The 1,116,024-nt window shown below is 54.7% G+C and overlaps 8 protein-coding genes and 5 long non-coding RNA genes across 28 annotated transcripts; 6 read left to right on the forward strand and 7 right to left on the reverse strand.

Moving 5' to 3' along the window:
• The first annotated feature begins 99,125 nt into the window (after positions 1-99,125).
• Positions 99,126-239,939, forward strand: ANO1 (anoctamin 1). Of its 5 annotated transcripts, XM_057506703.1 has the most exons (27): positions 99,128-99,410; positions 158,565-158,737; positions 165,438-165,770; positions 177,210-177,308; positions 178,023-178,174; positions 179,623-179,677; positions 182,770-182,821; positions 185,132-185,197; positions 185,667-185,722; positions 188,565-188,606; positions 193,186-193,250; positions 194,100-194,234; positions 198,001-198,161; positions 210,838-210,920; positions 213,090-213,161; positions 215,228-215,305; positions 216,280-216,354; positions 219,277-219,478; positions 219,644-219,755; positions 220,729-220,786; positions 222,529-222,629; positions 223,299-223,444; positions 225,536-225,688; positions 230,959-231,011; positions 232,903-233,087; positions 236,981-237,086; positions 238,255-239,939. In XM_057506703.1, exons 1-27 carry the CDS (start codon positions 99,353-99,355, stop codon positions 238,495-238,497), a joined length of 3,114 nt encoding a protein of 1,037 aa, XP_057362686.1. In that variant the 5' UTR covers positions 99,128-99,352; the 3' UTR covers positions 238,498-239,939. The 5 variants fall into 5 exon arrangements, with proteins under 5 accessions (XP_057362690.1, XP_057362686.1, XP_057362687.1 ...); XM_057506707.1 differs by lacking the exon at positions 238,255-239,939 and having other exon boundaries at positions 99,126-99,410; positions 236,923-237,058; XM_057506704.1 differs by lacking the exon at positions 185,132-185,197.
• A 6,440-nt stretch (positions 239,940-246,379) lies between these two features.
• On the forward strand, positions 246,380-250,180 carry FADD (Fas associated via death domain). The gene is made up of 2 exons (XM_036875847.2): positions 246,380-246,908; positions 249,254-250,180. The coding sequence occupies exons 1-2, from the start codon at positions 246,623-246,625 to the stop codon at positions 249,553-249,555; spliced, it is 588 nt and encodes a 195-aa protein (XP_036731742.1). The 5' UTR covers positions 246,380-246,622; the 3' UTR covers positions 249,556-250,180.
• Positions 250,181-256,378: 6,198 nt separating this feature from the next.
• Positions 256,379-261,072, reverse strand: LOC130684772 (uncharacterized). Its single transcript, XR_008999098.1, has 2 exons — positions 260,814-261,072; positions 256,379-258,541 (listed from the first exon to the last, which is right to left on the reverse strand). It is a non-coding gene; the product is annotated as an uncharacterized LOC130684772 (long non-coding RNA).
• A 17,191-nt stretch (positions 261,073-278,263) lies between these two features.
• PPFIA1 (PTPRF interacting protein alpha 1) lies at positions 278,264-387,625 on the forward strand. The gene is made up of 32 exons (XM_036876023.2): positions 278,264-278,457; positions 279,618-279,881; positions 338,513-338,614; positions 338,970-339,134; positions 339,588-339,662; positions 340,029-340,130; positions 340,355-340,576; positions 342,254-342,400; positions 343,754-343,888; positions 344,812-344,886; positions 345,255-345,338; positions 347,322-347,453; positions 348,813-348,875; positions 349,920-349,999; positions 352,503-352,638; positions 355,252-355,475; positions 357,556-357,787; positions 359,849-359,878; positions 362,491-362,642; positions 363,628-363,800; positions 364,138-364,231; positions 372,082-372,163; positions 372,269-372,469; positions 373,949-374,011; positions 374,504-374,530; positions 379,099-379,274; positions 379,356-379,453; positions 381,068-381,243; positions 381,858-381,926; positions 382,748-382,913; positions 385,318-385,388; positions 386,246-387,625. Exons 2-31 carry the CDS (start codon positions 279,618-279,620, stop codon positions 385,374-385,376), a joined length of 3,804 nt encoding a protein of 1,267 aa, XP_036731918.1. The 5' UTR covers positions 278,264-278,457; the 3' UTR covers positions 385,377-385,388; positions 386,246-387,625.
• A 144-nt stretch (positions 387,626-387,769) lies between these two features.
• LOC118907415 (uncharacterized) lies at positions 387,770-395,240 on the reverse strand. Its single transcript, XR_005022794.2, has 3 exons — positions 394,747-395,240; positions 391,606-391,756; positions 387,770-390,409 (listed from the first exon to the last, which is right to left on the reverse strand). It is a non-coding gene; the product is annotated as an uncharacterized LOC118907415 (long non-coding RNA).
• A 10,689-nt stretch (positions 395,241-405,929) lies between these two features.
• LOC130684773 (uncharacterized) lies at positions 405,930-409,338 on the reverse strand. The gene is made up of 3 exons (XR_008999099.1): positions 407,891-409,338; positions 407,367-407,451; positions 405,930-407,272 (listed from the first exon to the last, which is right to left on the reverse strand). It is a non-coding gene; the product is annotated as an uncharacterized LOC130684773 (long non-coding RNA).
• Positions 409,339-412,173: 2,835 nt separating this feature from the next.
• On the forward strand, positions 412,174-441,658 carry CTTN (cortactin). 4 transcript variants are annotated; one of them, XM_036876027.2, is made up of 18 exons: positions 412,178-412,207; positions 415,945-416,042; positions 417,939-418,025; positions 418,158-418,231; positions 419,940-420,069; positions 422,579-422,689; positions 423,424-423,478; positions 424,236-424,346; positions 425,685-425,795; positions 426,297-426,407; positions 427,273-427,383; positions 428,664-428,719; positions 431,066-431,135; positions 431,802-431,950; positions 436,288-436,377; positions 438,485-438,668; positions 439,527-439,598; positions 440,457-441,658. In XM_036876027.2, exons 3-18 carry the CDS (start codon positions 417,939-417,941, stop codon positions 440,591-440,593), a joined length of 1,659 nt encoding a protein of 552 aa, XP_036731922.2. In that variant the 5' UTR covers positions 412,178-412,207; positions 415,945-416,042; the 3' UTR covers positions 440,594-441,658. The 4 variants fall into 4 exon arrangements, with proteins under 4 accessions (XP_057362692.1, XP_036731922.2, XP_057362691.1 ...); XM_057506709.1 differs by lacking the exon at positions 424,236-424,346 and having other exon boundaries at positions 412,174-412,207; XM_057506708.1 differs by lacking the exon at positions 415,945-416,042 and having other exon boundaries at positions 412,180-412,204.
• A 22,295-nt stretch (positions 441,659-463,953) lies between these two features.
• On the reverse strand, positions 463,954-935,677 carry SHANK2 (SH3 and multiple ankyrin repeat domains 2). 6 transcript variants are annotated; one of them, XM_057506713.1, is made up of 27 exons: positions 934,241-934,367; positions 931,574-931,707; positions 930,822-930,931; positions 863,040-863,258; positions 844,730-844,933; positions 841,393-841,464; positions 839,134-839,242; positions 826,668-826,819; positions 825,511-825,678; positions 815,753-815,869; positions 808,736-808,813; positions 766,657-766,723; positions 766,062-766,232; positions 713,777-714,092; positions 703,971-704,137; positions 700,168-700,281; positions 631,734-631,809; positions 599,785-599,867; positions 598,093-598,217; positions 489,374-489,509; positions 488,939-489,019; positions 487,409-487,429; positions 482,034-482,164; positions 480,429-480,513; positions 479,616-479,636; positions 475,912-478,312; positions 463,954-467,852 (listed from the first exon to the last, which is right to left on the reverse strand). In XM_057506713.1, exons 4-27 carry the CDS (start codon positions 863,244-863,246, stop codon positions 467,282-467,284), a joined length of 5,673 nt encoding a protein of 1,890 aa, XP_057362696.1. In that variant the 5' UTR covers positions 863,247-863,258; positions 930,822-930,931; positions 931,574-931,707; positions 934,241-934,367; the 3' UTR covers positions 463,954-467,281. The 6 variants fall into 6 exon arrangements, with proteins under 6 accessions (XP_057362696.1, XP_057362695.1, XP_057362693.1 ...); XM_057506712.1 differs by lacking the exons at positions 930,822-930,931; positions 931,574-931,707; positions 934,241-934,367 and adding an exon at positions 935,592-935,677 and having other exon boundaries at positions 480,402-480,513; XM_057506710.1 differs by lacking the exons at positions 930,822-930,931; positions 931,574-931,707; positions 934,241-934,367 and adding an exon at positions 935,254-935,549 and having other exon boundaries at positions 480,402-480,513.
• On the forward strand, positions 636,980-638,341 carry LOC130684774 (uncharacterized). The gene is made up of 3 exons (XR_008999100.1): positions 636,980-637,109; positions 637,234-637,410; positions 637,955-638,341. It is a non-coding gene; the product is annotated as an uncharacterized LOC130684774 (long non-coding RNA).
• An 84,547-nt stretch (positions 935,678-1,020,224) lies between the features above and the next one.
• On the reverse strand, positions 1,020,225-1,038,844 carry LOC118907363 (uncharacterized). Its single transcript, XM_057506652.1, is given in 14 exon segments — positions 1,020,225-1,022,195; positions 1,023,602-1,023,733; positions 1,025,133-1,025,158; positions 1,025,388-1,025,753; positions 1,026,422-1,026,431; positions 1,027,117-1,027,315; positions 1,027,538-1,027,593; positions 1,027,953-1,027,995; positions 1,029,943-1,030,066; positions 1,030,687-1,030,948; positions 1,034,022-1,034,150; positions 1,034,876-1,034,927; positions 1,038,307-1,038,441; positions 1,038,816-1,038,844. Coding segments are annotated over 14 exon segments (1,926 nt in total). The 3' UTR covers positions 1,020,225-1,021,832.
• An 11,959-nt stretch (positions 1,038,845-1,050,803) lies between these two features.
• Positions 1,050,804-1,054,012, reverse strand: LOC130684775 (uncharacterized). Its single transcript, XR_008999101.1, has 3 exons — positions 1,053,299-1,054,012; positions 1,052,497-1,052,662; positions 1,050,804-1,051,376 (listed from the first exon to the last, which is right to left on the reverse strand). It is a non-coding gene; the product is annotated as an uncharacterized LOC130684775 (long non-coding RNA).
• Positions 1,054,013-1,065,656: 11,644 nt separating this feature from the next.
• On the reverse strand, positions 1,065,657-1,076,362 carry DHCR7 (7-dehydrocholesterol reductase). Its single transcript, XM_057506715.1, has 8 exons — positions 1,076,288-1,076,362; positions 1,074,602-1,074,705; positions 1,073,851-1,074,073; positions 1,072,852-1,072,942; positions 1,072,027-1,072,240; positions 1,070,358-1,070,562; positions 1,069,431-1,069,562; positions 1,065,657-1,066,901 (listed from the first exon to the last, which is right to left on the reverse strand). The coding sequence occupies exons 2-8, from the start codon at positions 1,074,697-1,074,699 to the stop codon at positions 1,066,434-1,066,436; spliced, it is 1,431 nt and encodes a 476-aa protein (XP_057362698.1). The 5' UTR covers positions 1,074,700-1,074,705; positions 1,076,288-1,076,362; the 3' UTR covers positions 1,065,657-1,066,433.
• A 7,099-nt stretch (positions 1,076,363-1,083,461) lies between these two features.
• Positions 1,083,462-1,109,563, forward strand: NADSYN1 (NAD synthetase 1). Of its 4 annotated transcripts, none has more exons than XM_036875895.2 (21): positions 1,083,462-1,083,714; positions 1,085,027-1,085,087; positions 1,087,725-1,087,841; positions 1,089,155-1,089,208; positions 1,089,628-1,089,717; positions 1,091,838-1,091,889; positions 1,094,374-1,094,462; positions 1,094,619-1,094,736; positions 1,095,537-1,095,668; positions 1,098,728-1,098,802; positions 1,099,581-1,099,705; positions 1,100,054-1,100,102; positions 1,100,594-1,100,696; positions 1,101,107-1,101,275; positions 1,102,247-1,102,382; positions 1,103,202-1,103,308; positions 1,106,121-1,106,252; positions 1,106,757-1,106,826; positions 1,107,487-1,107,615; positions 1,108,111-1,108,302; positions 1,109,341-1,109,563. In XM_036875895.2, exons 1-21 carry the CDS (start codon positions 1,083,630-1,083,632, stop codon positions 1,109,389-1,109,391), a joined length of 2,136 nt encoding a protein of 711 aa, XP_036731790.2. In that variant the 5' UTR covers positions 1,083,462-1,083,629; the 3' UTR covers positions 1,109,392-1,109,563. The 4 variants fall into 4 exon arrangements, with proteins under 4 accessions (XP_036731790.2, XP_036731791.2, XP_057362699.1 ...); XM_036875896.2 differs by having other exon boundaries at positions 1,108,111-1,108,287; XM_057506716.1 differs by having other exon boundaries at positions 1,095,537-1,095,665.
• Positions 1,109,564-1,116,024: the final 6,461 nt, after the last annotated feature.

Consider the following 1,116,024-nt stretch of genomic DNA (forward strand, 5'->3'; position numbering starts at 1 on the left):
CCCTCTCATCAACCAAGTAGAACAGATGAGTTTTTAACAGAAAACAAAAGGCCATGTGCCCTCAGGGCAGGAACATGGTCTTGTGTAAATATTTAGAAAACTGGGTGTGATGTGTTCATAAAGAAAAATTCACTTCATTTTCTTTGAATGATTCTTTGAATGACAAAGCAGAAACACCCCTTGTCTTTATGCCATGCGCAGGTGGGTCCTCTGGTGGGCTGAGGCTGACAGAAGGCAGGGAAGAAGAAGGCCCAGCAGACTTCACCCAGCTGCTCTCCACCAGGTCACAGAAGGGCCTGGGCTCAGCCGACCCTCAGAGACCCGTGACACACGGTCAACAACAGGAACCGCACAGGGACAAGGGCCGGTCGCAGAGACGTGGACTCCACAGGTAGATGCCTTGCGATCGAGTGGAATCAGAGACCTCTGCACCTGGGTAGGAGGCAAGGCCACCTGACCTGAAATTACTTTGCTGAAAAGACCATTTTCCTCCAATTGCTCGCCCCTCCCACCCTCCTCTGTCCACACTGTGGTGCCTCTTCTCCGCTCTTCGCCTGTCCAGTTCTTGGCTCTGGGTGAGCAGGTACCCAAAGTGGGTGCAGTGTCAGGGGACCCCAGGCTGTGAGTGCAAGACAGCTTTCCTGGGACATCCACGGGGAGAGATCAACCCATCAAGGCAGGAAGAGCACCAGGGCACCTGCTCAGGGTTCGGGTGGAGGTGGAGAGTGCCGCGCCGAGGCTGGGGACTGCCCTGTGCTTCAGGGGCATGGCGGCTGCTCCTCTACAGCCGGGGAGCTTTTAAGGGCACCGAGGAGGAGCATTAGCTTTGCCCAGGCAGTTCTGAGCCACGCCCCAACCTCGCACATCCGAGGCCACCCCGACATGGTGCAGCACCCCAGGCTGCCCTTGACTTCCCTCTCCTGGGCCCCTTCAGCACTCCTGGAGAGAGCTCATGCTCAGATGTGCTGAACCCCTACTACACGCCCAGCTCTGTGCCAGGGCTTTACATGTTTTATATCACCAAATTCTTACCATATCTTGAAAAACAGGATCTACCGAGATCCTCCTTTTGTAGATGAGAAAACTGACACTCAGAGAAGTGGAGACTTGTCAACACTCACCTAAGCCTGTCCCTATATTGCTGCCTCTCCCAGGCCTGGGATTCTCCGGGTAGTTATTGAGCTTTACTTGGTGCCCGGCCCTATTCTAAGCACCATGGATATCATAGAAAATGCAACAGATGCAAAACCCTGCTTCCTGGGGGGAGGCTTCTTGTGCTAGAAATGCTCTGATTCTCAGCAATGTGCTTGGCTTGAAAATCATCAAAATGATTTTCATCATCATCATCATTTTTCATCATCTGTGCATTTACTGTACTTAAACATTTTGTCTTTAATTACTGCCTCCATTGAGGTTACGTTCTGGTGTTGGGTGGAGGACAATAACCAAGCAGTGGTAGGTTAAATTAAGGCCCCCAAAGATAACCAGGTCCTTATATCTGGAACTTGTCCATGTAGCCTTGTGTGGTGAAAGGAACTTTGCAGATGTGATTAAGTTAAAAATATCAAGATGGGGTGGTGACCCTGGGTTACCCAGATGGACCCTAAGTATCCGCACAGATGTCCTTATAAGAGACACAGGGAGGTTCGGTTACAGAAGAGGAAGCAGTAGATGTGATGACAGAAGCGGTTTTGGAGTGATGCAAGGGGAAGAGACATGGGCCACGGGACGCGGGCAAGGGACGCGGGCACCTCCGGAACCTGCACAGGCCAGAGGTGGCTTCCGTCCCGGGGCCTCCGGAAGGAGCCGGCCCAGCCCGCACCTTGGCTCTAGTCCAGTGAAGCCGACCTCGGGCTTCTGGCCTCCAGAGCTTGAAGAGAGTAGATTTCTGTGGTTTTAGGCCACCAGGTCTGTGGTGATTTGTTACTTGTTTACCTCCCCAAGGCCCCACCACCTACCACCACACTGGGGGGCAGGGCTTCTACATATGAAATCTGAATGTTAGAACACAAACATTCAGTCCATACCACATGCTAAGCGCCAAGGAAGAAAAAAAAGTGGGTAGAGGGAAAGTCGGGGGTCTACATGCCGAGGGAGTGGGTCGTTTGGGTGCCTGGGGAAAGAATGCTCCAGACGGAGGGGTGAGTGGGCAGAAGGGCTGCGGGACCCAAAGGGCAGGCCGCCCTCCGAGTACCGTCGCTCTGGAGGTTTGGGTTTCGGTGTATAAGCTGGTGGGATACAAAGCGGGGTCCGTACCAAGCCGTGTCTCCCAAAGTCCTCACGTGGAGCCCACACGAGCAGGGACTCAAGGAAGAGCGACCTACGGGGCACAGAGAGGTCCCCAGATCAGCGCCCGCTGGAGCCTTAGCGCACGGGTGGAGCTCCTGAGACCGGCAGCTTGACCGATCACCATACGTAATTTGAGGTGGACTCACAGCAGGGTTGCCAGCTGGCTGTCGGCAGGTTCCTCACCAGCCTGCTCCCCATCCCCAAGGTGTCAGCAAATTCTAGCTTCTGTGAAGACTTAAGCGAGCAAGGACCCCTTGCTCAGAAAATAGAAGGTTCTAATGACAGTGGATGGTTCTAGAAACGCCTTCCCTAGCAGGTCACAGGGTGCCTGGGGTGAAGTAGGCTGTTCCCTGCCTCTCCACACCTGCCAGCCCTCTGCAGGCACCTCAGCTGGCTGGGTATCTGGTTTAGATCAAAAGCAGCCCTTGGAGAAGGGACCCAAACCTGTGCTTGTTACGTTACGTTATGTTGTTATGTTATGTTGTCAGTTAAAAGGGGAACTTCTTCTTTTATATAAAGTTGGCCTTCGAAGAATGCAGGGCTTAGGGGCACTGAGTCCCTGCACAGTTGACAATTCAAGTATAAAACTTCACTACTAATAGCCTACTGTGGACTGGAAGCCTTATCAATAACATAAAAGATCAGTTAACACATATTTTCTATGTTATATGTTTCACATACCATATTCTTACAATCAAGCGAAAGCAAAGAAAATGTTATTAAGAAAATCAGAAGGGAAATACATTTACAGGGTTGTACAGTATTTATGGAAAAACAGTCTGCCTATGAGTGGACCCACACAGTTCAAGTCCATGTTGTTCAAGGGCCAACTGTATTTATAAATAAAGATTTGTTTCTCCTAGTTCTGGAGGCTGGAAGTCCAAGATCAGGGTCCTGGCAGGTCCAATAACTGGTTAGGACTTATTTTCTAAAACATACATATATATTTATACACATACAGAATTATATGCATTAAAAAATACACACTTTCTAAAGTCAAAACTTACCATTCTATCTTCTCTCCAAACAAAAGAGGGGACGGCTGGTGCTGTTCCCGGCCTGCATGCTCTTGGCCACACTGGTCCAGTCTTTTCCCAAAGCACTTCATTCATCCTTCAAGACCTGGCTCCCTCCTTCACCGATGCCTCTGAGAAGCATCAGGGGGTCTCCAAGACCACCCTGGGGTTCAGTGATTCCCGGGAAGGGCTCACAGAACCCAGCTAAGCTATTACACTCTCAGTTGTGTTCATTATAGTGAAAGGATATGCATTAAAATTGACCAAAGTAAGAGGCCTGTGGGGCAGAGCCCTCTCCCAATGTGGTCACATGTTCCCAGCAACCCTGTGTGACGTGCATGGAGGATTTGCCGGCCAGGGAAGCTCCCCCACGCCTGGGCATATTGGGAGCCGACCACATTGACATGGGGTGCCCATGTGCCTGGCTGGTCACAGCTGCTCAGTGCCCAGCTGCTCCAGAGGCCAGACCAGCAGAGCATGGTGAAGGCATCAGGTGCACCCAGACACTTACCAGGGAGGACTTACGGGGCCTCAAGTTCACCTCCCAGGAGCAAGACGCGGCCCTTCTTTGCAATGGGCAGGTCGGGAGCCCCGCAGGTTTGCTGACAACCCTTGACCACCCAGAAACCTCCCTTGACCCCGGCGCCCTTCCAGGTGCCACCTTGGGTCACTCGTTCAGCTGTTCCATAAGCGTCTTCTGCTAACACTGGCCACATGGACTGTCATCTGTCCCTCAGCTCCCTCCCCGCCAGGATGGATGGAGATGTTCACAGATGCTAGGCTGACCTGGGACTTGCCTTAGCCAGGAAAATGTGGCTGCAGTGAGCAGCTGGCTGCTCTGGCCCTCAGCCCCGAGAAGGTCCTGCCTTGACTTCAGGAACAAGCCCAGGTGAACCTGCTGGGGGATGAGGGATACATGGTCCAGGTGCACCTGCCACCCCAGCTCACAGTCAGCGGCCGCCAGACACAGGCGCGAGACCACCCTCAGGCAGCCAGCCCTGGCCGAGCCACCAGCGGCTGCAGACACACAGTGAGTCCAGCCACGGCCATGGAAGCCAGAGCAGCAGAACCGCCCGGCTGGTCCAGGGGCTTTAAAAGCAGAAACAAGTGCTCTTAGGAAGCCCTGAGTTTGGGGGTGGTTTGCTGCATGGGGATAGCTGGTTGATACGATCTTTCACCACTCCCACTCCAGAACCAGATCCCATACCACCTGCAGTTGATCCCCAGGGCCTGGAGAGGTGAGTGTGTGAGACGCACTCCTCTGGTCCAGGGTGGATAACACCAGGGGGGATCTGTGACCCGCCAGGAAGGATACGGCGAGTTACAGGCAGACACAGGGACAAGGGCTGCAGACTCCTGGTCCAGTGCTCCATCCATGACACTTTCTGCTTCCACTTAGCAATGTCCAGTTCATCGATCTTCAGCGTTCCCCTCCTCAGACCAAGTACTTCCAAATCCACCAAGCACCCCTCGGGCGTTCACCTTCACAGACACAGTGATGACCTTGGCAGTACAGAGCTGCTGCCCCCTGGGACAGATGCCAGACACCAGGGCCCCTCCTGCCTGACCCGGACAACAACCCCCTCTCCGTCCCCCCTCCCTTTCCCCCCAAGGAGGCAGCTGTGCTCTGTTGGCCCCTTGTTCTGAAGGGACCTCTGACACTGGGCAGACAGTCCCCAAGAGCGCATTGCTGCATAAGCGTTTGCTAAATGAATGATCAATGACCAATATTAATCATCAGAAAGGCTTCTTTCTGAGTGATCTGAGTCTAAATAACAATAACAAGGGCAGCAACAATAATAGTAGCTGCTGTTCATTGAGGTCCCACTGTGCACCCGGTTGAGCTGTGTGTGTCTTGTGCCACATCTCAGTTTGTGCTCACAGCGACCTTGTCACATAGCAGTCATTATCCCCAGTTTATGGTTTCCGAGGAGACTCAGAGACATGCAGAAATCACCCCGCAGTATAGCTGACCACCAAGTCCAAGGATCTCCCGACCTCCGAAGTGAGAAGCAGCAAGCCCCATCCCTGCCGGCCGTACGCTGATCACACAGGGCACTTCGTGCTCTTCCCCTGCAGGACACGTGGCCCTGAGCTCAGTGTCCGGCTCAAGCTGCTCCCAGGGCCTGGAGCGTGGCAGCGGCTGAGTGAAGACCGTGGAATGAGTGGTCAGCTCTGGGAGGGGCTGGTGCTAGAGGCTTACTGGCAGAGGAGAGGCAGGAGCCTCTCTGGGGGGCCCCCTGGGAGACCCCAGCAAGCATCAGGTCACAGCCACCCCGTAACACCACAGGGCAGAAGGGGACCAGCCCTGGGAAGGGGTACCTGCAGGCCAGTCTGCAGAAGCCTGCAGAGCTGCCCATGGTCAGGTGTGGGGCTGCACCACCTCCAGCCCCAGGGACAGGCAGCTCCATGCTCCTGTCGGCCGCCTCCTCACCTGAGAGGGGGTCACCATTGAAGGGGAGGCTCTGCAGCCTGGGCCCGGCACGTGCCGGCTCCCTTTCCCACTCAGAGCCCTGAGCGTGCCCACGTGGGCTTGGCCCTGGGATGGCTGTCAGGTGGTCCTGGTCGGGAGTCTGTGGCCGGCTGAGCTGGTGCCCACAGTTACTGTTGCTTTTTCACTTTATTTTTGACTTTCAGGGAAGCCTTTCGCTCTTCAGTCTATCTGTGGTTAGTTACACGAGGTAGTTACTTGGTTCCCAAGTCAGGTTTACCAAACGGGGTCGTATGAGTTTCCTATGGCCGTTGTGACAAATGACCACAAGCAGTGGCTTGAAACAGCACTCGTTTATTCTCTCAGTGCTGGAGATCAAAAGTCCTAAACCCGAGGTGTCCTCAGGGACCGTCCCTCTGGAGGCTGCCCGCCTCTGGGGTTTGTGGCGCCCCCTGCCTCCCCCGACCTCTGCTTCTGTCTGCCAGCTCCTCCCACCCCGACCCTCTTGCCCGCCTCTTACGAGGACCCTGGGATGACGCTGGCCCCGCTCAGGGACTCCAGGACATCCCCCTGCCTCAGGACCCTCAGCTCAGACACACTTGCAAGCCCAGGCATCTGCAGGGGGCATTCTCCTGTCTGCCATGGGAGAGCCGGTCAAAGCGGCCTGGCTTCCTTCTCTCAGGCCCCCTCAGAGGCAGCCACTCCTTAAATTCACCTACGGCAGAAGGCGCTCCTGCAGCGTCCAGTCTGGGCTTCTGTCCAGTGCATGCTGTTGGCAGCCACTCCTGTACTGGACAGCAGGCTGCGGCTGCCTGGGGCCAGAGGAGGGGACTCGGGGGGCCTGACGGACTCTCCCAGCAGAGCAGACCCAGTGGAGGCATCCTGGGTCTGTGGGGGCATCCTGGGTCTGTGGGGGGGGCATCCTGGGTCTGTGGGGGCATCCTAGGTCTGTGGGGGCATCCTGGGTCTGTGGGGGGGCATCCTAGGTCTATGTGGGGGCATCCTAGGTCTATGTGGGGGCATACTGGGTCTGTGGGGGGGCATACTGGGTCTGTGGGGGGGCATCCTGGGTCTGTGGGGGGGGCATCCTGGGTCTGTGGGCACATCCTAGGTCTGTGGGGGCATCCTGGGTCTATGTGGGGGCATCCTGGGTCTATGTGGGGGCATCCTAGGTCTGTTCTCCCCAAGCTGGGATCAGACACCCAAGAAGAACGGCCCACTTGGAGGTTACATTTTAATAGTGTGAAAATGCCAAGCAGCCATGATACACTTCCCTGTCGGGGTGTGGGGGCTGTGAAGGCCTGGCACTGCGCCACACAACAACTGCGATGGCAGCAGCCCCTTGTTTTCTTCTGGAATCAATTACAGCCAGTTAAGGCGGGTAACCCTGGCCCTGGACACAGGACCTGGGTGAGGTGGCAGCCCCACAGCTGCCACCAGGGCTTTTTGAAGCCATCAGAATGAAGACCTGCCTCCTGCGTGCTGGCCCGGGGCTGGTGGCCTCCGGGGTGGCATTCTCAGAAACAGCAAGGAGCCGGTGGTCGTTCTTCAACTGCCAAATAAAAGCCGACCTCAGTGGCACAAAAAGATGGAGCATGAATCACTTCTGCAGTGGCTGCATTTCCTTTGAGGGGCCCCGTCACTGACACCCGGCGAGAGGACATTCTGTCATGCACAGGGGCGGCCTTTCTCCAGCCCCGGGTGGCCCGGGGGCTGCTCCTCCCCAGTCCCGGCCCTGCGCTCATCCATCACGCTCATAATCAAGCGGCAAATTGCTGTTCTAGAGACTCAAAAGCCAATTACCTCTGCCTGTGCCCCGCAGGGTGTAAAGGCCCGTCTCCAGGGGATGCCCCCCCGCCCCCAGTCCCCCAGGAGGCTTTCTGTGGGGACAGAATGCAGAGGGTTTCATTGATCACTGCACAAGTTGCAGTGACCGCCAGCAACTCCCTGCTTCCCTGGGGGTCAGGCAGCCGGCCCCCCACGTGCACACCATGCTGGTGCAGCCAGGGATGCCCGGCCCTACCCCTGTGATACCTGAAAGCCTGGATCCTTGTGAACTCCTGAGTTGGCCTCCAGAGATCTGGCCGGTGGGGCTGCACCTCTGGACACACAGCTGGCTGACTCCACGCAGCCTGGTGCCTTCCCTCCTTCCACGCCCAGGCTGTGGTCAGCGGAAAGGTCCTGATCTCACGGCAGTGCAGAAGAGCCACGCCAGGCCTCCCCTGGCCTTTGATCTGACATCAGTGATGGTGATGGCGACAGTGAAGACAGTGGGGGCGGGGTGAGGGCTCTGTTCGCTCCCACCCAGGCCCTCTGCACATGTCATCTTGTCAGGCCTCATGGCCCCCCAGGAGGGGTGTAGTACCGTCTCCCCATTTCACAGGTCAGAAAGGGAGAGGTCAGGGAGTTGCCTCATCATGGAGCCAGGCCGGACCTTCTCCAAAGCCCAAGGACCCACATGTAACGATCAGCCGTGAGATGGCACCTGTGTACCCAGACTCCACCCGGCCCCGCAGAGACCAGTGTCCCGCCCGACCCCCCAGGTGACCCCTGACTCCTGTGGACTTAGTCAGGGGGGTGTGTAGATGGCGTGGGGGCCTCTCCTCCAAGTCCTTCCTGCCATCCTTCATCCTCCAAGCTGCCCTCCTGGGGCAAGAAAGGCAGTGGCCTGGGGCTGGGCCTTGGTACCGGCACCATCAGGAAGATGCGCCCCTGGGCGAGTCATCAGCAAGGCCTGGGGCTCGTGTCCCTGGGGCCGGGAGCATGGCAGGGGGCGTGGGATGGGTCACACTGGGACAGAGTCGCTGACAGGGCGCCCGGTCCCGCAGGCCAAGCCGTGACGACTTCTCTCCATCAGCCAATTCCAATCGTACAACCACCTCCGGGTGGGAGTCTCTCTTTGTTCACGGACCTTGAAAGATTCCAAACCACAGTGTTAGTCCCAAGATGTGACTGTGCTGCCCGAGGCGGGGAGGAGCTGGAGGTGGCAAGCCTGTGGTCTTCGCAGCCGCCCACCACCGTTTCCATCTTCCATGCCAGCACACAGGTGCCCACGTTCCTGCTTTTCGTGGGGCAGGGGCAGGAAGTCAGATCCCTTTGGAAAACACCCTGCACTGTCCCCTCCAGAGCAGTGTGTCAATAGACATTGGGCCCAGATCTGTGCTCCAGCCGGGGTAGAGGCCAGACTGGCTGGGCGTGCCCCCCACGGTGGAGACTGGGCCCTCACACACAGGGCCTGGCGTGGGGCTGCCCAGGCCTGGGGAGCAGGTGCGAGAGGCACACGGGGCAGGAGGAAATGGAAAAGGCCTGGGCCTCAGAGTCAGAGCCCCACTTAGCACCCCACCTCCTCAGCTGCTGACAGGGAGGATGGTGGCGGACAATATGTGCTCTGGGCACTGGGAAAAGTTGCCAGCACAGAGAGGGGTGGCTTCCTGCCCAGGGTCACACAGCAAATCGCAGAGCTGGGTCCTCACCCCTGTGTTCTTCCCTGCCCAAACCATGACACATCAGCATAGGGCAGGCGCCCTGTGGAGAAGGAACCTGAGGCCCTAGGCTGGCAGTCAACTCACCCAACGTGGCTGAGGGTGTTGAGAAAAGAAACTGGGGCCAGAGCCCACCGAGACTCTGCCCGGAGGCAGCCCAGCAGGAGACCCCCAGGGCTGAGAGAAGCAGGCTATGCTGTGCCTCCATCCAGAGACCCAGCCTGCTGCCACCAGCTCACCTGCAGGAAGGGACTCGGCATAGTAACCTCGTCCAGGAAGTCTGCTCGGATCTGCCCTGTGCACAGAGGCATGGCACACTGGGTGGTCTACATGGAAGGAGTCCCTCACAGATGAACGCGTGAGTCGGTCCCACTGGTAAGGGCATGCCTGTACCTAGTTTATGGGTGCTCAGGCCGCACCTGGCTTTGGCAGGTGGGCATGAAGTCCCAGAGCCAGTCCTTCCCCACCTTGTTCCTGTTGGGACAGCCTGTGAGGAGGTGGGTCAGGAGTCCCACAGTGAGGTGGGAGCGCAGAAAAGACTGGCTGGGGGGAGCCCGGCAGGTGTGCTTGGCGCTTTGTACCTGCCTCCTTCTGCCTTCAACTCGCAGGTGAGGGAGTCCAGGCTCAGAGGGGACACTGACTGAGCCTTTACTAATCACTGAGCACAGCCTGGGCCTTTCTCTGCTCCACCCTGGAAATGCCGCTGGTCAAGCAATGGCTGGGGTTTGGGTATAAGTCTGGTTTCCAGAAGACAAGGCACCGAAGGGTCTCAGTCTGCCCTCTGCCCCAAGAGCCGGGACAGCCAGCAGAATGGGCCTTGGTCCAGCTGACTCACACGGGCTTCCTCTCCCCGGGCCCTGTGGCTCCAGCTGCCCAGTGTGCCTGCCACCTCGGGCAAGTCCCAGAACCTTCTCCAGCCTGGTCTGGAAGCCAGCGGAGGTCGGCGTGTGTTGTCTCTGGCCTGAGGCTCGCTGCTCACCGTGCATGTCACAGGGCCTGGCACCAGTGGACCACAAACAGCTGAGGCTGATGCTGTCACGGTCATCCTCGTCATCTGGGGAGTCTGCTTCTGGCCCCAAGTGGAACTCACCTCCAAAAAGGGGGCTCCTTCTGGCGGCTCTGGAGAGCACAGCTCAAGTCTTCAGCTGCCACCCCTTGAGCCGGGCAGGGACCCAGGCCCTGTGGGCATCCCAGGGTACCGCCGGCCCACCCCACCTGGCAGTCCACGGACCCTCTGAATCCAGGAGAAATAACGTGTCCCTTCCCCCTCCTACCTCAAGAGCCAAGTGCCCACATAAAAAGGGCTTGGGTGGGCAAGCGCCTGCCTTTGTCATCTGATGCCATTAAGGCAGGAATTTCTCGTGGGAAAAGTAGCGCTTTGGCTGCATAAAAGGCGGGGGGTACAGTGCAGCCTGGTGGTTCCAGGGGCAACGGACCTGGAGCTGTTTGAAGTCCACCGTTATCTGCCGCTGGGCTGTTTGGCTTCTGCCGGGGCATAAACAGGGTGATTGAAGTGGGCGGCCCTGTCTTTCCGGACGACAAAAGTCCCCTGGTTAATTGCCACATCAAATGATTGGGAACCCCCCAGTGGAAGCCCTCAAATTACCGTGAACACACACTGCAGCCCAAAGGCTGCGGCGGTGCCCCCACCCCTGCCCAGCCCTGTGCCCCGGATTAGGTTACCGTGCAGGCAGAGGCACAGGAAGGTCTCTGCGGATTCGTTCTGCTTCGCTGCCAGCCTGCTATGCCCGCCCCCGGCCCCGGGCCGCAGCCCCCCATTGTCTCCGGCAGCCCAGCCAGCAAGCAGGCTCAGCCTGCACAAAGGCCCTGGCCACAGAGGGGACGTCCTCTCCCCATGGTCACGCCCCGGTGATAAGGTGCCAGCTCCCAGGCCGAGCCCCACACCGGTGCAAAGGGGCTGTCAGTCTCGGCACCTTCAAAGGGGCTGTCAGAGCACTGCAGTGACACACCAGAGCGGCAGAGCCCGCTCCCCAGCCCCGGGGCTCTTTGCTGTCCCCGGCTGGTGGGGGCGAGGGAGGCAGCAGTGGGGTGGCCAGCACCCTTCGCCGTCCTCTTCCACCCTTGGGGTAGGCACCCAGGGGTCCACCTCTCTATCAAGACTGGGGACACACATGGTGGAACGCTAGCACTGCTGGGCACCGGGCTGGCAGAGCCCTCCACACCAGCACCTCGCTCAGCCCTGCCAGGAGGGACTGACCTCATAGATGCAGAGACTGGGGCTCAGGGACGTCAGAGCCATGCCCCGGGACATACTCCCTTCTGTGCTCCGTGGTTGCTCATGGGCTGATAGGAGAGAGACCCTTGTCACCCACTGGTGACTATTAACTCCTGGCTTCCCAACATCTGGACAATGTCAGGTGGTGTCTGTCCACCACCTATAGCAGTGCACATAGCCCCCGTGGCCCAGCAAGGGACAGTCCTGTCCTAGGCTGCTTATTTGCTGTAAAGCAGTACCCGCTCCCCCTCGGCTGGCTTCATTCACCCCTGGGGGCCCAATGACAGGCAACACCTGCTTCAGTCCTCACTCATCAACCCACAGTCTGATGCAGGAGACAGATAACTGCAGAGGGGGCACAGTAAGAGCCCAGAGGACAGGATCAACTATAAAACAAGCTGGCTCTAGCCAGGTGAGTGTGGATGGCAGGATCACTTTAAACCAGGAGGCTAGCATGCGCAAAGGTCCTGGGGCAGCAGAGTGTGATCCAAGGCTGGAGCCCAGAGAGAAGGGCTGAGTACAGCAGGTGGCAGGGCAGGCTGTTGAGGGCCTTGTGGGTCCATCGTGCTAGGGGTTTGGGTCTGAGTGATGGCACTTCACTATGGGGTCGTTCTCTGGATGGTAACGTATCAGGACCGAGTTCCAAAAGCATCACTCCTGCGCTGAAGCCCAGCCCTTGGCTTCTCCCAGTCCCAGCACGCATGGGCGCTGATGCCGCTGGGGGTGAGGTGCGGTGGCCCGCAGGCTGGGAGAAGAGCAGAACCAGCAGGAAGTTCCCCGGAGGCCCAGCAGGAGCTGGCGTGGCCATGCACCGCAGACCGTTCTCTTACCAGGAAGGACATCAGAGCTCCTGCCTCACACAGAACTGAGCAAAGCTGGCTCTAGGGGCAGAATGTGGGTACCCGAGGCTTCCCTGTGCCAGAGCGCCCAGGCAGAGGGCCAGTCACCGCAGTGCATGGTTGCAAACGACTATTTAAAAGCACTTACTTGGCGGGAGGGCCTGTTTCCCAAGTGAAACAGCACCACAGATAAAGTGGAGAAAACCAGAGGTGCCTGGTGGGGGAGGGCAGGCAGGGCAGAGGGGCTGGACCCCCACCCCAGCCCCCAGCCTGGAGCCCATCGCTGGCCCTCTTCCCAGTGCTCCCCAGCCAGGGACACGTGGGAAACACTGCCATTCTCTTGGGTCGGCAGTGGACAGAGCCCTGCCCAGGTGACCTGGCTCCTGCCTCACTTTCTCTGATGTGCCGGAGACCCCGCCGTGCATCTCTCCCAGTCCTGCCCCAAGGCAGTGACCACTGCCCAGCACTTCTCGCCTAAACATTTCTCATGGGAAAACCCAGCAACTTTCTCTCCAAATAATCTGTCTGAATTTGCCTCCTGTGTTTATGTTTGGAGAGGATGACCTCCCCTCCAGCCCCCAGCACCTCCCCAAATGACGGAAAATGGGGATACCCTGTCCACTTTGCAGATGAAGTAACTGAGGCTTTAAGAGATGGAGTGACTGGCCCAAGGCCACAGGGACCACAGTGGGGGGAACGCAGGTGGCAGCCAGGGCCGTGTGACCTCAGGCCTGTGCTCTGAGGCTGCCCTGCCCCGTGTCCCAGCTCTTCGAAGGCTTATCAACTGTCCGCCCTTTTCATTAGAATTTCACAACCAACTGGAGGAAAGTTGTTCTTTTTTGCCACTGACGTGGTGTAGCTGCACCCCCAGGTGTGGGACGGTCGGCTACAAAGTCGCTGTTTGTGAGCCCAGCAGTTCAGCCCCCCGGCAGAGGGGCGCGTTGCATGTCGGTGGGGTCGTGCACCGTGTGGCCTTTGGTGTCTGGCTTCTTTCTTTCGGCAGATCGTTTTCAAGACTCATCTGCATTCCTTGCTATTAATATTCCACTGTACAGACAGACCTCAATTTGTCCATCTATCACCTACTGATGGGCACTGGGGTTGTTCTGCCTTTTAGCTATTTGAATAGCGCTGCTGTAAACATGCATGCGTGTGTATTTCTTTGAGTCCCTGTCTTATTATGAGTCTATCTTAGGAGTCGAATTGCTGGTTCGTGTGGTAATTCTGTGTTTAACTTCTGAGTCAGTACCAAACTGTTTCCCCGGCACCTGCACCGTTTTACCTTCCCGCCAGCGACGAGCAAGGACTCTCATTCTCCTGCATCTACACCGGCACTTGTTATTTCCCGTTTTCCACTACTGCCATCCCAGTGCGGGTGGAGTGGTATCTCACTGTGGTTTGGTTTCACATTTCCCACCTCATAGAGCTGTTTTAGCAAATGAGTGACTTCATCGATATAAAGCGGGCAGCAGAGAGCCTAGCACATAGGAAGTGCTCACTAGGTGTTCAATGTGACTAAAGCATGCAGCACTCTATAATCGAAGGAATGCCCATTAAAGCTATACTTTCATCTCCTCAGAGGTCATAAGCTCACAAAAAGAGGTCGCACTACCCAGGACGAGGAAGCCACCGGGGAAACAGGTCTTTTCATGCAGTGAAATAAACAACTTTATTCTTTTATTTAAAAATAAAATCTCCTTAAAATATAATTAGGTGTGTAAAGATTATGATAGTCTTCAGGGGTTTTCAAAATATGTAGAAATAGATGTCTGACAACTAGATGTTGGTCTATAAACTCGAGAGCTTCCAGGTGGGATCTGAAACCAGCCCCACTACACGGAGGGCAGGGAGAGAGCCGAGGAGGGGGCCTCCCCAGGCCGGGAGGTGACCGCTTTAACAAGCAAAGGGAACTTACCTAGCAGGCACCTGTCTGACAGGTCTTATGTTTCATACATGTGTACCGTCCAGATGGCCTCAACACCACTCATTGTCTCAAGGCTACATCCGTGACGCAGCCTCTGGGAGCCGAGAAGGCATGTACGTTCCCAAGGGCAGGGGAGTGAGGGGCCTTGGGGCCCTGGAGTCCAGCTCATGGGTCAACTGGTGGCCACACCCTCTCAAGGACCCTCCCCAGCCCCAGAGCGCAAAGAGCGGGAGCAGGTCTTGTGAGATCTTTAGCTGTGTGTGAAACTGCATGATCAGAGGTGACGGTAGATTCTGACATACAAACTTCAAAGCAAGCCCCATAGAAACAAGAAACCGAAGAGGTAAAGTGCATAAGTGTTGGAGGAGATAAAATGGAATCACAAATACTCAACTAACCTCAAGGAAGGCAGAGAAGGAGGAAAGAGAAGGCAAAGAATAGAAGACAAAGAGAAAACACACCCCCTGACCCCAGGGTCAGCCCAGCTGTGCCCAAGAGCACACTGAATGTCAGCAGGTCAACCGTTCCCAAATGAGAGGCAGGTTGGATACAACCGTTTGCTGTCAACAGGTAAGCCACATAAAAAGGGAAGACGGAGGGGCAAAATGCACAAGGACAGGAAACCAGACACCATGCTCTGCCTCTCTGGACCCCTCACACTGCAGGGACCCGGGTCTTTGCAATCAGGACCGTTCTGAACACGCGTTGATCTAGAGTCTGGCTTTCTGCCCACTTTAAAAATGGCGCAAAGCAGGGGAGTTTTGGGGTGTGAAACTCTTCTGTGTGGTACCCAGTATGCCATCCTGCGTTTGGTCAACCCATGGAATCCTACGACGCAAGTAATGAAACTTAATGGAGACCAGGGGCTTCAGCGGACAGTAATTCAGTATCTGCTCATCAGTCGTGACAAATGTGTCAGTGGGACGCAAGATGCTAACGGCGGGGGGAATGATTGTGCAGGGCAGCACTGTGTACTATCAGCCCGATTGTTCTGGAAACTAAAGCTGTTCTTAAAATGATCTGTTAAGTATTGAAAAACAGACCAGCCAATTGAGAAGGATGGTGCAGAGACTCCGCGGACTGGACGGGGCCCGAGCCTGAACTGGGAGGTGCAGCACCCCAGCCCCGGCAGACGTGCCACCCAGATCCCTGGCTGCAGCGGCTGGTTTTCTGATTCTCAGCCAAGTTCACCTCAGCCACTCTGCACACTTCCACACTTAATCACATTAATTACCCCAGGTCCTCCCCATTTACGAGCAGCTTATCAACAAACAACTCATGGGCGCATTGCTGGAGTGCCTGATAATGCTGCCCCGGTCAGAGCAAGCTTCCAGAACCTTCCAGTTCCAGCTTTGCCTCAGGTTGGCCACACCTCAGTGTCACCGTGTGCCCCAGCCCCCGCCGGTGTCTAGGTGCACAGAGGCTCAGATGAATGGATCCTAAAGCTGTATCTTTCAAAAAATGTGGGGGACACAGACCCCTCCCCAGCCCTGAGATTGTCAGACATGCCAGGCCCCTCCTCACCCTGCCCTGGCCTCCAGACCACCCTCCTGCCACCCTACCCCAACCCAGGAGGTTGGAAGCAGAGTTCTGGCGCTGTGTGATGGTGGGCCAGTCACTCAGCCTCTCTGTGCTCAGGCCTGATTTAAAAGATGGCCCCCAGACCACAGGATTTATGAGGAGAGGGTGTGACCAGCACATCTGGAGACCTTAATAACAATAGGTGTCCTTTTTCTTGAAGCTCCTGTGTAGGGCTTGGGTGGGGTGCTGTGGGGTCAAGGGAGGACCACCTCTGAGAGGTCAGACCAAGAGACCAACATGCTCTTAGTTGTGTGAGTTGGCTCTGACCACCATCACAAAGCCCCACACTGCTGGGGGCTTATCCTGCAGAAATATGTCATCTCCCAGGCCTGGAGGCTGAAGTCTGAGACCCAGGGGTGGGCAGGGCCGACTCCCCCTGAGCCCCTCTCCCGGGTGCTCCTGTGATCATCCCTCTGTGCACATCTGGGTCCTGATCTCTTCTTACGTGGACACCAGTCCTGTTGAATCAGGGCCACCCTGTGACCTCATTTACCTTAATCACCGCTGTACACATCCCAACTCCAAACACACTCACATTCTGATATACTGGGGGTCAGCACTTCAACATAGGAATTTCAGGGGATCCATTTCAGCTCATAGTACCAACAAATTCCTAAAATATGTCCATGGGCCTGGACCCATAAAGGAAGATGGCAGGGAGCCACTGAGTTGTGGGGTGAGGGATGGGGGTCCCTCAAGCCTTCATCCTGGGAGAGGAGCACTGCAGAGATGAAAGGGGGGTGCATTCTGAGTCCTGGGTCTAGCCCTGGGCCTGCCAAGTCACCACGTGGTGCTGACTGCTCTCTGTCCTGCGTCCCCATTTATAGAACGGGCAGATGCCCCTCTGGGCCTCACTGGGTGTTTGTAAAGATGCAGTGGGCCAAGGACAGCCAAGGAGACCCTAGATGCTGAGAGGAGGGGGCTCTTATTGCTAATTAGCACCTGGGAGATGCCCAGGTCAGGAGGGCAGGGTGGTCATCATCATGGCCAAACCCATCTCCTTCCCACCCTCCCTCTCACCATGACAGCTCTGAGCCGGAGAGCCACACTGCAGGTGCCAGGCGGCAGGTGCTGGGATCGGAGCTGGCTCAGGCCTCCGCGTGCCAAGTGCAACCTTCCTGCTGCACAGTGTGTCATTCTGCCGCCTGCAGACAGGCCTGTTTCACTGAGCACGCTGCTGAGGCTAAACGCCATTCCTGGGGTCATCGGAATGCTGTGAGTGGCAAATAGGCTTCCTGGGTTCAGGCACATGCTGCCTTGTGATTTGCCAGGGAGGTTCTGGAGATCTGCTCTGGAGGGGTCCCCCGGCCCGCAGGGAGCAGTTCAAGGCTGGAAGGCTGGCAGGCAGGTTGTACAGGCCTTCGCGATGCCTGAGGAGATGCTGGGCTCTGTGCGGGTGCGGGTGTGCTTTTTAACTGCAAAGGGCCCCCCAAGCTGGACCCGGTCATTCTGTTACGACTGCAGGGACTTTTCTGTTGGTAGAGCTGCATGCTTGCAGCCAGGAGGGGCCACGTCCCGCACAGGGCTCCCATTGCTTCGCCACCAGGCAATGGAAATAACTTATTTTAGGAAAACAGCAAACCACCTAACTGGCTCAGGCTGGAATAAACGGCTGGGCCATCCTCACAGCTCCTCACGTGCTTGTCCCGGGGCAGCACAGCAGTTTGGGCCTGATTAAAGGCCCCACCAAGCCACCTCCTCCCTTGGACACCAACTCCAACTCCAGGCTCAGGAACGCAGGGCCATGGCTTGCAGGCTTGGCTGCTGAAGGCGCTGTTCCTGCCTCCAAATCCACACCCCGGGCCCCCAGCCTCACCAGGGACGCTGCTAAGTCTCTCCATGGGCACCAGCCTTGGCCACAAAGCCAAGCAAGCTTGGGCCAGTGGGTTCCCAGGACCCCACCAGGGGCCCTTTGCACATCGTTCCCCAGTTGGCTTTGAGGTGCTTTCCGCATCTGCAATGTTCTCATGTATCTGTTTGCCCGCCTTTCCAGAACGCTGGGTCCAGGAATCCAGGCCCCCCCCCCCCATTTGTCCCAAACCCCTAGATTCGAGACCACTGCTGGGTACACAGCTGGTGCTCAATCAGTAGGCATGAGTTTCTTACTCCTGTTTGGAAACAGAAAGTTGCAGAGACTGACCCCAGGGGAACTTGAGGCCTGAGGGGCAGTTGACAGAGAAAATCAGAGGTGCTGCTTGGGGCCATCAGCCAAGCAGCCAGGTGGGCCTGGACCCAGAGTGGGGCTGCACAGAGAAGCGGTCTAGCCTGGCACTGGGCCTGCCCCGCATCCCTTCTCAGGCTGTGGCCTCCGAAGAACCCTGTCCGATGTTGTAACTCACACACCCAGGCAAGAGTGAGGGCCCAGCAGCCTCATACCCACCACGAGGGCCAGAATCAAGAAGTCAGACAATACAGCAAGTCCTTGGTAAGGAGGTGAGGGAATCGGAATCTTCATACAGGGCCAGTGGGAATGGAAACTGCTATAGCTTCTTGGAAAACAGCCCAAACATTTCCCAAATGAGTAAATCTAGGGTGACCGTGAAGCCCAGCGATTCCATTCCTAGAAATGAAAACAGAGGCCCATCCGAAAACCTGTGCATGAACGCACGTGGCAGCAGCATCAGCAGTCCAGAGTAGGAACCATCCAGGTGCCCATCGCCAACAACGAGATCAACAAAAGGTGCTGCCTCCGTGCAACGGAATACTGCTCAGCCACGAAAGGAGTGAAGCGCCGGCACACGCCACCACGTGGATGAACCTTGCAAACGTCCTGCTGAAAGAAAGACGCCAGACACAAAAGACTACATATCACATGATTCCATATATGCAAAATGTCCAGAACAGGCAAATCGACAGACAGAAAGTAGTGGCTGCCTCAGGCCGGGAGGGACACGGGAATACGGAACACTAGCTAAAGCAGCTGGGGTTTCTTTCTGAGGGGAAGGAAATGTTCTAAAATGGACTGTAGGGGTGGTTGCACGACTCTGAATAGGCTAAACTGCAGACTGCATACTTTAAAGGGGTGAATGGTATGGTATGTGAATTCTGTCTCAATAAAACTGTGGCCGAAAAAAAAAAAACAAAGAAGGAAGGCCTCATCCAACCTGTCTGCTCTTGGTATATATCCAACTGAACTGAATACTCACATTCCCAAAAAGGCATGTACTAGAATGTTCTGTGCAGCTTTGGTTATAAAAGCCCAAGCTGGACTCTACTCCATGCCCACGGGGAGTTGGTCAGGCAAGTAAACGGTGGTCCCTTCATACAGTGGAGAGCGGGGCCCCGGAGCCCCACCTGGGAAGAGGGCTGGACTTGACAGATGCTGAGACGGCGAAGCCAGCCGCCGGAGCACGGCCCTGGGTAGTTCCTTCGTGCCCCGCGTGGAGGCAGGCGGGACGGACACGCGGGCCCAGGGCCCCGGGGGCAGCTGCTGCTTCCCTGACTCAGTCCTCTGGGCTGCCATCTCGGTTCCCTGAGGAATAACAGGGTCCCTGCCCTCCCACTGACATCCACGTCCTGACCTCAGAACCTGTGCACACATTCCCTATGTGGCAGGAGGGGCTCTGCAGAGGTAACGAAGTAACGGGAGGGGAGTGATCCCGAATTACCTGGGTGGGCTCACTGTCATCACAGGCGTCCTGATAAGACGGAGGCCGAGCACAGCAGAGGAGGAACACGACTCAGGAGGCAGAGGTGGGCAGAATGAGGCCCGGAGCTGAGGCCTTCAGGGGCAGGAGACAGATTCCCGCTGGAGCCGGGGGGCGGAAGGCGGCCGGTCAAAGGCCAGCAAGCCCTTCCAGCACTCCAGTCCGTGTTACAGCCCAGTGTGTGTGGCATTTGTTACGGCCACGGGCAACGCGCGCGCTAGGCCTCACCGCGCCTGCTGTGTCTGGCTGGAGCGCGCCTGCGCCGTCTGGCCGGGTGGGCCCTCGGGTGCTGTGTAAACTGTGAAGCCCCCACACGCGTCACACTGGCTGGTACCCTGGGTGGAGGAGGGACCACCCTCAAGTTGGGACCCTGAGCTCCACCCAGGCAGGGCCCTAGGGTCCCAGGCCCATGGAGGTCTCCCCCAGGGCCTCAGCTGCCCCAACCCTGGCACCTCGGAAGGAAACCCTGGTTCCCATGGAAGGGTCTCCACTGGGACCCCCTCAGCCAGAGCACAACGGGCTGTGGCCTCTGCTCATCTGGGGTACCTGCAGACACCCCCATCCCCGTCCCCACCCCACCTGCACATGTTCACAGGGGACCTGCTGTGCATGAGGCTTGCTGTGGGGCTGGGGACACGTAAGAGAGCAAACACCAACAGGGTCTTCCCCTGGGGGACAGAGTTCAGCTGGAAGACAGATGTTGATCAGATCATGCAACTGGGCTGTGCAGGGGGTGGCCAAGCAGGAAGATCAGGGGAGACCTACCAGAGGAGGTGATAATTGAGCTGGGGGTGGGGTGTGTTCCAGGCATGATGCTGAGGGGGACAGAGCAGGCCCTTTGGGTTAGGGGAGGAGGCTGAGAGCAGCAGGGGCTGCCAGGATTCTGAACCTGATAGAAGGTTCTGGAAGGCTGTACACCAGGGGTGTTGTGCTCCAATTTGCTTTTGGAAAGACCACCCTGGCTTTGGAAAGACTGCTGTGGAGATCAGCCCGGGAGCAAAGTGGCTCCGGGGCACCTGAGCAGGGGCCTGGGTGTGTGCCCAGGACCTGCCATCCCCACCTGGCAGCCACTTCCCAGGCTCATGACCCTGGGTGCATCCTGGAAGCTGGCTCCGGAGTACCTCCTTCCTGCTGGCCTCTTGTGAGCAGGACCTGCAGAGAGAGGCAGATCCCAAAATGGGTCTCCAAAAGGTGCCAACTCTGTGGCTTCCAGGGGCCAGGACCTGGCTGTGGGCTCTGTGGCCCGCCCTGCCCCACCATAAACCCATCCCAGCTCCTCCTCCGCCCTCCGCTGACCTGCAGGCAGGTGCAAATTGGGCCCAGCCAGGGACAAAATGGCTTTGATGAACCAAATGGTGTGCTTTTTGAGGGGGCATTGGAATGCCCCCGTCACCCAGGCACGGTGTCCTGCGGTGACCCAGGCCCAAGAGTGGGGGAGGGTTTCTTTTTATGAGGCTCCCGCCCCCGGGGCAGCTGCCACCATGGCCCAGCCAAGCCTTTTCCAAGAGCAGCGTCTCGGCCGCCAGTCCCCCTGTAGGCGCGGGGATCAGGGTCTGCCTTCCCTGGTGGTGGGCTTCAAAAGGGAAGCGACAGTGATTCTCCCAGGGACTAAAAACGTTCATTAAAAAAAGTAACAAGCTGACAATGTTGCATCTCAAGGCCTCTTCCAGGGTCTCAAAGGAGCCGGGCTGCTGCGGGTCCTGGTACCCCCCCGGGCCTTGTCCTCTCTCAGGGCACTGGGCAAATCTGGTGGATGGGGGCCTGGTGCCTTGTTCCTGCCCTCGGCAGAGACGCGCCTCGTTTGCTCAGTGGAAGCCAGGCTGACCAGGTCCTTCCTGGGCATCTCGGAGGCTGTCGGGCAGATGGGCGGTATCAGTCCGCACCCATTTCACAGATGGGGAGGCCAAGGCCAAGATGGGAGAGCCGGGTCCTTCCCTGTCCTCCTCCTGCCAGACCCTGGGGGCTCATCGGCCCCCTGGACCCTGCAGGAAAGGAGGAGGGCTGCTTTGGGTGATTGGGAACTGAAATCACACCGCCCCTACCCCCTCAGTCCAGGCCTGTCCCTGCCCCCCGGCCCCTCCTGGAAGCCTGCTTCCCTCCCCAGCAGCCCATCCCCCACTGACAGCCAGGGGTCTCCCCAGATGCACTTCGCCAGGAACCCTGCTGCGCTGGACAGAGACCCAGCTCATGCAACAGGGGCCGTGGGAGCGTTTCCCTAACATCCTCCAGGTGAGACGACTAGCTCGTAAGGAAACAAGGCTACAAGCCCCCGAGGATCAAAGAGCTTTTTAAACACTTATTTTAAAAAATGATGCAGCACAACATGGAGCGCGGAGGTCAGGGTCATTCTCAGTGAAACAGGGAATCGGCGGACCGCGACGAAAACCCTCAGTGTGGTCGACGGCAATCCCTTCCCGTGCTGGGCACAGCCTTCGCAGCTGGGGAAAGAACCCGACTGCCCGGCAGGCGGGCGGGGACTGGCCACGGCGCCCGGAGCTGAGAGCTCACGGCCCACAGGCCGGCCTCGGCCTTTGAGGCCCGCCCGACAGAGCCCCTGCCCTCCGGCCCCTGCAGAGGCCAGCTCCGCTGACCCGCCCTGCCCGGCCTTGCCGTCTCCTCTTTGGACATCGCCAGGAACTGGTGAACGTCCTGCCAGCAGGCACTGTCCTGGGTGACAAGGGGACTTCAATGAGCAGGACAGAGCCTGGCCCGGGACTGCATGCCCTGGGACAGCTGGAGGGTAAAACTGGGAGCGAAGAGAAGTGAGGCCTGGATCCGGAGAGTGATGGGGGCCTGCGGACAGGATGGCAGGTGCAGGCGGGGCCACGGAGGGGCTCACGGGCAGGCACAGAGGAGGGGTGCAGCCTGCAGACAGGAGGCGGTACAGGCCGGCTCAGGGGTGGAGGGTCGGGGCTGGGTTTTGGACGTCTCCATTTTGAGTGGACTCTCGGCTTCCCAGGAGGAAGGTGCAGGGTCTGAAGCTCGGGAGAAGGGTGGGGGTCAGGGCAGGGCCTGGGGACTCCTCAGCATGGAGGTGGCACTTCCAGGCTGGCCTGGGGGCAGGGGTGGCTGAAAGGGGTGGCCAGGGGGAGGAGAGGGAACAGGCCGGGCAGCGCATGGTGGCCGCTCAGCCAGTGCTCGTCCAAGGGCTGAAGGAAGGTGCCTTCAGCAGGAGAGGCTGAGATGGGCACCCAGCATACCTGGGGAAACCGGCAGTGGTGGGGGTTCCCTACAAGCCTCTCAGCCACCACGTGGGGTTCTGGGAAGCAGCCTGGGCCCACTCTGCAGCTGGGCCCGGGCATGTGACTCGGGACAACCCGCTAACCTCTCAGCCTCCCTATGGTCAGGTGAGGACTAGCCTCCCAGCTCCGCCAGCATCCTCCCCTGCCCACCGGCACATTGCCCCAGCCTGGGAGATTTGCCCCCAGATCATCATAGGTCTGTGGGGCTGTGACGGTCAGTATGGGCCTGTGGCTGCTGCACTCTGAGGGTTGTGCCAATCTGTCCTGAGGGCCCTGAACCCCACAAACCCTGACCGGGCAGCTTCTGGGGACCAGCTGGTGAGGCGGGCAGCTGCCTACACTGCCCCCAGCCTGAGCACACCAAACTGCCCTGGCCACCGCCTGCCCGCTCCCTCTGACCTCCATTCCTAGCAGCCCCAGCGCCCCCGTTCTCCACCCCCTTTGCTTCTAGGCACCTTGTCTTCCACGAGACCTCCAGCCCCCTGTGAGACGGACCACAGGGGGCTCACTTCTACGCCCTGACTTGCACATTCTTTCAGAGACATTCTGTCCCTTCCCTGAGCATGACTGTATGTGAGAGACCCCCGTCCCTGCCTCTTCCCACTGAGCTGAGGCTGGCTGGACCCAAAGTCCAGCCTTCTGAGAGGGGAGAGGGCTCATTCATCACCGATTTACTCAACACTGTTTCACCGGGCACCTACTATGTGCCAGGCACAGTTCAAAGTCCCGTGACTGCAGCTGTGACTTGGACAAACCCTATGCCCCTGGATCAGCCAGTTTTGGATCCCCACTCAGGCCTGTTCGGCTCGGCCTGCAGCACCTTTAGTGATAACACTGCAGACCCATTAGTGGGCCCATCCATTTGACCCCTCCTCGTGGTTCAACAGGGCATCAAGACCAAGAGCTTTGTTGACTGACTGACCTAGTTTGAAATATGAGCACCCCCCCAACCCCCCAACAAGCTGAGTGCTGGGCAAGCTAGAAAAATCATGGCCATAACTGCAGGCAGGAGGGACCCCTTGGGTCGGTAGGTGCTCGGTGCTGCTCCAGGCTCTGCAGAACACCACTGTCCAGGCAGCCAAGCCCTCGGGGCAGGACCGCTGCCAGGGCACTGTAGGGACAAGGGCCTGGGGCTCCAGGGAGAGCTTTGTTGCTCGCCCCCGTGTGCCCTCCCCGCTCTGAGCCCCTAACTGTGTCCAGGGCTTGTGTAACAAAATGCCACAGACTAGGGGGCTTGAAACAACAGGAATTTATTCTCTCCCAGTTCTGGAGGCCAAAGGTCCAGAGCCCACGTGCGGGCAGGGCTGTGCCCCCTCCGGAGGCTCCAGGGGAGGGGGGTTCCAGGTGTCCTGGCCTGGTGGCCGTGTCCCTCCAGCCCCTGCCTCTAACTACGTGGCCTGCCCCTCGACACTCCAGGGGCGAAGGCACAAAAGCCCACCAGGGAACCAGGGAACCCCCTCCAAATGCCCCGGCCGGAGGCTGAGTCTGGCCTGGGGGGCGCCTAGACCGGCTTCCCCTGCCCCAGCTGCAGATCCCAGCCCAGGAATCCACCCGCATGGCCGAGCCAGACCCGGACACCCCAGCTGGGGCGCCTCCCCCCTCTTCCAGATGCTTCCTCCTCCGGGTCTGTTGGGAAGCAGGAGCAGAGAGGCCACCGCAGCAGACCGGCTTCTGCAGAGCCGGGGGTGTGGGCGAGCCCCCCAACAGGGGCGAGCCCAGTGCTGCCTGCTCCCTGTCGGGGCTCAGCCTGAGCTACAGCCGCAGGTTCCCAGGGAGCCCCCTGAAACAAGGCATGGTTTTTGTGGCATCCAGAACTTTCAGCAGGTTCCTTCAGATTCTCGGAGCGGCCATTCAGCCCGCCAACTCCTGCTTCCTGCTCATAGGCTTGTAAACAATCCCTGTACCCCAGGACACCAGGTGGGACCCCACAGGCGGCAAGAACACAGCGGAAGGCGGAACTCACACCCACAGAGTCAGGGAGGCGTCCGGAGAAGGGGCGCTTGCCAAGGACCCCCAGCCCAGTGGCCTCCTGCTGGGTGGGTGGACGGAGCCCATGTCCGTGTGGCAGTGAGCTGCAGGTCAGGTGGCTATATTCTGGCCAACTCAATCCTCTATTCACGTCACCCCACAAACCCACTGGGATTCTGGATTGGACACCAGCCCTCCACTTCTTAGCTGGTGGTTTTGGGTGAGTCACTTAACCTCTCTGAGCCTCAGTTTCCCCATCACAAGACAGGTTATCATAGAACTGGCCTCAGAGGGCTGTCGAAATGAGTATTCGAACCTCAGAAATGACTGAACGGGACGTGGCAGATAGGAAGCACCACCACGTATTCAGTGTCTGGTCACGAGGGCACCAGGCTCATTAGATGCCAGGTCTGGGGCCAAATCTGGGAGCTCACTGAATACCACCCAGACCTGAGCCCCAAGAAGCTCAGAGCATAGTGGGGATGGCGTTAACACGTGACGCCCACACAATGACCAGGGCAGCGCGTGGCCCCCTGCCTCGGGGTGGGCTCCCTCCTGGGGTCCGGGGCCCAAGGAAGAATGGCACCCCTGGAGGAGGTGAGGAGGGGCAGGGCAGCTAAGGAGGGAGACAGGGGGGTCTCACTGCTCTTAAGATGCACATGCATGGGCACAAGTGTACACCACACACGTGCACAGGCACACACCAGGTACACAAATATGCACCCCCATGTACACCTGCAACCCTTACTCACATGGGCACAAGCAGATATGCACACACACAAGCACACGTATGCTCAGGTTCACAGCCATGCACACACACGTGCAGACACACTTATACATATGCACAAGTACGCACATGCTCACACACACACACACACACACACACACCTGATGGGAACGTGTCTTCTATCTCTGCATCAGGACCACAGAATTACCTTCAGCCCCATAAGCCTGAGCACTGTCAATGTGGAGACGATCCCTGGGGCCAGTGTTCTTAGGTTGCAAATAAAAACCCAAAACCTCACAGAACAGCACCATCTCGTGGTGGCAGCAGGACCAGGTGGGAGATGAGCTGCCTCCTCCCCTGGGGAAGGACTTCCTAGCACGCTTCTGACACCGTGCTTCCTAGTGGCGGGCCAACACCAGCTGTGACTGCTCAGCCGTCCTCTGCTTGGGAGAGGTTGGGTGCTCTCGTCTGCCCTGGCCGGCATCTCCTGCCACCCCACTGCCCCACGCTGCCTCCTGAGGAGCTTGGGGTCTCCTGGGTGCTGAGGCTAGTTCTTCTGGGGCCTTACGACACCTCCCTCTCCCCTGGGCTCCACTTGCCTGACCTGTGGCATGGAGCATCACGTGGCTGCCCACCTGTGTCTAGAGCTGCCCCTGCTGGGCCGACCCCTGTGTGAGGCCTGAGCAGGGTCTCCCCCTGCCGGTTACAGATTCGCTGAAAATCAGCCTCCAGGGGCTCACTCGCTCCTCTGCAGACAGCCAGCCTCAGCACCTGGAAGCTTGTAAGGGCAGGAGCTGAGGGCCGCCCAGACCTCCTGACCCCAGGGCACTTGGGCAGGGCCCCTGGGATGCCCTCCCGCACCCCTCCTACCCCCCTGAGAGCCTGAGCTCCGAGGCAGTGACTCTGATCCTCCTGGCCCCAGACCCCAGCCTGCAGGGACGAGAACTCAGAACTATTCATCAAACAAATGAAGAGAAGTCTGACTGGTGGAGGAGCTGTGGCATCTCCCCCTACCTGCCCTTCACAACACATCCTGGCAGAGAGGGGGGTGGACCGCATGCAAGGTGGTTCTGACACTCACGTGGGTGAGCTGTGTGTGCCTCTGTGTCCGCATCTGTGAAGGGGGTGCAGTAACAGAACCTGTCCGGGACAGGCTGTGGAGGGATTCAAAATAATCCACGCACCACGCTCAGCCCAGTGCTTGACCTACAGTGGACGCTCAATAAATGCCTGTGAGTAGAAGCAGTATTGGCTTTGAAGCCCCTCTCTGACTCCAAACACATTTAACTTCAGGCTTCATCTCCCAGAGTGAGGGGTGAGGCCCCCCGGAGAGCACAGAAGGAGGAGGCTGGTGCTGTGACCAGCGGCCCAGGTTCAAAGACATTGTAGGTGGGACCGCTCAGTACATTTCCATAATTCACTCCACACCAATTAATCTTTCACTGTCGATATGAACATCAGTCCTGCGGCGGCTGAACTCCCTCCCCGGGAGAACGTGGCATGCCTGGGCTCCGAGGGGGTCTCTTTCGTCTGTCATAATGTTAATTTCCCCCGAGTCCCGCTGGAAAGAGGTTTTAGAACAAGACGTGAAGCTTGGCAGGAAGCTGACATCTGAAACAGCCGTCTTGCAGAGAAGGGGGTTGTGACATCTGCTAATTGCCAATCGGGCTCTGATGTGAGATGCTTGGAAAAAAGATCCTGCCCACAGAGACGGCTCCGGTTCCTGGCCAGAGACACGCCGCTGGGCACACCGTGCTTTGCCATTGCTGAGTATCCTCCTGGGATTGAAGAAGAGAAATGACAGAGAAAATGCCTCCTGGAAAAGCAGAGAATACCGGGAGCCTCGTGCTGCAGAGCCATCTCCGCTGAAAGCTGGCTAGGCGGCAGAGGGCGTCTGTGGGGCCCCCGGTCTTCTGCCTGCCCCCAGCCCCAGCCTCGGCCCCCAGGGAAGCGCCGTGCAGTCGGGACAGGGGCTCACTCTGGGAATGGTGTCAAAACCAGTCCTCCTGCCCCACCCGCCACCAGACTGCGGTGCTGGGGTGCCCCTGCAGACACTCTGGGACACCTCCCCTACGCGGGAATCCGGTGGGGAAAACAGCTTGGCCTCCCACCCGGCTCCGGACCTGAGCCCACTGCAGAGGATGCTCCCAGGCGAGGCGGTGAAAGCTGGCAACAGCAGCACCGTGGGGCCTGGCCAGAGCAGGCCGCTCACCCACGCGGGCGGCCGGCAGCCTCATCAGATTCTTGGGGACCCGGAGGTGGCCTCAGCCCCAGCGCCCACCCGCAGCTCCACACGAACACACCTCCGAGAAGAGCTCACCCCCACTTTTCAGCCATGCCCCTACCTCAGTGTCCTCCGCCCGGACTGCTGCCCCTCTGTCCTCCCCCAGCAGTACTTCCCCAGTGTGAGCTGGACGCACACCAGACACCGTTCCCAGCAGATCGGGCAGTGGTTGGGTGGGCGGCTCCAGCCCCAGGGCGTGGCGCCCCCTCAGCTGCACACCGGCTGTGCCCAGCTCCAAGGGGTATCCGAGGCCCTTCCTGAGAGCACCTGGCCCCTCCTGGCCTCTGTGAAACCCCCGCAGCCCTGGCAGCCCACAAATGCCGGCTCCAGAGAGGCGGGATCACCAGGGAGGAGGCCACCTAATTGCCAGGGAGAAGCAGTTCCAGCTCATCATACGGACTAATGAGAGGAAAGCCCAAGACTAAAGCAGAGAAGGGCCCACGGGGACCCCACGGGGCAGAGATCTCTGCATCCCGCCCTGATTTCCTCTCTGGAACCTGAAATGAACAAAGCCATAGCCACACCGATCACAGACCCAAACAGCAGTTATCCAGCACCTGCTGTGTGCCAGGCTCAGTGCCAAGCACTCCATCCTACAGAATTTTCTGGAATCTCAACTGCCTAGAAGCAGGTTTTATTATCAACCCCTATTTTACACAAATCAAGGCTCTGACGGGTTCAACAGTCTTCCCGAGGTTATTTAAGACCACCTGCTGAAGAACGGCCAGTGCATTTGTTTTTGGTTAAAATCCTGATATTGAAGACCCAAACCGTGGCCCACCTTGCTCCTCCAGTCCCGCGCCCCAGCCCTGAGCCCCGCTGAGGGTCAAGTGCAGAGAGGGCGTGCTGAGTAGCGCCAGTCTCTAGTGTGGGCCAGCTCTGTCCCCAAGGGTTCAAACTGATAACATGCCGGGAGGAGCCACATCTGATGGCCACACACCTGTTCCGTCTGCTCTGGACAACGTACCGCTCCTGCCAGAATGCGTCTTTCTCATCACTGGCCACCAGCCCAGAGGCTCCGTCTTGGCTCAATGCCCACCCCCAGCCCCACCCCCTGGGCCATGGCCTGGTGCCCTTTCCAGGCAGGCATCCTGGCCCCAGAGGTGAAGCCAGAAGAGGTTAATGACTTAATGTTGGTCATGGTGTCCTTACCCAACAGGACACCACCTGCGTTTATCATAGGCACGGCATTCTTTGGGCAACCGGCTCCAATCCGCAGCCATAAACACTGGCCTTTGTGCGTGTAGAATTGCTGTCTCGTGGGAGGCCTATCGCTGACCTGGTTTGTTTGTTTATTGGGAGTATTTTTAGCTGCACTCTGTTACCCCTGGGATCATGACTTTCCTTTTTAATCCTTTATTGGAATAGAAAGAAAACAGACAGTAACATGCACGTCACTGGAACCCTGGGGTAACTTTCGGGCAAACTCTTAGGCCACTGAGGTCAAGCCTGAATCAGAGACAGTCCTGCCACAGCTGACAGCTGGCACTCAGCCCTCCGGGGTGCAGGTGTGAGCCAGCCAGGACCTGGCCAGAGGCAAGGGTCAAGGCGTCCATCCGGGGTTCCCCCGAGAGTCTGACCTGGAAGGGAAAGGTGGTCAGCACCGTTGTCACCCAGCGGTGCTGGCCCTGGGGCCTTGTGGACCCCAGTAGTACCCTTCATGAGTTCCAGGGTGACCACCCCACATTCTGTGCAAGACTGGGGTCATCCCATGCCCATGTTTCAGAGAAGATCCCTGCTTCCTCCAGGTCCTTGACCTGAAAACTGGCCTTGCTACTCGGGTCCCCCTGGGCCTCAGTTTCCAAATTTGAAATTGAAAAATGGTGGCTAATAAGAGTATTCACAGCTACACTTGTTCAGAGGATTAGGGAAAGTGTCCTGGCGCAGGGTACAGGCCCTGCGAGGGCTGCTGGTTATTATTATCATTATTGTCATGGCCGTTGTTGTTAGTTCCAGGGGCACATGTGTCATCTGAGGTCAAGGTGGAAGCAGTCAGCCGCCCCTGAGGGGGTGGAAGGTACAGGAGGTAAAGCCCCTGGTCACCATCCTGAGGCCAGGAGGGCAGAACCCCGGGGGGGTGCAGGGAGGGGCCCACAGGAGCCGTGTACTTGGCAGGGGTCACCCGCTGCCCCTGTTGACAGCCCCTCTCTGTTTCCAGGTTCTCCTCCATTGCTGGTACCTTCCACGACCTGAACTCAAGTGGGAGCAGAGGCCAGGAAGCTGGTGACTGTTGTTCTCCTGGGCAGAGAAATAGGGTGGGGAGAGGGGGTGGCTGGATGGGTGGGCAGGCAGAGAACCACCACCTGTGCAGGTGTAGGGACCATTCTGCACCTGGGGGTCCACCCAGCTGGCACACTGCAGGTTCTGCAGCCACAGAGGACCCTGGAGCTCAGCGGGCAAATGGGTCCTGGGTGTAGCTCTCTCCTGCCCAGGGGAGGGGGCTGGGTCATCAGCCTCGGGAGGGATGCCAGGACTCCAGTGAAGGTCAATGGCCTGTCCATGACCTTCTGATGCAGGGCTTGTTGTGTGCTGAGTCAATACCTGGGAGGCAGGAAATGCAGACCGAGCAAGGCAGCCAGGTGGCCTCTGGGACAGTCACCAAAGAAGATGAGCTCAGACACAACGGCAACTCCGTCCCCTGGGGACCAGAGCACCGACCACCTCTTGGCCCGACGCCTCTCCTTGGAGCTGAACAGCAATTAGAAATCAGATTCTGAAATGCTCCTGCGGTGGCTCTCCTGCTGCAAGGATCACTCACAGAGCCGTTGTGCAGGGTAGAGGTTCTATCCTTACCCGTGTGCTAACGATCAGGGAGTGCTCCAGCCATCGAGGCTGGGTGCAAATTGAATTTTTGAAAATTGCAGAACAGTGCTCCTAAGATGGCCAGTCATTGCAGAGATGCACAGATCAGTCTTAGAGCAGGAGATGGTGACAACCATCCCCGGCCACCAGAGGCCTTCACCTGCTGCAGGTAACCCCCCCACTGGCAGGGATGTAGTCGTTACCCCTTTAGGGTCATGGAACTCTTTGAGAATCTGAGGAAAGCTGCAAAACCTCTGCTCAAAATAGAGAAATAAGCTTGTGCATAAACACAGTGGTTTCGCATACAATTTCAAGGGTCAGGAGGTTCCAGGTTCCAAGCCTGTGCCCAGGGTGGGGCTCTCCACCAGAGTGAGCACCCAGGGCACCTTCCTGCACCGTCAGCCCCACCGCCCAGCCATGGCTCCCTTCCTGATGGCTCACCTCACGTGTCAGGTTGGCCAGGCCACGGTGCCCCTTCGTTTGGTCAGACACAAGTGCAGGGATTGTGAGGCAGGCGTTTTGCAGCTGTGGTCAGCATCTGCCGCCCACTGACTTTCAGTAAAGGAGATGATCTTCATTAATGAGAGATCCTCGTCCCACCAGCGAGAGGCCTGAGAAGTGAAAATGTGTCATTTGTCTTGGACATACATTTTCATTCCTCTTGGGTAAATACCTAGGAGTGAATGTCTGAATCACATGGCCGACGTGGGCTTAACTTTTTAAGGAAGCGTCAACCTATGTTCCAAAGAAGTGAAACCGTTTCCCACTCCCATGAGTAGTGTACGGGCCTCGACTTCCTCCACATTTTCAAATTGGGCTGCCTGTTTACTTATTCTAGAATTAAGAGTTCCTTGTATCCTCTGGATAGAAGCCTGCATCAGATAAAAAAATTGCAAAATCTGTTTCCCAGTCTTTGTCTTGTTTTTCATTCTCTTATAAAAGGAAAGAACAGTGTCTTTGAAAAAGCAGGGCTTTCAAACGTTGCTGAAGTTAAATTTATCAATTATTTTCTCTTATGGACCCTGCTTTCAGTGTTGTAACGAACACAATCTTTGCATAACCCAAGTTCACAAAAATGTTCTCTTATTTGTTTCTTGACATTCATAGTTGTAGGATCCATTTGAATCAATTTCATCTATGGTGCCAAGCATGAATTTAGGCTTCTTTTTGTTTTACATGGATGTCCAATGGTTCCAGTACTATTTGTTGAAAAGACCATCCTTTTCCACTGAACGGCCTTTACACCATCATTTAAGATAAGTTGTCAATATGTGTAGATCGGGTTCTGGACTCTACGCTGTTCTGTTGATATATTCATCTATCTTTATGTCAATATGGCACCTTTACTTTGGGTTTAATTTGCTCTTGTTTTTCTAGTTTCCTAGAGTAGATGCTTTGCTCACTGGTTTGGGAAGTTTCTTCTTGAACAGGGACAGCCAGCGCCGTAGACTTCCCTCCGTGCACTGCTTCGGTGGCAGCCCGCAGGTTCTGGTAGGTTGTGTTCTCATTTCCATTCAGTCCAAAATGCTTTCTCATTTCCTTCAGGATTTCTTCTTTGGCCCATGAGCTATTTAAAACTGTGTCATCCTGTTTACAAATATGCGGGCCTTCTTCAGACATCTTTCTGTTACAGACTTCTAACGTAATTTCATTTTTACATCCAATGTGACCCCTGATACGGTTGGGCTGACATCACTTTCTGTTTGTATTGCCTCTACTTTATTCCCTTTCCCCACTTTTTCTGCTTCTGTTTTGATTGAGTACCTGTGATGATCTGGTGTTTCCTCTTTGTTGCTCATTAGCTCCGACTCTTTGTTTTGTTGTGTTAGTGGCTGCTTTACAGTTTATCACAGCATCTTAAACGTACCGCGATCTTTCAAGTGGAACTATATCACCTCACGTAGAGAATAAGGCTCTCAAATGGTTTCTCTCCTATTTCTCCCCTTTGGCTCCTGTTGTCATATGTCTTACTCACACATATGCTATAGACCCCACATTTTGTTAATATTTTCTGCTTATATAATCATCTTTAAAGATGTTTAAATGGTAAGATGCAAGTCATACATTTCCTCATGCACTTATCACTTCCCATGCTTATCGTTCCTTTATCTAGATTCTGATTTCTACCCAGTATCACTTTCTTTCTGGCTGAAGAAGTTCCTGTAACATTAATTGGAGGGTGGGTCTGCTGGTGATGAGCCCTTTCAGCTTTTATATACCTGAAAAAGTCCTTTATTTCATCTTTATTTTTGAAATATATTTTCACTGCATAGAGAATCCCAGGTCTTTCTTTCTTTCTGTGGACATGGTGCCCCACTGTCTTCCCATTCCCATCGTTTCCAATGAGAAATCTGCTGTCCCTCTCTTTGCTCCTTGGTACATAACGTCTTTTGATCCCTCTGTCTTCTCTTGAGATGTTCTCTTTATCACTAGTTCTGAGCAATTTGATTATGATGTGCTTTGGGACAGTCTTTCTTTCATGTCTTTTAGGCATGGGTTCACTGAGCTTCTTGGATCTGTGGGTTTATATTTTTTGTCAAGTTTGGAAAATTTTTGGTAATCATTTCTTCAAATATTTTTCCTTTGCTCTCCATCTTTCCACGCACTTAGGGACTCCAATTACATATATATCATACATGTATACATATGATATATATGTAGTTGTCCCACAGCTCATTGATACTTGATTATATTTTTTCTTCTATTGTTTCATTTTTGATAGTTCCTATTGTATATCCTCATGTTCCTTAATCTTTTTTCTGTAGTATCTAATCTGTTAATTCCATCAAGTACATTACTCATCTCGGACACTGTCATTTTCATCTCCGAGGTTTGATCTGGGTGTTTGGGGTAGGCAGCCTCTCGAATGGCCTTCACTGATGCTGCCTCCTGGGTCCCCCACCCTGTGTAATTCCTTCCTTTGGGTTAAGTCTTCTAGTGAACAAAGTGTTGTAAAGTGTTGGGAGGTCACTTTTGAGATTAGGTTTTAGAAAGACTGGAACTTCTGTCTTGCTTACCGTTTTTTGCACCCTTTCCCTCTCAGGGTCACCACACTGGGGAAGTCACATTGTCATCTTGTGATCTGTCCCATGGAGAGGCCACTGGCAAACAGTCAAAGAACTAGTGTCTCTGGCCAATGGAGCCAACAGACGCTGAGGACCTGAGGCCTGCCAGCAGCTGGGGAGGGAGTGGGGGACTGACCTTCCTCCAGGCAGCCATGAGATGGCTGTAGCCTCCGCCGACCCCCTCCTGCAGCCTCCTGGTGACACGGAGTCAGAGGTCACCGCTCGGCCATCAGACTCCTGACCCACAGAAACTATGAGGTATTGAACATCTTAAGCCCCTATGGTTTGGGGCAATTTGTCACACAGCAGTGGATAACTAATACAGCCTTTTTCCTATCTTCAGTGTCTCCACTTAACATAGTCAATCTTTCCTATAGCTTTTTGAATATATGGAATTCAGTCACAGTAACTGTTTCCACACCATCGTCTAACGTCTGTATCGTTCTGGTTCCATTTCACTTGGTTGGTGTTTTGTGCTCATGATGTGTCACATTGCCTTCTTTGCATGACTAGCAAGTTCTGCTTGGATACCAGACATTGTGAATTTTATATTGTTAGGTGCAGGATATCTCTTTATTCCCATACATATTCTAGAGTTCTGTATTGAGGTATAGTTAAGTTACATGTTTGTAGTTGACTTTGATCATTTGGGGTCTTGTTTTTAAAATTTCTAGATAGGACCAGAAAATGTTTAACCTAGGGCTAATTTGACTCTCATGGAGCAAGACCTTTCTGATCATTCAACCCAAACCTTACAAATTGTGAAGTCTTCCTGTCTGTCTGGCAAAAAGAGGCATTATTTTTCACATGTTCTTCTGGGCGACCCTTTCTTCAGCCCCGGGTAATTCCGTCATGCACGGTGATCAGTTCTTTGCTGAATACTCAAAGGAGGCCCTCTGCAGAGTCCAGGGTTCTCTCTTCTTTCTGCCCTGCATGTCAGGGTCACCCTGGTCTCCCTGAACTCTGGGTTTTGTCGTAACTCACGGAGAGCCCTCACCCAGCACCGCGCTCTGGAAACTCAAGACTCCAAGTGAAGGAATCACAGGGCTCACCATCTCTTAGGAATCACTGTCTTTTGTTGACTCATGTCCAGCTTGAGAACCATGGTCTATATTTTGTCCGGGTTTTAGCCAAAGGCAGAAAGTTGCATGTATATTTTTAACTGATGTGAATGATATTTTGTCATGGGTTTCATTCAGTTCTTCACTTTAGAGCACTTTAAAAAAATCCTTTGTTTGGAATAATTTTAGAGTTACTAAAAAGTTACACAGATAGTAGATAGAGTCCCCAGATGCCCCTCACTCCATTTACCCCATTTCCTACAGCTTACATAACCCCACAGCCATTTGTAAAGCTAAGAGATCAACATCGGTACAGCGCTAAAACTAACCTCCGGGCTCTACCCACAAGGGCTGCGGCTCTCTGACCCTTCGTGTCACAGGTATGGAGTCACTAGATCTGCACCTGCCGTGTTTCACCTGTTCACTCTCCCAGGGATGGACACCTAGCTTATGTCACCTCGGTCTGGTTTCAACCTGACAAATCAGACGTGCACTTGCCTTCTAACCAAGGAGAGGCCAGGGGAGGCGGCCTAGATCTCCTCTCTCGCTATAACCATTTCTATGGCTCTTCTCTGCAAGGTGCCCCCTTGGGCCAGGCCAGCCTGGACCTGTGCAGCCCACAGTGGTGGCCACTCATCCACCTGCGGTGAGGGGGAGCTTGAACTACGGCGAGTCCAAACCGAGATGTGCTGTGAGGGTGAGATACACACTAGATCTTGAGAACTTGGTATGAAAATAAGAATGTCAAATATGTCAATAATAATGTTTTAATGTTGATTACATGTTGAAATGATATTTTGGCTGTACTGGATTAAATAGGCTATACCATTAACATCAACTTCATGGGCTTCATTTTACTTTTTTTTAAATGTGTCTGATAGAAAATTTAATATTACCTATGTAACTCCCACTTTACTTCTTTTTTTTTAACTAAAGTATCATTGATATACAGTCTTATGACGGTTTCACATAAACAACACAGTGGTTTCGGCATTCACCGCACCATCAAGTCCTCAGCCCCCACTGCGGTCCCTGTCCATCAGCCTAGTGAGGTGTTACAGAACCATTAATCGTCTTCTCCAAAATCCCACTTTATGTCTACTGGCCAGCAAACCAGTTATTCAGACAAGTCCTGGGAAAGAGAAGAATTGAAATGGCCCCTCACCCCGAGTCTGCACACTGGGGCATAACCTCCTCCACACACCCTGCCCTTCTCTGGCCACATGGTGATGACCACGGGAATGCCAGGGTGGCCACGGGGACGGAGCAGAGTCGGGACAGGCCCCCAAGGCAGCTGTGAGAGTAGAGTGAGCTCCTGGGCGGCTCACAGGAGTGGGGGGGCGGGGGTCACTGACCTGCAGGGCATGTCCCTGGCCACTACCGGGGTAGCTGGGGGCCCCTGCTGAGTCACAGGAGGGAGACATTCCGGGGCAAAACAACAAGGAAGCTCCTTCCCGTGGCCGCCTGCCCTGCTTTCACAAGCTGGTTAATCAATCACCAGTGGCCCCATCCCCAGGGAGCCCAGCCCTGGGGCCACCACATGGGCCCAGGCTGCCTCCAGTGCCAGGGGAAGAGGGTGGGGAGTTTCCACAACATGGTCTAAAATCTGACTCCTTCAGGCAAGGGTCGGTAAACGGCATCGACCATTATGTTCCCCACCCAGAATTAGTCCCATTTAATCTGTTAGCTTATTTACTTCTAGTCTTTCTAAAAATGCGTTTTCTTTCCATAAATCATGAAATGAATATATGTATGTTGTTCTTAAAAGCAAGAAAGAAAAGACTAAAGCACCTTCTTCCCCGTTAGCCCCCATCCCTTCTCCCTTCCCAGAGAAATCCCACATACAGTCTCCGAATCTCCTCATTTCTTTATTTAAAATTACCTACTGCCAACCTTCACCATAGTTGGGGGTGAGGGTTTTTGTTTTTTGTTTTTAAAGGCATCACACTGTGAGCTGTTCCTTTCAGAGCGCAGGTCCTGGAGGGTCTCCCGCCTGCGCCGGGGGAGAAGGGGGCCTCCTTCCCCCCACTGGTGACCTCTGTGGAGGGCAACATGGTTGTGCTGACCAGCCTGTAGATGAACACAACCTCTCAGTCTGTGTTACTGGGCCTAGGAATTCATCCCACAGATATCTTCCCTCCCTGAACAGAGCAGAGGTTCCAGGGTGTCGCTGTGCATTGTGAATAGGAAAATAATAGGAACAATTTGGTAAACCATGACAATGCGTGGCACGGATGCAACCACCTGAAGGACCGATCAAAATCTGACTGAGCAGGTGCACAGATCGCTTGACAGGTCTCGGGAGCCCAAGCAGCCGCACGGCCCTGGGAATGACGAGCCCCAGCCTGCATGTCCTCCAGGGTGCATGTGTCTGTGACAGGTACATGGAACACCTCTGTGATGCATAAAAAGCAGAGGGCAGAGCTGAACTCTGGAAATAGGTCTCGGCTGGGGGTGAGGGGAGGGCGCATTCTCATTTTACACCTCTGAAGCATTTGGTTATTGTTTTCTAACCACACAGGAATGGCTTACTTTTACTTAAGGACAACGACATACACCTCTGAAGGCAGCAGCTGGGCCACGGGGCAAGGAGAGGCTGGGTGGGCGGCTGTGAAGGCCTCTGGCTTCCCCCAGGGAGCCCCGCCCGGAGATGCTGTCCCCCTCAGCCTCCCCTAGGGAAAGCGCCTTGAGGACCGTGCCCAGGTGACGTCACAGCGACTGTGAGCCAGGTAGGGAGGCAGCTGCCCACGCAGGGCTTTCTCTGGGGCAGGCAACAGGGGTGGGGCGGGGGTTGGGGTGTCCATGGTAAGTCAATGCCCACACAGGTTCCCAAAGGCAAGGGCGCTATCCCAGGTGCACCCCACACTAATGAGCGGCCGTGGACAAGCTGTTCTCACCACCTGTTTCCTCGGCTAGATGGGGCAGTGACTCCCACCTCCAAGATGCCCAAGGGGCTGAGAATGCCACACGGTGGCCAGGACTGACCGCCTCTCCTGGGGGGCAGGGCCAGGCTGACCCCCAGCCCCGGGGGTGTGCTGCTGAGTCCCAGTCTTGTATCAGACTTGTCACAAAATGGTCAGTGGAGACTTCACTTCCCTGATAACCTCATTCCCTCTAACTTTGTCCACCTGCTCTTAAAACACACACAGAAAGAGAAAGAAGTGCCCGGGATGGCCGCTCACAGGGCTCGTGGGCCTCCTGGTGCTGTTAGTAAGAGGCTCCACTCACCACTCATTCCTGAACCTCTAGGACTGGGACCCAGAAATCGGCTCATCTGCTGCATAATGAGAGCCTGGGGGTTCCACGGCACACTAGTCGGAGAACAACCTGGGCTGAGCCACGGCTTGCTGTGGTGATGCATCCGGCTCAGACAGGGCTGCAGTCCTTACCCAGGGTCTCTTGGCAAGCACTGACCCACAGACATCTGCAACCCAGGGCCGGGATCCTGGGGGACCATCAACGACAGGACCCCCCACCCGGCTGCTCCCAAACCTCTGACTTCTATGGGGTGTTTCTCACCACCAGCCTCGGCGTGAGCACGGCTCTCTCACAACCAGAGGTGCCATCCAGTCTCGTCCCCCGATTTTCCCACGGGGGGCCACTTTCCGTCTCCCCACCGCTGCCCCACCCTGGCCTGCCCCCAGCCTGCTCGGGCATGCATGCCAAGCCCAGACATGCCATGGGGTCAGGGGGAGTCAGGGATGAGCTCCGGACCTTGTGGCCAGTGGGGTGCCCTCTTTCCTGGGGCTTTGGTGGAAATGAAGAGGGAAGATACAGTCTCCTTCCTAGGGATTCAGAGGTGGGAGATGGCAGCCTAGAGCAGCCAGGGACGCCACACAGGGTGACAACAGAGGGCTGCCTTCCCCGAACTGAGGCCAGCAGAGACCGGATGCTGAGAAGGACAGAGACAAGAGTCACATGTTTGAGCTGCAGGACCCAGATGCCCTTAAAGCCACTTTGAGGTGGTTTCTTCCCTTGCAGCCAGGAAAACACAGAAACCCCAGACACAAAGCCCGCGGGAGCCTGAGCCCTCCGCCTGGAGAAGTCACCGCAAATGCCACTGGTTTCGAGTGGCCTCTCCCCACCAGCCCTTCTGCCGTTGGACCCACGTCCCTCTCAGGAAACCCACGCACTGCCTCTTATCTTTTGCAAGCCCAGTGGGGCACCCGCTCCACCCTGGGCCTGGTGCTAGACCAAATTTAAGGGGCCAAACACTATTGTCAGCTTATCTGGTCGTAAAGGTCTGCCTTATCTCCAGCTGCCTCTCGCTGCCAGTCGCGGGTTTATGCTTTTACGAGGGCAGTTCGCTTCTCCTGGGAACGGAGCAATCTCCCAAGGTGCCTGGCCAGGGGGGCCAGGATTTCCCCCTTGTAAAGAGACAGACCCCATGCCAGCCCTGGCTCAGCAGCTGCGTGGCCTCGTGGGAACCCTGCGTGGGGTGGGGGACGGCGGTGGAAGCTGAGAAGGGCAGGGACAGCCCAGGGTCACCGGTCCCACGGCAGGAGCAGAGCGGAGATGGCTGCAGGGGGAGCCTCAGAGGGAGGGCCCTGGGGAGGCTCGTCCCCCGTGCCTTTTCTCACCTCCCCTTCCATCCCCTGCCCCTTGCCCACCCCCGGATCACCCAGCCCGGTCCCCACTGCCTGCAGGGTGGGTGAAGCCCTGGGCCCCGGGGACCAGCATTGGTCCCTCACTCTCTGCTTCTACTCAGCTCCCAGCCTCAGTGTCCTCACCTGTCAAACAAGCATAGATGCTGAGCCCCTGCCCTGCAAGGTGCCTCCGAGGAACCACAGGAAGCTGCAGCACCCAGGGTCCTGTAAAGCAGCCAGCATGGTGGACCCTATGGCGTTGTTTGTAGAAGGTTCTAGAAGCCTTATGTGCGACCGCCCCCTGCAGGATGTTCACCCCAGGGATGCAGGTGTTGAACTCCAGTGCCCTGGAGTCTCACTCACAAATATCTGTTGAGTGTCCACTATGTGGCGGGCATAGATGCTGGGGACACAGCAGAGGTGGAACAGACCCAGCCCTGCCCTCCAGTGGGTGAGTGAGCAGGGTGTGCTGTCCCTTAGGTGGTGCTGAGAGCTCAGCAGGAGGCTGCCACAGGGAATGGGGACAAGGAATGGATGACCTGACCTGGCTGGGGACGGAGCTTCAGTTTCCAGTCAGTGGCTTGAGAGGCCCTCACCAGGGCCAATGACACCTGAGCCAAGACCCGAAGGAGATGAGGAAGTGAGACATGGAGATCCCAAGAGGAGGGGACCAGAGAGACGTCACCACACGTGCAAAGGCCCTGGGGCAGGAGCCCAGTGTGTGCAGAGAATGGCCAGAGGGGCTGGTTGAGGGATCAGTGAGACAGTCAGGAGAGTGCATGCAGGTGACTCTGAGTGGGATGGAGCCTGGAGATGACCTAAGCAGCCCCTCCTTCTCCCAGGGGATGCACCACAAGCCCCCCAGAGGGTGCCAGAGAGCACCAATAGTATGGATCCCTGCACACACCCTATTTTTCCAATACATCCCTCTGATAAAGCTTAGCTTATAAATCAGGCCCAGGAGGAGACTGACAGTAGCTAAGAATGAAGCATTAATAACACCACTGTAACAAAAGCTATGTGTGGTGACGCTGTAGTAACATGTACTGTAGCAAACAGTAACACTAGTAACAGATAGTAACACTGTATGTAACAAAGGCTGCGTGACTGCCCTCAGCTGCCACACACAGGGGGCAGTGCTGCGCATCTCAGCCCTTCCACATTTCGCGTTCTTCCCCCACTGACCTGCGCATGTGGTACAAGGGTGTCCCCCAGGCCGTGCCTGCAAGAGAGGGGACATAATTAGAAAGAAAAATGAGAAGAGGCAATACTGAACAAAATGCTTTTTAAAAATACCCATAAAACACATACGAAACAGAAATGTTCCGGAACTGATTTTACCCTGTGACACTGTTTGTGTCCTGGCTCTCCTGTGGGGAGTGGTACCGGATGGAATCGCGTCCCCTCCGCACCGAGATACGTCCACCTCGGAATGTGACTGTGTCTGACATAAGGTCTGTGCATATGTAACTCGGGAACCTGGGATGAGCCGTCCGGGGTCAGGGCGGGCCCCACACCCAGGGCTGAGCGTCCTTAGACAAAAAGGGAGAAAATACACACAGACCCAGAGGAGAGGCCATGTGACCACCAAGGCGGAGGCAGAGGGGTGCAGCCACATCCCTCGTGGGAGGAGGAGGCCTGGAGGGGCCTGCCCTGGGGCCTTGGAGGGGAGCACGGCCCTGCCCACACCTTGACGTCAGACCCTGGCCCCCAGAGCTGGGAGAGGACTCATTTCTGATGCTTTTCATCTGCCCGGCATGGGGTCCCTTGTTTGGCAGCCTTTGAGACATCAGCACAGGGCTGTGCACATGATCCCCACTCTGGACCCAGGGCTGGACGAGGGGAACTAAGACAACTGCAGGCCTCCGCTCCGCGGCTCAGCGGGCTGATGGGCAGCAGGTGGCATGGGGCCCGGGGAGGTGAGGGGCGACTGCACTCGAGAATCCCCAGTTTGGGCAGGTCCCGGGTGTGCCCCCGATGGGCTGTGTGACCTGCGCAGGCTGCTTCACCTCCCTGGGCTGCCTCCGCCCACCCAGAGCCATGGCTAGCTCAGCGGTCCCGGGCAGGAGGCACAGAGACCCGCGCAGGCCTCCTCCATGTGCTCACAGTCCATCCTGGCTGGCAGAGCGCATCAGTGAGCACTTACAGTGTGCACGGGCCTTGCCCTTGCCCAGCAGTGACTTAGGTAGCTGTCCCCAGTCCCCCAGGAGGCACATGCTGCCTCCACCCCACTGAGCACAGGGGGAAACTGAGCCCTGAGGCAGGGGGCGGGTCAGTGACAGGGGACACCAGGAGTGAGCCTGGCAGGACGCACGGTGGTTATCAGATGGGCAGTGGTGTCGGGGCAGAGGGGCTGGGCCACACCAGCCTCTCCTGCAGGGTTCCTGAGGCGGGCTCTGGAGTGAGCACGTGGCCTGCTCCAGCCCCACCCACCACCCAAGCAGCAGGCGCCCCCCGCCAGGACGCTCGCTGCGAGCCACTACCTGGGCCGCAGACAGCGCATCGAATGGCCGGCTCTGCTCCCCCTCAGCCCCGGGGCCTGAAGAGACAATTCCTGGAGCAGTGGGCCTGAGCGGGGGTCAGGGTCCACGTGTGGGCTCCTCCTGTGTTGGGCCAGGGCAGCTGTGAGCTGGGCGGACCCAGAAGCTTCTGAGAGAGCCAGCGGCCCCCCGCTGACCTGGCCAGGGGGCCTGGCCCACCCCGGTCCCCCGCTCCTGGCTCCTGGTCCAAAGAATGGGCCAAAGGAAGTGCTTCCCCTCGCCCGCTGGGGCTGCTGTGCCCTGCAGACAGCCTCCCGGTTGGGGGTGTCACCTTCCTACCCCGACCCCCACGAGGGTCCCTGCTGCCCAGCACTGGCTAGGACGCCCCTCCTCTTCAGAGTGGGGCACCCACGTGGCCAGCACCACGATGCTGAGGGGCCCCTCCTGCCGTGCTGGGCCTGGACTCCCCCAGCCCCCACAGGCTGTGAGCTCAGCCGAGCCAACCCCCTGCTCTGATCCAGGTTCCTCTGTGGATAAAGGGAAGGTTCCTGTGGGCGGGATTCCCACGCGGGATTCCCACCCGGCCCTGGCTGACCAGCTCCCTGCACACCTGTGGGCAATGCATCGTTACTGACTCTATATAAAGAGCCCTGCCCAGTGCTCTGGGCAACACGGTGGCACAGCTGCAAGGCTGCAGGAGGGCAGAGCAGAGGCTGGAGTGGTGGCAGCGCCAAGGACAGATATTGGGACGGCTGTGCAGGTAGAGAGGCCCAGAGGCAGAGACCGGCTTGCTGCCTGCAGACTCGCTCTGAGTGGACGGGATTCTAGTGACTGACCTGCCACCGTGGGAATAAGTTGTGTACAAACCCTTTCACCTCAAGAACATTCTACTGTCATTTCTTTGGTCACCCTGAATGCACAGTGAACTTGCCCGGGGCTGGAACCCACTGGCAGGACACCTCCCTGTGCTGTGGGGGTGAGGTGGCCCCCGCTCTACATGGGGCTCACACAAAGTAGTGCAGCAGGAAGGTCGTCCACGGCTGGCCCAGGCACCCAGCATGGCGTGGCGAGGCCAGCGGGACCGTCCGCCTGTCCTGCTCCCAGTGCCCGCCCCCAAAGGGGCTGAGAGTCCCAGCAGTGGTGTGATGCGACACAGACAGGGTGCCTGTCCCCTGCCTCAGAGCGGGAAGCAGGGCGGAGCAGGTCCAGAGAGGCTGCATGTCGCCACCTTCCGTGGCACTGAAGAGATGGTGGGGGAGAAGATCGCACCCCAAGGTCCCCTCCTGGCTGTCTCAGGAGCTGAGCCGGAGCGGCTGAAGGAAGGCGAGCATGTGTCTCTGCTGGGCCTCACCTGGGTCAGGAAAACGAGGCGCAGGTGTGAGCATCAGCGGGAGATGAGGGCAGGCAGGCTGCAGGGGTGTAGGGAGGTGGAGGGTGAGGGCATCTGAGCCCAGGCAGCGATGGGGGGCTTGATTCTCAGACCGCCGGGCAATGGCTGCCCTCAGAAGCCACGTCGGTGGCAGTGGGGGGAGGTATCCAGAAGGGAAGGCCATTGTGAAAGCCGGGCGTGGGGCCTGGCCTGGGGCTGCCCACAGGGATGCTGAGAAGGGGCCAGTTTCAAGGCTGAGGAGGTTTAGTGCCCGGGGCAGGGGATTCGTGGAGAAGGCAGGAGAGGGAAACGGGGTTCAGGGGAGGCATAGCTTTGCGGCTGGAGAGAAGAGGTGGACTGGGGCCTTCTGCAGGGAGGGGACCCAGAGAAGCGTGTTTGTAGGGAGGATGCTAGGGCCCCACTTTGAACACGCCCGGCTGCGTTCCTGGCTGGCCAGTTAGCAGGTGCACAAGCAGACCCAGAGCTGGGGGCCAACCCTGCCTGCCATTGGGCCCCACCTGACCCTTCTTCCCCTGGAGCCTGGAGAGCAGCCCCTGTGCCAGCCAGCTCTGCGGGCGCCTGTGTGGGGCAGGGCCCCCAGGGCGCAGGCCTGCAGTCTGGTCGCTCACCGGGTGCACGGTGGCACTCGGTGCGTGTCTGAGGGACCAGACGCCCATGGAGCAGCCGCGGCTCCCACCAGGGCCGTCTTCTGGCCAGAACGGGTCGGCTAGGCTGGGGGTGTCCACCCCTCACTCCTCTGGCCTGGCCCAGAGCCACGAGCAGTTGGCACTCCCAAATCTAAACGTGGTGCGTTTCCCGGACTGTGAGGGCCCCAAGGGCATGGGGAGCCAGGGTGGCCTCTAGATCAGGGAGGAGGCCCCCACAGACGGCAGCGCCATGCATGCCTCCGGGGAGAGGACGCGCAGGCCAGGCAGGCCCATTACTCAGATCTGGGGTGAGAGGCCCGCGAGCCGCTCGCCTACCCTGAGGCCCTGGGAGGGACACTGGCCCCTAGCAGGGTGGGCGAGGGGGGAGGAGATGAGCTCGAGGAGGCTGTGAGCTGGGCTGGTTGCCCCAAGGGGGGGAGCTCACACCCGCACACGTGGGGGACCCCACATCTGGGCTCCCACACACTTTGAAATAGGCCCCCAGGAGGAGGTGACTGCTTCCCCCAGGAGAACACGGCTTCTGTTGGTGATGCCGACACCAGGGCTCCGCCAGGCCTCCTGCCCGGCCCCGCGGGGGTCCTGCCGGCTGCCCGGCCCGGGAACTGCACGGAGCAGGCCAGCCCAAGAGGACTGCAGCCGCCGACATCTGCTCCCAGCTGGGCTCTGCTCCCACCTCTCCGAAGCCCCAGGTCACACCTTTCCAAATGTGCCTTCGGGGTGAGAACCAGACCCGGCTGTGCTGGCTAGAAAGGAGCCCCTCTAACCGCCCCAGGAAGTCCCAGAGCCTTTGGGATGGGGCTGCCTGCAGGTCCCCAGAGGACAGTGCTGCTGTCTGCCTGCCTTGACCTCCCCACCAGGCTCTGGCATGCCAGGGTCCGCCTGCTGGCCTCCTCTCGCACCCTGCAGGGACCAGGGCGCTGGTCCAAGAGTGTGGCTGCCCCTCAGCACCCTCACAGACAGTGCAGCCTGAAGGCCAGCCGGGAGGAAGCCCCTCACCCTCGGAGCCATGCCAAGCCTGGGAGTGGGGCGAGGGGCTGCCACCCTCTGAGCCCTCCACCCCTCTGGTTTTGTCTGGGGGCTGAGGGGGAGGGCCCCCCACCCCACCATGCTTGCTGTGGAGGCTGCTGGCCTGCTTCTGAGGGTCCAGTGCACAGGAGATAACAGCAGGATCAGCTGGGGAGGAAGGGGGGTCAGGATGGCAGGAAGCAGCGAGAGGGGAGGGGCAAGGAGGGCAGTGGGGGGAGGGGCAAGAGGAGGAGGGAGAGGAGGGGAAAGGAGGACAGTGGGGAGGGGGAGGGGCAAGAGGTGCAGGGGAGGGAGGGGGGGAGCCGCCCTGCCACCCTCAGGCTGGCGGGTCCCCAGGCGGGCACTGCCCCCTGCAGGGCAGTCTCAGGAGCCCTGGCCAGAGGTCTCCAGGTGCCGCTCAGCCAGGAGGGGTGCACCCAGACAGGCCAGGGCCACTGTCTCAGAGGGGCACTGCTGGAACCACTGTCCCCAGGGAGGGGTGCCAGCCACTGCCCAGGAGACTCCCTGGGGGGCACCCAAGGACCACTTACCTGCCGTGGGCTCAAAGCATTCCTTGGACATCATAAGCCCAGGGGCCCCCTCTATGCGGCAAGTCCCTCAGGTCATGGGTGCCCAGCAGCATCATTGGTGCACAGGCAAACCCCGGCCCCAGGTGCCCAGCGCTGGCCCAGGCAGACAGGGCACAAGCAGCCCCCATCCCTGAGCCCCACCTCCCTGCACCTGGGTGCCCAGCCCACCCATACCTGCTGATTGGGAACCTTCCCCCAGGAGCCCTCTCAGGTGTGGGCGCAGGGCCAGCCTGGCACCAAGCTAGCACGGTCCGGGCAGGAGTGTGGCTCAGACCCAGGCCCGGCCTCCCCCAGCCTCCCCGTTCTCATATACAGGACTGGGTGCCAGGAAGGTGCAGCCAACAGAATAAGCCCTTCAGAGCATCTGCTGTGGGGACAGAGGACACGAGGAGGGTGGCAGCCAGGACAGCAAGGCTAGACCCCACATCGCTGTGATGACCCTCCCCCTGCTCCGCCAGCGAGAGCAGCGTCCGCTGTGCAGCCTGGCCCTACAGGCCCCCTCGCTGGGAACAAAATGGCCTCGGACAGACCAGTGGGGCCATCGGCTGTGCTGAGGAGCTCCCTGGGGCAGCAAGTCATCTCCGTCTGCCGGCCCGAGGCCAGGAGGTCGGCAGCTGAGGATGGGATGAGCAGCTCAGTGAGGCCACTGTGAGCCGGGGTCTGCGGAGGGAGCAAGCCCGGAGATAACAGAGGGGTCAGCGGGGGGCGGCACTCCATGGTCCACCAGGCACCTCCCGTGGGCGCTCTTCTCCGACCTCGCACCCACCTGGGGCAGGCGCTTGCTGTGGCCCCGTTTTACAGATGAGGAACCTGAGGCCCAGGAGCCAGGCCGCTGTTTAAGGCCATGCAGGCCCCTGCAGGCGCTGGCCTCAGAGGCTGCCTCTCCCAGTGGGTGGGGCCAGGTTTGGAACCTCCCATTGCTCCTCCCCTTTGAGTGGTGACCCTGCAGGGTGGTGCCAGTCTGGAAGTCTCTCTGGAGGCTCCACACCCAAAAAAAAGTACCTGGTATTTTTATTCCCATGTGAGTCTGATGCCAGGAGAATGTGATTAAAGCTCACAGCCCCACCGTTTCCTTCCATGTCCAGGGTCAATAGGTCCCTTATCTAGTGACATCTTATCTGCGTGTCCTTGCCGGATCCCGGAGCTGGCTCTCGGAGGTACAGGAGGCCCGGGTGGGCAATCAAGGATGCCAGGGACTGCCCGGAGGGGCGGGGCCCCCCACCTGGGAGCCCCACCCCTGCCCCCTTCCCCCAGCCTGCTTCCCTGTGACGCCCTGCTTGCCACCTGCCCACTGGCCACAGCCCTGAAGGGAGACATTTCAGCCCTTGGTTACAGGAGCTGGCTCAGAGCCCCCTAGCAGCCGAGGGGAAGGGGGGGGAAGGCGGGGGCACTGACGAGTGGAGCCCAGAACATTCCTGGAAGTCCTTTCCCCAGTCCTTACTACCGTCAGCCTTCCCTGACATTTTAAGACCCCTTCTGAAAGAATGAGAAGAGCCCACATCACAGTCACGGGGGCGGGTGTGCGAGCCCCATGCACGTGTTCATACACCCATTCACCCAGCAAGCACTCACCGAGCACCTACTGCACGCCAGGCCTGCGCTAGGTGCTGGGGAGACAGTGGCCAGGAGACAGGCTGTTCTCTCCCCCCAGGGGCCATCTCAGGCGAGGATGACAGGAAACAAGCAGCACAAAGAAAGCAATGACCTTTCGACCTCCTGGCACGTGTGGGACAAGGGGACAAAGGGGAGGCCAAAGCCTCTGGGCCTGGGACAGGGATGAGGTGAGCAGGTGGAGCCCGGCACCCAGCCCTGAGTGCGGTGGATGGAGGCGGGAGCGCTGCCCTGTGCCCGGAGGGGCCGGCGTGGCCTGTGTGGGGAAGGCAGAGGGCATGGCCAGGAACCCCGAGCTTTGACCTCTCTCGGCCTCAGTTCTTTTTGTCAGTAAGAAACCCTCCCGGCCTACAAGCTGGGGGAGGGGTGATTCTGTAAGGTGGGCAGGGTGCTCCGGTGGGCCTGGAGCTAAGGTAATTTCTGGGGACAGCGGGGTCTGGCGTTGAATCTGCAGTTTCATCTTCTTCTGCTCTCCTTCCTAATACTCTCCCCTGAACCTCAGGCCCCGCGCAGGCTGTCTCAGGGGGACGAAGGGGTGGGGTGGGTGGCTGAGGCGCAGACAAGTGGCCGACCCCCCTGCACTCCACGGGCGGCGAGGGGCTCAGCTGTGCTCCAGGGCCAGGGCGGAGGGACCCTCAGGGATGGCTAAAGACTCGCAGATGCTACATCAGAGCTGCATTTCCCCCAGATCCTGCTCATCAGACGCTGCCTTACGCGGAAACCTGGCTTCAGTGAGGAAAAGAAACCAAGTGGCTACGGAAGGTCAGCGTAAAGATTGTGTTCTTGTGGGAATTCTGATATTCTATGTGGGTTTTATAGCAATAAATCTATTTGGCAAGGTCAAAGAAAATGGCCACATTTACCAGGTCCTCCTTAACCCCGCCCACTGCCAGCTCCTCACCATGGCCTCCAGGCCCCCACCCCAGCCCCTGCCCACCTCTCCATGTGCCTCACACCCCCTCCATCTGCACTCAGCCCTGCACCAGACACACAGATGGTCTTGCTCTTCCTGAACATGGCAGGGTGTTTCCTGCCTCAGGACCTTTGCACATGCTATTCTGTCTGCCTGGAATGTTTCCCTCCACACCCCAAGAGCTGGTCTTTAGCTTAAATGCCACCACCTCTGCCTTTCAGTCTCCATGACCTGGCCTCTGAACACTTCACACTATGGTGAGGCCGTTCTCTGCTCTGTATGCAGGGCCCAGCATATAGCAGGACTCAAGACATCTCATGGAACAAAGACACAAATCCCTCATCGTTGTTTTTAAGGCCCCAAATAGGAACTGCAGCCCAGTTCTCAGACTTCTGGGCTCTGACCCTGCTTCCTCCAGAGGGCCTACCAACTCCCACTCGCCCTTTGTTGTGACTGGCTGTGCTCTGAGTGACCCAAACTGTCTGCAGCTCTGGGTCTGACCCTGGGAGCTGGGGACAGATGCCATAGAAGCCTTGTGCTGCAGTTTCATTTACCACTTCTGGGGAAACCAGACCTACCTCTGGGGGACAGCATGGTATCAAGGATGCTGGCCTCATGTGACTTGGGTCTTCACGAGCCCAACAGCATTGCCTGAGTCACTTCTGCCCCCAAGCCTCAGTGTTCCCCTCCATAAAGTGGGGCTACAAATCTGCCCTGGGCTGCTGTGCCTACTGGCTGGGGGGCCTGGGGGTGGGTGTGAAGGGTCGGGACTATGCCACTGGAGATACTTTCAGACAGATGGGGGAGCATCTCTCCTGGCCCCTTCTCACCTTGGATGCTGAAGCTAAACATTCAAAAAGTTATGGGAAAAAAGCAACAGTTTAAAAATAGGAGGAATAATGTCCTAAAGGAATGTTCCATTATTTCCCACTGGGTCACTCTTGGCAGGCTCTGGCCCGGAGGAGCAGGGCAGGGCGCGCCGAGGGAGTGCTTTCTGGGGCCCCCGGCCTCCGCCTTCTCCTCGTGCAGCCAGGCCAGTGAGAGGGGCACGCTGCCTGCTCCCCTGGGGGGCCCGAGCCTGCTCCCATTTCCCCACGAGTCCCCCCCCGACCTCCACTCCTTGCCCCAGCTTTGGGTCTGGGCAGAGTGGGGCTGGAGTCCCTGCCAGCGGGCACTGGGACGATGTGAGTGCCGTGGACAGTCCCAAGTGACCGCTTTCCTTTAGAGGTCACTAAATCACTTCCTCCCAGGGACCTATGGCTGCTGTGATAAATGGCTGCAAATCTACGAGCCTGAAACAACACAGGTTTCCTCTCTGACAGCTTTGGAGGTCGGGAGTCTCACAGGGCAGAGATCAGGTGCCACAGAGCTGGTTCCTGCAGAGGCCCCCCGGGGTGAGTCTGTCCCCGGCCTCCTCCAGCCCCTGGAGCCCCCACTCCCCTGGGCCTGTGGCCGTCCTCCTCCTGAAAGCGGGCAGCGTGGCACCCTGTGCCCTCCCTCCCTGGCCTCTGCTTCACTGGCACATCTTCTCTCACTCTGACCTCCTGCCTCGCTCTTACTAGGATTAAGGACGCCTGTGATGCCATCAGGCTAATATGGATGATCCCGGACAACCCTGTCTCGGGTCCTTCACTTCATCACGTCGGCAAAGCCCTTTCCACCTAAGGTCACACACTTGCAGGTCCCAGGCATGGCGATGGGGACATCTCTGGGGGTCCCTTGGTCCGTCTGCCGCAGACCCTGCACACGCCTGGTGCTCAAGGGCCTTTATTATATCAAGGAGAGCTGAGTACAAGCCAGGGGCCTCACCCCCCTGAGGACTGCCATCTCCACGCCGGTTTCGGGGGGCAGGTCATGGCCACCGGATCACTCGGCCCCGCTCTGAGGGTCTCACGTGTAACACCCCTTCCAGCTCAGCCTCCGGTTTGCCGCCGCGCCGTCTAGTGGAAGAATTTAAATCGCGGGCTGCGGGAGGGAGGTCCACCGGCCACCAGGGGGCAGCACCCGCCGTCCCGCGGGCTCTCCGGGGGGAGCCCCGGCCCCGCCCTCACTCCCCAGGGACCAGGGACCTCCGTGCCCCGGGTGGGGTTGGTGAAAGCCTGCCTGGCCCTCCCCAGACCCCAATTCCCTGCCCCTACAGACCCGAGGACTGTCTCCTCCGGATTGACTCGGCCCCTGAAAGGCCCTGGTGTGCTGCCCTCCCTGCCGGGGCCTTGGTGCGAAACCTCGGCCCTGTGCTCCCCCCACCACGGGCGGGGAGCCTCGCATCTGTGCCATGCCTCCTTCAGAGCTTCCCCCCTGACCCTATGTGGGCTTCCCACCTGCCCAAGGCCGCTGCCCCCTGCTCCACAGCCGTCCTCGCCCAGAGGACAGGCCCTACTGCCCAGAGGGCGCCACGTTCCAGGCCACATTTGGCCTTACAGCCCCTGTGTACAAACGTGCACTCAGAGGACACGCCGACACGTGTGTGCACTCACTACATACCCCTCACTCCTGCACATGCACGCACACACGTTCACTAGTCACATGTGCACACACAGGTCCATGCACAAGTGCGCACACACAGCACCACTCACATGTGCACACTCGCACACATGCTCATGAGTTCATGAACACTCACGTGCACACATGCACACTCACACCTGTGCACCTGCACGCCCCCTTGGGAAGTCAGGGAGGTGCTCTGTCCAGTCCAGTGCCCTCCCACTGGCCCCAGGAGACTGGGTGCTGCCAGGGGAGGGCCCAGCCCCAGCCCCATGGGCGGCCCTGAGCTCTGGCCTCCTCAGAGGGTCTCAGAGCTGCCTTCCCTGCGTGCCTGAGCTCCTGGGGGGCTGCGTTCAAAGCTGCTCACAGCTCACCTCCTCTATATGAGATGCGTGCCCAGTGGGGTCTGCTGCTGAGTCATCAACCCCGCCCAACCCCCACCAGGTGGGGAAAGGGCCTGGACACCTGGTGGCCCACAGCCTCCTGCTTCTCAGGACCCCAGACCCGCCATCCCCCTTGGTCAGAACATAAACTTGTCTGCCCTTCAAGAAGTAAAGCCGGGTGCCCCTGAAGGGGAGGGGAGGGAGGCGGGCTCAGAGAAGAGACCTCGGGGAGCAGGGAGCAGGCCGGCAGCCTGGGGGTCGGGGTGAGGGGGCCTGGGGGTCACATCTCCCACCCGAACAGGCCCTCCCCGTCTCCAGGACCCAGAAGCGGTGGGGCCTTGACCATCGCTGATGAGAAACTGAACTGCCCTCCAAACCTGCCCTTGGGGCTCAGGGCCAGGTTTTATTTCATTGAAGCAAATGAGGAGCCGTGACATTGCGTCTCGAGTGCTGGGGGCCCTGGAGGAGGCTGGGGCCCTGGAGGAGGCTGGGGCCGGAGGGCCAGGCCCCCAGCCCTCACCGGCTTCAAGGCCCCCGGGGAAACGAGACAGGAGGAGGGCCAGCAGGCACCCGGAAGCTTCCTGGCGGCAGAGTCCAGTCTCGGGCAGGGGCAGGGCAGCACACCCTGGCCGTGGGGACCTGCATAGACATGGCCCGGGGCTGGAAGGTTCCGGGTGTGCCCAGGACTGGGGAGCACGTGGGCGCGGCAGGAAATAGGGGAGTCCGGCTTAAGCAATTCTTTCCAGATAATTGGTGTGTGGAAACCAGGTGTTTATTCTCAAGGGCTCATTTGGGCCCCACGCCCATCGGGAAGACTGACGGGCGGCGTGTCACCGCCGGCCTCGGCTCTCCCCCCCGCGGTCCCAGCAGCTGCCCCATCCCCACCCCACTCTGCTTCTCCAGGAAGCTGGCGGCTCAGGGCTCACCCCTGACGATTCAGACCCCGCAGGCACTCCCTGGTCTGGAGCAATCACGGGGTGACCCGAGGACAGGCAGTGGGTGGCTCAGGAACCGCATCTTTGGGTTGGTTCTGGGAACTTGGGACACCAGAAGCCCTGGGCACACGAGGCTGCTGGAGTGGCCCGGGGGAGGTGGGCATCAGAGGGCAGGGCTGGGGGCTCTGACCCTGGCCTGGCGCCTTCCCCCAGGAGGTCCCTGGGCTTAGTGGGGAGCCCAGCCTGAGCCCCATTGGCCCTGCGCCCGGGAAGACAGTGGGAGAAACCCAGGTGCTGTGTTCCTGGCCCCTGGGGGCCGGCTCCTTCCGCCCCAGTGGGAGCAAGTGTCAGGGGACAGAGGAGGGCCAGGGTCCTCGGAGGCCCCTCTTCATGCTCAGAGAGATTTTAGCCTCAACAGGGCTCATGGGTTGAAGTGTGTCCCCCAAACCCAAATTGATATGTTAAAGTCTTAACGCTCAGCACCTCAGCACCTCGGAAGGGGGCCTTGTTTGGAGACACGGTCCTTGCAGATGTGATGAGTTAAGAGGAGGCCCCAGTGGAGGAGGGGGCCCTGACCCAACGACTGGTTCTTATAACAAGGGGAGCAGACACACGCAGGGAGAATGCCCCTTGGAGACTGACGTGCCGTGCCACAAGCCACAGAACCACAGACGCCAGGAGGGAGGCTGGACACACCCTTCCCAGCACCTTCTGGGGGGTGTGGCGCTGCCCACACCGTGGTCAGACCTCCTGCCTCCAGAGCACTGACGCCGTAGGCCCTGCTGGCTGAGCCGCCCCATCCCTGGTGCCCCTCACAGCAGCCCCCAGCCCTGAAATAGCAGGTCAGGTGGAGGCAGAAAGGAGCCCATTCTTTGAAGCCCCTACTCCTCTGAGAGCTATGGCAGCATAAATCACCCCTTCCCTCCCTAGCACAGCCTGGCAAGCCTGACAGCCCATTGCACCCCAAGACCAAAGCCTCCTCTCTCCACAGCCACCAAGGATGGATGAATGGCCAGACAGTGATAGATGGATGGATGGGTGGGTACCGGATGTGTGGGTGGGTGGGAGGCTACTTGCCCTTGGCTCTCACCCCTGCCTCACCCCCCGAGAGAGTCCGGAGCTACAAATGCCACGGTGGTTAGTTTGGGAGTCACTCCTGGCTGAACGATGCTGGTGCCCAAAGCATCCAGGTTGGCACCGCTTGCTGGTCTGTGAGACCGCACTCCAGCAATTTCCATGCCAGCTGCCAGGTGAGATCTTTTACTACTTAGTCCCTGTCTTGGAAACGTGGGAAAACAAACCATGCCATCCCCGAGCAAGCAGGATGGCAGCTCCTAGAGCACAGCGGGCACCCCGCCCACCCCCAGGGGTCCCGGGCAGCCTGAGCTGGACGTCGGCCCACGCCACTGGGACAGATTTCTAAACTCAGCTCTGAAGCAAATTGAATTTATGACAGAGTTTATTTAAAGGAGGAAGCAGCAATAAAGGGCGGCACCCAGGGAACGATGAGCCCCGAGTTCCTCGGGAGACACAAAACAGGTACCGGCAGACTCAGGCCCTGTGATTTATGACCCCCTGGCGGATGGCCGGACAGCGGAGCAGGCCAGACGCCGCTTGGAGGGGATGAAAGAGTCCATTTCCTTCCTCTGAATAAACACGCCAGCGGCCAGATCCTTCCGTGATGATGAATGGCTTCCTCCTGCCACCGGGGTGGGGTCACGCCTTGAGACTGGCCGGAACCTGTGGCCCAGCAGAGCCCCCGGGAAGGGCAGTGGCAGGAAGATGCCCTGTGTCGGACATCCCGCCAGCCCTGCCTGGCTCCAGGCCCCAGGGAGCTGCTTATCTCACTCCAGACCGCCCAGGGTGCTCAAAGCGCAGGGAGACGGGGGCTGCCACAGCATACGGGCATCCCGCCTGTGGGCCGGGCTGCCTCCAGCAGGAAGGGAGCTGGGCAGGGGCGCAGCCCCCCACTCCGTGGGCAGGAGGATGCGTGGGCCCCTCTCCCGGCAATGAGGGTCCAGCTCTGTGTCCAGGAGTCCAGCTCCCAGGAGCAGGGCTGGCTTGGGTTGAGGTCCGAGTGCCCTGTCCAGTGGGAAGAGAGTCGCCCCACATCAGACAAGCATCACTGACCAGCCTGGGGCTGTTTCAGGAGGAAATTGGTCTGAAGGATAAGCGGAGCCCGAAGCCATCCACCTCAACAGCACTTCCAAGGTCCAAACGAGGTCATTTATAAAAAGCCAAATTGCCAGCATGTGTGCTGCCTCCCGGGCACTGGGAGACAGGAAGAGGTGGCGCCCCAGCTCGGGGCTCCACCGGTCCTCCGCATCTGACACGCGTCTGTGGTTCTGGCCCCTGTGCTCACCTGGGGGCAGGCAGAGGCAGAGAGAGGCCTCGCGGGATCTCAAGGAGAGCTCCCACCGGGCCCATGCTTCCTGCTGGGAGCTGTCCCCCTGGGCCCACCCTGCCCCAGGGTGGCTCCCTACTCGCCATCCACGCTGCTCAGTGAAAGTGGCCAGACTCAAGGGGCCGCAAACTGCAGGGTCCCATCTACAGGCAATGTCCAGAATGGGGAGTCCGCAGAGACGGCATGTAGACGGTAGCGGCCACAGTGTGGGGTTGGGGGAATAGAGAGTGATTGCTCAGTGGGTTCACAGTTTCCTTGTGGGGTCATGAAACATTTCAGAGCTTGGTCAGGGTGGTGGCTGCACAGCGCCATGAATGCACTAGTGCCACTGCAAAATGGTTAATTTTATATTAAGTGAATTTCATCTCAATTTCTTAAAAAGTGCATGTGGAACTCAGTGGGGCCTCCAGGAGGCACGTGCATGGGGACAGCTGGCTCCTCACCAGGGGCAGGTAGCCGCGTGGGCAGCACCCCCAGGAGAGAGGCACACAGATCGCCAACTTCAGCCCTGGCCCCTCTGCATTCTCGGCCCAGAAATGGAGATACTTCCAGCCTCAGCACCAGCTCTACTGCTTACGGGGACCTGGGCCACCTGACTGGAGTCAGCAACTCTCAGTGTCCCTCCCCACCAAGGGCAATCCACTATGCCAACGCCAGAAAGCACGTGGCCCTGGGTCCAGCACAAGGCCCAGTGTGCCCGCAGGGCTGTCACCAAGAATCTTGTTCCCAGGTGTTTCTGAGTCGGGTCCATCTACCTTCCATTTACTTATGGAAAAAATTCTGAATGGTGGTCCTCAAAAATATGTTCCACATCCTCACCCCCAGGACCTCTGAATGTGACCTTATCTGGAAAAAGGGTCTTTGCAGTTGTGATTAAGTTAAGAAGACAGAGATGAGGCTGTCCTGGGTTATGCGGAGGGGCCATCCAGGGGCTGCAGGGGCCAGGAAGGGGTCTCCCCCAGGGCCTCTGGGGGAGGCAGCCCTGCCCGCACCCTGATTCCACACCCTGGCCTCCGGAACTGGGAGAGGATGCACCTGTGTTGGAAGCCGCCGGGGCCCCAGGACACTCATCTGGGGCTTCATCTGCTATTTCAAAGCTTGGGCCACAGTTGCTTTCTCCCTGCAGGGGCCTAGTTCAGGGCAGAGGACCTGGGCCGGTGGTGAGACCAGCCTTGCTGGACGGCCTGGGCCAGACCAGTCATGTCCGACAGGAGGCCCCATGGGTGGAGGGAGGCCACCCCACGGCTGAGAGGCAGGCAGGCACCTGTGCGTGGGGGCCTGAGGCTCAGGCAGCTGGCAGGGGAGCCCTCCTCAAGGAAAGGGATGTTCCACGGATCTGCATTCTGGCCCCACAGAGCATCTCACCACGCTGCCCGCTGAGTTGCTCACAGCCACACCCACTGGGTGTCACAGTTTCCCTGGGTCTTGAATCCCAGCACCACTCAGCTGGGTCCCCTGCCCAGGGTCTTAGGAGGCTGACGTCAAGGCGCTGGCCGGGCTGTACTCCCCATCTGGAGGCTGGCCTTGCAGAGGAGCAGCTCTCAAGCGCCTCAAGGTTACACCTCTAGAATTCATGGCAGCTGGCTTCCTCAAAGCCAGCAAAGGGGAGAGTCTCTGACTCCAGCAGGCCTGGGCCTGCTTTTACAGGCCTGCCTGATCAGGTCAGGCCCACTCAGGCCCACTTCTCTGATGAACCAGAGTCAATATTAGGGATTTTAATCATATCCGCAAAGTCCCTCCACCTTTGCACCACAACATACCATACTCACTGGCATGATGTCCCCCACTTTGGCCAGGCCCCATTGGTTAGAAGTAGGTCCCGGGATCTGCCCGTGCTCAAAGGAAGGGAATTACATAAGGGTATGACTCGTTGGGACCCCCTGCCACCTGCCCCTGGTCACCCTAGGGTGTGTTCAACACATAAAAATCGCTTATTTTTGCAAGCTTTACAAGAACATGTGGACTTGGGAACACGATGCCTGGCGAGGGGGAGGATCTGAAATCTAAGTGGTATTCACTTCATGGGAAATCTGTAGCCAGTGACAGGTGGCAGAGGGGACACCTGACGTGGCTGCCTGCAGCCAAGAGTTGAGGAAAATAAAGCCTTTTCCTTTCCTGGTGGGACCCAAGGGGCCAGGCGGTCCAAGAAGCCAGTTCCCAAGGTGGGGTCTCCCTACTGGGCCCCTGGCGGCTGCCACCCTGATCGGCCACTGCCAGATGGCCATGTTCTGGACACAGAAAGTGCGTGCGTGAGCGGATCCTCAGGCACCCCAGCATGTGGGGGCCCTCAACTCTGATCTGTGCTCATTTTCTGGGACTGGCTGGCCCTACACTGGGAGTCCCTTCACCCAGACACCCAGCAGCCAGCTTAGGCCTGACCTCTGCTGTGTGGAGAATGAATGTGGGAACAGTGAGAGGTGTGGGGAACCACAAGGGGCTGGCTGGAGCAGAGGTGCCCCTCGGGGAACAGCTGCTAGGAGGCCTCCAGTCCCCTAAGCTAGGAGCAGCACCCCTGCCCCTCCCGCTCTGCCTGGGCACTGAGAGGGGCTGAGCCATACTCACGGCATTTTTCGTGCAAGGGGTGCAACCCCTGTGGGTGAATCTAAACTGGTAAACCTTAAGCCAGAGCAGTGGGCACCTGCTTTGGACGCCATGTCTGCCTTCAGTGCGGGCGCCTCTCTGCGTGGGAGCCCACCTGAGCCCGCACACCTGGGCTGGGGGAAGATGCAGCAGGCAGACGGGACACGTGGGTTCCCAGCTTAGCCCTGGACTTGCTGCCGGATCGCGGACGGTGCCCGGTTCCTTTCTCAGCACAATGCAGGGGCGTGAAAACAATGTGCAGGCCCAGAGCTCTCGGTTCGAGACAATCTGGAGTTGGGGGTAGACTAGAGCACAGACTAACCTGGAGCTGCCAGGGGAAAGGTGCTGGGCAGCAGGGAGACCCCCCCCTTGGCCTCCCCCTTGTCCCTCCCCTGCTGAGCAGCCCCAAGGCCAAGACAGAGATGACCTCTGAGGCCCCTGTCACCAGAGCATCCCATGTGCTAAAAGAGACAATGCACAGGAGGGCCCCAAATACAAGACAAGCAACACAAAACTCACCTGGATAGTATTAGTGTTTGCTGGATTTTTCCTCCTTTTAGCATCTGGGGAGGAGGCGAGCTACAGGCTGTGAGCCCTCCTGGGTCAGCATCTGGGTCTGGGCACCTGTTCAGGCCCCACCAGAGGGGTCAGTCCTTCCCAGAGAGCCCACGGCAGCCACCCGCTGCCCCAGCTCCGTGTGCAGGGCCAGGAGCAGGGCCAGCCAAGGGTTCGGGCCCTTCCAGGCTGTTTAATAACGTTGGCTTGTTGCCTTTAGAGTCACGTACCCTTATTTCCCTAGCAGGATCTCGTTGAGGCCTGATGGGGATTTTAAGGCAAAGTTGAGGGATTATTGATAAACATTCCAACTGTCTTTAGCTTTGTGGCTTTGCCTGATCCCTATGATCCCAGGAAGGGACGTCTGAAGCAAGAAATTGGTGACATGTAAGCTGTGATGTTTGATTCCTGAGTCCGGCTGACCCTCAGCAGCTCTGGTCCCCGCCTCCCCTGTGCCCCCCCGTTTCTGGGGCTAAGCCGCACCCTCTGCTCCCACGTCGTGGGCAGCCACCAGGCAGGCAGCCTCCATCTCTGCCTTCAGCCCTTCTATCCATCCTCCACACAGCAGCCAGGAAAGGCCACGGACTCGTTCGGTTCTGCCAAGAGCCGGATGCAAACATGGAGTTTGACACAGAAGAGGTTCACTAAGCAGGCAGCAGGGGGAAGCGCGAAGGGCCCCCGGAGCACAGGCAGGGCTGGCGATCACAGGACGGGGGCGGGCGGCCGGGTGGGCCGGGCAGGGTGCGTCTCCGACTGCAGCACCACTCCAAGAGGGGCCAGCCGGGCTGACTCCTCGGCGGGAGCAGGGCGGCTAAACTGGACGAATTAACTAAGAAACGAGAGAGAATACATATGCACACAAATACAGAGCAAGAAACTACAGATGGAGAAATATCAACAGAGAAAATGAACAGAAGCACAAGAGAATTGCTTTGATCAACTTCTTCAATCACTCTGATCAACTCTATGCAAATAAATTTGTAAACTTAGGTGAAATGGATTCTTTCTAAGAAAATGTAACTTGTAAAACATCACCCCAGAAGAGACAGAAAAAAGAAAGTGACCCAATTACCATAAAAAAGCATAATGAAGTTCTTAAATTGATAGCTCCATGCCTGCCAAAGCACCGGGCTGTGTGATTTCATGGGGGAATTCTAACACAATTTTAGGAAACAGGTCATTCCAATACCATTTAAACTGTTTCAGGGCAGGGAAAAGTAGAAAAGTTTCAAAAATCTTTAGAAAAAGCTAATGTCATACTGATACTGAATTCAGCAATAAATTTTTGAAAACCACAGGCCAATCTCTCAAGAATATTAATGCAAAAACCTGAAATAAAATATACCTACTTCGAGTCAACATTCTCTGGAGGTTCTAGCTCAAGAAATCAGGCAAGGAAAAGAAAATAAAAGGCATCCAGATTAGAAGAGGAGAAGTGAAATTATCTCTGTTCATAGGTGATATGATCTTGTATATAGAAACTAGGAAAGAATCCACTAAAATAAAACCTATTTGAACTCATAACCTAGTTCATCAACATGGCAGGAAACAAGATCAACTACAAGAAAACAACAGTATTTTACACACCAGAAATGAACAATTTGAAAATAAAATTGGGAAACCAACCCCATCGTAATAGCCTCAAGAAGAATAAAATGCTTAGGAAGAAACCTAACAAAAGAAGAGTGAGGCTTGTATAAAACACTGTTGAAACGTAAGAAACTTAAAGATATATTCCCCACTATGTTTATTGCTGTGTTATTTACAAAAGCCAAGCTATGGAAACAACCCAGGTGTTCATCAATAGACGAATAGATAAAGAAGATGTGGTACATATACACAATGGAATACTATCCAGCTATAAAAAGAAAAGAAATCTTGCCATTTGCAACAACATGGATGGATCTAGAGGGTATTATGCTCAGTGAAATAAGCCAGAAAGAGAAAGACAAATACCATATGATTTCACTTACGTGGAAAATCTAGAAGCAAAACAAAACAAAACAAAACAAAAAGAATAGAAGAGCAGCAGACTCATAGACACTGAAATGTGACTGGTGGTTACCATGGGGGAGGGGGTGGGGTGGGTTTGTGAAATAGGTGAAGGGGATAAAGAGGCACAAAACATCAGTCATTATATAAATTAGTCACAGAGATGAAGGTACAGCATAGAAAATATAGTTAATAGTTCTGTAACATCTTTCTATGTTGACAGATAGTAACTACGCTAGTTGGAGTGAGCACTGAATGATGTAGATAACTGTTGAATCACTATGTTGTATATTTGAAGTCAATATAATATTGTATATCACTTATACTTCAATATGAAAATTTCAAAAGAGAAATGTAAGAAATAAAAGATCTAAATAAATGGAAAGACATTCCATATTCATGTATCAGAAATTTAGCATTGTGAAGATAGTAATATTCCCCAAACTGATCTACACATTCAGTGCAATCCCTATCAAAATCTAAGCTGGGTTTTGATTTTTTTTTTTTTTTTGCAGAAATTGACAAGCTAATCCTAATATTCATATGACCCAGAATAGCCAAAGCAATCTTGAAAAAGAACAAAAGTTGAAGTTTCACACTTCCTGATTTCAAACTTGCTACAAAGCTCCAGTAATAACAGAGAGTGTCACAGACATGAGGGTAGACTTGTAGATCAATGAAACAGAATAGAGAGTCCAGAAACAGACCCTCACATTTATCGCAACTTGATTTTTGACCAGGATACCAAAACCATTTGATGGGAAAAGAATTATCTTTTCAACAAGTGCTGGTGGAACAGTGGATATCCACATACAAAAGAATTCAGGTGAACCCCTTCCTCACACCATGTAAAAAAGGTAACACAAATGTAAGAACTAAAATTATAAAACTCCTAGAAGAAAATATAGAACTGAATCTTCACCACCTTCGGGTTAGACAAAGCCTTCTTGGAAGCAACACCATTAAGTACAAACAACAAAAGAAAAAATAGATCAACTAGACTTCATCAAAATAAAAAACTTTTGTGTTATAAGCAGTATCATCAAGGAAATGGAAACACAACCTCCAGAATGGGAGAAAAATATTCGTAAATCATATATCTGATAAGGAACTTGTTTAAGTCAACAATAACAAGACAAATAATCTAACTTAGAAATGGGCAAGGTATCTGAATACCTATTTCTCCACAGAAGATATACAAATGGCCAGTAAATGTAAGAAAAGATGCTTAATATCATGAATCATTTGAGAAATACTAAATAAAACCACTATGAGAAACAACTTCACACTCACTAGGATGGCTCAAATTTAAGAAAACAGACAATAACAAGTGTTGATGAGGATGTAGAGAAATTGGAACGCTCATACATTGCTGGTGGGAATGTAAAATGGTGCAAGTGCTTTGAAAAGCAGTTTGGTATTCCTCCAAATGTTAAATGTAGCATTCCCATGTGACCCAGCAATTCTAATACTCAAGAGACGTGGAAACATAGGTCTGTGCAAAAACTTGTGCAAGGATGTTCATAACAGTATTATTCATACGAGTGCAAAATCAGAAACAGTTCAAATGTCCATCAACTGACAGAATGGGGTATTGGTCAGCCATTCAAAGGAATGGAATGCGGACACATTACGGCATAGACGAAGCTCAAAATTATTATGCTCAGTGAAAGAAGCCAGTCACAAAAGACCCCCGATTACATGGTTCCATGGAATCCAGAATATCTCTAGAGCCAGAGAGTAAGTACGTCAGTGGTTACCTGTGGTCAGGTGGTTAGCAGGGGGGGAATGACTACTAATTGAGACCAGGTTTCTCTTTGGGGTGATGAAAAATTCAAATATTAGATTGTCATTGCTCTGTACAACTCTGAATATATACTTTAAATGAGTGAATTTTATAGTATTGGAATTCTCTCAATAAAGCCATAAAAAGAAAAGTAAACAGGAAAGTTTAAAAACAATTTTCTGAGGAGGCAAGGCCTTCCTCTATGTGAAAGAAATCCATGAGAAAAAGATTGATAAAGTTGAGTATGCAAAACTTGTTATCTTTTCACCGTAAAAACCCAATGTCAAAGGAAAAGAGTGGTATAAAATATTTGTCATTCATATCATAGATTTGGAGCTAATTTCCTTAATGAAGAAGGTGTTGTTATGACTAAATAGGAAAATGTACTTGACAACCTAGCATGGGTTATGCTGAGGCCACGAAACAACCCTCCAATCGCCGGGGAGTGGCACTACAACGGTTTATTTCCAGCTGGTGATGCATGTCCACTTCCCATCTGTGGATAGCGTGGGCTCATCACAGTTACTCAGGGGCCAGTCTGCCATTCTAGGCAGCAGAGGAGGGCCCCACAGGCCTCAAACTGGCAAGTAAGTGCTCAGACTGGTGGGGGCATGCGAACTGCCCTTTACAAGCCATGGTCCAGCACTAACTAGGTGGCCGGAAAGCATGGCCCTCCCACATCCCCAGATGGGATGCGAACCAGAACTGTTCAGCAGGCGGCACTGATGAGGACCGGGGACAAGGCCAGCTGCCCAGTGGGAAAACGGGCGGAGGACATGCTCAAAGACCTCGAAGGAAAGGCCTAGAAACCTTCCTACGTGTGTGGAACACACAACCTCCACCAACGCTGCAGAAGAAAACTCCACGTCTTCACCGACGCGTGATGCAGGAGGTGGAGGGCACCCTGCCGGGGGGGATTCAGAGAAGCACCGGTTCTGCTGTTCCAGAGACTTTTCTGCAGGGCTCCCTGGACAATACCTGTCAGTGTGGCCTAGGGATGCCGCTTCCAGGAACTTTTTCTCTTTATTTCCTTTCTTCCCTCCCTCCCTCCCTCCTTCCTTATCCCTGGATCTCTTCAGAACAGGAATCGCCATTAAAGACAATCTCACCAATGTCATAATCATCATCATTATTAAAAGTACACTTCTCTGTTTTTCTTCCAACAAATATTGAGCACCTACGATGTGCTACACTTAAAGTTTTCAGAACCTTTCACCTTTTTTTCTGAGCCAGCCCCAGTGCCCCCACCAAGCACACACACATTTCCCAGCACGGGGAGGCAGCGCCGCAGGGGTGCGCGTGCATGGCCTCTCACAGGAGCTGGAGGCCTCCACAGAGGACGCACGCTCCCCCGGCTCAGCAGCCTCCGAACACCCAGGGGTGCGTTAAAAGTTTAAAGTTCACGTTCCTGAAAAGTCAGTCCATCTGTTTTTAGGTCCTGCTGCCCCAGGATTGACTTTTGGACGTTCTGAACAACCATCCTCCCAGCTCGGAAATAGCCAAGTTCTCTCAAATGCCATAAAACTCAATGTAAACAGCTCTGCAACCCCAGCCTTGGGTGTCCTGGTTACCCGAGAGGTTGCTAGGATATTATCTCTGCTGGGAAATTGGTCTGCCAAGTTTGAAGACCAACGGCGTGGCTTCACAGCACAGAACGTGGACATTTCTGCAGAGAATGATGCCCCTTCCACCCAGCCAGCGCTCCCTGAGGTGTGCAGCCCTGTGGAGTGCCCACCGAAGGACACAGCAGGGCCTGGCCGCCCTAATGGTGAGGGGATCCCAGCTGCGGGACCCTGGGGGGACGGCCCCCTACCCGTCCTGAGTGCTGTGAAGATGGGCCACTCGTACCGGGGGAGAAAGCAGGATGGCCCAGCCAGGGTGCTGGGTGGACTCCGAGGCCTGTCAGCGCGGCCACCAGGGGCTGTATTTCTGTCCACATGGGGGAACAGGGCACATCCTCTCCCAGGATTTGCCATTTGTGTTGTGTTGGAAGCCCACGCTGATGGCCTGGCTGCCATCAGCCTTCTTCCCCCAGGGTCAGTGAGGTGAAACGGCCAGATAAACGGAGGCCCGGGGACTCAGGGCATCAGGCAGGACAAGGGTGCCCGGCAGAGCAGACCCCAGCTCCCAGGATGGCCTGACCCTGAGGCCCTGGGGAACCCTCTCCCAGTCCAGCTTCTCAGCTCAGACAGACGGGTGTTAACCCATGGAGGCCACCCCTCAGGGCGTTTGCACATGCCGAGCCCTTCGGCCTTGTTTGTCGCACCCCAAAGCCACATTCACAAGGCAGACCCAGCTCCTTGTCCAGGAGGCTGCCTGCCACGACCCCTGTGGGAGCAGGGGCCACATCAAGCCGAACTGTCCCCAGGGGCATGAGCCATTCCCACCTGTGCTTCAATTCTAACTGTCCTTTCAACTCCAAAAGCACAGCCCGGAACTCACAGTAAATCTTTGTTAAAGGTGCAAAAATAGTGGGCCTGTACCCTCAGCCCAAGGGGCCAGAGCGAGAGCCAGGGTTGCCAGGACCCAGAAACCCCAAGGCTGACCCACCGCTGAGGCTGGGCTGGATGGCCCCAGGGGAGGGGTCTGCACCCTCAGCACCTCTGGCACTCGGGGCCACACATTCTCTGCTATGGAGGCTGTCCTGTGCACCGCAGGACACGAGCAGCCCCGACCCCGCCCGCCAGATGCTAAGAGCCCCCCACTCCCAGCTCTGGCGGCCGACAGTGTCTCCAGACCTCGCCAAGTGTCCCCTGGGGGCAAAATCACCCCCACCCCTACCTCTGGTCTCATTGAGAGCCATGGACCCAGAGCAGCACCTGTCCCCGGGAGCCCATGGGAAGGAGGGCCAGAGAGAACAAGGGTCCATCTGATGTCAAGCTGGGCCTCAAGGAAGGGGAAGTTCAGCACCACGAAGGACAGGGCAGGGCACTGTGTCAGGAGCAGGTGCGGGTCCCAGCCCTGACCCCGCCTGCCTGTGACCGCAGGCCTTCCTCTGCGCACCTGGGAAGGGGTAAGTCAGACAAAACCCCTCAGGAAATAAAAGACCTTTACCACAAAGACGTGCAAAGGACCAAATGGAGGCCGGGTTCACCAGATGAGAACGGGGCGGGTGTCGGGCTCCCAGGGAGCCGCGCTGGGGAAAGGCGGTGATCTCCTCCCAGGCCCACCCCCACCCTGAGAAGGACCCTGGAGGAGCCAGGGAGCAAAAGCCAGGGCAGGTAGGACCAGTCCCATGGTGTCCGAGCCGGAGGCCCCTCTCAAGGGCACCTGCTCTGACCCAGGCACCCCAGCGGGGGCCCTCCCGCCATACTGCTGGTGTGTCCGCCCCCCTCCGCACGGCCAGCCCAGGCCATCGCTTCTTGCCTGGACAGCTGCCCTGACCTCCTAACTCCTCTCCCGACCTCCACCCCCTCCAATCCAGTTCCACCCGGAGAGCAAACCAGCCCGCCCTGGGTCTCAGCCGTCGTAGGCAGCCTGCCTCCTGTCCTCCTGCACAGCTTTCAGGCCTCAGCCCGAGTGCCATCCACAGGGGGTGTCCCCGCCTCCCTGGCAGGGACTGGTCCTGTGTGGCACACCTCACCAGGGGCCTCCCCACTGCCTGAGCCCCACATGTTCACCAGCATGAGCCTGCTGCCATTTTGATGCCTGTCCGTCCCCGCCACCAGCCCCGAGTCCTCAGGAGGGCAGGGTTGGGTGCCCTCCGGCTCCCACATGCATTTCCAGCACCTGACAGACTCTCTAACTGTCGGGAGGATGGATGGATGAAAGGGAGCTGCGCTGACAAGGCCTGTCTGTCCCCCACCAGCAGAGGGCCGGGCGGCAGCTGGCTACAGGCACTGTGCAGCCCCGCGCTGGCCCCTGGGGCAGCTGCTCCTCCAGACGGTGGGGCCAGACCTGCCTTCAACACCTGGAAACATAAAGGGCCAGAGGTGGGGGTGGGGCCGGCAGGCAGGCTGCCGTGTCCCGGGGGATTCAGGAAGGTGCTGAGGGTGAGCCGGCCCTGGGGCTGCAGAGCACCAACCCCAGGCAAGGACAGGCCACTGCTGCCATAGGGACACTGTGTGGGTTCAGTGGCTGCTGAGACCCAGGGTGGCGGTGGCTGAAGCTGGTCTTCCAGGTGGGAGGCTGGGCCGTAAAGGGACGAGTCCTACTGAGCATGGGGCCCAGGGGGGCTGAGTGGCTGTGGACATGGCGCAGGGCGTGGACATTCCCACTGCACGTGTGCGGATGTAGAGGACAGAGAGCTTGCTCTGCCTGGCCTCCCTCCCGCCCCCCACGGGGTCCGCGTCAGAGCAGGCCCAGAGGCGGCCCCGGCTGTTTCCCACGCCACCTCCTTGCGCAATGCAGAGACCAGGTCCCTGGGGGAGGCTGTTGCACCAACCGACCCAGGCCCAACCCGGAAGCCAGTGCTGGGACGCGCTCCAGGACCGGCCCGGGGAGAGCGGGGGAGGATTCCCGCCAAGAAGCTTGTGCTCTGCTCCACCAGGCGGCTGGCAGGGAGGGGGGCCCCGCCCTTGGGGGGCCAACATGGGACCCCCTCCAGGTCTTGCTGTCATGACCCTGGAGCCCTTCCTGACTTCACCGTTTTGGGCTTATGACTAAAAGGCAAGAAACCGGTTCTGGGGGACCCACTGTCTGCAGGTGGGAACCAGGTGAGAGGCCTTCTGGGTTCTTCCAGCACCTGCAGAGGGGTGAGCGACTGCATGGGGACGTGGTGCTCCTCTCACATGAGCAGGTGGAAGATCAACATCCGTCCCCGTGGAAAAGAACCCGATCTTGCCACCATTATGCACAGATTCTCGATGACGGTCACTTAGAACATTGTAACCTCCCGAGAGGCGAGCATTTCCCAGCAACACCGGCGCCCTGTCAGCACCTCCTGTGGAGGCGCGGCCTTTCCTCTAACCCCCCGCGGCTCTGCTCCTGCTGGGCAGCCTGAGGCGGTGAGTGGTGCAGGAGGGTCACATGCCTGCGCCACAGCATGCCGTGATGGAGAAGGCTGGCAAGGGGACCCCATGCCCCAGATACCCTGGACAGGGTTCAAGGAAAGCTTCCCAGCCCGGGTGGGCGGAGCGGCTGGAACCCTGAGGGAAACTGAGGCAGAAGCCCAGTGACCAGACTGAGCACAGACAGTGGGGCTCATGACAGGCCATCACCCTCCAGGGCTTGGGCAGCCTCCTCTGGTCAGGGGGCCCCAAAAGGGAGAAGACCGTACCCCCAGACCATGGAGGAATTGCTCTCTTGATCCCCTGCCTGCTCTCTCTGGGGCTTCCTGCTACTGGGCCACATGGGGGACCCCCTTGGACAAAATGGAGACCCCCCCACACCTTCTCCTGGACCACCTCCTCCACCTTGGGGCTCCTACCTGGATCAGGTGGGCTCCACTCACCTGCTTTCAGGGTTCACTCGGTAGAAGTCAAGTAACCCATTAAACCTCGATTAACCACAGCGTAGATACTGGGCCTCCCATGAACACTGGGCTCCGGCCCTGCGGAACATAACCGTATGAAGCAGGTAACGCAAAAGCAGGTCACAAGAAAACAGTTCCACCAGAATCCACGGGGCTCTGGTGGCAAGGTTGCTTGTGGTTTCAGCGTGCTCTCCCATGTGTGACCAAGCGGGAGCCCTCTGTGTGCGTGCATGTCGAAGGGCGTCCCGGCTGCCTGGCCAGGCAGGAGCCCTCTGAGAGCAGGGCCTCAACATTGCTGGGGAGGGGAGGGGAGGAAAGACGCCAGCTGGGGGTGGGCAGAGGAGGGCAAGCTCTGCCAACGGCCAAGGAAGGCGGCTGGAGGGCAGGTGCGTCCTGCAGGCAGGTTGCCGTGGGATGATGCTGCCCGCCCCATGACCTCGTCCGACCCTGACCCCCTCCCAGAGGCCCCGACACCGTCTCACTGGGGGCTCGGCTTCCGCATGTGAGTTTGGGGAGACGGCCGGCCCAGAGCAGCATCTCCCCTCTGTTCCCTTACAGAATTACCCCTACAGCCTAGAGATGAAACCACCAGGCACAGAGTTCGCCCAGACTCCAGTGGGAGTCGTGCGCCACGTCCACATGCACCCTGAGCGGCGTGAGCGCCCCGCTCACAGCCGACGCTGTGCACCTGCCACTCACACATCCCCTAGCAGGCACAAGAACCCGTGGCCTGACCTGCATGAAGATGCCACATGGCTAGAGGCCACCCAAGACGGAACCCAGCAGCGTGGACAAGGGGGTGCCCACATGCCCGGATTCCAGCTTTTCTACAGTTCCTGAAAAAAGGAGATGAAAATTCCAGAGTGGTTAGTTGCCCGTTCCAGGCACTTTGAACATCCTGGAACATTCCGGAAAGCCCAGTGCCTGATGATCTGAGCATTACAGTGCATGGAAATGTCCTCAGGCCACAGCTCGTTCTTCTCTGTAACAATTGCAGGTGTCCCAGGCATTCCTGGCACAGAGAGGCAGCCCTGCCTCCACTCACCCCGTGGTTCTCCCCAAGCTGACCGGGCCTGGCCTCAAGGCCTATGGGGACTCCACCCAGGCCACATGCCCCCCAGCCCTCAGGTGTTTTCTTGAAATCCCTGGTGAGTCTAGTTCTATGGGTCTGCGAAGGGCCCTGGACACCTCTGCTTTTAACAACTCTGCAGGTGATTCTGACCCACAGTCAGGACCGGGCTGCCCTGGGCATAGCTGAGCCTCTCCTGGCCGCCAGGCTGGCCTTTGCACTCATGCTGTGCTGGCAACATGGCTAAGCAGGGAACACTGGGTGGACAAACAGAACCTCACCGAGCCCCCCACCCCACTGCCCTTTGGACGGTCAGGCTGGAAAGGCCTCCCCTTTCCAACAGATGGGAAGCAGGTACAGACCCCCAGCCCTGCCCCCTGCCCTGTCTCCAAGCCTTGGACTTTGCCCGTAAATCTGAGCCCCACAACTGCCTTCAGCAAGACGGGCAGTTTGGGCCTGCTTGTTGAGGGGACCCTGAGTCATGGGGTGTGCATGGAGAACAAAGTCAGAAGGGAGGGGCTGGAGCCTCCAGGAGAGCAGAGGGCTGGAGGGAAGGAGACCGGTGGGCCGGGCGGCGCTGCTTTCTCCTGACAGCTGCAGGGCTGACTCACGGCAGAGAGCAGGGGAAGCTGGGCTGCTCAGGACACAGAGGGGCCGGGAGAAGAGACAGACTTCAAGCAGTCAGAGAAAGGGCTGTGCCCTAGCGGGCACTGCCCAGCCCCACAGCGAGCTGTCTGTCCGAGATCTGGGGGCCCTCCCTAGAAGTCTCAGAGAAGAGAGATGGCACGACCCACTCAGAAGGGGAGACTTGAGGGCTTAATGAATAGGACTGTTTTTAAAGGTGTGAACAACCATAAGGGGTGGGCCCAGGGCACCCAGACTGGGAGCGGTGGGTGGGGTGCCCAGGTGTCCCGAGACTGAGGGGCCAGGACAGGGTGCAGCTGCTGGTGGAGCAGAGGAACACAGCCACTGAGGGTCAGAGCTGGGGACGAATTCCTCAGCCTCTCTGAGTCAGCCACTGCCAGGCTGTCCTGTCCGCCAACCCACCAGGAGCCAGAGGACAAGGACAGCGGGGCATGTGCGGCCTGTGCAGGCCAGCCCTCCAAGGCCCGGGGCTGGGGAGGAGTGGAGGGCGATTCTGAGGTACTCCGAGGCTTTTTCACCCACACTGACCTGCGCTGGAGGGGGGATCGCCGTCCCCAGAAGGGTGTTGGTCTCATCCCTGGCGGGAGAGCCTGGGGCAGCCGAGTCCTGCCCCTGAGCTGGCCTGCACCAAGTCGGGCCCCATGGATGGGCAGAATGTGCTGCTGGGACTTGCCCCCATCAGGTCTGACTTGCTGGGTGACAGCCACCCCGCAACTGAAGGTCAGGTACCTCGCCAGAGACTTCCGGGTGACTCAAATGGACCAGCCCTTTCCTGGAGTGGGGGGCAGGCCTTCGGATGACAAACCTGGGTGGGAATACCAAGACACCACGGGCTGGCCTTGAGAACGATTGGATTTTCCTCCCAAGAGCAAGGCTAGGAGAGTCCTTGCCTCAAAGGTGTTTGGACTCCCATCTGGTGCTGCAGAGCAGGGGGTCCACAGGAGAGCCGGTGGTGGCCGGGTATCAGGCCTGTCAGCCCACCGTTCACCCCCGAGAGGCAGGTGAGCTGCCGGGGGCCTCAGAGCCCTGGATGGGGCTGGCCGAGTGCCACAGGTCACTGGGAGGGAGCTGTGTGCTCCAGGAAAAGGCGTCCCTGCTTCCATGCTAAATTGTTAACGTCTCCAGGCCAGCGTCACAAACATGTCACCCACGGGACTGTGGCCAGCACGTCCAGCACCCCCCTAGATGCAGAAACTCACTTCCTTCCTGGCTTTCCTGCTGCTTTGGTCATTGCCCATCCTAGCTGAAGTCTAGAATCTTCTTCTTGAAGCCTCCTCCTGAGGTGACACGTCCAAGAGAGCCTCGGGAGCTTGCGCACCCCGAGGGACCCAGTCCTACTCCGAAGGAGAGCAAGGGGCACAGGGCCACTCCTTCCACCTGCAGCTCATGCTGGGCACACGTTGCTTCCCCCGCCGCCACACGGGCTCGCTGTCGAACACCGGTCTGAGTGCCCCTGCTGCCTGACCGCTCAGGTCCTGCGTTCCCTGCTCGGGCCCACAGGCCTGTGGATTCAGGGCTCATCACTGCTGTTTGGCAGGACCACCCTCCAGCACAGGGTCTGCTGGGCAGCCTTCGGGTGGGGGTTCCTGGAGAGCTTGTGCTTCTGTGGGCCCTCTTTTGTCCCTGAACTACCCGTTGGAGTGCCCAGAAGGCTGGGCTCCTACTCCCTTCCTGCACAGGACTCCTTGCCCCCTGCAGGGCCCGCCCCCCCAAGCACCACTCCCCAGGGGGCCTGCAGGGAAGGAGATGGCCGAGCCACAGAGGGGCACTCCATGCCCTCCAGAGCCCACCACCAAACCCCTGCTCCAGATCACCAGCCTCCATCCACACAGTCAGAAAAGCAGGTGGCACCTTCCCAGCCTTCATGGTGACAGAGAAAGTGACATTTCATCCCATCCAACACCCTCCCAGGTGCAGCTAGACTCATGCTGGCATAACTGCTCGAATCCCCAGTCCTGAGGGGAGCCTAAGTGTGGCAGGGAACCGTGGGATAAGCAGGACAGGGAGAGGGGTGGGGGCAAGGGCAGGAGGAAAAGGGAGAAGGGGTCCTCCTGTCCTCACTCAGGACTGGCCCATAAGGACATTCTGAAACAGAAGAAGTGGGACTTTGTCCTCCTCCCAATTTCCTTTGGCAATCTCAGTTGCCCTGATGCCCCCTTGCCCCAAGCCCCCCAGGCAGCCCCATCTCCCACAGTGCACTGGGATCTCAGGTACATTCCCAAGGAGATCCGTTCTCTCAGTGCAGCTCATGTCCTTTTGGTGTTAGTAAGAAAGTATGCCAAATGAACTAATTTATACTAAAGTGAGAGTGGCTGACAGATAGCTAACCCTCTAAGAGCCATTAGCGTTTTCTAGAAGGATCATTCCTGAGCCTAATTGCTCAGTAATTAGTGGACTTCACACCTAAAACTCAAAGGAAGTTTGGGGGGTGCAAAGGGGCTACCTGAGGGTGGCGCTGTGGAGCAGACCACCATGAAAGCTGCACCTCAAGGCTGCTCCTGCTCTTCCTTCTCCAGCTCTCCAAACTAACTTTTCTGCCCTGGCCCCCTGCAGGGATTAGGACCCAGGTGGGAACAGTGGGGAAGGCGTCCCTGTACCGAGGCCCTATGGGACTGAGCTTCGGGTAAGCCAGGTGGGATGCCAGTCCTGTGCCAGAGATGCTAACAGGATGGCCCTCTATGGACCCTGAACTTCCCTCAGCACTGTCTTAGGTCTCTGGAGGGTCTCTGGCTTCACTGAAGTGACCTTGGCCTGAGCTGAGCTGCTAAGGACCACCATCTGACAATGTTTGCTTTCATGAAGCCCCCAGCCTGGTGGTAGGACTAAGCCCACCTTGCCATGGAGGGAAACCCCCAAGGCCCCCAACTCTCAGGGCCCAGGATGCCAGAATGCCCCTTCCAGCCTCCCCAGCTCCGATGATGCCCCATTTGAGGGTGACCCACGACTCCTCTGTAGCAGGCACCCTGACACGTGGGGTGCCTTCTGGCAGGACCTGACCTTTGGGTCATCAGGGAGGATGTGGTCACCGGCCCCACACCTGGTCTCTGGTCAGTCAGGATGAGGGGCGAGTTCTCAGACACCAGCTCAGCCCCACGTCCCCACCTCTACCAACCAGGGACCAGTCCAGGTGGTGAAGGTGAAACTATGTTACAAAGCACCTACTGTGCACCATCCCTGGCCAGGCCTTCCATGCATGGGCCCAGGGCAGGGCCAGGCAGAGTGAGGGGCTTCCGGAGGGTCAGGAGGTAAGAGGGCCATCCGGGTCAGGTCAGAGGGAAATGGCCAACGGGAGCCTTCAGCAGAGGTGAGCACAGGAAGACACCCAGCAAGCAGTTTGCCATCTGACACAGTGAGTGTGCCCCCAGAGGAACAGCCTGCCAGCAGACAAGGAGAGGGGACAGACAGATGGATGGCAGGGAGGGAGGGACAGAGACTGACAGAGAGACAGAGAGAGAGAGACAGAGACAGAGACAGTAAAAGAGAGAGAGAAAGACAGAGACAGACAGACAGACAGACAGGCAGAACGAGTGAGCTGCAGAAGCCCAGATCAGGGACAGGAACATCTTCCAGGTGGGGAAGGCGGGTGAGGAAGGCGCCATCCTCACTGGGAGCTCAGTGCCAGTAGCTGCCAGGAAGTGGGAAGGTCTCTGGGCCAGGGGAACAGCACACACAGGGGCCAGAGTGTGTGTTCCACAGCAAGGGGGTCCCGGTAGGAGACAGACGTGGTCGGTGCCCAGAAGGGAAGGGCAGATGAGGCCGGAGCTTCAGGGTGGGGTGTCCGGGCGCTGGAGCCCGTGTGGGAGGGCAGGTCTGGTCCTGCTGCAGAGGGGCCGCCTGAGGCTGTGAGCAGGCAGCACCTTCAGTGGTGCAGCTGGGAGCAGGGGTTTCACAGCCAGACTGGAGGACGGAGGCCTGTGGAGGCCTGGGGGCCACAGCGGCCCTTGGGACAGGAGCCAGCTGATGGCGCAGAACCGTGCGCTGTGCAGGAACCTGAACAAGTCCTGGTGGGTGAGGCTGCCACCCCTCCAATCTCCACGGTGCACAAGAGACAGGAGGCAGTGGGACCCTGGGGCTCCTTCCTGCAGCAGGACACCCCAGGGGCAGAGAGGTCTCAGCCAACGCTGGGCGATTTCATGGGCTCCCTGCAGAGAAGCCCGGAAGCAGAGAGCTGAGCAACAGGTATGAAAATCAAGCTACGTGACTCACAGGGCCGGGTGCAAAGTGAAAATGGCTGAAATTGTTCAAAAGCAGGAAAAAAGTGCAAGGCGTGGCCTGGAGGCACTAAACCACACCACTTTTTCTTTCTCCTGCTGCCTCTTTCTCAGCTTGTCATGAGGCTTTTACTTGCTCTTTAAAGTTGGTGTGAAAGAGGAGAAAGCTAGAGTTCTAGATATGAGCCTGAATTTTACAGTTCCTCTCGATCTTGGGCAGCGCCACTTTTGAAAGCAAATATAAGAGCACTAACACGTGTGCAGAACCACCAACATCACACAACATGCCCTGGGGGCTCGTACACACAGGTGCCTTGCTTTTACCAGAGCAGTGGAAACGCTGCCCAGACTGTTCCGACCGTTTTTGTTTCTTTCTACATCATCCCTTCGAGCAGAGGCGGTTGGGTGGTGCTGGGAAGGGACGTGAGCAGGGGGGACCCGGAGGTGTCCTGGTCCACGCCCATGCCTTGAAGGGCAGGTGTGCTCCCCGGAGCTGTTCGGGTCCCCCTCGCTCAGTTTGGACGGAACACACTTACCCTGTACTCACTTGAGGGTCACCGAACCCCCACATTGGGCACAAACTGCGCATGGGCAGCCAGCAGGGCGAGCCCCCAGCCCACATGCCCGCTCCAGCGGACTGAAGACACAAGTGCAAACACACAGTGATCCAGAATGTTAGGATGGAGACAGCACAAGCTTAGATGGAGTCAGCCAGGCTTGGGGCCCCAGGTGACCCTCGGGGTGCACCCCCAGTGCCCACTCTGGAACCCAGCATTCCCCTTACTTGCCTCTTGGAACCCTTTGGCCTGTGCTTGATGCCAACGGGTCTACTTGAGACTGGAGCACGTTTGGAGTCTATCTGGGTCAGAAATCCTATAAATGACGCGTCCTTGGTTAATGAGTACATTCCTTCCCGTCGGGGTAAAATTAGGGGCACGGGTTTAATTTAACGTCTTCCTTTTTTTTCTTTTTCTTTTTAACATCAAGGTTTCTAGACCTAGTCAGGTCTTATTTTAATTCAAATCTGCCTTTATCCGAACCCCTGAGGACCGGCAGGAGCTTGTTTGGCTTCTCTGAGTTTTCCGTCCCCCCTCCAGCAGCCACCTCGGCAGATGCGAGGGGCGGCGGCTGAACATGCAGCTGCAGCGTCTCCAGGGAGCTTTGGTGTAATGGGGGCTGGGGGACAGGGGCAGGGAAGGAGGCTGTTGAGGGGCGCAGGAAGAGGCATGGTCGAGGGTCTGCAGGGGCCCCAGACACACCCTGGCCGGGGTCAGGCTGGGTCAGGCGGGCGCCCACTCCCACAGGACAAACGAGGTTGCCGCCAGGCCCTCCGCCGGGCCTCCTTCACACCCCATTTTTAACGGGGAGCAGTCCAATTCGTTGGGCAGCACCAGCGTGTGGCCGGTGGCCCCGCTGTGTCTGCAGATGCCTACACAGGGTGGGCAGCCAGAGCAAGGCTGACGGCATGTGTTTATCTTTCAGCCATGATGCATGAGCTCCCCGAGCAGAGACTGAAGGCTGGGGACGGGGCATTCCTGGACTCTGGTGTCACAGCTGGGGTCTGGGCAAGGGCTGCAGGCACGGCTGTCCCTGGGTGACTGATCGGCCACTCTGGAGGGAGGCCAGCTCCCGCCACCTCCAACTCCTGGAGTGGCTTGCGGGTGAGGTGCAGAGGGGGACTCCCACGTGGAAGGCAGCCCTGTGCCCTTCTCAGACTGTCTCCTTTGTCCCCACCACAGCCTCGCCAGGGACCAGTGACAGCTGACGTTCACCAGGTAACACCCATGGCCTTTCTGAGCACTTACACTCACACGCTGCTCTGCTGGCAGCTGCCCTAGGGAGGAGACACCCTCACTCTGTCAATTTTACAGGCAGGGAAATGAAGGCAGGAGGCGGGTATGTGGCCAGTAAGTGATGGAGCCGGGATCTGCGCCAGGCTGCCCAAAGACCGAGGCGGCACTTGGGGCCGCGGCCCTGGTGTCACAGGTCAGAGCCCCCAACTTGCAGGTGAGGACCCTGGGGTCTCAAGGACAAGAGTCTGGCCCAAGGTCACACAGCTGGTGGTGGCTGGGAAGGCGGACTTCCTCCTCCCAGCCGGACGGCAGGCCGGCCCAGCCCTCCGAGAGGGCATGGGCTCCATGGTGGCAGTGAGGGAGGGTGTTACCCCAAATGCCCTGCTCTGTGTTAGCAAAGCAGGCCCCCAGCTCACCGTCCCTCCTGAGGACAGCGCTCCTCTGGTCAGCCAGCGGCTCTCACCCCGGCCCATGGGGCACAGCCCCGCGTTCTCAGCGTGCTTCTGCCACAGGTGACAGGGACCTAACCAGGACATAGACGAGGGTATGAGCAGACGGGTTCCCCAGGAAGGTCGGTCCACTCGTGAAGGCCCAGCCGGACCAGCATTAGGAATCTGCGTCCCTCCAGCTCTTGGCTGGGCTACCCCCCCGCATTGTCCCCATGGGGTGACAAAGACATCATCAGTGGCTCTAGGCTTGTGTCACCCAGGATTCTAGCAAAACTCCCAGGGCTCAAGGCCCACCTGGGTCACGGGCCTCTGGCATCTGGAGAGAGGGCTCAGCCCCATCTGGGCCTTAGGACCTGAGTGCGGAGGGCGGTCCCCAGAGGAAGCGGAGGCCCTGGACGTTGGACTGGGTGCTGGGAAGCCGAGGCTGCTCAGGCCCGGGAGACCTCGCACACCGCCTCTAACCCACCGCGGACACGGCAGGGCGGGAAGGGGCCCCTGGATGCGTCTGGGAGGGGGAGCCCCACAGCCGCTCCTTGCAGACCGGTACTGATGCTTCCACTGGGCACCCGGGTGCCTACAAGGGAGGGGCAAGGCCCCGTGAGCAGCCCCTGGACACAGCGTCTGCTTTCCCTCCGCGCACCGTGACCTCCGGACTCACATGCCCGCCCTTCACTGCGAAGGCCTGCTCACCTCAGAGAGTCTGCCAGGAGGGCCTCTTGCTGGCGGAGGTGGAGGGGGGTGTTTACATCGCATGCCCGGGGGATTCCTGCTGCCCCTGCCAAGTCCCGGGAGGACATGTTTCTTCTCCCTAACCCCCCCACCCACAGCGCCCATGAGGTCCCCCCACCAACCTCACCACCATTACCCCCAAACTGCCGCTGGCTATGGGACCAAGGATCCGTTTGCTCAAATCTAAAAGGAATTTTTGAAATTATGGTAAAATTCATATACAGAAAATTTGGCATTTTAACTGTTCAGCTTGCGCCATTCAGTGGCATTCAGTACCTTCGCAATGTTGTGCAGCCATCAACGCCGTCTAGTTGCACAATACCTCCGTCCCCCCAAAGGCCACCCGGGGCACCTCCGCCGCTCCCCCTGCCCCTGCTCCCAGCCCCCGGCAGCTCCCGGCCTGCTCTCTGTCTCTGGGGACTTGCCCTTTCTGGGCATTTCATAGAAATGAAATCCCACAATTTCTAGTCTTTTACATCTGGCTTCCTTCACGTGGTATAATGTCCTCGGGCTGCATGCCTGTGGGAGCCTGTATCCGGGCTTCATTCCTTTTTATGGATGAATAATATTCCTCTGCAGAGATGGACCACACTTGGTCCGTCCACTCATTTTTGATGGACATTTGGGTTGTTTCCACCCTCTGGCGACTGCAGTGCTGCCATGAACGCGTGTATGGGGTGCTCTATTCGAACACTTGTCTTCGGTCTTTCTGGATACGCACCCCGGTCGTGGAACTGCTGGGTCAGGTGGTAAATTCCCTGTTTAGTTTATTGAAGAATCAAACTGTTTTGTGTGTGTGGTGACTGCACCATTTTACCTTCCCAAACGGGCGTTGTGCAAAGCCTGGCTTGTAACCCTGGGAAACTGCCTCGGTGGGGCCCAGTCTCTGAGCTCTCAGGCAGTCGAGCGCCGGGGGAGTGTGAAAGGTCACGGCTGGAAGCACGGTCTGTGCAGGCTCTGATCTGGACTCAGGCTCTGCAGGACCGCACAGGCTGTGTGCCCTTGGGAGAGTCTCTGACCTTCTCTGAGCTTCACGTCCCTCATCCATCCGCGGGGCTGTTGTGAAGGCAGAACGAGTCTTGAAAGGTTTGGGGTGGCTCTGGGCCACAGCGAGTGCTCGACACACCCCGGCTGTCTGTTCTCAGCCCACAAGCAGCAGACTCAGCTCAAGGCCACAGCCACGCGGCATCTCGCCTCCTGCCGCATCGGGGCTGCCATCGCTGCCACCACGCAGGAGAAGCGCCGGCCCCGAGCGGCCAAGCAGCATGCGCAGCCCCACGGCAGTCCCTGGCTGCACCCAGGCCTGCAGTACCTCCCCGTCGCACCCGGCCTCCCGCAGGACCACCCTGCCACAGAACCCAGAGCTCAGACACGGCACTTGAAGCAAGGGTTGGATGCCCATAAAATCCAAGGAACTCAATATTCCCAAATAAGGTCTCCTATGCATTTGCCCAGGATCCCAGCCCAGAAGGCAGAACTCGGAAGGTATCTTAGAGAGAAAAAACGCCACTCTTCTCCTATGCTTGGGTCTCTGTGAGACGGCTGAAGGCGTATCTCTAGGCCCAAACAAAAGTGCTGCACAGGCGGCCTGCCAAACCCCGCAGCCGGGCATTCTCGCCGACAATTCAAAACAACCATTCAACGTGTAGGAAGGGGGTGGGTGGGGCTGCAGGCGTAATGGGCAGGAGGAAGCCCACTCTTTTTAGTGATTGGGAGGATTTTTAGAAAATGGACAGTGCTCAGATCAGATGTCAGGTCAGATGTCTGCAGGTGCTGCCCCTGGCCACCCACATAATTGTGTGATGATGGGGAGTTTTTAAAGTTTCCAGAGACATGTTTCTCAAGACCCAACATCCTCGCCTCACCCAAGAGCTAGCCCAGCCTGCCCGGGTGGCAGCGGCCCCGAGCCTCCCCAGTCAGGCACCCCACAGGCCCCCAGCCCTGAGACAAGCCCAGATCCAGGCCCACTGCCACCCTTATCTCAGGGGCGACCTCAGCCTAGTCGCTTGATTTCTTCAAGTGTCCGCTTTCTTGCCGGCCAAATGGTTGTAAGTGGGTTTAAACACCTCATGAGAAATAGGCTCGGGCGAGGGCCCACATGCTGGGAAGCTGGTGGAAACTCGTCCATCATCTTGCCCTCGTTGGGCCGCCGCACTGGCTTTACAGATGAGGGCACCAGTGTCCAGGGAGGTAAAAGTGGCTCAAGGCATGGCCCCGGGGGCTGGGGGACCCCGGCAAGCCCTTCCCAGCAGGGCGGCTGCCTCCCAGGGCACCTGGAGCGCGTGTTCCACCTGTCTGGAACAGCAGGTGCCAGGACAAGAAGGAGCAGTCAGTCCAGGCAGCTTTGTCTGCTCACCTGGAATCGCCCAAGAGCCCAGGAAAGGGGTCAAGGTTTGGGCCCTGGAGCAGCCAGCGTGGCACAGGGAGGCTGTCCAAGGCCATGGCAGCTTATCAGTAGCTGGGAATTCCAGACCCTTCCTGGTGGCCTGTCCAATCCTGCCTGGCTGCCCCAGGACTGGCCTCCTCTCCCTCCTGCTCCAGCAACACTAGACTTCTTTCAGACACATTTCTTACTGTGTCAACTGCCTTCGGCCACAGGGCCCTTGCATGTGCTGTTTCTGCTGCCTGGAATTCCTCGTGCCCTCACCTCTTCACCCCTTAAGTCATGTTTGTCCCTCCAGTGGAAGCATCAGCTTTGTTCCTAGGGGGTTGAATGGTGGACCCAAAAAGATATGTCCAAGTCTTACCCCCTAGTCCCTGTGAATGTGACTTTGTTTGGACATAGGGCTTTTGCAGTCGCAGTTAAGAATTGCAGCATGGTAACGCACCGGACTTCGGACGGACTGGCCCTAACTTCAATGACAGGTGCCCTCTGACGAGACAGCAGGAGGGGTGGACAGACACGGAGGAAGGTGCCACTGAGATGGCACAGAGCTCAGAGGCCAGTGGCCACAAGCCTGGAGCACCAGGGATCGCCGGTGGCCTCAGGCAGCTGGGAGAGAGGCCTGGACCAGTGTCTCCCTCAGGGCTTCCTGGAGGACCAGCCCTGCCGACACCTTGGTCTCAGACTGGCCGCCAAAACTGTGCAAAGAGATAAACTTCTGTTGCTTAAAACCATTCAGTGTGTGGTAGTTTGTTTCAGCAGCCCCAGGGACCTAACGCAGGTGGACAGCCTGCCCTGGGGTGCCGACTGCCCCAGTTGGCCCAGAGCGGAGGGGCTACCCACAGTGCGAGACTCTTGGTGCTGAAGCAGGACAGTCCCAGGCCATACGGGGCCCTGGTCTCCTGGCCCGCCCTGAGCACTCCTTACCAGCCCCAAGGCTGAGTCGGGCCGAAGTCGCACCCACAGCTGTCGGGGTTTCTCTGTCACACTTGCTGCACTTCAGTTTATTAGCTAATTGCTCTCAGAATTACCTGTGCTGCATGGTCTCCCCTCTGGAAGATGAGCTCCTCAAGGAAAGACCCTGCTCTGTCCCTGTCCCCCAGCAGCTAGCACAGCACTGCAGAAACCAGGTGCCCAGTGAAGGTTTGTGGAATGAATGAACCCCAAAAGGCAGACCCAGGACACATGGGGAGTCCCCGGGCATATGGTTGGGGCTCAGCTCTGGGAAGTGCTTCTTGGCATGGATTGCTGGCCAGAAATAATCAGGCTGCAGGGTAGGTAGTGAGCTCCTCGTCCCTGGGAGCATTTAAGTGGCAGAGGGGAGGGGATGCTGCATGGCCTACCCTACATGGAGCGAGAGCTGCAGCCGACACTAAGGTCCCCTCAAGCCCCAGGATTCTGTCAGAGATCTGTTCTGAATGCTGAGGACGGGGGAGGACAACCCACCTGGTGGGGTGCTGGGCACCCAGGAGAGCAGAGCTAGAAGACCGAGTGACAACAGTAGGCGCCAAGAGATCACTGCAAGGCAAGGGCAAAAGGAGAGAAGAAGAAGAAGAAGAAAAGTCGGGCCCATTTTAAAGGTGGAAAACGAAGGCAGCGGGAGCTGAACCAACTAGTCCTTCACCCTGGATGTCAGACTCAGCGTCACAGGGCTCTTCATTGCTCACAAACTGCTTTCACACACTACCTTATGCAAAATGGAAGTTTCTTTATTCTCCATGTAAAAGTCCTGGGATACATGGATGAGGACCAGTGCTCCCCAGTTTCAGAGACCCAGCATTCTCATTTTGCTGCTCTTCTTTGTGAAACCTCCACTCCCAAAACCACTTCATGGTCCAGCATGGCTGCCTCCACTCCAGCCATCACAGCTCTATCCCAGTCAGAAGGAAGTGGGAGAGGCACGTCCGTCTCTTACGATACTTCCTGGAGCTTGCATCCATATGTACCATCATAATGAACTATAGGCTATTTTGAAAACCTTAGGTGACATTTTCTCATTAAATTATTTAATTAATCCTACCAACATCAATTTGGCACCTACCATGTGCCACTGGCCATTCTATATACATTCATCTTACCTGTTTCTCACAACAGCCTGCTAAGGCGGGTCCCAGTCAGCCTGTTTCACAGATGAGGAAACCAAGGGTCAGAGAGAGTGACTGGCTGGAGGGCGGGACAGGGCTGGAGCCGGACCAGGACCCTCTGGTGCCAGGCCCGGGCAGCTCCACCACCCTACCCACCACTCTGTGCCCGCTCTGGGCCATCCCATGAGTCATGGCCCCTTCACATTTCTTTGTTTCCGTGTGACTCACACTGCCTGGCCCACCCAGATGATCCTCAGAGGAAATGCCTGGGCACAGAGTGACGACTGAGCAGATGACCGCCCGCTCCACAGAAGCTGGCCTCTCACAGAGGGCATGAGGCTCTCTCCCGCCCTGGACCGAGGGCATCAGACAGCTGGCTCTGTGGGGATGCCCACAGGATTGCCTGGGCAGCCGCCAGGCTGCTGCTGTGGGTACAGGTGTGTCCCCTGCAAGGCTGTCTCCAGGCTCCAAGTTCAAACCGATGTGTCTGTGGTCCATCCCCTCCTCTGTGTGGTGAGCACAGGACCCACGCCCTCTTCAGTGGCCAGGATTCCTGGCAGGCGCTGGGCCCTGAGCCTGGCACCCCAATAACGCCAACCACAACTGATACTTGCCCTTGCTTCCCCTGCCCAGGTTTGGGGCGCTAGTTCCCTGAATACCCCTGAAATCCGGGTCACCTGCCATTCCCGAATCCAGCTCTGCTCCAGGACAATCAGGTTCATTGTTTAAAATATGGTGAGTTCCACATGAACTAAAGAAATGGGCTGTTCTCCTGACACCAGGTCCCCAGCAACTAGACACCCGGGCCACTGCAGAGCCCACCAGGGGCCCCGGATGCCCGGACGACCCCCCTGATGTGGGCACCATCCTGGGCTGCGTGAGTGAGAGCCGCACAAGCCTGCCAGGGCCCTGAGCCTGGCACCGTCCGAACGGGGCCCTGGGGCCCCAGGAGGGCCAACCAAGGCAGGGCCCCCACCCCATCGCCGGGCAGCGGGGACTGGAGTTAACTGCTTCTCGCACAGGCAGGAGCAGGGCGGCCTCTGCAAGTGGTGACTTGGCTTCGTGGCCAAATAAGGCGATATTACATTTCACTGTTTACAGCCCACGAAGCCTGGCGGCCCAGAGGGCACCAGAGGGAAACGCAGCTCTCGGTGTCTCTCCATTCCCCACATCCAGTAACTCTGTCCAAAGCCAGTTATAATTTCCCCACAGAAACAACCATTTGTCACTTTTTAAATACACTAACAAACCCAGGAGGTGACCCTGTCTCACCTCCTGGCAGCCGGGGGGGCGGAACCTGGCTTTGAACTTCTACACGCGTGATGTAAAGGTCGGGAGAGCCCTAAAAGTTTAATCCCAGCACTTGAGCAAAAACAGAGACACCTTTTGAAGGACAAACCTCAGAGCCCCATTTGTGAGGTGCCTTTTTCTGCCCTGAGAATTTATTTCAAACTTTCTTCTGCAAATAAGATTTTCGGTTGCCCCGAAGAGCCGTGGGTGACCCTCCTGTCCCGACAGTATTTAAATGAGATGCGCAGTGGACAGAGCTGAATTCTAGTAATTGGTATTAATAATAAGACAAGTGTGAATGTTGAAAACCCATCAGGAGGCTTTAAATACTAAACAAACCTTCAACTTGCTGGCGTTCGCACCCAGCGTGTGGACTAACCTACAGCAGAGACAGCTCCGAGTCCAGGGGTTCTGCAGCGTCAGCGTGGCCGGGTGCTGTCTGTGTAGACCATGTTTCAGAGCCATGATAGTTTCCGGGGCACAGATATCACAAAGTGGGCGCAATGAATAGGAGCGCATCAGTCTCACCTCCAAATGGAATTCGTCAGAAGGACTCCACCCTCCCAACCCCCAGCCGCCCTGCCCCGGGCCTGCTGTGTCAGCAATGGGAGCTAATTTCATGTCTGTGCTCTTCCCAGAACATCCTTTCCCAGCATCTAGGTGCTCAGGAAATGTCTCCTGGAAGGGAGAATGAATGGATGGATGAAACATATCATGCATCTCTCCCAACAGCAGCCTCTCATTCACCTGCCTCGAACCTCATCCGAGGTTGTGCAAGGATGGCTTTGCAATTGCCGAGCAAGCCAGGACCAGCTTTCCAACACAATTCTGAGCCCAGGGTTGATTCTGGGGATGGCCAACGCCAGTCAGTTCCTGAGTGTCCCTGACTGAGAGTTTCCCCCACCCCCGAGGAGAGGTCTGCCTGCATTCCCTCACCACCTCACCCCTGCCACCCCTGCACACCCCTCTGCCCATCGGGACAGCACAGCTTGTGGGCAGGCAGTCTGCACAGATGGCGGCCAGTGGGGGGCCAGCCAGCTGACTGTGTGGGTGCAGCCCTGCAGCCATCCCACCCACCCAGAGGAAGTGTAACTCACTTTCTCACACAGTGAATAATATCTTGGGGTCCAAATGCGGCATTTTTAAAGGGAGTGTCGCTAGGAGTCAGACCCCCCTGCACAGAGACTCTGTCCCTGCTCGGTGGCATTGGCCTGGGCACCTGGCACAGCCATTCACTGACTGCCCGTGTGCCGACACACTGGCGGACAAACCAGGCAACGACCCTTGGCATCAAGAGGTGGCCCAGTGACGTGAAAAGCAGCATCAAGAAAAACAAAATCAAAAGCATTTATTAAGTACCTAATGTGTGCTGGGGGACACATGGCCAGCATTTTTCCTGCATTTCCTCATTAACTCTCCCAGCAGCCCTGCAAGGCAGGCACTACCGTTCCCTTGCCTGTCAGCTGGGGAAACAGACACCCCAAGAGAGGAAATGATTCGCTCTTTTCCTCCCTTGCTCTTAACCAGACCTGGTGCTGGACAGCCACCTGCCTGGGCCTCACCCCCATCACTCAAGAAATGGAGGCTCACAACTCCTCGTCTGCAGGGTTGGAGCGAATATTCAAGGAAATAATGTACGTATGTATGTTAAGTGCCTGGCACTGTGTGGGGAAGAGAGGTGGTGTTTTAGGAAGGGTGGAGAATGACCTGAAGGGACCACCGCTTGTCAGGGGGTCAGTGCTGGCCGTGAAATGGGACCACCCTCCTTCTGCGACCCTGACTTTTCAGAGCCAAAGCCACAAGGATGAAGGGAGAGAGGGTCCCTGGGCTCTGACCCTCCCCTTCAGCCGATAACCAGACTAAGCTGGGCCCTGAGGGGCTGGGTCACCCAGGACCATGTGCTGTGTGGCCCGGTGGGGGGGATGGTGTGCACTGAAATGCTGGGGAAGCGTCTGAGCTGCACGTTAATGATTAACCCACGCGTGACACCTGGCTGTGAACACTCACACCCTCTGACTCATTTTGTAAACTCTTCTCTCTTTTGGGAGTGGCCTCTGCCACCTTGACTGAGATGCCAGCACAGAGGTGTCTTGTAGCCCTGCTGTCCCGACCTGCTCTGGGGAGCTGGCGCCTGCTGGAGGCCCACACGTCGGAGGCACTCAGATGGACGAGACGGTGCTGGACCCTCTGCTAGCCAGTAAGGAGTGGATGGGGTCCACAGGGGTCTGCAGGGGTGGGGTCCGGGGAGCATCTCTCTCTGCCAGCCCCACCCAGGCTGGACATGCAGTCTGCCCTCAGGATCTGGGAGGTCCTAAGATGCATCTAAGTGCACCTGGAGAGCATGCGCCCAGGGCGGGCAGGTGTGGAAGTGGGCATATTCCAAAAGGCAAGACCCTTCCTAAGAGCGGTAATCACAGCCCCAGGGCGCCGAGCCTCGACACAGTGGATCTGCAGGGCTGGATCGTCCTTTGCCGGGGGGAGCTGTCCTGTGCGCACCACTGGCCTGCGCCTGGTAGAGGCCAGTGACTCTACCCTCTGTTCTAACAACCCAAAAACGATTCCAGACATTTCCCAGTGTCTCTTGAGGGCGCAATCCACCCACCTCTGTCGAGAACCAGTGTACTGCGTGTACTGAGCCCTAACTGTACACCAGACAACCAGCTGAGCTGTCGGGCATGATGTATTTGAGCCTCATGGGGCCCTAGTGGTTGGCCCCAGTGCAAGGCTTTGGGACCAGACCCCTTCGTTTGACCCCAGCTCGCTTATTCACCACTGACCGCCCAGAGCAGGTTGCCTCTCCTCTCTGTGCCTTGGTTCGCTTACCAGTGAGATGGGCTGATAACAGCGTCCACCCAAAGGAAGATGCTGGAGTCAGCACATGCCAAGGGCTCTGAGCACGGGCCTAGTACCTACTGAGCGCTGCTATGATTCTTTTTACGTGAGGGTAAAGCTGAGGCCCAGAGAGATGAGGTCAGTGGCCCGAGGGTCACATACTGGTGGGGTCAGTGCCGTGAGTGGCCCCAGCCGCCTCTCTCCAGAGCCTCCTCCCGTTACCACCCCATGTGGAAGGGGGTCACTGCGGGGGACTGAGGACCAAGCGAGCAGCTCCCTCGCTGTCCCCAGCAGTGGCCTCCATCCCCTACAGCATGCACCGAGGGCCTGTGGCCTGCCTAACGGGGCTGGAGGCTCCTTCTTGTGGGCCTGTCTGCCCCACCAGTGGACCAGGGCTGGGAAGCCCCAAGGAGGAAGGGCACTGGCGTGGCTCTGTGGCCCGCGTCCTGCCTGTAGTCCTTGGATGGGGCCCTGTGGTGGGGGAGCTGCCTCCGAGGGCCTTCCTGGTATCGGGGCCTGCTGGAGACTCTTTGGGGCAGGGCCAAGGGCATTTCTGAGGACAGAGTCGACCTCTTGCCTCATGGGAGTCCAGCTACCACATCAAGACTTGGACCTGTCCGACTAGCTCCTCCCCCATTCCTCCGAGCAGTGAATGAATGAATGAATGAATGAATGACATCACTCCAGCAATCAGTGAATGAATGGCTCCATGCAGGAGGCAGCACACCCAGGGCAGGAGCTGGGGCGCCTTCTGTGCAGCAGGAGGTGGTTCTCAGTGGCCCCCACTCTGCACTTCCCCCTCAGGGGTTAGAGGTCAGAGGTCCGGGTCTTCAGGGCAGCTGCCTTCCCAGAGACTTCCCCGGCCAAAGCCAGAGCAGCCCCCGGGAGTGAGCCTCCGTCTCCCGGGCCCTCTGGCCTCCTTTGGGAGATGACTTCCAAGGTCAGAGGGGGACAGAGTGAGGATTTCCAAATTTGAGCAGATTAGCTGGAAAAAAGACTAATCTTTATTTTTGGTTTGTTCTCCAAGTGTCTGAGAGTCAAGGCAGAGGGAGGAGGAATGCAGGCTGAGTGATCAAATGTTTACGAAGGAGCCCACAAGCAGCTACGGAGGGCTGCCAGACCGCTGAGGTCCCTGCACGGAGACTGTGCCAGGGCCTCCCTCCCGGTGGTCCCGGGACGGCCACGGCAGCACCGCTGTGCCTCCAACAGTGCTGTGCCCGCAGAGGAGGAGGGGTTCGGGTCTAGGAGTTCTGGGAGATGCGGAATCTTAGGGCAAATGCCTGAGTCCTTTAATCAGGAGGGTGAGGCTGGAGGAGGGGGCTGCAGGGGCCGCCCCAGGGCATCCACTCAGGGAAGGGCTGCCCTGCAGTGGCCCGCACCACTTCCATCTGGAGGGGCTGAGCATGTAGAGCTCCAGGGGTCCAGGGGGGCAGATGCCGGCCCCCCACCCACCCAGGAGCGCTTCTCGGGTGGGGTTTCTGCCCAGGAGCTGACACTCCTGTGCCAACTGCATAGCCTGTAGACTGGCATTAAGTACCTCCCTGCTGATAGCACAGGCCTGTAACTTAAGGGGTCCCCTGGGAAGACCCCTTGTACGCTGTTGGAAGTTGAATCCTTCCATCTTCACTCCTTTGTCACTAAGTTCCCAAAGCCCTTGATTGTAATGCCGGCATCTCCCAAGGGGAGCAGGTGGACGTATGTCGGTCAGCCACACCCTCATGTCCACAAGCTCAGCGTCAGCTTTTGCCCGAGGACTCCTGGCTGAGCAGAAGTGGGCTCTGCTGCAGGATGTCTCCGGGACAGCAGGGGAGGAAGGGGACGGAAGGGGCCCCTGACAAGGAGCCCAGGGGCACGGTGGGCAGTGAGGAGCGACGCCCCTTCTCCAGCTGTCACCAGACCCATGTTTTCCCTTTCAGGGCCATGCGTAGAGCCCTCCTCCCAGGGTGGAGGCTGGGCAAGGGGGTAGCGAGAATATGGGGTTTGGTCTGGGGCAGGGCCATGTCCCCGCACCTCGCGCTCAGGTTCCTCTTCTGTAAAGCTGTGCGTCCCTGCCTCAGTCCCTGGAAGGGCGGACACACAGGGCAGGGTTTCCCCTGGGGAAGCTCATTTTCTGAGCTGGGAAGGGCCTCTCTATGGCGTCTATTTCCTCTTCAAAGTAATACCCTAAGGCTCCGGCTCCACCAGGAATTGCCTCTCTTTTCACTAAGAAGAGAAATTGCAGGATGACGCCAGGGCGCCTCAGGAAGGGAAAAGGTACCTTGGGCGCTTGGTGAGCTGCGACGGCGGGGCCGCGGCTGGGGCGGAGGCTACTCCTCATCGGCTAGAGGAGGGGTGCGCAAGGGGAGGTCCAGAGTCACTGAAGGTCATGGGCAGTTGTGGGGAGGGGCGCTGCAGCACGCCCAGGCCTAAAGGAAGGCCTGAATGCAAATAAGAAGAGAGTCCGGCAGGAAGGGCGGCCGGAAGGAACTTCTGTCTCCTGAGGACCACCCAGGTCAGAGAATTGGGCCCAGCAGAGCTGCGTCCACGCACCTGGCTGCCCCGGAGGCTGACCCTCCAGGAAATGTTTTCTCAGAGCCATGGGTCCACACCTGGACCCTTTGGGGCACCTTCAGGGAAGGTGGGCGGACAGCAGCCGTGGGGTAAAGGTCTTCAAAGTGTGGTCAGCCTCATCGATTGGTGCTCCCTTGAATATCCCATAAGGCAATGCCCGCCAGGCCACGGTCATGGCCAGCACACGCATGTTGATGTGAAGTGTTACGTAACCGAGTTCTGTGACCTTGGACAGGTCACACTCCCACCCCTGGGGCTGTTTCTTCATCTTTATCGTGATGAGGAATTGCACAAACCACCACACTGCAGGGAAAGGAGGCCCAGGGAAGCCCCTGTTGGTTCAGCAGTGAGGGACAGAAAAGCTACCTTTAAAAAGGTGGAAGTGATTTTCTGCCATAAGAGATGTCCAGAGGTGGGCATTTCAGGACTCCAGGGCTGATAGTTGGCTTCATGAAGTCATCAGAGACCCAGGGACCTTCTCGCAGGCTGCCCTGCCATGCTCAGCAAAGGCATCCACCTCGTGACCCAACATGGCTGCCTAAGTTCAAGCCATCAAATCTACATTCCAGTGCAGAAAAGAGAAAAGGCAAAGAAGGGCACTCTCTGTCCCTGGATGTTGCCCACACATTTTCACTCATTCCCACCAGGCTGAACTAGTCCTGTGGCCTCACCATGCTGCAAGAGAGGGTAGGACATGCTGTCCTGGTTCTGGGTGGTCAGAGGCCAGCTAAAAACTAGGAGTTCTTTTACTAAGAAAAAGGCAAAGAATAAATATTGGGGGCCAGGCAGGAGGGGAGCAAGGCAGTCTGTGGCATAGGTTCAGGACGAATCCCCAGGTCTGATGCTGGTGGGCCATTAACTGGGCAGGGACCTGGGTTTCCCCTCCTCCCTCAGAGCCCTGGGCTCTCATCTGAAAATGGGATGCCTGGCCCCCATGGCCTCTGCTTTGGGCAAATGGCTCCATTGGAAAGTAAAGGAAAGACAAGCTCAGAGAAACTGCAGGCATATCTGACCAACAGGCTGCATTGGGAAACGCCACTGTTATCTCAGTCTAGAACATACACAGAGTGAGCCGTGGGCACCTACCACATAGTCACTGGGATACATATTTTTCAGTCCTGGCAAAATGCGAATGTTATTTCAAATCACAAGCAGCTGGCACTGCGTGCATGAGGAGGCAATGCCTCACGGGCAGTTGAATGACTTCATTTCCCTGGTAGGTTTTACATGGCACCTGTGCCCCCCACCCCGTGTTGGAAACTGTAAAATACTGGAACCAACATCACATGTGCCATCTTCCTGGAGTTGTAAAACAATCTGTGACCAGTTGGAATTTCTTGTCGCTTTCCCACTGTATTCTGATAAGATATTTCCGTGTAAATACACTGTATCAACATGTACCTGAGATTATGCCTGAAGAGGTGGTTCCTGAGCCCAGGAGGATTCTGCATTCCTAAGAGAATGAAGCATGGTGGTAAAAGCGACAGCCAGCTGGTCTCGGGGCTTTCGCGTGGCTGTTGCCTGGGCCCAGAATGCTCCTCTCCAGATGCCTGCTCGACACCCTCTCCTCCCTCATTCAGACTTCCAAGCAAACACCCCATCCCTGACCCTTGTCTATGGCAGCCTGTCATTCTCCATCCCCTTAGCCTGCTTCATTTTTCTTCAAAACCCCCTTGCTCTCAAATTCAGTTAGACAATATCCATCATATCAATGATAAGTTTTCACAAATGCCTAGGGTACCTAACTGGTTTTCTTGGCCTCACTGGGGATGGCTGGCTGGTAATTGTAGGTCTGCTTTGGTTATGTAGCTGTATTCCTATTATGTTAATGTATGTGTGCAATTTAATTAGTAGTTTAAAACCTATACATGTTGAAGTTACTCTACAAGAAGTTATGTCGAAGAAATAATCAATCTTCCCATGTTTTCTTCCATCTGCTACTTCTATAGCTTCTCTTCTTCCTTCCTAATTAATCAATCCTTTAGTAGAATTCGTGCCTCATATCGAAATTACCGAGTATCATAATTCTTCCAAGTGGTAAAGATACCTCAAGACAAATGCTGGGCTTAGAAGCTACAGGGCACAAATATGCAAAGAAATAAAAAGCTCACCATTTCAAACAATAAGGCTTCTCTCTCACTTACCAACTCTACATTTCCCTGTATGGCCCCGGAAGATGACTGGTTAGCCAGAGACGGGTAAGATTCCTCAAGGGAGGAACAACCTAAGACAGGCACAGTCGCAGGGGGGCCATCAGGTGAGAAAATGGGGATCAACATAGGTGAGGCTTAGAACCTCCCCCACCCATTCTGAGAGAAATCTTCTGCATCCGCGGATGTTTTGTTGCCCTTGTCTAGCTTGGATTAACACATAGTCTACAGGCACACACCTGATCATCTACATTTGCCCTCTTACAGCACTAAACTATGTTTTCTACCTTTATCTTACATCTACCTAGCACTTCAGCATTTTATTTAAAATAATAATAATAATAATAAGGGAGAAATGTGGGATTCACATATAAATCAAGTATAAAAATCAAGTATAATAATCATATCTGACTTGATTGTTTATAGTTCATGATGCGTGATCAAAACCGAAAGTTTCTGTGATGACTGCCCTTGCACTGTTCACCATGTAAGAACTTATTCACTATGTAAGAACTTGTTCACCATGTAAGAACTTGTTCGTTATGCTTCAGAAGATTGGAGACTGTTGAGATATAGGCTTGGGGTTGATTAATGACTGTGCATTGAGTCCCCTATACAGAATTTTATTGTTGCTAACAACCATTTGATCAATAAATATGAGAGATGCCCTCTCAAAAAAAAAAAAAACCCTTGCTCTGCAGCACAATATTATTTGCTTTCTCTCTCTCCCGCATGAGAGTATCATTTCCATAGTGACAAAACTTCTTACAGCCCTGTGTCCCAACACCTAGACTTGTGCCAGGGCAATACTTACTGCATGAAGTCTTCCACTTTTTAAAATATTTTCTAATGGTCTTAAAGACTATATTAAAGATGAAAAAAACGTTTTAAAGCCCCTGATCTAGCAATTACAGGGAGTTGCTCTCAGCCCTCAGTATAAGACGGCAGAGCACGTGTTCCACTGGAGTGTGTGCATTCTAGACTCCATCTCATTTTAAAAGGGTTTTAAGGTAGCTTACCAAGACCTTAATGATTCCTGAAGAAATGAAATAACTCGGCAGTTCATGCGGAAAAGGAGGAACAGGGAAAGTAAGTTTCTGGAAGTAAAATGCTAGGGCTGCTGGGGGCACAGAACAGAGGGCTCTACCTTGCTTTCCATGCCAGTGCTGTGGGTAAGCACTATAAAGGGCCCCCATTTTATAGATAAAGAAACTGAGGCACAGCAAAGAAAAGGCCCTTGCCTACAATCACTAAGCTGGCAAATGGCAGGTGAGTGAATCAATAGAGTCACTCTTAGCAAGTGGGATTGCCTGCGCTCTTGGCCCTGGCACCTAGATGGAGGAATGTGGGGCCCATCTGAAGGTGGCATGGAGTCCTAAACACCTGCTCCAGGCACCTCTCCAAGTTGTCTCCGAGACTCCCAGCAGCCACTTCTAGGAGGGAAACAGCAGCCTGGGCCTAATTCACATTGACCACAAAGTAAGACCACAGCAGCTGCTCAGAAGGAAGGTGCCCAGGACCCGTGGGCTTCTCAACCTGGTGCAAGCGTCCCTCTCTGCGGGTCAGGAACCCTGGCTGCAGGCCACAGGAATCCAGCCTGTTTTCTCTTCAGAAATGTGATGGGAGCCCCGGAGAGGCGGGAATGAAGGCAGCTTGGGAGGATTATGAGTGGGAAGGGTAAGAGTCCGCCCTGCAAAGCTGCAGGACCCCCACCACTGCACCTGGGCAGCACCCTGGGCAGCACCCTCCCCAGCATGACTGAAGCCCGCACCTTACTTCCCCAAGGAGTCCCCCAGGACAGCCTCCCATGGGGGCCACTGAGAACCGCAGGCTCTGTCTGGGAAACTGTGGAAATGATGCCCCTGGACGGAGGCTGCTGAGCAGGCCCTGAGGGCGGCCCACTGGCCCCCTTTAAGGGCGATTTGGGCTCCTTTAGACAGAGACTTATGGGTGGTTGGGGCTGCAGAGGGACAGCCCTTCCTTGGCCCTTGGAAATTCGCAGAGGCTGGGGTGTTCACGCACACGAGGGCTGTGGTGCACTGGCTCTGGGCCCCGTGCGCTCCTGGACCAACCACCCCAAGCAGCATCCTCGGCCTTGGGACCAACACGGGAAGCAGGGAGCCATCTACCAGGCAGGGTGATTTGTGGTTTAGAACGGTTTGTTCAAGACCTGCCAACTGGCAGGGGCGAGCTGCTGACCAGCAGTTTGTTCTAGTTTGTTCTGGTGTGTTTGGTTTATTACACCATCCGCATGGTTGGGATCAAAGTGCTCTTACCAACGGCCAGGCCAGGGCCTGTACCTGCCTACTCCGCTCTGTGCCCCCAGGGATGGGGGACGCTGGCCTCTGCGGACTATGTCTACTTGTCCCCATTGCCCTCTGGATCCTGGACTTGCTTGGCTATCGGGACCAGAGGACAGGAGGAGAGATGCTCTGGGTCTGAGGGCCACAGCTCCCCACGGGCACCCGCGTCCCCCAGGCCCTGTCCCCATCTGCCCTCAGGGGGCAGCTCACCACTGTGGCTTGCGTCTGCTACTTCATCGCCCCTTGTTCGTTCCCTATCCTTACCCACGCCCCCCTAAACCATCCTTTCCTTAAACCCATGATGGTTGAAACATTCCTGTGTTGGAGCTCTCACCCCCAGCACCTCAGAATGTGACTGTATTTGGAGGTAGAGGTCTTTAAAGGGCTGATCAAGGTAAAATGAGGTCATAGGATGGCCCTAACCTCAAAGGACTGTGTCCTCATAAGAGGAGGAGGTCGGGACACAGACACGCACAGAGGGACAGACACGTGAGGACCCAGGGAGAGGATGGTGTCCACGCGCCCAGGAGAGGTTTCGGGGGGACGGGGGGATCTGGCCCTGCCCACCCAGGGTCTCCGCCTCCACCGCCAGGCCTGAGGGTCGCTAATGTCTCCTGTTTAGGCCACATCACCTGCATTATTCACTATGGTGGCTCCAGGACACACAGGAACACCCTTTGGGAGGAAGCCACCTGTTTGCCGCCAGGCCCTGATATCACAGCTTCTGATCAAGGTTGCAGGAGGCGCGAGGCCAGTACTCCCTGGAGGCACCCTCCGTCCTTGCCCCAACCAGGGCAGGGGCTCCAGCGCTGCTGTCACCCCTGGACTCAGGAGCAGGCTTACCTCCATCCCATGCACACCCCACTCTCTTACTTCCCAGCTGTGAGAGGGGCCAGAATGGGAAGGCAGCCGCCCACTTGGCCCCAAACGACACTGAATCCTTTATATTGAATTTGAAAGAGGGGCCAGGACCCAGCTCTGAACACGCCTGACTCGTCGGATCAACCCTGGCACAGGCCATGATCCAAGAGCCGCGTCCTGTGTGCATGTCACTCAGTCCCCAAATGACCCCAGCTGCCGCCATCAAAGACCAGGAAGATGGTAAATGGCTGTGACCCCGAGACGCGGCCACAGGAGTACTCGTTCTTTCTACCCTGAGCCTCCTGCCCGTGCAGAGCCCAGATGGGCCACAGGCCCAGCAGGCCTCCCGTGCACCAGGCAGCCGCGGGCTAGCGATCCAGGCGTGAGCAGGCTCCCCTTTCAGAGCGGGACACCCCGGGACCCATCCACCTGCACAGTGGGCCCTGAGCAGCAGGCCCGCCCACCGCCAGAGGCCTGCCAGGGCCGTGGCCTTGGAGCTAAGGGCTGACGCTGCCTGATTCTCTGAGCGTGAGCTTTTATTTAAAATCCAATGTATCATAAGGAGCAGGGCAAGGGTGGCCTGGGGACACGGACTCAGCCTCTGCTTTTCAAGGCCAAAGGCAGCTGACTCCCGGGCAGGGCTGTCCCCAGGGATGGCCGTGGCTTTGTGCACCACCCCCCGGCCCAGAGCGCTGTGGGTTGAGTGTCCGGGCAGCTCTGAGCCCCTTGGAGGTAGATACCTGGGGTTGAGTTTTGCTTTTCCTTCTCAGATTGCCTTGACCGTCTAGGAAAGCGGTACCCTCGGGAGAGGAGGGCTTGTGAGCAGCCCTGTCTCCCAGGAGAGGCTGGTCGTCATCTGCAGGCTGTGGCTGGAAGGAGAAGGGAGGGCTCGGCCAGGGACCCTCAAGGACCCCGGCCTGCGGCAGCTCGGCTGGCGTTTTCTCTCCCTGAGAACCGGCTTCCCGCAGCCCACGTGGGAGAACAGGGTGAGGCACTCGGGACAAAATCGCTGCTTTGTGCAGGAGCCCCCCCCAAGAGGAGCCCCCCTAGAGGAGCTGAGGCTCGCCCCCGCTCTGGGCAGGGCTGGCGCTCCAAGCCTTTGAACGGGCTCTTTCGCCAGGCAGGCACCTCGGATCTCATGGCAATGTCTTCAGCTCTTGCTGGCAAAGCCCCTGAAAAGGGCCCCAGTCTTAAGAAGCAGATGCCCTGGGCGATGGCAGACCGCCTACCTGATTGTTTTATTTTTAAACCGTATTCCAAGTGGAGTGATCCCTCTCTGGAGAGGGATTTTACCATGGACTCCTGAATGAAAGCCTGACACGGCTCCTGAGGACCGACTAAATATTCCTTTGGTCTTTTGGGGATGAAAAGAGCACCAGGTGTTTTGAATTAGAGAAGGGGCTTTATGTATAAATCTACCATCTTCGAATAACTTAAAAACCTATCTAGTGTCTGTGATCTCACCTCTGGTTTATTGCCCACAGCCTTGGCCTCAGCGTTATTTACTCTGAAAAAAACCAGGCTGTGTGTTCTTTGATGGACCATTGAGCGTAAATATTTGCACCGTTAATTAGAGGCTGCTTAATTCCGAAACCTCCAGCAATATGGGCAGCCTCTCAGGGTAAACAGGCCGGGAGATGTTACTCATACCTGCAAGACTGCGGGCTGAGTGTCTTCCCCTAGGCCCTGCACCTACTTCATACTGCAAACCACAGGTGAAGGTCAAGGAGAGGCCAAGGAGCCTGAAGCCTGGGTTTTGGATATAGCAAATTAAAGGGAGTAAATATGGATTTTTTTCTATTGTTTCCATAGACTCCTTACTGTTCTGCTAATAATGTATTGCAACTGATGTGTTGGGTCCATCCACCCTAATTCCAAATTCTAGAGAAACAAACAGAAGGTTGGTATGGTGCAGTGGAAAGGGTTCTGGAGTTGACTAGAAAGTTCTAGAATCTGTTGGACTGGCTCTGACTCCCAAGTCTGCCCTCTAACCAGCTTTGGGGATTTGGGCATGCCATTCCTCCTCTCTGGGTAAATGGGAACAACAATTCATACCTCACGTGGTTGGGGAGACGCAGATAAAAATAATAGAGCTATTAGGTAATTCTAGTGACATGGTGTTGCCCAAGGTCTTCGAGCCTGAGGCTGCCTTCCTGCACCTACAGGAAAGAGAGCAAAGGTGACTGTGGCCATGGCATCAGCTCGCAAAACCTGTGTCATACACGGATGAGATCGCTGTTCCTTTTCATATTTCCCTAAATGCAGCCCAGCCGCTCGAGTTCTGCAAACCTGCTTTAAGTGCAAAGGGAACCCATCTTAGGTGACACAAGGTTTGGTGCCAGGAGGTCTGTCCCATCTTCCAGGCCAGCGTCCGGGCCAATGGCCTCATCTCAGATTCAGCCCCACCTTCCCCAGGGCAGAGTGTCCAGTGGACTTGAATACTGTTGCATTTTTACTGTGCTTTATCAAACTATCACCTTCTGTTAATGCCAGTGATTCTAATCTTCCATTTCCCAGAGCTATAGTGGGTTCTCTGAAAACAAGTTGGATAAGCCTTAAAAAGAGGAAATTCTGATACCTGCTATAATATGGATGAACCTTGAGCACATGGTGCTGAGTGAAATAAGCCAGGCACAGGACTAACACTGTGTGATTCCACTTCTTTGAAGGCCCTAGAGTCATCAGATCCATAGACAGAAGGAAGGATGGTGTTTGCCGGGGACTGGAGATGGGAATGGGGAGTTAGTGTTTAGGGGGGACAGAGTTTCAGTTTTGCAAGATAAGAAGTCTGGAGATGGTCGTGGGGATGGTTGCACAACAATGTGAATGTACTTAATGGCCCTGAACTGCACACCAAAAAACGGTTACAATGGTAAATTTTATGTCATATATATTTTACTGAAGTTTAAAAAATAACAATAACAATAAAAAAACACAATTTGAAAACATAAGCTGGATTAAAGAAAAACATAAAGTAAAATCATAGGCTAGAAGGATCCCAGCTCAGGCTCAAATCAGGGACACTGAGGAACTGGTATGAGTCCCAGTTCTATGCTTACTGCTGTGTGACCTCCACCAAGTGTCTATACCTCTCTGAGCCTCAGTTTCCTCATCTGTAAAGTGGAGATGACTGCAACACAGACTGCAGAAAGCCGATCTTTATAAAGGGCTTGGAACAGGGCCTGGCGCACAACAAGTGCTATCTAAGTATCTAAGTGCTTATTAAATAAACAAACTCCCAAGGGGAAGCGCAGGCAACAGGCCTGGTCCAGGGGCCCCGTGGACATAGACTGCGTCAGGCTGGGGCCCAGGCTCCCTCCAGCAATCCAGCAACCGTGTGCCACTGTGCAGAGGCCCTGGCTTCAGCAGTGAGCAGCTGCCGGGAAGGCTGGGCTGGTTCCTCCCCAGCTTCTCCCCATTCTCCAGCACCCCCACATCCCTCCCCGCTCAGCTGTCTGCACAGCCCAGCCCCTGAGCTCTCTGCCCAGCCCTGCAAGCCCTTCAGACTACCCCTCGGAAACAGCCCAAATGTCCATCGATGGATGAATGGATAAACAAATGTGGCATAGCCAGACCACTGAATATTATTCAATCCCAAAAAGAAATGAGTGCTTGAACATGGGGATATACACTCGGACAAGGATGAACCTCCCAAACATTATGAAAAAAGGAAATTATGAAGAAAATTAAGAAAAAAGAAAAACACTGTGAAAGCAGCCAGACACAAAAGACCACATGCCGTGTGACCTCCCTGACCTAAAATGTCTAGAGCAGGTCAGTGCCCAGGGTCAGAGCAGCTTGGCTGGTGCCGGGGCTCCAGCAGAAGTGGGGACAACAGGGTGAGGGGTCTGACTGTCGGGGGTGAAAATATCCCGGACTAGCTAGTGACTGTGGTCACACAACACCAAGAACGTACTAAATGCTACTAAAATATTGAGTTTAAAATGGTTAATTTCATGTTATGTGAATTTCACTTCAACACTTTTCTTTTTTAATTTTATGAAACAATCAGCTCGGGGCTGCTCAGCACAGCCGGCTGGGCCTGGGGTGTGACTGGGCCCTGCCTCCAGGCTCATCACTCCCCGGCCCCCCAACACCTGCTTCCGGGCCTGCTCCAGCCCCTCTTGCACCTCCGTGTCTTCTCCCAGCCTCTGCCCCAAAGCCACCCTCAACCCAGAGAAGCCCACCCATCACCCGATGGCCCCCAGGCCAGGGGCCCCCCAGCTCACACTGCTCTTTCAGGAGCAGCTGCCCCTGCAGTCCAGCATCCCACAGCAGGCCCCGCCTGAGGGCCCTGAGGATGATACGCCCATGACGCCCTCTGACCAGCGCCTCTGTGGGTTGCACGGTCTGGGCTAGAAGGTGGATTCTCTTTCTAGCTTCACAAAACCCCAGGAGGCAGCTGCTGCCAAGACCCTGTTGAAAGACAGATGCAGAAACCGAAGTGCTAAAAAGCAACTTGTCCACAACCGGGTTCCAGCCCTCTTCCCTCCCCCTGCAGGCCCCGGGCTGACCTCCCCCACCTGGATGACAGCTCCAGGGGCTGGAGCCTCGTCTTGCACCCCACCCCCATCCCTGAGTCAGGGCACAACCCACAGCAAGTGGTCAAAGAACCAGGTTGCACTGCAAACGGACTCCCCCAGACTGCAGGAAATCACTGCGTAAATGACCCATGACCCATATGTGTTCTGTGGATGGATGACTGGAGCCAAGTGTATGTGACACTTCGGGCATGTCCTGGTTTACTCAAGGGGCCACGGTGATGCACTGGGAGGCCTGCAGAGGGGGCAGCTATAGACACAGTGACACCCTGCTTGTCGAGTGTGCTCTGGCTTCTGACCCCTTCCTGAGCGGCCTTCCGGAGCAGAGGAGGCTCGGCACTGTGGCTGGTGGCCTTTGCTCATGTGCCAGGTCAGAGTGTCTAGGCAGCCCCTGTGTTTGATAAGGCCCAGGGGTTGGGGACTGAAGAGCGGTCCCTGTCCCAGCCAGGCCGGGCCTCACCCTCCAAAGCTTATTTTAAACCTGGGCCCACCCCAGGGCATGGGCGCTGGCCCCAGCCTCACAGGAGCTGCCTTCTCTCCCCGCCTTGCCGCCTTGCTGAAAAGGGAAACCATTTTCCATAATTACACACATTGTGTGGCGTGATTGCTGGATCCTGTAATGATGGCTGTGGCTGAGACGACAGGCATGCCCCTTCCCTGCGCCAGTCCACTTGCCCCTACATTTGACACAGCTTCCTGACACATGTGGGATGTTCCCAACGGCCACGAGGGGCTCCCCAGAACACCGGCTGGAGGACCCTGGGAGTCCCTCCTCCCCCTCCAAGGGCATTGTCTCCCTGTTCAGGCTACACAGGAGCCCCATCCCTTCCCAGCCTGGCATCTTCTTCACATTTACCAAAATAGCAGCCGAAGTCAATCTTTGCAAAAATGAGCTGGTTCAGGTATTCAGGAAACTATCTTTTCAAACTGGGTAAGATTAAATATCCTTTTAAACAGCCTGGATCTGCGACCAGCTTTCTTGCATATATTGGACACGGCTGAAGGGTTTCATCAGAACGCAACTTAACTGGAGCCAAGAAAATGAGAAGAAGAAAAATGGCTTCAATTGGAATGAATCCACATCTATTAATGGCGGTTTAACATATTTCTGCTAATAATAATGCATTAAAATAATGTGCATTTCAAAGCTGGCTAAATATACAATAGCCCACCCCTGCCCCAAAAAGGTAAACAATGACAGTTAAAAATAGCCTGGGTTCCTATTTACATTTTTTTCCCCTTGGGCCTTTTTGGTTTATAGCTCATCATTCCAGGGGTTAGAATTCTAAAATTTTCTCTGTGTATTTACACAACTGAGCTATTGCTATGTATCCTGTTGACTATCAGACCCTTCCAAAAAAGTGAGTTTTTATCTCCAGTCCTAGAAAAGCTCTGTGAAACTCATGTGGCCCCAGCTAGAGCCCCCTGGCAGCTAGAACGCTCGCTTTCCATCAGCCTCCCAGGCCCTCCTGGGGCAGGCATCTGGGGTACACAGCACCCAGCTCAGGGCTTCTTGGTGACTCTTCACGGGGTGAGCCTTCCTTGGCAGCAAATAAGAGATCCTGCCAGGTGCCTAGCCTCCCAAATTCTTAGTCCAGACTGGACGCAGATAACCGCTTAGGACAATGGCAGGTCACCTTCTCCCTGGACTGGGTGGGGGAAGGAGGCCTGAAGCTCCTCTCTGCATGTGGCACCTTGGGTGGGGGGCAGGGTAGCACGCTCCGCGCTGGAGATGTTTCTCTGCGGTCTTGCTCCTACTATGAGCTGTTTTCTCCCAGTGCACGTGGGTACCAATCCCAGCAGGCCTGGTGGGGCGCAGGGAGAACTGGCCAACCTCAATGATGCATAGACTCCTTTCCTATGCTGGTGGTCTGGGCTGGGAAGTAAGCTTGGTCTGTCCCCCTTCCCCTCCCACCCTGTCCCAAGCCAGCCAAAGCCTGGGGCTTCTGGGGTGTTAACTTGGCAAATGACCCGGGGCCCCTGGCACGGGTGGGCTCCTCGCACACTGTGCAGGAAGTGTGGAAGGCCTTTCCAAAGGCCAGGGGGGCTGCCCCGGACCTGCCCACGGTGTGTGTGGTCAGGGAGCCGTTAAGCGTTCTGTTGAAGGCGATCTCCTTCAGAATTTATTGTATTTATCTGGACGTGTCACAGTGTAAGGTTTGCAGAGACACAGGAGGCGCCTTCCCTGGGGCCCTGAGCGCTCCCGGCCCACACCTCCGCCGTCCTCAGCGTGCCGAACTGGCCAGACGGTGCTTTCTAAACAGACCGCGGCTGGAGGACTGCGTGACGGGGGTCCCAAATCCCTGCCTGAGCCCCTGGCCAAGCTCTTGCTTAACTGGAGTCCTCAAATGGCAGGATTTTCCTCCTGCTTGGGGACAGCTGTCACTTTATCCAGATCCCCAAGTTCTGCACGGGCTGCAGCTCAAGTCCAGCCCAGACACTTGCCCTGTGACCTCCAGGTCCCCTTCCCATCCCTGGCTTCTCTCCTCCTCCAACGAAGCGTCAGAGTGAATCAGGGTCGGCGGCTGGGGGAAGGGCCCGCATACTCTGGACGCTGGAGGACGCCCGCCCACGGGCTCGCCCCCTGCCGTGCTGACTCCGGGGCTGGGGCGACCCCCCCCCAGGTCAGCACCCCTTTCCTGGGGCCGGGCTGGGGACGCCGCCGCTCAGGGCCCCACCGGCCGCCGCGACTGATGAGCGGGTCGGGAGCCGGTGGAGACCCGCCCCGCGGAGCGGGTCTCCAGCGTCCCGCGCCCTGGCTGGGCGTCCGGGGGCCGCGGAGGAGCCGCGCTGTGCGCGGGGCGGGGCGAGGGCGGCGTCGGCAGGTAGCCCCGGGGGCGGGCGGGGAGGCCGGCGGGACCCCGGCCCAAAAGGCCGAGGGGGAGGAGCAGCGGCGCGGCGGAGCGCCAGGGCGGCCGAGTCGGGCTCCGGCGCGCGCGGCTTCTCGTCCCGCGCCTGGGGAGACGGAGGGGGCCTGTCCCCTCCCGAGCCGGGCTCGGACCCTGGCCCGCAGAGCCGCCGCAGGCCTCCGGGGGTGATCTCCTGCCCTGGACCCGGGCCTCCGGGGGTGACCTCGTCGCCTCCTGCCCTGGACCCGGGCGTCCGGGGCGCGCCATGCTGGAGGGCGACATCAGCCTGGAGGGGCTGCCCCCCGAGGAAGCCCCCTCGGCCCGTGAGTACCCAGGGGCGGCGCGGGGGCCGAGGGACTCCGCGCGCCGCGACGTCGGCGTCGGGGACGCCCGGGGACGGCGGCTTCCCCGGGACCGAGGGGCGCGCGAGGAGCGGGAGGCAGGGACCCCCGTCTCTGGGGGCGGGACCGTCCCCGCGCCGCTCCGGGGTGGGGGGCTCTGCCGGCCGCGGGGTACCGGGGACATCGCACAGCAGACGGCGGCCGGGCGGGCCGGGTGCGGGGCGGGCTGCAATCCGCAGGCCGGCGGCGGCCCCCCTGTCCCGGGAGAGCATCTCCAGCCCGCGCGCCGCTTCCGCGGCCCGAGCGGATGGAAGGTTTTCGGATGTTTTTACAGGCGCTATTAATACCCATAATATTTCCGTGCTATTCTGGAGATTTATTTGTGATACGAAGTAACTACGATGACTTGAAATCATGATGGAAAAACTGCGGAGGACCTGGGGGGAGGGGGCAGCTGGCCTGACTTGGGAGGGGGGGTTCCTGACTTCCTGGGCCCATCGCTGCACATAAATCATTACCCTGGGTATTTTTATACCAATAATTTTTAAAATAAATGACCCGAGCAGTGTTTCCTGGATGATTTCCCCGCCCAGTTCAGAGGTGATTGATTAGGAAAACCTCAGCGAGCTGGGCAGGGACGGGGGCTGCAGCCGCCACGGAGCTCTGTTTAACTGCACGGCTGACTTCCACCCTCCTGGGGCACCCTGGTTAGGGTTCTGTGCCCTGCAATCAGAATGCCACCCCGAGCTGGCACTGCTAACTATAGCCCCGGGCCTCCTCTGATTTCTTGCTTCTCACTCTCTCCTCCCCCGAACCCCCCGTTCTTTCTTCTTGGATTCCCATGGAGAAACTATCCTGATGACTGCTTCTTAAACAGCCCAATTTAGCTTCTTTCTAGAAGTGACACTGTATGCTCATCAAACTAAGGGCTCAGGAGGAAGAGAGAGGGCCCTGCTGGCCAAAGGGAGGAGGTCAGACCTGGGTGCCAGAGGGAAGGGGCGGCTTGAGAAGCCAGCCTGGAGGGTGTGGCCTTCCCGGTGGCCCCGTGCCGCCCACGTGCAGACACGACCCTTCTGGAAGCAGATGGTTATGTGAGCCCCGAACCGGCATCTGTGAACGTCTGTCTAATCAAGCTCTTACCTGGAGCTGGGCTCTGAATCACACACTTCACACGTTTAATCCTTAGTACAACCCTGTCAGGCGGGAGCAGAACCGTCCCCACTGAACAGACAAACCGAGACCACACAGCGAGTACCCGGTGGTACCAGCACGAGAACTCAGAGCACCCGGGTCCGGCTCCCGAGGGGCTTTCGGCTCCCTTACTGCAGCCCAGGCAGCTGAGACATGGCAGGAAAGCTGTGCTTCCCACCCACAGGAGGTTCCAGCTGGGGGCCTGCTTTTCGGGCCTTAGAATCTCTATATCAGGCAACAGGCCACATCTCGGATGTGAAGACCTGGAGACTCTCCTTAGTGGAGGGCGTCGGAGATTGGCTGAGCTGTAACTGGGGACAGGTGACCCCACAGACGCCTCTCCTGGAGCACAGGCCCTTCCCTCCCTCCCCCTGCAGCTTGTCTGCACACAGTGCAGGGGCTCGTGGCCTCCTTGCCCCTGCTTTGGGTTTCATTGGCCTCGGGAGTAAGAAAGACCCTGGGATGGGTGCTCCAGCCCCTGTTCCTGGGTTTTCCACCAGGGGCATGTACAAAAATTGCTGTGACAAACCCTTATAGCATCACACCGCTCTTTAGCTCTGTCGATGTAATTCAGACCAGGGGCTGCCTTTGGCGCTGGCAGGTGAAGCCCTGCTCCTCTGGGAGGGGCACACTTACAGTGTAGTGCCGGCGTTCTGAATCTTGGCTCTGCTGCCCACTGCTGTGTGCCCTTGGCCAACATACTTTACCACTCTGTGCCCTGTCTTTAAACCCCAAGGGTTGTTACAAAGATGACTTGAGTCTGTAGGCTTTGTGCTGTGGTGTCTCCACTCCCCCCACCCCACATCCTCATCTCTATCATCTATGAGCTTCAGCCAGAAGATCCCAGGTGTGAAGTCATTCCAACATTCTGCAGGTTTTCCTAGGATCAGCTGGTTCTCAATTCCCTGGAGCAATTGATGATTGCAGAAGCCGCCTCCCACTCCCCCTTAGCAGCTCCCTCATTACTTATTGATAAGTGATTTATTCATAAGCTAGGGGTCTGCACCACCTGCAAAGGCAGGTGGAGTTAGGGGAGGTGGGGGGGCACCCCTCCACCAGGACATGTCTGCCCGACTAGCTCCTGCTTATCCCTCAAAACCCTGTTGGGATGCCCCATGTGCCTCTCTACACTGCTGGCACCTGGGTGCAGAGGGAGGAAGGAAAGGAGGAAGAAGCTAAAGGGAAGGAGGGAGGCAGAGGGGGGAGAATAAAGATGGCTAAACTTCCAGTGGAGTGGCCCCCTGTGGGCCAGGCATAGGGGCCTGTTACTGCATGGCCACCTGCAGCCCTCCCTTATTCCTTGAGGTGGACACCTTTGCTTTCCTGAATACAAAGGAGGAAACTGAGGCATGGAGAGATTACTCAAGGTCAAACTGTTAAGTGGCCCAGGCGGGGTCTGAACCCCAGAAAGGCTGGCTGTGCATTGAATCTCACACCCCGAACCACTTGGGTGGGGCGCTGGGAAAGCACTCCTGAATCTCTCGTTCTCCTCCTCATTAGTCCCGGAGCACCTGCCGGGTGTCTGACACTGCGTCCTCGAGCTTGAGACCCAGCAGGGGACAGAGCAGATAAAGGCAAGGCCCTTGGGAAGCTTTCTTGACCATGGTGAAGAATTAAGTGTCTAATACGTTGGCTGGCTATGGGCCCCGTGGGGACATGCAGAGCGGGAAAGGAGACTAGGGGGACTCACTACTAGGCAGCCTGGGGGTGCCCACCTGGAGGAGGTGGGGGAAGAGCTTTCTGGGCAGAGGAGTAAAGCCGCTCACCTGGGGGGTCTGAAACGTGCCTGTGGGTTCAAGATGGACTCAAGGAGACAGTTGTGGGAGGGGGGGACGGAGCAGGAGGTGTTGCCCCGACTGTGATGGCCTCGGACCACTGTCATGACTGGCGTCAGAACTCTGGGAGGGTCTGGCACAGGGAGGGGCAGGACGGACTGAGGCCTGGGCTGGGTCCCTCTGGTCGCTCGGAAGCATGGGCTGAGGCGGCCAGGGCAGGGGCCCGCTGGGAGGCCTTTGGAATAATCCAGGTGCGAAATGCTGGGGGCACAGGTGGGGAGCGGGAGGCCGGATCCAGGGTAGGTGTTGAAAGTAGAGCCAACTGAATTGGCCCACATGCTGGGTGTGCAGTGTGAGAGTAAGAAGCGTCAGGACGGCCCCAAGAGCTCTGGACGGAGCAGGAGAAGTCGCTGGGTGGTGGTACATGACGAGCTTGTCTTTGGTTTTTTGTTCTTTTAAATTGAGGTAAAATACACAGAACATTTTAACCGTTTTTAAATGTACAATCCCCAGTGGCATTAAGTCCATTCAGAATGTTGTGCAACCATCACCGCCACCTGTTCCTAAAACTTTTCTTACCCTTCCAGACAGAAGCTCTGTCCCAGAAGAAGTAAGTCTCTCTTTCCCTCCCCAACCCAGCCCCTGGCAACTTCTCTCCCGCTTTCTGTCTGCTAGAACTTGACGTGTCTAGATATTTCACATGCATGGAATCAGGCAATATGTGCCTTTTGTGTCTGGCATATCACACTTCACATGTCTTCAAGGTTGCAGCATGTGTCCGGGCTTTATTTCTTTTCAATGCTGAATAATATTCCACTGTGTGGACAGGCTGCATTTGGATATCCATTCACCCTTCAATGGGCCCCTGAGTTATTTCCCCCTTTTGGCTACTGTGAATAATGCTGCTGTGAACATTTGCATACAAGTATCTGTTTGACTCCCTGTTTTCTCTTCTTGGGGGCATAGCTGGATCCGATCTTTAAGGAACACCGAACTGTTTTCCACAGTGGCTGCACCATTTGACATTCCCACCATTTTCTTCATTATTTTCTCCGTAAGTCTTCAGATGCGCTTGCCCGTGCAGTGAGTTTCTCTTCTCTGCTGGGATGTGACTCATTGAGGAAGCTGCCTCGTACCGCTGCGGTTAGACGCACAATTCATTTAGTCGGACAGACGCGGATGAATCTCTCTGGGCCCCTGCAGTGCCGGGAGCTAGAGATACAGGGCGGCCACAGGCCCTGCCCTCGTGGGGCCCACGGCCTGTGCGCATTTATGTGATTTACCTGCTGGAAGCTTCCTCATTCTGGCTAAGTGAGCCGTGTGTGCCGAGGACTTCCCTTAGAGCGCACAGTAGGTGGTCTCAGTTAACTGCGCCCATCATGTGGGCCACTCTTGGTGGGTGGGTGTAGCTGACAGTCTGTGCCAGCTCGTGCTATCCCAGGCTCAGCTGCAGACCCTTTATTTATAACACCTCCTCTAATACTCATGAGGTGGGTGATACTGTGAGCGCCTTTTGACAGGTGAGGAAACAGGCACAGAGAGAGCAGTGTACACAGCCACACCCACATGGCCCGGAGTGCCATGAACTCAGGGTAGATGGCCGTGCCTGGCTGTGCAGGGGGCGCCCTGAGACTCAGATGAGAATTAGGGGCAGCCGGACAAGGACGGGCACCGGGCCCTCCAGACTTGGCTGCTGCCTCCCAGCTCTCCAGGGTCCCATGGTCCCCTGTGGGGGCCTTACTGCCGCTGGAGCCCCAGGAGGGAGCCAGGCGTGGCTCACGAGGCCTGCGCGTCACCCGACACCCGCCTTTGCCTGCGTGGCTCACCGCTCAGTGGCTGTCACGGCCCTCAGACCTCCGCTCTGGGCCCTCATGTCAGGGTCTTGGTGCTGCGCGATCAAGTGTTCAGAGCTTTCCGACCCTGAGAAACCCGTTCGGCCATTAGGTAGACAAACTGCTGGTTTCATGCCCCGAGCCCTCGGAGGGGCCTGAGTGTGCGGGCGCCTTGCCTGGAAGTGCACCTGCTTTCTTCTTGCAGCCCAGGAGGACAGTTTGCCCCCCCTCTGGGCCTCTCGCCGCTTCCAGCGGGGCCCAGGGATCCCCCACACAGCCCGACCCGCCGGCCCCGGCGCTCGCTCCAGCAGCTGCCGCCCGAGAGCTCCTCTCGCCAGCTGCGCCGTCCTCTGGGCGTGGTGTGGAGTCAGCACCCTTGACCCCAGGCTCAGCCCTTTCCCTTCTACACCCAGCCGGGGTGGAGGCAGTCCTCTGCGCGCTGTGCGCGGCTCCTGCCCACACACGGCCTCTGCTGTGTACTGGCTTTCCACGCATTTACATGGCACTTCCGCGCACAGGTCTGCACGCGCTGCTTGCAGTGGAAATGGAGCTACTGTGAGCTCGAGGGAGGGGGCATATCTAGGCACACTTAGGTCGCATTGTGTTTCCTGGACGTGATCCACCAGCCTCAGAGCCTATTAGGAGTGCAGGGCCGAGCAGGTGGGCAGAGGCCGGGCTGTGCTTTGGTCCCACACACAGACTGTCCGGTGGTGGGGCTGGGGATTGGGCTCCTGGCTGGAGCCTGGGCCTGGGTAACCCCAGCTCTGCCCTCAGGTCCTCCCGCCTTCATGCCTCTCCGGGTGGTATGTCCCCACGTCCAGCCCTTTGCCTGCAGTTTCCACACGTCTCAAACCTACCCTCTGCTGTCCAAGTCCGCGTCCCCCTCTCCTCAGTCCCACTGTCGCACTCACACTGACCCGTCTGTGTCCATCTTGGTGGCCTCCTCTGGGCCTCCCCCAGCCTTGGCCCTGCAGATGGGGCTCACCTGCCTCTCCAAGGTATCTGCAGAGGCTGCTCCTCACCCCCCACGGCCTCGCTGCCTCTGTCCCCATCTCCCCACCCCACTGGGGTCTCGGCACACATAGCCCCTCAGACTGGAGCTCCATCTCACCCTCAAGCACCTAACAGCTGCTCCCACACCTGCGGGTGTGACTGGTCACCATTGTGCCTCTGCACTCAGCGAAGTCCCCCAAGGACAGGCTGGGCTCGGTTTGCCAGTGTGATGGTACACCCCCGGAGGGCCCCCGTGACCAGAGCGGGGGGAGACCTGGGCCTCACCCGCTGGGCTCAGGAAACCCTCTCCCCGTGCTCGAGGCTCAGAGGGGCTCCTGGGGGTTAGACACGCCGCTGTATTTCATTTGTGTGCTCCATGAGAAAGACATGATTTTATGTGAAAAATACTTCGTTTGGATATTGGTACCGAATGGAAAGGTTTCCACCTCCTAGACAGACGGATGGATAGAAAGATGGGTATAGAGGGAGGTTGCTGTATAATGTATATGATACATGTGATTTCTCTATGTAGGTAGATGTAGGTGTGTATGAATTAAAAACCATCATCCGTGGGATTGCTTTGTGGCACTGCTGTCACATGAAACATCATTCCAAACCTCTTTCGTCATCTCACCTGACGCATTTTAAAAACCAGCTGCTTGGTTTCGTATGTCTTGTGACTCGTTTCTGTGTGACAACGTGAGCGGGGAGTTCAGACTGTGTTCCCCAAGCTCTTCTCACCAGGAGCCCCCAGCCGGCATGAGCCGGGGCTCCTTGCCAGCCGGTTCCTATTGGATGATTGTCACCATCGTTACTGTGTTTGTTTAAAGGAACTTTCTCTTTTAGAACAGTTTCAGATTTATAGAAGTGTGGCTCAGCCAGTCCAGAAAGTGCCCATCCCAGCCCGCACCCGTGCCCCCTTCTCAGCCTCTTACATCGTCACCACTAATGAGCCGACATTGACACATTGTTATTAAATAAAGTCTATGCTGTATGCAGACTTCCTTGGCTTTTGCCTGACGTCCTTCTCTGTCCCGGGACCCCGTCCAGGATGCCACATCACATTCAGTTGTCATGTGTCTGTAGCAGATCTCGGCAGGGGCAGCTTCTCAGGCTTTCTTGTTTTCGGTGACCTGGACGGTTTTGCCATACAGTCATTTTGAATGTCCCTTAATGAGAACATTTTTCTCAGGATCGGACCAGGGTGACAGGCTTGGGAGCAACTCCATGAAGTGCTGTGTCCTCCCCACCCCATCAGGTCACAGCACGTGCTGCCCACGCCATTCACCCCTAGGCCACCAGCCTTGCTCCCGGGCTGATGGGGATGGTCAGGCTGCCCCACAGCGAGCCACTCGGGTCTTTCTTGAACATTGGTGTAAAGTACTGGAGATTATTTAATGGGTCATAGTAGGGCTGAGATCAGAGCCATCATGTTACAAAACCATCCTGAGCTGAATTTGCTGGATTGTTATCAAACGTGGGCTTAACTTCCTTAACTAGTATTTTAATGACAGTGTTCTTTATACTACAGACAGTTGGCCATGGTTATAAATCAAACAACATATGACTATGATTACAAAACGATTTGTACTCGTGCTTGGCCAAAGCTGCAAGGGGAAGTGTCCAGAGCTGAGCGATCCCCTGAGTTAGGACCTCCGCCCGACCACCTCATTTACACAGATTCTCCATCTCCATGTCAAAGGGGGAAATCTTTAAATAATTATGTCATTGATTTTAATAAATAGGCATTGAAAAAGGTGCTTTTCTTCCCTTAAAAAAGGCTAATAATGTCCCAGAGATCCCAGAACGAAAAAGCCAGGACCAACCACCTCACTTCCCTGGCAACAGAAGGAGATTGGCTCAGAGAGGTTGAGTGATATTCCTAAGGCCACACAGCAGTTTGGTGACAGAGACGGGACTAGAGTTCATGTGTGCTTGCTCCAAGCCCAGCCTTCTGTGCCCTCCTCCTGAATCTGAGGACGAGGTTAGCACCTAAGGATGATTAACCTCGAAAGTCCCTCCAGAAAGCCACACTGGACACCAGCCTTTAAGACGGGTTCAGCACCACCAGCGCATCCTGCCGCCTTAGGTGAGACGCGCTCTCTTCAGCCGAGTGCCAGACGCAGTTCTTAGCCTGAGTGTAGAGGGCAGCTCGTGTGGAGAATGCACACAGCTCCTCGAAGGCTGGGCTCCCGGGACAGAGAGACTGCAGCGTGCTCCGAGGCGCAGGGCGCGGGGCCTGAACGAGGACCAGCAGGTTCACCCCCCTCGGCTAGGCCCCCAGACACCCGCTCCAGGGGGTGACGGGGGCTGGGACCCCCTGCAGTGTTGAAGCGTTTGCTCCGATCCGGGCTCTTCTCTTCGAGGAGAACGTGGAGGGCCCCCAAAGCATAAGTGTGCTTGGTCCCGTGGTACACGTCCCTCACTTCCTAGTGATTAAAAATACCCTGCTTTGCCCTCCCATCCCCCGACAGTCATCTATCCATGTGAATAAATATAAGAAAATAGCCTAGATTAATGTCAGGATGAAAGAAAAAAATGAAGGAAGGAGGCAGAGGGGAGCCGGGGGCACCCGGGCCCCAGCAGACAGGCTTGGCTGGGGCTCTGAGGGGCCACACCTGCTGGGCACACCAGCCACCAGGCCGTGAAATGAAAACCAACTGGTGGCTCAGGAAAGGCTCTTCCCCAGCTGCTCCTGACAGCAGCCGCAGGGCCTTTGCACCAGCAGAGCCGTGCCCTGGGGCACCTCCCTGTGTCCTAATCCCCTTGCCTGGATGCCACCTGACAGGCCTCCCTGATCCGTTCCTTCCGACGGGGAGCCCCCACCAGCCACCCCCCAACACCACTCTTTCTCCTTCATGAAGCTGTGACCACACTTTGGAATTAGATGTTTCAAATGGCAGTGTAATCAAAATAGAGTAAACTTCCCAGACCTCAAGTGCACAGTTCTATCACTTCTAACACAAATTCATACCTCTGTGTGACCTACATGCCATTAAGTTACAGAATATTCCTGTGACCCCCAGAGGGGCTTTGTGCCATACCTGTCAATGTCCCACCCTATCACCACGGACTAATTCTGCCTATTCTAAACTTCATATAAATGAAAGCATGCAGTATGGACTCTCCCTTGTCCAGCTTCTGATGCACAACATATGTTCCCCGAATGCCAGTAGTGGGGCGCTGAGTGTATCGTGTGGGAGAACCAGCTCTCTGCACATCCACCCTTCTAGGCACCTAGCACTGTGCTGGGCACATAGTAGGTGCTTGGTCAACATTTGCCAAATGAATGAAATACATCTACTCTACTCTTTTCTGCTGCTAACGGGCCAGTATCCCCTGTGCCTCACGGAGGCTCAAGCTGGCCAGCGTCCCTACCCTTTTGTGAAAGCAGAGATCATGAGAGCTGGACGGAGGGCTATCCCATGTCCTCTCAGAGGCGGCCTGGGGGGTGTCTGATAACAGTGCTAAGGATTTCCTCAAAGACAGAAGGGCAGGGAAGCCCCAGGTGTGCTCCACCCGGCTCCGCCAGCATTGTTGGGTTCTGAAAGGGCTCTGAGCCGGGTGTAACCAGATGCGCACCTCTGCCAGAACCAACTCCCAGGGGAGCTTCAGGAGAAAACCTCTGTAACTACCTGAGTGAGAGCGCTTGTTGGAGGGGGTGTTAAAGCGGGGTTGGAGCTTTGCAAAATGAGCCTGCAGGGTAAGGATTGACCCATGGGCCTCCTTTCTGATGCTAATTAGCTATACGTCCCTGTGTGTTTGGGCTCCTCTTAGCGGAAGAAAATGGAATGTGTCACATTAATCCAAAATCCATGTCAGGTCACTAAAAAGCATTTTCAAGAAGGGGCCTAGCAGGCATATAGAAAGGCACTGGAGTTCATTAGCCATCAGGAACAGCAAAGGTAAACCACAGTTCCTGCCAGGTAACCCCCACCGCAGGGGCTAACATGCACACCACAGAAAGTAACCAAGCTCTGGCCAGGACTCGGCTCACCTGGAACTCTTGCGCACGCTCATGGGAGTGCAATCTGATACTCTGGACAATCGAGAGGCCCGGCCTGTTCACTATTGTTGAACAAATGGTCCTTGATGGCCCAGCCGGGCCACTCCTAGGTAGATACTCACCTGGGACGCAGACCCTCGTTCAACCAAAGACACATACAGACCTTCCTAGCTGCACTGCCCACAATGGCCCCGGACCCGGAAGCTCCCTGGGTGCCCACCAACAGGAGGGGGGTGCGCAGATGTGGTCCCCCCCGGAGCACCCCACAGCTGTTGGAGGGCATTGCCTGTAACGGCTCCCAGAATCAGGAAGAATCAAAGAGTGTGATGAACAAGGAGGGCCAGGTGCAGGAGGGTGCTCACCGAATGACCCCATTCATACAGCATGCACAGACAGCCTGAAGGAGGCTGTGGGGACAGGAATCAGGATGGCGGCCGCCTCGTGGGAAGAGGGTGCCTGGGGCTGGCCGCACGCATGTGTTTACCAAGCTGCACACTTACGATGTGTGCCTATTTCCATGTGTGTGGTGCTTCCGTAAGATGCTCTTATGGAGTCAGGAACGGGCAGTGCCGCACCCACCCTGCCTTCAGCCCTCTGAGGCAGCTCTGCAGGAAGCAATCCTGCTGACCCCGGCTCCCACTGTGGGATTACGACGTGGCTTCCATGTACTTGTGGGTACCCCGATCTCCCTGTGGAGCTTAGCCTACTGCCAATCTCTGTGCACAGGTGAGAGGCGAGGCAAAGGCAGTTAGAACAAACATCGGTCAGCTTCTCCATGGTCGTCTGTACAGATCTGGTCTGAGAAACCCAGGCTTGTCCTGTCAGGCCAGCCACTCACTGACGTGCATTTTATGTGGCATATCCAGTAAATGAAGACGTGTATCCCAGTGCAGGGTTGGAGATGAGAAAAATGTGCCAGGCCTGTGACTTCATGAAGGAGAACAGGTTATAAGGATGAGCTTTCACCATTCAGAGCCTCCATGAAAAGTACATGATTGACTTTACTCTGTGTAGCAAATTGCCTCAAAACCTAGTACCTTAAAAAAATACATATGTATTATTTCAGCTTCTTTCTGGGGCTCAGAAATTCGGAAATGACTTAGGTGGGTGGTGCTGGCCTGGTGTCTCTTACAGGTTGCATTTGAAGTGTCAGCCAGGGCCGTCTCAGGTGAAGGCCCGCCAGGGCCGGAGGACCCGCCTCTAGGGGGCCGCACTCAGGTGGGCTGAGGGCACTGCTCACGGGGACCTCTCCACAGGCGCTTGAGTGTCCTCCCAGCGTGGCGACCAGCTTCCCCCAGAGCCAGTGTCCAGTAGAGACTGAGGAAGAGGTTGAACAGCCTTTCATGATCTAGCTTCAGCCGTCACTGGCACTTCCACCACGGTCTGGTCGTTAGAAGGACGTCACGGGGTCCAGCCCACCGAAGGGGAGGAGGCTGAGGCTCCACCTTCCGAGCTGATGCATCGCAGAATCTGTGGACATATTTTAAAACCACCACAGTAAAACTCCAGTAGGGTCAGGGGTACGCTGTTCAGGTTCCTGAACCCAGTGCCAGTGTGTGTAGGACCTCCAGTGGGGGCCTTCCCACACATGGCACCGAGCAATTTTCAAACACCAGCGCAGTGTCCAAGAGCTCAGCTGAATTCTTATGCTGTCTGCCTGGAGACAGCAACAGATTCCATAGGTTAAGGGCTCCATCCTACAAGACTGCCCCCCACCCTGCACCCCCAAGTCCGGATGCCAGTTGCAAGCCCCAGGTAGTTACCTTCTTCTGACCCACCGGGTACAGATTGGAGGTTCCAGCAACCTCCCCCTCAGGTTCAGTTAATTTGCTGGAGTGACTCACAGAGCTCAGGGAAGCACTTATATTTAAGTTTAAGGATGAAGGGTAACAGCCAGATGAAGAGAGCTACAGGGCAAGATCCCAAATAAAGGAGCTTCTGTCCTCCTGCACCTTGGCGCCGGGCTTGGTGGCACGTGGCAGCGTCTGGCTCCCTGAGCGTGGAAGGCTCTCCAACAGAGAAGCAGGGTGCAAAGTAAAGAGTAAAATGCTCTTCACCTGGGTTTGTGAGGGTCTCATTGCATAGTCATGACTGACTAAATCATTGGCTGTTGGCTGATTCAACTTCCAGCCCCTGCCCTTGCGTGCGGGTCCAAGAGTCTCACTGACGTGACAAGATACCCATTTCATCCTTATGGCTCTGAAGCTCTTTCAGGAATGGTGGATGGAGACCAAATATGCCCGAGAGATATATTTTGGTCTTCTGAATAGCCGAATAATGTATTTCTTGTAACTCATTATATCGCTGTTTTCCTGGGGGCTCATTTGGATCAGGTTCTGTGACCACCTGCAGGGTGGAACCGAATGTCTGCAGGTCCCGCCCAGCCAGAGTGCGGCCTCAGCTGGCCTGTGCCTGTGCGGCCCCAAGACCTGGGTGTCGGCCACCGCGTCCTCACTAGGGGCACTGTGCTCACTCTTCTCTGACCATGGCACACCCAGAACCCGTGCTCACGGGCAGATGCTGGGATCACACCCACCCTCTCCCACGAGCTGATTGTACTGTCACTTTTTGAGACAGTAAGATTTATAAATGAGGCTTAAATTTCACAGGGTCTCAGGTAGCCATTTCTGACTAGGAGTGCCTGGCCACACTTGCTAAGGTCTAGGGCCGCCTAGCAGGATGTCTGAAGGATTGGATGTCATCACAAATGCAGGCTCATTCAGGATCCCCTTGGAAGGCATGGTAAAAGTCATGTTAAACAGGTCAGGAGAGAAAAGCCATCACAGCTGCCGATTGCCGCACGATAAACTGCCCAGACACAGTGGCTTCGGACAGCAGCTGTTTGTCATTGCTCATCAGGTACGGGTCAGTGGGGCCGAACTGGGCCAGGCCTGGTCGATCTCAGCTGGGCTCGCTCACTCATCCTCGGTCAGCCGGCATCTCAGCTGGGATTGGCTGCTCGAGGGTGATCACTCTTAATGACAGACAAGCTGGCTGTTGGCCGGGGTGAAGGTGGTGATGCTTGTCATCCCCCAGCAGGCTGCCCCGGGCTTGGTCACATGGCGCTGGCAGGGTCCAGAGGAAGAGTGGGAGGTTGCCTGTGTCCCTTCGCTTCATTCTGTTAGCCAAACCGGGTCACAAGGCCAGCCAGACTCAGTGCCCTGTGCCTCTTGACGGCAATCACTGCAAAGTGACGTGGCAAAGGGTGTGCATACAGGTGGTGGTGGGAGAATTGTAGCCTTTCTACAACCTGTTATACTTGTGTATTCTTGACTTGATACTGAAAAAGCCATTTACTAGAACTCAGTATCTCCACCCACTCAAAACTCATTAAAAAAAAAGATACCTTGGTAACTGGATGGAAAACATCTGTTTTTAGCCAAGACCCAACATTACCACACTGATAAGGACACATTAAAAGTGGTCTCATTAAAGTTGGGGACAAGAATGCTATGATCAGCTCTGTTATTTATCAGTACCTAGAACGTGTTATTGTGCAAGTAAGTTCGGTACTAATTATAGCTATTGAAAAGGGAAATAAATGATTACTGATTGAAAATGATATGATGGCCTACTTGAGAAACCCAAAAGAATCAGCTGAAACGCAGAACTAAAAGGAGAGCTCGGTAAGGACATAAGGTGTAAACAAAAGAGTTGATATGCGGCCTAAACAGGAGGCACTGTTAGAAATCACAACAGATAAAAGATCCAATTCAGAAGAGCAGGGATGAAATAGAAAAGTAAATGGAGAGTCACACTTTATATATGAAGTGTAGATATTGTAAAGATACAAATTTTTCCAAAAATGATCAATAAATGAAATGTAACTCCAATGAAAAAAATCCCAGTTTTGGAGGGAGTGCTTGTCTGTTTTCAAATCCAGTTGGAAGATACAGGTCAGGGAAGAGCTTTGAAGACCCTTTGGATGAAGTTTAGCACAGACACAGGCTGGAATGCTTCACTGGTTGAAAACAAACAACAGCCATTAAGGAGAAAGCGAATCTGGATCCCTGTCTTACACCAAACCCCAAAATACACCACAGTGAATTCTAGATGCATTAAAAGATTTGAGTATTAAAAAATAAAATCATAAATATTCTAGAAGAAAATAAGATAGGCATTTATGTGGTCTTAGGGAAAGATTTTCTGAGCACAAAACGAAATGTAAAATCTGTAAAGGAAAAAATATTTAACTTTTATAGATTTAACAAAGCGATCACAAAAAATGTAAAGAAAAAGAATAACCTGAGGGCAATTATTCACTAAATATTCCATAAAGAGTTACTTTTATCACTCAAAGATAGAAGTCTTTATAGATCAATTATGAAAAAAGACCAGCACGAAAATTGGTATAAGATCAAAACAGGTAACTTACTCCAAACAAATCTAAATATCTAGAAAAGACAGCTTTACTGTTCATCAGAGCACTGCAGATTGCAGCAGCTGAGATGCCCATTTCTGCTCATCAAATTGGCCCTGCCAGTCAATATCTGCACAGTTGAGCCTGGGAAATAAGGTCTCCCACCAACAGCCCTTGACTCCGACATGGTCTCCCTCATCTCAGAGCAGTCTGGCAGCATGTGGTCACTCATTCCCCACAGATTTATTGTGAACCTACTATGTGCAAAACGTTCTTCTACAACAAGCCTTCCCTTGTATAACCTTCCCCACGCTTTGGGGAACTAGCCGCACACTGGGAGAACAGAGGCCGGCTGGGCCACTCACTGTCTCCAGAGCTTATATTGGGAGGGGGCTGAGTAAATAGTGGTGGGTGGATGAATGGATGGATGTTTGGATGGGTGGGTGGGTGGGTGGACTGATAATGATGGCATGAATAAAATGGGTGTTTGCACTTGACCAAGTCCATCCAGTTCTAGAAACAAATCCTGAGGAGGTGATGGAGCAGGAGGCGGGTGACACATGCTTTGCATAGTGAAAAACTGGAAACAGCCTAAGTGCCCACTAGTGAGGGACTGCCCGTGGACCCGCCTCCTCCTCCTCCCTGGCACCCTCCTCACCCCCAGGAGCTCGCAGGGGCCCCCTCAAGTCCCTGAGTCCTGCAGGGGCCCAGGCCTCACTCCTTCGCCCACTAGCCTTCGTCTCTGTGAGAGCGTGTTCTGGCCTCGGCGGCCAGCTCCTTGCCGAGCATCTGGTGTGTGCCGGGTGTCAGGTTTATGGTGTCAGGTTCATGGTGGTGAATCAGCAGACCTGGTCCGGAACTCGGTTATGTGGGCAGAGAGAGAAACAGAGTCTGTACAGTGTTATCCCTGTGGGTAACGTCGGTGGCTCAGGTTCATTGTGTGTGACTGCATTCCTGGTGCTGGTGTGCGCTTTACATGGGTCGTCTGGGCCCTTGTCGTTGGTCCTTCCTTGGCAGGTGCCGCCACTCCCCCATTTACAGATGAGGAAACAGTACAGGTAGGAAGTGGTGGGGTCAGAGTTCACAGACGCACAGCAGGATCCCCAGCCCAGGCCAGCTCTCAGGTGGATGCAATACAAGCGAACTATGTCGGGAGCTGACCACATCCTCTGTTTCTTAAGCCTTACAACCACAGGCTTCTCCATCGCTCTGTCTTCAAAGTGTATCCTGGAGCAACAGGCCTACCCTTTTTGCAACTTCCCTGGTTTCTTTGAATCCTAGAAACAATCTTTCAGTGCCACCGGGAGACGTTTAACACGGGAGGTCCCAACTGAGGCTGATTTTCACCAGCAGGTCTGTGAACAACCTTTGACTTGGGGAATTGGACTTGGTGACACAAAGTTAAAGTTGGAATTAGAATTGGTGATAGAAAAATTCCCTCCAGGAGTAATGATTTCACTACCAGGTACTGAGCATTTCCTTTCTGTTTGGAACTTTATTATGGGCTTATCACCTAGCTTGCTCCTCACAGCATTCCTGAAAGGTAGATCCTTGTTCTACAAAGACACTGCAGTTCAGAGAGGTTAAGTAACTTGGCAAAGGTCACACAGCTTGAACTAATTTATCAGAGCATGAGACTTTTCTTTGCCAGTTTTAGAATCAGGGAGATGGTGATATGTTGCTTAAAATGTTAATGAAAAAAAAAGCACTTGTTGGCACACTGTCTCAGATTATTCTAGGGACGCCTGTGAGGAATTCCTACAGTTTGAAATCTCCACTTCTCTATGGAGTCAGCCAAACATGGCCTCATTGTTGATCTTCAGATGCATATTTTTAGTGTGAGGTGGGCTGTGTTTATTTTTTTGATGAATAGCAAAACTGAGATTTCTATAAATAAAGCCATGGCTTTTTCCCCCTCTCATTTTCTGCACAATACACACGTTGACCAATCACATGGGTTTACCAGCTCCCAGGAAGTCAAAATAGAAAGTTCCCGTGAGTGACAGAGAAGGGACAGAGCTGTTGCACTGGAGCCCAGGAGACGGCTTTACACACCTGTCAATAGTGAGCCTCCGTCCCACCCAGGAGTGCATTTTGATCATTTTTAATGATAATTATGTGAGGGGGGCTACCCACTAAGGGCTGTTTCTCTTTTAATTGAAAGCAATCCATTTTTTGAACTGCAAACAGCTGTAGACCAGGTGATAAACCATTTCATGTCTCAGGCTGTATACCAGTCTGCACCCATGTGGGGTCACGGGGCATCGGTCCCCGAGAGGCAGATTCACTCTGCTCTGAGTTCCATCTCTGAGGACCCAAGGCAGGCCCAGAATGGATTCCCCTCCCCACACCAGGTGCCTGAGCCCCCTTGAGGCCCCAGCCACTGAACACCCCAGACAAACTCCCAGTAGTCGTTAGCTGGGGCCCTGGCCGTAGCTCCCAGCTGAAATGGCCACCGGCTGGGAAACCGAAGAGGATGTTGTGGGATGAGAACCCTTTTGAGACTGCCTTCACTTGGCATTTTCAATCCTACGTGCCCGGAGACAAGCCCTGGTCCCTAGCTCTGTGTACCTGTCCCCCGAGCCAGCTCCTCTCCACCTGCAGCCTAACGCCTGCCCGTGCACATGGCCTCCCATGTGGCAGGTGCTTCCAGAGATCACATCCGATTTGATACCCAAACTCCCACCGACCACACGTCCCAGCTGCCAGGCTTGCTCCCTCCCTCCCATTATAACGCGTATCCCTGTGGCTTCTTCCTGCCTGTGTCTTCCCTATACTAACTCAAACCTTGCCTGGCCCCAGCTCCATGAGGCAAACTTGCCACATCCAGGGATGGCCGGGGTGGACACCACACCTGGGAAGTTGCCCTGGCCCGTGTCCGCTTGCCCACCCGCCTCTCCTCAACTCTGCCCTCTGTCCCACCCCCACACGTCGGGACCTTTCTGCCAAAATCTGATCCTTCGAAGAACCTTTAGCTCTTTTTTTATTGTGGTAAAAAACACACAACATAAAATTTGCCATCTTGACCATTTTTAAGTGTACAGTAGTGTTAACTGTATGCATATTGTTGTGCAGCACATTCCTAGAACTTTCTAGTCTTGCAAAACTGAAGCTCCGTCCCTATCGAACGGCAGCCCCTCCTTTCCGAGTCCACCATTCCACTTTTTTGTGTCCAGCAGTGTGTCTGTTTTAGATCCCCTGTAAGTGCAGTCATGCAGGCTCTGTCTCTCAGTGGCTGGCTCCTTTCCCTTAGCATGATGTCCTCAATATTCATCTGTGTCAGAGCACGTGTCAGGATTTCCTTCCTTTGTAAGGCTGAACCACATATCCTTACCTGTTCACCCGCTGCAGATGCAGGTCGCATCTACCTCTCAGCTGTTGTGAGTCACGCTACCATGAGCATAATGCCACCATCCCTTAGGGATCCTGCCTTGAATTATTTTGTGTATGTACCCACAAGTGGGATTGCTGGATCCCCTGGGAGTCCTATTTTGGATTTTTTGAGGAACCTCAACACTGTTTTCACAGCTGCACCATTTTACACTTCTTGCCAGCAGTGCACAAGGGCTCCAATTTCCCCATATCCTCACCAACATTTATTTTCTGATTTTTTGATTGTAGCCATCCTGATGGGTATGAGGCAGTATCTCCCTGTGCTTTTTGATTTGCATTTCCTTGATGATTAGTGATATGGAATATCTTTCCATGTGCTTATTGGCCATGTATGTATCTTATTTGGAGAAATGTCTATTCAAGTTCTTTGCCCATATTTTGGTCATATTTTTTGGTTTGCTGTTGTTGAGTTGTAGGAGTTCTCGGTATGTTTGGGGTTTAACCCCCATCGGCTACTGGCTTGCAATGTTCCCTCCCGTGGCTTGGGAGGACTCTCGGTGCCCCTGCTGCACAGTCTCTGACTGATGCAGTCCCACTGGTCTGTTCTTGCTTTAGGTCCCTGTGTTTCCAGTGTCATAGCCAAGAAATCATCGCCAAATCCAATGTCATGAAGCTATGCCCTTATATTTTCTTCTAAGAGTTTTATAGTTTCGAGTCTTACCTTCAGGTCCTTCATTCAAGTTAATTTTTGTGCCTGGTGTAAGGTAAGGGTCCAAGTTCACCCTTTTGCACGTGGAGATCCGGTTTTCCAAGCCCATTTGCTGAAATGACTGCCCTCTCCCCACTGAATGGTCTTGGCTTCCTTGTCAAAGATCATTTGACCCCATACACAAGGGCCATTTCCAGGCTCTCTATTCTGTCCCACTGGTCTGTATGCCTGTGTCTACCACCTCCACACTGTGAGCTATTAGCTCTTTTTCTAAGGTGTGTGTCTGCCTTCATCTTTGCAATATGTGCCTTATACTGCTTCCACTTTTTCTCCAACTTTGAAAGAAGCAGATTTGGGGACAGGCGGTGGCCATGGAGACCTTCCCAAGGGAGACTGTGCCAGTCCCAAGTGCCTTCCTGAGTGCTGTCCAGGCTGCTGTCTGTGGTGAAACCTCCGCCAGCCTCCCCCTCCAAGGGAGCGGAGACACGGCCTCCAGAAAGCCCACCTGGATGCGGCACTCAGCATCTCGGTAGGGGGAATGTCAGGGAACTGAGGGTGCACATGGCCCAGCCACAGACTCTGCAGCAAGACAGGAGACTAGCTGTGGGCCCTGGTACCCGACAGTCCTCTTGGGGCCAGACGCCATAGGCGGTTTCCACCCATGTCCCCAGACGTGTAGAAATAGTGACACAGCCATGGTAGGTTTTATTATTTCCTCCTCTTCACGCCCAGCAGAATTCATACCAGTTGGGGACCAAAGGACAAAGGCTCGGTGGGCTGGCTGGCCTGAGTCTCTGGGCACAGCTGGGTTCCCCAGGGCCTCTGAGGCGGGGGAGCGCCATCGAGGGGTTCCTGATGGCCTTGAAGGTGGGTGATGGAGCCGAGCAGCCTCTCGGGAGGCATGGCCACCCTGCCAGTGTGGTCACTGGAAGGCCTCCACAGATGCCAGCGAAGCCGGGCGGGACGCGGGTCACACCAGGGCGTGGCCACCTCTGAGCTGGGGACAAGCGAGGACCCGGCTCTGCCTCCCGAGGTGTGGCCGGGAAGCGCCTTCTCCTGGGGGGCCGTCCGGGCAGAGGGGGCCACAGGGCTGGGCTCTGGAGGGGCTGCAGGCCAGCAAACCCCAGCAGCCGCGCCGCTACAATTGTTATCTTCCCGAAACAGTGGGAAGCCCCTGCTCACGAGCAGGCCTTCCAGAAGGGGTCTGGGAACCATCTCTGTAGCTTGTGCCACCCAAGTTTCAAGGCTTCCAGAGTATTCCTTAGATGTCACCGAAGTTTGGAATTACTGCATTCACATCTGTTTTTTCCCTTAAAGGGAAATACATACATTTGCTGGGGCTGCTGTGATGAATACCGCAGCCTGGGTGGCTTACACAGCAGGATTCATTGTCTCCCGGTCCTGGGGCTGGAGGCCGAGACCCAGGATGGGCAGGGCCGGCTCCCCTGAGCCTCCTGGGTGTGTGGGCGCCGTCCCCTCCCTGGGTCCCCACGTGGCCGTCCCTCTGTGCGCGTCTGTGTCCTGACCTCCTCTTATGAGGACACCAGTCACACAGGATTAGGGTCACTCTATGACCTCATGTTACCTTAAGCACCTCTGTGCAGACCCCACCTCCAAATACAGCCACATTCTGAGCTGCTGGTTGGTGGTCAGGCCCCCGACATGGGGGTTTTGCAGGGACGCAGCTCAGCCCGTCACAGGGAGCCTTCATTTTGGCCTCACAGCCAAGGCAGCTCACCTGCTCACACGGCCCTGTGTCCGCGCGCCCCCTGAGCCAGGACCACTCCCCGCAGCTGTGGGTGTGGGGCGGACGCATGCTTGGAGTCTGCTGGTGTGGCTGCCGGTGCCCTGGGCCCCTCCGTCCCCCGGGGTCCTTCCGCAGCTCGGGCCGGTGGGCTGGCAGGAGGGAAGGAGAACTGGAGAAAGCCCTGGGGACAGGCTGGAGGCTTCTGCCCGCAGGGAGGGGCCGGCAGCCGCCGCAGCTCCCTCTGATTCTGCCTGGGCTTGGGTGAGCCCCAGCCGCCCACAGGAAGCTGCCGAGGGCGGGCCCAGCAGAGGCCCTGGAGGAAACTGTACTGTCCTTGGAGAGACAGACAGACAGACCCCCAGGCAGCAGCAGGAGAGCAGGTGGGAGTGGGCACAGGCCTTCCTGCTTCCCTCCAGCACACTCAGCTCTCCCACCCCAGCCCTGCTTCTTGCTGTCCCTCATCCCCCACAAAGCTGTGCCCCTTCGAAAAGGACCCTGCCCTGACCACACAGCCCCGCAAGGCCCAGCCCTTCTTCCTGGGGCCCAGCCTGTTTGGCTGTGGCCACCGGACTTCCTGGTCTGCCGCCAGTGTTTATGGTGGATGTTACTCTCCCCCACCTAGGAAGTAAGCTCCTGGAAGCCGGGGCTGCCTGTCTGCTCACTGCCACTCCCGGTGCCTCGATGCCTGTCCGCACACAGGGGGTGCTCTGTGAGTGAAGACTGAATGTTTGGGGGCACGCCAAGTGCTGCAGAGCTGCTGGGGAAGAGAGAGTCTGACGGAGGATATTGGGGAGATTTCAGGAAGGCCTCCTTGAGGGGGTGACAACTCACAGGATGAATGGGAGGTAGGTAGAAAAGGGCAGGAAGGGTTTTCCAAGCAGAGGGAACAGCATGTGCAGGATGGAGGTGCTGAAAGATGGGGAGTCTGGCTGGAGGACAGTGAGAGGGAGGGCAGAGAGGGTGCAGAGTGACTGTCACTAGTGCGGGCGTCGGAGCGTCCAGTGCCCGTGATCTCCATGGGGCACTCAGGACCCGCCCTGCCTCTGCCTGTCTGACCTCGCAGTGAGAGAGGAGTGTCCCTTGGGCTTCTGTCAGCCGCAGCAGCCACCACCCCGGCCTGCGTCGGCTGCCCTCACGCCCAGGTACGGAACCAGAACCTTCTCTCATCCCCCGGCAGGTGCTGGGGAATGTCCTTCAGCCATTTTCAAAAAATTCTTTTTTTCCTCTTTCCGTATAGCTGGGAGGCCTCCAGAAAGCATTCTCAGGCAATACACGATAGGAGAGTTTTCAGGTGTTTCCAAGCTGTAGCACTTTAAAAGCATAAATATTTAAAGAAGTCCTCCGCCATTTGCCTCATCGATGAGAGCTCGGAGATGTATTCTTAGATCACTTCCTAAGGCTCAGCAGAGCACCCGGCGCTGATTCACCTGCAGCGCTCACACCGCAGGTCTCCGTGTGGTCACAGTGACACAGCGGCTCACAGACTGCTTGCTGGCGGCGGTATTTTTACTGGGGATTGATTTCGCCCATCCATCCATATGCTCATAAGTTGGTGTATCTATCCAGTCGTCCACCCACCCACCCCTCCCTCCCTCCCTCCACCCACCCATCCATCCTATATCCATACATACATTTCCCATTTGCCCATCCATCCATGCATCCATTTGTCCATCTATTCATCCATCCATCCATCCATCCATCCATCCATCCATCCATCCATCCATCCATTTCCCATTCCTCCATACACCCATGCTTTCTCAGGGGGCACTGTGGTCTTATAAGAACAGCAGTTCTTAGGACTAGAGCCCCACCTTTATCACCTAATGCAATCTTAATTACCACCGTAAAGACTCATATGTCTAAATATGGTTGCATTCGGGGTTTGGGCTCAAACACGTGCATTTGAGGGACACAGTTCAGGCCATCACAGTGCAACCCAAAGACTGTTGATGAAATGAACCCACCAGTATAATGAGCACTCAGATGAGGAAAGGAACGTGACCCCAGATCCTCCTCCCAAAAATGCCACCGAAACTGCTCCCATGCCTTCTAACGGCCCAGAGGGCTTTGTCTGTTTTGACCTGTATTCCAGTGTAGGCACGTGGCTCATATTCTGTGTCTGCTGCCTTCACTCAATGTACATTGTAAGGTCTGTCTGTGGGGCGCCACGCCGTGTCGCCATTCACTTCAGCACTGCCCCGTGCATGTGTGTGTACCACACGTTGCTTACCCACCCTGCTGCCGATGTCATGCGGTCTGGGGTCTGTCAATAGCAGGGCTGCCAGGGCCTCTCCTGCGCAGGCCTAGCGAGCACAGGAAGACCCTGCTGTCGGCTCCATGCCCAGGAGTGGGTGGCCGGGTCATCAGTGTGCACAGGTGGACCTCTGGGGGGTTATGACTCGCTGTTTTCCCAACTCCCCGTGCACGGCTGCTCCCAGCAGCACTGGGACGCTCCCCAGCCTCACCGCCTGTCAGCCTTTTCAAAAGACCACTGCGGCTACCGGCTACCATGTGGAGGACGGGCAGCTGGGTGGGGCTTTCCTGAGGCTCCCTGCAGAGGGGGTGGTGGCCGGGGGGACCCAGATGTGGGCTGTGCCCAGGGCTCTGTGTGCCTTGTGTCATGAAAGACCCAGGTGGCCCTCTCGCGTACGGTCTGTGCCGCTCACCGTAGCCCCGTCTTCTCCCTGCCCCACTCTCAGAGACTCTGGTGGGTGTTTGTTGGTTTTGTGATCATTTTCTGAAAAGACTTAGGAGGAAAGCAGGTTAAGTACCACTGAGTTAAATTTCTTGGAAATTTTCCCCGCCCTTTTTTGGCTTAATTACTGGATATTGATTTATTGAGGACTTCCTGTGTGCAGGGCATCTTTCGCTAATCCAGGGGACTAAGTTCTGCTCCCTGCCCCTCAGGGGTCGTGGAGGAGGCTATAGCCAGGACGTGGCCCTACGAAGCTCAGCGGCATTTCTGTGCTCACTTAGTGACCAGCGAGGGGTCACGAAGACCCTGTTCTTGGTGCCCCAAAGGGTGGTGGGGAAGGATGGCACCCCGCTCTTCTCTGCCCCTCTGCTGAGCTCGCTGTGCCCCTGGCCCCTGGGGGTGTCCGGCCATGGCTTGCCACACTGTTAGCTCGGCTGCCCAGAGAGCTGTTTCGCTCAGGCTCCGTCTTCCAGCTCTGCGCACCAAGCCAGGCTGAGCAGGTTCGGGGCTCACTGCCCCTGCTACTGGCCGGCACCAGGAAGGCTGTGGCATCGGAGGCTTACGGTGCTCTGGGACCTGCATCGTCCTGCGGCCCTTGAGGGCCAGGACACGATGACCTGGAAAAGGGAATGAGGCAGGGGCCACATGACCCCACAGAGGTCGGGAGGTCCATCCACGGCTGCACAACTTCCAGGGTCCTTCCAGCGGCACGTCCTCCCATCCCTGTTGGTGGGGTGGCCGGAGGGCAACGCAGTGGCCCCTCAGAGCCATCTGCCCAACGCGGAAGATGCACAGCTCTGGTTTACTGCTTCCCAATCTGCATTTTAGCCAAAAAAGAGAAAATGAGCTGAAGCTGGGGAGCAAAGGGGTGGCAGGAAGCCAACTTCCACATGCCACTGACCTGGGACTTGGAGACAGAGAGTGGGTGGCTCTCAGAGCCCCACTCCTCTGCCCGACCCCAGTCGTTCAACTGTGATGGAGGCCCAGGGTGCTGGGGATGGAAAATTGCATGACAGTAAAGCCAGGACATTGCTGGGGCCCTGTGTGTCTGCCTCCGAGCTGGGGGTCCCGGGGGTCCGGGCCTCACTTAGCTCCCTGCACGATTGTCTGCTTGCCATCAGGCCTGTGGGAGAATCGAAGGGGGTCAAGGGCCAGGCCAGGCTGGCTGCACCCTGGGCCTTGTGGGCAGAGGAGGGATGCACAGAGCCTGCGATGAACGGCCTCTGCCATGTTGTTAGTAATCGTGCTGTTTCCCAGCCGTGCATCCCAAGAGCAGCCCTCTGCCCCCGAAGCACCTGCTCTGCTCTGTCTCCACCTTGCACGCCACAGACCTTACCCACTTCCCTCTTCTCTTTCCCCGTCTTTCTTCCTGACTAGAACAAGCGTCTGCGGGCAGTATTGCCTGTTCTGTCCACTGCCTGTCTCACTAGCGGGATGCCTGGCGCATGGTGGCTCATCAGTTCCTTGTCGGGTGAATGAACCAGTATGTCCCAGTGGGTCTTAGCCTCGACACAGGGAGAAGGGGCTTAGCCGCTACACAAAGGCCAGGTGCCCGACGTGTCTTCTTGCAGACATAAGCAGAACAGTTTTACGTTCTTTCTCCCCTTCTCCAGCAGAGCAGCACAACACAACACCTACGCAGTGAATCTTAAAGCAAACTCTTTGGGAGCCAAGTGGGATTCTTTTTAAGCTCAGAGAGTGTTTCCCATTTTAATGCATCCGTTTCTGTATAAAACCATATGTCAGCACCCAGCGGCTCCAGGCAGGGCACTGGCGTCCCACGCCAGCTCTTCCACCTTCTAAGCGTGGTGGCTGCTTGCCCAGATACAGTGAGACACCCTTCTTTACTCCTCCAGGGAACACCAGCTCCCACATCTGATGCCATCGCGTCAGGACTGGCCACATAATTCATGGGGACAGTGATGCAGGGTTCTGTCAAAAAATTACAAAAACTTTCAAGATGGCAACAGCAGAGAATTAAACCAAGCAGGGGCCCTTCGGAGCCCAGAGCCCTGTGTGCCTGTGTGGGATGCACCCCGGGAAGCTGTCCCTGAATGAAACGCACAGGATGCCTCCCCGGATCCTGCAGCGCACCCAGTCCCTCTGCAGGCCCACTTGGGCAGCCTTGGGCTGGCGCCGGCCTTTGACCAGGACGCCACGTGCTCTGTGCTTCTGGCCGGTGTTGGCTCTCACCAGTCCTGCCTATGCTCCAGTAACAAGCAACGATGCTATTCACCAAACACTTCCATGTCTCCCTCCTTCTAGGAGCATGGATGGGCGATGCTTCCTGGCCCCCATGGAGGATGGGCCATGGACTAGTCTGGCTCTCGCATAGCAAGTGGAAGTGACATCAGGTCCCTTCTGGGCAGGACATTTCTTGGCTGTTTCTAGACGCTGTCTTGTTCTCATCCCTTTGGCACAGTGTCTGGCAATGTTTGTGATGGTGGAGCCCCCTCTGCCCAGACCCTGTGTGACCAGGCAACTAGCAGGGCCACCTGGCAATGTGGCCTGAATGCTAGAAGCCCAAACAAGGAATAAAGTGCCGTCTGAGAGCCGAGGCTTGGTCGTTACTGTGGCAGAAGCTGCCCACCGGCCTCATCCTCGGCAGCCAGTCATGAGCTCACCCTGAAGCCCACCCGTGCCAACAAGAGACCACACATTAATTAGGCATTTGTTCGTCTCTTCAGGAATATTTACTGAGGGTCTTCTAAGTGCTGGGCATGGAGCCAGCAGTGGGGATATGGCCATAAAGAAGTCAAGGGCAGTGTCCACTGTCAGGGGGCTTTCTTCCCATAGGATGTGTGCGTCGGGAGCCCACCAACTTGTTAAACGCTATTGCATTAACTGCTGCAACGTCCGTGGTGCTGTGGGAGTACATGGCTGGGGACTGGTCCTCACGTGGGGGCCAGGTAGGGCTTTTTGGAGGAGGTGCCCCGTTTACTCATTTAGTCATTCAACAAATGCTGAGGGCCTGTTTAGAGCCAGACTTATGCAGACCTATGCATGCAGTAGGGATCAAGCAGCGATCTGAACAGTGTGCCCGGGTACAGGGGAGAGAAGTAAGGCCCCCCGCCCCCATCCCCAGCACACACATGTGTAAAATGTGAAGGGTGTTCTGGCAGAAAATAAAGCCAGAGCCATTGCATTAAAGGAGCAGAACTCCCTTAGGAATAGACCTGCTCTTTCTCCCCCTGCCCCTTCAGACCTGCTCTCTGGGGGTGCCAGAGCCAGCTCACACCTGCTCACACCCACTCGCACACAGGAGCCGGCTGTGTGCATCTCCTCCCATTCGGTGATGCCACGCTGGTAGCTCGACCATGGGCGTGTGCGCACCACGGCGATCACATGCTCAAGTCAGGTCTGATGTGTGTCTCCAGGAGCCAGTCTGCCCAGCGCCCCTGTCTGGGGGGACTGCCTCTTCCCAGCCCCTGGGTAATTCCAGGGCAGGCCCCGGAATTCTGGTCACTGTCGTAATAAAAGCTTTCCCAGCCACGTTTAGTCACAAAACAAGGTCTCATGAGGGCAACTAAATGTCCGGTCCCTTGGGAGGCTTCGCTTGGAAGCATCGCTTTACCCCCTCCGTGGCCTACCCAGCTTGAAGCTGGAGGCCTCAGGCAGAGGCTGCAGGGGGATCCAGCTCTCTCCCATTTTCCTCCTGGGCCTCTCCTGTCTCTCTGCCAAGGACCCCCAGGGCCGGCTTAGGGAACGGAGGCGGCCATGGGGAGGGCACTCAGCCGCGCTTGAGTCTCGCTGCCAGGTGGATGTGTGGAGCGGACTGTCTGGGGGCTGACTCGGTGCTCCTGTGGTCCTTTTAGACCTGGTTTCGTGAAAACATCCCCCTCGGGCTCCCTGAGTATCCGCAGCTGACGGTTAACACGCGGTGTCCTCACTCCTGGCCGGCTTCCTCCCAGAAGCCCACTTCCGGCCCCGGGAACCTCTCCGACACCCGTGCTCCCTCTGCCCCGCACCCCCTCACTGTCTGTGGGCGGCAGTTCCCAGCCTGCAGCACCCCCGCCCCTCCGCCCAGGGTGCCCCAGCCGGCCTCCTGCCAGAGTAGGCTTTGGAGGTGCTAGCTGGCCTCTGGCCCACTGTCACCCCAAGCCCAGCGCCGGGAGCCAAGCCCCCCCACAAGACTCCCTGAGTCTCCCCCAGCCTCAGGCAAGGGAGGAATAACTCAGATAACGTTCTCCCAAGAAATCCTGGTCGCTGTGGCTTTGGGCCCTTGTACACCCTTGAGGATGGTGTCTGGCTAAGAGTCACCAAACCGGTGCGGGTCACCCTCTTGGTGAGTGAATCTGAGCAAGAGTCATTAATCTAAATCAGAACCAAGCACAGAAAAAAAATCATTCTCTGTGCATCAAAAGACTAGATTATCCAAAGAAGGCAAGAGTGATCTTTATTAGAAAAACAAGCCAGTGGATCATTATTACTCTCACAGCTTAATTATTGCGAAGGACAGTAAGTGCTATTTATCAAGGGGTTGCTTTGAGCCCAGCATGGCACCCACACGCTGTGCGTTAGCACCGGGACACACCTGTAGGAATTAGTACTTATTTTCAGAGATGTTGAATGACTTGCCCAAGGTCACCCAGCTGCTGAGAGAGAGCAGCTGATCTTCCCAACTCCCCAGGTAATGCTTATCATCATTATGTTGCCATAGAATTATCTAGAAAAGAAAAAAATACCACTCTGTGAAAAGGCAAAAAAAAAGTGATGGAACTTTCGAATGGGCCAACTGCCGTAGGGCCAAGACTGGGGTCTCAGCTCAGACCTCGAGTGTCAATCTGCCTGTTGATCCAACACCTGTCGACAGCCACTGTCCTTGTGGGATGCTGTTTTGACCTATACTCTTTGACCAACACCCATCCCCCTTTTCATTTTTAAACTATATATAAATTTCAGTTTTTGGACTAAATAGGTTTTTTGTGGTTTTTTTTAGCTCTATCAGAGGAGATTAAACAGAGACAGAATGGAAAATAAAGTATATTTTAAAATAAACCAATGTCTTGGTTCACATTCTCTCCCGGAACCTGTGTCCGTTTAAAGCAGCCTCATTACTTTTAATTTATCCACTTCCTCGGCCTGCTCCCTCCGTTTTTCCCATGTTATTCATCCAAGAAATCCCAGCGGTGAGGTTTATTAGACATCGGCCAATGGCTGGGCGAGGCCTCAGGAGCCAGGCCCTTGCCCAGGAGGGTTCCAGGGATGCAGGGTGAGAGCCCAGCAAAACCGTGACCCTGAGCCCCACACGCCAGCCTGTGGGGTCCCGTGCAGAACTCCTCCGCCTCCCGCCACCCTGACATCCAAAGTCAAGAGTGTGTGAACTGAATCCCAAAGAGGGCCTGGAGCATTTTAAAACCCAGCTGCTGTCGCATGAGAGCCTGCTGCCCCGAAAGGCCACGATGTCCGAAAAAGCAAGGAGACAGGCCAAGAGCAGGTGCAGGTGGGCCTCCTCATTGTTCAGATCAACCTGAACCCAGAAAACACTGCTTCTCAGGAAAATGTCCCTTTTCCTCCTCTCTCCACTTCCTGGCCCTTCCACATTTTGCTCTGAGGCAGAACTCCCAGGAAAAAACAAGGCTTCCTGAGACTGGTCGTGGATGGCCTCAGATGGGTACAACACCAGCTTGCCCTGAGGACGTGTCCACACTGGGCTCTTGTGTCTTTTAGCCTTTTTATTGTGACTCGAAGACCCCCTTAGGGTAGAGACTTGGTCTGGCCTGTGGCTGTGGAATCCCCAGCACCCATGGCAGGGCCTAGCACACAGCAGGTACTCAGTATTTACTGGACGAACAAATGCATGAATGAAGGGTCCTCGAGACCCTCTACTCCGATCCTTTTCCCTGTATTCAGCAGTGCTCACACTTAGGAGGTGTAGTGGACAGAATAATGGCCCCCAAAGAAGCCTGTGTCCTAATTGCTGGACCCTGTGAACATCTTACAGATGGAATGAAGGCTGCTCATCAGCTGGCCCTGAGAAGGGGAGATTACCCTGGGGGTGCAGCAGGCCCAAGGGAAGCACAGGTCCTTAAACATGGGAGAAGGAAGCAGGGAGGTCAGAGTCAGGAGATGCCTGCGGGGGGAGTGGGTGCACTCTTGGCTTTGAACATGGAGTAAGTGGCCACAAGCTAAGGAATGCAGACGGCTTCTAGAAGTTGGAAAAAGGAAGGAAGCAAATTCTCCCCTAGGGCTTCCAGAAAGAACACAGCTCTGCCGATGTCGTGATTTTAGCCCAGTTGAGGCCCCTTTTGGACTCCTGACTTCCAGACTCGGAAGATACTAAATGTGTGCTGTTTTCAGCCCTATCTTTCTGAGATTTGTTACAGCAGCTCCAGGAAATACATGCTGCCTTAGGAGCAAAGGGGAAAGGCAGACAGCCGTCTTTCCGCCCTGATTTCATGCCCCAGGGGTAGGGCTGACCCAACCCCTGCCCTCAGGAGCTGAGTGGTTTGGGGGAGCCCAGACTGAACCACGCTGAGCTGATCTCTTCGTTGCAGGTCTTCTCGGGTGCGAACGCCCTCCAGCAGGTGCTGAGGGCAGCCTTCCCCAGACTCAGGTGACCGCAGGACCCTCTGGGTGGGGGCAGGTGTCCCTTTGTTTTCCTCCCAGGGTGGGCTGGCCCCAACACTGAGTTGGCCCAGTCACTGCCAATGTCAAGGCTCGGGGAGGTGGGCTTTTGTTCTGTTCTGGTCTTAGAGTCACAGCCTCTCACCCAGACTGTGAGACGAACCATCTGGGAAGATCTCAGTTTATTTTAAGAAATGCCAAATATTTAAACCATCACTAGATGGCTTAAAATAATAAAGGCTCTGTTAATGAATTCACGTAGAACTCTCACTCCCAGAATCTGCATAAGAGTGTGTCTCTCTGTCCCAGGCCAGCGGCCGGCTGCTAGGAGGAGGACAAGGAATAAACCAACCTGTAGTTGAAGTTGGTGCTTTAAATTTGGGGGACTTTGCCAGACAGACACCAAACAAGAGGATACAGGTGGTTCAGTGTGACCACCCATACTATTCAGGAGTGTCAGGGTAAACGAGGGACAGCACACCGGCTTCAGGCACAGCTGGATCCAGGGGCTCAATGTCTCCAAAATTCCATCTTTCTCCCTCTCTTGGTTCTGCTGTTCTCTGGGTTGGATCCACCCTCGGGAAGACTCCCTCCCAGTGGCCAGATGACAGGCCCCCGCGCCCCCCGGCCTCCACCCAGTGCAGTCCCAGTGAACAGGGAGCACTTGTCCCCCAGGCCCTCCAGCAAGAGTTCCAAGATCAGACGGTCAGCTCTGGTTCCCCTGACTTGGGTCTGTGCCCGTCCGTAAGTGAGTCCCCCGGCCTGGGGGATGCTAAGCTGTGACTGGTCAGAAGCAGAGCCCTCGGCCGCCCCTGGCGCCAGGTGGGAGGCACTGCCCGCAAGCCACGTGGGCTGTGAGGGGCTGGTGGCTCCTCAAGGGAAACCGGAATGCCAGCTGCAGGAGCCGGGGGGTGAGGCTGGGCAGAGCACCCTCGCACAGTGGGCTGGGGCCACCCCACGGAGAGGAGGTCCTTCTCCAGGGTCCCTCAGACAATAGCCAAAAAGAAGTAGAGCGGCCAAGACCTCTCACACTGACAGGTTGGGCACTGTGCCAAAGGTACCGTCCGCTTTAATCCTGACAAAAACACTGGAGGCCGGGGCTCATGGCTCTCCTCCTGGTTCACAGAGGAGAAAACCGACCCAGAACCCCAAGTTCTTAGCCGTCACCACTGCTGCCAGCGTCTCGCCCGAGCTGCATCCCCCGGGACGGTCGCCATGCACAGAAACCCGGGCTGAGCGGACAGCTGGGGCGGGGCTGGGCGCACCCCACAGCAGGGCTGCCTGTGAGGGAGACGTCCCGAGCAGGGTCCTTGGTCCACCTGTGGGGGGACTGGTCTGCTCCTCCACCGCCTGCGAGCCCATGTGGCAGAGACCACCAGGGGCCACGAGTGACCCACGCAGGCACTTGGAAGGCAGCAGGGAGGGGACAGACAGCTGCAAGGCGCAGTGCTGAGATGCTGGGCTCCCAGGATGGCAGCAGAACATTGGAGAGTCTCAGTTGGAGGGAAAGGACAGGTAAATAAAGTAAAGGCCTGTCCGTGGCTGTTGGGGAAATCAGACAAGCCTGAGTGGTGTTTCCAAGTCCCACGCCCAGCTCTTCTCCTCGCAAGCTGGGTGGCCGGAAGCAAGTTACTTCTTCTCTCGCAAGGGCACGTAACAGAATATCCAGCCTCTGTCCAAACTCTTAGCACCATCCTGACATGCGGGACGACTTGATATCTGCTGGGAAGGTGGGGCTGGTGATGGGGGGTGGCGAGGATGATGGTGGTTCATATCACCCCTGCTGCTGTTACTCGAGAGACTAGGGTCACTTTCTCAAACCGATAAAACACACTGCAGTCAGGACATTGCCCTGAGCAGCCAGACCTGGATCAGGGTTCTGCTCCTAGTTTATTTAAGCTGCTTTGGATTCTGCGTCTGTCTGGCTCACAACCTTCCAAAAACTGTCCACTGCACGTGGCCTCCCAGACCCTACCTGGTCTGGCCCTGCCCGCGGCCCTGACCTCATGCCCCAGGACCCTCCCCGCTGTCCAGACCTGCTGGCCACCTTACCAGTCTGCTGGTGCACCAGGCACGTCTCCACCTCCAGACATGTGCGCTGCCTGTTCCCTCTGCCTGCAGCACTTTTCTGCAAGTTCTCCACGTGACTCCTGCCCTCCTCTGACCTCCTCTCATTCAGGTCTCTGCTCGAAGGTCCCTCCTCAAAGAGGTGTCCTGTGACACCCCTAAGTGTGAGCACAGCACCCCCAATTGCACTGTGTCAGATGCTTCCTAGGTGCTTCTCCTGCTCTGCCCTCCTCCACACGGCCCATCACTCCAGACACACCACCTGGGGCGCCGTTTGCTGTCCTTCTGCCCCACCAACTCATAAGCCACAAGGAGGTGGGTACTCTTTCCTCGGCACATGGAGCAGTGCCTCGCACATAGTAGGCCCACGGTTTGTGACTGAAGCAATAGCAGTTGCCATTTCTGTACCCTGGAAACAGACGATGACAGATCGGGGCGGGCTGCGCCTTGCGGTCCCACCTGCGGGGGACGGGCCGTTCCTCGGGATGCCGTGGATGTGGGTGGACCTCCCACGAGTGGGAGGGTGTGAAATAGTGCTCACCGTCCATGAAAGTGGCTAACCCCCCCACCGTGGACAGTTGTGAAGGCCATTTTAAGCACACTGTAAAAATCCTAGTCTCTGTATAACGTCATTTTGAAATTTGTGTTATTTTAAGGCATCTAGGTTTTGAACCAGTGCTTTTCATTTGTACGTAAAATAATTAAGTTAAATATGTCCATATGTTTTTTTTTTTAAGGTAGAAGGTATTTTGTTTTCTTAAAAAATAGATTATTTCATTAAAACTACCAACTTCCAACTACTACCAACCTCCCTCAGGGAAAATAATGTCTGAATAAACAACAGCCCTGTTTGTCAAAGACAGACTGATACGTTTTAAAATCTGTTGGGTGTAAAAGTGAAGTGTCTTTAAAGTCAGGTCTGTCACACGTAGGCCTAATGACTTGATAACTAACAGGCGGGCCTGGAGGTTCAGTGTTGATCTTATGGATACCAGCGAGGTCTGTTCTCCTCCAACCCATCCACTATCTTTCTCTTTTCTCATTTCCAAAATGCTGAGCTAAGATTAAGGGTAGGTATGTGTGCCCTAAGTTCACATGTGTGTGTGTGTGTGCACACTGCCCATGTGTGTAGAGATGGTCCACGTCCCAGGGTGGCTGGAACCCATCAGGACCCCTCCACTTCTTTACCTTAGTTTGGGTTGTTTTAAAAGTTTGCGGAATATAAGTAGGATCCAGAATTTAATCAAAAGATATTTGAAGAGAAAGGTCAGTTGCTTTTTTCATTTTGCTTCTCAACCAGGGAACAAGCCCTGAAGCCCCAGGGCCTTCCTGCCCTCACAGGTGCTGAGTTTCTTGAAGCCACCTAGAGGTGCCACTGCATCTTCCAGGGGCCCCATGAGGGCCGTACGGCGGGGCTGGAGGCTCGGAGGGCCTGATTCGGGGGGTGGGGCGTGAGCAGAGCCTCTGGGAGGTGGGACACTCGCCCCTCTCTCAGATCCAGCACACAAACCACCAGCTCAGGGGGACAAGGGGACCCCGTGAGCTGGGCCCGGGGCTCAGCCACCACTAGGCCTCCTCAAATCTCCAGTGCTCCAGGCCAGCCCGCTTCCCTCAGGGCCCGCTGGGTGCCGGGCCTGGGCAGGAAGGAGACCCAGGTGGAGTGCACGTGCAGGGGTCAGGCCCAGTGCCCACAGCTGGGTTTTCCCACTCCAACTTCCCTGGCAGGGGACCTGCTCTTCCCCATTTTACTGACACGGAGAGAGGAAGTCACTTTCCCAAAGTACAGAAGGTGCAGGTGGGATGGAATGCAGCTGATGTCTGCAGTTCTGGCCGGTCCTCCACGGCCAAGAGGCTGGACCGGCCAGGCAGGCTGTCAGGACTCATTCACTGAGTCACTCGATGGGCATTTGTTCCTCTCCTGCCGGGGAGGCCCTGCAGGATGTGGCAATAGATCCTCCAAAGTCCACCACGGGTCTCTGACACCACGTTGCACTAGATACTTATGTGTCTCCTTGAGTCTGAGATGTGCCTAAGACAGGGGACGGCTTCTCTTCTCTGTAACCTCCCATTTAGCGCAGTGCCTGGAGTATAGGAGGGGCGCGGCAAAGCTTTGTTGGGCGGATGGAAGGATGGGTGGGTGGATAGATGGATGATGGGTGGGTGGGTGCGTGATGGGTGGACAGATGGATGATGGATGGATGGGTGGAGAGATGGATGATGGATGGATGGGTGGACAGATGGATGGGTGGACAGACGGATGATGAGTGGATGGGTGGGTGGATGGATGAATGTATGAGTGGGCAAAGCCCTGCCTCCAAGGGACTTGCAGTTGTATGGAGGAAGGTTTGGCAGACTTTTGTCCAGGGGCCTGTTTTTATAAATAGTTTTATTGGAAAACAGCCATTTACATTCGTTTGTATATCATCTATGCCTGCTTTTTGCGCTGCAGTGGCAGAGGTGAGTCATTGCTACAGAGGCCATATACAGGGTCACTTCATACACATGTGACCTGTATAGTCACATGAGGGCCTGTGCTTAAAAGAACTCCATGTCACTATTTTCATCATCTGCTATCACAATCTTGAAATTGTTAATAATTTTTTAACAAAGGGCCCTGCATTTTCATTTTTCACTGAGTCCCATCGATTATGCAACCATCCTGTATGCAACCATCCTGTCTGTATGACCAATAATGCCTGAATGATTTACTAGGTGGTCCTTCCCAGAAGTTGGCCAATGATTGGTCTGGAAACTAAGACAAGTGCCCGACTCAGCAGGTTCAAGGTGGGAAGTGTTGCATGTGGTCTGGGAGGGGCAGGCACAGCATCCCAGGAGCTTGGAGGGCAGAGAAATACCATCTAGCCGAGGGACACAGACAGCTTCACGGGCCCTTGGTGCCTGGGCACCCAGAGGTCGGGTGGGGGAGGCAGACATGCACGGACCGCAGTCAGCTGGGGCACCGCTGTGCCGGGAGGGAGAGGCAAGCTTCCCTCTTCCCTGATCAACGCAGTGTCCAAAACCAACATAAATTATTTATGGAAAGAGAAAGGGAGCAATTACTCATTGATTTCTGCCCACCTCCCTGGCGTTTATTGTGCCATCGCAGCCACAGTCTGGGGCGGTCTCCGCCGCAGGAGAGGGGCTGCCAAGGCGTTTCTTTTAAGGACAGCCGGACCAAGGTCACACATCAGAAGGGCAGAAAACTCAAGAAGGGGGAGCAAGGAGCAGACATTCTTTCCAGACTGTACACAGAAAAAGTCAGCGTTTTGGCCCAAGCAGTGGCTTGAAATATTGGGGCTTTTCCCTCTAATGGGGTATAAATGTGAAGAGGGGGTCCGGAGCCAGGAAAAGCCCAAGCCGAGGGCGGTGGCCAGGGCCAGCGGTGAACCAGGCCGCTCCGTGGGCACTTGCTGAACTGACAGGCGTGCTGTTCTTCCACACCGGGGGCCGGGGTGGGGCAGGTCAGCAGGACCCAGTGGCCGCACCTTCTTCCCTGCATCCCAGTGGCCTAAAGCGGGGCCTTTTGTCGGACTCAGGTGCTCTTAGACACTCTGATGGCCAGGGGCCCAGTGGGGCCTGACCCCGCGGGCTGAACCTCCCGTCTCTCCCTGCGGGTTCCTGGTGAGCTGTGCGCAGAGGAATGGCGGCAGTGGGGGGAGCAGCGTCCCGCCTTCCAGCCCGCCAAGGCCTGTGCCCCACGGAGCCGCTCGGTCCCTGGATGGGAGCGAGGCCATAGGTCTGGGTCTCTGCCAGGCTCGTGTCCTCTTCCTGTAGGTTTCAGCCCCAGTGGACAGCCAGCCCAAAGCTAGGACACCCACGGGCTGAGTGTCTGAAGGGAACACAGAGGGGACCGTCCTTCAGCCCCTTGGGACCTTTTCATCTGTGCTGGTGGCCCTGCTGAATGAGTGGCCAGGGCGGCCATAACAAACCGGGGGCCGGGGGTCTTACAACAACAGGGATTTGCTCTCCTAGGTGTGTGGGGGCCGGAAGTTCAGGAGCAAGGGGTGGGCAGGGCTGCGCTCCCTCCAGAGGCTCCACGGGGGTTCCTTCCTGCCACCTCCAACTTCTGGGGCTTCAGGAGTCCGGGGCTTGTGGCTCACCCCTCAGCCTCTGCCTCTGGGGTCACACCACCTTCTCCTCCTCTGTGTCTGTCCCCGGTGTGTCTCTGGTAAGGACACCGAGGCAATCCCAGGTGATCTCATGTACAGATCCTTGCCTCCATCCTCAAAGACTCATCCCAAATACGGTCCCACTCACAAGGCCTAGGGATTAGGGTGTGGCTACCATGCAGCCCACCACTCCTGCCCCTGCTATGAGGCCTGGCCGGCGACTCCTCCTCTTGGGGCTGAAGACAGAAAGGGCTGAGGACCGTGGCCCCACCCCCGCCCACGCTGACACCCACGGCACCGCGCCTGTCGGGCTTCCTCTGCGGAGGTGGGAGCCTCTCCTCGGGCAGGTCAGGCGCTCGGATACGTGCATGCAGACTGCTGGCTTAGGTGCCCGGGCTTTTCTCGCCCCTGCCAGCTAGATGTGTGTGCCAAGAGGACGCAGGCTGGGAGCGGGGCCTGTGGGGCACGGGCGGAGCCGTGCAGGGGGACTTGGGAAATGGAGGTCTGAACCTCTGGAGAAAGACAAGAACTGGAGACGAATTTGGATTTGGGGGTAACTGACATGTGGGGCGGTCAGAACAACAGGTGAGACACAGTCGCCCTGAAAGAATGTGCACACTGGGAGGAAACACCCACGTTCGGAGAGCGAGCAGGACAGCAGGGGCCCCGCTTGTTTGACTTGGGCGGCCAGCCCACTGGGATGAGCGCCTCCATGTGCAGATGGGGAAACTGAGGCAACGAAGAGTGGTCAGGAGACATGTCCGCGGTCACAGGGCTCGTTCCATGGCAGAGTCTTGGGTTCCAGCCCAAGGAGAAGGCGGTGAACCCTTCTCACCCTGCGAAAGAAAAGGTGGAGCAGAAGGAGAACTAAAGCGCGACCCCTGAGTGCGGCAGCTCAGAGTTCTGGTAAAGGACTTTGAGCGCAGAAGCGTATGCCGAGGACAGTTAGGATGTGCGAGCGCTCGGAACCACCTGGCCTGAGCACTGGTCGGCAGAAGTGGGCGCAGCTGCCTTGGCTTGAATGAGAGACCGTGAAACCATCTGAAGGCAATGCCGTGAACCGGCTGCGTGTATTCCACTTAGCCTCAGAACGCAGAAGAGCAGGCTGAAATCGTAAAGAAGCCGCCAGCACATGTCTCATTGAAAGAGAAAACTTTCTAAACAGCCCGGCTCCAGGGCCTCTGTCAGTGGCGACCCAGTGCAGAGGATTCAAGTGTTGAGAAAGCCGTTAAAGCAGGTGGGCTCCCAATTTCCTTATGGTCCTGAGACTCCTTGGATCTGTGCGTTCTGACTGCTCCCCGTGTGTGGAGTTTGGGAGGGGAGGGCGCTGACCCCGCATGCCCTGGAAATCACAAGCAACATTTGCCTTCACGTCCCATTTTGGTTTGTCTGTAAAAATATGAGAGTGCAAGCAAATTAACATTTTATGTCAACCCTGACCCCTTGTAACAAAGCAAGGGTTTGCTCCCCACAACAGTATTTACTCTTTTCACTAGATATTTAACATCTGGGTTTATGTCACTTATTTTTTTAGCAGGGCAGACAAATGTAATTGAGATTTGAAACAAATTCACACACACCCAGCTATTTAGTCTCGTGAAACACATCTAAGGGATTAAATGCACACATACTTAAGTGATTTTATTAACGTTGCCAGGTTTCCCGTGGATGTTGGAACTGTGTAGAAATGGCCACTTTGCACGGGAAAAGAAGGTGTAGGCTCAGAACAGCTACCTGTAGCAGCCATTATTTGTGTGACAGCCATCGGGGCAGGGATTTTTGTGTTTTGATAGCTACTGTGTCCTCCATGTCTGGAACAGACTCTGACAGTATAGGAGTTCTCCATGAAAAACTGTTGCAAGAACAGTTTCCCTGTTTTCCCTTCTCCTCCAGTAGAGAGCCCTGAAGGACTGTTTTCCCCTGCAGTGTTGTCACGTCAAGAAAAAGGAACATGAAACTTGGACTGAGGCTCCTGGCTGTGCCCCTGCATAGGCTGGAGATGAAGCCACAGGAGCATCAGAAAGAATAAAGATGTCCAGCGGGATCCTGGATGGGCTCCTGGAACAGAAAAAGGACATTAAGCAAAAACCAGGAAAATCTCGATGACGTAGGGACTATATTTAACCAGAAGGTATTGCTATTGGTTCAGTAGCAGTAACCAGCGGAGAGGCTGATGTCCCCTGTTAGTAACGGGAAACAAGGTGCTGGGGAGACGGCGACTCTCTGGGCTAGCTCCTCCGTTTTTCTGGAAGTCTGAAACTCTTCTAAAAACAGACAAAAAATATAACTCTCTGGGAAAATAAGAATAATGGCCATACTAGATGGAAACACATCGAAGATATAAGAATCTTTGAGTCATCAGAGAGAGCATGTGTGAGGCCAACTCCTGAAAGACATGAGGAAGGCAGAGAAAAGGGCCACGGAGCTGTTTCTCAGCAGTTGGTATAGAGAAAAAGAAAGACTGAACAAGGACTTTCCGTGAAGAAGACCTTCTGTTTACTTTTTGGGTCTCTGAAAAGAAATGATCGAATTTTCTGTACAATTGTTTGAATCATAATGACCTTTCCCTGCAATTCAGCACTCCCGGGACACTCTAATGTCGGTGATTGCATACAAAATCCTTATCACAAATAAAAGACCCAGGAAAAGCTTGCCGATGCAGGACTGCGTGGACTGGAGCGGTGCCCCCGTGTACCTGAGACGGTCAAATGAAAGAAAAGGGAGAATGGAATTTCCCCTGGAGTCGTTAGGGTTTTACAAGCACGAATTTCCTGGCAGTTTCTGGCTGGCATGATACTTTTCGAAACAAATTGTATCTTTGTGGAATGAATGTTTGAAACAAGCCAAGCCCGTTTCCAGACACTGCAGCTCACAGGATTCAGCTGAAACCTCCCTCCCAAGTCACACCGACTCTAGGTACCCAAATTAAAAATAAAATGACTTCTCCAAATATTTTGCCGAAAATAGAACTTTCTGCTTTATGAGATATTATTTTTGTCTTCCATCTGTACTCAAAGTAAAACAAAATATCAAGGCTTAATTCCATTTTATTTCAACTGTTTAACTTTGCCCCTGAACTTTTAGATAAACATTTACCCAATGGATGAACTGGTGGATTTGAGTTTTTGAAACATAGTAAACATTTTCCTATTTAATATTCTATCTAGTTTCTATAAACTGTATCAATTTATTAGATGTTTTCACTTCTTTTAGGGTTGACTAAAGTTTAAGGTTCATGCAGTGTTCTTTTCATGGATGAGTTTATATTTTCTCCCCCGTCTTGCTGCAAAAATGGTTGAGGAAGCCCTCTCTGCTTGTGCTTAACCGAGTTTTTGACGCAAGGCAATGAGAGGGGTATGGTTTCTTGGTTAGACGGAAGACTGAATGCCAGGAAATCCAAGACTTGAAATAAACTTCAACCTCGGCTGTCCCTGCCCCGAGCTGGGCAGAGCAGGACGCTGTTACCTTCCTGGCCACTAGGTGCTGTGCAGGCATGCTGGAGACCTCAGGTGGTGACGGGTTCCTGCCCCTCAGGAAATGACGTAGCTGGGGCCGGGCTGCCCCTCCAGAAAGCAGGTGGGCAGGATTCTGGGCCCTGTGTTTGCCAGCAGAAACAGGTTCTTCTTGAACGTCAAGGGCTGTGCCTTGGTTCTTGGGGCTGGTGTGTGTCCTGTGAACAGCCGGGCATGTGCTTCCCAGACAAGCAGGACGTGTTTTCTTCCTGAACCACGACTGTTTTTTCACGGCGGTCACCACCAGTGGCAGCGTCTGACTGAGGCTTACGCTGGGAGTTGGCTGCAAAACTTGAGCAGTGAAAATCCAAGGCCCAAAAAGGTGCCCAATGCCCAGCTCAGCAGAGTAAGCAGGACCTGCGTGAAATAGGGTCAGGGCCCTCGGTGTCCACCACCGCCCGTGTTGCCCGTGGGGCAGCGGACACCCTGGGGCCCCAGGACCTGGTGCTCCCTCTTTGCAACCAGGTGACTTTGGCCAAGTTACTTGGCCTCTCTGTGCCTCAGTTTCCTTATCTGTCAAGTGGGACTCATCACCCCTGCCTGGGATGTTCAGCAGGTGGTGCTGTGAGCACCAGCCGTGTCCCAAGGCACTGTTATGGGCACTGGCGATGGATTTTAAAATATTAGTATTGAATTTACCTCACTAGACAAATGGTAAAAGGTGTCTGTAGGGATAACTACTCCAGAAAGTGAGGGAACGAATACCCTAGTCTTCTACAAATAGACATGCCATCTGTGCTGCCAGTGACAGGCGTGGCACCTGCGCTGTTTGGGGCATGATTCTAGGAATGTTACCTGGAGCTTTGCCGCCTGGCCCCGGTTCCCTAAGGTGGAAACCAGTATCTGGGATGCAAGTTACATAAGACAAGACTAGCGGGACCCCAGTGCATGGCAGCTGTGACACCACAGCTGTTTTCTCTCCCCGTGACAGGTGGGGTGTGAGCTGTGAGGCCTGCTGACACGGATGCTCTGGGAAGAAGAGCCCTGGGGAGTGGAGGGCCTGCTCCTCCCCCCGGCGCAGCTCCTGACTCCTCACCCAGGGCATGGCTGCTGGCTGCCCCCCAGGGGCTGCCTTCCTCTGGCGCCTTGTCATCCCTGGGCCTAGCCCCATGTCCCCTCCTTCCAGAGCCACCCCATCTCTCCCCATTCTCGGGTGACCTTGGCCCATGCCCGCCACCTGCCAGGCGCCTTGGTGCCCAGGTCTGCTCTTTGCCTGGGAACTGTGGCCCTGCCGTTGGTGAGCCTGGGGCTCCCCTCTGGGCTGTCTCAAGGCTCCCCTGGGCAGGCCCACACTCCCCACCTTGTCCTTCTGTCTCCTGGAACTTTAAGAATAGTGCATTACGTACATGCCTGACAGGGGTCAGTGCTTAAATTAACGTGCCCCTGAGGTTCATGGCTCTGTTTCCCCTTAGGAAAGGGAGAAAGGACATGGCATTTGAAGGCAGAAGGCCTGGGTTCAAATTCTGCTCTGCCATTCAGTAGCTGTGTGACCTTGGGCAAGTTCATTCACATCTCTGACCTCAGTGTCCTCATCTGTAAAGTGGGGATACCCGTAAGGTTGGGGGAAAGCAGAGAAGGCGTGTCTTGGAAGTTCTTAAGAGGGTAGAGAAGTAGTACCTGGCCAATGACAAGTGGCTGCATGAACAAGTGTGCTCCAAGAACACACTGTCGTAGGCATTTTTTTATTTGGGAAACATTCTTTATTGAAATGAAACAGACATTTATAAAAGTGCTCCAATCGTAAGTTCATAACTGATGGATCTGCACAAAGGGGATGCACCTGGTCCTCACCGCCAGGTTGCGCCAGGAGTATCAGCGCCATCAGGTCCTGCCTGGCGGCTGCCGCCCCTCCCACACCGCACACACGGTTGCCCCGTGGAGTCAGTGGAACCTGGCTTTTCCTCGGCCTTGTGTCTGGGAGCCACCCAGTGTCGGCAGCTGACCCCGGGGCATTCCGCCCAGTAAGCGCCCCGCAGCTCTCCTCCTGACGGGCATTTGAGTCATTTCGGAGTCTGCACATGCCCTCCCACTGGGTCCTACCTTGGTCTGGAGCTGCAGGGCCCAGGACACGCTTCTCTTTAGCTTCAGGCATTTTCGCCAGGTTTCCAAAGTGCTTGTACCCATCTTTTCCTTTACAGTTACTGTTCTCTGTGTCCTGCTTAAGAGACGTCCGTGTGTCCCGAGGTCATGAAGATAGATAGTCTGCAAAGGTGTCTCTGGAAGTGTGTCGTTGTGCTTCTATATCTGGAACTGGCTGTGTGTACGGTGTGCGGTGGGACACTGAGGTTCACCTTTCTCCACACGGCAGCCCACACCATTTATTGGGAAGATGGCCCTTTCCCCCGGGGGCCACTTTGCAGTAAATCGATAGCCAGGACAGGGTAGGTGTGTCTCTGAACTCCACTCGGCTACAGCCGTCCACCGCCGTCCTTGCACGCTGCGCTTTGCCAACTCCCGGAGCTCGGCGAGGCTTCCTATCAGGGAGCGCGTGTCCTCTGACCTGAACTGAAAATTGTCTGCACTATCTTCAGCCTTTTGTATTTCCAGATAAATGTTAGCATTGGCTTACTGATCTTTTTACACACACACACACACACACACACACACACACACACACACACACACACACACACACCCTCATACACATTCTGACATTCTGATGGGGGGCCACGCTGAGTCCATAGACCGATTTGGGGAGCTTACTGACCCTCCCCATCCGTGAACACCAAATGTCACTCCACACGTATAGGTCTTTAATTTCTCCTGGTAATGTTTTGTAGCTTTCTTTGTTGAAGTCATGCGTATCTTTTGTCCAGCTATTTAATTTTTTGGTGTATTGAAAAAAAGGTATATGTTTTTCAGATCTTGTTTGCTTCTAGTATTGAAGAGTAATTGACTTTTGAATGTTAATTGTGTATCCCGTGACCTTGTGAAATTCATTTACTGATTCTAATAGTTTACCTGTAGATACTTCAGCATTTCGTCCATTCAAAAGTGCATTGTCTGTGGATGAGGACATTGTCAGTTACGTCTTCCTTTCCCATCCATAGCTTTTCATTTATTTTTCTTGCCTCCTTTCCCTGCTACGACCCCAGTATAACGTTGACTAGAAGTGGAGATGGCAGGTTTTAACGTCGTCATGTTTTAATTCCAACCTCACAGGGAATCTTTCAATATTCCACCATTCAGTACGCTATTTTTGTCTAATCACTTACCCTTAGTTGGCTAGGCATTTTTTGTTATAAATGATGTTTAATTTTACCAGAGTCTTTGTCAGCACATAAGGAGATGATCATTTGGTTTTTCTTTATTTTATTAATTTCCAAATACTAGACCAACCTCACATTCCTGAAATAGATGCCGTTTGGCCATAATATATTACCCTTGTTAATGGAATTAGTATGTTAATATATTTTTTCATGGTTTTTGCATATATGTTTATGAGAGATATTTTCCCTTCTTGATATCTTTTTTCAGGTTGAAATGAGTTGGCCAGTAGTTCCTCTCCATTCCCAGAAAAGACTGTGGAAAATTGGTGTTATTTCTTCTTTAAATATTTAGAAAATTTCACCAATGGAGCCTATAGACCCAGAGCTGTCTTTGTGAAAAGGATTCTATTCACATATCAAATTCATTGTATAGATTAGGACTATTTGTTTATCTCTTTTTAAGAAAAATTTGGGAGTTGTATTTTTCTAGAGAACTGTCCATTTCATCTAAATTTTCCGATTCATTCACATAAAATTAGTCATGATGTACTTCCTATCTTTCTAACGTCTGTAGGAGCCGTAGCGATGTCCGCCCCCTCGTTCCTGCTGGTGATCATTCGTGTCCTCCTTCTCTGCCCCAGAAAGGCCCTCTTCAGCCCCCACTGCTCGTCCACCTTCCCCAGGGGGTGAAATCTGCAGGGCCCAGGGGCTGCCCACCCTGAGCCCACCCTGAGCCCACCCTGAGCCCATACTCCAACACTCAGCCTCCAGAGATCCCTGCCCAGGCGGCCCCGGCCCACTTCCAGAGCCCGCATGGGCCTTCTCTCCAGCTGCCCTCTCAGAGGCGGACTGCGGGCATGCTGTGCAGGCCCCCACAGGGGCTGGGAGCCAGCTGTCTGTGGGCTCACGGGTGGAGCTTGGAGGGGCAGGCTCCTTGTGGTTTGGGGTGGTGCCGAGGTGGCAAGAGTAGGGGTCCAGAGACCATCTCCCCACACCTCAACTTCTGGCACAGATCTCCGAGGGGTTCTTGGCTTCTAAACCTTACCATCTCCATTGTGCAAAGGTACGTTTCTCAAAGTAGGAGGATAGAAAATACTTGATTTAATAGATTGTTAGTATGATTTACGGCTGAAATATTAGATATATGTCATAAGGTCTAGGCTTGTCACAGGCAGGCCTGAGTCCTGATAGAGGTTTATCAACGTCTTTTCAAAGAACTGACTTTGAGTCTGTTCCACTCTCCATGATACATTTGTTTTCTAAATTACAGATGTCCATTCTTCTCTTTGTTATTTGCTTCCTTCTACTTCAGGTTTGATTTGCTGCTTTTTTCCTAGCTTCTGGATATGCACACTTAGATCACTGATCTCCAGCCTTCCTTCTTTCTGGTTATGTGAGGTTAGGGCTTTACAATTATCTCCAAGCACAGGCTTAGCTATGTATGATCAGATGGTAATGTGGTATGGGATATCATATTGTCATTATATGCAGTTCAAAATATCCATTTGCAATTTCTTCTTTAGCCTATATATTATCACACTTGGTGTTTTTTTTTTTTTATAGCTGTCTTTCTGTTACTGGTTGCTGCTTGTTTTCACCGTCATCCATAGTTCAGTCCTTAGAAACATGTGGAGCCCAGCCTCACAGCCCAACACCAGCCATTGTGGCAAATAGTCTGCATTCATTTGGAAAGGAATCTGCATTCTGTAGTCTCAGCTGATTTTTTTTTTGTCTACAGTTATACCATTTACCGAAAGAGTTCAATTTTAACAGTCGAACGTACAATTACGATTGAAGATTCATTTCTTATTTTAGTTCTGTCAGTTTTTGTTTTATGTACATAGAGGTAAACATAACCTAGAATTGTTATGTCTTTCTGCTGAATTGATATGCCATTATAAAACATTCCTTTTTATCTCTAAGAAAACTTTCTACTTCAAAATTGAATATGAGAATAGCCTTACCTGCTTTCTTTTGATTGTGTTTGCGTGGTATATATTTCTCCCATCCTTCAACTCAGAATCATTCTGGGTCTTTATGTTAAGGTGTGTCTTCTGTCCATAGTATAGAGCTGAAGTTTTTAAAAAGCTAATCTAATAACTGTGTCATTTAATTGGAGTATTTAGCCCATTTATGTTTAACATGATCATCGATGTATATCTGGGTTCACACCCACTGTCTCACACTTTGTTTTCTGTTTGCCCGTTTGTTTTTTGGACTTCTTTACCTCCTCCTTTTTGATTACTCAATTCTTTCTTAAATCCTAATTTCTCTTCTATTCACTGGTCAGTTATGCATTCCTTTATTATTCTTCTAGTAGTTGTACTAAAAAATTTTAAATGCATCCCTGGCTTTTTATAGTCTGTCTTAAAATAGTGCTTTTACCACTTTTGGACAATGTAGAACCTTCAATGCCTTTCACTTCATTCGTCTCTCTTTGTGTTTTATTTTTGTCATATTATCTATTTATATTTTAATCCCATAAGACACTATTACTGCTTTTTCATACGCCGATATTCATTTAAATTTGCTCATGTGTTTGCACTTTTCAACATTCTTCATTCCATTGTTCTTCCACTTGGGGTTATTTCCCTTCTGTCTGAAAAACTCCCTTTAGTATCTTTTTTCAAGGCCAGCAATGAATTCTCTCAGTTTTTGTTCATCGGAAAGCATCTTTATTTCACCTTCATTTTTTAAAGGTATTTTCTCTATAGGCAGAATCCTAAGTGGGCAGTTGTTTTCATTCAGTGATTTCAGTGTGCTGTTCTACTATCCTTGACCTCCTTTGTTGTGTGTAAAAGTCAACCATTAGCCTCATTATTGACTCATTTTTTTCCTTTGGCTGCTTTTAACATTTTTTTTTATTGTCCCTCATTTTCAACAGTTTCACTATGAGGTGCCTGCATATGTTTTTCTTTGGGTGTTTATAGAGCTTTCCGTGGCCATCATGAAACATGGCCTGGTGCCTTTCATCGGGTATGGAAAATTCTCCTACTCTTTTCCAATATTGCCTCTGCCCCTTCTGTCTTCTCTCTTTCTCCAGAACCCCAAGCACACGTGCGCGAGGCATGTTCACCGGAGCCGGCGTGTCGACCACGGGCTTGATCTGTCTTGCAGCCCACTTTCTCTGTGCCTTGATTTGAATTTGTCTGCGGCTCTGACTCCCAGTTTCCCGATCTCTTCCACCCTCTAAGATTTGCTCTTCTGCCCGTCTTTTGATTTCTTGTTTTCAGCTTCAGTATTTCCACTGGATTCCATTGGTAGATTCCAGTTCTCTAGTGAAATTCCCCATCTTCTCATTTACTTTCTTCAACATATTAATGTTATTTCCATAATGTATTTTCTTCAACAAGTAATGTCTGATGACACCTGGTGTCTGGATCTGCTGTTGGACTAATGCAATTGTTACTTGTTTGTTTGTTTGTTTTGCTTGATTTTAAACTATTTGACCCTGATTCCTGGCACTTGGGGTAATATCTCATTGAACTGGGATATTGTGTGTGAAGCATGGGTGGTTCTGGATGTTTGCTTCTTTCAGAGAAGATTTTGGCAGATAGAACATGGACGGATCAGCTTGTTTCCATTTGGGCTGGAGATGATTTGAGGCTAGATTTCAGGATCTGGGGAAGGCTGGTCTCCTTCTGGAATGCAGCCTTCCTGGGTTCTCCGTTGAGAGCCAGAGAATCTACCGGGACCCCCACCTCTGGGGCAGCCCCGGAGCTCCAGGGCTGGCTTCCCCAGCCGCGAGGAGTGCTGCAGTCTCCGCCTGCCTTTGCATCCTCACGTTGCCCCTTCTGCTGTGGGTCACAGCCGCTCAGCTGGGCACATGGGCGGCCTGGGAATCACCTGAGCAGAACGCTCCGCTCATTTCTCCACGGCTCCCTTCTCTCTGGGACCATAGCCCTTGAGTCCTGTCTGCCTTGGCTGTCCCCCAGGTCCTTCCAATACCAGGTTGTTCTCCTTTTGTTTTTATTTGTGCCCAGCTTCTGTAATTGTTCTTGACGGAAAGAGCACTCTGACAGCTGCCACTCTGTGTGGCCAGAGCAAGTCTCCCCCTTGTGCATCTTAACAGTTGCCTCCTGCCTCCCTTTTGTGCCAGGGGGAGGGGGTGTGTGCGCACAGACAGCGGCTCAGAGGGGGGATCTTCAGACTGACAGCAGAGGAAATGTCTGCTCTTGGGGTCCAGTTGTCAGGGGAGCATCCCGACCTCTGTGTTTCCAACTGCATGACCTATGACCTTGTCTAAGCCACTGGATCTGTCAGGGCCTCACTTTCCTTACCTTCAAAGTGGGTAATGACGCCTATTTCACAGACTTGTGTGAGGACGGGCCATAGGGGGTGCGGCCAGGAGTACTTGACGATAGAGAAAAAGCTTCTTTTTAAATAAGAAGATGCAATGGGCCCCGTGTATGGGAACAGTCAGGACAAGTTTTCTGGTCTGTGAAGGTGCCACACTCTGATATACATTTACAGCATCTGCAAAGGATGGGGTGTGGCCCAGGAAACCTCCCCCCCTGCCAGAAGAACCTGAAGACCCTTTCCCAGTGAGCCGAATCTCACCAAGCAAAGAACAACTGAGAAACCCTGCACACTGGTGCTGCGTGTTCTGGAAACATCAGGCTGGAGCGAGGCAGGGTGCAGGGCCCCGAAGCTGCCTGTCCTCAGGGCTCCCAGGGGCTCTGCCTGTCTCGGTAAGGGGCACGGACCCCACAGCCCCGCGGTCTCTAGGGAAGCTGGGTCCCAGCGGCTGGGGCCTAGCCCTCTAGTCCCGCCCTGAGAAGCTGCCTCCAGTGACCAGCGGCCTTGCAAGAGCTGAGCCTAACAGACTTTCTGAAAGATACGACTGAACGTACGTTAATGCAGGTCTCGTTACACAGGCTTTGCCCTCTGGCTGGAGACCCAGCCAGCCCCGAGGGTCTCCGGCTGTTTTGCTGGTATCTTGTCGCACTTGATACCACACATGCCTCTCACTCAGGGCGCCGGGTGACCCCGTACCCCACCCACGCTGTTCTCCAGACCCCATTTGTTCTGGGGAAGTGGAACTTGGTCACACTGAGTCTTTTTTCCCCTCTTTGATCGTTTCTTGATGAATCAAAATCAGGCCACACGCCACAGCAAGATATGACACTGCACGGGTGCCAAGGGGCCCAAGGCCTCCTTGCCCCTCCTCCTGGGGATTCGGCCGCCCCTCTTTCTGGGAAGCTTGCTTGCTTGCTCTTCATTTCCCTCTTTCCCTGGTTTCTGTCTTTTCTCTTCCTTTCTCTGGTTTCTCTGTCTTTCTCTGGGAAGCCATCTTGCCCCTCTGGAAGGGGGCTGATGAATGCAGGAGGGGCGCATCCATCGCTTCCTCCCCGACATTTGGAGGTTGTTTTCACAGAGCGTGCAGCTGAGAGGATCCTCCTGCTGAGCTGGCAGGTTTATGGGTTTGGAGGGAAGGCCACACATCAGGCAGAGTCCTTCCTGCGGCCATCAGGGCCCCCGCTCACCCGGGTGGGCCGAGCCCCAGCCCGCAGGGGTCACTCCGGGTCGAGCTGCAGGAGCACCATGGCCTCTGCCGGGAAGAGCCCGTGCCCACCCCCTCCCAGCCCCCAGGGAAACTTCTCCAAAGGCCAGATGCTTATCTGAGAAACAGGTTCCTCAGTCCCCGTGTGGTCCTTAGCTGCTCTTAACCATTTTTTCTCCTTTGTTCTTGGTCCTGTGTTTGCTCTCGAGATCCTTCAGATGAACACCCTGGACAGCAGTGAACTTTAAGACTGTCCCTAGGGGCGGACAGATGCCGACCCCCTTCCGGGCTGTGTCGGCCTCCAAAGTCAAGGCAATGGGCTCAGTCCAAGCCAGACCAGCCAGAATAAAGGTTTTCCTTGTCCCCCTCCCCCAAACCTCTTCCTTCTTCCCTTTATCTTTGTTGTGCGAAGGTCTTTCCTTTCCTCCACTTCTTCCAACCCTGTATGTTCCTTAGCCTGATGCAGATTACGCTGTTCACCTATTAAAATTACGGGGGGGGGGTCATTTACACCTTAGTATGAATTAGATTCAGTGGTTCACATTTTCTCAAGGTTATTTGCTCTGTGAGTCAATGAGCAGCTTAGGGCTGCCATATAGACATTTGGGGCAGTAACAGGAGAACAGGAGTCAGGGATGGAGGGGAAGGCTGACCTTAGAGGACCTCTGCAGAGCCTAGGCACTCACACATGCAAGCTGCCAACGCTGAACCCTTACCCAGGCCCACATTCTGGACAAAGGATTCTGAAAATGTGGTGCAAAGTAATTTATTGCATGACCAGGGACAGGAAGTGGAGAGTCCTGGGGCTGCTTAGCTGGGCAGAGAGAGGGGCAGGGAGCTTTAGAAGATAGCTGACACCTGACTCCGTCTCTGCTGTGGTTCTTGTGAAGGAGTAATTCTGACTCCCAAGCCTGAAAGCAGAGCTGCCTTGTGGAACAGGTTCCCTGTGCGATGGGTGCAGCTGCCCAGGTGAAGTCTGGCCATGGGGTTTGAGATCTCCTGGGCTCGGCCATCACTGCAGGAGGCCTTGCACGGCGTCAGGGGCTGTGGCTAAATGCACAGCCCATCTGCCCATCCATCTCTAGCCCTGGTGCTCAGACCCGTCAACCCCGCTTCTGTACACCCCTCACCCAGAGGGCCAGAGTCCCTGCAGCCCGGCCCACCTGCCCCTCTGAGCTTGTCCCCCACCAGCCTCTGCCGCCTCCAGTCTTGACCGAGCCTCGGGGCTTTCTCAGCTGTGGCCTCTGCCTCAGCTGTGTCCCCCGGACCTTCTCGGGGCTGGCTTCTGCTCAGATGTCACCTCCCCAGGCGGGCTGCCACCACCCCTGCCCCAGCCCCTCCAGAGCTGCCATCACCCCAGTACTCCTGTTTTCCCGTTTGTTCTGTATCCCCCCCTTGCTGGCTGTGAACCCCATGGAAGCAGGGGCCTGTCTCCAGCCTGGCACTCAGGGTGCATGAGTCGCTGAGGGACCAGGTTTGGGGGACCAGCGCCCCTCTGATCTGTGATGGTTGTGATGATAAGTAGCTATTACAAGCAGACAGGGCCTGGGGGTGGGGACTGAGCTTGTATTCTTTGTGGGACCCAGGCTGGGTGTTCTGGGTCCCTTCCCAGCACCCCGACAGCCTGTCTGTTACTGGGACCAAGGAGGAATTGGGCCTGACAGCCTATGTGACTTGCCCAGGGTCACCCTTCAGACACCCAGGGACTCGCGGGAAGAGGCTGATCTTTGGGTTCTCTGGAAAGTTCCATGCCTATGGATGAGTTAAGAGCACTTCGGCAGCCCTCTGGGCTGCCCCACCCACAGCACATCCAGCACCTGCCCTGTGTCAGGGCCACGGTGTTCCTCTCCTCGGTACGGGTGGGGGCGGGGCGAGCACCCGGCCTTGGCCCTACCTGGCTGACGGCACCTTGCCGGCTTCTGCTCTCCTGTGGACTCTAAGATACGGCCACGGGCAGAGGCGCTGGCCATCCGGCCACTGTGACATTCTGCTTCGCAGCGGGTCCCAGCTCAGAGGCACCCCCCGGCCCAGCCCCACTGCGTTCGTGGTGGGGGGCTCTGTCGGATCAGTGGGGAAAACCGTGCCCACCCTTACAAACGTGCCAAGGGGCCTGGAAGCGAGGAAAGGCTCCTGCAGGAGGCCCATTAGCTACTGGCACCAGAATGACTCCAGGGCTGCCCGTGCTGCTCACCTGCGCCCACAGGTATGTCCTCCTGCGGGGGGCCCTCGCCCTGGACAGGAAGCCCCCACGCATGCCATTAAAACCCTTGCATGGATATAAAAATGGAGTCGTGATTGTCACAGGCTTTCCCACGTCTCCTGAGCGGCTGTGACTGTCTTCCTGGCAGCGGGACACGGCCGCCACCATGAGGAATCGCCCACCCCGCCTCTGGGGACCTCGGAACCCTCTGTCCTGCTCCGGGCAGCCCGCTGCAGCCTCTAAGCGCTGTGTCCCCGAGTCGTGTTGTGTTATAGGACAGCTACCTGACAACGGACCTCCAGCCCCTCCCCTCTCCCTGCCAGCTCCCCGCACGTGCAGGTGCACGCCCGGCGGCGGAGCAGCCCTCCTTCCCCCTCGTGGTCATCTTCCTGGTGACCCAAAGGGCTCAGCTGAGGAGCCACAGCCCCTGGAGTTACTGCCGGAGCTCACCGCACGCTCACCTTCCAGGCCTCTCATTCTTCCGGGCCCATTGGCTTTCTGACGTCCCAGGCAACTGAAGGCTGTGTGCCTGCGGGCAGGCCTTTCCCTTTGTGCTCAGGGCTGCACAGTAGGGCCTTAGTACACATGCTGGCAGCCCGGCGGTGAGGGAGGCTCCCTCCCACCTGCAAGGCCCAGTCCTGCTCCCTCCCCCGGGAGGGCCCCAGGTTAGAGGCCTGACAGGAACTTATCAATGCGGCTTTTGTGGCAGCTGAGCCAGTGGCCCTTCCCCAGCAGAGCGGAGCCATCAGCTTGAAATGTTAAGACAACAGCTTGCTCCTGGGGCGCCCTGTTTGTGAGGGTTCCCTGCGGGCAGCTCAAGGGTGGCTGGAGGCAGACACAAAGTGACGTGTGGTAGCAGGTCTTGCTCCGCGTGGCACTAGAATCTGTGGACGCTGGCTAAGTGATTCACTCATTTGTGCTTTGCACACATATTGAGCAACCTGCCGCGTGCTGGGTGGGCTCTGCCAGGTGCTGAGACCAAAGCGGATGATAAGGCAGGCGGACGAAGCCTCTGCTCTGCTGGCGCAGGAGAGAATGAACAGTCAGGCAGCCAGCGCTCCGGGGCAGAGGAAGGGGCTGAGAGCGCCACCGGAGGGCTCCCTGGAAGGGCGGGGGGAATGAACCCCTGTGACCCACCGCAAATGGTGCTCCGCAGTGGGGAGAGCCCAGCGGTCCTTTCAGGGAGCGCAGTCCCCTTGGTCGGGTCCCAGGGTAAACAAGGCTGTGACCTGGGGCAGCAGCAAGGGAAGGCCGCCCCCCTGGCCCCTCCCTCGAAAACGGGCCTCAGAGGTCGCTGATGCGGTGGAGACCCACCCAGCCCCCCTCGTTAAACTTGGTCCTAGAAAATGAGTCATGGCAACCACCCCCGTGAGGCCCATCAGTGGGCACCACGCAAGGTCTGCTGCCCCTTGCCTTCCTTGTGGAAGGAACTGGAGGCACCTGCATGCTCCCTGACAAAAGCTTGGCCGGGCTTCCCTTTCTGAAAAGTGACTGAAGGGGCCGGAGTGGGTCCCCACAGAAAGGAGGGGGCTTGGGCTTTGCAGAGCAGTGCTGAAGGCAGAGGCCAGCCTCTCCACCAAGTCTGGGGACAGCAGAGAGCAGAGCCTGCACTGGGCATCAAACCGTGGCATGAGAATAAATCAGTCAATCTGCCTCCAAGGGAAGGGGTGACTCTCAGGCCTGGCTGTTGGGAGCGATCATATTAGGGCAGGGGCAGTGGGCACCACAAACAGGTGGCCCTCTGACGTCTGCATACCCACAAGTCTTGCAGGGTCTGGGCAGCAATGAGCTACAGTCAGCGTGACCTTCTGGAAGGATGTCGGGACCAGTAATCACACACAGGGGAAGGAGGTCATACACTTTGGGCCCCTTTTTAAGCCTGGAGGGATGAGTTGGTCTCTGACTCATGTGTGTGTGCGCGTGTGTGTGTGTACTTACTCTATAGATAGACACGGACCTCTGGGTTCTGTCTGTGTCAGCATAAGGGCTAAGTTAATGTGTTGTGGCTCATAATGCATTCTGCACAGACAGACCTCAGTCCCGGGGGTCACTCTGTCACACAGTCAAACATTTTGCTTCTTAAGAGAAAATGCTGTGAGGCCTGAGCCCATGGAAGAAGTGGCCGATTCTGTGCCTTTGTGCTTGGCCCCTATGGTTCACTTCTGGTGTCATTTTCAGGCGTGACAATCTGGAGCCATTGCATGGTGACAAAATACGTGGAGCCTGGCACTGACAAGGGAGGGAGTGGGAGCAGAACTAGAGATGGAGAGAATCACGCAGCAGAGGGGAGGTGGGGGATCTGGGGGGAAGAGCAATGCCAGGAGGGGGTCTGAGAAGGCGCAGAGGGAACTAGAGAGGGAGGGAATGATGCTACTAGGCAGGGGCCTGAGACTGTCCCCCTGGGGTCCTCCGGGGTGGGCAGCTGGGTCGGACGCCCCCAGCCCCACACACTTGGCGCCCCACCTGCCAGCCCAGCCCTCACAGTGCCGGGTCCCTGTGCACTGCACTGACTGCAGCTCAGGGGTGCAGTGAGGGCCCGGGGGGACGCCCATGGGTGGGCCGGGCAGGCAAGGTGAAAATAGAGTGCTCCCTTACCTCCTCCACCTAAAAACCTGTGTGACCAGCGGTGTAATCAGATATGTCTTGTAACTAAAGACTGCTCTATCAGACTGTTTTGGACTGCACCTCCAGTTGGCCTTTAGGAAAGGTGGCACCCTCTAAATAGGTGGTGTTCAGATAAAATCCCAGTAAATTGGCCATTTTTCCTTAGGCAATAAAAGGGTCTGATGTAAGCCTGCAGGCTTTGCGGCATATCTGGGCTCTCGATAACAGTCAGCCTTTTCCTGATGGTAAATCTAATTTGTGCTTATTGCAGAAATCCTAGAAAACACAGAAAAATATAAAACAGAAAATAAAAGCCATCCAATACAGTTTTCCTTAAGTAATACTAAAAGACTTTGTAGCTAAACTGTCCAGTGCATCATCGCTGAGCACACGTGGCTTTGAACCCTTGAAATGTGACTTGTCCAAGCTGAGATGTGCCATGAGTATAAAATGCACACAAGATTTCAAATACTTAGTAGGGAAAAAAAAGGATGTAAAATACCTCATTGATAATTTTTATGTTGGTTACACGTTGAAAACAGTCTTTTTTCTGTGACAGGCTACTGTCAGGTATTTTATTAATTTCATCTGTTTAGTGTTACTCTTACAGTGTGGCTACGAGATTCTCTCAAATTACCTCTGTGGCTCACATCACGTTCCTGGTGGATGATGCGTCCTGTGGATCTGGGAACTCACTTCTGTTAGTACGCTGGAACGTTGCATCAGGAGGGTGAGGGCTGAGGTCCCAGACAGGGAGGCTCAGAGTCTGAACCCCAGTGTTGGGTCAGGAAGTCCCGCTGACTTGTTGGTGAGCCCGTGTTTCATTCATGTCTCCTGCAAATTCGAGCTGTCTCTTTGGGCTGGGTGCCTGGGACTGCAGGACATGGTGTCCACCCATGAGAAGCTGGCAGCCCTGAAGCTCGGCTGCTGGATGGAAGCTCTAGACTTAGCAGAGGCCCTGACGCAAGACAGAAGCTGGCACCCAGTCGTGCACACTTGAGGGCACAAACAAATGACCCATGGTGTCCGGGGAGAGGCTATCTGTGGCCCCACAAAACCCTGGCAGATCTCCTATTCTAGTCCTAGGGTGCCACAGCAAAGTGTCGGGATCTTCCTGCATAGATGCCTGAACTTCGTGGCTGTCCGTGGGGCTCTGGCTTTGTGGATCTCCAGGAAAGCTGATGAGGCCACACTTGTCCAGAGGGTTTGCTCCTGAGTGGGTCAGGCTGCCGCCATCACCTAAGGATGGGTCTTTGGAGAAATTAAGGGTCTCATGTGTCACTGACCCCAGGGGCAATAATGCAGGCATGAAGCACGTGTGCCCCGACACGCACACAAACGCACACTCATGGAGCATGTGGGGGAAGCAGGCAGTGGGGCTGCCTGCATGAGTCACACATTGTCAGTCGGGCAGGGTCCCAGTCCCACCCCAGCTCAGCAGCCAGGGGGCCTCAGTCACCTTCGGCCGGGACCTAGGGCTGTCCTCGTCTCTCAGAGGCCCCTGGACCCCGGAGCTGGCACACAGCTGGAAGAGTGGTGTAAGCTCAGAGAAAGCTGTGGGGGCTGCGAGTGTTTGTTCTCTCTCGTCACCGCCCAAAGGGAGTCACCACTCCTGAGAGTGGGACAGCCTGAGGCTCTGTTATTCTTTCAAGCCCCTGGAAGCAGAGTTAAACTGGGAGCGGCTTTCCTTCTGAGAAGCAGGAGTCAGCAGAGCTTGGCTTGGAGTTTCCACAGCGCTGGGCTGGGTGGTCCGGGTTAGCACAGCCTCTGTGCTCGGGGAGGCTGTTCCCAGCATCTCCTGTCCCCCCGCCGGGCAGGTGGTGTTTCTGATGCCCAAGCGTCCATCAATGCAGGGATTAACGCCGTCATCCCCACGGGGTCACTGGGGAGCAGGGAGCCGTCTGAGGCTCAGTCTGGACTTCTCCCCAGCCTTCCAAAGAACTCTGTGGAGCTGAGTGTGGGGCTGGCGCATAGTAAACACTGTACCACTGCATGTTCAATAAGTAAACACAAATGGGGAACACTACAGTGTGCCAAGGGCAGGCAGGGAAGTGAAATAAAGCAGAGCATGAGGATGATGGAGCAGCAATGACCTCCAGGGCCCGGACAGAGCCAGGAGCAGGGCCAGCGGAACAGAGATGAGTAATGGCAACTGAGTGGGACAGAAAGGCTTCCGGGAGGAGGTGGCAAGCGGCTGAGCTGGCCAAGCTCTAGCCTACCAGAGCATGTTCTTAGAGTTCTTAGGAATTCTCAGAAGGCAAGCCCAGGGTTAGCAAAACACATGAAGCGTCTGAAAGCCCTTTGATGGAAACAACGCCCATGGTTTCTGTTGGGGAAAAAAATCCCCCAGACAGAACTTCATGCTTTGGCTGCGTTCCAGAACTTTGGGCTGGCAGCTTCCATGCCCGCGGAGGCTCCCCGGCCAGCTGCAGCTCCCTGGCCTCTGCTTTGGGTTCTGACATCATTCGAGGGAAGGAAATGACAGTGGTCCCGCCACCCCGCCCACCTTATCTCAGTTATAAATTAATTCTGCCGGCCGTCTTCCCCAGGGATAATTACACCCGAGTGCTTTTAGCACATTAGGTCATATACCTGTTTGGTGTTTGGTTCTTTCTCACGTGGGTTGCCCACCACGGGTACTGGAAGGGGGTGCGGAACCAGCGCAGGAGCCGGATAGGGGCCCTGGGCTCCCACAATAGCCCTGAGTCATGAGCGGCTCACTCCTTCCATTTTCCTTCCCCACCCAGGCTGCCCGTGAGTCAGCAGCGTTTATTTAGCACCTCTGAGGACAGGATGGTACACGGAGAAAGCTGAGGGGGCCCTGGCCAGTGCCAGTCCCCCCACCGTCACTGATTGAGAGCAGACTGGGGGCATCTGTGTATTTTGTAAATAAGCAAACAAACAAACAAAACCAGTTCTGGGCTCAAGAGATCTAGACTTAAGGCTTAATCTGCCCTCTTGATGTAAGTAGTCATCTCTCTAGGCCTCTGCTCACCCACCTGAGAAACATGGGCACTAAGATCAGCCCCCCAGGGCCTCAGCATGCAGGCAGGGGGGGCCTTGGTCAGCCCAAGAGCAGTGGTTGGCAACGGGGGCCAATTTTGCCCCCCAGGGACTTTTTTTTTTTACCAGCAAAAACGGGTTTCTTCAGTAACAGCAGAGACTGCAATCCAGGACATGCAAGCCACAGCAGAACCACAGGCTTGTCCCTCCCCAGGGGACATTTGACAATGTCTGGAGACATGTTTGGTTTCCACACTGGGTGGGAGGGTGCTGCTGGTATCTGCGGGGGAGGCCAGGGATGCCCCTAAACACCCTACAGTGCACCAGTTGGCCCCTGGGGCAAAGAACGATCCAGCCCTCTAGGTCCACTGCCCTGCGGAGAGCTCTGCATCAGAGTCCAGCTCTCTGGACCCTCCCGAACCCCGGGCTCGCCAGGGCCAGGCTAGCAAAGGGCCTCTGCCTGGCTTTGCAAAGCCTGGTTTGCTGCTGTCTCACCAAGTGCAGACACCAGGTGACGCTCAGGCATTTGCCATGGGGCAGGGCTGAGAGCAAGATGTCCTTTCTATGGGCAATAGCAAGCAGGTGAGACCGAGGTCCACGCAGACCCTCTGGAAAGGCCCTGCTGAGCCTCCTCCCTGCAGCTCGCCTATCTCATCTCCTGCGTCCCTTGTCACTCTGCACCTGTACTTCTGGTGATTATTAAAATGTCAGCAAAGACATAAATGCCTGGTGGCAGGTGAGGTCACAATGACACGGAAGGGCAACATTGTGGCAAAATATGAAGCCCAAGAGTTCCCATAATAAAGCGCACAGTTAGACCCACGAGACAAGATTTTGCTAATTCACAAGCAGGGAATTAGTCCTGCTGGTGAAATCTGCCCCTTCATTTCTTCAGAGTGAGAACCACTGAGTCAAAAAACAGAAAATGCAAAACTAATGCAACAGTTGATCTAAAGGGCCTATTTATGAGTAACTAGAGACTCACAGAGGAAACGGAATCACAAGAGGGTTCCTGTGTGCTGCCTGAGGCAGGGAACCAGCAATGGGAGGCCATCGCCAGGACCAAAAGGGTGCTCTGAAGTCCCTCTAACTTGGGATACGTCTCCATGGAGAAGATGCGCATCCTCTCTCCCAGTTTTAGTTGCTTGTACGACTGGTTGGCCCCCCAGCCCAGGCGGGAAGTGGCCTGGGGCTGGAATTGATCCTTGCTGGCCTGTCCTTTCACCTGCTCATGGAGGCCACCCTGCATGTCCTCTCCACTTGCTGAAGCATTTCCATACTGTCCACCTGGGTGCACTGGGAGAGAGACCAGAGGAGGCAGCATGTAGGGAGCAGGACACAGCTGGGGAGGCTACAGAGGGAGGCTTTTGCCGGCCAGCCGAGGCCTTGGAACAGCTGAGCCACCAGAGACAGGAGCAGGAGGTGAGACACAGCTTCTTGGGCAGAGCCATAGGGGGCGCTGTCCTGGGAGGAGATTGCAGCGGCCTGCTAAGAGCCTGTCCCCTACCCTGCAGCCCCCAGAATGGCGCAAGCACAAAGTCCCAGAGCGTCCCAGGGTCAGCGGTCAGGTGTCCTTCGCAAATGTTTGGGAATGCCAATGTACTCAGAATGGAAGAATTATATTTTTACTCTTTTTTACACAAATTATGCCTCAGATTTCTGCAAGACCTTTGCCACTTGAAAATAAATTTAGAAAGACAGTACATAGGGTTACACAATCTTAGTTGTTTACCAACAAGGATAAGAAAATGAAGTTACCTAATCCTGCGTGTGTGTGTGTGTGTGTGTGTGTGTGTGTGTGTGTGTGTGTGTGTGTGTGTGCACGCGTCATTCTTCCCAGCCTTGTAAACCTGAACTTTTAGGGTCTCTCTCCAGTATGGCAGAGACCATGAAGGGCTGATTCCAGTGGGGACTTGGTCAGCCTGGTGCACTTCTCCAAACCTGCTCCTGCTGTCCAAGGTGCAGACAACGGGTCCTTTAAGGCCACTTAGTGCCCACTGGCAAGGCCAGCCCAAGGACAGAGTAACCTTCCTGCACCTCCCCAAGTTCAAGACAGTCACAGACTTGAGCCTAAATTGGGGGAGGGGAGTTATGACAATGACAAGATGACAGTAGTAGAAACAATGGCCACCACTGCCCAGCCACCCCGTGTCTGGAGCTGAGCTGCAGCTTCCTGCACACTTGGTGCTTAGGGGAGAAGAGGGAGGCTCGGTGTGGCTAAGGAGACCTGCCTGAGGTCACGGCCCAAGGTGCCACAGCTGGAACCAGACCCCACCCTATTGTCCCCACCCCATCCGATTCCAGAATCCACTCTTGGAACCCCAGCATGCTGATGACATCATGACCCTGGGAGGCAGTTTTATAATCACGTTTGTAGGACCTGAATGTTCCTCAGTGGCCACGCAACAAGCAGTTGTTGAGCATCAACTGTGAATTATTGAACCCACTATAAAGTGAGGTGGAGTAAAAGAAGCCCTGTAGTTGAGGAACAGACAGGTTCTTGGGCCTGAATGGCTTTGGTGAGAGGCAATCAAGGGTGACTTCCTGGAGGAGGTGGCATTTGGCTCACCCCTTGAAGAACTAACAGGGTTGTAGGGATGCAGAGGAAAGGGAGACTTTATTCTCCCTGGGCAGGGTTGCCGATGTGGCCCTGGGACTAAACCTGAGCGTGGCTGCCCCTGGAGAGATGTGTCCTCCCATCCTCTTCTTGCAGGGACAGAGGACTAAAAGACATACCCTGAGGAGTCCTACCACGTACTAGGCCCCTGCCAGTCCTGGAGGACAACCTACCACCCCGTCCCTCCCTCCGGGAGGCAGCAGAGCCCCGTGCACGGAGTGCCTGTGGCTCTGCACAGTTCCCACTCCCTCCCTTGGCCTCCTAGGCCCCTATCCCTTTTTGCAGAATAAGGACCATGCTCTGGGGTAGGATGGGGTGATCTAAGTAGAGGGCTCTGCTCTGCCTGGTCACCCAAGACTAAGCGTTCCAAAGTGGGGCTGCAGGCCGCCTTAGGGTATCCGAGAGACGCCCACTGTGGGGGGGAGGGGGGGAGACGCACAAGGAGCGAGGGCAGCTGGAGAGAGAAGGCCTGCAGAGAGCGGGGGAGGGGGGGCTCCCTGGAAGAGGAGGTATGCAGCCGCAGGGGGCTCCCAGCGTGAGTGCGCGCGGGGAAGGGCGTCCACCGCCTCATCTCAGAAGCCTCTCTCCCGTCCGGGGCGACAGGCACAGAAGGGCGACTTTTGGAGACTTTTACTGGAGGTGGGGGCTGCTGGAAGTTTCTGGTGTGAAACCTTGGCCGCCCTCGAAACAATACACGGAGCATTTTCTCCGGGTTAAAGTAAAACTTGGAATGGAAACCTTTCTTTCTGCGTTTAAATTTCTATGGAAAAGCATTTCTATGGAAAATCTGTCCCTCGTGGCCGCCGCCCCTGCCATAAGCGGACGCAGAGCGCTGCTGTTCTTGAAGGCAGAGGCCGGCGCGCCCGGGCCTGGCCCGCCCGGGGCAGCAGGGGGCGCCTGCGGGGCGAGGGGGCAGCCCTGGGGGGCGGGGCGCGGACCTCAGGGGATGCCTGGGGGGCAGCGGGGCGCGCCCGGCGCGGGCCTGTGTGTGCGGAGGGGTGGCAGCAGGGGGCGCCCGGCGCGGGCCGGGGCGGCAGGGGGCGGGCGGGGCGGGGCGGGAGGCCGGGCCCGGGAGCGCGCGAACGCGGCCGTGTCCGCTTGCAGAGGCCGCCGGGGCCGTGGATGGCGAGGGCGCGCCGCCCGGCGGTCCCGGCGCACAGACGGGCGAGATGAGGGTCCACGAGAAGTACTCGACGCTCCCGGCCGAGGACCGCAGCGTCCACATCATCAACATCTGCGCCATCGAGGACATCGGCTACCTGCCGTCCGAGGGCACGGTGAGTGCGGGCGGCCGCGCCGCGGGACGGCCGCGCACCTGCGCCGCGGACGGAGGCCCGCGGGGCTCGGGGTGTGCGGGGCGCCCCCCCGCCGAACGCGCGACCCCGCCGGGCCCCCGGCCCGCTCGCAGCCGCCTCTCCGGGCGTGCGCCTGGGCCAGACCGCGGCTGGGGCCCCGGCGGGGCACTCCCTTCACGCGGCGGCGGCAGAACAGCAGGTTGGGGCTGGGGGGCGCCTCGCCGCGGACGGTTGCAGCCTCCACGACCCACCACGCCGCCACCCTTAGGCGACAGCCGCGCCCCTCTGGAGTTCCACCCTCCGGCGTCTTCCTCACCTACCCTGGGCTTGGGGAGGGCGCGGGGCGCGGTCCCCGGCACGGGAGCCCCCAGCAACCCGGGCAGGTGGGCGCCGGTCGGTGGAGACCCCTTCCCGCTGGTCCCTGTCCCCGCCGGGCGTCCGCGCCCAGTCCTGGTGGAAGCCGGGCCGCGTGCGCTGGCGCCAAGCGGGCCACGTGGTTGGGGACCCCTCTCCCCGTTCCCGCGACCCCCAGCACTCTGTCCGGGGCTCGACCCAGAGGTCATAGGGATTCCTGAAGGACAGAATTCATCTCTCGGCGACTTGGCTTAAAGTTAGGACAAAGTTTGCGGGAAGGGGTACGGGCTGAGCGGGGGCCTTTGGCCAGGGAGCCTCCGGCAGCTCACCCCAGGAGGGAAAACAGCCTCTCTTTTCTCGTCCTTCCCGCCGCAGCTGCCAGGGCCCCTCCCAGGCCAGGCCCAGGCCCCGACCCCAGCCTCTGCTTTGCCCTGACCTAGCTGGGATTGCCTGCCCTGCTCTCTCCCCTTAGGCTGGAGGGCCCCAGCATTTGGGGGTACCTACCAGGTGGGACTCCCGCAGGGCGGGCTCACTGTGTTCCAGGGAAGGCCTTACACCCCCTTGGGTCATACCTGAGCCTCCTGTGGGCACTGGGGACTCCTGGGTAGCTGGGCTTGCACAGAGGTGTGGGGAGCACGGGTAAGAGGTTTGGACGGAAAGGGGTCTGCCTGTGATGAACACCCCTAGCATTACAAGCTCAGGGGCCATCAGTTCAACTAACCGTGTGCCTGCTGTGTGCCAGGCCACACTGGGTCCTGGGCACCCACAGAGCGTGAGATGGGAGCCGCGCCCATCTGGGGCTTAAGGAGTGCTCTGATGAATCGTGCCCCAGGACAGTGACAAAGGGCTGTGCCCATTGCAGCAGGTCAGTAGCTGAGCATTAACTCATTCAACTCTTACTGCAGCTGTATGGGGGGGTACTGCTACTACAGATGAGGAACCTGAGGCTGGGACGGGACACATGGACCATTCCAAGTCCCCCCCAGCTGGGAGGAGAGCAAGGAAGGACTGGGGCACAGAGGCAGTGGCCATGGACAGGCTGCCTGAGGAATGGACGTTCTGGAGAAGGAGCTAGTTACACCTGTAATGGGGATGAGGTTGGGGCGGGGAGGGCGGAGCTTAGAGGTAAAGAAATTGCTTATGTCCCAGAGACAGGAACACAGAGATTCCAGTCAGGGGGCCTGAGCCGGTGGTGGCCGCCAGGGAAGTGGAGAGAAATGGACATCCTGGAGGTAGACCAGGTTCACCTTGATGATGAACTGGATGTGAAATAAGAAATGGGGCCCTAAACAAATGGCCCCTGGGCTCTGGAGTTTTAGTTTAGGGACCTGTGGCTTATCTGGATTGGGAAATGATGGCTTTCCCAAGCCCTGGCGAGGACCACAAAGTCCACAAAGACTGGGCCCTTCATTCAAGGTCTTCACAGCCCAGAAACATGCAGCCAAGCCCAGATGAGACTACTGACTCTTACTCTGCACACACCTCTCACCGTCAGCAGGTTTCAGGTATTGTGGTCTTGGAGGACTGTGAATCAGGGACACTGACTGTGGACACTGACCGCAGGAAGGAGAGATGGCCAAGCAGTGTCCTGCTGGTGAAATGGCCACGGACACGCCGGAAGCAGCTGCTCTAGGAGCTAGGGGCCTGTCTGTGCAGGGCCAGGAGACTGACAAGGAGTGCCTCCAAGGGCATCCCCGGCACAGCTCAAGCCAATAATTACCTTGAGTCACCCGGTGAAGGCGGCTCTGTGCATGTAAAGGCGTTTCAGAAAGTGCCTCTCCGGGTCCCAGACATGTATCCCATACGTGCAGTGTCTCCGTACTTCAAATTGGCTGGCAGAGAGAGCCCATCCCAGGCAAGTTGCTGTTCCCAGCTTGTGTGTCTGTACCTTGGCTTCCCCGTCATTGCCAAGTTCAAGGGTGGAAGTCACTTCTTTGTTTCTGTACAAAGAGGTCTAAGAAGTGACTCAAAGCCAGAGGTTAGGTTGGCTGCAATTCATTTCATTAACTTTTTTCCGTGTTAATGTTTAGGTGTTTCTTCTTTCTTCCTTCAAACTGACAGCTGTCAGTGGCCCCAAGTCTGTGTGCCCAGACAAGCCCAGCCACCCCGAGAGAAGCACCTGATGCTAGTGCCTGCGAGATAAGAGCGCTTCCCTGTTTACCTGCCACTGGGGTGATCTGGTTATAGATAACCACGTTTGCCCCACAACGATAAATTGAGATAAATTGATACGTGTGCCAGTGACTTAATTAAAAACCTCTTTGAAATACAGATGAAGCTTAAAAGTGATGTTCCCCATGGATGTGAATTTCAAAGACTCCCAGAACCGAAAGAAATCTGGCAGGTCACTGATTCCAGTTTCCCCATTTTTGGAAAGAGTCAGTGTGGCACTTAGATGTGCTCTGCCTTCGTGACTTCACACAAATGTGTGAGTTCTGCTCCTACGGCTCCACCTCCAGGGAGGAAGCCCAGTGACCAAATGCGGTCCCGTCTAGCATCCAGGATGTGAACACAGGCACCCAGTCCATCTGCTACCCTTTTCTTGGAGTGTGGAGAGGCAGGTGTGGGACAGGGGACTCCTGCCGAGAGGGGACCTTTGTCCCCTGACACTGTCCCACGTAACCTAGGGGAGCTGTTTCTCTTTCACCCTCTTTCTGTCCTCCTCTGGGAAGCTCCTTCCAGGAGTGTCTCCCCCAAATACTCCAGGAAACCTGTGGAATGCTTTCAGACCTCCCATCACACTCGGTCCTCGCAGAAAGCTGTGACCTCCGGCAAGGAGAGGTTTTGTCCCTACCTTGCAACTGGAAAACCCGAGGCTCAGAGCGGGGCAGTGTTGTGCCCAGGCTGCTGGCCCGGCTGGGTCTCAGCTTCCGTGTCCTCCGTCTGGTGGCCCTCCCAGTTACTGTGCAGAACCCAAGCCTCCCGTTCATTCATGCAGACATTATTTCATTCTGTAGCCATAAATGCAGCACCAGCCATTTAAGACATGAACAAGAAACCCCTCACCCTCGACAGCAGTGTGTGGAGAGGTTACCCACCTCCTTTCTCAAGGATATGAAAGGGAGAACATTGTGAAGTTTTCCCAAGCCTTTGGGTTGGGAAGTCCTGCACCAAGTCTAACCTGTACCCCTGCTATGGCAAGTTACACCTTTGCCTTTTCATCCTGTCCTGCACAAGAAGAGGGTCCACTCTACTGCCCACACAGCCACTACGGCAGCCTCTGCAGTGCCCACGGTGCAGTGACCTCCCCAGGTCCTGCTGAGCCCAGCTCTGGATGGCTCCCAGCAGCCTGGGAGCCACTGAGCCCATGCAGAGTGTAGTGGGAAGACGGCCCACACTTCCTGCTTATTCAGGTAGGACCATCCCATTTTACAAAACGAAGACGCAGACAGGTGAAGCAGTTTGCCAGGGGCAGCCCAGGGGAGGGTCTGGACTCACACCTGTGCATCGGGCTGCCTACTGCCGCCTGCAGCCCATCCAGCTCCCTTTGGTAACTTTTTAAAATCTGGATTTGGCACTGCCACCATCTTTCATTTGTGGTCCAGTTTGACCAGGAGATTATTTTCCCGTGTCCTCCCCTAGTTGTTTATTTGTGCTTCTGTCTTAATTCCAAATCAGAGCCAACTTCTATTGAGAGGTCCCCATAGGTCAGGCCCTGTTGCAATAACCTGTTGAGGGAAGTCCTGTTTTATGAGGGAGTCTGATTAGTCCCCTGGCCCTCACTTTATAAAGGGGATCCTGAGGGACGAGGAGATTATTTAGTGTGCCTGGGTTAACACAACTGGGAGCACCAGGGCTGGGCTGATGCCCACCCCCGGTCAGGCCTCTGTGCTGTGCTCCCCCAGGTGGGAGGGATGTTTCTGTGCTGCCGCAGACTGTCAGGCCTTGAGGGCCCTCAATCAGGCCCCAGAGGGCAGGTGGTGATGCTCAATCTTGAACCTGGAGGCCTCCTCCTGTCTCCCATTGGTAGGGAGTCATTGGCCACTCCCTCGGTTAATTTCCCTGCTCTCAGATTGGATGGGGTCACTCTGAACTTCCTTCCCATTCTCTGAGGGTTTGTTGGTCCACTTTGTTCAGTGTTAGTTGCTATTCTGGCCACTCAGGGGTGTTTATGGGGCCCCCACCAGGCCCTGAGCTCGCCGTGTGTAGCAGGTTCTGGTGCTAGTGTTAAGGGCAGTCCCTGGCCAGGACCCCGCCGTGGCCTTGCAGTCGCGGTGCACGAGACCCCCACTGGCCGGAGGGGTCAGGGACCTCCAGAGCATGGAGGGTGGGGGAATTTGTCCCGGGCGGGGCCAGCTGTGACAGAGGAGGGAGGGAGAGCACGCAGGCAGGGAGCAGCATGTGCAGGGGCACAGAGGAGGGGGTGACCTGACTCCAGTGCCAGCCAGGGGTGGGAAGGAAGCTGGGGCCGGTGGGGCAGGAGAGAAGGGTGGGCGGTCGGCCCTTGGGAGCTGTAAACAGAGGACCGCAGTTCCCCTTTCGGAAAATAGGGAGAAGCCAAGCACCTGGAGGGCCCAGGAGGCTGATAGCCTGTAGGTGCACCCGCCCCCACCGCCCTGCAGACCACGGGTCCACCATGGTCAGACCACCTGCCACGTTCTTGCCCGGCTGGCAGTGGGTTCGTTCCCCGAGTGCCCACAGGCCCCCAGGAATTAGAGTCCGCCCAGCACGGGGGTTCTTTCTTCCAGTTAATCCTGGCCGCAGCTGGGGAGCTGATATTACCCTCCCGTTTACAGAGGTGGACACTGAGGCCCCCCGCACTACCCCGTACCTGCAGCATGCGGACCTTACCTGCTGGTCCCAAGAGAGTGGGGCAGAAGCCAGGCCCGGCTGATGGCTGCACCCTCCCTGTGCGCTTTAGTGCTGGAAGCAGAGCAGGCCATTGGGGGTCAACCAGCAGGAATTTGGTCCCTAGGGCCACCCCCTAGTGGGGCGTCAGGGGCCAACTGCTTCAGCCATGTGAGTTCAACCTCCTCCAGGTCCAGTGGGCCTATTACAGGGCCCCCTCCTAGGCTCGGTCCCAGAGGACATGCCCCTGTTACTACTGGGGGACAGAGCGCCCAGGGCGTGCAGATGGACTTCAAGGCCGAGCTCGGCCTCCTGCCTGCCTTTTAACCTCGGGTGGTCCTTACCTCCTATACCTCTGTTCCCCTTTCCCCACCTCGTGCAACTCTTTCCCCACCTCGTGCAATATTAACCCACAGAAGATGCCGGAGCCTTCCCTGGTGCTGCCCTGGGCTGGGCCCAGCCTGGGCCTCCCTTCCACCCTGCCCCCTGGGCCCTCCAAGGGCTGTCTGCCTAAGAAAGGATGGTCCTGGCCCCTAAGCTCCCAGCCATCTCTGGATGTAGACCTGCGGGAGCAGGCCAGCTGGGCATCCACGTTGGGTCGGGTCCCGTGCAGGCTGCCAAGTTGGCGCTGGACCCTGTGGATTGAAGTCTGTTGCTTATGTCCAGCCTCCCGCCAGCCATAGTTGCTGGCCGTGCACTATTCAGGCTCAGGCTGTGAACAATGCCCAGAGTCCAGCAGGCAGCATCCTGGGGCCAACCCCACAGCCTGAGCCTCAGGGGCATGAGCCCACCCTCCCTAACCAGGAGTGGACCCTCCTGCCTCCTTCCCCTGCAGCAAGCACCCACTTTGTTCCTGTCCCTCCCCTCCATCCCTTGCCCATAATGCCCAAAGCTTGGAGAGATCCTGACCACAGGGGGTCCCCCGGCCATCCAGGTGTCTTTGCTGTAGTCTTGGCTGACAGCTGGCCGGCCCTGCTGCCCCGTGACCAGCGCCCAGCCATGGGCCCAGGTGCGGCAGGGCGCCGTCCAGCTGGGCGGTCAGGTGCAGGGCACGAGGCTCAGCGCCGAGGACTGTCAGGTGTTGCTCATTAGACTGCACCCCAGCGGACTTCATTTATCTTCTCCTGTTTATGGAGACCAGCTTGCTGACTAGCCTGTCTGCCCTCAGTCATCAGCAGGAGCTCTAGAAATCGGGGTTGGGTTTCCCAGCAGCCATGTGTCATTGCATCTACATGGAGTTCTTGATTTTTAATTCGCTGTCCCATGAATATCCCTTATCCTCCAGGTAGATAAGGACACTGAGGCGGGGCTGCCTCTGCAGTGACCCTCTTAGCAGCCCTCCCTGCCCACCTCCCTGACCTTCCCTCTGGCCCCCAAGTCGCCTGGCCGCAGTGTAGGGGCTCCTGCAGGTGCTCAGTAGGCCTTTGCTGAATGAGCAAGGGAGCACATGGGTGGAGCAGCTCGGTTTGCAGCCCTCTGCCCTCCGGAGGCCCATCCTGAACAGCTTGACAGCAGGCGGGTGTCTGTCTTCTCCCCTCAGCTGCTGAACTCCTTGTCCGTGGACCCTGATGCTGAATGCAAGTACGGCCTGTACTTCCGCGATGGCAGGCGCAAAGTGGACTACATCCTGGTGTACCACCACAAGAGACCCTCCGGCAGCAGGACGCTGGCCAGGAGGGGCCAGCAGGGGGACGCCACGCTGGCGGCCCGCAGCAGCAAGCAGGACCAGCCCCTGCCCGGGAAGGGGGCCCTGGTGGGCGCGGGTGAGCCCGAGCCCCCGATGGACTACCACGAGGACGACAAGCGCTTCCGCCGAGAGGAGTACGAGGGCAACCTCCTGGAGGCAGGCCTGGAGCTGGAGCGGGACGAGGACGTAACTATGCCCTGGGCGCACTGGGGAGGGCGGTGGGCCGCGCAGCTCGTCCCGGAGGGCGTGCGGGAGGCGAGCTTCTGACCCTAGCCTGTTCTCGGAGTGGAGAGGGCCCTGGAGCCACTGCTGGCCGTTGGGTGGGGTGAAAGCTGCTTCCTGGAGGCTTTGGGGAGCCCCAGCTGCTCTGGGGGAGGGGCTGGCCTCAGTGATGACCTTTGGGGTCAGGATACTTCCTGCTCTGGTCAGTCCTTCCCTGGGAAGCTGTGCCCGTCCGGAGGGCTGGGGGCCAGAGCTCTCCCAGGAGGTGTCCTGGTGACTGGCCTTGGCCCTTCTCGGGGCTCAGCTTCTCCGTGTGTGTGTGCTGGGCCCTGGGGCTCTGGAATCTCCTGCCCAGGATGCTGTCTCCTGGAGCCCCTCCCCCTGGCAAGGCCTGGGAATTTTCTAAGGGAAAGCTTTCTGGGGAGAGAAAAGGGCAATGCACCTGGCATGTGGGGATCCCGTGGTGGCAGAAGGCAGGGCAGTGGTGCTGGGGAAGGGCCTGGCAGTCCTGGGCAGTGGCTGCTTCCCTGGTCTTCTCAGGTGTTTGCTGGCGCTCCCCCCGCCCCCCCCCCCCGGGCTCTGCAACCTCTCTGTGCCTGCAGGGGAGGCTTCCTTCCATTTGGTGACAGGCCTGTAGCCTTTAGAGGGGTCACTGTGCAGATTAACCAAGAGTCAGCAAAAGTCTACCGCGTGTGAAGAGCAGAGCCAGTGAGCTAACCTAGGGAGCCGCGAGTCAACCAAGGACGTTTGAAATAGAAGTTGGTTTCGGTTCGCTGTTTCACTGATGAGAACCCCAGTGGCCCTGAATACGGAGCGCTTTGGGTCTGGTGATAAGGACGCCTCTGGGAGACTTACACCAGCGACTTAGCCAGTGAGAGGGCTGGGATGTGAGCTCTGTTTCATGACAGGTCCATAGTACTGCCCCTGAGAGCAACTAAAAATGCTCATCGGGGCCTCTCTCTGCCATGACCCAGTGGTCGGGGGATCTGGTGTTCCACACAAAGCATCTCTTGGATAACGTCCACCTCAGAGGTTGGCGGCCAGGCAGTGCTGGTGAGTTCTGCAGCAAGCATGCCTCCCACTGGAGTTGCAAGGGTGTGTGAGGGGCCTTAAACAGTTCTGGTATTGGGAAGCAACAGTTGGACCCCAGCAGGGTTGCAGAGCACCTGCCTCGGGGCAGTGGCTGCTGCAGGCGTGTGCCGGCCCCTCCCTGGCTGGAGCTTTCTGTCTCCCCCTAGACCTGGGCCGGCTGGGGCTGCTCGGAGGAGAGGAGCAGTCGCCTGCTGCGGGACTTCTCACATTGTTCTGCCTGGCCAGCCCTATGGCTTTTTGCCAGAACAATGCCACCGCTATGCAGACTTGACTTCAACATGTCACTTTATAACTGGAGAAGCAAACGGGCTCCGTCAGAGGCAGGAGAGGCTGGAGGGAGGCCTCTCCCAGGAGCTGGGCGTGCAGGGCCGTGATGCTGGGCTCCGGGCTCTGTGCACCTTGTCTCTTCACTGGGGTGTCTACTCCCTGTCCTGGTCATTCTTCCCTGTCGACAACTTTAAAGCCTTGTGTTTAAAAGGGCCCCGCAAGGCCTGGTGATTCACACTGACCCTGGCCAGATCCCAGACCCTATCTCGTTTGCAAGACACAGAGCTGCTTAGACCTGTTTCCCAGTCTCTAAAGTGGAGATGACAGTCGTCATCATTTTCATCGCTGGGTCGTCGTGTGTAATGCGCTAGCTTGGAGTCTGGCACGTGGCAGCTTCTTACTGGCTGATATTGATTAAATTCCATATTATTGCTCATGTGGACACAGGAAGAGCAGTGCCCGGAGGGAGAAGAGAGCCTTCCCGTCCCAGTGAACTGCCTTGTCACACATACTCCTTTTTAAACTTTGTATTCTCTATGTGACTTTGGAATGAAAAGCAAACATAAAGACATTGGTTGCTGTCACCCAAAATGTCATTGATAATTTGGATCTGCAGCTGCAAGAGGCTTTACAGGGTCAATTTGGGCTGTTTTTCAGATGCTAGTGTCACTATGGTATAGACAGGCAGTTCGGGCCTTCAGAGCGGCTGAAGCCAGGTTCACACTGTCCCCCTGCTGGGGTCTCAGAGCATAAGCTGTCTGTTGCACGGGCCCTATGATCCCCAAGCTCTCACCTGAGCTGAAGGAGGCCCCAGGCCCCCAGGAAAGGCCTTCCCCTGCTGCTGCCTGTGGTTCTCAGCTGCCGTCGCCGAGCCAGGAGGAACCGGAGTCTGTGAAAGGCCACTGGGGCGCATGCAGCCCTGGAGGGGTGTGCGGGCCCCTGCCAGCCTGATCAGCAGATAGCCATGGGTGCATTTATTTCAGGGGTGACGCCCTGCTAATGAATCGTTCCCAGGAGTGTGCTTGGGTCCCAAGGAGCAGAAGCGTTTGCAGTTTTGAAAATAAGGTAGCCTCCAAATCAACCAACTGCACAGGCTTTACTGAAGCACATCAGGGCTTCTGTGCGCTTCCCCGGGGAGGAAAATCCATGCGACCCACCAGGTACGCAGACGCTCCATGACCCCGAAGACAAAGAATCGTGGCCGTAAAGCCGGTTTTCTCAAGCCTGGCACTGTTGGCTTTGGGTATTGAGTGGCATCCTGGCCAGTAGCACCCCCAATTCGTGACAACCCAAAACGTCCCTAGACATTCTGAGATCTCCCCATGGGCCAGCCTTCCCCTGGTAGAGAAACCCTGCTAAGGCTGGACAGGGAGGCAGAGGGAAGAGAGCAAATGAGAGAGGGAGAGGGGTGGGGATGGGGCAGGAAGGCTCCCTGCGTGGAGGGGCCCCTCCCACTGTCTGCCGGCCTGCTTTCAGCGGCGATGACCAGGCCATCGCGTGGAGGGCGCCAGGGCTCAGGTGTGCTCTCCCCGAGCGGCCGACCGTGTGGGGTGCTGGACGGCTCGTGGGCGGGGCGGCTCTGAGCCCACCACTGGGGCCCTGTGTGCCCACCTTTCTCCCGGGACAGGAGGTTTATTGTGAAAACATCCTGGGGTGGCCTGGCTGATGGCACAGGGGGCCGCTTCTTAGGGACACAGAACAGTTAGTGCCCTGGGGCTGCGTAACAAAGGACCACGTGTCAGGGTCAGGGGGTTTAAAGCAACACGAACAGACTCTCCCCCAGTCCTGGAGGCCAGAGTCAGCAGTCAGGGTGTCGAGGGCCATGCTTCCCTGAAGGTTTGGAGGGGCCGGGGGGTCCTTCCCGCCTCTTGCAGCTTCTGGCAGCTCCTACACTCCTGGGCGCGCGGCCTCTCCCTCCAGCCCCTTCCTCGTCATCACGTGCCTACTCCTCTGGGTATCTCTGTGTTGCTCCTCTTCTGATAAGAACACAGTCTTTCTGTTTAGGGTCCCTAATCCTGTATGACCTTGTCTTATATCTGGAAAGACTCAAATAAGGTCTCATTTTGAGGTTCTGGGGGTGAGGACATGGACACCTCTGGGGAGCCCCAGCTTGCCCCACTGCAACAGCTGAGACTACCGGGTTGTCCCAGGAACTGGGCAGCTGGCACAGGTTGCCTGGAGGTACTGGCAGTGGGCGAGCGAGGCGTGGTTCACAGCTGGGGGCAGGTCTGGGTGTGCAGCCTCGGCCTGGCTGCCTCGCTGCAGGGCCCATGTGCAGGAATCCCAAGGGGGTCTTTTCAAAATGCAGGCGCTGAGTCAGTAGGTCTGGGGAGGACCTGATACTGTTTCTAACCTGCTACCAGGGCACATGCCAACCCAGGGTCATGATTTGAGGTGTAAGGAACATGCAGCCTTTTCCCCTGGAGTCAGCAGAAGCCTCCCCAGAGGTGGGCCCTCTGTCTACTGTTCAGCACCCAGAGGTGGCCCCAGCTAGACGCCGGCCCTGGCTACCCTGGGCTGAGGGCCCACAAGGCGGGGGATCGACGGGTCTCACAGGAGCATGTTGGCAGAGGCAGCCCTGGACAGCACGCACGAGAGGAAATGACAGGGAGAAAAAGGGTCATGGGGCAGGAGGCCCAGGCCTTTCTTCTCAAGGAGAGCCTCTCTGCCCTCATCTCGCCCTCATTTCCTCGCCCTCCCGCAGCAGGGGGTCAGTTTCCAGGGTCCCCACTGCACGGACGAGAGCGGCTTGTGGCCAGCAGTTTCCTTGCATCTGGAACCCGTCAGCGTTTTTCAAGTCTGGCCTCAAAGGCTGGGCGTTATTTACGTCCGTGGGTCCTTGCTGAGAAGGCCACCCACTACACCGGGCTGTGTGTGCCAGGGCGGCAGGGCCCACACGGCCCCGAGGGTGGCCCTGCCCTGGCTCTGGTGGCATTGCCCAGCTGCGGACATCCTGCAGTCTGATTGCCCTCGTGCTGCTGCAGGGCTCCCCTCTGTGCCCCGGACTGCCGTTCCCGGTGCCCCCCTTCCCCGGAGCTGGGGCGGTCCTGTGGCATTGCCCCCCAACTGTTGTTACTGCAAACGTTCTCTTGAAAGTGCGGGACAGGGCAGAGAATGGGAGCTGCCTCCAGCCTTCCAGTGCATGGGTGGGGACGCGGCCCCCGAGCTCCCAGGGCCGGCCGGGACCCTACCGGCCCCTTCCTGGCCGAGCAACCTCGACTCAGTTTCCCACCTGTGAAATGGGGGTGGCGGTACGAGGCAGCCCTGCGGTCCTCCCCCCAGGCTGCAGCCTCCTTCCTGCCCCACGGGACTCAGAAAGGCAAGCCTGGAAAGGGAAAGGTGCCCTGCATGTGGAGATGCCCCAGGAGACTGGGACAGGATGGGCGGGGTGGCCCGTGATCACATGTCAGGGAGGAGGACTCATTTCCTTCCCTTTGCAGCCAAGGCCTGGCAGATGGAGGCAGGTGTCTGGAGGGTGCTGGGCTTGGCTCTCAGCACTGGAGGGCAGCGAGCCTCCTCACAGCCCCAGGCAGTGGGTGGGGGCGCCACGCCGAGGAACCTGAGGTCTAATGCCGACATGTCCATATATGAGAGCAAATGAGCAGCAGATATTCTCAGGGGGACTTGGCAGTTTGGAGGCAAACCCCCACCCTTCCCATGTGGGTGCCCGAACCCCACCATAAGTAGCTGGTGCAGGAATCAGACTCCCCTTTACAGACGGAAAGAAAGGGACTGAGGCTTTGGGAGACACAGGGAGGAGACCAGGGCCACCAGCCTGGTCGTGGGCAGGATTAGCCCTCAAACCTGGGTCCTGGCTCCTAACCTTGTGTTCTTTACCTGGAACCACGCAATCTGCCCCAGCCCCCAACCCCACTCCAGGCTGAGCGCCTCCCCTGCGGGCCTGTCCCACGTGGGATGTTGGGAACCCCTAGGCTAGGCCTGAAGCTGTCATTTCTCTACTTGTTCACAGTTCTACCACTACACGCTCATTTCTTTGGTCCTAAAGGTTTTGTGTCTCTTGAGCCTTCTGCTGAGGCTTTTGTACACCCCTTCTGACTTCACTTCTTTTGAAAAGTGAATTCTGGACATTCTTTGTAAAACCAAGTTTTTAAAGTGCCCCGCCAGGGTCCCAGGCGTCTGGGGTAAAATCCCTGTGACTCCGGCCAGGTGGGGTGCCAGGCCAGGTGGGGTGCCAGACTCGGAATTCTGTTAGCTGGCTATTAACCCTTTGGTAGCTTGAAATAGTCCACAGCTGGAGTATTTACACCATGAAAATTGGCAAATGCCACAGCTACATGAGGGACCATTTCTGTCCTTTCTGGAAAGCAGGGTCCCCACCTTTCCAGCACCCCCTGTCCTGCCTGGACAAGTCTGCCTTTCTGTGGAGGGGGTGGGTATTTTTAAACCTGTCGGCTGAGTTTTTAATTCTCCTTATGACACTGTTTTATTTCTGGAAGTTCTGTTTGGTTTTTTTCCAAGTTGGCTGTGTCATTTTTAATAGTTTCCGGTCTTTTGCAAAACCTTTCTGTGGTGAGGCTTATTCCCTTAAAGAGGTAAGTGTGGCTGATTTATTATCCTCTAACCCTTTCAGCCTCCCAAGGCTGAGGGTCCCTTCTGCTGCTTGTCCCCAGGTCCTGGTGGCCTGGCTCACACATTCGCTGGACGCTGTCCTTACACAGCCATAGGGACCCCATGGCCTGGGAGGAAGGTCCCTTACGCAGACAGGCTGGGGGCTTGTGTCTGTCACACATCTCAGGGCATTATCAACGGAATCACCTTGAACCGAGGTCATGCGCTGAGGTCCCAGACCCACTGGGGCCATGGCCTTTGGAGGCCAGAACTTCTTGGTGGTTTTCACACTGTCTTCTCCCCTGCTCTGCTCTCACCAGGATGGTGCTTCCTGCAACTCCCTGGGCTTGGCGGAGGGGTGCCCTTTGTGGAGGTCTCCTGTTAGACTCCCATGTTGGGAGGGCCTGGGGCTTAAACTCCATGCCCCACTCCAACCCTAGTGGCCGCCAGGGCATCTGTCCTGGGCACCTCCTGGTCGGGGCCTGGTCACTCATCCGGGCCAGGCAGTAGCCTGCTTTCACCTCATAAACAATTTTAAGGGTATTTCACTTTATTTTATTTTACTTCTTTGTCCATTTTTTATTGTTTTCTGCCAAAGGGTGGCTCTGAGTCACCTACCTGCCTGTCACAGATGCAAGACTGTGAGTGAACATTTTCTGCCGATTTACTTATTGTTTATTCCTTTGAGACACAGGGCCTTGGAACCAGACCCTGTGTGGAAGGCTGAGGGGAAGGGACACCCCCGCCCAGTCCCTGCACGTTCTCGGCCTCCCCCAGGCTCTGTGCTCATTGGGTCCAGGGCTCACTTTGGATGAGTCTGGGCAGCGCTGTGACCATGTAGAGGACATGGTTGCACCAGTGCACGGTGCCATCTAGGGAGTGACGCTCCACGCCCAGCGACTGGGAGCTTTTCTGGGGCCCTCGGGCAGGAGCATGTCCAGGTGGGCCCCAGGGCAGAGCTCCAGGCCCTCCTGCGCCCTCAGCCTTGGGTGTGAAGGCGGGCACCCAGCACCTGCCGGAAGGTCAGGAGAGCACCATGTGAGCCTCCGGCCACCCTTGGCTGGCATGTAGTGGGCGCCCAGCAGGGACCGGCCCCGGCCTTCCCCACTCACTCAGTAAATAGCAGAGGCACCTCCCCCATGCCAGGGACACATTGGCCACATCCGTGCGGGTCGCCAGTGCCAACGGGAAGAGCAGCCAGAGGCCATTGCTGCCTGATCCTACGGGACTGACGGGGGCGTGGCACGGGCTCCCCCGCCTTGCAGGCCTGTTGGTGTGGAGCTCCAGAGCCCTTCTCAGACGGCCCACTGCTGGGGGTGGGGGCGTTCCCCCGGGCAGCAGCTGAGAGCAGGAGTGAGCCAAGGGCCCGTAGCAGTCGGGGGTGCAGCCTGACCCCCTCCTGGGCCTCCCCGTGAGACTGCGCTCAGGGAGGGCCTCTGGGGCCCTGCTGCGTGCACTGTGCCTGCAGCCCCCACCTGACCACAGCCGGCTAGAGTCATGCGCACAGGGCCCTTCTGGGGAGGCCCTCCCAGTGGCACCAGGACCCTGAGACCCTTAAGTCCCTGATTTCAGGACTAGGCATCTACAGCAAAGGTGTCCTGTGGGGCAGTGTGGGGTGAGCAGGTAGTGCCTGGAGCCCACAACCTGTCCTTATGGACGCAAACCTTCCAGCAGCTCCCAAGCCTGCGCTGCAGTTGCCGTAGGTGATAGTGAACAGGTGGTGGAAGCACATGGCCCAGCGTGGGGACTGACACCCCCAGGGCCTACAGAGGGGGTCCCTCCATGTACTCGACCCTGTAAGTCCCCCATGGGAATGTTTGTTTGTTTTGTGCTTTCTTCCTTAAGGAAGCACCAGGAACAGTTCTGGTGAGCTCAGAATTCTGTGAGTTGGGCTCAGAAGGGAGGTCTAGGCATATTTGGTGTGTGCTGGGAGAGCTCCGAACCAAGGCAGGCACCCTTGCCGCCCCCTCCCACCCCCTCTGGCTCTGAGCCACATCGGTGCCCCTGACCCTGTCCCTTCACAGCCTGGAGGCCTGGCCAGGTTGGGCCCTGCCTGCCCCAAGCCTGGACGGGTCTGCAGCCTCTGAGTTCCCCAGTACAGGAGCCAGGGTGAGGACAGAACTCATGCTCTGGGGCATCTGGCCTGGGCAGGAGGGCCCGGCTGTCTCCGTGGTTTCCCCCCACCCCCCGGGGCAGGCTGCAGGCAGGCCAGTCACTGAGTTCTACATCATCCCGAATGTGTTCTTTCCCAACTGGTCCCACGACCCCTCTCCCAAATGCTGCCAGATGTTTGCCTGGAAGGGACCCCATTGCTCACGTAAACAGGAGCATGTTTTCCCAGGGAAGCCGGCCGCATTCGTCAGCCCCTTGACCACCATCGAGGGAAATCTCCATGGACTCGGGAGAATATATTTTGGGTCTTTGCGTGCGGGAGAGCCATGCACAGAAATAAACCTGTAATGGGAAGAGACGGGCTCTGCCCCACGTGGGATGTAGATGGCCACTTCTCCCAGCTTACAGGGGTGCGCGTGAGTCCCCAGGCCTGCACCGCTGTCTCTCCGGTCCCATGCCCTCCAGGGCTCCTGGGACAGGGAGGCAGCTTCAAGCTTGGTGGCTGAAGGCGCCTGTGCACGTAGGCAGGCGTGGTCTCCACTGCCGCTCGGCCAGGGAGAGGAGCAGAGGCAATGGCCCCTTACTGTACTGACCTCTCCTGCCAGCTGGGGGACCAGGCAGGGGTGCAAAGAGCACTAGGGGCTCCCCCAACAAGAACTGCTTAGGCAGGGTCCTTGAGTGAAGCGCTGTGGGGCTCTGAGCAGCAGCTCAGTGGGGAGCGCCGCGGGCCGAGTGGCAGCCCTCAGGAGCTGCGTCCACCTGGACCCTGCTAATGGGACCTTATTTAGAAGGAGGGTCTTTGCAGATGTAAGTTAAGGATCTCTGAGCGGTCCTCCTGGGTTAAGGTGGGCCCTAAGTCCAGTGACAGGTGTCTTTGGAAGACAAAGGAGGGGGCATTTGACTCAGAGACACACAGGGGAGGGGCCTGTGAAGAGGGGGCAGAGGCTGAGGGACGCGGCCACCAGCCCAGGATGCCTGGGGCCCCAGAAGCTGGGAGAGGCGCAAAGGACCCTCCCCTGGGGCCGCCTTGATTTAGGGCTTCTGACTCGGACTGTGAGAGACGTATTTGTGTTGTTACAGCGGCCCAGTCGCGCCTCTGACGGGCTTGCGTGGGGCGCACGGCTGCACCTCCGTTTCCTCCGCTCCCAAGTGAGCGTGTGCTGGGACAGCCTCCCAGGCTTGTTGTCTAGGCCCAGTGCAGGAAGGGCGAATGGCTCACGAGCGCTCAGAGGGCCTCAGCCTCCTCAGCACCAGCGTCACCATTACTGCTGTCTGGTTGTTGGCCTTCATGCGCTCCCGACGAGCATGAACACTGTGGGGCTGACCCAGGGGCTCTGCCCACTGGGCCCAACCAGGGAGGCGTGCCCAGAGGCTGTCCTCTGTTCCTGTGAGCGTCACTTGCAGCTGAGGGGTGCATTTGGCCCTCAGCTTTAAGAGTCTTTCTCTTAAAATCCATCCCCACATGACTTTGGCTCAGTTGCTTTGTGCCAGAGCCCTGCAGTGAGCCGGTGTGCCGCAGGGCCCTCCAGGCTGGGGGTGTGACAGGGACCGAGAGGCGAGTGGCAGGCCCTGCTCACCCTGGCCGCGCGTCCCTGTGCGGCGCCCCCTCCCTCCTGGGCCCGGCTCCCGCTCAGCTCTTCACCCCTGGACTGTGGGGACGGGAGGTGGGGGGGCGCCTGGGGGCCAGCTGGGCCCACGCCCCTGGGGTCCCTGGAGGAGCCTGGGGGGCTGCAGACCCCGCTGCTGTAGGGTGTTCTGGCTCAGGGAGGCGTCGTGTGTCCTTGCTTTTTGTTCTGACAACGTCAACGCCACGGGGAACCCCCCAGTTACCTTGGAGGGATGGGAAAGTGTGTTGATGATGTTGCACATGCCTTTTGTGGGTGATCCATTACCGCATGGACACCGTCCACTTGGTGAGGGGAGTCTCCTAAATTTTGAATTCAAGAGGGAATAGAGAAAGATAGTCACTGGGGGCACTGCGGGACTCGTGTGTGAGTGAGGATTTCAGGGTCCCCGTGTGAATATGGGCCCCACACCTGCCGGCTGCAAGATGCTGGCCCCGACTTTTCTTTCTCCGTGACTCTACTGAGGAGCAGGTGCCAGATGTAACCTGTGGGACATAGTGACTTGATGTACATGCATGCTCAGATGATCCCACCAAGAAGGAGAAAATTAACAGCCACCGCCTCCGAGCAGCCTCCTTTGTTTGTGTGTCTGGGGAGAATTTGTGAGACCTACTCAAATGATTTTAAGTGCATCACCCAGTAATAGGGGCCACAGGCGCCCATGGCACATCGGCCTCAGCAGCAACCTTCCTGAAGCTGGAGGTCGAGCCCTTTGCCTCCGTCTCCCCATTGGCCCCCCACCCAACCCTTGGCAACCGCCATTTTATGCTTTGTTTCTATGAAATCGGCCTTTTTAAATTTTAGATTCCCCATATGAGTGGTACCAGACCGGACTTGTCTTTCTCTGTGTGGCTTCGTTCACTAGGCATAATGGCCCCCAGGTCCGTCCATGTTGTCACCAAGGGCAGGGTTTCCTTTCTCATGGCTGAATGATATTCCCTTGTACGTGTGCACCATTATCTTCTTTATCCTGGTTCATCTGTCCATGGACACCTGAGTTGTTTGCATTGTGAATGACACTGCAGTGAACACGGGAGTGCACGTGTCTTCCCGAGGTCCAGGTTTCGTTTCCTTTGGGCACACACCCGGGGTGGGACTGCTGGATCATGTGGTCGTTCCATTTAATTTGGGGGGAACCTCGGCGAGACTTAATCCCTCCAAGCCTCAGTGTCCCCGTCTGTGAAGGGGGCAGTGTCACGTCATCCTCATCGAGCTGCCTGAGAAGGTTGATGGAGTGTGTTAGACTTGAACTCGGGCCTGCCCTTGAGCCCCTGCAGCAGGCCGACCACTCACATTAGGATGAAGGCAGTACAGATGCAGGGAACCCAGGGAATCAGCAGGGCACAGGCGGAGGTGTGGCTGGACCCCGCAGAGGGAAGGTGCCCAGTGGGGGGGGCGTCCTCGCCGCCGCCAGCTCGCCCCCGCTTGAGTCTGGGCTCTCTGTCGCAAAAGGTCCTCTTGTGTGGCCTGGCTGTTAGGGGGGCCCCCAGCTGACCCCCTGAAAACTTCCCACGTGTTTTGGAGTCTGGGACCTCCCCCCAAACCCTCCATGAGATCTGGGGGGAGTCCATTTAACCCTCAAGCTTCCTTGTGCCACCTGCAGGGAGTCCCCGGGAGGTGCTGGGTGACGGCAGCCAGGGGTCTCAGCTGCCCGGTGAGCTGCAGCTGTGCCCGGAGGTGGAAAGGGTTTTCACCAGTGCCCACCTGCCCTGACCGAGAACTGCTCTCTTCTTTCTAGACCAAGATGCACGGGGTTGGATTTGTGAAGATACACGCACCCTGGAGTGTGCTGTGCCGAGAGGCGGAGTTTTTGAAACTGAAGATGCCAACAAAGAAGGTTGGTGCCAACATCTCTGCCCCGAGGTAGACCCCCAGGCCCGAGTGCCACACAGGTGCCCGGTGGGAAAGCATGATCATGAGGGTCTGAGTTGTGAAAGGCCGAGTGGGCGTCAGGCCCGCCCTGGGAGGGGTCTGCAGAGACCCAGGGGTTGGTACAGGCCGAGGAACCCCAGGACCTTAGTGAAGTGCAGACAGGGTTCAGCCTCCCTCTCCGGTTGTTTGCTCTTGTGGTGCCTCAGCTAATTCAACAGACTCACTTTAACTACATTTCCTAGCTTGCTGGGATTTTTCTTTTTGAACTCCGAAAACTTCCGGCTAAGAAACATTCAGCCTTGTGTCCCCCGCAGCCTAGCTGGGTGTGTGGGGAGGAAAGCATGAGGGATGAAGCCGGTCCAGGAGTGAGTCAACCCCTGGCTCCACAGATCCGCAGAAATAGTTTGGATCACCTGTTCTGAAACAAAAGTAAGGTCTGGGGGAGAGTTTTCTGGATGGTATAATAGCTGCCCTTCTGGCTGGGCTGTCCCGGAACTCCGTGTTTGCAGGGCTCATCTGGAACTCAGGGGAGAACCGGGCATCCTGGCGCACCCGGCGCTCTCTTCCCAGGACAGGACCCCTCGGTGGGGCGGGATGGCTCTGACCGTCTGAGCATAGATTCCAAAGGTTATGGCCCGGTGGGTAACACGGGTGCCCTCCCCTCCCATCTCATCTACAGCTGTATCACATTAATGAGACCCGTGGCCTTCTGAAAAAGATCAACTCTGTGCTCCAGAAAATCACGGACCCCATCCAGCCCAAGGTGGCGGAGCACAGGCCCCAGAGCACGAAGAGACTCTCCTACCCGTTCTCCCGGGAGAAGCAGCACCTGTGAGTGCCCTCCAGCCCCGCCCCAGAGGGCCCAGCTGTGTGCTGACACCTCCCTGTAGCATCGTGCTGGGCACGAGGGATGCAGACTGTCGGACAGCGTCCACGGAGGGGGTGGGGGATTCTCCCTCCCCCAGAGCAAGTGCTCATGAGACCTTGCAGTTCTTGAGCGCAGGAGAGACCCTGGGGGTGATGTCCAAGGTCACTGTTAACTGAGGAGTGAAGGGGCAGAGTCTTGTCCTTCTGCCAGTAGCACTTAGGAAGACTAGCCCGCACCCAAGCGAGGGCATGCACGGGCCTCGGATCGCGGCCGAGAGCAGTGGCCTGCAGCCCCACCCTCCTGCCCGGCTCCGTCCCTCTCAGGCGTGTCCGGTGTGAGCGTCTGGTTAACCTCGCCTCCTGAGGCCACCGAGCTCCAGCTCTGGGAGGCAGGAACTGAAAAGCTGCCCCAGCTGGAGTCGAGGCCCCAGGGACTCGCAGCCAGTGGGGTTGCCTGGCAGTGCTGCACCTGTGCTGGCACCTTCCCACTTGCCCTGCTCCCAAGGGGCAGTGGGGCATGGCCACCTGGGTCGGTGGCAGTGCAAGGCCTCCTTGGGGCAGGGCTGGGCAGAGCTGGAGTGTGGGCAGTGGTGGGAATAGAAAGCTCAGGCTCGGGGAGCCCAGTGGGACTTTGATGGCCGGCTCTAGGGGCCGGGGCTCCAGGATGCCGCTGGCCTCACGGGGCATGGAGCTCGGAACTGGGGCTTCCGCCCTAGCAAAGGGGTTAATCACAGGGCAGGGGCCACATGCTTCACTGTGCTGAATTTCCTGATCCTACTGGTGATGAGCAGAAAGAAGAAGTGGCCCCCAGCCCAGCTCCGCCAACCAACTCCAGCACGGGGCCTCCCAGGCATTAGAGGTGATATCCCCCTGCCAGAGCCCCTGGTGCCCCCACCACTCTCAGCTCTGCCCTGGCTGGTGCATCTCATGGAGCCCCAGGCCCTACCATGGGCACCTTGGGGGTTGGATAGGGGATCCCAGAGCCATCCAGCTGCTCTCAGAAAACCTGAGGAAATCGCCATGCAGCCCACGACCTCGGGACCATTTGTAAACGACAGGAGATGATCTTAAGCAATGGAAACGTGTGAGGGTGGAGTGACCCAGTGTTCAAGCAGAGACTAAAAACTGCCGCTGAGGGTGTCACCAGGAGGAAGCAGGACTCTTGGGAGGGAGGTCTGACCACACTTGCCACTGGGATCACGTCCCACCCATGTGGGTCTCCCAGTTTCCTGGGTTGGGGGGTGTGCTAAACACTGTCGAAGTGCCCAGGGCCGGTGCCACCGGGCCACGGGGTGCAGCTGCGCCAATTTCATGGTTCCTGCCGACGGGAGCAGTGTGGCTTCCCAGGGCCGTGGAAGCAGGGAGCGCCGACTCCAGTGCACTGAGTCTCCTTTCTTCCGATGTTTCAACAGATTTGACCTGTCTGACAAGGACTCCTTTTTTGACAGCAAAACCCGGAGTACAATAGTGAGTATTGCTCCTGGGAATCGCTTGCTTGCCAGCAAGGTGGCCCTGGGAAACAGATGATAATTTCATTTCTGCGAAACTCCTCTGGGTGGAAGCCAGCTCTAATTGTCTGTGACAGAAATAATTACAATAATAAAACTGAGGGAGCCGGGAGAGGCCCAGGGGATGGCCATGGCCCAGGCTGGGAGGAGAACAGGAGAGGAGCGGAGACCAGCGGGCAGGGGCCCGGGGCCTGGACGCTTGGCATGTCCAGCCTGCCCCACCTTTGTAGGCCCAGCCACTTTACCACTGCCCTGAATCTGTATGTTCCTGACCGTCGGGCCCCAGGCCTCGGAGGTGTCGGGCCAGGCAGGCCCGGCGGAGGTGATGGGTGGTGGAGGCAAAGGTGTCTGGGTTTGGGTGAGTTTTGGGGTTTTGCCAGAGGAGCCAACGGAGGCTTGAAATGTGACGAGGCCACCCTGCCCTATTCAAAGTATTGGTTTAGTGTTTATCCATCGGCTGCCAACTTGTCTGCCAGCCAACCTGGGCCGTGCATGGCTCAGAATCCAACGTTTATCTAAACAAGAAATTAATCTTGCAGCCAAGCCCCTGCTGGCTCTCTCTTCCCCACCCTGAAAGCCCAGCCTGGCAGGGAGAGGTGCGTGCAGCTAGGAGGCGGTAGCCACTTGACCTTGGGCATTAACCGGCCCTCACCGCCACATCCCGAGGCTGGCAGGTGGCCAGGCAGAGGACAGCGGTGTGGGTCACTCTGGCATGGGCAGCTCAGGCCGCTGCGCCGACAGGCGCGTCCAAGTCCCATCCACCCCGCCCCCTTCAGCCTGGCGACCTCGGGAGCCACTGAGCCTGCGTCACAGCCAGGACGATCCCAGCTCCGGCTCAAGGGCCGTGGGGTGCCCCCGCAGAGGGTAACCTGGGCCGGGAGCCACGCTGTTGCTGTGGTTTCTATCATCAGTAGAGTTACCGATTAATTTTAGCAATTAAATCTCATTATAATTAACAACAAAGAACTTGTTCATGCAAAACCATCAGCGGCCCAGTGGCCGTTGGGGCTGACCTCTGTCTGTAAGAGGTGACTCCTCTCAGATGCCAGCCTCTTGGGAGAAGCAGCCGCAGGTTTAACCCGAACTGTTTTGCTTCTTCGTCATGACATGGGGAGAACTGGAATGACCAGCTGAGGAAACTGAGTCACATGCCTGCGTTTCAGTACGTATGTGCATCCCCGCTTTTCACTGGGGCTGCCAGAAAGTGCAGGGCAAGGTTCAGATTTGTAAATTCACTCTTGCCTCCTGGGAGCTGGGGCAAGAAGCTGAGACAAATGGAAAGTTGTAGTCCCCATCTCACTGGGAATCTGCAGTAAAGTCAGGTTCAGCCCATGATCGCCAAGTCGTAGAAGGCGACTTTTTCTGGGCCAGTTAGTACTCAGTGAATGGGCGTGACTCCATTCACCTCTGGGGTGGGGTGTGCTGTCCCCCAGAGACCTCAAAGGCCAGTTTGTAAATTACCAGTGCTCCAGAGAAAGTCTTTGGCGATTCAAAATGTTGCCCTTGGTTAATCAGGCCCCATGGCCTTCGGGACAGGACAATATTCGGCATCAGAGTGGCATCGATCTGGGCAGAGGTACAGCCCTTCCTACCTCCTGCCCGGCCTCTGGGTGGCCCAGTGCTCAAGAGGGTAGGAGTCAGGGTCAGCAGGGACGGATGGGGAAGGCCCATGCATGCAGGTCCTAGGACATAGACTGTCAGCCTCTAGGCACTAGGGAGCCATGGAAGATGCTGTTTAGGATGTGGTCAGATCTGTTTCTTTGATCGCTGATGATCACCATGATCTATCAGAGAGATCACTGCCAACGTCCAGCTGTGGGAAGGCGGGTGTGGGGTCCCAGCCGTGGTTGTGAGTGGGCACATGGAAGGGAGGAGGTGATTAGGGGAGAATCAGCAAAGGCCACCGATTAGATTCCGGGGTGATAGGGCAAGGGGCCAGATGACTGGTGAGCCATTTGTTCATCCATCAGGCAGCTCCTGAGCACCTGGTGTGTGCCCAGCACTGGCGGGCATGGAGTGATATGGGGCAGGGGTGGGGCTGTCCGGGACAGGAGAGCTGAGTTGGAGCCCAGAGCCGCAGGGTGGCAGCTGCTCTGGGCCTGTTTATGAAGGCGGCCCTGGAGCTGTTTAGATCTCAGGGGACAGGCTCTTTCGGCAGAAGGACCATCAGGGCAAAGGCCCGGTGGCCTTGGGAGAGGGCAGCCAGGAGGCCGGGTTGCTGGGGTGGGATGGGACAGATGGAGATGGAGGGCAGGGGTCCCTGGAAGGCCCAAGTCTCCGGGCAGGGGGTTGTGCTCTGACTCACACCCTATGGTGTTGGGCCAGTTATTTTCATTCCATTTGGCAGATGGGGAAACTGAGTCCTAGGGAAGCGAGGTAGTTTTTCCAAGAACACACAGATACATGTTGTGGAGCCGGGACCAGACAGGGCTCCTGAGGCCAGCAAGCGAGGTATCTTGTTCATAAAGGGGGCACGGCACTGGGATGGTGGGGGACCCTCCACAGGGGCTTCTGCCAGGCAGCTGCCGAAGCTCTGCCACCTCCCGACAGTGAGGAATGGGATTCCAAGGCCTGCCCCCACTCAGTTTCCAGAACATTCCGGGCTGCATCTGGACGTGGTCTGTTGGCTGGGTCCTCGTGCCTCTGATTCCACCTGACCTCTCAGCCCAAAGGGACGGTGACCCATCGCACAGGGCGCGTAGGACAACTCTTAGTCCTGAACACCTGCCTGACCCTCAGGGGATTTCTATTCCTGGGGAGATAAATACTCAGATAAACCAGAACAGAATCTGGCAGGCTGGGGGGGCATTGGGAGTCTCAGGGCATCGGTGGCAGCGGGTGTGTCACAGAGGGAAGTGAAAGCGGGGGAGCCCTTCAAGCGGGCCCTACTTGTCCCTGAGGCCGCCAGCCCCCTGGCACTGCTGACCGCGCCTCCTTGGGGAGCGAGCCGGGGAGGTGGGCTCTGGCCACATCAGGCCGCGACCCTTCTCAGCAGTGGCGTGACTCTGGCTACCTGGAGTCAGCGTCCTTCCCTCCTCGTTTCCGCAACAGGTCTACGAAATCCTGAAGAGGACAACATGTGCCAAGGCCAAGTACAGCATGGGTGAGGACATTTCTGTAGCTTGAGATCGGCGTTCGCTCCCGAGGGGTGATCTTACCTCCAAAGCATCTCTGTGGGAGGTGGGCAGCTAGGCTGGGGGTTTTTTAGAGGGTTTGAGTTAAGCCCGTGTAGCAGTCTCAGGCCGGGGAACTGGCTGTTTTATGGCCCGGCACTTTAAAGCCCAGGGTGTCCTCTGGCTGGAGGCATTTGTGGTGTGCTGGTGCCGGGAGCCCCCCGTGGCAGGCGGTCAGTCCTGGCTCGGGGGGCTGTAGGGGTGACCAAGGGGTCTCAGCCCTCTCTTGGCCTCCACAGTCCAGCAGTGGCTCCTGGTGGGGGGAGATGGGCCCCAAGCAGCACCCCCAGCCTGAAGTGGAGGTGCCCCACCCTGGCAAGGCAGCTCCCCATCAGGCCTTGCTGAAAGGCGCGGCCCTCAACACACACCCCAGGCCAGAACCTGCCCCCAAGGCTCCCAGCTGCCTCCTTGGGTGCCAGTTGACAGAACATCTCAAGCCACAGATGCAAAACCTTCCAGTCAAAAGCATGTAGAGGGAAAACACCCCCTAACGCGGGTCCCTCCCCCTCAGCTGTAGGCTGAGTTTGCTAAAGCAAAACGTTTCAGAGCAAAACAGTGCCATTTTCCAGACCTTTTCACCTTCTTGAGCTATGCCATTCCTACTGAGAGCTCTGCTAACAGCCAGGGGCACAGGGCAGGTCTGGCAAGAGCAGAGGCTGCACATCAGGACAGAGCCCTGCAGAGGGAGAACGCTGGGCAGTGAGTCAACAGAGATGCCAGGCCCAGGATGCAGAGGGCACGGGCGACCGTGTCCACAGGCTAAGGATTGGCGGGGTGCATGCCCCTGGGCTAGTGTGTTTGTGGTCAGTCACAGGGACTCCCTGGCCTGAAACCTCTAAGCTCCAGTCCTAAACCAGTGGGAATCGGCTGGTGGGGGGGGGTTGGGGGCGTCCATCCAGGGGTCAAGAGGAGCCCAGGAGAACTGTCCCCGTAGGCCCAGCCCACCTCCCTTGGAGCGAGAGCCTCCACAATGGCCCAGGTCGCCAGAGGTGGGCAAAGCATGTTCCCGTCCCACTGCTGTGGCTCAGACCACCATCTCCCCGTGGGACCTCCAAAGTCCCTGCCAGTGGAAACGTGGGGTGCTGTGAAGGTGTGCAGAGTCCGAGGTCTGCAGACTTCTCAGCTGGAGCTGGCCCTCCTCCAGGCCGCCCCTGGGCAGGTGGGCGTCTCTGTGTCCCACCGGTTGTCTGGCAGGGCTGGCTCCCCGTGCCTGGCCACGGAACCGAGAGCTCCTTCCTACACCCCCATTTCCCACTGGGGCCTTGTCTGAAAGCCCTACAGACCCCCACACTCATTCATTCACCCGCAGCGAGTCTGGGTGGCCTCTTGTCACCCACCAGGCCCTGCCCTCAGGCTCCCTGCCCTCAAGGGATTTATATTCCCGGGAGGAAACAGACAAATACTCAGATAAACCAGAACAGAATCTTGCAGGCTGGGGTGGGGGGCATCGGGAGTCTTGGGGCATCTAGACTCTGTGGCCTGAGAAGGCCTTTCTGATGACGTGACGTTTGAGGAGAGACCTGAAGAAAGGGGGCGCCGAGCCTTCCAGCTAGAGGCAGCAGCCTGTGCAAAGGCCCTCTGGCAGCATGACGCGAGAGCCTTCTCCAAGCAGGAAGGCGCCCACAACCCTGAACAGGACCCCACGCCCATTTTTTATCGCAGGTGACCTTTTCACTGGTGGGCGTAGCCATGCACCTGTGTCTGGTTTGGAGTTCTAAGCACCCTTCAGGTGCCCTGCCTTTCCAGACCACTGACTGAGGAGACAGTCTGTTTCTAAGTGGATTTCAGGAAGTCACCAGTTTCACAGTAGACTAGAAAGGGTGGGTCAGCCAGGCCGCTGAGAATTTGACTCACTTCCCACCTAGAAAACCTCTTCAGCCAGGCCGAGGGTGCTGTGACCGGCCAACGGCTTCATGGAAACTCCTCAGCAGCGCTGGCCCCCAGTGATGTGTGCAGACTAAGAGCAGATTTCCAGGGACCCCATCCCCATGCCCAGCTGGGCTCTGCTTTCCCCCCAACCACACTGTCTTTGGGGGCCCAGTCCACACCTCAGGATTTCAGCACGTGCGGGCGTGGTTAGTTTCATACTGTGCCCAGTGCAGGGCTTCAGGTCAGCCAATGGGCCCGGCCACCCTCTGACTGCCCCTAGGAGCAGTGGCCGCCACGAGCCCTTTCCCCAAGCGCAGCTCTGAGCCTCCCGGGCCCCTTTCCGTGTAACTGACGGCCGGCTGTGTAAACAGGGCCAGGAGAGGCACGAAAGAAGGACTCTGCCCTTTTAAGTAAAAGGCGAAAATGTGGTCAGTATGGTAAGTGCCCCTGCCCCGCACGGGCCGCAGGCCTCCTCTTCGGCTTTTCCAATCAACCTAAAATCAAATTGCAAATTGTATGTGTGTTTTCTGACACCATCAATTTTCCCATCCGTATCTCATGATTCAGCTTTTCTAACTACTTGAACCCCATCTTTCTGATCTGCAGGCTTGCCCTTGAGCAGGCAGGGGTAGCTGGTGAATTGCAGGTTCGGGGAGACCTCCTTCCTCCCGGTCCTGACTTCTTCTTGGGGTTTCCTCTGTGTCTTCCTAATTCTGCCAATAGAGCATGTTTTCATCCTCTCCTGGCTGAACCTTGGGAGCAAACCCCAGCAAGGTGGCTGGGCTCTGCGCAGCCAGGCGCGGTTCGCTTTGGCCCAACTCGTGGTGCCTGAGGTGGTCCTGGGAGCGCTCCGAGCAGCCAGGGGCAGGCCTGGTTCCTGATCCTCTCTCTGTCTTTATTTTTAAGGCATCACGAGCCTGCTGGCCAATGGCGTTTACTCGGCCGCCTACCCCCTGCACGATGTGAGTAACCTTGACAAACAGTTTATCTCTGCGTCATCTGACTCCCCAAATCCCAGCGGGCCACACCCCCCAGGGAGCTCTCATTATCCTGCGGTCTCAGCTTCCTGCTTTAAGCTCCCCTGTAAATGTCAACTGTGCACAGGCCTTCCCTTTTACCCCAAAGGGGAACTGAGAAATGGCAAAGGGGGCTGGCTTTTCTCGTGGACCAATCGCACCGAGAGAGGGGCATCTGTGGGAGAAACTCTGCCCCGGCTTCATCGGAACCCTGTGGCCAGCTGTCCACAAAATGTTTTCCTTGGCGCCATCCCCCCGCCCCAGGCTCTGGCAGAATGACCAGGGCTCTGTCTGTCTGTTTCTGCCGAGCAAGTGGCCAGCTTCCTGGGCTGATCCTCCAAACCCCACTGGACTCCCTGACAAGCAGAGCCTGTGGCTGTGGCCATGCGTTGGCTGGGCTCCGTGGGGAGGGACGATTCTCGTCTTATCGTCTCTATGGAAACGGGGGCTAGAGTTCAGCAGGACACTGGGAATGGACTGTGGTGGCTGAGCAGTGTGGGAACCCCGGACAGAGGATCTCTGGAACTTTCCAAATGTGTTGCTACAAAGGCTTTAGAGCCAAGCAGCAAGAGAGAGAGAGGGCAGGGCTGGGAGTCTGAGGACCCAGGATCTAGGCCTGGCCACGCACTCCGGGGGCCTCGAGTGGAGGCAGCCTCAGTGTCCCCATCTGTGAGCTGGGGAGAACACCGACTCTGTCCAGTTGCCCAGACCACACAGGGGGTGTCAGACGAAATAGGACAGGGCGCTCAGTCAGATGCTACATTGGACAAACAGAGGGTGCCAGCACCCAAAGGGCCATCCCCCCAGATGGTTGGCTCTGAGCTGACCAGCTGTACATCCCTTCACCTCTCGCTGTAGGGATCCGGGCTCCCCATCACTGCAGAGATTTGGGGCTGGCTGACACAGCTTTCCCACCTCTGTGCCTTCACAGATGCTATTCCCCCTGCCTGCAATGCTCTTCCTTGCCTCTTCTGCCTGGTCAGCCCCTCTCCCTGTCTCCATGGCAGATATAGCACCCTGACCCACCGGGCCTGTCATCAGACAGCCAGTTCCATGCAAAACATCTCCAGGGTCCGCATCTCAAACTCCTCACGCAGCAGCATCTTTGTACCTTACGCAGCAGCAGAGAAGCCCTCGATGTGGGGTATACTCCCACTTCACATGGGGAGACAGGCTGGGGCTGCCCAGGGGCGCACAGCCAGGAGAGGAGCCCAGGCCCTCTTTCCAGCTAGATCATGGACTTTGGGCACCTGGAGGGGAGACAGACTTTCACGTCTACGAGTTTTCCACATAGTTGAAGGGCACGCACCCCGTTAAGTACCAAAGCTGATGCTCAAACATTTGGGGAGAGAAAACACTGAACTGGGCCAGGCGCACGCTGTGCCTATTAAATGGAGGACACTGGCCGCAGTGCACACTCGGCCTCCGGGGGCCTTAGACTCTTCGCCTTGGGCCGCTTCCTCCTGCTTTGAATGTTTCGTCACTGTGCACTCACCACTGAGTGGCCCCACATCACGACTCACTGCCCTAGGGGCCTGGCCCACAGCACCCCACCACATGCACGCTTGGTCCCTGTGCCCATTCATTCATTCATTCATCAGGAAAATCTGGGGCAAGGCTCTGGGTGCCACTGCCAGCCAGGTAGCTGCCTGTTAGAACGGCGTGTGTATGAGTCTTCTGCTCCGAGTGAGGCCCTAGGAGGCCCTGTAATTAGTGTATCAACCGCGGGGAAAGGGCTTCATCATTTCCCTCGGCTGCTTGGTGGCTTCTTGGCTTCCTGGTTGGCATCTACTCCTCGAGGTCACCCGCTCACTGACCTTTGGAAAAATGAGGAGCTCCTGGAACTTCGTGGCTGTCTCAGCCTCGAGAAAAACTCTGGGGAAGGCCAGAAGGTTGGGCAGGGGCCAGGGGCTGTCTCCCGAAGACACTGGAGGAAGAATTAATTAAATGCTCTCAGAGCGTCTGCATTCAAAGGCCACAGGTCACCCACCTGGTGGTCAAGACCTCCCCACCCGGAGGGGGCTGGTGGGCGTGGAGCTGGAGACTCATCAGCACCGGGTGGACCTCCAAGAGGTCCCAGCTTCATCTGCCCAGCAATCCTCAAAATCCATCGGCCGGGCCGGCCACGCCAGGGCCAGGCTGGGGCGTCTGTCCTGCGGCTCCTCCTCAGACACTGGCACCAACTTTCAGTTTACTGAGCTCGCTTCAGACTTACAGTCCCTCCTTCTCTTCCATTGGATTTGGAGACCTTGGTCCAAGTCCCGATCTGGCCGAGTTCAGCTGTCTGTCCCAGCAAGGTCAGCAAGCTTCCCTGAGCCTCCATGGTTGCATCTGTGAAATGGGAGTGTCAGGCTCACCCCTCCAGACATAACTTACTGTCCCTCCTGGGACACTTGAGGGTGAGAGGGGTGCCACCTGGATGGGGCCTTAGGGGCCAGGCCCGCGGACCTATCGATATGATTCTTCCAGCCCCAAAACCCCATTCTTCTGTGTGCCCGTTCCTAGGAACTGGCCATGCGTCCTCCCCTGGACCTCGCGTCGGTGTCCGGGGCCACAGCAGGGTGGGCCTCACTGGCCATGGCGGGTGGGGCCGGGCAGCCCCTGCGCTGAGCTCTTACCAGAGGACCAGGGAGGCCTGGCTTACCTTCTGCTTGGTGTGCAGTCACACCCTAGGACCACGGTAACTGTCAGCGAGGTGGCTAGAGTTTGTGTTTGGAAATGTTACGGATTTGAGCTACTCAAAAGCTCTGTTGGGTAACGAGAACTTCCCTTTCCTCCTTTTTAACAGGGAGACTACGAAGGTGAACACGTGCGGTTCAATGACAGAAAAGTGAGTTGATTTGGAGCCAGAGGGCAGCCCCTGTCAGGGTCTGGAGGGCTCCCAGGCCGTGGGAGGGTCAGAGCCCGCACCGGGCCTCGTGGGCCGGCCTCACCAGGCACCCTCGGTGGCCGTGGTGAACGTGTGCGCGAAGCCTGGCCTCCTCCAAGGCCGCCCCTTCCACTCTGTCCCTCCCGCACCAGATCCGGCCGGGGCTCAGACCCACGTCTCACCGGGACAGCCAACCTCCAGCGCTCTTTGCTGACCTGTGGCCTAATCCTGCGTGGCTCGCAGGCAAATAAGTTTGGGAACTGCTGTGGCCAGCCACGCAGACAGCGCCAGCCCCCAGGGCACGCTGAGGAAGCAGGCCGCTGTTCACAGCGTTTCTCAGACTCGCTTGACCTAGAACCCTTTCTAATGGCAAAGTTGTTGAGCTAGTGTTCCATGGGATACACTTTGGGAAATACCAGGTGATCCTTGTATTCTTTGGTGGCTCTCCCTAACTCCACCCACCAGGCTCTCCAGGAAGCCGTGCTCCCCCCACAACCCCATGAACACCCCCCACCACGGCCGTCTCTGCTGCCTCCTCCGCGCTCCCACATGAGCTGCTCTCGGTTCGCCAGCCAAGCACAGCCCTCCCTGGGCCCTGCAGGGAAGGCCCCCGCCCTGCCTCTTGCCCCCGGAGTAGATCCTTCCGAGTCGGGGGGTGGAGACGCCCCCAGAGAAGCTCACAGTGGTGGCCTTGTCCCAGGGCCCGGGGGCCAGGAACCTGTGTATATGGAATGTTCTCCGTTCCGGCCCCCCTCCGGTCCCCCATGTGTGTTTCTAAACCTTTGGCACTGGATAGAACTTGCCTGCCGAGGAATCCTGCAGAAGATGCTATCTGATTTAGCACAAAAATGACATAGTCGGTTATTTTTAGTGGAACATCTGGCATTCGTCTGAGACCCCGTGACTTGCAGAACCCCCCCCATCCAGTCCCACCATCCCCTCCACGGGCCTGGCCTCAGAGGCCACCCCCTCGTCCCTCTGCACCTCAGTGTCACTCTGCTGATGCCCTTCCTCTCCCAAAATGCGCTTCCTCTGTGGGCACCTGCGGTTCCCTGCTGGCCCAGCTCAGTCCTCCGGGCTGCAGCCCCCACCCCCCACCCTGGCCGGCCGACGGCCGCATCAGTGCCAAGACCAGCTCATTGTGTTACTTGCTCAGGAACTATTTACTGGGCCCTGCTGTGTGCCGGGCGCAGCAAACACAACTGCGGGCTTGTTGGACTCAGCTGACCCCCTACGGAATGCTGCCCACCCCCAGCCCATTTAATTTTATGTCCCAGCAATGAGTACAAGACCCAGCCCGTGGGGGAGTCAGGACTGGACAGGCAGATAGATGGGCCGAGGGAGGGCTGACGGGCAGGTGGGTGAAGGAGGCGGGTGTTTGGGCCCTAACTCGGGGCCTTGGAGAACTTGTTCTCCTCTGTGGCTCCATCACAGGGGGCCCGGTTCTGGGTGTCACGCCTCTCCAATCGTGAGATAGGTGGCTCCCCAATGCCACAGGAGGCCCAAGTGCCTGTTGCCAGGTGCCTTGCAGGACAGAAAGGGGGACAGCCCAGCCAAGGCCATCTTCCTGTGCTGAGATGAAGGGACAGGAGCACACGGAGGAACGTGTGAGCCCGAGGCAGGCTGGACAGAGGCCGAGGGGGCCACAGCCACCACCTGGCCGAACGCTCCTCTGAGGACCACTGAGGCCCACAGGCCCTGACCCAGCCTTCCCTCATGTTCACGCACTTACCTACTAGAAGCCTGTTCCGTGCCCCAGGCCCTGACTGAGGCAGCGGGGACATCAGGGACCACACAGACCCGGTCCTGCTGGACCCCGTTCTGGGCAGGGAGGTGGGACAGCAGAGGGCAGTAATTAGGACAGGGTCAGTACTGAGACTGGCCTGCCCAGCCGTGTGGGCCTAGGTGCCCGTGGGTTGAGCCAGGATCCCTCTGAGGCCTGGGGTCACTGGCTGGCCCCACCCAGGGCCCCGCCACCCACCACCTGCTCACAGGCCGAGGGGCATGCTCTGCTGCCAGCCCTAACAGGGAAACCTGTAGCTTTACTTCTCAGTGCTGACAGCTGCAGGGTGATGGATGGTCTCTTCTTGGCAGAAAGAAAACTGCCAAAGCAAAGCGCTTTCATGCAGAGCGCTGGTGTGCCCCCTGGTCACATCTGTCAGTGCGTGGTGGCACCCATCTGCTATAAGCCAGCCACTGGATTTCAGCCCAGGGCAGGAAGCTGCCAAGCTCAGAGATGGCACAGTCTCCTCAAAGGTGGCTGTGCTCCCCCCACCCCATGAACAGACGAACTTATTCAGAGGGGAAGACCAGGCCTTTCATCACATTCCGCATTCTGAGACATAGCGACTGCCCTTCTCAAAGCACTTGAACAGAATGTGCACGAGCCCCCCTGGGCTCAGCCGTGAGCTGGGAGGAAGGGCAGCATCCTCCAGTAGAAAGGAGGCGGTGGGGCTCGGAGCGGGGGGCAAGCCCCACACACCCACTAGAGGCTCGACAGAGCCAGCGTCCCAGCACAGGAGCAGGCCCGTCCGTTCCTGGCCCCTTTCTCCTGGGACGGGGGAGGCCATGCATCCGGCTTCCTTAAGGGCAGCTGCAAACACTCCCCCCACTGCTGGGCAGCGAGCCTCACCATGAGCTTCTCAGAGCTTGGAGTCCTGCTGAATACATCCTGTCTGTTCCACTTACAGGGAGACTTCAGATCTAGAGAGAGCTGCTCTTACAAAGATCAGAACAGGCAAAACCCAGGAATCTGACAGCCAGGTTCACTTGTAATTCACTAAGAACGCATGTTGCTTTTCTAAGTCTCTCTCCTCCTGGCTTCGGAGAGGCACATGTTGGCGTTGGGGGAGGCAGCTCTGTGTTCCCCGCGTGTCACTTCTCGGGCTCCGGGAGGAGACTGAGGGCATGGAGACACCTGCTGGGAGCTCGTTTCCAGGGACCCCAGCTCCCTGGTCTGTGGGGGCTGGACCCCTCCAGCAAAATTTTTAATTTTCAGAGATGTCCTTGAAGATAACTTTTGGGAAGAGAGAGCCATCCCATCAGCTCTGGATTTTCCGAGTCAGTGGGGGAGTGTACTAGTCCACACAGGCTGCTCTAACACCACCACAGACGGGCGGTTTGAACAGCAGCCTCCTGGCTCCAGGGATGGCAAGGCCAGGGTCAAGGTGCTGGCAGGCAGGCGCCTGGCGGGGCCTCTTCCTGGCTTGCAGAGGCCGCCCCCTCCCTGTGTGCTCACGGGGCCTTTTCTCCAGGCACCTGTGGAGGGAGAGAGCGCTGGTGACCTTTGCTTGTTTATGAGGACACCAGTCCCACCAGATCAAAACCCACCTCGTGACCTCACTGAACCTAAATATTTCCATAAGGACCCTATCTTCAAGTACAGGGTTTAGGGCGTCAGCCTATGAATTTGGGGGGACACAGATATTCAGTCCACAGTATAAAATGTTTGAGATGATGAAAGTGAATGGGGTGTATTCTCATGGGATCACAGCAGAATGAGGGTTGGGAGAACCCCCAAACTTTGACTATCAAGGAAAGGAGAAAACAAGCGAGCTGGCAGGTGCAGAGGAGCCCAAGACGGCCCCACGCGCGTCCCCTCACCTGCCCCCTGCTCACTCCTCATTTGATCCCAGCAGAGCCGGGTGACAGTGAGGCACAGACGTCCCGCCTGGGTCCCAGCTGCTCTCCTGCAGCTGTGTGGCCTCGGGCTTTGAAGTGAGGCTGGTGAGGCATGCCCTGCCCACATGCATGGGATTGCTCTGTTAAAACCAGCAGTCCTAACACGGCATCTTCCTGAGGACACCCTCTGCGTGTTCATGCAAGGCTTCCGATCCATCAGGCTCATTACCGTCCCTGCCCGAAGCCTGGGGCATGATTCGGTGTGTGTAGATTTCATTTATTTCACGAGGCCATGTTAATCAGACAGCCCATCTCAGGAGATAAACGCTGAACCCGCCTTGCATCCCAAGAGACTTCTGTGAATCTTGCTGCCTGCATGTCTCTGCTCCACAGCCGGGGGGTCTCTGTCCTTTCTAGGGAATGGTATGGTGTCTGGCGGGGGACTGAGGACCCTGAGTGGCAACACCTCGCAGTGTCAGGCCGTTTTAGATCAATTCTGGATCAGGTCACAAAGAGTGAGGACTCCGTACTGATGCCAAGAGCTCGTTCCCATGCCCACCTTCACCTAAAAACACCGGCCTGTTCTTGCCCAGGGAGCCCCCCACCCGGCCTCCAGTGCCAGCTGAGCTCCTCCCACGTGTAGTTTCCTTGAGACCCTTACCAAGAGCTGACCCACTTCTCTGTGTCCGTCTCTCCCACCAAAACGGGAGCTCCGGGCCTCCGGGCTATGTTCCCATGCCCACCTCTGAAAGCCCAGCATCCAGGACGGTGCCCGCCGTGGTCAGCTCTCAAGAGGTGTTTGTTGAACAGAGGACTGATGTGGCCGTGGGCTGAGCACGTCCACGCACAGGCGTCCAGGAAGCAGATCAGGAGCGTCAGCTACCCCTCCACCAGCTGTTCACCACTTCTTCTCTCCTAGCTCCTGTATGAAGAGTGGGCAAGCTACAGGGTCTTCTATAAGTACCAGCCCATCGACCTGGTCAGGTAAGAGGGGATGCCATGGGCAGGCCAGGCTCCTTGGGCAGAGGCTGGGAAACAAGCCCCTCCTTGGGCATCAGTTGGATAAATGTCCCTGTGTATTTCGACCACACGGAATAAGTTGGCACCTGGGAGCCCATGTGAACTTTCAGAGCCCGTGTGAGGACCCCAGGCCTCCGGCAGCTGGCAGCCTGGACAGCTAGCTAAGCAGTTTATTCAGATTTGCTGGAGGCTGGGCTCTTCCCAGACAATGTCCAGCATCTCCGAAGTCTGCAGCCCAGCTTGATGTAGCTGGACGGCTACAGCACTTTCTTGCATCGCTGCGTCAAGAGGCGGCAGAGAGCTGCCTCCAAATATGTAAGGACTGCCCCTCTGGGCAATTTGTTCCCTCCCAAGAGGACCTCTGTCCCTGGGCAGGGAGGGGGTGAGTAGATGAGGCAGTGTGTGTCCTGTGGGGACCGCAGACCCGAGTTCAGCCCGTGGAAACAGCCCATTGAGGTGCCAGAAACACTCAGCCTGAGAGGCACTGCTTTCCCCGGTGCCTTGGGGCCTCTGTTCATTCCCGTTCGTGTGCTGAACAGGACGTGGAATGGAGCAGACACCCTCCCAGGCCAGTCCATGGCGCCCACCGGTGTGGACGTCACACCTGGAGATGTCCCCGCCTTCCCGGGGCATTGGGGAGAAGGGGGTGGGTAGAAGGGCAGAGGGCAGCCCACACCCGACGGCTGGCTCAGAGCCCACCTACTCTGGCTGTCGGCCGAGAGGGCAGGTGGCCCTGGTTCGAGCTGCTCCTTGCTGGGGAGCCACATGACGTGGCCGTGGAATGACAGCCTGTCCCCGGCTCCTTCGGTGCAGGAAGTACTTTGGGGAGAAGATCGGCCTCTACTTCGCCTGGCTGGGCGTGTACACGCAGATGCTCATCCCCGCCTCCGTGGTCGGGGTCATCGTGTTCCTCTATGGGTGTGCCACGGTTGACGAGAACATCCCCAGGTAGGCGGGCAGCCCCCTCCCTGGGCACATTCATTCCCGTCCTGCCAGCACAGATTTGCCATTCACACAGGCAGCGCCCTGGGAAATCGCCTGCCGGATGGAGGCGCGGGATCCAGAGGGTTCCGTGGCCGTCTAAAGTGTGGGTGTCCTTCTCAGGCACGGACGCCCTAAGAGACTTTATTGTCGAGAGGAAGACATAAAATAAATAGCTGACTACTTTTCCTTTTCTGAGATTTATTTTCCCTGCTTCCTGGTGAGGTCAGGAGAGGAGAGAGCTGACCGCTCAGGCGGTCGGAGCAGAGGACTCAGCCTGCCGGGCCTCGCTTGGCACAGCTTCCCATGTCTCCGCGGCTTGGGGGGTTTTGCGGGTAGGGGCTAGGAGGACGCTGCATGGGAGACTTTTCTAGTTGTTTCCTAGACCTGGTGGTGCTGACCCAAAGGTAACTGCTGTGTGTTTGGGGCTACAGCCCCCAGCCTCTATCAGGGACACTGTGCCGACAGGCAAAACGGTGTTTGGAAAGGTGAGTGCCCTCTGGCCCTGCCTTCCCGAGCCTGCAGCCTTCCGGGAGAAGCCCTAACACATCAGTTACACTTCTTGCTGCTCGGCCCAATAGCTCTAAAGCAGAGCCATGGCTTGGAAAATCCATCCCTAGTTCCAGTCAGTACAAAGCAAGTGAGTCTCAGCTGGGAAAGGGACTGGCTGGCGTGACTCAGCAGCGCAGAAAGGCCGTATCCGGTAAACTTCAGGGTGAACGATGTTTTAAAGCATGAATAACACCTAAAATATTCCACCCACCCGGAACCAAAACATTACAGGAATCTGCCTCATGCCCCCTCCGGGGCTACCTGGGCACAGGCAGGTGTAAGCTTGTCCCTTTGCTAATGGGACCCCAGGCCACTGTGCTTGGGTTTGGTCAAAGTAGCCTGGACTGGTAGGGATTGATCTCCTGAGCTCCAGGGGACATGGCGACTGGAGTTGCGGAGTGCCCCCCACCCCCGGGAGGCAGCCCGGGGACTTGTCCGTCTCCCTCCCCACCATCCCTGGAGGGCCAGCAGAGCCAGCAGCCTCAGCCAGGAGGCTCTGCCCAGGTGGGCATTGACTCCCCACCAGGGAGCTGAGATCTCCGGCCGGGCCAGCGTCAAAGCCTCCCGACATCGCCAGAGATGCAAACAGCATTTACTGGGGATTCCGGAGGCCGTCTGACCTCGGTCTCTGCCCGGTCGGTGCCTTAGACAACAGGAGGTGTGTGTTCCCCTTAGAGTCCAATCTGTCCAGTTTGTAGGGAAGCCAGTGCCCCTGCCTGCGGGGAGCCACCCCCGCCCCTCCCATCCATGCCAAAGAACAGGCCTTCCTGTTCCTTGTCTTTATTTTGGCTGAAGGTACTGAAGGGGGAGGCAGAAGGTTTAAAACCAGCAGAAGGCTTTTTGTCTGGCTGGCATTGTTTCCACCGGCAGGGAGGAGACTGGGGCAGGGCGGGCCCGCGGGCGAGTGAGATGCATGGCCCTGCCCTCCTGGCCCTCGCCCACCCTCAAGGCTCCGGGCCCCCTCCTCCCTAGAGCCAGGCGATCACTGTGACCTTGGGCAGCACACTGACCCTGGGGTCCCTCCTCCTGAGGTTCCCTGAGAGGGGCTCAGGTCATGCACCAGCAGGTCATCCTGCCCTGTGCCCACCGGCCCCTTGTGCCCCCCAGGAGAGACCTTTGGGAGAGAGGAAGCTGGCCGAGGGCAGCAGGTGGACCCCTCCAGGCGGCCCCCGAACCCCTTCAAGCTCACGGCAGCTGCCATATGCTGTTACTCCCAATAATAAGGGCCGGCAGGAGTGCGGCGTGTGCATGCCAGCACGTTCCCAGGGCTCCACGTGCCTTCTCCTGTTTGACCTTCTAACAGCTCAGTAACATGGGCACCCCTCACTCAGCATCCCCATTCTGCAGATGGGGAAACTGAGGCTCACAGAGCTCAACTAACCTGCCCAGGCCAACACAGATCACAGCCAGAGCTGCTGCCCTACCACCCTTGTGCACCTGCCCCACACATACACGTGCCTCATGTGCATGTGCCTGCCCCCCATACATACCCGCATGCCGTGTGCTCACACTTCCCCAGGTGCTCCAGGCCAGCAGCCCAGCCACAGTTCCTCTTTCCATGTCCCATGCCTGGCACAGTGCCTGGCACACACAACACACAGACATTTTATAATGACATAGTGAGTGTGACTGGAAGAACTGAATTGAGGCAGAATGTCCACTGTGCTGGGCAGAGGAGGGTCCCCGGGCACTGCTCAGCAGGAGCCTGTCAAACACCACTTGCTGAGGGCCAGGCATGGTTCAGTGCATAAGGCCGAGTGCATCCAGAAGTTAAAAACACAAAGCACTCCCTCCCACCTCAGCCGTCCCCAGGAAACCACCTGACCCAGAATGCCTGGCATCTGTTTAGAGGTCAGTGTCTTGTCCGAGTTCGCAGGGAGGAGACAGTTCAGGCAAACCGGAGCTGAAAGGGGCTTAGGATGGTCCCTTTCTTCCTCTTCCAGGAGAAATGGAGTCAGAGACCCAAGGGCCTGGCCGGAGGCATGGAGGGCAGGTCCAGCTGAGCAAGGACCCGGGCCCAGTCCTCGGTTTTGGTGGGAGCCCTCCTGTGGCCTCTGGGCCATGGATGAGAGTCGTGCAGGGTGTGAGGTTACAGGTACTGAGAGCAGGGCCCAGTTCCCACTGTGCTTTGTGGCCCTGAGCATGTCACCTCCCCTCTCTGGGTGTTTCTTCATCCATGAAGATGGGCTGCAATGGTCTCCAGAACTGACTCCGGCCACCTGGATGCCTGTGCTGGCATCTGCTCACATAGCTAATGGCCTTTTAATATTGGTATTTTTCAGCACTAGTAGGAGAGAGCCCGGGTGCTGGGGGCAGATTGGAAGAGGAAGGTGCTGGGCATCACATGGCGGGCGGGTCTCCCCCAGCCCAGGCAGCATGTGGACACGCTCCTTCCAACCCAGCCACCTGTCTGTCTCCCCCTGGGAGCTCTGGCAGCTCCGTTTCCCCTCCTTTATCTGCACCCAGGGCCAGCTGCCCCCCAGCACCCTGCAAGGGCAAGCCTGAGACACGCAGAGTGGCACTCAGCACGGCGTGTGGCACACAGCACAGGCTGGGGAAGGGTGAGGCATCTGGTGGCTCTGTTGTGTCCCTGTCCAGTTTCCTGGGGCCTCATAATGTGAGGGCGGGACAGCACTCTATCAGTCCACGCCTTGACCGTCCTGGTGCTTAGCGGGACGCCGGCCTGGGGCTCTCGTCTCCCAGAAGCAGTGCCCAAGGTCCGCCCACCCCCAGAGATGAACAGTCACGTGCAACTCACTCGCACTGCCAGCCACATGGCAAGTCTGGACGGTCCACACCCAGGGCCCACTGGAGAAGCTGCAGGCCCCATACAAAATGAAAACGCAGGACCCTGGTTCCAAAATCATTTAAGGGCATTAATAGCAGAGCATGAAACCAATAGCAGGGCCCTCCCGAGCACAGGGAATATATCACAGCACAGCGTGCACATCCCTGCAGCCAGCCCTGGGTGCAGAGGAAGGACGTGGCGTCGCCCCCTGCCTGATGCTGGCTGGCCTGTCTTGCCATGTCCACTGGGGCAGGAGGCCCACCCTCTCCAACCCCCTGGCCAGGGCCCAGCACTTTCTGCCACCCCAGCGGGGCTCCCCGGAGGCCCGGCCCTGGTGGGCCCACAGTCCCTTCGTGTCCAGCCCATGGCTCACAGGTGCCCCCTGCCTTCCAGCATGGAGATGTGCGACCAGACACGCAACATCACCATGTGCCCGCTGTGCGACAAGACCTGTAGCTACTGGAAGATGAGCTCGGCCTGTGCCACTGCCCGCGCCAGCCACCTCTTCGACAACCCCGCCACAGTCTTCTTCTCCGTCTTCATGGCCCTCTGGGGTAAGCAGAGCCCCGTGCCCTGGGCCGCTGGGGCAGGGCCGACCTGGATGGCTTCCTGCATTTCCCCCTTCCTCCTCTGAGGTTCTCCACGGGACACGGGGGGGGGGGGGGGGGGTGGCGAGGGGGTTTGTATGCGCGTTTCCAGGGCCTGTGTGTGTCCCGGGTGCACAGCAGTCATCACCACTGAGCCAAGAGCCCTGGAAGAAGAGCCCCAGAGCTGCTGGCTCTTAGAAACGGGGTCTCCTCCTGTCACGGGGGTCTGTCGGCCTGGGAAGGCAGCGTGCTGGAACAGGGAGGCGGCAGGCTCTGCGCTCTTCCCCAGCGATGTGGGGCACAGCCCTCCTTCAAGCCCCGCAGCTCCCTGCAGGCTCCATGTACCCATTTTACAGCAAGGAGGCCAAGGCCCAGAGACACCTGACGTGAGCTGCCCAGGGTCACTGAGTGTCCAGGGTGGGGACTGAATGCAGGGTTCCAGAGCCTGTTCACTGCTGGGCTCCTCTGCCGTCCAAGCCTAGGGCAGGTGGCTCCTCCAGGGCACTTCCCCAACCCCAGTCCCCTGGCACCTGACTCAGACCCGAGGGGTATGGGAGGTTGGCACGTACTGGCTGCATGCATTTCTGCAGAAGTTTTTGGATTAGCAAACAGGCCTGACCCTCCTCTGTGACCCTGTATGACAGCCTTTGCCAGAGGAGGATTCGGGATTTGGGCCCTGGGGAGCCCGATGGTGAGGCCCAGTCCTTGCCTCTGGGGACTCCCATCTAGTAGGAGATGGAGCTGGGCACTGGGAGGACACAGGGGCAGAGGGTCAGGGCCCTGGGGCGGGAAGTCGGGAGAAGCTTCCTAGAAGGGGTGCAGTCCCTTAAAGCTGAGTTCTGACCATGCTGGGGACAGGGATGGGGGCATTCAAGGAGAGGGACCCAGGGTAGAACCTGGCCTGAAAGCTGCTCTTCTGGGACCTCCTGGAGCCTCATGTTGCCTCTTGCTGAAGGGCCCTGCCCAGGCTCTGCAGACCTGGCGTCGTGCCCGTGCACGGTGGGCGCTCGAGGGGCAGTGGTGACTGAGAAGCCGCTTGTTTCGCGGATGTGGACAAGGCTGCCGCTGGTCGGCGGGGTGCTCAGCTCTTATTACCTGCCAGAGTGATGTAGGTGGTGACAGTCCGAGCAGACAGAGAATTCCGTGTCACACTCTCCGGCTAGGTGGAATGCGACGCGCAGAACCTTCAGTTCAGGGACGAGTCCTCAGAATCTCCGAATTCTTGAAGTCGGGACCTTTGCTCCCTGACTCAGCAGTTCCCTGGAGGAGGCAGGAGCTCGGAGAGGTCGTCATAGGAGGACAGAAGGGATGGCAGGCGCGGAGCCGGGCTCCGAGGCACAGCGCCCAGGCGGTGGGCTCCAGGGCCACACTGCGTTGCCTGAACCCTTGCGGGCCCTGAGCCCCCGTGCACACAGCCTCCTCCTGGGCCCGCAGTCCTGTGCGGCGCTGGGGCTTCCTCTGGCCATTGTTGAGGAGAGTTCTCGGAGGGGGAGGGACCCAGCATCTGAGGGGAGCATACGGTTGTCATTCATCTTAGCCTATGCTCTGAGCCCATGTGACTTGGCGGGGTGGGCAGAGGCGCTGCGAGGTGGGGCAGGTGGGCACAGGAGGGTAACATCTGCGGTGGGGCCAGTCCCTCTGGTGATCTCATTTCTGCCCTTGCTGGAGATGGGCGGGGCATGGGCCTCCAGCTCTGGAAGGGTCTCTGGTCCGGCGGGAGCACCCGCCCTCAGGTGCTCTGCAGACCACCAGCCCGCCCCACCCTCGGATCCAGAGAGAGGCTCCATGTCCTTGTCAGCGGCCTGTCCGTGGGTCCCTTCCCCAAGGCCTTATGCCCCAAGTACTACGCGGTAGCCCCCCACTTCGGCCCCACTTTGGGGGAGCAGACTCACAGGAGCACCCTCCACATAGGACCCCAGTCCCCTCTCTTCCCTCATTTGGGGTCCCTGGGCCTATGTGCTGCCAGGCCAGCTCCCACTGGTGGTCCATAGGGTGACCGGAGAGCAAATGTGACCTTGTGGTGCCAACACCTTAGCCACAGGAAGGTCAAAGAGAGCCACCTGGTGACCGGGTGTCGCCCAGTGCGTGTATACATGCCTTTGGGGCCCGGACTCCAGCTCTGCCATCACCCAAAACCTCAGCTTCCCCATCTGTAAAGTGGGGCTGTCATAAGGATTGGAGACTGACTGCCATGTCAGCCCGTGCTTAGCACACAGCAGACTTATCAGAATCCAGACCACCAGTAACGCCCCCCGTCACACTGGGGTGGTAGCAAAGCTAAGTGAGGTGATGTACGTGGAGGTGCCCACTTGGGGGGGGGGGTGTTTATCAACGAGTACTTCCTAAATGTTTGTGCTCATCTTGGAGGAAGCCATGGGAGGCAAAACTGATGTGTCCACTGCCTCGGAAGGTTACAGTCTAGGATTCAAGAGGCAGCGGCATGTGCAAAGGCCCGTGGCAGGTGTGCAAGGCCTATTGAAGGAGCCTGATGGGGTGCAGGAGGACCCCTGAGAGGCCCATGAGGGCACGCTGTGGAGACCGCAGCATTCTCGCCGGGAGGAATCAGAAGCCAGTGCCGCCGGCCTAGTGCGTCAAAGCCATTTCCTCACCTTATACCCGCATCAGAGACGGCAAACGTAAGAGGCAGCTCGCGAGGAGGTGAAGGGTGCACCGACCCAGCTCTGACTGGGGACGGTGGCCCAGCTTTCACGTGAGACTGGTGTGAGGTTCGTGGCAGATGCTCAGGCCAGCCACATGTCCGGGAGCCAGTGCTGAGAGGCCGCTCTATCCCGAGGCAGGCGTCGCACACAGACCCTGGGAACAGGCCAATGGGGAGGTGCGGGGGGTCACTAGGTCTCCTCATGCCCACCCTCCCTGCCATGGAAACCCCGATTCTGTCCCATCCATTCCCACTCTCCCGTTCTAAGGCTCAGAGAGGAGCCCGGCCACCAAGCCTCCCAGTAAGCGCCTCTCCAAATACAGGGCCTCTGGTGGGAAGGGCAGTCTAATTCCCAAGGCCTCTGAGCTTGGTTTCGGTGCTCACGCCCACCCTTCCCCCCACCCCTCCGCCAGTTAAGGGGATGCTGGTGGCCCAGCCGGCTGGTCTGGGGTCACATGAAGCACCGGGCCATGACTACAGCCCCACGCTCCTTATGAGTAAAAGGCGGAAAGGGTTCCAGGAAAGCCAGACTTGAAGCCTTGGCCTCCGAGTCCTGGCACCCCTGGTGTGGCCTCAGGGCTGGGTTGGCAACAGGCCAGCTGAGGTCCCCTGGCTGACATCCTCTGAAGCTGTCCCCAAACATGCCCGCTTCCCCGAGCCTCTCCAAACACAAAATAACATAAAGGTACGTGGCCTTCCTCCTCTGCAAAGAACCACTGTGTTCATTTCTCCTCCTCGATTACAAGAGGTGCCTGCCCCCTGGGAGGCTGTTCCCAGGGCAATGGGCACCATGAAGAAACAAACCATCTCAGGCCGGAGTGAGCACATTCCCAGCTTAAAGCTCTTGGTAGGCAGAGGTCTCCACGGTAAGGGCAGGTGCAGCCCTTGCTTGGGGAACCCGATAAGCTGTTGGCCTCAGGCCACTGCAGGTTTCTTACAAGTACGAGCATGACACACCATCGTGCCTTCCCCGTCCCCTGTGGACACCTGGGGGACACCCGTGGGCTGCTGCACCCACACGGTGAGCCTCCATCCTCTGGACCTTGTCCTCGGAGTTCCTTTGTGTGTGGTCACCCTCAGAGTGGACGCGGGCTGCCCCCACTTGACAGCAGACTAGTTAACGCCTGGCTGTTTGGAAGGAGGTCTGGTGGGCCTTGTCTCCCGCTCACTGGGCACCTGCAGGCTGGGGACACTCGGCCAGCGGAGAACACGTGGGGCCGCGGGGCCACCCGGCTCCCAGAGCTCTTCCTGGAGCTTCGCTCGGCCCTGCTGTCTAGGTGGCGGCAGCTCTGGGCTTGTCTGAGCAAAGAGTCTGGGCCTGAAAGTTTAAAAGCCGATGGTTCTCCAAATGGGTCATGCAGGCCTCTGTGGGGTCCCCGCTAGACAAGGCGGTCAAGCCGGCGTGCGGGCGCTGCAGGGACGGTGCCTGGGCACTGCCCGGCGTTGGCACCCACTGTCAGGCCCGGCCTGGGTGTGTCATCCAGTTTCGTGTGAAAAGTGCCCCCTGCCTCATCCCGGTCCCAGCCAGGGCTCAGAATGCTGCCAGTCCCATTACTGACGCTACCTGTGGCTTCTGTTTCAGGGTTACTTGAAAGGCGGGAGACCTAAGCTAGAGCTCACAGCCCTCTTTTCACAGTGAGGACCCCAGGGAGAGCCTGGGGGGCGGGGTCTCCCAACAGACGTCACCGGGCCTGGGACTCAGGGCCACACCTCGGCAAAGACAGGCATGGGAGCCCTCAGTCACATAGCAGGGGCTCCACTGCAGGCTGGGCTGGACTCTGCCGTCCGGGTGTGAGCGGGGCAAGGCCATGGGGCAGGGCTTGCACTCCGGGAAGTCTGTTCAGAATTGCAGACAGACAGACTCAGAAATCAGCTTAGCCTCATGCTGGACACGGGCACCTCTCTCTGTGGGTGGAGGCATCTGATCTCTGGGTGAGACTGAGAATGACAGTCACAGGGTGTTTGCTCAGAATAAGGGAGAGATTATCAATGGTGAACGCTGGGTGGGCCGGGCTGATGGCGTGCTGGGCAGGGCTGGGCTGGGCAGGGCTGGGCTGGGCTGGGCTGGGCTGGGCTGGGCTGGGCTTGCCCGGCCTGGGAGGTGGTGAGCATCCCATTCCAGGAGGCATTCAAGCCAAGGTTGGAGGGCTCCTTGCTGGAGCTCCTGCAGAGCAGGAAGAGGTGATGTCTGTGCCTGGTTCAAGGTGGCTCTAGAAAATTCCCAGAGCTATGACCTAGCTCTGGTGATTAATTTTGGGATCGATCATCCTGCAAATTTAGGATCAAATGGCTGTAAGTCACTCTGCTGATGTGTTTGGGTCAGCTGCTTCTCGTCCTTCGTCCCCCCACATCCCCTCAGCTGAGAAGTTGTGCCCATTTCACAGATGAGGAAAGTGGGGCCCCACAGGCAGGGCCAGGAACCGGGCCCACATCTCCCTAGCCTGTGCTTCCTCCGCTGTCCACCCGTCTGGGCCCTGTGTCCAGGGAAAACACCCCCTGGCCCACCCCGCCCTCTGCTCCTCATTCCCAGCACCCAGACCTTCCTCAGGACCTCAACGCTGGTCACGCCGACCCTCTGATATGGACCCAGGAAGTTCCAGGGTGGAGGTTGGAACCCCTGGGCTGGGTGCCCGGTCTCCTGGGTCCCCTTCTCCGAGCTGGGAGGGCTCACCTGACAGCTCACGTTCCCATGGTGGCCTGGGGCCTGACCGCTTGGCCCAGTTCGACCCTCGGTTGGGTTGGCTGTGCCCCAGGATGGGTAGACACCACCAGGCAGCTCCCAGTGACAGTTCCTGGCCACTTGCAGGTGTACGTCTGAGCTGTGGTTTCTGCTGTCTGGGCCCAGAAATAGAGATGGTAATGCAACCCGCCTCAGGAGCTGTCAGAACCGGGCGTGCATCACTGCCTGTGAGGCCCTTAGGGACGTGCTGGTGGTCACGTGGTACTGGCGCTCGCACCGAGCTAGCTGTTACATCTGTTCAGGGGGCCCTTGCTCTTTTAAAATGTGGAAACAGCCAGGACCCAGGAGGTCGGAGCTCAGACCCACCCTCTCGCCTTGGGCCTCTCAGCTCTGCCACCCCACCTCCCTTAGGATCGCCAGCGGCAACCGCCCTGTGTCCAGCGCTGTCCTGACCATCGTGGGTGCGGGGGGTCCGAGGCGGTGGGAGGTGAATAGTTGTACCGCTCCATTTGGCAGCTGAGCATGCGGAGCTGCCTTCCCCAGCCCACCTCAGCCACCAAGAGGCAGAGGCCGGATGTGAACCCCTGCGTTCCAGTTTGCCAGCCGCCAGACACTTGGCCACTTGGTTGTGGTGCCCCCCCTGCCTGTGTTAACTAGATCCACCTCTCAGGTGGGTGTAACGCGAGCCTTGCTTACTCCTGATGGGATTTCCTCAAACTTAACCACTCACCTGGCTAGCTTCCCAGTCTATCCCCAGACACACCTCCCGTCCCCTCCCGAGCCTGCCCTGCGGACTGACTGTGTGCCGGTCCCTGGGCTAAGAGCTCTGCGCCGGTCACCTCAGCAGTTTCCAGAGGACACTGCGGCACAGAAGGGCTAAGGGATTTGCCCGAGATCACAGAGCTAACAGATTTAAACAGACATGCCAGACCCCCTGCCCTGGCCCTCCGGCCAAGATCTAAACCAGTGCCCCAGTCACGTCTCCATCCAGACATCCTCCAGGCCCCGTTCTAGGGGAGCAGAGAGTTACCCAGAGCCCCTAGCGAGGGGCACACAGGCAGATACGCTGCTCAGGCAGTCAGTACTGAGGGGCTTTGGTTAAACCCTGTGTACCTTGTTCCCTGGGGCCAGCTTGCTTGTTCTGCGCTTCTTTATAGAACACCTACTGTGTGCAGAGCAGTCCAGCCCTTACCAGCAGCCCCGTCCTTGAGAGAAAAACATGATTCCAGCCCCCCTGAGACTAGGGAAAGGGGCCAATGTATGTGTCTGCTGTTTGCCCCCCGCTCCGGCTCTACTTCCCTGTGGGAGAGAATGTGCCTGCCTTTCAAGCGCCAGTTCCATCGACACATTCCCATTTGGGGGAAAAAAATAACATAAAAGCCAAACCACTCCCATGAAGCACTTACTTTAGGAAAAAGGAGCTTATTATAAATCAAGACAGAAGCAACAGGAAAGAGCCTGCCGGGCCGAGAGGTGGATTGCCGGCTGCCCCTGCCCACGGGGCGGAGGGAGGCGGGGACCGTCCCTCTGTCCCCCGGCCTTTTCACAATAGCTGTCAAGTGAACTTGGCAGAGATCTCCAGGTTGTTTTTTTAATCCCTTCCTCAATTTTTTGTTCATTACCCTCTAGTGGATCATTTTCCCAATGGTATTTTCTCTCCCGCTGTGTGTCCCTTTTCCTGCCCTCCAGCTGTTAACATTTCTGCTCACACAGTGACGGGGCGCAACCCCAACCCTGTCACTTCTGGAGCGCCAGCAGGTCACCTCCCTGACGCGCCTGCATCCATTGTCTCTCACTTTTCCAACCGGGTGGGGGCTGGCTTGCCCGGGGCTGACATGCTGGTCTGGGGTTGCCAGTTCTCTGCTGCCTGGGATTCAAATCCTCAAATAAGGCGTCACATGAAGCAACACTGAGCCCCATTTAGCTATTTGCCAGGATCAATTTTCTGAAATTGCAGCATAATAATGGGGTTTTAACTGCCTGTCGGTTCTGGGCAGAACAAAAGAGGTGATTTGATTTGAGCCTGGCTGCGAGAAGCTGCAGAAAGAAGGTCCCAGCTTTAATGAAATGGCAGAAGTGTGTTGGAAACTGCTCCCTGGGGGCCGGGCCTGTGGCTTTGGATGGAGTTGACTGGTCACTCGGCTGAGTGACCTCCGAGCTAGGGGGGAAGGAGGGAGTTAGACTATGGTTCTCCCCTGGAATCAAAAGGCCAGCACTGGGTTCGTGTGCTAACACTGGTTCTGAGGATGAGTGAGTAGGATGTCTGGTGACTCAGAGAGAAAATGAAGGGCTGGGGCCCTTTGTGGCTGAGCTGCATCCCCACTTTGTGCTGGCAGGCAGTACTTGGGCTCCAGGACACACAGTGGGGAAAATGGAGTACACGCTGAGTGAGCATTAGACTGTGTTGGGGGCCAGAGGCTTAGAGAGGATGTGGCCCTGCTCTGATGGGTGTGGGCATTGAGGCCTGCCTGCCCCCAGGGCCTGTGGGCTCTGGAGTGGATAGCAGGGCTTTGGGAGACAAGACCCCGGCCCATAGGGAGCTTGGACCTCGTGGGGGAGACATGGCCATTCTCAGCTGCAGGAGCGCCCAGCACTGGTCCCAGCCTTGCCTCTGTGGCGTCAGGTCTGAGGCTGATGTTCCAGCTGGCATGGAGGACATATGGACAGCTGAACACAGAGCATGTAGTGAAGTATCCGCGCCTCGATGCAGTGCCAGTTTTCAGGGGAGGGAGAGCTCAGGTAGGGGGTTCAGCAGCCAGCTGAGGAGGCATCCAGAATGAGAGAAGTTGAAGCCAGGCTTGGGCATAGACTGAAGGCCAGTGATGACAGGGTAGGAGAGCAATGGGCTGGGTGCTGCCCGGGTGGGGAACTGAAGCACAGCACGGCCGTGGGGAGACTGGGTGGCCAGCAAACCTAATGGACAGGAGGACAGAGGGACAGTGAACGGTTAGGTCAGGCTTCCAGCTGCCTGCGTGCCCAAGGGTGGCAGTGCGGATTCCCTGGCACCTGGGGAATCTGTTTTAACAAGCTCCCTGGAGGACTGGCATTCAGTGGCTCCCAGACCCACACTCTGAGAAACCCTAGAGGAAAACACCCAGGTTCCCCACCCCCACATAGCAGGTGGGAGGCAGGCAGAGGGTCCTTCCTGTCCATTTACTCTGCAGGCCCAACTCGTGGCAGGAGCACACGAGTCTGTACCTTTGTTCTGCGATCTGGTTTTAATTGGGGTGAAATCCCCGTAATGTAATTTAACTGTTTTAAGTGCACAACGCCGCAGCATGGAGTGCATTCACCATGTGCGATCATCGCCAGTCCCAAAACATGTTCACCCCCACGTGGAAAGCCGGTACCCCCCCAGCCTGGGCAATCACAATCTGCTTTCTGTCTCTGTGGAGTTCCCTATAAATACTCTGGGTGTGTCATACACATGGACCCATAGGAATGTGGCCTTTTATTCTGATGAGCTCCCGAGGAGGCACAGCAGGCACCCCCCAGGGAGCCAGGTCACATGGACACTCGTCTGCGGAGCCCACGTACGGGGCCCTGCCCCAGTTGCTGCTGAGGCCTGACTCGTGGGGTTCCCAATAGAGGCACTGTTACAAAGCCCATTGCCCGGACATGGAGACAGGCTGGCAGAGGCGGGTGGTGCTGTGCCCAAGCTCACAGCTGGACTTGATCCAGGGTAGCTCTGAGGTGGCTTGCTCACCTGCCACCTCTGGGCTGCTCCAAAAGAATGTGTTTGTCTAACGTTGTGTCATTAAAACAAATGTTTGAAGAAAGACGGATTATAGCTCAGCCACCTGCTTCCGCTCTGGCCTGGAATCCCTCTTCACTGTCTGTGCTCCCCTCTGGACTGTGCATTTGGTGCGGATGGTCTTGTCACTTTGGCCTGCTGTGTGGCTGCTGAGGTCGAGGCCATTTCTTCATTTCTTTTGTACACTGACCAGATTTGGCACATGGCTTGTCCTTGTGCAGGGTGGGGAAGCCACTACCCCTGCCCTGGCCAATCTTGGGCATCAGAAGTCATGGGTCCGGGCTTCTGCATTTATTAACCAGTCGCATGATTCCTCAGGGCCCCAGTTTACCTGTCTGTGGAGGGCTTAGGGGCAGGATAAAGAGATCGGGCATGCAACGGCACCATGCCTGGCGCCCAGCACCAAGCAGACGTCACATGATGTCGGCATGAGGCAGTGGGCATGGTGGCAAGGAGAATGGTTATTGGGGCCTCAGAGAGAAGGATTGAGACCCTGCAGGACCCTCCTCTGCCCACACGGTTGGTGTGAGGAGGGAGGGCTGCAGGAGTACCGTTTCCAAGGATGTACACTCAGTTTCCTTCCTGTCTTGGCCCAGGTCACAGAAGGTGGCTTTTCACACTGCTTAGGATACCCAGCTTTGAGCTGAGGCCTTAGGACTGCCCACTGGGCCCAGCATGAGCCTTCACATCTCCCCTCCTGCTGGCTGAGCCTGAACCCCACAACTCTACCCTTTTGCTCCAAAGCAGGCATGGCACACTCAGTGTCACAGAGTCCATGCAATAGGGCATGGTGGGGTCTGTGGCCAAGTAGAGAAGATATGCCTAAACTCTGAAAAAGTGATGGTCTCTCCTCAGCTGCAGCCTTCTGGTGCCACTGCTTCTGATTTTTAGAGCAGAAGTAGGAAATACATTATTTTATACAAAATGTCTTTATTTCTTAAACACAACCAAGCAAGACAATCCTGGGCTGTATACCATCTCAACTCCCGGCCACCAGGGTCCTGGTCAACCCTCAGATACCTCTGGGAGAGGGACTTAGGATCTGTCTTAAGACGTTTTAACAGTACAAATTCTAAGCAAGACTGTCTGGGTTCAAGTGCCAGCTGCCTAGCTATGTGACCTTGCGCCAATCACTTAACCCCTCTGTGCCTTCGTTTCCTCATGCATGAAATGGTAATACATGTTTTGCTCTAATAATCAGACTGTTTGCTTTGACTACGATTATCATTCCCTTAAAGTATGTCACTTATCTGTGCAGAGAGGATCAGCCAAATAGAGGGGTTACGTGTAGGCTCAGGTCAAATAGAATTAGGTTCATATCCCACTCCTGTTGTTAATGCAGTTGACCTTGGGCATAGCATGTAACCCTCTGAGCCTCTGTGGCTGTCTGTAAACCTATGAAGAGAAATCGTTCCTACTGCAAAGCGTTGCTTTGAGGATTAGGTTAACTGGTGTCGGTAAATTCCTAGCACAGAGCGTGGCACATGGTGAGTCCTCATTAAAAGGTAACTGTTGTTATCACACGACAAGCTGGTGAGTGGGGGGAGGGGGAGGTCAGGAGGTGGAGGTGGGGATGGGTGAGCCTGGGAATGCGGAGGACATAGGGAGGCCGGGACAGAGAAGGCGAACAGGCAGAGAAGGACAGAGAGGGACAGCTGTCCAAACACGGCGAGGGGGTGGGGTGGCAGCCGGATGGGTGCAGGTTGAGCTGGCCCTGCCCTCTTCTCCTGCAGTTGCCAAGGGACGTATTAGAGGAGGCAGACGTCCTCGCCACGTCTTCCTTCTTGAGAGGTGGGCCTGCCCTCAGGCCGCTGGCTTCCTCATGGCAGCTGCCCAGCTCCTCCTGGAGTCCCTGCCACGGTGATGCCGCTCAGTGTGTGTCCGCTTGAGTATTTGGATCATGCGGACCTACATTTCCCAGGCTCCCTTGCGTTCCCGTTTTCTGGTGGGTTCGGCCAATGGGAAACCTTGATGGGAGATCGGAAGGCGGGAAGAAGGGAGAAGCCTGGGTATTTCTCCCCATCAACCTTTGCTTCCCAGGGCATCCCTAGCAGAGGCTTTCCTTCTCCATGGCCCTCACTCCTGCCAGAAAGCCTCCATGATCGAGCTTCTTCCGCGTGGCTCCAACTTCTGACTCTGGTATCACCCGGAGTCCCTTGTCCCACCACCACCCGTTCATCGGCAGCGGTTCCTGCTGAATGGTCTCATCATTGACTGCTTGTCCTTATCGGTTCTTGCATTGTCTGGGTGACCGACTCCTGGGCTTAAATCACCCCAATTTGGTAGACCTGGAGAGGCTTTTATACTTAATAAGTACAGCCGCTAATATTTAAAGTACAGCTGTAATGCACAAGTACATGCAAACTCGGAGCCCCGTTCTCACCACACCTTAATGGGGAGGGGGCCATGTTCTGGGTAGATGAACGTCCTCTGAGCCGGGGAATGAGTCACATTCAGACCCGCTTCCTGCCGACTCCAAAGCTGCATCCTTCCTGGCAAAGAACCACATCAGGGAATTTGCACTGAAGTGTCACAGTTCCACACCTCATTTTATTTCCATCTGGACACTACCATTTACCAGACAAGCCATTTAATTCCTCCCCTATAAAATGGGGAAAGAATAGTACCTCTCCTCTATGATTACTGTAGGGCTTAAATAAGATTAATACTGTGTGTGTTAGTTCTTCAAACAGTGCCTGGCACATAACCTCTCAACTCTGATTAACTGTGTGACCACCCTTATCATCACAGCCCTTCACCTCTGCCTGTTGCCCTTCGCGGGGGGGGGAGGGAAGCATTAATGACAAATGACCCAGCCAGTTGCATCTCCGTTTGTAAGTCATGTGTTCATGAGAGCTGTTCACTCGCGCAGTGGGCACTCTTGGGCACCTGTCTGTATCAGACACCAGGCTGTGTGCTGGGAATCCAGATGAACCAAGTCCCATCTCTACCCCACACACCAGAGGAACCCCTCTACTTGGGCTAGTGATGAAAGGTGGCATGGACACCATGAGCACAAGAGGTCCCAAGAGGAGCTGGTTTCTTTCTGACACTGAGGGGGATGATCAGAGGCTTCCTGGAGGAGGTGGCATTTGAACTGTGTTCAAAGTCTGTTGGAATACAAAGCAGAGTGTAGTGGCTAAGAGTACAGCCCAGCAGTCAGACCACCTGTGTGGGTTTAAGGCTTGATAACCTCTTACCCTTTTGACCTCAGGACCCCCACTTGTGACCTGGGGTCCCGAAGATGGATGGAGCAAGAGCACAGGCTCAGGGACCAGCCTGTCTGGTCCCTCACTGGCTGGCTCAGTGACCCTGTCCAGGACTTGATTTCCCTGTGCCTCAGTTTCTTCATCCGTAAAACGGGACGGTGACCATACCTGTGTCACAGAGTCTGTGGGAGGGCAGAGCAGCTCAGTTCATGCGATGTTCTTGATCCAGCATGTCATCACCCTCGCGCACCAAATGGTGCAGCAGAGGAGAATGATCTTATGTCCCCCGGCATCTCCAGGCCTTCTCGGCCCCCGACCCTGGTTTTCCTCCCTGTCTGCAGCTGCCACCTTCATGGAGCACTGGAAGCGGAAACAGATGCGGCTCAACTACCGCTGGGACCTCACGGGCTTCGAGGAGGAAGAGGTGAGTGGGTTTGGCAGTGAGCTCCCTGCACCCTCCCCAGGTTCCCCCAGCCCCTGCCCCGTCACCTCCTGGGAACTCACGTGGAAGGCTGAGGTCTACAGCTCGCCTCCTGCCTCTCAGTCATCCCCCTGGTGTTCGAATCACCCGTGGTTGCCGGGACAACCGTTTGCCGTCCTCTAGAGTGTCTTTGATCCCCATGCTCACACAGTCGCGCCGCCTGCCAGCGTGGTCAGGGGCACAGGCCAAGCTGCACGGCACTGACCTTGTCTGTGCTGGGAGAGCCCGCTGGCTCTGGGGAGGGGATTGCCACCATCCGTGAGGCCAAGTCCCCGGGCAGCCTGAGCGTTTGCCCCTGGTGCCACACCGGGGAGTCTGAGAGGCAGCTCTCTGCCTGCAGCCGGGTGTGGCCGAGAGGTGGGAGCAGATCCGTTGCTGAAAGAAGGAACCCAGGTGCTAGGCACCTTCATGTTCCAAAGAAAGGGGCCCTTGGGACCGAATGGCCACCGGACTGGCATGGAACCCCTCTCCCAGGGTCCCCATGAGAAGCTTTGCCACTGCCCCATCCCAAATTGCCAGCTGCAGCCAGAATTCCCTATGGGATGAGTGAGGATGGAAAGGAAACCAGTCCCACCGAGCAGCTGTGGGTGGCACAGATCAGAGCTGGAAGGCATGCCCCGTGCCACCACTGCACATATGGAGCACCATTCTCATGCTGTGAGAGAGCAGCTGCTCCGTCACTTCCCAGAGCACGGAAACCTCTCCTGTCGATTTACATTCCTATTATATTCCCCCCCATGACATGCCCCTTCCTGAGGCTGAATGGGTCAGTCGCTCTTCAGCTGCATATGCCATCCAGTGGAGAAGCCAGGGTGCGGGCTCTGTACTGACACTGTGGTTGGCCGAGTCGGCTGCAAGGGGCTCAGCAGCTGAACGATGACAAGATGGCCCTCTGGGGCCAGGTGACTCGGCACCACCAGCACTGTGTGACCTGGGGCAAGTTGCTTGGAGACTCTGTGCTTCGGGTGTCCTTACCTCTTGAATCGGGGCTGAGGAGTAGCCCTCCTGCGGAGGGTCTCAGTGGCTGTAACAGAGAAACAGATGTAAAGCCCTTAGAGCAGCGCCCCAGAGCCAGGCACCCAGCCAGCTGCCTCCGGGCTCAGGCCTCTCCTCCGGCAGACAGTTGGCCAGATTCACAAGTGGAACCTGCCCACTGACACACGGCTCTTGAGGGTGGAGCCTGGTATGGGACCCACGCCCCACAAGGCCTGAGCCCAGGAACGTGCCCTTGGGAAGGGGGCCTGCGTCAGGTCGTCTGCGTCCTGCCTGCTCCTCCCCTGGGCCCAAGACAGTCAGTCCCTCAGGAGCTCCCAGAAGTACCCACATGCCCCTGTTCACCCTAAAGCGGTCCCAGCCTCAAATTCCCTGAGCCCATCCTGTCTCCCCAAGTCCGTTTGCCTTCGTCCTGGTTCCTAAGAAAATCGGCTTTCGAGGAGATGGCCTATTTCTTAAAAAACAACACAAGTAATGAAGTCTTTTTACTTTTTTTTTCCGCGTGTCTGGTTCCCTGAAGGAGGCTGTTAAGGTTTGGCATTTTTTGTGACTCCTCTGTCTTCCTCTGGCCTGTCTCCTGGGAGAGGGACCTTCTCTGAGTGCACCTCGCCCATCTGTTTCTACCGTGCAGTTCCCTGCAGCTCTTCTGTGCAGGCAGGGGTCTCTGCTTGGCCCCCCACCTCTGGGGCTCTCTTAACCCGCGTTCTTCTGTTCCAGCGCCCTTTGCTGACCCGCCCTGGGCTCCCCGAGGCCTGGTGCCTTTGCTCCGCCCACGCTTGCCAACACTGCTGTCTCTTCTGACCCCCACAGCTCCTCATAGAACCTTCTTGGGGCCAGCTCACAGCTGGGTGTTCACCTGAGAAAGCAGGCCATGGGGCAGGCTACAGCCTGGCACAGCCTTACATGCCTCAGGGACATGGAAGCCAGCGGGCTGGGGTTCCCCACAAGGGACTGTGTACCGGGAATTCTAAATTGGAAGTCGTATAAGCAGCCAGCTGTGAATTGGCCCCGCAGGGTGCCCGAGGCAAATGTATGGACTGAATTTGCCATGTATGCTCGTGCTGAGGATCTCAAATTCACAATTAACAAGGCTCCACGTTGACTTGGTTTCTTTCACAGGACCACCCCAGAGCCGAGTATGAAGCCAGAGTTCTGGAGAAGTCACTTAGGAAAGAATCCAGAAGCAAAGAGGTACGGTGAGCACGGCCACTTGTCTCTCCCAGCAGTGAAGGCGCTGTATGGTCACCGACAGTACAGACCAGGGCCGGCCTCCCCACGGGGCCGGACTCTGCAGGCCTCTGTCACAGCTGCTCACATCTGTTGTAGCATAGATTTGAGTAATAGACTGTCAATCTAAAGCAGCCATAGAAAACCGGTGAACAAAGGGGCTGGCTACGTTCCATAAAAATTTATTTAGAAAAACAAGCAGGGGCCTGTATTTGGGCCGCTGGGCAAAGCTTGTCAAATGGTGCTATAGGTCTACCTTCTTGATATATCCCGAGGGTGATCTCAAACTTCAGTCAACATTTCCACATCAAGAACCAGGTATCTTTGTAGCCCTTCCCGCTGTACACTTGGCGTTCCATGTGTTCACCCCTTGTGTCCTATGTTGCATGATGAAGCGGAAGGGTTTGCCCAACCAGGGTCCCTGAGCAAAGGGCCGATTCCTTATTTCACTCACAGACTGTGAGGATGACGGGGAGCCGTGTATAGGGGCTGGGAAGGCTGCCATCTCTTTGTGATAAGTGCCCTTGTTTCCCTGCAGACCTCTCATTCAAACTGGCAGTCTTGTGTTTGCAGCCTGAATTTTCGAAAACCTCTAGAGGTGCTCGGCTGTATTTTAATGGAGACTTTTATGTGGCCTGGGACAAGCACAGAGTTCCAGGCCCTTGCCAGCCCCTTGCCAGCCCCTGCTTGTGGCCAGGTACGTCTGCATCAGTCCTTGAAGGAAGAGGGAAGTGAGGGGGTGCCGGCTATCACGTGAGCACCCCCAGCCTCTGCGACTGACCAGGACATGGTCCTGGGTCTGTCTTTCCCTATCATTGTGGCACACGGGCAGGGTTTTTCCGAAATCCCCCCAGATGGGTAAAGTGAGTACACCAAACCCTCTCACCCCCCAGGCCCCAGCTCCCATAATGTGGCAGAAGTCTTGCCACAGCCAGAAAGGGGCTGCACCTCCCTGAACACCTTCTTCATGTCTGAGTGGGACTCTGGGGTGCAAAGGAAATAAGCAAATGAGCATGAGCCATCTCCCCAAAGAAGGTGACCATCTTTCCAGTTCAACAGATCAGAACGTGTGCACGTCCGGTGTGTGCTGCCCTTGGAGCAGCCACCTTGTGCCTTGAGCAGCCCTGTCAGAGCCTCTGGACCTTGTTTCCTCCTCCTAGAGGGAGAGGTGTGGACACAGCTTCCACTGTGGGCCGCTGAGACCCGCGTTCAGAGCAGCATCCTGGGCCCCGTGCGTGTGTCAGGAGCACAGCCTCGAGGCCGTCCGCCCCATGGCTCTACAGTGATGCTGCTCAGCATGAGCATGGGTGGATGTATCAGTCCTCCCTGAGTTAAGGGAAAAGGCTTGGGGCACATGTCACGTCCATTTAGGTCTGGGGACTTAGCCAAGCCCAAACTCCCCTGGCAGCCGTGCTGGGAGCGCCTCCCTGACTCAGTCACCCACCTCTTGGCTTCGATCACATAAGAGCAGCAAAGGCATGGGGCTTAGGTTTTGCAGGGCTCCGATGGTGACCCCAAGTCCGATGCTTCTGGTGGGCCGCAGCCTTTATTCTCCCCGTTGCCACCTGCTCCCGGCGGCTGCATTCTGGTTTTTCCCCAGCAATCATACCACATTCTTTTAGAAAAGAAAAAGGAGCCGCACCTTAGTGGCATATTAATGTACCCTTCTGGGTGCAGCTTCCTGCACATTGCCTAAACCGCTCAGCATGCTCCAGGTCTTCGGGTGCTGCGCCCCATCTGAGTTACAGTGACCACCTCCAAAGATGGGCCCTCTGGAGCCCTGCCGAGCTGCTCGTGCTGGTGTCTCTGTCCCAAGCCCTTGTCTCCCGTTCCCCTTACCTGTGTCGTGGCCTCTTTGCCATCTCTTACGGTTTAAAACGCCCAGAATCTGAGTCAGAGTTAGCCTTGGCAGCGAGCACACGGGGGGGAGACGTGCTGCCTGGGGGTGACAGTGGCCTGGGCCTCAGGGTGCCCGCACCTCATAACGCTGCACCCCGTGGTGCTCTCTTGTCCCCTCCACCCGCCTTCAGAAGCGCCAGCATATTCCAGAGGAGCCGACAAACAAATGGAAGCAGAGGGTTAAGACAGCCATGGCGGGGGTGAAATTGGTACTTTTCTATTTCGGGGTCAACGCGAGTCTTGTCTGTTTGCAGACGACCAAAGTCCATTGTGTTCTCAACAAACTCTGATTGTTGTTGTTGTTTTTTTTCTTTAACATTCACATCTGTGTTCCTTTGCCTTCCTTCCGCACCCCAGCAAGCTGTGACGTGTGTTGAGATGTCACTGCATGGCTACCATGGGCTTGTGGGGGGGCGGGGGCTCCGGCTCTGCTTGCAGCTGGTGGACATGCTCGTCACAACTGTCTGCAAGTGGCTCCCGGTTTTCTCGTAACACGCATGCCTCCCGCCCCTGGAACGAGTGGCCTGCAGTGTCATGCACTCATCAGCATTCTTGACCTGAAACATGCATTTTCCCATTTAAAAATCCACCCCCATTCTTGAAACGTCCCAGAATAGTGACAAGCTTCCACTTATGGTTCCTCCAGACTAAGCTGTCCCTAAGCCAGAGAACCTCCAGGCCGCATGTCACCATGGGCCACTGTTGCTACGCGGCAGACGGCATTTTAACTTGGCGATGCTTGTTACTTGTCTCGACTTGCCCTGCAAGGGAAAAATAACTATTATGGTCTGGATGGCGAAGAGCAGGACATCGTACGCTTTCTAGGCTTGGAAGTGAGACTTTCAGACAAAGAAATGGATTCCAGATACAGGCTGCTCCCAGACACGGTCTAGTAGTCTGATTTAGAAAAGTGTCTGCCGCTATTATGCCCCCCGTACACTGAAGAATCACATTAGCAAAAGACTGATTCTGTGACTACGTAACATCATTTCATGGGTGGTGAGACCCAAATGCTTCTTTGAGCCCTAGGTGTTGGCCTCCACACACCACCTGCAGGTGGTCTCTTTAAAGCGTTTATGAGTGTTTCTGTTATTTGACTTGTTCACCCCACACACATGCGCATGTACGCGGACCCCTCTGCCGGGCTGGTTCCCGCCCAGTGACCCAGCACCATCTCTTGCAGACAGACAAGGTGAAGCTGACCTGGAGAGACCGGTTCCCAGCCTACTTCACCAACCTGGTTTCCATTGTCTTCATGGTACGTTCCGGAAGGCTGTGGGGGAGGAGATTAGGATGCCCACGGGGAGGCGTGTGGTGCCCACCGAGACTGGGGTCAGCCACCAACATTTGGGGGATCTGGGGGGATTCCACCATGGCCCCTAACACGGGACGGGCCAGGGTTCCACAGTGACCCCCAGGTGGGCTGTGCAGCCCTGGGCCACATGGGGTCACTTCACGTGGTCCCTGATCCACGCCTTTCATTCTGACAGTGATGTGTTTAAGTAGTGATTCAGACCTGGAATTTCACACTTACTGTTTAAGACAAAACTGAGGAGCTCTTTCGAGAAAACCACTAAATAAATAATGCCCAGACAGGCCAGAAACCAGGCTGGTGCTACTCAGGGGACCGAGGGCCGAGAGTCCAGGCTTGTCAACACTGCCGACTTGAGTGACTGGGCCACACCTCAGCTCCCCGCAGGGACTTGAGTCCCTGGAAGGCCTTGGCCCTGAGCCAACTGTGCTTGCACCCCACCCCAAGAGGTCAGGGCTGCCTCTGGTCACTGTAGAAACAACGGTCCCCTTGTCCAGCCTGGGAGCTTTAAGTCAGAGCCTTGAAGGCCCTGATACCTCCCCCCTTCTGCTGGTGAAACCGGGGCCGAAGGTCTTGCCCTCTCCAGCCGCAGCTGGGAGGTGGTGGGGCCAGAAGCCAAGAGGGTGGTCTGCCCCCAGAACCTGCTATTCTGCATGAACTTGGACAACCTGCAAGTGGCGTGGCCCCTGCCCGGAGCACCCCAGGCGCTTGCCCAGTGTGGGATAGGGTGCAGGGAACGGGGGCTCAGGCTCAGGGCTCAGCTCCCACCGTGGACAAGCAGGGTCACTGCAGGAGGACCAGCAGGCGGGTGGGTGGGTGGAGGGACAGGCCGGCCAGGTGTTCCTCCTGCCCCCGGGTTACATGTCCCTTATCTGAATGGTTTTTGGGAAGTTGGGCGGTGCAGGGTTGGTCTGGGGGCCCCACCTCGCCGTCGGGCCCTGGCTTCCCTGACCCTCTGCTCACCCGTCCTATTCCTGTGCCCCCTGGCTTACAACATGGCTGCTCCACCTCCAACATCATGCCCACTTCCAGGCAGGAGGATGGGGAAGGGCCGAGGGGAAGGAGACAGATGCCAGCTGAGGCAGCCCCTCTTTGAGAAATGCTTTCCCAGACTTGTCCACAGCCTCCACTTGCTCACTGGTCACACCACTGGGGGATGGAACTGGCGAGACCTCAGGGTACTGGTGACCCCATCACAGATCAATCAGTCCCACACAGGAGCTTCATTCACGGAGCAAAGACTGGCTGGGCACCTGTGATGTGCCCGCCAGGCTCCTGGTCCTGGGAATGGCAGCCGAGCACCCCGGGCAAACCCTGCTCACCCCTTTATTCCAGCGGAGGCAGCCCTGGGGACAGGAGCCCGTTGGGGGGCCCAGCAGCTCCAGCAGGGAAAGGAGGCATTCCCCCTCCTGAGTCACGGTGCAGGCCTGACCTCCCTGTCTGCACCCCCACAAGCTGGCACATGGAACGTATCTGAGGCCAAGGTGGGGCCTTCTCCTGGGAGAGGCCTCTTGGCAGGAACGAGGGACTTTCCAAGGAAAGCCTCATTCCCGGAGCTGGCCGGAAGTGGTTCCCACACCTCGGGACAGGGCCTCCCCCCATCAGGGTGTAACGTGAGCTGCAGACATTTTCCTGAGTGGGGTGGGGTCTCTGGTCCACGTGTAAAATCAGAGCTTTCCTAGATTTCTGATGGCTGCGGGCTCCCTCTGGGGTGGGCCAACCCCAGCCTTCTGGAGCTGCAACCCGAGAGTCAGCGCAGGACTGTCCGGGAGCCACAAGGGACCTTCTAGCAGGGACAGGCCCGCCCTCCACACCCTTCACGGGAGCGGGCGGCCCAGTCACACAGGCACGGTTGGGCTGGGTCAGCAGCCTGGCGTACGGCCCCCTTTGTCAGGACAGCCTCACCCCCGGGCAGGACAGGGCACAGGCTGGATTGTCCTGATTGAGTCAGAGCCTTTGAGGAAGAGGGAAGGGGAGCCTGGCGCACAGACAGCCCCATGCGGCACGACCTTGTCCTCCTAGCCAGCCCCCCCTGCCCTCGGCAGCCGGCCTGAGTCTTGAGGGATGTTTTGGTCCAATGGTGGGTTTGGCAAGATGAGGGGCCAGCTCTTGGGGATGAGCCAGAGCACGGTGGCTCCCCGGGGGTTGGGGTGAAGGGCCCGTCTGTCCACCCCCCCAGACCTCCAGCACTGTCCACCTGGGGTCGGACTGCCACCCTCCTGCCTCTGGGAACAGCGCTCCATCCCAGACTGTCTCTGCTCCTCTCAGGGCCACCCAGGCCAGGGAGAGGAACCCCAGCCCTAGTCAGCCTGTCGTCGCCAGGCCAGGGCAGCCATTGGGGTTGCAGCCTTCTGCGTGCTGCTGGGGACGGAGGGTGGGGAGGAAGGCCCGAGCCCTGCAGTGGGCAGCAGCAGAGAGATCATGGCTGTGGGCTCCCTCTGGGGTGGGCCAACCCCAGCCTTCTGGAGCTGCAACCCGAGAGTCAGAGCAGGACTGTCTGGGAGCCACGAGGGACCTTCTAGCAGGGACAGGCCCGCCCTCCACACCCTTCATGGGAGCGGGCGGCCCAGTCACACAGGCAGGGTTGGGCCGGCACGACAGACTCACCTGGTGAATCCCAGGGCCTGAGCTGGGTCGCCAGGCTACCTTACTGTCCTGAACTTCGGTCTCTTCTTCTGTAAAACAGAAACTAGCCCCTCTTGCCTGTGAAGTTACCACCACACCGCCTGGCGGTGGTGGTGGACAAGACACGTGTGTGCGTGTTTCACGGCTGAGTTGCCGCAGAGTCGGGGGCAAGCAGGGCTGAGGGCGTGGCAAGTGGGGGGATGAGGCCCAAAGGCCCCGCCAAGATCGCCTCTCCCTCTGCAGATCGCAGTGACCTTCGCTATTGTCCTCGGCGTCATCATCTACAGAATCTCCATGGCTGCCGCCTTAGCCATGAACTCCTCTCCGTCCGTGCGGTCCAACATCCGGGTCACGGTCACAGCCACTGCGGTCATCATCAACCTGGTGGTCATCATCCTCCTGGATGAGGTCTATGGCTGCATAGCCAGGTGGCTCACCAAGATTGGTGAGTGTCTGCATTCCAGGGCGACCGTGGCTCCGGGCCCGAGCCCCCGGTTGGCGGGCGCCCTCCTGCTGAGGGACTGCGGGCCCCTCGCCTGCCCTCTCTGAGCCGAGGGAAGTGGACGGCCCCGGCCGCGGTGGCTCAGCAGGTGCATCTCACTGCTTCCAGAGGTTCCAAAGACAGAGAAGAGCTTCGAGGAGAGGCTGATCTTCAAGGCTTTCCTGCTGAAGTTCGTCAATTCCTACACCCCCATCTTCTACGTGGCTTTCTTCAAAGGCCGGTAGGGACTTCTGACACGGAAGCTCGCTGCTTTTCCCCAGTGGCTCCCCCAACCCAGGAGAAGGCTCCCCTCTCCCATCTCCCTGTGGGTGGGGGGCATCTGGACCTGGGGCAGGGCGGTCAGCATGGTCCCAGTGGCACCGAGTCAGAGAAGCCTGCCTGGCTCCTGCAGGGGTACCAGAGCATGGGGGACCCCAGGTCAGCAGGAACCCTGAACAGAAGGGACCCCAGGGGAGTGGAGACCCCAGGGAGTGAGCTCCAGATGCTTCCACGGTGGGTGGGGATGACCCGAGGGTGAAGGCTGCAGGAGGTGTAAGAAGCCTAGCCCCCTGTGTTCCAGGCTGGTGGCAGGAGAAGCCCCATGCCTGGGCCCTCTGGAGCCATGCTGGGCCTGGAGGGGCCTGTGGCCCACCCACCAAGACTCCCCACCAGCTCTCTTGCCAGGAGCCGGCAGGTCGCATCCCAGAGCCCCTCCCAAACATTCCTCCCTCAGCCGTCTGTGGGTTACAGTGCCACAGCCACCCCCCTGCCCCCGGGTCCCTGAGAGCATGCACAGGGACAGCGCAGGCCCCCAGAGAGCCCCCCACCCTGCACATCCCACAGGAAGCTGAGGCTGCTTCTGGGACCGACCCCCCGCCCGGACAGGCCTGTCCAAGGCCCCAGGCACGGCTCTGGCCGGGCCGTGGCAGGTGGTGCCATCGGCGCTCGGGAGGCTTTGCTTTAGTGCCTCCTGGGCTCCCATCCTTCCGTCTGTCCTACCACCTCTCAGTTACCTGCTGAAGTCGGCTTCCTTGCCACTCTGTGGGTTTGGGGGTCCCATGAACCAACAGAAAACCACTGTGGCCGTTTTGAGCCCCTGAAACAGGAGGGAAGCAAAGCCTGTGATATGCTTAAGGCTCTGGCTTCGGGCGCCAACCACACCTCGGCTTGGCGCCCCCTCGGGGTCTCCCTCTAACTGCCCCCACTTGTTGCAGGTTCGTTGGACGCCCGGGCGACTACGTGTACATTTTCCGCTCTTTCCGAATGGAGGAGGTAACTGAGATTGTGCGCCCGCACCCACTTCCCTGCCCCCCCCACCCCGCCGTTTTGTGCACACGGCAGATGGGAGAGGCCAGCAGTGCACATCGTTGTAGAGAGCAGCCACTCCCCTTCCTCCCTGCGGGCACCCTTTCTGCGTCCCGGACGGTGGGGTGGGTTTTGCTCTCACCCGGCAAGCCGACGTAGGATTACCCTAAAAGGAGAAAGTATTTTCCTAGTCAGTGAAACAAAAAAATTACACCAATTTTCTTTTTCTAGAAAACCTTGAATGTTGATCTCTTTGGTTAAGAAGACTTAGTGAGGGAAAAACACAACCCGGCTACATCTTTACTACTTTAACGCTGACTGCCCACCTCCCTCCCTCCAAGCACGCTGCTGGCCACCTGTGGCTTCTGCCACGTGGCACCAGCACGGGTCTGGCTAGTGTGCCAGCCACTGGCCCCTGGACTCGCCCCAGTGGCTCCATCAGATCAAGCCTGGACTTCAGGGCCTGTTGCTGGGTTAGGTCTCAGGGACACCAGTGGGCATTTCCAACTCCCAGAATAATTCAGTTTATTGGAAAATGAGGGGTGGGTCTTCCTGATGAAGACCCTGTGAAACAGGACTTCAGGTACAGGTGATCTAGCGGCCCAGGGCACAGCCTAGAGGTTCAACCCCAAGTGCCAGCCCCTGACCCCAGGGCACCGGCCTCATCTGCAGTAACGATGTTTGCGGAAAGCCCACCTGCCTCATGGCACGTGCTTTAAGTAGGTGACACCCTGCCAAACCCTTCAGTGGCTAGAGAAGGACAGAGAAATGCCTTTTTAAAGTAGAATAAAGCAAAGGACTTCTTTTGTTTTTCATCAAAGGATAACCCCCCAAGATAAATTTTGTGGTAATGGTATGAAACATTTTGCTCGGGACTCAGAGGGGTTAGCTGCACCCCAAGGGGGTCTCCCACTGTCTCTTGAGTGCCCTTCAGTGGACAAGTGAGCTTCTTGTCCATCACCTGCCACCCGGCCCCCAGGCCCAAGGTGGTACAAGGCCACTGAGAACAGGGGCGTCAGGTCTCCGAGGGGTAGCTGGCTCCTCGCCATATGGCTTCCCAACGGCACAGGCCCCAGGCAGCCAGCGTGTGCACTGGACCCTGGCCCTGGAGGAAGGCGGACCCCGCCGCTGCCCCCTCCCTGGCATGTACTTCCCTCTCTGAGCCTGGTTCCAGTCCCAAAGCCTGTAGGTGAGGTGTGCTTGCTTCCTGGGGCCGCTGTAACGAACTACCACAGATTCGGGGCCTCAAACCAACAAAAATTTATTCTCTTATGTTTCTGGAGGCCCAAAATCAAGGTGTTGACAGGGCTGCGCCCTCCAAAGGTTCTAGGGAGTGTCCTTCCGGGCCTCTCCCCGTATCTGGCGGCTGCTGGTCATGCTTGCTGCCCCTTGCTGTGGGCACGTCCATCCCCACGTCTGCTCGCACTTCCACGTGGCCTCCTGTGTGTCTGCATATTTTCTCTTCGTATAAGGACACCGGTCACTGGGACAGGGCCGACCCCACTCCAGTGTGACCTCTTCTTACCTTGGTCACATCTGCAAAGCCCGTATTTCCAAGTAAGGTCACGTTCTGAGGTTCAGGTGAGGGCGAAGGCAGCCCTTCGTGGAGGACGCAATTCAGCCTGCAGTGCGCATGCTGCCCCACCCCCACTCCCCCCATCCTGACGTCCGCGCGGCGCCGGGGCCTCATGCACGCCGTCCGCCCACAGTGTGCGCCGGGGGGCTGCCTCATGGAGCTCTGCATCCAGCTCAGCATCATCATGCTGGGGAAGCAACTGATCCAGAACAACCTGTTTGAGATCGGCATCCCGTGAGTAGCGCCCGGCCTCGGTCCCGGCGGCGGCGGGGAGGCTGGGGCCCGGGGCTCTCGGGACTCCTGGGGGGTGCCTAGGGACGGACGACGCAGGGCCTGGGCCAGGATGGGGGTGCCAGCAGCAGGGAGGTGGTGAGGGCCGCGCGGGGAGACGGGGCCGTAGCTGCCCCGCGGTAGGTGAGGCGGGAGGGAGGCTGGGACGACCTCCTGCTCCCCAGTGGGCCAAGGATTCGGGGAACTGACAGGTGCCCTCAGACCTGCGTGCCAGCTCCCTGTGGTTGGCAGAGGGAGGACCCGGAGGCCCTGCCTCCTTCCCTTGTGCCCGTTGAGAATTGTGTCCCGTCCCCTCTGGAGTCAGGGGCCTTTGGGACTGTTTTCTGTGGCCCTCCCGAGGTCTGCGTGGGCATGGCCAGACCCTGACACCCACGGGCCTCCCTGGGGCCTTAGCTGGCCCTGTGCCCTCCCTGCACCTCTGTTTCCTTGGGGCAGAAATAAAGCAGGGACACTTGGCCCCGCCTCTGGGGCTAAGAGGATGCCGCGGATGGGGAGGTCAACGCAAACACGTTGGCTCAGGACTTAAAATGCACAGCGGCCTGGAGAACCAGCCCCCGGCCCCCAGAGCCCGCCTTCCCGGAGGCCTGACCAGGGTGGCGCATGTTCCTTCAGGAAGATGAAGAAGTTCATCCGCTACCTGAGACTGGAGCGCCAGCGCACCTACGACCACGAGGAGCACGGGAAACGGAAGCAGCGGTACGAGCTGGATTACACCCTGGAGCCCTTCGCCGGCCTCACCCCAGAGTACATGGAGATGAGTGAGTGCGGCGTCCTCGCGGGCAGCCAGGCTGCACCGGGGCTGGCGGCACAGCTGGCCTTGGGCAGTGGGGGGGCTCCCTGCAGCCCCGTGTGCAGAGCAGGTGCTCAGCAGACACCCAGGAGGGAGCCTTTCGCCGCAGCCATGTCCCTGGGCAGGCGGGTACCCAGAGGTGACTTGTAACTCAAGGGTGGGGAAAGGGAGAGACGGGAACAGGCTCTGGCTCTGCCGAATGGCCCCCTGGATTCCCCCTGAGCCCATCTCCTACTCCCTCTGCCCTGCCTCCCCCAAGCCACACTGGCTTCCCTGCTGATACACAAACACAGAGCTCACACCTGCCACAGGGCCTTTGCACTGGCGTGCTCTCCGCTAATATCTGCGTGACTCACTTTCTTCCTCCAGGGCTCTGCTCAGAAAGGCCCTCCCCCAAGGGGTCTCCCAGACCGCAGTGTGTGAAGGGGGCAACCCCTTAAAGGGCCTACACAGCCGGACCCTCAGCCCTTTGCCCTGAGTGTCTCTCTTGGGACGTGTGGCCCCCATCTTTACTTTCCCACCCGTCTCTCCAGGAGAATCAAAGCTCTGAAAGCAGGCCCCCCGCCATCCCCTGCTCCTGGAACAGGTCCCCGTGTACAGTGGGTGTTCAGAAAGCAGTCACTGACGGGCTGGGAGGACAGAGTAGGTCATGGGGCCAGCCCCAGGCCAGTGTCCCAGAGGGCAGCACCGCCTGCACTCCAGAGACGCCTGGGCCTGCTCCTTCCCACAGCTCAGACTCAGCCCTGGGGTCTGGGGGAGACTCCCCCTGCCTGCCAAGACCAGCGGGAGGGCAGACACTGAGGAAAGCAGCCTGAGACTGGCCAAGGATGGCAGGTGGCCATTCCAGCTTTCAGTGCCCGAGGGCAGGAGATCGCATCCGTGTTCGTCTCCATTTGGAGAACTGGGATTCCTGGGACGGGCTCATCCTGCCCACAGCAGCAGCCCACGCCGTGCCCCACGCACACCCCACTGTCCAGGTGTGCTCCACTTCTCCCTGGCATTTGCCCACCCACTAGAGCCAGTCTGCCAAGCCGACCCTGCAGGCCTCTGGACACACAGGTGCTGGCAGACTGGAAGAAAGGGCCCTGCTGAGAATGTTCCCGTCACCCGGCCCCATCGCCATTTCCAGCGTCCCTCCTGTCCTTCTTGGCCTGTCTGTGGAAGAAGAGCCAGCATCGGTGGGAGTGGGGAACCCACAGCCTCGGGCACCAGCAACACCCACCCACACGCGGCCCACACGCTGAGCTCCTCCACTGGCCTCCGTCATGTCCAGGGTCTTCTGAGGCGATGTGCACAGAAGCATCCCATGGAGCCCGGGGGTGAACGGGAGGCCAGCAACACAGAACCTGCACCCACCACTAACCATGGCCACCTTCACACGGCCCAGGGTGACACCCCACTGGCCTCCTTATTTGCCACCCAGCTCCTTGGACAGGATCCTACAGTGCAGGTCCTGTACCAGCCCCGACGTGGCCCCACTCAGCAGCCTTCTCCTGACCTCTCCTCAGGCCTGCCTCTGTGCTGGGCGCAGCATCCAAGCCCAGAGAGGCCCAAGCTGGCTCGTTGATGAGGACAGGGAGCGAGGGCCAGGTTGCCCTGGGCAGTGCGTCCCTGCCTGGCTCCCCGACACCCGTGGGAGGGGACGCTTGGGGCTCATGGAGATGCAGCAATGCTGGCAGGCTCCCCACCCAGGAACCTCCAGCTGACGGAAGCACAAGAGCCCCACCCAAGGCTTCCCAGCCAGTATGTGGGGTGACCGAGGCTGGGCCTTCATGCCTACAGGGCCTTTTTCCCCATTAGTGACGGCTTATAACATCAGACATATAAGGGAGCACAAACCCAGTATTCAAGAGTCAACACTGAGGTCTGGGGCAAAATTTGGAATCCTCCCCATCTGGCCCAGGGTCACCCATAGTCATGAAGGGCGAGCCCGTCTTCCGTGCAGGACGTCGGAGTCAGGGTGTCAGCCGGACCAGAGTCTCAGCCTGCCAGGGGGTGCCCACCGTGGCAGGATGGGGTGCGTGGCGCTTGCTGACCGCCGTCTCTGCTCCCTCTGCAGTCATCCAGTTCGGCTTTGTCACCTTGTTCGTGGCGTCCTTCCCACTGGCCCCGCTGTTCGCGCTGCTGAACAACATCATTGAGATCCGCCTGGATGCCAAAAAGTTCGTCACTGAGCTCCGAAGGCCGGTGGCTGTCAGAGCCAAGGACATCGGTGAGTGGCCCTGTGGGAAGCAGGTTCTAGGCACGCCGTGGGTCTGGGGAGGGTTCCTGCCCTGCAGAAGCCGGAGCCTCACTGGCAAAGTGGGGTCAGGCGCGGCGTCCCCGTGGGCCCCTGTCGGAAGGGGCTCGTTGTCCGTCCCTGTGGAGGAGGCGGGGTGCGGTTGCGGGACGGCCCACTGAAGGTCAGCCTAAGAGGTGACTTTTTAGTAGTCAGAGGTGTCAACAATGGAGCAGACTTCCTTGCAAGGCAGTGAGCTCCCTGTAACTGGAGGCATTTAAGCAGAGAAAGGTGTCTGTCTGGGAGCGGTAAGGGACATGGGGAGACCCAGCAGGCAGGGCTCCGTAGCCCACGCGTGCCACAGCCAGCGCTGGCCCTCATCAAGGACGCTGCCCATCTTAAAGGGATCAACTGAACAGGGACCCAGCATTCAGAGTAAAAACAAAGTCTTCATTGGGATTTTTACCTTGAAATGAGATGAAAAATCACAAAAATGTATTCATTTTATGTCTTATTTAACACAACCTCAGAACAGTGCGTCTGTGCTGTTCTTAGAACAGAGGTTAGATTACATGCTAGAGATGTAATTCATCATTTTCCAAAACAAGGACTGGATCCCGATGTGATAGGACATCTTCAGGGCGGGCCTTCGTAGCCCAGACGTGACCTTGCAGAAATGTGGGGGCTTCAGCAGCACTCCGAGAGCTTCCTCCGAGCTTGGCATGAGGCGTCCCATCCCCTCCAGTTCTCTCCTTGGCTTGTTAGCGGCGCTGCCTCAGCCAGAGGCTCCTTGGTCCATGCCTTGGCCTCTGGTGGCATGGCCCCCTGGTATGGCAGCCAGACTGCAGGTCTCCACCGTCGGCCTCCAAGATAACGTGGGCTCCGGCTTCTGTTACCTGGTGCCATCTCGTAGGTTGGACCATATGAAATTGCCATTTTCACAGCTCAATCGTGGTCACCAATCAATGGTTTCATCTGGCTCACCCGGCAGCCCCACATGTGCCCTGTGGGCTCCAGTGGAAAGACATGGAGAACGGGGCCGGGAAACCTTGGTATTCCAGAGACACTGGAGCCGGGGCTCAAGGAGAGAGGTCATCGCCCTGTGTTTTGACTGTAGCCTCCCTGGTCACCTCCCTTCTGGGCGGCCCAGGCAATCGGTGAAGACTCAGAAGCACCCTCCCCACTAGACACCCTCATAAGATTCTGCTTATGATCTCCAAAGTTCTAAAAGCCCTGAGCTGACGGGCCCCTGAAGTCCCTTCCAGCCCCCAGGGCCCCTGATTCTGCCTCCTCTGTGGCCTGCGGAGTACGCCCCTTGTCCCTTGCACCACACCCCTCAACTGCCAGAGGGCCTGTGGCCTCGGGGCCCAGGGGACACCAGCGGAAGCCGGGGTTTGCTACTATGCTGGATCAGAGCTCAGCGCGGCTTCTGTGAAGGGCCGGAGAGTAAACGGTTCGGTCTTTGTGGACCAACAGGCCACGTGCTGGACCCGGCGAGCAGCTGCACTCCCAGAAAGGCCCTCTGCCTTCTCTTCACTCTGAAACGTCTAAGAAGCCACACCTCGCAGGCGGGCCATCCAAACACAGACCTGGGCTGCGGGCCGAATTGCAAAGCCCTCTTGGGGTCAAGGCAACATTGCACCCAGGGCTCTGGTTAAGCTCGTTACGCCAGCTCCAAGGGGAGCCCCAGGGACTGGGCTGAACCCTTCGCGGGGTTTTCAGCTGTCAGGGCCTCCAGAGAGCCCCATAAGGAAGTTTGAGCAAACCCTCGGTCCCACTTTCCAGATGGGGAGACCAAGGCCAGGTGGTAGATGAAGCTGAGCCAGAGCTGGTGAACGGAGACCCTCGGCGCTCACCAGCCCTCCCCGCACACCCAAGGCCTGGAAGGGGCGGGGCAGCTTGCCGGGTGCTCCCCGGACAGCCCTTGGGGATTCTGGAGCTCTGTGCCCGGTGGCAGTAAGGGAAAGGGCTCGGCCTCCCCATCACCCTGCCCTGACAAAGGCCTGATTCTCAGACGCCCCGAGGCAGCAGGCCAGTCCTCAGCGGGCGTGTCTGCTTGGGCGGCCTCTGCTTGGCAGCGCCCTGGACGGCATCCTGAACCAGCAGACCCACGCAGGGGAGAGGGGGCACCACGGCCGCCGCCCGGCCTCTGCGGCCATGTGCGCGTCGTCGGCCCCTCCACAGGCGAGGCTTGGATGCATGTCTTTGGCTCTTTTGCTCACAGCTTCTTGTATTTCCCCAGTTCTTATGGGTCAGCTGCTTGCTTCCTGGTCCCTGTCCGGTTGGTTGAAGGCATAATCAGCCCTTCTCTCACGGGTTTGTTTATGGGCTCCTTCCCTGTAAACTTTCCTTGAAGAGGCTTTTGTATTCCTCCTGTGATCCATGCAGGGCCCCGAGGTGACAGAGGGCCCCAGTGGCCCCCATGACCTGCACCCACTCCAGGCACCAGGGGTGGCTGGGGAGGCTCTGCCACAAAGGGCAGACACCTTGATCGCCCTGCGTGGCCACGGAGGGGGAGGCATGGCGAGCCACTGGGGGGACCCCGTCCCCTGTGTGCCTGGGAACCTGGCTCCAGCTGCCCATCCCTGACCTTTGACACCAGGTGAGCATGCTTTGTGCTCTCACACTCGTTCTTCAGAGCCTTCGGCAGGAGAAATTCAGCTCCTGGGCCCTGTCTGGGGTCAGGCTTGATAAACACCCTCTGGCATCCATGGCTTTGGGGCTTAGGGCCCCCTGGAATGGCTGAGGGGCCTCGAAGGAAAGGCATCTCCCCACTGTGTGATTCTCATAAAGCCCCCAAAATTTTCCCCAAAGCATCAGCCCCTTGTACCTGGAGATGGTCAGAGCAGCAGAGGGTGTAGCCAAGCAGCTCAGAGGGAGGGTCCGGACCCCTAGGGAGGCTGATCCCTGGGCCGGAGCCAGTGTCCTGGCTGTGCATTTTTTAAGCAAGACCCCGTGATTCCAGCGTGGGGCTCATAACAGACACGTTGCAGGACCTTCAGGAGACTCGGTCCTGTGCTCCAGAAATCTCTCACTGGCCCATCCCACCTCCCGGCCTCACCACTTCCGTTTACAAGTGTCATCTCTCGGCCCACTGGGACTGTCACTTGGGCGGGCCACAGCCTCTGCCCTGGCCTGCGGAGGTCTGGCCCTCTCTGGGTGCTGGCTCAGTGGCACCCCCTCCCGGGCACTGCTTGCCTCCACTCACCCACTCTCTAACGTGCCAGTCTCAGATCCCGCAGACGCCAGGCGGCCGCATGACCGAGCTAGCGGGACGCCCACGGAAGGGCCCACAGCCGCAGAGCAATGTGCCTGCCCCGTTTTCCTTGAAACAGCTCTCTCCGAATTTTTCTTTCCCCGCTTTAGTAGGGATCTGAGTTTGAGAAATGTTAAGTGGCCCACCTGCCACGAAGAGGGGTCACGCAGTGTGCAGCCCGGCCTGAAGGGGGCGCCACTGTGGGCCACAGAGCCGAGCTTGTCCGCCCTTGGTGGGAGTGGGGACTCAAAAGAAGGAGCCTAGATTTTTAAAATGCATCATCTTCATTTGTAAACACCGGTCAGCATCTTTGAAGTAGCAGCAAGCTCAACAGAACAGCCACGCGTCCCAGTGTGGCCCACTGGCCTCCGCTTGGCCACCTCTGGTCCGGCGTGAAGTGTGGTTGGAAAGGGCTCTCTGGGCTCACGCTGTCACTCAGCAAACATTCACCCAGCAGCACCAAGCCCCACGCGCCAGCCACCGTGCTGGGCCCCCAAGAGATGAAGGATGCGCAGTTCACAGCCTCCCACCGGAGCCCGGAGGCTGCAGACGGGCTCCCGGCCCCCGAGACACCCGGCCGCGGGCAGTCACGGGAAGCACACAGATGGCGACTTTGTAAGGATGCGCGCTCTGGCCGGGCCATCTCCCCTCACCTCCATCCCCACCTGTGCTCCTCAGGGGAGACGGGAGGGCACCGGTCTAGTGCCAGGTGTGCAGAGCCCGCTGCTGGCCTGGCCACCTGAGCCAGCAGGAACTGGCTGGGAGCCCTGGCTCTAGCGGGGTCACCCAGCAACTGCAAGGGACTTCTCATCTGGGGTGAGATCCCCACCCACCAGGGCTGCCAACAGCAGCAGGGAGGCGATGGTGCATCCTGTGTGGGCCAGCAGAAATGGGTCTGCCCGGCACCGAAGGCCTGCTTTCGTGGGAGGGTCACTGGTCAGGGCTGGGGAGGCAGGCTCTGGTGCCGCACGCATGGGTCTCTGTGCTGTCTGAGCTCTCGGCTTCTGGTTCTGGGCCTCATGGGCCTGAATTCTCATCTTTGCAGGTCACTGGCAGGCACCCCCACGCGGCCTTGGTGGTGCCCCACAGCACTCACTGCCAGTGGCTCTCCCCCTTTGGCCGCAACCTCTGGTGACATAACAGCAGGCCTTTGTCCTCCCCGCCCCCTCTGAGAAGTGCTGGCTATCACCATCCCGGAGGTGGTTCACCTGGGACTGTGTTCCTGACCCAGCAACTGCCCGTGAATGTGCCTGGCCGGTGGGGTGCCGCTGGGGCGGGCAGGCTGGGGCAGGGTCCCTGGGTCTCTCCGGGAGTCACAGCCCCAAGGCCCTGGCAAGTGAGCAGGGCCTGCTCTGGGCCCTTGGATAAGGCACGCCCTTCCTCGGCCCGCCAGCTCTCATCTCTGCTGGGGAGGCCAGTCGGGGGCAGGCGTTTCTCTGGGTGCCCTGTGGTGACCCCCCTGCCCACCTGTACTTTGGTGCAGCTCAGCCTCGGGGCGATGGAAGCAAGGGGATGTCCAGACAGGAAACGGTTTGCTCCTCGCTGCCCCCGCCCCAGCCGGGGCCCTGGCCTTGCTCACGGGACCTGTCCCTGGTTATCCTGGTGCTGGGCTGCCTAACAGTTCTAGGACGCCACAGCCTCGGGGCTGGTCTCCAGTTACTGTTACACGGGCTCTCTGGGGTAAGAGCTGCACCCAAATTGAACCTTTGTCTCTCTACAAAAGAGGCTTCATCTAAGCCAATTAGTAATATAAACAGGTTCTCAGGAGATTGTTCGGAACCACTTAGGTATCAGCTGTATTTCAGCACCTCCTTTAGAAGCTGTGGAGGGCTGGCACAAGCCCTGGGCTCTGCGTCATCAGCCGGCCTCCCCAGGGAGCACCTTCTCGTGGCTGCACGTCTGACGGTGTCCCAGGAAAGGACCAAACCGCCCTGCTAGCCTGCTAGCCAGATTTCCTGAGAGCCAGGGCCACGGGGGTCTTAAAACTGCTTCTTTCTTCTCCCCCCAGGAATCTGGTACAACATTCTCAGAGGCGTTGGGAAGCTTGCCGTCATTATCAACGTAAGTGCCTCGGGCCTCCGCCACATGGAAGCCTGGGCCACCAGCTGACCACCCCTTCCAGGGCAGCTGGGCGGGGCCTCTGCCTGCAGCCTGGGTGCAGCCCCAGGCCAGCAGGACTGGCTCTTCCTTAGAAGGGTCGATCCCTCGGTGGTATCAGAAGTTTGGGGCTAGCTTTGGGTGGGAATAGCAAATTCTCTTTGACCATTTTCTACAGCCTTGAGCAAAATTCTCCACCATGGCACCTTGGCTCCTAAGCCCACTCTGTCCCCAGAGTCCTGAGAATATACAAGAGAGATGAAGTGATAGAGATAGGGACAGGGTAGCAGGGACAGAGACCGATTCCTCACCAGCAACCATCTGCTCTTTGTTAAGAAGTTACTTGTCCCTCTTCATAGAAAATACACGCCTGCCCTTTAAAGGTTTGGGAGAGAAGGTGGAGAGCCTGCCAGCCTGCCCCACGCGGAGCTTGCTGAGCACATCGGCCCTCCCCCCCAAGCCCAGGCTCCCACCTGCCCACATCTGGCATCTCATGCTCACCTTCCTGCCCCCCATGCCAGCCTCTTCTGGCTTCCCCTGCCCAAGGACCTGCGGCTTAGGAGTGTCAGCCCCTCGGTCACACGGACTGCCCCTCACCCTCCCCTGCAGCCTCCCACCGAGGCCCACCGGACTGCCGGGCCTGGCCCCTCTGGGCTTAGCTCTGTCTGGTGGTCCCAGCACGTGCTCCAAAGCTCAAGGCTGAATCCCAGGGATCCGAACCCCAGGCAGCCACGGAGCGTCCTCAGTGCCATGGACCTATGACCCTCACCCCTCTACCTGTTGACCGAGCCTTTGCCCCCAGAAGCTGACGCTTGGCACGCAGGCAGGCAGCTTCCCCTAGCAGACATGCAGCCTGCATGGCCAGGATGCTGGGTCAGGGTCACAGCGAGGCCCTGGGACTCAGTCCCTTGGACTCAGAGTCCTTGGACAGCCCTCAGGCCCTCCTGCCATCCACCCACATGCTCCAGGTGGGCCTTTGAAGCCCTGGTCCAGGGCGATGAGGAGCAGAGCACGCACAGTGGACGGTGGCACCCTCGTCCTGGCGCAGGACCCAGAGGCAGGAAGACATGTTTTGACGGGGCAGGGATTGGTGCTGGGAACTTAAGGTGCAGCTCGTCTGGAGCACAGGTGCTGTGAGCCGCTAGAAACCCACTGGACATCCCATGAGAACAACCAGCAATGATAATGCAGCTGACATTCATTGAGCATCTAGAATGTTCCAGGCCCTGCTAAGCTCTTTGCATGCACACACTCCTCAGGGTGGGGTCTGTTATTGCCCCATCTTAGGCACCAAGAGGTCAGGCAGTTTGCCCGCCATCGTGCATCCAGAGAGAGTCAGAGCTGGGCTTTACCCAGGCCATGGGGCCCAGGCTCTGGTGTCGGCACCATGCCAGCTGCCCCCAGACACGGCTCTGGGGCATGACAAGCTGAGCCAGCACTTCCCAGTTTACAAAGCACTTTCCCCTCCCTACCTCATCCCCTTTCAAACAGGCCAGGAAGGCGAGGCACGCTGAGCGGGTGGGCCTGGAGCCCAGTTTGACAGGAAGGCAGCGGGGGCACAGAAAGGCTGGGCAGATGACCTGCCCAGGGCCACAGCGTGAGAGGCAGTGTTTATTCCCAGGTCTCCCTGCTCTGCTCGGGGTGTCCTGCTCCCAGCCTCCGGCCCTCCCCTCAGGCTGCTGGAGGGGCTCCCAGGAGCAGCGCCCAACCCTTCATCGTCTCACTGTGTTCTGGTTGCATTGCCCACTCGTGCGCAGTGTCACATGGCCGGGCCCCAGGGCCAGCGCCTCCCGGCTCGGGTGCGGCTTGTCCCCCACCCCCCACTGGGGCTCACTTACCTTCTGTTCCTGCCCAGGCATTTGTGATCTCCTTCACGTCTGACTTCATCCCTCGCCTGGTGTACCTGTACATGTACAGCGAAAATGGAACCATGCATGGCTTCGTCAACCACACCCTCTCTTCCTTCAACGTCAGCGACTTCCAGAATGGCACGGCCCCCAACGACCCCATGGACCTGGGCTATGAAGTGCAGATCTGCAGGTACCGCTCCCGGCTCATCTCTTGGAAGGGCCACATCCAGTGGGTTACTGGGAAAACCCCGGTTCAAATGAAGATTCTTTCAAAGATAAGGCTTTCACAGCCCAGCCTTGCTTCGAGAAAATAAAAGATCCCTAGAGTGAGGGTAGGAGGTGATCTCTTAGTGCCTTTAACAAGTCCCGGCTTCAGGTGCATCTGGGCGCAGGCGCCGCCATTTGCCGTCAGGCCCCACTCCGGCACTGCCTCCCGACTGCACTCCTCTGCACGAGCATCATTTTCTGGAGGCAGAGAGTCCGGCAGCCCCTGCTCAGCAGCCCAAGCCTCTTTCCCGGTGGCCCGCAGAGGCCTTGCGGTTGAGTCTCACTGGCCCATCTCGGGGCGCACACCCATCCCCAAATGGGTCACCATCACCAGGGGTGGAAGTGTTCTTATTAGCTAGGCTGGAGCATGTGCAGGGTGTGGGGTCATGACCAGAGAACTAGGATCCCAAGGAAAACTAGGTGCAATGACTCCAGGGAGTATCAGATACTGGACAGGCGAAAGCAACACATATCTGAGGTAGCCAGACCTGCAGGGTCCCACTAGCAAGCCAGACGCTCGGCATGTGCAAGAAGCACCCCAAGAAAGATGGGGATGGGACAGGGGCGCGAGCGCAGAGCTGATGCCTGGCCACTCCCTGTGCATCGTCCATGTGCCAGCCTGGGGTCTGGGCTGGGGACTCGGGAGTGGGCGGCATGACGCCTGCCACTCAGGGGCCTTGGTGCAGTGGGGGAACAGAAGCACAAGGGGAGGGGGTAGGAGCCAAAAGCGGAGGGAAGGTGGATGCGGTGGGGCCGCCCTGGGGCAGGGGGAGGAAGGTGGGAGTCCCGTGGTGCTGGGAAGCCGCAGCTGCCTTTTCTGGAGCACGTGGCATTCTGGCCGGGCGGGGGGATTAGAGGGCCGCCGCGGGCTTTGGCGAGAGGCAGGGAGAAGAGAGCAGAGCCGAGGTGGCGTGGTCCCAGGCAGTTCCATCACCTCTGACCCGCTGAGACTCAGTACAGGGGAGACTCGGGGCCGAACCGTGCGTCCCAAAGCCAGTGCACTAGAGCTCGGCCTTGCCTGAACCCTGCGGTCCTCGGGGAAGGGGGGAGGGCCTGCCCAGCTCAGGCACCACTGGTGCACTGCAGGCGTTCCCAGACGGCCCTGCGTGAGAGGAGGACTGTGACAAGAGGGCCTGTGTGTTCTGTGTCAGGGCGGGAACAGCAGCTGCTCCGGGACCTGGTACAGGAATGAGCTGGAGCAGGTCCGCCAACCAGAGAGGGCAAGTGGCATGGCACAGTTCCTGGTGTCCAGAGTCCTGCATGCCTTGGTGTATGCATATGTGGGCACATACATTGTAGGAAGGGCCCAGACGGATCTGCCGCAGGCCTCGCTGGGGAGGGGAGGCATTGGGGAGCTGCAATCAAGGGGGGGGGCTCGAGATGCCTGCCTCCCCAGCCTTCAGTGGGCTGTGCACCAGGCGGGCTGAACCCGAGCCCCAGCTTCCGGTCCAGGACCCCAGCTAGTCAGGCGGCACCACCGCCTCACGCTGTTTGAACATTCCATGCCACCCAGGCTTGACCTGTTAACCAAAGGTGAATTTCAGAGAAGAATACTGAAGGTGGGAGATACATGGTCACTTTGGCAGCAGGCCACTCAGAAATGTCAGTGTTGATGTTTATGGCCTAAGTCTCGGTTTCAGTAACCGGATGTGGGGTCCCAGGTGTCGGTTAAGGAAGCAGCTCCCTGGTCCCATGAGTCAGTCAGGGTGTCCTGGCCACGTGGGGTGAAGACCCCGTTTTTAAGGGTCATACCGCTTTCACCCCGTGGAGTTAGAAGACTGTGGGTCAGACCACCATGCTGCCCTGGACTGGGGTTCTCAGGCCCTGCCCGCTGCTGGCTGTGATCACAAGCCACAGGTGCTGAGCTCCAGGCCTCCGCAGCCGCACCCTCGGCAAGCCGCCTCCCAGAGGAACCGGTGGCAGGAAGAGCAGCACCCAGCCCCGCCTCGGGCGGCAGGTGTGGGAGAGGCAGCATAGCAGAGCTTGGAGCTTCCATCGCCGCTGGCTACTGTTTATTCTTGCACAAAACCAGGCATTGTTTCCTTTAATCTCCACAGCCACCCCCAGAAAGGGCATTTTTATCCACCCCATGGGAGCTGGCAGCTGAGAACAGCGCTATGCAAGAAAAACATGAGGTTATCTCTGACAGAGGTCAGCCCAGGAGGTGGAAGGTGGCACGGGGACAGGTCTGTAAGTGGGCTTTGAGGGATGCACAGGAGTTTGCCAGGCGACCCAGACACAGTGTCCAGCATCCCTTGAGGCTAGCCTTGAGCACAGAAAGGAGAGGAGAAACCGGTGTGTGGCTTCTGACCCTGGGAGAACAGAGGCCGCCTGTGCCCCCTGGAGAGCGGGTTATGCAGCCTCTGTGTTGCCCAGCAGTGGACACTGAAGTGTGTGTGCCCAGCCCCGTCCTATCTTGAGGCTGGCAGCTGAGCACTGAACAAGCCGTCAGGGACTCCCATCCAGCTTCCTCCAGAAACAAAGCTCTGGGGATGCGGTGCCCTGGCCACCATGTTCTCTGACAAATGAAATGGGAGCTGGAATGTAGCAGCTTCTTAGTCCATGCTTGTGAGGTGGCCAAGTGAGGGGACATCAGACCGAGGCCCAGAGAGGCCAAGTGATTACACAGAGCCACACAGCAAGGTGGGCACCGGCTCAGGGCCCAGGCTGGACTGCTACTCACTGGGCCGGTTGTCTCCTCCCCTGGTCTCCCCACTGGACCTCAGCTTCCCAGTGACCAGCAGGGCCGCACCAGTCTCTGGCTTTTTCTGCTGGCTTTGGGGGAGCCCTTCCAGTGCACAGGTGAGTCCCATTTCAGTGAAGCCCCGGCGGACATGGGCACCCCCTGAATTCAGGGAGCGGTCGAGGGGCCTAAGTAGAGACAGTTCCCCACGTTCTCATCCTCATGTGCCCTTGTGGACTGGCTGTCTCGGAGCCTCTGAGGAAAAGAGGATGGGACAGGAGTCCTGAAGCATGCTGTCCCTCTCGCTGGTGGGACCGGGGACAAAGATCATGTCCCGTAGCACGAGGGTCAGTGGTGGGCCCTGGGGGAGAGGGGTGTCAGGGTGCCATCTCTCCAGGCAGGAAGCAGCAGACAACGTCTCAAACTGATACTCACGGGCAGGGCAGGGCTGGGCTGGTGTTGCGCAGAGATAAGGAGGGAGCAGCCAGGAAGTCACAGTGGGGAGGGTGGGCAGCAGGTGCCCCTGGGGCGCTGGCCCGTGGGCAGCAGGTGCCCCTGGGGACAGTTGCTGGGCAGGACCCACCGGCACCAACTGTATGTCAGCCTCCCACCTGGGCCACTTTGAGGAAATGTTTAGGTTTTTTTCACTAGTTTCCCCACAAAGACAGGAGACACTAGAGAGGTAGTTTTCGTGGAACCAGCCTGGAGCTCTGTGGACAATGTGGCTGGAGGTCCAGGCTTAGGGAATCCCACCCCATTTCAACCAGGGGGCCCTGCTTGCACCAGTGAGATTTCTTTTGGAAAAAGGGCTCCAAGTGCCTTTAAAAGTCTGGAACCCCTAGACACAGCTGACTTCTGTGAGCTTTTGGCGCAGCCTGTGGGGACCCCGCCTGCTATCTGTGTTCCCCACAAAGGCCCCAGGACTGCCAGCCCCACAATGGGTCCCAGCCACCCTCCACAGCACAGAGAGACTCCCTGGCCGTGTGTGTGCTGGGCTTGGCTCAGCCCCCAGGGAGGGCTGCCTGGAGGCGGCTCAGGACTGGGCTGAAGCTTTCCTGGCTGCTCTCACCCACAGCGCCAAGCCGAAGCCCCCAGTTCCGCTTGAAGACCCCTGATTCCCGCCATCTCTGCAGGTACAAAGATTACCGGGAGCCCCCGTGGTCAGAACACAAGTACGACATCTCCAAGGACTTCTGGGCCGTCCTGGCCGCCCGGTTGGCCTTCGTCATTGTCTTCCAGGTGAGGAGGGTCCCATGTGTATCCGGGAAGTTTGGGAATCGGGGCATCGAGGAAGCACCCAGAGGCCAGAACGGCGTCAGGAGCTGGTGGGCACCTGGGTCTCAGACCTGGAGAGACCTTTGACTGGAACCCCCAAGCAGGGGACTTGGCCACTCCAGCCCTGTGCAAGGGCAGGTCCTAGAACCTCATGAATGAAAGGCGGGTGGAGGGAGGATTTGGACTCACTTGGGGAGGGCAGGTTGACATCAACCTAGGAGGTCTTCTTTGAAGGAGACCAGGAAGAGGGGAGACCCCACCTGACCTCCCCTCTGGGTCTCTCCCCATCTCTGTGTGGCACAGATGCCCCCCGGTGGACAGGGCCAGTACAGACAGGAGGGGAGTGGGCTCCACATGCTGACTCCAGGCCCCAGTGGGTAGCCAGGGGACCCAGCCTGGGGTCCAGTCTCTGGGGACGGTGGTGGGCTAACTCAGGCCAGAGTGGCTCCCAGTGGCTTGGAACAGGGAGACAGGAGGGAGCGGTTCCCCAGAGAGGCAACCGCTGTGTCAGCCACAGCTTGGGGGCTAGGAGCCCAACCAGGAAAGGTGGTGTGGGAGCATCAGCACGTCCACAAGGTAGCTGACTCAGCCGGACGTTACAACAAACAGTGGCTGAACAGAAGTTTAAGAACAAAATGATCTCTGTTTTCTGTGAAAGCTGACCATTTGCATTCCATAAATGTCTCCAGGGAGGGGGCAAATGTCCAGGGCAATCCTGGGAGACCTTGCAAACTGCAGAAGGGCCTGTGGAATCATCAGAGACCAAGTTATGTCTGTTTTTGTGCTATTTCTATTTTAACTATTTACTTTAAAGCCTTAATACTTGTTCCGTTTGACAATGGATGACCAGTCGGGCCATTTCTCAGGTCTCCCAGCCAAGGGATTCAGTGTCAGCCAGAGGCCTCTCCTATTTACTGGGCTCAGATTCTTTCAAGAAAGTCAGCAAGCGTTTCCGGAGGCCTGCTGGCTGCTGACCCACCTCCTTTATTTTCTGGCAAACCGAGGCCCGGAGCTCAAAGGGTTTGTCTGAGGCCGTGGGCAGGGCTGAGGCGGTGAGGCCCTGCAGGGTGTGCGGAGGTGGGGGGCGTCTCCTGTGTCCTCCCTCCCACCCCCACACTGACTCTCCTTCCAGAACCTGGTCATGTTCATGAGCGACTTTGTGGACTGGGTCATTCCGGATATCCCCAAGGACATCAGCCATCAGGTGCACAAGGAGAAGGTGCTCATGGTGGAGCTGTTCATGAGGGAGGAGCAGGGCAAGCAGCAGCTGCTGGACACGTGGATGGACAAGGACCGCGGTGGCGACGGGCCGTGCAACAGCCACAAGCCTGAAGCCCGCCTGGGCAGCCCTGAGTGCCCTGGGGGCGCCCTGTAGCTGCCCCGGCACCCCGACTGGTGGGCACCCTTTCCCGGCAGGTGGCTTTGTGCCCCCCGAGGCCCAGTGGCTCCAGAAGACCGCCTTCCGATAGGAGAACGTCTTTCTGTCTTTTTTCTGTTTCCTCTTCCTTTGTTTTTGCACAAAACCATTATGCAGGGAACTTTTGTATCTTTGGTATCTGGGGTAGGGTGGTGACTCGGTGAACGCGGGTGCTCTGTTTGCAGAGACTGTTCTTGGAAACCTCGGGGGTCCTTTGCAGCGGGAGGTGAGCAGAGGCCACCAGAAATCGTCCTCTGTGATTGACCCTCCTGATGCCTACGAGAGATGTGAGCTGGCACTCCAGGGCGCGGGGCTAAAGCCGGTGCACCACCTGAGGGAGGACAGAGGGCCACGTAAGGAGAGGGCCGTGGGGATACCGGGCCCAGGAGGGGTTGCCTGCCTCCACGTCAGAAAAGGGAGAAGGCTCTCACCATCCTGTCCTTCCTGGAGTTCAGAGACACAGGCAGTCTGGGCAGAAAGAGCAGTGCCCCAGCCTGTCTCCCAGGGGGGTGGGAGCAGGTGGTCCGTGCCGTCGGGACCCCCCGCCCCTGCACGCCGCCCCACCGCAGTGAGCTGCTCTCAGCATTATCGGCCGCCCTTGTGGAACAAGACCAGGCTGACCGGAAAAGGAGCAGGGGGATGACCTCACAGGCACTTCTAAAGACGCCTTAAGGGTTTTAAGAAATCCTAAGGCATCGGGGGGAACATTCACAGCTTTAGAATATTTATTGGGTTTTTTAAGAGAATCAATTCTATGGTGGACTTAAGGGTTTTTTTTTCCTGTGGCTCGAAGGTGGAAGGAGGTTATTTTATTAGTTAACCAAATATCATTGAGAGCAATTTAAAATACTGTTACTACCAAAGATTTTTATTAATAAAGGCTTCTATTTTGGTAACACTTCTCTATATTTTTACTTACAGGAATGTTACTATCAGACAATCATCATTTTCAAGGCTTGTAAAAACAAGTCTCATAGATATGAGCCATCTAAATCTGCAACAATTACACTAACCAGTTACCTGAAATTTCTTAAGCACCACGAGAAACAAACGTTTCACTGAAGGGAGGGAAGGGAGCATAAACATGCTTGTCTGGGACACGTGGTTGGCGTACAGTCAACATTCCCATAAGCTGCCGGCTATGGTTGAAGCCCACAGGTGTCATAGATTTTCATTATTTTCTAAAATCATGCAATCTGATGCTTCTACTTTCTCTTGTACAGTAAGTAGTTTGAAATGGTTTTTTTTGTATATAAATACCATATTAAAAGTTAGGTGATTACCAAGAATCCTTTTATGGAAACCGTTTTTTAAAAAACTGAATGTACACAGATCCACAGGAGGCCATGGCTGAACATTCATCTAAATAAATTTGAATATACAACCGCTTTCTTCACTTACATGCTGTCCGTGTGACCTTCGCTCCAGGAAACGAGAGGCTGTCCCTGCAGCCCTGCGGCCGAGCTGCAGATTCGGGAGGGGTTAGAGGCATCTGTTTCTTCTGGTGCCAGACACAAGATTGTTCTGGAATCTCTGGGGACTTCACCTCCCTGTGAGTATGCGTGGGCATGCGTGTGTGCGTTTGCACGTGCTGTGTGAGTGTGCACACATGTGCATGTCTATGGGCACATGTGCATGTGTGTGTTTGCATGTGCCTGTGTGAACACGTATGTGTGTTGGGGCGGGAGTTGGGGTCACACCATCCCAGCAGCCTCTTCCACGATCCCCAAGTCCCAACCCCTGGTCCTGCCAACCCAACAGAGTGGGATTTAGGATTTTAGGGTTCTAAAATTTCCCCCACGCCTTTTGGAGACCAACCTAGGGTTGCCAGTGTTTTCCTCTGGGCAAGTGGAGACCTTTTTTTCTCAACCACCACCTGTAACCACCATCATTTCATGAAAGAGATTTTCTCCCCCCATGTCCGCATAGCTGCACAGCCCCAGCAGGCAGATGGTCCTTAGCAGCCACCCCCAGTGAGGCTTCCAACACACCTCCAGGACGAGAGCCTTAGGCACCCGCCAGTGCTCATGTCCCTGAGGCCCCCAGGAAACCTTAGCCACCCACAAGCTCATGATGTGCAGTTACCCTGCAGTCAGGACAGCGTCCTAAAGCTTCGGAACCACTTCCTTAGTCCCTAATGAGGGCAGCACCCAGGAACCCCTGCCCCATGGGCCCCCGGGGCCAGTGAGGGCACCCAGTGGGATCTTTAGCCCCATTTGACAGGTGAGGAAACAGTCTCCGAGTGGGGAAGTGACTTCCCTGGATCACAGGGCTCCTAAGCCGAGACTGGCACCCAGAGCTCATGGATACCCATTCATGGAGCGCTGGGGTGGACAGCAGGGAACAAAGCAGACACGGCCCTCCCTCAGGAGAATCCTTCCTGCAGAGGGCATCAGACACTCAACTGTGTCTGATGGGGTTCAGAGAAAATGAACCCCAGAACCAGATAGTTTCAGAGGAAGAAGGGGTGCTGATTAAATATAACTGGGAATAGGACTGAGAGGCGGAGGCAGTCAGGGAGGCACCTACACACCTGAGCAATAAGGAGCCAGCATATAAAACCTCGGAAGGCAGGCCGGTCCAGGCAGTGGGACAGTGCAAAGGCCCTGAGGCAGCAGCAAGCTGGCTGAGTTCTAGCAGCATCAAAAAGGACGGTGCTCATTGTAGCTGCTAGGTGGCAAGAGAGGAGGGTGTTGCAGAAGCGCAGGTGAGAGGTGATAGGGTCTGGACTGGGCTGCTGGAGAGAAAGCCGACAGGGAACGTCCCAAAGACCTGGGCTGGAGGGACCCCGGAGATGACTGCCCAGCCTGTGCCATTATTTCATCCACATCCACATGCACAGTGAGGCCCAGAGGGGGCCAGGGCTCTGCGGCCATCACACAGCAAGCTCACTGCTCAGCCAGCCCTTGGACCCAGGCCCAGCGGCACCTGGTGCCAGACATTTCTGCCACTGGTCCCTGGAGGGGTGTGGTGGAACCGGCGGGGCTGGCCCCCCAAGTGCAGACAGTGGTGAGTGGTGGCTACAGAGCCTGGGCTCTGGGTCTGGGGTGGCAGGGCTCCCGGGCCAGCATCTGGTGTGGGAACCCCACTGCTCTGCCAAAGGTGCAGGCTGCTGTGAGCTGCATCCGGCCAAAAGCAACCTCCATCCAGTAGGGTCGCTGTTGATTTTTTAAGTTGACTTAATAGAAGCCAGGTAAATTCACATAAAAATCCAATTTGCATGTTATCTTGAAAAATCCTGCCATATTTTTCACCATGTCACATTCTCACATGTGACTGGAGCCCATGGCAGCTGCTCTGCTCCAGCCATTGCATGTGCTCTCCGGCCCGGCTCAGCCCCTTCCCCACCCTCCCAAGGGGGACGACCCACTGGCTAAGTGGGCAGCTGGGGCAGTGCCTCCCAGAGTCACTGGCCTTTCTAGACAATCCTCAGGCCAGTTCACTGTGGGAGGCACGACCAGCCGTGGGATTCCCTGGAACAGAGCTTGACCAAGGTGTGTGCCTGGGACAGGGCTGTCCCCACCCCAAGGCTGCACTCAGAGCTCCCGCCTCAGGGAACCCACACCCCTGACCCCACATGCATTCATCTTCAGATCCCCAGGAGCCATTCACGTGCTCCCATGAGTGACCCCCAGCACAGGTGGTGCGCATGCCCACACTCAGGCAACATGCATTTTCCTGTCCGTGTTTTGTAAGAGCTGCAGCAAAGCAGAGAAGGTTGACGCTTGCCAGAAAACAGACTAGGAAGGGCTCACTGAGTGAGTGAGTGAGTGAGTGAGTGAGTGAGGGGTGGACGTTTGCATGGATGGACGGACAAACGGATGGCTGGATAGAGGATGGGTGGGTGTCCGACCAACTGACAGCTGGGCCTTCCTGCCTGTGAGCGGGGTGGGGGGGTCTCGGAGCCGGTCTGGGAGGGGTGTCGGGGGAGGAGGCGAGGGCTATGCGGAAGGTAAGCTTTCTGGGCCACAGATGCTCACCCCCTCGCCTCTGGCAGAGATGCCGCGGGGCCTGGACACACCGACTGAGACCCGCCGGGGCCTCCGGGCCTGACTTCCTCGGCTGGGCTGCTGGCCGCTGCCGGCGCTGCTCCCGAGAGAGGCGGCCGTGGAGATACTGAGGTCTGGTCTCTCAGCTCTGCCAAGCCACCTGCTCACCTGCTCCAGCCTCCCTGTCTGTTCCCTTCCCCAGCCCGCCTCTGTCCCTCTCCGCTCTCCCCACCCCCACATTTTTATGAAGTAAAACATACAAAAAACTGCATGTATCTTAAGCAGGCCACCAGCTTCCACAAACCACGCTCACCTCTGTAGCTGGGACTCGGAAACAGCGTCACAGCCCCTCAGAAGCCTCAGCCCCTGTGACAAGCCCACCTGCCTCCAGCAGGCCCGGACCTTCCGCAGGGACTACGGCCGGAGGTGGGTCGGCCTGGCCGGGCTCGGTGGCGGCTGCTGCCCTCTGCTGGCTGCCCCTGGGAGCTGCGCACAGGGAAGGAAGAGGCCCCGCGGACGGCCAGTGTGTTCTCTGTTGCTGTGGCAAATCACACCAAACTTCGTGGCCCAGAACGACACATTATCACCTTACAGATCCGCAGGTCAGACATCTGACACAGGGCTCACGGGGCTAAATCAGGGTGTCTGCGGGGCTGGACGCCTTCTGCCACCATCAAGCCACCGTCAAACCATGAAGGCCTGAGCTGCAGAGGGAGGAATGCTCCCACCAGGGGAGGAGACCCCACTGAACTGGAAGCCAGACTGTCATCCGGCTACGTTGGGCTCCTCATGCCCCCCAATCAGCAGGAGGGGAGTTCAATGCTGGCTGGGTGCAATTCCTGTCAAAATCCCAGCAAGCTATCCTGTGATATAGACAAGCTTATTTTTAAATTGATGTGGAAATGCACAGATCCTAGAATAGCTAGAAGTCTTGGAAAAGTAGAATAAAGTTGTATGAGTGACTGTACAAAAAATTAAGGGTTACTGATAGCACCAAGAAAGGGCAGCCTTGGTGGAAGGATAGAAACACAGGTGAACAGAACAGGGAACCCAGAAATAGATGAAATATGCTCGAAGCATCTCTCACGAAGGCACAAGAGCGAACCAGGGGGAGAGAGCTTCTTCAGCAAACAGCACGGAGTGGTTGGACGCCCGCAGGCCGACAGAGATCCCCACCCGATCACACCCGGTACAAAAGTTAGCCCCAATGGATCACAGACTGAAATGTGAACTATAAAACCATTAGGGATAAAAAATAGGAGAAAATCTTTGGGACCCATGGTTTGGCAGAGATCTTAGACTTGAGGCCAAAAGCACAAGCCATAAAAGGAAATTTTGATAAATGGGGTCTCATCAAAAGTTAAAACTTTTGCTCTGAATATGTAAAGAGGGTGAAGAGACAAGCCACAAACCGCTAGGTAGGGGGTCAGTCACACGTACATTGTGCTAAGGGAGAGTCAAGTTAACTGGGCCTTATATGAGACTCATTCATCCCGAAGTCCTCTGTGAGCACCTATTAAGTGCCAGCCAGTGTTCTGGGTGCTTGGAACCCCTGCCCTCAAAGCACTCACATTCTGGCAGGAGAGACAAGCCAAAAACAGAGTAGAAAGCAGTGTGTGGTAAGTCAGCAGAGGTCACCTGCAAGAGACAGAGAAACGGCAGCGGGGCCAGGCAGCAGAAGCGTGGCTGAATCCTCTCTGGCTCCTTCCCACTCACAGGGGCCCCTCCACACGGCCCTTACAGCTGGTCGTGAAGACCAAGAGGCCCCAAACAGGCCGTCTGCTCGGGAAGCCGGTGGTGTGGTTCAGTCTGAGTCTGAAGGAACTGGGCAGCCAGTGGTGCTCAAGCAGAGAGCGCGAGTCCTTCCTTCGTCCGCCTCGGGTCCTGTCGGCTGAGGCCGTCCCACCCTGGGGGCCCACCTGCTTTACTCAGTCCACCGAGTCAGACTCCTCCAGGAACACCCTCCCAGACACACCGGGAAATAATGTTTTACCAGAGATGGGGTAGTGAAATTGACGTGTAAAATTAACTGCCACAAACACCATCCCTCTATGGAGTATTCCCAAATTCACATCTCCTGCCCAGATCTCTTTCCCAGACCCTCATCCTGGACATCCCACTGTTCAGTCAACGTCTCTGATGGGTCCTCCCCAAAGCCACCTCACCCACACCCTCCCTGGGTCAATAGCTGTGCCACCCCTCAAACCTTAGAAGTATCCTCAATTTCTCTGTGCACACATACACCCCGCAATCTAAAGAAGGCCCCCCTTCTCACTCCTCCGTTGCGCTCACTCCACATACGCTCATGATTACTGTGGCTTTTACCGGGTGGGAGAAGAGTCCTTTACAAACATAATCTGAAATTCTTAGCAGCATTGTTCATATTGGCCAAAAGGTGGTGTTAAAAAAGGAACAGCAGGCCCCAAATGGAGTCACTTTCCCACCACAGCAAACCAAGACTTAACTGTAGTTCCAGCCTCTCCCAGGAAGGTAACCTTTAACCAGTCAACCTGGGATTACCCGGTCAGCACTAGTGAGGCTGTCTGCCCTTCCCCCAGAGAAAGGTGACCTTGCCCAAAACAATCCACTCCTTGTTAGAAAACTTCCTTTTCCGCCCCTTTTGTCTATAAAAGCCTTCCATTTTGTACAGCACCTCAGAGCTCCTTTCTGCTTGCTATCTGGGATGCCACCCAATTCATGAATGGGTGAATAAAGCCAATTAGATCCTCAAATTGCCTTAGGTGAATTTTGTTTTCTAGCGCTGGAAACAACCGATGTGCCATCAGCTGATGACTGGGCTCACAAATGTGGTCCATCCATAGACCTGTAATACTATTGGCCCCTAAAAAGGAGTGGAGCACTGACACATACCACAACATGGATGAACCCTGAAAACACTTTGCTCAGTGAAAGAAACCAGGCACCGAAGGCCACACAGAGTATGGTTCCACTTGGGCGAAATGTGCAAAGAGCTCAAATCCAAAGAGACAGAAGGAAAACTAGTGGTTGCCAGGGGCTTGGGGTGGGAGAAGGGGCTGCAACTGGGCACCAGGTTTCTACTTGGGGTGATGAGAATATTTGAGAATTAGCTAATGCTGAGGGTTGTGCAACGTTATGAACATACTGAAACCACTGAATTGTACACTTTTAAAAGGGTGAGGTATACCGAGTGTGAATTCTCTCAAGTAGATTTTAAGGTAATTCAGATGGTTTCACTCTGCTCACACATCTCAGGGGCAGTAAAGCTGGGCCCTCACAGGCCAGGTGAGGCCCCTAATCTGCTCCCCTCCACCCAGCCCTGCCTCCATGACCATCCTCTGCTCCCCACTCTGCTCAGACAGGCAGGCACCCCCACTGCTCCTGGAACCTCAGTTTTCCTCTGTGCTTTTGCTCTTGCTGGGCTGCCCAGCGCTCTTCCCCTACGCAGGTGGCCCTCCCTCTCCCCACACCTACACACCTGGCTTTGCACCTGCACCTGCGCCTGCATCTGCACCATGAGGCCGGCCTTGACCAACCCCCTGGAGACCGCGGTCTCCACGCCCTCACCTCTTTGCTCGGCTCCTTTCTTCCGCTACCCTGCTCGACCTTCTCATCTATTATATGAATTTGTGTACTTATGGCGTAAGCTCCGCGCAGGCCCGGCCTTCCGCACTTTGTCCCCGAATATGTCCCCAGCACCTACGGCGTGGCACACAATACGCGCTCAACAAACTCCAAAAAAGCATTCAAAAGCATTAATTACTATAATGTTAAAATCAAGTATTAAACATTTAAACCTAAATAAGCTCCAGTCTTTCCTGCACAGAGATGACCCGGGTGCACGAAAGGACGCGTTTCCGCACATGTTAACAAACAGATGCATTTATTATCGGCACACTCCTGGGGAAACGCAAGCCCACCCTCCCAGCCAGAGCCCGGGGCAGGTACCCCCCGCGGCCCAGGTCTGCACCCGCCGCTGGAGGAACCGCACGGCGCAGGCGCAGAGGCAGAAAAGTCCTCTCGGGCTCGTGGCGCATGCGCAGGCCCCGGAACTCTCGCGACACGTCGGGCGAGCGGACGCGGAGGCGACTTCCGGGGGCGCCCCGGCCGCCGCCATGGACCCGTTCTTGGTCCTGCTGCACTCGGTGTCGGCCGGCCTGTCGAGCAACGAAGTCACGGAGCTCAAGTTCCTGTGCCAGGGCCGCGTTGGCAAGAGGAAGATGGAGGGCGTGCAGAGCGGCCTCGACCTCTTCTCCGTGCTGCTCGAGCAGAACGAGCTGGGGCCCGAGTGCACCGTTCTGCTGCGCGACCTGCTCGCCTCCCTGCGGCGCCAGGACCTGCTGCGGCGGCTGGACGACTTCGAGGCGGGCGCGGCGCACGGGGCCGCGCCGCGGGAGCGAGGTGGGCGGGGGCTGGGGGGCAGCGGCGGTTTGTCCCGCTGAGCCTGCCGGGCACCGCGTCTTTACCAGGCTTGCTTTGCGTGGGTTTGCTCCACGCGCGCTGGGACACGGGGCTGCCCACGCGCAGGTGAGAGAACCCGGACTGGAGAGGTTGGCTTGGGTGGCAAAGCACGGACACGCCGCCGCCACCCTCACTATTCCCTCTGTCACCCCGTTGCCCCAGCTAAACGAGAAATTTCTCGGAAGGAAAGGGCGTTGCCAACCTCCTTGGGTGGGGAAAGCGGGGCAGGAGTTAGGTAAGCGGTGCTGCTGCGCTCCTTTCCCTTCTGCCTGTGGATGTCCCACTAATGCCCTTCGGCTGTCCGAGAATAACACCAGCAATAATTCACACGAGGACTGGCAGTGTGCCGGGCACTAGCCTGAGCACTTTACGTTATTTACACAATAACCGGGTTAGTTAGATACTATGTTACCAGTGAGAGGGCTGTGGCCGAGAGCGATGCTAAGTGACTTGCCCGAGGGGCAAGGTGGTGACCGGTGACCGGCTGAGCCAGGACTACCCCCGCAGAGTGGCCTGTGGGGGGTGGGCTCAGTCGCCACACTGTCTGATCAAGTGGCTCTTGTGACTTCCTGCCCTCTCAGGCAGCCCCTCTCCACCCTCACCTGTGGCTTGCAGAGGCTCCAGGAGTAAAAATGAGAACCCGGGTGAAGCAGAGTTTCCCAGCTCCATCCCTGTCCCTGTGTTGGGGGGCTTGAGGGACACCCCTCACAGGCTTGAAGCCATGACCTGGAATCGGGCATTCAGTCACTGAACCAAAACGGATACAAACATGATGCCGTGGTATCATTCCATGAGGACTGGTGGGTGCTTCCTGGCAAGCTGTGCAGCTCTGCCTACAAGCAGGCAAATTCAGGTTTCATACATATGTATACATAGATGTGTGTGTGTGTGCACACATGTACACACGTGGAGCTGGACACAAATTGGGACTTAGGAAAATTATGCTTTTAAGGATATTCAATTTGGGCAGAGAATGCAGATAGGATACAGTCCACAAAGTGTAGGTAATAACATTTGAGGTTTCTACATATATGTCCATTTGTGTTTTTTTTTTTACGGAGCTGTGTTGGAGGACAGTACACAGGTTAACAGCGGGTGTGGTGGCATTGTTAAGAGGCTGTCATGTATCACTCTTACAGAGGCCGTTTCACATAATGGTGAAGAGTGAACTTTGGCACCAGACTGTCAGGGTTTTGCATCCTGGCTCTGCCAGTGTCCAGCTGGATGACCTCAGGAAAATCACCTGCCTTCCCTGTGCCTTAGTTTCCTCATCTGTACAAATGGTCATTATAGCCCTGTGCTATTGGAGCTGCAGGAGCCCGCCAATAGAACGTTGCCCTCCTCGTCTCCCCCTGTTCCAGAAACAGGTTTTTATGGTCAGAAGTGTCCAGCGTGATGGCTTTTCAAGCTTTTATGGTTGATGCCCAGTAAGGATGTGGCCAGCAGGTGAGGATGTGGTAGTCAGGCACCGAACGATGGTGATCAATCCAGGCAGCGTCCAAAGAAAGAATTGTGTGTAGTAGTGTCCTTGGGCTGCCATACAAATTATCACAACTTTGGTGGCTAAACGCAACAAAAATTTATTCTCTCAGCATTCTGGAGTCAGAAGTCTGAGATGAGGGTGTTGGCAGAGCCCCACCCGTCTGGAGGCTCAGGCCAGGCTCCTTCCTGCCTCTGCAGCTCCTAGGGGTTCTGTGTGTTCTTGGGCTTGCGGCCCCCTCCCTCGCATGGCTGCCTCACGTGGCCGCCGCCTCTGTAAGGGGCATCTGTCACTGGATTGGCCCTTGTGGGTGATCCAGGATGATGTCCTCGTCTCAGGATCCCCAGTGACAGCTGCAGAGGCCCTTTTCCAGGTGGGTTAGCCTTGACAGCCCCAGGGTTTGATGTGGACATTCTTGTCAGGGACCAGCACTCACCCCTCTGCAGGGAGGGATGGGGACCACCCCATCTCCTTCTGACGACTCCCATCCCTCCCCTCGGTCTCTCCTGTCCTGAGAAGGTAGGTCCCCTACGGCCTGCACCTGCCAGCTGGTCTGCAGCAGGCTGCACATGTGGGTAGTGTTTTGGGGTGGAGTTGGGGTTTGCCAGGGCAACAGTAGAGACCCTTGTTGGGTTTTCTGTGACCTCCCCCAGCCCTTCTGCTGCTGGGTGGCATGAGCCCCTGTGAGAAGACCTTGTGTGCCCAGCACTTGGATCAGCAGGAGAAGCCCTCCAGGGAGTGTGGGATCACCCTTCTAAAGAGCCCCCCAAACCCCTGGGAGTCATTTCATTCTTTCCCTCCCCAGATCTGCGTGCAGCTTTTGACATCATATGTGATAACGTGGGGAAGGACTGGAGAAGACTGGCTCGCCAGCTGAAAGTGTCCGATGCCAAGATCGATGCCATCGAGGAGAAATACCCCCGCAACCTGACGGAGCAGGTGAGGGAGTCTCTGAGAGTCTGGAAGAACACTGGGAAGGAGGACGCCGCCGTGTCCCACCTGGTGGCGGCGCTCAGGGCCTGCCGGCTGAATCTAGTGGCAGACCTCATCGAGGAGGACCAGCAGGCCCGGGACCTCCAGAACCAGGACCTGGCGCCATGTCCCTGATGTGGGGCTCAGGCGCACCTGCCTTGGGATAACGAGCTGCTCCTCGGGGGGCCAAGGATTCTGAGGGGCCCAGCGCCCACTGACCACTTACTCCATGCCAGGCAGGGCTTTGGACGCTGTTCACATCCTTCACTGACTCCTCGTGATCCCATGAGGGAGACTCCTGAAGGGTTTGGAACCATGCCCAGCACTTGAAGGGCTGTAAAAATCACCGGTTGTTACCTTTATCGCTGGCAGGTGAGGGAATGAGCGCAGAGGGACGGAGCTGGAGGAAGGTCAGCCACGGGGAGCTGGGGTGGGACCAGCAGTCTGGCTGCAGGATCCACAGCGGCTCTGCTGCCCCCACACTCGGCTGGTGGCTTTGAGGCCATGCGTGTAGACACGGCCTCGGGCAGGGGGCGTGGGAACTAGAAGGGCGGAGACCCAGGTGTCCGGAGACTCGGTGTGCGCAGGCGCCAACCCCACTGGCACACCAGCCGTGCTCTACGAGTGTTAGTTCTTGCAAGTGTTGGGATTCCTGTGATTTCACAGATTGTTACTATTTTGTATCAAAATCACTCTTCCTGATAACAGATTTGTTGAGGAAGCTGGATCCTGTAATTATAAGAAGTAATCTCTGCTTCTACGGCAGCCTCGTAAAAGCAAGTGCTTTTGTGGTGACAACCTCCCTTTTAGAGAGGATTTTCCATTCCTGCCAATAGTCACATCACTTCACATACTCTACAGTCTGCGTCCCAGCCTAGTTCCGTATTTCAGTATGGTGAGCCCTGCAGCGTATTGTGGGCTCTGCCTGTGAGTGGGCGGGCTGGATTTCACCACTCCATGAACGACTGCCAAGGGCACTGTCTGCCCTCGGCACACTGGCCCACAGAGGGCAGCTGTTGCCAGCTTTGGGCCCTGCCTGCCTCCAAGAGGCAGCAGAGAGCCAAGTGGCCATCCCTTATTGGACCCTTCAGTTGTGACCTTGGGAAAGCCAAATATGATGTCATGCTCTGCTGCTTTGACCTTGGCTTGCTGAGATCCTAACAGCACTGTCCCCCTGAGCTGTGGACCTGGCCTCAGAGCCCCTCCTCACCTTCAGCAAATACTTCTTTATGCCAGGCACTGCTAGGAGCTGGGGTCATAGCAGTAAACCAGCCAGAAGTGGCCTTGCTCTCTGACCTGGAAAACCTAGCCAGCAACATAGGTATTGACAATCCATTGCAGGCCCAGGGCACTGCCACGGAGCTGAAACAGCACTGGCCACATATGGGGCCTAGCCCTGTGTCACGTGCTCTACACCATGCTTGCCAGCGGCTCCTGCCTTTTCTGGCCTCAGCTTGGGGCAGCAGATGGGCCGTCACCACCAGTCGGCATGGGGCTTTGCTATCAGTGGCTTTAGGAAATAGACTTTCTGGAAATTGTGCCCATATTCCTGGAGAGGCAGATTGCAAAGGTTCTGCCATTGCCTTCTGGTTTGCGACATGAGCTGCCAAAATGTGAAAATGCCAAATGCTCTGATACCTGCCCTGTGCCCCTGAGTGCTGGTCACACCTGGAGGGCTCCCCAACCCTCCATCACACCAGGTATTGTGACAGAGGTTTCAGTAATGTGGTTTCTGTGTCACTGCATCCAGAATTTCCATGGCCTGAGACCACGTGTTGTACCAACTGGGTGCCCGTCTCTGGCCCGGCTTACTAATGTGGCCGGCACTCAGTTCCCCATGCAGTGGGGCTCGGTCTGCCCCGAGCACTGACATCCCAGGACATCCGCCTGGTGAGGGAGATGGGGCACAGCTTTGGAGCAGCCTCGTGACTGTGGTGTAACCTGGTCTCGAGGCATGGATCTGATGAGCTCCAACACCCGGAAAGGTGGTGGATGAAAAGCCCCTCTGGGCGCACTGCTGGGCCAGGTGCGCTGTCCACTTCCCAGGGCCTGGAGGTGGGCCGGCCCTTGGCAGCTGTGTGCCACAGGCAAAGCTGTAGAGCACAGTGATGTGGGGTGAACTGCCCCCAGCAGGTGGGGCTCAGCCCAAGAGAAGCCTCCCTCTGTTCAGCTAGCACAGCCATCAGTGGTCGGAGGCACCCACCATAACTGGTGCTGTGCTAGGTGTCAAATGACAGGACAAGCGGCTGCCCTTGGGAAGTGCAGAATTTCTGGCCTCGTCAGACAGAAGAGAAGTATGAGGAGTGTGTGCCCAAGTGCATAGAAAAGCACAAATTCCTTATGGGCAGCAAAACTGGAAAGAGCTCCAGAAGCCTGAGACGGTCTGGATGATACACTTATTTGTACTTCATGCATTTTCTACAGTGGGGGGTGCCCTCCAGGTACTGGGCCGGGGGTGGGGGTGTCCCCAGAGGGCAGTGAGCACTGGGGCTCTGGAGTCTGACCTGGCCTCTGCTCCCTGTGGCTCAATCAGCCTGAAAAGGGGCCTGTAGACAAACGTGAAGTTCTCGCCCACGTCTGCGGACCTTCTCAGGCACCTTAAAATAAGCAGAGACGTTTCACCCAGACGTCTGTGAAAGGCAGTTCTGGTTTTATGGGCTCACTGCACTCAAGCGTGACACTTGTCTTCTGGTCCTGGGATGTCCCTTCTCCAGAACCGTCACATCTGCACCCTCCTGCCGCAGGCACCCCCAGCCCTCACTCCCGTTACTCTGAATTGGTGCTTTCATGGCGAAAAGTGTTCTGGATCTTTCTGTGACCTGGGACAGAAGGAGGATTCACCTCTGATTAGAACAACAACCATTAGGACAGGGTCCCTCACACCCCACCCTAAATAGGGAGCTACTACAGTTTTTGGACAAGGACTTTTCATGGCAACTTAACAAAAAACAATCCGTGTTCCTCCTCTTCATTTTTTTTTATAATCATGGAAATTTCCATTTCTGGTAAAGGTGCACACAAGATTCATGATTTCCTTGGGACTGGAGCCACCTTTTGCTTTCCTTTCCCCTGAGAAAGGGAAAGAGGGTCCAACTTTGTGTTCTTTTCAGATTTCAGGCCGATGAAGGAGTTTGATGCCAGTTTCCCTGCCTCACGCTCTCTCCCGCCTGCCCTCTGCCCTCCGCACCACAGCCAGCCCTGCTCTCTGGTCGCAGGCACATTTGGGGCTCTGTCAGTCCCCCCCTCCAGGGCCCTCGTCCATCCTGTTCTCTACAGGAACCCGAGGACCACTCCCCCTAGACGGCCTTTGCCGAAGCCTCAGGCTGCCGGCTTCTAGGGCGTTTGACATTTCCCAACCATTCCCTGAAGTTTTCTCCTGGTGCCTCCCCTGGCCTCTGTCTGGACTCCTGCACACCCTGTCCTTGCACAGCCCACAGCCCTCTGCCCCCAAGTCCCTGGTGAGCACAGGCCCACGGCATCTTCTATCTCAGGTCCCTGCTGCCTCCCCTGCGCTTGACTCTACTGTCAGCTGCCTCAGCACCTCTTGCTTCTGCAAGGGAACATTCACAGGGATCGGGTGAGGACCCTGAGGGGGGTAGCGTTACTCTGCCCACTACAGGCAAACCCCCGTCTCCCCACCCCTGAGCCCACGTCTTGCCTGGCACCACATTCTACCCAGCTGCCCAGGCGCAGACCCAGGCCTCTCGCCCGGGAATCCCGCCCCCACACGTAACCAAGTGGCAGCCCCGACTCTGCCTCGCCAGCCTCTCCTCTCCACCCTCTGCCCCTGTCATGGCCTCACCTCTGCTCAGACACCACTGCCTCGGCCCTTCCCTGCCCCCTCCTCCAACCGAATCATACTGCAGACCCCGGCCTGTGTTCTTAGAAACCGCAAGCTCTCCACACACGTCTTTAGTTTTGCATTTTTATTTCCATGATAAGTGTTCTGAGCCATGCTGCTGGCTGCTTTCTGACCGACCGCATGATTCCCGTGTGCCTTGCATTTGGAACCAGAAAGGCACGTGTGACGGGTAGTGCATGCCCGTGTGAAAGTGGCCAGTCACTCACATCTGACACAAAGGCAAACACTTGCAACTGAATACATTTTCATCAAAGAAGTCCTCCGTTTCTTAAGTCATAGGCTCAGTCAAGACACTGTGGCACAGCCCCACATGTGTACCCCCGGCACCGATCTGTCCTCAGAGGACAAAAGCCAAATCAGTGCTTGAATGGGGGCCGTACTGAGCAAGAGCCACATGACATAAGTGAAGCTTTCACGGTGTGGCTTGAGAAGAACATCTTGGGCCATTTGAGTCATCCCGACACCAGGCCGGGTACAAGGCCTCCCGATCTCAGACCTGATGACATCCTGCAGACACGAGGCAACAATTCTGTTTAATAAAACAGGTTTCATGGGACAGCTCAGGGAGGAGAGGACAAATTTGTGGGGATGGATGGTGAGGACGGTTGCACGCCATTGTAATATGCTCAGTGGCACTTGAAAAGATAGCTAAAAGGGTTAATTTTATATGTTAAGCACAATTAAAAAATCATACCTCAATAAGCCCTACATTTCATTGTTATTAATCTGAAGCTTATCTGTTTTGCAGGTTTCTTTCCCTAATTTGTGATTTTACTGCTTCATAGTTTACAAGGACTGGAATCATAAGCTTATGTCTGGCCTTACGTTTGTATGTATGGAAGTGGAAGTGAGGTAAATGAAGCCTCACGCATCTGGGCATCCGGGCCCATCGCTCCTCGCAGAGGGCCTTCCTGCTGAAGGAGCGCAGTTCCAAGGGTCCCCAGGCCCCTCGGGAACGGTCCTGACCCCCAGCGTCACGGATGCCCAGCCATTGGTTCTCTACAGCTACCCCGCCCCAGCCCCCCTGGGGTCCCCCAGCCCAGAAGCCCAGCAGGCTGCCCTTGGGCCTGTCCTGCCCCTGGGCTCAGCTCCCTGAGCACTGCGGCCCGCGGTTCCTCCTTGCTGCCGCATCCAGTACCATCCAGGCTCCCCACTGACAGCTGGCCGCGTGTGTGCAGAGCAGGGGGATGAATAAACTGCACAGTCAAAGGCCAGGACCAAGTATCCTACGGGGCCTGAGTTCTCTGCGTGAAAGAACATGATGGGTGTCGTCTGAGAGCTTCAGGTCCCCCAGTGTGCTTGGCTGTCGCTGGGCATGGAGCACAGGCCCCACCTGGGTGGGTGCAGGCAGGCTGGCCGTGTCCTTTGGTGAGTGCCAGGCTGCCTCCCCAGCCAGTGCCGCCCCCTCACAGTGGCTGAGACCAGAATTTGCCCCTCACACCACCAAGGTCCTACGAGGGACCCCAGGGAGGCTCCCCCACCCCGAGGCACCACAGGCCACCCCAAGGCCCCACTTCCCCGGGCAGCATGGACACCACGTGCCCAGGAGCACACACCTCTGCACTGGGCGCTGAGCGCTGCATGTTCCATCCGAGTGTCCGTTCACCCGCTGTGCATTCAGTCTGCATGTTCTGGGCCTAGGCTAACGACTCAAGATGGTGGCCACCTGCGCCCCCGGCTCGCCTGGGTGACCGCAGTCAGCCCCGGGCCCAGAACTCCCTTTCTCACCTGGTGAGACCCTTCCTCGCCATGGGATGCTGTGAAGCTCAAGGAGATGAGATGGGAGTGTCTGGGAGAGGCTGGCACATGATAAAGTTCACCAGATGTCACTGTTTTCATTATTCCTGAGTGAGTGTGTGTTTTAAAACAACTTGCTTTCACACCAGCTTAGCTGAGTAAAAACGCTCTGGTCACACTTTGATTCTGAGGTCTCTGGAGACATGGGGTAGTGCCTAGGGAAGCAGCCCCAGCGCCCCTCGGCCACCGCCCAGGCCTACAGGGGCTTCTGCCTAAGGGCAGTGGGAAAGGGGCGTCCTCTGTCATCGGGCCTCACCGACGTGGCCAGTGCTGCAGATCACAAACCGGAAACGATGGGAAGCACCCCACCAATAACGGAATGGAGGCTGGCCTCCGGCGCCAGCTTCCCGGGCTTCAAACCCCAGCTCTGCTGCTTCACTGCTGTGTGGCATTGGCGAAATTTACGCTTTTACAGTACTACACTGGAGCGGTGCTGTTGAGGGTTCCGTGCACTGTTCAGAGCCCAGGGTAAGTACGTGAGGAAGGGAGCCAGCTCCGTCATTCTGGTGCAATCTCAGCAACAACATTGCTGTGGCATTTGTGTAGCAGACGGTGGAGCCAAGAGACGAGTGTCACCCAGCTGCTGAGCCAATTTGCTCTGCTTCTGGGCCCCCACCCGTCATGTGAGCTAACTTTTTTTTTTTAAAGCCAGCTTGATTGGGTTATCTGACACTTGCCGAGAAAGGCAGCATAGTGGTCATTAAGGACTTTAGGATATGATAAAGGTGGGGTTTCAATATAGTGAGAAAACTTCCAGTAAATGGAGTTGGAAGAATGGGGAGAGAGGTTTGCATCCTTTCCTCACTCCTACCAAAGTAAGTCCCAAACGATGTGTGGATAAAATGAGAGTTCCTGTGGCCAGGATTCTCACCTGGCCCTGGTTGACTAGCTCACTGCACACCTGTGGGCAATACATGGCTGTTGACTCTATATAAGGAGCTCCACCCAGTGCTCTGGGCAACACAGTGGCATGGCTGCAAGGCTGCAGGAGAGCAGAGCAGAGGCTGGAGCCATGGCAGCGCCAAGGACAGAGGTCCGGAGGACAGCTGTGCAGGACGACTGTGCGGACAGAGGGGCCCAGAGGCAGAGACCAGCTCGCTGCCTGCAGACTCGCTCTGAGTGAACGGGATTCTAGTGACTGACCTGCCACCTGGAAATAAAGTTGGGCATAACCCTTTCACCCCAAGAACGTTTTACTGTCATTTTCTTTGGTCACACTGAATCCATACTGAACTTGCCAGGGGCTGAAACCCATTGGCAAGACAGCATGCAAGGGTTGAATGGAAAAAAGCGAAGCAAACCTTGGAGATTTTCTTTATCATCTTGAAGAGGAAGGACAGGACCATAAAGAAAGACTGATGGATTCAACTCCTCAGGGAACTAAAAATGCCTGCTTGTCATTGCAGTCCCGCCTCATCTGAGGTCTTGCTTTCCTGTCTGTTACCTGCGGTCAGCCACGGTGGGAGAGCAGAGGCCCCTCCTTACCGTGCCAGGTGAGTGGCCGCCTCGTGCTGCATCTGGTGCCGCCACCCGCACCTGCTTGGTCTCATCACGCGGTTGTTTGTCATCCTGTCATTACGAGAAGGGTGAGTGCAGCACAATGAGATTCTTTGGGAGAGAGAAACCACATGCACGGAGCTTTTATTACAGTACGCTGTTAACAATTACTGTTTTGTGATTATTGTTTATCTCTTCCTGTGCCTAATTTGTAAATTAAACTTCATCATAAGGATGTATGTATAGGAAAAAATACAGTGTGAATGGGGTTCTGTACTATCCATGATTTGGGGCACCCACTGGGGTTTTGGAATATGTCCCCCAAAGATAAAGGGGGCTGCCATATAAATAAATTTAAAAGACAGATGACCCCTTCTGAGATGTTAGGTGAAGGGAATGAAGTTTTGGGTAAACAGAAGGTGCCCCTAGGGTGCTTGTCCCCCTAGACTGCGTGCATCTCCTGTCCTTGAACAACTTGCTTCGCTGGGTAAACTGCTCCAAGCTTTGTTGCCTTCTGTTTTCCATTTTTGTTGTGCAGCTAGAACCTGCCACAGTTTGTCCTTGAGGGGAAGGCCCCGCAGAGGTCCAGGCCGGGGGCAGGGCCGGGTAATCAGACTTGAGTTTTCAGGTGCTGCTCCATCTGCCTGGGCTGGAGGGTCTGGAGGTGGGAACAGGGAGCCCATTCAGGGGTGACTCGAGTGGGGGAGGGAGCAGCCCGGATGGTGTGTGATGGAGGCAAGAGCAGGGGGTGGGCTCCAGGCTCCCAGAGCCTGGCATTGAATGGAGCATGAGAGGGGAAGATGCCTTGGAGGTCCCAGAGGGTGTCCAGTGAGGGAGGAGCCGGCTGGCCGGGGACAGGTGAGCAGGGGTCAGGCCCTGGAAGAAGAGGACGCCGGGCCTGCGAGGACACCAAGAAGCAGGGGCCCACCGAGGTGACAGCACAGAAGGCAAACCCTGTGCCTGCCGCCCACCCGGGTCTCCTGGGAATATGTACCAAGTGCAGGAACCCAGGCCCTGCCCCAGAGTCTGATTCAGGCCTGGGGTGAGCCCAGGAATTGCGCACTGCCCCAAGGCAGAATGCCTATTTAATCACCAGCTGGAACTACTCCTCACTGCCCTCAGCTCTCACCTCCTAGTCCCCACGGAACCGTGAGCGGAGGGGAGGAGGCATCAGGGCCCCAGGGGTGGTTCCGGCTCCTCCAGAGTCTCCGCCAGCCCCGCAATCCCCCAGGGACAAGGACAGGGAGGCCGTGTTCCCTGGGGCGGGTCACCTGTAGGGGTAGGGGGTGCTGAGCCCTGGAGTTCAAACTGGCCCTCCTCCTAAGTGCTGGGCTGGGGGTTGGGGGTTTTGTTTGGTTTTTATGTCATCTGACAGGCTCTGTCATCCAGTTTGTAAAACAAACAGGGTGTGATTCACCTGTCTCCCTGTCTGGACTCGGGGACCACAGGAGGCTCCCGGCCTCCTCAGGAGGAGACGTTGGGCTGCCTCTGACACCCACTGTGTCCCCTCAGCTGGGCCACGAGTCCCTAAGGCTGGGGGGCTCCAGTGCTGGGACCTACACAAGGGCGTGGCCCCACTGATAAGGGGTCCCACCTTTGCCTATGAGCACTCAGAGGTTACTGGTATTAACTCCCCCACCCTGCATCTCCTATGTGTAAAGTTGGGGTGCTTCCATCTTCCCCTTGGGCTGCCATGAGACAAGTCATTTGCCAAGTTACAAGGTGGAGCTGGGACTGGAACTGGAGCCTCCTTGCTCCAGACCCATGCGATTTCCAGGACACCTAACTTGCAGAGAAGGGGCCTTTTGAGCTGGGTTTCGTAGGATGTGCAGGGGTCACGCAGATGGTGAGAGGTTCGGGCACAGGGAGAAGCAAACGCAAAGGCCGGGAAACAGGGGCCTGCTCAGGAGGCAGCAGCAGGTCAGTGGGGCTGGCTCCAGGCGGGTTCAGGAGGGTATGTGCAGCCTGCAGGGAAAGGAAAGGCCTGGATTTTATCTTCTAGACAAAAAGGAGCCAGCAACATATTTTCAGCAGGGCAATGCCATGCTTACATGTGTGGTTCACCTTATTAGAGACCCAGTAAATCTATTTGATCATCAGAAAATGAGAAAATGAAGGAAGAGCTAGAGGGCCAAGGCCGTCTTGAGGGAACGCAGAGTACCGCCTGCAGGACTCGCGCCTCCCGTGAGGCTGCAGAGCAGTGTTGGCCGTGTTCAAACTGCTTCGAGGGCTTGCCTCTCACAGCAGTCTCTCAGGACTGGGCCTGTAGCTGAGGGATGTTGTTTTCCCCCTGTGACAGCTAAGGAAATGGAGGTGCAGGTGAGTTGGGGTTCTCCCAGGGGACGTGGAAGAGTGAGGTCGTGTTCATTCTGGCAGTCAGAGAGCTCACACCCTGCAGAACTTTCTAGTTCCCAGACAGGCACAGCAGGTCCAGAAGTGGCCCAGCCCAGGGCAGGGGCAGGCCCCTCCCAGCCCACGTCCTGCCCAGGGCCTCCAGGGGAAGGCTGCCCCACAGACCCAGGGTGGTCACTGGGGGGCATGTGAGTGGCCAGGTGGCTCTGCCCAGCACACAAGCAACCCCAAAAGCTGAAATAAGGCTTGTGTGTGCTCCAGAAATACTCGCTGCAAGCACTGGCCAGCGCCGGGAATACACCTGTCTGCTGGGTTTCTGCCCGGAGAAGTCAGGGTGGAGCATGGAGAGCCACTCTTCAGGTTTCTGCACCCTTTTATTTTGGAAAATTGAACCCTCCCCACCAGGACCTGCTGCCCCACAGAAGGATGGCCTTGTTCCCTCCAACTCTTGCCAGAGAAAGTTTGGGCACCGAAGCAGGAGAGCGCCCTCCTGTTCTCTGCCCCAGCACCCTTCGCCTGCCAGCATTGCCCTGGACATTGGGCCGGCCAGCATGCAGCAGACAGAGGTGGGAGAAGCGGCCAGCTAGGCATGGACCTGTTCTGCTGTTTACAAGCTGAGGCCATGGAACAGCCTCCCCACACTGTACAATGCGGACAGAACAGTGACAGTGAGGACACAAGGGGACAGTGTGGACAGGGCCAGCGCCTCACCCCAGATACATGTGGGATCTCATCCTAAACGTGAAACCCGACTCCCCACCCCCTGGGCCTCAGGTTGACACCTCATTTATTTTTCTGTATTCACAGCATGTTTCCCAAAATCTCAGGGCATCCAGGGCCAGCTTGGCAATTTGTGCCTTAGCCATGGGCCACCTGTCCTTTTATTGACTTTCCTTTAAAATGACTCTTTCCCCACTTAATTTTAGGAAAAAAGGAAACTTAATGTCTCTGTCACAAAGTAAGCCATCTGTCTGTACTAGACGTGGCTAGTGTTCCCAGCACCTTTTCACACTAAGAAGGGTGTGAAGCGTGGAGCTTTACATGAGCTCTCTGACTTTTAGATAAGTGGATGGCTGCCCAGAATCCAGGCTGTATTTTCCAACCCACCTTGCAGCAAGGTGTGGTCATTCAACTGAAGTCCTGCATGTGAACAGGAATGTGAGGTGGAACTTCCTACAGGTGTATCCATAAAGGGTGGGGATATGCCCTTCAGCATCCCCCTCTTCCTTCCTTCTGGCTGGAATGCATGCAGGAGAGCTGGAGTACTGACAGCTGTGTTGGACCGTGGAGGCATGAAGCAAGAAGACAGGAGCCTGAGTTCCTGATGGTCTTGGAGCCTCCTTGCCGGCTCTGGAAGGCTAACCTACAGACTGCACTTGGGTGTAAGCAATCAGCTGCTCTCCCTGAAGCACTGTGATTTGGGGGTTGCTGCTGCTTGCCACAAACCTGATACCCACTGAAACCCAGTATCACGGAGTAAGCAGAAGGTGACTGTAAAAATGCAGTGGAAAAATAATATTGTGAAACTATTGTTAAGTCAGCCGCCCCTCAAGGCTCCGAACCGAAGGGCTGCTCTCTTTGTTAAAGGAGACATTAGTCATCATTTGCCCAATACTGAATCTCAGTTTGTTCAGGACCAACTGATAATTGAAAAGGGAAGGACTTTCTCACCATGTGACTCAACGCTATCTTGTGCCAGGTCCCTTACCTCACTGCCACCTAAAACCATCTGGCTGTACACGCCCCGCCCCGCAGGCTGAAAGCACGGTGCTTTAGGATAATGCCTGCATTCCTGCATTCCCTGCCTAAGAAATGGGCTGATGATCCCATTATCTATTTCTGCATAACAAACCACCCCCAAAACTTAGTGGCTTAAAATACCGACCCCGCTCCTGCGTCCTGGGTTCGTGGAGGTTGGGACTCCGGAGGGGCTGGGCCAGAGGGTCTGGCTCCATGTCTCTGGCTTGGCCTTCCTCCCAGCATGACAGCTGAATCGTCTGCCAGCTGGCTCTTGGCATCTGTCCCTTCTGCTTCTACCCTTCCCTGGTTGGCTTGCACCCTTTTTATAACCCACAGGAAGAGACCCTCAAGAGACAGCGGGAAAAACCAAAGAGCTATCGGTTCCCTTGGGGTGGCCACCCACCAGGCGGAGTGCGTGATGGGTCACGTAGGCCCAGGTAGGTGAGCGGCGAGGACACGCCCTGGGAGCCGGGCACCCAGAACGGGCGCTCCCGTAAGCTGGGTGAGCACACGGCGGCCACCCCATCCCAAGTGCAATCTCCATCCTCATCGGCGAGGCAGCCTCCCTATAGATATGCCCCTCCTAGGGCCAGCATTTCTGGTGTCCACCTGGCCAGTTCTTGATCCCTGACAACAGAGAGTGTGAAAGGCCAGAGGCAGCGGACCCCACTTGGAGTCCCTTCCATGACTCCCGTCTACTGGGTGGAATAGTGCTCCACAAAAAAGCAAGTGCCCCTGTGGCCTCCAACGGGGACCTTATTCGGAAACGGGGTCTTTGCAGACGTGATCAAGTTAGGGTGAGGTCACCCTGGAGTAGGGTGGGCCCCAGAGCCAAGGACTGCTGTCCTTTTAAGAAGAGGAAATTTGGACAGAAAGACACACAAGGGAAACTGTCGCGTGACGACAGAGGCAGATTGGAGTGACGAGTCCCAGGAATCCCAGGATGTGGCTGGAATCCCAGGATCAGCAGCCGTCACTGGAAACTAGGAGAGAGGGAACAGGCTTTCCTCAAGAGCCTTCAGAAGGAACCGGCCCTGCTGGACACTAATTTCAGGGCTTCTGGGCCCCAGAACTGTGGGAAAATACCTCTCTGTTGCTTTGAGCCCCTCAGTTTGGTTATTTGTCAAAGCAGCCAGGGACACTCATCCACACCCCCTGCCCCACCCCACCGCCTACTCCTGACCAGAGCCACCCCGCGACCCCCGTTCTCCATGCCCCCTGGCTGCCCATCAGCCCCAAACTGTGGCAGGAAAAAGAAAAGGGTTTTCCTCTTTAAAAAGCACCTGGAAGGCCAGGTACTTCCCCAGGTGATCGCACGCTACAGTCTGCAGGGTCATCACTTCGTTTGCCGGTGCACCTAAGCCACGTGGTCTCATGTGTCCCTGCAAATGCTTCCTAACCGAATAATGTGGTTTCCCAGAGACTGCCGTCAGGAGTGGTCACCTCACCTGCATCCCTTTCATTAGTGACAATAATCTTGGAGGAAACCTTAGCTGCCCTATTGACAAAGTGGGGCCCTTTGCAGAACAGAGGGTATCAAATGCAAATGTTAACTTATTTAAATGCAGATGTTAACTTATTTAAAATTTTTATTCAAAGAATGATTACCAATGAAATGAGACTTAGGAAAGGGGCAGATATCTCACTCCAAGGACTGCTACGAGGATGAAGGGAGGTAACGCGTAGAGTGCCAGGATGGACGCCCAGCAAACAGGAGCCCTAACCAAATCGTAGCTGTCACCAAAAGACTGCTCTCTCCGAGACCCTTAGAAGCCTCCTTCAGTTAATCCTGAGTCCCACCTCCCCTGGGGTCTCAAGACTTCTTTGTACTATTTTATCCGTCCACCCACCCACCCTCCAGCCAACCGGCCCCAAACATTCACAGACTCATCAGTCTGTTCTGCACCCACAACGTGCCAGGCCCTCAGCCAGGAGGGCAGCCCCTCCCTCCCTGCGTTGAGAGGACTGTCAGGTGTCAGAACAGGTTTTTTTCTGCCACACGATTTTATTTGTGAAGCCTGGGCACCAAGGGGACAAAGCACAAAAGGCATCAAGGGACTGCTCCTGCCCAGTGCCCAGGTCCTTCAGGGGTGCCCAAGATGGCAGCTGCTGCATCAGGGGGCCCTGCTCCTGCCCCTCCCACCCCCGCAGGCGGAGAACAGGGTTGGGGCCCCAGGCCACACACACACACACACACACACACTTGGGGCCCCAGGCCACACACACACACCACACACACAAGGCCACACACACACACACACACACACACACACACACACACGGGGCCCCAGGCCACACACACACACACACCACACACACAAGGCCACACACACACACACACACACACACACGGGGCCCCAGGCCACACACACACACACACCACACACACAAGGCCACACACACACACACACACACACACACACACACACACACACACCACACACACAAGGCCACACACACACACACACACACACACACACACACACACACACCCCACACACACACACACCTATCTCAGCAGCGGGGGGGCTCTTCCATGGGGGCTGGGGCAGTGCCCTCCAGGCAACTACTCCTAGTCTCTCGGTGTCTCCCCCTGGCTTCTCTTCCTGTCCACAGGGCACAGGCCCCAAGGTCTTGCCTCTGCTGACCACCCCACAGCCCCACTGGGCAGTCTTTGCCCCTCAGGCCAGGGGGTCCGCACAGCGCAGGATGGATGGTGGGACGGCAGGGCTGCGAGAGCAGTGCTGGAAGCAGAGCAGGAGACACGGCCCAGCCGGGACACGGAGGGACCGGGCAGTGCCCTCAGAAGGCCTTCACAGCCCAGCCTGCGCCGAGCGAAGGTGCCCCATGGGGCACGAGGTGCAGGCAGGACTCACAGAGAGGGGGCATCTGAGTTGAAAGCTGAAGGGGGGGCAGGCAGGGGGAGGACGCTGGGTGAAGGGTAAGGGGTAGGAGGGTGAGAGCGTGGGGCTGGAGCGCTGACCTTGACGTCGAGAGCAGTGTGGGCCTGGAGGGTGACAGAGGACCTCGTAGTCCACTTAGAATCTGAACTTTGTTCCAAGAGCAGGCTTGGAAGTGGGGGCGGCGCGGCGAGGTTCTGGTTTGGGGCAGAGAAGCACGGCTGCAGTGTGGACGGCAGTCGGAGCGGAAGCGGCGGGGTGAGCCGGCCCCGCAGGAGAGGGCGCGGGGGCCCGCGGGGGGCACGGCGCGGGGCCGAGAGGATGGGCCGAGCCGGTGGTCCCCCCTAGGTTCAGCGGTCACTCACACGGCGGCCCCTTCGCCTCGCTGCAACAGGCAGAGAGCAGGGCCAGTGGCTTCCCCTTTCCACACCGTTTGAAGGGAAGTTGCAAACAAGCTCAGGCCCCGTCCCTGAGCCCTCCCGCCGCCTCTCCTGGAATAAGGACGTTCCCCTCCTCGGCGGCAGGACCAGCCTCAGCCCGGAACTTCAACAGCAGTGGCGTCCCCTGTCCAGCCTGTGTCTGGATTTCCCCCATCACGTTCCCCCCGGGGGTGTCCTCTGTACTCGGATTCGGTTTGTTTTGAAAGCTGGGGGCTCATCACGTTTCCCACGCCACTGTGGGCTGCGCCTCTGGTCTGAGAAGGTCCCGGAGGCGGAAGGCACGGGGTGGGTGAGTCCCCGGGTGAGGGGAGGGCACAGGGGACTCAGTGACGGCCGGGCGCGGGGCAGGGCCGCCCCCGGAGGAGGAGGTCCGGAGTGGGATCCGATCTCGAGGCGGAGGCGTTGTCCGGCAGGCCAGTGGGAATGCGGGCGCAGTTCAGGAAGCCGAGGGTGGTGCCATACAGACTGGCGGCTGTATTTGTGTCCTGGCGCTGCTGTGACAAATGCCCCCGAACGGGGTGCCTTCGAGCTACAGACGTGTGTGCTCCCGCGGTCTTGGAGGCCGGAAGTCCTGAGTCCAGGGGTCCGCGGGGAGACCTCCGCCTGCTGGCTCCCACCGTCCTGGCACTCTGCGGCTTGCAGCACGTCCCCCCGGCCTCCGCTGCCCCGGCACACGGCCCCTCCCTATGTGTCCCCACGCAGGCCTCTCGTAAGGACACCAGTCACTGGAGTTTGGGCCCACCCTTTTTCACTGTGACCTCATCTTAACTAATTACATCTGCAAAAACCCGATTTCCAGAGAAGCTCACCCTCTGAGGTTCCACAGGGACATGAATTTGGGGGGACTTGTTTCAACCCAGAAGAGGGGCCATGAGCATCTAGATGGAAGTTGAAACCTCAGGTGAGGCTGATGGCGCTCAGGGAGTGAAGCTAGAGTGGGGGAGGGGGCTGAGGATGGAGTCTCATTCATGTGTGAATATGCCCGGAGGACCCAGGGCTTTGGGCACAGCGGCAGGGAGGGGGGCATGGGGTCAGCGGGGGTGGTGCTGGGGTACCACTTACCGTGATGGGCACTGAATTGGGTGCCCCAGAGTCCATGAGGACACAGTTTCGGGGCTGCTCGTGTAATCCCAGCCTGACAGGATTGTGTTTTTAACTTTCACGTGCTGCCCTTGGAGACTTTCTTTGAGCAAGTGGAGGAAAGAGCTTATTTTACGTGTTAGCCTTGCTGATGTCAGTTCTTCCCACGGGACCAGAAGCCCCGAGGTCAGGACCCCACTCCTGATTTTGCTCGTGACACTGCCCGCTCCCAGGACAGTGCCCGGCATGTAATGGACTTCGACAGGGTGCATGACAGGCCAGCAGGTGGCTGGCCCCGTGGCCTCATGGCGTCTCATCTGTCCAGCGTCCCCGGCTCGAAAAGGGGCACCCCTCCCCTTTCTTCCCCATACTTAGCACCTCACACTCCGGCCCTACGATGGGCCATGTAGGGAGCCGGTGAGGAAAACCTATTCCTCCCCTGTCGCCCCCTCCTCGCCTGTGGGAAGAGTGAGGAACACTGACCTCAGCGGCAACAGTGGCCCTCGCGCCTCCGGGAGAGGGCCGTCAGGGCAGGGCCCACCGCGCAGGGGACACGGCCGAGCCACGTCCCCAGTGCCGCTTTCATGCGGCTCTGTCGTCTCTGCTTTCAGTGGCCAGACCCCAGGTCCCGGGGCCTCCCTCAGATGCTTAGCCACAGTAGCAGGGCCCTGAAACTCCAGGCTGGGCCTGCGGGCTGCACAGCCTCTGTGAGGATCTGCAGCCTCCGGCCCCCCTCGGCAGCCGGGCACCACCCAGTGCCCAGAAAGGGCAGGGAGGCACCGCTTCTGCTGGCAGCTCCTGACCCTTCCTACGGCTGGTCTGCGCTGCACACTCCCCTTGTGCGGCCTTGCGCGTTCCTGTGCGATCTTGGGGAGCAGCAGGGTCTGGAGCCCTGGTGGTACTCCCCCACTGCAGATGGGGAAACTGAGGCACAGCGCAGTGAAGTGGCCTACCAAGGGCACAGAAGGGCCCAGGCACTGGGGTCGGGAAGGCAGGGGCAGACCTGAAGTCAGGTGCTTCCAGAACTCAGTGTTCCTGTGGCCATTCCCACGTCCCCCAAGACCTGGCCTGTGGCCCTGCCGGGCAGCCTGCTTCCCTCCTTCCTCTGCCTTCTGCCTGGGACGGGCTTCATTCCGCCGAAAGCTTCCCAAGACCGAGGGGAAAACACTCCTGCTTTTCCTGGCTCACCCGCGCCGCAGCAGTGAGGTTTTCTGGTTGGGTTTGGTTTTCTCAGTTTTATTAGAGGTCTTCATTGTCTTTCTCAGAGCAGCCACCACTTATTATCCCCAGGCAAGTTGCTGCCTGGCCAGTGGGTGGGGGCCCGCAGCGTCTGTGCCGCCTCCCACACCCCAGAGCCCGGCGGGCACTTGCGGGCTGCCAGGGCCCGCTGCAACTGTGGGAAAGGGGGAGGAGGGAGCCAGCCGGCCAGGACTCCCCTCCACCATCCTCAGGGCGCCCCAGAGACAGGGCTGGTAGGGGGAACTCCTCGCTTCCCCCTTCCACAGGCAGAGCCGATCTGGGCCCCCAGACGCTTGGGAAGAGGGGTTGAAGGGCCACAGAGATGCTGCAGCCTTAGTGGACTTCGTGCTGGCCTGTCCCTCTGCTGGACCTTCTGCCCCATTCCCCTCACACAGCTCTTACCCTTTCTGTCCCGCCTTCTGAGTGGTTTCTTTCTGGAAGACCACCCTGCTTCCCCCGGGCCTGAGGAGGCACCTTCCTCAGGGCACCGAGACCCCCAGCATCTCCCTGAACGCTGTCTCTGCTGATGGAATCTGGGTTCCTCAGAGTCCGTGGCCGTACCTTCTCGCCCACCTGGTGTCCTCGGCCCCTGGCGTCACACCACAGGCTTACAGTAGCTGGAGCAGGAACTGGCCTGGCTCCTTCTGTCTCCTCCTCTTCCCAGGACCAAACTCACGGCCTTGCTGCCTGAGACTCCCGGCCCCTCCCTTTCCACAGGGACAAGGGCCGGCCAGGAGCCATGCAGAGAGCTCCCAGCAAGACGGAGCAGCAGAGGCGAGAAAAGGGCCACTGGGCAGGGTGACCTCGTGGAAGAGGTGACCCTGTGGCCTGGAAACGCGGTGACCAGGACACACAGTCATGTGCAGGGCCAGGTCAGAGTATTCTGGGCAAGAAGGAGCAACCAGTGCAAAGGCCCAGGGGCAGGAATCAGCGTGGCAGGTTTGTGGGCCCCAGAGAAAGTCGGCATGAGGGGAGCCAGGTGAACTGTGGGTTTTACTCCAAGTGTGTCAGAAGCCAGGGAAGAATATGAGTCAGCCAGTACTGCAGCAGGCAGGCTTTCCCGACGCCGGGTGGCCTGTCGGGCCGGGGCTGAGGCCAGGGGCAGGGCACGGGGGTTCACGGCGCTCCCACAGCCTCCCCCCACCTGCTGCTGTTGCTGCCCTGCAGACGCTGGCCAATATTTGGAAAGTTCACAGAAGGCACAGGAGGAGGAAAGTGCCTGTGCGAGTGCGGCAGGAACGGCTCACCTCCCGGTTCCCAGAACTACTGGGCCCTGGTGAGAAATGGGTCTGGGCAGAGAGAACCTGTTTTTCAGCCACCCACAGGGATGGAGACAGTGGCGCAACGAGCGTTCTAGCCTTTAAGCAAAAGCAGTGTGGCCGGCCTCTGTCTGGGTGTAAGGTGTTTACGCAGAGGTATAAGGTACACTGTAAACAGGTGTCAAGTCATACAACAAAAAGGGCTGTCCTTTTCCTCTCCTTCTGGGAGAGACCTGACCAGCCGTGGAGACCAGCAGGCGGCTGGCTGATGCCCTCCCTGCTGGAGTCCCACTCTGGTTCCTGGGAGGGGGCAGTAAGGATACCCACCTCGCCAGGCACTCTCCTCTCCCCACCTCCTGGTGTAAGGTGGCACCATCCCTTTCCCACACATTACCAGAGGGGAAAATGAGGCCCAGAGGGCTTTGGGGACCTACCTGAGGCCAGAGGATGTGCGGAAGGTGAACTCGATACCTGACTCCAGGGGCCGTGTCTTCCCAGACCCCCTTTAGGGTGAGCTAGTGCACCCATGCAGAGCAGAGGCGAGAACAGATGCCACGGGTACCCACGTCCAGCCGTCCGCTTAGGAAAGAAAATGTGCCAGGACCAGACACCCTGCAGGCGGGCGTTTGCCTTCCCCTCTTCCTGCACCTCCCGCTTTATGCCAGCTGTTTCGTGGTTTTATGGTACAAAGGAAATTAACATGGAGTATTTCTGTTTAATATACAGACACATAAATCTACAAATACTCGAGTGAATTCATTTCCTGTAACACACTGCCACAAACCGGATAGCTTAAAACAGCAGAACTGTATTCTCTTACATCTCTGTGAGCCCAAAAGCCCCAAATCAAGGGGAGGGCAGGGCCAGTTCCTCCTGGAGCCTGTGGGGGAGAACCGTCCAGGGCACCTCTCCCAGCCTCTTGCAGCCGCCCACCCTAGGCGCTCCTGGACTCATGGCTGCACCCCCGCAGCCTCTGCCCCCTTCTCTGCATGCCTCCGCCCCTGTGTGTCTGTGTTGTCTCCTCTTTTTATAAGGGGACCGTCATTCTATGTAGGGCCCACCCTCAACCCAGGAGGGTCTCATCCTGACATCCTTAACTTGAATGCATCTGAAGACCCTTGTTCTGAGAAAGATTGAGGTACCACGGACATATCTTTAAGACTACCTAGAGGAGAGTGCTCGAAATTTAGTCATGGGGTGCTTGATCAAAAAGTCTAGGGTCCCCTGTAGAGTGAGGATGTTCCCAGCATTGCCTCTCCTTTGGGGCAGGGGCCGCATCTTATGCCTCCCTCACCCCGGCTGCTCAGCGGGATGGAGAAAGGGACCTGGTCCAGGCTGCCTGGGCATGTTTAAGATGTGGCTGAGCATGGAGAGGGGCACGCAGTTCTCCCACCTACCGTGCACAGCACCCACTCTTCCAGATTGCTGCCCTCCCCGCTCAGGCCACCCCTCACCCATCAGACTAGCTGGGGGCACCCAGCAAGGTTTGCCACACTGTCAGCTCTCCCTACTCCCTGTTCTGGCCTTTGGGGCATGTCTCACCTTATAATTAAAGAGATGATGGGGTAATTACTTGTTTAGGGCTTATCTCCTCCCCAGGATCCTATTCCTTCCTTCCTTGGGGGACCAAATGAATGTGGTGCAAGGTGGGCGATCTGGAGCTTCCTTGGCCTGGTCCAGAGGAGACGGCAGGGTGGGCTGGGGCAGAGCACTGCCCAGCCAGCCCAGGAGGAAGGGGTCACTCTCGGGGTCCTGCCGGGCCTACAGCAGCCAGAGCGTCAGGCACACTGCCGTCGCTGTCGCTAGCCTTGCCACCTGCCCTAGGTAGCCCGGAGGCTCCTGTGGGCAGCAGCCACCCCACACGAAGACTGAGCGCTTGCTCTGTACTGGAGACCCAGACAGGCAGAGAGACAGGCTGCTGCCCCTGCCCTGTCCAGAGCCGAGGGGGAGGACGCTTTCCCCAGGCTGGCCGCACTCCTGCCATAGTCCTCACTGCACTCAGACTTGGTAAGCGCCCTTCGTTAGCTGTGCACCTGGCCATGCTGGGGAAACCCGGACACACTCCCTGAAGAGATCCCACACGTTCCCTCTGCCTGAGGTAAAAAGCCCAAACCAGTGAGCCTTTGAATTCCGTGCAAAGGCCCCAAAGCAAAGCTGCACCCTTGCTCAGAGGCAGGGAGTCCCCAGCCTGCCCTTCTGGGAACCTGGGCTGCAGGCCCTGCCCGGCCTCCCCTGGGAATCAGTTCCTGGAAACCTGCTGCAGCGGCCCCGCTAGGTCGGCTTCGGGGTCCAGCTGCAGCCGCTCCGGATTGCTGTGGGCCAGTTGGCCGACCTGTCCCGGGCGCTCGCTTCACTGGAAGGCCAGAAGCTCTGTTTTACAGCTGCTCCTGCTCGCTGCTGCAGCCCTCTCGGCTTCATCCGGATGCATGGTTGCTGGTGCCGCCTCGTGAGGCCCAGGGGAAGCAATCCTCAGCGCTAAATACTGCAATCCAAGTGAAAATCAAAAAAACAAACCCATCCCCGCTGCCCAAGGAACAGGTCTCATTTCCCTTTCTTTGTTCTGTATAAGTGCCCATGGCTTCTGAGAACGCTGGGTGGGCCGGAGGGGACAGTGACAACGTTCTCCATCCATCCTGGCCAAGCCATGAGCCCTCATTTCATCGTCCAGGGGGCCAGGAGAAGGTGTGGCACAAGCAGGTCCCTGGCAGTGGAGTCCAGGGCCTGGCAGGCGGGCTGAAGGCGCCCGCGTGTGGGGCTGGAGCAGGCTGTCGAGGTTCATTCCTGGGAAGTAAGCTGGCTTCAGATGTGGGGACATTTTTTTCGCCCTGGGTCTGACCCCCCCAGCTGTCGGACCTACACTGCCGTGCTGCATGAAGAAGTGGCCTGTAATAAGCAGCGGATGAGTGAAAATCTGTACAGCACGAGAAAATCGCAGGTTCCTCCCTAAACGCAGTATGAGCGACGATTAGAGAAAGACAACAGCCCAAGAAAAGACGTCTCCTGCCAACGACGCAAATTGCCATTAACTCACAACTCCACCAGTGCGGTACAAAGAAGCAACTCGGCATTCTTTAGGCTTGATAGTGAAAGATATCATTTAAAAGTGAGGATTTAAGAATCTGCCCCCCGCTTGAATGTTTTCACATTCATTTTTAAAACAAGTCTCTCCATGGCGTGAGCTGTGTTCTGCAGCTCTCGAGTCCCACCGCGGCCATTCCAGCCCAGAGGGCCCACTGTCGTACCTTGAAATGGAAACCAGGCGAACAGGAAGTTAACAGTGCAGGTGGGGGAAGGTCGCCACCGGTGGCCAGGGATGCTGCCGAGGCACACGGGGGCCGCACTGTGTCTGGAAAATTCCTGTGCAGGGGCCCTAAGCTCCAGTGCTCCAGAATGTGACGGTGTTTGGCAATGGGTCTGTAAAGAGGTGATTAAGGTAAATGAGGTCATAGGGTGGCCCTAATCCCATAGGTCTGTGTCCTACAAGAAGAGATCAGGACACAGACATGCACAGACGGATGATCATGTGAGGACACGGGGATGAGATGGTCGTCTACACACCCAGGAGAGAGGTTCAGGAGGAGCCAGCCCTGCCCACACCCGGATCTTGGACTTTCAGCCCCAGGACTGGGAGGCAATGAACGTTCAAGTCGTCCAGGCTGTGGGACTTTGCTACAAGCAGCCCTGGCAAATGATACACGTGCCGGCCAATCTTGAGCAAGAAGTTTTTCAGCTTTTTCAAATTTTTTACAGGAAATGCTAAGCCTCTGTCCAAATTAACTTGGTGTTAGCAGTGATGAATGACAACCAGACCTTCCAAAACAAAGATCCTAAGGTGCATGTAAGAGTTCTTAGCTTGGCAAATGGATTCATCCGTTAATCGACCTGAGTTCACACCTGTTTGCATCTCCCTGGCCTCTCCCCAGAGTTCATTCCTTCCCCTTGTAACTGGAGGAGCAGAAAGGTGGAGAGGAGCTCCAGCCACTGGGCAACATCAACTGTACTTCCCTACTTACGGGCTCTAATTGATGTGAGTCCATCTCAGTCGCCACCGGCCCCTACACATACTCTTTCCAGACCAACTGTGACGTTGGCTTATCCATTGTTTTTCTGATTAGATAGAGTTCTGACATCTTGATTTATTGATATATTTTTGGGTGCCTGGCCCAGTGCCTGGCACAAAATGGCTCAACATTATAATGTCTGTTGAATAAATGAATGAAATGTATAAAAATTTCAACATCTAACAGTTGTGCTGTCATCTACAAAAGTCACAGTGACTTTAAGGACATGTCAGAAGGAAGGGAAAAGGCTGTCCTGGTTGCCTGCCCATGCTGGAGTGCATCAGACCATTCTGCTGACGCCCAGAGGACACCCTCGTTCACTGATCCCTCTTCACAAGTCCTGCGTAGGTGGGGGCTGGCTGGTACAGCCTCCCAGCGTGATCTTCTGTCCTCGATATGTCAGCAATCACGGTTTCCAAATTCCCAACAGATACTAATCTTTAAGACTTGGGAACAAGAAGCTGGAATTCCCAAAACCCTAAGTATTCTTTTTCAAAAGCTGCATTTGCACACTTTTAAATAATGAGTGACCATAATAAGCAGGTTCAGAGGTTTTCTGTAAAAAAAAAAAAAAAAATCATGAATGCCTGGTTTCTTGTGATAAACCAACATACTTCGACAATAGTACACATTTTAACAACATGTGAAAACGACCTTTATCTGATATAGACATTTGATAATAGGAAACATTAAAAGAAGGGATTAACAAAAGATAAATGCCAAGTAAAAATCATTTTGAACATTTCAAGATAACTGCACAAGTACCTACTACTTAAAAGATGAATTGCCCTGCCTGAGAATCCTGACCCTTTGATTCATCATAAACACTCCAGTTGTAGAAAAATGTCTCACTTGGCATTGATGTTGGTCAGAGTTTTAAGAGTGTGTCCAGAGCATCTTTGAGTCAGGCAAAAGAAGGACAAGTTGCTTTTTCTTTTTTGTTGTGGAAAAAAATATGTAACATTAAATTTTCCATCTTAACCATTGTTAAGTGCCCGGCTCAGCGGCAGGAAGCACAGTCCCGCTGTTGGGCAGCCATCCCCCCACCATCTCCAGAGCTGTCCGTCTTCCCAAGTCCAAGCTCTGTTCCCACTGAACACCAACTCCCATCCCCCTTCCCCAGCTCTGGCACCCACGGTTGTGCTTTCCGTCTTCATGAATCTGACTGCTCTAGGGGCCGCCTGTCCATGGACTTTGGCCTTTTGTGTCGGGCTTGTTTCACTTCGCATAATGTCCTTAAGGTTCATCCGCAGGTTATTGTTCTTTTAATGATGCAACTATTTCACCTGCCTCACAGAGAACAGTAGCCTACAGTGAATATTCTAACACTGAAAAATGCTGGCAAGTATTATTAAGTGGGACTCAAAGTAGCATTTAGATTCTTTAAGCAAACGTAATAGCACTCCACAGAATCACGCATTAAAATCACTGATTTAAGTACTTCATTTGCTTTTCCTTAGAACACCACTCTTAGGCGTTGTATGAAGTATACTGTGTGTATAAACTCATTAATATTTATTTTATTTGCAAGAATGACTCGTGGTTGGCAGAGGCAAAGCCACAAGCAAGACTGGCCGGTTCCCAGGTTCTGTCCCATGTGCCCGAATGTCAGTCTCCAAGTTCCCAAAATGTTAACTTTATCCTTCAACCCCACAGTGTGCCAGCCTCCCCACCCCTGCCTTTGATGCTGTCAGTGGGGTCCTTTGGCCAGTAACCCCTTTTATATTGATTCTTGGGTTGAATTCTCCAAAGAAAATTGGAATACCTTTACTTTTTCTTGATTTCTTGAATGATTTTTCTCACTGTTTGGGGTTAGGGAAAAGGCCACTTTTCTGAGAAATGTTTGGAATTCCTGCTTGGGAACACGATGGGCGGTGTCTCCCTTTGTGGCCTCAGATGGCTGCCACACATCCTCAGGGCAGATGCAAACAGTAAGAAAAGGTGGAGGCCATATGGCTTTCTCCCCGTACCGCTCCCTCTGTCATCAGAGGAAGACCCCCAGAAGACCCTGCACACTGTCCCTTATGTGGCACTGATGAGAACAGGGGCCCAGGCCCTCTCTCCGCCTATCTGGGCAAAGGGGGATGAGATGCCAGCAACTTGGAGCCTTCCGGATTCTTCCAGTGGGCTGGGCACGGCTCAGGTAAAAGGGGCTCAGCTGGAGGCAGCACCTGTCTCTTACGCAGCCCTTCCCAGCCTGCTCAACCCTCCAGCCATCCTACCAGGACAGCTACCATCTTCACCTTAGGAATGAGGAAATGGGCTCAAAGAGGTCAAACAACTTGCCTAAGAGCACACAGCCACGGCAGAAAGCAGCAGCACCAAGATTCCAACTAGGTCACCCAGCTCTGGAGTCTATGTTCATAACGACTGTGTGAATATGCCTTTCAAAGAGGGAAACGGTGCCCGGGCAAGGTGCCCAAGTGCCAGGGCAGTCCTCTCCCAGACCAGCCATGAGTCTCCCAATGTCCCAGCGTGGTAAGTAGTGTGGGTATCATTATCCCCATCTGACAGATGAAGAGATTGAGGTTTAGTGGCTTACCTGTACTACGCAGTATGGTTTATGTATTTTGCCTGAGGTCAAGGTAAAGGTAGGAGCTGGGCTTTTGTCTACCCTTGGGGGGTTCAAACTACCTGGCAGGGCCCTTCTCCCTACAATAGCTGTGCACTTTTATTAAATAGCTCCTTCTGATGAACACTATGAAGATGTCAAGAGGAGCAAGTTGCAAAAAAATATGACTTCTTTTTTATAAAGGTATCATTGATATACACTCTTACAAAAGTTTTACAGGAAAAACAATGCGGTTATTACATTCACCCATATTATCGAGTCCCTCCCCAACCCCATTGCAGTCACTGTCCATCAGTGTAGTAAGACACCACAGAGCCACTACTTGTCTTCTCTGTGCTACACTGAAAATATGACTTGTTTTTAAAATGCGATTATATGGATGAAGGGGACAAGTTTTCATGTCTGTGTGGGAGGCCTTGTGGTGCTCTAGGAACTGGTAACTCCCTGCGCCCGGCATTGTGCTGGGATAATGGGATGTGTTTCAGACAAGGTGGCCAGGAGTTGTCATAGATGCTCAGTGGGCATCCGAAGTCACTACCTTGGTGGCCCAGCACCAATCAAAGGGTTTTGTTGTCAGCTCTGGGGGCCTGGGGATACCTTTTGATATAGCATTAGGGAAACCAGTTTTGGGACCAGTCCTGGGATCAAGCCCCCCTTCTACTAAATTGTAAGCTGTAGGCATTGGACAGGGAATCTGATCTCCCCGAGTCTCCGTGTTCTCATCCATCAAAGCACTTAGGACGCACCTGTGATGACTGAAGGCTATTAAGGGCTTCTCCGCAAAGCGCTCTGCAAATGTGATATTTCTCATCCATTCTCTCACATACCAAGCAAGCAACCAACAGGCTCATCCATGGACCGAAACTTAACAGGTTGACCATGAGAAACAGACCTGCCATGGAAACTGGAACATTCTGTGCAGTGGGAAGGACACAGGAACAGCCACAAGGGGATATTTTAGAGAATTAAATGAGTAAGTGAAGTGGTAGCTCCTCTTCCTTTCTCCTTGTTTGCCAACCCCCACTTAGCAGGAGTACCTGGTAAACCCAAACAGGGAAGACTCTAGTGGCTAAAGTCACCAAGCTAGTGAAGCCCAGGGGCCCCACATCCTCTACAGGGGATTGGACTTCTTGGGCAGTGCTGGAGACCCACTGATAAAATGCTTATTCTTGTGCCTTAGACCACTTCTTGATGACAACAGCATTGAGACTGTGTCAGGAATCAAGAGCCACATCTCTGCACCAACAAGCTGGGTGCCTGTGGGCAAACCCTTTGTCTCTGAGCTCCAGCTCCCTCCTCTTAACAGAGGGCAGCATCTCCCAGCACCTGCCCCAGCTCAGAACCCCTGCCCCTTCACCCCCATCCCGATCGTGTGGTCACACCACAATTCATCCAGTTGCTTTGCATATTCTGTAGATTTGGGACACACCTAGATCTCTGTGACAGAGGCTGAGCCACTCTGATCTCCCAGGAGCCCACCTTCTGAGCCTCTTTTTGTCTAGAGAGGAGGGGCAGCCGGGGTCATGCTCTGAGCTGACAGCTAACTGCATCATCGGAGAACCAAAGCTGGTGGCACATTTGCCAAAACACAACCCTGGGCATAGTAATAAAGTCTCCATCCCCTCCCCTCCCATAGCACCAAATTTTCTTTATTGAGCTGTTAACAGAAGAACTGGAGCAAAGACATTTTTCCACTTTCATTGTTTTCCTGATTGAGCTTTATAAGGAAGCTATCCAATCTCTAAAATATTTTCCAGATTAATACGTCTGGGAAATAGTCAAGTTGGGTGGTGTAGGTAACTACAGCTAGAAGTCACTTAGGCTTTCTGAAAGCAGTCTTCCACGGTTTGTTCTCGCCTAGCTTTAATTAAGTAACATTTGTGGGGCGTTTTCCCTAATGATAAAAATAACACACATTCACAATGAAGTATCTAGAAAGTACAAGCTAGCACTAAGAAGGAAATGAGAATTACCCACAGTCCTCCTCAAAGACCACCACAGCCAACATTGTGATAGGTCTTTTTCCAGGAATAGATATGCAGAGAAAGGTGAAAAGATAACTCAATACAGTGATGATATTTTCACGTATGGACATTGCTATTTCTTTTACAAATTTGAGGCTTTAAATTTAATTTAATTTTTCAAAAATATTTCATGTAAAACTCATTTTGTTAAAATTGTATCACTTTGACAAATAACATTCTAGAGTTTTTCAGATACAACAAATTTTACATAGTACATGCTTCATCTAAACACAGATGGTTTTCCTATAATTTGGGCTCACATTATATATATTTGTTTGTAATGTGTTTTTAAGAAAGTTTTTCCTGCTTTAAAAAATCAGGGAATTCTTCACATATTAATGTACAGTCTAGGAGTTCTGACAAGCATATATAGTTGTGTAACTACCACCACAATCAGGAAATAGAATTTTGCCAGTCATTAGTTATGGAAAATATGACCATGAATAGTTTCATGAATGTCACCAAGCTTTCTGTCATTTGGAAGCGCAATGATATCATCCATCTCTTTTTGCGGTCATTTAGGTTGCTGATGATTTTCCGCTTACTGATTTTGCAATCTGACTGTGAATGACATGAATGAATGAAAAGGAGTGAAATCAGGGATGTTTTTCCCAGAGTTATACTAAACAGGCATCTCCCATTTCTGCTCAGACTTCTTATCCTTAAAGACCCAGCTCAGGTGTTATCTCCTCTGTGAAGCCTTGCTCTGGCCCCACCGTGCCACGTCACACGCTGTTTATAGGACAGGCAAATCGTCTGTTTCTCTTCTCCCCTCTGGGCTGTGAACCAGGGGTGCAGGTGGGGGGTGAGGGTTGGGGAGTGCCATCTTAGCTCTGTCTTCCCAAAACCTGGGCCATGCCTGGCTTATAGTGCTTTACAAACATTCATGAAATAAATGAACATTCCACCCTGTTGAACTGAATTTTGGGATTGTGCCTATTTCTTAGGAGAAGGTACTTTATGAGCATGGTGCAAATATGGGCTGGATGGATTAAGCTGGCATACTTGAGGGCAGATGGAAATTTTCCTCTGTTCCAGATCCTGGGTCAGGTGTGCAAATTCACATGCATGTGAAGTTACTCAGTAAACATTCATTGAATGAATAAATCCATGAATGGAAGAGAGTGTGACTGGAAGGTAAGAAAGCCAATCAGAGGTAGCACCTGTTCTTGGTAAGCTTACAACAGGGAATCAAGGAATCCACCTTAGAAAGGTTCACTGCCCCCCAGGCAACCTTTAATTAGACTTAGTTCCAGGGCGCCTGGCAACAGTGCCCTGACATTTTGGTTTGTGAAGAGTTTGTGCTCCAGGAGTCAAATCCTTAAGGGGAAGCATCTGCTTTAATTTAGTAATTTACTAATCTCTCTATTACTCTGTATCTGCACTTGGCACACAGCAGGTGTTTCTGTAAAGTCTGAGTAAAGGTCAAATGTTTCATCCTAAAGGATAAAGATGACCACCACTGGATTTTGCTCCTAGAACAGCCCCGGGCTGAGGCTGTGTCGTCCCCCCGCCCCGCAGACGCCTCGCCCTCGGGGCCGGGTCCCGCCGCCGGGAACGGTGTCGGCTGGGGGCTCATGGGCTTGGGGGCTCCTGGGCTTGGGGTCTCCACGCCGCGCCAGCCGCAGCGGGGTCCTGGGTGGGAAACGCGTCCTGGAGTCCTGTCGGGAGCGCTGTGAGGCGACCCCGAGTTGCGGCAGCTGCGGGCAGGTGCCCCGCGCTCGGGCGCGCCCTCCAGTGAGTCGGTGCTCCCGCGGCTGCAAGCGGATACCTCGAGGCAGTCCTGACGCAGGCGGAGGAGGCTGGGGCGGGGACCGGCGGGCAGCCCTGAGCGGCGGCGGCGGCGGGGTCTCAGCCACCCCCTAGGTGGGTGGGGAAAGAGGCGGGGCCCAAGAGGCGGGGCCCAGGTCGCTTCCAACCAATAGGAGCCCTTGGGGAGCGGCCCGCCCCACTGTGGAGGCGGCGCTTGCGCACTCGGCCGCCGCGGCGCCCGGCGCTAACGCTGCGCCGACGCGTCCGACGTCAGGCACGTTGACGCCGGCGACGCGCAGCCGGGCCCGCTCGTCCTGCGCTCAGCCAGTGTCCGGCCGCGGGCCGGCGTTAGTGACTGGGGCTGCGGGCCCGGCGCGGGCGCAGGCTGCCTTCGTCGCCCGGACCGAGCCGCCGCTCGCGAGCCGCCGCGGAGCCTCCCTGCCGCTCCCGTCGGCGAGCAAGGTGAGGGCGCGGGAGGCTGAGGCGGGCTCGGGGCGGAGCGGGGCCGAGGTCCCCGGCGCCGGACCCCTCCCCGCGGCGGCTGCGCGGCCGACGTCTGCCAGCCCCGGGGAAGGGTGCGCTCCGGGGGACGGGGCCCGCGGCGCCGGGCCGGGTGGGAGCGACCCCCCGGCGGGGCCCCTGAGGGACGGGCTCTGGGGGCCGCTCGCCGCCCGCCCCGCTGACCAGCCCCCGGGAGCAGCGCGGGGCCGAGGACCCGTGGCCGCGGGAAGCCCGGCTCGGCTGGGCCCCGACGTCAGTGGTTCTCGGCACCCCGGAGCTCCGCAGCGCCGGGTGCGGTGCGGTGCGGGCAGGTCCCTCTCGCCGTCAGGTGCACGGCCCGAAGCATCTCCCAACCGGGGGCCCGTCGTGCCCGGAATACCGCCGGCAGTCTCCGCAGCCGGCCCCCCTTCCCTCGCCCTGTAGTTTTATTTGAGACACTTAATAGCGTCTCCTAATCTCACCTTCCACTTTTACTTCCTCGCTGTCCACGGCTTTGTGGACCTGCTGTGTTTCCATTGTGGAGTCGTTTTATTTTTTTGGCTACTAACTTAGTTGACTGACCAACCACTGCAGGACTGGAAAGCACCTCTCCCCACCTGTAACGAATCCAGTTCCTATTAGCGCTCACCAAATCCAGCCCAAGAATTTGGGGAGCCGTCAGTCCTTCTCAGGAGCTGACTGCACACATTCCTGTAAGATGCCTGATGGATACTTGTCGGCTTTACTGGTTGTATGCTCCTTCTGTGTTTTTCCTGAAAAATGATTGTGTGGCATGTGTTTTGACTTTCTCTCTCCCACTGGGAAAGAAGAAATAAAAAAGAAGGTTACAGAAGCACACTTGTTTTCAAAAACTGGAAACAAACAAACAAAAGTCGTCTTTGGTCTTGATCCCTTCACTGGATTGATTACTGGCTGTGTTAAAGTCTTCATCTGGTGTGTTCCTGCACTTCGGATTTGCCTGTGTATGTTTTCCCAACTAATTTATATAAAGCACACCAGATCTAAGGGATAGTGAGGCTGTCAGCCTTTCATTTATTGGCTACACATAGCTATAAAGTTGCAGGTTTGTGGAAGCCTTTATTTTGCGCTTAATGATTATAGTCTGGGTCTTTTATTTCAAGATGATGTGCGAGGTGATGCCCACCATCAGTGAAGCAGAAGGCCCCCCAGGAGGAGGCGGGAGCCATGGGTCTGGCTCCCCTTCACAGCCAGATGCAGATTCACATTTTGAGCAGTTGATGGTCTCCATGCTGGAAGAGAGGGACCGTCTTCTTGACACGCTGAGAGAGACCCAGGAAACGCTGGCCTTGACCCAGGGGAAGTTACATGAGGTTGGGCATGAGAGAGACTCCCTGCAGAGGCAGCTCAGTACTGCCCTTCCTCAGGTACGGATGCTTTTCACCTGAAACTCTAGTGGTTTTCTTTTTCCCATTAAGTGCTTTTCTGTGGTGTTATTCTAGATGAGTGTCTTGCATAACCATTCGTGAAATAGTGATTCTGGTTCCTGAGGATTAAACTTCTTTGGGAGAACAGCGTGGTTCTCTAAAGTCATGTGAAACACCTCAGAACTCTTGTCACTTTCTTCTGGGCAGCAGAAGGAACTGCTGGATTTGGGGTAGGGCTCCAATGTGTTTGAAAGGTCTCTGCAGCAAACAAGCCATGTGCTGCCTTCTGTCTGCTGTCTTAAGCCATTTCTTGCTGACCATGTATTTCCCATGGATTGTATCATGTATTTCCAATTTCCCAACAAAGTTTAATGGACAAATAGGATTGCTTGCAAAGGGAAAATATTTTTGCAGCCCACCTTCAGCAGAACACCTGTGTTTTGTCAATCAGATTTGTTTTAGGGGATGTAAGGTTGGAGTTTGATTCTTTTGGAACTTTCTCCTTAGCAGATGAGAATGGTAAGTCTTGGAATCGCACTGAAATTGTTATTCTAAGTATATTACATTTGGACTACTGTTGCAAAGCCTTTTTTATGGAGCTGAGTGAGGATTTAATGATAGGTGAAGGAGAAAGTGTTAGCTAGAAAAGGGTAAGGTAAGTGGCCCAGAGCATAGTGGGAGTGCATGGGTTACTTTTATGAGCTGTCTGGGGGCCATTTTACTTATTCATAATAGGTGCCTTTATGGTGCTTCCAGGTAGACCTGAATAAGCATACATTTGTACCCTCATGATGGGGCTGTGGTAAATTAGTGAATGAATAATTACTAGCTTTAATGCGGTTGTTGGCTTTAGTCAGTTCTCCTGAAAGATTGATGAGCTAAACGTTTGGATTTCTTCCTTAGCAACAATAATTTGACATTAGTGCTAAAATGTTCCTTTTTGTTGGATTAGAGAATCATTAAGGTTTTTTTCTCATTCATGTTTTACAAAATACCAGGTTTCTTTAGGTCAGATTTTATTACCACAAGTTTAAAGGGATTGGCCGACTTATATTTGGCCAGGGTTTCCTGCTATTTGTAAACCTTTCCAGTGTTTGTTTATTTGGGTAATGGTACTGTTTTAGTTTAATTTGAGGTAGATATGCCAAACTGCATTTTTTGCAGGTACGTAACAGGGAAGGGACAGGAGTTTTGTACAGGGCAGTCTTGTGTAGCAGCGGTTGTCAAGCCACTGGGGTGAAACAGTTGCTCAATGATTTGTTTCTAGCCACTGCTTGGTGTTGTAGCCTGGAAATGCCTCGTTGAGTGGAGAATATAATGCTGTCCTGGTTCACCTCACCACCTGAGCACTGGAGTCCAGCATTACAGAAATACAGGAGCATTAAGAACACTTTTTTTTGGACCCTTCCCTTTCTTTCCTGGCATTTGTCTTGCTTTGTGGATAACAGTGCAACTAGATAGGCACAGGAGTAAAGTAAATGCATTTGTACCTTGGTACATTATGTTGGCAAGTAATAATATACTTTTAAAAATACATCAGAAAAACTCATACATCTTAAGTGTGTATCTCCGAGAATTTTGCACAAAGTGAACACATGTAGCGACTACCTAGATGAAGAAATAGAATATTACCAGACTTCCCAGAGGCCCCCTCCTCCCCACTCCCAGCAGTTGTCCTCCAGAGCTAATCATGGTTTGACTTTCTGCTGTTGAGCGCTTTGACATGTTCTTGACTTTATATAAATGAAATGAGGTGATGTGTGTATGTTGTTCCATGATTCTCTTGTTCAGCATTGCCTGTGTGGGACCCACTCAGCTGCCCCTTGTGGCTTTGCTCATTCTCATCTGTTGTCTGGTACCCTGTGTGCATGGACCATAATTTGTTCTTTCTGCTGTTCATGGGTATCCGGCTTGTTTGTAGTTGTTACAAGTGCTACCCTGAATATTCTTGCTGGTTTTTTGGTACAGATAAGCATACATCCCTGTTGAGTGTACACGAAGGATGGCATTACAGGGGGATGGAGTGTGCCTTGGTTCAGCACTAGTAGACACAGCCCAGGTGGTGCTCACAACAGCCTGGCTGCCACCAACAGTGTGGGAGCAATCGGTTCTCTAACACTCCACATTGCCAGTTCTAGATTTCAGCTGCCTGGTGGGTTTTGGGTGGTAGCACCAGATGACATGAACTTGCCACTCCCTGATGACCAGAAACCACACAGAGGCAGAGTTGTCCTGCATGTGTGTTTTGGCTATTTGGGTATCTTCTGTGGAATGATTGTCTCTTGCCTATTTTACAATTTTCTCTGTTTTGTTTCTTACTGATTTGCAGCTCTTTTTACATACATATTTGAGAGTATATACTTATGGCAGGTGTTCTTTTACATTCTTACTGCCTTTTGACTCAGTGGGTCTTTTGATAAGAAGAAATTTTAATTTTAATTAGTGCAGTTGAATCCTTTTTTTCCTTCCTCTTTATTTATTTTTTTTATGAAGGCATTATCAATATACACTCTTATGAAGATTTCACATGAAAAAACAATGTGGTTACTACATTCACCCATGTTATCGTGTCCCCCCCATACCCCATTGTAGTCACTGCCCAACAGTATAGTAAGATGCCACAGATTCACTATTTGCCTTCTATGTGCTACACTGTCTTCCCTGTGACCCCACACACACCATGTGTGCCAATCATAATACCCCTCAGTCCCTTTCTCCCTCCCTCCCCACCAGTCCTCCCCCACCCCTCCCCTTTTGTAACCGCTAGACCCTTCTTGGAGTCTGTGAGTCTGTTGCTGTTTGGTTCCTTCAGTTTTGTTTCATTGTTATACTCCACAAATGAGGGAAATCGTTTGTTACTTGTCTTTCTCCGCCTGGCTTATTTCACTGAGCTAGTTCAGCCATTGTGGAAAGCAGTATGAACTAGCTCAGGGCTCCATCCATGTTGTTGCAAATGGTAGGAGTTGTTTCTTTCTTATGGCTGAGTAGTATTCCATGGTGTATATGTACCACATCATCTTTATCTATTAATCTACTGATGGACACTTAGGTTCTTCCATATCTTGGCTATTGTAAATAGTGCTGCAACAAATGTAGGGGTGCATATGTCTTTTTGAATCTGAGAAATTACATTCTTTGGGTAAATTCCTAGTAATAGGATTCCTGGGTCAAATGGTATTTCTATTTTGAGTTTTTTGAGGAACCTTCATACAGCTTTCCACAATGGTTGAACTAGCTTACATTCCCACCAGCAGTGTAGGAGGGTTCCCCTTTCTCCACATCCTTGCCAGCATTTGTTGTTCTTAGTCTTTTCGATACTGGCCATCCTAACTGGTGTGAGGTGATATCTCATTGTGGTTTTTATTTGCATTTCCTTGGTAATTAGTGATGTGGAGCATCTTTTCATGTACCTGTTGGCCATCTGAATTTCTTCTTTGGGGAATTGTCTGTTCAGTTCCTCTGCCCATTTTTTTCATCGGGTTATTTGCTTTTTGGGTGTTGAGGTGTGTGAGTTCTTTATATATTTTGGATGTTAACCTCTTGTCAGATATGTTGTTTACAAATATATTCTCCCATACTGCAGGCTGCCTTTTAGTTCTGTTGATGGTGTCCTTTGCTGTACAGAAGTTTTTTAGTCTGATGTAGTCCCTTGTGTTCATTTTTGCTTTTGTTTCCCTTGCCGAGGAGATGCATTTAGAAAAAAGTTGCTCATGTTTATATTTAGGAGATTTTTGCCTTTGTTGTCTTCTAAGAGTTTTCTGGTTTCATGACTTACATTCAGGTCTTTGATCCATTTAGAGTTTACTTTTGTGTATGAGGTTAAACAGTAATCCACTTTCATTCTCTTGCATGTAGCTGTCTGGTTTTGCCAACACCAGTTGTTGAAGAGGCTGTCATTTCCCTATTGCATGCCCATGGCTCCTTTACCGTATATTAATTGACCATATGTGCTTGGGTTTATATCTGGGCTCTCTAGTCTGTTCCATTGGTCTATGGTTCTGTTCTTGTGCCGGTACCAAATTGTCTTGATTACTGTGGCTTTGTAGTAGAGCTTGAAGTTGGGAAGTGTGATCTCCCCAGCTTTATTCTTCCCTCTCAGGATTGCGTTGGCTATTGGGGGTCTTTTGTGGTTCCATATGAATTTTAGAATGATTTTCTCTAGTTCATTGAAGGATGCTGTTGGTATTTTGATAGGAATTGCATTGAATCTGTATATTGTTTAAGGCAGGATGGCCATTTTGACAATATTAATTCTTCCTATCCATGAGCACAGGATGTGTTTCCATTTATTGGTATCTTCTTTAACTTCTCTCATGAGTGTCTTGTAGTTTTCAGAGTATAGATCTTTCACTTCCTTGGTTAGGTTTACTCCTAGGTATTTTATTCTTTTTGATGCAACTGTGAATGGAATTGTTTTCCTGATTTCTCTTTCTGCTAGTTCATTGTTAGTGTATAGGAATGCAACAGATTCCTGTTTATTAATTTTGTATCCTGCAACTTTGCTGAATTCAGATATTAGATCTAGTAGTTTTGGAGTGGATTCTTTAGGGTTTTTTATGTACAATCATGTCATCTGCAAACAGGGACAGTTTGACTTCTTCCTTGCCAATTTGGATGCCTTTTATTTCTTTGTTTTGTCTGATTGCCATGGCTAGGACCTCCAGAACTATGTTGAATATAAGTGGGGAGAGTGGGCACCCCTGTCTTGTTTCCGATCTTAAAGGAAAAGCTTTCAGCTTCTCGCTGTTAAGTATAATGTTGGCTGTGGGTTTGTCATATATGGCCTTTATTATGTTGAGGTACTTGTCCTCTATACCCATTTTGTTGAGAGTTTTTATCATGAAGGGATGTTGAATTTTGTCAAATGCTTTTTCAGCATCTATGGAGATGATCATGTGGTTTTTGTCCTTCTTTTTGTTGATGTGGTGGATGATGTTGATGGATTTTCGAATGTTGTACCATCCTTGGATCCCTGGAATAAATCCTACTTGATCAGGTTGATGTTTTTTTATGTATTTTTGAATTCGGTTTGCTCATACTTTGTTGAGTACTTTTGCATTTATGTTCATCAGGGATATTGGTCTATAATTTTCTCTTTTTGTGGTGTTTTTCCTGGTTTTGGTATTAGAATGATGCTGGCCGCATAGAATGAGTTTGGGAGTATTTCCCCTTCTACTTTTTGGAAAACTTTAAGGAGGATGAGTATTAGATCTTCACTAAATGTTTGGTAAAATTCAGTGGTGAAGCCATCTGGTCCAGGAGTTTTGTTCCAAATCAATTTCGTTGCTGGTAATTGGTCTGTTCAGATTTTCTGTTTCTTTCTGGGTCAGCCTTGGAAGGTTGTATTTTTCTACAAAGTTGTCCATTTCTTCCAGGTTATCCAGTTTGTTAGCATATTATTTTTCATAGTATTCTCTAATAATTCTTTGTATTTCTGTGGTGTCCATAGTGATTTTTCCTTCTTCATTTCTAATTCTGTTTATGTGTGTTGACTCTTTTTTTCTTGATAAGTCTGGCTAGGGGTTTATCTATCTTGTTTATTTTCTTGAAGAACCAGCTCCTGCTTTCATTGATTCTTTCTATTGTTTTATTCTTCTCGATTTTATTTATTTATGCTCTAGTGTTTATTATGTCCCTCCTTCTACTGACTTTGGGCCTCATTTGTTCTTCATTTTCTGGTTTTGTTAATTGTTAGTTTAGACTGTTCATATGGGATTGTTCTTCTTTCTTGAGGTAGGCCTGTATTGCAATATACTTTCCTCTTAGCATGGCCTTGACTGCATCCCACAGATTTTGCGGTGTTGAATAATTGTTGTCATTTGTCTCCATATATTGCTTGATCTCTGTTTTTATTTGGTCATTGATCCATTGGTTATTTAGGAGCATGTTGTGAAGCCTCCATGTGTTTGTGGGATTTTCATTTTCTTTCCTTAATTTATTTATAGTTTCATACCTTTATGGTCTGAGAAACTGGTTGGTTCAATTTCAATCTTTTTGAATTTACTGAGGCACTTTTGTGGCATAGTATATGATCTGTTCTTGAAAATGTTCCGTGTGCACTTGAGAAGAATGTGTGTCCTGCTGCTTTTGGGTGTAGAGTTCTGTAGACGTCTGGTAGGTCCATCTGTTCTAATGTGTTGTTCAATGCCTCTGTGTCTTTACTGATTTTCTTTCTGGTTGATTTGTCCTTTGGAGTGAGTGGAGTGTTGAAGTCTCCTACAATGAATGCATTGCATTCTGTTTCCCCTTTTAAAAAATTCTGTTAGTATTTGTTTCACATATGTAGGTGCTCCTGTGTTGGGTGCATAGATATTTATAATGGTTGTATCCTCTTGTTGGACTGACCCCTTTATCATTGTGTAATGTCCTTCTTTGTCTCTTGTGACTTTCTTTGTTTGGAAGTCTATTTTGTCTGATACTAATACTGCAACACCTGCTTTTTTCTCCCTATTGTTTGCATGAAATATATTTTTTCATCCCTTCACTTTTAGTATTTGTATGTCTTTGGGTTTGAAGTGAATCTCTTGTAGGCAGCATATAGTTGGGTCTTGTTTTTTATCCACTCAGTAACTCTATGTCTTTTGATTGGTGCACTCAGAACATTTACATTTAGGGTGATTATCCATAGTTATGTACTTACTGCCATTGCAGGCTTTAGATTTGTGGTTCCCAAAGGTTCAAGGGTAACTTCCTTACTACCTAAGAGTAACTTTACTCACTTAGTATACTATTACAAACACAATCTAAAGGTTTTTTTTTTCCCCTCCTTTTCTTCCTCCTCCATTCTTTATATATTAGGTATCATATTCTGTACTCTTTGTCTGTCCCTTTTCATTACCTCTGGTGACAGCTGTGTAACCTTAGGAACACTTCCATCTATAGCAGTCCCTCCAAAATACACTGTGGAGATGATTTGTGAGAGGCAAATTCTCTCAGCTTTTGCTTATCTGCTAATTGTTTAATCCCTCCTTCAAATTTTAAATTATAATCTTGCCGGATAAAGTATTCTTTGTTCAAGGGCCTTCTGCTTCATTGCATTAAATATATCATGCCACTCCCTTCTGGCCTGTAAGGTTTCTGCTGAGAAGTCTGAAGATAGCCTGATGGGCTTTCCTTTGTATGTGGTCTTTTTTCCTCTCTGGGTACTTTTAATAGTCTGTCCTTATCCTTGATCTTTGCCATTTTAATTATTATATATCTTGCTGTTGTCCTGCTTGGGTTCCTTGTGTTGGGTGATCTGTGCACCTCCATGGCCGGAGATACTATCTCCTTCCCCAGATTGGGGGAGTTTTCAGCAGTTACTTCCTCAGAGACACTTTCTATCCCTTTTTCTCTCTTCTTCTTCTTCTGGTATCCCTATAATGCGAATATTGTTCTGCTTGGATTGGTCACACAGTTCTCTCAGTATTCTTTCATTCCTAGAGATCCTTTTTTCTCTCTGTGCCTCAGCTTTTTATTCCTTTTCTCTAATTTCTATTTCATTTATCATCTCCTCTACTGTATCTAATCTGTTTTTAATACCCTCCATTGTGTTCCTCAATGATTGGATCTCCGTCCTAAATTCGTTCCTGAGTTCTTGAATATTTTTCTGTACCTCCAGGAGCATGTTTATGATTTTTATTTTGAACTCTCTTTCAGGAAGATTGGTGAGTTCAGTCTCACTTGACCCTTTTTCTGGTGGTGAGATTTTGCTTTGAACCAGGTTCCTTTGATGTTTCGTATTTGTATGTGGCACCCTCTAGCCCAGAAACTCTACTCTCTGGAGCTTCTCAGCCCCTGAAGCAATGTCGGGGGTCACAGGGGAGCAGTACTGGTGCCTGTGGGGAGGAAAGAGTTGTTTCTTGCTTCCCGGCTGCTATGCCTGTCTCCACTGCCAGAATTAGTGGGCTGAACATACAGGTGTAAGCCTCTGTGCTTTGCATTTGTAGCTGCTGTAGGTGGGGCTTCCCTCTGGCTGGCTTGACACCAGGGCAGGGTTTGCTGGTTTGCGAGCCAGGTGCTGGCTGGCTGGGAGAAAGGCACAGCAGGCTGCTTATCATGGTGGGGGGCCTTGGAGCTGCGTAGTCATCCAGGGGGATGAAGCGCCTGAAGATTGTTTAAGTTCCCAACCTGCTGGGCAGAGTGCACCTGGACAATTTTGTTTACTTGTCCTTTCTCCTGAGCAGTAAGCTCTGTGCAATCCTTGCCCCTTTAGCAGCCCTCTCGCTATTAGGAAGTCTCTCAGACTGCCTGCCCAGAGCAGCTGGATATGGATCCCTGGTTTCCACAAGCAGCTGGAATCTCAGTCTCTTCAGGTATTCCACCTGTCTTAGTTTTCCAACCCCAGTAATCACCAGAGCACCATGCAGTGTAGGTTTGTGCTCCCAGAGCAGATCTCCAGGGCTAGGTGTTGAGCAGGCCCAGGCCTCTACTCCGTCCCTGCTCCATTTCTCTTCCTCCTGCCGGTGAGCTGGGGTGGGGGAAGGGCTTGGGTCCTGCTGGGTCACGGCTTTGGTACGTTACCCTGTTCCTTGAGGTCTGTTCTTTCCTCCAGGTGTATGCAGTCTGGCGCAGCTTTCTTTCCTGTTGCTTTTTCAGGATTAGTTTTATTAATTATATTTTCATATTATATGTGGCTTTAGGAGGAGATCTCTGTCTCACCTCTAACATCGTCATTTTTAATCCTCTCCTACAGTTGAATTGTTCTCAGTAATATTTAATGCTCTTTGTGCTCATTGAAAGATGTCATGAAATTCGTAAAGATACTATCCTGTAAAATATTGATTGTTTTTTCTTTCCCATTTAGGTCTGCACTACATCTGAAATTGATTTTTGTTAATGGGGTGATATAGGGGAGATAGTCCTTTTTTTCTTTTCTTAAATGTATGGATCTTTTGTTGACCCAGCATACTTTATTAAAAAGGCCATCCTTTCCCCAGTGCCCTGAAGCAGCATCTCTGTCCTAAATCAGGTGACCATCAGTGTGTGGGTCTGTTTTGGGACTACCATCTGCTTCACTGATCTTTCTGTTGTCTTTGCATGAAAACCACGCTGTCTAAATTATTGTAGATTTAGTCAGTCTTGTTATCTGGTAATTTAAGTCCTCCACCTTTGTTCTTATTCAAGATTACCTTGGCTAATCTTGACCCTTTGCATTTTCAGATAAATTTTTTAATCTGCTTGGCAGTTTCTCTCCAGAATAATGTGCTGGGATTTTAATTGAGATTGCATTTAATTTGTATACCAGTATGGGGAGAAATGGTATCTTCTTATTACTGGCTTTATAATCCATGAACACAATATAGCCTCCCATTTATTTAAATCTTCTTAATTTGTGCTAGTATTTTACAGTTTTTTATATATATGTCTCATACACATTTAATTAGATTATTCACAATTATTTAATGATTTTGATGTCATTATATTTTTTTAATTGTTATATAATTATTTCTTACTAGTATATAGAGATAGAATTAATTTTTGTGTATTCACTTACTAAGTCATTTATTTCTAATCATTCTTATATTTTCTATGTATACACAGTTATACATATAACTGGAAATGACAGTTTCTTTTTTTCCTTTCCTTTCCTTTCCTTGGAAAGGAAATGTTTCTTTTTCTTGCCTTATTGTACTAGCTAAGATCTCCAGTATAGTATTGAATATAAGTGGTCAGAATAGGTATCTGAATATCTTGTTCCTGATAGCAAAGAAAGTTTTCAGTATTTTGCCATTACATATATTTGATGAAGATTTTTCTAGATATTTTTAATCAAAATATGAAATTCCTCCTCTGTTCTTAGTTTTCTAAGTTTCTTGAATCATGGATTATTACATTAAATTTTCTCAAATGTGTTTTCTGCTCTTTTGAGGCAATCAAGTCATTTTTATGTGACAGTTTAACTTATTTTTTAAATTTCCAAATCTAGAATAATCCCTGCCTGATTCAGTGTATGCTCCTTTCATTAACAAATAAAATATTTTGCTTAGGATTATTGCATCTGATAAAATATTTTGCTTAGGATTATTGCATCTGTATTTATGAGAGAGAGTGGTCTGTGATTTTACTTTCTTGTATTGTCCTTGCTGGGTTTTGGTATAAAAATTTTGCTGGTCTCATAAAACAAGGTGGAAGGTGTTCCTTGTTTATTCCAAAAAGAGTTCCTGTAAGACTGGTGTTTTCTTCCTTAGATGTTTGGAAGAACTGATTGGCAAAACCAGCTTGTGTAAGGTTTTCTTTGTGAGAAGGCTATTTCAGATTCATTTTTGTATGTGGAAGTAGGATTTTCCTGATCTAGTGTCTTCCTGGGTCTCTCTAGGTGAGGCATTCCCCTCCCACCCCAGGAATTTGTTCAGTTCCCCCAGACTTTCCGATTAATAAGTGTAAAGTGATTCATAATGTCCTTATTATCTGCAGAGTCTGTTGTAATATCCCATTTTAAAAATTCTTGATACTGGTAATTTGCGCTTTGTCTCCTTTTCAAAATCAGTCTTGTTAGAGGTTATCAATTTTATTAGTCCTTTCAAAAAACCAAGTTTTGGCTTTACTGATTTTTTTCTATTTAATATTTGTTTTCTATTTCATTAATTTCTGCTCTTTCTTTCATTTGCTTTGTATTTTGTTTGCAGTTCTTTTTTTCCTGTTCTTGAGATAGATGCTAAATTGACTTTTTTGCCTTTCTTTTTTCCATTATATGTTTTTGAGACTGTAAGTTTCCCTTTAAGCACACCTTTAACTGCATCCTACAAATTTTGGTAAGCCAAATTTCATGATCTTATGAAAAACATTTTCTAATTTTTATTGTGGTATCTTTCTTGTGTTCATAAAGTTTTTTAGAAGTATATCACTTAACTTCCCAATTTTTGGAGAGATTTTCTAGTTATTTTTTTGTTGGTTTCTAGCTTAATTTCATGAAGATACTTGTCTTAGTCTTTTGGGCTGCTATAACAAAATACCATAGATTAGGTGGCTTATAAACAACAGAAATTTATTTCTTAACATTCTGGAGGCTTGTAGTCCAAGACCTAGGTGCCAGCAGATTTGGTGTCTGGTGAGGGCCTGCTTCCTGGCTCATAGATGCCGTATTCTCACTGTCCTCCCATGGGGAAGGAGTGAGGGAGCTTTCTCCACTCCTGACCGAATCACCCCCTGAAGTCCCCACCTGCTAATACAGCCACGTTGGAGGTGATGAATTGGGGGTGGGGAGAGAGGACATAAACTGTCCATCTGTCTCAGTCTCTAACCATGCCCTGCATTACTTCAATCCTTTGAAATAAGTTGAGCTTTCCGAATGGCCCAGCATGTATTCATTTTTGTTAAATGTTCCTTGGGCACTTGAAAATAATGTGTATTGATGGGAATGCAGTCTTCTATGTATATCACTTAGATCAAGTTTGTGAATCATGTAATTCAGTTTCTAGTAGTCACATCAAATAAAGCTAAAAGAAATAGATGAAGTTAACTTTAATAATATATTTTATTTAACACAAATATCCAAAATATTATTTCAATATGTAATAAACATGACAAAGCAAATATAATACTTTACATTATTTTTATCATATTAACTCTTTAAAATCTGGTGTGTATTTTATACTTGCAACACATCTCAATTTGAAGTAGCCACATTTCAAGTACTTAATAGCTGCCTGTGACTGTATATTGGAGCCCAGTTCTACACCCTTATTACTTTTGGCTCTTTGTTCTGTCAGTTATTGAGAGATGTATCTTGAAAGTCTCCCACTGTGATTATGGATTTGCTATTTCTCCTCTTCTATTTCTATCAATTTTTATGTATTTTGAGATTGTGTTATTTAGTTTAGAATTCTTCCTGATAGATTTAACTTTTGTCATGAAATGTTCCTCTTTATCTCTACTAATGCGTCTTACTTTCGAGACCCCTTTATTTGGTAGTGGTATTTGCCACGTAAGTTTTCTGTTAGTTTGCCTGTGTATCTTTTACTGTGACCTGTGATCTTGTATGTTAAGGTGTGCCTCTGTGAATATATATGGTAAGTTTTATTGTAATCAGTTTGATAATCTTTATCTTTTAATTAGAGTATTTGCTCCATTTAAATGTAATTACTGATATTTTGGTTTATAGGTGTCATGTTACTATTTGTTTTCTATTTGTACCACCATTCTGTGTTCTTTTTCCCTTCCCTTTGACCTCCTTTTAGGAGCATAAAATTGTTAATTAATTATCTACTTCTATATTAGGTTGTTGGATATATGTATATTCCTAGATACAGCGTGCATTTTCAATTCAAGCCTAATTTAGTACTTCTACTAATTCCCTGACAATTACTGTTTCCTATGACATATCAACTGCATTGAATGCCCTCCCATCTTTCGTTTCATTGTTAGCATACTTTTAAGTTTTAGATACTTTTGGCACTGTCATCATTGTTCTGTACTATTAATACTTACTAGATTTAACCTCATGGTTATTCTTTTTGCTGCTTTTCATTCCTTGTTTTTCTGTTTCTTTCAGAAACTACTTTTCTTTTCTCTGAAGAACTGCTTTAATATTTCTTTTAGTTCCTGTCTGTGGGTGCTGAGTTGTTTCATTTTTGTTTGTCTAAAAAGTCTTCATTTGCTTTCACTTTTAAAGGGTGTTTCTGTGGGTTATAGCAGTTTTCTTTCAGTTGATTGCTGTTTTCTTTCAGTATTTTATAGATGCCAATCCATTGTCTTTTGGCTTCCTTTTTCTTGAAGAACCAGCTCTCAGTGTTATTGTTGTCTCATTGAAGGCAGTACCTTTTTTCTCTGGCTACTTTTAATATTTTCTTCTTGCCTTAAGCATTAGTAAAACCACCGACACCCAAAATGTAGTTTTTCTTTGTTGACTCAGTGGCTTGATTCTTTACTCAGTTTTGGACAAGTTTTGAGCATTATCTCTATAGCCATTTCCTATTCCCCATTCTGTCCTAACTCCACCTTGAGGTCCCCATTTATATGTACATTAGACTGTCTACCATGTCCTGCATGTCTTTTCAGTTCCTTCTTTATTTTCTAGGCTTTTTTCTCTGATCTCTGTCTAGATATTTTATTGTCCTGTCTTTAGGTTCATCGATTCTCTCTTCAGCTCTGTCAGCCTGTAGATTGTGTTAACATCTGGATTCAGTTACTCTGTTTTTCAGTTCTAGAATCTGTTCTGATTTTCTGAAGATCTTCTTTTCATCAAGTGTATTTTTGACCAGTTAAAGTTTGCGTCTGATACCCCCAGTATATGGGTCACTTCTAGGTCTGTTTTCTGTTTCTGTTTTTTTTTCTCTTGGTCCTATTTGTTGTTATACCTGTTTTGTTTTGTTTTGTTTTAATTAAGTGTTGGACATCATGTAGGGAAATCGGAGGCTCTGGGTGACGCTGCTGTCCTTCAGCCTCCTCTGACGTGCACCCCAAGTAGAGGCAGGTCCTCTCAGTTCAGTCAGGTGAGTGACTTGAGGCTGGAGTTCAGTCTCTGGAAGCCTCAGTCTACGCTGCCTCCCCCCCTGCATCCCCTCACGGTACAGCCCTCCAGGGTGCTCACCTGGAGGCCTGGGGGGGTTCCCAGGGCTCCTCCTTCCTGGCAGATCCTGAAGCCCCTCTTCTGACCCCTGAGCATGGGAGATTACTGAAAGCTCAGCTTCTCAGCCAACTTTTGCATAGTGTCAGGCTCATTCTCTGTGCCTCCCTTTTCTTGGGGATCTTAGTCTCTTAAGTCTTGACTGACTTGTCAGGCCTATTCTTAAACCTTTGGCTTCCCAGCCCCATGGGACTGTCCAGAGCTCTGCTGGCCAGTGCTTCGTGCTGTGTTCTCTTCCCACCACGGTGCATGGCCCAGATCCTGAGGAAAATCAGAGTGCCATGTGCCCTGAGGGAGAGTGGTACTGGATGTTAGACTTGCCTCAGGGGCTTCTCTTTTGTTTGGACTATTGGCCCCTCTGCTATGGCTGCCTCAGTTTCTCTTTGATGCCTTCACACAGACTTAGAGAATGTGTTCAGCTTTTCTAGTTCTTGGTGGGTTGACCTCCTACAAGCTACTCATGTGTACAGATGGAAGTGGGGAGAAAGAATTGGTGTGCTCTCTCCACCGGAAGCAACATGTAAGAGTCGTAGAAGGTATGTGGTCCTTGCTCCTTGATGTGGGAGAAGGCAGAGCCTGCTGGCCCTTGCTGGAGCCCACTGTTCTGTTTCTCAGAGTCCCCTGTTCACCCATGCCCAGCCGCATGAACGTGGCAAGACAGTGGAGCCAGCAGCCCACCTGCTGGCAGGTGAGGACCTACCCTCCGGCTCCTCTTGCCGCCACCATGTCCTGGTCTCTCCTTTCCTGCTTGTCCGGAGCCGCCCTGGTCAGGCTCTGTGCTGACGGGCTGGCCACAGCAGAGCACAAGGCTAGGGGGTGGGTGGGAAGGGTCACGTAATGTTTATTCTGTAAGTTGATCAGAGAGTTTAATCAATGTTTTTAAAAATTACTGCTTTTAATATTCCCTCCAATTTCATTTTAAAGTTGAAAATGCAGATTTTATTCTTAAAGTCGAATGCAGTGATTTTACAGGTTTTTTGAAAGTGGCAAGTGAGATTTTTAAAGGACACCCCACTCAGAGAACTAACTCCAGTACGTAAAACCGAGAAAAGAGAATCTGTTCAGTTGCTTTGTAGGTGGGGCCCCAAATTTTGCTTGGGTGTCTAGCAGAGCCATCCTTCCCCGAGACAGGGGTGTATGTAGGACTCGGAACACTCTAAAGGATCAGGTCTTCAGGTCACAGTTGAGTGAAAAGTAAGTCTGCCTGTGTCAGGTGTGTTGGTTTGTCACAGGAAATTTTGGGTTAAACTGGTAGCAGTAGAAAGGGTCCTGGGTGGACTGGAGGGGAGAGGGTAGAAGCAGAGCCTGGGCAGGAGGGTGAGGGGATGATGGGTGGCGCAGGGGGAAGCTGCGTGTCTGGGGCGGCTTGGTGGTCACAGCTGGGGCGGGGGTGCTGCCGGTGGTCCCCGCTTGGAGTTGTCTGGCAACCACATGCCGCAGCTGAGAAGCCCTAGTGTAAAGACTCATAAGCGTTTCTCAAGAATTGCTGTGACCAAGGAGGCACGACACTCAGCCACTATTCAACGTTTAGTGTCTTAGCAAGGTTTGATCAGGTGAGTGAGGCGGGGCTCAGAATGAGGTGAAGTGGGCGGCCCCCCAAGGGCAGATCGAGTGATGCACTCGAGCTAGCTGGTGCCCCTCTGGTGTGCCTGCTGACTGCTTTCATAGGAGGTGTTGGCCTGAGCCCTCTGAGATGACCATGCTTGTTCCCATTGGTTCTGGTGTATGAAACAGGTAAAGGTATCTTTTCAAAGTAGCGTTTGACCACTTGCGTCTTCTCCTTTTTGCACATGCTCGGCTTGTCGTCTTTTTGGAGGCAGCCTTGCCTTCTCCTTTTCCTTCTCTACACCTGCAGTCACCTGCATGAGACAGAGCCAGCCGCTCTTTGTGGGTCCCCTCTGTGACAGTATACTGTTCCAAGTGCCGTGCTCCTGGGGGGCTGCGGTGGAGGCACGCTGGGGCTCTGTCCTCACAGCTGACATAACATGTCCTTTTTCTAGATAAGGACAGTTTGTGGATGCACCTGACCAGCTGCAGGAGCTGCAGGGAAAGATGCGGCCAGGGCTGTGGCAGGTCGGCTGCCTGGTCACGCTCCGGGACCAGGAAGGGAAGGTCCAATGGGAGGGGTCACTTTTGAGCTAAGATCTGAAGGCTGTGAGAGCCTTCCCAGCACTGGGACTGAGGGCAAAGGTCAGAGGCAAGCAAGAACTTGGTTCAAGCTGTGGTCGTGGGGCCATGGCATGAAGTGAGGGTGGCCTGGTGGCTGGGCTGGGTCAGAGCCTTCCTTGCCTGGCAAAGAATCAGGGTTTCTGGTTGGTTTTTTAAGTACTGTTGAGGGCCTGGGGGCGTCGTGGCATTAGGGGAGGGATTGACGTGATCGAGTTGAATTTTTCAAAAGACGATGTTGATGCTCTGTGGAGAATGGGTTGGGGGTGGAGGCAAGAATGGACACAGGGCAGAAGCCGTGGTTAGAGTAGGCACTTCTGATGCATGGGCTGAGCTATAAAGTTAGGGCTTTAGACAAAACCTTAAAAGCCTCTTAACTTAAAGCAGAGAACAGCATACATTTTAATACTATATACAGGAGCACATACTATTTTAATGCAGTATACATAACATCTGTGTGTACATGTATAATGTGTCCTGTGCGGTAATGTACTCAGGTGTATTTATTGAGTACCTGCCATATGTCAGGCTCTGTTCTAGGTGCTGAATAGCCAGTATGTATTAATACATAAAATGTCAGTATGTATCTTTGCAGCCCAAGAGTGTTTTAGTTGTGCAAAGAGAAGTAGAAGAAGGAGGAACTCTGTTTCAGTTTGAGCAAATTACGTGCATGGTCAGTGTGGCTGCAGAGGCCGTGGCTGTTGTCCCTATGCATTCATATGGGCAGGGCTTGGGGGTGGTTTCCATGGTGGCTTCAGCCACCCACGGCCTCCACCTCACTGCTCCATCTCAGATACTCAGCCAGAGTGTCATGGTGGATGTTTCCATTTGGGTGACTCCCTAAACTTGGCTTTGGCCAAACCACCTTTTCCCGCATCTGCCCCTCCTGTGAACGGAGCGGTTTCCCCTGGTCAGGTGGCCAGCAGCCAGGGAGCCTGCCCCGCCTCTCTTGCGTGCCCCTTGTCCTGCTGGCTCCGGCTGCTGTGGGACACGCCTCTCCTGTCTCTCAGAGGCCCCGCTGAGGCTCGCTGGAGAGCTCTGGACCCTATTTTCCCTCTGGTTGACCAAGGAGGGGTTGCCTTCAGGGGCCTCTCTGCCCCCAACCCCTGCTTCTTGGTCTGAGCTGTGGGTAGTTCCTCACACGTGGATGCATTGTTTTCCTGCAACCTCTTTGTAAACATGTTGCTCTTTAGTCTCATTTTGAGGCTTTCTTAGCCTGTCTTCTGTTTGCTAACTTTTAGCACTAACTACTACCAAGTAATTCAGTAACTAACTCTTTTGAGGAACCAGTTTTACCCTGTGTATGAAGATTCTCAAAAGTGCTGACATACTGAACAAGCAGTTTTACTTCTGCTGAGGAAATAGGTTTTATCCAGAGGAACTTTATGCATAACATTGTTCGCTGTAACGACTTGTTATATTCATATTTTTTAATCATTAGAAATTATAATACAGGCACTTAGAGACCATTTAAAAATGTAATTAATGTGTAATTCCTGTTCCACAGCGGTTCTGCCTCTCTCACGTTGGCCTCCCAGCCCCACCTCACTTGTTTCTGGCATCGCTTCAGATGGCACCCAGTTCCCAGTGGTCCCTTCCTGTGGTAGGAGGTGGGCTCACAGGCTAAGGCAGTGCTTGCCGACCTGTCTGACTCCCTGCGCTTCCTTGGGAATCGGCGGGGGCCACAGGGAGCCTGTTCCCCAGGGACCTTCCTGGTCACTAGCGGGCTTCCTAGTGGATTTAGCGTCTATTGGTGTCCTGCCCAAATCAGTTCTCACCTTGGAACTTGCAGAGTGGCAACCCCTCAGTCCTCCTTCACTTATTAACTGATACTTCTGGAAAGGGCATCCCTTTTTCTCTTTCCTTCCCTCTTAACCACTTTGGACACCTGGATTTATGTTCATTCACTGTGTTACTCCCAGTTTTCATCTTCGTTTCTCAGATGCTCATATTGTCCCCCTCAGATTGGCTCCTGTGTCCCTTTGCTGAGGCCCTGTTAATCTTTGAGGGTCTCATTGTTTTCTAGCACAAAAAATTGTTCCAGGCCCACTTTGTGTCTTTCTTGCCTCCAATCTGAAACTGTTCCTCTAAGGAGCCCTGGGAAATGATACTTCGCGGTCAGGTCAGTATCCGGGGACTGCTTGAGCAGTCAGCATCTTTTAGGTCCTTTCAGGAGACTGAGGTAGACAAACATTATTTATAAAAAGAAACGCCTGGCTTTCATATTGATAATTCCTTTTTAAATTAAAACTTAGTTTTCCCCCTTGGTTTATTTTATGTTTATATTTCTTGTCTTGCACTGACAGTTTTGATTTCTGATATTAGCACTATTTTCTTTATCCTATCATATACCTAAAATAGTTTCAACATTCTAGTACCATATTGTTAAAACCATCCTGCTGAGTGAGTTTTTGGAATTTCTTTGCAATTCTTTGGGTTTTAAGGTAGTTATATCCTAACATGTAGTAAGAATGCTGGATTTTACAGCAATGTGAAGTAACATATACAATTTTGATACACAATTAGGTTAATTTGTTTTTGTCTATTCTTAGTTCTAGGGTGTGAATTTTTCCCTTGATTTTTTCCAAGTACATAAAGCATTTACATGGCTCAAAACCAGAATGATTAGCAAAAGATCTGCTCAGAAGTCTTGCTCCTCCCGCCCCTGTCCCACCCACCCTCCAGAGACAGGGCGACAGTGTCCCGGTTTGCACGTGGTAGTCCTGGGTCTTGGCTGCCACCCCGGAGCCATTACTAATAGTGCCCCTTTCTCTCCCAGGAGAGGAGCATAACTAAAGCTGTGTTGGCGCTCGCTAAGGCTGATTTAGAGAGTGGACAAAATGTTTCTGCAGTGCAGGTTTTCTCCTCGTAGCGAGAAGCAAGCTCTTGGCGGGATCCTGTAGCCTTGGGTTGCCGCTCACTTGGCCGGGAAGCTCCGCCCGTGGAGTTCCTGCTCTTGGCTTTCAAAGTCTCATTCTTACTCTGAGGAGGACATTTCGTTTTGCTCTGCAAATAAATTTGGGAGCTTGAAGCATACCCTGAATTTCCAAGTTTTTTGCTTTCCAAATGAGCTGATCACCCCTCTGCCTGTGTGGCTCTAGACCTTTACTGATAGTGATGTGATGAAACTGGATTCCACGCAGTGGCGTGCTGAGGTCGTCAGGCTGTGTTTAGGAAGGCTGAAGTTTCGCTTGAGCAGTTGATCCTTTGGTCTGAGAATCTGGGGAAAACGTGAGTGACAGGTAAGATCGGTGCACCCTAGAGCAGAAACAGGTGCTGCAGGGAAGGTTCTTGATAGTACGGGCATGGATTTGAATAGTCTGGTATTGAATTTCACACAAAACATAAGTAGGCCCAATCCAGTTGAGGCAAAGGGTTAAGGGAGTTCTATACAGAATCGTACTTTGAGTCACGTGGCTCGGCTCCTGTACCCCACACAGACACAGTGGAGGAGCCCTCTCAGCACGCCGGCACTCATCCTTCGTGCTGTTTGAAGCCATGTTACAGAGAATAGTAAGTGCATCTCCCTTCTCAAGCAGGCAGACTGGTTTAAATGACTAGTATAAAAGCAGACGTGCGGTGTGCGCTGTCACGTCTCACGCTTTGGCCTTGGTCGGGGTGGGGAGGCCCCTACTCAGCAGAGGTCCCAGGACTTGGAGCCATCTTCCCTGGTTGCCTCTGTAGCTGCCTCCCCCCTGGGCCTCTGCTCATCAGTCAGCTAGGAGTAATCACTGCTGGTGTTTATTTAGTAGCTACTGACTGAGTGTCTTCTGTGCGTTATGCGCTGTCCAAGGACTGGGCAGACAGATGTTCAGGGGAGTAAATGAGGTGATGCCCACATTTATTGCCTCTAAGCCTCTTTATGTGAGTTATTGCACTGAAGCCTCATAACAGTATGATAAAGTGTACTTTATACTGCGACAGTACTCGAAAGCAGGTGCCCTTATGTACCCCATTTTATGGATAAAGAAATTGAGGCACAGAGGTTCGGGGGCTCCCGAGCACACAGCAGGGAACGGTGGAAGCAGGTGGAGTGCCAGCAGAGCCCTCCCCACGGGCGGGGTCTCGCACAGCAGTGCGCCCTGGGCCCAGTGCTGTGCGGAGCTCCGTGGTTTGGGTTCTTAAGCAGAGGCTCTTTATGTCCCCCGAGCCCCCATTGACCCCTCCGTACACTGTGTCCCTCTCTGTGCCTTTGAACAGCTTCCTTTGTGGCTGGAACAGGACCCAGAGGCTGAGGGATCCTTCGGGCGTCCTGGAAGTGTGCTGCTCTGGCCGGAGCTCAGCGGAGTGCCTTGCACACAGCGGACATGGCAGAAAGGCTGACATGGTCTCCTTATGTCTTCAGTTGGTTTCTTTGATGCCTGGAGTGTTCGGAAGTCGCCTATCCTCTCGTGTCTCATCTGATTTTGCCCCTCACTAGTCTCTCAGCTCTCACGTGACTAATCCAGGATGCTTACAGTTTCTCTGTTTTCCTCTTTCTCAGTGCTTTTCCCAGAAACTGTTTGCCCCACTGCATAACCCAATGGGTAAGTGTGCTATGAATATCAGCTGCTTTGGCAAGGGTGTCACACTCTTTTATTTATTTATTTTTATTTCGGTATCATTAATGTACAATTACATGAGCAACATTATGGTTACTAGACTGCCCCCATTATCAAGTCCCCACCACACACCCCATTACAGTCACTGTCCATCAGCGTAGTAAGATGCTATAGAGTCACTACTTGTCTTCTCTGTGCTGTACTGCCTTCCCCGTGCCCCCTCCCGACTACATTATGTGTGCTAACTGTACTGCCCCTTTTTCCCCCTTATCCCTCCCTTCCCACCCATCCTCCCCAGTCCCTTTGCCTTTGGTAAGTGTTAGTCCATTCTTGGGTTCTGTGATTCTGCTGCTGTTTTGTTCCTTCAGTTTTTTCTTTGTTCTTATACTCCACATATGAGTGAAATCATTTGATACTTGTCTTTCTCCGCCTGGCTTATTTCACTGAGCATAATACCCTCTAGCTCCATCCATGTTGTTGCAAATGGTAGGATTTGTTTTCTTCTTTGGCTGAATAGTATTCCATTCTGTATATGTACCACATCTTCTTTATCCATTCATCTACTGGTGGACACTTAGGTTGCTTCCATTTCTTGGCTATTGTAAATAGTGCATCTGTCTTTTTCAAACTGGGCTGCTGCATTCTTAGGGTAAATTCCTAGGAGTGGAATTCCTGGGTCAAACGGTGTTCCTATTTTGAGTTTTTTGAGGAACCTCCATACTGCTTTCCACAATGGTTGAACTAGCTTACATTCCCACCAGCAGTGTAGGAGGGTTCCCCTTTCTCCACATCCTTGCCAGCATTTATTGTTCTTAGTCTTTTCTATGTTGGCCATCCTAACTGGTGTGAGGTGATTTCTCATTGTGGTTTTAATTTACATTTCTCTGATGATTAGTGATGTGGAGCATCTTTTCATGTGCCTGTTGGCCATCTGAATTTCTTCTTTGGAGCAGTGTCTATTCAGATCCTCTGCCTGTTTTTTAATTGGATTATTTGCTTTTTGTTTGTTGAGGTGCATGAGCTCTTCATATATTTTGGATGTCAACCCTTTATTGGATCTGTCATTTATGAATATATTCTCCCATACTGTAGGATGCCTTTTTGTTCTATTGATGATGTCCTTTACTGTACAGAAGGTTTTCAGCTTGATATAGTCCCACTTGTTCATTTTTGCTTTTGTTTCCCTTGCCTGGGGACATATGTTCATGAAGAAGTTGCTCATGTTTATGTCCAAGAGATTTTTGCCTATGTTTCTTTCTGAGAGTTTTATGGTTTCATGACTTACATTCAGGTCTTTGATCCATTTCATATTTACTTTTGTGTATGGGGTTAGACAATGATCCTGTTTCATTCTCTTGCATGTAGCTGTCCAGTTTTGCCAACACCAGCTGTTGAAGAGGCTGTCATTTCCCCATTGTATGTCCATGGCTCCTTTATCATATATTAATCAGCCATATATGTTTGGTTTAATATCTGGACTCTCTATTCTGTTCCACTGGTCTGTGAGTCTGTTCTTGTGCCAGTACCAAATTATCTTGATTACTATGGCTTTGTAGTAGAGCTTGAAGTTGGGAAGTGAGATCCCCCTGCTTTATTCTTCCTTCTCAGGATTGCTTTGGCCTTTCGGGGTCTTTTGTGGTTCCATATGAATTTTAGAACTATTTGTTCCAGTTCTTTGAAGAATGCTGTTGGTATTTTGATAGGGATTGCATTAAATCTGTAGATTGCTTCAGGCAGGATGGCCATTTTGACAATATTAAGTCTTCCTACCCAAGAACATGGGATGAGTTTCCATTTGTTAGTGTCCTCTTTAATTTCTTTTAAGAGTGTCTTGTAGTTTTCAGGGTATAGGTGTTTCAAATCCTTGGTTAGGTTTATTCCTAGGTATTTTATTCTTTTTTATGCAATTGTGAATGGAATTGTTTTCCTAATTTCTCTTTCTGCTAGTGGATCATTAGTGTATAGGAAAGCAACAGATTTCTGTGTATTAATTTTGTATCCTGCAACTTTGCTGAATTCAGATGTTAGTTCTAGTAGTTTGGAGTGGAGTCTTTAGGGTTTTTTATGTACAATATCATGTCATCTGCAAACAGTGACTGTTTGACTTCTCCTTACCAATCTTGATGCCCTTTATTTCTTTGTTTTGTCTGATTACCATGGCTAGGACCTCCAGTACTATGTTGAATAGAAGTGGGGAGAGTGGGCATGCCTCTCTTGTTCCCGATCTTAGGTGAAAAGCTTTCAGCTTCTCGCTGTTAGGTGTGATGTTGGCTGTGGGTTTTTCATATATGGCCTTTATTATTTTGAGGTACTTGCCCTCTATACCCATTTTGTTGAGAGTTTTTATCATGAATGGATGTTGAATTTTGTCAAATGCTTTTTCAGCATCTATGGAGATGATCATGTGGTTTTTGTCCTTCTTTTTGTTGATGTGGTGGTTGATGTTGATGGATTTTGAATGTTGTACCATCCTTGCATCCCTGAGATGAATCCCACTTGATCATGATGTATGATCCTATTGATGTATTTTTAAATTCGGTTTGCTAATATTTTGTTGAGCATTTTGCATCTATGTTCATCAGGGATATTGGTCTGTAGTTTTCTTTTTTGGTGGGTTCTTTGCCTGGTTTTGGTATTAGAGTGATGCTGGCTTCATAGAATGAGTTTGGAAGTATTCCCTCCTCTTCTGTGTTTTGGAAAACTTTAAGGAGAATGGACATTATGTTTTCTCTATATGTCTGATAAAATTCAGCTGTGAATCCATCTGTTCTGTCCTTGGGTAGTTTTTGGATTACTGATTTAATTTTGTTGCTGGTAATTGGTCTGTTTAGATTTTCTGTTTCTTCCTGGGTCAGTCTTGGAAGGTTGTATTTTTCTAGGAAGTTGTCCGTTTCTTCTAGGGTTTCCAGCTTGTTAGCATATAGATTTTCATAGTATTCTCTAATAATTCTTTGCATTTCTGTGGGGTCCATCGTGATTTTTCCTTTCTCATTTCTGATTCTGTTGTTGTGTGTAGATTCTCTTTTTCTCTTAATAAATCTAGCTAGGGGTTTATCTATTTTGTTTATTGTCTCAAAAAACCAGCTCTTGGTTTCATTGATTTTTTTTCTATTGTTTTATTCTTCTCAATTTTATTTATTTCTTCTCTGATCTTTAATATGTCCCTCCTTCTGCTGACTTTGGGCCTCATTTGTTCTTCTTTTTCCAGTTTCAATAATTGTGGCTTTAGACTATTCATTTGGGATTGTTCTTCCTTCTTTAAATATGCCTGGATTGCTATATACTTTCCTTTTAGAACTGCCTTCTCTGCATCCCACAGAAGTTGGGGCATTGTGCTGTTGTTGTCATTTGTTTCTATATATTGCTTGATCTGTTTTAATTTGGTCATTGATCCATTGGTTATTTAGGAACATGTTGTTAAGCCTCCATGTGTTGTGAGCCTTTTTGTTTTCTTTGTACAATTTATTTCTAGTTTTATACCTTTGTGATCTGTGAAGTTGGTTGGTAGAATTTCAATCTTTTTGAATTTACTGGGGCTCTTTTTGTAGCCTAGTATGTAGTCTATTCTGGAAAATGTTCCATGTGTACTTGAGGAGAATGTATATCTTTCTGCTTTTGAGTGTAGAGTTCTGTAGATGTCTGTTAGGTCCATCTGTTCTAGTGTGTTTGTTCAGTGCTTCTATGTCCTTACTTATTTTCTGTCTGGTTGATCTGTCCTTTGGAGTGAGTGGTGTGTTGAAGTCTCCTAAAACGAATGCATTGCATTCTATTTCCCCTTTTAATTCTGTTAGTATTTGTTTCACATACATCGGTGCTCCTGTGTTGAGTGCATAGATATTTATAATGGTTATATCCTCTTGTTGGACTGACCCCTTTATCAGTATGTAATGCCCTTCTTTATCTCTTGTTTTAAAGTCTATTTTGTATGATACCAGTACTGCAACACCTGCTTTTCTCTCCCTATTGTTTGCATAAAATATCTTTTTTCATCCCTTCACTTTTAGTCTGTGTATGTCTTTGGGTTTGAGATGAGTCTCTTGTAGGCAGCATATAGATGGGTCTTGCTTTTTTATCCATTCTATTACTCTGTGTCTTTTGATTGGTGCATTCAGTCCATTTACATTTAGGGTGATTATCAATAGATATGTACTTTGCCATTGCAGGCTTTGGATTCGTGGTTACCAAAGGTTCAAGGGTAGCTTCTTTACTATCTAACCATCTTACTTTAACTCACTTATTACGCTATTATAAACAGTCTGATGATTATTTCTCTCCCTTCTTATTCTTCCTCCTCCACTCTTTATATGTTAGGTGTTTTATTCTGTACTCTTTTGTGTTTCTTTTGACTGCTTTTGTGGATAAGTGATTTTATTTTTTGCCTTTAGTTAGCATTTGGTTGGTCTCCTTTCTTTGCTGTGATTTTATTTTCTCTGGTGACATCTGTTTAGCCTTAGGAGTACTTCCATCTAGAGGAGTCCCTTTAAAATACCCTGTAGAGGTGGTTTGTGGGAGAGAAATTCATGCAACTTTTGCTTATCTGAAAATTGTTTAATCCCTCCTTCAAATTTAAATGATAACCTTACTGGATACAGTATTCTTGGTTCAAGGCCCTTCTGTTTCATTGCATTAAATATGTCATGCCATTCTCTTCTGGCCTGTAAGGTTTCTGTTGAGAAGTCTGATAGCCTGATGAGTTTTCCTTTGTAGGTGATCTTTTTTCTCTCTCTGGCTGCTTTTAATACCTTGTGCTTGTCTTTGATCTTTGCCATTTTAATTATATGTCTTGGTGTTGTTCTCCTTGGGTCCCTTGTGTTGGGATATCTGTGGACTTCTGTGGTCTGAGAGACTATTTCCTTCCCCAGCTTGGGGAAATTTTCAGCAATTATTTCTTCAAAGGCACTTTCTATCCCTTTTTCTATTTTCTTCTTCTTCTGGTACTCCTATTATGTGAATATTGTTCCGTTTGGATTGGTCACACAGTTCTCTTAATATTTTTTCATTCCTAGCAATCCTTTTATCTCTCTCTGCCTCAGTTTCTCTGTATACCTATTCTCTGATTTTTATTCCATTAACAGTCTCTTGCACCTCATCCAGTCAGCTCTTAAGTCCTTCTATTGATTGTTTCATTTCTGTTACCTCCTCCTGGACTTCATCCCTTAACTCTTGCATATTTCTCTGCAGGTCCATCAGCATGGTTATGACTTTTATTTTGAATTCTTTTTCAGGAAGAGTGGTTATATCTATCTCGCCAGGCCCCCTCTCAGGCATTGAGTGATTTTTGACAGGACCAGGTTCTTCTGCCTCTTCATGGTGATAGAAGTGATTGCAGGCAGGTGATGCGTGTGTGTCAGCTGGGAGAACAAAGTCCCTTCCTGCTTGCTGGTTGCCTTGCCCTTCTCTGCTGCCTATGCCAGTTACCTGCACACCAGGAGCAGTCTCTGGGATAATCTCCTGAGCTGCCGTGGGCAGGGTGGCCGCCCTCGGGATAGCCTAGGGCACTGCTGGGGGTCACAGATGCACCAGGTATGTTCTCCTGCGAGAACAGTGCCCATTCCTGTCTTCTGGACCCTGCACCGGCTTCCTCTGCCTGTGTCAGGCAGCTGCACGTAGGCAGCAGCCTCTGGGTCTGGCCCAGTTAGCTGCAAGCTGGGAGGAGACTGTGTGGATGCTGTGGGAGGGGCTGCTCCCCGGCTGGTCTGCAGCAGTGGCGGGTCAGCCGGTGTGCTTGCAGCACCAGCTGGGGGAATGAAAGGAGGGTGTTTATCACCGTGAGGGTCTTCGGAGCTGTGTTGCCACCCAGGGGGTTAGGGTGCCTGAAGTTCCTTAAAATTTCCAGCCTGCTGGGCTGAGTGTGCTGGGACGATTTTGTCCACCTGTTAAACCCTTGTCCCTTTAAGACTTTTAAAGCACCTGCTTTTCTTTTGTCCCAGGGGAGCCAGCTGTGGAGACCTGCTCACAGTCTCCGTCTCGGATTTTACTTTTCCGTTTCTCTAGTATCCAGTACACCATGCGATGTGTGTCTGTGATCCCGGGGCAGATTACTAGGGCTGGTTGTTTAGCAGTCCTGGGCTTTCACTCCCTCCCCACTCTGACTCCTTTCTTCCCACCGGGCCGGTGAGCTGGGGTTGGGGAGCACTCTGGTCCTGCTAGGTCACGGCTTTGTATCTTACCCTTTCCGTGGGATGCTGAGTTCTTGCAGATGTAGATGTAGCCTGGCTGTTGCACTGTATCTTCTGGTCTCTCTTTTAGGAATAGTTGTATTTGCTGTATTTTCAAGATATATATGGTTTTGGGAGGAGATTTTCACTGCCCTACTCATGCTGCCATCTTGAGCCCCGTTTCCTCACTGTTGTTTTATTACCCATCAGTCAGCTCTTGGCCCGGTGTGAAATTAAAATTCACTGCCCTGCGATTCCATCACTATTTTAAGATAACAAGACAAGCACTGGACAGTAAATAAGAGGAAAGCTGTGGCTTGGGCAGGGAACAGGTCAGTGTGCAGTTGCCTGTTGAGGGGGGAAGGTCTCTCCTCATCCTGCCTCTGGGGCGGGTGTGCACAGGGCAGCAGTGTGGCCCTGTGCGGGAGTCCGTGGCTCAGGCCACTCAGGTTGCTTCTTCAGAGTAAAGGGGCCACCAGAGCCTGTGGTCCTGCACCTGGTGAGAAGAAGCCAGGCTCTGAGGGGCCAGCTCTCCAGCTCTCCTGTCGGAGGCCCAGGGCCTCGGAGGGGCCTGGGAGGGCAGCAGGGGCCACAGAGCAATACATTCTGAGCATCTGTGACTCCGGGGAGAGGAAATCCTGGGGTAGAATACCTAGCTGAAACCGAAATCAGTCAAGGGGAACCCGTTTATTGCTTACAAACTGAAGTCTGGGGCTGTTTCTCTCCTGCTCCAGCAAAGCAAAGCAAGACCTCCCCCCAGCCTCTCAGGTTCAGGTAAGTCCTCGGTAGCCAGGTGGTTACCCACTGATACGGAGATCAACTTCGTCTCTCCAGCCCTTGGAACGCCTGTTCATACGGAGATGCACTAAAGCGGGACAAGATGTTCTGGAATATTACGATTTTACCCACAGGCCACCCCTCCAGAGATCTCGCCTTACAATCTACTTATTCCCCCTCTTCTGCAATGGTCCTTGGGTGAGAAAACTGGAGCATTGTGACCAGACTAATGACATAACAACAGCAATAGCAATAAAATCATGATCATCCTCAAGCCAGAGGATTCAGCTAGGGTCAAAGTCCTATGCAGATTAAATCCTAGAAGCTCACCTATTCCAGCAGGCAGGCAGTAGCTGAAGAGGTAGAGAGTTCAGAGCAATCATCACACGGCAGCTGCAGCCAGGGGGTGCATCCAGGCCACAAGGACTGTAGGAGAAAATAACCTTAAGGGCGATAAGATAGATGTTTTAAGGACACCAGCATAGGCAGATCTTGTCCATCAGGTAGGATGCATGCAAGAGAGTGGCCCTGTGATAGGACAGTGGCAGGAAGGGGATCTCGTCCTGGTCTAGTGTTCCAGACTTTCACCCCCCTCCCTGTGGGAGTTACAGATGGGTCAGTATATAGGGCTATGGGAGGTACATGCACTGGCCATAAAGGTAAAACAAAACTTCCCTGTAAGATGCTTTTACCTCCTGGACTACTGTGATCTTTGGGGTCCAGAAATACACATGAGGCCAGCTTCCAGGCCTTTTCCCCAAGGTGCCAGAAGGGTCAGCCATCGCTGGCCCATGTGTCGAAATGTCCAGGGCCAGGTCCATTCAACAGTGTCTCCAGGGCTTAATGTAGTAGGGGCTGGCAGCAGGATGTTGCTCTGCTGGCCATATCCTGGCTTCAATAACTCTTCTTTGGTTTGCACATACAGTTGTATAGGAGAGGCAGAAGGTGTGTGAGCATATCCACAGGGCTCAAAGCTCCTTTACAGGGCTTCTCATTCAGTGCCGTAACACTGTCCATAAGCGAACTGACCAGCCCTGTAGACTACTGGTGTCCAACTTCAGGTCAGATTTCAACAAACCATTGTACCTCTCTATCATGCCTGCTCTGGTAGGGTTATATGGTACATAAAACTTCCACTTTATTCTTAATTGCTGCACCCATCCCTGTAACACATGTCCAGTATAAAGTGGGTGCCTTGATCGCTCTCAATCACCTGTGGCTGGCCATAGGCTGCAAAGAGACACTCTAGACCCTTCTTGGTGGTTTGATGATCTGCACGACGTGCAGGAAAAGCAACCAATATAGTCCAGTAGCTGTGTCCACACAAGTCATGGCATACCAATATCCTTCTGATATGGGCAGAGGCTCAATATAGTGTATCTGCCACCTGACAAGGGGTATTGGTCCCTTTACTATTGTCCATGTTGCTGCGGGACTCAGTGTAAGTCCCTCTTAGAGCACACAAGGCACTCCTTCCGGGCTCAGCTGACTTCTTCAAAGGTCAATGGCAAGCCCCACCTACAGGCTACAGCCCATGTTGTCTTTTGCCCCGTGTGCAACAAATGGTGTAACCATTGGGCCACCTCAGAGGCGGGCTTTCCTTCTAGCCAGTGCACCTGGGCCAGTGTGTCTGCTTCATCATTCCCTGGGGATGCTGAAGGCAAATGGCCAGCCACATGATACACGGTAACAGGCTTAGTCTGACCAGAGGCCCACAGGTTTTGCCACAACTCTTGCCCCCAAAGGGGCCAGTGACCAACCATCTAGTTTCCATGGTACCATGTTGGTAGCCACAGGGTCAAGGCCCGACCGATGGCCCAGCTGTCAGTGCAGACAACTGTGGGGGAGGGCTCCTGGGCGATCACGAGCCATAATGGCCACAACTCAGCCCGTTGGCTGTTCTTCCCCTCTTCATCCTCCATCCATATTGTCTCAGTCTTAGGATGGAAAGCCACAGCCCTCCACCTCGGGTGCTGCCTGTGATTGGAGCCGTCTGTGTATCAAGCTTCTTCAGGTATAGGGGCTTTTACCTCCTTCAGAGGACTCTCGGCTACTAGTGGCTCAAAAGCAAGGTTTTGCTGCTTTCCACTGGTATAGGTCACTGGCCCCAATAAACATTGGAGTTCTCCACTTTGGGCTAGTAGAGAGGGTGCTGCACTGTTGTAAATGTGCACTCCATTTGGTCAATGTAGGTGTCTGTGCCACACCACTCCGTGGCCTTTGGGTCCAGTCTTGCACCCACCCCGTGATGGGATAGGTGGTTATTACCTTGTTTGGAGCTGTTCCAGCAATGGGCTCCATAGCCAGCAAGGTGTGGTACACAGCAGCCAGTTGCTTCTCTGTCAAGGTGACCCGGACCTCTGCTCCTTTCCATAGTTGTGACTAGAATCCAGTAGGTTGGCGTGTCCATTCAAGCCGCTGCCAAAGACCCATCCATAACCATCTTCGGTTACATGACATCTAGCTCACTCATCTAGAGGGCCTTGATGAGTCTGTAACACTCAAGGCCTGTATGGCCTTGACTGCCCACTTGAAAGCAGTGAAAGCAGCTGCACATGTCTCATCCCAGTCCCACCTGATGCCCTTTCATAACAACCAGTATAAGGGCATCAGAACTTGTGCCAAGTGTGGGATAAACACTCTCCAGTAGCCCAAAAGACCTAAAAACTCTTTTAATACTGCCACAGTGGTAGGGGTGGGGAAAGCCTGGACCTCGTCTGTGACTGCTTCAGGAATAACTTTAGTTTTACCCAACCAGACAACCTCCAAGAATTTTACAGACAAACCAGGTCCCTGAACCTTAGTGCTGTGCACAGCCCGTCCTTTTTCCTGTAGATGTTGCAACAGTCTAGGAACTGCCCCTTCTAAATCTGCAAGAGAATCAGATGTGAGCATAATGTCATCAATCTAGTGATACAACCGCACTGTTTGTGGTTTCCTCCATGTGTCCAAGTCCTGGGCTGCAAGTCTGTGACAGACGGTGGGATGGTGGAGGTATCCCTGTGGGAGGACAGTGAATGTCCACTGCTGGTCTTCCCACGTGAAGGCAAACTGTTCCTCACTTTCCTGTGCTATGTCAATAGAGAAGAAAGCATTAGCAAGGTCTACAACATAATGATACGTTCCTAGTTCATGGCTGAGGGTGTCTAGAATGGCTGCTATAAAGGGGACAGCAGCAGCATGCGAAGGGGGTGTGACATTGTTCAGTTCCCTGTAGTCTGTAGTCATACTCCAGGAGCTGTCTGGCTTTTCCCTGGCCATACTGAGGAATTAAAAGGACTGTGAGTGGGCTTTATGATGCCCACCCTCTCCAACTCCTGTAGGGCTTCTCCAATTTCCTTGTGCCCCCAGGCAATTTATACTGCCTAGTATTTGTCACCCTCCAAGATACAGGCAGAGCTACAAGTGGGTGCTTAGCGTGTCTCCTTAGAAGTGCCTTTACCACATGTACCCTCAGTCTGAACTCCCCTGCAGGGGTCTCTAACCACAGGCCCTGCAGGATATCTACCCCCAAAATATATTCAGGGATGGTTGAAATGTACACAGTATACTCCTTCTGGGGTAAACACCCTAGCCACAATGGGATTTGGACTTTCTTCCCTCTAATTGCCTTACCCCCGTAGCCATCTATCACAGCAGGGGTCCCGGGAAACCGCTCAGGGTTGCCATGAATCAGAGAACACTCAGCTCCCCTGTCCACCAGCACCAGGACACATTGTGCATTCACAGAAGACCGATGAATTGCTAATTCTACATGTGGCCCCTGGTCCCCACCATGTCCCCCAAGGTGGAGACCTTGACCCCCCGCCCATCTCAGCAGAACCATGATGCCCAGTTGTCCTCCTGGGGGGGTTAGGGCCCCAGCGAATCCTGAGTACTGTTCCCCAGGAAGTTTTGCAGGGACACAGGCTGGACATGAGGCCTTGACTTTGGTTTCTGCGTCCTGGACTCAGCGGCCGGAACTGCTGCTCTGGCTTATTATTGGCGCCACAGTTCTAACAAGATCCTATTGGGCTGCCCATCGGGTTTTTCTTTCGCCACCCTGGCCTTTATCAAATCAACCCACATCTGGGTCCTCGAGACCTTCACGGGGCCTTTTGCACCTCTCCTTTCAGTCGTGGCCCGCACTTCCCTCCGTGCCCTTACTGTTTCAGCCTCCCCCAGATCTGCTAACGTACGAGTAGCCTCCCTTATGGGGTGCCCTATGTGCGGGGCAAGAGCATCACTAGGGACCCACAGAGAGGTGTGGGAGCTGTACGCAGCACCAGGTTTCCCATTCCTACAGTGAACACCTCCTCATCAGGGCCCTGGGGGTCCACATTATAGATGATATTTTTCATACCCAAATCCTATTGGACTTCTACATACGTTTTCCACCTACTGCGTAAATATGGTAAATCACTCTGATTAGGCCAAACTACCCTGATGACAGCTGTCAGCCATTCCAGAAGTGTCTGATTCCCTGAGGCATGACAGGCATTTTGCAACCACTGCCGGAGGGAAGGGTGAGTTGTCAGGGAAGCCAGTGTACTCATCTCAGTACCTGACATAACAATGTTTTCCACCCCCATATCCCAGAGACATAAAAGTCATGTAGGCAGAGATTCCAGTGGCCTCTGCCTACACCGGATGCTCATGTCCACCAGCTCATCCTGGGTATAGGGACGGAGCATGGAGTGCTCCACAACTTGGGGAGGGGGCAGCTCCTCCCCCTGAGGAGTCTGTGGTTGTTTCGTTTTTATTTTCTTAATCACAGCTGGGTGGGCCTTTGATACAGGGGAGGCTGGTGCCTCAGGTGGTGGCCTCGGCAGCAGATTGGCCCACGGCCCTGCTTCTCCCCGGCTCCTCCTCCATCTCTGGGGCTGAAGGCACCACTCTTTCCTCCCCCTCCCCCATGGCCTCCTGCAACGTGGCTTCTCCTGCCGCCTCCCCCCCTCGCTGCTGCTAAGGAATCTTCCAGGAGTGTGACCTGTCTTTTCAAAAACTGCCTCCTTTCCTTAATGGCATCCCATAGGTTATTGCTCAGCTCCTCCAAGCAGTGCTGAAGTGTGTCTATCTCCTGCCAAAGTCCCTCTCTCTCCTCACTAACCCTCTCGATAATCCTCTCTTTCTCCTCGATAGCCCTCTCTCTCTCCTAGATAACATTTTCCACTAACTTGATGAAGAGAGACCCTACAGTGCCAGCTGCTACATGGCTACTTAGGGCCCTTAAGCAGTCTTCTACCTCACAGAGGGCTAATTCTGCAGCTTTTGGTGTCTCCACCCTTCCCCAGTTCTGGGGAAGGCCGCACCCCTCTAGGAGGTACTTTACCCAAGACCAGTTCCCCACTAGGGGCTCCCAAATTGGAAGCCTCACAGCTGGGGGGACAATAATGGGTAAAGCTGCACCCTCTGCTGCTGCATCCACTGGGGCCTCCCCACCATTCACAGGGGGGTTTCCGGGCATCTCCTCACCATCTCTAGGGACAGCCCTCCCAAAAGTTGCACCCATTTAGACAAGATTTCAGTTTAGAGATCCTGCCAACTACACCAGATGTAACTCTGGGGAGAGGAAATCCCGGGACAAAATACCTAGCTGAAACTGAAATCAGTCAAAGGGAGAAATAAAGTTTAAAACCTGTTTATTGCTTACAAGCTGCAGGCCGGGCTGTTTCTCTCCTGCTCCAGCAAAGCAAAGCGAGACCTCCCCACAGCCTCTCAGGTTCAGATAAGCCCTGGTTGCCCAGGTAATTACCCGTTGATGTGGAGATGAACTACTTCTCTCCACTCCTTAGGAACACCTGTTCATATGGAAATACACTAAAACCGGGTGAGATATTCTGGAATATTATGATCTCACCCACAGCATCCTTCTTAGCTCTGGTTCCATACAGCAGCTGTGGTTCCTACACTGGGCTTTTCTGTGAGTGGGAGGGAAGCGCTGACATCAGATTCCAGCATCCCCTGCAGATGGGAGCTGGGGACAGGAGTGGGGCACATGGCCTGCAGCGTCTCTTGCGGCCCAATCATTCAGCCTCTGGCCAGGAAACTGCACTCAGGGAACCAGGTTTGTGAGGAGGAGGAGTCAGATGACGTAAGGGAACTGGAGAGAATTCTTCCAACTGCGCTGGGGTCTGTGGGAGGCGCAGGTGGCTGCTTCAGGGTGGACCACTCCCAAGCCGTAGGCAGGGGCTCTGGGCTTGGGCTGGGTGGCAAATTCACGACAGATGACAGCAGCATAACTGAGCTGATTTGCAGCTGTGCTTGTGCACCGGGGAAGGCGTATGTGGCAGAGGAGACGCCACTCCCCGCGGGCTTATCAGAAAGATTGCCACGTCTGTCATTGCCCCACCTTCTCTAGGAAGGAAGGAGCATGTGTGAAAGACTGGAATTTGTTGTTCGCTCTCTCTCCGCCAGCGCTGCTGTTCCATCGCTGCCCTTTGCTGTTTCTATCCTACTCCTCATGACCTTCACTCCGTTTCACAAACCGGAGACACTGCCTTTTCAACGTTTGCATAGCCACCTGTGCGGTAGAAAGGCCATGCAGGGAGGAGTAGTAGGTGGTTAGAATAAAGGGCTTGAGTCAGAAAGAATGTACATTCCATTGTTGTTTCCTGTGCAAACCATAGAAATACTTGTTTGCAAAAAGTTTAATGATGAAATAAGAGATTGCTTGGAAGCACATTCCTGTTGATAGGCTCTGTGTGCTTTGTACAAACTCTTGAATGTCCAGTCCTTTCCTCTTTGTTTCCCAACTATGTTTTCACGATAAATGATTGCTATTAAGGGAGCCAGGTGCTGCCAGGAAGGGAGATGTTTTCTTGAGTACTTGGAAATGCTGTTACAATAGGCTGCTTAGTGAGTGGCTTCCAGGCTGATAGTCGCGCTGGGCTGGCCTGAAACTAAAGCCAGCGTGCGGCCCAAAGCGCTTCACTGCCTCAGCGAGGAAGTGACCTGGGGTCTTGACTTCAAGTGCATGTTCTCTGTTTTGAAACACTACTGATGTTGCTTCAGGTCTAAAATTATCTCAAGACTTTCTCATTGCAAATTTTATGGCACTCCTACATGAAGAAATACTAATGCACATATACTAATTTAAAGTAACTTAAAAAACTGTCAGTGATTTAGAAGAGTTCGTAATCACGTCCACGTCTCCGGATGTTTACTGTGCACACTGGCAGGCAGTAGGTGCTCGCACGTTAGAAGAGCTGCTGTGGAAGAATTGAGGCCAAGAAAGCCCTTGTCGTGCAAAGATGTTTAGGTGGTTATTTTCATTTGAACAAAAGTACTGCTCCTGAGACTGGGAAATTATTAAGTCCTTTTCTGTAGTCATTACCTGGGAGATGTGGTCACTTCTGTGAGGTCTCTCGTCTGCTTTCAGGAAATGAAGGCCTTGTTTGTGTCTTTGGCCCTATGTCTGTGCTGCTCTGTTCTGCCCCACCCCTGCCTTTTGTCCCTTCCTCCAGCCGGCCAAGCTTGTAGTCAGCCAGGTACCCCAGCCCCCAGGCCGGCTTTCCTTTCTCTCAGCCACCACTCCCTCAGTACCATGTCTGTCCTGTTTTCTCTTCCAGCATCGTTTCTGTTTGCTTTGTGTTCTGCGGTCCTGGCATGGCCGCTTAGGCCTCGTGCCTGCATGATGAGGCTTTGTGCGTACCTCCTTCCCTTGCAGTCCGTCCTCCAGCTCACCTTGTGCTGCTGCAGGTGGAGCTGGAACCTCTGCCATCCCAGGTTTTTGCAGCGCCTACCCACAGCAGCAGGGGCAGACTCTATAAACCCCTTAGTCTGCCATTCGTGGCTCCCTGTTCTGGCTTTACTTGACTTTCCTACCCATTTCCCTCTACAGATGCCCCTTCATGCTGGCCAAACCAGTCTGTTCACTCTGCCCTCTTCCCCTGCACCTCGGCCTACGCAGGTGCCCTCTCCCACTCCCTTTTATCAAACCCCATCTCTCCAGGCCCAGGTCAGCCTTGCAAGGTCCGCTCTGACCACTTCCCATTCCTGCTGGGACTCAGGGTGTGTCTTGTTTCTAGGAGAGGACAGGGTCTGGTGCCTCCGCCTTGTTTTTCTTTTTATTCCTTTTATCTTTTCTCCAGTTTTAAAAATGCCTTCAGCTTTAAGAAAAATACAGATGAAATAGTAGGATCAAGTGTATGTCATCCTGATGGGCAGAAGAAATCACAGATATCATGGGGGCATGAGGCAGCCCCTCTCTCCATGTATCTAGGCTCTTCTACCCGCTCTCTCCTCTCCTTCCTAGCCCCTCCTCCATGTCTGCTGCAAGTCTTGGATCCTCTGCTTACTTACTCTCTGATCTTGGCCAATATTTCACCTTTGAGACTGTTTGTAATCCGTAAAATGGAGTTATTGTTTATTTCCCAATATTGTAGGCTGATTTAATGAGAAGTAAAATCAAACTCTTGCCACACTGTCCTGCCACCCTTCAACAAGCACCCCCCACGCCCCAACAGTTGGTACTGGGGTCACTGGCATGCACGTGGGCCTGGTTTCCGTACTTAGCGTGGCTGCTTCCCCTGGAGATAATGCCTGTATTGAGTTCTGACTCCCAAGCCACTTATTAACCAAGCGCCCTTTGCACACCAGTGACCTGCCTGGGCCTTTGTTCTAAGATGTCAGTGACGTGATTATGGGTGCCTCACTGGTGGCTGAGAATAAAGAGTGATAAAATACATGAAGATACTTTGAAGACCATGAAGCATTAAATATAACGTTATTGCAATATATATTATATATAGAAAGTTATTATAATTAATATCTACATTTATGAGTTCTTACCATAATACCTCAAATTTTTTTTGCTCAGCAAATTATTCGTCCAAATTACTAGGGCTACTCATTCTTAAGGTTGTATTTCTATCTCCTAAACTTAATAGAGCTACAAGAGAAAATCCCTAACAAAGTACCTTCAGTTATATTTTGTACCTAGACCTTTGATTCATTCTGAAATACCTTCCTGTTAAATTAGAGGGTAAAACTGTTTATAACAGGCTGTTGTCAGACTGGCTTACAGGGCACGAGTACATAGAACCAAGAGTTTAAGACAATTACAAAGGAGCAGATTTGCTATCAGAGGTGGTGTCCTTCTGACGTAGTTCCTGCATACCTGTTTGAACACGTATGCTTTGCTCGTTTCTTGGCCAGGCCATGGGGCTTTCACAGCAAGGGGAGCAGGCCTCTGCCCTGAGCAGATACCCGAGAGCGCGGTGACACATCAGCCAGAGCTGAGTGTGGCGTGGCTGGAGGAAGGGCCGCATCCCCCACCGAGGCAGGTGGGCCTTCGGGGTGTGGGGCTGGGGAGCAGATGGGGAGGAGGAACTTCAACCTGAGGACGGGCGGCTGGCTGAGGGGTGCAGTGGTGGGAGGGCATGGCGGCTTGGCCAACGTAAGCAGTGACTCGCCAGGGAAGCGGGGTGGGGGGAGAGTGGTCAGCAGAGCCAGTAAAGGCATCAGGGCTGTGAGCTCACAGGACAGGGCACCGCGGGCTGGTCAGTCCTCTGACGACGCTCGTGGGAGGGTCAGGACGGGCAGGCAGAGGGCGCAGGCACTGCTGGCAGCTGATATGCTTCCTTTGCTGACAGTCAGCCCTTTATTTTTATTTCCACACCAGTCAGCTCACTGGTTTTTAATAGGCAGGGCCATTCTCATTATGAAAATTGCAAGAGAGAATCAAAAGCCCTTCTCGACCTCAGTTGTACTCATTACCTTCAGCCATAGCTGTGTGGCCTCAAGCACCATAGCATTTGTGTTTCCTTGGCTTGTCAGCCGACTCTCAGAGAGGAAGTATGGGAAGTGTAGCCATAGTGCTGCTCAGACCACTCATTCTGAGCTGTGTGTTTCTGCTGGGCAGCAGAGAGCCGCAGAGGGAAACCCCTAGTAGAGCACCAGTTACAGTTTTACATCTAGACCCCAATGCATCCTGAGACCCCCACCCTCAACGTGGTGTGTCCACAAACTGTGTCCAGTTGAGAGGAGAGCCTGCTTGGCTGTCCTTGGTCTTCAAGCGCTGGGGCTGCGCCATTTGTTGTGGCCTAGCTCGTCTGCTAACACGCTGGCCAGGGTTGTCCGTCACTGTTTCCTGAATCCTTTCGGAATTGCACTGTGGCTGTCGGGCACACTTGGCCATGTCAGGTGGCCCTGCTGCACTTCACAGTGCCTGCTGTTCAGCACCTGCTGGGAATTCGATGAGGGTTTCTATCCTGTGACAGTGACATCCTGCAGGGCCACACAGTAGGTCCTTCTTGGAGCCCTTTCTGGGCCATGGAGCTCGGTGCTGCTGTGAGAGCCTTGGACTCTGAACACTCTTACACGTCAAGTTTAATAACATAAAATAAGAGTGCTTAATTACAAGTAAAAGAGTTGGCAGTGGCTTGCTTTGCAGAGTTGAAGTGCCCACATGAACTAATGACAAGCCGGTGGTATGTCAGAGCAGCCTGGCACACACCCTCAGCCTTTTCAGGAGAACTGCTAAACCCATAAACCATAAGGCAGCTCCTGAGCGGTGCCAGGGGACCAAGATGACGTCGCTTTGCTGGAGGAGTTGTGCTGACTTTCCCTCAGGACGGCCTCAACTCCCTTCTCAAGTTCAGGGTGCCTGAAACACGGACACCCTCCTGTCACCTCCGGGCATGTATTCCGTGTCTTCATGGCACCCTCGTTGCCAGGAGGGACACTGCCACATCCTGAGGCAAGGCCACCAGTGATACTGGAACACAGCAGTGTGTGAGTGAGGGTAGCAACCTGCCTGGTGTTTTGCAGCCAGAGTGTGTGACTTTGTTTTCTGTCATGAATGTACAGGGCGCCGCATGGTGTCAGCTGTTTCCCAAAGGACTCACCAAAAGGTGAACCACGATTGTCATGGCAAAGAACAGTAGAAAACATAGTTGAAGGATGTCTTGGAGATATTTTAAGTTATTGTGATGTAACTCCATGTAGAAAATTAGCCTTAGTTGTAGTAATGTAACATGCCACTAGAATAAACAGTTTATCTACCTACCTGCTTCTCATAATAAATACATAAGGCTGAGTCTGAGTGAGAGGTGGCTGTATAAGCTACAATCCTAAAAGTATATTAAATTGGCCAAAAAACTTTTGGCAGCTGTCTTAATAGGAGAATGGGGTAATTGCTTCTTACTCAAAAATGCCTTATATTTGGGTATACGTACTATATATGTAATACTTAAATAAAATAGTTTGGATATCAAGCTAAATAATCATAGGTTTATGATTTTTTTACTGTTGTATAATGGGATACTATTTTAATCTATCCTGTATTGCCATAGGGACATTAAAAAAGGCAAAGATTCTAACTGGAGAAATTATGTGATGATATTTGAACCAAATAAATGGTTTTTTTTTTTTTTTGCAAATAATGTTTAAAAAATAGTAAGGTAGGTCTCACTTTGCACAGAACTATAAAAATGCAAGCTGAACCGGTACACAGTGTCTCCATCATCAGTGCGATAATTATGGTTATTTGTGACCTTCACTTTTTTTTTTTTTGGTCAGGACATTAAAAACTCACTGTAAATTATAAATGTATTCAGAGATGAAAAAACACTAAAACTAATATTTATTTGGTACAATATAATATATAACATTAGAAACATTGAGAATTAAATTGCATAACCCTTTGACCCAGCAAGTCTGTTTCTAGGTATACACATGAAGCAATCCTGTACCTCCTTTTTCTAATATTTTAAGTGATAATGTTTGCTATCATAAAATGTTATTAATTTTAAAACCTGTCTGAACACATAACTTTAGAAAGTCAGCACAATACCCCAATTGTCATGTAAAATAAATTTTAAAAATTAGTTGTTTTTTTTCTGAGAGGGCATCTCTCATATCTATTGATCAAATGGTTGTTAACAACAATAAAATTCTGTATAGGGGACTCAATGCACAATCATTAATCAACCCCAAGCCTAATTCTCATCAGTCTCCGATCTTCTGAAGCATAACAAACAAGTTCTTACATGGTGAACAAGTTCTTACATAGTGAATAAGTTCTTACATGGTGAACAGTGCAAGGGCAGTCATCACAGAAACTTTCGGTTTTGATCACGCATCATGAACTATAAACAATCAAGTCAGATATGATTATTCGTTTGATTTTTATACTTGATTTATATGTGAATCCCACATTTCTCCCTTATTATTATTATTATTGTTTTTTAATAAAATGCTGAAGTGGTAGGTAGATGCAAGATAAAGGTAGAAAACATAATTTAGTGCTGTAAGAGGGCAAATGTAGATGATCAGGTCTGTGCCTATAGACTAAGTATTAATCCAAGCTAGACAAGGGCAACAAAACATCCACAGATGCAGATTTCTCTCAAAACAGGGAGGGTGAGATTCTAAGCCTCACCTCTGTTGATCCCCAGTTTCTCACCTGATGGCCCCCCTGCGACTGTGCCTGTCTTAGGTTGTTCCTCCCTTGAGGAATCTTACCCGTCTCTGGCTAACCAGTCATCTTCCAGGGCCATACAGGGAAATGTAAAGTTGGTAAGAAGAGAGAAGCAATATTGTTTGAAAAGGTTAGCTTTTTACTTCTTTGCAGATTTATGCCCTGTGGCTTCTATGCCCAGCATTTGTCCTGAGGTATCTTTACCACTTGGAAGAATTATGATACTCGGTAATTTTCGATAAGAGGCATGAATTCTACTAAAGGGTTGTAATTAGGAAGGAAGAAGAAAAGCTATAGAAGTAGCAGACGGAAGGAAACATGGGAAGATTGATTATTTCTTTGACATATCTTCTTGTAGAGTAACATAAGCATGTATAGGTTTTAACAAACTACTAATTAAATTGCGTACACACATTAACAGAATAGGAATACAGATACATAACCAAAGCAGACCTGCAATTACCAGCCATATCCAGTGAAACCAAGAAAACCAGTTAGGCACCCTAGGCATTTGTGAAAACTTATCAATGATATGATGGATATTGTCTAACTGAATTTGAATAGTTTGAGAAAAATCAAACAAATTAAAACAACACATTCCTGGGAACTGTTCACATCCCATATGTTATTTTAACAGTAGATAGTCTATAATCGCATGATTTTGGAGCACTGCAACTTGCACTTCTCCTAATTCCTGGTTGAGTTCCAACAGTATAGATCCAGTCAAATTTGTTGTTTTTCTGTATGCACAGGCCAGCTTAGATATCTCCTTCTTCATTCCAATGGCAAGTCCAGGAACTGGTGGGATGAATGCAGCTACAACTGCAACAGCGCCAGGATCTTTGTTGAAGTTTTTTGATGATCAACTTCTGGAATGACTCTTCCAGAGGATGTTGATGTTGGAAGTTCTTCTTCATATTGTATCTTAATTCGTTTTCTGGGTAGCCAAATTAGGCTTTGATCCTCTCCTCTGTATAAACACAAGCAAACCCTTTGCCCACACTTTGATATGACCTTTATACCATTGTGAAGAACCTATTGGAGATCACCAAACAGGAACTGCTTTTTTTTTTTAAGAGAAAGGAATATTATCAGAAAAATGTACTTCCATAGCTGATCATCTGAGACCCTTTAAAAGATGAAAATTAAGGATTTGTAAAGCATGCATTGATTGTTGATTTGCAGTTAGTTTTATCCTATCAGGGAGTAATCCCCCTTTTCTTTCTCTTTTTTTTTGTCATCATTAATCTATAATTACGTGAAGAATATTATGTTTACTAGGCTCTCCCCTACACCAAGTCCCCCCCACAAACCCCATTACAGTTACTGTCCATCAGCATAGCAAAATGTTGTAGAATCACTACTTGTCTTCTCTCTGTTGCACAACCCTCCGCTTTTTCCCACCCCCCACATTACGCATGCTAATCATAATACCTCCTTTCTTCTTCCCCCCTTATCCCTCCCTACCCACCCATCCTCCCCAGTCCCTTTCCCTTTGGTACCTGTTAGTCCATTCTTGGGTTCTGTGATTCTGCTGCTGTTTTGTTCCTTCAGTTTTTTCTTTGTTCTTATACTCCACAGATGAGTGAAATCATTTGGTATTTGTCTTTCTCCACTTGGCTTACTTCACTGAGCATAATACCCTCTAGCTCCATCCATGTTGTTACAAATGGTAGGATTTGTTTTCTTCTTACGGCTGAATAATATTCCATGGTGTATATGTACCACCTCTTCTTTATCCATTCATCTACTGATGGACACTTAGCTTGCTTCCAATTCTTGGCTATTGTAAATAGTGCTGCGATAAACATAGGGGTGCATCTGTCTTTTTCAAACTGGAGTGCTGCGTTCTTAGGGTAAATTCCTAGGAGTGGAATTCCTGGGTCAAATGGTAAGTCTATTTTCAGCATTTTGAGAAACCTCCATATTGCTTTCCACAACAGTTGAACTAATTCACATTCTCACCAGCAGTGTAGGAGGGTTCCCCTTTCTCCACAGCCTCACCAACATTTGTTGTTCTCTGTCTTTTGGATGGCAGCCATCCTTACTGGTGTGAGGTGATATCTCATTGTGGTTTTAATTTGCATTTTTCTGATAACTAGCGATGTGGAGCATCTTTTCATGTGTCTGTTGGTCATCTGAATTTCTTTTTTGGAGAACTGTCTGTTCAGTTCCTCTGCCCATTTTTTAATTGGATTATTTTTTGTTTGTTTGTTAAGGTGTGTGAGCTCTTTATATATTTTGGATGTCAAGCCTTTATCAGATCTGTCATTTACAAATATATTCTCCCATACTGTAGGGTACCTTTTTGTTCTATTGATGGTGTCTTTTGCTGTACAGAAGCTTTTCAGCTTAATATAGTCCCACTTGTTCATTTTTGCTTTTGTTTTCCTTGCCCAGGGAGATACATTCAAGAAGAGGTCACTCATGTTTATGTCTAAGAGATTTTTACCTGTGTTTTTTTTCTAAGAGTTTTATGGTTTCATGACTTACAGTCAGGTCTTTGATCCATTTTGAATTTACTTTTGTGTATGGAGTTAGACAATGGTCCAGTTTCATTCTCTTACATGTAGCTGTCCAGTTTTGCCAGCACCATCTGTTGAAGAGACTGTCATTTCTCCATTGTATGTCCATGGCTCCTTTATCAAATATTAATTGACCATATATGTTTGGGTTAATGTCTGGAGTCTCTAATCTGTTCCATTGGTCTGTGGCTCTGTTCTTGTGCCAGTACCAAATTGTCTTGATTACTGTGGCTTTGTAGTAGAGCTTGAAGTTGGGGAGTGAGATCCCCCCCACTTTATTCTTCTTTCTCAGGATTGCTTTGGCTATTCGGGGTCTTTGGTGTTTCCATATGAATTTTTGAACTATTTGTTCCAGTTCATTGAAGAATGTTGCTGGTAATTTGATAGGGATTGCATCAAATCTGTATATTGCTTTGGACAGGATGGCCATTTTGCCGATATTAATTCTTCCTAGCCAAGAGCATGGGATGACTTTCCATTTGTTAGTGTCCCCTTTAATTTCTCTTAAGAGTGTCTTGTAGTTTTCAGGGTATAGGTCTTTCACTTCTTTGGTTAGGTTTATTCCTAGGTATTTTATTCTTTTTTATGCAATTGTGAATGGAGTTGTTTTTCTGATTTCTCTTTCTATTGGTTCATTGTTAGTGTATAGGAAAGCCACAGATTTCTGTGTGTTAATTTTGTATCCTGCAACTTCGCTGTATTCCGATATCAGTTGTAGTAGTTTTGGAGTGGAGTCTTTAGGGTTTTTTATGTACAATATCATGTCATCTGCAAATTGTGACAGTTTAACAACTTCTTTACCAATCTGGATTCCTTGTATTTCTTTGTTTTGTCTAATTGCCGTGGCTAGGACCTCCAGTACTATGTTAAATAACAGTGGGGAGAGTGGGCATCCCTGTCTTGTTCCCAATCTCAGAGGAAAAGCTTTCAGCTTCTCGCTGTTCAGTATGATGTTGGCTGTGGGTTTATCATATATGGCCTTTATTATTTTGAGGTACTTGCCCTCTATACCCATTTTGCTGAGAGTTTTTATCATGAATGGATGTTGAATTTTGTCAAATGCTTTTTCAGCATCTATGGAGGTAATCATGTGGTTTTTGTCCTTCTTTTTGTTGATGTGGTGGATGATGTTGATGGATTTTCGAATGTTGTACCATCCTTGCATCCCTGGGATGAAGAATGACATACACTTGGTCATGGTGTATGATCCTTTTGGTATATTTTTGAATTTGGTTTGCTAATATTTTATTGAGTATTTTTGCATCTACATTCATCAGGGATATTGGTCTGTAATTTTCTTTTTTGGTGGGGTCTTTGCCTGGTTTTGGTATTAGGGTGATGTTGGCTTCATAGAATGAGTTTGGGAGTATTCCCTCCTCTTCTATTTTTTGGAAAACTTTAAGGAGAATGTCTTCTCTGTATGTCTGATAAAATTCCGAGGTAAATCCGTCTGGCCTGGGGGTTTTGTTCTTGGGTAGTTTTTTGATTACCATTTCAATTTCTTTGCTCGTAATTGGTTTGTTTAACTTTTGTGCTTCTTCCTTGGTCAGTCTTGGAAGTTTGTATTTTTCTAGGAAGTTGTCCATTTCTTCTAGGTTTTCCAGCTTGTTAGCATGTAGGTTTTCATAGTAGACTTTAATAATTCTTTGTATTTCTATGGAGTCTGTCGTGATTTTAAAATTCTCATTTCTGATTCTGTTGATGTGTGTTGATTCTCTTTTTCTCTTAATAAGTTTGGCTAGAGGCTTATCTATTTTGTTTATTTTTTCAAAGAACCAGCTCTTGGTTTCATTGATTTTTTGCTATTGTTTTATTCTTCTCAATTTTGTTTATTTCTTCTCTGATCTTTATTATGTCCCTCCTTCTGCTGACTTTAGGCCTCATTTGTTCTTCTTTTTCCAGTTTCGATAATTGTGATGTTTGACTATTCATTTGGGATTGTTCTTCCTTCTTTAAGTGTGCCTGGATTGCTATATCCTTTCCTCTTAAGACTGCTTTCGCTGCGTCCCACAGAAGTTGGGGCTTTGTGTTGTTGCTGTCATTTGTTTCCATATATTCCTTGTTCTCTTTTAATTTGTTCGTTGATCCATTGATTATTTAGGAGCATGTTGTTAAGCCTCCATGTGTTTGTGAGCCTTTTTGTTTTCTTTGTAGAATTTATTTCTAGTTTTTTGCCTTTGTGGTCTGAAAAGTTGGTTGGTAGGATTTCAATCTTTTGGAATTTACTGAGGCTCTTTTTGTGACCTAGTATGTGGTCTATTCTGGAGAATGTTCCATGTGCACTTGAGAAGAATGTGTATCCTGTTGCTTTTGGATGTAGAGTTCTATAGATGTCTATTAGGTCCATCTGCTCTAGTGTATTGGTCAGTGCCTCCGTGTCCTTACTTATTTTCTGTCCAGTGGATCTGTCCTTTGGGGTGAGTGGCATGTTGAAGTCTCCTAATGCGAATGCATTGCATTCTATTTCCCCCTTTGTTCTGTTAGTATTTGTTTCACATATGCTGGTGCTCCTGTGTTGGGTGCATATATATTTAGAATGGTTATATCCTCTTGTTGGACTGAGCCCTTTATCATTATGTAATGTCCTTCTTTATCTCTTGTTACTTTCTTTGTTTTGAAGTCTATTTTGTCTGATACTAGTACTGCAACCCCTGCTTTCTTTTCTCTGTTTGCCTGAAATATGTTTTTCCATCCCTTGACTTTTAGTCTGTGCATGTCTTTGGGTTTGAGGTGAGTTTCTTGTAAGCAGCATATAGATGGGTCTTGCTTTTTTATCCATTCTGTTACTCTGTGTCTTTTGATTGGTGCATTCAGTCCATCTACATTTAGGGTGACTATTGAAAGATATGTACTTATTGCCATTGCAGGCTTTAGATTCGTGGTTACCAAAGGTTCAAGGTTAGCTTCTTTAGTATCTTACTGCCTAACTTAGCTCTCTTATTGAGCTGTTATATACACTGTCTGGAGATTCTTTTCTTCTCTCCCTTCTTATTCCTCCTCCTCCATTCTTTATATGTTGGTTGTTTTATTCTGTGCTCTTTCTTGTTTCCTTTAACTGCTTTTAGTGGGTAGTTGATTTTATTTTTTGCCTTTAGTTAGTATTTGGTTGGTCTGCTTTCTTTGCTGTGATTTTATTTTGTCTGGTGACATCTGTTTAGTCTTAGGAGTGCTCCCGTCTAGAGCAGTCCCTCTAGAATACCCTGTAGAGGTGGTTTGTGGGAGGCAAATTCCCTCAACTTTTGCTTGTCTGGGAATTGTTTAATCCCTCCTTCATATTTAAATGATAATCGTGCTGGATACAGTATCCTTGGTTCAAGGCCCTTCTGTTTCATTGCATTAAATATATCATGCCATTCTCTTCTGGCCTGTAAGGTTTCTGTTGAGAAGTCTGATGATAGCCTGATGGGTTTTCCTTTATAGGTGACCTTTTTCTCTCTAGCTGCCTTTAAAACTCTTTCCTTGTCCTTGATCTTTGCCATTTTAATTATTATGTGTCTTGGTGTTGTCCTCCTTGGATCCTTTCTGTTTGGGGTTCTGTGTATTTCTGTGGTCTGTTCGATTATTTCCTCCCCCAGTGTGGGGAAGTTTTCAGCAATTATTTCTTCCAAGATACTTTCCATCCCTTTTCCTCTCTCTTCTTCTTCTGGTACCCCTATAATACGGATATTGTTCCTTTTGGATTGGTCACACAGTTCTCTTAATATTGTTTCATTCCTGGAGATCCTTTTGTCTCTCTCTATGTCAGCTTCTATGCGTTCCTGTTCTCTGGTTTCAATTCCATCAATGACCTCTTGCATCTTATCCATTCTGCTTATAAACCCTTCCAGAGTTTGTTTCATTTCTGCAATCTCCTTTCTGGCATCTGTGACCTCCCTCCGGACTTCATCCCATTTCTCTGCATCTCTGTCAGCATGTTTATGATTCTTATTTTGAATTCTTTGTCAGGAAGACTGGTTAGGTCTGTCTCCTTCTCTGGTGTTGTCTCTGTGATCTTTGTCTGCCTGTAGCTTTGCCTTTTCATGGTGATAGGAATAGTCTGCAGAGCTGGGACGAGTGATGGCTGGAAGAACTTCCCTTCTTGTTGGTTTGTGGCCCTCCTCTCCTGGGAGAACAGCGACCTCTAGTGGCTTGTGCTGCGCAGCTGCGCGCAGACGGGGCTTCTGATTCTTGCCCGGCCGCTATGGAGTTTATCTCGGCTGTTGCTGTGGGCGTGGCCTGCCTCGGGCTGCTGCCCCGAGATGGTGGAGCCACCATTGTAGGGGGAACAGGCAGGAGGCTGTTTATCTCCATGAGGGGCCTCTGAGCTGCCCTGCTATCCAGGGGTTTAGGGTGTCTGGAGTTCCCTGCTGCTGGACTAAGTGTCCCAGGATGCTTCCATCTGGCTGTGGGGTCCCTGTCCCTTTAAGACTTCCAAAAAGCACTCTCTTTTCTTTGTCCCCGGGGCGCCAGCTGCAGGGACCCGCTCACAGGTCTTACTGTGCTGTTTCCCTAGTATCCAGGGCCCCGCACACGCACTGTGTTTGCTCTGGTGTGGATGGCTGGGGCTGGGTGTTCAGCAGTCCTGGGCTCCCTCTCCGTCCCGCTCCGACTCCTCTCCTCCTGCCAGGAGCTGGGGTGTGGGGTGCTCGGGTCCCACCGGGATGCGGCTTGTATCTTACCCCTTTCACCAGGCGCTGGGTTCTCGCAGGTGTGGATGTGGTCTGGCTGTTGTCCTGTGTCTTCTGGTCTCTCTTTTAGGAAGAGTTGTCTTTGTTGTATTTTCAAAAATATGTGTGGTTTTGGGAGGAGATTTCCACTGCTCTACTCATGCTGCCATCTTGGTTCCGCCTCCAAAAATTAGTTTACAGTAAAATATTTCCTTATTTAGATGTTTGGGCATGCCTATACTAGACAACATTTCAGATGTCTGTCCCTTCTAATGAATGTTTGAGTTTAAGAGAAGATGATTAGAATACAGGAACAAGAAAAAAAGGTAACATATGTAAGAATGTGTTTGGATAAGTAAAAACAGACCAATCTCATTTGTATTTGATCAGGGAAAAATAAGTAACCATGACTGAAATACAGATAGTGTGCCATCATATTCCAGATTGTCAGGTGGAGGAAATGAGGACATGGACTAACCTCACAAACGAGCTGAGCTGCGTTTGTAAGTGAGATGTCAGGATATTTCCCTTGGTTACGAGAGCATTGACGTGATGGTGTGACTTGAACTCTCACCAAATGCCCAGGCATGTATTCAGTCTCTTGCATGTAAGGAGATTTTGGGGGTCCATATGTGTTAGGCAACAGGGTGTGAAGAATGGACCCTAAAAGGAACATGATAATAACACACATGGATGGCAGAGCTACAAGAAGACAGGTGTGTTCATAGATTGCTGGCCCATGGGGAATAATTTAGTAGTATCTATTAAAATTACATACATCCTTGATTTAGAAATTCTAAGATTTTTATCCTACAGATTCACTTGGCACCTGTGCAGAATCACATATATGCGCAGCTATTTGCTGCCGTGTTATTTGTAACAACAAAAGATCCGAAGCACAGACATGAAATTTCCTCAATCAGTGACCAATAAATAAGTTATGGCTTACTTGTTATATGCATAGAAACATATGCATATAGCTTATAACATATGCATATAAACTATATGCATATAGCTTATATGTTATAAGCTATAAAAAGGAAGAGGTCATTGTGAACTGATACAAAAACATCTTCAGGTTGTATCCCTCATGAAGAAAAGCAAGGGGAAATTAATATACTTATTGATTTATATATGCATGAAAAACTATGGATAAACAAGAACTTCCTATCTTTAGTAACATATTATGTGGGAGAGCAGACAGGGCTGAGAGACTTTTCTGGATATACTTTTATTACTGTTTCACAAAAAGTAAATAATTATTTTAAAGGTTTGTGTACAGAAAGCTCTTTGTAAGCCCCGTTCCATTGCTGTTGCTATTACTGTTTTTTAAAAGTTTGTTACCACCAAAACATCTCTTTTACACTGTTCCTAATAATGGCTTAGGCTGTCAAGGTCAGACAGGCAGTTTCTAGTCTTGTACTTTATGATTCACTTTCTTGGCACATGCATAGCTGTATGAAATGAAATATTTGAAAAAGAACTATTTTATGCTCCAGTAAGCAAGAATAGTGCCAGAAACCACATACTTGCTTTATATTTACAATATAAGTATAAACTGGACACTAATGCACTTCATACTGCCTTTGTTTTATTATTTCTTAGTGTTTTTAATTTATCTGGAACTCTTTTAAGCTAATATGGTAATGTTAAAAAAATCTACCTAGAAGATCCCAGAAGGTGCTCATTCCTATTTGAATGAAGGATTTCTGCCCTTCATTTTTTTATTATATTGATTTGCTCCCCCCCCTCTCCCCACACTCAGTTTTAAATTTAAATAGAATGCTTTTGCCTATGCATATTTCACTAATACTATACACTTGCTTTTGAATGAAATATACATTTATCCTAATATTTTAGATTGTTTTGAAATGTACATGTGCATTTTTATTTCAAATTGTCATGACTAATTTTAAGAAATTCTGTGTGTTTAGATACTGAAATGCCAATAACAACCAAAAACAGCTTGGTTTGCTCTTTAACAGAGAGAGGAAAATATGTGAAGCAAACCTTATACTTACTTGCTGCCCGTGAGGAAATCCCAGTTTTTGCCTAAAAGAAAATGCCTTCCAAAGAAGTAAAGAGAGGCGAGTAAGATAGGTTGATATTGAAATTGGAAGTTAGAAACAGAAATGGAACCGTTCACTCGTGTGGAGAAGTGTGTCTACTCCTATAGGTATACCACAAGGAAGAAAAACATAAATCCACACAAAACCTTGTACAGGAATGTTCACAGAGAATGATTCATGACAGCTAGAAGAAGGAAGCAACCCAGATGGCCACAGCAGGTGAATGGGTGAACAAAATGTGGTCCGTCCATGTCATGGAATGTTACTCAGCCATGAAAAGAAGTGAAGCACTGCACACGCTCCTGCATGGATGAACCTTGAAGGCGTTACTCTCAGTGGAAGAAGCCAGATGCAAAAGGACAATTCTTGTGTGCTTTCAGTTATTTGAGGTGTCCAGAGCAGGCGCATCCATAGGGACAGAGCAAACTGGTGGCTGCCGGCGCTGGTGGGAGGGGAGTAGGGAGTGACCACTAATGGTCAGAGTTTCTTCTGGTTGGAGGGGTGGGGGACCAGATGTGCTGGACTCAGAGAGTGTCGATGGTAACACAACGTGAATATACTAAAAGCCACTGGATTGTACACTTTAAAATGATTAAGATGTTGAATTTTGTTGGTGACTTTTTTCTCAATGAAGACTTCTTTTTAAAAGGAAAACTGTGATTGTATTTTTATGACTTTGAATGATGTGAACTTAAAATAGTGTTATAAACTATTCACATCAGTATTTCAATTACTATGAGGTAATGCAGTTCTCTCAAGAGTAAAAAAAAAAAAAGCTGTCCAAGATGATCACATTTCAGAGTGGGCAGACTCGGTGAATTGTCAGTTGTGTTATATTACTGCCAACTGGCAGGGCCAGTGTAGCTGGTGAGCAGACCACACCTACAACAAAATTTTTAGGTTTGGCCTTAAATGATGCTGGTTTGGAATTATTGATGTGCAAAATGCACCTTGCTTAGTTGCTGAGCCAAAAATTAGGAAAGAGGCACAGTGTATTTTTTTTAATGGACTTTATTTTTTAGAGCAGTTTCACAGCAAGATTGAGGGGAAGGTGTAGGGATTTCCCATGTCTCCTGCCCGCCCGATGCCTCCTGCGCGCACAGCCTTCCTGCTGTCTGGACGCGCCCCCAGCGTGGGATGCATGTCAGGATCCATGACCTGCCTCGGCACAGCACCACCCCGAGTCCACGGCTCCCCGAGGCTCACTCTGCATGGCATCACTCTGTGTGGGTCTGTGTCCACCACTGTGGTCCTGTCACTGCCCTACAAACTCTGTGTCCCCCTGTCCGTCCCCTCTGCCAGCCCCTGGCCACCACGATTCTTCACTGCCTCCAGTTTTGCCTTTTCCAGAATGTCCTGGGCTCGGGGTCACCCAGTGTGTGGCCTCCCCAGGCTGGCTCCGTCCACTTCGGCATGTGCACTGAAGGTTCCTCCTTGTCTTTTCATGGCTGGGTGGCTCATCTCTCTTAGTGCTGAATGACTTTCTGTTGTCTGGATGGTCCCCAGCTTGTCTATCCATCCACCTACTGAAGGACACCTGGGTTGCTTCCAGGTTTTGGCAATTATGGATAAAGCCACTATAAACATCTGGTACAGTGTATTTTTAACCTGATCCATTCACATTTTTAAAAGAAACACTAGGGTGGCTCTTTTCTCTTTTTCTCCTCCAGATGAAAGTCACATACAGTCTTGACAGAACAAGTCCAGCTGCCTTTGGCGGCAGTGGCTCCGTACCATTTGGCAGAGACTAGTTCTGTGAGGCGAGACCAGGCCTGGAGGCCTTATGCTGGTGACTCTCCGTCCCAGGCTGGGAGAGCAGAGAGGGCGAGGACACGCGGTCCTCAGCGCGCTCGGGTTGCTGGTCTGTGAGAACGGTTGGTGGGCCGAGGAGAGGAGACAGTCAGCAGGAACCTCGGGGGTGCACGAGCTCACGGGCAACAGTGGCCTCTGCAGGGGTGGCTGGGACCCAGGGGGTGGTGCTCGGTGACCAGTTCCACGGTGTGTGTGGGGATGCTCTCTTAAGAACTGCATTAACACTTGGAGATGTTCAAGTGACCTAATTTTTGTAGTTTGGCAAAAATCAGCCAGTCAAAACTCTGCTGGCCCCCTGCTTCTGCAGAGCAGCTCCGTCCTGATGCCTGCAGTTGAGGACTGGCGGCGGTAGAGCCTTTTGGGTGGAGGGTGCACTTACAGTCTCCTCATTCAGTTGTCATGACTGTGGCTGTGGTAGAACACTGTGGGTGAGTGACCATCGCTGGGAGTGTAGGTGACCAGCCTGAGGTCATGAGGGTCAGCTGTCTTCCAGCATGGAAGGGTACTGACTCTTCTGGGGGAGCTTTTAGAGATACGCATTCCCAGGGTCCACCCCAGAAATGGTGGTTCAGGAGGGTGAGGCCTGGGAGTCTGCATTTTCACCAGCCACACAGGTGGTTTCTATGCAGCCAGTCTGGACAGTGTGGTTCTCATGCCACCTGGAAACCTCCGAGAGAGATGTTTTGCTCTGTAGGAAATGACCCCTTGGCCAAGAACTGAGGGTAGCAGGGGGAGCTGGTCAGAGGAATACTGGCCTGGTCACACCTCTGAGGCAGGGGGTACAACTGTGTGTGTGAAGGGCCAGCAGAGGAACAGGCATGCTCAGGAACTGTAGGTGAGTCGGGGGCTGCTGAGGGCCGAGGCAGGGGAGGAGGCACAGGTGTGGTGAGGCTGGCTGGCAGGGAGGGCAAGGGGGCCGTGCTGTGATGCCCAGTGTCTGGCGTGGCCAGCTGGGGGTGTCTGCAGGGTGCGGGCCTGGGCGGAGGTGGCGAGTGGCGCGGGAGGCAGATGGTGTGCTCGGTTAGGGAAGGTCGCTTGAGCCTCCAAGAAGAGGTCTGAGAGGGTGTGGATGGGCAGTTGCCCAGAGTAGGGGTTGAAGCCTTGGGCTCAGGTCTGGCGGGCAGAGGATACAGGGTAAGCAGGAGCCTGGGATGGAGCCCCAGGAGCACCAGCAGGGTGAGATCAGAGAGAACAAGGGACCTGGAGGGGGGGCAGGGTGGATGGCAGGGCTCTGATGCACCCATTGGCGGTCTGGTGGCACCCAGCTCGCTGGACTTAGCAGGGTCAGGATTGCTGTGTGTCCACAAGAGCTCTCTCAGTGAGAAGATGGAGGCGGAAGCCAAACTGCCCTGACTGGTAAGAGAGCAGGGAAAAGATTAAAGATTGAGATGGTGACTTCAGGAAAGTATATCTGAACAAGTATGCCCATGAAGACCGCGTGCATGCTGGTCGTGTCCTGTAGTTTTAGCATTGTTTAGAAAGAAAAAAAGAAGGGAAGATTGGTCTTTCTTGTGTGTATGTAATAAAAATGAGTACATACTTAAAAATTGGAATTAAAAAGGAATATAAATTAAAAAGAAAGTCTCACTCCCAGCCCCCTTCCTAACCATTGTGGGTAACCTGCATTAGCTTGGTGGGTATCATCTACATTTTATCTTCTATACATAGGAAAAATGTACGCAAGTGTGTGTTTGCTTTTAGCCAGAGGAAGATCACGTTGCAGTACTGCTCTGCACCATGGTTATTAGGCTCAGATTTTACAGTCTCAGTTAATCACTAGATGCTAAGTAGGAGCAGAAATTTTGTCAGTATTTCTTGAAGAGAAACTGACAAAAAAAGAAATTAAGTGTATTAGACTATCTGACTGCTGATGAATTTTACACTAGTGCTTGCAAATAATATGCAGTGAATGAAATCCAGTGCTGTGCATTCATGGTTTTAAACAAGTCCAGTGAGTTCACAGGTCAGATTTTACAAATGTGTGAAGTTTGTCCTAAGTGTCCCTCTGCCCCCCTTCACCTATCATCGGGCTACAGCATGAAGACACAGTTAGACACAGTCTTTTTATGCAAGTAGAGCATTATACTAATGTTTCTAAGCATACTTATAATCAAGACACGGGAGCTTCAAAACATGATTTGCTCACTCATTTTAATAGATAAACCTCCGGTTTTCTTTTAATATGCTCTTAGACCTAAAGCTGAGGCAGATAGCTCCTACTGACAACCTAAGTTGGTTCTACAAGTGGGTTTTTCAGGTATTCGTTTTGGTTTGCTAAAAATTAGCCCCTGTTTCCATTTCTTTATTATGCTTCATCTCCCCACAGTAAGAGGACATATACTTTTTGCCTCCAGTGAAGCTTTATTCCCATTTTAGCAGAAGTTAGCAAAAATAATGAAAAGTACTTAAAAATAATTATTCTTGATATTTGACAGAGACTGCAGAGGATGTGCAAGTGTAACCTGGGATGACCAGGCAGAAACACAGGAAGGGGGCAGGAGAGAGAGGGGTCAGGGCCCCCTCCAGGGTGGGGAGTGGCGAGGCCCTTCACCCCCTCTGCCCACATGGTGGGAAGAGTGTGCATTGCTTTTGAAGCTAAATGTTGCATAAGAGCCACATAATTTAAAAGGGGCCTGGTTGTGGATTTCATCAATAATGTTTGGTTTGTATAAGCTGAACCCTTTACCCAGATCTGCACCTTTTTGTCTAGAAATAACATCAACATTTTTAAGCATAATGGGAAACTAAGTTCTTGAACTAATTTTAAAGTTAAATGTTGTTTTCCCTCTCTCTTCTCAATGCTGTAAATGTCAAACAGAAATACAAATCTGTATTGTTCAGATTTATATTTTAAAATGAAAATATTCCAGTGATTGTTGTATCTATTCAGTTTTTTTAAATACTTCAAACTTTAAGATGAATAGAATGTCCCTTTAAACTAATAGTATATTTGGCTTTTAGTATCTTTTAAACAAACATTTTTAAAGTGGAAAAAATTTAGATGTTGGCAGATTCCTGTGATGGTAACAGAGTAGATCACTTACTGTACATATTTGGCATTGGTTCCGTCTGTCCTCATCTTTTTTGCAATAATAATACAAACACAGTGCACATATGAACATGCTTTTGGAATCTTAAACCTTGAAATTTCCTGTCTTGTGTTTATCTGAACTCCAAAGTTTGACTGGTACTTTTTTAGTTAAATTCTTTTGAGCAAAGAGAAAGGCTTTTAAAAAGTAAAAATAATTGTCAAGTTCTATAAATTTGTCTTCTACCTTGTTCAAAGTGGTATGTCATAGAATGGTTTTGGCTGTTGAATTTATTGTAAGAAACACTTACATTAACCAGAATGATGGGAATTTAGTATAGGCTCTTAATAGGTAAATGAAGACAGTTTGGCGCTCTTAGGAAAAGCTTAAGGAACTATATGAAAAAGACATAGGCCTGCTTCTGGTGAGGAGTTAAAGGAAAGGCACCCTCCAGCACCTTGCGGTCAGTGCTATTTGCTTGGCAGATAGCACCTATTAAGTCCCTGCTCCACCCTGTCCTCTAGATGGAGGGCTCTTCCTTCTTCCCCTCCCTCCCCAGGGCACCTCTCCTCCCTGTGCGGGGACACCCGTCTCATTCTGGAGAACTTACTTGGCTCCGCACCTGAGGGAGCCACTGCCCTGTTTCTCTTCTTCCCTTGACTGCAGATTTCCTTGAAAGAGTTTCTGTGCACTCATTGCTTTGCTTCTCCCATTCTCTAAGGAACGCAGTCCCGTCAGGCTTTTGGCCCCACCACTGCTCCAGGGCTGCTGTTGTCACAGTCACCAGGGACCTCCATTTCAACAGATCCGCCCATCAGTGATTTCTCAGCATCAGGGGAAGCGCTGGGCCCTTGTGTTCTGTTCTGGCCATTTCTTTCCTGGCCTTAGTCTCTGAGTTGAGAAGCTTGTACCTGCCAGGCATTACTGCTGTGGACTCTCAGCTGGTTTCTGCTCTTCACCCTGTCCAGCATCCAGCTGCTCCCAGGGGCTTGGCTGCTTCTGCAAACCCATTTGGAGACTGTGCACCAGAAGCACTGCCTGGGCCTTATTGTGCCCACTGCCTGTTGGGGGCCCTCAGAATCTGTGGATAGACGACTCACAGGGCCCTCAGGGTGAGCCCGCCCTCCTCACTGTGGGGCCCAGGGGCTTTCACAGCCGAGGCCCTGCCCACGTGCAGCCCCACCTTGCCCCTTCCTGTCCACCGCCCAGGCCCAGCTGCCGGCACCCTCTCCACTGTCAGACGCCTTCGTGCTTCTCACTGGCTGGATAGCTGTGCCCGGGCAGAGCTCAGCTCAGATGCCTTTCCTTGGGCAGACCTCCGAGAAGCCCCTCCCATCGTAGGGGCCTCCTACTCCACTGCCGTGGCCGCCCCGGCAGCTCTCGTGGCGAGCACTGACCACGCAGGGGCTGTTGCTGACCTGGTGTCTAGGAGCACCCTGAGGAGGGGCCGGGCTCCTCTCTCCGGTGTTCACCTAGACTAGCTATACAACCGTTTCTTGAATGAATAGTGACTTCCAATCAGGAGGCAGCATAGATTCAAGCTTGTGACATACTTTTCTGTAAACAGCAGTGAAAAGGTAAAATTTAAGCAGAGAAACATAGAAACCAGAAAATATAGCCAGGCCCCTAAAAGAAAAAAATACCCTTCAGTGCAGAAACAGAATAGAAACCCAGCGTGATAAGCATGAGTTGACTAGATCCCCTGGCCTGCTGAGCTCTAAGCTCCAAGCAGGCAATGGAATAGGAAACTTGGCTTCCGCAAGGTAGGTGACAGGACCTGAAGTGTGTGCTGGAATTAGGACTAGAGTCAGACTCACCTTTTGAAGCTGGGATTAGAGGAGGTTTCCCCACCTAAGGCCACTATCCCTATACATTAGAGCTTTGTGGGGAGGGCGGGGGCAGTACCTTGGATGGGCCGCACCGTCTCATGGCTCTCACCGGGTCTGCACTGTCTGTAGTGTAGGAACCAGGTGGCCGGAGCCCTGAGTCACCATGGAAACCCCGCTTGGGGGCTTAGAGGGGCCACCACAGGACATTAGGCAGGGAGGAAGCTCCACGGGCGTAGCACGGTCTCCTGCTCAAGATAGGCGGAACCCAGATCCCGCAACGCAGAGCTGCCTCATGCCGGGACATCTCCCCGAGACGGCGCCTGCAGGACAAGACGTTCACTCCCTCTGAAATCCGTGGGGAGGCTGGTGGAGCTGTCAAGAGGAGTGTGTTTGAGATGCTTAAAAAGCTAAATCAACATCCATGAGAAGAAACATTATAAAACAAAAACAGAAATTAAGCCATACTGGAAGGGCATGACAAAAAAACAATTTGAAATCTAGTAAATGAAAGAAGTGTGGTTAGAATGATAAACTTCGGACCAGACATAACCAAAGATGGAATTTGTGAATTGGCAGTTTCTTCATGACACTGACCCAGATCACAGCACAAGGGGGGGAGCGTGATCAGGTAATCAGGGCCCTGAGTTGCGGCACGTCGGGACCCAGCCGCCCCTTTGACTTGACTGGCATGTGAGTAATAACTGCCTCGTGACTTAGATGAGTTTGAGTCAGGTTTTCTTTTCACCTGCAACAGGAGGAATATTTTCTGATACAAGATCACAATAATTGGATGAGAATCTCTCATTAATGGAGGCATTAGATGATTTGACAGTTATTTAAGTAAAGTTATTAGCCAGAGGAGGTGTAAGTTGTAGAGTTCGATATAATATTGGCACATACGAAAGAAATCCGAAACTCAGGAAGGAAAATGACTGTGGCCTGAGAACATGCAGAGGACTCCATCCGCGCAGCTCTCCTGCCCTGCTTCCCGGCTTCAGAGCCCACTGCTGGGCGCCACCTGCGAGTCCTCTGAGGCAGCCCGGCACGGGCAGAATCTCTGTCAGGCTTTAAGCACATCTGGGTTACTCCCGTGAGTTTCTGGGATTTCTGGGCTTGCAGGTCTGCACTGAAGTGAAGAGCTGTTGTCATGTTCTTCAGCCACATGCTCAGGAGCGGCCGTGTCTCCAGAGAGCGGTATGTGTGTAAACTGGCAAAATATGTATATCAAGACTTAACCAGTTTACTGAACGGCTGGGTGACCTCAGAGAAGTCCGTCCTCTCCCCTCCTCACCCTTTGATCTCGCTCTGCACGGGCACAGCTTCAGGCAGGCTCACCCACCCTGGGCAGAGGGGGGGCCACCCCCAGCCGTTGGACCCCTCTGACTGCCAGCCAGCTGTCTGCAACCCCGCTCCATAAATCCCTGTAAAATCTGAATTCCTCAACCCAGCCCTGGCTCCTTGCTAGGAAGTGTAGCTGAGGTCAGTGTTCGTGTTTGTTCTGACCCGGAAGGGTTCTTCTCAGCCACCTTGCTCTCCAGTTGTCTCCTGCAGACCCGGCCAGCCTACAGTCCAGGCCGTGTCTTCATTAAACCCGTGAATCTCCTCCCATTCCCCACAACCTGCATTGTTCTCCAGGGTGCCCTTAGGTTTAAACTTCCTTTGGGAAGTTTTAGGAGCCGTCTCTTTTTCTGCCTGTTCCGCCTCTTGACCCCCACCCTCCAAGGGAGAGTCTCTGAACCACATCTTTGGCCCTAAGGTAGTGACAATGGCAAGCTTCTCTGAGTGACATCCCTGCGCAGGGAACTGCACACTTGGTGGGGAGTAGGCGGTAGCCGGGTCCTCTCCACCTTGGACGTGCTTCCCCAGAGCAGGGCCTCCGAATTCAGCATTCTCTGCCAGGGTGAGAGTGTCCAATCCCTGAGTGGGGAGTGAGTAGAACCGGGGACCCCGCCTCTGCCACACTTGCCCAGGATGTGGCCTTTGCACCAGGCAGGCCGCCGGGGAGGGGTGAGAAGCACTAATGTTCTGCTCCTCCCAGGAAGAAAGCCCTTGGTGGGCGCTGAAGGGTGAGGGGGCTTGTGATCTTGTTCTGGGGGGTGAGGGATCCCCGCGTTCTTTGGCTGTAGCCTCAGGAGTGACCCTCCACCTTCCTGAGCTCGAAGTCGGGTAATGGGGAGCAGTCTTGGTTCAAATATCATGGTGTTGCCTTTCTCACTCAGTCTCCATGGATGTTCTTGAAGAGATGTTTCTTCATTTGTTGTTTGCCCTCGGAACCCTTTCAGAGGCTTTGAATGGTTGTGGCTTTTGTATATAATTTTCACCAGTTTTCCCGAGGAGCAGGGCCGTGGAGCTCCTCAAGCTGGAAGTTGCTCACCCACAGTCGCGTCCACGTGAGGGCGCTCAGCGCTGCGGTCCGCGAGCTAAGCCAAAGCAGGCCCCTGGCATGTCTCTTCTCAGTGCTGTCCTTGAGGAACTTTTCTGCTTGGCTAAAGAAATGAGTCTTAAACTCTCCCTTTCCTCAGAAGGCTTACCAGTGTTTTTGAAAAATCAATTTTTTTACAGTTGACTTTGAGCAGTTTTCAGACTAGCAGACTGGCTTCGGGTGCCATCAGCCTATCTCCTGGTGGTGCTCTACAACCCTGCAGTTTTCCCCAGAGGAAGACTGCCTTAGACAGGAGAAGAGGCTGGGTATGGGGGTCATGGCCTTCTAGGCCTTTTTTTCTTCACTCTCCATGGTGGTTCAAGGTCACATGTCTGCAAGTCACTTTAAAAAGTCTTTATCCGTTTGGGTGTCCGGTGTCGGGTGTTGGGATCCATGTTCAGGAAAACACCTGGGACCTCTCTGGATCTTGAGAAGGCAGGCTTAGGTCCCCCTCTTCTTCCTCTTGGCCAGTGCCAGGCTGGTTCAGGGGTGGAGGGAGGACAGGTGGTCTGAGTTAAGATGGTTGGCATCTTGGGCCGGCCAGGTGGCAGCAGGACTTGAACGCACCTCGCAGCCCCCATGGACCCCTGCCTTCTGCCTGGGAGCAGCCGACGATCTGGGCTGCCTTTGCATGAGGCCTGGAGAGGCTTGGTGGGAGTCTTTCTCTAAAGGGCCCCCCACCCCCATCTTTTTTCCACTCTTTTCTAGGAGTTTGCAGCACTTACTAAAGAACTCAATGTGTGCAGGGAACAGCTCCTTGAAAGAGAGGAAGAAATTGCTGAACTAAAAGCGGAAAGAAACAACACCAGGGTTAGTAGGTGGATTCATGCTGTTTCCACATTTGCTCTGGGTCACCATAGGGATCGGTTGTTGCTGTCTTTAAACTCAAAAGACGATCCAGTCTATCTGGTTTTAAACACCTTTTCAACATTTTCCCACTGAGTTGACTGATTGATCTGTTTGGCATTCTCATGCCTAGCTTGGAATTTATTAGAATTAATGATAGTTTAATACATTAGTGGGCCTTTCTCTGACTGGAAGACTGGGTGGAAGGGATTCAGACTTCCTTTATTTAGCATGAGAGTGAAAGGAGTTATTTGCCTCAAATTCAAACATTAAATTGAAAGTGCCCTTTAAATGTTTTTATTTTGGCCTTTTTTCCCAGCTGCTGCTAGAACATTTGGAATGCCTTGTGTCCAGGCACGAGAGGTCTCTCAGGATGACTGTGGTGAAGAGGCAGGCACAGTCTCCAGCGGGTGTGTCCAGCGAAGTTGAAGTCCTAAAAGCACTAAAATCACTATTTGAGCACCACAAAGCTCTGGATGAAAAGGTACTGCAGCCACATAGCAGTTCTTGATGTGTACGCATGCTGTATTCCTAGGCAGGTGGGCATTGTGTGTGTCTGTTGTAACTTTGGTTTGCTTTAAAGTTTCTTGAATTCTTGTAAACACATGTTCTCTGTTAAGAAAGCAGTTCTGTATGGTTAAAAAGTATATTCGTTGGCATAAATGTCAGATTTATTATATTCTATATATTGATTTGCTATCAAGAATTGGGTAATATATTTAGGGGGGATTTTTTGTCATACTTAAAATTTAAAGCTATTAACAAGCAAGTTTTCTTGACGTTAAGATTAATAAAAGACTTTAAAGGAATCTGTTATGTTATATCAACTGTACATTAGGATAACTATACATTGAGAGTTAAGTACACACACACACGCACGCACACACACACACACACACACACACACACACACACCCATGTGGCCCTTCTGTTTCAGGTAAGAGAGCGGTTACGAGTAGCACTTGAAAGGTGCAGTTTGTTAGAAGAGGAATTGGGTGCCACACACAAAGAGGTAAGCTTGGTAATTCATCATAGGATTTGAGTGGAGGCTTTTAAATTTTTATCCTTTAATTGAAAAAAAAAAAAGTGTGAAGACTGCATAGTGGGTATCAGACGCTATTTATCTTTCTGATTGAGGATCAGCCCACCTGGGTGTCATTTCAGTGCTTAGTAGACTAGACTTACTTCAGAGCTGCAGAATCTCTTAAGCATCTATTTGTCCACTAGGTCATTAATTCTGTTTTTGATAACCTGGTATGTACATCTGAATATATATAGCATATGTTTTCTTCTTATGCAGTGTTTATAGTTGTGTTTTTCCAAAAGGAGTTTTGCTATCTTATTTCTTTACTCTCATAATTAATTTTTTTGGTTTTAGCTAATGATTCTTAAAGAACAGAATAACCAGAAAAAAACACTAACAGATGGGGTGCTTGACATAAACCACGAGCAAGAAAACTCACCAAGCACGAACGGAAAGGCAAGTCCTCAGGCCTTCTCATGTCTCTTTCTAATTTCATGTCTGCAGGCCGTGTGCGGGGCCGTTGGAAAGCGTTGCTGAAGCAGGGCTTAGCTAGTGAGTGGTAGTGGAAGTTGGGTGAGCCAGCAGACTGCATAAATCAGTCGTGACTTTACTGATTTCCAGAAAGTACTTTGTTTTCTAGCTCACCAAATGAGATTATTCAAGGATTTTTCCCCCACCAGAGATCATCTGACGGCTCTTCAAGCCATGAGGAAGACCTTGCCAAAGTAATGGAGCTCCAGGAAATCATAGATAAGCAGTCCAGAGAGCAGAGCCAGATGAAGGAGCGCCTGGCCACCCTCTGCAGTCACGTGACGGAGCTGGAGGAGGACCTGGACACGGCCAGAAAAGACCTCATCAAGTCTGAGGAGGTGAACACGAAATTGCAGCGAGACGTCCGGGAGGTGAGTGGCGCTCACTGCAGCACTGTCACCAAGCTGAGCATCTGAGTGTTTTGGTTTGGTTGTTTTGCTCATTGTCGCTTACTCCCCCGATACGTGGAACCTTTGGGTTGGTTACTGTATAGATAACAGCGGTTCATAAAACAGAACGCCAAGACGGTGCCGAGCTGCCTCCGCACCTCTGGGCCGCAGCCTCCCTTCCCTGAGGTCTTCCCAGGCTAGGGAGACCTGGCGCAGCCGGTCTGTTGGGCAACGGCGGTAGAGGGACATTGCTGCTGGCCCCCACCCCACGCTGCCAGGCAGCCGCAAAGCGCCCTTGTGTGTGGACTCGTTTCTGCTGATTCTGCGTTGTCTGAGTTTATCCTCCCTTCTGCTCAAATTTCCTTCTGACACACGTAAACAAGTAGACGTTGGTCCCTGTTGTGCTGCTTGTTCATTCACAGTGATGCGTGCAGGGTGTACCGACTCGGGGAGCAGGAAGGCTGACTTGTGGGTTCTTGACCTCCTTGAAGGGTTACGTGACACCAAGTGTCAGTGGCCAGACAAGTGATAACAGTGGAATGATTTGCTCACACTTGGCTCATCTGTAAAAACGTGTAGAAATATAGGCATTTCTGGCATGTATCGCGGCATATATGGTGATTTATGAGAAACTAATCGCCACCATGAAAACAAATGAGGGCTGGATACATTCTTTCTGGTGTTCTATCCTGTTGCTATAACCTGTCCTTTGTAAACAAACCACCCACCCACCTCCATGAGACAGTCTCAGAGAGAGCCTCCCAAGAAGACCCTTGAAAGTGTACGCAGAATAGATTTACTTTGTTTAGTAGCTTAATGTAATTTTATGTAAGAATTCAAAGTGAAAAAATATATTTGCATATTATAGAACCTGTTTAGCTATATTATTCCTAGGCAGTAGTAAATTATGTGGCAGAGTTTAATACGCGGAGAATTTTGAAATTCTCTTTTAAAGACTTGTCACTTTTAATATTAAGAGTTTATTAACATTAGTTACTTAAACAGGAAAGCACCTGAAATAAATTTTTAGGGTGGGGGCAGAAAGTGCATCAGCAGAAAGTTCTGATCCTGGTTTCAGTGTTTGATACTGTGTAATTTAATCTTGCTACAGAATCAGGTTTATAAGTTTACTTCCAAGTGTATTAAACTGTAACTTCTGTTTCCATTTGTTGATATTATTACCTTAATTTTGTGGTAACTGGATGACTTGCACCCAGCTTTTAACGCAAGAAAAGGATCCTTGGGCTCACCCCCACCACTGCTCGGAGGTGCTCCCTGTCCTGTGGAGGGCCTGCCTGTGTCGTGAGGCACAGGAGTGGGGTCTTCACTGCAGGTACCCTCACCTCCTGGAATTCTCACAGTGTTGGAATATTTTGTTACACTTGCTTTTCTTTTTTTGGTAATATGCAGAGATAAGCTTTGTAGGCTGAGTGGCCAGACATAATGTTAAGACAGATGAGTCTTTGCTAATCATGTAGGTGAATATCTATGATCTTTGAAGCTGGTACATTTGTATTCACATTAGAGAAAATTGGCTCTCAATTTAGTTTTGAGGACAAGTTATTTTACATTTGATTTGACAATTAGGATTTAGTCCAGCCTTTTCTCTCTTAAATATGTTATTGTGCTACCTTTTTCCCTCCAAAATACCTAATGCAGGCCGTGGCCCAGAAGGAAGACATGGAAGAGAGAATCACTACCCTCGAGAAGCGCTACCTCGCGGCACAGCGTGAAGCCACTTCTGTGCATGACCTCAACGATAAACTTGAAAATGAAATTGCAAATAAGGATTCTATGCACCGACAGGTAGTGGCTGTTACTGGATTTTTATTAATTTATTGATTCATTACTGATGAAGTTAAGGACTTTTTTCCTGTGTCATGTTGGAAATCAAGTCCCAAAACAACATTTTTGTGATCAGAGAATATTATGTTAAAAAATGTGGGTTACTTCAGCTCACAAGTTTTAATTATTTAGGATATGCTGTAACCATTTTATGGCACTACACTCCTTGACTCGTTCTTCGGTTTTGTTTTGTTTTGTTTTGTTTTAATCGAACGTAATCTGTCGCTTGTTAGCATTGCCACCAAAGGAGGAGAGAGTGGTGAAGAGCATCGGGGCCGCTGCTCGTGGTGGCTGCGACCGGTGCAGTAGGCGGCAGGCTCAGAGACGCGGTCTGTTAGAGGGGCGCGCACCTCCGGCCCCTGGGCGGGCCGTGCTCCTCCTAATTTCTGTATAGTCTCAGTTAATCAAGGGTTAAAACAGAAAAACCAAGGCCAGCTTACTAAAAATGAAGTGAGCTTGTCTGGTATATTATGAACTATATGATTAGACCCAAAATAAAAATAAAAAATAAAATGTTACAAAACCATTAAAAATGATATTGTGGAATGCTATGTAAGACCACATAAAATGTTCAGAATAATGACTTTAAAAGGCTGATCACAAAACATGTACAGTGTGATGTGTTTACTGAGGGTTTTAAGCATCTTTTATGTATATATACGTAGAGATACATGCACACGGAAAAAGGAGAAAACAAACAGGTGTTAACCTCTCAGGAACCTGAATTTATAGATGATTTTAAATTTTCTTTTTTTTTTAATCTCCTGTCTAAATTTTCTACATTGAAGGTTTTTTTTGTTTCTTTTTTAGAGTAAGAGGATTTTTAAAAATATAATTGTACATTTATAAACATGAGGTGTCATCTTGGGCGTTCCTTTCAGAGGCGCCAGCAGCCGTGGTCTGGCTTCCGCGACCCTGGGATCCCCTGTCGGTGGTTCACCTGCAATGAGGCTGAGTCCTTTTTAAAGGGTTACTTACTGAACTTACCTGTCAGTAAGAAGGAGCAAGCTCCTACAGAAAACGGGTTTTCTTTAATGGGTAGGAAATTTTATTTGCTTTAAAAGAAAAAAAGACTTCTTTGAAGATATTTAGGCAAAGCAAATACTTTGGCAGAAGGTGTTTTGTGTGTTGAAGCCAAGCCCAGAAAGCAGGTGTGCCCCTCTGCCGAGAGCGGCGTCTTACTCCAGAGCAGCTGCCAGGGCAGTGGTGCTTCCATCGGAACCAACTCAGCCCACGTCTGCATTTCAGTTTTGTTACCATTCATTAAAAATAGAACGGCTGCATACCTTTTGATGCTTTGCTCTCGTTTCCTAGACTGAGGATAAAAACCGCCAGTTGCAGGAGCGCCTGGAACTGGCAGAGCAGAAGCTGCAGCAGACGTTGAGGAAGGCAGAGACGCTGCCGGAGGTGGAGGCCGAGCTGGCCCAGCGGGTGGCTGCGCTCTCCAAGGTGGCACCTTGGCTGCCCCGTGGGGTTGCGTGGTGGGACTTTGGCTTTGATGGGGGTTTGTTTCTGGACCCTGTTCTTGGGCCGGTGTACCTAAACCCACAGAATAGCTCAGATTTGTTCCTAGTGCTGTTTTGCCTGGGATTGGGGCAGTTTTTAAATTCAGACCTTTTCCCCTTTCTCGACATCCCTGATTAGTTTCCCTGCAGTTTTGTCAGATGTGTGCTTTTGGTCCCCCTGTGCTTGGCTGCAGAGCCCCCGCTTCTCAGAGCTATTGAGGTCAGCAACTCAAAGCATAGGGGAGAAGCTCTGTGTAAAAGAAGGCTAGATGTTTCCCCAGAAACATGAGTACCCCATCCCCTTTAAAGACAATCAGAATAAATTTGTAATAAATAAATTTTTAAGTAACTTGTTCATTTGCTCACCCAATATTGGCTAGGTATGTGTAAGAGACAGCCCCTGCCCTCCGTTCTCACCACCCACAGGGGAGGCTGGCAGGGGAGGCAGCGGTTCCAAAATGATGTAAGAGGTGCTGAGATGGGTGGGCCACCCGGGGAGAGGAAGCACATCGTGCACCAGACATCCCAGTCCTCCTGGGCCTAGGGGAGGCTTAGCTGTGCCGCACCAGGAGCATCAGCCAGGCAGAGATACGCCCCAGGCTGAGGGAGCCTGGGCTGGAGCATCTGTCAGGACTTGTGTTCTGCCCAGCTAAGGCCCAGGGAGCCGCGGCCAGGGGCCCAGGAGGAGGAGGCAGGGCAGGCCCGGGTGGGGCCAGTCAGTTGCTGTCAGGTGCTCACAGACCCTCCCTTAGGGCAGGCTTACTGCTGACAGCCGGAACAGAACTGCCTCTTCCTCTGTGATCTGCGTTTAAAGTCTCGGTTTCTTCTCTCCCTTGTCATCTCTCCTGTCCCTGGTCGGCCTTGTAGTCTGACCTCTTGTCTTCTGGAAGCTCTGCTGCTCAGGAAGCTAAGCTGTTGGGACTTACTTCCCAGCTTAGGAAGGTAGAATGGGTACATTGCTCTTACTGTGCTTGCTGCTTCCTGCGTCCCATGCTGACTGACCAAAAGCACCCCGAGGGTGAGGATGGGCGGAAGACACGACCCATTGAGGCTGGGGGGGAGCACGTTTTCCCTCACAAAGTCAGCTGCTAGCCCCAGCCATGCTCCGGTCACCAGTGTGAGGCTGAACTGCTTCCCGGTTTAACCCCTGAAGCCACATGGAATGTGTTAGTAGGTGTAAGGAGTGCATCCCACTTCCCCTGGTCGGGGAGAGTCCACGCAGAGCATGTCTGCTTGCTGCTCCTCGGTAGTGCCCAGCACATTGTCCTAAAGAGGGTGCGGAGCGGAACTTACGCTCTTCTTGCTGACAGGCCGAAGAGAGACACGGCAACATCGAGGAGAGGCTCCGCCAGATGGAGGCGCAGTTGGAAGAGAAGAATCAAGAGCTGCAGCGGGTGCGTGTCTGGGAGGTTGAGTCCCAGCCAGGGCAGCGGGAAGGGGGCCTCACCGGTCTGTTCTCCCAACTTGGATGCCAGCCCCCTCTTGACGCCTGTTATGTGTACTGAGTTAGTGGCCCCATCTGCAAGCTGTCTGCTGATCAGTGTATCTGCCACACAATTATGTCAATGTTGGTCCCAGGGCAAGAAACTGGTGCTCTTAGGCAGTGCCACAGTAGGTAGATGGGGTCCCTGTGTCCAGGAAGTCTGCCTGCTACTCTGAGCAGCCTGTTGGGAACTGCTGCAGGTGCCAGTGGGACCTACAGGTGCTCCTCAGACAGATGTGAGTACTGGGCTGGGGCCCCTGAGGTGTAGAGGGACGCATGTTATCCTAGAGACCAGTCTGCTTGCTTTAGGATATGGTACTGAAGTCCCAGATTCAGGTCACGGGCCTAACTGCCCCAGGGTACTGAATTATTACTCCGTTATGAAGGTATCTGTAGGGATGGACACTCCTGAGCAAGAGGGAAGCCGTAGCTGGGCTATGATAAAAGGAGCAGTAAGGGTGTATTGGCTGTGGGCACTCATGCCAGCTGAATCCTAAGAATTCTCCCTGGAAGGAGTCAGTCATGTGTCAGTATGGAACATCCAGGAAACAGACCGAGTGGCAGGCCCAGGCTGCTGGCACCCAGCTTTTGGGCGTTCAGGGCCGTCAGATTGTTTTCGCCAGAAACCTATATTCTTGGCCATGGGTGGCGGAGCATCAGACACAAGATTCCAGGAAGCAAGGATCTGCCTCCCGCCCAGAGATTGCGTGTTAGGCTTTGCCCTACCCCCCGGCACACACAGGGGCACACGTGCCCACCTGTTAGGGACGCACCTTGGTACTTTCAGAACTGCTTTGTAGAGTTTGAAGGACAGGTGTTGAGGTAGGGATACTCTTTGTAACTGTGGCAATTCCAAGTAAACCTTTAGTTGTTTTGCTTCAGAAATACTCAAATGCTGGTACTCTGTGGTGTGTTGGGTCTCTTCCAGGCAGTGACATTTGCTGTGCTGCGTGATTCTGAGTGTTTTTCATTTACTTCTGAAAATGACCTCATGAGGAAGGGGAGATGCTGGAGATGAGGGAACGGATCGAGGCACAGAGGGGTGGACGCCTGGCCCTGGCCCTCCCGTGGGTTCACTGCCCCTGCCTGGCAACAGGGCTGGAACGCGCCCCACAGCCCCCGTGGCCCCCGCCCCCTGCCTGGGAGCAGCCCCGCACACTGCCAGCCAGCTCAGGCGACGCGCTCAGGTGGCCTGGCCGGGCTTGCGCTGCCTGCTCCCTCTGCCTACCTTTTGCATTCATCCAGGATATGCAAAACAAGCTTTTTAAACCTTGAAATTGATGGTAGTTTTATAAAACACAGAGTTACCAACTTTGTTATTACATTTTTTAATTACTCAAGAATTATTTGTAATTTTTGAATACAGATTTTCATTACAAATAAGTTGAGTGATGTAGGAGTATAAAGAAAAACAGGTGAAAGTCTACGCCCACTGGCTTTTTCCAAAATGGATTGTTTTACCTTTTGCTTCATAAATTGAGTTCATTTTCTCCCCCTGAATCCAGACCCAAGCTTCTGTTAATTTATACACAGGGCATTTCCTCCACCAGTGTGTAGATAACCTAATCCCCTTGAAAACATGCTCATTCCTTTATGCAAATCTGGCTCCTCAGTCCGTCTGGCAGCTGATAGATAGACTGGTGACACTCCTGAGGCCCACGAGTGCTTTGTTTAACAGAAGCAGTGAGACCTCTTGAAAACTTGTCCCTGCGTTTGTCGGTACCTGTACGTTGGTCTGGTCACCTGCAGACGTCCACTCGCGGTGGTGGGAGGAGCAGCCCGGGAGGGGAGAGCATGTGCTCACTCACACTGTGGGCCCTTGGCACTCTTTAGATAATGATAAATAACTTCAACTTTTACTTGAAGTTTGTAAGTTTTTGTTTTTTTATTTTAGGCAAGGCAGAGAGAAAAAATGAATGAAGAGCATAATAAACGTTTATCAGACACTGTTGATAAGCTTCTTTCAGAATCTAATGAGAGGCTTCAGCTTCATCTTAAAGAGAGAATGGCTGCCCTGGAAGATAAGGTGGGACGTCGGCAGCGTCACCAAAGGGCTCCCACCCTCCACAGAGAGACCATCCAGGCTTTGCTCCCGAGGAATATGCAAACCAGTGGTTAACAACCATTACAGGAAGTAGAAATTATTCTTTAATGTGCAGAAGATGCGAAGTGTTGTCCGCTTACTGAGTTACCTCATCAGTGTCCTGGCCTTGCCCGGCTTGTGTGTGTGGCATATTGTTTATTCTCACTCTCTAGGAGTTGGTGAACTGTCTCTGTAAAGGGCCAGATAGTAAATATTTTAGGCTTTTCCAAATTATGAGTAATTGAGCAAAATAACTTCATGCTAATCAGTAACTAGCATGAAAGCAGCCATAGATAATATGTAAACGAATGGGTGCAGTTATGTGCCAATAAAACTTTTATTTATAGGAACAGGCATTGGGCAAGACTTGGTTGATAGGCCCTGGGTTGCCAACCGTGCACTAAGGTCTTCTCTAGGCCCTACCCTCACCCCTTTGTTGCTTCTGCATCACAAGTTAATTTTTGTCTCATTTATTAACATAGCAGTATAGGGGTATGGAATAATATAAAGGATCAATCAACCGGAAGTAAACATTCTCATATTCCAGCTCCTGCTTTCTCTCTTTTCTTTTGGTTTGGAAAAAGTCTAAACCTGGACTGTCAGAGTCTCATCATAGGAGCACTTCTGCTGTAACTGGAGTTGGGGAGTACCCTAGAGCCCAATCGTTAGGTTCAGATTTGGTAAAACTTGTCCTAACTGCACCACTATCCCCAAAGCTGAGGCCCAGAACCTCCCCTGAGACTGGCCCCTAGGATCCTGCTCATTTGAGAGAGACCAATGATTACTACTATAATGTGTCATATTTATATAAATGTGTCATATATAAATATGACACATTTATTTTATACAAAACCCATTCTGAGATGCATTACTAAAGACCACATAGGCAAGTTGCCTCACTTCTTCCTTGACTGGTGGGCAACCTTACGTTTGGAATATTTTTGTCTTAGAATTGAACTATACGTTTGAAACTTACGTCAGGTTTCCCAGGTGACTGGTGAATTACAAAATCCAAAAGCTAGTATAAACCAGGTTAACAGATTAAATTTACACCAGGAGCTTGATGTGCTTACATTTAGAAAATGTGTCAGTGAAGGAGTGAACCATGGGCAGATTCCTTGAAGGCTGTTGCTGTGGCCTCACTGTCAGCGTCTCACTCTGGGAATCTGGTGCCGCTCAGTGTGTCCATATGGCCCATTCCTCTCCTCCAGCACTTTATTCTAAACTGAAATGTAGCCATACTATGTGACGTGGAGCATTTTCAAGAATCAACACTAACGTACTTTGTGTATCTTTTTTCAGAATTCCCTATTACGAGAAGTTGAAAATGCAAAAAAGCAGTTAGAAGAAACACAACATGACAAGGTATTTAAATGTCCGAATTGTTTAGAAATCCATTAAGAATTGAAATGAGCCAAGTAGATTGTTATAGTTACTACAGATGTTTGGCAGAGGCTGTTAAACATTATGGCCAGTCTACTGCTGTCAGATTCATGATGCCTCTGGATTTGTACATCGAGTGTGTTTGTGTGTGATGGATTTTTAATCTGGCAGTGTGTATGGTTTAGAATTCAGAATTCTCTTTGCATTCATTTGAAAGCCGAAACATTAAGCATAAACCTTCCATCTAGAACAGTGCCGTCCAACAGAAAGATCACATGAGCTGCATCTGTAATCCAAAGCTTTCTAGTAGCCACATTTAAAACATTAAAAAGAAATAGGTGGAATTAATTGTATTTAACCCAATGTGGTCGAGGTGTTTTTTCATATAATTAATATAAAAGTCAATGAAATGCTCACATTTTTTTTTCGTATTAAGTCTGAACTCTGCTGTGTCTTATGGTGACAGTGTCATCTTGATTTGGACTAGCCCCATGCCAGGTATTCAGTGGCCACATGTGACGAGTGGCTGCCGAGGGTGGGAGCCCGGACTGGAGGGTTATTGGGGGTCTCCAGGCTTTTGTCAGTTTCACATACTGTTTGGCCATGGGCGGCAGTGAGGCTGGGCATCCGGGTGACGCGGTGCATGTGTGCTGGTGAAGACAGTGCACACCCGCCCGAGAAGCGCGCACAGCGGGGTGGCTGTCATTCACCACCTGCCCCTGCCCCCAAAAGCTCTGCTTCCTGCTGCAAAATAATGACTGTTAGTGGCTATTTGTCCTCTAAAGACTCTTCTGTACTAAGATTTAAATTTTTATTCAATAGGGTTTTAAAGTTAATTTGCTGGTCTGAGTGTTTATGTTTGCTATCCTAGGACTCTTGGAGAAAATTTTCTCAATTAAAATATTTGGTATTTATAGACTGATAATTTAACATATTGTGGTTATGTTCATCATCTGAGCATATTTGGTGCAGAGGACTTGAAATTGAAAGAGAGAGCTGCAGTGCGTGGTGTTCGTTGTTTTTCAGGATCAGCTTGTGCTGAACATGGAAGCGTTGAGGGCCGAGCTGGACCAGATGAGGCTGAGGGGCACATCTCTCCACCACGGGTATGACATGCACCAGTTCACAAACACATCTGCACTTGTGTGTGTGCAAGGGAATGCCCTTGTCTTCTGGGCAGCGTGAGTGGATGAAGCTCAGGAGCATGAGCTTAGCAGTGGGCAGGAGGGGAGAGTGAAACATCGTTCCAGAGGTTACATTTTGGTACCTGGGAGACTGGTCGTCGTGTCATTGACCAACTCAGAACCACAGGAGGAGGTTTGGGACGGTAGGGAATAGTCAGTTCGTATCTGGGTGTACTGATTCGAGGGACCCACAGGGGATGGCACTGGTAGCATGGGGGTAGGGTAGGAGGACAGAGCTCAAGGTGCACCCGTGGGAGGGACGGGCATGTCCCCAGGGTGGTGAGAGCCCCCCAGGAGGGCCAGACTGCACAGCTGGAACTCTGGGGGACCCCTCCACTCTCATGGGGTTGGCACCACACTTGCAGATTTTAATGTCTAAGAGCCCTGCAGGGTCGTGATAAGGACCATTTAAGATCTGTTGAGATGTGACTGAGTTGGTTGCCATGAGTGAATTACCTGGCTTTGAATTAATCTAGCAGATTGCCCAGCACCCTGATTTTCTTCATCATTATAGAGGCAATTATTCTCATTAAGGTACTTAAAATTTTCTTTTGCTTCTTTGTAGAAAATGGTCACCCAGTGAGAGTTAAGCTAGCAGAAGTTGTTGAAGTGGTTAGCCAGTGATGTTCACTGCTCTTCAGGAAACAGGCTCCTGCCTGAAATGTGATTAGGGAGAGAGCTTGGAGCCCGTGCAGATATTTCTGCATTTGCAAATTCAGGATATCACGAAGGTCTAGGGTGTGTTGGGATGCCCTCTACTGGGACTACTTCCAGAAAAGAAGAGGAGAAATCAGGGCAGACAGAATTCCAGAGGGGCAGAGCCCCGGGAGGGCGGAGTTTCCAGGACAGTGTGTGTGTGCGTGTGGAGGGAAGTGTGCAGGAGGGCAGCCGGCAGTGGCTTGCTGTGGGGCAGGTCCTCACGGGGAAGGGCCGGGGTGATTGTGGCACTGCTCAAGGAGCCGAGGACGGATGTCTGAGGAAGACGGCGCACAGGTGGGTGGCTGAAGGGGAGACGGGTGCCGTGCGCGCCCCTCCCAGGGAGTGTGAGTGATAGGCGGAGGGGAGTGAGCTCTCGCCCTGGAAGGGGTGGCAGGCTGCAGGGGTCATTCTGATGGGGCGTCTTGTGTGTGCTGTCCAGTGCTCGCTGTGAGACTGAAAGGACAGGGTGAGCAGAGGGAGGCACTCTCTGCTGTGAAGTGCAGAGGCAGCAGGAGAGGGGCAGGTGGCCAGGATTACAGGTGGCTGTCTTGTCACGATGGTGGGCCGGGGAGGCTGGGTAACAGGGAGGAGGCGGCTCTGGAGAGTTGGCGTGGGGTGGCTGAGATGCCGCAAGGGGCTTCAGACTGGGGAAGACCTGTTTCGGTGGGTGTGCGGTGGGGCCTTGGGGAGGAGGAGTGAGCATGTGGCTAGCAGGCAGGGCGTGACGTCACAGGGAGGCAGCAGTCATCTTGTTTTTGTGACCTCCTCCGGTGGGGAGAGAGGCCTAAGTTCTTAAGAGGAGTGGAAAAGAAAGCTGACGAGATGGGGCCAAGAGGAAAGAGCCTTGGGGAGGCGACAGGCCACAGGGTGGCGGCGGGGTGGGAGCAAACTAAGTGTCAAAAAGTGTCAAAATTAAGTGACATTTGTGACCTTCAGAGGATCCATGAACCATCTGAAATTATGTGCAGGAGAAGGTGCAGGCACTGTGGCCACAGGTAAGGGGGGGCATTGGGCTGGACAGCATGCCCCTTCACCTCTGCCAACTGCTCCTCTCGAGGGCCTTTTCCAAGGTGAACAGCTAATGGCCCACTTCAGCGACACCATCCTAGGTACTCCGGGCCCCATCCACCTTTTCTGGAGACTTCTTCAGGCAAGGGTGTTAGTTGTTTGTTAATCTATTTGCACATGGGTGGGTGCTTTCGATTTGGAAATGCCAGGCTCACTGCCAAATCCAGTTTGCATAAGCCATGAGCTGTGGTTCAGAGGGCATCTGCAGCTGCCCCTGTGTGGCACCTGTTAGCGTTTTGTTCAGGGCCACCCACCGCATGCCTGTGATCCGTCGGCCTCACACTGGATCTTGACAGAAATGGGACAGTAGCAGTTGAAGGCCAGAAGTGGAGATGAGCCTCCTGGTCAGTCGGGGGAGAAATAGAGCAGCAAGGCGGGTGAACAGCTCGGCCTCGGCCTGCAGGCCGTCCGGGGTGGACTGCAGGCTCTGGGTCCCAGCCCCGGGGGCTCCTCCTCACCCTCGTGTCTGTGGCCTCTGCATCAGCTTTCTCGGCCATCCAAGCCTTGCAGCTGCTGGGGCTGAAAGTCCAGCTGTTGGCAGGGGGGTGGCAGGTGCTACCAGGGAGCCCTCCTTGAGGCTTCAGTGGAACTACTCCATGGCTCCACTAATAAGTTAGTTCACTTTTCTTCTAATAACGACCTTTTTTTCATGTTTCAGCCGACCGCACCTGGGCAGTGTCCCAGATTTCAGGTTCCCCGTGGCAGACGATCCCGCAGACTCATACAGCAGCGGCGCGGTGTTGCGGCGCCCGCAGAAGGGCCGTGCGGCAGCTCTGCGAGATGAGCCTTCCAAGGCAAGGGCCTGCGTCCTCCGCGGGCTCGCGGGCACCACCCGCCTCCTGAAGAGTCGCCCCGTTACCCGTGGCCTGGGGGCTGCTTTGGGATTACAGTGGTGATAGGCCACTTTCTTTGATCCTCCCCATTCTCCTTCTGGCTAAAAGTTTACTTTTAGGACATGTTTTGTTTTTAGTTTTTTTTTTTTTTTTTAAGAACAGAAATTCTGGTAAAATTTGACCTGCCCTTAAGGACAGCACAATGCTAATTGGTACAGTTTTGAAGTAGTAATTAAGAGTAAATGAATACACGTCTTCACCTTTTAGTGAAAAGAATTCACATTTGGAAGTTTAAATAGCTCCATGCTTTTGTCTGTTTCAGCGGCTTGCTTGTTATGAACCTCTGTGTGTTTTGAGCACCCTTACTCATTGAACAACTGCTGTGGGCCAGATTTGTCACAGATGTAAGGCTACAGCAGTGAGTGAGCACCGATAGGAGGCCTGCACCCATGTGTGCACATCCTGGTGGGGGAGAGAGCGGTAGTGAGGAGGAGGGCGTGGCGTGTGCGTGTCAGCTCTCACTGTGGCACGTCACTGCAGAGCCCGGCGACGTGGACGGTGCATGTGTAGTCATTTCTGCAAACTTACAGCATCTTAGTGGGTGACTGACTCGGAGTCTCCTGAGGCTCGGTGCTGCGGAGCGGGGGTCTCGGTGCCTGCTGTGTGGGTCTCCCCAGGGACTGCCGGGGTGACCTCCCAGCATGAGCTCACCCTGAGGGGGCCTCGTGCCTTTGTTCCCACCACATCCATTCATTGGAGTGAGTCGGTGGACCCTGCCCACACCCACGGGTTGGGGGAGAATCACCCTCTACCTCTCGAAGGGGGCAGAATTAAAGGATTCGGGGACATACTCTGAAGCCACCACTGGGAGTCAGGCGGTGAGAGGCAGGTCGTAGAATGAGGAGGGGGTGATGATTCTGAGTAGTGACCAGCGTGCTGTCACCAGGAGAGCGAGGTTTGCGCAAAGGCCTGAAGTGGGAAAGAGAAGCACCATTTGGGGATGTCGGCAGGTCATGCTGACGAGTTGCCAATTAGCTGGATGCAGAGTTTGAGGGAAGGGGTGGGCCAGGGAGACTGTGGGCTCGGGCTGCAGCTGCTGGGGGCGGGCTCTGTCTCCCGAGGCGAGGAAGGCCCAGTGGGGGGAGACCAGGAGTTGAGCTTGGTCAGTTCGGGCTGACAGGCCTGTCTGATGTGTCCACGGGGATGCGCCAGGTCGGCAGGTTGGTATTCCAGCCTGGACCTGGAGGCGGTCTCCACTGGAGGTGGTCTCCACTGGAGGTAAAGATTCGGGGATGATGAGCACACAGATGCCACCTAAAGGCATGAGACAGTAAAGTCACCAGTGGGGACCTGTTGATAGAAAGGGGGTCCAAGGTGAATCTGTGGGGCACTCCAAAATCCAGCTGGAGAGATTGCGAAGGGGCCGGCAGGAGCCCAAGGAGGGAGCCTAGGGAGGGCGACCCGAGTGCCTCGTGAGCAGTGCGCTCCGGGGAGGGGGGGAGCAGTGAGCCTGGTCCCCGGAGAGCCACAAGTGGCAGCCCGGTGCCTGCTCATTGGCGCGAAGGTAGAGGGAAGAAGGTGAAGACAGAACGGGGGCAGCTCCCGGGAGAATGCCGGCTCTGTCCGGAGCACAGCGGTGCGGTGCGGCGTGGCAGGAGGGGATGAGGAGGTGGGCTTTCTGCCATATTTTAAGGCGAGAGAAGGGAGAGAGTGTTGTTAGGCTGATGGGAATGAACCAGCAGGAAACTGATTGTCCAGAGAGAGGTAAGAGTGACAGCAGGAGGTCCTCAGCGAGCCAAGGGTGGTGCAGGCCCCATGGTGGGGCATCCATGGGAGAGCTGTGCTGGGACAGTGCAGCTGGGACACGGGGGGCGGGACCCTCAGCTGGGAGGGTGGGGGAGGCGTGAGAAGACCACAGTGGTGGGGGTCACCGCCACCGGGCGCTCCCTCTTCTGTGTGGGCTCTGATACCAGGCTGCCCTCCCATCAGACAGCGCACCTGGCTGAGCACAGAGGGGCCTTTTTATGGGCAGGGCAGCTCTAGAAACCCCTGGGGCTCGGAAGGGAGCATCCGCGGGGCTCGCTCTCCTTGCGGCTCTTTCCTTTCTGCCTTTGCCTGTGCTCATTGGCACCAGGCTCAGGCAGGAAAGGAAGGATCGGGAGGCCCTAGGAACCCAAGTCACGTCACGGTGACACCAGTGCATGTCGTGGTCGCAGTGCGGCCCCAGCTGCTGTGGGTGTCATGAAGGTCTTCCCATTAGCCTGGCTGACCATGGCACGGGGGTGTTTTTGGTGTTCAGTTTTTGTCTCTGACTTGGTGTCACCATTGTGAGGAGAAATGCCTCCCAGCCACATTTAGACATGGGGGCTGCACGCTGCAGGACAGGCTCTACTCTCCCTGGTCCTTGAATGAGACTGCCTGCCTAGGAGATGCCAGCAGCTTACGGTGCAACCCCAATTTCCAGTTTCCTTTGGGCTTCCATTTAAAATTTTTAAGTTTCTGATAGGTTTCTGTAAGTTGATCCAAGTCTGGTTGTTTTCCATCTTTGTTGAGATTCGGTTTTCTTGTTCACAGGTACAGACTCTGAATGAGCAGGACTGGGAGCGCGCCCAGCAGGCGAGTGTCCTGGCACACGTAGCTCAGGCATTCGAGAGTGACGTCGACGTGTCTGACAGCGAAGAGGACAGGGAGGCCCTCTTCAGCCCAGCTGGCCTGCTGTCACCCAGTGGGCAGGCCGATGCCCAGACGCTGGCCATGATGCTTCAGGAGCAGCTGGACGCCATCAACAAGGAGATCAGGTACATGGGTGGGACACAGCACCATTGGAGCCAAGTGTGCAAGGACTTGTGTTCCACTGTCACTTCAGTCTGTCTTAAGAATTTTAAATTCCAAGCTGCTCTTGATTGTAAGACTGCTCTGCTCAGTTGTGGTGTTGGTGCATTTGCATATGAGCTCGTGGACAGTTGAAGGGTGCTCAGTCGCTTCCCCCACAGCTGACAGCATAGCTGAAGAGGCTACAGGGGCTCTCACTGTCCCCCTGGGATACCCCCTGGCTACCCCCGGGAAGCCAGGCCTGGTTCCAAGGATGGCAAGGCTACAGGGTGCTAAGGATGTGCCGGCTGGCCTCTGTAATCAAAATCAGATGTGTGGGGCTGTGGGGCTGTGTGCCCCGTGGAGTGAGGATGAAGCAGCAAGATTGTTTTTGTGGGCAGTGCAGGGGACAGGGTGACTGCCGGGGAGAGATGTTAGAGCGCAGTCCCTGGGCAAGTGAAGGTGATGCACATGGGGGAGGCAGAGGGAGAGCTTACGCTCCCTCCAGTGCGAGCATCCCCCAGCTGTGAGGCCCGAGTGGGTGAGGTGCCCAGGTGCATCCTCGGGCCGACTGCGCGCCCCTCAGGCCACACAGCCGCCTGAGCAGAGGAGCGCGGGGTTCAGGTCGGCAGGTGCCCACATGTGCCTGCGTCTCGCTCTAGTGAGTAAGGCGTGAACATTGATTCATTGTAGGGCAGTGGGAGGTCACAGGGTGTGTGTTTCAGTCTTTCTAGGCTCATCGGTATTTTAAAGGCATTTTCTTCAGAAACCTTAGCAGTTTTAATGGTAAATTTACAAAACCATGGCCAGCCATTGGGTAGAATCCAAAGAATACCTGTGTGTGATTAAGAGGCCTTGGGTCTGGGGGTGTAGTGTAGCCAGGGAGCCCTGAGATCAGCCCTGTCTGTCAGACCCACACAGCCACACACCCATCCTGCCCTGAATCCACGTGAAGCAGCCTCAGCCAGTGGCCCTGCCATGGGCCCTGGGGCGTAGCTGCCCACACCTTGCTCCTGAAAAGTCATACAGGCACGGGTGCCCATCCTGGCCTCCGGAGAGCATGAGATAAAGAGCAGGAGGAGGTCGACAGGATGAACATAAAAAGAACTGCGGGCTTTGTAGTAAAAAGTAGCTTGTGCTGCCTATGTTTCGACTTTGTGAACTGACTCTTCAGGCAGCCTGTTCCCACCCAGGAAGCGCTGAGATTTTCTTTCCCATCATTATGGGAAACAGGAAAAGATATACTTCAGCTTTTACTTGTTACAATGTAGTGCAAGTAAAGTTACTTTTCTTTGTGCAAAAAGCTGACCTGAAATAAATGGTAAAATCTATCCACTGACTTGTTATCAATAACTAAAAATACTTTTAGGATATGTAAGAACTTGAATTGGAAAGGTTACTACAAGGATCCTGTATTTTAATATTAAAACAGTTACCTAGTCAAGCATTAAAACTGTTTAATCATCCTCTGTACATTAGGGGAGGAGAGCATTAACCCCAAATGCCAAATTAATGTAGCACTGTTGACATAAATCCAGAAATTCAGATGAGGCTGGTAGAGATTTCCATCAAGTGATACTTTTGTTCGAATTCAATCTTGAAAAAATTAACTCAGTGTTTCATGAAGTCTAGAACTTAAGTGTTTGGAAACTCCTAATTGCTTTGTGGATTGATTATTTGATTATACTAGAGATCCTAATTTCCAGTTGAAAAATTTGATACATAAATGTGTGCAGCGTTGCTCTGAGAATAGGGAAGGTAAGAGCTGTGAATTCAGGTGTCTCATTGAAGAGAGTTGCCAACCAGCCTCCATCAGCATGTTAGTGTAAGTAAGTAAAATCAAACATGAATGATCAGAAGCAAATTTTAGGATTCAGTGATTTACATTGTGTTGTTCTAAAATTGAATATATTTTAAAAGATTTAAAAAATAGAATATTGCTACTAAAGTGTTCCTGGAGCAACTATTGAAGTTTATCATAATACAGAATGCAAGCTCAGATTGTTATCCAGACACATTAACCTGTTTGCTAATGAAGGAAGGATGACCTGTTTTGTCTCATCTTAGGCTGATACAAGAAGAAAAGGAAAACACGGAGCAGCGGGCAGAGGAGATCGAGAGCAGGGTCGGCAGCGGGAGTTTAGACAATCTTGGTCGTTTTAGATCAATGAGCTCTATTCCCCCGTACCCTGCCTCCTCGCTGGCTAGCTCCTCCCCGCCAAACAGCGGGCGGTCCACCCCCCGCAGGACTCTGCACAGTCCGGCCAGGGAGGTGGATAGACTGGGCGTCATGACCCTGGTAAGTAGTGCTGGCGCCTTCTCCCTGCTGCGTCTCTCCCCCAGCACACCTGACGTAAGTCATGGACACACGAATTTGCTTTTTTCTTTTACCAGAAGAAAGTCAGGCGTATGTGTTGTGCTCAGAGGCTCAAGATTTTTTAAGCCAGCTAGCATTTAGTCGTTCAGCAATAATAACACAGCGACAAATTAATATTTGGGTGACCAGGTCAACATGTCAGCATGAACTCGTCAAGCTTTTATTTGTGCAGCCTTGGGTATGGGCCTGTGCCAGAACAACAGCTACAAGGGGGAGTGTTTTTGTTTTTTTAGGAATAGACAGTTTGACAAAAGTAAGTATAGGCAGCCATCATAGCATATAAAAAATGTACAAGGAACCGAGCCGTCTTTCTTTATATTAGGAATGCCTAACTGGAGCGTTCAAGGTATGCAGTCAAAAACCACAAAAAATAAACCTAAATCAGTCCTCCTAGTCATGCTCTCGGCAGCGTGCTTCACGCCAGTGCTGTGTGGGGCCAGGGTCGTGCCACTTAAAAGAATCCGCTCCACGTGGGCTGCTTCAACCCTCGGCGTCTGCAGATGCGGTGGTGTCGTGCCTGCTGGTGACCATGTGTAGCTTTAAAGGCTTCTTCTAACTTCCTCACATGTAGTTCAGGTTTGTGAGCGCACTGCCTGTTTATCACCGGGAATCATAGTCACAGCGTTCTGCTTTTTAGCTGCATTTCTAAGTTTTTTCTGTCACTGTCGTTTTTATTGTTAGCTGCATTGTTAGCTATGTAATTAATTCAACTATGATTCATTTTAGTGGCATATGGAGTGGTAACTAATCCATTTTGTCATTTTGACATACTATTCTTTTATAATTTACCTAATTATCTAATTAGCTAATATTTTAAACTCCTTGACAATTTTATTTGTGGTTTCATGCTTCTTCCCTTCCAGAGAATTTTTAAAAATAGTTCTGTATGGTTTTTTCCCTTGTTTTTGTGGTTCTGGGTGCCCCTAACAGTACCTGCTTCCGTGATGGGTTTTGATTTCCTGTGTCATCGTTTGTCTGGCTTATTGTCGTGCTCCTCCCAGCCCCCCCCCCCGCGTCCCCACGATGTGCTCCGTCAGGGCTCGTTAGAGGGGCTGACACTTGGTCTTCATTTCCCGTTAGTGTGTCCCCCCCAGTAGCGGTAAATTAGCTAGTGTTCATTGTGTAATAGATGTGGATCGGGCATGATATAGATCACTGTTTTTACTTTTATGCAAACTATGTAGGATATGTCTAATTCATACATGAAATGTTTCTTACATAGAGAAATAATGCACCAAGTATAGAATTAATCAAAGGTTGACGCAATGTATTTTCTGGTTTTGGTGCTTGTGTTCAATACTGTAAATCTCATCAACTTATTGAATATGCACAATTAATGCCTTTAATTGACTCTTTAAATTAAAATATCTTATATGAATCGTAGAATATAAAGATTCTACCTAGTATTATGCCAGCTTTTATTCTTACATATTTTCACAGGATGCTGTGCTTTAATCAATATATTTATTTTTGAGAAGTTTTTAATCAAATTCTAGGTAAGGATTTTATGTTCATGTCCAGTAGTTCATGTAATTAACTAGAGGTAGCTTTGTTCGGTATTATAATAGGTATTGCAGTAGCTTTCTCATCAATTAGATTGGTCTTTTTTTAATATAACACGTTTTTCATTAAGGAAAATAAGTCACAGAGAAATTTGGCTTAAAATAGACAACTGTTAGGGCCCTTTGTTATATAGAATGCTGTATTTTAATCAACTGTGTATGTTGTAATAGAATTTTATCTTAATGAGCAATATTGTGTACTGCTTCTCTAGTAAGTCTTGAATAACTCACTGTATTTAAATTTGTGGTGAAAACAATTGTTCTGTTTCCAGTTACATTTTCTCTAAATCTTATCTCAGTTATGTCTGTCCTGTCATTCTCTTTTTAATGTATTTGCCCGTACTGATCCTTGAGTTTTTAACCTCAAAGTGTATAGTAAGTCTGGTTTCTGTTCATTTCTTTGCATGCTTCTATCAATCAGCCTAGTGACTTAAGGAAACATCGCAGAAAGGTAAAACATCTAGTGACTTAACATACTTCTGTTTCTCTTTGAGTATTAAGGAGTACCTGTCATTTCCCATCAGTGACCACTGTGCAGCTGTGTAACAATGAGTAACTGACGTTTTATCCAAAGGGCGGCATGATGAGTGCTCTGTGGGGACGGGCTGGGTGGTTTTTGTAGACTTTGGCCCTGACGGAGGAGTGTGCTGGCCTCCTGCTCGCTGGCCTTCTGCTCATTGCCTGCTTATTTGTAATAGACGTAATGTTTATTAAATGAGAAATTATGAAGCAGAGCCACAAATTACCGGGAAAAACCCATTTCAATAGGCAGAGGTAGCAGCATTTCCTAAGCTCTTACTCTGTGCCAGTCCCTGGCTGAGTGCTTTATGAGTCTTACCTCATAGAATTCTCACTCCTCATAAACTTCCTGTGAGATACAGGTCACTGCTGTCACCCCTGCTTTACAGATGTGGGGACTGAGGCTCAGGGCAGCCGGGCACTGCGCCTAAGGCTGTGCAGGCGGTACGCGGTGTGGGTGTGCAGTTTCAAAACCTGCACCTTAGGCCCTTCGCCACCTGGCCTGCCTTTCGTCCAGTGGCTCACTTCTCCTTTACAGTGTCCCTGGTGGTTGGGGGCGGGGGAGGGTCAGGGCCCTACCCTGCACGGATGACCTTGATGGTGTCTCCCAGGTCTCGGAGGAAACATATGCGTTAAGGAACACATCTGCTGACCGAAGTGTCTTCCTCATAACTCTTGCACTCTGGTCTCTAGTCTGTGCCACTGTTAAAACCTGCCTGACTGTGCACCTAAAGGAGCCCTTCAGATAGGTCAGGCAGCTGTCCTCTAACAGGGCAGCGCAGTGCAGGGGCACTGGCAGCCATGTGAGCCCCTCCACCTTGCAGGACAGTGTCTTGGTTTAACTAAATTCTTCGGTTCAAGCCCCATGTTAAGGGAAGACAACAGTAGAACCGTGCTTCTTGGGGTGGGCCTGTCTGCATGGGTCACACGGGGTCAAAGCACTTAACATCAGCAAAGAGGCTCAGCACACCCTCAGTCCTGCTGACTCATATTTGTGTTTTTCATGATAGTAAGACTTTCTCAGTGAAAGAAGCAGCATGTTGATTTACACCCAAGCAGGACAGCCTGATCCTCCTGTTCCTATGCTTACTTGAGCTCACTGACTGGCTACTTTGAGGGCCTTACCCTGGGGTTGTTGGGAACGTGAAATCAGGCGTGTGCAGGAGTGCCAGGCACAGTGCAGACATGGCCTGTGTGTGCCGCTCATTGCCCTCCAGGAGACATTAGGAAGGGCTTGCTGTGCTCGGGGGGCTTCGACCTGGAAGCTGGGGCGGGCCTTCCCTCACGGATCCGCTGGCCTCTGTCCACAAGGCCACCTCAGTCACGCGTGTCACCCCCATCTGTTCTCTTTTATCCTCTTCCATTTTTTACAAATCATGGTTGTAACCTGAATTTGAAATCTGTCCCTGTTAACTGTAAGGTTGATCATTTCTTGTTTTTGTTGTCTGATTATTGTAGTAAGAAATTGGGAGAGGATGCAGAATTTATCCAGCTATTGCTTAAGATTATGTCTTAGATGAGTTCAGCTGCACCCGATCAGCTTGGCTGTCACCACACCCCTGCAGGCTGCAGTGGATTGGTGTTCATTACACAATCCCATTAAAAAAGTACAGGTTGGCTGCTCAAGTCTCATCATTTACACAAGTTTTTTTTGCCTTCCATATTTTATGAAATCTAGCCCAGTCTTAAACAACCACAAACCCCAGATGTGTATGGCAGACCTGGCTGGACCCGAAGGGGTCAAACTGCTCCTCGGTGCTGTCCCCACCGCTCTCCTTCCCAACTCACATTCCCTCACAAAAAGAAAAACTGGGCACCTGAAGGACATCACCTTTTAGTAAAAACCTAGGATTCCTTCATCTAAGCCATATTGAACAGATTGTTTTTAAGCTGCGTGTAAGTAGTTCATAACATCCAGTCTAAACATTATGGAGAAATATAAGCCAGACACCTGTGTATTTGGGGTGGAGGGCTTAGATAACCTTTTCGCTTTTTGACTTGTTATGGATTCCAGTAATGTGCTTCGTTACTAAAAAATGATGCTGGATCCTGAGACAAGCTGTTTCTTCCCTCACCTCCGCTACCCCCACCCCCCAAACAAGAAGGTCTGGACGGCTTCTCCCAGGAGTCTCTCCCTTGCCAGAGTTTCTTTTGAATAGCAACAAGAGGTGAATCCTTTTCTCCTCGGCCTTTCATGGGGACTGTGGTTGGGAGTGACGTGCTTCAGGTGTGGTCCAGATCCCTTTGCCCCTCCGGGACTGTCCTCACGGTGGCACAGGACTCTGGGGAGGGCAGACCCTCAGGCTGTGTGGAGGCCAGGAGTCGGGCTGCTCTGTGACCCTGCCTCTCATAAACCTGCCAGTCCTTCAGCATGGCACTAGGCTGAAACAAGGCTTTTCGTACTTGGTAGAAAGCACAGCTAATAGGTTTTCAAGTAAGTTTACAGTTCTAATTTTAAACTTAAGTGATTTTTCTTTTCTTTTCTTTTTTTTTTTTTGGTCACAGTTAATTGTTAACTAATTTTATACTTACTGAACCCTACAGTTGCCAGCTTCTCAAGAAGAGGTACGAGATGACAAGACAACGATAAAATGTGAGACCTCACCCCCACCATCCCCAAGATCCCTCCGGTCGGACAGGCCGTACAAAGGGGCACAGCACACGGTCAGCCACGAGGATGTCAGGGACGCGAGAAAGTAAGGACCGTGCCCTGCCTAGAAACTGCCCCCCACTCAGAAACTACCCGTCTTCGGTTCTAAGGAGTCGTTTAATCTTCTTGAAAAAAATGAACGATGATGTTAAAGAAATACCAGTTAAATCGGTTGCATTTACTTAATGGTAATCCTGGGATGCTGGCCACTGCTCGGGGCACACACAGGGAACCCAGAGAAGATGCGTGTCTGTTTGGGCAAAAGTCAGTTTGGGAAGAAAGGAGTTAAATGATACCAGCAGTTTTAGTTAAACTTCATTGCTTCAGATTCTACAAATTGACTGTTTATAGAACTTCCATTCTAGATGGAGCATTTATTTGCCCAGCACAGTGTATTTCTGATGCTGCCCCTCCGAGGACAGCCGGTGTGTCCTGGGTACTCGCTCATGCCTTTGTGACCCGTTGACGGTTGTGTGTCATCCTCACCCGTTCACCCAGTGCTTCCTCTCGAGAGACCACTGGAAATTGTTCGTTCGTGATCTGCTCTGCAGCCTGCCCCCTGTTGAGTTTTTGTTCTAGACCAGGCGGTACCTGGTGGAGGGCGGGAAGGTTGATCCTTACAGCAACCTTGCAGCCAGTTACAACCACTGTCCTTTCTGGCTGAGGAAAGTCACTCTCAGGGAGGTGGCTGGGGCTCTGAGGGGACGGGATCCTCTTCCCGGACTGAGGGTGACCCTCGGGTCAGCAGGGCTCTATGCATTAGACGGCTTGGAGTCGGGGCCCTCGAAGGAAGCAGAGCTCCCTTCCCAGAGAACCTCAGCTTCCCAGACACAGGTCTGTGTTGTGGGGTCATGGGAGCCTACCTTTCTGTGCATGATGCCCTTTGGGAAGAAGATATGCACAAAAGAGGCTTGAAATTTTTGTGAAGTTGGGAGGATGAGCATTAAAAATGTGGGGTGTTCTGGTTTGTGTGAAGGGAGTATTTTGTTATGATGAGGTCACTTGTTAAAGATCCTTTTCTGTCCCTGAAGCTCTACGGGCTCCCAGGATGGCCCCGTGAGCAATCCCAGCAGCAGTAACAGTAGCCAGGACTCGCTCCACAAAGCCCCCAAGAAGAAGGGCATCAAGTCCTCCATCGGCCGCTTGTTTGGCAAGAAAGAAAAGGGCCGACCTGGACACACCAGCAAGGACTCTTTCGGGCAAGGTCGGTGGTTTCCATCAAACTCCTTGCCCCCGGGGGTGAGGAGGGGCGGGCCACCTTGTGTGGGCCTCCGCGGACCCCACCTCCCCACAGGCGGGGTGCTCTCCAGGAGCCAGAGTGGGGAGGCCCGCGCTGCCCCGAGGCTGGGGACCAGGGAGCCAAGGCCGATGCCTGTCCGCCTCTGTGCCCCGAGCACTCCGTGTGCTGGGCATCCAGTCAGAAACACAGCCGTCAGAGCGTTTTTCGCTCCGCCTGCCAATAGTCTTCTGCCGGCCCAGCAGGCCCCTGGCCCAGCCGTGTCGGCCTCTCCGCGCCATGTGGCCATTCTGCTTCCTTGTAGCTGGTGTCTCGGAGACAGAGAGCTCGTCTCAAAGTGCCTTGGGGCTCAGCAAACTGGGAGGACAGGCTGAAAAAGACCGTAAACTGCAAAAAAAGTAAGATTTTGTTATTTGTCTATCTCACTGAACAGGTTAGCAGTTGTTCCTAGTTTTTGACTAACGTTTATTTATTAGATGTAATATTTATTTATTGATGTATTACATAGTTACATATATATATTATCTTCTGAAAGATTAACCTAAAGCCTTTTTTAAACTGGGCCATCTAGAGGGCTTAGAGCATTTAGGAAATTTAGAAAGGGCTCACGCACACGGTCTCCCAGTCCATTCCTGGGAAGTGACCTAGCGGGGACACGTGTTGCAGAGTGGGGCCTGGCGTCAGAGCCTCTGAATCTGCATCCTGACTCCTGCACAGGTGAGCTTCGGGGCTGGGAGGTCACTGAGCACTCCTGTGCTCCACGTCTCATGTCGGTAAAGTGGCGGTGATGGCAGTGCAGCCCTCACGGGTTTGGGGACTATTAGATATGTGCATGTCTACATAAATTGACACAAAGTGCTTTAAATGGGCCAGCACATTGTAAAATATATGTAACTCTATGTAGAAATACGGCCACTAAGGTGACTTGATACCCAGCATTCAGAATTTGCCATTTATACTAGTGACCTGTTGAATAGCCACTGACTATGGTGTCCTTTTTAACTCCTCTGATAGGTTTTATATTTTTATCTTAACGACACTCAGTTGAGTAGTCTGTTCATTGAATTCTAATTCTGAACGGTCTTGATTTTGAAAATAAGTAGTAACATTGGGAATCAGTTTGTACAAAGGAGCTCCAGCTTGGTGATGCCCAAGGCGAAGCGCCTGAAACCAGGTGGAGGCAAACACTGCCGCTGCCGTGCTTCTCTGGGTCTGTTCTCACCCAAGCAGGTTGTGTGGCGTGTGGGCCAACCACATCCATAACCAGAGTTAAGCAGACGGTTGAGACAACATCCCGATGAGCTGACAACTGAAGAGTAAAGCCGAGCCCTCCCTCGCGCAGAAGAGGCCATTGGTCCTCAGAGGCACGGTGGGCGGTGCAGGGGACAGAGGACCGGCCCCTGTGAGGAGGTTGTGTTGCTGGGCCCTTGCCCCTCGGGCCGTCACGGGCCCTGTGACACATCTGATCGGGGAAAAGTCACCTGACCGTTCTCTCAGGTACCCCGAGAAGCCAGCACTGGGCTGGCACTGGGGTAAAAGCTGCTTGCCTCCCAGGGCGGCACTTGAGTCCTGGGGACCCTCCCTGCTAGAGGTCACTTTGCCATTAGCTCGGGTTGCCAGTTCATTTTTCTTCTGTGAAATCTGCCTCCTTTTAGTGCTCTTCTCAGGAATCATAGTGATTATCTTAACTGGCTTCCTGTTGATTATATTACATGTGAAATGCTATTAATTACTGCTCACAATACCATAGCAATACTCAGTCTGATGGTTCTCTAAATGGAAATCTGTAGAAACCACTTAGCAGCAAAATCTGATTTGAATGTTGGGATCTTTGTATAAAATGTTTCCAATAACTTGGGCAATCGCCCTTTTTCTTATGTGAGGCATGTGAGGCGTAATAGCAGAGCTTGGCCTTTGCCTCTGGGTGCTGCACCAGGGAAATGCCAAGCCTTAGGTTTGCTGTTGTTTTATTTTGCAACCTCCTACTCTGTGAGGTTCGGGGCTGTGCCCTCTGGGCCTCGCACCCTGCTGCCCACAAGTGTATGTTGCACATGAGATCAAAAGTAGTATAATTTGGCCAAAATGTTCCCCTCTGTTTTCTGCATTTATTTTGTGATTCTCCAGGTGTATGCTTGAGCACCTAGCTGTATGAGAACAGCCCTCCTTGGGTTATTTGCCCCACCTGGATGTGATTAAATTTCTCACTGGGGGCGTGTGTACATGTTGGTGGTAGGTGGGTTTCTGTGGAGCGATGATGTTCAGAGTGATGGCATCAGCTGGGAACGTCTAACTTTGTGTTACCGTCATAGCTTGTATCTCAGTGTTTAAGAGTGGGTCATTCTCTGTACGCTGTGGTCATGCATGGCAAGTTGTAGAATGTGCTAGTAAGTTAATAGGGACAAAATCAAAGTATGAAGGCTATTTGTCTGACTACAGTGGGTAATTTTAGTTCTGTCAATTAACCAGAGATAAAATTGACTTTCAGAAAAATGCTTTATTTATAAATGTGAAAAAAATTTGAGTTATCCAGAAAAAAATTGTTCGAATGCAGTTTAACATTTATAGCATTATAGTTGTAAGGATCAAGACATATTTCTCAAAGTATTTTCTTCTTATTAACCCCAGATTTACCTCTCGTGTGTGTTTTTAACTGCTTAATTTGCCCAGCCAAATTCATTCACTTTAAGAGAATTTTCAAGGACCTGGTGAATCTGATGGAGAGCTGACCTTCAAGTTTTCTGAAAGCTTCAAAAAGCACATTGTGGGCACATTGTGCCTGACATGCTTTGAGAATCCCGGGAGGACACAGCTGTTGGGAATTAGACGTCTGGCATTGAGCACACAACAGGGCTTCCACAGTATTCATGGAATTCCCTGATACTGTTTGGACGCGGTCTCTCTAAGAAGCTTGTGTTTTAAACACTCTTTCCCTTTTCTCCTTGGTTGACACTGTAGTGTGCTCACCGGCGAGCTGACTCTGTGATTGCGGCCGAGCGTGCTGAGTGGCGGACAGCCTGCAGCGCTGGCTGCCCCAGCCGCCTGCTCCGAACCGAGCTTGCCCAGAGTCTCGCTGGTGCTGATGGGACACAGTGCCTCCACTTTACTCTCTCCCGCACCTCCGCAGCACACTGTGCGTGTGGGTGAGGAGCGTGCTGCCTGGATCAGAGCCGTGTCCATGCAGTGGGGCCCAGGGAGCTTCATCCAGACGTGGTAGATACAGTGTTAAAAGTGTCAGTCTAAAGGAAATAAGACAATGTCTGCTATTTGGATGGTACCGTTTATGCAATATTTGAGCCGCAAAAGGTCATATGCAGTTTTTTACAAAAGACAACTTTACCAATGTGCTTATGTCCTAATCATAAAATGTGTGTCATTATTCAGAGATTACATGACTTTCTCTCATACCCGAGCTTGTACCCCATAGAATTTAGCATATTTCTAAATGTCCTTCTCCTGCAACTCTTAATTTTAAGGCTAGGAAGCATGCCATGTCAGTTTACTATTAGATCAGGTGATTAAAAGTCACACTTAGGGTCTAGGATTTGACCCTTGAAGTAGGAAACCAAGTCCCAGCTGAGGAGCCTGCACCACACAGCCCGAGCCCTGGCAGTCCCAGTGCGCACCTAGTTCACTCCGCAAGCGAGGGGGCCTCTCAGGCTTGTCTCCTGAGTCCAGCCGACCTTGAACAACACGGGACCCCCACACAAAGATCTGCGTATAACTTGTCACTCCCTAGAAACTTAACTACTAATAGCCTACTATTGACCAGAAGCCTTACCAAGAATATAAACAATTAACACATATTTTGTATGTTATATGTATTATATACAGTATTCTTAAGATAAAGTAAGCTGGAGAAAAGAAAATGTTATTAAGAAAATCATAAAGCAGAGAAAATACATTTATAGGACTATACAGTATTTATTGATGACATGTTTACTTTGTTTAGTCTGTTTACAAGATGAACTATCTGTCAGTATCTTCATCAGTATTGTCTTACATGACACAAAACACTGTAGGTGTTACATAAATACCACTCATGCTAGACATCAAAGATGAAAAGATAATGTGAAAAAGAAATTCGTATTTATTTGCAGGGATAGCAGTTCACACACTGACAACAAAGAAGCAGTGACATAATCACTTTATGATGGCTTCAGGGAACCTAGCCTGAAAACTCATGAATAATTGTTAGAAGATTGTTACAGCTACAGTATTACAGTCATACAAAATATGGCATTGGAAACATTGTTACTTTTTATAAAAAACCACTTTTCAAGTGATGATAGGCAGTTTCTCCAACTCCAAAAGAGAGTCTGACTGTACTGTACTGTTAATTCTTTGAAAGCAAAGTTATAAAACAGTAAGGAAACTAACATGCTGTTACTTTTGTATTAAATATGCACTTTGTGCCTGTGTAAGGATGGCCCTCCACCTCCGTACAAGCCTTATGCCCGATGTTCTGCACGGTGAATGCTCAGGTGAGCGTCGCACAGCTCTTGCCGTGGTTCCTAGGTTTTCGCATGAAGATGGGCACACGCGCAGACGCGGCAGGCCCCCTTACCAGCTGCAGCACGAGGATCGCCGACTGCTCACAGAGTGGAGGTGGGCTGCCCTAACGGGCTCCCTCCTCGCGGTCTCCACACTGAGCAGGCGGGGAGCGGCGAGGGCGGGGACGGGGGGCACGGGGCACACACACACTCGGCCTCACTTCGCAGACACGCGCATCGTCGTTCTGGCTCCTCACCTTTTCTTCCCCTGAAAGCATTTCTGCGTGGCACTAGTCCGTCTTCCGTCTTTGGTCCAGTTTCAGCGCCCGTGTCGTGGGAGGGTCCCCGTTATAAAAGAGGCCAGAAGCAGTCTTGAGCCATCAGGACGCCCCCGCCACGTTGCCCAGCGACATCTCCTGTGCCTCCTTCCTCGTCATCTGGCCCTGTTCAGAGGCACTGGCCTCCGCCAGGTCCTCTTCTGTTCATTCCTGTGGTGTGGTGTCTGTCTCTTAGCTCTTCATCCTCCAGGATACATGTTTTGAAACCCTTCACCCCCACCATTTTTGCCATATCCACGGTCTCCTTTATGATTCCTTGATCGGCTCTGTCGTAAATCCTGTGAAGTCATGTGCAACATCTGTTCAGTTTTCTCCAGCCAGAATTTACTCCTGGGGGCTTGTGGGCTTTCACAGCTTTTCTGTGACAATGACGGACTCTTCAGTGGTGGGCTCCTCCCAGGCTTTCATGATGTCCTCTTTGTTGGGGTGCTCGTGCATGCCGTAGTCCTCTCCATAGAGTACTGTGTAATGACATGAGCCCCTGATCTAGAGGCTAACTTAGAGACATCATGTTTGGGGGCAAGCAGGCCACTTTGACACCTTTGGTGGTGAACTTACTGAGTTCTGGGTGGCCAGGGGCATTGTCCAGTATCAAAGGAACCTTAAAAGGCAGTCCCTTACTGGGACAGTACTTCCTGATGGCAGCAAAAAACATCGACGGGCCCGATGCAGGACAAGTGATTGCTGTTATCCAGACCTTCTCTGTACAAGCCAAAAGACTGGCAGCTGGTGTTCAGCTGGTGTTTATCTCTCCCTCCGAGGCTGGGCTAGCAGCTTGTAGATAGAGGCATCCTGATCATAAACCACACTGCATTTGCCCAGCACGGTAATTAGCCTCCCCTGCCTGCCTTAACCCAGCGCTCACTTCTCCTCCTTACACTGGTAACTGTCCTTTGTGGCATTTTGTTCCAGAGTAGGGCACTTTTGTCTGCATTAAAAACCTGTTTAGAAGATGCCTTCTTCGTCAGTAATTTTCTTAATGGCATCTGGGAACTTCTCTGCTGCCTCTTGGTTGGCGGAAGCTGCTTCTCCTGTTATCTTGATACTTTTTTGCCAAGCCTCTTCCTAAGTCATCCTTTGCTGGCCCCGAGTTCTCCTGCCGTAGACCCTGCACCTTCCTTCTGCTTTCAGGTGTCATATCACAACGTCACTTTTTCTCAAATCCTGTTAGAGTCTACAGGTGTGCCTTCATAATAGCAGTCCTGCACCCACACAAAAACTGCATTTTCTATACCAGATAAAAGGGTACCTCTCAAAAAGTGCAAGGTTCTGCACTGCCAACGTGGCTGCAGCAACAGCTTCACAAGTTTCTTTTTTCTTTTTTTCTTTTTAAACAATGGTGCTTATGCTGGATTAATTTACCTTGAAGTAGTGGACAACCACCACCTCTGCCTCCATCTGCAGTACACACCAAGCCTCTTCATGGGATCGGGAGCCAGCACCCAGAGAGGAGAGAGGTGCTTGTGTTCCCGCCTGTGGTGGCATCCTAGGGTCCAGTTCTGTGTTTCATCTTCCAGGTCATGGACTGGGCTGACGGGAAGAGGGTGCGGGGGGCAGCAGGACCTAGGGGACTGGGGTCTCCTGCGCCTTCTTGCTAACCCCCCACATCTTGTCTTCTCTCCCGCATCATTTGGTCTCCACCGCCTCGTCCCAGGTTCGTCAGGACCTGGGCCTGAGCTCTGAATCCCCAGAGGTACATCTGTGCTGGAAAGGGCCTTTAAAAAGCAAACCACCAGGTAGAGGGTTCAGGTAAAGTCAGAACCACGTACACCAAGTCCAGGTAACAGAATTACCAGGCTGTTTCAGCGCGGTGGTCCTTGATTATATAGGGAATGTCTGCTTCATAAAGACCAGTGAGGTCTCTGGCAGAGTGCTGAGGATTCATACCTGCCTCGTTCACTTCAGAGCGCGGATAGCCCGGAAGCCCTGCTGGCCTGGCGGCCACCCTGCCTCCCTCAGCCACACCAGGCTGGTTGGGACTGAGCGCCGATGGGTCCACCTGCCGATTAGCAGTTCCCAGTGCTCTGTGGCCGACGTAACTCGTGTGTTTGCCTGAGATGCAGCCCTTCTTGGAGGAGAATTAGTCCTTGGGAAACAGAGCAGCGTTTCTTCCGCCCACTGGCCTGACAGTCCATGCCACCCAGCGAGACCCCTTGCCACCTTATGCCAGCTAGCGCTGGTGTCCTGTGCCAGGATGATCATAGTGCTGGTTGACTTGGTTTCTTATTTATGAATAGTTTTGCTTATTTTAATTAGAAGAGTTTGCCCCTTTTTTTATTTCTCAAGAGCTATTATGATATTTATTGTGTTCTCTGGTTCCCTAAATAATTACATTATTTATTATTCCCAGGAAACTTACAGTTGACTTAGGGAATACTTCCTTGAGTTTTATGTGAAACATTTTGAGCTTTAATTGTGCATAGATTTCACAGTCTTGAAAAAAGTCTTAATACTATTATATGTTAAATAGCCAACATATATCTTTAGAAATAAGAGATTCAGGTAGATGTTCTGCAGAAATTATTTCAGAAAAATAACAGACTAAAAATGACCTTGGAATTTAAATGACTTGGGAATGTTCAGACATGTGCAGTAAATTGACCTGCCCTCTCTACTCCAATCCCATCTTCTCTACTAGGCTTTCCATTTTTTAAAAGAATTAGTATCTTTTAGAAACCCTTGTAAGTAAACAACTTACTTAGAAGTTCATCAAGCATATTGTGTTATTTCATACATAACTGTGTTATCGGTAGACAAACTCATTTTAAAGATTAGAAAAATTAAAAGTGTTGATATGGTACAATTATGGTTTGAGTATTTTCAGTTCAGGCATATGGAATATTTCTGACCCCATGAGGGGTCCCGGCCTCCCCCCTACTTCCTGCCCTGAGGTAACTGGTGTCCCATCTGCATCTGAGGCTCATGGTCTGTCCTGTGTGCACTGCTCACAGTCGTTGGGATGCAAACTGGATGCAAAGCCTGTGGACCACAGCACAGGATGGCCCCGCGGCCTAGAGCTGATGGCCAAGGAGCGGTGCGGAGCAGAACCGCCGGCAGCCCGCCCCGCACGTGGCCTGCTGTGCTAGAGCACAGGGCTGTTAAGCTCTGCGTTGGTCACTGTGCTGTCGTTGAATGCTGGGTACTTTTTGGCGCTTTAATGGGTGCTCCTTTGTTCAGAACCAGGGGTAGTCTCCTCTCCTGCACGGTTCCCTCCTTGTTCAAAAATGGAAAAGTGGTTATGTTCCTTGAGTAACTTGGTAATAATTCTTTAATTCTGCATGTCCTCATTCAGGCTGTATTTATAATATGTACCAAGCACCGCTAAGTGGGTAGTGTGGAAGCCACAGGGGTGCTGAGCCGTGTGGCGCCACGCTGGCGTGTAATGTGGTGATGACTTAATTTTGAATGTCTCATTTGTAGGCATGAATTGCTCGAGGAAGCCCGAAGACAAGGTTTACCATTCGCGCAGTGGGACGGGCCGACCGTCGTCGTCTGGCTGGAGGTGCGTCCCTCTTCTGGTGCTGGGCTGACTTCGTTACATATGTGGAAAAACTGAGCCATTTGTGCGCTGTGCATAACCTTCTGCCCTGACATTTCCCACCTCCAGCTCTGGGTTGGGATGCCAGCCTGGTACGTGGCCGCTTGCCGGGCCAACGTGAAAAGTGGGGCCATCATGTCCGCGCTGTCAGACACAGAGATCCAGCGCGAGATCGGCATCAGCAACCCCCTGCACAGGCTGAAGCTACGGCTGGCCATCCAGGAGATCATGTCCCTGACGAGCCCCTCGGCCCCGCCCACGTCACGAACGGTACGCTTTGCGAAAAGAGTCGGTCCCGTTTGTGCCGCTTCTCCGGTTCCCTCTGCACAGACCGAGCGTTCCTGTTCAAAACGTTAGCATCCAAAAGCATTATGATTCTAATTCTTAACAGTTGGGTTAAAAGATACTTCATCGAATACTTTTATAACAGTTTGGCTATAGTGGCATTGTAGAAATGAGAGGTTTTGAATATGTAGGAAAGTGATTGTCACAAATTTAAATGTAAATTATGAACAGTGAAGGGGAAAAAGCTTAGCCCCCAGTTGCAATGTAACCAGCGTTTCACTCATTGCATGGCCTGGGGGTGCTTCCCCGGGGCCTCTAGACCTGGGGAGCTCCGGCTGCTCAGCAGACAGTAAACGTACAGGCACACACCGGTGTACCAGGCGGCGTCTGTGCTCAGGCCTAAGACGTCGGAAGTCCTAAAAAGGGCCCTCCTAGTTGGAAGAGTCAAAACCTAACCTCAGGAGAACATTCGTGGTATTGGGAGGTAAGCCAGGCCAACTCGTGAAGCCCAGGCTGTTGCCGCCGCCTGGCTCCCCCCTCTGGGCTCGGTCCGCCCTGGAGAGAAGAGCCCTCTGACGGGGAAGCTCAGAGCCTCAGGCGGCTGGTCAAGGCCTGAGTCTGGGCGCAGAGTCACTGCGCACAAGGGTCACAAGCTCTTCTGTTTGCCTCTCTTGTGAGCCAGTGTTGGCAGCACAGACTGGGAGCTGGCAGCCAGATGTTTTGTCATGTATCTGATCTGTTTCAAGTTAGAGTGTCCTTTCTAGAAATAAAGGTGCTGGGTGGGTTTCCCAAAGTTCTGTACCCCATCTTGACAAGGTACTTAAGAACGGCAAGGAAGAGCAGCCCCCGAGGGAGCCCCTGTGCCCCAAGGCCCAGCAGGCCTCCCCGCTCCCGTCCCAGGGCTGCGGTGCCTAGGCGGGGAGGGGCGCCTGCGTGCACACCCAGATTGCTGGGCTTTCCTCTTGACGCCCTCAGCCCTGCCCCTGCCTCTTGGGCTCCCCAGAGCAAGGGTGCCAGAGGCACCGGCGCGCCCGCTGACACCGCCCTGCTCCCTGTGACCCAGGGCCAGGCCCTGTCCTGTGCTCCTTGTGCCGGGCTCAGTTGGAATATATCAATGCAATAGTCAACTTGGGAATCGCCGACACTCCTCAAAAGTACAGACTGTATTTCTTCTCTTTGTATTTCACACATCATGTGGCAAGCGTGGCAAACAGAGCTCTAGAGACCGTGGGCTGCCCCGTTGTGGGTGACACCATTTTGTCAGGCACAGTGTTTCTCTGAGGGGGGCTGAGTTTGTGTGACTGTCCGTCCCTGTCCGTGTGGCCACCTAAAGTGCGAAGGCGAAGAGCCCGGCCCTTGCCCCACCTGCTCCTCCTGTGTGCCTGTGGCTCACGTGTCTGCCACCTTTCCTCTTTGTCACTGCCGCCCTTGCCTGGGATGTGGTCGGCCACGGGGTCACCCTAGACCACAGGAAATGTCTGGTTAACGCACGAGGAGATGGAGACGCTCGCAGCCACGCCTCAAACGGTCAGTCCCTGCCTGAGCTGGTCTTCCCCTCAGTATACCCTGCCCAGAACCGCACGAGTCTTGGCCTTTTTTTGGAAAACAGAAATGTTAGTTTACATTAAAATGTTCTGCATAAGTATTTACTTTAGGTATCAGTTAAAAGTAAAACGCAATTCATGTTTCATCTCTAGGCTTTTTCAGGAACTTAAAGTTGTAGACTCGCCCTGTGTAGCATAGAGTTCGTCCACACCTCCCTGGGGAGAGACCTTGGTTTAGCACCCCGTTGTGATGTTCTCCTCGTTTTCTCCTTTCACGGATGTGCTTGCGTGGGCCGCCGGCTCCTTGCATGAGAATCAGAGTGGATGGTTCTGCATGGCTTTTGCACGGTGCTTTGATTGTTTTAGGCTTTCTCACTCACTCACGCTGCACCTTCCCTACAGCTGCCCGCCCGCATTACTGAGCTCACCCATACTAACGGTTATGTTCTTTTCATTCCTAACCACGTAACGTCAGGAAGATGAGGAGGGAAGCTGGGCTCAGGTTGGAGACTTTCTATAATATATTCTTCACTATATGTACAGCAACAAAAAGAATTGGAGTATGAAAACTTGTAATTTACTTTTCTTGACATTTTTAACATCTTTATTTAGAATGTTGTTAATGACTTAAGGTGTTGGTCTAAGCAAAGCATAGGATTAGAGAGTACGTCTCATGGACAATTTTGAACATTTCTCGTGTGGAGCTGTGGTGGTTAATGCTGATTGACATATTCCTTTGTTCAGTGTATGGCTTTTATACAAAGTCCTGTGGCTGGCAGCTCCTGAGGTTATATATTTTGGTCCCTGGTGGGATAGCTTTTATTACAAGAAGTAATGGGAAAAGTGTATTCGAATAAATTTTCCATGTAAGGGTTGTCTTTGTGGGGGTGTTGGGGGTGTTACTATCCTAATACTGTAGTGATCTAAATAAAGGCTTTCTCACTAATGGAACCCTCAGAAATTAAGCCTCTTCGTGTTAAATATGCATTTGAATTTTTAGCTCCTCGCCCTTCAACCCACAAAAAACTCTGTCACAAGTGTTTTACAGCCTCACTTTGATTAAAAACAGTGGTGTCCCTACATGTGATTCCAACATTGCTGTATGACATACTCAGCGTTTTAGCAACAAAACGGAGGCTGCAAGGTGTGGACAGCCAGTTTGCCTGGCATCATTTTCAAGGACCTGAAAAGGATAATTGTATATCTGAAAAATGCCAAAATAATTTTAAATCAGAGTTTTCCTGATTGCAAGTTGATGGTTAAAACACCTGTTCCCCTCGATTTGTACTCGTAAAGTAACGCCAATCATAGCCTCTTATTTTACGGAAAGAAAGTAGCTCTAATAAGATTCTGTGAGCTCCCTTCCCCACCTCTCAGTTCAGACGTTCTGTATCACTACTTCAGATAAATATCCTCATCAGTTATTTACCTAGTCAGATATCTCTTTACAGGGTTGATAATGACCATTAATAGGTGCATTTCACAATAACATAAATGTCAGTGTAATTTCCACTTAGAAGCAGAATTTTGCAAGCACTTCAGTGTGAAATCCCCTTGTCGGGCACAAAGTGTAAATTAATTAAGCTGAAGGTCAGCTCTTTGCTGTGGAAACATAAACAAGGATGAGCCGTGCAGAAGATGCTGGCCAGCAGGCGCTCAGCCTTCCGCATGAGCAAGGACTGCTTCTGCCTCGTCCCCTGCTCCAGGCGAGCGGGAAATGGGAGACTCCGTGGCCTCTGTGTGTCAGCCCTGTGCTGCCCGGGGCAGGGGTCACACAGTGCACTCCTGGCCTACGTCCCCCGGCCAGCCCTCAGCCACGGGAAGTGTGAGTGCCCGTGGGCTCTCGGGGACGAAGTGTCAGGGCCTGGCCACAGCCCCGGTGCCTCCACGTGGTGGATGCTGTCAGCCAGTGCCTGCCCGGGTCCCTCACGTTTCACAGTTTACAAAACTGAATTGTGTCTGTGAACACTTCGTTGATGGCACAAACAGACCCCGTGCACGGCTGTGTCCTCCAGCCCAAAGGTTCTCTGGCCAGGAGAGATCCCTGCTGTGTGCTTTTTTCAGCAGGCTGTGGTGACAGCCCAGGAGTGGGAGTCTCTCTGCAAGGGAGCCAGTCCTCCCAGGAGCTCACGTTACTGACTGCCTAAGAAGCGTGGATAGAGTATATAATGAGTGAACAAAAATGGGCGTTCTTCTTACATGGAATTCTCTAGAAATTTCTTTTCACTTTGTGTCCATTTAAAAATACATAATCAGCAGGCAAGAAAACAATACCAGATACTCATGCTGTAATATCAGGCCTATGAAATGAGAATAAGGTTTGAAAGAATGCAAAAAACCTATTGTGATGATTTCCCAAAAATGTTTTATGTTTTTCTCACTAATGGTAGTTTAAAGACAGTACTGAGACATTTTTTTCTATTAGAATTTGAGCGTTCTGGTTGGAGTTTGAGTCATCACTTCCAGCTTGGTTGGTATAAATAATAAATAAGGTCAGAGCCCATATTTTCAAGCACAGTGGTAGTTGAGAGTTACTATTTCCAAAGATGACATAATGTAACTAATAAACTGTGAATGTAGCTCAGTTTTCTTGGACTGGAATATCAGATGCCTTTCCTTGATCTGTATGTATATACATATAATGTGTTTATTTCTTTTTTATTGTACTGCTCTTGCACATACCTGTTAGATTTATCCCTAATGATTTTGTGGCTTTTGATGACATAAATTTTTTTTCCCCAGATTATCTTTTTATTAAAGTGTAGTTGACATACAGTATTAGTTTCCGGTGTACAAAATAGTGGTTCAGCAGTTACATACATTATGAAATGTTCATTGACATTATAAATGGTATTTTTAAAATTTCTAGTATTCAGAAAAACACAGTTCATTTTTTATTATTGACCTTGTATCCTGCAACTTTGCTAGACTCAACTTTAGTTCTAAAAGCTATTGTGTAGATTTATTTTCTGTGTTGCTCATCAGGTCATCTGCAAATAAAGTTTTCTTCTTCAATCCATATGCTGTTAACTTCTTTTTCTTGCCTTATTACCATGGCTAGGCATTTCTGTCCAGTGTTTAATAACAATGGTGAGAGCAGATATCCTTAACTTTCTTCCTCATCTTAGGAAGAATGCATTAAGTCTTTCACCATTATGATGTCAATTCGACATCTTTTGTAAATGCCCTTTATCAGGTTGAGGCAGTTTTCTTCCATTCCTAGATTGCCGAGATTTCCATAAATAAATGATGAGTTTTGTCAGATGCTTTTTCTGAATCTTTTGGAATGATACTGTGGTTTTTCTTTTCAGTCCATTGATATGGTGAATTTCATTTATCTTTAAATGTTGACCCAACCTTATGTTCCTGGGATTAAACCCCACTTGTCATATCTTATTCTTTTCATTTATAATTGATTTGATTTGCTAATATTTTGTTAAGGAATTTTACATCTGTGTCTATGAGAGATATTGGCCTGTAGTTTTCTTGTAATATGTTTGTCTGGTTTTAGTATCAGGATAATGGTGGCCTCACAGGATAAGTTAGGCATTTCTTCACATTTTTGGAATGGTTTGTGTAGAATTAGTCTTTTTTTCATAAATTTTTGGTAAGACTCACCGGTGAGTCCATTTAGAGTAGAGATTTTGTGTGTGTGCATGTGTGTGAAGGTTTATAACTATAAATTCAAGTTCTGATAGATACAGGGTATTTGTTTCTTACTGAGTGGCTTTCATAGGTTTTGTTCAAGAAGTTAGGCCATTTTATCTAAGTTGCTAAAGTTCATAGTTTTCTATTATTCTTTCAATATCCGTAGGGTCTGTACTGATGTCCCTTCTTTCATTCTTGATATTGGTAATTTATCTTTTCTTTTTTCTTGATCACTCTGTCTAAGGGTTAGTCAATTTTATTAATATTTATGAAGAGCTAGATTTTAATTCAATCATTATATTTTCTAGTTTCTGTTTCATTGATTTCTGCTCTTTTTTTTTCTTCCTTCTGCTTGCTGTGGGTTTCATTTGTTCTTTTTCAAGTTTTTTAAGGTAGAATCTCAGATTATTGATTCGCAGTTTTTCTTCATTTATAGTATTTAACAGTAAATTTCCCTCAAGGCAGTGCTTTAGTTGCATTCCACAGGTTTTTAATATATTGTTTTTACTTTCATTTAATTTAACTTTTCCCATTTCCCATGTCATTTCTTTTTTGACACATGGGTTCTTTAAAAGTATGTTAATTTCCAAATTTGGGGAGTTTTCTAGATATCTTTTTATTACTGATTTCTAATTTAATTCTGTTGAGGTCAGAGAACATACTTTGTATGATTTCCGTCTCTTTAAATAGGTCAGGGCTTTTCTGTTACGGAGCACGTGAAGGAGAATGTATTCTGCCATCATGGGCAGCGTGTCCTACCAAGTGTCGGGTCAGATGGAGTTTGACGGTGCGGTTTGGGGCTTCTGTGCCCTTCCTCAGGCTGGTGTGTGTTTGAGCTGATGTGAGAGCCAAACGCTGAGGCCTTCTGACCACAACTGTGGATTTGCCTATTCCTCTTTTCAGTCTGTCAGTTGTTCTGCTTATGTCTTCTTTTAAAACTACGTTTTATTTAGGATTTTAAATAGATCTTGAAATTAACAGATGTTTTGTTAAGGAAATTTGGGTTGGGGAGGGTGTTAAAATAAAATTAAAACCAGCCAGGGATATTTTTACAAAGTGGAGTTGGGTTTATCCTTCAAACTTGTTCATGAGCCGTGATCATCCTTTGTTGTTAAACATAAAAGCTATTTCAGAAAGACAATGTGTTTGTTAGTTTCACTGTACTTTGGTAAATAGCCTACATTTATAAACAAAGTAGATTAGTCATAGATTTCTAATGGTATAATTCCTTTGGTACAAAATTTTACCAGCAAATTTAATAGGTAATAAGTAGATCAAATTATTTTGAAATTATAAAGAACAGTGTTGTCATTAGTTTAGCCTTTGAGACTGTCATAGATCAAAAATCCAGTTTAAAGATGATTTAAGCTACCCTTTCCATGGACCTTTTCCTGAACTGATCGTATTAATCATTGAAAGCAGACGCTCGCCTATGGGGACATGAACCACGAGTGGATTGGCAACGAGTGGCTGCCCAGCCTGGGCCTCCCGCAGTACCGCAGCTACTTCATGGAGTGCCTCGTGGACGCACGGATGCTGGACCACCTGACGAAGAAAGACCTTCGGGGGCAACTGAAGATGGTGGACAGTTTTCACAGGTGACTCACCACAGCTTCTTACGAAGCAGCTAAGAGGTGTCTGTCACCATCTCTAAACTTTTTTTTTTCTTTTGTAAATAGAAACAGTTTCCAGTGTGGAATTATGTGCCTGCGAAGGTTAAATTATGACCGAAAGGAACTGGAAAGAAAAAGAGAAGAAAGCCAGAATGAAATGAAAGGCTAGTACACTGTGTTTAGTTGATTTTGAATATTCCTGCTTCCTGATGTATTCGCAGCCTCAGTGATTGCTGTTTCTAAAATCAGGAAACGCTTTAAGTGAACCCCAGTGGCCTCATTACAGAAGAGGCAGGTGTGGAAGGGAACGCTAGCAGCCTCCCCCGTAGCCAGAGGCCTTGAGCCTGCCTCAGTCTGTACGTCAGGTGGCTCAGGTAAGCACGTTTCCTGCCACTCGAGGGATCTCCTGTCGTCGTGACCAGGCTGTCCCTTCGCTCAGAAATGCTGCTATGCTCGGCTAGGTAATGGCAGAGCAGGGATGGACCAAATCCTGCTGTTTGCTGACTTGATGTAAGCGTGAAAAATACTGCTGTGCCCACTGACCAGAGGGCGTCAGGAGACGGAACAGAACCCTGCGGGTCTGCTCGGGGGCCACAGGGACAGCAGAGGTAGCATTTCAGCTGGGCGAGGAAGATGGAGTCGGGGAGGGAGGCAGGGCAGCTCAAGGCGGAAGGGGACCCTGGGCGCCAACCTGGAGACTGGGTGTCCTCCGTGGCAGCTGCTCATGCAGGGCGCCTCTGAGTGGTGGCGTGGAGTAGTTTGCTCTGCAGTAAGACATTACTAATGAAGCTCGAAGGAAAATCTCCCCGACTTTTTAGAATATAAAGAAATCACCAATGGTAGTAATAATGATAAGATAAGATGTCCTGAACAACCCCGGGCACATAAGTTGAGCGACAGCCCTCTGGGCGCTACTCTCGGTCCATCTTTACAAAGAAAGGCACTGGAGACTGAAGATGGTCGGGAGAGGCCCTCCTGAAGGGCTGACGTGAGCCAGGAGAAAAGCCATAAGCCGGCATCTGTGATATGTGTGTACTCTTTCCTTTTATCTAGAAAAGGGCATTAGAAACGAAATATGTTGATCTGTTTCATTTGTTTTCTATTTCCATTTTAAGCTTTTTACAGTTGACAGAAGCTGTCTTTATTGGTGATCATCTGGATGTATCTTTACAGAGTGGCTATTTTTAGATCTCTAATAGAGCAAATTTAGTAATTTATTACTTTGCATAATATGTCTCCTAAAGTCTCTAATATATTTGGAAATATTTTTAAGTTTCTCCCTTTTTAAAATGAGACAACAAAAAAGGCTTCAAGATTATAAATGAAAGGTATGTGTAGAATTAGGCAAGGTGTTCAGATACGTTGCCAGCTCCTGTGATGAGAAGGAAGTATTTCAAAAGACTCTGAAGTCTGTATGAGACGTGCTCACACCTGCTGGGCATCCGAGCTTTTATATGTCCTTTGGCCTCCCACCCCTCAGTGCCCGTTTCCTGTTCTCTAGAGAGCAGGTGCACACGACAACACCATGCTGTTGGGGCTCCCTCGGGATTGAGCTCTAAAGGGACGGTCTCTGTCAGGATGGAGAAGGGACCGGCCATGAGTATCTAAACACAAGTGGCCGTCTGCCCCCATAGCAGCTCCTCCCAGCACCTGGGGAGGGCGGGCTGTTGGTCAGGAGCTCAGGGCCCAGGTAGGAGTCTTTCTCCTGTGTTACGGAGGGGGTGTGGTGGAAGTGGCTTTCTAACACCACGTTTATAGCTGTTCCCATTCACCTGCAGACGTGCTTGTGTGGAGCAACGACCGAGTGATCCGCTGGATCCTGTCCGTCGGTCTTAAAGAATATGCCAACAATCTCCTGGAGAGTGGTGTGCATGGCGCGCTTATGGCCTTAGACGAAACCTTCGATTTCAATGCACTGGCCCTGCTGCTGCAGATCCCAACACAGAACACACAGGTAAAACCAGGCTAGCTGTGGTCACTCCGCAGATGCACGGTGAACTAGTTATTTGAACGGAAGCAAAACTTACCAAAACTCCAGACAACTAGTAATTGCTTTCCACACCTAATCTGTAATGTAACGGTTCAGAATCAGCAGTGCTGAGCTCTTCATTGTTGTTACCTGTCCTCTTTCCATTTTCTGTTGTAAGCCTGAGCTTCCTGGAATAAACAAAACAAGGGGAACTGTTCAAGGCCACACCCTCATACTCGGTTCTTCCATGGTGCTTTCATTTCTGTCACCCTCTGTGATTGTTTTTGACTCATGGGTTCACTGGAGGCTCACAACTTTCTAGTATTCTGGACAGCATCGTGTATCCCTTGCCAGTGCCCCTGACCCCCCACCAGCACCAGCACACACAGGATTCTTCTGTATGTGATTCCGAGAGATCACGGATCCCTCTCCTCACAGGCCCATCTGTGGACAAACTGCTGATTTAAAATATACTGTCATGATTCAAGGCATCCATAGCTTCAGTTTTTAAAAAGTGATTTAAAAAGTGATTGTGATATGCTAACATCCTTCAAATTAGATGGATGAAAGTTTGGGGTTTTGTTTTGCTGTGATTTCAGGCTCGTGCTGTCTTGGAAAGAGAATTTAACAACCTTTTGGTAATGGGGACTGACAGAAGGTTCGATGAAGTAAGTTTTCAGATGAGTGATTTTTCAGTTTGCATTCAATGTAAATTATTTTATGGTTCTCATAGGAGCCACGGACCAGGATATCACTCCTGAATGTGGAGATGATTTTACAGTTAAGCTTTGCTCTTAGAAATTTATTAGTAAATGAGCTATTAAATGATTAATATTGTTTTTTAGAATTTTGGCTATTTAACTTTTGGTACCCCTCAAAAATGTTTTTCACATCATAAAGTATTGGTTGCAGCCTAAGTCTTGGAACCGAGTCTAAGGTTGTGTTTTGGGGACAGCTGGGGGTCGTGCCCCATCCAGAGCCCCCGAGCCTAGGGAAAATGTTTCAGAAGTACATTGAAACATGTAAGGTATTAACTTCCCCTTACATAAACCCGTGGCTTGTTTATTCCCACACTGTTGGGTATTGCTCTCTTCCTGGCCCTCAGGGAGACGTGAGCTGGACAAAAACGATACAAGGGCACCTAGAGAAACAGCGCTGCTCCGCCCCAGCAGGAGACAGCTGCTCACAGCTTGAAAACTATTCTTAAGACAAACAAAAATGTTTTCCTCTATGGCAAGAAGGTGGTTCCTGCAACAAAGAAGAGAAGCGTGGTGACAGAGGGGAGGACCGCCCTCCCTGGTAGCCAAGGCCTGTCCTAACTTCGGCCCCATTAGGTCCCAGCAGAGGTGGTACCAAAGGAATTTCACTCTCAGAAGTTCTCAGTTTGGTCAATAAATGATATGGCCTAACAGTTAATTTAAAACTGGTAGCTTTATATTTCTGTGATCTATTTTAAGATCAGTCTTGTCTCTGTCCTTTAACTTACGAGGACGATGACAAAAGCTTTAGGAGAGCGCCTTCCTGGAGGAAAAAGTTCAGACCCAAGGACGTCCGTGGCTTAGCTGCCGGGTCAGCAGAGACGCTCCCTGCAAACTTTCGGGTCACCTCCTCTCTGTCCTCGCCCTCTGTGCAGCCAAAGAAGATGCACCTGGACGGTATGTGATGCGCGGCACTGGCCCTGCACCGCAGGCAGACGGAGCAGCTCCGGGCTGGGGTGGCCTGTGGGGTGGCCTGTTTTAACGTGTCCCAAGGCATGGAGTACTGGTGCATGCCCAGGTTGAAATGTTTTAAAGTTCATCCTAGCATCTGTTTATAAAAGGTCAACTATAATTTTTTTGTTTTTGTCTGGTCGAATATTAGCATATTCTTCCAACTAATAAAGCTAAGCATTGCATGTGCTCAGAGCATTAGCCTGACACCCATACATACTCGTAAAGGTGTGTATGCAGGCAGCTCTAGAAGGCTCTGTCATGAAGTGGTGGCATAGCAGCCCCCACACGCAGCCAGGTGCTGCGAGGGCTCTCCCACGGGAAAGCGCGGGCTCCATTTTCAGCAGCACAGCTCCGCCACCGTGCACTCTGCCTCCCTTTCCTTCCCTCCACCCCTGCAGTCGGAGTCCGTGTTGTTACCTGCTGTGAGAGGACAGGAGGACAGTAGGCCTGGGGGCAGAGGCCTGTTGCGTGTACTGGCTTTGCCTTGTCATTTCAAATCACGCTCGGGACTTCCCTTTGACACCCACTCTGCATGGCAGACACCACTAGTGCCGAGTTGGCCACGGTTTGCTGACAGACATGTCAGTGCCGACGGTGTCTCCACTCAGTGGCAGAGTCAGGAGCCTGGCTGCCCAGGTTGGAGTCCTCTTCGCCACTTCGGGGGTGTGCAGCCCTGCGTTCTGTGCCTCAGTGTCTCCAGTGAGATGGTCCCTCGTGGTGCCTGCCATGTCTGGTTGTGGTGGTTAGATGAGTCGGTTCACATGAAGCCCTTGGGTGTCTGGCGCGCCGTGAGGCTGTGTCAGCTGCTCCGAGTTACTGTGGTCGCGTTTCCTTTGCAGCCCCATCCTTGTTCCTGGTGGAGATGGGGGTTGTAGAAAAGCAAGTGGGTTTAAAACTTTCACTGACGTGGTTAGTTACAGTTTTTCCTGTCATCAGCCCCTCCTGTAAGTGGGTTTGTAAGTTTTGCTCTCACTCGCCTACCTAGAAATCAGAGAAGAGTACATTTCTATAAGGCCTTTGCTAAGGAACTGGACACTTTGGAGAGGATGGCTTAGAGGGCAGCATTTTTATTAAAGAGCTGCTTCTCTTTGCCATAGTTCATTAATATGTCTAATGGGAAAAACTGGCAACTTTTTGAGAACTAGCATTCTCTGGCAAGGGGCAGACAGATAGTTTTATAAATCTTAGCAGTATTTTGGCCCTCAACTTCTAAGTAGTCTAAACAAGTGCTTCCCTGTTTTCCTCTCAACCTTGTTTCCATTTTCTTCATTACCACATTCTACCTGTTAAACATGAGCAGTGATACTGAGACTAGGGTTCAGATAAATTAAAAAGAAGCCTACAAGATATAGGACATAAATTCTGTGGAAGGTGGCTTTTACCCTTGTATGATGACTGAGGCATAAGCCTGGTAAAATGGATGGTTCTGGTGGCTTGGAATCGGGGTGTGTGTAAATTGCAGTGGGTTGTCTGGAATCCGAGAACCAGACAGATCTGTGATCACGCATCCACACCGACAGTGCCAGCCTTCCTCACTCCTTTTCTGGGGCCATGGCAGCACATTCATCGCCAGATCCTGGCAAACCTGTGGGAAAGCAATTTTATAACTGGGAGGCGCGAATATCTGCTACAGATTTTTAAAAATTCTTACCCGTGTGAAAGGAGGAAGTGGGCCTCCCTACGGGGCCACGCAGTGTCGCGTTTCCCGACAAGAACAAAACCTCGCCCATGCGTGTCATTCCTGGGAGAAGCTGAGGCTGGGCTTTGGTGTTTGTAGGCGTTGTCCTCTGCCCACCCCTGCCACCACACCTGGGGGAGACATCAGGGCCTCTAATTGGCTGTGATGCCGCCCAGGGAGAGCAGGACCGCTCAGACTGGCACAGGGAGTGGATGTCACAGGCCCTTCTGCCCTTCGTGGGCTGGGGACATCCCACATTGCCTCTGACTCACTCCTCTCCTACTAGTCTCAACACATACCGTATTCGGGGCTGAAAGAAAACCCCAGTCGCTCTATAAATCTAGGAGGTTTGAGGAGAGACAGAGTTGCCATGTTAAGTGGCTGTCATTGGCACAGATGTACATGGTGGCGTCAGTGTGTGTCATCTGAAATGCCCCTGAATCAGCTCTCAGTGGCTCCTGGGGCTGTCTGCGAGATGAAGAGAACCCTGCTGGGTGACCCTTGATTCCCTTCCTCTGGCTTGTCTACTCCTGCTCTAGAAGTTTCCCTCAGAACCCCTCAGGTGCTGTTGTAGTTGTAAAAATGTATGTCTGTACTTGTGCCCTTGTGTGATGTGTAAAGACTAACTGCATGCTGTGTTTGCACGCTTCCTCGTGGTTCTCGGAACAGGCAACATGTCAGGAACGCAGAGGCTGGATTCTGCTACAGTCAGGACTTACTCCTGCTGAAGCCTCCTGTTGGTGAGTAGCGAGAATGCAGCCCCCTGCAGAGGCACGGCCACGCTGTCCAGAGAGCGACGTGGCCTTGGCCAGGAGCCCACGTCACTTAACGTAGGTTTTAAAAATAGACACACACAAGCCTCCTGCACCCGTTAAGATAATTTTGGTGTTCGGTATGCTTAAGGTTGATCATAAAGAGGTTAGTGTGTCCTCAGTTTTAAGGAAAAAGAGGTATTTCCACTTTCTCCTTAGATCTAAGAGTGCTGGCTTAATTTAAGTGTCTGCTAGTGTCTTTTTTGGGGAGGTGAGGCAGGAGCACGGAACATGGTGCAAAAGGACATGAGCACAGCCCTCAGCTGGCTGCCCCGAGCAGCGAGGAGCACCATGGCACGGCCTCCTGCCCGCTGGCATTGCCCACACACTGGGACAGCTCCCTGTCCACCCGCACGCGCTGACTTTGTGTGCATTACGTGTTTTTGAGTGAAACAGCCCCATCACAGTAAGTTTCAGGAGCGTTTACCATCGCCTGCCACCGACAGCCTTTTGGTGCAGAGGTTGGTTTTTTGAAACAAAACTGCATTGCCTCCACAGGGACGGCGTGGCCGGGTGGCCCTGCCTGGAGCTGGTGGCTTGGGGTGCGGGCCGGGAGCCCAGCCCCTCACTGCTCCTCCTCCCGGCTCAGCCAGGATATTTGATCAGTTTCCGCATCTTTTTTCTTTAGTTGGTAACTTTTAGACATATGCCAAAATGGAGTCAGTCAAGATCTGTCATCGCACAGTCTTTGGTATTTACCTGAGTTCTCAAAGCAGCTAAGTGCTGAAAAGAAGGCAGGCGAGTGGGAGGCACCCGGGCCTGACGCGCCTGTCCTTCTCTCCCAGTCTACCAGCACTACTTCTACCGGTGATCGCAGCGTTCGGGGCCCAGCCGACTGCATCTTAGAATTCAGTGGAGTCTTTCATCTGTTAATACTTGTTATATGGACCCTAAGATATTTTATTACAGAGTTTTTAATTAGTGAAAAATTCATGAATACCATAGAGAAAATATTTTAGAATTTAATGTTTCTTATATTTATGTAAACTTATGACTTCATTTATATAGTTACTTACTTTTTCATGTATATCCAGGCTATAAATATCCTTTGAAAATAAATTCATGTTCTTAATATCTAATTTTAGTCTTTGAAATGAATGTACTGTAATGCTTGTATGTATAAATTCTATGAACAAATATAGGGCTTTTGTAAATTATGCATTTACTGTAATTATCATTGTTCAATTTTTTAATAATAAATCATGACGGAGAAGAGGCTTTCACTGCGTGCACGTCATCGTGCACAGTGTGCGCCGCCCTCTACAGATGTAACCTGGCTCTACAACACCTGTTTTGAGATAAGCAGACTTATTTTCAAGCAGTTGTGGTTGTATTTAAATGATTGACCTTAACTATACTTTTTTTTAGCAAGAAATGCTTTTTTCTGCAGCATGAACAGGTTTTAAAATATTTGATGTTAAATATCAGCTTCTATTATTAGAACACTATGAAACCCCCTTAGGACCAGTCGACTCTCATAGCCTAGAGGACGGTTATGAGACTGCGGACTTGGACGGCTTGTCCTCAGTGATGGGCAGAAGCCGTGAGCTGGGAACAGGTCTCAGCTGGAGGAGACGGGGGGGTGAGGGGCCCCGACGTCTGCCCTGGCCTCCTCCCCCTCTGGGAGGGTCGGAAGGCGCCACTCAAGCACTCAGAGGACCAACCACGAAGCACTGTGCCCCCCCCGCGCCAGCGGATGGAGGCTCGGCATCCTGGGAAGAATGTAGTGCAACTTGACAAAGGCCTTATTTTTCCTGTGTAAATCATCTTTTTACATACATTTGTTTGTAAACACGTTTAAAGAATGGACCTAGTGGTCCATTTTTAGATTTTGATGATGTAGCTGTTTGCGTTGTTAAAGTAGCAAATGTAACTTACTTTTTAAATGGCATATTAAAAAGCCAGCAGGAAGTACGTTCAGATCATGATGCGTTATTTATTATGCAGCTGATACACAGACAGATAGGGACGGCGCGTCTTGTTACATTTTGTTTCTGCTTTTAATTTGTACAATTCATTGTTACCGTTCTGTTTTTCTGTTAATCTTTTGTGAACTTCCGATTATGTAACAAAGTGTGTACAGTCTACTTTTGAACTATTTTTATCACAGTATTATTTATTGCTGTCTTTCAATAAAGTACTGAAGCATTTTCCACTGCCAGTAACGAATACTGACAAGCCGTATTTCTGTCGGAAGCTGACTGCGGCTGTTTATCTCGTGCTCTAGGCTGACTGGAAGCAGTAGCGTCACGTGGGAGTCCCGGCGTGGAGATGAACGGATGAACAGAGAGGCTGCAAGGTGGACGTACAGGGTCAGGCTGTCCTCCAGGGAGGACCGGCCGCTCAGGGCCCTGGGCTCTGATCCCAGGCAGGCCTCAGACAGAAGCGGGGCGTGCAGGCTCCTCTTGGCCCAGGGAGGGCCGACGGCTGTGCACCCACGTGTTTTCTTCCCCGTTTCTCAGCTCCACTCCCACCTCCAGGTGGGCGTCATTTCCTGCTGCCCTTTGTGTGATCACATGGTGCTGTCCAGGGCTGTCCTTCCGGATTCACGGCCCCTGGGACAGGGAGCTGGCCTCTCTGGAACCAGGTCCGGAGCCCTGTACCTCCACCACGGTAGGGGCGAGGGCAACCCACGCACTGGCTCTGGCGGGGCCCATCCAAATGGAAGGGCTGGACACTGAGTCTGGGGCAGAAAGCCGGCCACTCGTGGGTGGCTGGGAAGGGGGTGCGGGGACCGCTCATGGGCGGCCCAGGACGAGAGCCCCAAGCCCGGCGGCAGACACCGGCCCGCCCGGGGCCGTGCTGGGTGGGCCCGGCTCTGTCCCTGGTCTTGTGTCCTCCAGGCTGTTTCCGTCAGGGAGGAGGTAGTTTCTGTTCCGGAGAGCCTGTGCTTGCTGCTCTTCCCGGGTCAGTCGGGGCAGCCTCACTTCCTGCCTGTCCTCGTCCTTGGGGTGCAGTCCACCTAAGCGTGGGAGCCACAGCATGTAGGGCTTGCTTGCTTTTTCACCCGACTTTCCATTTTACTCGACAGGCAAGCCTTGAATGTCCTGAAGCTTCTGGAAACAAAGGCACATTGATGCATTAAGTTGCAAGTGTGTTAATTAAAACTTGATTGGAACAGTGATTCCATTTATGCCTTTAAAAAGTCAGTTGAGAAATATGCAAAGCAAGCAGATGTTTCGGTGGCTTTGCTTTCCTAAGAATACTCATTGGTCACATTCCTCGGGCTGGTGTCCTGTAGACGTTCGGGGCGGCTGGCAGCAGGGGGGCCGGAGCCGGTGGGCAGCGCGGCTGTGGCCCGTACAGGGCTACCTATCTCGACTCTTCCCACCATTAGAAACTGTTCAGGCCGCTTCAGCCCCACAGTTGCTGCCTTACGGTCTCTCACCACGTGTCACATCCTGCATTTTTAAGGTGATTGTGGGTTTTTGCTTTTGTTCTGTACCTTTTGCTGGCTAAGTCCTGTCCCACCCAGAGGGCTTCCTGGATGTGGGCAGGGGTCCATCCTCCCTGTGTTCTTTGGCAGACAGACAAATGGCTGTCCAGAAGCTAATATTGCTTCTATTCTAACTACCAACAAATCCCTAAACTATATTCCTGAGTATCTCAAAGATGTACTTCTCTTACGTATCCTTAGCTTAATGGCAAATGAGTGGCAGCGATTCTGCTGTTTCATACCCATGGCTCAGTTGTGCGCATTTTCCAGTCCTGTTTGAGGCTGGCACCTTGTGTGGCCCCTGGCCTGGCACCACACCAAGTAACGGGTGGGACAGGAGGGTCATTCTTGGCCCCCATCAGCTTCTTGTGGCCACTGGCTCCACTGGCGGCGGCCACATCCCTCTGATCTCAGCATCTATCACGCGGCCCTCTTCTCTTCTAAGAACACCTCTCACTGGCCCACCTGGCTAAGCCAGGATGGTCTGTCCTCAGGATCTGTCACTTAATTATATCTACAGAGACCCCTCTTCAATGTGAAGTTGCGTTCCCAGGTGCCAGAGACTTGGACACAGATGTATCTTTGCAGGTCCACCATTAAATGCCCCACAGCATCCAACTTGTCTTGTGGAGAAGGCTGCCCTGGCCTGGAGATGTTGGGGGTGGAGAACTGTCCCCCTTCCGAGACCCACTCACTCTATGACGAACGTGGGTTCCTTGTCACAGGGCGCTGAGTTGAGAGCAAGGAGCCCCCGGCAGCCTTGGGGAAAGAGCATTCCAGATGCTTCCATGGTGACACGAAGCAGAGACTGGCCAGGAGGAAAGCAGAAGACAGTTCACAGTAATCAGAACGCTCCTTGGCATGCATGCAAATGGGTTGGACAGCTAGGACAGCGAATCTTCAAACCTGGGTGTGCAGAGTGTCACCTCAACGAAATTGGAAGGGCGGGTGGGGAATCTGCACTATTGAAAAGCAGTTTCAGTGGCTACCTGTTGAGGACCCGCTCTGTACCCAGGCACTTGGACGTGCTGGGGAGGCAGCATAAGACAGCAGGAGGCCACCTTCCTGTAAGGGTGGCTGTTTCATTCTGTCCATCCAGAGTTTGGCCAGGAATGTGAGCTGCACCGTGGCAGTGCTGCGGACGCTGCATTGGAGGGAGGAAGACGCTAGCTTTGGGGACACCGGCGCCACAGCATTGGTGCTGAGGGTTTTGCTCATGTTCACTTGACACACTTGCTGTTTCCTATGAATAATACATGTATGTGGTCCCCGGGCAGGACACGAGCACCAGTGCTAATCAACCCATTAGATATATCCCGACTCCTTCCACGTGGCCGCCCTCCTGCCGCAGCTCCTTGTGTTTGATTCATTCTGAATATTTTACGTAAGTCTTGCCCAGCACTTTCCGAAGAAGCCAACAGCATACACGTCTTTACTCACAATGAGTCACGGTTGGCAACTGACTTCCCGGCTTAAACTCGGCAGTTCTTGTCTTCAGGTAGAACAAAATGTCCTTGTAAAATTAAATACAAGCAATTAAGGTTTTTTTCAAAGTTAAAAAAGCAAGGTAAATATTTTTTAAAGTGTAACTGAGGAATTATATCACACAATGTCTAGGGCTGAAGGGATCCTAGTCACCAGTTCTCCAACGCTCTGTTGTCTTTTTAGCCGTGGACCGCGATCAGCACAGTAACATGCACACCCTTTAAACTAAAGCCAGCAGTCCCGCCCTTGCTCTCACTTCCCTCTGGTTCCTGTGCAGCTGTTGAACTGTTTCCTTACTCCTAAATCCTAGGAGCACAGTGTGGTCTCCGGGTTCATCGATTTTGGAATTCCCTATTGGCATCTCTAATGGCTGGTAAGAATTTTAGAATTTCTGTGCGTCCCCTTTCCCTCTACCAATCTCCCAACAGTTAAAACGAAGTTCTTGGTTAAATTGGTATTCATGTTGCCATTAGAAAGGCTGTAAATATTACGGATTGCTCAGCCAAGTGGATCACTGTGATGACAACAGAAAGGACACATGGTAAACTGTAATCATCCCATGCAAAATAATGCAAAGTCTGGGATTTGCTTTAAAATAATCTTGCAAGAGGGATGGGTCAGGATATGGATTGAACAAAATTGACCATGTGGGTTGGTAATTTTTGAAGATGGGTGATGGATTCTTGAGCGTTTATTATACTATTCTGCCTTTACATGTGGGTGACATTTTCTATAATAAAAACCCATTAATGGTTATTTTCAGGAGACCCTCTGTGGGACAGACTGGCTCAGTTTTCAGATGTCTGGATACCGTCCTGCTTGGCCCTCACCCTGGAAAGTGACTTATCCCAGTGCCCAACTGCAACCACAAGTCTCAGTGGGACGCATTCCACGCCCAGCTTGGCGGTGCACCCTGCATTTCCCATCCATCTTCACCACTTTTCACGTTTTGATATCTGTGAAGTCAGGACGCATCTCACAAGCAGTGGCATCTTAACGCTGGCTGAAATATAGCGCGTGACAAGTGTCGCATCACGGGGGGCTGCAGGTTCTTGGCAACTCACCCCATGGAAGGGGGCGTCTAGCTCCCCTTGAGCCTAGGCTGGCCTCAGTGACTTTGTTGACCAGATGAATGTGCAGATGGGACATACAGGGACCTCTGAAGTATGATCCACAGAAGCCTTGTGCAAACCAGCCACCCAGGAAGAGGGTAGTTGGACTCACCTGCCATGAGGCCACCACACTGGGGAGGAAGCCCAAGCCTGTCACACATGGAAACAGGGTCGGGGAGAGACCCCAGATGCTCCTGTCATCCTGTTGTGCATACCAAGCACATAGGTGAGGAAACCCAGTGGACATCTCGGTCCCTGAAGACCTGAGGGGTAGAAGAAATGAGAAATTCACCCCACAGACCAAGGCCCCAGACACATGGTCCTAGTCCAGTTCATCCCAGCCATGGCCAACCACTTGAGCCACTCCAGCTGAGGCCCCACTGGAAACAAAGACGAGCCACGTGCCCTATGCCCAGACTGACTTCCAATCCGTGAAATGTCAGTGTGATAAAATGGTTGTCCTTTTACCATTAACTTTTGGGGTAGTTTATTACACAGCCATCAATAATGAACTCATGTATGCAATGAACACTCACATTGTCTGTCTGCTGTCTTCTATTTTTTATGCTGGTTTTCCCCCCATAAAGTTGATTTCACAATCCACTAGAAGATTGCCATCTGCTCTGGCTTCTTACCTGCTGCTCTGTAAAACCCTACCCCAAACTTCATGGTAAAAAACGATGATTTGTTGTTTCTCTGGACTTGGTGGATGGGCAAGCTGGTGGTCTCTTCTGCTGGCCTCTGTCCCCCTGCACTGGGCTTCGTCACAGCCCTGTAGTCTCGGGCCCCAAGGCAGCAAGCTCCGAAGCTGCCAGGCATCTTCGGAATGCACACAGTGTCCTTTCTGCCACATCACATCCATCACAGCAAATCACAAGGCCAGCCCAGATTCAAGATGTTAGGGAAGTGCACCCCACCCATCTCTTGACAGGAGGAACAGTTATGTCACTGATATGGACTGAATGTGTCTCCCCCAAATTCCTACGTTGAAACCAGATGCCCAGTGTGGTGGTGTTTGGGGTGGGGCCTTTGGGAGGTGCTCAGGTCCTGAGGGCGGGGGCCTCGGGAGTGAGATCAGGGACCTTATGAAAGAGCCCCCAGAGGGCCCCCTTTCCCCTGCCTTGTGAGGACATGCTGAGAAGTTGGCGTCTAGGACCCGGGACGTGGCTCTGCCGGCGGCGCCATGATCTCGGGCTTCCAGCCTCTAGTTGCTTCTGTGGCTTATAAGCCACCCAGCCTGTGGTGCCGTTACAGCTGCCCAAACGGTCTAGGGCAGTCACCTGGCACGGAGGCGTGGCCACGGGGGTGCAGCGCTTGAGGGCTGTAGCTGGCGGCCCCCCAGCAGAAGGCATTTGCTCTCTCCCGGCCCTCGGGCTGGAAGTCCAAGGTCAGTGTCAGCAGGGCGGCTCCCCCCCAGCCTCCCCTGGGCGTGGGGACACCGTCTCCTCCCTGGGTCCTCACGTGGCCGTCCCCTGTGTGTGTCTGTATCCTGACCTCTTCTCATAAGGGCACCAGTCACATTGGATTAGGGCCACCCAATGACCCCATTGAACCTTAATTATGTCCTCAAGGGCCCCATCTCCAAGCGCAGATTCCAAGGGTTAGGGACGCAGTTCAGTCCGTAATGGCCATTATCAGAACACCTACCACACACTCCTGGGAACACGGCTGTCACATTCCTGCTCTTTTCTCTCCACATTTTGGCGATATTAGTCCATTGTCACCCAACGTTCCCTGGGCAGAGCGCAAGTCCCGAGTGAGGCTGATGACCGTGCCTTTTGCGAACTAACTGTCTTCATTCCGGTAACGTATGCTTTTTCTATTCTTGAGAGTTTGCAGTTTTACTGCCCTGTCTCTGACTGTACTTTAATTTCATGTATCATCCTGGGAATCAGCATTTTTGGTTTGCACCTCTCACCTTTATTATAGAAAGTTTTCGTCTCTACCTCCTCAGTAGTCAGCTCCCCGTCGGTCTCTCGTTCTCTGCTGCTGGAACACCAGTTAAGTCCAGATCGGAGTCTGGAGGGTAAGCCCTGACCAGTGGCTTTTCTTTCTGTGTCTGATGTAAGCTGATTGCTGGGACATGCATTGCAAAGCATCAGGGAGGCCACCTCAGAAATACGCACCAGCCCCGCGACCGGGTGGAGGGCCGGGCCCGGGCCGCTTGGCTGCAGAGATCTCCCTTGACTCCCAAAACTGACAATTTGGGCCACTTTTTTTTTTTCTCTTCCCGTGAACTTTAAATTCCCACTCTTATGTTTTGAATTCACCAATAGTGAACCCGTGAAGCCCTAGGCCCCCACTCTCAACCCCAGTAAAAGCAGACCCCCAAGCCCAGGGCCTCTGTCTCCTCTCAGCCTCTCTGTGTGCCCTCTGGTGTGCCTCCTGTGCTCCAGGGCTTGTGAATAGTAAACTCTTTTTCCTCCCCAGAGTTTTCTAATGGTTATTGCTGAGGGGCTTCTTGCAATCGTAGCAAGAACCACAGGGGTTGGACCAGTCATAGCATCAGTTGGGAAAGGGGAGATAGATGCCCGCGGGCAGCTCACTGGGCATTTCTGGCAGAGAGCATTGCTGTGATAGGCTGAGGCCCACCCAAGACGGGTCTCTCAGCGGGCCTGCCTTCTGACCTACCTGCTGTACCTTTTTTAGCAATAGCTTCTAAATCTCTGATTTCCTCCTTGACAGTGTAGATCTAGAGTTAGGCACGTCTACTGGGTTTTCCATTTCAATAACCGCGTTGTCCGGGTTCTGCTGTCAGCTCGGGCTGCCGTAAGAACGGAGCGGCAGGAGCTTATTTCTCCTGGTCCCCAAGGCGGGGAGACCTGAGACCAAGGTGCCAGCTGTTTGTGTTTCCTGGCTCGCCGACAGCCGCCTTCTTGCTGGGTTTTCTTGTGACGGAGACAGAAAAGGAGCCAGTGCTCGTGTCCCCTCCGCGGACACTGACCCAGCAGGAGGGCCGCATCCTCACCACCGCGCCCTGACCCACCTACCTCGGGAGGCCTCCCTGCCCAGGCCGTCCCAGCGGGCGCTAGGAGGAGAGGGCACAACTCATCCGCAGCACGCAGGCCAGATGTTAATTTCCTGTAACTGCCTGTCTCTGTTTGTGACTTTATTTCATAAATGTCCCTTGTCAATTTGAAATGCCATGCAAAAAAAATGTTAAAATCTCAACTTTGAAAATTCACTTTCTCATTTGTTCACTGTATTTGCTTTCTTATTTAATCAAGTTCTGCAAAGTTGCTCTGGAACTTACATCGTGGGCCAGTTTCCAGCAGCAGCTGTTTTGTTTTGCTCCTTCTCTTCCTCGCTGCCCGTCTTGCTCTGCGGGCGCGTCCAACCTCCGTGCAGGAGGGCGGGCCAAGCGCCTCCCAGTCCGATGTGACGTGATATAATACGACAGGCTTGATTCGTGCCACGTGTAACAGGCCAGCGTGTGAGCCCCGGGCCGGGTGCAGGGGGAGGGGGTGGGCGGGAAGGGCTGTCTCGGGGGTCCTGCAGGGACTCAGGCTGACGGGGCTGTGCCATCCAGGTCACAACTGTCACCTTAATGCGGACAGTTGAATAATGGCCCCCACGCATGTGCATTTCCTGATCATGGGAACGCGTCGTGTTACCCTTAGATGGCGTAAGGGGCTTTGCAGGGCTGGTGAGCCGAGGGTTTTGAGAGCAAGCGGGATTACCTGGGCGGCTCCTAAATGTCGTCAAAGGGTCCTCACAACAGGGAGGCTGGGGGAGTTTCATCGGGGAGAGGACGTGAGGAAAGCCGGCAGCCGGCAGAAGCTGGAAGGGCCCCCGGCAGGCGCCCCCCTTGGGCCTGCAGGAGGAACCGGCTCTGCCAACATCTTGATTTGGGCGCAGAGAGATTGGTTTCAGATTTCTGGTCTCCAGACCTGCAAGAGGGGAAATGTGCGCCTCTCCCAGCCACTGCCTCTGTGGTCTTCTGTGACAGGAGCCAGAGGACGCTGACCCTCCTGTCACCACGCCAGCCCACACACGGGGCCGCTTTGTCAGCCCTGGGAAGTGGGGCACGTCATTTCCTCTCACATTCCATCAGTGAGACCCTGGTTCCGTCACTGCGCCCACTTCCAAGGGAAGCTGACAAATAGATGCCCCGTAGCTGGGCTGCCACATGCCCAGCTGGTACGCAGGAAGGGCCGGGGCGCCAGCCTCCGCCACGCTCCCCGAGCCGTCGGCCCTGGCGGTGTGGACCCCACGGAGCCCACCCGAGGCGGGCGCCGGCCCGCACGGGTCCTGGTCCCAGTCCACGCAGCTGCTCTCCTCGGCCGGACTTGCCTCCACAGCCTTCTTCTCCGAGTGTCCGTGACGCAGGCCCAGCTCGCCGCTTTGCATTTCTGTTCACTCTGCGTCCACGGAGATCGTTACCCTCTTTCTCTTCTACCTTCGCTATCTATACCCTTCTGCTTTTCAAATTTTACATTATCTAATTGCCGTGTGGCCCTCTGGTCCTGCCACACCCTCTCTTGAGGGGCAGGAACGCCGCATCGAAGGGGGGCCTGCCCCATCTTTCCCCTGGAGGTCACCCCGAGGCGTCTGTCCTCCAGCAGCCAGAGCAGCCCGCGGGTCACGGCTGCTCGCCCGGCCCCCCCGTTGAAGCGGCTCCGGAAGCGCCCACTGCCCTTCTCCGGGAAGTGGCAACCCCACCGCCCACACCTCGCTGAAAGCGGCTGAGTGGTAGTGGAGGGAGGGCTGGGGGTTGACGCGAAGGGGTCATGTTTCTTTTGGGGGCATGAAAATGTTCTGAATTTCGGTGGTGGGGATGGTTGCAACGCCCGGCAACTGCGGTGAAAACCACTGGATTGTATGCTTTTAAGTGCCCATATCGCCTTCCCTTTCATTTTATCTCAATAAGATAGCTCTTAAAAATAATTGTCAACTCATGAAGCTGTTTTAAGAGGAAAATGAAATATCCTATATTTAAAGAAAATCTCCTGATTTGTTCCTGATAAAGCCCAGCCCTCTTCACATGTTGGTTCCCTACGTCCAGTTCTGACTTCCCTGTTCAGCCTACACTGGCTCCATGCTCCCCGGTCACTCAGCCAAGAAACCTCCTTCTGGAGCCTTCCCCGGGCTCCTTCTGAGCGCCTGGCTTTCAGACTTGGGTCCCGTATAAGCAGGTCTGAACTGTGATTTCCAGGAGTCTTGGGTACTGTATAGACTCCTTCCTTCACAGGGACAAAAATTATATTTCACAACTGCACTGGTGTAAGCGAGGTGGGGCAGGGACATGGGACAAGCACCGTGAATAACTTTCCTGCCTTTGATGAAAAATACCAAGACAGAGTTAGTGTAAGATAAATTCTAGCGGAAATAAGCAGGCAAAGAGAGGCAACAAAGGGCCAGGTAATTTATTTAAATACCACCCTTGGGTGAGGTTCCGTGGCCTTCTTGCCAGAGGCCAGAGAAGTCACGCCCAGTTGGGGAGGTGGGGCGCTTATAAGGGGTTAGGAGGGGCAGGAGTGGGCAAGCTATCCTAGGGGGCATGGAGAGGTATGATTGGCTAAAGGTGACGTAATAGTCAACTAGAAACTTTTTTCCTTCCAAGAGGGAGGAGGCTGACATCCGGGTCTTAGTTGGCACATCAGGATGGAATTCAGGGAGAGCTGTCCCCTTTCCATATACAGCACGGACCTTGGGGTCTGGTCTGTTCTCCCCCTATGGCACCTCTCTGTTCTGTTTGCATGTCCTTGTTTTTCCTTTCTCCAGCCTAACATTCCAGCCTTTTGGTCATAATGGGCGATGACTCAATCTGGCTACTTCTGGCTGACAAGGGACATCATGGGGGTTTGAGGCTGGTATTAGGCCGAAGGAGGGGGTTCAGTGGGAAGAGGTGCGTAACGGTGAAGTAACCTCTGGTTGGTGGCGACTCGGGTCATCTGGGTTAGCCGCTGTGGAGGAACCTGAGGACACAAGGGGCAACTAAGAGTAAACCACAAACTGTTATTAAGGGGCCCAGTAGGGGCATTAGCCAGGCTGTTATGAGGGACTGGAATTCTAGATTGAGTTTACATCTCAATGACTAGTATTAGGATTTAGTATAGATAAGACTGCATTATTGAAACAATACTTTTCTCTAAAATCACCCTTATTTTTATTAGAAGTAGTTAGATTAAGAAAATAATTAACAGTTGGCTTGATTATTTGCATAAGTGCAGCAAGAAGAGCAATTGATTACATGGGCTCTTTTAAATATGGTTTGCTGGAATTTTTTGTAAGGAATTTCAGATTGAACTTTTAAGGGCCTCTTGAGGCCAGAAAGCCAAGCCAGACTTGCCATCAGGTTGTGCCTGCAGTACCTGTAGATTTGGGTGAATTCCTCTCTTCTTGAGGTTCTTGCACCTGCCAGGAAGTGACCTTCTTTACTCACCTGGTCAGGCTGCTGGGAACTCTGTAAGCAAGGTACCAGGCCAATTTTTCCAAGGGGCTTTTTTGGCTCCATAAAGTCAATCTTAGTTCCTTAAAGCTGTCTGTTCATATCTGAGTTTACGCACGTGTCTCTCAGGTATGACGTTCCAGTCAAAGCCTTGGTAATATAACCAGTGATTTTAATTGGTTCTCTTACAAGGAAAGCAGATTCTTATTGAACTTTTACAAATAAACATACTGCCATGAAATATAAAGATAGTTACTGAGAGTTTTTAAATTCTGGACGGATCAGGTAGAGAGAAAGATAAAGTTTCAATTCTGCTTATAGAGACAGTCATTTACTAAACTGTTGTCAGCTTAAGAGAAAAAGCTTAAAACACTTTATCAACAACATTTGAAACAAAAAGCCACAAAATCACCTTCTTTAGCTTACTTAATCTTATGTAACCAATACCTGTTCTGCTGAAATCTAGTTCTTTACTAGTGTAGGAGTAATAAAATAGTGACTATAAATGGCAAAAGACTTACAAATGACCGTGGTTAAAGATCTGATGAGAGCTTACTGTAAGGCAGTTGACATAAGGAAATCCTGATATTTCTGTAACACAAAACATTCAGTAACAAAGTTTAGCATTATTCTTTTTGACAGTGCTTCTTAGGTAATTAAGCAGGTAATTATATATCAGATAAATAAGCTAAATTAGCCAAATACTTTCTCCAATGAGAAAAAAAATTCCTCTGACATGTTCCAGGGGCCTTCTGGAAAATATCAGAGTGAACTAGAGGCAAAAGCACTTTTTTGAATTTGATTTTGGGAAGTTGTTAAAAGTTTTAAGACACTTCCTTAAATAGGACCATAGGTTGCTATGAAGCAACACTTATCTAATTAACTAGAATGACAACAAAGTACTTCAAAGGCAAATAAAGGTTACACAGTTGTTATCAAAGTTTAGCTTTTAGTCCTCTTAATATTAAGATCTCATTTTCTTAAAGATTCCGACAAGTCACTAAGACTTTAAGCATAAGAAACTGCTTTGATAAAACAATTAGAAGAACTTTCTGCAATCTTTCAATATTAAGAGCTGACAGTTAAGAAAACTTTGTCTTTTTAACTGAAAACAAAATTCTAATTTTGCTGTGTACTTGATACTGAGACTCATTTGCTTTAATTTTATATAGCATGACCATATTAAATTCTTCTACAAACTTTTTACAACTTTCTTTTATCAAAATACATATTTTTTAGCATGCAGAAATGTTTTCCTTACTACTTTACGTAGTTGTTTTTTTATTTTTATTTTTTATTTTATTTATTTATTTTTTTAAATAATTATTTTTTATTGAAGGGTAGTTGACGCACAGTATTACATTACATTAGTTTCAAGTGTACAACACAGTGGTAGAACATTTATATACATAATTCTAGGTTCCAGCTATCACCCTACCAAGCTGTTACAATATCTTGACTGTATTCCTTATGCTGTACATTACATCCCGGTTACTTATTTATTTTACCATTGGAAGTCTGTCCTTTTTTTTTTTTTTTTTTTTTGTTAGGGCATCTCTCATATTTATTGATCAAATGGTTGTTAACGACAATAAAATTCTGTATAGGGGTGTCAATGCTCAATGCACAATCATTAATCCACCCCAAGCTTAATTTTCATCAGTCTCCAATCTTCTGAGGCATAACAAACAAGTTCTTACATGTAGAACAAATTCTTACATAGTGAATAAGTTACATAGTGAACAGTACAAGGGCAGTCATCACAGAAACTTTCGGTTTTGCTCATGCATTATGAACTATAAACAGTCAGTTCAAATATGAATACTCATTTGGTTTTTATACTTGATTTATATGTGGATACCACATTTCTCTCATTATTATTTTTAATAAAATGCTGAAGTGGTAGGTAGATACAAGATAAAGGTAGAAAACATAGTTTAGTGTTGTAAGAGAGCAAATGTAGATGATCAGGTGTGTGCCTGTAGACTATGTGTTAATCCAAGCTAGACCAGGGCAATAAAACATCCACGTATGCAGAAGATTTCTCTCAGAACAGGGGGGGTGAGGTTCTAAGCCTCACCTCTGTTGATCCCCAATTTCTCACCTGATGACCCCCCTGCGACTGTGCCTGTCTTAGGTTGTTCCTCCCTTGAGGAATCTTACCCGTCTCTGGCTAACCAGTCATCTTCCGGGGCCATACAGGGAAATGTAGAGTTGGTAAGTGAGAGAGAAGCCTTATTGTTTGAAAAGGTTAGCTTTTTACTTCTTTGCATATTTATGCCCTGTGGCTTCTATGCCCAGCATTTGTCTTGAGGTATCTTTACCACTTGGAAGAATTATGATACTCGGTTAATTTGATATGAGGCACGAATTCTATTTAAGGGTTGTAATTAGGAAGGAAGAAGAAAAGCTATAGAAGTAGCAGGCGGAAGAAAACATGGGAAGATTGATTATTTCTTTGACATAACTTCTTGTAGAGTAACTTCAGCATGTATAGGTTTTAAGCTACTACTTAAATTGCGCACACACATTAACATAATAGGAGTATAGTTACATAACCAAAGCATATCTGTAATTACCAGCCATCTCCAGTGAAACCAAGTAAACCAGTTAGGCACCTTAGGCATTTGTGAAAACTTATCTATGACATGGTGGATATTGTCCAACTGAACTTGAACAGTCTGAGAGAAATCAGACAAATTAAAACAACCCATTCCTGGGGACTGTTCACATGCCATATGTTCTTTTAACAGTAAATAATCTGTAGTTGTAAGACTTTGGAGCGCTACAATTTGCACTTCTCCAAATTCTTGGTTGAGTTCCAACAGTATAGATCCAGTCAAATTTGTTGTTTTACTGTATGCACAGGCCAGCTTAGATATCTCCTTCATTCCCATGGCAAGTCCAGGAGCTGGTGGGATGAGTGCATCTACAGCTGTAGCAGTGCGTGGATCTTTGTTGGGGTTTTTTGATGACATTCTTCTGGCATGAGTCTTCCAGAGAGTGCAGATGTTGGAAGTTCTTTTTCATATTGTATCTTAGTTCATTTTCGGGGTAGCCCAATTAGGCTTTGATCCTCTGTATAAACACAAACAGACCCTTTGCCTACACTTTTATATGCCCTTTATACCCTACTTTAAGTAGTTTTGATCAGAACTTAAAACTACTACTTTAACCTTCAGTGAACACTGAAAAATAGGCTACTGTAAACTGTTACACTAGCATTCTTCAGATTGATACATTTATGAGTGTATATTATCATTTTTGGAAATGTGCTTTATAGCACAATTTCTTATTAGGCACAAAATATGTCTATATAACTTTGCAAACTTTAAGAATTTTTGTTACTACAAAAATTCTCAGACTGTTTGCATATATATATATATATACTGTTATACATTAATACAGTATTATCTTTATTAAGATATTTATTTGCTAGGCTTGTTTACTTATTTTTAGCAACTATGCTAAATTACTTACAAAACCTTTACTGAATGTTAGACAAAGCCAAGCATTTAAGCATTTTATTCTTAAAAGATTTAGCAGATAACACTGACTTAAATGACTTTAGGTAAACTTAGGCAGCTGATAACAACAAGGACATGCCCGCCTCAGCTAAACTCAAATTAGCTTTCATGCTTAACATTTTCTACTAGATTCTCTGGAAGTTCCAGAATGCTCAATCTTCACAAGCGCTTGTTTTTAAATAAAATATTTTTCATTTATACACTTAGACACACAAACGTACAAACTGAGATACAACGACTACAGTCAGCAACACTTTTTTCATAAAAACATATACACAGATAGACAAACCAATACAAAGACTTGAGTTACTGATAACCAATTGCCCTCTCTCTTCTCAGCTTCTTGTCTGTGGCTTCCAGAACCTGAGGGCGGGAGGAGCGTGTTCCGGTGGGGGAAGAGGGCGGTGAAGGTGGAAGGAGAGGGGGAGGGGGTGGTGCAGCCACCGGAAGAGGAGAGCAGGACAACGGCATGGCTGAGAATGCAGGACTTTAAGATGGAGGCGACACGTGGGAAGACAAAGGACTTAGAGATGGTGGTGGAGAGAGGGGGAGGGGATTGCGAGCTGAGGGAGGCGGGCGACTGAGGTCTTCTGGTGGATCTGAAAAGGAAGGACTGGGCAGAGTAAGAGGCTGACAATCTTTAACTGGAGATCGGTCTACGAGAACCTGAGTCATTGAACACTTAACATAAAGGTCTGGACGGGAGCGCTAAGTCCAAAAAGCCTGCACATACGGGATTTCATTCTACTCTCTGCTCCGGTGGCAATAATTAGTTAAGTCGGTGAGGAGGCTAAAATCAAAAGTTCCCTCAGGGAGCCAGCAAGATTGGTTGTCCAAGGGAGGAAGACTAACTTCCGTTTGTGAATTTCCCAGGACAAACAGAGCAGCCAGATTAGAAATGGGACACCGCAGCGGGGTCTGAGCCTCTGCTTTCATGGGCTGGTTCCTCATGTCTGTGCTCACTTCCCAAAAAACATCCCGCTGAGAGGAGCACCCAGCGACCCAAGTGCACCAAGTCAGGGGAGACAGCCTGGGAGCCTGGGTGAGGGACGTCTCCCCCACCACAGGGCCAGGGGCGAGTATCCCGGATACTCGCAACGGATGGGCTGAATGGCTGGACCTGGACGTAGCTATGATTTCGGACGGACCAGGTGAAACGGAGTTAGGAAGGGAAGCAGACCGGGGAAACTGAGGGACTCACTGGAAAATAGTCCACACAGCGGAGAGCAGGCTGAGGTCCCGGGTCGGGGAAGGAGGGGGCGGGGCCGCGGGTGGCTGGTCGGGGCCCCAAGCTCACACTCCTCCCGGGTTTCGGCACCATATGTAGGATAAATTCTAGCCGAAATAAGCAGACAAAGAGAGGCAACAAAGGGCCAGGTAATTTATTTAAATACCACCCCCGGGTGAGGTTCTCGCGGCCTGGGTACTACAAGCCGGAGAAGTCACGCCCGGTTAGGGAGCTGGGGCGCTTATAAGGGATTAGGAGGGGGAGGAGTGGGCAAGCTATCCTAGGGGGTGTGGAGAGGTGTGATTGGCTAAAGGTGACATAATAGTCAACTAGAAACTTTTTTCCTTCCAAGAGGGAGGAGGCTGACATCCGGGTCTTAGTTGGCACATCAGGATGGAATTCAGGGAGAGCTGTCCCCTTTCCATATACAGCACGGACTTTGGGGTCTGGTCTGTTCTCTCCCTATGGCACCTCTCTGTTCTGCTTGCATGTCCTTGTTTTTCCTTTCTCCAGCCTAACAGTTAGTACAGTAAGAACAGGAGGGACCCCATCCTAAGGCTGAGATTCCTTTTTAAAAACCAGTAAGTTAGGAGGTAAGATTCCGAACACATTTTATAGTGGTTAGCCAACAACCAGCCCTATCTTAAGGCAGGGCATGCAGCCCTGAATGATGTTTTCACTGCTTGAGGGTGACCACCATCTTGGAGAAGAACAGGATCAATAGATTCCTTGTGGTAAGTTTATTTGACAGATTATCTAAAGGACAGACTATGGATGGTGACATAATGCCTCTCACCAGAGATGGACATCATGAGACCACATGTCAAGCCTAAGCTCCCTTGGTCTTTCATTCATTCTTGAGATCCTTTAAAGACAAGAATCTTAAGCCTTTAAGCACACCTTCTCTCTGAGGCCGCCTGCACTCCCCTTTCTTTGTGTGCTTTGCCTTAAATAAAGCCTTCTTGCTGCTCAAATTATTGTGTTTTGTCTCCATGTTCTCCCAAGCCTGCAGGAGGTTAATGAGACCCCTTTTCTCGGTGGTAAGCATGTTTGTTACTTTACTACTTCATTCCATTTTCTAGACTTAAGCACAAGTCTTCTCTCTCTCTCTGTTCTACTTCAAACAAGTAGGGAAGGGCTACTGAGAGCTCTGATTTGGGTTTGTGAGTTCCCGTTGCCTGGGTGACCCAGACAGAACTGCAGCTGTACCATCATGCTTTTTAGTAATCTGCCTGAAAAATCTCCTTTCTTTGCTTTGGAAGTTCCCAGAACATAATCTCACTCCACCCAGGGCTCTGCGGCTCCCCCACACTCTGGGGTGGTCGGGGCTAAGTTCCCACACTGTGCAGATCCAAGCGGAGACACTGGGTGCCAGGTGACCCCGGCTTCAGGAGTTGGCGAGGGGCCTGCCCTGTGCCGAGCAGGAGTTTACTGGGCTTCCCTTCCCTCCCTCGGCTCCTCCTCGCCCTCTGCTGCCTGCACGGCTGCTGCCATTCACTACATTCTCTTTAATTCCTTCCTTACCTACATTCATCTGACCTGTTCGTGAATTCTTTCTCAATCAGAGTCAAAAGCCCTCTCCCAGGTTGAGCTCTCACCAGGTGCACAGGGCAACCGCCCCCAGTTGGATTGCCTGACAACACAAGGATGAATACAGTAACATTACATATTTAACAAATTTTCTTCAACCTAAAAGTTTATTTTTTTCTTCTGATTTTAAAACATCTTTATGGGCCCTTGTGGTGGGCTGAGTGGTGGCCTCCAAAATGGTATATCTATGTTGCAATTCCCTATGCCCACAAATACCTCATATGGCAAAAGATGTGATATAGTTGGGATTTAAAGAGCTTATCTTGGATTATCTGGTGGACCCTGTGAAAATTAATAAAGGGAAGACTGATTGACATGGCGCCAGGAGGCCTGCAGGGGGAGCTCTGCACCCATCACTCCTGGTCAGTTGTAGACCCAACAAGAAGGGAGAGACAACCACCTTACAACTCCTACCATTATGGCTGCTTTACCGCCCAGTTGGAGGAGGAAGAGTTTCTGCCTCCCCCAGCAGCAGCCCAGCCAATGAGAGATGGTTACAATTCCACCAATGAGCAGCCATGACACAGGAGACTCCCAGTTTCCTCCACTGGGCTTTTTGCCCAGAACAGCCCCCCCACCACTCTCCCCCTTTCTTCTATAAAAGAGCCTCCTCTCCTTTGTTCTCTGGACTTGCTAGCGGTTTTGCCATAGCTTGCTTGTCCTGAATTGCAATTCTCTGCTGTTCCCAAATAAACCCATTTTGCTTGTAAAATTACTGAGAGCCAAGGTTATCATTACATGGTGTCAGAAGTGGGATCCAGAGCCGATCCCCCACCGCCAACAGCTCTGAGTCTGGTGAGCAAACAGGTGCTGGTACTTACAGAGCCCATTCTGCTCATTGCTGCCTTGTGGACCCTGGATCTGGAGGGTGAGTTTTCTCCTGGACTCTGAGCTCTGCTGTCTTTGTGTTTTTGAGCTCTCCAGGTGTTATTCAGTAACATCTGCCTCAAGGCTTTGTTCTTTCTGTGACTACTTGTTTGGCCTTCGGTCTGACTCCTACTGTGCCAGCCTTTGTGCTGGCCTTCGGTCCACATCCCTCCGGGACTGGACTCTTCCTGTGAACTGTGCCAGCTAGCCTTTGGTCCAGTTTCTTTGCAGTGCCGGGCAGTTCCTACTGGAGCTCTGCTAGTCTTTGGCCGGATTCCTTTCGGAACCTGTTCCTATTGAAATTCTGCTGTTTAGGAATTTTTCTGTTTAGAGGAAAAAAAAAACTCTAAGAAATGATATCTCAGTTATCAAAGTGCCCTGTGGGTTCCCTGCCTCCTGGGATCCTGGCCAGTTTTGTGTTTAAAAACTATGGTCCCTTCTCATGCTCATTTCCGACCAAATGGACCAACTTAACCAAAAGGAATTTAGAAAACCAATGGCTGTTATGGAGAACTTTCACTCTCCCCGGTCTTGTTTTCTCAAAATTATATTAGAAAGCTGTGGCTCAAAAAAAAAAAAATCTGAATGGGATACTTATTTTAACTGATGTCTTAAGGCTTCCAAATGTTCTCAAGATTCTAAGTTTGCCTTTTTTACCAAGTGGGGCAAACAAACAACTCAAAGAAGCCAAAGGGCCTCTGGGCCTCTCCTTCCCCTCCCCCATCTTCTTAGCCTCCAGACACGCGCAGAGCCTTCGTGCTTCAGGGCGGCCGCGGGCACCACCTGCCTGTCCCCTCTGCTGTCCCCGCCACCATCTGCCTGTGTCCCCTCTGCTGTCCCCGCCCCCTCCATTCACTCTACACGCTCCGCTCCCTCTCCCGATCCTCCTGCTGAACTTCCCTCGTCCTCCGAACTTCTCTGCCCCCTCCTCTCCTCAGCCTATTAAAACCTGTCCTTTTAGAGTTAAATCTTCTGAGGATCCAGATAAGCCCCAAGTTTCTTAGGTTCCCTGGACCAAGGCTGATTTTTGAGCCATAAAGAGTTTCCTAAAGTGACTGAGGACCTCATAGGTTTACTGAGGAATCTAACATTGCTGTGCATACTTACCAGCCCGATTCTCAGACTTACATCAGCTGACCCATGTGCCTGCGGGAGGCGGCGGGGCCAAGCCCAGGATGAAGCTGGCTTAGTGGGGCTCTCCCGAAAGGGCTTTGGAGAAACAGACTCCTAATTTTTGGCAAGAAGCTTGAACACTTGCTGGAAACCTCCACGAGCAGTTACAGTAGCTTTTCCTAAGCCTGTTGATTGGAATAAAATTCAGGCCTGCACACCAAGCCTGAGGCACCTGCTCAAGACTATTACAATCGACTTCAGATAGTTTTCATAGAAAATTCTACTCTTGCTGTAAATGTTGAATCAACCAGCATAGAATTTCACGCTGACTAGATGCTTTGCTTCTCTGTTCCCTTCTCAAACCTCTTCATAGGAAGGTAACTTTTGGCCTTAGAGGACATGAAGTCTCCAAGTAAAGCTGCAGTTTGCTCAGACTCAGGCTCGATACTCAGGGCGTCTGACCTCGGGACAGGAGCACATGTGGGTCCGGATGAAGCCCCCCAGCTGCCGATGCTGGCCAGTCGCCCTTGGCCCCTGGGACGATGTACAGAAACTCCTCTAACCAAGGCAGGTTTTTCATAGGTTACTGAGGGTTTTTATTTAAAGGATAAAAATGGTAAATCTTGTGCTGGGTGTGCTGCTGTAACTCCTCTTGATGTCATCGAGGCAGCACCTGTACCTCTGGCTATTTTGGCCATAAGCTGAGTTAGTCGCCCTCACTGGAGGTGGTGCCTTAAGTCAGGAGTAAAACTGCAAACACGGTGATAGTCAGTGTGCCTTTGGGATAGCCCATGGCTGTGACATATTACGGAAACAATGAGGTGTCCTAATGTCCAAATGACCCCTATATCCAAAATGTATTAGATGCCATACCTTTGCTCTGTAAGTTTCCTGGCATTCTAGACACAACTCCCTGGAGGCCAAAGGAGGCTACCTTGCAGGAATTTCCACCCAAAACACTGCTTTTAAGGAAATAAATAGCCAAATCTCCATCACGTTCCAAAGGGATGTTTTCCCAAATGGTAATTTGGAAAAGCTGACCAGAGATGCCCAAAAACTGGCCCTAGGAAAGGAAAAACAATATTAGAAATCTAATAATTGCTAGTTGCATAAAAGGAGAGAACTTTGGTTTGGAACAAATAACAATATGGCCCTACCAGACATTCTAAACTGTGCACTTCTGAGCCACTGTACGCCCATCAATCCATCGGTCTGCTGAACGTTAGTGCTAGTGAACCAGTGCTGGCAGGCAAATAGAGATAAGGCTGCACAAAGTGCTTACCTTGCTGTCCCACCCCTCCACACGGCGCCCAGGCATTTTAAATTTCCAGTGGGCCGTTCATTGAAGGTTTGGCAAATGAATTTCATACAACTTCCTCCACCTCGTGGATAAATATGTTTTTGTCATGGTTTGTATGTTTTCTTACTAGACCAAAGCTTTCCCTTGTGGACAGGCCAATGGTTCTTCAGTGGCTAAAAATTTCAGTCAGAAAGATATTCCCTAGCTGGGGAACCCCTTTCAAACTTCATAGCAATCGGGGATCCCATTTTACTGGACAGGTGCTTTGACTAGCCTGTGCTGTCTGGCGGGTTTTGCGACACTCAGACACTCACTGTGCACACATGCCATCCTTGGTCCTTGGAGGTGGTCACAGGCAGTGATGGCACGACTATGACTCACCTGGCAAGTGTGCAGACAATCCAACACCTTGGCCAGAAGTGTTGCTGTCGGTCCTTCTAAGACCCAGATCCAGCCCGAGGGACTCGCAGACTCTCACCATGTGAGATGTCCCAGGATGTTCAGGGCAGGTGGCCCCTGCCTCCTAGACCCGCAGCTGATAAAAAGATATATACTTCAGGACCGTAAAGGCCTCGTGGCTTGTTAGAAATGACTCTGCTTTGGCAGAGCAGGGTTTCCACGGTGCACTCCCTGGAGAGGACCACCTCAGGCACCAGACCTAGCCCGGAAATAAAAGACAACCCCGGAGAGACTCCTCAGCCTCTCTGCAAAAGGCCCTTGTCAGGAACCGGTAACCGCCTTGGGCCACCAGTTCCAGAGAATGGACTCAGGTTCATAGGACATCTAATGAGAGCACCAGCCCCCACGGGGCCTGCACTCCATCTGCTGACCTGAAAATAAAGATTTCCCAGAGTTGCAGCAGATGGCCTCAGGGAAAACAGCTTACCCAAGATGTCTGGGCCAGGCCCGTAGTCTCTTCTCACTGATACTCTTTCATGGAAAGAAATCAACCTTGTCTGTGTCTCCCAAACCCTTGCCAAAAGGGGAAACCTCTTTTTTTGGTTATGGCCTTTGGGAAACAGCCTCACCGTGATCCTGTAAGCTTTTACTAAAGGTTAGAAGGGTCAGAATTCACAAAGTCTTTCTGTCATCTGAACTACTGACTGAATTCATTGTCTCTGTATTTGCAACTTTAAAGGCTGTATTATTGATAACAATTGGTTCCAAACAGTTCTTTTGAGATAGCAATATTGTTTTAAAATGTCTTTAAGTTTTGCTGTTTTGAAAAAAGTTTATGAGCTTCTGCTTCATGTTTACACCTGCACTGTCTCTATGCACATGCACCCAGTTATTTCCATGTGCTCCTGCCAACAGCTCTTGCTATTCACTCTTGGGCTTTAGGCAGGGACTTCGAGAGCGCACACGTGACTGTGTTTGCTTCGCGCGGAAACTCTTCTGCCCTCAGTCAGGTTACTTGCCAATAAATATTCCATCTGGCTACTGTCAGACCTAGGGTCCTGGTTCAGGACAACCCGCAACTTGGAATTGTGTTGCTTCTTCTGTTTTATGTAGTTATTTTAAATTCTGTATTTTGTTTCCCGTCAATGTTTTGTAAAGGGCTTTCCTAGCACTGAGGGAGAAAACCACGAGATAGAAACCTGACTGTTGATCAGTGATACTTGCGAAGAAAGACCTTGATCAAAAAGGGGAAATGTGAAAACTGATCAAGGGAAGCCTCGATGACATGGCACCGGGAGGCCTGCAGGAGGAGCTCTGCGCCCATCACTCCTGGTCAGTTGTAGACCCGACAGGAAGGGAGAGACAACGACCTTAAACTCCTACCATTATGGCTGCTTTACCACCCAGTTGGAGGAGGGAAGAGTTTCTGCCTCCCCCAGCAACAGCCCAGCCAATGAGAGATGGCTAAAATTCAGCCAATGAGCAGCTGTGACACAGGAGATTCCCAGTTTTCTCCAATGGGCCTTTGGCTTAGAACAGTCCCCAACGCTCTCGCTCCCTTTCTTCTATAAAAGGGCCTCCTCTGCTCTGGTCTCTGAACCTGCTAGTGGTTTTGCTAAAGCTTTCCTGCCCTGAATTGCAACTCTCTGCTGTTTTCCGAATAAACCCATTTTGCTGGTAAAGTAACTGACAGCTTTATTTTTAGGGTTGACCACCTTATGCAGGCCGATGTCTCCTTGTAAGAGAAAGGTAGTGGACCCGCAGAGGAGGTCACGTGCAGTCAGAAGCCCACCGGAGGGGACGCATCCAGAAGCCAAGGATTTCCGGCCGCCGCCGGGGACTGCGAGAGTCAAGGAACGGCTCGTCCCTGGGTGCCAAAGGGTCTAGGCCTGCCCGCACCTTGACGTCAGGCCTCCGGCCTCCAGACCCCGAGAGAATGAATTTCAGGTGTTCCAAGTCCTAGAGGATTGAAATCGGGACAGCAACCACCGGAAAGGCAGGACCCTGCTGGCCTCCCGCACCTCCCAGAGAGGTCCCCTCCTCGTGGCGGGCTCTTGCCCCGTCCCTTGGTATTCTTGGGACTCCTGGTTCGGACCCCAGCAGGGGGCGGCCGGGGAACCTGGTGTCCCTACACCCAGAGGACCTGGTCTTGGGGATCCTCGGCCCTGCCTGCATCCTGCTCCTCTGCCCTCGAGCAACCCCGCTTCACCATGGAAGAGCAAGACCCCTGAGGCCCCTCCACCCTGCCCTCCACAGGACCCCACTTCCGGCAAGAATAGAACTTCCAGAGCCCTCCCGGAATCCTCACAAAATCCCATTGGACCAGGCTTGAGCACGTGCTCACTCTGAGCCCATCAGCACTGGAGAAGTGCCCCGTGATGCGTGCACTGAGGTCCTGGAGGTGGGCTACGCCTTGGAGGTTGGGGAAGGAGAGGTTGGGGGACACCTGGGAGCAGAAGTGAAGTATCCACAGTTTCTCTAGTGGAAGTGGGTGCTCTGAGTAATTGCCCCCAGGCCCCATAGGCGTGGTTATAACTGGGATCACCTGCTCACTGGTTGTGTGACTTCATGTGGGGCCCCCAGATTCTCTGAACTCCAGCTCTGCTTAAGTGGAACAGAGATGCCATACCTGGCCTGGCCTGCCTCGTGGGCTTTCTCCGCCTGTTACCGCCAACTAAGGGCCCACAGTACTGGGCATTTTTGCATGCCAGGCCCTGGGGTAATCAAATGACATTTGTTCTTCATATTATAAGAGCAGTATGCAAGTGCTAGTGGCACAAATGGAGCCTGGGGCGTGGAAAGGTGGAATGCCTGTCCACTGTCACACAGCTAGGAAGCCCTTGGAGATGGGAATTGTAAGCAGACAACTTTGGACAAGTTGTGATACTTCACAGCTTCATTCATTATTGAGTTAAATAAAATCTTTGACATGTATTCATTTTATGTGTGTATGAAAATGAGGATTTTTATATTTTTTTAAATAAAAAGTATCCTTTGACACCTGACATCCCCTGCCCCAGCCCACAGGCCCAATCCATCCTCAAACCTGACAGTTCAACTTACTAAATGTCTCTTGTATCTGTTCACTTCTCTCCATGTCAACCTGTTGCCACCAGTTTGCCTGAATTGTCTGTACTAAGCTCCTACCTGGTCCTCTTCCCATCCATTCCCCAGGCAGCAGCCAGAGAGATCTCATTACAGTTCAAACTTTATGATGTCTCATCTCTATTTAACTTCCTTCAAGGACTTCCCATTTCTTTTAGAATAAAGACCAACATCCTTGCTGTGCCCTGTCAACCTCTACATGACCTGGTCCCCATCTCACCCCACTGCCCTGCTTCCTCACCTACTTCCGCCACACTGAAACTTCCTTCACTTCCTTTGGGAGAAGACCTTTCCCACCTCAGGGCCCTTTGTACATGCTATTTTCTCTGCCTGGAAAAATCTTCCCTCCTTACCTTGTTTACTTGTATTTGACCTTCACATCTTGGTGCACATGTTAATTGTTCAAAGAAATCTCCTCTCTCCTGGATGAGTTCAGGTCCCACCTTCTGCCCAATATAATTTCACACCTTTGACTTCTTCATGGCATTTATCTTGTTTCCTAAGTAATATGTCTATAGGATTATGCCCGACTCCCCTTCGAAGCTGGAAGGTCCCCGAGGGCAAGGTCCATGTTTATTCCGCTGGCCTGCAATCCCTGATACGTACCCAGCCTTCTCTGGATGGATGGATGGATGAATGGATGATGAGTGGACGGGTGGGAGGAGGAGTGAATGAATGGAGGGCGGATGGTTGCAGGAGAAGATGGATGATGAATGGAGAGACTGAAGTGTGGGTAATGGACGGAAGGATGGGTGGATGCATGGAGGCTGGGTGGCGAGATGGATGGGCGGACTTGGCGTTGTCCCCTCGCCTGGCCCACTTTCGCGTTCTCACCAGGCCGGGCTATGAGTCCCGGAGCATGGCCTCGGAGGCCCAGCCTCCGAGCACACAGCGGGCGCCCCGTCCTAGATCTCCGTGTGTGCGAACACTCACCGCCAGGCGCGAGTCGCAGACCCGCACCCGGGGCGGGGCTCGCGTGGCCGCGAGCCGGGGGCGCAGGTCGCGACGGGTGGGCCGGGAAGGTGTGCGGGAGCCGCGCCCGGGCGCTGGGCGGGGCGAGCTGCCGGGGGCGGGGCCTCTCGGGCCGGATGCGGCTCCGCCCCCGCCGCGGAGCCGGAAGTGGACTGGGCTGCGGGGAGCTGCGGGCGCCGCGGAGCTGGGGCCGAGCGGGCGGGACCGACCCCGGCGGCGGCGGCGGTGAGCGCGCGCAGCCTCCCGGGCTCGGAGCGCCGGCCTCTCTCCTGCGCTCCCGGGCGCCGCCGGCCCGGAACGGGAAGGAAGTGGCGGCCGCTGCGGCTCCGCCGCTCTTCCGCTCGCGGTTTCGGGCGCGGCGGGGGCGCAGGCGGGGCTTCCCCGGGCCGGGGCGGCGGGGCCGGGGCCGGGGCCGGGGGAGAGGGGCCCGGGGCCCGAGGGGGAGGAAAGGCCCACAGGAGGGTGTCCTCGGCTCGGGGCGGGGGTGCCCGGGCTTTTAGGGCGCTGGAGGGGGAGGGTCGCCGAGGGTCCCGCCTCGGGCGGGGCTCTTCCCGCCGCGGCTCCTCCGCCCGCACCTATCGGGGCGAGTGGTTGGGGGTTGCAATCAGGTCAGTGGAAATGCGGCGACGCGCCGCCGCAGCTGGTTCCGAGGCTCTGAGTTCGGAGTTGTCCCTCCGCAGGGCGTGCTGGACTCTCCGGAAAGGCGCTCCGGGTTTCTGCTGCTTCTCTTCCGACCGCCAGAGAATTACGGGAGCTCGGGCCCCCGCTGGAGGGTCTGGGTGCGGAGGGCCGGCTCCCTCGGGCCGGCGTCCGCACGCGTCGCCCCTTGGACGACTCCCTACCGCCCGCGGGCGCCCCGCCGGGTGGTGCCCGCGCCCGTCGGCCCGCGGTGCTGTGTCAGGTTAACCGCGAGGCCCTGTCCGCGTGGCCCGGCCTCCAGGCGGGCTGGCCAGGGCTGCGGGCCGAGGAGGCCCCTCCCGCCCCTGCCTCCATTCCCGTGCGTGACCGCGGGTGAGTCACCGCTCCGGCGCGTTGCGGCCATCCTGGCTGACTCTCTCCCTGGTCGGAAAAGTGGTCCCAGATACTCCAGTAGCCAGGAGAAGGCCTCAAGGCGACTTTCGGTCACCCGATAACAAAGAGGAGGGGATGCAGAGTTGTGTTTGATATTCTGCCGCCCAGTAACTGGAAGCTTCCCCCTCGCTGTAGCTGACTGAGTTGGAGCATTTTGCTGAATTTAACTTCTAAAATACTTTTGGGGGAAGGTAATTGGTGATTCAGACCTTTGGTCGTGCCGTGCAATACAGGGTGGGTGCTCAGGAAGTGCATGGCTGAGTGAGTGAATCACTGAGCCTGGGTATTGCCTTCCGTTGCCGTGTGCCAATGTCCTGGGGCAGCCGGCAGCCAGGGCACCCAGCTGGGAGGTGGACTGGTGGGTCCCCGCGGAGGTCTGGTCTTTCACCTCTGTCAGTGTGTGGCCCAGAGAAAACCGTGAGTCACTGTGCCCAGGAGGTGACAGGAGGGGTTCCTTTGAGTAATTGCATAGGGAGGGGCCTCCTGATGGCTATTTTGGCTACTCAGACACCTTTGTGTTGCTTTGGTTTTCTGCTACCCTGGAGATAGTGAGGTGAATGGGAAGCTAGGTCTCCATAGGTAATTTTATCCCATCTTTTAAAACATTCTCCTCAGGAGGGAATTTTTCACTGGGTTTATATGGCAGTTCGACAATACTGCCCACTTGTACAGCCTGATCTGTACGTGTGACATTTACAAGGAAGGTTTGCTGTCAGTAGTGCTGGACAGAGGCAGCATCTTCTTTTAAACTTTTTTGGTAATAACTTTATTGAGACATGATTCACATACCATGTCAACTCACCCATTCACATGGCACAATTCGGTAGTGGTTAGTATATTCACAGAGTTGTGCAACCACCACCACAGTCAATTTTAGATTAGTTTTGTCACCTTAAGAAGAAACCTAGTTTCCCTCACCCCCAACACTTGGTTCCCCGTAATCTACCTTTTTTCCTATAGATTTGCCAGTTCTGGACATTTCATATAAATGGGACTGGGGAATATGTGGTCTTCATTGTCTGACTTCATTAACTTAGCAAAATGCTTTCGAGAGTATGTTGTATCTTGTATCAGGACTTCACTCCATTTTATTGCTGAATAATATTTAATTGTGTGGATAGACCACGTTGTGTATCTGCTAACATTCATGCTTTCACTTTTTAGCTATCATGAACGATGCTGCTAGGAGCATTCCTGTACAATTTTTTGTGCAGACATGTGTTTTTAATTGTCTCGAGCATACTGCTGGGTGTGCAATTGCTGGGTCATGTGGTCATTTTGCATCCCTGCCATTAATATAAGAGGATTCTGATTTCTCCACACCCTCATCAGACTTGTTACTGTATTTTTTCTTTTAGTCATCTTAGGAGTGAAGTGGTATCTCCTTGCAGTTTTGATTTCCATTTCCTTGATGGTTAATGACACTGAGCGTCTCTTCTTGAGCTCCTTAGCCATCTGTGTATCTTCTTTGGAGAAAAGTCTATTCAAATCTTTGGTCCATTTTTAAATGTGGTTGATTGTTCTTTTTATTAGTGAGTTGTAAGAGTTCTTAGTGTATTTTGGATTATCTGATTTGAAAACAGTCTCTCCCATTCTGTCAGTTGTTTCTCTTTCTTGATGGTGTCCTTTGAAGCACTGAGTTTTATATTTTGTCCGGTTCACCTGCTTTTCCTCTTCTCTCTGTGCTTGTGGTGTCACATCTAAGAACTATGCTAAATCCAAGGTTACGAACGTCTACACCTTTGTTTTCTTCTAAGAATTTAATAGTTTTAGCTCATACATGTAGGTCTTCGATCCATTTTTGAGTTAGTTTTTGTGTATGGTGTCAGGTAGGAGTCCAGAGGCATTATCTTTGGGTCCTCCAAAAAATACCCTATCTTTTAAGTTTTTAGTTATTTATGTGACCTTTTTTTTTTTAATTTAAAATTTTGAGAGGATAGTAAATTATTGTAGATTTGCGCATATCAGTAGCTGCCCTTGGGAACATTTTTCTGGATGCTTGCTGATTACAGCAATCACGTCACATCAGTCCCCAGCATGTACTAAGCAACCAACAGAAGTTAGGATTTCCAGAAGGGACTGGTGAGAGAGAAGGAGCATCAGTAGATCAGGGACTACAGAGGAACCTGAGGATCGGGAGAGCTAGCCAAGACCACGCCTCTAGTTCCTGATGTGTGACAAGCCGCATGCTGACCCCAGTAGCACGTGCCTGTGACTGGCTCATTCTGGGAAACAAGGGGATTGCCACCTGCTCTGTGGTGTGATGTCTGGCAATGCAGCGGCCAGTTGAGGCTGTCGGGTGGCCCTAGGGAAAATGGTGGTGAGTTAGTGGCTTTGGAAATTGGAGTCTGGATCTTTGTGAACCTGCCCGGTCACCGGATCTCCTGATGAGAAGCGCAGTCCGCTTCCCGTGCTCTTCCCGCCACACCCCGAGAGCAGGCCTCGTGCTGCTGTTTTCTCTCAGTCACACTGTGATCCCTTCAGGGAGTGTTCTTGTGTTATTTCTTTAAAAAAAAAAAAGCTCCTAGTAATGTTGTAATTCAGACTAAGTAAAAATGGAAACTTAACAGGAATATAGCAAACAGGAAATGCATGTTGGCAGTTGAGGCAAGGATTTCTGTTCGCATTAAGAAGAAAGTTTGTACAGCCATAAATCTTTTGAAACTTCTCATTTTTCATAGCTTCTCAGAGTGTCTGCAAATCTGTGGAGGCTTCTGGTTAGTAAAATGGAGGTCTCCCCCCCGCTTTGTTCAGATTCCTTTACAAAACCTTATGTTTGGGGGGGCTTCAGGGGTGCTCTGGGAGGATCTCCCACAGAAGGATGTGTGCCCGGAGTGCCCGCCAGGACAGACAGCCTGCTGGGCTTTACACCCTTAATCTTTTCACAGGCGGAGGCCCCCCCCGAATGCCTGGCAGTACCTTGTGGGGCTCCTGTGTTTTAAACCGAGTTTTGTGAGCAGCTTTTCATCTTCAGCTGGAAAGAAAGGTTTGTACCTTTGACATTCTGGTATATTCTCTCCCCTGGGCAGTCGGGTGGATCCTGTAGCAGGGACAGGGAGGGTGAGGGGGCTCTGGGTTTACAGAGATAGGGACCGTCATTTTCTGGGAGGGAACTTAGTTTGAGGAAAATGAAGGCAGGTTTCCAGTGTTTCCTGTGGCTTGGAGGGGATTCCAAACGCTGGTGTGGCAGGGCGGGCGTCTGTGTCCGCTTGGCGGTAGCGCGGCCCAGCCTCTTGGCCTGTCTCTGGAAGGCGGGAGGAGCCACGGGCAGGGCCTCAGGAGGCCAGAGGAAGCCCTCACCTGCAGCTGATGGGGCTGGCTGGCTTCCAGAAAGATCAGTGAAGACTGGGCTGTGCTAGGGTTTCCCTGAAAAAGTAACAGCGATCTTCACCTTTGCTTCGAGGGGCGGTGTCCCTCTGGCCTCCCACTGAGACCCCTGTCCTCCGGGAGGAGCAGCTCCTCGGTGGATGGAACTGCAGGCAGCTGAGGCCCCACAGACGGGAAGTCCCCCATCTGGGACATGGTGGTGCTGTGGAGCCGAGACTGGGGGCAATCACTGAGCCTTGGGGCAGCTGTGTGTTCAGTTGTACTTGGGCGCAGGGGGGCAGGGACACCTGGCTGGGCCTCTGCGGGCCGTGTGTGGTCTGCTCTCTACAGTCAAGCCCAGGCAGGTTGCACCTGGGAAGTCCTGCTGTGCTTTGGGGCACCTAAGCAGAGGGCAGTGAGGTCCAGGTGGCTTCCACAGGACGCTGCGGGACCTGCCCCACCTGGTGGCGAACGGTTGCCTGCCCAGGTAATGGTGGCAGGAGTTGCATCGGGAAGTTTGAGTTTGAGGGCACTGCGCCCTGATTCATCCCTCACCACCTTGAATTTGAACTTGAGAACCAGAGGGGCTGGAGGGGGCGGGTGGAGGTGGGAGATTCTTGGGCCGACGAAGGACCTCTGCCCTAAGCTGAGCCACAGAAGCACCAGTGTGGACCGCAGAAGGCGTGAACTGGGCACCCTCAGTTCCCACACCTGGATGGAGCATCTGGTTGATCGAATTAAAGTAATCTCAGTTTTTTTCTCCCAGTCACATTTCCTGACCCATATAAAATTCTGTTAGTTCTTTTGTGGAAAACGAATCAATTCTTTTCATAGTTTTCCTTTGAAACCCGTAAAGGTTCGATTTTACCTTGGCGATTAGGAAAAGAATTCTCTTGTGCGGGTGTGAAGCTGGATCGTCGTTCTTTATCCCGGATCCCACCTTAAAGTCTGGGGAGGGAAGCTGGCGGCCGTGTGCAGTGGCCTAATGCAGGAAAAGTCAGCCCCCTGCCTGCGGCGTGTTCCCCCAGAGTGTGAGCGAGGCAGCCCTCTGATAAATCACCCGAAGCACTCGTTGAATTGTCAGAGTCCAGGTGGTGAATTATGTTACTTTCCAGTAAGTACCTGAAACCGGTACTCTTTCTTTTAATTGCAATAAAGTGCACGTGATATAAAGTTTACCACTCGTGATGTTTCATACATTCACAATGCCGAGTGGCCCAAAACGAGTGCCTTCTTGCTGGGCGACACTGTTGTTCCAGACTTGGTGGAACAGTGACAGGCTTGTATCAAATGAAGTAAGTGCACACGTGACTCTTGTTTTCTAGAAAATTCCCTCACTTGGATTGCAGCCAGAGTACTTCTGGTGACTTTCTGAAGGTGTTTGACAGCAGCGTTAGAACTGTGCCACTGCGTTCCTTGAGCTTCCACTGTTGCCCCTGCAGCACAGGGGTCACGGGGACCACGGGGTCCTTGTGTTCCCCGGAGGGGTGGTGGGACAGAGGGCCGGCCTCCTGGCCTCTGAGCGCGGCACTCCCGGGTGGTCCTGGCCCTCCGTAACCCAGCACCGCGCTTGCAGATGTGGAAAGCGTCAGCAGGCCACGCCGTGTCCATCACCCAGGACGACGGGGGAGCCGACGACTGGGAGACCGACCCCGACTTCGTGGTAGGAGCCCAGGAGCCCCATCTCCTTCACTGTGCTTCCCCAGAGTTATTCTCCTGGTTCCTGTGTCTGGGTGACCGCCTGCAGTTTCACGGCCCAGGCTGTGGGGCTTACCGGTTTATTTTTCTTTTTCAGAACGATGTAAGCGAAAAAGAACAGAGATGGGGGGCCAAGACCGTGAAGGGGTCCGGGCACCAGGAGCACATCAAGTAAGAAGCCTGCTTAGTTCTGGTGTGAGAGTGACTTTCTGAGGGATGGGGGTGTGTGCGGCAGGGGCGCCTGCCCTCCTGACTGACCTGTGCAGTGCCTGCGTGTGTGGGGACCGCTTCTGTCTTACCTCATGACCGGATATTGACACAGTGGCTGAATGTGAGGCGTGCACACGCTGACGTGTGTGTGTGTGTAAACTTCTGTGGCAAGTGGCTTTTGTCCTTAGAGTTCTAGAGTTTGCTCTTCAGTCCTGAGGTTTTCACCGGGAGACGGTGACCCCCCCCTTTCTCCAGGGGGAGTTTTCTGACATAGGTGAGGTCTGGAACACCTTGGGCCTTAAACCAACACTGCCTTAGTTTTATTTTTTACTCTGACTTTATGGTTTTATCACTGTTGGTTGGGTACGTGGAGCCGACTTCCAAGCCCGTGTTCTCGGGGAAAGCCCCAGAGAGGAGAAGCGAGGGAAGCGTGTCGTGGTTCCGGGCGTGGCACTATCTGGCCCCGCCAGCTCTGCACACTGCTTCCTCATCCGCAAGGGGAGATAAGGAGCGTGTGAAATGGGCTCAGCCTCCTTGTCTAGGCCCTGCAGCTTCACAGCGCAGCCCGGTCCCTCTCTGTGCAGCAGTGTCACCCACGGGGCAGCCTGCTCGGCCGTTTGCAGAGTTTGTCTTACTCGACCCCGGTATTCCTTCGGTACAGTGAAGCTGTTCTTGGCTGAGAAAGACGCAGCCATTCAGAAAAGTAGGGTGGGTGTTGGGGACACAGGTGTTCATCTCCCAACTTGCTCAGCCCACAGCCTCCACAGAAGCCACAAGAACAGAAGGGGCCCCGGCCTTGCCAGGGGAGGACCTGGAACCAGCCGACCCTGGCCTGGCACGCCTCGGCTCGTCTGAGCGGGGGCCAGGCCGGCCCCCGGGTCGCGGATCACCCGGTCCTCTCCTCATCGCTCCCCTCCTCTGTGGCCTGGCAGCGCGCCGGGGGGGCGGACGGGGCAGTGCGTGGCCTCCAGAGCAGTCGGGAGGTCTGAGTGAGGACAGCGGGGAGCGGGACAGTCTTGGTGCCCGTGCCCCTCAGGCTTGCAGGGGCAGGTGCCCTTGATGCTGCTCGGGGGCCTCCTGGCAGCGACAGCTCGTAGAGGTTTGCTGACCTGCCACGTTCTGGCCACATCTGCTGATTTGTGTCACTATTCCGAGGTCAAAGTAAGAAATGGCCTTTAGGTCATATGTTCTGAAAGTGTTCGTTTTACCTTTGAACATATAACAGACTGGGGTGCTTCCCATACATGTCCTGTGTCACTGACCTTCCACCAGTGGCCTCGGGTATCTGGGGCACAGGATGGTTGGCTTGTCCTGTGTCTCGGCTGCCATTACAGAACTGGCCCTGACTCGGTTCTCCGGTAAAATCAAGGACTTCTCATGAAATGTATGAAGTTCACATTTCAGTGCAGCTGCTTTTAGGGGGCTTGGGGTGATTCATGGTACATGTTCAGATTAGTTCTTTTTTCCATTGAACTTGACTCTGAGAGCTGCCGATGTAGACGGACCAGCTGGTAGAATAATGAGGAAGTGCAGTGAAGACTGGGGTCCGGGAGGCACCGGGTAACAAGACCGTGCAGATCTCCCCAGATAGCGCCCCGTCCTTACTGTCCCAGAGGGCGGGGTGCGCGTCTGTTCCCTGTGTGTCCCTGATGACTCTCTTCCCTCCAAGTATACACAAGCTGCGAGAGAATGTTTTCCAAGAACACCAGTCCCTCAAGGAGAAGGAACTCGAAACAGGACCAAAAGCCTCCCATGGCTATGGAGGGAAGTTTGGCGTGGAACAGGACCGGATGGACAAGGTAAGTGCCGTCTGCTGTGGGCAGGCTCCTGGTGGTACCCGGGCTGGCAGAGCGGGCACTCGGGCCTTTTCCTCAGATGAGAAGCTTTGAGTCAGTGTTGGGGAGCGTGTCCCAGAGTCGTCCCCTGCCGATGGCCCTTGTTCATATGTGCCCCTGCCTCTCAGAAGCCTGTTAACGTTGTCAGGGTTGCTGGTGAGTAGGTGGTGTGTAGGGAGGCCCAAGGGGGAACGGGGCTCCCAGAGGCCAGCGCCGACCAGCAGGGAGTCCAGGGCTTCTCGGCCCCAGGCGCTGGTGTCACCACGGCCTGCAGTTGAGCCTGCAGCCCACCCGTACCAGCTGCAGAGCCAACCAGGACTGAGGGCCCCTCATGTCACACCACTGGGGCCGGTTCAGCCAGCGGGCGTGCTCGTGCACCAGGGACCTTCAGCGGGCGGCCTGGCACTCGGTGGGGGGCCTGCCCTGGTAGAGCTGGGACGGCCACGTCCATGGGACGAGGTATGGAGCGAGCTCGTCGCTGTGACCCCGCTCCCTTCAGCGCTGTCCCCCTCAGAGAAGAGAGTGTGTCGCCCCAGAGGCAGTGTGCTTGCCTGGTTCCCCCCTGAGGCTGGCTGGTTTCCTTGTGCCCGGTCCTGGGGGCTGTGCTCCCTGCCTGGGCACTGTGAGCCTCTTCTGACCCAGCGGATGCAGAGGGAAAGATCAGCTTGTGCCGGGTTCTGGTCTGTAATTCCAGACCTGTCCCCTCGTGCCCGGATGGGACTCTGTCCCAGTGTGCCTCGCCACTCTGTCGCCACAGAGCAGACATGTGTGAGCCAATGGGCACCCCAGCCCAGGTCTGAAATTAGCCTAGATTTGGACAGAGAGCGAGCGCAGGACAGACGGACATTCCCGGTGGGACTGTGTCACTCCCAGAGACGGCTTGACAGGGGCAGCAGGGAGCAGAATGATCTTCAGGCTCCAAATGGCCTGGGGGCTCTCAGTCCTGCAGGGACCCCGCGTGTTTGGGGCAGTGACAGAGAAGCCTTGGCCACCCCCAAGCCAAGCCTGTGCTTCCAGAGTAGTACAGACTAAAGCAGACAGAAATTGATAATGAATTTGGGCCCCCAGCTCTGGGTTGGACAAATAACAGTTGCGGAAACCAGTGAACCTGTGTCAAGGCAGAGTGTGACCAGGACAGGATGCCGTTGTCATCGCCAGCCTCTCGGCCACCCCCATTCTCTATGGGGGAATGTCACTCCTGGCGCTTGGAGCTCAGGCCTTTGCTATCCAGGAGCCCCCCTGCCCCAGGAGCCCCCCTCCTGCCCTGCTGGCCTCGGCTGCCTCTGCCTGTCCCTCCCGCCACTTTCAGTTCCCCTGGGCACCGCTGCCGCCCTGTCGTGGAGGCTCTTTGGGGTGGCGACCAAAAAGGTGCTTGGTGGCCGTGTTGGGAGTGCCCGGGCCACTCGGGGCCACTCCCGCCCCTTCAGCCAGATGGGCATCCCTGCAGGTCCTCGGAAAGAGCTGCTGCTTTCTCACTGGGATGTGGTAACGGTGGCTGCTTTGAGTGGCCTCCGAGTGTCAGTGACCGTGTTGACCTTGAGCCCTAAGCCCACTCTTTTGTGAGGTTCTGGACAAAGTGGAGAGGGCGGCTGCGCTGGGGCACCTGCTGGCGGTGGCCAGGAGGGGCGCGCGTCTCCGCCTTGCCCTGCCCAGGTCACAGGTCGGTCAGGTGTCATCCGTGCTGTCTGTGAAGGGTCCGTGGCCACTGTCCACAGTGTGATGGATCCTGGGAGCCCGGTGCTCAGCTCTGAGTGGGGCCTGCCAGGCTGGGCAGCACTGAGGCCGCAGGGGTCTGGCTAGTGAGCATGCTGAGCTGTGGGCTGTGGGGACGACCCTGGCATATGTAAGGCATACCTGCAGCTGCCCTGGAAGCTCTGCTTACAGAAAGCTGGGGTGTCGTGTGTCCCAAGGCCACAGTCACTGACCGTGCAGGGGCAAGTGTGGGAGGAGGCCCAGGGCGTGTGGCCTTGGGCAGAGGTGGCTGAAACTGTTTCCTCAGGACCTTGGTGCTGGGGAGGCTGGAGGGAGCTGGGGTCTGCGCTGGCTGGGCACATGCCCAGTGCCAGGTGACTCTGAGTATGCGCTGTAACAGAAGCACGGTGTCTGTGTTTCAGCCTGTTAGAAACGTCCTGGTTGCAGGGGCACACAGCACAAGGCCGCCTCACTCGGGCAGAGTGGCTGCACGCCAGCCCTCCTGGGGAGCTCACGTGCTGTGCTGCAGGCAGCTGGCTCTGGCTTCTGGACGGGGCTGGCGTCGCAGTCTCTGCTTCCCGCCCAGTCACGCAGCAGGGCAGAGCCTGAGGCTGGAAGGCAGGGGTGCCCACCCCGCCCGGCGCCACCATCCCCCAGGGCCCACGTCCCTGCTCAGTGTGCCTCACCAAGGGCCCCTGCCCCTGGCCAGAGGGGCACCGCCACCCTGGCGCTGCCCATGAGGAGGCCCAGTGTCTGACTCTTCGCTTTGTCCCTGCCCCAGTCGGCCGTCGGCCATGAGTACCAGTCAAAGCTTTCCAAGCACTGCTCACAGGTCGACTCCGTCCGGGGGTTTGGAGGCAAGTTCGGTGTCCAGGTGGACAGAGTTGACCAGGTGAGTGATGTGTCGCAGAGCCAGGGCCCAGGGAGGGCAGGGGCCTACCCCCTCTCAGTCCCACCTCATTGCTGACATCAGCGGGCTGCCAGGTGTCCTCTGTAACTGTGGGGAGGGCACCCTGACTGCGGGACTCACCGGTGTGCTCTGAGGTGCTGGGCTGGGTGCTGGCGTGAGAACAGGAATGTATAAGGGCCTTTCACCACTTGCTATGGAAATCCCCATCCGATGGGCCAGATGGTGTAGATTTGCCCAAGAATGTGCCAGTATGACTGTTTCTACTCACCCTCCCTGTGTGGGTGTCCCCAACAGGCAGTGCTCGGAGCAGACAACACAGGACCACCCACATGTCAGTTCCCAGGGCCACGCTTAGTGTCCAGATACTGTGGTGCCCCTGGGCGCCAGCCTGTGCTAACTCTGACTGGGGCAGTTGGACCTTTGTTTTCTGTCATGGCAGCGGAGAGCCTGGATTTTGGAGTCAGACCTCAGCCATGTTCTGGCTTTCCCAGTGTGCCATGGTATCAGCCATATTAGCCACGGTTCCACGTGGAACTGCATGCAGTGCAGATTCACACACCAGAGCTTTGCCCATTATCTGGGCCCATACATGGCTTAGGAGATCAGAGGTCAAAAAAATGGCGTGGTTGGCATTTTTACTAACTGCACGCACATCATGGAGTCGGGTGAGCAGATGGGGAGCTGGTTACAGGTGTGCCCCCTTTTCTGTCTTGCAGTCTGCTGTAGGCTTCGAGTACCAGGGCAAGACCGAGAAACACGCCTCACAGAAAGGTAGGGAGGAGGTACGGACGCGCGGCCCCAGGGAGGGCGTGCCATCACGTGAGGGCTCCTGGGGGCAGGGGCCGCCTCGGGGAGCACTGTGCTCTCCTGCCTGCGGGCCGTGTGTCGGTGGGGCCCGTCAGGCAGCACCCGGCTCCGGCCCCTCGGGTCACTGGGGCCTCTGTCCCGAGCAGCAGTACCCCTGGAAGAGCCCGCACCCTGACTTTGTTCACTGGGGTGACTGATGTTTTCCTGACGCATGGGGCTGGCTGGCCCTCACTAAGTCATCCGGTCTCGCAAAGCCTTTGTCAGCAGATGAAAGTGTGTCAGTTCCTCCCAGCGCTCCGTGTGCTTCTGCAACCTGTTTGCATCTGCCTCCTGGAGGTCAGGTGACCAGGGAGCCGGCGCTTGGCCTGCTCTGCCCAGCATGGACGTGTTGGAGGGGCAGCATCTTCTCCAGAAAGGGTTTTTAGCTGCATAGCTTTCTTTGTGTGCTGACCAGTTAATTTTCCAAATGGGAATGCAGCTCCTTGCTGCCATCGTGAAAAAATGCCCTGTGGCCATTGAAAGAGATCAGGCTGCAAGGGCGCATGTGGTAGACTGAGTCTGTCCCTCGTATGTCACAGCGGGTGGCTTGCTGTGCATCCTAAAACGTGTGCCTGATCTCCCAGTGAGCTGTCACCCCAAACGGTTTTGTTGCTCAGTTTAACTGAGGTGGCATTTGAGTCTGTCACCGGGCTCCTTGGCTGACGGCTGCCTGTCTCCTCAGACTACTCGAGTGGCTTCGGCGGCAAGTATGGTGTACAGGCCGACCGGGTGGACAAGAGCGCAGTGGGCTTTGACTACCAGGGCAAGACGGAGAAGCACGAGTCGCAGAAAGGTCTGCCCGCAGCCCACCCCCCGGGCGGCTCCCGCGTGGGCTCTTGGTCCCCGTCTCCTTCCTCTGCAGCCATGAGCTGGGAGACTCCCCTGTGCAGACGGTCACGCTCCACCTGCACGGTTGTTGTGACGTGAAGGGTGTGGAGGTTTCTGTCTCTAGCACAGTGCAGGGCGGTTGTGGACGCCTGCTCGTCCTCGCGCGGGGATCCCCTGGAATGGGAACTCAGGGTATTTCCAACTGCTGAGGTTAAAAGTCAGCCACAGTGAATCGTCTTGTCCCTGGATTTTATATGCCCAAGTGATTATTCAAAAGAATGAATTATTAGAAATGGCATTGCTGGTCAAAGGACACTGAATTTGAAACTTTGGCAGGCACTGCCAGGGTGGCCTTTGCAGCCGAACCAACTTCCCCCATGCTGCGGCATCCCCTGGGACCCGACAGCCTACTGCGGACGCCACGGATGGTTGGCGCCTCTGTATTGCTTATCTAACCTCTTTTCGGCCTGAACATTTAAGTTTTTTAAATAAATGCCAACATTTAAAAACTGAGAGCTCACACATGAAAAAATAATCCAGATATCTTTAAAAAACAAAACTAAGAGGCCACCAGTGTCTCAGTTCTTCCCCAAGGGCCTGGCCCAGCCCTGCCACCCTCCTCGAGGCCACGTGCCTGGCCGACTGTGCGGGGTCACCCCAACTGCCTCTCCCTTCATCTGGAGCGAGCTCTAGTCCTTTGTCCAGCATGCAGGGGCCTGCTGTGCGGTCCTCCCTGGTGTGATGGCCCTGCAGGGACTCAGGCCTGCCTCTGGGAGGTCAGGGAGCATGGGCTCCAGAGCCTGGGGCGCCCCTGGGTCCCCAGCAGCCCTGGGCCTTCCGGTGAGGGACACTTCGCATTCCTCCCCACTAATGCATCCATGGTGGAGCCTTGCTTTAGTGTGAAAATAACTGAGTGGATGGCACTCATGCTTCTGGCAGGTGCTGCATCTCGGTCCTGCTGCTCTGGAGGTGCCCCGGGCACACCTCTGCTTGCTTTAGTTGATGAAGCAGAGAGACCCCCTCCTGACCTCCGGAGCTTTATGGGGAACTTACTTCATGCTGCCCTTAGAATGAAGGAAAGATGCTACAGTTACTAATCTGCTGTTTATCACTCTTTGTTATTTCAACTACCACTTACAAGTAGTATTTTAAAATACTTCCCCTGTTAGGATCCTGTAGTAAGCCTGAAGGATTTTTGTTGCTTTAGTTGGGCGCTGGAAGTGCTTTCTTAAGGATGGTTGAGTGCATGGCGTGCTCACTGGGGCCGTGGCCGGGGCATGAACAGTGCTGTCTCTGTGCCTAGATTACTCCAGGGGTTTCGGCGGCAAGTACGGGATCGACAAGGACAAGGTGGACAAGAGTGCGGTCGGTTTTGAGTATCAAGGCAAAACGGAGAAGCACGAGTCCCAGACAGGTGTCTTCCCTTTACCTTATTCCCCGGCCAGGGAGTCTTAGGTGGCAGGTGGGAGCAGTACAGAGATGGACAGGCAAGACGTGACTGAGCCCTTAGAGCGGGCGTCTCTTGAGTTAAACATGGAACTTTAAAACAGCAGGTCTAGAAACACAGCCATTAAATACAAACTGTGTCTTTACTCTCTGGCTCTCATGTCCACCGTGTGGCTTGTGAAAGTGCCGAGATTATGCCACGTCATTTGTAAAGCACCTCGTAAGGTGCATGCTCAGAGCTGCTACGTGGTCTTGCCCATCTAGTCGCAATCCCAGGGTGAGCAGCAGGCTCCTTGCCGGGGTGTGAGCAGGTCCTCTCAGCGACTGCACCTGAGGCTTCACCAGACGTCCGGGAGGGGAGAGGATGGGTTTGGCGAGTTGTGTGCTTAGCTGCGTTGAAAGCATGCTCTCTCCCTGTTACCCAGGCTGCCCGTTAATGCTGGACTGTGGCCTTTTATTGTCCATGTAGACTACGTGAAAGGGTTTGGAGGAAAATTTGGTGTCCAGACAGACCGACAAGACAAATGTGCCCTGGGCTGGGGTCACCAGGAGAGGCCGCAGCTGCACGGATCCCAGAAAGGTGCGTTCACGGGGCTGGTCGCCCTCACTGCTGCCGGGCCGCTGGCGCCCGTGGGTCCGTTGATGTGCCCGTTCCTGCTGTGCTTCTGTAGCAGCATTGTTTGGTCTTCGCTGTTTGAGGTCGTCCTCTGCCTCCCAGTTGTGAAAAACTCTTCGTCTCTGTGGCGGCCAGCTGCCCCCGCCCGTGGGAGGGCTGCCCCGGCAAGGCTGCCGGCCTTGTCTGTGCCAGGAAGCGCAGTCACGGCTGGTAGCCTTGCCGGGAAGGCTGTTCCCTGCCCTCGTGCCCAGAAAGGGGGACGGTGCCCACAGGCTGAATTCGTTGATAAAGTGCCCTACAGTTTATGAAAGCAGATGCTGCTGCTGTTCTATGAGAATGGAACCCCATCCCCAGGAAAGTGGGGTGCGGGGTGGGAGAACCTTTGAGTCGGACCCAGACCTCCACCCACTTGTCCTTCCCGCCCGCATAGTGGGAAGTGGGGGCGGGCGGGGACTGATAGCTGCCTGGGATACTTGATGTATGATGTGTCTCTTTCTCTGCATGCACAGAGATGCGTTCTCTTGTCTGCAGCGTGGGTAGGAGCCTAGGATGAAACCCCAAAGCATGGAGTGCCTTGATGGAATTGTCTTAAGTACAGCTCCTGACCTGTCTGCAGACCTTGGCTGCAGTGTGCAGATTCTAAGTCTGTGCTGTGGCCTGGGAGCCCCGCGGCAGCAGTCTGGGACCGGGAGCCGGCCCACTGGCTCTGAGCCCGGCCGGGCCCTTGCTCGGCTCAGTGACGTGTCTGACTCTCGCACATGCTCACACGATTCTAACTGAACTGTGTTTCCTCTCTTGGTTGTTTTCTCTGTCGCTTGTGGATTTTCAGATTATAAGACTGGTTTCGGAGGCAGATTTGGTGTTCAGTCCGAGAGGCAGGACTCCTGTGCTGTGGGGTTTGATTACCAGGAGAGACTGGCCAAGCACGAGTCCCAGCAAGGCACAGTTGCTCACCAGCCCCCACCTGCTGCCCCCCTGCCCTCCCCGTCCAGTGCAGCCACTTCTAGCACAGACTTCGGGGGCTCCGCCTTCCGAGTCTCCAACTGGCGCTGGTCAGGGGCTCTCGGGCATCTTCAACCCAGGGTCATTGCTCTATGTGGTCACCCCGTCTCCCCATTCACTTTCCCCCCATAACCTCTGGGGTTCGTGTTTGGTGAAACACGGTGGCGGTTTGTCAGGGGCGTCAGTCTGATCCCATAACATGGCTCCTTTCTGGACCGGGGAGCCTCTGGCCTCCCAGCAAACCTGCACAGGAGCTCATCACGGCTGCTGCGTGGAGCTGAGTGAGCCACCCCCCGGCCTCCAGGGCGAGCCGAGACGTCCAGAGGCTGGTGGCCACAAGGGGCCCCAGGCGCCCCTGTTCTCTGGGGTTCCGTTTCATTTGTGGTGGTGTTTTTTGAGGGGAGGGAGATGTTTTTTGTTTGCTTTTGATTTTGGTGACACCATCCATGTATAACTTCTCCACACAGAGCCGAACAGTATACACGCAGCTGAGAAGGGATGGGGGGTTCTAGGTGTGCCCCGGGAGCCTGAGTGGCGAGTGCGTTTTTCCTTAGAGCAGTTACTTGAATACCATCAAAATTCAGACGTGGCGGTCAGGGCCTGGAGATGCCCCTGGGACTAGAGTGGTGACCTGGCCGTGCAGGGCAGAGCTCAGGCTTTCAATCCTTGAGTCAGGACTTGGGGGCAAGTTCAGACGAGGGAGGCACACACCTTGGGCTGATCTGGCAGGCACGTGGAGATGGACTGTTTGGGCCGTCAGCATGCGTGCCAGTGGCACTATCACCTAGGTCTGTGCTGCTGTGACCCAGGTACTGGCTGGGTTTCCCCCGTGGACTGTTTTTTCTCTTCAAAAGCAAGGGAGAACCTGTGATGGGGCCCCTTTGGCGCTCAGAGGGGCAGGAGCACGGGGTGGCAGGGACCAGCCACCGTGTTGGTGGAAGCCTGTGCTATGGAAGTGGCGCATTGCCAGAGGCCCGCACTGGGCCCTCCTCAGCTCACTGCCTGCCAGCCCGCCTGCACCCCTCTGTCCCTCGGGAGAGCACGGGGAGTATGCACAGCCTCTTTCCTGCCTGCACACAGAGTCCTCGTTGCTGGCTCTCATTTCCTTTGGCTCGGGGTGCATTTCCTTGGGGTGTCCAGGGGCTGTTTGCATGCGTGTGCTGTTGGGACCACACTGCCCCAGCCTGAGAGTAAGTGCTGTGTTCTGCCATGTTTCAGACTACGCCAAAGGATTCGGTGGAAAATACGGGGTGCAGAAGGACCGGATGGATAAGGTAAGTCCCCAGATGCAGGCTTTGTGGTTTCTGCGGACGGGCCAGCTCGGGGCATCTGGCTGTGCCCTGATGGGCTCGGGGGCACGCAGCTCCCGTTTCAGGTGCACAAACACTGGATGATGTTTCCCGCATGCCAGGCTCGGCTAAAGTATCACAGCCGGGTGTGCCCTGCCTGTTCTGTCCCTGGGGGCTCCTGGCCAGGCAGGCTAGCGCCTGGCCACCGTTGGGACCCAGACATTTAGACTCCAAGGCCAACCCAAATCTTTGGGATGCACGGCTATTTGAATTTGAAGTGATTAGCAGTGAACCAGAGAGGAAGTTGAGTTCCTTGGCGCCCCTGGCTGCATTAGGAGAGCTCAGCAAGCTCTCCGGGCCCAGGGCCCACGGATGGCATCCCCTGGAGCTGGACCCTAACCACGGGCCGCCCTTTGGGTGTTGCCATGGAAACACTTGTTTCTCTCACCAGGGACTCCCGTTTTCGATTGGTCACACAGTCCCAGGGAGTCAGGCTAAGCACGCCAGGTTGCTTTTCTGGCCCACAGTCCAACCACGGCAGAGTGCAGACTTAGGGGCATCACCCGCACTGGGGCTCCATGTGCTCCTGGCCCCTCAGCCAGCGGAGTGGAGCGGAGGCTGTCCTGCGGGTCCTGTGCCTGTGGTCATGGGTGGCAGGGTGGCCCTCAGAGCCCTTACGCTTCCCTCCGGGTCACAGTCGGCCGCACAGATGGTTGTCACCCCGGGGACTCCTCCACGTGACTGTGCGCGGGCTGGGAGCGAGTCCAGGCTCAGGCTGCGGGGTCATGAGGGAGGTGCACACCTGAGCTCAGTTTTGAGGGGTGTGTGGGCCTTGGCCAGGAAATGGGACACCGAGACTGTAGGGGACGGGGATGCCAAGAGACTGTGCAGAGGACGGTACTACTGCTAGACAGTCGGGTGGACAGGGCAGGTGGTGGGCACCGGGAGGGGTCGTGGGCCAGCTGGATGCAGAATCACCCCAGATGCGGCAAGGAGGCGTTGGGGAAATGCCAGCGTCCACCATTGCCCCCTCCCTGGCTCTGGGCAGGCAGGAGCTCTGGGGCAGTGGGAAGTGCGGGTGCTAGGGCTTGTTCTGGAAAGAGGAGGCAGGCCTGGGGCGGTGCTGGTGGGGCAGGGGGCCTGGAAGTGGGAGAGGGTTTGGTCAGAGCAGCTAAGCAGCTGCCCTCGGAGATGAGGCGGGGGTGCCAGGTGCCTCTGGGTGCTGCAGGCACTCAGCCCAGGTGCCTCTGGGCATGGAACGGTGGCGGGCTGCTGGGTGACTGCCAGAGAAGCACGGGGCTATGGGGGAAGGTGGGGCAGCCCACCCCCAGAGTGCTGACCAGGCCTCCATGCGGTGGCCAGCCAGAGCCTTGGGGAGGCGTGCTGCTCACGTGGGCTGGAACCAGGTCGGCTTCAGTCACACGCCTGCTTGGGCGCCTCTCCCCTGGTTTTAAGTGTCAGAAAAGCAGTGTCTGTCCTGAGCCCAGGTGTGTTTCATTAGAAGTGTTTGCTTACCATGAAACTGGGGGTGGCTGGTGGGCTCCAGGCTCCTGCCAGTGTGCGGCTGCGTCAGCCTGTAAGCGGCAGTCACTGGTGTCACCTCAGCCAGACAGAGCTGGGTCCCCTACCAAAGAAGGTGTGATCTCGCTGGTGGGGTGGCGTGGGCGCTCAGGCCAGGTGAGACCGGGGCATGTCCCAGCGTGTCCTCTCTGGGCCCCTGTGAACACTCGGGCCTCTCTTGGGGGTGGGGGGGCTGGAGAAGAACAGAGCTGGTTCAGGACCACGCAGATGGGGGGGTGTTTTGGGGGTTTGTTCTAGCTGTATGTTCTTGGAGCAGTTTTATCAGATTTGAGAGGAAGGCACAGTGATTTTCCACACCCCTGCCCCCCCGTGAACAGCCTCCCGTTACCCACACGCCCACCAGACGGCATGCGTGTCGCAGCCCGTGAGTCCTCTCTGACGCGTCGTGACCCCCTAGGGTCCCCAGGGTCCGTCAGGGCCACTCGGGTGGTGTCTGTTCTGTGGTTGGGTGGAACCCACCATTCTGAGGCCTCATACTCCGTCGTTCACTGCCCAGAAAGTGCTCTGTGCTCTGCTCATCACCCCCACGACCCCAGGGTAAGTATCTCTGCTCTGACTCACATGGTCACCAGCTGATGGGTATCAGCTCCTCGTGCCTCCCTCGCTTTGCCAGCCAAGGTGGCCGTGAAACCTCTGGGCTCTCTGGCTGGTTCTTCTGGAATCGAGGGCAGGCGTTCACCTGCAGGCAGAAACGTCACAGGGTGTGGAGGAGAAAAGTGCTCTCCTAACTTCCCTTCCATCTCTGGGCAGAATGCTTCCACCTTTGAGGATGTTTCCAAGGTGGCCTCCGCTTACCAGAAGACCGTCCCTGTCGAAGCAGGTGCGTCCTAGCAGTCCCCCCGCCCCGGGCTTTCCCAGGAAGGCATTCCATGCCTCCTGGTGTCCCAGGGAAGTGCTGCGGGCAAGAGGAAGGCTGCAAGCAGAAGGAGACACATGTGAGCCTAGCCTTTCCGGGATCACCCTGAGGGCCCTTGTGGCACAGCTACTTTTGGTTTTTTCGACATGACTTGACGGACCCATCTGGGCAAGGGCCAGACTGGGCCGGGCCGTAGCCTGCCCTCTGTGACCGCAGACAGGGATGCTTCAGAACGACCGGCCCCACTGCACACTCGGGTAATGGCAGCAGCCCCCCTTCCCTGTGCAGTGGTGTTTGCTCCTCTGCCGTATCACGTGAGGGAGTAAGCGATGCACCTCCAGGGCTGAGGGTCGCCGCCAGTCGGTGCTTCATCCCGGGCATCCTTCGGGGCTGCTGGCCCCTGCCCCTGGGCACGCAGTGGCGAGGAGCGCAGTGCTGCTTGGCACGTAAAGCTGCTCCAGACGCAAGGCTCGTGGCACTCGTCTGCCTCGTGCGTCCTGCTGGGCGGTCAGTAGGCAGGTGGGCACAGAGACCGCCAGGCGGGGCTGAGCTGGCGGCAGGGCCAAGTGCCCGGCTGCGGGGAGATGGAGGGCTTCTGGCGTCACGTGCCATCTCTCCTCCCCTCTGCAGCGACCAGCAAAGCAAGCCACATCAGAGCCAACTTCGAAAACCTCGCGAAGGAGAGAGAGCAGGAGGGCAGGCGGAAGGCGGAGGCGGAGCGAGCCCAGCGGATGGCGAAGGAGCGGCAGGAGCAGCAGGCGGCGCGCAGGCAGCTGGACGTGAGTGGGCCCGGGGGGCCGGGCGCGGCTCTCTCCGTGCCTGAGGCCCGGCAGGAAACACCCTGGACCCCCGTGTAGGGCTGTGCTCCTAGGACCCCTGCCTCTGGCTGCGCAAGCACTCAGGCTTCCCACTGCCGACGCCGGACGGTCGGCGCCCGCCTGCCTCCAGCCGGCTGCCCGTCCGTGTCTGCACCGCGCTGCTGCCGTCCTCCCTGTGCCGGGCCGCGTCCAGTGCGTCCGCAGCAGTCCCCGATCTGGCCATCACCCTCCGGGGAGGGCTGGGGATCCAGGAGTCCTCCCGGCAGGAGCGGCACTGCCCCCACAGGCTGGGTCTGCCACCGATCCGTGTGGCCTTGGGACTGTTTCCCCACGCGCGGAGGTGGGAGCCAGGGGGCTGAGGGGGGGGCGCAGCCTCTCCTTCCTGCGGGTTCCGGGGGCGTTGAGTCTGGCGGCCCCGGCCCCTCACCACCTGCTCACCCTCAGCCCGCCGCCTCTGGTTCTCACGCGTAGAGTGGGGGTGGGAAGCCACGGCCTTCCGGGGTAGGTGCGGAGTAGAATCTGGAATGACACGTCGGAAGTTGTTTTCTGGACCGTAAACCTCTGACTTGGGGCGCTTCTTCCCCCCACCCAGTGGCCGGGGCTCCGAGAACTTCCGTCAGGGGAGAATGGACGGTGGAGAGAGTTAATGTGTGATAGGTAGAAAATGCCGCGGCCTGAATCTGCCGTTTACTTGTGTCTGTCCTGCACTGTGAGCAGGTGCTCGTTAGTTCTTGCAGCTCAGCACACCGGTGCACACGCTGACGGGCGCTGCCCCACAGCCTGTCGTCTTCCCGGTAACGAACACCTTCCTCATTTTATGCCTTGCGGTTTTAGGCCCTGCTGCCTGGGTGCCGTCAGCCCCCAAGAGGTGCAGCACCTCGGGCTGCTTGAGGGGAGACGCCTTTGGCCGCCGGTGGGGGTTCTCTCACTGCCACTTCTGCTTGCCTGTCCCATTTCAGCCCTGCCGCCCCTCTTCCACGGCCACGTGGTGGGCGGTGCTCCGGCTCCGGGCTCCGGGTGGCGGGGAGGGCGTGCTCCAGGCCGCCTGCTGCAGAGCCACAGCCTTGACTCTGCAGTACCCGTAGCTTGCGCAGAGAAGGCATTTCTCTGTGCCCAGCTAGCTTCCAGAGGGACTGTCGCAGAGCCTTGTAAAGTGACTGGTGTAAATGGACAGCCTCGTGTCCCCGTGTAGTGAGCAGCAGGCTGGGGCTCCTGAGGCCCTCGCTTAGCCAGCCCCTCCTGGAAGTGCTCTCCTGCCTTGGGTACTTAAGACAGGTGGTTCCAGGCCACGTGTGAACTTGTGACTGTCCTGGTGTGGGTCAGGCAAAGCCACACGGGTGTCACAAGCTGTGCTTAGGTCTCAGGAGCCGGGACGGTTTTCTTTACAACGAGATGACAGCAGTGCCACCCTGGTTAGGGAGGCGGCCTAGGGGCCTGGAGGGAGGGGAGGGTGTCGCCTCTTTGTGCCACTGCCTCACCTGGGTGCTGGGCACACCACTCACCTGCCCTGGAACCTCTGATCCCTTAGCTGGAGAAGAACACAGCCTGGGGCTGTCAGTGCTAGAGTCCTGGGGCTGCTGTATCAAAGTACCACAATCCTAGGGTCTGCAGACCAGCATCTGCTATTTCCCAGCTCGAGGGTGGAGTCCTGAAGGGCGTGGTCCTCTGGTCCCCACTCAGGGCTCTAGGGGAGGGTCTGTTCCTGCCTCCCCAGCGCCTAGAGGCACCGGTGCTCCTGGGCCCGTGGCCCGTCTGCCATCATGCCTGTCATCGCATCTCCTACTCAGTCTCACGTACTTGTCTCTCTTGGACAGGCCATGGGGTAGTCCATACCAGGTCCTTCATTTCTTTTGGTATCATTGATGTACAATTACATGAGCAACATTGTGGTTACTAGACTCCCCCTAATGTCAAGTCCCCCCCTACAAACCCCATTATAGTCACTGTCCGTCAGCGTAGTAAGATGCTGTAGAGTCACTACTTCTCTGTGTTGTACCGCCCTCCCCGTGCCCCCTCCCGACTACATTATGTGTGCTAATCATAATGCCCCTTTTTCCCTCTTATCCTTCCCTTCCCACCCACCCTCCCCAGTCCCTTTCCCTTTGGTAACTGTTAGTCCATTCTTGGGTTCTGTGAGTCTGCTGCTGTTTTGTTCCTTCAGTTTTTCCTTTGTTCTTATGCTCTACATATGAGTGAAATCATTTGGTACTTGTCTTTCTCCACCTGGCTTATTTCACTGAGCATAATACCCTCTAGCTCCATCCATGGTGTTGCAAATGGTAGGATTTGTTTCCTTTTTATGGCTGAATAGCATTCCATTGTGTATATGTACCACATCTTCTTTATCCATTCACCTACTGATGGACACTTAGTTTGCTTCCATCTCTTGGCTATTGTAAATAGTGCTGCGATAAACATAGGGGTGCATACATCTTCTTCAAACTGGGCTGCTGCATTCTTGGGGTAAATTCCTAGGAGTGGAATTCCTGGGTCAAATGGTATTCCTATTTTTAGTTTTTTGATGTACCTCCATACTGCTTTCCACAATGGCTGACCTAATTTACATTCCCACCAGCAGTGCAGGAGGGTTCCCCTTTCTCCACATCCTCGTCAGCATTTTTTTGTTTTTTGTTGTTTGTCTTTTGGATGGTGGCCATCCTAACTTGTGTGAGGTGATAATCTCATTGTGGTTTTAATTTGCATTTCTCTGATGATTAGCAATGTGGAGCATCTTTTCATGTGCCTGTTGGCCATCTGAATTTCTTCTTTGAGAACTGTCTGTTCAGATACTCACCCATTTTTTAATTGGATTATTTGCTTTTTGTTTGTTGAGGTGCATGAGCTCTTTGTATATTTTGGATGTCAACCCCTTATTGGATATGTCATTTATGAATATATTCTCCCATACTGTGGGATGCCTTTTTGTTCTACTGATGGTGTCCTTTGCTATACAGAAGCTTTTCAGCTTGATATAGTCCCACTTGTTCATTTTTGCTTTTGTTCCCTTGCCTGGGGAGATATGTTCATGAAGAAATTGCTCGTGTTTATGTCTAAGAGATTTTTGCCTATGTTTTTTCCTAAGAGTTTTATGGTTTCATGATTTATATTCAGGTGTTTGATCCATTTTGAATTTACTTTTGTGTATGGGGTTAGACAGTGATCCAGTTTCCTTCTCTTACATGTAGCTGTCCAGTTTTGCCAACACCAGCTATTGAAAAGGCTGTCATTTCCCCATTGTATGTCCATGGCTCCTTTATTGTATATTAACTAACCATATATGTTTGGGTTAATGTCTGGACTCTAGTCTGTTCCACTACTATATGGGTCTGTTCTTGTACTGATACCAATTGTCTTGATTACTTTGGCTTTGTAGTAGAGCTTGAAGTTGGGGAATGCTCCCAGCTTTATTCTTCCTTCTCAGGATTCCTTTGGCTATTTGGGGTCTTTGTTGGTCTTTTAGAACTATTTGTTCCAGTTTGTCGAAGAATGCTGTCAGTAATTTGATAGGGATTGCATTGAATCTGTAGATTGCTTTAGGCAGGATGGCCATTTTGACAATACTAATTCTTCGTAGCCAGGAGCATGGGATGAGTTTCCATTTGTTAGTGACCTCTTTAATTTCTCTTAAGAGTGTCTTGCAGTTTTCAGGGTATAGGTCTTTCACTTCCTTGGTTAGGTTTATTCCTAGATATTTTATTCTTTTTGATGCAGTTGTGAATGGAATTATTTTCCTGATTTCTCTTTCTGCTAGTTCATCATTAATGTGTAGGAAAGCAACAGATTTCTGTGTATTAATTTTGTATCCTGCAACTTTGCTGCAGGTCCTTCATTTGTTCCCATATGTCTCCATCCCTTTGCCCTTTGCAAGGTCATGCATTCGCAGGATCTGAGGATGGGGACGTTAGCCTCTTGGAGGGGCCATTCTGTCCACCACAGTCCACCCTCTGGCTGCAAAGATTCATGTCCACCCTACCCAAAAAATATACTGGCCCATTGTAAGGTCCCCCAAGTCTGTAACGTACCATGAACAACATCGACCCAGACCCCCAAATCCTGTCAGTGGCGGGCAGGGCGGGCCCCAGGTGACACTGGTCTGACTGCACCACCTTCACTTCAAAGCAAACCCTTAAACCTCACAGAGCTTGGGCTGCACACTTGGGGCACCTGCTCATCCCTCTGGCAGAGAGTGCTCCCGGCCTGAGTGCGACCTTTCTCTGAAATCCAGTTGTCCTTGCGGCAGCCACGCAGTCTCGGGTGACCTGGTGACGTTCTGACCGCTGCTTGTCTTTTGATCACAGGAGCAAGCTAGAGCCCCGGAGCCGCCCGCCCCTGCGTCCCCCACGGCCCCACCGGCCCGGGAGCAGCCGCCTTCAGGCCCTGTCTGTGAGGTTGGTGTCTTCACTCAGTTTGCAGACGAGTCTGATGCGGAGGCAGCCTTCTCTCGTCTGCACTGGGAATGCAGAGGAGACCCCTCGCCGCTCTGCTGGGTGGCGTCCAAGAGGGCGGCCTGGAGAGCAGCCTCCCTGAGCGCTGGGTGGCCTCAGGTGCACAGCCTGCCCCACTGGGCTCCCGGGACGCATCCCCGTCCTCACCTAGCCCAGTGCCCCTGGCAAGGGCTCCTGACACCCTCTGGTCCTTACATCACTTCCTCTGCTGCATTTGGCAGTGACCGCCTTCCTTCTGGAAGTCCCTGGCACCAGGCTGCCGATCTCCCCTTGGTTGTACATCACTAGTCCCCCAAATGCTGCTCTGTGCCTGTACCCGGAGGACTGGCCGTTGTCCCCTCCTGTCCCTGAATCAAAAAATACTCACTTGACTCACTCAGCTGAGGCGTAAAGGTAGCCCATGAAATTGGGGTAGCTATGGGCCTGGGCTTCGGGGTGGGGCCACAGCCACATCCCCACAGGGTCACCTCCTCGAACTGCCACTCCTTTTATGTGGCAGCCATGTCCTTGCAGACCCCTGGGCAGTGCTGCGTGCGTGGCCTTGTGGCCCATGACACGGTGTCAGCAGGAGCTCTGAGCCATCCCTGTCACCACGTCCTGCTGAGAAGCTGTTCCCTGAGCGCCATGCTGTCCTCAGAGGGGCGAGGAGATCGGCAGGCAGCACTACATGATGGGGTGCCCCCACCCCGAGACGTGCTCAGGGCGCCCCCACCCCAAGACCTCAGGCCATCCCCACCCCGTGACCTGCTCAGGGCCCCCCCCCCGAGACCTCAGGCCACCCCCACCCCGTGACCTGCTCAGGGCGCCCCCACCCCAAGACCTTCTCAGGGCACCCCCACCCTGTGTCCTGCTCAGGGCGCCCCCACGCCGTGACCTCAGGGTGCCCCTACCCCGAGACCTGCTCAGGGCACCCCCACCCCGTGACCTCAGGGTGCCCCCACCCTGAGACCTCAGGGCACCCCCACCCCGTGACCTCAGAGTGCCCCCACCCTGAGACCTGCTCAGGGCACCCCCACCCTGTGACCTGCTCAGGGCACCCCCACCCCATGACCTGCTCAGGGCGCCCTCACCCCATGACCTCAGGGCGCTCCCACCCCGTGACCTGCTCAGGGCGCCCCCACCCTGTGACCTGCTCAGGGCACCCCCACCCCATGTCCTGGCCTGTCATTCTCCAGTCTGTTCCCCTCGTGTTGGGGGAAACTTGCCCAAAGGACACTGGGCCTTGTGGTTTGGTCCTTGAGTGGCTCTCGTGCCCAAGGCAGAGGTGGCCTTCCTCATGGCTTCCATGGGCCCCCCACGCATGCTGCTTGCCTCCCATCAAAGCTCACGCCTGACCAGTGGCTCTTAGTGGAGCTCCCCCATGTGTGCCTGTCCTATGACCCCCAAGGTGCCTTCGGGTGGGCCCTGGTGGAAGCACCCATTAAAACCGCAGGTGATGGCACAGAGTTCAGAGCTTTCCTGAGGGCTTCTGAGTCCCAGGGCCCGAGACAGAGCAGAGCGGGCTGGCAGGCAGAGCTGGGCTGGAGATGGCACAGGGCACAGGACTGGCAGATGGCTGCGGGTCTCCTCCCAGCCTACTTGCATGTGACTCACTGGCTGGGGCAGAGGGTTGGGCTGGGACTGCCCCGCAGCCTTGGGTCTGGCTGCTCCGGGCAGCGGGGCAGGTGAGGCAAAGCCGCTGTCGGGTGTGGGAGGGTGGCTGGTCCTCGGGGGCTTTGGGTGGCCTTCGGAGGTCTGGGCCAGGACCCAGGGAGCCAGGCTTCAGCTGCAGCAGCAGCGCGGGCAGGTGTGCCTTTCTGGATGGGCCGTGTGGCTTAGTTACTCCAGGACTCAGGGTGTTGGGGTGGGAGGATGGGATCGGTCAAGAGGAGATGGCACGTAGCCCTCGTAACGCTGCCTCACCGTGGCAGGACCCCAGCATTCTCGGAACGTTAGCAGGCATTGCCTCCTGGTCCCCATGTCTGTTTCCTCAGTCCTGCTGGGACTAGAAAGTAGTCCATGTGCTGGTGACCCAGCACGGGCCACTCGAACATCTCCTTGTCTCCCCCAGGACTTGGTGCTGTTCGGGGCCGAGCCAAGCCGGGGAGGCCCTGTGAGCGGGCCTGAGCCCGAGCCCGAGCCCGTGTACAGCATGGAGGCCGGCGGTCCTCAGGAGGCCAGCAGCCAGCAGGGCCTGGCCCATGCTCTGGAGTCCGTTCATGAAGGCACAGACACTCAGGGCCACTATCCAGCAGGTAGGGGGTCCCCTGAGAAATTCCCCTCAGCCCCTGCCCTTCTGTGAGTCTGTGTCCCCATCAGCTGCCCTGCCCATTCACCTATGTCGGCAGGGTATTCATCCCCTGCTGGGGCAGCTCTGGACCACAGGGGGCTTGGCATGGCCCCTGAGGGGCTACAGGAAGATCCCTGCCGGTGCTGGGCAGGGCGGGCATGAAGGAAGGCGCTTCTGTTGTCTCTCCCGCGTGGAAGCCTGTGGGCGTTCTCCGGGCACAGAGTGCCCAGCTCCAGGAAGCCAGGGTGTCTTGAATTCTAAAGATGACTTCCATAAACTCAGGAAATGATGCAGATATTTCAGGTGGATGAACGCTAAAGCCGGTCTCTCATTTTTAAAGATGAGGTTTCCTTTAATATATTAAGGACAGATCTAACACAAACCTCTCCCCCGCGTGGAGTCATACAAAAACTGGTGTCAGAACATCAGGGCAGCGCTCTCACTTCCCCGAGTGTGACGAGAGGTGTGTGACCAGCTGCCTCCCGCTGGCCGTCACTCAGGATATGACCCTTCCTCAAAGTGCTAAGTCTTTAAAATCTAAAAAGTTATCCTTTGAAGCCCATCAGGAAATTAGACACTGAAAGCTGTCATAAAACCTATCGAGATAATTGCCCATACCGGTAGCGTCAGAGTTGGGAATCGGACTTGCCCCCAGAGAGCGGGAGTCCTGCGGGTGACAGGAGGCGCTGGTGTCCTGGAGCTCGGCCTGGGGGCCCTCGGGGCCCCGGCAGTCCCGCCTTAGGGAGGGCGTCCCACAGCGGCTAAAGCCGCGGGCGTTGGGGGAACTTGGGTCATTGCTCACTTTGTCTTGGTTTGTTTTCAGAGGAAAACACCTATGATGAGTATGAAAATGACCTCGGGATCACAGCTATCGCCCTCTATGACTACCAGGCTGGTGAGGCCCACGGCACACGCAAGTGGGGGGCACCAGGGGCTCCCACTCGGGCATCTGGCCTCAGAGTGTCAGTGTAGTGCAGAGAAGTCAATCACTTATTTCATAGTTACATTTTAAGTGGTGTATTTCAGCTATATTTTTATACATTATTTATATATATTTAAACTTACAATTTATAGTTTATTTTGAAGCAGTTTCAAAGTTAGACAAATTCTCTATACCTATGTACATGCATACACACACATATACACACGCGTGTGCACACCCCCCGTTTAGTCTTTCTCTGAGCATTTGAAGTCTATAGCTGCACTACAGGGTTGCCCCATGCCCCCAAGTTCCCATGTGAATTCACTAAAACTGGGTGTGCTGCTCCGTTAAAAGCACACTCCCCAGTGCAGAAGCCAGTGCGGAGACCCTGTCATGTCTGGGTGCTGTCTCCTCTGGGGTCTTGTCCCGGGACCCAGGTCCCTGGGTCCCTCTGCAGTCCCCTCCAGTCGTGGTGGTCGGCCTTTGGCCAAGGGAGAACTTCCCCCCACCCTTGTGTGCACACATGCACACGTATATTCCCGTGTGTGTGCTGCAGTCTGGTGTCTGGATAACTTCTAGAACGTGGTGTGTTACCCTAGCACCTCCCAGCCCTGCCATCCCCGCACATGTACCTCAGGGCCCTGACCACTCAGCCACCCTGGCCCATCGCCACACCCCCAGGTCCCCAGGGACGGCAGGCAGGCAGGCAGGGCTGCAGCCAGGTCACGAAGCAGGTGGTTGGCGTGAGGGCCCTGCCCTGTCCCCAGCCCGTGCTCTTGCAGCCGGTGGGAGGCATGGGGTTCCACTGTCCCCCTTTGTGCCGTCTTCTAGCGGGTGATGACGAAATCTCCTTCGACCCGGATGACATCATCACCAACATTGAAATGATCGATGACGGCTGGTGGCGCGGGCTCTGCAAGGGCAGGTACGGGCTCTTCCCTGCCAACTACGTGGAGCTGCGGCAGTAGCTCCGGTCCTGCCCGCCTGCCCTGCCTTCTGTGCCTGCTCAGGCCCAGGGCCGTACATCCTGCTTTACATTTTAAGCTTCTGCTCATGCCTGGGAAATGTTTATGCCACAGAATTTGCTAATATATTGCGGTCATGTTTCTTAGGAGGACTTGGGTAATTATTTTTATGAGTTTAAGGTATTTCCTTTCTTGCCAAATTGATGTCACGCTGAGCCACTTCAGGGACCTGTAGTTCTCTTGGCTTGTTGTCCTTGCCCCACTGTCATCGGTCAGGACCCCATGACCAGCACGAGGATCGCTCCCTCCTTTGTGGGCCGCTTGGGCAGTGTGGGGGCACTGGACTGCGGTCACTGCCCCAAGGCCTTCGTTTGGAGGAAGCGGGAGGGCCTGGCGGGAAGTCAGACTCAGAAACGGCTGGAGTTCGGCTAGCTTAGCATCATGTGGGGCAGCCTTGCATTCATGGCATTTGACAGGTTTTCCCAAAGACCCGGTCCCTCTGCCAGGCCGCCTCCTCATCTGCCCCGACGCTGCGCCCTCCTCCCGCCCCCAGCACTCAGTGTCCTTTCAGATTGCCCGCCCCGCCCTGGCCTGCGCAGTCCAGCTGTCTGTCCTGTGGGAGGGCAGGTGCCTTCTCTGTCGCACACTGCCTAAAACGTTCTGCCCATCGACAGTCATGCGCTTTTTGCCAAAATATGTCAAAGGACAGTAAGGTTTGATTGAGTGACTTGGCTACAAATACAAAGTGAACCAGAAGGAGGGCTCTGACCCAGATGCCCCTGTGGAGGCTGCGTGGGGCGTGTTGCCTTCCCGAGAGACCAGCAGCCCAGCGACGCCTGCCCATGGTCAGGGGCAGTGTCTGAGGGGGCACATGGCATGGCCTTGGGTGTTTGGGACGTTCATGATGAGGGACGCGCCCTCTTTCCTGAAGTGCATCTCTGCGGAATCCTTGCTTTACCACAGTTAGGTCGGGTTTTATATGCAATTACTGTATCTAAATTTCTGTAGCACATCTCATAGGTATGATTTTTTTAAATTAAATATTCAAATAAACCTTTTTTTGATCCACTTGCTGCTTTTTTGCCTTGGTGTTTGGTCACTTTGTTCTACAGGGAAGACACCGCCTGGCCCTGGTCCCATGGGCACACCTTCCGTTCGCAGCTGTGGACCAGCTGAAGAGGCCCTTGAAAGAGGCGTGCTCCTTAAAGGCCCTTTTTATGAGGGGAAATGTATTTACCTGTATTGCCAAGTTTTTGGACAAGGATTCCAATCAAAATAGAAAATGTTCTGTTTAGAAATCATTTGTGAATGAGAGTTCTCAGAACAAACCCCAAGGTGGCTCTGGTATAGCTAAAGGCTTCGTCATCCTTTGGGGTGCAGTCAGTCAACGTCCAAAGGAAACAGTGCTGAGGAGAGGGGGTGGGTGGGCTCGGAGGCCCTGGCCTGAGCACCGCTGCGGGGTTAGCGTGGGCGGCGGGTAGGGAGGGGTGGGACACAATGCGACGTGGTGCCCTGCAGAGCAGCCACGCCATGCCTGGTAATGCATGTTTCTGTTGGGAAGTCCACAGCATGGTGGCAGGCGGGTGGGGCGTGTGCCGTCCACAGACCCAGCTTCCCAGTTTCCAAGGTGAAAGGCAAGCCTCTCCTTGTGCAGCGCATGTGGCAGAGCAAGGGCGTCGAGACTTATGGGGAGGCTGCCTTCACCTTCCCTCCAAGAAATGGGGATGATGCAGGTCACAGACATTCCGGGTCTGCATGTTCTTGCCACCAACAGGAGCCGCCTCAGGTGGTTGGAGAGACAGGTCCAGGGCCCCAGATCCGCTGTGGCCACTCTGTCTTCCGGATCTTGGCAGGTCCTCACTCCCCTGGCTGGTGCCCATGAGGCCCAGTGGCTGCTGTCTCTCCAGCCTCCAGGGGCCCTTGCACCCTTCCACCCTGCCAGGCAAGCTGTGTCCCAGAGTGGCCTCCAGCCCTCTCTGCCAGCCTGGCTTGGGCTGGGGGCTAGGAGCTGCCTAGACCCTCAATCAGGCGGTCAAGGCAGTGGCCTGTTGTTTTCAAGCTAAACTGAAGGACAGTCCCCATCACATCACCCAGGGCTCAGCCAGGGTTGTAGTGGCACACTCCCCTTGAAGCTCAGTTATGGGGAAGTCAGCACTGGCTAGGCCCTCCATCCTTTAGTCTGCTTCTCCAGGCTTGCTACGACACTGCCTGCCCCGTATCTGCCAGGAGCTGCCCCATGGCTCCGTGGGGTCAACTGAGCTCGCACGCAGGGGCTGGAAGCAGGGCCTGGGTTCCCTGGGTGGGTTCCCTGGGTTCATCTGCCTGCCAGGCCCCCCAACACAGCCTTCTGGCTGTGGTGACTTGAGCCCTCAAGGCCCTTAATCTCCAGGTAACACCCCCAGTGTCCCTGGACACTGCACCCTTCCTGTGCTGTCTCTGCACCTGCCCCCAGCTGGGTAGTGGCCCCTTTGCCAGCTCTGCTTGCAGGATCCAAGCCTGAGAGTAGCCCCACTCCTTCTATGACCATGTGACCCATCTTCGAGGTGTGGGGGCCCAGCAAGAGGCCCCAGTGCTGGAGGTCAGGCCAGCCCTGCATGGGTTACAGGGTGGCAGGGACTGCCTGCCAGGTAACTGATGTTCAGCCTCCTGCAGATGAGGCTTCCCCAGGATGGGCGGGGCCACAGGGTGTGATATGGAAAAAGGGTCCCACTGGCCCAGTGTTTGCCCAGTTTGGCCCTGCCTGTGACCTGGGTGTGGACGATGGTGTGGCTCAACAGGAATGAGCCCATCTTGGCCGTGTCTGTGTGTCCTATTGACGACCATGCATGCCGGGTGGCCTGTGGTCTGCAGGCACCCCACCTTCACCTTACCCACTTTCCTTTCTAAACTCAACCCACCACAACTCTGGGATGTGGAACATGCTCATGTTTGCTGCCTGGCACTGCCAGGGAGGCGTCACACTATAGTTTCTCCATCTGAAAATGAGGATTAAAATTCTCCGTTCTTGAGTCTGAAACCCGCTGCCAGGGTGCACCTTAGACAGATTTTATGTATCCTCATGGTAAGATACAGCAATACATTTTAGGAACATACCCGCTCTGAAACATGAGGACACCCTGACGTATCACCTCAGCTCCAGGTTTTAAATTCTGTGTTTGGGGTTTGTTGTTTCTCCATTATCCCTTTGGCTCTGTCTTCTGGCCCGTTCCTTCTCCCTGGGAAGGGAGCCCTGCCTTTGATCATGCCTGGGAAGAAGGCATGTGGGGTGGAAGACAGGCAAATAAAAGCAGCCTGAGGGGAGACCAGAAAAAGATGGCATGAGAAGTGAGGCAGAAATCTCCTCCCCAAACCACATATAATATGAAAATACAGCAGCTACAACTAATCCTAAACGAGTGACCAGAAGGAAGACTGCAACAGACTGCCTACATCTGGAGAAAAGAGATCTCATGGAAAAGGGTAAAGTAACAAAGCTGCGATCTGGCAGGACCCAAGCCCTCCCCACACCCCAGCTCACCAGCAGGAGGAAGAAAAATAGAGTGGGGAAGGAGTGGAGGCCTAAGACTGCTGAACACCAGCCCTGAAGATCTACTCCGGGAACATGAACCCACATTGCATGGTGCTCTGGGGATGACAGGGGTTGGAAAGCAAAGACAGGTGGAATACTTGGAGAGACTGAGATTTCAGCCATTTGTGGAGAACAGGTACCCACAACGAGCCACTCTGGGACAAAAGAAAGGTGGGCACTTTGAAAGACTTCCCAACAGCGAGAGGGCTGCGAAAGGGGCAAGGATTACACAGAGCTTCTGCTCAGGAGAAAGGGCAGGTGGACAAAATCATCCCAGTGCACTCAGCCCAGCAGGTTGGGAACTTGGGGGAGCTTCAGGCGCTCCATCCCCCTGGCTGACAACACAGCCCTGAGGACCCCCCACTGTGACACGCAGCCTGCCGCTCCTTCCTCCCCACTGGCACCAGCTCTCAAGCCTGCTGCCCCCGCCATCAACCCCAGGCCAGCCGGAGGGCAGCCCAGCCTACAGCAGCTACAGGGGCATATCCAAGAAACTGCTCCCTGCACACTCAGCTCCCTGGCCCTGGCAATGGAGGCAGGCACCGCATCTAGGAAGCAGGAAAGAGCTCTTTCGTCCTGGCAGGCACTGGCACCACTCACCTGTGACCTCAACCTTCACTCCAGGTGCTGGGCAGCTCTGGAGAGTAGAGCTTCTGGGCACTAGAGGGCACCACCTACACAAAGCTATTATTCCACAGTATTCTGGAGGATTATGAAAGGCAGAAAAACCTTGTTCAGCCCCAAATCCCTCAAACACCAGAGAGAAGGTTCAGTAAAACTGAAATCACTAATCTTCCTGATAAAGATTTCAAAAGAAAAATCATGATCATGCTAACAGAGCTACAGAAAAATATCCAAGATCTCAGGGACAAATTCAAGAAAGAGAGAGAGATTTTGAAAAATACAATATATGAAATGAAACATAACAATGGAGGGATTTGGAAGCAGACTAGAAGAGGTAGAGGAGACAGTAAATGGATTATAAATTAGAGTACAGAAATACAGAGAAGCTGAGGCACAGAGAGAAAAAAGGATCTCTAGGAAAAGAAGAATAATAAGACAACTTTCTGACCAGTCCAAATGGAACAATATTCACATTATAGGGGTACCAGAAGAAGAAGAAAAGAAGGGATAGAAAGTGTCTTTGAGGAGGTAATTGCTAAAAACTTCCCCATCTGGGGAAGGAGATAGTCTTTCAGGCCATGGAGGTGCAGAGATCTCCCAACACAAGGGACCCAAGGAGGACAACACCAAGACATATAATAATTAAAATGGCAAAGATCAAGGACAAGGACAGAGTATTACAAGCAGTCAGAGAGATAAAAAAAGATCACACACAAAGCAAAACCCATCAGGCTATCATCAGACTTCTCAGCAGAAACCTTACAGGCCAGAAGGGAGTGGCATGATGTATTTAATGCAATGAAACAGAAGGGCCTTGAACCAAGAATACTCTATCCAGCAAGATTATCATTTAAATTTGAATCACAGATTAAACAATTTCCACATAAGCAAAAGTTGAATTTACCTCCCACAAACCATCTCTACAGTGTATTTTGGAGGCACTGCTCTAGGTGGAAGTGCTGCTAAGGCTAAATAGCTGTCACCAGAGAAAATAAAACCACAGTAAAGGAAGCAGACCAATTAATTACTACGCAAATGTAAAATTAAATCAGCTACCCACAAAGCCAGCCAAGGGATACACAAAGAGTATAGAATATGACACCTAACATATAAAGAGTGGAGGAGGAAGAAAAGGAAGGAAAAAAAAAAACAACCTTTAGGTTGTGTTTGTAATAGAATAATAAGCAAGTTAAGTCAGACTGTTAGTAAAGAAGCTACCCTTGAACCCTTGGTAACCACAAATCTAAAGCCTGCAATGGCCATAAGTACATATCTATCGATAATCACCCTAAATGTAAATGGACTGAATGCACCAATCAAAAGACATAGAGTCACTGAATGGATGAAAAAGCAAGACCCATCTATATGCTGCTTACAAGAGACTCGCTTCAAACCCAAAGACATACATGGACTAAAAGTGAAGGGATGGAAAAAGGTACTTCATTCAAACAATAGGGAGAAAAAAGCAGGAGTTGCAGTACTTGTATCAGACAAAATAGACTTCAAAACAAAGAAAGTAACAGGACAAAGAAGGGCACTACAAAATGATAAAAGGGTCAGTCCAACAAGAGGATATAACCATTATAAATATCTATGCAACCAACACAGGACCACCGATATATGTACATCAAATACTAACAGAATTAAAGGGGAAATAGAAGGCAATGCATTCTTTTTATGGGACTTCAACACACCACTCAGTTCAAAGGTCAGAACAACCAGAGAAAGTAAGGACACAGAGGCACTGAACAACACATTAGAATAGATGGACCTAACAGACATCTACAGAACACTTCACCCAAAAGCAGCAGGATACACAATCTGCTCAAGTGCACATGGAACATTTTCCAGAATAGATCACATACTAGCCACAAAAAGAGCCTTAGTAGATTCAAAAAGATTGAAATTGTACAAACGAACTTCTTAGACCACAAAGGTAAGAAACTAGAAACGGCGCAAAGAAAACAGAGAAGCCCACAAACACATGGAGACTGAACAACATGCTCCTAAGTAATCAATGGCCAAATTAAAACAGAGATTAAGCAATATATGGAGACAAATGAAAACAACAGTACAATGCCCCAACTTCTGTGGGACACAGCGAAGGCAGTTCTAAGAGGAAAGTATATTGCAATACAGGCCTATCTCAAGAAAGAAGAACCTCAAATGAACAGCCTAAATTCACAATTAATAAAAATAGAAAAAGAAGAACAAATGCGGCCCAAAATCAGTAGCAGGAGGGACACAATAAAGATCAGAGAAGAAATAAATAAAATTGAGAAGAATAAAACTATAGAAATAATTAATGAAACCAAGAGCTGGTTCTTTGAGAAAATAAACAAAATAGATAAACCCCTAGCCAGACTTACCAAGAAAAAAAGAGAGTCAACACACATAAACAGAATCAGAAACAAGAAAGGAAAAATCACTATGGACACCACAGAAATACAAAGAATTATTAGAGAATACTATGAAAATTTATATGCTAACAAATTAAATAACCTAGAAGAAATGGACAACTTTCTAAAAAAATACAACCTTCCAAGACTGACCCAGGAAGAAACAGAAAATAACAACAGACCAATTACCAGCAATGAAATTGAATTGGTAGTCAAAAAACTACCTAAGAACAAAACTCCCAGGCCAGATGGCTTCACCGCTAAATTTTATCAGATATTTAGAGAAGACATAATACCCATCCTCCTTAAAGTTCTCCAAAAAGTAGAAGAGGAGGGAATACTCCCAAACTCATTCTATGAAGCCAGCATCACTCCAATATCAAAACCAGGCAAAGACCCCACAAAAAAAGAAAATTATAGGTCAGTATCCCTGATGAGCACAGATGCAAAAATACTCAACAAAATATTAACAAACTGAATTTAAAAATATATCAAAAAGATCATACACCATGATCAAATGGGATTTATTCCAGGGATGGAAGGATGGTACAGTATTTGAAAATCTATCAACAGCATCCACCACACCAACAAAAAGAAGGACAAAAATCACATGATCGTCTCCATAGATGCTGAAAAAGCATTTGACAAAATTCAACATCCATTCATGGTAAAAACTCTCAACAAAATGGCTATAGAGGGCAAGTACCTCAACATAATAAAGGCCATCTATGATAAACCCACAGCCAACATTATACTTAACAGCGAGAAGCTGAAAGCTTTTCCTTTAAGATAGGGAACAAGACAGGGATGCCCACTCTTCCCACTGTTATTCAACATAGTACTGGAGGTCCTAGCCATGGCAATCAGACAAAACAAAGAAATACAAGGAATCCAGATTGGCAAGGAAGAAGTTAAACTGTCACTGCAGATGACATGATATTGAGCATAAAAAACCCTAAGGAATCCACTCCAAAACTACTAGAACTAATAACTGAATTCATCAAAATTGCAGGATACAAAATTAATACACAGAAATCTGTTGTGTTCCAATACATTAATGGTGAACTAGCAGGAAGAGAAATCAGGAAAACAATTCCAGTTACAATTGCATCAAAAATAATAAAATACCTAGGAATAAACCTAACCAAAGAGGTGAAAGACCTATACCCTGAAAACTACAAGACACTCATGAGAGAAATTAAAGAGGACACCAACAAATGGAAACACATCCCATGCTCATGGGTAGGCCGAATTAATATTGTCAAAATGGCCATCCTTCCTAAAGCAATCTACAGATTCAATGCAATTCCTATCAAAATACCAACAGCATTCTTCAATGAACTGGAACAAATAGTTCTAAAATTCATATGGAACTGCCAAGGACCCCAAATAGCCAAAGCAATCCTGAGAAGGAAGAATAAAGCAGGGAGGATTACACTCCCCAACTTTAAGGTCTACTACAAAACCACAGTAATCAAGACAATTTGATACTGGCACAAGAACAGACCCATAGATCAATGGAATAGGATAGAGTCCAGATATAAGCCCATACATACATGGCCAACTAATATATGATAAAGGAGCCATGGATATAAAGTGGGGAAATGATAGCCTATTCAATAGCTGGTGTTGGCAAAACTGGACAGCTACATGTAAGAGAATGAACCTGGATTACTGTCTAACTCTATATTCAAAAGGAAACTTGAAATGAATAAAAGACCTGAATGTAAACCATGAAACCATAAAGCTCATAGAAGAAAACATAGGCAAAAATCTCTTGAATATAAACATCAGCAGCTTTTTCCTGAACTCATCTCCCCGGGCAAGGGAAACAAAAGCAAAAATGAACACATGGGACTACATCAAACTAAAAAGCTTCTGTACAGCAAAGAACACCATCAGCAGAACAAAAAGGCATCCTACAGTATGGGAGAATATATTTTTGTAAACGACATAACTGATAAGGGGTTAACATCCAAAATATATTAAGAACTCACATGCCTCAACACCCAAAAAGCAAATAAACTGATCGAAAAAATGGGTGAGTATCTGAACAGACAGTTCTCCAAAGAAGAAATTCAGATGGCCAACAGGCACATGAAAAGATGCTCCACATCCCTAATCATCAGAGAAATGCAAATTAAAACCACAATGAGATATCACCTCACACCAGTGAGGATGGCCACCATCCAAAAGACAAACAACAAGAAAAAACAAAAAAATGCTGATGAGGATGCGGAGAAAGGGGAACCCTCCTACACTGCTGGTGGGAATGTAAATTAGTTCAACCATTGTGGAAAGCAGTACAGAGGTTCCTCAAAACGCTCAAAATAGGAATACCATTTGACCCAGGAATTCCACTCCTAGGAATCCCGAAGAAAACAAGATCCCTGATTCAAAAAGACAGATGCACCCCTATGTTTATCGCAGCACTATTTACAATAGCCAAGAAATGGAAGCAACCTAAGTGTCCATCAGGAGATGAATGGATAAAGAAGAGGTGGTACATACACACAATGGAATATTACTCAGCCATAAGAAGAAAACAAACCCTACCATTTGCAACAACATGGATGGAGCTGGAGGGTATTATGCTCAGTGAAATGAGCCAGGCGGAGAAAGACAAGTACCAAATGATTTCCCTCATTTGTGGAGCATAACAACAAAGCAAAAACTGAAGGAACAAAACAGAAGCAGACTCAGAGTTCCAAGAAGGGACTAGTGGTTACCAAAGCTAAAGGAGGTGGTGAGGGAGGGAGATAAGTGGCATTATGATTAGCACACGTAATGTGGGGGGGGGGCACAGGGAAGGCAGTATAGCACAGAGAGGACAAGTAGTGACTCTATAGCATCTTACTACGCTGATGGACAGTGGCTGCAATGGGGCATGTGGGGGGGACTTGATAAATGGGTGAATGTAATAACCACAATGTTGCTCATGTGAAACCTTCATAAGATTGTACATCAATGATAGCTTAGTAAAAAAAAAAAAAAAGCAGCCTGAGGGATCGGCGGTTCCTCCTGCCCAGTCACAGGTACAATACTAAAGATGCAGCTAGTGTCTAAAACCAGCTGACGGCTGCTGGCTACGGGCTGCAGAGAGGTCCCACCAACATAAGCCAGCCGAAGACATAATGTCTGTCACACTTTGTGTCAATTACACCTCCTGTTAAATGCTGGAACCCCACCTCCAGGCTGGCGGTGCGCGTGAAATGCATGGGAGCTGGGGAGCCTGATAACCCTGGTGGGCAGGACGGCGGCCCCCCGAACAGGCCCACGTCCTAATCCCTGGGACCTGTGAGTGTGTTCAGATACATGGCAGAGGGCAGGGAGGCTGGCAGTGGGGTGGAGGTTGCTGACCCCTGCCCTTCCGGTAGGGCGGTGACCCTGCATCACCCAGGAGGCCCAGTGTGACCCCGGGGGCCTTCAGTGGGTGAGGGAGGCACAGAGGTGAGAGTCAGTGGTGGCATTTGGGGACTGCCAGCTACTGCGGCTTTGCAGGAGGAGGACGGGCCACGAGCCACAGGGAGCCGGCGCCTCAAGAGGCTGGAAGAGGCCAGGGCCGGACTCTGATCTCACGCTGAACTTCTGCCACGCCCGCACCTGATCTCGGCCCTCGTTAGGTTTGTAACCTGCAGAACTGTGGGAAAACACGACTCTGTAGTTTGTTACTCCAGCCACGGGACACTAACACCCCTCGGTCATCAGGCTGGTGCGGCATGAAGTCCGTCTGCGCATTTGGAGAACAGGGTCCTTGTCTTCCCTCCCCCTCAAGGCCGATGCCGGGTGCCCAGAAGGCGCTTGGTTTGGTGAACCAAGCCAGCCGCTGATGTGTGTGTGATAAGTGTGTCTTTTCAAACCAGAGTGCTGTGCCCTGGTGAGTTCTCAGCTGCGAGGCCCCTGACCTTCTCCAGGCAATGGGATTGGTGCACCTGTCAGCAGAGAACCGGGCTTGGTTTCAGAAATGACGACCTTCCTGGGTTCAAACCCCGGCCGCACTCTGCCTGGCTGTGTGTGCCTGCTTCTGTGGCCTGGTTCTGGGGTCTTTGGTGGGCACAGACCACAGCCTCTGAGGGGAGGCTTGGCGCACCACTTCCTGCAGGCGTGGAGACCCTGGGGCCGGCGCTTGCCATGTTGGGTCCCAGACCCCTCTGCCAGTCATGGAAGTGGGACCCCGTATGTTTCCATTTGTCCCCCACCGAGGACTGAGGGTGATGTCTCTGCACTTGTTTTGGGACCATTTGTGTTTCTCAGTGAGCTGTTTACAATGGTTGTTCACCCTTTCCCAGTTTTCTCTCTTTTTACTTTGTGTATGGTGGGATTTTTTTTTTCTGAAGAACTTTTATAATCTGGTGTGTGGTTTCATTAATCTTTCTCTTTATGGTTTCCTGGGAGGCCTTTTTTATTCTAAGATTTTAAAAAAACTCTCTCATATTGTCTCAAATACTTTGTTCTAATTTCTCTGGGATTAATTGTGTTACAGTCCAGAGCCATTTGTCTCAATGCCATTTAGAATAAATGATAAATAGAGAAGAATAATATGTCTTCTCTCTACAAACTTTTAATGTCGCCTTTACTGTGTATTAAGTTTCCGTATATAAGTTTCCATACATTTTGGGTCTGTTGCTGAACTTCCCTTTTTTGTTCCATTGATCAGCATAGATCATTCACCACATCTGCTCATGCACCAGGTCTGCGTGGACTGAAATACTGTAGTTCTTTTTAAAAAAAGAGGAGCTTACAACGATAAAATGCCCTGTTTGAAGTGTACAGTTGGATGTATTTTGCCAAACATCTGCACCATTGCATCTACTGCCCCAGTCAGGGTGGGGCACCTCCCCCACCCCACGATGTGTCTGTGCCCCTGGGGCCTGGCCCCAGACCGCCGCTCGTCTGACCTCTGTCACCGTGGATGCAGGCTGTCCATTCCCACCAAAATAGAGCCTCGGAGTCGATAGTCTTCTGAGTCTGGCTTCTTCCTCTTCTTTTGTTTCTCTTGCAACGCTTTTTGTGTGTGTGGTAAAATACACATACAATTTACCATTGTGGCCCTTCTGAGCACACAGCTCAGCGGCATTGGGCACATTCACACGGGTGCAGCCATCCCCATCAGCACCCTGCCGTCTCCCCAGACGGAAGCTCTGTCCCTGCTGAACACTGACCCCGCCCCTCCCCAGCCCGGGACCCCCACTCGCCGTGCCCAGGATCTGTCGGCTCCAGCTTTTGGAAGTGGAACCACACAGAACCTGCCCCCCTGTGTGTGGCTCGTTTCCCGCAGCACAGGGTCCTCAAGGGGACCTTCCTTCTTACGGCTGAACCCTCCCCAGCACGGGGGCGTGCACCCATTCATCCAGCCGCGGCCGCTCAGGCTGTCTCACATTTCCTCTCGAGCCTGCCCCATCCACCTGCCACCCGCGCCGCTCCCCCACGTCGTCCGCGAGGAGCTCTGTGGGCTGCAGCCCCGGGCAGACCAGTCTTCATCCCACCCGGCTCCTGCCACGCCCGCCTCCTGGGAACGTCCTTGACGCTTGGCTCTGGGACCCCCGTCCTCTGGGCCCCTGCAGCCCGCTGTCCCTTCTTGGTCCTCTCTGGGGCTCTCTCCTCCCTGAACTCTAAGCATCGGGGCCCTGGGGCTGTCCTTGGCCGTTCCCCTGGTGCCCACACTTGGGGATGCATCCAGTCCGTGGTTGTAAGTGTTGCTAGACCCTAATGCTTGTGTTCCCAGTCAGGGCTTGTCCCTGACGTGCAGCTCAGGACTCCCGCAGGTTGTCCGGCCACCCCTCAAGTGTGTCTGACAGGCACTTTGGTTTATCATGTGCAGGTTGGACCCTGATGTTGCCCCAAAGCCTGCCCCTCCCCCAGCACCCCTGTCTCAGCAAAAGGCAGTTCCATCCTTCCTGTTGCCCCGCTGAAGCCTTGGAGGCATTCTGACCCCTTCCGCCTTGCCTGCCTCCATCTGCTCTGCCGGAAAGTCCTCTGGATGCACTGTGACAGCAGGTCCCCGAGCCGGCCGCTCAGCTTCTGCACCCCTGCTGCCCGTTCTAGGTGGCTGTCCTCTGGCCTGAGTTACGAGGTGCCTCTCAGCTGGTTCCTTCCTTGTCCCGTGCCCCCTGAAGGCGTTGCGGCGTGAATCCCTGCCCCTCCTTGGCTGCCTTCCCGCCCAGTGCAGGCCAGCCTCAGGGCCTTTGCTCTGCTCTTTTCCAGGACACTTGTGCCCAGACACCCACCGGTATCCTCCCCTGCCTCCAGCTGACCCTTCTCATTGTGGACCCCCAGCCTGGCATCCCACCCCTTCGTCTCTTCCTAGTAGCAGGCATCACTTCCTGCCCCATCACATGACTTTAAAAACAATGTTGTTGAGATAAATGCACAAATTACATACACCAAGTATATGGTTCAGTGGTGTTTAGTCTACTCGCCAAGTTGCACAACCATCACCACAGTCGACTTTAGAACAGACCTCTCCTCTCCTCCTATTTCTCCTTTCTGTTGTTGGGACTATGGCAGTGATGGCTGGAGCTCTGCCAGCTGTTTTGAACTATGAGGCACCATACAGAGATCTTTGGAAACTGGTGGATCAGAAACAGCCTGTGTTCATGATGACATCAGGGAGCTGCCACACTAGTCTGGCCTGCTTCAGCACTTTCTTCTTCGCTCGGAGAAGCCAGCAGCTGTCCTGAGGGAGCTCAAACAGCCCTATGGAAAGGTCAAGATGCTGAGGAGCTGAGGCCTCCTGCCAACAGCCATGTGAGTCTGTCACCTTGGAAACCAGTCCTCCATCCTCAGCAAATCCCAGCCAATACCTCAACTGAAATGTCATGAGAGCTACTGAATCAGAACCACCCAGCTAAGCTGCTCCCTAATTCCTGACCTTCAGAAGCAGTGTGAGATAATCAATGTTTATTGCTGCTTTGGGTCACTAAGTTTTGGAGTAATTTATAAGGCAGTAATATGTAACTATAGGACATGGTTGAGTTCTTATTTGAATCCAGCAAAGAATGGGCATGAGCTCCCTCATAGCAAATACTGCTGTGGTGACAGGCATACCCCACCACCCTCTGTAAGGGGGCAGCAGTCAGCCCCCTGCGAATATGTATCAAAATGCATAGAATACTCTTTAACGCTGCCGCTCTACTTGGCAGGCTTGGTCCTGGATCCGTATACTTGTATGTGCGCATAAAGGACCTAAGTGTCTGTCCACAGGGGGCTGTTAGACACACTGTGAAAAGGTTCCTTCTGTGCAAAGGAACCTACAGCTTGAAAAGAACAAGCCCCACCTGGGAGCCATCGCCGAGACAGTGTGAGTGAACGAAGGCTGCTTGCTGTCCTGTGGGGGGCGGTCTGATGATTCCCAGTAGTGTTGGAGGCACCCATGCCTATGACTCAGCACTTCCGGTCCCAGGTGAGCACGTGCCACGCTGTTGCACACGTGCATGTGGGTATTCACAGCAGCGTTGCTTTTTTTTAAAAATAAACTTTTGATTTCAGAATAATTTTAGATTTACAGAAGAGTTGTCGATTTCATGTGGAGAATTCTTGTGTACTTCCTGCCAGTTTCCCCTAAGATTAACCTCTTACTTAATGATGGTCCATTTATTGGAACTAGGAAATTAACGTTGGTATGACACTATTATCTAAACAACGGACTTTGCTTGGATTTCATGATTTCTCCATGAATGTCCTTTTTATCTTCCAAGATACAATCTAGGACCCCACATTACATTTAGAAAAGCATTGTTTTTTCCTTAAAAGCCAAATTTATTGAGATATAATTTGCCCACCATATAATTCACCTAAGGTACAGCTCTGTGGCTTTTAGTGATCCAGAGTCATGAAAATATCACCACCATACCTAATTCTAGACCATTTTAATCCTGACAAGAAACCCTATACTTACTAACAGTCACGTGCCATTCCACTTCCTCCCCCGCCCCTGGAAACCACTCATCTACTTCCTGTCTCTATGGAATTGCCTATATTCCAGACATTTCATGTAAAAGGATACAATACAAGCATTAAATGGTGACCGGCTCCTTTCACTTAGCACAGTGTTGAAAAGCATTGTTTTTATGGCAAAAAAAAAAAAAAGGCAACTGTGGGTAAAATCTTAACGTTTCCAGAATATCTCCTGGCTTTAGGACATCTGCATATCAGTAGGTGTTCAGAGGTGGAGAGAAGTATGGCTTTAGTGCATTTGCATCATTCCTCAGGGGTGGAGAAGTTCATCTCCATATCGGTGGGTAATGACCTGGGCAGGGAGGGCTTATCTGTACCTGAGAGGGGAGGGGAGGGCCGGTTTTTGCTTCTGCCAAAGCAGGAAAGAGAGAAGGTCCCTGACTTCAGTTTTGTAAGCAATAAATGGATTTTATACTTTATTTCTCCCTTTGACTGATTTCGGTTTTTAGAGATATTTTGCCCTGGGATTTCCTCTTCCCAGACTTACAGCAACATAAAGATCAATCAACAGATGTAGGGATAAATAACTTCTGACATAGTTGTATAAAGAAATACTACCCAACAATGAACATGAATGGTTTAGAGCTACATCTGTCGTCTTTGATGAATCTTCAAAATAATCCTGAACCAAATAAGCCAGCTGCAGGATTCAGGATCGCCGGTGGCGACAGGACCCGTGGTGAAGCCAGGTGCCGTTCGTCCCGCAAGGGCTGCTCACTGACCATGTGGGAAGTAGAGACCACTTATATGAGGTTTCTAAATGTGCACAATAATACTACATGTTGTTTGTAGACACAAACATTAGCAATAGACATATAGAAACATGCATAGAAATGATAAATGCCAAGTTCAGGGTGGTGTTTACCTCGTGGAGTCAGGAGGGGATGCAGGGGGTTTGCGGCACGCCGGCAATGTCTGGTGTCCTAAGCTGCCTGGTGGACATGGGTGTCTGTTCTTCCCCATCCTGCTTTACCTGGTATATTTCACAATAATTTCAAAAGAGCCGTGTGTAGAGTGAACTATGTTTGGACTTTTAAAATGATTCATACCCTTATGCCTGCAGACGTACATGCCAGGCCAGGAAAGAATCACAAGGAACCCTTAGTAGGCAAGGGCTTTGGGGAGGGGCCCTGAGGTCTGGGGAACCCCGGCGAGGGAGGCAGATGCATTTTTACCTCTTGATTAAGAAGATCATCCGACCTGTGTTTGCTGATTTCCCTTTTGCGCCAGCAGGCAACTGCCCACGCAGGACCTCGTTTGCCCGCACAGGTTCCCAGGGCCGCAGCGACCATCAGTCCGTTTCAGGTGAGAACGCTGGAGCCCTGGGGCGGCTTGTTTCACTGACTGGTGGTAGGTGCTCGCGGGAACCGGGCGGCTGGTTCCCAGATGAAGTCACCCCGCCCTGGCGGTGAGGCTCAGCGGGTGGGTCTTCCCATTCAAATCTGCCAGCTTCTTGGCACAGGAGGGTGGCAGTGGCCTCAGGCTGTCAGTGCCCTCCCTCTGGGCACAAGGTGTGGCCTGCGGAGATGCCCTCCGGCGCCCACATGCAGAGCTTGGTAGCCTGCGCCACGGCCCCTAGGAGAGCTGGGCACCATGGGGCGTTTGCTCTCCTCTGACACTGCGCAGCTGGAAGGTGGGTGCAGCTTTATTCTGCAGGGGTGGCTTCAGCAACACGGTGCTCAAACTGGCAGGCACAGGGTCACCTGGAGGGCTTGCTAACCAGCAGATGGCTGGGCCCTGCCCCAGAGCCTCTGATTCAGAACTTGCATTTCTAACTAGACCCAGGTGACCCTGATGCCCCTGGTCCAGGGACCAGACGTTGAGAGTCACTCAGTGCCTTAGCGCCCCTCCTCTGTGAATGGTGGACTGACGGAGCCTCAGGGATTGTCTACGTGCCGGCGACTCCAGGCAGCAGAAAGAGCAAGCTGCCCTGCCGCGGGGTGGCCTGTGCACCAGGCTGCCCAGGGGGTTGTGGCTTTAGCGCTGTGTCTGTCACCCATCCCCCGCCCTGCCCCCGACTGAGGATAATGGTTGCATGGGGCACTTCCTCAAGCTTCCTTAAGATCCACCTACGAACGTGTTGACCACACAGATTCCTGGCTTCCTTCTCTTAGAAGTAAAATAAAATGACGCCAAGCGTAAAGATCCTCAGTAGACACAGCCAGTTAAGCTAGGTGGGCCAGACTCAGTCTAGCTTATGTTGCGAATGTAAGTAAGCAAAGCCTTAGCCGCTTATTGCCAAGGCCTCTGAGAACCATAACGAAGCCTCAGTTGTCTTCCTGAAGTGGTGTAAGGTAATCGTCTGTGAACAATTAATTCCCTGCCATCCGGGATCCCCCACTGTAATGACCATTCTCACTTCGAAGCTGTCCAGTAAGGACACGCCCCTGACCTTTCTACCACTTTCGGGTTTGAAGCCTCCTTGTTCCCACGTAGTTTTTTTTCCCACATTAAAGCATCATATAAGGGAAGCCCTCTGGATTTACTTCCCGCTGAACCTGGACGCCTGGGAAGAGGCCTGGTTGCCGACCTGCTTGCACACACCCCTGCCAGCCTCCAGGAGGCGCTCCAGACCAGTCTCACCTGCAGCCCCTGGGGTTGTTGGAAACTCAGTGTTGGGGCCCCACCCGTCCCCAGGGACCTGGGTTGCTTGTGTAAGTGTGGGATAGAGCTTAGCCCCTTCCAAGCTCAGATCTCACCCCACAAAAAGGGGCCCCCTACAGAAACAGGAGACCTTGAAATTCTCTGGGGAGGAGCCCTCCTCGTCCACTGCCGTGAGAATGTGAAGTGGTGCAGCCATCGCAGAAAACACTCTGGCGGTTTCTCAAGTTTAACACAGAGTTCCCTGTGCCCCAGCGGTTTCACTCCCAGGGCATATGGCCAAAGAACCGAGGACTGGCGAACTCAGATGCGGTCCTTGTACTCCCGTGCTCGTGGCGGCACCGCTCACAACAGCCAGAAGGGGGAGACAACGCACGTGTCCATCAACTGACAGGCAGAGAAACAGAACTTGGTCTGTGCATATAATGGCACATCATTCAGCCGCATGACGGATGCAGCGCTGATACACATGGTGCGCCATGGAGCCTTGGAAATATGCTAAGCAGAGAAAGCCAGACCCCAAAGGCCAAATTGTGTAGGATTCCATGTATATGAAATGCCCAGAACAGGCAAATCCATGCAGATATAAAGTGGGGGTGCTCGCCTGAGGCTGGGGACAGTGTTGGGCATAGAGAGTGATGGCTGATGGGCCCTGGGCTTTTGTTTGCCTGACGGAACCGGATGGTGGTGATGGGCGTACAACACTGAAGGTGTTTAATGCCGCTGGGTTGTGCACTTGCACACACTCCCTGCTAGCCTCCAGGAGGCGCTCACTGACTGGTGGTAGGTGCTGGCCAGAGGACTCTGCTCGGACGCCCTGTGACTGCATGTCACTTGTCTTCCCATTCTCCATTCACTTTGCCCTTTAACACAGCTGTACGTTCGTTCCTGGCAGCACTCTGCCAAGCTAAGCGCACCCTCTGCCCGTCTGCCTTGCTTCCAGGGATGACTATAGACATCGCTGTGACTGATGTGTTGGCAGGCTTTTCTGAGAAAATATCGGCTTCCATGTTAAAGGGGGACAGACATGGCTGCATGCTCTTCCTTTCTTGGAACAGAATGTGATGTGTGGAGTGGTGGCAGCCTTTTGTTGCTGTGAGGCTGAAAGTTTGAAGGACAGGCTGAGAATCTCAGACTTAACAAAGTCCAGCTGTCAAACCGAAGAGCAACCACCCTCCTAGTGTCCCCTTTATCTAGCCGCTCCTCCAACACGTATTTATTTGAGAACGTTCCGTGCTAGGAGAGGGGCAGTGAACAGGACATAAAATTCGGCCCTCCCACTCGAAGGACCGTCGTGCCACCGTTCCTAAGACGAGTTAGGGACACTGTCGCCGCACGAGGAAGGCGCGAGCGCCCAGAAGCCATGCCACACGGCTCCAGGGCACGGGGAGAGGGTGGGGCCCATGTTAAGTCACAGGTCTGGTGGGAAGGGTTCTGGGGTGGCACGCTGGCAGAGCTCCTCCGACCCCACCCTAGGGGCCCACACTGCCCACACTGCCCACACTGCCCACCGCCACCGCCTGGAGCCACAGTTCTCGGTAGGCGGGGCACAAGCCCGCGACTGCCTTCTGGTCCCGGGGATTGGCCAGGAGCTGCCACGTGCCCTCCAACTGGACCAATCATGGATCTGCCAGTCATGATTGCACCACACAGGGCTTGGGACGGGCTTTCGTCGGTCATGATTGGTCTATGTGGGGCACGTGACCAGCACCTCCTTTGCCAGCCCGGGTCGGTCTACTGGAAGCACGTGCTCGGAGGTCGGTTGGTCACTCCTGATTGGTCCATGAGGGCACGTGGCAAGCTCAGCGCGGTTCCATGGGGGGAGGGTGGGGAGGCTCGAGGTGAGGGAGGGGGCCCGGGGCTGAGAGGGGCCGCGGGGGGCCTCTGTGCCGGGGAGATGGCACCTGTTGGCAGAGCTCCTGCCCTCGGGGGCCCACGTCCCAAGAGGCATGTGTGTGGGGGGGAAGGGGGAGGGAGGAGGATCAATACGCAGATTAACAGCCGACTTGAGGTCGTGCCCAGTGCCGTGTAAAAGCTGGGAGGTGTGAGCACCTGTTTAGAGCAGTGAGTTCCCTCAATCTGGTGGTCCAGGGAGCTATGCAGACACCGGGAAGAATTTCCAGACACCGCGAGGAGCAGGCAGAGAGGAGGCCCAAGGTGGGGATGTGGCTGGAGCCAGGGAGGCGGACAGGGGTCAGATTGCCTAGGAGGAGGCGGGCTGTGACCCTACAGTGGGTGGCCTGCGCTCTGTGCCCTCTCCAGCCGTCTCTTTTTGTGGTTTCCTTCTCTCCCACCATAAAGCGCCAGAACACTCTCCACTTAGTCCTCCTGGCTCCTGCCAGAAAAAGCCAGCGCAGGTGCCTCTGTGGAGGGAGGCTGGGCTCTCCTGGCAAGCCTGCGGGCGCTGGAGGGCTCAGGCTATGCGGTTTCCCCCAGATAAGCACATTGCCTCCATGTCTTTATCAGGCCTCTGTGGGCACATTTATAAACTCTTGCTTGAAAATGGAGCCTTTATTTTTAGCTTGCCCAGATGGCAGGCTCCAAGGCCGGGGAGGAAGCCGCCGCTCCATGCCTTTGGCTTTTGGTGAAACTTCAGAGCTGCGTGGGCCTGTTAAGATTCATTTAGAAACTTACTCTGCAGCCACACAGGTGACCCCTTGTCTCCTCATCCGGTCACGTGGCCTTTCTCCTTGGCCACCAAGTGGCAGTGAAGGGAGCTGTAGGGCTACCCCACGTCACATGGCACAGGGAGGCTGTAGGGGTGGGAGCAGACAGTGGCGTTGAGGGTGGAGGCTGTGGCTGCCAGGAACCTGTGGTTGCAAGAACAGAAATGGCTCTGGCTGATGTAGGCCGCAAAGGACTGCGGTGGGAGGAGTCTGGGCGACTCAGAGCCATGGGGGGAAGCGTTTGACCAGAGAGCGTGGGAAGGACAGGCCCAGGGCGGTCTTCTCCATGGCGAGGACTCACATCTTCAGGATGGTTACTCCAGGTCCTGTGGACCAGGGCTGTGGCATCTGCTTCCTCTGAGCCTGTTTCCTCATTGGTAAAGGAGATAATCACCTTTTTGATAATTAATGGATTCTTTTCAGAAGACAGATGTCACATGACACACATCTCTAAGCTGTGGGTCTTTTTGCAAATGTCAAGTCTTTGCTCTGTGAAGGCCTAGGACCCCTAGGTCCTGGCTTCAGGGAAGTGAGGTAACCAGATTGTTCTTGAATGAAGCCTCCCTCTTCACCCCTGGGGTGGTTCAGCTGGGAAGAGCCCCCACCTTGCCCAGCCTCCCGGACCTCTGGCCTTGCCCAGTGTCGGAGGGCAGCAGAGAGAGGAATGTGTTCTTGTCATCAGTGGTAGAGCCTGACACACAGCAGATATCGGGGCACCTGATGGGCTGTCTTTGCTAAAAATGGGTTTAGCCAGGTTAGCACTATAGCAAATCCTGTTTATTTCTACTGTAGGGCTGGCAAGTACTCAGTGGGTGCAGGGCTCAGAGCACCCAATAGATGTGGTTATTTCTAGCCTCTTGAGGATTGTGCACAGAAATAAGCTGACCTCTGCCTTCTGCTGTGGAAGCTTTAAGGGCTGTGTTCTTCTGCTCTCTGGGTCCTAGGGTTTGAAGAACACATTTAAGTCTGTTTAAGCCCCTTGGCAAGGAATACTATGAGTGGTTATTGGCAGGATGGCATATTGTCTTGGAGCAGCTGGACAGATGCCCTGGCACCGGAGGCAGGGAGTGATCAGCTGCCCTCATGCCCAGGCCTGCTCACGCTGCTGTGGGAAGGCCAGCCCCTTTCCCTGGTCCTCATCCCGTGCGGGGCCCGGGCTCAGCTGCCCCTCTCCGGCCTGCCCCTTTGACTCTTAGATACGTGTTTCCAGCAGAGGCAGCATGTGGAATGGGGCCCCTAAGAAACCCTGGCCATTTCTCCCATACCACTCTTTTCAGACTGTCAGGTCATTGTCTGCATTTGTGGCCTGAAGTGAAAAGGTCTGGCTGTCCAGTTGACTTTGGCCTGGTGAATAGCCCTGATGGTAGTCTCTTGAAGTCAAACAAGACACGGCTGTAGCTCCTTGCTCCCTTGAGATGTGTGTCTATCAGAAGAGCCCAGAGCCATGGCGACGGATGCAGCACATGGCTTTGTCCTGCCCCTGGAAATAGCGGTGGCCTGCTTGCTGCGGGGTCCCAGGAAGACAGGCTGGTGCAGCTTTGGTCTGCAGAGCCATCCGTCAGACTCCCCCTATTGCTGCGACTCTTGCAGTCCTCCAGGCGGGCTGCAGCCTCCGATGTGCCCACTACACCCCAGACTTGTCCTCTGAGATGACGGAGGCCTCTCAGAGCAGCTCACATTCTCACATTTAACTTGCAGTGAGCGGAGCACAGCAGCGTGGAGATGGGGATTAGACTGTGTATTTCTTACATCGTTTCCTTTTAAAAGAAAAGCGGACCATGGATTGCCACTCCTAGGAAAATGAGAATAGTTCTTCTGTCAGGAGAGGCCCTAACCACTAAAACAAATATTATTTTCAACCAAATGCGGAAGCGATGGGTACTGCTGAGTTCAGTACCAATGAGAATCACCAGCCACGGCCCAGGACTCCTGGTCCCCGTGCCACCTCTCTGTTCCATGGCAATTTTCAGGCACAGTTTGTATTCTAACTAAGTGACAATACTGCAAGTGATATAGTAGCACTTGTAATGGAAAAGTAATTGATAACACAATCGTATTTCAACTTTCTTTTTATTTTTTAACTCAAAGGACTGTGTATCTTCCACAGCCTTATGAGAAAGGCCCAAGTCACGCCTGGGTCTTCTCAACATTTCATTTCTTGAATCGTTTTTACTTTATGTTGTGCATTGATATGGGCTTCTCAGTTCAGAAAACAAGGCACTATAACTATTTATCAGCTACATTAATACATTGAAGTTCTATTTATCCTTTCATTAAATATACAGCATTTGAATACAATATGGTTTTATGCAGATCAGGTTCAAAACACCCAAGGCACACACTTAATTTTTTTCCTTTTTTTTCTTTTCTGTATTTATTTGAAGGCTCATATTAAATTTTCAGAATTGCTATAAACAAAGAATTCCAGAATAGAAGCAATGGACAGTGATTGTAATTTTAAACATAAAACGGTAAAGGCCGTGAAATGTAGAACCATGTTACAGGAACAATAAGGAAAGAAAACCACTGACAGTGTGGGTGAAAAATTGAAGCGATCAGATCTGAAGTCTGAGAAACAAGTTTGGAAGTCACCCGATTCCCCGCAAGGCACGGGCAGTCCCGTGTGCGTGCAGCCGCGGTGGCCCCCCGGCCAGTGGGATTGTCGCCTACTTGCATGTATACACGGGTATCTGCACGTACAGAAAAGACAGTCCAGTTCACTGGTTATTAAAATGCCTCCAAGTACAAGTAAAGGAAAAAGTCCCCCAATCGCTTTTTTTCTCTTAAGACAAACAGATATATTTATCAAGAACAGGTCTGGGAGGAGCCATTGGCGGTGAGGCCGGGGAGGGGGGGCTTGAGAGGGGTAAACTACCAAAGCTGTGAGGATTAGAATTTTTTGTGAACAGAGAACCATAGTGGCTGCTGCTCAGGCGGAAAAGTGCCGAACAGGAGAAACTGCTTGAGAACTAAAGACAAATCTTCCCTGGGGAGGCCAAAGAAGAGGTTCAGGGTTGAAGTTTAAAAACACGCTTCCCTACAACCCACGTCTCCCTGGCTCAGGTCTTTACTAAGACACAGCTCCTCACCCCAGGTGTCATGCATGCTTGCTCACCACACAGTTAGCTTTATGTCAGCCAGGGAGGCTGCCACTCTGCAGCCCCCATGGCCTGACGGAGGGGCGGGGGGAGGCGTCCACCGGCGGGCAGGGATCCGAATCTGGCCGCCCTTCAGGCCACGCCTGCCTCCCTCCCCAGACAAGGGAAAGCCAGGCTTCAGCTGTGCAGTGGGAGCGGTGTTCACACGCGCCCGCACTGACAGTTCCACAGCTCCGCAGTGCTGTACGTGCTTCCGTCCTTACATCGAGGAGAACTTAAGGAGATGGGGCAGGGCGGATTAGCTCAGTGGGAGCATTTCCTCAGTGACATTATCCGGTCACTGTCTCAGAGGTAAAGTGGCTGTGATGTTCAAATGACCTACATTATAGATTGCAAGTCTGGCCACTATTTGTTTAATTCAGTTTTCACTGTTTGCAGTCAGAACCACAACCTTAGTGCAATAGTATATTTATTTGTCTTTTTACAGTAGTTTTGGTTGCCATACAAGAGACTTAAGGATTGGGAGAAAGTGCAAATTACAGGAGCTTGTTTTTTGTTTTTAAATAAAGTCTAAAAAGAATAAAAGCACAATAGTAACAGCAACAGATAATGTGAACATGTGTTACACAAACTATAGTGTGAAACAATAGTTTCTAAAAAACAAAAAATTTATTAATGGGAAAAACCAATATTTGTGGCCCACACACAAAAAGTCATTGCCAGATCACCTGGATAATACTTGCTTGTTCAATAATTCAAAAAAAAATCACCATTTTATTAACTAAAGTACTACAAATCACTTTGTGACATGTAGGGATCAGCAAATCAACAGTCACACTGAGTCATTTTTATATGAATTAACTTAAAATGCACAGACACCCTGAGAAGGTATCTGAGCAGGTATACATAATTTACATCTTGAGTGATTTTGGCTTTGTATACACAATATTACAGAAAGTAGGCATGTGAATGTGGTTTGTTTAAATTACAGTATGTAACAAAAGTTGATTTTAAAACCTGGAATAGTATTAACATGATCTTTATATGAGCAGTTTAACATTTGTTCCACCATTAAAGAGGTCATGGAATAGGGCCTGGTCCAACACGCCCCGAGTGGGAGAGCAGTGGGCGGAGCTGTGGATGAGAAACTATTGCTTTTTGGTGGCAAAACCATCAACTAGAGCTAGAGACCGATTCACCTCAGCGTTGTGCGTTCTGCGGCCAGTGCAGGTTCTGGCAGGTTCTGTGACTCTTCTACAGTAAGACAAGGTAAAAACAAATGATTGCACCAGCTCGTTTCCATCTTCACTCTGTTTGCTCGTGGTTTGAAGGCTCTTTAAGAAGGGGAGGAGCAGCCAGCTCGTGCCACTGGCTGTCAACCTAAAGCCACTGGGGAGCGACTGGGGACAATGCCAGCCACCTCCTTCATGCCCATTCTGTGTAGCCTTTGGCCTGGCATGAGCACAGAGGTAACATCAATATAGGCAAAGGACACGGGCCATGGTGAGATCGTGTATGACTGAACTTTGCAATGTTGCCAAGTGGAAGACAAATACTGGCCAATCCACCATTTTTACATCTTCTTAATATCAGGCAGCCTCACAGGCCACCTGTGGCATCCTGGCGTGACATTTCTCTAGACTAATATTCATCTCAGGATGGAAAAATCGAAAGTATGTGAAGTAAAGTGCCTTAATACTCAATTGATTTCAAGTTGGATGGAATCATTCAAATACAACGATCAACCTGCAAAAGATTTTGGAATAGAAGAAGATCCAAAGCTCAGTTTCCAACTCAGGGGCATGTAGTTGGAGAAATTGTGTGTGTGTGTGTGTGAGATTTGGGAGAAACTGCTGCATTGTGAATTGTAACCACTTTTGAATAATTGTCCTTTGATGACAAAGTTCTAGCAAAGATAGAAAATGTAACACAGCTCTGCTGGTTCAGGTGCATCCAAATGAGGTTGATTTAAAAAGGTCATACTTTTATTATTGTTCCACAGAAATAGGATTATTAAATCACAAAATTTTTTTCTTTAACTTTCTAGCACTGAAGTGGCACAAAGGCTGCCTAGTAGACCAGCCACTTTTTTTTCTTAAAATATTGTGCTTATAAACTATCTGTACAACTATTTAAACTTGCAGTAAAGAAATTTTAAATTGCTAATTTTTACGTATTCATTCTAGAGCTGTTCCAAACCTAATCAGACACTTGACTGTGAGCATAAAGAAAAAAAAGGAAAAAAAATCATGTTTTTATAATTAGAGATGGGCTAGGCTAGTTCTGAAGTCACAATAAAGCCAAAAACCTGACGTTCGAGTTTCTTCCAAATGTGGGAGAATGTACTGGAAGCCTGGATGTTTTGGCGGCCCATGTGCGATCAGCCACCTCCCTTGGAAATCAGAGGTATTGTTACAGGGGCGGGAGCTCCAGGGAGCAGAATGGGGCTGGGCTCCTAAAGGCCTTGCCAGAGGCGGGACAGTGGCCAGCGGACCAGGAACCCCCCCACTGCCCCCCCACTCTTTCCTCCCTTCTGCCTGCACCCTCCCTGCCATCCATATGCCATACCCACTGGGCTCTCAAAAGTCTGTGTACTATTAAGACAAGTTGGTGGGGTTCCTGGACACTGAGAGAGAAAGAGAAAACACCTCTATGTCCTGCCTTCCCTGGCCTTAGAGAGCAAAGGGGTGTCAGTAGAGACACGTACCCTTGGCCAGGCTCAGGACTGAGGTCACCGTGCCCCACTCAGCTCTGGGCGAAGATACCACCCCCCGGCAGCAGCATGTGCCCACCAGTACCCGTGAGTCTGGCCCTCATGTCAAAGTGCATGCTCACCTGCTCTGATCTTTGCAGAATTCAACACCCTTTCAATTTAAGAAAATTCCCAAAGGCAGAGAACCCCTGTCTCAAATCCTGGAGAGATGCTCCTGGCAGACAACTGCTCTTGGCCTCGAGAAGACTTTGGACCCAGCAGGAGCCGCATGCTGGCTGCATCTTGCAGCTAGGTCTCCCCTTCTCCTTGGAATCGTGACTTTGTGCTTTGACTAACTCCATGTGACAGCTCTTTGGCCACTTTGGAATTACGCTAAGAGGTTTGCAGAAATAAAGCTGGGCAAAGCTGGGCACGATTCCACTCAAATGCCCCACTACTGCCGAGAACCTAATGGCCAGAGGGCCACAGATGCACGCTGCAACGCAGAGATGGGGTCAATAATCTGCAGGAAGAAAAGCTGCTCTACCTTTGAGGCCCAAAAAGGGGCACTGGATGAACATGTCTGGGGGTGTCACCCTGCAAGCAAAGTGCAGGAAAGAAGGGAGCGAGTGAGCACTGAGGGGCTCCCTCCCGGGGGCCACAGGTGGGGGACAGGCCTCGTGCCACCCCCTGGAAAGCGGGAGGGAGGTCCCGGGAGGTATCTAGGTACGTCGGTGTCTGCCTGTGAGAGCAAGGATCCCGTGCTGGCCTGGTGGGAGTCTCTGGCAGAGGGCCCGCCCCGGTGAGGATGCCTGCGTGCTGGGAGGCAAGCTGTGCATCTTTCTGTTAGAAAACCCCCTTCCCTCGTCCCCTGTTGAGAAGGCTCAGCCCGAGAAACCCACAGAGCTGGGGGGTTTGCAGACCTTTGCATAGGCCCACCCTGAACACACTCGGCATTTCTTTGGGTACCAGGAGACAGACCCATGGAGTGGGTGGTGCTCACAGACCTTATGGCCATTCAGGTATTTCAGTATAAGCCCATCTCTACTTATAACAAGAAGTCTGTAAAGGGGAAGAGCAGCCGCCCTTATCTGTCCAGCAGCTGTTTGAGAGCCCTTTCTATGTTCATCCTGTGCCCGACCCGAGTCACCCCGAGGTCTATCAGGTCTTCCTTCTGAAGGTTTGGTAAGTGGCTGCCATCGATCTCATTGTCCATGAAGGTCTCTTTGTGTTCACCCAAGTTTAGACTTTCCAGCCAGTCCGCCACGTCTGGTTTAGTCCACAGGTGGACAGGCTTAGTTGTAAAAGGCTTATTTGAGATTGGCTGTTGCAGTATCGAGGGGGAGGGCGACCTGCTGCGTCCTGCCGGGTTCAAGCCAAACAGGTCCCCGGGAGAGGGCTGGCTCGGGAGACTGAAGACGTCTGAGAGGGCGGGGGACGGAGGTGCCGCAGCAGCAGAGTGGGGGGCGGGCAAGATCTCTTTGTTCATCTCTGTTGGTGAGACCACGGGGCTCGGGGCCCGCCTGGTTCCTGAGGTCCTGCTATCATAGTCTGGCGGCCGGCTCTGCAGGGTGATGGGCTGGGAGGTTCCCGGGCGGACAGTGAAGGTGACCGTCGTGCTCCGTGTACCTGAGACGGTGCTCACAACCTCTGGGCTTCTGAAACAGCAACAGTAGAGACACCATCACAAGCCAGGTCACCAAGTGGGTCATCAGGATGCCGGTAGCCAGGGGAGGGAGGGAGGCACGCAGACCACACCAGAGTGCCTGATGGCAGATGCGCTGGCCATGAGCGATGACCTGCCATGCAGGATGGGATGGGGGAGTAGCAGGAGGTGGGGGGGGCAGGGGTCTGGGCAAAGCACACAGCACCCCACTCACCTGAGCACAGCAGGGCAGCTGGGCGAGTCTGCCTGCCAGGGGAGTAGAGGGGTGGCTGGGGGTGGCCAGCAGGCACTTCTAAGGGGCTACTCGAGGGCATGGTGACAGGGCCAGAACAGTCCTGTCCCTGGGGTCCCAGGTGGGATGTCTGAGGACATGATCAGCACACCTGGAGGACAGGCAGCTTGAAGACAGCGAGAAGGGACCCTCCCTCTTACTCACCCGTCAGGCCTCAGCTCCTCTGCTTAAAAGGCCAAGTGCCGGGAAGGGCACCCAAAGGCGGGCTGCTGTACTAAGTGGGAAGCCCCATAGCCTCTCTGGGACACTTAGGGTTTGAAGAAGTCACCCACAGACCCAGTGAGGAGTGGCTGGCCCGTGTTCAGACTGCACTGCTCCCCCAGAGTGGGGCTTGCTGCAGACACCCGGTGCTCACTGGTGTGGGGTGGCCCGTGTGCACGCAGGTGTCCCGAGGGCAGTGTAGCAGCTCACTGGGAGGATGTGTGATCCTCACCAAGCAGCAGGGACCTGAAAGGGGCCCCCTTCTCCCGGCTGTGGCCGTGGAAGCCCGTCCTGCTCTGCCCGGGAAGGCGAAGCCCCAGGGGTTGGCATGGGCTAACTCCATGCTTTTAGGTTCAACCTTTCCTGGCCCGTGAGATGGCTGGACAACTCCCGAGGGGAGCAGACCACATCTTGGTGCCAGAACTCCCTAGTCTTCATGTGTGCCTGCGTGGAGATAGTCTCTTTATACCCGGCACCCTTCCTGGTTTTGTCCAGGGCCCACCGCAGGCTTGCCAGCCACACATGGAGGACAGCGGCCCGTGGGCCCCGGTTCGTGTTCTCTGCTGTCTCCACACTGACGGTGTGTGCACCCACAGGGGAGGCAGCAGGAATGGGTGGGTCCCTTGCCTTTTGGGCCCCTCCTGGAAGGACCCATCCTACTGGGGGTCCCCCCTCAGGATCTGGACTTGAGGTGTTCTGTTGGCATCGTGGCCCTGCCAAACACCAGCATAGGCACGCTTTAGGCTGTGAGGCTCCACGTCCCCACGTAGGATGGGCTCCTGTCCCTGCTATGTGGCAAGGTAGTCAGCTGCCCAGGTGCTGGTGCCGTAACGACTGAACGTGGCCCCGTCTGCTGGCTCTGCTCTGCCACTCGGTTACTAGGCCCTGGTACATGGTGAGCACCTTGCTGTGCAAGTGGCTGCACACTTGCTATGCAGTCTCCCAGAGGGCCAGGCGCCCTGGGTGGGACTTGCTACATACAGGAGAGCCTCTGGCAGGGGCTGGTGGTGTGCTGGTTACACCAGCCGGGAGAGGCAGCCCCAGGTGAGACTGAGGACAACTCCACTGCCAGGCTCTGGGGCTGCCTATGCAGGGGCGAGTGAGATAGCACCCTCTGGCATCTAGACTGGGTTCCTAAGAGGTGGGCTAAGGAGAAACCTTCCAATTCTGGTGCCCAAGTAGGATCAACAGCCCCACTGCAGTCCCCACGTGGGCCACAGTGGAACGCCCTGCAAGGCGACCCGCCTCCTGGCGTGTCTGCTGCACAGCTGCAGGGCACCTGTTCTGGGGAAGGCTCATCTGTTCCACCTTGATACATGGAAGGAAGATGCCCCAAATGGGCCTGAGTATGAAGCCACTCTACCCTAGGTGATCTGAGTTGTTAATTAGGGCCGGGGGCCTTTGGGGGAGGAGCCTTTGTGAAGTGGGCAAACATCCCACAGGAGTACCTCTGGCCCCGGTGAGTGAGGCCTTGAGTGACTGCATGTGCCCTCTGTAAAGGTGGCTTGCTTGGTGGCTGTGCCCACGACCCTGCCTCTGAGCGGATGCTCTGGGCAGTGCAGCCGGGAGCACCCTGGCTGTTCCCAGGGCTTCGTGAGGCTCGGGCGGGTCAGTCCCCCAAGTGACAGCAGCTGCCTTGCACCTGGGCCACTGGAACGAGGCGGGAGTCAGGGCCACCCTCTCTTTGGAAATACCCCAACTGCTCACAGGTGGGTAGGATTTTTTTCTAAAGGGATGCTCTGCAGGCAGCTGTGGTTGCTGTCAGAAGGCAAGAGAAGGCTCTCCAAACACATCAGTGGGCAAGAGGGAGAGACGGCAGCACACACCACAGACGACAGCGTTCCTGCAGGCAGCACTTACTTCTCTTCAGCACGACTCTCTTCTGTTAACACACATCGTGGGAGCAAATGAAAATGACAAGATGGGAGGGCTTGAGACAACACTGCAAAACCAATTAAAATGAAAAAAAGCAGCTGCCTTTGACAGGTGAACTGAAAGCGGTACAGACATTGGCCGAGGACCTATCCCTGCCGGCCCCTTCCATGCAGCCCCCATAACCACCCAGAACAGGGACTCAGCACAGCATCACTTCATGTTCAGGACGGGCAGTTTGCAACCCTGCCACCTTCAGTTTGGATAATGTGACTATAAAGAAGAAATACACCTGGGGAAAAGGTGTCAGAAAACAGGACATTCTCTCAAAGGCTTCTGAGCAGCAGCTCATTGCTAATCCCCTGACATGGCTTCCTTGAGCCCCTCATCTTCTGCAGCTTAGGAAGAATGGACCAGCATCCCTGGGGGGGGAAGCCTCACCACCAGAATGTGTGCTCTGCTTGAGTTTGCACTGTGAGACGGGAGCCTGGCAGCTAGTAACAGGCACTGGGTCTGGCCGCATGCTCGAGGCCTGCCCATGCCCTTGCCTCAGGTCAACGGGAAAACAGCAGCCAGGGGGTGGGTAGCAGGGTGAAGGTCTGTGCTGGCCTGCCCTCCTGCTCGGCTTGGTTTACTCTCGGCTCATCACACTGACATTATTCACGGGATCCTCCTGGGTGCAAGATCGTCATGTTGCTAAGCAACCACTGGGTCCCCGGGTGGAACACATGGGAATCTGGTGGCCTGATTTAGAACACAGACACACACACATGCACATACACCTTCTCTTGGATTATCACCCTCTGTCCTGCCTTTTATATCAAATCCATGTGGAAACAGAAAACAAAATTTGGGAGTTAGCTCACACACTCAGAAGTGTGCTGTTATTTCATCAGTCAGCAAACACCTGGGGTGGGAGAGAGAAGTGTTCAAGTGGCTTTCTCATTGTGTTTATAGATTCAGTAACTGGATGTGAGCCAGAGGCTGCTCACTGGTCTTCCGGCACCAGACTGCACATGCCCAGCAGACTCTGCACTTCTGTCCCCGCAGGCTTTGTGTGACAAGCCATCCCCTGCATGTCAAAGGGCCCTTCTGTGCAACTGCTCTCCTAGTTGCTCTGTCTGCATCACATCGCATAGGTGGGGCACCAAGCAGTCACCACATCTGCCAAGGCCGACCACTGGCAGACAGTCCGCGCCTCTGGCCTGCTCTGCACCCAGGCATCACCACAATTGAGAGCTTGTCCCCGATCAGGAAGCAAGTGCCTGGAATTGGGGGCACAGGTGGGTGCCAGTCCACCAGGAACCCAGGTCCTCCTGCTGCAATGGTCACACCAAGTGTGGAGGAAGGTGTCCAGTTTCCTGGGAGAAGTATTCACCCCCATATTGGCCGAGTGCTCCAAATGCCCCATCTGGGAGGCGAGGGTCTAGGCACGGGATTTGCAGCCAGGCAGCCAGCTTGACTGGCCCCTCCAGCCCCGTCCACGGGAGGACGCTCCGAGAGCGAGGGGCACACTCCCCTCTGCTTGGCATCCACATGGCACCCCACCTTTCCATGCACATCAGTCAGCATTTCAGTTGGTGCGTGGAATGACATGCCACCCCGACAGCACCGAGCTTGGGAACACCAGGACGTGGCTTCTGCTATGGAGGCACTTCAGAAGTCTGTGCCCCAGGACCAGCCGGGCAGAGATGATTTCTTACCAACCCAAACTGATTTACTGAAAACCAAAAGGCCCTCAGGACAACGTGCAGAGAGCCGGTGAAGGGCAGGAGGCGACGGTGGGCGAAGCGAGCAGGGCAGGGGCCTTGGGCAGCCCGAGGCCGGAGCCCTCAGGGACCTCCAGCCCCCGGGGTGAACCTCCCACCCCAAGGTGCCACATCTTCCGGACAGAAGCCAAGGACTTACGCTCACTGCTCTGCTCTTCCGACAGAGAGAAAGTGAGCTACTGGGCCTCCCTGAGTCCCCTTGTGGCCCGACTGGCTGACCAGCTGCTGATGATCTTAATGAAATGAGAGTCAGGCTGTACCCGCCTTTGCTTAGGCCTCCTAGGGCTGCTGTCACTCAGGACTCAGGCCTGAGACCCCCCAGCATCCCCTACTGGGCACAGCTTCCCGGAAAGCCCTGCCCAGCCGGCCTTTGCACTCGCCGCCCCTGGTGCCTGGGACGCCCTGGCTCTTGTATTGCACCTTCCCGCAGAGGTCACTCCGACCTGTGAGCACCTTCGCTCCTTGGCAGCCCTCCGCGTTTGTGTCGTGTGCGGCTTACTGTCCATTCCCTGCTCCAGAATGCAGCCCGCAGGGTGGACACCATCAGCGTCTTGCTCAGGGGTGAGCCTGGGGCTCCGTATGGTGCCTGGCACACGAGGTAATGACTGTGCCGAGTGAGCGGTTGACGGCCAAGTCTGTCGCCCAGCGCCCGGGGGCCCGGGCCCCCTTGACTGTGTACCCCTTCTGTAACTCTCTATCCTCAGGTGCAGCATGGGGTTCCCACAGAGCAGCCACCCCAGACTGGGCTATGGCTCCAGGACTATGGGCTGAGGGGCCCATTGGCTCCCCAGCCTGGCACCCAGAGGCCCAGGCAACACCAAGCATTCCAAAGCGGGGGGAGCCCCACTCCCGCAATGCCTCCAGCACTGTGCGGCTTGCATCTGGGGTCACCAAGGGGGTGCGGGTTAGGACACGCCTGCCCCTGCTGCCAGTGCTGCTGTGTACCCAGACGTGACTCTGTCACCTGCTCTGAGCGTCCCGGGGAGGGGCTGGGCCTGTGGTGTGTGCCTACAGGTGGGGAGCCCAGGGGGTTCGCTTCTGCTGAGGGGGAGAACCAGCCAGCTTGCCACGAGATGCCCGGTCCCCTCACACCATGGCCTCTGCTGTGATCTAGTTGACACTTTCTTCAAAGATGGGACTACTTCCTGGAAAACCAGGCCTGGCCACCAAAGGTGCACCTCTCCCAGAGCTCACAATGGACCCCTGCTCGGTGGTCAGAACTTGTCTCTGTGCAAATGAGCTCCATGCACCACGGCTGGCTTTCACTTCTAGAAAAGCTCATTTCTTTACCCTCAGCCAGAACGCCCGGCATCCACCTTGGGCCTCATCTAGCCCAGGGCCATGCACAGCTCCTTGTGTTTAGGTGCAGGCAGCCACCCCGGCAGACGAGTCCAGCGGACAGCTCTGTGGCCTCATCAAACCTCTGAATGTGTACACACCTAGCCTCCTGTGGAGGCAAGACTCAGCAAAGGAGATGCTGGCTGGGGACATGTCTGTGTGAGAGAGGCACCCGGAGTGGAGCGCAGCCGTACAGGAGGCCAAGCTGAGTCACACCTGTCACTGTCACCCTGATTGCTCCTTGCCTGGACACCCCGTGGCTGCAGCTCCAGTCCACTGGGGGCTTTGCCTGGCAAGAGGATGTGAAATCCAAACAGCCATGGGAGCCACAGAGTAACCGAGTCGGGGGCCTTCCTCCTTGCCCTTGGGCCTAGCGTCCTACTCCTGCCCAGCGCAGTGTAGCCCTCGGCTGTGAGCACAGAACAGCGGGTACAGCCTCAGGGCGGCAGTGCCAGTGCCTGCCTGGTGACTAACCTTACAATTACCAGCCACTGGGCACTGGGCGGGGCTCTGAGGATATCCCTGCTCTCAGTGGGCTTGGCCTATTGCTGCTAAATTAGGCATCTGCCCTTCCCTCCACGCTAAGCCTTGGTTCTGGCCAGAGGTCAGGAGCTGAACACAGGCAGCTCCCTGGGCTGAGGTCTGGGTCCGGGCCTCCCAGCCGAGGGCCCCACCTCTCTGCTCTCAGTTCACTCACTGGCATTTGGTGTTTAGCGGATGTCGGCTAATGTTCTTATTGTGAGTCGAGTTATAAATAATAGAACAGACTGGAGGTGGCTGTTCTAGGCAACTGAGCATCAGTTGGAGGTGGTCCTGTAGCTGCTCCCAGGAAATCCAGCAGGATTCTATCAGGTGCGTCTGCTCTGAGGCCCTTCCCACCAAGAGAAACGGGCCAGGGAAACCCTGGCGACACTGTTAAGTCAGAGACCCACTCTCGGACGAGCCCTTGGGAGCTCACCCAGTTGGGAAAGGGCCCTGGATGAGGCCCCCGGGCCTGCTGCTGGCACAGGCTCGCTCCAGCCGCTGCGCTGGCCTGCGCAGCCCCAGGGTCACTCCCACAGCATCTCCTGTGCTCAGATGGTGCAAACGGGGGTAGAGGGACTGCTAGTCTGGGCACCTTAGCCTGAGTCCTGGTGCTGCCTTCTGGCTGCACGTGCGGATGAGCCCCCGTTTCTCCTGAAAATGGGTATAATTAATACCTGCTCCCCTGCTGTCATAAAGGTTACTCACCCCTGTGAAAGCACGTGCAAAATGTGAAACACTAAGGTAAAGCATCTTAATTGTACTTTGGCATAATGTAGAAATGAAAAAATGCATTATTATGTAAAGGGAATAGGGCCAAACTGGCTACTTTCTATGATTTCTTGAGACTCTCAAATACATGCTATTTGTAGGCATGTGCGTACATACATCCACCAGAAACTGGAATCTGTAAAGACTCTTCAGCTGCAGGTGCAGCTGGACTGTCACCGTTACAGAGGGCTCCCTACTCAAAGACAGTGGTGTCGGCATGTCTCTCTGCCAGAGCCGGCCAACCCGCACTTCTCGGGGGAGTAGGAGCCATGCAAGTAATTGATCTCCATCAACAGTGAAAGATCACTAGGGAAACTGTGGCTCTCAGCCCGCACCTCAAGATCCAACCGTAGTGTGATGTCGCTGATTAATGTGCTTAGAGGTCTGAACCAGACGCCAGCCCAGCCGGAGAATGGAGAAAGACTTAGTGAAAATGATGAAGCCTGAGAGTAGACATCACAGGGGACACAGAACAACACTGCGGGGCCACAGGGGAATGGCAGACCACGCGCGTCACAGGAAGAAGACTGAGGAGCCGATGGGCTCCCGTGAGAATTCTCCAGAAGCTACAGACAGCCCGCTGGGGCTGCTCTGGGCATGGTGTGCCTGGGCACAGCCTTCCAGCTTGGTCTAAAAATGACCCCTCATGTTCTATCCCCAGTTCCTTGGGCAATAGCTTAAACTCAGTGTGATACGGTGAATGGCCAGCCTGGGGAAATCAGACACTGTCTTCCATGCTGCCTGCCTCTGGGATAGGAGGGCCTGCAGGGGGAGCGCATTTCATACCGAACTCGCTTGTGAGGCAACCAGACTGACGGGAGGAAGGGAGAGAGCCCCACGCACACGTACACCCGTGCACGCTGCCCGCCACTCACACCCCTCAGCCGGCATGGCTACCACCTTGGCGGAGCTTGGCTTTGGCCTCTGTGTGGCTATAGAAGGGATTTTTAGGTGGTTCCAGCAAAGATTTGGAGGACATGGAATGAGAGGACAGAGCCCCTCTTTGGAGGCCAGGTGGGGATGGCTTTGTGCAGCTGCATTTTGTGACAAGTCCACGTGGGGGTGCCACGTCCTGCTGGGATGGATGTGATCTTTGCTGTACCGGAGTCCAGGAGATTGAGAAAAACAAGTGCTACGAGCATGTAACAGACGTGGCCAACACAGGCCCCCTCTTCATGTCCACTCGGGTTGCTTCCCAAGGGCATTTCCTGGTCAGCACAGACTGGACGACCCAGAGGAAAGCCCGGCATGGAGCAGTCTGTGTCTAAGCCAACCTCAGGACTTACCTTGGGGTGAGGCTGGCAGGCTTGGTTCCCGTGGGCGCATCCAATCCTTCCCCTGGCTTTGCCGATTTCTCTCGGTTCATTTGCTGCAGGATTGAGTTTAATTCGCTAATCACGTTTGCCTTTGGGCCTGAGAGAATCGGGCTTTTGACCTCTGGGATGTCACCCCACAGCTTGGAGGTCCTTGGCTGAGTGACCTTTGTCCCTTGCTGGGCACTGCCCGGCGGCGGCGGGGGTGCTGGCGGGGGGATGACAAAGCCCTGCACGCCCTCCTCCACTAGCGTGTCTTGATAAAGTGCATTGCTTTTATGAATGATGGGCTTCACTTTTGGCTTGGGAGGTACTGGGGGCTTGTCCGCCGTGAATGCTTGCCCGTCTGCATAGACTGTGCAGGTGTCCACGCCCTCTCCGCCCTCTGAGGACAGGGTGGAGATGCTGGACACGGTGGAGACGGTGCTGGTCGTCTCGAGATGGTGGTCACTGCTGCTCCGGCTGTCCACCTCCTCGATCCCAGAGTCCGTGACAGTGTCAAAGCTTTCAGGGGGTGGCAGGAAGGAGGCAGGCAGACAGTTAGAAAGACCAGCTGGCTTCTTACTGTCCACAGAGTCGGCAGGTTGGCTGGGGTTCAGTGTGGGGGACTGGGGGGCATCGTTTTTTTTCTGCTTGACCAATTCTGAGAGAGCGGGGACAGAAGCCACACGGTCGTCGGGGATATCAAAACTGTTTGCAAATTCCAAGGGAGGAGGCAATGGCTCTGTGAAAATAAAATCCTCGTCCAGATCCACGGATGCCAGAGGGGGAGGAGGGATGCGGAATGGCAGAATCAGCGCCTCTTCCACGGAGCCCGCTGCCGCGATGGTCCTGCTGGGCGCGGGGGCAGCGGGCTCGAGGCCGGCGGAGATCGGAAAAGCACCTTCGGTTTCAGGAACACCTCCTGGCACCTCAGACAGTGCGTCGTCTGGCTTTGTTTCCTCCTCCTCTTGCTCGTCCTCTTCCTCCAGGAAGTCGTCCGGCTTGGCAGCGCCTGCAGTGTGAACCATGAGCAGACCGGCCGACTTCTGCTGGGACGTGTCCATGATGTGGACCAGCATGTTCTTCTTGTCGTCACCCTTCCGGTCCCTGCCCAGGGCCGCCTCGTACTTGTTCTCGGTTTCCTGCCGCCGCAGGGGACCCCGCGTGTTCTGCCTGGTGACCAGAGGGAAGCCTGCGTCCACGCTAGGCCGCATTTTGGTATCAATGTAGAGGGGTTTGTTGAGGTCGGCCTTCGGGGCTTCCCCCTTGGGCCCCTGCTGGGACTCCGTCATGGCTCGGTCCCTCGCGGAGAGCGCCAGGGCCAGTGGGGAGCTGGGGTCCAGCAGCCGCCCTGTGAGCGGGTGGACGTAGTTCTCAGGGCTGGCCGCGTTGCTGCTCTTGGGGGGCCCCATCATGCTCCCCTCAGGCCCCTTGGCTTTGGGTGTGGAATTCAGTGGCCTGCCGGCCTCACCCTGAGCTATCGCCTCCCCAACACCCACAAAATGGTTCTCGGGCTCCACGGGCGCTACCCCCAACGTGGGTGACAGTGGCTCTGCGCCATTCTCCTCGCCGAACCCGTCATCCTCGGGGAACGTGGAGGGCTGCATCCGGGAGGCGGGCGGCCCCAGGCCCACGTCCTCGTCCCCCAGGTCCGTGGAGAGGAAGGCCGGGGAGTTCCTCCTGGCTTCCAGCCGCTTCTCCCGGTCACGGACTGCCCCGGCAATGGCCGCAGCGAAGGGGCTGCTGGCGGTCCGGCTGTCGTCGGGCCTCAGCTGGCCAGGCTGCTCCGAGGCCTGGGGGTCGATCTCCACGCTGCTGCCCTGGCTGCTCTTCCCGCTGCTGCTGGTGGACGGCTCCTTGACGATGATGGTGGGGATGGGGATGGAGCACGTCTTCTCAGGGCTGTCCTCCACGTTGGACTGCTTCACCAGCATGCCCTTCCGCCTAGCCGGCTTGGCAGGCACGTACACGGCCTTGCTCGCGATCTTCCCCACCTCCGAGTATGGGTTCTCGGGCATCTGGCCCCTCTTGCTGCGGAAGTTAGCCTGGGCAGCGGCACTGCGGCTGTAGAGGTCCTCGGAGTCCAGGGAGTAGCGGTCCAGCTCTCTCCTGTAGTACATCCCCTTCTCCCTCAGCACGGTGGCAACCGTGTCCGAACGGGCTGCCGGGGACACCTTGGCAGAGTTCTGACTGAATGCGGGCTTGATCGTCCCATAGACCCTTGGGGTTGGGGACTTGGGGCAGTTGTAGGCAGTGGGGGAAGGCGGGGGTGGAGACGGGGGCACCGACTGTGGTGGTGGGGGGATGTCCTCAGAGGTGTCCGGCATGGACAGGCTCCTGGTGAACTTCAGCATCGGGGGGGCCAGAAACTGCCGCTCTTCCTCCGTTATTCCTGCGAGGAGGAGACACGCTTAGTTTCACGTCGCAGGGACAAACACCCCACTAAGTGCCTAGGACTGTCATATGCTATGCATGCAAACTCAGAGAATCATGACACACACTTGCTCACAGAACACAGTGCGAGCTGCAATGCCAAGAGGCTATGTGGCCTGCTCTGAGCCAAAAAAAATAGGAAAAAAGGGAAAGAAAAGGGATGAGAAAGGCATGGGATGCAGAGTGCGTGCTGTTGAGATGCCCTGCTCACGGCCTCAGGGCGCCGGGTGCGAGGGCCCTGTGCTGGGCGCCCGACCTCAGGGCTGTGTGTGCATGTATGTGAATGCGTGTTGGGGGCTGCGGCTGTGTGCGTCAGGGGGCATCCATCCTTTTAGGCTTGGCCAGGGCCCCTGGGGTAACATGCAGTGCCAGTGTCGGGCGGGTGTGCCCTGCCGGAGGTGCAGGGAGGCCTGCCGCTCGTTTGTGGCTGTGTGTGCCGACCCTGGTGCGGGAACCTGTTTCCCTGCTTGACTTCTCCGGGCCGCCCGAGGGCCTGGAGATAGTGCAGCTCCCTGGGCCTCTGGCCAGCTGTGAGGCGGCCGATTTGACTCTGCTGCACGCTCGGGAGGGGCGGAAGCCCAAAGCCCTCTTTAACCCAACCCCCAGCCCAAGCCAGGGGCAGGTCCTGAGCAAACTCCGGGTCCTCCCAGAAGCTCTAGAACTGGTGGTCCCACTAAGACTGGCCAGGCTGATTGAAGGGTTCCACGGCGCATTGCACTCATGGCGAGCCAGGTCCGGGGTGGGCGGACTTGGCACGTGGCTGGTGGATGTGAGGCTGTGCTGCGTGGGGGGCCCTTAGAGGGGGTTGGCAGCTGCCTGTCAGCCCTGGCAGCCCGTGCGTGTCTGCACACTCTTGCTGGTAATCCAAGATATAAAATGTCAACAGAATGCACTCTAGGTGAGAAGCAGGACAGAGAGACACCGACTGACATGGAGTGGTAACTCATATGGGAGCATGCAGGTTTTTCAGAGGTAACAAAATGAGTTACTTCACAAACCAAAAAACCCCTAGGACAAACTACAATAACATATTCCAGTGAATGTTTCCATTCGATAAGGGTATTCCAAATTTAACATACTCCTTCTGGGAGGGGGGTTTTGTTATCCAAAGGATGGGTTGCTAGATGGCCTTCTTGATTGGCCATTTGCTATGCATTGGCACCTGGCAAATGCATCCCAAGGAGTAATAATTTAAGAATACACCTTATAGAGTAAACGGGGTCACATTCAGTCACAGAGTCCAAGCCGTAAGGTCCACTAACCTGATAGAAAGATTCTGCTGTCTGACAGGAGGGAATCAACTGTTATTATGCAGAGCCAGTGACAGAACGCGGCGCATGCGCTGCTCTGCAGGCCGAGCCCCCAGGGAGGCCGGTCAGGGACGGTGGATGCACCCTCCCCCATCACTCAGGGTCCAGTCGCTGCCTATCGTGACCCGCCCGGAGCCCCTGACAGTGGGCTGCTGCATGCTCATCCCTTTGCAGGCACGGGCCCGCTGGTGTCCGGCAGCGGCCTGGCCTCTTGGGGACTCCATACGGTAAAGGCAGTGTGGGGTTACCCCAGGGGGACTGACTGACTGGCAGGGCCATGTGCACCTGGCCTGGAACAGAGACCAAGGGAGCCACTGTGACATTAAAGAAAGGCAGGCAGCTTTGCGCAGCACGCTGGAGAACCTGACGCTGACCCAGCCAGCCGAGCGGCATGCCCACTGAGTTTGCCCTGCACAGCATGGCAATGGCCGGTCCAGCAGGGAATGTGGGGACACAGTGAACTCGGGACCTGCTCCTTCTGCCCACCCTGACCCTCATAGGGCAGGGAGAGGGGTTTCCTGGAGCCCCCATGCACCCACCACCTCCCCCTGCTGGTGCAATCACAGATAACTTGGCTGGCATGGTTGGGGGGCCACCTGGATTTGTCTCCAGAGGGCAGAGAAGTTTCAGATGGCTCAGATGTTCAAAGGGCTCCCTGGTGGGTGAGGCCAGGTGCCAACCCTCCAGTGGGTGGGCCCCAGGGGCAGAACCTCTGCTGGTGCAGGCCATGCTTCTTACCTATTGATTTCTGCCTTCGCATCGTACCTCGAGGGAGGCCCAGGAACGGGCCTTTCGGGCTCCCGGGAACAGTGGGCGTCATCACGGCAATCCCCTGGCGCTCGTACATGGACTGCAAACGAGAGAGCCCGGGGTAAGCTGTGCCCTGGCCAGCCTCACCCTCAGTGACCAGGACTGGGGTGGGGAGGGGGGCACGGAAGCCCTGGGCAGTCGGTGCCTCTCACACGGCCTCTGGGAGCTTCCTAAGTGTGCTGCTGTGGCTGGCGGGACACACCCAGTGTGGAGGACCCAGAAGAGGGCCTCTCTGCACCTCCCATTAGCTCCCGCCCTCTGAGTGCCAGCGGTTCAGGAGAGCGTGGATTGCCTGACATCATTCACTGACAGGGCACACGGTGGTGGCTGTGGGGTCTGCCCATGGCTACGACCTCCAGCAGGAGCCTCCATTTTCCTCCTCCACCAGATAGGGCCAACAGCCCCTGCCCACACCCGGGCACAGAGCAGGCCTGGGGTCTGCAGCAGGCAGGTGTCCCAGGACCCCTCTCCTGGCCTGGTCCAGGACAAGCCTGGGGCTTCCCTCTTTCGCTTTGGGAATGAATTCCCTGTGTAGCCTCTACCCATCCTGCTACTTCCTTGACTGCAGATCTGAGAGTGCTGCTGTCCCCACCCTGTGGCATCGGAGGGCCACTCTGGAAAATATTGGATGCAGAGCCCAGTGGTAACACGTGTGCAAGCTCTCAGGTCGGGCCTGGGCCCCCAGACCGCCTTCCTAGGAGACACGGTCCCCCTGCTGCCCTGGGGCCTCTGCCCAGCTCTGTCCTCTGGCTGGGCTTGGGGAGTGTCTGGGCAAGGCGGGGTGGGAACCAGGGGGTGCAGGGGGAACCTGGGGGAGCAGGCTCGCAGGGAAGGGCTGACCTGGCCCGGTGCGGCCAAGCACCTGTGGAAGTGCCCTCAGTTAGGGATGGGGTCGGGGGCGAACGCTAATTGCAGTCGGCGGGGTTGTGTTACTGTGTACCACACAGAGCTGTCACAGCAGACAGATGACATTTATGGGTGGTATTGTTTAAAACAAGGCTAGATTAAACAAAGTGAGTCCATTTCAAGTGGATTCAGATAAAGTACCAAGTGTAATGGAGTCCTTAGATCTGGCAGGCCTGAAAGGGTGTCGCCAGAAAAGGGTCAGGGGAGCAGCCGGAAACAGCCTGCCCAGGATTTGTGTGGCCCAATGCAGCGGCTGTGCCTGGCCCTCCAGCTGGGTCTCTGCTCGCCACCTAGGGAGGTGGGCACAGCAAGTGCAGCTGGCTCTTGGCTGGGTGCCTGGCCCATCCATCAAACTCCGGAAGCCTGAGCCCCCCACTGTGCCCCCAGCCCCAGCACTGTGGGCAAGACCTGGGGGAGGCGCGCCTTCCTTGTGTGGGGCCCTGGGGCGTGGCCAGGCCCCTGCTCAGGAGGCTGCTGCATGTTGGGGTGGAAGTCTGGCCTCTCCTACCCCACAGGGGTCCGCTGCTCTGTAGATGGCAGCCAAGATGTTCCCACCTGAGAAGCATGCCTCGCTGGGCTCGCCCCTGCCCCACACCGGGGTGCCCACCCGCGGCCACTGGGACTCGGCTCTGTGCGGGCAGCGTGGCCACTCACGTTTATGTCCGACACAGATGGGAAGCACCGGCTGGTGGGCCGCTGCTTGATGGTGGCCACCCTGGACTCTACAGCCATGTTCTCTGCTGCTCGGGATGGCTTGGAGGCCGGGACAATCTCCTCGGGTTTGTCTGTGGCGTGAAAACGACGATTGAATGGATGTCAGTGACAGAAGCCCCCGAAACACAGTGAGGGCTGGAGTTTAACAAGGCTCCATCCTCCCAGCTCGGGCAGCACGGCTGTCACTGCGGTGCGGACACGAATGCTTCTCTGCCACATGCACCACCCCGTGCCCCCACCCCCACCCAGCCGCCAAGATCCCATTCCCCGAGCCCTCAGCCCAGGAGGGGTGCACGCGGACAAGACGGGAGACGGAGACCCTCCCCAGAGAGGCCCGGACCCCCCGAGAGGCCCCTCAGCGGGAGGGCTGTTCGTACTGACGGTGTGACTGAATGTTTGGGTGTTTCCTTTCTAGGAGCTCACAGGTGCGTTTCTTTGTGACCAAATGCAGTTGCCAGGACACAGGGGCCTGGCATGCAAGGCTGAGGCTGCCCAGGCAGCAGGGAACAGCCCCATTTCTGCCCTGAAGGTAGAATATGGCCATTTGTGAAAACGACAGCTTAGAGTTAGTTATTTGTGATTAGAAATTTAAAGTTTTCTCTTATATTTAAATGTTAAGACATTAAATGTTTTTGAAACTTGAAAATGGAAGCACATTCTAGAACCACCCTGACACCCTCACTTTTTGGGTTGTATGAGTTCACACACGTGTTCAGGGCTGTCCACACTGGGCCTGGTTCTGAGACCTACAGAGCAAGGGTCCTGGGTGGGCAGCACTGCCCCCCAGCAGCCCTACCGGAGAGCAGCCGTGGGGTGGGTGAAACCAGCAGGAGGAAGGGCTGGGGGGACGTCCCATTCTGGACCTTGGAGCTCTCCTCGCCCCCGGGGCTATCCAGAATGTTCTGTCCACAAGCCTGAGGCCACCTCCTAGGCAGCCCCAGCCCTCTCTGGGGTCTGCTGAGTCCCTGCGAAGTGCATGCTGCCAACATGACCCAGGCCTCCGGGGCCTTGTGCAGACCCCCAGCTGTGCAGCTGTGCGTGTTGGGGAGCAGATGGCCGCTCTCGCGCCAGACTGTTCCTCGACACTGAGGCGGCCGTGTGCCCTGGCAGCTTCCCAAGAGCTAGAGGCCCCGGAGGAGCCCCCAGAGCCTGGGAGGAAGCACAGGAGGGAGGGGTGTGCGGGGTGGGGGGGGCCCAGATCCCGCCCTCGCCTTGTTGTCTGGCCCGTGACCTAGGAGGGGTTAAGAGGTCAGGAAGGGGAATGCACAGTAGCAGAGGGCCTGTGAGCCCAAGACACCCGCTGCCCACACTTGATGCCGGCCCAGCCGGGCGCACACCGCATGCCGTTCACACCCCCGCAGACGTCGGGCAGAGGCAGCATCAGGCCCGGCTAGGCCTGTCCCTTCTCTGCGGCCCGCCTCCTCAGGGCCTTCCTTCCCCTCCTGGATACTGGGGGACACCGTCAGGCATTGCCCCCTTAGGGAACTAGTCAGAAACACCTGCACCCAGCTAGTTACTGGGTCCCCAGCCTCCGCCTTCCTCCTCGCCGTCCACTGACGCGTTCTGTCCTCGTCAGGGCCTCAGACGGTCTGCCTGCGGCCCCCCACTTCCCTGCTTGCCCTCTTCCTCTCTCTGCTGGCTTCCTCGTGCCCACCGTGCACCCCTCCTACCCCTGCTGGGACCCCTTTCTCTGCAGGACTTTCTCCCAGTGGCGCTCCTTTGACAGCTGCACAGCTAGGGTCCTTCTAGCCAAGCCCCCAGGTGATGCTCGGCTGACCTCTGCAGCGAGCTGACGGGGACCCTGGGGTCTGAGCGGCCCATCCCCAGAAGCCAAGCCTCTCATGGGGCTGTCGGCTTTGCTTCAGCCGAGTGCAGGCGTTCCTTGGGTGAGGGCAGGCGGCTGGGCCTCTCACCGGGACTGGGGCTCCAGCCGCAGGTGCTCCCAGCCCAGCCTTAGCTACAGCGGGCTTCCCCCCGGGGGCATCGAGGAATGTCCCCCAGAGGTGGTACTGCACCCAGGTAGGAGCGCCCGGCACCCAGGACACCCCGTGGGAGGCATAGCGGATGACAATGGGGCTGGCTGCATCTGGGCATCCTATGGAGCGAGGAACCCCAGGGCGGGCCAGCTCTCCCAAGGGGGAGGCAAACCAGTTTATTTTGTTCACCCTGACCCCCAACATCCTGAGCACCCCTGGAGTCTTCACACACCCCAGTGGGCAGGCAGCAGACTGATCTTGGGGCATGGCATGTGGCAGGCACCCCGAAAACAGGCCTAGAATGATGGGTGTGAATAGGTGGGTCCTGGTTGACGACAAGGGCCCACCTGGGTGGAAACTGCCTCCATCCTGCTGCTGGTCCTACAAGCGCTGGCCACGGCTGGGGGCGGGGGGCTGCTCCCATTTTGCAGAGAGAACTGGGGACTGAGGGGCTTAAGGTCACGCAGTGGGGAGTGTGAAGCCAGGCAGGAGCACGGGCCCCCAGCCTCTGCACTCCAGCTGTGGCTGAAGGATGCCGGGCCCTCGTGGGCAGCAGAGTCTAAGGCTCCTACTGGGATGGTCTGCCCAGTCCAGGTGAGTGAGAGCAGGGGGTGCATAAGCTCAGGGCACTGGCCACACCACAGTCACAAGGTGTCAAGGGGGCGGGCTTGGGAAGTTGAAGGTGTGTCCCCTGGAGCCATGGCTACCTTGAACGTGGGCAACCTTATCTTTGTTTTAAACCTCTGCCCTTCATCCCCCACAATGTCCTTTTGCACCAGAACACAGGAGAGCATCCTGGTCCGGGGGTAAGGCTGCGGCTGCCGCTCCCTTCCCAGTGAGGGCTGCACTGTGGTTGTGAGAAGCAGATGAAAGAAGGGACTCTGTGTGGCTCCCCATGGGGGCCAGGGGCCTCCTGGCTTCTTGTCTAAAGGGACTCGGGACTCTGCCCAGCCCTCTTCTTAGAGGGTTTGTTTACCAGAACATGAAGGCTTTTAGGAAAAGCTGCGAGCCTGTGGGTTCCTGCTTCTCATTCCAGGCTCGTGAGGGTTCTTGTGCCTAATTCATAAAAGCCTGGACTTGGGTCTCTGCTCGTGGACTCCACATGAGGAGCACCAGCAAGTCCAGCCCCCTGCGGTCTTGAACGAAGGACTCTGTGAATGGAAGTAACCCTGCACACAGACCTGAACACCGCTCAAGCTTAAGAAACGATCAGGGCTTGATGAGCCCACTCCAGAAATAACCCCGTATTTAAATTTTCTAGGTGTGCTTATAGTCTGTTGGAAGACAGATATGGTGCTCACTGTCCCTAAATTGCAAACTCTCTGGTGTGGGAAGCAGGTGCCCTGGGAGAGGAGGCGGGGGATCTGCCAGGTCACACGCGGCCATGATGGGGGCAGGGGGGCATGGCCCCTCCCCCAGAGATCCCCTCCAGCAGCAGCAGAGGGGAGAGACAAGCACCTGTGGGGAGCAGCAGCCCGACCGGCCCGCCTCTGGTTTGTCCCTGGCAGGTGGCACAGTAAGGCCGACTGTGCCTGGCCCAGGTGCTCTGCCGGGCCCCATGCCTTCCAGGAGACAGGCCACGTGTGCCCCATGTAGCTGGTCCCCCACTGGCCTGGTTCCTGCCCTGGTCACGAGCATGGTCCTCGGGAACACGAGGAGCCTTTAGAGACGAGGGGCCTTAGTCCTCCACTGGTGGTGGTGGGCAGAAGCCGGACCTCGGGAGCTGCGAGCTGGTACCTGAGGTCACGTTACTGGTGTCTGTTTCCTAGAACCACTGGGACAGAGTGTCACAAGTTGGGTGTTTGAGACCACAGAAATGCCTCTCACGCAGTCTGAGGCCAGAGTTTCAGGATCAAGGTGTCAGGAGGCTGGCCCCCTCCGGAAGCTCCAGCGGAGGGCCCTTCCGGCCTCTCCCAGCTTCTGGGGCTCCAGGCATCCCAGGGCTGTGGACACGTCCCTCCAGCCTCTACTTCCGTCCCCGTGTGGCCCCTCCCGAATCTCCTCTCGTATGGATGGCAGCCACTGGCTCAGGGCTCAACCCCTCCGGCGTGGCCTTGCACGAACTGCTGCTGGAGGAGGGGTGCAGCCCCACCCTGCACCCCCAGTCTCCTGCATGCCTCCATGGGAACTGGGTGGGCTGTGGCTGCCCGGCCCGCTGGGGTCTTCTTGCCTACACACCTGTCTTCTGTTCCACCTGGGGTCAGGCAATATGAGGGGGGCATTTGATTCCACATCTGTGTCATTTTCTCTGCTGCTCAAAGGAAGATGGGTCTCCGCCCTCCAGGGCTCTGGCCTTCCTCTGTGGGTCCCACCTGGCCCGTGCTGGCCGGGCTGCTTCCTCCTGTCTTCTGGCACAGGCCAGGGTCTGGCTGCTGCAGGCGCCCCTGGCGAGGAGGGCGGAGTGGGTGGGGCCGGTGCAGGCAGGCCGCAGGCTCTCCTCGACAGCCGGCTTCCTTGGGCAGCTGTTACGGTGTCGGGGTTCCAGGAAGCCCGTGGTGGGGGGCCTTCAGAATGCTGTGGCGGACGGAGGGGCCGTTCCTGCCAGCTAGGGGTCAGCCTTGGATGGAGGGCAGTTTAGAGAGAAACGTAATCCCAGGCAAGTCTGTGTCCTGGGCAGCCATCCCATGACTGGCACTGTGGCTGGTCCCAGAGCCCAGCGGGAGTTTCCCAGGCGGCCCCTGAGGCTGGAGACCCAGAACTGCTCCCAAGAAAGGCAGATGTGGTGGGCAGCGCTGAGGAGCCGGGCAGACAGGCGTCTGTCTTGGGGCTCCAGGACCCATCACCCAGCCCCCAGACGCTGCACGTAGATTCCAAGACCTTCCAGCCCAGATTCCAGGGTTTCAGATACCGCATTGTTTCAGATACTCCCCGCAGAGGTTTTGAACTAATGGTACTTCTTGTAATTGGTGCTCCTGGAAGAACCTGAGCCCCGGGCGGGGAGGGGCACCCCTGCCGCCCCAGCACAGCTCTCCTCGGGGCGGAGCATGCCGCCCCTGCCATGGTGACCGGGTCAGTGGTCAGGGACCCAGCCCTCTCCCCATCTGCAGGGGCTCCCCTCACAACTGGAGGGCTGGATGGAGCTCAGGGGTGCCTGCCTGGCTGTGGTGGCCTGGGGCCCCGGGAGGACACAGCTCAGGGGAAACGAGGAACATCGCGGGGGAGCACAGAGGGGGAGCGAAGCAGACAGAACGGGCCAGACGGACACGCTCTGGAGGGCAGGCACGGGGAGGAGACGGGACGGGTCACGGCACATTGAGACGCCACGCCCACACCAACAGAGGGTTCTTGTCCGCGGGGTGTGCGGGCAAGGGGCTGGAAACACACGGGCTCGCCCCTTACCCTTCTTCTTCCGGATGGAGGCTTGCAAACAGAAAGGGCGGCGTGAGTCCCAGGATGGCAGGGCTTACCAGGGCCTGGGCCGGGCTGCCTCACTCGGGGGCCGGGAAGCAGCAACCAAAGCTCAGGGGGCCAACTCGGGCAGGCGGGGTTCTCAAGAGCAGGTGCATTCCCTGTGGCCTTCCCCGGAAACGCCCCGCTGATAAACCTGCTTCCTGAGGGCTCGGGGATGGCGCAGGGCCCCCTTGTCTGAGCTGCCCCTATGGCAGCCCCACTTGAAAGACGAGCTGCTTGCTGGACCCTTGTTGGGGAGGCCGGCCACGAGGGATAAGCAGTAGTTCACATTGTCACCCACACCAGGTGCCACCACAGGTGTAGGGGGATAGTGGGCTTGTCCTGCTGAGGCTTGTTTGGAGGGACACGATGGGGTCAAAGGAGGGGCCAGAAGAAAAGGGGCTGTGGGGAGCTAGTGCGTCTGGGTGGGGGGTGGGCACGCAAAAGCACGGGTCTTTTCTGGAAGGCCGAGGCTCGGTGTGAGCTGTGATTCTAGCCCCAGAACAGAGACTGGGGAGAGGGCCTCGCCAGGAGGACACCTGCTGCTCGACCCACCCACTGTGGAGGAAGGGCCGCTCTGTCCCTTCTGTGGGGGGGGCAGGCCCAGAGGGCTCCCAGTGAAGGCAGGATGCCAGGGAGGCAACGTCAAATCACACGCCAGTGAGGAGAGCCCAGGCTTCAGCCCACCAGAGCAGGTGGGCCTGGCAGCCGGGCTGTGGGCTCAGGGTCTGCGTCCTCTGCAGCGCCCTGCACAGAGCACATAGATGCCCCCTCTTCCTGCCCCAAAGCCCCTCTCCCTCCTTCCAGTGGAGCAAGCTTGTCAACCTGCCCACCATTTCTGCGTGGGTCAGCGTCACCCTCCCTCCCAGGTGTCCCCGGGTCCGTGGTGATGCCCCCGAACGGCGTTTAGCCAGCTTCTGGGAGGCTCACGTCGCCAGCCCCAGGGTCACCCTCTTGTCAAGCTGCCACGGTGCTGCACCCCGGGCCCATGCTGTGGCACGTGTCCCCACACAGGCTTCACGATGGGCCTGTGGCCAGAGCCCCTTCTGCTCCTTGCAGACCTTTAGAGAGGCGCCAGCCCCCAGCCCTGACGCCGCATGGCACCTACATCAAGCCCAGGAGCGGACCTTTCTGGTCTGAGCCAGATTTTGGGGGGAATCCTAGACCGCAGGGGGAGCTGTTTGGAGGACCCTGTGGGGCCACTTACCTTTATCCACTAGTGAGAGGCCCAAAAATTCAAAACAAAACAATGTTAGATGAGCCAGAAAGAGAAAAGGCAAAGCTAGTAACCACACCCCTGAGCCACGGGGTTCCAACGCAGATGCCAACGGGAGCTGCTGGCAGCCAGGGGGGCTCCTGGTGCTATGCCCAGGCTCGGGTGTGGAGGGGGGCAAGCAGGCAAGCAAAGGGCCATGCAGGGACTGGGCTTCATGGAGGCCACGTGCTGGCGACAGGGCAGGCCGGACGGGCGACTCTTACCGAGCTCCTCCAGCTCTGAGGTCATGGACTTGGAGCGCAGGGTGAGCGCCGTGGTGGGAGCACGCTTGGGGGGCGGGGGAGCTTGAGGGCAGACAGAGAGATGCAGGTGAGAACGCGGCTGCAGAGCCACCCACCCCGCCCCACACTCCCAGGACGACCCAGGACGGGCAGCCCAAGCCTGTGGTTTTGTGCTGGGAAGGCTGACTGGCCGTCCCTGGGTGGTGAGGCCAGCAACAGCCCCCCTGCCAGGCCTCCAGGGTTGGGACAGGGCAGGTGTGGCCAGAGTCATCTCCTGATGTCCCATCTGGCTGCTTTTCCTACTCTTGTGGGGAGCAGACGCCCAGTGGGAGGAGGTGGGGGACAGTGTGGAAGGTGTCCAAGCACAGGAGGCTGGAGGGGAGGCCCCGCATCCCAGGGGCAGCACAGGGCGGGTACCTTTCTTCCTGGCGGTATCATCTGGGTCAAGATTCCTGGTGACCGTGACCACCTTGAGGATGAGGTGATTCCCTCCCTGGCGGATCATGTTCACCACCTGCCGGTGGCCCACTTTCACGACGTTCTCATTGTTTACCTGCAGGAAGACGGGCAGGTCAGTGAGGTGGTGGATGGGATGGGAAGGACCAGGCTGCCTCCTAAAGGGGGGCAGACATCCCAAGACTGCCGAGCTCTCGGGGAACCAGGACAGTGGCCAGGAGGCTGTGTGGGCCCCCGCACCGCCGCATCCCTAGGTGCACGTGATGCTGGTGCCCAACGCATGGCTCAACCCCATCGGACCCCTGCGTCCTCAGGCGCTCACGCAGGCAGAGCCAGCAGTTCCCGGTCGCCAGGGGTGCAGGGTGCCCAACGCGACATTTCCAGAGTGCAGGTTGCAACCTTCTGGCTTTGCAGTCTCTTGTTAGGGGAGAACAGGATGCTGGCTGGCAGCTCATGTGTCGGGAGCACGCCTGGCACTGCCCTGGCCCGTTTCTCCAGATGCGCCCTCCCCACTTCTCTCCTGCCCAGGGCAGAAAAGGCATGAAGCTTGGCTGACAAGATACTAAGAGTTCACGGCTGGGACAGCTGCTCCAGGCCCCAGGGACGCTGCCCCCACTGGGGCCACCTGGCGGTCATGGAGCTCTTGGCACCTTTCGGAGCCCGTTACCTCCTCCTTTACTGCCACTGTTCCCACTGTGTGGCGAATACATGCAGCACAGAGGTAGAGATGGACCCAAGGTGACATCCCTCAGGCAGGAGTGGGCTGGGCCTCGAACCCCAGTGTCTCTGCCTCTCAAGAGAGTGCAGCCCAGCTGCGGATGCTCAGTCCGCTGTCCCACCTATTGCTTCACCAGGGCAATGGAGATGGGTGGGGGGCAGCACCCCACAAGCCATGCCTCCTGGGCGCCCAGACAGGTGGGCTCCACACCTCCAGCCTCAGTCCCACCCTCACACCCACCGAACCGGGCCCCCAGGTGGGCCCCAGCATCCCCCACCCCCTCAGCGCCCAGCGTGTCCGCCGGCACCGAGGGAGGCAGCGAACAGACCCACAGGACGGCCAAGCTCGCAGGCACTCCACGCACCGTCTCTGGAGACAGACGCCCACTCTGACTGCAAATGACAAAACAAGCCTGGAACCCCACCCATCCCCGCGACCGCCAGTCCCCTTTTTGCTGTCCTTTCTCTTGCTGTGGGACCCCCTAAGGTGCAGTGAGGCCACAGACGTGTCGGGAAGGCCTGGTGGGTCCCCACAGACAGCACCTGGGGTGGTACACATGGGTCTGCCCTGCCGTCTCACTGCCTTGGTGGCCAGCTTGTCCCACTTCATCCCGGCTTTCCCGTGTCCTGGGAACCCTGTCAGCCTCACACGGGCAAACTGGCAGGCTGGCCACCCTGCTGGTCTGGAGCTCAGCGTCCCTCCACCGGGGCAGGGCAGTCCGGGGAGGGGCCCTTGCAGGGAAACCCGCCTAATTCTGGGTGGCGGGGTGGTGGTCTTTGTAAAGGGTTCCCAGTCCTCCTTTTCTGATTTTCTCAGGGTAACTAGGAAACCAGATGAATCTAGGAAGCGGAGAAGCTGGATGGGCAAAGGCAGTGAAGAGCGCCACCAGGAAAGGAGGTGGGCAGCGCCAAACCCTCGAGCACCACGGAGACACGCCAGCCTGCACCCCGCCGGCCGCCCCCGCCCCTCCCGGCAGCGCAGGAGTGCAGCGATCCGCTCGGGAACTTGTCCGCCCTCCCCGCCTCCTCCCTTCCCTCCCTCGCCCTCCAACATTTCAGCTCTGAGAGCCCATGAAAATCCCGGAGACACAGGCCACCCTGGGGGACAGTCCGCCCACCGCGGGGGCCTGTGTGCTCACGGTGGCCAGATGCCCAGGTCTGTGTCCACATGCCAACGAACAGATGTGATCTCAGGTGTGTTGGGGGCCACCCAGAAACCAGGACTGGGCAAGAGGCGCAGCGGGGGCCGGGTCCCAAGGCGGGAAAGCCTGGCGTGCTTGGGGGGCAGCAAGACGCCTGGGGGGCCACAGCAGGCGAGCATGGAAGGCGCAGAAGAGGCCCCTTCACGAGGTTCTGGGATGCCAGCGAGGCTCCCCTGGGGGGACAGAGTGCCGCAGGGAGCTGCCCCTGGAGAGACGACCCGCAGCGAAGACAGTTTCCAGCTGTCCGTCTGCCAAAGCTTTGAAGTCAGCACCTTGTGAGGCCGCGGGGGACAGACGTGAGGAGCTGGCCCCGCGGCAGGCAGGTGGATCAGCTGCCCTGCGCAGGACGTGTCCCAGGGGGGCGAGGCCCCCAGACAGCAAGCTGCCTCGCTCAGGCCCGCCACCCAGCGTCCTGACGCTCAGCGAGACGGTGGCTGCGTAAGGCTGAGCTGCTGCTACGTGAGGAGTCAGGCTCCAAGCCAGCCCCTGGCGGCTGCTGGGGACTCGGCCTCTGACCTCCGTCCACGCTGCCGACCGCTGAGCCCCAAGCCTCGGGCCTGGCTCCGTGAAGCCCGGTCCACTAAACATCGTCTTCGCTGACCTCCCATGAGGCCTGGCCAGGACTGGCCCTGGACTGGGAGTTGAGGTTTGTTCCTGTGCCTGGGGGGTGGAAGTGTCACAGATGCTGTGATTTAGGAGGCTGAGTTCTGGGAAAGGGCAGTTCTTGGGCATCGGATTCCCCTCGGCTCCCTGAGACCACACTGTGGGGACCCCCACCAAACTGCCCCGGGACAGGAAGCCCCCCTGCCAGAGACCTTGGCTGCACTGAACAGCCTGTTCCCAGCCCTGGCTCCGGGCAAAGAGCAGAGCCCCCCAGCCCAGGGCACAGTGGAGCACCAGGGCCCTCCCTGTTCCTGGGAGTGGCGGGGCCCTGATGACGGGCTCTGCCTGCTCAGCCGGCACAAGGGTCCATCCTGACCCACCGCCCACGCAGGCCTTACTGGGGTGGGGCTCTGACGGCCCTGCCGTGCTTGCCCCACTGCTCTCCAGGGGTCAGCCCGGGCCTGGCCCGAGCCTGCCCACTTACCTGCGCTGGCTGTGCCTCCTGCCATGGCCCCAGACTCATCTGTTAAGTGGCGAGGTGTGGCCCCCAAATTCATTTGTTGGAGTCCTCAGCCCAGTACCCCGAGACGTGACCTTATTTGGAAGCAGGGTCCTTGCGGGTGATTGGGTTAGTATGAGCTCACTGGGGCGGGTCCTCACCCCACGTGACTACGCCCTTATAAAAAGGGTAAATCCGGCCACAGACACATGTAGGGAGATGCCACGTGAACACGACGGCAGAGGCGGGCAATGCTTCTACCAGCTGAGGAGCGGCCTGGACCAGATGCTCCTCCAGCCCAGCGGGGCCAGCCCTGCCCACACCTGACACCGGACTTCCCAGCAGACGGGGACAGTGGCTGGCTGTGGTTCAGGCTGCCCTGTGTGCGGGCTTTGTCCTGGTTGCTCTTCCCTTGCCAAGTGTGCCGGCCCTCCTGCCTGGGCTCTGCCGACTGTGGGCTCCTCCTGCAGCCCCTGCAGGCTTGGGTGGTGGCTGGACGGCTGGTCCCTTTCTTGCAGAAGCCAGTTGTCTCGGCTCCTTCTCTGCCTGTCATCTTTCTGCTCAAACCCAGCCAACTCCCCTGGCAGGAGCTGTGAAGCTGTAACTCACGTGGTCTCCCCTCTCCCGATGCCCCACAGAGGGCCTATCATTAACTGTCCCTCCTGGCAGGGCCCTCACTGGGTGCCAGCATGTGGTTCCATGAGAAGACACTGCCTTCCCAGGAGCCCCACCTCTGTCCTGACTCAGGTGTCTGTGCGGCCTTTGGGTGTTGAACCTGCCCCCCTTATCTCTCTTCTTTCCTGGGGCTGTGGGAGCCCCTCGGCAGAAAGAGGATGCTGGGCAGGGTCCAAGTCCCCCCTTCTCCCCTTTGCAGCGTGCACCTGCCTGGGGAATCCCAGAAGTTCCTCCCTGGCCTGGGCACACAGAGGTGGGAGCTGTGCCCGGGGCCTTCCCTGCCCGTGAGGACAAGTGTGGCCTGCATTCCCAGACAGGTGGACAGCGTCTTGCGAGCACGGCCAAATGAGAGCCCACCCCCGCCACAGGGCCCCTAATGCTCTTCTTTACCTTCCAGCCTCTCCCTAACTCTCCTGTCTTAAGTTGCCATCCTGCTTCACAAAATAAATAAGCTTTGGATGGGGTCCTTCCCCAAAAGCAGGAAACATGCTGAGGTCAGAGCCATAGGCTGTGTGGCTCTGCGCTTTTGTGGATCAGCTGCCGTACATGGTGAGCACTTTTTGACAGTGTGGGCACAGAAGCTCTAGCTGGCATGTGCTGCGGTGCCTACAGTACCCACCCTGCTATACGAAGAGCAGGTGAAGGCCCAAGGCAGCACGGTTCAGCTTGAATGCGTGGTGTGGGGACTGAGATGGCGGGACGGGACTCTCGGCTACAGTCTTCCCCCAGTGCAGCGGGGACAGAGAGCAAAGGGCAGGGATGTGCTTTAGAACTTCCTTTAGACAAACTTAAAATTCAGATAAACCTGCAATAGCACTTCGGAACCAACTACTGTTTTGAGAACAGATGCTGCAAATTGCTCGTGTGGCAACAGAAACCTCAAAGACGGCACAGGTGAAATGCTTGTTGTTTCTTCAGGTGCCCAGGTTAGCATTTTGAACTCTCATGGGGTTCGTGTGTCCCTCCAGAAACCTGAGCCTGCAATTCTGGCACACTGCCACCAGGAGGAGGTGTGTGCCTTGATCACCTGCCACACTCATAAAAGTACTGAGGCTTCTGGGAATGCAGCTTTGCAGAAGAAGCAGTTCACAAGCCCCAGATCCAGGTAACTGTAGGGCCGAGCACCGTCCTTACGTACAGACATGGGGTGATTCACGGAGGGAGGGAGCCACGGCCACATCCTGGGAGAGGCAAGAGCCTGAGCCTGACACCTATCACGCCACGGTTCAGGTGACTTCTGTGGAGAACAGGAAATACAGGCCTGCCTTTGCACGCTTTTATACTTTTCTAAATAATTCTGTTCTACTGCTTAAACCGTTATTTAAAATATAAAACACGTCAGAGACAGAGTTCTACAATGCTTGTTACAAAACCAGCAGGACCCACACTAGCCCCACTTCCACCCCAAACCCTCCAGCCCATTGTTCTGTATCTATCACTGCATCTATGAACATGCTCATACTGTCGCTACTGGATGCTTACATCTGAGGTAAGACCTGCTGACATACCGATATAGAAAGCGATGACTTGGCTCTTGGTTCTGCAAAAGCAGAACCGCTGCAATTCTGAACCAGTTCTTTCTCATGCATCACACGGTGCTGAGTGGCACTGCTGGATTCTGTGCACTAGATGCGGGCAATGTGTCCTTCCCCCCACATGTGCCACCAGGAATGTTCCCAGACACTGCCCAGTGTCCTCTGGGGGGTCCGAGTCGCTCTCAGTTGAGAACCACTGATTCACCTCTGCTTCCACCTCCCCCGCCACCACTTTCCAGGACTTCCGCCCTCTGGTTTATATCGTGATTCTAACTAGATGGACATTCCGGATTTCCACCATTCTATGTGATATCCATTCACAGCTATACCACACAGTATACTATGATTGCCTTGTTTTTTCTTGTACATTTTGTTTTCCCTGGAGTGAAACAGTTTTCGGTTGTTTAACTTTCTGTGTGCTTAACGGTAACTCAAATCCAAGCACCTCCTAATCAGGTACATCTGTTTTCAAAATCTTCAAATACGTTGGGTATTCTGTAAAGGTTATCATCTTGAAGAAAGTGCTCCTGAAAACTTCTGCTCTTCTCTGAACAGGGTGGGTTCACAGTTCTCTAGGTTTGGGTCTACATTGCTGTCACTCAAGTTTCCTTTTGAGCCTTCTCTATTGGGTCACCTGGATTCCAGACCCCATGTATGTATCTCTTTACTTGGTCTAAGGCCTCATTTCTGGTGGTGACATCCTCTACTGGCTTCCCAATAAAAAGAGTTTGGGAGATGACTTTTTTTGTCTTTGAGACATTGCCTATTTGAAAATGGCTTTATCTGCAAACTTAATTGGTAATTTGGCTGGGTGTAAAATTTGAGCTTGGAGGGTAAGTAAGCTCCTACAACCAACTTTTTTGCAGGTTAACAACTATAAAATCTGGACAAAAATAGGTACAGGCCAAGACCCTGAGCCTGGCACCCACCTTGGTTCAGGGAACTTCTGTGAAGAACAGGAATACAGGCCTTCTTTTGTACACTTTCATTCAATTGTGCCATAAAGAAAGGCAGAGCTGCGGCAGAGATATCCCTATGAGGGCAGAGTTTTTATATTTCATGTGAAGTGTGCAGTAGGAATTCTACCTAAGCAGACTGAAAAGTTAAGGATGTGTGCTATCCTCCAGAGCTACCAGTAAAAAGAATGTGAAGATGTATGGCTAAAAACTGATAAAGTGGGGTTCTAAAGATAATCAAATAATTCAAAACAGAGCCGAAAAGGGAGAACAGAGGAAAGCAGAAACCAAGCTGGCAGACCTGCACTGAACAGCATCAATAATTACATTAAGTGGTATTAGGATCAGACTCCAGTAACAAACCACATAGTATTAAAAAAGGATTAGAAAGACCTAAATACGCTGTCTGTGAACTTTAAATACAGACAGAGAGGTTGAAAGTAAATAAATGGAAAAAGATTTCCCACAGGCGTGGCTATATTACCATCAGAGGAAATAGACTTCAACCACTTCAAAAACTGTTTGGCAATTCCTTACAAAGTTAAAGAATTACGATTTGACCCAGAAACTCCACTCCTAGGTACATTCTTAAGAGAAATGAAAACATATGTTCAGACAAATACCTGTACACAAAAGTTCACAGCAGCATTATTCACAATAGCAAAAAAAGGGGGTGGGTGGGGGGAATGGAGACCATTCATGGGCATGAGATTTCTTTTTGGAGTGATCAAACGTTCTAAAACTAGATTGTGTTGATGACTCTGTGTAAATTATATCTCAATAAAGCTGTTATTTAAAAAAAAGGCTTCAGGCAAAGAGCACTGCCAGGAATAAAAAGGTTATTAATTAATGATCCAATAGGTGATCTGTAAGGAGGACGTAACAGTGATAAACATTTATGCACCTAATAACACAGCCTCAATAAAACGAAGCAAAATTTGACAATTGAAGACAGGCAACTCTGCAAACATTGTAGGAAATTTTATATCCTTTTCTCAAATTGATATGACAGCTAGACAAAAAGAAATCAATGAAGACACAAACGATCTGAACAAACGCCGTGAACGAATTCATATTTATGGAACAATACACCCAACAACTGCAGGGCAGACACTCCTAGAGGGCATGTGGAACATTCGGCCAAACAGATGACATGCCAGGCCATGCGGTTCTAGTTTGGAAATAACTTGCCTTCAGAATTCCGAGCTGTCTGTATCTCAGTTCCCAGGTTTGTTACTGGGCGGTCTGAGACCACTCGTGTTTGATGCTTTGTTGGGGACCTGCCTTCCCCCATGGCTGCCCCCAACCCCAAACTGGGGAACCTCTCAAGATACTCCCTTTGTTTCAAGTTTTCTGAAATTTATTGATGTGCCTTGGTGAGACTTTTCATACTTAAATTCTTCAGTCCTAGGAAGTCTCCTTCAATTATTTCTTGGTCGTTTCCTTTCTTTCATTTTCTCTTTAAGGTATCCTCATTTGGCACATGGTGGACCTTCTGGACTGGTCCTCCAATTTAACTATTTTTCCTCTTCAATTTTCCATACCTTTCTGGGAGGTTCTTTTCAATTTTATCTTTCAATCCACCTCTCAAAATTTTCATATCTGCCCTATTTTTAATTTCAAGAGCACTTATTTTGCTCTCTGAATGTTACTAGAGTTAGCCTTTTTATTGAAATTTAGTTGATACACAATATTATATTGGTTTCAGATGTACTGAATGTTACTTTATAAAAGCATTTTGTCATTACTTCAAGGAGGCAATATCTTCTTTGATCTTACTGAGCATATTAATAATATCTTTTCATAATCTTACTCTCCCTGCAGAATCTGCTTCCTCCATCTTTAAAACAGTATGCTAGTTTTGGGCTCTGCCTTTCATACTATTTCTTTCATGAATGTCTGATGTTATTTGGCATGAAGCTTATATTTAGGAGTGACCCCTAAAAAGTTGATTCATACTCCAGCTAGTTATTTTGTGAATACCGACAAACGGATCCTAAAGTTTATATGGCGACGCAAAAGACCCAGAACAGCCAACACAATAGTGAAGGAGAGGAATAAGTCAGAGGACTCACACTGCCCAGCTTTGAGACTTACTATAAAACTACAGTAATCAAGGGTGCAAGAATAGACACACAGACCAACAGACTAGAATAGAGAGCCCAGAAATAGACCCGCACACACACAGTCAACTGATCTTTGACATTGGAACAAAGGCAATTCTATGGCCAAAAGACAGTCTTTTCAACAAATGGTGCAGGAAAAATGGGACACCCACATGCAAAAAAATCCAAAAAACCCCTAAAAAACCTAGACACAGACCTTATACCTTTTCACCAAAATTAACCTGAAATGGGTCACAGGCCTAAATGTAAGACACAAAACTATAAAACTCTTAGAAGGTAATGTAAGAGAAAATCTAGGTGACCTTGAGTTTGGCAATGACTTCTTAGATATAACACCATAAGCACTAGCCATTAAAGAGAATATTGCCAACTAGGACTTCACTAAGATGAAAACGTTCTGCTCTGCAAAATAAATTGTCAGGAGGATAAAACAAGACAGATTAGGATAAATTCTTTGCAAAACACATTTGATAAAGGACTGGCAACTCAAAACACAAAGAGGTCTTAAAATTCAACAGTAAGAAAGCAAACAATCCATTTAAAAAATAGGTAAAAGATCTAAACAGTTACCTTATCAAAGAAGATACACACATGGCACATACGCACATGAGAAGATGCTCCATATCATACACCATCAGGGAACGGCAAACTAAAACAACACTGAGACCCCACTACACGCCTATTAGAAAATTGAAATGCTGACACCACCAAATGCTGGTGAGGATGTGGAGCAACAGGAACGCTCACTCACTGCTCGTGGGCCGCCACTTTGGAAGGTAGTTTGGGGGTTTCTTACAAAACCAAACTCCCACCGCAGGATCTAGAATCATGCTCCTTACTATTTTTTCCCAAAGGAGCTGAAAACCCAGGTCTACCTGGAAACCTGCACACGGATGTTAATAGCAGCTTAATTCATAATTGCCAATAAACAAGCTGTGGTCCATCCAAAGAAGTACTAGCAATAAAAGGAAACAGGCTGTTAAGCCAGTAAAAGACATGGAAGAACCTTAAACGCATCTTGCTAAGTAAAAGAAGCCAGATGGAACAGGATGCGCACTCTGATTCCAACGCTATGACATTCTGGAAATGGCAGAAACAATGAAAAGATCAGTGGCTGCCAGGGGTTGGGGAGAGGGAGGAATGCAAAGGTGGAGAAGGGGGTTTTTAGGGCAGTGAAACGATCTCTCTGTGACACTGTGACGGACACATGTGATACATTCGTCCAGAACCATGGAATGCATGATGCAGAGAGAGAACCCCAACATACATTGTGGGCTTCAGTTAATAATGACGTATCAATACTGGTTCATGAATTGTTCAAATGCAGTACACCCATGCAAGAGGTTTAAAATAGGGGAAATGGGTGGGTGGGTTGGGGCAAGGGAGTATAATGGAACTCTCTGTACTTTAATTTTTTCTGTAAATTAAACCTGGGCAAAGGATAGTCTGTTACTGAAAAAGCAGCCAGTTGGAACAGGTTACACGCTCTGATTCAGGTTACACCATTTTTTTAAATGGAAAAATGTTCTGCAAATACACAAAAGCAGAGACTACTACCCTGGACCGCGGCAGCCTGTCAGCCAGCACCAAAAACGGTGACTTCGAGCGGCCTTTGTCCCTGTGGCCCGCCCGCCCGCCATGGGCTCTTGTGAAGCCAACCCCAGCTTCCCACTGCCTCACCCAGAAGCACTCTGGCAGATCTTTTAGTAAAAGTCAAAGCCTCACATTAAAAACACAGCCACAATACCAAGACTGCACCTAAAAGGTAACTCTAATTCCACAGGTCATCAGATACCCCTGTCATGGCTGAGATTCTTCCTGTTGTCCCATAAATGTCCCCGGGTGAAGCGGGGGTATCAGCATTGGAGAGGAATGAGATCTGCACATCGCATCTGGTTGCTACGCCTCTTCCGTCTTCTCTCATCGACAGGTCCTGCTTCTCTTTTATCCCCTTGCAATTCATTGCTGAAGACACGAGGCCCCTGCATCCCCTTGGTTTTGTCTACCACTGACTGGTGGTTGGTCCCCGGATCACGTTCCGGTGTGGCAGGTGTAGGTCACAGGAGTTGCTTCGTGGCCCCACATCAGGAGCCCCTGAATGTGTCTTTGGGTGACATTCAGCTTTATGGGTGGGTTCAGGCACGGTCAGCCTGATCCTTTCCTGTTAGCTTGTAGAGTAATGTTTTTAGCAGCCCCTGATGGCCACTGCCTGCATCCTCCACCTCTCAGGGGCTGTCAAACGATGACATTCTACTTCTGTTGTTCCTTCTCCATTTATTAGCTGGAATACTTTTCAAACAGAAACGTCCTCTTCTCAACTCTTTGATTGCCCTGAGTACAGATAAATGTTTGCTTTTTTCCTTTAATTTACCAGTTTTCATATTAATGAACTGGTTCCTTTAAAAGCGACCCATTCTTTTAAAAGTGTCATGATGAATTCAGGGATGTTTAAAAAACATATGTGAAAGCTTGAATCCATCACAATTACTGTGCTTTATTTTTAAATAGTTTTTACAACAGTTTCAGGTTTACAGAAAAAATGTGAAGCTAGCACAGCAGTCTCCCCATTATGTACCCCTTATGTTAGTGTCATACGCTTGTCACGATGAACGGACCAATACTGATGCGCTATTATTAGCTGAAGCCCAAGTTTCACTCAGGTTTACTTAACTGCTCCCCCGTGCCCCTTTTCTGTTCCAGGACCCCACATTTACTCAGCCATCCCGTTTCCTTAGGTGTCCCTCGGCCGTGATGGCTTCTCAGACTTTCTTTGGCTTCGAGGACCCTGGCAGTTTTGGGAACCCATCAGGTATCCTGTAGACCATTCCTCAGCAGAGAGGGGTTTTGGGTTTGGGGGCAGAAGACCACAGATGTGCCCATCCCGGCGCATCAGGGCACATGCTGGCAGCACCCCTCCCCCTGACACCGCCTCTCGGGGGCTGAGGCGCTCGCTGGGCTGCTTTCTGCCCCTTCCCACTGTCTCCTCTGGAACGCGGTCGCTGCACGCAGCCCGCCACAGGGCCGTATGCGGATTTGGGGAATTCTTCTGCAGGGGAGATCTGTCTCTCCTCTTTATTTAATGTTTATTGAAATCAGCAGGTTCACATGTATTTTGTACTGTGGGATAACCCAATACTTCTTTACTCATTTTGTCTCCGAAGTGTCCCCGCTTTGGCCATCGGGAGCCCCTGTGTCCCTGAGACCTGCCCCCAGCCTTTCATCGGTCACTACCTCCTCACTTATATCGCATCACCAGACGCTCTGGGCCCCGGGGCCTTCCCGGTCCAGCTGCCCGGGATCCGCTGGGGGAGCCCTTCCGGGGACTCTGTGCGTCCTCAGTACCGCTGCAGGTAGGACAGTGTTTTGGGCCTTTGTGAGTTCATACTGAGAATTCCAACGGAAATTTAGAACAGCGGGGGTTTTATTTCTTCGATTCTATGTTTGATTCTCTTTCTCTTTGCTAAAAATCTGGGTTCCTAATGACTGACATTAAGGTAATGATTCATTTGCTTGTTCTGTTTATCGTCTCTTCATCAATCATCTCTCATTACAGTCGTTAGGTAATTTCAGGCTAACAGTACCAGCTTCATTATGAACAATATAATTACTGAAAGGACTTTTAGGGTCTCTTTGCCGTTTGCATGGATATTCACATTGCTCTGTAATATTTCCGTTATTTAAAATGCCATTAATTTAACATTTTATTTTGTTTGATTTTTAAAATGTTGACATAATTGTGTTTTATGAATGTGAAATGTTTACCCAGTTATATAATCTAATCTACAAAGCATTTTGTATTCATGCTACCCACCAAGGCAGCATCAAATTTAAAATTTTGTGGATTATCTTTCATTGAAAAGGAGAAATGAGAAATATGTGTGCATACACAGGCACGCCGTGCACAGGCACGCACGTGTGTCCGCTCCGTGTCCCCGGCACAGACTGCAGCGGGCTGACCGTGCTTTCGCTACCTCTCTTCCCACCTGGCAGTGCGATGCAGCCACAGCGACGTCCCTCTGCTGACGGTGCCTGCCGGCCCCCAGCAGTGTGCTCAGCCGGTCTTCTCTGGTGCAGGGCTGTTGTTTCCAGTCTTTGCTGGCGCAGACGGCGCTGCCATGAACAGCCGTGTGCATGCACGCTCTCTGTCTTCTCAGAGCGGCCCTGGGACGCCTCCACGTGGCGGGTCCCGGCTCTAAGGGCTTCTTATCCAGGTTGCCAGTCAGTCCTCCTGTCCGGGACCCCCGGTCACCTCCAGCAGCGAGGAGCCTGTGGGGTCCTATGGGTTGTTCTGTCTCCACCACGTCCCCCTGGCAGCCTGGATACAGTGCGGCATCGGGCTTTCCAAAGCTGCTGCTGTCCTCTGCTCCTTGTCTGCGATGGCCTGTGCTCTGAAGCTGGCTTCCAGCTGCCTCCTGGGCTCCAGGAGAAAGTCTGAACGCATGGTTTCAGACCCCGGTCTTGCTGGATGTCTCTAATCGAATCTAAAACCTCATTCATCATGGGAAGCGGTGCACACAGGATGCGGTTCAAAAGGCACCAAACAGGCAGGTGGCCTTAGGGAGCCGTGTGAACACAGGCATGGGTATGTGATTCATGCTTAAGTGTGTCCCAACCATGGTTTATTCCAACCCTGCTCTGATTTCCTCGGCTCTGAGAGCTCACATGCTGCCCTGGGATGGGAGTCCCCTCCAGACCCGGGTCTCAGGGAGCCCAGGGCCCTCGGGGGTGCAGCTCCAGGCATGGCTCAGCCTGGGCCCTGCTCATGCTAAGCTCCAGATGCCCGCAGCCAGACCTTCAGTTTTAGCGTGAGTGTTACTCCCAGGCGCGCAGCAGCCATGGGAGGAGGGGAAAGATGGAGCCACTGCCCCCAGTTCCAAAGTAGCCTCTGCTTGAGCCTAGCAGGTGGTACCACTCCCGGGGTCCTGGCCCCCAGAGCCACACCCTGCTCAGGGCAGGTCACTCCTTTCCCAGTGTTAGCGTGCAGGGCCTGCAGCAAGGTCAGGAAGGGGCGTGGGGCTGTTTCTGTGGTCACTGCAGCCGGCTGTGTGGCCGCGTGCAGGGCATGCCCTGGGCCTCGCACCAGCATGCACCATGATGACGGGCCTGTTATAGATGCACCCTGGCCCTGCTCGGCAGCATGGGCTCCACACACGAGGGAATGCGGGGAACACTGGGAGCTAGACGCCTGGGTTCAAGGCCCAGCACCTGTTTCCCCAGTGAGTGAGTGGCCCCGGACTGGGGCTCTGCGGCCAGCAGCACCACGTGCAGTGTGGCGAGGACACAACTGTGTATGCACAGCAGGTGCGACGCAGGGCAGGCAAAGTCGGCGGCCCTGCCTGTGCCCTGAAGTGCTCACGCCCAAGCCAGCTGGCTAGCGTGTGTGTGAATCTGGGGCTTCTGGGGGCTCTCAGCCCACTACCTCATCATTCTTGGGATGAATGCCCATCACTTCAGCACAGAGCATGTGCAAGTGCCCCCACAGAGGCCGAGCCAGGAAGCTGGGTGCCTTTGCATCACAGCCTCCTTCACCCCACGTCCCATTGTACCCACTCAGCATGGCCTCGGAGATCAGCTTCAAGGCCCCACGTGGGGTGTTGGGGCCCAGAGGTCCAGGCTGAATGCCTGATCGTGGAGGGGCCTGGCCACGCCTGCAGCAGCCAGCAAAGCACAGCGCAGGGCGAATGTCAGGTGAGCACCTGGGGTGTGCTCGCGTTGAGGCGATATGGTTATGTCACTGAGTCCTGGGCACAGCACCCAACAGTGTGCCCGCGTGGCCTGGCCATGGGGCTGCAGGTCTCTCGCTCTGCGGAAACGTGGCCCCAGAGAGGCTGGCACCCTGGGTGCCAGCAGACCGCCTCACCGGGCAGCACGCCCATCACACCGCGGCAGCTGTACCTGGTGAGCGGGAGGCAGCAAGGGCCTCAGATGCCCCGCATGTGAACTCAGGAGTGGGCGATAAAGCCACAGAGCGGGCTGCTCACCGCTCTGACACAGCCCCAAAAATCCCCTCCACGGTGCAGACAAGCTGCTGCTTGCCACCGCGCCCGGGCACACGCACACGCTTGAGCTCACGCATGGGCACGATGCTTGGGGGGGTCCTCCTGGATTTGGAGGCAACACAGACCATATTTGAGCAAGTTTTTCCGACCCATCTGTAGAATCCACGGGGAGGCCGCCCACTTGGTTGGGCAGAGAGCTGGAGCGTGGCTGACCTGCAGAGCTTCAGGCTGCCGTGCAGGCCGCTCTGCTCCCCGGCCCCACCACCCTGCGAACCAGTAAGGGTCAGTGTCCAGGGAGACGGCGCCACGTGGGGCCTCCACACACCACCAGGAGCCGCCCAGCTCTGCAGTAACCCCTCTCCTGTGTGGGACGCCTGGCTTGCTCTTTGTCCGGAGGGGCTGCAGCCACAGTGGGGACACAACCTGCCGGAAGCCGCTGGCTGGGGGACAGCACCCATTGCATCAGCTGCTTCGGCTAGCTCTGGACGCCAACCCCGCAGCACAGGGAGCAGCCGCCTGGCAGCCCAGCACCAAGGGGGGCCCACCCCGGCAGGCAGGGCTCTGTGCACTTCCTAGTGCTCCCCCCACCCCCCACCCTAACTCTCCCCCAGAACGAGCTTGGTGGTGGGGATTCCACCTTCCCGGGACACTGCATCCTGTGAGGGCCCAGGCGAACCCCAGCTCCCCTCCCTGCACCGCCCCAGGACGCGCCAGGCGGCGAGTCTCCTCGGCTGCCGCCCAGATGCCTGCAGGCCTTCCTGCGCTTCTCCGAGGGACATTCTGGGCCCCTCCTCCAGCCCAGCCTGGCTCCCTCCTATGTGGCCTCTGTCCCACGGTGGTCTGGGCATGCCCCATGGAGGCAGGAGGCCCCTGTGACCTGGTCCTCGACACAAGGACTTCTGGTCACTGGCTAGACTGTCCAGAAAGTTCCGCCACCACCCCAGGACCCCTTGGCTAAGCCCTCCCAAGGAGGGAGTGGGTGGATGGCCTGATTGTAGACTGGCTGACCCACTTTTGGAGATGGGCTGGTGGTGACCCCGGCCCCGTTTCTCTGGGCAGAGCCTGCAGCTGCCTGGAGCTTGTCCTAGAACAGCCCTCGTGGGCTCGGGGGAATGGGGTGGGCTCAGGGCGGCCTGGTTCAGGTTGGAGAGTGCAACTTCTCTGTGTGTTGAAAACGACCGCTCTCAACTCAGAAGGGCACTGCTGAAGAAGGGCTTCCAGCAGCCTCGCCCACCAGGGGTGGCATGAACCACCCCAAGTGGGGAGGGGGCAGCTCTTGGAACCCTGGCCTGTCCTCTCCATGGGGCAGTGGCCAGGGCTGGGTGACTTGGGCCAAGTCCTGAGGCTGAAGGCTACGGTGCAGGGTGTCTGCACGCCAGCACCACCTGTCCGACCCGAGGGCTGGTGCCCAGCCTGGGGGCAGAGCTGGGCCATCCTCACAGCAGCCCCTGGCCCCAGACCTGGCATCTCAGAGTCAAGAATTCCGAGCTACAGGTAGCCCCCCATTCCTGCAGGACACCGCAGAGCACAGTGACATACTGCTATGTGCCAGTGCTGGGCCAGCACGTCCTGTGTGGACTGACATCAATCCCCCCGATGGCCTGGTTAGCAGGTACTGTCATCACTGCCATCTTACAGAGGGGGAACGAGGGCCCAGAGAAGGGGAGCAGTTTGCCAAGGCCACGAAGCCTGTGGGGCGACCCCGCGTGCAGGGTGGAGCCGGGCGGTCAGGCGCCTGCCTGTGGAATGCCTGGGGCATGTGCTGATTGTGGATTTAAGTCTGAGGATGCTCTAGACTGCCTTCCCCAGCAGCAGCACTGCTTACTCCTGCCAGCAGTGCACGGGGCCTTCAGCTTCTCTGCCTCCTCATCACCTGCTTGTCTGTCCGTCCTGCCACGTGTGAGGTGGCATCTCACTGTGGCTCTGCTGTGCATTTCTCTATTGACCAATGCTGAACATATATACGCCTTTCTTACTAAATGTTTGTACTGGCAACATCGGAGCAGGGGTTTGGGTTCAAGTTCATGCAAACACGTCCAGGTTCTGGGCCAGAGACGCACGCCCAGGGCCGGCCACACCTATCCTGTCCTCCCATCAGCAACACCCTTCGCCTGGGCTTACGGGGATGTCCGTGGAGCACAGTGCGGCTCTGACCAAAAGGAAAAGGCTGGCTGGGGATGCGAAACGGGCAGCTGCTGTGGAGATCGGTAAGGTGGCTGCTCAAAGAATTAAACACAGATCCAGCATGTGGTTGAGCAGGTCCGCTTCTGGGGACACGTCCACAGGAGGTGGGAGCAGGGACTGGAACTGGCCTGTGGCCCCTGTCCTCACAGCGGCATTAACACAACAGCTAATCCGTGGAAACGACCCACGTCCATCAGGGGCTAAACAAACAGAAGGTGGTCCATCCATACAACAGAATATTATTCAGCCTTAAAAAGGAAGAAAATTCTGACTCCTGCTATGACATGGGTGAATCCTGAGGACGTTATGCCGAGTGAAGTGAGCCAGGGAGACACTGTGTGGCTCCGCACAGAGGAAGCACTTAGTGTGGTCGGACTCACAGAGGCAGAAGGTAGGACGGGGGTGGGTGGGTGGCGGTGCCAGGGGCCAGGGTAAGAGTTTAGTGGGGACAGAGTTTCAGTTTGGGAAGATGGAAAGTTCTAGAGATGGTGGTGGGGACGGCTGCACAACGATGTGACTGTGCTTAATGCCACTGAGCTGGGCACTTAGAAATGGTTAAGAGGATAAATTTCATGGTACCTGTATTTATGACAATATCCAATGATAATTTAAAAAAGGGAAAGACATGGCCCGAGGTCCAGGAACCAGGTCCTGCCTCTGTGCCCACCCACTGGTCACCAGGAGCTGCTCTCTGGGCTGTGGTGCCCATCTGTGAAAAGTGGACAGTGGGGTCTCTGCAGGGATCTTGGAAGATCAAGTGAAACGCACACAAAGTGCCAGCATGAGCCTGGGTGGGGGGCATGGTCGGCGGAGCGACCTGTGGTTCCTTCACCCACACTTGGCTGCCCACCCCAGGAGTGGATGCCTGTTCCCTTGACAGGGCTGCAGGGTGGGACCCCAAGGGAGGCCAGGGGCCACCTGAAGGGGAGGCCAGGGTCCTGTGGGATGGAGCTCAGCTTCAGGGTCGAGTAGGAGCTTAAGGTCCCACCCAAGTGCCCCGCACACTGCTGTGGGGTGCGGAATCTGGGCTGAGCTGTCTGTCCCCACCCCTGGAAGGGGGCTGGCAGCACCTCCCATGCTGGGTGGTGACCGGGCGGACCGTGGACGAGGTGGGACCTCGGGAGCTGGCAGGGACTCGCCCATGCCCTGCCACTTGCTGGCTGGCGCCATGTGGACCTCATGGGGTCCTCACGGCCACCCGAGCCCCTCCCACCGCGAGGCCCTGCAAGCTGCAGGGCCCCCCACCCTCCGCCCGGGCAGAGTGTGGGCGTGGACTCCAGCATCGTCTCGTCCTCCCTCCAGCTCACAGCCCTCGGGCAGAAGGGCCCAAGGACGCAGCTCCCAGGCTCTCCTGCCCATCGGTGAGAGACCGGGACCGCTGAGCAGAGATGCCCCCTGCAGTGGCCACCCGCGGGAACGCCTCCGCCTGTTGGGCAGGGCCGACGTGTGCAAGAGGAGCCTGCGTCCAGGGCCCAGAGGGAGGGTTGTCCTGGACAGCCGTGCAGGCTGCCCTTGGCTCACCTTGCTGTGACCTCACAGAGGGGCTCCTTTCTATACTTGCCTTGAGGCTGGGCAAACTGGGGGCCTGTCCGTGTTTCCCTAGGGGAGGGCCCCTGGCCCTCATCAGAGTCTAGAGTGGGGTCACGCCTGAAGAGGCTGAGCGCCTGTGAGGGGGGCAGACCAGCCGGAGAAGCAGGCACCCCACACAGCCCGCTTTCCACGCAGGGAAGTGAGCCTCTGACGGGACGTGAACGGGCAGTCGACGTGCAAACCAGTTTGAAGATTCCTCAGAAAGGCAGACGCACAATGAGCAGGAACTCTGCTCCTAGGGGACGTCCCCAGAGAAGAGAGGGCAGCGTCCACACCCGGACACCACACCCTCAGCAGCACGGGCACGACAGCCGGCGTCCGCGGACACAGGACGAGCAGACGAACAAGAGGCGGCCCACCCGCACCACGCGGCCATTCACCCCCGCAGAGGAACGAAGCCTGACTCGCCACGATGCGGAGGAAGCTTGAAAGAAGCCGGCCACAGCGGCCACATCCACAGAGACGGACGGCAGATCTGGGGCGGCGGGACGATGGCGGGGGGCGGGTGATGGCATCACATTCCTTCTGGGGTGATGAGGAAGTTCTGGAACTGGACAGAGGTGGCAGCTGCATGACACCGCAAATGTACTAAATGCCACCAAATCCTTTACTCTAAAATGGTTAATTTTATGTTATGTGAATTTCACCTCAAATTTTTAAAAACATGAGCATTTAGGGAAACATCCTAATTCTTCCCCAGCTTGAAAACAGAGGGGAGCTGCTGTCTTCTGAGGGGTGCGGTCTTGGGGAGGGTCTTTACATGTAGCCCCTGTCCCAGGAAAGACCCCAGCCCAGGAGCCCCATGGGGAGCAGGCCCTTGGCTGGTGGTGGCCGTGGATACTGTCAGTGTGAATTTTCACTTTGTGTGTTGACGCGGGGGTGGGGACACTCCCCCCACCAGGTCCGTCTGTGAAGCCCAGGGAGCGAGGGTCCCTGTGATGGGGCCACAGGTTGGACGTGGGTGCCCAGATGGCCTCCTCGCTGGGACACAAGCCAGAAATCAGGGTTCAAGGCCTGTGCATCAGTTAACTCAGGCTGTCCTGACAAAGCCCCTCAGACGGAGGCTTAAACAATACTGATTCCCAGGCCTGGGGCTGGAGGGCTGAGACCCAGGGGTGGGCAGGGCCGGCTCACCTTGAGCCTCCCCTGGGCGTGCGGACGCCATCCCCTCCCTGGGTCCTCCCATGGCCGGCCCTCTGTGCGTGTCAGTGTCCTGACCTCCTCTTCTTAAGAGGACGCCAATCCTATGCGACCAGGGCCACCCTGTGACCTCATTCACCTTAATCACCTCTTTAAAGGCCCCACCTCCAGACGCAAGCACATTCTGAAGTGCTGGGGGTCAGGAGGACTTTCTCATCTTTTTGGGGACATGACGGGGCCTATCAGAGGCGGGCTCTGCTGCTTTCCAGCCTGGGAAGTCGCTGGCTCGGCTGCAGTTTTGTGCTCTGACCTCCTTCTCAACCCCTTCTCGGGAGGCTAGATGACTTGTGAATGTACTAAATGCCACCAAACCCTTTACTCTAAAATGGTTAATTTGGGCACGTGCTTCACAAACTGAGAAGCACAGGACACCAGGGCCCCAAGGGTGCTCACACGGCTGGCGTTCCTGCCCTGGCCGGGTCCTTCCTCAGGGGCGCTGGGAGAGGCCCCTGAGGGTCCCAGCCTCAGACGTGCTCTCCTGCTGCACCGAGGGGTCCCCAGAGGAGGAGATGAAGAAGAAAGACGAGTAACGGGGAGCTGACATGACAAGTAGTGGGAGGCGCGTTCTGGGCCATTACACGTGATTCAAGCCCCCAGACCGGGCTGCCTCCGTCAGGTGGCAGGAGGGGGCATTTTCGGGCTGCAGAGTGGGTATCAGCTGTGGTGCCTCCTGGGGGATGGCTGCTGGCACCCACCCGCTTTCGGCCCTGGCATGTGGCCCTGGACGGCCTGAGCTGGGTGGGAGCCAGGGTGGCCGTGAGAACAGCCTTCCAGGGTCCGGTCAGCGAGCCGGCATCGGATAGGACGGGCAGGCTGGGGGGACCCTGCGGGGAGGAGCCTCTGCTCCCGAGGCCGGTGCCCCCCCAAGGCTGGAGGGAGCCGCAGAACCAGACCTCAGCAGGCCGCTCCGATCTCCTGCAGCTGCTTGCCCAGGCCTGAGGCCCACGGGACGGGCCCGCCGGCTGCCCACTCGCCTGGCATTCTCCGTTGCAGCCACACTGGCATCTCCCTGTTCCCACAGCATTTTTTTGGTATGCGTATTCTTTCAAAAAATTGAGAAGTTCATGTAATGTAAAAGTCACCCTTTTAAAGTGCATGGCTCAGTGGCATTTAGCACATCCACAACGCCAGTTCCAAGCATCTTCGTTGCCCCCCGAGGGAACCCGGCCCGGGCAGCCCCTGGTCTGCTTCTTCGGCCTCTACGGATCCGCCCATCACTCGGGGGCCCGGGCTTGCCTCGCCGCGCCACCCTGGCTTCCGACAAATGTCAGCTGGGTGAGAGATGGGCAGTGTCCTAAGACGGCTGGGCAGTCCTGAATCCGTGACTGTGGCTCTGACATGTCACTGCTCCTGCGAGTCACAGTGACACACAGCAGGGGAGCAGGGCCGCACACAGATGGGTGCCTCAGCTGGGGAAACACCAGCTCCCGCGCCCTGGACAAGGGCCCTCAGCCCTCTCATCCCCATGCTGAGCAGGGCAGGCCCTCAGGGCAGCACGCGGTGAGGCTCCCGGCAGCAGGAAGTTCCTACCAAGGCTCTCCCTCCCTCCCCCTTCCCCCATCACCTGTCAGTCCATTCATCTGTCTCCCCAAGCACCCATCCGCCTGTCTGTCCACCCATCCTTCCACCCTTCATTCTGTCTGTCCATACACCTACCCACCCAACTCACCCATCTGTCCTTCTGTCCTTCTACCTCTCCACCTATCCATCTACCCTCTTTCAGCTCTACCTGCCCATCTTTCTTCCATCCACCCGCCCACCCCTCCTTCCACCCTTCCGTCCCTCTGATGTCTGGTAGGCCACCTGTTAGGTCAAGGACTGTGCTCAATCCTGGGAAACATGCAATCTCCTGCCTTGAGAGGCATGCGGTTCAGCATGAGGACGGCCAGCTCTGCAGCAAGGTGGTCCACCCAGCAGGGCTGTGGGAGTCCTTGAGCTCTCGGACGGGGGGATCCAGGATGGCAGCCCCAGTCTACCTGCCAGCAGGGAGCAGGGCCTTGGCATGGGCGGGCTTGGGTGCCTGAGAAGGATGGGCACGGACCTCAGGCCCTACAAAGCCAGGAAAGAGCATGGATATCTGCCAGGGACCCAAGGAAAGAGGTGTGGACCAGAATGAGGCTGGGCCCGACCTGCAGACACACAGCGCTCTCTCCTGGGCCACGAGGCCATGCCCAGCACCCCCGGGACCAGGCATCAGACGTCACAGCTCCTCTCCCGGGCCCACTGCCGAGCTGAAGCCCACCCACACTGGAGGAGGACATCAGCCCAGGAGGCCTCCCAGCTCCCCACTGCCTCTGCCGCTTCAGGCAGGAGCGCCACGTGGCCGGAAGCCGGGGGGCTGGACCAGCTGTAAATGGCAGGGTGAGGCTTGTCATGCCTCTTCTTCTTTTGTTAAAGTTCAAGTCTGTTGGACTGCGCTGAGCATGAGGCTTGGTCTAAAATAACACAGGAGGCACGTCAGTGTGTGGGCTGGTTCTGCAGGCTGCAGGCTGGCGGGGGCTGTGGCCACATGCTGTCGTGTGGCCCTGGGGCTGTCCCCACCCAGGCCAGCGGAGCCTTCCCGCAGTGCTTAGCTGCCACCTTCTGGGGGCCTGGAGGCTGTGTGTCTGGTGGACCCAAGGACTCACTGCCTGAGCGGGTCCCCATATCCAGTTTCCCCCATGAACACTTGGGGTTTGGGCCCGCTGAGTCTTCTCGGTGTGGCATGGGAATCAGGCACCCCCAATTTGGCTCTGACTTCGGGTGTCGGGGGGCCAAACAGAGGAGAGGAAGCTTTCTAGCCCAAGGAGACAGACAAGCGTTTGCTGAGTGCTTTGGAGCCCCGCTCTGGGCTGTACCCCAGCTGAGGAGCTCCGAAACTGAGGAGGCATGCAGCACGGTTCTAGCAATGAGATGCAGGTGCAAATCAGCTGGGAATTTCTAGGAAAGTTTGGCTTTTCTAATATAGGTGACAGTCTGTCACTTCCTTTGGCCTTGCCTGGAATGTGGATGCTGATGCTGGGCCTTCAGCAGCCATCTTGTGACAGTGAGGAGAATTTAGGCTGTTGGATCTTGACCCATTGCACAAATGCCTGCAACTACTGACCTCTAGATTTAAGGATTAAATAACCCCCAATTTGTTTTAAAACTGCTGTTTACTTTAGTTATCTTTAAAGTGGAATGTAGTCCCTAACTGATAAACTTGGTAAATAAAGTATTGTTCAACTAGAGGGTCCCTGAGCCTAGGCTGTTGGGTCCTACTCTCTTATCTCGTTGGACTGACAGCCCCAAAAAGGAGCCAGAGGATCAATCACTAATAAACCCAGTTCTTCAGGAAGGCTGGGCCTTCTCAACTCAGCCAGGAGAGGAAGCCCAGTCCTGGGACAGGCAGGGGACATGACACACAAGTGCGGACAAGCCAGTCTCTCCCATCTCTCTCCTGTTTCCCCCTCCCTCTGGGAAAACCAAGCCATGGCCTAGTATGGACACACTTCCCTTCTCTGCAGCCCCCAGGATGTGGCTGGCATAGCTGGGCCTAGGCACACCACATGGAACATGCTTGCGGAGTGAGTGCCAGCTGGCTGGGGAGGGACCTGGAGCTTCATACTGGGGGCACCCAGATGAGATGTGTGCCCAGAAGGTGATAAAGGCACAGAGAGCCGGAGGCGAGGCCCAGCAGGGAGTGGCGGGCACTGGGAGTGAGCCTCGCCGGGCCGGGGGTGCGGGACAGGCAATCTGAGTGGGGGCCAGAAACGGGGAGCAGGCAACAAGGTCTGGCAGAGGCTGGTGGACGAGGAGTCTGGGACCTCGTCCTGTGGGTGGTCGGCAGATGGGGGACAGCAGAGAGGACAAGGACGGGCCAGACGAGTCACTACCGGGGTTTGTTCCAAGGGAGAGGGCCCAGCACACTCGGCGGGACAGAGCCGCCACCCGGGCACCTCTGGACTGCATATGGGGCTTCTCGTGCCAGGTCGGGATGGGGTGAGGTCACGGCGGACAGCCTGCTTGGGGCTCTGGGGGAGCCGCCCTGGCTCTGGGCTGCTAAGGAGGTGGCCTCCCTGTCCCATAAGAGGATCAGTGTCCTGGCTCTGGCCAGTGTTGAACTGGGACTGAAGAAGGGAGCTGGGGTGACATTTCTGAAGCAAGAAACGAGTGGGGGAGCAGCAGGCCTGGTCGCGCAGCTGTCAATGGAGGGGCGCTGCAGGGAGGAGACCCCCCAGACCCCTCGGAGCCGCCCACCGGGCAGAGCCGGCCCCTAGGGCCCAGTGCCCCTGCGGCGCAGAGCGGCAGAGCTCATGCGGCAGCACCCTTCGCAGGGCGTCCGGAAGGCCCTGTCCAATCGGGCCCCGCTCCTGGCCGCGGATAGCAGGTGGGGATTCCCAGCTTCCTGGGTGGGCCGGGTCCCGACACTGGGTGCCCCCTGGTCTGAAGCTGCCCTCATTGCTTGGGCTTCCCCATCTGAAGTTGCTGCCCGGGATTTTCTACCTTAACTACATTCTTCTTGACGGAAGCCTTCCACACAGATGGGTACCTGCACACATTTCTAGCAGCTGATCGCTGACCCCCCCTTCCAGGTGTGGGCGGGGTCTCTGCCTCCGGGGCTGCCCAGCCCCCTCCTTCCACCACTTCTGTGCTCTTGCCTTCCTGGTGCTTGGCGGGAGGCCACTCAGAGCCTGCGCACCTCTGCCCGCCGGGCTCCCTGAGGAGGGAGTGGACTCCTGCTTGCCCTGCCCGCAGTGGCTCAGCGGGGCCTGCAGGAGAGCTTTGCCAATGCTGCACCTCTGGTGCTGGGACCATGGGTCACTCTGGGGTAAATGGTGCCACCCCCAAAAGGATGTGTCCATGTTCTAACCCCTGGAACCTGTGGACGTGACCTTATTTGGAAGTGGGGTCTTCCAGACGCAATTAAGTCAAAACGAAGTCAGGAGGGTAGGCCCTACCCACAGGGTGCCTTACAGGAGAAAGAAAACCTGGACACACGTCGGGGGGGAAGCCAGGTGAAGACAGGCAGAGGACGCGTGGGGTCGCCAGAACCTGCTCGGGACGAGGGAGGACCGTCCCCCAGAGCGTCTGGAGGAGCAGGGCCCTGCCCACCCCCGATTCAGGAATCACGGCCTCCGGACTGCGAGAGCACGAAGTGTCTATGCCTCTAGTCAGCCAGCTGGTGGCACGCTGTTACAGCAGCCCCTGGGGACAAGTGCCTGGCAGAGTCGCCATGCAGACAGTCCTGCTTCCAAACACGCCGGGGGCTCCCGGCCGCCTGACGGAAACGCCTACCGTGGACTTCAAACCATGAGGCCTCTAGCGCCTCTACTGCCCAGCACAGTAAACCTGCCTCTTATCAACTTTAAGGCGCCCATCGTGGCGCGCGGGCACGGCGGCTCTCGGGCAGTGGCCCTGAGTGCGGGAGTGTGTAGTCCTTATCCACTCAGGTTCTCTCACACCAAGCCCACAGTCACGCTCGCCCCTTCACGTGTGCGCCGTAACACCGGGGACTTGCTGGTCCAGAAAGGTACCCCTCCTGGCGGTGACGGATGTCAGGCCACAGGAAGGTCCTTGCAAACATCTCAAACCAAGTTCATGGCCCCTGTCTCCCTGGGTGCTCAGGGCAGCGCGGTGGGACCCTTGGTTCCTCTTGGGAGCCGCAGCACAGCGGGGATGTCTTCTGCCTGAGGTTACTGGTCGGGGGTGGGGGGCCTGCACGGGACTCCAGGGCTGTGGGCCCCCAGTGCAGGGCTTTCCCTGAGCTGGGATGGCTTCGTGAAGCCAGGGAGGGCTAGAGGGCATTCTCAGCACTGATGGGGAGGGATCCCCTAGAAAATCATGCCTTTGGAAGGTGATGCCTTTCCGTGGACAGTTAACACCAACACATATGAGCCAAGGACAGACCGCATTTTAAGCACTGTTCTCATGGCAGTTTGATATCCAGGCTTCCCAACAGGTGTGGGTTTGCAAAGACCTAGAGGCCCTGGTCCACCTCTGGGCCAGTAACAGCAAAGCCTGCCCCCTCCAAATGGTGCCGCAGGTTATATTTGTAAGACCATGTCGGCAATCTGCCCACCAAGACCCTGGGACGTAAGTTCATAAAGTCGCAGGCAGTCTTGGCTGGGGGGACGGCTCCTGTCCCTGTGAGGCATGGAGAGGCAGGCAGGGGTGACGGGAAAGGCAGCATCTGCTAAAGGCTGGAGAGCTCTGCCCCGGCTGCCTGCGGAGGGCCCTGAGCCGGTGGCCCCCGGGGGGACGGTGGCGCCTGCGCTGAGGCCAGCTGTGCCGGAGACACCTGCTCCGGCACCCCCCTCCTGGGACAAGGGTCTCAGGCCACACCACTTCTCCGGGGCCTTCTGTGGCCTAAGTGATGCACTGGGGGTCCCGGAGGGGCTGACGTCACGGCAGGGCAGGGTACCGCCGGGAGTGGCTCTGTGGCTGGTGTCCTGGGCTGCAGGGCGTTAGGGGTCGGGCCCTCATGGACTCAGGCATCAGGACGGGCACGAGGAGCCCTGTGTGCTGCCCCGGGCCCTGGGGTGGCTGCAGGACAGTGCCAGCCCGTGAGGAGGCCTCGGCCGGGGAGGGGCGGGACCGGCCGGCCCTGAGCACAGCCTGACGAGCCCTGCCAGCCAGGACGGACCCCACAAAGGTGCCTGTGGGCTGCACCAGGGCCCTGGGGGTGCTCTCCTGGCCACTCTGGGCAGCAGAAGCGGTGGATTCGGCCTCAGCACCAAACCTTCTTCGGCTCCCTGCGGCCTGGCTGGTCCAGGCGCTCAGAATACTGGCCTTGGGCGAGTGGGTACCAGGAAGGCCTGGGGAGGTGGAAATGGGAGCCCTGGCATCAGTGCCCCTGGGCACCCGGGGAGAATCTGTGGGGTTGACCGATGAGTGAAGGCAGGTCTCTCACTTGGCCCCATGAGAAGACAGGTGTGTGCACAATCACACTGCTTGTGATAAATTCTGCCCTTGGGGGTCACACAGGACCCCAGGAGGGGGCAGGGGCCTGGGAGAAAACGGGGGAAAGGGGCCAGAGTGTCAGCCCCTCCGCCTGCCACCCCAAGCAGACCTCAGCCAGCACGGACACTGGCTGTGCCTCCGGACACCTCGTCCCCGGGGGGCTTTCGCCAGAGACCGGTGAGCTGCTGGGTTGGGGTTTCGCCAAATCAGTGTTCCTGGAGAAAACAAGAAAGGAAGCCTTCCCTTTTCTTTGTCTGCAACCTGGGAAGTTCTGTCCTGGGGCCTGGAGCAGGGCCCACTGTCTCTTTCCTCCCTGGCAGTTTGGGGTGCATGGCCCTGCCCATCACCCCGCCCGCCCCCACTCGGCTCCCCAACCTGAGCCCTTTGCCATCCTCGGCACCCTCTCCCCTGACGAGACGGCTGGTCTGACCCAGGAATGCAGATGGGATAGGACGAGCAGGACCTCTTATTTTAAGTTCATGGACAAAAAAAAACTCAGGAAATGATGGCTCATCCAGAATGTTGCACCTGATTTTCACCCCGAATGTCTAGGTTTTGACACACTTCCACAGTGTGGTTTCCCAGCCTTCAGCATTTGGGTGCCCCCATCGTGATTCCGCCCCATCACCCGGGTTGCATATCTCTCCTTGTCTCCGTGGAGTGGCCCGAGATGGTTCTGCGCTCAGATGCCACCTCCAACCTCGGCGGCAGCACAAACAGAGCCCAAGTTCTCTGACAACACGCTAGTTACGTGTTTGCAGTTGACACTAAGATGGACACATGCCAGAGAGGCACTACCTGCTGATCACGGGGCCACATCATCTTTGCTGGCTGCCTGGCCCTTGGAATGGGGGAGGCTGAGTCCCTGCGGAGTGCGGGACTCTGAGCTCTCCTGCAAAGAACGAGAACAGATAGAAGTGTTGGCCTGGGGACCCCGAGTCTGTGCTATCTGGAGGCTGGGGCCCTCCGTTCACCACACCTGTGCCGGGCGCCTTCCCACTGCACGCATGGGAGCCGATGGTGTGTGAGCTCCTCCAAGGAGGTGGCCCTGGCTTGGGCTCTGAAGCACCATGGGGCCTGGCTGCGCTGGTGGGAGAGTGGGGGAGAGGCGGGGGGCGGGGACCAAGGGCCGTTCTGGGCGCAGCTGCTCACGGAGACCAGGTGCGTGTGCAAGTGGGCGTGGGTGGCCTTTCGCAGAGGAGGCAGCACGGTGCACCTGTGGGCAGTGTCTCTGGGCCAGGCCCAGCCTCAGGAGATGCTCTGGTTCTGGCCCAGGGCAGCCCCAAGAAGGCATCCTGGACCTGCCGACCTCCCAGCACGGAGCGCGGGCCCTGCCTGGAGGGCATGTGGGCTGGGGTTCAGGCTTTATTACCAAGCCTGGGAGATTTACAGCTCAATTTAGCTCCTGCATGTCCCACATCATGATGAGTAATTTATTGAGTGCTTCAACCGAAGGCAACAACTGAAAAATTAATACCCAAAGCAAACGATTAACTCTCAAAGCAGATGAGCTGCCTCATGTTGGAGGCACTGATCTCGTCCTGGAGAAGGCAGGCTGCCACCTTCCACCTGGGCAAACGGTGGGCCACCCTGGACAGCCACCAGGGCTCCTCATGGGGCAGTACCTCCACGCATGGCCCACGGGCTCTCCGAGCGGCCAGGGAAGGGGTGCTGCCTGTAATGTGCGACCAGCAGGGGCCAGCCAAGTCAGCTGGACTGGGATGCCTTCCTGTTACCCAGGGCTTTAAGACGGGACGATCTGGGGTCCCCCCGACCTTTGCCTGGACTGGGTTCCAAAATCTCTGTATGCAGTTGCTCAGGCTGCCATGAAAAGTGCCACAGATGGGGCAGCTTAACTGGCAGAAATATATTGTCTCCCAGGCCTGGGGCTGGAAGGCCGAGACCCAGGGGTGGGCAGGCCCCGGGCCCCTGAGCCTCTCCACTGGGCGTGTGGATGCCGTCCTCTCTCTGTGTCCTCACGTGACAGTCCCTCTGTGCATGTCTGTGTCCTGACCTCTTTTTTTAAAAATTATTTTTATTTTTTAAATTGAGGTATCATTGATATACAATCTTATGAAGGTTTCGCATGAGCAACATTGTGGTTACAACATTTCCTGACCTCTTTCTACAAGGACAACAGTCACACGGGATCAGGGCCTACCCCAGTGGCCTCATCCACTTTAACCACCTCCTGAAAGGCCCCAAATATGGTTCCATTTGGAGTTCTTTTGGATTCAAGCTTCAGACCAGAAGTCTGGGGGACACAGCGGAGCCCCTGACGATCCCCGATAATTCCCTGTCTCGTCCCAACTGCTCACCCCAGCTCCTCTGCCGAGTCCCTCGCTGCAGGAGGCCGTGCCCATGCCATGTGCGGGGAGGGGCAGTGAACGGCGTCAGGACCCACGGCCATGCACAGGCGGCTCTGTGAGCTTGGCGAGACACGGCCCCTCCCTGCAGAGATGAGTGGGCCGAACTGAACAATGCAAGGTTCCTTCTGCCTCTGCTCTTGGGTCCCGAGTGATTATCGGGGTGGCGTGGGGCTCAGAGTCAGATGTACAACGTGCCCCTGTGCTGTTAACACCGACCACCAAGACCAACGCCCACCATGGAATGAGGTGTCACTTCGGAAGTTGTTTTTCATCCAGACCAGGTCCTGAGAAGTGGCAGCTCCCCAGGGGTGATTCGGGGCCCAGGTGCTGCTATTTCCAACACAGAGCTTCTGGGTCTGGGGCCCAGCTGCATGCATGAGCCGGCTGGAGGGTGTGCGCGTGGCTCGCGGAGGTTTACAACAGGCCACACTACCACTCTGTGACCAGAGCTCAGGACACAGGCAACCGCCTGGGCAGTGGGATGGAGCCATGTGCTGAAGAAGCGGTGGGGGGCCTGGTGGACCACAAGCCAGTATGAGGTAGGGAAGTTGCAATTTGAACAAAGTTGTGAAGGTGAACCGGAAACAGCCTGGGGCCACTGGGGCATGAAGTCCCCAACGTGGGTGACAGCCACAAGGTAACTTCTCTGGGTGGGAAGCAGATGTCATCAGCAGCCTGTGTGTGTGCCGGGAACCCCTGGGTCTGCGAGCAACCCCGCACCCCCAGAGCCGCACAGGGAGGAGAAAACGCCCTTGCACCCCCGCGCTGCAGCCCTTGGAGCAGAATCACATGCACCTCCCTGATGTGCCAGTCCCTGCGGGGACACCCCACTTGTCCCGGAACCTTGGCTCTGATGGGACTGAGGGGGGTCCTCCCTCGGATGGAGCAGGTCCGTGATGCACTCAGGTGAGCACTCCCCGGGGAGCTCTACACAGGGCTCTGGGGCCGCTTCCCTTTTGCCCTCACTGGCTGACAGATTCCCTGAGAATCCCGCTGTCTGCGACGCATAAGAATGGCCTGATCATATTGTAACTGACTTTATATTCTGGAACATTTCTAGGTTTATAGAACAATCGGGCAGAGTCCAGTGAGTTCCCACAACCCCTGCTCCCCATCATTAACCCCTCACATGAGTCACAGCGGACGGACCAATACTGACACATTATTGTGCCTAGAGTCCACCGTTTACAGGGTCCATACTTTGTATTGTACGTTCTATGGGTCTTGACAAGTGTGTAATGCCCTGTGTCCACCCTCACAGCATCACACAGAATAGATTCCCCGCCCTAAAAACCCTGGGCTCCACCTGCTCACCCCCTGCCCTCCAAACCCCAACCTCGACAGCCACGACCCTGCACCGCCAAGAGGGTCAGAGTCGGGCTCGCAGCGCACGGCCTTCCCAGCCTGCCTTTTCCACTTGGTCATGTGCCCTAATGGTTCCTCCTTGTCTTCTCCTGACCGGATGGCTCGTTTGCTTGTATCACTCCACGCTATTCTACTGAATGGATGTACTACCGTTTGTCTGAAGGACACCTTGGCTGCTTCCAGGTTTTGGCAAAAATAAATAAAGCTGCACGAACACTCACCTTACAAAGCCACGGCCGTGAGTGTCTCGGCACCGCTGCAGACGCACGCGCACCCACAGCTGCCCTATCTCAGGTGCTGGTCACATAGCGGGCGTGGCCCTCAAAGCTCTGCCCGTCCGCTCCTTCGCCCCCGCGTGCTGAGTGCCACCTCCATGCAGGTGTGCCTGAGGGGCAGGGACGGAGCGCTCAGCTGGCCTCGGACTCACATGAATTACAGACAAACAGCAAGGTGCTGTCTGGTGAGAGTCCTGGTAACAGTGAGACCCAGGCAGGCCCTGGAGTCCCTGCACCTCGTCCTGAGAGGAGGCGCTCATGCTGCAGGGGTTCCACTGGCCCTGGGGGCTCACGGTGCCCACGAGCTCTCTACGGAGAAGAGGCCAGGCCAGTAGCACGTGGTGGGTGGAGCAGGTGGTGACCGGAAGCCCCCGAGAGCTCCATGTGCTTGGCCCGCCCAGTGCTCGCAGACCAGCAAAGCAAGCAGACAGCCCCACTCAGCCCAGCCCACCCAGGGCAGGTGCCCGCCTGGCATTGAGCTCCCTAGGACTCCCAGGGAGCTGGGCCTGGAGATGCCCAGGTGGGCAAGCAGCGCCCGCCCTGGACCCAGCAGCCCCCAGGCTGGGCGGGGGGAGGGTGACCCCAGCGCACACTCCCACGGCTGGGACGGAAGCCGGTGGACGAGGGTGCCGAGCCAGGGTCTGAGTCACTGCTCCTGTTCGAACATGTTCCCCCTTCAAAATGACAGTCTTGGCAAATACATTAAATACCAAGTGAGAATAAATGCCACCAGGAACTCTTACCATCCTTTGTCCTTTAAGCAAAGAAATGCCACATGGAGCTAGGAAATGGGAGGCGAAGCCCAGGTCCACTCTCTGGCACTCAGTGCAGGGCCACGGCTGCCAGCAGGAGAGCCCGGCCTTTCTGGGGTTTGTGGAGAGGCACTCTGCCCCCAGAGCTGGGCAGGGAGCAGCCCCTCACTGCATGCCTGGCCATGCTGGCTCAGTGCCCCGGGGGGCTCGTCCCTGCCCTCTGCACGGCGGCACAGGGGCTCCTGGCGGGTGGGGACGGCAGTCTGCGCCTTGGAGCCAGCCGCAGGCTCATCTGCACCCCTGCTCCGGGCAGCCTGGCAGGTGCCTGTCTCCGCTGTTAAGAAGCTGCCTGGGCAGGGGTTCAAAGCTCAGGTTAAAAAATCTTGGCTCTGCCACCCTCAGCTGGGCAGCCTTACACAAGTGACTCACCCTCTCTGTGCCTCAGTTCCCTCATCTGTAACAGGTGGACAGCATCACTGTCCCTTCAAGGGCTGCGAGGTATGTGCAGGAGAACATTCCAGAAAGCATCTAGCCCAGGCTGGGCACTCAGTGTGTGCCTTGGTCCACAGCCTCCCTCCTGGAGACCCCTCCAGTTCTGCAGAGAGCTGGGTTCTACGCTAGGCACGGGGCAAGCAAGCCGGATGAAACGCTGACTTCCAGCACCCGGTGCTGTGGAAGATGTGAACACAGACAGGCAACCTCCCCTATGAGCTCGGCCCCCCGAGTGTCTGCACATCTCAGTGTAGAGGCGCAGGTGAGCGCACACACACACCTTGCTTTTTTCCTTAAATTTCAGACTCTATTTTTTAGATCACTTTTAAGTTTACAGAAAAATTGTGCAGAAAATACAGCGTTCCCACACACCACACCTTTTCCTTCCAGCAAGTTGCAGCCTGACACGTGTCTCTGTGCCTTGCTTTCTCTACTTAAAATCATTTGCTTAGGATATCATCCCTGGCAGGATACCAGAGCCGCCTAATCTTTTAAGCAGTGGCTCTGCACACCCCTGCATGGACACCCCAGGTTTTGACTAACACCTTCCTGGGAACGCATGGGTTGTTTCCATGAGTTTGCATCTGAGGGAGCAGAGCTGCGGGTAAGTCCGAGATGTGCAAAGGCTGGTTCAGACGACATTTGTATTTAATGTTTCAACAGAACTGATGGCTCGTCCTCCAAAGATATGCCAACATAACCTCTCCCCAAAATGTCAGTGAGGGCCTACTGGCCACCCACTTCTGCCCAAAGGGGAGATAATCAGACATAAAAAAGAACGTGCTTGAGACAGGCTGGCCCTTCTTGCGTCCCGCCTTGGACCGCCCGTTCCCGGTGGGGTGTTCACACCCAGCCGCAAGCCCAGTGGACTGAATGGATGGGTCCTTGTGGGACCACTGGTCTCACAGGAGTTGTAATTCTCTAAAATCACAAATTTTAAAATCCCTTTACAATATCTTCCAAAAATATGAAATGGTGCGGGATGGGATAAATCTGGCAAAAGATTTGCAAGACCTGCACCGTAAAAACTTGCAGTCCCTGTTGGGAGAAGACCTAACCCTGGGGAGCTGTCTCATGACGGTGTAGGGGGGACTCAAAGTTGTCTTGCTAAGGTGACGATTTCCCACCACCTGACCTATGGAGTCAGTACAATCCCAGCAGGCTTTTTATAGAATCTGATGAGCTGATAAATTCGTATGGAAATGCAAAATATGCAGACTAGCCAAAAAATTTTTGAAAAAGACGATCAAAGTCAAAGGATTGAATCAACCTGATTTCAAGATTTATTCGAGAGAGGGAGCAACCAAGACAGCAGTACCGAGACAGACGGACAGATGACAGCAGAACGGGCCAGACTCGACCCCTACGCCCGTGTGAACTGGTTTTTACCAGAGTGCAAAGGCTACTTAACATAGACAGGACCTGTGCTCACGCTCCCACTCTCGTTTCTGCTACTGGCAGATTGTGCCTTTTTTTTTTTGAGTAAGCCTGGCTGGAGGCTTATCAACTTTAGTGATGTTCTCAAAGAACCACCTTTGGTGTCATCATTTTTCCGTAATATTTTTTTTCTATTTATTTCATCAGCTGCTATGATCTTATTTCCTGTTTTCTGCCTACTTTGGGTTTAATTTGCTCTTTTCTTTTTAGCATCTAAGAGTGGGAGCTGAGGTCACTGATTTGAGCGCTTCCTTTTCTAACAGAGGCATTTAGTGCTATAAATTCCCCTTAAGGACTGCTTTAATGGCACCTTATGCATGTTGATATGCTGTGTGTTCATTTTTATTCAGCTCAAACACTTCCTAATTTCCCCTTTCATTTCTACTTTAATCCATGCATTAGTTAGAGCAATATTATTTAGTTTCCAAACATTTGGGAATTTTCCAGCGATGTTTCTCTCATGGATTCCTGACTCCACTGTCATTACAGAACACATTTGTATAACTTGAATAATTTTGAGTTTATGGGCATTTACTTTATGAACAAGAATATGGCTTATCTTGATAAATGTTCCAAATACACTGGAAAAGAAAGCATAGAGTTTTCTATAAATGCCAATTAGGTCAACTGGGTTGATGGTGTTGCTCAGATTTTCTATATCCTTACTGATTTTCTACCCACTTGTTCCCTCAGTTATTGAAAGAGGGATGTTGAAGTTTGATTATAACTGTGGATTTGTCTATTTCTCTTTTCAGGTCTCTCAGTTTTTGCTTCAAGTATTTTCAAGCTCTGTTTATTAGGTGCACGAATATTTAGGATTCTTATTTCCTTCTGAACCTTTTATCATAAAATGACCTTAACTCTGTTAACATTCTTGGCTCTGAAATACACTCTGAGGCTAATATAGCCATTTCAGTTTTATTTTAATTAGTGCTAACGTGGTAAATCCTTTCCACCCTCTTACTTTTAACATATTTGTGTTTTTACAATTAAAGTGTGCTCCTGAGGAAGCATCTTGCTTTTTCATCCAACTTGATCGATGCCTTTTAATTGGGGGTGTTTATGCCATTTACATTTAATGTGATTATTGATACAGTTAAGTTTAACCCTTAACTTCTTTCCATTTATTTTTTACTTGTCCTACTATATTTTATTCCCTCTCCCCTCTTTTTCTGCCTTCTTTGGGGTTATTTTTTAGTGATTTCATTTTTATCTCCCTTGTCAACTTATTAGCTCTAATTCTTTGTTATTTTAGTAGGTGCTTTAGGGTTTATAGCACATATATCCTTAACTTACATTCCAGTAATGGTCTATAACTTCTCATACAGTATAAGAACCTTACAACAGTATACAACGACCTTTCAACAACATGGCTTTGAACTGTGTGTGTCCGCTTACACGTGGATTTTTTTCAATGAATATATTGGAAAAATCTTTGGAGATTTGCAATAAATTGAAAAAAATTTTCTTTAGCTTACTTTATTGTGAGAATACAGTAAACAGTATATGTAACACAAAATGTGTGTTAATTCCTTATGTTATCAGTAAGGCTTCTGGTCAACAGTAAGTTACTAGTAGTAGTTTTTGGGGAGTCAAAAGTTATATGCAGATTTTCAACTGCAAGGGAGGTTGGTGTCCTGAAGCCCCATGTTGTTCAAGGGTCACCTGCCCTTTCATTTCTCTCCTTCCAGACGTGGGCTGTTAGCGTACACATCATCTTTTCATGTGTTACGATCCCCAAACTACACTGTTATTATTTCTGTTTAAAGTCAATGACTTTTAAAGGGATGTAAGTAGTAAGAAAATTTCTTTACATATTCATGCAGTTTCCACTTCTGGTGCCCTTCATTCCTTTGAGTATTTCCATTCTCTTTTACCTGAAAGATGCCCTTTCACATTTCTAACAGATGGTCGCTGGTGATGAAGTATTATAGCTTTTGCCTTTTGAAGAAGTCTTTGTTTTATCTTTGTTTTAAAAGATAACTCTGAATTTTCTTCCCTTTCACACTTTTAAAGACTTCCCTCCCATTTTCTCACTTGCATTATTTCTGACAGTGTATCTGCTGTATTCCTTGTTTTTGATCTTCGCATGTAATGTGTCTCCTCACCCCCCACCCTGCTCCACCCAAGGCTTAAGATTTCACTTTTATCACTGGTTTTGAGCAATTTGAAAACTCTGTGTGTTGACTATTTTCTTTTCTCCAGTGTGTCTGGCTTTTGGGGTTCACTAAGCTTCTTGGGTCTGTGAGTTCATAGTTTACTTCAAGTTTGGAAAACTTTCCATCATTATTTCTTCAAACATTATTTCTCTTTCTCCCCACCACGAGCACCTCCGTTTCAGGGAACTCATCCTTACATGTTACACCGCCTGACGCTGTCCTGTCTCACCGATACTCCTTTTTAAAATTTAAAAAATGCTAATCACCTTTTCCCTCTCCGTTTCCTTTGGGATAGTTTCTGATGCTACTTCAAGTTCACCATTCTTTCCTCTGCCGGGTCTGATCTATCATTAATCCCATCCTGTGTATTTTCCACCTCAGACATTGTAGTTTTCATCTCTGGAAGTTTAATTGTAGTTAAAAAAAAATTTAATTGTGGTTAAATACACACAACAAAATTTGTCATCTTTACCATTTTTAGGCATTCATTTCAGTGAGTTTTAAAATGTATTGTCTATGTCTCTATTAAACTACGGAATATACTTATAATGATTTATATATTTAAACTACTGAATATAGTTATCATGATTCTTTAATACCCTTGTCTGCTAATTCTACCATCTGTGTCAATCCCCGGACAGTTCTGATTAATTAATTTTTCTCCTCATTACGGGTAGTGCTTTCCCAAATCTTTGCATGGCTGGGAATTTCTAAATAGATGTCAGACATTGCAAATTTCACTTCGCTGGATGCTGGGTGTTTTTGGATTCTTACAAATACTCCTGAGCTCTGTTTTTCGTGTGGCTCGGTTACCTGGCAAGAGTTTGATTCCTTCAGGTCTTGCCTTTAAGATTTGTCAGGTGGGACCAGAAGCCACGATCGGTCTGGGGCTCGTTGTCCTCCAGGACGGAGGCGCGGCCCTGAGCACTCTTCCCAGTGCTCCCTGAATTACGAGGGTATTTTCCCCAGCTTGGTGGGGGGAAAGAGGCAGCACCTCTCCGTCCCATGTGAGACCCAGACTGTTCTCGCATTCTTTGGGTGACAGTCTCCCCAGCTTCTGACGGTCTCCTCGCGTGCGCACCGGTGGGTTCTGCGGAGAGCCTGGGGGGCCCTCTCTGCAGCTGCTGCCTCGTGGTACTCTGTCCTGCGGACTGGCTGCCGCGCTCTCAGCTGCACCCCTCCTAGCGGGGTGTCCCCCAGCCTCTGCGGGGCCCCTCGCTCCCTGTGCCACAGCCCAGGGTGCCCAGCCCAGGGTGCCGGGGCGCTGCAGCCTCTCCTCATCTGCTACCTGCCTTCCGTCGGTTGCTGTCTTTGCTGCCCAACGCCTCGTCTTAAAACCCGCTGCTTCTTATTCTTTGTCTGTGATCTGGTTGTTCCCTATGGATGGTAAATCTGCTCCGTTTCCCCATCATGGCCATAGGCAGTAGAAGTAGGCATTATTTAAAAATTGTTCAGTTTCTTTTTTTAATGGAAAATTGCAAACATAAATGAAAGTAAAGAGGGGTAACATGAGAAGCCCCCAGCCCCTCCTAAAATGTTCATCACCACCCATTTCAGGGCATTCTTACCCGGACAACACCGCACTGGCCTGCCTTCCACCCATACCTCCGTGTCTCTCACAGTGTTGACAGCAGCTGACCCCGAATGGGAGTGGGAAAGTCCCGGGCCAGTGGCTGCTCGCCCCCTGCCCCCAGGCTGAGCAGACCGTCCCGGCCCCCTGGCCCCCTCAGCACGGAAGCCTGATGAAGCCTTGCTGTCCACTCAGGCTGGCCAACGCCCTGATCCGCGATCACCGCTGGCAAAGACCAAGAGGAAGGAACTGCTGCTGTTCCTGAGGGACTGTGCCTCGGCCCACCCGTGACCAAGTGATTCATTTAGTCTCTGTCACAGCCACTTGGCCACCTCTTCTCCCTCCATTTCCTGTTTGCTGCGTCAATCTGTGTAACTGATCTGAGCGGGAAAGCCTCAAGCCTTTGAACTCCCTCATTAATTACCTGGACAGAGAGAAGAAAGGATGCCTGCTCGGCCGCACACTGTCAACCGGGACCAAACCACCCACCGCCAGCGCTGGCAGGTCCTCGGTCAGACAGAGCACCTATGCCAGTTCCCTCCACTCTCGGCAGGATGCCTCTGGAGCTATGAAAGTGGCCGCTCTCACGGGGTGCTGTCCTCAAACATGCTCGGCCGCCACTGCTGGAATGGTGGCTGGCAGGGCATCTGCAATCGCAGTGCTTGAGCTATGTCCCCTGAAGTCCGTATGCTGGGGCCCTGCCCCCAGCACCTAAGGGTTTGACTGCATTTGGAGACTGGCCCTTTGAGAAAAGCAGCTGTCGTGGGGGCCCTGATTCAACACGATGTGTCCACATGGGAAGAGGAAGTTCGGATGCTCAGAGAGACACCATCCACAGAGAGATTGTCTCGTGAAGAGGTGGCTACCTGCAGGCCCCGGAGAGAAGCCTTGGAGGGAACGGGCCCTCCGGCTCAAGAACTGCGAGAAGATGGGTTTCCACTGCTTAGGGTGTGGCCTGTGGTGTCTCCTGCGGTGGCAGGCACGGGGGACGGGCGCCAAGCCCCTGCTCGGTGTAGGGTGGTTATGACGCTGAGTATCATTTCCAACCCAAGCAGCTTAACATGGACCAGCTATTCAAACCAAAACACAGTGAGGGGACAGGCCACAGAAGGTGAAGAGTGAGACACAGCGAGAGGGGTCCTGGGTCCAGAGGGTTGGCTCAGGGGCACCGCAGGCTGGGGCGCATTCACAAAGGGCTGTGAGGCCAGGAGACGTGGCTGGAGCTGGACGCCTGTCCTAGCGGGGATGGTCCCTGCTGAGGCATTGGGGGACCCCTGCCAACAGGAGGGCCCGCATCTGGGGGGGGTGGAGGTGGGCGTCCTCCAGAGGAAGAGCTGTGCCCCCAGAGGGCTCCCCTGGCCGTGAGCTCAAGGGGTGCGCTCGGGAGAGGCAGTGCCACGGAAGACACAGAGCTTCCCTGCCCTACCCTCTGTCGGCACCCTGAAACCTCCGTGCGGGGGACGCCTCCAGTTCGTATCCCAGAAAAGCAAAAAACCATTCCGAAGAACACATTTAATGGTTCTTGGAGGCGACTGAAACCCACCAAGCTCTGTGGAGCCAGGGAGCTTCTTATTCTGGGCAGAACCCCTGGCTGGGAAGATCTGGAATTTCCCCAGAGCCGGTTTGCTGGGGAGGGCGGCCATCGATTCCCGGGAGCGGGGACCCCAGCACCACCTCCAGGCAGGGCACCTTGCTCTTTCCAGAGGGTGAAGGGCGGGGAGGTGTGGCCAGGTGCAGTCCTTCTGGGTGGAGCGCAGGTCTGCAGGCACCGAGGCAGCTGGCAGGGTGGCCCCCAAGGTGTGGTTCTGGCACCACCCTCACCAGAGAGCCCCCTCCCTCCTTCCTGGGACTGGAGCCCTGGCACTGCACCCCGGCAGGTCACAGGAGGGCTGGGAGGCGTGGCCAGGTACCAACTGCAGCTGGGTGACTATGACCGAGAGCCTCCGGCAGCCACGGCACTGGTGCCCCAAGGATGCTCTGAGCCCCACCTGCCCTTTCTCCAGCATAAGGGCCCCATTCCTCCTCTCGTACTGGGCTGGCGGCACGGGGGGGGCAGCCGGCCCGGCGCCCCTGAGCTCTGGGCTGCCCAGGTGTTCCTCTGCTCCAGCCCTGAAGGGACATCCTCTGCCCTGCTCTCCAGGCACGGGGTGGCAGGGCGTCTGGTCTGCCTGGTTCCACAGCTACATGGGTTGGGGGCACAGAGTGGCCTGACATAGGCAGAGACCCCTGCCTGGCCCCAGAGCTGTGCTGGGCAGGTGCTTGGTGGGCTGACTCGGACGGGACCCTGGGGAGGGAGGCCCAGGTGGTGGGGAGGCCTGGTTCCATGTATCCCCAACTCTCGTCTGCAGAAAACCACGGCCCTTCCTTTCTGGGGTTTCCCCAGGGCGTTCCCTATACTGTCTGGGAGGACACTGTCTGGGCAGGCTGGGTGCCCGCGACTCCCCGGCGACCCAGTCCTGGCCAGCCAGAGTGCCCCTTTTCCGGGCCACAGTGATGGGCAGGGGTGGTCAGGCGACCAGGTCAGGCCAATCAAAATCCTGCCTGAGTTTTCCCGCCAGGTCTCCTGGGGGGTCCGTCTCTCGGCTTTGGGGGGTGGGACGCTGCGAGGGCGTGTGAGCAGGGAGGGGGCTCCCTGGCAGTGGGAGGGACAGGGCAGCGAGTGAACATGGACAGAGACACAGAGAGATAAGGACAGAGACAGACAGACAGACACAAACACAGGTCAGTGCAGAGACAGAGAGAGGGAGCGGCCGGCAGCCTGGGGGCCTCTGCATCCAGCCGGGCGCCTGGGGGACCGCCCCCCCTAGGTGTTCAGGCACCCGCAGCCAATAGAATCTCAGCTGTTGGAGTGGACCTCCTGAGCTGCCGCCATCTGACTGTTTTCTGATCTATGGAAACGGCAGCTTCACGGGCTCCGCTGAGGGGTGTGCGGGGAGCCCCGTTGCTCATGGTGGGAAGAGCCCTGAGTGAAAACTGTCTGGTGGGCACTGTGCTCAGCCGCCCTACCCGGCCCTCCAAAGCCTTCCCGCCTTGGGTCTTGCGGGGCACGCAAGGGGCCTGGAGAGCTCCTGCCCTTGATGAAGAGGTTTTTAGAACATTTACTTCAAAAGTCTAAGGGTGCAACTTCAGGCCCCAATACCCCCCCGGGTGGCCCTGACCCCAGGAGAGGGCTGCTGGCTCCCTTTAGGAGCTGCGGTCATGGGCACCCCCAGTCTGCTTTGCCCTGGGAGGGGCCCTGAGCAGCCTGCAGCCTGTGTCTCTCTGTGAGCAGGGCTGGCCCCCTGCCCAGCTCTGCTTTCAGCCTAGTGCCACCCATAGGCACAGCTAGCCTGCTGCCGTGCCAGACCAACCCCAGGTCACCTCAGCAGGGCCAGCTTCTTGGGGAGGAGCACCAGGGGACCTCCTTCAGCCAAGGGGCTGGAGGATATGGGGAGCCCAGAATCCAGAGTCCACTCCCTCCCCCAGGGCCCCGCGTCCTCCAGGGCCCCAGAATGCAGCTCCCTCTGGGAGCTATCAGTGTGGTTCTGGGGACACAGACCCTGCCTGTCCCAAAGCCGGCACACGGGGTCCCATGACAGGACCCCAAGTCAGAGAGGGAGGGAGGGAGGCAGGAGAGGGGAGGGGTCAAGGAGAGCAGGCGCCCCTACCCCGGACACGCTGCCCATCACTTTCTAGCTCCAGTGTCACACAGAAGACACACAGATGGCCAGTGAGCACTCCTGGGTCACAGGACATGCAAACCCAACCCACAGCGAGACGCCCCTGCACACCTGCCAGAATGTTCCAAATGGGAAGGACCGACCGCCCTGGAGCCAGGGCGTGTGGGGGAGCAGGATGCACACCCAGCTGCGGGAATGTGCATCGCAGGCTGGCCGTTTCTTAAAAAGTTGCACATTTATCCGCCGTGTGACCAGCCATTCCCCTTCTATTTATCCAATAGAAACAGACACAGCACCTTGTAGCTGCCCGGATGTGGAGACAGTCAAAGCCCGTCAGCAGCTGAGCGTGAACCAGGCTGAAGCGCATCCGCACGCAGAACGTCACTTAGAAACGGGGGCGTGACCCATCAGCACACAAATCTTGAAATAATTATACCGCATGAAAGACACCAAGCCAGAGGACATGTGATCCCATTTATGTAGAATTCTGTACAAGATGCAAACGATTCTGTAGTAGCAGGAAGGTGAGCAACGGCTGCCACAGGAATGGGGGAGCGGGTGGGGGTCACAGAGGGGTGGGGAAAACGTCTGGGGTGCTGGGTGTATTTATCACCTTGAACTAGGTGACGGTTTTATAAGGGTATGTATGTTAGAACTTATAAAACTGTGCACACTGAACACATGAATTGTCGGTTATTGCACACTGGTTATATCTCAGTAAAGCTCGGAAAAACATACATCATCACAGGATGTCCTTACCTCCCCAGGTGGGAGGCAGCACAGGGGGGGCGGGGGGGCAGGTCTTTGGAGGCAGGAGAATAGGCCTGCCCGATGTCTACCGCTGCCCCACGCTCACCTAAGGCCTCCTATCTGTGTCCATCCGTCCGTCCGTCCATCCATCCGCCCGTCCGTCCGTCCATCCATCCATCCATCCATCCATCCATCCATCCATCCATCCATCCATCCATCCACCTTCCTTCCTTCCTTCATCAACATTAAGCTTCTTGGCCTGCAGCCCCTCCCACGTTCACACGGGCACTCTGCCGGGACTTTGGGCCCTGTCCTTCTGCATGAGGGTATCCATGCCCCTCCCCGACTCAGCACGGGGGTTGTCCTTACGGTGCCTCACATGTTACAGTGAATAAATAAATAAATGACACAGATGTTGCAAACCCCGAGAGGGAAGAGATTCTGGGGTGGCAGGTGGGATGGACCGGGGACCTGGGCTGGACAGAGTGGAGGAGGGTGAGTGCCCGTGGGCTCCTCACCTGACATTTCTCAGCATTGACATCAAATCCCTGGGGCTTTGCTGCACACAGCCTGGCAGGTGCCTGGGGCCCGGTGACTGTTGACGGAATGAGCCGAGCACCGAGAGGGCGCAGCGTGCCACAGCCTTGTGCCTCCCTGGCCTGAGTGCACTTTTTCAGCGACACGTGTCCTGGGGCGTGAGTTCTGAACTTGTGGGGTCCGCGAGCGCAGGCCCATTCATGCCCACTGAGAGCCTGTTTGACTCGGCACTTCAGGAGCCCCTTATTCTGGACGCTGCCAGCCGGACAGGATGGAGATCCACATCCCAAGGGGTGGGTGGGGGTGGGGGCCGGGGACAGGGAAGCTTTGGGCAGAGGCCCAGTGCTGAGTCCTGCCTGCGAGGGAAAGAGGGGCCCCCACACTTTGCTGGGGGGCAGCCATGCCCCCAGAAAGAGCAGAGGACTTGGGGTCAGCAAACCGTACTTCCAGCCCCAGCCATGCCTTATCAGCAGCCCGAAGGAGGGGCCGAGCCCTCCCAGAGCCTCGGTTTCCCCACTTATAAGATAGGGAGGGTCCTGTCAGTCCACCCCTGCCCCTGTACCCACGTCACCAAGAACCTTTTCCCTCAGTCTGGAAACTGTGACACCGATGCGATACGGCACACCCAGGGCCCCTCGGCACTGGTAACACCCACCCCACTAGAAGGGTGAGTGACCCACACCCTCACCTCTGGTGAACACGGACACCTTGGGGCACAATGAGGGTGTCGTCACTGTGAGGCCCGGGGCTCCAGGCTGGGGTGGTGGCTGTCTCTGCACACCTGGGACCCCGGGAGTAACCAGACGCTCTGTGAGCAAGGAGGCCCTGGGCTGCAGCCTGTGGCCCCCCGTGGCCCACGGAGGCCCACGAACTGCTTGCTCATCACCTCTCTGCTCTGGAACATTCCATTTTCCAGACTGCTCTCTTCACGGTCTGCACCCCAGAGCTCTGTGGGACCTGCTGCTTTGGCAGCTGTCCCAGACACACAAGTGGGCCCCCATGAGGCAGGAGGAAGAGAAATGTGGGCCCTGGGCGGTGGCACAGGGGCGTCACTGCCTGCTGCACGGCGGTCAGGAGGGGCCTCATGCGTGCGGGCTGGAGCGTGACACCTGCAGTGGGGTGAGCTGCGTCAGGCAACTCGGAGCCCAGCCCGGAGCTGGCCCTCCTCACGTGAGTTTCACCAGCCGGCAGGGCTGAGCTCGGGCTGCACTGGTGCAGGGCGTACATGCCGGGGCTCAGAGCTGCCCTCCGTCCACAAGTGGGAGGTGAACACATGCTGTCGGTGTCTCAGGATTCTGAGCCCTGGGCAGAGTAAGAGCTGCTGTGGTGCCTGCCAGTGTGCACTCCAGGGCTGTTGGGAACGTCCCAGGACACAGAGACGAGGGTGCAAGAGGCCGTGGGGGAGGCCAGGGGCAGGGGGGCCGGGCCGGCCTCTGAGGGCGATGCCAGGTTCAGGGGCTGCAGGCGGGAGGGGGTGAATGGGTGGAGGACTCACGGCAGGCTGAGTGTGGGACTTTGAGGAGAGACTGGAGGGGTCGGCGCCCAGGACTGTGGGAGCACTCAAGGCCGGGAGGTGACGTATGTGAATGGGGCCCAGCACAGTTGTGGGCTGGGTTGTGTGCTCTGAAATTGCTACGTTGGAGTCCTGAGCCAAGGACCTCAGAATGCGTATTTGGAGATGGGTCTTTAAAGAGGTAAAATGAGGTCACAGGGTGGCCCTAATCCCATGACAGTGTCCTCATGAGAAGAGTAGATGAGGACACGGACACGCACAGAGGGACGGAATGTGGGGACACGGAGAGGATGGTGTCCACATGCCCGGGGGAGAGGCTGGGGGAGCCGGCCCTGCCCACCCCGGGTCTCAGCCTCTCAGCCTCCCAGCCCCCGGGCCTGGAGACACAAATGTCTCTCGTGTGAGCCATGCAGGCTGAGGGACCCTATGTACAGCTGTCAGCTCCTACGTGGTACGTTCCCCTGTCACGGACAGGACCACGGGCGCACAGAGGTGCCCTGCACCTGGCCAAGGCGGGATTCAGACTCTGGCAGGAAACCCCGGCTTGCCCCCCAAAGCTCTGCCTCCCCTGTCCATGGAGTGCGTTCTCAGGACTACTAAAGGCTGCTGGATCAGATCCCTGCCTCCCAGCGGCAGGTGGAACCGATACTGCTTTTGAGTTTTATTCCAGTCGCATGTAGATTGGCTTTTGGAATGATGTTTCCACCTCACCTGAGGACGGTCATGTCAAAGGCACAGAACGTGAAGCCTCAGGTAGGACACCCCACACCCATCCTCTCTACAGTGAGCAAGGGAGATGTCACTGGGGACCCCAGGACTCTGCAGCCTGGACTGCACCCACGTGCTCTCACCCAGAGGACGACGGAGACCGAACGGGGGCAGACGGCAGTCTGTCCAGTCGTGGTGATGACGTGTCCCCTGCGAGGGTGGGAGGGTGTGTGGCGGCCACAGCCACAGAGGCCGGGGTGGGTCACGGGTGGAGGCTGCATTCCTGCACCATCCCTCATCAGCCAGCAGCGGCCTCGTGCCCGCAGCTAAGTGAGGCGGCCCCAAGACTCCACCTGCTGATTCACCCAGTATCGGAGCAGTCGGAACAGCGACAGAAGGTTCTCGGTCCAGCTCAGCCCAGCCAAGGAAGGGATTTGTTTCTCAAATGCAAATGACAGTTCTTTTCATGAAAATGTTGCTCATCTATGATGGCTCACACTCCTGGGATGCCATGAGCTCAGAGGCCACCTACTGTGGTGATCTCAGTGGCGGTGGTGGGGACTGCCACATCTGCCCGTTCTCCCCAGGCTCTGCTGAATACAGGTGGGTGTGTGAACCCAAATGCAGGTGAGTGTAAACATGAATACAGGTGAGCGGGAGTACAGGTGAGTGTGAGGCCTTTGCTCAGTGTGGGTATGCACACAGGCTAAATTTCCTTCTCATGCTGATTTATTATAAGTAGGTCCTTCTCAAAGCTCTGCGCACCCCTCCTGGTGTATGGATGTGGCCCTGCGCAGGCTGTGGAGTCACCACGCTTTTCCTGAGCACCATTTCCAGCCAGTGAGCTCACAGGCACGACCAAGCACCTAAATGAGAAGTGCAGGTGCCACTGGACAAAACCGAGGGAGCGCCCCCCACGTGGGGTCCCCGCCAGCAGAAGGTGGAGGACGCAGCCTCAGGTGGCCACTGGTAGTGTCTATGGCCACCAGGACGAGCCCAGAGAGGATGGGGGACGCCGGGACCATCACCTTTGAGTGTCCAGGGCTGGGGCTGGGGCTGGAAGGAACGGGTCTGTACGGACCACCTACGATGGGCAGCCTTGGTGCTGGGACTGGGGTCCAGAAGCTCAAATGCAATTGGCCCCGCTCACCTGCTGGTGACTGGGCAGCATCCACCACCTGCTGGCACAGACCCACCCCCGCCATGTGGCAGCTGAGCCACAGGGCAGCCTGGGCTGGCCCCCACGTGGTGCTGCGTGGCCCCGACCAGAATCTGCTGCTGAGTCCATGGTCTGGTGGAAGGCGGCATGCGGGCAACCCCCCACGTCCCGGGGGCGAAGGCTGGCACCCAGGCACTATGGCTCTCCTGGAAAACCTTACACCCAGCCCCAGACTGTTCTAGGCAGAAGGGGTGCCAGGAGGGTCCTGAAAAGATCCCAAGGGCTCTGAAGTGCAGCTCCATGCTCAGCCTCTCCGACCTGCCCCATGGCCCAGGACCCTCCAACACCAGCCTTCATCTTACACATTTCCAGAGCCCCTCTGGGCCAACCTTGTGCCCGAGCCGGGACATGGTGGAGAACAGCTAGACGGTGCCACACTGTTGCAGGAAGGACAGGTGCACGCACTTGGTAACAGTGCCCGGGCAGGGGGAGGGGCACAGGACAGAGCAGAGATGCTTGTCCCAGACAGTGTGGGGATGGGGCACCAGCGCTGTGGGAGGAGGGGGACACCAGGCAGGAGGCACTGCACTGGCAGAGGCCTGGCATGGGCGCAAGGTAGGGATGAGGGGAAGCGGGCACCTGGGTTTCTGGGGTATGGGCAGAATTGGGGGAAGGAAGCGCAGTCATTGGCTGAAACCTACAGGCTGCCAGCTGTGCTCACGGTCACTCCACTCCTCACCTCCGCTAAGACCCAGCAACCCTGCCCTGAGGGTTTTCTGGACCCCGGAGCCCTCACTGAGGGCTGATGCGGCTCCAGCAAGAGCCCTGGCCCTGGATACACGTGGGCTGCCTGAAGCCCTGGCAGCACCTCTGGGGCCTGGGCTGGTGCCAGGACCACAGCTTCCCCAGACCTGTCTCTGCAGTCAGCCCAGTAATGCCCCCGAGATGCCCACGTCTTTATCCCCTGTGACGGTGTGACGCTGTTTGGCAAAACGGGCTTTGCGGACATGGCTAAGGGCCTCAAGAAGGGAGAGACCAGCAGGATCCAGGCGGGCTCACCGTCAGCACAGGGGTCTTTGCAAGAGGGAGGCAGGAGGGTCAGGAGCCGAGGAGGGTGGGGGCCCCAGAGAGCGGACAAAGCCGGGAATGGACCCTCCCGCTGCTTCCAGAAGGAACCGGCCCCACCCTGATTTTAGCCGCGTAAGCCCCGTCCTGGACTACTGACCTCTAGACCCCCAAGACGATAAACGTGTTTTACACCACGTGTGTGGTGGTCACCTGCTGCGGCAGCCACAGAAAACTCCATCCTGGCTTCTGCAAAAGCCTAGAGGACAGGCTGTGAGGCGGCCGGCCGGCCGTGGGCTGGCGGAGGGGGTCTTCGCAGGCCAGCTCCTCTTTCCACTGTTCATAAACGGGGTGGTGGCTGATGGCAATGGGCTGCGTTTGTGCTTGGATACCTCTCAACAGACCCAAGGTGGTGCTCAGAGCCGCACCCCAAGACAGGCCAGGTGCCCATGTGGCCACCGAAAGGCCATCTCCAGATGCCCCTTGTTATCACAGACCCCGCCCGCCTCCAGGACACTCAACCACGTCTACTGTCCACCTGCAAAATGAAACCGAGCCACCGATGTGCAGCGTGGGTCAGCCACCCAGGCTGTGACGCGGCCTTGCCCTGCAGTCTGGGGTCTGCTCGCTGCTGCCCTCGGGAATGTGAGGGGCACCTGGAGCCGCCAATGGGGGCTCACCAGGAAAGAGGAGGGTGGGGGTCTTCTGCCAGCCCCGAGGACAGCTCCATGGCGGTGACTCAACCAACACGCACAGACCCACTTCCCGGCTCCACAGGCCGGAGTGCGCTTCCAGCCCGGCTGCACCAGCGGCCGCCTGGCCTGGCTTCCCCGACAGACACAGCCAGATGTTCAGAACCTGGGACTCTGCCAGGGCCGTGCTGCCTGCGGCCAGGATGAGCAGGATGGGCCGGGGGCAGGCCTGGAGGGCGCTGTGCTTTCCCGAGTCCCCTCCGTGCGCCCAGGAGCTGCCCTGCCTTGTCCGAGAGCCCACCAGGTGCAGGGGACCTTCAGAGGTCCAGGCCTTCCCTGCCATCAACACATAACCGTCAGGACAGAACCGGGGAAGGAGGGCCCTGGGCTGGAGTGAGGGGTGTCCAAACTGAGGAAATCAGTTCTGTTTCTCAGAGGTCAGGGAGAAAAGCTTTTGTGCTCACTGAAATAAAAAGACAGATTGCTGGGTTATCCCCCTAAAATAGGAGAGGCCGTTTTCCTCCAGAGAGGTCACCTTTCTCTCTGAAGAACATTCTGCATTATATCAGGGTTGTTTGGGCTTTATTTTTATTTCTATTTTATTTTTTACTTCTGACACTTAACCTCACTGTCTTAATTAAGCTAATTGGGGGCAAAGAACAAATGTGGGGACAGGAGCCCAGGGACGTCCTATGGAGCATCAAGAGCCCAGCACCGTCCCAGAGGAGCTTGCCTTCATTCTTGCTCGGCTGTCTGAGCTGTGTGACCGCAGGAGGCCATCTGATCTCTCTGGGGTCCCAGTTAATCCCCAGTACAGAGAAGGTCCTGATACCATCTCTCAGGATGAGCCGAGTGGGGCTGCAGGGTCTACCCCAGGCCTGGCCTGCCCCATGTGCCCCCAGAGGTCAGCCCTGCCTTCGCCGGGAAATGCTGGTTAGGGAGGAGGGACAGGTCCTTGGCCAGGCCTGGTTTCTCCTCCCAGACAAAGAACTGGGACCAGGGCAGAGCTTGGCCCAAGGACAGAGCTGACGGAGACGGAGACGGGATGGGGACCTTTTGAGGCATCGAGACTGCTTGAGCGGAACACAGAGAAGGAAGCAGCAGATGGGAGGGAGGCTGTGTGACGGGAAGGGGCCTGGGCTAGGAGGCAGCTTACAGGACCCCTGAATGCTCCCCAGGCGGCAGCAGCAGCATCCTGTGCCTCCGAGCCCCCTGACCCACCGAGTGTGGTGAGGCGGGACGCTTGGCCCTGGATCCGAGTAGTCCAGGAAGACGTGGAGCATAAAGAGCCCAGCATCGTCCCAGAGGGGAAGCATCCCCCCGAGCTCCCAGTTCATCAAGGGTAGCCCCCAGTGACCCTGGTCCCGGTGGACCCTCAGCCTGGTGTGAGAGGCAGTGTGGGTCCCTGGGGGAGCTTTGCTCGCAGTGTAAGGATGGACGCGCCCCAGCTGCATGCCCTGCAGGAACCTGCCGCATCTTCAGAGCCAGCTGGGGACTTGGGAGAAACGTGGACCCCTGGGCCCTGCCCACCACCATCTGAGCCCTGGGTGGGGGACCGTGCGAGGGGTCTGTGCATTGAACAGCAGCAGATGCCCCGGGAACCACCCTCAGAGCTTGCTCATGTGGGGCTCACCGTCCGACCCTCGCAGCTGCCCTGTGGGTCCCCAGCTGCTTTGCGGGGTTAAAGCCCTGCGCCTTGAAATGACCTGACAGCCAGTCAGGGCTGCTGCTGGGTGACGGGGGACATGGGAGGAGGGACCCCAAGTGGACTGTGTGTGGCCCAGCAGTGTCTCCCTGACTCCAGGAGTGGGAGGAGCCTCCAGGCAGAGGGGGGTACATGGGAGCATGGTGGGCTGGCCAGGAGGGTCAAGGCAGCACGCAGGGCAGCCCCTGTAGTGCCCGCCCCAGGGTGCTGTGTGGGTGGGACCAGGCAAGTCACGTCTGGTGCCCACAGCCTGGCAAGTGCTTGGCAAGTTCCAGCAGGAGCCGTTGTCAGGGCTCCTGGATTTTCAGGGTGCCAGCAGGCTTCTGGGCCACAGGAGGACAGTGCCAGGAGATCTCGGCTGGTGGCGTGGGGACAGACACCTAGTTAGCCATCTCCAGGCCCTGGGGTTCAGCCTCTGTTCTGAGCTGTTCAGGAGAAATGCCCGTAGTTCCCTCCTGTCACTCCGCCCCCAGCCATCAGCAAGCCAGCTCCTCAGCCACCCTTAAAGCCGCCCCGAGTTGCCCACCCCACGTGCCCACTGTCAGGACCCCATCACGTGCACCTGGGCAGGGACCTTCCGCCCGGTTCCCACGCCTGCCTTCACCCCTCTGCAGCCTAAGGTCTTCCTGCCCAGTCTGCGGGGAGCCAACGCCAACCCCGCACAGTGGCTTCTGAGGTCCCTGTGACCTGGCCTGGCCACACCTCTTACCTCACCCCCTGCCACTCTCCCGGCTCATGACCCTCGAACTTTCCTTCAAATCCCAGGCCCAGTGGTCCTGCGGCCTGGAGTGATGCCCACAGCTTCTGCAGGGCTCCCATCCACACCTCCCTGCACCAAGGCTGTCCTGACCCTTGCACTTCACACCGTGATCCCCCGTTGCCTGGCTCTCCTTCGCCCCGCACGGTGCCCATCGCCTGCTCACGTCCCAGACCCGCCTCGTGGCTCTGCCCACTGTGAGTTCTGCTCCCCCTGCTACAGCTGGTGCCTGTGCAGCACCACGACCCCTGGGGGTAGACCGGGGCCCAGGGCTCGAGCTGGATGCTGCACAGGAGGCATGGCAAATGCCACCTCACGGGCCTCCACACTGGAACTGCCCAGGCCACGGTTGCCCCACCCCAGAGAAATGGCAGCAAACTGACACACGAGTGGGCACCTGACTCGGAAGCAGCTCATCCACTGGCTGCCCAGGGGCCAGCGCCGAGACCTGATGTGGAGGGCACTGCCCAACTGCATGGGCAGTACAAGTCATCCTAAGCAACGCAGAACGGAGGACTCGGCCCATGGGCTAGAGATTTGGCTAACTAGGGTGTCTGTCCCCACGCCATGGGGGGATCGGCGGAGCCGGACGGATTGGCTGCTTTTAGAGTCAGAGGATCCGGGGCCACCAATAACAGAACCGATGGCAGAGAGGGGTTCGGACAGGGAGGCCGAGGAGAGGAGGGGACAGCAGCCAGTCCGTGAAGCTGCCCTGGGTCCTCATGGCTCCGATTCCCAGGCCACACAGCCCTGCAGCCCTCCCGAGCCCCAGCTCACACTTTCCGAAGTGGCCAGAATCTGTCCTTTATTCCTGTTAACTACAGCTTGCTTTCCTCCGTCCACCCGTCCCTCCTCCCACAATCTGTCCGTCCATGCATCCACCCATCCCTCCACTTCTCCACAGTGGATCCATCCATTTATCCGTGTGACAGCGATTTGAGCTATTGAACAAGCACGTTCCGTCGGGAGACAGTGGGGAATGTGACAGCCTCGATGCCGGCCCCACGGAGCTCCCGGCCGGCAGGACCACTGACTGAACAGGTAACCCCAGTGTGGTGAAGGTGCATGGAGACTCACGCAGGTGCCTGCCTGGGCTGTGTAATGCTCTGGAACGCATCTACTCGGGCAGGGCTGAGTGAAGGCGTCCCTGGGCAAGTGACTGTCAGAATCCCAGAAGTGTGAGACCTGGGAGCGGGGGCTCATCCTCAGTGGGAGCCTCTGAACACATCTGAAAGCTGGGCACAGCAAACTCAGTGTTCTGGAGAGATCTGTGCAGGCTCAGGGGGCCAGGCGGACGTTAAGAGGTGCACAGTGTTGGGGTTCCTGACAGGAGGCACCATGTTTGTCTACTGTTTTTGCCTCTCTCAAGGGGCAGGGCCAGAACCAGTGGCACAGGGGGGCTGGGGCTCGGCTGGCCACTCAGAGATGGGCAGCGTGAGCTCACAGCTCTCCACGGGCATCGCGGTGGCTAATTCTGAGGCTGGCCACGTGGCAGGTGGAGGGGACCTGTGGAATCTTAGCATCCATCGCTGGGTTTGAGCACCACCTCCCTGGAAACCAATGGGCAAGACTGGTCACAAGGCATCTAAAAATCTGATTTCCTTCCTCTTATTCATTTCTCTCATCCCCTCTCCCGGGAAAACGGCGAGGGAAGCACCGCTCGCAGGCAGCACTGAGAGCGGGAAGGCGACCTGCAGGTGGCTGCTACCCGGGACAGGTGAGAGCCTCACCTTCCAGGGTGGACGGTGCCATCAAACACTGTCCCAGAATACATTGCTACTGGAGATGCAAATAAAGGAGAAAAGTAAAAGCCATGCCTTCCCCTCCCCCTTCCCAGGGGTGACTGCAAATGTCGGCTTGAGGGGCATTACGCAGGCTTTCTCTCTTGGCAGCTTCAGGCGTGTGTGGGAATACAGACCCGCGCAGGGGTCACTCTGGGGTCTGACTCTGCGGCTTGCTGTCACTTGGGACACCCCAAGTCTCGGCCAGGACACCCCAGTCTCCAGCATCATTTTTCACTGTGCTGGGGTTTATGAAGGCAATTTTCTCAGATGTTCGGGGACATCAGGCCACACAAATCTCCGAGAAAGTAAGACAATATCCTTCCCGGCCCCTCCTCTAAGCTCTAAACTCTCTCTAAAGGCCGACTGGCCAACGAGAACCCGAACTAGACAGGCCCTGCCGAGCCTGAGACGGGCCGGGCGGAGGGAAGCAGAGCCTGGGAAGGGGCTGCCCGTAGCGTGGTCACTGCGGGCGCACTCAGCACAGCAGAAGCCAGGCAGAGAGAAGCTGGGGAATTCGGTGGAGCCCTCAAAATCACGGCTGACGGACTCACTGATGGGGAGAAGCGGTCTCCGCGTGTGGTTCAAAAAGAAAGCGGGTCATGAGAGTGCGTGACAAAGAGCCCGTTCTTCAGAGAGAAAAGGTGTTTGCGGGAAAGACCTACTGAAATCAGAGCTCGGGGGGCTGCTGGGGGTCCTCCCGGTGCAGGGCTTGGAGGGTAGTTCCTGCTGGAGGGGAGCTCGTGTCTATCTCCCTACAGGTGTTCTTCTTATAAGGAAAAGAGAAGGAGCTGGACAGGGAGAAGGTCAGGAACCTGGATGGGGTGGAAAATGGAAGCAGGGGAAGGAAGACGCAGAGGTGGAGAGAGGGGCCCAGCCCCACGGGGCAGGCGGCTGCCGGTGGGTCACAGAGCCATGAGCCTGGCGCCCTGGACTCGGCGCAGGCCTCACACTTCACCGCCTGCAAATGCATTTGGAGTTCGGATACAGTCATCAAATATTTCCTCATTTAAACGGTCCCATTACCTTTTCTTCTTCTTCTTCTTATTTTTTTATTTCGGTATCATTAATCTACAATTACATGAGGAACATTATGTTTACTAGGCTCCCCCCTTCACCAAGTCTCCCCCACACACCCCGTTAGTCACTGTCCATCAGCGTAGTAAGATGCTGTAGAATCACTACTCGTCTTCTCTGTGTTGCACAGCCCTCCCCATGTTCCCCCCACCCCACACATTATACATGCTAATCGTAAGGCCCCCTTTCTTTTTTCCACCCCCTTATCCCTCCCTTCCCACCCACCCTGCCCAGTCCCTTTCCCTTTGGTACCTGTTAGTCCATTCTTGGGTTCTGTGATTCTGCTGCTGTTTTGTTCCTTCAGTTTTTCCTTTGTTCTTATACTCCACGATGAGTGAAATCATTTGGTATTTGTCTTTCTCCACCTGGCTTATTTCACTGAGCATAATACTCCCCAGCTCCATCCATGTTGCTGCAAATGGTTGGATTTTCCCTTTTCTTATGGCTGAATAGTATTCCATTGTGTATATGTACCACCTCTTCTTTATCCATTCACCTACTGATGGACACTTAGGTTGCTTCCATTTCTTGGCTATTGTAAATAGTGCTGCGATAAACATAGGGGTGTGATGTCTTTTTCAAACTGGGCTGCTGCATTCTTAAGGTAAATTCCTAGGAATGGAATTCCTGGGTCAAATGGTATTTCTATTTTGAGCATTTTGAGGAACCTCCATACTGCTTTCCACAATGATTGAACTAATTTACATTTCCACCAGCAGTATAAGAGGGTTCCCCTTTCTCCACAACCTCACCAACATTTGTTGTTGATTGTCTTTTGGATGGTAGCCATCCTTACTGGTGTGAGGTGATGTATCATTGTGGTTTTAATTTGCATTTCTCTGATGATTAGTGATGTGGAGCATCTTTTCATGTGTCTGTCGGCCATCTGAATTTCTTCTTTGGAGAAGTGTCTGTTCAGATACTCGCCCATTTTTTAATTGGATTATTTGCTTTTTGTTTGTTGTGGTGCATGAGCTCTTTATATATTTTGGATACCTTTTCTTCTTTTTGAGCCTTAAAAATGTCTTTTCTAAATGGGGATCAACAGAGGTGAGGCTTAGAACCTCACCCCCCCTGTTTTGAGAGAAATCTTCTGCATACGTGGATGTTTTATTGCCCTTGTCTAGCTTGGATTAACACATAGTCTACAGGCACACACCTGATCATCTACATTTGCTCTCTTACAGCACTAAACTATGTTTTCTACCTTTATCTTGTATCTACCTACCACCTCAGCATTTTATTAAAAATAATAATAATAAAGAGAGAAATGTGGTATCCACATATAAATCAAGTATAAAAATCAAATGAGTATTCATATTTGAACTGACTGTTTATAGTTCATAATGCATGAGCAAAACCGAAAGTTTCTGTGATGACTGCCCTTGTACTGTTCACCATGTAACTTATTCACTATGTAAGAATTTGTTCTCCATGTAAGAACTTGTTTGTTATGCCTCAGAAGATTGGAGACTGACGAAAATTAGGCTTGGGGTGGATTAATGATTGTGCATTGAGCATTGACTCCCCTATACAGAATTTTATTGTCGTTAACAACCATTTGATCAATAAATATGAGAGATGCCCTCACACACACAAAAAAATACACACTTCCAATTGTAAAATAAATAAGTAACCGGGATGTAATGTATAGCATAAGGAATATAGTCAAAATATTGTAACAACTTGGTATGGTGATAGCTGGTACCTAGAATTATCATGTATATAAATGTTGAATCAATGTGTTGTACACCTGAAACTGATGTAATACTGTGTGTCAACTACTCTTCAATAAAAAATAATTATCTAAAAAAAAAAATGTCTTTTCTAGAGCTCTTCGGTTCTTGGAAAGCTCATGAACCCTTAGTCCAAAGCAGTCCCGGCACCTGGTGAGCCCTGCGGAGGCAGGTAGAGAATGTGCGGCCACCAGGGTCCCCCTCTCCAGTCCTCCATGGACAGAAGGAACATTCAGACATGAGCCTCTTTCCCATGACACCTGCCGGACCAAGAGCTGCTGCAGCACCTGTGTGAGATGAGGGCGCGCATGCTCCCAGCTTCCCCTGCACGAACATTAGAGTGAGAGGCCTAAGGCACAGAGGGGCCCCACCCGTGCCCTGTGCCAGGTGTCTCCAGGGCAGCCCGTCCACCTCCTGGGTCTTGGGTGGCCCTGCAGAGCCTCCCAGCCCACGACACTGCCGATGCAAGAAGGGAGTGGGGTGAGGAGGTGGCTGGTGCACTGCAAGAGCAGGCAGGTGTCGGGCACACCGAGATTGGGGGGGCCTGCTGGCTGTGTCGTTTGTTCGTTCATTCACTCAGCAAGTGTGTGCCGACACCATCTGGATCCCCCAGATGCAATGACGAGTGACACACATGTGGCCTGTAGCGTCAGTGTGGATAAAGTGAAGGTTCCTGTGGCCAGGATTCTTGCCTGGCCCTGGTCCGCTAGCTCACTGCACACATGTGGGCAATACACTGTTACTGACTCTATACAAAGAGCTCCGCCCAGTGCTCTGGGGGACATGGTAGCAGGGCTGCAGCAGAGCAGAGGCTGGAGTGGTGGCAGCGCCGAGGACAGAGGCTGAGACGGCTGCGGGGGTGGAGAGGCCCAGGGGCAGAGACCGGCTTGCTGTATGCAGACTCGCTCTGAGTGGGCGGGATTCTAGTGACTGACCTGCCACGGTGGGAATAAAGTTGGGTATAACCCTTTCACCCCAAGAACGTTCTACTGCAATTTCTTTGGTCACATTGAATCCACAGTGAATTGCCCGGAGCTGAAACCCACTGGCAAGACAGTCAGGCACGGCGTGAACCCACTTGGCGGGGAGTGAGTTGGGGCCGCTTTGCGGTGAGCTGGGCCAGGAGAGGTCAGGATGTGGGGACACTCCCCAGAGCTGCTGGCCAGGCGGTGGTGCAGCCATTACCCACGCCGCTACAAGCAACCCGAGGGCACGACCCACACAAGCTGCTCCTCCCAGGCCTGGCCCTGCCTCCCCTTCCGGCCGGGAGAGCACCTTTCAGGGCCGCGAGCAGCCCAGATCCGACGAAAGTACGTTCCTCTAAGGAGCGAGGTGGACGCCCAGCCAGTGTCCACCGGCGATGGACGGATGTCTGTCCGTGAGGCGGCCTGTCACGCAGCCACAGGAGGGACGGCGCACTGGCACCCCAAGAGGGGCGGACGCGCCGGTGTTCTGCCGGGGGAGGGCAGCCAGGCTCCACGGACCGCGCGGCACAGGACTCCGCTCAGGGAAGTGGCCAGAGTAGGCGACTCCATGGAGACAGAAACCCGGCGGTTGCCAGGCTGGGGGAGGGGGTGCGGGCGGCGGCCGGTGGGCGGCGGGTTTCTTTGGGGGCTGATGGAAAGGTTCCGGAGCGAGACGGGGGCGTTACGCGGCACTGCGGGTGCATGAGACGCCGCGGCACCCACACCGTAACATGGTTACTTGCACCCCCAATAAAATAGAAAACAGCGACCTCAAGGCTGGGGGCGGGGGTCCTCTTCCCGGAGCCCATTTCCCTTGGAAGCCGCACCTGGTGAGGCTCACTCAACCCTCCCGGCAACCTGGGGGGCTGGGGCGGGCCCGCCGCCCCTCCCGTCCGCACAGCGCCCTGCAGCCCCAGCGCAGCCCGAGCCACGGCGGCCGCGGGTGGGGGGCCGCAGCCCCGCCGCCCCACCCTCCCCACGCTCCCTCGCTGCCGGCTGAGTCTGCTCGCATTTGTTAAAAATACACAGCACCATCTGGGCAACGTGCAATTTAATAAATTTATTTATAATGTGCCTAAGGCTTGTTTCAAAGATGAGCTTTTATCTGAGATGGGGCTTCGAGGCCACTGCTCACCTTACGGAGGCACCCAGCCTGGCACAGCCGCCCTGCCCACGGGTCCGCTTGCTCTGCAGACCAAGGGCCCAGGGCCCAGAACGACTGGGAAGCAGAGGCGAAAATCTGCCGCCCTGGCCCATCCCAGGGCAGGACCTCCAGTCCTGGGCTGAATGGTATCTCCCCCAAAACCTGGGAATGTGACCTTGTTAGGAAATGGAGTCTCTGCAGAGGGATTAGTTAAGGTGAGGTCACCGGGGAGGAGGTGGGTCCTAATCCAATGGCTGGTGTCACCCTAAGAAGAGAAAATAGACACACACAGGGGAGGCCATGTGAAGAGGAGGCAGGCTGGGGGACCCTCCTCCCCCAACAACTTGAGCTGGAATCCCAGCCTCCAGGGCTGTGAGGGCACATTTGGGTTGCTGTCCCGGATGCCCCAGGGCACGAGCCCCATCCCCCAGGTGAGCTCTCTTCTCTGAGAGCTCTGAGAAGCACCTGGCACATAGTAGGTGATTGCCACAAATCTGGAGAAGGCCCAAGGGGCGTGTGGCTGGACCCTGGACACTCTGCTGCCCAGTGGGCCTCCTGCCCATTGCATTTCTTCCTGGTATCTGGGAACCAAAGGGAAGGAGGTTCCAGAAGAAACCAGAGGCCACGGAGGGCAACTGTCAGGGGCTTCTGAGAGATGGGCTGGGGTTGGTCAGGATGAGAGGGGAAGGGGTATCCAAGGCCCCTGCATCCAGGGGTCCGAGGGCTCTAGGACCAGGAGAAGCACCAAGATCCTGGTCTGGGGTCCCCAGGCCTCACTCTCCCCAAAGGATCATAGGTCATGTCAGAAACGGAAAATGCCAAGGACAGAATCCAAATGTGGGTGTGGGGGTCCAGCCAGCGCTGAGAGGACATCTGGGGTTGGTATGAGGGCCAGTGCCAGCCAGAGGCTGCTGGAGACAACACCAGACCAAAGAATGAAGTGATGGGAAGGGGCTCAGATGTATTAGGACCCTGCTATCCACCTTCCTGGCTGTCCTGGGATCCCCCCCAAATCAGACAGACTTGGGTTCACATCTCCCATCTTCCACAAACCTACTGTAGTTCTGGCTCCCTAAAAGCTCTCAAGCCTGTTTCCTCACCTGTAAAATGGGAAACCAGGCCCACCCTCAAGGCCCCTTGTGAGCCCAGGGCAGTAGCAGAGCAGTGGGGGGCGGCTGGCGTCAGGACAGGAACCCGAGGTCCGCTGCCAGGGCCGGCCCCCGTGTGTCCATTCTGGGTGCTGGGGCAGATTGCCTTAAACCGGGGCTTCAAACAGGGATGCACCCGCTTGCGGTTCAGGGGCCAGAAGTCCAAAATCAAGGTGTGGCGGGGCCTCACGCCCTCGGCGGCCCCAGGGGAGGGTCCTTCCCGCCTTAGTAGGCACTGAAGTGGAAGGAGTCCGAGGAGGGGGCTCCTCTGGACCACACCGCGGTTTGAAGCCTGTTGGAAAAGCCACAGGACAGGCAGCCTGTGCAGCGGGTGCCACTCAGGACTAGAGATTTCCCTTTACTTGGCCAAGGCCCCCTCCCCCTGGCAGGTCCCACCTGAGACGTCACCTCCTCAGAGAGCCCTCCCGGCATGCCATCCAGTAGGGCCCAGCAGCAGCTCCGGGAAGCCACGTGGCACAGAGCCTAGTGCTGCCCGCGGGGCATCCTGCAGGTGGACAGTCAGAACTGCAGTCCTGTGCTGGGCAAGGCGGGGCCAGGCCAGGACCCGGCACTGAACCAGCTCCCATCCCCCTGGTGGAATCGAGAGCTACAGGGTGACCAGCTGCGGACACGGCCGAGGGAGGGGCCAGCACAGCCCGCCTCCGCTGTGGGGGGCGGCCCAGACACTCCACATGGGTGCCAGGCGTGAAGGGGGCACTCGAGGAGAACCTGCTGGACTGGAGTGCAGGGTGTTTGATGGTGGAGAAGGCGGAGGAAGAGGCTGGAAATGGGGGCTTGTAGGGGGCCTGTGCCATCGGGGGAAGGAGTTCAGTGTGGGTCCAAAATGCACACAAACGACTCAAGAAGAAATAAAAACCCAAGTAGTCTAGTAACCATGAAAGAAATTGCACCCAAGTTACACATCTTTTTACAAGGAAAATATGAGGCCCAGATGGCTTCCTGAGCAAGGCCAACCCATCATAGTAGGAACAAATTATTCTAACCCGAACAATGTCTTCCAGAGGGAAAAAAGAGCTCTCCTCAGTCTGGTGAGACTCTCAACCAGAAAAAGTTAGAACAAGACAGGAAAGTTACAGGCGAATCTTGTTTGTGAGCTTAGATGCAAAAATCCTAGATGAAACATTCACCAATTTTAGCAATGTATGAAAAGATTACCACATGATGACAAGACGGGTTATCTCAGGAGCCTAAGGCTCATCTACTAGAAAATCGATTCATGTAATTAATTAGCAAAGGAGAAAAGCCACAGTTTTCCCAAGTGATGCACAAAAGCTGTTGATAAAATTGAATATCCATTTGCAATTAAACCAAAAACTCTGTGCACACTGGGAAGAGACTGAAACACTTCAACCTGATAAACTGCAGGTCCAAAAAACCCTACAGTCAACAAGTATTTTGAAAGCATTTCTTTGAACATAAGGAACAAGATAAATACGCCTGCCAGCATTTCTAGTCAACATCGTACTGTGGGTCCTAACCAGCAGAGAGCAAAAAGAATAAAAGATATAACCAACAGATGAAAGATGAGAATTAATCAGAGAATCTAGCAAGGTGGCTGAATGAAAATAAAAAATCAGTAAGGCAAAGTCAGCTACACTTCTATATCCCAGCAACAATCAGCAAGTGTAATTCTGAGAAATATACCATGAAACGACAGAAACTAAACTATGTAGGCATAAATCTAAAAATGTTGCATATGCTCTTCATGGAGACAATTTTAAGATCTGTTTGAAAGATATGAAAGATGACCCAAATAAATGGAGAAATAGATCATATTCTTGGACAGGAAGACAATAGTGCAAAGGTGTCAGTTCTTCCCAAATTGGTCTATTTTGGGTCAATGCAATTCTAATAAAATTCCCAGCAAGGTTTTTTGTTTGTTTCTGGTACAACTTGGTAAGTTAGTTGAAAAGTGTATATGGAAGAGTAAAGAACCAAGAACAGCTAAAATAATCCCCAAGAACAAAGGGGGGCAGGGCTTGCTCAGATGTAATCAGGACCGTGTGGGGTAAACCGAGGCACCAGTGGCTGACAGCCCAGGACAGACCTGCATCCCCATGGACACCCTGGTCGTGACTGAGCCAGCACTGAGGATCCTATTCCAATAAAGGTGTTATTTCACAAACGATGCTGGAAGAGCGGGTTATCCTGCCGGGGGGGAAAAATGAAGCTGGCTCCCTACCTCACACCATACACATCAAAGAAAATGAATTCCCGGATTAAAGGCTTCAACGTGAAAGGCAAGCTTGTTACATTTCTAGAAAGTAAGATTGGAAAATATCTTTATGACCTCTTGGTAGGAGAGAATTTCTTAAATAAGACACCAAAAAGTATATGTTTCCCTAAAGGAAACATTTGATAAAGTCATTCAGAATGGCTTGCCTTACGAGGAGTGAAGAGGAAAGCTAAAAAATAGCAAATAGACTCCAGAAAGGAACACAGACCGGGAGCAGAAGATGACCCCACAGGAGACTGGGCAAAGGTGGACAAGCAAGAGGGGACTGTGATGGCCCAAAGGCGCTCAGGCCTGTTGGTGATCGGGCGACAGAAACCGCTCAACACTCCTGGACGGCGTAGAAATGTGAGGTGGCCAGGGGGGAGGAGGGCAACTGGGGTGGCTGCTGGAGAAAGCTCGCTGCCACCACCTGGGAAAGTCCAGCGTCTCTGAGATCCAGCAACTGCTCTCCCGACGTTCGTACGTGGACGCTGGCAGACGGGCACCAGAGCGCCCGGGGCCACCCGTTTACAGCCACAAACCCCACAAGGCCCCAGTGTCCCTCAGTGAGGCACCTACATGACGGCAGAGGCCCACCATGCGTGTTTGAAAACAGAACGCATTTCTTTCCCCTTTTTTTTGTAATCCGATTGGTGGTGAAAATCCTGGTCCCACCCAGATGCAAGGGCATCCGTCATCTGTTTGTCCCACTCAGTGGGGTATCTGGAGAGTCCGATACAGAGAAATCAATGCGCTTGATTACATGGTGCTACTTGGCTGGGACTGTACAAATATGTAGGGTTTTAAGTTTTATAAATTTACTTTATAAAATAAATATACGCATGTATCATCTTTGTTCTGAAACACACCTGGCCCCGTGGCTCCGTGTATGGGATCGCGGACCTGTCTGGTCCCATGATGGACAGCCGGGGATATGCACACAGCACACGCATCTGTGAGCGTGCCTCAATGACGATGAGCCAAGAAGCGAGCCCCCAGAGACCCTGATGGTGAGCTCCGGTTACACGGAGCTGGGAGGCGGGCAAAGGCCACTTGGTCAGCGACATAGATGCGGTGGTGAAGCCACAAGGCAGACCCCAGGGAAGCACGGCGGGAGAACTCACAGCCAAGGGCCCTGCTGTCCCCAAAGTGTCCATTGGCCCCGGCCAGGGCCTCCCTGATACCTCCCGGACACGCCAACAAAGGACAGAACCCGTCACTTACGGGCAGTGCCCACTGGGCTAGTCTAGACCTGGACAGCAAACGGACCCCAAACTCAACCCCCAGGTGAACCCTGAGATTGCTGCTGAGCCACGCTGGTCTGGTTGCCCTTCCAAAACCCCCAGTGGCTACCTGACCCTCTCCCTCCTTCCATCCTGCTCTCCCCAGGGCAGCTGAGTGGTCTGACCGTCAGCCCACGCACTGCGGCCCAGGCACCCCCGCCTTCCTGCCTGTGATGCTCATCTCCAGGTGCCACCTGGCTTGCCCTTTCCAAGCTACAGCCAAGGCTGCCTCCTCCAGGAAGTCCTCTAGGATCCCACACATTACATTCACTAGGCCCTGTCAGCTGTCTTCCTGGCATTTGCACAATTTGTAAAAAGTTTTCTTATTTGTTTTCTGCCTCCTTAAATGATAAGTAACTTATCGCTCAATTTTTTTCTCCCTGTTGTAAACTCAGAGTTCAGGGAAGCCTTTACTCAGTAAGAACATGAATCACTCTTGAGCAGATGAACCACTAATAATGATAAGGACACCAAGGAACAGAGAGGTTGAGTGACTTGCTTAAGGCCACACAGCTAATAAGGTACAGAACTGCGACCCAGGGAAGATGTCTTCTCCATGCTGTGCAGCCCTCTCCTGGGCCAGTCCTGCTCCCCACCCCCACGCTTTGGGGCTTTCACAAAAACCCAAGAGGCATAAGCAATTCCATTGGGGCCTTCTGTTCCTGGACCCTCTCTGCTGGGCACTGACCCCTGACTGTCAGCATTACTGTGGCCACCAGCATCCAGCCAGGGCCTGGGAGGGGCAGAGTGCAGCCCGCCACCCCGCAGACGGAAGTGGGGCCTCCGGCTCTCAAGCCCCGAGTACCTGGTGGGCGTGGGCTCGGCACCCGGTGCTCACACACAGACCGACCGCTTCTGTCCCTGGCCTCCTTTCTCTGCCTCCTGCAGGAGCCCCGGCACAGGCTCTCCATCCATGGGCGGGGTGCAGACCTGCAACTACAGGCAGCGGGCCAGGCAAGCACGTACGTGTGGCCTCGGCTGCCCTAACCCTCATGGAGAGAAGAGTCGTGTTCTCGGTGATCACGGGGGGTTGCCTGGCCTGTCCCAAGGGCGACAGCTATGCTGAGAGCTGAGAGCTACATAGGACCCCATGAGGCCTGGTGTGGGGACAGCATTCCTGGCTTCCTGAAGATCATCTGCTGACCCCCGAGCCCCTGCCCACCCACGCCTCGGCTCCGTGGGAGTCCCTGATGTGCACGGCTCCTTGAGGGCCCTCTGGACCCTCTGAATGGTTTGGACATTCAAGTCAGGGAAGGTGTGGGCCTGGGGGATGGGCCAGGAGGCCAATGGCAGCAGAGTGTCCCCTAGTACAGGATGCATGGAAGTGTAGTTCGTGTGTGCAGATGCACAGCATGACAAGCTACGCAGACCAGGTGGCTGTGTGCCCCATGTGACCAGTGCCTACTCTCACCACACCCCCGAGGTGGGTCGGGCCACCACCATCCCCATTGTACACTGAGGCAGAGAGGCTAAGGGGCCTGCTGGATAGGTGCAGGTGGGATTCAAACCCAGAGGTCTGGTCCTGCCCCACATGGGTGGAGGACCTACGGAGTGTGTGTACACATGCATACTTGCACACGCATGTGGGAGGCTCCAGGGCGGGCCTGGAGGTTTGGGGGACTCAGATGTGCAAACCATCCAGGCCCAGCCTTCAGCTGGAGCCTAGACGGGCCTTGGGGACGGGGACGGCGGCAGGGGCTCAGCCTGCAGCAGCTCTCCGAGAAGCAGACATTGGAGAACTCAGTTAAGAATGCCTTCCAGCTTTGGACACACTTTCCAGCAAGCCACATTTCTTTGTTCACAGACATGCCCTCACTACTCCAACCCCTAGACAGCGATTCTCCTGGAAGACGCTCCTGCTCTTGCTCTGAGGTCATATGGTGTGTGACTTGGTGCTGGGCACACCCCCAGTGAGAAGCAAACCCTCAGAGGTGCCCCGAGCTCGGCACACCCAGAGGGTGGTCTGTGCGCCTGCCCCGTGCTTGCTCACGTTCAGCCTAGAAAGGGCCCCTTCCCAGCTTCGTTAGAATCACTCAGTTTAAGGTCAGGCGCTCCCCACTTGACTTTTCCTAATGCAGCGGGTCTCTCACCTTTCAGCGATTAGCGGGCCAGCACTTCGGGACCAAGGAGCCTTGCCAGGCCAGCTCCCGGAGTTCTTAATGGCCCGTGGCCTCCAGTGACCTTATTTTTAGCAATTTCCACTCCAATTACTGCTCAGGCAGAGCACAGTTGTATGGGGAGCTGTCCCCTCTCACGCTCTACCAAAGAGGCAGACAGAGGTGAGGGATACAAAATTGGACTCAGTGGTCTCCTGGATTTAGTGCACAAAACTGAGTTACAGACGCAAATTTCCAGCATGCTTCTTGGGGCTTTTCCTCCTGGAGCCAGAACAAAGGGAAGGGGGGATTGATGGCAATCCCCCCCAACACGGCAGGAGGCAGGCTGGCTCCGGGCCCCCCTCACTGAGGCAGCCCAGCTGGAGGCCTGGCACCAGAGCCACAGTCCTACTTGGAAGTGTATATAAGGGGAAATGTACCTGTTTCAGTGACTCCCCCCTCCCCACCTCCTCTGCAGGAAGCAGGAAGCCATCAGGAGGAAATGCAAAATTTAAATGACCCCTCTAAAAAATCTATTATTCTTTTCCTCTCTGCAAGAAAAAATGCTGTGGAATATCATCACTTGGGAACTCTGGGAAAAAACCACCCAAGGCTGGGGTGGTCCCCAAGGGGCCAGGATGAGTTGGGGCTGCTTCCCAGAGCACCACTGCCAGGGAGTATGCTGGGCCGAGGGAGCCTGGAGGGATGCACTGAGCTACCCCCATACCTGAAAGTCAGCCCAACCGCCCCCCACTGTTCTCACTCTCCACTGGGACTGAGGGTCCTGCAGAAGCAGCCTGAGGAAGCCCAGCTCCTTCCTGCCTCAGTGCCTTTGCATGTGCTGTTCTGACTCCTCTGAACATCCTTCCTCACCCTTTCCATCTGAGACTCCTACTCACTTCCTAAAAATCCTAGCTTGCATTTACAACCTTAGTGTGCAAGCATACTGCCTGGAATCTCGTTAGAATTCAGAGTCTGATTTAGCAGGTGCTGGGTGGGGCCGCACCTTGTTATTTCCCACAGCTCCTGGGCGATGATGCCTGGAGTCTGAGGTTCCAGAGCCCCGGCTACTCCAACCCTCACTGACCTGCCTGCAGACACCCTCAGGCAGCATGGGCCACACCACACTGCCGCTGTCCTGTCTACTGACCCCTCCCCTGGACCCCCACATACTTGAGGGCTGGGTCCAGGTCCGGGTCCTGGACATCTCTATGACCCCCCAGGACCCAGCCCAGGGTGAGGAGGCGCCCAGGGGCCGCCCAGTCGGGTGGAGCAGACCTCATCTGTTCCCAGCGCCCCGGGGGCTGGATGTCTGCACTGCAGCTTGCAGAGGAGGCCCCGGGGGCTGAGCTGAGGGCACGCCCTCCTGCTCTGGCCTCTCCTTGCAGATTGGAGGCAGTGGGGAGCCCTGGTCCACACTGGCATCTGTAGCCCTTCAGAGGGAGGCCATTTGCCGGGAAGCATCCAGCCTCATCCCCCAGCACCAGCAGGGATGTGCGCCCTTCTCAGACAAGCGAAGAAGCAACCCAGGCTCTCGTAACCGGCGACTTGTCCAGGTCACACCACGGGCCCCGGGGAGATGTCGACGGATGAACTGGTTTCGGAGCGAAGCTCTGGGCCAGACCTCCCTGCAAGGTTAGAGGTGGCCTCTGAACTCCCCCACCCACCCCTGGTGCTCCCATCTGGTGTCCGGCCCCCTGGACTGGCCTCTAGGACCTGGTGGCCAGCATTTGTTCTCTGGGCCCACTGGTCCAAGGACTTCTCAGAGAAAGAAAGCCTGCGGCCACCAGGGGACTGAGTAGGTCGGCCTGGAGGCAGGGCTGGTGTCCCCGCACACTCCTGGCCTAGGCAGAAAACGGCAACTACGGGCTCCCTGCACCATGGCCCTCGAGGACCTGCCACCACCACCCTGCCACCAGGGCGGCCAGTGTGCCATCCGGAGGGTGAGGGCCAGGCGAAGGGTCGAAGGGTGAGCGGCTCCAGCCCGCTGGGTGGCCAGCAGGAGGTGTGCATGCTCTTTCTGCACGACAGCTTTTTAACCCTTCCACCTGCCCCCAGGTAGAAAGAATCTCTAGTTCTGTCCTTGTGGGGCAGGGTGGGCAGCTGTTTGTTCTCTCCTAGACTCCAACCAGAGAGGCTGGGTGACTTGCCCAGGGTCACACAGGAAAGGCAGCACCAGATCTCCTCCTACATCCCACCACTTTTTCCACAGAAACAAAGGTAAACTTCCCCAGATGTTTTTTGTTGGAGATCTCACCTTACTATGCCTGGGTCTTTTTTCCTCTCTTTGTAGAAAGAGCTGGTTTTTCAGCCACTGATCGGGCTGCATGAAGAGTTACTTAGCTGGACAGCCGCCTTTCAAGCCATGGGGTGGTGGCTGATGCTCAGAAAAACCACAGCTCCCAGGGTGGGGACCCATGTGTGGCCTGGGAGGCAGGTAGGGTTCAAGCACAGCTTTGTACCTCTGAGCAGGGGATTCTGGGCAAGTCAGTCAGTCCTTCCTGAGATTGGCATCTTTGTCTGTGAATGGGTAACGGAGGGTTCCTGCGGGAGGGTGGCTCAGCACAGGGAGCCAGGGAGGGCTGCTCTCTCCTCTTGGCTGGGCCTCCATGGGGTCAGTGAGGTCATGCCCAGGCCAGGACTCAGCTCCCCACACTGCCCACCTGGGCACAGGCCCTATGCTCACCGAGACTGTTCACAATGGAAAGTTGATCCTACTTAGTCTTGTCTGTTTACAGCAGATAATAGAACTTGATCTCAAATCACAGGGCTCTCAGCTCAGTGCGGTCCCCAGGAACTGCCCGGAAGGATGCGGCAAGGTTTGGAATAACAAGATAATGGAGATACAACCTGATGCTAATTAATTTCACTGCTCAGAGGGAACACCACCGTGGTCAGTGGGACTTGACTGAGAAAAGCTGGAGAAGACAGCAGGAGTCCTGTTGGGGGAAATGAGACCCCGTCAGGGTAAGGGCCTGGCCAGGCTGAGGAAATGCCAGGGGGTGCATATGTGTGTGCACCTGAGCGGCCCGAGGGGCTGGCCACTCACCTCTTTGCCCCCAGCTCAGATGGCACAGGGCAGAGGCTTGGCCCAGAGAGTTCTTCTCAAACAGAAGAAAAAGAAATTAAGTGACACCAGGACTACCTTTGAAGGCAGTTATCTTCCTGATGGAGAAGAGACCTGGGAACAGAGCTGCAGAGGGCAGGTGTGAGCTCCCAGAAGGCTGCTCCATCCACTCAAGTCGGCGCCCCAAGGGAGAGGCTGCTGAGGAGCCTGCCAGGCCTCCGAGCAATCTGGTGACTCATTGATCAGTTAATTGGAGTTACCATGTGGCCCAGCAATTTCACTCTGGGGGCGTAGGCCCCGAAGAACTGCAGACAGGTGTCCAAATGCATTACACGCATGTTCATGGATGCAGTTTTCACAGCAGCTAAAAGGTGGAAGTTGCCCAAATGCCCATCAACAGAAGACGGGCAACCTGTGCGGCGGACTGTCTTCTGGCCATAAAAAGGGATGAAGTCGTGCTACACGGATCCACCTTGAGCATCCTGTTCAGGGAAAGAAGCCAGACCCAAAGGTCACACAGGTGTGACTCCATTCATGGGAAATGTCCAGAATAGTTACACCTGCAGAGACAGAGAGCAGATGCCAGGGGCTCCGGGAGGGGGACAGGAGTGACTGCTGACTGGTCGGGGGTTTCCTCTGGGGCGATGAAAAGGTTCTAGAGCTAAAAGTGGTGATGTTGCCCAACATGGTAAATATAATACCACCGAACTGTTCGTTTTCAAACTGTTAAAATGGTATATGTATTCTACCACAATTTAAAAAATCAGGTGGGACCCACAGAAGCCTTAGACAGGGGCCCCTGGGCTCCACAGGGCCACCAGCAAGCCTGTGCTTAGCTTTGGACAACGGACATGTTTGCCTCACTACGAGGCCCCTCCAGCAGCCTGACTTGCAGAGAATGCATTCAGGCCCCAGTCTGATTTTATGGAGCCCCTCTGCACCCGGCCCGCTGGGGGGGCCCGGGGGTCTGTCCTTTGGCTGAAGTCCTGCCCTGTGGCCCAAGACCAGCCCCTGCTCGCCTGGACCCTCAGGCTTCTCAAACGCAAATGCAGAGGCTGGAAACAGGTTCCGGTGGCCCCTTTGTTCTTCCATCTCCAGCTCTAAGGATGGTGGTTTTCCAAGCAGGCTGTATGTGGGAAACAATAATCCATTTTCCATTTCATATTAATTGAAGACAAATGAAACTGCCAGCCAGAGCTGCTGATTGGCCCCGGTGAACAGAACAGGTCCGGAGAACCTCAAGTTAGCCCCAGTTACTGATTCTAGCTCAGAGTGTAAACTGCGCACGCACGGGGTACCAAGGCAACCCTTCCAGCTCCTTTAGGTTTTCTGAGTATTTAAAGCGGCTCTCTGATCCCAGAGACTTCATGGGAGGGCATCCACAGGACTCATGCCAAGTACCGCTGAAGTCGTTCTCAACTTAAAGCTCCCTGGTTTTGAAAACAAACGGTCCTTTAGAGATAAACACTGCTTTCAAACCCTGATGAGGATGCTGAACCTGTCACCATAGTGATTAATAGGCACACATAGGGTTTCTAGATTTCTACAACCCAAACCTGCTTTCCTACAAATGCTCTGAAATTGATAGAAGCTGCAACCTTTAAAAACAAGCTCTGAGGCTCTCAGATTAAGGCAGAAATGCCACTTCCCAGGGCTGGTGCTAGGACAGAGCAGAAAGGGGCTCGCGGACAGAAACCCCTGATGCAAAGCTGACACAAGCTGTGCAGGGCAAGTCTGCAAGGAGTGGTGGGCGCCGGTCCTGCTCTCCAAGGGGAGGGTGCGGCCAGACCAGCGTCGCCACTGGCAAATCAAGGGCCCCCTAGAAGGACTGGCCGCTCCCCACCTGCGCTATTCCCACAGCTGCTCTGGGCACTGTCACCACCCCATGACTGTTTCTCATCCTTGGCGGACCCCTCAGCCCCTGGGCTGTATCCCAGGCCAGTGTCAGCGGCCATTTCTGCAGTTATTTCCATTGCTTTATTTCAGTCCTATATTGTTTTGGGAAGGCTAAAAACACTGGGAGGGGACCCGCTGCGCAGGTGCAATCAGGAGGGCATCCTGGGGAGGTGTCACCTGGACCCCTCCATTGCCTTAGCCGTCTAGGGAGAGTTTCCAGGCAGCTGGGCACTCAAGATGGGCCTTCACGGGTCGGGTGAAGCCTGTAGCTTAGAAAACTGTCTTCATTTCTACTGAAAATGGAGAAAAAGGGAAGTTTTCAGTTCTTCTCCCAGGCACTTAGGAGTGTGAAACCAGGTGCTGAAAGGGAATGAGAAGCCTTCAAATGCACTTGCCGCGGACCCAAACCCTAAGAACGTACCGCAGAGGGGGGGGGTCCTGCTCCCTGAGAACGAGGCAGCTGGGTTTGACGTGGACGCAGGGTTTGGGGGCCACCTGCACTCTGTGGGACCTCAGTTCTGGGGTTGGGGCACTGGGAGCGTCACCTTGCGGGTGTGTTTATTCACGGAGAGCCCTTTGATAGGCTGTGGAGGTGCCCTGCTGCCGGCTGCAGGGACTCCCGGGCTCTGAGTGCGAGAATCCGTAAGGCTGGGTTGACAGGAACACACAGAGTTGAGGCAGTCCCCCCACAACGCGCCCCCTCTGATTTCAGGGCTACAACTCAAGACTGCTGCAGGTTGACAAAGCACCTTGCATCCAGCTAACGGTGGCTGTGTCTCCAGGTAGGGCCTCAGGCGAGGATGAGGGTTTGGAGATGCACCTTCTCATTGAGAGCCAGCCAAGGCTTGGAGCAGGGGAAGCCCAGCAGGCTGCAGGGCACTGCTGAGAGCTGCCCAGGCAGCTGGTGCCAGAGCTGCCCATGCACAGAGCACCTGGGTGCCTCACTTCACATTTCCCATGCGGTCCCCTGGCTCAGCTCTCTCCCAGGCATGCTCCCCAGGCTGCCCTCCGCAGAACCCCAAGTCCCTGTCTCCTGGGCTGGAGGCCTCTCCTTGTAGGAAGCCCATGAGGCAGGCCCAGGCCCAGGGGGCCTCCCTGAGGACAAGGCCTGAGCAGGTCCTACAGTGACATGGATAAAGGCACAAACAGGTCGGCTGCAACAGCTGAACTCCCAAAATGCAGCCCTTCTTGGACATAAAACCCAGGCAAAGTCCAAGCGGACAGTGCAAAGCAAACATGCTAAGTGGGCTCACGACCCCAGCTCCTCAGACCCTGCTGGCCTCCCCACCAACAGGGACAGGCCATCCATTCAGTCCCCACGTACCAGGAGAAAGGCTGGCCCGGTCTTCGTTCTGACCACTGCAGAGGCCATCAGTGGCCACTGAAATTTTTTCTTTTCGTGTACATACACACACACGCACATGTACTCTGGGCACGGGTGTGTCTTTCTCTTTCTTCCTATGATTATAAATATATTTATATCAATGCGTACTTTCAGTGAAGCATCCCTCCCAGGAGTATACACAATATATGCACAAGGTAAAAGGAAAATCTGCTTAAGAAAAAGCCTGCTGAGCCCCCAGCCGCCCCTCCCCAGCCGGTTCCCTTCCCCTGCTGCTGTGTGTGGATGCCAGTCACTCTTTTTTCCTCTGCTGGATATTCCATATGAACACCGTCCAATCTCCCAGTCCTTTCTCTTGTTAATAGGTACTTGCTACCATGAACAGTGCTTGGAACCTGCCTGTGCGTGTGTGTGAGTCACTCAGCCGGGGGTGCGTACAGAGTGAACTGGTTCTCCAAGTTGGGATGTCTTTAGTCTCAGCGGGCAATGACAACTGCTTCCCGAGGGGGTTGTGGTCTGGGGTCTTTTTCATGCATTTTTTCCTTTCTTAAAACAATATATACAAAGCTGGGAAGGCTCTGACAGGCCAGGTATGGGTTGCAATGTGTGTCCCCCAAGAGGTATGCTGGAGCCCTAACCCCCAAGCACTTATGACTGTGACCTTATGTGGACACAGGGTCACTGCAGAGGGAATGAAGACGTAAGCTAGGACAGGCCACACGGGGTTAGGGCGGGACCCTGACCCAAAGTGCCTGTGCTCTCAGAAGGGGAATCTGGACGCGGACACACGTGGAGGGACACAGCCTGTGGCAACACAGCAGATACTGGAGGGACGCAGCTGCAAGCCGGGGCACTGAGGCTCAGCAACGCCCATCGGAAACTGGAGGACGCGGCGGCGGGTCCCCCCCAGAGCCTCAGAGGAGGCACGGCCCTGCTGAGACCTTGGTCTCCACTTCCAGCGTTTGGAAATAAGAGACAATAGATTCTGTTGTTCAAGCCCTGCGGTGTGTGGGCCTGTGTCACAGCAGCCCTAAGAAACTAACACAAGCAGCATTCGAGGCCCTCCCCCAGCCTTGGCCCTGGTCTTGGTGACCAAACAGGTCTTTGGTCCCTCAGCGGGAGGGCAGGGATGACCACACACCCCACAGGCCCCGAGGGTCTGCACGTCCCCGAGTGTGAGAGGAGCAGCGGCTCCCTGAACCCAGGCCTCCCTAGCTGCTCACAGAAGGAAAGCTGGACGATTCTATTTCTCGCCCCTGGGTCTGAGGCTCCCGAGAGGGGAAAGAAGTGGGCAGCTGCTCCAGCTGGCGGACTGTGGCCCAGAGGCTTGGGGACGGGAGGAGGGAAAGAAAGACACGCTGCTCGCGTTTGCCCTGGGCGCATGTGGCACCAGAAGCCACCCACACCGCGACGCGGCAGCAGGCGTCAGGTGGCTGAGGGCCCCCGCGAGCTTAAGGTTCTGGGCCTCTGAGCCTGGAGCTGGTCGGGGAGGCCACTGGGTGGGCCTGGAAGGGAAACTGAGGCTGAGCAGTTCTGCCTTGGGCAGCGCCCCTGTGGCTCCCCATGGCTCCCTGGGGAGGACCAGCTGCTTTGGCCACAGCTGCCTGGCCAGTCGCTCCAGGTCTGGGGCTCAGGACTGGAGGCAGTCCATGTGCCCACAGGAGTGAGCTACCTGGGCCGCACTGCTGTGTCGGCTCCTGCCCGCTGCCTCCCTTCCTTGGTCTGTCCCGACAGCTCGAGAGGAGGTGAGGGTGGGCAGAGCATTCGCGGGAGCCCCTCAAGCCCCAGCATGCGCCCGAGGGCTGCTCACAGATTCAGGACAGGGTGCGAGCGCGGGGAGCAGGGTCTGGGCCAGGACTGAGCTCTGACCCCCACTCCCGCTGCCTTCCCCTGGGGCCCCCTGCTCCCTGCCCAGATTGAAGTCCTGTGACCTCTCACTGGGTGGAGCTACAAGAAAATGCCATTTCTGTGGGTCAAAATGGTTAAATATTGGCAGTTTGATGGAGTTCAACCTAACCGACCCCTCGAGCGACTGCTTTTGTCTGAAGAGTATTTATCGTGGCCCCCGGAGGCCGTAGCTGGCAGAGCCCGGGGACCCCACACTGGGCCAAGTGCTGTCGGAGGCGCAGACGCTGGCTCGGGGGACTCCCAGAGCAGCACCCCCAGCCAGGGAGGGGGGAACCAAGCAGAGGATTAATGTTCTAGCATTAGCGTGTGTCCAGGGTGAGAGGCTGGTGGGCCCAGGAGGCAGAGGTACCGCTGACAGGCCGAGGACGCAGTGCTGAGGGAGGGGTACAGGAGGAGGGGACAGGAGGCAGGACCTGGCCACCAGGGCGGTGCCTGGGGACTGTTTCCTGCAGGCCCAGAACTGGGTCCCCAGTGCCCAGCCCTGTATTCTGAGCAAATCCTTCCAGGTAAAGACATTACACCTGAGGGGGAGGGTGGGGCCGCGGCCACTGGGATGCGCTTCCAGGCCCTGGGAGGCCCAGAACCTTGCTGTATCCTGCACACACAGGCCTTCCACTAAGCTGGCTACCTAATGTGGCCCACAGCTGAGCAGCTGGCCGCCCGGGGGGGACTCAATGCCACAGGTGCCACCAGGAATGAGGGACAGCAGACATCACCCGCAAAGGCCAGAGATGAGCTATTTTAGGGTGGGGGTCACATTCTCCCATGTGTGTGTGTGCACGCACACGCACGCAAGTGCTCAAATCCTTTAAAAACCTTTCTGAGCCTGTAGGATGCCACCGAGGCAGTTGGTGGCTCAGATTTGGCCATGATTCGCCAGAACCCTGCCAGGAAAGGAAGAAATGTTAAAAAGCCAGGTGCTAGGTTGCTCTAAGTCAGAGAGGATTGTCAGGCCAGGCGCTGTCAGGACAGACGACACATCTACTCTGGTTAAGATGCAAACTGGTTCTGGGCTTCCCAGGGGCCCAGTGAAAAGCAGGACGCTGCAGCCAAAACCAGAGGAAAGCCAGCCCCCTCCCAGGTTTCCCCGCCCTCCTGCCCGAGCAAACCCGAGTTCAGGGCGGCTGCTGAGGATAGGGCATGAGAGCAGAGGGGTTGGTTCACCATCATACGGGATCTGCCACTCCCATGAGCTTCGAGAAACAGGTTTCACCGAGTAACACACCACGTCAGGGATTTGAAGTTTGAGCTGACCAGTGGTTGGGGTGTTTCAGAGGAGGCGTTTCAGAAGGTACAGATGAACCCACTCAGAGAGGGAAAGTTCCTGGACCCGAGGACCAAATCCCCAGTGGCCACATTTGCATCCTGCCCAGCTCTACAAGGACAGAGGCGCGGGATTCCTGGGCAATCCTGCCACTAGTTTCCAGTGAGCGTAGGGCCCTGGCCCTGTCCCTGGCCCAGGCCTGGCTTGGCCTGCCGGCGACGTGCAGGGCCAGACTCGGTGATTTAAGTCATGGAACACAGGGTGGCTGCTTAGAGAATCACAAGGCACGTGGCTTATGAATACAGTAATCCAGCTTAATTAACACCGGCTCTTAACTTCTGGGCTAAATTAGCGCAGATCGGAAGGCTGATTCCACACAGAATGTTTTTCATTGCGTGTGGTGAAAATAAACTCAGGCCTGCAAATCAGGGCAGAGAAACTCTCTGAAAGGCCTAGAAATGTCCCTGAGGGTGGCTCTCTAGGACCTGCAAGTTGAAATGGAATGGATGCCCCAATCCTGAGAGCTGTCAAGGGTGTGAGCTTCGCGGGGTCTGGGGACACCCCAGCACGGCTGCCCCAGCGCACAGCCAGCAGCTGGACGAGGGCTGAATCACTGCAGCTGCGCCTGTCCATCACCCGGCCTCCACGTGCTTGCGGCTGCCCAGGATTCCTGCAAGGATCTCCGGCTTCCACCCAGGGCCACGCCCCAGCGGAGGCAGCTCCCAGCCCCAGCACATTCCCAGCGTGTCCTTTTATTAACCACTTCAGTTTTACAACTCAAATGCAAATGCATTAAATTCTTATTGCAGCTGAAACAGCTTACCACAAATGCACCATCTTACAGTGCTGTAGGCTGGACCTGGGTCTCACTGGGCTCAAATCAGGGTGTGGGCAGGGCCAGACCCCGCCCCTTCCGGCTCAGGCATCCTGGTCCTGTCACCGCATCCCACCATCCCTCGGCCCCTCTTCTGAGTTCACTTCTCCCTCTGCCTCCCTCTTGTAAGGACACTTGCACCATTTCACAGGTTTGGGGGTCTGGATGTGGGTGTTAGGGACCATCATTCAGCTTGCTGTGGGAAATGTTACTGTCCTCTCAGGAGGCTGGGCTTGGAGGGGAGGCCACAGCCAGGCGCCCCCAGGGCTGGCCCAGCCAGAGCCGGGGGCCCTTCCTTCCACCTCTTCCCTTGTCACCTTTCAGACACAGCTCTCCAGTGTAATGCAGCCCCCAAACACTCTCCTTGCAAGCTCCGGGTCACTTTATGGCTCTGTGACAACGCCTTCCTCTGATCTCCCAGGCCTCAGTTAGCGGAGCTGAAAATGGTACAGCCCCAAACAAGGGTTTGTCCCAACACCGAGGCAGCCAGACCGGCCCTGGGCCACATGCGTGGGAGGGCTGCCTGCCCTTCTCCCCCAGCTGTCAGCATGGGGCACAGCCCCGTCTCTTTCCCAGGAAGGCTGCTCTCTGATGCTGGGGGTCAGCGAGCCACAGACAGCTCAGTGGTGTCCAAGCCTCCTGCAACTGGGTGGGCACTCTGTGCACCTGCTCGAGGAACTTCAGAAACCACAGGCTCTCAATGCCAGGGCGGACACCTGGCTTGTCCACCTGCAGAGCCCCCCTGGGCATTGCTCCATCCTGGGCAACTCCGAGTCTCAGAAATGGGAGTGATACCGTGGTTAAAATGGAGATGGGTGTGGGGATTGGGAGCTGGGGGACTGGGGTCTGGGGGCAAAGGGAGCCGCTGATGCATCTGGGTTTCCAGGACCGACCTCACCAGGGGCCACGGGCCCCCTTCTGCACGGTTAGAATCAAGTTTGGCTTCAGGACCCTGTGCCCCCCACCCCCATCATCACTTGTCCCCCAACATGGCAGGGGAAGGATGCTGAAAACCCACTGGGTCACAGGGACTTTTGTGCCCACATCTCGACAGTGTGGCTGCGGCCTATGGTGCCAGTGCTCCCCACTGCATGTGCCCCGGGGTGTTCCAGATCATGCATCTGCCTTCCCTGCCTTGCGCTGTGGTCTCCACGGATGGGTGGGCAGAGGCCACAGCTCTGGCACCTGCCAGCTGTAGGGCTACAGGTGCACCCATTGCACCCTGGCCTGTGCCTCGGTTTCCCCATTTGTGAAATGGGCATGGTTGCGGGGTTTCAGGATGCAGGCTGAGCCTTTCCCGTGGTGCCTGGTACCCCAGAAGCCCAAAGCATGAGCCCCCCCAAACAAGCATGGGCCAGCCTCACTGAGACATGGGGCGGGCCTCTGCGCAAACCCGCCGGCTCATGTGGCGGAAGCGTCATCACCCTGCCGGAGCCTCGATAGAACAAAACCGGAACCGTTCTGCCTTCAGGAGCCTCTGCTGGGTCAGGAGAAGTGTGGACCTCGGTGGCTGTCAATGAGGTACTTAATGAGGCAGAACAGGTGACCCCATCAGGATTACCGGGTCCTCGGGGAGCTGTGTGTTCTAGGGCAGCTGACAGCCCTCCTGTGCACTACCCTCACCCAGAAACCTCCATCAGGGGGCCTGCCTTCCCACCGGAGGGCCGTGGGGGGATCAAGCACCCTGGTTTCTCCCCCTTGTGTTCACAGGGTTACAGGGGTGGGCAGAGAGCTCACCCCACCTGCTGTGACCCCCTTTTGGGGGCTATGCTATCCAACAGGAGCCCCAGATGCCCTGCTCACATGGAGGTGTCCATCCCCTCAGCCCCGAACCCCGTACAGAGGAGGAAACTGAAACAGGTGCTGCCATGGAACATGCGTGGGGTCACAGCAGGGATAACGGAGGAGCTGTTTGCACACAGGCCCTTCAGCTCTGGAGACCCGGCTCCAGCCGGGGTCCCCAAAACAACCCAGGCCAGTGAGTGTCACACGAGCACGCAGGTGAGAGGATCTGAGAGGAGTGCCCGAGATGGACGAGGGCCACTGCTCGGAATCCTTCCCGGTGGCATCCGTAAAATACCCGGGACACGTGTGGTTTATGGCTTCACAGCAGGACGCGATAAAGTGTGACCCACAGATACCCCAGGGGGAGGCTTGCATGTCCCCAGCTGAGCCCTTCTACCCGCCGAGCCACGCGGGGGACTGCAGGTTCCCCTCGGGAGTGGGACGCCATGCCCGAGGCCACCTGCTGCCTGTCCCTCAGCACGAGAGGAGGACGTCTGGGCTCTGGTTTCTCTGAGCTAAAAGGGACTCCCCAGCGCCATCCACGCCATGCCAGGGGCTTCCAGAGCTGAGCCTGGTTCCGGCAGGAGGGGCCTGGGCCCACCTGGCTGTGTGTTCCGAGGCGTGTCTGGGTGAAGGTGTCTAACTTCAGCAAAGACAGCTGGCCAATGGCTCCCTGGCACCTTCTGGCACCACTGGGACCCGGCAGGGTTTCCTACGGGGCACCTCAACCTGAGGGGATGCAGTGGGGCTCTCCCTCTCCCATCAGAAACCCCTAAGTGCCCGGCCCAGGTCTCTGCAAAGGGCCCCATGGCTGCCCAGTGTTTACGAGGAAACCAGGGAGCCCCCTCCCCGCACTCAGAACAGACCCCTGGTCCGACTCCCTCTCCACCCTGATAAGTGCACTTGGAAATGGTCTCCTAGGGACCTTCCTGCCCCTCTGTATGTGTGTCCCAGGCTGCCGTAACCAAGTGCCACAAACCGGGTGGCTTTGAGCAGCAGAAATCTGTTCTCTCACAGTTCAGGGGTTAGCAGTGGGAGGCCGAGCCTTCTGGAGGCAGAGAGGCCCCGCGGCCCGCCTCTGCCCTGGGCCTGGAGCTGCCTGCAGCCTGGGCTGCTGGCCTCAGGCCGCGTCGGGTATGCGCGACTCCCCTCTCCCTCCCTGTGTCCAGGTATAGAGCCCACCCTCAGCTGGGATGCTCTCATCTCAAATCCTGAACTAGTTACACCCCCAGAGACCCTCTTTCCAGATGAGGCTCCTGGCAGACGTGAGTTTTTGGGGTACACTGTCCCACTCTGCCTGCAATGCATTCTCCCCCTGGAAGCCAGGCACGCAGGAACACAGACCCCATCGCAAAGCGCATCCCCTGGACGTACACTCTGAATTCTCACCACATCCTTGGGGTCTGGGCCTGCCTCAGGCGCCTCCCCTGCTCCTGGACTTGTTTGTTCTTTACTGCTGGCCTCCACTTGCCCAGGGGCTCCCCGAGGCAGGCCAGGTGTGGACACAGCAGAGGCAGGTGCGGGGCTGTGCAGGGGACTGACTGGGGTTGGGGGAAAGCAGGAGAGGTGGTTTCCTAAGGTGACAGTGACCTCCCTGAATGGGGGATCCAGTGCAGCAGCCCAGACACCTGTGTTCTCACATTTAAACTACTTAAAATTAAATAAAATTGAAAATTCAGTTCCAGTCACACGGCCACATTTTAAGCAGCCAATGGCTATGTGCAGCCAGTGGTATCATATTAGGCAGATGGTACATTTCTGGAAGGTTCTACCAGGTGGCACTGCCCCACACCAACAAATTGGGAGCAATGAGAGGCTGGTGGTGTTATGAGGGGCCCCGGGTCTCTCTCCCGCCTGCTGGTCCCTCACAGGCAGGCGGGAGCCAGGCTGGGTGTGAGAGAACAGGAGGGCTGTGCTGGGACACGGGAGGGCAGTCTCCAGCCTCGGTCCTCAGGGGCGGGCTGCAGGACCTGCCACCAGGAGCGGGCAGACCTCCTCAGAGGAGGGAGCCACCGGGTCCCCTCCCCGCTTCGTGTGGAGGGCGGGTTCACGTGTGGTCCCCTCAGGGCGGGAGTCTGGTGTGCCCTGCGGGTGGGGGCAGGAGGGCCGGCCCAGCTCGCCCCAAGCCTCCGGGACCAGCCTCCGGGGAGCTGCAGGTGCCCCTCCAGGAGTCTTCCAGGCCTCAGGAGGGGTGAGGTGGGGCGTTCGCTGCGGGGCAGGGCGTACCACCCACACTGCTTAGGGAGAACAGACGCGGCTGCTGGGGTGGGGTAGGTGCACACCCCATTCGCCTCCCCATGAGGCTGTGGACGGATGAGGGTGGAGCCACGCGCCTGCAGGCCTCCCCCACCCAAGGGTGGGCGGCAGCTGGTCCCAGGGGCTCCGCCAGGTTGGGTGCAGACTCTGCTCCCTCCAAGGGCAGCACGGGTCTCGCGGCCTTTGCTGGGACGCGCTCCCCACTCCGCCTCAACCGCCCTTTCCTGCCTCCTTTGGCCAGGAAGCCTGTGGGAAGCAAGACAGTGCCCAGCCATCCTCCCTTACTGCAGCGGGTCTGCAGCCAGGGGCGGCCCCTACCTGCCCCAGGGGACACCTGTGGTTGTCGCAACCGGGAAAGTGCCACTGGTATCCAGCAGGTGGTGGTGGCCAGGGCTGCTACTCAGCGCCCACAGTGTATGACCTTGTGTGGAGGGGCCCGGTTCCACCCTCTTCCCAGGAGCTGGCCGCCTCTCTCACAAGGACAGACTCCAAAGCATGGTCCCCTCACATTCCTACCCAAGTGGCGACGACTTGGGTCTCCCAGGGCCCCTCGCCTGCTGCTTCGCCTCCCGCCGCGCCGGGTGCTGCCTCTGGCCTTGCTCCTCACGCAGCCCTGGTTGGCTTATCCCACGGCTCCCCGGCCCCAAACACTCCACTAGTCACCCTTCCACTGCCTTGATGCCCACCTTAACCCCCCCGGCCCGAGAGCGCAGCCGGCCCCGGTCCCCCACCTGCCCTGGCCTGCCTGCACACCTCAGCAAGCCACACCGTCCGCCCTGCTGCTCACGGCCGGACCCCCGCGTTCAGAGTCATTAGCAAGTCCTGCTGCTCTGCCTCCAGCGCCTTCCTGACCCGTCCTCTCCCGGTCCTCTGCGTCCCCACACTCACCTCCTGACCGGTGGCCTCTCCCGCTGGTCCCTTGTAACCTGCTCTCCACCCACCGCCCGCCCAAACGCGATATATCAGGATGGAAGTCGGGTCCCAGGCTTCCCCTGCTCCTTGAATGCAGCCACCACCCCTTCACCTGTTAGAAGCCAAAGCTGAAAGGGTGTGGCCCCAAACCCCCATCATAAACCACATCGCTAGGCTGTCTGGTGGCTGAAGCCCCAGGCAAACAAGAACACTGCCCTCAGGCTGGACGTTCCAGGGGCCCTGAGATCCCTTTCCAGGGTCCCAAGGCCAACACCTGACCTCTTCGGGATCAGGAAGCCTCTTCACTGCAAGAGCTCACATCCATGTCACAGATAGGAAACTGAGGCCCGGACATCAGGAAACCCGCCTGATTGGCGGGGAGGTGGGCTCTGGTGGGCTCAGCCCCTCTGCCCCTTCACCCAGGACCCTCAGCGCCCCAAGCCCCACACCTTCCGGATCATGCGTGCGCTAGGAGGGACGCCAGCCCAGCCGTGTGCAAACGAAACCAGGAGGTGGGATCAGAGACCTTTGCGTGAAACTGCAGAAGCAGGACATGCTCGTGTGTTAATGTGCACAAGAGGGGGAGGAGTGACGCGAGAAGAGAAATCCCCACCGTTCACCCCGTGGAGACCCTAGGGGCGGTGGGAGGCCTGGGGTCTTAGCGGACCCCTGCCTGCTGGCAGAGCTGAGGGCTTCAGGCTTCCGGGGCCTCCCCTCCTCCAGCTCCGCCTCTGTTGCTGCCGGCAGCCTCGTGCCAGCCTCCTCTCCTGGCTGAGCTCGGTACCCGCACCGTGGTTGCTAGGAGACTGTTGCCGAGCGTCACCAGTCAGCTGGAAGACAGCCCCAGCACACAGTTTGCTGGGCCCGCTTAGACGCATGTTTTTAGGTCCACTCAATGCCTCGGCCTCTTTACAAACATTTCAAGTGTTTTCTTTCCACGGTTTCTGGAGGTCACGTAGCATGCACTGTGTTTAGGTGTCGTTATGAAGCAAACGTAGTAGCCACTGTACCTGTCCTGATGGATGCCCAAAGCTCGGGACCAGGAGGCAGGGGACCCTGCGGGCGGAGATCCGCTTCTCACCACAGGCAGCCCGGTGCTCTCGGCTGGTTTAGGGCCTTGTCTCGTCTGATCAAGTCCCACAGCCCTAGGTGGCCGGCTTCGCACCGGTGAGCCCGAGGCCCAGCAGATTCGCAGCAAAGCAGAGAGGTGGGTGGCTCCCGCCTTAGAGAAGGCAGGGGGTTCTCTGCTGCTGCGTGGAGCAGTATCACGTCCCAAGCCGGGTCATGGCACCCCACAGGCCCAGAGCCGGCGGCAGGAGGAGGGGTGAGCCCTGACATAAGGGCTAGGATGCATGTCGGCAGGACTTGACTTTGCGGGACCCCAGCCCAGGGTCCCTGGGAGGCCCACTGGGTGGCCCTGGCATAGCCACCTGGGCCACACAGATGCCGGGAAGTTGGGATGGGGCGTGGCCAGGAGGCGTCCAGGTGGTCAGGAAATGCAGCAGGAAGGCTCTTGCGTTTGGGCCCTGCAGTAAATGCTGGATGTTCGCCAGAACCCCGGCTTTCCTGTGGGCACATCAGGGTCACACTTCATACTCCTGAGGCTGAACACGGCCAGTGAGGGAGGAGAAGTGAGGCTGGCACTAGGGGCAGAGCTCAGAGAGCCAGCACGCCACTCCCTGTGGCCCCTTTAACCTGCCGGGGCTCTGGGGACTGCTGATGGTCCCGGGGTGGGGGTCCCACCCATCCGGGTGGTGAGGATGTGAGACAGAGCGCAGAGAGTGGGTGGGAAGCAAGCCTCTGCCGGCCTGGGCTGCCCTGACTGCTACAGGCTGGGCGGGTGTCACACCTCAAGGGCTCCCTTTAAAATGCCAGCATCCTTAGCAAGGGGGAGATTTCTTAAACCTGAAGCTCTGAGCAGTTAAGCCCACGTGTGCAGGGTGGGCCCCACAGGTAAGCTGGGAGGTCCTGAACTGGGAGCCCAATTTTAGCAGGGGTCGGGGGGGGCATTCCTGAGGGAGCTGCATGGGGACTGCGGGGAGTGACCAGTTAATGCAGGCTCGGGGAGGGGGTGGCTGTCAGGGGTGGAGATGAGGGGGACAGCTGTTGGCCACTGCCAGAGGCAGGTGGGTTGGGTTACAGAGGCACATGCCCCCTCCTTCTCTTCCACACCCAGGCCCCTCCCTGCCATACTTCTCTGGGCCTCAGTTTCTCTGTTTCAAAGTAGGCCCTGCCCTTCCTGCCCTGCACATAGCCCAGCGAGGAGGCTGGGAGGGCTCTCTGTGCTGCAGGCACCATGCATACAATACCGGAGCAGCACCTGAATATATAAACAGTGCTTTTCACCAGGACCTCGGTCTGCCCTGCAGCAAACCCCAGAGCTGAGGATCTGGCTCCTTATTCTGCAGATGAGGAAATGGAGGCCCGGCCTGTGGGAGGTCGCCCAGCCCAGCCCAGCCTGGCAGGGCTCAGGCCGCATCCAGCATGGAGCTGCAGTCAGTCCTCCGATTCCCAGGCCGCTGAGCTCTGCCTTCTGGCTGGCTGTGGACGCAGCCTTAGGGAGGGGAGAGGCTGCGGCAGCGCGTCCACCCCTGCACCCCCAGGACAGGGGCTGGGGAGGGCCCCTTAGCAGGTGAGCAGACAGGTGTGGAGGGGGGAGCGCGTGCGGCTCCAGCTGGGTGAACCATCCTGGTCCTGGGGCTCCGGGCCCCAGCACAACACAGCAGAGTGCGTTCTGTGCGATCAAAGACAGGATGTACTTGGGAGAGGCTGCACAACTGTTGTGAAGCGGAAGAGAAATTAATTTTAATCCTGGAGTTGATTCCAGCCCAGAAGCGAAGCACCAGGGCGGGGAGAGGGTGGTTTCAGGCACGCACGGTTGCTCACATGCCCACCGCAGCCTGAATTTGGCCGGGAAACGCGGCCCAGTGGGCCTGCCTGGGGACGCACAGCCCCCTGTGGGCCCTTCCCCTTGAGGGTTCCAAGCCCGACCCCACCAGCACCGGAAGAGGCCCCTGCGCGGTGCTCCAACGTCCCGGACATGCTTTCTGGAGCCACGGTTAGACTCTCCCTGCCTAAATGTCTGCTCCCTCCCCCTAAAATATTGCCTCAGGTTGCTGCCCACCAGGTGCAAAGGGCCAGGGCCAGGCCTGCAGGCCCAGCAGAAACCTCCTTCGCAAACGCCCCAGACGCAGATCACTCCTGTCACTCCACCCTGAGCTTAGTGACAGGATGCAGCTGAGAGAGACTTGCAGTGAACAGGCCTCCCCACTGTCCCGACCCCATCTCTTGTCCTCAGTTTCCCCAGATGTACAAGAGGCTGGGGCGGGGGGTCAGTACTGCGGCACACTCAGTTGGCCAACACCCTTCTGCTCTCTCCGTCCTCACTGCGGGACCCTGGCTGTGCCCTGGTGGCAGGGGGCAGTGGCTCGGCTCTGGAAGCCCCTTTCCAGCCTGCCCTCCTGCTACAAGTGGCTGTGAGCTTCGGTGCTTGCTAACGAGCCGGGAGGGAGTGGCCCAGAGGCTTCAGAGAGCTCTCTCTGAGGGGGTCCGGCCTGTACCCCTTGTGCTCCTGGCCCTTCCCCTTCTTGCTGCCCAGCACTGCCCTGACCTGTTGGCATGGAAGGGGGCATCCTGGACCCCGAGGTGACCCACGCTGAGGACGGCCAGAAGGGGCATCATGGAGCTGCGCAATCACCCCTGGAGTTCTGGGTCCGTGCGACGCACACAATCCTATTCAGACCAAGCCTCTGCGGTCTGTTCCCAGCCTAAGTAACGCGGGCTCCGGGTCAGCACAACTGGCCCAGGGGCAGAGGCTGCGCTGGGCATGGGGCCTGTAATCGTCTCATCTCAGTGGCAACCTGCAGCCAATCTTATGACAGTGTCCATTCTACAGACGGGGCTTAACGGTGAGTACATCACCCTGATTTGGGGAGGTGGCTTCATTTTGAGGGCAAAAGACAATGGACACTAAAGACCACGGGTATAAATCCATTTACATGAAATGCCCACAACAAGGCATCCTTGCAGGGACAGAAGGTGGGCCTGCGGGTACAGGGGCTGCAGGGCAGTGGGTGGGGTGTGACCCCCAGGGGATACGGGGTTCCTTTTTGGGGTGATGGAAATCTTTTAGAACTAGGTAGTAGTGAGGGTTTTGCACCACACTGTGAGATGCTTTAAAAACAGGGCCTCCTGGGTGTGGTGTAAGACTGATCTGCTTCCATTCTTCTGCATGTAGCCGTCCAGTTTTCCCAGCACCATTTATTGAAGAGACTGTCTTCTCCCCATTGTACACTCTCGCCTCCCCATTGTACACTCGCCTCCTCTGCTGTATATTAATTGACCATGTAAGCGTGGGTTTATTTCTGGGATTAAAGACCTTTGTATAAGACCTGAAACCATAAAACTAGAAGAAAACATAGGCAGTAAAGCTCTTGACCATTGGAATTGGTAACTTCTTTCAGGATGTGTCTCCCCAGGCCAGGGAAACAAAAGCAAAAATAAACAAGCGGGACGACACCAAACTAAAAAGCTTCTGCACAGCAAAGGACACCATCAACAAAATGAAAAGGCAACCTACTGAATGGGAAAATATATTTGCAAAAGATATATCAAATAAGGGGCTAACATCCAAAATACATACAGAACTCATATGACTCAACACCAAAAAAACCCAAATATCCCAATTAAAAAATGGGCGGAGGAACTGAATAGACATTTTTTCAGAGAAGACATACAGATGGCCAACAGGCACATGAAAAGATGCTCCACATTGTTAATCATCAGGGAAATGCAAATTCAAACCACAACGAGATGTCCTCTCTCACCAGCCATTATCCACAAGCCATGATGTGGTGAGTGTTGGTGAGACTGCGGGGAACATGCAGCCCTCCTACACAGGCGGTGGGACTGCAGACCGGGGCAGCCACTACGGAAGGCAGCATGGAAGTCTCTCAAAAAACGAAAAATGGAAATACCATATGACCCGGCAATGCCACTTCTGGAATCTACCCAAAGAAAACAAAATCATTAATCTGAAGGTCTACGTATCCCTATGTTTACTGGACCATTATTTGTAACAGCCAAGATAGGGAAGCAACCTAAGTGTCCTTTGATAGATGAATGGATAGAGAAGATGTGGCACATATGACAACAGACTATTAGCCCTAAAAATGAATGACATCCTGCCATTCGTGACAACAGGGATGGACCTAGGGAGTATTGTATTAAGTGGCATATTCAGGCAGAGAAAGACAAATACCATATGACTTCACTTATATGTGGAACATAAAAAACAAACGAGACAGAAACAGACTCATAAACACAGAGAACAGACTGGTGGTTGCCACAGGGGAGAGGCGTGAGGGGATGGGTGACACAGGTGATGCAGGGAAAGTAAAAAATCAGCGAGGACGTCTGATATCTTGATCTGGGGGATGGTTACGAGAGTGTACACACGCGTCACAATTCATCAGGCTGTACACCGAGATTTGTCTGTTTTGTGTACCTCAAGAAAAAAAGTATTTAAAAGCAAAAAAACCCTCACATTCATGCAAAAGTAAGGAACAGAGTCTCTGGCCTCCCTGCCTGGCTCTGTCGGCCCTGTCCGCAGTGAGAACTGAAACACTAGCCCCAGGGTTCTGTGGGTGAGGGGGCGGTGGGAGCCTCCCCAGGGACTGGGGGTTTGCGGGGAGTGGGGGAGAGCAGCTCTGACACCTCATGCGGGTGGGGGGCGGGTGCACGCGGTCGGCTGCGGGCGCCAGGGCGCTGGGATGTCCTTCCTGTGGGACCCAGCAGGGGCCCATCTCCAGTCTGTGGCTGGGCCAAAGGCAGTGATGGGCCCTAAAACGACAAACCGGACCACACTGGGTGCTCCCTGAGCCCAGAGATGACTGCAGGGTGCTCGGCCCACAGCCAGCGCACCCTGGCTCCCCGGGGGCCTGTGGGGGGCTCATCTAGGGCTGTGCAGCCTTAGCAGGAAGAGCAACAGACCAGTGGACACCCGGGTCTCAAGCCCCCACAGCAGGTGTGTCCTCTGCCCATCACTCCCCGCTGTCCCCTGATGGGCTCCTGCCCCCAGTGGCCCTGTCCTCCGGCGCGCAGCGTGAAGATTTCATGTCCTTGGATTTAGTAAAAACTGCACTGGCTCCTCAGGGAAAAATACTGGAAATCGTGTGTTATGCCAGCAAAGAGGATGGAGGGGGTTGAATGGTGTCCCCTAAAATCCATGTCCACCCTCTACCTCAGATATGCCCTTATTTGGAAATAAGGGCTCTGCAGAGGTGACTGGTTAAGATGAGGTCATAGTGGCCCCGGTTCAATGGCTGGTGTCCCTGTAAGAAGAGAAGAAGGGGGCCGCAAAGGAGGGGCCACATGACCACAGAGACGGAGGCAGGAGGGACACGTCCACGAGCCAGGAACGCCCGGAGCCCCAGAAGCTGGAAGGGGCAGGAAGGACCCTCCTCTAGCCTTTGGAGGGAGTGCGGCCCCGTGACACCTTGATTGGGGCTTCTGGCCCCCCGCCCCCATCAGGTGGGTATTTTGTTCTGGCAGCCGTGGGAAGCTGCCCCAGAGGGCAGGTGTGTAGGGGGCACCCCGACAGGGGCAGCTGGTGACTTGTGCCCATGCATTCTTTGGTCCCTCTGCTGGGCACCTGTGAAGCTTCTGAGATCGACTGGCCAGCGTCTAAGAGGACTGGCACCCAGGGGACTGGGAACAGTGGGTGTGGCAGCAGAGGGAGACGAGGAAGTTTCCATTCTGGAACGCGACCCCAGGGGCTCTGCCCGAGCGAAGAAGCCGCGGCGGACACACAGGCATGGATGAGAGCAGCCGCAAAGGGCTTCCGAGCTCTGAGCAAGCTGACCTGGCTGCTGCAGCCAACCACCAGAATCTGCCACGGCCTTTGGAAAGACGAGGAATTTCTAGACTAAGTAAGGCCCAGTTGCCAGCAAGGAGGGACAGCAGTCCGTGGCTTTCCAGGCTCTTAGATGGTGCAAGTGCACGTCTGGGTGGAGGGAGGGGGGCCCATGGGTGGTTCTGTGGGGACGCTCGCAGCCCCTGTGCACACACGGGCACACCCCTCCCCCTTCCTCTCCAAACCAGTATGGGCTTCTCCATCACGGGGATGGCAGTCGGGGCTTGGCTCCTGGCCTCAACAAAGTCGCTGGGTGGCCGTGGACTCACTGAGCCCCGGGAGCCAGGCACACGCGAGCTCTGTGCGAGGGTGGGTAACGGAGGCGGTGCCTGTGGGGGTGGCGGGGAAAGGCCGAGTGGTGGGGGCGCGGCCGGGCATCTGTCCTCACTTGGGGGCAGGGCATGGAGGCTGCCTCCTCGGTGGGTAGAGGGGTTGTGAATACCCATGTCCCCAGAGGAGGGAGTGGGGACCCCTGATCTGATCAGCCTCTCTCTAAGGCCCCCCTGGACGCCGGGCCTCCCACGCTTGAGTCTCAGGGGCTGAAATCTGCGGTGTAATCGGATCACGCCAGGCTTGGTCTGTCTGCAGCCCATCGTCTCAGGAAAAAGCCCATTTCCGAAGGCAATTCTCTGGATGATGTTTCTCAGAATCACATGTGGAAGTCAACTGATTAGATTCTGCTTATTTTTGAAAGAAAAAATTTATGACTGTGAAGACTTAATGTTTTCAAAGTACAATGAAAATGTTCACTCTTTTCCAAGAAATGCTCCATTTAGATGCTAAACATGTGAATGTGATTCGTCCCTCAAGCCCAGGAGACTGGAACACGCTGGATCTCAGGCGGGCCAGGGGCCCCAGGTGCTGCCCAAGCTCTCAATGGCCACAGGTGTGCGAGGCAGGCTGGGAAGCACCTTGAGTCAGACCCACATTCTTGCTTCAACCAGAGGGTCCTTTACTTGAGAAAAATCTAACCCTTGATCATTTTATAGAACCTCCTTTTACAACAAAATACTCCCCCACTCCCATTCACACCTGATGCCACCTGGAGACCCTTGTCTGGGGGTGGGGGTGAACACATGCCCCGGGCCTGGCGCCAATCCTGCACACGGCCACCCCTCAGTGCCCACGGTGACTATGATGGTCAGTCTACAGAAAGAAGAAAAAGGGTAAGAGTACAGCGGAGCTCCAGAAAACTATTATTTTTTTTGTTTTGAAGTAAGGTAGTATTGATGTGGAGGGCCCCTGGGAGGGGCAGACAGGGCAGAGGACAGGGACACAGTTCAGCTCTACGGGACGCGGGAAGCTGGGTCTCTGAGCACAGTTTATTACACGGGCTCCTTCAGTCCAAGGTCACTGCACTGAGGGCTGGAGCGAGCCCCTGGGCATGGTGGGCAGAGAGGCCCTGGGGCCCCCAGGCCCAGGCAGCAGCAGGAGGGGGCTGCCCCAGGCCAGGATGGGACAATCTGGGCATCAAAGAGAATAATGTCTGCAACTGACTTAGACACACTTAACATGCAAAATCCTGAGAGTCCAGAATGACAGGTCAGAGAGAGAGAGACGGAGACCCCTCCCCCAACAAGGCAGTATGGCACCGACTCCCTGGGCACAGCGGAGGCCACTGAAGCACCCAGTCCTTATGGAGAAACTCGATAAGGAAAATGAAAGAATTAGGCATCTATTGTCTCTTGTACAGATAGTGTTTGGCTTAACCAATATTTTATTTGGGAAGGGAATATTCCACGGCATTGGAGAATCCTAGCTGATAACTGTGGAGGGACTGGCAGGATTAGGAAATCACCGTCTGCCAGCCCTGATGAACCCATCAATGCCGGCAGGGCCCACCCTGGAGAGGGACCTGGGGGAGGGCTGGCAGCTTCACCATGGCGTCAGCGGAAACCACCCGATCCTGCAGGCCCAGCTTCTGTCACTCCACGGGGGAACCAGGTCCCCATGCCCCAAGGTGAGATGAGTCAGGACGCCGTGTACGGGGCTGCGAGGCTCACCTCCGTGCACAGGAGCAGGAGGGACGGAGGGCAGGTGAATGGCACCACCAGGGGGCAGACACACACACCCAGGGTGTGCGGCAGCCCCTGGCCTACTGACCCCGTCCCTTAACACCTCCATGGCAGGAAGAAGAGGGCAGATGGATGCCCTTGAAAGAGACCTGGGGACAGATCTGCCAAATGCCAGGCTGGGTCCCCAGTCACAGTCACTGCTCATCTCTGAGACGAGGAAATGTGATGATGGGTGGGTCTCAGATTTCACAGGGCGAGTGCGCTGAATGCTCAGGTGGGACGGTGACATTCCCTCCTGATAGGGACGCCAGGCTTTTGAGAGACATGCACTGAGTGTTAGAGAGGAGGTGATGTGGTGAATGGATTTGCTGAGAAAAACCAGAGAAAAAAGGGATAGACGGAGGGTGATGACTTAATTGGATATGACACCAAAAGCACATGCAACATACAGGAAAAATAGATAAATTAGACTATCCCAAAATGTAAAATGTCTGTGCATCCAAAGGGTTCCAACCAACAGTGAAAAGACAACACAGAGAATGGCACTAAATATTTGCAAATCATACATCTGATAAGGGATTAATATACAGAATATACAAAGAACACCTACAACTCAACAATAAAAACAGACAATTCAATTAAAAAACAGGCAAAGGACTTGAACAGACATTTCTCCCAGATGACATACAAATGTCCAGTCAGCACAGCATTCCTTGGCTCGGGGCCGTGGCCCCTCCAGTCCAGCCTCTGACTTCACACAGCCTCCTCTATGTGCGTCAGGCCTCCCCCTGCCCCTCTAGTAAGGACACTTGTGATGGCTTTTAGGGTCCATCTGGATAATCCAGGATTTCATCCCATGTCAAGATCCTTAACTTAACTATGTCTGCAAAGACCCTTTTTTCCGTAGAAGGTGAAAAGACAACCCATGAGGCGTTCATTCAGTCCCAGGGCTGAGGATATTTTTGAGCGGTCATTTGGCCCACCACACAGTGTGTGCCAGAGCATATACCTGTTTCCCTTCACACCATCTCCCCACAATTTCCCAGTGGGGTGACTGTAGACTTGCTTACGGCACACGGGCTCCAGTGGACAGGGCTCTCATTCTCTGGGCTCCCCAAATTGATGCCTAACACAGGCTTTGCAATGATGGATCTGCACTCGAGCCCAGTAGCAAGAATCTAGTTCTTTCAGATAAACACTCACAGTCAGTCTGACTAGATTCTGGGGCGCCTGCAAGGCAAGGACCTCTTGCACCCGCTTTGTTATTCACACATGGGGAACAGGTGGGGCCTGGGCTGGGCGATCTTTTCCCGTCCCTGCCTGGCCAGCATAACAACACTTCCTGGAGCAGAATCCAGGAATAAAAGAGCGGCAGGAGAGAGAGAACTCGTGAAGGGCAGGGTCTCTGCAGAGAACTGCTCCCAAGTAGATGCTCTCACAGCCAGGCAGAGGAAGACGGCACTGTGGGCACGCCAGAGCCTTAGTGAGGGGGCCTGCACGCCAGACCCAGCACCCCGCGACCCCAGACCCTCTCACCCTGCACACCCAAACTCTAGGGCAGCCTCAAGGGGACAGGCCTAGTCCTGCCTGGGGTCCGTGAGCCACCAGCCTCTGCTTCTGCCGCGCAGGGCCTGGGGAGCCTGGGACTCTCATTGAGAAGCAGCCTGTGCGGGCCAGCCCTCTGGCAGGTAACGTCTCCCTGGCCAGCAAGAGGAAGCTTCAGGCCAGCCGGCAGCCCACGGTGGGCTGGGAGGCACACGGCAATTTGGGGCTAATTTTCTCCTGCAAAGAAGTTGATCCCATAATCTGGTAAATACACTAATCGTCGCGGCACTGCTCTGAGACAGAGCGCGTTCCCAAGTCCAGGGGGAATGGGCAGACCCAGGACGAGCCTGCTGGCTGCCAGCCTGAAGAACGTGCTGCCGGGAAGGGAAGCTCCCCAAGGCAAGTAGAAACCGCTCCCGACGGAGGACCTGGCTGTGCACTGCGTCTGCTGCCCCGCCCTCACTGAACGAACGCCTCACCTGCACGCCCGAGGGCCCCACTGACCGCACACTGACGCTGGAGCGGCGATGGGCCCGGCGTCTGCCTCTGACCATCTCTGGTGAGCCAGGACCCACGGGGAGCCAGCCTGACCCTCTCCACCCCAGCCCTGCCTCCTTTTTACTGAAGCAAAGGGGGAGTCCGTGCCGCTCAGAACAGAGGGACAACCATTCGCTCTGCCTGGAGATGCGCCATCACATCAGAGGTGGCCGGGGTGGCCCATTTTGTTCGACTGGCTTGATTTCTTATATAATAATAATACAAAATCTGAATAACTGCCAACCAACGTATGCAATGGGAAGATTTCGAGAAAAATCTTGATTTTGGTGGCTATAAACTGAATGTGTTCCTGCCAGACACACATGCTGAAATCCTACCCCCCCAAAGCAATGGGACTGTTGGGAGGTGACCAGGCCATGAAGATGGAGCCCTGTGAATGGGATCAGTGCCCTTAGAGAAGAAGCCCCTTTCCATCTGAGGACCGCACAGAGCTGAGGCCCACATGCTGACGGACGTGTGATGGCGCCGGGGGCCGCTGCGGGCAGGGCAGGGGCACAGGGCGCACACCCAAGTCTTGCCCACACTGCCGTGTCCTCAGAGTACCATCCTCTCAGCCTGCCTCACCCCTCCAGCTTCCGCACAGCCGCCCTCCTGCCGAGGTCAGGGGGCCCCAGGGCAGGACGCCTCCCCGTCCTCTTTCCCAGTGCACCGTCCAGTCTGGACTCTGGAATCCTGTGCGAGCCACTCAGTCCCTGAAAGCCCTGGGGTCTTCACCTGTAAAACGGGGGCGAGAATGCTGGTCTGGTCCCATGGTATAAGTGACCAGCATCATCACTGTGACCTCTGGGGACCCGAGGCATGTGAAGGGCCTCTTTGCTCGAGTTATGAACTAGACGGCTGAAATCACATTCCGGCCACTGCCTGGCATCCTTCCCTAAGGAAAAGCAGCTCCAGATAAGGTATGGAGGGTTTTTTGACCTTAAGTTTTTCTCCAATGCGTTTCCCTTAAAAGTCCTTAGGATTGTCCACTAGGATCTGGTTTAAGGCCCTTGTACGTCAATGGCAGAAACTGACCATTTGCTCTCCTTCCAGACACCCAGGAAGACCCCAGGCCCCACCGCCCCTGCAGTGAGGAATGGCCACGAGACTCGATTCTCATCGATGGAACAGGGGAGGAAGTGACATGCGCCGCTCCCTGCCCTTTCCCTTCTGCACCAGATGCCCGGTGTGTTGAGGACGGGTAGCCAAGAGATGGGGAGGGCCTGGGCCTCTGGGTCACAGCATGGAGGAGAGCCGCCTGCCCATCAGGAACGCTGCTGGGGACTGAGGGGCAAGAGGGAGACTCCTGGGGTCCAAATCACAGCCACTACTCATTCCGGGCCTGTTACTGCGTCTAGCATTACAGCCACCGTCACGGACTCTAACGTGGTTCAAGTTCTGCCAAGGGTGCCATGTGCGCCGGCCGGTGGGCTGCCGAGCAGGTGTGAGAGCCCAGCCCTGGTGCAGCTTTGCTCCTCGGCTCGCCAAGAGGGCAGATCTGTCTGCGTGGGGTCCAGTGCCAGGGGTCATCTCGGGTCGCGGACTCTTCCGGGTGACTGAGTTTGGCCTCTTTGCTGGAAGTTCCTGGTGCTGGGACACCAGTGCGGGGCAGATCAGAAGGACAGGGCTGCTGTGTGTTGCCAGTATTCCTCAGGGGGCCGCGTTTTCCGGGCTTTCCCAGTTGGGTAGATTGACAAGGTTTTGCCGTCAGGCGTCTGAAGGGAAAGCAGACGAACCCACCCCAGGCACCCTGTATCACACCCGACCACAGACCACTCTGCAGAGCAGCTGGCACCCAGGCGGATTCTCTCAGCCGGAAATGGCATGGGCCTACAGCTTCGGTTGTCCATTTGATTCGAATTGAGATACCTAATTGCAGCACTGGGGAGACAGGTCTTCCCGGAGAGACGTCCCGGATGGAGACAGTGAATGAAGCAGGGGCACTTGGCAGGAAGTCCACGCAGAAGGTGACACGCTGGGCCGTCCTGTGCAAACAGCCCTCTCCAGGGGAGTTCCAGCTCTGTGTGATTCACGGGGCGGTGGCCCTGGCCCTCGGACTGCAGCCGAGGCCCGTCTCCCGCCCCCTCATCTGCTGGGAGCGGAGGCTGCCGCCTTCACCTTCCTCGACACCTGCCCTCATCCTCCGGGAAACAGCATATGGCACAAACAGGGCAGGCATTTCCTGGAGATTTATATCAGGACTCATCTGCTGAAGGTGCCTAAGAATTACACAGGCCCTTTGGGAGGCCAGGAATAACGCAGAGGCAATCCCTCAGCTTTGACATCATGCCATTTATCCCATTTAATTAGGCAACAATAAAGTTTTTAGAAAGTTACATTCCAAAGGAGCCTACTGCCCATCAACACCCTGCCCAAGCCCAGCAGCTCTTCCCAGGCCACCCCATGGGCACACGGGTGGGCAGCCTCCCAGAACTCCTACACACCTTTATGGGAAAATTCAGAGCACAGACAGTAAAGACAGTTTTGCATATTTTTTTTAAAAAGCGTAAGTACAATCATATTACAACGATTGTTCTACAACCCATGCTTGTATTTCGGAACGCATTTTGGGGATCACTTTGTGTCTGCAGTACATCCCCCCCTCTTTCTTTGTAACCTCTGCAAAGTTTTTGTTTGTCTGACAAGGAGTTATTGAGCACCTGGCTATGTGTGCCAAGTGCCTTCTGTTGCAGGTGAGTAAGAAAGACAAATCTTCTGGTCTCTTAGAGCTTAAGGTCCCATGGGGGGAAGACTGAGTGATGACAGAATGAGCCCACAGGCTCTGTGCTGGGAGGGCTATAAAGACACAGGAAGCCGATAGGCGCCGGGCCGGGGAGGGCGGGCGTGATGTGGGGGAGGCCTGCATGCCCCACTCACCCCTGCTGCCAGGCCATTAGGCCCTTGCCCAACTCTTCTCCATCTCAGAGATCGCTGTGGAGAGTGTGCCGGTGTGGCCGGCGTGTCCCTGTGGAACAGGCCGCCGTGCGCGAGCACTTCTGCCCCCAGCCTCGGCTCCCCACGGACCATGTGCCGTGGGCAGGCGCATCGTCTCTCCCGTTTCAGAGCTAAAGAAAGAGGCTGGGACCAGCTCAAAGGCTGATGGTAAAGTCTTACTGTTCAAAAAGTTTTTTTTAAAAGTCAAGAACATTGCTTTCCTTTAAAAAATAAAATCTTTTTTAATTGTGGCAAAGTACACAGAATACAAAATTCACCATTTTAACCATTTCTAGGCGCACGATCAGTGGCATTAGGCACATTCACTTTGTTGTGCCACCATCCTCACCATCATCTCCAGAACTTTCCATCTTCCCAAACTGAAGCTAACCCCCCACGCCCTCTGCAGCCTGGGCGCCCCAACCCCCAGCCTCTGTCTCTGTGGACCTGATGGCTCCAAGGGCCTCACAGAGTTGGAATCACACAGTGTTCCACTTCTTTCCCTCCAACTTTGATACTACTGGGACCTGCCCCTCTATTTCCCAATGCTTTCAGCCTGAACATCTTGGGGGCAGTGGTAAGGACTGAGAGGCCCCTCCCCAGGTCAGCTCCTGCTCTGAGCAAGGTGGTGATTCCCATTTCTGCTCTAGGTAAAAGAAAGGTGATTGCTGAGGGCGCACCTTTCTAGGGGGTCTCCCAGAGACGGGCTGAATCTAAGCAAAGCTGGACAAAGGATGGCATTCAGAATCCATGTCCAGACCCACCGGCCAAACTCCACACAGTCACCGAGTCCTAGTTTGCTACGACCGTTCCATTAATTCCTTCCAGCCACCAAACACCAGCCATGCTCTGCACCAGCACCTGCACCTGCAGCTGGATAAACAAATGAGGTGCAGGTAATTCTCCATTTATGGTGACCCCAGCCAAGTGGGGACAACAGACAAGCAGGTGGTCAAGAGGTCTTGGTGACAGCACCCTGCAGGGGTGGACAGGGTGGACACCAGAATTCTAGTGCTGGAGGGCTAAGAGGGGTCACAGGCTCAGGTGGGGCTGCTGGGCACATAGCCTGCTCTCAGAACAAAAACAGAAACAAAAACAAAACAAGCCGAATCAGGCCATTCCATCCAGGAGGCTCATTAAATGATAGTCCTGGAAAATTAACTGACAACAAACACAATTTCTGCCTGCAACAGATGAAGCTGGGACGTGGGAGTGGAGGCCAGTTGCTGCTGACCCCATGAGGGTGCTGCAGGGGCAGGACGGAGGCCTGCCACCGGGCCCTGGGGTGTGGGTACGGGGAGCACAGGCCCAGCTGGGGCCCTGCCCCAGGTGTCCGGCCCCCGCCAGCCCTCGGGGCCACCTCCTCATTGGCAGCAGCAGGATGCACAATGTTCAAGAGCCATTGGCTCTCGGCTGGACTTAGGTTCAAGTCCTGCCCCACTGCTCCCTTGCAAGGACTCTCAACTGCCTAGGGTGCCAAAGGGCACACTGCCACTCCCTTGGGAGACTGGTGGGGTGGAAGGAGGTCCTGGCACCCATTAGGTGCTCAGCCACAGGCAGGGCATGCTGTCATTGGTATTCTCAATGCTGTGTGGCTCCCAGCCCCTGCATGCCCCCCTGAACTGGCCACTCAGTGTAACTGAGTGTGTCTCAGCTGGAAAGATGGTTTCCCCACTGGCTGGAGAGGCGGAGTCCTTCAGGCTGTTTCACACGTGCTCTCAGCTCTGAGGGTCAGAGGCCCAGGAAGCGTGTTTCCCAAGCACACTCTTATGGTCTGAACGTCTGTGCTATCCCCACATTCCTATGTTGAAGTCCCATCCCAAATGCGATGGTATTTGGAGATGGGACTTCAGGAGGCAGTTTGGGTTGGAGGAGGCCGTGAGGGTGGAGTCCCCGTGAGGGGATGGTGCCCTTATGAGAGGAAGGGACCAGAGCTGGCTCTTGCCACCACCCGAGGGCTCAGCTGCCTGCAATGCCCCTGGCGTCAGACCTATGACAAACGAACGTCCCTTGTGGATCCCCCCCCGACTCTGGTAATTTGTCAGAGCAGCCTGAGTTCTCCCAAGTTTGGGCCCCCTGCCCCACATTAATGACACGGTGTGGCTAACGTCCCAGTACACGTGGGGCCTGGGGGCTGCCCCTCCCGGCCCTGCCTGGGTCAGCCGGGAGCTCCAGTTCCCCCAGGGCGCTTGGGGAGGTGGTGCCTCTGTGCGGGCACACCTGTCACTGACTGGGGAGGGGACAATGCTCTCTGCTCTCTGGGAAGAAGAAAGGGGTCTGACCATCTATGTTTTCTCCAGCCACTAGCTCAAGGCCCAGCCCCATGTACTGGCTGCTCAAAATAGGTCTGCACGTGCGCAACCCACACACACCAGGAACCCATGTGGTCCAGCCCATGCCTAAAATGATCTTCAAAAAATCACAATCCAGACACTAAACAGAGAGTAAGTGGGATTTCCTGTCTTCACTGGGACTCCTCCAATCATTAAAGGGAATGCGGCCTGGAGCACCAAGCAGCATCTTTCAGGAGCCCCACCTTTCACAACCTGTGTGTGAACGTGGGCTCAGGGCCTCTGCACCCCTATTCCTGTTTTTGGACCAGCTCTGCCCAGACCTCCTTTCCTCAGTTTCTCTGGGCCTGACTCTCTCTCCCCTTCTGCTAGGATCTGCATCGCAAAAAACATCAAACTGGGCAAAGCTCCTCCTCTTTGGCAGGTGAAATAGGGGAGTGGCTGGAGAGAGGGCAGGAAGCAACAAATCGCCTCTCCAACCCATGGATGGGTGAATGAATGAATGGATGGATGGGCAGATGGACGAATGGATAGATGAATGAATGGATGGATGAGTGGATGGATGGACAGATGAATGGATATGGATGGATGAAGGGATGAATGAATGGACGGATAAATGATCGAATGGATGGATGAATGGATGGATGAAAGGATGCCGCACAGACGAAGGGATTACCTCTACTCTTCATCAGAAAAGCGCCTCCTCACTCTTTGCCCTTGACAACTGCAACATGGAGAACTCAGAGCCACCATCTGGATTTCTAGACACTCCACTATTTTCTGCTAAACTGCAAGGGAGCCTTTAAGGTCCAGACAGAAGACACACAGGCACACTGGACCTCAGCACCTAAGTGATCCAGGAACATGACCTCTGCCAGCTGAGTCAAGACTTCAACGATCACGCTCTGAAAACAAGCTGCTGGCGGAAGGCTTCCAGGGCCAGAGGAGAAGGGCACTCAGCCCTGGAACCCCAGCTGGACCTGGGCAGGCAGGGGTAGGAACCTGGCAGATCTCACAAGGTGCCGGATGACCACACGCCCTCGCCTGTCCTGGGGACCAGATCTGTGGAATTTAAATGCAGGTCCCCTTGGCCCCAGCGTGTCACAGGGTCTATGTCACTGGCTTGTGGGACTCAGAGGACCTGTGTTCCCGCAGAGAACCCCAAGTCCTGTATGAATGGCTCAGCGGGCCCGTGGAGAGGATCATGTATGGTGAGCTTGGAGAGGCAGAACTCCATCACAGGCCACCTTGCTGGGCTGCACAGGGACTGGCTGTCTGCTGAATCGGCCTGCCAGCAATTTGTTTTCCTCCATCCCTGAAACTCAACCTTCCTTTGGGAGCCAGCCCACATGCCCCCTGACCATCGTATTGCCTCTGGGGAGGGCACATATCCCAGCCTGGCTGGTCAGCACTTTCTCTGGTTGAGTCAGCCACTGGCTCCGGGGTGGACACGTGACCCAAGCCAGGCCACCGAGATGCTCTCTTTCTGCTGGGGTTCCTCAACCGACAGGGTGAGAACCTGGAGCAGCTGGAGGCTGTGTCTGCCACCTTTGCGGGGAGAACCTGCTCAAGAACAAAGCTGACACACAGAAAGCCAGAGCGGAGGGAGGGAGGGAGATCCTGGGGACATTGCTGAGCACCTAGATCCAGCTGGGCCTGAAGCCAAACATCTTTGGGATCTTTCAGTTACTCAAACCAATAAAATCCCTTTGCATGCTGAGCCAGTTTGAACTGAGTTTGCTAAGTTGTACAGAGAGTTCTGGAATAACACAGTTGGGGAACATTGAGGAAATGGGACACCTTTGCTTTGTTTCCATCCATAACCAACTCCCCTTTATGTTGAAAGACCCTGCCCCCTCACCTCCTCCAGGAAGCCTCCCCAGGGATCCTCCAACCAGTTATGACCTTCACCTTTCATGGACTTTCCGTCCGCTTGGTCAGTGCCTCCCCTCCAGCCCTGCACTACCTTCAGTGTCTCCAGCTGGGCCTCTGGGTGGGTGATCAGACCCACCTCAAAAAGACACCACAGGGGACAGTGTAGCCCTCAAGTCCAAGCCCAGGGTCAAGACCTGACCCCACGGTGCAGGGGACACTGCAGCCCTCAAGTCCAGCCCCAAGGTCAAGACCCAACCCCATGGGGAGACCTGTGTGAGCCTGAGCAGGTCCCGTGGTCTTCCTGGGTCTCACCTTCCTCCTCTGCAAAATGGGAATATCCACAGAGCTGACCTCCCCGTGCAGGCAGGGTGAGAAATGAGGTGCCCACACGAAGCGGCCTACCTGGTGCCTGGCTCACGCTGGCCACCCACAGCAGCTGCAGCGGGGGTGGCTCCTGGTCTGTGATCATGATGTTGATTCTCATAGCAGATGCACATGACCACCCACAGCAAGGTGCAGCCCTTGAGGCATGTCCTGCCTCCCCTGGGCAGGCTCAGGCGATGTCACAGCCCTTGGAGATGTCCCCACCCCCACCTCTCAAGGCCCTGCCACTTGGTTAGCTGCATGCTGGATGTGGGGCAAGATGCGTTAGTGGCCATCTCATTCACGCTCACACTGGCACTGGGAGGTGGCCTCTGTTGGTGCCCCCCCCCCCCCAGACCAGGAAGCCTCCCCCAACCCTCCGGCCCACCCAGTCCCTCCCTGGCCAGCCCCTTTACTCTGTCCCTTATTCCAGGACATATGGCAGAGAAGTTCACAACTTCTCTGAAGCAGCGCCTGCCTGGGCCACTCACTCGCTGTGTGTCTGTGGACACATGAGACTCTGCTCTGCGCCACAGCCTCAGGAGTTGACGGCACTATGCAAACCAAACTGAGCACTAAGCCAGTCCACGCACGTGAAGCCCTGACAGTGGAGGGAGCACGCGGGACACGCTCAGCAACATGAGCGTGTCCCACGGCTGCGTCAGCGCTGCTGTTCATGTTGTCTGCGGTCAGCACAGGTTGCCCAGCAGCGAACTTGCTGGTGGCTTGGAGTCCTGTCTCTGGGGGCCCCGGCTAGCTCCCCTTGTCAGCTCTCCTGCTTCTCCCACCGGGCTGAGCGTGAGATGGGCATTTACAAAGTGCTCCTGAACACCTGGCGGTTCAGGCCGAGGCTGAGCCAGCAGTTTAGGTACACAGAGAATCACCATATGACCCAGCAAGTTGCTCCTAGGTACACATCCCAAAGAACTGAAAACAGGGGCTCCAGCAAGTACGTGTTCACTCATGTTCCTAGCAGTTTAATTCGTGACAGTCAGGAGGTGGAAACAACCATAGGGTCCATCGACGGCCAACTGGACACACAGCAGGTGCCTTCTCTGGACAGTGGCTATTTGGCCACAGAAGGAATGAAGCCCTGACACGCCGCACCACGGCTGAGCCTTGAAAACTGTGTGCTACGTGAAAGGAGCCGGGCACAGAAGGCCACCCACTCTAGGATCCCACGTATATGAAATGCCCGGATGGGTGGCAGATCCACAGAAACAGAAAGTGGACCAGTGCTTGCCTGAGGCTGGGAGGAGTTGGGGGTATGGGGGTGACAGCTCAGGGGGGCGCAGTGTCTTTTGTGGATGATAAAACATTCTATAACCAGATCAAGGTGATGGCTGCACAACACCGTGGACATACGAACTGCCCCTGGTTGTATGTTTTAAAAGGGTTAAAATGGTTAAGTTTTGTGGTTATGTGTATTTTACAACAAAAAAAGATAATACACAATGAAAAAAGTACATGTGACAAAATGTATGTCCAACAGACATATATAAAGTTCGAGAACATAAACCGCATCCTTGTAACCCCACCTCCTGACGGCATCACGTGACCTCTTCCTCCGGGCACTGTATTTCCCATCCTACCCGGGTGGACATGACTTGTACCAGCCATAAAGGAATAACACCGATGCAATAGAAAGTCAGCAAAAGCACGTATGGGGCAGAGTTGACTTTAAGTCCCTCAAATTTCCCGAGTGCAGAGACACGTATAACCCCTATAAAGCCTGTGGGACTGGAGTGGGCACTGGATGCACTGGGCATGAGAAGCCAGGCCACTGGGCCCCGGCCTGTCCTGGCATTCCCTGCTCGGGCCGGGAGCACCTCCTGGTCCCTCATGGACGGCAGCTACTTTCTGGTTGGCTAATGGGCAGATGGTCGCCCTCCCACCTTCTCCCATCCACGCTCCTCCCCGGGGCCCGTGCTGAGTGCGCAGAGCCCAGCTGGCAGCCGCACAGGGCCCACACCCGACCTCACCATGCGGAGCCCATCGGGGGGAGGAGGTTCCTAGCTGGTGGGGTCCTGCCTCGGGGGAGCAGGTCCTGGCTGGGGGCTGGGAAGGCTCTGCATCCCTCCCGTGGCCACACCGGCAATAATAGTAACGGCTCCTTTTGCACATTCTTGTTGGCTTTGTCTACAGGCCTCACACATCCTGACTCGCTTCACCTTCACAAGACTCTGTGAGACAGGTGCTCTTCTTATTTCCGCTTTCCAGATGAGGAAATCGAGGGACAGAGGGATTGTTTAACTTGCCCAAAGGCACACAGTGCATAGGTAGAGGAGTTGGATTGGAGCCAGGCAGGCTGCCCCCAGGACTGTGCTTTAAAGCCCTGCTCTAAGCTGCTTCTCAAGGGCAGCGGCCTCCAATCTGGTCCCTCTGCCTCGACCTCCCCTCTCCAGCAAGGCTCCAGCCTGGCGACAGGCAGGCCACAGAAGTCCCTGCTAAAATTTCAGAGGCAGCTTGCCTCTGCAACAGAGTGAGACCCCAGGACAGCTCAGCATTCAAGGCACCCCCAGCACCCCTGAGGCGGAGGCCCCGTCCCCTTCATCCTTCCTGGGCCTGACGTAGCCTGCACATCCCCACGGGTTACTGTCTCCAAGCCTCTGTCCAGGCTGTGCCCTCCTCCTGCAGTGCCTTCTCTCACTGAACAGGGCCTGCCTGAGTGCCCGTCCTGTGCTTGGCCCCAGCTGGCTTCCAGCTCACGGAACTTTAGGGACCAGCAGGGGCGGTGACAGGCCCTGGGAGTGGTGTCTCGGGGGACTGTTGGAAGGCTTCCCTGAGGGGGCTCTGCAAGCAGAGAGATGAGGGTGAGCAGCGTTAACAGGTAGATGAGGTGGAGGCGGGAGAGGGGGAGTAGGGAGGAAGGGGGTGGGGAGACGGGGCGCAAGATGAAGAGAACATGTGAGCAAGAAGGCAAGTGCAGGGGTGGGGGGTAGTGTGGCATCCAGGAGACCAGGGGCGGAGGGCCAGGGTCAGGGCCCCCCGAGACCAGGGGCGGAGGGCCAGGGTCAGGGCCCCCCCGAGACCAGGGGCAGAGGGCCAGGGTCAGGGCCCCCCTGTCGCTGCAGACCAGGCATGATGTGCCGCCCCCCTCAGCCATATGAACAAGTGGTTCCTTCCTCTCTGCCCAGCCCCAGGTCCCCACAGAGGCCACGGGCCTCCCTCCCCAGCTTCCCTTTGTCTCCGTGACCCTCCAGCCCTACCCACGGAGGACTGAGCACAGAGTGGGTGCGCTGAAGAGGTGTCACAGGAAACCAAAGGTCCTGGGTGGAAGGGGGTGGGAAATTTTCTGGTGGGTGGTTGGGCTCCTGGCACCAAAGCAAGGGGACCATTCTCGGGACCTTACAGCATCAGATAGAAACCACGGTCCTCTGCGTCCCCTACCCCCAGGCCCCTCTCATTCCAACTCCACTTACTGTCGGCACTCACGCCCCCTAATTCCCAGGACTGACAGACTTCGTCAGTTAAAAGATCCTGCAGGGCTCTGAGCACAGGCCTTCCTTCAGTTCATTTGCCGAACTGACTGCTTGTTCCGTGAAACTCCCCACAAAAGGGCGCCACAGACAGAGACAAATCAATGCTAACGAGGGCCTGCCGAGTGCATGGGGAGGTGGGTGAGTGGGAGGAGAGCGGGGAGGGAGGGCAGGTGCGGAGGCCCCAGGGGGGGTCCTTTCAGGGAGCCACGGGGCGCAGCAGAGAGCCCTCAACCAGGGGCTCCCAGCGCCTCCTGAGGACCTCGCTGCGGAAGACTGGGGCTGGGACTGAAGCATCCTTTTTGGGTCGAGAAAGGTGGGTACAGGGTTACAGCTCAGTGACTCAGTGACCTGGGGCATCAGCCAGACCCGAGCTTTGGGGTCAGCCCAGATTCAGCTCTCCCTGTGGGGCTCTGACATGTGGATTTCTCAGTTTCACACCTGCGAAATGGGCAAGAAACATCTGCTTCCCAGGACTGTCCATCACTGAACACGTGTTGGAGCCTTGGTTCTGTCAGGCACTGTGCTGGGTGCTGACACACAGCAGGGACCAGGCCAAAGAACCCTCCAGCTCAGGCGTTCTCATGAGGGAGATGGACACAAAGGCAGCCATGCAATACAGGAGATGACTCTGATGGCGCAGGAAGCCCAGGCGTGTGAGTGGCAGAGCCAGGGGCCAACAGAGGGGGCTTGAGGGGGCCTCTCTGAGGTGTGACGCATAAGCTGAAACCTCAGTGGGGACGTGAGGCTGGCTCGGAGCGTGGGACACCAGAGATGCTCAACCACACGGGTCCCTCACCCTTCTCACAGAAGGGACTTCCTCGCCAAGCAGACAAGCACACTCACTGAGTAACAAGCTGCTGTGCCCAGCGGGCCAAGGACACCGGACACAGGGATGGGGGGGTGAAGGGAACGAGGCAGAGGATGTGCTAAGGTGGCCACCAGGCTCCACCCTCCCAGCTTAGTTCCAGCGCCCTGGATAGTTTCAGCACCAGGGAGAGGCCCAGCACCCCAGAAAGATTCAGCACCACGGAGAGGTCCCGCCACCCACACCCTTCCCTCTGTGGCTCCCTGCCCTGGACCAGCCACGTACAGTCCAGCAGACTTGAACAGACATTTCCGGCCCTCCCTGGACCAACCCCAGGAACCCCCAGCTCTGTAACATCCGACCACGCTCCAAATCCAGCCTGGGAGTTCCTGACACCCTAAGCTTCCCCTGTAGCCCTTCCTGTGGAGCTCTGCCTGCAGAAACCCCACTTACTTATCAAAGAGATGGTGGCAATACCATCTCTTTTATGGAGCCCCTTTCCTGATTTATCCTGGGCCCCTCACCACACTCTGCTTTTATCCCCCCTTCCAGACCGTGAATTCCTCAGGGAGCTGTGTCTGAGTCATGTCCTTTCTCCCCACACACAGCAGCCCAGCCACTGGGTGGGCACCCAACGTCATGTTGCAATAATGAATGAGTGACACTGCAGAAGTGATTCGTACAATTGCTGCCGATTGTTAAGAGCTCACCGCCAGGAAGTGCAATGTGCTCCACACACTACTTTACTTAGTTTAAGAAACTGAGGCCAAGAGATGAGGAATTTGCCCAAGTTCACTTCACACAGTGAAGAAGTGACAGAGACTGGATTCAAACCCAGATCACTGTACAGCCTGTGCCCTTGACCATGGCTCATTTCTGTCTCTAACCCAGTGCACTGCCATCTGCCAGTACCATGGAGCCTGGAGCACAGCAGCCATGGTCCCCTGAAGTGATTCTGAATCTTTTTTTAGCCTGAAATTGAAATCACTGATGCTTCAAATTAGAACCCCAAAATGAATGAGCCAAGACTTCAGATCTGCAATAGCTAAGCCGCCTGTATCCACCTTCTCAGCAGGATGCTGCGCTGCTCCTCAGCCCAGACCACCTGTTCCCAGTCAAGAGGGAGGACAAAGTGAAGGAGGCCCTCGGTGCAGGAGGGGCTATGGCTACATGCAGGAAAGGGGTCCAGCCTTCCAAGGGCTCCCCCCAGAGCAGTGGCCTCTTTAGAGCCTTGGAACGTGAAGACTTCATGCTCTGAGACCCTGACAGCCAAGACCCCCAGTACTGTGAGCCCCAGAAAGCAAAGGTCCCAGTGCTAGGAGCCAAGGAGGACCAAGACTATAACGACGGCAGTTTGCCCTGGGCACTGGCATCACCTGAAGGCCAACAACAAAAGTGCTGAGCTCCTGTGTGCTGCCGTACATGCCGCCAGAGGAATGTTTTTCAATCCCCACTGAGAAACTGGCCCGGAGCTTAGACCTCAGCAAAAGCTGGGCAGGGGGAGGGAGAGGCCGGTCGAGATGGCCACAACCTCCCCTCCTGCGCTGACCCAGGGGCCGGCAGTCTAGGAGCAGGGGAGCTGCAGGGGGAAGCCGGCAGCATGGGGGCCCAGGCCTTTTCCAAAACCAGCACGGTGAGAAGCCACGGCGATTCAGAACAGAAACGCTCGTGCTCACGGGGACCGGCGAAAGCCACTGGGCCCTGCCTGTCTGGATGTGAGACTAACAGAACTTGACAAGCAGAGTATCAACGTGAGTCAAGACCAAGAATTCACTGGTCGCCCTGGTTTCCCGCTAATGTCAGCTGGCATTTGGTCTCTAACTTAGTTACTGAATTAAATACCCATTTAAAATGATTCAAGATATTACGAATTTTTGAGGGGAGGGGGGCAGATGGAGCTCCTAGACTGCCCACGTGGGCCATCAGCAGGGCGTGTGAGGAAGGCTCTTGTGCTGTCCTGGAGGGCAACACGGAGACGTGAGCCGTGTGGGGTGGCTGAACACGGGGACAAAAGAACGCTGGTACCAAGGAAACCACAGTTGGGCTCTGGCCTCAGCCCTGGGGTTTCTGGCTACAGGGAAAAATGGGGATCACGAGGAGAAGGTCCAAGTCTTCCTAAGAGCCAGACCCCCACCAGTACAGACTTGAGCAAGGCCCTGAGCACTGGGAGCAGAGGGTCAAGCCAAAGCTGGAGGCGTGCCTGCCAGGGTATATAGGGCTGGGCGGGGCACGTGCCCGCCCCCGCTGATACGCCCTCCTCAGAGGGGCGCCAAGAAGCAATGGCCAGGGCAGGGCTGGCTGGAAGTGTCCGAATGCACGTGCTCAGCACGTGGCAGGCAAGCTCTGTAACTGCTCCAAGCTGGAGTGAAAGTGGTACCAACCACCTGTCATTATTGTAACTCATTAGGACTTTGTATTATTTGTTCAATTAATAGTCATTGGTTTCCTCTTCTGAGTCAGGCATCGTTAACGACAAGAGGTGATCGGCAGCAATTGCTGATGGCACGCTGACTCTGTGTCCAGCCCGCTGGCCCTCTGCCTTCTCCCACATAATCAGGCTGATGCTGACAGCTGCCCACGTGCCCAGGGCTCTGCCATGCATATGTGTCTCGAGTGACTTAATTCTCCCAACCACCCATACTGCTGATGGGGACACTGAGACCCAAGCATGGTCTGATTAATGATGTGCATAAAGACCTAGCAGGAGTAACCTGCTTCATTTCCTCGCCTCCATGTAACATTTAATTTTGAAGTGACCATTACCCCCCCACCCCAACCCCTCCCCCTGGTTGTAACAACTGTTCATAGCTCCAGTTTGGTTCAAAGTAATGGTTTAGGCAAATGTGCACTAGAGCCCACGTTACATTTTTCAAGTCCTGTTCTCAAGTACCAGCCTCAGCAACATCTCAGTATCTAAGATACTCAAATGGTCTCTGAGGAAAACACCAGGGCATCCCTCTTAGTGTCCTCACGTCAGTGCGATCTGAGATTATAGAACAGTTGCAGGCCATCTCCAGCGCAAGTATTTAACACGAGGGAAAGTAATTAGGCTCAAGCATCACTTTTCAAGGATGAAGGATATTGCTGCCTGCTTTAATTGCAAGGGAAAACCTATTTGGGGAAATTAACACAAAAAACGAGATGGACCACTTCAGGGCTAAGAAAACAATCACAGAAGCCATAGGAGCCCCCAGCACGGCATCAAGTTGGTGAGCAACGGCCCCAGGAAACGGTTCGCGTCCGGAACGCAAACAGCAACACCTCGGGCACGGAGGCTGGGCACCACTCAACTGTGCCAGGCAGCTTCTTCTAGGGAATAGTTTTCTACTTAGGAAATTAAGACCTGTCAAAAAATTAATGCCGTCGTTCTAGACAATTTGGGGAGTTGAGAAATGTCTGGAAAAAGAGAACTGATCACACATGATCCCATCACGCAGGGGCTAATATTTCCTTTCTTTCTATGTCTATTTTGGGGATGGGTGTGGTGTAATTCACTGATATTGTGCAGATGATTCTGACTCTGCCCTTTCCACCTAATATAAGGTACCCATTTCCCATCGGTATTAGGCCCTCCATCCAAGCACAATTTTTCATGCTGTCCTGCGAATCCACACAGGTGCGTGACGACCCTCACCCTTCCCCCATAGCCCTACCCCTGCATGATTTTTTTTTCCACCACTCTGTGAATCTCTGCTTGTTTTTTATTTAGATCCTTCCCTCAGGATGGATTCCTAGATGTAAAATTCTTGATTCAGCTTTACGGTGCTTATTACACACTGTCACATTGATTTCTAAACCATTTATGGCAATTTATTCTTTCACATAGTGGCATATGAGTGCTGTCACCAGCAACGGGTGTAGTAATAAAAGAGCGTTTGCTAATTCGAAAATAAAAATTGGCACCTCATCATGTTTGTCTTCTTACCCTTTGCCCAGTTATACGTCAAGCACATCAGTGTGCCGCCCACGGGTCCCTGAGCTCTGACGTTACTGGGTCAGACAGCCTGGGCCAGAACGTCAGCTTCTCCACTCACCTGCTGCACAGCTGCAGGCGAGTGATTTACCCTCAGTTCCTCATCTGTAAAGTGGGGATAACAACAGATGCTATTTTTTTGGATTATTGTGAGTACCAGGCAGCTACACCTGAAATTACTTTAATAAGGACTTTCTGGGTCTCCGGTCGTGTGTGTTGCACACGTTTGCCAGTTACGCTGGTTACTTGTATTATGACCACTTCTTAAGATCCAGGATGTTTTAGGTGATGCAAGTAAGGCAAGAAACAAACCTGAGATTTCCAAATGGGAGCTGGTTGAAGAAAGACGGTCCTGGTCTTAAGACAAGACGGGCAGAGCACCTGCTTCTATCCGTTAGTCAAATGCCAAATTAAGGGGCTTGACAAGCCGGCACAATCGGGCTAGCCAGTCATCATCTTGCTTGACCCTCGGAACCCCTGGCACGTCACCGCAGTGTCCTGACGAAGCCAGTGCCCAGGCGCCTTGTGACACTGCCTGTGCAGATGTGGGCTGGCAGCCCCGGCTCTGTGTTTCTCACAGGCCCATGGGGCACTCTGGTGACCAGCCACATTGCACTGGACCAGGCTGATGGGGCGTCCGGTTTGGTGACACCCTGCAGGACACCAAAGTCACATCCTAACCAACATGTCTTCTTGGCCAGCCACAAGCCATCTGCAGCCTCCCATGACTCCTCGTGAGCGACCTCTCCTGCCCCATCTCTTGAGGGTGAGAAGGCTTAACCAAGATAATCTCAAAGAAACAGCAGATACACCTTTAACCATTCAGCCAGAAGGCTCCCTCCACCCCTTAACTAAACAAGCTCTTATCACTATTAAAAACAGTTTGAACGGGGTCTCTGGTTGTGACCAAAAGGGACATGGGTCTCTTCCTTTCCTGGCCAGCGGGGACCTGCACAGAGAGAAACTTGTCCTGACAGCCCCGCTTGCTTCTCTCCCTGGCTTGTCGCTGCCCCCAGGCCACTGCCCTGCGCCACTGCCTGCTCTCTCCCGAAGGTGCCCACAGGGCTGCTTGGCGTCCACTGCCCCTGCCTGTTCCGTGTCTCTGAAAGCTTTCTGGGAAAGCTCCGGTGTCATAGGCCGTCCAGAGATTCCGGCACATCAGGCTGACCCCAAAATGGTAAATACACATGGTCCCTGGAGCTACCAAATTCAGACACACCCCTCCATGGGGCACCCACTTCTCCTCCCTGAGATGCATTTTTATGACAACCCTACCAGCCCACTAAGACCATCCCATCTTAGATTCCTGACCTGAAGGTAGCCTTTTACATGGAACTTTACCCAGAGCGTCTGCTTTTTGGCAGGAGCAGGTGTGTGGGGGGGTGTGGGCAGCAAAGAGGATACCAACAGCAAAAGAGCAAACTCCTGCTCAACAGTGGGCAGGAGGGACATGAATTCCAGAGGGCAAGTGCCCAAGAAAGGCGGGCCCACGGCAGGAGCCAGGGCCAGCACGCAGACAATGCCAGGGTGTTCACCCCCAAAGTCGCCCCTGGGTCCCATGGTTCAAACTGCAGCCTGGGTTTTTAAAGAGAAAACAAACACCTGACGTGCATGGAGGTCCTTCCCAAGAGCAGAGAGAAGGCAGAGGGGAATGAGGGTGGGTGAGGACAATCTGCCTGCACTCGGGGCCTTTCCACGCGGGGACCCTGCACTTGGCAAAGAGCTCAGAAACCCCCACAACTGCAGGGCAGTGTCACCTGGGACACGTGAGTCCATTTAAAACAATTCCTCCAAAGTTGAAAGCTTTTCACTGGTAACACAGAAAAATTGTCTACTGGAAGATACATATTATAAGGCTATAAACGAACCCGGTAGCCAGGAAAACAGCTCTGTGGAGATTCTGTCTGTCTAATACAAGCACCTAAAGGAGAATTTCTGAGCCCCAAGAGGTATCCTAGGAAATGGGCTTGGAGAACGCGGTTCCAAAGGTCCAACCCTCCGACCCCCCAAGCATGAGCCCCCCAGGTATGAGCAGCCTTGTGGGGACTGTGGCAGTGAAGGGTCCACTCCTTCAGGTCATCTGTGACAGTAACACCAACAGAACCTGAACGCATTAGGGCCGGTCATTCCTAGAATTCTGGAATTCAAAGGTCACTCAGAATATCAAACCTGCTCCAAACTGGCAAATACATTTGCATATCAGAGGTGAAAAGCAATGTCAAAGGAGGTGCTTTGAAAACCCAAGTGCAGAAACTCTTTAATGTTCCAGTTTCCACAGATGCTTCGATCTGCCTGGCTCAGGCATGTGCTGCAGACACACTGCCAGCCCGGTGCACTTCTCTCCCCTGGGAAGGGGATGGTCCCACCAACCCCCGGCGGCTGCCACACGCTTCTGTTGTTGACCAGTTTATCAAGGAAACAATCTGAAGAGATAACAACGGATATGCTCTTGTATCTGCAGCCCTCATTTATTATTTAAAAGTAAAAACCAGCAATAGCTATGTCAACCTACTGGAGCCCCCCTTTCCCCCCCTCACACACACACACACACACACACACACACACACACACACACACACACTGGCGGGGGAGATGGGGGATGGGGACTTACATCACAACTGCATCCTACAGAAGATGATTCAACACAGTCTCTGCATTTTCATGAGGTTACGAATCGAGTTAACCCATGAAACCACAGTGGGCTCCAGCCTCCACTGTCCTGGATACGCACCGCATGGTTTAAAGGGACAAGAACCCAGTGAGCGCATTCATCGTCTGATGGGTCAGTAACAACTTGAATAAATCTTTCAGTGAATAAAATGAGACCAACACAGGACACCTGGACTGGGTTACAGCACCTTCTCTGTTTTTGCTTTCTTTCCTCTGATAGGACCCTTCCTTCTGGATTTCCACCACTCTAACAGTATTGAGAAACACTAAGAGCAAAATTGCAGCTCAGAAGTACCCTTGGGGGCTTAGGCATCATGGAGAGAAGTGGTGTCAAGTGGTCATCTCGCCAGGACCTGGGTCTCCTTTATACAACCAGCAAGTGTCCAGCAGGCCCAACGGCGGGGCCCCTGTGTGGCTGGCTGGATCCCACGTGCACATTCCTTCTCCCTGTATGGGTTTCCCATGCAGAGGGGACGGGGCTCAGGGGAGCCTTGAGGAGTGTTTTCCAGGAAATGCAAACCCCCACGAGGGCTTTTTGAGCCTACTGAACCTTTGAAAAACAATGTTTCCAAGGTACGAGTAGTCTTTTATTTTTACAACTTCTGACGAGTAACACATTCCTTTGCAGAAAGATAGAAAGTAACACCTAAGCCCAAAAAAGTCAGGGAGCTCAGATGTGCGGGTGACTCGGACACCTCACAGAACGACGTGGTGGCTCCAGGTAAGGCTGGGAACACACGGCGCTGGGATCCAGCAGGATTCTTTCAATGAGGAAAATGCGCCCTTCCTTTACCTGCTACACAAAGCCAGTCTCCAAAGAATCTAAAGCCTCCTTTTTGGGCCACCATCTCTAGCAATCTCTTGCCCATGTGCCCTGGACTTGAAGGCCAACATACATCTGACAGGCCAGTTACCACAACTTGCAATTCAACAAACTCTTCAGCCACCAACGTCAGAGACCTCATACAAGCACATGCGAATGGGCAGGGGACCCTCTTGGTGTCTGTTCATATAGCCACGACCAAGCCACCACGGGTCCAAGCAGGTACCTGACGTCAACCAACCACGCTTCTCTTCCACCTTCTGCTTCAAGATCAATGGCCAAACTCCACATACCTTTACACGCTCCAAAGAGTTATGGCCAAGGCCTCAACGACATGTCCACAGGAAATGGCACCACAGTGGGTGGAAATAACCAGAAAACAGAAGTTCAGGACAGCCCCCGTGAGCACCCTCAGACCTGGCCCAATGGCCACACCGCGAAGACTGTGGGCTCCGACGCTAGGAGAGGCGGCGCTCTCCCCAAGCAGAAAGACACAAACACCCATGTTCCTACCTCGATCAGGAAGTCCCCAGTCCTCAGTCCGGCTTGCCACGCCACCCCACCTTCATCCACAGACTCCAGGTACTGCAGGGCTGGGAATGCTGGCGTGGGCGTGAATTCCTCAATGGGTGTATCCGCTGGGAAGACAAGGACACCTCGTTACAAGCCTGGGAGATGTGCCCAGGTTGGCTGCCTGTGCCCCCAGGGGGTCCTGAGAAGAAGGCCCACATGTCTCCTGTTGGCAGTGGGCAGACCGGGCCAGCTCCTCCCTGGGAAGGGCTTGACACTCAGCCCCGGGTCAATACCAGCTCAGGTAGGCGGCCAACTGCACATTGGTGCCTCCATATCTCTTGGCCTCTGTTAAAAAAATTGAATAATGTGCTCCGCTTACATGTCTATATGTACACCCCTGTCATTTTCTTTAAAAGCATCAATGACTAAACATTTTCAGTTCTAAAAATGGAAAAGCTCCCCCCATAGCCACACGGTGCTACAGAAACACCGCATGGAACCACTTGCCAAATTTACATCTACGTAGACGTGAAACCAAGGGAATTCAACTTGGAGCTTGGACAGAGCACAGCGCTGACCCAGTGGGTGGCTGCAGACGTAGAACCTGCCTCTGAACCCGCTCTGCGGGGAGCCGGCTCTCTGTGGCCCCTCTGTGGCCAGCATCCTGGAAGCGCGGGGCCCTTGCTCCTTGGTGGAGTGAGCCCTGGCTTCCGGGCCACACAGCTCTGAGCAAAACTCCAGGGGAAGAGACAGACTTTCCTAGGTGGTCATGAGGGTCTGCGGGGGATGGGTGGGAAGATGGGGATGGCCTCAGCAGGGGAGGGAGAGAGGACATCACACACACAGTCAGGGACACACACACACACAGGGGCAAATCCATCTTTCGTGTCACTCCGGAAAGATCGCTGTCAGGGCAGCCTGAGCTGAGGGCAGGTGGGGGTGCCACCCATGGCACGAGGCCTCCCCCAGCACAGGTGCGGGACCCCTGGCATAGAGCAGGGGCTCTGAAATAAAACTTCCACATGGCTTACCCATACACGGTGACAGCTGTCTCCTCATGGGGAGGCGATGCCATTTTGTTTTCTTTTGGAAGGGAAGCCCTGAGTTGAGAGCTGGTGGCGGGTACACTGCTGTGGAATGCACCCCCGGAGCCCCCCACCACAGGCCATGTGACGTGTGTGCTGCTGGCTCGGGCCATGGCAGAGGGGACCATCTTGCCACGTTTTCTTTGCAAAGTCACCTTAGAGGCAGGCACACGGACGCCTGCAGCACTTGGAGCTGAAGCCCACTCCCAGAACGGGGCAGCTTCTAGATACCTGAAGCTTGGCACTGGGTAATCCTTGGTACCTGAGACCAGGAGCTCTGAATCCAGCCCCAGCTGGGCTGAACTAAGCTACAAAATACAGATTAAAACCATGATTTTTAAAAATAAGGGTGGGGGGAGGGAGGGAAGGAGAGCGGGCAAGCTCCTTGAGAACAACACTGTCTACAGAAAATTAAAAATCTTCCTAAAGGGAGCCCCAGCGTTTTCTGAGTAGAGCAGAATGTGAAAGAATACGGTTGTCTAGCAACCAAGAGCCCCCAGGAAAAAGGCTTCTTTCTGGGCTGGGGAACATTTTTCCTACAGGCGCGCGCGCGCACACACACAGACACACACACACACCCGCGAACGCTCCCCGCGGTTGCTCTTACCTTTCGCCCCCCGGAGCACGAATCCGAAACCCTCGTTGTCTTTCTTCTGCAGGGCCACCGCCTTCTCCTCGACAACGCAGTCACTGCAGGGAGAATTCCGGGGATAGCGACCATTATTGTACCCCGTCATCATCACCGCGGCCGCTGCTCCGCCGGGCACGTCCATCGTGCAGCCAATTAGTCACCCGGCTCGCCGGGCCCGGGCAGCACGGAGGCGACTGAGCAGCACAGGGCGCGGGAGGAGCGACGGCAGCCGGGGGGCCGGCGGGCGCGAGGGGCGGGCGCGGCACCACGGGGCTCCGGGGGGGGCCGGGCCGCGGCGGAGCGCGAGCGGCGGGCGGGGTGGGGGGGCGGCGGGCATGGCGGGGAGGCCGCGGCTCCGCGCCGCTCGGCCGCGCCGGGGGCGTCTTCCGGGAGCCAAGCGCGATGGGCCGGGGGAGGAACGAGGCTGCGGTTTTCTCCCTCCTCCTTGCCGGGCTTCCAGAAACCGGCTTCTATCTGCCCCCTGCGCGGGCCGGCCCGGGGCGCGCGGCCGCCGCCCCCCTCCGTCCGTCCGTGGGAACGCGGGGTCCCCGCGGCCGCCCGAGGAGCCCCCAGCGCCACCGGCGGCCGCGGCTGCGCCTCATCCCGCGCCGAGCGAGCGAGGCGGGCGGAGGGGGCGGCGGGCGCTTCCTGCGCGAGGGGCTGGGCTGCTCCGGCGGCCCCGGGCCGGCCCCTCGGGGACAGGGTCTGGAGCCACGCCGGCCGCCTCTCGGAGCGGCGTTTTTCTAAAGGGAAGAAACCCAAACGCTCCAACTCCGCTTCAGCTGCCAAAGCCCCCCCATCGCTGACAGTGAGGTCGCTCTGCCACCTGACCGGCCACCCTGGAGGCACCCAGCACAAGACCCACTGGGGCCCTTGGCCGACGCGTGGCCCGCCCCCACCTTCCGGGGACGCACCCCTCCAGGATGCTGGGCTGCCCCGGAAGGAAGTCAGGCGCGGGGAGGGCCCCCGCGCAGGGAGGGAGGGAGGAGGGGCAGGAGGCGGGGGGGGGGGGGGGGGGGGAGGCTTCCTCCAGGGTCCTAAGAGGCGGGTGTGGGAGCGCGGGGCGCGAGGGGGCCTCGGTGGGGATCTTCACGCTGTGGACACTGTCAAGGGCTACAAAGCAGGGCAGAGATAGGCGGGCTGAGGGAGGTCGGCCGCAGCACTGGGGGTGTGGGGCAGAGGGGCGGCCGGGATCAGGGCCCCCTTTAGGGAGCGGTGGTGTGAGCCCGCGCCTTCAGCTGCTGGAGTGGCTGGGTGTTTGGGGTGCTGTTCTAGTGGGCAGGTGCTCCAGCCCGATGGGAACAACATGCAGACAGCTCCAAGTCCCAGACAGCTGAAGGTCAGCTCTGCCCGGCGCTGGATTCATTGCCCGGAGGGAGCACGCGGCCCCAGCATGCAGCCCACTGGGAGCGGCACAGCCAACCTGAATGGGCAGCCTGGGAGGAGGAGGGACAGGGTGCCCATACCAGGGGATGGGCAGCAGCTTGCGCAGATGAAGTAGGGGAGCTTCAGCAAGGTTGGGGGACACAGCCAGAGACCGCACATGTGTCCTGACCCCACTCCTGGGCTGCCACCCCTTGCACCAGACAGCAGCGCAGAGGAACTCGCCAGGGTGGCCCTGTCTCCCAGGAACAGCCAGGACAGCAGGGACACTGAGATGGCAGACCATGCAATCCGGGATGACCAGTCCGGGGTGGCCTAAGAACTCGGGAAGGTGGTTTAGTCCCTGGGCTGTCTCCTGTCCCAGGACAGAGTGCAGGGAGCCCCAGCTCTGAGAGCTTGGCTGTGGCAGGGAGCCCCCCCCGGCTCAGCGCCCCATAGGAGGGCTGAAGCATGGCCAGGAGTCCAGGGCCCTGGGAGCCTGTGGGCGGGGTCCGTGGCTGGCCTGGCCTTTAGTAAGTGATGGGCTCTCTACACTTCTGTTTCTCTCACATTACAAGGTCCTGACAACAAGCCACAGGCCCCCCAGGATCACTGTGAGGTCAGATGGGCTGATAACCACGGTGGTGCCGTGGGCCAGAGGGCCCCGGGGAGCCATCTCTTTAACCACCAACAGGAATGGCAGCAGGTCTGGCGGCTGGCCAGGCCTGAGGAACCACAGGAGTCGGGGTGGGGGGGGAGGCTCTGTGGGGAGCAGCCTCTCTACCAGGCCTGTCTACCTTTCGTCTCCTGGAATACAGACGTGCCCTTCCCCCCACTCCACCTCCTGCCCCTCTGAATGTCTCAAAGGGGAGGCCGCCTGGCCTGTGGCTCACTCAGGTGGCGGGAAGGTGCAAACCCTACAACCCGCTCCTCTCCTCCCCGGGGAGAGGCTCTCTGAGGGTCCTGGTCCCCGAAGCGGAGGCCTGCAGCTTCCGTGCTTCTGTCTGCAGGAGTAGCTACTGCCCCAGAAAGACGGTGCGGGCTCCGGGGGCCCTGGGCCGTGTCTGCCCTGGGGACACGTCGGCCCTCAGTGCCCGTCTCTGCTCCGCTGCAAGGGGAACCTGCCGTGTACTCTGGGCACACGGCCCTACTCTGGGCCAACTCTACCCACAGGCCCAAACTGCCTTGGGCTCCATGAGCTTCACAGACCCACACACTTCCTACCGGCTGTGCCCAGTGGCAGGGAGCTTGTCAGGGCAGTGTGACTGGCCGGGCACTTCTTAGCTACTTCCCTGCTGACTGCATGGCGGCAGGGGCGTTTTGTGTGCTGGGCGAAGGAGGCGCTGGCACCACACAGAACTCAGCTCAAAGCTCAGCTTTGCTCTGACCCCAGAGCCACTCTCACCTTCAGAGCCTCAGGGTCCTGCTCTGCCAAACAGCAATGCATGCCTCGTGGGCCTTAGAGGAGGGGCTGATAAAACAACCCACCCCAGGCCAGGTCCCCAGAGCGTGCATAAGCCACCATCCTGAGCAGGGGTGCATGCATGTGCCAACCCGCTCCTCCTCCAGGACCCCTCCCAGGCTAAGCCCGCCTCCTGAAGCGCCTCAGCGGCTCCTATTCCACCAAGAACTTCCTGAGTCACACTCGTAACTGCCACCATCACTGTAGCAAAGTCCTGCTTGCTGAGTAAATGCCAAACTCCTTAGATTCTGATATGAAGGAGATCTGCCTCTGCTGTCTCTTTCCTGCAGCAGGGTCTAAACAGCCCCAGCCATCTGCCCACCATGACCTGTCTTACTTTATTCACAGACAGACCTGGGTTGGAATCCCAACTCAGGAATTTGCCAGCTTAGCAACTCAGAACCTGTTTCCCCACCTACAAAGTGCAGGCAATACTATTTGCCTTGTGGGGACACTGAGGAACAAGAGAGATGGGGCCCCCCAAATGCCCCCGCAGCAGGGGAAGCTGCCTGCTTCAGAGTCCCCAAGTGCATCTAGTGCCATATCCCCCAGAAGATGTGGGCTCCTGAAAGGCAGTGACCTCACCTTGCGGATCACTCCAGGTACCCACAACCCCAGTGTGGGGCCGCACACCCCTTAATGTTGTGGAATGGAGAGAAATGAGTGTGAACATCAGTCGGAAGTCAAGCATGGAGAACAGGGCAATCAGTGGAGGTGGTTGCAAGGGAAGAAGGCCTCAGGACAACCGGCGGACCTGCAGCTGTACTCTGAGGGCGGGAGCAGCTCGGCATTGTGGGGCGCACTGCATGCAGCAGGCCTGTCCCAGGAAGCCCGAGGCAGAGGCAGAAGGGCAGTCCAGGCTGTCAGCACCATACGGTCCTTGCAGCAATCCAGGGAGAGCGCCAGAAGCCTGAAAGGGAGACTCGGCAAGACAGGCAGGCACTGAAGTCTAGCTCGGTCCCCTGGCCCGGCCGTGGCGCCACTCCCTCCACGCCCCCATGGCATCACACCGGAACCCCACGCCCTGGACCTCAGGGAGGAAACTTCATGGAGAGGAGGTACCCTCGGAGGGCTCTCTGCTGTTTACGAATGTAAAGACTGTCTTGGGATGACAGCCACGGCCACATCTGGAAGCTGGGGCACTGAGACATGGCTTACACGTGCTGCCCTGGAGCACACTGAAGCCCCCCTAAGCAGATGCTGCCTGAACCTCAGCCCCAGCAGCCCTGGCCAACACGAGCTGGTCTGCAATCCAGAAGCAGCCCAAACTTCGATGGGCAGGACCTTGGTGCCCACACCACCCACCCTGCTGCTTGGTGGCGACCTTGGGGAGGGCTCAGAACCAACACCCTCTGGTCCCCGCGACACGCTAGTCCAATAGCCCGACGCCAGAGGGATCAGGCCACGGCCCTGCTCTGCACCTTCCCCTTGCCTTGGACCCTGACCACAGCCAGGCCTTCCTGCGGAGTCTCCTCTGGCTCATAGCCACACCCCGGAAATGCCCTAAACCTGGCCTTGTAATTTACCCAACTCCGTGCACACCAGGCCTCTGTATACCTCACTGCTGTGCACACCACGTTTCCCGTGCCTGCTGCCTCCCCCACTTACTGCCCAAACTGTGAACACACAGGCCCTCGGACCTGGGTGGACACTGTCCCAAACCCTCCCAGCAGAGGGTGATGCCACACATTCTCTCCCTGAGGGGCCCTTAAGCCTTGCCCGGGCATCTGATGGGGCGCCTCCCACCTGCTTGCCCTGTGGTTGTGGGCTCCTTGGGTGCACGCATCATGCCCCAACCCCCTGAATCTCCTTGCGGGGCACAATGCCTCCTTCTGGCCACATTCTACCTGTGTTGGCTGGTTAAATAAAAAATGTAGTCCAGCCACACTGTCCTCAAAAGTGTTTTCTGAATGGGGTGGGAGGGCACCTTGATGTGCCCCAAATGCAGCCCCGTTTGCCAGCTTCCTGTGGCAGGAGCTGTGGAAGACCAAGAGGCAGGCATCCAGGTTCGCCAAGTACAGCTGCTCAGGTTGTATACTGTACAACTACAGATGGCCATCACAGAGTCACCCATTCATTCTGGGTATTTCGGCATGGATGGAAGTGCCTTGACAAGTGGGCAGGCACCTTTTTCCAGCTTATACAAAGATGGAGTACAAGCCATCGGCTGCCTTGGGAGAATGCCGGAGGTGTCCACATACACACACTTCTACCTGGGGTGTGGCTCACAGGCTGCCTTGGAAAGCAGGAAGCATCCATACAGAACCACATCAACACCAGGGCACACAGCTCCACGTGGAAGTGCTCCGAGGCCTCATGGTGGAGAACTAATACCCGCACTCCCCTGACAGCCACAGTGCACACCCGGTAAATGGCATCCTGAATACACCCAGGGCAGGACAGGAAGGTCACAGAAGCCAGGGTGCACCACGCAGAGGGTCCTGGGGTCCCCACTGCACTGGTGAGGCAGACACAGGCGTGGCTTCAGGCCTGCAGGACCACAGGGGGCCCCAGGTTCATTCTCTCCCAGCAGGCCCCAAGGCCGCACTTCACTGGGTCCAGGAGGGAGCAGGTGCCAGCAACGACAGCTGGCGTTCAGGATTCGCCAGTCACTGAACTGGCACCTTGGCGGCAGCAGCCGATCCTGGGGGAGGTGTGAACAGGGAGCCTAGGGAGGCTGGGACGTGTGAGCACGCGGGGCCCCAGGGGCACTGTCTGCCCTGTCCCACGTGGGACGGTCATCGTGGCATTTTCATTTTGAGCTCAAGGACTGTTGGGTGGACCAGATGGCTTTCCTCGGAGGTCTTGGGATCCTGGCTGGGATGTGACCCTGTCAATCTGAACAGTTACATTTCTTCCCTGCTCCGCCGGGACTGGGGTTCAGTCTGGGACTAAAGTCCAGAAGCAGCAGGGGCCACGGTTGACCTACCGTGGTGATTAGTAAATGAACACGGCCACTACCCATTACTTCCTAAGTGCCAGGTGATGCACTGTATATTTGGCATCTTGGAGGGAACAGACCAGGCCCAGTCCGGCCCTTAGGGAGATACCAGGTGTTAGGGGATCAAATGGTGGCTCCCCAAAAAGACATGTTCAAGTTCAAACCCCACTGTACTTGGGATTTGACCTTATTTGGAAATAAGGTCTTTGCAGGTGACATTAAAGATGTCCAGATGGGATCATTCTGTATTTACTGAGGATCCTAAAACCCAATGACTGGTCCTTATAAGAGAAAAGAGGAGGTGATCTGCGACACAGAGGCACAGAGGAGAGGAAGCCACATGAAGACAGAGGCAGAGGCAGGAGGGATGCAGCCGCGAGCCCAGGAACACCAAGGTTTGCTGGCAAACACTAGGCACTGGAGGAGGCAGAGGGGAACCTCCCCTGGAGCCCAGGGAGGGAGCAGGGCCCTGCCCACACCTCAGTCTCAGATGTCTGGCCTCCAGAAGTAGGAGGGAATCCATTTTTGTGGTTCAAAGCCACCCAGTCTGCAGTAATTTGTTCCAATAGCCTTGGGAAACTCATATACCGGGCAAGCGGGAAGACAAATATTAACCTAGTAGTCACGCAAATATGCAGGATCTGGTGCTGTGAGAACCAGAAGGGGGCTGGAGGACTTCCTGTAGGAGGAGGAAGATGGCTGCCTGAGTAGGACTGAATGAGCTGGGAGGCTGGAGAAGGGAAGAGGAAGAGGAGATCACCACAGACGGAGCTGGAGCCCCTTGGGTAACGGTTCTGAGCCACACCCGGCAGGTGGGAAGGGCAGGTTGCACAGGGCCACCGGCGTCCGCTGCCTGCACAGCTAGGGCAAGGCCCGGGGACGCAGCTGGGTTGTGAGGGGCTGCAGTGCAGCCTCAGCTGGGCCTGTGGGCCCCCTGCTTTCCCCCGTGTCACCCAAGGACGCTAAAATTATAGAAGAGCGGCCATTCCCCTTTTGTCTTCCCCTGGCCTTTTCCTGGCCTGGCCTGAATCCCGTGGGAAGGACTCAGGGTGGACATGCATGTGGAGCAGGAACTCTGTCCAACGACCACATTTCCCCTTTCACGATCCACCCACAAATGCCTGCTGTCGCTGGTGGTAAAACAGGTCTGCCAAGCCAGCAACATGAAGCTAAGGAGACTAACCAGCCCCGTGCAGGAGCTAGTGTCAGGGGAGCAGGAACACGGGCATGTGATGGCGCAGGAGGGTCGGCAGGAAGGCACACCGACGCTGGCCGTGGTGCCCCGAGTCAGCACTGACTTCCTCCGGTTTGCAGGAGGGGCGGCACGGGGTGGCCAGGAGGCAGCGGGACTGTGTTTCCACAGTCAGGCCCTACAACTTCCAGAGGTTTGTTTATGACCTGGAAAACAAAATCCACTGGTGCCAAAATCCAAAGAGCAAACCACAGTGTGGAAGGGAGTCTGTGCTTAATTAAGTGGGGCTGAAATCTAGCGTGGGGTCGGCTTCATTGAGCGTTAGGTTTTGTATCCATAAATATCAGGGCTGATGAAAAACCACTTGTAAGTCAGATCTGCTCACTCTGAAAGAATTCTTGGGTATGCGGACGGCGGAGGAGAAATCACAGACACCACTGGGGGGAATGACGCCACGAGCCACTCACAGGCAAATGGGTTCAAAGGCAGAGTCATCAAAATCATGTCAGGAGTTTTCTATGGCGGGAAGTCTACAGAGTACGGCTGTGCGGACCGGAGTCGGGGCGGTGGGGGACTCCCGCAGGGGAGGTGCGTGGCCCCTGAAAGCCCCTGCCCAGAGCAGCTGCTGGGGTCCCCCTTCTCCAGGGCAGAGAAGTGGAAGCCTGAGAGAAACCGCATCTACGTCACTCCTCATGGACACGCCTTTCAGTGACAGAGCCTGATGCCACAGGAACTGGGACACTATTAGAAAGAGGGACCTCCAGGGACCAGGAACGGCAGTGGCTGCCCTAGAAACTTCCAGGCTCTGCCAATCAAGGAGGATAAGGCTAGCCAGAGGGCCTGTCAGCTCTCCTGAGGCGGGTGCCGGGGCCTCAACAGGTGTCCCCGCTGGGCAGAGCTGCTAGGCATGGGCAGGTGGCCCAGATCACTGCAGCAGTGCTGGCTGCGGAGGACTGCTCCATGGGCGGGCAGGGCCAGGGCCAGGCCTCATCCTTGGGAAAGCCTGGCGGGCTGCGAGGGAGCAGGAGCCATTCCCTGAGCCATCTGTCCTCGCGCCACTGCCTCTGAGAGGGTGCTTCTTGGCTGCCGCTCTCTGGTCAGGTAGCACTTGCCCTCTTGTCCTCCCGATGCCACACAAGCAGGGGGGCTGCCACAATCCCAGGGAACTGAAGCCCTCCGTCCAGTGCCACCTCGGTGTCCTGAGACAATATACGGGAGGCTGTTGTTGCAGGAGAGGATGCATGTGGACGATTCATTCACAAATAACACGGTTCCGGGCACCTGAGAGCCCACCTTGGTCCGCAGGAGGGGGCGGCATCACTTCAGGCTCCACCGGTGAGCGCCGCAGGCCCCAGCCCCATGGGGCCCACGCACCCAGTCTGCAGATGTGGGCCCTCACGGGGGCTGTTTCTCAGATGGACAATTATGAAAACGCCCTGCCCGGTGGTTATCACACCGTTTTCCTCTTCATCGCTAACATGATAAGCAATACAAGTTTTTCCTAATAGAAGCACTAAAGTACAAAGAAGTTGATTCAAATTAAATTGTCTCATTACTTTGTAATAAATCACCCAAAAGCATTTCCTAAGTAGCACCATGCATGTTACCTGCCAAGAACGGCTGGCGTAGAAGACGAAGATGCAGCTTAAATGTGTTCAAGATAATGATGGGAGGTGATCATGGCTCCCTGTGGAGATGAATAGAAATGTGGTCTAAAAGGGAAACAGGCTCCTTGGAACCTGAATGGCCTGGGTGGGGTGGGGACCCCCAGCTTCACCAACCCGGCTCTGTGACCTTGTGCTTCCAAATCCTCACCTGCAACACATGGGTGTTGCCCGCAGCCTTGACACATCATCCTGAGGTGTGGGAAGGCTTTAAAAGGCCCCCAGCACAGGGGGTGGCACACAGCTCGGGCTGGAAGACCTGTCAGCTAGCGACAATGTGCCTTACAAGTTCGTTCTGAAAGCGTTATGTGTAAATGGAAATATTCTTACGTTTTCCTTATGAGCCTCCTGGTGAAAGGAGAAGAGCTCCTCCAGGATTCTTCCTTACAAAGGTATGTCCTATGTGTGTGTTTACTTGGATTAGGACACATCTGCATGACGTCGGAAAAACCAGGCTGCCCTTGCTCTGCATCCCACGCAGCCGAAGCCCAGTACGAAAGCCGTAAGCAGCAGGGCCGAGGGCAGAAGGCCCAAGGGGAGGACGCCGGACCTGTCTTCCTGAGCAGTGGTCGAAGGTGTGTCATGGGGGGAGAAGGGAGTGCAGCCTTGCAGAGGGGCCCCCAGAGCACCCTGGGAAAGGTGTTCTGAGCTCCAGGAACAGAGGAAGTCGTCATGCAAATGGGAGGCAGAGTTTCCAGGTACCAGCCCCAGCACCAGCCTGTGGACCTGTCCTAAGAGCTCAGTTTGCCCTCCCCAGCCTGACTGCAAGAGCCACCATCCTCAGGGCCAAGGCAGAGTGGGCATCTGCACAGCTGTCCACAACTCTGAGGCCTTATGTCTTCTACCTGAGGACCACAAACTTTGTTGATGAGTCTCCCCTGAATCCACACTTTATTATAGAAATCCTCAGGGACATCATCTCTCTCCCAGTTAAAATACTCCAACAACTTCTCATCAGAATTGGCGATAAAAATCCAAATTCCCCACCATGGCTAAGACCCCTTGTTATCTGGCCCATGCCCTGTCTCCTCCTAATTCTCCCTGTTCCTCCACAGGCCAACCTCATCCCCACCTCAGTGCCTTTGCACTGCTGTGCCTTCCCTGGAATGCTGCTCCCGGTCTCTAGGGGCTAGACTGCTATCATCGCTCAGGTCCCCAAGGTCATTTGCAGAGGGATCTTCCCTACTGCCCAGACACACCCTCTGTGTTCTGATTCTCAGTTCTTCCCTCTGCCTTATTTTCCTCTTGTCACTTTACTTGAAATCGTGATTTGTTTATTCTACTGTCTGACCCTGCGTGGAGCCTGTGGGGGTCCCCAGGGCAGGGCAGGGCCTGGCCCTGTCCTCCACGCTTCTAGATGGAGAAGGCCTACTCTCCAGTCCTGGCTCTGGCAAGAGCTGGCAGGGAGACCGTGGATAGGACCTCCCAACTCTGGCTTAGGTTTTCCTGCCTGCAAGATAGAAGATGGGAATATTCCGATAGGTGCTAATCAGTATTTCCTGACTTAAGTAATGACACTGAAGCCAGGGGCTTGTCTTGGCTGTCTGCGATGGGCTGCCCGGGATGGAGGGGTTTCCTGAGACATGGGGTGTCAGTTTTAAAACCAGGCCGATCCTGGGCAAGCCAGGCCCCCTCCACCCCACTGCCTGCAGGTGAGGTCGTGACACCCACAGTGCGTCCTTTCCCAGGCTCTCCTTCCCTCTGCAACTCACAGCCCTCTGGGTGGGATCCCACTCACGCGAGGGGCCACGAAGCCACAGGGATAGGTTGTGTCCACGTGGCTCAGCCAGCGGCAAGGCAACTTGTAAACCTCTGCCTTTGACCCAGAAATAAATACTCTGTAAAAAAAAACAAAAAAACAAACCAAAAAAATCAGGGTAACAGTACACCTGCCCGGCATTTCACTGGAGGTGCAGGAAGGGGCTGTTTGATATCTTTTTTCCTTCGGTAATTAAAATGACAGACCAGGCCCACCTCAGCTGTGGGTCTCAGAAGTCTCCTGAAAAGACCACGCTGAGCAGGCCTGCAGTTCCCAAAGCCCTTGAGGGAGAAGTGGCCATGTCTGCAGCTATAAAACCAGAAGTGGTCCACGGGAATCAGACTGAGTGTAGGCGTCGCCTGGCAACCCAGGCCTCGGGAGGAGGCTGAGCCCAGGCTGGGGGAGTCACCTGGAGCCCGCAGTCCACCCACAAGGCCCACCCCAACTCAGAGGCACTGGCCTGTCAGGTGAGAGGTCATGAGAATCCCAGGCCAGGCCCAAGCTGGAGTGGGGGATGGGAGGGGAGGGCACACCCACCCCTGCCCACCCCCAGACCACCAATCTCCCTCCACGGAATATGTGCTTCTGTTCCAAGACAGATGCCTAGATAAGAGGTGGAAAGGGGCAGTTCTAAAAGTCACTCAAAGCATGAAGAAGACATTTTCAAGGGAAGCACCTTGATAAGCCCTTTCAAAGGGCTCTGCAAATGTTCTAGATTGGGGCTGTCACTCTCTTCCTGTAAAGGGCTAGAGAGTAAATACTTCAGGCTCTGGGGGCTATATGGTCCCAGCAGCAACTACTCCCTCAACTACTTGAGGCTCAGAGGCAGCCACGACACTGTGCAAATGAATGGGTGGGGCTCTGTCCCAATAAAACTTTATGTGCAAAAGCAGGCAGTGGGCCAGATTTGGCCCTTGGGCCATAGACCTAAAGACATGTTCTAAATGGTCTTGAGTTGATGCAAATAATACACATGCCTCAAAGCAACTCACCTGTAACTACATACAATAGGAGCTAAGAAAAGTCCTAGTCTTACACAAGCAACACTCACAGGATCCTATAAGGGTGCCTGGTTTGATACAACGTCTGAGCCTCAGAAAAGACACAGGGAAAACCCTTTTTAGAAATGGGGTCATCTGCGAGATGCCCTAGAAAAGTTTAGAAGGATCATGTGGAGGGCACTGTGCATGCCCAGCATCACACTGCCTCGCTATCCCAGGTGCTCACGCAGGGCTGGCTCCGCGCGGGGGCAGATCCGAGTTCTGGCCTAATTTGTAAGAACTGGCCAGTAACAACAGTGACCGTTATAATCATGAGGCTCACAGGCCTTGAGCGCTCTTGGTGCACCAGGCCCATCTCCGAGTATCTGGGGGTTACATTCACTGAGTCCTCGTGATGACCGTAAGGTGGGTGGCGGTATTACCCCACTATCTGGAGGAAGAAGCCGAGGCACGGGGTGGTTGAGAGATTTGCTCAAGAGCCCACAGCCGGAGGCAGAGCTGGGTGGGGAGTGGGTCCCTAGCTGCTCTTGGTCCTCCCCATTCTGGGCAGTGACAGAGTTGGTGCTCATCCCGGAGAACCCACCGCTGGCTTCCTGTCACTATCTGAGCTGCCCAGAGAGCGTCTGGGAAGACAGGCCGGAGGACTCTGCTAGTAGGTCCTGTTTCACGCACACACATCCAGAGCGGGAACACTGGGCCACGTACTGTGCTGGTTTTTGCCAGGAGGGAAGGACACAGTGGGGCCGGCAGAGCCACAGCCAAGGGAGGCCCCACACCGAAAACTCGGACTCCCCAAGCACCCCGGCTAATTCACAGTGGCACAAACTAGTTTGTTATGTGGTCCGGGACAAAAGACACAGCAGAGCTCTGGGATTTCTAACAAGCCAACCAACGTAAAGAATGTTAGATTTTAGATACAGACGGGGACTCGAGACAGTATGGACCAGCCCCCTAATCTATGGAAGGGGAAGCTGGGGCCCGAGTTCCGGACCTGACAGCTGATGGCGGGGCCAGGACTGCATCTTCTGATGCCTCCTGTGGCCTCCGTGCCCGAGCTCCTCAACAGATAGGGTTTGCGTTCTGGAAAAGTGAAGCCAACAGTCTTTCTGGTTCAGCTTGCCCAGTAGAGTGGCGGCCTTTCTCCTCTTGACATCAGCCAGATGCTGGGCCTTCTCCCTCCTGCCAGTGGCCCAGAACCTCGACCACCACACTCAGCTGGGGAATCCGCCTTGCTGAAATCCAGCCCGCATGCCCTCTGACCTTCACGGGCTGGCACAGACAGGGTGCCAGAGTCAGGTGTCTTCTGAGCTGCTGCTCCTGTCGGGGAAGCACCTGGCTTGTCCCCCGTAAGCTGGGGTGTTGCTGGCATGCACTTCCCTCTCGCTCTGGCTGCCTGCCCATCCCCGGCCATGTGTCCTTTTTCTGTGCAGGATGTCCCATCGCATCTGCTCCGTCCACCTCTCCAGCTGCGTTATCAGCGCCGCCTCCCGCAGAACCCGGGTGGAGCTGTCAGGGCAGCATGCTGGTTCGCTTTTCAGAGGCACGCCAGCCCAGCTGCTAGGTCGCAGATGGACGGAATCTCCCAGGGTCCCGGCCCCAGCCAATTTCTTTCCTTAGCTTTCCTCTGTTCCTCAAGATTGCCTGATTCTCCCCTTGTTTTCCTCACTATTCTTTATTAAAGCCGGAGTCCCACCACACGGCCACCTGTTCTGGGCCATCGGGCTTGCCTTTCCCAGCGCTGGGCAGCCGGCTTGCTCCTCGTGGCTCTGACGATGACCTGCTTGCTTCTAGTTTGCCCAAACAGAGGTTGTTCTAACTGCCATCTGTCTGGTCCCAGGCGCCTGCCTACAAGCCCAGCCAGCACCTAGGTCTGCCTTTCCTGCCGCCCGCTTATCTTCAGAAAGACAACCATCCCCCATGGACCCCCCCTACCCCCAGACTCACGGACACTCACACTCGTTGGTCAGAGGACCTCAGGATGTCTGAGTTTATCAAGACAGATTTCAGCTGAAATACACTCACGAGAACCTCCCTCCCTCCGTCTGCCGGTCCCTCCCACATCACCGAGAAGAGTGGATGAAGGTCCAGCCGCAGGGGACTGCACAGATTCACCACTGAGTGCAGACAACACGCACCAACAGCATCGATGGTGGCAAATCCCGTGTTCACATGCCGGCACTGCGTCAAGCCTCGGCACCACCCTCTCTCAAGCAGCACGTGTCCCACTTCACAGAGGATGAAACTGGGCATCACAGAGGTTCAGTGACTAGCTCAAGGTCACACAGCCCGCTCGGCTGGAGTGGGGTGCCCCACCAAGGCACTCGGCTGTACAGCTCTGCTCTTTGCTGGAGGACGGAGGCCCCAGGGGTCCTGCCTGGGCTCTTAGCACCTCTTCCGGGACAAGCTCTGCAGGGCAGCACCCCCGTGCCCTGCAGTATTTGGAGGCCTGGGGTCCAGTCGTGTCTCCCCACAGTTAGAACAATGGGCTGCTGGGCCCGGAGGAGGCAGGCCAGAGCTGGGCGTGGGAGTCTGTAGTCACCCCGCAGGGCCAGCCTCGATGTTCCCTCCCCTCAAATATCCCCCTGCCTGTGCGGGCCGCCCGCCCCTTGCCATCAGCCTGTCTGAAATGACTTCCCTTGTTTTCCCACACGTCCCTGGAGGCCCCCACTAGATTGGGAGCCTTGGGAGGTCAGGGTGCTGTGTGTATTCTGGCCACCTTCCTAACTGTCCAACCCCGGCCACACCAGTGCCTGGAATGGTGCCGGCATCAGTGGGAACACAGGAATCCCATTTGTGACCTCAGCCGGGTCCTGTCCGATCCCAGGCTTGGCTCCAGACCTTTCCTCCACTGTGGACAGAGCCGCTGCGATCCGCCACCCCACACGGGCACCTTGGGTAAATCAGAAAAGATGCCCCTCCCTCAGGCCCCTTTATGCCCATCTGCCAACGTGCATGCTGATCCATTCCCAAATCTGCAGGGCTCAGGGTGTGAGTTCTGCCTCTGGGGGTGTGCAGCCCCCACCTGGGGCCATGTGATAATGGCAAACCAGGCCTAGTCTGAGGCCCACAGACTGGAGGGGTGGGAGGGTGGCAGATAGGTCTAGTTCTGGGCACGTGTGCACGAGTGAAGACACACGTGGGGGTGTAGTGGCTGGAGACCATTCTCCCCAAATTCATGTCCACCCCAAAACTCGGGATATGGATTACTTGGAAATGGGGTCTTTGCAGAAGCAATTAAGGTAAGGATTGAGGCGAGATCACTCTGGATTTGGGAGGGCCTTAAATCCAATGACAAGTGTCCTAATAAGAGACAGAATATGAGAGACACAGAGAGAAGGAGAAAGTGATGCGAGGACACGGCAGAGGCTGTCGGGAGGCAGCCACGACCCAGGCTGCCTGGAGCCCCCAGAAGCTAAGAGGCAGGAAGGACCCTCCCCAGAGCCTGCAGGGGGAGAGGGGTCCCGCCCACACCTTGATTTCAGACTCTGGTCTCCAGGGTTGGGGGGGTACAACTTGTGTTGTTCTAGGCCCAGGGTGCAGACATGTGCAGGGCAGCCCAGGACACTTGTCAGCGGTAACCAGAGGGGGTAAGGCTGTGCCCCCTGCACAGGCCACACGGAGGGGTGCCAGGCCCCTGAGCTCCGTTGGCACAAACCCCTGGGCAGGTGCTGGGGCGATGGGTCGCTCAGGGCCCCATCCATCTCACAGGAGATGGGCCTCAGGGAACCAGGGACCACGTCTGTGAGAATCCCACAGGTCCTCAGAGGCCCGTGGGTCAGCCAGCAGCCTGGGATGGTGCAGCCGGCTCCAGCTGGGGCACCAGCGAGGGGTGCACCTTCCTGAGTGTGGAGCAGGTGGGGCGCCATCCTGACATCACATCAGCCCAGGGTGGCCTCGCTCCTGGTGCCGTCTGGGCTGAGCCCCCATGCACACCATCCCCAGCCAGTGCACTGTTCTGGGATGCCCGGTGGGCTCGGGCTGGGGGCCTGTGCAGCAGCAAACGCTTACTCCTGTTCTGGCCCCCCAGAGCCTCGTAGCCACGGCACACGATGGGTCTCCCAGCCAGCACATGATCCCAGACCTCATCTCCTGTCCCACAAGTGTCCGGAGACGATGGGGGCCCGCGGAGGCCCGCGTGCAGGGCAAGGGGTAGGGTAGCCGGGTCTGGGAAGGAGCCGAGTCCAGAGCCCAATCTCGCTGCACCTCCGGGTACAGGGCAAGCGCTGTGGCGCCCGCAGCCTCGGTTTCTTCCTCTGTCAGCAGGCCGCCGTGCGGTCTCGGGGAGCAACGGACCCAGGCTAATGCTGACGGAAGGCGCCTCCCCCAGGGTCTGCTCTCACCAGGTGCAGGCTTGGCATGCTCATGCACACGAGCTGTGCTAGTTTCCGTCCCTGTAACAACTCCACACATGCTGAGCAGCTTCAGTGAGGCAAATGTGACCTCTCGGTTCTGGAGGCCTGGTGTCTCCCTGGGCTGGGGTCCAGGGGTGGCAGGGCTGGCTGCTCTGGGACGCTCCAGTGGGAATGTATCCCTGGCGTTTCCCATTTCCAGAGGCTGCTTGCCCTCCTCCTGGGCCCATCCTCCGTCACTCGTCTGCTTAGTTGTCTTATCTCCTCTTCCTCTGCTTCTGACCCACCTTTTGTCCTTCTACTAAGGACCCTTGCGATCACCCTGGGTCCACCTGGAACTCCAGGATCATTTTCCAATCTTAAGATCACTGATTTTCTGACAAGGTCCATCTGCAATGGCAATTCCCCTTCACCATGTCTTGCTGGTGTCTCCTGGGGGCCATAATTTGGCCCACCACACCCCCAAGCTGCCCCTCCCCTCCCCTGGTGAGAGGGTGGGACAGATGAGGTTGTAATACAGGCTGGGGGTGTTCCATGCAATCTCACCAGCTATGGCGGTGATTCATTGCATCCCAGGCACTTGCTGCCTTGTGGAGACATTGGTCAGGATGGCAGGCACGTTGGCATGGGTACCAGGCAGCAGAAACATCTGTGCATTCCTTCCCCGTGAGTCCCCTGCTCCTCAGGAGTGGAGGAACAAAGCCCGGTCAATAACTGGGTCACATGCATTACCCACTGCAATGGCAATGCTGACAGGCTAGTGGCTCTGCTCCCAGGCACCCCAGACGGACACAGACCGAGTGCTGACGTCGGCTGCTCAGGCACCCTGGTCTCCCACCCGCCCCTGGAGCTGGCACAGGCTCCCCTTGTGTGTTCCCCGCTCTCGTGGGGCCCCTTTACCCTCAGCAAAGGGGCCGTGGCAAGCGCCAAGCACATGGCTCCAGCCCAGAGGCGTTTCTCAGTGTTTTAGGGTTTCCAGTGGAGAATTCAGAAAAAACCTCTTTGTAAGGCCCAACCCAAAGCTGGCATGTGATGCTGGCAGATTTCAGCCGGGGTGGCAGTGACCTCATCTTGTAAGGCTAGGGAGTCCATCAGATTCCCAGCACAGGAGCTACTTAGGTAAAGATGAAGCACGGAGCCCAGGGGAACGAGCTCCGTGGGGGCCGAGGGTGCACATCCCCGCACGGCCACCCCGGCCACGCCGGGCATTGGGTCTGGGTCTGCCGGCCCTGCTGCCTTGGCAGCCCTGGGCAGCAGCGTCTCAGGCTCCCACTGCGCCAGGGAGCCTCCCGGCAGAGGCACACCTCATCTGCCAGGGAGCACGGAGGGACCTCGGGGGCATCTCAGGTTCCCCAGATCATTCAGTTTCCTCCCTGCGCAGTCCTTTTTGGCTTAAGAAATGGCTCAAGCCCAGTCCTCTAACTCAGGGACCAGGGTGGGGACAGGAAGCAGGGGGACACGTACCCCTGGGGAAACCTCTTCTCGTGGTCTGTGGGTCCAGGCTCCTGGATTTGGTAGTAGGAACCTGCCTTAGGGGCTTGAACACATGGGAGTCTGTGCGGGCTGCAGGATGAGTGCTGGTGGCCAAACACTGCTCAGTGTCATAAACACAGGATCTGGGCACGCTTAGGTGCACAAGCGCAGGGGCTAGGATGCGGCAGGCCTTCCCCCACGCGAGAGGCAGAAACAGGGAAAACTGGGAGCTCAATAACCTGTGCAGGAGACCAGCAAGCGGAGGGTGACTGGGCTGCTGCGTGTGCCCCAGGCACTGCGGGGAGGGCCTGATGTGACAGAAAGCCACCCTCAGCGGGACAGCGAGGTGCGTCCCGGAATGTGGACACGGGGTAATCACCCAAACTGGAGGCACAGAGCTGCCCCGGGAGGAGGCTGGCTAGGGTGACAGGGAAGGAGGACGTGTCCACACACTGGCGTGGGAGCTGTGCGCCACACAGCAAGTGCAGAAGCAAACGGCAGGCGTGCAGCATGCTGTGGCCGCACACCCATACGTGGTGGAGGACGGCTGCAAGCCCGGGGCTCAGCCACCATGGGGCCACACCTGGGCTGCGGTGGCGGAGGGTGCGCTCTCATGTTTTCTGTGTTGCTTGAATGACTTGAGATGGGTAAGTGGGCAACACTGTTTTCTAAAAAGCCGATGACAGTGGGAGGGGGGAGGCCAGGAGGCAGGCAGGCAGGCAGAAGCACATGGACTTGGGGGGCTGCCCACTGCCCGCGGGAGCAGAAGCCAGAGCCCTTGCTTCTGCAGGCGGGGAGCGGCCTGGACTCCCGTTCGAAGGACCAGGAGAAGCTGGAGGGGGGCTCTGAAAACACGGGATGACAGTGCCGCACACGCGTCACCCCCAAGGGTGGGTCTGCCGGGCGCTTTGGCTCCTCCCCTCGGCCTAGGGGTCAGGGGCCACCCCGCAGGTAGGGAAACCACCTTAGGTGGTGCAAAGACAGGACTCGGAGGGCAGGGTGAGTACCACCCCTGGGCCTCTGGGCTCAGGCGTTGGACCACCACTGTGCCCTCCTGCGGACTCTTCTCTGTCATGCCTGACCTTCCTGCCCTTCCCCGTGCCTTTGGTCCACTCCCACCTTCCTGGAGGGTCCAGCTGATGTCTGTACCTCACACAGCGACTTGCCCTGCTCCCACCCCCCAGCCCACCGTCCCTGCCACCCTCACCCCCGTCGCCCTCTGTCCATCACGGGGGTTCCCGTGTGTGCCTGGATCTCTGCTGGGGATGCTGCAGAGGTTCCTGCTGCCTGACAAATGCCCCCACGCCGGGTGACTTCATGCAGCCGAAGGCAACTTCCTCACAGGTCTGGAGGCCGGCACTCCTTTAGGGGCTCCCCCGGGGCAAAGTCCAGGCGATGGCAGCTGGCTCCCTCTAGGGACCCGGGGCAGGGTCCTTCCTGCCTCCTCCAGCTTCTGGGGCTCCCGGCACGCTGGGCTTGTGGCTGTGCCCCCCCCAGCCTCTGCCCCTGTGGTCCCCCCGTTTACATGGTCTCCCTCAGCCTCCTTCTTACAAGAACACTCACGATGGCATTCAGGGTCTACACAGATATCCGAGACAAGTCCCCCATCTCAAGACCTGTGATGTAATCATTTCTACAAAGACCCCATTTTGCCATATAAGGTGACATTCACAGGTTACAGGGATTTGATGTGGGCACCTGTTGTGAGCCATTACTCAGCCGCCTGTACATGCCAAGCTCTTAGAATCTCTGCACACTTGATACTTATTTTCTGAATGAAGGCCTGAGAGGAATGGACAAGGTGCCGGGGTCCCTGTCTGTGTCCCTGCCCCGTGGTACCCACAGCCCCCTCCCAGGGTCCTCAGCACCTTTTCCTCCCACCTGCTCAGCACCCTGAAATGAGGGGAATGGCTCAGAGCCCAGAGCCACGCATGCTCACATCTGCCCCCCGGATCCCTGAGTGAACCCCAAACCATCTCTCGCTCTCCTCACCCGGAGGTGTGGGCCACGGTGGGAAGGGCCAGGTGGAAGACAAATGCCCCCAGCCCACCTCTTGGTGCCGAGCAGCAGCATCTAGTGCCCCCACACTGTCCTGGTGGAGGAGGACTGACTGGTTGTGACCCTTCCAGCAGATTCTGGGCCTCTCTGCCTCAGTGTCCCCAGTAACAAGCAGCTCTAAGTGCACGAATGAGAAGTCGGGGTGGGGAAGACAGGGTCTGTGCACGTCACGGGCAGTGACACTGTGGTGCGGAGACGAAGCCCCAACTCAGACCCCTGCCCTCAATCCTAGCCATGCCCCTGGGTGGTGCTGCCAGGGGGCCCTGCCCTCCCATACAAGAGCCCAGACTTGGGCAAAACAGCCCCTGAGCTTCAGCTGACCCCTCGTGTGGAAGCCCTCTGCCAGCCTTCTTTGGATCTTCTGCCTCCCGCCCATCCCAGAGTGGAGCTCTGCCCACTGTGGCTCCTCCCCATTGCCCACCCCAGGGCCCATGCCCCATGGAGCTAACTCCAGCCAGGTGCCTGGAGACACAGGGCACCACCTGCCAGGCCAGGCTCCCGGGCACTGTGCTGGCCTCCGCCTTGACCTTGCCCAGTGCAGTCAGGCTAGAACCAGCATGTGCCCTGAGGAGCGAAGCCCTGCTTGCTTGGTGGCAGCCGCCCGGAGTGCACCCAGGAGGCCCGGAGCTGCTGAACGCAACCCACCCTCCCACGGCAGGAGGGGAAGGTGGCAGGGCTTTCTAGAGGCACCTTCCCGAGGGCCAGGCCAGCGCCTGGCATGTCCTTCCGCCCTGGAGGCAGTGACAGGGGCCGCCTCTCCCCCCGCCCGGTGCCACTGCCCCCGGCTCCTGCCTTTTCTCTCCACCTGCCAGGGCTATTCCTACCTACCAGCTTCTCAGGGCCAATCGACCTCAGAAAAAGGTAGAGTTATTTTTTAAAAAATCGAGGTGCAATCGGCATAAAGTTAACCATTTTCAAGTGAACACTCCAGTGGCATTCACAATGCTGTGCAACCTTCTCTACTGAGTTCCAGAACATTCTCATCACCCCCAAAGGACACACTGCACCTGCTGGTGGGCACACCCCAGTGGGGTTCTTGAAGACACGATGGAAGAACGGCCCTCACTGAACCCAGTATGTCAAAACTGGTTGCAACATGGTTCTAAACCAGAAAAGGCCCTCGAGTCCTAGTGAGCCTCTGGCTGAAAGCCCCCGGCCTGGCTTCAACTCCCGACCCTCCCCATTCTGTGCCGTCTCCTTGTCCATGCAGCGGAGGACACCTCCTGGTCGGGCTGGGAAGAGGGATGGGTGGTGTGGACTAGGGTCAGCATGATGGATTCCTGGGACTTGGGTCCCACCTCTGTGAAATGGGCCATGTGATGTGTGAGGTGTGGGAGGGCCAGAAGCAAGGACACATGACAGCCCAGGAGCGCCTCTCGGGACATGCAGCTGTCCTCTTGCTGTCTTCCTGAGCCCCTCCTGGGCTGGACCGCGGTGCGCTGGCTGGGGCTGGGGCTGGGTGGGGCACCCGTGGAGGATGACCCTGGACAGGGGCTGGGGCCAGGGAGTGCAGAGGGGGTGTGCCAGGAAGCAGACCTGCATGGGCAGAGGCACTGGGTGTGAGCCTCGTGACAGGGACACAGGGACCTGGGACTGGAAGGTGAGGCGGGGCGGAGGCACACCCCCACCCCCACAGGCCTGGACAGCAGGACTCCAGGGCAGGTTATGCACATTCGGGTTCCAGAAATGCCACTTGAGCAGGAGGGCTGGAAGCGGGGCAGTGCTGCTGGCAGCCAGGAGGCAAGCTGGGGCTGAGGCCTAGGCCAGGGGAGACGTGGGGGCAGCTTCTGAATATGGGCCTGGTGCAGAGGTGGGGAAGGAGATGTAGCCAGGAGAAAGGGCAGGAGGGACGGACAGGACTGCCGGGGAGGCTAGTGGCTGGCGTCAAACGCCTGCTGTGCCTGCTGGGGAGACGCCGATGACCCGCAGGAGGCCAGAGCCCCGGCCTGCCTCATTCCACCCTCCCTCCCTCCCCTCTATCTGTCCTCACCCACCCACAGGCCCACTCTCGCAACCATCTGTCCGTCCATCCATCGTCCACCCCTCCGTCAAACCATCCATCCTCCCTCCGCCTGGCCACTCCCCGCACCCCCAGAACTCCCATATCCCACATTCTCTGAGGGTCGAGCAGTTCCTAGGCCCTGGATGTCAGGGAAAGGAGACAAATTCAGAGTCAGCCCTGGTTTTATCCTGGAGGAGACAGATTCAGGGGTGGAGGGAGAAAGGCAGAACTGCCCCCCAGCTGCCCGTGTGGCCCAGGGAACACTGAGTCAGTGGGGTCTCCCTGCCTCTCCCTCTGCTCCCCCCAGATCAGTCATCAAAGACCCTCCTGTCTCCTGGAGGGCTGCGAGGCCCAGGCCTTTGGCCAGAGGTAGAGAATGAGCATGAGCGCCTTCTAAGAGCCTACTGGGTGCTGAGGCACAGCCTTGGGGTCATTTCTGGGACTGGCCTCCTCTCTTTTTCCCTGAAACCTTGGCACCCAATCGGCAGCCCATGTTGGAACCCTGAATCTCAGGGTCTGCAGTTCTGTCCGAAGCATGTTCTTTCACAGGTAGCCCTCGGCTGGTCGGGATGGAGGTTTCTAGAAGAATGTACAGCATCTATAGCCAGAAGAGGCCTATACAGGCAGCTAGCATCAGAACTGGGGCCGGGACCCTGCCATCTGAGCCTGGGCCTCAGCAGGCTTGAAGCCAGCCCCAGGGCTTCCGGTCAGTACACTTAACAACATGTTTGAGGTCTGGCCCTGTGTCAGACTGTCCCAGGGCTGTGAGGCTTGGAGGAGATGGCAGTGAGGGGCCATAGACATTGGCCAGGGGTTGCGGGGGGCTCAGGCTGGCTCCTACCAGCTCGCAGGGCCGGCTGTGGGCAGTGACTTCATGCCGGCAGCTTGAAATCAGCCACGGTGGGAATCTTCACACTGTGGACATGGTCAAAGGCTACAAAGCAGGGTGGAGATAAGATGGGCTGAGAGCGGTCAGGACAGTGCAGGGGGTGTGGGGCAGAGGCTGCTTCCGGGGACCGGGATCAGGGCCAACTTTAGGAAGAGCCAGTGTGAACCCGGTCCTCTGGCTGCTGGAGTGGCTGGGTGTTTAGGGTGCCTCTCTAGTGGGCAGGGGGGACACAGAGAGGCTTAGCCAGGTCCCAGCCTGGAGGTGCTCCCAGAACCCCAACATCCCCCAGCTCCTTGGCTGTTTATCCCTTGTTTCCAGCCTTCCACCTGGGCGGCCCCCACCCCACACACTGACCCGCCACCTGAGAATGTACTAAGTGTGGCCTAAGGGTGCTCTGGGCCGGGGGCCTCCCTAGTGATGAGGGGCTTGGCTCCCGGTCCCCAAGCAGAGGCCACCTGGTCTAGGAGCAAGGTGCCAGGGCCCTGCCTGGCCTTACCAGAAGGGTCTCCTGGGCCTCTGGCTTCTCTGCCCTAGAGCCTGGTGGTCTCAGGGCGCCTCCGTGCCAGGCTCATTCAGCTCCAGGAACGAGCTCCCCTGCCCCAACCCAGAAGGCCGAGGTTCCCCTCCCCAGGCAGGGCTTTGTGAGCTAGATCCCCAGGGGACCCCCATCAGAGGCCCCTGACATTTTAGAGGGTCGCGGTATATCACCAGCTGGCAGAACCTACCCTCACCTGGGTCTGGGGACAACATGAAGGCCCTAAGCCTGCACATGAGGCACTTTATACTATGAGAGTGCTGGTGACACTGGCTGGGGCGGACATGAGAGTACACTCAATGTCCTGTCACTGGAGGAGAAGAAGCCCCTGCCTGGCCCAGCCCAGCCAGCAGCCCTGGCCTTCCTGAGGGGCCCAGGACCAGAACATATCCAGGATGCGTACAGAGTGCTACGACTGTGTTTAGTTCACTGCATAATTATCTATTAAATCTGAATCTTAAGGCTCTGTGACAGAGGCAGAATCACAGCTGCATATATGCAGATGACACCAGGTAGAAGAGAGAGAGAATGATCTTGTCCAAGGTCACAGGGCTGCTAAGGGGTGAGGCTGGGAGGGAACAGAGGTCCATGCAGCTCTAGGGTCTAGGCCCTCGGTACCGTGTGCCGTTCCCTGACCAGAGAGCACCCTCCCCTTTCTCTGCTCAGCTTGGACCTGGCACTTGAGGACCCGTTCCTCCCACCACCTGGCAATCCATGCTTGCTCACTGCAAAACAAAACACACCAAGCCCCCCACTTTCAATTTGGAACCTACCACTTGTCCCATGCATACGCACAAGAACCCATGTCTGTCTGCCTTTGAGCTCCTGGGGAAAGCGGGGTGAGGAACTAGCTTCTGGGCTTCTCTCTTTCAGGTGTGTGACTTGAAGGAATATGCAATCAACTTGGGCTCTGCCTTGAGAGCAGCCCCGTGAGGACACCTGTCATTCCACGGCTGCCTGGTTGATTCCTGAAGATTTCTAGAAACCACTTCTCTCAAACTTCCTTACCCATCGCTGAAGGGAAAAGGTCTTGGAACATAACAATGCGATTGTCAAAATAACAACTACACCGACAGGCTGGAAATTGAGAGAATTTCCCCAAATACAGAGCAAAAAGGCAAAGAGACAGAAGACATGAGAAAGAACGGGGGGGGGGGGGGGGAGGGCAAGTGGGATAGTGGGATGAACTCAAACGATCCCACAAGAACCCCAGAAAGACTGAAGTGAGACAGAGCAAGTGAGGGGATTTTGAGGAACAGTAAAGGCACATTCTGAAAGCCAAAACCAATTCAGTCTGAAGCAGCCTCCAGGACAGTGAGCGCAATTAAAGGAGAGACTTACACCCAGACCCATCATCGTGACATCCCAGAACATCAAGGAAAATAGATGCTATAATGTTCCCACAAAGTTCCAGAGAGGAAAACAAAGGTTCGCCTACCTTGGAATGAGGATCGAGCAGCACAGCCTTTCAGCAGCAGCAATAAGTAGAGGCAAGAGGCCAACGGAGCAATGCCTTACTAGTTCAGGACAGTTCAGAAGCAAAACTGTTTGAATCTAGAATTCTGCAACATTGAACACATGTCAAAACTAGGAACTTTTCCGACATGAAAGTTGACACTCCAGGTCCCTCTTGTTGAGGTTGTTACTTGAGTGTGTCTCAGCAGAACAAGGCTGAAGAAACAATCCTCTTATCCAGAAGTTCAATGAAGGGACGTCTCAGAAGGGTTAGCTGTACACTGGGACCTGGGGCTCAAATGGGAGCAGAGGGAGCCTCAATAAGAACGGGATGGGCTCTAGTGATACAAGAAACAGGATGAGAGCTTAGTGTTATGTTAAAGAAGACACAATTCTTCCACAAAAGAAAAGAAAGGCAACCAGGAACTCCAGGAAAAACAAAAGCCTCATGAGAAAATGATGATCCTAATAATAAGCTAAAATGTGGTGTTATTTTGAAAGACTGATGCAATAAAATTAAAAAGAATCTCTTGGTTCTGATATTAGGAGGCCCTTTCTTGTGGGCCTGAGGAGGAACGCTGTCCTCGCCCTACCCTCAGTGCTGACGTTAACCTTTATACTAGCCTCATAATGTCACGCTTTCTACTAGTTTTTAACTTTTGAATTCAACTTGTAGACAGAACCTAGAAAACATAAATATGGATATAAATATAATAAAGGGTCAAGTGATACTATCTAAAATTCATTAAACTAGAGAGAAGTTTGAGGAGGTTATTTAGAGTTTATATAAAAGTTAGCAGTAACTACCCAACACTGTGGGTGGGACAGAGGAGTGGCAGGCCTATGAAAGCCTCATCTTGTACAGCAAAAAACCAGCGACGCTTTACATTGTTAAGAAATGCGTCAGTAGAGACAGAGTTAGGGAGGTAACCACCAGAAGAATGAAGCAAAAAGTTATGACGTCACGTGGCTGATGTCAGACAAGAGATATTAAGTAACTGTCAAGGATGTGGAGAAAAGGGACCCCTTGTGCACTGCTGGTGGGAATGTAAACTGGTGAAGCCACAGCGGAGAATAGGATGGAGGGTCCTCAGAAAACTGAAAATAGAACTACTGTATGATCCAGCAAGTCTGCTTCTGGGAATTTATCCAAAGGAAACAAAGACACTACCTCGTAAGGATATCTGCACCCCCACGTCCAGTGCAGCATTATTCACAGTAGCAAAGACACGAAAGCAACACAGGCGTCCATTAGGTGGATGAAAGGATAAATGGCACATGTGTGCGTGCACACACACACACACACACACAAATATTATTCAGCCATAAAAAAGAATGACTTCTTGCCATTTATGACAACACAAATGGACCTTGGGCGCATTGTGCTAAGTAAAGTCAAACAGAGAAAGACAAATACTGTTATGATCGCTCACGTATGCAATCTAAAAAACAAAACACGCTCACAGATAGAGAACAGACTGGTGGTTGTCAGAGGCGGGGGGGTGGGTGAACGGGTGAAGGGGCCAAAAGTTTCAAACTCCCAGTTACGAAATACTTAAGCCCTTGGGATGGAATGCATAGCATGGTGACTGCAGTTAACGCTGTACTGCTAAGAGGGTAGAGCTTAAAAATTCCCATCACAAGAAAAACAAATGTATAACTATGTTTGGAGACAGATGTTAACTAGACTCACTGTGATCATTTCCCAACATATACAAATGTCAGACCATTATGTCGTATGCCTGAAGCAAACAGTGTTATAGGCCAATTATAGCTCAATAACAAAATAAATGAGAGAGCTAAGGGGTGGTCACACAGTTAGGGAGCAGCCACCAGAAGGAGGCCAAGCAAGTGGCAGGTTCCTCTGCCATGTGGGTGTGGTGGGGAGGGGGCAAGACAGCCTCCTCTTTCCCTTCTTAATCCTGTTTGTGTGGCTTGGTTACATTCATCAATTACTTACTTTATCATGTGCATGCTGCACTTGGAACAAAATTGGTCAAGGAAGGAAAAATGTAACACTGAGGACGGATGAGAGGCAGGTCCCCTGGGGCAGGCAGATGAAGTGGGCAGAGTGGAGGTGCCGGCCTGGGAAGCAGCAGGCAGAGGGCAGGGTTCCTCGGAGCCCAGGGGAGGGAATAAGAGAGGGGAAGGAGAGGGGAGGGGGGAGAGGGGAGGGGGAGGGCCCCGGGGCTCCCGCTGGGGCACTGGGTGTGCTGTGCATCATGATGGACACGGCGGAGAAGAACATTTTTGGGGGAAACCATAACAGGTTCGGCTCGGGTACCATTCCCTGCGGCCCCCAGACAGAGCCCTGGCTCCCAGACGCCACACGCATGCATGCGGTCATGCTAGCGAGCAGGACGGGAGGGCGGGGATGGGCAGTGAGGTGCTCTCATACACTGCCAGACACCCAGCCCTCTCTTTCCTGGTCTCAAAAAATTACCAAAGCAACATACACTTGTAAAAAATAAAAACCCAGATCTGTACGGGCTACAAACTGAAGTCACCTCTGCTACCCAAGGAGCTGCCCCAAGGGCTTTATTATTAAGGGCTGGGCCCAGCCACGGATTAAGAGGGAGGAAGAAACACAGTATGTTTCCTTACGAATCCAGCCAGTGAACATACTCAGAGATTGATCCTTTCTGTTTCAAGTCTAAGGAACATTGCACAATATAAATAAATACAATAATGGTGGAGGGAGAATGGGGGAAATCAATGTTTCTTGCCACTCAGTTCTTACTACCTACACATCGGGGGAGTCTTCTAGAACACAAAGTGAGGTTTCAGAGGAAAGCTGGCTACCCACACACGCTGTTCACCACTCAGCATCCGTCCGGGTTTATTCAGCGCGTGCCTCGAAGGGGCTGCAAACACTAAGCAGATTTTCTCATTCATTCCTACGTGAGCACCACTGGGGACGTGGCACAGGTCGGAAGTATGCTTTCCACTTTGTAAACAGGCTTGGAGGTAGGACTGACACACAGAGAGGGGATGCAAGTTGCCCGAGGTCACACAGGGACGTCGTTGGAAAGTCAGGTCGGAAACTTAGGACACCATGCTTTCAAGGGCTTTAAAAGGCTTCAGATAACAAGCAGATATGCTTCTGTCTTTAAGGTCCATCTCCGAGAAGATCCTCAGGAAGCCAGTAACAGGCTCTCTCTGGGGAGAGGAACCGGGGCTGGAAGGCTGCTCTTCGCTCATTTGCTGCACATTCTGAATTTTTTATGCATGTGCATATATTTCTGATTACCAGTTTAAAAGACTATAAGGATCGGACTCTGATGTTTGAAAGCCATGAAAACAGGCAGCTATGGATAGTGGATATTCAAATGGCAAACAGGCATAATTTGCCACCCTTCTAATCCAGTTTCCAGGAGAACATTGGCCTCGCTCAGGGAGAGGAGTTGGGAGGGCTCAGCACCTTCTCGGGTCTTCTGCACATGGTGGTTATGAATGCACTCTTCCCAGCTCGGAAGAGGGTGCCTGTGCAGCTCTGATGTGGGGCACGAGGCCTTCCGAGGGATCTGCTGCCAACCGGGCTTGGGTCCAAAGAGCACCCACTTGTGGGTGCCCCTCCCTGTAAAACTCCAAAGTAGGTGGGGAGCCCTCCTCACCTCCCTCACCCCCAGCCCAGTGCCTTGGCAGGTCCTGTCTGTTCCAACTTCACCTACACCATGAATCCATCCGCCAGCCAGGCGTGTCCCTGCCCCCTCCACCAGCCCAAATCCCATCGCTGCCTGGCCAGGCCGATGGCAGTGGTCTCCTAAAGGGCTCCCCCCCTGCCTTCTGCCTCCAGCAAAGCTAATCAGATCATGTCACCCTTCTGCTCAAGGCCCTCCTGTTTCCCCACTGCAAGTATGCGAGGATCCGAACTCCTCCTGCACAGGTCTTTCCCCGACACCCCCTCTCTGCTTCCGTCCCAGTCCCCGCAATGCCTACCACCTGTTCCCTCGTCACCTCAGTGCCTGCGCACTTGGGGGGCATTCCACAGAGCGCTGACTCCTCCTGAACTGTCAGGCTGAGAATCAAAAGTCACATCCTCAGAGAACCCTTCCCTGGCTCCCTGGAAAAAGCTGGTGCACCCAGCCCACCTGAGGCCGGTGGTGCTGCTAACCTGTGCCACAGCATGCGCCACAGAGCGGGTTCTCTGATTTACTTACTTTTTAATTCGTTATTTTCCCTAATTGGACTTCAGTCTACATGAGGTCAGAGACTGTGTTTGCCTTAGCTCTCTGAATAGTCAGATTTTGATGAATATTGGTTAAATGAATAGATAAATGAATAGATCTATGAGTAGAGTGGGTAGGTGGATGGATAAGTGGGTGGACTGTAGGAAGAATGGGTGGGTGGATGTGGGTGCACAGATATGGATGGATGGACAAATGGATGGATAGCTGGATAGGTGGGTGGGTAAGTGGATGGATGACAGACGGATGGATGGATGGGTGGAAGGATGGATGAGTAGGTGACTGGCTGGGGTCTATTCAGCTAAAGTGACACCCTGAAGCCTCCCCTTTCTCTCCCAAGTAGACCCTCCCCAGATGCCCCATGCTCACGAGGTTGGATCTGATTTAAGACGAATGGGAACTTTAGACTCCCATCCCTTGTGTTGAGAGTGTTTTTAAAAATATCTGTAAGGTCCCATGTAGAAATGGCCCCAGGTTCTCTGCTTTTGGACCTCAATCACATGCCCACATTCCTAGACACTTCTATCATGTGACTGCTCGGTAGGTGGGTGGGAATCCCGCGCAGAAACCAGCTGGAGTCACTGGACACATTCAGCAATGAGCGGCTGTGTTTTTACCATTTTGCTCTTCAGCTCTGAGTCCCTGAGCAAAGTTTTTGACATAAGAGGGGGTGGGAAGGGGAGAAACCTCCTGACTGATTTAGAAACTGACTCCATTGAGTCTTGCTTCCTATTGCATTTTCTTTAATTACATTTGCATCTGCAGTGGGGTGGCCTCAGCCACAGCCGCCTGCCCAGACCGTAACCCTGCCGCCCACAGTGGGTAATTGGCCCAGGGGTCTGGCGCAGCACCCAGATCTCCTTGGCTCACTGGGCCATGTCTAGCATGAATTCTAAGTGATTTAATGAGCTGTGCTGGCGGCTCCGCACCCGCACTGCAGCAGTCACGCCCCTCGGACGTTTTCTGCTTGCTCACTCAGCAGTCGGGGTCAGCCTCCCACTCTCACACCTGCCCAAGAGCCACCTGCCCCAGGCACCTGGTTGTGGTGCCATGTGACATCCACACGCTCCCTCGGTGTCCGCCCTCCATCACCCCTGCCAAGGTCACAGTTGCACAAGGTCACTGTGGGGTGCAGTCAGCTCCCCCAGGCCCAGCTCAACACCCTCTGTGGAAGTCCTATGCTAGCCAGGGCAATACCATTGTTCTGTCCTCCCAGCACACCTCTTGAGGTAACGGTTCGATCTCGAGAGGAAATCTTGGCTCTCCACCTCACCAGTTTCTCTCAACTCCAGGCCAATTCCTTTGCCAGCCTTGGGCAGTAATGTCTTCACCTTGGGGAAGAGGGGGCCGCAGGAACGGGTCTGTGTCCCAGCTAGCCAGGCCTTACACGTGGGCTCAGGCACCTGTCAACAGGGCCTTCCCTTCTCTGCTTCCTATGAAGTGGATCTACACGGTCAGCAGTCAGCAGTGGGGTGACGGGTGCAAGGTGGCCAGCCCATGGTGGAGGGCAATAAATGCCGCTGTTACGCTTGGCCCATTCACATCTTGTCCCACGAGGCCCCCAGCCTGCCTGACCCCTTTGCTGTGGGGAAGCCAGGGAGGATGCCCACACTCTGGTCAAGTCCAGGGCTTCTACCACTTGCTTAGAAGCCACCGGTTGGCCTCGGTGTGGCTGAACACCGAAGCAGGTGGTCAGCACACATGCAAAACAAAGCCCTCCTCTGGGCATGAAACCCAGAGAGGCGGGGCTGGCAGGGATCTTGGAGGTCATGTGGGCTGACCTGGGATGACAAAGGCCAGGAGCTCACACCTCCTCAGAAGCCTTGTTTTATCCCTGAACAGCTATGACGGCGCCACTTGTCTTCTGCTGGCCACGCTCAGTGTGGGTCCCGTGCATCTGGCCCTGCTGTCAGCCACCTGACGTGTGACCCAGCCAGCCAGGCCCTGGGGCTTCCCTTTTCCCACTGCAGTCAAATTAAGTCCCTCAAAGGCTCCCCTGTGGGAAGCAGCCAACCGTGGAGGTGCCTGTTTCAAATGCCGAGTGTGCGTGCACACACCTCCTCCCTGCCAACGAGCCTTTGGGGGAGATGGCTCTGCAAATGCCTCAGCCCGCGGGGGAGCCACTGCCCGGCTGCTTGCCTCCAGAGGCTCTGTCCACCGGAAGGCCCGCTCCCAGGCTGGACAGCCCTTGAGGTAACCATGGTGATGTGCCCAGGGCTCTCTGAGCCACGGGCAACCCCCTTGCCAGGGTGGAAGTGAAGAACGACAGGCATGCTGCCTGTATCCATGTGTCCAGGACCCATTTTGACAGGTGGCCTCCTGCTGTTGCAGAAATGATTCATCTGACCCCAACAAAGACTTGCCTGGAGAAGCTGGGGCCAGTCATAGCTTCCTGGAAGCCACCTGGCTCACAACGTGAGCTTTCTAGGTCAAAAAGTGGATAATCCTAGTAAGGGCTGGAGCATCTGCAAAGCCCCCTGGGAGGAGGACGGGGTCCTCTGCTGGGTGTGGTGCTCCTGTTCTAAGCATCTTGTTTATGAGAGAGGGTTGGGGCAGGTCAGCATTCCACTCCCGGGAACAGGCCCTGAAGAACCGGAAGCAGGCACTCAAACAGACACATGTACAAGACCATCCTCAGGAGCAGCACCACACACAGCAGCCAGGAGGGACAGCCACCCAAGTGTCCCTCTGTGAAGAACGGACGAACAAAATGTGGCACACGGATACAACGGAATGTTCTTCAGCCTTAACAAGGAAGGGAGTTCCCACACCTGCTAACAACAGGATGAGCCCAGAGGACATCACGCTCAGGGAAACGCTGCCCACTTCCCAGCGGCGCCTGGAGCTGCTGCTGAGACGGGCGCCACCCTCGCCCAGCAGACCGCCGCCCGCTGCCCGCCTCGGCCTCCCCGGGGCCAAAGGGAACGAGCACACAGAGGCCGAGGACACGTCCTCCTTGCCCTGTGCCGCACGCATGTGGTTTCTACATGTGAAGTCACACCTGTGCCTCGCGTCGCATCACCCAGGCTCTGAGGTTCTCTGCTAGAACCACACAAGCCCCTTTTGAACAGCTGGGAAGTGAACTGCCAGGGCCAAAGGCTCTGCCCGTGAGGCACCATGCCTGTGAGGGGGGATGAGCCTTCCTCGTGCGAACCTCCACTCAGAAGCAGCACGAACCCGGAACCGGCCGAGGTGGAGACCCGGAGCCCCCTCAGTATCCCCCCAGGCCCCCGGGGGCGCTGCTGCCTCGTGGCTCCGTGGCCAACTGTTGTCACCTTTAAGTTTAGACTGCTTCCCCGCCACCGGCGCCAGGATTTCCTCCTCTGGGAAAGGCGGTCCTCTCCCCTGGGCCACCCCGCAGCTGCGCTCCAGCCCGACCCCAACTGCAGGCAGTGCAGAGACTGCCTCTCTGGCTGTTTCTCTGGCACATGGTGGCTTCCATGATCCTAGCCTATGTTCAGGGGCCACAGCGCACACACACGACGGGAACAGCCAGGGAGGTCTGAGTGTATCACGCAAGACGGTCCGGCGCTTACACGGCACATCCGAGCATCTTTGACCAGAGGGGGCCTGGCAGAGAAATAACCACGTCTTACCTGGAAGCATCGAAGCTGTCATAGGAGCCGACGGTGTAGTGCCTGAAGAGTTTCTTGCTGCGGTCTGCACGTGTTTCTGTACAGAAGGAAGAAAAACATTGTTTAGAAAACTCACGGTCCCCAAGGGCTGAACCCAGGCCGGCTGGGCCTTGTTTATCTGACCTATGAAGTGTGAGACCCACTCTCCTGGGGAAAGATCTGGGAAGAAGAGGAGGCCTCGATCTGGACCCTAAATCTGTGAATCTTGGGGAACACCTATGAACCCCCAGACTGACTACCGAAGAGTCAGGAGCTCCATTCCAAAACGCAGGCAGAGCCCTGGGGTCCTCGGCTCCTGGAGGACTCAGGAGGGAGCAGTCTGCAAAGAAGACAGGCAGGGCCATGCAAGTTCAAGCTGGAACGGCAGCAGCCCGGTTGGCGCACAGCGTCTGCTGCAACGGCATTCTCAGGTTAGCAAAGCTGAGGGCCAGCGGACAGCTGCCTTTGGGGAAAAAGGAATGTTTACTGTTATTTTCCTCATTATAGCTGCTTTTCCTTAAAAAAAAAAAACAAAAAACGAAAAACATGATTAACGTTCCTAATTAAGTCCTCTGCTTGCTTCCCTTACTCAGCAGATTCAGATGAAATTTCATGGGAAATGATATGAACAATGTAATTAGATTTAATAGATAGCTCAGGGCTGGAGGGAAAGAAACACATACCACCACAAATAGGAGAAACGTGGTGGCTCATGATTTATTCTTTCTGTACTCCCCCCACCCAAATAAATTCTTCTGGACAATCTGCTTTCTAGACCTTGGGAAAAACAGAGCAAGGATGCGATCAGCTTCAGAAAAATGGCTCAGCGTCCCATTTAAACCCCCGTAACCCTGTTGTCAGCCCCCGATCCCACACTGCAAGGTGCACGTGATTTTACTCAAAGCCCCAAGCACATTTTCAGCTCAGGTGAGCACGCGTAAGGGCACAGATTGAGGACTGCAGCTGGCTCAGCAAAGGCGCAGAAGCGAGCAGCCATTGCGGGAGGCGGGGAGGTCAAGCCGGGACTACACTTCCCAGCTGCCCTCGCATCCAGGTGCGGCCACGTGACTGTTCCCGGCCGCACATGCTTTTGGAAGGGGGACCCGCCCCCGCCCAAGCTTGGCTTCTATGGAAGCCAGCATGCTCTCCCCACCCTGTCTTGAAGTTTCTCCCAACTCAAAGCAAGAACTCCCAGGCCGTACAGGATCGTGGAGTCCTCTAGGATTCCTGGATTCCTGGCAGATGCCTGGGTCTCTGCGTGGAACAGCTGAAGTGAGCCGTTAAACGCGTATGACATCAGCTACGCTCTAGGGATTGACTTGTTACAGCAGCAAACGCTGCCTCACCGGCGGGCGGCGGGGTCCTCGCGCTCGCCTCTCTGCCCCTTTCCTGTTGCTCCCCCCAGAGGCTCCCACTGCACAAAATCCTCAGACACCATCCTCATCACCGGCGTCGGCGCTGACGCCAGCTGAGCGCTTCGGCTCCAGGCCCTGCTCTAAGGCGGTTCCTGGGCTCACTCTCTCAAAGGGGGTGTGCGCGCCCCTCTGCGGGCTCCACCGGTCCAGCCGGGCGGCCCCTCTGCTTTCTGCGCCCTTCAGGCCACCCTTCACATCCTGCTCAGGCCCTTGGGAGGCCCCGTGGCGTCGGCCACTCCTCCGCCTCTGCCCGGTGCGTCCCTGCTGTGTCATCACAGGCTGCGCCCCCCTGATGCGTACTGGTCCCCCCACTGCACCAGACCTGTGGCTATCTGGGCTCATCCACTCGCTGGTCCCAGCACCCCAGGGAGGGAGGTGGGATGCCTGGACCCACTTTATGGCTGCTGACGGTGAGGGCTGCTGAAGCCAGGTCACATACACACCCAGCAGCAGGGCCGGGAGCCGCCTGACGGCCCACGGCACCCCGGCTCGGGACCGCAGCCCACACCACTGACCCCTGGGGGGTCCGAGTGTCCGTGCTCTCGTAGTGGTCAAGGGCAGGGAGAGCCTTACTTATCTCTGTACCCGCCCCCCACCCCTGTAACTCCCGGAAGTACTCAGTGTAAATGCTTGCTGAACCAAGTGGCCCACTGCACAACTAGCAAATAAAAACACAGCACGCACCATCAGTGTGCTTAGTGTACGGGCCCCACCGTGGTGGGTACTGGTCCAGCCGAGCTGCACAGACCTCCTCTGACCTCGGCACCTGGACCAAACGTGCCCAGATGTTTCCTGTCCTCCCCCTCCCTGGCATCCGGCACCACGCACATGCTCAGTTCTACTCATCACACACCAAGCCCACCTGGGAGCCAGGCCCTGTGCCCCAAATCCAGGGATCAGGAGACCCTAAGGCAGCGGGGCCTCTGCTCTGCAACCTGGGGCTCAGGATCACGGGGGAGGGGTGATGACAGAGCCCGATGACACTGACCTCCCGAGGGCTGGGCTAGGTGTACCACCAGATAATTGAGTGGGGGAGCACAGGGGCCAGGCAACGCATGTGGCCAGGCCCCAGAGAGACGAGCGGGATTTGAGCCTCAGTGTGGGGGTGCGGGGAGCAGCTCACGAGGCCGCTGGACAACCGTGGGGACTGGCTGTTAATTGCTGTGGTCACTCTTGACTGCTTCTGTTGCTTAAGCCCCATGTGGCAGCTCTGTGCCGGCTGTCTAGGGAGCCCGAGCTGCCTGGTGCAGGCCCCTGGCTGAGGTCAGAGGTCCTGGGCTCCAGGAGCAGAGAGAGAGAGAGAGAGTGTGTGCGTGTACACGTGCATATGTTTACCAGAGGAAACACACGTTTCCAAAAGGGAACCGTTCTAGGCTAGGTCAATTAGCCAGTTGTCCTCAGACTTTGGGGTTTCATGGACCAATGAAACTTTAAACAAAGGAGGGAAGAATGAAGACCAAAGAACATTTATACATTTGTAATCTGGCTCAGTAAGGACATAGAAACAGTAAATTCCCCTCTGCTACCACAGTTACTTTATGAGAAAGAGAACCTTTAGAAGGATATTATCTGACTGCCTTGTGAAGAACTCCTACTGCCCTCTGGCTCCTAGACACAGCCTGCTTCTGCTCTGGGCTATGGTCCCAGGGGGAAGGGGTCCTGAGGGACACAGTCCTCACCACCCCCACCCCATCGCCATTACCACCACCATCCCCACCATCCCGATCCTGATCACCATCACTGTCGCTCTGCTAAGTTCTCTTTTTATTTCCTTAAATAAATGAATAGACCAGACCTTGTTGCTTACACACCCAGCGTGTCCCACCTCAGGTTCCTGGGTGCCCTCGGAGGTCCCCAGGGTCCTCCAGAGATCCCAGCAAGAAACCTCAGGGCCTGCCCCCACCTCCCCCTCTATCCTACACCATCTCACTCCATTCTCCACTTGCATAATGACCGGCCACACGTTTCAGGCTGTGGGGAAGACAGTCCCCTTCTGCCGGGGCCGTGCTTCGCTTGCCCTCTGGGGTCCAGCCTTCCCCAGTCCCAGCCCTGCGGTAAGTACAGCTTTTAGTACCGAGGAACTGAAGGGATCTGCATGCCGAGGAAGGTGACCTTGGCCCCCTTACGGGGCATGAGGTCCATGGGCAGGGGTTGTGGGCCACTAGTGGCCAAGACAGCACAGCCGGGAGAACCAGCCTACGATGCAGCCGGCACAGGAAGGAGGCCAGGCCAGGAGGGAGGCCAGGGAGACACAGAAGGGCTTGATGCTGAGCATCCCTGGATCTTGGCTGGTGGTGGTCATGTGACTGTTCGTCAAATAGTCTGGTTTTACTCCCTCTGGGTCTACGGTAGGATGGATCCTTGAAATTAGTTTTGGCCGATGAGTTTTGAGAAGTGACTTATGTCCCTTCCTCGATGGGTGGAGCATTAATTCCCAATGCAAGACCACCTTGGGTATGGTGACCAGAACATTTGGGATTGTGGCTGTTCCACCTGTTTGGGTAGCCAAGTGAGCCCCCGGGACACAGGTCAGACATGTGTCATGAGTGAGACATAAATGGTCTCAGGCCATTGAGATCAGGGGCCTGTCTGTCAGTGCAGCCTTACCTAGCCTCAGCTGGCTGACGTGGACCACGCATGGCCTCCCTCTCACATGAGCTCGGGCGTGCCATGTTCTGTTCAAGCCTGGAAGAGCTGGCTTTCTGTCACCAGTCACCAGAAGAGTCCTGGCAAGTATGGACAGGAAGACCAGGTAAAATTGAGGCCAAGGCAGATGGTCCTTATGTGGGAGAATGCCCATGCTTTCTAGAAGAAAGTGGAAAACCATTCAGTCGGCAAAAGGAACGTATCCCCTTGAACATGGACACTGTATAGCCCTGCAGCTCATGCCTTTATGTGTCTCAGATGAGGCCTCTCTGCTTATGATAAAGGAGGCAGATAAAGTCACCAACCCAGAGGGAACTGTTTGTTTCCTTAACCATGTAGAAGCTTCTTGAAGGCAGCCAAGTTGTTCACAACGAGGCCCATCTCCTTGGCCAGCGCCTGCTTAGTACTCCATACAGAAGACACTCAGAAATGTCTGCAATCCTACACAGCTTGGAGGCCGGCAGTCACCCTCAGCCTAGTCTGAGCAGCCATCACCTCTTGCGTGAACTGGTGCAGTAGCCTCCTGCCTTCCTTTTTCCGCACCTGCCCTCCCCCTCATCCACACACAGCCTGGTGCACAGAAGGTGCCTGGTAACTGTGGAATGGCTGAATGGATAAAAGCCTCATGCCCTTAACCTTTGCCCCATTTGAGGTTGGCAGTTTCATCTCCTTGGGTCTGACTGGGACAAGTTGAGGATGTAGTGTAGGACGTGAATTCAGCTCCTCCCGGGGTTGCTGAAGGTGCGGGGGCAGCCCGTCTACAGACCGACAAACTGAATTCTAGCCCGACCTTGGCATGGGTGCCCCCCTCACTCTGCGCCTCTGGGCGCTTACCTTCCTAACCACAAACACAGTGGCTGGATGGAATCACCTCAGAGGCTCTCGGACTTCTCAGCATGGCACACCCTCCCCAGGAGACGGCCGGGCAACCAGGCGCCTTACCCAGGCAGTGTTGAAGCTGATGTCCCCAGAAAGCTCTGAGTATGGCCTAGAAAAATCCACATTGAAAGAAAAAATACAACTCCAGAAATTCTATTCCATGTGCCTCTTGCGACTCGTGAAAGGGAGTGACAGATTGCATGACAAGCTTCAGCCTGTCAGCATTTAAAATCGCCCTTTACGCAGAGCTGCCGGGAAGAGGATCCCGTATAGCTTGTCAAGGAAGCCGGGATGGGCATCCGGGGAATCCTAATGGCCTCTGATTCTCGAGTGACACTGTTTCTGGGAAAGGAAACAGGAAGAGGAATTTCCTCAAAGAAATGTATTAAGGCCCTGAAAGGCCCCGAGTAATTCAAAGGTCAGTGTGTGGGGTGGGGGGGGTGGGGGGGTCTGCAGGGTCAGGAGACAGCCCCGGAGAGCGGGTGAGACGGCCAAGTCGACTGTGGCCACAGCAAACACGCCAGCCCCTTCTCCCAAGCCAGGCTGCAGGTGGGACCGTCCCCTCACTCACAAGATGAGGGGAAGGAATGACGGGGAGTCGATGTGAGCTGAGGTCCCCTGCCAGCTGCACGGCCCCAGGTGGGAAACAGCCTCTCCCAGCCTCAGTCTTCCCATCTGTCGCATGGGACCCGTGGCTCAAACAACCTTACGGCAACACGGTGAGGATGAAAGGCAAGCACACTTCTAAATAAATCCTTTTTGCTGAGCCCGGCTCAGGAGGCTGATGAGGGAGGTGGGCTGCGGCTGCTTTCCAGGAACCCACCTCGGTCTTTCTGTCTGCACCCCTCTCTGGAAACACCCTTCCAGACGCCCCCAGGACGCAGGAAGGCCCCCAGTCACACACGGCACCCCCGTCCTCGTTGGAGCTGCCCGCCAGGCCCTCTCCCGGGGACGTGGCGCTGGAGTAGTGCGGCCTCAGCTGCTCCTGCACCGAGCGCCTCTCAGCTCCCGCACTGAGGCTGCCACCGTGGGGAAACTACGTGGGGGGCGAGCAGGGAGGGAGACAGGCAAGGGGCCGGGGGTGGTGGCGAGCGTGAGAGGCCCTGGAGGGGGATGGCCGAGCTGCCTTGGTCCATGACAAGGCCCCATCCTGCTTCCAGGGCCGGGGGTCCAGGCCATGTGTTCTGCCCTTAGGGTCCAGGAAAGGCCCCTGTGTCCTTAGAATGGGGTGTGTTTCACATAACCCAGCTCACTCGGTTTCAGGCCTCTTGCACCCAAAGAGCCCTGTCTTCTGGTTATTCTGCTGCTCTGGTCAGAAACCGCAGTTACCAAAGGGGATGACGACAGCATCTCTGGATTTCACCCCAGGGCCTGGCTTGGTGAGCCGTCCACCGTGACAGGCCGCTAGCCAGGGTGGTCCTGGACATCGCGGGACTTCGGGCAACCTTACCTCTGATTCCTAATCACTGGTATTTGTTGTGCAATCAACAAACGGCCTGCACAGTCCCAAACACCCCTAAGGGGGAGCATGCCCCCAGTGAGAACCAGGCCCCACCATGCCATCGTCCCCAGTTACCCTGAGTCAAGGAGCAGTTACCATGACCAGATGGAGGGCACTGGACGCGCAGGGGGTTCTGCCTCCCCTCCTCCTCCATGGCACCCAACTCCAGACTCACCTGGCACTGCCAGGGCTGGGTGAACAGAGCAGAGTCCACAGAAGAGAGAACCAGAATGTGACTGTGGTAAGGGGCCAGGGTCTTGTGCTTTCTCAGGGCCTGAGCTCACCATCACCTCCCACCACCCGGAGGCTGCACCCTGGGACTGGCCACGGTCAGGATGCTAACTGCAGAGATGACAAAACCCTTCCGGGTCGCGCTGCCTCGGCTGGTCCACCGTGATGGGGGATCATGTGTAACATCCCCAGCTTCTGTTGTTTTCCCCCAAGCGCTGTGCCCCCCATTTACCTTGTTTAATGACAACAATATGCAAGAGCTGCAGGACCAGGCCTTGCGTCCGGAAGAGGAGATAAAGGAATGTGGATGTACAGCTCCCTTGCATGTTTTAAAACGACAGAAGTCAAATTCATGTCAATTCTGAACAGGTTAGTTCAGGGGCAGAGACAGGCAGGCAGATTAGGTCAGTAAACGCAGCTCAAGCCCTGAGTGGAAATGGGCCAGGATCCTGGGCAGACTGTGGCTTCTGACTTTCTAGACTGAGCTCTGAAGGCAAGGGGAAGTGACAGCCACCCGGGGCTTCGGAACCAGGAGGGGCTGGTGATTTTGGAGGCTTGCATTCATCTGTCCTCTCTCAGCCGTGGGCTGGAACGGGGAGGAGATTAGAGCCTGACAAGGGCTGGTGAGCAAGCTGGCTGAGAGTGGGTGATGCCAGGGGCACACGAGGCAGGCGGAGTGCAGGCCGGGCCCACGACCACCCCCCACATTACCTCCAGGGAAACGGCACAAGGGAGAAGATCTGGGCACAACCCACTTAATCACACGAGCCCTGCTGAAAGAAAACCGTTCTACATGGTGGTAGAAGGGGCAGTGGACGGGCCTTGGAGTCTGAGAAAGTCTGGGGTGCACTTACTGGTTTGGGGATGGAGGGGCCACATGAGCAGGAATGTGGGTGGCCCCACAGAGCAGAGAGCGGCCTCTGGCCAACAGTCAGCAGGGGAACAGGTTCCCAGTCCCTCAGCCCCTGGGAAGTGAATCCCGCCAACCACTCGTGCTGGTGTGGATTCTTCTCCCAAACTCCACCAACTTGGGGCCAGTCAGATGCTGCGCATGGACCCCAGAGCCCACCCGCTCTGCCGACGCACAGAAGTGTGAGCTAACACACGAGTGGGGGTGTGGGCTGCTCAGCTCGGGGCCACCGCCCCCCAGAGAAAACAGGGCTGGGCCGCAGGGGTCTTCAGGGGTGTGCCTGCTTCTCTGAAGATGCAGCTTCAATCCCACCAAAAGGAGAGACAGAAAGACAGAGACCCAGAGAAGGAGTCACACAGACAGAGGGAAATGGGAAAATGAGGCCCCTCAATGACCCCTTCCTATGCCCTCTGCCACTGTCCCCTTGGACCCATGCCCTCTCTCAGCTCCCATTCTTGGCCCCTCACCCAGGAGGCAACAGTCACAGAGCCGGACACCGAGCAGGGAGCCCCTGACCCCCCCCGCTGCAGCCCCGGGGGCCTCATCCGTGCCTGCCCCAAGACGGATGTGCCCGAGCTGGCCCTGCAAGGGGGCCTCCCCCCTGCCGTGTCCAGGTCGTAGGGCCACCTGGAGGCTGCGCAGTGTCGCTGGGCCACCCAGTTCCTCCCCAGCGCGCTGCACCCACATGCTTCCCTCCCACCCAGGCTCCTGTGATCTCCAGCGGGTTTTAAATCAGACACCACTCAGGCTGCACCCGGGCTGCTGAGCCAAACGCAGGCTCGGAACCACAAGGAGGGAAGAGATTAGCGATGGGAATGAAGACAGAAATAACTTTTCTTTTTTAAAACCAAGATGCCAATGGGCTCCTCTGCGAAGTGGAGAAACATGCAGACAGGACCATGGGGGAAAGCTGGCAATGGGCACACAGATAGGCTGGCTGGGCCTGGTTTGTGGGGCTGCGCTGGCAGGGGTGTGTGGGCTCTGAGCTCACCATCACCTCCCACCCAGGCCAGACCCCAGTCGGCAGAAGGAGGGCACAGTGTGGAGGCCCACTGGGGCCAGAGCCGGGCATGAAAGGGGCAGAGGGCACAGGAGGGGGCAGAGGGCATGGAAGGGGGCAGATGGCATGAAGGCAGAGAGGGCACAGGAGGGGGCGGAAGGCATGGAGAACTGAGCTTGGAGCCAGCACAACCAGGTCCCAGGCTTGGCACCCCCAGTCCTGATCACGGTTCTCTGTGGACAGGTGCACTGATCCCACTGCCTGGAGAAGGTCAGGGGCCTCGCTGCTGAGAACTCACCAGGGCACAGCACTCTGGTTTGAAAAGACACACTTATCACACGCACATCAGCGGCTGGCTTGGTTCACCAAACCAAGCGCCTTCTGGGCACCTGGCATCGGCCTTGAGGGGGAGGGAAGAGAAGGACCCTGTTCTCCAAATGTGCAGACGGACTTCATGCCACACCAGCCTGATGACCGAGGGGTGTTAGTGTCCCGTGGCTGGAGTAACAAACCACAGAGACGTGTTACCCTACAGGTCTGCAGGTTACAAACCTAACGAGGGCCGAGATCAGGTGCAGGCGTGGTGAGTTCCTGCGGAGGCTCCGGGGAGAGACCGTCCCTGGCCTCTTCCAGCCTCTCGAGGCACCGGTTCCCTGTGGCTCGTGGCCCGTCCTCCTGCAAAGCCACAGTAGCTGGCAGTCCCCAAATGCCACCACTGACTCTCACCTCTGTGCCTCCCTCACCCACTGAAGGCCCCCGGGGTCACACTGGGCCTCCTGGGTGATGCAGGGTCACCGCCCTACCGGAAGGGCAGGGGGTCAGCAACCTCCACCCCACTGCCAGCCTCCCTGCCCTCTGCCACTTGGGGTAAGAGAGCTACAGGTGCTGGGGGCCAGCACATGGGCATCTTTGGGGGCCCTCATTCTGCCCACCACCACCGTGAAGAGACCACGCCTGTAGGACAGCGCAGTTGGGCAAGACTTGCTCAGAATAGTTAAACCATGTCAGTGAAGGAAATCGGAATCTTGCTTTCAGGTCAGAAAGTGCCCTAGCAGAAGAGAAGCCATTTTCCAGAAGATGCATTTCCTTGTTTGCAGGAATAAGACAAAGGGCTGCGCCAACTCTGACTCTGAGGAGGGACAGCACTGCCCGGGGTGGGCGCTCAGCTCCCTCCCCCGCCGTCTCCTTGGTGCAAAGGGGCCAACGGGCCTGCGGCGGTCCACTCTGTGCTCCGCCACCCCCTGCTTGATGACAGACCTGGGCTCTGCCCAGTGAGAGCCCTCCCCTGGGGGTCTGCAGGCCCACCGGCCTGGGCGCCACCCTCTCCTCCCTGAGCACCTGAGTCCTGTAGCTGAAGCCGTCTATACAGCCAACAGGGGCACCAAGCAACAGAATCACTGGCTTCTGCGTCCTGCCAGCTCCTGGTGTGCGCACCTGTGTGTGGTGGGGTCAGCTGTCCTTCCCCCTCCCCGCCCTGTGCTGGGAAAACCAGCCCCGTGCCCACACACCCGGGTGAGGACCTGGCGGCAAGGTGCCACCTTAGGTTTCCTAGAATGATCCTGTGCTTTGCATTCCCTTCCAGTTGACCTGGGTGTGCGTGGGTATGGGGGGTGCCAGCCACTGCCGACCCTCCGGGCACACGTCAGCGGGTCCCACGCACTCTGGCACCAGGCAATGACCTGACCTATGGCCGCCAAAACCCGAAGGCGGAGAAAAAGGGTGCTGACTCGGGGGCTGACCTCCCTTCCCCAGTGAACAGACGTCACTCAGTCAGGCCCTCGCAGAACAGCTGTTTTGTCCTGTCATTGTCATTGCAGGTAGTGGCCGGTGGCGTGGTAAGGTGACAGGGAACTCCTCCAGGATGAACAGAGGTCGCATTCTGAGTGAGCAGAGAGCTGCTCTTGGAATCGCAGCTGTACGAAGCGGTCTTCTCGCCAGGTGCAGCTGGGAACACCTGGGCCCCTGCTTCAGGGGAGCCCCCGTGGCCACTGACCAGCTGAGGCCCATGGCCCCGGCTTCACCCCTTGGCCGCAGGGGAGATGACCGCACACTGCAGGGGCACCTGGGCACCGGGGCTGTGGCCCAGCTGGGTGGCTCGCAATGGCGAGAATGCAGGGGGGCCCCAAGGGAGAGCGGCCAGCCTGAGGCAGGGCTGGAGGAAGAGGAAGAGGACAGTGGGGGGACCACCCAGGCGTTGGTACAACACACCCATCAGCACCCCGGTGGGTAGGCTGGTCCACGGCCCGACGTGGCCATCACAGGTAACACTCGGTCACCTATGACCGTGTGCCGTGCAGGCTCTAAGTGCAAAGTGCTCGGGCTCCGTAACGCAGCCCCCTGCCCGGGCTCACTCAGCAGCCGGGTCGGGCACCGGCTCTCCTGGGGGCCGGGCGGCCCAGAACACCTTACCGGCGTCCTTCCAGGAGCAGCCAGCTGACTTGGTCTTGGCCAATGAGATGGCAGCAGGCATCTGCAGGGAGGGGCTTCCCTTCCCAAAGCAGGCCTCCCCTTCCCCAGGTGCAACGTCAGCGGCCACAAGGCCACGGTGGCAGGGCTGAGGCGGGGGTGTGGGCGGGGGGAGGCAGGAGGAAGGGGCTGGGGCTGGTCCCCCTAGCTTGCAGGGAAAGACACGTGAAGCGTGAACAGGAAGGGTGCCCTTTCTGGAAGCCAACCCTGTGCCATCCCAACTGCAAAGCAACGTCTTATCTGGTTCAGGGGCCAACAGCCCCATCAGACGGGTCCCACTGCTGACGAGGGGGGGACCCTGAGGTGGGGAAATGTTAAATGGTGTCCCAGGGTGCATGGCTGGTGAGGCATGGGGCCGGCTTGTAGGTCGGTCCCTTAGCGCTTCGGCCACACCGCAGAGCAGCTGCGCGAGGCAAGTCTTGCTCTGCTCTGGGGAAAACTGGGTGAGCCCGGCGGAGCGGGGACCCAGACCCGGCTCCCTGACTCAAGGGTGTGCCACTGGACGTGTGGTGTCTTAAAGGACAGACCTTAGGGATGAATGGTTCCCTACAGACGATGCTTTTTATGATACTAGGCTTGAGAATCACTCAGGGATGCAGAAGAACCTGAAATCACGGGCTTTGGGTTAAGGACCTCCGTTGGATGACAAGCAGGGACTTGCCCAAGGCCAGACGTCAGGGACCCGCCTGCAGGCCCTCGGCCAGCTTCTTGCTTCCCGCCCACCAGGCCCCTCCCCTGCATTTGGGGGCTCCATGGACACCTCCCACCCCGGCACTGGCTCATGGTGGGGGTCCCTCAGTCCCAATTTGCCCCCCTCTCCCATCTTGCTATTGGGCCACAGCTGGACGGGGGGCTTACTCGGGTCCTGGCACCGGCCACCGATCCCCTCCTCCCCAAGCGGTTGGACAAGCGAATAAAGCTGCTGCCTGTCACTGAGCTGGTTTCTACTCTACAGTAATTAGAAGATTAAAAAAAAAAATCAGCCCAGGAGGCTAAGTGGAAGCATTTATACCACGACACAGGGCCAGACAGGCAGTTCAGGCAGAAATTATAGTTCATGGAGGATGGAGTGCCAGGAACACAGGTTGTTGCTGAGCTCGGCCCAGGTCCACGCCAAGGGGCCCTCGTCCCACCGCAGGAAACACTGCTCCCGCCTCCCTGTCTAGAGGGAGCCTCCGGGGTCCGGGGTGGCTGGGCACAGGGCCGGCCTCCAGTCCCGGCAGCCCAGGGCTGGAGTGACCATGGCCAAGGGGAAGGGTGTCTGAAAACACGCAAGGATCTGGGGAAGATTTTCCAGCTCTGAATCTACCAGCGGGGCCACAGGGCACAGAGCCCTCATCTCTGTTGTGCCAGGATACCCAGACCCATAGTCCGTGCTTCCCCAGCACACTGCCCCCCCCATGTCTGCCCTTCAACACCTAGGACCTGACTCCACGGAACAGCCCATCCTGGGCCCTGCTTTGTGGCCGCCCTCTTTCCACGGTCAGTCCCAGCACCTCTCACAAACTCGGTGAGAATCAGAGCCACCATCTGTGAAGCAGCTGCCTGGAGCACCTTCCTCTGTCCTTACACCACCCCCGCCCCCCAACACACACGCACGCACACACAGGGTTGTTCTTCCCGGAGATGTGTACACAGAAAGGTGAAGTGAAATGCCCAGGGGCACTTGGTGTGAGCAGCAAATCTGGATTTAAACCTAGGAATGGATTGTGGGCGGGAGGATTCTTTTTAGCCTTGTAAAATCTTTTTTAGGGACACTGGCAGCTGAGGAAATAGGACACAGAGAAAAGAGACCTGTTGAGCTCACAGAATCCACCCGGATCATGTGGGAAGACAGCTGAGTCCTCACAGCTTGGCGTCCAGGCCATCAAGGGGACTAACCATGGTTCAAGATCACAGAACTACTGGCTTCATCCCTAGGAGGGTCTGAGTGGGTCGTGGGGAGGGTTAGGTGGATCCCACGGGTGCTAACAGATCACAGAAAGACCCACTCTGGCAATGACCTTACAGACGGTAGCCGGGCCCCTCAGGTACTCATTCCCTGAACCTGCAGACCAGCCGGGCACCCCCAAAGATGCTGCATGTCACTGACAGTCACCAGGGTTGGAAGGAAGGTGAGGACCAGTGGGCGGCACCACGAGGGGGTCCCCAGAGTCTCGACAATTCGTGGTTCAGTTTCTTTGCCCACTTTCTCAAAGCCACATCAGGGAGAGGAGTCCTAACTACCCAGGTGGCTGAGCTCCCCGGCCGGAGCCCTCACAAGCTGGCCGTCCTCTGCTGTTGTGCGACGCAGGGAGCTGGGAACTGCCCGCTGCAGAAGTTGAATCTGAAGCCACAAACAGCGCTTTCTCGTCTCCACTGTTACAGTGCCGAAGAAGCACATGGTGCATATGATTTAAAGAAACAAAACTAAAAACCAAACCAGCCATGCTCTCTCTGCAGGAGGGCAGGCTGGGCTGCTTAGGAGGCACACTGCCCAATACCAGTTTGGGGGCACTTTCCACACAGTTTGTCAGGTCAGAAAGAACCACAGGAGCCCTGGACAACCTACGGATTTAAATCACAGCAACTCACAATACAATCACCCTCCCTGTGAGTGGAGCATCTAGGAATCGATGCTACAGCTGCTCTTAAAAACCCCTGGCCACTCAAAGGGCCTCTTGAGAACACAGAGGCCAAGGGCAGTCTAATAGCAACTGAGCTGCCTGTGTCCTCTGGGAAGATTTGATGGCTCCCTTGATTCCCCAGCTTCCCCGGAGGCAGGAGAAAGCCGGTACGGAAACAACAGTCTTTTACGGTGAAACACAACCACCAGAAACACAATAATTCTAAACACAGAGTGCAGAGCGATTGCCTACACGGCGACCCACCGCGTCTCACCGAGCAAGGACTGCCAGCACCCCGCGGTTCTGCAGTCCCCGGCACGCCGGTTAAGAACAAAGACTCAGCACACCGACCCGAGGCTGCCCAGGAGGCGGCTCCGTACCTCCGAAATGAACTTTCTTCTTGAACCGGGAGCTCTCAGCCATCATCGCTAACCTGGGCGTGACCATCTCACTCAGGCTTGCCCCGCTGCTCCCCCAGGTCCATGCGGAGACAGGGTCCACGAGGCTGGCCTCACCTACTATCGTCTGTTAATCCAAGAGGAAAAAAGTTGCAGCCCTCTGGGAACAGGATCATGGAAGAAAAAAAGAGGAAGAAGATCAGAAGCAGAAAGATGGCTCCGGAGTGTTTAATCCATCGGGAGGTTCACAAATTTGACTTTTGGAGACTGTACGTTGGAATCGGCTGAAAAATTCAGTTCTTTGACACAAGTTGTAAGCTCCGGATTGGAGCCTGCGTCCTTCTACTCCCCACTGTAGCAGGGAAGGTTCTTGTTCCTAGTGCCGGTTTCCATGGTAATGCATCAGTCACTAGTCTAAATAAGTACGGGTGAAGGACGCCTGAAACACCCGTGCAATTACGCATGCCATTAGCGGGGAGAGGAAAATGATTCAACCCGGCTATTAGCATGCGGCCGAGGTAACACTAGAGGCTGTCAGCGTCCTCGTCCTGAGTAATTGCTTTCTCATTCGGTAACGCTTGGGTTTTTCTCAGTCTTGGTAGCTTCAGTGCCCGGCGTTCTGCAAAGTGGACAGTGGGCAGTGGAGTCCATCTGGGCCACACGACTCCCGGAGCCAATGCCTAAGGGGAGGAAGTGCATCTAAACAGGCTTGGTCCTGGCCAAGGAGGCCCCTATGCCTCCGCGGGACCCTGCATCCCTGTCAGGCGGTGTGGGACTTCAGGCGGCACGGAGGGACTTGGGGGGAAATTCGGGAGACACGGCACACTCCGTTTGCAGGCTGGTGGTGAGCGGTCTGCAGCCGGATGCAGCCAGGGCTGTGGGCTGGGGCTGAGCCTGCCTCCTTCCAAACGAGGTCCTCCTCATTCTTGGCTTTCTGCCCCGTTTCTTTCCTCAAAAGACTGCCATGAGCACACTGTGTGGCCTCAGACAAGACCCCTCACCTCTCTGGGCTGCAGGCCCCCTGGCAGTTAGGAAATGGGTCCGGAGAGCTGGGGACTCTCAATGAATGCTCTTCGCATCCACCCAGAGGCAGGCTGTGGGGCAGGTGCCTGTCTGGAGCCAGATGCCAGCCTTGCCACGCACTGGCTGCAGGACCTGGGCCCGTCTCCCTTCCCTCAAGGTGTCCGACAGGATAACAGAGGATCGTCTGTAAATGGGATGTCACAGCTGCTGTGAGGTGGTCACGGATCCTACATCCACTGCCACCTGCACCCCCACTGTGGTGAGGCTCAGACCACGCCTCCCGGGGGTGGTGTGTGGATCGTGGTATAAATGACCCAACCAGGCTGGAACACACGCCCCATGGAGAGGCAAACCTGAGGAGACGGCCCAGAGAAGTTACGTGACCGACCCAAGGTCACACAGCCTGGTAAAGGCAGACCGCGAGGGAGCCGGTCTCTCCACCCAGCTCTGGGCCCTCCCGCTCTCCCGCCACGGCGCTCCTGGGTGACGGGTGCTGCGGTGCTGAGCGCGGCTCTCAGCTGGCCGGCGGGGATGCACGCCGAGGTAGGGCTGTGCACACGTGAGACACGGGCTCACGGCTAGGAAGTAAAGCGTGGCTCTCTAACTGGGTGTCCTGGCAAATCCCCCAACCCTGGCCCCTGAGGCCCAGTGGGAGGCGAAGACCCTCAGGCCTAAGTGGACCCCTGCTTTCCGGAGCCTCCTCCCTCCACCGTTGGTCTCACTGTGCTCTGGGCAGGCCTGAGCCCGGCCTGCGAGAGGCCTGGGGCTGCCTCCACACTCACAGGGAGGGACTTCGGTACGAGGCAGAGGCAGGAGACATGGGTAAAAACAGCGCGGGTTTTCCCCAGCAGCACCAGCCCTTCTCCAGCACCCGATGTGGCGCACACGAGCCTGCACAGCCGCGGGCCCCATGCCCGGCATCTCAGAGGCTCCCGTCCTCTGCAGCACCTCTCTCCTGGAGGGCAAGGACTCGTGGCTGCACAGGAGGGGGGTCCCCACCTCCCTCCCATTGTGGAGCCCACCAGCAGGCCGAGCAGGGAAGCCAGCAGCAGGCGATCGCCGTCCTTGTGGAGAGCTTGCGCTTCCTCCTTTGTGACCTGGGGCAGGTGTCCCCCCACGCTGAGATCCAACTTCCATCAGGGAGCAAGGGCGGGAAGCACACGTCCTGGGGGCAGGCTCACGGAAACAACGGGAATGCTGGGCAGTGGCTCCTCATGGGCAGAGGTGGGTCTGACCTGGGTGCCACTGCGTTCCCAGGCCTGCGCCTGTAGATGCCCCTCTATACCCACCAAGACACAAACACGCCACATAAACTGTAAAGCCCTGTGCACATGCCACTGTGTGGGGGGCACTGCCCCTCAGACTGGTTTATGACACAGGTGGCCGTGATCCAAGGGCATGTCGCACGCACACAGGGACCTTTTCCTTTCTGTTGATGACGCCACAGATGGTGAAGAACAGCTCCATGCCTTGTGGCCATGACGACCTGGGCTTGCATCCTCCCCATGCCCGCTCCCCACAGGACTTCAGGGATGCTGCTGAAGCTCTTCAGGGTGCTATGGGCTGAACTGTGCACCCCTGAAATTGGAGGTGTTGGAGGCCTAACCCCCATGTGAGCCATTTGGAGGTGGGGCCTCTGGGATGGGGTCAGTGCCCAGACGGAAGAGGTCCATCTCCACCAGGAGAGGCCGCAGACAGAAGGCGGCTGACTGCAAGCTCGGCAGGCAGGCCTCACCAGGAACCACCTGGGCGGCTTGGGCTTGGACCTGCACCTCCAGACTGTGAGAGGAACGTCCACCCCTGGCCTGTTACGGTGGCTGAGCTAGAATGTGCATGGACGCAGTGCTGACTCCCAGGGCTGGGAGGGTGATCTGCAGGGTGTGGGCTGGGCACTGAGGGTTTTCTCAGCAGCAGAACAGCCATACTGTGCGCCTATGCAGGGCACCCCCAGGGGAAGGCCACCACAGGTGAGAGGCGTTTCCTGTCCTGGCCCAGCACGTGGAGAGCTGGTGGGGCTGGCAGCGGTGTGTCCCTGAAGCAGCCTGCCTGCATCTGGGGGGCGGGGCGGGCTGGGGATTTGGAACTTTCCTCTTTGGGGAAAAAGACCCCAAACTCAAATCTTCTTTCCTTCCAGGGCCCAAAGGAGCAGTGCCCCCTGCCGCCTGATGCTCCAGACCGGGTTTCGGCCTGGCACAGGCAGGGCCGCGGCTGGCTCAGCCCCACCAGCATGTGCTCCCTCGGCTGCCACCTGCTCTGCCCCAGGTAGCGCTCCGATTCCTCCCCTCGCCGGCGGCGCGGAGACAAGGGTGTCCCAGGCGTGCTTCCCTCGTAGGAGGGCCGAGTCCCTCTCCCGAGCTCCGTTTCTCAGGCATCCTGGCCAATAGGCGTGAGTGAACATGGTGACGCGGGGCTTCCCTCCAGGGCTGAGCCACTTATAGGCACACCCCCCTTTCCCGCCTCTGACTAGTCCTCCCCAGCATCGAGCACGGGCACATCTCAAAGTCAGTTCTCAGTGAATGTCTGTCTTCCGATTTAACAAATAAACCAGTCACACACAGGAGTCATAGACTGATGCAAACCCAGGCTGGCGGCGTGTAGAAGGGCAGGTGTGATGCGATGGGCAGTGGTGGGGCCTGGGGTCAGCTGAATCCCACGGTCATGCAAACCCAACGTTCGAGGACAGCTGTTCTTCCCAAAGGCGGGTGCACGACGAGCAGCTGGCGCTTCGGGTGGCGTGGAGAGGGCTCCCGCGGAGGTCGCAGTGGGCCAGCTCTGACTCCAAGGAGCGGTCTGCAGGTTTGCGGCGCTGTCCCAGTGCCACGAGGGCACCGTGAGCACCCTGCAGGCTGGGCTGGGGTGCGGGCCTGCTGCACCAGTCCCCTGCACAGCACACTTCCACAGGTCCCCATCCAACTCTAGGTGGACAAAACTTTTTATAACTACCTGCGTGTGGATCCTATATTCTTGTCTGGCAAGGCACCGAGTGTTTTTGGCGTGGATGGAAAATGCACTGAACTCTCCAGAAATGCCAATCCCTTCCACACCGCGGGGAGAACACCCTCTATCCACTTGGCGCCTTCAGACACCTGCTCAGCGATCCCCAAACCATGCCAGCGGTGGCCGGGCCCCAGGGGCTGTGGGCGTATCGGCCGGCATTTGGGGCAAATACAGCGACCCCCCAACAGGAATGGCACCTAACTACGGCGTTTCCCAGCTCAGTGGCCCCCAAGCATGATACCCACCGAAATAATCCTGCCCTTAGCTCTCTGCCGCCATGGCAGTTGGGGCGTGTGCCACCTGCACGCAGCCCCACTCCCACCCTCCGGGCTCAGAGGGTGGTGTGGAGCCTGCACTTCCCAGACTCCCCTGCCAGGGGCAGCAGCGGGTCCTGGTGAGGGGAGACGTTTGTGCAGGCCCAGCTGAGGTGGCCAGGGGTGCCACTGTTCTGCGTGTCCTGGCCGGGCATGCACTCCCTGGGACACCTCTCTGCCCCTCTTGCTGCTGGCACTTTAGGCAGTGGTGGCTTCCTGCACTGACCAATCCCTGGGTGACAACACCGACCCTTTTCTGTTCCTGTACCGATTTCCCGGACGCCATCCCCTCCGTTGGAAATGCCTTACAGAGGCGTCTGCTGTTTTCTAACTGGGCATTGCTGACAACGGGCATGATGTTAATTTTTAGATGTTAAGTGCATTGTGGATTTTTAATGCTAGGAATCACTTCAACCTAATAAGGGATCCTGAACATAACTGCTTAGAAAAATGGGGGCAGTGGGTCTCTTGGAAATGAGGACCACAGAGCTCTACAGTGAGAGATGGCTTCTTAAAAGGCTGAAGGTGACAGAGCAGGAAACAGAAGTCAGAACCCCCACCTCCCACCCTGCCGTTCGCGTGGGGTTTAGCACGGAGAGTCATTAAAAGCATCTCTTAGCTCAAAAGCAGGACCTCTGCCTTACCAGGAGTGGCAGGAGAACAGAGCGGGCACCAGCAGATTCTAAGCCTCCTGACAAGGAAGTTTCAGAATAACCAAAAGCTCTCAAAAGAAGCTAAGTAATTAGATAAAAACCCCACTGCTGACACTGAGGGGAGAGCTTACGCTTTTCTGCCTAGTCCCTCCTTTCCTGATCTTTGCAGGGCTTTTTATGAAACACCCTCAGACCTCCTTTGAGTTAAAAGGTATGCTAATGGTCCTTGCAGTAGATGGACTGTTAAGGTGGCCCCCCGGGCCCGGCCTACCTGCTGAGCCTGCCTCCACGTGAGCGTGGGACTGTAACTTGCTTCTAATCAGCAGAACATGCAAAGGGGACAGGAGGTATGTGATTACACGGTTAGGTCATATGTAAGACCAGGGGCCTTTCTTGCTGGAGTCTCTCTCTCTCTCTCTCTTGCTGGCTTGGTGACACAGGTGACCCTGGGGAACTGCACCTGGGAGAAACTGCGGCAGTCTCTCTGCCTGCCCGTGGCCTCTAGCCAGCAAGAAACCGAAGCCCTGAGTCGTATAAACGCGGGGCACTGCATTCTACCGATAACCGGACACAGCCTGGAAGCGATCCTTCCCCAGTCAAGCATCCAGATGAGACGGAGCTCGGCTGCCACACCAAGCACTGCCCTGCAGGAGCCCTAAGTAAACGTGCTACTCCAGGAAACCAAGGCCAGAAGCGCCTAAGTCAAGCCACTCGGCTGGTGGCGGTGCTGTCATGCCGCAGGTCACAGAGCAAGTCCAGGACTGCTCAGACGTAAGAGCCATACCAAGTGTCCTCAGTTGGTATAACAAATATTCCATGCTGAGGATCCTTCTTCTAGACTCAGCACGTGTGTCAGTGAGGAGCCTGTGGACAGACAACACCCAGGAGGGAAATGAAGCCAGAGACAGAGGGCGGGTGTGCACACTGTGCTGACCGGGCAGCCTGGATGGGCTGGCAGGTGCTGCTCTGAGCACACAGGGACATGCACAGCAGGCGGTGCCACCCATGGCTTAACTCCCGCCCCACTGGGGACAGGTGGAAAGAAACCCGAACCAACATTAAACCAGCAGCTCCTTGTCAAGAGTCGTGTCCTGGTGGCCCCGAAGTTCATTCTCACACTGGGCAGTGAAAAACCAATCGTGATGCAGGCCTTGGAGTGCGTGTGTGTGTGCGTGTGTGTGTGCAAACGTGCGCAGCTGCCTTTGCAAGAATTGCTGCCAAAATGCTCCTGTGACTGAGCATCTTTCCCAGAAATCTTTGGGTCTTTGCTGGGCCATCTCCTTCTCTGATCCCATAACACGTTGTCCTTTGATATCAGACAACATGTAATTCAGGGGATGCAAGAGGCCCAGAATTTCTCTTGAGAAATCACAGCAACCAGACGGTGCCACCGCCCACACGTTGCACAGAGCTGGTCCTGCACACCTGTGGTCGGGCCAACCTTGGGCAGCTCCATGCAGGCATCCACTCTAACTCTGCTCAGAGCATGCCACATGCCCAGTGTCAGGCACCAATCCTCCTCCCAAGATCTAACAAACGGGCTAGGCAGCACACGTCAGTCAGAGGGAGCTGCCTTGTGTATTTAATGCCCACGTACCCCTACAGGGGAGCAGGCATTTGACAACGAGTTAAAGGAAAATCTATAATAAAGTAAAAACCCAACCCAACCCAAATTTCAGTCCAAAAGGAAGGAAGCCAACCTTTGCTGAATGCCCACCATGGGTCATCAGCTTTCATAAATTACAAAAAGAAAAAAACCCAGCACTTCAAAGCTTGACTCTGGGGGAAAATCCTTAAGCTAAGACCATTGTAAGACTGTCATTAGCCTAAATACCGCAGGCAGAAATAAGTACTGTAGACTGTACTGAAGAGAGTGGGTTTTTGTACTGTGTGGAATTTTAGTGAGTAAATGTTTTCCTACAATATTCATAAATGCCACTAACACCCCAAACCAGCAACATTTAACTTATTTGCAGCTGGTTCTGTGTCATATTTAAAGTGAATCATTTTGCCACATTTGGGGACTATTAAAAGCTGAATGCGGCTGGAGGAATTTCCTCAGAAATCAGGGTGGGAAGGCCGAGTGCGGGAGGCTGGCCAGCGCACTGCGGCCCAGGCGAGACCCCTCAAAGGCCTCCACTGGCTGCCTCGTCTCAGCTGCCGCCTGCTGGCTGGAGCACCAAGCTAGCGGGGTCGGAGAGGGCCTGATGCCCAAAAAGGCTCCCAGCGGACTGGAGCTCTCAGACATCTGGCTATCAGCCCCACAACCCCAGCCCCAGGCAGGCCAGTGGCCCCCGAGGGCGCGGACAGAGGGGTCATCAGGGCCGCAGCAGGGGGCCACTCTCTGCCTGCACGTCCAGGCACTCTGCCTTTCACACTCAATCTTCCCCACCAGCCCTTGGCAGAAAGCCAAGGGAAAGGACTTAAGGAAGTTGGGGGAAGAATGCAGGCCTCAGCTAAGTGCCATCACCCTGGCCACTCTGCAGGCACGTTCTCATAACCGGCCCATCTGACAGTCCACAGGGCCACCTCCCTGGGCCGCATGCCCGCGCGGGGGTGTGTGACATCGCCTGGCAGTGGCAGGGCTGGGCCCCGCCTCCGAGCCCTGGACTGTGCTGAGCTCCACGCAGTTTTCTCCACACTCAGCCTGGCTCCCCAGGGCTGCATGTCTTTCAAGCCCCTAGAGGACTTTCCACCTCTTCTCCTGCCAGTAGCCATGGGTGGCCCTTCTCAGTGAAACTGTACCCAGATTCTAACACAGGTGGCAGGTGGACTCAGAGGCCCTGCCCATCACCTTCCTGGTATTGGAGGGGGCCAGGCGGCGGAAGCTGGGAGGGAAGGCTCAGACGCCTCAAGAAGGCACATCTTGTGGGTGCACCAGAGCTTCATGGAGCCCAGGGTGCCAGGCCATGGGCAGCTCCCACCTGGTCAGGGAGGCAGGTGAAATTAGACTCCTCTGGGATCCCGGCTGGCACAGAGGCATGAACAAAGCCGGAGGGAGCCACAGGCAGCACGTGTCTCTGTCCATGAAGCTCCCGAGAGGTGTTTGGGGAAGGGGAATGGAGCTTGTCTTGCCAGTGGGTTTCAGCCCCTGGAAAGTTCACTATGGATTCAATATGACCAAAGGAATGACAGTAGAATGTTCTCGGGGTGAAAGGGTGATGCCCAACTTTTTTCCACGGTGGCAGGTCAGTCACTGAAATCTCGTTCACTCAGAGCGCGTCTGTGTGCGGCAAGCCGGTCTCTGTCTCTGGGCCTCTCTGCATAGCCGTCCCACACAGCCGTCCTCTGGGCCTCTGTCCTCGGCGCTGCCACCACTCCAGTCTCACCTCTGCCCTCCTGCAGCCTTGCAGCCGTGCCACCGTGTGGCCCAGAGCACTGGGCAGAGCTCTTTATACAGAGTCATTAGCAAGGATGCATTGCTCACACGCATGTAGTGAGCTAGCGAACCAGGGCCAGGGGAGAATCCTGGCCACAGGAACTCTCCTTTTATCCACAGCTTACATGGGGAGCTGGTAGCAGCTGGCTGTGGTCGACTGTGGGCAAAAGCCTGGCCGTATTATTATTATTCCCTGGCCGTATCCATGCCCACCTGCAAAGCGACTGTGACTGTGAACTCCACCCATCGAGAGGCAGTCCCCTGCCCAACTCTTGAACCCGGCTGGCCCTGTGATGCTGACCAATAGGACATGTGAGTGACACCGTGCCTGTGCTCAGTGGGGACTTCAAGAGGACTTCCATGTTTCTGTTTGCTCCCAATTGCTGCACAGCTGCCGCGTCAGTGAGCCCCGGCTAGCCTGCTGGGAGATGAGGTCCACGTGCCCCAGTCATGCGGCCACCTTGCCGGTTGTTTACCAACTACCACTGGAGACACGAGATGCTCCCAGCAGAGCCCAGCCAAATCTGCTGAGTGACACCAGCCTGAGATACATGGTTACTGTGTCAAGTCACTAAGTTTTTGTGTTCGTGACCCAGTGCTTTCCCAGGTGGAAAGTTTTGGGGTCATTTGCCGGGCAGCAACTGTTTACCGTTACATTAATTACATAACTATGCACAAGTCCCCGGCCACACTTCACCGGATGTGAAACAGGGATGGCCAGTGTTGCCCCTTCCATGGGGCAGTTTTAAGAGTCACATGGACAGCTCTGTAAAAATGCAGGGCCAACTGGGGGCACAAATATCAGCATCAGTGGGACAGTCTGGGAGATGCGGGCTGGGCGGCCGGCCCATGTGTCATGTGTGAACAGCTGGTTCACTGTGGGTGCTGACTCTCTACTGAGTTCTGTGTAGTTTCCAAGGCTCTCTTGTTGCTAAGGTGGCAGGTCGTACGCTTTGGAGGTAAGAGGCACCATGGATCAGCATCCGAGCATCTCAGGAGCTGGAGCTGCAGGCAGGTGTTGGAATTCCGGCTCTGCAGCTGATTCCCAGCTTCTGGGGAGTTTGCACACTGGGGAAGGACCGTTCCTCGTCATAAGCTGGTTCCTTGCTCCTAAAATGGACGTTGCCACCCCAGCTCTGCCCCCCACGTGCGGCAGGCCTAAGGTGAAAATGAGGCAAACTAGATCGATCTCTGCGACCACCCTGAGTTGTGAATCCAGATGAATTACCTGTTGAGGTCCTAGCGAGTTCAGCTGTGCCCGTCGGCAGTCAGCTGGTGGCTCGGGGAAACCAACTGCTCTTCCACCACCACATCTTGGGGGCCGGGCGCTGGCCCGCGCTTCTCTGCACAAACATTTACATTAACAGAAGGAAATCTACAAAGCAGGTCTCCTCAAGTGGGAAAGAAGGCAGCGAGGTTTCTGACCATTTTGTGAGCTGACATTTTTCAGAAGTTATTTACAGGGCTCGACAAAGGCATTTACTGTGTTTACCATTCTGTGCTGCAAACGCTTTCAATAAGGAGAATAGTGGACACATAAGCGTTCCTGGCAGGGCGAGTACAGGCAGACCTATGCAGAGCCCTCCTGGTGCCTCCCTGCTCCTGTTTACCGTCACCATGGAGACCAAGCCAGGCATTAGACTCACTGCAGAGAGGGCAGTGCCGGGTCACTAACACAGGGAAGGCGCTCCCTGCTCAGCACCCAGTGATGCCTGCATGCTCCATCTGCTCCCTGAGGACCTGGGAGTGTGGTGCCCTTGCACCAATGCAGAGGACCTCACAGGATCCACAGAACATCACTTTGCCACCCTCTGTGATGGAGAGAGAACAGCAGCCTGACTCAGCCCATGGGTCCACACACCGTTCCGAGCGGTCACCTGATTCACTTGGGGGAGGGCAGCCCCTCCCGATGGCCAGTTACCTCGTGGCCATCTGGAAGCAGCCTCTTGCCTATTTGCCATGCAGACCTGGGACATAGTGTTAGCTAAAGTAGAGCCAACTCCCAGGGCCCCAAGGAGCCCAGAGTGGAAGCCACAGCTCCAGGTGGCCTGGGCAGAACAGCACAAGGATCGACAGGCAGAGAAAATTCATTTCCACTAATCGAGACATCTGTCTGGGAACAACCAAGGCCACAGCGAGTGCACGTTCACAGAACACACATGACGTGAGGCCCTCTCTTGTCCACGGTGCTATGCTGGAACTACTAGGCCACCCCATGTCCAGGCTTTCTTTAAAGAAAAACAAATCCCAAACACTTATGATTATACACCTCCCTCTGCATACCCTCTGGTCATGTAAGGAGGGCTGCAGCTAAAAATATCCACAAGGGGCCCAGAAAAGCAACCCTCAAGGTGTGAGATGGGTGGGCCTGGCCTTCAGTGTGGGTGGCAAGGGGGAAGGAGGCATGGATCACACAGCCGGCCCCCAACCCCTGCCCGGCACAGGTGCACCAGCCCCACAAGGGCCACCCCAGCCCTCCGCTGCAACTCCGGCTCCTGGAACAGTGTCTGGCACACACAGCCTGCGCTGGCACATCGCTGCCGAATGAATGGATCTCAGCGTCTTCTGCATGTCAGACGCCGTGGATGGAGAGATGACTAAGCTGCCTAAGCTGAGGGCACAGGCTGGTGGGGGAGACAGACACGGAACAGATCATCACAACAGAGTGGGATCATCTGTGACAGGGAGACGCGTCAGGAGCTATGGAAGCAACTCCAAGCACAGGGAGCAAGGGCTTTGCTGGAAGTGCAGAGAGGAGGGGCCAACCCACCTGGGTCTTGCAGGATGAGTAGGAGTTTGGCAGGTGGCCAAGTGAGGGAAGGGCAACCAGGCAGGAGGAACAGCACAAGCAGACAGGTGTAAAAATACTTGGTTTTCACAGAGGCAAGGAGTAGAGGGGCTGGTACTACTGACAATGATCTTACTTTTGATTAATGCTTAACATGGAGTGTGTCGGTGCTCATGCCAGCCCTGCGTGCTGGGTATAATGACTGCTTCATTTTAAAGACGGGGAAATGGAGGCTTTGAGAGGATCTGTCCCTTTCTAGAACCTTCACAACTATGCAGAGCAGAGCTTGGATTGGGGCCCGGGGCCTGAACTCCTGGTCACCATGGGCTCCTGGGGAGTGGGCAGAGGTCTGCAAACCAGGGCTGCTGCCCGCTTTATCAATAGGGCCTTGTCGGGCCACAGCCGCCCCCCTTCGCTGGCGTGCTGCCTGCGTCTCAGTGCAGCGGAGTCGCTGCCTCGGAGCGTGCGGCCTGCAAAGACAAACACCTTCTCCTGTCCTCATGTACAGTGTGTGGAGCCCTGGCCTGGAAACGGAGAGGAGGCTGGCGGGTAAGTTGGGGGGGGTGGTGCCCACTGGGAGCGGGGCCCAGGAAAGTGGGCCTAGTGCGGGGCTGGGAAGAGGGAGGGTGCTGGCTCCCCAAACTCTCTTTTGATGCCTCAGGGCCCGGCCTGCATCTGGCCAGAGTGGGGGCAGGGAAACAGAGCCGACTGAGCGGGCGCGCTCACAGCGCCAGGCGTGAGGGGTGTGCAGGCCGTGGCCCGGGGCTGGGAGGGCACCGGCAGCTGGAGAGGCACGGGAAGCGGGGTGCAGGCAGGCCCGGAAGAGCAGACAGCGGGGCAAAGGCGCGGAGGCCTAGCCCCACAAGCACCGCGAACGGAGTGTTCCGGAATGAAAACGTATCTGCGCTCATCGGCTTGCGAATGTTTTGCCTGATGCTTCCGAGCAGGTGTTGAAGGACCAGGATAATTAAAATCTGAGGGATGTTAAAAGAATGTGTGTGAGGGTCGTGCTTAAAAGATGTGCCTCGAAGCCCATCTCGTGAGGAGGGACAGGGAGCGAGAAGGAGAGCCCGCCTCCTGGCCCAGGGCCACCCTGCCTGGCCGGGGCAGCAAGATGCGGCGGGCTTCACCGACCTGGCCGAGCCCAGGGGCCCCAAGGACACGGGGCACCCGCGGGGTCCTTGCGGAGCACGCAGGGGCTGGGGCACCACCGAGCCTCCTGCCGGCCACAGGCTGTGGGGCTGTGGTCTGTGTCTCAGAGGCCAACGGGCAGCCGCCAGCCCTGCCTTCCAGGGGCCAGAGGGCAGCCCAGGGACAAGCCGTGTCAGACATGAGCCGCTGGCCCCGGGGCCTTCCCAGTGACCGCCCGGGAGAGGAGGGCCCTGAGGAAGGTCTCCCTGCCACTGCTCTCCCCTCAGGCTCGGCGGGGGAGGCAGGCCTGCCAAGAACAGAGCGCACGCCGTGTGGCTGGGAACGGCAGGATATTTTAAGCAGCGCATGGGGGAATTCTGCGTTGCCCTGGAGATGGGGCGGATGCAGGCTTCGGCCGTGGCACCTCTGCGCTCAGCAAGAGGCCTGTTCAAATTAAGGCCTAGAGGGGCCGGCAGGACCCCTCCACGGAGGGGGTCAGACTGGGCAGGTGGAAGTAGCCATGGCCCAGGTCTGAGGCTCGTGGGTAAGGAGTCAGCCGAACCTCGTGGCAGAGGAAGGGCTGGGGCCCTGGCCAGGTCAGGTGGGCTCTGAACCTACCCACCCGCATCCACGCTCAGGGCCCACGCTACCAGCCAGCTGAAAGCTCGTTCACTGACCCAGTGAAGTTACTGAGTGATTCTCCGGGAAGGGGGTGGTGACCAGTGGGCTGGACGGTGGCCCCACAGAGAGACGCCCATGCCAACCCCTGGGGCAGGTGAGATGTGACCTCATTTAGAAAAGGGGTCTTGGCAGACATAATTAGACTGAGGATCCTGGTATCACCTCAGCCACCCAGGTGGGCCCTAAATCTAGTGACAAGAGTCCTTGTAAGAGAAGGAAGAGGACACACAGACAGTCAGAGGAGGGGTCATGGGAGCATGAGGGCGAGGCTGGAGGGACGTGGCCACACGTCCGGGGACACCTGCAGCCCCGGAAGCTGGAGGAGGGGGGGAAGGACCCTCCCTGGAGCTGCTGCAGGGTGTTCGGCCCTGCCGGCGTCCCAATCCAGACTTCTGGCCCCCAGAACCAGGAGAGAATACATTTCTGTGGTTTTGAGGCACCCAGCGTGTGGCCCTTCGCTGCAGCCACCCCAGGACAGTAACAGAGTGACGCTGAAGAACTTCCGTGGTGCCAGGCACTCCGAGCACTTTAGGGAAGGCCTCGCTGGATGGCCACGGCACCCTGAGCACAGCAGACATCCCTGCCATGGAGCCCATTCTATAGGTGGAGGCCCTGAGGACTCGGGGTCCAGGGCCATGGCCCCGCCCCCAGGAAGGGGACCTGAAGTGCCCGTGGGTGAGACGGCTGTGTGGTGCTGGGGTGAATGGAAGACCCCTGTGCACAGAGAGCCCCTGGGGATGGGAGGGAGGGTTATCAGATGATGTTGCCCACTGGCGGGAGGTGCCACTTGGGCAGGTGCGGTGGGCACCCCACGGCGGGTCTCAGAGGAACGGTCTGGGCTGCCGCACTGCCTGACCTTCCAGAAGGGGACGGAAGCCTCAGCCGGTTTTATTTCACACCATCTTTCCTCAGACCTCAGTGACTCCAGCCACAAAACCATCCACTCAGCCCAACACCGGCCCTGGCCTGGCTTACCTCCCACCCTCCACACACCTGCGCTGCACCTCTGGGGAAGGGGCTGGGCTGGCCAGGAACAAGGGATGTCCTCATTCCAAGGAGACCATCTGCAAATGCTTCTTCCTGCTAACTGGGCAGGAGGCAGCCCGGTGCCGACGGTGGGCCCACGGCCAGCCAGCCAAGGTGGGGCTCAGCCCGTGTCCATGAGGCACAGCCACGCTCCACCCAGAGCCCCTCCCGGACATTCCGAGGACGGCTGATTTTAGAATACAAGCACCGCGAGGCCGGGTTTCCTGCACACATATGGTGAGAAGGCCTGTCATTTGCTCCTTGTCAGTGAAGAAAGTTGGCACATTAACGAAAACACAAAATACATTTGTTAACAAGGCTCCATGATGAATGTGCGTGATGAGACGATGAGGGTGCGCAGCGGCCCACAGTGAGCTGAGTGTCCAGCTGGCCTCTGGATGAGACAAGCCCACAGGGGCAGATGGGTCAGGCCTCTTCACATCACACCATTTGTCGGATGCCAGGGCTCCACATAATACTGGCACCTGCTCCCTTCTCTGTTACAGACCCCTCCGAGGACAGCATGGCCTCATCTGATGGGACAGACCCTGAGGCCCAGAGAGGGGGTCTGACCTGCCCAAGGTCACAAAGCTGCCAGCTGAGGTTTGAGCTGATGCGTTTCTAGAATCTTCCGCAGGGCTGACACTCAGAGCTGTTGGTCCGGCTCCCTTTTGCATCTTACAGCCAGAGGCAGGACGAGGGAGCTCAAGTCCTGGACTCCCCTGGGGGCCGCGTTCCTCCCCACCCACAGGGAAGAGCTCTATCTTCATGCAAAATGAAGTCGTGAGCTCTTGACGTGCAGGACCACTGAGCCCCCGAGCTCTTTAAAGGCTGGAGGAAAGTGGCGCCCAGGTGGTCTTGGCGCTCTGCTGGGCACGGCTGTGGAGTTTCTCCAGAGCAGGTGTTGGCTTCCCTGCCCCTGAGGTTCTGTAGGTGATGGGACGTCCCACTTGGCTTGTGAGCCAATGACTTAGTGCAGCGGGCCTGGCCACGTCCACCAGGGGACTGGCTGAGTGGTGACTGAGCCTCAGGGCAGGGGGGGCATTCCCACCCCAGACCCACACCTTCCCCTCCCTTCTCGCTCCCACCCCAGAAGGGCCTTCTCCCCCTAAGGGCTGTCACCGTCACTGGGGAGAGGGCTGCCCCTGGGGGCAGGGGCACAGACCCAAGCCTGCCCCAGGCTGTCCCCTTCAAGGGACCTCTCAGCCTCTGAGGTCCATCTGTGCCCACGTGCACAAGGTGCGTGTTCTGTTTTGTTTTGGTTCAGATACTAAGCCTCCCTGAGTCCCAAAGAGGCTGCCATGGACCGAGTGTGTCCCCTGAATTCATATGTTAAACCCCAACCCCCAATATCCCAGAATATGGCTGTATTTGGAGGTGGGGTCTTTACAGAGGTGATTAAGGTAAGTGAGGTCACAGGGTGGCCCTGATCCCAGGACTGCGTCCTTATAGAGGAGGTCAGGACACAGACCCGCACAGAGGGACGGCCACGTGAGGACCCAGGAGAGGACGGCATCCACACGCCCAGGAGAGGCTCAGGGGAGCTGGCCCTGCCCACCCCTGGGTCTCGGCCTCCAGCCCCAGGCCTGGGAGAGATTACGTGTCTATTATATAAACTGCCAGGTTGTGCGACTCTGTTTGGCCGCCAGAGCTGAGTGACACAGAACCTCACTCACATGTCCGCACCCAGCTCTCCGGGTGACACTGCTCCATGTCTTAAAGCCCATTTATGTATTTTTAAATTGTTATTACAATTGTTTACTTGCACATATCACGTGGCAAGCGCACAGTCCTTTACGCCTCTGATAGTCTTTCAAAGGCGCACGAGTGTCCCCGTTTGTAGGCGAGAACCGGTTCTCAGAGCCCGCAGAGCAGATCTGTCCTAGCACAGCGGCTCCCAGCCCTTGGCTTCACGCGGCACTTCTCCGGTTCCTCCCAAAGCCCCCTCCTGCCCCTGTGCCCTGGCGGTGGGAATTCAAACTGCTGTAGCCACTATGGAAACAGGATGGAGGTTCCTCTAGGAATTGAAAATAGAAATACCAGACAATGCAGTGATCCCACTTCTGGGAACACACCCGATGGCCACAAATTCATCACCTTGAAGAGGTACCTGCACCCCATACGACCTGCAGTATTTTTCACAACAGCCAAGGAATGGGACCAGCCCAGGGGTCTGCCGATGGACAAGTGGATAAAGCAGATGTGACGTGTGCATACGACAGGATATTATTCAGCTTTAAAAGGGAAGGAAATCTTGCCCTTTGCACCAACACGAAGGACCTGGAGGGAACTATGCTCAGTGAAATAAGCCAGGCGGAGAGACACAAACACCGAATGGTGTCACTTATAGGTGGAATTTTTAAAAAATGTGGATCTCACAGAAACAGAATAAAAAAGGGGTTGTGAATTGCTGGACAGATGGGCAATAGGGAGAGGTTGGGCCGAGGGGACAAACCTGCAGTGGTCAGATGACTAAGGTCTGAGGATCTAATGTACAACATGGTGACTATAGTTGATAACAACTAGTGTGCAATCAAAATTTGCTAAGAGCAGAATGTAAATGTTCTCACACACACACACAATGAGTATGTGAGGTGACGGCCATGCTGATTAACTCAGTGGGGGGAAGCCTCTCATGTGTGTGTGTAAGTGACCACATTGGACACACTTTTATCTTACAATTTTATTTGTCAATGAAAAAAAGAGTCGCCTTTCACTCAGCCCCAGACAAACTGCAGCTGGAATATCATCTTGCCTTTGAGTTGCCGTATTTTATCAAGGGCCTAGAATGTGGGAAAGGTCTGGAAATCCCTTTAGATGCGGTGTTCTAGGGATGCTTTCAGCAAATAAAAAGTTGGGAAAGAAATACACAATGTTAACCGTGTGTGTTCCTTAGTGGTGGAGTAATAGGGGGTCTTTATTTTTTAAGACATGTGCTAGATTTTCTACAACGAACATACTTTTATAATAAGAACAAGCACCTTCATAAATCAAAGCTGGAAGAACACCTTGGTAGTCCCTTCCCAGCCCCTTGCACAGTGCCTGGCACGGAGCAGGTGCCCCACGAGCACCTGTTGTATGAAAACTCTAAAAACCTCTGCACTGGGCTCTTTAGATGACTCACCAGGAAGGGGACCCCAACCGGGGATGGGAACATATGGCAGGGGCTCCATAAATGCTGGCTCACTTATTCTGATCTCTGTGTCACTGTGGCCTGAGACGGTCCCATGCTGGGACCCCCCACCCTGTACTCCATTCCCCAAAGCCTCAGTGGTCTCTTCTGGGTCTCACACATCCTGCAGTTGTCAATGGAACAGCAGAAGCAAGCAGCACCTCCCCCCCCCACCCCAGGGGTGATGGCGTCAGAGGGCCTGGTATTGAAGTCCTCCTTCTCCTCCCCCTCACCCCCAGCCCGCTTTGATAGGCTCGGGCAACAGCGTCAGCCAGCCCGAGTTATTTTTAATCACAAGATTAGCCGGGGTCCTTTGTCACTTGAACAGTTTAATTGGGAGCTGCAGTGCTCCCACGGCAGGGGGAACGGCAGCTGGCACATCCTGGCAGCGGCAGACCGAGGGCGCCCGTCCCCAGGGCCAGTCCCTTCCCTGGGGGTGCTCGGGGCAGCCAAAGCCTGCCTGGTGCCATCAGGCAGCCGGGAGAGAGCCACGTTCACCCACCGAGGCTCCTTGGGGACCCTCGGCCCAGGCCAGGTGAGGCTCATGTGTGTTGGTCAGGGACACGTCACAGCCAAAGACTATTTTGATGGGCAGTAAGGTGTAGGGGATGAAATTTATTTGTTCAGCCATTCTCTACCCACTCATGCTGTCCATTCATCCACCCATCCATCTACCATCTACCCATTTAAACATCCATCCATCCATATGTCCACCCATCCAGTCACCTATCCACCCACCCACCCATCCATCCCATCCATTCACCCATTGTGCATCCGCCAGTAGCTTCTCCCAGCTTCAGACCCACTCAGCTTCCCACAAGTGCTGTCTGCTCATCCATCCATCCATCCATTCCAGCAGCCCATCTCTCTCAGCCATCCATTCATCCACCCACCCACCCATCTACCCTCCCAGACTTGCATCTACTGCTCACCGAGCACCTATCTGGTACTTTCTCCTACCTTTAGGCCCACTCACTTCCTAACAGTAGTGCCTGTTCACTGCCCCCTGCTGCTGGGGTGCTCTCTGTGCCCTGCCCACCCCCTTGTCCCTCCCAGATTTCTGGCCTCCTCATTACCCCACCCCTCATCATAACCTGAGTGGCTGGTGCGCATGCCTCAGAGAAGGAAGGAAACCAGCAGGACAGGTACCGTCGGTGGGGCCTGGCCACTGGCCTTTCCCACCATGATCACCGAAGACCACAGGGGTTCTGTGCCCCCCAGAGACCACGGTCAAGGACTAGAGCGAGGACCAGAAGGACCAGGTTCTGGATCCGGGATTCCTGACCCCTGGTGGCCCTGATGGAGGGGGACTCTAAATTAGAGTCTCAAGGACAGCCGTCCGGAGTTCCAGGTTCCCACCCTGCTTCCCACGGTCCCTGCTGAGCGATGCCCCCTCTGTAAGCGATGCCATCTGCGGGCAGCAAGCAGTCCCTGCTGGCACTCCAGCCATGCACGTGGGCAGCTGCAAATTCTGACGACTCTCAACCGCCGGAGGCCATGGCTCTGCCCCTAGGGCACACCCTTTGTGGCCTCATGGGCCAGGGGGCAGAAGCCTCAGTTCTGTCTGCCACAGAGCCCTTCCCTCTGCCCCTAGAGATCTCCTACTTATCCTTCAAAACCCAGGTCTTGTGTCACCCACCTGGGAGGTCACAGCTCTCCAGGCCTATTCTCTCCTGGTGTCCACAGTCTGGCCTTGAGCCCACAGGGTTGTAGGAGAGGGTCAAGGGGTCCCTGCCTCTCAAGCTACTAACAAAGTGCAAACTTTGGGTGCTTTTACTAAGGGAGGAATATTGCTTTTCTGCTCAGGTCTGGGACCATTCTTGGCTTATTTCTTTTACTACCAACTGCTTGAGACAAAATACAAAGGGAGCCTGGGATCCTAATTTCAGAAATCACACTCCATAACAGGCCACCAACTGGCTTCGTCATCCCATATTCCAGAACTCCAGCACGACAGAGAGGCAGGCTGGGGTGAGGAATGAATGTCAGCACTCATCTGTTTGGCTCAAAAGAACTAAACCCAGAGTGGCCCAGCCACGGCCACCCCACCGGGCCAGCAGAGATAAGGAGTGAAGGGAACCGGCCTGCAGAACACTCGGCTCACGACTGCTCTGTCCCTGGCAGGCGGGCGGCCAGTGCATTCTGAAGGGTCCCTGCATAGGTGAGACCAGCACCAATAAGAGAAACAAGAAGGAAGTCTGCCATGGGCTGGAAGCAGACCTTAGTGCCTCTGATGATGTGCATGTATTTTACAAGCCTGGTTCTTGGCCTGGAGTCCACGGACTTTGGGCACTTGCGAGTCCCCAGAAGTTTCAGGGACATCTGCCTGAATGTGCACACATGGCTAAAGAGCTGATCAGATCAAAGGGAATCAGGGCCCAGGGGGTGAGGAGGAGGCCCTAGAACTGGGGTACACCAGCCTGGGCCGCCGTGTGCAGATACCCAGGGTGGGGCGGCCGGCGGGAGGGCGGCTCCGTGAGCCATGATGGCTGCACAGGTGGGGCGAGGAGCTTCCGGAGATGAACCGCAGGAGGCTGCCAGCACGGGCAGGGGCTAGCGTGTGGGTGCCTGCCTCCCATTCCTATGTGGAAACCCTACTCTCCAGTGCTTGGCATCTGAGGGGGAGCCTCTGGGAGGTGATCAGGTTGCGAGGGTGGAGCCCCCCACGGTGGGATCAGTGTCCTTATCAGGAGAAACAGGAGAGAGCTTGCTTCCTCTCTTCCGACCCACCCTGGGAGGCCTCTCATCAGGAGCCACACCAGCCAGGACCTTCCCTTCCAGCCTCCAGAACCGTGAAAACAAATTGTGGTCTAAGCCCCGGTCTGAGGTGCTGTCACGGCCACCCCAGGTGACTGATGCAGCAGTTGTGATAAACGCTCAGCACTTTATCAAACGTTTGCTCTTTGAGATCAGCAAAATCGAACAGGCAAGAGACTCCCCAGGCAGACAGCCGCTCGTGCCTGGCAGGAGAGGGCAGGGAGGCCCCTGGAAAGACCCTCGGTGCACCAGCCCACCTCCTCCAGGCAGGAAGCTCAGACCCTGGCCAGCACCTCCCAGCTCCTACATTCTGGGCACCGAATCCTGTGGATTCTGGAGCCAAAATGTGTTCTCCTATCTTATCTCTTTCCCTCCTTTCTGACGGGACTACAGCAAAGTCCCCGATGGGACCCCGAGGCCCCCATCAGGCTGCACCCACGGGAGGGGAGGGTGAGAGAGGCCAAGAAGCAAGGCCTGGGGCAGAACTCCAAGCCACTCCAGGATGCCCACCAGCAGACGCAGCCACGTTCAGAGCAGCCCACCCAGACATCAGTCCCCACGGCAAACACAGGCCCTCACTTCGCTGGAGAAGCGAGGCCCCTGCCCTGGGGACTCCCTGGAGCCCGAGGTCCCTTTGGGGAGCGTGAGCCGATCAAGAGCAAGCATCTATCCCCCAGAAAAGGGGGCTGCTTGCTTCCTGTCCCCACAGCCATGGCTGGATGGCTGCCACTGTCTGCATGGCCTGGAGGGGTGGCTGTTGGGGGCAGGAGGACACAGCTTAGAATCAGAGAGGGCTGGGGCTTAAAGCACCATGGTCTGCACCTGATCCATCAGCCCCTAAGTTTCTCGGATCTGAAAGACCACCTCTATGTAAATGTTTTATAATGCTACCCTTATACGCTCCTGAAATGAAATTCATAGTTGACACAGCTTTCCTGTATACCTAATCCCAATATAATATCTCCAAACGCTAAGCTGCAGGCAAATTAGAAGGAAGTGGTTCACAATAAGATGATCTGCATTTCAATGTGAAGTGCTTAGACCTATATATAGTCACCATGAATGGTAAAGCCACAAATGCAGAATAAGCAGGTGACTCGTCCCACCAGCCCTGCTGCTGTCAGCACTGAAGTGGAGAAAAACTCTTGGTAAAGTTCCAAATTAGGAGCCAGCTCGGTAGAGTTCTGCTCCCAGTGTGGTGGGGTACAACTGCCTCCAGAACGGCCCTCCTACGGGGAACCACGACGCTGCCCGGCACCATCAGAACACCAGCCCCTTCGCCCTCCAACAGTGGCGGGGGGATTCGGGAGAATAAACAAGAGCCGTCAGGGAGGGTCTCCATTTTGTGGGGCTTTGCCTTGAGGGCACGCAGCAGACAAATGGCAGTGGGTGCAGAGAAAACCCCAAAAGAAAGCCTCCCCTTCTGGCTGGGGGAACCAGGGAAGGAGGCTCAGGTAGATGCAGCTGCTACTGGGGAGGCCGGTGGGAGTCTGCAGGGAAGAAAGCTAGAGGAAGTGAGTCCCTAATTCCGGGTGTGTCTGCAAAAGTTTCACGCTTGAATCGTGTGTGTGTGTGTGTGTGTGTGTGTGTGTGCACACGCTCAAATACCTGCAGCAAAAGATTAAATTGCTGAACTAAGCCTTGAATCGCCGAAGGCGACATGTAGCTCACAGCTGGGATCTAACCAGAGTAACTGTCGGGTGAAACAAAACAAAGACCCTTCAGAGGAATGGTACGGAATCCAGAGCCCACAACACGACAGCCCCCCACTGTCAAGCGAACAATCCAGAGAGGTCAGGAAAACAGGATCCCTTCTAAAGAGAAAAGACGGCCCACGGGTGCCAAAGCGGGGACGGCGCAGATGCTGGGGTGAGTGCAGCCCGGCGTTCCTGCTGTCGTTAGAACCGCTCCATTGAGGCAGGAGATGTGGCTGACTTTTCAACAGCAAGAGCTAAATGGAAGTTTTAGAACAGGAAAATAGAGTATCTGAAAAAAATTCAATGATAGTCTCAGTAGTAGAATGGAGATGAGAGAAAAGAGCCGGCTTGGAGGCGGATAGTGAGAACTTATCCAATCTGAGGAAGAGAGAACAACGTCTGAAAAAAATTAAGAGTGTATTGGGTTCCAAAGGACAATACAAAGATATGAGGCTTGGGTAATCAGAGTCCCAGAGAGTAAGGCAGAAATGTAAATACTTTAAGAAACAATGTCCCCATCACAAGAAAAATATGTTTTTGTAACTATATGTGGTGACGGATGTTAACTAGACTTATTGTGGTGATTGTTTCATAATACAAATATTGAATCATTATGTTGTACACCTGAAACTAATGTTATATGCCAATTACACCTCAATAAGAAAAGTAAAAAATAATGGATGTAAACTCCCCAAATTTGATGAAAGAAATAAATGTACAGATTCAAGAAGGCCAGCGAGAGGGTCTAGCTCCTGGAAAGGCGGAGTCATCGGCCCACTCCACCACATCTCCCCCCGTGAACGTGGCTGTAAATCGTGGGGGGGTGCAGGTGACTATCTGAGGACTAAAAAACAAACAGCAGCGGGCAAACTGGGAAGCAGACCAGATTTCACATCACCTGTGATCAGTGGTGTAACCTGGCTGGACTTAAAGGCAGCCTGAACACCACGAGTGTACATCAAGCACAGGTAAAAATCACAAGCCTTTGTTTTCTGACTCAAGGGAATCCTCGTGTCAGAGCGCACAGGGCAAATCCTCCCTTGTGTTTTGTATTGCATTTTCTCCCAATGGATCCCGCGGTGGCAGCGGCCACGGGGAGGACACTGAAACTCGGAAAGAGGAGAAACCTCTCTGGCCCTGGGGGCTGTGGTTCTAAGAACATGTGACGAATCCCCATTGCTTTCCTCTTCTCTCTGTTCTCCTGCCACTTGGTCGTGGGTGAAGACGCATTTGCAGTCAGTTCATGGCAAAGCCGGGAAATGAAGGCCCCAGAGGCCTGGGATGGGTCAGGGAGGCTGTGGTGAGGATGAGCAGAGGAGTGAGCATAGAGTGGGCTTGGGGCTCAACTCCACGCTGTGCGTGCGTGGGTCAGACCTCAACAGCAGGTGAGGATGTTGAGAATGGACGTAGGAGATGAGCCACCGCCATCTCCGAGGCTGGTCGCTGCTGGCGCCTGTGCGGGATGGGTGTGAACAGCAAGCAAAGGCCCTGACAGCTAAACTGACGCTGGAGCCACGACCCGTGAAAGGCTGGTTGGAACCTGGGGCCTGATCCCAACCAAGTCATTGCCTAAGACACTCTTTTCCGTAAGATTTAAATAGATCCGGAGTCTCGTAATGAAATGTTAAAAATGTCCAGGATACGAGCTGAACTGACTTAGCACAGACACTAGAGAAATGCCAACTCTTAAGGGAGGTGATGGAAATAAAAAAATCTTATTGGATGAGCTCAAAAACAGAAGACAGGAAAGGGTCAGTGAGCTTGAACTTGAAGACAGAGCAATAAAAATCATTCCGTCTGACTAACAGAGAATCACAGAACCGTACAGATTCAAGAGGCCTAGCACAGCCCAGGGGATTAACCCAAGAAATCCACGCCAAGACGCTGAAAAGGAAAATAACCTACCCACAGCTAGAGGACAGGAACCCACTCCCTACAGAAGAACAACCATTTGAAAGACTGCAGATTCCTCATCAGAAACCAGGGAGCAAAATTTAAAAGTGCTGTTAACCCCTAAGTCTGTGTCCAGACTGCGGGAACAGAGCTCAAATCAAGACATCCTCAGATGAAGGGATTTGTCACCAGCAAACCATCTCAAAAAGAAATGCTAACGGAAGTTCTTTCAATGCAATGGAAATGATGCCAGAGAGCAACTTTGAAAATCAGGAATAGGATGTGCAACAAAAATGGTAAATCTGTGTTACTGAAGGGGAGGGGTGGGGCAGGGCGGGTGGGGAGGGAGGGAGGGAGAAGGGGATTGAGGGGTACTATGATTAGTACACATGGTGTGGGGGGAATAATGGGGAAGACAGTGCAGCACAGAGAAGGCAAGTAGTGACTCTGTGGCATCTTACTACGCCGATGGACAGTGACTGCAATGGGGTGTGTGTGGGGGACTCGGTAATATGGGTGAATGTAGCAACCACATTTTTTTTCTTGAGAAGCCTTCATAAGAGTGTATATCAATGATGCCTTAATAAAAACAAACAAACAAAATGGTAAATATGTATATAATAGAATATTCCTCACCTCTTACATTAAGATACTCATGATGGTTGAATAAAAATTTTTGTGTTTTATGATAAAGTTTTCAATGTATGCAGATTTAAAACATATGACAACTAGGACATAAAGGGAGAATGAAGGAACCCACACAGTGGTGAGGTTTCCCCTTCCTACTTACAGTGGCAAAATATTAACTTTCAGAACTGTGAAAAGTTACATATGTGTACTGGGATCCCAGAGCAACCATGCATGCACAAAAAACTGTGCAAATAGTCAAAACTTCAATAGGCCAATTAAAATGAAAAAGCAAGATGTTCAAATAATCAAAAAAAAAATCAAGAAAAAAAGAACAAGAGAGAACAAATCGAAGACCAGAAATAAAAATGGTAGCTACAGACACAATAATTATATCAAATGTAAAGTCTAAACACAAAAGAGATTGTCAGAATGGATTTTTTTAAAAACACCATCCAATGATATGCGGGCCATGAGGAATTAGTTTCATCTATGATAACATAGGCAGGTTAGAAGTAAAAGAATGGAAAAAATATACCATGTAGACACTAACTACCAGGGCTAAACAGCAATATTAAATAAAAGAAGATCAATTCACCAAGATGTAACAGTCTTGAATCAATTTGCACCTAACACCAGGACTACAAAACATGGGAAGTAAACCCTGACAGAGCTGCCAGGAAAAAACGGGCAAGTGCACATTTGTACTGGAAAACAGCAACATCCCACTCGTAGTGATCAATAGAGCTCGCAGAGAGCACGCCGGCAAAGGTACAAACATTTACAGGAAACAGCTAAGGGTCTAAATGACATCTATCGAACTCTCCACTCAGCAGCAGAATACACATTCCTCTCAACGCACACAGAATATTCAACAGGACAGACCATATCTTGAGTCATAAAACTAGAAAAAGAACAAAAGAAGCTCAGAGCATGCAGAAGGAAGTAAAGAATAAAAACAACAGAAATCAAGGAACTAGAAAAGCAGAGAAAAATCAACGAAACTAAAAGCTCTTTTTTTGAAAATATTACTAGAATTGATAACATTTTAGCCAGACTGACAAAGGGAAGATGAGAGAAGACCCAACTTACCAATACCAGGGATGGAAGAGGTGATTTCACTACAGAACGGACATTAAGAAGATAATGAGGGACTCCAGGAACAACTCCACTCAGACAGATCCAACAATTCAACATGGACTAATTCTGTGAAAGCTGCCAACTACCCAAACTCACCCAAGAAGAAATGGATAACCTAAGTTATCTTACATGTATTAAAGATACTGAATAGTTAAAAAAAAATTTGAAAAAGCCATCTGCAGACTCGAACAGTATCACTGGTGAATTTTACCAATCATTTCAAGAAGAAACAATACCAATTCCACACAATCTTTCCCAGTAAAAATTAATGGGGGGAACACTTTCCAAATTAATTCATGAGGGCAGCAATATCCTGAAATCCAAGCCAGAAAAAGACAGCAGGAGAAAACTAGACCAATATCCCTCACGATGTCTCAACCAAATGGTAGGAACGTGAATCCAGAGACATATTGCGACTGAGTCTAATGCTACCGTGGGAATGCAAGCCTGGCTCAATATTTGAGAAGCCAATGGATGTCAATGGCCACATGAATGAGAAGAGAAATGAGGATCTCATTAACTGATGCAGAGAAAGCTCTCGACAGAATTCAACATACCCCCGAGGAGATGGGTGGGCCACCCTGCAGGCCCCACGTGGGGTACAAGCGCAGCCAGGCCTAGGACCACGTCCTCCCCAACAGTTTGGCTCTAAGCAGCTTGGGGAAGGCTGAGGGGGGACAGGTGGAAAAGAAGGCTTTCTGGCTCCCCATGGCCCCTGCTGTTACTTGAATAGCACAGATCACAGAAGGTTAGCAAAGGGGCCTCACTGGCAGGAGAGGAAAGACAAAGATCAGACCAGTCAAGTCCCAGCACAGCATCAAGCACTGTACAGACACTGCGTGACCCCTGTGAATGCCGACCAAAGAGGGATGGCCAGGGCTGCTTCAGATGTTTGCATTTCAGATGGTCCTGGACACGGAGAGACGCCGATACAGGGGTGTCCACAGAATGCCAATAACAGCGAAGATAACAGCAATTACTGTTAAGAAATAATAATAGGCAATTATAATAATTAATAATAACAGCAAAGTATCTAGGTACTTTGAAATGTTGTATGCAATTCCCTGTGTGTGAAAACCATGTTTACAATTATTGAAGCCCAGAACTGAATCTGTTTTACATAAACACAACAAATCATCACAACAGATCATTAACAACAATTAATAATGTAATAGCAGAATAATACTGTTAGCTGCCCACTGTGCCAAGCACTGTGCTGACTGCTTTACCATTTTTTAAGCCAGTTGATCCAACCTAGTGGGGTGAGATCTAACACCCTCCCTGTTTTACATATGAAGAAACTGAGTCAAAGAGGGGCTATATGACTGGCCCACGTGACACGGTGTGGCTAGGGGGCGAGGCTGGGGCCCGAATGCAAGCTCTGGGGCTGGCCTGCCCGGCCCCACGCTGCCTCCTATGACGAAGACCCGAGGTCAGGTGCGCTGGGTGCCACTGGCACTGCCTGGGATCACCGGGGAGTCTCGAACAGACGGAACATCCACCCGCGCCGTCCCTCCTCCTGCAGCTTTCCGGGGGCGAGTGTGTGCAGAGCGGCCACGCTGTCCCTCCCAAGCCCCGTGCTCCCCAGCACACAGGGACCGACCACCCTCCTGGGCGCCCTGGGGGCCCCAAGGCAGGGTCAGTGGCTGGCTCTCCCACCGTGTCCCTAGCCCTGCTGGCCCCGTGGAGGCCACCATGTGACTCCAGGCCTGGATTCAGGGCTCAGGAGACTCCGTTCAGAATATAACACTGAGAACACATCCCCTGCTAGGCTTCCTCCTGGAGGGCCGTCCGATTCCCTGGGGGACGTTCTCCCGGCTGGAATCTCCCTGGAGACGGATTCTGGATGCCACCGTGCGCCCTCTCCTTGGCTTCTGTGCCCAGCGGCTGCCATCTAGTGGCCACGAAAGGGAACAAGGGCGGAACGCTTCCCCAAAGGCCGGGCAGTGAGGCCCCTGTGTTGGGAGGGCTCGAGCCCGGTGCAGCAGGACAACTGTCCTGGGGCCGATTCTTGGAACCTGATGCTTATTTCCATTATAAAGCGGTTTTCGGTTGTCCGGAGTTTGAGTAACCAGACCGCCGCCCCCTGACCCCACCCCATCCCCCTGTGGGTGCAGGCAGACGAAGTACCCGGTGGCTGGCTCGGCGGCCACTGCCCCAGTGGACCCTGTGGGGCCAAGCATCTGTGTGGTTGCGGGGAAGTGGCCTGACTTCTCTGAGCTCCCAGTTCCTTGCTGCTCACACCCTTGGGTCCCCCGGAAGCTGGTTCAGGGACGGGGCTGAGAACCCTTCAGACCGCTGGCTGGGCATCCCCCTTCCCTCCTCAGGCCAGGGGACACTCCCTTCCTGAGCACCCAGACCCCAATCATAAAGATTCCCTACCTGGCAATGCTCCAGGGCTGCTGTGGGTTCTCTGAGCCACAAAAGCCCATTTGGTGAATCAGGGATAAGGAGGGTGCAAAGGACACGGACGGACATTGCCAAACACACCCAGAGCCCTCGCAGGGGCCAGGCACCGTGCTGGGCCTGGGACAGAGGTGAACCAGAGAGAAGGGGGAGTCCTGAGAGCAGGTGCGGGCCTCCCTGGGGGCCTGGCCTGAAGCATCCCCACTGTCCAGGGGCCTCTATCGTCTCTGTTGATCTTCCTCAGAAGCAGACCGTTTGAACCCACTGCCCGCACACACCCTCTCTCCAGCACAGGGGCAGCCCGCCACGGCTGCCTCTCAACCTGTCTCCTGTCCCCTAGTAGCTCCCTGGGGTCCGGGGAGACTCCATGGGGCAGCGGGGCAGGTCACAGGGTCACACCGGACCCTGCTTTGTGCCGCTAGTGGTTGGGGGAGGGGGAGTGGTCATGGCGGCTCAGAGCTGCTGAGGGCAGGGCCAGGGCTGCGCACATCTCTCCTACATGGATCAGCACGGCACGCACACAAGAAGCGCAAAGCAGAACCTGGGCCCAGAGGGCCTGAGCTCAGATCTGCGCCACAAACCCCAACGCTGTGCATCCTGAGCAGGCTCTGCGCCCTCTCAGGCCCCGGCGTCCTCATTGGCAGAAGGGGGACCCCAGTGATGCCCAGCTCTGGGATGTCTGGCAAGGGTTAGTAAGAGGGTCTGTGCCATGAGGGATGGTTGGTGTCTTGCTGAGTACATATGACTACTCTTATTTTTTCCCTCCACCAGCCCTTCACCCCACAACTACTGAATGAGACTCTCCTTGTGGAAGAGGCAGGGAACCCCAGGGCTAAGAGCAGAGTTGGGAGCCCGATGCCCCCGTCTGAACCCAGCTTTGCAACTTAGGCACTCAAGCCCCTTCTGTCCCCCAGCTGCAGTTTCCTCATCTGTATAAAGGGAATAACAATCATATCGTCCCAGCCACCTGGGTCGTGTCCAGAACTACAGCATGTGCCACCGCCACGTCTGTCTGCAAACGGTGTGGCTTGTGCAGGACACGATCTGCTCTCCAGGGAGCCGGGCCGTGGCTCACGCCGGGTGCAGGTGACTGACAGCACCCGACAGACCCTGGTGCTGAAGCTCTGGTGGGCTCCCGTCCCAGCACAGAAACGATCTGCATGTGTAGCTGCATTCTTTCTCTCAGGGGACAGTGTGCTGTGTCCCCCCATGGGAGGGGGAGAGCCTCAGAGGCCTGCACACGGACTCCTCCAGGCCCGGCCCACGGCTCCCCTGGCTGCTTAGTGCGAGGACAGGTCAATCACCGAGCATGGGGGTGGGGTGGGCACCCCACGGGCCCTGTGTGCATGATCTGTGGCCGTCATCACAAACAACCAACATGGGGTGTAAACAACAGGAGTGTAGGCTCTCTTGGTCTGGAGGCTGGAAGTCTGAAGTCAAGGTACCTCCAGGAGGAGGGTCCTCCTCTAGGCTCACTGTGGATGGGGGATGCCGTGGGTCCACAGGGGGGCAGTGCTGAGAGCAGGGCGTGGCACGCGAGCAGGCTTGGGCGGGCCCCCACCCCTGCTCCCTGAGCACCGTCGCCTGTCACCGAGGACCTGGATGTGGCCATGGTCCAGGAGCATGGGGTGTGAGGTGCAAGGGGAGCAGGTAAGGATCTCACCTGGGCGGGGTGGGGCTGAGGAAGAGCTGGCTGTGAGCTGCAGGCCCAGGAGCAAGCAGTCAGCCAGGGAAGGTGAGCTGACTGGGCGGCTGGTCTCCCTGGGCAGCCCTGGGGCCACCAGCATCTTCCTCCCAGTCCAAAGATGCTCAAACCCTCCTGAAGGCAACGTGTCCCTCACTTCCCTGTGTCCACAATACCCCAGGACTCTGTCAACACGTAGGCCATCCAGTAGGTCCTGAGGGCGCCTGGGACTCAGCACTCCTAAAGGCGTCCAGGTGGCCACACCGATGCTGCTGGTCTGGGAACCACACTGTGAGTAGCAGGCCTTCACAGATGGTCCTTGACTTCTACAAGCCGAGTGCAAGATTCTCAGACACGAGCTGCCTGTGCATCCCGGGGGCAGTGAGAACAGCGCCCCTGATCTGGGCACCGAGCACCTGCATTTCTGACAAGCTCCCAGATGGCACGTCTGGAGAACCTCTGGGAGCTTCCAACATTCCTCTGGTCCCGGCCCGGGCTCTCTGAGTCCAGGGAAGGGTTTCTGGAGACCCAGGACCGGGCTCCTGCCTCCTCCACCTCTTGCCCGTTGGTCCTGGTCTCATGCGTTTTTCATCTTTGTTCGGCAGGCAGAACAGAGCTCAGCTCTGACAAAGTCAGGCCCAAGCCCTCACATTAGTTATCAAAATGATGCAGTTTTACAGGTACAGCTGAGACCGGCTTATTCCTAAGATGAGGGAGAGGCCGGCCCACATCAGCCCCCACCCCCCTGAGGGCCTGGGGCAGAGGCGGGAGCTCTACAAGCACTATTACTGTCAGGGGCCCCTGGGTGAGCCGCGTGCCAGAAATTAGAGGCACGGCATCCAATGAAGGCCTCTGAGCACGCCATGGGCTCACGGCGGCTGTGCTGGGCACGCGAAGCAGGGGCTCTGGGCAGGGCTTCGGAGCTGAGGAGAATGCCCATGAGAGGGGGGCATGTGCAGGCCACCCCCACGGTAGTCCAAGCATAGTCACTATGCACCAAGGCCGGTGGTCCACCACAGAGGTGCCCCGCACAGGCCCCGGCCCCTGGGCCCCACGGGCAGTGGAGGGCGACTCTCGGCTCACGCTATCCCGGATGGCCTGGGCCTCGCACCTCCAAGGAAGCCTCCCTCACCTGAGCAGGCAAGAAGGGCAGCCGAGGTCACCCTGGCCCAGCACAGCCCCCAGCTGACCGTGCCCTCTCATTTTGCCCAGAAGGAAGGAGGAAGGAAGAACAGCCAGGTGGTGGCCTTGTTTGAGAAGCTCTGAAGGAGGCAGGAGAAATGGAGTATCTTTCCAAAGTCACAGCCCACGGCTGGCCAGGCGACTGCCACTGGCACACGTCCAGGAGGCCCTCCCCGAGCTCCCCTGAAATGGGGGGCCCAGTCCGGGTCAGGTGTGAGTCCCTGGGCACATACTGTCCCAGCCAAAGCTGTAGAAAACAGGGATGAAACACTTCCTTCCAGCCACCCATCCCCCCACCTCTTCTCTCCTGGGAGCAGGACCTACCTGCAGGGGCAGGGGTGGTGGAAGGACACCCTGGACTCAAGCCCCACCCCTGCCACACTGGCTGTGTGACCTAGAACAAGTCACCCAACCTCTCTGAGCCTCGGTTTCTTCACGCAAAGAATAGGCAGAAACCCTGTGACCTTTGAGGATGGAGCTAAGTCACAGCAACTGCAAGCAAAATGATATGTCCTAATGACACCATTTACCGAGCACCTACTATGTGCAGGGGCTGAGGGAGCTTTACTACCAGAGTCGTCTAATATCCTGGAAACACAGTTGTGTGATGGGACGATTGTCTTACGGGGCACAGAAGGCCAGGAGGGGGAGCAGGCATGAGGCCTGGCGGGCTGGGCGAGGTGACACAGGTAAGGGGCTCGCCATGATCCCAGAGGTCAGAGACTAGCCTCCACGTGTCCCCTGGTGCCCCGGGCCATGCAAGACCCGTGGCTCACAGTGGTCAGCACAAGGTCACCTGCCCCAGCCCACTGCCCTTCTGTGTCTTGGTGGTCAGCAAGGTCGCCCTGACAGCACTCACAGTGCCCCATGACCCAGACAGTGCGGCACGCCTGGATCTGAGCATTCACTTGCTGGGTCACACGTGTACATCACGAACAGTTAACATAGGCTTCACGCACTAAAGATCACACGGACAGAAGGCACCTGGACAGACAGTGTTTCCCACCAGAATCACAGCCAATGGCAAAGCCGAGGGGCCAGGGAAAGCACAGCCCCAATCCAAGCTTCCCCAGGACGGCCGCGTGGCTGGCCTGGGCCTCCTGCCACGCTCCCCTAGTGGGAGTGACCTAGTGCCATCCACACTGTTAAAACCATTCAGCTGCTCTGTGAAGGGTTGGCTGTATGGAAGTTAAATTCTGGCATGAAACAATGTCACCACATCGAACTGCATGTAGTACTGGGGGCTGTGTGACCCGCAGCAAATCCCTCTTCCTTCAGGGAGCCATCTGGTTATCAAGCTATCCAGGAACACACCCACCACCCACCATCCTCCTTCCATTCATCCATCCATCCGTCTCTCTACTCTGCACACACACCTCCACCCACCCACCCACATATCACCTACCCGCCCATCTGTCCACTATCCATACATCTATCCACTGCCCACTCACCCAGCCATGCATCCTTCCTCCTAACCAACTAACCACCGTTCATTCACTGGCACCTATTCTGCACCAAGTTCTGTGCTGGGCAGGCGCTGAGGATAGAGAGAGGGCATTACAGCCTTTCTCCTAACAGATCCTCAGGCTCTGGGAAAAACAGACCTATAAATAAGAAGACTAGCAGTGAATAAGGACCCCAGGGAAAGAGACCGTGACAGGTCTGTTCTGGTTTGGGAGGGGAGGATTCAGGGCAGGAAACATGACGTGCTGGAGCAGGGGTGGAAGGGAAGTGTGCATTCAGCCTGCCTAGAGTCCATTTCTTGCTTCTGGGGAAGCACGCAAGGGTCCATCCTCCCCGCTTGGTCACTCTGATTGGGTCAAGAATGGGCACATGAAGTAGTCCAATGAGATTCAATTCTGAGTCTTCTAATATGGAAAAGAGGCACTCTGTTCCTTTAATGACTGCTAAAATAGTCAAGCCTTAACCTGGCACTGCTGGTGGCCATCTCCCTGGGGCATGAAGAACAGGGTTCACACAGAGGAAACCAGAGGAGAGAGAATGAAAGAGCACTTCCTAATGTCTGTGGAGCACCTGGATCCAGCCGTGCCTGAAGCCACCATGGTCCCCCACTGGCTTCAGCCAGGTTGATCTTGATTTTTATCGTTTGTAACTGAGGCCTGACTGATACTAGCAATATATTCCTTGCTTCAGAACACAAGCTGTGACCTTGTAAGAGGTCCAAGGGCTCGGAAGAGGGTGAGAACTCTGATGCGACTCTGGAACCCACCTGACACCCCCTGATGGTCGGTCTAAGAGCGTGTAGGCACCACCTCTCCTTGGGTGAGTCCTCTCCGGGCTTCAGTTTCCCCCTGTGTGGAACACATTTTGTTTTCTTGCTGAAAGCATTCAGTGCTTTACCCAATGACATCTTACCCCTTCCATCCGGAGCTGCTCTGGAGGAGATGCGGGGGGTTGTCAGATGGGGTGCATGCTATGGAAACAGGGAGAAAGGCTGTTACCTAGGAGGTATTGTAGTGGGGTGGCCAGCTGCCTACGCCAACATCTGATCTCCATTTTTTCCTCAATGGCAGGTTTCCTGGAGTAATGGCTCCAGTTCTCGCCTTCGTTGAGATTACGTTTATGGTCAAGACTTAGAAGCACAGTGGACCATTTGCATGTTCTTAAAATGAAGGAGCATGTGTTTTCTTTCCACTTCCTCTACTGGAAAGTAGAGAAATGTAAGTTCCAGACGATGGGTGGAATCTAAGCAGCTACCCTGGGCCATGAAGCAGCCTGTTAAGGATGGTGGAGCAGCAAGAAAGGAAAAGATCCCCGTGAGCCTGGAGCCCCCATCCCAATACTGGACCGTGTTCTTCTTTCTCCTTGAACAGGAGAGAACCCAAACCTTTACCTCACTTAAGCCCCAGCTGTTTCGTGCTTTCCCTGTCTTGCGTGGTTGGAATGAACCTGTGCTGACACAGACATTGGGGAGAAACAAACAACAGGTCTCAGATGCCCCAGCTGCGTTGGAGGGAGATGGCAAAGGGGAGGACAGACTCCTTTTTCAAGATAGGAATGTCTGGATTTTTGAAATTTGAACGAATCTTATTTATTAGAGTTTTCGTGAACATTTCTCTTGTGCATTTCCAGGCCCCAGCTTAGATCCCTAAAATAGTTTCCACTCCTAAGCAACCACTCTCTCTGATGGGTTCTCATCAAGAATTTAATCAAACAATAGGATCCCACATATGGAAATCAATGTCCCTCGGAACACACGGGGCAACAAAGCTTCAAGCTTCGTGCTGCTCCCAGGGGTGGGGGTGGGGGGGGTTGCTCCCCATGTGTTAAAATGTACCTGTCGATTTTCTTTTTGTTTCGTAACAACTCCATTTTGTCACTCTAATTTTAGTGGCAGTGTTTTTGTTCCAATCAGTGATCATTTTGGAAAAGTAGGCTGCTGGAAGCGTTCTCGGCATACAAAATGACAAGCAATTTTTAAACGGCATAAGACTCGATGATTTCGAAAACCACACTGAATTCTAAATCCGTTTCGGGCTGGTTACTGCTTGTTAGAAGATAACAAGCTGTCTCAAAGCGATGCCATCCCTCGGGCTCCAATGTAGCCGGCGTCTGCGGCGGCCTCCTGTGGGCCGGGCTGGGCCACGAGAGGCAGGGTCTTTGGGGGATGGGGACAGGTGCCCGGAAGTGACAGGCAGGTGCCCCCCAGGACCTGGGCTCCATGCAGAACGCTGGCTGCACAGGGGATGCCAAGGGCGTTGCTGTCACTTTCCAGCCCCTGCTTGTGCCCTGGCAACAGGACACAGTGGGTCCCATTGACCACACTCTGCAGGGTCAACACTCTACACTGTGGGAAAGCCTGGCAGTTCCTAAAAAGTGAAACAGAATGACCGTATGCCCCCCAGCAATTCCTCTCCTAGGTGTACGCCCAGAAGAACTGAGAACAAGTACCCCGCTGCACACACGAGTGGTCACCGCAGCCAAGAGGGGACACAGGTGACCGCCGATGGGTGAGCGGAGAAACAATATGGGACCTATCCACACCGGGGACTATTCTCCGGCCCTACAAAGGGATGAAGTCCTGACACACGCTACATGGACGAACCTCAAAGACATTCTGCTGAATGAAAGAAGCCAGACCCAGGCCCACATATCGTATAATTCCACATGTATGAAAAATGCAGAAGAGGGACACCTGTAGAGGCAGGAAGGACATGAGCGGCTGCCACGTGTTGGGGCAGAGTGACTGCTCGTGGTGACAGGGTCTCTGTATGAGGTGACGGCTGCACAACTTGGTGTTCTAAATGCCACAGAACTGTTCACTTTAAAATAGTTAATTTTATGTTACGTGAATTCCACCTCAATATAAAAAGAATCGTAAAAAACCCCAAATGATTCCAGAACATTTTGCCTGGGGCTCCAACAGGCCCCCACTGCCCGCCTTCATGCCCTAGCCCGCGGGTCACTGTCTTGCATCACCACGCCCAGCGGAGGGGCTCATTCAGGGAGCTGACACCCAGCAAGCAGGGATCCACGCCAGACCCCAGGTGGTGACAAAGCGGGGCCAGGGCGGATGTCCCTGCTGCCACGCAGGGCACAGACCACCCCAACAGGCAAGTGGTTTCCTGCTCCAAAGAGAAGGACGGGTGGGCCCTTGAGGCAATGTCTGGGGTGGGTGTGTGGGGTGGGCGCGCAGAGTGGGCGTGCGAGGTGCTGCCGGCGAGGCCGCTCACAGACGAGGCTCTGTCTCTGCCCTCCCCAGGCCGCTTCGCTAGGGCCGGAAGCTTCTCGAGCAGCGGCCATCGGCACCGGGGCTCGCTTCCCCGGGGCCTTGTTACCACAGAGATAAGCCCTTTCTCTTGCCCGCCTGTGACTCGTGATGGCTCTCCTCTGTGGAACCCAGGGCCACCACCCCAGCTGTCTTCCAGTAACGGGCGGTGGGTTGAATGAATCACCGGAGCAAGTGAATAACCATCGCGATGCTCCAGCTCTGTCTGCTCGATGGGCACAAGCACGTTCCAACACTGGGCCTCTGCTGTGGCAGTAAGGAGGGCAGCCCTGGGCCCCGCAGCCCGGCCAGCGATGCTGATGGCCTCCTTTGCTCTCAGAAGTGTCCCCATTTGGGATGATAAACGATGCGGTTGCCCTGCATCAGACTCTTTCTAGGACTGTCCGCGAGAGGAACTGGGAGCTTCAGGAACAAGAAATAGGTCAGATCATCACTGGGTTTGTATCTGTGCCAGGACTCAAGGACAGAGCACACCCGAGAGGGACGCTGGAGCAGCACGCTTCCAGAGCCCATGCCAGCGTACATACTGCACACCTGGGCACATGGTGGGCTCCTGCGGCCTTCTGACAGAGCACACCGAGCTGTGTGTGCACGTGTGGGTGTGTGCAAGCATGTGGGCAGCATGTGTGATGTACGTGCACACATATTGCATGTGTGTGCACAATGTGCGGGACTGCAGACATGTGTGCAGTGTGTGTGTGTCTACACGAGTACGGGCAGGTGTGCGCACATGTGCATAAATGTGTGCCCGTGCAGCTTCCATCTGGTCCCTAATGAGGTCCATGACCCCTCAAGTGCTCTGAGAGGCGTCCGCGCACGCGGGGTCCTGTGCATGTGGGGACTGGAGGTACACAGCTGGAGCGGATCCCTCCCCTCCTCCCCCTTCTCCTATCCTGCGCTGGGCCATGGAGGGGTCCCAGCTGTGAGCGCCTGGCCTCTGGACGGCCCATGTGGTGCCACACTGCGGGACGCCATGACCCAGGCCTCCTTGACGGCTGGTGCACAGAGGAAGAGGAAGGCCTCCGTCAGGCGACTGGGTTGGATAAAAGGCTCTGGTCGAGGAAGATGACTGGTTAGCCAGAGACGGGTAAGATTCCTCAAGGGAGGAACAACCTAAGACAGGCACAGTCGCAGGGGGGCCATCAGGTGAGAAATTGGGGATCAACAGAGGTGAGGCTTAGAACCTCACCCCCCCTGTTTTGAGAGAAATCTTCTGCATCCGTGGATGTTTTGTTGCCCTTGTCTAGCTCGGATTAACCATAGTCTACAGGCACACACCTGATCATCTACATTTGCTCTCTTACAACACTAAACTATGTTTTCTACCTTTATCTTGCATCTACCTACCACTTCAGCATTTTATTAAAAATAATAATAATAATAATAAGGGAGAAATGTGGGATTCACATATAAATCAAGTATAAAAATCAAACGAATAATCATATCTGACTTGATTGTTTATAGTTCATGATGCGTGATCAAAACCAAAAGTTTCTGTGATGACTGCCCTTGCACTGTTCACCATGTAAGAACTTATTCACTATGTAAGAACTTGTTCTCCATGTAAGAACTTGTTCGTTATGCTTCAGAAGATTGGAGACTGACGAGAATTAGGCTTGGGGTGGATTAATGACTGTGCATTGAGCCCCCTATACAGAATTTTATTGTTGTTAACAATCACATGATCAATAAATATGAGAGATGCCCTCTCAAAAAAAAAAAAGAAACTCTCAACTCCTAAAAAAAAAAAAGCTCTGGTCGAGGGGAGAGGAAGTTCTGATCCCCATTCCATTATGCCGAAGTGGGCCGTGAGCTTGGCCACCTCTCCTTTCTCCCTGGGAGAGAGCCACCTGCTCAGTGCCGTCTCTGGTAACAGAATCCGGTGGCCCACACTGCTGGCACGGGGAGGCCAGGGGCCACGGCTACATGCTCCCTACGCGTCTGCTGACCTGCTCGGGTGTGAACTTTTGGAGCCCACCGAGGTCACGGTCAGGCACTGCCGGGGTGGCTGCTCAGCTACATTCCCTCTGAGTCCCTGAAAAGCCCATTTGGACGGATGTCGCTGCGTGAGACGGCCAGGGTGCCCGGGTCCCAGGGTGACTGTGGGAAGTCACTTCACCCCCAGGGCCCTTACATATCACATGGGCCCTCAGGTGGGACGCGGGGCCTGTTTATCCCGAGGAAGACACCGGGAAAATGGAACAGCCCTTGGAGAGACTTTAATGATTTGCAAAAGAAGAGCTGGGCCATGACTGAGCGACTCTGATTTTGGTTTCCTGGAACCACTGGGAACACGGCCTTTGGTCTTCTTAGAAAAGGACTCCCGCAGGCTGCTTGGAGCCCTGCCCCACCCTCCCACCCAGGCTCCAAGGGCTAACAGGCTTCCACGACATTGCACCAGCCGCTAACGGCCCCCGATGGGAGAGGAGGGACGGATGCGGTCAGGCCACAGAGGGCAGCGTTCAGACACAGAGGGCTGGGGCGCCAGGTACCCCATCCCCCAGTGGCCAGTGCTGAGGAGGCGAGGGCAGCTGGCTCCACGGGCACCTGGAGGAGCAGCACACATGCGGTGCAAGGTTAGAACCTCCCGATTCGAGCGAAGGGCACATTTGCATCTCAGCTAACTAAGCAGGGGCGGCTGGGGGCATCCTGGCAGCAGCGAGCAGCTGTGCCGAGCTGGATCACACTCCCGGGGGATCTGGCCGCATTCAGCAATTATTTCTTAAAACAAATTTCTAATCTCAACAACCTGGAGGAGGGGCTTCTACCGCGAGGCGGCACCGGAGCCAGCAGTGAGGCCGGCCCCAGCAGGCGGCTGGGGTGCTGGTCTGCCCGGCCCAGTGAGGTCAGCACAGCCCGGGAAGGACAGTTCAGAGCCCCAGCCTTGGGTCCGGGGGCTGCATGACTAACACCTGTTCCCCGGAGTCATCAGGCACATCACCTTTGTGTGGATGGCAGCGCTCTAGAAGGTGAAGGTCTCCAAGTGTGGGCCCAAAACACATGGCCTCACAGGGCACCTCAGTAGGCGGAGTCTGCTAGGCAAGTTTCAGGACCCAGTGTCAAATGGAAATGGGGGGGCCTCTGTTAAAAAATGATCCAGAATTCCAGGCCCATGACCTCAGAGCATGAAAGTTCAGAGCCCCGCGCAGCAATGGGTGTTGCTGGCCCAAGAAACCAATCCCTACTCATCTGAGAAAAAGTACGTCTCCTGTTCCCAAGTCCCTGACCCCGAGGGCTGCGGGCAGGTCCTATCTTTAAGGAGTTTCAGAGAGCTGCACCCTGGGAGGGAGCCTCCGCAGCTCCTAGAAGGGGACAGAAGGGAGGCAGCCAGACTTCTGCCCCAGGCTGAGGATGGAGAAGAGGTGGCCTCGGGCTGTGCAAATCTGGGGGAGTAGATTATAAAGTCACACATCCTAAGGAGACTCACACAGAGCTTTTTAAATGGCAAGGCTGTTCACTCAAGTGCTGTGTGTGCTAGCCAATTCATGGCACCACCAGCAACGTCCTAAAACAGAAGGGGGTGACCAGATGGACAATGTCACGCCAATGCCATCAATGATGGACAGTGTCACATCAATGAATCATCAACGACAATTCGTACAGCCATTGGAAACAGTGTCTTGGAAGAATATTTTCAATCCATGACATGATGTCTTTTGTCACTTGGGAAAGAAAAAAAGCAGGATCTGTCACTTAAAAGGATTCACTCAGTGTTGTTTATCATACATTTACATTCAAAGAAGGAACAAAATCTCAGTGGTGACCATCAGCATGGGGTAAGATGGTGAAAGATTTTATTTTTTTGTTTAAATCTTTCTGTATTTTTTCAGATTCATTACAGGACCAGACACGTGTATGACACATTAATTAAAAAGTGAATGCCTCCCCCAAAGAAGATATGCAATGGCCAATAAACACATGAAAAGATGCTCTACATTAGTTATCAGGGATCAGTTATCCACGGACCCACAGTAAGGTACTACCTCATATGCACTAGGATGGCCATAAAAAAAAAACCAGGAAGCATTGGTGAGGAACTGAGAAATCAGAATTCTCATAGAAAACGGAAAACAGCACAGCAGTTCCTCAAAAGGCTAAAGACAGAGTTACCATGGGACCCAGCAAGTCCACTCCTGGGTACGTGCCCAAAAGAACTGAACACAGGTTCAAACAGCATCTTGTACACAGATGCTCACAGCAGTGCTATTAACAAGAGCCAGGAAGTGAAAACCCTAATGTCCATCAACTGATCAATAGATAAACAAAATGTGGTCTATATTTCCAACAGAGCATCATTCAGCCTTAAAGAGAAATGAAATTCTGACACACGCTACACCGTGGACGAACCCTGAAAACATAATGCTAAGAGAAGCCAGCCGCCAACACCATACACTGCAGGATTCCATTCATAGGAAATGTCCAGCGTAGGCAACTCCATAGACAGAAATAGACCAGTGGCTGCCAGGGGCCGGGGCAGGAGGGGGGATGGGAACGACGGCTAACGGGTACAGGGTCTCTTTTTGGGGTGACGAAAATGTTCCCGAATCACAATGTGATGCCTACACAGCCTTGTGAATATACTAAAAACCACTGAACTGCACACTTTAAAAGGGTACATTGTATGGTATGGGAATTCCACCTCAATTTAAGAAAATAGAAAGGAGGGTGCTGTGTCTGGAGTCCCTCAGATCACAGAGCACTGCAAAATGAGACAGGAGAGGGTTCGCTGTCAAAAACTGATCTTAGAACCTGATTGCATTAACCACTTGGAAGCTACTGGAAGCGGCAGTTGCTCAGCGTTCATCCATGCCTGTGGGCGATGTGCAGGCTGCCACTCCCTGCCTGGTCTCCTTGGCTCCCGTGCCAGGTCTCCTAGGAACCCAGGCCCCTCCTCACCCTGGTTCTCCCGAGCCCCGACTGGCTGGGGACAGGGGACACACACCCAGAGCGCCCTCCCAGACGCTCTCCTTGGCTATGTGATTTGCTGGGCAGGAGCCTGGCCGTTACATGCCCACTTTACATATGCATGTCTTAAATTTAATCTGCTAGTGTGAGATTTCATCGTCCCCAGCATGCGGCCCCCATAAGCCAATGTTTATTCATTATCTCTGGATCTGTTTCCTATCGTCTATTTCAGAGGCGCCAAAAACAACATCTTAACTCAGGAACAGAGCACCATATGATGGCTTTCATTTTCCAAAATGAGCCACGGTATACTCTGGGGGGTGGCTCTGCGCTCCCTCTGTGCCCCAGCCAGGTGCCCAGGTGCCAAGGGAGAGACCTCAGGTCTGTCCCCCTGGACTGACAGATGGAAAGCCAGCAGCCCCCTGCATATCTGGAGCAGCTCATTCATCCCGCCTCCTATAGGGCAGGACACCATCCGTTTTCTGTAGCCCTGAAGAGGCTGAGTCACTCAAGCTGTGGGCAAGGAGGCAGCTCAGCACCTTTCCCAAGCAGGGTGCCCAAGCCCTGGTGCCATCCTGCTAGCGCAGCAGGCGTAGTGGGGAGGCCTGATCACTGGGGTCAGGGGACAGGGCAGGCAGACAGAGTCCGAGGCCACGGCGCACCAGGCTGGCTGAAGGAGCTGCCTCATGAACCATCTCTAGGGGCCAAAGACCCAAAGAAACACTAGCCTAGATGCCAGCAAGACTGGTATTTTCTCAAGTCTCATGATACACCGCTGCCTTACCTGCCATTCACAGACTCTAGTTTTAAGGAAATCTCATCAAGTCGTGTTGCAGAGGTAGAGAGTCGGACGGGCCACCCTGAGATTAAGGTGAGCTGTGCAGGAGAGATAACAGGCCCTACGAACCCCCACGCGTGGTCTTGCCATCTGTCCGTCTATCCCTCACCAACCCACCCACCCACTCACCTATTCATCCAACCACCTACCCACCCACCCACCCACTCACCTACTCACCTATTCATCCAACCACCTACCCACCTACCTACCCACTCACCCACTCACTCACTCACCTATTCATCCAATCACCACCAGCCAGCCAGCCAGTCGTTCAGTGAACCCACCCATCCACGCATCCTGGAAGTACCTTCTTGGCACCTCCTCCCTTCCAGGCAGGCACCATGCGAGGCATGGGGAACACAAATGTAAGCAGTTGAATCTGGTTCTCTGCCCTCATGGAGGGCAGTGTGTGTTGACCAATTCCCTTCTCAAATAGCTGTTTACAAACTAACTCACAGGCCCTCACCTTTGGGTCCTTGGCTCAGGTTATTTGCACCACTTAAACCTGCTCCAACTCAAGATAACAGGTCCCAGCTCATCAAGTGCCTCACCTGGAAAAATCACTTAAACATAGATTCCCAGGTCCCACCCAGACCACCTGGCTTTCCTGGGCAGAGGTGGGGGGCCCTGTTACTTTCCAATGGGCTGGGTTTAGGGCCACATTCTGTGGGTACCTGCAGATGTGGGATATAGGATGGTAACAACCCAAGAGCAATGCTCCGTGGCACATCTGAGAGCCAGCCTGCCCCAGGTGTCTCCATGGTCATCCAGCCCAGCCTCACTGCAGCCCTGCAGAGAACACACTACTGACACTGCCGTTTCACAGAGCAGGGTCAGAGAGGCTGAGTGACTTGCCCAAGGTCACACAGCAAGGTGATGGGATGGGGAGGCTCTGGCTGCAGGCCTGTGGCCTTAAACCAGAGCCGTGAACTTCGATGTCTGTTCTATGGACTTGAGCTCTGGGCTCTGTCTCCAGATGATGTGCCCAGTGGTGGACCCCCGAGGCTTCCAGACGCTGAAGCATCAGTGAACAGCCGAGCCAGACAATAGTCTCAGGACAGACAGGAGAGTCACTGCCCTCAACACAGACAACTAAGGGCCCCCCTGGGGGTGGGCTGTGTGGTGGGAAGGATGTGAAGGGAGAGGCGTCTGTAGGGCGCACCGGGTAGATGAGCGTTCACTTCACAGCTGCCACTCTCCACGCTGTTCCGGACTGATGTGACCCCCCACCCTGAGGTCGTATTGAAGCCCCACCCCAATATGACTGTATTTGGAGATGGGGCCCTGAAGAGGTAATTTGGGTTAAGTGACGTCATAGGGTGACCCTGATCCCATAGGCCTGGTGTCCTCATAAGAAGAGAAAAAGATGCCAGAGACATGCATGGAGGGAGGCCATATGTGGACACAGCAAGAAGGCGGCTGCCCGCAAGCCGGGGAAGGAGGCCTCCCCAGGAAGCAGCCCTGCCGACACCTCCATGTGGCCTCCAGCCTCTGGGGCTGGGAGAAACAGTCTGCTGTTCAAGGCCCAGGCCAGCATATTCTGTCACGGAGCCTTGGCAGACCAACCTAACGCCCTTTCCTGCCCACTGCCACCCACACAGGTGGCTCAGTGAAGGGGGAAACACGTCCCCCAGCCCTGAACCCAGCCCACAGCAACCAACTGCTACTGCGCAAGGTGACTTTCCTGCTGGAGCTGCAAACACCACATCCTGCAGCCGCAGGAGGCGGGGGTGGTACCTGCATCACTGGGTTGCCATGGTAACCCAGGGCAGGCACCACCTCTACTGGGAGGGGAGGAGGCTGGGTCCCAGGGTGACACCAAAGATGGAATCCTCCCGACGGAACCAGAAACGACAGACAGACCTGGCAGAACTCTATTCCAGGGCTGAGCCGGAGCATGAAAATCGGCATTTATGACACAGAGGCAGCTGCTTAGAGAACGGTGCACACACACCAAAGCGCAAGGTTCCAAGTGTATTTTAATAAAATGGCGTAAAAGAAACAATCATGGAGGAGAGGGGTGCTTATGGTTCTGCCACGGTTGTTTAACAAAAACATAATCATTAGCAGCCAGGACGATGAGTCCTCATATTTATTTTATGTTCCGTTAGGGAGCAGCTAGTAACTTCTTTGGAAGCTGTCTCTTTTGTTGCTTATTAATATTTTAGATTACCGTTGTGCTAATAGAGTCAATTGCCTGTATTTTTAAGTGTTCTAAAGATAACAAATACATTCTATTTTGGAAGAGCCAACCATGCCTACTGTGATGCCTTGTGGAGGGTTCGTGTGCACTGTGACTCACAGAATTGTTTAATAGTGGGACTCTGCCAGCGCCTGCCCCATTGGCCCAGAGCTGCCCAGATGTGGGTGCCAGCGCCCACCCCTTCTTTGCCTCCCAGGAAGTGCTCCCAGCTGGATGGAAGTGGGTTATGGCAGTGGCCTCCTCTCCTGTTCAAAGAGCCCAGATGCTCAGGTATCCCTGTTGAAGGGATGTTTGTGGTGGCAGCTTGCAGAGGCTCCGCTGGTCCCTCCTTCTGCTGTCCTGCACCCCTGCACCTCCTGCACCCCTGACTGACCCAGACGTGGCCAGTCACATCTCTTAAGCACACCCATCCCCAAGCTGTAGGGACTGGTTCGGGGTGGGCCTATACACGACCCAAGTCAACCCAACAGGGCCAATCCTAGGACAGTTACTAAGCAGGCAGGAAAGAACCGTTTCTCTCTATGCTGGACTTAGGAACCAGGAGGACATAAGCCCAGGGCTGCCAGGAACCACCCTGAGAAATGAGCTGGCCAGAATATAAAGCTGCCATGGAGGAATCAGAGCTTAGAGATGGAAAGAAACCTCCCTGGGGACATCATTTGAGCACCTGGGTCCAGCTATGCCTGAAGCTTAGACTGCAGGCTTTTCAATCACGTAAGCTAATAATTAACTTTTTGGGGTCAGGGCTTTAGAGGGAGCCCTGAGGAATGGTCACCTCCAATTAAAAGAGTGATAACAAACAGAACAGCCCCTGAGCTGGACGGGCAGGGGAAGCCCTGGGCCAGGCGGTCAAGATCAGGTTCCCATCCCGGCTCTGCCGCGAGCCAGGTGTTTGATCCTCAGCAACGGTGAGCCAGGCTTCCTTCTCTGGAAAACAGAGGCTGAACCCTGGGTCAGAGTTTTCTCAGATGGGGTCTGGAGCCCCACATCTTCCCAGGAGCATCTCAGGTCTTACAGGAACTCTTTATTCTGTACTTTCACCCAGTGATAACCTAAACAAATGACCCAGCACTTGTTTTTAAGGACAAGCCATTTTCCTGTGGTGATTCACATTTTCATAGAGAGAAGTTCAGTTCTTACAGCAGGATGTTTATTCAGTGTGGGACTCTTTCCTCTTCAGACAGGTCTGTGGTCACTAAAGGAGGGCCCAGCCTGACCGAGGGGTTCTCACCCTCTCTGGGTGGTGCTGTGTGCTGGGCTCTAGAACCCAGGGGTTCCTGGGGTTGGGTGGCAGTCAAACCCCGTGGCTGCAGCTCACAGGCAGTGAGGCTCTGAGGAGGCTGCTTAAGCCTTTGGGCCTTTGGGCCTCTGTGTTCTTCCTGTGGGATTGTTTTGGAGACGACAGGAATGTGCAATGCCCTGGTCAGGGCCGGGGACAGGAGCAGCGCCATGGCATTCTGGGATGAGCCTGCCCTACGGTGCTGCCCCAGCACATGCCTGAAGTCCCCTACCCACTCATCTTGAAGGCCTTCAGATGACCTGGGCTTTTTAAGTAGAGCAACTTCTTAACTAGGTGAGTACAGCTTAATTAGGTTAAAAGGGGACTGTCTGGAAAAGGAGCCATCACTAAGTTACTTGGAAGCAGCAGGGCAGGGCTTCCCAAATGCAGAATTTCCTATACATTTATTTCTACAAGAAGCTCCTTGAGTCTCATTTTAAATGGGAAGCCAGCACCCCTGCCATAGATGGGAGCGTTCACATTCAACAAAGGGGAAAGGAGTCCGTGGGATTAGTTGTGCAGGCCCTGCTGTCTACAGGAGGCCCTGTGCCCACACCTGCCCTTTGCATGTTAGTTAAGGAGAGGACTGGCCACCACACAAGCCATGTGAAGGGTCCTCAGGAAATGACCAGCGTCTGTCTGCAAACAGGTGTTTGCAAATGTGTTATCAGTGACAAGTGGGCTGTTAGTAGAATATATAAAGAGCAACCACAAATCGACAAGAAACAACCAACCCTAAAGAAAAATAGGCAAAAGACTTCAACTGGCACTTGACAAAAGGAGAAATGCAAACAAATAGGCAATTAACATGCAAAAAAGTGCTCAGGCCTGGAAGCAATAGGGGAAATGCAAACTGAACTCTGACATCGTCGCTGCACAGGCACCAGGCTGGCAGAGGGAAGAGCTGCCATTAGTGAGGGCTGGCGAGAGCTGGGCACACCCACTAGGGACTGAAAAGTTCATGATCCCCAAAGGCGTATGTTGAAGCCCAAATTCCCAGTGTGATGGCCTTTGGGAGGCAGGGACCTTTGGGAGGTGGTTAGGGTTAGATGAGGTCATGAAGGTGGGGGTCCCATGATGGGCTCAGCACCCTAGAAAGATGGGTGAGACTAGGGATTGCTCCCCCCAGTGAGCATGCAGTGAGCAGGAACTGTGCAGTCAGGATGAGTCCACACCAGCAACAGAATCAGCCGGCCCCTTGATCTCAGACTCGCAGCTCCCAGGCTGTGAGAAGAAACGCTGTGTAAGTGGCTCCGTCTGCAGTGTTTGTTATGGTGCCCGAGCTGACTGCGGCACCCACTTAGGACAGGGCAGGAGGACCCAGAGAAATGGGGGACATGCCCGGCCCTGACCAAGGGCACACTGGGGAACGAGCACACACATGTTTATGCCTAGAGACAAGGGCCACCGCCATGCTGCCCATGACCACCCCTGGAGACACCAGGTGGTCATCCACCACGGGACAGATGAGCAGCACCAAGCCAGTGACCTGACTGTGAAGCGGACACCCAGAGCCGTGCGTGCATCCAGACGTCTGGGACGGGCGTCCGGAGAGGAGCCGCACACGCTGGGCACACGTGCTGTTTGATTCCATTACATGTGGTTCAAGCGTGGGAAAAACCAAACTACCTTGTTTAGGGATGCATAAGGAAGTAGAATATTAAAAACAAGGAAATAAATGGCATTCAAGCCAGAGTGGGGGGCAGCAATGGGGAGGGGATTTCTGGCTGGGAGGGGGCATGTGGGAGCCTTGGGGGTGCTGGTGTCAAGGCCTGTGCCCAATAAAGGTGTGGGTGCGGCACAGCAAAGCCAGCACCAGGCCCCTCCTGAGCACCATTCAGTCCAGGGGATGCGGGACCACGGGCCTCCCTACACCTGTGAACCTTTACTCCACCTGTGAGCTGTCCTGCCTCGTTACCAGGGCTGTGGTTCTGCCTGCGCTGGTGCCACAGACACTGGATGGTCACGGAGACATGGGCTTTTGCATTCATCCCAACAAACACTTGCAACAACTCCGTAGGATGCACACCAGCAACTGTCGACGCAGTTACAGATGAGAAAACTGACGCATACAAAGTCCAAATGATTTTTCCTAAGGGCCCCCCGCTGATGCCTCTTCCCCAAGGGGAGAACTGGAGGAAGGAAGTGACATCTCAAGAAGGGAAGGGGCAAGCCGGGAGCCTCCCAGGAAGGAAGGGAGGCGGGGCGGGGCAGGTGGGCCCGCTCTGCCTACGTAGCAGAGCGATGTGCACCCGGCCAGGGCGTCAGCTTTGACGACATCCATTCCTTCGTCACCTCCTGAGCCTCATCGCTGCCATCATCAGTGGCACTGTCATCATCACCAATACCACCACCATCACAAGGCTGTCACCGCTGTGACCCCATCCTCACCACGACAACCGCCACCAGCACCACCCTACCGGCGTCGCTTCCATGACAGCCACAGCTACCAGCTCCGCCCCTGCCCCTGCTGGCTCCACGGCCACCAAGTCTTCACACGGCCGAGGGCGGCTGGACACACCCCAGCCCGGTGGGGGACCCGACTGTCAGCTGGGTGTCTGGGTCCTGGCTCGGCCGCCTATTAAATATGCTGCTCTGGGCAAGTCACTTACTGTCTCTGACCCTCGCCACTGTGTTCCCAGCCCCCAAGTGTACCGTGAAGATCATGTGTTATCTTTAAAAACTAACCTGAGGTGAGGGGAGGTTACGATGGGGACAGGCTGGGACAATGTCACAGGGCCCTGCAGCACGGGGCGGGCGCCTGACAACAAACAAGCAAACTGAAGAGGGCCAGCCAGGTGGACTAGCACTGGCCGAGGGTGCACCCCAAAGGGCCAGCCCAGGGCACTGCGGGGAGGCATGGCCCCCCTTGTTATCTCTCTGTTTTATCAGCGGGCACAGACAAGACATCTCCAGGCAGGCGGCTGCTAGTGACCAGTCACAAACCCTCAGGGTTCTGCTCAGCCTGACCAGAGGGCGGGGCTTTAGACTCCCAGTTCACTGAGGTCCCGACAATGCCACGGGGCTGTGTTGTCCAGGAGGAAGGAGGCTGGTCCCAGGCCCATTCAGACGTGGCCTCAGACCCGCAGTGGAGCCGGAGGGCAGCGCGGTGTGCCGCGCTCAGGGCTGACGCCTGGGAGGGGCGAGCCTGCTCCTCAGCGCCCTCATCACACAGCCCCGGTCTGAGCCGAGATCTAGGGGTACGATCCCGGCGGAGGGTGCCCGAGGTCCGCAGGTGACAGCTCCTGATGTACACGGAAATGCTGAGCTGAGTACACGTCCCTGGAGAGGGGCCACCTCTCTGGTAGACCGGAGAGCGGTTAGCAGGAGTGTCCCCGCAGGGACTGGGAATGGACCGGCTCCGTGTGCAGACAGAGCCGGGAAGTCCAGATGCACAGCTGCATGTCCCAGCTTGGACCGCAGAGAGCGCGTGGTGTTTTCTGACAAATGAAAACAGGCACCATAAGGGCACCTTCCCAAGGAGGGTACGAGGATGGCTGAGAGAATCTCTTCTCTCTCCTGCAGACTCCTGGGAGGCAGACAAGATGCGTTACACACCACATTTTGGCTCGATTATGATCTAGACCTTGTTCCAAAAGATAGCTTCTAGAAGTTTCTAGAGAGCTGCAGGGACCAATTCCTAAGTACGGATTTATCTCACTTCCCAGAACAGCCAACCAAGGCAAGGCCCAGTGAGTCCTCCCGCACTCCCGTCCTTCACCGGGTCACGGATCTGCACCCGGGGGCCCAGTCACCGGATCTGGAAGCCGTTCCATGGGAACCCCACAAAGTCCCCGTATGGCATGTGACACCCCAACTGGCACTGGGGCAGCTCACGTGGGTGAGGCCAGAGTTAGGACTGTGGTGTCCTGCATGCAGGGCCTGAACTACACGGTCCTTAGGTCACCATGCCTGCCTCAGCAGCCTTTGGGTGACCAACCTGGGCTGTCTCGGCAGGCGGGGACAGAGCCGGGCAGGGGTTACTAGTCATGCCACCTTCTCTTCTCATGCTAAGCGAACAGTGACCACCAGTCTGTCCCTTTGTTTCAGCAGCTACAGTACAGTTTATGTGGGGGCGACCTGGCTTTGTCATTTTCTCAGGGACGGTGTGAGCCGGGTTCCGGTTTCTGCTCACCCATCAGCATCGCCACAGCAAGCGGGACGCACGAGCAGCAGCGCTTCCTAACCGGACTCATCATGGGCTCCAGGTCATCTTGGAAACGTTTTTTTCTTTCTTAACCAAGATCCATCATTAGGAGCATCCCTTTGTGCAGTACAATTTGCAGAATTCCAAGGACAAGGGACCAGGCCATGGTCCAACCCAGCAGCCTGGGCTTGCAGAAGAGGAAACCAGTGGAAAACAGAGGGGTCGCCCAGGCCACAGGGCAGCAGAGGTGGGACTGTCCCTGCCTCCATCCACGGGTGCGTCCGCCTCGGTGATGGTCAGCTTTATGGGGCCCTGGCCAGGCGACAGCAGCCGGTTACTCAGTCAAGCGTAGGCATTGCTGTGAGGAGGTCCTGTAGATGTGTCAATGACATCTACATTCTGTTGACTTCAAGTAAAGGAGGCAATGTGAGCAGGCCTTCTCCAATCAGCTAAAGGCCTTCTTAATCAGTTAAGAGCAAAGCTGAGGCCTCCTTGGTGAAGAAATTTCACCTCAAGACAATGCATCAGCCCGGGCAGAGTCCCTGCCCGTCCTGGGATTTCAGCGTGTCAGGCCCCACAGCCGTGTGAGCCAGTTCCTTAAAGTGACACTCATTACATGCATCTGCGTCTGCATCCACACCCCCATCTCTACATCTATATTCTACTGGCTGTTTCTCTGGAGAACCATGCCTGGTGAGTCACCAAGAGGGGCCTCCTGGCGGGGACCATATGGCCGCGCACCTGGGGCACCCAGTGGGAACTGAGAGGCTGTGGTGTGTGTCCCTTCTGAGCCGGAGCATCTCCCAGGTGGGCACATGCTCTTCTTGTATGTGCCAGCTGCAGGCAGAGGCTCCTGGGCGCCGGGGAAGGGCAAGGCCACACAATGCAGGGGCCTGGACCCTTCACCACATGCAGGGAAAAGAAGCTTGTCTGCTGACCAGAAGCCACACTGCCCGGTTACATGGTGGACGTGCTTGTTACAGAGGCTGACTTCGCTGCACCTGGCACGCATGCGAGGAGGTTTCACAGTGAGACGATGCCGGCCCTGTGGTCCTGGGTCCAGAGCAACACGTGGCCTCCTAGCCATGAGCACGGTGGACCGTGGACACACTCTTTTCTGCATTAATAGCTGTGCAGGACATGCAAGCAAGCAAGAGGAGCTGCCCCTGTGCCAAGGAGCCTGGATGCTGGGAGCATGGGGGAGGGGATGGGCACACATGATCAGCCGGCATTCCCTCCCCAGTGCGGCCCTCTGTGCAGAACGCCATCACCACAGGCGGCACCTTGCTGTTGGTCTCCTGGGCTGATGCATGCAAACGGGTGAGTTTTATAAATTGGGGTACACTCTGTCTCTTGTGCACAGAAACAAAAATCCCAACAATCACCCTCTCCCCCTGACCTTGCACGTCACTGTGAACCCCCACATTGCCACGCCATGCCCAGGTGAAGTCTTCTCGGAGTGGTTAGACAACCTGTGTGTGTGAAGCCGGCCGGGAGGCAGCTGGACTGAGAAGAGGACCTGCCTCAGTTTCCCCACTGCTCCTGGCTGACGTGCACGAGGTTAATCAGTGGTGGTCCAACCCCAGGACTCCCATGCCCACCACTGCATGAGGAAGGCTGCTCAGATGTGGGTACAGGTCGAAGCACAGGGCATCAGGAATTTGAAACAGGCCACAGCCCAGCCTGGTGACCTCCTTCCCACGAGCTCCTGGGTGTGGAGACGTGGGTGTTCGTGTGTAAATCAGGAGGACGGTTCCTGCCCTGCTTACTCCCCAGGTGGGGTGAGATACCGCAGGAAGTGCCAGGAACACACACGGTCCTAAGAGATGAGAAGCGAGGTGACGTTCTTCACAGGGCAGAGCTGACTCCCAGACTGTCCACGGAACCAAGCCAGACTCGTATCCACACACCAGGTGCACCAGGGCCCCCACTTCATTCTGGTGGCCACCTGGGCCTCTCAGGTTTGTCCTTAGACAACTGAGGAGAAATCCACTGGTCACGCCCATGGGCATCGGGGACCCCAGGTGGCCGTCCGCACCATGCTGTTCGTTCCCGGAACTACTGGCTTTTACTTCAGTTAATGCACACGAGTGGGATTTGCCAGCTAAATATCCACTTTACGACCAATAACAGTTCTGAGGGCTCAGACTAGGCTGGCTGTGTGTGGAAGCACCTCACTATATGGAAGTGTTCAAAAAGTACTTTGTACCAGCACCTGGGTCCTATGTATAGTCAAGGTCTGCTAATTTTCAACATTAACAAAAAGAGAGAGTGTCATAAAAGTGCTGATTGTGAAAGAAAAAGGTGAGCTGGGCTTCATTTAAAATTTAGGAAAACCTTCTACTCATTAAAAGGTTCAGAAAACAAAAAGGCAAATCACAGACTGGGAAAAATATGTGCAACATGTATCTCACATAGAAGCGACAGACAGAATATATAAAGAGGGCCCACAAACCAATAAGGGCAAGTGAAACAGCCCAGCCGAAAATGGACTTGAACAGATACTTCACAAGAGCAGCTCTACCTATGGTAAGTGAACATACCAAAAGGTGCTTGCTGACGAGGGTCATCAGAAAAATGCAGATGCCACCCACAATAAGCTGCTCTCCACACCCACTAACACGGGTGGGATCGATGTTGCCAAATGTTGGTGAGAAAGTGGATTCACTGGAACTCTCGCAATGGCTGTTAGGAGCACAAAATGGCACCGCCATTTGGAGAACGGTTTGGCAGTTTCTTATAAAGCTAAACACACTATCTTGGTGACCCAGAAGCGCTACATGTAGGAATATCCCCAAGAGAAATGAAAACATGTCTGCTCAAAGACCTGCACAAAAATGTTCACAGCAGTTTCATTTTATTCCCTCCGTTTGAGCCCAAGTTGAGAAGGAACCTGCGTGCACCACCAGGAGAAAAAACATTCTGCAGTATAAACATATAACGGAAACACCGCAACAGTAAGAACACACGGACTGATTCCTGAACGTCATAGCATCTGCCTGCTCGAAAGAGGCTGGCCTCGGGGGTACGTGCTGCAGGGTTCCATCTCTGAGAAATTCAACCATCTTTGGTGACAGAAATCACAGCTGTGGTTACCTCTGGTTCGGGGCTCAGGGAATGCCTGGAAGCACCCTGACAGAACTTTCTGGGGTGACGGAAATATATCCTAACCATGGTCGAGACACAGGTGTACACATCTGTCAAAATGCACTGAACTATTCTGGGAATGAGTGGATTTTACTGCATGTAAATCATACCTCTATGAAAGAAATTTTTTAAAAAGATAGTGGTAAGTCATAATCTCAGAAAATCTGAGGCAAATAGAACCCAGTGCGACCCAGTCCGGGATCGTCCCCACCCGAGAATCCAGCTTGAATTCCGTCTCCTTTGTGCTGCCCTCCGGGCCCTCCCCTCCGCCCCAGGGTGCAGGGCTGCCCCTCCTCTGGCCCACGGCCCCATCACAGGGGTGTTCCTGTGCTCGTATTTTACCTAGGAGATGGACGACAGTCCCCCAAAGACGCCCACGTCCATCCCCAGTACCAGTGAGTACGTGACCTCACGTGGCAGGGGGAACGAAGGCTGCCAATCAGTCTGCCCTGACCCGGACTCATGGGTGGGCCCAGTCTGATCACACAAATCCTAAAAAGTGGAAGAGGAGGCAGAAGGGAGGATCAGAGACAGGTGACGTGGAAAGGACACGGCCCGCAGAGCCACCTTTGACACTGGAGGAAGCGGCCATGAGCCTAGGAACCCCAGAACCTAGGACGTGGAGAATTCTCCAGGAAACCCATTCTCCCCCAGAACTTCTGGGAGGGACGCGGCCCTGCCAGTGCCACAATGACCCTGTTGGACCCACGCCCGACCTCTGACCTCCAGGATTGCAAGACAATAGACAGTGATGTTCAAAGACACCAACTGGCGATTTGTTCCAGCTCCTCAGACCCCGAGGGCAACGTGACCTATGGTGTATCTGTCTCCGGCTCAGCCCTGCAAGATGCCCTGGGATCTCGGGATACACACACAGCACGAATGCACAGGGCCACCTTTGTTGTGTGGCACAGCTCAGCTGCTTGGAGTCAGGGACCTGCTTTCATGTTCTCACACTGCCTGGGATACATGGGCAGCCCCCAGGGGAGTGTTAAAACCTTGCCAGGCATCACACAGGAAGACAACACCGTCGGATCAACAATTCTGTCCTGTGGCACATGCACAGGAGTGAGAACAGCCTTCCAGGAATCCGTCACCCCGACAGGTTCCCCACACGAACACTAATAAGCCCCGGCCCTGGGGCAGCCCTTCCCCAGGTGGCACCTCAGCCTGGTCATCCTGGGCTGTGTGGCTTCGCCAGCAATACTGGGGCTGATGCACTGAGGCTCCCCAAGGGCATAGTGAGGGCGGGGGGCCCAGGGGGGGGAGCGCTGCAGCTATGCACCAGAGAGGACGGAGGGCTGGATTCTCCTCCCACTGGAGGAAGGAGGTGGTGGGGGTGGAGGCACCTACAACCCGAAGGTGAGTCAAGCTCACAGGCCATGGCCCTTGCCCTTCCCAGACCAGACAGGCTGGGCAGGTGGAGGTCCGGCCCATCCAGGGGCTGAGCGCACCCATCCCTACACTCAGGGAAACATGCTCCCATCCACCTGTGACCTCCGGCTGCCAGCCACCCCCCGTGCGGTGTGCAGCCCAGCCTTTTTTGGGGCATCTCTTACCTCAGCACCCCACAACACGGCCAGTGTTACGGTTCCCCCTTGGCTTGAACCTGTCTGGATGGGAAGCTTAGCACACACGATGTGCCCTTAACCCAGCTCCCCAGAAAGGAGCCGGCTCAGTGCCCCTGAGGAAGACTCTCGGAGCCGGCCAGGTCCGGGCCCTTTCCCAACCGTGTGTCCTAGAGCACCTCACTTCCTGGCCGCGCTAGCCTAGGTGACTGACACGGCGTGGGGGCTCCCTGGGGGGCATCAGGCTGGGAGCCCTGATGGGACAGGGGCCACCCTTCTGCACGGGGAGACGCAGCAAGGCCACAAGCGAATGAGGCCGCCTCTGACACGTGCGTTGAGGCGGGTTCTACCACAAGCCGAAGGGGCACATAAGGACACCCGGTGCTTCGCTTTTCTCCAATTCTTGTTGTTTTTTCTCGACATCGTTTTATAAAGTGGTCTCCTCTTAACATTCTGATGAACTCAATTTTTTGGCAACCAATTCTACAACGTTTTCAGGGCTGTAGTTGGGAGTTCGGAGAGACCTGGAGTGACTTTCCCCACGAACCCTGACCTCCTTGAGCAGTGTGCTCGAGACGTCACACTGGACTCCGGGGGAGCAACAGGACGGCCCGGTACACGCAGCACTGCCTGCTTATGACGTCAGCATGGAAGATCGATCACCTGACTTCAAGCATTAACGAGCCTACAAAAGCCCTTTTCTGACAGCTAAAATGTGCAGTCCAAGTTAGTTCCGGAACAGGTACCAGGAACCTTTTAAAAGCTTCCACACTGACTTCTGGTTTGGACAAAGCCGAGTGGCACCGAGTTAGCCCAGTTCAGTGACACACAGAAGTTCTGGCTTTGGAACCCTGCTCCCCAAACATCACACCAGCTGGACTTTGCCGAACACCCTGCCTGACATAATGACGCTGCTGGCCCCAGGCCCGAGAGAGGCGGAGAGAACGGGTTGGGTGGCCGAGAGGCACCCTCCTTACCTGCCTGGCTATCCCTGGGCTGGCACTGGACCTCCTCCACACACTCGGCCGGGAACCAGCCGATGTGGCCGCGGGCGCTGCCCTCCCAGAAGCCTCCTTCCCCGATGCTCAGAACTGAAAGAAAAGAGGGAGGCGTTAGCGGGCAGTTCGATGGTCCAGGGGTGAGCAAGGGGGGTAAGCAGAGGGAGTGGGTCAGCGCTCCACACTACCTTCTGCTACGGACGAGGGGACCTGGTCAGTGTCCCCCGAGGAGGAAAGTGCTGCGGGCGGAGCCTCTGCTGTCCCCAGGTCCCCTCTGCTGCTGGCAGCGGGGGAGGGTGTCAGACGACCCGGCATCTGCCTTACACCACGCGCCACGTGGCTCCTTTGTCCCATCTCCCTGTGTCCCAGCTGAGTCCCTGCCATCAACTATCTCAGGTGTGAAAGTCGGAGGGACAGGCCACCTGAATGGGGACGAGGGGCAGTAAGGTCACGTCTGATCCTCCCAAGCTGGGGAGGGGGCAAAACATCTAGGTCAGCTGGACCTTCAAGCCAGTTGGAGGAGAGGGAATTCACGTCAGCAGGCGGAAAGCGGTGGGGATCCTGACGCCTGCGGGGCACTGCCTGGGCTCCAAGCGCAAAGGGCCAAATGCAGGGCGTGCCCTGCCAGCGCTGCGGTGGGCGTCCCAGCCTGCGGCAAGAGGACTAGTTCACAAAGAACCCGCTGGTCACGGGGATGCTGGCGGGGGGCAGGGGTTTGCCGAAGCCCCGAGAGAGAAGGGGCCGCTCCGCACAGCACAGAGGGGAAGAGAAGCACAGGCAGATGGACATGCTACCCAGCCTGCAGGGCGGGTGCTGGGCCGGGCTTGGGTGCTCCCAGCCGGCTGAAGCTCATGAAGGGCCCTCGTGAACACCCACTGGGAGAATGAGGCACATTTGTTCTTAAACTTCAATGACGCTGAGCATGGGTGAGTGGCACAAGCTACGGACACAGGGCGGGGGGACTTCACAAGGACCCAAGGGCCCTGCAGGCACCACCTGGGCAGACACATTGGTTGTGGGAGCCCAGCTTGCAGCAGTGGGCCAGGAGAAGGTCTCTATAGCCCAGGCCTTTGGTGCTGGGCTGGGGGTGCCCCCAGCGCCTGGGCCCCTCCGAATGTGGCTGCATAACAGGGAGCCAATACAATCTCTGCACATCTTGATCTTTAAATTACTCAGGGTCCGAAGGCACCAGAACTGCAGAGCAAGGGGCCCAGGCAACAGATGTGTCCCCTATCATTCTGATCTCAAAGGCCACGGGGAGAGCAAGGGGACCCATGACACTTGGAGGTCCAAAGAACAGAGCCTACCAACTTTTTATGAGTTTGCCTAATAATGGGATGAAACGGCCGAAGTGAAGCAGACATGCGCCCTCCCAGCTGACGAGCGCTGGCGGCACCTCCTCCACACACCGAGGACTTGGCTCCTTCCCCACCACGCAGCCCAGCAGCCGACTACATGCACAGGCACCTGGCCCGGGGCCCTCTCAGCACACCGCCCCGGGCGGGGAAGGGACCTGCCCAGTGCGGTGCAGGCCAGCGCCCTCCTCGTGGCTGTGAAAGGCCACTCCACTTCTTCCGGGGGCCAAGAGGGACTGGGCTGGGCTCACTATAAGCTGTTGATTTAAGTCATTGAAAAGTGAGCACTTCACACCTGGAGAACCAACTATTTACCCTCCTGTCCTCACAAGCCCAACAGGCACTGAGACCACAGCTGAAGGAAACTGGTCGACAGGGTGCCCCGTCTAGCTGTCCTCCTCCTAGTTACCATCCCCTCCCCTCCGGAGACACACCACTGTCCCCTGCAAGGTGGACAGCGGTTACATCCAGCCGCCCCAGGCTGGCTCGGAAACTTGGCGGGCTTGGCCGGCGCTGCCACCATGTGGGTACCCACCGCGCCCTCAACCACCCCACCCCTCCTGGGCCACTGAGGAAGGACCTATCTGAAACAGGGGAGTGGGCCCACAGTTTGGGAGAACCTGAGTCCCCGGTTTCCCCAATTCTGCCCTGAATCCCTGATGGGAAGGCACATCTAGACAATTTGAATGTCAAGCCATCCTGGGCTTCCCTGAACACATGCATCCCTGGGGCAGTCCGAGCAGGTGCGCCCCTGATCCTGGGCGCCCTCATCTTAGGAGACATAGGTTAGGAGGTGCTTCCGGGTACAAGGGGCCCAGCTGCCTCCTGGGAGCAGTAAGGCCTGCCCTTTGGGCCAGGCAGGACGGATCTGAATGAAACGATCTGGCGGCCCAGCTCGGGAGGTGTGAGGCTATCCCCAGGACCCCGGTACCCCCCTGCTGCCAGGATCCTCCCAGGCAGCCAGCTCCCCTGCCTCTGTGGCAGCCCCTTGAGGCGGGGGGGAGAATTCCTGACGAGAGGGTCTCTGCTCCTCACCAAGAGCTGCCGATCCTTTGAGGGGTGAGCTTTGGAATAAGGTCTGTGATTTCTGTCCCCAGGGAGACAGGCGGGTTCCTGCTCACCCTGCACCCCTGCAGCGAGGGGGGTGACCCTGGGGATGGGACTAACACATGGGGTTCAAAGCAATGACACCAGTTCACAGCGTCATAAGACAGCACGTGCTTTCAGTGAGTGAAAAATCTCAACAGAGTAATAGGAAGTCTTGGCAAATAAAAATAAGTGATAAAAGCACACATGGGAACACTAGAGCTTAAATACATAATTTCTGAAATTAAGAAATTCACAAGGTGAACGAAACACCTTAAGGGACATTATAGAGCCCCCGGTTTACGTCACTGAAGGGGAAACTAGTGAGTATGAAACTAGAAATGCTCTAAGGTGAAGAAAAGCGATAGAAATCGAAAGAGCCCTTGGGACCTGCCGGTGCTCCAGATGGTCCGATGTATTGCAGCTGGATGGCCAGGTGCCAGGGCGGGGCTGGGGCCCCACCTGCCACTAGAGATCTGGGAGCTGGTGGACATCGGCCAGATCACCGCACAGCGTGGAGCAGGGAACCGAGCTCATCACCAGCTCGGGGCCAAGGGCTGACAGTGCGGAAGGCAGGATTTGAAGCTGGCCTACTGCCCTCCAAGGGGCATGCTTTCAGTGCCCTGCTGTGCGTCTTCTGAAAGCCCGTCCTCCAGGGACAGGCCCAGGTGGGGCTGGGCAGGTGTGGTGTGCCACCATGTGACACTACCCACCAGTCCAGCTGCCCCCACGTGGCTGGCAGCCCACACCCGCCACTCCTCTGCCTCCCTCCTGTGGCCTTCAGCACCACAGGCCTTGGCTGCACCCACTGCCGACCTCTTGCACGTGATCTCACTACGCTCGCCTCCCAAAGGGCCTTACCTACCTGATCCCCCGCTCAGAAGCCATCCCCGACTCTCAGGACCCTTGGGTACAGTCTGACTCCTCAGCCTGGCATTCATAGAGGCCTCAGTGCTTTTCGACCACACTTCCCAGGATTCTACTTTGGGAACTCTTCCCTCCAGCCTGGCAGACGTCCTTCCTTGGAACGTTGCAGGCCTCCAGGATGCTGGGCCATCCACATGGACACCCCCTGCCCCCAGATCCCACCTGTGCCAGGTTCTGCCCCAGTGCCACTTCTCCCTGAGGCCCTCGGGTTCTCCTAGTGGAAAGGAGCTCTGCCCATTGATGCCCTCGTCAGCCGCTCCCCTGTACTTTCCGCTTGATGCACACATGTCATTGTCCCTAGTGGACATGAGGGCTACTCTGCAGCCAGGGCTCCACATTTCCCACAGGGGGCCCACAGAAGCAACGCCTTAGACGCCCACATGCAGAGGGCCTGGCAGTGGGGAGGGCACTGACCTTTGACCCTGTCGCCACGGTGCAGGGGGATCTCGCCGTCAACCTGGGGCTGGTACGGCCTGACGACGACGAAGAGCCTGCCGGGCACCGCACTGTAGAGCTTCCTCTTGGGCTCTGGGTGCTGGTGGGCGGGCAGTGCGTCCCTGGCGCCAGGCGGGAAGGCCGGCCTGAAGGGGGCGGAGAGAGGGCGTCAGGCCAAGGCTGAGGCTGAGGCCGGGTGGGCTGCACCCCCGGCCACTCACAACACGCGCCTCGCTGCGAGCCATCGCCCTGGAGCTCCACGTCAGGACATGGCCGAGGGTGTGGAACAGCCCAGGGACGCTGTTCACAGGTAAAGCCCTCAGGATTCCGGCTGCTGCACTTGCGGGGGCACCGGAGGGCAGAGCGGGCACTCAAACGGGTGTGTGCGCCCTGTTCACGACGGCCCTGGGACGGAGAGCCCACGGGCCATCCGCACACGAACGGGTGAACAGAATGTGGCCCAGCCGGGGGATGGGATACGCCGCGGCCACATGGGGGGACATTCTGGCACACTACAGAGCGCAGTGAAATAAGCCGGACACAAAGGCCAGCCCCCGCGGGGCTCCGTCCACAGCAGGCCCCTGGGGTCTCCAGGTTCCTAAGGAGGAGGGTAGGCGCCAGGCCTGGGGGGCGGTGAGGTGAGTTTAGTGGGGGCAAAGCTTCAGTTTGGGGAGATGGAATGTTCTGGGGGTGAGGGTGCAGAAGGCTGCACAGTGGTGTGAATGCGCTTAATGCCACTGAGCTGTGCGCTTACAAATGGCTGAGATGGTAAATCTTACGTAATTTCCCACAATTAACAAAATAGAGTATAAACAGAAGGACCCCCAGAGAGGCAGCCCTTCCAGCAGGCCCCGGGTCTCTAACATTTTATCAGTTTCACCGAGAGCACCAGCCACTCCAGGGGAGGGAACACCCAGAACCTTCTGCCAAAAGCTTTATCACCACGCAGGTGGCCCCCCCCTCCCCAGCAGGCCCTGGTGACATTTAACACGTGGCGCCTCAGTCCTTTCTCGCTTTACATCACTTCTCAAAGAGCAAATGCTCCCCGGCCAACTTCCAGGCTGACCGTGAGTGACCCCCAACTGGGCTGAGTGGGGGACACGGCGGCGGGAGAGGCGTGTTCCAGAGACACGTGCAAAGGGGTTTCCTACAACGCCCCACATCCCAGTAACGGGAGGCTGGGAAGACGGCACGCCCACCCTTGATCCCGTCAGCAACAGCTGTGAGCGGCCGTGTCTCGTTCTCTTCCCGTGATGGGATCTTTAGAGAAAACACAGACACGCAGATGAATCCGGGCAGGGATTTCGGACAGGCTGGCTAGCATCCTGGTCGGAAAGTGAGAGGCCACCCCGCCAGGGGGGGATGAGAGGAATGTTAACCAACCGGGGGCTGGGTTCCCAGTCAGGGAGCCACATCGGAGGCCCTGGAGGGGGCAGGCTCGTGTCACAAATTCGTGACCATGAAGGATGGGGTCCCCACCTGTGGCCATCCTCTCAGACCACAGAGGCCGAGGCCAGGAGCCCACGGAGGTGCTGTGAGCTCAGGGACCAGAGAGGCAGGCCTGCAGGGAGGTGCTGGGAGCTGATGTCACCACTCACTTCTGGGATTTAATGGGAGCCCTCCCTGTCCCTTCTGTGCCTTACCCATGTCTGTGCCCGAGGAGGGCCACGTGGTTTGCTCTGCGCTGGTAAAAACTCACAGGGGTGTGGCCAGGCACCATTTTTCACTCACCGTGTGGACTGAGAGCTACCCACGGGGGCCCGTGTCTGCAGGTGTGAAGCCGGAGGCCCTGCCAGGCTCAGTCTGTGCCCAGGCCTAGACCGGCAAGGTGTGCAGGACAGGGCTGGCCACGTGAGCCCCCCTGGGCGCCCGCTGGACTCCGAGGACACTGAGGGAGGCAGGAAGCCTCATCCCCTGTCCTCAGGGGTGTCATTCTCCCTGCAGAGCCTTCTCTAAACAGGCTGAGGCTACAGATGGAGGGCACAGAGACCTGGGGGCACAGGTGCCCCTGGGTCCCTCCTGGCCTGACCAGCCACAGATGCATCCACACAGACAGGACACCCACCCTGGGACTCCCCCAACGAGCAGATGCTTCCTTTCCATGGATGTCATTTATCTGGGACGCCCCAGGAGCTCTCGGGGCAGTGACTCCCACAGGAGCCACACGTGTGGCCACCTCTGGCCCAAGGGGAGCAGTCAAGCCAGCTGACTCGGAGAGGGGCCAGGTGCCTGCGATGGAAAGGGAGGCAGGGAGGCCAGGGCAGCTCGAGCTCTAGTTGAGGGGGCCCTCCTGCCAGCCTGCTGGGGCGCCTGCAGGTACCTGACGTGAAGTTCACTCATGCAGCCTGACGCAGCGCTGGTGTGGCCCAGGACCAGAGGAGAGCCCAGTGCAGGGGAGGCGAGTCCTGGGTGAGGGGACCCGATTCCTCTGTGCTAGGGAAAGTGTCCCCTGGGGCCACTTCACCCAGATCCCTGGGGCTCAGAAGAGGTTTGCGTCAGCAGAGGGCAGGATGTCATGCACCAGGGCCAGAACTCCCCTATTGCCTCCACCTCCTTTAAACAGTGCTTGACTTACTCTTGACGCACCTTTTGCACGGGCACTGAGTGGTGGCGGGCGGGGCCCTCATGTGGGGCTGCAGGGAGGGCGAGAAGGGGGCAGAGGGGAGGAGCCCGCTCCCAGCTGGCTGTCACTGTAGCTTTGATGGCACTGTCATCTCTGCATCTCACCGTCACCCCGGCTGGAACAAGGCTACGTCTACACCGTCTCCACAACCCTTGCCTGGTGGGGAGAGGACAGGCAGGCCCTCTGGCCCCTGGGTCAGGGCCCAGCTCTAGGAGAGCAGATGAGGGGAGCTGGGTGGGCAGGGGGGCTTCTCCCACAGACAGAGGGCCAAGCAGGAGGCTGTCGTCGCCGGACCTGCTCATGCGGCACTTAGCTGTAGAAGGAGCAGCTAGACCCAAAGAGTAGGGACCCAGTGAGGAGCCCACCTTCTCAGAGGACCCCCCCGGGAGCTGCCGCAGGAGCCCCAGGAGCCCACTGTGCATATTCAACGACTGTCAGTGAGGAGGCTGAGCCCAGCCTAGAAAGCTGAGCCTCAGAGAAATCCGCCCGCCCGCCCACCCAGCACCTACCCACCCATCCATCTTACCACTTATCTAAATATCACCTATTCGCTCATCTACCCAAATTCCAAAATGACCCTGTCAGAAGCCTAGCGACCACTGTCAGACGCTGGACAAACCAGTTCAACTCTGGAAGTGTCATTTTTCCCACGTGCTAAGCGGGGATGATCAGGAGTGACCCGGACATGAGTCGGCAGGAGCCGCTCTGCACAGGTGCACGCAGACATCAGCGCCCCTACCAGTCCTCGCTTCAGCCGGAGAGCAGGCAACAAGGTGCACGTGGCAGCCAGCTGGTGCCAGAGGTGCCAGAGCGTGTGCCACTGGGCCGAGGCATCAAAGGTCACAGCTCCAACCTGGGCACGTCTGCAACGTGAGCCACTTTGCAGGTCGGCCCCCTAACCCTGCCCAAGCCTCTGTCTCAGGACAGGCAGGAATGAGTCCTTGCAGACCAGAGCACATCCGTGGCTCTGGGCATCAGCCGCGACGCTTGGTCCCACACAAGTGCTGGAGACCCTCTCAGACCATGTTAACCTGAGCGTCACAAAGCCCATTTTACGGGTCAGGACATGAAGGCTCCATAAACAGTGACCTCGGTACACAGATGCAGAGCTGGCCTCCCATTCCGGCTTCCTGACCCCAGCCCGGGGCTCCCTGCAGGCTCCCTGCTCCATGTAGTGATGGACTCTGCCCGGGGACAGGAGGACTGTCTCTTCACAATGCCCCATGTATGACCTGTGCCCTCCTCCGGCCTCCTAGGCAGCCCAGACATCAGGAGCCACTGCCCTCCACAGCTCAGGGGTGGGAGTGCGGACCTCTCAGGAAAGGAGGCTTGGGGAGGCCAGGCTGGGGCCCTCTCACCCTGCCTGCACAATGAGGAGGGGTGTGCAGTTTCCCGCACCCCAAGCTGTCAACATTTTCCTTGCATTCCAACTGGGAGCAGCCAGATGGAGTTCCAACCTCGTTATTTTTGTATAAAGGCTAAACTGCTGAATTCTCAACATCAGAAAATTGTTGGCCGGCTGTGCGGTGACACAGATGACTGAACTGAGCCATTTCCCATCTATCCTGGGTGGGCAGGGACCTGGCAGGCCTGGGGGCTACTAGAAGTCAGGTGTCCCCCAGGTCCCCGGCTCACAGTGACCGGGGTGGGGGGCATTGCTCCGCAGTTGCCGGCCTGGGGCTCAGGAGAAGAGGAGGCACAGCAGGCCCCACGCCCCGGCCGTCCATCCACTGGCAGCTGCGTGTCTTCAGTGTAAAAGCGCAGACCCTGCAGTTCTGCCATGAGCAGGGCCAGGAGGAAGTGCAAGAGCCCTGAGGCTGCCACAGCCCTGGGCCCCACAGCCCTGCTCTGGCAGGAGAGCCCCACACTCCACTCTCTCCCCGCGAGGCCTTGCCCAGGTGCTGTGGGCGGGGGACCCTCATCAGGATGTTCCGTCCTGCGGGCCACTAGGACAACCAGTGCATACTGGGGCCTTTCGCACCTCTCCCGAACCCTTCCCACTGCCTCCCCCAGTCACGTGGGACCCCCGGCCCCTCCCTGAGGCGCAGTAGGCCTGCCCCTTCTCCACTCGGATCTGCCCTCCTCCACCAAGCCCCTCACTTTCCCCACAGGGGTCTGAACGCTGACTAGCGTGAGCTCTCACTCCCGGGGCCTGTTAGGGGCTTCTGCACCCCCATGTCCTCAACTACATCAACTGTGAGCGCTGACACGTCTCCCCACTCCTTTCTGGGGTGGGGGTGTGGCGTTCACCTCTGTAGGCTGAGCGCCCAGCATGGAGGCGGCCAGGAATTCATGCATTCATGCAACTAGCAGACGGAGCAAAGAATGAACGTCCCCAAATGTGGAAGGACAGAAGGTGACAGGCGGGGGGGGGCAGCCTGCTGGTGCCTGGCCCCCACTTCCTCGGCAGCCTGCCAGGTGGGCCCTCCTTTGCCCAGCCCTCCCTTCCTGCCAGGTGGGAGACATACACCCGGGAGTCCATTCCTCACTGATCCCCACTTCTGGCCTGAGACGTGCTGACAGCAGGCGGATGGGGGGCAGGCAGGTGCAGGGGACCGTCTGACTCTGTCCCTGACCCTGGTAGTCCCTGCCCTGCCCCCACCCCACCAGCTGGGGCCCCTCCCCCTCTCTGGGTCAGGACAGGCACAGGACAGCTGCCCTCTGCACACGGTTCTCACTGAGGAAACCAGGTCCCTGCTCCACGGCGGGGTGGTGGGGAGGGGAGAAAAGCTTTGGGGTCCTGGTCCCCACATCCCAGGAGGCAGGGAGAAGACTCGCAGAAGGGGACAGAAGCCTGAGCACCCACCCCACAGGCTGGCGTGGTGGGGGCTTAGCCCCAGAAGGGGTGTGCAGCGCAAGGTGGATATCCCCTGCCCTGGGGCCTCTGGAACCCGTTTCCGCTCCGCAGAAGGGGCCGGGGTGGGTTCTGAAGTTCGTGGCTCCATCTAAAGGTTCTGCTGCTGACCCAGCCTGCTCCTGGACTTGAGGTGCTTTCTCTGGGCTGGGGGGTCCTTCCCGGGACGCTCAGGAACTGAAGTGCCTGCACAGGGGCCGGGGGCACAGGCTCGGAGCTGGCTCGGCTCGCCCAGCACCAGGACCCCCCTGGGATGGTGGCATCTAATCTCTGCCTGAACTCGAGAGCATGAAGCCTTCCACTGGCTGAGCTGAATCCACCCCGGAAACGCTCACGGGATGGTGGGGGGCTCAGGGCTCCCTCGTGCCGGTGAGGCCAGGGCAGACCTCAGGGCCCGCTGCCCGGACTTGCAGAAATATACCAAGAGCTGGTCGGAACAAGGCGAGAGCCAGTCAGCCCCCCGGGTCGCTGGGAAGGATCCTGGCAGGACCCCAGCGTCTCCTCTCCACACGATGGTGGGGGATGGGGCAGGTGGACACAGAAAAAGCCCTTCCTAGGCAGGGTCCTAGGGACACGTGCCAGTCATGCCAGTGGCCGCCACTAGAGGGCGCCATCCCAGGCGCGCGCAGAGCTTCAGACCCGAGACAGGGCGCGATGCGCTACCTGGACCCTCTTTCTCCGCCTGCACTGGGGCCAGCCCTCTAGTGGGCAGGGGCTCCCTGGGGGCCCAGGTCGGGGAGGGAGCCGGGGAGCCAGCGGCAGCAGGAACCCGGGCAGGGACTTTGTTAGTTGGGGAGGCACGCCCCTCTCCATCTGCACCCGAGGGTTTGGCCCCAGGCTGGTTCTGGCCCCAGTGATTCACCCCTCACAGGTTTCTGGGGTCTCACGTAGGAGTTTAGGAAATGGGCTCTGCCAGAGAGGGGAGACGGAGTGGCCAGCCTTCCCTAGGGCCGGGGTGGGGGGGCGGGACAAGGTGGGGGCGGGAGCGGGAGCTGGGGGGCAAATCCCCTCCGTGCCCAGCATGCTCTGTCTCTCTCCACTTCCCTTGCCGCTTAGCCCAGGCCAGACTTTTCTCCGATGCCGGCACCCATCCCTTCCAGTGCCTGCCCAGCAGCAGCCAGAGGGTCCTTCTAGAAAGTCCGCAACGGTGACAGCTGAGAACAGCAGAACACCTCTGAGGAGCTGACTATGAGCCAGACTCCGTCTCACCCCTGACAGGCATTGCATTCTAGTTCATCCTCATCACAAGCTATTAGTGCTGTTTTACATGAGAAAATTAAGGCACAGAATGGCCGAGCGGTTTGTCCCAAGTCACACAGTGGGTCGGAAGCAGAGCTGGAAGCAGTATGGATAGGGTCTGCTTGGACGATGGGAGACGGGCTCTGGTGAAGGGGGCATGTGTGGGCACATGGCTTTCCCCCCATAACATGGGGGGTGTCCTCATCACACCTCCCAGGCTCCAGGGGCACCCTGGGCCACCCCGAGGCTGGGAGCCCGCATTCTCCTTGTGAGTGCCCCAGGCATAGTGCCAGCCAGGGTCTGTGTGCCCCCAGACGGGGCTGGGCTCTGGGCTGGGAACACAAAGACGGAGTGGAGGGGTTCAGCCACCTCCTGAGCCCCCAAAGGCCCAGGGCTGCACTAGGGTCCCTGCATGCTGGCACCCCCAGCACCAGTGGCCTGTATGGTCATTTCCATGCCTGGGCATGGTGTGAAAGGCCAGACTGTGGTTTCCCAGCTGGGAAGCAGACAGCCTGTCATGCAACTCAAGTGCCCACCACTATCCTTGTGCCCTGGGGGAAGCTGGTATGCCTGGCAGGCCCCAGCGGGGACCCAGAGCCTTAGGGTAATGCTCCCAGCAGTGACAAGGGCTCCTGTCCTGGTGCAGCCACTGTCATAGGTCGGGGAGGCGGCTCCTCAGCAGATGGGCACGGACAGGCAGGCTCTGGACGGATGGGCAGGGAGGAGGCCAGGACCATGGCAGAGAGGCAGGACCAGCAGTCAGGGTGCCACTCGGCAAGGGTGGGTGCTGGCCGCCCCAGAGTCCAGCATCGGGGCGCCCCTCGGTTCCAGGAAACCTGGGTGGCTGGCTACCCTGCCCACAGTTCTGGGTGACGAAGGGAACGGGCCCAGCCAAGCGCCAGAGTTGGGGTGGACACAAATCCGAGCTTCATCTAAGGGCCACCCTGAACTGTGAGCATGCTGTGTGCAAGGTGCTGCCGTGAACTCATTCATTCCGAGAACAACCCGAGGGGGCTGGTTTTCCCATGACCCTCATTTCATAGTCACCAGATTAGGCACAAAGCGCTTAGTAAGTGTCTCCACCCTGACGAGGCGAGCACCTGCACCCAGAAGTCCTGACCGCCGGCATGCAGGGCAGGCTGGAGGCCGCAGTTACCTCACCAACACAACCGCAGGCTCTGGAAACCACCCCCCCGCCCCCGCTCGGGAGCCCAGGGCGGTCAGGCAGTCCCCTGCCACGCACCCCGGCGCTCTCTCTCCACAAGCAAGATTTTGCTGGCAGCTTCTGCAAGTCCCCGGCCACAACGCCTTTGGTATCTTATTAGACTTCATACTGGGAGCTGGGGACACGCTCTTTTTAAAATTATGGTCATAATTCTAGCAAACGGTGTGAAGTGGAATTTGCTGCCTCGGGGGAATCCTTGAATTCAGCTTTAAACTGTTCTTAGCACCTGGGACTTCTCCCTGGGGGTGACTCAGAGGGAGAATCTAGACCACAGCCAGGAGCTGGATCCCTTCCGGTGGAGGACCAGGCGCAGCGGGAAGGGTCCGCAGGTGAGGCTCTGATGCGGGCTGGGGGGTGGGTCACCCCGGCACCTTCTCTCCGCGCTCTCAGGGGGCGGCGGCTGGTCACAGCACTCAGCCCATGTGTGTGGCCACGTGAAGCATGACCCCCCCACTGGGCTCTCTGCCTGTAGCCCGAGCCCAAACACACCCCAAGCTTGCACGGGCAGGACAGAGTCCTCAGGCCGTGGGGACGTGGCAGCCCCCTCCCGCCCCCCACGACCCCAGATCCTAGCTGGGGCCGCAGCAGGCTTGGGAGACCCAAGTTCCGAGCCCTGGGAGGAAACACGGATGGGGGTGGGATGGGGATCTGGTGACATGTGGACCAGCGGGGACACTCAAACCTGACCCCAGACCAGTGCCAGCCAGGAAGACACAGGTCCTCAGCCCTCCCTGGAGGCCCTCCCGCCTCAGGAGAGGACAAGCCCCGGGAGCCCCATGTTGCGGATTCGGGGACCAGGAGCCTGGCCAGAGCCCCGCCCCAGCGACACGTTGGCATCATGAGCCCAGGGCTCAGTCCTGCCGTCTGTGAAATGGGAAGATGCAGGGCCTGCCTCACAGGACAGCGGTGAGGTGAGCCGACACGCGAACAGCCCCGCGTGAGTGCGCAGGGGGCTGGAGTGCAGCGGCGACCGAGAGGGTCCGATGGTTCCACCCAGCTCCAAACCCACCCCCGGAGGCCCCGGCAGCGAGCCCACCCCCAGGGAACCCCAGCTGCGCCTGACCAAGCCTAAAGGCAGCAAGACGAGGGGGAGAGTGTCCTGGGGAGACGGAGGGCGGTAAGGCCAAGACCCTGCGTCAGACGCCCATGGAGGGGGTTCCACGCTTAGTCTGAGCTGCACTGGCCTTGTCTCCCCATCTAGAAAAGGGGGAGGATGGGGTTCTGCCGCCTGGGGCTGCTGCACAGACTCAGAGACGCCTTCAATGCACCAGCTGTGGGCAGATACAACGGGGGCGGCTGAGGCCATTACTCGGCTGCTGGGCTCCTCGGTCTCTGTGCCCTGGCTGGGCCCCAAGCCTTGCTTTTCCGTCTGGTCCCAGGGTTTCTCACTGCTCTGTGTGTGCGCATCACCTTCAGATAAGGTGCCTTTGTGTGAAACGCGGCATTTGGAAGAACTCAGCACGGGGCAGGCTGGTGGCATAGCCCCCTGTGTTCACCTTTCAAGTTCAGGACCCACAAGGAAAGGACACGAGTCCCCAAATGCCAGCAGCAGCCTCAAGCTGCCCCAGGAAGCTCAGCTGGCCTCCTGCACCTGCCCTGAGCAGATATCTGGGCCACAGTGCTTAGGCGACAGCCCTGGGCCCCCGCTACTCTCAGGACAGTCGGAGCAGGCAGGGGGCAGAACTCTGGTTTTAAAGCGTTCTCAACATCCAGGCGGGAGTAAAAAAGGCATTCTGCTCAGCCTAGGGCAAGGCTGGAGTTCTAGGAACCACGAGCCCTGTGCACGGAGGGCTTCCCACAACTGGCCCCCACGGGAGCACCCCCCACGCCCAGTAGCTCCTTACCCGACGTGCCAGGGCTGCTGGGACCTCTTGCCATCCTCGCCGGTGCCACCCAGCCTGTTGAGCGACGGGGACCGGCTGCGGGGCCCAGGCACGTAGCTCCCGATGGTCCTGATGGCCCCATCGGGCTTGCTGGGCATCTGCTGCAGCAGCTGGGGTGAGAGGCTGCGGTGGGAGGTGGCGGGGCAGGTGGCCCAGTCGGGAGCGCTGGCATTGAGGTTATTGTCACTGTTGGAGCGCAGCAGGACCCGGGGAGCGGCCAGTGTGTTGGGGGGCCGCCGCCTGCGGTTGGAGTACACGGGGGCCTCTCGGAAGGGCACTGGGTTGGAGAGAATGGGAGAGGAGGTGAATGTGTGCTCACCCTGTCCATGCCTGGCAGGACACAGGCCTGCGTGCACCACCACCCCACGCGGCCAGGTGTGAGTTCTGTGCCAAACCCACACAGGACCCTGCAGTGTGCAGAAGCACCCCAACACAGAAGCAGGTAGGTGGAGACCGAGAACGTCTCCACTTCAAGGGGTTCAAGCTAATGCTTGAGATGGAAGGGACTCGGGGTCCGCCTTCCATCCAGGCCAGCGCCCACTCCCTCTGCAGCCAGGAGACACGTGTGAGCATAGCCACCCCATCTCACAGCACAGTCAGGACACTGAGGCAGCCACAGTGAGGCAAGTTCCGCTTCACCACGACCTGAGCTTGGCCCCTGCTATGGGCTGCATGCGTCCCCGTGGAGTTCATGTGCTGGACCCTAACCCCTGGCATCTCAGAATGTGACTGTATTTGGAGGTGGGGGTCTTTACAGAGGTGATTATGGTAAATGAGGTCACAGGGAGGCCCTAGTCTCAGAGGACTAGCGTCCTCATCAGAAGAGGAGGTCAGGACACAGACACACACACAGGGATGGCCACCTGAGGACCCAGGGAGAAGATGGCGTCCACACGCCCAGGAGAGGCTCAGGGGAGCCAGCCCTGCCCACCCCTGGGTCTCCGCCTCCAGCCTCCAGGACGTGGAGATAATAAACGTCTGCTGTGTGAGCCCCCAGCTCTGTAGGACCAGTCACAACCGCCCCGGACACTCACAGGGCCTCCAAGTCTGGTCAGAATTATTCTGCCTCAGCCCCAGCCACACTCCTCCCTCCCTCCCCCAAACCAGGACCCTGCGGCGTGAAATGGGGGCGGGTGGGCACGCCTCCCTGGCTTCTCTCCAGGTCCAGACCACAGGCAAGGCCTGGCTCTGCCAAGCTCAGCGTGCCCAGGGACTCAGCACAAGGACACTGCCCGTGGGGACCGTGAGGCCAGGAATTCACACCGCAGCCCCGGGCTGCTCCGAGCGCCAGAGCCAGAGCCAGAAAGTGTCCTTTCCAAGAAGAGGCTTCTGAAAAGCAGCCCCCAAAGCTGCAGGGAAGGAAGCTGCTGGGGACCCCTGGCAGCAAGGATGCGTGCTGCCTCTGAGCCTGTGACGGCCCACAGCTCTCCCAGCAGCAGTACGGTTCGCACGCTCTGCACTGAGCCAGCCCAGCTCTCAGGCGTGTGCCATCTGAGGCCAGGGCTGTCAGCCCACAGGCTGGAGCCACACAGAGCCTCCGGGAGCCAATTTGGAGAGGGGTATCTCTGCATCCCAAAGAGACATCAAAGGTGGCTCAGGACAGAGTCCTGGGCAATCTACTGCCCCTGGCTGCCCAAGATCAGAGGCTGTGGAGAAGTACTTTACAGAAGCTGAGGACAGGTGCACCCTTCACGGAGCCAGGCATGGCACCAACCCCCTGCTACCGGCCCATGCCCCTGCTGGACAGCAGAGTTCACGGGGGACAGAGGTGGCGCCGGCAGGGCTCATGGGGGCACAGGTGGCGCCAGCAGGGCTCATGGGGACAGAGGAGGCGCCGGCAGGGCTCACTGGGGACAGAGGTGGCGCCGGCAGGGCTCATGGGGACAGAGGTGGCGCCGGCAGGGCTCATGGGGACAGAGGTGGCGCCGGCAGGGCACCCTGGGGACAGAGGTGGCGCCGGCAGGGCTCCCTGGGGACAGAGGAGGCGCCGGCAGGGCTCATAGGGGCACAGGTGGTGCTGGCAGGGCTCCCTGGGGACAGAGGTGGCACTGGCAGGGCTCGTGGGGAGAGTTGTGACCCAGTGCACTGCTTCACTGCCTCCCCAGGATGCAGGGCTGTCCTGGGAAGGCAGAGATGGCAGGAAGCCACCCGGAAATGGCACGAGGCTGCTTGAGGATGTGCACTTGGAATCCCGGCTTGGGGCAGGACAGCTGGGGAGGCGAGCACTCTTCCCGAGGCAGCAGTGTGCTCTGGCTCCAACCTGCTCCCTCTGGGAAGCCGCCTTGTCAGAGTGGCACACGGCCACGCTCTGCCACAGGACGGAGGCTGCAGGGCCTCCGCGGACCTGTCTCTAGAGCCAGAGGGGCTGCCAATCGAGGGGCTCAGCCCACCGGGGAATCAGCCACGGCCTCACCCACCCACTAGAAGATTCTCATTTTGGGGAAAAGTCTGAGTTTGTGTTTTTACTGGTTACGAGGGAGAACATACCCATTCACCCACTGAGTAGAGAAGAGGCCACAGAGATTCCACAATGAGAATGCTCATCATTTAGGGCTGTCGGTGTTGGGGTGATCTGAGGCCCCCCTGACAAAGCGGAGCCCTGGGAAGGGCCGGCAGCAGCCTCAGAGGGTCATCCCCACTCAGAGATGGCCGGCTGGAGGGGCGGCCACGGACGGAACCCCTCGGCGCCGGGTCATCCTCATCAGCCTCCCAGAGCACCCTCACCGCCCCACCTGGGGGCAGGCCAGGGCCCACGTGAACCACAGGGAGGAGAACCCCAGCTCTGAGGGGCGCCCCCAGACCAGGACATGCCCGCGCTCTTCTGCACGGATCCACGCCGGGCCTCCCAGCTTCCTGACGAGGCGGCTGGTTCTGTTTTGCTGACCCGTACCTGGGTGAGTTAAGAGCGCCCTTGACCGTAAGTGATGGAATTTGGGTGGAGCCCTGCCCAGGGCTGAGACGGAACATCAAGGGCGGGAAGTATGCGGGCGCCCTGACTCCACACCCCCAACAGAAATCTGCAGGCTGAGTATGGATGACAAAGGTCAAACTACCAGGGGGTGAATTTGGGCTAAAAACATTAAGCAAAGGACCACAGACAAGGCTGTGTTTGATATGAATTCCGAAGACACGGGCAGGGGAGGGCTCTCTGCGTGGGCGACTGGAGAGGGGCGGGCATTCCCGTGGGCGGCCGCCTTAGGAAGGTTAAGGGACACAGAGCTGGGAGGGCTCCGCACACACTGCGCCCTAAGGCCCAAGCGAGCCGCTCACATGGAATCGCACAGGTGACATTAGGGTGAACAGCTAATGAGAATTATCTCGCTTAATTACCAAGGCTCACATTAAATTAGTTTCCTGTGTGATTTAATTGGAAATCTTTTCCCCATGTTTGGTTTATGGCTTTGGCAGGGAATCATCTCCCTAAGTCCTCCAAACTAACATCTTCATAAACCTGATTTCATAAAACGAGAGGTCTCCGTCCCACAAAACTAACTGGAGCCACTGTGGACATGGCGATTTTAGGGGGGGGAGGGAGGGGGCGGCGGAATAACTCTTAAAGATTTAAAATAACTTTTCCTGTTGGAAAATGATTAATATTCCACCCGACTGTTTCCTTCTCTCGGGCAAATCTGCAAACTCCAAGTGGGTGGATATTTTCTTAGCTGTCTTACATGCATTTATTTATACGTTTTTTTTCCACAATAAAAACCACACAAGCTATGACAGAAAGCATATGCACTTTTAAAGTCTGCCACACTGCATTTCTCATCCATTCCACAAAGCTGCAACCCGGGGACAGCCCAGGAGAGCCAAGAAGTGGTCATGAGAGCGTCCACCCCACCGGTGTGGCCAGCAGTGGGTCCTGGCCGCCCTCATTCCTGAGCAAGCGCTCGGCAGCCTCCAGGTAGTGGACGACTATGGTCAAAAGTTGCTTTCTTTTCCATAGGACTTAGTTCCTAAAGTGCCCTCCAGAGCCACCACGGATGCACACCGCAGAATGCAATTCAGCCACCAGGCACTCGAGACTTAAAAAATAAATTAAAACAGCACCTTCGAGTGGGTTAAAATTCCAGACCAAGCACAACAAACCCCCTCACGCACCAGAAGTAATTATTCCCTTCACGACAGGAATGAACAACCAGCAATTTCAGGAGGCACTGGAGCCCTCCTCTCCCCGGAGAGCTAGGAAGAAACCGCGCGTCTCCATGCACATGTCCCTAAGCTGTCTCCTTACCTTCCTTCTTGGTGAAGGCATTTAACAAAGACTTCATTTTCCCTCCGACTTTGGCAGCAGTCCGCTCATTATATAACCTTCTCGGGTGGGAGGCAGGCGGGGGGCGCTGCCCAGCCCCGCGGCGCTGGGGCGGCTCGGACCCGGGGAGCGGTGGCAGGCATCTGGGCACTGCATGCCTCCAAGCATAGCTGGGCATGCCAGACCCGGCACGCCGGCGACAAAGCCCACCCCATATTCCGTCTGTCAGCTGGGCACCAACTGCGCGCAGACCGGGGCGCTCTCAGACCCGGCTGCCTCTGCCCGTGCCCGTCATGTGAGCAGCGCTATTCTCCTTTTGTGATCAGAGCGTCTGGGAGGCGGTTAACGGGAGTCAGGCTTCCTGGTGCCGGCAGACGCTGGGGAGGCATTTGCGAGCCTCAGCCCCAGTTATTCATGGAAACTCGGGGCTGGTGCTCCAGCCCCCTCTGCTCAAATGTGCCTGGGGTGAAATAGGAGGCACCGTGCTTTCCTCATTTTATTTTTAAAGAAAAAGCCAAGTTTTCTCTAAAGCTACTTGACTGTCGGCAGATGCGGTGCGGTGAGCAAGTCAAAGGGATAAGGCACCCCCGTTCCGTGTAAGCCTCATGCCAGACCCACGTTAGCTGGGCAGCCCTGGCCGGCGTCCTGGAGGTTCTGCACATGACCCAGATTTCCGTTTGAAAGAATCAGACACAAATACCAGTTACTTCCCCGGCTCACGCGCATCACGGTAAATACCCTGGAGAAAACAGGACCCCCCCCCCCCCCCGCAACCAATCCTTTTTTTTTTTTAAAGAGAGAGAAAAGAATTAAATTTCCACCCAGCTACGGCTTGCCCCAATTCCATGCAGCTGGCAAAAATGAGCATCTTCAGAGTGACTTCACACATTTCTTTAGCATTTCCACCCTGACAGAAGTCTGGGAGAACCAACACAGAAAGTTCTGTCTGGAGAGCACCCACAAAGGAGGGCCGGGAGCAGGGGCACTCCGCGGCAGGTGGGAGAGGTCTTCCCGGAGCGCCCCAGGGCGCGGGCTCTGCCACCCAGCGCATCTGCTGCCATGGCTCCAATTAAGTGTGCGTTTTTCCAGTTGCTAAGAGAACCACTTCCGAAATTTCACACACACACACACACACACAAAAAGGTGTTGGGGGTGGGAGAAACACCTGAGAATGAGGAAATGAAGGGGAACAACGCAGTTGGATTCCATGTGGTTGGCACGCTTGTGTCCACAGAAAAGGTGGTGCAGGAGACCCTGGGGGGCTTCGTGGAGCACCCGGCCGGCTGGATACCTCATGCGGCGGGGGCTCGGGGAAGTGAGTATGGAGACTATGGCGCGTCCATCCGGCGTGTGTCCTGTGTCAGCTCAGTGCCGGTCACTGGACAGCCCGACGGCCCCAGCCCACCACGTTGGGCCGCGGATCTGCAGAGCGGGGCCCAGCCCCCTCTGAGATGCACCCCAGGACACGACGCTGCTGCAGGCACAGCTGACCATCAAAGACCCGACTTGTCTCCCACAGCTCCCATCCCTGGGGTGGCGATGCTGGCAGACTTCAATGTCCCCGGACATTGGCGGCAAGGTCAATAGCTTCCGCACGCATCTCCCGCAGACGCAGTGTCCTGAGCAAAGACACTGCTGCTCCCACTAGGGGAGGTCGAGGCTGTGTCCCCCAGAAGACTCAGCAGGAGTCTTCAGGATGGCTGTGTCTGCTTCATGGGGAGTGTGCTGGCCAAGGCCCTGCCGCCTGCCCTCGTTGGGATAGGATGCCACAGGGACAGTGAGCCACAGGAGCCACCCCCCACCCCCCAAGAGGCTGCAGCCCTGCCACGTGAGCCCAGGGAGCTCGCCGAAGCTCAGGGAACCCTCCAGGAGTGGGGGAGGCTCGGCGATGCCCAGCCCCCCATCTGTCTGTGACGGATACCGCGGCCCCAGCTGGGCTCCCGCGCCAGTCTACCCTCTGGCTCTGCCACCCTGCTGTCAGGGGTGGAACAGACTGTGTGCCCTCCAGGTTGACGGGGCGGTGACCTCGCCAAGGGGCCAGTGTCGCCTCCACCGTGACCGGCATGGGGAAGGAGGGCCGTGGGGAAGAAATGGCTGCCCTGTGCACCACCGTGGACATCGGCCTCTCCTCTAACTTGAGAAGGCAGCCCTTTCCCCGTGCTGGGGAGACCCAGGGACCCCCAAACAGCACTGAGTCCCTGCTGCTTTGCACACGTAGCATCTGTCACAAGCAGGAACTGTGGGAAACACGGGGCTCTGGCTGCCCGCCTGGGAAGGGAGCCTTACAAGATGTGGCCCGGGGCGCCATGACCAGGGAAACGGGCTCACCCGCCTGGGCAGAGCGCCAGGCCCTGCTCTCTATCCCGCCTGTGGTCGGCAGGCTCTGCACAGGCCCACAGGACACAGTGGTGGACAAGGCAGAAACTATCCCTGGCGTCCCTCCCGGACTGCACAGGGGGCAGGGCTGGGCAACGAGGCCAGACTTTGGGCGTAACTGGACCTGAGGAGCCCTGGACACACCCCTTGGCCAAAGTACTCCTTTCAGGGCACCTTTCATTCTTCAGATAAGCAGACCACTTTTCCAACCCGTGCTCCCTCACGCATCCAAGGCCTCCCACCCCCGGCTCGCACGCTCTCCCAGAACACTCCACGCGGCAGGGAGCTCACCGCCTGAGCGCAGAGGTCCGCACCGCTAGCCACAGGCTGCAGCATCCCCACAGCGAGGTGACACCGGCTCTGGGCCCGCGTGTGCATTTCCTTCCCTTCCCGTGGACAGGCCCGCACCTGCCTCGACTGCTTGGTGGAGAAGCTGCAGCACTAAAGACACACTTTATCCCAATAAACACAAAGCCCTCCGGGTCCTCGGGGCCACTTTGCATTCTGTGCTCCGACCTGTGCTTTCCTGAGATCCAGGGGCAGTGGTCATCCGGTATGTCAACCTGTATTTACCTGCCTCATTGTGTTTTACGAACATGCCCTCCACCTGAGGCCGGCAAGCCTGCCTGGACGGGAGAGGCGTTCGCAGGAATGCATGCTCAGTGGGAGCATGCAGGGTGTGGGCCCCCGCCCCAGCCCCCTGCACCGGGGCTCTGGGAGGAGAGAGCACAGCCCACATGCCACCGAGCACTGCGCTTCTCTGCACCTCTCTGCCACCTGGGGAGTGACAGACACCTGCCACTCTACGTCAAACCACAGCTCCAGTGTGGACCTGTACCTGGAGAGGTGGAGGGAGAAGACACTGTGGGTGTCCTGCCCAACCCCAGGAATTACCAGCACTGTCTCTGAAACAACAGTGTTGAGGAAACCAAGAGCTACGGGACCAAAATAGAAATTATAGCAAAGATGTAAGAGGAAACTTGAAAGTCCATCTCTCTCCAGGCGCCCAGACACCTTTCTTTAGGAGCAGCTTAATCTGTGACGGGCCTCAGGCTGCACCCCCTCAGGCTCCCATGCCAGCCCCATGGACGGGACGGGTAAGGCCATGGGCCTGGAGATGTCAGAGCCCCAGCTGCCCGCAGACAGCTGTGCGTTCCTCCCATGAACTCCTAGACCCTTTGCCCTGGTGCAGTGGCCTGCATGTGGCCTGATGGTCCCCACCAGAGGCTGTGCTAGCCACACTCCTGCTGAGTACGGACGGGGCTGGATTGCAAGTGGATTTCATCAGACGAGTTTCTGGTTTGAGCTGGGCTCGGGGCAGGCAGGTGGTGGGGCACGGGGGTCAGGATGCCACGTGGTGACTCATCACCTGCTCAGCCACCCCGAAGGACGAGGGAGCACCTTTTGAGTTGGGAATGTTTGAGGTCCATGGACAGGTGAGAACTCAGGAATGAAGATCAGATGGAGCCCCTGAATCAGGTAGTAGTTTCCAGGAAGAAGGAGGGTTGCCCCGAAATGACCCCCACACTGGCAGCCTCCTAGTCCGGCCCTTTAGGCCACCGCCTCAGTGCCACCCAGCCCAAGTACAGTGCCAACCCCTGGGTGAGGAGCAGTAAGTGCAGAAATCATCAGTGAATAACGAACAACTGGAAGCCAGGCCTCCCCTTCCCCGCTCCCCAGGGCCTGCCTTGGCCTCTGCGACCCCCAGGCCCCCTCTCGCTCTGACCTGCCCTCCCAAACGCTCGTATCTCAGCTCTTTATTTGCCACGTCTTTCGACAACTGCCTGACAACAGGCTGAAAATAATTTCATTCCTTGTATATAAAAAAGCTGTTGGCACGTCAGAACATTTCAAGATGCTCTGAAATCCTGGCAGGGAAGATGCGCCAGGTGTTGTGAACATGCCTGGTGAGAGTCTGCCATGCTGGTGGGTCTCAGGAACACCGGACACCGAGCACGCCCACTGGAGCCACGGGAGCCACGCCGGCGAGGGAGGAGCTGGACATGAGGCCCAGCCATCTGACTGAGGGGCCGGTCTGCACCTCCCTCCCTGGGCGGCTGTGCGCGGGTCAGCCACCCAGGCCTCAGTCTCCCTGTATGTAAGGTGGGAATGACCAGCTCCTTCCCAGAATTGGCTGCGTCACTGGAGCTCACGTTTGAAGCACAAAGGGGTAGGGGGCTCACCTTGCAGGGCTGAGTCTCTGCTCCAGCACTTCCCAGCTCTGTGACCAGCCACCGCAAAATCATGCCATCTCTCCAGGCCTCAGTTTTCTCAGCTGTCAAATGGGTGCCACCTCATAGGAGGTGGAGAAGATCAAGCCATTCAATATTAGTAACAATGCCTGGAGTGGTAGCGATCACTAAATACATTCAACTTGAAGAAAATCTGTAAGCAGACAGCCAGGCAATCTCCCTGCACCAACCTGCCCTCCACATCTGTAATAAGCCCTCTAGGTCCCTCAGAATGTGCTTAAATTATCCTTTAAGGTGTTGCCTCCTCCAGGAAGTCTCCCTGACTGATCCAATCGTTGGAGAGACCCCTGATCAGGCTCTCATAGCAGAATCGACCCTCAGGGCATTTCCTGATCACAGGAAACTTTCAGCTCCTTGAAGGCAGGTTTACTACGCAGCTACCCATCACCCTGAAAACTGGAGGTACTCCCCAAAGCTCTGGATGTGAATGAGTGAATGAATGAGTCAACCAATCCAATGAAGAGCGAGGGACAAGGCCTCGCTTCTCTCTGGCTCTGAGTGCCTCGGGCACTTCCCCAGGGACACCGGGCTGGCCCCTTGGCTGTGCTGAAGCCTCTTGGAGCCGGAAGCCACCTCACTTCTCTACCCCACCCTGCTGCCTTCCCCACCTCCGCCCCAGGCCTTGCTGCCCTGGACTGGCTGCAGGGCTCCGGGGCCAAACTCACAACACCCCACAAGCAGGTGCTCTGGACATCAGGCAGGCAGTGTCCTCAGTCCTTGCTGTGCCTACAGAGTCCCCACCCTGAGTCCTGCCTGCTCGGGTGGGCAGGGAGACCCAAGACTCATTCCTTCAGCTTCCCTGCTACGGGGGCTCCAGGCTACAGATGCCCGGCGCCACGCTCCAAACCAGGAGGGGCAACACATTGGAGCCGGTGGGTGTGGACGTGGCTCCAGAAGAGTGTCCAGTTCTCGCCAGGGCTGTGCCGGCTCCAGGGAGCAGCCCACGTGCGGCTGGGTAGCAGGCTGGCCTGCCGGTTCCCAGGTCTGGCTCTCAGGCCCCTGGGTGCGCCATGCACCACCTGAACCCTTTAGGACCATCCTTTCCTGCACCAACAAGCCAGAGTGGACTCCTGCTTGCCGCCAAGGCCCCGGCTGATGGAACCCGGCTGGCCCAGGCGCAACAGTGTCCGAGCCCCTGAAATCCCAGAGGCTGTCCCCCGCTCTCTTTTCACGTGGCCCGGGGACTGACTCAGGCCCCACCTTCTAGTGGTGGGAGACAAGGAGAGGTGGCCGGAAGGAGCCGGGGCTGATCAACAGAGGAAGCACCTGAGTCTATTTCTGCCTTAACACAAACTCCTGGAGGCGGCTCCAGCCTCCCATCAGACAGGAGGCCCACGGGGGAAACACAGCTGGGAGGGTCTCGGTGGGCCACCAGCTATACCTTCCACTTTATCTCACAGAAGCGAAAAACAAATGCTGAGAAAGCAGCCACATGCGTGCCCGTGCTGTCCAGCTCGGCCAAGCCAGGAGCAGGGAGGTGGCGGGTCCAGGGCGGGTGTGGGCTAGACCGGATTCTGCCTGCCCACCCCCCACTGACCCAAAATAGGAGGTCCTGCCTCCTTTCTGCGTAGCCTTAGACAACTGCGACTTAAATATTAGTAGGCAACATTTCTCCATCTCACAATAATTGTTAAATGAATCATACTTTTATAAATAACATGGGATATAAAAAAGCATCTCGGCAATAATGCGGGGTTATCTTTGAACAAAGATGTAGGTGTCTGCAGCGTTTGTGACAGTCCCGTCAGCCGGGGCCACTGAGGGAAGCTTTGCCCCTGGAGGGTCCATTGAGGCCTGTGGAAAACCGCAGCGCCGGGCACCCGCGCCGGGCACCCTGGGAACCTCAGGACCCCCCACGGGGTCGGGGTTCCCCCCGCTGGGCCGCACTGGGCTCAGTGCTGACGATGGCCATGGTCTGGAACTCTGGCAGGTACCAGTCGCCAGCTTCCTGACACAGCAAATCAGGCTTTGGGTCCAAGACCAAGGTTGGAGTGGGGGCAGGGAGAGGGGTTGGAGGGCTGAACGGGGGTGACCATAAAGAGGGCGAGAGTCCCCGAGATGCGTCCTGGGAGGATCACAGACCACAGACACTGCCCTCGTCTTTCTCCCTCCACGCAGCTGCGGCCTCTGCCAGAGTCCTGCAGACACCAAGGGCCCAGCAAACCGCCTGGGCCGGGAGGCAGGGGCCAGCGGGCAGGGCTGCGGCTTCAGGGAAGCATGAGTGCCCTGGGCGGCCCTTCTGAGAGCCAAGCGACAGCCCACTGGGGAAACTGAGGCTCAGAGCACAGCCACTTGGCGCTGGGTCCACCCAGCCCCCTCCGCTCAAGCGATGGGCCCTCAGCCCCCATGGCAGCCTTCCCAGGTGCCGCATAGCAACCCGTGCCTGCGCTTGCCAGGTGACACTCTCGGGACTGCGTCAGCATGGACTGGGCTGGTGCTGACCATCTCTCCCTGCCTGAAATGTCTTGTTTCTGGAACTCCTTAAACCATGAGCACCTCCTCCCCACTACCAGAACCTTCCAGAAGGCATGGGGCAGCAGAAGGGTCACACACTTTCCTATCTTCAGGATACAATACCAGACCTGGCACAATATAGGAGCTTATAAATACATGCTCTAGTTGATTTAGGTCCTTGTCTGCTCATTTAAACATCTTGGTGGTCTGTGAGTCTACCCCTGTTGGTCATGGTTTTCTGTGATTGCACATCACATCTTCCTGCTTCTCTGCATGTCTAGTAATGTTTGGTTTTACATCAGCCACTGTCTTTGATGTGTTGCAGAGCCTCTGGATTCTGTTATCTTTTTCTGAAGAGTGTTGAGTTTTTCTAACAGGGAGTAAAATTATCTGAAGAACAGCCTGTCCTGTGAAGGCGTTAGGTTTTGCTTTTGTGTGTGTGAATCTCTGTTGGTTGGCCCTGGGATGACATCCTGACTCTAGGGTCCTTCTGGGACTCTCACAGAAAATGCAAAGTGTTTGCAAACTCCTTTGATGAGGCAAGACTCGGTAACATCTCCCCCATGGAGAACCGACTGGGGTCTCCCCTCAGGTCACTGAACTTTCAACTGCTGGGTTCCAATAGGAACCCTGGACTCCTATCTTGCACATGGTAGTTCAGAAGTCAGTCCAGACTTTGAGGGGAGTTTGTGTGCAGATTTGGGGCTCTCTCCCCTCTGTTTCCAGCCATTCAGGCAGCTCTGACCCAGACCTACAACTGCTGAGTCCTTGACCCAGTGACACTCACTTTCTATCAAGGGTTCCTCTCATTAATGAGGGTCCCACCTGATGGACTCCCCTTCCATCCAGGGTCTCAGCCCCTCTGGTTATGTCTGGTTTTTGTTTCCTGCCAAAGCCTGTAAGTAGGTGTTGTTATTTTTAAATGCTTTTCCCAGAGTTTGTCGTCATCAGGAAAGCCATCTGAAATGAGCAACTCTGTCTTTTTTTGGGAGACAGAAGCCAGGGTTCATAGTCAGCTATTAAGCAAAGAAGTGCCCCCCCTCCCCATGTGCACACACAGTGCCCAGCAGCGAGTGCCTGAGCTCCACGTACAGGGGCGGCAGGCATGCCCAGCAGAGGGATGGTGACTGTGTCAAAGCAGAGAAAAGCAGAGAGCCGTGGGGTGAGGAGGCCTAGGTATGCCGTGGCCGCTGACATTGTGAGCAGAAGGGGCCTGGGCAAACGGCTGCTCCTGGCACCATGGACGTCCCTGCGGCCTGGCTGGGAAGGACCGTAGGCACTGAAGAAATACTTTTCAACACAAGACTCCAACCTCTGCGAAGTTCCAGAACCGCCACCCCGACCCCCCAGGAGGCTGGAGGTGAGGGCAGGTGCCAGGGCAGGCCCCTGCTCTCCAGATCAGGGTGTTAGCTGACCAGAACTTGTACAGGTGCCAGGATGCCCCAGGAAACGGAGTGCTCACAATGCTGAGTGAGCGCTGGGCTGCTCCCCACCTGGGTTCATTACCTTGTTAGCAGGTCCTAATGCAGATTTGTATTTTAGGAACTAATTAAGCCTGGTGACTGATTTAACCTTCAAATGAATTCCTTCCAGGGCTGAGCTGGCAGCTCAGTTCGCCTCTTAGGCACCACAGTCAGGAAAACCCCAAATCCAGGAGGAACCCACCCCTGAAGGGCAGGGGAACGGGGAGAAAGGAACCCCGGACTGCAGGCAGGCAGGGAGGCTCAGGTCCGCGGGCTGCCTGCTGGCATGGAGCTGAGGCAGGAGCCATCTGGGTGGGCAGAGTGAGGGGCACCGAGGGCTGCCGCACAGTGACTGCTGCCCTAAGGCTCACCCTGGTGTCACTGCTGCGGCTTCCTGCTGCTGAAGCCCCACCCAGCACAGGCTATTGCTGGCCTGGTACACACTTCATTGTCTCTTCAGCCCCGGGAAGTGGGTATATTCACACGCAGTTTACAGACATGAAGACTGAGGCTCGGAGAGGTCCCAGGCCTCATTCAACCCCATGCTCTTTACCGGGGCAGTGCTGGCCTCACTTTCAACTCCACACCATCAAAGCAAGCAGAGGTGCCCAGAACCCTAGACAGGAGGGAGGTTGGGTGGGCCCTGCCAGGTAGAGGGGGGTGTCTCACCGGAGCTCCAGCACATCACACAGCAGGGGGCAGGGGATGCTGGACTGGAAAGACTCGTCAGCATGCGTCCTGATCCTACCTCTGCTTGGCTGTGAGTCCCTGTCTCCCCCGGGCCTCAGTTTCCCCATATGGCAAACAGGGAGCCGAGTGGAATGCCCTCTAAAAGTCCTTCTGGGCGGGAAACCCGAGGACCCTGTCCCATCTGAACAGCATCCTTGTCTGCGAGAAGCAGAGGGGTCCCCAAGGATTTCGGGGGCACTGACATTACTGGTAGGACAGGTGGGGACCAAAGAGGTCAGGTGTCTCCTCTACACGGCCCCACAGTTAAGGGCACATGAGGGGAGCCCCCTTCTGTGGTGGGTGAACGACCAGAGGCCCTGGGACTTTGGCCATTCCAGGCAGAGGGCAGCAGGCGGAGGCTGGAGCCTGCGGACCTGGGGCCACCCTCCTGGGCAGGCAGAGGACAGGGCCATGGGGTCTCCCTTGGCCACCCAGGCCCCAGAGCACTTCCGAGAGGCCAGACTGCCGCAGGCCAGTGGGACTTGACTGTATGTCACGTCCCTCAGAGACACGTTGACTTGCTGTCATCTACCTCAGGGATATGGCAGAGGCGTCAGCTGGAGATGACACACCAGTGACCTCAACACCAAAGGAGGCCACAGGCCACATGGGCCACGTGTGTCTTCCGTCTCCGCCCTGTCTCCGTAACCATGCGGGGGTTGGGGGGACTCCCTCCTTCATTATGAGCCTCAGGACTTGAGGCCCAGAGCAGTTCAGGAACTTGCCTGGGGTCCCCCCTCTGCCTGTGGTGGGCTGGCTTTGAAGCCGTAGGGTCTGCCTTGGTCCCGTGACTGACCCAGCAGTTGATGCTAAGCCCCAAGGACTGCATCCGATGTCCCAGAAGGGCCTGGAATTCCAGCCCTGACCTGCACCGGCCCCTCTCTCCGCCCTCCTCACACAGACGTGAGCCAACTCCAGGGGGGTCAGGAATCTCTCCCGCCCCATTTTCTCGCTCCTCCGTGGTGCCTGGCTCATGGGTGGTGTGATTTCTTGCACACTTTTCCATGCCTCAGCCTGACCCCAGGGCTGTCTGGTCAAGCTTTGGCTGCTGTCACACCCAGGCAGCGATCCCGGAAGCCTGACCCACCCCCAAACCATCTTTTACCCCCAAAGGGGACCCTGCCCTCGCGTGTTCCCAGTGCTGTTACTGGCATGGCACCAGCCCCAGGGGCAGCTCCAGGGAACTCAACCACCCTCTGTGTGTCTCCCTGTTCACCCAGGGCTCCTGCAGAAGGGGTGGGTCCTTGTTCGTCTCTTGCCCCTGGGCCCGCAGCCTGGCAGGGCCCTGGCTGCTGTCACCTGCGACGTGCTCAAATCACAATGGGACAGGCCAATGTGGGTGACGCTTGAGCAAGCCCTGACGACCCACAAAGCATGTGTACACACCCAACATCTCATCATGTTTTGAAAATACTTATAATTTCTCTCATTCCTTTATAATGAAATTAGAAGATAGTTTTGCTTTGACTTGGGGTCTAAACACAAGCTGGGAAGAAAGCCATTCTGGAGAAAAAGCACATTCCCATGTTGGGGCGGCCCTGGCTGGCTACCAGGACTTCCAAGACACTGTGGGTGATGCCCACGTGGCCGACATGGAGCCTCAGGGCACGGAGGCCATGCGGCCACCCAAGAGCCTTGATTTAGCTTGCCACCCCAGACAGGCTGGATGACCTCTGAGCCTGCCGATGGGGCTCTGCTGACCCCCTCTGCCCATGGCCCTTTCAGGAGCCCCTTCAGCTGGAGGGAAGCAGGCAGGAGGGGAGGAGTCTGCAGGCCTGGCCAGAGAGTACCCGTTCTGGAGCAAGGGTGAGCCCTGGGCCCCCAGCTCTCTCCCGGCGCCCCTGCACACCTTGCCAAGCCGAGTCCAGACACAAAAGCTCACTGGCCTGTCTTATAGCCCCTAGCTCCTGGGCAACTAAGGGCCTGTTTTGTGCCAGGGAAGAAGCCAAGACTTGTCCCAAAGTGCAGGAAGTGCCACTGTGAGCCTCAGGGGACAGCAAGCTGGGTTCCCAGTGCCCAGAGGGCCAGTGTCCCTCCACGCCATGCCCACTGGGCCTCGCTCTCAGTCCCTGGCCTGGGAACAAGCCCCCGACCAGGGTGTGGGCACCGGGCAAGAAGACGGGAGGAAGGCACATGGATAACAGCAGCTGGTCCTGGAGCCCAAGAAAGGCAGGCGCCACCAGGGGACACTTTCAAGCGCACACCAGGAGAGCGCTCTCCCGCTGGGGATGTCTGCGGGGGCTGCCGGGCTGGGGGGCTGCCCATGTCGGCCTGAGAGGGGATCCTACTGCTCTGAGGTCAGCGGCCCAAACCCGGAACTGCGGGACCTCACCCAGCTGCGGGGCCTTGGTCATCTGCGTTTGGGGCAGTGAGGGGCGGGAAAGCCCCGGCATCCAGAGGCGCAGTCGCCATCCAGAATCGGATGGCCACTCTGTCTTCCTCTGACCCAGCACTCGCGCAAAAGCTGACGAAGAGCCCCACGGTGGGCGGCCCGTGGCCGTCCTGGATGCGGTGCTTGCTTCCCCGCAGCCGGCGTGAGCCTCTGCCGCACAGGCTTGGGTCTCTCCCTGGTGGTTTTATGATTTAACGAGGTCATGGCTCTACCTGCACAGATGGGCATGGTTGGCATCGCATCCTGAGCCCCAGACTCCCTGTGTGGGCTGGGCAGAGCCTGCGCAGCCCCAGGCATCAAGGGCTGGGGCTGAACTCAAGCGGGGCTGGGGTGCGTGAGGTTTACTGCAAGGGGTTCCGGGGCTGTGTGCAGGGGACAAGGCTGGGGTGGGCTCAGGAGAACCTGGAGCATGGGAAGCATTCACGGGCCAGATGGCTGGGAGGGGCTGGGGGAGGAAGGGGCGCCGGAGGAGCCTCTGCAGATTTATGGAGGGTGGAGTTATGGACTGAGTTCGTGTGTTGTGGTCCTGGCCTCACAATGCGGCTGTGTTCGGAGGCGTGGTCTTTGCAGAGGTGATCAAGGTAAATGAGGTCACAGGGTGGCCCTGATCTCACAGGACTGACGCCCTTACCAGAAGAGGTCAGCACACAGACATGCACAGAAGGGCAGCCGTGGGGGCACACAGGGAGAGGACAGCGTCCACACGCCCAGGGGAGAGGCTTGGGGGAGCCGGCCCTGCCCACCCCGGGGTTTCAGCCTCCAGCCCCAGGACCTGGAGATGATGTCATCTGTGGTTTAAGGCCCCTTCTGGGGGACCTTGTGATGGCAGCCCCATGATTCAGAGCCTCCTAAGGTAGGATTTCTCCAGACATTGCCATTTGCTGCTTGTGCCTGGGAGTGCACATATTTCCTGGGCATTTTAACCTGTCCATAAATTCTATCTCCTTGGATGAGGGGGTGTACCATCTTCATCCTCCTCCTTGGCTTGGGGGTTCAGCCTCCACAAACCCTTCCCGATGACCTCTCCACCTTCTCTGGGATGGGGCTCGGGGCCTCTGCATCCACCCAGTGACCCATCAGGGTCTGCACAGGGGGAGAAGCCGGGGCTGCTCACCATTGACTGTGTGCCCAGCACCCACTGGCCTTCATTCATGTCTCTTGATAGAAAGAACCTTCCAGCACGCTGTCCTCCTGACTGAAGGTGCCTCCATAGCACCAATTCAACTCATTAATGCTCTGCTTAAAAAATTCAACCAATGCCCCATTTACTAACTGGGCCAGCAGAGCACTTCCTTGAATAAAACGTCAGCTGTTCAGTTACCGCCAAGCTGTTCAGCCTCTACCTGAAACCGTCATGTACTTTTCCATTTCCCTGAGCTCTGAGCCTAGCCCCCCGCAGCCAACGTGTTCAGCGAGGCAACGGTTTCCAAGGCCAGGGCACAAACTCGCCCACTTAGCAGGACCCAGGGACACACTCAGAAGTCTGGGTGTGTGGGCTCGGCTTTGCATTCGCCCCACTGCCACAGCGCTCTGAGTGACCCCGCTCCACGCGACCGTGGAGTGACACGCTGCTCCTTCTGTCACACATCCTTATGGGCGGCTGACATGGCTCTCGGCTTCTCGCCTTTATACATAACGCAGCCGTGGACATCTTCCCACGTGTGACGCATTTCTCCTTCCGAATCATTCCTCAGACTACACCCCCAGGTGTGACCGGCAGGTCTGGACATTCACACTTCCGACAAGTTGCTTTCCCCAAGTTTTACCAATTTCTATGACCAGACAATTAGGACCAAGTTTTCCATACAAGAAAAACACTCTTTTCTGGAATGAGAAATTTAAAAAGTGTGTTTCAATCAGGGAAGAAGATATAGACGAGCAAGAACACCGGCATGCAGGTAGGAGTCTTACCCACTGGTGGGCTGTTGGAGGGGCTGCGGGGCCTCTGAAGGACTCACCACAAGGAGAATGCTTTCCCCTTCCAGGAGGAAGTGGAGAAACAGATGTGACCACAGAAGCCCCTTCCAGGTCTCCGAGGCAGTCCATGGACTTCCTGCCACCCGGCTTCCTGAACTTAGATCGGGGGGTGTTTACCCACCATGAGGCTGGCACCTGTGAGAGACAAGACTCCCGCTGGGGCTGATGGGCTGGGCACCCAGTGCAGGAGGCCGTCTTAGGGCCCGAGGGTGAGGCAGAATGCTGGGTGATGCGGTTTATAATGCCCCCGAATCATCCAGAAAGGCTGTTCCCCAAGATCTGGGCAGAACTGCGGGGGAACCTGGGCTACTAGATCCCACAGGAAACAGGGCTTGCCCGGTGGAACAGAGAAGCCCATGAAATTCAGAATTAAATGGACGGCCCTTCATGAATGAACAAACACTTCGCATAATTACAGAGACGGAGGAAAGGGGAGTGGAACAAAGGGGACGGGTGGTGCGTTCTGACTAGTGTGCAGCTCGGGCTGAAAATAGACCTGGAGCTGCCGCGCAGAACTCGCTGGTGTCTGTCTCCTGCCTCCTGCCATCAGACAACAGGCAGCTCGCAGCGGGGAGGAGGGGGCGCCCGCGCCAGGGGAGGCCCTCAGGCATCCCGTCTGCCCTGGGAAAGCGTGGCCACAGCAGCTGGGTGCAGAGTGACCCTGAGACCAGGACTGGGTTTCATGCCTTTTGGAAAGTGAATTGAACAAAAAGGAACTGGAGGTCCTGAGGTCCTGGTCCTGCTCCAGCACAAGAGTGCTGATGGGTCTATGATCACCCCAGGAACCAGGGGGTGACTTCAGCCCAGAGAGGCTCAGGAACCCTCCCCAGGCCACAGAACTGGCCACCGAGCTGAGGCTTGGGAGTCCGTGATCTAACCTGTCCCCGGGGGTGCTGTGAGCACTGAATGGGGGAGTCTGAACCCTGAGCCTCCGGTGAGCTCCTCGGCGCACAGGACACCCTCTCTGTGCACGATAGCACTTGGGAATTCATCTGTGTTGCCAAGAGAAGCCCCTGCTGTGGGCTGCGTCTCCCTTCTCTGCTCTGGAGGGGCCGTGACCTCAGCTGGGTCAGCAGGAGCCCTCAGGAGACGCCTGAGCCCTTCATTTTCTGGATGAGGGGGTGCAGGTCCCCACAGAAGGCCCCCAGTGCAGGGTCCTGGGGGGCCCTGGGGAGACCGAGGCCCAGGCCTTTGCTTCGGGCCTCAGCTGCACCATCCTGCTGAGTCTGGGTGCCCCCGGGAGACCATGCCTCCTGGCGTCTCAGCTCGGCGATGCCTGTGCCTCTGCCGTCAGCATCCCGAAGGCAGGGTCCCCCAAACACGGCCTCGTCTCGAGAGCAGCGAGGGCCTCTGCTCCGTGTTTTCAGGCGAGGAGCCATGGCAGGGGCAGCAGCCGCCAGTCCCGGAACCTGCTCTCGGTGTGAAAACAGGGGCACTGCTTGGCTTCCGGGTCACCTGCCCAGGAGGGGCTGCCCTCTGCCCCACCCCGAGAGAGACATTTTAAATTGCTCTGGAAAGGGGCCCAGCTCCTGCCCTTAGCAGACACCCCCACCTAGGCACCTGGTCTTCCTCCCCCAGATTCCCAGGGCCCAGCCTCACCTCCCAGTCAGTTCGGCTCCGGGCCCCAATGCACCACGGGGCATCTACACCTGAGGATGAACCACCCTGGCTCTGCCTTGAGGTCACCCACCCACTGAACTCAGAGCCTCCCAGGGGGACTCCAGGTCGGGGGGCAGGACTCAGAGACTGTGGCCACCCGGGGCCTGAGGGGGACAGAGGGGGGAGGCAGGTTGGGAGGAGCCAGCCAGCGGCAGGCGGCTTCTTTCCGGTGCTAGAAGGCCCAGCAGGGCCGCGGGCGGGGGTGCTGCGCACCCAGTTTTAGCTGCTGAGGAGTGTGAGGTCCACGGCTCTTCGTTTCCGGCCCACGGCACGGGAGGAGGGGGCCTCTCCCAGGACGGTGTTTTTCCCCGAGTCTCTTAGCTACGGCAATATTATTACCACTTCCTAAAAAAGAAGCCAGAACTCTGAATTTCTACATGAAATCTCCTGATTTTAAATGCCGGTGACTAGTTACTATTTTATCCAAATGTATCTTCCAGTGTGGGCAAAGAACCTGCCCAGGAGCTGCCAGGAATCTGGGGGCTGGAGGTCTGGAAGGCAGCCGGCTCGCTCTCCGAGCACCCCCGCAGGGGTCAGCAGGAACCACTGGCCCCCAGGCCCCGCGGCCACGCAGCAGCCCTAAGTGGTGACTCAGTGTCGCTTTCCCAAAGTGAGTTCCATGGGGCCCTGGAGGCAGATTGTGCAAAACAGTTTCCACAGCTGAGTTTGGGAAATGCCAGGTCAAAGTGAGGGACTCTTTACTGCAGGACTTACCAGGGACTTTAATGTTCTAAAATGCATCCTGAGGGTCCAGGAAGGGGATAAAGTTGGAGGCATTTCCAATAGGATTCTACCCCAGACCTAGGCCTGCATGTTGCAGAGCAGCCGTGGAGCTCACTGGAACCCAGCATGTCTGCGTGGGCCACGCAAGGGCACAGCGCCCAGAGGCGGAGGGCAGGGACGTGTGCCCGCATGCCATTGCGATACAGGCCATGCGCAGGGGCCCCTCGGGGTGCTGTCTCCTGCTCAGAATCAGAGCCCGTCTTGCCCCACTGCAGTGAAGGCTTTATGCCGAGGAAACACGCCCGGGAGGCCTGAGCTACACGGGGTGGCTGTAGAACCACCGGTCCCACTAATGCTGCAAATGGCCGGGGCCACGCACTCCAGATGGTGAGCAGGCCCCCGACCACACCCTCGTGATCAGACTGGACAGAACAGGGAGCTTGTTCTCTCCCCAGGACAAGAGGCCAGGATGGGCTGCTAAGGGGTATGGGGCCTGGACTGGGGTGGACCCCAGCATCCCCTGGAGTGTAACCCTGAGCAGGCGGCCTCCCCTCTGGGCCTCAGCTCCGCCTCCATCGCATGGAGACACAGATTAAATGCGCTGAAGCACATGTTAGCTATTTGCAATTGCTCGTATTAAGGCATTCATGCCCTAAGAAGGAAACCAAAGCAGAAGATGCAAAGAGGCCGTCACATCAAACTGACTGACAGCTGCCATTTAACAAATCTTCTGGCCGAAGACTGGGATAAATGTTTATCTGTTACCTCCCTTAAAAAACACTTTAAATTGTGGTCAAACACACATAACATACATTTACCATTTTGCCATTTCTAAGTGTGCAGCTCAGTGGCATTAAATGCACTCACACTGCTGTGCAGCCATCCCCACCACCGCCAGAACTTCCCATCTTCCCACACTTGCCCCTACTAAACACGAAGTCCCCACCCTGCCTCCCAGCCCCCGGCGCCCACCATCCTTTCTGTGACTGCAGATCTGACGACTCCAGGCCCTCAGACGAGCACAGCCACAGTCCCCGTCCTCTTGTGACCAGCCCACTTCACCGAGCATATTGTCCTCAAGGTCTGCTCGTATAGGGGGGTCAGAATTTCCTCCCTTAGCCCCTAGAATCACACCAACCTCAAGAGGTCAATGCTCAGATGGCCAGACAGGCTCAGAGACGGTAAGCAAGTATCCAGGTCACACAGTCCGATCTGGGACCTGACCCTGGAGATGTCTGCCTCCAAAGAAGCCCCCACCCCGGGCCCTCTCCAACTGCCATGGAGAAGCAGGTAGAGGCAGGGGTTTTTGATGGATTTTCCTCGGTGATAAGCCTGTCCGCACAGGCAGCAGGCCCACCTTGGCCAGCGCCCGAGGAAGCTCTCTGAGCAGCGTGGACATCATTCCTTAGCCTTCCCGTCTGCTAGTGCCCTGCCACTCTTGACGGAGCCGGGAATCCTCGGGTCCTAGGCTCTGAGTCCCTGCCTGGGCTCCAGGAGAAAGGCCTGTGGCTTCTGGTGGTTAATGGGGATAGTAACCTAGGACCGGGGGCACCACCCAGGATGCTGGTGGGCCCCCCGTGACTGGGGACAGGTTGGAGGAGGAGGACCTGTGAGTCCAGCCCCTCAGCCTGGCTTGGCGCAGGGCTTCTCCGTCTGTAAAAGGGGCACACAGCCACCACCCAGGCTTGCCACAGCGATACGGCGAGGCAACACGAACGGCGGCTTCTGCGCCATAAGGTGACCCACAGGTGTGGCTGCGGCTCTCTGAGGGAGATGGTCCCAGCCCTCTGGAGACTGTCAGCCCCAAGGAGAAATGCCAGGGTCTCGCTCTGGACCACTCCTAGGTCTCTGGATTTTCCGCCCCACCGGGGTGCAGGGGTGCAGGGCCGCAGGAATCTCCCGGGGGCCGCTGACTGTGGGGGAGGCCTGGCAGGTGCAGGGCTTGCACAGGTCACAGGACTCTGTCTCAGACATGAAACACGGATCAGGGTCACAGCACGAAGCCAGTTGTCCAGCTTTTCCAAAGCATTCAGGTCTGTCTAGAACAGACAGAGGTATCATGGGACCATGTTTTCCTTCAGACCCAGCACATCTTTGCTCTTAGGAAAGGGCCCAATGTGGGACCCATGGCGGCAGTTGCCTTGGGAAGGACTCAAGGGTCACCCACAGTCTCCATGTCACTGTCAACAAGATGAAGCTGATGCCCCGAGCTGGAGGGTGCAGGCGTTCATAGGGGGCCATGACTCCAGGCACACTGGAGGGATGGGGTCCTGGGGGCCCCTGCCAAGGCTGCTCCCATGCCTGGCACTGGGCCGCCATGCTGAGAGCCTGGGTAGGCCTGCCACAGCACTGCAGGGTCCACAGTGTGGGGAACGAACCCCCTGGGCTCCTGCGATGGAGCCGGACTGTGGGAGCAGCCGACCAGGGCCCCAGCGCCCCCCATAGGTCTGGTGCTCGAGCATCACCTCCCGGGAGGGGAGGGGGAAGAACAGGGGCTGGAGAGCTTGCCCAGCCCCAGGGAACACTCCCCACCCCGCAGGCGGGTGAGACCCCGAGGCTCGGGCCAGGCTGAGGGTCCTGGCCGGTGTCCACAGGATGCAGGGGCAAACGGCAGGAGTGGGAAGCAAAGCTGGTGTTTCAGGCCTGGGAGCAGCCTGGGCATCTCTCCCACTGTCTATGGCCAAAGGGGTCCCACACGGCTGCCACCTGGTGGGCACGACGAGGGCGGGTGTTTATCCAAATGGCACCTGCCGCCCCAGAGTTTGCAGTGTGGTCGGTTTCCTGGCATCAGCTCTAACTCCCAGTTAAAGGGTAGGAGGTGAAATTAAAACACAGGCGTGACCTCTGATAGTGTCCTGGGCTGCCAGTGTCCCCGCAGACTGGGCGGCTTCATCAGCAGAAACGTGCTCCCTGCTCTGGAGGCCAGAAGAGCTCCATGCAGGGGTCGCAGGGCCACACTCCCTCTGGGGGAGGGTCCTCTGCCTCCCCGAGCTTCGGGGGCCCCCAGTGTCCCTGGGCTCGCAGCCATGTCCCCCAGCCTCTGTCTCCGTCTCCCCGCGGCCTTCCTTCCTGTGCACATCTGCAGGCTGTGTCCGAACCTCCCTCTCCCGTCCCTTTCAGAGGCGCTGGTCACTGCATTTCAGGCCGGTCCTAACCCGGTATGACCTAACTTTAATATAATGAAATATGCACAAACCTTGCTTCCAAACAGTCACATTTGGGGGTACTGGGAGGACACGAGTCTGGGGGGGCACTGCTCGGCCCGTTGGAACCTCCTGAGAAGGGGCATCTTAGCATTAGCACTGAGCACCTCAAGGGGATGGGCTTTGGACAGCTTTCACGTGTACCTATATTTACCAATTGCTTCTGTGTATTTCCACGAAGACCAAATATTACCTCTATTAGAAACACAGAGTAATGAATAAATATTCTCAATAAAGAGTAAAATTATTTCAAGTCCCAAAGGTCCTGGTGAACCATCACAAGAAGGAAGTTCCCACCCCCAGGGATGCTGAATAAATCCAGTGCGTCTGCCCGGAGTAGGCGACCAGCTCACGGCTCAGGAGAGTGTGCTCCTTGTGACTGTGGAGCCACTGCCACCCCAACGAGCCCCGTCAATGGAATGTGGGGCGCTGTGGGGCGATGATGAGCAAGCAGGTGGAGCTGGCTGGCAGCTCGGACTCAGCTCTCGGGGGGAGTCCAGCCTTGGAGCGTGTGATCCAGGTGGGCAAGCTCAGGGCTGCCTGGAGGGAGGCAGGGGCATGCACCCCAGGGCAGACCACACACTCCCTGTTCAGGCGGAGCAAGGCCCTGCTGGAAACTGCAGAAGGGTGCCCGGCACAAAGCCGAATGACTCCTGCTCCCAAAGGCCCGGGCACGCGCTGGTAACCCCAGAAAGGCTGAGAAAGTCCACTCTGTTCTCCAGTGGGAAGCTGGGTCCACGGGCAGCCAAGCCACAGGGGACGCACAAGCCCCCGCCCCGGGGAATCCGTCCTGGGAAGAGATTGGACTCCGTGTTCCTGCGCGTGGCCACCAGGCTGCAGCCCACGGCGGGAGGGCACAGCAGCCCAGGCCACACTCTGTTCAGAAGCACCTCCGCCATGAATAGCAGCACCCCAGCCCTTGGTTTCTCTTGCTCGTCCATCCAGAGACATGCCTGCTGTCCCAGAAACCTGGGTGCTTTCGGAGACCTTACGGCAAACGGACGGCCATTCAGCCAGGTGCCGACAGGTGCCCTCGTGGCCCTGGATGTCTGCACAGCAGGCTCAGCTGCTTGTCACCAACGTCACTGCTCTTCTCTCTCCTCCTCCAAGGCCAACCTGGTCGCACTCAGGGTTTGTCCTCTTAACAGTTCTGACACCTCCAGACAAGTGTCCCTTCAGCCCGTCTCTGCTTCCCTCATCCAACTGAGGCCAGAGCCCCAAAATGCAGCCCATCAAGGTGTCCCCTGGAAACCTTCTACAGCTCCCACTGCCCAGAGAGGCCCCAAAGCCCTGCCACCCTGCCTCCGCATGCCGCCCATCCCCCACGTGTCCCAGGCACACAGGGACAGCCACCCACCAGGACATCCTCCCCTCCAGCTGCGGACAGTCAGACTGCAGTCCAGCCTGATGGCGGCGACCGGAGTGGCGCCTGTGCTGAGCTCTGCGTGGGCTCAGGCACGTTCCCAGCAGCCGTGCAGCCTGGGCCTTCGAGAGGCCTCCGGCACCAGAGCTGTCGCTGTTACATTTCAGACAGGAAGTGCCCCCCAGTGCGCGCTCTGCCACCGGCACTTGGCACCTCCTGGCGTGGAATTCTTCCACCTCCCCTCCATGTACAGAGGCTCAGGGGCCCTTCACCTGGCACCCCTGAGAGGATGGGGACGGAACACATCCTGGGCACCATGCCAGCCTTCAGGTCAGAGCCGGTGGGACGGACCCACACAAGCCTGAGCACCCTCACCTGCCAGCCCCTCTATCTCCCTGTAGCGCCCAAGTAGACCACACATGGGTCACACGTGTGATTTGGTGGCAGGATGAACAGGAGGCTGTGATCACTAGGAACGTTTCAGAAGCTGGGGAGGCCTGGGACACCATGCACTCCACACCTCCTTTGTGAACCACATCAAAGGCTGCCTAGACACACGTGAGAAGGCTCACTGCACGCAGACAGCAGGGGCCGTGGGAAGGGGCTCTGGTCCTCTGCCCAGCCTCCGACCTGCACCCAGGGCTTATCATGTTGCACCCACCCCCCTGCCCCCAGCTGTGGGCACATGGGTAAGACAAACGAGTGAAGGAATTCCTGGTTCAACTCTTGGACCTGGACCTCATGGGAGATGGTGGGTGAGAAGAACCAGCAGGGGAGAAAACACGAAGGAAGGAAAACTGCTTTCACATGGAAGCACTGAACACAGGGCCTGGCATGTGGGCAGCTCCCAACAGTCATGGAGTGGATGGGGGGCATGCGGGGGGGATGGAAGGATGCACAGATGGTGGATGGGAGGGTACCTGGGTGGGTACATGGATGGGTGGATGGAAAAGTAAATGGGGAGGTGGATGGATGGGTAGGTTGGCGGACGGATGGGTGGGTGGAAGGATGGGGAGATGAGTGGATGGGAGGGTACCTGGGTGAATGGATGGGTGGGTGGGTGGAGATGAGGATGGGTGGGTGGATGAATGGGTAGGTGAGAGGACAGATGGACGACTAGACTGGTGGGTGGGAGGGTAGGTGAGGGCATGGAAAATGAGGAGAGCCAGGCAACAGGTGGCCCGAGGCCGAATCAAAGAGTAATTTTAACCAGTCAGTAATACAGGCCAGTGGAGATATTCTGTGTCCGAAGCCCACACTGTTGGCCACACTGTGTACGGAGAGGGTCTGGCGGCGCCCTGCCCCCTGCCTACACTCCTGCACGGCCCCTGCTGGCCAGAGCCCAGTGGCCCTGAGAAGGGGAGCTCTCCAGGCCCTCACAGGCCCCCTGCAGCTTGTAAGAAGAAGAAGAAAGGAAAAAACTTTTTCCATGTCTCTCTTAGAAGAGGGAACAAGAAAGACAAACGAGGTGTATTTTTAAAGGCCACGCTGCCCCCCGCCTGGCCGGCTGCCCCCACTTCTTTGCCTCTGCACAGTGGGAGTCTGCAGCCCTTCCTGAGGCGCTATTTCACTGACCACAACCCCACAAGGAGGCAGGCACCTCGTTCCCGCTTTGTGAGTTTCAAGGAGCTTACAAGCTCTCTCCCAGTGAGCTGGTGGCGGAGCTGGGTTCAGACAGCTACACCTGCCTGTCTGCCTGTCTGTGCCCAGAATGACTCTGCCTGCCCCCCACACCCCCAGCACCCCCCACCAGCATCACAGGAGCTCTGGACACCCCCTCGTCACCCTCAGTTGGCTAATGGGACCTGCGGCCCAGTGTGTCATCACTGCACTCCAGTCCGTGCTGGGGCCGGGTGCGTGCCACTCAGGGTGCCACAGAGCAGGGTGGGGAGTCCTGAGTCCCTGAGGTTCTGGATCCCCCAGAAGGAGCTGCGAGGACCATAGGGGGTACACAGGAGCTTTGGCATATGGCAGGACAGATGATTTATTTCATGCTTTCCCAAAAAGACGTAATTTCACAGAGGGCTCGGAGGTCCCGTTAGTTCTACTGAAGGGTGACTAAGGGTGGTAACAGCCGGGTAATGGGAATTCAGTGCTTCGGTGGGCCAGGTGCTATGTGACACCTGTCACCTGATAGGGCTGGGCCCAGGGAGCCGGGCTGTCCTGGCTGGTGCCCCACAGGGCCTGCTGCTGCCCCCGCCGGCCCACCCAGGAACCTGCGCTCTGCAGTGCGAATTCTCGGGACCCACGGCAAGTTGCCAGACACCTTGAGAGGGAGTCATTCAGATCACAGCGCCCATGACCTGCGCTTCTCCGCTTTCATCCCTGCCCAAATGCGCCGTGGGCTAAAATTAGGGCGGTGCTTGTCCCCGGCCTGTGCTCTGTCAAGAAAGAGTGGGGTACCACTCAGAAGCCGCCCCAGAGCATCTGCTTCCCATAGTCCGCTCATAATGCGTTTTAAATGGAGCAGTCGAAATTCGCTGCTGCATTCACACGAGGAACGGCAGCGACGGCCCCCAGATGCGCAAGGTTCTGTGTGGCCAGGCTGCCTCTTCACTCAGCCATGCCAGGCGGGCGGGGGCAGCTGCTATGCATGCCTGGAGCTGCCCGTGGGGTGGCCGCTTCTCCCCGTCTCCATCCCCCACCCAGCCGGCCCAACGCCGCCCTGCCGGCCAGTCCCCAGCCCGCCCGGCCCTCCGCCCCTGTGCCCACTCCTCCGGCTCCTGGAACCAGCAGCTCACCAAGCTTCCCCAGCCTCCCTACAGGCAGCTGTCCATGCAGCGGTCAACGGATTCTTCTTAAAGATACAGAGCATGGTGACTCTTTTGCTGAAACCCCTCCAAGGGTCTTCATGACATTCAGAATGAAATCCAGGCTGCTGACTTTGCGCCACGAGACCCTGGGGACCCGGCCCTTGGCTCCAGCCTGACATTCCTACCACTTCTTCAGGACTCTGCCCCTCCCACCCGCTCCCGCCACCATACCCAGCTACCCAGGCTCCTGGCGGCGCAAGCAAGCTTTCTCCACCACAAGCTTTAGCTGTTGACAGAAGCTGTTGCCAGGAATGTGCCACTGGCACATCTCTGCATGGCAGAATCCCCCCCCCCCCCCCGTACAGATTCCAGCCCATATGCCACACTCAGTATCGCTTCCTTGAGAAAGGGGGGCAGTCCATCGCCCCTGTAGCTTCAGCATCCTGTCCACTAGTAGCGCTAGTGCCTAGCAAAGGGTCAGAAAAAGCTTATTAAATATTGTTGTGGATGGCTGGCTGGCTGGGTGGGTGAATGAGTGGATCGTGGATGGATGGTAGGTGGATGGGTAGGTGAGTGGATGGGTGGGTGTGCCCGGATATCATTACCCCCAACACAGAGTCAAGCTAAAAATGGAACATGGATAAGAAATAATGCATCATAGTTTCAGAAAGATATACAGAGTTCTGCATTGAGACAAGACTGGCTGCTTAATTCTGTTCTGTGACAATAAATAAGTACATACAGTGTGGGGGGGGGGCGTGCATGCACACAGTGGGAGTGCTTTTCCAAGTCCTGTAACTGCCCTAACTTCTCTCTCCTCTCCTTTCCCGCATCATAACTCTGGGCAGATGCTGTGCTCCAGCCAAACTGTCCCCGGTTAAACCTTCCATAGCACTTCCTTTTTTTCCTCCCCCTCCCTCCGGCTCTCCCATCACCCACCCATCTGCCCCTCTTCTCTTCCTTCCACCCACCATCTCTCCGTCTACCCACCCACCCATCTACCCTTTCCTTCCTTCATCCAACAGTGGGTGAGCGTGTCCTGCATGCCAGGCCCTGGGGTTAAAGTCATGAACAAAACAGCCTCTGAGAAGCTTGTCCTGTGGCGGGGGAAGGGGAACAGGCAGGAATCACACCACAGGACCCTTCGTTCGAAGATCCCATTTCTTCTGAGGCCCACTGTGCACTCAGATGCTGCCCTCTGCCTGTCCCAAAACCTGTGGCTGCACGGCGGGCAGTGCTGGTCCTCCAGGGCCCCGCGTGCGCCGGGGAAAGCGTTGATATGCTACATCTGGAGGCACCGCCAGGCTAAGGGGACAAAGACTGCAGGCATTTCAATGAGGCCACAGGTTAATGAATCCTGCCGCCCACCCATTTGAACATTTCAGCCTTGCAGCTGGCACGTCATGGCTGACGGCAAGCCCTGCTAGGAAGCCTTTGTTTCCACCTGAAAATAAGTAAGTCCCAAATCTACTAATGGTTTTACTCCCCCAACTGTCCTTTTATGATGGGTCGTGAAGGACAAATGCTTTTAGAATACCGACGACGAGGTCCGGAAGGCTCTGAGGCCTCCAAGTATGTTAATATGGAAATTTCTCTGTTTTCCTACATCAGACAGCTTGGAAAACAGCTCTGAAACAAGAGGTGAAATTATTGTGCCTCGGACTGAAAAAACATTCCCATCCCAACCTGCACCTGAACGGGCATGAAAACCTATGACTTCAATCAAAATTCTCATCAAAGGTCTTATCTGGTGGAAAGCAGGCTTTTTACATTAAAACTGGCATTAAAAAAACCTGGGCAAATACCCATCCCAGGCGTGATTGCTTTTCTAAATGGCAGTTAACTCTGAGCTCGGAGCAAGGGGCTGAGGCGCTGCATCTTCTAGCCGGTGTCTACGTGCCACTGTCACTGCTGTAGGCGGTGGGGCTGCCCCTGTGACGATCCAGCAGATGCCCACCCAAGGCCAAAAGAGTCTGCAGGTGGCAGCTGCACACCCATTCATCCACCCAGGAACTTAGCTGAAGGCCTACTGTGTGCCAGGCACAGAGGTGCGGCAGGGCACAAGCCGGACACAGTCCCCGACCTTAGGATCAAATAGTCAACAAGCACATGAGCGAACGAACCGTCTAATCTGGAGAGCCACATGGTCAGCAGGCAGTGTCACCATGAAGGGTAGGGCAGAGCCCCACGGAATGAGTGTCTGGCAGAAGGGACGTGGGCTGAAGTTCAGCGGGCCAGGGGGGTGGCACTATATGAATGGAAAGCTGGGGTGGAGCTGCTCACATGGGGCCTCCCAGGCCAGAAGGAGTCAAGAGCTGGTGCTGAGCCTGCCGTGAGGACAGCGTATTTTGATCAGTGTTGGGGTGAGGGAGGTGTGGGCGACACGATCTGACTGAGGGTGTTTTGGGAAGACACCTCTTCCAGCTGCTGGAGTGGAGACTGGGCTGTAGGTGGAAGGAGTGGAAGCAGAGACGCCGGCTGGGAGGCTACTGCACTGGTCTGTGTACAGGGTGACGGAATGTGGGCCTGTGTGGGGACAGTGGGCATGGAGGGAAGTGCGGTATGTCAGCTGGGCTTTGGAGACAGAAGGGGACACGGGGTACCAGGATAGCAGCAACTGGGATGGTGCCCAGGGTTGTGGCTGGGACACTGGCGGACTGTGCAGAAGGGGAGGAACCCAGGTGTGGGGTCGGGGGAGTTTGGTGTGGGACGCACTGCACCAGAGGAGGCCTGTGGACCCCGTGGGGGTTGCCAATCGGGCAGCTGGACCCTGAGTCTAGAATCCAGAGAGCTGGAGGTAAGAATCTGGAAGGCAGCGCGCACACAGCCAAGAAAGACGGGGCCAGGGGCCAGTTCCAGGTGAGGCACTGCACCCACAGACGGGCATGGAGCTTATGGGGGGAACGTCTGCATTAGATGGAGGGGCTGGAGTGGGGAGCCTTCAACCTGAGGAAATCCTGCAAGAACCCTGCATGCCACACACTCCAGGGACCCACTGACAGGATCACAGCACAAGGGGAGGCCAATCTCTGGGCCAGATGGTAGGTAAGAGGCCCCCCCAGTGAGCTCTGCCCGCACTGCTGCTGGCATCCCCGTGGCAGGCTCAGCTGAAGGACCCGGCTATGAGCCGATGCCATAGGCACAGCCTGGCTCTTCAGCCCGGCTGATTGAATGCCAAAAGGTCCCAGACCAGCCGCAAGCACCCTCTGCTGCATCTCCCTGGGGCCCACGCTGTGAAAATGTGATTCTTGGCCCCAAGGACTCTCTCCTCTGGGATCGTCCACCGGCTCTGACACCAAAGCTTCGCTTTCAGAACCCCAGTGAAAGGGTGCTTGGAGCCTGCAGTGACTCGGGCTGGTGGAAGCACACCTGTGCCTGCCCTGGGCCCTACAGACACCTGGTGTTCTCTCTCTGGCACCTGGGCTGGAGCCACGAGGAGGGGAAGAGGCACCAAGCACCCTACTTTGGACTCTTGGTCCCAAATATCAGGAGTATTATGGATTGAATTATGTGCACTTTCAAATTCACATCCTAGAACCCTGACCCCCCAGGGCCTCAGGATGTGACCTATTTGGAAGTAGGGTCTTTCCAGAGGTGATTAAGGTACGTGAGGTCATAGGGTGGTCCCAATCCAGTCTGACTGGTGTCCCCATAAGAGGTCAGGACACAGATGTGCACAGAGGGATGGAATGTGAGGACCCAGGGAGAGGACGGCATCCACATGCCCAGGAGAGGCCCCGGGGAGCCGGCCCTGCCCGCCCCTGGGTCTCGGCCTCCAGCCCCGGGACTGGGAATCAGTTTCTGATGATTGAATGTCAGAGGCACTGTTACAGCCGCCCTAACAGACGGACACAAGGGCTCGGGGAGGAGGCGTGGGCACCTGTCCTGGCTCCTTGCTCCCCGCCCCCGCCCCCTCCCAGGGCACCCACCTCCCTCCCCAGGCTCCTGTCCCGGAGAAGGCAAGGGGAAGCAGTGCTGCCGAGGGCCAGGGCTGCCAGAGGGACGACCAGCTCTGTGGCCGGGGCAGCCCTACTGGGCTTCCTGCTGTTTGCACATTTGGAAGTCGAAGGGGTGGCTGTGAGGTGGAGGGTTGAGGAAGGCAGCAGTGCTGGGGCAAAAGGAAGAAAGCGGACAGGGTCCAGAAGGATCCGAGCTCCAGACTGCTTGGGGCGGCCTGCTGGGGGGCTCCCGGTAAGTCCACCGTGCACTCGGCTACGTGCGCCAGCAAGTGATGGCAGCTCCGGCCCGATGCCAGCCCAGGCTCCTTCCTGCCACGTGCGGAAACTGGGGCCCAAAGAACAGTGCCCTGGGCAAGACCCGGGGACCTGGGGACTCCACCAGCTGGCTCGGGGGAGGGCTCTATCCTTGCCATGGACTGACTGTATCCCCCCAAATCCTTACACTGAACCCTGATCCCAGTGGGATGGCATTTGGAGGTGGGGCCTCGGGAGGTGATTAGGTCAGGAGGGTGGAGCCTATGAATGGGGTTGGCGCCCTCAGGAGAGGAAGCCAGGCACCTCGGTTGGCCTCCTGCCTTGCGAGGGCACAAGCCATGGGCAGTCTCCGGCCAGGAAGAGGGCCCTCCGGTGCCGGCACCCCGGCCTCGGGCTCCCAGCCTCCAGGTCTGCCCGCACTCACCCCCTCGCCCCCCAGGAACACCAGGATACCTGGACTACCCGAGCCTCCGCTGCCCCAGCTGACGAGACTGGCTGCCTCATTTCCTAAACGCCCTGTACTGTTTGCATTTCTAACATTTTTAGGAAGAGTTAGCCCCAAGTTATCCAGCCAGGACGGGGTCCTGAGTGGAGTCCACGCCTTTCCCATCGTCTGCTATTTCTACCAAGCAAGCTGCTCTCCTGGTCCAAGATATCTTTCCAAAAATGTAGAAACTGCATCAGTCTCCTCATCTATAAGCCTTTTTATTTTTAAATTTGATGAAAATAACTTTAATTATTTAGTTAAGTAACTTAAGCGGGCTTAAATTCACTAAGATTATTTTATTATTCCCCAAATAAAAAAGTAACCAATAAAAGAAGTAGCAAGTGCCTTGGAACCCACTTAGTAACATCAGGGTGGAAGGAACCGTCCGAAAGTTGCCTCCCTGGGGCTCCAGGCCCGCCTCTCCTCTGGCCTCTCCTCTGGCTTTAAGGTTCTGCTAAATTTTGACTTGTGGGAAGTTATGACATTTTCCAGATTCATGTGTTATTAGAATACAGAGGTGATCCTGTTAAGTGACCCAGCATGCCCAGGCCTGGGCCTCCCTGGACGCCTGCCGTCCGTGGCTTTACCTGGGCAGCCACAGGTGGGTGCACCTGGGTGGGGGTGAGGCGGGCTCAAAGGCGGAAACGGTGGGTCCTCAAAATCCCCCTCACCTCTTAGAGACAGCCTCACCCACCTCCCCACCGGCCGCTCAGGGGCGTTCTCCACCTCCCAGCAGCGACCCAGCCACTGGTTCGCCGGTGGACCTGAGTGCCCACCCTGGGCCAGGCACCGTCTCAGCCCGAGGGTCCAGCAGCAGTGATGAAGCCCATGTTTCTGGCCTCACCGACCTCAGTTACCAGATAAATGTTGGGCAGGCAGCAGTCAGGGAGCCTCCTCGGCGGTCCCATCCCAGGTGTGGTTCCCCAGAGGCCGCTTCAGCCCAGGCTCCAGCACCACCCTCCTGCCCTGTCCCTGTCCCCACCCCTGTCACTCAGTTACGGGGCGCTCCACTGTCCCTCAGTCTCCCACAGCCATCAGCACATTTGTGACGAATTCTCTGCCTTGTCCAAAAGGCCTGGGGGGCCTCCCATCTCCTTGATTCATGGGTTTAGATGCTCAAAGTGTCAGGTCCACACACTTTTGGCAAAAGACAGACACCAACCCCAGGACACAGCCGGGTTGCTCCCCTGCCACCTGGAAGGCAGGAGCACGGTCCCATTGCTTCCTTTTGGCACCAGGCAGGGGGATGTGGTTTGGGGGTTTGAGACACAAAAGAAGAGAAGGCAGGAGTTCAAATCCACTTTCTGAAGAGCCGGGAATCAACATTCCGAGGCTGAGGCTGGGAGATGGCGTCGGCCGGAAACACGGCAGGAAACAGGAACCAGGGAGCAGATAAGACTGAGCGACAGTCAGGATGAACCGTTCGGTTACAAAGGGTTTCCCAGGGTTCCTCTGTGCTGCCTTTCCAGAAACTCACAATTACAATCTGCTACGTACGTGGAGCTCACGCACCCACGGTTAGCTGCGTGCGGCCCCATGATCTGACAACAGTGATAGACAAGGAGGGCGGATAAAATCAGAAGTCGAATTTCAGCAAGAATGACTTTTCTCATCAGTTTGTGAACGGAGCCAGAAACAGCCAGCAGCGAACAAACAGGAGCTTTGAGTCATTCCATTTTTGCTAGCATTCTCCTTTGCACCAGCACACTGCATCCCCGTTGCCAGGAGCAACCCAAGCGAGGGTGCACAGCTTGTGCAGAAAGGGCGGTGTCCCAGCACCGTGGGAACGGAGCTCCGAGGCAGGCCCCAGGCCCTTGGGGGCGGCGCATCCCCAGGGGAGTGTTTTCATAGGGGCTCTGCAGGCAGCCACCCTCTGCCGCACGGCCAGGCACAGCGCAGGACCTGCTTGGGCTGGGGAGAGCCCCAGGGACGCCCGTAGGTAAGAGGAGGGCCTTCCGGCGACCACAGTGGATTTCCTTTCACCCCCTCGCTGTGGCTCACCCCAAAAGATGCATGAGTGGGGAGCAGGCATTTGGGGAGCCAGACCCCCAATGAACACCTTGTGTGAACACAGAGGGACTAGGAGATCCTGGCTCAGAGGGCTTTGCACCAGGCCAGGGGTGCTTTCCCTGGTGTAGGGACTCCCCACCTGGATCCTTCCAAACCCTGAAGAGACGTTTCTATCCTAGGCTGGGTGCCAATAAGTGTTCATATGCTGCCCAGACGGGAAGTGCTTGTTGGGGGGTGGGGTGGTGCCTGTGAGAGGACTGCCACCAGAGCCCCAGGAAGAATCCAGAGCAGGTGGAGAGCGAGGCGAGGGGGGCCACCAGGGTCCATCCGGGCGAGCGGCAGGGCAAGTGCAGGGCCGGAGAATGAAGGCCAGGAATCCAACAGGGACGAGAAGGGCAGCAGCTCACGTGGTGGCGAGTGGCTGCGAGCCCCTGCTGGGATGTAGGGTGCGGGCAGGCTGAGAGGCGGGCAGCCACACACAGCCAGCCGGGCTGCAGCCCTGTCTGCAGGTCAGAAACGCCTCTCTAGGCCACCGGCCCCTGCTGAGGGGTGGGCCCGGCCCAGGGCCTCTGGAGGACTGAGTCAGAGCCAGCCGGCCCCCCGCAACTCACCCGCTGAACGCCTCCTCACCCGGCAGTCACCCTCCTGCCCCACGGCCCTGACCCTTCCTGCCTACGCTCCGTGATGCTTCCGGGAAGGGCTTTGGGCACTAACCACAAACGCCCTGGCAGCCGCCCACACCGCTCCTCCAGCCCGCCGTCTGGACGTCACGTGCCGGGGTGTGTTTGTCACCACTGAGCCCATTATCAGCCGCCTCCCTGGACCCCGGTCAGTGCCGATCCTGGGCAGTCAGCGAGGTGGAATCACCAGCTGCCCGGCCTGCGGATTACGCAAATCACGCAGGGTCCCGCGCGGGCATCTCGACGCCTTGGCACTCAACGGCGCAACTGAAGACAGGAGCACCGGGGACGCATTTCCTTTTCCCAGGGAAGGCGCCCTGTTTTTCACTTCCTGTGTGGCCCCGAGCTTGCAGGTGAGCAGGTGGCTCGCCTAGAGAAGGTCCCCACCCGCCCAGGGTCAGGCACCCAAGGACCAGGAGCTGCGTGACCTGCTCTCAGACGAATTGGGGATCCTACCCCGTGCCCTCTAGGATAAGTCAGGCTGACTTAAATAAGCTCCCAGGACTCGGTGTCTCCACCTGTCAGGTGGGGACTGTACCACTATGGTGATGGTGGTGATGATGATAATAATTATAATAACAATAATGGGTCCTTCTATCACTGGTGTTCGAGCCAGGCATGGCTCAGACAACCAATCCTCACAAGAACGGAATGAAGCATCTGAGTGCATTCATCCCTGTGATACGGAGGCAGCAACTACAGCACAGAGAGGTTAAGCAACTTATCCAAAGCCACACAGCCCACAATTGGCAGAACCAAGATGCAAACCGAGGCAACGGGCCCCAGAGTCTATGCTTGTGGTCTGTGTGTTTTGTGTCCACACCCAGCTGTGCAGAAATGATCAGTTAACACTCCCCAAGGACAAGGACTGCCTCACAGACACTGCGTGCCCGAGACCTCAGCCATCAAATTAGAGCAGCGCCTGGGCAGGAAGCCTGGAAATGTTCCCCTTCCTTCCCATCCTTGGCAGGCCCCTTCTGCAAAGCTGCCCCAACCCTTATGCAGACACCAGGGTCCGAAGATGGTGGGAGGGGGCCAGAGGCAGAGGCTGAGACCAAGCGGGCTCCACACGCCACGGGCTGACGCATGCCCCTCTGACAGTCATCTGCTGAAGTCCTAATTCCTGGTACCCACGAATGTTGACTGTATTTGGAGATGGGTCTTTAAAGAGGTCACAGGGTGGCCCTGACCCAGTAGGACTGGCGTCCTTATCAGAAGAGGCCAGGACACAGACACGCACAGAGGGACGGCCCCGTGGGGACACAGGGAGAAGACAGTGTCTACATACCCAGGAGAGAGCCTCCGGGGCAGCCGGCCCTGCCCACCCCCGGCTCTCAGCCTTCCTGCCCCGAGGCCTGGAAGAGAGAGAATGTCTGTGGGTTTAAGCCCCCGTCTGTGGGGTGGCAGCCCGAGCTGATGACATACCGCAGGCCTGCACCACCGGGACCAGCGGGAACCCACAGGCCCGTGCAGAGCACCTGGCACAGCCCCAGTCACTGGGCCCCCACAGGTCAGTGTGTGGGGCTCTGCCTCGAGCTGTCTGTACCCCTTCCCTGTGCCTGGAACACCCCAGGGCCCCTTCCTCTAGGAACCCCTCCAGGCGGCCCACATTGACTCCACAGTGTACCCCTAATTCGTATCCACCCGGAACCTGCGAGTGGGGCCTCATTTGGAAAGAAGGTTAAGATGAGGTTGCACCGGAGTAGGGTGGGCTCCGATCCGATGACTGGGGTCCCTACGGGAGGATGCCTGGGGCCACGTGGAAGTGTGCTTAGGAGGAGTGGAACAGCGCCTCCAAGTAACCGAATCTCACTCACGCTGTAGAGCACGAGGGTCCGAGGCAGACAGAACCGGGGCAGACCTGTCTCCGTCTGCTGCCGCGGTCCAGGTGGGGCCAGATGACGGTCCCAACCAGGGCGAGCAAGGGGCCAGATTCGGGGCACATGTCCAGGGGGTGGCAGGAGGCTTGGATGGGAGGAGGCAGGCGAGGTCCAGGAGGAAACAAGGAACGCCGTGGTTTCTGGCCCCCGAGCATCCCTCACAGGGGGATGCTCGGAAAGGACAGCTGCTGGCCCAGGAAGATGGGGTATCCATTTCCAAGGACTGCCGTGACAAAGCCCCACAGCCTGGGCGACCCCGACCTTGACTGGTCTCCCAGTCCCAGAGGCTGGCGGCCCAGGGGAGGGGCCTGGCAGGGATGGGTCCTCCCGGGGCTGGGAGGCTTGTCCAGCACAGGTGCTGGGGGATCCGCTGGGTCTGGGCACAGGGTGAGGGTCTAAGGGCCCACAGTGTCCGTGAGACAGACATGGCCTCAGCGTGGGGAGGGTGCCCTCCAAGGCTGGGCGGGACACCTCAGCGAGGGGATCTGTTCCCTGCCTTTGACCCAGCTTCTGAGGATCTGTTTGCCATCTGTGGGGCTCCTTGGGTTGTAAAAGCCTCACCCTGATCTCTTATTCATGTGCCATTCTCCCCATGTACACGTGTCTCCAAATATCCTCTTTGTACGAGGGCATCAGTCACATTGAATGAGGAATGACGCTAATGACCTAACTGGACTACCTCTGTGAAGACCCCGCTTCCAAATAAGGTCACATTCTGAGGTACTGGGGGTTAGGATTCCAACATATAAATTTTGGGGGACACAACTCAGCCCACAACAGATGGCAACCTGGGATGGAGAGGTCTGGGTATGCACTTGGGCGGATCCTGCAGGATGTGGGTCTGAGGGTCTGAGGGTCTGAGGCTTGGAGCAGAGCTCAAGGGCGAGCTGAGAGCCACCAGTGCAGAGGGTCACAGGGGCCAGGGAGCAGGGGGAGAGCAGGGCCTCGGGGGGACACGCACCTCTTGCTGAGGTGTCCCGCACAGCCTGCTGGAGGGCACCCTCCCCACGCTGAAGCCATGTCTGTCTCATGAAGACTGTGGGCCCTTAGACCCTCACCCTGTGCCCAGACCCAGCAGGTCCCCCAACACATGTGCTGAACAAGCCAGGCAGGAAAAGAAAGCAAACAAGTCTACAGCAAATGGCAGTGTCCAGATGGGAAGGTGGCAAGGGAAGACACAAGGTACCCCCATGCCCCGGAGGGGTTTTACAAGAAACTGGGGGCGTGTGGGGGCACAAGGGGGCTGATGTGCAGGGAAAGAGGCAAAGTCATTGTCTGAACTTGACTGGGAGATTCTCTGCAGGCATCTGGGATTTCCACGTAAGATTCCCACTAATGCTGACAGTGAAGACACATCCCATCCTCTGTGGCTACGTCATCTTGAAAGGGCCCTTTGAAATACTTAAAGGCAGACCCAGGGTTATTTTTGGATTAAGAGCTTTTTTGCTCATTCAGCAAACACAGACCCATGACACCATCTCTGAAAACCGAGCGCCCAGAGGTGTCCCGGTGTCTTCGAGTTGCCTGGCTCCATAACAGGATACAGCATAAGCACTGCGTGTCGCGCACACAAGTGGTGGGTCTGGACTGAGTCCCACCATCAGCCACCCGAGGGTTCCTGCAGGGGATGGATGAATAATCACACCAGATAGAACGCATAAAGGCTATAAGTAGCCTCAGACAAGTTCTGGTCAGGTCTAACTGCCAGTGAACTATAAGAAAGCTTTGCTTTTGAGATCTGTGTTTGAATGAAGGGCATGGCTCCTGCATTTGTCTGATGGCCATCCTTGGGCGGATGCGCTGGGTGGAGAATGGGGCCCGGGACTGAAGACAGTGTGTCCTCCACTGCTGTCCCCAGAGGACCCGAGATGCACCGTGGAAATGGAGGGAAGCCAGACAGGGGAGGAGGGAAGGGGGTGCTTGATGAGGAAGAAGTGGAAAGGCCTGGTGGGCACGCACGTGAGAATGATCAAGTGGCTGGATTGGGACAGGACAGATACCTGCTCACACAGGTGCCCTCCACGGGCCAGTCATAGTGCACAGGGGCCCCAGGCCACGTGGAAGGGGTGAATCATCCCTAGAACACGTTCACATGGACTCACTGGGGTGTCTCCTCCATGCCTGACCTACTGATAACCCATTTTCATTCCCAGGCTGGCCAATTAAAACCTGATTTGTAGCAATTTCGTCTTTCCTGCTTTTAATAGCCATGGGCTCCTCTGCTTGGTGCTGAAGTCTGGGGACACACTTGAGGCTGGCGGAGTTTGGGGTCTCTTGGCTAGCTAAAAGGAAGGCAGCCCATGCCCCCCTGAGGAAGCCCACTCCTGAGGGCAGAACCAGCCCATCTCTACTGCTTAGCCTCTCCACCTACACACGGATTCCATGGCCCCCACTCAGCCCCAAGCATCAAAAAGACTGAAGACAGTACAGGAGCCACAGGAGGGGGGCATGGAAGCCGTCCCCCAGTCCACGAGGACCTCGTCTTGCTGGGTGGCAGCCCTAAGGGAGCTGAAACCTGCCGTTTGGGGGGATGGCATTTATAAAATGCTGCGGTTCTCAAAATAAAGATCCATTGTCATGACAACTACAGCATCCTAGAACTCAATGGCTCTTCCGAGACACTAAGCCGCCAGCTTTACTTCTAAGAGAATTTGATAGGATTTGCTTTGAAAATGTTAACATTCTCTGACAAAACTGGAGAGCATCAGAAGGAGGGAAGCGTTCCAATGGCTGACACCTCAAAGTCCCCAGGAAACAGTATCGGCTGGCGAGACAAGAGGACGCAATGGCCAGACACTTTCAATGAGCAAAATAAGGAACCGGAAATGGCAGAGGTCAGGCCACAGGTGCACAGGATCCCTAACCCTCCAGCCCCAGGCTCAGGGCAGGTGGAAGGGGCAGCAACGTCCAGGGCTCTTTCACGAGGGAGGCAGCGCAGGACCAACGGGGATGTTTCCCTTCTTCAGCATCACTGCGAAGAGCCCGACGAACGGCAGCGCTTCTGCAGCCACAGAGCCAGCCCTCTCGCTGTCTGTGGAGGACGCGCCCACCGGCGCCCATCTCTCCGTTTTCCGCAACTCTGCCAGTTCACAAACAACTTGCTTACGACTATTTCGCAGGATTAGGAAATGAATGGTGACTCTGACGAGAAGCCCAAATCAGGTTTGGTCCCAGCACCAGCCACCTGCCACCAGCACGCTGGTAAACCATCCTCGGTGACACCGGGTGGTCAGTGTCAGGACGTGCGGGACCAGAGATGGCACGGCCTGGGGGTGGAGGGGGAGAGGAGGGCCTTCAACACAAAGCATGCTCTTGCAGAATGAGGACTGTATGCGCCTGCATCTCCCCCACACCATTCGTCGGATGCCCACTCTATGCCAGGCACCCAGGCGTTTCACACCCACCACCTCACTTCCAACCACAGGCACCCCCAGTCTGAGCACTGGTGGTGAGATTCTAGCTGAGGTAATCCAGTGGCCGGAGGCAGGACGTCCTCTCTTGGTGGTCACAGGCATGGCCACCCCACTGCCCTGACTACCTTTTAGCCTGGTCCATCTGGTTGCTGACCAAGACCCTCACCACCCAGGCCTGGAAGAATTCCAGACGACTCACACCTGCCCAGGTCTCAGTGCAGGGAGGGAAGCTGTCGGTCTGGGAGCTGGGAGCTGTCCAGCTGGCCGAGCAGCAGGACGCAGTGAGATGCTAATACGGAACCCGAGTCTGGCCCCAGCGAGACACGAGAAAATATACTACCTGCCCCCAGACACACGATTTTGTCTTATCTGCTCTTCAGCAATATTTTTAATTCTGTTCTGGGACCAAAAAGAATACTGATGATTTAGAACGAAAGGAGCGAAACATGGTGTTCTTAAAATGTTTTCCCTTCTGGAGAATGTGCACATCAAATCTGGTAACTCAGCAAGAAAGCAGAGGATGCGATGGACAAGGGGCAAAGTCAGGGGGCCTGGGCGTGAACCCTGACCTCACAGATGAGCGGAATGGGACCTGGGACAAGTCGGCCAAGCTTTCTGAGCCAAGCGTCCACAGTAACCACCTGCTGCGTTTGCCGGCATTTGTCTCCTGCTTTTCTTCCATTCCTTCCCTACGGATGACCTCACGGCCTAGCACTGGCCGCTGGCTGGCAACTAAGTGACGGCAATGTGATTTAAAGGGGGGGCGCCAGGGTCCCTGCCCCCAGCCCCAGCTCTGGCAGGATTCTGCCCTCCAGACCCTATTATTTGCCCACCTTTACCTTTCTAGCTCCCCCTTGGAAAATGCCAGTGGACCTCCAGGGGTTATGGAGTCCAGGAGAAGGAAAATGTTTTTGGGGGCTATTTACTATTTTGCTCCCAGAGACACGTGCCTCTCGGCGGCCTCGTGGGTCACAGCAGCCCACGTGGCAATGGCCTCAGTGACAAGAGAGAGTGTATACTGACATCCACGCTTTGTGCCTGGACCCAGCTGGCTGAGAACCTGGGACTATCATCCCACGAACCAAGATGGGGCGATTTTCTCTCCCTCTGCTTCATTTCTGACAACTGCTTGTGGCTTCATTAGCGCCTCCGCTGGTCCCTTCTGGCTCGGCTAAAACTGGCACTGCTTATGTGTGCATGTGTATGGATTCTTCTTTTTCTAAAACCTTAATGTCTTTCCGCTTATGCTCATTTAGAAACCAGAATAGAAACCTCTTTTGCCTTCAGCTGAACTCCCCCTCCCTGGTCTTCCAAGCCCCAAGCCCACGAAGGGGTTCTATGCAAATACTCAAATCCCATGAAGAACTTCAAGAAAGGACTCTCAGATCCACTTGAATTTGGGCTCGGCCCTAATCGAAAAAGAATCCTAAATGCAGCTGCAGTGGGGTGACGACTCTGGTCCGGTCTGTAGTGGCTGCTGAGGCTTGGAGAGGTGCTAGGCTGGCCCAGAATCAGATGGAAGATTCCAGATTGGAACCCATGACCTCTGGCTCCTGTTCTATTCTAGAGTCCACCATCAAGCTGCCTTTGCTTCCATCTTAATGAAAACTAAGATTTCTGCAATTATTTCCAGACTCCAGTGTGAAAGCTATGAGTGGTTCTACACAAGAAGTCCAGAAATTCCAGGGTGAGTGTCTGTCTGTAAAGACCATGTGTGGCTTTACCAGGCTTGTGAGGGCTGACGGGTCCTGACGGCAAGACACCAGGGCAGAGACCCTCTCGCCTGGTGTCAGGACACTGGCCCTGATCGGGGCCTTGTCTGAGATCCAGTAACTGTTCCCAGGCCTGGGGGTGAGGGACTCTGCCACGGGAGGCCCCGGGTGAGCAGGAAGGGCAGAGCTGAGCCCGGATGGACCCCAGCACTGTCCCCGGAACGCGAGAGGAGCCCCATGCTTGCGAACTGCCGCCCATGAGCCTGCTGGCCCCGCATTCCATCTGTTCTGTTGTTCATTCAGTAATGATTTGCCAAGCGAGGTCCTGGAGCAGGGGCAGTGGGTGCTGGGGACGGGGACACATCCGGAGCTCCTCTGCAGCCCAGGGGGTGCCGAGCCCCTGACTCCTGTGAAATAAGCCACTGTCTGGATGTGGAGAGGTCCGTCCGGCAAACTGGAGTCAGGCTAGGGGGCAGGTGTGGGTGGGAATGGGAATCAGGTAGAAGGTTTGCAAGGGTCTCTAATGAAAGGTGGACCCAGCGGGAGGCGGGCAATAGTGCATGAGAACAATGGACAAGAACAAATGCCCTAAGTGGACGGGACAGCAGGCACCTGGAGGTGCGTATTTTTCTTACTTGGCCTGGGGGCACGGGCCTGACTGAGCACAGAGGGTGACTCTAGTCTGTGTTTGGTTCTTTGTCCCCACGGGGTAGGAAGACATGGTGCCCGGGCCCATGGACCAGAGCAGCCTTGTGAGAACCGCTGGCCCTGGGAACCACAGACTTTCCGGCACCTGGGGGCTGACGGTGGGTCCTGCCACGTCCTGAGCATCCCGTGGTGCTCAGGCTGGGATGGGGTCTCCCCAGGTGACATGGGTTTTTGGCGGGGTCTGTAAGGGTCTGTCGGCTCCCTTACATTCTGAGTCCCACTTTCCCTGGGGCCACCAACTGATGACACCCCTCCCCACCCCCAAGACAATTACTTCAGAAAACACCTTGAGATTCTACAGCTTTCCAGCACGCAGACTGGGGTTACGGGAGGACAGATCTCACAATAGCAGCTGACCTCCAAGGAGCCCGGGCTGCTCTCTTTTCAGGAGGTCCCACTAGACTGTCTCCCCAGAGGTGGGAATTAGAGTGCTGAGACCCAGAACTCCAGATCGCCTTTGTCTACACTGGATCCTTGTCACCATAAAAATGCCCTCGATTCACCTTTGCTAAAAAGAAGTTTATAAACCTCATACTGGACCCTTCCCACACGGGGCAGATCAGCTGGCACAGAAGAGGCGGAGGGCAAGGGCGGGAGAGGGGCTGCTTCCTGGGGAGGGAGGGGGCCCTGGGGAGGAGGCCGAGTGGCCCCGGCGGTGGCCTCTCCTGCTCCCTGTCCTCCGGGCAGCAATTAATGCCCAGCTCAGAGCAGCGGGGAACTGGTTTTCCCGGATAAAATGACTCAGAGAACAGGCAGAGACGGAAGCGACCACATCTGTGGCCACCGTTGCAGACTCTGAGACGGAGCCACGACCTGGTGTCCACGGGAAACAGATGGGGGCCGGGGCTCCCACGGGAGGCAGGTGGGGGCCAGGCCGGGACAAGCGGGCCAGTGGGTACAGAGGTTTGGGCTCGGCAGGCAGAACCCAGGACAGGACTTGCTCATAATTCAGCCCAGAATGCTGTGGGGGGGGGGGGGGCAGTGGAGAGAACAGGCACCCAAGGACCTGAAGGGGAAGGCCTCCCCCGTGCCAACTGCCTGGGGAGTACAGGATGGGAGCTGCCTGCCGGACCCCCGGGAGGCCGAGCTGCAGGGAGAGGAGGCAGGGTGGAGACAGGCTTGTTGAGCAGGCCTTGGCAGAGAGGGAGGGTCCGGGACCTAAAGGTGCTCAGAGACACAATGGTCAGGGACCGCACCGTAAGCAGCTGACGGGGGCTCGGCAGCCAGGGACCCCAGCTCCCTGTGACCACCTGTGACCCCAACACATGACGTGTTCCTAAGTAACAGAAGCCTCATGCTCAGTTGTAAAATGGGGATGGTGACAGGGTCACCACCCTGGCAGGGCTGTCGCTGTGATGGAATGAGGCACCAAGGGCCAGTGGGCATGGAAGGACATCAAAACTGCACAGCTGCTTTTATTATCCTGATCAAGACAGATGGTTGCTGCCTCCTCCAGGAAGCCATCCTGGCTCTACAGCCCACTGGGATTTAGAGCCCCTGGTGCAGACTTTAGCATCATCCCTCTCCCTCCCACAGGCATGGATGTTCTCAATCTGCAGGGAACCCTTGGCTGCAAGCCTGTCCATCAGCTAGGACACAAGGACCACTGCCCACCAGGAAGATGGTCTCCCCAGGAGAAGGGCGGTGCCAGGTGGAAAAGCCAGAACCTGGGCAGAGAGGGCAAGGGGACCAGGAGAGAGGGGAGGAGGCAGAGAAGGGCTGAGGGGAGCAGAATGGAGCCACAAAGCCAGGGGCCCACAGGCACACTTCCCACCCTCTCGGCACAGCGGCAGACAGAGGGGGGAGGGCCGCAGGAACCACCCAGCTGAGACGCGTGCCTGGGAACGGAGTGCGGTCGGAGGGGAGTGGGAGGCACAGGAGGGCAGGGCAGGGCAGAGGAGGGCGAACTCTGGTAAGGACAGGAACTGCACCCCAGCCCAGAGCAGAAGGGGCACCTGCCGGGCGCCTCACCCTCGGGAAGGGGGTCTCCGCCCATCTAGCCTGCTGCCTGGGCCCCAGTGGTCTTCATCACACACAGAGGGCCAGATTGGGGGCGCCGGGTCACGGGATCAGAGACAGAGAATGGGAAGCAAAGCCTCGGGGCCAAGAATGACGAGCTAGAGAGGGTGGGCGCAGTGGCATGCCGCAGAGCCAGCGGAGGCCGCTGGAGCTCAGGGCAGGGAGGGGAGCCTCCTCGGAGACCTCGGCAGACGGGAGAGCAGTGGGGTGCAGCCTGGCCTCTGACCAAACCTCAGGCGCAACCCCAACTAGCACCAGAGTCAGCGGCTCCCACATGGGCAATATGCACCCGGCAGAGGGGGCCATGGGGTGGTTCCAGTACTTCTGGGTGGGTGTCCTGCTCACATGTGGCCAGGGGCCAGACAGGCTGAAGGTCCAGCAACGCACGGGGCAGTCTGAACAATTGTGAGTGCCCCGCCGGACATTGCTGCCGACGCAGAACATGCTCACCATCTGACTTACAAACATGAACACCTTGGCTTGGTTTTGACATTCCCCAGATTTTCCTGGAACACACCCACCACGTATGTGAGTGGGTCCCATCTCAGGTAACCCCACACTGAGCATGCAGTGTCGCAGCTGCCTGAGGCACACTTGAAACTGGCAGGGTGTGCCCGGGACGGTGGGCGTCACACTGCCCTGCCCCAGGGCTGTGCCCTCGGTGAAGCACAGGTCCTGCACGGTCACCGCCTTCTGCTTCCTATTCCGTGACATCAGCTTTAAAGTATTCCATGTATGTTGGGTTTTGTTACCTGTGACTTTCAAGTAAGCCCTTAAGGTGATGGCAGGTGGCACGTGTCATGGGGCGGAGGATGCTGGGCCAGGAGCCACGGGACAAGCACGTGCCTCCCCAGAAAGGCGCTCTGCAGAAAACGTGCGGTGGAGGGTCTGGGGGAGGCGGTCCTGGAGGCCCCCAGCCTCCCACCTGGGACGCAGTGGGGCAGGGCTCTTTCCTGGGGCCCGAACTGCCTGGGATGGGGAGGCAAATGGCTGAGAAAGGCCCAGGTTTGTGGCCCAGTTAGGAGAGGGGTGTGCGGGCAGGTGGGAAGAGGCCCCGCGCACCTCTCATGGGATGCATGCTCTGGCAGCCACACGTGGCCAGGCCATGTGGGGGCAGCTCAGCCAGGGACTCAGTGACGAGCAGTCACGGCAGGACATGTTGCCAGCCTGGCCTCCCCTGGGCGGCGATCCGAGGCTCCATGGCCTGCACGGCAAGTGAGCCCCAGGACGGAACACAGCACCGAAGACAAGGCAACACGTGTGCAATGGGGCCAAGGCCGCCGGTCACAGCCGCCGGCACAGAGACACGTGCCCGGAAGCACAGTGGTCACAGCATCTGGGAGGAACAGGACCACAGTGGAGTCCCACAACGGTACTGCCTGGACATCAGTGTGATGCCGGCCACTCGTTAAAACTCCTTCCTGACAGAACACACGTGCAGGTCGTGGCCGTTGCGAACAGGCACCACCTCGGCTCACATCCTGGCACATCAGCTCTGCTGCACAACGTGAGGGTAAAACTTCTAGGCTGATAAGCAGAGGGGAGGGGGTGGGGGACCACAGAGCCAGCAAACAACCAGCCCTCCAGCAGACGTGGAGAGATGGGCGACCGAGACCCCGGGCTGCAGGCCAGCAGCTTGCTGGCACCGGGGAGACACGCATGCACACACGGGGACTGGCACGCACGGCCGCACACGCTGCGCAGCTCACTTGGCCCCAGGAGGCAGGAGAGATGGGGATGGCAGTGGGGCACGCGCATCCGCTCCGGCTGCTGTGTCTGCTGGGGTATCATGATGTCTCCCTCCCTCAGCAGCTTGCTGCGAAAACAGTCTCTGGGAATCCAGACAACAGCTGCGTGATTGCTCCATAATTCTAGGTAAAATACTAGCCTGGCTTTCCTTAGAGGTTCACTCTTAAAGCTCATCAAGGGGGGATGCGGCACTGCGACCCCGATCAATGCTGTCTGATGAAATGACACAGGTTAGCATACTGGGTTTTCCCTAGGACCTGCTGGCTCTGCTTGCAAACACAAAGGATACCATGTTGATTTAATACCATCGTCTCTGTTTCATGGTAAGTGGCATATTTTACAGTCAAAATGCCAGGAAAGCTGAATAATTCTTTCAAATCAGGTCTATTTTATTTCACAGCAGGTGATATCTATCTAACAGGTATTTTTTGAAAGAAGAATCATCACTCAATATCAGCATGGACTTTACATTCTCACACATAAACACCACCCACCCCCAAAATATTGCATTAAGGAATCTGTTTGAAAACACCACCCTCGACCCATCTATACATATCTACAGCATAATTATACCGCACTGGGTCTGGAAACCTAGCAACGGTATCCAAGTATCCTTAGTCCGCTAATCAGACACCCAAAGTCACACATCCGCTCAATGTGCTTCATTTTCAAAAACAAAAGCCCCTCGCTTCTCTCCCCATAGCTGCAGAAGGACAAGATGTATAAAAACAAACCTTGTTCAGCTGAAGAGGAACAACCCATATCATTTAATCCATCTGACAGCGCCAGGCATCTCCCCACAAAGCCAGGCAAAACCAAAAATAACAAAGACTGCAAAAAACAGGTTATCCCAGTCCAAAGCGTGGCAGCTTGCAACATGCTTAATGTTTGCATGACCACTTCGGACGCGAGCTCCCCAGCCCCCGACAACCGTGATTTGGGGGGACCTCCACCCTACAGAAACCATTGTGAACGCCCTACGGTAAAAGCTTTTAAGACCCTCTGGGCTTGTGTACTCAGCCACAGCTAAATACTGGATGACAACGAGGATTAACTTGGGTATTCAAGGGCGCTTTTAAACCATCGCTTTCTCTGAGATGGCCCATAAAATAACCAAATGGAGGTCACATTTCATATTTTAAAGAGGAAGGGAGCTACCAGAAAAAAAAAGAAAAAGCACAGCGTCTCCCTTAGCAGCTACACCCACACTGACCACGTTGTGAACAGAACATTTCACGACAAGATGGAATCTTCCCTTTAAAGGCACAGATGTGTGTCTGCACGGCACACCAGACGCACCTGTAGATGCTCCCTGTCTCCAAGGGCCCCTATCACTCTGCTGTGCCTCGGTGTGTTTACTGCTCCCCACAAAGACCATCGGGGCTTCTTAAGCACCCTGGTTCCTTGGCGGTGTGCTTCCTTGTCTGGAAAACAGAGGTCCATCCGCCGAGAGAGAGGCTATTTGAGCTTTTAAAGGGACTTTAGGAAGGCATCCCACAATCGCGGCCGCGTGTGAAAAACCAGGGAAATGGTCAGTGCTTCAGTTTACCCACTCTAGAGCATCAAAACCGACGCCCACACCCACCCCCAACTTGGAAGCTGGGGGCCCTCCCGCCGCATCTGTGCTTGGAAATGCAACCCAGTGCGTCTTGGCAGAGATGAGCCTCACCTTCATTCCCTCTGTGCTCAGAATCCTGACAGGTGGGGCTGGGCTCTCCGAAACGGTGTCCGCGCCCCGCTGACTGCCTGGCAAACAGACTCTGCTAGTGAGCAGAGGTGGGGCTGGGCTTGGGTGTCCGGTGTCAGGACTGCTGGAGGGATGTACAACAGCGATCACCCTGGGCCGGCCAAGTCAGGCCCTCTGGGGGACGACGCCCTCTGAGGTGGTGGCGCTGGGCGTCTCTGCTCTACGCAAGCCCCCCAGGCATACCCCAAGCCTGGCACTCACCAGGGCGCCTCGGAGGATCCCCACCTGCAAGTCAAGAACAGTCAGGTGCAGGGACAGGGCGGGTCTCTGTCATGATCAACTGCCAGCAACACAAGAGACTCCCTAGGGCGTGGGAAGGAGGGCTGAAGCAGCAGCGGGGTGACTAGGGGCCAGGAATGGGGGAGGTGGGTGACTAGGGGCCAGGAATGGGGGAGGTGGGCAGCAACAATCAAAGAGGCAACGCACACAGAAGAGTCTATTTTTCCGAAAGTCACGTTCCACTCTCCCAAGACACAGTGATGGATTAGGAGCTGCCCTGATCTGGGAGGTGCAAGATCTATAGTCCTTTTAACACCACTCCCAAACCCAGGGTCAGAGAGACAAGGAAGACACTAGCCTCTGTGGTCACTGCCTCCTAAAGGGCCTGGACTGGGACAGACCAATGGTCCCAAGTCCCCAGATGCACATGGGGCCCCTGGGAGAAGGTACTGGGTGAGGAGTCCTGGTGGAAAGACAGTGACCGTGGGGGTGACATGCTGGCATCTCAGGCACCCCTCTGGTTCAGGTGCCCCTGGCGGCTTTCTGTGGATGCTCAAGCGCAGCATGGGGTTTTAAGCCTAGAGGGAGAAAGGTCATCCCCCAGCCCACAGAGGCAAGCAGCAGACGGCTCTTGTCAGGGTGCATGAGTTCTCCTCGAGCCTGGCAGCCAGGGGCAGTTCTGCTGGGGTTCTGACAACCTCACGGGTCTCAGTCGGGCCTCTCCTCCTTGGTGACCCCACGGAGGTGACTCTGGACCTGGAAAGCCTGTCCACCTCTCTCCCGCCTGCCCACCAGGCTGCAGCCCTGTCCTCCCGTCCTCCCAGACGCCCTGCAGGGAAGGATCACGCCAATGCCTTGAACAGTTCACAGTGGCTGACACGAGCCAGGGAAGACGTTTCTCTCTGAAATGTTGAGACTGAATGTGGAAGTCTTGGGGGAGTCAGTGCAAGAGAGAAAACTCCGGGCTCCGCAGGTTAAGGACGCGGTAGGGCAGGAAGGAGCTGCAGGCTGATACCTGACCCTCCTCCTGAACGGAGGACAAGCAGCTGGCACAAGGCTGGTGAGAAGCCCGGGCGCTGCCAAGCCCCCTCCCTTCTCCGGGGACTGACTGCCTTCTGGCCGGGCAGGGCTGCTGCCTGTGGGCCCCGCACTGTAGCCCTTGGTCTGTTGGTGCTCGGCCTCCATGGCTACAGGAGCAGCTACACCCACCACTGCCCCTCATCCCCAAGCCATCTGGGGAGCTGGCCCCTGCTGGGGAAATGCTTAACTGGGGGCCACTGGGTGATGGAGCCTGGACCAGGAGGCGGAGAGGAGCAAGCCCCCCTCAGCAGGGAGGGGCCACCCTGTCAGGGGTCAGCACCCCTTCCTTCCCTCCGGGCTCCGGCCTCCCTGGCAGCCTGCACGGGTGCCCACAGAGCGCCCGAGTGGTGGCATGCCCCTCTCACCTCACAGCAGAGGTGGCGGAGCACGGCGGTCAAGGGGACAGAGCGCCGCAGGCTTGATGAACCGGGTTCAGGGCCTCCCGCATAGGAGATGCCACGGGTACCCTGCTGCATGCCCTTGGCTCTCCATGCTCCCACGCACGCATGCCGCTTGTCCCCCCAGGCACCAGTCCCTCCCCGAGGCAGGTTTTCCTTGGCCCAGGAAGCAGCTTGCACAGAGCAGGCCTTACCTGTGGAGGAGCTTGACCGGTGGATAAACGCACAGACCGCCTGGTGCGTGGGTGGGACGACACCAAGGCATGCTCCCACAGCCCCGCAGAGGCCCCCAGTGGGGCTGGGCCTTGGGAGCTGCACTGCCGCCTGCACGCTAGCACGCCTGAGCCGGCGGGCTGTCCTCCCCACTCCCCACACCGCCCTCCCACTGGGCCTTCCCGGCATCCGCTCCACAGCGAACCCTCTGCCCCCAGCTCCCTGCCTCAAGGTTTGCTTCTGGGGGAACACCCCCAGACACCACATCCTGCATCAGGTTCTTTCTTAGCAAAAGGGACAATAACCATCAGGGCTGGGACAGGGGGTGAAGGCATGTAGGGCACGCATTCGCTGTCTCACTGTGCTTATTTGTTCTCCAAGAAGTCGGGGGGCTCTCTCAGATGATGGGCAAGACCCACGCAGGCCAATCAATGCACTGCTAAGGGAAGGAACAGGATCGCACTCTCCCCACCACGCAGCCCACATCGGGCCCCTGCCAGTTACAAGGCTGGGGTAGCCACAGAGCAGACAGCAAGTGACTAGGCTCAAATCCAGAGGTTTATTGGTTCCCACGGCACTGGATGGGGATTTTATAATGGATTTACCCTGCCTCGATGAATCAATGTATTGAGTGATGTGTGGTCCCACAAAGCCCCACAGCGGCCAAGCCCTCCCTTCTGGGAAACCTTCAACAGAGTCAATTTAAGTGGCCCAGTTTGCAACCACAGATGCTTAGACAACTCAGAGGAAAGAAAAGTCTCTTCTTCCCTTTCTCTGGAGCTGCTGAAAGGACCCGAGGGAAGGGTTCTGTAACATCCTTTCCCTTTGGGGTGCACAACAGGGCAGCCCACATTGTGGGAATGGGAGGCACCAAATCCCCACCTCAGGTGACCATAAAAGCCAGCCCTACTCTTCACAGAGTCCCAGGTGGTTTACAAAAGCACAGAAGGAAAGACTTCGGACCTCAGTCCCAGCTCCATGGACTGCGGATCGCAAGAGGCATGGTGTGTGCCCACATCTCAGTGGGATATGCTCTTTGTAGTTTAAATAAATCACTGATCTGAAGGGGTGAGCCGTGATTAAAGCATATTCAGCCAACAAACAATATCACTTTGATGGTAAGAAAAATCATCTCTGTTTGTAAAGGTGTTTGTGTCCCAGCTAGGAAAGCTAATTATGTCTCAAGATGCAAAACAGTAGACAGAAACCTCCCCCAACCTGGGTTTCCAAACCAACTCAGTGCTTCCAGGACCACGGCAGCTTTTGAGTAGGACAGTTTAGTGGTTAGTCCTCCTGTTCTCGGTGGACGGGGCCGGGGCTTGGGGGGTGTGGCTGGAGCACCCACAGTCTGAGCACCACTCCCAAGAGCCAGGGCAAGGAAGCCACTGTCCACCTCCCTCCAGGCTGTGTGGGCACCCCAACAGGGCCGATGGCCAAGTAGGATAACAAGGGTAACCCCAACCTGTCACCATCACAGACAACTCAGAAATCCGAGGGGCTCCAGGGCCACTAACAATCCCCACAGCCGTGGGCTGGGGCCTCCTCACCTCTTCCTTGCTGTGCCCTGCTTAACAGAGTCCGGATGCCCTTCACGGCCGGTATTTTTAGACCTCAAGCCAGCCCTACCTATTGTGCTGTGCTGTCTTATCAGGGAGGCGGTGGGCACAGCACTGCTGGCGCTCCCAGCATGAGGAGTTCATTTTCTAAATCACGCTGCAGACATCCACTCATCAATCTCTATAATGTGCTCATGGAGGTACCAACATGGCCTGCGTCTCAGAGCAATGAAGTGATTTGCCCTAGCTCACAGTGGGCACACTGCCTGCATTGGGCACAGCCCTCGGGAGGCCCCAATGCTCAGCACAGGTGCTGGACGATGCAAGCGAAGCATCGGCTTTGCATCTTTGTGCAAATTTCAGACGCAGGCTGAGTACCAGCCACACATTTGACACAGTGAAGACTCGACAGACAAATGCACGATTTCACGCACCCCCAAACCAACATGGGGTGAGGGCACAGGCAGCCAGGCACAGATGCCATCCACCATCTGGTGCCTCCTCCGGGCGCCTCAGAGCACCCCCCACCCCGCTGGATGGGACAGCACCATGTTCAAATGCTCACCGCCGCTGCTCCAGTGGGACTGCTCCCCGCTGCTGGTCCTGTGCAAGCCTGGGGCTGGGGGACACAGGCCAGCAGGCTCTTCCAAGATGCAGGACTGTGCCCAGCCACTGGCAGGGCGATGGGAGAGAGGAGGAGCCCCAGAGACGGTCCTCCTGGTTGGCACAAGGGGTACTAGAAAGGGGAATGGTCATCATCAGCAGACCGGGTGCAGAAGAAAGGGGTGGGGTTGCCTGGCCTCTCTTTTGCCTTAAGGAGTCGCCATCCCTGAGTTTGAATGGAAGTGCGTATGTCACAAAATTCCAGCACGCCCACCTGAAGTCACTGCAAATTAACCCGGTGCCCCAGCTGGGCAGCAGTGCTCCCCGCGGGGGTCGGCGTCGCCAGTTTCCTTGCCTGACTTCTAAGGCATCCTCAGCCCCAACCCAGCCGTGAGTTGAGGAAATGCAAGAACAGAGACGGAAAAGTCACTGGGACTATGCTTTCTGTTTAGTTTTGCTAAAACGGACTCTGAACGGATCTAACGAGGATTTTAAACAGCCAGCTGCATGTCCTCGGCCAACCGGACTCGGCCGCGGCTCACTGCGCGCCTACTTACCGACGTCTGTCTCCTTGTGGGTCTTGATGTATTCTGCCAGTTCAAAGTTGCCCGCTATGATCGCCACCTGCAAGAGCAGAAATCACGTGAAGGTGTCAAATGCAGAACAGCGACACGCCCTCCCCACTGCCGATGGCCTGAAAGCAAAATGAGTCCAGTCCCAGCTCTACTTTGATAAGAGATAAGCCTTTTCCTGTTTCGTTGAGCTGTGATGACCCCCCATGCCATTGGAGGTGTGCAGCATGACTTCACGTGCCCACATTGCAAAAGGAACAATGGGGGTTAACGTCCGTCTCCTCCTATAATTAGAAAAAATTATTTTCCCGGTGATGAGAACCTTCAGGACCTGCTTTCTCAGCTACTTCCAAATACACCACGTGGGTAACGGCGGTCGCCAGGCAGAGCACGGCGCCCCCAGGGCTTGGTCACCTTATAACCGGGGGGCTACACCTTTTGGCCCTTCATTCCCCACCCCCACCCCAGGCCTCTGGTAACCACCAACCTGATCCCTAGTTCTGAGCTTTCAGATTCTGCATGTGAGGGCGTAAGTATGTCTTTCTCTGACTTATTTCACCGGCCATTGCACTGTCATGGTCCGCCCCTGCTGCCGATGGCAGGGTCAGTAGTGACTCCTAGAACAGCAGCCCCACACCCACCGCCCCTCAGAGCTGCATGGAGTCACATCTTCCCACTTTGCCAAATGCCCCCCTCTCCCCTCTGAGAGGCCCTGGCCATTTTACTTTGATGAGACCCTCATTCCATGAGAATCTACATGGGAGAGAGCCTCCATCCAGAAGGCCCATGGCAGGAAGTATCCGTAGGGCGGCAGAGAGCTGACGAGGCCCCAGCCTGGGAGCCCCCACTGACTGACCGTGTCCTGCGCTCCCACCAGGTCCAGCTGGTTCTGACACACCCGCCTGTAGGTCCCGTTCTGATCAGGCATGAGCCAGTCCCTGCAACTGGAGAGGGGTGCCCTCAAAGCAGCCTCGGGCTATCTGCCAGATTCCAGTGCATTGGAAAAAACCCCACCCGTGGGTGCATGTGGCCAGGTGATGGGGTGTTAAAACCAACACCTCCAGGAGCTGATTCCAACTCGAGCAGAGCTGTTGGCTAAATGAAAATGCCACGTGATTCTTGGCATGCTGAGGCGGACAGGCGGGGGACGCCAAAGGCCCTGGGGTGGCTCAGGAGGCCCGGGAGGCCTGAACCAGAGCCCGTGGGGGCACGGCTCACGGCAGAGCAGCGCAGAAGGGGGGCCTGGGCTCAGAGGCGACAGTCCTCACCAACCAGCGGGCCAGGCGCTCAGGCACCAGCCTGCAGACACACATCTAGTCAGCTGACTTTTGGTGATGATGTGGGTGGGCCTTATCCAACCATTTGGAGGCCTTCAGAGCCAAACCTGAGCGTTCCTGGAGAGGAAGAAATTCTGCCTCAAGATGGCGGCATCAACTCCTGCCCAAGTTTTGGGCCAATCCCCACAATCATGGGAGCCAACTCCTTACAAGAAATGTCTTCAACACATAGCCCTCTAACCCGTTCTGTTTCCCTGGGGAACCCTGACTGGGACAGGTCTGCCTGGAAGCCAAAGGCTGTGATGTTAGAGACCCAGGGGCCCCAGGCCCCTGTCCGTGTTGACCTCCACTCTTGGGCACTGCCTAACCCTCCATGCCCTCCAGGAGCAGCCCGCACCGAACTCCAGCCCTCTCTGGCTTGCCAGTCACGATGGACTATGGCAGCCCATCTCCACCAGGGAGGTATGGGGCGGGAGGCAAAGACCATCTCAGGGCCTGGCCCCCGTTTCTGCAGATACAGAGGCAGGGTTGAACTGTGAGGTGGAATGAACTACATCAGCCTCATGCAGGGTGACCGCCCGCCGGGGACCCAGGCTTCAGACTGCAGACCTGCAAATGAAATAGGGACTGAGATGAGGAGCCCAGGTGGGAGGTCTACACAGACCCCGAGAAGCTGGCAACTTAGTCTGCTGGCATTTGCAATGGAGTGTAAAAGGGTGGGCTATGGGGTTACATGTAACGTGTACCTCAAGGTCGTGGGTCAGGGTCATTCCTTGTCTTTTAGCCAAACCCTCAAAGGCAAAACTCCCTCACACCCATCAGGATGGCCACTAGCAACACCCAGGGAGCAGCAGGTGCTGGCGAGGACGTGGAGACACAGGAGCCCTTGGCACTGCTGGTGGGAACAGAATGGTGCAGCCACCATAGGGGACAGTGCTGCGTTTCCTCAAAAAATTAAATATAGAATTACCATGTGACCCAGCAATTCTACTTCTGGGCATATACCCAAGGGCATTAAAAGCAGGTAGGATGGTTAATTGCGTGTATCAAATGCACTGGGCCATGGGGCCCACATACTTGGTTAAACATGAATCTGGGGGTGTCAGGGAGGGTGTTTCTGGACCAGAGCCCCATTGGAGCCCACAGCCGAGCACAGCAGACCGCCCTCCCCAGGGCGCTGGGCCTCAGCCAGTCGGTTGAAGGTCTGACCAGAACACAAATGCCGAATGCGGGGGAGCCCCTCCAACCCTCTGAGCCAGGAATGAGTCCCTTCCAGCCTTCAGACTCCGGCTGGGGCTTCAGCCCCCCTGGGTCCCCAGCCTGCCAAGACCTCAGCTCTTGGACCTCTCGGCCTCCATGACGACAGACAGCTTCACACAGACGGATATGCGTGCGTGCGTGTATACATCCGCCCGTTTCTCTGGGCAACCGACTAACATGGGCACTGGATCTGGGGGCTTCTGTGACAAATGCTGACACGCGGAAGCAGTTCAGGGAGGGGTGGTGGGAGCAGCTGGTAACATGGTGCTAAGGGCCACCTGATGAGTCTCGGATGGGGACAAAGAGGCGCTAGGGACACTGGGAGGCCGGCGGGCTCGTTCCCCTGGGCCGACTGTTTGCACCCACGGTGACCGTGAAGGTGGAATGCGAGCAATGACACTGGGTGCTCGGCCGAGGCTGCTTGTGGGTGTGTGGAAGGGCGGCCGGCTCCTCTCGGCTCCTCTCGGCGGCTTCAGGTGAAAGGCGAGGAGACGGAGATGGACGGAAGGGGGAATCCGAGCAAAGAGGAACCAGAACAGGAAGGCCTGGGAAGTTCCCGGCCCGCCCCTGTCGCGGCAGCGGGAAGGTGTCCCGAGGGGCCAGCGGTGTGGCTGGGGCAGCACCGACACGGGCTCGCGGGCCTTGAGGAGCAGAGACACCGCTGGTTTGAACAGACGGCAGGGAGCCGGGGTGAGACGTGGGAAGGCTGTGGGGTTCCTTGAGATTGACAGGATGGGACAGCAGAGCTATTCGACTGCAAACACGTGCCTTTCTTCCAGAAGAGACGGGAAGAGCCCCAAAGGCCATTCCGAGAGTATCAGGTTGCCGCCTCGGTTTCAACAGGTCCGAGAGAACCTCTGAGGCCTTGGGGGGAGCACCCCACTGCCCCAGAGGGCCCACCAGAGGGGATTCTTCTTACGTCCTGGGATCCCATGAGTTTGCCCTGCTGGGTACTGACTTGCCTGGGGCCTGTCACCCCTCTTCTCAGTTCGCCCTTCGGAAACACCTGTCACCCGTATTTATCCAGCACTGCGGGCTCCGGGCTTGGGGGCTGGAATGAGGTAAGGCTTTTCAGGCACTGCAGGGGAATGGATGCATTTTCCACTCAAGAGGGACAGAATCTGGGAGTCAGGGGTCGGGTGTTACAGACCAAATGTCTGTCCCCCCAAATTCACAGGTTGAAGCCCTAACCCCCAGGGCGATGGTGTCTGGAGGTGGGCCCCGTGGCAGCGTCTGAGTCTGCGAAACGAGTCATGAGAAATATGTATTTGGTCATGTATCTGACCAAATATATATTTCCCATGTGTAGCTGGTCTTCACCCACAGTTCTGAAAACACTGCAGAGTCTTAAAGGTGAAATGGGTGTCTTGTCATGTTAATGAGATTTTTGGACCCCCACCCTAGGGCAGGGGCTGGGGGCTGAATCAGTTGATGGCCAATAATTTAGTCAATCATGACTATGCAACGGAGCCCTCACAAAACCCCTGGGAACAGCTTATCACGCTCCGCTCCGCTCACCTGCACCCTGCTTCTTGGTCAGACAGCATCTACGCCCGGGGAACCAGGACGCCCCCACGTGCCACCGAGCCCGGCCCCCAGCTCCACGGGGGCAGAAGCTCCTGTATTTGGGACCTTGCCCTGTGTCTCTTGTATCCTTTACGGTGTCCTTTATTAAATGGGTAAAGTAAGTGTTTTCCTGAGTTCTGTGAGCCACTCTAGCAAATTAGTCGAATCTAAGGGGAAGGTCGTGGGAACCTCCGATCTGTAGCCGGTAGGTCAGGAGCACAGGGAACTCTGGGGCTCGTGACCTGTGTCTGGAGTGGGGGTGGAGGGCAGTCTTGTAGGACGGAGCCCTGAGCCTGGGGATCTGGTGCTGTCCCTGGGCAGACAGCATCAGAACTGAGTTCTCACACACCCTGCTGGCGCTTGAGAATTGCTTGGTGTAAGTATGCGTGGGCAGATTCCCCCACCTCGCCCCCCACATCCTTACACACACTGGAATCAGGTCCAGGAACCCGAATGGCGCTATACTACTATTACTGCTGTGGATAATACTATTATTGTTGTTACACGTAGGAAAAGAACACACAGCAGTGTCCGTGAAGAAGACACCAGAGACCCTGCTCTCTCCCCACTGTGCAAGGACACGGCGAGACATCGACTGTCTGCATGCCAGAAAGAAAGTGCCCGCCAGAGCCTGCCCCCACTGGCACGCCAGCCTCAGACTTCAGCCTCCGGGACTGTGACAGTGTGTGTAAGCCCCCAGTATGTGGCATTTTGTTACAGTGGCCCGAGCAGCTTAAGACAGCAGGAATTCAGAGAGATATCCGTACGCCCGTGTTCATCTGGACACCCGCAGCATTGTGTAACAGCCAGAAGGTGGAAGCCACCCAGGGGACCATCGACAGGTGAGTGGATGAGCCAAACGTGGTCCATCACACGATGGAATATTACGCAGCTTTAAAAAGGAGATTCTGTCACATGCCACAACATGGATGAGCCTCGAGGGTATCGTGACAAGTGAAATGAGCTGGACACAAAAGGACAAATAAGATTCTATGCACAGGAGGTCCCTAGAGACACCAAATTCATAGGGACAGAAGGTGGGTGGTGGGCACCAGGGGCTGGGGTAGGAGAGGGGAGGTTAGTGTTTAATGGGGACAGAATTTCCGTTTTGTAGGTGTGAAGAGTTCCGGAGATGGTGGTGGGCCTGGCTTCAGAACAATCTATTAATGCCACTGAGCTGTACAGCCAAAAATGGTTAAGACGGTAAAATTTATGGTATGTGTATTTTACCAGTTCTAAAAAAAGTCAAAAGCCTGCCTGTGTGGACCTGCAGGAGAGGGTGAATACACAACACAGATCCACCTAGGACAGTCCGGCAGTTGTTAGGGGGATGACTGAGCTCTGGGGTAGCCATCCCCCCATGAGGCGCGGGGCACCAGGATGGATTAGACCCAAGGAGGTGGGGGAAGGAGGCCTCAGCCAGTGCCCACAGGGGAGGGACAGCTCGCCGAGTCAGCAGGCCGGCCCCACTCCGCTACGGACTCTAGGTAACATCAGTCCTGCCCCCCGAGTTCTGCCTCTGCAGGGGAAGAAGGTAGGGAGGAGACCTTTGGGGGGGAGCCGTCCCTGTGCACTTTTATCAGGGAGACAGAGGCCCGAGACGCCCTTCTCCCTAAGGGACACCCTGCTGCACAGATGCCCAACACGAAACTGGCCGACAGGTCGTACATGAAGGACTCTGGCCTCAGGCCACCAGACCTGTACTGTGACTCTGGGTATAACAGTTAATCCATGGACTTCAATTTTCTCACCTGCAAGTTAGGTTTTATGTGGGGATTCAAAGAGATCATGTATGTGAAGGTTTAGAGCAGCGCACCTGGCACATGGTGAGCCCTAAAAACACGTGCTGTTACCCCCGTGGTTGGCATGATTTTTACTGGCTGCTTATGGGTGGGCAGCAGGTGGCTTGCTATAAAGGTCCTCCAGCCCCCACCCCACCCCCACCACCAAATACACAATCAGATACATATGAGTGCACACCTTGCGTCTGTGCGCCAACATACTTCCAGGGCACGGCTGAAAAGACTCAAAAATGGACTAGAAACAACAAGTCCAAGCTTCAACTTCCAAAGAAAAGCTGTGAGGGCTATAAACCGAGTTACCCGGGCAGCAGCCAGGCCGCATGCAGACAGTCGAGCCCAAGACGCACGTGAGGACAATACAAAGGTTTCCTTGTGCTAACCACCTGACCAGTCCTCGCTTGACTTCAAGGCCACAGAGGCCCTCTCCTGCGGGGGGGCAGCCACCTGCCCGTCCTGCCCCTTCACGACCTCCCCACGGACCCCCATGCTTGGCCCATCTCTGCCCCCAGGCAAATGCTTGATGGGGGATTTTCTGTAATAAGATGTTCTGCGAGTGCAAATGCGCTTCCTGTGAGGATGGGCGCTACCCTATGCAAGTTCTCGGGGGCCCTAAAAAATTGGAGAGAATGAAGAAATGAGAGCTGAGGTCTTCACAGCTCACCTGTCACCATTCACTCAATGTCACTGTTCCCTCGTTTCAGGAACGACGCAGACCCAGGTTGGCTGATCAGGCGCCACCATAATGAGCCGCAGGCATCCGGCTCAAGGGAACATGCCTGGGTTTAGCGAAAGCCGGAGCAGCAAGGCGCCCCTCTGGGACTCAGATGCTTGTCGCGCCTCCTTTCTTAAGCCATCATTTCTCCGTGTCTCAAAGGAAGAGGAGTGGAGGCCGAGGCCTCCAGGGAAAGAGCGGGAGCTCCTTCAGCCTCTGGTGGGGTCAGCCTCTCTCCAGGACTTGGGGCTCGTGTTCCAGCCTGCACCCCACCTCACCTGCCCGCCTTAGGGTGGGCTGTCCTGCTCGGGACCCTGTAATTCCTGCCCCAAGACAGAGGCAACACCTTAGAGCTGCTCATTTTATAAAGCCTATGAGAAAGCCTCATATGGACATGATGCTCTGCAGATGTCAGACAGTCCGGGCAGTACCCATAGTTCAAGTGTTGATGGATGAGGGCGGGGCAAAGGGGAGTCGTGAGGTCTGAGACCCTGACCGACTGCAGATGCTCCAAAGGCCCCTCCCGAGAGACCGATGCAGAGACCACCACATGGGGAAGGAGAGCAGGTGGCCCCTGCTGCCCAGGGGCTCCCAGGGGCTCTGCCTTGTGACCAGGCCATGGGGAGCCCCAAGGATGCAGGAACGGTGACGAGGGGGCCCCCCATCCTCTCCCCCAACAGCAGCACCCAGGACAGGGTGAAGCACCCTGGACGCCACTCCACTCCACGGGGCAGCGTGTCCAGCGGCCAAGCCTGGGACCACAGGCTTCCTCTCCGCCAGCCCCAGTGGCCGGCGAGGGAAGGGCTTTTCATCTGTCTTCATGACTCCGATGTCGACAGCCTGCCCTGCTCGCACACCTCAGACACTCACACCTAACACTGACTGGTCTCATGCTCTTCAAAGCACTTTTTAAAAATCCCATGGCATGACCATAACAGCCTTTGAGGAGTCACACTGTAGAAAGACAGGGTTTGGGGTCTCCACACACGACATGCCACAGAGGGCAGGACTTAGTACCACTGGGGACGGTGGTAACAGAGGCCACCTTGTCATGAGAGGCTGGGGTCCAGGGTCCAAGGGTGGCAGAGCCTCCTGCCTGGCCACCATGCACAACCCACGACGTGACGTCTCCGCTCCTGGCGCCCTCTCCTCCCAGGTGCGCCCCAGCATGGCCACATGGCGCATCCCCGCGCTCCTTCGGAGCCAGCAGAGGTGTGAGGGGCTTGTCCTTCTGGAAGCTGCGCCCTGCTGAGCCGGGCCCAGTCCACCCATGGCACCCTGACCCGCTGCGGGGGGTCCACTGCGGTGGGTGCCACCCCTTGCTTCCATGCTCATTCTGCCCTCAAACTGGCACCTGCATCAGGCAGGCTCCCCCATCCTGCAACCACACCCCCAATGAGACTCAGGACCATGGTGGAGGGAACCCACAGACCCCAGAGCCCGCTCCTCACCGGGTCGGGGTCATGGTGCCAACATCATGGTGTTGAAACCACCCAAGTCTTATGCTGGAGGCTGTGCTGGACAAGAAAAGGGGAGCAGTGCGTTGGGGTTCTGGGGCAGGTCAGGGGTGGTGGGCTGTATGCACTGAGCAGCAGGGCACCCTCTGCTCAGGGTCCCCAGAGCGTGAGAGGCCACCCCCAATCCACAGCAGGCACCGGCCGACTGTCCTTCTCCAGGTCAGCAAGGGACGGCCACCCTACTGCACACCTACAGGCGCCGGGGGCCCAGCAAAATCCCAGCCCGGCCTCATGGGTGTCCCGTAACCAGCTGGCTGCTACCTGACACCACGTCCTCAAACGCTGTGCCCCCTGCCTCCTCGATCACGGCACCATGTGCCATGCCCTGTACCACTTAGCGCTTGGGGCCATCTTGAAGCTGTCCCCAGTGTGTGTCAGCATGCATTCCAGGTGAAGAAACGACTCTACCTGAGCCCACTCCATCCTTTCCTCCTGCCACTCGGTCTAACGCTGGACCAACAACTCCTGCCTTCCTGCGCAGGGCCAGCGGGGGGAGGGCACTGCAAGTGGATGCTTTCTACAGAGGTAAGGATACCAAGGAGCTGGGCCGTCTGCTGTGGGTCCCCCTCGGCCCCCTACTCTCGGCTGTGGGCAGTTAGGACCCTGGAGGTGCTGCCCCCCTGCGGCAGTGCCCAGTGCAACCTGCCCAGCTGCGGAGTTGGACCTGTGGCAGTGAAGCTGCCTCTCTTTTTGTTGCTGGCTAAACAGTCATCTCCTGGGACCTGCAGCCAGAATGCAGAGGAAACCCCGTCCCTGGCCCGGAGGCAGCACCCTCCCCTCACCGAAGCAAAATGTGCTTCCCAACAGAGAGAGCTATTTATAGGCGGCTCTGTGATCCTGACATGTCCTCACCAGAACTGGAGAACAGCTCCGCACAAAGACAGCAAGGGAAACCAAGGGCCTGGCACCTCCCCGACTTCAGTGCTGCCTCCAGATGGCACCACGCCACCTGCTCAGACTCCTATGGCAAATCAGGATGCGGCTGAACCCGAAGACCTGGGAGCCCGGAGGGATGTTTTGATTAGGAGCATCCTGAGAGTGTGAGGGGAGTGGGACTGGGCGCCTGCCCCAGGGGGTGGGGATCGCTGAACCCCACAGGACAAACTGCAAGGGAACCTCTGTCATCTCCACACAGAAGCCCAAGGGCAGTGGGCACTTCTGCAGACTCCAAAGGCCAACAGCCCGAGGCTTTGTCAAACCCCACACGGACCTGGGAGCCTTTGCAAACCTATGTGTCACCCGGAGGCCCTCGCCTGCTAGGCGCCCCACACCCACCTTGATGGGGCTGCCTGGAGGGGCCCCCACTTGGCAGTGGAGACGCCTGGAGGGGCCACAGACCCCCACCCCTCCTGTGGAAGAGACCCTAGGCTCCATATTACCAGTCCTCTGCTGTGTCAAATTTTTATGGCAGTCAAGGGGGAAAAGCCATGGAAAACACTGGAGGGGCAAAAAAGTTTACCAATCAGAAGAACGGGGAGGAATTGTTTCACGCAGACCAGATGCACCAGCCCCTCCCACATGGATTTTCTGATAAAATGCAATTTCTCCTTTGCAATGGCTTTGAAGGACATTGTTTGTGCCCTGAAATCTCAGTAGAGGGCAAACTGTTCTTCAGTGTTTGCAGAGAGACAGTCTTCAAGAGAGCAGCTCATGTTAGGACCTTCAGCGGAGGGGCAGGAACCATGGGGACACTAACATTTTCCCAGTCGGCCCCTGGGCCCCGACTCTGAGGGCAGAATGCACGAGACCATCGTGCGGGGAGAATTGAGATCTCAGGGAGCACGGTGTTCGGAGGTCAGCATGACGAACATGCAGTAACGGGGAGCACAGTGAACAAGCTAATGGCCACAAGAACAGCGCATGTTACTGAGCCCTTGTGCTCGCCCGGGCACCTAAACACGGTGTCTGATTCAACCCTCATGCATGCCTTGGAACCAGAACGACGGTGACCCCTGGCTCACAGATGAGGAGACAGACTAGGAGAGCTCCAGGATGCTCGATTTCTACCTTCCACGAAGGTCAGCTTTGTCTGTCTGATCCCACAGCCTGTGGCTTGTACCCAGGTGCTGCATCCACGGCCTCGCCTGGCTCTAACCACAGAAAAACCTCTCACACATTCGCTGAGCACAGCCCCCTTGTTTGAAGAGGTGTGAGAGACAGATTAATGAGATTTCATCAGAAGCAGAAATTCAGCACCATTTTCTTGCAGGTCAGTAACCAAAGAAAGAAATGATGGCCGAGACCACCGGTCTGGCGCACGAGCTCACTCAGGCCGTTCTAACGAAATCCCGCTCTGGCGGCTCCAGCGACAGGAGTTTACTGTCTCCCGGAGGCTGGGGGCCGATACCCAGGGGTGGGCAGGGTCAGCTCCCCCTGAGCCTCTCTCCTGGGAGTACAGACGCCGTTCTCCCCGTGTCCCCATGGAGCTGTCCCTCTGGGCATCTGTCCTGGCCTCCTCTTACGGGGACAGTCCTGGGGGATTAGGGCCACCCTGTGACCTAATCATTTACCTTAATCCCCTCTTGAAAGACCGCACCTCCAAATTCCGTGCTCAGGGTAGGATTGTAACATGAATTTGGGGGACCCAGCTCAGCCCCTAAGATTTTGCTCAGCACAAGAGCAGGCAGAAGGTCCACCTTCCTCACAGGGAGACACGTCCTTCCAGCAAACACCCAGACACACACAACGGCCTGAGGATTTCTCCCCTTAATGTGCTGGCTCCAGAGCTCATGAGGCGGGCACTGGGGGCTACTGTAAATCGTCATGGATGGAAACTGCTTCCTTGTCTCACCTGTACACGGAGCCTTTATTCCCTCTGTCTCCAGGCTTTGGTCATGAAAAACCTCACACACCAAGAAGTGCAAAGAGCAGAGCGTGGAAAATGAACACGCCGCCCACAGAGGCCCCAGGGCCTTTTACCTATGGCTCGGCGTGGCATGTGACCTCTTCTGCTAAACCACTGTGGCACTTCCGCCTCTAAATACCCCAGCCTCTGAGGAAAAAAGTGCATCCCCCTAACTTAACGCCACATGTTCAAAATCCCCTCGCACCCACGCCGCGCTTATAGCTCTCTGAATACCTCTTCCCCTGATTTTTATATTGTTGTTGTTGAGGGAAAAGTGCATAGGTGGAATGCACAGATGGACGTGCACGATTTGAGGGCCATTTGCACCCACGTAACCACCTCCCATCAGAAAGCAGACACCCGTATCATCCTGGAAATGACGCCCTCCTCAGCATCGCCCTTCTCCAGCCAGCCTGGACCACACATGCCCTGGACTCTCTCCCATAAATTATGTCTGTTTCCCGAACGTCACATACACGAAATCACGTTACACGTCCTCTCCTCCTTCTGCTCGATATCTGACTGGGAGATTCACGGTTCCAGGTGTCAGTGTGCATTTCTGCGGAGTAACAGCCCGTTGTAAGCACGCACCCCACTGACTCAGCCACTGTCTGGACGCCGGGGCGGGTTCCCCTTTTTGGCCACGGTGAATAAGGCTGCTCTGAACATTCCTGTACGTGCTCTTCCGCAGCCGTGTTTTTTCCCTCTCGGTTACCTCCCTCGGTGTGCAACGGCTGGGTCGCAGACTAGGAATGATTTAACTTCACAGGAAACTGCCTTCCCTCCAAACTGGGGGCCGTTTCATGCTCCCACCACAGCACAGGAGGGTTCAAGGTGCTCCACATTCTCACCAGCATTTGGGATTGTCGTCTTCTTAGTTTCGGCGATTCTGGTGTGTGTAAAATGGGACGTTTAATACATGGGTTCCCTCCTCCTTTTTCTAACCTCATCATGGCTATCTTTAAAATATAACTAACTTCCCATTTTCCCAGAAGTTTGGAAAAGCAGTGACTCTATGACTGAGACCGAAAACTGAAAATATGAGCATCGCTGAAGCCGCTGGGAATGAACTGAGTCCCGCAGTGCAGCTTCTACAGGGCCGTGGAGCGCAGGGAACAGCGCGGCCACTGTGCACCCAGAAGCTGCATTTCTAAACCCAAGTGACAAGAGCCAACGGCAGTGGGAGCAATCAGTTTATGACGGCGGTGATACTACAAGTTCTCCTTGCCTACACATAAAAATGGTTACTTTATTCAGCGACGTGTAGCAAGTTTAACAAATCACACAAGCTAAAACCATGCTTTGGGGTGTCATAAAACTATTTTTTAAAAAATGAGATACTTTGGTGTTTATAAGGAATTTGATTGGCTTCCACAAGAAACTAAATAAGTAATTTCTTTAAAATTCCAGCCACATGTCACCCAGGGGGAGGACTTTTAGATCTCTCTGGCTGCTGGGGGCGGTCACTCTGCAACCTTGGAGCAGGCCACGAAGCCTATGCCAGCGCCGGGCTCACTCACGGCCTCCCTGACTTCTCAGCAAAGGCCAGGAGGGCAACTGTGAGAACCCTCTCTCCCCGTTCGCCTCTCTCCCTCCCGCCCCTCACCACCCTCCTATTGTATTTATAAATATACCCAGGCTAGGTCATGTCCTTTAGAAAAAAAAGACATCCACCTTATAATTAATCCCAGTGCCACAGAAGAACCTTATTACATGAAGACGTTTTTCTCCCTTCTTTTCCTCGCAGAAAATTTCCATCCTAAATTACAGATCCTATTATTGTAACTTTGGCCACTCAGGGAATATACTGAATACCCAGTGGATTCTATCTGCTAAAACCTACGTGATGTATGCAAATTAAATTTAACACTAGATTGAATAACATAAAATTGCATTTTACTACCCTTTAGGGAAAAAAGAGACAATTCTGCATTTTGACCTCGGCTCTAAAACCTGCCCAAGACCTCAGGCCAAAACACACCTGAAAAGGGACCTTTTCCCCGGGAAATAGAATGTTACATGCTTCGGACCCGGCGTAATTGCTGGCTGGCCCGGGTCTGCTGCATCCGTGGCTGAATGGGAGCTGTGCCTTTCCACTTCCATTCTGCCAGGGCTGCCCGGTCATCTGATGGTTCAGGCAATGCCCACCACACTTCATTAGGGAAAATAGCTGGCATGGGGATGTTACCATTAGAGTGGCTACATGACTGCTTATTGCTTTTAAATTAACCCACTTTTTGATTTAGCCTATTCACAGTGGTATGGCCAATAGAGGAGACCCTGGCAGCAGAGATTTATGCTGGGGGCTGTCGGCCCTCGGGGTGAGCGTCAGAACCCTGCCTGAGCCCGCTCCGCTGCGGCCTCTTTTGGGGGACCTTGAGAAGGCATACCTGCTCAGCAGCATTCAACAGCCCGCTTCCGACAGCCGCCCCGGGGGCTTGCGTGGAGCCACAGGAACCAGGATGTGACGCCTGCCACTCAGAGGCTGATCCTCCCTGACTCTGCCCCTTTTAGACACAACCCACCTGGCATCGGGCAAACGCAACTCCCAGCTGCTGGAGCCTGGTGATCCCCCAGCCCTGGGGCTACAGGGAGATCCTCCCACAGCCACCTGCCCTCCCAGAGCCTTTGGGGAACCAAGGGGAAGATGGAAAAGTCCAAGCAAGCACAGGAAGACCCTTCAAAACAACACCTATCTTACAAGCAAATACAAGCCGCCTAGTATACGAAAAGGAAGACAATTCTGTTGTTAGATTCTTTTAACTGTGAGCATGAGGAAGCTTCTGGGGTGCAGCACCGTTCCCTCTTGAAATGTCCTTTATTTGCAAGCTGTGCTTTGGCTGCTGTTCCCTTAACCTCAGCACTGCTCTCTGCTTCTGGCTTAGGACACGATTACCTTTCTGAGGATTTCTGGGGATGGCTTGCTTGCACGACAATTTCGTCCTTGGTCTTGATGTTATGGATCAAAGTGCTGGCAGCTTCTTTTAAACATAAAACTTGGTCCCTTCAAGATGCCTCGCTGCCACTGCGACTCTCATCTCAGATGCGCCGGGCTGCTGTTCCAAAATCTGCCAGCACGTGTTAGCAGACTGTACATACCACCCCCCGAATCCCTTAGCAACTGCATCCTGGTGTCTAACATTTCAATTCTTTCAGTTATGATTCATGATGCCGTCTGCGGACAGATAATGAGAGACAATAACCCAAGAATAGCTCTTGGGCATTTGTTCAGCAGAGCTGCGGCTCGGTGAGTTCCAGCTAGTGGCGGCCCACGTGCCACACCAGGGCCGCCTCACCCCCTGCCCCGTGGCTCCGACAGGACCCAGCGGATCAGATCAGTAGGTCTTGGGGCTGAGCCCACTCTGTGACATCACTGCCCCCGGCCGTGTTCTCAGATCTCTGAGGACACTCGCACCAGCCTCAGGGTCCAGGAAGGACACAGAACACAAAGTGCTCACTCAGAGGACTGCACCCCCCTTTCTGCTCGGGGTAACAGCGAGGGGTGGGCCCAGAGCAAGAAGCCCCCCAGGGCCACACAGAAAGAGGCCTCTTCAGTTGTAAAATCAAGGTCATGCTTAAAGGCATTCTTGGCTACCTGACAATTATATTCAAGCAAATATTAGCTTTTAAAAATCAAGTCCACAGTGTGTTTCTGTGGGTTCACTTGGGCCTCAAAGCCACATTCTCCACCAGGCAGTACCCCCCTTCCTTCCTGGAGCCAGACCTGCTAGGGAGGGTGCCTTATTTGCAGCAGAAAAGGTTGAAAAGGAGCTGACCATGATGACGTCCTTGGGCAAGGGTTTGCCCAGAGCCACTGAAAGCAGGCGTAATGTCTCGCCCTGAATCCTGACTCCCCAGGGCAGAGTGTGGACCAAAACCCGGACTGCAGCCTGCCAGGGCACACTCATGGGCTGCTCCTCTGGGAGAGGTCAGAGACCGTGCGATGACCTGGGACAGTGGCGGGGTTGGGGGAGCTAGGGGACAGGGGATCCCCTCCACAGCCACCCAGATGACCTTCGTGTGCTCAGAGTGCGCGAAGGGAGAAAACCCCTTGGTGCTTGCTGAAAGTGCAGCCAGATGGGACCAGAAATGCTAAATCCCACATCAGCCGCATGCGCATGCACACACACACGCACACATGCACATGCGCACGCACGCAGGCACACAGCCGCCCTGTCCCTCCCCGCCAGCTTCCATGAGGGTGCGCAGCAAGCTGCAGAAATTGTTTCCAGAATTCTAATGGAGCATGATTCACTGGAAAGAGGACGATGACATAATTATCCACCTGTGTCATTTAAATGGCAAGACGTGCCACCGCCCTCCCCACAGCGAGCACACCGCGGCATCTCCCTGCTGTCTGAACAGACCTAAAACCATAAATCCCACTGCGCATCTCTCTCCTCAAAGCATGCAGGTGTGCACGCCCGGGGCCAGCAGCCCGGGGAATGGAAAGGTCAGCAGGTTGCAGTGCCTGGATGCTGGTCTCCCCCACATCAGGCAAACGTGCTTCTAAACCTCCATGGTGCTGAGGCCCCAGCACAGCGGGGAGGCCCATGAAGCCAGGACTGAGTGACTTCGGTTGCTTTGCCTTAGTTTTTATTAGGAAACAGAAAACGGGAAAGCAAGGTGACAAAGGGCAGCGTGGCCAAGGAAAGCCGCCACTCAGCATGGCAGCGGCTGCTTCGAGGAGGGGGGAGCACATGATGTCTCTGGCCTGTTGCAAATGAGGTGGGGTTACAGGTACACCTGAGTATCAGCAAGCGGCCAGGTGGGCATCCCAAGCCCACGTTTTACACTGTCCCACTGTGAGGAGCAGGAAAGAAAAGCAGCTGCTGGAATCCAGGCGCCCACTCACCTCCCGTGACAAGAGCCACGTCCACCAGGAGGAATGACTCTCCACCCGCCCGCAGCCTGTGCAGCGGTGCGGGGCGCTGGCGGTGGGGAGGGGCGCTTCCGGGCAGAAAGGACCCTCGGATCTCCTAACAGGCTCCCAAGTCAGCTACGAGGACGTAAGCCGGCCAGTCCTCTCCGTGGAGCGAAGCCAAGGGTGCCGGTTCCACTGACACAATCACGGCCCGGAATCCCAGGGCCACCACCCACTCCTCACGCATCACCCACACTGGGCACAGCTCCGGCGGCTCCACCAGCGGGAGAGCAATCAGGGGAGAAAGTGCCGACCAGCACTTGGTATGGGGGGGCACAGCTCAGTGGCCGTCCTGGGAGAAGACTGGCTTCCGGTCCCAGGACACAGGTGCTCACTGTGTGGCTCTGGCTATGTCCCTTCACATCTCTGAGCCTCGGTGTCCTTCACCTGTAAACAGGAGGGTCTGTGATTCCAGACCCTGCCTCACAGCAGTCTTGTCAATCAAAGTGAGACAGCACACATGGAGTACTCAGCAGCCCCGACACATCAAGCGCTCAACATACGGCAGGTACCACTATACTAATTTCTTTAAAAGCACTCTCTATAAACATTGGAAGAATATGTCTTTAAAAATTACTACTTAAGGGGAAGAAAGAATAGAATACGAAGGAGACAGAGAAATGCTACACTGCTTTATATTTACCTTGTTTCAAAGATCTGATTTTAGAATGATGCAAATATTTCACAGAACTCTAAAAAAATTTCAGTGTGAAGAGCAATCATTAAAAATGAAACAAATGAACCTAGAAATGTATATAGCTGGTGGCATAAACAAATGGAGAAGAATTACTCCAAATGACTTTCTCACCCAGTAATTGCACATCCCTGATGGGATCTACTCTGATGGCAGCAAAACTGCACATGAAAATCTGAAGCCATCTGAGCATCGTATTGTTGGTGGAAGTGCTGGCATCACGACTGGGAGAATTTTGTGTGTGCACGGTGGCATACACCAGAAGGGTGGCATTGCTCATTAAAATTTGAGGCTTTTAGCATAAATGAAAGAAGACCCAGACATAGGATCGAGGAAGTTAAGCAAAACAGTTGCCCTGAACTATGACAGGCAACATCAAGACAATTCATAGTACGTGTCTTCTTTAAAATAAGCACCCCCACACACTTAGAATGTGGGCAGGAAGGTCACCCCTAAATACCAACTGGCAGTAAAAGAAACAAGGCTTCCCTGGACAAATAGCTGATTCCATGTCTGAGACAAGAAATTTACAAGGGGAGCACAAAACATCCCGTCCTGCCAGAAAGGAAGGAAGCTATCCGTGACCGTGACTGTGAGGCCATGTCAGAGAGAGGCAGGAAATAATCCCATGTAACAGTGACCCGAAAGAGCCTCCCCCAGCACAGATGGGTGTGACAAAGCAGCTGGAGGCAGGTGAATGCTCCAAGAACAGAGCAGAGTAAACAAGCACAGCACAGAGGCCGTCTCTTTAAAGCATCAGAGAGAGACCGGAGGGGCCGAGGTTCTGAGAAGGGCCGCATGAAGAGGTGTGCTAGCTCTCCACAGCTGCTTTTCCCCTGAGACCATCTGCATGTTCCACCCTCAGGGAGAGGGCTGAGAATCCAAGAGCCTGTCCTTGCTGGGGGCAGAAACATCAGCCCAGTTTTCTGCAGTCAAGCAGGGCTAATGGGCAGTGACAACTGCAGACCCACAGGGCCGAAGTCCAGAGGGGAAGGAGGAGAGGAGCGTGAGACACCCGGCTGCTTTGCCTTTCAAGGCTTTAGTGAAACTGGGCAGAGGGGAAGACTACCAGGGCTGGGCCTGAACTGGAGTGCACGCCCGCCGGGGTGAGGGACACGGCAAGCACGTAAGGCTCTGCTTGCAGGCCTCTTAGGGCCACGCTTCAGAGGAAAGGACAGGCTGGAGCAGAATGAGTCCTCACAGAACCTCCACCCAGCCTCGGCCCAGCTCAGACTCCGGCCAGAGGAAGGGGAAAAGCCCTCCCTATATCTGTGCAGTACAAGAAAGGATGACACCCCCTGAAAGAAAATAACATCATCTGTAGTCTCTGTAACTTCTAAAAACATACGCAATGCTCAGCATTCTGTAAACAATTACTAGTCATTCCCAGAGACAGTACCGCCTGTTAGAAGACAAAGAGGAAAACTAGTCAGTAGAAACAGACCCACAGGCCATCCAGTCACTAGTGTGAGCAGCCCAGAACTTTTATGTAATTTACATCTTCCAGAAAATAAAGGAGAAACTGGAGAAAATGGTTGAAAAGGTGGATAATTCCACCACAGACTTGGGATCCATTAAAAACAAATCAGTTATAAACTTCAGACATGAAAATACAGTATCTGCAACTAAGGACCTCAAAGGTGGGTTTAGGATCAGATTACTCACAGATGACGGATAAAGAAACTGGAAACTCGGTCAACAGAAAATTCACAAACCAAACCACAGAGAGAAGAAGGAATGGAAAATAGAGAAAGGAGATATAAAACATGCTGAAAAGCTCTGACGTATGTGTGACCGGACACCAAGGGGAGGGGATGGATAACAGAGCAGAAGTTTACATTAAGCCCAAACTCACAAAACACATGAATCCAAAGCTTCAGAGTGGTATGAAATTCAAGCAACACACTACATATGAATCTCAAGTGAGGAAGAACCTCATATAGGCGCACAAATGCTGAACACTGGGCACAAAGGGAACATCTGTGAAGCAGCCATAGCAAATGGCTGTTTTCTGCAATTACACTGACAGAGGTAAAAGAAACTAGAGGCACTCACGTGACAAGGAAACACTAAAAGGAGGTAACTGGCCAATCTAGAATCTGTACCTAACAAAAATATCCTCCTAACAATGATGTTGAACTATACTGCCTTCAGGAAAGTCAAAGTAGAGAATTTATCACCAGCATGAAATCTAAAAGGGACTTCTTCTGGAAAAAAGAAAAATGATCACACACAAAAAACATGGAAATCCAGGGAGGAAAGAGAAAGAAATGGAAAATAAAAGAGCAAGTGATAAAGAGGACTAAATACATGAGTGGTACATTTCTAAATATGCCATCCAAGTAGGGAGACAGAAAGCAGAAAGCTGACTTGGTGACATAAAAATAAATAGAAAACAAAACTTTCTCTGTTTTAAAAAACTATAAGAAAGGATGAACTTGGAAAAAAAAGAGTCTGTAACCTAGAGCTGGTAAGAGTTATGAAACCAACTGCATTATTATAAGGCCCAAACCCAAAAGGACAGCTTTCTGACCAGAGAGTCAACAGGTACCAAATGGATGGTATGAACCACTAAACACTGGGAGGAAGGAAAAATTCCACATCAACTGGCGGGCAGCACCGAGACAAGGCCCCCGGTGGTCCTGGACAGGGGCTGTGTGTCCAGCGGAGGACGGGACAGGTAGGGAAGTGTGTCCTCGGCTCTCCCTGCATCCCTGAGCTTTGGAATCATTCTGTTTGAAGCCTGCCCAGCTTAACTCAGCAGCTCCTCTTCCCTTCAGCCCTTGGCACGGAACCCACGAGAAGGCAGACCCGCTGTCACCACCCAGCGCCATGAGGCATGGCGACGTACCCTGCACCCACCCACGGCCGGTCAGGAGACACACGGCTGGCTGACGGTCCATGCCAACGTCATCACCGAGAGGGAATACGAGGCCTGGGGCGCCGCCGTGAACTGTGCCGGGGTGGTTAGCATCGCTCCCACCCTCACTCCTGGAGCAGGACACGGCGAAGACCCCTGACTTCAGTTCACGCCTGATGCATTTTCTATGCATCGAGTGGGTTCAGCAGGAAGCCAAGCCAGGCAGATGTCAGCACAGACGGCTCATGATTCTATAAGGCCACCTCTTCCTCACTTGAGGTTCTGGCCTGTAGGCTGGACAGCCCCCCTCATTTGTGCTCCTCTCTTCTTCCTAGCATGAGCCTTCATGCAGGAGTGCCGTGCGGGCAGGCCTTCGTCTCCTTGGGAAAATGGCACCCATAACAAGCAGTTCTGGAGTCTGGCTATGTCTCCCCAAACACTCAACACTCCGAGGTCACAGGCAGTGTGCTCTTTGGTTTCTGTTCTCCGGCCATCACCCACCCCAGTCCCACAAGTTCAGTGGGACCTCCACCACCACTCTGGCATAGGGTGCAGATTCTCAGCAAACGGAACGCACATCCTTGTCTGCTCCAGACGGTTACTCTCCCAGTTGGTAAGGAAACGCTCAAGGCCAGCTAGAGTAAGACGGTCTGCAACACAGAGGGAAGGTGTGTGGGGTCTCACAGTGGACCGCTACTTACCTGCATGATCCGGCAGCCTTAAGCTTTCAAAGGTACCCAGCTACGATGGCTCTGAGCTAAGACTCACATGCATTTTATTACAGACGGTCTGCCAAGGTAAAGAAAACCCTCTTCCTGCTTACAGATGAGGTGCGGATTGTGGTAGGTACAACCTGGAACTCTCCTGGCTGCTTGATCAGGAAAGAGCGTGTCCACAGATGTGCCCTGTTGTCTCTCCCAGGAGGAGGCCCACCCCGTGAACCTGCAACACTCACAAAGCAGAAACCGTGAAGTGTGCCCCTGCCAGACACACACTCCCTGACACCTCACTCTTCCCCCAGAGCTTCATGCCTGTGCTAGGGTTTAGATGGAAAGGCAAACCTCCCTACATGCCAGCAGGTCTAGTCAAGCGGGCACACACTGGACCAGACCCCCAGGTGAGCCTACGGGATGATAAAAGCATGAACCTAGGGGCACCTGGCTCTCCCTGCCTACCCAGCAAAGGCAGTGCCATCCTTTGGCCGCCCCAGTGGGCACACACAGCTGATTCTTGTTATGTGGTGGTCGCTGGAACCCTGACAGATTACAGAACTGATGCTCTGAGGGGACCCCTGGGGTCCCGTCTTATGCTCCAGCTGAGGCAGCAGGAGACCCCCGCAGCATGGTCACCCAGCAAGGTCCTTCCTGGGGGGAGGTCGCCCACCCAGCAACTGCGCTCTGCTTCCCATCTCCACACGCACCTTACACTTCCCCAGGGTGGGCCCCAATCAAGGTCTGGTCCATACCCCCAAGAGCTGGGTTGACCTAGGCTTTCCGGCTGGTGGACCAGCTATCTCACACCTCTGGCCTCACCGCCCTTCCTTTCAGTGGACGAGCCTTCCTTCTGGACATCGTTGCAGCACAGCATGGAAAGGGCTCATGACTGCTGGAGTCTCTACTAAGGACTAAGGAGCTGTGGATGCCGGGCCACCTCCATGCGTGGGAACAGAATGCTAACACCCCCATTCGTCTGAGAATCCGGGTGTGCGTGATTCACAGAGCTGCGTGCTTCAAAGGCCACCTGGGGCCTGCCTGCGTCTTAATGGCGATGATCATGTTCTTAAGGTCTTGCCTTCCCTGCTTGAACCCCTTCAGGGACAGGGGACTCACCACTTCCCGGAGCGGCCTGCCGGCTTGGGTTCTCTTCCTTGCACTGATTTGCACACTCCCACCGCCACTCCCACCTCGGCCCAAATCCGTCAGTCCTGCAGGGCAAGCCCACTGCCCTCAGCTCCTCAGCTAGTATCGCCAGGCAGCAGAATGACCCGGGGCACAGAGCAACCGGAGTACCTCACCGAGAAGTCTTTTCTGGAGATAAGAGTTCACAATCCTCATGCATATTTGAATGGAATTCAGAGTCAGTGCTGAGGGAGTCTTATTCATTTTAACACTATGGGAATGATTGCTGTTTATAAAATAGATGCAGAGAATCACCTGTCTCCATGTGTTTCTTGTGAATCTATTTCTTAGTGTGGGCCCTTCCTTTTCTTAAACAAAGAAACTAACGTATTGAGATACCCTGAAAAGCATAGAGCGTGTGCCTGCCTGGGGTTCCGCTTTCCTGCCGTACAAGGCCGCCCACGATTCTCATCACAAGCTTGTGCTTTTGTTTCCAGCATCTGGGGAGGAGCCGACCAGGGGACAGAGGGAGAAAATAAGGACTGATGCCGCCTCTGGGTAGAATGGGTCAGACCAGGGACTCTGAAAACCTCTCCGCAGCCCGTCTCACTCTTTCAGATGCTCTATCTGCAAACCCGCCTGCTCTCTAAAATTTACTTATAACCCCAAAATGAAAACTTGCTGTGTTTTCACAGTTCTGTGCTTTTTGTCAGTGATTTCACTGCTTAAACGGCCCCCAGGCGTGGTGCTGAAGGGCTGTCTGGTATCCTAAGCACAGGAAGGCTGCGACGTGCCTCACGGAGAACATACATGTGTCAGATGAGCTTCGTCAGGCGGGAGTTAGGGTGCCGTTGGTGAGGCGTCGGTGTTAGTGAATCAGGCGTCTTTAAATGGAAACGCAGATAAAGCCAGGTGCTTACTGATCAGTGGTGAGCATGTTTGTGACCAGCGGCTCGTGGGGCGACCACAGGGCCTGCCTCAAAGGGCTGCCGCAGGGATCCCTGGACAGGTGCATGAGTGTCTTCTGGCTGCCATAGCAAATGACCACCCACCCAGTTACCTTATGGTTCTGAGGCAGAAATCCTAAAATCGGGACTGTTACTCTACCAGTTGGTGTGCTCGAGGCCGGCTCCTTGGAAAGCTCAATGGCTGAAGCAGGCACCTCACCTCTTCCGGCTCGGGGAGGCCGCCTGCGGGCTGACCCTGGCCGCTCCTCCCTCCACAAGGCCAGTGGGGACACATCTTCACGTCCCTTTTCTCTCTCACCTAGGTTTCTGTCCTCATGTCACCTTCTCTCATCTGACCCCCCACCTCCCTCTTTTAAGGGCCCTTATGACCATCCTGGGCCCCCCAGAGTCCAGATGCTCAACTCCCTCACCTCTGTGACGTCCCTCACCCATGCAGGGGATCAGGGTGTAGACTCATCGGGGGCCACTGCTCAGCTGACCACAGAGTACAAAGCAGCAGGACCCTGGCTAGCTACAGGAACGTGAGCTGTCTGTGCCCCAGGCAGGCACTGTGAGGATGCCAGTCCTGAGGATGGGGGGCAGAGAAGAGCACCAGGGAGGAAATACTCTCAGCTCTGTGGGCCATGAGGTCTCTGTCATAGTGGGAAGGCAACCACAGATGCCATGTAAACAAACGGCTGTGCTTGTGTTCCTATAAAACTTTATTTACAAAGATAAGGCAATGGCCAAATGTGGTCCTAGTTTACCAGCCCCTGATGTGGAGTTTTCTTGGTTCCAGTCACTCTACCTGTTCCTGGGCGGGGCACAGACGGCCCTGCCCACTGCCCTGTGACCAGCAGGGGCCCGTGTGGAAGTAAAGAGCCCCGTCCTCACTCGCTCTGCCCAGAGAGCAGCAATGTCTCCCCCAGCCGGGATCCAGGGACACAGACGGAACACAGTCACCAAACGGTTAGAAGCCACTGAGAATTTGGGGATGTTGGTTACTGCCTATAACCAAGTCTGAGCTGACCCATGCAAACAGCGAGGGCTAGACATCACCACCCTCTTTACTGATTTCAGGTGACTCTGGCTCTTTCTTCAGTCACCCACTCGACCAGTGTGAGATGCTGAGCCAGAACCGCTCGCGAGTCACCACCAGGTCTGGAAGGGGCAACTGGCCCTGGGGCCTGACCTTGCAAAGCCAAGTGCATTTTGTAATGGCAAGAAAGCATAGAAGCCATCAGCTGATGTACCAACTGTGGTCTATCCACACAGCAGAGTATCACTCTGCCATAAAAAGGGGTGAAGCTGTGACACACGCCCCAGTGTGGAAGAACCGCGGACGCATTCCGTGAGTGAGAGGGGCCGACCGAGAGGGCCATGCTGTGTGACGCCGTTTATGTGCAATGTCCAAAACGGGGACAAAACGTGGCTGGGGGGCTCCGGGGCTGGGAGCCGGCAGCAGGGAATGCGAATCAAAGGGCTCCTTTGGGGCCTGCTGGGAGCGCTCTGACGTCTCCCGTGGTGAAGGCTGGGCGCACCTGCAGGCGGACTAAGGACCGCATCATCCTCACTCAATGGGTGATCGGATGGCGTGCAAATTCCATCTCAATGAAGTTGTCTTTCAAAATCTAATTAAGCAGCGAGCGCCGGGAAGGCAAACAGAGAGATCACTGTCCACCCCCCCCAGTCCCCCACTCCTCAGGTGGGAGCATTAAGGGCCCTCGGACCCCAATCAGAGCTGCTGGCTTGGCTACAGGGGGAGCTGAAGGTGCCGAGTGATCATCTGGCTTTGTGGGCCTTTTCCGGGTGGTGACACTGCCATCCGGTCACCAGGGTCGGTATTTTCTGGGTCATCTTTAAGGCCTCGCCTATCCCTTTCAAAGGAAGAAGAGAAGGGGTCCCGCCATGCCTCTGAGTCAAAGGTCATGTGCTGGCCCACAGGGTGACGGCAGGCACCAGGTGACCTCACACTGCCCCAGCCCCTGTGGCGTGAAAGCCGCTGCCTGCTTCACGGGGCCCCCCTCCTTCGTACAAATACGTGCTCTCAACCACCCTGATTATCGTTCCAAACTGAAAACCATCTCCTGACATTTAAAAAAAAATAAAAAACATCATCCATTTTCAAGCCGGCAGAAATTCTGGTAATTTAAAATTAGCATAACAAATATTTTCTTAAAAAAAAAACCTCTGAGTCTCTATATGCAGTATTTATCACCCATTTCCGTAAGCCTACTCTAAACCCCTTACGATTACCGTAGGCTCTGGGACTCCGTATCTTCTGCTGGGACTGCCTTTTTCAAGCTGCAACTGTAGTGTTCTTGGAAGAAATGGGAACATGTTGGGGACCCTGGTTCTGGACAGAAGCGCTGCTCCCACCTGGCTGCGGAAACCTTAGTGATGAAAACAAAGTTCCTTTGAGGAAACAAAGCCACTGGCTGTCCCAAGAGCCACAGGAAACACCTACTTTCAGGTGCACTGGTTTTTATCTTAAACCCCAGCCTATACAAAGCAAGGCCTTGCCGTAGACATTCCAAGAACGGGGTGAACAGGCACCCTCAAACATACGGGCAGCGGAGGTGACGAAGCTCGGCTGGGACCCACACCTCTGCTGTCCCAGCCACGGGGGCAGCGGCTGCACAGAAATCGGCTGCAGAGCAGGCAGGATCTGCCTCACTGGCTTTGGGGCAATTCCCAGGAAACCAGCTTTGTCTTCCATGACTTAGAGCCGCACCTCCCCGGCTGTGAGCAGGTGTCCTCCCGTGCATGTCCAGTCTTCTGTTACTCCAGAGCCTCCGAGGGCCAGCGGCAGCCAAGAGCTCCCCAGGCCCTCAAGGACATCACACGGAGGGGTGGGGTCTCCTAGCCACCCCCCTGCTCAGGCTCACGCCCTCCTTCCAACACTGTCCTGGTGGCTGCCACAGAAACAGCTATTTAAAAACACACAGCACACCAGGTCACAGCAAGTAGGGTGGCTGCTATGTAAACAGAACAAAAGCAGGAGTAACAGTGTGGCGGTTCCTCAAATCAAAGAATTACCATATGATCCAGCGAGTCCACGTCTGGGTATGAACCCCAAAGAACTGACTTGAAACACTTGCACATGATCCACAACAGCTGGTGGGGGTAAGCAGCCGAGTGTCCACCCACAGACATACGGAAAACGCAATGTGGGCCCATCCATATGATGGACTATTACTCAGCCTTCAAAAGAAGGGAATCCCAACACCTGCTGCTGTGTGGAGGGACCCTGGGGACCTGGAGGCATCAGGTCTGTAGACACAGAAGGTGGAGGATGGGCGCCCGGGCTGGGGAAAGGGAGGTAGGGTGGTGTTTAGTGCAGGTAGAGCTTCAGTTCGGGGAGACGGAAAGTTCTGGACATGGTGTTGCAGATGGCTGCACAACAGCTTCATGCTGCCGAGTGTGCACCTAAAAATGGTTAAATTGGCAACTTCTACATTATATATATTTTACCATGATTTAACGAATCTGAATTTCTAAATACTCTTGAAGAGCAGGAAGATCTAGCAACAGTGGATCAGTGTATTTAACCACAATTTAAAAAAAGGAAACTTAGCAGCAAACATGTAACACATTAAAGCCAGGTGTCCACGCCTAACTCCAAACCTAGACTCCACACATGGCCCGCACGGCCTCCCGTCTTGCGGCCCTGCAGGCACTGGCCTCTGCCGTTCCCCACCCGCGCAGCACCTGCACGCCGTAGATACAGCTTGAGAAGCAGCCCTGCTCCACCCACTCCTCGCTTCTGAGCTGAGTTATTCGGCTTTCGGATGTCAGATGAAACACTGCTCCCAGGGAAGCCTGCTGGGCCCCAGACTGTCACCTCTAAATATCCTCTCCTGCCACTCATCATCACTGTGATGACCCCGTTTCATCAAATTAAGACACCACTGAGTGCATAATGCTCGTTATTTTATGCACCCAATGAACAGGAGGTGGCGGCCGATAAACCTTTCAGATGCCCCTGATGGTAACGTGATGTGGGAGGCACAAAGCTGAGGAGTGACCCTCTGGACGGCGCCCGGCATGGGCACTTGCTGAGAGCAGGGCCAGGACGCTGTGCATCCCGTTGTCTGGACTCACAGACACACATCAGGTTCCAGGAAGGATTTGACTGCCAGGGAGCTAGCAGGCCAGAAGGTGGAACCCCACAGGTGTACCCCCAGATAAAGGGTTGGTCCCCCAAGCATCTCAAAGTGGGGCCTCCTGCCCTGGGACCCAGCACGTTTGCAGGAAGTCTTCTTGCAGAGGTGAGCACCGGGCATTCCAGACCACCAATGGGGGTGCGTGCAATGATGGCCTTAGAGAACAGGGAGAATGTGGGGGCCCTAAAGTCTTCCCCCAGCCATGGGCCGAGCCGATTATCACACCTAAACACCAAAGCTCAGAGAGAAGTTATTAAGGAGACAAGCTGGTCCGGCTTACCAGGACCAGTCATTTAATAACTGGGCTTAACTTCTAGAGCTTTCCTTTCTTAAGCTGTCTGCATCTTGCCAGGACTGAGCAATGAGATATGGGGGGGCACGTGAGGAGGGTGGCATGGCCTGTGCTAGCCACCATGACCTTTACCCTACACCTTCTCCATGAATGGCTGTGCTTACCAGTCTCATTTTTGCAGACAGAGGAGCGGCGTCTTAAATTAGTAACTAGCCCCGGTTACGAGGTGAGCTGAGGGCTAAGCCAGAATGGGAGCCAGGCCCGTGGACAGAACGACGGCCCCGAGCCATCCAGGATCCACCTCAGGAGGCCACTGCGGGTCACGCTGATCTTCCCAACACCCTGAATCTAAAGGCACAATGGATTCTGGTCTATCTGGGCACAAGAATGCTAACTTACTTTTTATTCATTTATTTAGTCCACAAACACACCTACTCTGAGTGGGCCCTGAGCTGAGTACTTCGCTTGAACTAAGGCATAAACGCAGACTCTGCCCAAAAGCCTGCTGTTCCGAGACAGGAAAGCCCTCCGAGAGAAGGCGGCTTGAGAATGCCTTTCAAGGTCCAGGTTCTGGAAAGCAGGGGAATCTTTGTACCGAGTTCTCTCTCCGCAATGCCAACAGGCGCCTTCAGCTGGGCCCTGTGCTGTGACTTGTTCCTAATAGAGCACAGACCCAAAAGCATCCATCCCAAGCCAGCTTGGGGTCTGCTTCCAACAGGGCCCGACTCAAGCCCGCGGCCCCCTCCCAACAGCGCCAGCTGCACCACGAGTGGGAACCACGCCTGAATCCCGGCAGCTGAAGTCTACACTAGTTGAGATCACTTTGGCCTTATTAATGTCACAGCTGGCTGACACTCTCCTGAACGAATAATTATTCCTTAACCACCAGCTCTCTGGAGCTGATTCTGAAGCCATCAAAGAAGCGATGAAGAGAAACCCCAGGACCAGACCCAAGTTGTGAGCTCACGGCCACACTGAGAGCCACAGGCGGGGGCGACCGCAGCTCTGCCTCTGCCCTTCAGCCTCTGTTTTGAGGGCAATCCTTCGGGTCCCTGGTGACCGTGGTAGCAGATAGAAGCCGCAGCAGACACGGTTCTAACCCGTGAGAACCGGCTCCCCGGGAGATGGTGCTGGCCAGGCGAGCTGTGGCAGGGCAGCCTCCACCCTCACCTTCCCGGGGCAGCTGCCCCCACATCCCCCCCTAAAGAAGTGAGGCCAGAGACTGGGAGGGGCAAGTGAAACCCGAGTGGTGGGGGAATCACAATGCTACCCACCGCGGGTCCTGGACAGACTTCATCGCCGCTGAACTTCCCGGCACAAACATTGTTCTTCCTGGGAAGCAGCCCCTCGGTGCCCCTTTCCTCCCCTGGGATCTCTCGCTTGCCCTGACCTTTCCCAGAGTGCTGCCACAGCTCTTAACCTGGAAACCTGGGATTTGTAGCATTAGGCACTTCTGGCCTGCAAAACCCTGCTCTCTACCTGGCCTTAGAACAGGACACTCGGCAGCCCCAGATCAGCCGTGGCACCTTGCCGAAGGACACTGGGCTTTAAGTAACAGGGAGGATCAATGTTGCTTATGTCTCGAAGAAAAGTTTAAAGTCACGCAACAGCAGATTCTCAGACGCTTTCAAACTGGGAGGAGATGGAAGAAAATGTCCCTTGAGGAGAAGCGTCCCTGGATAGAGAACACAGACATCTTATAAAAGTCCCCGAGTCATGTCGCTGTGTCAGGAAAATGTCCCCCAAAACAAACCAAACAGAAACTTCCAGGCCTTTCGCTGAGATGTGCTGATCGGCTCTACCGAGGACCGACCCACTGGGCAGACCCTGCTTGGTGCCCCAGCGCCTGAATGGAGTCCCCACTGAGACAAGCTTCCATGGGGCCACGGCCATGTCCTTGTCAGTCACTTGGTATCCCCAGGCCCTACAACCTCCTCAGGCCCTACGGCGCAGGGTCAGCCCTGCGTGTCGTGGATGACCCAGGCGTTAGCACGTTCTTGAAAGGAGCTTCCTCGTGGCCGCACGGACCTGGCGCTGCAGCTGGTGTGGGGGAGTCCCTGTCCCATAACCAAAGTCTCACTTCCTGTTCCGTGAATGGGGACAGCTTCTCCTTTCATTGACGGTGACCAAACGTGACCAGATGCGCTCAGCGAGCCCAGCACAGGCAGGCGCCCAGAGGCTGGTGGGGGCAGCTACCTGTGAGCAGTCCAGACGCGCGGCACGGAGGCTGGTAGGCGTGGCAGAGGGCAGGCAGGGCTGGGAGAGAGCAGGCCCCGGTCGTGTCGTGGTGTCGCCCTGGTTAGCTCGGGCATCACCGACATCTGAGGAATGCCCACGCTCTCCTCCTGGGCACGTGCACGCCTTCACGCATGAGCCCGTGCGTGCACGTGTCTGTCCCTCTCTTTCTCTCCCGAGTCTTGTCACCTCCTTGCTCTGCTTTCCTCCATTCGATGTGTCCCCCCAGACCCCTACCCCACCCCCACCCCTGGGTCTGGGCCTCCAGGGGATCCTCTGTGACCCCACCGGGTCGCCAACCTCCAGCTCCCGGAGACATGAGCTGGTTGGTCTGGCAGCTCAACGGGCTGAGGACGGGCAAGGCAACCGCCTGTGGGCCAGTCAGGATGGGACCCTCAGGGCTCCCAGGGGACTCCCGCGGTGGGGGAGCAGGCCTGTCGTCAACCCCCGCACACCTGGAAGGGACATTCTGAGGACTGACTGGCACTGAGGGGAGGCAGGCAGGGCCGTGAATGTTCCCCACTGAACTCATGCACTGGGACTTGGTGGGAACGCGGATCCCCCACCACCGGGAAGGGCATTTTCCTAAACTAACACTCGAGTAACTCAAGGGGTGATGGGGACAAAAGGCCAGGAGAACAGAGGCCCCAAGAGCTCTCACAGAACTCTGAGCACGGACGGCCAGCTCACTGGGACTCGGGCCAGTCCTGAGGACATGGGGAAACTCCCCCGACCTGGCAAAAGAGGGCCTTTGCAGCTGGGATGAAGGTACGGAGCTAGGGATGGGGACAGTGTCCGAGATCATCTGGGTGGCCCTACATGTTATCCCAGGTCCTTGTAGAGAAAGGCCAAGTGACATTTGCATACAGAAGAGGACAGGCCACGGGAAGACGAAGCCGAGGGACGCGGGCAGGAAGGGCCTCCCGGGGTCAGCGAGGGAGCCCAGCCCTGCCCTCTGGGTGCACGCTCCGGCCTCCTCCAGCGAGAGAACACACCTGCGCTGTCACCGACGCAGTGGCAATTTGCTGGCGCGGCCCCAGGAAGCTCCTCTCTTCTGTTCTTCTATTTTCGGTTTTCCTCCCTGATGACCCCCAGTGGAGCTGACTCAATCACACAAAAACTGGCGTTTTTCTCAAAAACAGAAAGCTCAAACACGTAAGCCATTTTCAAAGGGGCAATGTCACCCCTCAAAAGGATGAAAACCGGTTCTCGGCAGGTGAGCATATTTTACTCTTCTTATGCATAAAGCACAGCCATGCAGACAGTGCCCAAAAGGATGAACAGGGCACCTGGGGTGCTGGAACTCCATAGGAGGCGGGGAGGCAGGGAGGATGGGGTCGCCAGTGCAGACGGACGGGCGCCAAGCAGGGCCCACAGAGGCGTGTCGTCTGTCCCCAGCAGCAGCGGGACCTCTGTCCCCACAGAGCTGCGTCCATTCCGGCAGGCAGCCCCGCTAATGGTGTTCCCAGTTCGTTCTGGGAGGCAGGGGGGCCGAGACGGGATGCATATTTGCTGTCCTGTGGTCCCCAATTTCCACTCTGCCTTAGTGGCTGGTCTGTGAAACGGACTCGTATTTCAGTATCAGACCGAGCGCACTCAGGCCCTCCCACGGCCCGCGGAGGACACGCAGGGAGTGCCAGCTCTCTCCATCCTGATCCCTCTTTTTAGGAAGTTTCCTGGTGAACCACATAGATGACAAGCAGATGCGCTGCAGGAGCCCAGCGCCTGACACACGTGTGTGCGTACGGCCGCTCCCAGAGTCAGGTCTGACGAACGACAGCGGCGTCCACAGAAGGCAAGTGTCGGGAAACCACAGGTAACGAGCGTCCCAGCAATCTGAGACAGCTGAACCTGGGCTCGGGTCTGTTAAGGACGGAATGTTTGTGTGCCCCCCACACCCCCAATTCCTGTGCCGAAGTCTAAGTCCCAGTGGGATGGTATTTAGAGGTGGGCCTCTTAGAGGCAGGAGGACAAATGAGGTCATGGGGGTGGGCCCTGTGATGGCACCAGGGTCCTCCTCAGAAGGGGAAGAGACCAGGCTCACTCCCCACGCACACACTGGGGGGGGCCCACGTGAGGGCAGTGAGCAGGCAGCAGCCTGGGGCCAGGAGAGCCCTCGCCAGGAACTGAGCGGACCAGCATCTTGACCTCAGACGTCCAGCCTCCAAGCTGCCAGGAATAAAGGCCAAGCCACCTGGTCTCTGCTATTCCATCACACAGCCCAAGTAGCTGACACAGGCTGTTGCTACTTCACTTACATTCAGGGACAGATATTCACCCAAACAGCAGCGGATTTGTGATTGAATACCAGCGCGCTGGCTTCGTGACCTTTTACACACCTGACCCAGGTTGTCCCACGCTAATACTGCCGGGGGCAGAACGAGTTAATTATAAGGCTTATGTGAAATCACGTGGCCGAGGGCCTCTGCCCAGCCACGGCTCATTTCAAACTGCTTTGAGTGTTGCAGGTCTGGTGCTGGGCACTGGGGCTACAAAGATGGAAGAAAAAGAGCACCTTTTCCTGCAAGGAGCTTCACAGTTTAGCTGCAGGAGCGGGGGGCTGATGCAGAAGCCATCCATTATACCACACGTAAGTGCGGATCAAGGAGCATGGGAACCGAAGCTAGTCAGGAAAGCGCCCTTCAAGGAAGGGCTCAGGTTCTGAAGGGTGAATAGGAGTTCATCAGACAAAGATGAGGTCCTGGTGGGGAAGGGGAGGGGGTAATATTAAAGATTTTCTTTAAAAAAATAAGATCAAATTTTATTTTTGATGCCATACATTGGGGTGGGCAGGTTGAGAAGTCAAACCCCCAACTCAGGTTCTAACCTGAAGCCCTCACCCCCCACCCCACCCCCAACCCCATGCCAGGCTTAGCTGCTTTCTCAGGTCTTTACCTCCTGTTTCCAAATAGCACACTCCTGGCGAACTGATTTCTTTTTTTTGTAAATATTAGTTACTGCCGCCCGGCCACGGCGAGGGTTCGGCATGCTTGAACACGGCCGCACCCCAGGCTTTGGTTAAACGGTCACTACGGCTAAGCGATCCACATCGTGTCTGCAGCCGAGAGCCAGTGGGCTACGACTGTATTTCTTTGGAGTGAATAATAGTCACATTTTAAAACCTGCTTTACCGCTTACTGTAATTAACTCATCACCAAGTTCTGACAGAGGTTCTGACAGAGGTGTAAGCCGTAGAGCGCAGGCCTGCTCCCCAGGGGCAAGCGCGTCGGTGACCTCACTGCTTCGTTTCCGCCCACCCTCCTGCACCCAGCAGGCTGGTGCCCACCCCCCGCCAGGGTCTTCCTGGTAACGTGCACGTCTGGGATGCCTTCGGACACCTCCGCGCTGATTTACTACAATGCCGGCTCAGGGGGCCCTGAGCTCAGTTTCGAAGGAAGGACTGAGTTTGCGGTCAAGCAAGTTTCCTGCACCACTGCTGAAATGCTTGTCCACTGTCTTCCATCCACATGGATATCAGTTTTTCTCTGAAACTTCAGAGTTTTTATTTTTGTTCCCCAAGTCCTGAGCTCACAGGCACCCCACCCTTGCCGTGGGCACCTGCTCCCATGTTATGTTGGAAATTCGGGGGCCTTTTCCGCAGGGAACCTTGTGTCATGAGACTGAGCTCGGTACCTTTTTCCTGCTCCCCCTGGAAACCCTGTAACGCAGACGTCGCACGCCTGCCGCCTCCTCGGAGCCTTACGTCCAGTTCTCCGGCCCATCTCCTGGGGTCCTCGTGCGCGCCGCTGCCGGCACCTTTGCTGTCATTGCTCATGTTCAGCAGCCCTTGGATGCCCATTTGCACCTGCTCTACCTGCTTATCATGCAGAGGATATAGGGTTTGTGTTTTTGAAGTTCCCTCTCTGTTCTCCAAATGAGCTGGTTTCTCTGGCTTTATCACCTCTGCTGAACATCTGCCTTTCACATTGCAGTTTCCCCGTAGCACCTGGTCCTTCCCAGCTGACCGGTCCCGTTTTGGGTCTGGAGTCCCTGCACAGAATGGAGACCCTGGATGCAGGCTGCCCTGTCGCCAGGAGGACTGCCACGGGTGCTTTCTTTGGGGGAGGTTTTATTCATAGAGGCAAAGGCAAGTGCAAAGGCCCTGGGGCAAGAGTGTTCTCCCTGAGCTTGAGGAAAAGCAGGAGGCCCGGGTGTCTGAGCAGAGCGAGTGAGCAAGAGGAGTTGGGAGGTGAGCGGCCAGTGGGGTCCCCAGGAGCCTGCTCACGCTGGCGTGCTCAACAAACACTCCTGTTCCCAGCCCTGCCTGCATCCCGAGACAGCCTGGCTTTCAGGGTCCTGACATGAGTCCTGGCCACTCCCAGCTCTTCCCACTGATGGCAGGCAGGGGGCTGACTTTCTCCAGGCTCTCGGGCAGTCATGTGTCCACCTGCTTTCCGGTTTCATTCTTCTCTGCTTCCTGGCGGCCACCTCGCCTTCATGTTTACCTCAGGGGGTACAGTGCTCACGGCCCCGCCTGATCTTTACTCACATCAGGCTGGGGAATGAGCACGCCTGACAGGAACGTGGACAACGGTGCCTGCCAACAGACCTCTGGGCCCACAAGCCCCGGGGTGGGGGCCGGGGCCAGTCTCAGGGCTGGCTGCCTGTTTTTGCCTAGGAGGACACACTGAATAACTACACGTTAAGCTTTGGTCCTAAGCTCGGGTGCAGGAGGTTGGCGCACCCTGAGGTGGGGCGCAGGGGAAGAGCCACTTCCCCACCCCCCGGATACCCGACCTGCGTTCTGTGGGGCCTTTGGTCCTCGGGGTTCAACGACTCTGACCTCAAGCTGGCCCCTCACAGCCCTGCCAAGTCGGGGCCCCTCCCCCAGTCATACTTAATTTAATTAATTAGGAAAAGCTCCCTGTCCAGAGCCCTGGTTTGGTCAACACAGCACCCCTTCCTGCAGACATGCCCCTCTTGCCATTTACAGGGTGTGTGGGCAGAGGACACTGGCCTTCTGCTCTGAGGGGCCGTCAGGGAACAGCACCGCCTGCCAGGGCGGGGACTGCGCACTCACAGCGCAGGTGACGTTACCCGAGAGCTGAACTTTTACACTGTTAATTAAAACTAAGGCCAAGTAGCTACGTGCGTCCTGTGGCTGCCAGACTCTGGGCGCAGCCCTGGGGCCTTCTGCTGGATCCAGAAGCCGCACTCACAGTTGCCGCGGGATTCCACCTCCCACAGTGACGTCCACCTTGCATACTGGACGGCGGCTGGCAGATGGGTGGCCTGGTTTCCCTTTGGGGGTTTTCTTCTGTCCCATCTGAACCGCTCACCTTACCAGAGCAAAATCCAAACATCCTGCCATTCAGGCTCTGCTGCTGTCTGGCCTCCGCCCACTCCTGCCTCCCCAGCCTGTGGGGCCTCCTCAGCGCTTCTCAAACACACCAGGCACGCCCTGACCCCAGTGCCTTTGCACTGTGCCTACCTACCCCTGGTGCTTTCCCGGGTGTCTGCTTGGCCCTCCTCCCTCCCTGGTGCCTGCTCAGAGGTCTGAGGCCCCGCTAGGCTCTCGCCACCAACAGGCCCCCCCCCCACAGTGGCACCCGGTTCTCTCCCCCAGCACCCCCTGTGCTGTATGCTGATCTGTTGACGGGTTAAGCCTCAGTCTGATGGGCGCTCCGGCACAGCAGGGCCATCCTCTGCTCACGACCTATTCCCCAGCACCTGGAGAGGGTGTGGCTCTTACTGGGGTCGGGATCTGTGTTGGCTGAAATAACGAATTCCAAACCTGATTATTTCCATCACGAATATACACAGTATATCAGCCAAACATTTTGGGTTGGCCAGGTTTCTATGCCCTGATCTAGAAAAGTGACTTCGACTTCCCATCTCTATGGGAACATAGTCTGAATCCTGAATTAAGACCGACAGAACTTTTAAAAGCAGCTGCGTGTAAATGAATGGCTTCTCCGAAGCTGGGCCCGCGCAGGACTCAGAGGCAGAAGTGCTTACCGGGACCCGCCAGGCTACAGGGTGGAGGGGGCGGCCCAGGGGCATCGAGCGGGAGGGGTGGTGGGGACAGTGGCCTGCTGGCACATGCACAACCTTCCCAGAGGGGCAGCGCTCCCCGCCCGGCAGAGGCCAGCACACACAGACTGCCTGGGTGTGGCCACCTTGCCTAATTTTTCAAGAGAAGCTAGAAACTGAATTTTCATATGAAATTCCTGGATATGTAAAAGTTGGCAAAGACATGATTTTTTAAAACCTAGGCTGGCCATGCTCTAAATCTAACTCTTGGGGGCAGATGCACCCTCCAGATGGCAGGTGCTCAATGGCAGGCTGCGGCTTATTCCAGCACCAGAGTAAGTGGGGGCTGGGTGCCCCACCCTGTGGCATGCTACCTGCCCTTGGGAAGGTCAGGGGTCACGGGACCTGAGCAGGTATGAGTGGCTCCCAGCCCCACCTCAGCAGGCTGTGTTCTCACACACGTCAGGGCTCAGAGTGGAAAGAAAGCCTCGTATACTTGACGTCCCCATGAGTGGCTGTCTACCAGGAGGCACCGTGTCTCCCCCGGGGCAGCCCTGGCCTGCACCCCGGGGTCCTGAGGCCAGCCCACTCCTGTGCTGGGTGACTGATGACAGCAGCCAGTGTTAGGGGGCCTCCTCACTGTCATTACCCCCATTTCAAGGGGGGGCAGGAAGGGGCTGGAGCCACTGTAACAAATGACCACAAACTGGGAGGCTTAAACCCATACACACTGACTCCCTCCTAGTCTGGAAGCCACACTCCAGGCGGGGCCTGTCCCCGCCTGGCGGCTCCAGGCCGGCCCTTCCTGGGGGCTCCAGACATCCCAGGGCTGAGGCCACGTCTCTGCAAACTCTGCCTCAGTTATCACACACCTGCCTGTTTCCACATGTCCATCCTCTCATTAAGAACCAGTCCACACCACTCCAGGGTGACCTCATCTTACCCTCAGTTCATCTACAAAGACCCTCTTTCCAAAGAGGGTCCCATTCACAGGTCGTGGGTGGACATGATATTGGGAGACACTATTCAACCCAGAACAGAGGCATTCAGGGACCTCCAGGTAAATCCCAGTGGCCTGCTCAGGGTCACACAGCCCAGGAGGAGCAAGAAGGCAGGACTTAGGCCCTGCGGTGCAGAGTGGGTGCCAGCCACTCCTGTGGGGCCTCTGGGCACATCTGGGCCAGCCCCTCGGGCCTTGCATCTCAGCAAACCTGGCCCCCATGAGCCATCTCCATAGGTGATGGGAGGCCAGGACGAGAATCCCGGAGAGCATTTCCGCCTCATTTCCAGAAAGGGCTTTGGCAGCGACACAAACCCCTCCCGGGGCTGTGCTGGGGGAAGGCCGGCTCACAGACTCCTTCCAAGTGGGTGCGTTCAAGCCGTCTGTTACTCAGCTGCGGTGCTCAGAGAAATGCATCTTTAGCAAACCACACTGTTATAATGGAATGCCCGCGACCCCCTCCCCCAAATTCACCCGTTAAAGCCCTGCCCCGACGGATGGCATTCGGAGGTGGGCAGCAGCTAGAACACACCGTGTAAGTGCAGGGCGCCATGGCCAAGTGACTGCAAGGCCTGGTGCCACCCCGGGCACTGAGAATGTTCTTCACGTACCCCAGGAACGAGCCTGGCACAGGGCGGGCTGGGAGGGTGGCCCCAGGGACCCAAGCAGAGGCCTCTGTGGCCCAGTGGACCACGACTGGGCTCTGGTGGGGGTGTCGTGGGGCTGCCACAAACGACCACAAGCTGGGTGGCTTCAGGTGATGGGACTTTACCCTCTCCCAATCCTGGATGCCAGAAGCCCCAAGCCAGTAACCCTGGGCTGAAACCAACGTGTGAGCAGGCCTGGGCTCCCTCCAGAGGCACCAGGGGAGGGTCCTTCCTGCCTCTCCCAGCTGATGGGGACCCCAGGCACCCCGGGCTGTGGACACGTCCCTGTAGCCTCTGCCTTGGTCTCCACGGGGCCTCCCGCGGGTGTCCTTTTATAGGACCCTGTGATCACACTGGCATTCTACAGAGTCCTTGCCACATATGGTCACATTCCTGGGTTCTAAGGGCTGGAGGCTGCGTCCTTGGGGGGACATCTGTTAGCCTGACGCCCCTCCATCACACTCCTCCATGGCCCTGCCAGGCAGAGCCCAAACACAGGCCTTAATCCGTGCCCGTACGGGGCTGCCTCCCTCCCTGAACGCGGCCCTTCTTTCCAGACCTCAGGCCTTTGCTCGTGGACCCTCTCCTTGGAGTGCTGCACCCAGTTCCTCACGCCAGGCCCCGTGGGTGCGTCACAGCCTCACGCCAGGCCCTCTGGCCTCTTTCTCTGCCTTCCTCACTCTCCTGGTCACCCACACGGGGCACCTTTTCACTTGGCTGAGGCCGTGTGCACTGCCTGCACCCAGAGAGCAGGGGGCTGCCTCCTTGCTCACAGCCAGCTTCCTGGGGGCCGGATCTTGGCTCTGCTCCTGTCCTCTAGCAGGACGCAGCCCCCTCTTGGGTCTAACCGCTCCCACCTCACTGCAGTTCCTGCCCCTCCTCTTTGGCTGCCCTGCCCACCAAGACACAGTCATCCACCTAGCTCAGGTGTGACGGGTCCAGGTGAGCTAAAGGGCGAGCTGTGATCTTCTGAGTGAGGATCCATAATGGGCAGTGGCGCGGGGGTCTGACGGGCAGGTCTCCCTGAGCAAGAGAGGTGGTAAGGAGGCCCTGTGACCGTCCCTCCAGGAAAGAGGGGAAGGAGTCACAGTGTGCCCGGGGGACCGATGCGGCACAGATGCCTGCATGGGTGGGTGTGCAGGCAAACCCTACGTTAGGTAAGTTCTTTCAGAGAAGCAGTGTGCGTCTGCGCATGATGGGCGTGTGTGCATGGGTGAGCATGGGTCTGCGGGTGTGTGTTCACAGATGTGTTTAATGCACAATCTTACATTAACTTTGCAATTTCCCAATGTCAACGGAAACCATTTGTAACAGAAGACAGCACAACGGGAGAGACGCTGGGACTGCTCACAACAGTAACACAGACTGTAAGGTCACAGCAGCAAACAAAACCGCCTCAGTCCTGCTCTAGGGGCTTTCGAGGGAAGGAGGCACCACCAAAGGGCTTTGCGTGTGAGGCGCTAAATGAGGCGAGAAATGTAGAGAGGTGCCTGGAGGGAACACGGAACAGAAGTTCCTGGTGAGCAGACGTCATCGGGGGCCCAGGGAACGTGCAACACACCGAAGCAGACATCCCCAAAATGTCAGGCTGCCTTTGTCACTGGCCCTTCCCAACTCAGAGGCAGCTCTTTGGTCAGGAGCCCAGCGAGGCCATGGAGCACGCGGCCGTCTGCGAGGTGCTCGCCTCCCCGTTGGGCAGCGTGCCTGGCTCGGGAGGACTTGTTCGTTGCCCTCCTTCTAATCACCACATGAGGAACTCAGTTTGGAGCCCCAGGCAAAAGTAAACAAGATGCCCACGGGGTCTGAAGGATGAGCGCCAGGACCTGACTTTTCAGGACAGCAGGAAGGTCACGTTCAGGAGCTGAGCGCTGCCCCGAGGCCGGCAGGCTAGAGCCTCAGGCAGGGTGTCAGAGTCCTGAGGGAGGATTCCTTCCCTGGGAAGCTTCAGGTTTTGATCTGAAGGTCTCCAGCTGATCAGGTGAAGCCCACCCACCGCATGGAGGGCCATGCACTTTGATTATAGTGAACTCATGACGGACACAAACCACATCTACAAAATGCCTTCAGCCCGCAGTGCCTCACTGGGTGACGGGGTACCGACGGGGTACCGGCGCCTTGTGGGTCACACGCAGCAGCCATTCCCACCTCTCCCTCGCTGCCCCCTGCCCTTCAGTTAGACCTCCCACCTCTTCGGGCTTCTTTCCCTTGTATGTCTCTTTATCTTCAGAATCAGAAGATTTTTTATTTTTTTGGTCCCTTGGACTGAGCTACCTGAAAAGCTAAAGATCCCTGATGTTTGTGCCCTGCCGGGATGCGCGGTAAGTCACACACCAGAGGGACGTGTCTTCCTCACACCAGACCCCAGAGCCCTGGACTGGAAGCCGGGAGCCCCAGAGACCACAGACTCGGCACTCAGCTTGGAATCCCAGGTGCCCACCTCTCTGTCATCCCACTTCCCCTATAAGCAGGGATAAAAATGCCCACCTCACTGGGTTGATGAACATTAAATAACATTTAGAAAAGCATCAGTGAGTTTTGAAATTCTGTGCAACTGGGAAGATTCATCACCACCACCACCACTGCCCTAATCACCACCAAACCACCCATTACCACCCCACCCCCATCACCCCATCATCACCATCACCATTATAGACTGAATTTTGTTCCTTTATCATCCCTACATTGAAGCCTAAACCCCAGTGTGTTTGTACTCAGAGACAGAGCCTTTAGGGAAGTAATTAGGGTTAAATGAGGCTAAAGTGTGGGACCCTACCCAGAAAGAACTGTTCCTACAAGAGGAAGAAGAGACCCCAGAAAGTCCCCTCGCTGTCCACAGACGCAGAGGAGAGGCAGTGAGACAGGGACCATCCGTAAGCCAGGAGGAAAGCCTCCACCAGAAACTAGACCTGCTGCCCCTCCACCTCGGACCTCCCGCCTCTAGAACTGTGGGAAACAGATGCCCGTTGCTCAGCCCCCGGGCTGTGCGCTGCTGTGGTGGCCCACGCCGACCAGGGCAGCCGCCGTCGTCACTGGGATGCCCACCCAAGTAACGTTCTAAGTGCTGCTCCTCTTCTTCCTTCTTCTCCTTGGGCAAAAAAAAGTCACCCATGCCTCTTTAGATTCTCAAACCCAAGCAGGCATCAGAGTGTCTAGAGGCCTTGATTTGAACATGGAGAACCGTACCTTGGCCCCAAAGCCTCTGATTCAGCGACAATGGGGGAAACCTGAGATTTCTGCATTTGTCTCAAGTTCCTAAGCCTTGCTGGCGCTGCTGGTCTGACATTTGCATTAAATCATTAAGCAAAAGCCTGGCCAGATGAGTACTGTCAAATACACCAGGATTTCTGAGAAAAGCCCGCGTTCACAACAGCAGCTGCGTATCACATCGTTTTCCAGGTGAGCATGTTTGATCCCTGTTAAATGACGCAGCGCAGCCACCATCCCCCCGCGAGCTCAGCAGCCAGTGGTTCAGCGCTCATCACTGGGAGGGGAAGAGCAGTGAATAGAAAGGGAAGCTGGGTGCCCTTCACAGGCAAGGATCCGTAGACTGAATTCACTCTCTCTGTACTGCTGGGACAAGAGGGGGGAGTGGGGAGACCAGACCCTGATGCGTGCGCAGAGCCTGACCTGGGCATGTGGAGCAAGCGACCAGGCACTGATTCCACGGCTTAGGTGAGCAACGCTCGCAGGGTGCAGAGTCCTATCACTCAAGGGTCTTCTGCAAATTGTCTTCCAGAACCGTTACAGCACTTGATTGATTACCGTTAGCAAAATAGAGGCAGACGGGCTTGGGTTTCGGCTGGTACAGTATTGCTGACGGGAGGGTGCACCAAGCATCCTGCCAGGACTCCCACAAGAATGGGTTCCCCATTCCACGTGGCCACTGCCCATGGTGGCAGGGAGGCCACCCACAGTGACCTGGAGCCCTGGAGCAACCGCCTGGCAGTTACAAAGCACAGCACAGCCGAGTCAGAAACAGCTTGTTTCATTATCTGAGTGTTTACCGCGAACCAAAGACCATTAGCTGCTGGTTCCTAAGCAATCTGAACAAAGTTATGACTTTAAAAAAAAAAGGACCAAGGAAATATATTATTTAATGGCAAAAAAAATCTTTAAACCAAGATCACCAACCCACAGCTAAGCCCAAAGGAGCAGAGGCAGCTCATGGTGAAATGTAAGGAGCCCACAGTTCCCTCCTGATCACCACCGGGAAGAGCACATTTCTCAGACAGTAACTTTACCAGCAAACCAAGAACTCACTTTTACAATCCCTTCAACATCTGCAAGCCGCAAGATTCAGGACTGAAATACAGGCCCTCTGCTGTTAATGAACCTGGAACCTTCTGAATGGTAGCCACGAACGTCAAGCCCAGTTTCTGGGTTGAAGTGGCTCATCTTCCGCATCAAGCCCAGATACATTAGCAGTGTCTGAGATGAGTGTTAGTAAAATCAGCCATGGAAGTGGCTCTAAATTCAAGGCCTCTCTCAGCTCAGTGAGACGTAAAAATTATTTCTAAAGAAAAATCACGGTCAATTTTCAGTCAAGTGGAGATTTCTGACTATGTTGAGGATCGAAAAGCATCTGTATAATATTAGAGCATTTAACCAAAGAACAGGCTTTTCTCCCTGAACCACCTGCTCAGCTGCATCAAAACCAGGTGAGCCCCTTACCCGCACCAGGGGACAGTGGCCTGAGGAGTGAGGCAGTGCCACAGGCCACCACGTGGAGGAGCCTGGATGACACTAAGCCGAGTGCAAGAAGCCAGACATGAAAGGCCACGTTTTGTGTTGATGCCATTTATGTCCAGAACAGGCACAGCCATGGAGACAGAAAGCAAAGAAGTGGCTGTCCAGGGGCAGAGCAGAGGGATGGAGGGACGGCCCACTGGGCACAGGCTTTTCTTTTGGGGGACAAACACAGTCTTAACTACACAGTGGTGATGTCGCCCCACATCGTGAATATACTTAATGCCACTGAATGGCACACTTTGAACCGGTCAAAATAGTGAATGAATTTTGTGGGACACCTATTTTACCATGCACCCCACCGTGGAAGCCCATGACCAAGCTGGGTAGGGGCCGCTCCCCCTCTGCGCTGGGACAGCAGGCCCAGTGGGAGCACCAGATGGGTGACGAGCCACCTCCCCATGAGGTTCTCATAAAGCTCCCTGCTTCCAGGGCGGGCAGGGAGCGAGCACATTCCACCAGCTGCACGATGGCAGCCTTTCCGAGGCCGCCTTCCTGAGCACTCCACACAGATGAGTCGCTGCATTATTCATGCTTTCGGTCTACGGGAGGAAAAGCCTGCGGTGCGCAGGGAACTGAAATATGTCAGCAGCTCCAGCACTGAGAGATGGAGGTGCAGGGACACAGCCGCCACACGCAGATGCCATCCCAGTGAGACGTGCCAACCTCACGTCGAGCACGCAGATTTGACCTACAGACACAGCACCGCCTAGCAACAACTCACACACAGGCGTCCCCTGTTTTTGAGATCTCCTCCCTTTACCTGAAATGGGGTCTGGCTGTTGTAGTTTTTCAATTCCTTATTTCCACCTCGAAACAGCAGGACCCGTGCACAGCTGTCCTGTAAATGGAAAACAAGAAATGTGTTTGTAACACAGGGGCACGTAAAGGGTCCAAATCTTCTCCAGAGGCTCAGCTCACAAGAAATTGGGGAAATGTAAATGCAAAGTGAAAAGGGAGGGTATTTTTCATTCATCAGGGTAGCAAGGATGCAGGAAAACAGCCTTGTACACTATCGGTTGATGACGAACTGCTGCATACACTTTGCACAGCAACTGGGCAGACTCCATAAAAATTTAAAATATGCACACCCCATGGCCAAACAACTCCACTTTTTAAGACTATTGTACAGGAGGTCTTGCACATGTGTATAAATATAAGTGAAATACCATAAGTAAAAAATGCAAAAAAAAAAATACAGGAAGAGAAAACCTGGAGATGGCATAAATGTCCTAAAATAAGAGAAAGTGAGTATGTATTCTAGAACATTCTTTGCCTTGGTGGTTGTAGGAAAAAACAGAGCAGATCGATAAAAACTGACAAGAAATATATCCAGGAACTTCTAAGTAGGAAACAAGTCTTGGAACAACACACAGCTTAATTTCTATTATGTTTTAAGACTTGAAGTCTTTATTGTAGGAAAGTAAAGAATATGTCTGGAAAGGTACGTACCAGTTACCAGGATTCACTATCCCAGGAAGGAAACGACCACAAAGTGAGCAGGAGGAATCTCCTGTTATTATTTTCTACACTTACATTGCTTAATGTTTCTAAAAGGCAACTGGCATTCATTTCTTGTGTGCTGCCCTCCCTGCCCCTGCCCAGCTCCTAGAGGCCACCCCAGCACCCTCCCTCCCCCCTGAACTACCCCTAGCTGGGTTCTGTTACTGACAACCCAGAGTAGGTTAATCACAGCAGCATTATGATGCCACAGCGAGGGACAAGGTGGTGGTGGGAGGGGGGCTATTAGAACCCACAGGAGGCAGGGTGGGAGGCCGGGGGGAATTTCAGCAGGCTGCCATTTTGGGGATGTGTATGGGGCAGTGGGCAGGTAAGAGAGCAAAACCCCCAGGGCAGCAAGCAGGGGACCCCACCAGAGGCTCCAGGACCTGCAGGCTGCCCCAGGGTCTCCCCTGAACTGAACTGGATGGGGCCCTGAGCGAGCAGCCTGGGGGGACCATCCTGCTGGCAATTTCCTGGCCCATCAAAACCCAGAACACAAGGCCCTGTTGGGGCAGTCCTGGAGCCCCCGACGTCCAACTAAATTGCCATCAACAAGGATGTTCACCTACAGAAAAGCTGAGAGTGAACCCCCACTGGGCACTGCCACTCACACCCTCCCAGGCAGAACCCAGCCAGGACCCCAGGAGAATCCTTCACACACTCACAGAGGGATGACCTTGAGTCATATTACCCCACCTCTGGGGACACGATCCTCACTGTGATAGTCCCAGACCTTCAAGCGAGACCACATCCCAACAGCTACTCAGCATCAGAGGGCAAGCGGTTCTTTTGGTTTAGTAACAGTTACACCGTATGCATGCATGTGTGCAGGATGCGTGTCAGCATGCACATGCATGTGTGCGCACAGGGATATGTGAGCTGGCATGTGTGTAGGTGCATGTGTGCTAGCATGCACACGTGTGTTGGTGAGTGTGCACACATGTGCTCTGCAGTGCTGCATCCCTGCTGGAGGCTAAGAGCAGGCCCACTGCACAGACACGGCAGCAGTGGCCTGGAAGGGGTGTGAAAGCCACAGCTTTGGTAACAGAGACAAGGGAGAAGCTGTGCGATAGCTAGGGGAGCGTCGGTGCTGCTCGCATGGCTGCGGGCTGCCCGGTGCCCTTCCGAGTGCATCTGGTGCGATGCACTGAGGTGCGTCCTCGCCCCTCCACACCAGTCTGTGGAGCACAGACAGAGCAGCGGTCAGTATATTTTTTGAGCGCAAAGCATGGGGCAGAGTATGTTTCCACTGCCCGTTGCCTTCTTGACATGGCTCTTCAGAGACACTTCCCTGAACAGATGTGCCCTCCTCTGCTCACCAGGCACCTCTGAGGCTCACCCTCTCCACGCACCACCTCCTGAGGCACAAATGCCAACAGTTTCATTTCAGCATGAAGAGGCAGACCCAGAGAGTGGTCATTTGTGCACACAAGGAGTTGACACTGAGCTCTGCCACGCCAGGTGTCGTGATGGCCCCTGGGGACACAGAGCACTGAACCAGTGATAAGAAAGGGCCATGTAACAGAGAGTGAGGGCAGGTGGTCAGGGGAGGCCCCTCGGAGGAGGCAGTCTCTCAGCTGAGACCTAAAAGTCAAGAAAAGCGCTATGTGACAATCAGCAGGGCAAGTTCAGGGGCCTCAGGGCTGGGCTCAGGAAGCCAGGCCGAGGGGCAGAGGGCCTTCGCGTCTGCGTGGACGGGGTTCCCATCACAGGGACACAAACTAACTGCAGGCATGAAGCCCAGGGGTCTGGAGGACGTGGCTCAGGGGGAAGAAAGGCCAGGAGGAGGAGGGGTTGTGGGGTCTGCTCCCTCGCCTCCCTCCCCAAAGCAGCCATCAAGGGGGAGACGTCAGTGGCCTGGGCAAGGATGAGTGGAGAGGGGACAGCAGGGAGGGGATAAGACCTGGGACAGAGGGACGGTGAGGGGCAGGAGGGCAGCCTTGCTTTGGGAGCCACAGACAGAAGTGTGCTGCCGCGGGCCCGGACACCTCGGCAGGGGTTAGGGGAGGGACAGCTGAGGGCCGCAGGAGGTGCGGGGGGCATGTGCCGTGGACAGCGCTCCCAGAGGAGGCGGCAGTGGGCTCCACCCACGCAGACAGGCTTGGCCGCGGGAGCAGAGAGGGCGTCAGACACGCGCTGGTGATGGGTGTGCCCAACACCGCCATCGACGTCCAGGGGGACTTAACGCCGGATTCCCAGTTCCCGCCCAGGCCTTTCATCCCCGCCGCACTCAGGCAGTCCCCACTTAAATGTCACAGACGTGACTCACTAAGTCCTCCACACTGCAACGCAGAGGCTCGGTCCCAGTTTGCATATCCTTGGAAACGAGCCTGTCTGGGCAGACAGAAATCGAGGAAGAGCTGAAATGAGCAAGATTGGGAAAAGGTAAGGTCGAAAGAGTCGGGACGCTGATGGCACCAGAATGGGCTGGAAGCCTGGCTGCATGCACAGAACACCCCCAAGACCACGGCCCACACATGCTGGGGCACACACGCACCCTTCTCTGACTTACACCCAGGGGAGCCCATCCCCGCCCCCCTCGGGGTTTCTGGACTGCATCACTGCAGCCTGGTGGGGAAGAAATACAGGGCAGGGAAACAAACCCGGCTTTGCTGTTTATTAGCTATTTTGGCCCAAACCCTGACTTCCTGATCCGGATCCAGGATGACAACCGACAGGAGCCACTAAAGACCCCCAAGGAGACATAAGGGACAAGACCATGTGGACGCCGAGCAGGATGCACACCTCGACGCTCAGGAGCACATTTGCCCTGGGATGGCCCCGCGGTGCTGATGACGCCGAGCACAGGGTGCGGGACACCAACAGAGCACAGCCCACCCCCTCCATCAGCCCTCACTAGAACTGAGGCCTGCTCCAGAGACGCAGGGCGTATTTTTTATCTTCCAGACAAACTGGCCTGGCCTGGTGACCCTTGATACCTAAAACTCCCTCCCTCCCTTCATTATCCAGGCAGAAAATCAAACACTAGGCTGCACCCCCTCTGGGGCTCCTGGAAAGCCGGCAGGCGGCTGAGGGAGTTGGCAGATTAGACACAATTTGCTGCTTACAATCAAAGCCCTAATTAGTTGATTTCATAAGAGAAGAGAGAATATTCTGATCACAGTGTGTTTAAATTAGGAGTGTGCAGATGAGGCCTGCCTGAAATTGATAAAACATACACATCAATCTATAAACCTGGGTGCTTTTAAATTTAATAAAGAGGGCTGGCAAGGCAAACGAGCAGCAGCACCATTACCATGACCGCCTTCACCCCCACCGTCGCCACCCCCATGACCATCCCCTTCATCGTCGCATCACATGACGACCTCATCAGCACTACCACCGTCATCATCGTCAAAGCCACTCTTTGCTGAGCATCTACTGTGTGCCAGGCATACCATATGTCTGCTTTCTATTCTAAGCCTCTTAGCAACCCTGAGAGTTGGGTATAATTATCCGCACATTACAGAGGAGGGATTTGCCCAAGAAACCAGCAGGGTAATGGTTTGGACCAAATGGAACCCAGACCGCCACAGCTCCCGGCACAATGCCACTGCCCTGAGGCCACTGAGGCTGCATCTTATTCCTTCGCTGAATCCTGCCCTGACTCGCGGACCCTGCGTCCACACCCCGGAACAGTCTCCCCCTCCCCATTTTTCCCAGAGTGCCCTGGATGTGTGCCCTGCACGCCACCCTCTTCTGCCTAGAGGCGCAGAGTCATTTCTTGCATCTGCACTGAGTCCGCCCAATGGGCCACATGCATCACGTGTGCAGGAAGGGGGGACTGGCACAGGAGGAGCCTGGCATGCGGGTGACATGGCAAGACGGGGGTGCTAGGGATCATGTGCAGCACACCGCGCAGGCTGGATGAAGGCTGGGCACCTCACGCCTCACGGACGGCTCGGGCAAGCACCCAGGGGCTGTGTGTGCAGCTGTGCTCAGGCCCGCACTGGGCTGCCATCTGGATAGGCTCCGCTCACTGCGTGAGCTTGACACTCTGACAGTGCCAGGGAGGCCTGAAGACTGCGCAGCATCCCAGGGGGGACTGCGAGGGGTTCACAAGGCTCCATCCCAGGCATTCAGGGACCATGGGGCCCCCAAGCCTGTGCCTCCAATGGCCCGAGAAGTAATGTAAGGCAGGAACTCCAAACAGGTGGGGCCACCTGCACATTGCTACCCATGCTGCCGAGGGCTGTGGGGGCTGGGGGTGGGAGTGGGGCTGGAGCAGGGCAGCCTTAGGGATCCCAGGGCCCTGGAGGGGGTACCACCCACAGGGGCTCCCTGCTTGCCAGGAGGAAGTCACTCAGCCCTGGGGCGGGGGAGTCTGTCCACAGGAAGGCCAGAGAGGGTGCGGGTGTAGCTTTCCATGCCCAGGCTTGGCAAACTATGGCCCACAGCCTAAACCGGCCCACTGCCTGCGTAGAGTTTTACTGGCACAGCCACACATCTGTGCATCTTTTGTGGCAGAGTTGAGTAGCTGCGATAAAGTCCATGTGGCCTGTGAAGCCAAAACCATTTCCCAAGTGGCCCCTTACAGACAAAGCTTGCTGCTAAGAAAAACTTAGGAGAAAACGCTCAGGAGAAGTCCTCCAAAGGCACAAGGCAGCAGGGGCTCCTGAGACCCAGCTCGGGGCCTGGCCGCGGGGCGGGGACGGAGGCGCGTGCGCACAGGGACACCAGCCAGACCCAGCCTCACTACACACTCAGAATACACACCTCCAAAATGTTCCAACCTTTTCTAATAGAAAAACACCAACGCTTTCAAAGACTATCTTGCCCACAATTATTTCAAGTGACAAAAAACATGTTTTTCCTGTTTCTGCATTTTTGTTTCTCAATGATAAAAATATGCTTGAAATCTACTGGGGAAAAATTAAGGAACGTCTTTCCCCTCTGAAGCAGTCATTAAGAAGCACATGTCGGCACAGATGCCTTCCCAGCCCAAGCCAGGCCTCGTGATAGATGTTTTTCTAACGCAGCTGAGCACGGTACCTCCGGGCTCACACAGCCGCCCCGGGGCCCAGCGCGGCGGAGGGCGCGGGGCGCCAGCTGCGAGCAGACCCCACAGGGTCGCTGTCAGGAAGGAGGACTCTGGGAGAGTACCGCAGAGAACTCTGGGAAGCGCGGCCGAAACACTACCCCAAACCTACCAGGCTGAGTCGCTCTCCTACGCCAGGCGCAGGGGAGACCCTCAAAGATGGGGGCTTACACCCCTGCGGAGGTGGGTCCCCAAGGCAGAGGGAAAGAGGGCCACCAGGGAGGGCATACTAATGGCCTGGCCGTGGGCGGGTGACCGGGGCGGTGTTGCAGAAGTTGTTTGGTTAACAAAGGCTGTTAGCAAAAAATACAACCGTCAGGGCCCCTGGGGGCAAATGCTTCACGGAGGGCTGGATGTCTGAGCTGGGTCTTAAAGGACGCACAGTTTTCCAGGGCAAAGAACTCAGGAGGGTTTCACAGATGAAAGCAAAGGGGGACTTCAGAGTGGCTGGAGGGGCTCGGGCTGGGAGGTCCACGGACGGGGCAGGGAACGGACTTGGGTGCAGGCTGCGCGGTGGCCCCACAGAGGTCTGACGGCACCTGAACTACGCAGGGGGCTCCGTCGGCCACACCATCCACGTGCCACAGCTCCAACCACCCCTCTGTGTCTTTCCCAGAAAGGGGACTGTGAGGCAACGGCCTTGCTGCTGAACAGACCTGCATCCCAAGTCCAGCTGGGGCCCGTACCAGCTGTGCCCTGGGGCCACTCCCTTTTCTCCCCTTGACTTGGTTTCTTCTTTTCTCTAATAGGGATAACCGTTCTCAAAGAGGCAGATGAAGGTCACCCGCAGCTCTGGACTGAACTGTGTGCCCCCAGAGTCCCATGCCAGAGCCCCAACTCCAGGGCGAAAGGAGGTAGGGCCCAGGGAGGACTGAGGTTAAGTGCGTCATGAGGCTGACCCCACAGGAAGGGATGAGGGGCCTTATAAAAAGAATACCAGAGCTCCCTCACTCTCTGCCACACGGGCACATGGTGAGCAGGAGGCCGTGCGCAAGCCAGGAAGAGGGATGGCGAGCAGGCAGCGGTGTGCAAGCCAGGAGGGGGGACGGCAAGCGGGTGGCCATGCACAAGCCAGGAGAGCCCTCACCAGGAGCTGAATCGACCAGCCCCTTGACCTCTGCCTTCCAGCCTCTAGGACTGTGACAGTAAATGCCTGCTTTTTAGGGCCCCGGCTGTGGGTACTGTCACCACAGCCCAAGGCGGCCCAGACACACACCCTGCCCCGCTGCCCCCGCTGACCTGGTTGTAGAGGGCACAGATGTGCAGGGCCGTGTTCCCCGAGGCGTTCTGGGCCCCCATGTCGGCCCCGTAGAAGAGCAGGTGCTCCAGGTGCTGCACGTGTCCATACCTGCAGGCCTGAAGCAGAGTCCATGCTGTGAATCAGGGCCCACGGCGGACACCCCAAGCCCAACCACAGCCCGCCCCGATGCCGGACCAGGGCCCCCACCACACCAACCCCACAGCGCCCTGGCTGGGGGCTGGGCAGGAGGATGCTCACGACCAGCCTGAGGACTTGGGCTGCGCTGCCAACAGGGGGTCGGCAAAGGGGTCCTGAGGGTCCTTCCGTTCAGACCGGGGGCCTCGGAGCCCAGAGCCACGTGGGATGTCCTCCCCCTGGCCTCAGCGGCCCGCCCCACAGCATGCACAGCCGGCGGCTCCCCGAGCCCCAGGAGGAGGCCTGAGAAGAGCCAGGCGGGGCGAATACAGCCCCCGCTGTGGAGAGGGACGTGCGCCCTGCCTGTCCTCCTCCCAGGGGACCCCTAGCTACAGCTTCAAAATGCAACCCACCCTTAGGAGGCTGCAGGAGGCCGGCGGCGGGCAACCCTATAGTGGGACCCACCCCAGAGCCCTTCCAGGAGAGCCGTGTATGATGCAGTAGCCAAGAGGGCTCCAGGGTCAAACAGATCTGGACCTGCCCCCCAGACCTTCCATCTTCCAGAACTTTCACCTCTGAGCCTATGTACCCACATGGAACCACAAACCCAGTTCCTCGCGTAGTTCCTGGGTGATCACGTGGATGAGGGGCCCCTCCGCGCCTCGAGGATGCATGGCACAGGCCGGTGCCTCCCCACACCTGCTCATAGGGAAGCCCCCCGGGGTCTGGTGCACACTGCTGTGCACTGGGCCGGCCCTCTTCCCCAGGCAGAAGTCAGGTCTGACACACCCCAACCCGCCCACACTTCCTGGGCACCTTGGGAAGGGCTGCTGAGCGGCCAGCTGCCCCGTGACGTGGTAACAACCTGGACAGGAAGACCCAAAAGGCCAGGAGATGGTGGTCCTGACCCCACACTTCTCACACCGCGGGTGGGAGGCACCCAGAGGGAGCAGAAAGGTCAGCTGCCAGGGCAGGCACTGTGGGGCAGTCAGGAGCTGTCACTCAGCGTGCATTCCTGCTAAGTGACATGGACGGAGGGGACTCCATCTTCGCACAGTCCGTGTGAAAGCACAGCCCTCCACCAGTTCACAGTAAGGAAAGGTGACGGGAAAGATATCGAGACTATTAATTGGATGAGCTTTAAAAAAACCCTGGGAAACACCACTCACAACTGCTGTGCCTCCTGCAAAATGACCTCGTTGATGAAGTACACTGTCATTGTAGGTGTGGCTGCTGTCGCTGCCCATCTCCCACATCCTCCTCTTGGGCAAGGGTGCCTGCGTTTTCCTTCTGGGGCACCCTGACCCCACTCTCAGAGGTCGGGGGGGGCCTGCCCCACTCCACCTGCAGTGGGTCCAGGACACAGGCCCGAGCAATCAGCATATTCCATCTCCCATCACGGGTGGGGACGCCCAGGTGACATTTGAGGGCCCAACACTGCAACATTTGTCAGAAATACTGGGAAAACAAAGTTCTCTCCTACCACAGAAAAAAACTACAGAACCCCACAGCTGCTGGGGCCCACCCACACAGCTGAAAGGGTCACGGGGGGCAAAAAGAAGGCAGGCTGGAGAGAGAGAACAAGAGAGGGCCAGAGGCGGGGGCAAAAACCTCACAGAGACAAGCGGCATCATTGCAGCCCTTCTGAGCTACGACTCGGCCTGGACTTTTCAGGATGTCAAGTCTATACATAATTTTCATTTTCCCCTTAAACCAGTCTGAGTTGGAACTTTGGTTCCTTAAATTGTAGGAGCCCTGGCTGATCAGCAATCCCTAAAGGACTTCCAGGAGGCAGGACGCTGTTATGGTTTAATGTAATTGCTCTACAGGCAATAAAGAGAGCCTGAGCAGCAGAAAAGCATTTAACAATTGGTCCAGACTCATTATGCCCCTGCCCCAGTAAACCTGAGTGTATGAGGCTTTAAGTTTCCTCAGTAGGATGGCATCACTCTCTCCTCACCAAAGATCAAAATACGATCAACACTGAGAGACGAAATAGGGCCCTTAGCTCTGAGCAGAGTGTTTGAGAAAGAATCACCTTAAGGGCTTTGTTCCCATTCTATCCTTCCTTCTGTACGCCTATTGTGTTAACACAAACAAGACTAGAAAATCTGTATAAATGCTAAAACAAAAAATAAAATCTCCCACCATCCTACAATCTTAAATTCTACCATTGACTTTTTTAAAGGGTCATCTCTCTGCTAGTCTTTTCTCTCAAACTGCTGGTTGTTGCGTAATGGAGGCCACGCTTGCTAAGGGACAGGCAGCCCGGTGGGTGGAGGGGGAACCAGTGGGGGCCGATGGGTCAGCAGACAGGCTGCACTCAGGGGGCTGAGCAACAAGTAAGTAAATGAAGGAAAATGGGATTCAGCCTCTCACTGTCAAAGAAGGGAGTTCCTACATGGTGCAGGAGAAGGGCTGGCACTGGACTGGATTGGAAGGTCTCAGTGTGAACACATGGTTTTCGGTATACAGAGAAGTAAAGATGAAAATGTGTGCGCATACGCACATACCCATGCATGCACATCCCTAGCTCTCCCTCCTAGGAGGGACTGGGACCAGCAATAGCTCATCAGCAGTGAGCACACCTGATACCCGGATTTTGGGCTCTAAATCCCACTCTGTACTCAAAAAGAGCCAGGGCTCCTTGGAGAAATGGCTGATTCCAGGGCCAAGGCAGGAGAAGAACAAGATGATCCTGGATACCTGTCGAGCTAGAAGGACAGGACATGAGCAAAGATGAAGGGGACACCTCTAAAGGACAAAGGAGCCCTCCTGAAGGGGCTCCCGTTGGCAAAAGAGGGACAGAGGACTACCTGCTGGGTACATGGAAATCCATGAGGCCTCAGTGCCATAAATATATTGATGAACAAATAAGAGGAGAATGCTCTTCCTGATCACATGGAGCCACCCAGCAAGTGTAGGAGCAAGTGTGGGAGTGCAAAGTCCCTCCCTGTTCAGCAAGAGCAGTAGTGACGGCTGCTCAGGCACCAAGTACCAAAGGACGCTGCAACGAGCAGGTAAATGCGGCCTAAGGAAAGGGATTTTCCACAGTCTCAAAGATCCCACAAAATATTTACTAACTACAGAAGGAGAAACTACGGTGGAGAAACCTGTGCCCTCCACCTGATCGGCTGCTCAGAGTTAGTATCAGGAGCAACATGCCGTTGGACGGGATGCCATGCCAGGAACACAGCATCATTTCTATGACAGTCATGCCAAAATGTACATCACGGATCTCACCATGAGGAAACACTGAACAAGGCCGACTTGAGAGACAACCTCCAGAAATGACAACCCTGTCCTTTCCTAAAGAGACCACGCGGACCGAGGGAAGGCTGGGGACCGCTCCCAGGTGGAAGGCTTTGATGGTGGGATCCCAGATTGGATCCTTTACTATGAGGGACATTATCAGGACAATTGGCAAAATGCAAAGTGGCCTCTGAGGAACAAGCATGTGGGAGTTCTTTGTCGATTCTTGCCACCCTCTGTAAGCTTGAAATTGAAACAGTCATTGACAATTAAAAAAAGAAATTAGTACTTGCTTGACACAAAGACCTCAAAGCTCATCAAGGTAAGAATGATTCTCTCCCTCATAAGCCATACTAACCCTTTTTCCTTTTTACAAAAAGGGTGTTGTGATTTCTGGCAGCTTAAAAGGGTTGACAGGGGTCACAGAATAACCGAAATTTAAGACAAAACAGCACCCCGCAAACTCAAGTATCTGAAGCATTTTCCTGAGTTGCTTTTTGGAAAATGCACGTGTGTGAGGCTCCACCCTCCACCCACTGCCTGTGATTCTCCTGGACATGTGTATTTGAAGAAGTCACCCCACAAAATATGGGGTTCACCCCAGCTAGGGCCCAGCTTTTATCACCCCATACTTTGGTGTAAATTAGAGAAAAGGGCATTCCTCTCTTCAAACACTTTACTGCCACCTGCTGGACACCTGCTCTGACAAATCTACAAGCCTAAGTTCACAGCACATGGGACAGCACCCCCTGGGGTTGTGCAGCGCTGTCAAATAGTGCGGAGTCCACTGCACTGCAGGTGGACGGCAAGGGCATCCACTTGGTTCTGCGCCCCAGACACAATGGTTTAAATCCACTCCATGCTTAGGCGTTTCCCCTACAGCGTGTGTTTACAATGTGAGCTGGAGATGGCACGGCCGAACAGCTAGAAAGCAATATTCACGTAATTTCAGCTCTGACTTGGTCAGGGAGTGAGTTGCCCGTCAGTCCAGAGACACTCTCTTGCCCAGACGCATGCACACACACACCTTACTCGACCCAAGCCCCTGGCTGCCCCAGGGCCCTGCACTCCATGTTTTCAAAGGCCAGTTGTGGTCCTGCTGCTGGCCCAACGAGGCATAGGGGAGACGTGTGGATGAGCGTGTGGACAGCAGTGCAAACCAGACAGTGGCTCATTCTGTTTTGATCAGTGTTACAGGCTCGGCTGTATCCTCCCAAAGTCACATGTAGGAGGCGTGACCGGCCTTCAACCCCCGAATGTGACTGTTTTTGGCGATGGAGGTGATTAAGGTAAAAGGAGGATGCTAGAGAGAGAGGGTCCTAACCCCACAGGGCTGGCATCCTTAAGGGAAGAGGAGGTCAGGACGCCAACACACACAGAGGGACGGCCTCGGGAGGACCCAGGGAGGGGAGCCGGCTCTGCCCACCGCTGAGTCTCCCTATTCCAGCCCCCAGGACTGGGAGATGAGAAATCCTGGTGTGTAAGCCCCCGGTGTGCGGGACTCTGTTACGGCAGCCCTAACAGACCATCGTGATCAGTCTGGGTCAACCACTTTGTGAGTTTCAGCCCGAAGTGATGATAAACACAAGATGTCAGGCTAAGCATTCTAAAAGGAAAGACAGCCGTATTCTGACATCTAAAGCCATGGTGCCTGCCACCTGCCCGGCGGAGCCCACTGCTTCTACAGCGTAAACTCTGAAAATGAGAGGTTTCACCGAGACTTCACTGCCACCATCACAGCAGGACACAGGCCCGACGAAGAGCAGGAAGTGGCGTCTATGCCGCCTTGGTCCTGGGGTCTCTGCCGCCCCCTCTCCTCTCCCCACAGCGTCAAGAGTCGGGCTCATTGGAGACAGTGACTTGGTGGTCCTCGACCCCTCTGGAGGCCCTCGGGAAGGACACCTAGCTTATTTCCCCAGAGGGATCCTCGCCCATCTGGCAGGGGGCGGGAGGGGCACGATACGGATCTGACCTCTCAGGTCAGTAGGGAGTCGACCCCCAAGGTAGGGTGGGCACCTTCCTGCGGCTGCCACCGCTGGGGTCCTGGGGGCCGGGCGGCTCGCTGTGGGGCTGGGAGCCAGAGCGGCAGCAAAGGCCAGGGACGGGAGCTCCCAGGCTCCAGGCCATCCACCCAGTGGCCAGGGGGCCTGGCTCTCAGGGCCTGGGGCTCTCATCCGTAAAGGAGTGGATGGCCAGGAAGATGCCTCATGCCCTCCGCGAGGCTTTGGCTGAGGTTCTGAGGTCCCTGTGCTGATGGCCGAGACTGCGGTGCTGAGCCCACACAGGTGCCATGAAGTGCCATCACCAGGCTCATCCTGAGGCTGCCACCCTGGGAGGCCAGCAAAGGCACCTTCCCTGACCTGACAGGATGCCTGCCCAGCACTGCAGACGGCTCCGGCGCCCAGCTCCACACAAAGCCCTCCCACTTGCTTAGCTAGCACTGGCCACCCCCTGTGGGGGCTCTCAGAGCCCAGGGTGCTTCCTCAGCATGGGCACCACAGCCACCACGGGGCAGTCCCAGTGCACTAGGGGAACCCCAGTGTGATGAAGAAGGCCAGAGCCGGCACCATCCAGGCTCGCTCATTCAGGCAGCCGGTGCTCAGAAGCACGTACGCCGTGCAGGGCAGACACCAGGGCTACACCAGCCTATGGTGAGCGCCCTTGGGGACACCCCCTCACTGAGGGGCTGGCGGAACCTGCCAAGGACTAGGAGCCGAGGGCCCAGGCCAAGGACTCTGGTGGGGAAGAACGAAGGGAGGGGTGTAGCCAAAAACAGCTTTATCTCCTGATTTAAAATTGGTAACAGTTACAAACAGTAACCAATAAAGAAATTAGAGAGTGACAAAAAGTCTTTCACGGAATCCAGGCGGAGATCAAATGCATGCAGGCCTGTGAACCACCTGGTTAACCGCTGGCACCTATCACTTCTTAGTGACAATACCAGGCATGGCCACTGGATAACAGCAATGACAGCGATGGGGGAGTGGCCAGTGACTCCATGAGTGATGGGGTGTGGCCTGTGACTCCCATGACGCTGACAGGGTGCATGGCCTGTGACTCCCATGACAGTGATGGGGCCTGGCCTGTGACTCTGATGACAGTGATGGGGCATGGCCTGGTGACTCCCATGACAGTGACGGGGTGTGGCCAGTGACTCTGATGACAGTGACGGGGTGTGGCCAGTGACTCTGATGACAGTGACAGGGTGTGGCCAGTGACTCTGATGACAGTGATGGGGTGTGGCCAGGTGACTCTGATGACAGTGATGGGGCCTGGCCTGTGACTCCCATGACAGTGATGGGCGTGGCCTGTGACTCAAATGAGTGATGAGGGGGTGTGGCCAGGTGACTCCCATGACAGTGATGGGGTGTGGCCAGGTGACTCCCATGACAGTGATGGGGCCTGGCCTGTGACTCCGATGACAGTGATGGGGTGTGGCCAGGTGACTCCCATGACAGTGATGGGGCATGGCCAGTTGACTCCCATGACAGTGATGGGCGTGGCCTGTGACTCAAATGAGTGATGGGGCGTGGCCTGTGACTCCCATGACAGTGATGGGCGTGGCCTGTGACTCAAATGAGTGATGGGGCGTGGCCTGTGACTCCCATGACAGTGATGGGGCGTGGCCAGGTGACTCCCATGACAGTGATGGGGCGTGGCCAGTTGACTCCCATGACAGTGATGGGCGTGGCTGATGACTCCCATGACAGTGATGGGCGTGGCCTGTGACTCAAATGAGTGATGGGGCGTGGCCTAGCGACTCCCATGACAGTGATGGGCGTGGCCAGCATTTATTGAGCCCTTCCTAGATGCCAAGTGCTGGAGTAAATGCTTTACATGAGTACTTGCAGTTACTGTCTCGCGTGCTGTATGCACCCTTTACTCAGCCAGTGCTGGGGACGAGGAGAGCTCAGGGCTAAGTCACTGGCTCCAGTGAGCCAGGCAATGTGGACCGGGCTGCTAACACCAAGACCAGAACACGCTCCGGCCGCTTCATGAGAAGGGATTCTCATTCGCCCCAAACACAGTCAGGCACCCAGGGAAGCAGGCAGCAAGGCCCACATGGGGGCCACACCTGGGCACAGCTGTCCACAAGGGCGCATGGAAATGGGGACCCGGCTCCTTTACCAAGCAGCTGCCCTCCTGCTGGGGACAGCTGCCCTCTAAAGTCTTCGACCTCCCCAGGAATACCCTGGAGTCCCGAGAAGGCCAAACCCATCACGCCTGAGACTGGAGCCAGGGAGCAGGGAAGGTGCACAGGCGGGCAGGATGTACCCTGCAATTAGAACTTCACCAAATCCCCCCTAACCTGGCCCACAATGCTCTTGGGTTGTAGGAATGCATTTGGGTGTTTTTTTACTTTCTTCTCTATGATTGTTTGTATTTTCAACTATCTCTGTGCAGAGCTGGGTAAGGAATCTGAGTTAGCAAGTTTAAAGACAGCTTGCAGACATTTCAAAACAGTGCTATTCCCAAGTTGGCCTGCAGGGGGCGGGCATCCCGGATCGCTCGCAAGGCCTGAGGGGCTGGATCCCTTTGCAATTAAACACCTGGCCCTGCGACACCAGCAAAGTAGACCCAACCCTCCTGCGATCTGCCAGCCAACCCGGCTGGGGCGCTCGGGATGCCTAGAAAAATGGGGAGCCAGGCGGCTGCAAAGGAGCTTCCGCATTCCAAGTGCAACAGAAGGGCAGACTGTAAAGGCAGAGCCAGTAAGCCCCACAGCGGGGGTGCTGCTCCTGGGCAGGCAGAGCCAGAATGGCCCGGCTGGCTGCGCAGGAAACCTGCCCGCCCTGTACTTCCTCCTGCCACCAAGCGCTTCTGTGTGAAAGCCTAGAGGCAGGGCAAAGAAGCAGGCTTCCATGTGAGGAGGCCACTAGCCACCCGGCAGCCCTGGGTGACTTCCTCACCCTCCCTGCACCTGCAAACTAACTGGAGAAATGCAGGTTTATGCTAGAGGTCTGTAAGATGGTGCAGATAAAGGGGATCAGGACAGGGTTTGCACTCTTGACGGGGAGGCTGTAAGTCAGGACAGCACCGTCTCCCATTCTTTGCCAAGCACCTTGCACAGCCACCACCTCAAAGGTCACAGCATATGCAGGCAGCAAGGCCAGGAGACAGGGACTTGCCTCTGTCACTGCACATGGAGAGCCCAGAGCAGGGGAGTGGCTTCCCCAGACTTGTGTGAAAAGGCAAGAGACCAAAGGGCGGCTGACAACCCCGGTGGGTGAGCAGAACGCAGGACACAGGACCCTGGGAGTTCAGGGCTCCACGCTCCAATGCTCGTGGCGCCAGGACGCAGTGCCAGCAGCTGGGAGGACTGAGACCAGAGGGCAGTCATCACCACTCACCCCGAGGGGCCCCTGGTGTGGGCCGGGGCTGCCCTCAGCAGCTTCGCAGAGCCCCTGCTCACCCCACAGGAGAGAGCTGGGTGCCTGCCTCTACAGGCTGCAGGTACTGATGAACCAGAGCTGACCAAGCACGAGAAAGGCCAAGGTGTGGGCCTGCCTGTGCTCCATGGCCCACCTGCCACACCTCAGCACCACGGAGCCCAGACCCACCCAGATGGGGCAGGCGTGCAAGGCAGTGCTGGATGAGGGAAATGGACACGTAACCTGAGAAGCAAGGCAAGTCTTTGCTGATCAAGAGAGTGGCTCAGAGCGTCTTCCTGTTCCTGCCCCCCAAACCACCCCTGTGCTCACAGGTCTCCAGGGCCCACTTCCATCTTCCTCCACCCAGAGACCCTGACCTCGACGCCCACCCACTGGGCTCCCTGGCTGGCCAGCTCTGGCAAGGCTCAGCCAATAGGAGGGCAGGAGAAGGCAGAGGCCGGGGTGGTTCTTCCTGCATATCCTCAGGACACAGCTCCTGCTGGACTCCCTCCTCCCCAGAGGCCAGCCCCGGGGCTCCCAGGGTCCAGGAACAGTTCCCTCTCCTCACCCTGGTTCGTTAAAGACTTTCACCTGAGCCACCAGGTGGACTGTTTCTCGCCAAGACTGCAGCTAATACCCCTTGAGCCCCTTGCTGCCTGATGGGATCTGAGAGGAGGCTGTGCCTGGAAATCAAGTATCGCAGTTGGTCACCCATGCTCACAAAGCAGCTGGTGACCACGGGGGTACCCAGGATGGTGGGCACCTGGAGAGCTCATGGCTCCTGCAAAGGGGGACGTTCACCCCACAACTTCAGGGGACTGTTACAGTGCAGAAATGCAGCAGGCTTGCCTAATCTTCCAATCACTCCAGGGAAGTCAGAAATGTGTACTTCAAGGGAGGCTGGGTCTGCCCTGCGGGCTGCCCTGCCCAGTCTAGGGCATGAAAGGATAGAGGGTGGCCTGTTGCAGGGAACAGGGTGGAGAACAAGACGCACGTACCTGGTGGATCTCGTGCCAGCCATTCTCATCTTTGCAGCACACGGAGGCATGCTCGTGGAGGAGGAGCTCACAGCAGTAGGGGTCGCCCCCCACGATCGCAGTGTGGTACAAGGGTGTGAGGCCGTAACTGTCTTTATAATCCGGAGATGCTCCAAGCTCCAACAGGGTCTAGGAAAAACACCAAACACTGTGGTGACTGGTCATGACCCCTTTCGCAGGGTCCATCCATCAAGAAAGCAGCATGGGTGGGGGTCACTCACCTCCCAGCCAAGGCTGACTAGGCCCTTGGTTCCCAGGGCTTCTCTGGGCTCTCCCAGAGTCAGGAGGCCCCACCTTAGAACAACCAAGTTTCTGGCCCTGAAAGAGCACACGGTGCCTGGGCATGCAGGGTGTGCCTGTCGGGTGAGAGGGGTGGGGGGACACTGCAGATGGGGGCCTGCGGCACATGGCAGCTGCCCGTGGCCTGCTAACCCCTCCGTGCCAGTGGAGGACAGTAAGGTGAAGGCAGCATTTGCCAAAAAAGAAGTGTATCATGTAACCTAAAAATGCAGCATAGAATGGTCTCAGGTGCACCCTGAGGGTGGTGAAACTGGTCAGGGTGGGTCAGGAACACGGGATTTGTGAGGAAGCCAGCCGACAAGGAGCTGCTGACAGGAAGCTGTGGAAACCACGACTTCAGAGAGACGCACCAACCTGGGGTCGGCCCCAGAGTGGGCTGCCTCTTCCTCCCCACAAGGCTCTGGCAGAGTGGGCGTGGGGCACTGGCCCTCCCACCCGGACACTCTGCACACACAGTGCCAGGGAGCAAGGCGCTCAGGACCGCGTGGGAGGGAGCTGAGGAGAGGAACCCACCCCCCGCATCGGCTCCCAAACACCCGGGGGCGGCAGCAAGGTCGGCTCCATGCTCCCAGACTGGGCGTGAAGGTTCCAGCACGGACCTTCCTGGACAAAAGCACAGCCCCTCTGACAGTGGCAGAACGCTGTTCCGTGCAAACGCTAAATTCCACCAAGGAGAGGGTGGGCGGGCAGGCCACACCTCCAAGTCGGAACCCAATGTGGGGCGCCTCCGGGGGCTGCTGGATGGGGAAAGCCGGGGGTGGGCACGGGGGTCAATCGGGGAGGGGAGCCCCCCGCATGCGGTGGGCTCTAGGGCGCACCTGCAGGGCCACCTGGTTCCTGGCTCGGGCGGCTCTGTGCAGGGCTGTCATCCCATCTCTGGCGCGGAAGTCCAGGTGGGCCCCGCCATTCCTGAGAGCTTTGATCACCTCCACAGGGTCGTCCAGCTGAGCGGCCAAGGTCAGGGGAGTTTCTAAGGGACCCAAACACACGCACTTTAGAAAGAGCGCTTGGGCCCAGCGGCCCAGCCACACGGCTCACTCGGTCAAGTCCAAACGTCCGACCGTGTGTTTGAACAGACCCCCGGAGCAGGCACGGCCCCCTCCCACCTGTGAACCCTGCAGTCCACACAGCACGGCTCGAGGTCATGTGCAAGGCACAATATGAGGACAGAGGCAGAGTTTCGCGTTATCCCTTTATGCAGTACAGGCCTAAGAAACCGCCCGCTGCCTTCACCCGCAATACACAGAAGCCTGCAGGGCCTCCCGGATGCCCCCTTACGGGAGGAGACATTGGTTAGTGCTGAGTTTATAGAGTTGGAAGGCAGATGCCCACCTTTCTTCAGCTCAGGTTCACGGCATTTATGGGTGCCGTGGTAGATGCCAGGAACCGGGATGCGGGGCTGCAGACGTGGGACGGGGGTTATGAAAGGTGCCCCTGTCCTGTGCACATGGCCCTGACCAGTTAGCTGGCTGCCGCAGAGGAGACACCTTTCCTTCCAGGAATCTCCCTCGTGTGCCCACCTTCACACTGTTGAGCAAGGTGCATTATTCTGATGTGGTTAATTTGGGAGGCTTTTACATTACAGAAAACTGCAGTAAGTGATATGGCTACATGCAGGTTCCCGTGACCCAGAAACCCAGTGAGTTGGTAGTGGGCCGCTCCGGCTTCACATCCTGACAATAAAAGAACTGGGGCAGCTTACCAGGTGCTGAATTCCCTTCTGACCACCCATCTCAGTCACATTCTCTCCCCAGAAAAGGCCACTTCATCATGAATTTAGATCAACTGCTCCCACACCATCTATTTTTAGTTCCTACGCTTATTTATCCGTAAGTTCTCAGTGCTGGTCAAACTCGCTGCAGGACCCACTCTGCACTGTGAGTCTCCGAGGCACAGGGCACGGCTTACCCGACTCCTTGTAACCAGCATGCGGTTTGCAGACGCCAGTGCGTGTGTGATGTGTGGTTTGTACATTCTCTCCTGACGGGAAGGCTACACCTCCCATCCTCCCCAGTCACAAACAGCTCATGGATGCGCCCCACGCATCTCTGTTGTGCACCTACTATAGGGACCTTCTCATGCAGGGATTTTTTTTTTAAATAGGAGATTTATGGGATAATAATGGACTGTGGTGACAACAGGGATGTTTTCTGCACAGAAAACAGCAACGAGACAAGGCAGGCAGGACGCACACAGAGGTTTGGGCCTCACAACTGGCTTGGGGCACAGCTGAAGCTCCACATGTCACGGACTTCGGAGAGAACCCCTGCCCAGCCAGGAGGAGGGGAAGGATGTCGGGCCTTCCGTGCCTCGTCCCCAGCAGTGCCCGGCCACAGGTACCCAGAGGTACTGGCAAGGCCTTGGGTCCCTGGAGTGAAAGGACCAGGGTGTGGGTGAAGGTCTTTCTTCAGGGGAGTGAAAGGTCAAGGACTCGGGGGCCACCAGCACCAAGTTTCCAAGCAAACCTCTTACAGCGAGGGGGACTCCTCATGCTCAATGTCAGTGCCCCTTTAGGGGCAGCGCCCGTCAGGGCCGGGCCAACCTTCCAATTAGGATGCTTTTTTCCTATCTGGCTGTCCGCACACGGCCAATGCAGAAGCTAGGTGGTCCAAAGGAGATGTTGTTTTGTGAAAATGAGTGAAGGGAAACCTCACTGACATGGTACCAGGAGGCCTGCAGGCGGGGGGCACCAACACCTACGCTCCAGGCCAACTGCAGAACCCCCCAGGAAGAGATACCCTGAAACTCTTATTTTGGCTACTTTACTCCCAGCAGGAAAAAGTTTCCATCTACCCCAGCAACAGTCCAGCCAATGAAAGAGTATCACAACTCAGCCAATGAGAAGCCATGACACACTGGACTCCCAGTTTCCTCCAATGGGCTTCCTGCTTAGAACAGTCCCCAACCCCCTCCCGTCTGTAAAACAGCCTCCTGTGCTTTGCTCTCTGGACTTGCCGGTGGCTCTGCTGTAGCTTATGTCCCAAGCTGCAATTCTCTGATGTTTCCAAATAAACCCCTTTTTGCTGACAAAATAACTGACAGTTTTATTTTTAAGGTTAACAGTTTATTCCACACTATTTTCATAGCTGACTCTCTCAACAACACCTTATAATGCAAATACTCATTACAACAAGAACCACTCTCGGGAAGAGATGGCAGCAAATGGAAAAACCAGGAGGCTTGGATCACGACCTCCAGCTCCAAACTATAGCCCCCTTGGGCTGAGCCACGCCCTGGTGGGTGGTGCTGGGAACATATGTGCCACTGGGTAAATAGATGGTGGCGAGTACCAGACAGCCTGCTAATGGTGGTGTGTCTTATGCACAAATGGGAACTACCAGCCCTTAGATGATATCCAGGGCCATTTTATACACATAGCAGGTTCCTGAAGGTCCCCGAAACCCTCCTGATCCACAGCACAGGTATGACTCACTGCACCAGCTTACCGCAAATACATTCCCAGAAGACTCCTAGAAGGGAGAACAACACAGTGGAATCAGGGCTTGGCCTTTGCTCACATTTGTATGATCTTACTTCCTAAAACAATCCACTTTATGCAAATGTGCATCTCTAAAACAGGATCCATCCCTTTAAGTCAGACGGACAATTTGCCATCAAAATGTGAAACTGTGGACAATGACCCAAGAATCCTTCCTGACTGGGAGTTGCAGAAAAAAAGCCATTTGTGACTGTGGTCGCCAAACCTCTATAGGAGATGTGGCCTCCAGCCAGAATATTCTAGAAGTCCACAAAATGGTCTCCTTGCAGTAGGAGACCCAAGATGTTTCCAACAAGCAAACTTAGAGAGGTGGGTTACACTCCTTGCCCTTCTGCCCTTATCTCTGTGTCACAGAAATCTGACATGTCACCAAACATCACAGCCTCCATAGCAAGGAGCCTACCTGCCATCCCACGGTGTGATGTCCACATTTCTGTGACAAATGTAGTATCCTCAACCACACCTCAGAGCTCCCAGGACCAGCAAGAGGAAATGTGGGACTTGGGGAGTCCTTCCTCATTACCAAGATCAGTGGTTCTCAGATGCTGGCATTAAGAATCACCCAAAGAGATGATGACTGTGAAGGATATTGGCTCCATTCCCAGAAATGATTCAACAGGACTGGAGTGGCTAAGAATCTGTACCTACAACAGGCTTCCCAGTGGCCCTGGTGGACCAAGGGGCATGCTTCCCTAGAGAATGGGGCTTCTCTAGAGAATGGGGCTTCACAAACTTGACTGCACAGTGACATCACCAGGCCCTACCCCCAGTTCCTAACTTCCCCAGTGTGGAGTATGACCCAAGTATTAGGTCTGGGAAAGTTCCCCTACAGTTTTTAATCTGCAGCAGGACTTGAGAACCACTGCTCTAAACACGTGCTAACTGCAATGAGCTCCATGGAGCGGCAGCAAGGGCATGACGTGAGAACTGGTTAGAAATGCCAGCAATGGTCCCACCCCAGATTTACAGCATCAGAATCGACATTAACAAGATTCCCAGGACTTCCACAGCTTTGCCTGGGTTTGTCTGTGTGTAAAATGATGATTTCCTGTGCATGAAACAGACGGCCTGGGCTATCTGGTCGTAATCACAGGATCCGATCATACGATATCTAACTCCAGAAGTTAAAATAAGGACTCACTATCCACTAGAATATTTGGTTAATCCCCACCCCGGCCACGAATGAGAATGAGATGCACAGTCACAGCCCTCGAAGAGGACAGTTGCCTGTGCAGAGTTCCCAGGCGAGCACCTGAGGCTCGTCCAAAAGACCTGCGGGCCTTCGATGCCATCGAGCAAGTACAGAGGGCGATGGCGGGTCTTCCCCAAACTGTCTGTGCTGCTGAGCATTCTGGAACCTGCTTCTCACACTAGCCCACAAGTGGGGGGTTGGCAACCCTGGTGTTTCCCACCGTTTGCCCCAAATGGAGCCATCACCCCCCTCCTCACGTGCTCCCCACCTCTGGCTTCTGTGAGCAGGTGGGCCGAAGAGGAAGCAGCCCCAAACGGGCACTGGCCGTGATCTGTGATCAGAAACTGATACGAGGGAATCGGCACAGATGACTTTTCTGTAGTGAAATCTGCCACTGGAGAACCAACAGGATGAAGGCAAGGTGAAAGATTTTAGTGAAAAAGAAATGGGGCCTCAGATTCCAGATAAAAGTCTGTTACCAAAGGAGGTTTGGCTGGTTTCACAGAGCATTATGGCATCTGGCCTTGCTGGAAGCGCACAGGCAGAATTTCCAACAGTCCCGGGTGAAGCTTTGTTTCTGATAGAATCACGCCATTCACAGGGGCCCGGGAAGGCAGCAGGCACTCAGCGATCGCTTCTAGGTCAGGCAGTTGGTTTGGTTCTCGCTCCCACACAGGCGTCCTGGAGGGTGCTGCTCCCACTGACAAGGACCATGTGGGGGATGGACTATGGGCCTGTTTCAACCAAATTCGGGGGGAAGGCACAGGGAAGGGGTTGTGGTTTTAGTCTTTCCAGTAGCAAAATCAAGGAGGACAGTGTCCAAGAATTGGTCTGTGGTCCATGATTCTCTCACACCTAAAGCCTTGGACAATAAAACACACACCTCCACGCAGGTACTAATGTGGTTTAAAGCAGACAAACAGGACCTCGCTGACCAGGAGTTTGGAAAGTAGAGGCCATTTCGAGCAAGCAAAAACTCAAGCATCAAAATAAGATCCCATCGTACACTATGAGAATGGATAAAATCCAAAATACCGACAACACAAACTTCTGGCAAAGATGTGGAGCAACACAGTCTCTGTCACTGTCAGTAGGGATGCAAAGTGGTGCAGTTGGCAGTTTCTTACAAAAAGGAAAAATGGTTTACCATCCGACCCAACAGTGAATTCTTCAGTATTCACCCAACTCTTCTGAAAACTTATGTCCACATCACACCCTACACACAAATATTTGCAGCAGCTTTATTCATAATAAACCCCAAACCAGAAGCAACCAACATACCCTTCAACGGATGACAGATAAACAAAACTATGACATCCATACAGTGGATTCTTATTTAGTGATAAAAAGAAAAGTGCTGTTGAGCCATGAAAAGATACAGCTAAACCATAAATGCATATTACTAAATGAAAGAAGCCATTCTGAAATAAACTATGTCCTGTTCTCTAGTTGATCAAGTTGCATTCCACTGTGGAGTGCAGGTGAGTAATTCTGAAGCCACTAAACATGGATACTAGAACAGAACAATTAAATAAAGGAACACAGAATGTGGTAGCCAGTGAGAGAGATTATGGGTAAACAAGGCAGGGGACTAGAATGATCAATGTGGCAATCGATCAGAGATGGAGATGTCAGGGTGAACTCATGTTGAGCTTAATATAGATACGGATGGTTACATTCAAAAATACTTATAGATATGTATATATTCACGGGTTAGCACACACACTTATATCTGTTGCTCTGTCAGCTGACAGGGCCCAGAGCAAGGACATCCCACAGCACCGAGCACACCTGTCACCCAGATATTGGTTTCTAAGACCATTCTCCATCGAAAGAAACCAGGGTTCCTGGATAGAACAGCTAATTTTAGACAAGATGGGCCTGGAGCACCTTCTAGTGCCAGAACCTAAGAGAGTGGCCCAAAAGTGGTAATAATAACCCACCTGGATAGGGGCGTGTCAAAGAGACACAGGAGCCGGCAGAAGAGCACCCAGTGGCCAAAGCTGGGACAATTTGAGCAACAAAATACAGGTGGGATTGGGTTATAACCCAAACTATAAACTGAATGTCCATGAGTCCATACTGATACAAACAGCTGGTTGAACAAATAAGTGAATGATGAGGACAAAGGGACAAATCTGTGCGCAGATACACTGCCCTCAAGGAGGTGGAGCAGAACTCCCCACTGCAAGCGTGGGCTGGGCTTAGTGCCTTCCCTCCAAAGGGGACAGTCCCTAAAGGGGAAAAGAGAATACACTGTAGAGTTGAGACACCTGGCAAGCATACTTGCACCAGGTGAGCATGGCTGATGTCACAGGGAGAGGCTGTGTAGGTAGTGGGACTCTAGTGCGACAGGAGGAGCAGGCTCCTGTGTCGTCCTCCCGGGCACACACACCAGGCTAAGTGTGTGACTGAACATCAGAAAAACCCCCAGAGGGGTGCCCCTCACCACTGCCAGGGCCAGCAAAGCGGGGAAGCCCCAGAAACCATCACAGCCCAGAGGGGCCTCTGGAGACATGATACTTGTCACCAGGGATCCTGGAACCAAAGGACTTTAAGTAACTACTAATGAAATCAGAAGTGAGGATGGGCTTTATTAATATTAATACCAGTTTGTTAATTATAAAAATGCTCCCTACTCGTGTAAGATGGTAGTGATGGGGAAGTGGGTTTGGGGTATGGGGGCATTTGTTACTATCTTGATAATAATTCTGCAGATTGAAAACTGCTGTTTTTGTTTTTTTAATGTATCAAAAAAACAGGCTCAGGGCTCACACTACAGGTTATGGTTAACGTGGAAATGTTGTGTCTGGCTATCACCACGCGGCTGCCAAGGAGACACAGACCCTTTGCCCAGGGCTGTGTGCATGACACGGGTCACCGTAAGGAGGTCTCAGACTGGCCTCTCCCCTGGCCCGCTCTGGCGGACGTCCCAAAGGCTCACTCCAGCCCCCGTCCCCGCATCCACACCCCTCACAACGTGGCTCCTCCGTTCCTGAACATGCGGCACCTTGTCCTACCCCATGTCCCTGGAATCCGTCCTTACACGTGGTGGGCACATGGGTGAAGAATTCTGCGACCGGATGTCCCACTGGAGCCCTCGTGCACAAACAAGTCTATTTGTACCAGGGACTGTGCCCGACAAGCCTAAGGCAGCCAGATGTAGGGGCAGGGAGGTGTAGACCCTGCAGTCTTCAAGGTGACCTCTTCACATTGGGTAACTCGTGCGGCCCTGACTCTCTGCAGACCAACGTGTACAGGGTCCCAGAATCACATCCCCTCAAATCACCACCCATTCCCTGCTGCTATCGTTTCTGTAGAATGTCTCACCGGGATTCATTAGGAATCTACCACGAGGCACCAGATACGGACCATCTGTCCTCATGCACAAAACAAGCCCTATTCTTCTCATAGCCAGAGCACAGAGGAAGCCCTGCTCGGTGCCCAGGGATCTGGAGTGTCCACAAAACCTTCTAACTGTGCCACATGGGGGCAGGGAAGGCGCTCCCTGGAGCTGGGCTGCAGTGACATGTGGCGGAACCTGACCCATCGTGGCACAGATGACCAACAGCACCGGCAACAAGCTGAGGAGTTTCTGCTGCCCTGGAAACTAATTTAGTAATTACATCTCACAAATGGGGTCCAGACACATCTTCTGTGAAATCCACTCAATGAAAATTTCTGTATTTTATCCCTCAAGACATTTCACGGTTTGAAAGACATTTCCAGCTTCACAAATACCCCTGCCTTGTGGTGACAGGGTCACCTCCAAGTTCGAGAACACAGTGTGAAATAAACACAGTGTGCTAATTTCCACTCATGTTTCCTTCCTGGGGCTCAAAACACCATTCGTCTCATCTCAAAACCTCCAGCCAAAGCAGGGACCAGCCCAGAGGCCCTGGTGGGCGAGCCTTTATTTCTCTATACTGCTTTGAGTGTCACTAAATAAATTTCCATTAGAACAGGTACCAGACAGTCAGGTGCAATCATAGAGGCTGCTCTGTTTTAACTGGCAGGTCATTCCACTGGGATTTAATTCTCTTTGGTGCATCCCTCAATCTGGAAGGGCTGTTTCCTCCACTCAGGCCCCTGCACGCAGCCCAGCAGCGCCTGAGAACCATGCGGTGCAGGGACACGGTCAGGTCTGAGCATCGTGTTTCCTGCACTCGGAAGCCGGCTGCTTTCAACTCTCCGCATGGCAGGTAAAGGCATCTGCTTTTCAGTCAAATCCTGCTCCATGAGGGGTGGCTTTGAAGAAGTCACCAAACTTGGTGTGGAGCCACTAAAACACACGAAAAGGTCCTACACTATCAGAGCCATTGAGGATGACAGCACAGCAAGGTGGAATAAAAGGGGACGTGAGCCCCAGTCCCACCTGGACCACCTGGTGCTGCAGCCGAGAGCCCATCCCAGGATCAGGAGCTACACCTGCTCAGTGGCCACAGGCCCTCTAGTCCTGGACTCTGCCCAAGCCAGTGCCCGCCCAGATGGGCATGCGCAGAGAGAGCCCACCCACAGCCCCAACTCCTGTCCACCTGGGTGGGTGGGGGGAGCACGGACCCTGGGGTCCAGGAGCCAGCCAGCCCGCAGGCCCTGCCTCCTGCCTCGCCGGTGCCCTGGCGACCGCCCTCCGCTCTCAGGGCCACCGGCTCCTCCACGGACGCCCGCCCCACAAAGGGGGCTGCTTCGTGGAATGCGTGAGGACTGAGAGGCCGGAGGCTCCTCACGCCCTTGACACGTCGCCGGGCCCCAGCAGGCCTCATGTAACTGCAGCTATAATTACCCAGTGCCCTGGTCACTTCTAGGCTGACGGACCATGCCAGCTCACCTGAGACCAGGGGCTTTCTGGACGTGGGACTTCCGGTGCGACAATCAGGCTCTCCTGGGGAATCAGGACGAGTCAGTCTGCTGCCTGCTGCCTGGAGGCGGTGTCCCAGAGCCCGGCCCATTTGCCCTCTGGGCCCAATACAAGGGGAGGAACACCTCTTGTGCCCCTGTGGTGCCAGATGGCATAACTTTCCAGAGGCCCTACCATGGATGGCACTCCACACCTGAAACCCGCCATACACGCTGCCCCTCTGGCACTCCGACGCTCCCTCTCGGGAGGTACTGTCATCCGGCCGAGGAGATGAAGAAACGGGTTCAGCGGGGTTCATTCAACCACGCTTCGCACAGGTAGCCTCGGACACGTGGGGTGAAATGTGGTCTCCCCAGGGTCCCCGAGGCCAGCTCCCAGGGCTGCAACTCGGCAGGGCTCACCTCTCAGGGTCACCATCCCACATGGACTGTGGTTTCATATGTGTTGCCAGGGGCTCAGCGTGCTTGTCTGAGGCGGGAGTGTGATGCGGCCCCCGACACACTACCTTGGACACAGGCGGGTGCAGACGGGTGCCATCCTCAGGACGGCGCCTGCGCGGGCCTCTCGCAGAGCCTGTGCCGATGCAGTTTTCTCCCTCACACTCACTCTGCACCCAGCCGCTGTCCGGGAATCACCCACAGCTGGCTGGTGGGCAGAACCTCCGCCCCCTGTGGGCTTCCTCCTTTCACGCATCGCCCTCGGTCCCCGCACTCCCAGCCCCCATCAGCGCGGCTTCTTCTCTCCCAGTCTGCGGACTTGAGTGAAAATTCCCAAGCCGGGAGCTGGGATGAGCGAGCGTGAGACCGTGTGGCTGGCAGCAGACCTGGGGCTGCACTGGCCTCTGGTCAGACCTGTCTGGACGCGTCCCTTCTCTTCTGTCCTGCTGTCAACATTCTAGTTTTGCCTTAAAAGAGAAAAAAAAAAACCCACCATGTTTGATCACTTAGTCCATGCCTGGATGTTTACAGCAGATTTATCCGTAACAGCCCAAACCTGGAAGCAACCAAGGTGTCCTTCACAGGTGACGGACGGACTGTGGGCCAGTCCCACAATGGGTGTCATTCGGCACTAAGGAGAAACGTGCCATCGGGCCAAGAGATACGGAGGGACCATTGGTCACAGGACAAAGTGGATGGAGCCAGACTGGAAGGGCCACACACTGTGTGATCCCAACCCCAGGACATTCTGGAAAAGGCAAAGCTGTGGAGACAGTGATGGATCGTGGTGGCCAGGGGCTGGGGGAGGGGACGGACAGCGGCGCACGGAGGGTTTGTAGGGCAGTGACAAGACTACATGGGGAGCACAGGACATGATGCATCTGTCCAGACCCACAGAGTGACACCACCCAGAGTGAGCCTGGGGGAGCTGTGGACTCCAGTTAGGAATACTTGGCTCAAGAATTCCTTTTAAGGAGGAAACTGGTAGCAGGGTGGGGGGAGGTTTGTGAGCTTCCTGTTCTTCTGCTTAATTTTCTGTAAACCTGAAACTGCTCTAACTAAAAGAGTTTACCAATTCCAAAAACTGGGGGGTGGGGGGGGTGCCATAAAGGGAAAGCTCTGCCTTATAGAGGAACATAAACTGTGAGGAGAAGCAATGTGATGTAGAAAACTGCCATTTGGCAACCACCATGGGAACTGTTCAATAATTGTTTTAAACGTTCAAATTGAAAATAAATAATTTCTAATTCACCTGTCCAGGCCAAAAACCCCAAAAAGCCCCAACTAAAGCACAATGCAGTGACGTGGACAAAGCCCCGCAGAGCCCCCATGCCCGGGTGGCAGGTGCCCTCTCTCCCGGGCCCGCTGGTCTCAGCCTTCCCTGTAGCGCTGGGCCACCTGCCCCACACTGGACTCTTTGTCAGAGCTGCTTTGTGTGGATCCGAGGGGCCACCGGGGTTCTGATTCTTCTCTGTTTGTCTGATGATGTTTAACTCCAGGCACGGCCAAGAGAAATGGCCGTGGACCTCCATTCTGAAATATTCGGGGTCTATGCTAGGTATTTAGAAGAAAAGTTAGGGTTTTGCCCTAGAATAACAGGCATTTCAAACCCATAGAATCCAGAAGACACCGGCTCTGGGGAGGAAGTGGCAGAGGCACTGGCCCGGGGAGGGAAGGAACCGACTAGAACAAGAAGCGCAGCCCGCAGTGAACACGCCAACCTCCTCCTACAGCCGGCCTGGGCAGGCGAGACAGGTGGGCCTGGGCCCCGGGAACCATCCAGAAACAGCCACGGAGTGGGCCAGGCCCAGGGCCGAAGGAGAGAATCCAGGTCAGGGACCCATAACACCCAGGCCTGGCTGAGGGCTCAAGGACGTGCCTGGGAGTCCACTGGTCCATTCACAGGTAGAGCTTAAGTACTGGGAGCTATGTCACAGGACGGGCAGAGGGGACCCAGCCCTCGTGGGCAGGGAGCCAGTCTGGGTGACAAGACAGAAGAAGAGCAGCTCAGCGTGGCGCCAGAGGCACAGCCATGCAGGCTCACTGCCTGCCCACCCCACCCCCAGCACCCGAACCTTTTGCTCCCCGTCAGCTCAGCTGAACATCCTCCACCCGCTGCTTTCATCTGCCCCACCTACCCCACATCTGTCCCACCTGCTTCCAGAAGAGCACCCCTGCAGCTGTCCGCTCTGCCCTGACACGCAGCAGAGCCCATCACCACCCACCACTCCCTGACCTTGCAATGTCAGGGCCCCTGCAGGCACCACGCTGCTCCTCCCCTGCTAGATGTCCCCACCGGCAGGGGACCCCCGGGCCTCTGTGCCACACCACCCGACTGGGACTGCCCGGGCCTGTGGCGAGGCATTCTGCACACAGACCCCACTCCCCTAACTCACAGAGCCCCCACCTGGGCTGGCTCCCCACTCATGTTCAGCCAGGCCTCCAGCACATTCCCCGACGTGCGCTCAGCCTCCTGCCTAGTGCACAGAAATGGGGTGGTAGTTGCCAGAGGCAGGGGAGGGGGCACAGGGGCCAAAAGGTATACATTTCTGGTTACTGTAAGATAAATGAGTCCTAGGGAAGTCATGCACAGCATGCCGACTATAGTTAACAACACTGTGGTGCAAATTTGAAAGCCACTAAAAACCATAGATCATGAAAGTTCTCATTACAAGAAAATAAGGTTTGCAACTAAGCGTGGTGGTGGGTGGTACCTACGCTTACTGTGATGATCATTTACAAAAAGATACTGTATCAAGTCAATTCGTGAAACTGAAACTAATGCAATGTCATCCGTCATATCTCAATAAAACTGAGGGAAAAAGGCAAAAGATAAGATTAAATAGAAGTTAATGCTTGTGCAGAATCGTGGAGTTAAAAAAAAGAAATGTCCAGCCCCAAATGTCAGAAGTGCTGAGACAGAACCGTGTCATTTTGTCCCACGAACGACCAGAGGCCCACACGCAGGCGGAAGTCAGCTTCCAGCAGAGGGCGCAAGAACACAGCGCGTCTGCGTGTCTCCCGAGGCGGGCACAGAGCCCCGCGCGCGGCCGTCCCTTCCTTCATCCCGGTCATTGTTCATTTATTTACTTGGCACACGCTGGCCGTGAGGGGCACCGCGGGGGCGCACGGGCTCCACCCTTTTTCATTCAGAGCTCCCAGGGGAGCGAGAAAGTGCTTCTAAAGACCAGGTAAGGCTTCAGTGCTGCATATGCGCATGCGCGTGACGTGAGTAACAGAACCGCACTTTCTCCAACTAACCCGCACTTGCGCAGCGTGCCCTCTGCCCGGCCCCTACCTCCCGTCTCCAGGTCGTGGAAGTTCGGGTCCAAGCCTCGCTCCAGCATCTTCACGATCTTCTCCACTGAGCAGCGCTGTATGTGATCCATGCATTTCTTCAGATTGGTCTGCAAAAAAATGATGAAACAGAAATGTCTTCACGAGAAACGTCTGGCAGCCGCAAGAAGGGGCCTCACAGAGCGCAGACCGGCCTCCTCCACCGAGAGGGAGCTGAGCCTCCACGGGGCCTCTGTCCACCCCACGGCGCACCAAGCACCTGGAGGCCCAGGGCCGAGCAGAGTCCGCACGCAGTGGGCGCAGTCATCCTGTCCTGGGTGGATCTCAGAAACCGCTCACTGCCCACCGTCCTTGCTGAAGGCCATGGACATCCCTGTTTTGAAGGAGGCCACATGGAACTGCGCTGAAAAACCAGTTTCCAGAATCCACCCCCGACAGTCTGGCCAGTGATGTCCAAGGACTGGTACTGATGTTTTCTAATCTCTAGGGGGCAGCAGCGGTGGAGGTCAAACAGGGCAGCCGCTCACTCAGGTTAATCCACTCTTTGGTTAACCCCACGCCCACGTGGGCAGGAACGGGGCGCCCGGCCACCAGGTGACTCCAGCTGAAGGGAGACATGTGCTCCCATGAGACGAAAAGGATCAGAGAGTCGACCTCGGTGCGGGGACACTTCCCCAGCTCTGCCCAGGTTCATCTGTAAGAAGATGTATGACTTCCTGTCCATCAAGCGGACAGCCTGGGCTCTCTGATCACTGTCCCGGGATCCGACGCCTTCACCTGATGAATCTAACCGGCCACTCCCTCACTCTCCATCCCTACTCCACACCTCTCCCCAAACACACAGGACAGGGAGCAACGGCGGCTTCCAGACTGAAGCCTTCAGCCCTCTGGAGGGCAGATCTCCATCCAAATGCCTTCCAGACATTCTGGGGCTAAAAATTAGCAAATGCACAGATACAAGATACACTTAGTTCCACTTAACACTTTCATTTCTATTTAGTAATTGACATTTTTTTTAAATTCACACACACATTTTTAACTACACAACAGAGGTAATAAAAAAAAACCAGAAGTGCCCAGATCGTGGGGTCTGAACACCTCCATCCAGGCAGATTCGAGGGCTGGACAGGGACGGTGCAGGAGGGGCCCCAGCGTCTTGTGTCAGAACCTCGTCAGCACTCAAAGGGCAGTGGGACACGCCGGAGAGCCGAGCCCAGCAAAGGGCAGCCACCAGCTGCACCCAGACACTCTGAGCACAAAAATGAGTAACAATAAATGCAAAAAAATGTGCATCCCGGGAGCACAACAGAAATCCAGGCATCTATCCTGATACAAACAGGGGACAAAGCAAAATCAAAGGGTCCCTGCTGGCCAAGAATGCCCTCTGTGAGCTCAGAGCTCGGAGAGCTGCCCTGGGCAGCATTGGGCTAAGGGAAGGCATCCAGGCAGCGTCCCAACCCTGGCTTCAGCTGTGCTCTCAGGATGGCTGGGGAGAGCGTCCCTCTGGCATTAAGTGAGGTCCCCACCACACACTTGGGCCCCAGCTCCCCCTGGACACCCACAGTATGCTGAGAAAGAGCAGGTGCACCCACGGCATACTGGCCTGGCTGCACAGACACCAGACACCCTGGGCAGGAGTGCCTGCTGTGTGTGCAGCCAGGGGCTGAGCGCTCTGTGGAACATAGCCCAGGGCACTCTGCCCTACCAGGCTCACGGCCCGGCTGCCCGCCTGCGTGTCTTCCCTCTGTGCGGTTTATGTACACAGCTCTTAATCGGCTCTGTACTTGAGGGACGGCAGAGGAAAACCACCCCCACGCTGTCTTGTATTTCAGCAGTGACAACTCAAAGTCAAGAGTTACCCCCCCTCCCAGGAACACCAGGAAGAGGAGAGCATACAGCAGGTTCCACACGGATAGTTTTTCATTTACAAGTTGTCGTCTAATGTGTTTTCATTACCCAGGATGAGGTGATGGTGGTAACAGGAGGGCCCTGTCTTTGAGGAGCTCTTCTGGACCACCCAGTGGGGTCTGCTCCCCAGCCTGAAGCCTCCTCCCCTGGGGTTCACGGAGCAACCCCACCACCCCCTGGGCAGCCCAGCAAACCCAGGCCACCTGCACATCCTGCCCTGCCTCTCGTGACAGGTATGCAGCAGGTGCCTCAGCACCAACTCACAGGAGAAGGAGCCCTCTGCCGAAAGAGCTCCCGATCCCCAAAGATAACGCAAAATAAAAGAGCGTGAGTGACAGCCGAGCCCACTTACCTTTGTGTGCAGCTTGGCCAACTGTTTCTCGTCCAGACTGGATTGTTTATACACCCGCTTCTTGTATCGAAACTGGCACAGATGCAGAAACAGGAAAAAGAAGGGTTAATATAGCACATAGCTGTTCAAGGGGAAAACCAACCTTGGCTTTGACTATCTCACCACAGGTAGGGCTCCAGAGCAAACCCTCCGGGTGTTAAATAAACTACTGGCATTTGAGCCGTGGAGCCCACGACATGGAAGAGGAATTCTGCAGCGATCTAGTTCAAAAGCCCTGACAAGAGCAACTCAAAGGGACGGAAGGGTCAAGGTCCTGGGGTAGAGGAGCAGCCGTCTGCAGTGCCCACCTGTCCTCCGCGTTATTAGTGACCACTGTCTGACCACCATTAGTGCGGCACTGCCAATACACCAGGGCACGGCTTCAAGCGGCGGGACTCTGTGACCTAGTCCATGTGTACAAGCCCCGGCCCCGGGAAGCCGCCTCCTCTTACACCTGCAGCCTCTGCCTGGGGCTTCGGAGCTGCAATTCCTTCCCCCAGACGGCAGTGCCTCCTTTGAGCTGAAGAACACAGTAGGAACCGAGTGCGTCCTGTCCCCATGCAGCAGCTGTGCCCGAGAATGCCCCGGTTTGTCTGCTGCACCATCCCGGCACCCTTCTCTGGTGCCTCCCCCAGGGCCCGGACCCCTTTGCAGCAAACTGTGCTGCAGACACTACACCAGGCTTGGGAGGGATGCCGACAGTCACGAGGATCCTGAGCTGAGGTTTCCGTGCTCGCCGTTTTCCCCATCTCAGACCCTGTCTCCTTATCTGCGGCGGGGAGATAACAGCACAGAACTCCCAGGGTGGCCCAGGGACTGGATGCAAGCTCCCTGGCACAGTGCCGGGGCTGGACGAGTGCTGCTTCACCCCTCCTCCCCCCTCACCTGACTGCGTTGTACCCCAAGGAATTTAAACAAGCCCACGAGTGAAAACACCCTTTGTGAAACGGAGGTGCAGGGCAGTGGGAGAGCTAATCCCGAAACCGAGCGTCTAATCCCATATAAAGTTCCCAAAGCCACAGCCTTATCCTCCTTCCCCGTTGCTGCAAAGAGAGCTGCAAACCGGCCAGATTGCTTTGTCACACAGACCAAAAGGTGATTTTTTTTTTTTTAAGTGCCAAAATAAACTCGTTGTGAAATCAGAGTTCTACTCCTGGCTCCAGCTGTGCACAGTTTCTGGCTGACGTGTGCTGATCTCAAACTGCAGGTCCGCCTTCCCGAACTGAACCGGCAGGCGGAGATCCAGGCCTGCTCCAGGGCCTCCGCCCCGACCCCAGAGCCCACCAGGGCAGTTCGTTCCGCATGCCCCACACCCCAGGACCAGGATGAAACTCTCCTGGCCTCACCACACCTCTGTGACTTCAGAAGCCAGAGGGGGACAGCAGGGGCGTAACAGACGGTGTGACTTGTCACTAACTTGACAAGTTTGCAGGAATTCAGGTCAGTGGGCACTTTTACTGGTCATAAAAAAAGTACCCCAGGACTGAGGACATGTCCAGGCAGGAGGGACGTACTGAGGAGCAGACTCTCCAGAGCCATACACATTCACCGCCCCTGCTCCAGAGGAATGTGGCTCAGAACCACAAACTCCTTTCCTGCTAGTTTGTCAGTGTTTCCTAAGAAGTCAACAATATTTTACTCAAATTATCCAAGGCAAGGAGCTCAGATCCTTGCCTTCCCCTAAGGTGTCCCCCTCCAGGCCCTTCCCGCACGGTGGGTCGCCTGGCAGGACGGTGGCCCAAGGGGATGAATGTAAATACAAACAGCTCTCTCTTGCCAAAGAGAGCAGATGACAGCACCAACTCGGGGTGCTTGCCAACCCCCAGGCCTTACACTGAGAGTCCTGTTCTGTGAAATATCTCGTTTGAGCCTCACAGCCACCCAAGAAGGTGGTACTAATGTTTGCCCAATTTCCAAGCTGGCCATTTGGGCCCAGAGAGGCTGGGTGGTGCACTCAAGGTCACATAGCTACCAAGAATGAGACCAAGGGTGTCTGACACCGCAGCCCACATGTCCACAAGGGGCGATGGGCACAGGGACATAGGACGGGAAACCTCTCCCCTCAGCTCCTGTGAGTCCTTGGAAAGGCACAGGGAGGAGGACACGCCCACCCACTGCTCTAAATGCCACAGCACAGCCCTGTCCTTTCCCATGTCTGCCCTTGTTCGGTTCTCAGGGGTAAGGGATGGGCTGTTCTCAGGACTTCTGGTCTCCTGCCCCATTTCACTGTTACTATAGAAATTACCAGTCCCTGAAATGAACTGGTTATTTACTGTCCCACTGGAGTGTAAGCGCTGTTAGACAGAACTTTGACTCATGCATGTGAGACATGCCTAGAAAGGGACTGGTACTTAGGCTCCCAGCAAGAGATTTTTCAATGGATACCCATTTTACAGATGAGCCAACTGAGGCCGGACCAGTGAACCACACAGCTGCCACGTGGCTCCCATGTTCCCCTGGCCGGACACGTTCCACCTAAATGGGGACCTATAACCACAGCCTCCGAGTCGCTACCGGACCTAGATATGGGCAGACGAGGTTTGTCCATGCCACCTGGCTTCAGAGTGCCCTCCAGCTGCTGAGAATATTGCGGAACCCACGCCAGTGGCTCCAACGCCAGTACAATTCCACACTCAGCCTCCTGCCACGAGACCTCGCTGGAATGAATACGATCAGGTAGCAACACATCGCCGTGTTGTACAAGGTAGAAATGACATTTCCAGCTACTTGTGTGCCTGTCCTGACACTTCATGTGGAACTGTGGTACACACACTCAGGAGCAGCCTGCCGGGCGTCAGAGAGGCAGGACCGGGCTCACTTCCTGTGGGAATGTGCTAGGCTGCCTGACGTGCATGCGCATCAACCCGTGCACAAGGCAGGCCCGACAGCAGGTTGGCTATAGCAGCTCAAAGCTTAGTCACTCCCGGGGTCATTCCTGCAAGAAGCAGAGGGGAAGCTGATTGCAGCCAGATGGCGCCCGGCCCACCGTATGCCCAGCGGCAGGAAGGCTGACTCAGAGAGGCACCCGACTGTAGGTCTGCACCCCACGACTCACAGGACCTGCTCCTGAGCCTGACAGAGAGCCGTGGTTCCCTCATATCAAGATTCTGCCCTAACACACTCATCCACTCTGCCGTCAGAAACAAATGGATTAAAATCGCACAACCATCTGTAATTCACAAAATTAGGTGCACCCTCAAGACCCCAAACTGACTCTTAAATCTGGGGCTCACCCCCCCAGTTCAACCTAATCTGGAGTTTGGAGAAGGTGCCGCTCCACCGCGGGTGCAGTGCGTACCTCCAGGGAGGGCACGCCCTTGCCCACAGGCTGCGGGTACTCCCGCAGCAGCCGCTCCTCGTCCAGGAACTTGCCGTCGCGCCCGCCGCTGGCCGGCTGGAACAGCCCGTAGTTCAGGGCGTCCCGCAGGCTCTGGTTCAGCGAGCACAGAATCCGCTGCTTCGCAATCCACACAGTGGCTTCTGGGTTAAACCGAATGCATTTCTGTGGGGAAGGAAAGCCGTCTGATTAGGTGCGGAAGGCCGGGGGGTGTGGGGGGCAGCACGGGGCAGAGGCCACGCTGTCGCCCCTGCATCCTAACAGTGTCTGAGCTGCAGGCCCCTGGCTCTTCCGCGTGAAACGTTAAGACCTGAGTCACTGGGAGGGAGACACTGTGAATGCAAAAGGTGAGAAGCTACGGTTGAGCGGCCGGTCTGTGGCCTGGACGCACTAACTAGTGACCCAACTCTCCCCTGGCCGTGGCGTGCATTTCCCGTAATCGATACCGCCTATTGCCGTGGAGGTTCCCTCATGTGTATGGAGCTTCTCCACCTTCAGTACTCCCTAAAACCTGGCCCCCTCCTCCGCCAACAGGTTCAGGCCCCAGAACCTGCATTTCTCACAAGTTTCCAGGTGACGCTGTTCCACTTGGTCAGGGGAACACACTTTGAGGACCATGGCTTGAGCAAACCATAGCATGACTTAAATCTGACATCCACTGCTCTTTCGCGTCCCAGACACAGCGGGCATCTCTGCCCCCAACCTCCCCATTGGGAAAGCCCATGGCCCGGCGCCTATGTGCCGCCCACTCTGGCTCCGAACCCAACAGCGAAGCACAGACACCACCCTCCCGGACCACAAAGGCAGGCACTGATGAAAAGTGCTTTGATTTAGAAATCGTATCAGAAGCCATGAGAGCTCATTTTTTAAAAGCTGCACGGTGTAGACAGTGCCTGCAAAGCAATCAAGAACACTGTTCTGAAACAGAACGGCGCCTCCAAGAATCAAATGGCGCAGCTTGGCCGCACTCCCAGTGCCCTTCTCGGAGACTCACTGACAAGCCGGGACAAACAAGGGCCAGGCCAACTCCCCTTCTAACTGTGACATCTCATTTTTATTGAATTAAAATTCAATACTGCCATCAGCATTCCATATAGCCACCAGCAGGGGCTCAGGAATTTGCCGTATCACTGTAAAAGCATTCAGAAAGAACGAGGTCTGACTGAAGATGAGGCTGGACCCAGCTCTCTGCACGGGGTTCCGAGCACCCAAGGATTAGAGGCCCCCTGAGCCACGGGTCTCGGGTAGGCTCCTCCTCACCCAGTAGTGCTGACAATGAGGCCGTTTCAGCAGGCAGCCCAGAATCCCACCGCCCAGGACACCCGACCCGGGGTCATGAGCACTCTGTCCGTCCCTCTCCAATGTCAAAGGCCGAACTCGAGGTAACGCTCAGAGCTCCGCAAGGGGCTACGAGGCTGGGCGGGGCTGGCTATTCACCTCAGCGACACGCCAGTGACTTCAGCCGCACCCCTGGCACCCCTGGCCCATCCTCGGCTGAATTAGAAGGTGGAAACTGGAAATATGGACAAGCTCTATCACGTGACCCCATGGGGCTGCAGATGACTCGGCGATTCCTGTTTGGGGGATTGTTGTAGGCCCCCTAGTTCCAAAACAGAGACTCCAGTTCCCTTAGACATCCACACCCGCGGCAGGCCGGAGCTCCCACACTGGATCCGGCAGGTGAGACCCGCCAGCAGGTGCATGCTGGGTGGGCCAAGGCTGGGAATCACTGCCCAGGGGACCCGGGCGGCACTGCAGGTGACCACAGAGATGTGTCTGCTGCCACTCCACGGTGGGCCAGGGAGGCCGCCTTTGTCATGCGCACCCAGCCCTGCAAAATGAATAAATGTCCTGCCCCAGAGGCTCCCCGAGAGACCTCAAGGAGCGGCAGCTCAGGTCAGAAAGCCTCGGGTCTGCAGCCCGGCTGCCTACGCTGACCTTACGGTCCCAGGCTGAGCTGCCAACCCCGTGGCCTTGTCTCTGTGATGGAGTCAGGGGGCTGCAGAGCTGGCAGGGCTGCCACAAGGATCAGAAGGACAGGGCGCCACTACGGGCTGAGTGTGTCCCCCAAAGATGCTGAAGTCCTTCCCCTTCCCTGGGAATGTGGCTGGTCTGGAAACTGTGTGTGGGCAGGTGTGATCAGGCTAAGATGAGGTCGCAGTGGAGCAGGGTGGCCCCCAGCTCAAGAGGACTATGTCATTACAGAAAAGGGAAATCTGGCCCCCAGCTCACACACAGGAAGGCCGTGTGAAGGCGGAGGCAGAGATCGGGGTGATGTTTCCACAAGCCAAGGGGCCCCACAGATGGCCAGCAAAGCCCCAGAAGCCAGGGAGAGGCCTGGACCAGTTTCGCCCTTGGCTCACCCTGCCGACACCTTGATCTTGAACTCGCAGCCTCCAGACTGGGAGGCAGTAAGTTTATTCAATTTATTAATTTACTAAGCCACCCAGACTGTGGGCCTGGTTACAGCGGCCCCAGTAACTAACACCTGTGCAAAGCACCCACCGCTCTCGTCCCCAGACAATAGCTCAGGGCGCAGAGCACCACACCCCATGCTGTCTTTTCCTTTCACACCTGATGGGTGCTGCCTACGTGTTCACACCAGCTCAAGGCAGGCCCTGGTGCAACCCGTTCAGAAGACACTGGGCAGATTTGGCTACACCCACCCCTCACTGACCCCCCACTGAAGTGCGCCCTTGCTCACCAAGCACCCCTTCCAGCCACCCCGGCTGCAAGGACAGTCCTCACCCGGCACAGGTGACCACCCTTGCTGGACGAATGAGTGAGTTACGGCCGGTGCACGAGATCCGTGACAAGGCAGCCACAGGCCCTGTGGCTCGTGGCGACAGACTCAGCTTCGATCGCTATGGAAAAGGCAAAGATAAACGCTCGAATAGCCCTGTGGGAAGCCACACACACCATGGGCAGAGCCCAGGAATGGAAAGGAGCGTGAGTGTTTCGGGTAGGATTTCAGGGAGAGGGCTGAGCACAGGAAACGGCAGGGGCATCTGGGGGCGGGGGAAGGGGGCCATGGAGCCCTGGACAGCGGCTGTGTAAGGGCCGCCCCGTCCCAGTGCTCCTGGTGTGCAGCCTGACGCCGTGAGGCCCGCCTGGGGAATCCTGGGCAGTTCCCGCGGCCGCCCTGCGGCCTACCTGTCCCTGGTGCCCTCCGGGGCTGAGGAGGCTCTCAAGCACGGGGAGGGGTGCAGACAGGCCGCCGGGAATCCCAGGGCCCGGCCCTCCCACCTAGGGCTGCCTGAGGAGACGCTGCCCGTCTGCCTGCTGTCCACCTTCAGCAGGAAGGTCCTGACCTTCGCTGCGTCACCACAGGGCCCAGAAGGGCGGGGACACGACCGAGACAGGGATCTCGCCCCCTAAGGATCTCAGGGCCCAGCGAGAGATGGCGGTGGTGGTGATGGTGGCGTGTTTGTGGTTAACATTTAGAATCCTAACATGCCAGAGACTGAGCTAATGGTGTTTACCTTCACCACAACCATGAGTGGACATTTGTAGTAGTAGTATTATATTACTATGATATACTCATGATAAAATAATTATAAATCATCATCATTATTATTGCCATATGCAGATGAATAAACAGCCTCAGAGACTCAAGTAAGTTCCCCAAGACCACGCGTCTAGAAGAGGTGGAGGTTCCGTCTGAGCCCAGGTGGGCCCGGCTCCCAGGTCCCTGCTGTGTCACTGACACACCACTTCCTCTCTGCACACATGGCCGCCTGCAGTGCAGGAAGTTATAAAACATTTGACACTGGCTGACAAAACAGAAGACACATTTGTGTTCAGTTCCACCGTCAGGGAGATACAGCCTTTGTTGAGATGTTCCGATTATTTGTCAGTTTATCCCAGTGTTGTCGTTGCTAATTACAAGGGAGAAACTGTTTTATCTCCAATATGGGATAGTCTCAATAACTTTTTATGAAGAGGTAAAGGTGTAGCCTCTGGGGTGCCCGCGGGGCGGAGGCTGGCCACGGCTGCGTCTGAGGCATGAGCTTGGATCCTTCGGCCTAAGGGCTGGGCTTGTGGGGAGGGGGAGAGATGCAAAGAAGAAAACCTTTGGAGGAACAGCAGGGCACTGCAAACAAAGACTTTCCCCTTTGAATTCACGAGAATAAATAAACACAAACTTGGGACCAGGTCCTCAGCCTGACACTCTTGTGGTTGTTCAATAGAGGGAACGTGCTGCCCTTGAACCTGTGAAAACTGGTTAAGGGGAACCTCACGGGGGTCGGGAGGCCTGCAGGAGCAGCTCTCGTGCCCACCACTCCTTGCAAACCTCAGACGCCGCCAGACAGGACGGACACCACGGGGATCTGACGTCTCACCACCCAGCAGGAGGCCCAGCCAATGAGAAGCCACGACGCGTGGGACCCCCAGTTTCCTCCAGCAGACTTTTTGCTGGGAAACAGCCCCTCCCACCTCAGCCCCTTCCTCTGCAGAAGGGCGCCCCTCTCCTTGGTTCTCCAGACTTGCCCACGGCTCTCCTGTAGCTCACGTGTCCCAGATTGCAATTCTCTGCTGTTTCCGAATAAACCTGTTTTTGCTGGTAAAATAACTTTTAATTTTAAGGTTAACAAGCTTGAGTACACAGAGCAGGTAAACACACAGGGAACTGAACTAAGGAGTCGCTCGGGGTGGCCTGCTTGCCGCTGACACCCCATCTAACAACTCAGCCCCTCCCAGCCCGACCCCCACCCGTCCACCTCTGCCTGCTTCCCTCGGGGCCCCCCTTCCAATCTCAGTGGCAGCACCGCCTCCCATTCCAGGATCCAGATGCCCTTGACTCCTCCTGGTCCTGCACCTTCTAGCTCAGTCTAGAATAATCTATAGCTGGAGTCCTCATGTGTCCCAACCCACTGCCTGAGGGCCCCCATCCCTCCCCACCAGGGTTACTCCAGCAGCCCCGCATGGAGCTCACGTGCCTCTCAGACCCACATGGCTTCACTCCAGGCCGGGCTCTTGGGTCCCTGCTCCGTATGACAACTCCGGTGCCGGGGGCTCAGGGCCGGCGCCCTGCTGCAGGGGACACAGGGAAGGGCTGAGCGTGGTCTGGCCCTGCCTCCTTCTCAGGACAAGTCCTGCCTGTCAGTACCTCCCCTCGACCCCTTGCCGTAGCCCCATACACACACACACACACTCCAGCAATGCCAAGCCAGTCCCTGGCAACTCTCTGGAATTCTCTGAAATGCCAAGCTGCGTGTACCCTGTGCACTTGTGCCTCCAGCCCACCATCCCCTCTGCCTCGTTTGCCACTGAAATCGCACTCACACTTCCCAAAAGGGCCCAGGACTCGCTCCCTCGGCCCCCTCCACAGGCTGGGCCCAGGGAGCTGGTCTGACTGCCCACGGAGCACAGTCCAAGCCCATCAGGCTGCCCTAGCCCCTGCTGGCCGGACTGCAGGCCCGGCTTCTCCCTCTGCACTCCTTGCTGGGGGAGGATGGGCCCAGTGTGTTTTCTGCCTTAGGACATTTCTCGTCATCTCCCTAAGGGGCAGGTAGGACAGGTTAGAGCCTGTGACTGTGGCTCATTGACCTCCTGGTGCTACACCCCAAATGCCGAACCTCCAGACCCATCTGGGAGGCTGAAGACACAGAAACCTTGTGAGTGGATGTAACGGTACCTCCAAGACCCAAATCACAGCGGCCTCTCCCACGTCTCCTGACAAGCAGCACAGCATCCTGGCATCCGGTTGCTTCAGGGACAGGATGGGGCACTGACATGGCAGAGCGCTGCAGACTCTAACAGTGAGAGGAGGGCTGGTGGCCACCCTCAGCCTTGATTCAGTGCTGTGCACAGCAGGCCGACGTGGGGGAGCTGGCTGGACCCCTGCAGGCCAGCGTCAGCCTCCTGGAGCTCCCTCAGCACCTGGCAGCCCTGCTCCACCATGGGGGGTGGGGGGCACCTTCATGCCCAGGTGAGCCATCTGCGCGACCTTCCAGACGCATCCCCCAATGCCCCCAGCCACCCCTGGCACCCCTCCGGCACTCAGCTGATCAGAGCCCCTATCTTCTCCTGGTATGAGCTGCTTGCGGGGACCAGGCTTTACACCTTTTTCTTGGCATAAGCACCCCTGAAGCTTGGCAGCTACCGACGAACTTGAACAACACTGAGCTCAGAGTCCCAGGAATGGGACACTCCTGGGTGACGTGACCCAGTGGTAACAGCAGGTAAGGTCTGGTCCTGGTCACCGTGAGGACGGGGAGCTGCCATCACGAGGGCACTGTGCACATGCTATCTAATTACGGAAAAATCCGGACAGGGCAGCTACACCAACCCAGGCGGAGGGGAGAGCTGAGGTCGGCCATGGCGATAACCTGCACAGCACCCCAGCCCTTCTGCCAGTGCAGCTCGTGGTCAAACTCAAATCTACAAGAAGGGAGAAAAACCGACTCTCCTATTTGGTCACAGTGAGCTATCGCTATTCTGCAAGATGTGAGACGAAGAACTGGGATTACCCAGACACGGTGCCGTGAGACAGAAGACGCCCAGCCTGGGTCTGCCACAAACACTGTGGCTACTAGTTTTTTGAGGGGTCATAGCAAAATATCGCAGACTGGGGACACTTAAACCACAGATATTTCCTCTCTCCAGGGCCTGGGGCTGGAAGGCTGAGACCCGGGGTAGGCAGGCCTGGCTGCCCTGGAGCCTGTCCCCTGGGCGTGTGGACGCCGTCCCCTCCCTGTGTCCTCATGTGGTCGTCCCTCTGTGCGTGTCTGTGTCCTGACCTCCTCCTCCTCTGAGATAGGACACCAGTCCTATGATATCCGGGCCACCCTATGACCTCATTCATTTTACCTTCATCTCTTTAAAGACCCCGCCTCCAAATATAGCCACGTCCTGAGACATACTAGGGTAGGATATCAACACAGGACCATGGATGGGGGGACAACCCAGCCATCATGCTGTGGCCACAGCCACGTCTGTGGCACACTGAGGGCCATGTGGCCGTGGCGGGCCAAGTCGGTGCTTTCAGGCCCCTCACGTGATCCATGCAGGATCATGAACCCTGTGCCCGCCAGAGCCAGGGTGGCTGGGCTGCTGGAGCAGAGGCTGGACAACGCTCTTCTGATTTCCAGCAACGTGGCAAAAGAATCTTACATGTGAGAGTAAATTGCTTTCCAAATCCGTTTTGGGCCCTGTAAACGGAGACAATGACAAGGTTTTATAAGCTTTTACAAAGGTAGAGAAGCGTCTAGACAAAACCCCAAAGAACAGTAAGTACCGTATGATTGTCACAGTGGGCTGTGTGAAGGCTGAGCAACCAATCAGCACCACAGGCGTGGATCACGGACACGTCCACCACCTCGGTGTATCGGCCATTCATGCTCCCCAGGTGAGACTTAATTCGCCTCGCTCCTGACTTCCAGCCAGAAAAAGCAGGGGAAGTGGGGTGGAGGGGACAGCTGCCAACACCTTTGCGGGTAATGCGCGGAGGGACGTTCCCTGCATCACCCGCTCAGGATGCAGAGCTGGAAACAGACGTGAGTGGGAACACACATCCCCGCTCAGGGCACGCTGATGAGCAGCATTCAGCAAGGGCTGAGGCTACACGGAAAGAAGCCCGAGTTCTGAGCATGTCACGCCTTTGCAGAGACGCACTGTACATTTAGAACTTCTTCTGCGGTCACGGTCCAGGTCGTCATCAGCGCATTCACAATGCATCTCAGAAGACCCATGATAAGGAGAGCCATCCCACAGTGCACGCACACCTCCAAAACACGGGCAGCATCAAGGGCGACTTCAACCATGATGAAGGTGTTTGCACATGTAATTGTCCAGATGAAATCTTGCTTTTTGCTGCGGACAAAGACCCTAGCAGCAGACACTGAAACACTGTCACAGGTAACACATGACCCTTCAAACAATGGATTTGTAAGGAAATAGGGAAGGGCCAGGTGACCCTGACCGGCAGAAGCTGTTGCCCAGGGGTCAAGGGGACATTCCTGAACGTTTAAACACTAATAGAGGACAGAGTGGGGGGGATTCGTTTTGCAATCAGAGTAACATTTTTCAAACCCCAGAACCCAACAGCAGCCACGGGATGCTGTGGGAAGCTGTGCACAGACCCGTGACTTCTGGGGGTGAATGAATGGTGCTCTGCCATCGCCAAGGTGACAGGGAATGGCAGGCACCAGCTCGGGCGGTCCGTGATGCATGCCCTCTCGGAGGGGAGCTAGCTCAGGTTCCCCGTGAACAGAGGACCTGATGCTGGCCAGCCGGGTCGGTGTAGGAACAGCAGACGGGGTGGAGTGAAGGGCAGCGACTCAACAGTCCCGACTGCAGACACGGAGCAGAGCCCAGGTGCCCGTGGATGGCTCAGGAGTCCTGGAGGGCGGGATCAGCGCCCCACGCCCAGAGGACCCCTCCCCGGGCTGCTGCACAGCTGTGAGAGGCCGACCGGGATCGGGGGAGACCCACCGGCCAGGCCACTCTGTGTCCCCTCCTGTCCCAAATGGAGGCAAGAATCAGGAAGACAAGCCAGGCAGGGGCCACACATGGTTAGAGGGGAGCAGGGGGCCAGTGGGGGTGGCAGCGACCAGGCGGTGAGGGAGGTGGCACCGATCTGTGTCCCAAGAGCCCGTAGCTGGCCAGAGGGCGGGTTTGTGAAGAGAAAGGCCAAACGAGTGAGGGTCAGGAGTCAGGCCAGACGTGAGGGTCATGGAAACACAACCACACGGGGAAGGTGCTGGAGGAGCGCCACGCCCTTGGACAGATGCAGACTAAACGCCGATGGTCCAGGCCGGGGCCACCACCCTCTGGGAAATTATTACGGGCCTGGGACACAAGGGGCAGAGGCGCGGGCTGGGAACCGCAGGGTTCTCGCCGCAGTGCGGGACTCACAAAGCTCTTCCACAGACTGCGGTGTAAGTCCAGATCAAGGTCACTTACTGTGAACATTATTTTCTCGAAGAGATGTAAGCGGGAATCAGGCGAAGCGAAGCAGGAGAGCACACGGGCCGCAGACACCTGGCGGGCTGAGCCAGCCTCTCTCAGATATAAAACATTAACCTAACGCCTAACCGGAAGATGCAGCACAGAATCCTTCCAAGACACAAAACTGATGCTACTCAAGTAGGGTCTTCATGGTTTTTAATGATAGAAATAAAAATACAGCCCCTCTCAGCCTTTGTGTGAGGTGAGTAGGGTCCACTGTGGTCAAGGGCAGACTCTCTCCAGTGCCATTCACTGGAGGCCCCCGAGCCTGCCCGCTTGTTTAAGCAATTTGTGACTCACCAACTTGCTGATTAAAATTGTTAAGCCACTCCACTCAAGGATGGGGAGCTGATTATCATTGCCACGTCCCAGAGGGAATGGAGGCAGTGGGGAGTCAGAGGCTGGGCAAGGAGGCTCTTGTTGGCCCCAGCAACCAATTAATGAGGCCACAAAGAACACCAGAGTCCATGCCCTTCACCCCACCAAAGGTGATCCATGTGTATACCATGAAAGACAGCAGGTCACACCAGGTAGAGATCAAAGACCCAATCCATGTATTTCTGTGATATCAAAGGATGGTGGGTGGATGGTGGACAGATGGACAGATGGACAGGTGGACGGATGGATGGATGGGTGGAAGGGTAAGTGGAGGGAAGGGGGGTGGAAAGACGGAGGGATCAAGGGATGAAGGGATGGGTGGATAACATGAAAGAAAACAATGTTCAAACACATAACGCCAAGTGGGGAAAGTTACGAGAGACACACCCAATATGACACCGGGTACCTATTCCTCATTATGCAACAAACACAACACATATAGAGTCATCACTGGTGCGCATAACAAAAACAAGAGACAAGAGGGGTTCACACGGAATTCATGACGGTGTGTGTCCCTGAGCAGAGGGCACTGGGCACGAGGACAAGGGAGACTCTGACTTAATCAGTGAAATTTTCATCCACGATGAAAAAGTGACAAAATGTTAACATGTCAATTCGGCAAAACACATACACTGGGATTTATGATCTTACTCTTTGTGTTTTTCTCTATTCTTAATTTTCTCTATATTAAGAAAAGCAGCATCAGACAAAGACCTGAGGCTGTCCTCAGGCCCTGGGGTCAGCCCTGGGCCACGCTCCACAATCTCAAGGTTCCTGAACAACAGGCACATCACCGTGACCTCTTCCACCCATCAAATCCTTGAGCAGAAAATGTGCTCAAGTCAGGTCCTGTACAACTCCTTTTCTAATTACGTCTAGAATCCCAAACAAACTTCCTTTGGTCAGCAAAGGAGCAGGTGGGAGGGAGTGCGTTGTGGGCCAGGAAGCAGAGAGTGAGGGTTTGGATGGATTCAGTCTCTTTCCTAGGAGACATTAGTTGTTCATTCAGGTGTACCGGCCACTGGGGTCCAGGACGGGCCAAACAGCTACAGGACCTCCTCGTGGAGACACTGACCGAGCGGTCACCCGAGAGCTGACCTGTGGGTCACAGCGGTGGGACAAGTGCAGGGCAGGTGAGGGGCCACGAGGACATCTCGTGAATCTGCTGCCAGAGGGCCACGTAACCATTCGATCTTTCTCCCAAGAACGTAAGACCTATCGGGGAGTTTCACAGGTCACAGCGACAAGTGTACTTACATTAAAGGCCATCACCTTAGGCAACATGTAGGAAACTTCCCATAAGCCAACCCAGTCCAGAAAGATGGCAGAAATGGGGCCAGAAGTGGTGACAAAGGTGGGAGGAATGACCCAGGTTCAGGGCAATCTGGAGGTCAGACGACAGGGCTTGGGAGGGCTGGTTATGGCAGGGGACAGGGATGGCTTAGGACAGCTCCAGCCTGGACAGTCAGAGCAGGTGTACAGCCAAAATGCCAAAACAGCTCAGCCAGCCATCGACTGAAGCCTGGATTAGAACATGGTCCATGCCAAGGAATGAAGACCAAGAGATGCCACCGTGTGGATGGACCTCAGACTTGTGCTGAGTGAGAGCAGGTGGATGGACACAAGGCCTTGCGTGTGGCCCCATTCACGTGGGATGTCCGGAATAGGAAATCCATGGAGGAAGACGCTGGCCCGTACCTGTTGGGGGCTGGAGGTGGTGACCAGGATGAACTGCAGGCAGGCGTAAGGGGGTGACAGGAAGATGGGGTGACGGTCACACAACTCAGTGTGTTTACTGAAAAGCACTGAATGGTGCACTCAACATGAGTGGATTTTCTAGCTCATAAATTCTACCCCAACAACGTTGCTTTAAGGGTGACCCCTGCTGAGAGGGAACACCAGCGGGGCCAGGTACAAAGGGTCAGCACCAGGGAGGGAGGAGGCATTCATCTCGTGAACGTGAGCAGAGGGGCCCTTGCATGTCCAACCGGCAAAGCGTCAAGGGAGAAGCGAGGTCTGGGCCCAGGCAGGAGGTGAGAGCTGGGGCTGTGCCCAGGGACATGGTGACAGAGGCCCTGCGTGTGGGCAGAGTCTGGAGTGAGCCCGGGGCCTCCTGCTGGCTGGAGCGTCAGGGAGGCCTCCCAGCCTCATCCTGAGAGGGACTGGAGGGGCTCCGGAAAAAGGGCTCCCGTCTGAATGTGAGCCGAGCCTGCAGGCCCTGGCCGTGGGGACCCGGAGCGGCTCAGACTGAGCCCCCTCGTCCCTTGTTCACCCTGGGCTGGGACGCCACAGAGGATGTGGCAGGAGGTACACCCAACCCACGGCTTCCTGTCGGGAAGGATGCATCCTAGCAAATCAAGGACAAACCTTCCTGAAGTGGAATTAAGAGGCTGACATTCAAGTCATGCATTTCCAGAAGGCTGGACACATGTCCTTTACCTCCGGGAGAAGACACCCAGCTCTCATCTCCCAAGGAGCCCGGAGGAATGAATCAGACATGTGCCCAGCAGTGGGCTGAAGTGGGGCTTTCCCAGGCTCCCAGCCCTCCCTGGGCGGCCCCCCAGAACCCTCTCTCGTGGTGAAGGACCACCTCATGGTCTGTGCAAGATGAGGGGCCAGCAGCGGGGTCTGGATCCTCAGCGACTGAACGGGAGATGGGCTCAAGGGCTGGCAGGACATGCGAAGTAGTCAGAACACAGGACCCTCGGATAGAAACAGCAGGCACGGCAGGAAAACCGGAGGCAGGCAAACCTCTGGCCCTCGGGGCTCTATCTCCATCCTCGGTGATCAGCAGAAGGGCCAAGGTCACCCCGAAACCAGTGTATGTGCCTGCCCAGCTGGAAGCCGGTGACGGGTGAGGGAGCGTGTCCACCAGCTGATGCGTGTGGCAGAAGTGGGGCAGCTGCAGCAGGCATGTGGCGGCTGCTGCTGTGGCGGCCAAATTTGAGTGTGGGTGCTGGGGGTGGGGGAGATGGGTGACGGCGACTCATCGTCTGGGAGGCTCGTGACAGCAGCTGAAATGCTCTCCCTAACGAAACATCAAAGCTGGATGATAAACGGCGGCACTGATCACAGCAAAAAGGCAAGACTCGTGTTCCCAAAGGTCTACCAGGACGGGGCCAGGCCCTTGCACACTTGCCAGCTCGCTAAGACGGGCTGTGCGTGGACACACGGGTGACAGCTTCAGCAGAGCCACTAGGTGCCAACCCCCAGGCACATGTCAGGGTGGTAGACACCCAAGAAGAGCCCGAAAGGCATCACAGTCCCACAGTATTTTCTTCTGTGCTGTGCTCTGTGACATTCAGTGTGGCCTGGACACCGGGCCACCGCACGCACTGGCACCGACTTTGTTCCCACCTCCTCGTCCGTTTCCCTCAAACATAAGTAACAGAAGAACTGTATATTGTATGGATGTTGTCACATGCCACTTGCTTAAAAGGCCAGGATTGCTAATGGTTGCGGTGCTCGATGCCAGTTAGCGCTCTGTGCATCTGCAGTGATCCAGAGAAGGGATGGTCGCCACACGCCAGGGCCACCCCGCCACGTGCACCACCACGTGCCTGTGCAGCCACCGGGACTGCTCATCAGGGCTTCCAGAGAGTGGGGTGGCCCTGGAGACGCGTTCTGGGAAGGCTGGCGAGCACGGCCGGGGGCCCTCGTCAGCATCCAAAACGCCCCTGCCCTGGAACTGGTGTCACTCAGTGAGAAGCTGTCTGCGCCGCCTCGGCGAGGAGCTGCCCCGCGGTGAGCCCTCCCTGGGCAGAGGAGCTTCTCCGGGCACCATCTCTCTGAGGTGGTGGGTGGGCCTGGGGCGACAAACCTGCTCAGCAGCCCCCACAGCTCTTCTGGGCGGGACCCCAGGTCTGTCCCGCGTCCCCGGCCTCAGGATCAGCCCAGCCAGGGCCTCACTGGGAGCAACAGCTGCTTTGTTGCTAAGAGCTCAGCCCCCCCAGGGGTTTCTGGTCTCAGCCTCCAGGGCCTTTGTCTGTCTTGAACAAAGTAATGAGAAGTAGTCTTCAGAAGGTTCCAGAAACAATTATGCTCCTGGGAGTTGAGACCAGATGCCCAGAGGACCTTCCTTTCAGGAAGAATCCTAATTCTGGGACTGAAAAGCAGGTGTCTCTCCCCTAGAACTCTCAACAGGCTCCCAAAGCAGCTATGCAAGTGGACAGACACTGACTGAGGCCTGAGCCGCCTGTCAGGAGGTCAGCAGGCACAGCTCCCACGGCACTGTGCCCTCCAGATCTGGCACCGTGTCCACCTGTCCCCATGCCCACACCCTCGCCCGGCTCTCCAAAGAGCATCTCAGGAACACGGCAAAGATGACCCTTCTCCATGGTGACTGATGAGCAGCCCCTGGGTGTGGACAGTGCTACCAACTGGCTTTGACCAAAGAGATGGAGGAGGTAACACAGCTACTGGGCACGCGCTGGCCCCTGCTGCATGCCCAGCCTGCACCGGCTCCCTTTACATCTGCAGGCATCCCCATGCAGAGATCTTCAGGGCTGCACCCAAAGCACACAGTGTGGGCAATATGACCCTGAGCCATCCCAGATGAGCCCCGCCCCGTGCTGCGTCCTCTCCAGGCTGCCCAGCGGCCACCATCCTAAGGGACCACGAGCTGCAGAAGCAAATCAGGCCCAGGTGTGGGGCAGTGAGTGTGCCTCACACACCAGTGCCAGCAGCCTGGAGGCTCAAGGCGGCATGTCACAGGCCACCTGTCTGCTAACAGGGACAATCACAAACCTCATGGCTGAGAGGGTGCCACTGAGGTCTCTGGGCATGGGCAACGCCCGTCTCTTCATCTGGACACCATGCCTTGTGTGCATGCAGCTATGGATGTGTTATCCCACAAAAAAGATGCTGAGAAACACCGGCCTCCTGGGGGCCTTTGCAAGAACTGAGTGACATGGTGCCCACAAGGTTAATATGGTGGCTGGCATGCGGTACATGTTCAGAATGTATTGGGGTGGTTACAGGACACGGGCTCGTCAGGATGGGTGCAGCGGAGGCCATGATGGTGCCTCCTGGGCTGAGAAGGTGCCTCGGGGTGGTGAGCGCGGAAGGGGGGCATAGATCCCCAGAGCCCTGCCTCCCCACACACTTCCCAATTCAGGGCTGGGGTCAGAAGTCCCAGAGGAGTGCCTGCCCAGGCCCCAAGCCCCTCCTGACTCTAACAACAACAGGTGGTAAGGGGCGGCGTGGTCACGACCCCGCAGCACGAGGATGAGCCACACAGGGGTCCGCACTTGTGGTCAGGGACCACTGGGGCCCCCACCACAGACAGGCTTTCAACAAGTTGGGCAGCATCCAGGGGCTGAAAAGGTCTGAAGCCAGGTCAGACTGACCCCAAATAGTGAAAGCCACCCCCAAAAGTATGAAACAGGCACCACCTAATGCCAGAGCACACCTCTTGGACAGCCCAGGGAAAGTGGACACTCAGGTGGGGCGAAATCCCAACGCCGTTTACACCAAATCACTCAAATACGGACAGATGTGAACACAGGGTCCTTCTCTCTTCTGGCTGGGAAGGGGTGGGGGACACGAAGGACACAGCCAGGGCTGACTGTCCAGTACAGACCCTCCCTGCTGAATGGGGGGGGGGGTGCCCAGGATCTGGGGGTGCCCCTCCACAAGAATAGGACATGCTCCCTGCACCATGCTCCAGAGCAGAACATTCAAGAACATCTCCAAAGGAGGAAGGAGGCCAGGCCTTTTGGAGACTGGACCCTCCCTGCCCCTGGGCCTCTGCATCCAAACAGTGGGCAGACCACCACGGGCACCTTTACAAGGGGGCCGAGGAAAACGCCCTTGTGCGCAGTCAGGGCAAACAGAAAGACGCCATGGGGCTAACGAACAGCCGGAACAAGTCGGGGAGAAACGGGAGGCAAATAATGAAGACAAACCGCAGGAAAAGAAATGAGAGAAAGGGCGCAAGATGGCATGCAGGAACCAGACTCACCTATTCTGGGTGAAAATACACCCCAATTAAAAGAAGAAAGATCTCCCAGAGTGCTGTTTATGCTAGGCAGGAAAGTAAGAAGCCATTAAACCTAGTAAATGAATAAACAACTCAAAAGAATAATTTTCAAAAAGAGCAAGCACAGGGCGACAAAAACACATGGGAAGCCAAAATAATACAACCACAATAAACAGCACAGAATGGATCCGAGTGAACAATACAGTACAGAAAGGCTCAAGAAAATAACAGAAAACAAAGAGGGAAACCACCAAGGGATTAAAGCAATTAATTAAAGATAGCAGATACGGAGAAGCAATGGCCAGCACCAGGGTCATTGCTGTTCCTGAAACAGAGGTGCCGGCAGGAACACCGGAAAAAGCAAGAGAACAGAAGAAACCCTTGAAAGGGGGGGCCAACATGATCTGCAGGCCAGAAACACAGAACGGCCAACACCAAACACTTCCTAGTGTTGTAACTGGAGCCAATTCTTTAGGAAGCCAATAAAAAAGATCACGGCAACAACAAGACGTATGCAAAGCCATCAAGGCAATGTTCAGGGCAGGAAGACGGTCAAACAGCATCCCCATGGGTGTGGGGCGACGTGGGGTAGGAATTCTGACGCAAAAATAGCGCACAGAGGAAAGGACGTGCCAGCCAAGGGAATAAGCAGACGTTCCGGCACACGGCAAAGTCTCGTTCTTCGTGGACTCTGAGCTGGGAGCTGCTTACTCACTCACATCTCTTTGTGACCCCAAAGCCAATACTCGCGGCACGTTTGTGGTACGGACAGACCCAAGAGCGACAAAGCATTCGAGTCGCCCGACATCCACCTTCCCGGCTGGGGTCAGACAAAGCAACACACTGCCTTCCTGTTTCCACTCAGACTATAAACAAGTGTCCGTACCGCAGTCTAGGTGGTGCCCCATTTCTGCATATCTGTGCCTTTGTGGGTGATTTTGCTGTTTAAGAACAGCCCCCTGGCACAGTGGGGAGGTTCTGTCTAGTGATCCTAAGCACAAGAAGGCTGCCATGCGCCCAATGGAAAAAGCACCTGTGTTGCACTGACAAGCATCCGGGCGTGAGTTCCACATTAGTGATCAACCGTGTGTATTACACAACATGTCTTTGCACAGAAACACACACAAAACAAGGTTACATATTGATCATTGAGGGAAATGTGACCAGAGGCTCGCAGGACCCTTCCCTGCACATCCCCTATAGGTAACAGCTCATTACTCACCAGTAGAGGTGACATTACAGGTCAAAATGACAGCAAATGTCGAGAAGCAACTGCACCGTCACTGAGGAAGGAGGGCTCAGCTCTTCCTGGAAAACCACCGCACCACCAGCCCCAGACCAGTGAGAGGTGGCACATGAAAAGAAAGGCACCGTCTGCCCAGCGTGGGCATTCGCACAGGGCGACTGCAACCCTTGTGCTGTGAAGCAGGACGGAAGTGGAATGGGTGGTCAGCATATGCCAAGAGGGCCACAACAACAAGACTCGGGGTGGGGGAGGAGAGGAGGGCATGTGCATGCACAAACGTGTGCACACATACAACCAGCTCCTTGTTCACACTGTTCAGGGCTGAGCTAAACCCTCTTTCTCAGCCTCCTCGGCAGTCAGGTGCAGCCTCCAGAAGAATGGAGGGAAATGGGGGGAAGGGGTCCACGAGTTCTCTCCCTTCCCCCTCTCACCCCCTGGGTGAATACAGGATGCCAGAGATCCCAGGTGGAAGGAACCTGGATCCCTGAGTGACTGCAGGGAGCAGAAGCCCGCTCCATCCCTGCCATCCACGGAGTCCGAGAAGACAGGAAGAGATGAGCATCTGTGTTAGGTGCTGAGGCTCGGGGTCTTTCATTACCACAATGAGCTTAATCTGCCCCCAGGATACCAGCAGCAAGTGCTAAATTCCCCACAGCAGGAAAAAAGGAGAGAAAAAACCGCAACCAAAGTGAAAGCAAAGATTCCAGCTTCCAGTGTCCTGAACTGTCTGTTTACTTTACAGCTTTGGAAACAGTCATCTTGGAGCAAAAAAATTACTAAGGTTCAGCATTTCCCTCGCTGACTTTTGCTCCTTTTACATCCAAATAAAATCTCCTACTGATGTGCGTGTTTCAGCAGCACGTGCAGCCTGAGCCTACATTCACCCACGTATTTCCACCCATACTCGCTGCCATCCTTTGGAGACACGTCTAGAATGTTCGCCAGACTCTAACCACAGCCACTTCTGGGGCTGGCCACCTGCTTCCCCGTATGACCGGAGTCTTTGTAACACCTGACATTACCAGAGAGGTTAAGCACGCAGCAGAGAACACGGTCACACCATGCCTGCCCTCCTGAGAAGCCATGCCTGTGCCAACGGGTGGACCTGGGGCTGCCAAGCTGCCGGATCAGCTCTGGGGCATTGGGTCACCCGGAGCCTTCCCACCTGGCAGACCTTGCTCCTGGATGACAGCTGTCAGCCTCCCCAGAGAGAGCAGGGCCTGGGGGCTGGAGCCATCAGGGTTCTGACCCAACTCTTCAGACTCCCACTGTAGTGGGGACAAAGCCCTGGATGTGTGCAAAGTGGGTGACACAGCCAAGTAACATCCCAGCACCAGATGGCCTGTCCTCCGGTCCCCAGCCCACTTCCCAGTCTCTGCCTTCGGTACAAAGGGTGGGCGTGGACTCGGCCCACCCCCTAGGGCTCTGGAGGCTGTCCATCCTCAGCCACGTCACCGCCCCAGCCCTGCCTGCCCCTCCCTTTAATGCAGACCTAAGGTGAGGTGGTCCGCCCTCCACACCACAAACAACAGAGGCCACAGACGACAGGTGACCAGGGGCTTGCCAGGCACCCCCAGTCCCACCTGCTAAGGGAGCCCACCCAACACGGGCCTGTAGCAGAAAGGGCTTGTGATACGGCCAGGCAGGAGACCTCCTGCACCGGGCACTGCCCATCCCTGCCGGGGGTGCCTGATGATAAGTGGACGCGGGCTCACCGTCTGCTGCAGGTCTGGGATCAGGATGCGGATCACCAGCGTGTTGCCCTGGCTCTCCTCTGTCCTGGCAGTGCCAGGCTTCTCCGCCGTGGCCCGGATGGTGTCATAGATGGTCTCCTCTTTGGAGCTGTCTGACTCCGACCCCACCGAGTAGTCAGAGAAGCTCTGGGCCATCTCGTCCTCGCTGGACGTCGGGCTGCGTGGCATGGTGCCCTACGTCTGTAAGGAGGGAGACAAGGAAAATGCAGAAACATGAAAATTCACAAAGAAAACCTAGGGGCACCATGGGGACTGGCACCTGAATGAGCACAGGTTCGGTTCTGTGGTCCTGGTTCTGTGGGTAATGTGGCACCGCACCTCCTCCATGGCCCGAGGCAGACCCTGGTGGGGGACACGTGGGCTCTGCCCCGGTGCTGGGAAAGCCGGCATTGAAATGGAGCCCTGACTAGCTGCGGCCATGACCATGACGCACGCGGAGCAGCCAAAGGCCTGCGGGTGCCATTGGAACTGAGCAAGATAAGAAAAAAGGCCAGCGTTTGCTTTTCTAAGACCTGGAAACAGGTGAGAACGGTTCCAAACTCGTGCGGTAATAAGCCCTCTGCCTCAAACACAGAGCAGTGACAGGCACTGGGCAGAAACAGGACAAAAAGCAGGACCAGACGCAGGAGGGCAGCCCAACACAGATCATGAGGAGCCTGGCGCCAGGAGACTTGGGGGTCCCCGGGATTCTGGCAGCTGAGAGAGCAGCTTGTCACCATCAGACGCAGTAAAAGGTCAGGGTGCCCAGTGCACCCCTGGACCACGCTGTCAGCGAGCACAGAGAAGACAGACGTAACTCTAGGAACAGGCTGCCCGCTTTGACAGCCCCATCTCTGCGGGCAGAGATCCAGAAAGGGTAGGATCAAAGCCGGCGTGGACCGGGGGCTGCCCGGGAGCTTGTGGAGGGCGTGCTGTGCCAAACCAGCAATTCCAGTTCTACGTGAACTCTGTTCAGGAAGTCAAGGCCACGCACACAATGGAAGACTACACGGTTGTTCCCTGCCAAAATGGGGCTGTCCTGAGCCACGGGAGACAAAGGCCACCCTGACACTGAGCTGGGGTCCCTCCCCCCCATGCACCACCCTTCCGTGAGGATGAACAGACCCCTACACACAGAGACCGCAGGACATAACACTGGGTGACAGAGCAGAGATCGCAGAGGGAGGACGAGGAATCCCCTGCCCACCTACCGCAGACAGACAGGGCAAGGGTAGAGGGTGGAGGCCCCTGCGCTCGCATTTCCAGAAGCAGCATGGGGGATAGGGGTGCTCAGGAGGGCGCCAGGTAGGACATGGTCACCAAGTGCCCTCCTGTGCCCCATCTGGGAAAGCCGATGCCCAGCATTTCTTTCAAGCTCACCTAACGAGAGCACACTCCCCTGGAAGGGTGCGGCTGCTCGGCCTGTGGTGTCAGCTGTGGGACGCAGCCACCGGGGTGCTTCCAGCCTCCACCTGGACTTCCAGAGGGAGCAGACCCGACACCCGGTGCACGCGAAGCCCAGCAAAGGGGCCACTAGAAATGCACCTTCTCCCCCAGGGAACGGCAAGACCGCGGCTGGGGTCAGGGGCACCCTTAACACCAAGAGGATCCACGTGGGGGAGGGGTTAAGACTGCGTGGCCCAGAAACACTGTTTGTTTGGCCTGCACAAGGTTTTAAATTTTGCTGACCTAGAGATTTTAAACAAAAACGCAGATTTCTGACTTACTGTGACCATCGGGAGAACCAGCGATTCTGGGGACCTCCACGGGGTGCCTGTCCTGGCCTGTCCTCCCCAGGCCTTCCCAGAACCACCTACAGGCCCCATTCATTGGCACGACCTTCCCAGCCTTCCGGCCTGAGTTTGAGGCCCGACTGAACCTTCTGTCCATCCATTCCTGCGAGCCTCCTCCTCCGCCTCCTGCCCGGCTCTCCTGTAGCCCACCCCGTGAGAGGTCACGGGTCTGCTTAAACGCGTCAAGCAGCAGGTCAGCCTAATCACCCAGATTTTAACTGAAAATTCCGAAGTTCACCCTGGTGTGACGCTGAATTGAAACTTCAGCGCACACGGCTGTTCCTGTCTTCACCGCTAACAGCCTTAGTAACTTCAGCTTGACGCTTGACGCTTTCCGACCACTGCCATGAAACAGCTGGCGAGTATCTAAGGGCAGAGCTGTGGCCAGGGACCGGCTCTGAGTCCCCACCTCGCCGCGTGAGGCCCAGGCGGGCCCGGCTGCAAAGGCAGACGCGCTCACTCCCTACGCACGAGAAGCAGCACCTGGCGTGACGACAAGGCACCGGTCGGGATACGCTGTGTGATGCGGGACACCGTTACAGGAGCAACAGTTGTATGCTATACTATAATTATAGTAATCATCATAAAACTTGGCATAAACATAAATTGCATGAATATATAATTACATATGCACATATAATTATTTCCCACCATGGCCCAGGTTCCGATGAGAGGTCCTCGAGAACGGTGGCTCTTCACGCTGGCTGCTCAGGGCAGTGGGGGGTGGGGAGCTTTATAAAAACACGGGTGCCCAAAATCCTGATTGAACTGCTCTGCGAGGCCACATGCCGAGGCTGTCTCTCAGAGCTCAGGGGTGGGGGTGGCAGCAAGACCCCAGCCCTCCGAGAGCCGCACCGCAGCTGCCCAAAGGCAGGCGGAGAAGCAAAGCAGCCGCTGGCAGGCGGGGGCGTGGCAGGCAGGACAGACTCGGGGCTGGGTCCCGTCGCCCTGGGCTCCCAGGGGTGTCCCTCTGCCCCGACAGGCCTGAGCTCAGGGTAGCTCTGCTCCAGCAGAGGGCTGCCTCTTCCCCGCCTCACCTCCCACTGTGCTGCTTCCAAACCCAACGGCCGGCAGATCGCTGCCAGGAGCACCGCCGGAGGGCGGGCGGATGGGAAGCCAGGGCACCTGCTAATGATGTGACCCCAGGCCCACCCCACCCACCACTCATCCCACACTGACCCCACAAAGCTCACGGGCCTCAGCGTCTGCAGAATAATGGGCGTCTGGAGGGCCCACAGTGGAACCAGCAGGCGAGACACTCCTGAGTCCCAGATCACTTCCGTGGGGGACACACACAGGAAGCCTCCCTCATGTGTGATCCCGGCCTGGCCTCCCAAATGGCACCCCCACCTCTACTTCCACAAAGGCTCATTTTCTCTCAAGCCCTCCTAGCTTCTGCCATGTGCTGGTTCACATGCCCATCTTGTCTGTGCATCTGTCAGTGTCCAAGCACACAGGGACTTCGTTCATGCACTGCGGTCCCCAGCACTGGGGACACTCAGCCAACAGGCACCAAGCAGGAGCCCAGTGTCCCAAACGCACGAGCCCAGGAGAGCCAGTGGACACGGAGAAGCGGACAGGTGGGCAGAGGCAGACGGGGCCAAAGCAGGTGCCCCAAGTCAGCCAGGCAGCGTGTTTATAAACTCCGGCTGCCGCTGGTGCGCAGGAGCGCAGCCACCGTTACCAGGTCTGCAGACTGAGATTTTAGGCAAACCCTTGCTTGGGCTGGGCACTCGTGGCTTTCAGTCACTTTGCAGGCCACAAAGAACACATCTACAGCAGGACCCCCTGGGCTGGCGACCTACTGTGGACATGCAGGTCTGAACTGTAAGGTGTGCACAACCCCCAGGGCCTTCTCTCCAGAAATGAACAGGGTGGAGGTGGTCTGGGGATATTTATGCCAGGCTAAAATCAACTCAAAGTCCAGGATCAAACATCAACCTAAAGAAGGGGGTCCTCTAGCCCCTGCCCCTCCTGCTACCCACATGCCTCCTCGCTTGGCCCCCACCAGGAGGGCACCTGCCACTGAGCCTCACATCAGCTTGGGGGTGATGGCCACAGCCGGCATGTCTGTCACCAGAGCTCGGTGCACAAGGCTCCCCTAAATGGGTCTGCAGGGGAAAAGGGGTTGGCTACCTGCATCTCTGTTCCTCCAGGGCTCCCAGGAGCTCAAGGCCGAAGGCCTGAGTGGAGAGACTAGACCTTAATAAGGGGCTTGAGTAACGTCAGCAGGTCCATGGGAAAAGCAAACACCCGGGATAATAATTTAATTATTAACTTCCCAGCAGGACCGCCAGGTAGTACAGGGGACACACGGTCACATTTGCATATCAGATAAGCAACGGATACATTTTAAATATTTCCCCAATACTGCCTGAGACACACACTAAAAAATGATCCGTTGTTCATCTAAATTTCAAGCATAACCAAGCTCCCCACGTGTATCGGTGAGCCCTTGGGGGACGGAGAGGCTGGGTCCATTCTCATCCCCGCGGTGCCGCAGAGCAGGGGAGGCCCCGCAGGGAGGGACACGGTCAGAGATGGTGTCAGGTAGGGGGCGGGGGAGGCTCCTCGCCATGCCAGCACAGTCCGTACTGCAACTAACCTCTGGGGAAAATACCAAGCTATAAAAAAACACAGGTCGATAAAGTGCGATGACTCTTAGGACATGTTCCTCTCATCACCTGGCTGGGGCACAGCTTATTAATAAAGAAGAAAACAATGGCCATAAAAGTGGTTTTATTGAAGACTCCTCATGTGCTGCTAATGGGCTCCCAGGTAACAGAAAACTGTTCCAAGGAGACAAAACATCTTAAACCGGCTCATCAACCCCTTCATGCCTCTGATGGACAGGCACACTGATTTTCCTACTGGCCACTTCTTCAACCAGAGTGAAGGGCACTTCTCACCAGGGCAGAAGACGCACCATAAAAACAAAAATCCCTGCGGCTGAAGCTGGCTTTATCGAGGTTAGGGTTGTAAGGCCAATGAGGATCACCTGAAAAAGACAGACGTACCACTGGCCTCGTTTATAACATATATGTTTAAGATTTTTTTGCAAAAAGGTTTTTAGTCAAGTGGCATCTCAAACACCCTATATATATAACACATTGGAAGCAAGATTCTGTGGCTTATTGTGTGCACTCAAATCTACCAAATTTGCTCATCCCGAGGGGGCCGCACTGGGGCTCTGTACAGACCGGGAAATCAGGGTCAAGGTCATGACCAAGGACTGAGAGCAGCTCCGTGGAAACCGGCAGAACTGGACTGACTACTGGAGGAGGCTCCGTTCTGCTGCCCAAATCGCTAAGAAACCACAGCCAACAAAGGGCTGAGTGACGGGTGTGGTCGGAGGTAGGTTCCGGAAGCTGGGAGCAGCCCAGGAAGGGGAGAGAAAGCGCACCTCGTTCCTGGGTGCTGAATCTGTCTTTCTCCTCCCAGAACCCGCACAGCTCGTCCCAAGAAGGAACTGGAAGGGGTGGGACACTATGGGGGAAGTGCTCTGGAAGCTTCTGCAACACCAGGCCTTCCAACACAAGGCCCCAAACACCCACCCTGCCTGGGAGAAAGGCTCCAGCCCCCGAGGAGCTGCATCAGAATCTGGTAGGGGGCTCTGGGGACCAGCCACACCACAGGGTGCCAGGAGACACCAGGACCTGGGTGAGCACCCACCCTTCCAGGGGGCAGAAGCCAGCGGCCCCTCCCCGCCCACCCCAGGCAGAGTGGCCACAGCTGCAGCCCAGCTGTTGGGACTGGGTCCTCTACCAGGCCACAGGCTGCAGAAGTGCCACCAGCGTGCTGAACTGTGTCCTCACCTAATTCAGGGCCTGAGCCCAGGCCCTCAGAATGTGGCTGTATTTGGGGATGGGGTCTTTGAAGAGGTGATTAAGGTAAAGGAGGTCACAGGGTGGGCTTGATCTGATAGGAATGGCATCCTTCTAAGAAGAGGAGATTACGACACAGATCCGCAGAGGAACGGCCACGTGAGGACCCAGGGAGAGGACGGCGTCCACACGCCCAGGAGGCTCAGGCGGAGCCCACCCTGCCCTCCCCTGGGTCTCGGCCTCCAGCCCCAGGCCTGGGCGACAATGAATGTGTGTAGTTCAGGCCCCCAGCTCTACGGTGCTTCATCACAACCGCCCTGGGACACTCCCACGGGGTGAGACCCTCCTGATGTGCCAGGTAAATGGGTACAGGAGCCACATCTGGGGAAGATCACCTCTATCTTGGCATTCTCGGCACTGCCGTAACCACCATCTCAAACGCCATCACTTCCACCCCACCGGCACCTTAGATGAACTCAGAGAATGAGACGTCCTCATATACCCCCACTTCCAGTGCCCTGGTATCATCGACCCCCCTTCCAGCCCAGCTCAGACCCAAGGCCCACACCCTGTGAGCCCTCCTCCCCTGCCCACAGGCCGCGCTTACCCATGAACGCCCAGATCTCCCGGCTGCCACCTCCCGTCCAGTGTCCGGAGAATGAACCCATCACACACACACTGTGCGCTGCTCTGACCCATGGAGGGGCTCAGTCCTTGGCCACGGCCATGACCCTGAATTTCCAAGTCCTGGTGCTGCCTCCCGGGGCTCTTGCTGTTCTGAGGATGAGCAAATCTGATAGATCTCAATGCAAAAAATAAACGAGGAGCCACACAATCTTGCTTCCAACTAAATACATAGGGTACCTGTTTGAAATTACAGTTGACTTTCTCTCTCCCTCTCTCTCCCTCCCTCTCCAAGCCTCCCCTGATCAAGTAAGTTTGGGAAACATAACTAGATTAAATAAGAATGCCCAGTTACTCTACTGCAGAATTCAGCAGAGGACCGCTCTGGCCCTCTCTCAAGGGGAGCGGCAAACGCACCATCTCCCAAATGCACCCGCCTCCCCCCATATTCCCCACCTGGGAGATGACAAGCCTCTTCCCCAACCACAGGCTAGAACCAAGACAGCAGCCAGGTCACACAGCTGCAGTGCCCGTGCAGTGGAGGCCAGCCCCCGCCAGGCGTAATCCCCCGGGCGATTACTGGGCAAAGACATGAATGGCAGGAAATCTGAAACGATCCTCCACCCAGAAGAAAAGGACCCCAGAGATACTGCAGCCACTCACTATCTTCTCTTAACGCCAAAGTCAACATCCCCAAGTCAGAAGGCAAGCTGCTGATAAACCAGATGCCTGATTTAAGGTATTTGCATTTAAGATCACTGCCTACAAGAGTCACGGTGCCTTCCTGGTATTTCCCCTTGGATACTGGAGTGTCAAGGTCACGAGAAGGGTTCTGGGTGAAGTAGGGGAAAGGTAAGAAGGCATGTGTCTCCCTCCCACACTGCGGAACTCCCTGGGCACAGTGTGCGCACTTGCTGTGCAGCCAGAATGGGTCTCCACCGTCTTCCGTTGTCCAGACACAAGCCAGCCCCCATCTCTGCCTCCCGCGGCTTCTGCAGGAGCAGCTGGGTTTAGAATTGGGCCACAGGGAGCTACTGTCCAGGCTTCTGTAAACAGGGCCACACGAGTTCTACAGAAGCCCTGGGGTTATGGGAGATTCATGTTTTAGTTTGCTTAGAGCATAACACAAGAGGTTCTCACCAACACGTGTGCACCCGAATCAGCGACTTCACGACACACTCGGCCCATTCATCCATGTTTGCAGGAACTAAGAAATGATTCACCCACAGGAAAAGGCTCTCTGGAGACAACTTGAGAGGCACAAATCAAAATAGGGCCAGCAGGTCAAAATCTCCTCTCTGGGGTATTGCCCCTTCCTAAGGCTTCTCTGTGTTCAACAGGCTCACACATCCATCAGGCACCAGTGGCCCAGACCCTGGACAGCTCCAGGGTGGACACCAAGGGACAGAACCAGAAACACGCCTAATGGGAAAACTGAAAATAGAAGAGAATTTCCTTAACTGGAACACAGTACGTACACAAATCCTGTATATAATAAACACACCAAATAATAAACAAATATATACCAATAAATAAGCAAATAGATAAGTGAATACATGCTTAAGGATTAAAAGGGGAAAAACATAATCATTTTTTAGATAATATCCTTCTCTGCATGGAAAAGCCAAGACAATGTAGAGATAAACTATTTAAATAGCAAAAAAAGGCCAGCAAAATACTAGGTAAGAGATTAACACACAAACTTTCACAGAATTCTGTTGCCTTAGCAATAAATAATTGAAAAACATTAAAAATATATCATTGTAGCAGCAGCAATAACCAAAAATACCTAAGGAAAAACATCTAAAACAATATGTGCCAGACCTTCACAGAGAAAACATAACATTTTTCTTTTTAAAAAAAAGGAAGAAATGAAGAAAGATCCAAGTAAGAGGAGAGATATACCATGATCATGGATGCTAGGATTTACTATCCCGCCCTAAAGATAGAAGTTCTCCACAAAATACAAGTTGGATGTAACTTTCACTGAAAACCCTGGCAGGATTTTTTCCCAGAATTTAATGTTCTGATGATCTGAAAGTTCACAGAAGAGAGGAAAGAACCAAAGATTACCAGGGCAACTTTGGAAACTAGGAATCGTTACACCGGATGCCAAGGCTTGTTAGACAGTTACAATATGAAAACAGTGAGATACTGCTGCAAAGACAGGTGGACAGATCGGTGGAAAAACAGAGCTCTGGGACAGGCCTTGTCAATACAGGAGTCCACTGTGGTCAGGGGGAAAAGAGAACCAATAAATACACGATGCCAACATAGTGGGCTGCTCATACATAAACTACCAAGAAATGGGGCCCATGTCACTCCGTGACCACAGATCAATTTCAGATGCACTACAGACTTTAAATGTGAAAAGCAAAACTCAAACCTCTAGAAGAAAGTAAGAGACAATATCTTAACGTAAGATCTCTTAGAGCCAGGAATTTGTACTGCAGTCATAAATTATTACAGACTAAGTGGTTAAAACAACAGAAATGTGCTCTCCTACAGTTCTGGAGGACAGAAGGCCTGAATGAGTCAGGCTGGGCTCACGTCAAGGTGTTGTCAGGGCTAGTTCTCTGGAGACGTTCGAAATAATAATCCATTTCTTTGTAGTTCTCAGATTCCAGTGGCAACCTATATTCCTGCTCGCAGCTCCTTCCTCTGCTGTCAAGGTGCGCCACTCCAGTCCCTGCCCCCATCATCACGTGGCCTTACGCCCTTCTGTCTGTTAAACCCCCCTGTAAGGGGGGCTCCCTCTAAGGGGGACCCTGTGATCACACCCAGGGCCACCCCAAGTCCCCCACAATAACCTTCCCATCTCGAGATCCTTCCGTGCATCACATCCACAAAGCCACTTTGCAATAGGTTTTAGGGATTAGAACCTGGACATCTTTGGGGGCCATTAATCAGCCTGCCACAAATATGTTAAATTATCTGTTGAATAAACAGGGAGAAAAGGCCTTTCTTTCAACAAGGTGCCAAGCACAAGGCATAAAGGAAAAGACGAATTCCTCAGTGTTAAAGTGAAAACTCAATCAGACACGACCGGCTCTCTCTGTCCACCCGAAAGCCCTCCAGTGCAGTGGGGCAGCGTGAAGGCAGTGTCCCGAGGGGCTCCCAGGGGGCTGTGCCATCGCACCATGAGTGCAGCCTTAGGGGATCACGGCTGCGGACTAACTGTGCCCCCCACAAGGTGCCGAAGCCCTAACCCCCGGTGTGGATGTATCTGGAGGTGGGGCCTTCCCGGAAGGACTCAAGTTAAGAGAGGTCTTCGGGGTAGGGCACTGATCCCACAGGGCCGGGGCCTTATAAGGGAAGAGAGAGACGCCAGAACTCGCTCTCTCTGCCACGTGGCCACTGGAGCAGGGCGCAGGCACTCACAGGGAGCCGGAGCAGCCAGTGCCTTAGCTCAGACTTCCAGCCTCCAGGACCGTGAGAGAGGAGGTCTGTGGGCCGCCCAGGCTGTGGAGCCCCGTCGCAGCACCCAGGCAGGGGGGCAGAACCGACCTTCCACACAACCACGGGCCAAATGTGACAGCTCACTGGCGAAACAGGGCCATGGCAGGCGCAGGCCACCGACACAGTCTCTCCTCCCTCCGAGCAGGACACTCCTGCCGTCCCTTCAGCTGTGCTGTCCTCTGGGGCTCCCCCATGTCTAAGCACCTACCCTAACCCTGACCCCCTCGACTGGGTGCAGGCTGCCTGTGATTGTGCTAAAATGTTAGCATAACATGTCACCTCCGGGTCTTCACTTACTCACCTCCGCAAAGACCGCTTTCCCAAGGTCCAGATTGCGATCTGACGTGGGCATGTAGCCGTCATTGTTTTTCTATCTTTGTGTACAGTGTTTTTGATTACAAATAAAAACAAAAACATCAAATGACTACACTCTAGACATGGTCTTTCCAGTGCAAGCCCCTGGTAAGCCACATCCCTGGTCATCAATCTGGAAGAACGCAGGTGTGGCCGAGGGGCGCCCTGTGTATCACCCACCTCCAGTCTTCACAAGACCGTGAAGGAAGGGTTACTCTTGCTCCCGACTTGGTGGTCAGGGGCAGCGAGTCAGAGAGCCCTGGCCCACCAGCCCTTCAGGCCTCTCCCGGGGGCGCAACACAGCTGTGTCACAGGGGACGGGGCAGGTTCCTGACCAGCAGAACGGACTGCAGAACGTGTGCAAAGGACAGCAGCCCCTCGCAAAGAGGAGCTCCACGTGAATCAGCCCAAGGGGTGGGGGTACCGGGAGGGGAAATTCGGGTCAGTGGCCTGTCCTGGGGGTCAGCCACCCTCCTCCTCAGGACAACAGGCAGAACGCAAAACATCGATACACATGTGCGTGTGTTCACTATTCACAAATTAGACCTCATTTTTTAAAGCAGTTCTAGGTTTACAGAAAACTGAGTTGATAGTACAGCACGTCCTCCGCACTGTCCCCACCCCCACCCCTGGCCCGCTCAGCTGGAAAACACGCTGGTAACTCCCATAAACCTGACCGATCCATAACAAGGTGTGAAACCAAAGCACGCCCCATGGCCGGTGGTAAGCACGCTCTGGATATTGGGGTGCTTCCCAGCCCCCAATTAGTTTGGTCCTTCTGGTGAGTGCTGGCCAAAGGGCTGTGAGTGAAGGCGAGGGGTGTGGGGTCCAGGCCGCACCCCCGGCCCCCACACTGCACAGCTGTGGGGGTGCAGCTGCACGGTGGGCGGGTGGGCAGCCACAGGGAGGGGAGCCTGCCCAGAGGAAATGCCTCCAACAGCATGCAAGCTCCTGGAACCAGGTCCCAGGGGCGGAGGGAGGGGACTTCCTTCCAATACTGAAGGTCAGCCTATCCTGGAGGTCAGCAGTGTCTGGCGCAGCGCTGTGGTGGTCAACAGACCCAGCAGCCCCGTCCCCTGTGGAGTGGGGGGGGCATGGCCTGGGCCCTACTCCTGACCACGGGCCAGGTTCCTACACTGAGGGCTGGTGGGAAGGGCGTCTACCTAATGCAGCTCCGGCTTGACGGCACTGTCTTCTGGGCACCTTTTAAGCCAGGCGTGACCAGCAGCTCAGGCCAATTAGGGACTCGGCACACGGCACACAAAATTAGAGAGTTCAGAGATGTCTGGGAGAGACAAACTGTCACCAAGATCTTAAAGCTAAGATGTGTCTGTCATGAAAACACTTTTAAAATCCTGCATGGGGCTCTTCCCAGCTTCCAGGGCTGCCCCCTGCTCAGGGTCCAGGTCCCCAGTCCAAAGGAAGCACTGCGGTCACACACTCGGGGACAGCCCTGACCGACCCTGGGCCACCATCCATGACGACTGCTTCAGCTGGGAACCGGTTTCCTTTAATTCCTATTATCCCAACAGGAACCTGGCTGCCCTCTGCAATCGTGACTTCAATTTCTCTCTTTTTCCTAAGACCTCAAAGAAACACCTTTCCCCTCTGGGAAGTTTAAAACTACAAGCCAACCTCCCAATGTGCAGGCGCCCAGGGATGATGCCCCATGTGAAGGGACTGTCCATTCTGCATCACACTCCTAGGATGCCTCACTGCCCACAGCTCAGCCCGACAACCATCAGTGCCCCTCGGTGTGGAGAGTAATGTGCCAACACCAAGCCCGGAAGCCGGTTCCAACTCACTTTGGTGTAGCTGGGTCAAACTCACAGTGAGACCGCCCAGCCCAGAAATCTTCCTTGGAGCTCCTGTCCCAGGGGTCCCAGGGGTCCCAGGGGTACCCCAGCCACCTGAGATTCGAGCAAGGCGGCTGCCCTGGGATCCAGGAGCTGCTCACCTTCAAAGGCCACCAGGTGGTACAGAAGCTCTGCTAGGTCTGGAACTGGTGACAGCTCTTCCACTGTCATCCGGCTTCTCCCTGGGAGCTGAGGTCTCTTAGCCCTGAGCAGCCCCCCAGAATGCCTTCCTCTGGCGACCTACGAACCCAACATCCCCAAGTTCTCAGGACCCAGCCATGGCCCCACATGGAGTATCCCGTGACCATCCACCCTCTGCCAGCCTCAGCTGGATGACAACTCTTCCGCCTTCTTCAGTGCCGCACAGATGGACAGATGGACAGGAGGGACGCCTGCCCCGTGCAGAGGATGTGAGCAGGGGAGGAGCTTAGGTAGGAGGCAGGCCAACCAGGTTCTTTCGACTGCTCGAACGCTGTATGTCCCTGCAAAACCGCACACAGGCCTGGTACTAGGGGGCGTGGCTTTACCTGCCAATCCCAGTCCCAGAGGCACTTGCCATCCCAGCAGTGGCAGGGGGTCTGAGGAACACCTGATGATGTTAAAGCATCCACGAGGCTCTGAAATGTGTGTCCACAGCCCACATATGACACGTATGAGTCCCGACTCCATGCCGACATCCAAGAACTGATGCATTTTATGTGCATAAAAATATTCAATGAGATTAAATTTTCAGAGAACTAAATTTAAACATTTCCATTTCATTTAAATTATTGCGTTTTGAAATGATGATGTTCATCAAACTTGCATTTTGCCCTTTAACGGATAATTTGAAATATTTTAGGAGCTTTCATTTTCAGAATCTCAGGAAAACTGTTTAAATTTATTTTAATTTTACATTCCCATCAGGATTCTGTACACTTTGGATCTGGTAAATTGTTAATTATTTAGATTATTACCCTCAGTGGAACATAAATTATGTGAAAAGCTGGATCATAACAGCAGGTATAGTAGTTTGCTAAACAGAGACAAATGTACTTTGTGGAATACATGATAATTAACAAATGACGATTATCTTTATTACTCACCGAAATATTGGGCAGTGATGCCCTAGCCAAGTGCACAATATGATAATTGAAGTCAGTCGTATTTGGTGTATTGCCAGTTTTCAGTCATATAAAATGGTAAATCTCGACACTTGTAAAAGTTTGTCTTTATGAAAGCAGGAGAAAACATTTCATCTGACAGCGTGCCAGCTTGACTTCCAATTTTTAAACAGGAAGTACATGACTCGTGGCCTTCGTTCGTGCTCCCGCCCAGCCCCCGAATGTTAGGACGGGCCTGCCTAGAGGGATGTGCTGGCCTCTCCGCACACAGAGGGCTCAGCAGAGCCACCATTCAAGGCCTTCTAAAGAGGCGCTTGAGCCCCAGGATGCCTCAGAATGCCAGGAGGAGGCAGCTGTTTCCTCCAGGACCATCACTGGACCTCCTGAAGCACAGTCGTTGGGTGGGCACCTGCAGAATGGACCCCAGCACCTGCCCAGCGATCCTGCTGCAACTGGCATGGGGTGAGGCCCGGTGTCTTAGTCTCATCAGGTGGCAGAGCAAAATACCAGGGTCTTGAACAGCAGACAATTCTCTCTCACAGTCTGGAGGCTGGATGTCCAAGATCAGGGCACCACAGGGCCAGCTCCTGGTGAGGACCTTCTTCTGGCTGCAGACGGTGCCTTCTCACATGGAGAAAGGGAGCACTGAAAGTCTCTTCTAAGGATGCTATCTTACAGGAGCAGGTCCCCCTTACGACCTCATTTAACCTTACCACCTCCTCAAGGTCCCCGACTCCAAAAACAGCATGCTGGGGGTTAGGGCTTCCACAGAGGAATGTGGGGGACAGAAACATTCAGTCCACGCCATCCAAGGATGGCCCACCCCTGCTTTCAGGATCCCTAGGGCACATCAGAGCCCTGGGCTTCTAAGCCTGGTCCAGAGATGGGGCTGTCAGCGCCTGAGGCTCCACCAAGACGAGGAGCACCACATGCCTGGCACCGCCTTGTGATATGTTGAGCATGTCAGACACAGGAGCAAATAGTGTCAGGATTCCCAGCACTGCCACAGTCCCCTCCAAAGAGATTGGCAGCTGCTGGCGCCACCACATCACCATCCCACCAGCTCCTTTCCTGACCTCACACAAGAGGAGGGTGTCCAAAGTCTTCCACACCAAGCACGCAGGCAGAGGGGCCACGGGTAGGAAGGCATGGTTTCTCCTGGAATTTTATTGAAACGAAACAGCCTTTAGGCATCTTGCTGCCAGGGTGGCTCCTATGAAGGCTGCACAATCTACACCAGGGCAATGCACACCTCTGCAGGTGCAAGTCCTACACCCACATCCCAGGCAGGAGATGGCAGGCACTCGGTACCCTCCCACACGTCTTCTAGAGCCCCACGACCCATACAAAGGGAGACAAAAAATGCACGAACATAAATTTGGGATCCTCCTAAGGGCTGTATCTCAAAGTACCACAGCCACCTGCTGCCAGAGGCTGAGGAGTCAGCGTGAAAAATGAGCACCTGTCCTCCACCCAAACTCCCGGTCATTTCTGAGCAGCAGGGGCTTAAACATTTGTCTCACTGTGTTTTATGAGTCTCCTACATTTATTTTTCAAGCAACTGGACTTTTGCAGACTTCACTAACCATAAAGGGAAAACCTTTCTCAATCCTCATGGAGGAAATCTGAAAAGGAGAGAGCAATCGACCCCAGAACAGGTTTCCCCAGCAGGGCCCGCTGGCCTGCCACGCTCCTGCTTCTGAGCAGGGGTGAAAGACAACACTCCCATGTGCCCCACGCAGGCCGACCGCTGGGCTGGCCTCAATGTGCACCACTCGTAGGAGTGAGTTCACCCCCCTGAAATGACTCGGCTGCTGACATGAAGAGGTAATACTGTGCAGAATGTTCTTCCTGACCAGCCAGGCAAACCTTCCCCAAAGAAATGCTCCTTCACATCCACAAGCTAAGGGACCTTCTGCTGAAACACCGTTAACTTCTGCCCAAAGAGTTTTCTCTTCCAGAAAAGTAAACGATACAAATGCTAAGTACATGCATGTGACAACACCCCCAAAGGCTCCGGACTGAATAGACCCCCTCCCCAAAAATTCATGTCTACCCAGAACTTCAGAATCTGACCCGATTTGGACACAGGGTCTTTGTAGATATAATTAGTTAAGATGAGGTCATACTGGGTTAGGGTGGGTCCTAACCCAACGGCAGGTGTCCTTACAAGAAAGCCATGCTAAGGACACAGATGACAAGATGGCCATGCGAGGGAAGAGAGAGAGGTTGGAGTGAAGCATCTATAAGCCAAGGAATGTCCGGGTTGTCACAGCCACCAGAAGCTGTCTGAGGTCAGGACGTGTCCTCCCCCGGGGCTTTCAGGAGAGCACCACCCCGCTGACCCCTTGATTTTGGATGTTTAGCCTCCAGAGCTGCGAGAGAATAGATCTGTGTCACTTTACGCCACCAGCTTGTGGTAGTTCACAATGGCAGCCTCAGGGAACCAGTGCAGCAGGGTTTGTACTCAAGGGAGCAACACCATTCGAAGCTGTTCAAACTCATTTCTCTCTGGGCAATACGCACCCCCAAGTCTCATCCTGACATCCTCTCCGAGTAAGGGAGCCATCCTAGTACTAAGCCACCACCACTGATATTTATAACGGACATTCATACAAAGGGCACAAGGTGGCAGAGACCGGGGATGGGGACAGGGGACAGGCAGAAAGGAGGCAGGTTTTAGCGGGGGTCACACAGAATGCAGTTTCAGAGCTGGAGGCACTGGAGGCAGTGGGCAGAGTGGGAGCACCACCTCTGCACTCCCTGTTCCCTTGGCCCAGAAGTCCCATCTTCCCCCCTCCTGTCCTGCAGAAACGCCTTCCCAGACAAAACGCAGAGTGCATGCATCCTGGGCTGTGGTCACCACCTTGGTTTGGGTCACATCTGTGTGCCTGTCATTCTTTATGACACTCCCAGGAGAGCCTGAACAATACCTGTTATACGTGCTGTTGCTTCCTTGGCACCTAGTCTGACTGAGGACAGGTTTGAAGAATAACAAATGAGCAGTCACAGGTTACTGCACCATGGGGAGCACACGTCAGCACAGCTGGGGCAAGACTGTCATCCCCAGAAGGTGTGAACATGATGAGGTGGTGTGATCGGGAAGCCGCAGCTGCCGTGGGTGGTCACGTAGCCAATGGAGCGGTGAGAGGGAGTCTGAAGAGACAGCAAGGAGGCAAGAGAGAGAGCAGAGTGGAGACATACCCAGGGCTGGGTGGAAGGAAGTGGGACGAACACAGGGCAGAAACAGGTAAGAAGAGCAGAGGCCTCCGCCTCCGGGTGGGGCAGAGTGACAGCCACTGGGTTTAGTCTCCTGCCTGGAGCCATGAAAATAGGCTCAAAATACATCAAAAAATGGTTTTCAAAATGCACAACAGTGAGGCATGAGAGAGGAAAACAAGGCAAGCTCTATGATATGCTCCCAACTTACTGCCTTAATAGTTTCCAGGCCAAGGTGTAAGAATGGACCACCAGGTAACACTGGGTGAGTTCCCCAAGTGGAGGCCCTGAGATGGGCATGGCACCCATCTGCAGAACAGAGACCAGCAGAGGAAAGACAGAGACCACTAGAGAGCCACAGAGGGTCCCTGTGAGCATTCTGTAGACATGATCAGCACATGCATGTGACAAAGCTGCCAGGGACCAGGGAAAGAAGCACCCAAAGATGAGAGGTAATGACACACATCCATCACACAGGTCCTGGAATAGTCCTGCCCCCACCAGCTGATCTGGAAAACCACACAACCAGGGGGCAGTGAATGCACAGAACGACTCACTAGTGGGAAATATTCAGGTCTGGACTGCATGCTGTTATGACCCTGCTGAACAAATACTTAATGCAAGACCTGAAAGGATTAAACAGGTTTTAAGTTAACTGAATCCCAGAACAAAGTACAGGAATACTCATCCAGACTCAAAGATATACAGACTCATGATAAAACTCATAACTCACAAGGCTTAGTGATGAAAAGATTAATAAGTTAATAAGACAATACAAAATTACCAAGCATGCAAAGAAGCAGGAAAATGCAATCTATAATGAAGAACAGAATCAACCAAAACTAATCAAAGACTGACAGCAGATGTCAGAATTAGCAGACAAGGCATTAGAAATTACATTAACCATATTCTGATTGCACATGAAAGAAAATGAAAGAAAAAAAAAAACTTCCAGAGATGGAAACTACAAAATCCAAAATGAAACATACAGTGGAGAGGATGAATGGCAAATGAGACATCAGCTAAAAGTCCAGGGAAATTGAAGATACAGCAAAATGACACACCCAGAGAAAACAACAACTTATAAAAACAGTGCAAATCATCAGTAAGCTATGAAACTACCCCAGGCAGCCTGATGCATACGTGCTCGGAGTCTCTAACAAAAAAAGGGGTACAGAAAAATAATTCGAAAATTTGCCTGAATATAATACAAATTTGATGAAAACGCTAAATCCACAGACTCAAGAAGCTCAGTGAAGAATCATAAATAAAACTACACCAAGGCACATCATAACAAACAAAACCAAAGAGAAAAAATTTTAAAGCAAAGTGAGAAAAAGCAAGGACATGTTAGATCTAAAAAAACAAACCTAAGAATGACAGCCAATTTGGGGTTGGAAACAATGCAAGCCAGCCGACAGTGGAACAACGTCTTTAAAGTACTGAAAGGCACACTGGAATTACCTAACCAGAGAAAACATCTTTCAAAAATGAAGACTTTTCAGACCTGTAGAAGCTGAAAGAATTCATGACCAGCAAGCCTTCCCTAATGAGAAATATTAGGGAGACTTCAAGACAGAAGGAAATGACACCAGATAAAAATACAAAACTAAACAAAAGAATAAGACAACTGGAAATGGTACTCACGTGGGTTAATATATGAGTTTTTTCTTCAACCCTTTTAAGAGACAATTGTCTGTTTAAACAAAAAATGTAGTGAGGGGTTCATTAAGTACATAGAAAACTATATGACAACAAAAGCACAAGAGTTGAAAGGGAAAATGGAAGCACATCTCCATCAGGTTCTGATCCTACCCATAAGCACCCACGGTCTAGTACACAAATACTGACTGTAATAAGACAATGATGCATACTATAAATCCTAAAGCAATCAGGAAAATAACAAAACAGAGGGTTATGGTTAATAAGCCATCGAAGGAGAGAAAAAGGACTCATAAAATTCTTACACCATCTAAATGATGGCAGAAAAAAGGGAGAACAAACAACAGGTAGGCACGCAAAAAAAAAAAAAGACAGTAAGATGACAGATTTAAACCAAGCTATCACCATTTTCACATTAAATATGACCTAACTCTAAGCTGTCTGTAAGAAATGCACATCAAAAACAAAGACAAAAGCAGATGGAAAGTAGGGTAGGAAAAGGCACCCCACATTGGTACTAGTCAAAAGAAAGCTGGAGTAGTTACATGCAATTTTTCCTTCCCCACTCACTCTCTTGAGATGAACATTATTACCCTCATACTACAAAGAAAACCGATCAATGTCCTTCATGAACACAGATGCAAAAATTCTAAATAAAACTTTAGCAACTAAAACCTAACAGTGTATAATATTTTGTGATTTGTACCGGGATTGCAAGGTTGACTCAACATTTGAACACCAATCCCTGTAGTTCATCGTATGAACAAACCAAAAATAAAAACCATGTGATGATCTTAATAGCTGTAAAAAAGCTCCTCTCGGCTAAGCAGAAATAGAAAGAAATTTTCTCAGTCTGATGAAGGGAATTTCTGAAAAGCCCACAGCTGACATCACACTTAATGGTGAAAGTCTGAAAACATCCCCCTCAAGATCAGGGAAAAGACAGGGGGGTCCGCCGTTCTCATGGTTTCTGTTCAATAAGAAAACAAAAATAAGCGAAACACATCCTGACTGGAAGGGAAGAAATCAGACTGTCTTTATTTGCAGAGGACATGATTGTCCATGCAGAAAATTCACTGGACTCCTCAAAGAAAGCTACTAGAACTGGTAAGTAACTTCAGCGAGACTGGAGGGTGCAAGATGAATATAAAACAATCCTTTCTGCTTCTATATGGTTGCAGTGAACAAACGGAAATTGAAATTTAAAAACAGTTCCATTTACAGTACCAACAACAAATAGGATATGCTTAGCGGAAAATCTAGCAAAAGATGTTAAAGACCTACACATTGGAAATGACAAGCCATCACTGACAGAAATTAAAGATCTCAATAAATGGGAGCCCCAGAAGTCACATTCCTGCAAACCTCTGCTGGCCAATGAGAGACCCAGCAGCACAGGACGTCCCCAGAGCTGACATCCCCCATCCGTGCTGTGAGCTGCCTTTACATGGGAAGGACAAGGGGTTCTGTTGACTTTTCCAGGAACAAGTGCTATGATTTTTATTTTGCACTTGCAGAAGAATGTTACCCGGAAGCAAACAGCTCCAGGCATCCCTTTTCCAGATGTACTCATGACCAGGTCTCCTCCCACCCCACCAACACCTTACTTAGTACTCGTAAGAATAAGGCATAGGGCACAGAGTATGGGCTTTTCTTCATTTTAATGGACTATAGCTGCTGGTGCTCTTTATCAATAGGTACAGAATGGAAGTAAAGAGAACAGAGGAAGCAGTTTCCACACTAAAACGTGGAGGTGGTGGCAAGCTTTGCTAATTTATGATCTGGCCAACTAAAATAGCTTTTTCTACCAGTGTGAGAGAATAAAACTGAGAAAACACAAAGTTCCTTACCTAAGCCCACCTAACAATGCTTTGTATGAGAAGTCCACAGCTCAAGTTCAGGTTGCAAAAACAAAAAAACCAACATTCGGTTCCTTATTAAAATAGATGCAGGCTCCTAGAAAACACCTACAGATGGCATATTTGAAAAAGCTTGTCAATCCACATAAATAAACCACACCACACTAGCCCACATGCCAACATGGATCAAATTAAGCACAGGAACTCAAGCCTCTAGAAAATGCTGGAACCATAACCCATGGGGTTGGCACCACATGCAGCCACCACCTAGAACAGGTAGGCAGACCACTGCAGAGGAATCGAACCACCATGGGGCAAGGTTAGAACACTGTGCAGCCGCCCCCCCAGGGGAGCCCCATACGCTGTCCAGTGTAATTTTCATTACAAAGCAAACTTCCACTTCCCCAAGGCAGGCAGGCCACATCCCCGCTCCCTCTTGAAATCCCAAAAAAAGACAGCAAAGGGATTTTATTTCTAACACACATGAACTCAAGGACAAACAGAAAAAGGAGAAGCCGGAGAGCAAAGGAGAGACGGCAGGAGGCTGGTGAGCACGAACACCCTGAGAGCGGACCCCTGGCGCCGGCCAGTTTGCAGCAGAGAATTCCAGAAAGGCTCAGGTTCTGAACTGTGGGTCAAAGGAGGGGGGCTGGCTCAGGTCATCTGGGTGGCAGTTGGGTTCCCAGGCCCAGTCCTCCCACACGGCGGCGAGGAGGCTGTCCTTGTTCCCATCAGATAAAAGAGGGAAGTCAACATCCTGGAATGAGACCCTGCACGTGGGGACGGGGGACCACTCAGATGACAAGGAGGCTGAGCAGGGGTCCTTACGCAGGTTCTGCACCAGCCCAGCCCCTCCTCTTCCGTGGATCCCGGGACTCAAGACGTCTCCAGGGAACTTGACGAACCCATGAGAAAAGATGCACAGATCCGGGCATCCGGGGTCCCCGGTGAAACAGCCAAACCCCCTGATCCCCTGTGGGATGCCCGGTGGTCTGCAAGCCCAAACCCTGCCCACCTGGTCATGTTGCCAATGGCCCATCTTCAACAGAAGACCAGCCGAAGATTGCCAGACACCACGCAAACTGCAAGTGCAACCCCAGAAGGCCAGGGAGATAAAATTGAACCTTCCAGAAATCAGGAAAAGGCAGAGATGGAGACAGCACAGAAGAGGTAACAACATTAGCAGGATTCGCCTAAGAACTTTCAAAGCATAATTAAAGTAAGATCTAGAAAAGAACAGAAAATGGATGGAAAGATCTATCAATGGGCATTTTAGATGCCATGAGGAAAGTTACACTAACCGTGACATAGGGCTTTGGCCTGAACTGTTAGCAAAGACTCAAAATCATTTTAAACATGGTGCTGGGATGTTTCGAAGTGTGGTCCACCGGGTGCCTACCAGGATGCCCTGATGGGGAGTGCTTGGGGGAGAGGGTGGGAGGATGGGGGAGGGGGTGGGAGGATGGGGGCGGGGTGCCCCAGGCCACGCCCCCAGACGCACCTGCTCAGGCCACCCCTTTGGAACCCTCTGTGCTGAGGACCCAGGGAGGGAGGCAGGCCCGGCCCTGGGGACTCTCTCTCTCTTGCTCCCTGGGACGGATCAGGTTTGGGGGGCCGTTACAGGGGTGCTTACTCCTCCCCCTGCCTGCCCTGCATTTGGGAAATGGCTGTGTTCACCCGCCCAGGTTTTCATAGAAGACGACAGAGCACCCACCTCAGTGCAGCACGACCTGAGTGGGCAGAGAAGCCGTCCCTAGGGAACAGCGTGTGGCCTTTCAGAGTGACAGCCACTGCACACGAGCTCATCGGGATGACAGTGACAGGGAGCGCCGCAGCGCCACAGATCAGCCACCAAAAGGCAAGAGCAGGTCGGCGTAAACTCAGTGGCCACAGCAGAGGAAACACTGGAGGCTGTTGTATGAGATCGAGGAAAGGTGTCCAGACGAGACGCCCAGTAGAGGGGACACGCTGGGTGCTCTAAGCACCTTCCACCGCCTTATGAAGTAACTCAGCGCTGCGTGGATGCACACCCCTGGGGCTCAAACCCGGGCCCGTCAGACCCTCCTGAAGAGCTGTAAAGGTCCAGGTTCTGCTGAATCAGAATCTGGTGGAGCAAGGGTGAAGAATCGGTATTTTAGAAAGAAATCTACCCTCAAAGGCTGTGACCGGCCTCCAGGGCTGCCATCAGGGGCGCAGTCCCACCCCCACTAGGGGCAGGGACGCCTGCAACATCCCCGCCGGGGGTCCCCTACCTGCCGCTTTCTCTCCCTTACAGGGAAAGCCTGTGGTGGTGAAAGGCTTTCTTCTTTTGTAGAGGAAAAAAGTCTGCTTCCCAGCTATTTCCGGGTCCTCATGCTGGTCCGCAGCCTGGCTGGAGGGGAGGCTGCTTCTTCCAAGACAAACTCCCTTCAGGCAAGGGAGACAAGCCCTCCCCACCCAGCCCTGCCCGGCTCCCTGCACCCACAGGAGCCCCACCATCCGGCTGGGAGAGGGGCTCGGAGCCTGCCCCACCGCTGCCCACCCGGCGGGGAGGCTGACACTCCCCGCTCCCGACTGTTCACACAGTGAGACAGCCTCAGTTTCCTGGGCTGCCGGGACACAGCACCACGAACTGGGTGGTTCGAGGCAGCAGGTGTTCCCTCTCCCAGTTCTAGAGGCCAGAAGTCCAAGGTCAGGGGATGGGCCAGGTCCCTCTGAGCATCCGTCCCAGGCCTGCCTCCCAGCTGCTGGCATGTGGCCTCGGGTGCCCCTTATCCTCCTCTGTCCGTGCCCAAATGTCCTTTACGTAAGCACCCCAATCACACTGGATTAGGGCCCACCCTATGGCCTCCTGTTGACTTGATCACCTACAAAGACCCCATGTCCAAGTAAGGCCAAGTCCACTGGTACTCGAGGTTAAATCCGCAGCACATCTTGGGGCGACTCAATTCAACCCAGAATGGAAGATACAGCATTTCCCTCAGGAGCCAAGGGCAGCCATGCTTCCTGACCAGCATGAAAGGCTCGGTGTCCCGCCATGATGTGGCCAGGTGTGGGGGCAGTGCTACATCCCACCGTGTGGGGATCTGGCATCAGGGAACCAGCGCAAACGCGGGTGTTCACGCTACCTCTTTACTACTGTGAGTAATAAGCCGGCCGTCCCCTCTGACCCGGGGCTCTCGTGTCTTCTCCCAGCTTGCCACACGCGGCGGGCTGACCGTAGGGGAAGATCTCGTGCCCTTTACAGCTCTCTTCTCAACACCATCCACTTGCCCTGGCCAAAAACGAAGGCACCGCCCTTGACATTTCAGGGCCCCCGTCCCGGCTCCCTGAACGTGGCTGCTTCACCCCCTCAGTCGCTCTCAGATCCCACCGACTCTGTCACGCCTTCCCTGTTGCCAGCAGTCTGCTCACCGTCCCGTGTGCAGCCACTGAGTCCCCTCCCCAGCACACGTCTGACCAGGCTGGACACCAGGCTCCAGATTGCAGCAGAGCAGCCGCCTCCGGGGACACCACCGAGTGGGGCCAGGTCTGCAGCTCTGCACCTTCAGCAGATGCCATCTCTCCACCAAAGGGATAAATGCCTGACACTCAGTGAGGGCCTCACTCGTTACACGTGTCACCTCATGTGATCCAGACATGGGGCACCAGTCAGCGTCCCACCATACAGACCTCCCACGGAAGTAAACACACAGCTAGCTGCAGCTGCTCCCCAAGGTCACACAGCGCCCGGCTGATGGCGGCAGGACTCGAGCACATTAGCCGACTTCAGCAACCACCAGACTGAACTGCAACCCTACAGCGGCCTCCCACTTACCAGTTTGTGGAGACAGACCTTGGGGTAAGTGTACGTGGGTTCCAGGCGGCCACAGACTGAAAATTCCTTCCATCCAGAGGTGGAACCTTACTTCCCCTTTCCTTGAACTGGGCTGGTTTGGACCAATAAAGTGTGGCAGAAATGGGACCCTGAAGCTTCTCTCACTGAGCCTCCAGGGAGCTGTGGCCCCGCCCTTCCTTTCTTGGAACGCCCCACCTCCCCGAGCCAGCTCCCCGGGTAAGAAGTCCAGCAACATCAAGCCTGGCATGCGGTGAGGAAGCCCCATGTGCACATGGAGAGAGAGGCACATGGGAAATGCCACCCAGAATCCCGGAGTGCCGTGAAGGATGCCGGCAATCCCCGCCTGCACGCCCCACACACAGAACCACGAGTGAGTGAAATGACTGTTAAAGTCCCTGGTTTCTGGTGTACTTTCTTAAGCTCTGGCAGATGACCAGACAGCTTCGAGATCTGCTTCTTGGCTCCAAGACAGAAGGGCAGGGGTCCATCTCTGCTCACTGCTGACAACGTTGGGCACAGAGCATGTCCTCCAACCAATGTGCCCTCGGAGAACAAAGCAGCCTCCACGGGGGCCCTTGCACTCCCTCCTGGTCCTGAATCAGCCCGAAGGGCAGAAACCCCCATGTGCCTCTCCGCTGCCCAGACCACGCATCCCTCTGCAGGCTGAGGGCTTCCAGCCAGGACGTGCAAGGGTCCTTCCTCTGGAGAGCGGCCTTCTGTGCAAGGGAGCAGAGAAACAGAGGTAATATTTATAGCTGATGGACAAGAAGGTGCAGGTATGTGAATAATTCCAAGACGGAAATAACTGAGGCCACAGGAATTGCCTTGGCAACCAGGTAGCACAGTGGAGACGACGAAATTAACTGCACTTGGAAGTGAAGATGAAACTGAGAGTGGGGGGTGACCACAGCATGCTGGGGCCCCGGGCCCCGCCTCCCCGCACACACCTTCTTGGTGGCTGAGGGCCCAGGGTGCTCTGTGCTGTGCCGGGCGCTGGGTTCCCAGAGGCGAGGGACAGGACCTCCGGTGCAGCTTGAGCCCACGTGGTACAGGACCCTCCCCCGTGCTCTGGTGGGGCGGGGGTCACTCCACTCAGTCAGGTGACGGATCGGGGCAGGTGGGAGCGGACCCTGGGGCTCTCAGGGCACAGCCCCGCCCAGACAAGGTCTGAGCCCCTGGCAGCTGCCGCCCTGGACAGCGGGACTGCCAGCAGCGAGGGCCAGCGACCACAGACGGAGCGAGAACGGAGCATGGTCCCACTGACAAGACGCTCCTAACTGTGTGGGACACGGCCCACATTCTGCCTGAAACCAGCAACCCTGTCTCCCTAATCTAAGCTCTTGCTCCCAGCTTGTCTTGAACACGCTTTGGCTGCGCCCCCGACCCCAGGCACCAGCAGATGCCCTCGGCTCTCCCAGGCTTTCCCAGCGCCGTCCACCTCCCTCAGCTCCGTGACAGTGGCCCGTTCCCAGTTCGGCATCCTGGAGCCTCATGGGTAGTCAGTGCGCGTGTAACTGATGAACCCCATACACCCCACCTTTTCACATGGGCCTGCTGACCCCAGAGAGGGTGAATTGTGTGTCCAGTGGCACACAGGTGAGGGTCTTAGAGGCAGACCCTGAATCCAGATCCGCCTTCTGAAGCCCTGACCTGCTGGGGCCACTGCCTCTCTGGGGAGGCACGGAAGGCAGGCAAGGCCCAAAGCTCAGGCCTGGGGCTCCTCCGCCACCCAGATTTCAAAGCCCAGCACGGAGGAGGGACTGGCTGCCTGCTGATGATCTGAGGGAGCAGCAGAGAGCTGAGCGATCGGGACTCAAAGCGTGGGCCAGCCCCCCGCAGGGATGGTGGGCAGCCAGGCCTGCCCAGGAGGGTGGCTTTCTCTCTCAGCCCGGCACAGACCACATTTGCAAAGCTGGTTCAAGTTGCTGACATGTAAGCTAAGGGACATCAGATGCATCCAGGTGAGGCCCACCTGGGGGCCACCTGCCCACGGATGAAATGGGACAGAAGCAGCAAAGCAGAGTTCCCACCACCCAGCTGCGTGGGCAGGGTGCCCCATCATCGACGCCCTTGCTGGCGCCGGGCCGGGCCCTTCCCAGCAGCAGGGCGATGCTCTGTAAACTCCCAGGGAGGCGCCGTCCTCCCTGCACTGAATCGACGACAGGCCCAGAAGACGGCGGGGTCAGCACTCGGGGAGGGAAGACGCTCCTCGGGCCCCAGGGCCAGGAACCCTGTGAAGCACCAGTGCACCCTAACGTTCACGGGGATAAAAGGATGTCCATGCCACCTCTCAGAGGAGGGGACAACGGGTAGCCGCTGCCTGCAAGCTGCAACACTGGAACCAGAGGGCAGCCAGTGGTTATGAGACAAAGTGCCAACAGGAAGCAGGAAACCCTTGGTGGGGGAACGGGGAGCTCCACGTCAGCCTCGCAGAGTTGGGGGTGGGGGTCAGTCTGCTCGGGCAGCCGTCACACACACCACACATGGGGAAACTTAAACCGCAGACACTGACTCCCAGGCCCGGGGCTGGAGGCCGAGACCCAGGAGGGGCAGGGCCGGCTCCCCCTGAGCCTCCCCTGGGTGGGTGGGCACCGTCCCCTCCCTGGGTTCTCACGTGGCCATCCCTCTGTGTGTGTCCATGTCCTGACCTCCTCTTCTGATGAGGATGCCAGTCCCAGGGATCAGGGCCACCCTGTGACCTCGCTTACCTTCAACACCTCTGGAAAGAGCCCACCTCCAAACACAGCCCCATCTGAGGGGCTGGGAGTCAGACTTCAAAATCTGGATTTCAGGGACTCGTGTCACCCCGTCACGAAGCTCTCCTCTGGTTCTCCGTCCTGGACCTATGACAGCAGCGTCCCCCGTGAGCCACAGGCTGCAGCTATGAGTCCGCTAATGTGTCGTCACACGACTGCTGTCGTTATGTCACAGCTCACACCCATGAGGTGTGCACCACAAAACCAGCTGTGTTCCAGTCGCTCTGAATGGAACAAGGTGACACTGCGACCTGCCAAGCTATCCCCACTGGAACGGCAAGGCTGGAACCCGAACCTTCACAAAGAAAATCTTAAATGAAAAGGAATGCAAGGTGTGGGTTGGTGAGAAGGGGTGCGCCACCCCGAGTGGAAGTCTTGCCTTTTCAGGAAAATGACTTAATCAATCCAATTTTGTACTTTCAGCTTTCAGTCATTACTAGAATATTCACTCACAAATGCAAATCGCGAGAAAATCTATATTCATTAAGGCTTTCTTTCTCGTAGGGTTTTTATTAAGCCATCAGGAGCCTATCAGCTCATAAAGGTGACAGGAAATAGCAAGACCCAGAGAATGCAATCAGGCCTGCTTGATTAAGTCACACATGGGCACCCACATGCCTTCTGTGAAGTATCAGAGCTTTAATGGGGGTGCATTTCTTATCAAAGGTAAACATCGATTCAAAAGAAAGCTCACTCTCCCTTACTACTGCAAAGAGGTCTGGAGACCGGAACCCAGTTATCTGGAAAGTACTAGAAAAAGGGGATAAAGTCCTTCTTGCTGCTATTGGCTTAGACGAAGAGAGAGACCAAAGCTTCCAGGTGTATCAATCAAACCAAGGCTGTGCCAGAGCCAGGCTCCCCATCCAGTTACAGCCGGTGCAGGCAACCAGCCCCGCCGTGATTCCAAGTCAAGGGGCACTGCATTTTGCCAGAAAGAGACACTGTTTCCTGGGTTCCCCTACTGTCAGCAGAGCTCGTCCAGACCCTGCTGGACTTACAGCAAGTCACCCCAACCTCTCCTGACCCCACACACACGAGGCACTGGCATCACCACACAGGCAAAGGCGGAGCCTTGCAAAGGGCCGCCATTCCTCCAAGACCTGCGGGCATGGGTGTGGCAGAAAGGCGGAGACCGTCCCCGCCTGTCAGCCTTCCCTGGGGCCCTGCCTCCCTAGAGCCCTCTGCCTTCATGGCTCCGCCCCTGGGCAGCCTCTTGGCACCTGCATCATTGCTGGGATGCCGTCACAAGGCTGTCCAGACAGGGCAACAACAGACAGTTATTGTCTCTCAGCTGTGGAGGCTGGAATCCCAAACGGATGTGTGGAAGGGGGGAGGCTCCTTAGCTCTGCTCGGCCTCTCCCTGGCTGGCAGACGGCGCTGGCACCTTCACACGACCTTCTCTGCCTGCATGTCTGTCTCCAAATGCCCCCTTTTTGAAAGGACACAGTCACCCTCAATTAGGGCCCATCCTACTGAACTCATTTTACCTTCATTACCTATTTTAAGGTTTGAAGAGGTGACTCTTCAAACACCGTCACATTCTGAGGCACTGGGGGTTATGCAAACACATGAATTTGGGGGACACAGCTCAGCCCAGGACCGTGCTGCGCTGTGGTGGGCCAAGGGCACCACCATTCCACGTTACAGGGAAATCGTGGCACAGAGAGAATGCCCTGCCCATGCCAAGCATATCACCACCAGGATTGGGTGAACAGGCAGGTATCCAGACACTTGAGGGAAAACCTTTATTCCAGGTGGCCACTGAGGCCACATCTGTCTGCCGGGCATCAGGCACAGCGACTCGGCAGGCACCTCCTGGGGTCAGCATGGCCCTGGGTCAGGGTCAGGGCCCAGACACAGGGCCCTGCGGGGCACCTGCTTCAGCTCCCGACTCTCTACCTCCAGCTGCTCACTGACCACCTTAGCTGATGCCATCCTATGCCTCAAGGTCACTCACCTGCTTGTCTGCTTTAAATCACCTCATGCTTTTAAACTTGAATTTTATTTAAAAAGAAAAGCCAGAGTCAAGCCAGTGAGCATGACCTAATGGCTGGACCCAAGGGCAGACGGAGAGACACGGTGCTTTCCAGGCGAGGCCCGGCTGGAGATGCAGAAGCACACAGAAGCCCAGGACCAGGAACGCTGCAAACAGCACGCACCGGGAGGAGATGGCCCTGCAGAGGCTTCAGAGCTGACCTGGGAGCTATTTGAAAGTCTTAGGAGAGCCAAAAAAAATGCAAGATGGAACCAGGCACTGGAGGAAGTCAGCCAAACAATCCTTACCAACTACGGCTGCAGGTGCGAAGCCTGAAGGACAATGCAGGCCCCTGTCACGTGAGCAGGACCAGGCCTCTGTGCGTGAGGAGACTGGCTAACGCTACAGAGGGCAGCACGTGCAGGCGGGGACCCCGCGGAAACCAAAACCTGCCCCAGCCATGTATCCTCCTGGCCGACAGTCAACCCCAGAGACTAAGATCGAAGGTCCAGACCGAGTAGGTCCATTTCCTTCCTGACTAGATGCGCTGTAACTCCAAGAAGGGTTAAACCCAAGGACAGATGCGACGAAAGAAATCAAAGACAAACAACTAGTCTTGTATTTTAAATCCAGAAATGCGGTTTCATTTTTAAGCACTGCAGTATTGAAAAGAACAGGGTAACCCCATTCTCCCACATTAATCTTGGGATTCAATCCCAGCCAAAATATGGAACTGAAAGACAGGTTTCGATGTAAGATTTTACACAGAAAGTAGAAGATCATTTTTTTCTAAGTTGAAAACACTTCTAGAATGTTTCAGAGAACATAAAATTCCTTCTGTTTTCAGTATGATTAGATGGCTAAGAATTACATTCTTAAAACTGAATTTTCATTAGAACTTCAGGGAATTCAAGTCTGTGACATAGCACTGTTATCAAAGGCCCACTCTGAAGGGATTATAAAATCACCTAGATTCATAAATAGAATAACAGTTCTAATTCAAATTCATGAGATTTAAGAAAGGTAAGTTTTGGGATTTGTACCCTTAATAAACACTAATTCTAAAATCAGGAGTAGATAAAGTTCTCCTTGCTGGGTAGGAAAGCTTTGCTGGGGGAACAGTAAGAGTCCCATCGGCAGGCTGCTCGCCACACAGGAAAACCAGCCGCGGAGAGGGCTGTGAAGGCTTCACCTCCCAGCTCAGGGCTCGCTAGCCAAGATGCTCGGCCCACCCCGGACTCTTAACGATTCCCCGACAGCAAACCAGGATTCTCCCATCAGTGACCCAGAAGGGTCCCTCCTTTCACTCTTTCAAGTAAGTGTTCGCGGAGCACCAACAGCATGCCAAGCCCCCCTCCCCAGGTGCCTGGCATACATCCGTGACGCTGACAAAAACCCTGCCTTTGCAGAGCTCCCGTTCTACTGGGACCTACTGGCATGGAAGGGAGGCCACCCCTTCAGCTCCGTGAGTCAGTCCTGTCCAGCGCTGTGTGCTGGAGCCCACAGAAGCACCTCACTCGCCCGAGCAAAGCGCTGGACCTTCCCAGGTGGGAGGGAGGGTGGAGGCAGCCTCCAGGATTCCAAAATTCCAAGCGCCACCGTGCACACCGACACGGCTTCCGCACACGACCCCACCCCACCCCGCGGGCCGGGTCCAGGCCGCACCGCCTTCACAGGCCATCTCGCTCGCTCTCTCTACCCGGACAAACCTTACCTGCTCCATAGGACGTACAGTGAACCCCGATGCCAGGGGCCCTGCCCATTTCAGACTTGGTCTCCATCCCCGAAAAGGCACCTGGTAGGCATTTAATGACCCCTGTTAGGCTTGTCCAAACCCCTGCCCGTGGCCAAGCTGCATGCTGGGGGTGGGGCAAGGCAGCCCAGGGGGACACCCACTCTTAGGGGGAGGAAGGACAGAGGGAGCCAGGCCCATCACCCCACATGGGCGCACAGTGGGTCCTTCCTGCCCCACAGCAAGCCCAGATGATAAGGGGCCCAGGCTGTCGGCGTGCGTGCGGGCGTGGGGAGGTAGTGGCGATGAGCCAGAACCTCTCCTAGGGCCTGGGAGCCTCGGAACGCAGTCTCCCGACACCCCCCTGGGGCAGGACCTCTAAGCACCCTTACGTTACCCATAAGGAAAGAGAAGCCCAAGGAGATATAAAAACTACCGAACCAGAGACTGGATGGCAGAGCCAAGATCAGGTCCTGCTCGGCTTGGACCAGAGCCGTGCTCTTTAAACACCACAGCACAGGGCGGACTCGGTGGGCCTCGGGGGTTCATGTCCTGCCGGCCCAACGAGGTCTGGCCCTTGCCTGGTTCCTGGGAGGGGCCTCTGCGCCCTCAGCATGTCCTGCCTGGTAGGAGTGCCTTTGTCTCCCCAACACCTTGGGCCACATCAGGTAGTTTGTGCTACCGGCTTAGCTGTGGGGGGGGGGGCATGGCCGCGTGGCCTCAGCGTGACCTCTGGGGGGCCGCACACTAAGGTCAGCCTGCAGGTGCTCAACCTGCACCGGGGGTCCTTCTAGGGAATCCGTGAGCCTGCGGGTGGGTGCGGGGACCCTGAACATCCCTGTCCTGTAAGTGGCTATAATTCCAAGGAGCAGAGCAGCATGGCTGGCAAGTGTGGGGAAGTCAACGTCTGGATTAATTTACAAGAAAGTAAACTGCTTTTTTATAACAGCTGAAAGTGCAAATCCAAAAAAATAGTAAAAAAATATGCAGATGAGATAGGAGAACACTTGCCAACGTGGCCAGAGGGCCGGGGCTGCGGCAGGGCTTGTGGATCCACCCCCTCTCCGTCTGCGCCGCCCCCAACAGCTGTTAAGGCGAGGCTGCCAGGCAGGCCCCACAGATGCCTGAGTGATGGGCTCTGCCGTGAAGACGCCGGTGGCTCCTGAAGGCTCCTGAGGCCGGCGCACTTCCCACGGACACTCCAGGCCTCTGCTCCCCACCGGCCACCTGGCCCTCGTAGGGGAAAGCAGGGCCCCAGCAGCGCCTCTCTGGACACAGTCTCCTCCAGAGATGGCTCCATGCACACCTGGCCAGAGACGGGAGAGGCCAAGGGCACGCTCCACGCCCCACCAGGCCAGCTAGCTCTCCTTCAGCATTGCCCACAGTGCCGCCCCGGAGCCACGCTGAGCCAGAGTCCTGGGGACAGGCGCAGGGTGGGTGCAGATGCCCTAGAAATACCACCTCCCCACAGCCTGTCCAGGGGCTGCCAGCCGGCCTCCAGTGATACTGGCTGACCTCTGCACCCCTCCCTGTCCCCTTCCCACAAGGGGAGCCCCAGTGGGCACCAAAGGCAAGAAGCCAGGGGAGGGAACCCAGGTCGTGGCCCCTTACTGGCATGGCCTCGGCTGCCGGGCCCTCCCCTGACCTTGGAAACCCCGGCTTATATCATCGTATCACCGGCTTAGGGGCAGTCACGGCCTCTGTCAGGCCAGCCTCCCTGACCCCCACCCAGCAACACCCCAACACAGCCCTGCCTACACCTCGGCCACACTCCTGCTGGGATCTCCATCTCCCAACCTGTTTAGTCTCTCCGACTGGGACCCAGCAAAGGCGGTGAGTCCCCTGGGAGGTGGCACGTGGAGATCCCCAGGGAAGGAGGGAGCACTGGCCGAGGCGCCCCCAGGCCCCCACCATGGCTGCAGCCTCCCATCCCACCACATGGAGGCCTGGCCTGCACTCCCTAGAGAGGACGTCTCCCGCTGTCCCTCACCCGTTGGTTGGAATTAAATTTAAAGAAACCCAAGTCAGTGGCCCAAAGGTCCCACGATGGGGATGGGTAATCTTGGGAATATCTCCGAATACCACAAGGGAAGTTCCAGGAAGGGGCAGATCTCCAAGTGCTCCCTCCCCCAGCCTGCATGTCACCCCTAGAGCGTATCTAGAACTGGGGACTAGGGATGGCAACTCATTAGCTCGTTGCTGGCGGGGCGGTGGCGCAGTCTGCAGGGCCACCCGGGGGCACAGCTGTCCACAGAGCCACATGGAGTCACTTTCAGTGGCTGCAGGGACTCAAGCAAAGGGAGACAAGGAAGGCCCAGGGAGAGCTGCCCCGGATGGCGGCAGGGAAAGCAGGGGTTCCATCAGCACGTGGGTCTCCAGCCCTGTGCCCCCACCCCAGGGAGCCCACGTCCAGCTTCTGTCCTGTGCCTGAGCCAGCCTGGGTGGGGGGCCTGAAGCAATCAGACCATGAACACGAGAGGAAAGTTACCCAAAGACCAGCTCGCCAGCCACCCGCACTGAAGCACGGGGGTCACTGCAGAGTTTTCCATTTTCCTTAACACCCCAGCAGGTTCCTTCACAGACTTCCTCCCATTTCTGTTCAAATCTTTGGAAGATATCACTGCAGACAACACCCTGATGGGCCCAAACCACATTTCAGTGCAGAGGTGACTGGCATGTCCTCCGTGTGCTTAACTAAGTAATACTTTGCATCTGTTTCATGCTGGTTAAACAGCTCTTATTAGCTAACTGCTCCCGCCAAAAACATCCAGGGAGAAAGCGCTCTAGAAGGCGGGTGTGTAACTGCCCCTCGGATGGAAGGAATAGGTACAAACGAGGAACAGAAGCATAAATGCTACAGGGAACTGGGAGCCAGCACCGCCCCCCACACAGCCACCTATGCCTCTGACAGGCACATTACCACATATTTTCACACCCACAGCTGTGGAGCCACAGCAAAATTACATGGTTATTCTCCTGTTTCCCAAGATCAGCTTGCTTCCTAGGCAAACAGGCAATAATTTGTAATATAATAAAAACAGCAACAGTATTTTAAAAAGAAGGAAAGAAAGGGATTCCATCAAACACCCAGAATTTTATTTCCAACATTCTGAGATGGGCAAAATCTCGGGTCAGACTGATTTGTTTTGGCGAATTACGTTTTCTGATTCACCCCTGTTCCTTTCCGAGAAAAGGTGCGATCAGCATGTTTCTAATCTACTTTCACTGCTTCGCTGAAATATGGCTGAAGTTCTTATCCAGAAAGCAAAGGTGAAGTACAGAGACATTTGGTAACAGAGGCCAGAACCAACCGCCCCATGGGAGCCCAATTCCTGTCCCTCAACCGGGCCCTGTTCCCAAACCTGGGTGGCTCCCAGGAACCCTCAGTGTGGCACCTCCCCTCAAAGCCGGCAGAGCAGCCCCAGGAGGGTAAACCCCAGGGAGGGCGCCACATTGGAATGGCTCATCTCCAGACCCGAGGGCAGACTGATGGATGGGCCGCTCCTCTGTATCCATTCCTCTGTGCTTCTGAGCTCCCCCCACCTGGATTTCTAAATTCCATCAATAAATTTAAGAGGGAGATCAGAGTCCTAGGCACGTGCTGGGTTTGGCAGTCTGAAGACTCCCCAGAAAAACTTGTAGAGGCCTTAAAAAGCCTCAAATCCATGAGTGAAGAAAGCTGCCCTGTTCGGGATCACTGTATTTTAAGTGAGCAAACAGGGTGGCGCTCGGTGATTCCAGGTATGGGGGGACCAGGGCTTAAGGCAGGTGTCACTAGGCATGTGGGAAGTGGGAGGGCAGGAAGCAGCCATCCTAGGGAGTTGGAAGTCCTGGCAGAGATGCAGGGCAGAGAGAGCAGGTGCAGAGGGACTGCGCAAGGCTAAAGTCCAAGGACGGGAATGGGGTCCCTGCCCCTGGAACCCCTGCTCCACGCTGCTTTCCAGATGCCAACAGCTCCGGGGGATGTTCAGCTGCCTGTGCAGTGGGGCGTTTCCCCCACCAGCCCCGTGGCGTCCTGGACAGGGGCTACAGACATCAGACGGGTATGAAACAGCCCCGCCTTGAAGCAGCCCACGGGACAGAGGTCGGTGCAGCATAGGAGCCAAAGGACAATCCTAGGGATGCCAAAGGCTGACTCTGCCCCTCCCTGCACCTGACCTTCAAAGACACCTAATCTCAAGCCTCCATTTCCCAATGTGTCACATGGGCTTAATACCCCCCCACTTGGAAAGGCAGGCAAGAGGCTTAATGAATTAGTCTAATAAGATACTTAGCGCAAATCCAAAACACAAGTGCTCAACAAGTGGCATCTATAAACACAATAATGGAAACGACTAGAGCCCAAAACGCGTGTACACACGCACACACATGCCCCTCGTCATTTAGACCAGAGCTTACTAAATTTTGGCACCCCATCGGCCAGGAAATGTAAGAAAAAGAAATCTCATGATGCAATCAGGGTGCCCGCCATTTTATTTTCCCAGGTAAAGGTATTTTAAGAAACGAGATGCACCACCACCACCCATTCCCTAACAGGACACTGGCCCGCACTGTCGGGGGAACCTAACAGAATGCAGCCCGTTTTTCAGATCAAATCCACCTGCTTCAGGAAAACTCTCAGGTCCTGAGTCTCTGCGTTTCTCTGCACACCAGGGGAGCCGGTCAGGAACCGGCAGACACAGGCTGGAGGGGAAGCCCAGGCCAGGCCAATCTTCAGGGCGCCAGAAACACCTCTCCAAGGTGCTGACAGAGGACCTGGTAAACCGTAGGACACAGGGAGGACGGTGGGGACCATTCCAATCAAGAGGCCACCCAGAGGCAGGTACAGGGAGCGGCCCGGCCAGGCTGAACAGAACACACCCATCTCACCTCCTGCCCCGAAGAAAATCCAAGGTGTGTGTGTGCAGCTGCCCCAGGCGCTGACAAGCTGTGACGTGACCTGGAGCAGGTGCTGCGGCTCGGGGACCCAGCCAAGCGCAGCATGGTGTCAGGCTTCCCGAGACACAGCAAGCAGCACCTGCGTGCTTGGCCTCTACCGGTCATGCCTCTCAGGATGGGTAACAGCCACAGAGCCCCGTCCCAAGAGCGTGGGGTGCATGCACTTACCAACACTCCTGCTTACGCAGGCCTGGACCCTGAACCCTGCATACAAATTCCCGGAACTCACAGCTCCTTGCAGAGCCACAGAGCCATGCAGCAGCTGTTCGATGAGGCAGAACAAGCCACAGATTGTAGTGCAGCACCACGCCGGCTGAATGAGTCCCTGGACTGTCAAACAGCAGCACGCTCCCAATCGGGCTCCCTGTCAAACAGCAGCACGCTCCCAATCGGGCTCCCTCCACAGGGCTCCTAGCCCCAGTGGCTCGGGGAGGCATCCTGAGGGCACCCCTCTGTATGAGATCCTGGGGGGAAAGCCTGACTCGGTGAGGGCTCTTTGTGGGGAGGGGGAATCCTGCCAAAAGTGTGCACAGGACGTGGGGGTGCATTTGCGATCTCACCAGACTTATCAGATTCCCAGATGAGTCTGGGACCCCAAATGTGAAACACAGCTGCCTTAGATAATTTCCTGGGGACTTTCAATTGCAAACCTCAGTCGTGGGGTGTCCCAAGGGGCTCTTCATGGAAAACCACCCCTTGGTAAACTGTGGTTAGCCCCAGACTCACCTCTGAGAAAATCCCTGGTTTGGCTACATGTTCCTGTCTGAAATAGATACCCACATATTTGGGTTCACATTAGCACACACACCCCCTCCTCGGACTTCCGTCTCGCAGGCAGGCTGTACCCCCACACCCCAGTACACCCAGCCGCACAGGGAGACCTGGTCGTTACTCACTCCACCCACCAGGCACGGGCTCTGCGGACCCAGCTTCTGCTGACGCTGCAGAGGATGCAGCCTGCCGGGCCAGACGAACCGCATTCCACACCCGGAAGGGGCTCCCCCTGCTCCAGGAAGGCACTCAGCACCCCAGGGCTGAGGCAGTAAAGTATCTCCGGGAGCATGTGATTCAGCACCCTTTCCTCCCTCACCCGGGGATCCCGGACACGCAACTGCATCCAGCCCAGACCCACTCTGCCACTCCAGGCCTGGGGGTCATGCTGCCAGGGACTCACAGCGCCCTCCCCCCTCCCCCACCCTGCTCAGGGCCACTGCCAAGCGGCCCAGTATCTGACCCCAAACTTCCACCATGCGGTGTCCTTCGGCTGCCCCGCACCCTTCTCGGACCCAGCGCAGCGGCCACAGCAGCCCATCCCTCTCTCTAAAGACGGCTTGTTGAGCTGCATTTCACCCGCCACACAACACGCCCACATGAAGCGTGCGATTCCGTGGGCTTTAGCGCACCCGTACAGGTGGGTAGGCCATCACCTCTGCCCACTTCAAACCGTCTTGGTTACTCAGGAAGAAACCGCACCTCCGAGCCACCCCTTCCGGCTGCGACGGCCACCCGGCTGCTTTCGTCCTCACGGACGTGCCTGTTGGGGGCATTTCACAGAAACGGAATCACACGAGCTGTGCGCAGTTCTTTCTTTTTTCTCCTTCGACTGTATGTTGAGAAAAGCTTTGCCCAAAGTTACCTCTACCCACAGTTCTTCAAGTTCCTCATCTGAATCACTTCCAAATACGCAGGGCACCTGAACCGCCCAGCTTAGGTCCACCTCAAAGCCGCTTCTGAACATCCCCAGCTTTCACTGGAGTCAAACAGGACTTGAAAGCTATATTGTTTTTGGTTTTTTTTTTGCAAAACACCAACTGAAAACACATGTCACATGGAAAGCAGTCCTCTTAGACTAGGGTGCCAAGGAAAACCTACTCTCCAGATGAACAGGGATCTCTGTTATCCCATCTTTCCCTTTTCACCCTGGCTGCCAGGAGGCTCAGAGATAAAGACCACATGTCACAGGTGTGGTCTTAAGAGACCCCCAAGGGTTAAAGCAGAGTTACCACATGACAGCAGAATCATCTGGGAAGCAGGCTATAAAGACAGATGCCTACTGAACTGGATTTCTTATGGATGAGGTCTTGGAATCTGCAAAAAGCCCAAGATTCTTGTAACTCAGGTGGGACTCAACCCAGCCCTTTCCTGGGAAGGAGACCTTTTTGGAGAAACGAATCTAGTTCTTCCTCTTCCCTCACCATTTCCTCCTTGGGAGGATCACCTGTGAGCAGCCTGGATGCTGCTTTTAGGGGCTGCAGTAAACACAGCGGCCAGCAGGGTTGGCATGGAGAGGCCATTAGTGCCCCAGGATGACGACGCCGGCGTTGGCAGAGGTGTTCGGAAGGCTTTCCCTGATGAGCACAGTGACCACCACCCCATCCCGTGGACCTCATGAACGCAATCAGCGTCCTCACACGGCGTCCGCGGAACAACCCAGTCCACCGCAGCACCAAGCCGCCTCCTCAGTGACACCCACTGGGGGCTCTGCGCAGCCCGAGGACTTCCCGGCACCGGCGCTCCGGGGCCCCTGTCCCCTCCAGCACACACACCAAAAGGGGGGGATGTTTCCTTCCTCACTTGCCTCGCTGGGTAACCAGGTCTACATTGGTGGAAGGAGGCAGGGGAGAGGCAAGGCAGGGAGACCCAGGGCTACACTGGGCTTGTTCCCACAGGGCACTGGGACGCCCAAGGCGGCAGCTGCGGCCACAGGCCCAGGAGCTCGGCCACCGCGCTGCTTCACAGGGACATGCAGAGGTGGGGCCGGGGAACTCTCGCGGGAGGGCAGGATGCCCGGCAGCCGAGGGCCCGGGGACGGGGAAGGGCCGTGCACAGGGCAAAGGCGGGCACCACAAGTCTGGGGCCTGGAGCGCATCACAGAACGTTCGTGGAGCCCGCGAGCTGACGCTTATAAGCAGGTGGCCTTATAAGTCCCCACCTCCTCAGCTCCCCCACTTCACTTCTTTCTCATTGGCAAAGGCTTGAAAAGTGCCCCGATCCCTGACCAGGGTGAGATCCAGATTGACACAACGTGTGAGCGTGCTGGGGCCCCTAACAAATGACCTCATACTCAGTGGCTTAAAGCAGCAGAAATGCATGCACGATACTGTCCTGGGGGCCAGGAGGCTGAAGTCAGTTCCTCTGGACTGAAATCAGGGTGTCTCAGGCCTGCATCCCTCCTTGAGGCTCGAGGGGGGGACCCTTCCTGCCCCTTCCGGGGCCCCAGGTGTCCCCGGGCTTGTCCCTCCAGCCTCTACCTCCCCTCTCCCACACTCAGATCTCTCTCCGCCTTCCCCTCATACAGACTCGGTGACGGTATGAGGAGCCGCACTAGATAATCACCATCAAACATCCTTAACCTAATCACAGCCACAAAGCTTCACCAGCTTAAGGTGACACTCAGGTTCCAGGGCTTTAGGACCTAGTCACTTCCAACCGGCTCTGCACAGCTGCCTGCACTTCTCCTGGGGATTCCTGGGCTCAGGGGGTTACAGCAGCTGAGGGTGACCCTCCACACAAGCTCAGGAGGGCAGGACTCTGGGCCCCAACACCCTCCCTGGGCCTGCACTGCCCCTGGGGAGGGACAGTCACCTCCTTGTTTTCCCAACTGCAGGCCAGACCCAGGTTGAGGCTCTGGGGTGGAGAGGAGATCCGCGGGTGTGCTTCTGTTCATGCCAAAGAACGTGAAGACTGTGAGAAGAGACACCGTGCCCCTCGGGGCTAGACTTAGGGACAGAGTGATCAGAGAAGGTGACCGTTTTCTTGTTAAACAGATTTCAGCAAACTTCATAAGCCAAGGAAGTGCTGACTCTTTGCTGTGGAGTTTTTTAATCATCTCACAGGCCACCGGGGACATCAGACCTACAGAGTATTTCTGCAAAGTTAAGAGTCTCCGCTTGGATGTTACCCACACTCGGGACACTTGTGGTGTGAGGAGAGGCCCCTCTCTTCACCTGGATGCATCTATGGTCCCCCTTTCTGGTACCTGTGCACCTGCCACGCCTGTCAGACATGGGAGCAGCTTCCCAAACTGACAATCAGTATCCATCGTGTCTTTTATTTTCTGCATCTTATGATGTTTTGGCACCTTGGGGTCTTACAGACCTGGGGAGAGACCACGACACTCCCCTCCCCTGCCCCACCCAGGCCAACACTGCACTGGGCACCCAGCTGTGATCAAATGGGATCTGTGAAAATCACGATGAGAGACCCACCAGGATGGCTGGAATCGGACGGACAGGGTGGGAGTTACAGGCCGTGCACAGCGCGCTGGACTTAACCTCCCAGGAGGAAAGCCCCAACCAGCTGTTTCACACCCAACCGACATCGTGCAGCTCATTCATCTGGCATCATGGACGACTCTGCCTAAGTGCCTCTCTCTCCAGCACCCGAGCAGGAAGGGGCCCCCATCTGGGGCCGACGCCCTACACAGCCGTCACAAAAGAGACCCAGTATCCAAGAGATGACCAGCACTCCTTGGGCTGCAGGCCAGGATGCCACACGCCACCACGCTGGGCACGCCAGGCTCTGGGATCTGCGGAGAGGGGGCATTCCTCAGCATCGCATTAGAGAAAAGCTGCTGGTTCTCAGGACTAAATGGGCCGGGATCATTTGGAACTGGGGTCAGCAAACTTTTCCATTAAGGGCCAGCTAGTAAATATTTTCAGCCCTCAGAACACAGTCTCTACCATGTCTACCTAACTATGTGGCTAGGACGTGACAGCACCAGAGACGGTACAGAAAGGAACAGGTGTGGCTGTGTGACAATAAAACTTCACTTACAAAAAGCAACCCACAGACTGGGGAAAAAAAGACTTATAAATCACATATCTGGCAAGAGATTAATACCCAGAGTATATAACGAACTCCTCTAACTCAGCAACAAAAATCTAACAGGCTAATTCAAAAGTGGCAAAGGACTTAAACAGGCATTTCCCAAAAGAAGATATATATATGAGTGGACAGTAAGTCCATGAAACAATGCTCAGCATTAGCAGTCACCAGAGAAACGCAAATCAAAACCCCAGTGAGACATCACTTCATACCCACTAGGATGGCCTTACAAAAAAAAAACAAAAACGAAAAGCAAATGTTGGTGAGGATGTGGAGAAATTAGGCCTCTTGGGCATTACTGGTGGGGGTGTAAAACATGCAGCCACTGTGGAAAACGGTCTGGCAATTCTTCATGAAGTTAAACGCAGTACTACCATGAGATGCAGCAACGACACTTCTGGGTATATATCCCCAGAGGAATTAAAAGCCAGGGCTAAGCCGGCATTTACACACCCGTTTCCCTAGCAGTCAGATTCACAACAGCTTAAAGGAGGAAGGAAGCAGCCCAAGTGTCCACTGAGCGGTGAGCGGATGAGCCACATGCCGCCCATCCCTGCCGCTTTGCTCAGCCTTGAGGCCGAGGGACATTCTGACACCTGCTACAGCCCAGAGGGAACTTCAGGGCGCTGTGCTGACCGAGGTGAGCCAGTCACAAAAGTCACACGCAAACACTGCAGGATTTCCACTCCCGTGAGGACCTGGAGTCATCAGAGCCATGGCCAGAGAGACTGGGTGGTGGGCGCCCTGGGCTAATGTTTAATGGGGACAGAGCTTCAGTTCGGGGAGCTGGAAAGTGTCGGAGACGGTGATGGGGATGGTTGCTCGACATTATGAATGTGCTCAATGCCACTGAGCCGAGCACATAAAGACGGTTAAGATGGGGAACTGTATGTTATGTGTTTGCCACAATAAGAAACAAACAATTTAGAAAAGCAGAGATAATGGGCAGGATTTAGCCTGTGAGCCACTGTTTGCCAGTCCAATTTAGAACCACACACCACGCACCCAGTTTTGGAGAGAATTACCTGAGTGTCACCATGGGAGACAGTTCCCGTCCAAGCCCTGCTCTGGCCAATTCCATCTCAAGTCTCACTTCAAACCCAGGAAGGTCACCTGGACTCTCACAAGTCCTCTCATGCCACCTAATTAACCACCAGGGGTGGCTGATTACACCCGCAGGGGAAAACAGTAACAAGAACACTTGGAAAACCAAACCCTTGAATCCTTTCAATCTTTTAAGTCTCTAAGTATCCATGAGAAATCTCAACACTGTAAATCAATCGCTCCTCTGAAGTGGAACCCTCCTGCCACTAATTATGTCACATCCCCTCAAGGACAATTTTCCATTTCTTCTGAGTGGCAGCGGGAGGTGACCACACAAAAGGTCTGAAACCCGGAATCTACAAGCGGTGACTGTTTCTGCTGTGAGATGGCATTGCGGCCGGGAGTGGGGGTGGGAGGCCTCCCAAAGGGACACCTGGGAAGAATGGGGCCCTCAGGACATTGGGAGGCCACTGACCAGCAGGGTACCTCCGTGGCTCCCACTGGGGCAGAATCAGGGCACCTGAGGACATAGGAGAGGCCACCAGGAGGGAGGAAAACCACCTGATAAACCTCGGCCTGATGGGCAGGCTGGCGCGGCCCTGCCCAGGCCCACAGAAGACCACTACCGAAGAGATGGGGACCCCTTCCACCCATGACTTAAGGGCCACCATCCTTGCTCCAGTTGAGAGGCCCTGGGAAGCTCTTTTTGAGCTAATCTTCCAAACCACAGCTGCCAGCCGCATCCCGCCCAGTCCCAGGAGGCCAGCTGCACAGCAGCGAGAGCCCCAGCCACAGCCAACGTCACCTCAGGGCCTCCGAGCCTTCGTGGGCTGCCCAAGGGGTTCCCCTTTCTCCCTTCTCCTTGTGTAACAATGGCCCATAGTGATGGAGACCCTGAAACCAGGTGCTCCCCACAGTTGGGAGCCAATGGTACTTTCCCTAAGAACAGCTCTGACAAAGGATTTCCAGAGAAATCTCCATGGGGCAGCAGACAATCACATACCCCAGAATGGTGGCGAGCCAAAGCCCCCATCCACAGGCAGACCCACCTTCGCTGCCTCCGGCTGCCGCCCATCATGCAAGTTCTGAGCCCCGAGCCCCAGGAAGTCAAAGCCATTCGTTCCTGGCAACAGGTGGTTCCACCTGGTGCCTGGACCTTCCTGGCTGAGCCTGGACACATCTCCCCTCAGCCTGCTCCTGCCTCGGGTCACATTCTCCACTAGCCATGCATTCTCGTGGACATCCGCTTGGCACCACGGATGATCAGGTGCTGGGTGCACACTAGGGTGCAAAGCCAGTGGTTCCTGACGAGGGGACAGCACCCGGCATCGGCTGGAGACAGAGGGCAAGTGGGATGCAAGCCCTGCCGGCTAGGCCGGGACAGCTGGGCTGGCAGGCCCTCCATGGAGCCGCATCACCACCACCCCACCCAGAGAACGCCTGCCCGTGCCCGGGGGGAGGGCCGCAGTAGAGGCGAGGGAAGCAGCTCACAGCACGTGAGGGCCACATGGGAGGGGTGGCCCGGATCTCCGGCAGGACTGGGGAGGGGGGCTGGGGGCCGGGGACCCATCAGGAGGCGGCAGTGACCGAGACCAGGGCAGGGCAGGGGCTCCAACACACTGCGCTTGCCTGCTCTATTCACGTCTCCAGGATGGACATTCCACAGGCTCGTGGATGGTGAAATGAGGCTTAGGGTTTTTAAGCATAAAGCACAGATGTATAAACAGCACGGACAGATACACAACATTTCCACAGTATTAAAACTTCACTGGGATGGACAATTAGGGAACAAATGTCTAAAACATCTTCTTGGACAGGCAATTAAAAAAAAAAAGGTAGGCACTTCAGGGAACAAGGTCGTGAAAATCGGAGGACTTGGTGTGGTGCCGCCATTTCTTCCGCCTTTGGTCTCTGCACCTTTTGCAGAACACCCAACAGTGCTGTGCTGGGATAGAGCATCTGGAGGTTCACAACCTCGTGGTCCCTAGGAGCCGCTACGAGGAGGGCCCAGGGAAGGATTTGCAATTTTCGGTGGAAAACAAGTGGCAGTTACTAATTGTGATGACTCTGTACCTTGGGTCTGAATTTGCTGCACCTTTCTTTATAGTAAGACACCAACTGCTTAAGAAATAAGGATATTTTATTTAATTCATGAAGCAGATATGCAGGGCAGCATTTTAAGAGGTACAGTCTCTTTGAAAATGGATCAAACTCTTGAGTTCAAAATACTAGATGTGTCTGTAAATAAACTTATGGCATGAATCCTTAATGCCTCTTCTCTGAAATATGGAATGTGAAAATTGAACATTGTGCTTGCTTTTCTTATTTGGGTAACATTCCACTACTAGTTTCTTGATCAAAATATGTGCGCAGTTCAGTTGTTAATTGGTCTTAAATTCTGAGATTTAATTTTTGAGTCGGTTAGGACCTTCCTTGTTGGTAACTTATGTTATAAAAGAGAGATGCATGCCTGACTTTGGTTGTATTGTAATATTTTTGTTGTTGATTTAAAAGGAGAAAAAAAGTAAAAAAAAAAAAAAAAGGACAGAGCAGCACTGTCCAGAAGGGTCTAGGCCTCACATGTCCTCCTTTTAGGGTCCCCAACAGGCAGCGCCGGGGCAGGCAGCAGGGTATCGCATCGAAAAGAACTCGGCACGTGCTCAGCCTGGACTGGATGTGGCCACTCAATACCCAACCGGCCGTGCGCAAGATATCTAACCACTGGGAGCCTGTTTCCTCACCTAAAAAGGGCAAGAATTTCACTTTCTTCACGAAATCAGTCATGGTGAAGGTCAACATCCAGGTGACATTCAGCAAATGCTGATTTTCAAGCACATATTACAGATGAAATCATGTCAGCAGAGCACATAGGAGGTGCTCAACAAAACATGTGTGTGGCGGGGTTCACAAGACAATGAGCTTAGGGCGTGTCTTGATTCTGGGGAACCACAGGTCCCAGGCCTCCCTCCACCAGTCCTTGTGCCCAGGCACAAACAGGTGTCCCCCAATCCATGCAAAAATAGTGGGGGGACACCTGCAGTACATCGTCTGCCGTCTGCCCTCAGCCACACCACCCCACTGCCTCAGTCCAGCACTGTCACGGCAGCTGCGACACCTCAGAGCAGAAATGAGAAGCCAGGGCCTCAGTCCCATTAAGTCCCCTCAAGCTCACATTAGCTGGGCACCAAGGGGCAGCTTTAGTTCCCCAGGACTAAAGACAATTCCATCCATCCTCTCCCCAACCTAACACAAAGCTGGGGGACCAGCAACACGGAGCTGCCCATCTTCTGGCCACAGCACAAAAGGGGTGAGGCAGGCCACACCATCACAGTGGTGACTGACCTGCAGGTGACAAGGACAAGGACAATGCTCTGACTCACCAGAGGCACTGGCAGGTGAGGCCCCACAGAAATGCTTTTTAGAGCAGGAACTGTTGAACCATCTGCACTCCAGGGGACCAAGGCACAGAGACCGGAGAGGTTTCCAGAGCTGGGACAGACAGAGACCAGGACCAGGTCAGAGGGAGGCTGTCAAGAGGCAGGACATTAAAACATCAAGCGGATCTGGATCTCTCTGAGCTAGAAACCAGGGGTGCACTTCGGCTTCTGGAAAGATAGAGTAAATATGCTTTTCCATATTCCCCCAGCAAAGAGCAACTAAAAACCCAGGATGTTATATGGAAAATAAATCTGGACTCAGAGAGAGAGAAGGAGGTGAACTGGCCAGGGACTAGAGGCCCCAAGGAACGGCATGGGCCACTTCTCTGGGTTGCGTTTGTGCCTCACGTATCTCAGACTTGGGGCTAAAGAACCCAGAAACACCAGGAAAAGCAGACAAAGAAGCCAGAGGAAATGACAGTTCTCTCAGACAAAAGACCAGGAAAGCGGCAGCCTGCCATGACAGTATGTTTAGATGACAACTGCTCTACTCCAGCCAGACACCAGAGAAAAACCTGGTGCCCCGGTGACACACAGCCACAGAGCCCAAATGGGGAGGCCAGACTTCCCCCTTGTGTGGCTATGATGAGGCACCCAAGCCCCCCCTGGAGAGGCATCAAATAAGCTAAAGTAGGGAGCTTGGGCTTTCTTCCCCACTAGGTGACAGTAACAAGGCACCCCTCCCGCGCCCTGCTGGAGGAGTGTCAGAAGAGGGCAATGGAGTCAGGACTTCAATAATGAGGCCACCCTCACCACAGTACCATATGGGGAGCAGGAGCCCCCAACTCCACCAGCACTAACAAGGAGCCTCCTAACCTGAGTACCAGCAGAGGCCAATCGGACAACCTGGATTCTTACCTCCACCCAGCAGTAATGAGGCAGTGCTCCCTTCCTCTTGTCAGGGTGGGGTCAAAACCAGCTCAACAGAAGATTTAAGTAAGACCCACAGTTTCACAACATAATATGAAAAGGCATGCACTTCCCTTGAAAATCATTCGTCATCCCAAGAACCAGGAAGATCTCATATGGAAAAGGACAACCAATGGATGCCAGTGGTGAGGTGACAGAGACATGTCAGAATGATCTGACAAAGAGTTAAAGCGGTCACAAGGAAAATGTTTCAGTAAGTGATTATGAACATGCTGGAAACACATGGAGAAAAAAATGGAAAGCCTCAAAGAAACAGAAAATCTCAACAAATAGAAATATAAAGAAGAACCACGTAGAAATGTGAGAACCAAAAAAAACTGAAATCAGAAGCTCAGTGGATGGACTCGACAGCAGAATGGAAATAGTAAGTGAACGGGAAGACAGAACAATAGAAATTCCTGAACTGAACAAACAAACCACCACCAAAAAAATCCCCCAGAAACTCAGGGACCTATGGGATTGCAACAAAAGGTCCAACATTTGACCCATCCGAGTCTCAGAAGGAGAGAAGAGGGAGGCAGGCCTGGAAAAGTACTGAAAAATAAGTAAGTAAAGCTGAACACTTCCCAAATTTGGCAAGATATAAACCTACAGATTCAAGAAGCTGAACAAGTCCCAAAAAGGATAAACCCAAGGAAATTAATACTGAGACCCATCATAATTAAGCTCCTGAAAACCAATGACAAAGAAAAATCTTGAGAGCAGGCAGAGAAAAATGATACCTAGGTATGGGGCAGAGGAAACAACTGGAGTAATTGTTATTTCTCATTAGAAACAATGGAGGCCCAAAAGAAGCAGCATATTTTTCTAGTGATGAAAGAAAAAAGCTATCAATCTAGACTTCTATACCCAGCAAAAATATCCTGTTAGAATGAAGGAATAATCAAGAATAATCCAATGAAGGAAAATTAATAGAATTTTCTATAATCAGACAGATCCTAAAAGAATGGCTAAAGAAACTCTTCCAACAGAAAGGAAACAATGAAAGAGGAATCATGGAATGTCAGGAAGGAGAAAAGAACGTAATAAAAAATATGGATAAATACAAGAGGTTTCCTTCTCTCAAATTTTCTAAATTACATTTAACAGTTGAAGCAAAAATGAAAAGCAATCTGATTTGGTTCTAAGTGTATGTAGAGAAAACATTAAGACATTTCCATTATAAATAGGGGAAGGTAAGAGACATAAAAGGAGGTAAGGTTTGCATATTTCACTCAAGCTGGTATCACAATAAATGGGTGACAAAGGTGTGTGTACATAATATAATGCCTAGAGCAATCACTTAGAAAGCTATACAAAGCTCAAAAAATTACAAATAAATCAAAATGGAAGTCTAAAAAATAACCCACAAAAAGGAAGAAAAAAGTTGAGAAATGAGAAAACAGATAACATAAAACAAAAAACAAAATGGCAAATTTAATCCCTAACATATCAATAATTGCATTAAATGTAAATGGTCAATAAACACCCATTAAAGGCCGGAGATTGCCAGAGCAGTTATTTTTTTTAATATTGAAGACAACCCAATTACATGAAGTCTATAGAAATTAACTTCAAATACAATAACATAGGCAGGATGAAAGTAAAAGGTTTAAAAAAGGTATGCAAACAGTAGGCAAAGGAAAGCAGACATGGCTGCATTAATATTAGAAAAAGTAGACTTCAGAACAAAGAAAACTACCACAGAGAGAACATTATATAATTACAAAAGGGCAATCCACCAGAAAGATATGGCAACCCTAAGTACATATGCACCGAACAACAGAGGAGCAATAAATATAAGAAGCAAAAACTGAAAGGAAAAAGAGACAAATTCACAAGTATACTTGGAGACTTCAGCACCCCATCTCAACAACTGATAGAATAACCAGACAGAAAACCTCAGCAAGGGTATGGAAGGACTCAGCCACGCCACCAACCAACAGGATCTAAGGGATATTTATAGAACATTCCCCACAACAACCACAGAATGCACATTCTTTTCAAGTGCTCATGGAACACCTCCAGGGCCACAAAGCAAATCTCAACAAATTAAAAGAAGTGAAACCATACAGAGCATATTCTCTGGTTATAAGAGATTCACAGTAGAAATTATAAACAAAAGGTAACAGAAATCTCTAAATAATTTTAAGCTAAAACAACACAGTTCTAAATAATCCATGGGTCAAAGAGAAAGTTTCAAATGAAAAAAAGTGTTAGTACATGGAACTGAATGAAAAGGAAAAATAAGACATATCAAACTTTATGGAGCACAAGCAGAGCTGAGACAGAAATGTAAAGCACTGAAGACATACATTAGAAGAAAAGGATAATCTCAAATCAAATTCTAATTCGCATCTCAAGAAGCTAGCAAAAGGAGAGGAAAATAAACCCAAGCAAGCAGAAGATGGAAATAATGAGCAAAAGCATGGAAAAAATGAGACTGAAAACAGAAAATTAATAGAGAAAAATCAATGAAACAAGCTGTTCTTTGTAAAAGTCGATAAAACTGACAAAACTCTAGCAAGACTGACAAAGAAAAAAAAAAGATACAAATTATTAACACCAGGTATGAAACAAAGGACATCATTATGGACCCTGAAGATGTCAAAAGGATAATAAAGGAGTACTATACAAAGCTCTACACATATAGATATGACAATATAGATGAAATAAGCCAATTCTTCAGGAAACACAAACTATCCCAGCACATCCAATATGAAATAGGTAATTTGAGTAGCCCTATAAACCATTTAGGAAGTTCAATTCATAATTTTAAAACCCCCAGTTTTGTAAGAAAAAAGAAATGTCCAGACCCAAGTGGTTTCACTGGAGAATTCTACAAAACATCTGAAGAATTAATACCTATTCTACACAATGTCTTCCAGAAAACAGAATGGGAGGGAATACTTTCCAATTCATTTCATGGAACAAGTATTACCCTGATACTAAAAACCAAGTAATAAAAAGAAAACCACAGGTCAATACCCCTCACAGATATAGATGTAAAAATCCTTAACAAAATATTATCAAACAGAATTCAGCAATACATGAAAAGACTTTTCACCATGACCAAGTGGGATTTATGTCAGGAATGTAAGACTAGTTCAATAGTTTTTAAAAATCTACGTAATATACTGTATCAACAGGCTAAAAAAGAAAAATCACACAAGGTTATCAAACAATGAAGAAAAAGCATATGACAACATTCAACATCCACCTATGACAAAAACTATCCCAAAAATAGGAAGAAGGAAATTTCTTCAACTTGATAAAGAGCATCTATCTACAAAAACCCATCAGCTCACATTATTCCAAATAAGGGAAGACTAGATGCTTTGGCTCTATGATCAGGTTCAAGGCAAGGATGCCTCCTCTCTCCACTCTTATTCAACACAGTGGTAGATGTTCTAGCAAGGGCAGTAAGACTGGAAAAGGAAATAAAAGGCATACAGATAAGGAAGAAACAAAACTGTCCCCCAAATGTCATGATTGTAGGAAATCCTAAGGACTCTACAAAAAAAGAACTCTTAGAAATAATGAATGAATTGAACAAGGTCACCAGATATAAGATCAACATATAAAAGTCAACTGTATCCCTACATGCTAGTAATGAACCCAAGGACACCAAGATATGAAATACAGTACCACTTACAATTGCTTTAAAAAGAAGAAGAAATGCTTAGGTATAAATCTAACAAAACATATACAAGACTTACATGCTGAAACCTACACAATACTGGTGAAAGAAATCAAAGATCTGAAGGAGCGACAAGATGAGACTGCTCGTGGCTTGGAAGATTCAACGCAACCAGGAGGTCAGCTCTTCCCAAACCGACATGTAGGTTGAACACAAACTCCAGCTGAAGTCCCAGCAAGACTGTTTTGTACATCCAGACAGTATTATTCTAAAATGTTTGTGGAAAGGCAAAGTCACTAGAATAAAGCAAATCTGAAAATGAAATGAGTAAGAGGAATCAAGTCTTCCCAATTTCACCACTTAGCAACTAGTTACAGAAATCAAGGCTATGGGGTTCTGGTGGAGAGACAGGCACAAAATCAGAACTAGAACTCAACAGAAGCCCAGAAACAGACCCACAAACACATTCATCTGCATTTGACAGAAGTGTACAAGCAATTCAATGGAGGAAGAACTGCCTTTTGTACACATGATGCTGGAGTGACTCGCTGGATGCCCATCAACAAAATAATGACCATAACCGAAGCCTTATACAAAAATTAACTCAAAGCAGATCATGGACTTAACTGTGAAATGAGAAACTATTAAACTTCTGGGAAAAAAACATTTTCTCATAGGAGCAAATCTTTAGCACCCAGGGTTAGGCGACAGGTCCTTAGACTTGATGCCAGAAGCACAATCCACACACAGAAAAATCAAAATGTAAAAGACCCGTTAAGAGGATGGAAATACACAGTAGCCTGGGAGACAATGTTAGCAAACCACATGTCTAGCGAAGGACCAGTGTCCACAATACAAGGGACTCTGGACAATGAACAGTCAAAAATAAAAAATCCAATTAAAACAGGGACAAAAGACATGAAGAAATATTTTACCAAGGAAGACAGCTGCCTGGCAAATAAGCCCAGGAACAGGCACTTCACACCATTAGTATTAAAGTAATGCTAATGAAAACCACAATGAGTATTACCGCATGCCCGTCAGAGGCTGACATAAAAATCAGAAGCACCAAGTGCAGGTGAGAAAATGAGACAGACCTGCTCATACATGGCTGGTAGGAATTAAAAAAGGCTGCAGCCACTCAGGAAAACAGTCTAGCAGATTCTTAAAAATCTAAACACACAACGACCATATGACCCAGAAATCACACTCATGGGCAGTTTTCCTAAAGAAATGAAGATTTATGTCCACATAAAAACCCATACACTAATGTTCATAGAAGCTTTATTCATAACAGCCAAAAATGCAAACAACCCAGATGTCCCTCAAAGGATGAATGGGACGAAACTGAACCACACATGCCATGGAATCCTGTTCAGGAAGGAAGGGATCCTACATACATGCTCCAGTCTGCAGAGTTAAGCTGAGAGAGAAAAAAGTCAGTCCCAAAGGTTACTCACTGCACGATTCCCTGTCTGCATAATTACTGAAAAGACAAAACTACAGAGATGGACAACAGATTAGCGGTCGAGGACCTGGGAGTCAGGAGCCAGAAAAGGCTGCAGGAGGCTCCTCATGTTGGGCAAATTTGTATCCTGACTGCATCACTGCCGGGGTCTGGGGTTAATGATGTCGTACAGTTCTGCAAACGATTATACTGGAGCAACCTGGGAAGACGGTACAGGGCAGAGCTCTGGCATATTCCTTACAACTGCAATTTTTTTTTTAAAGTACATTGTGAAGAGCAAAACATGAAACAAAAGTGAACAGAGCTGCCCTGTGACCCAGGACACATGCCTCACTCCCAGGCATATGCCTGAAACTGATCAAAAAGCACATGTCCACACAAAAACTTGCATACCCTGTTCACACCAGCACTGTTCCTAAGGGCCAAAAGATGGAGGTAAGCTAAATGCCCACCAACTGGATAAGTAAAATGTGGTCCCCTCAGGCAGTGGAATATTATTCAGCCATAAAAAGGAGGCACTAGATGAACCCTGAAAACAGTATCTTCAGTGAACGAAGCCAGACACAAGTGACCTGGTATCATCTGGTTCCATGAACACAAAATTTGCAGAATAGGCAAATCCGGAGACAGAAAGGAGATGAGTGGTTGCCATGGCAGAACCAGGAACGTAGAGCAGTTGCTAGTAGGCGTGGGGTTTGTTTTGGCAGGGTGGGGGGAGATGAAAAGGTTTCAAAATTGATTGTGGTGATGGTTCCACAGTCCTGTGATTTTACTAAAAAACAGTATTGTACACTTCACACAGCTAGATCATATGATATGTGAAATACATCTCAATACATTGTTGAAATAGAGAAAACAGGGACTGGATTCTAGGAAATTTTTAAAGCATCCATTTTATAGGTACTCCCCCACCCCCTCCCACGAGAATAAGTCAATTATGGGACTATTTAAAAATGTTAGCCTTCAGCTCTCTGCGTTTATTTTTAGAGGTGGCCATCATTCCCACGGAGACAGAATCTGAACTGTGAACTTCTGGAGCTGCTAGAAGCCAAGGAAGCGCCAGGCACAGAGCCAGCTGTCCTGGGCAGAGCCGGTGGGCAGCCCCAGGCCGGGGTCCCAGACGGCCGCGCCCCAGGCCCTTTTCTAGAAGTGCACCCAGGTAAGGGCAAGGTTTCTGGGGTCAGTATGCCTGATTCCCGCCCTGGTCCGCCACCTGCTGTCAGCGTTCCAGCCAATGCTGCGAACACGGGAATGGGGGAGAATGGGGGAAGGTGCCACCCCTGCAGCCGCGGGGACTGAATGAGCGAGCACAGGCGGGCTGTGCCCCGCTCCGTCCCCAGTCCAGCAGAGGAAAGCCCACACCCTCCTCCCACCCACTCCACAGGCCCTTCCCGGAGTTAGGCCCGACTCTCCCGAAGTGCAAACCAAAGCTGGTGTGTGAGTGTGCACGGCAGCACCGCGCAACTCCCGGAGGTCCAGCACCGGTGGTCACATCGGCACAATGCGGCGCAGCCAGCCGGGCGTGCCTCACCATCCAAGGCACGACGCACCGGCCAGGCTACTGCCGCCAGCCGCAGACGATGCAGCGACCCACAGCACTGCCCACGACAGGCATGGGGAGAGGGCGGCGGACACGAACACCGGTGGGAGGAGGGGCACCGGGTCGCCTTTTGGGTGATAAAAGCTAGAGCTTTGGAACCAGGCGGAGGAGGTGGCCGCACAGCACCAGACGCACTCAATGCCGCTATAGACGGCTAATCCTGTGCTATGGGAATTTCACTTCAATAATAAAAAGAACCTGATTCTAAACAGCTCACAAAGCTTCAGAATCCACTCGAGGGAGCGAAGGGGAAAGAAAACAGGAGCAGGTGGGCATTTTCAGGCACGAGGATGGGAGGAAAACCCCTGCCATCGCGGCTTTGTCTGCAGCCCGCAGGACGCGGCCGAGCGCCACCCGGAAAACGCTCTGCCCCTGGCGGTCAGCGCGTCCCCACCAGTCACCGCGTCCCCACCACGCTGTCCGCACGCGGCCGCATCTGCCCCTTTCTGCCCTGCCTCCCGGCTCCCTCCCGGGACGCGGCTCCTCCTCCGAAAGGCACGGGGGAGCGCTCACAGCTGGGCTCCTCCACGTCCGCAAAACACCTGCCTCGGGCTCAGTTCCAGGAAAGAACAGGGCAGGCTGAAATTGGCTTCATGATAGTCACCAGGTGAAGTTATTCAGAAGCGAAGTTAAAATTACACCCGCTGCTACCAAATCACAGAACCGCAGAGCACGGCGACCAGTACAGGCAGGAAACCCAACCTGGCGCCTCCACTGCGTGCGTGACCCACTCTGGATGCAGACCAGCAGCAACAGAGCAGCTGGGCGGGGCCTCACACAGGGGCCCCACCAGGCACGGCGGGGCGGTCTCCAGCGACACCCACAGCAGGTGGTACAGGAATGGCTCCAGACATGGGAGTGAGGCCTGCCCACCTGCTGACCACAGATGACCCCAGCAGATCACAAAAAACACGTCCAGCTGAGCCCTGCTCAATGGTCCATGTGCAGAATCCAGAGATACACAAGGGCCAGCAAAGTACTGCCCACAGGCCAAGTGTGGCCCCCAGCTTCTTTCTTTAAATAAAGTTTTATTGGAGCACAGTCATGAGCATTCATTTACTGACTGCCTTTGCACCGCGCAGCAAAGCTGCAGACAGACCAAACGGCATGCAAGTGCAAAACACTTACACTTGGCTCTGAAATAAACATCTATACTTTAACCTAAGGTTTGGAGTGGTCATGCAGCCAGGGTTAACTGACACAACCCTTAGTTATTTAGTGGGTGGGTGTCGGTACCTCACTTCTCCAGACCAGGAAAATGGGTCACAGCAGTTAGGACTCAAGTACCACGGTCAGCCCTGCACACAGGCGGCTCCCAGCAAATGGGTTTACCCTGCTTTGTCCAACCCCGAAGGCCCAACCTTCAGGCAGGCTTTCTGGAAAGGGCTTCTAATCCAATCACTAACTTAGAGACTGTCTTGCGAATGGGTTTCAGCCCCTGGCAAGTTCACTACGAATTCAATGTGACCAAAGAATTGACAGTAGAATGTTCTTGGGGTGAAAGGGTTATGCCCAAGTTTATTATTTCCACAGTGGCAGGTTAATCCCTAGAATCTTGTCCACTCAGAGCGAGTCCACATGCAGCAAGCCGGGTCTCTGCCTCTGGGCCTCTCTACACAGTCATCCTGCACAGCCGTCCTCCAGGCCTCTGTCCTTGGCGCTGCCACCACTCCAGCCTCTGCTCTGCTCCCCTGCAGCCTTGCAGCCCTGCCACTGTGTGGCCCAGAGCACTGGGTAGAGCTCCTTATATAGAGTCAACAGCCATGTATTGCCCACAGGTGTGCAGTGAGCTAGCCAACCAGGGCCAGGGGAGAATCCTGGCCACAGGAACTCTCATTTTATCCAGTGATTCTATCTCCTCACAGGACCCTCAACAGCAGAGGTCAGGACACAGTTTGAAGTGGGCAGAAGCACATCCCTGTCAGGAAAATGCCCCCGAGGCCCAGGAGGCCCACACGGAACAGCACACCCCACTGCCCCCACCCAGGCATCTGGAGCTCCTGCAGGAGGCAAGTGGGGGCATCTGCCCGCTGGAAACAGCCCCCAAGACCCGCCCTGTGATGCAGTCTGCCCCCTCCGTCCCTGCTCCCCTTGAGGGACAACAGGTGTCCTGAGGGGTTCTGCCCGGTCCCCCCACCATCCTGAGCCCCATGTGATCCTGCCACACTGTGGGGAAGTTGGGGTTCCTATGGCCAGGATCCTCACTGAACTTAAACCACCTGATGACGTAACTGGCCTGTTGCTGGGCTGCCGCTTCCAAACCATAGGCAATAAGCTATTACTGCACTAGAGAGCTCGGCCCAGTGCTCTGGGCGGAGGCAGAGACGCTAGTGCTCAACCTACAGCTGGAGAACAAGCCGGGTAATAAACCCTTTCACCCCAAGAACGTTTTGCTGTCGATTCCTTTGGTCACACTGAATCCATAGCGAACTTGCCCAGGGCTGAAACCCATTGGCAAGACACACACACTCACACCGCCCAGGCCAGAGGCTCCGCAGACCAACAGCCGGGATGCGAACTCACAATGGCGCCTGCACCTAAACAGGAGTGGCACAGACGATGGGAGCTCCAGAAGCAAACACCTACACGTGGCACGGGACGTGACATCACAAATAACAACAGGAGCAGTTCACAGGACACATTTACTGCAGCTCCACTTTAAGTACATTATCTTATTTAATGCTCACAGCTGCCTCAGATATGTTATTACCTAATTTTAAGGAGGAGAAAAACAAAGGCCCAGAGAGGTCAACTGGCTTGCCTAAGGCCACACAGCAGGTACATGGCAGAGGTGGGCAAGTGCAGTGACTCTGAGCACCCAACGCACCACCTACTTAGAGGATATGAGCACACACCCGGGAAAGTCCAAAGACCCCCCGAAGTCCCAAAGATCCTGGGGCAAGAGCAGAGAGGTGCAACAGCGCTGCCCGGCCTGCCCCAGAGGCTGTCAGCCCCACATGGCCCATACCCTCCAGGGCCCCACCAGCATGGACCTGGAGAAGAGCGCCCCGAGACACTGCACACACGCACCTCTGCCCACGCTGTTCAGGTTCCGGGCTCGCCTGAGTCGGTCAGAAGCACATCTAGAAAGCTGAACCCACCTGCACCCTGCTCACCCCTCCCGAAGTCCAATCACAGCATGGCAGCGAACAGGTTCTGTTAGTGGGGGCACACCAGCTGACGGTCACCCGCTGGGAGGGACCGTCTGCAGATGGCCAGCAGGGTCTCTGGGCACGCCAGGAGTGATGTCCCCCTGGTAGGGAGGCGGGGCCAATGCTCACGTCCCTCCCAGCTCCAGGACTGGCCTGCCTAGAACGTATAAGACACCAGTTGAGCTCAAAACCCCAGTCAGTGCATTTCTCTGGGCCTCAGTATCCCTTTCTGTAAAATGGGCAAAATTATACTTCCTCCAAAGAGAGGCTGTGCAGACTCCAAGGGGTCATGGGCAGGGGCAAAAATGAATTCTGACAAAGTCTGCAGATAATACACAAATAATAATAGTAAGAATTAGTCAAGCTATCTACAAAGGTACAGGTAGTTTTGTTATTTCATGTGATGACCTTGTTAATAGAACATACTTAACATGACTTTATTATGATGTAATTAAGAAAGTAAGCCTAGTAAAGAAATCATTTTTGCCTCAAAATGTGTTGCAGCCACTATGCAAAATAGTATGGAGGCTCCTCAAAAAATTAAAAATAGAAATACCAGGTGACCCAGCAATCCCACTTCTAGGTATTAATCTAAAGAAAATGAAAATACTATCTCAAAAACTGACCAGCCAAAAAAACCCTATGTTCATGGCAGCATTATTTACAGCAGCCAAGATATGGAAGCAACTAGTGTCTATCGACGGATGAGTGGATGAGAGGAGGTACATGTACATGATGGAATATTACTCAGCCATAAAAAAGGAACAAATCCTGCCATTTGTGACAACATGGATGGACCTAGAGGGCAGTATGTTCAGTGAAAGATGCCAGAGCATGACAAATACCATATGTTTTCATTTATATATGAAATTTAAGAAAAAACTCTGACTTCATAATACAGAGAGGTGGAGTGGGTGAAATGGTAAAAAGGTCAAAAGGGACAAACTCCCAGATATGAGAAAATATGGGCGGGTATAATAGACAGCAAAAAAATAACTTGTCAAGCTACCTACAAAGATAGAGTTAACGTGAGGGCCTTGTTAATAGAAAATATTTAACAAGAGTTTACTTATTATGACGCGATTGAGTAAGTAATCCTTGTAAAGAAATCATTTTTGCCTCCAAATGTGGAGGGACGTGGAGCGCGGTCTGTCTGGCCAGTCTGCTACCTCGGAGGTATTTCCTCTCTCCTAGGGGGACACTCACCCCCTCCCGGGCCAGGCCCAGGTTACATTGGCAGGGGACTCTGCCAGGCATTTCAGGTGGCCACTCACCCAGACAGCCTGGGGACTGTGCAGACAACCCCAGTGGGGCCCGAATGCTATACGTCCAGGTGAAGCAACCTTGTTAAATAATAATAATACTATTCCTGGATACCGCAGGTAAGCATCTCACTCTTCAGGAAAGTAAGCCCCAGAAATCATTTCACTCTGGGTTAGGTCTACACCAGCCCACACTGGCCAGTGGGTATGGAGCAAGCCTGCGGGGCCTGGAGGCCAACATGAGACCCACTGGCACCCTGGCCAAGGCCTTCTGCTTTCCTGAGGCCCGGTGTTCTCTGGAAGGGCTGGGCCAGGACCTCCGACCTCCCAGAGCAACATTCCTCAACCATGCCGTTGCTTGTGGTTGAGGCCACAGGAAGCACCAGCAAGTTAGTGGGTGTGCCCTGCAGGACGCACGGCTCCCTGCTGTGCTCCCTGGCCAGCACCCCTCTAGGCCTGGGCTGAGCCCATGAAGGGGAGACACCGGGCTCCCGAGAAGGAGCCCCCAGCCTCCTCAGCAGGCAGGGGTGGCCCTGGCATGGGGAGGAGCCATGCTTCGCGATCTCGCCAACATACAGGGTCACCCCCAGTTTGCCCCGACCCAAAAAGAAAGGTTGGCCTTGTCCTGTGATAAGGCAGCCTGGGCAAGGTGAGTGGGCAGGACAGACTCAGCGATGGGATCCCAGGCCCGATGGGCTGGTCCCTGCTAGAAAACGCACTTTCTGAAAGCAGGGGCATGCCCTTATGTCACAGAGCCCAGAGGAGGAAGCCACCCCAGTGCCCACCAGCAGGTAAGTCTATGCATACATACAGTCTATATATACAGTGGAATGTTCCTCAGCCTTAAAAAGGAAGGGAATTCGGACACCCTGCTGCAACTTGGATGTACCTTGAAGACTTTATGCTCAGCAGAATACACCAGTCACATGAAAGACAACTCTGGTCTGATCCCACTCAGATGACGTCCCTAGAGTTGTCAGATCAGAGACAGAAAGGACGGTGGGCGCCCGGGACTGGGGGAGAGGGAGGGGAAGTTAGTGCTTAGTGGGGATGGAGGTCCAGTTTGGGGAGATGGAAAACACAACAATGTGAAGATGCTTAATGCCACTGAGCATGCACTTCAAAATGGTTAAGATGGTAGATTTTGTTATATATGTATTTTACTGCTCTAAAAAAAGTTAAGTGCAAAAGCATTTTTACATCATTTTCTATTAAATTCTTCACTTATTATTTACTGCTTCCCTCACCTCAAGTCTTTGGCCCAAATGCCAACTTCTCAATGAGGCTCACCCAGACACCCTATTTAAAACCGCAACCACCCCTGACCCCCACACTCGCTAGCCAAGTTCTCTCTCCTCTTCTCCTTTATTCTCTCTCTTACTCATCCCCCGGCTAGAATGCCAACCCAAAAGGGTAGGAATACTTGTCTGTCTGGTTTATTGCTGAATCCCAAGAATCCAGAGCAACTAAACAGACGTTTAGAGGATATTCCGCCCAAGCACAGCAGAAAGCCCTTGGAACATTCTCCGGGGACAGACCACATGCTAAGCCATAAAAAAGCCTCAGTAAACATAAAAGGGTTTAAATTATACAAAGGATGTTCTCCAATCACAATGGAATAAAATTAGAAATTGATAAGAGAAAGGAATTTAAGAAATTCACAAATTGTGCAAGTTAAACACATGTCTAAACGACCAACAGGTCAGAGAATAAATCACATGGAAATTAGAAACCATTTTGAAATGAGTAAAAAGTAGACAAAATATAGAAAAACATGATATACAACTAAAGCAGAAGGAGATTTATAGCTGTAGGTGTCTATAATAAAAAGACCTCAAATCAATAACCTATCCTCCCGGTCTCTGCCTGCCCATTAGGAGAAACCTCCACCTGGACGGGGGAGGTAGGTTCTCAACTACAAAGAAGAATTCTCTAGCAGGTCCAACGAGGGCAGGTAAGAAAGGGATTCATGAAAGCCAGAGCAGCAGGGGAGGGAATGGCCACAGGCCGCAGAGGGTGAGGAAGGGCGGAGGGAGGGAGGGAAGGGAAGCCCACTGAGCTCCTGCTGGGCACAGGGCAGGTCCCCTGCCAACTCTTAAAGCCGCGGTCCCCTGGCATCCAGCGTCCACTTGGATCTGCACGGCGTGGGGACTAAGCCCCGACCACCCCAGGATATGGGGGAGCCACACAGCACTGGATGGAGTGGGGACTTCCCAAGGGCAAAGAAAGGAGATTTGGGGGCAGGCTACTAAAGAGCACGATCTACAGCTGCAGTCCTGCCCAGGTCACCCAGGCGACGGGAACTTGGGGGCCCAGATCAGAGCTCTCAGCAGCCCCTCCCTACTTATCTGAAGTAGGACAGGAACCGTGAAGGTGGTGCTTGAAGTCTGGAAAATAGAACGAAATAGCAAAGTGACAGAGACACCCCCGGAAGAGCGCAGAGACAGAGACACCCCCAGAAGAGCGCAGAGACCAAACGTAAGAAGTTGGGCAGTGGGAAGGCTTTAAAAACTACACGCTCCAAGAAGGGGGAGTGCGGGCAGCCTCGGGGAGGGGGCGCGCTTAAGGGCTGGGGGTGTTACAGGTCCTTTTGGGTAGGGGTCAGCGTAAGGCATGATGTACACAGGTAATTCATAATTCCTTTGAAGTTCTGTCTTAAGGTGACACTGTGCTGGTCCGGATCTCCGCATTCTTTATCCACACACATTCGTTTACACTTTGAGGTCTGTGTCCTGTCCTGGTTACAAAGTTACTTAACTGACTAAGTGGAGGGAAGAAGAGGGACAACAGCCTACAGATTACGTTAAAGAATAAACTGGGCCTTTTTCCCAGGGTAAGTAAATTTCACAACGGCCTGACCCTCGTCCCAGTTCCCGGCCCTACCTCACCACCCTATGAAACTAGAAAAAGAACAACGAACTAATAATCAGGAGAATGAAGGGAATAATAAAGGTCAGGATAAAGTGAATGGAAAAAAGAGAAAAACAACAGAGAAAGAAAATCAGTGAAACCAAAAGTTTGTTCTTTGAAAAGATTGATAAAATTGACAAACTTTTAGCTAGTCTGACCAACAAAGAAAGGGAAAGACGCTCACTACCAAACTCAGAAATGAAAGAGAAGACATTTCTACCAACCTCATAGAAATAAGAAGGATTGTAAGGGAGCACTATGAACAATTACATGCCCACAAATTAGACAACTGAGATGAAAAGGACACAAACTAACAAACATGACTGGGGAAGAAATAAAAGATCTGAATATACCTATACAACTAGAGACTAAATTAATAATTTAAAACTTCAAACACACATAAAAGAAGTCCCAATCCCAGATGGCTTCACTGGTGAAGCCTACGAACATTTTAAGAATTAAATACTAATTCATTACAATGTTTTCCAAAAAAAACAGCAAAGAATACTTCCCAACTCATTTTATGAAGCCCATATTAATGCGATACCATCACAAAAAAACTACAGATTATCTCTTATGCATATACATGCAAAAAGATCAATATTAGCAAACTGAAGCCACAAGCATATAAAATTATAAGCCATGCTTAAGTGGTATTTATTTCAAGAATGAGAAAGTGGTACAATACCCAAAAATCAATGAATGTAACACATTCTTATCAGTACAGGACAAGAAGTAGCTTATCGTGTCAATAGACTTGACAAAACCCAGCACCCCTCCTTGATAAAAACACACAACAAACTAAGAGTATATATGACCCTTCTCAACCCAATAAAAGATGTTGACAAGAAACCCACAACCGACATCACAATTAATGGTGAAAGACCGGATGCTTCCCCCCCTGAGATCAGAAACAAGGCACTGACCTCCTTTCTCTCCACTTTACTCAACATTGTCCGGAAGGTCCTAGCCAGGGCACCGAGGCAAGACAACGGCATAAAGGCATCCAGACTGGACAGGAAGAAGTAAAATGAGCCCCATTAGAAGATGACATGATCTTGCATGTAGAAAATCCTAAAGAATCCACTAAAAAAGGATAGGAACCAAAAGGTTCCTCAAGATTATAGGACGTAAATAAGATCAACATACAGAAATGAACTGTATCTCTACACACTAGCAATGAACAATTTATAAGTGAAATGAAGAAACCAACTTCATTTACAATAATATGAAGGATGATTTAATTTTTAGGTATAACTCTAACAAAAGAAATGGGAAATTTATCATCTGAAAAACTAGAAAATATTTTTGAAAGAAACAAAAGACCTAACTAAATGGGAAAAAAATCTTGTGTTCATGGATCACAAGACTTAATATTGTTATGATGACAATATTTTCCAAAATGAGCTAGATTTAAAAACATCACTGTCAACTCCCAGATGACGTCTCTGCAGAAGTTGATAAACCGACCCCAAAATTCAAATGGAAACTCCAAAATAGCCAAAACAGTGTTGAAAGAAGAGGACTCATCCTTCGTGATTTCAAAACTTACTACAAAACAACAGAAAGCAACACAATGCAGTCAGCATTAAGAATGGACATACAGATCAAAACAACAGACTTGAAAGTCCAGAAATAATCCATGTTTTGATAGTCGACTGATTTCTCACAAGAGTGCCCCAACAATTCAGCTGGGAGGTATCATCCTGCCAACCAGCGGTGCTGGAACAACTGGACATCTACAGACAAAAGAATGAAGTTGGGTCCCTTCCTCACACCAAACACAAAAATTACTCAAAATGGATCAGAGACTTAAACCTAAGAGCTGATAGTATTAAAACTCTCAGAAGACACAGGCTTAAACTGCCATGACCTCAGCATAGACAAACCCTTCTTAGATGTGACACCAAAAGCACAAGCAACAGAAGAGTCTCCATCAAAATGTAACATTTTCATACTTTAATCGACACTGTCACAAAGTGGAAAAGATAATCCACAGGAAGGGTGAGATTCTCATCAAATGTATCTGATAAGGGATTTCTATCTGAAGAGTTCTTACAATAATAAAAGGACAAAACCCCAATTTAAAAATGAGCAAAGGATCTGAACAGACATTTGTCCAAGCAAGACATAAAAATGGCCAACAAGCACATGATAAAGTCCTCACATCATTAACCCATGAGAGCAGGCAGATTATAAAAAATAAGATTCCACTTCACACCCACCAGGACAACCATAGCCAAAAAGACAGATAACAACAGGAGGTGGTGAGGAGGTGTAGCAATCAGCCCCTTGAACACTGCTGGTCGGGATGTACGGTGGTCAGCCACTTTGGAAGACAGTGTGGTAGTGCCTCAAAAGGTTACCACGTGCCCCAGCAATTCCACTCCAGGTAAATTACCCATGAAAACTGAACATGTACATATGTCCACATAAAAACCTGAACATGAATAGTCACAGCAGCCTGATTACTAACAGCCAATATGTGGAAACCAGTATGTCCACCAACTGATGTATGGCTGACTGAAACGGCATGTTTCCATACACAGAGTATTTACTCAACCGTAAAAATGAAGCGCTGGCGTGTGCCAGAGCACAGATGGCCCTGGAGACAGTATTCTCGTGAATGAAGCACTTACAAAAGGCTGGTAGGTGTATGACTCCGTATGTGAAATGTCCTGAACAGGCCAAGCCATCGAGGCAGAAAGTGGATGAGTGGTGGCCAGGGCCAGGGATGAGGATGGGAGGCTTCTCACTGGGGCGATGAGAACATGGTGAACGTGAGTGTGGGGGGTGATGGCTGCACAACTCCGAGTGCACGAACCCCACTGAACTGTCCACCATGAGCAGGGGGGGTTGTAGGGCACGTAAATTGTGTCTCCACCAGACTGGTTTATGTTTTTTAGCAAGTCAAGGGCAGTGCCAGCAGGGTGGTATGTGACCATGGAGCATGCCAAGCACTGTCCCAGGCCTCGGGATGCACTGATGACCAGGAGGGATGGACAAGGGGCCTGCCCTCCTGACCTTCTTCCAGTGGAGGGAGGCAGGTGACACATGCCAAAACCAACACATGTGACGTTCGGGTCTGACTGCATGACAAAGAACCAAGGAGGGGCAGCTGTCTGGGGTCTGGTCCCCTCCATCCCCGTGTCCCCTTCCCATAGGGGCCGCAGGGAACAGGCCTACTGGAAGGTAAGAACACCACCCCTCCCTTGGAGAAGGCCTCTGCCTCTAGCGGGGGGCCTGCAGGCCCCTGATTCTCCCCAGGGGCAAGTAGGGGGACTGTGGGTGCATCAACCTTGTACTCCCATTTGGGGACCTTGCATATTCATGTTACTCAAGAAATCCACACCCCGAAAAACAAATAATCAACTGGATTGAGTCCCTTCTCAGCCTCCACCCCAACCTGCCCTCCCAGATGGGGAGGAAGTGAACAGAAGACACCCCAGGGCCAGGGGTGTCAGCTCTTCCTGAATGTTCCAGATGCCCTGACGCCATTTATGAGCTTGGCTGAAAAGTCTGCCTGTTACTTAGAGTGGAGACAAGAAGTCACTCAAGTCTGGAAGGAAGTCATGAGGGCCAAGGACTGTTCAGCCACAAAGCTAACCTGGAACAAACGCAAACCCGAAGGCTGACCTTACACCACACCTGAACCAACACACCAACAACCACGAGCCTGCTCGCCGTTCCACTGCTCCAATGTCATTAACCCGGCAGGGAGCTCAGACTGCCTGCGGCCAACAGGGGCTGACGCTGGTTCAGGGCAAAATACAGAGGTGGTGCCCATTATGCACGTGGTGACCAAGGCCTACTTCTGTGACTTACTCATTCCACAAACATCTGTCCAGGCTTGGGGGACAGCGTGGGGGCAGGTACTGGCAGAGTCCCTGTCTGCAAAGCATTCAGTCTCATTCTGAAAGGCTGCCTTGGCTGTCCCCACCACACCCTGCAGAGATGACAGAGCTCAGCCACTAAGCCACACTTCAGGCCCCTCCTCCAAGCCGGGGCGGATGGCCCTTATCAACCAACACCCAGGGTGGCTCGGGGCCTGGTGCCTGGGTCTCCCCCGAGCACCTGGGCAGCTGGGCAACCAACTTCTTCTGATTCCCAGAGCCCAGGCGGCCTCCTCTACCGAGGAGCCCAGAGGGAGTGCAGGGCAGGGAGGGGCTAGGCCAGTGCCGGCGGATATTCTCACCTCAGTGGGTACCAGATGAGCTGGGGACAGGGGCCAGTCTAGGATTCTCTGGACTCTTTCCCCCACACTCCTCTCCTCTGGCTCCCGGGGACGATTCTCACCCCCGTTCAGCCTGACCCGGCAGAATGCCCAGGCAGACAGACCCAAGCCAGCACGGCCCAGATGGCCAACGGCTGAGTGATGGCAGCTGCGTGCTCCTCGCCCAGGCCTGGGGGACCGAGGCCCAGAAGGGCCGTCTGTCTGCGGCCCCCCTTTGCACCCACAGCCCCGTCTCTGCAGGGACACCCACTCCATCGTGGCTTCCAGAGCCGTGCACGCTCTCTCCTCCCAGGTGGCTGCCCCCACTGATGTCACCGCTTCTGCAGGTGCCTTCCACATGCAGGCACCTCATTGAAAACAGCCTTCTTGTCTTTCCAAAGCAGTCAAAGGAGCTGCGTGGCTCCCCAGCTGTCATCACTGCACAATTTAGCTTTTGGTGACATCGGATACACAAGTTACATCTTTAATAGTTAATTGGCCTCATCCCTTCAAACCCCAGCTGTGGATGGAACCAGCTGCCTGCCTTCCCTGAGCCCACAGCCCACAGCCCACAGCCCACACCCCCGGCCTCTGCCACCAGCAGGCCTGCCACCTGATGACCCTGTGGAGCCCCTGGCTAAACGTGACAGATGCATCTGGAATGACAAGAAAAGGGACACGTTGTTGGAACCATCCACCCGACTACAGGGCAAGGCCATCTTCAAACCCCACTCTGTCCATGTCGCTGGTCCCGTGCTTCCTCCGGCAGTTCCCAATGTCCAAGGACCCCTGGGGGAGCCCCCTGTCCATTCAGGGGGTCTGTGAAGTCAAGCCGTTTCCATAATAATACTAAGATATTAGCTGTTTGTTCACTCTCCCCCTCTCCCAAGCGTATGATGGAGTTTTCCAGAAGCTACAAAACATGTGATATTCCAACAGGCTGAATGCAGAGCAGATACAAGACTCCAGCTATGTTCCCCTAAACCTCACAGTAAAGAGACTTTGCAACAATGTGTCTCAAAACCAAACTTATAAGGCTTTTCTTACTCTGCAAAAGAGCTGTTTTCCATAAAAACAAGTTATTTACATTAACATGTAATGGGTTTATTATTGTCATTTAAAAATACATTAATAACTAAGTATGTTTAAATTAATTTCTAACAGGATAAATATTAATAAATACGATGCATATATGCAAAAAGCTCTCTGGGAGCCTTAAAAACTCTTTGAAGATGGTAAAGGAGTCCTTAGAGGGAGAGTCTGAGAGCCCGGTGCTACCCTGGCCCACTCCTCATAAAGGCGAGCGTGAGACTAACGTGTGCATCCCCCGGGAGCCGACTGGAGGGGGGACTGGTGGAATTGTGCACAGTGGAGTGGGTGGCTGCCTGGGATAGGGGCCTGGCTTGACCACGTGACCTCCAGCCGGTAGGTAAACTCCCTGTGCGTCGGTTTGCTCACCCGGAAAATGGGGGTGATGGTATGAGCTACCCCCACCATGTCCCCGAGACACAGCCCCTTAACCTGGTTTGAGAGGGTGTCCATCCCCCACAGTCCAAATAAGGCAGATCAACAGACAGAGATGAGCGTCGTCGTTCCAGGAGGCATCCTGCCAGACTCAGGACAGAAACCCCCGCCAGTCACTCACCCCACCGGGTCACTCTGGCCTGGGCCATCCCCAGAGGGGAGCCCAAACAATCCAAACACAAAAAAGCCAGGCAGCCACAGTACAGACAAGGCCCTGTTTCCTTTCCTCCAGCCACTGGCCGTGCCTCCTAATTCCACATGCTTTCGGACCATGCAGTTGCTCTAGGAAAGCAAAAATGTGTTCTCCAGGTGTTTGGGGAATTATTAACAGCATGCACCAGGCCTCACAGGAACTGTCTGCAGGAACGCCATTCCCAGCTCTCTGAACTCCGTGCTGGACAAAAACCACTATTTAACCACAGCCGTTTGCAGCCCCCACCCCGTCGCCATGAGCCCAGCTTCAGTAAACAGCAAGGGTGCAATCCTGGCGGACCGACGTTCCCGTGCCACCTGCCCAGGGACATGACATCCCCAAGGTCTGCGGCAGAGCTGCCGAGGCTGAATGCAGCCCAGGCCGGGCCCAAGTGAAAACCTCAGACTGACCTGACTGGTTTTGGGACTTCGTGGAGTTGAATACACATTCGGAGGGAAAAGTCTGCTGTTTCACCACTGGCCTGGCCAATATGTTCTAGTCAACAAACATCCCCAAGAGCCGACCGGGGCCACACCCCACTCCTGGTGCCCCTTTAGGACCCTGAGATACAAAGTAGCAAGACCAGGTCCTTTCCTGGGACCCGCACCCCGTGGGACAGGTGCCTGCAGTTTGCCGGGCCCCCAGCACAGCACAGAACACTTCATCAAAGCTGGGAAAGAGCACGATCTGGGGGGGCAGGGGCGGGCAGAAAACCCCAGACAGGAGTGGCTGTGCCCAGGGCCTTGTGGGGGATGACTGTTAGGCAGAAAGACAGACATCAGTGCAGGATGAAAGAGGCTGGGACCCAACCTAGAACCCAGGGAGCTGATCAGATAAAGCCGAAGAGGCAGGAAGGGCTCAGAGTGGACACCTCTGGGGTATGAGGTCATTCCACACGCTCTGAACCTGCGCTGACCTTGAGACCTGCTCTACCTGACGCAGGTGAGGTGGGGCAGGGACACGGGACGGCATCGTGATTAACTCTTCCCGCCTGTGATGAAAGACACCGAGATATACGCAGTACGGTAAGAACAGGGCGATGGGGGGGGGGCTCCATCTTGAGGCCAAGATTCCGTTTTAAAAACCAAGGAGTCAGGAGGCAAGAGCCCTGTAACATATTCTCTGGTAACCAGACAACAACCCACCCGATCTTCAGGCAGGGCGGGCAGTTCTAACTGCTCTGTTCCAAGGGCTGCAGCGGAACCACTGTCCTGGGGAAGAACAGGAAGTTTGTCTTACAGATTATCAGGAGGACGGACTGTGGACGGTGACATAATGTCTCTCACCAGAGAGAAACATCACGAGACCACAAGTCAAGCCTACGCCCAAAACCTCCACCCTGTCCTTCGCCCCATTCCGAAGCCTTAAAGACAGAATCCTAAGCCCTTAAGGGTGCCCCTTCTCTGAGGCTGCCTGCACCCCCTTTCTCAGAGCATGTAGTTTTTGAAGCTTTCTCTCCATCCTACTTCAGATAAGCAGGAAGGGGCAGCCAAGAGCTCCTGATTTGGGCCTGCAAGTTCCGGTCCTTGCTCGGCTTTGTTCAAGTAAACCTGCCCCTGTCGATCCTGACCCTCCCGTCCCTCCCTTGGAGTGTATTCAAAGAAAACTTTTGCTCACCTCACTACTGCGTCTCTACCCTTCAATTCTTGGTCGCAGCAGGAACAAAAACTACAAGACCAAACTCAACTCCAGCACAAGGACACAGCCAAAGCGCCCCACCGCCCCACCGCCCTCCCCCTGGGCAGGGGCCCCATGCCCTCCACCCAGACGGGCCTTCTGTTCTGCTCAGGATGTGCGACCCTCTCCCTGCGCCCCGGGCCTCCGGGGACCCAGCCCCCTGGCAGCTGCTCCCTTCCTTTCAGCAAGGTCAGACCTCCCGGGGGGATCTCAAAGCCCCTGGAAAGCACCTGGCCAGCCCAGCTGCGCGGCTCCCAGCCCAGGGAGAAAATGGGACTCACTGGCCAGAACCCCGAGGGGCGACAGTCCGGGGTAGGCACCCCAGTCTGCAGGGCCTGACCTCTGGGGCGCACGCAGGTGGCATCATCTGTCTCTACTGTCACCTAGGTGTCCACACTGTCCCCAGGTCAGAACCCCCCCAGGAGGACCTTGAAGGTGGGGCAGAATCTTACCCATTTCTCTCTTCTCCCCCACAGGGGGCTTCAAACTGGGAGGTGGACCCTTTCCAGGGGCGCGGCCTAAGGGGAGCTCCTGGCTCCAGTCTGCTTGGGCACTAAGGCCTTCAGGCTGACTTCCGGGCAGCCCCTCCCACTTTTACATAAGAAAGGCCTTCCTGTCCCCTCAGCCTCAAGGTGAGGGGTGGGGTGCCCCCCCCCCCACCGGACAGGACTCCCCACACCAAACAAAGCCAAACAACAAGGGCTTTAATTAAAACACCAAACAGCCCTGCCTGCAGCTAGGATGCATTTCCCTAACACTCACCTTTCTCCATTTCCAACAATCAGAACCGTAGTTAGGATTTGAGCAGGCCGCTTTCTCAATTCCGAAGTGGTTTCTGGAATACTTAATCGACTTGAGATCACAGGAAATGTTTTTAGAAGTCACATGATGTATATTTTCCTTGCAGAGATATATGCTAGATGGATTAATAAAAGACAAGCATGGAAGTCTATTTATTGTCTTAGGATAAAGTTCTCTGTAGGAAGAGGCAGCACAAATTCAAGAAGCGAAGAGGACAAGGACCATTCTGGGGAGCTCCCTCAGCATCTGTCAAGGGAAGGTGGGTGTCCAGTCACCGTGGCTTTACTGGGAGGGCCCAGGCAGGGCTGGGGAGCAGTTACTGTAAAATGTCAACAGTGACCTCTCACATGAGAGACTACATCTTCTGCCAATATTTAAACCTATGAAGGACAATTTTAGATGCTGGCTTAAAAATGCACAGGAAGTCTAGTGAACGGTGGTCAGAACCTGGGGAGGGAAGAAAGGCGTTCAGTGGGGGATTGTTCTAGGGTGGCTGGGGAGCTGAATTTTGCATACAGAAATGAAGCAGGAAACTTGTCAGATTCCTGGTCCCCAAAGCCGACCTCAATACTACCCCTGGAACCGATAACATTAACATTCGTTAGCCAATTCAAAACATTTATTGAATCCCCTTTCAAAGAAACAAAGACCCGTCACATCAAGAAGGCTGATCTTTGGTGTGTTGACGGTAGCCCTTCTTGCAGTACCGGGAAGAAATTTTCTATAGGGTGAATTTTCTCCCTGGGTGGTGGTTGTGCTAGCCATGGGGGTGGGGGCAGTTAAGGGCTGATTCTCCCCGAGGCTGCTCCCTAGCCCTCCCTGCCAGGCCTACGGCAGGTGGCCTCATCTGCACCAGGAGAGCGATCAGTCATCAGCTACACCGCTCACCGCATGGAGTTTTGGGAAACCTGAATGAGCTCATCCATAGCAAGAGCGCAATGGATGCCTGGCGGAAGGCACTCAGCACAGAAGAACACTGGCTGTCAACTGTGGCAGCTGCTGGCTGTCAGGACGGCCCCACCCTGGGAAGGACAAATAGACCATTTCTGCCCAGGTCCCAGGGCAATGCAGGCAAAGAAACCACCAGACAGCCCAGGCCTCTTCACAGGTTCTTACACGGACCACTCTTGTCCCCCAGACTGGGCTGGGGAAGCTCTCTGTGCCCTGCAGCCCCAAGAGTCACCTCTACCATGAAACGTCCCACTGTCCCTTCTCTTCTCCCACTAGCCTGGAAACTCTCCAGCCCACTGGTGACTATTTGTTCAGCCCATTTTATGCAAATGCAGAGAAAATCAGAATCCCCTACATCACCACATTCAGGTGGGCAGGCCAGAGGCCCTGGCCAGGTCATGGGGTCACCTGGCCCTGGCTCCAGGTCTGAGCCTGTCACCCAATCAGGCCACAGTCTTTCAACCAGTGCCCAGGTGAGGGGCTGGGAGCTCCGAAGATGAAAAAGACTGGCCTTTGTTTTGGGAGGCTTTCCTCCCCACCTCTCAGCCAGCACCCCTCTGTCAAAGCAGAGGATTCCATACATTTTCCAAAGATCACTTTGATGGCGAAAGATCCTAAACATTCCCTCCCTCAGGCTCAGGACAACTGCACGTCCTGAGGAGGCTGTTAAGGCACGACGCCCCCACCCCTCAATGCTTCCCCAGTGGGGGTGCCAGGGGGAGGGGAGTTCTCAGGCTCCAGATCAGACAGCCTTGGGTGAGGCTGGGCCATGAGTTTACAAAGCTCCAGGAGGCTGGAATTCCAGAGAGATGCAAGTTCAGGGGTCAGGAGCTGGAATCCAAACTGGAGCCTCGCCTCCAGATTTCGGTAGGTGAGGTACCACCTTGGCCTCCCCGGCAACTCCCAACTGAGTCCTGCTTTGGAAGAGCCCCCCTTTCTCGGCAGAGATGACATCAGAAAGCTACTGCTCTACTATGTATTTAGATATAAAGCAAGTGATATAAAGAGTTCTTTTTCTATTAAAAAAACTGTTTACTAGTGTTTTCCTGTACATTGGTCAACTCCTGGCACATCTTTCCATTTCAAGCTCTTCCATCTTTTCCCCATCGCTGGTGAAAAATCCAATGCAGTGCTGTCTCAGAACTTGGCGGTCCTCCTGCCGGCGTTCCTACCACCTGACCTCCGACCCTCAATGGTCCGGGCTCCTAGATGGGGCCCTGGACCGAGTCACATGGAATGGTGACCCCTTCCATGTCAGCTGGGGGGGGCCCTGCACACAACCCCAAGCACTCGCTGAGCCCCCTCAAAGCCTGTGGGAGACTCACCAAGGATGAATGGGCTTTCTAAAGTAAATGGGAGACATCAGGCAGAAATAGCCCCCCAGCCCCAGATGGGAGCAGCAATGTGCTGTGGATGGTGCCCCCTGGGACCACCACTACAGGTGGCATCACCTCAGTCAGAAAGGGCTCCTTTCTGTGCCTGAATGACGGTGGTACCTTCCTCCAAAGGGGTGCAAGACCCCCCCTCTTTCACCCATTCCTCCTTCTTGAGAAACCATTAGTCCTCAGCATAACAATGGAGCCCCCTCCTTTAGACATTGTTCCCCTACAGTTTTACACTAGCCACTATTCAACAGCCCAATTCCTATTTCAACAAGGATCTCCCTCAAGCCTCCTTGAGGCCATGGTGACCTCCTAGGCGAAAATCCGCAGAGAACCCTATTAACCCCTGCTTAGCGTGGCCACATCGACTGCCCCTCACTCTGTGCTGAGCCCCCTCAGTGGGCACAGCCAAACGCAGCCTTGGTAGCACCCGGGAGTGGTTTGAAACTCGGGTTCCCCCAAAGCAGCTGCCTCCAGGGTCTGTCCTGGACATCCCCAAACCCCCGGGGTGCCCGGCCCAGGCGCCCAGCAAGGCACAGGTCGTCACCACTGGTGATTTAGGGACAGGGCGCCGTAGACTCTCCCCGCAGCCGGGCCAGCCCAGCCCCAGGAACAGGCCACAGGGCCATCCCCAACGGAAGGCTTCCCAAATTACCTCCCCGCTTCCTGGAGCTTAATTTAATTAGAGGATTGACCTCATTAATTCCAACTTGAATTTCAAACAAAAAGAGGTCACTTAACTACCTAATTTACTACCTCGGATTTCCACGTGGAAACCACTTTGTTTTTGGACGGCCTCTGAGAACTCCCACCGCTGCCGGCCCCGAGGCCGCCCCCCAGAACCGCGGCCCCGGCTCGCACCTGAGCTGCCCAGGCGCCTTCTCAGCCCAGCCGCCCACGGTCGCTTTAGAAGCTGCGCCGCGAAAGGCCACGGTCAGGAGCACCCGCCTCGCTCCCTTTGGCGCCCCCAGCCCTACGGAAACACCACCTCGCCCGCAAGCAGGCCCGCGGGAAGGGCGGCACGCCGCGGGCCCGCACCCGCCAACCTCCTGGGCCGCGAGGTCTACCCCGGCCCCCGAACCCTCCGAACCCGGGCGGAGAGATCCACCCCGGCCCCCGCACCCTCCGAACCCGGGCGGCGAGGCTCTCCCACGGAGCCATACCCTCCCCCACGGAGGTCCACCACGGCCCCCACCCACTCCACGCTGGGCGGAGGTCTCACCTGTCGCGCAATCGGTGGACCCAGCTCAGGTGGCGAGTGCGCAGTTGGCGCCTCCAGGTGCTCCAGTCCTGACCGCCCTGCGGAGGCGCCCGGGCCACCGGCTGCGCGGGCGGAGCTGCCCGGCCGCCGGGAGGAGCGATGCCCGGGCGAAAGTTGCCAGGGAAACTTGAGCAACTCGAGCGCGCCAGTGCCAGCCTCCTGCATAATTCACGGGCAGCGGCGGAGGGGTGCGGGGGCCGCTTACATGCACCAGCCGGGCCCCCCAACCCGGGCCGCCGCGCGCTGCGGGCAGAGGCCCGGCACCTGGAGGGTGCTCTGCGCGACCCCGGGGTCGGGGGGCCCAATCCGCGACCCCCCGGGCCTGCACCGACTGCGCCGGCCCCGGCCTCCCGAGCCCGCTGCTCCAGCCGCGCGCCTCTGAATGGGGTCTTTGGGCACCGGTGCGGGGTCAGGTTGCCCAGAGCGGGGTCTCCGGGGACCCTGCGACCTCAGCTTGAGTCCCGCCTCCCGCGCGCCCCCTGGCGGCCCCACGCCGGTTCCTCCGCCGGGCATGTGGGCCCAAGTCCCCAGGCTGGAGGCCCCCGACCTAGAGAAAGGGACCCCGGCGGGGGATGGAGGCAGGTCCGCCCGCGTTGCCCCAGGAGGGGGGCGCTCCGCGTGCTGAAGGTGAGGGGCTTCATGGGCGTCGGGGACACATGGGGTGCTCTTGCACCCTGAGCCCACGCCGCTCCCAAACCGTTTAAACCAGCCCCTACTCCAGAGTCCCGGGGTAGGGGGTCTCCATGTTGAAGCGACCCCCACCCGGTAGCGCGGAACCCTCTCCCAACCCCCGTACCCAGACACTGACGGGTTCTGGACGGCGCTTACACGGTTGGGGCTCCTGGAATGCAGACGCACCCAAAATGCAGCTGGTGAGCAGGGTCAGGCACCCGGGGACCCCCCCTACTGTCCTTGCCGGCCCGCGCGGGGTGCCCAACCACCCCCGCACGGCGCCCCGCGTCCCCCCGCCTTACCTGCTCCGGCGGCCGCTCGGCGAGTCAGGGCGCGCCGGAGCCCCCCAGGGACGGCCGGCGTCCGCGCGCACCTGGCTCCGCGGCGGGGACCCAAGCGGCGCCGCACCCAGCCCCGCCGGAGCGCGGGAGCTGCCGCCGCCCAGGTGCCGGCGGGGAGGGGACGCCGCGGCCCCGCCCCGCGCCTCGGCCGGGCTGGGGGCTTCGCGCCGGCCGCCGGGCCCCTCCCCTCCGCCGGGCGCGGGCGGCGGGGGCTGGCGAGCGGGGGGAGGGGCCCCGTGCCGCCCGGCCCCGCGTGCGCGACCCGCCCCGCTCCCCGCGCGCCGCCCGCAGCCCCGCACCTGCCCCGGCCGCTCCCGCGCGGCGGCCGCTCGCTCTGTTGTGGCAACCCCGGGAGACGGCGGGCATTCAGGGCCGCCTCCCGCCGCTCCCCGCCCCGCCCCGGCGGCGGGGCCCGCCGCCCCCCTTTCCCCGGCAGCCAGCGGACCAGAAAGTCCCTTAATTTTCTGAAGGCCGGTTCACTCTGCGCGATTATCCCGAGCACAGCCGGCTCCCGGCCCGGAGTGTGTTACGTTAATAGAATTCGGAAACACAGAGGCCGACTGCACAGCAGAACGATTGCAGAGCGCAGGAAAACTTCGCGCCTGCAGACCCGCCGCCATCTGCTTCCCCGGCGTCCTCCCATCCTGGGGCGCTCAGAGCAGTGTCCAGCCAAGTTCAGATTCGGGGGTCGGGGAGTAAAAGCCAACCGCTCAGACGAAGCCAAGAGGCGAAAAGGCACCCTCCGGGACGCCGGGGAGTCCTATTATGTAGGACTCGGGGATGGCTAGGTTCGCCAGAACCCAAGGGGGATGCCAGGATCCCCTGGCCCCGGGCTCCCACGGGAGCTGGGACGCAGTCGATTTACCCCTCCCACCCTGATGCATGAGCAATCAGTTACTAACCTTCCCCAAGACCCTGATCGTTCACAGGTTACTACTCTGTATGAGCTGTGTGTACCTGCAAGCGGGCTTTGGAGGTTTCTGTGCCCTGAGTGCTCCAGAATTCGGGGGGGGGGGGGAGAGCATTTCCTGCCCACAAGCCCCAGGCCCAGGCCTAGAGGGGCAGAACCAGCTTCTGGGCTGCGATGTAGGACAGCAGCTTCCAGTACTGGGAACCTTCCACTGCACAAAACCCCAATCTGTGTCTCCCCCTGGAAAAAAAAATTATATATTATATATAGTCAACCTCACAGGACATGCCTGAAAGATTTGTACGGGCCAGTGACTTCAACATACCAAAGGCAAAGTTAAATATTTGCTCTAGATACTTTTTTTTTTCCTGCTTGCATAATTGTCCCACATTTCAAAGAAGTATTTGAAAGCCCTTAGGTTTAAAAAAAAGAAAAAGAAGTTATGTTTGGGGCCTAAATATTTCAGAACACCCATGGAGTAAATACTCTTAACTCCTTGAGGGCAGCTGCCAGATGTAAACTGCTTTCTCTCCTCTGAGTCCCTAAGCAGCAGACTTAATAAAATATTTGTTGAATAAATAAAGGAGGCAATCAATCAAATAATAATCCTTAAAGCAGGAAGAATGGGGTCCTGGCAGGACTGTGTAGGCCTGACTTCTTCGACTCAGGAGCAGAGGATCCTGCAGAGGGAAGAGGTGGTCAGAATACTCTGACGTTCTTTGATCTCTCAGAGGCAGGTCCAAGATGGGGCGTACAGGGGGTGGGGACGGCCTTACCTCCCCGTGGCTCACATCAGTCCCCATGAGCCCTGGTAAAGTGCATCATCCAATCTAAAGTGGTGCATTTGTCCTATAACCCAACTCAAAGACAAGTCCCCAGGATACCACCCCTTCCAACCAGATTCCCACCCCCCAAACGCCCCTTCCTGGATTTCTAGAAGCACCCTGTGCATAGCCGAGGAGGCAGCTGGCCAGAATTCAGCTGTGAGCACATTTCTGCTGTCCCCACTGAGGGCTCAAGCGCCAACGCCATTCTGTCTTCAAGAAATACTTCCCCACAGCGTGGGAATATGGTCAGTATTGTAATAACTTGGCATGGAGACAGATGGTAGCTACATTTGTCATGGTAAGCATGCCGGAATGTATAAAACTCAAAGTCACTATGTGGCACACCTGAAACTAATATAATAAAATATTGCATATCAACTATACTTCGATTTAAAGGAAAAAGAAATCGTTGCCTGGGGACCTAGGCCTCCACCGCCCTGTCCACCCAAGTGGACGTCCCTCCGCCACCCCTCCAGGCACTACGATCTGCTGTTGCCCAGCAACAGCTTTCTGTGAGAGCACCACCCTTTGGCATTTTAAGGACAGTATCCTGCTTATGTCCCAGTTTTTTTGTGTCTGTTTAGAGATATCCAGTTCAGTGTTGTACTGATTAGGCGGCAACATCCTTCAAGTCTTTAAAAACCTCTTGTGAAAAGCTCAGGACCCCAGCACAATGCAGCAGAGCCTGGCCTCACTCAAGGCCCTAAGAAGGTATCCCAGGTTTGGGGGAGCACCGTCCCCACCCTCACCCCCATCACCTGTCCGAGTCGGTGCCCTGGGCCTTCAAACACTGTGCACTTGAAGCCAGGCTTCTCAGCAGTCCTGCTCCTGGTGGGCCCAGAGCCGTACATGACACAGAGCACCTTGTGTTCGTTTCTGCTCAGGAAAAAGGGAAGTAACCCGCCTGGCTTGGTTTTAAAACTGGTTTTGTCTACATAAGCTGCCTGTTCCTGCATCCCCCAGCATGCCTGATGATGTTTGAATGAGCTTGGGGAAGGATATCACAGCTCACATTGGATGAGCTGTCCTTTTGTCCTGCAAACCCCGAAGCATTTAGCCATCAGCCACTACGGTTATGGTTACCCCCTGAGCACAGAGCATCTCAGGACTTCCCAGAAAGAGTATCTTACAGAGAATTAGAAACTAGGACATCCTACCGTTAAGAAATGTGAAACATAACCAACCTCTCTGTCCTGGGAAAAACATTATAAATACTTTGTGGCTTAGATTAACCCAGATGCTTGCTGCACTCAGCGGCCGTCCACGCCTGGCCCTCTGGAGGGGCTCCCGGGTTGGGATCGTGGAAGCCAGCACTTCTTCAAAGGCTTTTACACTGTCCAAGCGGGGATGACCTGACCTGACCCTTCAACCTACAGGTGGGACACTGGGTGCAAGGAGAGAAGGAACTTGCCCAGGGCCAAGAGGTCAGAGCCAGGTGCAGGCAGGTGTGCACAGGAGCAGCCAGGTGTGCACAGGAGCAGGCAGGTGCAGGCAGGTAAAGTTAGGTGCTTCAGCCAGCAAGTGTGCCCCATCCTCCCATCCTTGTCCGATCTCCCACTCTTTTGCAATTATTTTCTACGTGTTTTCCACTACAGCAAACACTCTACTTCCCTCACATTTGCCACACATCAAATTGGACGATTCATTTCTCCATAATTTCATGACAACTTCTAGCTCAGCCACATAATCCCTTAAATATTCTCAGACTTGACAAATCCCTCAACTCCTCTGCAGATGGACCTCTCGAGTGCCCCTTGTACCTTAACTGGGAGTTTTATTAGTCTCCATTAATTTTCCATGGATTTAGTTCCCATGGATTTGTGTTGAAGGGCCTCCTGGGACTTAAGTCTGAACTAGCGTTGGGGCTGCTGACAGTGGGGGTGGAGGGGGAGTTTGCTCCCCCAGGAGTCTGCCAGACCAGAGCTCAGGAGCGGCGGGCAGGAGAGCCTCCAGCAGAGGGGCTGCGCCTGCCCCAGACAAGCCCGCTCGGCTCCTCCTGCTGGGCAACGCAGCCTGGGGACTGCAGACCGTGGGGATGCCCAGCCCCACCCAGCGGGGCTGAGGGAAGTTCTGGTGTCTAACCAGTGCCGTCGGTGCCCCCTTGCTCAGAGCAGGGATCTCGCACAACACTGCTATTCTAGGGTTTCCTTCTCTGTGGTCCCCTCACTCCTCCTTCCTGGGGTCAGCTCTCAAATACAATAGACTGAGTCCAAGACCTTGTTTCAGGCAAAGCTCTCTGGGAGAACCCGAAATAGTGTCACCTTTGTCTTGTGACTCTGTGTGATGTGAGTAAAGATGAAGCCACAAATCAGGGGCGGCCAAGACGACATAAACCGCGGCCGGAGTGAAGCCGTGCTGAGGAGGCCAGAGGCCAGTTGGTCTAGGAGTCTGCCAACCTGACAGTCCACTGGGAATGAGACATACCAGCAGACCCCACAGTGACCGGCTCAGAGATTCTCGGGGTGTGCTGGGCAAGCAAACACATAAGCAAAACCTTCATGATTATCAACAGAATACCACAGGGCTTTGAAAAACCCACCATGCGTAAGTGAGGTTCATTCCAATAGTGCTAGAATGTTTCCGTATTGGTGAATCTATTAGGAGACATGTTTGCCCAAGCACAACTTCTCAGTCAAAAAAAAGAGAAGAAATTTTTGAGAATATTTCAATAATATTCAGTTGTAAATATCAAGCCAAAGCCAACCAGTATTATACTCAATATGAAACACTAAACCACTCCCATGCAATTCAGGAACAAGGTATGGGAGCCTGAGAACATTACCAATACTTAATATTTCTCTGGAAGTTCTAGCCAATGTAATTGAATAAGATAATTAAATTAAAAAGGGAAGCATTTTTTAACAGAAGACAAACTGACCAGTTGAGGATGCATTATGATTTTTACCTGGTTGAACTTAGACAAGTTTCCTATCCTCTCCCCTTCTCAATTTCCAGTCTTGCAGTTTCCATACCTGTCACATGGGATAGAAGCCACACCGTGTCTCTGAGGTTTCATGAGTGAACCTATATAATTGACTCAGAAGCACACCTTGCAAGCAGTAAGCACAGCTTATTGCCCCAAGTACTGATGACTGTTCTTAAAAGGGACTCTCAATACCATAAAAATACAGTTCTCCCTCAAACGATCACTAAATTCCATGCAATTCCAAACAAAACCAAGATAGGATTTTTTTTTGAAGTTGGCATACAGTTTATCTGGACGAATAAACATGCAAAAAATATATATTAAAGATACCTGTAACTAGACCTTTTTTGTTGTTACATTACATCACAAACCAGTAAGAGAATGAGCAACAAGGTTTGAACAGACCTCACAGGACAGGCTCCCAAATGGCCTGTAAGCATAGGAAAAGGTGCCCAATTCTATTAATCAAGAGACATGCAAAATATACCCACAATGTGATTGTGCCCAATCTGCCAAAAGAAGAAAGGCAGCCCATACCAAATGCTAAATACCATGTGAAGCCTAAACAGCCCTCCGCACCGCTGAGGGGATCATATGTTGACACAACCACTTTGGAAAATTGTTTGGCAATATCCATTCTGAGCCACTCTACTCTGAGGAGCCCTCCCAAGGGGAATGAGGGCATCTGTGCACAAAGAGTCACGGGGAAGGATGCTCACTCAGCCGAGGTGGAGATGAATAAATTGTGCCGCGTTCATGCAATGGAAAACCTGTCAGCAATAAAAATTAATGAACTACTGCCACATGCAAAGCACACACTAATCTCATAATTACCATGCCAGGAGAAGGAAGCACACACTGTATATAAAGTTGAAACAGGAAAAAGTGATCTATGATGTTGAAAGTGGGGACTTGGAGGGAGCGTGAGGGAAACTTCTGGATGCCGGGGATACTGTTTCTTGATCTGGGTCCTGCTACCTGCACGCATTCATTTAGGAAAACCCACAGAGCTGTGCAAATACGATATGCATTTTCTATAGATAGGCTAGAGTTCAGTAAAAATGGACTTTCGGGTAGCAAGGAGAACCCTCAGAAAGAAGACAGGTGAAGGAGCCCAAAATTAAATATACGGAAAAGCTTCAGTCATTACCACGTGTGTCATGGGCACAGGAATGGACTGATAGAGTGGTCAACCCCTACAGAAGTAAAATCAAACCTACACAGTCCCAATACCATGACCCATCTGCAGTGATCTTCTTTCAAGTTTTTAAGACAGAATTTTCTCTTTCCTCCATATTTTTCACTCCTACCACACCTCTTTGACTGGCTACTCCTCGTGGCTTACATGGAAGCTAACATCCAGGGCTATGTGCTCCCAGAGGGTCATGTTTCCCCTCCCATGACTGAAGTGTAAATGTTTCCTTGCTCACCTTGACTCACAGCTCTCAAACCTGGCACCTGGCACCTGGCACCTGCTCAGTAATGCTTTTAGACAAGAAAGGGAGGAAGGGAGGGGGCTTAGGAGGGAATTTAGTCAATCAGAAATTTGCTTTTAAAAATGTACAAAAACAAGAAAACTGTTCAGTAAGAGGTGTAGTAAAAGGCCTTGTGATTTCTCAACAATATAGCAAAATCTCTAAACCACTCATTGCAAAATAAATTACAGGTGGATTGAAGATTTAACCATTAAATGCAAAATAATACAACATTAGAGAAAAGAAAGCCACATACGCTGCTTCTTATGATCCCAAGGTGGAGAAGGCTGGAGGGCCTTTATTGCACACGTCCTGTACCTAAAGGACAAGGTGAAGTTGGACCACATGGGATTCAGGACCTATTCTATGACAACAGCCCCAAAAATGAAATCAAGCAAAATGAAAGGTAGGCAGCCATGGATCATATTTAAATCTGCATACTAAGAAGTTGATACATATTCTAAATATAAAAAGATCACCACAAAGTAAATATCTATTTAGAAAGCAATAGAAGTCATCAAAAACCAGAACTGAAAAGAAAATGGACAAATGACAGAAAAGGAAGAACTACTGAAAAATATTCAAAAGTGGGAAGTCTTTCCAACAAATGGTGCTGGAGTGAACATCCACATGGGAAAAAATGAACCTTACACCTTATAAAAAATTGCTTTTATGTAGGTCATATATCAATATAAGTGATAAAAACCATACACCTTTTAGAGAACACATAAGAGAAAATATTTTTGGTCTGGGGTTAGGCAAAGAGTTCTTATGACAGCAAGAGCATAATCCGTAAGAGAAAAGAAACTGGGAAACTTGGACTTCATCAAAGTTTAAAACTTGCTCTTTGAAAGACAAACTATAAAGGCCGTGAAAAGACAAGCACGGGCTGGGAGAAAATTCTTGCAAATCACGTATCTGGCAAAGGACTTGGGTCCAGAATGTTCAAAGTAAGAATTCTCAAAACTCAGCAATAATCAGACAAACAACCCGATAAGAACACAGACTCATCTCCAAAGATGATACACAGATGGCAAGTAAGCCCCTGAAAACATGCTCAACATCATTCATCATTAGAGAAATGCAGAATAAACCCACACACCTGTCAAGATAGTGACAGACACGTGCTGGCGGGGATGGGGAGCGACCGGCTCGCACACGTCGCCGCGGCGGTGTGAAAGGACACTGCGCTCTGGGGAACAGTGTGGCGATTCCTCATGGAATTAAGGCCACAGGGAATCTACCCCACCCAGGTACGTACCTACCCAGAAGAAATGAACTACTTCAGTTCACGTTAAAACCCACGCAAATGTGTGTAGCAGCTTTGGCGCTCTGGGCGGGCAGCTGGAGGCGGCAGGACCCCCGCCCCGTCCCCACCTCCGCCTGTCCCCGCGGACACATGGTGGGGTCCCCTGGCCATGCTGGTGCCACTCTCCCTTGGCCCTGGGCCCTGGCGCCCGTTCACACCCCACGGGACCCTGCCTTTGTCCTCACCCCCTTCAAAAGTCCATCCCTTCGAGACCCTTCCTGTCCTGCCTGCTGCGGTCCCACTGTTGCCCTCCCTGCGCTGGGCTGGGGGTCGCGAGGGCACCCTCTTCCCCTGGCCTGGGCGCCTGTCCCCTGGCACTATGGTCGATGCCCAGGGAGCAGAACAACGCAGGCCACTCCCCAGGGGCAGGCAGCAGGCCTAACAAGCAAGGGGCATCCCTCCCGGGTGTGTCCCAGACCTGAGGCTACCCAGGTGGTCTCAGCCCCACCCCGCTCTCTCAAGGCCATGGCCCATGGCCGTGAAGATGGTCTGCGGTGGGAACAGGGGCAGGGGCAGAGGGCACGCCCAAAGGACAGGGAGGGGGGAAGGGTCTCTGCTCATCTGTGCCAGCTCGAGGGTCAGCTGGCAGTCACGTCCTTTCAGTGACCTCCAACACCGAGCCTCTGGACTAATTTATGATCAGACACATGGCTGAGCCGCACAGGAGGGACCCCAGTGTGCTGGGCACCACGGGGAACCCGGGGACCGATCAGACCTGTCCCGGTGGGGGCATCTCAGCGTCACACCCAGAAGGAGGCCATGCAACGAGGACGGCGCTCAGCGTGCAGGTGGGTCACGGCGTGGGGCCCCCGAGGGAGAGGCTCGTGCTGACATCACATATGCAAGGTTGTGATTTTCATGTATACCAACCCACAGAGTAGATTTGGAAGAATCAACTTCCAGAAGCTCACTGCTCTGAAGAAAGCATAAAATTTAAAACTTTTAAATAAGAAAATGATTGATACAGCCATGAAGCTGGTCTACTGCCACTGTCTGCTGAGAAGACAGAGCCCCTTGGTAGGCATCCCACTTTTAAAAGGGCCTCTTCATTAGCCCTCCTGTAGGTCAGAGTTAAGGCAATTAATTCTGGAGGAATAGGTGATGTATAAGTCCAAAGAAACTGTCGGGCGATGAATCATTTGGCTCTTCTCCAACAAGAGACCGAATGCCTTCCCGGCTAATCCAGACAGGAGCTTACCCTCAGGACAAACGTGCAGCGTGGCAGCCATCCCTCTGTTCGAGGTAATTTCACATTTATTTCTTTAGACAGTGGTGCACACCTAAGCGGGGCCTAAGACAGGGGGCCACTTCAGGGCTGCACAGGCAGGAGTCAGGGGGAGCCCCAGAATCCCAGCCAAGGGAAAGGTCTATCCCCCCTCCCAGGCAGACCCAGCCCTAGAGACCTGCTGGAATGGGTAAACCATGTTCCCCTCTGCCCCGCCGGCCCCTGTCCCCCTTGGAGGTCTGTCTGCCACTGTGGCACCACCCAGCTGGTTAGGCTCCCCCACCCCCTGACAACCAGCGGGCACACTCCACTGGGGCCACACTCTGGGACTCTCTGACACCCCACTTCTTCATTTGTCCGATTTCTCCAGCACACTGACCTCCAAGGTGGGAATGGGCCATTAGTGGTTCCCGTGGTAGCAGAAGTTTGGTGAGTGCAGGGGGCATGAGAGGGTCTGCGCCCCCCGTCACCACGTATCCCCGCCTCGCCCCACTGCACAGTCCGGCGTCGACCCAGTGTTCCACGGGGAAGGTGGGAGTGCTGGAAATAATACAGAATATTGAAAATAGAAAGCTGTACAGACTCTTAATTTTCATTAATGGTCATGTAATTATTACTATGATTACATCATTATGATTATGTTTTTGTTACTTTGTTATTAACACTGTTACAATCTTACTATTATAAGAATACAGTAAAAGGATACAAATTTTGTCCAGGCAGATGATAAAGATAAAAAACAAGCACCCTCTGGCGGGGAAAACTACCTCTTTCTTGTCAGTATGCACCCCCCTCCCACCTCTGGGTCCCCCTTTATTCCAGGTACATCTCCGAGGTGGGGGAGGCCTGAGCTTGGGAGGAAGTCGGGGAGGGAGGGAGGAGGGCTGAGCCAAGCTCCCTGGATTCCGGCATTTCTGATCTGTGGTTTGGACAACGTCAGCTGATGCTCACTGGGCCCCTGCAAGTCTGGGGACCTCAAAACCAGCCCACCACACCCTCTCAACAAAGCAAACATGAAATTGTGGTGTTGGATGTCTGGCAAGACAGGCTAGTGGAAACATTTCTAAAGTCTGGGACATGGAGAACGGAAGCCACCCCAAGAGAGGGGTCCAGCCTGGTGGCTGGTCAGCTCCGAGCAGGCACCTGCTGTGTGACCTGGCACGTGACCCTGGTTCCATCTGTGCCAGCCGTGTGGTGTGGGGGGCTTAGGCACAAGGAGCCCCACATTCCTGGCTTGTCAAATAGGGATGATAATAGTATGCGTTTCATTGGGTTTCATGAGGGTAAATGAATCATGCATAGAAAGTGGCTTAGCACAGAGCCCGCCCCGTGATCAATGCTCCGTGAATGTGAGCAATTGACATTATGAAGACTGGTTAAGAGAACCGGAGATATTTAATCTAGAAATAGAAGGCTTGAGTTGGCACCGCGGCTGCCATCAGATCACTGAGGCATATGGAAATACGGAAGTTGCATTAGACTTTGTCCCGCTCCTGTTGGCAAAACTACTGCCTGCAGAACTTCAGGAGGCGGTCTGGGTTCAGAACAAAGAACTCTGAGCGACACAAGGTCAACAGCTCCCAGCTGCGCTGCATTCAGGGCACACTTTGGAATTCAAGGAATCGGAGCAGTACAAGCAGAACACTGCAGACGGATTCCAAAGCATGTTTCAGAATTCTGAGGATACATCTGTGGTTTTTTTTACAATAGTAAAATGAGTTGATTTTTAAATTAAAATTACTTAATTGTTTTGTGGTAGTAAAATGTCCCCCTACACTTCTCGCTGGTGCCTTTGCCAAATGCAGCTGCTTCAGCCTTGACCAGGTGTCCTGTGTGCTTGGGACAGTGCCGCGTTCACGTTCTCGGAACTGTGGTCTTTCTCAGTGCCTGCTTGATGACCATGCTGCACGCGTCCCTCTGACCCCCAGCAAGCAGGGCCTGTGCTCCATACACGTGGACTCTGCCTGGAGACCGGCACCCTTAACATGCCACTGTTGCAGCTGATTTCATTTCCCTATTTGCTGGACACACGGCACGTTGCTCTGGTGCCTCAGTGGAGGTGTGGGGCTGCCTGTGGCCCACCTGGGCACGCCCCCTGGGAGCCCATCAGGCTCACGCAGGAAGCACTGGACTGTCGCTCTTTGGGCTGTAGGACATGTCCAGGTAGAGGTGACGGATGATGGCTGGGCCGGAGTCTCTGTGGGGATTCCTGCGTTGGCTGGAGGGGTGTGCGGGAGGGGCTAGTGGCCTCCCTGACCCTACTAGTGGGTGCCTGGGACAAAAAAGGGTTTCAGCTCAACCCTTGGGCCACCCAGAGATCCTCCAAGCCTCCTTCATTAGCAATGATTAACACTCCTGCTAAACAGGTCTTCATTCGTATTCCAGACCCTGGCATTAAAGGTTAATTGGCCCAGTAATAACCTGATTGCGAATGCACATTACAGAGAATGATAACCAGCGTCTTTCACTTAATGGTTCCTTCCCGGCATCTCTTCATGGAGTCCCCGGGTGCCTTTTAACGCTACGGCTGCACAGTCTGCATTGAGAGCATCATGGCTAAGAGTCTGACTATATTTCGCTGCACCAGGAGAAAGGGAGAATTGAGCCTTACTAAAGATGGAATAAAGATGCAAAGACAGTTGGGGAATATGTAATCAATTATTTTAATAACAGCTAAATATAGGTTACTTCCACACCTGAATTTTTCTGGTCCAATAATGAGAGCTAGGATGGCTTCACAGGCTCGCACAGGTATGTTTTTGTTGCCGCATGTGTGGTTAAAAATAGCAGATTAAACAGTAGGCATAGTGAACAGAATTAAGGCAGCTAGGTGGAGTTGGCTTCCTGTCTGGCTTTGGGGTCTGCAGGTCCAGCCTTAGGGGAGATCGGAGGCGGGAGCCCCGGTCCGAGCTGGATCAGGCTGTGTGCCTACAAAGGAGAGGGGGGTGTGCCCGCTGGCGGCAGCATGCGGTCAGGACCAAAACGTCCCATGTGGGACTCCGCCTTGCTCCAGAAGATTTAATTTCAGAACTTTGGTTGCTCGATTGCTACCATGACCTCTTTGTGTCTTGGGATTAATAACTATTAAAACTGCTATTAAACTGCCTGCCAGGCAAATTGTGGGAGAAGTACTGATGGTAATTGCCGAGGGAGCTAATTGGATCACAGCACTTGACAGATGCATCTGGTGGCAGCCCAGTGAAGCCGAGGCACGGCCGCATGGCTCTAAAGCATGGCCACAAGTGCAAGTCTGGAACTGGCCAGCCACCCAAAGGGGCCCACCTGCCGGGCAGAGGGGCTGTCAGGCGGCTGTCAGCCCTGTGCGGAGATGGCAATGTTATGAGGGCTCCCACTGTGGTTCTTACAATGGGGACCCATCCTACAGCCAGGGAGGAGGATACCTGGGCTGCCAACATGGAGTGAGGCTGGTCACAGATCAGAGAGTGAAGAATATTCCAGGTGAGGCATATATTTTCTTTCGTAACATGATGAATGGGGACATATTCCTTTAAAAGGGCTGGCTGGGGAGTAAACCTTCTAAAGGGGACGGAGCTGCGGTGCTGGACTTGGAAGGGATTTGTATCAGCTAGTGGAGCTGGTTATCAACAATAATAAACATCCCCCAGTGCCAGCTAGCTGAACGCAGGAATGCTCTGTTTCTCACTCACCACCATGGGCCTGGGTGACGCTCCTGAACAGCCATCTTCCACACGCCTCCAAAATTGTCAGCGTAAAGAAGAGAGAGAGAAGAGAATCCTCCCCAGCTCTTAAAGGCCTCCGCATTCTGCTTTCCCTCATGCCCGTTGGCCAGGGGATGTCGCGTGGCCACATCCAACCTCCAAAGGGAAATGTGACATTCCTTCTGTGGTCAGGAAGGGTTGGACACCCAGAAACAGGACCGGCCAGCCTCAGCAGGCTAGCACTGAGGAGGTGTGTTATATGGAAATGCAGACGCCACTTTCCCAGTGACTGAGCCTTCCTTTTGGGCTCCCACCGTTGGGTGGGTTAATCTGATAACAGCAACTTCCTCTCCTTGGGGGCACACAACCGACTCCCCTCCTATATCAATGAGAAAGAGAATGTTAAAATCACATCCGTGTGCACGCACAGACACACACTCCCTCCTAAAGGAGTGGCAGGAAAGTCTATGTGTACGTGAACTTGACGTCACACAGACCTACATCTGAGTCTGCCCGTTATGTGAATTTGGACAAGAAATGTATCTTCTAGACTTTAGCTCTCTTGTTTATCAAATGGGGTAATGATAATAACTCTCATCCAGTTGTGGTAAGAATTAAATGTGACCATTTAAGTTAAATGCTCATAGTAAGTGTGTATTACTTATTAACATGGTCAGTATTAAGAGCATAAATTACATTCTAGTCACCAACACACATGCAAGTCTGAGAAACGATATGGAGTGAGGCTGAAAGGACTGCAGTCCAGCACCAAAATACCAATCAGTTCAGGTGCTCGGTTCCCAGTGCTCCTGTTACTGGCTGACTCAATGAAACCCAACTTCCTTTTTCTTTCATTCCATAATGTGCACCACAGCATTTATTGTTCAGTAAATAGCTGTTCTACTCGCCCACCCTGCCACCCCTCCATGGGTGGGATGCACTTCCCACCCCGTTGGTATGGCTTGCTTTGTTCCAATGATTCTGGGTGGGCCCCACCGTCCAGAGCTGGCCGTGGGAGCATAGCATAGGTGCTGCACACACACACACACCTCATGTCTACCAGGAGAAAGCCAATCCCAGATGCCACTGCTCCTCTAGCCTCAGACCCAGAGTGAAAGACACATGGAGCAGAGCTGACCTGAAGCTTAGCCAGCCCACAGCCCCACATCTGGCCCAGGGGAGCCCAGCAGGAAGCTGACAGGGCCACAGCCGACCTGCAGCCCTGTGAGTGAGCACGGAATGGGAAAGCCACTAATGCCGTGGGGTCGTTTGTTATTGTGACATAAGCTGACTGATACATTTAGAATGTTGAATAGGCCTGATCACACACATCCCTTCAACTTTAGCATTAAGATGTATATTTGTTAATGCAGAACAATGCCTCCAATACAATGTAGTCCAAAATATGGCTACTTTGAAAACATTTTTACTATTATTTATTATTTATTTATAACTTTACAAGCATGCATGCACAAATACATACGAACTCACTTGAGACTATGTACCAAGAGGTTGTCAATATTTGCCTCTTGAGATTGAGAATTATGGGTGATTTTCACCAATCATGCTTTACATTCTTTTTTTTATTAATTAATTAAATAAATTTTATTTTGTTATCATTAATCTACAATTACATGAAGAACATTATGTTTACTAGACTCCCCCATCACCAAGTCCCCACGCACACCCCATTGCAGTCACTGTCCATCAGCATATTAAGATGCTGTAGAATCACTATTGTCTTCTCTGTGTTGCACAGCTCTCCCCGTGCCCCCACACACATTATGTGTGCTAATCATAATGCCACTTATCTCCCTCCCTTACCACCCTCCCTCACCACCTCCTTTCGCTTTGGTAACCACTAGTCCCTTCTTTGAATCTCTGAGTCTGCTTCTGTTTTGTTCCTTCAGTTTTTGCTTTGTTGTTATGCTCCACAAATGAGGGAAATCATTTGGTACTTGTCTTTCTCCACCTGGCTTATTTCACTGAGCATAACACCCTCTAGCTCCATCCATGTTGTTGCAAATGGTAGGATTTGTTTTCTTCTTTGGCTGAATAATATTCCATTGTGTATATGTACCACCTCTTCTTTATCCATTCATCTACTGGTGGACACTTAGGTTGCTTCCATTTCTTGGCTATTGTAAATAGTGCTGCGATAAACATAGGGGTGCATCTGTCTTTTTCAAACTGGAGTGCTGCATTCTTAGGGTAAATTCCTAGAAGTGAAATCCCTGGGTCAAATGGTATTTCTATTTTGAGCACTTTGAGGAACCTCCATACTGCTTTCCACAATGGATGAACTAATTTACATTCCCACCAGCAGGGTTCCCCTTTCTCCACAACCTCACAAACATTTGTTTTTGTTTGTCTTTTGGATGGTAGCCATCCTTACGGTATGAGGTGATATCTCATTGTGGTTTTAATTTGCATTTCTCTGATGACTAACGATGTGGAGCATCTTTTCATGTGTCTCTTGGCCATCTGAATTTCTTCTTTGGAGAACTGTCTGTTCAGGTCCTCTGCCCATTTTTTAATTGGATTATTTGCTTTTTGTTTGTTGAGGTGTGTGAGCTCTTTATATATTTTGGATGTCAACCCTTTATCGGATCTGTCATTTATGAATATATTCTCCCATACTGTAGGGTATCTTTTTGTTCTACTGATGGTGTCCTTTGCTGTACAGAAGCTTTTCAGCTTGATATAGTCCCACTTGTTCATTTTTGCTTTTGTTTCCCTTTCCCGGGGAGATATGTTCAAGAAGAGGTCACTCATGTTTATGTCCAAGAGATTTTTGCCTATGTTTCTTTCTAAGAGTTTAATGGTTTCATGACTTACATTCAGGTCTTTGATCCATTTTGAATTTACTTCTGTGTATGGAGTTAGACAATGGTCCAGTTTCATTCTCTTACATGTAGCTGTCCAGTTTTGCCAGCACCATCTGTTAAAGAGACTGTCATTTCCCCTTTGTATGTCCATGGTTCCTTTATCGTATATTAATTGACCCTATATGTTTGGGTTAATGTCTGGAGTCTCTATTCTGTTCCATTAGTCTATGGCTCTGTTCTTGTGCCAGTACCAAATCGTCTTGATTACTGTGGCTTTGTAGTAGAGCTTGAAGTTGGGGAGTGAGATCCCCCCCACTTTATTCTTCCTTCTCAGGATTGCTTTGGCTATTCGGGGTCTTTGGTGTTTCCATATGAATTTTTGAACTATTTGTTCCAGTTTGTTGAAGGATGCTGTTGGTAATTTAATAGGGATTGCATAAAATCTGTATATTGCTTTGGGTAGGATGGCATTTTGATTATATTAATTCTTCCTAGCCAAGAGCATGGGATGAGTTTCCATTTGTTAGTGTCCTCTTTAATTTCTCTTAAGAGTGTCTTGTAGTTTTCAGGGTATAGGTCTTTCACTTCCTTGGTTAGGTATATACCTAAGTATTTTATTCTTTTTGATGCTATATTGAATGGAATTGTTTTCCTGATTTCTCTTTCTATTAGTTCATTGTTATGTATAGGAAAGCCACAGATTTCTGTGTATTAATTTTGTATCCTGCAACTTTGCTGTATTCCGATATCAGTTCTAGTAGTTTTGGAGTGGAGTCTTTAGGGTTTTTTATGTACAGTATCATGTCATCTGCAAATAGTGACAGTTTAACTTCTTCTTCACCAATCTGGATTCCTTGTATTTCTTTGTGTTGTCTGATTGCCGTGGCTAGGACCTCCAGTACTATGTTGAATAACAGTGGGGAGAGTGGGCATCCCTGTCTTGTTCCCGATCTCAAAGGAAAAGCTTTCAGCCTCTCACTGTTCAGTATGATGTTGGCTGTGGGTTTATCATATATGGCCTTTATTATGTTGATGTACTTGCCCTCTATACCCATTTTGCTGAGAGTTTTTACCATGAATGAATGTTGAATTTTGTCAAACGCTTTTTCAGCATCTATGGAGATGATCGTGTGGTTTTTGTCCTTCTTTTTGTTTATGTGGTGGATGATGTTGATGGATTTTCAAACGTTGTACTCTCCTTGTATCCCTGGGATGAATCCCACTTGGTCATGGTGTATGATCCTTTTGATGTATTTTTGAATTTGGTTTGCTAATATTTTGTTGAGTAGTTTTGCATCTATTTTCATCAGGGATATTGGTCTGTAGTTTTCTTTTTTGGTGGGGTCTTTGCCTGGTTTTGGTATTAGGGTGATGCTGGCTTCATAGAATGAGTTTGGGAGTATTCCCTCCTCTTCTATTTTTTGGAAAACTTTAAGGAGAATGGGTATTATGTCTTCTCTGTATGTCTGATAAAATTCCGAGGTAAATCCATCTGGCCCAGGGGTTTTGTTCCTGGGTAGTTTTTTGATTACCACTTCAATTTCTTTGCTGGTAATTGCTTTGTTTAGATTTTGCATTTCTTCCTTAGTCAGTCTTGGAAGGTTGTACTTTTCTAGGAAGTTGTCCATTTCTTCTAGGTTTTCCAGCTTGTTAGCATATAGGTTTTCCTAGTATTCTCTAATAATTCTTTGTATTTCTGTGGGGTCTGTCGTGATTTTTCCTTTCTGGTTTCTGATTCTGTTGATGTGTGTTGACTCTCTTTTTCTCTTAATAAGTCTGGCTAGAGGCTTATCTGTTTTGTTTATTTTCTCAAAGAACCAGTTCTTGGTTTCATTGACTTTTGCTATTGTTTTATTCTCAATTTTATTTATTTCTTCTCTGATCTTTATTATGTCCCTCCTTCTGCTGACTTTAGGCCTCATTTGTTGTTCGTTTTCCAATTTCGATAATTGTGACATTAGACCATTCATTTGGGATTGTTCCTCCTTTAAATATGCCTGGATTGCTATATACTTTCCTCTTAAGACTGCTTTTGCTGCGTCCCACAGAAGTTGGGGCTTTGTGTTGTTGTTGTCATTTGTTTCCATATATTGCTGGATCTCCATTTTGATTTGGTCATTGATCCATTGATTATTTAGGAGCGTGTTGTTAAGCCTCCATGTGTTTGTGAGCCTTTTTGCTTTCTTTGTACAATTTAGTTCTAGTTTTATACCTTTGTGGTCTGAAAAGTTGGTTGGTAGGATTTCAATCTTTCTCAATTTACTGAGGCTCTTTTTGTGGCCTAGTATGTGGTCTATTCTGGAGAATGTTCCATGTGCACTTGAGAGGAATGTGTATCCTGTTGCTTTTGGATGTAGAGTTCTGTAGATGTCTATTAGGTCCATCTGTTCGTACATTCTTTTTAAATTATAAAATTATTACACAGATGATAAAAAAAATCCAAACATTATAAAAGGGATATTCAATGGAAAAAATTAAGTCTTTCTCCTTCTCTGACCCCTGGCCTCACTTATCAAAGATAATAGTTTCTTGATGTCATTTCAGAAAAATTTCCCAGTCACACGTCTTCAAATGACCTTGATTCACCCACAAGCCAAAAAACTGAAGTTTAACCAGTCTCTGAGTGAGCAGACATAGTGACCTAAAATACTAATATATCCAGGACTAATTCTTAATATATTACACAGAACTAATCTGTTTCTCATTAAAATTATGGATTAAATTTTAATCCCCATATTTCTAGAAATAAGAAAAATTAAGTCTTTGTACCCTTTTTTGTTTACCTATTCAAAAAGATTGTATTTAGCTTTGAAAAAAAAATCTCACTTAATGCAAGAATTCAGGATTACTCATTGTGTCATTAGATCAATTTAAAAATCTTTATTAAAGGATTGTAAAGAAAGGAAAACATTTTATAAAGACCTGGTCAATTCTCCAGCCCTTCTAGGTCTATCCTGTAGATGAAAAATTCTCCATTTTTGTGGAACTTGCAGTTAAGACCTGAAGCCATGCAAATGGAAAACAAATAAGTGGTCATATGATGTTTTCTGGAAGTTCCTTGTGTATTCATTTCTATGATCCAAATATAATATTCATGGCTGCAGCCAAGAGGAAAAAAGATAAATAGAATTTGACACTAAATCAATGTGTGGAACAGCCATGTGAAAATTGACACCCAAGAGGTAGGTTTCCAAGAAGATATGGGAGCATCTTTCCTGGTTTGAAAGACTTCAGTCACTGAAATTGGCCAATTTGTCCATGGACTGTGACCCTTCCTGGGGAGGGGAGGCCCCAGGCTCCCACAAGGCAGCTTTACCATCCAGGGAGAATTAAGTGTGGGCATCCAGTGGGGCTGCCAAGTCCTGGTTGGCACCGGCACCGCACCGTGGAGGAGGTGAAGTCTTTGGCCCCCTGACATCATGCCCTTCTGTCTCCTCTTGGCATGTCCTAGGTGATCCATAATCCTGCTGGTCTTCCCGTACCCAGGAATCCCACCCACTCAGGTCTGCCCTCCTGATCTGGGAAGCCAGTGGGTGGGGCATAAAGAGAACAAAGGAGGGGAAACGGGTCAGAGCCGTGGCCACTTTGGAAAACCGTGTGGCAGTTTCTTCACAAGGCTAAGCACAGCCCTGCCGTAAGCCCCAGAACCCCACTGCCCGGTGCCCACACAAGGGAAATGAAAGCACGTGTCCACTAACAGCTTGCTCTGTAACAGCGAACCCTGGAACCACCCCAGACGTCCAGCAGCAGGTGACAGGTAAGCAAAGTGTGGTGCGTCCACGCCACAGAGGCCGCTTGGGTGCAGAGGAGCAGCTGCGGGTGCAGCCCCGACGATCTGGGTCCATCGAAAATGCTGATGCTGGGCGAAAGGCAGATCTTTTTCAAAAGTCCATAATGTATGATTCCATTTATATAAAGGTCCAGAAAATTCCCGCAAAATCTACAGTGACAGCTGGAGATGGCTGGTAACTGTAGGTCTGCTTTGGTTATGTAGCTGTATTCCTATTATGTTAATGTGCGTACACAATTTAATTAGTAGTTTGTTAAAACCTATACATGCTGAAGTTACTCTACAAGAAGATATGTCAAAGAAATAATCAATCTTCCCATGTTTTCTTCCGCCTGCTACTTCTATAGCTTTTCTTCTTCCTTCCTAATTACAACCCTTAAATAGAATTCGTGCCTCATATCAAATTTACCGAGTATCATAATTCTTCCAAGTGGTAAAGATACCTCAAGACAAATGCTGGGCATAGAAGCCACAGGGCATAAATATGCAAAGAAGTAAAAAGCTAACAATTTCAAACAATAAGGCTTCCCTCTCACTTACCAACTTCACATTTCCCTGTATGGCCCCGGAAGATGACTGGTTAGCCAGAGACGGGTAAGATTCCTCAAGGGAGGAACAACCTAAGACAGGCACAGTCGCAGGGGGGCCATCAGGTGAGAAGCTGGGGATCAACAGAGGTGAGGCTTAGAACCTCACCCCCACTGTTTTGAGAGAAATCTTCTGCATCCGTGGATGTTTTGTAGCCCTTGTCTAGCTTGGATTAATACTTAGTCTACAGGCACACACCTGATCATCTACATTTGCCCTCTTACAGCACTAAATTATGTTTTCTACCTTTATCTTGCATCTACCTACCACTTCAGCATTTTATTTTTAAAAAATAATAATAATAATACGGGAGAAATGTGGGATTCACATATAAATCAAGTATAAAAATCAAATGAATATTCATATTTGACCTGACTGTTTATAGTTCATAATGCGTGATCAAAACTGAAAGTTTCTGTGATGACTGCCCTTGCACTGTTCACCATGTAAGAACTTATTCACTATGTAAGAACTTGTTCACCATGTAAGAACTTGTTTGTTATGCTTCAGAAGATCGGAGACTGATGAGAATTAGGCTTGGGGTTGATTAATGATTGTGCATTGAGTGCCCTATACAGAATTTTATTGTTGTTAAATCAATAAATATGAGAGATGCCCTCTCAAAAAAAAAAAAATCTACAGTGACAGGGAGCAGGCAGTGGCCTAGCACCAGGGTCATATGGGAAGGAGGCCCACCAAGGGCCACAAGGGAACCTGGGGATGCAGGATGAGTCGGTGCTGATGTGGCATGCATGTACCCCGTGGGCCAGAGGGGGGCGGTTTGCCCCTCAGGTGACACTGCCTACACTTTAGCCACCACACCTGAGGGCTGCTACTGGGGGCTCGTGGCAGAGGCCACCAGGGCTGCCAGTAAACATCCTGTCACGCACAGGACAGCCACCCACCTTCCCGGACCAAAGAACCCTCCAGCCTCAAGGCCAAGAGCCCTGAGGCTGAAACCTTGGTGTGTAGATATGTCAACTCTTACCAAATCGTACATTTAAATATGGGTCATGTGTTGCACAGCATTTCTACATCAATAAAGTTATAAAATGATGAAGTCCCAGCCCCGCCACTTGCCAGCTGTGTGATGTTCAGTATCTCACTGCGCCTCTGAGCCTGTTTCCATTCTGAAAATACAGGGGATCATAACATTTGAGTCTGAGCGCTCTTTAGTATGAAATGAGATCCTGAGATGGGGCATACGGAACTGGCTGCAGCTGTCAGGCGGGAAGCTCGATAAACCATCCCTGGAAAAGACGGGGTTCGAGTCCCTGGAAAGCCAGCGGACCAAGTGAAAACAGCCTGAAATTTTAGGTAATGGTCCCAGACCCACCGGGCAGGGGGGAGTTTGCAGGGGTGGGTCAGGCGGAGACCTGGCAGTCACTTCACTGTTAAGTGGCGAGGACCCCAGGATGACCTTGAGGTCTGGCTCTCAGTCTGACCCCAACATGAACAATGACTCTGATATGATTTACATTAGAAACACCCACAATAATTTTATTTCAAATTTTTGGCAAAGGTTATCATTCGCTGGGCTTCAGCCACAAAAACACTCAGGAAAATTAAGTGGGCACTTCCGGGCCGCCCTGGAGTCTGGGCTGCCTGCCTGGTGAGGCTGTTTGGGGATTTCTCAAGGGGCACATTTTTGCAATTTTGCTGGAGCCCCACAGTAATCATGGCATTACCCCTGCTGAGCCGCCCTCACTTCGATCCGATTGCACCTTGAGGAAGATAAACAGGCCAGCGGCTCCGGAAGCGGGAATCCTCAATGGCCTCTTTGTTCACAGGGAAGGCAGGTACAGGGAGGGAGTGAGGCCGCCTGGACACACCTCCTTTGTCCTGCACACAGTCCAGTCCGGGGCCTTGCAGAATCCAGGGGTGGGCAGGGTGGGGTTACTGTCGCAGCGGTAGCCGCAGGGTCCTCAGGCAGCCCCCAGTTCCAGGGCGCGCCCAGAGGGTCTGTCTTCCGGAGGCGCTGGGTGGAGCGCACAGGTCCACGGGATGCTGGGCTTCCCCTACAGGGCACAGCAGCGTCTGAGCACCTCCCTAAGGACACACCCTACGGGAATGGATTCGGAAACTCCAGGGGCCCCTGAACTGTGGCCTTCTGGGACCCAGAGCCATTTTGGGTCCATTGGAGCAACGTGAGACCTCTCACTTCCAACAGCACCCCATGCCTGCCCCGGAGCCCTCGCTGCTGCAGCACCAATCCCCAGTGTGGGGGACGGGGGAGAAAGGTCAGAGGGCCCCTTCAGGCTGACACTCAGTGCCCTGGGGGCCCACCGACATCCTGGAGCGTCCTGTCTGTCATTCCCTTGTCTCCAGGGCAATTCCAGTGGTGTGCAACCTCAAGCCTCCCCTGGGACGGTGTCCCCTCCAGTCAGATCTCCTTGTTCCAGGGCCGGGGCACCACGCATCCCTCGTTCCTCCCATCTCTCAGTTGACTGTGGGGCTGGCCTTACCGGCTGGGGTGCCTCTCCCCAGCCAGACTGACGAAGGGGCCGTGTCCCCACCACCAGGTCCAGGGCTGGGCATGGCAAAGTCCTCAGTTGTTCTGTGTTGAATAAACATGTTCAGTAAGGGTTGAGTGAAACTGGCTTTCTTAAGGGATTTCCTGATCTCATTGAGCAGAAAGGGCGCCGCCGATCGTGGAGCGGGAGGGCTCCGGCTCCTCAGAGGCCCACTTGCCAGTGTCCCAGGCTCCTTGGTGTCAAAGCGGATGGGACTCCGGCTGCCCGGCTCAGAACAGGCCTGGCTGGTCGGGCTGGTTGTGTGGCGCAAGAATCAGGAAGAAGGAGGTGCTTCTTCATAATCCAGCTTGTTTACCCAACAAACAATAGAACAGGGCTGGATTGTTCGGAGATGCGGGACAGCGTCCATGAGAAAGCCCTGCTGGACCCAGAGGTCTGTGCAAGAATGTGCAGAGCCTGGGAAGCACAGAGGAACAGACTCCAGTGTGAAGACCCGGATCAGCGGGGTGCGGCGTGCCCCAGAGGCTGGCTGTGCTCCAGAGCGGCCACTGCCCACTTCTCCCCAGCTCTACCATCAGTGATGTCACCCCGCGTGATGGCCGATCTCCCGAGTCAGGCTGGCCGGGCCGTGGGAGCCAGCGCGCACTGGCTCAGTTCCTGGTAATTAATCATACGTACATATAGGATATATACCCTATTGGCTCTGTTTCCCTGGAAAGCCCCAGAACACCATGGTTCCTGAAACTGCCCGTCACGGGAGCATTTACACCAAGGGAAGCAGCAAGTGCCAGAAACCGTCCTCCCTCCCGCAAATGCCACCCGACTTGCAGCTGGGACACATTTACCAGGGCACCCGGGAGCATCCCTGCTGCCACCTCGCCAGGCCAAGGGAGGCCACGTGGCTCCTCTCTGGGCTTCCACCTGTGACCACGGCTGAGCTGAACTGGACTCAACCACCCACACAATTCTTAAAAATGGAAAAACACTGTGCCCTTGCTTCGGGAGAAAGGTCTATGGAGCCCTTTATATTAGCACCCTTTTAATTCCTAGGTTCCTGGGGGCAGAGAACTCACCTTGATTGGCTTAGTAAGAAAAAAGAGTAATTTAATGATTCACGAATCAGGAAAATCCAGATATATCGGGAGTCGGGCTGTGCCTTTCTGTCTCTTGCTTCCTTCTGATGAGCTCCAATATCAGCCTCCTCCACGCTGTTCAGCTGGCTGCCAACACAGAGGGTTCGCGTAGGACAGACTGTATGCGCGTGAGCATGTCTGTCGCCCTCCCACTGGCCCGTGCCCCTGGAGTGTCCCCCCGCCCCACCGGCATTAGGCCTGACCGTGATGGGCCCTGGTGGGGAAATGTGAGCAGAGGGTCCTGCCGTCACTGTCTTCTCATCACCATGAGACCCCTGTGTCCCAAGACCAGCAGACACAGGCTGCTCCTCACCGAAAATGAAGCAGACATGGTGCAGAGCTCCGGCCGATACACACTGGACACGGACCAGAGTGAGATGTGGGCCCCTGCTGCCGTAAACTCCCAGGATGTCAGTGTCTTTGTTTCAGTTCCTCTCTCAGTCAGCCTGGTGCTGCCACAGCAAGATAGTGCAGACGGGACGGCTCACACCAGAGAAACTTGTTTCTTGTAGTTCTGGAGGCTACAAAGTCCAGGATCAAGGTGCCCTCTGATTTATGGTGAGGGTTGTCTTCTTGGCTGCCAGACGGCCACCAGCTCACTGCATCCTCATGTGGTGCAGACAGAGATCTCTCTCTTCTCCTCTTCCCCCAAGGCCAGCAGTCCTACTGGATAAGCAGCCACCTTTTTAACCTCATTTAGCTTTAAAGGCCTCACTTATCCCCCCAGCCCCAGGCACCCATCATCCTACACCTGAATCTGATGACTCCAGGGACTGCAAATAAGTTTGTCCTTCTGTGACTGGCTTATTTTACTCAGCATAATGTCCTCAGGGTTCATCCATGCTGTAGCATATGTCAGATTTCCCCTCCTTTCTGAGGCTGAATAATATTCTGCTGTGTGGCTGAACCGTGTTTTGTTTATCCATTCATCAGTGGCGGACACGTAGGTTGTTTCCATGTTCTAGCTACTATGAACAATGCTGGTGTACACATGAGTGTGCAAATATCTTTTTGAGACTCTGCTTTCAATTCTTCTGAGTGTATACCCTGGATCATATGGTAGCTCTATGTTTAATTTCTTGAGGCACCGCCATGCTGTTCTCCTTCATGACTGCACCATTTGACATTCCCACCAACTGTGCATAAGTTTCCAATTTCTGCACATCCCGGTCAGCATTTGTCACTTCCTGCCTTTATGACAGTGGCTGTCCTCAAGGAGTGGGTGTACTCACTGTTGTTTTGAGCTGTCTTTGCATTGCTGTGTGCACACCTGCTCCATGGAGTGAGACTCCTATGTGGTCGACCTATGTTAGTAAAATGTAAACACTCCACAACGTTTTACTAATCCAGCCTCTGCCTGCCGGATGCTGGCTGCCCCAGGCCCTCACTTCAGTGCTGGGCGCATCCCGAGCATGTGTCCTGCTGGGGAGGATGCAGGGAGGGTTTCTCATGGGCCTTCGTGAGCGTGATCACTGGACCGCAGACCCTCACGGCCCTGCAAATCTTTTCCAGACTGGCTCATTCCGGATCTGCCCCCCACCTCAGTCTTGTCGGCTCCTGCCTCGCCACTATCTTATCTGCACTTGGCCTTAGCCAAATCCTCTGACTTTTGCAGCTCTGATGGGTGTAGAGGGAATCCCCAGGATTTAATGTGCATTCCTCTGGTTACTGGTGGAGTCGAGCGGCTCTTCATGGATGTGTGCATCATTGCATCTTCCCTTCTGTTAACTGTCGATCTGGCTTGCCTTTTTCCCTTTACGAGTTTGCCTTAAAGTGCCAGCCCCTCCATCTGTCACTGAAACAGGAGGAAAACAGGTGACTTTTAATTAAAAGCAGAGTTGAGATAGCAGGAGCACCCCACGTGCCCGTGAAGGTCAGGCCCGCAGTCTTCCCGGGTCTTCTCTCTCCTGTCCCTGCTGCAGGGTGTGGCAAGCTGGAACCCTGGCCTTCAGGTGCAGTCGAGGATGGGCCTTGGCCGCTGGGTGCGCTGGAGAGGGAACGCAGCCGTCTCCAGCCAGGTGCCCACGCCAGCTGTCCAGGCAGATCTGCAACCTCAGACTTCATGTGCTCCTTACACTACTCAGCTGCTCCTTCATCCAGTGATGAGCAAGAGGGTGTTGACACTCGGCCGGCAGGCTGGACACTGTCAGGGCCGCCAGGCATGTCTGGGGCCCACAGCCTGGCTCGCAAGACTGAGGGATGCAACACAGGATTGTTGAAGGACAGATCTGAATGCAACTGGATCGTGGGATTCCAAAAGTGTCCTTTACAATTGTCAGCACGATGCTCAAGGCCAGAATCTCAGTGCCAGGAGAGGAATCCTCCGAGAACACGTCAGGTACCAGAAGCGCTGGTGAAATGCTATAATTTGGGGCAGTAGATCCATGAAACCTGCCCCACAGGGCTGTCCCCTTCACTGTGCCAAGGGATGCGGTCACATCCATGAGGACACAGAACAGTCTTACTCACCCTGAGAGTGTGTGAAGCCGAGGCCCAGGGCTCTGGCCTTACCCTTTTATGGACAAAGGTCTGAACTTCTCTCTGGGGAACAAAGCAGGTGGCAAGGAGGTGGCAACACCCCCCTCCTGGAGAGGGGAAGCCCTGGCCCCAGCCCTTGGCCTCTGGTCCAACGAGAAACTACTCACCCCCAAGTCTGCCCCTCCCCTCCTGTCTCTCTACAAAGTAAGCTTGCCAGTGAATAAATACTCTTTAGCACAAGAATCCCAAGGAGGGCACACGGTATAGAAAGGAATTCTTCTTGCTTATCTGAAATTCACATTTGACCATGCATCCTGTATTTAAAAATTTTCATGTATAAGTCACCCTTTTTTAGAAAACAATTATAGGTTCACAGCAAAAATGAGCTGAAAAGAACAAATCCCTATATCCCATGTACCCTCTGTCCCCACAACATACCCACACAGCCTCCCCAGTGTGCACCCCCCAGCGTGGGGCGCGTGTTACAGTCCGTGAGCCTGGGTCCCCACGTCACCACCACACACAGTCTGCAGTCCACTTCAGGGTTCTCTTGGTGGTGTACGTTGTGCGGGTTTGGATAGATGTATCATGGCAGGTATGGTGGGCAGATTAGGGTGGGCCCTAAATCCAGGGACCAGCGTCTGCAGAGAATAGAGGAGAGGCATCACAGAGAAGGTGGAGCCGAGACTGGAGGGATGCATGTCCAGCCAAGAGATGCCGGGGATTGCCAGCTGTCCCCGAGTCCAAAGAGGGTCCCGGAAGGGATGCTCCTTCCCAGACTCCGGAGGACCCAGCTCTACCCACACCTTGATTTTTAACTTCCAGCCTCCAGTGTGAGAGAATCAATTTCTGCTGTTTTGAGTCACTGAATTTGTGGTCGTTTGATACGGCCGCCCCAGGACAGTAACACAGGCTGTGTGAAGGAAAAGGAAGTAAGAGTGTAAATGTGTGCACAGCAGGGCCGCCAGACTAGCCAGCCTCTGCTATGACCCTCTAGAGGGGAGGCCACGGAATAAGATGTGTGGGTCACTTCTCACACGGGAAAACCAAACAACAAGGAGGGAGAAGTGGCCACACAGCACAGATAAAAAACAGGAAAAATGTTATCTTTCACCATTTTGCCTGTTCTGCCACACAGACTCAATGATGAATGAAGATTTTTCTTCTTTCACCCAAAAAGAACACGTTGCATGAGCTCAGGTTTCTAGGGACCAGAGAAAAGCAGAAAAGCAACATCTCAGTCTCTCTCTGGCTGGCTAAGCAGGTGGCCCCAGGTCCCCACGTGGCATCTGAGAGACCCTAGCAACCAAGTGCTGTCCACTAACCCGGGAGGGAGGCAGGGGCTCCTGATGACCTCGGAGGGACAGGCCCAGATGCCCCAGGAGTTGAAAGACATGAGTCCTGACAGGGCCACCCCATGAAGGTTCTAGAGAAAATGCAGACGGGGCATGAGCAAAGATTTGGGGCTTCCCTGCCCCAGCAGCCTTTTGGGGAGGCCGGCCTTCTTGGAAACTGTATGCATTTTCCCCAGGGACCTAGAGAATATTCCTAAGGACATGTCAGGCCTCTGTCCTCAGCTTTGCAGAACGACTGCACTGGCTAAGATGAGAGCTTTGCTCCACATCTGCCAGCCAGCATCGAACCGTGTCCCCAGGGCTCTGCTCTTCACAAGGGTGCCTGTTGCGGGGAGACAGGGCTGGCGCTGGGGGCACTGGCAGTGAAGGCCCCCCACGCCTGGACGCCTGAGTTTGGGCTGCTGCCTCCTTCGTCGCTGGCCATGCTGTGGGCTCAGCAGCGAGCCCGGCTGGGAAGTGTCCAGGGCAGGCTTGTGGAGGAGGGCAGGGCTGGTCTGACGGACACGCGTGTCAGGCATCACAGGATGCCGGGAAGGACTGGCCTCTTCCCCAGGGGCCCAACGGAATGAACCCCTTCCTGGTAGCCTCCACGAACAGGCAGTCTGTGGCCCTTATGATGATGCAGCGCGGGGTCCAGTTGGGAAACAGAAGCCACGTGGTTATTTTCATGAAGAACTGAAGAGAGTGCTGGCTGGGCAGATGACTTCTACCGGTTTCTGAAGGCCCAGAGAGAACTCTGAGGCGGCGAGGGGGCAACAGCTGCCGGAAGGGGAGAGGCCAGAGCCCGGGAACGTGCAAGAGAGCAGCAGCCCCCCAGCTCCTACCAGCCCCCGGCCTCCGTCTCATCGTCTCATCCCCGGCACAGTCCTGGAGGCGCAGCCTCTGCACACTCACGTTTCCTGTTGTCTGAGCCCCCCTGCAGGAGCGACAGCTTTGTGTTTCTGCCTGGTATCTGCACACAGAAGAGCTTCTCACCCCCTCCCCAAATGAGGATCCCACCTGGAATTTCCACCCTCCCTGGGAGGTGGTCACCCCACCCCTCATGGCTACTCCAAGCATTCCCTGAATCCTGGCACGGCCTGTACTGGGTCACTGCAACTACAGGAGCAAACGCACGCACACTTAGTGGCCTCAAACCAGACGGATTTGTGTCTTGCAGTTTTGGAGCCCAGAAGTCCCACAGAGGTTGTCCTGGGCTGAATTGGAGGGCCATGTTCCTTTGGAAGGCTCTGGAAAACCTGACCCCCGTGCCTTTCCCAGCTTCCAGAGGTGCCCCGTTTCTTGGCTCATGGGCCCCTCCTCCATCTTATAGCCAGAAATGTTGCATCTTTCTCTCCATTCTTCTTGTCTGAATTCCCAAGCAGGACACCCCATAAATACAGGTGGTGCCTTCATACAAATGCAGCAGTGCATGCATCTACACTACCCGCAGGGCCGCCCCGATCAAATCCAAGCCTGATCAGACCCACGTGCCCAGACACCAGCCTACCCAAGACTAATGTATGCGGGTCTGTCAGATCAAGTTTCTTTGACAAAGCATCAGCACGTCAACACCCCTTTTGCTGAGCAAGAATTCATCCTGTTAGAAATTGGTTCACACATTATTTATCACAAAGTAGACCAGAAGGGAAGGAGGGATTATGGGAAGTGCACATAGTAGGCTAGACAGTGTCCCCCCAAATGTGTGTCCACATCCTCACCCCAGAACCTGTGCAGGTGACTTATTTAAAATAGGATCTTTGCAGATGTGGTTAAGTTTAGGATCTCAAGATGAGCTGGATCATCCTGGTTTTAGTGAGGGCCCTGAATCCAACGGTGGGCCTCCTCCAAAGAACTGGGAAAGACGGAGAGACACGTTCATTCATTCTGCTTCTGCTCTGACCCCTTCTGCTGAATCAGCCTGAAAATTCTTCCTCCGGGAGGCAGACATTGCCAGAGCCCCACTGATGGGCACAGAGTTTCTCAGCCCAAACTGGGGCCCCCGCAGACCTGGGCTCCCCCTGCCTGGAGGGGGCTCCAGCTTGGCTCTCCTGACTGACGCAGGTCAGCCCCCACCAAGGAGAACTGCCCTGGACACAATCGTGAGCGGCGAGTACTTCCCAGGGGTCCCCGCCCCCTCTGATTCATATGCCTTCCCAGCCCTCTGCTGCCTGGTGGCCCCTAGAAGGGTCCCCCGTTGTGCCATGAAAATCTTGTCTGATGGCCCAGTGGCAAGTCAGCACAAACCGGCTCAAAACACCGGAGATGGATTCTCTTAGTTCTGACCACAAGTCACACTCAGTGTGGACACAGAGGCAGAGGTTGGAGCCATGTGTCTACAAGCCCAGGAGCACCAGGGACTGCTAGCCACCACCAGAAACTGCAAGTTTCCTGCCCCGGAGCTTCTGGAAGGAGCACAGCCAGGCTGGCACCTTACTGTGGCCTTACAGTCTCCCGGGCAGCAGAGGGAGGTGAGGGGCAGAGGGCTGGGAAGGCACTATGGATCGGAGGGCAGGGGGAGCCCTGGGAAGTACTCGCCGCTCGTGACTATGTCCAGGGCAGTTCTCCTTGGTGGGGGCTGACCTGCACCAGTCAGGAGAGCCAAGCTGGACGCACCTCCTGGCAGGGGGAGCTCGGGTCTGCGGGGGCCCCAGTTTGGGCTGAGAAACTCTGTGCCCACCAGTGGGGCCCTGGCAATGTCTGCGTCCCGTAGGAAGATTTTCGGGCCGATTCAGCAGGTGGGAGGGATGCCTTCCCAGACCACGGCTTCGGGGTCAGAGCGGGAACAGACCTCTTCGCCCACCAGGTGACTTGGAGTGAATGAACACAACCTCAACACAGGAGAGCGGTGCTGAGAATCTCCCAGACTCTGTTCTTCAGCGAAGAATCAAGGAGGGGTCAGGAAACTAAAAGAAAATCGCAACGACGGGTCGTGGGTGAACAGACGGGCCACCATGTAAATGGGCACGCCGGGGTTCCCAGGGACTGGGGACAGCAGGACGTCCTCCACGAGCAGTCAGGCACCATCCCGAGGAGAAGGGGCCGCCTGTGTTCCAGAGAGGGGAGCTAACCAGACAGCTTAATAGCCTCTCTCCAGACTCGATTCCTCCAGAAGCAAGGAGAGGCAGCAATCCCAGAATCTGCACTCGTGTGCCGCGTTTGGGCAGCGTGGCGATCTGGCGCCTGAGGAAAGGCTGGGCCTCAGCTTACAGGTATGACTGTAAAGGATGGTAGAGAATGTGCTGGAAGGCAGTCGGCTCTGCAGGGAGGTCACCACCCCACAGCCCCTGCCACACCCAGAGGGGAGGCAAACACTTGTTTGCAACATGGTGACCTTTGCACAAAACTGAAGACCACATGCTGACACGGGCACTGGAGAGCAGCTCCGCGGGCAGAGGGCGCCTTCGTGTGGCCCCTGGTCGGCAGCAGTGGCCGCACTGTGGCGGCTGCACACCGTCAATGGTGGCGCCTCTTTGTGCGTCTGCCCCCCCCCCACCCGGCTCCAAGGGCTGCCAGGTCTGGGACCTCACGTTAGAACCGTGGTCTGTGTTCTAGCGACTGTTACTGGGCAAGCAGCCACCCCAGAAAGCGGTGGCTCAAAATATCATTTATTTTTTCTCTTTCTTGGGTCACAGTGGGTGACTGGACTCAGCCAGGGGGCCCCTCATGTGGCTGCAGCCAGCAGGCAGCCCTGCTGGGGATTCATCAGCATCCCCCTCCTCACATGGCTGGTGGCTGATGCTGGCCAGGCCTCTGTCCTGTGTCTTCTCCACGCAGCCCGGGCACCCTGCAGCTTCCAGCAGCTCCACGCCGTGTTTGCCACGTTCTGCATGTTGGAAGCAAGTCACTGAGATGACTGCTCTTCGGGGGATGGGAATCAGATTCCCACTCTTGATGCCAGAGTACTGACGAATTTGCACACGTCTGAAGCCACTGCCCCTTTCTTCTGGGTTGGGTGGAAGGAAGTGAGTGGGTTGGCTCGGGCCTTGCAGGCTGCAGGGATCACAGATAATACTCAGAAAATAGGCTTGTGGAAAAGGAGAGCCCTTTGAGGTGTCTTCCTGTGACTGGTCACTGAGCCTTAGTTCCCTTGTCTGAGCGGTGGGATGAGCTGGCAGGCAGCAGTCTGGATTCAAACCCAGTTCTCTCTGCCTGGAGTCCACCATTGTACCCCTACCACGACACTGCCAGAATCTTCCGCAGCTTTGCGATGGCCCCATGTTTCCCGAGGGCGGGGCCTGCACACCTCAGACCTTCCTTCATGCTTGGGTGTTTACAGCACCAAACCAGGTCATCGGCTCTGAGCGCAGAACGGCCAGAAGCCGTCTTCACCCCCTGCCAGTAGCTGCCCTGGCACATCTCTGCAGGGCTGCATCTGGGTGCTGAGGAGCACAGTCAGGCCCAGCCATTCCCCTCTGTGTCGGGGCTCCATGAGCCGGTGGGAACGTCCCCAGGCAGCCCACAAGGAGAGCTCAAGCAGGTGGGGGGCTCTCTCTCCCCTTCCTGCCCCAGCCAGTGACAGCGGCTCCCTCGGGGCCCCTCGCAGTGACCAGAGGATGCTGGGAACCAGAGTGGGACCTTCGTGCGCCTGCAGATGGTAATCCTGGCCGGAAATTGAGCGACTTCACACCCCCGCCTTTCAGGGGTAATAAGCAATACGCTGGAAATCAGCTCCCCTCTCCCTCTGCGTGTCACATTAGCTGGCAAATGAGTAATTTGTGATTGTTATTGACTAATTTCTGAAGCAACATTAAGAGGGCTTAATTACTCCGTGCTTCTCCCATCTATTTGCCTGATATTCGACCACAGCTCTGGGGTGACTTTCTGCTACAGAGTCAACTTTAACAGGCCTGCAAAGCAGCTGCTGGAGAAGTGACAGTCCAGCCTCTGTGTATACGCCCTCCCACCTCCAGCCAAGTCAGATAAATTGATGCCATCAGCATGGACGGACATGCTTATGAGGAATGAAAATGGGCACTGGTTGAATCACCGACAAGGGCAAAGCAGAGTGGAGAAAGCCGCACAGAGAGGAAATATGGTAGACAGCTGGTTAGGAGAACTGGGTGTCCGCCCTTCTCGTGACCTTGACTGAGCATCTTGACTTCCGTCGTTCATTCTGTGCTCCAAAGTCAGTGACAGAGGCCTCCTGCTCCCCAGGCACCACTCCACGCCCATGGGCTCCACAGCGGCCCAGGAAGGCATGTCTCTGCGCTCTCAGAGCTCACCAGGGAGATGGATGGTAACCAAATGGTTGGATGTATAATTAATTAACACGGCGGATTCTCCAAGGCAACCCGAAGGTCTGAGCAGAGCACGTGTAGACATTCACCGGCTGCCGCCCAGCATCTATTTCCCAGGTCTGCACTGCACCCAGATCTTCTTCGGGAACCACCCCTCTATGGGGCAGTCCTGGGCTGGGGGGACTGACTGTGCCCCCAGCTGGGGTGGGCTTTCATGGGGCTCACCACTGAGATGGGGCAGCAGTGGGCATGTGACCCGCTGGAAGCCCGTCAGCGCTGAGGCCCCCCTCTGCTGCAGCCACCTCTGGAGGGGAGCCAGTCACCGTGGGGACAGGGCTTTGTCCCACAGCTGGGAGACCCCACTGCATAGTTTTGCCCAGTCCAAAGTGATGATGCAGGGCCGCTTGTCCAAAGGCAGGAATAAAGTGCCATTAAAGATACCAAAATATAAAGCTTTTCCTTATTTCCACAGCCTCTCTCTCTCTTGACTTGTCCTGGTATTTTTAATTTGCAATTTCATGTCATCATATGCAAAGAAAAAATTTTTATTTCAGGTGTCAGCATGAATTTCACCATTCACCTCTGTAATTGTATGATGCCAGTTTTAAATATAAGAGCACTGAACTCATGTGAGGAATCACAGAAATCCTGCAGTTCTGTTGTGTAGCTCACACTTATGTTTTGTTCTTACAAAGCAAAACTAACTCACGTTTTTGTGTCGCTCCTAGATCCGTGTGCTTTCTCACGACCCTCTCTACCGTCAGCTTGTTAGTAAAGACACATCCATTCCTCTGGTGTACAGGGCAGAGACCCGGTTTCTTCCAGCCAATGGCTGGGAGTTTGGGACCTGGAACCCCAGATTCACAGGCTCATTAATGCATCTGGCTTGCGGCCAGGGGTGGTTTCCTTCACGGATGTGGAAGCAAAAGGCAAAAACCATTGTCTTACCTTTGCCTGACTCACCACAAGCTGGGCGGCTTCAAATTACAGACATTTATTGTCTCACAGTCCGGAGACCAGAGTCTGAAATCAAGGTCAAGGTATCTGTGGAGGCCCCCTCCTCGGGCTCCGGGGAGGGCACACCCGCCTCCTCCAGCTCCGGGGCTGCAGGTGTCCCCCAGCCTCTGCTGCTGTGATGTGTCTGCCTCCCCCTCTTCTGTCTCTCATACGGACATTGGTCACTGGATTTAGGGCCCACCCGGGCGATGCAGGATCACCTCACTTCAAAGTCCTGCCTGTAATTCCATAAGACGCTTTTCCCCATTAAGGTCACACTCATGGGTTCCAGGGGTCGGGACGTGGACCCAGCTTCTGAAGGGGACCCATTCGCCCGTCTCAACTGTGACTCTGACGAGGCAGAGGCCCTATGAGCAGGATTCACCTCCGCCCCCCAGCCCCTGACCCTGGGCCCAGCAGCTGGTCTTTATGGCCATAAAGCAAGGCCTTTTGGGCAATGGCAGGAGCAGCTACCTGAGTCTGCCTGCGGGGTGGCACTGGGTAACACTGAGGGGACACGCCTCCCCAGAATGACTGCCCACCCTTAGGAAGGCTCTTCTCTCGCTTCCTTTGAGAATGTTGCTCTCCAAGCTTTTAGAGACGCCTAAGCAGATACGAAGCTGCAAGGCGGTTTCCCAGCTCAGCACTGCCGGCACGTGGGGCCGGGGTGTCCTCTGGGCTTGGGGGTGCTCAGCAGCTCCCTGGCCTCGGCCCACTGGATGCCAGAAGCACCACCCAGTTGTGGCAATCTTCAGTGTCTCCAGATTTTGCCAAATGTCCCCGAGGTGGGGGGCAGGGTCACCCTCCAGCTGAGATCCCCTGGCTGCACAGGGAATGGTGGAAACAGCCTGCCATCCCAGGTCTGAAGGAGGGACCCCCACCGACCAGCCCTGGGGCCTTGCGCATGTTCCAGAACATTCCAAGCCTTGGGCTTCCCTAATGGGAACATGAATACTCAATGGGGTTATTGTGACAGTCACAGGCACTGTGGTAAAAGGCCATCAGGAGGAAAGTAGGTACTGAGCAAATGGCTCCACCCACTTTGATTTTGTCTTTCCCAGAGCAGGGCCTGTGTGTCCCCTGCACCTTGCTGCGGGCCAGGCACACAGAGGTGCGTCCTGCGTTCATGGCCCTCTTGCTGAAAGGGGACTCGCTGGTCCTTCCAGGGACCTGGCCCTGCCTCCAGTCAGTGGGATTTATGGTGTCCCTTTCTCCCGCCATGGGACATGAAAGGGACAGAAGAGAAGTCGAAACAGCCCCACCAACCCCCTGGCCTGGCGGCTCTTCCAATCCTCAGGCTGCCTGGGGACCCCTCCCTAAACTTGCCCTCGATTTGCATTTTGAGAAGATGCTTCTGGAATGCTGTGGGCTGGCTGGGAGCCACCCTCAGAGCAAATAGCCAAAGTCGTCCTGGGAACTGGCCGCTACCCAAGCGGCACCCCAGACAGGCAGAAGCCCTCTGGCCAAGCCATTCAGGATGATGTTGGACTGCAGCCACGGTTGTCTTAAATGTCCCCCCGCCACTCTAGGACCCGTGGGACACTGGGGGTCCACGTCTCCAGTTATTCACACTGTGGCTCAGTCAGGAAAGGTGATAAAATGGTAGAGATTTAAGATTTCTTTAAAAAAAAAAAAGCAACCCACCACACTGGTACGTGATGGGTATTTTCTTCTTTTTTTTTTTCTTGAGCGATGGCATGAGAGTGCTCCTCTTAACTGGATTTTAATGCACAATCCAGTATTGCCAACTAGAGGCACAGGTTGGACAGATCTCCAGGGCTTACTCATCCTGTTCAACTGAAACTTCGAGTCTATTGAACAACAGCTGCCCGCTCCCCTTCTCCAGCCCCTGGTAACACCAGCCTGCTTTGCCTCTGTGGATCTGACGGTTTTAGAGAATTCACATAAGGAGAACAATACAGTTCTGTGCTTCTGTGACTAACCAATTTCACTTATGGTAACGTTCCCAAGGTGCATTCATGTGTCAAAACGGCAGGATTTTCCTCTCAGCCTTCTTTTTTATGGCTGAGTAATATTCCGTTGTGCACACCATCTTTTCTTTGTCCACTTGTCTGTTGAAGATATTCGGGTTGTTGCCACATGTCAGCGATTTCAAATAAGGCTGCTTTGAGCGTAGGGGTACAGATAGCTCTTCAAGATCCTGACTGTAATTTTTTTGTATAAATATCCAGAAGTGAGATTGCTGGATCACATGGTAATTTTGTTTTTAACTTTTTGTGGAAACTCCACGCTGTTTTCTGCCATGGCTACACCATTTCAAATGCCCACAGATTGTGCACAAAGGCCCTGATATTTCCTCATCCTCACTGACACACTTCCCTCTCATTTTTTTTGATAGTGGCCATCCCAGCAGGTGTGAGGTGGTATCTCACTGAGGTTTGTCCCTGATGGTGAGTGATGGTGGGCATCTTTTCATGTGCCTGTTGGCTATCTGTATGTCTTTGGAGAAAGGTCCCCTCAGGTTCTATACCCATTTTTTAACCTGGTTATTTGTTTTTTTTGCTGTCGAGTGGCAGGAGTTCCTTCTGTATTTGGGATATTAAGTTCTCATCAGATGTGTGGTTTGCCAATCTTCTCCCCCACCCCGCAGGCAGTTTCTGACAGTTTCCTTTGTTGTGAAGAAGGCATTTTCTTCCAACTTCATGGTTTCATCTTTTACTCAGCAACATGCAGTTAAGATCATCTTTGTCTTTTCCTGGCTTGATAGATTTTCCCTGTTAATTGCTGGACAGAATCCTTTTGAATTGATGTATGTCAGCTTATCCATTTGCCTATGAAGACCTTCTTGGTTGCTTCCAGTTTGGGGTGATTATGAGTAAAGCTGCTATAAACAGTCACTTGTGGCGTTTTGTGTGGACGTAAGCTTTTTAATCATTTGAGTGAAGACAAAGAGGGACACTGTAGGATCGCAAGGTAAGACCTCCCGCAGCTTTGTAAGAAACAGCCAAACTGCCCTCCCAAAGCAGCCGCACCATTTTGCTTTCCCACCAGCAAAGAATGAAAGCCCTGTCGCTCCACGTCCTCACCAGCTTTGGGTGGTTATTTCTGGATTTCAGCCACTCTAACAGGTGTGCACCGGTGTCTCACTGTTTTCACTGGCATTTCCCTGACACAAATGATAATGCGCATCTTTTCATGTGCTTTGTTATGGACTGAATGTTTGTGTTTTCCAAAAATTCACTGTGTTGCAGCCCCACCCACAGTGGGATGGTGTTTGGAGGTGGGGCCTTTGGGCAGTGGTCAGTGCTGGGTGAGGTGGTGAGGGTGGGGCCCTGTGATGGGATTAGTGCCCTGATGAGAAAGAGGTAGAGAAAGATGGATAGTAATGACGCCTTTTTCATTTCTGATACCAGCAATTTTATTTTCTCTCTTTTTTTCTTGGTTAGCCTGGCTAGGGGTTTATCAATTTTACTGATATTTTTAAAGAACCAGATTTTCGTTTCATTGATTTTTCTCTGTTAGTTTCCTGTTTTCAATTCATGATTCTGCTCTAATTTTTATGAGAGATTTATTAATTAGTCTGCTTTAGGCTTATTTTGCTCTTTTTCCTCTAGCTTAATCATGTGGGAGCCAAGGTTATTGGTTTTTGATTTTTCTTCTTTAATTAAAAAGAAATTAAATGCATATATTAATATGTACTTAATTCCCCTCTAAGCACTGCTTTCTTGCATCCACAAATTTTGATAATTTTTTTAAAAAATTTTCATTTAGTTCAAAATATTTTTAGTATCCCTTGAATCTTTTTTTGTCCCACAGGTTATTTATAATTGTGTTGTTCAATTACTATTTGAGAATTGAATTTTTCACCTATATTTTTGTTATTGGTAGCTAGATTAAGTCCACTGTAGTCTGAAAGCAGACACGAGATGATTTCTATTATCTTAAATATGTTCATTTAGAGCCCAGAATGTGGTCCATCTTGGTGAATATTCCATGTGAACTTGAGAAGAATGTGCATTCTGCTATTGCTGGATAGAGCTGTCCATAAATTTTAACTAGATCAGGCTGATTGATGGTGCTTTTCAGATCATCAATGTCTGTACTGATTTCCTGCCTGCTTCATCTATCAGTTACTGACAGAGGGATGTTGGAGTCTCCATGTGTAATGGGAGGTTTATCTATTTTTTCTTTCAGTGCTCAGTTTTTGCCTTTTTAAAGCTCTTGTTAGGTATATACACAGCCAGCACTGCCACATTTCTTGGAAAATTGATCCCCTTACCATTATGTGATGTCCCTCTGTATCCCTGATCAGCACTTTGATTGGTGTCAGCCTGGTATTTCTTTCTCTATCTATCCCTTTATTTTTTTTCCAATCTGGTCTTTCTATTTAAAGTGTATTTCTTGTGGATGACATGTAGATGTGTCTTGTTTTTCTATCCACTCTGACATTGTTTATTTTAATTGGTATATTTAGACCGTTGACATTTAAGTGATCATCGATATATTTGCATTCATATCTACCCTGTTTCTATTTGTTTTTTATTTGTTTCATTTTTTTTTTGTTTCTTTCCCCCACCTTCCTGCACTTTCTGGTTTTCCAATCATACTTCTTTTATAAATTATTTTAGGGGTTGCCCTGGGTTCATAACATTCATTTTAAAGTGATCTCAGTTCACCTTCAAATGCACTGCGGTGCTTCCCGTGCAGCGGAGGCAGGTTATAAAAGCACCCTCAGTTCCTCCCTCCGGTCCTGTTTGCTGTGATTCATTTCACTTAGCTGTATGCTGTAATCACCCAACACGCTGTCACTACCATTGCTTTAAACAAAGTTACCTTTTAGGACAATTAAGGATAAGAAAAATAAAAGCTTTCCTGTCCCCTTCACATATCCCTTCCTCGCGGAGACCCGTTTCTGACCTATGCCATTTTCTTTCTGCCCAAAGAACTTCCCAAAACATTTCCTGCAGGATGGTTGGGTGACAAAGGCTCTCAGGGTTTTTTTCCCCAAGAAAATCTTTATGAATCATTCACTTTTTTCCAGCAAGCAGTTTTTCTTTTTTCTTCTTTTATTTTTATTTTTTAGAAGAGTTCTAAACTTACAACAAAATCGAGAGGAAGGTACAGAGATTTCCCACACACACCCTATTTGCACACAGATACGACCTTCCCCATGATTGCCAGCCCTCACCAGAATGGGTCATGCTTTACTGACGATGAAGCCACCTGGACACATCATAATCGCCGGGAGTCCCCAGGTCACTTTGGGGCTCACTCTTGGTGGTGGACGCCCTGTGAGTTTGGGCAAAGCTGCGATGACAGATACCCATCATTACAGCATCATACAGAGTGGCCTCCCTGCCCTTGAAGTCGTCTGTGCCCCACCTGCTCGACCCTCCCCCTCCCCCAGCCTCCCCCACCGTTCCCTTGACTGTCTCCATAGTTTTGCCTTTTTCCAGAGAGTCATACAGATGGAACTATACAGTGTGTGGCCTTTTCAAACTGGCTTCTTTCACTGAGCAACATGCATTTAGGTTTTCCCTTAACTTTCCAAGGCCTGAGAGCTCTTTTCTTCTCATCACTGAACACTATTCCATTGTCTGGATGGACTAGTTTATCCCTCCACCTACTGACGGTCATCTTGGTTGCGTCCAGGTCCTGGCAGTTATGGATAAATCTGCTATGAACATGCATGCGCAGGTTTTTGTGTGGATGAAAGTTCTTAATTCCATTGGCTAAATACCAAGGAGTATGATTGGTATTTATCCTGTCAGGTGTTCCCTGAGCTTTCTGCAAGTGTGTGAGGTGTCTCTCATTAATTGTGGAAAGTTTTTTGTCATTATTACTGATATATTTCTCTGCTCTGTTCTTCTTTTCCTACTAGTCCAGTTACGCAGTTCTTGTGCGTTCCCTTCTCCTTGCATTTCACTCAGGGGAGCCTCCACTGCCCTGTCTTCATTTCAGCTTCTTTCCTGGGCTGTGTTACACCTACTGATGAGCCCACCAAAGACATCCTTTATTTTTTATTACTGTGGTTTTAATTTCCAGCATTTCTTTTGATTGGTTCTTAGAGTTTCCATCTCTCTGTTGACAAGACCCATCTGTTTTTACATGTGGTCTACTTTTTCCACTAGAGCCCTTAATGTATTAATCATACTTATTTGAAATACCCCGACAGGCATTTCTGTCATAGCTGTCTTACTCTTACGATTGCCTTGTCTTTTGAGACTGTTTTTTCTTGCTTCTTGGCCAATGCTGCAACTCTGCTCTTTGCCTTCAGAGACCCAGTGTGCCAGCCCACACCTGCCTGGCACCTTCTCATTACATGTCAGGAAGCCCAGTCAAGACCGCTGACTCAATACAGTGCTGATATGGAAAATGTCTGGGGTCTTTTCCCCAGTAAATATGAAAACAAACAAATAAAAATCCCCAGATCCTTCTGCCTTAAGACAATGAGCTTGATGTCATTCTTCTATGTCCAGCAAAGCCAAACGGAACTATGGATGGCATCAAATGTGCAGAAAGGGCTACCTGCATGCCAGGCACCTGCATCGGCCCCTCTACCTCTCATGGTAAGCCCGGTACAACCTTTGTCCCATGTCACCTAAACTGAAGCTCGAGCACAGGTCACCTGAAGCAACCGTTGGTGTGCTACAGAGAGTGGTGAGGCGGGTCCGGCCCGAGCCCTCCCCTTCCCGGGGAAGGAAATGCGGCCGAGGCTTCTTCAGCCCTCGATCTGGCTGAACCATCGCCTCCCCCTTTCCTCATGCTTTGCCTCTGCTCCCCCATCAAATGAGGAACCCAGTGGGGCTTCACGACCTGAGTCACACCGTGGCTGCAGCTGCTCTCCCAGCCCAGGAAGACAGTCCTTCTGTTAAATTCCCAGAGCCTGGGGGAAGGAGATAACCTCTCAGGCCATGGAGGTACAGATCTCCCAACACAAGGGACACAAGGAAGACAACACCAAGGTACATAATAATTAAAATGGCAAAGATTGAGGAAAGGACAGAGTATTAAAAGCAGCCAGAGACAGAAAAAAGATCACCTACAAAGGAAAACCCATCAGGCTATCATCAGACTTCTCAGCAGAAACCTTACAGGCCAGAAGGGAGTTTTCATTTCATAATGCAATGAAACAGAAGGGCCTCGAACCAAGAATACTCTACCCAGCAAGATTATCATTTAAATTTGAAGGAGGGATTAAAAAATTTCCAGATAAGCAAAAGCTGAGAGAATTTACCTCCCACAAACCATCCCTACAGTGTACGTTGGAGGGACTGCCATAGATGGAAGTGTTCCTAAGGCTAAATAGCTGACACCAGAGAAAATGAAACCACAGTAAAGAAGGTAGACCAATTAATTACTAAGCAAATGCAAAATTAAATCAGCTACCCCCAAAGTCAGTCAAGGGATACACAAAAGAGTACAGAATATGACACCTAACATATAAAGAGGGGAGGAGAAAGAAAAAGAAGGGAGAAAAAAAAGAATCTGTAGATTGTGTTTGTAATAGCATAATAAGCGAGTTAAGTTAGACGGTTAGATAATAAAGAAGCTGCCCTTGAACCTTTGGTAACCACAAATCCAAAGTCTACAATGGCAATAAGTACATATCTATGAAAAATCACCCTAGATGTAAATGAACTGAATGCACCAATCAAAAGACATACAGTAACAGAAGGGATAAAAAAGCAAGACTCTGCTCTAATCTGAGGCCCAAAGTCAGTAGAAGAAGGAACATAATAAAGATTAGAGCAGATATGCTGCCTACAAGAGACTCACTTCAAACCCAAGGACATACACAGACTTAAAGTGAAGGGATGGAAAAAGATATTTCATGCAACTAATAGGGAGAAAAAGGCAGGAGTTACAGTACTTGTATCAGACAAAATAGACTTTAAAACAAAGAAAGAAACAAGAGACAAAGAAGGACATTACATAATGATAAAGGGCTCAGTCCAACAAGAGGATACAACCATTATAAATATCTATGCACCCAACACAGGAGCACCTACTTATGTGAAACAAATACTAACACAATTAAAGGGGAAAATAGAATGCAGTGCATTCATTTTAGGAGACTTCAACACACCACTCACTCCAAAGGACAGATCCACCACACAGAAAATAAGTAAGGAGACAGAGGCACTGAACAACACACTAGAGCAGATGGACCTAACAGACATCTACAGAACTCTACACCCAAAAGCAGCAGGACACACATTCTTCTGAAGTGCACATGGAACATTTTGAAGAATAGACCACGTACTAGGCCACAAAAGGAGACTCAGTAAATTCAGAAGGATTGAAACTGTATCAACCAGCTTCTCAGACCACAAAGGTATGAAACTAGAAATAAATTATGCAAAGAAAACAAAAAAAATCCCACAAACACATGGAGGCTTAACAGCATGCTCCTAAATAATCAATGGATCAATGACCAAATGAAAACAAAGGTCAAGCAATATATGGAGACAAATGACAATAATAACTCAACACCACAAAATCTGTGGGACGCAGCAAAGGCTGTGCTAAGAGGTAAGTATATTGCAACACAGGCCTACCTCAGAAAAGAAGAATGATCCCATATGAATAGTCTAAACTCACAATTAATGAAACTAAAAAAAGAACAAATAAGGCCCAAAGTCAGTAGAAGAAGGGACATAATAAAGATTAGGACATAAATAAATAAAATTGAGAAGAATAAAACAATAGAAAAAATCAATGAAAGCAGGAGCTGGTTTTTCAAGAAAATTAACATAGATAAACCCCTAGCCAGACTTATCAAGAAAAAAAAGAGTCTACACACATAAACAGAATCAAAAATGAGAAAGGAAAAATCACGATGGACACCACAGAAATACAAAGAATTATTAGAGAATACTATGAAAAATTATATGCTAACAAATTGGATAACCTAGAAGAAATGGACAACTTTCTAGAAAAATACAACCTTCCAAGGCTGACCTAGGAAGAAACAGAAAATCTGAACAGACCAATTACCAGCAACGAAATTGAATTGATAATCAAAAACCTACCTAAGAAGAAAACCCCGGACCAGATGGCTTCACCACTGAATTTCATCAAACATTTAGTGAAGACCTAACACCCATCCTCCTTAAAGTTTTCCAAAAAGTAGAAGAGGAGGGAATACTTCCAAACTCATTCTATAAGTCCAGCATCACTCTAAAACCATAACCAGGCAAAATCACCACAAAAAAAGAAAATTACAGACCAGTATTCATAATGAACATAGATGCAAAAATACTCAACAAAATATTAGCAAGCCAAATTCAAAAATACATTAAAAATATCATCCATTATGATCAAGCAAGATTTATTCCAGGGATGCAAGGATGGTACAATATTCGAAAGTCCATCAACATCATCCACCACATCAACAAAAAGAAAGACAAAAACCACATGATCATCTCCATAGATGCTGAAAAAGCATTCAACAAAATTCAACATCCATTCATGATAAAAACTCTCAACAAAATGGGTATAGAGGGCAAGTACCTCAACATAATAAAGACCATATATGACAAACCCACAGCCAACATTATACTGAACAGCAAGAAGCTGAAAGCTTTTCCTTTAAGACCGGGAACAAGATAAAGATGCCCACTCTCCCCACTTCTTTTCAACATAGTTCTGGAGGTCCTAGCCACGGCAATCAGACAACACAAAGAAATAAAAGGCACCCAGATTAGCAAAGAAGAAGTCAAACTCTCCCTGTTTGCAGATGACATGATATTGTACATAAAAAACCCTATAGAGTCTGTTCCAAAACTACTAGAACTAATAGCTGAATTCAGCAAAGTTGTGGGATACAAAATTAATACACAGAAATCTGTTGCATTCCTATATACTAATGATGAACTAGCAGAAAGAGAAATCAGGAAAACAATTCCATTCACAATTGCATTAAAAAGAATAAAATACCTAGGAATAAACCTAACTAAGGAGGCAAAAGATCTATAGAAAACTACAAGACACTCATGAGAGAAATTAAAGAAGATACCAATAAGTGGAAACACATCCCATGCTCATAGATAGGAAGAATTAATATTGTCAAATGGCCATCCTGCCTAATGCAATCTACAGATTCAATGCAATCCCTATCAAAATACCAACAGCATTCTTCAACAAACTAGAGAAAATAGTTGTAAAATTCATATGGAACCACAAAAGACCCCGAATAGCAAAAGCAATCCTGATAAAGAAGAATAAGGCAGGGGGATTACACTTCCCAACTTCAAGGTCTACTACAAAGCCACAGTAATCAAGACAATTTGGTACTGGCACAAGAACAGACCCATAGAACAATGGAATAGAATAGAGAGCCCAGATATAAACCCAACCACATATCATCAATTAATATATGGTAAAGGAACCATGGATATACAACTGGGAAATGACAGCCTCTTCAACAACTGGTGTTGGCAAAACTGGACAGCTACATGCAAGAGAATGAAACTGGATTATTGTCTAATTCCATTCACAGAAGTAAACTCAAAATGGATCAAACACCTGAACGTAAGTCATGAAACTATAAAACTCTTAGAAGAAAACATATGCAAAAATCTCTTGAATATAAACATGAGCAACTTTTTTTCTGAACACATCTGCTTGGGCAAGGGAAATAGAAGCAAAAATGAACAAATTGGACTACATCAAACTAAAAAGTTTCTGTACAGCAAAGGACACCATCAGGAGAACAAAAAGGTACCCTACAGTATGGGAGAATATATTCATAAATGACACATCCGATAAAGGCTTGACATCCAAAATATATAAAGAGCTCACACACCTCAACAAACAAAAAGCAAATAATCCAATTTTTAAAATGGGCAAAGGAGCTGAACAGACATTTCTCCAAAGAAGAAATTCAGATGGCCAACAGGCACATGAAAAGATGCTCCACATCGCTAGTTATCAGAGAAATGCAAATTAAAACCACAATGAGATATCACCTCACACCAGTAAGGATGGCCAACATCCAAAAGACAAACAACAACAAATGTTGGTGAGGTTGTGGAGAAAGGGGAACCCTCCTACACTGCTGGTGGGAATGTAAACTAGTTCAACCATTGTGGAAAGCAATATGGAGGTCCCTCAAAAAACTAAAAATAGAAATACCATTTGACCCAGGAATCCACTCCTAGGAATTTACCTGAAGAAAACAAGATCACAGATTCAAAAGACACATGCACCTCTATGTTTATCGCAGCACTATTTACAATAGCCAAAATATAGATGCAACCTAAGTGTCCATCAGTAGATGAATGGATAAAGAAGATCTGGTACATATACACAATGGAATATTATTCAGCCATAAGAAAAAAATGAATCCTACCATTTGCAACAACATGGATGGAGCTAGAGGGTATTATGCTCAGTGAAATACGCCAGGCGGAGAAAGACAAGTATCAAATGATTTCACTCATATGTGGAGTATAAGAATAAAGAAAAACTGAAGGAACAAAACAGCAGCAGACTCACAGAACCCAAGAATGGACTAACATTTACCAAAGGGAAAGGGACCTGGGAGGATGGGTGGGTAGGGAGGGATAAGGGGGTAAAAGGGGCATTACGATTAGCAGACATAATGTAGGGGGGTCACAGAGAAGGCAGTATAGCACAGAGAAGGCAAATAGTGACTCTATAGCATCTTACTATGCTGATGCACAGTGACTGTAATGGGGTATGTGGGGGGGGACTTGATAGTAAGGGGAATTGTAGTAATTACAATGTTGCTCATGTGAAACCTTCATAAGATTATATATCAATGATACCTTAATAATAATTTTTAAATTCCTGGAGTCTGCTTCCGTGCATGTAAGTTTTGGATAAATACTAATATTCAAAAAATGTGCCTCATCATATGCGAAGAAGTATGCAACAAATGCTGACAATACCGTTAATTATAAGATTGGGTGCTCAGTTCAAGCCAGCCCAGCAGTGATCCTTAATGCACGTTAAGCTGGTATCTGGCCCCGTCTCCTCCTGGGCTCAGAGGTCCACGGTGGGAGGGATGGTCCACAGGAGTAGGGACGGTCTCCGGGGCAGGGCTGGTCCCCAGGGCAAGGACCGTCCATGCTTCTGTTCACCGTGGTTTCTCCAGCACTGCCCTTTCTTATTCCATGAGAAGTGGTTACAAAGCAAAATAGGTGAGGAGAGCCACAGAATCATCCGGATCCTTAGGCCCGGTGTATGCACTGTCTTGCTGGGGCAGTAATGCCGGAAGCAGGATCTGGGGAGTTCGGGGCTCCCTGTGCCTGCACCTTCCTTCTTGCAGCCCAAGACACCCCAGTGCTGCAAACACAGCCTCTCACTCCAGTGACCCTTTGCTTAGAAGGAGGCCAACGGCTAATGTCAGCCCTAGGGCCCTAGCGAAATGCCACAGGCTGGGGGCCGGGCAGCGGACATTCACGTCAGGGTTCTGGAGGCTGGAAGTCCCAAATTAAGGAATCGGCCGATTGAGCTTCTGGTGAGAACCCCTTCCTGGCTTGCAGATGACCAGATTCTTGCTTTGCCCCAGGTGGCCTTTCCTCTGAGCATGCACAGAGAGAGAGATACAGACAGACAGACAGAAACAAATAGAGACGGAGAGAGAGAGAGACCTCTGGGGTCTGTCCTTACAAGGATAATCATCCTGTCACATCAGGGTCCACTCTCACAATCTCATTTAACCTTATTTCCTTCCTTACCCCAAAATAGCCACACTGGAGGTTAAGGCTCCAACACATGGATTTGGGGGGACACAGTCTGTCCACAGTCCCTAATAAGCAGCATGTGCTCAGTGGCTCTCGTGCGCTAACAGGCAAGTTGGGGGTGGGGGACTGTCCCAGCAGAGGTCCAAGTGCGGGGTCACACGAGGAGACGGGCTTTGTACCCAGAACCCTGGACTCTCACCCCACGTGGGGAAGTCACCCTCCTCCCAGCCCCTGTTCCCTATCTCCAGGGCAGAGATTACTGGTCATGAGAGCCCCGGGGCTGTGGGCTGAGCTTCCTGAGCAGAGTGCAGGCCGCCCTGAGGACCAGGGGCAGTGCCGGACAGGTGCGTGGCTCTCGCTTCAGTGGTCAGCAGAACCCCCATTGGGGCAACCTGGCCGTCCTCACCCCTATGCTGACAACCCTGGTGAGCCTGCAGAAGGCAGGTCCCCCTGCATCCACGGGCCGCCGTGGCAGATTACACCTGCTCAGAAGAGATCACACGTGTAAAAGGCAAACGCATCACAGTGGCAGGGCTGGCAGCAACGCAGACTCATGGCCACCAAGCTCTCAGCGTTACCATGGGAGCCAGGCCGCAAGGACCGGACACACCCGGCATCTGCGACTGCTGCCAGCAAGCCTCCGGGACAACCCACGTGGGGCGATGGTCCGCTCCTGGGTGTGATTGGCTGTGCTGCTCAGCCTGCCTGGAGCTGTTCTTGGGCTGGGATGGAGGTGGGCGCACTGGGCTCATTCTCGGAGACCTGGCTCTGCTCCCGCCCCTTGGCCCACCGCAGCCGGCCACAGAGGCCTGGGTCCCTGTGCACGCCTGCTCGGTGTGCGGTGCCTCAGGACCGCAGGACCATCCAAAGCTGCGGCCTCCTGGGAAGCCCCCGGGCACAGGGCTCTGTGAGTGAAGCGCAGACCTGGCTCCCCCATTGGGTGTTTGCGAGGACTTCCCGCTGTGGTGGCTGGAGCAGCGTCCGTCGGACCCTGTCTGGACAGGCTGAGGAGCAGACACACAGCCCATGGTTTGCACTGGCTCTCTGAGCACCTAGGGCAGATGGGCATCTTAGCCCAGAAGATGGAAGGAAGTTCACTGAGTCTAAACGGACCCCTCAAGCCTGCTGTCCTGTCCAGGGTGGTGGGGGGCAGAGTGCTCTGTCCCTGCTGGGGCACCTTCTCCCCTCCTGTGCCCCCACCCGCACCACCTCCCCAGCATGCAGACGCGGCAGGGCTCTGGAGAGCCCAGAACGGAGGCTCCCACACCTGATCCCCCCACTCCTTCCCCACCTGGGGGTCACTGCCCTTCCCTCTGCCCCCACCCCTGCAGGGGACACCCTGCCTTATCTTACTATCTCAAAAACAGTTTCCCATTGACCCCAGAGCTTTCTGCCTCCTGCCCTGAGCTGGGAGCCGCAGAGGGGTCTGGCCACAGGGCAGCCAGGGCGGATGAACAGGAAAGAGCAGCGTCTGGGCGGCGGGCCCGCAGGAACACCAAGCCAGCAGCTGCTGTTTCTCTGGCTACCCACCCTCTACTCGCCCCGCTGGTAACAGCACAGGATGTTCCTGGGGAACCGTCACCCCAGCCCAGTCTCAGACGCTGCGCCTCTGCATCCGCAAATGTCCTGAACAGGTGGCAGCTCTCACCTGACCCACACACGCAGCAGCGTCCAGACGGAGGGAGGTAGATACTGGCGGCACAGAGCTGAGCCTGGGGCCCGGCCGTGAGAGGCCCGTTTGGGGAGGACAGGGGGCAGGGCTGTGCCTGGCCTGCACGATGCCCAGCAAGGGGGCTGCATCTGAAGCTACAGCCAGGGCCGCTGATTTGTCAGGAGCCATGGACCATCCACAGGGCACCGGATGGCGCCCCAGGGAGGAGGCCGGGTGCGGGGGAGGGCTGAGGAGCCTGAAACATAGGATCGATCTCCCCAGCCCCAAATGACCCTGCAGGGAGAGACTGGCAGAGGCCAAGGCCAAGAGTGAACATGCAGGGCCTGGACGAGCAGTAGATGCCGGCACAGCTGATTTAGGGCCCTGGGCTCCGGGGAGGCCGTGCACAGTCACCTTCCAGGGGGCACCCTGTGCTGCATGCCTCCCTCACGGGCCGCAGGTGCAGGGCAGTGCCAGGCTCCTTCCTGGGCGCAGAGGGGGGAGCCTGAGAAGGCACTGGGTGCTGCTACACCCAGTTCCGGGCCTGGGCCCTGGGGACACAGAGGGGCCTGCAGAGCCGGGGTGACCGGTGTGAATGCCCCAGGGAGGCCACAGCAGTGAGCGTGATCGGCGGCCTCAGACCACAGGAATCTGGGCCCTCACGGTCTGGGGCCAGGGTCTGAGCTCTCAGAGCACAGGGCCCCCTCTGCAGGCTCCAGCAGAGGGTCCTTCCCACCCCCTCCCACCTCTGGGGCCCCAGGTGTCCCGAGCTCGGGCCATGCCCCTCAGCCCCTGCCTCACGTTCCCAGGGCCCCTCCTCTGCCCCTAATGCTGCGGGCTCCAGCGGGCGGGCTCCTGGCCCCTCTTCCCCCTGCTTTTCCTGCTGTGAGGCACCGTCTGGAGGTGAGAGGGTGCCCCTCACAGTCTCACCTCATCTACCCGCCCCCACGCCTGCCTCGTTTTCCATTTGATGCCTCCGGCGCTGGTCTCGCAGGCTCCCTCCCAGTGTCGCCCAGTGGAGCTGGACCCCCTCCTGCCCAACTCCCGACGGGCTGCCCACGGCCTCACCACCCACCCTTGCCTCCCAGCAGGCCCCCGGCCTCACTGACTCCTGCAGCCTGTCCTCTACAGAAAACAACTGAACCACCTGAACCCACAAGTCAGACTCACTTCATTCCTGTGTCAAATCTTCAAGAAGCTTCTTGCGGCTCTTAGAACATGGCCCAAATCTCACCGTGCATGGTGGCCACACTTGCTTCTAAAACCCAGATACAGCTGGGAACCCAGTGTTCAAATGTTCATGAACCCCCACTGGGCGTGGGGCACTGCCCCAGCTGCAAGGGACACCCCATGGGGACAGAGCCCCCGCTCTCCTGGACGCCGTCCTGCCCCGGGCAGCCAGAGCCAATCACACAGGGAGGGTGACGAGTGGGGCTCTGAGCAGGCGCGGCACCGGCAGCGGGTTTGCGAGGCTAACGCTCACCTCACTCAGCTGTGCAGGGGAGGCCTTTCTCCACATTGTCCATGCTAAGAGGGTCTTCCTCCCGGGTCCCAGCCCCCCCCACTCCAGGTCAGAGCTTACTGCAATCACCACTTCTTGCCCTGGAGAGCAGGCAGGTGTGTGGGGTGGGGATGGGGCTGCCTCTCAGAACTTCAGAGAGCCCCCTGACCTCACACAGGGCTGGGGGACACTCGGACACCTCTGGGGCTCCAGTTTAGGAGTGGCCTCTCTGCCCCCCACTCAGGGCTCTGGAGCCATCAGCCTCCCTCCCTACTGATTGGCGTCTGTCGGCCCTAAATGGCTGCACGCCCCAACTTTGGCCTGGTCCGCTTCCTGCCTCCATGGAGTGTCAGTCACATTGCCCCCCCCCCGAAGTGGGCATCAGGACAGCCCCCTGCCCCTCACCTTGTATTCACTCCTCATGGAAAGGCAAATACCCAGGTTGGTAAGGACAGCTGGAGGGGCTGTTATGGGTTGAATAGTGTTCCCCCAAAAAGAAATGTCAGAGTCCTAACCCCCAGTGCCTGTCAGCGTGGCCTTCTTTGGAAATTGTCTGTGCAGATGTGACCGAGTGAAGATGGGGTTGTTCGGGTGGGCTCTAGTCCAGTACGGCCATGTCCTTCTGAGAGGACGGGCTGTGTGGGGGCCTGAGCAGAGACCCCTAGAAGCCAAGGGCGCCAGGGATCGCCGGCTGTCACCAGGGCCTGCGGCACCTTGATTCCAGACCTGGGCCTGGAGGGCGGCAGGCGGTGGTCCTGGGTCATGGGGCCCGGGAACCAGCACTGAGGTCTGCCGGACGCCGCGTCCCCCCTCAGCTGGCACCCCCCGGCCCGGGCTCTCCTCCCTCCTGCTTCCTGACTCAGACAGGGCTGGCCTGCTGCCTGCCCCTGGGCCCCACGCGGCTCGCCCAGCTCCCAGCCCACCCGGTGCTGTCCCTTCCTCTGTCCGCATCACGTCCTCGGGGGTCTCTCCAGCCCTGACTTCCAGCACCGTCCATGCCCCGAAGACTCCCAGCGCCGCGTCCAGCCCAGACTTTCCTCCCAACCCGCGGACACGTGGGCCCCCTGCCCCCTTCCATGTGGACACCCTCAGCCTCCCCAGCGCAGCAGGACCCTGGAATATGTACAGAAAGCTGTACATATTTAACATTACAATGCCTGAGTTTGGAGATATATACACACCCCATCACTGCAATCTAGGCCATAAGCCCCCAAAGTCCCCCCACTTACGATTATTATTGCCGTTGCTGTTGTTTTGTGCTGAGCACCTTAGCACTTAGCGCTGAGCATGCACAGGCGGTACATTTACAGAACTGGTGACTCTGGGCCAGACAGCAGCTCTCTGGGACCCGGTCCGGCAGACTCGGGACTCCAGGCCCTTTGCCTGGGCCCTCTGGCATCCCCTCCTGGATGCAGGGACTCGTCTCCCTGCGCTGACGGTGAGGAAACAGGCCTGCTGACACCGGGGCCGAGTGGGGCCAGCCTGGGGTGGCTAGAGAGCACCCCTGACTCGGCCTAGGGCCATGTGGAAGCGAAGGGCATCAGAAGCCAGCCATGACCAGCCGCGGGCTGCAGGGAGGTGGGCTGGGGCGTAGCACAGCACCAGAGGTGCAGGGCAGGGGGAACGGGGGGACAGACTCTGTGAAGGAGCAGGTGGGGTGGCAGCGGTCAGCACAGGGCCGGGCTCCAGAGCCAGGGACCTGGCCCCCCACCGGTAGAAGGAGGGCCGGCCTCTCGCGGCCATTCCAAGTCTTGAAAGGAGTCCTTGGGCCTCACATGGAAGCCCTTTCATCAAGGAGGCATAGAGGGGCTACAGGGCTGCCCTCTCAGACCTGGGGGCCCGGCCCTGTGGCTGGCCTGACAGCAGAGGACGACCCTAGTTCTCCTGCTGCTGACTGAGGCTTTGCCGGGATGGGAGCAGAGAGCTGGACTTGGTGCGAATCCTGGGGCTCCCCTCCAGCCCTAACGCTCTTTACCCCTCAAACTGGAGGTCCACTGGCAGTGGAAAGAGGCTCGCCTTCACCAGGGGCTCCCTCCCTGCCCTGGGGGCCTGTGCAGGAGTCAGGCTGATGGGCACCCTGGTCAGCAGCCGTTGCAGCAGAGCCGCGGCACCACAGCAAATGGGACCATTAGCGCTTTTCTAGACGCTTAGTGGGCATTAAGGGCATTAAAGGCGATGTGGTTTGATCCCAAAGATAGAGCCCTGAAATCTCGGCCGGGAGATGGAAGATGGGCCAACAGCTCCCTTTTCTCTAATCTCCTTATTCGAACTCAGTGGGGTGTCCAAACACCCCCGGTACATACACTGCATTTTGCCAGAGATTTAGCAGGGTTAAAGGTGTGAGGCTGTGCAACTTCACATTCGGAAGTGTGCACGTAAATCTGCATATCATAAGCTTTATTACAATGAATCATAAGCCGCAAAATCAACTCAAAACAATTGGTTTCTGTCACACTGTATTTTTTATTCATTTCCTACAAACGACACACATCGCATTACCTGGAGGCTCTACAATGGGAGATTATACCGACAGCCAGACATCAAAGCTCCTTTGGGAAGGGAACATTTGGGATTTTAGGGGGGCGGGGGTCCACACCTCGCAGCATGTCTTACCCTTGTCTGCACCCCACGCATTTCTTGCCTGGAGTTAAGAGCCGGGCGAGCCATCCCTGCACCACAATAATCTGGGTGGATCATCCTCTGGGTATCTCAGCACCTGAATCTGTAAAATGGGCATGATTTCAGCAGGTGCTGCCTGCCTGCCTCTCAGGCTGCTGTGAAAATTACCAGGGTCCTCAGTGAAGTTTAGTTGCAGGAAATAAATACCACTCCCGATTTATGTTTTAAAACAAGGGATTTGGGGCCCTCTAGGAAAGGCTGTCCAGAGAGCGAGAGCGCATAGCCAGGGAGGTGCCTGATCAGGAGGCTGCCCTTGGTAGTGCCGATTCCTAGGACCTTCAGCTGAGCTGCTGCCTGCACAGCCACCCACTGACAAGTTCCCCAGACAGCAGCTGGGACAGCCGAGTGCCAACTCACCAGGGGACCACCCCCACCGCTCAGGGCACTGCCGGACCACGGAGGGGCTGATGCAATCCTGCTCACTCCAGCTTCTGCAGTCTGAACAGACAGCGTGGGAGCAGCCCTGGGCAGGGCAAAGGGGCAGCTGGGCTCCGCAGTCTGACCGGGGCTCACATCTGACCCCACCTTCCCTGGCTCTGCCACCAGGTGCAGGGAATTCTCCAAACCTCAGGCCCTCCGCTCTGAGGGAGCTGGGTGAGGAGCCTGCACATGGAGAGCCATTTGCGGGGAGAACAGGAGGAGACCAGGCTGAGGGCACCTGGCCCAGAACCCGGCATGCGGTGCTCACTCAGTAAACAAGCGATGGTGCAGGGAGGGAAAGGGCGCCTGGGGTCAGTGTGGCGCTGGACGGAGGGCTGGTCCCCGATCAGGAGACCTGGGGTTTGGCCTTTTCAGAGTTGTCCTGGAAGAAGCTTCTCGCCCGTCCCTCCCCACCTGTGAACCACAGGGTTCGTGGCTAAAAGCCTTCCCAGCAGGACCGCCTGCACACCCAGCTGGGGAGCAGAGAGCCTTGTGCCCCCTGGGGCAGCCCATCCATCTTTGCCAGCTGGTCTGAGTGGGGGGGATGCCATGTCCAGTCCCAGAGGCGGCAACCCACCGAGCAGAGCCAGATGCTAATCGCCGCCTGCCTCCAGGCTGGGCCACCACCCCGGGAGCCCCCTCCCGTTGGCCGCTGGTCTCTGTGCCCTGCCCGTTGGCCAGCCCAGCCTCAGGGTCCTGTCCCCCTCTGCATCTCACCTTCACTGCCCTGCAGGATAAATGCAGGCAGGTCTCACAGAGGGTCAGTGGGGCTGAGCTCCCACGTGGGGGCCTCTCCTTGGCAGGGGTGGGGGCTCTGTGCGATTCTCCAGAAGCTTCTCAGAGGGCCCCCCTGTGGAGGCAGCTCTGACAAGCTGCCTGCCCCGAGGCCCAGCAGGGGGCAGGAATCCCGGTGCCTCATCCCCATCACCTGCCCTGGCGGGGGCATCCCCACCAGCAAGGTACTCACTCCTTCTCCAGAGCCCTCATGCTGTGGCCAACCAGGAGCTCCACTGAGCAGGGACAGGGCCGGTCCCCTCGGCCATCTCCTTGGTCCCCTCAGGGACTCTAACTATGGACACAAGGTGGGTGAGTGGTGTAGACCCGTCAGCTGCCTGAACGAGTCACAGGCCCCCTCAGGGCTCGAAGGGTCTTCACACAGGGGCACCGGTGATTCCGAGCAGGGCCTGAGCCAGATCCTGCGTGACATGGACAGGTTACAGAGACTCCCCGCTCCCGGGAGAGATGGCCGACCATGCAGGGAGGCCACCAGGCTTCAGAAGACAGGTGCACGCCCTGGTCCCCCCAGAGCTGGGCCCCTGATGCGCGCGCTGGGACCTTGAGCTGAATCTCTGATCCACATGTTGGCCTACCGGGCTTTGCAGGACAGGCCTGTCCACTCTTCTGGGACCACCTTCCATAGGAGAATCTGGCTTTGATGCTCCCCTGAGACCATTCTTCTCCAGGCTCAAAGGTCCCCGCTTTTCCTTGCTCCTGGACCACTTTATCTGGGTCCACTCCTAATACTACATCTCCTTCCCGGGTTTGGTGCTGGGAGGCCAACACTGTATTCCACAGTGTCTGGGGCTCTAAGCCTGGAGCCCAGTTGGGTTCTCACCTCCCTTGTCCTAGACATAATACTCCTGTTAATGCAGCCCAGGTTTAAGGTATCCTCATGCTGGGATGACAGCCCAGAGCTTGCAGTCAGTCACGCACAGAGGTGATGACTTGGTGCCCACAGTGGGACAGATGCAGGTCACTGTGCCGGCTCTGGCTTCTCTGAGCTGCCCTCCGGGCTGTGCAGCTGCGAGCTGTGGGCCTCTGGCTGGCCCTGCCCTCTCCCTGGTCAGCCGGCTCTCCTGCTTTGCTTGGGCTGAGCAGGGGCTTCCAGCCTGGCTGGGAAGGAGGGAGACTGAGGCAGGTGAGGGCTGCAGCTGGCTTTACGGCTGCCCTCTGGGCATGGGCATGTGAGCGGCCTGACTGTTCCTCTGCTAAGCTGCAAACCCAGCCCCCTGGGAGGCAGGGAACAGACACTGCAAAGCCTCGCCATTGAAGACCCTGAACAGAACCAGGAAGCTGAGGGACAGGTCTGGAACCTTCGCTCTGGGACTGTCACAGGCAGCTGGAGGACAGCTCTGGGGGAAACCCTGCCACTAGCCATTGCACAGGTGCAGCTGCATCCTGGTGCACACACCAAACGCAGGTGACAGAAAAGTGTCCTTGTAGGTGGAACCCTGCAGATAAATCCTGGACTTGTGCTGAGATGGAAGGGCGCAGCTCAGAAGATGTGCTCATGTGAGCCAGAGTCCAAAGCGGCCTTCTCATTCATCACTACACATGTTTCTGGGAAAACTAACAAAGGAAACAGTGCAAGTAGACCTGAGAGGATGAGCGCTCAGTAAGACGAGCCATTTCTACAGCGACGAGGAGCACGCACACACACGGCCGTGATCCAGAATCAGCGGGCGCTCAATGGGGAAAGGGCGATAGGTACTCAACAGAAGTTCCCTCATGTGTGCACTGACCACTTGTCACCCAGCCTGGACAGTTTTGGGCGTGTGGGTGGTGCTGTTTACGCTGGGGTAACAGGTGTAAGGCGGGGATTGTCCCAGACCACTGGAACATACGGCTGCCGCCCTTACCCAGGCAATCAGCCCACCGCAGGGGTGGTGACATATTAGACGAGAGGGTGGTGCTCTTTGGGGCAGCGGTATCAATGGGGATCTAGGCGGTCCTCCTAGGGGGTGACACCGCTTGGCGGCTGATTTATTCATCCCACAGGCAACAGCCTCTGGGGGCGCGCTCTGCAGTTTGAGCTCTGGCTGTGTGGCCTTGGGGGCAGTCGGCGGGAGGACAGCCCAGGGCTTGCAGGCCCACCCAGGAGCCAGGTTTGCCGAGGGGTGGCAGGAGCAATGGGCGGAATGGGGGCTTCAGACGCTTCACTTTCCTACCCATAGCTCACCAGCTGAGCACCGAAGACGTTTATTGGTGTGTAATTTTTCTCCACTCCTGCCGTCCGGAGTCTTGGTGAGTAGAACCTGGCTTTCCGCTATGGGAGCTGGAGACACCAGGTCCTGGACTTCCCAGCATTCCTGGGAGCCGGCATAGGAACGTGGCCTGATCCAGCCAATCAGATGTTCTTGCCCTGAACTACTTGGCCAATCAGATGCACCTGCCCAGACTGACTTGGCCAATCAGACGTGAGTGTCCTGAATTTTTTAGCCAGTCTAATGTGTCTTCCGTGAACTTCCCAGCCAATCAAATGTGCTGCCCTGAATTGCTAACGAGGTGTGCCTGCCCTGGTCTGGGCCAGCCTGCAGGGGTCCTGGCTGGGACATCTGACCCTCAGGGGTCCTGGTGCAACCCCCTTCCCCAGCTGCACAGCTTTGGAGCAGCGCTTCCCCTCCGCCTGGCAATGCTATGCACTGCCCTTTAGGTTTTTAATACATTTTATTCTGCTGATAGTAGTCACATCTGTTTTTCTCTTTTTACAGCTAAAAAGCCTTGCTTGTTCATGGTGTGAGTTTGGGTCATTCTGGCCATTCTCTGAGCTTTACACGGTCCTCTTTCAAATGGGACAAGAACCCCCCTCCCCAGGGCTTGGTCAGCACGTGTGCTGTATGCATGACACCGGGTGACCCACACGCCCTGGAGCAGCTGTGGGTGCCGTGTGCACAGTAGCTGCCACACTAACCAGTCACTTGTTAGACAGCTTATTAAACTAGTCTCTGCCTTTCTGTCAAGAGGTTAAAATTTTCAGAAATAGTCAACCTTCAGCAACATGTCAAAAGCATTTAGGCTTCCCCATGAGGAGCTTAACTCCCAGGTAGGGTTGCCGGGTGAAATACAGGCCACCCAAATACACTGGCTTCTCAGATAAACACCCTTCTTGTGAAAAGCATAAGTATGCTCCATGCGATATTTGGGACATACTCATACTAAAAAATTATTGGTCATTTATCTGAGATTCCAACGTACCCGGGTGTCCTGTGCTTCCGTCTGCCACTCGGCACCTCGGCCTCCTCTGGGACCCGCCTCCTGAATCTCTGAGCCCTGCCTTTGCTTCGCTCCGGGGTAGCTCTGCTGACAGCCAAGTGGCTTTATGCGCTGCATCCCGGAAAGCCTATTGCCACTGCCTCAGAGCTCATTAAGATGAGCCATTTCTACAGTGATGAGGAGCGTGCACACACACGGCCGTGTTCCAGAATCAGTGGGGGCTCAATGGGCAAAGTGCAAGCATTCTCACGCACGCCCCCGCCGGGAGTGCAGCGCCAGGCAGAAGCACCCTTCTGGGTCTTTATGTTTCATTTTCATGTCCAAAGAGCCTGTTTCTCAGAGTCTGGGATGCTCACGCCCCCACTCAGCCCAGGCCCATTATGTGCCCAGCTCTGTCTGAGAAGGTGGCTGCCGCAGAGCCGTCATTTTCCAAAGAGGAATCACATCTTCTTGGCCAGCCTCGACACTCTGGTTTCCCCCTCAGACGGACAGGATGCTTCTTAGGTCTAAGGCGTTGCCCAGAGAGGGGAGGAGACCACTTTCTGAATTGGGCCGCCTCCAGAATGGGTCGCCAAGTGGACAGAACCTGGCTGCTGCCAGGCAGGTGGCCTGCAACCCAGTAGACAGCCACAGCCGAGAAGTCTGTGAGCCAGAAACGGCCCCCGCCTGCATGCTTTCTCCTGAGGCCGAGGGCCCGCACCTCGTGCAAGGATTCCCAGCTGGGACTTAAGACATTGGCCGAGCATACACTGGGCGCTCAGAGGGGCCCGTGGCCTCTTCCTCGGGCCTCTGGGACGCATCTCGTGCGCTTCACTGTGGGCTGCGAGGGGAGGCAGCGACGTCTTAGGAGGGCCTGCTGGGGACTGTGGCTGCCCCAGCACCGCTTCAGCTAGTGACTGTCGTTGCTCCTGGGCTCTGGGATGTTGGAATCTCAGAGTAAGTCACAAAACATGCAGACGGACCTTCCAAAAATGAGTGCCAACCGTGGCTGATTTTAAAGTTGCCCCAAACGTGAGCCTCGTGTGCTGGCGCTGGGCTGGGGCTGCAGTGCTGACTGAGGGGGGCAGACAGGGACCATGTGCTGCCCTCGGCCCTCTGGTGGAGGAGCGCACGGCGGACGGGAGGTTACAGCTTCAGCTATGGTACGAGCCCTCTCTGAACAAGAGCGTATGCCAGGGGCCCTGAGGGGCACCCCTGACTCTACAGGGCACAGAGGAGCCCAGCCTCCCAGCACCGGCCCCTGCCTGCATCCTTGCAGCTGCTCAGGCCCAAACCCCAGAGCCTTCCATGCATCCTCACCTCTTGCCACTTTAATTCAGCCTCAGAAAGGTCTTCTAAACCTCTCTTTAAAACACAGACTGAATCTGCCCATGTGGGGATGGCCACCCTCCTCCACAGCCTCCTGATCAGGGCACCCACAAAGGGCACGCGCGGCGCTGAGCTGCATGCTTTGAGAACTACCTCCAGAAACTGCTGTGTCGTCACAGCACAATGGACGAATGCTGCCTGCGTTACCCTGGGAGTAGGGCCGGGCGGTGGGGCGTCCCAGGTGGGCCCTGGGCCTGCTGTGTTGGAGGGGCTGCGGGCTCCCACCTGTTCGCACGTGCCCAGCCCCTATACACCAGGTGCGGTCTGAGGACCAGAAGCTTAGCCTCCCCTGGAGCCGCCAGAACGCCCGAACGCCATGCCCAGCCCACGTGGGCTCACAGGTGCGCACGGTGCGTGGTGTCACTCTGTGGACACAGGTATTCGGACAAACTGGAACACAGGGTGGAGAGGGGGAGAAGGAGGAGAAGGGGCTCAGGGCCACCTGGCTTACACACTCACCTTCCCCAGGGCGCTGGGCCTGGCCTCCACCTTCGCCCCCTGCCTTCAGGCTCATCAACACCCCCCACGTCAGTGTGACACTCAGTGTGGCCCCCAGTCTGCAGCACCACTTGGGAGCTGAGTAGGGAAGAAAACCCATGGAGCAAACCCAAAACCCATGAGTCAGAATCTCCGGGTGTTGGGTCCAGGAATCCGGGCTTGGCAAGCTTTCCTGGAGAGCCTTACATGCACTGAAGTTATCGCACGTGGAGGGGGCTGCCCTCCTCCCGTGGCGAGGCAGGCAGTCCCGGGCAGGGGACCCGCGGTGTTCTGCCGCCTCCTCAGCCTCTGAGCAGGCAGGTTCTGCCCTTGTGCTCACCACCCTGAGTTTTCATGGGTGCCCCCTTCCAACCCTGGCAGGGGTTGCAGGCTGGAGGAAAGGGAACACCACCACCGGGTCTGTCCCTCACAGTCGCTGTCCCAGAAGCTCCATCTGCACACGTGCTTGTACCCATGGCCCCCGTCACATGCCCTGCCTGGCCAGGGCGGGAGCTGGGAAGCGTGCTTCTTGGCTGGGCTGAAGGCCAGCCCGCACCCAAGGGGATCCTGGCATAGACAGAAGGAAAGAAAGGTACCAGGCAGGCCCCATCAGGGTCTGCCATGCCCCGTGTGCCCCATGTGTGCCATACCCGCTAGTGCCCCTTCCTGTCTCCTTGAACATGGCAGGATTGCTGGTGTGTCTTCTCTGTGGGAGTGGGCACTGCAGCCCAAGTTCTGGCCAGTGAGTTGTGGGTAGCAGTAGGTCAAGAATTGAGACTGTAGGCCGCTCTCTCCCTCTGCCTGGTAACCTGCAGGGCTGGGGCCACGTCTGCTCCCCAAGCCTCTGTGCTCGATGGCCCTGATCCCTGCCGACATGGGATATATAACCTGAGCAAGAAATAACCTGGTGTTGCGTGAAACCACCGGGCCTGGAGGAATGCTTGTTCTGCAGCATGACCTTAATTATCCTGATGGATGAGATTCTTCTCAACAAATGCAACAGTCCCATTTCTTTTAAACAAATTGTTTCCTGTTCATGGTCTGCCAGTCAATCTCTTGTTCGTGCTTCAGTAGGCAGGTTGCTCCTCCCTGGGAAGCCCCTCTTGATCATCACAGGTTGGGCTGATCGTGTTTCTCCTCTCTGCCTGGCCGGGGGCTTGTCAGAGCAATGGCTGCATGGTGGTCAGCTGTCTACATACCAAGATGCTCTCACCACACTGAGTGTGTCAAGGGGCTGCGACCAGGCCTTACCCATCTCGCCATCTCAGCTCCAGAACAGTACCCAGCGCGTCACCCACCCTCAAGAGAGACTTGTTGAACTGAGCTGAAATGGGGGTGCAGACTTATGGACAAGTACCCCTGATGGCAGACTTTTCTTGCCCACCTACCCCCTCCTCGGCTTGCCATATTTCATTTCATTCCTGGAGTCCCCGTCCGCGCCTCCTAGGCCTGTGTCCACCTGTGAGGGAGCCGTCTCTTGTAGGGAAAGTCATCGACCAGCCAGTGTTTATTGAGAACCTACTTTGTGCCAAGCACTTTAGGTTCTGGATGCACAGGGATGAACGGACAAAAGAATTTACATTCTGGCGGACAAGATGGTGACAGAAAGTTAAAAGATGTCATATAACGTGAGCCATGAAGAAAAGTTAATCAGGAAATGGGCTGAAGAGTGCCCGGGGATGCTGTGTTTGAGGGAAGGTGAAGGGATGTCTTTGAGTGGGGAACATTTGAGTGACATCTCAACAAAGTGAGTTCACACACAGACATCTGGGAAGAGGGAAGGAGAGGCCTGAGCAGAGAAGGAACAAGCAGGCCAGTGTGCCTGGGCACGGCGGGTGCGGTGGGTGCAGTGGGTGCGGTGGGTGCAGGGGGTGGGGCGGGAAAGGAGGAGGAGAGGCAGGTGGGGCCGAAAAGGCCGCTCTGGCCCTTGGGCTGGGGATGGCGACAGCAGACATGGTAGGACCACTGGAAAGCCTTCTGGTGTCCAGGGCAGAGCCGGTGCTGGCTGGGACCAGGGCGGCGGCAGCCAGGATGCTGCTAAGAGATGTATTTAAAGGTAAAGCCTGCAGGATTACTTGAAATATGAATAAAATGTAGGGTATGAGAGAAGAAGAGGCATTCAAGGTGACTCCACGATTTAGGACTTGAGCAGAAACCACGTCGGGGGAAGAACAGGCCAGAGGGTGTGGGGGTGTGAGCCACACGTGGGTGTGGACGCGTTCCCCTGGACGGGCCTCTCGGGGGGCCAGACGGCCCCGGTGAGGGCTGGACTGATGGGTCTGTGGCCCGCGGTGGAGGGTGGGCTGGCGGACGGGGTCCGAGCTCTGTTGCCGCCCAGCCGACGGGCTGGACCCGCTCACCTGGAGCGCCGAGCTCGGAGGCCACGACATGACCCGCAGTAAAGCCAGGCGAGGGGGAGAGCCAGCACATCCGGGGGGCGAGGGGCCGGGGGGAGCGGCCCCAGCAGGGCTGGAGGGCAGTATTTCAAAAAGGCACGATGGCGACTGTCATGTGAATACAGAATAAGCACCTAAGGCTCTGACTCATTAATTAATGAAGGAAACAATCAGATGTTACAACCCATGCCGAGGAGACTTCCAAGAACATAATAAAGGCCCTAAGGAGGAGGAGAGAAGTTGACAGATGTTCCTGCCGGCTCTGTGCACAGGACAGTAACCATTTCATTCCAGCAGACACAATTTACATTTCCATGGACACGAATCATTCGCATCATTCACAGTTTTCCCAAAGAGTTTTCTGCGACTTATAAAATAGCTCAGGAAAAGTTGACAGAAGCCAGCAAAGTGCTCCGGACAGGACACTCAGGGCAGATGTGCGGGGGTCTGCTGGTGGTTCTTTTGCCCATTTCAAAGTCTTTCCCAATTTTTTCCAACACAGGAGACTGTGCTGCCTCACAAGCCCCATGAATAAAGCGTGTCCTGAAGGAGTGACCAGCGTGTCAAGTGCCGTAGACAAGGCAAGGGGAGAACTGGCCACCGGGTTTGCCGAGAGGACAGCAGTTGGTGACCCTGGTCAGGGTGGTTCAAGTGCACTGGAGGGGAAGAGAGGAGCTGGAGGGGCGTGACAGATGGTGGGAGGCGCAGTGACGGAGTCAGAAAGATGCCGTGGGGACCCAAGCACAGCGCCCTGCGGCTGAAGCTCAGAAGAGCGCAGAAGGGACAGCCCGGTGCTTCAGGGACCCGCCCCTTCCCTTGGGAAGCTCGGAACCAAGCAGCCGTAAGCCACCCATCCCATGCGAGGGAGACTGGGGTAGGGCGGGGACGTGGGACAAGCATCATGATTAATTTTTCCCGCCTGTGATGAAAAATGTCGTGATACACACAGTATGGAAAGAACAGGAGGGGCTCCATCTTGAGGATAAGATTCCGTTTTAAAAACCAGGGAGTTAGGAAGTGAGAATCCTAAAATATTTTATGGTGATTAACTAACAACTGACCCTGTCTTAAGGCAGGGCGGGCAGTCCTAAATGATTTGTTCCCACTGCTTGAGGGTGACCACTATCTTCGAGAAGAGGATCAATAAATTCCTTGGGTTAAGTTTACCTTACAGAATTATCTAAAGGACTGACTGTGGTTGGTGACATCATGTCTCCCCGGAGAAGGACATCATGAGAGCACATGTCAAGCCTAAGCCCCCTGAGCCTTTTGCCCCATTCTTGAAATCCGTGCAAGACATGAACTCTAAGCCTTTAAGCACACCCTCTCTTTCGGGCCACCCACACTCCCACCTGGGTGTGTACTGTCTTATCAAATAAACTGTTTTTTTGCATAAGCCTGTTGCACTTCATCTCTGAAATCTTTTGCATGATAAAGACGAGAACATGCCAACCTCCGGTGGCAAATGTCTGTCACTTAGCTAATTTACTTTTCTAGACTTAAGCACAGTCTTCCCCTCTCTCTTCTACTTCAGATAAGGAGGGAAGGGGTCCTGAGAGCTCTGATTCGGGCCTGCAAGGCCCCGTCGCCTGGTGACCCAGGCAGGACTGCAGCTGTGTGATCATGCCATTTAGTAGCCTGCCCGAAAATCTTTGCTTTGGAAGTTCCCAGAACATAATCTCACTCCACCCAGGGCTCTGCGGCTCCCCCACACTCTGGGGTGGTCGGGGCTTAGTTCCCACACTGTGCAGATCCAAGCAGACACTGAACGCCAGGTGACCCAGCCTGCAGGAGTTGACGAGGGGCCTGCCCTGTGCCGAGCAGGAATTTACTGGGCTTCCCCTCCCTCCCTCTGCTCCTCCTCGCCCTCTGCTGCCTGCGCGGCTGCTGCCATCCCCTGATGTTCTTGCTTTAACGAATTCCTTCCTTACCTACACTCTGCAACCTCTTCACAAAATCTTTCTCAGTCAGAGTCAAGAACCCTCCGCCGGGTTGGGGTCTCACCAAGTACACGGGGAGCCCTCCCTGAACCAGACTGCTCGGCAACAAAACCAGCACTAAAACAGAAGCCTCATCACAGAGGCCAGTGCGGGTAGCAGGCACACTGCCCCGCGGCCCCCGCAGGCCCCTTCCGCAGCTGCGGTATTGCTGCCCACGCTGTGAGCCATGCCTTAGGCCAGGTCTCTCCCCCGCCGAGCCCCCGCCTCTGCCTCCAGGCCCACGTCCCCTGCCTGCCTTGCCCCCTTCCCCCGCCCAAGCTGTTGAGCTCTGCTCAGCGGGCTCAGAACAAGTCACCCCAGGATCACGGCTATTAAGGGGCAAAGCAGGAACCCCCCCGCAGTCTCCGGCTCCAGGGCCTTCGCTGTTCTAGTGCTTTGTGCTGCTGCGCTTCTGCCAAGAGGAAAACGTGTTAAAAAAAACACCTCTGTGGATCCACCAGGGGAAACACGGTGTTTTGTAAATGTGTGATTTTGTCTGTGCATTTACCACCGAGAATAAGCTATCACATCGAGAATTACCTTCGAGGGGAAAAATAGGCCAGGAGAACATGTGAGAGAAAGTGCAAGCCCGGGAGCAGCCTGCAAATTGAGTGCAGGTGGCGGGGTGGGGCCGGGGGCCTTCCCAGCCTCCCAAGGGGGCCTGCAGGGCTCTGGGGGGGCTGGGGCATTGCCTTGAGCCAGAAGGGGTGGGTGGCTTTTCAGGAAAGTGAAACTAGAGGCAAGTTGTTGTTTTTTGTAAAAAAGACTGAACAGCCCCAGCCAGGGGCTGTGTCCCCTATAAATACCCTGCAGTGGGGACCCCAGGCCAGCACCTGTGTTTGAGCAAGGACAGTACACAGGGTGTAGCTGCCAACAGAGGCTGTGGTCCCCCTTGTGAGGCCCCAAATCCGCCTGGGGCTCAGGGTCCCTGATTCCTGCCGCAGAGGGTCCCAGCTGCACCCAGCTGGCCTGGGACACCGCCGCTCTCTCCCAATTCGTAAACAGGGAGTCTGCAGGCTGAGCAGAAACAGGGCCCGTCACTCAGCAGTGCCCCTACCAGCAGGCTCATCCGAGGAGGTGGGCACTCGGGATGGGCCCCGGGCCAGAGCAGGGAGCCCTGGCAGGGTGGGGAGCAGCCGGACACCGAGCGCACAGAGGTATTTGCCAGCAGAGAATGAATCGCCGTGAGTTCCCTCTTTCTCCTCCCTGGGGACCCTGAGTCGCCCTTGTGTGATGTGGGTTAGGGACCCCAAGTCATTGCAATTCATAGTGGCCAGTGAAGAGGGCTGATGTTGGAGCCGGAGGCCAGGGGAGGCTGGGTGGGCCTCACTCCCTGCCTCGGCGAGACTCCGGATGGGGCTGCAATGCACAGCCGAATGACCAAAGGCACCCTCCCTGCCTGCTTGGGATGGTGCTGACCAGCCCACGGGGGCAGCGGGCTGGACACTGGCTTCCCAGCTCAGATGACAGCACGTACAGCAAAATGTGAGCTCAGATCTCCCATGGCCTTGGGTCTCAGGGCCCCTTTCTTCACGGTCATGGCAAGTTCAAAGGAAAAATGAGGACTCAAAATGGCATGTTCCCCCGTTGAGGAAGAGATCAGGGCTTTTCCAGAGGTAACCCTGCGAGCAGCTTATCTCCCTGTCAAACTCCGTTACCCTTCATCTCACACCCCTTGGGAAAACAAGGGCTTGTTCTTTTTCCTTCTTCCTTTAATCTCTGTGTAAATCGAAGCAGGACATGCACGTGTCTGTGTATGACCTGTGCGTATACATCCGTACATATAAGATTATATAGAAGCCAGACAGTGTTAAAGTGCCCACGGACAAACGAGTCCCCACTCCTGCCCCTCCCCGACTCCTCAAAGGCGTCCACACTGAACTCTTAAGTCTAAGTATTTGCATCATCTATACTTTTAAACAAACACTGCTTTTGTTGCGGTCTCTCGATTCATCCGTTTTAGGTAATATTTACAGAACTGTTCAACATTTACTTCCCTTTAAGTCAGCGATTCCTCTTCCATCCTCTCAAAATAGTTGCATCCCAAATTTTGGAGAAATCATTTTTCAGGATTTGAATTGTTGCAACTAGGTAAATACTGGTTGCTTTTGAGTCAAATGTGATTAAGTTTTCCTTTTCTTTTGTCTTTTTTTTTTTTTTTTAAATAATTATTTTTTATTGAAGGGTAGTTGACGCACAGTATTACATTACATGAGTTTCAAGTGTACAACACAGTGGTAGAACATTTATATACATAATTCGAGGTTCCAGCTATCACCCTACCAGGCTGTTACAATATCTTGACTATATTCCCTATGCTATACATTACATCCCGGTTACTTATTTATTTTACCATTGGAAGTCTGTCCTTTTTTTTTTTTTTTTTTGTGAGGGCATCTCTCATATTTATTGATCAAATGGTTGTTAACGACAATAAAATTCTGTATAGGGGAGTCAATGCTCAATGCACAATCATTATTCCACCCCAAGCCTAATTTTCGTCAGTCTCCAATCTTCTGAGGCATAACAAACAAGTTCTTACATGGAGAACAAATTCTTACATAATGAATAAGTTACATGGTGAACAGTACAAGGGCAGTCATCACAGAAACTTTCGGTTTTGCTCATGCATTATGAACTCTAAACAGTCAGTTCAAATATGAATACTCATTTGGTTTTTATACTTGATTTATATGTGGATACCACATTTCTCTCTTTATTATTATTATTTTTAATAAAATGCTGAAGTGGTAGGTAGATACAAGATAAAGGTAGAAAACATAGTTTAGTGTTGTAAGAGAGCAAATGTAGATGATCAGGTGTGTGCCTGCAGACTATGTGTTAATCCAAGCTAGACCAGGGCAACAAAACATCCACGTATGCAGAAGATTTCTCTCAGAACAGGGGAGGTGAGGTTCTAAGCCTCACCTCTGTTGATCCCCAATTTCTCACCTGATGGCCCCCCTGCGACTGTGCCTGTCTTAGGTTGTTCCTCCCTTGAGGAATCTTACCCGTCTCTGGCTAACCAGTCATCTTCCGGGGCCATACAGGGAAATGTTAAGTTGGTAAGTGAGAGAGAAGCCTTATTGTTTGAAAAGGTTAGCTTTTTACTTCTTTGCATATTTATGCCCTGTGGCTTCTATGCCCAGCATTTGTCTTGAGGTATCTTTACCACTTGGAAGAATTATGATACTCGGTAAATTTGATATGAGTCCTTTTCTTTTTTCTTAAGCAACCTTTTGTTTTTCCTGGAATCGATACTTGCCTTTTTTCCCCTAAGTTGCTTAGTTTTTTGTTTTGGGGGTCTTTTTTAACCATATCCACTGTGGCTAAGTCTCCCGCGCCTCCAGCAACCCCTGCATAGTTCCCTCCAAGGGTCAAGCCCATGCGGTCACACTTAGCTCCATTGTCCCTGCAGCGCTTCTCCCAGGACCCTTCCATCTGGTTGCTTGGATCTGCATCTTCGCTCTCTAGACCTGAGACCTATGCCTGTGGACTGTGCAGGGGTGGCGGTCTGGTGGGGCAGGTGTCCCCATTTACTAGGCAGACCCTATGGGCACTCCTTTCAGCATATCGCCCTGCCATGTTCTTTTGCATTTGCAAAACTTTTTTTTATCCACAGGCCAGGTTCAACTCTGGCCCAGGTAAGTATCTAAGTAACTCCGGGGAATGACGTGCTTCCCATGACTCCTGCTCCTGACGCCTTCTCGCCCCTCGGCACACACACGGGCCATCTTCTCATCTCTCCTTCGCCCATGCTGCACCCCTGTATGGAGTGTCCCCCTGCCGCTGAAATCTTGAGTCCCCCTCATTGCAGAAGTCAGCCTCTGCCTCTTTTCTGTCTCAGGACTTGCTTTCTTTTGAGCTGTGGCCTCCCTTGTTATTTTTCCCACCAGTGCTCACAGCTTGCTGGAGTTGTACTTGCGTACAATCTTTTCCCCTCCTGGAATGTGAGCTGTTGAAAACCCGGGTAGCATCACTATTCTTTGCCCAAAGCCTGTATTTGATAAATATTTCATGGATAATGATTGTTATTCTTCTAGCATGTCATGTGAGGGATCTTCAAAGCCAGTGTCTACCTAGACGGTGCTCTTGGGAAAGAGGGGGGCACAGAGAAAGAGGACGCTTGTTTCAGTCATAGATCTTGGCAAACACCTTCCATTTGGTGTTAACTCTGTGTACTTTAGCCTGGCCAAAACCAAGTCTCCCAGGAAATGTCTGGGCTGTGGAAAAATAAGTGCTAAAACACCCTGAATTCTAGACCTGGTAAGCCTTCTGTTTGTTGGGTATTTATTGATTGTCTTGAGCAAAAGATTCTGCCTGAGTTTGGGGCGTTATTGACCAAACTCTAGGAGAAAACTATTTAATTTCAGTTGTTTCTACCAGAATTTTCCCAAACAACCTTTTTCCTGCTACCAGTTTTATAGGCTGCCATGTCAAATCAGGGCACAAGGCTCCCGTGGACCGATAAACGCCAGCCTCGCACTCCGAAGTGTAAACAGGACCATTCTTCATGACTTTGCCAGATTGTTCTGCCTCCAAACTGCTGGTAACTTCTGTTCTGCCTTTAAAGACAATTTAGCCAATTTTTTTTTCCCCTCAAAGACTTTGAAGTACTTAAAAAAAGATTCTATTGTGAAAATGTCACAGGATTGGGAGTTATTGTCTTAGCTTATTACCAGCTCTCTAGATGAGAGTTTCAGGCTATGGAATTAGGGCCTTTCTATTTTTGATGTCCCCATTTCTCAAAATAGGTGGTGTGCGAGCAGGCTTGCTGGCCCAGATCACCCACCCAGGCCCTCGGGTCTGAGACGGTACCTGCCATGACTTTCAACTCAACTCAACGCTTTGCTCAGGTCCACGCAAGGAGCCCAGGAGACCTTCAGCATCCACCAAACCCCACGGGGCCAGACTCAGGGTAAAGACGCGTGCCAGGATCTTGGGAAGAAAGAGACTGGCTGGCTCTCTTGAGGTGTCCATTGAATGACACAGAACATGCGGAATTTTCAGATAAATTTGTACACATGCTCAGAAAAACATAAAATGCTTTTCTCTTTTTTTCCCCTTGTTCCCTGGCAACCTTAGGAGGTCCCTGTTCCCTTTAAAGACCCAGCATGCTTGTAATTATTTTATTTATCTGGTGATTTATTTGTGTGTGTCCCTCAGTGGGGAGCTCCATGGGACAAAGGACTCAGAGAGTTTTGCTCTCCCAAGGGCCCCAGGGAAGCTCTCCACAGGCATTTATTAAATGGATGGGTGCGTGAATGATTGGAATTTAGGAAAAAATAAGGACTTGAGGAGAAGATGAAGTTTAAGTTCAGATGCTTCTTTAAGAGGTCAGCCACTCCATTACGGCGCCGTTGTTTGACTTACCTCTTTGCTGTGATTTCGGGAAGGCTTGCAGCTCACCTCCTCATCAAGGAGGCTCCAGGAGAGTCCGTGGAGTTTGTGGATGGAGAGACGGACACCAGCAGCACTGAGGTCCCAGCTTTGGCCTGGCTGACGCTGCAGTGCGGTAAGCGAGGAGGGCGATCTCTTCCTTTTTCTAATTTCCCGGGTCATTTCTTCTTTGACCTGTGGGTTATTGAGAAATGTGTCACTTAACTTTGGAATGCTTGTTTTTCCTAGATGTTCCCCAGTTATCTGATTTAATCCCATGTGGCCCCAGAAGGTGCTGTGCTGGACCAATGGGGTGTCTCTCCATTTTGAAGAAATGAAATTCATGAAATTTTGCCCATTATACACAAAAATTAATTCAAGATAGATCATAGATCTAAATGTACAAATAAAAACTAAACACCTGTTGGAAGAAACACTGGAGATTATCTTTGTGACTTTGAGACAGGCAAAATGTTTCTTGGACAGGACATAGAAAGCAATAACAAAGAAGTTAAATTATTATACTTTTTTAAAGTTGAAAACTCTTCATCAGATCAAAAGACACCATTAAGAACATGAAAGGAAGGCCACAGACTGGGAAAAGGTATTTACAAAGTACGTGTCTAACAATAGGCTTATGTCCAAACTATGTAAACAGCTCCTACAATTCAATAATCAAAAGACAAACAACTCACCCCCCACCACCAAAAATGGGCAAAATATATGAATAGACACTTCACATGGCCATCGGCGCTCCATGGATGTTTGTTTCAATTGTTTACCAAGCATCGTCTGGCTTCTGGTTTCGGCACCTGGTTCTCTCAGCCAACCATCCCTCTCCTCCTCCGTCCATGTGGTTGGGTGGAGCTCACACTCCCTCCTGACCCTGCAGGAAGCCATCAGAGCTGCACGTTCCTGTAATGCAAGGTCTGCTCAGAGATGGGCACATGACCCAGTCAGAGCCAGGGAGAGGCGATTCCAGCACTTTCTTGAGCCCCTTGGTGAGACAGCCTTTCATCCCACAGGACCTGAGCTGGGAAGTTATAGTCTCAGAGCAGCTGGCAACCAGCTCGCTATGCTGCAGGGAGAGCAAGCCTGACAAAGAAGTGAGCCAAGTAGGGGAGCAAGACCAAGTCCCGAAGATGTCGCCTGAATCCCTGGATCCAGCCTAGCCTGAAGCCCAGGGTGGTAGATTGCAAAATCAGCCTCACATTCTTCCCATCTCTGTCAGCATGCATCTTTGCATGCGACTTCACACCTCTGAATCAAGGGATTGAGCCCATTTCTCCACCTGCTTGAATCTGGGCTTGGCTACATGACTTGCTGTGGCCAATGCAATAGGAGCAAATGGGGCCCGAGCAGAGGCTGGGAAATGCTTGTTCATACACCTGCCCTTGGGCCGGCCTGCTGGAGGGTGACAGACACGTGGCCCAGCTGTCCCCATCACACAACTGACCCCAGTCCTGACAGCCAGTGCTGACTCAGGACGTCCTGGAGCCCTGGTGCCCAGGCTAGTGGCCCCGGCTAATGGCCAAACTGCCCCCCTGACTCAGTCTCTTGGACGATAACACAATGGCGGTCATTTTAAGTCACTGAGTTTTGAGATGATCTGTTACACAGCAAAAGTTAACTGATACACAAGATTAATGTCTGGGCTTTTCAGTTACCCAAGAACAGGAAACCTGCTCTGGCCTGGTTTAGGTGGGTTTACATCCCTTTCAAGGGACAGACCCGGAGCCTGAACTCTCTGCTCTTCCATGTCGTCTGGCAATGGCTCAAGGGCCTCATATAAGCATTTATTAAAAATATTTTTTGAGACCACATATATATGTGAATCTCTCTTTTTACATATATTTAAATCTACAAAATATATACAGGCTAACCCAAATCTTATCCAAGGTGTGCATGCCTTGGGCAGAGTAAACAAAACAGAAGATTCTAACTTTATTTCTAATGCCAGCTCTAATCACACCTGACAGTTCCACCTGCCATCTGCCACCATCCTGGGGTTTTAGGCTGACTCTCGCTCAAAGTCACCTGCTTCCCAACATCTTCTGGAAGTTTCTCCCCATTGGCTGGTGACATGTGCAGACTGAGGTGACATGTGCATGCTCTCGCCCTGGTCCTCTGAGAGTGACATAGTTCTTCTCCAATTCTGGGGCAACCTGGGCCACCAATTCATCATGGTGAGCTCTCTCAGTGTCTCGCCTTCCTCCACCTTGGAGCAGGTGGACCCGGTGGACCTGAGAGGCCAGGAGTCTTCCAGGCTTGTTCCTGATGGCCTTGCCTAATGGGGGCATCCTGGGGAGACTCCAGGTCAAACTGGCCAGACCTGGGCCTTGACCCTTGGGACAGTCATTCTGCTTCCTGCTCAAAGGCAGATCCTAAGGCTGCCAATAGAAGGACAGGGATTCTCTCCTGGTGCCCACTGGCCTTTGGGGATCACAATGGGGGACTGACCCAGGAAAGCCAGGGTGTCCCCAGGCTGCCAGACTGACAGGGATGGCACCTTCTGTGCCTGGAAAGAGGAGGAGGAGATGTCCAAAGCAAGCACACGGGATCCAGGTGGAGGCTGGCCTTCTCAAGAGACACCCAGAGGTGCCTGCCGGGGGAGGAGGCACAGCCTGGGTCATGAAGCTGAGGCCGCACGGAACAGAAACTACCTGGAGGGCCACCGGGAACAGTGCCAGGACAAGCACCCACACTCCCAGCCGCCACCTCGGGGCCTGTACCCACCTGCCCATCTCAAAGCAGCCCTTAGCTGGTCTGGTCCCTGAGCCACCGACCCCAAGTGGTGAGCAGCAGCCCAGAGGCCGGCCTGGCCAGGGTGCAGTGCGGCGGCTGGCTGGGCAGTGGGAGTACCAAGCCCTCCAGGGGGCATGACAGGCGGCCTGTCCAAGTGGCACCTGACACAGGCACTCACTGCAGTGAGGGAGGCCTTCCCACCTCAGGCTCTGGGAACGTCGGACTAAGGGGAAAGGCGCTCTGGCATGGATCAGGACCAAGCTCCCGGTGAGGGCTGGAAGTCCTGCCCCTCCTCCAGCAAGGCCAGCTGGCCACGGACAGTCCTCTCTCTGGGGACTGTCTCTGCCTCCACCCACTGGCCCACAAGTCTGTCTGCTTCCTGAGCCGGCCCCACCCCCGACTGTGGCCCCGTGTCTGTCCCATCCCGGTGGGACCACCCCTATGTGAGGCTTGGCTGCCCAACCTTCACCCACACAGAGCTCTGAGCCGCCCCCACATCTGGGACTGGGAGGCAGGCCCGAGAGATGGACCAGCCCCCCTTGACGAGGAGTCTCGGCTGTGAGTAGAGCAGAGCCAGGGCCCCTGAGACACTGGGGAAGCTCCGAAGTCACGCGCGGGGCACAGCGGGTCCCACACCTGCAGCTGGCACCCGGTCCTCCAGGGAGAGGCAGCGTTTGTGGTGGTGGGATGGGCGGTGGCACCCGGCAGGCTTGGCTGGAAGGGGAGGGGCCTTCCTGGGACTGGGAACCCTGCGGCCCACCTCAGGATGCTTTGGGGACCCGGGGCAGTTGGGAAGGGAGAGAGACGGGTCCAGTGATCAGAGCTGGGCTGGGGACCAGAAGGACTTCCAGCCCTGACGCTTCCGCCCACGTCCCCAAATCCACCTGGCTGCTCCCACCTGCACTGGGGCTGTCGGGATAAAATGACATGACGCACAGCGAGCTCTCCTCGCAGCAGCTCCCCAACACGCGCGATCAATGAACAGGAGGTCACACAACTGTCGATGTCATCATCGCCACGATCCTGTCCCGGTTCTTGTAATTGGCCTTGGGACCATCACTGATGTGGGAGCAGAGTGGGTGTCGGATGGGAGGGCTGCAGCTCAGGGAGGTTGGGACACTGGCCCCAGGGCACACAGCCGGTCAGCAGTAGGGCCGGGACCCCCGGAGTTGGTACTATCCAGACGGCACCTGCCTTACTGGGGCCCCGGTCAGCCCAGACCCTGGGCTTCTTGGCGGTGGGACTTACCTGCTGGGCTCTGCTCGTCCTGAGCGCCCAGCCTGGGTAGGATGAGGTGCTTCATTAGTGGGCAGTCACCCCACTATTAGCACCCACCACGGCTCGTTATCACATTATAAAGAGAATCCTTGCACTGGGGGAAGCAGTGAGAACACCCCGAGTCTGCAGAAAAGGCAGCAAGGAGGGGCCCAGGGGTGGGTGGGGGCTGGGGGTGCAGCTCGGTGCCCCTGCTGGGGTGCTGGGTCACCGGTGGGCCCAGCACGAGCAGGTGGGGAGAGCCCTCTGCCCCCACCCTAGCTGAGGTGCCCATCCCCTTCCGAGCAGACAGCAGGTAGGGCAGCGGCGATGTCGGCCAGTTTTTCCGCCATCGCCGCATGGCAGGCACAGGGGTCTTTTCAGAGGCCGGCCTGTGAGTGTCCATGGCCACCAGCTGGGACGAGGGGCAGTTCCAGGCCGCAGCCTTGGCTGGGCTTGTTTTGTGTCCCTCCTGTATCCTCAGCATGCTCACAGGGCCCTCCAGGCAGCACAAACCTGCCCATGGCCGCTTGCAGCCACTGCGGGCCTCCATCTCTGGCCATTCCCCTGCCGTGGTCTCTCGCCTGAGCCCATGCTGCCTGGAGGGTTGTTCTGAAATGGGTCCGACCCTTTCACCTGCTGTGTCGGTCGGGGTCCTCCAGGAAATTTCCCAGATTGTGTGTGGGAGCTTTGACAGAAGGGTCGGCTAGAGAGCTCCAGGCCGTGTGATGGAAACAAGGGCTGGGGCGCCCCGTGCCCGCCAAGGGGCGCTGTCCCCACGCCAGGGAGCGTCTGCCGCTGGCCCCTGGGGTAGGAGGGCTCCGTCCCCTCGCCCGCGCTCTGGGCAGACGCAGCTGCAGACAGGAGCACATCTCCCTCCCGCCCCTGAGGCTGAGGCGCCTGGCAGCGACGGGCACTCGAGGTGGCCCAGTGGGCAGCCGCATGCCACCACCAAGAGTGACCAGAAGTGATGTCCACGAGGGATGGGCCCTGGGCTCCCACACACCCTCCTCAGCCAGTCCCCGTCCTGCACTGTGACGGGGCCGCCATCCTCCATGAGAGCTGAGGACACTGAGTCGGGCCAGACCGGGCCTCCCTGGTGGGGTGGAGGCACTGGCCGAGCCACCCCGGGGGCTCTGCCCTCAGGACGTCTGTTGGGGACTCCCTTGTGCAGCCTGCTGGCTCCTTACGAGCACTCGCACTCACGGACGCCCCCTCTCCTGGGGTCAGGCCGACCCCGAGGTGCAGCCGCCCCGCGCGGGGGCCGCCCTCTGCCTGCCTCTGTCCTGCTCCCTGCTTGGCTGCCAGGCTGCAGGCCCCCACCAGCCTTGTGTCAGGGCGACCCCTGCCGGCGAGGCCTCAGGGCCTGGCTTGCCGTTCGGAACTGGTTTGGGAGAAGCTGGTTCATCCTTGCTGGGCCCACAGGCAGGAAGTGGGGGCTCCGAGTGGGGCATGGCGGGCAGGAGGCCTCTTCCTGCTGTGTCTCCACCCCCCGCCAGGAGGACAGGAGAGACAGGGGGACCCTGAGAAGTGCGGGATGAACAGACCCCTTGTGCATCTTCCGAGAAGCAGGGCCCAGCTCTGAGAGCGGATGCCGCTCAGGAGCTCACGACTGTGGGGTCAAATCCCCTGCAAGGGCGCAGGAGCCGAAAGACACACGTGGATGAGGTCAGACGCACCAGAGGTGAGGGCCAGGTGTGGACCCCGCACCTCGTGCCCGAGGCCCCGGTGCTGTGCAGGCGCTGACCCACCTGTCATGTCCACCGTCCCCTGGGCCCTCAGGGCAGGTGGGCCTGGACTGTCACACTCCTGCGGATGGCAACCTGGGGCTCGGAGCACGAGCCTGAGACAGGGTCAGGACTTGAACCCAGGACTTCAGACTCCTGGCCAGGTGCTGTTTCCCATCTACACCCCTGCTGCCTCCCAAAGGGCAGCACGAGTTCCCAGCTGGGCCTGCCGCACACACGGAAGACAAGGGACAGGGAGGTCCCCACCCCCTCTCCCGGGGCCTCCTGCAGGCAGGGCTTGAGGGGTGCTGGGCAGGCAGGCGGGTGGGCTGCTGGAACAAGCAACCCCCGAGGGCCACACCTCAGAGGTGTTTCTGTCGCGTCCGCTCAGGTGTTAACCGCCTGCCTTCCGGGGGCTCCGTCCACTGGGGGCTCCCTCCAAAGTTCAGGGCCCTGGGCCGGAACCACAGCTCACCTGTTTCTGGCTCCTGATCATGGGACCTGTGAAGGTCTCAGCTCAGCTGTTACAGCCAAAAAACAGCCCGGGCACTGAAGCAGCAGCTTGGGAGGCTGGGGGTCCGAGACCAGGGTGCAGGCATGGCCGGGCCCCGGTGAGGCCCTCTTCCTGCTGTGTCCCCACCCACCGCCAGGTGGAGAGGAGAGAAGGGGGCCTGGTCTCCCACCTGGGGACTGACCCCATCACGGGGCCCTACCTTCATGACCTCACCCAACCCTGACCACCTCCCAGAGGCCCCTCTCCAAATGCCATCATCACCTGGGGTGTGTCAACATATGAATTTGGGGGGCCTTACTGCAGACACGCACACTGAGTCCATAGCATTGGACTGGTAAATATTTCTTGTCTTAAGCTTCTAAGTTTGGGGGTGATGTCACCCCACCACACAGCCTGTGACCAAGAGCTGGCAGGACCCTGGCATACTGGTTCCATCTCTGCAGTCAACGCGGTGAGTGGGGGTTGCCCAGTGGTGCCTCAGACTGGAGGGGCCCCCAGAGCTGTGCACTACGTGGCCTCAGCAGAACCAGCCCAGGGCTGAGCCCCCCATCTCCACAGGGGCGGCTGCAGGTGGGCCTGGGGCTCCCTCAGAGCTGCTGCTCATCTTCAGGTGAGCTCAGACCAAGGACAGCCAGGTGAAACCGACCCTGGGCTGCCAGGTGGAGTGGCAGGCCTGGCCTCAAAGCGTCACAGGCACCCAAGGGGAGCAGGGAGGGGCGAGCCCTGCCCCACAGATGACGCTCAGGGCTCCCCACCTGCTGCGCCCCACTCGGGGCTCCCCTGCTCTCCTCAGCGACTCTCCAAGTCCACTTGGAGGCCCCACAAGTGCCTGCCTCGCCTGCACAGCCCTGGGGGAGGGCGGGAGTCCATCCCTGAAGGCTGTGGGACAGTGCAGGGGGGCAGCGAGCAGAGGTCCGCAATTAACTGTTTATCAAACACACCTGGCGGCAAACCGGCCTCTCCAGGAGGTCGCTGCTCCCGGCTCAGGCCCTATTCAGCACCTTGCCATAGGAACCCGCCTCCACCCCGCCCGCCCTGGCACTGAGCCCTGCATGGGCGCCGGCTGGCACTCAGCTGGCCCTCACCGTAGCACTGCACGCGGACTCGGAGAGACCTTTGTCCTTCTGAGGGGAACTGCCGCTCCAGGCCGAGTGATCACAGGTCTCCGAAAGCGTGACTCAAGGGTTCACTGCCTCCCCACTTCCTCCAACAATGAGGGCGGGAACGGCCACCCTTAGGCCCGTCAGGTTCGGGCTTAATACCAGGTGTGGATAAAATGAGAGTTCCTGTGGCCAGGATTCCCACCTGGCCGTGGCTGACTAGCTCCCTGCACACCTGTGGGCAATACATGGCTGTTGACGCTATATAAAGAGCCCTGCCCAGTGCTCTGGGCACAACACGGTGGCAGGGCTACAGGAGAGCAGAGGCTGGAGTGGTGGCACTGCCAAGGACAGAGGCCCAGAGGCAGAGACCAGCTTGCTGCGTGCAGACTTGCTGAGTGAATGGAATTCTAGTGACTGACCTGCCACCTGGAAATAAAGTTTCACCCCAAGAATGTTTTGCTGTCAATTTCTTTAGTCACATTAAATCCATAGTGAACTTGCCTGGGGCTAAACCCATTGGCAAAACACCAGGACCCCAAAATTACAGGCTGTCCTGCTGCCCCCCAGACTCTCAAACAAAAACCCTTGCAATTCCAAACACCATTGCCCAGTCTGCCTCTGGCACCTGCACCTACATGAAAACTGCCCAATTCTGTGTTTAGAAAGCACTGGAGGAACGCTCATTAGACACTGTTACAGATGCCAGAGCTCGCTGGGCACGCAGGGGCACTGTCTTTGCTGCATAGATGGGTGAAGGTTTACCCTGGGGGACTCACAGAGGCCAGGAGACCTCAATTCACAAGACAATGGGGTGCAGATTCCCAGATTGTCCGTTTTCCTCCAGCTCCTCTTAAGAGCTGGGTGATTTAATTTAATTGGTAATTAATTTCAAGTGTTCTGCCTAAAAGCAAACACCTGCGTTATGGAGCTGTGCTAGTTTGCACACATTTTAAAGAGAAGACATGAGGTTTTAAAGATCCCAGGGGGACAGGTTCATGCCCTGTGCCATTCGAGGATGCAACACAGTATTGCTGATACAGTCCACACACTGTCCATTAGATCCTGCATTCCTGAAACTCGGGCTGTTGGGCCACCGTGTCCCCACGTCCCCCTGCCATCCCACCACCATTCTGCTCTCCGCTTACCTGGGTATTGACTTTTTCTCGATCCCACGTGTAAGTGAAACTGTCAGTATTTGCCCTCCGTGTCTGGCTCCAGCATCCCCCAGGCCCATCCATGTGCTGCCTGTGGCTGTTACCAAGGCACCCTCTGCTCGTTTTCCATGTGCCTTCCTCAGACAGGCCTGTCTGCAAGCAGAGACTGGCACGTATATGCCCAGCCCTCGTCTCCACCTGCTGATAACCTGGCCGCTGTGCCATCAGCCTGAGTAGCCAGCGAGGAAACAGGCTCCGACAGGTAATGGGACTTGTCCTGAGCGCAGGGCTGGAATTCAAACCCGGGTCCACCTTCTGAGGAGTCACTGTCCTTCAGATCTACCCACCTCCGGGCTCCACCGGCCCGAGAGACAGAGGGGGACCCTTGTCACCAGCACCCCGCCTCCTCTCCAGCAGCCAGTCCTTGCCCACGACGAACATGCTGCCAACCTGCCCTGCATGAGCTCTGTACACCAAACGGCCACATCTGCACAGCACTCGGGCAGTCACCACTGTTGGCTTCTATATGCTGAGAAGGTTCCAGAAAACTAACGCCATGTGGTTAGGTCCCTACTCCAAATGCCAGCTTCAAGTGGGATGTCTGGCTGCCTGGAAGCCGAGAATATTCCATCATTTCTGTAGCTCTGCTTGGAGGCCGCATAGACATCTGGGCCCAGAGCAGGTGCAGTGGCCCCACAACTTGGTGGCCTAAAGTAACTATCACTTATTAGCTTGCGACTGAGTGCCCCAGCCACATGGTCTAGGTCCACTGGGTGGTCCTGCAGGTCTCTTCCAGGGTCATGCTCTGTCTGTGGTTGGCTGGTGACAGGTTGGTCACGCCCGTGTTTGGCATTTGGCTGTTGGCTGGCTGGGGCTCGTGGGGGCTACCAGGCCTTGTGTCCCCCACCTCAGCCGTGCCCACCAGTTCTCTCGGTGCCGGCTGCAGTATTTCCAAGGACAAGTGCTTGTCAAGCCCCTGCCTGTCACGTTTGCCATCGTTCCACTGTCCCAAGCCTGTCACAGCAGCGACTGTCTTTCTTGAGGGTTTCAGCCCCAGGCAAGTTCACTCTGGATTCAGTGAGACCAGAAAATGACAATGGAATGTTCTTGGGTAAAAGGGTTTATACCTGGCTTTGTCCTCGAGGCGGCAGGTCAAGCACTAGAATTCCATGTGCCTCTGGGCAAGTCTGCGAGCAGCAAGCAGGTCTCCACCTCCAGGCCTCTCCGCTGCCTCAAGCCCCAAGCCCTGGGTGGAGCTCTTTAAACAGAGTCAATAATAATGGATTGCCCACATGTGTGCCAGTCCGCGTCTGAGAGCATTGCACGTGCGCAGTGGGCAAGCAGCCAGGGTCCGGTAGGATCCTGGTCATGCATCCCCTACCCCAACCCATGTCCAGGGGATGGAGAAATAGCCTCGGCCTCCTGACGGACTGGGAGAGTTCGTGGCCATTTGCAGTCTGCCACAGTAGGCGTTCCCAGGATGCTTTCTGGGGTGTTTGTCTCCTGTGCTCTGCACGCTCTCGCCAGCGGGTGAACACGTACCTTGTAGCCATGACAGCCCCGTACAGCAACGGTCTGCTTCCTCATGCAGTGGCTGAGCCCCCCAGGCAGGAATTTGGCAAGTGCACCTGCCCCTCCAGCTCCTAGCATAGGGTCTGGTGAATGCCTACCCACTGACAGCTTATTAAACAAGTTACCGAATTTTTTAATTGACTTGAGGGTGAAAATGGCTGCAGGTGAACAGTGTGCTAATTAGACCCAGGATCTGAAACGCCAGATGGGCAGAACACAAATTAGTAGAGCGTTTTAGAAGCATTCCTTTAAACCACAAGTTCAGCGTGATTTGATTCCCCTCAGACCTTCTGGGACACCTGCCCTGACCCAGAACAACTCCCTGGGGATGACAATGGGGTGGGGGGGGGGCTGCCAACTTCCTTGGGTCACGGCCCCACTGAGAGCTGATGAAATTGAAGGAGAGTCTCCCAGAAAATGTGCGTCCACCTTGTAGCCATCAGGGCTCGGCTGCAGAGAACAGGACCCACTCCAGCGAGTCTACATAGAAAGGAATCCGTGGGGCAGCCGGAAGCAGCAGCGCGGCCCAGGAAACAGGTACTGAGCACAGATTCGGGAGCAACTCTACAAGCGAAACTGGGCCAGCGAAGGAGCTCAGAGGCCACCTGAGAGCCAGGCCGCCACCACAGGCACCCGAAAGCCAGGTGACAGCTCCCAGAGGCCACCCCACAGGAATGTCAGTGATGGCAGGGCCCCTGCCACACATGCACCTTCACTGAGATGCAAGCGTATCCGTTAGTGCCCAGACCATGACCAGGCCACTCGCTGCAGGGGGTTCTGGGAGATGCAGACCCACACAGAGGAGGTGAGAGTGGAGGGTGCCCTGCCCTCCTCTCCGCCTGCCCCCTCTCCCACCATTCCCAGCCAGGTCAGCTCCTCAGGGACCCACTGGAGCAGATGGAGCCCAAGTCAACAGCTCTAAGATACCATCATTCTTAGGGGTTAAAAGTCAGTGTGAAATCTTCCCTTCAGGCAAACCCAGCAGGAGGGCAAAGGTGGTAATTGGGTCTGAATTTGGTAGGGCTGGAAAGAGAATGGAGTCAGTTTGTTGTTTTTTGAGAAACGAGTCCTGGTTACCCACTCTCTGTGCAGTGCTCCTCCTGGACAACCAGCCCCCTGCTCACAGCCTCCTAAAGACCTTGGGGGTTGGCAGACAAGGTCAGTTGGAACAGACTGCAAGCTTTTGTCTACTGTACCCAGGGGGTGGGGGAGAGGTAGGCCACCATGCCAGGGATGCTATCGGGTGCAGACACAGGACTTTTGCAGATGGGGACTGGCTAAGGCTTGCAGCTGGTCACAGACAAGGATTCTCCGTGAAACTTGGGTGGAGCATGATATTGAAGAGGCCCCTGGTCTGGGCCAGTTTTGGGGAAGGGGCAAGCAGTGGACTGCAGTTCTAGAACTTTCTACCCTGTCTCTGAGCACCTTAAAGATTTTAGTCAACCTATTAAGTCCATCTATTGAATAAATATAACAGCACTTGGTTTTCATAGCATAATGATGATGATTCATAAACACACTTTTTAAAAAGTCTCTGAATTTTTACAAAATATTTCCTCCTTTGTAGTGGAGACAAATAGGAAGTGTTTGCCTTTCTGAGTGTAGCCTGTAAAGACCAACCTGCAGACCAGCAAGAAAGGTGGTTTGCCAAGCTTGGTCCACAGATGCGCTGCACTGCCCAGGGACCTTCAGTCAGAACAGAGTTCTTGTTGATTCCAAAATGCTGGGTGTCAGGGAGCAATCTGCGTTTTAAGAAGCCCTCAATGTGGATATGAGCATATTTAAGTTCAATAACCACTGGTTTGTGCCAATCCCCTGTGCCAGCAGAGAGCTTTACTGTTTAGAATATGTCTGGTAATCTTTACAACAGCCCAAGTCAACAACTTTAAGATACCATCATTCTGAAGAGTTAAAAGTCAGTGTGAAATCAGAGACAGAGGTATGGATAGGGTTAGGGTTAGGGATAGATAGAGATAAGGACGGAAATTAGGCTAGATATCTCTAGAGGGAGGCTCAGAGAGGTGACGCGACTGCCTGAGGTCACAAGTCACCTGGCTGAGCCAGGACTACAAGTTCCCTTCCCCCATTATTCCATCCTCTTTCAGGAAGAGAGAACTTGTTTGGAAGGAGAAGCCAGTGGCTTCTCAGCTGTATTATACAGACTCTTTCATTAAAGTTCAGGCTTCCATCCCTGCTGGAGTGCAGCAAAGTGGCTGCCATAAACCTGCAATTGCAGCCTCTCCCCTGACTGTGATGAACGCGTGTCCCTGAGCCCCACCTCCAGCCCGGAGCAGACCATCGCTTCACTGCTCCTCTTTCCCCATCTCCTGGCTACTGAGCTACCCCCAGGGCAGGCAGACAGCAAACTTGAAGGCTTCAATAATATTTGTTCAATTACTACATTGCATAGTTTTTATTTTTAAATGATCCATTTTCCTCTTAAGCCATGTCCCTTTCGTCCAGGGCATGCTAGCCACATATCCCAGCATCTTCTGTAAATAAGCATGATGATTGAAAGACGTGCATGTGCACTGACTTTGGCCGGGGTTGGAAGGTGTCTTGGAAGATCATCTGGGTCTGGCTCTGTTGGAAGACACAGAAACCCAGAGTTATTTTGTTCACTAAAATTCAGGAAATCAATTGGTTTTTGGTATTTAGAAATCCCTTTAATATGTTAAACCAGTCTGACCTAAGATCTTTTTAGCTTAAGGTGGCACGGTGCTTTGTTTTAAAAAAATTACCAAGTCTTAGCAATGACTTTAACAGAAATGAAATATATGAATAAGATCTCGGTATTGTCCTTATTTCAGATGATAGCATAAAAGGTTCCTCTGGAAACAGTTAAGAACCAGGCTTGTAGATTAAGCTCCTTTCCCCCTGAAGTATGAACAAACTTGAGTATCATGTGACCCAGGAGTGTGCTACCAGCTCCAGGAAGCCTTCCCAGGTAACTTCTCTCAGCTCCAGAACTTTTTCCGAACTCTCTTTTAAACCACAGCATCTGGCTTACAATAACTTATAGTGAATGTTTAATAATAATGATAATAATAACAAGTCAATATTAATTGAGTACTTATTACCCACAAGGCACTAGCCCTTCTCCTTTTCCTCCATTTTACAGAAGAAGAAACAGTGCTACATGCAAAGTTAAGTAACTTGCTTAAAGTCACACAGCATATGTGAACCAGACTTCAAATATGGGTGGTTTGACTACAAAGCTATACACTTATGCAGCGTGATCTCAGTGTTGAATGATCGCATGAGGATGCATGGATGGGGAGATGGAGAATGGAGGGATGATGGATGCATGGATGGATGAAAGTAAAGAATAGAAGGCAGCACCCTCGGGTCACATCTAGCCTGGCCTCTACGTTCCTGAGTGGCCAGCACTACAGTGCATAGATACAGGCCGGGCTGGGACCAGGGGCGGCACCGAGAGCTGTGTGCCCTGTGTTAGTTGGGCAGGGGTGCTGCAGGTGAGATTACAACTGGGTCAGGGAGCCCTGAGAATGCCAGAGCGGCCCAGCCGAGCCCTCCTCCCACCCTCCTGCACCGCCATGGCCCAGGCCGGAGCATGGCGAGTCCTGCAGCCTGAGGGCTGGAGTCCAGCTGGCCTCCCAGGGGATGACGGTCCGAGAGCCTGGGCTGCCCAGGGCATGTTAGGCCTCGGGCTGAGACTAGGAACCCAGCCGAGGGTGAGGGCCAGCTCTCCAGCACCAGGAAAGTCAACAGGGGCTGAGTTTACTGTTATTTACCCCAATCTCTCAATTGGCTTTTAACAAAGCAATTTTCCGCATCTAATTAAGTTGTAATAGACTGTTAGGATCACTAATTGTTGTGTATTTAATAGGAGAAAGTCTCCAGTAGTCAGTATAAATCACTTGCTGATAATCACACTGCTGTGGGGAACCCGGGCAAGCCAGATTTCTGGGTACATGTGTATGCAACCCATTACTGAGGACTCGACTCATTGGGATATAAAGATGGATAAAATTTTCCATAATTTCTTCTGACTGTGCTTTCACTCCACTGAGCAACAGGTAACCGAGTGACAGCTCACCCTGCTTTCAAAAGTGTTTGCACACTTCTGGTCACTACGCAGAGGCAGGCTGGCACCAGTCAGCTGCCCGGGCTTGACCCTTAGTGGTGTGATCTGGGCGCCTCCGTTTGCCGCCAAAACAGGGACGGTCAGAGCACCTCCTCCTTCCATGATCGCAGTGCAGACCGAGGGGTAATACACGGAGGATGCTTGTTAGAACAAGGCTGGATAAGGCAAGTTCCACTTTCATTAGGCTGAGGCCGTCTCTTTTCTTCTACAACTTGGTCCTGTTTGTCTTAAAAGTTTAATGTCATATTTGATTCGGACCTTTCTCCAAATATGCCCCCTTTGCATGCTCTGCACCTGACTTCTGCTCTGGCAAAGCGAAGAATGCATGGGTGGGTGGGGAGAAGAGATGGTTGGATGGAGGGTGGAAGGGTGGAGGGATGGGTGGGTGGAGAGATACTGATGACATTCATATCTGATTGGAGGTCTTTCTCCACGTCCCCCTCCTGCCGCCCCAGCTGACTTCTGCCAGGGCGGCGGCTGAGTGAGGAGAGCCAAAGGGTCTTCTGTTTTCCAGCCCACCCTCTTCACTGCACTGGGCGCCCCAGCATGGGCTGGTGGGGGGAGACAGGAAGGGGCGGCCCCTCACCTGACTGCCCGGGGTGAGGACGGCATCCCTCGTCAGTGTCACTGCTGTGGGCTGTGGGCTGGCTGTGGGCACGGGTGACTTCTGAGAGCTCCACCCCACCCCCAAGAGCTCCTGTGGATACAATGAGAGTTCCTGTGGCCAGGATTCTCACCTGGCCCTGGTTGGCTAGCTCACTGCACACCTGCGGGCAACACATGGCTGTTGACTCTATATAAAGTGCTCTGCCCAGTGCTCTGGGCACACGACACAGTGGCAGGGCTGCAAGGCTGCAGGAGAACAGAGCAGAGGCTGGAGTGGTGGCAGCGCTGAGGACAGAGGCCTAGAGGACGGCTGGGGACGACTGTGCAGAGAGATCCAGAGGACGGCTGTGCAGGCAGAGAGGCCCAGAGGATGGCTGTGTGGACAGAGGGTCCCAGAGGACAGTTGTGTGGACAGAGGGTCCCAGAGGCAGAGACCGGCTTGCTGCATGCAGACTCACTCTGAGTGAACGGGGTTCTGGTGACTGATCTGCCACCTGGAAATAAAGTTGGTTAAAACCCTTTCACCCCAAGAATGTTTTGCTGTCAATTGCTTCGGTCACACTGAATCCATAGCAAATTTGCATTGGCAAGACAGCTCCCTGCAGGGCAGCCCCTCTGAAAAAAGAGGCCCTAGTGAGACTCCACATTCTAACACCCCTCATTCCCTGGCTGTGAGCTGCCCACTGCCCCCCCACTCTGCTTCAGGGTGCCTGAGCCTCCCATCTCATCTGTCCGCTGAGCCTGCTTGGGGTCCCCAGGCTCAGGCACACCCCATCACCTGTACCACTCAGGACACCTAGGATGGTCCGTATCTGACACCCCTGGGTACATCAGCTGGTGGGGGCTGAGTGACACCCACCTGAACACAGAATGTCCACCACCTAGACACCTGCAGACCACGTGTGAGTTTGGGGTGCCAGGGCTCCTGGCCTGGGGGGGTGAGCAGCGCCCCCTGCCTGTGGAAGCCACGCTGTTGCACCTCCCACCCTTGGCTGGGGCAGTGGAGGGGCAGGGCAGGGGTGGTCCCAGTTTTCTCCCAAGCCCTGCCCCCAGGTGGTGGCCCAGCAGCCTGGGGCCTTCGTGCTTGGAGCTCAGCTCCTTTCCTCCTCAGCTGGCCCCGTCTGGTTATGTGCCAAGACCCACCGTCAGGGCACCCCTTCTGCAGCAGAATCTCCCACCACCTACTGCTGGACCTCCTGGAAGATTCCTCTCGTGCATCCCAAATTATTCTGGGAAGAGCTCTTCAGAGCGCCGGAGTGGGAAGGGCAGGGAGAGCCTCTCCTGGCAGGTGGGGCAGGGATGACTCACTGCTCCGCCCGCACCCCACCTCTGCTGTTCGCACGTGGGCTCCAGGGGCGGCCACTGGAGAGCAGCTTCTGAGCAGCGTCAGGGAGGCGCTGGGGCAGCGGCTGACAATAGCTCTGGGGCTGCCGGGTGGGGGTGACCAAGCACTGACCCCTGACTGGAGAAGAACAGATCAGAGACAGATGAGGGAGGCGTGGCACCGCCCGCCCCGCACAGAGCCGCTCACCTCCCAGACAGGCTGCCCGTAGCCCGAGGCCCCGCTGCCCTGATGGGCGATGCAGGTGTCTGCAGAGAAGGCTGGCTGTTGGCTGACAGGCACCCGACAGAGAAGGTTCAGGGGACTCTCCCGCCATCCTGATTCCTGAACGTGCGTGGCCCTTGGCCCTCAACGTCCTGTGGTGCTGCCTCCCCTTGAACTCTGGTGGACTCCATTCCTGTTTCAGAGGCTCACACCCTTTGGCTCACACCCTCCTGAGTGGGCTTGTCTCCTGCCCTCGGTAGTTGACGGTAGATTCCCTTCTCTGCTGCCACGCGCAGCACCAGATGGCAACCCACTCACTGCTTAAGCCTCACACCGGCATCGGCCCCACCCCAAAGCCTCTCTAGACCCGTGGTGAGCTCTCGGGAGGCAGGGTCAACGTCTTCTCATTGCTTTCTCCTGAGCCTAGAGCACGGCACCTGCTGCTGTACGTCTGTGCCTGCAAGCGTTTGCTGGAGGCTGGGAAGGCAGAGGCAGGAAGGAGACCCGGGGAGTTGAGAATGCACCTGGGTCCGCAGCCCACAGCTCGTTCTGGCGGCTGAGACGGGGGGGACTGGAAAGAAAGCCACGCGAGGGCCAGCAAAGCCAGTGGGAAGCTCTCTGCAGCCAGGCTGCTTTCTGCTCCGGAGACCCAGGCCGGGCTCCCAGTTCTGATGGTGGAGATGTCAGGATGCTGGGGCCTCAGACGGGCCTTCCTTTAGGAAGCCTGCTATACGTGTGACACCCATTTTTCAGATGGTAGAACGACTCCCACAGAGCAGATGTGAACTGTTCAAGGCCTCCTGACTAGAGAGCACCAGAGTCAGGACTCAAACATGGTCCTGCTGACTTCAACCCTCCCCATCCCAGGAGCCCCGAATAGAGTGAGGCTTTCTGGGCGAAGGAGAGAACACAGTCCCCCAGGAGGGTGCCTGTTTGAAAGCCCCGTGTCTGGAAAAGAACATGCGAAGCTAAATCCAAGGGCAAAACTAGGGCTCAAAGGCCCTGACAGAGGAGAAGGGGAAATACCCTGCCACAAGCCCTGGGATGGTGTCCCAGACTTGGCTTTAAAGAATCACCTTCAAATACAAACTAGATTAAGTAAAAGTGGGACTTAGTGGCCTCTCAGCTCGCGAGTCCACAGGAGAAGCTCAGGCTTGGTTGGCTCAGTCTGGGCTGTGAGGCGTCTCAGTTGCTCTCTCTTCCCCTCTGCCCCCTTCCCCACGCCTGAGTTCTTCTGGGAGGGCTTCATTCTCGAGCAGGCTCCGGTCCCCTGGATTACTGCCAGCAGCTCAGGACTCTTGTCTGAGCGGTTACCTCCTTCCCGGAACAAGCTGCTGCCCAACAGCAACGTCCTGGAACCGAGTCTCGCCGGCCTGGCCCGCGGATCCTCCCCTGGGGCTTTTCAGCCAGGCTTTGGTCACATGCCCACAGCTGGCGGGGAGTGTGGGCACAAGCCTCATCCAAACCAATCCCAAAGGCATTTCCAGAAGGGAGAAAGTGCTGAGCAAAAAGGTGTGGCTCCCGTCCAGACACGCTGTACCCAGATTTTAAAGTCCTTGACCTGCAGGGACAATGACCTTGGGCCACGCTGGAAAGTGGCTCTCTGAGGGCCATCTGGGAAGGGGTGTGGCTGGGTGGTGACCTGGCTGTGCTGCTGGCTGCCAGGAAAGGGGGCTGCCCCCCGGGCACCTCCAGGAGGAGCTCGCTGGGGTGGTTTCTTGATACTTTGTGCATCTTCCCTTCCAGATGAACCTCAAATCATCCTGTCAAGCCCCATCACTGCCGCCCTCCCCCGTCTGGGGCGACCTTCTTGCCTGGCTCCCTCTGCACACAGCCTCCGGCACTCTATGGGGTATTACCTGGGGATCACCCCCCTGCCACTGTCTACATCGCCTCGGTCACGCTCATTAGCCTCTCTCAGCTTCAGTGTCTGCATTACGAAGCTAGCTTCTGTAAAAGGAATCGCACGGTGACAGCATGAGGATCACATTTGTTGAAGGTCGCGACTCACCCTTGCGTTGTGCTCTCTGAACACCGTCTTAACTGTGCCCTCACAGAACCAGAGCCTTGGCACTGCTCTCCCCCGGTGGGGTGTCAGGTCTCTGGCAGGATGGCATCCCCTGGCCCGCTGCGGTGATCTGGGACCATGGGACTTGCTCTGGGCAATAACTGTGGGTGGACGTCCTGGGGGTCCCTTTTGGGCTGGAGTGTTCCAGTGCCAATGAAAGGCCCACTGAGGCACTTTTATGCTCATCTACAATGAGTGCCGATGTTCCAGATGCTGTCTGCTCCGTCAGCTGGCTTCCGCAGTGAGGGTGACACAGGAGAGGGCCCCCACTGACCTCCAGTGGACACTCAGCACAAGTGAGAAATAGACTCTTGTTTCATGGGACTGAGATTCTGGGGATGTTTGTTACTGCAGCAAAGCTTAGCCATGCTGGCTGGTACACAGAGGTCACCAGAAATTCCCTGCCTTCCTTACCCTGCATTAATGTAGTAAGTGCCCTGGGGGCACATCCCAGGATGCCGCAAGCCTTGTCCAGGCGAAGAGCGCCTGTTCTTTATTGACCCTTTTTTATTGAAGTCTGGGTGGGAAGGGCCACCCTCAAGTTTGAACTGGTTCTGAGCTCTGAGGCTCAGTCTCGAATCGCCACTGAAGGGACAGGCAACGGAGGTGATGGCGTCCAGGAAGCCACAAGTCAAATTTCTCCTACTGACGATGGAGGAACCGAAGTCCTTACACTCTTGGCTGGTGACCCACATGTCCTTGAAGGTAGAGAGTGAGCACAGGATGGAGCCACCCACCCAGGCACCGTACGTGGCACAGGGACTGGTGGACACCTGGATGGGGTGGAGGAGGCAGAGAGGAGAAGAGCGGGGCAGGGAGCACGGAGGGAGGCGGGGGAAGAGGAAGAAGCCAGCATCGAGCTGCTGCTCTGCGGAGGGGACGCAGAGTACCAACCCCGGCGTGAGCTCCAGGCACACCCGTTTCTTTCCCCAGAAAATACAATTTCCTCTCACCTTTGAAGATGCTTAAGGCCCATGTCCTACTGCCCGTGGTTTTAAATGATAGGGAGAAAGGGGCGGGAGCAGAGGACTTGCCCTCGGCTCTTAGATTTGCTCTAAAAAGATGACATGTTTTACACTTACACCAAGTCTATGTGGAAGGAAAACACAGGTAAGGAAAAGCCCCCCAAGTCATCGGACAGCCCGGAGGAAGCCCTCCCCGCCCTCTACACGGTCTCCAGACGTTCTCTCGCTCCCCCTCTTACACGGACCTCCTTCACTGTCAATCCACTTCACCAGAAAGAGAGCAGGTTTCTTATCCCGGTCAGGTGCCCTCTGGGCTGGGAGGAGGGCACCAGCTCCACACCCGTGGGATGACTACGCTTGCGTGGGTCAGGCGGTCGTCATCTGCATGGTTCGCTGGTTTCCCCATCATAACAGCACATGCCCATTACTCTAGACCAGGAAGGCAGCCGCACTGCTGCAGGGGTCTGCGGGGCCAGCAGCAGGAGGAGGGTGTGGAGACCCCCGGCCGGGGGGCGCTGGAGGAGGGTCAGCACCCCCAGGTCGGACGCTTCCTGACTGTTGCCCCACAGAACTAGGCATGGTGGGGGAGCCATTTGACGGTATTGCTTAAAAGAAGAAATGATGCTGTCATTTTAAGGATAAAAAAGACAAGGAAAAGAGTCAGAAAGGGGAACAAAAAGTACATTCAAGGTCAGGCAGGAAAAGAGCCCATTCCAGTGCCCGGGGCCCTCCACGCTCTTTCCTTCCAGCAATAGGTGTCACCTACCCCCGAGTGGCCTACCCCAACCACATCTCATCCAAACAGACTAAACAAAAATGTGCACGAAACTGGGATGATTCATGCAGTTGGGAGAAAGCAGAACTACCAACAGAGAAATGGCCTCTTCCTCACGCATCCACCCAGCACCCTGCCTCCTCTTTCCTGCATTTTCTCGAGTGCCACCTGCCCGAGGAGACCGCCCAGACCACTCCCCCCAGCTTCCCTTGCTGCTTCCCCCAGGTGGGGTGGCTGACGGCCCCTCAACACACGGACTTCCACCACTGGTGATCTGCACTTTTTACTGCTTCCACCGCCCACCCCAGAACGCAAGCTCCGGGGGTTTTTGTCACTTTCGTTTTCTGGTCCCCAAGCACCATGCACATCAGAGGCATTCCAGAAATACCTGAGGAGCAAACTTGGGAAGCCCCCAAAGGGTGGATTGGGAGGACCATACCTTCACATTAATTGTAGGGGAAACCAGGGCAGATATTTCTTTCTGCATCCGGAACTGCAAGCCGGAACAGGAACCAGTACCCGCCACAATGTGGCCGAAGAGACTCTCCCGGAGGGCCAATGCTCTGGAGAGCTGTCATGTGGACCCCTAGGCTGGTCCTCCCTGTCAGGGTGGGCAGAGGAGGGAAGGGAGCTCTGGGGCCAGAGGCTGGGCTGGCTGTGCACACCGGGGCTCTCCCTTCCTGCTGAAGGCACTTGGGGTGCCCAAGTCTCAGGCAGCGCTGAGTGCGGGGGGGCAAATGGCCCCACAGGCCACAAGGCCCTGCAGGTTTGGGAAAGACGTGTATGTGAACTGCCCAGCACAACCGCTAATGACTGACAAACAAATACTAATTCTCCTCTCTCATCCAAGAGAATTTCTATTCAAGTGCTATTGACAGCTACTAATTTGTCACGCTTTGGTATCCATGACTTTATGAAAGGGTCTCTGTAAAGGCAGCGCCCGTGCTCAGGTAGCCTTCAGAAAATTACACTGATTGTTCCTTTCTTTCTGAAGTTGGTACTTATTTTTTACTGAGGTGTAATTGATGTACAACATGTCAGTTTCAGTCACCCAGTAGAATGATTGGGTATTTGTCTATACTGTGAAATGACCACAGCAGGTCTAGTTAACATCTTCTCTTGACTCATCGCTTGTCCATATAAATAAATACAAACATGAAGAGCACAGCCCTTGAAAGACAGGTGAGTCGTATTACTGTCCATGCAATAGTGTGGGCTTCTGGGAGGGCGGGGTGGCGCTGCTGGAACCTCACTGCCCCCCTCTGTGGGAGCACCCACTGCATAACCTCGGAATACAGGCTCATTGGCAGGCATCGTCAGGACATGCCTGGCCCCATGAGGGTATGCAGCGAACTGCCCCTCTCGGCATGATCCTGGCTGTGCTGGCACTCCCTGCGATCCACCAGACCCAGGGGAGAACTTTAACACGTGGGTGAAGGACTTCAGTCAAGGACTTCTTCATTTATCCACTTAATGCCTGGGGGGCACGGACCATGTTGGAAGCCTTCAGCCCTGAGCAGTCTAACGGGGGAAGCAGACACCCCAGCTCACTTACACTGACGTACATGCCATGGCTCACCGGGCACGCATCCCGGGAAAGTGGCTAGTTCTCTTTTAGTCCCCTCTGTCCCCTTATGAATGTGACCAGTTATTTTAAAACTGCTACCAAGAAATAATTGGTTTTCATGACCCCCACTGATGGATTTTCTCAATCAATGGGAATTTTCTGACCCATCATTTTTCCTGTTCTGCCTGCCAAGAGCTTAGTCAACTCGGTGTTATTTTAAAATCTCTCTAGGCCAGATGTATGAAGTTCCCTCCAAATTACAGATTTTACTTCTCTGCTTTAGTTGTCTTGATTGGTATATTTCAATTATTTTGTCAAGTAGGTGGAGAATAAATAAGACATTGCAAAAGAGAAGACTTGCAGCCCGAGGTGGTGCTTAATCCTATTGGACAAATGATTTTACCTTCCCCACCCAGGAGTTCTCCTCAGCTAAATTGGAAAAATGGGGGAGATGAAAGGAAGATTAAAGGTACAACCCACGTACAATGGTCAGCAACATAACAGGCACATAGTGGGGGCTTAATAAGGGGTAATTGGTATCAGGCACTTTTGAAACAAGGTGCCAATTTTTTTTTTAAATAGAATCTCCTGCTGGCGGCCCCAGCCCCTTCCTCCTTCCCCCTCACAGCGTGCGCAGCCACCTAAGGCCTGGGCTCACCTCTGTCCCCTTCCCAGGGCTCACCGATCAGGCCTGTCTGGAAAAGCCCTTCAGGGCGGAGGAATCTCTCCTGCCCAGGGTGGATCTCCTGGCCATCAGAAAGCCGATATTTCTGGGCATAGGAAGGCGAGTCAGCGTCCTCTTTCTCCTTGTTCAAATCCACAGCCACAGAGCAGCATTTCTCTTTCACGTGCCGGAGGCACCCCCGGTCAGCCGTGGGAGAAAGGAGAAGGGCCAGACAGAAGAGGGCTTGGGTGTGACCTGAGCTCACAGAAGCATTTCCTTCCCTACCGAGCATCTGTCTGAAGGTGCAGCTCCTTGTAGCAGGGCCGAGGCAGCATAAAGGAGCTGCCCCTTCTGCTTCATCTCACCCGCCAGGACCTCTTCATCTGCAGTGAGTGCTGGGCCAGGTTCCAGAGGGCAGGATAGGGATATCGTGGACTAAAACACAAACATTTGAAAAATGTCTCCATTTTATGAGTTGACATCTTTATATATAAACGATGTGTGTTTCTAGGGGGCTGGAAAATCAAATTCAGTTTTATTCTCTATTAAAATAGGGGGTGCTGTTGGTACCCCCACCCCCACCTGCTCTAAGTGTCAGCTACAAACAGCCCATAGCTTCCCCCTCCCCTGGAGAATTACCCAAGCCGGACGCCCTCCTGGACATACCTGGAAGGTCACAGCCCTTCCATCTTCAGGGTGCCTGACAGTGGGCGGTAAGACCCAGTCATGTCCTTTGGCGTTACGGTTTTACGTTCACCTATGCTATGTTTGAGTTTGGGTCAGAGCTCCCTGCACTCGCTCGCCTGGAAATCCTCTGGTTCCTGAGTCCCCTGACGTCAACTCCCACCTTCCCCACTCCGCCCACCTGCCCTTGCCTAGGTTAATCATGGCTCCCTCGTTCCGAACCCTGCCACACGCTTCAGACTTTTTCTGACTTCTTTCTCTCCAGCAGCTGATGCTGTTACCCGTTCCCTTCTCTTCCCTGGCTTCTGGGAAGCTGCATCTCCTGATATCTTCCCCTTCCTCACCTAGGCTGGGCTTTGGCGAGACAACTCTAGGCCCAAACCACACCTCTGCCGTTGACCAAATGCCTGGCTTTAGGCAAGTTCATTCTCTCTTCAACCTGACCTTTCCTCATCTTCAGGAATGGAATTAACCCCACACAGAGGGTTGTTGTAAGAATGAGATGAAATATGCACAGACAGATCTTGCTGAGTGTCAGGTGTCAATAAAATGCATGCTTTTGTCCCGGCTGACCTCACTTTCCCTGCTTTCCTCTGCTGCTATTCATACTTCATGTGGCTTTGGACACAGACCTCTTGCTTGGGAAGACCAGAAAGCACAATGCAGGGGGTTACAGGTTTGTGGGGAATGGGTGTCATGCGGGTTATACAGGCGGGGAACTTAGTCCAGGAAGGGGCTGAAAAGTGGGACAGGCATGTCCTTGTCTGGAGTCCCTGAGCTCACATCGCAGTTGCTACACTTAACTAGTATGGGATGTTGAAGTCCCCTAACCTTCCTAAGCCAATTCCTCTTGCAGTGGAGATAACTGTTCCCTCTCAGGTGCCGGAGCATGAAGCAATGAGAGACATGTGAGACGTTTACTTAGCCCAATGCCTTGCACAGGGTAAGTACTCTGTAAAGCTGAGCTTACCACCACCACCATCATTGTCACTATCACCACCTCCACCACCATCATCATCACCACCATCAAAACCACCACCATCACCACCACGAACACCATCACCGCCACCACCACCACTGCCGCCGCCATCAGCACCATTAGCACTACATCACCGTCACCGCTGCCGCCACCATCACCACTACCGTCATCATCATCGTCACCACCAACACCACCATCACCACCATCACCACTACCACCACCATCATCTTCATTGTCATCATCAACCCACCAAATGTCCCTAAACATAGACAGGATCTTTTTAGAACTTGGATGATAGCCTTGCTTTACAAATTGAGGGCTGGGGGTTGAGCAAGCCAAGAATGACATTACACCCCAAGGACTGGTTCGGACAGAACCTTCCTGGACAGGACCTTATGGGACAAACCCTTACAGGACAGATTCAGTGTTATTTTGATGGTGGGACCCAACACAGGGTCACTTGGGTAGATGAAAGGCTCACGCTGCCAGGTACGGCTCCACACAGAGAAGGCTGCTGGGCAAGGCCGTGGGGTGCACCTGGGGACAGGGGACAGTGAGCTGGAGCTGTCGGGTTAGGTTGTGGATGGCCAGTGGGGTGGCTAGCAAGGTTTCAAGGGATCCCTGTGGATTGGGTTTTTGTGACTGATTTCTCAGGCTCCTGGGCATAGGGGCTCTCCCCATTGTCCAGTACTCAGCTTGGGGTCAGTTAGGACAAGTGTATGGTGGCCCTGGAGCATGACAGGCAATAGAGGGGCAGCTGGGGTGTGAGCTTGGCAGTTGCTCAAGAAAAGGACTGACCGGCTTCTGGCAAAGACCTCATCACTGGGCTGAGACAGGGTCTGTAAACAACAGGGTATCACACACGGCCGGGGGACACCAGTGAGCATGTCACTCACCAGAGGGTGACTAGGTGTGACTGGGGGTGGCTGTCGGTGAGAGCTAGGGTTCCCCCAGAAAAGTGAGAGCACACGTCCACACAGAGACAGGGTCAAGCCTATGCACAGCGGCCTTACTCACAGACCCCAAACAGGAAGCCCCCCACATGTACGTTTGTGGGGAAGGGCCCCGCAGTGGGACCTGTGGAAGCAGGCGCCATCACGAAGGACATAGGCATGGGCATGGCAGGGATTGGAGGAGGCAGGGCCCAGGCTCTAGGTGGCAGGCCAGCTTTGAGATCCAACTACAGACCCCTCCCCCTAAAAGCAGAGACAAAATCCAACCCCAGCCCCTCTGGCCTGGCATGTGGCCAGAGTCACAGAGCTTGGAAGGGTCTCCGGGGTTCCTGTGATCAAACTCCCACTTCACAGATGGGAAAGCAGAGACCTGCTGAATGCCAGCACCCGCTGGGCCCTGTGACAAGCACTTTGGGCATTAACGCATTTTGTTTCCATGACAACCCCCAGGGTGATACAGGGATCATCCTTCTGATAAGGAAACCAAGACTGTGCAGGGGCAGGTCATCCACCTGGGGTCACACGTGCTGGGAAAGCCGGGCTGTTCCCTGTACACTGGGCTGCTCTGCCCATGGGCTTCTCTTCTGGAACACAGCCCTCAGAAATCCAGCTAAGATACAGATTTATTCCAGGAGGACAGTCGGCCCCGCCCTTCCCAGTCTGTTCCACCTCTGGAGGAGCCCTGCAGGTTGGCACCTGGACCAAGGGGCGCTGGCAGGGATGGGGCCAGGGCATGATGGGGGCTCACAGCAGAACCCCTGATGCGGAGAAGTCCACCTTCCCACTGTGAGGAGGCATTCCTTCCATGCTGCCTTCCATTTCCTGCAGAAGTTTCTGCTTTTCTCCACCATTCCCTGCCTAGGCAGTAGCCACAGATCCCCTTTCCCTGAGGGACCCACCGGGTCCTGCCCATGAGGGGCCCAGATGGAGCTCAGAGGGAGGCGGGAGAAGGAGACGGAGTTCTGGCGGCCCGCTCCGTCCCTGGTGGTCCCTCCCGGGCCTCCGGGCCTGCCAGTGGCCCTCTCTGGGTGCTGGTGGCCGTGTTCTCATTCTGGTTTGGGTAGCGGCTCCCATTACTGGCAGGAGCTCTGTACACCATGTGTTGTTTTTCTGAAACTTAAGCTCCCATCTGTATGAATCTCTCCAGGAAAGTCTCACCAAAATGACCCCATGTGGGGGTTCCTTCAGTTTCCTGCTTGGACCCTGGTACTATTAAGGGTGAATAGAGAGAGAGCCAGGGCAGGCTGAGTGCCCAGGAGGGGCAGGAAGTGCCGGGGACAGGCTGCACGGCTGCACCATGGTTTGTGTGAGGCCTAATTTTACGTGTCATCTTGACTGGGCCACTGGGGCCCAGACACTCGTATTATTCTGGATGTGTCTGTGACGGTACTTTTGGATGAGATTAGCATTTAAATCCACAGACTGGGTAAAGCAGATGCCCCTCCCCAGGGTGGGTGGGCCTCATCCAGTCAGCTGAAGGCCTGAATAGGACAGAAGGCCTGACCCTCCCCAAGTAAGAGGAAAATGCACCTGCCTGATGGCCTCTGGACTGGGACACTGATTTTCCTGCCTCTGTCCTGGACCTTCTCCCATCAGCTCTCCCGGGGACCCAGCCTGCCAAGCCGCCCTTCGGATGCTGGGACTGGTCCGCCTCCATAATCATGGGATCTATGTTCGCATATTAAGTCTGTATCCCCTACGGTCCTGTGTCTCCGGAGAGGCTGGGCCAGGACAGCCTGGGAGCAGCACGTTCCCTCGGGCTGAGGGACAGCCGTCTCTCTTCTCCTTGTGGCCCGCAGGCCCCGGTGAGCACCTGCTGTCGCACGGCTGTGGGCTCTGTGCCCCGGTCCGCACGGAGTCCAGCTGTGGCCCACCTCTGCCCTACCTGCCCATGTGCAGGGGACTCATCAGCCCCGACAGGGCTTCGTGTTACCTGAGGCGGCAGCTCACACCTGCGCTGTGATCGACGGTGCTGTGCTCCGGGGCCACGCCGGCAGGCTCCTCCATGTGCTGGTGATGCAGTGAGTTGCCAGGCCTGCCCCCTGAGTCACCGCCCCCTGCAGGAGGCCCCGCGGGGCCCCAGGGACTCTGCGCTCATGGGGGACCTCGCTGCTTGCTCCATCAGCTCATCAGTGGCCTCCTCAGGCCTACAGATGTGACAGACCCGGGTGGCCAGGGGCAGCCCCTGCAGCCGGCCCCCCTGGCCCCACTCCAGCCTTACGGAGGGCCCTGCAGTCTGTACAGGGGGCTGCCCACCCCCACCACCATTCTCACCAGCCTGCGCCCTTCACGGGCTCTGAGATCCAGTTTAATCCAGTTCAGTCTGGTCAGCACTCACCACCAACTCCTTCCTGGGGGCCTGCCCAGGGTGGGGCTCAGAGGGAAGAGGTCCTGGATCAGTCACAGTTAGGTCTCCCAGCAGGACACACCCCACAGCTATGCTGAGAAGGGGTCGCAGGGTAAGACCACCAGGGGCCAGGCCTGCCTACCAACTGCTTGCCCCGCGACCTTAGCCAAGCCACTGCTCCTGGACGCCCCCCATGTCATTTGTGCAAAGGGGCTGATCATTGCCCCGCCTGTAGAGTGGCTCTTGGGTCTACAGCTCCCATCAAATGCCTCACCCACACCCGCCTGCTCGGCGAGCTCTCCCGGGGTCGCCAGAATGCTTGCCACTAACGCCACAGGGGGCAGCTCTCGCTGGTGTTTGTCTCATTGAACAAAGAGATGGTACCCCAAGGGGTCCCCGAGGCGCAAGGCTTGGGAGGAGGCCGGAGCTGCCCACCCTGGGGCCTGTTCCCCGACCCCAGCCCAGCGCCTGCTCTCTTACCTGCGACGCTCTCTCTCTCTGTTGGACCTCGAGACACAGGTGGCTCGGTCACCATCAGAGGATGCCGCTCCAGGGCGACACAGAGCACCGCATAGAAGGAGTGATGCCAAACCTGAGGGGAGAGGGGGCACAGGGAGGCCCCCGGGCACTGCAGCAGGCCTTCCGCAGGGCAGAGGACCTGTCAACACCACAAAGCAGCTTCTTCGGGCACAAAGGCGATTGCAACTCGCAGCAGGAGAGAGGGTGGCTTTGGACAAGACACAGAACATACTTGTGTACCAGGCCTGGGGCTGGGAAAGGGAGCAGGACGCAGGAGGCGCAGCCCATCTGGAGGACCTCCTGGTCTGGCTGGGGTCGGACAGGAGCCCCCGCCAGCATGGTGAGCCCGCGATATGCGGGAGGAAGGGAGGCTCGGTGAAGGGCACAGGGCACAGGGCACAGGCTGCAGGCCTCACAGGGGTCCCCGGCCTCCCACGCACCAGCTGTGTGCCCAGATCAGCAACTTGACCTTTAGGAGCCTGCCTGCTCACCTGCAGGATGGAAACGCTCCCTGACTCACGGAGGATTAGATGCTGTGACATTTGTAGAAATCCTAGGGTACTCGTTTCCTGGGGTGGTCATAACACACATCGCAGATGGGGCTTAAACACCGGACATCTCCTCTCCCAGGCCTGGGGCTGGAAGGCCGAAGCCCAGAGGTGGGCAGGGCCGGCTCCCCTGAGCCTCCTGGGCGTGCGGACGCCGTCCCCTCCCTGTGTCCTCCTGTGGCCGTCCCTCTGTGCGTGTGTCTCCTGACCTCCTCTGATAGGGATGCCCCTCCTGGGATTAGGACCCCCTATGGCCCCACTGTACCTTATTTCCAAACACACCCACATTCTGAGGTGCTGGGGTCAGAGCTCTGACATGTGAGTCTGGGGACACAGTTCCGGCCACAGCACTTGACAGAGTGCTTGGTGCACACGTGCTCAGCAAGCAGCAGTTACTCACCACTGTCAAGGCTCATGCCTGCTCCGGGAGGAAGGCTCCCTGGGGAACGGGAGACAGGAGGGAAGGACATGCTCCCTGGGGGTCTGTGGAGGAAGGGCCTCAGGGAAGGGGGAACAGCATGTGCGAGCGCACAAGGCAGGCTACGTGGTGCCCGTGGAACAGCCAAAGCTGGACAGGGTGCTGGTGCCCGGGTGGCTGGCCACAGATGGGCCAGAGCAAGGAAGAGGCACCATCAGATACGAGCAGAAGAGCCCCCTGGCCGGCAGTCCTGGTATTCGGCAAGAGCCTGAAACCAAGAGCTGGAACAAACTGAAGACACACAAGAAATCAGCAGCGCTGGGGCTCAGGTAGGCGGCGTGAGCCCCACCAAGGAGAGGGGAGGAGGCGGAAGCCGTGGCCTGGGGAGCACAGGTCCCGCGGCCAGTGCAGTCCAGAGACCGGTCTGCATTTAGTCCCTGCCACATGCTGGGAGCTACAGCCAGGACCAGGGTCAACACCTCAGCTGTGTAGGCAGGAAGAAATCTGTGGGTGGTGCTGCCCCAGACAAGACACCCTCCCAGTGGCCCCAGTGACCCACAGCACCCAGCTCCCATGCCCCCTGCAAACCTCTCCCACTCGAAGCAGGACTGCCTCGGGTGACCTGCAGAATATGGCAAAAGTGACCGTGTGCGACTTCCAAGGCTACATCACAAAGGCAGTGCCGCCTCCACCGTGGCCTGCGGGAAGTCAGCAGGAGGCTGAGAGGACCTCCCAGCGGCCCTGCAGAGAGCCACGCGTGAGGAGGGAGCCAGAGGAGAGCGCCGCCTCCGAGACGGATCCTCCGGCCTGGCCGAGCCTCCAGACGCCGCGGCCCCCGCTGACATCCGACTGCAGCCTCCAGAGGGATCCTGAGCCAGGAGCCCCAGCTGGGCGGCTCCCCAAACCCTAGACCCAGGAGACTGTGAGGCAACAGGTGAGCGTCATTGTTTTAAGCCTCTAAGTTTTGGGGGTGATCTTTTATGCAGCTTATATAATCAGTCCATCTTCTAAGACAGCACACGACCTGGTCAACCCGATTTGGAGGCGCTGATAAGAACCTTCAGCTCCTGAGACAGAGTGGTTCCAATTAGCCAACTTATTATGTCCTTTCTATGCTGGACTAAGGAAATTTTTATTGTGGTGAAATATATATACAAGGAATTTACTATTTTAACGTTTTTAAGTGTACAGCTCAGTGGCATTAGGCTCACTGACACTGTGGTACAAGGGACCCCATCACCATCTCCAGAACTTCCCATCATCTTCAAATAGAAACTCTGTCCCATTGACACCAACCCTCCACAGCCCTTCCCAGCCCCAGACGCCCGCCGACCTATTTCTGTCTTTGTGACCCAATGACGCCAGGTCCTCCTGAAAGTGGACTCACACAGCATCTCCTTCTGTGTCTGGCCCATTTCACTCAGCATGGTGTCCTGAGGGCTCAGGCACGTTGTCAGGGGTGTTGGGAGTTCGTCCCTTTTTAAGGCTGGATGCTATTCCATTGTTCGCTTACCCACGCCAGCAGCCCACGTTCTGTTCATGCAGCCAGGGGTAGTGGGCACCCGGGTTGCTTCCACATTTTAGCTCTTGTGACTAATGCTGCTGTGAATGTGGGATACAAAGGCATCTTCCTGCCCTCACTTTATACCCTGAGGGGTACGTGCTGGGTCATATGGCAATTCTAGCTCAGTTTTTGAGGACCTGCCGTACTGCACCATTTTACATTCTCACCAGTGGAGCACAAGGTTCCAGTTTCTCACCCTTGCCAACACTTGTGATTTTCTGTTGTTTTTATAATAGCTGTCCTAACAGGTGTGAAGTGGATTAAGAACTTCTTGTCTATCATCCCTTTTAATCCTCCAAATAGTGCTATGTGGTAGGGAAAATTATACCCTTTTCTTACAGATAAGGAAACTGAGGGCCAGAGAGGCCAGCTATTTGTGTCCCAAATGGCACAGATAATAAGTAGCAGGGGCAGGATTCAGGCTCCACAACCTCTGTGGTCAGTCAGTTCCCTGATGCAGCATCTACAGGCACTGGGCACTGGGAGACGCCAGAGATCTCTGGATGCGGGAGGTGCCTCCCTTCCCAAGTGCCAGGGCAGCAGGCACACCCCCCAGCACGGGCAGGGGGTAGGGGGCCCTGTGAGCCGGTCCCACCCCACCAGAGCTGCGGTTCACCTTTTCCATGTTGTCCCAGTTAGCGATAGCTGCCCAAGAGATGGGGTACTGCAGGTTGAATGTGCCCCGTTTTCTCTGAACTTTATCTCCTATGAACCAGTCTTCCTCATCCGTTCCCACCAACAGATTCTGAAAAACACAGGCCAGGACAGGGTGATTCACCTCCACTCAGCGTTCATGGTCAGTGCATAACGAGAAGTGGCCGGGGGCTGTGACGAGCAGTCGGGGGCGGGCTCCGGGTCACAGCGCTGGCATCGATGGCCTTCTCAAACCTGTACACTGTTTTAAAGTGCCACAAATAGGTCTCAGCAGATGACCCACAAGCTAGCAGAGCACCTGAAGATACTCCTGTTGCCACTGTGGACGAAGACGCGGAGGGCAGTAGGGAAGGGCCACTGCAGGCAGGGGCACAGGCTTCCACCTTCACTCTGCAGAGGTGGCGGGGGAAGGGTTGGATCTGCTAGTTTTTGCAAGGTGAACCTAGCCACTTTCCTGACGGGTCAGCCCATTCATTCTGTCATTCAGAGGGGATTCGGCAGCTGGTTTGTGTGTTACTCTGGGTCCACCGGGAAGCCGGCAGCAAGGTGGGAGTAAAGCATGGGGATTCTACCAGGGGACAGGCCCACAGGAGAAAATGGGAGGTGCTGGGCAGGGCTAGGAGGACATCTGGCTCCTGTCCAAGACGAGCGTGGGTCCAGGAGAGGGGGCTGGCGCACCGTGAGGTCGGCAAGGCCACGGGGGATCTTGAGCCAGAGTCATTCATCAGGGGAGTCCCGGGCCTCCCAGGAACAGGTCTGCCTTAGAGTCCCAGCCGTGCTCAGCTGTTGGGTAGGAGCAGCCTGAGGGAGCAGGGCCTTGGCGGCCTGGTGCAGGGGCACAGTGACGCGGTGGGCCAGGGCAGCCGGGCTGCACGGCACAGGGGGCTTCAGAAAAAGGCGCGCTCCTGCGGCCACCGCAGCTCATCGGCAGAGAGCTCTTGTATTTCGGCAATCTGTCTTTTAGGCAGAAGAGGTCTGGGCTCAGGGAGGAAGCACTAGCCACAAGACCCCAGGCAAGTGTCTGCCTTCCCCAGGCTTCCACCTCCTTCCCTGCCAGATGGAACGCTGACGTCCACGCCCCATCCCTGGCCACGGCGTTGGCAGGAGATCAGGTCAACGAATGCCGACAGGAATGCATTCCATAAACAGAAAGGACACCTTGGGGTCGAGGACAGTCCATGCTTTTCAAATCTTAATGTGCGAGGGTGAGGGACAACGGATGCCCACAAGGGTGGGAAAGGAGCAGCAGCAACCTGGTTTGCAGTCCTGAGATGGACGGTGCTCGGGTCTGAGCCCCTGTGCTAGTCACAAGGGACCGAGGACTCTGGGCAGATCCTCTGTCTTGCCCCTTCACAGCCACAGGGCCTCCCGTGAGGGGCTCCCTGCCATCTCCCTGCTAGACTGAAGTCACGGCATGGAGGTGGGGGTCATGGTGCTTCAATCTGGAACAAAATGTCAGCCCACGCAGAGCGTCCTGTTGTGTGCTTCCCCTCTGGAGACGGAAGCGTTCCTCCTGGTGTGCGGGGCCGGCCTGGAAGCCCAGAGGATGGCGGCCGAGGTGGCCCACAGGAGGCAGACCAGAAAGCCCGTCTGCAGGGGTCCAGGTGGGCCATTTGCTCCTCTGATGGTTCATCTTGGTCACTTGTTTCTATTTTGGGGAGGAATTTGATTTTTCTAGCTGGGATCTTACGCTTCACCATGTTTGTGACCTGTTTTATACACACTTCTCCTTCCTATTGCACCACTTTTTGTGTAGCTAACAGGTGCTTTTTCCTCCCTGGGGCTGTGGGATACTGGCCATGGTGCAACATTAAGTACTGACACTGCAGAGCAAATTATTACACCTGTCAGGACAAGAGACACCACACCAAGGATTTCAAACAGAGGGACTGAACACAGGGAGTCAGTCACACAGCGCCGAGCATTTGGAAGAGCGAAGGGGACGCAGAGGTAGCCCGGAGAGTCCCGGACCAGCTGCTCGGGCTGGGGACCCACAGGGCCGTGGGGGTCTCAAACAGGGAGCTCAAGGAGGCCCCACAGAAGGGAGCAGGGGCCCCGCGGGGAGCTGCTGGACGGCCCAGGGGCTGGAGAGCGGCTGCAGTGTGGGACCAGGATTATCCAGGGAGAGAAGCAGGTTTGGGGAAGAGTTTGGTCATGAGAGGAGCAAATGCCTTTGCACGGGAACTGGGAGGACGGGGCTGGGGGCAGCAGCCACCTCTGGGGAACGGTGGGTGGCTGACAGAACGCTCCACTGTCCTTTCATGGCACTGGCTTGACGCTGTCTTCATGGGCCTGTGAGTCTACATGCAATGGGCTGGGAGGCTCTGAGGGACGGCAGTACCCAGGGCAGAGCACGCCGCCCCCCTCGGCTGAGGCTCCCCTTATCGCCAGCGTCCATCAGGCTCGGGAGCCTCCCTGGGACCAGACACTAGCAGCAGAGGCTTTAGTTTCAGAGTTTGGGGCAGCTCTTCTGAGCAACCCCATGGCTCAAGTTTCAACCAAAACTGCTAACACACCAAACTGGTTCCCCCGGATGTGGCGGGACCCATCCTGATGCCCACTCTCCCCAGCCCTAAGCCCTGCCTTTCAGGTCCTGGGATCACAGGACGGGCCCACTTGGCTCAGTGCTGGCAGGGTGGCCAGGGAGCAGCCACGTCTGAGGGAAAAGCCCTCATCAGGGGCCCTGGTTCAGACAGGGCAAGACAATCAATGCCTTGTCTCCAAAGGGAGCTTGCCTTCTGTTAGTGCTTAAAGCACGTCATCAACTGAGCCATGTCCCCAAATTCCTATGTTGAAGCTCTGACAAAATGGGCCCACCTGATCTAAGGTGACTGTGTCCTTATAAGAAGAGGTGGTCAGGACACAGACACACGCAGAGGGACGGCCACGTGGGGACACAGGGAAGGGACCACGTCCACATGCCCAGGAGAGAGGCTTGGGGGGAGCCGGCCCTGCCCACACTGGGGTCTCAGCCTCCAGCCCCAGCCTGGGAGAGGAAACATCTGTGGTTTAAGCCACCCCCTCTGTGGTGTTAGAGCTGCCCTAGGAACCTCATACAAAGCAAACAAAGAGATTTGTGGGTGGCAGAGGCCAGGCCCTCTTTGGTGGGGCTTCTCAAAACCAAGGACCTGGTTCAGGACCCTCTGAATCTTAGAGAGGTGATCAAACGACTGCCCAGGAGCTATATCTGGCCTGTCACCTGTTATGTGAGGCCTGTGAACCAAGAATAGTTTTCACATTTTTGTGATTGGAGAAAAAAATCTTTTCCCTTCTTTGCTTTTAATCTCCCTCACCTCTCTTACAAAGATATATGCCACTGGGTTCTGGACCCACCTGGGTAATCTGGGATGACCTCATCTCGAGATCCTTAATTATACCTGCCAGACCCTTTTTCCAAATAAGGTCACGTCCACCCGGTCCAGGTGGACACACCTTTGGGGACACCGCTTGGCCTGCTACAGTGATGAGGAGAAGTGTCAGCCCAGTTCTCAGCCCCCCTGTAGGGCCTGTCTTTGCCTGGAGTATGAACGACTGAAGGAGGGGGCACTGGGGCTGCATTTGAGATTCGGGTGAGAGTCTCCCCACTTTGAGTGCCCCCAACCAGGCTGGAGTGGGCTCAGCTTTACTGCAGCCAGGGCATTTCTCTTGAAAGGCAGGAAGACCAGGCGACACTGGGTCCACTTCCCTGCATGGCAACAGCAGCAGAAGGGAGCAGGGGACACCCTATTCGGCAGGGCCTTTGCCCCAGGCCCCACCCCTCCCTACTGTCTTCCTGTCATGGAAGCTGCATGTCAGTTGCCACCTAGTACTGGCGGACTACTGTTATCTTAAAGATAGAGAACTACTTCTCAGCACCCACACCACTCTTAAAGGTGGGAAAATCAGACGGTAAATGGATGGCATAGTTTATTTGTACGACCGCCTGCTTCACTGACTGATGCCTCGGGGCTGCTCCGTCTGAGTCAGAGGCCCTCAGACATGGCTCCTGGGCCAGCAGCATAGCATCAGCTGTGAAGTGGTTTGAAATAAGGATTCCTGGCCCCAGCCCAGACCCGCTGCGGCAGGAAGTCCAGGGGTGGGCCCGGCACCCTGCATTTTGCCAGGCCAAGCGCCCCTGTGATTCTGAGGCGCGTTCACCTGGGCCAACTCCTGCTCCTGCCCTGAGGACTGGGCTCAGCCAGGCCTGTTGGGGGAGGGGGCTGTTGGGCCCCGAGGCCACCCCCAGGGAGGACACCCCCATCACTCACATCCCAAGCACAGTGGGGAACATGGCCAGGGGGGCTTCCTTTCCTGAGAAGCCCACCTTGCTGAAGCCCGAGCCTTAGATGCAAATGAGGGGCAGTTCATCCTGCTGCGTGTGACCTGGGTGTGACCTGGACGGGCTGCAGGAGACACAACAGGGTTACTTGTGCTGGAGGCCAGGTGCGCACCTGGGGGCAGGTGCTGCACTGAGGGCTCGGCTTGCACTCAGAGCCAGGGGTGTGTCCAGAGCCAGGGGTTTGTCCAGAGCTGGGCCCCACCAGCAGTTTGCTGGAATGGGTGGGCTCTTAGTTGACCATTTCCTTGTGGCTGCACTGGGAAGGGTGACCCAGGGTGCAGTCCCCGGATAAAGGCTTCCGCTGCAGCGTGGCCTCTACCTGGCGTGGGCCCTGACTTGCTTCACTGGGGCCAGCTAAAGCCGCCCCCTCCCCTTCACTGAGGCAGGGGCTTGGGGCAGGGAGACCCCAGCATGGGCCTGTGACCCCAGGGGCTGCACCTGGTGGTCACTGCCAGGGTCCCCCTCATCCGCAGCTCCCATCCTGCCTCTCCTGGGGGACCTTGCTGGCCTCCGGGCCCCAGGTCAAAACCATTCCCTCCCTCCTTTTAGACAGAAAATGTAAAGAAGGAAACCGTAGTCACCCACAATCCTACCGCCTATGGTTGCCCTGTTATATGTTAATATTTGCTTCAAATCTATCTATGTTTTTTTTTAATTACCCTCAAAATAAATGAATCCATTTTCTTTTTCGAATATTGCATTTTAACTAAATCTTTACCATGAAAGAAATGTTCTTCACGTTAAAAGTGATTTTAATTCTTTTTCAGATTAAGTCTATATGTTCATTACAGAAAATAAAAAGAGCTCAGAGGAAAAATGAAACCTCCCGAGATACTACCGGTCGCAGACAGCCCTGTTAACGTTGGGTATTTACCCTTCCGGTCGTACAACCCGCTCAGGGGCCCACTTTCTATCCGACGCTCTGGACGGGGACAGCAGAGGGCAGTCCAGCTCTATGTGTGCTGTGTACCCACGTTCCGATATTACCGTGACACCTACGGTTTTGTATTAGACCTTTTCTCGGAATGTTGTGAACATCCCCGTGTGGTCTGGTCCTACTGGAAACACCCTCTCCCGCTCAGAGCCCCACCACGACAGGCGGCTACGATCCCCTCACCCCCCGCCCCAGTTGCGGCACTTAGACCCAGCCACTCCGGTGCTTGTTGACAGTCCTGTTACCTGCCTTCATCCTGCATTCTGGGCGAGCTCCCTGCCATACATACATCCTCAGCGTGCCTGGCTGAGTGACCAGGAATTCTTGGAGGCTCCATAAACATTTTGCCAAATTATTGTCCAGAAATGCTGGTTTCTTCACAGCAGCTACGTGTAGGCATGTGTCACACAGTGCTCCATGCTTTCCACAAGCCCGTCTCCCCAGCAGGCCACCCCTGCTTCTGCAGCCAGAGTCCACGTCCCTCTCCGAGAGCCCCACGGCCAGGGTTGCCAACTGACTTCGTAGTTCTGGTCTGGCCTTCCTAATCTCCTGCTTTGGGATTTTTGTGGTGTCCTGTGAGTGCGCTGGCTGCGTATCTTCAGCCGTGTGTAGCCACTGGAAGGCAGGACCTCGGCTGGAGGTTGCTGGGCTGGCTGCAGTAAAGTTGGAGATTTGTAGGACATTTGTGTGAACTTGCTTATCTGCCTCCTGCTGAGGTGAGGTGGTGTGTGAGCATTATGCGCTCACCATTATCATTATGATTATTACAATGACTGATCCTCTTGAGATGCAAGGATGAGCCCCAAGCCCCCAACTGGCCAGCAGCAGACATGGAAGGGGGAACCCAATGAGAGCTGAGCTCTCCCACCCACAGCTCGGTGCCTGCAGAGCACAGAAATGAATTAATTCTGGGGCTGGTCATACAGTTTCCAATGTTCCTTTGCTGCAGGAGCTTTTGAGCTCAGTGACAAAAATGCAGTTTCTCCTTCATTTTGTTCCAGATCATCAGACGCTGGCTTCCATTTCTGTGTCTTTAGCAAAAGGAGGAAAATCAGACCATGAGTAATCGCACCGCTCTCCCTGCTGGGACATTTCCATCTGGGGGTCTGGAGTGGAAAAAACCAGCTCAGAGCAGGGAGGGCATTTTCCTCCAAGCTGGAAAGGAGGGCAGGGCTGCTGGGCAGGACGGCACATTGGATCAAGGAGCGCTTTCCTACTCCAAATCCTCGTGGATCTGGGACTCGCATGTGAGTCTACATATTTAGGATCAACACACAGAAATAAAAACGTAAGGAAAGGTGTGAAGGAAATTAGAAGGGAAATGTCCCGCTGATCAAGAGGAGAAAGTGACCTACGACTGGTGCTCAAAGGGAAGGACTGAACTGCTCCCGAATCCCAGGAACTGTACCAAGCACAGAAAGAGCGCCAGCAAGAAGACAAAACGGTCCAGAGAAGGAGAGGTGGGGCCCTCCTGCAGCCCACTGCTGTCCCTCCACGTCGCCACTTCCGCACAAAGCCATGGCGACCTGCCGAGCGGAGGGGGCGCCCCCTGCCCCAGTCGGGGCTTCTCCACGTTTGCCACTGGCCCTGTGGGGCCTCTGCTTCTCTGTTCCCATTGCGCCCTCGTCCTCTGGGTTTAGATGAAGCGGTTGCGTGACCCATGTCAGCCAGTGAGGTCTTCCAAACCTGGGCTAGCGGTCAGCTCAGTCCTGGCTGCATGCTCAAGCCCAGACATGTGAACGGGCGACCTTACAAAAGGAACTTCGCAGGTGGGACTAGGCTGAGGATCCTGAGGTGGGAGATTGCCTGGGACCACCCGCTGGGCCCAGTGAATCACGAGGGCCCTCAGGAGGGAAGGAGGGAGACGGGAAGGTCAGAGTCCGAGAGAGACTCGAAGATGCTGCCGTCCTGGCTGGGCAGCTGGGGGAGGGGGCCACGGGCAGACAGCCTCGCAAAGCTGCACAGGAGAGGAAACAGGTTCTCCCCTGGAGGTTCCAGCGGGAGTGTGGCCCTGCCAACACTGTGATGTGGGCCAGAACTGTACCATAACAGAACTGTACTGCTTGCTGTAGGTCACTAGGTTTGTGGCAGGTTGTTACAGCAGCCCCCGGGCCTTGGTCAGGAGGCGGGCGTGTGACGCAAGACCCCGGCCAGAGCAATCAGGAAAGATAGTCCGTCTGGTCCATTGGACTCCTGTGTCCGGGAGCTGCCCCTGCCTGAGGGGGAAGCCCGGCCACAGGAGAGCAGAGGCGAGGCCAGAGCATGGAATCCTCGCAGCGGCCTCAGGTGCATACGTCGTCCCCCCGCCCCGCACTGCTCAGCCCAGGAGCTGACAAAGTCCTCTGAACGGAGCTGAGTGGGTGCCGGTCACTTGCAACCAAGAGAGTTGTGACCGGTACCCAGGTTTACCCACCCTCCGGCGGCAGGGCGTCCCTGTGAGCCCTCTCCTGAGCCGAAACGGCAGGAGGAGGCGCCGGGGCCTGGTTTTGCCAACAGAAAGAATCCGAAGAGGATTTCTGCTTTTATGAAGAAAGCTGTTACCAAACTAACGTCGGTGCTTTGTGACCGTGAACTGGCAGACTGTGAGCTTTCAGAAACTGGGGGACACCCTTTGTTCTAGTGCCCAGAAAAATCACAGCAAATTAAACAAATAGGATTATCCCCCCGAAAATGCTCTCATAGAGTCAATTAAAGGTACATTAGGGTCGGGATGTTTAATTCTGAGTCAGGGGTGATTGGCATTCACTCAGCAAGTATGTACCAAGTACCTCCTGGGGTCAGGCACTGTTTAAATTGGAAGAAAGTGAGGAAACAGCAGACAAGTTTCTCCCCTTGTGAACCAGAGATTATTACAGAATATTTCATTTAAAAATTAAGGTAATTAATGGCTTTTCAGTTGTGACAAAGGCTACAGAGGAAATCAGTGTTGGAGACAGTTATCGGAGGGGCTCTCGCCTCGAGGCAGGTCAGAAAAGTGCCATTCACATGGTGCCTGGAAGAGGTCAGCCCGTGTGGGACCTACATTAGGATGCAGGGAGATAAATCCAGGTCAAAAGTTGATCTGGGTCAGCGTTTGAGTATTTGCTCCTCCCTGGGACCAGTCACCCAGCCGCCCAGCCGCGGGGCATTGCAGGGAAGCGAGGGGAGGACTCCAGAGCGCATGAGGGTGACCGTCCCCAAGACCTCCTCTGCAGACTGGCTTCCCGCTCATTCGAGGACTCTGGTCTCAGCCTGATGCAAACCAGTCTCTCTTCAGCAGACATGATTGTTCTCTGTCATATAAGTAAGGTAAGATCTCAGGGGACGTGACACGGGGCCATCCCCACGGGCCCTGACCAGCCACAGCCAGGGACAGCGGGTCAGACCGACGTTGAGGCGTGATGATGCCCCGCCCTCTGGCCTATCACGCAGACCACGTCTGCATCTGGAGGCTGCCTGCCACTGCCACCTGCCCGCGTTGGGACCCTGTAGGCATACAGTCAGTGGGAGGGTCGCAGAAAAGCTCTGAGTTTTGTTTTGGGTATTGAGTCAACATTTTAAAATTTCAGGTTAAGTGAATTTAAGTTTTTAAAATTTAATTATTGAATGAAAACTGTTCCCTTCTCCTAAGTTGTTCAAAGCCGTCAGCAGCAGCAGCCACTCTCCCCACTAGATTCCTCGTTTTGACCTATGGGAGCAGTGGGCAGTCCCCCAGGATCCCTCAGCGAGCTGATGACCTCGGGGGATCCCGCCAGCACGTGCTCTGAGCCGTTAGCCAGTGCGCTGCGTGCCTGAGTGCAGGGGGCAGCCTTGGGTCCTGTTCCTCATCTCAGAGTGAGATAAACTCAGAGCCCCAAGCGGGTGCTTGGTGGCACCAGCAGGCCTCATCTGGGGCCCTTCGGCTGCAGGCCCGCCCATAGCTGGTGTTGCAAAGGAGGCACCAAGGGACCAGCTGAACCGAAGGGAGAAGCGAAGAGCCTGGCACCGGCAAGCAAGGAGGCGGGGCCTCTCAGGGAGGTCGGGCGCACCTCCTCCTGGCTTTGCCATCAAACGGCCTTGTTCCGATCTTCCCCTGTCCCTTTGTGCATCCCTCCAGCCTTCACATCCTGGAAATCCGATTACTCAAGTTTGGGTCCTACGCGCATGCGTGTGGTGGGAGGGGCGGTCCCGTGGACCGCAGGAGATGGCTGTCCCAGCAAAGGGCCGCTGAGCAAACAAACGTATGCCCAGCACACTGCTTCTCCGTGGCCTGCGCCTCATCCCGTTTACGGGAGGGTCAAGCCAGCCCCAGGCCTGTTAACAGGAGTTGTTCAGCCAACACAGTTATTTAATGAACTGTGGTGTGGAAATAAAATGTCACCTACAAGCGATGGCGCATTGAGCTTCTATGATCCCCACCAGCCAGCTTCCCAGGGGAACGTTTACCACCATCGCACCAGAAGGGTGTGGAGTTGTTCAAGGGGATTCGCTTTCATCTCAAACTACCAGGAGGAAGTGACTCTTGCCGCCAAAGGAGATTTAACATCTCCTGACTCTGGGCCTCACCAGGAGAGCCCAGCGCCTGGGGTCAAGGAGCCCTGACACGGAGAGGTCAGAGTCCCAGCGCGAGCAGGCGATGCACTGACCGATAAGGGCAGGTGGTGGGGGGATGGGCATGGAGGTCAGCGTGACTTTATCCTCAAAGGCAGCTCTTTGAATAGTTATAGTCTAATGCCCAACACTCTGTGATCAGCAATTTGGAGTCTGAATCAGGCAATGAGCCTCCTGCGTTGAATCTGATCCATATGGAACAAGGCAGAGTGAAAAGCCCCCAGGACCTGGAGAGGAATACCCCTGGACCAGAAGATCCCTCGAGGACAGAGAAGACAACTTGGAAGCTTGTACATAAACTCCATTTTTTTGGCTTGAACAGATTGGCTTGGTTGCTCAACATTCTAACATCCGAGATTTTTCATTAACAAAAGAATGAAAGAATGAACTAAGATACGATATGAAGAAAAAATTCCAACATCAACATTCTCTGGAAGAGTCATTCCAGAAGATGATCATCAAAAAACTTCAACAAAGATCCTGGCGCTGATGCAGTTGTAGCTGCATTCATCCCACCGGTTCCTGGACTTGCCATGGGAATGAGGAAGGAGATATCTAAGCTGGCCTGTGCATACAGTAAAACAACAAATTTGACTGGATCTACACTGTTGGAACTCAACCAAGAATTAGGAGAAGTGCAAGTTGCAGCGCTCCAAAATCTTACAACTACAGACTATCTACTGTTAAAAGAACATATGGGATGTGAACAGTTCCCAGGAATGGGTTGTTTTAATTTGTCTGATTTTTCTCAAACTATTCAAATTCAGTTAGACAATATTCATCATATCATAGATAAGTTTTCACAAATGCCTAGGGTGCCTAACCGGTTTTCTTGGTTTCACTGGATATGGCTGGTAATTGTAGGTCTGCTTTGGTTATGTAACTATATTCCTATTATGTTAATGTGTGTGCGCAATTTAATTAGTAGTTTAAAACTTATACATGCTGAAGTTACTCTACAAGAAGATATGTCAAAGAAATAATCAATCTTCCCATGTTTTCTTCCGTCTGCTACTTCTATAGCTTTTCTTCTTCCTTCCTAATTACAACCCTTAAATAGAATTCGTGCCTCATATCGAATTTACCGAGTATCATAATTCTTCCAAGTGGTAAAGATACCTCAAGACAAATGCTGGGCATAGAAGCCACAGGGCATAAATATGCAAAGAAGTAAAAAGCTAACCATTTCAAACAATAAGGCTTCTCTCTCACTTACCAACTGTACATTTCCCTGTATGGCCCCGGAAGATGACTGGTTAGCCAGAGACGGGTAAGATTCCTCAAGGGAGGAACAACCTAAGACAGGCACAGTCGCAGGGGGGCCATCAGGTGAGAAATTGGGGATCAACAGAGGTGAGGCTTAGAACCTCACCCCTCCTGTTTTGAGAGAAATCTTCTGCATCCGTGGATGTTTTATTGCCCTTGTCTAGCTTGGATTAACACATAGTCTACAGGCACAGACCTGATCATCTACATTTGCTCTCTTACAACACTAAACTATGTTTTCTACCTTTATCTTCCATCTACCTACCACTACAGCATTTTATTTAAAATAATAATAATAATAATAATAAGGGAGAAATGTGGGATTCACATATAAATCGAGTATAAAAATCAAATGAATATTCATATCTGACCTGATTGTTTATAGTTCATGATGCGTGATCAAAACCGAAAGTTTCTGTGATGACTGCCCTTGCACTGTTCACCATGTAAGAACTTATTCACTATGTAAGAACTTGTTCACCATGTAAGAACTTGTTCGTTATGCTTCAGAAGATTGGAGACTGATGAGAATTAGGCTTGGGGTGGATTAGTGATTGTGCATTGAGTCCCCTATACAGAATTTTATTGTTGTTAACAACCATTTGATCAATAAATATGAAAGATGCCCTCTCAAAAAAAAAAAGAGAATGAAAGAAACAGGTGTCTGGGTGAACTTAGGAGTAGCAGCGAAGACATCACTGTCCCATGGCGTCCCCAGGCTGCAGCTGCGTGGAGGCTGTCCCCACTGGACGGCCCATGAGTCAGTTCTCCAGCTGGCCAGCCGTTGCTGTGTCCACCTATGGTGGCTGTGTGGCCCCCGCAGGCGCATGAGGTGGAGACCTCTGTGTTCAGGGACCATCACTGGTGGCTCAGGAATGAGGAAACGGGAGCCTCACCAACCAGTGTGTCGTGTATGAGGTTGGCTTGTAAACGGAACGTGGCCCTTTGTCCTCTTTGTAACAGGCTGAGCAGGACAGTCCTCTCACACCCTGGTACTGGCATTCAGAGACCTCCCCCTGGTGGGTCCAACCTGATTATCAGAGTCAAGGGTGGAATTGTTGACGCCGGGTAAGTGGTACCCGCCACACACCTTCAGTGCCCCACCTCTCTGCCTGGCAAGAGGGTGTTTCTTCGATACGCTGCATGGAACAAAGCTCCCGAACATAAAGATGCACAGGCTGGTTGACAAGGCAGCCCTGGGACATCTGAGTTGTGTGTTCACTTGCAACAGCAGCATCGCTTCAATAGCCTGCGTTTCCCAGCACAGCGCACGCTGGGAGCTCACCCTGCCGACAGCGCCCCTGGCAGATCAGGTAGTAGCAGTGCTTCAGAAATGGGTGCTGGGAGGTTCCTGGCTGGCACCTAATGATGGGAAGGGGAAGTCAGGCACCTCACACCTGCGGTCCTAGGCCCAGCCCACGGCTCTGCTGTGGAGTGTTGTCCAGAACCCGCACAGCCTGGCTCAGTCGGAGCGCAGCCTACTCCCCGACCTCTGGTCCTTGCATCCTCTCCCCTGGGATTCTCTGCCTGCTTCCCGTCCGGGCCTGGGCTCCTCCAAGCCAGCGTCCTTGCTGGAATCAATGCTGTGTCTTTTAGTGCCCTCGCATAGGAGGTCTGCAGCGGAACTGAACTGGGCTGCCGGGGACCCTCTCAGGACAGTCTCTTGCCCTGCCCGGGACCCTGAGTTCTGACTGTGGCGTAAATGTACTGCAGTAAGTAACACTGCCATGCAGACAGAGGGAGTATGCCAGAAGCTCTTCTCGGCCAGCCTGTCGGGTGGGCCCATCGGCTCTGCCCAGGTGAGCATGTGGGGCTGGGCTCCTCAGCCTCGGCATGACTGGCACCTTGGTCTGGGTGGCTTTTAGCTGTGGGCATGTCCTACAAGCTGGAGGACGTGTAGTGCATTCTGGCTTCTACCCACTAGATACCAGTAGCGTTCTCCCAGTTAGGACAACCAAAAATGTCTCCAGACATCGCCAATGTGCCTGGGGAGAGGGCAGCATACAAAATAGTTGTGGCTGAGAACCACTGGCACAAAGGGAAAGGCCTTCATGCCCAGACCTGCCAAAGCTGGCGGGAAGACAATTCCAAGGAGTGAAGCAGTGAGAACCAGATCTCCCAGATCCCTGAAATAACTTCTTCACCAGGGAAACCATCACAATGGATCTGATACTGTTATTGCTTCACTCATTTTTATGCAAAAGTGATTTCTTCTAAACCATGCCATCATAAGGTCAAAGATCAGAATGGCCAACACGTGCAGGTCGTCCCCATACACCGTCCTGTTCTGTTGCACCATGAGAGGCACTGTGCCTGACAGCCCCCTCACACCTGCAACAGGGTGTGCCTGATGGGTCCCGTGTCTGCCTGAGTGATGGGGCTGCACAGAAGGGCATTAATGTAAAGGCACATGTTTTGTAAACTGTAAAGTACCATACATATCTAAGGAACAATCACGATCACATCAAGGATTCATCCCTATGATATTTGGAGGAATTGGGGCATCTCAAATGGACAGAGGTCGGCATAGTGTGTGTGCATGTGTGTTAAGAGGGTGTTGGAGTGGCATAGATTTGGAAGGTTAGTCAGTAGTCTGAAGTATTTGTAAAGAGTTATGTGAGCCCAGAATGAATGGATGGATGGGTGGATGGATGGATGGATGGATGGATGGATGGGTGGATAGATAATGGAAGGGTAGAGTGGATGATGGATGGGCAGATATATAACAGACAGGTAGATGATAAATAGGTAAATAGATGAATAGTTAGACATGTATGTAACTGTTTTTATCCTTGTATCTCTCACCTCTCAAGTTCAGACAACCATGTCTTCACCTAGTCTATTTGTTAAAAAGGAATCCATCTCAGTCAGCCCAAGTGTCCATCAGGAGATGAATGGCTAAAGAAGATGTGGTACATATACACAATGGAATATTATTCAGCCATTAAAAAAGAAATCCTACCATTTGCAACAACATGGATGGATCTAGAAGATATTATGCTCAGTGAAATAAACCAGGCAGAGAAAGACGAATACCAAAAGATTTTACTCCTCTGTGGAGTATAACAACAAAGCAAAACAGAAGGAACAAAACAGCAGTAGACTCAAATACTGAGAAGAGACTAGTGGTCACCAAGGGGGAGGAGCGGCATAAAGGGGCACAATATAGGTTGGTTACAGGGACGGTAGTGCAACACGGAGAATACAGTTAATGATTCTGTAAATCTTACTAAGTCGATAGATAGTAACCGCACTAGAAGGGGTGAGGATTCAATAATATGCGTAACTGTTGAACCACTGAAATATATATTTGAAACCAACATAAGATTGTCTATCAGTGATACTTAAAAAAAAAAAAGGAATCCATCTAAAAATGGTCCTTATAGGGAAAAAAATGATGTATCTGTCTGCTGCCCCTGCAAAATGTCTACAACCTTGGCTCCCTTTTATAATAAAGCAGTTCAATACCACAAGCATGTACGGAATCCTGACTCGCTGTATTACTCCAGCCGGCTTCCGGACCTCCTAAATGCAGAGAGAGCGTGTGGGGAGCCCGCCTTCCCCCACCCCTGCCACCTGTTGGGCCAGATCACCCCATGTCTCAGGATGGGGTTCATTCTTCTCCTGGGAAGCAGGCAGGGTTGACAGAATGTGGCTACTGTTTGTTTTTCTTAAGAAAATTACACCAAGCTCCTTGTGGCAATGTCCCAGAAGAGACCACATATAGCCGTAAGGGAACAGAACAGGTGGTGTTTACATAGTCCCTGTTAAAAGTCCTCCCTCCATGGGAAATTAGCCTGTCTGGCTTTCAATGTTGCCAATAGAAAGTGGGGAGAAACCTGCCCCAAATGGCTTAAAGAGACTGTGATGGGAGGTTCTCAAAATCAACACTGGGTGCTCCACCAAGGCACTGGCTCTGCTCTCAAGGGGCCCCCAGCTTATAGGAGCATGTTTGTTCTTTAAAAATCACTTTAAGTTCAATGTGATAAGGGCTAGATATAGAAGGCGACATTGTGAGTTGGCCCTGGAGGACTCCGACAGATTCCAGACAGGGGAGCGGGCACGTGAAAGCCCAGCATCTGAGGTGGCGGGCAGTCCTGGAGAAGCACGTGGAAGGCACGTTCTGGGGGGCCGTGGGGGCCTTCACTGCCTTGCCCCCCACTGCTGTTACATTTGTGGGGTTCACTGAGATTCATAACAGCCTCCACACACAGGGGACTTTCTCGTGCCAGGCACAGTTCTAGGTAAACTCACTAAAGCTTCCCAGCAACCCTTTGGGGCTGGGGGTCATCACAGGAATAAAGATCTCCAGCTGGGCAGCGGCAGCAAGAACTCGATCCCAGGCCACTTGGTTTTCTACCCCACCTCTCAGTCTGAGCAGTCAAGTGCAAACAGCCATACATCCTTTGCAGCTTCTCCCGTTACAAAGGAACCTACCTCCCCACTCTTAACCCTGGGCTGGCCACGTAATTCCCGTTTCAACAACACGTGATTGTGCGGGTACCACATGCAGTCAGCCAGCAGGAGGACCAGCGATCCCCTCTTGCTATGCTAAGGCCACCACGTGAAGGAGCCTGAGCTAGCCTCTCGGAGGAGAGGCCACATGTTGGAGAACTGAGGCGCCCGGCCACAACCAACCACCTGCTAGATACGTGAGGGAGGCCATCTTCAGTCACCCCATGCCAGGCCATCTGCTCAGGGGCCTCCAGTGCACAAGAAAGCCCAGCAGAGACCAAACCAGCTTAGACCAGAATGACCACCCGGCTGGCCTGTAAGTAGTGAGCACTAAGATGGTTGCTGCTGTGAGCCACCGAGTTCTGGCCTGGTGGTAAGGCAGCAGAAGCTCATACACTCTGCTACACGCCCGCTGTACTCTGAATCAATCAGTCCTTCCCATGGCCTCCACGGCCTGCTGTCAGCTGGCTGGGAGCCACCTGCCCTCCAGCACAGGAGACACGGAGAACACAGAGAGGTCAAGGATTTTATAAGAAAGTCACACAGGGGTTGGCAAACTACAGCCCAGGAGCTGAAACTGGCCCACAGGCTGTTTTTGTAAGTCAAGTTTTATCGGAACGCTCTCACTCATGTACGTATTGCCTATGGCTGCTTCTGGGGCTACCGTGCACGGCAAAGCTGAGTAGTTGAGACCAGGTGGCCACAAAGCCTGAAATACTCACTGTGTGATCCCTTGTACAGGAAGGTTGACAGCACTGCTCCAGACCTAATCCCGCAGCCCTATGACAGGGGTTCTCGGGGTGTGGCCCGCAGAGCGGCAGGACCCACCGCTTAGCAATGCGGTTCTCCGGCCTCCCCACGTCTGCGGAACCAGCAGCGTCTCCTCCTAAGAAGCCCTCCAGGGGGCGCCGATGGCCGCTGCTTACAGAAAGCTGGCGTTGACAGTCGATTCCCGGTTTAAAAAGCATTTTCTTTCACTCTCACTCCCAGCCTTTTGGGAAGCAGTCGTTGACCTAAAGCCTTATTTAACTAACGTAATCTGCCCTCAGCAAGATTCGAGACCAGCTCAGAGTCACTCAACAAAACACTTACAGTCCCCGGAGCCACGGTCGGGCCTGTGTTGCAGGTGTTCAGTGGCTGCAGAGAAGGAAAAACTGTAGAGAAAACGGAAGTTCTACAGCCAGGATCTTCACCTGCGCCCGGTCGGCTTGCCCACCGCGCACGTGCAGTGCGCGCAGGCACAGGCTGGGCACAGCCGTGGGCAATGGGCTGTGATGACTCTGCCCAAGGGACTCCAGCCAGGGCCCTGCGGCTGCTGGGGGGCGGAGGGGCCTGGAGCCAACAGCCGGCTTGCTGCGCACCGACTTGCCTGAGGTGGGCAGGATTCTAGCGCTTGGCCTGCCACTTCAGGAATAAAGCTGAGCATAAACCCTTTTACCCACAACATTCATTTTTCAGTTTCACTGAATCCTGAGTGAACTTGCCCGGGCTGAAGCCCTCAGGCCCTACACAAAACTCCCCTGGACCCCTCCAGAATAATCATTTGCAGAAGGCATGCAAGATGTCTGAAGTGCTTTTATGGTACGAAGTCAGTCAGAACAAAACCAAGCCCCTTTGTTTGCTCACAATGTGAGCAAAATAACCAACTCATCCCAGTTGGTCTAGGCTTCCTGTTTTGATGTGGAAAGAGCCACATCCCTGGAAACCCCTCGGTCCTGGGCAAACTGGACAGTTGTTGGTCCCTCTCTGTGTGGGATTTCAAAGGCCAGGCTTTCCTGAGAAAAGTCCAGTATGTGCGAGTCGTACAGCAACTGACCCGGTCAGTGAGCATTCACCGCACTAAGCTCAGGTGTGGGGAAGGGCTGCCTGGTGGGACGCGGGCCCAGGGAGCCTGCAGTCAGTGGTCAGATAAGCACAAGGCGGTCACCACCCAGAGGGGAAGCCACTAGGAAACCAAACTGCCAACCCTACTGGTTAGAAAGAGAGATTCCCCAGCTCTGTGCTGCTGTCCCTACCCCCGGCGTGCTGCGCCCCAAGATACAAACAGCCAAGGGACTCTATATTTCTGTTTCATGCCATTTTATGATGGTATTTTCTATGAGATATATGTATCATGTATGTACATTTTAGAGATGACTACCTGTTTCAGTAACTAAGTTATAACCCCCTCTACCCAGGTGTTGATATGGTCCACACCTCTGTATACCCCTCCCACTGTGCCCCTTCCCAGAGACACCGTGCCCTGAAGCCTGTGTTCATAATCCTCATTTCCTTGACAGCATGACCACACCTGAATAGCTCCCTAAGGGTCATCTTTGGTTTTGCTGCTTTTGAAGTTTAGGCAAGTGAAATCATCACCCTGGACATTGCCATCTTGCTTATTTTGTTCAGTTGTTGGCAATTTTCCCACATTGACACATGCAGTGATGGTTCATTTTTCACAGCTGCATGGTACTCCATATGCCACCATGTGGATACATATATGTTCATTGGTGCCAAGGGATGTGTTTGCATGACAACACATGCCTGACAAACTGTCCTGTGACAAGGCGGACCCAGCTGGACCCAGGGGTGGTTCAGGGGAGGCTCAGACTTGCCATGTGCCCCTCAGAGTGCTCAGCCTCTCCTCAAAACAAACGTTGATCAATGATTTAAATAATGTGGCCCAAAGGGACATCATCTTGTTCTCCTAGGATGCCACACTTCTTGGTTTGGTCCACAGGGCATCACACTTACATATTTAAAATTCAGTATCCACTGGCTGGAGGAATACATGTCTGCGACACAAAACCTCCTGAAGAGACTGGCGTGAGGAGGCAGCCCTAGTCTTTTCCACCCAGGACTCCAGCTCCTGCACCCCAGGCGCGCACACAGCACAGCCTGGGCATTACACACCTTCAAGGCAGCATGATTTCCTGCATGCCCTGGGGTCTCCTGGCAGCTGTTCACCACACCACAGTTCCCATGGGTCTGGCTCTCAAATCCAAGTTCCAGAAAAGAAATAGTTTCACATCTTCTTCCTTCTGAAGCAAAGCTGGTTTTTCAGCCTTTCAACTTACCCCTAACCCAAAGCATAGTAGGTTGATGACATTAAAAAATATTTTTTAAGTACAATAGTGAAAGGCAGAGGCAGTTTCAGTACATTTGCACTTAACTAGAACCTAGTTCTGGGTCCTGAGATGGCACAAAGAGGCAGTCTCTGTCCCATAGAGGGGAAGCGTCTGTCCGGTGGAGGGCCAATGCCCGTGGCCCATGGGCCCAACCCGGCCCTCGGTCTGTTTTAGTAAATAAAGTTTTATTGGAACATAGCCCTGCACATTTGTTACATGTCATCTGTGGCCACTTTCTCACTACCATGGCAGAGCTGAGGAGTTATGGCAGAGACCCTGCAGCCTGCAAAGCCTAAAGTATTATTAGCTGGTCTTTTCAGAAAACATTTGCCTGCTCCTGGCTGAGTAGGTCTCTGGAGACACAAACAATGAGCTATTTTTGGCTTGTGAAGTTTCCTATGTGGATTTGATTTTCCATCAATTCATTCATTCAAAAAAAATTTTGCAGACCTACTATGTGCCACACATTGTTTCTGGCCAATGTTATTTCCCAACATATTCAAGCTTGCAGAGCTCTAGTTCTTTCAGGTTACACAATACTCATGCCAGTTCCCAGCATTTTCCGCCCAAACCAGCCTCTCACTCACCTCTTTGGCTTCTAGCACTGAGCCCAGAGCCCATCATCCAGACCTCAGGCTCACCACTCTGGCACAGAGGTCCCTTGTCTGCTGACTGACATTCACTGTGGCTCCTGTCTCTGCCTCCACCTGTGTCCCCTGGTCATGTTGGAGCCGAGGGCATCTCTGATGAGCCCAGCAGCAGACCAGTGTCAGCTCTGCCCGGTCAATGCCCGTAGGCGGGGTGAGGGAAGAGCATACTGGCAAAGTTTGGGAGGGTCTCACTCCTGTTGTGCAACCAAGCCCCTGCCCCACTGAGCCTTAGACCTTGGTCAGGGATTTCCCCACTTCTGGAAGGGTTACCTGGCCTGTGTCGCTGGTGAACAGTACAAGTGCTTGTGAAGTTCAAATACACATTTAGGAGAAAACGCCAACAGTTTCCTTTTCCAGGGGCCATAAGCAGGCAAGGTGGAGCCTTCTTAGGAGAACCTGAGCTTAAATGCAGACTTACTGATCTGTGCATAGAAGCGTTTCACAGAAACTAAGGACTTTCTTAAGTGTCCTGCCAGGAGCCCTGATCTGAGGACCTGGGAGGGGTGCACACCCCCACAGAGACGATCAGACTCCAGCCGACTTCAGAGCTGAACGGGGCCACCCAGGGAGTTGGGAATCCCCGCCCAGAAGGAAGTCTTTTTCAATAGCTGGAGAAAGAAGGTAAAAGCATCAAGAGGGAACATAAAGCCATCAATCATCCCACATACAGCCCTTGACCCAGCCTTTGTCCCTTACCTCGTGTTCCCTGCTTGGCTATGGGGCACAGCATCCCTCAGCCCTGGCAGGGAAGGCCATTCACTGGAGGAGGGCCCACGTGCCCAGCCCCCCTGGCACAGGACATCCCAGCACCTGGGCTGGAAGGAGGTGCCCATCAGGCACGGAAGGGAGCAGGGGTGGCTCAGGCAGAGATGCCGCTCACACCCCATGGTGACAGGTGCTGTCCACAAAACAGGGGGTGACTGGGGCTTCCGGAGCCTGGGCTGCCTTAGAGGCACTGAGGCTGTTCTGCCATGCCATGTGCCACGATGGGGGGGTCAGCCATAACAGCCTTGCTTCCGCATGTCAGGGACCCATTCCTGGTGCCGTCTCCGTGCACACCTGGAACAGCCCCCGGGATGCTGACTCACCACTGCGGACCAGGGCCCAAATGGGAATCCATTTTCCTCCAAATTTGCTGCTCCAAGAGCTAAAGGTTTGGAAACAGAATTCCATGTATAAGGAGACAGGAGGCTATAAACAAGAAGCTGGAGGAGACAGTGCCGGTTTGGTGGGGAAGCAGAGGGGCCTGGGGCCAGGGTGAGTGCCCTTCCAAGTCCTGCAGCCAGGAGATGACCTGGGTTCCTCCCAGGCAGGTGGGACAGATCTTGAGCAGCAGACCCACCTCCCAGGGTGGGGGTGGGGAGTGACTCAATGTGGGGAAAGATCTCAGAAGAGGGCCTGTCCCGAGGTCAGTGCGCGAGGGCGCTGTCACTGTCCAGGGCAGAGGCTCCCCTGGTGTCAGTCCACTCAGGGACTCTGTCCTGCTGCACCCAGAGGGTCCCTCCCAAAGGCCACTGCGGCAGCTGCCCGGCCCCACACTTTTCGCATAGCATCACCTTGCACCGGCTGGGACTCCCCACCCAGCCCCGGCCTCCTTCAGTCCATCTGGATGAGCGGCCTGGCTCTTTGCTTGCTCCATAAAAAGATGCAGGGTTCGGGTGACAGAGTGCACGCGTGATAAGCGTGCAGCCTGCTGCCCCTGGGTGACTGGGTCAACAGATGAAGTATCTCGTGTCCCCGGGGGGTTCTGCCCTGACCCCTGGAGTGGCCTCCCTGGCCTCTAGTGCAGTCATCTTGCCTGTCTTTGGAACTCAGCCCAGGGCCCAGCTTCCTTCATTCAGCACTGTGCCCGGCAGGGCGGTGGGGCCACACTGGGCATGTTGGTTCTTCTCCGCTGTTGTGTGGACCCCCACGGAAGGCTCTGTCATTTACCCACTATACTGTTGACAGACATTCAGGTTGTTCGCAATTTAATTTTGCAATTTATGAAAAATGCCACTGTGCGTGTCTTTCCATGAGCAGGAACGTCCTACCCCCGGGCGGCAGCCTGGAGTCAGTGCCGGCTCCAAGGGCACAGGGACGCTCAGCTCTAAGATGCTGCCCAGCTCGCTCTGCAAGGGGTTGCCATGGGGCACCCATCACAGGTGGCGATGGTCACGTGAGGGCCAGCTGCCCCTCATCTTCACCCGCAAGCAGGCCGCTCACCCTGAGTCTTTGCTTCCCGTGGAGGAGACCAGCTCTGCCAGCTCTGATTTGCGTTTTCCTGATGGCTAGTGACATGGACCACATTTTCATGTGTGTATCACTCACTGTGTTCAGCTCTCCTCATTTTTAAAAAGCAGCCTGCCAGTCTTCCTGACGGTGGGTGAGTGTCCCCTGTGGCTTCCGGAGTGAGCCCTCTGGTCGGGGGCATCGCTGCAGACATCCTTCCCCTCCTAGGGGGCTACCTTTTCACTCGAAATGTTTTCTCTCAATAATAAGAAATTCTTGATTCCATTGAAGTTGGATTCCTTTTCTGTTTTGTATGTGGTTAGAGTTTTCATTGTCTGGCTGAAGAAATCTCTGCCTACCCAAGATAGTCATCTTATTTTTCTTAAAGATTTCACTGGTTTACATGTTACATCTCAGTTTTTTGTATGACATGAATTGGAGTCAAAATTCACCTTTCTCCATTTGGGTATTCACATGATCCAAACCTTTGTATTTATTTTTTTGCCCAAACCGTTTTAATTGGAAAGGGCCTTGTTCCCCTTTGGAGTATGAGGTGCCGTGTCACCTGACCGAGTGGCCCTATACATGACCCAGCCCTTCATTATGTAGGTTCTTTAATTTCTTCAGAAACATTTTGTAGTTTTCTGTATACATCATGCCTTGCACTTTTTTTAAATTAAATTTCATTCTAAGTGTTTTGTGGTTCTGGATGCCTTAGTAAATGGCATTAGAAAACTATTTTCTGATTGTTTTTTTTTTTTTTGCTAGGATAGGAACACAATAGGTTTCTGCATATTGACCTGGTATCCTGCAATCTGGCCGAATTCACTTAGTAGTTTTAGTAGCTGTTCCTAGACTCCTTTGGATTTTCTACATATGCAATTGTGTCAGGGGGTCCCTAAGACAACCCTCAGGCTCCAAGAAACACCAGGAGGCCTCCCAGGGCCAGCAGATAACAATCAAAGGACATAGCAAAATCAAGGTGCACTTTCCTATCCACGCGCCATTTCTTCTTCTGTAGTCCCTGCACTGGGAACCATCTAGGTGCCAGGCCAGAGGGCAGAAGCCGGCGGGAGCTACCACACACAAGCCCCTGGAAGCTGCTCCCCAGTGTGGTGACCAGGCCCCCACCCCTGCCTCCTCCTGCAACTCCACGCCCACCCGACTTCTACCCCCTCTCCACTGCCCTGCATACGGGTCTTGATCCAGCTGCCGCTGCGGCCCTGCTGTCCCTGGCTGGGGACCTCTCTTCCCCCCGAGCGGTGCTGACCTGGATCACCAAGGGACATGGTGGAGCATAACCCCAGGGCACAGCAGAAAGGACATCACGCTCTGCCTCAGGTCTCCGGGCTCGCCCACCCTGGGGGGCCAGCTGCCCTGTTGTGAGGGCACTCAGCCCTGTGGCGAGATCCCCAGGCAGGAACCGAGGCCTCCCACCAACATCCAGCATCACTTCACAAGCACAGGAAGAGCCCCTTGGAAGCGAATCCTCCTGCCCCGTCCAGCCTCCAGATGACGCAGCCCCGCCGACATCGTGACTGTGGCCTCGAGATGGGCCCTGAGCCAGAATGCCTCTCCCTCCCCACAAAGCTGCTCCTGAAACTGTGGCCTAATGTTTACTGTTGGTTTAAGTCATTCAACTTGGGGGAACTTTTAACAGCAGGAGGTAAAATGTAACTCTGCCCTTCAGGGGGTGACTTTATGCCCCAGGAATGGGCTGCAATCTGTGGCTGGGAAGCTCTTCATCTGGCCCCTCTCTGCATCTCCTTTCCCACCATTTAAGCAGTGGTCACCGAGCACCACCAGACCCGGATCTAGGGAGAGGTGGTGATGGGCACACTGGTGCCAGATGGTGCCAGACGGAGCCTGACTCCCAGCCCCGCAGCTTGTCAGCCGGGAGCCTTGGGCAAGTCCCACTATTGATCTGTGCCTCAGTTTCCCCACCTATAAAATGGGGATGATAACAAAATGGGAATACATGGAAAGCAAAAATAATTGGAAATTTACCCTCTCTGAGCTCGAATACCAGTGGGGGGACACAGATAAGCAAAATGCATTGGTAATTTATATTCTGACTTGCCTGTAAGTTCTAGGAATTAAGATAAGGCAGAAAGTCCTGGGAGGAGCTTTTCAGGAAGACATCACTTGAAGGTGATGTTTGAGCACAGTCTTGAAGGTCCTTCAGGGAGCCACATGGATGTCAAGGGGAAGGGGGTTCCAGGCAGGGGAATGGTCATGCAAAGGCCCTGAGGTAGCAGAACGCCTGGGGCCTTGGAGGACCAGCAGGGCGCTGGCATGGCTCAGTTCATGTGTGCCCTTGAAATGACCTTGGCTTTTATTCTGTCACATGAGAAGCCCTTGGACAGTCCTGGGAAGGGCAGTGACACAATCTGACTCATGTTCTACCAGGACATGATGGGACAGTGAGGCAGGAGGCAGAAAGGCCAGGGTTGGGACTGCTGTTGCAAAATCCAGGCCAGAGAGGTGCCAGTGGGGGGCCTGGTGCTTAGCTGAGGCTACCTGGTTACCTGCCCCTCACCAAGAGCTCTCCTGGAGAACCCGTTTGACCAGGTGATCACGCTGACCCCAGCCCCTCCTGGATGACCAGGAGCTGGCTGATGTCTGCAGGTCTCTCTGCAGGCCACTGGTGAACAGCCAGATGCAGGGCTTCGCATTCCTAGAAGCCAAACCCAGCTCATCCCCGTCTCCCCTCATGGCGGCCTTCCCATGCAACACCGGGGCATGCTTTCTAAATGACTCCTAATAGATTTGAAAATTTGAATTCGGTAAGGAGCAGTGTGTGGTTCTGCAGGGTGAGAAGACTCTGCCCTTTCTGGAAAATAAACATGCAGCGCCAACTGACATCTTTGTTTGTATGTAATGTTCTACACTGTACCTTTTAGCCAGAGAACCTAGCTGGGTCCCTATTTAGCAAACACCACCCACTTCCAACAAAGTCCTCTAGTAGACCACAAAAGGGAGACCTGAGGGCCAGGTGAACCCACACCCAGCCTTTGCCCCTCCTGGAATAGGTCTCCTGTGCCCCACAGCAGGGAGGCAGCTGCAGCAAATCCCGGCACAGAAAACACCTCCCTGGCCAGAATTCCCTCTTCTCTCAGGTCTCCTTAGGATGGAAGGTCTACTTTATTAAAAACAAAGGCCTCGTTCTGTCCCAGCCACACCCAGCATTCCTAATCTATAATGCAACTCCTCAGAGGAGTTATTGCAAAATAGTATTCAATAAAAAGGCAGAAAAACAAGCCATACAAACCATCCCACCACGAGTGCTGTTGCCAGGTGGACAGACTTCATCCCTGCATGCATGTCCTTTGGAAACTATTACTCCCCAACTTCAAGCTCTACTACAAAGTCACAGTAATCAAGACAATTTGGTACTGGCACAAGAGCAGAGCCACAGACCAGTGGAACAGACTAGAGAATCCAGACATTAACCCAGACATATATGGTCAATTAATATTTGATAAAGGAGCCATGGACATACAGTGGCAAAATGACAGTCTCTTCAACAGATGGTGCTGGCAAAACTGGACAGCTACATGTAGGAGAATGAAACTGGACCACTGTCTAACCCCATACACAAAAGTAAATTCAAAATGGATCAAAGACCTGAATGTAAGTCATGAAACCATAAAACTCTTAGAAAAAAACATAGGCAAAAACCTCTTAGACATAAACATGAGTGACCTCTTCTTGAACATATCTCCCCGGGCAAGGAAAACAAAAGCAAAAATGAACAAGTGGGACTATATTAAGCTGAAAAGCTTCTGTACAGCAAAAGACACCATCAATAGAACAAAAAGGAACCCTACAGTATGGGAGAATATATTTGTAAATGACAGATCCGATAAAGGCTTGACGTCCAAAATATATAAAGAGCTCACCCACCTCAACAAACAAAAAACAAATAATCCAATTAAAAGATGGGCAGAGGAACTGAACAGACAGTTCTCCAAAAAAGAAGTACAGATGGCCAACAGACACATGAAAAGATGCTCCACATAGCTAATTATCAGAGAAATGCAAATTAAAACTACAATGAGGTATCACCTCACACCAGTAAGGATGGCTGCCATCCAAAAGACAAACAACAAATGTTGGTGAGGCTGTGGAGAAAGGGGAACCCTCCTACACTGCTGGTGGGAATGTAAATTAGTTCAACCATTGTGGAAAGCAGTATGGCGGTTCCTCAAAATGCTCAAAATAGACCCACCATTTGACCCAGGAATTCCACTCCTAGGAATTTACCCTAAGAACGCAGCACTCAAGTTTGAAAAAGACAGATGCACCCCTATGTTTACCGCAGCACTATTTACAATAGCCAAGAATTGGAAGCAACCTAAGCGTCCATCAGTAGATGAATGGATAAAGAAGAGGTGGTACATATACACAATGGAGTATTACTCAGCCATAAGAAGAAAACAAATCCTACCATTTGCAACAACATGGATGGAGCTAGAGGGTATTATGCTCAGTGAAATAAGCCAAGCGGAGAAAGAGAAATACCAAATGATTTCACTCATCTGTGGAATATAAGAACAAAGGAAAAACTGAAGGAACAAAACAGCGGCAAAATCACAGAACCCAAGAATGGACTAACAGGTACCAAAGGGAAAGGGACTGGGGAGGATGGGTGGGTAGGGAGGGATAAGGGGGGGGGGAGAAGAAGGGGGGTATTAAGATTAGCAAGCATGGGGGGGATAGGAGAAATAGGAGGGCTATACAACACAGAGAAGATAAGTAGTGATCCTACAACATTTTGCTATGCTGATGGACAGTGACTGTAAAGGGGTTTTTAGGGGGGACCTGGTATAGGGGAGAGCCTAGTAAACATAATATTCTTCATGTAATTGTAGATTAATGATAACAAAAAAAAAAAAGAAAGGAAAGGGGGATTACTCCCTGATAGGATAAAACTAACTGTAAATCAACGATTAATGCATGCTTTAAATATCCTTAATTTTGATCATTTAAAGGGTGTCAGATGATCAGCTACGGAAGTACATTTTTCTGATAATATTCCTTTCTCTTAAAAAAATAAAAATAAAAAAAAGCAGTTCCTGTGTGGTGACCTCCAATAAGTTCTTCAGAATGGTATAAAGGGCATATCAAAGTGTGGGCAAAGGGTCTGTTTGTGTTTATACAGAGGATCAAAGCCTAATTTGGCTACCCCGAAAATGAACTAAGATATGATATGAAGAAGAAATTCCAACATCAACATTCTCTGGAAGAGTCATTCCAGAAGATGATCATCAAAAAACTTCAACAAAGATCCACGCACTGCTACAGCTGTAGATGCACTCATCCCACCAGTTCCTGGACTTGCCATGGGAATGAAGAAGGAGATATCTAAGCTGACCTGTGCATACAGTAAAACAACAAATTTGACTGGATCTATACTGTTGGAACTCAACCAAGAATTAGGAGAAGTGCAAGTTGCAGCGCTCCAAAATCTTGCGACTACAGACTATCTACTGTTAAAAGAACATATGGGATGTGAACAGTTCCCAGGAATGGGTTGTTTTAATTTGTCTGATTTTTCTCAAACTATTCAAATTCAGTTAGACAATATTCATCATATCATAGATAAGTTTTCACAAATGCCTAAGGTGCCTAACCGGTTTTCTTGGTTTCACTGGAGATGGCTGGTAATTACAGGTATGCTTTGGTTATGTAACTGTACTCCTATTATGTTAATGTGTGTGCGCAATTTAATTAGTAGTTTAAAACTTATACATGCTTAAGTTACTCTACAAGAAGATATGTCAAAGAAATAATCAATCCTTCCATGTTTTCTTCCGTCTGCTACCTCTATAGCTTTTCTTCTTCCTTCCTAATTACAACCCTTAAATAGAATTCGTGCCTCATATCGAATTTACCGAGTATCATAATTCTTCCAAGTGGTAAAGATACCTCAAGACAAATGCTGGGCATAGAAGCCACAGGGCATAAATATGCAAAGAAGTAAAAAGCTAACCATTTCAAACAATAAGGCTTCTCTCTCACTTACCAACTTCACATCTCCCTGTATGGCCCCGGAAGATGACTGGTTAGCCAGAGACGGGTAAGATTCCTCAAGGGAGGAACAACCTAAGACAGGCACAGTTGCAGGGGGGTCAACAGGTGAGAAATTGGGGATCAACAGAGGTGAGGCTTAGAACCTCACCCCTCCTGTTTTGAGAGAAATCTTCTGCATCCGTGGATGTTTTATTGCCCTGGTCTAGCTTGGATTAACACATAGTCTACAGGCACACACCTGATCATCTACATTTGCTCTCCTACAACACTAAACTATGTTTTCTACCTTTATCTTGCATCTACCTACCACTTCAGCATTTTATTAAAAATAATAATAATAATAATAAGGGAGAAATGTGGGATTCGCATATAAATCAAGTATAAAAATCAAACGAATATTCATATTTGACCTGATTGTTTATAGTTCATAATGCGTGATCAAAACCGAAAGTTTCTGTGATGACTGCCCTTGCACTGTTCACCATGTAAGAACTTGTTCATAATGCTTCAGAAGATTGGAGACTGTTGAGAATTAGGCTTGGGGTGGATTAATGATTGTGCATTGAGTCCCCTATACAGAATTTTATTGTTGTTAACAACCATTTGATCAATAAATATAAAAGAGGCCCTCTCAAAAAAATAAAAAAATAAAATAAAAATAAAATAAAATAAATAAAAAATAGAAACTATTATTCATCATAGTTGCAGTTCCCAGACTGAATGTGAAGGTAGAGCAGGAGACCACACTCACCTCTTCTGATGGGCACACCAGGGCTGCAGCTGCACAGAGCAGCTCTCCCTGAAAATGACCTGAAGGCCAGCAGGATGGGAAAAGCCACACCAACACAGGCAGGAGCAGCAGAGAAGCAGTGGACACCAAATCCCGCATGGCGACCCATAAACGAGAGGGACAGCATGGCCCAGGGGTCTGCCCTGTGAGGGCACAGGGCCCCACACCAGACACCCCTGCCCTGGGGACCTGCCCTGGAAAACAAGCCCCCAGACATCTGGCTTTGAAAATCAGCCGCTGATCTCTGGGGAGCCAGAGGACCATAGGAAACCGAGCCAGGACCGGTGCCCCTCCAAAGTGACTCCTACCCTGGGCAGGGGGTGGGGGCAGCCCTGCGCCCCCAGTGCCTGCAGCAGCCACCACAGGGCATCCCCACTGCACCTGGCTACAGCGGGCAGGGGCCTGCACCACGGGCACCTCCACACAAGGCCAGTGCCTTCAAGACCAGGAGCCGCGGGTGGCCTGCCTAATCATTGGAACGGTCAAGGTGAGGGACAGAGGACTATGTTCCATGGAAAGAGCAGGACAAAACCTCAGGAAAAGGACCAGACAAAATGGAGATAAGCAATCCACCTGGCAACGAGCTCAGAGCCATGGAAATACAGATGCGTCCCCAACCGGAGAACAGAGAGAACGAACTCTGGGAGAACCTCACGGAGACAGAAAATTCAACAGAACTGTCAGGAGTGGACGCGTAGCAGCTGACGTGAAAAGTCCGCTGGGGGGCAGGCAGGCTGCCCGAGCGAGTACCTTTCCCTGATTCCCGAGGCAACCCGAGCTGATGAGGGCGTCGGGGGGTCTTGCTGGCAGTTCGGTGCGGGCACTGGCCCCGGCCCCTGGAGGCCTGTACTGTCCGCCCTGCTGGGGCCTCTTCTCACCCCCGCACTGCAGCCCTGCAGGGTGAAGCCTGCCACAGCGACAAGAGGCAAAGAATCCCGTGACATTGACTTTTATTCCCCGAATTACTACAGATATTGAACAACTTTTCAAAGCATCAGTTGTTTGTTTTTATTAACTGCCCACCTCTGACGCTTGCTCAGTTTTGTCTCAGAGAATGTCTTGCTGATTTTGTGTATTACAGCCTTTGTCTGACAAGTACAGGACAGACTCACGTGTCCCTCTGCAGTCTGTGTTTTAATGTGGCTCATGGGGTTTCCTTTAACCATAGTGAACAATGGGGAGAGTGGGGAGGGTACAGTGGGGGGACGTGGAGGGGGCTGAGTAATGACCCCAGATGTCCGTATCCTCAACCCCAGGGCCAGGAATGTTGCCTTATGTGGCAAAGGGGACTTGGCAGACGTGACCAATGACCTTGTGATGGGAGATGATCCAGGTGGGCCCATGTCACCACGGATGTCCAGTTAAGCAGGAGTGGAGGGGCATCTGATAGGGAGCGGAGAAGGTAGAGGCCGGAGGACAGGGCCACAGCCAGGGTGGCCAGGAGCCCCCAGAGCCGGGAGGGCAGAGGAGGGGCCTCCCCTAGAGCTCGGGGCAGCAGCCCTGCCCGCCAACACTCTGATTTTAGTCCTGTGACACTCGCTTTGAGCTCAGACCGCCAGACTGTAAGAAAACAAATCTGTTTTGCTTTCAGCCCCTAAGTCTGTGGTCCCCGGCCACAATGGGACTGGAAGCTAAAACCCGTGTTTGAATGTGGCCTCTACCACCCGCTGGTTGTCACTGGGGACAAGTTGCTTCAGATCCTGAGTCTGTTGGCTGGCACCATCAGCCATCTTGGAGGCGGGGCTGCACCTGCCAGCCCCTCGGGGGACAGTGGTCAGGGCCCAGAACAGCGTCGCTCCCTGGCTGGGGACCAAGCGCAGGCTGGAGCAACACTTCACGGCCTACTGCCGGAGCCCGTGGGGCGGATTCTGGGAGAAAAACCTTTGTTCTCCAAGGCCCAGTGGGTGTGGGTGTGCCACGCTTTAGTGTCCGCACAGCAATGGTCCCTCTGAATGAGCCCACCTGGGTTCCTGAGCCAGGCCGGTCCTGGGGCTGCTGACAGCTGGTGAGGCCCGAGGGACACTAAGGGGCAGACTGAGCCTTCTTCCCGAGTGGCACCGCCTCCCCGCCCTCCCCCAACAAGCCTTCGGCACCTCTCCGTACCAGCCCCTGGAGCAGGTCCAGCTGCCCTGGCAGCGAAGGTCCAAGCAGTCCTTCCCTTGGGGAGGAAAGAGAAGTTCCAGGCCATGTGCCCAGAGGTCCAGGGGCCACGGCTCCCCCGAGAACCTGACATGCTTCACAACCAGTGGCTCAGAGCTAGCATGTCCTCATCTCTCTGTACACAAAGTGGGGCTCCTGCAGCACCCCATCCTTGCCCCATCCACACAACATAGGATGAGCAATAGGGAGCACAGCCTGGCCTTGAGCCTGCTGAGCACCCTGCAGAGATCACCCTGCAGCTCAGCCAGGAGGTGCCGACCAACAGCCAGCTGCTGACAGAGGCAGATGCGAGACAGATCTGTGAGCTCTCCTACAAATTTAAGCCGAGAAGCCTCCTCAAGGCAACACAGGCAAACAATGGTTACTCTCACTTCTCCAATGAGGAAGGTGAGGCACAGAGAAGGTGAATCACCTGATAAAGGTCACACAGCAATTAATGGTAGAGCCAGAGTCCGAGCTTACAACCAGCACGTCCCAGCTTCTGTCAAACAAAGCTGCTCAGTGTCCAAGGGGAAGAGGAGGGATGCAGGGCAGTGGTTCCCCAGGGCTGGCTGGCATTCAGATCACTCATGTGGCTTGTGACAAAGTGGCCCAGGAGCTGGCACGGGCAGCATGAGGCACCAGGCTTGGGCACAGGAACTGAAGTCAGGTTGGGTGGTGGGGTCCACCCTGCGATCCCCTCCAGGGCTGCTCAGGCCACCTCTTGGTTCAGCCCTACTCACCTGACACAGGGCAGGTGCACCCCACAACCCTCCCTGCCAGGGTTTGGGCACTGGGCTCACAGCCTCTGCCAGTCTTGGTTTCTCTGGGCATACGGGAAGCCCGGCACCTGCATCCTGGCATCTCCACCCACTTGCCAGGGGCAGGCGGCCAAGCTGGGGTTTCTTCCTTTGGCAAATTGAACGGACTCTGCACACGGTGCAGGGGTAGCCTGGATGCGGACGGACCTGTGGCTGGGGCAGGGAGTTGCCACGTGAATCCCGGTGTGGGGACCCACATGGCACGCCCGAGCACCTGGGCAAACGTTTCCAGCACATCCCCTCTCATACCAGACACCAGGCCTTACGTGCGAGACCCAATCCGGAGACTAAGGCCACATGAAGTTTGCACAGGAATGTTTAATAGAAAGAACCACAAACCCTTCCAGGGCAGTGACATTCAAAGAGAGCTTTCAAGAAAATCCTAGGGTTGAGGGAAAGTGCCCATGGTAAGAACACTTCAAAGGGGCCCCACCCAAGAGTGGGACTCAGACTTGTTGGACTCGGCACCAGCAGGGTGCACCGGCTGCTGGACACCCGGGGGGAGCGGAGCCTGGGAGGCCCGGCCGTCGGGTCTGCAGGCTGCGGGCCTGGCCCCTGGCTGTCCCCTCCTGAAGCAGAAGGCCCCCACTGTGCTGCACCCTGCGCCCGTTAAGACAAATGCAACGTCCCACGCCCAAAGGAGGCACTTTTGACAGGTCCAGCTCATTATGGCAGAGCAGGTGACGAAGGTGGACCTGGGGCTGATGCGATCTTCTCCATCCACCTCCTTCCATGCCCTTAGCAGGACGTGGTCTGGCGTGGGACGGCGGCCCAAGAGCGTCCACGCCAGTCGGTCTGGGCAGAACGGCAGCTGGGGCTCCAATACAGAGAAACGCTGTCCTCACAGTTGGCAAGAGGACCAGGTCACCCTCCCACCCTCAAACACCGAACAGAGGAAGCTGGTCATTTTGCTGGCGCAGACCCTCAGAAGCCCCCGCGCCGAGGGGACAGAACAGCACACTGACGGAGACACCCGCCCAGGACTGGCTAGCTCGGTTTTACGGGTGAGGAAACGGAGGCTCCTGGGGCCCAGCCGCAGAGCCTCTCCTGTCCTGGGGTTCCCCCCGGGGGTCGGTCAGAAGACCCTGGGCAGCAGGCGGTAAGGCACGGCGGTGGTGTAGCGCGCCCAGTCGCCGCCGTACTTGCTGGCACAGCGGTGCTCGTCCCGCAGGCAGCGGTGGGACAGCAGGATGGTCATGTAGATGATGTAGAAGTAGGGCAGCAGGTGGCCCTCGCTGCCGCAGGCCAGGCAGTATGCCAGGCTGCCCATCAGGTCGCCCGTGTAGTTTAGGTGGCGGGCTATGCCCCAGAAGCCCGACGCCAGCAGCTTGCTGTGGTGTTTCTGCCCATTTGCTGATGTGTACATGCACTCGATGACCACAGGCTTCCTGCCCCAGATCAGGCAGCGCCCGTCCGTGCGGCGGAACAGATCCTTCTGGTGGTTGGCCATCCGGAAGATGTAGTAGCCCAGCAGGCCCAGCAATAGGACACCCACGGCGTGTGGGGCAGACAGCTGCACAGGGTGGTAGACCAGGTACAGACCCTGCAGGGCGAGGGCAGGGTCAGGGCAGCCACGTCCCGGCAGTGGGCGGGGGCTTGGGCCGCAGAGTGTGGCTTGTCCCAACCACACTGGGTGTCAGTTTCCTCTCCTGTAAACCAAAGCCCCTGCCTCAGGGGCTGCCAAGGGGATCAACTGAGCAATATGCCCATTGGTGTACCCACCTGGCTACTTACCTTCCTGTCACCTATGTCCACGTCATATACACATACACACTGACATGTCCTGTATAGTATACATATGGAATATCTAATACTTAAAAAATAATTTGAGTATACTATTGTGCTGGTTCATTTTACATCACTTTAGGTAGGCCATGGTACCCAGATATTTGGTCAAACACTAGTTGTTATGAAGGTATGTTTTAGAGGTTAACACGTAAATTGGTAAGACTTGGAGTAAAGCAGGTACTCACCATTATGTGGGGGAGCCTCACCCAGTCAGTCGGATGAAAGACTGACCTCCCCAGAATGAGTGGATTCTGCAGGCAGACAGCCCTCAGATACCAGCTGCCCTGGAGATTTTAGGGTTGCCAGGCCCCACAATCCCAAGAGCCAATTAATTTCTCTGTGTATGTGCATGTATATATATACATGCACATACACACACACGTATACATTTGTACATACATACACAGTCTATATGTCCTATTGATTTTATCTCTGGAGAACCCTAGTACAAATATAGTATGAAACACATATATATATTTGTATTTAACATATATACAGAGACCAAAACAAGGCCTAATACATAATAAGATACACAGACACAGACACACACACTCATGTGATCTATTATTGTTTTGCCGGCCTAGAAAACGGCTCACAGAAGCAGGGAAGCAGGAGCCCATAAGCAGCCAGGTGGAGAAGCAGTTCCAGACGGACCACAGAGAGCACGTGGGGACCAGCAGTTTCCAACAGCAGGGGGAGGGACGCCAGGATTTCCGGCCCCCAGCCCAGGGCTGCTTCCCCCGACCGTGCCTGCTCAGCTGTGACTCCGGCCTTCCCACGGCCCTGGCTTCAGGAGGCCGTGCAGGGTATCAGCCAGCCGACAGCAGCCGCATCCTTACCACCCACATAACCATTCACCCAGCACACATCCTGCGGTTTACCGTCTCTCCACACTGCAGAGGAGGGCCTATGAAGGCGGGCTGCCTCGGGGTGCTGGCCAGACCAGTCCTCCGGGGCACATTCCTCCCTCCATCCCTGGGCCTCTTCACTCACTGACCAAGCAGACAAGCAGGTGACATCTGGACAGGCCTTCCAAGCTGCCCACGGGAGCCTAGCACGCCACACAGATCAAAGCAGGGGTGCTCGTGGGAGCTGGGAGGGGTGTGGGGAACCTGAGGACAAGGCCCCGTCTGCCCCCCACAGCCCGTGTGGGACAGCTCTGTGCGGTGTGCAGCCCGTGACAGGCTGCAGGACCAAGCAGCCCAGCCCAACACAGATCACCACTCCAGCGCACCCTGTGGCTTTGCCCAGCCCTCATGTGGCAGAGCTACGGGGACATCAAGGCCCCCACCCCCACACCGCTGGTAGCCCTAAAGGAGTAAAAACTCAGGTGCCTCTGGCTCCCCGGGCCAGCGTTTGGACACCCCGACTCTGGAAGCATGCCAAAGCTCCACAGAGGACCCTGGCCACCTCAGCCTGCCTCACTGCTCCTGGCACAGGACTCTGCCCTCAGCCACACCCCAGTCGCCCTCTCATCCCAAACCCTCTTGCCTTTGGACTTAGCACTTGCTATTCCACCTTTCTGGAATGTTCTGCTCTCAGCTGCCTGTAATCATCTCTGGATGCTTCTGCCAACCCCCAACTGCAGGCTGGGGCCTCCTCCACCAGCCCTCTCAGGGGTCAGCACCCTACTCCTGCCAGGCGCACCCCCCGCACTGGGCTGCCGGCTTCATGATTCCACAGCTGTGAGCCCCAAGGGCCCACCCATGTCTGCCTTGTCTGGAATCTCCAGCACATGCCGGGGCCACAGAGACCCTCAGGAATATTTAATAAATAAGGTAAAGGAAGAAGAAGGTCTCTCATCCTTTTAGTATTAAGATTTGAACTATGAATATAAAGGCTCCGCCATCCCAGTTCAGCCAAATTCTTCCTTTGTGCCCATATTATCCTTTTCTCTAAGTGTTATGGCCTGAGCTGCCCCCTTTAAATTCACATATTGGGGTCCTAAGCCCTAAGACCTCAGAATGTGAGTGTGTTTGGAGTTGGAGCCTTTACAGAGGGGATTAAGGTAAATGAGGTCACAGGGTGGCCCTGATCCCAGGACTGTGTCCTCATAAGAACAGATCAGAGGGACGGAATGTGAGGACACAGAGAGGACAGCGTCCACACACCCAGGGGAGAGGCTCGGCGGGAGCAGGCCCTGCCCACCCCGGGTCTCAGCCTTCTGGGCCAAGGCCTGGGGGACAGGAAATGCTGTCATGTGAGCCCCTGGCTGTGGCGGCCACCACGGAGGCCCGAGCACACCGACACAGCCCACACCCTGTGGGGCTGCCCTGTGCCTCACCTGCAGCGTGTAGAGGTACGGCAGCCAGACACAGTCCCCCCAGCCCAGGTACCACCCGAAGTGGTCGTGGCAGATGTCGATGGTTTTCAGGTACCAGGCTTCATTCCAGAAGAAGTCCAGCACGTAGATGGCCTGCAATGGGGCACCCAGGAAACCACGTGAGCAGGAGGCAGGGGCATCTGGGGTGGCGCTGAGCTCCTTTGCCAACATGCTCCCTTGGCCGCTCCGGGGCGCCAGGCAGGACGGGCGGGGAGGGGAGTCCTTGTCCTCAGAGCCTCAGAGGGTCTCAGTCTGAGATGGCAAGGAGGTCCCACAGATGATGGCTGAAAGCGGGGCACCAGACAGGCCCCCGGTGACACCGAGCAGGGTCACTCAGGATGGAAGGGCTCTGGACAGCCCACAGGGAGGTGGCAGTGACACCAGGCTCCACACCTGTATGGGTGCCCTGTGCCCGCAGGGTGAGTGACTCGGTGTGCCCCGGCCTCTGCCCCTGCAGCATCGTGACTACTGGGTCCTGTGGGTGAAAATGGGTTACTGCTCCTCATCCCCCCACCTCAAGGGGGTGGGGGGGGGTTTGCCAGGCCCACAGTGCCCATGTAGGAAAAACGCTGCCTTTAATTGTAAATGTGGCCAGGACAGCGGACAGAGATGCTAGAACCACATTGCCACGCCCACTGACGGCTCAGGCCACTAACAGGTGCCCCCTGGAAAGAGGCCCGCGCGGGGCGCCCCCAGGGCCAGCGCAGCACCCTCACGCAAGGGCTGGCCTGTCACCACACGCTCACTTCCCGGCTCTCAGACATGTGCAGGACGGGGCCGCTCCCCTGGGGAGGCGCTGGGGTAAGGCCCCTGGGGCAGCGACGGCTCTCGGGTTGTCCCACCACTGGCACACGGCAGGGCTCCCGTGCTGTGGCGCAGACAGGCTACCTGCAGGACGTTGACCAGGACCATGGAGTTGGTGACATGGCCGTAGAGTTCCTGCTGCTTGGCTGCAAAGGACAGGTTGATGAGGGTCCAGGCGACAATCCCAGGGCGCCCATTGAAGAACAGCTTGAAGTCAAACCACTTCCCAATCCGAGGGTTAAACTCAATGCCCATCATGTAGTTGTAAAAGAAGTTGCCTGTGAATTTGCTTAGAAAGAGAAATAAAACATACATAAGGCATTTCATGACACGGTCCCCTCATCTCCCTGCATCCCCATTTCCTGCCATGGGGCTGTCGACTCCAGCTCAGCAGTGACGCCCTCAGAGAGAAGCCCTGGGGAGGCTCGCCGCATCCCAGGGGACGGGGAGGCCTGGCCACGCGCCCCCCGCCCTCCTCTAGGTCCCCGAGGCCTGGCACAGTGAGCTGCAGAACTGGCTCAGTGGGACAAAGATCCCATCCTGCAGCCAAGCACACAGCGCGAGGTGGACGCGGGGCATCTGGGCCTCCCGTGGGCAAGTGAACTTGCAAATTATGCCAAAGTAAAGAGAGCGCCATGCTCAGAGCCAGGAACCAGGCCCCAGGCCCACACCTGCCCCCGCTGACAAGGTTTTAACCCCTGTGGCCCTGGTTCCTGGCCCCTTAGCGCTCAGCTGAATGACCCATGTGCACCCTCGTTAGGTATAACTTGCTGCATTCAAGGGGTTTCTGTGCTAATTAGAAAACATTTTCATGTCCATTTCCCTCAGGATAGAAGAAAGAATAAAATATACAAAGCCTACATACAGCAGCTGATATGATTGTAAGGCAGGGAAATGACTACAAGGCCCAGAAGGGCAGCCTCACTGTTTCATCACCACACAGACTGTCCCCAAGAGCCACGCTAGTCAGGGGAAGTGCACTGGGCTTTACTGGGGTCCCTAGACTGGACCGTAAGCAGCCCGAAAACAGCAGACTGGTAAAGCCCCACTGCGTGCACCTGTCCACAAGAGAAGCCCAGCAATTTCTGTTGATGGAGGGCACGAGGGATAGATGAAGGGATTGAGGGAGGCAGGGGTGAATGATGGGGGTGGAAGGGTGGATGGATGTGTGGATGGGTGGGTGTGTGGATGTGTGATGGATGGGTGGATGTGTGGATGGGTGGATCCGTGGGTGGGTGGAAGGATGGGTGGATGGGTGGGTGGGGGGATGGATGGATGGGTGGATGGGTGGGTGGATAGGTCAGGGGGTAGGTGGAAGATTGAAGAGCTGGCTGGCCAGCGGCTGGCTGACAATTGTCCAACCCAGGGCTTCCATGAGAATGGGCACCAATCAGCAGGGGTCTCCCTGGAAAGCTGTTACATTAGAGGCAATGGGATAACAAGACTCCTAAGATCCTTTCAGTCCACACTGCCATTCCAGAGTAGAGGCAGGGGCTGCCTGTGTCCCTAGCCACAAGTTTCCTTCCCCGCCTCCTGCTCCCATGGCACCCTAGGGGTGACTCAGCCGAGGTCAGACTTGCTACCGAGATGTTTAGAAAGGACGCTCCCAGAGACAAGCAAGCCCTACCAAGGTCCTTCTCAAGGATTCTCAATCCTCAGGCTTTACAACCTCCCACCTCCTGGTAATGCAGAAGGCAAGGGGTGGAAGCACCCACTACCCACTGCAGGCTTGGCCTGCTACCGAGGAACATACCAGTCTTGCGCATTGGTGGGGAAGAAGTAGCCCTTGACCATGGCGAAGGTAGAAACGGCATAGCCGAGGATGTTGGCGCACCACAGCAGTGGTATCCAGTTGTCGAAGATGATGGTGGGCGAGAACCAGAACAGGAGGCGAGAGTTTGCAAACCACAGGAGGTGTGTGATGAGCCACGCTTGCAGGCCGTTGATTTCATACTTGTTGACAACCCCTGTGCAGGGAAGATTCAGAGATCAGAGCGTCTTCCCTGCTGGAAGGCAGCTGGCTTAGGCCGTACCTGCTGCCAGGGCCTCAGCCGCTCAGGTGTAGGCCCCTAGGCCCCAGCCCTGAGCGCCCAGCAGCTGCTCCAATGCCAGCCCCAGGTTGAAACACCAGGCACACCCCTCACACTGTCAGGGACGAGGATGAGGAAAAAGGTGTGGAGTCTCCATAACTGACCACGCTGAGTGGCTGGCCTGCAGGGGCCGGGCTGGAGCAGGAGCAGAGGGGAATGCCCCTTGGGGCCCCCGCGGGCAGGACTCCGGGGGAGTCCACCTGCTGGGCTCCTCGGGGGTCCTCAGCAACCGTGGTGCATGACTGGACCAGGCAACCATGAGGTCCCCTAAACAAAAGCTCCCCCCCAACCCGACACCACTGGTGGATGAGGGGTGTTCTCGGTGGAGAGCTGCTCCACTAGCTGCGCCGCCCTCAGGGCAAGGAGGCTGGCTGCTGGGCGATTCCCCAGCCAAGTGCTCGGGTTTTGTCGGTGAGCAGCCTGGGGCAGAAGCAGCACTGGGCAGGGGGGGCAAGCGGGTGAGAGGGGAGGTCCTGGGCTCAGGTTACCTGCGGGGGTCACGGCACCCTCTTGAACGCCACCCACGTAGCCCGGCAGAAACTTATGGCAGAGGTCGGGAAGCACCATGTACAAAAGCACCTGAAACACAGGTTTTAGCCCAGTGACCCGAGGCCTAGAGGCCCTGCTGTTACAACACAGCCTTGCTCTTAGTGAGATGACAGGTGTGACCATGAGCCGACTGGTCACTGGCCTGTTGTTCTTCCAGAAGTGCTTATGGCTCTCAGAGCTGAGGCTGCACCCCTCGGGAGAGGCCATAGGGGGGCACTGCCATCTAAAGCATGGGGGCATCTCCCTCCCACTGGCTCATTCGCTCCCCTCAGGACCCGTGAGTCCTGCCCACATACCTTTAGACAGTGAGATGACTCACACACCATACAATTCACCCTCGAAAGCACATGACTTAGTGGCATTTAGTGCATTCAGGAGGGCATGCAACCATCACTCCTGCCTGGACCCAGGACGTCTCCATCATCCCAAAGGGACCCCCATCCTAATCAGCAGTCTCTCCCCATCCCACCCCCCAGTGCCTGGCAGCCACTAATCCACTTTGTCTCCACAGGTCTGCCTGTTCTGGGCATTCCACATAGTGGATCACATGCTACGTGGACTGTGCAGCAGGTTCCTTTTGCTCATCGTGTCCTCGAGGTCCACCTGTGCTGTGGCCGGTGCCAGACCTTCTTCCTTCTTTACGGCTGAGTAATATTCTGCTGTGCAGATGGACCACACTGTGGTCATCCCTTCATCCTCGGATGTTCTGCTTTTCGACAGTGTTGACTCCTGCTGCCGCTAATCACTGTACCTAGGGACCAAGGGCCCTGAAAGGGGAGGGGCTCTACAGTCTCAACACCGGGACCCTCAGGTTCTGGGAACGAGAATGCCAACCTGGGCCAGGACCCCATTTCCCGGACAGAAGGCTGGAACTATCCCGGCAGGCAGGGAGGTTCTGCACCCTATGCACCCCAGGCTCACTGGCTGGAAGGGCTGACCTGGAACGTGACCCACAAGGCGTAGAGCTGGGCCGCTTTCGTCGTCACAGACGGGGTCTTGGCCCAGATGTCTGTGAGGTGCATCTGGCCGGTGGCGACGTCCAGCACCGGGGCGGTCAGAGAGCAGCTATACTGGTCACAGGCCATGATGAAGTAGTACACAATCAAGGGCGCGCATAGCAGCAGGAAGACGATGCTCGCCAAGGAAAACCAGTCCACCTCCCTGCGGGAGTCGGGGAGACAGTCACGTGGGCCCTCCTGCCCGCCTCCTGAGCTTGCACACAGCATGCCTTGCTGGGTGTATGTGCGTGTCCTGCTGCTCGAGCTGCCAGTACCTCACCAGAGAAGGCTATTAGCTCTCAGGCAAAGGCCTCCCCCACTGGCCTGGAGAAGCCACACAACGCCCAGGGCCCCGGACAGGAACCCAGGGAGGCCTTTTGGAGATCACAAGGCTGGAGGCTTCCCCATTCCGGGCAGTGGGGGCCATTCACCCACACCCACGTCCCCACGTGCTGGGGCCCAAGGTGGACTGTGACAATGAGCTGCCTAGCTGGGCAGGTACCAGCTGTCCTGAAGTCAGTTTTAGCTTCTTTTTCTCATTTGTCCCTTTATAAAATGGGAAACTGCTTACTTTTCATTAGTCTTAATGACAAATAAAATTTTTTAATAGGTCCTTAAAATCCCAAAGGCTGGTACCCTCTCACTAAGACCCCACTGTACTCTCTAGCTGGGAAGATGGGTGAGACCCTACCAGGCACGGCCCCACTGCCCTTGAGTCACAGCCTTGCCACTGGCGACGCTGCCTGGACTCTTGGTTTTGGGAGCGTTGGGCTGGGACTTTGCAGCCATTGGGACCTGAAGGAAAGAGAGACAGCCCACTCAGGTGGTCCCGTGGGGCAGAGCCACTGTGCCTTCCTGCCACAGATGCCACTTCTCTCCGGCACGCCTACTCCCGACCTTGGCCGGGACTGCAGACTCAGACCAAGGACAGACCACTGCACCTCAGTCATGCTGCTGGAACCCGCAGTGACCTCCCACCCGGCTCCCCCACCTCTGTGCTTGTTCATGTCAAGTCATCTGCAAATGGTGGCAGAATGGCCTTCACACCACGGGAGCAGGGCTGCCCGTGGCTCAGAACCCTCTCATGACCTGCTTCTGCCTCTCCGCCTCCCCACTCACCCACGTATCCTCTGCTCCGGGCACAGGAGGGCCTTTACTGTCCTGAGAGATGCTTCATCTCATTCCTGACACCTGCTTCTTCTCTGCTTAGAACATGTTTGCATGTCCCTTCGTTCGGGTCTCATATAAAACGCCCCTCCCCACCCCGGTATGACTTTATTTTTCCTGGAGTTAATGGTTGTCTCACATTTTCCATTTGCTAAGGTTTCTGTGCATCTGTCACTAACTTCTTTTTCCTGAAAGCTCTAAAGAAGCTGTCATACACAGCAGTAATTTTCCTGCACACTCTGCCCAGCAAAACGTATCATTTCCATTCTCCCTCTGCACAGCCATTCCACTGGGACGGTGGGCGGGTGGGGGGAGGACTGGTTCCTGCCTGGTGCGCAGCGGGGTCACCCTGAGACCTCCCCTGCCCTTCCCCTGGGCATTCTTTCAGCAGCTCTCTTGGGTCCCGTATCCTCTGCTCTGAAGAGCAGTTAACCTGGCCGTGGACTGACTACCGGATGTGCAGGAGGCAGGGAGTGATAAATACAATAAAACAAGAGCATCTGAAAGAATGAAGGGCAGATTTACTTCTGGTGAGACTAAGGATGAGGCAGGGAACTGTTTCTATATATAGGCCTCTTCAAGCCCATTAAAAAAATATATGAACATGAATTTAATACAAATACACATTTATTTTAAACCTTTCCAATGATGAAAGATATATTCATGTGTCATGTGGGATCAGTGGCCGCATCACTTAATGTACACAGGTAGTTTACGGATAACAGTGATGTTCCAGCAGGCGGAGAGTTCTGTGTGGACAGGTCCGCCCATCTCTACAGCCACAAAACTCAGAATACAGAGCCTGGTGTGGGGCAGTTCCTCTGATAAAACATGCTGGAAAACTTCAAAAGGAACAGCAATGTACAGGCTCAGAACTAAGTAGAAAAGCCAAACAGAAGGCTGCCAACAGGAAGAAGCTTCTGTTCCAGGGAATAAAATGGGCCCAAATAAATATTTTGAGGTTATACAGTTCATTCACCTACAAGTCACCTCTGTTCTATAGGCACTGAGTCTTAAACTCAGTTTATTACACTGAGTAATAAACATGTAATATCTTTGGCAACAGATGGATGGAAACAGGAGGTGATGCTCTGGGTGTGCTTTATTTCATTCCTACGGCTTATAGACAGGAGCTGGTTTGCCAGTTGTCTTTACTTTCTCGAAGTGCCACTTGCAGCTTAGGCCCACGAACAGCACTGAGAATGTTTACCTCCAACCTCTAAAATCTCCAGAGTCTTGGATCCTCAAGGCCTGCTGGATGCTTCTCCACCCACTGAACAGGGCCCTGTAGGCAACACAAACACGGCAAAACTGCTCAGGGAGCTGACATTTCAGGCAGTAAGGACCCACACAGGGTTAATCAGGGCTCAACGTGGGAACCAAGTGGGAAGTGCAAGTTCGGTGCTGAGGGTCAGAAGTGTAAGACGGGCGTGTGGCGAGGAGGGCAGGCGGTCTCACCGCCTAGCCGCCCGGCCTGGTACACACAGAGTGGGGCACACGCCGCACCCTGGCTCTGCGGCTCATCACAGGTCACCTCTCAAGAGCCTTGGGCCCTTCCTCTGTGAGCTGCGGTGATGCCCAAGACATAGGCTGTTCCGAGCACAAGAACGGAGCCTGTCTGGCGGGAGACGCCCAGCACCCCAGCACGTGGCAGGGGTCTCACAGGCTTCCGCAAAAAACCGTTCCTCCCTTCCACCTTTCCTCACCTTTCCTGTGGAAAATGGTACTACAGCAATTCCTAACCTTAAAGACTTCTCAACATCACAAAATGTTCAGGAAGGAGGCAACGTACCACTATTTCAAGTAGGCAGGACTGGCTGGTAAAGGAAGGAGGAGGCCCCTTTAGGGGCACCCCCACCCCCCTTGGCGGGCGCCCCACCTAACCCGTTCCTACAACGGCGGCTCGGCGTCCTCTGCCACCTGCACCCACCCTGTGGCCGAGCGCGAGCCGCTGCTCCAGTTACGTTCTCAACGGAAAGCAGCACCGGCTCCCGAGGGGCACCCGAGGGCCCCCGACCCCCCGGGCGCCTCACCTGCGTACACGCGCCCCCTGCCCGCCAGCACGGTCCCCCTCCTCGCCCGCGCAGAGACCTCCGCCTCCTGCGCACACAACTCCCCCGCAACCACCCCCCGCGCAGGGACCCCCCTTTCCCGCGCCCCCCACCTGTGTGACCCCCCTACCCCCCACTCACCCGCCCACTTGCGTGCGAGCCTCTCACCTGCGCGCCACTCACCTACCTGCACGTCCAGCTCGGCGCCTGCGCGCCCCGAGGTCCCCTGCCGTGAACACCGCCGCCCTGCCCCCAGGCTGGTCCGTTGCTATAGACGACCAATCGGAGGCGCGGCCTGAGGCCCTGCACCCCGCGATTGGCCGCGGGGCCCCGCTCCGCCCCCTGAGCCGATGCCGGTCCACTCCGCGAGCCACTCAGCGCCGGCAGAGCGCGAGATTGACGGCCGAGGGCCCGCCCCTCGGGAGAGGGACGGCTGGACGTGGACCCCCCGCGGGACTCGGCGGTGTTGCTGCGGGTTGTCGCGGCAAGAGGCTTCCCCAGCGTTTTGATTTCCTCTTTTGCGAACGGGGCAGACCCTTCCTGAGCAGCTGGCGTGCCAGAGGCAGGTCGGGGTCCAGGGCAACCCACAAGACATCCCTGCGCTCGGGGCTCCCGTGGTGGGAGTGGTAATTAGTAAACACGTGATCAAGGAGATGTGTGGGGTGTCGGGTGGTGAGAGCGGGACGGAGGGCAGAGCGGGTAGGAGAGTGGCAGTTTCATCGCGGGGTGTCAGGGAGGTCGGGTTGCCCAGGAAGTGAAGGAGATGGAGTTTCGGGTACGGATCACACGTGTGGAGATGGGATGGAAGCAAGCAGCGGGGTTGGGCAGAGGAAGACGTGGGGCAGCACGCGCACAGCTCCCCGCTCCCCACGCCTTCGGGCCAGCAGCATGGGAAACTCGGGTGACAAGAGAGCCCCCAGCTGGGCAGAAATGGCCAAGCCATATACTCCTACCTCCAGAGATCAGTCCCTGGACAGGGGCCCCCCTTGCAAGGGCATGACCTTGGGCAGAGCAGCTGTGCAACCCAGGTGGCCCCTGGAGGGGTGGGCAACAGAAGGTGTCTGCCCGCCCCATTAGCAACATCTGGGACCAAGGCCTTACTTGCATAGGGATCTGGTCAGCCCACCTCTGTGTCCCTCACAGAGACACTTATTTTATTTTCCTGCAGTTTTTTATTTTGAAAAATGTCAAACATACAAGCCAGTTGGATATACAGTAAACATTCACATACCTATATTCAGTCTCCCTCCCTCCCTCCATTTTTTCTCCCCCTCTTTCTTTTCCTGAACCATTTATTAGCTGCAGAGGATACCTTCTTCCCAAATACCTTAATATCCATCTCCTGAACACAAGGACATTCCCCTACATCACCAATATAAAATGACCTCATTTGGAAAATGTAACAATTCAGTGCTGTTATCTGACACATTGTCCACATTCGTTTTCCCCCAGTTGTCCCAGTTAGGTCCTTTATAGTTCTTGTTGAAACCCAGCATCCAATGGGAAGCCACCCCGTGCCCTTGTCGTTGTGGCTCTTGGTCTCCCTTGATCTAGGGCACTATCCCAGCCTGTCTTCTTTTCTTAAAAAATGTTTTTGGTCTTTAAGGCTGAAACAGTTTTGAAGAGTCAAGGCTGGCCTTCTGCAGCACATCTCTTGATCTGGACTTGGTGGTTTTCCTCATCCTTGCGTTGGGGTTATGCATTTGGGGGCAGGATACTGTACTACAAAGATAGTGGTGTGTCTTCATGCATCCTATCGGGGCAACACGATGTCACTTTGTCCCGTTGTTGGTGACACGTTCAGTCATGGGGCTCAGGTAGTTTCTGCCAGAAGTCTCCATTTTCCCTTCGGTGATTAATGAGTAACTAATGGGTTGATACTTGCGACTGCATACATGTGCTGCTCCCAAATAACCTTCTGCTGGTCAGCTAGCAGCTAATGATGCCTGAAGCACTTCTTGGTGCAAATGGGGTGATTTTCTGATTTCATCTTTACTTTAACATTTTATTGTCATTTTTTTTGTACAGTATTTCCCTCACTTAAATTTTTGTCAAATTAATAATTTCTTTTTTTACCTACTGAGCTATGACCCTGTACTGTCATTAACTTTTTTTTTGATGGGTCATTCTCTTTTTTTAATTGAAGTAGAGTTGATATACAATCTTATATTGGTTTCAAGTATACAACACGGTGGTTCAACAGCTACCCACTTTATTAAACCCTCACCCCCACTCATGGAGTTACGATCTGTCAACACAGAAAGATGTTACAGAACAATTGGCTGTATTCAATATTTCCAGAATCTCTTGCCTGGCTTTAGTGCATCTCCACATCAACAGGTGTTTAGATGGGTGAGGGAGGGCTTATCTGGACCAGAGAGGTTGGGGAGTGTAAGGTAAAATCTAGCCAAAATGTCCAGGTTGAGGAGGCAACAAAAGAACCAAAAGTTTAATAGGGTGCAATCCTGGGCGATGTTCGCCAGTCTGGTTAGTCACAGGCCGGAGGAGTCGCGCACAGTAGGGCAGGCAGTGAGTTTATATAGTAGTTAGTGGGAGGGAGAGCATAGGTCTACAGTGGCGCGAGGATTGGCTAGCCTAAGGCACGTGTCATTAGCCTTTACAGCAGACAAAGGACTAGAAAGTTATACTCCTTTTCCAGGTTGGGAGGGGGCAGCAGCCGGGGATTTTGGCACGGGCCGTCATTAGGCCGGAATCTCTTGGTCTCTTTCCCTTAGTAGGCCGGGGTTGGGGGCTTTGCTGCCCCCTTTCCTTATTTGGTGAGGGCTGAGCTCGTCTGAGGTGCTCACCCCTCCCTCCGGTGCCTCCAGCCTTACAGGGAGCTATTTGCTTACTTCTGCCCCAGCAGGAGAGAGATACTTGGGACAACTGCTTGTAAGCAGTAAACGGGTTTTAAACTTTATTCCTCCCTTTGACTGATTTCAGTTTCGAAGGTATTTTGCTCTGGGATTTCCCCTCCCCAGAGTTACAACTACCATCCCAGTGACCAGCTTGTATTGTGATTGAGAACTTTTGTGCCCCTTTATCCCCCTCACCCTCTGCACCTACACACGCAACCCGTCACCATGGTAACCACCAGTCACTTCTCAGTGTCTGTGAGTCTACTGCTATTTCGTTCATTTTCTTTTGTTTTGTTTTAGATTCCACAAATAAGTGAAATTGTTAGGCAAAAAGACAGAAATGAGTGGGACGAAAAGGAGAGAGGGCCCCCAAAGATGACTCAGGGAGTTGATCAAATAGAGCCAGAAAGCCAGTGTAAGTCTGGGGAGAGGAAATCCCGGGGCAAAATACCTCTAAAACCTGAAATCAGTCAAAGGGAGAAGTAAAGTTTAAAACCCATTTACTGCTCACAAACTGCAGTCTGGGGCCAGTTCTCTCTTTCCTGATCCAGCAGAAGCAAAACTGGCCCTCCCCTCACCTCTTGAGTACAGATAAGCCCTCCTTGCCCAGGTAATTACCCATTCATATGGAGATGAACTTCTCTCCCTCCCTGAGGAATGATGCAAATGCACTAAAGCCATACTTCTTTCCATCTCTGAATGCCTATTGATATGCAGATGTACTAAAGCCAGGCGAGATATTCTGGAAATATTACAATTTTACCCACAGCCAGAAATGACTCAGAGAGTTAATCAGATGAAGCCACAGGGTCCAAGAGTGACTCAAGAAATGTCCAGGGTCCCCCGAGATAAGAAACATCAGAAGCACAGGCACAGCCTGTCCCCATTTCACCAATCAGAACAAGCCTAGAGAGCTGACAGCTGTCAATCAAGGACCTCTCTGCCCTGCTAAAAATCACATAGAAGAAGCCTCAGAATGAGCATCTGGGCCTGTCTTATGTTAGGCAGGGCCACTCTGTTACTCTCTGCAGAGTGTATTAAAACTTACTTTGCTTTCTTTACTTTGGTCTCTCGTCTCACTATATCTGACTTCCCTGCGACACGGAGCAGAGTCCTTTCCTTCCTAACAAAATCATTACTCTTTTTAACTCTTTAAAAAACGTCATCCTATGGATACTCAAATTGTCCCATATTTAGCCAGTTGGAGCCCCTTCAAAGTGACTCCTTGAAAAAAAAAGAAAGAAAAAGCATTTCCCCATCATTCTTTGAGTACTTCCTTATTTTCTGCTGCTACCAGATGTTGGAAGTTCCTCTCTTCCTGCCCCAGGCCTAAAATCTGCCTTGGTTGGCAGGAGATATCTGAGCAGAGACCAGAAAGAATAGAGGGATTTCTGGGAATGAGAACTACCCTTAACGGTTGAAGTGAGGATTAAACAAATTAACATATAAGCATTCTTGTGCTTTTCTCAAGTTTCCAAATTGTCTATCATGAACAAGCATTATTTTAGAAACAGGAAAAACATTATTTTAAATGTGACTACATGTATATGTATGACAGAATTGCAATTCAGGAGAAAAAGATGGACTATTTAATGAGTGATGGTGAGATACTTATTCATATGGGGGGAAAATGGATTCCTGCCTTAAATGGACTAAAGAATGACATGTGGAAAGAAAAACTGAAAAACCACCTAAAGGAAGAAATTTGGCAATATTTAGTAAAGGTGAACATGTGCAAATCCTAATAGCCAAGCTGCAGGTAGGCGTAAATCATGGAGGATCTTAGGTACAGAGAAACCATAGGTGTCTGTAACTCCAGGGGGGAGAACCTGGGGCAAAATACCTTTGAAACCAAAATCAGTCAAAGTGAGACAGGGACCATGGGCTTAGAGTAGGGTGAGGGCCTCTGGAGAAAGTAAGGCAGGATATTTACAGTCAGAGCAATGTAACTACAGGCAAGGAAACCCCCTAGGAAAACTCTTGTGTTGAACATTAAGCTCTGGAGTCATTCTTCAGTGAGATCAGTTAATATTCCCCAGATAAAGAAGAGTAGCGATGTTTTTATTATGCTAATCATTTGTAATCATGTGTAAGATTCACCTTAGCATGCTAAAGGCCCAGGCCTATGTGCTGTCTTTCCTCCAGATCTGATGAGGTGATTTTGCAAACTGGGCAACTAATTTAGCTGCAGGCCCAGCTGTAAACAACATAGTAAAAGGCAGGAAGGATTTCACCTTAAAGATAAGATTGCATTTTAACACCCAGGAAGTTTTAAGAAGATTCTTATCTTACTCTTTAGCAAACAGACAATACCTCAGCCCACCTTGGGAGCTGGGCAGACAGCCTTTTGATATGCTCCCGGACCAAGACACCTGTATCCCAGAGAGGAATCAAGGAGGGAAATTCCTTATGTTAATTCTAAATATTCAGAGACCACTTAACAAGTCCACACCCCCAAGCTTTTTTTCAGGTTCCCAAATATCCTCAACTGCCTATAAAACCCCTAGACAGCGCACCACCCCTGGCTCTCTTGTCCCCTGCTGGCTCACACCAGGAGCTCTGTCTCTCCTCTCACAGTATCTCTCAATAAGTCTCTCTGGCTCTCCTACCTTGACTGTTTACTAAGTTCATTCTTCGACTCCGCAAACAAGAACCCCGGCATCCAAAGGGGAAATAAAGTGGGAGAAACCCATCTATTGCAATACAAGCAGGAATCCCCTTCCTCTCGCCGGTGTCTCTAGTGACCAGGATGCAAAAGAAGGACCCCACCCAGCCTCTCCAGTCCAGTTTTGCCCTTCATCTCGTGTAATTAACTATTGTATGGAGATGGACTACTTGTCTCCACCCCTGGGGAACACCTATCGATATGGAGATGCCCTAAGGCCAGGCGAGAGATTCTGGAAATACTGCAATTTTACCCAGTGCCCCCAGAGGTGACGCTTGGAACTGGCATCAGTGCGTTTGTGTTGGCGCAACGTTGTTGATAACTTAAACGCCGCCCATTACTAAATGGGTAAACTGTGCTTTATTCCCACAAAGGAGCACCAAACTGCAGAATAAGAATGCAAAGAACATAGCTAATATTACATGGAAAAAGTCAAGTAGCAGAAGCACATTTAGGTGCAGTTTGTGGGGAGGCGTGGTATAAAACAGAGGGGTGGGGCAGCGGAGCGGGCCTGCCCCTTCACCTGCGCTCCAGGAAGTGGCGACCGTCCCACCTGCTGGGTCAGCACCCTATCCGACCACCCGCCCTACCTCCAGCTAGCGGGAGAAGCGGGGCGGGCCTCCCTTCTGCGCAGGCGCGGCAGTGAGCTCCGTGGGCGGGGCTTGCCGCGGCCCCTCGGCACTCCAGTTCCCGTCCGGCCTGGAGCGGAGGGGCGGGACGACATGGGGGCGGGGCCTGGCGCAGAGGCTCTGCCGTCAAGTCCCTGGCCCAATCCCTGTCAGGCATGGCGGGGCGGAGCTATCCGCAGGCGGGGCAGGGCGGGCTGCCCCAGGAGCGGCTTCCTTGCGGTCCTGTCCACTCCCGGCCTGTCAAGACGCGGCAGGGCGACCCGGAAGGACCGGTGTCGGGGCCGCCTGTCTCGCTGGGACAGAAGGACCACTGTTCGGCCGGCTTCCTGCCCAGGTGACGGCGTCCAGGATGGGCCGGAAGGTGACCGTGGCCACCTGCGCGCTCAACCAGTGGGCCTTGGACTTTGAGGGCAACTTGCAAAGGATTTTAAAGAGTGAGTCTTCGGGCGGCCGGGGGAGGGCGGGCGGGGGGCCGAAGGTCCACTGTGGCCGAGCCCCCGCCCGGTCGTGACGCACACACAGCGTCTCTGCGGCCCCTCGCAGCCTCGGGCGCGGGAACAGACAAGATAGTAGTAAATGACGATCTTCCCGTGTAAGTCGTAGGTCCTCCTCGGGAAGTGGGCTGGGGCGGGCTTCACAGTGCCTGGGGAGCAAAGTGTGGAGTTGGAGGTGGAGAGGCGAGGGCTGGTCTTACCTGCCTTCACATATCTCGGGGTCCCATGGGTCATCGCTAGAGCCGAGCCCCCCCCCCCCCCCACCGGGCAGCGTTCATGCAGTGAGGCAGAGCGCGGGCACAGCGGACAGCCTTCTGAGGCACTTTGGAAACTCAGTTTTCATGACTTAAGAACAGCTCGCCTGAAAGGGGCATCCTGCACAGCCTCCTTTGACTCCCCTGAGTGAAGACTCTCACTTGCTTCCATGGCTGTGTGAGGGGAGAGGCTGCCCGGCCACTAGGGAGGATGTTGTGAAGACGTGCCCTGCGCTGGGTGGTCTCTGGTGCCTGAGGACCTTCCTGGTGGGTGGACAGGGAGAAGCCATCCCAAAGGGGGAAATGGAATGAGGGGTGGCCTGCAAGCTTAGAGACGAGGGTGTGGTTGGTTGGTACCAGTTCACCTTTGAGGGTGAAAGTTTGCCCTGTTAATACCCACACCTAAAGTGGGGCTGCCCCGGGCAACCCTGCAGATGTGGTCCCCGCCAGGTCATCTTGCGCTGAGCAGCTTCCTGCAAAAGGGCTGGCCAGGAGTGGTAGCAGGAAGGCACATCTTGGCCATGTGCCTCGAATGGCCACCCTTCCCTCCTGCTTTCATCTTACCAGAGCTCAGAGCATATCCAGTTGGGGTGAAGAGAAGTGGTGTTGGGTGGCCAAACCTGAGTCCCCACTGAGTTGTCCTCCCCTTCGCAGACGGCACACTGGAAGCCGCTGCCCGGACCCCGGTGCCTGCCTGGGTGCTGCTGCGGATGGGGGTCCTTAAGCACTGCCTTCTGCCTGCGCAGGGTCTGCGGCACCTGCTGTTATAAATGACCAGGGTGTGGCTTCCTCCTGTTCCTCCTGCTGCTCCTCTATGGTCCTAAAGGTCCGCCCTGCAGGCCCTGTTTCTTATTTCCTGCAGGGAGATCTGGGAGAGCTTTTGTTTGTTTGTTTGGTTGTTTTTTTTATCATCACACCTACTGCAGCAGAGTGTTTTACCTGCTTTTGAACATGGTATGTAGGAGCTGAAATTGCTCTTTCTCTCTCTGTACCTGTAGGTATTGAAATTGCCAAACACAAAGGAGCCAGATACAGGCTTGGACCAGAACTGGAAATATGGTGAGAGCAGACACGCAGACACCCCAGGGTGGGCAGGTAGGGGCATCTGCATCAGTCCCCCCAGCCAAAAGGGAGAGGAAGAGGGGCTGATACTGAGATCTGCAGATAATGCAAGCCCGTCGCGAAGGGTTTTATGGTAGGGGGCTGCTGATTTCAAATCTGGGCTGCTTCTGATTTACCCCCACCTCCCCAGGTCCGTGATCTCCCTCTCTGGCCGTAAGCACGTTTCAGTTAGGGTCTCAGCATCTTGCCGCAAGCGAGTTGAAGGCTCACTTCTGCTCTGCCTTTTTGCAGTGATCAGGAAAGCCGGTTCCTTCATTCCCTTTGCACCTGCCCTTATTCAAAGATAAGCAATTAGTTGCCACACAGTAGGATTTGTAGAAGCTGTGCTTCTTTGCTGACTTGGGGTAACACACAGCTGCCCTCTCTGCTTCCCTGGTTCCACACCCGTCTCTGCGGGTCCCAGCCAGTCGCGTCCCCTGCCTTGGCTCATTCTTGCCTCAGGACTTGGCATAAACAGGACCGTCTACTCCCAGGTGTTTTTGTATTTGCCCTTGGGGACACATCTGTTCTTTCCAGGTCATTGTCTTCCTTAGGTTGATTTCTGTCCTTGGAATTCTGAGTTCAGTTCAGGCTGTGTTTCCCATAATATCCAAGAGCATTTACACCCTCATTGAATTTGGTCTTGAAGAAGTTCCTCGTCTAACTGCCAGGCCCTGGGATCCTGGGTTGCCAAGGCCAGAACCTTCTAGGGACCTCTCCTCCCGAGCTCCCGGCTTCATCTCCATGTTTTGTCATCCCATCCCCCAGAGGGGTTGCAGTCAGTAGCCCTGTCACCCAGCGTGATCACCGCCCATGTGCTTCCAGGGAGACCCTCGTCCCTTTCTTTGTCCTGTTTCCCCACCTCAGCCCCCGAGTCTGGACCTGTCATTTTAGAAGGGGGAGGTTTTCCACTAAAGGATCCCAGGATGATGTGTTTGTATCAGGCAGGGAAAGGACCCGGCTGAGCAGGGCTCTCGTTCACGGTGTGCTGAGCAGGTTCACGATCATCATGAGGCACAGTTTGCAGAGAGGAAACCAGGCAGGAGGGGAGCCAAGTCGCATCGCTGAGCACAGCTCTTCCTGTCCCTGCCAGTCGGGGATGCCGTTCCCACCCCAGAAGGGGCACCTGGAAGGGGAGTGAACAGCTGGTGCCACCGGGCAGGCTGCCAGAAAGGCCAGCTGCATGCCTTGAGCCACTTCGGCAGGCTTTGCATATGGAAGGCTGCCACCCAAAGTGGACTGCGGGCCCTTAGTGGTCGGTCCCTGCTATAAAATGCCCCTCCCGCTGCTGGCCAGCCGGAGGGTGAGAGGCAGGCCGGTGGCTGTACTTCAGCCCACGGTGTCTGGCTGCACTGTGGTTTGCTGTCACATGTGGCCTGGAGCTCCCTGGGAGTGAGGACCCATGAGACAGGCGCCTGTCCCTTAGAGAGTTCATCCCAGGCCTCAGCCCCTCATGGGGGCATCTCCTGAGCCCCATTTTCACCTGGCAACCAGGGCTTTCCCTCTCTTCAGAACCAGAGGCTGAGAGGAATGCTTTTACAGGCACTGAAAATGGCAAATGCTTGTTTGGAGGTTCGTGTTCATGTGGGCGAAGTTTGCTCAGCATTTGAAACGCCACTTCCCAGCTGCTGCATGGTAGGAAAGAAAACTTTCTGAGGATTGGAAGTGGTTTACAAATACTCTACATTTTATAATTAGTCTCTATCAAGAAATGGCCCTCAACCCAGTCTTCACATTTTATGACGTTTTCTGGGGCTGCTGTAAGGGATTGTCACAAACCAGGGGGCTTACAGCAACACAAGTGGACTCTCACGGTGCAGGAGGCCAGAAGTCCAACATCAGGGTGTGGGCAGGGCCCTGCCTCCTGCAGAGAGGCTCTAGGGGAGGGTCCTTCCTGCCTCGTCCAGCTTCCAGCGCCCAGTCCCTCGTGGCCGCGCCCCTCCAGCCTCTGCCTCGTCATCTCCTTTCTTCTCAGGACACTTGTCACTGGATTTAGGACCTACCCAGATAATCCAGGGTGGTCTCATCTCCAGCCCCTTAATCACATCTGTAAAGACCCTTTTCCCAAGTAAGGTCACATCCAGAGGCTCTGTAGGTTGGGACCTGGACATACCTTTTTGGGGACACTATTTAGCCCACTACAAGCTTCTGTAGCAAGAAACTCAGCAGCAGCTGTGTGAGTGGGATTTTGAATGGTTATTAATGATCTTTCTTGCCTAAAGAATGTTTTTCCGTGGGTACAGCTTTGTTTATTTTGCATTCTTTTTCATTGATCAGTGTAATTTTGGCCATATTAAAGGTCTAAAACAAAAATCCAAGGGCACATGCTTTTTGACGTGAGAATTAATCATTGTTACACCTAAGAGAAAGGGGTGGGGCCCGACTTTTCTTAATTTCCTACAAAATGCATCGTCTCTTGTAGCAATGATTCTAACTCTGGTCGCACAATAGAAGCACCCGGGAGGCTTTAAAATGTGCCTACACTTCAGCGTCACTCCCGCACATCCTCACTCGGTTGGCCCCCAGGCCCCTGCCCCCCTGCCCGGGCTCCCCTGGGTATCTCTGAGGCTCAACTGCCTGCTCCTCCCTCTGCAGTGGCTACGGATGTTGGGATCATTATTACGAGTCGGACACCCTCCTGCATTCGCTCCAAGTCCTGGCCGCCCTTTTGGAATCTCCAGTCACTCAGGACATCATCTGTGACGTGGGAATGTAAGTGCCAGCGGACGTGAAAGGAAGTCCCAGACAGGACCTGTCCCGCGTCATGGGTGTGGACTGCACATCTCAAAAGATACAAAGGCCTTGTGCTGGAGGGTGGGCTTTCTTCCCGTCCAGCCCTGCAGACACCAAATGCCGCACAGAGGAGGCGGCTCTGGGAGGCAACTCTGTTCTCCCAGAAGGTCCTCCGCATGTGCGCACCCGTTCCCATTTATGATAAAAATACTTTTCCTTGCATGTTGTTTGCTATTTAATAGTTTATATTTTAAGTTTTAAAATTCTGTTGTGCTTATTATTTGCTTGTTTTTGTTTGAGAGTCCCCCTCCAGTTAGAAACCAGATATTCACTGTGGGCTGTGCTTTTTAAAATATGTGTCTCCCTCACACTCTGTACACGTTTTGTCCAAATGCAGACATAGCGCGTTTGGTTAGGCTCTGGGGAGGAGTGAGGCCGTATGGGGGGCTGTCTGCGCACCCCGGCCAGGGCTGGGGAGGGGCGCCCCCATTGCATCCTGCCCTTTAGTCCCCGAGGTCAGCCTGACTCAGCCAGTGACAAAGCTGGGATCGGAACTGGCTCCCTGACTTGATGGCCACACCTGCAGTGGCCTGTGTCTGTTCCCCCAGCACTGAGCTTTGTTCCCCTCCTCCCTGGCATTTGCTGGCTCGCCTCATTCACTTCCACCTGACCCTCCCTCCGCTGAGTGCTCCTGGAAGCTGTCTGGGGCTGGCCGCTTGGCCCTGAGCTCCAGGCTTTCACCAGGCGAGGCCCTGCCAGCCCTGCCGTGTCTGCCAGCAGAGCGCCAGCCCTCCCCTGCAGAGGGGGCAGACACCAGGAACTCAGGGAGGAGCCATGAAGTGCAGGGTCTGCCCTGAGCCATGGACAGACCCACTCCGCACCCCGCCCTGCCCCCTGGCCCCGGGAACCAGCAGTGCCTGGGCCCATGCCCTGCAGCTGCCTTCCAGAAGGGGCAGGTTGGGAGGTGTGCTGAGGGAGAATCAGGAGGCGCAGGGGCCAGTGCATGAGGCCAGGAGAGGATGGAGAGGTGCCAGGCGGCCAGAATGCCAGCAAAGGGAGGGAGGCCGCCATTGGGAGGTCTGAACACATTCTAGCAAGAGAGGCAGAGCCCTGCATGGGGAATGGCTTTGTGCTCCCTTTAGGAGAATGCTCCCATTTTAGCGCCTAGGCCGTGGCAGAAGTGCTGGGGTCTGTTTTTAGCTTTGACTTGAGAAAGCTGCAGAGGAGGTGCCCCGCCAGCCCAGACGGGGGCCTCTGCTGTTTGCAGACCAGCGTGTGCCCTCTCTCTGCAGGCCAGTGATGCACCAGAATGTCCGCTACAACTGCAGGGTGATATTTCTCAACAGGTAGGGGGAGGGACCCGCATGTCTCCCCGAGGCTCTGGGGGGCTGTGAGCATTCATGCGGGTACTCTGTGGCTTGGTCCCTGGGAGCCACAGGCTAGGAGGCCTCTAGAATACTGGTCCTTGGAGAGGGCTGGTGTACCAGGCAGGAGACCCGGGAGGCCATGCTTCTTCTGGTCCATGCCACCCTGACACCTTTGGGAACTAGGAGGAGAGACCACAGGGTACAGCTTGGGGACACACGGCCCTGTTGCCAGTCAGGCAGTCTTATCTTCCCAGCAGACTCCAGACAAGAGTGAGCTGCCTGTAGGGTGCTGAGCCTCCCCTGCGCCGGCCTGTCTGCTGGCTCGGGTGGGTGGGGGTATGGGCTGCCCCTGTCACAGGTGTGTCCACCTCCAGACCCGTCTTGTCCCCTGCCCATAGGAAGATCCTGCTCATCAGACCCAAAATGTCCTTGGCAAACGAAGGCAATTACCGTGAGCTGCGCTGGTTTACACCATGGTCCAAGAGTCGGTGAGTCACAGCACCCGCTCACTGGGTGTTTATCAGGCATCATCTCTGCATAACCTTGGTCCAGATCCTGGGGCAGACACAGAAGAATTCGGGGTACAGTCCCTGCCCTCCAGGATCCATTGCAATATGGCTGTTTGGATGCTGCGGATCAAATGATAGCCTATTTTATCACAGACCACGTAAAACTCAGTCACCAGTCATTTTACATCTTAATGATACTACATACCAGGGTTGCCCTGGGGCTGGATCGTCCTTTCGTGGGGGGCTGTCCTATGCATGGAGAGGCATGGAGAGCCACCCCGGGCCATCTCCTCATAGATAACATCCATTATGACCTCTTAAAATGTCTCCAGACGTTGCCAAGTGTCCCCTTGGGGTAAAACCTGGCTGGCTGAGAAACCCGCCCCATCTTGCTACGGTTACCACTGCTTATTTACTGTGGCTACTGCTGTCAGTGACATCTAATGTATCTTGAAGTGGTTAATATTTTTATGCAGCTCAAGTTTGGATTTTTCTGTGTAGCTTTTATAATTGGCCACCTCACTGCATTCTTTCATTGTGTCTAGTCATTATTCTACAGGTTTTCTTCATTTTTTTAAGTAAAAATCACATAATGTACAGTGAATATTACTTCTCCTTTCCAATGTTTGCATCTCTCAGCTTATTTTTATAACAATTTCTGTTGCTCAGCATTTCTGGAGCAATGTTCTAGGTGATCCCTAGAACCCACAGATGTGGAATGGGCACTCAGCACCGTTAGATTCAGGACAGTGCAAACCGACAGCACCCTGAGGTTTCTTTTTGCCCCACGGGATTGGTGGTCAAAGAGCTGGGGGTGCCCAGTCTTGGCAAGGGATGCCAACAAAGGAGGACCTGCTCAGTGCTGGCAGGAGCCCTTTGGAAACAGCTGGGTGTCACCTTGTGAAGGGGAGAGGTGCCCCCATTGCCCACCAGCCACCTGTTCCCTGTGTGCCAGGGGTTGTGTGCCAATGCCACCCAGAGGGGGAGAGTGAACCCTGCCAGAGCCTGGATAAACCAGTCAATGTCGAACAAAAGTGAGCTGCAGCGTATCTGCAGTGGGGTTTGAGCTTGTCCCGTCTGAGAACAAGAAACCTGACCGCAGCGTGTGTAAGGATACATGCATGTGCCCCTGGAAAACTGCAAAGAAATACAAAGCAGGCTCAACGCCACTGCTAAGGAGAGAGCTTCAGTATTGATTGTTCTCTTTTTGATCCATGGGGAGTCTTCGTGACATTACGTTGAGGTCTTATTTTAGGAACGTTTTCTTATCTTCTGTTTTCAAAGGATCCTGTCCTTGTGCTCTGTTCTGCTCTGCAGAAGCCCCATCACTGGTGTTTCTGTCCCTGCCCTCTGCCTTCCATACCCTTCGTCCACAGTCTGACAGCTGCTGTCCCCTCATTTGCTTTGTGGATTCATCAGCCTAAATTCGTCCTCTGTGCAGTGTCCACAGTAGGATCGATTCTGATGCTTCTAATGTGCCCTTCGTATCTGCAGACGCTTTGAATGTCTCAAATGCTCTTCACAGTTTGCAGGCTCACTTTTTATCTCCTTCTGTTGTCTCATCACCTTTTCCTTGAGATCTTGCATTGGTTTATGTTGTCTCTGATTTCTTTGAGACTAGACGTATCTGCTCCCTTTTTTCTGCATTTGTATTGTGTGGGTGTCGTGCTGAATCCCTCCAGCTGATACTCATCCAGATATGCCTGTAGCAGGGTGGTGGATATTGAGCCCGATACGGATCTGGATATTGAGGCTTAGTTTCCGTACAGCTGAAAAGACAGAGATTTTCACCCTCGGGGAGATGGGCCCAACTGGTGACGATAAAATGCTTAGTGATGAGCACATCGCAAGCTCAAGGAGCCGTTTCGGGTCCTCTCAGGAAAACAGAAGAAAGACCCAGTTCCTGACTGCAGGGAGTTGAGAATCTACTCATGTTCACCATGTCCTTAGGTGGACCCCAAATCTAAGCATGGCCTTTCAGGGCTCACAGGGTCTTGGGGCCCCGGGGGACAGAGAAGACTTGAGGTGGTCACGTCGGATGCCGTCCTCCGTGATTCCGGACACGGTCCTCCTCAGATCTGTGGTGTTCTCCTTTCCAGGCAAACAGAGGAGTATTTTCTCCCACGGATGATACAGGACCTCACAGAGCAGGTGAGCCCTGGGGGCAAAGCTCTTCTTTCAGTCAGACGCCATCTTCTGTGGGGCAGGACCCTTTGGGCCAGAGTCACAGAAACCACCCTAGCTAGTGTAGGTAAGGAGCAAAGTGGGGACATTTCTGTGCCAAGTGGGGAGGGGGTCCCAGGAACACCAACGAGGGTGTAAGCTCAGGGGAGCCTGCCTTAGCAGGCTGGGCTTGGGCCTAGGGATTGCCCAAGATGCCAAGTTTGGGGGTTCTCATCCCAAACCCATGGAATCATTTACTGGCTGCCTGTCATTCTCTGAAAGCCCAATGTCAGAAACCTAACTTGGCTTGTCTTTGGAACCTGGCTGGTCAGGCCCATGGAGCTTTGATCCTGCAGCCTTATCTGTGTCCTCTTCCTCCTGGGGGGCACAGCTGGGACCCTGTTCTCCCCACTTCCCTCGGCTGGTTGGGAGCTGGGGCACAGGGGGCGTGTTGTGGGGGCTCCTGCCTGAGCTGCCCTTCCGGATGCCAAGTGTATTCCTTTGCTTAGGCCGCCGCAGCACCACTGACCAGGCAGCTTGAACAGCAGGTGTTCATTACCACCCAGGCCTGGGGCTGGAGGCTGAGACCCAGGGGTGGGCAGGGCCGGCCGCCCCGGAGCCTCTTCCCTGGGCGTGTGGACGCCGTCCTCTCCCTGGGTCCTCACGTGGCCGTCCCTCTGCATGTCTGTGTCCTGACCTCCTGTTACGAGGACCCCAGTCCGATTGGGTCAGAGCCACCCTGTGACCTTATTTAACTTAGTCCCCTCTGTAAAGACCCCATCTACAAATACAGCCATGTTCTGAGGTGCTGGGCTAAGGACTCCAGCACGGGAATTTGAGCAGGAGATGGTTATTTCCCAAGCCAGATTCTCTGTGCCCCTAATTACTCAAGGTAGCTCATAAGGGCGCTCTGAATGCACGAGACTGTGGCTCAGCAGGACACAGCTGGCCGTCACAGATCTAGCTGAGTGGGGGCGCTCCAAGCCCCCGCTCCATTGTCCTCTTTGCCTTCAGGGGTGCCCCTGCCTCCCTGGAGAACAGCGCCATCCAGCCCTTGGGCTGAGCTTGCCTCTGTTCAGGAGCCAGACTGTGTCTGGTACCAGTTCTGATCCCTGAGAGAGGCTCCCTGAGGGCCCAGCTGGGGCCAGTGCCTTCCACAAGCAGGGATGGGCATGCCAGGATCGGGGAAGGGACTCTAGCCAGGTCTGGTCACCTCCCAAGGGGCCCAGAACCTTTTCTGATGATGAACTTAGCACATTTTAGAATCATGACCCTGTCACATCCTAGAAAGCATGCTGGTGGCCCGCTGAGCTGGTGTGGGGCTGTGGTCTGGCTGGTGAGGGGTGAGTTGCAGGAACTGGCCCCGGGTGAATGTGGACTAAAGGTTGGGGCGTTTTCAATGGTAAAAAGCCGAGTGACCCTCCCGGCTGGACGGCTCAGGCAGGGGTGGGTCCCTGAGCCCTCCTAGATGCTCCATGACAACCCGTGGTGCTCCAAGCCTGATCCTGTCATGGCAGGATGGGGGCAGGCTCCCAGCCTGCCACTGTGGCTGGGTATGTGAGGTGCCGAGGGTTGGTTGATGCCCATGCGAGCATAGGGCCGTGTGCTGATGACTTTCCTTGCAGCCCAAGTGAATATTTGTCTGGGATGAGGCACCTAGGACAAAGGCCATGCCTGCACCACAGTTCTCACCCTCCGTGATGGAGGTGCGTTGAACTCAAGCCTGCCAGGGAGCCGGACCCAGGGTTCTGGGAGCGCTCCGGCCCCCAGGGGGCTGCTGGCCGAGCAGAGTGACCTCACAGCTGTAACTGAGGCGCCCGGTAACAGGTGTTACAGATGTAACAGGTGGCCACGCCGCGCTCCAGCCAGCACGGGTTCATGGTTTCAGTGCGTTTCCATCTCCGCCCATGTGCCCAGTCAGCGCTCATGATCCCGGCACCTCGTCAGACCCGCACAGTCGTAGGGAGGCTCTGCCCTGCCCTGGAAGCTCCCACCATGCATGGTTTATGAGTATGGCTCTCGGAGATGACGCGCCTGCATGTCCTCCGGCCCTACGTCAGGAGCTGGGGGGCTCTGGTCGGGTTTTGTGAACGTTGTGAGCCTCCACTGAGCATCTGTGACAGGGCTGGGTTCATTGCCTAGCAACGTGGCTGTCAGACACGCACATGGCGCCCTTAATAAATGAGGGCCATTAGTACTAACAACGATGGAGGCAGCGTGTGCCCATGGCAGCTCCCGGGGAGGAGGGGCTGCTGCGGCCACTCCCAGGTAGGTTGTGGTGGGTGCAGAGCAGGGCCGCCTGGCACTGGGCCCCCTGCACTGGGAGCTCCAGGTGAGGAAGGGCTCCCTGGGGGCTTGAAACGGAAGCGCGGCCTTCATGGAAGTCTTCAAGCGCCTATTGGGGTGCTGGGCCATGATGCGGCCCAGATGGGCCAGCCAGGGGGTCTTGTGCATCCTGCCCTCCCACTACAGGAAACTGTGCCCTTTGGAGATGCAGTGCTGGCCACCTGGGACACCTGCATTGGGAGTGAGATCTGCGAGGAGCTCTGGACCCCCCACAGGTCAGCCCCGCCGCTGAGCCTCAGCCCTCAGGGAGGACAGGGATTTGCAGACACCCTGGGCTTGTGGCCTTGGGCTGTGTAGACGCCCTGGGAGCTGGCGGGGCTGGGAGGGTGGGTTAGGGAGCTCACCCCCTTTTCTCCTGCCTCTGCTCCCAGCCCGCATGTCGACATGGGCCTGGACGGTGTGGAGATCTTCACCAATGCCTCAGGCAGCCACCACGTGCTTCGCAAAGCCCACGCCAGGGTGGATCTGGTGACCATGGCCACCACCAAGGTAGGCATTGGGGTGCTGGGCGTGCAGCTCGGGCTGGGTGCCTTGTCTGCCTCGCCAATTCCCGTGCGTCCTGTGTCCAGCGCAGGGCGTGGCCCGGCCCGATGGACGTCTGGTGCCAGTAGCGATGGCCGGTGCCCAACAAGCAAGCGCCAGCTCCACTTCCCGACCTCATGTGGCCCTTGCAGCCACCCTGTGAGCCAGGCCTGCTGTCCGGCCTGCTCTCCAGAGCGGGATGGGGACACTCGGCGGTCAAGTGGCAGCAGGGCTCATGCCCTGCTGCCCAGCCCCCAAGCTCTGGGCCACCACCCCACATTGCCGGGCAAGTGACTCAGTGACCAGGACCCAGAATGGGCCGCTGGCCTGTCAGCGTCATGGCGGAGTGCAGGGAAGGCCCGGAGTTTGCCCCTCCTGTTGGCGGTGGACACAGCGAGGAGCCATGCTGTCTGGTCATTCACGGGACAGGTGTGGAGACAGCTCGGCTGGGTCTGAGTCTCAGCTTGTGCGGTGGGGGCTTGTCTTCTCTGAGCCTCCCCACCAACCTAAGGAGGGGTCAGCACCTGCCTTGTGGTTGCTGGGGGCTGAAGTAGGCGGCTACATAGGGCCTGGTCACTTGGAGGCCACGTGAACCGTAGCTGCCTGGCATTCCCTGTATGTTCGTTTTCTCTGTTGGGGGTCCTAATAATGACATTGTGGGGGATTGACGACAGCCTGAGCCAGCCCAGCCAGGTGCCCTACTTGGGCTGGTGGAACACAAAGGCAGTGGATCCTGTGACCACCTGTGTCTGCCCTGCGTTTTCCAGAATGGTGGGATCTACCTGCTGGCCAATCAGAAGGGCTGTGATGGGGACCGTCTCTACTACGACGGCTGTGCCATGATAGCCATGAACGGCAGCATGTTCGCTCAGGGCTCCCAGTTCTCCCTGGATGATGTGGTAACTGTGGGCACGTGGGCGCCCGGGGCAGCAGGGGGGTCTTTCCAATGGTTCTCTGCTCAGAGGCCGCTTTCTTCATCCTCCCCTGTGACCAGGGGTCTCATACGGGCTCCCAGGGGTGTCCTGCCTGGTTTGATCACTTCCTCTCCACCCCGTTTGTGAGGGACTTCCAGCCCCTGGTGACGGGTGGCCCGCATGCCACATGGGCACTTGGCATGGACAGGCGAGCCCTGCAGCTCTGCAGGTCACATGCCCACCGCCAGGAAGACACTGCGCCTCCCACAGTCCCCCTGGGGTGGCACTCAGGCAGGCTTTGTGGTGACAAGGGCGGTTGATCCCCGGTGCCTGGGAGAATGTGATGGGCTTGTTTGGGCAACTCCACTGGGGGCTGGGCACCGAAACTGCTGCTCAGAACTTCCGGCACCATGCCTGCTCCCGAATTCCGGAGGTCATTGGCTGGGGAACCTTGTCCAGGGGAGCAGAGCGAGGGAGGGGAGCTCACACCAGGGCTGCTGGAGACCCTCTCAGTCCTCCCCAGGTGGCAGACAGCACGTGTGAGCTTAGGCCTGTGCCACCTGCCCCCCAGCCCCAGGGAGCAGGAGTGGGCACCCCACGCTTGTCTGGGAGGATGGCCTCACTCCGTGGGGCTTGTGGCTAGCCTGGTGGGGGACAGGCCACGTCTGTCCAGAGGCCTGTGACGTGTATCACAGAGGTGCCGCCACAGTCCCAAGGGCTTGTGGGGACGTGGGCGGGGCAGCAGGAGGCAAGCTGGGGCTCAGACCTGCACGGTCCTCACCGTGAGTCGCCCCCTCACCGAACCACCGTTCCAGTGAGACACTGATGAAGGCCACACACCCACAGATTCTCAACACACATCTTAACATCAAAGTTTTCCATGTAACTAATTATCACACTGGACATTAACTTCCTTCTAGGAAATGACAACAGATGAGAAAGTCCTCATAGAGAATTGTGTCATACCCACTTCCAGGTTTTTGTTATTTATCTTGAAGCCAGAAAGAAAGTGGCTGTATTGAAACAGTGGGCATGAATTCAAGCTGTGCAGAGGCAATGAAAAGTCACGTAGCTCTGCCCGGAGCCACCTGGCCACAGTGCCCAGCCGGGGACCGCGTGCCGCCCACAGGGCTTCGCCCGTCGTGTCTGTGGGCCCAGCTGCCTTTGGCTCGTGCCGTCTCGGGAACGGGCGCCGGTGTGCAGAGGGCGCGGCGGGAAAGTGTCCACAGCTCTGGCGGCAGCATGTTGCCTCACTTCCTTGCGCTCGGTCGCCGGTTATCTGTGATGCCTCCTGCAGCCCCGGTGGAGTTGTCACCGGGAAGTGGTCATGAACCACACTGCAGTTTCAGAGTGGACTGAGTGCAGGGGCCCTGGAGGCACCCGGGCACCTCTTGCCCAGAGGGAAGGCAGGAGTGGCTGCCGCTCCAGCTGCAGGAACACCCCCTCCTCCCCCTCTCTGGGGACAGCCTCCTAGTTGTCCCCCAGGCCCTGCTTTCCCAGGGGGCAGTGTCCCCTATTGACTGTAATAGAAATAGAGGGCTTGAAGGGAGAAACCAGGTCCTTGTCCACGGCGAGCATCCCTCTGTTCCAAGAGTACGCTCAGCGCCTTCGTCCAGGCTGCTGTGGCCAGGACACCTGGCCGTACGTACGTCAAAGCCACAGACAGCTTGGCGTTCGGATTGATTGGCAGTGCCAGGGGCATTTGGGGGAGGGGGTTGCCTGCACCAGGATAAGCAGATGTGTGGGTCCCTGAGGGTTCCGGGCCACACCAGACCCTCCAAGTCAGATGCCCAGGAATGTGCGTTTTTTTGCAAGCACCCTGAAATCTGAGGACTGTTGCCTCACATTTCCCAAGGTGACTTTGAAACCAGAGTGTTCAGGGATAGAGGGCCCATCGCTGTCCTCAGGCCAGAGGCAGTGCTGGCCTGCCTCTTCCTCTGGGTCTACCTAAAGGACCAGAAGCTTTGTGGCGCATGGAGCCGTTTGCTCAGGGACCCCCCTCTTCTGTCCCCTCTGCTCCGCCCCCTTCCGGGGCAGGGGCTTCTCAGGGTTTCCTGGCACGTTGCCTCTAGCAGGTGTTAGTGTTGAAGCTGACCGAGTTTTTGGGAAAAGTGGACTGGGGCCTCCTCACAGAGAGATTCACACCATCCTGGGTCTTTTCATGGTCCTTGGCTTTGTCCCATGACAGGCACCTTGCCTTTGGTGACCCATCACTTTGGAAATGACAGTTCTTGTTCTCCTTCTCTTTGTGGATGTTTCCATCTTGAATTAAGCCCAAGAGTTAACAGGCAGGTGTCTGAGGGCCTCGTGGCAGGAGCAGGGTGGCCACAGGCATCCTGAGTCGCCCAGTGGTATAAGAAGTAGCAAGAGGCAATATTCTAGAAACATAAATTGATTAGGAATTTTTCTAAAGAAAGGAATAAGATCTATGAGCTAAAATTTTCTCTTTTCTACTGTATGTTCCAAGTGACAGAACCCCCCACGTCAGCTCGATTCAAAGGCAGGGAAGTGTCACCTGCTGTAATACAGGTAGCATGTCCAGGCCTGGACCTTGGCACGGATTCTCAGGGTTCTGGCTCCACCTCCCTGCCATTCTCCAGCCCAGCCTTGCTCTGTGTGGGCTTCAGTCTTGGGTTGCCTTTCCTCATGGTCCCAGGATGGCTGCAGCAGCTCCAGCCATCTCCACATAGTCACATTCAAAGCAGAAAAGGGGCCCTTGTTCTCATGTGACTTAAGAAGAGAGAAGCTGTCTCAGAAGCCCCCAGGCATTTATTGATAGGATTGTGTCCTGTGCCATAATTAAAGATCACTGGTAAATGTCTGAATTCAGTGATGATTCTGGTGGCAAGAGAGAAGGGCTTTGGGTCTGCAACAGCACTGTGTCCTCTCCCTGGGTCCCTAGGAATCCACAGGTCCCCAGTTCCCACCTTAAAAGACATGACTCATCTATGTGCAATTTGGCACACCTATGAAAATGGCCAAATTACACGCATGAGTGCTCAAAACAGGCAACCATGCTTTCTCTGTGATACTCCCGCCTCCAGGAAGTCCTCACGGCCACCTTGGATCTGGAGGATGTCAGAAGCTACAGGGCAGAGATTTCGTCTCGAAACCTGGCGGTAAGCACCTCAGTTGCCACCCGTGTAGGCAGTTCATCAAACACCCAGAATCTTGTCTTAAATAATAGCTTTGTTGAGATGTCATTCCCACACCACGCAGTTTTCTCCCTGGAGCACATGGTTCAGTGGTGTTTAGTATGTTCGTGGAGGCATGCATCCATCACCACAGCCGGTGTGCGAACGCTTCCACGGCCCCAAGAGAACCCAGACCCATTCATTGTCCTCAGCCCCTGGCAGCCACCGGGCAACTTTCCGTCTCTGTGGACTTGCTAGTTCTGGACATTCACAGAAATGAAATCCTACAACACACGATCCTGTGTGTCTGGCATCTTGCGCTGTACATGACGTGTCTGTCTGAGGTTCAGCCACGCTGCAGCATGTCAGGTGTCAGTGCTGTGTTCCTTTGTGTTGCCGGATGATATTCTGTTGACTGCAGAGACCACACGTGTTTATCCATTCTTCCTCAGTGGCCATTTGGAACATCTCCACTTTTTGCCTATGATGAATAACGCTGCTGTGAGTGTAGGCCCAGGTTTAGTGTGGACGTGTTTTCACTCTCGCGTTTCCATGGCAGTCGCACCATCTTACCACCCCCAGCAATGTACAAGGACTCCGATGTCTCCCCGACCCCGCCTACACCTGCCGCCTCCTGTCTGACCCCAGCCGTCCCGGGGCTGTGAAGGGGCACCCGCTGTGGTTCCCATGTGCATTTCCCAGCTGCCAGTCCTGCTTTTGGTTGGCGCTGAGGGGATGTCATCCTGTGAATACCCACCAACAGGCCAGCAGGGCGAGCCCCTACCCCCGAGTGAAGGTGGACTTCGCCCTGTCCTGCCGTGAGGACTTGCTGGAGCCACTGTCTGAGCGCATCGAGTGGAAGTACCACAGCCCTAGCGAGGAGATCAGGTGGGCGGCCCTCGCACGCGGGGAGGGACCTGTCCTCCCGTGGGCTGCTGCGTCCCCCTGCTGTGGCATCTGCCCCGTGCGGGGTGGCGTGGGCGGCCAGTTTTCAGAACCTGCCCGGGATAAGCTACTTGGTTAGGAGGAGGCCACGCCTGCTAGGGGCTGGCAGTGCAGACGCTGGCCTAGAAATGCACTAATTCACGTGAAGCGCTTAAAGTGCGGGCTGGTGAGCTGTGAGAGCCCAGCACCACTGGCGCTTCTCCCTGGCGCCGTCCCCGCCTTGCACCTGCTCCGGGTAAGCTGCGGACCAGCTCAGCAGTTCGCAGACCTGTGCTTCCCTTCGCTCCACAGCCTTGGCCCTGCGTGCTGGCTCTGGGATTTTTTAAGGCGCAGCCAACAGGTAAGCTTTGCAGGGTCTCACCTGCGCACCCTGCTTGCCCTGCTGGTCGGTTTGTGTTTGATTGTATGGCAGGCTAGCGATTGTTCTTTTTAATGCAAGCAACAAAAAGCGTTTCTTCACTCTGACTCAGTCGGGAGCTCGGCCCGCACTAGCCGGAGGCCAGAGTGCCCAGAGATTGGCTACTGCCTTGGAGCCCTTGTCTGCTGACATTCAGTTATGAGCGACCGTCTCCCACTGTCCGTGCTCATACAGGTCTCTGGCCCACCAGGGACTCAGCCTTAGATTTGCTCCCCAGTGAAAGGTCTCTTTTCCCTCTGGAGAGTCCACTCTGGAATGTGCAGGCCGTCTTTTATCCTCTCCCGATGAGAGCTTGACACCAACAGGCATTTCTGTGGGTGCGCACCAAGGTTCGTGGGTGGAACTGGGTGAAGTTTGGGGCACGTCGCTTCTCCGAGGCTCTGTTCACACCGTGTTTGCTTGGCCCATTGCAGGCGGGGTTTTTCCTGCCCCTCAGTGGTGGGGTGGACAGCGCAGCCACTGCCTGCCTCGTCTACTCCATGTGCTGCCAGGTCTGCGAGGCCGTGAAGAATGGAAGTAGGTGACATCTGTCAGTCTGAGCTGGGCTCCCATTGGGTCCCAGGGCTGTGCAGAGGGAAAGCCCGCTGCCAGGCATCATGGGTGCAGGAGGCTCTGTGGGCATGCACAGATGTCATGACACCACGCCTGAGCCCCAGGGCTTTGGACTAATGTGTCTGTGTCTGTGTCTGTGTCTGTCAGGCCACTGCTGCTGTGTGTCGGCACCGTGGCCTGGGGAAACGACATCGGCTCTGGGTCAGGCAAACCCAGGGTCCGACTGCCCCTCTGTGTGCTGTGACACTGAACGCTCCCTTCGTGTACCCAGTGGGGACGATGACACTTTACTACCAGGGCAACAGGGAAGGGCTAAGCCAAGCATGCACCTTGCATATGCAAGTGGCTGTTACCTTTCTGTGTGGCGGCTTCAGATCAGCAAGTTCTGACTGACGTCCAGACCATCGTGAACGAGACCAGCTACACCCCTCAGGACCCCCGGGACCTCTGTGGACGCATCCTGACAACCTGCTACATGGCCAGTGAGAACTCCTCACAGGAGACATGCAGCAGGGCCCGAGAGCTGGCCCAGCAGATTGGAAGGTAGAGGTGGCCATGTTGGGCGTGGGTGGGCAGCTGTGACGAGGACCCAAGCTGCCTGTACCCCAACTTGTGCGGGGCGTATGGCTGAACGTGCAGGTTTCTACTCTCTCGGTCTGGGCCAGATTTTAGGGAAACTGTCAGTTCCACCCCAAATCTTGTGCCATGTCTAAATGCACCCCCTTCCCGTCCCTGTGTCCCAGGCGCAGGCCACCAGGGTGGACGTGACCCCCAGTGGAGCCCCGGGCAGCTCATGGGAGTGAGCAGTGTCACCCCCCCTGCCTTCCCCTAGCCGTGCTCCACTTGAGGGAGTGGACAGAGGGCATCTTCCCAGGCAGGGAGACTCGGTCCCCACAGAGGGTTCCACTTACACTGCCCCGGGAGCTGCCTGTCCTGTGTGTGAGGTCAGCTGAGAGCTGCCTCCTTACGCTCAGTGATTCTGCCCCTCGATCTGCCCCCAGAGGAACTGAAAGCAGGCACACGAGTAGATGTTTGCACACCATGTTCACAGCAGCGCGATTCCCAACAGCCAAAGGTGGAGGCAGCCCAGGTGTCCATCGATGGACGCCTGGGCAGAACGGGACCCATCCACGCCTGCAGTGCTACTCAGCCCTCACAAGGAATGAAGGCCTAGTGCACTCCAACGCGGGTGGCCTTGGGACATTCTTGAGTTAGATAAGCCAGTCACAGAGGGACCACATGTCATATGATCCCATGTCTATGAAATGTTCAAACAGGCAAGTCCGTAGAGCCAGAGCATGGATTCACTGTTGATGGGCTGGAAGAGGACAGGATGGGAAGCACACGGTTTCCCTCTGGGATGATGGGAAATTCTGGAAGAACTAGAGGTGGTGGTCGCACACCACGTGACTGAAGGCCCCTGGACCGGGCACTATAAAATGGCTGAAATGGTGGTTTTGTGTGTGTGCCTCACCATGTGCACACACACCCATGCACGCCCACCCTTCTTCCAGCCACCACGTGGGTGTCAGCATCGACCCAGCCGTGAAAGCCATCGTGGGCATCTTCAGCCTGGTGACGGGTAAAAGCCCCCTGTTTGCGGCTCATGGAGGGAGCAGCAGGGAAAACCTGGCTCTGCAGAACGTGCAGGTGTGCCTCCACCCGGGCCACCGTCACCTGGGGGCGCAGGGAGCCCTGGGGATGGCCAGTGCTGGGGCACCCACACGTGCCCTGATCACACAGCCTCGTGGGCAAGGGGTCTGCCTGTGTGAGTGTGCAAGAGTGGGGACGTCTGAGTGTGGGCTTCACATGGGACAGCATATGTGCACGTTTGAGGGAGCATGAGTGAGTGTGCTTTACTATGAAGGCTCCAGTGTGGGGGTGCATTTGTGTGCATGCATGAGTGCGTTGGCATGAGTGTGCACATGTGTGTGTTAGCATGAGTGCAGAGGTGTGCATGTGTAGCATGAGTATGACTGTACGAGAGTGAATATGCATTAGCATGCAGGCACGTATGTGAGTGCGAGAGCATGTGTGAGTGCAAGGGGTTGGGTGTGTCGGTGTGAGGTGTGTAGTGGGGGTGCTTCTGCCCTGCGGGAAGATCACACACCGCCCTGCCTGCTGGCTGTGTGGAGGGAGGTGGCAGTCCCTGTCCCCGCTGGGCATGGCGGCCTCCCTCCTGGCCAGAAATGTCAGTGGTGCAGGGGGCAGATGGTGGGGGCCGAGATTTCTCCCAGCTGCAGGGCCTCCTGTGGTTGACACGGCCACCACCTAGCGCACATGAGCATTGTGGAGGTGGCCAACCCCGCAGGAGCACAGTGGGACTCGGGCGACTTTCTCCAAGACTAGAAAGCCCCCAAATTGCTTGGCCTTCCTGTTTTCCTGAGGCAGGTGGGGAGAGCCCTCTGTTGGGGCGGTAGCATGCGCCCTGTGCCCCGTGCAGGCTGACGTATCTCCTCGGTCCTCCAGGCTCGGGTGAGGATGGTCATCGCCTATCTGTTCGCTCAGCTGAGCCTCTGGTCCCGGGGTGCTCGGGGTGGACTTCTGGTGCTCGGGTCCGCCAATGTGGATGAGAGGTGGGTACAGCCTGGGGGTGTGGTCCCAGCTGCCGAGCACCCCGGTCTGAGGGTGAGTGCCCACAGAGGCGGCCTCCACAGCGCCTCACCAATGCCCGTGGTGTCTGTAAGACACGGGAGCGGGGGGGTCACGTGGTCCAGTGTCCCAGGGCGCAGTCAGCACCCCTGGCGACAGCACCACCCCAGCACCCTGCAGGGCCCCGCCGTGGGGAGGGCTCGACGCCATGCCCTGCAGCCCCCGCCCTCCCGCCGCCTTGGCCACGCTGCCCTCTCCCAGGCGTGTCCACCACATCCGCCTGGTGTCCACCCCAACCGGGTAGCTCATCTTTGGTGTGGGCCGCAAACGCTCTCATATTGCTCCCTTCTTTAAAAAAATTACGAGCCTGCCTAATGCTTTGCAGAGACGTTTCAGCCAGCACTCAGGCTGAGCAGTGAGACTGGGGGGCCCTTCCCCAGCCTTGGCTTCCCCTGTGTGAGCCCCTGTCTCCTTCCAGGGAGCCCTGCTCCTCGTTTACTGAGGAATTCCAGGAACCTCATCTGTTATGTACTCCTCTCTTCATGTACACGTGGCTGTGTCCACCCATCATGCCATCCACCCATGTACCCACCTGCCCACCCATCCATCTTTCTATCTATAGATAGAGAAGGGAACAGGTCCAGGAGCTGTGCCCTGACACTCCTTGAGTTTAGGAAGCTGGAGGAGCTGAGGTGGCCCCGGACAAGAGGAGACGCAGCCAGGCAGGTGGGAGTGAAGCCCAGAGAGAGTGGCACCCAGAGCCAGGCCGAGAGGCTGAGGGTGGGGGTACGGGTGCTCACTGACCAGGTGCGGTGGGCGTCGTGGCCGCAGGGCTCTGCAGACTGAAGATGGGTGTGGGCCTTGACAAGGGCAGCTTTGCTGGAGGGCCCCCAGGGGACAGCTCAGGAGAGAAAGGGAGGGGCACTGGAGACAGCCCCGGGGAACTCGTTTTGGGGGGCACGGGAACATGGGGCCAAGAGGACTTGAAGGTGGGCAGCCAAGAACATTGCTTTCACTAAGGGAGGTGAGAAAGGAGGGGAGAGCCGACACCGTGTGGACAAGGGGACCGCACAGACACGTTCAGATTTGGGAAATGCCCCTCACATGCCCGCCTCAGTCAGCTCAGGCCCCTTACCACCCCCTCCGGGCAGCTTGAAGGGCAAGCATTCGTCTCAGCCCTGGTGGCTGCAGGTCCACGGCTGCCTCGGTTCCCGGCGGGAGCAGGTTCCCCAGCTCGCAGCCAGCCGCCTCGGCCGAGTCCTCATGGGGTGCAGAGAGCTGTCTGTGTCTCTTTCTTACAAGGACACCGGTCCTACTGGTTCAGGAACCCCTCATGATCTCGTTTAACCCTAACTACCCCCGGAAGACCCCATCTCCAGACACAGTCAGTGGGGGCTTGGGGGCTTCACCTCGTGAACTTTGGGGGCATGAACAGGGTCCTCAACAATGACCTTCAGCCAAGTTGTCCTTTCAGTTCGACCAGTCCAGGAATCAGTCTTAATTTGGTCAGAAAGACCTCGGGTCCTTTTTAACACACAAACAAACGTGCAGACCCGGCCCCAGGTGACCACCTCCGTGGTGTTCGCCCCGCCCCGAGGGCTGACCCCAGCTCCCACACCTGCAGGGGGGTGCCTGACTCTGCCGAGCACGTGCATCTTCGAGGGTTGTCAGGGTGAAGGAGGCACGGACAGCGATGAGACAGCCTTACAGCCAGGAAATGCTGCACATGCCAACAGACCATTTAACTCAGCTGTCCCCCGGCAGGACGGGCACCCTCGGGGCTGACTGAGGGCCCTACAGCGCCAGGCTTTCCTGGTCCTGGAATTAGTGTGAGCTTGGGGAGGCAGGCAGTACCTGGGAGGCCTGTAAACCCAACATTCGGGAGGAGGTCCTCACAGGCTAGTGTGGTCAGGAACCACCCTGGACGTGGTGGCGAGCTGCGGGGTGGTAGCGGGGTTGGGGGGGGACAAGGGACCCCAAAGTCAGCAACATTGAGAACACAGGACTCGCTGACCACCCTTGGGGTAGAAATCCCGCACAGGGCTCACCGGGCTGAGATCGGTGTGGGCAGGACTCATTCCCACGGAGGCTCCAGGGAGGGTCTGCTCCTGACCTCCTCCAGCCCCTGGTGCCGCCCTGTCCTCGGCTCATGGCCGTCCTCCACCCAGAGCCGGCCGGGCAGCATCTGACCTTTGCTCTGTGGTCCCAGCCCCTCTGCCTGGCCCCCTCCCTCCTCCACTGCAAGGACCCCTGTGTCTGCATCTGGGGTCCATCTCATCTAATCCAGGACAAAATCCTCATCTCACGACCCTTGACTTGGTCACACTCTGAAGTCCCTGTGCCCTGTGAGGGCACATTTTTGAAGGTCCCAGTATAGGACGTGGACATTTTTGGGGCCACTCTTCTGCCCACCACAGGAGGTGTCTGGCAGTTGGAGGTGACAGGCATGGGGAAGTGGCCCATGCTCAGCATCCACGTGTGCTGAGGGCCTTTCCCTCCCCCCACCACTGGGCTCTGCTGACCCTCCCTCACTGAACGGGCTGCCCATCTGGAAGCCGGTCATCCCAGGCCGGTTTCCTGGCCTCAGTGTCCTCTCCGGCGGGCCGAATACCTCTCCTCAGTCACCTGCAGCCTCTGCCCCAGCCAGACCCTCCAGTTAGCCCAGCTCTGGCTCCCAGGCCCCGGGAAGAAGCAAGACTGGGTGACTGGGGACTAAATGGCCAGGCCCCCACGTGGCGGGACCGACAGCCCTTTGGCTCTGCCACATGGGAGCCGTGTGCGCCCTCGCCCCTGCAGCCTCCTCGGCTACCTGACCAAGTACGACTGCTCCAGCGCAGACATCAACCCCATCGGTGGGATCAGCAAGACGGACTTGAGAGCCTTCGTCCAGTTCTGCGTGGAGCGCTTCCAGCTTTCCGCCCTGCAGCGGTGAGTGTGACCCCCGGGCCCCTCGCCCCGCCCAGCCACCTTCCACAGCTCCCACCCCCTGGCCAGAGCAGTCCTGCCCTTCAGTGGGCCCTTGGGGTGCCGTGACTAGGCCAACCCCTTCCTTTCTGGCCGTGGCCCCCCAGCACAGGACACTGGGCAATGCCTGGACGCTTCTGTGGTTGTCATGAGAGGGTGTGCTCCCCGCATCCAGTGGGAGGAAGCTCCTACACGTCCCACAGTGCACAGCATTGCCCCACAACCAAGCGTGCCCGGCCCAGCGCATGGGGGCTGCCGCAGTGGAGAAGCCCCGCTGTGGCTCCCGCCACCCATCCCTGCTCCGCGCCCCTCTCCCCAGGAGCCCTCACCCCAGGCTTTGCCGATGCCACTGGGTCAACAGCGGCGCTGCTGAGACTGGCCGGCGCCCATGGGACAGTGGGCGTGGGAACCTGTCCCCAGGCTCCTGACATGCGGCAGCATCCTGATCTGTGTGTATCTCGGTCACAGCATCCTGGCAGCGCCGGCCACCGCAGAGCTGGAGCCCTTGGTCGACGGGCAGGTGTCCCAGACCGACGAGGTGATGGCGGAGGCTTTGTTGCCTCACTTCCTGTGACTCTGCTCCCGCCTTTCTGCATTGGGCTCCCTCGCCGGGCCTTAGGGAGAGCGGGCTCCCTGGGATTCCTCGGATGGCTAAAATAAAACACTCAGACCGGGGGGCTTCAACAACAGAACTCTGTTCTATCCTAGTTCTGGAGGCAGAGTCTGGAATCAAGGTGCACTGCCTCCGGGGCCCCAGGGGAGGGACCCCCCTGCCTCCTCCAACTTCTGGGGCTCCAGGTGTCCTGGGCTTGTAGCCGCGTCCCTCCAGCCTCTCCCTCTGTGGTCACCTGACCATTTCTGTTCTGTCTCTGTTCTGTTTCTTATAAAGAAACTGTCATTGGATTGAGAGCCTGCCCTAAATCCAGAGTCATCTCATTTGAGATCCTTTATTACATGTACAAAGACCTTTTTTCAAAATAAGTGCATGATTTCTAGCTTCTGGGACGTAGGCATAGGTTCCGTGGGGGCCCCGGTCCAGTGGCCTCCATCCTGGCCTGTCGGCTGGGAGTCAGCTGGGGCCTCTGCTTCTGGCCCTTCGGAAAGTCCCCTCCCCTGGGTCTCAGTCCCCGACTCCAGAGGAAGCTTCAGGCTCTGCTGACCTTCTGTTACTCCGTGAAGTGTGTGTCTTCCTCCCCAGGAGGACATGGGGATGACGTACACAGAGCTCTCGGTCTACGGGAGGCTCAGGAAGGCGTCCAAGGCCGGGCCCTTCAGCATGTTCTGCAGACTCCTCACCGGGTGGAGCGACACCTACACACCACGGCAGGTAAGCTGCACATGACGTTCCCCGGGGAGGCTGGCTGGTGCCCTCACCTGGCAGTGGAGCTGGCTCGCAGGAGCACAAGGTAATGCTCCGTCTCACACTGAGCTGCCCCTGTTGGGGCCCTCTCCACACCCCAACTAGTTTGGCCAGGTGGGCATGACTGTGCTGCCCACAAGCGCCTGCCCATATGGGGGGCAGTAGGTAAATGTTGAGGTCAGAATATTGCTGTTTTTGTGCTAGTTATCAGGCCCATTAGGGCTGAAGCCCACAAACACGGGGTCCCCACAGAACTGCCTGGAAGTGTCATGAAATGTATTTTCCTAGCTCTGCCAGCTGCCCCAGCGCGAGCACAGGCATTTGTCCACTCCTGCTTTGGGAAGTCCAGGTGCAGCAGGGGAGCCCGGGAGCTGACACAGCCCAGTGTGACAGAGCCGCGCCCCGGCCTCCGGCCTCCCCAGCTTCCCAGCCGTGAAGCCCTGTGTATTCCTTGCCTACCAGGTGGCCGACAAAGTGAAGCGATTTTTCTCAAGGTATTCCATGAACAGACACAAGATGACCACCCTCACACCCGCGTATCATGCTGAGAACTACAGCCCCGACGACAACAGGTTCGACCTGCGGCCCTTTCTCTACAACACGGGCTGGTCTTGGCAGTTTCGGTGCATAGAAGATCAGGTATGCCGCGCAGCGGTGGGTTTCTCTGTGTTAAGTATCTGCCGTGGAAACATCGGCTCCTCTCCGTTGAGGGTTTGAAAGCGTCCGTATGCACACGCTGGGGTTGTTTACTGTCCCTGTTCTGCAAAGGGCCCAACACACCTGGAGTCGGGCTGAGCTGGCGTGTGTGCCCTTGAGTACATCCCCGCGTCCTGTGTCCTAGAGTCACTGTCATTTCCAGATAGCTGAAGTGTCCAGGCGGCTCCACATCTCCCAAAACGCCCTGTTTTCCTTTCTTTTGCTAATTAATTAACCAGAGAATAAAGGAAGGAATAATAAAATCAGTCAAAAAGCAGACAGGTCCTGCCCCTCCCCTTTTCCAAGGCAAAGCGCTAGAACCTCGATAGGAGGTCAGACGCAGCCGCTGCCCAGGGGGTACCGGCCAGTTGGCACACACAGTGCACCGACCGTGGTAAGTGAGGCGATCGCAGGGCTGGGCCAGAGAACGGTGAGGCCGGAAGGAACCCGCTCCATCTGGTGATCGGGGAGCGTCTCCGAGGAGCTGAGGGCTGAAGTCAGCAGGGGACCCCGTGTAGTTCTGCCCATCTAAGGCCATAGTTCCCGGGAGGGTTGGTGCCCCCTCGTGACATCAGGCAATGTCTGGGACAGACGCTTTGGTTATCTCCTGGCTGGGGTCCAGGTGTGCTGCTAAGCATCTTGCCATGCACAGAACACCCACCTCCCGCCACAGAATTGGGGAGGCGGGGCTTATGCCCCAGAAGGCACCATAGGTAATGGGTCCCCCAGATCGGGCCAGAAGTTAGCAAATATAGGAACCTTAGGATACACATGGGAGAACGTAGCCGCCCGCAGACTTGTGGTCCCGCCCTGAGCACCACAATGTGCTGACACAGGCCCTCCCTGGACCCCCTGGTGCACGTGCTGTGCGTCTGGCACCCAGCAGATACCATTTGGTAACCTCGCCTTCAGCCCGTGACTGCGACCCTCTTAGGTGTGGGGTGGGCCAGCGTCCTTGCAGCCTGGAGATGCTGTTTCACATGGCTTCCCTTCTAGGTTCTGCAGCTGGAGAGGAGAGTGCAGCAGGACCTGGACGATGTGGACTGACGTCAGGTCTTGTGGGGGGCTCCTCTCCCGCCAGGGCCCCTGTCTCGCAGTGGCCTCACTGGTGGCCCGGAGCAGCTCGTCAACGCCTTGTTTAACAGTGTTTCATGGGAGAGGCATCACCCCATACTAGTTGCCAGCAAAGTGGAATAAAGAGAACTGATTCCTGACTCTCCCTCTGGAGCCAGCACTGCCCCCCGCACCCACAGTCCCTTCCTGGGCAGGTGGCTGGAAGTGAAGTGTTGATGCCTCCAGATCGCACCCCTGCAGCCGGAGGAAGGACTGAGGCTCTCAGCGCAGAGGGGGCGTCAGCACAAAATGGGAGGAGACCCCCCTCCCACACACGTCTTCCTGTCCTGGGTTCCGAAGGTGCCAGGGAGAAGGTCCTTGCTGGGAGTCTGGGCACTACCTCCCTTGCTCTGAGGGAAGACCCCACCTAACCCAGGAGTGGGGCCAGGTCGGGGGGGCCTGGGTCCTGCCGGGCGGCTCGAGGGCCACCCCTCCACCCTGAGGGCCAGACCTCTGCAGGAGCAGCTCCGGCTTCTGCCCGGTGTGCCCCTTTCCTGCTGTGGCTTCACCGTGATTTCTGGGACCAGGTCTGTCTATATGGTGGGGGCAAGGAGCAGCCGCCTCCTTCCTCCCCTTAGCTCCCGAATCCTCTCCAGGCTGAGCCCCAGGGAGTCACAGCCTCCCAGGTGCAGCTAAAGCTGAAATGTTGGCCACACGGTCTAGCAGCACCCCCAGCCCTGGGGAGGAGGGGTAGTCAGCTTGGAGTCTGTGCCACTCTCCCCATGCCCAAAAGTCTTTCCCAAGAAAAGAAACTTGTAAGCAAGAGAAGGAATTTATTGATCGATACGCTGAGTGGTCCAGGGACAGCAACAGCTGCAGGTCTGGCTGGATCCAGGGTATGTGCAGTGCCGTTAGGACTTGGTTGTCTCCTCCCTCAACCCTGTCAGCTCATCTCTCTGCTGGCTCCCTTCCTCCTCCACCCTGGGGCACTGGGGCTCCAGCCTGTGAACTTCCAGGTTTAAATCCAACAAGAACTCTGTATGCATATCTTCCCTGTTTCCTCAGTAAAAGCTGTGGATTTGCTCATTTGGGTCATATGCCCATCCCTGAACCAACTGGCATCAGCCCAGGGGTCCCCCCAAAAGGACCAGGAGTAGAGAGTGTCTGGTGAGTCACCAAAAAATGCCCCCTGCAAACGCCCCTCAGCTGTGCCCTCATCCAGGCCCTGGCCTGCCATGGCGCCCTGCGCGCCCCCTGCTCTCAGACGCTACTTCCCAGGGATGCTCCTGGGGGCTCTGGGCCTGCACAACTGCCCACGCCGACAGCAAGACCCACTAAGTACTAATGTGTTCACTGAAAGCGGAAGCGGAAGGGAAGGGAGTGCCAGCATGTCTCCCCCCTTCCCCAGAGGCGGCCATGTGCGTCTCCCCCTCCTGCAGGCCCAGGGGCAGAACGGCTGCACCAAAAGCCCGTGTTCTGTGTGATGTGAAGCCACCTCTGACCTCCCTTCCAGAAAAGTCTGGCTCTGGAGAAACAGAAGCCCGTTGCTTTGATCTGACTGTCTCCCTCACATGTTGAAATCCCAGCCCTCAACGTGATGGTGCTGGCAGGTATCAGCCATGGGGCGGAGCCCCAGAAATAGGATCGCGCCCTACAGAAGAGGCCCCTGCCCCGTCCTCGTGTGGGCCCGAAGGACCCTCCAGGGCTGCAGCCTGGCGGAGGGCCATCACCTGACCACACTGACTCCTCCTCGGAGTCTTCCCAGCTCCACAGCTGTAGGAATTAATTTGTTTTTTATAAGACACCCATTAAGGTGTTTACTCCTCAAGGAGGACCTAGTCGTCCACCTGGGGAGAATCCAGAAATAATTGCAGCTCCGTGAAAGCTCCCCCATGAGCTGCTCAGGCCCAGGCCCGCCGCTGGGTCTCCCAAGTCCGATGGCTCCTGGCATAGCTGGTGAGCAGGTAGGTGCAGACTGGGCAGCTAGCGACCTTGACCCTGTTGTCCTCTACTTCAGGCCCATGTGGGTGGTGACGGATAAGCCCCAGGAGATGTGAGGTCCAGCAGTGGGAAGGTGGGACGCTCACACTATGCCATTACCTTCTGAGATGAGTGTCGCCCGGGGTGAAAGGCCCCTTCGGTTTGGACGTCATCACAACACGGGTGTCCCCAGGGCAGGACGGGCACCTTGCTGACTGAGGCACAGATGGGCACCTGGTGTGACATCCTGATGTCTGCAGGTCCCCAGCCCACCCCCAGCTCCACACACTTTGGGGAGCCATGGCTTGGGTGTTCCCAGCACCTGATGGGTCACCCAGCAGGACCCCCCCAGCTCTGGGAGTCGGGCCTGCCTGCTCCCACACCCAGCACGTGTTAGAGCAGAGCAGGCAGCCTCTGTCTCCGGGAGAGGAGATGGAGTGCGACAGGACACCGTGCAGCTTTGTCCCAGGGAGTCATGCTCAGGTGTGACCCTAGCCCCTGGCCATCCAGTTATGGGGCAGTGTCCCCCAGTTACAGGACAGTCCCCAGAGCTCAGCTAATGAGCAGCTGCCGGTTCCTCTGCGGCCAGGAGCTTGTCGCTGAGGGATCCTGGTCTGTCCTTCAACTCCCAGACAAGACCCAGCCTACTTCCTAGAAAGCAAATGGTGCAGCATGTCAAGCACAGAGCTGACTCAGCATCTCAGGAACCTTCTGTGTCCTGGGAACGCTTCTGAGGTCCAAGAGCTACTAGCCTTTCTCCTCACTGCTGGAAGGCCTACCAGCTTTGGCTACAGCATTTCACTTGGCAACCAAAGCAATCTGATTGTACCAGGGGTTAATTGAAGCAGCCAAACCCACGACCAGCTTTGTGTTGTCCTTTGGGACATACGTAGTAAACAAAGACTTATCTCACTGGGATTCTAAAGGCAAAAAGGAGAGAGTGTTGAGAGAGACATTGCGTCCCATGAGCTCGGTCCCTTGGAAGTCTAGAAAGAAAACTGTAGCAAGACCCTACTAGCATAAGCCAGAAAAACAGGCACAGGACAGCGGCACACCGTTTCCAAGCTGTTAACCTATAGCTTGGAATTTAGCAGCCCTAGTCATGCAAAACTGAAAATTTGCAAAATTTTAACAGCAAAGCAAATGTTAAAAATCATCAACTGTTTGTGGCTGGTGAGTGTGATGTTGTAAGGCCCCTTGACAAACTTCCCAAAAGATACTGTGATAGTGGACTTCAAAAGGCTCAAAGATGCTCATTTCACTTTATACACACACAGTCTGCTTCTAGCACTTTGTCCTCAGTTTTTATACACAGAGCAGGTGTGCAGGGTGCTCGCCTGGGGGTCCCTGGGCTGGGGGCGGCCCATCACCCTGGAGGTGAGCGGTGCTGGCCGCCGGAAGACGGTGGGGTCCTGCCCGGGTGGCACACATCCATCTGGGAACTCTCCAGCCTGCAGGGGTCCTTCCTCCGTGTTCTGCCAGCTGAGGGCCCTTCCCGTCCTCATCATCCTCTGTCGCTTTGCCCAGGGCTCTTTGAAGAATCAGCTTGAGGGGCTCACTTGGCTGCTGCCTCCGGACGCCCCCGATGAGGAAGTAGATGGCAGGGTTCGCAGCGCTGTTGACAGAGGACAGGAGGACACAGATGTCGTTGAGAGCCTGGTTGTCCATCTTAGGGACGAGGAACCTGATGACGCTCAGGGGCAGGCCACAGAGGAAGAACACCAGGACGGTGAGCAGGACGACCAGGTAGAGCCTCCTGGGCTTCTGCTTGTGGATGCTCTGCCGCACACGCCGGAGCAGCAGCAGGCTGGACAAGCCCATGACGGAGAACAGGAGGAAGGCCCACGCGCTGGCGACGGCTGCGAGCGCCGAGCAGGACTCGGTGGCGTTGATCAGCAGCTGGCCGCAGGCGTGGCCTCGCAGTATATTCATCAGAAAGGTCAGGATCCAGAGCAGGGCGCTCACGACGGCAGACAGGTGCTTGGGACAGTGACAGCGATACCAAATAGGGAACTGGGCGGACAGGCAACGCTGAAAGCTGATGGCGGCCATGATACCCAGGCCAGTGAAATAGAAGAAGAACCTTAGGACCATGAAGATTCCCGGGAGGCAGAAGCAGTAATTAAGGAAAAACTTCAGGATTTGGCGGAGAGAGTACACGATCTGGAAACAAAGGTGCACGAGATCCACAATGGCGAGATTGAGGCTGTAGACAGAGAAGGAGTTTTTGCTGATGGACAGACGGACAAGCCAGATGACGATTCCGTTTCCCGCCAGCCCGCAGAGCGCCACGGCCACCGTGACGGAGCGGAAGAGCACCTGGCCGGTGTCGCCCGCCCCCGGAGCCGCCCCAGCGGTGCCGTTGGCGGGGTCTTTGATCGCCTCGCAGAACTGGTCCATGACGGGAGGGCCGAGCGCAGGTCGGCTCGGGCGGGTTCCTCTGGTCTGTGGGTCCTGGGCACTCCTGCGGGGGCAAGGGCAGGTCAGGCTCTGAGCAGATGTGGGGAAGGGGGAGAGCGCAAGACCCGATCTCTGCCCTTGGTTGGGGGGAGAAGAGGCACCCAGCTGAGTTGACCCTAGAAGACTTCGTAGAAGTTACCAGGAAGGAGATGATAAACAATGCAGAGAAATAGCTCGAGGCGGGCCCGAGGCTTGGGGGGACGTGTCCCCTCCAAGCTGGGGCTCTACTATGGCCAGTACACGAAGAGCAGCTTGGGGAGGCAGGGTCGGGGTTGCAGCCATCTGGTCCACCTCCTCTCTTAGGCCCAGGGGTTCGGTGAGCTCAGAAGCAGCAGGCGCCCTGGTGTCGGCAGTGTGAGCCGAGCCGGAGTCCCTGTGGGATCTCACCCGCTCCGTCTGCTTCGGTGCCTTCCATGTGCTAACGCGCCAGGAAAGAAAGCCAGCTACCCGAAGGCACTCTGCAGCCCCCATGGGCTCTGAGTTCCAGTATCTTAGTACCCTTGGTGACAGACATGTAGCTCCTGCCAAAAATGCTCGTGTCCTAATCCCCAGAACCCGTGAATATGTTAGGTTGGCAAGAGGGAATTACGGTTACACACGGAATTAGGGTTGCTACTCAGCTGACCTTAAACTAGGGAGAGTATCCCGAATTATCCGGGTGGGCCCGAGGGGCCGGCACAAGGGTCCTTGTGCCAGTCGGAGGCCTGGTCTGCGGTGGTGAGGACAGCGGGCGGGGAAGGCTGGCGGCCTCTAGAGGCCCGAGAACAGGCAAGGGGCAGAGCCTCCCCAGAGCTGCAGGAGGAGCGTGGCCCTGAGGACACCCCGATTCGAGCCCGCCGAGGCCCACCAGGGTCCAGGGCCTCCAGAACCTTAAGGTGGTACGTTTGTGGGAGCAGCAGCGGGAAGCGCCTGGCAGCGGTCTGCCCCGTCGCCGGAGGGCGCCCACGTCTGCCTTCGGGGCCTCACGCTGCCTCGCCGTCGCCCCTCGTGACCGCCAGCCCTTCCTTGTCTTCCACCCAGACGTCAGCTCCTCTCCTTTCCTCCTTCCCTCGAATGGTGATGTTTCCCAGGCCACTCTTCTCAGCATTCTGCTCATACAACCATGTCCCTGGTTTCTGATCCCATCCGTGCCCAGGGGCCCCTGTTGGTCACTCGACCCCCAGCTTCATGTCTTTGGCCTCCATTTCTCTTGAGCCCCTGCCTCACTTACCTAACCGTCCACTGATAACACCAGGTGAAATACCATCCCCCAAACTCGTGCTCTCCGCTGCAGGGTTCTTACCTCTACAAATACATAACCACACAAAATCCAGTCCCTCCCGTCTGGAATGAGGGAATCACCGGAGGGCACCGGGGGGACAAACGAGGGGGACTTTGGAAGAGAGCCGTGGTCTGGAGGTGGGTGTAGCCAACCTCACAGTCCAGTGTCAGCTGGAGCTGCGGAAGACGATGCTGTCACAGAGAGAGGGGACGAGCTGCAGGATGCCACCCAATGGGTGGGCATGAGAGGCCCAGCAGAAGCACACTCACAGGTAGGTGCAGAGCCGCAGACAGGAGAGAGAGGGCCCGGGCCAGGGGCGCGGCTCCAAAGCAGAGGGGACCGAACATGCACCAGCAAATCCCTGGAAGTTTGAGCTAGTGCAATAAATTAACAGCATGAAGAATTTAGTACACTTTATAAACTGTTTTAGGGCATATAGCCATAAAATGCTAGTAACAACATGCAGGACAGATCACTAGGAGAATGATGTCATCAAAGAAAACTTACTTTGCTCACCAGACTATCCTGGGTACTGTCCTCAATGGGAACCTGCTGCTGGCCGCTGGACTGCTGGTTCCGTGGCTGGAGAATAGTTAGGACATCGGAGCCTTCTTCATTGGGGTCTACTTGTCCTTAGTCCTGGGCAGCTTCGCTGAGAAGCCACATGACCGCTGGCTGCAGTCGCTGTTCCATTTCACACTTGTGTGCTTTCAGGCACAGTGTCTTGTCCACAGGGCATTGTCCTAATGCAAAACGGCACTGGTCACACCATAAAACAATGGGAAGAGAGCAAATGTGTTCTTTAAAATTGGGGAAAACCCCACTGGAGAATTATCCAAAAGGTGCATGACTTAGGCACCAATATTCTGCATTGACATGTCAGACCAAAATCCAACACGCAGGAGACATGGTTGGATAAATGACAA

The sequence above is a fragment of the Manis pentadactyla genome, chromosome 9, assembly GCF_030020395.1.
Source record: "Manis pentadactyla isolate mManPen7 chromosome 9, mManPen7.hap1, whole genome shotgun sequence".
NCBI classification, from domain to species: domain Eukaryota; kingdom Metazoa; phylum Chordata; class Mammalia; order Pholidota; family Manidae; genus Manis; species Manis pentadactyla.

Coding starts and splice junctions, on each gene's coding strand:
- ANO1 (XM_057506703.1), top strand. CDS start 99,353: ATGCTGGAGGGCGACATCAGCCTGGAGGGGCTGCCCCCCGAGGAAGCC. Junction 213,162..215,227: donor AAGAATCCAGAAGCAAAGAG/GTACGGTGAGCA, acceptor ACCCGCCTTCAG/AAGCGCCAGCATATTCCAGA. Junction 222,630..223,298: donor CTGTTTGAGATCGGCATCCC/GTGAGTAGCGCC, acceptor ATGTTCCTTCAG/GAAGATGAAGAAGTTCATCC.
- FADD (XM_036875847.2), top strand. CDS start 246,623: ATGGACCCGTTCTTGGTCCTGCTGCACTCGGTGTCGGCCGGCCTGTCG. Junction 246,909..249,253: donor GGCCGCGCCGCGGGAGCGAG/GTGGGCGGGGGC, acceptor TTCCCTCCCCAG/ATCTGCGTGCAGCTTTTGAC.
- PPFIA1 (XM_036876023.2), top strand. CDS start 279,618: ATGATGTGCGAGGTGATGCCCACCATCAGTGAAGCAGAAGGCCCCCCA. Junction 345,339..347,321: donor AGAATCAAGAGCTGCAGCGG/GTGCGTGTCTGG, acceptor TTTTTATTTTAG/GCAAGGCAGAGAGAAAAAAT. Junction 374,012..374,503: donor TCGCAGCCACGCCTCAAACG/GTCAGTCCCTGC, acceptor ACGTAACGTCAG/GAAGATGAGGAGGGAAGCTG.
- CTTN (XM_036876027.2), top strand. CDS start 417,939: ATGTGGAAAGCGTCAGCAGGCCACGCCGTGTCCATCACCCAGGACGAC. Junction 420,070..422,578: donor AACAGGACCGGATGGACAAG/GTAAGTGCCGTC, acceptor TCCCTGCCCCAG/TCGGCCGTCGGCCATGAGTA. Junction 439,599..440,456: donor CCTCTATGACTACCAGGCTG/GTGAGGCCCACG, acceptor GCCGTCTTCTAG/CGGGTGATGACGAAATCTCC.
- SHANK2 (XM_057506712.1), bottom strand. CDS start 863,246: ATGCCACGCAGCCCGACGTCCAGCGAGGACGAGATGGCCCAGAGCTTC. Junction 844,934..863,039: donor TCCCAGACCTGCAGCAGACG/GTGAGCCCGCGT, acceptor CCTTCCCCACAG/AAATGCATTCGGTTTAACCC. Junction 598,218..599,784: donor CGTGCTCCGGGGGGCGAAAG/GTAAGAGCAACC, acceptor TTGTCTTCCCAG/CGGATACACCCATTGAGGAA.
- DHCR7 (XM_057506715.1), bottom strand. CDS start 1,074,699: ATGGCTGCAAAGTCCCAGCCCAACGCTCCCAAAACCAAGAGTCCAGGC. Junction 1,072,943..1,073,850: donor CCTTGTGGGTCACGTTCCAG/GTCAGCCCTTCC, acceptor CCTGTGTTTCAG/GTGCTTTTGTACATGGTGCT. Junction 1,072,241..1,072,851: donor GGGTGCCGTGACCCCCGCAG/GTAACCTGAGCC, acceptor TTCCCTGCACAG/GGGTTGTCAACAAGTATGAA.
- NADSYN1 (XM_036875895.2), top strand. CDS start 1,083,630: ATGGGCCGGAAGGTGACCGTGGCCACCTGCGCGCTCAACCAGTGGGCC. Junction 1,094,737..1,095,536: donor TGACCATGGCCACCACCAAG/GTAGGCATTGGG, acceptor TGCGTTTTCCAG/AATGGTGGGATCTACCTGCT. Junction 1,099,706..1,100,053: donor AGCCCTAGCGAGGAGATCAG/GTGGGCGGCCCT, acceptor TTCGCTCCACAG/CCTTGGCCCTGCGTGCTGGC.